The following is a 901,068-nucleotide window of genomic DNA, read 5'->3' as shown; positions in this document are numbered from 1 at the left end:
TTACCAGGTGATCATTTTTGCTGTACAACAAGGTGATTCAGCTATACATGTATGCACACATCCATTCTTTATCATATTCTTTTCCCACATAGACTATCGCAGAACATTGGGTAGAGCTCCCTGTACGACACAGCTCCTGTTGCCCACTTATTCCATATACCACCATGTGCATGGCATCTTATTAATTTCTACATGTACATAGGCAGAGACACACAAACTTCCTTGGAATTTGATTGGATGTGCATTAAATTTATAGAGCTATTTGAGGAGAAGTGATATTTTTACAATATTGAGTCTTTTTATCCATTAAAATGATTTCGGTACCTGTTTTATTAGGCTTTCTGCTTTCTCTCAAACTTGATTATATTTCTCAAAAAGACCACACATCATCTTTCTCAGGAGATTTTACTTTTTGTTTACCACTATTTTATTAATATGCACTTTTTCTGATTACGTAAATAATAATTGTTTAATGTACAAAATTTTTCAACTGCAAAGAGGAGAGAAAAATCAACAATTCATTCTTGATTTCAACCATCTGATATAATCACCATGAATATTTTGATGTCAATATCTTCCATATATGCTGTAAAATGAGGACCATACTGTATACAGTCTTTCATATCTTCCTTTGTCTCTTAACATATTTCAGAGATATTTTATCTCTTGAACAAATTTTCATGCAAACATGATTTAGAAAATACCTAAATAGTACTCTTCCAACATATTGGCATCAAATAAACTATTTAACAGAACCTGTATTATTGGTAATCAGATATTTTTCAGATTCTTTTTCTATTCTGAATCATACTGGAGCAAACATTCTGGTAAATAAATATTTGGTTTTATGCTCAGCTGTCAGGACTTTTTGAAACTGTTGGGGCCCCTCTCACCAGGCATCCCCTTGAGAATGAAATCATATTTAAACCCTACTCGACAATCTCTGATGCACCACCAGGTCCAAGGAAAGCAGCATGAATTGGGAGTCCAGTATTTTCTTAAGATCATCCAACTATTGGGTGATTATCCAAAATGCTTCATTGTGGGAGCAGAAATGTAGCTCTAAGCAGCCACAGCTGAGCTGCACCCTCTTTCAGGGGAAGGCTATGGTGCTGACAGGCAAAAACACATGATGCGTGAGGCCATTAAGGACATCTGGCAAACAACCCCTGCCCACTTCCTCTCTTCTCTCTGCCTTTCCTCCTTTCTCTGTGAGGAAAAGCAGTGGGGAGGGGAAAGGAAGTGAGCAAGCCAAAGGGTTGTGGGGCTGCTGTGGTCAAGTGTGTCTGGGCTTATATAGAATTTGGTGCTCATCTCTGTGGGAGTTTGTTTTGACCCTACAAATTGTTTTTCTGATGCCTCTCCTTCATGGCCGGGATGACATGGTCTATCATTTGTTCTGACATATTCTTCTGGGAGTGATTTATCACTTATCTATATCCCATTCTAAAACATTATTCCAGAAGTTCCCATGGTGGCTCAGCTGAAATGAATCTGACTAGTATCCATCCATGAGGATGGATTCCTGGCCTCACTCAGTGGGTTAAGGATCCGGCATCCGCTAGCCTGGGAATCTCCACATGTGGTGAAGCCTTAAAAAGACAGAAAGGGAAAAAAATATATGTGTGTGTGTGTGTGTGTGTGTGTATTCCGGAGGGCTTGCTTTATAGCTGAGGTCCCCTGATTTTAGGGAACCTGCATCTTTCATGCTACAGAGCAAGCAAATTTGCCATGGCCTTCCCAAGGGGACATTGTATCTATCTTCCAAGGCTGCTTGCTATATAAGCCTACTTGAAACGACAGCCAGAAACAAAGGACAGTTAGGAATTCTCTTGTGGTGCAGCAAGTTAAAGATTCAGTGTTATCACTGCAATAGCTTGGGTTGCTGCTGTGGTGCAGGTTGGATTTTGGCCTGGGAATTTCCACACTCCCCCTAAAAGTTAATGCCTCATTCTCAAGACATGGAGAATCACAAGAGCCACATGAGAATTAGTTCTGCCTGGAAATCAAGGAGGGCTTCCTAGAGGAGTTGTCTAATTTTAAGAATAAATGTGCAAACTATTATGTTTAGAATGGATATGCAAAGAGGTCCTGCTTTATAGCACAGGGATTCAATCACTTATGATTGAACATGATGGAAGATAATATGAGAAAAAGAATGTACATATATGTATGACTGGGTCACTTTGTGTATAGCAGAAATTGGCAGAACATTGCAAGTCAACTATACTTTAATAAAAACATTTTTTTAAAAGAAAAAAGAAAAGAATAAATAGGAGGTCACCAGCCGGAGACGTACCAGGAAAGACACCTTAGAGAGTGGAAATTGAGGGAGCAAAGACCTGGAGATGAAATGAGGAAAGTACCAGGACAATTTGCAATGACTAGAGACTAAAATATGGTTCTCACATTCAAAGATGGAATCAAAATTTGATCATTATTTAAATTTATTTTTGCTGCAAATTGGTGTCAGCATGATCACAGGAATATTTGTGAGGCAAATCATTGAACTGAATGCACTGAAGGATGGGAGTACAGATCAGGATTCACTCTGCTGGGATAAATATGTTTTGGCTTCTGGAGCTACACAGAATGAATGCCCCTCCACTCACCTAATTATAAGAGCAGTGCTGCAGCTATCTAAGGACTCCTTTCCCAAGGCCTTCAGAACCTGTTGGTCTTTCAGCCACTCCATATATGTCATGGTTTTAAACTCTTCTTCAAATTAGTCGTCTTTCTCTGAACATATTCCAGAACACCCTAAAAGTGTATCATCTGGGGAGTTCCCACTGCAGCACAGTGGAAATGAATCTGACTAGTATCTGTGAACATGTGGGTTCAATCCCTGGCCTGGCTCAGTGGGTTAAGAATCAGGCATTGCCGAGAGCTGTGGTGTAGGGGGCAGATGCAGCTCAAATCTGGTGTTGGTGTGGCTGTGGTATAAGCCAGCAGATGTAGCTCTGATTTGACCCCTAGCCTGGGAACCTCCATATGCTGCAGGTGTAGCCCTAAAAAGAAAAAAAAAGTGTATCATCTGGGACTGGACAGGATTTGGGGGTCTTGAGGTCATCCTTTAAACAGCCGAGGATCTAAATGACTAACTCCATTGATGGCTTCTGGTTCTACTGGAATTCATGTTGTCAAAGCAACCAACAGAGCAGTAAGGTCATCACCCCACCCGCCCAGTTAGGATCACATGTGGCTTTTGGACGAACCTGGCCCTGCCAAGGGAGGTGCTGACCAATCTGGAGAAAAGAATTTTTGGTAGCCTAACAATCCTTCCTTAACTGGGGCCAGAGGACCATTCACATCAATATTATGGGGAGGGGGAGAGGTGTGACTATTAAATGCAGATTCCTGGGCACTACCCCTAGCAAATCAATCTCCCAGCGGGTAGAGCTTGGGAAATCTACATTTTTCACAAACTCCTTTGGTGATTTTTACACATTCAAATATTTGTGTGCACATGAATATGTTATGCACTCGTAGTTAGAAAATTCCTGCTTAAGAAGGTGGTTAGGAAATGAGTCCTTTTGTCCTGAAGGAGTTAATAAACCTCCCTGAGGAGCCAATGCACTTCCCAGCCCAAGGGAGGAATTTCCCACCTATTCCTGCCAGTATGTCTCCAACATCCCTCAGAGGAAAGGGTAGTTTATTCTCTTTATCTCATCACTGAGGGCAGAGTGGAAGCAGAGATTGTTTTCTTTTGTCCGGAGGGGTGACTCACACAAGTGATCCAGGAGGACTGCCTGCATCATGCAGCTCAGATACGATAATCCTCAGTAGAAAGTCCACATGGATTGTGAGACTCTGTGCAAGGTGCACAAGTGGCAAAGAGTTAAACAAACCACAGTGTGATTGGATGTCTAGAAAAAAATGCTAATGATAATGTTGGTGGGCACACCAGAAACTATGTATCATAGTAAGTGCCATGAATGAAGTAAGGGGAGTACAGTGAGAGAACGGATAGAAAATACATTGGGTTTATTTCCCTTCAAAGGCAAGGCGAAAAATGGAAAGACAACACGCTAAGTCTATGGGAAATCAAAAACAGGCAAATGCTAATAGTATGTCCCGAAATAAACAGTTTATATTATATATGATAGCGTTTAACACATTATGTCTTTTAGTCCTCCCAATTCCTCTAGGTCAGATATAATTATTCCTGTTTAACAGATGAAAAATGAGATTAAGAGGGTTCAAGGTGTTTATTAATTTAGTCCACAAACATTTATGGAGCATCCTTCAGGCACGGTATCAGAATCCTATAACCTGTTAGTCCCTGGCCTCTGACTTCAGGATGCACACTTTCTGTGATCTCTGCAGTCAAATTGCTCACAGCAGGAGTTCCTGCTGTGGCACAATGGGATTGATAGTGTCTCTGCAGCGCTAGGACGAAGGTTTGATCCCTAGCCTGGCACAATGGGTTGGTTAAAGGATCCCAAGTTGCCACAACTGTGGCATAGCTTGCAACCGTGGCATAGCTGGCAGCTGTGGCTCAGACTCAATCTCTGGTCTGGGAACTTCCATATGCCTTGGGTGTGGCCATTAAAAAAAAATTTCCCATAGCATGTTTACCAAAAGGTGCAAATGTGAAAATATAAGTTACAATGTAACTTGAAGGTGAATACAATGCACTACATAAGCTAAAATATAGAGTTGGTAAATTTCTAAAAGAGCTATGTAGATCAAAAATGTCAATGCTTGTGGTTTGGAGGTTCTGAAAGGGCTTCTTACAAAGTATGGACTTGGGATGGGCTTTTAAATATTAAAATAGAATTTAGTGATGATATCAGGAATAGAAGGCATTTGCTAAAGTTACACAGAAAGTTGAAAAATAAAAACAAACCACCGATTATTCACATTAAAATACCAGCTCACTTGATCAAGCAACATGATTTACAAGGTGCACAAATTCTCAAATCACTGAGCTCTGGGACTCCAAAACTATAATACCTACGCTCTTATTAAAGAATTTTCAATCTGGAGTGCCCTTTGTGGCTCAGCAGAAATGAATCCAACTAGTATCCATGAGGATGAGGTTCGATCCCTGGCCTTGCTCAGTGGATTAAGGATACCACGTTGCCATGAGCTGTGATGTAGAATGAAGACTCGGCTTGGATCTGGCGTTGCTGTGGCATAGGCTGGCAGCTCTAGCTCTGATTAGACTCCCAGCCCAGGAGCTTCCAAATGCTGCAGGTGCAACCCTAATATACATATATATTTATGTGTGTGTGTGTGTGTGTGTATGTGTGTGTACACAACGCATTTGGGGAGATAAGATGTAAAATTATAAATTCATTAGTGATAACTAACAATGCTATGGAATTACATAATAGATCAATCAACTGTCTAAATCAAGGAATATGATAGCAAATGATAAAGTGATGGTTATTTAGACAATAAGATCCAAAGAAATCAGGAATAAAGTGAATTTGACCTCATGGTGATTTTTGAAAGTTCCAGGAAGAAAAAACAATGGGGCAAATTAGTGTGTGTGTGTGTGTGTGTGTGTGTGTGTACATAATTGTATTTTTCCAGGAAAGATAGACTCAAGATTGTGTTTTAGTCTTTCTGGATCCTTTTTTTCCTTTTTTCCCCCTTTTGTATTCTTTTTGAAGTAAATTACTTCTTGACACTATAAGAGGAAACTCATGCAATATTTCCCCCTCCTCTGAAGAGTACAGAGTCCTGGTACTTTTGTGTTGAGGAGGCTTTTGATTACTGTTTCAATCCTTGTTAGTGATCAGTCAATTCAGATTTTGTGGTTTGGAGAAAGTCTTTTTGTGTTGAGGTAATTCGGTGCTCTCTTAGTTTCATGGACTTGTATGTGTTCCTTCCCCAGGCCTGGGAAATTCTCAGCTATTATTTCTTTAAATAAATTACCTCTTTCCTTCTCCTTCTCTTCTATTTTAGGGATACCCATTATCCTTACATTTCTCTTCCTAATAGAGTCGGATAGTCCTCACAGAACTTTATTTTTTTAGATCTTACTTCTCTCTTCCCTTCTATTCGTATCATTTCTAAATTTCTATCTTTGAGCTCACTAATTCTCTCTTCCATATTGTCTGCTCTATGTCCAGTGCTTTCTAAGGTGTTCTCATCTCATTTACCGAGTTCTTCAGCTCCAGAATTTTGGTTTGGTTCCTTTTTTAGTGTTTCAGTCTCTTTGGTAAGGTAAGTTTAATAACATTGAACTCCCTTTCTTGTAGCCCACTGAGTTTCTTCATGACAGCTATAATGAATTTTCTTTCTTTCCTTGGCAACGCATATGGCATGTGGAAGTTCCTGGGTCAGGGATTGAACCCATACCACAGCAGCGCTGCTGTGGTGACAGTGCTGGATCCTTAACCCACTATGCCACAGGAGAACTCCTATTTTGAATGTTCAATCATTTAGATGGCCATTTTCCATGACTTTAAATATGGTTTCTGAAGAATTATCATTTTCTTTTAGGGATACTGTGTTTCATGGTTTTTCATGGTACTTAATAAGTTGTTCCTCTGCTGGTGCACTGGAAGTAACAAACACTATTCATCTTTAGGTAGATGTTTTGATTTTTTTTTTTTTTTTCGATTCTAGATTCAAGTTTAATAACTAGAGGCTTTTCTTTTGTTTTTCAGTAGGTGGCGCTATAGCACACCTATAGCTGAGCTGCCTGTGGCTTACAGGCATATGTTAGAGATGGTGTGGGTTTGTTTACAGACCACTGCAAAAAAAAAAAAAAAAAAAAAAAAAAATACTGTAATAAAGCAAATCACATGAATGTTTTGCTTTCCAAGTGCATATAAAAGTCATATTTACACTATACTGTAGTCTATTAAGCAAGTAATCGCATTATGTCTTTTAAAAAAAAGTGTAATAGTCTTGATGGTATTGGTGTCACTGCTGTTGCTGGTGTTGCCACCTGGGGCTTGGAGATGGCAGGTGTTTCTGCCATGTTCAGGGTCACCTGAGTGGTGGGCTCACAACCATAGGCAGAGGGGCGATGAGAGGAGGAATGAGGATGCCACTGTTGTGTCTGAGGTTGTTGGGTTCACAGGCAATACCACTGCAGACAAAGGGGCCAGAGTCTTGGGTACCTTCATGGCTGGAGGGAGGGTTGCAGGCCACACGGCCATTGCTGCCCAGTTTTCTGTGTTCACGGGCACCACGGTGGCTATGAGGTCAGAGGCACTGCCTCCATGTTTCCCTAGACCTGCAGTCACAGTGGCTGAGCCAGCAGCCCCAGAGAACCTGGCAGCAGCAGGGCAGTCAGTGTCCACAACCCAGCCTGCTGCTCCAGCAGATCCAGCTCAATTTCTGGCTCCAGCTCAGGTTCCCAGTGTTTCTAGACCCCCACCAAGGGTCAGAGCAGAGGTCTCTGTTTGCCATTGTGAGGACAGAAGGACTCGTGTGACCCCTGTGCTGCCATCTGTGTGGGGCTGGTGTCCTCTGTGCTGTTTGTGCAAATAAACCTGAGATGGGATCTAGAAGGAAAGAAAGAAAGAGAAGGAAAGAAGAATGAAAGAAAGAAAGAGAGAAAGAAAGAAAAAGAAAAGAGAGAAAGGGGAAGGGAGAAAAAGAAAGATAGGAAAAAGAAAGAAAAAGAAGGAAGGGGAAAGAAAGAAAGGAAAAGAAATTAATAGAAAAGGAGTTCCTGTCATGGCTCAGCAGAAATGAATCCGACAAGTATTCATGAGGACGCAGGTTCAATCCCTGGCCTTGCTCAGTGGGTTAAGGATCCGGCGTTGCCATGAGCTGTGGTGTAGTTTGCAGATGCGGCTCAGATCTGGCGTTGCTGTGTCTGTGGTGTATGCTGGCTGCTGTAGCTCCAATTAGACCCCTAGCCTAGGAACCTCCATATGCCACAGGTGCAGCCCTAAAAAAAAAAAAAAAAGGAAAGAAGGGGAAAGAAAGGAAAAAGGAAGAAAGAGAAAGACATGGAAAGAAGGAAGGAAAAAGAAAGAAAGAGAGGAAGGAAGGAGGGAAATCCGTTATCCTGTTAAAACGAGGTTACCTGATAGGATGAACTGAGGTCACTTTCAAGGTGAATGGGAGTTACTGTCTCAACAGGTTTTGGTTTCTATTTTGACAACTGATAAATTTAATGCAGTTATTTATCAGTCAAAAGTTTGGGACTGTATGCAGAACTGGGGCTGCATAATTCTATGATGAGTCTTCTTGAGCCAGAGACAGAAACACTGAACACACTGTCCCCCCCACCGACCCCACACACATTCTTTTTGAGTAATTATGAAAACAGTGGGGGAGTCCACGGTAATATTCATGAGGTTGGCTTTAAAACTCTGACCTCTGCATTCTTTCAAATTTGTCACATGATGTGGTTAAATGACACTCCTTGTGGTTAAACAACCCTTCCTCGGTTGTTTTATTAATTAATTGGATTAAATGAATCCATTTACTGTCTGAGTATACTAAACACAACTCTGAAGTCATTTTAATGACAAATACTGATCATCTCCTTTTAACTTTTTCAAATTAATTTTTTTCATTTTCACATTCTGAATTTTTTTCTTTCCCAGTAAATTGATTTTACTTTTTCATTATAATTAGAGTATCTTAAATCGAATGTGCATTTTAAACCTCCACTGCCTCATCTGCCCTATGAAATTTTTTGTAAATTCAGGAGCAACCATGAATGGATTTTGCTGCTGTTGAATCGCAAAAAAGAATCGATAATCTCTCATGTAGTTTAAGCTGTGTTTCTCCTGGGGTATTTCTAACATCTGACTTAAATATGAAAGAATTCTGCCTCTTGACCACCTTCAGACTCAAAACTGCAGCCTAGATTCCTGCCCATCTGCTCTGCAAATTGCATACGTGCAAGCCTCATAACTGCATGAGCCAATTCCTTAAAACTCTCTCTCTTGTTATATATATCCTGTTGGTTCTGTTTCTCTGGAGAACTCAGACTGACACAATTGTTTGTTTTGTTTTGTTTTGCTTTGTTTTAGGATATGAAGTGTGATGTAGAAGTGACTGTATATGACTTGTAAGGGTAGCTTATAAAAGGTGATGGGGCTTCTGCTTGCCCCTGGCTTGCTGTTGAGACCCAGTGACCATTGTGTAAGGAATGTAAATGAAAAAAAACTGTGTGTGGGTATTGCAAACTAAATGATTATTGCTGTTTCATGCCTCTAATTTTGGGGTGGGTTGTAAACAGCAACAGATAACTGAAACATCTCGTTAACATATGGATCAGCTTAGACCAGGTTTTACTACAGTAACTATACAGCCCCAAATCCCAGAGACTTAGTAACAGCATAAGTTTATTTCTCACTCATATGACTTGTTTATTGTGGGTCAGCTGCAGTGCTACTCCAAATTTTTTTTTTCCTGCTTTTTAGGGCCACACCCACAGCGTATGGAGGGTCCCAGGCTAGGGGTCAAATTGGAGCTGCAGCTGCTGGCCTGCCACAGCCGCAGCAACTCAGGATCCAGGCTGTATCTGTGACCTACACCACAGCTCATGGCAATGCTGGATCCTTAACCCACTGGGCGAGGCCAGGAATCAAACCCGCACCCTCATGGATGCTAGTCGGGTTCATAACGGCTGAGCCACCACAGGAACTCCAAATAATCTTTGTTCTGGACCCAAAAGGAAAGAGCAGCTTCAGTCCGGAACATGGTGATATCACAGTAAAAGGAAAAAGAAAATGAAGGAACCACACTGTTGCTCTTAAAGCTTCTACTCAGAAGAGGTACATTTCCACTCATATTTCATTGGACAAAGAAATCACATGGCCAAGATGGACATTTCAAATGGGGCAGGAAAGGATGATCTTCCTGCAAGAAGGGATACGAGTTGCACAACCAGCCACACTGGGGCATGTGTGCATGACCTCCCTGCAAGGAGCAGCTGGGAATACACTGGGCAATGTTGTGATCTAACCAGAGTGAACATCCTTATGTAGGAGATAAAACAATAGTCAATGGTTTGGACTCTTTCTAAATCTCGTTTCAGGAAAAATAAATTATTCAAATATCAATACCTCTCTTAAAATGTTGCCCACTCTCCCAGCCAGAGTGTAAGACACTTCCCTTGTTCTATAGCACTTAACATTTCCCTCCTATCCTGCTGAATAGCATTGAGAACTTTGTCTAGATACTCATGTTGCAACAGAACAAAGGGTGGGGGAAAAAATGTAATTGTAATGTATACATGTAAGGATAACCTGACCCCCTTGCTGTACAGTGGGAAAATAAAAAAATTATAAAAAAAAAGAAACCAAACATTTCCCTCCTCAGTGTTTATCATGTGGAGTTCCCGTCATGGCTTAGTGGTTAACGAACCTGACTAGTATCTATGAGGACATGTGTTTGAATCCCTGGCCTCGCTCAGAGGGTTAAGGATCCTGCATTGCCATGAGCTGTGGTGTAGGTTGCAAATGTGGCTCAGATCCCGTGTTGCTGTGGCTGTGGCATAGGCCTATAGCTACAGCTCTGATTCGACCCCTAGCCTGGGAACCCCCATATGGCATGGGTTCGGCCCCAAAAGACAAAAAAAAAAACTTACCATGCTCTTGTGATTATTCCTTACTGGTGTCCAGATGGTCACAGAATGAGTTTAACCTAAAGACTTTCTCTAAAAGACTTTGAGGAGTTTTTGAAGATTTGCGAGCAGAAGAGCAAAGAAATCTGCCTTAGGTTTTAGCAAGACTGATCTGGTAGCAATTTGGAGAATGAGTTGAAGTAGGGTGAGACTGGAGGCTGACTAACCAGCAGCTCTGAGGATTTTGTCTAGAATTGTGGTAGGTAGAGTCTGAATAAGTTGATAATGGGACAAAGACCCAGGACATAGTTTTTAAAAATATTAATCAGTTCCTTTGACCAGCCTGGGTGATTGCTAGATGTGAGATGTGAGGGAGAAAAAGAAGATGAGGATGCTTGAGTTTTCTAGCTTAGATGATTTCCTATTAAGACAGAACAGCTGGGATGTTTCCTTTCACGTGTTATCATTTCCAACTTTCCAGAGACCCTCATCTGCAAAAGAGGCTTCCAGGAACACTGGACATCTCGGTCAAGGCATGAGTTTTTTACTAGTGTATCGCTGTCTATGTCATAGGTTTTAGCAATTTCTTATCCAAAATACACTTGAAAAAAAAAATCTTAAACCAAGAAAGGAATTAGTGTCAGTAAAATTTAGACCTGCACTCTGCTGAAATGTGTGTCTGAGAATACCTGGCGAGGAAGGATGTGGAGCCATTTGAAATGCTGCATCTACTGCTCCGTGACAAGTCATGAAGAGATACAGAGCATTGCCCCGCCAGCATATCTATTTGGATGTTCTCCACTTGAGTGGCAAGGAGAAACTGTCCTTTGAGAAAGAGGAAGGAGAGAAGATTTATCTGCCTAGATTCCTCCCAATGGATGTTTTCTGATGATCAAAATTTTCCCCACAAGAAGATAGTGCCTCTGTACTTCTGGCTTGTGTTACCCAGTCTTTTCGGTAACCTCTTGTGATGCTAGACCCCAAACCCTGATATGTGGGGTTCTGTCTAAGCCCGGAAATGATGATCAGAACTGGAAATGCCAAGAGTGCAAGTGGTCAGTCAAGGCTGAGTCAACAAGCTCAGCGTGAGTTACTGGGTGGCTTTAGGTGGTGGAATGATAGGGATAAGCTGAATTTAGGGCACTTATACTGACCCAGTGGAATGGTAGCTGGGATCCTGGGAGGTAAGTAGAGCTGAAGGAATCTGAAAGGATGCATGAGATTTGTGCCCCATACCTAACCTCGTCTCCTTTTCTAGGTCACTGCTGCATACTAGGTGCTCTCTTCACATCATCTAATCTCTACAACCTTGTAGACATTTTGCATTTGAGGAAGAGAGGCTATGTGTGTTGGCCAAGGCCACACGGCTAGAAATACAGAAGGGTTTGGAAGGAATCTGTGGGTCATAGTACTAAATTGGCAGGCTTGAAGGAAAGTCTCCTGCACTTGACCACCAGCATCATGAAGTTGAGTCCCTGTTTTGTTCCCACAGATGGTATGTGTTCAATTTTCATTGCTCAAAAAAATTAATAAACAAGACACCGCCTAACTAGAAAAAGTATTATATTTGCAATTCTTTCTTCTCAACTTCCCTATTGTGTAAATTTTCAAAATCAGAGGACTCTGAGCCCCTTTCAAATGCTGAAAAATATTGGTTAGGAAAAAAAAAAGGAGAGTCTCAATTTATATAATGTGAGTTTTCATTGGTAAGAATATTTTTCTTATCTACAATATATTATTTATGAAAAAGTGCTCACTGAGATAAGAATGGAATCCCTACCTCATCATTTATAAACCATTAAAATTTTCAACAATAAACCAGCTGACTTTTTAATCTCCAGTGTCAGACTCTAAGCATGTAACCTTAACTCCTGTATAGTAATCCTATGTAGTAATTAAATGTGGAAATATTATTTAATAACACAGCATCTTGAATAGTACTTCTGTCTGCCAATGACATATACATTCTGAGTCTAATATCAAGAAAGAAGAGGGATGGTACAGAGGTAACAGATCTGACTAGGATCCATGAGGTTGCGGGTTTGATCCCTGGTCTTTCTCAGTGGGTTGAAGGATCCAGCATTGTGGGGAGCTGTGGTGTAGGTCGCAGATGTGGTTTGGATCTTGGTTGCGGCATAGGCTAGCAGCTACAACTCGGATTGAACCCCTAGCCTGGGAACTTCCATATGCCGTGGGTGTGGCCCTAAAAAAAAAAAATGAAGGAAAGAAAGAAGAGGGAGAGAAAGCATAAAACAAGGTTTGCATTTACATGGATTTTTTTTTTTTTGCACAAAATGTACAACCTGTTAATAAAATTTTTTTTGGAAATGCAAGAGTCTTCTAATAGCCAAAGCAATCTTAAAAAAGAGGAATAAAGCTAAAACACACACATTTTCCTGTTTCAAAACATACTGTAATCAAGACAATGTGGTATTGGCATAAGGATAGATATATATAGATTGATGGGATAGAATTAAATGTTCATATATAAACTCTTACATTTATCAGCAATTGACTTTTGACAAAGGTGCCAAGGCAGCTCAATGGGGGAAAAATAGTGTCTTCCTGGGACAATTGGATAGCCATATCCCAGTAAATCAGGTTGGACTCCTTTCTCATACCACATTATAAAATTAACTCAAAATAGATATAAACCTAAAGATGTAAAACTATGCAATTCTTAGACTGAAACATAGAAATAAATGTTTGTGACCTTGTGTTAAACAATGGGTTCTTAGATATAATAGCAAAAGCACAAGTGATGAGAGAGGAAAATAGATTAAGTGGACTATATAAAAATTAAAAACTTTAGGACCACAAATGATGCAATAAAGAAAATGAGGAGTTCCTGCTGTGGCACAATGGATTAAGAATCTGATTGCAGTAGTTCATGTCACTGTGGAGGCACAGGTTCAATCCCTGGTCCAGTGCACTGGATTAAAGGATCCAGTGTTGCCACAGCTGTGGCTCGGATTTAATCCCTGGACTGGGAACTTCTATATGCCACAAGTGTGGCCATAAAATGGAAAAAATAAAGAAAAGAAAAGGAAGTGAAACAATGAACCACAGAACAGAAGAAACAGCGCAAATCATATCTCTGATAAGTGCCTTGTATCCAGAATACATGAACACTAATAATTCAATAATAAAAAGACAAATAAGCCAAAAGATGGGTAATGGATATGAATAGGTATATCGCCATAGAAGATATATAATAGGTTCATTAGTCAACATCATTAGTCATTAGGGAGTTGCAAATAAAAAACCACAATGAGATATCACTTCACATCCCCATGAGATGACTATAATCAAAAAGACAGTAACAAGGGTTACGGAGAATGTGAAGGAACTGGAACCCAGTCATTGCTGCTGGAAATGCAAAGTGGTACAAGCAGTTTATAGAAAAGTTTGACAGTTCATTAAAAGCTAGTACACGAATGTGCATAACAGCATTATTCATAATAGCTAAGAAGTATAAACAACCCGCATGTCTGCCAACAGATAAATAAAATGTGATATATCTATACCATGGAATATTATTCATCCATAAAAGGGAATGAAGTACTGACACATAATGTAACATGGATGTACCTTGGAAATATTTGCTCAGTGAAAAAAAGCCAGTCAAAAAAAGCAACATATTGCACGATTCCACTATATCTAGAATATATAAGTAAATTATATATAAGTATATAAGTAAGAAAGTAGGTAAGTGGTTACCTAGAGCTGAGAATGAGAAAATTCATTGTTAATGTTGATGAGTATGGGTGTTTTGCAAGAGGTGATGAAAATGTTCTAAAGTTAGATTATGGTGATGGCTGCACAATTCCATGAATATACTACAAACCTTTGAACTATACACTTTTTCCCCCCTTTTCAGGGCCGCACCTGAGGCATATGGAAGTTCCTGGGCCAGGGATTGAATTGGAGCTGCAGCTGCGACATCTGCCACAGCGAAGGCAACACCAGATCCAAGTCACATCTGTGACCCATGCCGCAGCTTGTGCAACACTGGATCCTTAACCCAGTGAGCCAGAGTGAGGCCAGGGATCAAACACACATCCTCAGAGATACTAGTTGGGTTCTTAACCCACTGAGCCACAAGGGGAACTCTGAACTGTATACTGTAACTGGCAGAATTGTACAGGGTGTTAAGGAGATGGAGGGACTATTAACTCGTCTTCCGTAAACACGTGGTTCAGAGGTTTTTGTTGAAGTGAGCAATGTCCATGAAGTGCTAGACGAGCACCTGGCGCCTGAGAAATGCATGGCAATACGCTTGCACCCATTTTCAAGGAGGTGATTTGTCTCTCATTTACTACATGGATGATAGAGAAACTGATGAACAGAAAGGGCTGATTCCTAGATAAATTTACATGCAAGCTCAATTTAATAGATAATTTTAGAAGATTCAAGTCTCCTGGAAGCCCATTTCCAGGACCTCTCAGTCAGTACTTCTCAGGGGCTCTTCACGGAATTCATTAACGGAGAACTATGTTAGGAATTTAGATGTCAGCACTGCTTCCTCTTCATTGGAGTCTGCGCATGAGAACCATCCTACATGATTTAAATTTACCCCCTTAGGTGATTCATGTGCAATCATTGCCACAGAGGTTAAATGATTGTGGTCAAAATGTCCTGCCTGACATCCTGGGTTATTCACAGGAATGAGAGACTCCAGCTCATGTGCACTCAATATGTGTTTTTATGTCCTTGGCTTGTCTTTCCCACAAGACAGTAAGCTCCCAAGTATGGGAAACTGCCCAATAGCTTCCTTCATATACCAAACAGCAAAGGTGCTCTGACTTGAGCCAGGGCATCATAAAGGACGTTAGCTGCCTGGTGTTTCAGGAAAATTCGTCTCATGTGATGGCTTCAATTAGGGTCCAGCAGACACTGTCAGTATTTGAAATTGTAATGACTATTTTGCAATCCAGTTCTTGGAAAAATAAAACATCTGAGATTTCTTAAGTTCCTCCATGAATATCAAAAGGCTCCTTATTTAGTAAAAGTTACAAAGACACAAAAATGGGTAAAAAGTAGTCCAGTTGTAGACTTGATTGTGCTTAAATCTAACTTTCAACAAATGTGTTAAGTACTTTATCTGAATAGGAAATGCCTTAAAAATACTTGTTTCATATATATATATATATATATATATACACACACACACACATACACATATGTACATAAAATATATATGTATATACACATACATATATAATATGTATATGAAAAAGAATAATCCCAAATAACTCCAGTGCTCACTACCTGGAGATAATAATTTAAAATTTTTCATGAATATCTGTTCATATCTCTACCTCTGTCTATTGACAGATATGGAAAGAAGCACAATTTGATATCATTCCATTGAGAAGCCGTTCCCTGATCTTCTACCCCCATCTCAGTCTAGATTAGGTTTCCCTGTTATAACCAATTCATAACACCTGTACTTTTTCTTGCTAGCCCTTATTAGAAAAGAATTCATTTTGTTAACTATGACAGGTGTTTCCCACTACATATGTCCACCACGAGATAAACTCAATGAAGGAGATAAATTGAATGAAGTAAGAACAGTGCCTATCCTCACTCATTGCTCTATCCCTAGCATTCAACTGAGTGTATTACAGTTGGGAAAATATTCAGTACATATTCTTTAATAAACTATAATATTACGCAATGTAACAGGAAAGGTCTGTGTGTATTTGTTCTCCTAAATCCCCTTAGCTGCCATCTCAATCATTTTGTCAAGTGCAATCAAGAAAGAATCACGTGGAAGCAAAGAATGCCACTAGAGCTCTCATTACAAACCATGGCACTCTGTAAACCTGAAACAAAATAGAGAAGTCACACACACACACACACACACACACACACACAGTTTGTGAAAAGTGAGGAGAGGCATAGGAGGCACATGGCTGAACTGAGCCTGATCTGGTTATCTTTCCTGAGTGTCAACTGAGAGACTTCTCTAGGTGGGGGTAGGCTCCCCCTCACCTAACTCCAAAACTTATGTCAAACCCAGGCCGGTTGTCAGTGAAAATTCATTGGGCTTCTGGTGAGGGGATGACTAAGAGTTCCTTGCAAGCGACACTGTTTACTGTTTCAGCACTCTCTTGAGAGGGCAAAAAAATCAGTCTAAGTTGTCAGCGAAAGATACATGAATTTGTGCAAAGCTTCATCTTCTTGGAGCCTTGGTTTCTTCATCCTTAAAATGGGTGTAATAATACCTACCTCAAAGTCTGGGAGAAAAATGCATTGATGAAAATAAAATCTAAAAGGGTTTTTGCATGGGCCAGTGTTATTACTCCTAAATGGAAGAGTAAAGTTACCTTAAACTTCTCCACATCTGAGACCCTCTGACCTCACTGTCTGCAGGAAATCATCTCAGTAACCGTCCCTATCGAAACACTTGCTCTTCTTGACAGTAAAGGCAGAAACTGAGGTAAGGCTATGAGATGATCTATCAGAACTATTACCGTTGTCATTGGTATTCTGGCTCTTTATTCAAAGCAAACTTGCCGTAGGAAATAGGAGTCTGACAAGCACTGCATATATCGCCTTCTGAAGCTGAAAAAAATCAGAAGAATCTTTGGGGAGTTCCCGCTGTGGCTCAGCAGTAATGAATCTGACTAGTACCCATGAGGATGCGGGTTCAACACCTGGCCCCTCTCAGTGGGTTAAGGATCTGGCATTTCCATGAGCTGCAGTGTAGACTGCAGACACGGCTTGGATCTGGCATTGCTGTGGCTGTGGTGTAGGACTCCAGCTGCAGCTCCAATTCGACCCCTAGCCTGGGAACTTCCACATGCCACGGGTGCAGCCCTAAAAAGCAAAAGAAAAAAAGAAAAAGAAAAAGAGAAGTCTTTGATTGCTGCTCTCAGATAAGAATTAGCTGGCATTACATTTCCTTTTCTGGCTGTGCGGAATTAAAATCTGCAGCTTCACTTGGATGTTTTAGTACTAAGATATACAGCTTCATGAAAGAAGCCAGATGTACGGGACCACATATTACGTGATTCGGTTTATAGGGAATGTCCAGAAGAGTTAAACCCTTAGAGACAAAAAGCAGATTGGTGGTTTCCAGGGGCTGGAGGGAGAAGACAGGGAGAAGTGACCTCTTAATGGATGAAGGGTTTTCTGCGGGAGCAATGAAAATGTTTTGGAATTAGATAGAGGTGGTGGTTGCACAATGTTGTGAATGTACTAAATGCCACCGAACTGAACACTTTCAAGTGGGTAATGTTATGTGAACTTCATCTTGATTGAAAACAAAAAGGGAGGGGTGAAGAAGGGGACTTTCCAAATTCTATGTTCTTGAGAAAGTCCTTTCTCAGTGAAAAGATGAGTAAGGTGTGAGGCATAGGTCAATTCCTAGAAAAGTGGGAGTGAAAAAAATGTCTAAGGGCAGAGTGTGCTCTGCACAAGAAGGCCTTGGCAGGAGTGGGTGTGGAAACTGCTGCATAGAGACCACCCTTGTTTCCTGCTTCCGGGTTCTACCAATTCAACAAATGAGCTTTGCAGACCCTCCCACGTGCAATCAAATCCATTGATTATTTATTGTGCATCTCCTACTGTTAGAATCTCACTTCTACCAAGAGTAGAGCCTTTGGCTATTTTATTAACTTTTTAGTGAAGGGCCTAAAATGGCACCTGACTCATAAAGAGGAAGTGTTCAATAAGAGTTTGCTGGAAGAGTAAAAAGTCTGTAGTTCCATTTAAGTACCTTCCTTTCTCTAGCAGTGCGAAGTCTGAACACAGTTCAAGCGAAGCAAATTGCTACAGCCGTTTCTGAAAAGTTTGCTAACAGCCCTGTCTCCTGTTGCCTAAGATGAGAGTAGAAATGCCCACATCCAGGTGCAGGGATTGTCACATCCAGGCTATTCCAGGCTGGCCAGGTACCCCAGAGGCCAGAAGGCGTATCTCTCCTTCTCTGCTCACTTTGTCAATCAGACCCTCTCTGCCAGGGCAACAGCTCAGTGGAAGAGCATCCTCTGAGGAGCAGAGGGCCAAGTCTTTTGCTTAGAAACTGAAAATCCTGCCAGTACTAGTCAAAAAATCCTGGTAGTCTGGTGACAGCCATGGTGTGAGAAATCTCCAGGAGATCTGTGGAATTTCATTGCTAAGCTTCTTGCATAACTGTCTCATCTGCTTAATGAAGCCCATGAGTCAGCCATTACCAGAGGGCACTGGGTCATTTATTTGGAAGCAAAGAGAAGCCCATGGGAGTTCAAAGGCAAAGTTCAAGGCGACTCTGTTGAGCTAAGTCCTATCACCTAATAATCTGCATAAATTATCTGTGACTTTTAGGGATGCTCTGCAGACTGTCCTCAGTCCGATGATCACCCAAGACATACTTCCCAGAACTTGCTGGGAATATAAAAGGATGGAAAAAACCCACAAAATTCTGCCTTTTATTAGTTAATCTTGGAATAGAAGAGACTTTGTAAAGCTTTTTATTCAAAAGAGAAAATACGTACCATTTTAAGGGAAGTTAAGGATAACTTCTGTGCCTTAGTCTCTTTCCTGCCATAGCATGTATTTGCATAATGCAGTGTCCTAAATTGTGGCCCAAGTGCCTTCAGCATCACAGTTATCAAGGGTGCTTGGTGATACACACATTCCCAGACTTACTTACCGAACATCTCCAGGAGCAGGACTTGGGAAATACGCATTTTAAATGTTTCCTCAAGTGATTCTTACACACATTAATAGTTAAGAACCAGTGTCATAGTACATTCTAATTTATTACACTTGCAGGTGTATATTCTTCTTCCTGTCAATTAGATAAAGGACAGGCGAGATGTGTCTTTCATTTTACAGGTGAGGAAACGGAAATCCAGAGATGTTAAATTCAAGGTCATAAATTAATTTGTGTCAGAGCTACTATTTGAACTTGAATTTACCTGGTTCTAGATAGAACCCTTAACCTACTACTCCATGCTGTGCTGTGCCTCTACTGGAAAAAAAAATGAATTAAAACATGAACTGACTGGAATATGTTTCTGTAGGGATAACAGTCTTTTATGCAAGCAGGGCAGTCAGAGGAGAAACACTGCCACCTTGTGGCCAGCTGGAAGCAAAGCATAGCCTCTTTAAGGAACAAGGGATCATATCCTCTTGGACCTTGATGAACGGTGCTGGATGTATTTGCACCTTGATGTACTGACTTGATGGATTGTACATTGAGCTGTCCTCATTCTCCACTGATGCATTTGAAGGACTAGTTGACTAATCCTTTGACCTCTGGCCTTTGGTTTTGTATCTGAGATATTTTTCCTCCTAGCTGAAGTTAACTTACTCATCTAGAGCAGACACCAGATCATTAATGCCAGTAGATCCAAGGGACCCTAATGAAATACTTTTTGGGGCCAGAATACCGTGGATCTCTATATCCTTGGTGTTTTTTTTTTTTTTTTTGCTTGTTTTGGCTTTTTAGGGCCACACTTGAGGCATATGAAAGTTCCCAGGCTAGGAATTGAATCAGAGCTACAGCTTCTAGCCTAGGCCACAGCCACACCAATGAGGGATCCAAGCAATGTCTGCAACCTACACCACAGCTCATGGCAACACCGGATCTCTGACCCATTGAGCAGCGAGGCCAGGGATTGAACACACATTCCGATGGATACCAGTCAGATTTGTTTCTGATGTGCCACAACGGGAACTCCCTGCTCTATTTTTTAAATTTAAAACTATTTTTGCCATAGTTATAAAATCTTTCTGATGAAACCAATGTGAGAAGGGAATACAGAGGATGGAGGGAAGGAAGAAAGATGGCGAAGAGGGGTCAATGAGAGGGGTGGGCACCTGGAAGGTAATCCCTCCCTTCAAACATTCTTATGGAAGAAAAGAAGTTAGGGTTTGGCCTTAACTTTATTGATAGTGTTTCCAGACAGATACTTGACTTGGTGGTTAGAAATTAAATGTAAGACTTCTAAGCAAAATCTGTGCAAGTCTCTTTATATTCACTTAGTTTCAGAGTAAACTGATCACTTCCTCTTTAAAAATGCAAAGTCAGTAGTCTCAGAGCATAGTAATTATTCCCACCAGAGTGATACCAAGTGACCAACAACTTAACAGTTGGTTTACAATATTCCCAAGTATTTAGCAATTGACTCTTGTGAACTGGTATAAGTAGGCTTTGCTGTACCATGGAGCTGTGACTTTGGACTGCCTGTCCTATAAGGTACCACGTTTTCCTCTTGTTGTTTTGAGTGGGTACCCAAAACATCCTAGCACTCCTACCCAGAACCCAGAAGCCTTTTTTTTTTTTCTTTTTCTTGTCTTTTTGCCATTTTCTTGGGCCGCTCCCATGGCATACGGAGGTTCCCAGGCTAGGGGTCGAATTGGAGCTGTAGCTGCCAGCCTACGCCAGAGCCACAGCAACGCCGGATCCTTAACCCACTGAGCAAGGCCAGGGATCGAACCTGCAACCTCATGGTTCCTAGTCGGATTCGTTAACCACTGAGCCACGATGGGATCTCCACAAGGATCCTTCTTGACAAGGGTTCTTCTCCCCACTACATGTTTAGAAACTCAGGGGAACATGATCTTACCCCAGGCTCAAAGAATGAGGCTCATGGATTAGCCAACCTGCATATCCTATGCCCCTACATGACTGTAGTCTTTTCTGGATGTTGTAGGCAGTCAGGTCCTAGCAGCTTGTCAGTACCCGTCTGACAAGCAGGTCTATGTGAGGAGGGTAAATCCAAGAGAATCATTAGAAATCATGGCTGGAGGCAATGGATTTGGTTAATCCTTAAATTTACCCTTCTGAAGGTCCAGACGAAAATAAGCCCATCAATTTACATTTTGCTTAAGCATCTGAGTTTCTGGGTTTTTTTCCTGCTACTATCCGTCAAGGCACCATGGCATATACTGCATATGCATTTTATTTAATCCTCCTAAAACCTGAAAATATTGAACCAGTTTCCCCATTTTATGGATGGGGAAACTATGGCTCAAAGAGATGAAAACATCTGTCTCTGCTATTATGGAGAAAATAAATATTTATCCCAGATCAGTAGGACTCTAGATCCACTAGTATCATAAAACTTTCCGATGGGAAACCCCCAGTCTGTTCTTCTCTCTTGATTTCTGCAAGGGCTCTATGTAACTAAAAACAAGGAGTGTTACTTGTAACTTAAAAATGTAAAACAAAACAAAACATTGTTTCTGATCATTTTATGACAAAATTGGAGGCTTAGGGTTAATATAGCCTGAGGGCCACTCCCTCTCAATCTGAGCAAATAGCAACACGTTTTGAAAGGAAAACTACAAGGCTTAGTCAGGCTAAAGAATAAGAAATCCTGGGGAGAAGAGTGGAAAACAACTGTAAGATAATTAGTGACCTGGACCCAAGCCAAGCCTTGTGCAGTCAACGCCTGGAAGGAAAGCGGAGTTTGCTCCTGGGTTAAGTCAAAAACAAATGTGCCCACCTGAGGCAAAGGACAGGAACAAGGCTCCCTTTTTAAAACTGGAGACAGAGGCAGAGTTTTCTGGCTTGTGGAAGACAGCTAAAACAGAGCTACCGCCAAACACTACCTGGAACTATAGCTATGTGAAACTGTAGGGCTCTCTAGCAAGATCCAGACCCAACCTTATGACAGGAAGTTGAGCCAAGTTGCCCCTAAATGTGAGATTGAAAATGTGACGGCACCAATGTCACTGTGGGGTGAGAGTCACAAAATGCCTCCATAAATCCTAGCTCAGAACTGGGGACTCTGGAAGCCCTGGGAATAGAAGCCACAAAACTACTGGACCGTGGTGAGTGCAGAAAAGTAGGGAAAAAACAAACAAACAAACAAACAAACAAAAAACTACATTCAAGATGAACCTACAAAGCTCAAAAATACAAGAAGAAAATCACGTGAAAAAAAGCATACTACAAAATCATCAGGAAATCACTGCAGTTAAAGTAACAAAGCAATTCTAAAAAGAACTTTAAAATAACTCTAAGATCCTTAAAGAGATAAGTGGCGGAATAAAATGTATTAAATTATAATAAACTGCCAATGAAAAACAAGCGGAAATGAAACAGGGACATGTGAAAATGTGAAAAAAAGCAATTAGAAATGTTAGGGACAAAAAATGTAGACAACAAAATATATGCCTCAGTGGGTAGAACACCCCATCCTGATTAGTAGGAAAGAAAACAGTCCATGTGAGGAGAGTGATAGAGACAATTACATTAAAAAAACTGAAAAGTAAAATAGGACACCTGAAGAATAACTCAAAAAGCTTCACAAGATAATACTAAAAAAAGAAAAAGAAAAAAAAAGAGAGAGAGAGAGAAAGAGAATAGGAGTTCCTGTTGTGGCTCAGTGGGTTAAGGACCCGACACAGTGCCTGTAGGATGCAGGTTCAATACTGCGCCTGGGAACTCCCATGTGCACAGGTGTGGCCCCAAAAAGAAAAAAAGAGAGAAAGAGAAGAAAAAAAAAAAGTAGAGGACCTTCCATGTAAGACAAAAGCTACAGCCCTATCTTTCTGGTTGAAAATTTACTCTTGTTAAATAGTTAAGTAAAAATAAACCCACATTGGAACGCATTGTTGTGAAACAGCAGAACATGAAAGAAGAGAATGGCTTTAAAAAGTATCAAAAAAATAAAATATCAAAAAAAAAACAAAAAAATGAGAAAAAGAATGTATATATGTCTGATTGGGTCACTTTGGTATATAGCAGAAATGGACAGAACACTGCAAATCAATCATAATAAAAAAATTAAAAAACACATATAACATTTAGTAACTGAAAAAAAAGTACCAGACTTAAAAAAATCAATGTTACATTTGAAGGCATGATATTTAGATCAGCAGTTGACATTTCATCCACAGCAATGGATGTAAGAAGACAGGAGATTGACATAGTCAAAATGCTGAGGGAAACTTGCAGGTACCGTGGCAGAAAATTCTATACTTTTACCTTTCAGGAGTGAGGGTGGAGAAAATTCAAAGTTGCATTGATCATATACCTTGTCCAGATGGTTATACAGAAACTGATGATTCAATAGGTTAAAAAGAAAAAGAGTCTGACCAAACCAGAGTTGGGAGAACTCCACGAGCAAGCCATAAGGAAGACCGACATGTCCGTATAAGCAAGTGTCATTGCAAAGTCTATGACCTCCTGCTACAAACGGCTTCTCTGCAGCTCACGGGTGACCTCTGAATGACACTCTTAATTTTTTTTTTTTTGTTTTTTTTTTTGTCTTTTTGCCATTTCTTGCGGCGCTCCTGCGGCATATGGAGATTCCCAGGCTAGGGGTCTAATCGGAGCTGTAGCCTCCGGCCTACACCAGAGCCACAGCAACACAGGATCCGAGCCGCATCTGCAACCTACACCACAGCTCATGGCAACGCCGGATCCTTAACCCACTGAGCAAGGGCAGGGATCGAACCTGCAACCTCATGGTTCCTAGTTGGATTCGTTAACCACTGCGCCACGACAGGAACGGTGTCCACCACAGAGTGGATCAGGTTCACCACAGTGAGGTGAACCAAGAGCCACCTCAAACTCTAGAATGTGACTGTGATTATCGGGGACTGACCAACTCAGATGTAACCATGAGTGCGCCACCAAGTCCAAAGACCTCAACTTTCCTCTTCCTCCCAAAGGAGCCTGAATTTCTTGGATGGGAACTCACCAGAGTGGGAGTAGGCTGTTCTTGCAAAGTATAAGGCACTCCTCAGAGATACTGCGGATTCCAGAGCACCGCAATAAAGCACATATCACAATAAAGCAAGTATCACAATAAAGCGAGTCACACAATTTTTTTGGTTTCCCGGTGCATATAAAAGTTATGTTTATACCATAGTACGGTCTGTTAAGTATGCAAGAGCATTATGTCTAAAAAACTACTTGTACAGACCTTAATTTTAGAATGTCTTATTGCAGTTCCTGTGTGGTCCAGCAGGTTAAGGATCCAGCATTGTCATTGTAGCAGCTTGGGTCATTGATGTGGCTGGGGTTTGATCCCTGGCCTAAGAACTTCCACATGCTTCAGGTGCAGCCAAAAAAAAAAAAAAAAAAAAAAAAAAAATGCCTTGTTGCTAAAAAATGCTAACCTTCACCTGAGCCTTCAGCAAGTTGTAATTTTTTTTGCAATAGTAATATCAAAGATCATGGATCACAGATGACAAATAGAATCATAATAAATAGAATCATAATAACAAGCAGAATCATAATAAGAAAGTTTGAAATATTATAAGAACTACCAAAATGGAGTTCCCGTCGTGGTGCAGTGGTTAGTGAATCCGACTAGGAACCATGAGGTTGCGGGTTCGATCCCTGGCCTTGCTCAGTGGGTTAAGGATCTGGCGTTGCTGTGAGCTGTGGTGTAGGTCACAGATGTGGCTCGGATCCCATGTTGCTGTGGCTGTGGTGTAGACCTGCAGCTGTAGCTCCGACTCGATCCCTAGCCTGGGAACCTCCATATGCTGCAGGAAGCGGCCCTAGAAAAGGCAAAAAAAAAAAAAAAAAAAAAGAATTACCAAAATGGAATTCCCACACAGTGGATTAATGTGGCTTGGTTCTGCAGAGGCACTGGTTAGTGGGTTAAGGATCCAGCATGCTGCAGCTGTGGGTTAAGGATCCAGCATGCTGCAGCTGTGGCTCAGTTTGCAGAACTTCCATATGTTGAGGGGCAGCTGAAAAAAGGAAAAAAAAAAAAAAAAAGAATTACCCAAATGTGCATGAAGTGAACAGATGCTGTTGGAAAATTGGTGCCGATAGACTGGTTTGATGCAGAGTTGCTACGAAAGCAGTTTGCAAAAGACACAGTATCTATGAAGTGCAGTAGAGAGAAGCACAATAAAGTTTACTCTGGAAGTTTCCTTCATGGTGCAGTGGAAACGAACCCAACTAAGAACCATGAGGTTGTAGGTTTGATCTTTGGCCTTGCTCAGTGGGTTAATGATCAGGCGTTGCCATGAGCTGTGGTGTAGGTCAAAGACACAGCTCAGATCTGGCTTTGCTGTGGCTGTGGTGTAGGCCGGCAGCTGTAGGTCCGATTAGACCCCTGGCCTGGGAATCTCCATATGCCGCTGGAGCAGCCCTAAAAAAAAAAAAAGAAGTTTTCGATCTGTCTGCAGGACTTTTGCTTCTGGCCATAAAGATTAAGTTGTTCCAGACTTGCCCTCTTTCTGTTTAGAACCAGGACACTGGACAACAGTTTGGACAGACGATTCCTCCAAGAAAAGAAACTACTAAGGTGAGCCCTATGGTCACTCAGCCTTTCTGCCAAGGGGCACTTTCCAGATCCTAGCACAGCAGGAACTCTAAAGAGATCAACAGTTATCTGGTCGAATTGAGGAGCAGAGGGTAGAGGTCAGGAGGCTGAGGCTGCCAGACTTTTCACGAGAGAGTTCAGAAAAGAAGGAAGCCACACGGAAAGTGTTCCAAGAATCTGGAGAGAGATTGTGGGGCATCTTCAGCTGATATCAGATGCACATGCAGAGCTAAGATTCCAAGAGATGGGCAAAAACAGCTACCGGACCTGGAAGCAGAACAATTCCCAAAGCTGACGTAGGGGTGGGACATGCTGACGCTCCAAACAATCAGAATGAAGAGACCTCATTGAAAAGAGCCAGGAAGTGCTGGACTTAGTAGTAACGCTAAACCAGCCACAGCGTTAAGGCTGTCAGACTTGGCCTCACAAAGACACAGCCCTGAACTACCTATGCTGTGGCTACTGAATCTCTGAAATGTAGCCCATGCAAACTGAGATGTGCTTGTAAATATAAATGAAAGGCAAACTAGATTTTGAGGATTTGACTATGAAAAAAAAAGCATGTAAATTATCTCATTAATAGTTTTTATATTGCTTCCAGGTTGACATGATAATATTTGGGAAATAATGGGTTAAATAAAATATATCATTAAAATTAAATGTAGAAAAGGAGGTAGTCCAGTAGTCACTAAGTAGCCAGGACTGAAAGTAGCAAAGAAAGAATAGTTTAAATTCCCCATTTAGCTTTCTTACAATAAAGTGCCTTTGAAGTTCCAGTGCCTGATATATAATCCTGTCATAGTAAATCTTCACATAATATATAATTAGGTGTTGTTTGAGACGGGTGTTTTTTGGGAGTAACAGCCTATGGAGGGAATTATTTAACTGCTAAAAGGGCTTTAAAAAGGAAATAACAGAGTTCCCGTTGTGGCTCAGTGGTAATGAACTTGACCAGTATCCATGAGGATGTGGTTCCATCCCTGGTCCCGCTCAGTGGGTTAAGGATCCAGCATTGCCATGAGCTGTGGTGTAGGTTGAAGATGAGGCTCAGATCTTGCATTGCTTTGGCTGTGGTGCAGGCCAGCAAATGTAGCTCCAATTCAACCCCTAGCCTGGGAACTTCCATATGCTGAGAGTGTCGCCTTAAAGAGACCAAAAAGGAAATACCTCCTGAGAGACCAAAGAAAGGATTAAAGATTTATAAACAGGTTACATTTAGCAATTGTTAGAAAAAAGGAAAACCAAAACAAAAAGCAAGGTCCCACCAAAAAGAAGATAACCAGAAAATCCAAAACAATACGGTTTTAATTAAATACTTTTACCTATTTCAAATTTCCACACATAAGGGGGAACCACCTTCCACCAACGGTAGCTCTTTAGCTAAGTTCTGAGATTTGCTTTGGCTTATAACAATCTTCACTTTACAGCTATATACATATAAATAGCATTTATTAAGAATTCACATTTGGAATTTCCCATTGTGGAGCAGCAGAAACAAATCCGACTAGTATCCATGAGGATTCAGGTTTGATTCCTGGCCTCACTCTGTGGGTTGGGGATCCAGTGTTGCCTTGAGCTGTGGTGTAGGTTGAAGACACGGCTCGGATCTCGCATTGCTGTGGCTGTGGTGTAGGCTGACAGCTGTAGCTCCAATTCAATCCCTTGCTTGGGAACTTCCATATGCTGTGGGCGCAGCCCTATAAAGCAAAAAAAAAAAAAAAAAAAAAAAAGTCACATTTTAATACAAACTTTCAAAAGTGTTCAAACGTTAAAGTATAGAAGTGATAGTGGGGAGAGGGGCTTGTCTGTCTAAGAAGCTGCAGGAAATAACAAGAGCAATTCCTAAAACCTGACAGGTTTCACTTTTGCTGTGTATAAGCTGCCTCTGCAACAAGAAAACACTGGGAGTTACTGAACATCTTTTGGGGGGCACGGGGCCAAATAAGAATCTGTCTCATCAGCTTGGGTGGTAGACCTGGATTTACAATTTGCCACAAAGCTATCTAGGACTCTCTAAGACTAATTAAGAGCAGGCTGTTAGGCTTTCCAAACCAAGCTAGCTGTTTCTAAGAGCAGCTTCTTAGGCAGTCTTTCCAGATCTGGGGGCGGGGCACAGGCTGTCAAAGTGCACATCAAGGAGAAAACGGAGACGTCGCCATGCTCTAGTAATTCTTCCCAATCAAAATGTTTGGATCCCTAAGAGGTGGATTATCTTGATCCAGTAAAGTGTCAAACAAATACCTAACATTCAAGCATTATAACTGAGTCTGCATTTTCTATGTGATTTCAAAATTGAAATATTTCACAACAAAATGCTGGGAAATCTGTGCAAAGATCTTTGAGGTAGAACCTTATTAAACTCTGCATTCAGATGTCTATGCAAACTTTCACCAACAATGCTAGGGAGGTTGTTTAGAGGCAGTGATTGTGACATTGCAGCAAAAAAGTCGCAGGGACTGATTCACTGAATGCAGTCAGCCAGGGGCTAGGTACTTGAATTTACTGCATTAGTTACCTTCACACAGAATCATATGTGAGATATCGAGCATGATCTCAGTCTTCTGTCCTTCACATATACTCTTAGATGCTCACTGAACACGTCATCGTATTCACTCTTAACCGTGTCCGTCTTCCCAATTAGATTTTAAGCATCCTTGAAGGAGTCAGAATCATGGGATGTTCAAAGCCTGTAAATATATTATCCCTGCAAATCTAATTAATAAAAAAAGAAAACACATCCAGTAAAAAAAACCAAGCGATGTTTACAGCCAGCAGCTGCTAAGAACGTAATTCGAGCATTAATCTTTCTGTTTAGTATGTTCTCAGAACTGAGTTAGTTGTTTTTCACTCTAGGTCAAGCTTTCATTCTCATTCTGGGAGTTTGCATTTTCTTGTTCACTAGTAACATCCTTCTGGACGATATCATTAATTTTATCTGCAAGAGCAGAAAGTTTGGCTTTTCTGAGACCTTGAATCAAAGTGCAATAGGCGTCTTTCTTCCCATGGTAGAGATACCAATTACGGAGCAGCTGGACTTTCTGTTCAGCTGTATCTTTGGGATTGTCATGCATGATCTCGTCTATTTTGGTTTCTTCGATACCATTCTTCCGAACGAAATCTTTAACTTCAGTTATTTTCATCTGTTCAGCAATACGGGTGATATATTTACCCAAGTCAACGTCTGAAAAATGGAGAACAATCTCTGAAAATTTGTTCTGCTCAACAAAAGACCCCCTACTGAAAACCATGTTTATTTCTCCTCTTATTGTACTTAAGAATGTCGGTAAGTCCCAGAGATCTAAAGAGCTGATCAGGGAAAAACCAGAACAGAAACAACCTTGAGTGCCAATTCCAGGTCCACCTGTGGCCCCAAGTCATTTGCTCTGTGACCAGGGCAAGATACATACTCCCTGTGTCTTCTTTTCTCATCTCTAAGGTTAGAGGGCTGGAAAAGAACACCTCTAACATCCCTTAGGGATCTGATGATTCATGACCCACAAATCTAAAAGGCAGGTAAAGAGTTTATGACCATCTTATTGCCGAGTCACAGGTCAAAGAACAGCACTGAATAGAATCATGATGGTTGTTACAGAACTAGGATACACCAATGACAGAGTCCACAATTCACATTAGCCTCTGTGTTGATTTTGGCCTGAGTTCTGTCATACACCTAACTGCTCATGAAGGAAAATGTTCTTAAGCCTCAGAATACAGGGTCTTACTGATTTGTTTTTAGCTATGAGCATTACTTACACATTTAAACAAACCATGGAATAAACCCTGAGGGTGAGCAGGAAGAATTCTAGTCTCAAGGAATAGCAAGACTCCACAATAGGTCACTGAAATTAACAACCCTGTTACTCCTAAGGAAGCCATCTCTATGAAATAAAATGATCAAAGCCTTACCTTTTATCATTGGCACCTCTTCCTGGGGAGAAAAAAATGGAGCAAATAAGGGAAAGAGAAATACATTTAGACTATTCTAAATGTAATCTTCTAAGTCTTCCTTACTACTGAAGTATAGTTACCTGAGATACAAAGGTAGCTAGACCAAGTGACTTTCACCATTCAAATTTTTATTCTGAAAGTTTCCAGCCTCACCAGAAATTAAGAAATATTGGCCTATTTTTTTACATGGACAAGGAACCTAAGAAATTCAGGAAATGTGCTGAAATTATTCTTTATATTGACTCATGAAAATAAACACAGTAAGCCTAATCATTCTAAAACTTTCCTTACTGAAACCATTCAAATTTTTTTTGTCTTTTCTAGGGCTGCATCCTCGGCATATGGAGGTTCCCAGGCTAAGAGTCTAAGCAGAGCAGTAGCCGCCGGCTTACACCACAGCCACAGCAAAACGGGATCCAAGCCGCGTCTGCGACCTACACCACAGCTCATGGCAATGCCGGATCCTTAACCCACTGAGCAAGGCCAAGGATCGAACCCGCAACCTCATGGTTCCTAGTTGGACTTGTTAACCACTGAGCCACGATGGGAACTCCTATTCAAATTTTTGACACAATAAAATAGTTTTATGTTGAAATTATTTTCCATCATATTGATTTCTTTTCTTTCTTTTTTGTCTTTTTAGGGCATACCTTCAGCATATGCAAGTTCCCAGGCTAGGGGTGGAATCAGAGCTGCAGCTGCTGGCCTGCACCACAGCTCATAGCAACGCCAGATCCTTAACCCATTGAGAAAGGCCAGGGATTACTGAACCCACATCCTTATGAATACTAGTCGGATTCTTAACCCACTGAGCCACAACTGGATCTCCTTAATTCATTTTTGATGCCCCTCTGGCCCATGCACACACAAACACAATAAATGTTCGATTTTTTTAAAGGTAGCAAGTAAAAAATTGAATTACTACTTTCCCTATTTTTTTTTAAGAAAGCCGATGCACATTTTGACACTTACAACATTTGAGGTGATAGGTTTCTGGTAACCATTCTCTTTTCTTCTGCACCGTCTTTTCACCTCTGAAAGATCCAAGAAATTTCTATCAGACTCAGGTCTCAGCCTTGTGGGAAGCATATGAGAACATACACTCAGACTAAGAGAAGTGTGAGAGGAAAGGAGAAATTCATTTATTGAAATTCAAAGTGACCCAGCACCATAAGAGGCAGATTTATCCTGATTTTGAAAATTTGATCCCACCAGGTCAAGTGGTCTTGAGATATGCCATTTTTGCCATTTTATTTTATTTTCCATTTTTTAAAGTTTTATTGAAGTAGATTTACAACATTGTGTTAATTGCTGCTACACAACAAAGTGATTTAGTTATATATATATACACATGTTACATCTTAAAGGAGCCATCTAATTACCACACATTAGCCTAGACTGGAGCTGTCTTTTGACATTGTATGGTCGTCACCACTCCCTCTTGTAGGCTTGGAGCTGGGTGGCATGTCTCCAGCAGGGCACAGACGCCATAGGCTATGGAAAGTCAACATCAGTTTGCCATGGAGTGGCATTTAAAGCCCAGAAACTCAGGTACACACTCTCCCAAATAATTCAAATATGTGCATTACCAAAAGCAGGTTCGGGCTGAAAGAAGAGCCCGGCTTCTCACCACTCTAAAGTCAATAAAGAGGAGTTCCTGTCGTGGCTCAGCAGGTAACGAACCTGAACCCACCTAGTATCCATGAATATGCGGGTTCCATCCCTGGCCTTGCTCAGTGGGTTAAGGGCTTGGCATTGCCGTGAGCTGTGATGTAGGTCACAGTCGAGGCTCAGATCCTGCTTTAGCTGTGGCTATGGCATTGGCCAGCGGTTTCAGCTCCAATTGGACTCCTAGCCTGGGAACCTCCATATGCTGTGGTTGCGGCCCTAAAAAAAGACTAAATAAATAAATAAATAAAGAGGCAACGCTGGTGGAAAGGAAAGTTGGCTTTATTTTGGAAGCCAACAACCAGGCGAGGGGAGGGGAGTTGGCCTTCAGACAGGAGTCCAGACTGGTCTCCTTCCTGGGTTGCTTTAAAGGAAGCAAACTTTCCACCAGCGTTGCCTCTTTATTGGCTTCAGAGCGGTGAGCAGCTGGACCTCACTTTGGTAATATATACACTCAATGAGCATATGCCTTGAAGACAGTAGGAGGTAAAAGAAAGAAGTCTCTGTCTTCAAGCACAATTAAAGTGGTGAAACACTGAGTACGTATATTTTAGCTCAACAACCTCTAAAGGCAAGGGCACCTCTTTGTCTTCAGCTGCCCTAGAGAAACAGTGACTTGTTCCAACAGAAAAGGAAAAATTGGATGCCTCAATGTTTTTGAGAGTTGGCTCCACCTTGTATTGTAAGACTGCTCTAAAGGGATTTTTCTAGAGTAATTATAATTACACCCAATTTTGACTTACCTGCTACCTTTACTAAGGAATGCTTACATAAAATGTATTGCCACAGTATTTTAAGGTAGAGAAATGATCAAAAGGCATGGAATCTGGACAAGGGAGAGGAGGCACAGAGAGGCAGGAATTTATCCAAGAGTCCCCTGAAAAGCCTTTCTCAGTAACGCCCTGGTTTCATGAGTTCTCTTTATGCAAGGGATGATCTCAATGTAGAGTGAAGGACTATATCTGATTCTTGGCCAACTCGGCTGCTGCCTGAGTGAAACTATCCTTGTTCCTGGGGAGGATGGGGTTACCCCATCAGTGCCCCAGAATGGCTGCTCAAAAACAATAGGTGAGAGATAACATCATTGGGTCTTATCAACTCTTAGGGGTGCACTCAGAGGCAGGAATTTAATGTTGTAACAGAGCTGCCTACCTGGGGGGAACTTCCTTATAAGCAAGGGACAGAGGGGGATTCTCGTGAACAACCACTTCCCAAGTTACTTCAATCTGCAGTTTGAACAAAGTTAAGAACTTACCCCTGTATACCAGTGCAGGTACGGGAATGAGGATCAGGAGGGCCCATAACCAGTGTAGGTTAGATCTGGATCCTGCAGATTGGAACACTGGACACAGTATAGGAAAGTAAGAAATCTTTAAGATTAAAACAATCTTTAAGATTAAAAATCAGAAGGGACTGGCCTTTCTGCACATTCTACAGTAGGACTATAATAAAAAGAAATAATAATAAAAGAAATATAATAAAAGACTATAATAAAAAGAAATAATGACCTTCTCTGCATTTGGTGTTGCTGGTTGGTGTGCAATTCTCAATGACTCCATGTTCACACCTAGTAAAAAATACAGAGAAAATTTAAAAGGCCTGGTGGACTGATTGCTTGGTCATTTTCTTTTCTTTTCTTTTTGCCTTTTTTCCCCATTTTTTTGAAGTTTTACTGAAGTATAGTTGATTTATAATATTGTGATAATATCGGCTGTACAACAAAATGATTCAGTTATATATGCACACATATCCATTCTCTTTCAGATTCTTTTCCCACTGATTCCTTGACCATTTTCAACAATACACTATAAATCCAGGGCTATTTTATTCATTTCTGCATCTCTGGCAAATATGTTCCCTCAAATATTTCTACATGAGCATCTACAGTGGTGCAAATTAATAACATAATTTGGATGTTTAGATGAAAAATATCAAAAAAAACCTCTGATTTAAAATAACTTGAGGTAGAGGAAGGTATTAAAATAACATGTAAGAGGGAGTTCCTGTCGTGGCTCAGTGGTAGCGAACCTGACTAATGTCCATGAGGTGGCAGGTTCGATCCCTGGCCTCATTCAGTGGGTTAAGGATCTGGCATTGTCATGAGCTGTGCTGTAGGTCACAGACTTGGTTCAGATTTCAAGCTGCTGTGGCTGTGTTTTAGGCCTGCAGCTACAGCTCCAATTTGACCCCAGCCTGGGATCTTCCACATGTTGTCAGTGCAGCCCTAAAAAGACAAAATAAATAAATAAATAAAATAACATATGAGAAGATGATGAAATAGATACAATAAACTTTAAATCAGTAATAAATTGTGCTCTTAAAAGCATAAATTGCCAAAAGCAATTGCAAAACAGTCCCACAGAGCAGTAAAATGGCCAGATAATAGTCACTGCTCAGGATGCTACTTAGGGAGTCTACCCAGCTGGCCCTTAAATGTTTCCCCTTTTAGCATCAGGTGGTGAGTAGGACACTCAAAAGGCCCCTGAAGGATTTTCTTCAGACACCTAAACACTGACCACTTGTCTGCATTATAGCTTGGCTTTGCCCATTCTCTAACTAGTGAGCTTGGGCAAGTCACTTAACCACCATGAGCTTTCCAATAACAAGGAGACAATAGCACCTGCCTCAAAGGGTTATTGTGAGAAGAAAATTAAATTGAAATTATGAAGTATTTAGAATTATCATCATCATCATCATCATCATCATCATCATCATTATTTTACTATGTAAATTCCTCCCCACCCCACCCCAAGTCCCTGCTTCTGCAATCTTCACGATGGTACTCTCAGACACTTGGGGCTAGAAGGGGGAGGCTAGGTTAATTGCACATAATTTAAATTTTCTAGTAAATAAGGGACATAAGGTATCATGTCCCTACTTTTCAAGTTTACTAGGTGAACCCTTAAAAATTTCCTAAGATAAATTACAAGTTTAAGGAGAAGCACAAGCATATAATCCCTCAAATTTATTAGTTATACGAAACGGCATCTTACAAAGCAAAAGCTATTTTTGCAACACCTATTTCCCAGTTTGATCTTCAAAGAAATGAGGCCAATAGGACAAATGAATATTATTTGCATTCTATGAGTGAGGAAACCGAAATTCAGAGATGTTACATGATCTGCTCAAAAATCACTCAATTAATCAGAAGAAAAGTGAAATGTACACTCAAGTGTTCTGACTTTGGGTCAAAACCAAGCTCTTTAGCATGAAAGACAGGCCCTTCATGATCTGGCCTTGGTTCCTTCCCAGTCTTTCCTACACTCCGGGCAGGTCCTCTGGTGCCAGAGCTTTCTCTTTTCTCTTTGCAGCTGCTGTTCTCCTGTCTGACATGTCCTTCCCATCCATGTACACCTGGTGAGGCTTTTTCTTTGCTTCAAGACTTAAGCCATGTAGGAAGTTCCTTTGTGGTGCAGTGGGTTAAGGATCTAGCATTGCTGCAGCAACTGCAGTGCAGGTTCAATCCCTGGCCCAGGAACTTCCATGTGCCGTGGGTGCAGCCAAAAAAAAAAAAGAAGACTTAAGCCATGTGTCTTATCTTTCACTCTCTCCCCAGGCAGAGCTGAAAGGTTTCCCTATATAATCTGTCACACCCTGAGCACAAGTCTCTAGTTGCCACCAAGAGACTGTCTGTGTTGCAGACACAATAACCATTGCTCTTCTTAACGCTCTCTGCCTCTAGCCTTAGACCTTCGATGCCAGGCACATGTCTGCTCATATTGTTGGCTTGAGCAGCCAGCACAGTATCAAGCACATGGGAAGTGTTCAATAAATGTTTGGCGATTAGATGTTTGGGTGAAGAAATGGTTATCTAATTGCTCAGAGGCAATGCCAGACTAGAACCCAAATTCTTGACTCCTAGCCAGCATTGCCTCCCCTTAGGAAATCATTATCTCTCAAGATATGCCTAGTGATTTAATCAAAGAAAGACTAAAACTTACGTGGTGCAAGGGTTACAGTGTTCACATTGAGAAGTGTGACAGAAAAAGTTTGGTTTACATCTGCACTTGGTATTCTGGGTCCGGGTACAGTTTTTTTCCACTTCTAGGCCTAGAAAACCAATTTGCAGACTATTAATTAGAGCAGGTAATTTGTGCATGGACGATGAAAAGGATGGACAGGAGCTGCATGGATTTTTGAGATCCAGTGCTTATATCTGTAGTCACACCCTCATGCTCTTAATAACACAGCTGGCATTTAAATGCAAAATAGGCAACCCCAGGTTGAAAGGGTTGAAATCTCTTAGCAGAGTTTTAAGTTGACAGACGATCCAGCAACCCAGACAACCCCACCTGTGCTTAAATGGCTCTCCTGTTCTAGCCTAGAGCCGGGCTACTCAAAGTAAGGCTTATAGACCAGCAACATGGACCAGGAGCTTGTTAGAAATGCAGAATGTCAGGCCCTCCTCCAGACCTAGGCAATCAGATCAAGGCCCAAACCCTCACTTAGAGGTGCTGATTTAATTGCTCTAAATGCTTGGCATTTTTCATAGCTTCCTATGTGATTCTGATGTACAGCCAGGATCGAGAAACGTTGCTTTAGAGCCTGAATAGGGACAAGAAAAGCTTTATGTTCAAAGAGTTCTTGATGTCTAACAAAACTGTTATATTTCTATTAAATATATATAATAATTTAGATATATAATATATAATGCACATTCTATATTGTATTATTTATATTAAAATATAACTGTTCCCTATATTTTAATCTGAACCCACAGGATAGACTGGAATATCCCTAAAAACTCAGGTACCCAGCTGGAATTATTGGGTCAAACCAGATCCCCCCAGAAGGGAAAACAACCCACCCAGCTCTCGGGTTTATCTGTCTTTGTATCTGCAGCTTCAGAGCTCTTTCTGGCCAAGAACATGAGCCATTATGCAAGCATAAATCAAGGCAGGAAGACAAAAGCCCCTGCAGTTTTGATTGGAGCTGATGAACCCTGTTCACCAAGTTTCCATTTAGTCATTCTCCTACATCCGGGAGAATTGCCTAGATTTGACTCATAAATGTCTAGATCAGTGATGCGCTCAGTACCTGGTCATGCTGCCCCCCAACCAGTCCCATCCTGCCCTTCCTATAGGCCAATGTAGTGCCAGAATAGGTCCCAATTTCAGACAGTTTATAAACTGGTGCTGCATGCAGTACCACGATTGATCCCTTTTGACTGTTTTCAAGACACTTACCGTGTTCTCCATCACAAACTCTACATCTTCTACATTTAGAAGAATGATGGTTCTTGTCTGTGTAATCCTCCCCTTCAGAGCAAGGCACACACTGTGGTGCACCACCAGGGCTTGCGCAGTCAGCATGTTTCCGTTTGCCTGCCCAAGAAAAGAAAAGGAGCAAACATTTGTATGCAAGGTGGATCTGCAAAAGCATGAGAAGTATGCAGAGATGATAATAAAACACCACTAACACAGATGTGGAGGGGCTAAGTTAGTGAAATAAAAATATGGGAGGAGGAGGTTGCTGTAAAAATCATGTCAAGAGACAGAATTTCTCCCAAGACAAAAGCTAAAGGAGTCACCGAGGAATATGCCTACAGAAATAGGATGACTAACGATAGGTGCATGTAAAAAAGAGATTAGGATGACCAAAGGCGCTGGCAGAGATGCCCTTACCAACATTTTGGGGAGGAGAGAAAGTTGGTAGATAGGGGTTCTACTGGCCACTGAAATTAATCAATTCTCCTTGCTCTGACTTCTCCTCTTAATTTCCAAAGTTCACAAATCCTGACAAGGATGGCATTGCATAAGGAAAAGAACAGTTGAAGTTCTAAAGACTTTGGTCAAATCCTTAACAGCAATAACATCTTTAACAAAGAGCCTAATCTCGCGAAGCCTAAATTTCTTCATGCAAGTGATGGAGATAATAATACTTCTGCATGGCTAAGTCAGAACTAGATAGGATCCTCCTAGTAAAGTGCTTGCAGTTCCCTTTTCTCCCCCCTTTCTTTCTATTCCTTTGCCATTAAGGGACAGAGTACATGTTCAGGTGCAAGCATGAACCTATTTCTAACAAAATTTATTATAAGGTTTGCTAGCTTAACATGCACAATTTTAAATCATATTTGCATTTGCTTTCATTTACTTTAAAAGTAAAATGAGTCATTAGATTGCTATCAGTAAGCATTATGCAACAATGCCTTCTGGAAAATTCATTTAAGAAGTGTTTATTAAATACCAATTGTGTGTCAGACACTTTTGAGGACGTGGAGGTACTGCAGGAAATAAGACAAAGCCTCAATCTACAAAGACTTCACATTCTCAAAGGAAAAGCAGGAAATGCACAAATAAATACAAGATGCCAAGTGGTGATAAGTGCAATGGGTAAAGCTAGATTAGGTAAGGGAACATATCTCTATCCAAAGAGATAGAAAATACAAAAGAGGATTCAAAGAGAAAAGCATGACTAGTGACTCTGCTATAACTAATTAAAAAGAAGATGCAAAGTCTAATATGCCCCTCTTGCAGGTACAGCAAAAATAATTTATGCTATTTCTTCCAGGTATGTGAGAGACAGCATTTTTTTTTTCTTTTTGTTTTTGGCTGAGCCCAAGGCATGCAGAATCAAGTACAAGCCACAGTGATGACGATGCCGGATCCTTAATTGCTAGGCCACTGGGGAACACCTTTTTTTTTTTTTTTTTTTTCCAGGGCCACAGGTTTGGCATATGGATGTTCCTGGGGTCAAATCGGAGCTACAGCTGCCAGCCTACAAAACAGCTGCAGAAAAGCAGGATCCAAGTTGCATCCGAGACCTACACCACAGCTCACGGCAAAGCCAGATCCTTAACCCACAGAGGGAGGCCAGGGCTCGAACTTGCACCTCATGGATACTAGTCAGGTTCATTTCCACTGAGCCACAATGGGAACTCCTTTTTTTGCCTTTTCAAAGCAAATGCATTATAACATTTCAGACAATTACTTTACATGACTTCAGAGAATAGTCTCATTGCAGATTCCATGACAAAAACAAAAACAGATTAATAGATTAGTATACAGAGAAGGTGAAAGAAGGAACATTGGACATCAATATTAAATTTGAAAAGAGAATTCCTCAGTAAGAGTAAATCCTTGCCATTCATAAGAAATATGTTACAAAACCATCACAAATACTAGGTTTCACTGACTCTTTTCCACCCAAAAGAAGGCAGGTAAATAGACGTGAATCCATCAGATCCATAATAATTCTTGTAACAGTAACAATAAAAGATAAGATTAACATTTATTGAGCCAAGCCCTCTGCTAAACACTATTGACATTTTTCTATTCCCGTTCACAGCAATCATAAAGGTCAGAACTATTTTTTTTTTTTTTGGCTTTTTTTTAGGGCCACACCTTCCGTCATGATCCAAGTCACGTCTGTGACCTACACCATACCCCACAGCAATGCCAAGGCCCTAACCCACTGAGCAAGGCCAGGGATTGAACCCAAAACCTCATGGTTCCTAGTCAGATTCATCTCTGCTGCACCACAATGGGAACTCCCAGAACTATTATCATTTCTACTTTATAGTTAAAGAACCAGACTCAATGAGATCAAGTAATTTTCCCAAGGACATGAAGCTTGTTGGTAATTAGCTTTAGGACCAACCATCCTCATTTGCCCAGGATGTGGGACTTTTAGTGCTAAAATTGGGGAAGTCTCAGGCAAACCAAAATCAGTTGGTCATTCCATAAATGTCAGATGGAGAATTTGCAACCAAGTCTGATGCCAGAACTTGAGTTAATAGACACTATTCAATATCTGCCTGGTAAAGATTTCAGCTACCATGTTACAAACTAAGATAAAACTTTGGAAGTGGTTCGTTCCAAAGCATCATCAAATTTACATTCTGAGACTGGAAGCTCCTTGAAGTCGGGCTCTGTCCTGCTTCTATTCCTTCATCTCACAGTCCCAACAGCTCCTCTGCTGCGCTGGAGAATATGTGTCCCAGAGCGTGATCCTTCACTTGCTTTGCCTTCTCCTTTTGAACAAGGTCCCACAACCCGCTCTGAAGTCACAGCGTCCCCGTTTGCATTCCTGGGATTGCTCTACTGGGGAATTATTTACTTTGTATGCCCATCTGGGTGCCAAAACCCTAACTGCCGATGTATGCAGGTCAACCCGTTACATTGCCTTTTCCTTTTCTCTAATTTAGGACTTTGTAAAAGACCATCTCCGATTGTCACCCAATATTGATTTTTCCCTTCTCCCATAGGAATATGCAAAACATACTATCTTTATTTTAATTTGCATTTTAGGTTTTAAGAATATGAGTAAAGGTCACAATTCATTGGACAAATAGGTGGTGCTTAGCAAGTTACTAAAAAAAAAAAAAAAAAAAAAAAAAAAAAAAAAAAAAACAAAAAACAAAAAAAACCCAAAACCAAAACCAAAAAAAGCCAGGAAACTATTCTTTATTCCTGTTTGGGGAAGAGTAAATGCAAATAGGCTTAAGTATAAACAAGTTGGATTATGAGAGATTTTTCATAAGGGTTATCAAAACCTGCAAAGGAGGTGAAGAGACTAGTAGAATCTTCTTATAAACAGGGCCATGCCTGTTTAGCAGCTCGAGTGCTGGAAACCTGGAAAGCCAAACATGAAACCTATGACCATCCTTTAGGGTTCTAGTAATGAATCGCATATGCCCATGTGCTATTTTCCTTTATCTTCCTGTCTCCCTTCACAATGAACATACATCTGTATACAATAGAATCAACACTACTCCACGCTGGAAAAATACAGCCTGCACAACTGCATTTGACTTAGCTTCTAATGTGCTAGTGTTTGAAGGATTTTCAATCTGAAATTGGTTTGCCTTTCATAATACTGATTGTTAAAAATTGTCGGTTTTTGTCCATTGCTTTTCTAGTTCACCTAGTTATTCCGCTGCAAAATGCAGATAGATTTTGCAGGCTTCAGTGCTAGGACGAACAGCTTTCTTAGAGACTTTCTGATTGAAGGAAAGTACTGAGACACTTTTTTTTTTTTTTTTTTGCTTTAATTTAGGGCTGTACCCGCAGCATATGGAGATTCCCAGGCTAGGGGTCGATTCAGAGCTATAGCTGCCAGCCTATGCCAGAGCCACAGCAATGCCAGATCTGAGCTGCATCTGCAACCTATACCACAGCTCATGGCAACGCCAGATCCTTAACCCATTGAGCAAAGCCAGGGATCGAACCCACAACCTCTTGGTCCTAGACAGATTTGTTTTCACTGCACCTTGATGGGAACTCTGAGACACAGCTCTTAAGAATGGAAGTCTCTTGTTTTCAGAGCCCCACAATTATTAGGTATATTCTAACCGGTTCTGATGTGGTAAGTTTTAATATCCACAAATGAGTCTTCTTTTGCTAATAAAAATGGAGCTCAATGGATAAACCCTCTCATTGCTGAGGTACATGTCATTCATAACTTATATCTACTCATATTTGTATCAAACCAGTGTGATAGAGAAAAATAATGGTCTTGGAAAAATAATGTTATATTTTTTTCTTCCCAGTCATGCCATAATGCAGGAGAACCAAATGCTCTAAAAATATCCTCTTCATTATTACTACATGCTACGCCTCACCCTGATTTTAATTCTAATTGCTGGGTTTTCTGTATAACCTACCAGGAGGGCATGGCTGACAGCAGAATTGACCCTCACGATGCTGGCCTTCCGGGCACTCAGACTCCCTTTTAGTAATATTCAGTTTCACCATCTCAGAATCGGGGTCAGTCACTTGGGCATCATCACCTTTAGACAGTGGTCCAGCGATACAGGTAAATACCTGTAAAAGAAAAGCATGAAGAGAATTTTACTGACTTCCGATCTAAGCAACTAAATACACAGGTGTTAAGCTACCCACATGGCCGTCTTTCCCTTGCTGTGCACAGGCAAAATCAATATGGGCTCCATCTTTCCGCTGTATCATCTGCAAAAAAAAGGAGCAGATCAATTGCAGGACAGTCCAGACCACCCAGGAAATAGCATCAGGGATGGCAGGAGCCATAGCTCCTGGCCTCGAAAGTGAACATGGCTCCCACTTCTCAGCCTTATGACTGGAGGGAAAGTCACTTAAATTTCCCAAGTTTCTGCTTTGTTGTCTAAGAAGCAGAAATAGGAGTTCCTGCTGTGGCACAATGGGATCAGTGGCATCTCTGCAGCACCAGGACACAGGTTCCATCCCTGGCCTGGCACAGTGGGTTAAAGGACCCAGCGTTGCTGCAGCTGCAGTGTAGGTCACAACTGTGGCTCAGATCTGATCCCTGACTTGGGAACTCCATATGCCAAAAAAGAAAAAAAAAGTGGAAATAATTCTCTTCTTCATAGGTTTGCTGTGATAATTAAATAAATAATGTGCTTGGAGTTCCTGTCGTGGTGGAGCAGAAACGAATCCGACTAGGAACCATGAGGTTGAGGGTTCGATTCTTGGCCTCACTCAGTGGGTTAAGGATCCGGTGTTGCCATGAGCTGTGGTGTAGGTCGCAGACACGGCTTGGATCTGGCGTTGCTGTGGCTGTGGTGCAGGCCTGCAACTGTAGCTCCGATTAAACCCGTAGTCTGAGAATCTCCATATGCCGTGGGTGTGCCCCTAAAAAGACAAAATAATAATAATAATAATAATAATAATAATAATAATGTGTTTAAAGCACTTAGCACAATTCCTGACACAAAGTAAATAGGTGCCCAGTAAATAGTATTACTATTATTTATTATTAGTCATTGTTATTTTTGTAAAGTTCCAGCGGGGAACAACATAGCAGAGCAGGAAAAAAACACAAAATTTCAAAACGATGATGGTATGAATCCCAGCTCTGCTACCAACACCGATTTTAGGCAAGTTACATACCTCACCGATCCTCAATTTCCTGGCCTGCAAGTGACAGGAGTACTTTCTATCTTGCAGGGTTATTGAGAATAAAAAGTGATAACTTCTCCTGGTACTTAGCGTATAGCATGTTCTGTTTCTTCCCTTTTTATATGCAGCCACAGAATCTACAGTTTCAATAAAATCCTTCCTGGTTATCCAACCATACAACACATTCAACAGGATTTTCTTCACTTCTACTCAGGAAAAATGAACTTCTCCTAACAGAGGACCGACCTTTAATCTATTATTGGTTCCTTTTTTCTGAAGACAAAACCCCACAGGTCTAAGTGACATTGTGTCAAATTTATCTTAGTTGTAGACTTGAGCTCCTTTGAAAAATGAGCCCCCTCCCCCATGTATGGAAGCATTTGAGGGTAGCGTCTGCTTGATCCCTTTCTCAGGTTTCCTAAGCGTGTATTGTTTGTCTCTCTAAACACAAATTCAAGGAGTTCCTATTGTGACTCAGTAGGCTAAGGTTAAGAGCCTGACATAGTTTCTGTGAGGATATGGGTTTGATCCCCGGCCTCACTCAGTGGGTCAAGGATCCAGCATTGCTGCAAGCTGCAGCATAGTTTGCAGATGCAGCTTAGATGTGGATCCGATGTTTACTGTGGGTGTGGGTAGGACTACAGCTGCAGTGTTGATTTGACCCCAGTCCGGGAAACTTCCATGTGCCATAGGAGTGGCTGTAAAAAGAAAAACAAAAATTACAAAAATTTAAACACAAATTCAAATAATCTTTCATCTTATGGGGAATATGTAAATTCATCACCAAGCATCTAGAAATTTTAAACTATCAGTTCTGAGGGTCTGTGTCTCAAGGTCATTTTTCAAAGTTTTCATGGCATATATTGTATTTTCTATTTTTTGGTATAGTAATAATAACACTGCCATCTTCTGGGTCAAGAGAACTAACTATTCTACGTGTATAAATTATTGCCACAGGAGTCCCCACCTCTTCTCTTTTAGCCCTTTCCCCTTTGTCACAAAAGCCTGCAATTCCTTTAAGTCACAAGGTACCATGGGACCTCCAAGGAAGAAGGGATGAAGGAAATGTGGTTGCCATGTTTTCCTCCTGAGATGGATGCGTTTAAAGATGCATTTCTAATATCGAGACTCCAGGAGGAAAAAGGATACCAAAACATCGAGAAAATACCTAACTTGTCCAGGGTCGCTCATGAGTACAAGTAGGAAACTAGCACTTGTCTAAGTCTCCTGACTCCTATTATGGTGTTTTTTTTTCTTTTCACCCAAGAGACAGGGGAACTCACCATAAAAGAGAGCTGACGTTTTATACATGAACTATTCTATGTAAAGGAGAACTGGAACTGGTACACAGATCAGAGGAATTAAGCCTACATGTGCTATCTTCACTATCCAGCCACTGCCTCTTTAACCCAACAGACACGTCTTAAGCACCTACTCTGTGTCTGGTTCTGTGAATACAGAGACGACTAATGTTGATTACAATCGAAAATGAATGTTAAGTTTCCAAAAGAAGATTTGCACAAGGGTGTGCTATTTGTAATGTGTTAATCATTTGGGGATTTTTTTTTTTTTTTAACGTTACATTTGCATGACTCTTAAAAACACATTGGGATCTACAATCTTTTTCTTTTTCCTTTTTATTTATTTATTTTCTTTTTTAGGGCCACACCTGTGCCATATGGATATTCCCAGGCTAAGGAGTGGAATCGGAGCTATAGCTGTCAGCCTACACCACAGTTCATGGCAATGCCAGATCCCTGACCCACTGAGCAAGGCTGGGGATCGAACCTGCATCCTCATGGATACTGGTTGGATACATTTCTGCTGCGCCACAACCAGAACTCCATCTGTGATCCTTTTCTATAGCATAACAAGCAACTTTGAACAAAAGATAGTTATTAGTACCAATTTCTCTTTTCAGGATGATAGTTCCCCCACTTATTTTCTCTACAGAAAGTCATCTTGTCATTTTGCTTGTCCCCCTTCTAGATCAGAGAATCAATAGCTGATGAATAGTAACTGAATCAGACATGTTAGGAAGGAATAATGTGATTGAAATCCCACAAAAGTGTTCACTGCTAAGATGGGAAGGGCTTTCAAATAAAAGTCATTCACCTTTCAGGATCTTTATGCCATAATTTGTTCTATTTGACAGTCAGGGATTGAATATACTAACCATGTAACATTCCAGACATCGCCAGCACATGAAGCTTCTCAAGCAAATGTAAACAAATCTCTCCATAGCCAGAGGAAATCAGTAAGTCCTGTTTACTCCAGGCAATGGGAAACCAAACCAAAGCAAGCTGAGAAGGAACAATTCCTTTCTATCCTCAGCTGCCTCTGCTACTGTGAAGAGGGAGTTAACAGTGAAATATTACTTGCTTTTCTTTTTCTATTATGGTTTTTCACCAAAAGGTGAAGAAAAGGACACAGATTCAAACTCAAAGAGATTTTTTTGATCCGAAATTGGACTAGCCAAAATTGACAAGTTGAAGGCGCTCCAAGTTGATACCCAATAGTATGTGAGTGTGAGTGTGTGTGTGTGTGTGTGTGTGTGTGTGTGTGTGTGTGTGTGTGTGTGTGTATGTATCCTCTATGGCTACTGGGCCCATCCTCCTCGGTATGGTAATTTCATCCAATATTCATGCGACAATATTACAAGCAGGTCTATAATTCCTGATTTAAATGATCAAGCGCTCAGGGGAGCAGTCCATTTCATATTTATGGATTGTTATATTAGTGCTATTTCTAACAAAACTGTGCATATACTCAATCTTCTGGAGCTGTCTAGAAGAAATGTATCTTTTAATTCATTGTGTTTTAGTTTTGATGTTTATGGACTGGAAATCAAAACCCACTGTCCAAAATACATTCAGAATTTGAGAAATATGAAGTAGAACCGTGAAGGACACAAATATTACTGGCCAGAGAGCAGATATGATCACACTTGCTTCACAGAGTTGAATTTCTGGAAACATTTCCTACTTAGTCCAGCACCAAAGAACTATGTTGATTGAAAAAAAAAAAGAACTATGTTGAGAGAAGTCTGAAGAGCATGATATGATGGAAGCAAGGCTCCATACATCTTGTATTTTTTAAAGTTGTATTTTTTGCATTAGCTCAAGTTTGCAGTATGCAAAGATTTGACACAAACTCTCCAGGCAGAAACCGGGGTGTTTTTGACGGTGACAAGGCAGGAAACCCATGAAGAACTAAATGATTAGAATGCTCAAGAAATTTTTTTTTTTCAAAAAAGCTGAAAAGGCCAAAAAATAAATTCTGAAAAGTGAATTAAACTAAGGCAAATGATAACCAAATGGGAGAAAAAAGAAATGAAATTAATTTAAAATCTCCATCATAACAAAGATGAAAAAGTCAGAGAGACTTCAATTTTATATTGGGAATAATAATAGCTAATACATCAATCAATTATTTAAATAATAAACACTTTGTTGAGTTCCTACTATGTGCCAGACAGATATTTGGGAACAGAGCAATAAACAGATAAAAACTCAGCTCTCACAGAGTTTATATGTAAATGAAGTATATTATCAGGATTTGCCAAAGAAATAGCATCAGTAGTGTGTGTGCGTGCGTGCGTGCGTGCGTGTGTGTGTGTGTGTGTGTGTGTGTGTGAAAAGAGAGATTGACTGATTTTAAAGAACTGATTCACACAAATGTAAAGGCTTGGCAAGTCCAGAATGTGCTGCTAGGGTAGGCCAGTGTGCTGGGGAGTCAGAACAGGGCTGCAGCTCAAGTTCAAAGGCAGTCTGGAGGCAGAATTTCATCTTCCTTAGAGGATCTCAGCCTTTGTTCTACTGAAGCCTTCAGCTGGCTGAGGCTCACTCACATTAGAAGGGTATCTAATTTACCCAAATCCTACCAATTAATACAATGAACCTTCAGAGCATATGCATGTTGAAGGTGGAGGGTATCTGGCAGGAACTTTCTGAAAAGCAGAAGTCAGTCCTAAGCCCTCTAAGTCTGGGAAAGTTCTAGCCAGACTGACCAGGCCGGGGTTCTAGCTGGCAGGGAAGGTGAAACTTCCCAGTCCTGCTCTGCAGCCTGAGAAGGCAGTGAATTTAGATTCCCTTCCTCAAAGTGGGCACTGAGTTTCTGAAAACAGCCATGATAGCCACTGTGGGTGTAGTCTCTTGCAGGGGTGGGGATTTACAATGCACAAATAGTTAGGAACCGGAAGTTTTCCTATCCTATGATCGATCTTTGCCTTTGTTCACTCTGAAACTCTTAGAAAAAGGACAACATAAGAGTTGGTCTTTTGTATGGGATGATGAAAAACTGACAGAACAGCTGGATTTTCATTACTTATCTGCATCTGTGATGAATCACTTTTTACAGCCACTCCAGTCACTACACAGAAGACATGAAGCAGGAATGGCCAGGCCCAGAAATTGATGACCGACCCCCAGGCACAAGCTCTCCATATGTTCCCAGGAATCATAAACCCCCAAGACCTAATGTGGCAGTTACAAATCAAGTAACATCACAGTGACTGAATTAAAAAAAATTACTGGAAGAAACTGAGACTCCCATTAGGATTACTGCAAAGAAGCAGTGAGGCAACTGACCCTCAGAGATGAGCTAGGATTTGAAAAGGAAGTTAAAAAAAAAAAATCACATTTTTTTTTCTGTGCTTAGTAAAGTTCAAAGCACACAGGAAAAGAATTTTAAAAAGCAGATCTGAAAAAAAAAAAAAAAAGGCGTTTGGCGGTGAAAAAATGGCAGCCCTTGAAACAGCAAGAATAAGCAGGCAGATGCCTAGAACGATTGGTAAGATGTTTCAATACTGAGCACAGACTTCAGACTGACTCTGCACATCCAAGCTGATTCAAGGTCTCCAGTAACAGTGGTGAAGAGTTTGAGAGATGACCCAACCCAAGCGCCGTAGGGGAAGCTATGCCCCAGACTGGTGCTGTAACTGGCCACGCAGCCAGCTCAGGAGATTCAGACTCTCATGGGCTGAACCACGTCTCCCTTACTTCCAAATTCCTATGTCGAAGTCCTCACCTCAGGTACCCCAGAATGTCACAGGGTCTTTAAAGAGGAAATTACTTAAAATGAGGTCCTTGGATGGGCCCTAATACAATATGACTGGTGTTCTTATAAGAAGAGAAAATCTGGACACAAATAAAGGAGAGAGGATGTGAAGACCCAGGAAGAAGGCCGTTTACAAGCCAAGGAAAGAGGCGTGGAGCAGACAGTTACCTCAGGGTCCTTGAAAGTAACCAAACTTGCCAGCATCCTGTTCTAGCCTCCAGAACTGACAGAAAACAAATTTCCGTTGTTGAAGCCACCCAGTTTGTGGTGCTTTCTTACAGCACCACAAGAAACCAATACAGGTCCAAACCGCTACCTCTTGATTCCTTCAGATTCCAGATCTGAGGTGCATACACACTTGGGAAACCCTTGTAGCTGAGCACAACGGTTTCCCCTCTTGAACTGTCACTGAGCTAAAGAGACAAGAGATTGCAAATGCTCTTCAGAACTGCTATCTTCAGGGGCCAACAGGAAACTGGACTTATTTCCAGTCTTACAGGGCCCACCATGGGATTGATATTTCCCTGTCCCCTACTGCCTAGGATACAACTGGGGCAACACACTAGTTCTTTTTAGACTTTTGACTACTTATCAACACTTTAGGGGAAAGAAATTCTAGAAAGACACAGTTGACCATTTCTGACTATATAATGTGTCTCTAATATATTTGTGCAAAAAGTAAGGAAATAATGGAGTTCTCTGGTGGTCTAGAAGTTAAGGATCTGGCCTTGTCACTGCTGTGGCACAGGTTTGTCCCCTGGTTCTGGGAACTTCTATATGCCACAGGCACAGGCAAAAAAAAAAAAAAAAAAAAAGGTAAGGAATAGTGATGACATTTTGTAGTAGGTATGTTTTTGAAAAACTGAAATAAAAATAAAATTTTCTACATGAAAGAGATAAGTGAAGTTTCCAGTCATTCTTTTTTTCTGCTCCCAAAATGTATAAATAAAAATACACATGGGAGTTCCTTTAGTGGCTCAGTGGTTAACTAACCTGACTAAGATCCATAAGGATGTGGGTTCGATCCCTGCCTTCACTCAGTGGGTTAAGGTGTTGTGGTGTGAGCTGTGGTGTATGTTGCAGATGCGGCTTGGATCCCCAATTGCTGTGGCTATGGTATAGGCCAGCAGCTGTAGTTCCAATCTGACCCCAGCCTGGGAACTTCCATGTGTCGAGGGTGTGACCCTAAAAAGCTCCCCCCACAAAAAATACACATGGTAGGAATTCTGATCATGGCTCAGTGATTTAAGGAGCTAATGTAGTCTCTGAGAGGATGAAGGTTCAATTCCCAGCATCACTTAGTGGGTTAAGGATCCATCATTACCAGAAGCCATGGCATAGGCAGTGGATACAGTTTGGATCTGCTGTGGCTGTGGCACAGGCCTTAGCTGTAGCTCCAGTTCGACCCCTGGCCCAGGAACTTCCATATGCCACAGGTGCAGGTATAAAACAAACAAACAAACAAAAACACAAGGGTAATCTTATTTCAGTAACATCTTCTTTCTTTCTTAAGGCCAGTTCCTGGGAAGACCAGGAGAGATATTTGAGGCAGTGGGAGTAAGTGAATGAATCAAGACCCGTGACTGAAGGAAGCCATAAATAAAATAAAATGAGGAGCCCCAGAGAATTTCATCTGGGAATAGATTTTGAGTTTAGTAATAGAGTTCAAAAAATGGATATACATACTACCATATAGAAAATAGGCAACCAACAAGGACCTACTGTAGACCCCAGGGAATCATACTCAATATTTTGTCATAATCTATAATGGAAAAGAATCTGAAAAGTATATAGATACACTGATTCATTTCGCTGTATACCTGAAGTTAACACACAATGTAAATCAATTATACTTCAATTTTTAAAAAGGAAAGAAAAAAGAAAAATAGTTTTCAAAGCCCTGAAAGACATCAGAATCATGTCATGATGTATTAAAAATAAAAAATGTGTAGGTCCCACGCAGACCTAAAGAGTAGGATCTGTCGGAATGGGGAACGCCTCATAATTATCTCCCACAAGTACCCCTATTATTTGGATGCTCCCCCCAGCTGAAGACCAACTGGGCTGCAAGAAGCAAAATATAACCTTAGCCGGTGATGACACTTACATGTGAGAAGGTAAGAGTGTTAAAGATGAACAGCAAATGTGTTCTGCACTTGCCAATCATATTTTGACTTTTCATGGAAAAAGAATGACCCTTCCGAAAATAAACCTGAAAAGAAGAGATGTCATCTTCGGTAGAGGAGATGGGTAGTGGGAGGTCTACCAAGTCCTAAACCCAAGTTCCAGAGTTCTTAAATCCTAGAGGGGCCACAGGGGTAACACAGGAGTAAAGCATCCAGGTAGAACAGACAACAAAGTGTGGGAGGGGCTTGTCAAAGTGGAGAGAGCCACGTGGACCACAGGGAGGGCAGCCATTGGAACCAGAGTGGGGGTCGGGGCATGTGGGCCCAGATCTCCCACTTTTCAAGAGAAACCAAAATCCTCCAACCTCTAGGTGGTGGCAACTAATATTAAAAATACATACCTTCATACATACATACTACATGAGTCAATTCCATGCAGAGCAGACAAAACATAGTCTAGGGCAGTGCAAGCCTAATTTTTGAAACCAAGCCTAACTGCATACAGACATTCATGTCAAAGAAATCTACTAGGAACAAGGATCCTCTTATGAAGATGGCTAAAAACCAAAGCTCAATCCTGGGCAAGGGGCAAGAGCCTTACAACACATGTTCTGAGTTTATTCTCTCTCTCTCTCTCTCTCTCTCTCTCTCTCTCTCTCTCAAGCTGTCTCTCTCACTCTTTTTTCCAAGATCTCTGACCTCAGAAATCAAAAGTATTGACGTTTCTCACATCCCATGTTTTTATTGCCTCCCAGAACACAGAGGGGACTAAATCCATAATGTCTCATCACTTGACTATAGAACAGTCTGATGCTAATGGCTCTGAAGCAAAGTTTATTCTAATTTTCCAAGTTTATTTCAATTCACAGCTTACCCAAACTTATGTACAATAGGTTTGCTTGCTGTGCTGGGCTGAGTACATTTGCTGATTGAATCTACAGTCAGATTTGCTAATTTACAAGACTGACGTTACTCAAAATGTATAATTTCTTACAATTTGGGGGCATGTGTCCAGTATAGCAATGGCTGCTATTTCTAAGGGCACAGAGGTGGAGGATGGCTTGGTTGCACAAAAGCTCACTTCAAATCAAGAAGGGAGTTGTGATCAAAGGGGAAGATGAGCTCATTTCTTTCTGAGGAAGGTGAAGTTAACAGTCTTACAATGATCAGCTTTCTAATTTGGGCCTTACTATACATACCCTCACTTCAAAGAACATAAAAGTAGGCAAGATCATCTGAATTATTTGTTCCTGTCAAAGACCAAATAGAAGAAACTTAATTGGTATCAGGAGTCCAACTACATAAAAAGCTAAGAATATTTTATTTTGTTTATTTATTCATTTTACTTCTTTCATTTTCAAACAAGGGTCCTCCAGAAAATGAAAAGGACTCATTAGATAGTTAAATGCTGCTTCTCCACTTTCGTGAATAGACACACACACACAAACACACACGCACAGCAAAAGTAATACAATACTATCCATTACGGTACTTATAATGGTTCTACAAATAATTCTTTGGCAATAAGCTATATATATTATTATCTTTATATTATTATTTTTCATCACAAGTCAATAAGTCTCTGGTACCTATTACAAAACATGTGCTCATTTAAGGGACTTTTGGAACCTAAGGTAATTTGCCAAAAGGCAAGTAAGTCACTGGGGGTTTTCAAGTGGGGGATTTCCTTATTCAGGTTTTTGATCATCTCTTAGAATATGATTATTCTGTTCTTGGCAGTTGTGGTATAGTGATCTGGCTTCCCTACAGCATGAGAGCAGCCTTCCAGAGACTCCTTTGAAGGATTGACACTGACGTGATTAAGAACTATTTAGAAATAAATTACTCGTCTAGTATCCCAAAGACACTTAGAAACAACACCCAAATCCCAGTCCTCTTTGCGTCTATTTCATCCTTTTCCTTCTCTAAACTCAGCGCAAGAGTAGAAACGTGTTCTAAACTAAACCCTAATTTGCCACTAAGGGTGGTAATTGTATCATGGAGATGGGTAATAGAAGATTTTTCTTTTATCTAATTGTTCTAGTTGTGGGGGACTGAGGGTTTCCTTATATCGGTTTCATTTTTGCATCCCAATCTTAGCATTATTTATAAATTCGTGTCTTTCCATTCTGCTTGTTCATGTTCTCAATTATATTTCATAGGTTTATTTTATTCATAAGAATTTTCAAGTCTTTTATGATATAAGGAAAACCTCTTAACCACAAGAATAAACAGAAACACACTGGAGCCTATTTCATGTTACTTAGGCTGGGTTAAGGAAAATGATTAAACTATAAATAAACAACTGTTTTTTATTTTCTCCCTCAAATGCTTCTGTATGATTACTTATCAATACACTGGTTTCTTTGTCAACTTCCATTTCTCTCCCTCTGCCATAATTTTGACAACTGCTCTAAGAAATAAAGAAGACAATGGCCATCTAGTAATCACCTAACCATAGACCAAAATGTTACAGCAGAAAACCTATCAGGACTAAATGCAGGGCAGCTATTTCCCACACACATTTCTAAAGTAAATTTGACTCTTTTTCTGTGTCCTCTAGACATTTGTGAATTGTTTTGGGAGTTCAAATGCACTTATTATAGGTGCCATGGAAATGACACCCAGAAACTAGGGGAGGGAAAACTAATTCCAAGAAGAAGGAAAGAAAAAGAAGCAAAGAGGGGAAGCATGAGATATGTACTGACTACAGATCACACCAGAGACAACAGAACTAGAGAACATATGGAAAAGAAAAAATAGGCAGCTCCCGCCCATCTACTTCCAGCTGGTTGACACGATTAAGCCAAACTTGCTTCTGCATTCCATGCAATTAGCACTCCCACCCCCATTTTATTTATTATTGTGACTAGTAAGTAAGTACTACTAAGTATAAAGTCATAAAAACAAGCATTTTCTGGAGACACAAAAGATGACATAATGGATGGTGTGGAAACTTCTTTAAGAACAGAGAGTTGGGCTAGCAGTGGGTGTAAGACAGGATTCTGTGTAAATTTAAAAGAGTCATATTAGAAAAGAAAAATGCAGGATATGTTACAAAATGATAAACAATGACAATCTAGGTGATAAGGATATGTCAGATTTTTTTTTTTACACATCTGTATTGATATATTTTATTCAATAAATCTTCATGTCTTAGACCATATATCATATATTATACTATTAATTTATATTTAATACACAATATTATAGGTATTATAATAATATGCATATATAAACACATGTGCATATATATATGCATATGTGTCTGTATACACGTGTGTGCATTCTTTTAGAAAAGCACTTTCCTTGGTGCTTGCTTTTTTTTTTTTGGTCTTTTTTTTTGCTATTTCTTGGGCCGCTCCCGAGGCATATGGAGTTTCCCAGGCTAGGGGTCGAATCAGAGCTGTAGCTGCCAGCCTATGCCAGAGCCACAGCAACTCGGGATCCGAGCCGCATCTGCGACCTACACCACAGCTCACGGCAACGCCGGATCCTTAACCCACTGAGCAAGGGCAGGGACCGAACCCGCAACCTCATGGTTCCTAGTCGGATTCGTTAACCACTGCGCCACGACGGGAACTCCTCCTTGGTGCTTTAAACTTGCCCATCTGGTAAAGATGTTATAAGTATAAAAGTTAAGCATAGCTCTGGGCGTTGATACCTTTGCTATGCTTACCAGCATTGTTGTCCCAAGACCTAAGAGAGATTTTCAAAACAACTAACACTGCAATAAGGCCACGGTTAATGATAAAGAGAAGAGTGTGGTCTGAGGTTGCATAAATGGTTTCTCAATTTTGAATCTTAAATTTTCTTGGAGGAAATTTCTAAAGGAGCCCAAATATGGTACGTAATTTCTGAAAAATTCAGGGAGAATTCTTTTGTTTTTCTCCCCAATCTAAGATGGTTCCGGACATCACTGATTTTTCCTTTCAATTCTTGGTGTAATCTGGACATCAGGTGCAATCAACAAATGCCCAGGCTTTGGAATTGGGCCTAAATTAAATTCCAGCTCTGCCACTTACTGGTTGCACTCGGTCGAATTACCTAAGCTTTCTGCACCCCGTTTCGCCATCTGTAAAATGAATGTGAGGACATCTTCCTTACCTTGCAGCCGCTGCTGAGAATTGACTGTGATCACGTTTATAAACACTTCTATCACAGTGCCTGGCACTTTGGTGGGGCCAGCAAAATAAGAAGGCATTGCCTTTCAGAGAATTTGGAACTCAAATGAAACCAAACGTCTTTAATTAGCGACCATCAAGGTGGCATTTCCGAGGCAGGGACTCAAAAAGAGGTGGCTGCTGCTTAGGCTTCTAGGCCAAGTACCGGCTCCAGGCTCGCCACCCTGCGCAGGCGCGGTGGCAGTGGGTACCACCGCTTGAGCAGTGGGGGCAAGGTTCCTTCCCTCCCCGAGTTCAGCAAACTAAAGTGAAGAACAGGACGTTAAAAAATAAATAAATAAATAAAGGCCAAACCTAAGGTCGTGACTTACGATCGGTAGGAGAGGGATTCCCGGAAGGGAAACAGTTTCTTTTTCTGTGTCGTGATAAGAAGGTAAACAAACCTCTTGAGGCGCATTCAGCCCCAAGATAACCTTTTCAAGAAAGAAACAGTGACGTTCAAAGCCTCGGGTTTAACCATTGCCTCGGGGCTGATTTACTCCCTAAATTTGTGACACGTTCAGAAAACGTGTCCTCAGAGAGCTCATATTCTCACCGTCCCACAGCTCACACATACACCCGCGCAGAGGAGGACCTTTGTGGTAACATGTAAGGACTTGTCCAGACGATCCCCTCCTCTCTCGGGTAGGGCTCTCCCTCTGGCGACCCCCAAACATCCCAAGTCCCCGCCTGCCCCCGGCTCCCACCTCTCTCCGCGCCACGAACAGGGCCCCCTGGGGCCGCGCGGTGCTGTTTTGCCTGCCGCGCAGGATCGCCGCTTCTCCTCCAACCCCAGGAAAGACGCGTTCCCCGGTTTCCTGAGACCTCGCCCTCAAGGAAAGTCCTAGCAGCCCTGAAAAGCCAGACTGCCAAACACCAGCCAAGCCCGGACGCCCACGCGCATCCCCTTAAGGTCATCGGAGCGCGTCCTGCGCGCTCCTCTAAGCGCCAACCTCTTGACCCAGCGGGGAGAGGCCCCCGCTAGGCAGGAGAGGACTTACCAGTGACAGGAGAACCCAGATCCCGGACATGGCTGTGGAGCCTCTCCAACTGCTAGCAGAGCAGGTCACACACCCCGTGAGAAGTGACAGTCCCGCCCTGCCCCTCCCCGCGCTCCAGCCAGCTCAGGAGTAAGTTCCCCGCCAAGGGCCCGCCCCCCGCGCTCAAGCCCAGTTACTTCTCCAGCCGCTTTCTTTTCTCCAGAAGCGTCTCAGAACACCTGCGTGTGGCTCTTCTGAGAGACCAGAAAAGACCTAAAGAAATGCCCCCGGGCCCTGGGGAGGAGGAGGGGAGTGGGGTGACAGAGGAAGCTTTTCTGGGGAACGCCGGGTTTGGGGAAGGCGCCTTTGATTCAGCAACTCAGCCTGGGCGCGGGGGTGGCGGGACGTGGTGGGGGGTGGAAGAGCGGAGAGAGAGTCAGAGTCAGGGTTTGTTGCACAAATGGGCATTCCCCGTTGGGGTTGTTTCCGCTGGCATGTCTGGTTCAGGTGAGAACCCTGAGAGCCGGCTTGCTGTCTTTGCTACACTCTTTTGCCATTCAAACGGGGAAGGCTGGGGAGGGCTAGGGTACAGAGCGCAGACTTCCCGCCTCCTTGCAGGAGCCAGGGCCAACTGCCGGGAACTCAGAGAAGACCCAGCCTTCACTCAGCTCCGCGTGCCTGTAGGGGTGGGGACAGGAGAGTCTCACAGGAGCGCCGGACTAGTGTTTTGGTAGTGACAGTTATCAAACGAAAAGCTTCAGAGAGTGTGCTCTGGAGATTCTGAAGAGGGAGCACCCCTTGGCTTTTATTTCTCTAGAGGAGAGGGAGGCTAACTCCTATGACAAATCACACAGTTCCAGCCCTATTAGAAGTTCGCAATTACTTCCTCTCCTTTGTTACTCATTATTTCCTCTCTAATTTTCTTAAAAAAAAAAAAAAGCACTTTTAGTGCTTTGGTTAACACTCACTCAAAGTCACTATTGTTTTGGAAAAGATGATCTGTTTAGCTAGTTCTGCAAGGATTTTACAGAAGGGAAGTTTGTATAATGGCATCATTAATGAGCATGTTTCTGAAAGTAGTTCCTAAGCTGGGAACAGATGCAGGGGTCAGTATCTCTGGCAACGTCCACAAAGCTCTGCATCTCACTCTGTTGCCCATTAAGAATCTCCTCCTTCCCCTCCTTCGGCCTGACCTGGCACTGGCTTGTTCCTTATCCGTCAGATTCCCTCTTGGAGGACATTTTCTTCTGCCAGCCTTTCCAGGCTCTAAAGCCTGGGTTAGGTCACTTTCCTAAATACTTTCACTGACCTTGTGTTTTGCCCTGCAGGATGGCCAAGTCTTATAGGTGTTGCTTTGCCTATCTCTGCCTCAGCTCCCAACAGACTGTTAGTGAGTATTATGAAGAAGACTCTGGCCCGGAGTTCCCATTGTGGCACAGGGGAAATGAATCTGACTAGGAACCAGGAGGTTGCAGGTTTGATCCCTGGCCTTGCTCAGTGGGTTAAGGATGTGGTGTTGCCCTGATCTGTGGTCTAGGTCGCAGATGTGGCTTGGATCCTGTGTTGCTGTGGCTGTGGTGTAGGCTGTAGCTCCAATTCGACCCCTAGCCTGGGAACCTCCATATGCTGCGGGTGAGGCTAAAAAGCAAACAAAACAAACAAACAAAAAAGAAGACCCTGGCTGGCCAGTCCTGTTTCTACAGATCATAGCACAAAACAGAAGTGAATGGGTGGTGGCAGATGGGGGAGGGTGGAGTGGGATGGTTATGGAGACTCTGTGTCTGTGTTATCTCTGCAACATTTCTATAAACCTGAAACTATTCTGAAATTAAGATTTATTGAAATAAATCATAAAAAGAAGGAAGGGAAGAAAGGAGGGAGGAAGAGAGAAAGGAAAGGAGAAAAGAGAGAGAGAGGACAATTGACAAAATCAACATCTCTTATGAGTGCACCAGCAACTTTTACAAATGGTTCTTCCTTATTTAATATTTACCATTTTAGCCCAGTGAGGTAGATGATTATTAAACTTACTTTACACATAAAAATTGGAGCCAAAAAAAAGTTTAAGCAACATCGGCGGTTTCATTAGTCAATAAATAGCAAATCTAACAATTACATTTAGATATTCTTGTTCCTGAGGCCCTGCACTGCCTAAGATCCTCCCCATCAACACACACACCTAATTCCCTTCAAGTTCAACAAAATAATAATCTATGCCTCGTGGGGAGAAATGTGATTGATGAGCAAAGGAATGTAGAAAATTTGGGGTTGACTTAAACAGCTCTCTTAATCCAAGGCTTCTCAGAGCCTTTAACATGCTCATCTGCATTGTGAATTAGGGGCTATGATATACACTGTTCCCCAGGCTTCTTGTCTTGTTTATGGAGTCCTTGGAAGAACACCTACTGAATGAACACTTTATGGATGCTTGTGTTCTGGGGAGAACAGTTGAGACATCTCTAAAGGTCATTTTTATTTATTTATTTTATTTCGTTTTCTTTTTAGGGCCTCAGCTGCAGCATATAGAAGTTCCCAGGCTAGGGGATGAATCAGAGCTGCGGGTGCCGGCCTACACCACAGCCACAGCAACTCGGGATCTGAGCCACATCTGTGACCTACACTGCAGCTTGCAGCAATGCCGGATCCTTAACCCACTGAGCGAGGCCAGGGATCAAGCCAAACTATGTCAGCTATGTCAGGTTCTTAACCCACTGAGCCACAATGGGAATTTCGTTATTGTTATTTATTTATTTATTTGCTTTTTAGGGCTGCACCTGCGGCATATGGAAGTTCTGGGCTAGGGGTTGAATCCGAGCTTCTGCTGCTGGCCTATGCCACAGCTGCAGCAATGCGGGATCTGAGCCTCGTCTGTGACCTACACCACTGCTCATGGCAGTGCCAGCCAGATCTTTAACCCACTGAGCAAGGCCAGGGATTGAACCTGTATCCTCAAGGGTACTAATCTGGCTCATTATCACTGAGCCACAACAAGAACTTCCAAGAACTCCATTATTTTTATTTTAATAACACATTCCTAAGGGCCTCCAAGGGCAAAGAAATACAATTTTAATGATGGAATTTTGGGCGCTCTACCAGATGTGGGAGATATTTTGGCATCCATCTGCATTTTACTCAACCATGCCATATAAGTTCAAGCTTGTCTCTTCTACTCTAAAGATATCCTTGCTATTGAACATTTCATTTCAAACAACATTTAAACATGCATATTCCTGGAGTACCCATTGGGACTCAGCTGTAACAAATCCAACTAGTATCCATGAGAATGAGGTTTCGGTCCCTGGACTTGTTCAGTGGGTTAAGGTTCTGGTGTTATTGTGAACTGTGGTGTAGATCACAGATGCAGATTGGATCCTTCATTGATGTGACTGTGGTGTAGAAGCAGCTTGGATCTGGCATTGCTGTGACTGTGGTATAGGCTGGTGGCTACAGTTCTGATTTGACCTCCTAGCCTGGGGATTTCCATATGCCGCAGGTGTGGCCCCAAAAAGACAAAAAATAAATAAACATATCTCTTCCTATTTTAAAAAGCTGGGAAGGGAGTTCCCTAATGGCTTAATGAGTTAAGGGTCTGGCATTGTCACTGCTATGGCTCTGGTTTCAGCTGTGGCATGGGTTCCATCCCTGGCCCAGAAACTTCTGCATGCTGCAGGTACAACCAAAATAATAATAATAAAGCTGGGAGGAAGAAAACCCTCAATATCTTTTAACCCCCAAGATAACTTTTATTTCTTCTCCTCTAATATTTTAAAAGTCATTGTCAACCAAAATGCCCTTACTAAATAGCAACAAATTGATTTTAATACCCCCTCTGCATGTACATTCATGAATACCCTACATTTTTTCCCCTTCTTCCTGGTAATAGCACCTCTGAGCTGCCTTTGAAAAAATTGTTCCTCTTCCTCCTTCTTAGCTATTTGATGTGTGTGGCTGTATTAGTTGGGGTTCTCTAAAAAATAAGACCAATAGGATATATATAGTTATAGCTATAGATAGGGCAATCTATAGAGTTCCATCTATCAATAGATAGATAGATAGATAGATAGATAGATAGATACATAGAGAGAAAGATGTATTTTAAGGGATTGTTTTATGTGATTATATAGGCTGGCAAGTCCAAAATCTACTAGGGTAGGCTAGCAGGCTGGAAACCCAGGGGAAAACTGCAGCTCGCCTCTAAAAGCCATCTGTTGGCAGAATTCTCTCTCTCTCAGAAGACGTCAATCCTTTTCTTAAGGCCTTCAACTGATTGGTTGAGCCCCACACACTTAATGGCAGACAACTTCTTTACTCAAAATCTACTGTTTTAAATATTAATTCCATCCAAAAAATATACCTAGACACACCTATAATAGCACCAAACACTTGGCTACTGTGGCCTAGTCAAGGGGACACATAGACTTAACCACCACGGTGGCACTGACACCAATCCCAGGGCCTGTGCCTGTACGTAGCCGGAGAGGGGGACCGGGAGTTCCACTTGGTTAAGGCAACTGGCCCATCGTTTGGTTGTGAGCTTTGCTGGAAGCAGCAGAACACAGATTCTTTTTTTTTTTTTTTTTCTTCTTTTCTCCACTGTATTTGAAGTGGGAATATTTGAGGTGTTGAACTGATGAGGTTGTGAAGAGAGCTTGTGTATCTGCAAGAGCGGAAGGCAGAGTCAACCCACGCTGAGAGGAAAACCACACTAAGAGGCCAAGCCTGGCAGTATCAACCGAGACCTGGGTTGATTTAGTCCTGAAATCGAAACCTAGATTACCTGCTGTTACTCAGCTCAATACGTTCTCAACGTTTGCTTAAGCGGAATTCTTACGGCTAAAAGAATCTTAACTAATATGTCGTCAGAACTTAAGATCAGCATAAGAAATTCTCTCTTATCAAAGTTAGTTGTTACAAATTGACTGTTACAGAGTCAGGCTCAAGTAAGAGTAACAGCCTAGACAAGCCTAGGAGAGATGGCAGAACATCTATGACCATCGCTTCTACCAAAGGATTTTTTTTTGTCACTAGAGGGCGCCAGATACTATATCAGCCAAAGGTCAGAAGACAATTGAATACTGTTTCTATGTAGAACTGTATTTGGGTTCTTGGCAAATGGAAGGAAAGAGGAGGGAATGCTTTGATTGGGAAATTTTGTGAATGAACCTGATCATACAGACGTTTTCATCTTCCTGAGAACATCTTATTTTTTATGAGGTTAAGAAATGATGTCGCCAAAGCACCTAGCACACTCAGTAAGTTCTAGTTACTGTTTGGCACTGTTCTACCTAAATGAGGTACCTTTACAGGGTAGGTTGCTAACTGTTAGCAGGTTGCTAACAGTTCAGGTGGAAAGAAAGACAGGTTTAGGAGTTCCTGTCATGGCTCAGTGGTTAACGAACCTGACTAGAATCCATGAGGACACAGGTTCCATCACTGGACTCGCTCGGTGGGTTAAGGATCCGGTGTTGCTATGGCCATAGTGTAGGCGGGCAGCTACAGCTCCAATTAGACCACTAGCTTGGGAACCTCCATATGCAGCAGGTGTGGCCTTAAAGAATATGAAAGAAAGAAAGAAAGAAAGAAAGAAAGAAAGATTTAAACCCTACTTCAATTACTTCACTGGCTGTGCGTATCTTTGCCTAATATTTAATCTCTCTAAGTCTCAGTCTTCTCATTAGGCAAATATGAGGGATTTCAGTGATAATAATTTGCCTGGGAGTTGGTCTTGCATTGAAAGGAAGAAAGAAAAAGAAAGAAAGAAAGACAGACAGACAGACAGGTTTTTAGCTTACAACCTCTTTTCTCTACTACTGTGTGAGTGGATTCACGGACCTAAAGGTGCAGCCCAAGGAAAAGTGCCTGGAGTCTGGCTGACCGGGAGCTGGAAAGCTTGGCCACAGGGATGTGAAACAAGTTATTCAATCTCTCAATGTCCCAGTGTGAAAACTTAACTCATGAGTAAAAGACAATGGATTAAAGAACATTTAAACTTTAGCGGTTAGGAAACAGAGCATTCTGGGCAGCAAGTGGTTAGAGGAAACAGCTCTTCCATAGATTTTATAATCCCGTTGAGCACCCCTCGCCTGAGTGCTCTAAAAGCACAGATATTCTATGAATCCACACTTGGGAAGTGGGCCCGCTCCCAGGTGTTCAGAACCAACACATATGAAAAGATACCACTTTTCAAGAAGTGCTGATCTTGGGCAAATGAGATTTAGGGCTTAGCTTCAGATAATGTTTCTTAAGCCTCATTCTACCTTTCATCATTTCTGTGGGCCATTTGTACTTTCATTTAACTACTATATATTTTTAAGTCAACTTGCTTTGTTTCTTAAGTGGTTTATTTTTAAAAATAAAATGTTACATTATAACCGTAAATGGAAAATCAGCATTCCTTGCCAAAGATAGAAGGTATTTATAAAAATAAATACACAACTATTGAACCAAAACATTTGCCTGCATACCACCAAAAAATCTTTCCCAAACCACCAGCAGTAAAGGCACTATACTTCTGGAAAGGTTGATTTAAGGCATGGAAGTCTGTTTTCGCCTTCCTCTCTGCCCTCAGTTGACCATCAGAGAAAAGACCAGCAAACCTGGGCATCAGGCCCATCTCTAGGTGATGTCAAGAGTGAAAGATGTCAGAGCAGCATAGAGTTAGGGGAAGCCATTGCCTCTCATGCCCCATCTACTGCTGGAGGAGTCCAATTGGGGGGGACCCTCTACTGGGACACAAGTCTTTCCCCATTTGAACAGGCCAAGTGGTGGTTCAAGGGAGATGATGAATGGGGAAGAAGAGAGGGCTGCAGAGAGTCCTATGAAGCTAGAGAGGGAATGTGGGGTAAGGTGTTAGAGGAGAAGGTGTTGGAGAGCAGGAAACCAATTTAGAGCACAGAGAACTTGGAGAGAAAGGAGAAATAGATGGTTTTGTGCAGAAGATGGCCTTAGCCACCTAATACAGAAGAGTGAGAAGGGTAGACCCATGGATTTAAACCCTAGTTCAATTACTTCACTGGCTGTGCATATCTTTGCCTAATATTTAATCTCTCTAAGTCTCAGTCTTCTCATTAGTCAAATATGAGGGATTTCAGTGATAATAATTTGCTTGGGAGTTGGTCTTGCATTTGTAATTTCATTTTAATTTTGGCAATGTGCAAATGGTCCTCGCAGGACCACCGGGATCACCAACACATCTTAGAGTGACAACTTATGTGGCTTAGCCTAAAGTTACCAACATCAGTGCCCTTTTATTTACTTGTACTGCTGCTGCTTCTTCACTTGGTTAGAGAGCATCAGCCTGGCCTTCATCCCATCACCTTGGCTTCTCTACAGAGAAAGCAGTATATTTTGAACTTTCTGGAAAAGAACTACAAAGAAATCACGGGCTCAGGCTCTCTGTTCCCATGACCATCTGTTGTCGCCTCCGATCAGGTCTGGAGGTGGTATGATGACCCTTTTTCTCTTTATACATGACTGGTAGACAGTCCAAAAAGCCTCATGAAGAACTAAATGCAGCCTTCATGTCTAATTTGTACAATACCTGTGGTTCATTTACTAGTTCAATTTCACAACATGGGTACTGACAAAGATAAGAACCAAGGTCTTAATAACCTGCTTTGTGATGTGCTTCAGTAATTATTATAAAGTGATTCAAAAACCATAATGAGAAATATCCAATAAGAGAGGGTGGCATGGATATTTGATTTTAAATTGTCTTAAATTGTTTTAAATTTCATATACACACCACCTGCTAGGAAGGATGGTTCTCTAGAAGACTCTCTAGAAGTAGGTCTCCGTCTGCTGGTTTGGAGAGGCTGGGATGGAGCACAACTGACATGGCACATGGGAGTTCCTATTGTAACTCATTAGTAATGAACCCGACTAGTATCCTTGAGGATGTCGGTTCAATCCCTGGCCTCGCTCAGTGGGTTAAGGATCTGGCATTGCCATTAGCTGTGGTGTAGACTGCAGATGAGGCTCAGACCTGGCATTGCTATGGCTGTGGTGCAGGTCTGCAGCTGCAGCTCCTATTTGACCCCTAGCCTGGGAACTTCCATATGCTGCAGGTGCAGCCATAAGAAGCCAAACAAACAAACCAAAAACAAAACCAGAAACAAAAACAGAACCTGCTGTGCACAGGAAAAGGAAAAGGGCGGACGATTTTAAGTGGGGGTAAGGATCTTTGGGTGGGTAGGGTTGGGTTAAGGCAGGAGCCAGGGAAGTGATGTCAGGGTGAGATCAGCAGGAATGACTTGCAGAAAGACTTTTGTTGTTGTTGTTACTGTTTTGTTTTTGTTTCCGTGGCCACATCCATAGCCTGTGGAAGCCCCAGGGCCAGGGATCTAAACTACACCACAGCAGTGACCCATGTCGCTGCAGTGATGCCATATTCTTAACCCACTGTGCCACAAGGGAACTCTGGGGAAAGATTTGTTTGATGATTTCCCCCCTCCCCCTGAAGGAATGTTCTGCATTGTGCCTTGTTTGATGGATCCTCTCATTGTGGAGAATCACAATAGGCTTGGTTGGATTGGGTTCTTTTGGAAGGGTGAAGGGGTCAAACAGAAGCATGGAGGAAGGGAGTCAGTGGACCTCAGATATTTATGTACACTTAGAACAAGACCTGTCAGAGGTCAACAAAGGCCTGGCTCAGAGAACTTGGGCCACATCTGCCTTTGGAGGTTGTTATAGTACATTAAATAAAGCCAACAGAAATCAACACAAATATCGGAATGGGTTGCCAGAAACTGTGGGATGCCTTACGTGTTCCCATTTGGCAGATTGATGCTTTTTACACTTAAAACGTCAGTGCAGAATCTCATTTGGGGCTGGTGGCAAGAATCTAATTTGGGGCCCTTCTTGGATGTGAGACCTGAAACATTCATACCCACTCACGACAGCCTCTGACCTCCACCCACAGAATCTCAGGGTGGGAGACATCTTTGGGGCCACCAGAGTAACACCTCCCTCTTTGATCCCGACTCTCCTCTGTGACAGTCCCAGGCTTACCACAAATCCTTCCATTGATGGGTCCATCTCTTTCCCAGTGTGGTTCATTTTAGAACACTTTCCAATGGTTAGAAATTCTCCCTGACATTATAACTTGTAGTTCAGCATCTGCTCTGCAAAGAACACTCCTTATAAACAGGACTGGAAGAGTGAAAAACGGGTGATAATAATTCTCCCCTCAACCCAGGGTGGGGAGAGGCATTTTTGCCATGCTAAACCTCCCCCCCAAGCCCTTCACACACTTGCATGTAAAGAGTTTTTATCCAGGGGACAAGAATAACAAAGCCTGACTCCTGATCATAATAAAGCTGGAGAAAGGGAGACTTTTACTGCAGCCTGCACACTGAGGAAGGACGCAAAGCAGGCATTCCCCCACTCACCTGGCTTTGACATCTCCTTGGAATTTCCAAGTCATCTGAGGGGTTTATCAAAATTCTTTTAAGTTTTTCTTTAAATTTATTTTTATCTAAACCATGAGCATATGTTGGGAAGGATTGCTTATGGAGAAAGGAATCTTGAAAACCAACAAAACTAAGGTATTATGAATAATAATATCTAGAGTTCCTGTTGTGGCTCAGTGGGTTAAGAATCTGACTGGTATCCAGGAAGATGAGCATTCGATCCCTGGCCTTGTTCAGCGGGTTAGGAATCCGGCACTGCTGTGAGTGTCGGTGTAGGTTGCAGACGTGGTTTGGATCCTGTGTTGCTGTGGCTGTGGGGTAGGCTGGCAGCTGCAGCTCCAATTCGACCCCTAGCCTGGGAACTTCCATATACTACAAGTGTGGCCCTAAAAGAAAAAAAAAAAAATCTAATGCTTAATACTAACACTTGACACAGACATTTGTGTGTTCTTTGCATTCATAGTAACTTATCTAAGCCTCCTAACTACCCCATGAAGTAAATCCTTTTACCATCCCATTTCATAGACAAGAAACTTATAGCAACTTAATGAAGTCACATGGTTCCTAGGTGGCTGAGGTGTATCTCACGTCCATGCTGAATCCACTTCCTCTTCAAAAATATTACATTAATGACCTTATGATCAAGATATAAACTCTCTAAGGAAGTACAGAGCCTGATTGTTTTGTTCTGTTGAACATGTGATTGATTTCCTGTTGATTAATGTCATACTTTCTTCATTTTAGCTTCATAAATGTCAGGCTTTATTTCCTAAGTTTCCATGAGCTAAGTGAATCCATTATTGGACTGAGCAGTTCTAGCAAGTAAGAAATTTTGCTGTGTTTACATCCATTCGCCCCTTCTGAGAATTATAGCTCTTGTCCATGTAAACTGTATTGAAGCAAAGACCATAAAGATGAGGATTGTGTGGTCATAAGGCCACACTCTGACTCGATGCTTTCCAAACCTTGGTATGCAGATAAATCACCTGGTGATTTTACTCAAAGTGAGATTCTGATCCAGTAGGTCCGAAGAGAAGCACAAGGCTCTGTATTTCTCATAAGCTCCCTCCTCCTGTCCTTGGCACATCTGGAGAGGTCACTTGAATTGGCAAGTCGACCAGCTCAGGGAAACCATCCATCCATCCAGTGGTCCGATCTCATACAGATAAAAACAACCTGACTCCATTTTTAACATTTTGACCAGGTGTGTTATTAATGGAGTATCTCTTTTATGGTACGAGGTAGGAAATGTGGGGAAATCAACAAACTAAATAAGGCCCTAATAAACATATTTTTATCCAGTTTCCATTTAGCTTATTATTATACTCCTTGGGCCAAATTTTCACTTAGCAGAAACCAGTCATCCCTGACTACATAAACAAAACTTTCCTATCGAGAAAAAAGGGGAAAAAAACTTAGTTCATTTTCAAACACACTGAGTTTTTATTTCCGTGAACAGAAAGAAAACTGGCCACAAGCTTGCCGATCCCTTCAGCCAATCAGAATAATGTGACCATAAATGTCCATGAATTCCCCCCTCAGTGAATCTCTGCCTTCTTTATTTCTGTCGTGGGGACATGTATCTTACAGTTCTGTGCACATACTCTGCCTTTTATGTCTCACTTTCCCCTTCTCAAAAAAAAAAAAAATAAAAAATAAAAAAGCTCAGTGGAATTGCTCATGTAAAATTTTTATGTTAAACTTAGTATATACAGCATTTGATTACTTTTTAATGATAATATCTAACACTTGTAGAGAAAATACCATGAGCCAGGTACTATTCTAAGGGCTTCATAAATATGTCATTTAATGCTTATAAAAATCCTGTGAAATAGGTCTTCTTATACCCATTATATATGTGCAATAAAAGGTGAGGTCTAAGGTTAAGGATCTTGCACTAGTCACACAGCAAGTCAATTGTCGAGCTAGGATGTGAAACAATTGCTTCCTCTTTTTTTTTTTTTTTTTTTTAATGTATTGGTTTGAAAAAAAATTTTTTTGACTGCACCCATGGCACGCAGAGGTCAGGGACCGAACCCACACCACAGCAGTAACCAGAGCCACAGCAGTGACAATGCCAGAACCTTAACCCACTGAGCCACCAGGGAACACCCAAACAATTGCTTCTTGCATTTAACCATATGCTCCTCTCTTCCTGAGCCAGCACATACGAGCTAATTGAACATTCACTAAGTATGAAACACTTTTCCAAATATTACTTTAATTCTCATACTCACATCTACGAGGAAAGACTGCCGTTTCTTATTCCCATTAGCAGGTACCTTGATCTAGTTTCTGAGGCAAGAAAAGGACTCGGTTTTGTCTGACTCTAAAGCCTGTGCTCTTTGCACCATATATAGATCTCTCCCACCCTTTCAGTGAATGAGAATTGGTGTCCTGCTTTTTTTCTTCTTTTTTAAATATAGGGCCAATCTGAAACCTTTGCATACGCTGGAGCACGGACTAGAATATATATTCTCTGGTTCTTTCTGGAAGGATCTCTTGCTAATTTTTCCCCAGCCTTTTCCCTATCTCAGCTTTCCTACCTCTCTCACCCCTCTTCCTATGACAGCATATCTCCCACCCCCACCCATCTACCTCTCTGTGGTCTTATTAACAAAGTAGACCTCGGACAAAATTGGAAATCATGCCTCTTGTCTTCCCTTGGGGCTTCTCCACGCCCTAGGATTGCATCTCTTCATGTTGCTTTCTTTTCCTTAGGTCCTTGTCTAACCCTCATGCAAAACAGAATTTATTTTCCTGTTTTCATGTTGTAAAGATAGTGAAAGTCCTTAAGCCACGCTGTCAATGCTGCATCACAGCCAGAACTCCTCCCAGGCACTTCCTGTGTGTATCAGGAGATTTGTGATGAGGACAACAGGCGTGGCAGATGGCCTCAGCTCTTTCGATATGGACCCACCTGGCATTTGATTGTGGGTTTAGGAGGAGACGGTTAGCAAGTCATAAGGTCAAGTACCTTTAACCTTTTCTGATAGAATTAATTTTGTCCTGATTTTTGATAGAAAGATCAAAACAATTATATCCATGGTCTCCTTCCAATCTCTCAGGGTTTAGAGACATGTTAAGAAAAACAACAATGGGAGTTCCCCTCATGGTGCGGTGGAAACAAATCCGACTAGGAACCATGAGGTTGCGGGTTCGATCCCTGGCCTCACTCAGTGGGCTAAGGATCTGGTGTTGCTGTGAGCTGTGGTGTAGGTCGCAGACATGGCTCAGATCCCACGTTGCTGTGACTGTGGCATAGGCCAGCAGCTACAGATCCCATTTGACCCCTAGCCTGGGAACCTCCATATGCCGCGGGTGTGGCCCTCAAGAGACAAAAAAAACAAAAAATAAACAAAAAAACCAAAACCAAAAACCAAACAGGAGTTCCTATTGTGGCTCAGTGGATTATGGACCTGACATAGTGTCCATGAGGCTACGGGTTTGATCCCTCGCCTCGCTCTGTGGATTAAGGATCTGGTGTTGCCACAAGCTGTAGTGTGGGTTGCAGATGCTGCTCGGATCCCCTTTTCCTGTGGCTGTGGGGTAGGACTGAAGCTGCAGCTCCGATTCTGCCCCTAGCCTGGGAACTTTCATATGCCACAGGTTCGGCCCTAAAAAGCGAAAAACAAAAGAAAACAAAAACAATGGAAAAGCAGAGACAGACAGACAGAGAGTGAGAGAGAGAGGCTTCAGCTTAAGGCCTTCGCATTCCTTTTCCCACTCTCCGTTAGGGTTATTGCTACTACACTAGCCAGAACGGAATAGCCTCCCAAGATGAGTAGCCTACATTTTAAGGATTTCTGACAGTTTCTTGGCCAGACTCTCCTCCTTCTTGAATGCTGGCATCTTCTCCTCCTGAACATCTCTCTTTGAAGTCAGCAGGAATCTGGTCTGTGATGAATCACAAGGCTGGCTTCCTCAGGAGCCAGGGCTGCCAAAGCTCCTTGCTACAGAGCCTGGAAACTCACCGACCCCATTTTTTTCTTCTCTTTATCCCAGGTTGCACGTTCCTTCCCTTTGTCCACCTACCCCCCCACACCCGTGTAGATCATTAGAACCAACGTAATAGCTGCTAAAGAATCTATACTTTGAATTGTGCTTGTTTTTCCTCTGTTTTCCAATGTTTCAGGCAGTGGACCATGTTTCTAAATATAAAATAACATTTTTTTTTTGTCCTCACCAATGCCAATTTTTTGATGCACATTTATTCTTCTTTCTCTGCTTCTGGTCATCCTACTTTTTCCTCCAATGAACAGAGGAGACAGAAGGACAACTTGCTCAGTGTGGATGAGGACAGGGAAAGTGCCCTGTGCTCACATCCGTCCTGGGAGACTCTTGGGACCAGCATCCTCTTAAGACTGAAACTTCTCTCTGTACAAGCTGCCTTCCCCTATACTTGCTGCTTTTAAAGGCTTGCTTGTATTAAAAGGTCTTTCTCTACTGTTATTGTTGGGAAGATGATATGATGCTGGGTGTGTACGGTAGGGCAGCCAAGTGAAAACAGATTTGGCTTATTAAACAGGGAGAGGGAGAAGAAGAACTTTCCAGTAACCCTGACAATCAACCATGGTTTGGCTTTTCCTTGATTTTTAATTCTGAAGGTATACAGGGAAACCTTTTTTATCTTCAAATCTGTACCCAAATAGTTCACTGCTACATGTCACTTTCATATCCCTCAATGAGGAAGTAATGACAAGCCAGCCTGTCCCTGCCCAGGAATGAATCTAAAGACCAGTTTCCTTCCGGGTTTTAATTCCAAAACTGTGTATTGAAATTTTGGGCCAGTCTCTGTCATTGCTATGGCAGGAGAGAAGGAAGATTTAGGATGCCGAGATAAATGGGACAGGGGTCCTGTGCCCTTGAAGAACACAGGCAACATGGATTCTGCAGGTCAAATTCTGGCTCTACAGTGATTAAGTATGTGGAATTGGGGCAGTTAATTTTTCTGAGCTTTCAGTAGGATCTATAGAAAGAAGGTAACCACAGAGTGTACTTCATATGCTTGTATAAGGGTATAGGTAACTCATGGAAGGGATGTTGCACAGTGTCTGACCCATGGTAAATATTACTTCCTTAGTGTTAGTAGTGATATAAGAGATAAAACTGCTAAGAGGACCATGAGGACCAAGTGTTGCTTCCAGCTTCAGGTAGCACAGGATCTTTCTGGAAGCTGTGGCTAGGAGTGGCACATTCACCCTGTGTTCATGGGAGAGAAGACCTTCTAAAAATTCCTCCTCTCAGGGTGGTCCTCAGATACGCTGGACTGCTAGGTTCTCTGACAGAAGGGTGAGCTGGAGCTTTAGTGCAAACAGACCAAGCTTGACTGAGGACTAGACCAGCTCTCAGCCTGAGCCTGATTGTTTTCATTTCTTCCTTCCTTTGTGGTTGGTTCCAATGGAACAGAGTTTTTCTGTCTCCTTTGCTGACAAGTCAGAGCAGGTGTGCAGAAGCTCTCCCAGTGTCCACAAGAAACAGGCTCGTGCAGATTTATAAAGTTCTGACAAGCGTATTGACAGTTATGTTTTCTCGGCTTCACTTATGTATGAGGAAGGGATTTCTTTTAGCTTTTCAGTAATTCAGTCCACAAAGTATTAATTCGTTCAGTGCCAAAGATGCCTGGAATAAGTTTCTCCTTTGGGATCCAGAGGAACACATTTTGCTGCTTATTCAAAGGAATCTGGGGACATAGGCAAAACTCCCTAAACCAGAGTTAGCATCTCAAACAATGTAAACATCTTCTCTAAACATTAGTATTGGTTTAAGCTTCTAAGCGGGTCTAATAATGTTTGATAAATTATTTAATTTTAAATTAAATAAATTTTAAAGCTTAACTCTACCCAAGTGCCTAGGCAGTTATGTGTTGCTTTATTTAATGAATTATTTTTAACTAATTCTGTCCAATCTTTTCTTTCTATCATAACTTCTTGATTATGGACGCACATTTTGAAATGTCAGGAGAACACAATTGTGTTAATTTAAAATTACAGAAGTTCTGACTATAGTACAATGTGTTAAGGATCTGGCTTGCATTTAATACCAAGAATTTCCATAGGCCAAAACAGGTGCAGCCAAAAAATAAAATTATGGTCAGGAGTCCCCTTCTTGGTGCAGGGGAAACGAACCTGACTAGTATCCATGAGGATGTGGGTTTGGATCCCTGGCCTTGCTGAGTGGGTCGGGGATCCCACATTGCTGTGGCTGTGGTGTAGGCCAGCAGCTATCGCCCCCATTTGACCCTTAGCCTGGGAACCTCCATGTGCTGTGGGTGTGGCCCTAAAAAGCAAAAATAAATAAATAAATAAATAAATAATTACCATCAGTCTCAAAACCTAGCATATATTTAAATATAATAAAATACAATTGTATAATAAAATACAATACAATTGTATAATAAAATACAATAAATATAATAAAATACAATTTTGCTGAATTATAAAGAATTCAACACTCATTGCAGATATGTTAGTCATTTTCAAATCAGTAGAGTAGAAGTTCATTTTAACTATAAAATTACAAAATTTGTGCAGTCCCCATGGGACTAAGGATCTGGCATTGTCACTGCAGAAGTCCGGGGTGATCTCATATCTGGAAACTTCTGCATGCCATGGGTGTGGCCAAAAACAAAAATGTTAAAAATTAAAAAAAAAAAGAATTACGGAATTTGAGAGCCAAAAACTTGGATTAGACCAGGACAATGAAAGGGTTATTTAAATGTTATTAATGTACATTTCTTTTGCATGACTCTCAGAATGGACCAATATATTGTCCTCAACCTATTAACCTCTTTGAGACTAAATACTTCCCTCCCATCTTGACTCTGACATTTGTGATAATAGTATTTATTAATATATTAATAGTATATTAACTGTTACACATTATATAATTACTATAATTAATAATGATAACTCATGATAATCTATGATAGAGTCTTAATCTCACAAAGGACATAAGAATCACTGGCTAGCCGAAAGTGCAGCCTTAAAAAGCCCTAAAAAGCCTCCCCCCAAAAAAAAAGCATCGGTGGCTGGACATTTGGTTCTCGCCTTAAGCTTGAGAAGGACTTCAAATTTTGGCAACAATTAATTTGGGAATTTAACAAAGAGGAGCCAGATGAAGTCTCTGTCACAAATATTGGTTCTAAATTAAACTGAATTGTAGCTATATAGTACTACAGTATCACACTATAGTATTCATACTGTAGTATTGGTACTATGCACAAATACTATACAAATACACTAATACTACTTCATTCCCATCTAAGGAGTGAAGGTAAGTTTTTATTACCTTAACAGTTTAGTATCTCCCAGTTTGTATCCTTGCTTATATTCTAAAATACTTATTGAGAGCCCACTATGTGCCAGGCACTGTGTTGTGTCCTAGAAATGCAGCAGTGAACAAAACTGAAGAAAATTCCCTACTCTTATGGATTTTACAGTCCAGAGGGAAAGCAAGCCTGGCCCCTGGTTTAGAGATCCCAGAACACACGGATTTGTTTTGTGAAGGCTCCTTTCTCTCCCTTTCCACTCTGCTTCCTCTATTCTTCCTGTCTTTTCACCTGAGAGTCTTGGCTTAGAACTCTGGGAAGCTAGGAACGACAGGAAAATTTTTGTTATGTCTAATCCATAACAAGCCAAAAATACTTGCAGTATTTTTTGTTTCCTAAAAGAAATTAGAAACCTATCTTCCTCCTCAACTGGTTTCCTTTCATGGGGCTAGTACCTCACAGAAGCTTAGATGGCTGACCTACAGGAGACTTTTTCTATCTCTGATTTATCATCTCTCTTTTTATAAATTCAGCAATCTTCTTCACAAGCTTTAAAATACCCAAATGGGAGTTCCCATTGTGGCTCAGTGGTAAAGAACCCCACTAGTAACCATGAGGATGTGGGTTTGATCCCTGGCCTCCATCAGTGGGTTTTAACCAGATCCAGCACTACCATGAACTGTGGCATAGGCCACAGACACGTTGCTGTAGCTGTGGCTGGCTGCTGCAGCTCTGATTCAACCCCTAGCCTGGGAAATTCCATAATGCCCTGGGTGAGGCCCCAAAAAGATAAATAAATAAATAAATAAATAAATAAATAAATAAATAAATAAATAAAATACCCAAATGTTCAGAGATATAGAAAACATAGAGGCAGTATCATTGCTTGCCCTTTCTTGAAAGTTGTCTTCTTTTTTATTTTATTTTGTGTGTGTGTGTCTTTTTAGGGCCACACCCATGGCATATGGAAGTTACCAGGCTAGGGGTTGAATCAGAGCTGCAGCTGCCAGCCACAGCTACAGCAATGCCAGATCCAAGCTGTGTCTGTGTCCACAGCTCACGGCAATGCTGGATCCTTAACCCACTGAATGAGTCCAGGGATTGAACCTCTGTCCTCATGGATACCAGTCAGATTCGTTTTTGCTAAGCCATGATGGGAACTCCTTGTCTCCTTTTTTAAATTGATGACTTGAAACACTGTTTTGCTTTGACTTCAGTTAGTAATTTAATGTGATACCCATACAATCTGTGATAATAGTTAAAAGGCATGAGCACTAATTACATGCAAGGCATTGCACTAAACAATTTGCAGTATCTCATTTGATTGTCAGAACAACCATATCATTTCCCCTACTTTATTTTTTTTAATGGCTGCATTGCAGCATATGGAAGTTCTAAGGGTCAGGGATCGAATCCAAGCCACAGCTGCAATATACACCATAGCTGAAGCAATGCTGGATCCTTATCCCACTGCACCTGACCAGGGATGGGTCCTGGTGGGGGATCAAACCTACACCTCACCAGTGACTGGAGCTGCCGCAGAGACAACCTTAGATCCTTAACCCACTATGCCACAGCAGGAACTCCTCATCTTCCCTATTCTAAAGATGTGGTTTGGAGAGGTAAAGTAAATTGCCCATGGTCACAAATCCAGCAAGTCCCTGATCTGGAGTTTGAAACCGGCTCCTATTTTAACCTCCTGCTGTTTGTTCCAGAAGGTTGTCCTGCTCCTGGCAACCACCCAGAATATTCTTTAAAAGAGGGGCCACATTCCACATATTTTTTGACCCTATAGTGTTAGAGCATTAGTCAGAATCCCCAAACTGCTTCCTAATTAGCAGGAAAGAGATTTATTTTACCAATCAGAGCCTTATGTGAGTTATGTCAAGGTCACTGATCAGGTAGAATTCACAAGGACACTTTTATTATTTAATAATCATTAACCGATCTATCTGACTCCCCTCCCCTGGCAAATTCATTTTGAAAAAGGCCACCAACGTTTAATAAATTGCATTCTATGACAATTACTTTTTCCATGCTTTCCAATTAATTGGGTAGGGCTTCAGCCTCAATCTCCCTTTTAATACATAATGCATCCTATCTCAGGTTCAAACTCTTTGGACATCTATTTTGGGAAAAAGACTAAGAACATTTTTCTATTTGCTGCTGGTTTCCTAAATCAGGGTCTTGAGAGCCTGGTTTCTTTACCAAAGTTTTAAGCCAAATAAAATATCGCTGTAGTCAAGTTATACTTACAGTTCATCTCAATGTCTGGTTTAGTCCCAGCTTTAAAAGTTAACAAAAATCTGTAGACCTGGAAGTACACACTTATGTAACATGCAAAACACACAGGCACTTATGCAGGTGCATGTATATATACTTGTTTGTATTTGGCCTGACAAGAACTAGATTGCCAGGTGACTTTGGTTCAGTTGTCAAAATGAATATAGATTTTATCCGCATGTCTACAAATGGAGGAGGGCCATTTGGGGTTTGTTCATTTTCAGCACTTTGTCCCTGAAGAAAGCATGGCCTGTGTTAAAGAGGCTTTGGGGGCCCAAGAATTCAGATGAGCTCTGCTCTGCATCCCAAATAGGACCTACGGGGCATGTTGCCTGACGTCCATGAATATGCAATAGATTGGTGAATCAGAATGAAGTGATACATTTTTCTTGAGAAAAGGGCAATCTCTGAGGCTGCCTATCTCCCACTCAGGTCATTTCCTTTCCTGTCTCTCTTAGATCTGTTCAGATGGAGATGATGACCTGGAGGTCCATCGGGTGCAAACTGAGATCTCCAGGGTCAGTTTCATGGCCTCTGTCTCCAAAGCAGTCCCTGAAATTATCCCAATAAGGAATGTCGGACTCTGTGGGTCACACAGAGGAAAGAAGGGGGTTGAGGGATGCAGGGGGAGGTCCAGGCAAAACCAAAATAGAAAAGTGAAACTTAGAAGTTAAAATTTATCTGGGGAAAGACCAAGGACTTAACAAAGTTGGCTTTTAAAATAAAGCCACCACAAACACCTTCTGGGTTCAATCTGCTTAAGTCTCCTGCAATGGCTCTTTTTAAGTAGTTCAGTTCTTACAAACACACATACACACAAACACAATTTTTGGATCAGCCATCTAAAACACATTGAACATTACACAATTGCTTTTTGAATTCTCAGTTGCAATAGATATTGGGGAAGCAGATGAGAAATGGATCAAAAGATAAATGGGGTGCTCACTTTGACAGCACATATACTCAAATAGAAATAATACAGAGAAAGTAAAGCAAAAATGATACCATTGTATGGGATTTATAATGGGCACTGAAACAGGATGAGGGGGTGAAAGTACTTGTATACTTGTAAGGTTTTAACTTTTTCCATGCAGTGATACAATGTTAACTCAATGTTGATTATGAATATTTAAGGATGCATAGTGTAATCCCTAGAGCAACTGCTTAAAAATAGTGCAAATAGATACAGCTAAAAAGAAAATAGTTAAGTTAAAATGACTTTTAGGAAATATTTAAATAGTACCAAAGACAGCTGGAGAGGAGAAAGAGAAAAACAGCAATCACTGTTAAAAATATCAGTGGTCAGGAGTTCCCTAGTAGCCTAGTGGTTGAAAGATCTGGCCTTGTCACTGCTGTGGCTCTGGTCACTATTGCGGTGAGGGTTCGATCTCTGGCGTGGGAACTTCCGCATGCCACAGGTACGGCCAATAAAAAATAAAATAAAATAAAACAGCAGTCAATCCATTATTTTCCAGCTTCCTGAAGACCAACCATTAGCTGAATTGAAGCTCCTGTCCTCCTGTTAACAATTGATGGAGTAGTTTCATTTCGTTACAAATGGATAAGTAGTAAGTGGTTCCACTGAACATTAGCCTCCTAGTTCTCCAGAAACTAAGTCTGGCTAAAATAAATAATGAACCCTTGAAGAAGCTACAGATCTGTATGCCAGCTCATCATCAGAGGCCACCCTCTGAACACCCATTCTGGCTGTTTTCTAGGGAAAAACTATGCAGCAGGGGCAACAAGAGAGGTATTGAACAAACTGCTGAAGTCGCTGCATGCTGTGACTTCATCTGCATTATAGTCTTGCTTTTACAAATGCTTATTAGTAAAACTAAACAAAAACAAAAGCCAAGCAACAACAAAAATCTCTTCAAGTGGTTAGCTTTGTTCCTCCTGCTTCTGACAAACCCATTAGAAAACATTAAACCCAAATTGTTGAAAAGGGAAGGAGTTAGTCAAATGAGGTGTGAATCTAAATCTTTAGCAGATGGGATTTAAGGAAAGATGACTTCCACTCATTCTTACATTATTCTAATCTTACCTAAACACCTCCGTCCTAACTAGAGTTTTCATGGGCCATGTTGCCAAAGATAGAGACAGAATCCTATAGTTCCACCCCCATAGACACCATTTACAAAATATACCACATGGGGTTTTCTCATTTTATTTTTGAATTTGTCCTTAGCTATTCTTATTTCATCACATTAATGATTTGAGGATACAAAAATACATCATCTGTTATTTTACACACTTGAAAGTGAGATACTCATTTAAGCAGCTGAGTTTTAAACTTTAGGAAAAGTGAAGATAAGAATGCCTGCCTTCTCCAGCTTAGGGGTTCTGGAAAATCCTTTCTGCCCAAATCCACAATTGTCTGAGAAGAGCTTGAAAATCAGACTCTATTACTCATGAGGACCTCTATTACCTGTGTCTTTTGTGGGTAGGGTCAGGGAAGACAAAGTCTGTCATTACGTTTTGTTTTCTTTTGGTGGTGAAATCCCAGTGTCAGTCTCAGGCATATCTCTTGTCAGATTCTGGATTCCTAAATATCCAATGGAAAATTCTAGAACTGTGAAGACTGTCTAATTTCAGGCCTATCCAAATGCAACATTGATAGTCTGTTGTGAGGTCCTACTTCCCACCCCGTAGTGCTCACTGCTGAGTTGAGCTGTGCTTAGCTAGAAAGAGATCTACTCAGAGGGTCCCTGCATTGCTAACTGAGTGCCCTCTCTGCTGAGCAGAGGCCTGAGCTCCAAGGAAATCTTGGGATAAAAGTGGTGATGGAAGTCAGGGAACACTCAGCACTTTGCCCTGTTCAAGAGGGTACTCAATAGAAAGGACAGTCAGGTCAATAAGACTACTGGGATTTTGGACTGTTTCTGGAGAGTGGAATAGTGGATATGGGAGGAGTGCTTCTTGGAGAAATAGATCTACTTGAATGGAGTGGTAACTTTGCCTCTGAGTAGAGAAAGAACTGATAAGCTCCTTGGCCCAGGTACTTAGAAGTAAAAATTTTTCTTAAGCATCAGGTCCTTCTTTTTTTTTTTTTTTTTTTCCTTTTCTCTTCTTTTTAGGGCCACACCTGCAACATGTGGAAGTTCCCAGGCTAGGGGTTGAATTGGAGCTGCAGCTGCCGGCCTACACCACAGCCATAACAACATGAGATTCTGGCTGAGTTTGCAATCTACGCCGCAGCTCATGGCAACACAGGATCCTTAACCCCCTGAGTGAGTCCAGGGATCGAACCCACATCCTCATGGGTACCAGTCGGGTTCCCGCTGAGCCACAATGGGAACTCCCAAAGCAGTTTTTTAAAAAGATGAAATATTGACATGAAAGTCAAGAAAGTTTTTTGGAAGTTGAAGGAAGTAGCAAGGTGGACAGAAAAATCTATTTTAATCTCATGGAAACAACGTATGCCACTTTCCCCTACTCACATTGTTTAGGATTATAGTTGTTGGTTCAACAACCAAGATTCTACTTATAAAATTGTCTTGAGTACTATTCAAGGTGAGGAGGAAAAAAATCCTAATATAATGCAGATAATAGCTTTCCAAACCCTTAACACTATGTTTTCTGGGATGTTTCTTCTTATTCAGAAGGATCTTCCACTCAGACACATGTTCCATCTGTATAGTCTGGGAAAAAAGAAAATAATGTCATGTTTTACTCCCAAATGCCACACCCATGCAAAGTTCTGATGGACAGAAACTTTTCCTTCTGTAAGTCTGGGAAATCTTCCATCTGCATCCACTTTCCAAGAAGAAGGCTTTAAAAGGGGTGAGTGAGCTATAAGGATCTGCAGAATTTCCACAACACATACACACTCTGTTACTAGAAAAGAGGACAGAAATTCCTAAATCAACAGCTGCCTGAAACATTTTTAGCAGAGCCTCATTCCAGGCCAGCCAGTGAAAACTAAGCAGGAAGAGACTTTCTGTGACTCAGAAGCTGCCTTCCCTTATAAAGTCAAGCTTCTCCGGAGTGGTATTTTGACTACTTTTGGAGGAGGGGTTGCCTGCATCCAGTTCTCTGAAGAAGCCAGAATTTTCTGTTCCTTGCTACCAAAAAAGTACTCCATCGGCAAATAGGCACGCAGGATACAGACCTTGTCTGAATTCCTTCAGGTCAGCGGAGTGCCTGTGTTACCAGCCTCCACAACTGGTTTTTGGATAAAGCCCTTATTGTCATGGATTCAGGAAAACAAACATGTTTTATTACTCTGAGTTTTAAATTCAAGGGGAACAAAGAACCTGCCTGCAGACTTCTTGGGTTCCTGTGCCCGACAGGAATGAATTATATTACATATAAGAATATGAGGAAAATAAGGGACTTATATATGTTATAAATATATATGTGTGTACAAGTATAAAGAATTTCATTAAAGCATAGATGTGACCACACAGAAACATAATTTTTTTTTTTTGCCTTTTAGGGCTGCACCCTTGGCATATGGAAGTTCCCAGGCTAGGAGTCGAATCGGAACTACAGCTGCTGGCCTGCGCCACAGCCACAGCAATGTGGGATGTGAGGTGTATCTGTGTCCTACACCACAGCTCATGGCAATGCCGGATCCTTAACCCACCGAGCAAGGCCAGGGATCGAACCCAAGACTTCATGGATACTCGTCAAAATTCGTTTCTGCTGCACCACAACAGGAACTCCTGGAAACATAATTAAATATTGTTATTAGTCAGATATTCTGGATAAATGAGAGTTGTTAAATCTCACATATCCAAGTTAGAAGTGTTCAAAGACTTACATACAAATTTAATAGACAACATACAAGCTGGATACCAATATTTATTCATACAACCCCACTGAATTGGATACTTTACTTCTGAGGAAATTTCTGGACCATGCCACATCTTCAGGCCACAACTGGAAAATCTCCATTATTGTTATATGTTATGACAAAAAAAGCAGTTGTTAAATGGACAGTATCGTTGTTTTAATGCTGGATAAAATATAAGCTTGCAGTATCAACAAAATCTTGAGATTCATTTAAAAAACTCAAATTTATATTTATTTCAGTTAGAGTTCCCAGATGGGAGGGTGGGAGAAGGCGTGTCAGGGGTCTTCCTATTTTTCATTCAGTGATGATCACATGGGTTCATGGTATAAATTAAAAAATTGTGAATCAGTATATTGTATTCCTGTATCTTATATGCAACATTGTACATCAAGTATACTTCAATAGGGGAGTTCCCTTCGTGACTCAGCAGTTAATGAACCCAACTAGGATCCATGAGGATGCAGGTTTGATCCCTGGCCTCATTCAGTGAGTGAGTTAAGGATCCGTCATTGCTGTGAGCTGTGGTGTAGGTCGCAGATGCGGCTCCTGCATTGCTGTGGCTGTGGCATAGGCTGGCAGCTATAGCTCCAATTCCACCCGTAGCCTGGGAACCTCCATATTCTTCAGGTGCAGCCCTAAAACAGCAAAAAAAAAAAAAAAGTGTACTTCGATAAAAGAAAAAGAATAAATGCATATGGTAATTAGACATATCACCCAGAAAAATGAAATAAACTGGGTTCAAGGGTGTGAACTATCATGGCTTCTGGCCTGGCTAAAGTAATTCACAGAGATTCAGCCTGTTTTTCTTTTATTGGCCTTTACAAGACACAGCGTAGGGTAAGAGAATTCAGAAACAATTTGTTCTACTTCATATATTCATCTTCCATCTTTGAAAGTTTATGAAACAAGGGTTCTTAGGCTTATGTTTGTGGTTGAAGGTTGCCAGGATGTGCCACCTTTGCAGTTTGGTACAGGCAATGCAGATGGTGATCAAATGCATGTAAGAAGGGATAGTGCTGGAGTTCCTACCATGGCTCAGCTGGTTAAGGGCCCAGAGTTGTCTCTGCAAGAATGTGGGTTGGATCCCCGGCCTCAATCAGTGGGTTACAGATCCAGCGTTGCCTAAAGCTATGGTGTGTTCATGGATGCAGCTTGGATCCAATGTGGCCGTGGCCATGGCGTAGGCCTGCAGCTGCAGCTCTGATTCAGCCCCTAGCCTGGGAACTTCCATAGGCCATAGGTGCAGCTGCAAAAAGAAAAAAAAAATTTTTTTAAAAACAAGGGACGGTGCTGAGGGACCTGTTATTGAAAGTCACCAGGATTCAGTTCTCCACTGTTCTCCCTTCAGTCCTCACGACAACCTGATGAAATGGATATTACAAGATTCCTGTTTACAGATGAGGAAACTGAGCAGCTGAGACACTGGATGATTTGTCCAGTGACTCCAATGAGATTGTTGGAAAAAACTGGCATTTGATTCCAACTTCATTCCAAAACCCACGTGCTCTCTCCTACTTTAAGATGCATTTCATCATAGAGAGTAAGAGTCTTGGCCTGTTCCAACTATCTCAAATTCCAATTAGGTTTCAAAGAACTGGGAGTTCCTCTTTGAAATTACCCTATAGGGTCTCAATTTTGTTGGAAAAGGAAGTGAATGCTTCAAATTCCAAATTGCAGCTTTTGGAATTCTTGAAGCATCCAAAGATCTCTTGCTGGGCCCTTCCTGTTCGCTTTCTTTTCTAAGGACTAAAAGTATGTCTGAGGCTAAAACGAGAGTGTTGGGTAAACTCCCGGCAGATCTTGGCACAGAGCCTACCCACCCTGTCCAATCAGGCCACTTTGCTCTCTATGGGATCTTCTCACTCTGACCTCAGGATCTTTTAATGGAGCCCTAAGTTCCCAGTGCTGCCCATGGCACTCTGGACAGCAAGCATTTAATCATCGCCAGACATCCAATAGCTGGATTAATCCTCATTTAGGTGACAACTGATAATAGGCCTCTTGATTGGCACTTGATACTATTCAAAACCCTGGAGCAGTTTATGTCTTTCTGTAAGTAAATCTTAGCTCAGGAACCACATGCAGTGGCTGAGCAGGTGTCATTCTCATGTTGCACAAGAGGAAACTGGGGTGCATGTCAACTTCTACAGCTGATTTGCCTCAAAGATGCCATCAAGCCTTTTATACTTTATGTCTTGAAATTTAATATTTCAATCAGAGATAAGTAGAGGGAAAAGGATATTAAAATCTAAGGCCACATACTTATAGTTATGGATGACAAAACCAAGGCCACAGGGGTTAGTGAACTGTTCAAAGCCACACAGGCAATTAGTGACTGAGCCTAAAATAGAACAAAGGCTTCCTGTCTTGCTCAATTGCCTTCCCTCATCTCTGTATCTGCTCTCTGAGAACACGTGCCTGGGACCCAAGATCTAGCAAGAGATGGTAATGCTAGTGACGACCCAATCCACATTCTTTTCCTAAAATTTTGAGAGTTCTATGTCACATTATCCCTCTACCCTCTCTCTGCTCCAGGGCTTCTGGGTGGCTCGTTGAAATACACATCTCCAGACCCCATGGCAGGTGAGCCCCAGGAATGTACATCTTGACAAACTAACAAGGGATCCCAATGGCATAGGTTCTATAAGTTTAGGCCACCCTTTAAGAAACTCTGCTCTAACTCACTGTTTCCCCAAGGACTGGAATGGGAAATGCATTGGTTAACTAAGTGGAAGCGTCAATTTACTTTTTGTCCCAGAGACCAGTTATAATTGTGACCAGTAATTTGTTAGCAGCAAATCAGCCCAAGCCAGTGTCATATCATAAAATAGCGACCCTACCAATGAGCCTGCTGTTCCATTAATACAAGTTTTCTCCACTCAGCAATCCTGGGAAAATCAGCCCTTTGCAAGTGCAGAGAGAAGCTTGATGGCCACCCTGGGCTGCTTTGCAGAGTGACCTGACCTCATAAACTGTGGTCCAGCCTGCTTGGCTGTGGGCCCTGTTCTGGGCTTTGGTTTCTAGCAGTAGATACAGACTGATACATCCTATGGCTGGGGTACTAGACAACCACACTATCTTTGTTTTGTTTTTGTCTGCACCTGCTCCATGTGGATCCCAGGCCAGGGATCAAACCCTTGCCACAGCAGCGACATGAGCAACTTCAGTGACAACACCAAATATTTAACCTGCTGCACCACCAGGGGACTCCATAGACAGTCACACTGTTTAAGGAAAAGAGTACAATGCTACTGTATTGTAAGAAGCCTGCAATGTGCTAAAGAAAGGTTAGGGCCAGAGAGCTTCCTTATCAAATACATCTTACCTGTTCTTTTCTCAGAAAACATTGGGAAAACGTTCTGAAAATAGCAATGCCTGAGATGGTTACTTCAGCTCTTTTAAGGTTTGGAGGAAATAAGAAGTTGCTTAAGTGCATTCCTGAGCTCCCACTCAGTGTGGGTGGGCTCTATGCCCTGGGGGAATAACCAACCCACAGGCTGCCCCCAAAAGTTTGCAACCTAATGGTGAGTGCAAGGCACAGAAGAGAAAATATAAGAGCTTATAACAAGGAAAGGAAATGAGGGCATCGCTGGAGAGAAAGAACATTCTCCATGTAGAAAAGTTAATCGAGGAAGCTTTATTTGAGTAGGCTTTTGAAATAAGGCAGAAACAGGATTTAGCAGAATAAGAAGTAGGAAAATATCTCAAGTCTTCAGAAATGGGATGCCTGAGGGCCTAGAGGTTGAACAGTATGAACTTTGGGGAAAGAGGAAGTTGGGGATATTAAAAATGTTTGTAGGAGTTCCTGCTGTGGCTCAGTGGTTAACGAATCCAACAAGTATTCATGAGGATGCGGGTTCAGTCCCTGACCTTGTTCAGTGGGTAAAGGATCCAGCATTGCCATGAGCTGAGGTGTAGGTAGCAGACAGGGGTCGGATCCCTTGTTCCTGTGGCTGTGGCATAGGCCGGCAGCTACAGCTTCAATTTGACCCCTGGCCTGGGAACCTCCATATGCCATGGGTGTTCCCCTAAAAAGACAAAAGACCAAAAAAAAAAAAGTTTGTAAAGCTTGAAGTGGAAATTACAAGGGGGCAGAAATTGGGAGATGTGGAAGGACACCTCCTTCGAATGTTCTTGCTCTATTGATGGTTGAATTCTTGCAGCTATGTAGACAGAAAGAGGCCAGTTGGTACAAAAGATCTAGATATTTTATGCATATCTGAAATATTCTTTTTTGAGATAACCACTTTCACAGAATTTGTTTAAATTCTTTTTTTTTTTTTTTTTTTTTCCGTCTTTTCTAGGGCCGCACACAAGGCATATGGATGTTCCCACACTAGGGGTCAAATTGGAGCTGCAGCTACCGGCCTACACCACAGCCACAGCAAAGCAGGATCCAAGGGCATCTGCGACCTACACCACAGCTCATGACAATGCCGGATCCTTAACCCACTGAGCAAGGCTAGGGATTGAACCCGCATCCTTATGGATATTATTTGGGTTTGTTAACCACTGAGCCACGACAGGAACTCCTGAACTAACTCCTGATAGCAATTCACACTTCTGCTCCTCCCTTTTAAAATGAATAATTCACTGAAATACTGTAGGGCGGAATCTCAGAGAGCAATGGAGTTGTGATTGGATTAGTCGTTATTATTGTTGGTACCTCAGTTTACAAACCGAAGACCCCCCAGAAGGGATTGATTTTAACCCCTTTAATTTTTTTAATGTGGATTAATTGTCATCATTTAAAAATCGTGGAATTGCCCATAAAAATTGCAATTTACTTTCTCTTAAAAAGTGGAAAATTGAGCAACTCTGAACTAGCCTATCATCAATGGACAGGAATTGAGTGGTGGCTGAACACTTTACAGGATCCCTGGATTCCCTGTTTATCAAAGTTATCATTTGGCATTTTCAGTCATTTTTTTACTTTATGGGCATTTAGATTTGCAAAACTGGCTCTAAATTTTGGGACACAGGCGACTCACCCATGACAAAAATGTCATATAAAGGATTGTGCACACTTAGAGAAATTAGGAACTAGAAAGATCAGTCAATACAGTAGTAATATTTCTGTTGTTAATATTTTCTGGAGCACCATTAGCAAAGCCTAGTATCAAGGCTTTTGATTTTCAGTGAATGGTAATGCCTAGTATTTTTTCATTGGGATTTAGCAAACACTGGCTGAAGATAACAGCAAAGGAAATATTAGAGAATGTAAGAACTAGCAGAGGCAAAGTAGCTCTAACTTTCATTTCAGAAGTAAATTATGGAGATTTGGTGATGAAAATATCTCATCCCAAGTCACCATAGTGACTTAGTGGCAGATTCCAGACTATGTGATTTCCACATCAGGGGTCTTTCTCTTATACTGTGGCTCTTCTCTTCTCTGCCTGCACTGTTTTCTTCTGATGTGTGTAGATCAGCCAGACTGGGAAAAACATTGCTCTGTTATTTATTGCATATTTGTGAATATGTATAATTTTTCTCATTTTTTTTAAGGGCCCCACCCACAGCACATGGAGGTTCCCAGGCTTGGGGTCTAATTGGAGCTACAGCTGCCGGCCTACTCCAGGGCTACAGCAATGAGGGATCCAAGCCTCGTCTGCGACCAACACCATAGCCACAGCAACACTGGATCCTTAACCCACCGAGCAAGGCCAGAGATTGAACCCGCAACCTCATGTTCGTAGTTGGATTCGTTTCCGCTGTGCCACGACGGGAACTCCTCTTTCTCATTTTTTTAAGGAAGAAAGATGGGCAGTAATATTCATTTAAGACACTTAGCATTGTGTCATTCATACTGTATCAAAAGATAGGAAAGTCGGAGTTCCCATCGTGCCTCAGAGGTTAATGATCCTGACCAGTGTCCATGAGGATGCAGGTTCAGTCCCTGGCCTTGCCTAGTGCATTAAGGATCCAGCATTGCCATGAGCTATGGTGTAGCTTGCAGACAAGGCTCAGAATCCCGAGCTGCTGTGGTTGTGGTTGTGGTGTAGGCAGGCAGCTACAGCTCCGATTGGACTCCTAGCCTGGGAACCTCCATATGGCACAGGTGCAGCCCTCAAAACACCAAAAGACCAAACAAAACAAAACAAAACAAAAGCAAAAACAAACAAAAAAAAAGAAAATAGGAGAGTCAAACAGCTAAAGGGTACTTAAAAGTCTCTTCAAATTTCCTACGTAGTATAGAAACCCATTCTTGAATAGCCCTGAAACCATCTCCATTCCAATTAGTTAATTCAATGGACAAGGCCTCTCCACCTCATAAGACAATTTGTCCTCAGTGTCATTGGGTTGTTAGAAAACCCACTCCATCATGAGGATCCTTACTGGCCATTTCCGTGATCATTAAAATGAAATACTTTGCTGATCAAAATACTTTGCTTAAAATACCGACAGATTGCGTCTCTAACTGCAGCTTGTGGCTCAAGCCAGCCTGGGATCCAATTGCAGAGATTTCCTGTGGCCTACAAACAGTAGGAGTAAGACTTTCTCCTTAACATAACAGCTTTGTTGCAAGTTCAAGTCTTCGTTAGTAATAAATGAGTCTCTGAATTACCTTTTCCACCATAAACTCTCTCAGTGGTTCATGTGCCAAACCTCTTACTGATGGTTCCATCTTTAGCTCACCTCCCCTGCGCTACTTCTCTGAAGTCAGCAACTTTCATAAAGGTACTTGCTTTTTCCACCTTCCCAGGTAAGAGCATGGTTGCCTCTCACCTATTTTATATGTACTATATCCTTCGCATAGCTTTGGGAGTGTCCTATTCCTCTAAGACTATAGCTGACCTAATCGTTCCCTTTAAACTCAGGTCATACATGCTTGAGTTTGAATCCTAAACCCATCACTCAGTAGCAGTGTGACTGTGGTAAGTTACTTAAACTCAGCTTGTTTCCTCATTTAGAGAATGGATGTATTAGCAGTATTGCTAATTGATGCCTGATACGTGCCAGTGGCTTAATAGATGTTTGCTGTTAATAACACTGTTATGGCTCTCAAGTGTCCTGTACTGCTCACATGGCCCCATGTATATATGACCTTCCTCACATGGCCCCATGTACCCTAGAATCCCTGGCTTCACCATGACACCATTTCTCTAGCTGACACAACTGATGCTTTTTCTTCTTTAGCTGATGCTCCCATGGCATCTATGACTCCAGCCCAAAGCACTAGGTATATTCTCCTTGGTATGGCTGTTTTCTCCTCCAACACACTGGATCCAATTCCAAAACACTCCGTGGTGGTAATATCAACAATTCTATATTTATCCACTGTTTTGTGTCTAGAGGGTCCGCGACTTGGTTTCTAGACTAAATACATGATTATCAGTTAGTCTTCACAGAAATCCAGCAAATCCGCCCATTCACCATATCATCCACACTCAAGACAAACAGAGAGTCAGCAAGTTGGAAGGAACCCCGGGACATCACGTGATTCTGCCCTTCGGCCAAGTGATTTCCAAATTTCAGTATGGATAAGAATCACTGGGGATCTGGAGTTCCCATTGTGGCTCAGCAGGTTAAGAACCCAACATGAGGTTGTGGGTTCGATCCTTGACCTTTGCTCAGTGGATTAAGGATCCAGTGTTGCTGTGGCTATGGCTTAGGCTGGCAGCTGCAGCTCTGATTTGATCCCTTAGCCTGGAAACTACCATATGCTGCAAAAACAAACAAACAAAACTTTCCATATGCAGCTCTAAAAAGAAAGAAAAAAAAAAACCAGAAAAAAAAATCATTGGGGATCCTTCAAAAGTAGATCTCTGTCCTTCCCCATTGTAAGATTCAGTTTTATGCATCACAGTTAACATGTCAACAGGCCCCTCCACCCTCCCCTGTCCACATTGCTGTGTTGTGAGATGCAGCTGGTCACTCCTGTGACCCGTCCTGTGACCCATATTTAGCCGTGTTTGGGACTCCAGGTCTTCAATGGTTTGTTAATTGCCATTACAACTTGTGCGAGTAGTTATCTTGAGTTCTTGCAGTTAAAGTGTCCTTCTGTCTATTTACAGTTGGTGTTAGTGTTAACTCAGTTTGTCTTTAAATAGTTAACGGAAGGGATATGTCATCTGTGAATGCTTTTGTGAAGTGCGTTAAACGAGCTTTCTGTATCCTAATGCTTTAGTGTTGCAGTTTTATAAGCGAAGATTTTATTAAAAAAAAAAAAGTAGATCTCATGCTGGGCAAGTTACATAGATTTTCTGACCTCAAGGAGATGGAGTGAAGCTTTCTGTTAAGTGTGGGTGGGAAATAGTGACGTCCTTTCAAAGACCACAGTGTGGAGGGGGTTGGGAGAAGGACAGTTTCACAGTGGAGAGACTTGACAAACCTCAGCCAGGAGACTGAGACTGACCCACAGCGACAAGTCATCCTGAGAGCTTGGACTTTGACCTGAAGTGATGAGAATAGCATTTGACCTCTGGGCTCTTCCTCCCCAAGACACAGAACCTCAGTTGAATCCTGAGAAAAACATCAGATGAGTCCCAGTTGAGGGATATTTTACAAAATGCTTGACCAGTAACTCCTCAAAACTGATGGTCTTTAAAAATAAGAAAAGTCTAAGAAACTGCCATAGTCGAGAGGAACCTCAGGAGACATGACGACTAAATGTAACGTGGTGTCCGGCGTGGGGCTCTGGCACAAAAAAGGGGGATTAGGTTAAAAACTAAGGAAATTTGGATACTGTATGGACTTGAGTTAATACCAAGGTATCACTGCTGGTTCCTTAATTGTGACAAATTACTAATGTACCACATTAACGCAAGATGTTAATAATTAGGGAACATAGGTGCGGGAGACGTGGGAACTCTCTGCACTATTCTCACAACTTTTCTATAAACCTAAATCCATTCTAAAGTTAAAAATTAATTTAAAAAATTTATTCTGGGATCTTCCCCAGGGGTTTACATTTAGGAGGTGTGTTTGGGTGGTGGAGCGGGTCCAGGTCTGTGTATTGTGAACACATTCTCTTGTTAACTCTGATGCACTCAATTCACAGACCATGCTTCAAGAGCCAGGTCTATTCGGAAGGTCTTCATCCTTGGCTGCTCTTTGGATGCCTGTATAACTCCCTGGATGCTCTGATTTAATTGATCTGGAGTATGGTCTGGGCACTGGGATTTCTTAAGCCCCTTAGTGATTTAGTCAAGTATAAAAAAATCACTTTTTATACTGTGCTGCTCCCTATGGTAGCAACTAGCCAACTGTGGCTTTTTTAATTTAATTAAGTTTTTTTTTTTTTTTTTTTAAATAAGAGTTCCTGTTGTGACTCAGTGGGTTAAGAACCTGACATAGTGTCTGTGAGGTTGCGGGTGTGATCCCTGGCCTCGATTAGTGGGTTAAGGATCTGGTGTTGCCATAAGCTGTGGCATAGGTCATGGATGTGGCTGGGATTCCGTGTTGCTGTGGCTACGGTATAGGCCAGCAGCTGCAGCTCCAATTTGACCCCTAGCCTGGGTACGTCCATATGCCACATGTGCGGCCATAAAATTTTTTTTTTAATTAAAAATTCAATTCCTATCTACATTGCAGGGAGCAACAGTAACATGTGACCAGTGGCTACTGTAGCGGACAGTGCAAATATTGAACATTTCCATCATTGCACAAAGTTCTGCAGCACAGTGCTGGTCTAGATCACTGGTGTGAAAGGGATATTCGTGGCTTCTCCAAGAGCCTCAGAGAGGAAGAGAACCTAAAGATGCCCTGGGAGTGGCACATAGGACAGGCCACTGTTAACACTGGTGAAAAATAGAGTAAGTGATCTGTCCTCGTTGTCTGAACGTCTTTCAGCACTGAGAGTCCTGTGTCCTGGAAAAACCACAACAGTCATCCTAGAGCTCCAGGCTTTGGTGAAAGAGAGCTTCATCCTGTAGGAAGCTGGGGGGCGGGGTTGAGTCTAGCCAGGACAGGAGGGACAAGCTGATGGTGGGACCTTTTCTCTCGCTTGAGACAGCTGGTACCTCTGTTGTCCTATGTGCCCAGGATTTCATGAGGCGTGATTGTTAAGTAATGAAGTCTTCTCCTTTGCATGATGGTTTAACCTCTTGCTGCCCTCTGCCTTGGTGGGTGCTAATACCCAGAGGATGATCCACAATTCTGTGTATGTACTTGAACTCAATCTCTGGTCAAGTGCAGACATGCAGTTGTGGGTCTGAACCCACTTACTAGCTATGATGCCTTTCTCAAGATATTTAATTTATCCGAGTCCCCATTTGCTCAACTATTAGAGGGAGTCATAGTGTCCCTTAGCTGATGTGATGATTAAATGAGCCCATGTCAGTAGAGAATATAGGTCTGATAAAAATTAACTGATACTGTTATTATTTGCTCTCTCAGAATATCCTTGACCTTCATTATTTAAGAATTATTTGTTAAGCATTTTCCGTGTTTGATTCAGTTCAGTACAAGAAACATTGAATGTTCTAGACTCTAGGAGTATAAAGGTGAAATCAATTTAATCTTCGCCTTCAAATGCATTGTAATCTGGCCTGGAAGTTAGGTGTATTATAGAAAAGCAATGTTGTGAATCCTAGGAGAGAGGAAAACACACTGTGGTGTGGGCAGAGCAGGTGCATTTACGAAAATGGAGGTGGTGGGGAGGCTAACTGGGGCTTAGTGACACCTGAGTTGAGGAGGGTGGGTAGAGCAAGACAGAAGAACAGGAATGGAGTTAGAAAGTAAATGGGGAAAGACTAGTCCAGGCAGAGGAACAGCAAAAACAAAGGCCCGAAGCTGCAAGCTAGTCCAATTTATTGGTGGAAAACTCCACTGTTCAGTATTACTGGGGCAATGTTGGAGCATACTACTTCTGAGTGTGTGTGGGGGGTAAATCAGATTGGAGAAACAGGCAAAATGTAAGTGCTATTAACCAAGAGACAACAGATAGTGTCCTTCTCCTCCAGGAATTTAACCCAGTTTTTAAAGCTCTCTATTCTTCATGATTAAAGTTATCCTTTCCCAAGTTATCCTTTTTTTTTTTTTTTTTGGCTGCACCTGCAGCAAATGGAAGTTCCTGGGCCAGGGATCCAACCTGAGCCAGAGCAGCAACCCACGCTGCTGCCATGACAATCCAGGATCCTTAACCTGCTGCCCCACAAGAGAACTCCCCCAAGTTATCTTTTGATGACAACCAGACTATTAAAATGTATGCTGCCTCCAAAATCTAACAGGGTGCTATTCTGTGATCCATGTATACATTTTCTTCTTTCACAAATAAAATAGAATAAAATGAAAACTTGAAGGTGCTCTCTTAAGCTTGAAATACATTACATATTCTAGACACTCTGAAAAGTTTAAAGGAGTGATTAAGCTAACTCTGCTTTCCTAGTTGGCCTTTATGGCATCAGTGACAACTAGCTTTATAGTTTTCTGATCGCTTTCGTAGCACAGGACTTGTATATTATCTCTTCAGTGTCCTCTCAGTTACAAATGCATTGGTGTGCAACAGGAAATACATTTGTGTGTGATTGGGTAAGTATATGTGGTACACGAAATAATGGACTCCCCAATACATCCACATCCTAACCCCCCAAACATGTGCATTTGCAGATGTGATTCAGTTGATCAGAAGTGATGCAGTTAATCATCTGGAAATATGAAGATTATCCTGGACCCATCAGGGCCCAATGTAATCACAAGGGTCCTTCTCTGAGAGAAACAGGATGGTCAGAATCAAGAAGAGAGATTTGAAGACACTACACAGCTGGCTTCAAAGACAGAAGAGCCAAGGAATGCAGTAGCCTCTAGATACTAGAAAAGACAAGAAAACACATTCTCAAAATGAATCTATCTGCAGAAAAGAAACAAACTCATGGACATGGAGAACAGACTTGTGGTTGCCAAGGGGGAGGGGGAGGGAATGGGATAGACTGGGAGTTTGGGATTAGTAAATGCAAACTATTGCATTTGAAGTGGATAAGCAATGAGATCCTGTAGCCACTTGTGATGTAACATTATGGAGGATAATGTGAAAAAAAGAATGTGTGTGTGTATAAATATATATATATATATATATATATATATAGTGTGTGTGTGTGTGTGTGTGTGTATCTGGGTCACTTTTCTGTACAGCAGAAATTGACAGAACATTGTAAATCAACTGTATTAAAAATTTTTTTAAAGATGAAAAAAAGAAAATACTTTCTCCCCAGAGCTTTACAAAGAAAGACAACCACCCTGATTTTATCCCAGTGAAATCTACTTTGGACTTCTGACTTCAAGAACTATAATAGGGAGTTCCTGTTGTGGTGCAGCCGAAACGAATCTGACTAGTATGCATGAGGATGCGGGTTTGATCACTGGCCTTGCTCAGTGGGTCAGGGATCTGTCGTTGCTGTGAGCTGTGGTGTGGTCGAATATGCATCTTGAAGTTGCTGTTGCTGTGGCTATGGCATAGGCCAGCAGCTATAGCTCCAATTTGACCCCAGCCTGGGAACTTCCATATGCCACGGGTGTGGCCCTAAAAAGCAAAAGCAAAAAAAAAGGAACTGTAATATAAATTTTTGTTGTTTGAAGCAAGTTTGTCGTAATTTGTTAAAGCAGCAACAGGAAATTAACACAGGGTGTGCCATTCTTCTGGTTAAGAATTTACCTCTGCCCACCCACCCCCCTTTTTGCCCGAGAAATTGTCTCTTTTACCACTAGATCTAACTTTCCCTTACAGAACACTGGATGATAATAATAGTTAGCAATTCCATGGTGTTCTCCATGGGCTAGGCAGTATTCCAGGCACTTCTCATTTATTAACATCTCACTACGACCTTGTGATAAGGTATGATTATTAACCCTATTTTTCCATTGAGAAAACTAAGAGGAAGAGAGAGGACATAGAGCTAGAAAGTGGCAGATCCAAAATTTGAACTGTGTATCAAAATCCCTCGGGTGCTGCTCTAAAAATGTCTGTCTTTGCACAAAGACAAGGTCTGAGGGCTGATGGGCATCGCCTTCCTTCCTTATGCTGCAGGTTGTTTCACATTTCATGTGCCAAGTGTCTTTTCTTAGGGGAGCTTCTTTGAACTTGTTAGATTTTGAAATAAATGAGAACATTACGAAAAGACATACCTTCTACCGAGTGTTAGCATATCCCCCAAATACCAGCATTTACCTTCCTGTAGGAGGCGTCAAATCAAATTTGCCATAAAAAAAAAAAAAAAAAAAATCCTGATTTTGCTCAAGCAAAGAACAGAGCCTGGTGAATCCCCGCAGATGCTGTCAGAGTGGTCACTGCACCAGCATGGGCTGGATGAAATGCCTGCTTGGGCTCTCAGGAGAACTCAGCCTTTGGATCTGAAAATTCCAGAAGCTGGAGGATTCTGAGAATGAGAGATAAGAAAGGATGCCTTGCTCTCATTGAGTCTTGTCAGACAGGATGAACTCTGTGACCTGAACAAAATACTAATGAGTGTGATTCGTCTAGAGAAAACAATTTCTACAGCCCAAGTTTTCCACAGCAAGAGAAAATCATTATCCTTTCCAGACCTCCATGTTATGTGAATGTTTGCCGGTATAAACGTGGCCAATTTATGTTATGTTTTTAATTTTTTTAAATTATTTTATTATTTTAAAATGATTTTTAATTTGTCCATTATAGTTGGTTCAAAGTGTTCTGTCAACTCTCTACTCTACAGACTCAGCCAATTTAAATCTACACAGTACTGGGGATAAATGACTACTCAGCCATCAAAAAGAACAAAATAATGCCATTTGCAGCAACATGGATGGAACTGGAGACTCTCATACTGAGTGAAATAAGTCAGAAAGAGAAAGACAAATACCAAATGATATCACTTATATCTGGAATCTTATATACGGCACAAATGAAACTTTCCACAGAAAAGAAAATCATGGACTTGGAGAATAGACTTGTGGTTGCCAAGGGGGAGGGAGTGGGATGGACTGGGAGCTTGGGGTTAACAGATGCAGACTATTGCCTTTGGAATGGATAAGCAATGAGATCCTGCTGTGTAGCACTGGGAACTCGGTCTAGTCACTCATGATGGAGCATGATAACATGAGAAAATAGAATGAGTACATGTATGTGTAACCGGGTCACCATGCTGTACAGTAGAAGAAAAATTGTATCAGGGAAATAACTTAAAAAATTAAAACTAAATAAAAATAAATAAATAAATCTACATAGTACTGGGGATAAAGGATATATGTAGATAAATAAATAAATCTACATAGTACTGGGGCTAAATCAATAAATCGTTAGACAATTAGTGAGCACTCAGTGCTTACTCAGCTCTGGACTGGACCTCAAAGAAAATTAAAATGGTACCAGATTTCAAGGAATTTATAGTAAATCATTGCTGGATAATGTTACCAAGATGGTGTATGCTGTTTGTGGAACAACACATCTGGGGATGATTCTTGACTATGCTTATAGCCTGAGATTTATTTCATAGTTTTCCTGAACTGCAACCAAGTCCTCAGACACTACTACTGTTTCTCTAATTGGCTCCATAACTCCTCAGACACATGGCTGAGAGCCCCAGAAATTATCTGGCCACTTGACAGGAGATTTCTTGGTAGACATACACGCATACTCATCCACTGCTGCTTTCTCTCACTGAAGACACTTGGATGAGGTATGAAAGTATAAATCTCAAACCCAGACCACAAGGCCATTTAATCACTTGCTCAGAAACTTATTTTCAGTTACAGGTCCTCCCTGGTTAATGTCATAAATTTTAGGAAGGAAGGGAGGGAGGAAGGAAGGAAGAAAGGAAGGAAAAAACAACTTGTGAGAAAAATTAAACCTTGAATCATCGCCTTGTATGTCTATTTATGTCATCAGAGTCTGATTGCTATCAGGCTGTGAATGCAGCCTATAATCAAGGGAGAAAATGACATAAGAACATTAAAAGTCAACATCCAAACTCTTATTTTTGGTATTTAAAGAACATTTGGAGTTCCCGTCATGGCTCAGTGGTTAACGAATCCGACTAGGAACCATGAGGTTACGGGTTCGATCCCTGGCCTCACTCAGTGGGTTAAGGATCTGGCGTTGCCATGAGCTGTGGTGTAGGTTGCAGACGAGGCTCAGATCTGTGGCTCTAGTGTAGGCCGGTGGCTACAGCTCCAATTGGATCCCTAGCCTGAGAACCTCCATATGCCACGGGTGCGGCCCTAAAGACAAAAGACCAAAAAAAAAGAACATTTATTTCATAAAGCTGTCAAGGAACACATAGACACTGCTTGAGACCGAAGTGGGAGGAGGCGGGATCCTACCTCTACCCCCTTTGACCCCCAATCAGAAAAATATGGATTTTTTCACTTTACATGATCCTTATGATCAATACCCTTGGATTAATCCCAAATGCTCCGATTTATGTTGTCCTGTGTAGTCTTCCTGTTTGAACATTCAGACAGTTATGTTTTGTGGTGATTAAAAACTAGATACAGTTGACAAATGCTCAAAAAATACAAAGAAGTCTGTTCTCATGCAGTCTTAAGCTATATAAAATTATATAATCATCACCAGTGCAATTTCTCAAAGAAAAGTGTGTGTGTGTGTGAACCATAAATCAAACAGGTCAGACCCAGTAACATGAGTGAACAGCTGGCACAGCTGTAAAATGGAGACATTCATTCTGGGATTTTTTTACGTGTCAGCAGACATGCTTGGTATCCATCAAAAATATTCCTACCATGAATTTAGTTGGCACGTTGGCTTGGAGGAGGGGAAAAGGTAAATGTAAAACCACTGAAGGGATCCTTTGTCACCTGAGACTAACAGCTTAAGGCCAGATTTGTGTTCACTCCCTACCTTCCTCTGAGAAAGGCCTGGATCTCCCGGCTCCTCTGTCACCTGCCAAATGTGTCAGCGGAGAGAGAGGACGCTCAGGAAGCCTTCCCTTAAACATGCCCTTTTCTCTGTGACTGTTTCTGTGACAGGTTCCTACATGGACTCTTGCTCCCTATGGAAGTTCCTGTTGTGGCTCAGAGGTATTGAACCTGACTAGTATTCAAGAGGATGCATGTTCGATCCCTGGCCTCGCTCAATGGTTTCAGGATTGCCGTGGCTGTGGTGTAGGCAGGCAGCTGTAGCTCCCATTCGACCCCTAGCCTGGGAACTTCCATATTTTGCACATTCGGCCCTAAAAAGCAAAAAAAAAAAAAAAAAAAAAAAAAAAAACGGTGGCCCCTATCATGCAGCTACATTGCTCAGGACAAATCAGCAGATGTATCTAATGCATCAGGGGACCAAAGTGCCAAAGGCAGGGCTGACTTCCAAGCTCCTCTGTGAAACGGGCTCTCAACCCTGTCTCCACTTCATCCCCTACTTCCATTAACCATGCTCTCCCACCTCAAGACTTGATTTATAAACCCAGCATTGACGACCACAAAGTCCTCACTCCCTCTAGATATTTACAGACCATTGAAGAATCTCTTTCTTCATTGCAGCCCATGTCTGCGGGAGAAATTTTAAAAGGTCCTTACTCCTCAGAGGCTGCTTCTGTCTGTACTCAGTTTATGAGGAAATGCCCTGAAGTGCCAGCATGACAGCAGGCTGGCATCTCTCTCCTGAGGAATGTGCAAACCGTGCCTGCATCTGCCCCATGACACTCACTCAGTATTTCTGGGCATCTCAGCAGTTGTTCTGAAGGCTGGGGGTGTTTATCTCCCACAGGCAGCTGAGCTGCCTCCCATTTCATGAGCAGAGCAGTGGAATGCAGTGGAAGAGACCCAGGCCTCCGGCCACCCAGATTAGAGAGTTTTGTGCTGAGGTCCCTATATGGTCGTGTTAGACTGCACGGAGGGCTCCAGTCTGTCTTTGTTCCTTGTTTGGGAAGCAAGTGGGAGGGGAGCAGGCCAAGGGGCTATATAACCCTCCAGCGTCCAGCTTCCCTGAACACCACCCAGAGCGGAGAAGCTGAGTCCAGAGCAATCAGGGTAAGTGGCACGGGCCCAGGGATGTGTCTTGGATTCTAGTGGCCCTGATATTCCCCAGCACGATCAGACGTCATCTGCGGGGATTTGGCCGGGTTCACGTACTCCGAAATTTTTGAATGAAAATTGTACTACTAAAAAGATTGCAGCTTTTAGCTCTAATTACCTAACATTAAAAAGAAAGCTAGGATATAGCCCGGTGTAGGGGAGGAGGGGGAGAGGAAGATGGAATTGAAATCTAAGTGTGTCACCTGCAGAATCTGTTTATACTAAACTAACAGCTCAGGTCTTGCAGCACATTTCAGAGATTCTGTCCAGCTGTTTGCAGTCAGTTTATACCATCATTTATATTTGAGCCCTGGAAACTCCAGTATCTGCTTGCGGTTCAGATTTGGTGTGGGGATTTTTCACTGGACTGTACTTTTTGTGCCGCTGAGATATCTGGAAGTGAATTTTAGAAATGACCAGCAGTTAGTTGCCTAGCCTTTCATACTGGCTACCCGTGTATTTGCATCTGGGTTCCTCCGGCTCTAATTGGTCATTATCTTCTGTAAGAACATCTCTTGAGTGTAACAGTGAGCTTACAGGTCAGGATATGTGTCTCGGTTGGTTGGTCCTTTGCAGCAGAGCGCAGCAGGAACCCAACTGAATCTTTATGAATAAAGAGGGAGGGAGCTGGGGTGCATCTGACAGCTGTTTGCCTTTCAGCCTATGGGATGTCTGATTTGCATTTCTCAGCCAGGCGAGGAGGTGGGACTGTGGAACCAGCCCTGCCACCCCAGGCTGATCTGCACTGTAAATCAGGGTTTGGCAGCTTCAGCCTGGACTGGAGTTTTCATGCTGAAAATTTCCTTCCATTTTGTGATTCATGACTAAATATGGTTTGCATTTCAAGACCGAAGAGCTGGGAACTGGAGCATTTCCCTCCCACTAACTCCTCATTTTTTGGCACAAGATGCACTCAAGTCAGTTAGAGCAAACCCCCTGACCTGGGGGCTGTTCCAAAAGCAGACGTTCAAGTGTGTTTTACCTAATTAGGAAATGCTTTGCTCCAAACCCAGCTGCTCATCAGGTTAAATAAAAAGTTGTAAACCACTGAGCTGGCTCCTTTCCGGGGACAGATTTCTCTAATGACAGTGCTCGTTTTAGAGATTTTGAAATTCTTCCTAGACATTTTTTTTGCCAAATAAAAATACATTTACTAAATTTTGGTAGCTTTTTTTTTTCCCCTGCATGCTTGATGACGCCGAGGGTCAAGCCTACTTTTTCTGCAGTACATTCCAATATTCTTTCTGTCCAATGCAAGAGTTATTAAGGACAAATGTACTCATGGTGACGACACTATCGCATTTGCAGAGCCTTCTGATTCCAAATATTTCATCCTATTTTCAGCTCTTGCTTTTGATTTGAAAGGTCTGCTTGGCACATCCAGGGAGCCTACCGATCCAGTGCTGACCAACCTTCCTCGAATTCCACCTGCTTCTGTCTTGTCTCCCTTGCATTTCTCATCTCTATTCTTGCTTCTTAATCTGCTAAGAAGGAAGCCAAATCACCCAAATGCTAAACATAATTCAGTATCTGGAAAGGGAAATGTGTGGGGAAGGAAAGAACCAGCCAGGTACAAGCCCTGTTCTTATAAGTGGGATCTACAAGTTGAGGTTTTCTGTGCTAAACCTGAAGGCAGTGGGGAAAGAAAGCAAAGACTTGAAATTTAAAAAAGGAGCTGAATAAAGATAATAATCACATAAAATAGTATTAATAATAAGTTTTTAAATAATATTGAGAATTCATAAAGCATATGCCACTGTAAATGATTTTAAATGTATTTAAAAAATCTAATCCCCATAAGGATTATGGCCTACCTCCAGATATTATTGCTGCTTTGTAGATAAAGAAAGTATGGTGTAGAGATGTTAAATAACTTACTAAGTCACACAGCTTCTAAGTAGTGAAACCCACACTCAAATCCAGGCAATCTGATTCCAGAGTCCAAGTTTCTAGTCCTTGTGCCCTATATCTCCATTATCCTACATGTAAAAGTGCTGAGATTTGGACAAGTTGCTCCAACTCCTTGAATCTTCATTTCCTTGTTTTGTCATTTGGTGATAATGGATTTTCAAATTTATCCTCTCCGTTGAGGTTCATGTTCTTTGCAAAGGGTTACGCTACCATGAGGTATCACTATGGAAGTTCTAGGTGTTCGGGAAGACGCAGCATTGGATTCATGGGTACAGTCTGGCAGAACTCAAACTGCAACAGCTTTTTTCCTTTACTTACTTCCAAGAAATCTCTTTAAAAGGGTCGCCTTTTACATCCAGGTCTGCAGTGCAGTGAGCTCACCAACTTAGAAGAATCTTCCTTAATTTGAAATCCTACAAAGAATTTTGTCTCAAAGTCAGGCAGAGAACTCTGGGTGTTTCTCTCTTTAAAGACTATTTCCACTTAATTCTACTTGCAAAATGGAAGCCATCTGGTCTGAAAGTTGAAGGGTAGCCAAGAGGAACTGATTTCTGCTTCAGCTTTGCTTCTAACGCCCTGTGTGCCCTCAAGCAAGTCACTTCCCCTGAGTTTTCTCATTTGTAGGGATGAGGACATTGGACGAAAATGTTCTCTAATAAGCCTTCAATTTCCCAAATCTGTAAGTAGTTACTTTTGCTCCAGACTTCCAAATTTTGTTGTAGGATCTAATCTTAAGGGTGGAATATTTAAAAGATTAAATTTAGGAAATGTTACAGAATCCAGGGACAATAATTAAAAACACCTAGAAAACCCCCACTTCAAAAATAAGCCCCATCAACATCTTTGTAAAAATAATCAGTCTTTTCTCAATGCATAAAAATACATTTTAATGGGATCATTCAATGTTACTTTCTCTATCATTATATAAGAATATGCCTGTAGTGTATCTTTTTGTTATTATCTTCCAAAATTCTACTGCATGATGTGTAATTTTTTGAATGTGCCTTGGCTTATTGGACTTATAAGTTGGCAGTGATTTTATTAATGGAATAACTCTGGCTCCTGACATTTAAAGCACCTTCTTAGAATGTTTGATTTGTTCTAATGTCTTTCCAAGGGCAAAATTCAAGTCCTCGGGATCCAAGAGACAATTTTCTTTTAAACATTTTCCATTAAATATTCCAATATTTCTAAATTTTCACATGCTGCCCATTCCTCAAAATCTACCTTTTTGAAAAAAAAAAAAATTGAAGTTATAACATACCCAGAAAAATGTGAGTGTGGGAGGATACAGACAGCAAATTCTAGATACTTCTTCAACCCATAGTCTGATATTCCACCTGTGCTCTGCAATAGTTCACACATGTAACAAGCCGATCATTTTGTGTGAATGTGGAAGTTAAAGTTTTGGCCTATAAAAAGCTTTCCCGTGAAAGCACTTTGAGACAGATGTTGTGTTAGATAAGGATCAGCAGAGGGCGCTCTAGGATACAAAGGAAGGGCCTCAACCCAACCTGGAAGGTGGGAGTGGTCAGGTAAGTGCCCTGGCTGCTGGATCACAGCTGGGGCACCTTCCTCCCTTTCCCCTGCAGGACCCTGTGAAGCACCAGCCAAGATGTGTGAAGAAGAGGACAGCACTGCCCTGGTGTGTGACAATGGTTCTGGGCTCTGTAAGGCCGGCTTTGCTGGGGACGATGCTCCCAGGGCTGTTTTCCCGTCCATTGTGGGACGTCCTAGACATCAGGTGAGCAAAATTCTCTCTAGACCAGAGAGAAACAGGGCTATAGATTTGGTCCCTCGATGTGAGTGTCTATGAGTATTTGATCCCTCTATGGGAGCTGTGAGTATCCGCAGATTGTCTATTGCCCTCTGCCCAGAAATTATGTAGACTTGTTAAAAATATACCTCTGATAATTGATTTCTAGAAAATAAGTGCCAATCTCAGTATACAATGTTGAGAGGTTATCTGGTGGGTGTCTGTGGTCTATTATGACTCTTTTGGATAAATCCTTTGTGTCTAAATGTAGTTGTCATCAGCATCAGCAGCAACAGCATCAAAACTACTTATGAGTTACCTGCTGTATTCCATAGCTCCTCTTTGGAGAGAAATTAAAATAAAAGCTCAGGTCACTCACTCTCAAAGAGCTTGATGTTAGAGGAAAGTAATCATTGTTACCAAATGTAATTTTACATCTCCTAACTGTCAATGAAATATACATGGACAGCCCCATGGTAATTTCACCTGACATTATGTAGAAACAAATGTTGAGGGCAGCCAAAGGATAAAAACTGAGAGTTTCATCTCTGAAATTCTCACACCAGAAATGTATTTTGCACATTGAGCCTCTCTGTTGATCTTTAGGCTTTCAGTTTGGCATATATTCACAAGAATATATGCCAAATATATATATATATTTGGCATATATTCACAAGAATATATGCCAAATATATATATAAATAAATATATAATATATGCCAAATAATAGAAGCCTTCCCCAGTGAATGAACTCTGTCTCCTTGTTGAACTTGTGCAATGGGGATTTTTTGCACAAACCACTACTTCTGGAACTATAGTAGCCATGACTGTTTTTCAATTTTAAGTCACTCTGCTGCAATTTTAAATTTTCGTGATGAGAATTCTCTTTTTTTAAAGCTTCACCTTAGTGAATAAAAAATACATCCAACTCCTTCAGGCAGATGTGTTAATGTCAACTAGTATGAGTTTATCCATTAGAAATCAAGCACTGAGTAATTATTTGTAGAAATAATGCTTTTGCTCATAAGGGTTAGATATACTTGAATAGTTGACACCTCCGAAAATACACTTTAGAGGATTTATAAGGAGTCCCTATTGTGGCTTAGCAGGTTAAGGACCTGATGTTGTCTCCTGAGGATGTGGGTTCGATCCCCGGCCTCACTCAGTGGGTTAAGGATCTGGCATTGCCCCAAGCTGAGTTGTAGCTTGCAGATGTGACTCGGATCCAGTGTTGCTGTGGCTGTGGTGTAGGCCTCAGCTGCAGCTCTGATTCAGTCCCTAGCCTGAAAACTTCCATATGCTGCAGGTGTGGCCATAAAAAGGAAAAAAAGAAAAAGAAAATTAAGGATTTATAAGAGGCAAATGGCATTTAACTAATATGTAAAATTTCACACATCCTTTCAACAAATAATGATGGAGTGCCAAACAGGGCCAGGCAATTTGTTAGAGTGGCGAGCAAAACAAACACAATCTCTGTCTTAAGAGAGCTCATCAAGAAATCCAGGAGATAAAAGACACAGTGTAGAGCTGCCTGACCCACAGGATCCTCTGCTATTTGGAGACCAATGCAGGCCTGTTTCCAATTAACTAAGGGTTGTGTCTGAAGAACTTAGTGACAGCAGGACTCAGCATATTGTGAGGCCAATGATTTAGCCCTTTGTGCTTGGATAGTTATCGGTTCAGAGGTTCGACGAGAGACTGACTCATAATGTGTTGAACCTTTTTAGGGGGTGATGGTGGGAATGGGACAAAAAGACAGCTACGTGGGTGACGAAGCCCAAAGCAAAAGAGGAATCCTGACCTTGAAGTACCCAATAGAACACGGCATCATCACCAACTGGGATGACATGGAAAAGGTACCACAATTCATGTCTAATTCCTATGGCTCCTGGTTCCAAACCTCATGCTACTGCTGGGATAAAAGACCTGGGTCACTCTGCCCAACTGTACTTTTACGTGTTGACATTTCTTCTAGATTGGAACTAGCTGGAAAAAAGAAAAAATCCCGAACTGTTTCTTTAAAAAACAAAACACAAAACCTTTCCGAATAGGGTTTATAAACCAATTAGAGGGAGATAGCTGTGCAGCTGAGAACAGTCCTTCAACAGCGGTAGGAATGAATAGTTATTGCTCAATCTCATGGCCTGCTCTCCTCGGACAAGCCCTGTAGGAGCAGCAGCCAGGAGAACAAGGGATTGAGAGCTGGGAGTAGTCTTACTTCACCTACCCATCCTTGAAAATATATCATTAACTCACCCTAAAAGTTAAAATATATATATAGTTTTCACTATAGGAAAAGAGCTGTGACATTGTGGAGTTGGTACATTCCTGAATGTCCCTCAGCATAGAGAAGCTCAAGCAATTGACAAAAAATTATCTCCCTGTGTAGCATTAAGTGAAGTCTTTATCTCCCAGAACCATGTAAAATGAGAAGAGTTAAATCCTAGGATCTTGATGTTTGTTTTTAGGATCATGGAAATACAAGAGGTCAGAGAAAGAGCGGAAAGAATAATGAGAAAGTGACATAAATTTTTTTTAATACAGCAAAATATATTAGAACCAGAATACCTGGATTTTTATGTATCTGTCAGCTACACACACGCACACACACACACTTACTAGTTTAAAAGAAGATTGTACTGCTAGAATTTATCAGTAATAATGCTGAAACCTCTGCTTCTCCACACAAAAAAATTGTATTTCCTTGGATTTACCGAGTCTAAGAGTCTGCATTTGGTTAATACTGAAGTTTGCACTGACAAGAAGATATTAATAGCAGTGGGAAAACACTCTTCTAAGTTTCTCTGTGGAAATAGCAGCATTTCAGGAGGGATGCATGTGGAGAAGGATCCTTGGAAAACCAAGCATTCCATCATTTCTAAAAATTAAAATCAAAATGTTTTCTGAGGGGGAGGGAGAGAGAGAGAGAGAGAGGGATTAGTTTTTTCTTAAATGATGTTTCACAGTATCCACAATATCTAATACAATTGGTAGAATTTCTTTTCTTTTCCTTACTTTTTTTTTTAAATTTCTTGAGCACTGTGCTGCTTCATTCCATCAAAGGTGTAGAACTTTCAGGAGTCTCACATCCTTTCTAGAAACCAAATTCAAAATCAAAGAAACTGGAATGAGACAAAGGGTCTTTAAAGTCGATCTAGCTTTTGTTAATCTATGAACTTTCACGAGCAGTTCTTGTTTTGTGTCTATTCTGAATGAATTTAGTATTTCTGGTGCTAGTGGAGAATTTTCACCCTTTTAAAAATAATTACGGAGTTCCCGTCGTGGCTCAGTGGTTAATGAATCTGACTAGGAACCATGAAGTTGTGGGTTCGATCTCTGCCCTTGCTCAGTGGGTTAATGATCCGGCGTTGCCGTGAGCTGTGGTGCAGGTCGCAGATGCGGCTCGGATCTTGCGTTGCTGTGGCTCTGGCGTAGGCCGGTGGCTACAGCTCTGATTAGACCCCCAGCCTGGGAAACTCCATATGCCGCGGGAACGGCCCAAGAAATAGCAAAAAGACAAAAAATAAAATAAAATAAAATAAAATAAAATAATTACGTAACTGGACCCTTTTCACAATGTTTTGTTCTTTATGGCAGCTGAGTCTTAACAAGGAGGCTCAATCATGAAGCAAACACAGATGTGCAAAGAATATCACACAGACATTCTATAAATAGGCACTGGCTTCTGTGAAACACCTGAAGGCCAAGTGTCCGTCCAGAGTGTGCCAAGCAAGACAGCTTGTCCCAGCCCTAGGGGTCCTTTTACCTCCTACGCTAAGTTGTTTGGCTGTGCATACTGACTAAAGGGGAAGCCAGGGGTAAAGAAGATACAGTTGAATAATAGTGACATTTACCCTGGGCCAGGCCCTAGGCTAAAAAGTAACTCTAGGGTTTCCTTACTTGAGTCTCACAAAGACATACAGATTATTTTTATACTACCCATGGGGAGATTAGAGCTGAGTAGGGTTAAGATTTGCCTAAACTCACATAACCAAGAAGTGGTTAAGCCAGGATTTGAACCTAGATTTGACTCTCAGAGCCTATGCCCTAACCCACTACCCCACCCTGGCTCACAGACCTGGCTTTGGGTGTTGGCTCATTCGCCTCCTAGGTGTGAATCCTTGGGTAGGTTAGTTATAGTCGCTGAGCTTCAGCCTCTGCATCTGTAAGAATGCAGATGCATAATGAGTACTCCTAGCATTTTAGCTGGACCTGGTTTCATGAGCTCGTACGGGTCCCTTTTTGGGAACTACGGTGCCCCTGCTGCATCGCATCATTGTGCTTTCCTTCGGTCCCCCTGCTAGATCTGGCACCACTCTTTCTACAATGAGCTTCGTGTTGCCCCAGAAGAGCATCCGACCCTGCTCACCGAGGCACCCCTGAACCCCAAGGCCAACCGGGAGAAGATGACCCAGGTAAATATCCACTCCAGGACCCAGTACATTAGGTTTGGGGAAAGTCCTGTGTGAAAGAGGCCGTGCAGGACAGCAGAGAGCCGCCCACCCGACAGTCCTCTCGTGGGCTGACAACTTTCCAGGATTCTCAAGGATAGGATCGTCTTGACAGTATGACATCATTACTGTAGGACTAGCCCCTTGGCTCCAAGAACAATAGGGCTTTCCAAGACTTAATTGAAAAGGGGACATGTTGAGGTTAAACACTTCTGAGGAGAAGTCATTTCAAAATGCAGGCTAACATAGGGAGTTCCCGTTGTGGTGCGGTGGTTAACAAATCTGACTAGGAACCATGAGGTTGCAGGTTTGATACCTGGCCTTGCTCAGTGGGTTAAGGATCCGGCGTTGCTGTGGGTAGGTCACAGATCCTGCGTTGCTGTGGCTCTGGCGTAGGCCAGCAGCTACAGCTCCAATTAGACCCCTAGCCTGGGAACCTCCATATGCTGCAGGAATGGCCCAAGAAATGGCAAAAAGACAAAAAAAAAAAAAAAAAAAAAAAAAAAAGAAAGAAAGAAAATTCAGGCTAACATAAATTGGGGACTTTGGCTTCTGGAGTCAGACAGATCTCCGTTGAAAACTTGATCTGTCCCTTATCAGCTAGGTGACTTTAAAGAATCCACTTCCTTTCTCAGAACCTCAGTTTCCTTTTCCATGTGTTGGGAATAATATTCGTGCTGTTATTTTTCAAAGGATTGATGTAAAGTTTAATGAGGCAAGCGCTCAATGTGTTTCATGGATTCTGGTATAATACGTATTCAACAAATACTCACTATTGTCATTATTGTGACTTATCTGAAGCTCAAAGATTTTGGAACAGGAGACCATTCATTCTACCAGCCAGACAAGGTTTCCAGTTTGGATGAGCTACCCAAATAAATACACCTTGTGTCCATTTCATGCCTGCTATGATTAAGTACTGGGCTGAGTTTTCTAAGTGCTCTGTCTCTTTAAATCTCAACTATGTAAAGCAGGCGCTATTATCCTGTTAATATGAATGAAGAAATCCAGACTCAAGTACATTCGGTGATTATCCCAAGGTTACACAGCTAGAAATGGCAGAGCCTGGAGATTGGCCCCAGAGCTTTTGGCCTCAGAGAATAATAAATGTAAACTCTGCAGGGCCTTTTTCTCCCCAAAGAGCTCTGGGTGCCACAGCAACACACCAGTTGTCATTCTTTACAGAGGGACATCTGCATGCCTGGGAGGTATTCTTGCAGCAAGAGATGCTGTTTTTATGGCTGCTGCTTTTCCTGTGAATGGTTTAAAAAAAAGTTGGGAATTATGGCTATCTAGGAAATGATGCAAAATATTCATTCTGGTTAATAGACCACAGAGGGCTTTGCAGATGGAGAAATGAAGGTCCGTGGGCTTCTCTGTGGACACAGATTTCTAATGCTTGATCTGGAGGGACTCTGGTTCCAACAATGTCCTTGGATGCATGAGCTGCCACACAGACATTCCTCCTTGGGTCTCTGTTACCAGCAGGCAGTTCTTTTCTTCCAGGAATCAGGGCTCCTTTCCCGCAGCCACAGTGACCTCAGAGTCTAGGGCTGGCCTTGACACTGCAACTGCTTTCAAAAGTGGAACAGATTAAATGGAACCTCAGACAGACCACAGAACAGGGCTAATCCCAATCAGACAGAGCTTCCATTTTAAAACGCCTGTTTCATTACCGTGGAGAAGTCAAAACCCAGATGCTGTCTTTTCGTTTCTTTTGGCTTTGACAACAGTAATAAATCCTAGACTGTCCACACTGGAGGAGCCTCAGAACTCATCTCATCCAAACGCCTTCTCCATTTACAATCCAGAGACCTGGAATGAAGCCCACATTTGTCAACCGTTAGTTTGGTGAATTGCCTCAGGTTACATTCAAGTCAGAGGCAGGGCCAGGGCCAGAATCTGGACCCTGCTTACAACTGCCCACTCATATGTGTACCCTGCCACTTTGTCCCTCCTTGCCATCAGGTCACTGGTATGATGACTTCTCCATTTATACCTTCATTTCTCCTCTTCCAGTAACCAGAGTTGCCCTGACCTTCCTTTGTCTTAGGTTCCTTTGCCCAGAACTAGCAGGGCCCATCTGCATTCATCAACAAGATGCTCTCTTGTGCATTCTTGGTAAGACTGGCAGCATCACTAACTCAGCTCTTGGCATTGCTTTGCAGATTATGTTTGAAACTTTCAATGTCCCAGCCATGTATGTGGCTATTCAGGCGGTGCTGTCCCTCTACGCCTCTGGACGTACGACTGGTAGGTGGCTGGAAGGAATGGGACCCTCAGTTGAATATACCATCAGTTATAAGATTTGATGATTTATAAACATGTGGGGTGCAATGGGCTGGGGGTTAGTTAGAATTGACAAGGCTATTCCTAGCCCTAAGAGGTCTTCTCCTCACCTTTAAAAATAAGCCCTCGTGGCTCAGTAGATTAAGGATATGACATTGTCTCTGTGAGGATGTGGGTTTGATCCCTGGCCTCGCTTAGTGGTATTGCTGTGAGCTGGGGTGTAGGTCACAGATGTGGCTCAGATCCAGTGTTGCTGCGGCTATGGTATAGGCCTGCAGCTACAGCTCTGATTCGACCCCTAGCCTGGGAACTTCCATGTGTCAAAGGTGCGGCTATAAAAACATTTTTAAAAGTCCTTGAGCTTGTATTTCTAGCGGGACTTTTTCAATTATTTCCCTCTTCCTGCCCTTTTTTTTTTTTTTTTCCCCTTACCCAGCCCTGCCCCACTTTTTCCATCCTATTAAATGCCTTCCTTCCTTTTAGACAAGAGGTTTAGAAATCCCCCTTCTTGACCAGCAGGTGATCACACACCAGCTGCCATGGTGACTTTTCTTGTGCCCACTTATTCCCCAGGCATTGTGCTGGACTCTGGAGATGGTGTCACCCACAACGTGCCCATTTACGAGGGCTACGCCCTGCCCCACGCCATCATGCGTCTGGACCTGGCGGGCCGAGATCTCACCGACTACCTCATGAAGATCCTGACGGAGCGTGGCTACTCCTTCGTGACCACTGGTGAGGCTTGTGGGAAATGAAGGGAGGGGTGGAGCAGCGGGTGTTCCTCCTGGTAATTCACAGAACCACAGTGACCATCCAAGGAAACAGGGACAGGGAGCCTTGCAGATGGCAAGGTCCACCTCTAATGCAAAGCGCAGCATATTTTGCCTGGTGAAACTGCAAAACAATCACACTCTTTTCTCTAGGAGAACAGCTATAGCCTTCTAGTATTACGAACTGGTCGGAGCTGCATTATTTAGACATCTTTTAATCCCTTCCATTCACACAAAGAGCCTGAAGATAGTGTGGCACAATGAGTGACTGTCTTGGGAGGGCTTGGGGACCAGCTCTGCCATCGCTAGCTGTGTGATTTTGGACAGGATGCCCCACCTCCCGAAGCCATAGCCTCTTCGTCTGCAAAGTGGGGGAATCATAGACCCTTTTTCACAGGGTGTTGTGAGCAGTAAGTAGAATCCATGCATGTGGAATCCTGGCACGGAGGAAGCATGCAGTACTTGTTAGTGACTATTAATACCAACCCACAGTCAGCAATGCATTTATCTTCAGGCTATGAACCAGTGCCACCTGGTCTCTACTAGAGGCAGTGGTAGACGGTACTAGGGAGGTTAGGATGTCCTCAGTGCCCCTGGCCCCAGCTGCCCGCCTTCCCTTCAGTCTGGTCTGCTCCAAATGTTAAGGTTTCTGGACATGACTGAGGCTTATTCGGGACTCCAGGTTTGAGCCCTGGAGATGCTAACCTCTCCTTTTGGAGTAGGGAGTCGAATGAATTCCATTCCTTCTCTGCTCTCTCTGAAGAATCCCCAGATGCCTCCAAAAGATGCACAGGACCCAGATGAGACCAGTAGCTTAGAACTTCAGAGGGCAGGAGTCTGAAAGGGGTCTTCCATGCACCCCTGGGGCCCTCTCAGTTGGGACTGGTCCTGAGCCAGGGCCTGCTTTTTCCTGGAAGACAATGCATCTTCCAAGGATTTGAGCTGGAATCTACCTGGGCCAGACCACATGGGTCTCTGGAATCTTTTGGAAGCTTTAGGGGCCCCTAAGGGGCTGCTTCAGCAGAAATCTTCCTGGTCAACTGATAATCCAATACGATAAACTGATAAAGCACTTATAGCAGAGATTGATTAGTTAGTGTTGCAGAAAAGTTCATGTACAAAAGGCTTTCCTGCTCTTTGCCTGTCTCTGGCCAGCTTATTGTCTTCTTAGACACTTAATAGACACTATTTGCTAAGAACCTTTGCTGTGAGAGTCACTTTGCTAGAAACAGAGGTGATTTACTAGAGGGCCTGTATGTTAATTACCCTCATGGATTTCGGGTTGCAGAATATGGAAGTTATACATTTTTTTGGAAGAAACCTGTATTGCAGGAGAGTCTGAAGTGGGGCAGCTGGATTTTTACCGCCTGTGCAAACCCTAAGGTTTGCCGCAATGTTTGCATCTCATTGACAGCCGAGCGTGAGATTGTCCGGGACATCAAGGAGAAGCTGTGCTATGTAGCCCTGGACTTTGAAAATGAGATGGCCACTGCCGCGTCCTCCTCCTCCCTGGAGAAGAGCTACGAGCTGCCTGACGGGCAGGTGATCACCATCGGGAACGAGCGCTTCCGCTGCCCGGAGACCCTGTTCCAGCCCTCCTTCATCGGTAGGTGGCACCGCCCTGCCCCAGGCTCCCGGGAGAGCACCCTCTCCTCCTGAAGCAGCTGCCTACTCCCCACTCTCCCCCCCCCCCGGCCCCAGTGCCCTTCTGCATGTGGGGACCTGTGTCAGTGGCCACAAAACCAAGGGCATTTCTAAACCAGGGCAAGGGAAAGAGGTCATATTTTTAAGGGGAAAAGACTTAAGGAAGCCACAAAAGGAGTTTTCTTTCTAAGAAAACATTGTCTTTAAGAAAACATAGTCAAGCCAGAAGCATTCTTGCTGCGTGGTATACAATGAAAGAATCAGATACCGTCTGTGCTTAGGATACAGTGGAGCCAGTGGATGGATGGGGATGGGCTGAATGTCGAGTTTGGGAATACTAGGGAGAGAGACAAAATGGAAACGCCTGTTCCTACCCTAGCATTGACCTTGGGAAACAGGTTAGCATAGTTATATAGAGAGAGCAGGCTCTGGGAGGGATGAGCCTGGGTCTGAGTCTTAGCTTTCTTTTCATGACTTTGGATCCCGAAGCCTCAGGGTCCTCCTCTGTAAAATGATGGCTGTCATAGTACCTATGGGATAGGATGGCTGTGTGGATTATGAGAGATGTGTGTGGAGCACTTAGCCCAGTGCCTGGCCAAATTAGATACTGGCAGTAATTAATCACTAAGTGTTATTACATCATAAACCTGCAAAAGGTGATGCCATGTAGAGGTTCTTTTCAGAAGACCCATGTTGGAAATTAACAAGAGGTCCAGACAAAAAGAAATCTATTATCAAGATTGAAGAAAAATAAATCTTTGTCCAAATGAAGCACTTTTTGATGATTCAGCACTATTTGGCTTTAAAGGGTGAGAACGAGGCTGTGACCCAAAGGAGACTTGGAGGAGTTCTGAGCAATGGCCATGACATTGGCTCAGCGAGGGACCTTCTACAGGGAGTCTGAAGGCTTTGCTTCTTATTTGAATCATTTATAGTAGTGAGTCTACTAAAAATTAGGGATATATGTTGTAGCCCTCCTACCCTCCCAGAGATGCTACAGCAGGGCTTCCTCCCTAGACAAGCCGTAGGAGGACGTGGGGGCATTCGAAGACCTTTCAGTCCCGAGATGGGCAGTTCCTAGAGCATCATGCCTGCCCAGCTTCAGTCCAGTGTAAGGTCATCCAGTTGCTCATATCCAGGCTTCCATGTCAATCTGAGTTGTATTCACCACCTGAGGACCACGGCCTGGGTCTCTTTTCCAGGGATGGAGTCTGCTGGCATCCATGAGACCACCTACAACAGCATCATGAAGTGCGACATTGACATCAGGAAGGACCTCTATGCTAACAACGTCCTCTCTGGGGGCACCACCATGTACCCCGGCATTGCCGACCGCATGCAGAAGGAGATCACAGCCCTGGCACCCAGCACCATGAAGATCAAGGTAAGTTCAGAGAGGGACCATGTGGGTATGCCAGCCTTACTACCATGTGGGATGTGAAGGAGGCTACATCTTGGTCACATGCTCTTTCGGGTTTTAGAGCGAGCCGGGGGCACAAGTCCACAGGTCCCATACTTTACAGGATGGAAGTCAGTCCAGTTCATACAGAAGTTGAATTGGTAAAGGAGAGAAAAAATATGATTATCTAGATAAGAGTCACTTGATAAAATTCAACAATCATTTATAGTTTTTTTAAAACTTGGTGACCTAGGACCAAAAGGGAGCATCTTTATCCTGATAAAGGGGATCCACAGAAACCATGCAGGAAGTTTTTAGTTAGTATTAGCTACAAATATACATATAAAGGCTACTATTTTATAGCTAATATGATTTGCTTTACAATTCAAGAAGCATTGTTGAACCTATTAAATTCTAGATCTGGGATACAAGGAGATAAAATTTATAAATCTTGACCTCAGGGATACAAAAAAATCTGGTAATGCGGGTTGACATATAGTCATTTAAGAAACATCCTCATTTGGAGTGAGATTTGAACATATTCATTTTATTTATTTATTTATTTATTTATTTATTATATTTTCTAGGGCTGCACTTGTGGCATATGGAGGTTCCACAGGTCTAGGGGTCTAATCGGAGCTGTAGCTGCCGGCCTATGCCTGAGCCACAGCCATGCAGGATCCGAGCCGCTTCTGTGACCTACACCACAGCTCACAGCAACGCTGGATCCTTAACCCACTGAGTGAGGCCAGGGATCGAACCCACCACCTCATGGTTCCTTGTCGGATTTGTTAACCACTGAGCCATGATGGGAACTCCTTGATTTATTTTTTTTAAATTAAAGTACAAATGTCTTACCATATTATATATTTCAATTGTACCACATAGTGACTTGATATTTTTATACATTACAAAATGACCACAATAATCTAGTTACTGTCACCATACAAAGTTATTACATCATTGACTATATTCCCTATGCTGTAATTACATCCCCATGACTAATTAAACATATTCATTTTATTTTATTTTAATTTTGTAATTTTTAATGATTTTTATTTTTTCCTTTAGAGTTAGTTTACAGTGTTCTGTCAATTTTTATACTGTACAGCAAAGTTACCCAGTCACACACACACACACACACACACACACCCACACACATATATACATATCTTTTTCTCACATTATCCTCCATCATGTCCCATCACAAGTGACTAGGTATCATTCCCTGTGCTATACAGCAGGATCTCATTGCTTACCCATTCCAAATGCAATAGTTTGCATCTATTAACCCCAAGTTTCTCTTCAGATCTAACAAATCTTTCGCCTTAAACATATTCATTTTGAATGTAAAGCAAAAAGAAAGGTTGTTGAATTGGAGTTTCCTGATGACCTAGGGGTTAAGGATCCAGTGCTGCATTGTCGATCCCCTGGTCTGGAAACTTCTGTATGCCTCAGGTGCAGGTGGGAAAAAAAAGATGTTGAATTATCTGGTACAAAACTGAACCTATACTTATCTTTGTCAATCAGCTATATTTAGCAACTGCATTGAAGGTCAATAGAGCAGCCCTTGTGCCCATATCTCATTAAAATGCACATCTTGTTGTTTTTTTCTCATCGCACATCTCACATGCAGAACATTAAAAACATTAGACATAAGCCAAGCTTATTTTGGAAGAGTTTTAAACCCTGTGGATTCAGTAGCGTATACTCTTCTTCCAGTACTAAGTGTGACTCCAACTCAGCGGCCAGGAACTAGAAGTTTATCTTCATCTCTCTGTCTGGCACATCTTTTGATATAAGTGCTCAAAAGCACTACTTGACTCCAGGATGACCAAGCTCAGTCCCTGAGCCACCAGGACACCCACACGGGGTGAATGTTGAGTCACAGTCAAAGGAAATCAGATTGAAAGGAGACCATTCTTTGGAGGCAACCTTACTTCTCAAAGGCTATTACCACTCTGAAATCAGAAGGTCAGGTGGGGACCCTCTGATCCACATCCCAGGGAGCAGGAGACGGGGTGCAGTTCACACACATGAAGGGTTTTCAGACACATCCTCTGTTATTTGCACTCACTTCTCTTTACTTGGAAAGGGTCTGCAGCTAACATAAAAGGTGTGCTAGATGCAAGCCTGCTCTCTCCTCACATGAGAGGCTTGGAAAGACGGTGAGGCCAAGAGAAGAGAGGCTGTTTTCTGAGGATTTGTATTTCTCGATGCCCCTCCCTGTCAACCCTCACCCCTGGAGGAAGGGAAATGAAGCCAGCTGCTGGGCTCACTGACAAAGCCAACCCAGTTGGGGGTACATGGCAGGCATTCAGCTAGAGCTGGGTAGTTCCTCCTTCTCCAAACCTGGCCTCCTGCATAGAAGTGAATGTAGAACTTTGAGCTCCAGTGTGGTGACAGCAAACCATTAAAAACCTGGGGTGGTAAGATGATGACATTAGGAGAAACTGAAACTAGATTGGGGGTGGGAGAGGTGTCTATAGGAACTCTCTGTACTCTATTAATTTTTCTGTACATCTGAAATTACCCGAAAATGAAGTTACTTCTACAACAAAACAAAACAGACGTGAGAGGTCCAGATGTGCATATTGGGTCTGATGTGTACATAACTGGTGTGACCTAGGTCAGTTAATTAAAGCCCCTCTCCGTCTGTTTTCTCATATGGACTCTGTGAGTAATTCAGTACTTACTCTTCAAAGTGGTTATGAGAATTAAATGAGAAAGAACACATAAAATGCTTAGTGCAGCACTCGTCACATAGTAAGTGCTCAGTGAATGTCTGCCTACTTGCAATAAAAGTAAATGTTCAAGGAGTTCTCTGGTGGCCCAGTGGGTTAAGGATCCGGCATTGTCCCTGTTGTGGCTCAGGTTTGACCCTTGGCCCAGGAACTTCCTCATGCTGCAGGAGCTGCCAAAATAAATAAATAAAATAAAATAAATGTTCAACCAGAGCTCGGGGGATAAATAGAAATTAAACCTTTTCACCACGGTTTCAGAAATAATCTTATCTGTTGGCCAAAGTATCCATATTAATTTCCACCCATGTAACCATATTTGCAGTGGAATTTGAAGTGCTCGATTAGAGTTATTTTTTTTTAATTTTTTGCTTTTTAGGGATGCACCTGCAGTATATGGAGGTTCCCAGGATAGGGGTCCAATTGGAGCTACAGCTGCCGGCCTATACCACAGCTCATGGCAAAGCCAGATCCTTAACTCACTGAGCGAGGCCAGGGATCAAACCCTCAACCTCATGGTTACTAGTGGGATTCCTTTCTGCTGCACCACGATGGGAACTCCCGATTCTAGCTATTTGTAGCGCTGCACAAGTAGACATACTCTTGGCCTGATTGACTGCTCTTTGGGCCTAAACATTCATTTATTTAAGAAATGTCAGCATGTCCTTGCCTGCCAAGGCTGTGCCATGGGTAAGGCCAGCTGGTGTAGCCTAACCGGGACCTATCCCAGGGGCGTGGTCATCCCAGTGGGGAACCCTGGGCCCCTCAGTGTTAAACAGTGCATCTCGGTGGACTTAGCCGAGTATATAGTAAGATCTTGTAGGGTAAGTTCTGGCACAGTCAAACTGCTCTTTGGAGATGCTGGAGTTTGTATCTGTAGGATGCATGTGCCCATGTGCTGTGCTGAGTTCTGAAGAACAACTGATGGCAGTCAGGGACATGGTCAGGGCTTAAGTGGTAGCCAAGCAGGATTTGGGGCTCTCAGTTTTCCCAAAGGTAGACTGAATGCAGCAGAGGCTTCACATGCTCTGGAGGAGAATGTGTAAAAAAGAAGCCAGGAAAACAATGCACTTACTGAAGAATCTCTAAATCCACAGCTTATTCACACCTCAAGGGTTAGGAAGGTTGGATATCTAACAGCTAAGACGGTCCCTGCTGTCCATGAAATTTGAGCCAAGGTCACCAAATCCGGACCACAGCAGAATGCCCAGGCCCTGTCCTTGTGCACTAATGGCCCTTCTTTCTCATCCTGACCAACAGATCATTGCCCCTCCTGAGCGCAAATACTCCGTCTGGATTGGTGGCTCCATCCTGGCCTCTCTGTCCACCTTCCAGCAAATGTGGATCAGCAAACAGGAGTACGACGAAGCCGGGCCGTCCATTGTCCACCGCAAATGCTTCTAAAACACTTACCCTGCTCGCTGTCTGTCTCTAGCACACACTGTGAATGTTTTGTGGAATAATGCCTTCAATTCTTTTCCAAATCATTCCTAGCCAAAGCTCTGACTCGTTACCTTATGTGTTTTTTAATAAATCTGAAATATGTTACCTGTAATTTGCAGCTTTGGTCTCTGTTGGGTTGACCTCACCCGTTACAGAGTGGCTCCCTCTAGTGGTGCAGCCGAGGATATGACAACCAGGACGTGTAAGTTTCCCAGGAAAGGGTAGACTCACATTAACACTGGAAGTTCCACATAAATGCTTTTAAGTGGGAAGAATTTGAAGATACACCGGAGATGAATATAAACATGGATTAAAGTGTATCAGTAAGAGAGTCCACACTGAATTCCAACTTGCGGAATCATTATACAACTCTACTCTCTTATAACCTCGGTTCTGGTAGCCTGATGGCTGAAAGCAAACAGGTGTGTGTGTGTATATTGCACATACACATATATCATATTTTGTAATATATTAACACATAACTTTTAACTTATGTATTAAACTTAATAAATATATATTAAAAGGTGGTATGACTTTCAGGTTTACCAGAGGACAAAAACAGAAAGAAATACTGCTCTAAAATCTCACTACACATCTAGATCATCTGTTTCCCTTTTGATCAATATTTGTCTCTGAAAACAATACTACAAATACATTCACAACAGGAGGGACGGGAAAAATAACAATACTTCCCAAGGACCACTGGTGTCAATCATCATGTATTTACAGGTATCCTCACTCATTTGTTCATCAGAAATACATGTGGAAAATATTATCCTGTCCATTTTATAGATAAATGGGAGTTGTTCCCTTAATACCATCATACAGGAGAGCTGCCACCCTCTGTTTCTCTTTTACCCATGTGGCTTGTAGGAGATACAAATACATATAAAAACTCCTCTCTGTCCCTAAACAGAGACAGAGACTCCTGTCCTTAGTCTCAAGGCAGTGTTCTGTCCAGACTGTTGAGTGTCCTCAGCAGCTCCCAGGCTGGGTACCACTTGTTCTCCTGGGTACAAACATCTGGATGGGGTAATCAACCACCGATTGTCCTTGGGAGTGAGAGGATCTCCATTCACGTCGACATCTCACTGCAGAGACCTCAGGGCCCAAGATTTAATGGCTATTTGGTCCAGAAAACCCAAGCTCCCCTGGTCTTCTCTGCCCTGTAGCTTGAGGTAATTAGGATGATTATTGCAAATAATATGAGCTGTCATGTGCTGGGCACCTGTCATGACCAGATCCTGCCAAGCCCTTTCTATTAGGATCTCATTTCATCCCACAACAGCCCTATGGAGTGGATGTTCTCTCTCTCTCTCTCTTTTTTTTTTTTTCCTCACAGTTGGAGCAACTGAGGCTACCCAGGTTAAGGAATATACCCAATGTCATTCCACTGACAGAGGTGAGACTTGAGCTGCAAAACTATACTTTTAGCTTTTAAGCCAGCATTTCTCAAAGAATAGTCCACACAGATCAACCTCTTTGGGGGCTCACTTTAAATAGGCAGATTTCTGAAAAATCCAAGGGCTGCTGAGCTACATCTGTTGATGTGGCTGCAAACCTGAGCTTTAATCAGATTTCTCTGGTCATTTTTTTTTTTTTTGGTCACTTCCATGGCATGCAGAAGTTCCTGGGTCAAGGACTGACCCCGCGCCACAGCTGTAATCAGAGCCACAGCCATGACAACACCAGAACCTTAAGCTGCTGAGTCAGGAGGGAATTCTGGTAATTGTCTGGCACATCAAAATTTAAGAATCTCTGTAACATGCTATGATTGAAATGCTCCAGTTGTGAATTTTTGCTTACCAGGCAAGGCACTCAATACCTCCTGGACTGAAATTTAAGGATTAGACACTTGGGAATGGATCACTTTGAAAATTTAGGCAAAACTCACCAAGCATTCCCAGAGTCATTGCAAGGTTTAGGACAAGTGAACCAAGTTGGCTGTACTTCATATTCACCACCAGAGGGCGCGAGCTCTCCGCTAAAGGAAAGGGCTTTTAGACCAGTTTCTCAATCTGGAAACTGGCAGGGCCAGAGGCAAAAATCAGGGAAACCAGAACCATCCACTGAACATGCATGATTGAAATGTTCTTTGTGAGCACTCAGCCACAGGGCCTAAGCACTTCCTCCAGCGTAGATCAGTAACTCCTGGCCTTGATCTCACAAGATTCTCATGACTTGAAGGGCTGGACTTGGTGGCAGAGTCCCATTATCCAGGCTCATACGAATCTCCCGAGGAGAAAAAACCCACAGCAGACAGGTTTGGCTGCTTCCTCAGTCCTCTTCTCGCCTTAACGATAGCAAACCAAACACTAAGAGCCTTCTTCTATGACAGCCAATTTTCCCACCACGGGCTTTTGCAGCCCCTGAGGATGACATGGGATTTTAATAACATTGATCCACATCATGCAGCCTTTGCACAGGAGGAAGCATGACTTTTTAAATAAATGAATAATTCTCTGTTGTCTTTCTGATCTCATTTGTGCATTCATGCTAAGCTTGGGTATTTTTAGCAGGATTTCAAAGAACAGCCTGGAGAAGAATTTGCATTTCCTGTGAGGGATGGGGGCGTTGTCTGGGCCAGCATACTCACAGAGTGACCACAAGCCACTGCAGCAACTAAGCTTATACAAAAAGCCAGGAGAGAGAGAGAGAGCGAGAAAAAGAGAGAGAGAGAGACGGAGGGAATGGGATTGCTAGGGATGTAGTTCTTCTGTATCAGAGTGTAAAAACCAGATGTTTAAGTAATATTTGTTCCTGGGTGAGCCAAGCCAATTTAGAAAACATTTGAAAGGCACTTTCCAGATTTACAAAGAACAAGGTTCTGGCTGGATCAAACTTACTGTCTATGAGGAAATGGACATTAAACAAATAGGTAGAGTACACTAAGAGGATTACGAAAGTGGAAATACATGGGTTATAAGCTCTTATGACCTTGGGGAGGCTTCCTTGAGAAGGTGGAGTTTAAGAAGAGCCTTAAAGGAGTTCCCGTTGTGGCTCAGTGGTTAACGAATCCGACTAGGAACCATGAGGTTGCGGGTTTGATCCCTAGCCTTGCTCAGTGGGTTAAGGATCCGGCGTTGCTGTGAGCTGTGGTGTAGGTTGCAGACGAGGCTCGGATTCCGCATTGCTGTGGCTCTGGTGTAGGCTGGTGGCTATGGCTCCAATTTGACCCCTAGCCTGGGAACCTCCATATGCCGCGGGAGCGGCCCAAGAAACAGCAAAAAAAGACAAAAAAAAAAAAAAAAAAAAAAAAAAAAGAGGCTTAAAGAGTCACAGTTAACTGGGAAAAAAATGGGGAGGGGAGTGAGGGTGTTGAGACTGGAGAAGAGGAAGTAGCATGAACAGGAATGTGCTCCAGGCAGAGGCCCAGAGATGGGAGAGGACGCATGTGTAGAAAAGAGAACCCCAAAGAACTGGGCCACACATAGACTTTAGAAGTATGACTCTAGTCGACTCATTTTTCCAAAGCAGAGCTCATAGCGTTTTCTCTGTGAAATGTCTGCCTTGAAATCCGTCACCCATTACAAGCAATTAAGGCAACCCTGAATAAGTTGGTAGCTCTGAGTCATTTGCCCTTGGCAAACATTTCCTCTTGCAGATTAATTCAATTCTTCATCTCCATTTCATAAAGGTATCTGGGAAACAAAGACCCTAAAACTACCGACTTTCACTCTGCTCTGTCCTGATGGCTCCATCTAGTCCAGACTTCTGTTCTTCTTGTGGTAACTTCATGCCCCTTAAAGACGGAAGGGAGATGTGCTCTCATGGCACAGTGGGTCTAGGTTCTGGCTTTGTCACCGCAGTGGCTTGGGTCACTGTTGTGGCAGATAAGGAAACAGGCTCCTCTGTAGTTTGGTTAATGACAATTTTCAGAGGCCTAAATAAAGCTCAAAGTCCGTAAGTAGGTTTCTTCTCATTGGAGAAAAACCACTGTCGTCACACCAAATCAAAAGCTATTCTTTTTTACATTCTACATTCTTCTTAGATCATATCTTGTATTTCTTTCCCTATGCATTTTGTTTTGAAACTTATTCCTCACTTCTCTCCCCCCCCATATTTATTTATTTATTTATTTATTACTTTTTAGGGCCACACCCGAGGCAGAAGGAAGTTCCTTGGCTAAGGGTCGAATCGGAGCTGCAGCTGCTGGCCTACGCCACAGCCACAGCAATGGAGGATCTGAGCCACATCTGTGACCCACACTGCCGCTCACAGCAACACTGGCTCCTTAACCCAGTGAGCGAGGCCAGGGATCGAACCTGTGTCTTCAAGGATGCTAGCCACGCTTGTTACCGCCGAGCCGCCACAGGAACTTCCTTCCCCTTAGATCTTTGTACATGTGCTATAATGTAAAACGCCTTAAGAAGTGGCCTGAAATCATTTAGCGTCATCCTTACTTTACAAAATAGCATCCCTACCCGGACAAAAATGTATTAAGCAGGTGGATTGTCATCTCCAAATTAAAGCCAGTCCTCGTTGTTAAAAACAGAAAAAGTTTGTGATTTCTGATGTGTGTTCTAATGTGGTCTTCTCCCTTTTGAATGTATAACCACTGCATTTACTGAAAAGCAAAAATAGCATTTGAGAGCACCATTACTGTGGCTCTAGTGGGTTTCTCTCACTTCTGTATTTCTAATCCTACCCAGTCCAAAGTGTGGACCATCTTTGATGAGGTCCTGCTTAGTAATGTTTTTGTCAGCTGCCCCCAAGTAACCAGAGCCAAGCTGTTAGAAAACAAATTTCTTAAAAAAAAGAGAGACATTTTGGATATTGATGGTCTTCACAATAAACAAGCTAAAGTCTTCTAAGAACAAAGAGCTGAAAGTTTACCTCTCTCCTTTTATCTTTGCCAAATACATGACATTTCTCAGGCATCCTCTTCACAGAAGATGTCTTTCACTAGGAAATTCTGCAAGACATGCTAGAGGAGCAACATCTGCTTTCCACATTTGGGACAACTGTTGCTGGTTTTGTAACGGAATTTTTTTTTTTTTTTTTTTTTTTTTGGTCTTTTTCTTAGGGCCACACCCTCAGCATGTGGAGGTTCCCAGGTTAGGGGTCAAATCGGAGCTGTAGCTGCTGGCCTACGCCACAGCCACAGCAACGCCAGATTCTTAACTCACTGAGCGAGGCCAGGGATCAAACCCTCATGGATACGAGTCAGGTTTGTTAACCGCTGAGCCATGATGGGAATTCCTGCAACAAAAATTTTAAGTCCAAACCATTGTAATAAGGCACTTTCCAGCATGACCAAAGCAGCTGCAGCAGGGGAATACTGAACCAATTTTAGGATGTGGCCTTAATGGACACTGTATCTCAAATATAAGGGCAATTTTTCCAAAGCAAAATTCTCCTAGAAGAAACCAGACACAACTTCAGTAGCTGAGAAGAGTCGGCAGACATCCTGCTTGGCTCCTCTGTACATGATAAGGTCTATGGAGAAGAGGGTGATTTCTGCATGACAGCAAAGAAAGTCATTTCCACTCTGTCTCTGAGAAAAAAGAAAACAAACCACTCCAGTAAATATTTATTGAGCACAGCATTAGTTCGCTAGTGTTGCCATGACAACACAGGCTGGGTGGCTTAAACTGCAGAAATGTATTTGCTCCCAGTTCTAGAAGCTGGAAGTCAGCGATCAGGGTTTTGGCAGATTGGGCTTCTTCTGAGGTCTGTCTGTCCGTAGCTGTCCATCTCCTCCCTGTATCTGTGTCCTGGTCGCTTCTGACAAGGGCACCAGCCATAGTGGGTGAGGGCTCCCTCTAGTGGCCTCGTTGTAACAGTTACCCTTTGATGATTTGGTCTTCAAATCCAGTCACTTTCTGAGGTACTGGGTTAGGACTTCAACATAGGGACTTTGGGGAAACACACTTCAGCCTGTAACAAGTACATACTAGATGCCTGGCACTGAGTACGAACAGACTAGCATGAAAACCCAGAGGAATCTTAGGCTTAATTGGGTCATTTTCTCCAGATACACACATCTGAAAAGAAATGATTTTTACCATAGAAGAAGGTAAGGAAGGGGCAGATGGGGCGCTGGAACAGATTCATACTCAAAGGAGGGAGCTATACTGCCTGCTGAGATGAGATCTTCCAGAGGAGGCTCTCCCAGGGAACCGCTGTGGTCACACACTCACTGCTGCCCCCCCACCCCAAGCCCACTCACGTGGGCCTCCAGGGTGACTCAGGGGTCTCTGCCTCCTGGCCAGCCCATCCCTCTGTGTTATGGCTCTATCTCTGATGCTTCCTCTTTCAGACATAAAGCCTCAGAAACTCTTTCTTCCAGGCAGGGCAAGTCACAGCTTCTCTGCATCTAAGCGTCCTTCAGCTTGGGGACAAAGTCTTTCTGGGAAGTCTGATGAGTTGGGTTTGCATCCGGCAATAAGAAAACCACAGGCCCTTCAAAAGACGCTTTTCAAAGTTCATCTCAGGCCTGAGACTTTGCTTGTCTTTGCAAGGGAATGAAAATGCCAAAAAATGCTTTGCTTTTTCAGGGGATATATCTTTTTAATGAAAAAATGGGTTCTCTTCTAACTTGCTCTTCAGAAGGGATATAGTTGGCTCTACATACTCATAGTAGCTCTTTCTATTCTATCCAGAAATCTAAGAAGCAAAATGTTCTTGCCTTTCAATCAAGGCCTTTCTACCTCTAGGCACAGTTTGTTTTTCAATGGCCACAGTTTTTTGTTTTGTTTTTTTCAATCCGATAGCTCTCATTTACATCCTCCTGGTCTACGACTGTACCTTTAGTTTCCACCTCGAGGACAGTACTCATTTCTCAACTCTCCCTAGTCATTTTCCCTTGAGGAAGTTATATATAATCTTTTCCTTTGATCAAAAATGTCACAGTATCATGATGTCCTTAAATGCTGAAAGGACAGGATCACTCAGGGAAAAGTGGATCCATCTTGTGGAACCAGCCCCGGAGAGTTAATTCATCCTTAGCTGGAGGTGACTGCAGACTCAATCCCCATGCTTTGGGCAGGGCAAGCTTTGCCTCCAGAGTCTGGGACCTGAACTTTCCCACCTATATGTTGTCATAAAGCAGAAACAACCCACCAAGCTACCCATGGTAGGCTCTTCATGAATGAGAAGTAGAGTAGAATTTGGGTGGCATGACAACTTTCTTAGGGATTAGACAAGAGGAGGATTGTCACCTTGTCCAAGCACAGAGTACAGGGAATTTCTCTCCTAGGAATACAGAAATTTCTGGCCTAAAAAATGGACACCAGTACATGCAGACAAGATCATTCAGGCAACTCAGCTATGGCGCCAGGGGGAAAGCAAAGTCTGGGAAAGCTGTGGCTGACACACAAAACACTGGGAAGAGAGAAGATTAGGCCAGGTTAGCTTGACTTCCATTCATCTCTCCTTTTATTTGGGTTCAATCTTCTTCATAATGTTTTCACCCTCAGGTTCTCTCCACAAATTCAGCTTGCCGACAAACTCCAGAAGTCCCCCATTCCTTCCATTCAATCCATTATCTTTTTTTGGCTGTGCCCGAGGCTTGCAGAAGTTCCTGGGCCAGGGATCGAACCAGTGCCACAGCAGTAACCAGAGCCACAGCAGTGACAACACTGGATTCTTAACCCACTGAGCCACCAGGGAACTCTGACCCTTTCAATCCATTATCTTTTGATCCAGGTAAAGGCTTTTATTGTTGAGGTACCAGTCACAAATCCCATTCCATCATGTCGCAACAGAAGAAAGGGTGGGGGAAAAAACTGTAACTGCAATGTATACATCTAAGGATAACCTGACCCCCTTGCTGTACAGTGGGAAAATAAAAAATAAATAAATAAATAAATAAAAAATGTTTAAAAAAAATAAAAATAAAAAAAAAACAAAAAACAAAAAACAAATCCCATTCCAAGCTTTGGTAATACCACAACGTTGTAGTCATGTTACCCCATTCAGTATAAACATATTTTTCTTCCTATTTCCAGTGCTTTGGTTTATAGAGATACTTTTAACTTTGAATATTCTTTCCAAATTATTTTCTTTCTTTTTGTGTCTTTTTAGGCCCGCACCTGCAGCATATGGTGCTGCAGGCTAGGGGTCGAATCGTAGCTGTAGCTGCGGGCCTATATTACAGCCACAGCAACGCAGGATCCTAACCCACTGAGCAAGGCCAGGGATCAAACCTGCATCCTCATGATGCTAGTCAGATTGGTTTCCGCTGAGCCATGACAGGAACTCCCCAAAGTATTTTCTTACCTATTCTTTTTGGCTGAGAATTATGAGTATTTCCTATGCCTCATTTCTTCTCACTGTCCCCCCCTGTTGACTTGCACAGAAATAGCCTTTTCACTTCCATCTGAACCTTTTTTTTCATTCCTCCCTCAAGCATCTCTGCATCTAGTCCTCTAAATCAAGTTAATGAATTATCTGCAATCTCAGACCCTCTGACACCAGTTCCCCGAGTAGAAGTGTGGGGCTCTGGTCGTCTGCATGAGAGGTGTGCATGGACACAGCTCCAACTGGGGATTCCATGACGCTGAAAACACAGGACGGGCTCAGCTGTCTGCAGCCCTGTTTCTTCTCACACTGGAAACTCTTCATCTTCTCCAACCACACCTTTACATTCTCTGTTTTCTGCGGAGAAGAGCCGCAGAAACTGATGGCCTGCTTAGAGACAACCTGGTGCTCAGAATTTCTTGTTTGGAGCTACATTTTACAGGAATAATGATAATAATAATACCGTGAAACATTTACAGTTCTGAAAAACTATGCAGAGATGTCTAAAAATACCAGGCAGGAAAACTTTGAAAAATTATGAATCACTATGTTGAACAGCAGAAGCTTATATGATATTGTACATAGCTATAGGTTTTAAAAAAAAAGTTAAAAAAAATCAGACATATTGTTGTTTGCAGCACAATTTATTATCTGCTCATAGGATTTGGGTACATTAATAGGTACTGATCTAACACCATCGTGACCTCTCTTGAGACAGAGCAACCCAAAAAGAAAGCTTCAAAATGTGCAAAAGTAATAAATATCAAACTTTCTGATCTAAAATGTATAAATATAAAATATCAGTCATTTCTGGAAACATCTTAAGAAAATCCAGCAACCACGGGTCCTTGGGTTTAAGTGTCTGGCACTGACGGTGCTAGTCGTTGGGCGTTATCACCTCAGATCCAGCACGATTATTTTTATGTCTTTTACCAACACATGTTTGCAGATCTAAGAAAGAAAAAAACTGACTTTACAACATGACGTTTACATGATTCTTTTTCGGGAGGAAGTATGAATTTCCTCATTTAAAAAGGTTCCTGGAGTTCCCACTGTGGCTCAGTGGGTTAAGGACCCAACATAGTATCTGTGAGGATGCGGGTTTCAATCCCTGGCTTTTTTTTTTTTTTTTTAATCCCTGGCTTTATTCAGTGGGTTAAGGGTCCGATGTTGCTGTGGCTGTGGTGTAGGCCAGCAGCTGCAGCTCCAATTTGAGCCCTAGCCCGGGAACTTCCATATGTGGCAGGTACAACTGTAAAAAGAAAAAAAAATCTTCCTAATTTTTGTTTGTTCATTTGTTTGGGTTTTTTTTTTGGGGGGGGGCAGGGTGGAGGGGTTTGGCCATGCACATGGAAGTTCTTGGGCCAGGGGCTGACCCTCGACACAGCAGTGACAAAACTGGATACTTAAGGTGCTGCACCAAAGGGAACTCCAAAATGGTCCCAATTTTAAAAAATAATGTCTACTCAGAGTAAATATAATCATATGTATTCATTTTCAACAAGAAAATGTTTACAAAAGATGCCATCTAATTCTCATTTTAAATAAATTCTAACTTCAAAATAATGTTTCCTTGATATCACAGCCAGAGAACAGCTAAGCAAACAGAAAAAGATGGGGTCAAAGCATGCGGAAGTTCTTGGGCCAGGGATCAAACCCTTGCCACAGCAGTGACAAAACTGGATCCTTAACCCATTGCACCACAAGGGAACACAGAGAACAGCCAGGCAAACAGAAAAAGATGTGGCCAAATAATGTTTCTTTGGGCCTATACAAAGCTAATCAAAAAGTCAGGATTAGATGTTTCACTGAATTGTTATGAAAAACTAACTTGGCCTTATCAAGCAGGTATAATTCAGGACATATTTAATGCCATTTTCTTCCATAATTGTTTGCTTACTTGGACTCCTGAAGAAAATTGTATTTGTTTAAGTATCACACAGTTAATGGAAAGGAAACTTTATGCATAATCAACTCTGCTACAGAAATACTGTCATTCCTTTGTAAACAAAATAGGTATGAGAAGAAATCAGAAGAAAATACAAAGCTAGATTACTTTTCTGAGATAAGAAAATTCCAAACTAAGCAGTAAAGTATTTTATCCCATATTTTAAGGCTATTATTTCTCTCTCTCTTTTTTTTTTTTCAAAGAGGCTTATTTGTTTTAACCGAAGGTTTGTATCTCTCAGTCTCCTTTACCTATTTTACTCTGCAAACCCCCTCCCCTCTGTCAACTGCCCATTTGTTCTCTGTATTTATGACTCTTTTTTTATTTTTTTATTTTTTATTTTTTTTTTTAGGATTCTACATACAAGTGAAATCATATGGCATTTGCCTTTCTCTGCCTGACGTATTTCACTTAGCATAATACCCTCTAGATCCATTCAGGTTGTTGCAAATGGCAAGATTTCATTTTTTGTGGCTGAACCATATTTCATTGCATGTATATATACCACATCTTCTATAAGCTACAGGACTATGGCCAATAATATTTTAATAACTTAATATGAGGACAGATGGTTATTAGACTTATCATGGCGATCATTTCATAAGATATGAAAAATGTCACTATGTTTTACACCTGAAATTAACATAATATTGTACATCAGCTATATTTCAATTTTTAAAAAGGAGGGGGTGAAAAATAAATATTACATGCAAAAAATAACCCATGTTGTCTACTCACACTGAACAGCCTGGGATCCTTGGTATGTGGATGAAAGCCCTTCTTTTTACACGCAGAAACCTCAAGCATGCCAGCGTCTGTGAGCCTGAAGATGCCAGTGCTAAGTTTCAGGGTGAAAAAAAGGTACAAAAATTAAGGATCATTTGGGCTTTCCAGATTTTTATTTGAATGACACAAGCATACATACTCCTCAAATGGAATGGAGAAAAAAGCTATGAACTAAACATTTTACAGTGATTTTTTTTTTTTTTTTAATCAAGCTTGTGCTGATGGCCTAGGGAGAGAGTGACCAGTGCTACCACCAAGCACCTATAGAACTGTGATGGGCTGAACTGCTGTGTGAGACCCCATGGGAGGAAATCACAGGAGACGGGTATTTCTAATTTTTCTAACACAAGGGTATCTTGTTTTACTGTGCTTCACTTTATTGTACTTTGAAGATACTTTTTTTTTTTTTTTTTTTTTTTTTTTTTAACAAATTGAAGGTTTGTGGCAGCTCTGCATTGAGCAAGTCTACTGGCACCATTTTTCCAATAGCATCTGCTCACTTCATGTCTCCTTGTCACATTTTGGTAATTCTCCCAATATTTCAAACTTTTTCATTGCTATCTTTGTTATGGTAATGTGTGATCAATGATCTCTCTCTCTCTCTCTTTTTTTTTTTTTTGTCTTTTTAGGGCCATACCCGAGGCATATGGAGGTTCCCAGGGTAAGGGTTGAATAGGAGCTGCAGTTGCTGGCCTATGCCAGAGCCACAGCAACACGGGATCCGAGCCCTGTCTGTGACTTACACCACAGTTCATGGCAACGCCGGATCCTTAATCCATGGAGCAAGGCCAGGGATCAAACCTTTGTCCTCACAGATACTAGTCAGATTCTTTTCCACTGAGCCACGGCGGGAACTCCTGATCAGTGATCTTTACTGTTACTACTATGACTCGCTGAAGGCTTAGGTGATGGTTTGCATTTCTGAGCAGTCAAGAATTTTTATGTTTATTTTTATTTTATTTTAGTTTTTGGCCATGCCCATGGCACGAGGAAGTTCCTGGGCCAGGGATCAAACCTGTACCACAGTTGTAACCAGAGTCACAGCAGTGACAACACCAGATTCTTAACCAACAGAGCCACCAGGGAACTCCAAAATATTTTTAAATGAAGTATATACATTGTTTTTTTTAGACATAAAGGTACTGTGCATTTAATAAATTACAATGTAAACTTTTTTATACACACCTGGGAACCAACATTACTGTGACTAGATTTATTGTGTTATTTACTTAGTGTGGTGGTCTTGAACCACACCTTCAATCTTTCAGAGGTATAACGAGTATTTATAGATAACAGCAACTATTTACTGAGTGCTGGCTATGGGGCCAGGCACTAGACTAAGTCCTTTAGGTCGCCTATCATCTTGTTTTGCTTCACATCAATCTGCGATGGGCAGGTCTTGGGGGTGAGGCTCACAGTGGACAGGTATCAAGCTGGGATTCCAATATCAGTTTGGCTGACTCCTCTGCTTGTAATCGTGCTACAATAGTCATTGTCCCCCAAACTTAGGAAAGTCTTAGAGATAATGAAGCTAAGACTGCAGATTTTCTCACAACCAAAATAATGTATTAGTTCTATCGCAATAGAGCTAAGATCTCACTGGCAAACTGGAATAACATCCTGTTTATCCATTTCAAGGTCATGCTAACTAAAGAAAGAGAACCAGTAGTTCTACCACTGAAAGGACTTTAAAATGCAAAAACTGCAGAGCTACAGGTGTATGGAAGCCAGTGGGCAAAAATCTCTTTTTCCCAAAGGCATGAGGTGACTGCTTATCCAAGTCCCACAACCTGGTGCATGGACACACTCAAACCCAGCAGCCCCAGGCAGAGCCTTACTTGAACCCTCTTGATAGTTATCACTTACTCTTTATGCTTTGGTGAACAAACAATGGCAATCGCTTCTGGCAACATAAGCTGATAGGAACAGTGAGTGTGGAGGTCAACACTGGATAAGAATGCAGTCTGGGTCGGATGTGTCTGCAAAAAGAAGAGGACAATCTTATTGGGGTAGCTGAGTCTTAGCCAAAGCCATAGCCCATCCCAACTCCAGTTATCTTCTTTTTCTTTTCCTTTCCTTCTTCCTTCCTTCCTTCCTTCCTTCCCTCCCTTTCTTTTCTTTCTTTCTCCCTTTCAGGGCTGCACCTGCAGCACATGGAGGTTCCCAGGCTAGTGGTCGAAGTGGAGCTATAGCTGCTGGCCTACACTAGAGCCACACCAACTCAGGATCTGAGCAGCATCTGCGACCTACACCACAGTTCACAGCAATACCGGATCCTTAACTCACTGAGCAAGGCCAAGAATTGAACCTGCGTCCTCACAAATATTAGTCAGATTTGTTTCCGCTGAGCCACGACAGGAACTCCCTGCTTTTCCTTTTTCACCGTCAGTAATCAAATGAGGATTTTGAAAAACGTCTTGTTGACAAAATCCTTCCCTTTGTGCTTCCCATAGTTATTCCCATAGTTATTCCAGAGACTTCAAGAGGCTCTAGGGAATGTGGATGTACTTTCTGCTTATTGGCAAAGATGAAACTGGACATTTTTCAGAGGCTTTAAATAGATCCTCGTTTAATCATCACAACTCATCTGGGAAATGCTTATTATCTCAGTTTTACGTACAAGGAGCCTGAGGCTCCTTTAAGTAACTTGCCTGCAAGGAACAGAACTATGACTGAACCCAGAGATACTTCTATACACAACCATGGACACAAAAGGAAAAGTTTTCACTAAATATACTACACTTTGCTGGTATCCTTCTATGGATAGCCATTCCTGAAAAATGGAGGAACGGAACTCTCCAAAGTGTGGAAGGTGTCTGGGATTCATCTTACATGATGAGAGGGAAGGGGAGATGATAAATTCAGAGAACTGTCTTCCAGATTTTTGGCTATACACAAAAGTGTGTTTATGAGAGACAACTCAGAGGTTCATATTTGAATGAAAAATACATGCATCCATAAGGATTTGTAATTCACAATAAACTCCAGCTACCCTTGAAAAAAAAAACCAAAGGAATGTGATCATTTAAATCAGGAATCCAAGGTACTAGTCCTGCTGGGTCCTGGCTCCATCACTTACTAATTGTGTGACACCACGAAGATTCCTTAACCGCCCCATACATATTTCATCAATTTTAAAATAAGAATAGTCATTTTCTTCATGGGATTATGATGAAAATTAAATGAGACAATCCATGTAAAATTCTTAGAACAGTGCCTAGCACGTAGAAATGAATCAAAAATCATTAGCTATTATGATTGCTCTTATTGCTGCTATTATTTTAATGTTGTCATCATCATTGTTATTTTTTTTTTTTTTCCTTTTTTGGTTGCACCTTGGGCATATGGAAGGTCTTTGTCCAGGGACTGGATCCAAGCTGCATTTTCAACCTACACCACAGCTGTGGCAACAGTGGATCCAATGCCTCAGAGACAAGCAGGATCATTAACCCACTGTAGCACAGTAGGAACTCCTAATGTTGTCAATATGAATTAAAAGGCTTAGCCCATAGAAACTGCTTCATGCCTTTACACATAGCTATGACCTGTTGAAGAAATGCATGGTATTAAAACTCCTTTCTATTTTATTTAATAGAATGAAGGTAAAAATCCATTGATACCTATTTCTAGAAAGATACACATTCTGCCAAGGAAAAATAACTCTTGGTCTACAAAGACCTAGATCAACTGAAGGATAGAAATTAACTTAATTTTTAAAACCTAAATCTTTAGTGAGGGCATGAGTGGGAGGGTCTGACTGCTTATAACCTGATTCGGTGAAAACCTTTTATTTATATACTGAGCCTTCTATGCCTTCATGAAAAAGTAAGAAGTATTTAAAGAAACTTTAGTGCTGTGGTGGCAGCAAGTAGATGGTCAAAGAGACAAATCACTCTCCTGTCAACTTATTTCCAGACTGCAGGCACACTGTAAGACATTCTTTTGTTTCTTTTTGTTTTGTTCTTATTGTTGTTTTGTGATTTTGTGTTGCATGTTTTGCACCTTAGGATACTCTGAGCCCTTCATTTCTGCCAAGAGGAATCACTCTCACTCGCATAAGGACAACTCTCCCATAGGAGAATGGTGCTCCAACCCCACGCCCCACTCATGGAAATAAAGATGATGATAAGATGATGATGATGGTGGTGGTGGTGGTGATGGTGAATGACAGCAGGAAATGCCATTATTTCAACTGAATGATGTGCCAGGCACTGAACTAATCACTCTCCGTGAATGATCTCATTTAACTCTCAACACAAGGTGATATAAGTGCTACCATTATTCCTATTTTGCACGTGGGACACTGAGCTAAGCAGAAGAGTAAATAACATGCTGAAGGACACAGAACTAGTTAAGCTAAAGTCTAAAATCAAATCCGGATCCATCCGATTCTTTTCAGACATTTTCTAGGACCAAATTATAGCTGAAAAAAGCACTGGAATGTGTTGCTACAGCTAGGCCATTAAAAATCATCACAAGGAGTTCCTGTTGTGGCACAGCGGAAGTGAATCCGACTAGGAACCATGAGGTTTTGGGTTCGATCCCTGGCCTCGCTCAGGGGGTTAAGGATCCGGCGTTGCCGTGAGCTGTGGTGTAGGTCACAGATGTGGCTCGGATCTGGCGTTGCTGTGGCTCTGGCGTAGGCCTGCGGCTACAGCTCCGATTTGACCCCTAGTCTGGGAATCTCCATATGCCGTGGGTGTGGCCCTAAAATGACAAAAAGACAAAAAACAAAAACAAAACAAAACAAAATCATCACAAAAGAACATTACAACCTCTGAGGTTCAGAAATACATTTTAGTGTTTTCACTGAATCACAATAATTTGACATGGTGAAAGGAACTAAAGGCAAAGCCCTGGGATTCTAAAATTATGCCGATTTCTTATTTAAATGATAACTTCATTACTGCATACATCATCTGCATAGCTCATAAAGGAAAAACCTTTGTTTCTAATCTGGGAAATGTTTTGTGAGATAAACACTGACTTTTCAATATAAGCATAATTTTACTGTCATTCTTTCTCAATTTATATAACAATTTTTTTTCTATAATTTGTTTTGATTTAAAACGCATTCTTGGGAGTTTCCATTGTGGCTCAGCAGCAATGAACCCGACTAGTATCCATGAGGATGCGGGTTTGATCCCTGGCCTCACTTAGTGGGTTAAGGAGCTGGCACTGCCGTGAGCTGTGGAGTAGGTGGCAGACTTGGCTTGGATCTGGCATTGCTGTGGTTGTGGCAGAGGCCAGCAGCTGCAGTTCTGCTTTGACCTCTAGCCTGGGAACTTCCATATGCTGCAGGTGCAGACCCAAAAAGCAAAAAAAAAAAAAAAAAAAAAAAGAAAACAAAAAATAAAAAAGTAAAATTCAGTCTTGTTATAGAAAATTACATTACACTAAGTAATGTCTTTACTTTCAGCTATTTCTAGGCAAACAATAAGGCACCTACTGCTAAGGAAAACAAATATATAGAAAGTTTTTGCAAACTCTTCATCATAAATAATTTGGTGTATTTGAGAAGTGGTATGTTGTTTACAGCTCACACAAATTCGGTGAGGGAGAGAAGGCATTCATTAGCCCCACTTGATCAATGAGGGGACCTGGAAATAAGGAGGGTAGGAGTCCTGACCAAGGGCAAACAGTAATTTGCAGGCGGAGTGAGGACTACTTTCTCCTCTGCCCTCCTAAATTACACAACACCAAATGCTCTGTATGTGAGAGTGTGTGCAGCTGTGGGTGTGAATGTGTGTCCTGCCCTGACTCAGTACCTCTATAAAGCAGGTAAAATAAAAAATGGTCCCTTCTCACTCTTCAGGAGCCCTTGAGGTCCCCAGGATATGCCTGGAAATCCGGGCCACCATCCAGTGGCCAAGTGCCAGTGGGATGGCTTGTCCCTACCCCCGGGCCCCGGTCTCAGATGCATGAGATAGATGCAACCATGGGTAGGAAAAGTACAATACCCTCACTAAGAATAACAGCTACAATTTTCTGAGTGCCTAGAAAAATGTGATGAGAAATTCCCTGACATTATCTCACCTTCACAGGAAGTACAGGTCCATTATTATGATCCCCTTTTTATAGGTGATTAAGCTGATGCTTGAATACCTTGCCAATATTCCTACAGTGAATGTGCAATAGAGCTGAGATGTAAACTCATGTCTTCTGATCTGTAAGCCTTTTCCTGCTCCTATGGTGGCCTGGTGGATGGTGGAATCCAATATTTTTGTCCCTACTCTGTGGCTGTTTACATAGTGACTCACACATCCTTGGCCTGTAGGGGAGGTGCTGTGGCCCCTATTCGATATGTACAAATGCTTCTATTTTTTGTGGGGGGTGTCATTTTGTCTTTTCAGGGCCACACCTGTGGCATATGGAGGTTCCCAGGCCAGGGACTGAATCAGAGCTGTAGCTGCTGGCCTACACCACAGCCACAATAACACAGGATCCAAGCCGAGTATGTGACCTGCACCACAGCTCACAGCAACACTGGATACTTAACCCACTGAGCAGGGCCAGGGATCTAACTTGAGTCCTCATGGATACTAGTTGGGTTTGTTAACCACTGAGTCACGATGGGAACTCCCAAAAGCATCTTTAAAAGAAACATTTTCAGAAATTTTCTTAAAATAATCTCTTTTTTTTTTTCCCCCAGGGCCGCAGCCGCAGCATAGGGAAATCCCAGGCTAGGGGTCAAATCAGAGCTACAGCTGCTGGCCTACACCACAGCCACAATAACACAGGATCCAAGCCGAGTATGTGACCTGCACCACAGCTCACAGCAACACTGGATCCTTAACCCGCTGAGCAAGGCCAGGGATCTAACTCGTGTCCTCATGGATACTAGTCGGGTTTGTTAACCGCTGAGCCATGACAAGAACTCCAAAATAATCTACTTTAGACCCACACCAAAGGGAGAGAGAATATTAATAACTGTCTAATCATACTAGACCATTAAACACCTGACAAGGCCTCCATGAGACTATGTAAAATCATCAAAACAAGTCTCCTGATTTCCAAAGGTGTTCCTCTCTCTTTTAACTTCGGATGGTGGAAAAAAGCATACTATGGGCCTCCAGATTTGACTGGAAAAAAGCATACTATGGGCCTGTCCAAATCCAGATTTTATTTAGACATGGCCCAACATTGAAGAAAATGCTTTCATATGATGACATTTGTTCCACTTGAAAACATTAAAAATAAAAAATGATTTAAACGAAACATTAAAAATAAAAAATGATTTAAACTAAGCTAAATTTCCTCCAGGAAAATTTAAACTAATCTAAATGATTTAAACTAAGCTAAATTTCCTCCAGGAGGAAAATAGCCCATCAAACTCATGTGCACAAATGCACACATGTGCATGCGCAGCACCCCCCCCACAAAAAAAAAAAAACAACACACACACCAAAACCCTCTCAAACCCCAAAGGTCAAACATACGTGGATCCATCCTAGAGTGAGGAGATCGTGTTGATCCTGAACACTGAATAATTCCTCTACATTCTCCACGTCACAATAGTCTGGTCCCGCAGACTGCTTTGGCACAATTAAGTGGGTAATAGTAAATTCATTATGCGTCTGAAAAACAAACAGCAAGAAAAATAATAATCACCTGACAGAAAAAAAAAAGCTTGAGTAGGAAGTGCGGTGTTTGGATAAAACTAGAAAGTGCCTGACCACTGCTTACATCATTGTCATCCTCACGCCCCCGTCACAACTCAAAAATAAAGCCTGGAACTTGAACGTGGATTATTTGCCAAAAATTTGAGCCAGTTGTTTGGAGCTGGAAATCCATTCTCACAATAGAAAATGTATCATAAATAGGAATCAGCCTCCCAGACTGGTCCCTGGAAGTTCAGTTAATAAATAATGTTGTGTGATAGTCCATCTGCAATGGAAACACTAAACAACAGCAGGTTTATTTGGAAGGGGAGATGCTAATGAAATCATTTTATGGTTTTATTGAAGGACATTCTAAGGTTTGTGAAGGTCGATGGTCCTGTTTTTGTTATTATTTCATTTCACTTTGAAGACGTAGGATGTTCTTCTACTATGGGGGGAATTACTGGAATTTTCCATAATTAAGCTAATGTTTTGGATTTGCAGTTAGATAAAGAGAAAGGAAAGACAGGCTTCCCCTCCCCTCTTAGGTAAAAGTGGTTGAAGGAAGAGGGTTGTAAAGTTGATAGGATCCTCAGATAAGAGATGCTTGTGCCCCAAGGAGCTGTCCATCCCTGGCAGCACTGTCTTCTTTCTAGATTCCAGGCTTTTCTGCAAGCTGGGAACTATTCCTTCAGCCTTGATTACACCTCTTCTCTTCATCCCACCCCCTTCTTTCAGGGCTAACTTTATGTATTCTGCAGGCCTGGTGTAAATATCACCTTTCAAAGCAGCCCTTGTTGACCCTCCTAGATGAGGGTTCCCACTTACCCCTTCCTATGACACCCTGCACTTTCACAGACAGCACTCAGCCCCATTTATGATTAATCATTGGTCTGGTTCTTTATAAGCATCACAAAGGCTTCATCTGGCACAGACTGTGGCTCTCATAGGCTACTGAATACCAGCACCCAGCACAGCACCTGTAAATGTCTGATGAAGGAATGGATCGGAGTTCCCCTCATGGCTCAGCGGAAACGAATCTGGCTGGTATCCATGAAGATGCAGGTTTGATCCCTGGCCTTGCTCAGTGGGTTAAGGATCCGGCATTGCCGTGAGCTGTGGTGTAGGCCAACGGCTATAGCTCCGATTCAACCCCTGGCCTGGGAATCTCCATATGCTGTGGGTGGGGGTCCTAAAAAAAGACAAAAAAAAAAAAAAAAAAAAGGAATGGATGAAGAATGAATGAATCAAACTAAGTACAACATGTGGTCTTGGGGAGGAAGCAGCCATAGCACACTGCCCCCTGCAGGGCAAAGAAGGTGGCTGTGGGGAGGAGATGGCAGGTCATTCTGTGCTTGACTTTTGAACTTCCTCTCTCCCCTGGAGGAAATGCAAAGATGCAACACCAGACCACATAGGAAAACATGTGTTGAATGAAACTTTTTTATTTTTAATTTTTTAGGGCCACACCTGTGGCATATAGAAGTTCCCAGGCTAGGGGTGGAATCGGAGCTGCAGCTGCCAGTCCACATCACAGCCACAGCAATACCAGATCTAAGCCACATCTGCGACCTACACCAAAGCTTGCGGCAATGCCAGATTGTTGTTAACCCACTGAGTGAGGCCAGGGATCGAACCGGTGTCCACTTGGATACTAGTCATGTTCTTAACCTGCTGAGCCACAATGGGAACTCCGGAATGAAACATCTTATTCAATTAAATAACAGTTCCTGGAGTTCCTGCCATGGCTAAAAGGGGTGAGGACATGACATTGTTTCTGTGAGGATGCAGGTTCAATCCGTGACCTCGCTTAGTGGGTTAAGGATCTGGTGTTGCCACAAGCTGTGATGTAGGTCACAGATGTAGCTCGGATCTGGTGTTGCCATGGCTGTGGCATGGGCCTCAGCTGCAGCTCAGATTCCACCCCTAAACCTGGGAATTTCCATATTTCACAGGTGCAGCTGTAAAAAATACGTACATATGTACATACATACATAAACAGTTCCCTAGTAAATGTTTAGGAATGACAATGTGCTGGGGCTCAGAAATATAAACTGATACCCCAACAAGAGTACCAAGGGCAATTCCAAAGACACAATGTTCCTTTTTCTTAAAGGAGGAAATTAAATGCATCTTCTCTCATTTATCTCCTTGCATTTTGATGTTGATCTTTCATCACCTATTCCTGAAAAAATCTTCCATACTTAAATATGACCTGGGCTATAAGATTTCAGTTTGTTGAAACCACTGCCTTAAAGAAAACAACAAAACCCTAGCTTTATTCCTCATGTATCTGAAAAAGGGTGGCAAGATAATACCTATCACAGATAAAAGCAGGTAGAGTTAACATATGAATGTATGTAAAACAAACACTTGCAATGGAATCTGATTTAGAAAACTAGATGGGTCTGGAAATGTGAAGATCTGAAAGCCACCATTTTTCTAAAAAATGATTTAAATTATGGTTTGATTAGTTCTTTACAACAAACTTTTACAGTATCCCTGAAATTTTACAATCCATTTTCTAGAAGGATAATTTCACTTATAATGACAGTGGTTATTGAAAGTTAATCTATATGAAGTTAATTTTGTAATGTTTATGACACTTAGGATGCTTTAATTCTGCTCAGCTTATCACAGAAAGCCAATGTTTATGACACTTAGGATGCTTTAATTCTGCTCAGCTTATCACAGAAAGCCAATCCTAGTAAAAGTACCCTGTGCAGAAAAATACGAAACAAAGACCATACCAGTTTTCCACAGAGAATTCCACAGGTTTCTATTCCTCTCACTGTATTAGATTCTGCCAGTAGCAGAAATCTGTGGCAAAGATCTCTTGATAAAACTACATATCGCAGTCCTTCCACCACTAAATCTAAAAAACAAAAAAAGGGAGAAAAAGCTAAAAAATAAACCTTATACCCCATCCTTGAAAACTGTTTTTATCAAGTGACTGCAGGTAAATATAAATTTAAAAAATGAAATTATCAGGTGCTCCACTTTTTGTCTTTTATTTTAGCACTTGTAAAAGTGAATACTGACTAGAAGGAAGGTAAAATTGCACCTTGCATATAAATTATTCATATGCAAGTGGGAAGGTACAAGCATTTTATATCTTTGTGCCTGGATCAACTCTTTACATGTACGTGTATGCATGTTTTCTTTTGGCACACATTGCACAAGCTGCATAGAACACATCGCATATTGCATAAGCCATAGGATAGACATGTGTTTACCACGCTACTTAGAACCTATAAAGTTGGCAATCATTAAGTAAAAGCATCACGTTTTCAGAAATCATCGGCAGTAGAATATTTTATAAAATGGTTGTTTATCATGACTCTTTCAAAATAAATGGAAACAAACTCCATCTGATAGTGTCTGCTGGGAAAATCCACCCCCCTCCCCAATTTGGTTTTGGAAACCTGCCTACACTGATGTAGCAGCCCCAAGCAGAACTAATTTTTGGCAGAAACACATAATCCATTTGGAGGTTAAATACCCATGTGTACAGATCCTCCTGGCCCAGGGAAATGCTAAATATTTAAATTTAATGACTGAGCAGCATTATGGGTAAATAAGTATTTTAGCATCTTCTTTCCTCTCTGGTGTAAGTGTGGATTCATGTGTTTCTTGGTTAAAATACATAAAAGATAAAAATGTTTGGAATTCTTTTTTAAAATCTCTGTACCAAGACCAATTACAGTCCAGTTTAATATAGAGACTCTGCTCTATCAGGGGAAAAATCACATTTCCTGAAAAAAATACATTTTTTTTTTCAATGGCAGTACCGGAGGCATTTGGAAGTTCCCAGGCCAGGGACTGAGTCCAAGCCACAGCCATGGCAACTCTGGGTCCTTTAAGCCACTGCACCAGGCTGGGGATTGAACCCTTGCCTCCAAGCTGCTGCAGTCACATTCTTAATGCACTGTGCCCACAGGGGGGAACTCCACATGTCCTGACCTTTGAGGTTACATATAGCAAAAGCCAGATGGTACTGAAAACTAGCTCTGTCATTCACACCACATCATCTAGGGGCATAATCACAACCAATAATAAAATGAGGAGACCTCTCCCAGATGTCACAGAAATGTGGTTCCATTAGAAAAGATTCCACGTCTTGTGGGAGTGCATTTCCTCACTTACTCTGACCAGCACTTAGAGTAGCAGCTGGTTTTAAGGCCCTGTTTACCGGAGGAGAGTGGCCAGCATAATTGGTTGCATCACTTTTATTAGGCTGATCTGCAAATACATCCAGCAAGGAATTGTTCTGGTGAGTGGAGAAGCAGGACAAAGCACTCCCATCAGTCTGCTCCGACAGTGCTGGGGTTTCCTGGCTTCGCATCTGACCCCGGGCTAATTCTTGCTTCTTGAGCTGATCTTCAAAAAACAAAAACTGTTCCGATTCCAGCTGCTGCTGGCGCATCTGAGCGACCCGCTTCCTTTCCGCCTCTATCAATCTCTGATGCTCCAGTTTTTTGAGAACTTCAGCTTTATATTTGTTCTAAAAAAAAAAAAAAATGTGGTTGCCAGAATAAAAGGTTAGCTTCCAAGGCAAAGACATCAAACTAGGATTAGACACCTTCAATCTTCGCGCAGGCAGAGATGCTGTGATATCTCCACAGGGACGTGCTTGAGACCGCGCAGGGAAATTTAACATCATGGTAGAAGCCCCTTAATCTGATTATGGGAGCAGTTCTAAATCCACTCAGGTTCTAGCACAAGACAGGCCAGGACAATCAAGTTCCCTCCAGTCTCCAGTACTTTTAGATATTAGAAAATCAAGGTCAGGATTGTCTGCACAGGCTGACTGAGAAGACCCTATCTCAGAAATGGTTCCATCCCCCGCGGCTGCTCGGTCCAAGATAATAGCTGCTAGCCACATGTGATTATTTACATTTAAATTAATCAAAATGAAATGAAAGTAGAAATTCCATCTCTCTGTCTCACTCGCCACATTTTAAGTACCGCAGGCTGGTGGCTCCCACATCAGAAAGAGCCAAATAGGACATTGCCATCATCACGGGATGTTTCAGGGGACAGTGCCACCTTAGGACCTTTGGCATTTGACTCTAGAACTCACACTGCTGGAACTTTAGGGAGAAGGGGAATCACTATGAAATGTGGTCTAATTAGCTCTCTCAGAACAAACTAGTTTTGTTTAAAATGAAGATTCCCAAGCTCCCCAGTTTTAACAAAAATGTCCAGACATTATTGGGTCAGAGATAAAGCTTTAATGAGCTTCCTAAGTGACTTTGATGACAGCTAGACTTTGGGAGCTACTGTAAAGCCGGGGTGGGGTGGGGTGGGGTGGGAGACGCAGCTTACAGCAGCACTCGGAGAGGCACACGGATCCCCCGGGTCCTGTTATAGGGCAGGCTGGCATTCAGTGGGTCTGGGGTGGAGCCTGAGAATCTGCATTCTAACAGCCTCCCGGGTGATGTGAGTGTTGCCAGTAGCAAAGGCTTTACCCATGTATCTGCTGATCCCTCTCAGACATAAAGGGTGCCATTCTATCCCCCCACATATTTCTATAAGTCATATACTTGGGATACTATTGTGGGCTCTGAGGTCATTGGGATCACCAAAGGTAGACCAGGTAACAGTTCCTGAGGCCATTCCTCCCAGAGAGATGTTGTAGGGACGACCGTACACACTGCTGAGCAGAAAGGAGACTTCATTGGGCTTTCCTTTCCCTTCCTGTTGCTCTGTCTGAGTGGCCCAAATCACTCTGATCTTTCAAAGTTCAAATCAAATCATCAGTATCCACACTGGAGGGAATCTTCCGATTCCAACCTGCCTTCTGTCACGGAGTGAAACACTTGACTCAAACCTGCCTTCTAGCTACGACAAAGGAAATAAAGAAGGCCAGTGACCGCCTGTACTGAGAGGTAGGGAGATTGGACTGAACTGAGAGTCTGTAAGACTGACACCTTTCAAAATACATAAACACACACACACACAAAAGCAAAGCAAACTTTATCATAATTCAGTAAATAGTATGAGGTCAAGTGGTGAACTTGGGTAGCCCATAGACTGACGGGTCAGTTTCTTCTTTCAATGCCCTTCAGTCTCTTGACTTCATTTTCATTTTCAGTCTCTATTTAATAAGAATCCAGAAGCTACCACTTCTCGGTGATGCAATTATATTCCACTCCTATGGTTAGCTCTCATTCCATCTCAATGTAATACTGACTCTAATATTTAAGAGTTTAATTCACATTTCCAAGGTGTACATAATTGGATTCATCAGAAACCATACATTGTTCTCTCTACCTCTCTTACTGCCTCCTTTTATCACTAAGGAGTAGCCATCTGGCTCAGGGTTACATTGGCAACAGTTGGTCAAAAGCTCTGTTGAAATTGCTGTATGAAGTCTACTTTCTTTTCTTTTTTATGTATGTATTTATTTATTTGCTTTTTAGGGCCACGTTTGTGGCATATGGAAGATCCCAGGCCGGGGATCAAATTGGAGCTATAGCTGCCAGCCTTCACCACAACCACAGCAATGCAGGATCCGAGCCATGTCTGAGACCTACACCACAGCTCATGGCAACACCAGATCCTTAACCCACTGAGTGAGGCCAGGGATTGAACCCTCGTTCTCATGGATCCTAGTCGGGTTCATTACTGCTGAGCCATGACAGGAACTCCCAACGTCTATTTTCTAATGCTTTGCTTCACTAGCTATTGGAGGGAAAATAAAAACACCACATCTTTGGTGCAAGTGCTTAACCTAGACATCAACATGAATTTTTTATGGGGTTTACATCACTGTACTTTTAATTAGCTGAAATGCATATGACATTTGACAAACACACGAAAATGAAATTCAAAAAATATCTGCACAGAAAACAGTCATGAAATAAATGCACCAACTGAACTTACTTTGCTTTGCAAATATTCTTGGTATTGTATGTTATATTTCTTTAAAAGGTCCTTTTTCAATTCATCTGTCCTTGGGAATGCAATCTCCTTCAGTTTCTTTTAAAAATATATATACATATTGATTAGTAGGATTTTCAGTATAGTCTTTCAGATCATCAGCTGAGAAAGAAAGACAGCTGGTATGTGTATTAGACATCAAGACACAAGTAACCAAAGATGATGGTGGAAAAGCTGCTTTTTTCTGGAGCTCTGAGATAAAACTTTTCAGTAGGGAAGAGAAAAAATTATCCCCTGCATAAGACCTTTGTTGATTCCACTGCTTAGATAAGCATTTTGTTTAGGTAGGCACCTCATTTTTAAGTGGTAGGTTTGCAAATGCACATTCCATGGTATGTAAATTACATGGAATCACAGTGAGAAGGGACCCTGGAGAACACAGTCAACAGGGATGTAGATGGTAAAGAGCAGCTAAGGCACCTTTGACAAAATACAGATTTCCAGTCCTGGCCCAAGATCCACTGCATCAACATTTAGTTTTTCTCTTTAGGGCCGCACCTGCAGCATAAGTAAGTTCCCAGGTCAGGGGTTGAATTGGAGCTGCAGGTGCCGGCCTGCGCCACAGCCATAGCCACACCAGATGTGAGCCACATCTGTGACCTACACCGAAGCTCGTGGCAAGGCCAGATCCTTGTTAACCCACTGAGCGAGGCCAGGGATCAAAGCTACATCCTCATGGATGCTAATCAGGTTCTTAACCCACTGAGCCACAATGGGAACTCTACGAATCAACATTTTTTAGGGAAGAGATTGAGGTCTGGATCTCAAACATCTTCCCAGTGATTCTTAATGGCAGGAAAATCCGAGACCGTTCACGCGCCCACCACCCACCTTGGTAGAGATGAGAAAACTTAGGCTTAGAGAGATTGAAAGGCTTGTCCCATATATACAACCAGTTAGTGGCCCCATAATGACTAAAACCCAAATCTCCTAACTCTAGCCAAACTCTTCCTTTAAAATTTTTGTGCTCTTAATCTTTTGTCATCTCCCCATCCATTCATTTAATCAACAAGCACAACAAGAGAAAATGTATATGCTCTTGGAGAATTTTTTTCCCAAGTAAAAATACAAATAATGTTAAATTAGAGTAAAAGAGTCACCTTGGTAGCCTAAGACCTTTGGTTTCCATACAGAACTGTCTGAGGTTAAGTGAAGAAGAGAATTGAGGAGAAATGCTACCTTAAAGGCCTGGGAATGAATTACGCTTCAGATAGTGTGGAAATGTACACGACCTTTTGTCAAAACTTCTGTTCTATTTACAGGCAGCCTCAGGCCTGACATAAGTGGTAAGAAACCTTTATTCCAATATTTTTTGAGAGTCAGTTAAAATTTCATGCTGTGATTGGCTCTGTATATATTATTTTATCTTCCATTTTATAAAACCAACCTAAACTATTTACAATAAATAAATGGAAAACATTTTAAAATGTTATTTAAAAGGATATATTCTCAGCTAAAGATATGTGAAACTATATATGTAGCAAATGTTAATAATAAATAAATAAATTTCAACCACCTTTCTTTTCTTTTGGAATAGTTCAGGTCGTCCGCTAAACACTATATTGTCTATTATGCTAGTCCTATAAGAAGAAAGTAATTAAAACCTTGTGGCTGCCTTTACAATCAACATTGATGTTCAAACAGAGTTGGGGTTCAGAACTGTAGGGAATAATCAAAATCAGCCAAAATGACTATCTCAAATAAGTATGGAGAAATAGAAAATCCTTCTCTCAGTCTCTGGGAGGAATTGTGAAATAATTCTTTTTCACATCTCAAGGTTACTGAGTACATTACTGATCCTTTTTTTCTTTTCTTCTCCCTGTTTTAAGACGACATCTCAGAGTAATGATGATTAAAGGTCTAAGAAGAAATTGAAACATCACAGCTAATAGCATGGATTTTTGAGCTTCAACTCTCAAGAGAATGAGACAGAAGAGGAGAAGAAGGGGGTGAATCAATACTGGATACTTGTGGAACGTATGATCCCCCTGGGGAGAGCCGATGCCACAATACCTTCATAATGTCCTGCTTTTCGGGTACCGCACATTGCTGGTAATCTCGATGGCTGGGAAGCTTTTCTACAAACAAACTGGAGAAAGAGAAAACATGGCCTTAGAGCTTTATAACAGAAAAAAAGTTCAATGATGGTTTCCAATAGGATAATGGGCCTCCATTTCAAAAAAGGACATCGTTAATAACATTATTTAACCTCTATTCTTTCCATCTGCCTTTCCATCAAAGGTTGGCCTGAGAATGATTTTGGCATTACAAGGTAGTTATGCTCAGCAAACTAAGACCTGAGGTTTAAAAGGGTTGAAGTCGGGAAGCTCCCTGAACAGACCACATCACTTTGGTTTTTCTCAGCTCTTGGGCATTATATCCCACTCGAGTACCACTTTGCTTAGGTGAAGTGCTGGCAACACTGAGGATCACAGAGTTCCCTGGTGGCTCAGTGGGTTAAGAACCTGGCATTGTAACTGCTGTGGCTCTGGTTCCTGCTATGGTGCAGGTTGGATCCTTGGCCCGGGGAACCCTCTGCCAGAAAACAACAACAACAACAAAAAACAAGACCAAAAAAACACTGAAGATCATGTGAAAATGTAAGAGTTTAGAAAGATGGATGTAATCCCTTCTCACCACTGAAACGGACTCAAAGCACCACCAGTGAATCGGTAGTGCCATGGTGTATACATTAAAAATTCTTAAATGAAAATTTATAACTTAGAAAAATGTCAGCGTGAATCTCTAAAGGATTAAGAGGTGCTAATTAAGAGTTCATTTTTTAAAAATCGCCTCTTGAGGAACAAGGGATAGTAAAAATAAAGAGAAATCCCTACAGCTAACTGGACACATTACTTCCAGGTAAAGTGAAGATATCGCTTCCACAAGGGCAGGGAATTCTGTTTTGGCTTTTCTCCTTGTATCCTCAGCTTACAGAATAGTGTCCACCTCACAATAAGTGCTCAATAAATATTTGTTAAATGAATGACTGGCCTGTAGATAGAGCACAATGGACTCTAAACACTTTTTTTTTGATCAACTAATCTGTTATATCTGTTATAACTTATAATTACTGATGTTCTGTTGTTTACATATCACACAAAGATTCATCACCTCATCTGCAGAATACATAGGAAGGGTATGACAACTGAGTCCTCAAATGAGAAAACTAAAGCTGAAAGAAACGACATAAGGTGTCAGCTGCCTAAGGCTTTTATAAGTAAAGTCATAGACATTTGACTTGGAGAGACCTCAGAGATTTTCACACGTAAGTTTCTCATTTATGTAGATGAGGAACTGAACTCTTATAGGACTGCTGAATTACAAAAGGGCCTATCATTCATGACAGAACAGAATTCAAATATTCTAATTACTCACTAACTCAGAGAGTATAGTGGCCTTTAACCACACTTACGTGTTGTGTACCAAACCCAGGAAGAAGGTGAAAAAAATATTATCAATCAGTAACGTAGTGTTCAGAAGCTAAAATGGAAAATGTGTGCTGTCAATGACAATTGATGGTCCAATTTCATCGATAAAGTCACTGATTAACTTTCTATAAGTTTGATTGTTCCCAGGTAGGAATGAATGTTGCCAATCATTCTTTAGATTTCCAAGAAGTTCATTAACTTGAATACAATGCAGAGCCCAGTTTTCATACCATAGTAACTGCTTTTAATTTCACTCATGGTTGAATTGTGGAATGAAATGCTTAAAACAGCTGATCTTTTCAACTTCTCAAGTGTTCTCAGGTTAAGTACCCAGCAAAACCAATACAGCTAAATCACGCATTCCATAATTTTTGACTAAGACAAGAATAAGGGGTTCAGCTCCGATGAAATAATATTTGGTAACAGAAGCTCCTCCCAATTAATAAGCTGTCAAATTGATAGGGAAAATCCAAATCCCCTTTCTATTAACTCAAACTAGGTTTTTTGTTTTTTGGTTTTTTTTTTTTTTTTTTTTTTTTTTAATGTTAATGGTATATTCAGGTGCTGTAGATGGACCTACAACACAGCTTCTGTTCTCATAAAGCTTGCATTCCTGTAGAGGGAGAATGACAGGAAACAAGCAATTATATTTGCGAAGAGAGAGAAGGGGACACACAGGTTACTGTGCTGGCCTCTTGAGCGGGTGTCTGATATACCTGGGCCTCACTCCACCCCTGGGCTTCCAGCCCTAAGCCTCAGCGATGACAGTAGGGATGCCTTTGAGGCCATTACTTGGTAACTTAAAAACTGGACACCCCACGCTTTTAGAAATCGGAAATCTAGTTGGAACAGGAAAACATGCCTGGCGTCCAAGCCGTCTCACCACCGTGCCATGTAAATAGTTTTTTCCAATTTCTTCATTTCAAAGACGTCCAAAATAAAATACTTACGTTATAAATTTATTATAAAGAACAAAGGCATTTTCCAAGTTTCCTTCTTCCAAATACACCGAGGCCATCCTCTCCATTTCTACTCCGGATCGAAAGTAGCGCCGCGGAGTGATGTCTTCGTTGATGGTAATATTACAACCCAGCTTGCTGAGGGCGCGGACTCGCTCTTCCGGGCTGAGGGAAACGTCTGTATGGTCAGGCATGGCGGCTAACTTTCTCTGCAAAGCAAAATTTGAATCCCTGGTTATAATAAGCAATGAACACGGCTGCAATTAGAGGTGCATGTTCTGTACTAAATACCTGACATTGATACCTATGGAATATTTCTCATAAGAGTTAACGATGCGATAAAAGTGAAGACTCTTTGCTTAAACAGGTGGTCTACACTCCAAAAAGACACACATTTCATGGTAAATATGCAGTTTTATTGGACCTTTTGTAGGTTTTAGCTACAACGATGTGGCAGTTCCTGGGTAGGCGAATGTTTTGGGTCATTTTAGGTCGAATAACATTGACCTGTGTATATCCTCACAGTGGTAGCAGGACAGAGATGGATGCCTGCCAGGGTTGCATCATGTCATTACACGTGAAGGCTCTCTAAGAGATAGCTTGGATTCCAAGGTACAATAAAGATTCAATTCTATTTAGCACCCTTGCATCTTTACCAAGTGAATAAAACCCCACCAGCAAGTCCTGAAGAAGCCTTTCAAGCATATGGACACCTCCCTTTCTTCCTTTTTTAACCAATAAAGAGATTCTTGGAGTGCCACCTATAATAATTACACTGTTAATTGGTCCCCTGAGACAATAATGATAACAACTTTTAAAAGCCCATGATTTTAATTAAAACATATGTATTTTATTAATAAAAACAGTGACACATTTGAAAAAACACAGAACATACACACTCAGGATAATTATTTAGTTATTCAATAAAAAGTCAGTACTTCTAAAAGGTGAAAAAGTCAACAAATATTTTTTTCTGTTAAAGACCAGATAGCAGGTACAGTGGGGAGCCTAGAAGTTAGGGATCTACTGGTGTCACTGCTGTAGCCTGGGTTCCATCTCTGGCCCTAGGAATGTCTTCCTGCCCCAGACAAAAAACAAACAAACAAAAAAACCCATATAGCAAATATAATCTCCACCACAGCAACTTAGTTCTGCTGGTGTGAAAGAAACTCTAAACAGTACATTAACACAGAATCCTGGCTGTGTTCCAAAAAAAATTTATTTCCAAAAACAAGCCAGTGATGTGGCCCTCAGAACTTATTTTGCTGAGCCCTGCTTTAGACCATTGCTTCTCAAAGTATGGTCCCCGTGGCAACAGCAGCAACTAGAAATTTCTTAAAAATGCACATTCCTGATAAACCTCAGCTCAGATCTATAGACCCAGAATCTCTGGAAATGGGCGTGGAGTTTTAACTAGTGTTCCCTGAGACACCTCTGCATCCAACAGCTCTGACCACTCTGCACTCCTTTGATGATTCAAGAACGGAGTTAAACCAGGCAAAACAAATTCAGCTTCCCAAGGACCCCTCAGTCACTCAAGGGCAGATTGTAAGTCTGCCTAGAGTGTGGGTGGAACATCTGAGTAAGGTTTGTAGAAAGTTGAAAAAGAAAACCAGGTAGACATTGTTTTGTTTTGTTTTGATGGTCACATCCACAGCATATCAAAGTTCCCAGGCCAGGGATTGGATCTTTTGACCCATTGCACTGGGCTGGGGATCGAACCTGCAGTTGGAGTCTTAACTCACTGTGCCACAATGGGAACTCCAGGTCTATATAGTTTTTGTCTGGCTATGAAATGCTGACTGAGGGGGGAAGGATCAAGATGGAGGTGGAGTAAGATGCAGCACTCATCTTCTCCCACAAACACATCAAAAAACACAGCTACATGTAGAATGACTCAGACAGGACATCTACTGAACGCTGGCAGAAGAACTTAAACCTCCAAAAAAAGGGCAAGACACTCTTGACATAATTGGGTAGAACAAAAGAAAAAAAGAAAAGAGAGAGATAAAAGGAATCAGGATGGGACTAGCATTCAGAAGAGGGAGATGGGAAAGAGAAAAGGAACCCACACCCTGGGAAGCCACCTAACCAACAGGGAGATCAGCTGAGCTGGAGGGACTTCAAAGTTGCCCAGAAAAGCACAACAGCTGGACTGAGGAGGGCGAAACAGAGTGAGAGCCACACAGATCATATGTATCACCATCCCACACACCACAGCCTGAGACGCTTGGATGTGGGCTGGGTGCTGAGACTCAGGCTCTGGAGGTCAGTCGGTGGAGAGGACTAGGGTCGGCTGTGTGAAGACAGCCTGAGGGGCTAAGGAGCCATGTGCCATGGGCTGGGGAGAGGGGTGCTACAAGCTGGGGAGTGGAATATCACAGCTGAGAGAACCAGGGAAGAGATCTGGGCCTGCAGGAGAAGCAAGGCTCCATTGTTGGAGAGGAGGAGGGATGGACCACCATAGGCATCTCCATGCATGGGCTCTCAGAGGGTGGGGCACCTCTGGTGCAGGCTATGGGTGGTGCGAGGCCACTTGCTTGGGATACAGGAGACCAGGTGCTTCTTGTGTGGACTGCAGGTGGCCAGGACCCTCTTGTGGGGGCTAAGGGCAGTGGGGGCTAAGTGTGATGTGGTGCCTCTTGCATAATCTGCAGGTGGCAGGGTCAAACCACAGAAACCAGAGGGAGGCATGGCTTGCCACCACTAGGAGTCTGTGAACAGGCTCCACCTGTGGCCCCAGTCACCTCAGAGTTTGGCAAAAAAGAGGGCACTGCAACCGAGCATCACCCGTTATTGCTTTCACTCCCCTGGGAACACACCTGTCCTACTGCTGCCACTGCCAAATGCTCTGGGCAGATCCCAGATGCTTGCTCACTGTCACTTCCCAGGACCCTGCAACTAGGATCAGCCTGTGCAGCACCTCCTGTGTGGGCTAAGTGGGATGGGAGTATGGTCCCACTCTTACTTCTTGTATGGTCTATAGGTGCTGGGAGTAAACTGCTGCAGTGCATAGCTCGCCACCTCCAGGAGTCTGTGAACAGGCAGCACTTGTGGCCCCAGTCACCACAGAGGGCGCCCAGAGAAGGGCACCCAGAGAAGGGCACTGTGACTGAAAACCACCTGGTGTTGCTCTCGCTCCCCTGGGAACTCACACACCCTGCTGCTGCCCCTGCCAAATGCCCTGGGCACCTTGTAAATCTGCCTAATGCTTATTACTACTTCCCAGGGCCGTGCAACTAGGAGTAGCCTGTACCACCTTCCTGCAGGCCCTTGCTATTGTTAAGAGCCCAGTAACCAGGCACTACTACTAGCCCTACCCATTGCCTCCTTTTCCTTGGAAACACACTCAGCACCCTGGGAATAGTAGCCTGCTCACAACGAAGGAAGAGACAGCAAATATCCAAATACCAATGCCAAAAATAAATAGTAACCCCCCAAAAAAATACAAAGGTGTGCTCTTGCACAGTAATAGCCCTCCCAGACTAGTTTGGCTTCCCTAAACTCACAGAAAAAGAAAAACATAAACAGAATGAAGAAGCTCAGGAAACATTCCCAGTTAAAAGAACAGGAGAATTCACCTGAAGCAGCAAACAATGAAACAGAACTCTGCAGTCTAATAGACACTGAGTTCAAAAGGGAGATAGTGAAAATACTGAAGGAATTAAGGGTGAATATGAAGGAATTAAGAGCAGATATAAACAGTAATGCAGATTACTTTAGAAAGGAACTAGAAAATATAAGGAGAAACCAAGGAAAATTAGAAAATTCATTTGCAGAGACACAAACTGAGCTAAAGGCACTAAAGAGTGGAATGAATAATGCAGAGGAATAAATTAGTGACTTGAAGATAGAATAATGGAAATCACCCAAGCAGGACAGCAAGAGAAAACAAAAAGAAAAAACATGAAAGCAATGTAAGAGATCTAAGGGATAATATAAATGGGGTCAATCTATGCATAATAGGAATTCCAGAAGGAGAAGATAAAGAAAAAGGGATTGAAAATATATTTGAAGAAATTACAGGAGTTCCCGTCATGGTGCAGTGGTTAACAAATCCGACTAGGAACCATGAGGTTGTGGGTTCAATCCCTGGCCTTGCTCAGTGGGTTAAGGATCTGGCGTTTCTGTGAGCTGTGGTGTACATCGCAGACGTGGCTCAGATCCCATGTAGCTGTGGCTCTGGTTAGGCTGGTGGCTACAGCTCCAATTAGACCCCTAGCCTGGGAACCTCCATATGCCATAGGAGTGGCCCTAGAAAAGGCAAAAAGACAAAAAAAGAAAAAAAAAGAAATTACATCTGAAAACTTTCCAAATCTAAAGAAAACAGATATCAAGATACAGGAAGCACAGAGGGCCCCCCAAAAGTTGAACACCAAACAGGCCCACACCAAGACATATTATAATAAAAACAGCAAAAGTTAAAGAGACTATTCTAAAGGCAGCAAGAGAAACGCAAAGTGTTAATTAAAAGGGAACCCCCATATGGCTATCAGCTGATTTTTCTACTGAAACACTACAGGCCATAAGAGAGTAGCAAGATATATTTAAAATTCTAAAAGGGAAATACTAGCCTAGAATACTCTACTCAGCAAAAATATCATTTAAAATAGAAGGAGAAATAGAGAATTTCTCCAACAAACAAAAGCTAAAAGAATACAGCAATACTAAACCCATTTTAAAAGAAATACTGAAAGGGCTCCTCTAAATTAAAAAAGAAGTAAGAAGAAATAGGATGGAGGGAATCACAATTGGAAAGCAATTACTTAAATAAGCCAGTATACTTATTTAAAAAAAATCTACTGTAAAAGTGATAATAAACATAAGGAACAGCAAGAGGACAAACATGAAGATGTTAAAAAAGGACTTCGAAATCTTAGAATGTGGGGAAGGAAAGTAAGAAAATCTAGACTCTTTTTTGTGTGTGTGTTTTGTTTTGTTTTTGTTTTTTTAATAATGTGTTTGGGCCTATATGACTGTCAGGCCAAAGCAAGCAGATACAGGAAGGGGTTAACACACTTAAAAAACAGGGCAACCACAAATCAAAACCAAATATTACATTCACAAAAACTAAAAAGAAAAGTACACAAGCATAAAATAAATAGAAATCATCCAACCAAAAAAAGAAATGAACAAAGGAGAAACATAGAATCAATTGGAAAAAAAGGTTTAAAATGGCAATAAATACATATTTATCAATAATTAGTTTAAATATCAATGGAAGGAATGCTCCAATCAAAAGACACAGAGTGGCAGAATGGATAAAAAAGCAAAAACCTACTACAGTAGACTGTCTACAAGAGACTCACCTTAGGGTAAAGGACACATATAGACTGAAAGTGAGGGGATGGGAAAAGATATTTCATGCCAGTGGACAAGACAGGAAAGCAGAAGTTGCAATACTCATATCAGGCAAAATAGACTTTAAAATGAAGGCTATAAAAAAGACAAAGAAGGACACTATTTAATGGTAAAAGGATGCATTCAAGAAGAGGATATTACAATCATCAATATATATGTCCCTAATATAGGAGCATCCAGATACATACAACAAATACTCACAGACATAAAAGGAGAAACTGATGGGAATACAATAATAGTAGGATAAGTCTACTCACAACACCCCACTCATACTGATGGACAGATCTTCTAGACAGAAAATCAATAAGGCAACAGAGATCCTAAAGGACACAATAGAAAAGTAGACTTAATTGATATTTTTAGGACATTACATCCAAACAAATCAGAATATACATTCTTCTCAAGTGCACATGGAACATACTCAAGGATTGACCACATACTGGGGCACAAAACTAGCTCAACAAATTTAAGAGTATAGAAATTATTTCAAGTATCTTCTCTGACCACAATGGCATGAAGCTATAAATCAACCACAGGAAAACAAACGAAAAAAACTAACTACATTGAGACTAAACAACCTGCTACTAAAAAACTAATGGATCAATAAAGAAATCAAAAAGGAAATTTAAAAATACCTCAAGACAAATGATAATGAAGATACAACTATTTAAAATCTACGGGATGCTGCAAAAGCAGTGCTTAGAGGAAAATTCATAGTGATCCAGGCCTTCCTCAAAAAAGAAGAAAAATGTCAAATCAATAACAACCCACCACCTAAAAGAATGAAAAAAAGAAGAACAAAAAAAACCCTAAAGTCAGCAGAAGGAAGGAAATCATAAAGATCAGAGAAGAAATCAATAAAATAGAGATTCAAAAAAAAAATAGAAAAAAAATCAATAAAACCAAGCACTGTTTCTTTGAAAAGATAAAAAAATTGACAAACCTCTAGCCAGACTCACCAAGAAAGAGGAGAGAGAAAACCCAAATAAGTAGAATAAGAAATGAAAAAGGAGAAATCACAAGGATACTGCTGAAATTAAAAGACCATAAGAGAACACTACAAACAATTATATGTCAACAAATTTGACAACCTAGAAGAAATGGACAACTTTCTAGAGACATAGAGCCTGCAAAAGCTGAATCAAGAAGAAATAGATCAACTGAACAGTAAATCACTTGAAAAGAAATATGTGATAAAAATACTCCCTACAAACAAAAGTCCAGGACCAGATGGCTTCACAGGAGAATTCTAACAAACATACAAAGAAGAACTTATACTGACCCTTCTTAAAATTTTCCAAAAGGTTGAAAAAGAAGAAACACTCACAAAGACAGTCTATGAAGCCACCATTGCCCTAATACCAAAACCAGACAAAGATACTACCAAAAAAGACAACTATAGGCCAATATCTTTGATGAATATAGATGCAAAAATTCTCAAAGAAATTTTAGCCAACCAAATCCAACAACAAATAAAAAATAAATAAAAAAGATCATACACCACAACCAAGTGGGATTCATCCCAGGTTCACAAGGATGGTTCAACATTGGCAAATCAATCAACATCATATACCACATTAACAAAAGAAAAGTCAAAAACCACATGATCATCTCAATAGAGGCAAAAAAAGCATTTGACAAATTTCAACATTCATTCATGATCAAAACTCTTACCAAAGTGAGTATAGAGGGAACATACCATAACATAATAAAAGCCATTTATGGCAAACCCATAGCAAATATAATACTCAAAAGAGAAAAGCTGAAAGGCTTCCCACTAAAATGTGGTACAAGACAAGGATGCCCACTCTCAACACTTTTATTCAACATAGTATTGGAAGTCCTAACCACAGAAATCACACAAACGAAAGAAATAAAAGATATACAAATTGGAAGAGAATAGGTAAAATTGTCACTGGATGCATATGACATGATACTATATATAGAAAACCCTAAGGATGCCACACAAAAACTACTCAAACCAATCAACAAATTCAGCCAAGTAGCAGGATACAGGATTAACATTCAAAAATTGGTTGCATTTCCGTGTACTAACAATGAAATACTAGAAAAGGAATAAAAAAATACAATACCTTTTAAAATCACGCCCCCCAAAATTAAATACCTGGGACTAAACCTGACCAAGGAGGTAAAAGACTTACATGCTGAGAACTACAAAACATTAATCAAGGAAATTAAAGAAGATGTAAAGAAATGGAAAGATAATTCCATGCTCCTGGGTTGGAAAAATTAATATTATAAAAATGGTAAAACTACCCAAAGCTATCTACAGATTCAATGCAATCCCTATCAAATCACCCATGACATTTTTTTACAGAACTAGAACAAATAATCCAAAAATGTAAATGGAAGTGTAAAAGACCCAGAATTGCCAAAGCAATCCTGAGGAACAAAAACCAAGCAGGAGGCATAACTCTTCCAGACTTCAGGCAATACTACAAAGCCACAGTCATCAAGACAGTGTGGTACTGGTACCAAAACAGACATATGGACCAATGGAAGAGTAGAGAACCCAGAACTAAACCCAGACACCTATGTCAATTAATCTTTGACAAAGGAAGCAAGAAAATAAAATGAGAAAAAGACAGTCTTTTCAGCAAGCAGGGGTGGCAAAATTGGACAGCCTCATGTAAATCAATGAAACTGGAACACACCCTCACACCATGCACAAAAATAAACTTTAAATGGCTTAAAGACTTAAACATAAGTTAAGACATCACCAAACTCCTAGAAAAGAACATAGGCAAACCATTCTCTGACATCAAGCTTACAAATATTTTCTCAGGTCAGTCTCCCAAGGCAACAGAAATAAAAGTAAAAATAAACCAATGGGACCTAATCAAACTGACAAGCTTTTGCATAGCAAAGAAACCATTAAAAAAAAAATACGGAATGAGAGAAAATAGTTTCAAATGATGCAACTGACAAGGGCTTAATCTCTAAAATATACAAACAACTTATACAACTCAATAACAATAAAGCCAACAACCCCAAAATGGGCAAAAGACCTGAATAGGCATTTGTCCAAAGCAGATATACAGATGGCTAACAGGCACATGAAACAATGCTCAACATCACTGATTGTTAGAGAAATGAAAGTCAAAACTACTGTGAGGTACCACCTCCACACCAGTCAGAATGACCATCATGAATAAATCCACAAATAGCAAATGCTGGAGAGGGTGTGGAGAAAAGGGAACCCCCCCTACACTGTTGGTGGGAATGTAAGCTGGTACAACCACTATGGAAAACAGTATGGAGGCACCTCAGAAAACTCAATATAGAACTACCATATGAGCCAGCAATCCCACTCTTGGACATATATGTGGACAAAACTTTCCTTGGAAAAGACGTATGCACTCGTATGTTCATTGCAGGGCTATTCACAATAGCCAAGTCATGGAAACAACCCAAATGTCCATCAACAGAGGTTTGCATTAGGAAGACGTGGTATATATACACAATGGAATACTACTCAGCCATAAAAAAAATAAAATAATGCCATTTGCAGCAACATGGATGGAACTAGAGATTCTCAGACTGAGTGAAGCATGTCAGAAAGAGAAAGACAAATACCATATGATATCACTTACATCTGAAATCTAATATATGGCACAAAGGAAACTTTTCACAGAAAAGAAATTAATGGACTTGGAGAACAGACTTGTGATTGCCAAGGGGGCGGGGAAGTAGTGGGATGGACTGGGAATCTGGGGTTAATAGATGCAAACTATTGCCTTTGGAATGGATAAGCAATGAGATCCTGCTGTATAGCACTGGGAACTATATCTAGTTACGATGGAGCATTATGGAGGACAATGTGAGAAAAAGAATGTATATATATATGTGTGACTGGGCCACTATGTTTTATAGTAGAAAACTGACAGAACACTATAAACCAGCTATAATGGAAACAGTAAAAGTCATTTAAAAAAAAAAAAAGAAAGAAATGCTGACTGACTTTCAGAGGCAGAGTGGGGTGAATTAAATACATACAGTTTTTTCAACACCATCTGTTCTTTGGTGGTAATTTTATAGCAGATAGAACCCCAGAGACCTGTAAGGGTTCCTTCTTCTAAACATTTATTATAGAACCTGGGAGGCTTTCATGTGGTTCTCAAGGTCCCATGAAGTCAGAAGCAGGCCATGCCTCTTGTATCTTCTGGTCCTCTTTTGATCTGGCCTGGAGCAATGCGTCTTCCTTCCTGTGTCTTTTCTCCTAAGGGATCTCTCAGGGCCTGAGCTTCCTCACCCTGAAGGTCTCTAGCTACCTCTTCTGTGGCTGGGTGGGTAAGATAGGTCATTTTAGAGCAGAAGAGACAAGAAGACTTAGAAGTCACCTGGGTTCTCCAGGTCCAAATTAAAAGGAATAAAGAGCACGCTTGATTCTGATCCTCACCCAACATCTTATTTTTAAAAATTTTTTATTTGTTTATGTATTTATTTAGTCTTTTTAGGGCCACACCCATGGCATATGGAGGTTCCCAGGCTAGGGGGTCTAATCAGAGCTGTAGCTGCTGGCCAATGGCACAGCCACAGCAAAGCGGGATCCTTAACCCACTGAGCAAGGCCAGGGATCAAACCTGCATCCTCATGGTACTAGTCAGGTTCGTTAACCACTGAGCCATGACAGGAACTCCATTACCTGGCATCTTAAATCTATTTTCACTTGGTCCTGAATTCTGAGGTCAGAGGGGTATGACTAGCAGCAACACCAACATTCAGATACTTCCTTCTCTCCAAATCCTGTTGTGCTGCTCTTTTAATTCTCTGAAAGACTTTCTAATTTTAGAGAAGCTATTGGAAGCTTCCCCTCATCAAAGGCAAGAATCAGCCTAAGCCCTGAGTATACGCTGTCTTTTCCAACTGAGATGTCTCAGACACCATGGCAACCCATCCACATCTCCCCAGTCTTACTCACCTGTGGAGCTGGATGCCACTAAATGAAAACTTTGTTATTCAACTACTGCATTTAGAAGGGATAAGCCATGAAGTCCTACTATACAGAGAACTATGTCCAGTCTCTGGGGGTAGAACATGATGGAAGATAGGACGGAAAAACAATGTATATATGTGGATGACTGGATCACTAGGCTGTACAGCAGAAATTGACACAACACTGTAAATCAACTGTACTGTAATTCTTTCTTACTTTTTTCTTAAAAAAGAAAATATTGTTATTTGACCACAGATAAATACTGCAATGACATCAGAAAATGACTGGGAAAAAAAATCTATGGGAATTTGGACATTTTCTAAAGGGGACTCCCAGCCCTGTATGCACAAAAGTAATGTGTCTATTTTTTTTATTACTATACAGTCTACACTGAGTTATAATTATTTGTATACAAGTATTTTTTATCTGTTTATGAACTCCTTGAGGGGAAGAATCATTTTACATTCATCACTATCCTCTGAAATGCAGTGCATTCCCCGCAACACAGATAATAATCAACAAAAGTATCCAATAAAGGAGGAAGAGAGAAAGGAAGCAATGTGATTATAATTGTATTATCACATTACTTGAAGATAATTCAGATTTATTTTCCCTTTAGGAATAATGCTACCTTTCCTAATTTTAAAATTGATTTCACAGATAAACTGGGAAATAGCTTAAAGTCTTCATCAACCTATAGTGTTTCATCTTCATATGAGCATCTTAGATGTAAATAAAATTTCCCAGGTGCAAAAGCCTTAGTGTTCATTTTTACACTGACATGTTCACTAAAATTTGAATTATTCCTACACAATGTTCTAGAAGAACACACATGGCACTCCATAAAGTTAACTCCTTCCTCTGCAGAGGTGGAAATGGGGCAGTCTTTTTTATCCCCCAGTGCCTTGACAACATGGGGTCAGAGGGTGAAAAGTTTCTGTAATTTTCTGTTCCTCAAACATACTCTCAAAGCAACTGAGCACCTATGAAGGACTATCTTGGCAGAGAGGGAACACTGAGTCATAACCTGCTTCAGAGCATGAATAACACCCTCTGTTTCTTTGTGTTCTGGTGCTAAACTTTGTGAGTATAGCGTAGTCAGTACGGGGCTGCTCCCAGCACTACCTCTACAGGTTGCATTGAGGGGGTTTGGGAGGGTCGTCCAGAGGAGGGGAATGGTAATGACAGCTTTTGTTTATCAAGCCTCAATGATATGCTGACACATTGAAAATATGATCTCTAGGGTATTTCCTTTGTGGCTCAGTGGGTTATGAACCCAGCTGGTACGCATGAGGATGTTCGATCCCTGGCGTCGCTCAGTGGGTTAAGGATCTGGCGTTGCTGTGAGCTACGGTAAAGGTTGCAGACTCAGCATGTTGCTGTGGCTGTGGCACAGGCTGGTAGCTGCAGCTTGGATTTGCCCCTTAGCCTGGGGACTCCCACATGCCGTAGGTGTGGCTATTAAAAAAAAAAAAGATCTCCAGAAGTTCCCATTGGGGTTGAGTGGATTAAGAACCTGACATAGTATCTGTGAATCCTCAGTTGAACAAGGCCTTGTTCAGTGGATTAAAGATCCAGTGTCACCAAAAGCTGCACTGTAGGTCAAAGATGCAACTTGGATCTCATGTTGCCATAGCCATGGTGTAAGCTGACAGCTGCAGCTCCCATTCAACCCCCAACCCTGGGAATTTCCACATGCTGCAGGTGTGACCATAAAAGGAAAAAAATATATATGATATCCAAAAAGTCGAAAGGTACAAGTACAAAAACAGGGCCATGGAGATTATGTAATGTTCCTATATTCACACTCAGAGACTGATCTGGGACACAGAACAACCCCATGGGACCCCAAGCCCCTGTTATTTCCTCTTTAGCACATTATTTCTTCTAAGATGTCACTCAAGAAGATGTGGACCATGTTGGCTGTGAGGGGGAATGATGAAAAGGACGAGAGTTTCGAGTATTCACACGTTTACACAAGGGTACCAAAGCAACATTTAGGTGTTAAATGTGAAATGTTTTCCTTGGTCATTACTACACAAGGTAAGCCTCCAATTTTGATCTGTGAATACTCAGAGGCACAAAAGAGGTGAAGTAGCTGCTACAATAGTCTCATCTGTAAAACCCTCCTCTCTGGTGTTGAGCTAAAAGACTACACTCGTGGAATCCAACCAGATAGAGTGCGATTAAAATTTCACACTTTTATGGAAAAAAAGGATTATTTTTAATTCTCACAAAGATGGTTTTATTAGTCACTTCCTCAAAGGACTGGACCACACAGATGGATGGAAACGGCGAGTGCTACACTTCTTGAAGTAACTGTGACTCATTTCACATTCGCTGTGTTTCTGTTCTTCATTTTGGGTTTTCAGACCATATGTAAAATATCAGTTGGTGCCACCTACCAGAGCATTCACAGTGAATGGCTGATCCATGTCGCCCTGGTCACAGAATGAAGGCGTTTACTGTTTCTTCTCAATCACTTCATCTGTTTCAAAGACAGAAAGCAGAGCAAGGGTTATTTCTTGAGAACTCAAGTCTCAAATCCCAAACCCCAAGGTTCGTTCTGCCTCAGAACAATATGAACAAATTGAAATGACTTATATAATCTGAGACTATTGGAAATCTCTTCCTGAAATTATAAAACTGCAGGGAGTTGTGAGGTTTCCTGAAGCAGACTTTTCAAAGGGGGGGGGTGCTGAAAAGATTGAATTATCCCCCAGGACCCAATATGAATCCACTGGGTGTGATCTTACTTCCAACGCTAGGCAAAATTACAACGTGGCTTTGCTTGCTTCAAAAAGAGAAAGAAAATCATTGCAATTGAAAGCCTGGACCCTTAGACCTGGAAGGGCTCAAACTAAGTCTTACTGACTGTGATCGGTGGAATTTCAAGATGGCCCTGTGAGTCCCGCCTGTTAGTATCCACAGGTTTCTGCAATCTCCTCCCTTGAGAGTAGACAAGACCTGTGTCTGGCTTCTGCTCTCAGCAGAACATAGCAAAGGTGATGGGATATTATTCCCATGTTTGTGTTCTTTCACATGGCAAAGATGAAGAGATTCTGCAGGTATACTAAGGTTCCAAATCAGGAGTGGGAGACCTTTCAAAGAAGGAGACACTCTCTGCTGACCTTGAAGACTCAGCTGTCATGAGTCACAGCTGCAGGGAGATGAATTCTGCCAAGAACGACATGCATTTGGAAGAGGACTCCAAGCCTCAGATCACCCTGGTTGACACCTCTGTTGCTGCCTTGTGAGACCCCAGCAGTGGGCCTACTTAGGCAGTGCCTAAACTCCTGACCCACAAAACTGTGAGATAATAAACGTGTGTGGTCCTAACACTTGAAGCTCAGGGTGATTTGTAATGCAGCAGTAGAAAACAAATACTCTAGCTGTGTGACTGCAAGTAAATATATAGCCTTTCTGTGCATCTGAAAAAGGAGGGGAGGGAATAACAATACCTACCTCATGTCCTTGTGATAAGGCATTAAATGACTTAGCATATAAAGTGCTAAGAATAGTTCCCAGCTCATAGTCAATATCATATCAATGTCAGCTATTATTAGAATCTCGATTTTGCAGTTGAGGAAACTAAGGCTCAAAGATGTTAAGTGCATATAGCCAAGTTCAAATAATCACTCAATAAATGTCAGTCTCCTTCATTTTTATGCTAGTGTAGGTCCAGCTCTGCCTTATTACTTCCCACTTCTAAATTTATTTTAGCTTTTATACTCTACTGATCACTTAGGTGAAGTTGGGCATATTTCTTCCCCTCGGTTCCTCATTTATAAAATGAGGGAGTTAAGCTACATGCTTTCAAATTATAACATTGTGTGAGTCGAGAAATCTCAGGAGTAGATTATTTAATCCTTCTGTGCTATTTTTTTTTTTTTTTTTTCCTGGCCTGACTCCATGGCTGAAAAACCTTTAAGGAAAGTCACTTAGGGTGTTCTAGTCTGTCCCCTTTGTCCTCCTCAGTGGTTCCTGCAGTAAACATCAAACTCTAGGCTTGCAGGCTGCAGAAATGCCCAAGAAAGAAATGACTTGCAGAGAGCCCCAGTCACAGTGTTGTGTAAAACCCAATTAATCCCAGAACCACTGAATGCAAGCAATCCCATTTAGGAAATTATGACTTCTTAGTGAGGATAAACCAGAAAAAAAAAAAAAAAAAGATATTAAGAGAGTTAAAGAGATAGAACAAAGAGGCTTGGGAGAATTTAAGGCTGGGTAGGGAGAGAAGACAAGGAAATACTAGTTAGTCATTGCTTAGGGTCTCCTAAAATTTGAGAATTAATTCTTTTAGAGGTTACTCAGATCCTTAAACAGAGCACAAAAATTTTTTTTTTTTTTGGCTTTTTCTGGGGCCACACCCGTGGCGTATGGAGGTTCCCAGGCTAGGGGTCTAATTGGAGCTGTAGCTGCCGGCCTACACCACAGCCACAGCAATGCCAGAACCAAGCCACGTCTGCAGCCTACACCACAGCTCACGGCAACGCTGGATCCTTAACCCACTCAGCGAGGCCAGAGATCGAACCCGCAACCTCATGGTTCCTAGTCGGATTTGTTAACCACTGAGCCACGACGGGAACTCCTAATTTAAAAGATTGGAAAGGTTAGGACAAGTTCTAAAAGCATGTAAACCTGAGACTTATTTAAAGTGCAGATTCCAGAGTTCCTGCTGGGGAACAGTGACATCCACGGCATCTCTGTAGCACCAGGATGAAGGTTTGTTCCTGGCCCAGCACAGAGGTTTAAAGGATCCGGCACTGCCACAGCTGCAGTGTAGGTCATAACTGTGGCACGGATCGCAATTCCTGACCCAGGAACTTCATATGCCACAGGATGGCGATCCCTGACCCAGGAACTTCATATGCCACAGGGTGACCAAAAAATAAAATAAAATAAGATGCAGATTCCTGGAACTCAAAAGGAAGCTGGATCCACTAGTTTTAAGTGCACAGATAGGCACTGATTGGTAGGATGTGGTCCAGGCAATTTTGACACATAAGATTTCCAAACAATGCTTTGAAAGACACTGCTTCTGAGAATGTATCAAGCAGGATTCTTCACTGCCAGCAAAGGCAGTGAATCCAAAGAATGATAATGGGAAGATCACAAACTTCCAAGAAAACTGGAGGAATTTGGCTTGGAGGCTACATACCAGTAACACCATCCAGAGTCCCACAGAAGCACTGGTCTGCTGCTTATCCCTAATGGGTAGGAGAGCCTGAAGCTTCCACCATCGACACCAGCTGCTGCCCTGGAACCACCTGCCACATAGTTTTTGACGTCACTACTTTCTATTTCAAAATATGATATGGAGGTAGGTGCCTGACTGGCAGATCCTAGGTCACATGTCTGTTCCCAGGCTGAAAAGGTGGTTTTTTAGTGCTATAATGCAAATATCTAGCAGTTTAAATTTCCATGGGAAGCAGAATGGGATGTGCCAAGCGAGGAAAGGTGGACTGAGGGCTGGGTGGCCAAAACCAATGATAAATGTGCACAAAAATTAAACTTCTCTCTAACGAGCTTCTTTAAATGTATAAAATGTTAAATTCAATTTATCTCAAACATCAGAATTTATTATCTTGCTCTAGATGAAAGCCAATAGTTAAACCTCTCTTTAACCCTATCAACTCCTCTCAAATCTAAGATGAAAGAAGTTTAGAGATCGGTCAGTTGACTGACCTTTGGGGGCCATTAACTACTCATTGGCAATGACCCTATCTTAATTTCTTTATTTTTAATCCCCAGTCCTAGCAGTTATCAATATAAACAATTACCAATGCCAGCTTAAACAGGTTATATTCTCAAGGCCAGGGGATGTCCAAGTATGATACAAGGTCCCCAAGATCCTTTTAAGGGGTCTGCAAGGTCCATATCATTTTCACAATATTACTAATCTGGAAATCTCCTGTATACAATATAATTTCATAATATTGCACACAGGAGATTTCCAGAAAGTACAAATTAATAGATATGCTCACTTACATATTCTTGTAAATGCCTGTTTTCATGTTTAATACAGTAAATATAAATAGACCCATATAAAGAAGCTTTGTAGTGTCCTTAGTCATTTTGAAGAGTGCAAAGGGGTCCTGAGATGAAAACATTTGAAAACTCACTGCTCCATGCAAACAAAACAAAAACTCACCATGCGCTTCAAACTAACCAGAAATACAGTGAGCCATAAGAATCTTAATGATGAACTTCCATTTGCACTACTGAGGTATTACTAAACTAATTAGAAAAATGGGGGTACAGTAGGAGATACCTTACTTCACAGAACCCAAGACCCACAAGAGTAAGTGCAGCAGACTGCTGTATAATCTGCAATACCCATTCTCTTTTTCTAAATAAAAATATTTTTTAGCTGATATATAGCCATTCAGGCAAACCCTACATTTTCCAGCCTTTCGTGGAGGTAGACCACATCACCAAGTTCTGGCCAATGGGGTATGTGCAGAAGTACTGTGATCAAAGTGTGGATCCCGCCCTTTAAAGGAAGGGTCATGGCCTTCTCCACCCACCTTTCCCTTCCCTTCCTTCGGGCTGGAATGCTGATGGCCACGGGACCCATCTTTGGGTCATGACGATGAGCCTTGGCAAAGCAAGAAGAGAAAAGGAACTCTCTAGTTTGCTTACACTCAGACCATTACAACAGAGGTAAGTTTCTATCTTACCTAATACTTTGTTTAGGCAGCTGGACCAATATCCTGACAAGTGCAATAACTTTAACCTAAAAAGGATGGCTCGGTGTTAACCCAGAGGAGATTACTGCCATTGCTGCTAAGAATAGGCATCCTCCATCACCCTCCCCCAGCCCCAGCCTCAGCGCCCCACCTGTCCTGCCTCTACACCTTTGCCCCAGGTACCAGAAGCTGCAGAAATACACTCCTTCCTCCTCCCCTCCACATGGTGCACCTAAACCCTGCTCAGCCTCCAAGATCCACCTCTCCATCCAGAAGTTTCAGACTTCTTCCAAATTGGTACCACATTATCCTTCAAACTGGCATATATTATAAGCCACATCCCCCAAAGCAACTTTTGGTTATCATTTGGTTGTGATAAATGTTTAATTTGGTTATCACAGTAAACTTTAAATACCTAAGTTTTATCAACATTTAAAAATAGATTTCATGTAAAAATTCAGATTTCAGCTTCACTTAAAAAAAAAAAAAAGGAAGTTCCTGTTGTGGCTCAGTGGGTTAAGGACCCACATTGTCTCTGTGAGGATGTGGGTTCGATCCTTAGCCTCACTCAGTGGGTTAAGGACCTGGTGTTACCGCAAGCTGCGGTGTAGGTCACAGATGTTGCCTGGATTCCGTGTTACTGTGGCTGTGGCATAGGCCTCAGCTGCAGCTCCAATTTGACCCCTAGCCTGGGAACTTCCATATGCTGCAGAGGTGGCTGTAAAAAAAAAGGAGAGAGATAGAAACAAATGGGAAGTTCTGGCACCAAGGAGCCCAGTACTTGGAATACTTATTTGTTATTTTTTGTCTTCTATCCTTAGTTTAGAACAGTGCCTGCTATATTATAAGGACTCAATAAAGATTTGTTGAATAAATGAATGAAGAAGCAATTCCCTTTCTCCCCATCACATTCCCAGGCATATACCAGAAACTTAGTAACTATTTGGCTGTAGATCTGTGCTAAAATATATATCCCCCCAAAACACTAACCAGCCTTCAAAAACTTACAGGTAGGTAGATCATTTAATTGTCTTAATACAGGTCTATTCATTAATTCAATCCTATATTTATTCAATAAACATGAATTTAACACCTAAGATGCACCAGGTATTGTTCTAGGTATGTGGGGGTCGTCAGCCAACCAAACTGGCAAAGACTCCTGCCCTTGTTGCATTAACACAACAGATAATAAGCCTTTTAAGTAAATGAGTTGTATAGTAAGTTAGGAGATCATATGTGTTATGGAAAAAAGGAAACAAGCCAAGTAAGGAAACCAGGCATGAGGTGGAGAAGGATTACCGTATGAAATGGAGTTTTCAAGGTGAGTATCACTTTGAAATGGAAATGAAGCAAGGGCTTGAAGGAGGTGAAGGTTAGGAAAGAGCTAGTGCAGAAGCCCTAAGGTGGAAAATGCATCCACTGGTGTGATGGAGAAGAAGCAAGAGGAAGGAGGTGGGTAAGTGGAGAGGAGGGTGGTCAACCTGAAATCAGAGAGACGAGGACAGTAAAGGAGGACATAAGCCTTCCATAGGAACACAAGATCACCACGTGGACTTCCACCTTTACTTGGAGTGAAATGGGGAGCTATTTAGGGCGATGAGCAAATGAGCGACATAAATAGCATTATAATTTAAAAAGTGACCTTTGGGTGTGCTTTTGAAAACGGACTATGGGAAGCAAGGGAGGAGGTGGGAGATCAGTGGGGAGCAGTGATGATGGTTTGAGGGGTGCAGAGAGGTGGTAATTGCAGAGGATCAGGCAAGTACAATGTTTAATATTTCCTCCATTTCCAACAGGGGGAAAGAAGAATTAAGTGCCATAATTATAAACAAATGTATTTAAAGAAGGAGGAAGTAATCCATGTAACATTAACGCACAGGAGACCTGGCAGGATGTTAGCAGTGCCATCCTCTCAAGTTATCGTGGGAAGACAGGCTGAAGACGACCTCAGGTGCTAAGGAGAAGATAAACGCTGCAATTTAAAGGATCGGAAATGCATTGAAACAAGACACCCTGAGAATGCCAAAGGCACATGGGAAACACTCAACTTCATGCAGTATTAAAGGGAATGCATACATGCGTGTGACTGGGTCACTATGCAGCAATTGGCACAGTATTGTAAATCAACTATACTTTAATAAAAAAAAAATAAAACCAAAAGATTCAATACATTGAAAAAATAAATTCTCTTTTCAAAGTGGAGGCTCCAGGAGCACACGGTACAAAGGCAGCCTTAGGTGTCAGCTGGGGGTGTGCGTCTTGGCTTCATGATCTACTTGCTGGTCAACCTCGCTGGACGCCCCCAGGCTCACTTTCCTCCTTCACAACTGAGCGTATCAAAAACATTCATCAGGAGTTTTCGTCGTGGCTCAGTGGTTAACGAATCCAACTAGGAGCCATGAGGTTGGGGGTTCGATCTCTGGCCTTGCTCAGTGGGTTGAGGATCCGGCATTGCCGTGAGCTGTGGCGTAGGTCGCAGACACGGCTCAGATCCTGTGTTGCTGTGGCTCTGGTGTAGACCGGTGGCTACAGCTCCAATTCGACCCCTAGCTTGGGAACCTCCATATGCCGCGAGAGTGGCCCAAGAAGTGGGAAAAAGACAAAAAAAAAAAAAAAAAAAAAAAAAATTTCATCAGGAATGCCTGCTTTAATCTTATCCCACTCCGTATCCTCTGCAACCCCCTCCCCGCATAGTGCCCACATTCCTGCAACCGGATAACATCTGATCTAGGGCCTTGCATGCCTTTAACATGCAATAAACTTCTCAAGAGAATTCTTTTTGCTTTAGAGCTCCTGCTTTCTTGCCATTATCTCCAGATCCTTTTCTTCACTGTAGATTCCAAAAACTTAGCTTTTTTTCCTCTTTAAACTGACCTTTTACAGAGAAGCAGGGAGGGTGTCCACGTTCTGTTACTCCTTGCACACAAAGGTGGGGGAACCAGGCAGAGAAGAGGCATCAAAACAACATTCACCATGACCACACGGAGGCCAACCCTCATCCCAATGGAGCAGTTAACAAGCAGCTTCTAGAACCAACTGAGCAATTCCGGACTGTGCCCAGAGGGGGTGAGGGAAAATTCCAGTCTCATCCAAGAGTGGCCTAGGAGGGGGCAGAATGCTCTCCAGACTGACAGTTTTCAGCTCTGCATTTTAACAGTTGATTCTCTCTATGCCCTCACTGGGTCTCAGCCTGATAGCAGGATGCTTCTGGGTGCTGGGTCCGAGTCAGATGACTCTATGTCTCAACTGTCCCCAAGGATCTGGGCAGGCAGTGCCATGATTCTACCCTTTCCAACCAGCAGCAAGTCGGCCAAGAACAGACGAGGAAAATATCCAACCTGACACAGCGTCTCTTTTAGGACCACTTTTAAGCTTTAACTTTCATCCCCTTAAAGTTCCTTTGTTTTCTTTTCTTTTCCTTTTCTTTTTTTTTTAATACTTTTTGTGTGTCTAAGCTCAGAATCCTGACTTTCTTGCACACACAGGGCCAGATTTTCTAGAGCATAGGAAGGAGACTAACCAGGCAGTGAACAGACCCTTCAGGGACTAGGCACATGGAGAAGGGCCAGTGAGACCGCCGCCCAAATGTGTCACTTGCTCCCTGGCACTCCTTTCAGGCTGAGTGCTGTAGGGAACTGGATAAGGAGGTGTAGACTGCTAGCAGGAGGGAGAGGCTGGAACATCTCACGCTGCTTCCTGGAGTCTCCTTTTTAATTGGCTAAACCAGCAGCCTTTTCTCTCCCCACTGGGTTAGAGGTCATATTTTCCAGGAAGAACATGGTGCAATTTACTTAGTTGGAGCTAAGGAAGGAAATGATCATAACCCAGACTGTGAGCTGCAGTGACCTAACCTGACTTAGATGAAAGGAGGCAAAGGGTCACTCCCACACCTTAAATGACAGAGGCAGCAAGAAGGATCTCCTGAGCCACATTCTTGCAGATTGGGACCTGCTTTAGGGGGGAAAAAAAAATGACCTAAGCCCATCCTTGCTGTTCATTTGGAAGGATTCAGACATTAAAACCAAAGATTATTTTTTTATACTCAAAAGACTATTTTTATATAATAACTATAAAGCGGAAATATGATATGACCCAGATAATATTTTATTTCTGCCAAAATATTGTTGAGATAAATATGAAACTTGATCTGAATGTCAGAAATAGATTTATTGCCTTTTTTGAAATACTTGTAAGTACTACATGTGAGTACCTGCTAGGTATCAGATGTTTGTCATTTATCCCTAGAGGGGAAAGTTAAACATACCTCAGCAGTGCGGTTTAGTTTAGATCAATCAGCAAGAATGCAGTTGCTCCAGGAAACATTATTAAATAAATCACTATGCCCAATGTATGCTTTTAAATTACTTTGAGGTTAAGCCTAGCCTACACTGAGGGTAATCAAGGTGCACTTTGGACCATAAAAGAATTATTTTCTGCAACATAGTACAGTTTTTATCCTGACATATGATGAAGTGGTTGGGTACCTTTATCATCAATAGCTCAAGCTTTGGGGCCCGACAGACCTGGAGGAGAATCCAGCTGATTCTGTATTTAACCTTTTTGTGCACTCTATCTACATCTATTAAATAGGGAGAAATAACACCCTTCCAGGAGGACTCAATGGAAGCATATATGAGGTTAAAACAAACCAACAAAAAAAAAACCCCAAAATTATATTACAGTTCCTGGCATGCAGTAGAAAACTTTAAGAAAATTAGATCTTTTTCATATGAAATAGAGAAGTAAGCTTATATAGACTTCTATCATCAATATCAAAGATGACTCATGTTTAACTACTTGTTTCATTATAGTTTTTGACAGACACTGTTAGTTGTCCATCCAAAAGCTGCCCACTCCCTCCACCACCTCTGCTTCCTGCCAGCATGGCCCAATCTCACTAGAGATATTCACTTTTCCAGGGTCCCTGGCACTCAGGACATGACTAGTTGGCAAATGACCGAGTCTTGGACAATGGGACTAAAAGAGAGAAATCTGTTAGGAGGACTGTGACAGACTTTCATCTCTGATACAAAGAGACAGTCTGGAAGAATACATGCCTTTTCGTCAGCTGGACATGTGTCTTCACCTAAGACACGAGATGCAGCAGCCATCTCACAACCCAGACAGGTCAAGCCTAAGAAGTGGCTGGTGTGCAGAGGATGGCAGAGGCTGAGGGCAGAAGGAGCCTGGCCCCTGCTGACACTGTTGAGCTGCTGAGTTTATCCTGAAATCATTCTCCTCTCAATTTAAATTTATTTGTAAAATTAAAGTTTAATTAGACAGGGATCTGAAGGGATCACCTGTGAGTAAGCTATATGCTAATTGCAGTGACTATGCATCATGATTTCTAATTTGGCTGCTCAAAATCCATTTTTCTTACTTTTTCCTCCACTGTCTTCTAGATAAGAGCAAGCTGAGTTTTGGACAGATGGAGGTAGGACTACGTACGTCACCTTTGATTCAGCAAAAGAGCTATCTTAATAATAATAGGTACTACTAATTGAAAGCTTTCCTTCCCTGGTTAACTGAAATAATGCACTAACACACGTGCTCTTGGCCCTCACAACAGCCTCTCAGGTAGGAGGCAGTTCAGTCTAGAGATTGGATAGGCAACCTCCAGGGTCAGACCATGTGGTTTCAAATTCTGACTCTAACCACTACCTGCAGAATCAGAGCTACTCAAACTGCAAAATGAGGTTGGAAAGAGCTGTCGAGAACGAAAGGTGAGACAATGCCTGTGGAGCAGGGCGTACTGCTTGGTGTCAGGAAGCACTCAATGAATGATAACCATAATCTCTGTTTTATGGAAGAAGAAACTAGAGCCTAGACTAGGTATGCACCTTAAGCAAATGGTGGAGCTGGGACTGAAAACCAAGTGCATAAGATTCCAGAGTTCATACTCTAAGTCACACAGCGATACTGGCAATTAATATTTAATAGTGAAATCAGGGGAAGGTCAAATTCTTGGGCTTTGAGTGATAGAATTTATTGCAGAAATGAGACTTCGGTTCTTCTTCCTGCCAGAGAAATCAAAGGGCATCCATTCCCTCTGCTTGTTTCTTAGGCAGAATGATTCAATGTTTGTGGGCTGACCACCTGGAATACGTAGTTAGGAAATTCAAAGGCAAGAGTTCCCACTGTGGTGCAGTAGGTTAAGGATTCACCATTGCCACAGCTGTGGCATAGGTTGCAGCTTTGGTTTGGGTTTGATCCCTGGTCTGGAAACTTCCATATGCTATGGGTGCAACCAAAAGAAAAAATTCAAATGCATTATTTTTCTACCAACACACAGATCAATTCAAAATATTTACTGGTTTTTAACACAAACTCTAAATTGTGGTATTCAAATTACTCAGCCATGAAAAAGAATGAATTATTGCCTTTGCAGCAGGATGAATGGACCTAGAGATTATCATGCTGAGTGAAGTAAGCCAGAGAAAGACAAATGTTATTTGACATCACATATATGCGGAATCTAAAAATTAATAGGAATGAACTTATTTATAAAACAGAAACAGACTTACAGTCATAGAAAACAAAGTTACAGTTACCAAAAGGGTAAAAGGGGGAGGGGTAAATTAGGAGAAGGGGATTAAAAGATATGGAGTTCCCATCGTGGCGCAGTGGTTAACGAATCCAACTAGGAACCATGAGGTTGCGGGTTCAGTCCCTGCCCTTGCTCAGTGGGTTCACGATCCGGCGTTGCCGTGAGCTGTGGTGTAGGTTGCAGACGCGGCTCGGATCCCGCGTTGCTGTGGTTCTGGCGTAGGCCGGTGGCTACAGCTCCGATTCGACCCCTAGCCTGGGAACCTCCATATGCCGTGGGAGCGGCCCAAGAAACAGCAAAAAAAGCCCCCCCCAAAAAAAGATACACACTACTACACATATGACAGATAAACAATAAGGATTTACTCTGGGAGTTCCTGTTGTGGCACAGTGGAAACGAATCCGACTACTGTCCATGAGAATGCCGGTTCAATCCCTGGCCTCGCTCAGTGGATTGGGGATCTGGCGTTGCCGTGAGTTGTGGTGTAGGTCGTAGGTGTGGCTTGGATCTCACATTGCTATGGCTGTGGCATAGGCTAGCAGCTATAGCTCCAATTCAATCCCTAGCCTGGGAACTTCCACATGCAGTGGGAGCAGCCTTAAAAAAAAGAAAAAAAAAAAAAAGATTTATTGTTTAGGGGACAGCATTCAGTATCTTATAATAGAAAATAATAGAATATAATAGGAAATAATTGGAAAAAATATGTACAACTGAATCACTGGGTCACTGGGCTGTATACCTAAAGCTAACACAATATTTTAAGTCAACTATAGTTCAATAAAAAAATAAAATAAAATGTGATATTCAAAAGGCATTTCATTTTGAGTGCTCATAAATGTTCTAATTTAGGATTCTGTTGGATTTTTTAAAATGACATGATTCATTTAATATCTTCATAAAACAATTAAATATTCATAAAACATTCAGAAGATGAAATTGAAGTACTGAGGAGAAATTCATATGTGTACGTGTACACAGTTAATTTGTCATTATAAATCCATTAACTCTGTGGAAATACTAAAGTTTTTTGAAATAATGCATTCTAAATGTAAGCCATGCATAAGACACTAAACTCTAATGTACACTTTAACATTCTTCCTTTTTTATTACAATTTGCTTTTAAGAAAATACTATCCAGAAGTTATCTAATTCAAGGAAGCATAATGAGTCAGAACTAATTTTTTTTTTTAATAACATCATTTTCTTGCCTGACAGTTGCCTGAAACTCAGAGAAGAGATCAGTGCTTGGGCCTTATTAATCAGTTTTATTTAGTTTTCACAAATTTCCTAAAGGTAGTACTTGAGCAAGATGAATTTAGTCCAGCCCTACTTTCAAAAGCAAAAGCTATCCTTTTTTTTTTTCTTTCTTTTTTTTTTCTTTTTAGAGCCACCCCTCAGTATATGGAGGTTCCCAGGCTAGGGGGTTGAATTGGAGCTACAGCTGCTGGCCTACACCACAGCCACAGCAATGCTGGATCTGAGCTGAGTCTGTGACCTACACCACAGCTCATGGCAATGCTGGATCCTTAACCCCACTGAGCAAGGCCAGGGATTGAAACCCGCAACCTCATTGTTCTTAGATTCATTTCCACTGCACCAAGATGGGAACTCTAGCAAAAGCTATCCTTGAACATCTCTCATTCATTGCTTCTCCAGTGTTCTTCAACTGCAGGAATCTCACTGTTCAACATGTTTCAGGAGACAGCTGCAGTCCCAAGACACTGCACTAGATGATCTCTTCAATAGAGTGAACAGAATCAAAACAGGCTGTAGACCTCCTTAACTTTCCCCAGCAGGTTTCTTTTGAATGCTTAAAGGGCCCCCTAGCCTGGCAAAGTCAGCAGGTGGTTGTCCACTGTTCCTCCTTGCTCACCCCACTCACTTCCTTCCTATTTTTCTTCCTTGCAGGTGACACCGACATATCTCTACTCTGAAGTAAAGATTCTTCTGAGTGTGGTTCCCAGACCACCTGCACCATAATTACTCGGTGGAGGAAGAGGGTAGTTGTTGTTAACAAGAAACAGATTTCTAGGCCCCATCGAGTCAGAATTTCTGGGAAAGGTGCCCTATGAATCTCTATTTTTATCAAGCAGCCCACGAGATCTTTACGCACTTCGAAACCTGAGACACACGGCATCAGATAAAACTATCCTAAGACAGTTACAAACAACCCCCTAAATGCCTGGCTTGATCAGCTGAAGAGTCTCTACTTTAGAACAAAACACCTGCCTCCTTCTAAATGAAGTAGAGGTATTATTTCCTTTTTTCCTCCCATTTCCTTCACTTTGCATCTTAACTATTAATTCTCTCTCTTTTAATGTACTTCTATTCCATGGGACATATGTCTTTCAAGACTTCAGTTAAGGCTTAGTCCAACGACCATGTCTTCACTCCATTCACTTTTACCAGGGCAAGCAACTGTAATTTCTCACTCAGGAGTTCCAAGACTAAACACATCTTTCCCACAAGTATTAGCTCCAACTAAATTCATTCATTCATTTATTATTCAGTATTATTTACAAAGCTCCTATGTTGTGCTAGGAGCTAGTGAGCAGAAGAGACAGGCAATATTGAGCTTATGAAACTTACATTTGACTTAAGGCAGGAGGGTGAGCAGAGATGGTACAAAGACACTAAACAACTGCACAGGTATGTCATTAAAATTGCGGTAACTGCTATAAAGATGAACTGCAACAGAGAAAGTTAAGCATCATCTCTTTTTTTTTTTTTTTTTTTTCAAAAATACCTCAGAAGTGATGGTGTGTCCTCCTCAGTGGACCCGGAGACAGGGATCCACCCTGTTATCTGTGCTGTTGACTTTGATCTCTTATTTAAGTTATGTCTGTCAGGTTTTCCCCTGTAAAAGATACTATTTTGCCTTTTGTAATTACAAAGTATCTATAGGGCGTTACTTTGACAATATGCAAATACAGTTTTGCCCATTCATTTAGCAGCCAAAGATGATTCTTTCCTGACGAAATTATTACTGTAGTGTTTGAAAATGGTGGATTTTCTATTTCTATCCTTCATGCTCTATTTATTCATTTAGTTGGAGTTTGGAGATAAAGGTTATTTAATTTTTGTACAATATTTTAAAAATTAGGCTTTCAAATATATTTTATGATAGCTGAGTTTCTCATCATTCTTTAAAGGGTCTTCAAACCACTGATGATAAAAACTTCAAAAAAATATGGCTATCAATCTTTTCTCTTTACTAATTTTATGGTTACTTATTTTTGGATAAGTATCTTTGATCTGTGTGGAATTTATCTTTATGTAAGGAGTATGACAAGGATACAGTTTCTTTTTACCATCAGGCAAAATGGCCTGGAGTCTCTTCAATTTTGCTTAGCTTCTTGTTTAATTTTCAACTCTGCCCAATAAGGTGACCTGCTGAAACTAGGCACTTAGTACGTACTCATTAAATTGAAATAGGCTTTGTTAATTACACCTCAATAAAACTGAAAAAAAGTGTGGCAGTGATGGATAAACTTACATAGAGTAGTGGTATTGGTGATTCAGAGAGGAGGCAAGTATGCAGCTGTGCTTGAGGTACCCCAGGACTGAGAGTGGTAAAAAGAATGTGGGAGGATAAAAAGCATCTTTCAGGTGCTGAGATGGTCTATGCGAATGGACCCCACTGTCATCTTTCACCCTCTACTTCCTCTGGATCCTTCCAGTGTTAGTTTAAGCATCTCTCCCTCAGGCAGATATTTTTGGCACTTCCAGACTAAGTCACACTCAATCATATACACATGAAGAAGTATCAGATAAACGCAAAATTGAGGGATTTTCTACAGGACAACTGGTATATCCTTAAAAAGTATGGAGATGATGAAAGAGAGAGAAAGACTGAGAGACTGTTTCAGATTTTAAAGGACTAAAAGACATGACAAAAAAAATGCAGTGTGTGATCCTGGATGGGATCTTGGACCAGAAGAAAGGCACTGGTGAAACGTGAATAAGATCTGTAGATTATACGATACAGTATTATAACCATGTTAATTTCTGGGCCTTGATAACTACTGCAATTATATAAGGTCTTAATAGCGGAGGAAAAGGGTAAACGATATGAAAAAATTCTATGTATTATTTTTTCATTTTTTGAAATCCTGAAATTATTTTAAAGTAAAATATTTTTAAAATGTTGAGTTAGTACCGTAACAATCCCTTCAACAAGTAAAAACAAAAAAAGGAAAAGAGTTTGCATCATATGCAACAGATCTAATATTAATTCTGTCTAAACTATACAGCACATTTGCAGAATAGTAAGAAAGCGATACAAAGTTGAATAAAGATGGGCAGATGGAATGAAAAAGTCATGAGAGAAATGTATAAGCAATATGTGAAAATGTTATTTCACTAGTAATTAAGAAATCATGCATTTGAAATATTTTCATTTATTTGACTGATAAAAGTTACATGATTGACTATACTCAATAATGATGAAGACTAAAAGAAAAAATGGCAATTTTAAAAAAATAACATGCATTCCTGTTGACCCAGCAATTCTAATACTTCACCATAGACTGTCCTGCTGAAATGATACACTAATTCACACACATGCACACACATACACACACTCCCACTGCAGCATGGCTTAAAAATATTAAAATCTTGGAAATTAAAATACATAGCCATCAAAAGAGTTATTTCAGGAGTTCCCGTCATGGCGCAGCGGAAACGAATCCAACTAGGTACCATGAGATTGCAGGTTTGATCCCTGGCTTTGCTCAGGAGGGTTAAGGTTCTGGTGTTGCTGTGAGCTGTGGTATAGGTCGCGGATGCGGCTCAGATCTCGAGTTGCTGTGGCTCTGGCGTAGGCCGTCCGTCGGCTACAGTTCTAATTAGACCTCTACGGTGGGAACCTCCATATGCTGCGGGTGCAGCCCTGAAAAGACAAAAGGAAAAAGAGGAGTTATTTGAAATAAAGAATCCTACAGTAGATGAAGCCATTAGAAAAGGCTTACATCTACATGCATGGAACCAGAAAACCATCCTAGTTACAGCATTATGTGAAAAAAAAAAAAAGCAAATTATAAAGTAACATATAAAGTGTGACTCCTTCTTTGCATTACTAATACATATATATTTAATGTATGTTGACATTTGCAAGAAAAATGTCTGAACAACATACACTGGAGTTTTGTCAGCTATTCTCTCAAAGATGGAATCATGAAGGCTTTCATATTTAATTCATTCATTTCTGTACTATTTCTTACAAGCATGTATCATTTCATAAGCAGGTATACTTTTTTTTTTCTTTGTCTTTTTGTCTTTTCTACAGCATATGGAGGTTCCCAGGCTAGGGGTCTAATCGGAGCTGTAGCCACTGGACTATGCCAGAGCCACAGCAACACGGGATCCGAACTGTGTCTGCAACCTACACCACAGCTCACGGCAACACTGGATCCTTAACCCACTGACCAGGCCAGGGATCGAACCTGCAATCTCATGGTTCCTAGTTGGATTTGTTAACCACTGAGCCACGATGGGAACTCCAAATTATACTTTTTTTTTAAGCCTATAAATTGTGAGTAGGTAGGTCCAGATTTGAAGCCAACCCTGCCAGTTTCCAGATATGTGGGGAAAAATTTTTTTTGGCTTTTTAGGGCCGCAATCAAGGCATATGGAAGTTCCCAGGCTAGGAGTCAAATCAGAGCTACAGCTGCCAGCCTACACCACAGCCACAGCAACACCAGATCCAAACTATGTCTGTGACCTACACTACAGCTTACAGCAATGCTAGATCCTTAACCCACTGAGTGAACCCAGGGACTGAACCTGCATCCTCCTGGATGCAAGTCAGGTTCATAATCCGTTGAGCCGCAAGAGGAATACCAGATATGTGAATTTTGATCAATTACTCCCTGAGTCTATTTCCTTGGTCTAAAGTGACAATAATTGTGACTTCTTGCCTCACAATGTTACAAAGGTAGTGATAATTGAAATATTTACTCATAGCTTTCTAAACCCCATCTGTCTGGCCTGATAGCTGGGCTGGATGCCTTTGATATTACATACCATAATATGCAGCTGCTGGAGAGAGCAAGTTACTGGCTACACACCTTCAGGAGAACTCTGCTGAAGGAACCTTTGAGTCAGTCCTACCAAATCCAAGACCCAAGTGCTCACCCTGCTACCTTCTGCCTTCTTAAATCTTCTGCTCTGGACTAGGTACCAGGTATTGGTAGCACAGGTGTAAGGCTTGTGTGCATCAGATTAGTCCCCTGCTCAAAAAAGCAGCTGGTGATCTAGCACCAACCAGAAAGGGTCCAAACACCCTTGCCAGCCCTGCGGTTCTGTGCATTATCAGACTTTGTTGTCCACTGCTCCCCAATATATGTCTCCCCTTACTTTCCTCTTTGATCAAACCCTCTCTGCCCTATCCCAACATTTGCCATTCAGAAGGAGGAGTGACACTCTCTAAAAATTCCTGCTAACTTTGTTGTTTTCTGACTTTAATCCATCTAAAAACAGGTATTAAGGACTTCCTGTTGTGGCTCAGCAGGTGAAGAACCCAACTAGTATCCATGAGGATGTGGGTTTGATCCCTGGTCTTGATCAGTGGGTTAAGGATTTGGGTTTGCTGCAAGTTGCGGTATAAGTCACAGATGTGGCTTGGATCTGGTGTTGCTGTGACTGTGGTGTAGGCTGGCAGCTGCAGCTCCAATTCAACCCTTAGCCTGGGAACTTCCATGTGCCACAAGTGTGGCCCTAAAAATAAATAAAATAAAATAAATAAATAAAAACAGGTATTCATAAAATTAAAACAGTACAAGGTGCCATTATAAAAACTCCAAGGCAGCCCTGATGTATATGTTTTTATGTGAAAATGAGGAGGAATAAATACATAAAACTTAAAAGCAGAAGCACAGATTTGAATATAAAATTAGATTTGGCTCCTAAATAGGTTTTCCTCTAAGTGTGGTTTATTGACCACCCGCATCAGAATTAAGAGAAGGCTCCCAGGCCCTGCCCAAATTTACTGACTAATAACCTATGGGGTTGATATGGAGGTCATTCTGTTTTTTTGAGACTAGTTTGAGATGAACTGCCCTAGTTACCTTTCTAAGTCTTTCAATAATATTACACTTGACAAAAGAAAAATAACCCTGATGCCCTAAGACTGTGGTCATTTATATTTCTTTCTACAGCCACATTTTAATGTCTTGAAATTCTCAGAAACTGCACAAAAAAGTTCCACACCCACTAATGAATCCAATCATTTTCATCTTTCTTTTTTTTTCCCCTTAAAGTATTGTCTTGATTCAGTAAGCAGTTTCTCTGACCTGTTTTTTTTAAAAAAAACATATGAAGGGTTTATTCCAGACTTCTCTTTTCTAATCTCATTCCATCTACCACTTCCATTGTTCCTCCTGTTAAAGAAAATTTATCTTAAAGAAGATGTGGTACCAGAGTTCCCGTTGTGGCTCAGTGGTTAACAAATCCGACTGGGAACCATGAAGTTGCAGGTTCAATTCCTGGTCTTGCTCAGTTGGTTAAGGATCCAGCATTGCCATGAGCTATGGTGTAGGTCGAAGACATGGCTCAGATCTGGCATTGTTGTGGCTCTAGCGTAGGCCAGAGGCTACAGCTCTGATTGGACCCCTAGCTTGGGAACCTCCATATGCCGCAGGTGGGGCCCTAGAAAAAGCCAAAAAAAAAAGATGTGGTACATATGTATAATGAAATATTACTCAGCCATAAAAAAGGAATGAAACAATACCATTTGCAGCAACATGGATGGACTGAGAAATTATCATACTAAGTGAAGTAGGTCAGACAAAGTCAATAATATTCCATGAGATCACTAATATATGGAGTCTAATAAAAAGTGATACAAAAGAGCTTACAAAACAGAAACAGACTCAAGATTTCAATACCAGGGTTATGAAAGGGAAATGTGGGGTGGGGGAGGGAAATATTTGGAGGTTGGTATTGTCATATACACACTGCTATATATAAAATAGGTAACAAGGACTTAACTGTGTAGCACAGGGAAATCTACTCAATACTGTGTAATGACCTATATTGGAAAAGAATCTGAAAAAGAATGGATATGTGTGTATATAGCTAATTTACTTTGCTGAATACCTAGATAAAACACAAAATTTGTAAATCAGCTATATGCCAATAAAATAAAATTAAAAAAGAGTTCCCACTGTGGCACAATGGGGTCAGTGGCATCTTTGGAATATTGGCCTGGCTCAGTGGGTTAAGGATCCAGCTTTGCTGTGGCTGTGGCTTGGGTCACAGATGCGACTTGGATCTGATCCCTGGCCCAGGAACTCCATATGCTGTGGGGCAGCCAAAAAGATAAATAAATAAATAAATAAATAAATAAATAAAATAGAAAATTTCCATTTGTAATAATCCTAGGGAAATTATTCTCTTGGTAGATAAGGAGAGTTTCCATAATATAAGAATATATAAGAAATAAAAGGCATCTTATAGCCTATACACTAAAAAAAAGAAAGGAAAAAGAAAATGTATCTTGTGAAACAGTTTATAAACTAACTTTATAAACTTAAAGTTATAAAGAACAAACAGACTGGAAAATGAACTGGAGTCAATCCATCAGAAGATTGAAGCATGAACCCACTGGCATAAAGGCTTCTCCATACTTCTTCTCAGTGGTTGAAATTCACGCTTCCAGTGTTAAAAAAGACATGACTCCAGCAATGTGATAGTAAAACTACAGGATCCTTACTTGAGGTGAATTTAACCACAATGGCCACCACTGATTGCAGTTTTCTTTCTGCCTTTAGTTAAAAGGTACACAGTTAATTATTGTCCTAGCCATTCAAGTTTGAAATTAATGCTCTTTTTAAAAATTCAATGGATTTTATTATAGTTATAGTTGTACAACCATCATCAGAACCTGATTTTAGAACATTTCCATCCCAAACCCCCAGGCCACCCCTCCCTCCTCCACCAACCTGTCTCCTTGGGTAACCATAAGATTTTCAAAGTCTGTGAGTCTGCTTCTGTTATGCAAATAAGTTTATTTGTATCCTCTTTTAAGCTTCCACAAGTGATAGCATATGATGTTTGTCTCTCACAAACTAATTTCACTTAGTATGATAATTTCTAGGTCCATCCATGTTACTGTAAATGCCCTTATTTCATTCTTTTTATGGCTGAGTAATATTCCATTGTATATATGTACATCTTCTTTAACTACTCCTCTGTCAATGGACAATTAGGTTGCTTCCATGTGGCTATTTTATATAGAGCTACAATGAAAAAAATTAACACTCTCAAAAAAGACTCACTCGGGAGTTTCCCTTTGAGTACCGGCAAAGGCAAAACAGGCAGGGAGTGTTCACCCAGAGCCGGAAAGGGTTAAAAATGAGTCATCACTGGCCTCCTGTTTCCAAATAACCAAAGTCAAATCAAGTCAAGCAATCAAAATGAATAATTTCTGATGAATCTCTGAATAGTTACCTCTTGCATGAGCCTGTGCTGAACTTTTGGTTTATTTACTATGTTCCCACTGAAACCTAAGTATGGCAAGTTTAAAAAACAAACAAAAAAGCCCCACTAAACTCACCCAAACTCAAATTCCTTCATCCTTAATCAAGTTTAAACTCACAAAAGTTTAAAACAGTTCTTTTAAAAGAAATTGGACTTTAGTTAATATAATTATGTAATTTATATGAAAGGCTAAAATCAAATGAAGCAGACTATATTTTTAAAAATGAGATCTAGGAGTTCCCTGGTGTCTCATCAGGTTAAGGATCTGGCAGTTGTCACTGATGTAGCTCAGGTTGATGCTGTGGCACAGATTCAGTCTCTAGCCCAGGAACTTCCACATGCTTCAGGAATGGCCAAAAAATTTTTAAAAAGAAATTACACAAAAATGAGATTTAAAAAAGTTTCCTCAACTAAATAGCATCAATAGAAGACCAAGAAAAGCTTTTGGCTCCTTAGAAAAAGCAATACTAGTTACAGATTTCTGAAAGTTATTTACGAGAACAAAGAATTATAAGGACTAATGCAATGTTAAAATACTGAAATTAATGATGACATATTCCTTCCCAAAGAAGTTCTGGAGGAATTCTGAATTTTTTTATGCTTTGTTGTCATAGCAGTCTTCCCACCTGTAATTAAAATCTGTGAGTTCCTGCTGTGGCATAAAGGGATCAGCAGTGTCTATGCAGTGCCTTTGCAGTGCCGGAACTTAGGTTCAATCCAGGGCTGGCAAAGAAGTTTAAAGGATCTGGCATTGCTGCAGCTGCAGCTGCAGCATACGTCACAACTGCTGCTTGAATCTGATCCCTGGCCCAAGAACTCCGTAAAAATCTGGTTTTTTTTTCTTTTTTCTTTCTTTCCTTCTTTCTTTCCTTCTTTCTTTCTTTCTTTCTTTCTTTCTTTCTTTCTTTCTTTCTTTCTTTCTTTCTTTCTTTCTTTCTTTCTTTCTTTCTTTCTTTCTTTTGAGGTATAAAGTACAATATAATGTTAGCTGCAAGTCTAATAATAAAAAAGTCCAGCCTCTTATAACCAGATGTAATTATTCCAACAAGTCAAAGAATAGCTAAAATTTGGTCTGCTTTACTTTATAAAATATTCTTTTTTTTTTTTTTTTTTACTTTTCAGGGCCACACTCGGGGCATATAGAAGTTCCCAGGCTAGGGGTTGAATTGGAGCTACAGTTGCCAGCCTACACCACAGCCACAGCAATGTGGGATCCGAGCCGCATCTGTGACCTATATCACAGCTCACTGCAATGAAGGATTCTTAACCCCCTGAATGAGGCCAGGGATTGAACCTGTATCCTCATGGATACTTGTTGGATTCATTTCTATTGCACCTCAATGGGTATTCTTACCTCTATAAAGTATTCTGAATGAAAATTTTTATGAAATGTCATCATAACTTCACCATGGCTCATGAATGGGAGATGTACGAGGCTCTGGGAGTGTGGACAAAGGTGGAGGCATAGAAGTTTTTCAGAATACTAATACCTTTCCAATAGTAAAATGTACACAAACTCATTTATAATGTCTCCTTATGTCCAGTGATTCTTTGTATATAATGTAAATGTTTCACTAATATAATGTATTATATAGTATACACTACATATAATAACTATAGTATATTACATATATTGTATAATGTATGCATTATATATAATGCACATGTTACATTATGTATATACTACATACATTGTATAAAATGCATGAATATATATTATATAGCTAGATATTACATTACACATTATATAACATATAATGTATAAAGTTACATTATATCAGAGAGACATATCCTCCTGCCTCCAGCAAAGGATCACTAGGTATAAGGAGAGATGTTACAAATGAATATGTATTGTACATGTCAACTGTTAGCAAAAACAAAAAATAGGAATTCCCATTGTTGTTCAGCAGAAACGAATCTGACTAGCATCATGAGGAAGCAGGTTTTATCCCTGGCCTCACTCAGCGGGTTAAGGATCTGGCATTGCCATGAACCATGGTGTAGGTTGCAGATGCAGCTTGGATCTGGCGTTGCTATGGCTGTGGCCAGTGGCTACAGTTCTGGTTCGACCTCTAGCCTGGAAATCTCCATATGCTGCGGGTATGGTCCTAAAATAAAAACAAACAAATAAAAATAAACTATTAAAAAAAATTTGGAGGGGTTCGCCCACAACATATGGAAGTTCCTGGGCCAGGGATTGGACCCACGCCATAATAGCAACCTGAGCTACAGCAGTGACAACTGCCAGATCCTTAAGCTGCTGAGCCATCGGGGAACTCCAAATCACCTATTTTTAAAGGATATGTAAAAACACAAATTGGAACACTTCTTAATAAAGAATTTAATGAAAAACACCATTTGCAAAATCCCAAAATATCAAGGAAAAATTGCAAAAAATTTGTCCAATAATCTGGGTACTAATTCTATATAGAAGATAACAAACTCAGTGGAAATGACTGGAGCTCCAGATCTCTATGAGGACAAGCCCCCACTTTTTTTGCTCCTGTGTCCTCAGCAGGTGGCATGCAGTCCAGGGTCTACACAAGTTAGGAAAGCAGACATGGATGTCAGATTATCCGGGTTTGATGCTCAGCTCTATCACTCTATCCCAGAGTATGACCCTAAGCTGTTTACCTAGCCTCTTTATGCCTCAACTTTTTAATCTACAACATGGTATCTATTGTATAAGGCTGTTTAATGAATTAATAACAATAATAACAACAAACACATATAGCAGTTAACCTTGTGCCATTTTTCATTTATACCTAGGCAGGCATTTAACCCTCCACCAAACCTTATGAGATAGAAACTAATATCCCAAATGAAAAGATGAAGTAACTCAGCCGCAGAAAAGTTATAACTCACCCAAGGACATACAACTTGTAAAAGGCAATTCTCATGTCTAACCATTCCATCATCTTTGAGATAACATACATAAAGCCTGAGTACAGTGCCTGGCATATAACACATGTTTAATAACTAGTATCTATTAATAAATTTTGTCAAATGTTTACATGATTCTGAGGTTACACCAGGGCTTGGCAAGAAAGAATGCTGTGGTCAACTGGGGATGTCTTCTGTGGATGACAAATATGCTCATGATCACATTGTGCTCCAGGTTCACTATTCCTCTTCCACGTAAAACAAAGAACATTGACGTCTAGCTGTCTGAGGTTTTCCCTTCTTCATCTCAGTGTTGCTGGGATCTTATATCAGGCTGTCACTAGCTGACACCAGATTACCACCTCCATGCTCTCCTACAAATCCACTCCCTACCCAGTTGCAAAAGTGCTCTTCTGAAAAGATGTTTTCATCACTTACTCCTTTCAAGGAAACTTCTTTGAGTTGTCTGTCTCATTAAAATCAAAATTCCACCCCCTTGCTTTCAAAGGCCTTCATAAGACATGGAAGGAACACGCCTTTAACTCTAGTTCAGGTGCTCTGGGGCCTACTTATCAAATGAACACGTGATAAGAATGGCTATGTTTCATTATGCAAGAATAGCCGTTTGTGTTACTTCAAAACAGTGATAAGCAACTTTTAAATTTTGTTTATTTATTCTTGACACAGCCTGATAAGGGCTCATTTGATCTTCATTCAGAATGAAACAAGCTTGATTGCTGGTCAAAAAGGGAAGAATATCAGAGAGAAAATCTGCATTACTAATATGTACCATAATGTTAATATCCAGGCAAATTTCAGTCAGCTTTCTAAGTTTCATCCTGAAATTAGATCATGAATCATAGGGGAAACCCCTAATGACTGGAGATGGAATCAGAACTATTATTTTAAAAAGGAGAAGGGAGTTCTCTTGTGGTGCAGCAGATGAAAGATCCAGCATTGTCACTGTAGTGATTGGGTCTCTGCTATTGCATGGGTTTGATCCCTGGCATGGGAGCTTCCACATGCCACAGGTGCGGGGTGGGGGCGGGGGAAGGAAGATATAACTCGAGATCATATAATGCACCCATTTTAAGAGTATACTGAGAAGTTTCCATCATGGCTCAGCAGTAATGAACCCAACTAGGATCCATGAGGATGTGAGTTCTATCCCTGGCTTCGCTCAGTGAGTTAAGGATCTGGTGTTGCCATAAGCTGTGGTGTAGATTGTAGACATGGCTTGGATCTGTGGTTGTTGGGGCTGCAGCCCCCATTCAACCCCTAGCCTGGGAAATTCCATATGCCAAAGGTGCGTCCCTAAAAAGAAAAACAAAAAAAAAGAGTATATTGAAAGGCTAACTAATCAATCAAAACATATGAATTACTGGTGCTAATATAAAAAGGCTGCATTGTTTGTATGGTTTTTGTTGCTTTTTTAGGGCCACACTCGTGGCATACTTAAGTTCCCAGGCTAGGGGTTGAATTGGAGCTACAGCTGCCAGCCTACGCCACAACCACAGCAACACAGTATCCCAGTCACATCTGTGACCTACCCACAGCTCATGGCAGTGCTGGATCCTTAACCCACTGAACGAAGCCAGGTATTGAACCCACATCCTTATGGATCCTAGTCGGGATCGTTAACCACTGAGCCACAAAGGGAAATCCCTAAAAGGGCTGCTTTTAATAAACTCAAATTACTAAGTAATCACAGGTCTGAATCAATGTCCGTAAGCCAAATACATCAATGGATAAACATAACATGTAATTAATTTAAAATTCAGAAAGAAAATTGAACATGAACTTTGAAGACTTAGCAATTTACCTACCACATGTTTAATGGGCTTTTCCACTTAGCATGAGGAGATGTAGGATTGTACTGGAAGTTCATCTGACTTGCCTAGAAAAGCAACTAATTTCTGACAAAAGGCATATCCAGATCATTCCTGAGTTGAACATTCTGATGTCAACTCAGGACTTTTGAATGTATACTCAACACATCCAGTTGGGTGATTCACAGGTTTAGAGAGCTGAAATAAGCAAGTCAGTGTTTTTTTGTTTTTGTTTTGTTTTGGAGGGATTGTTATTGTTCCTTCAGCTGAGGAAGTTGGTCCTAATTGACTATGTCAATTGGCTTCAATTTGATGAAATGTTTCATGATTCATATAAAGTTAGGGCTCAACATAATCAATACCAGAAGAAGTGATGTAGTAAGGTTGGGAATATTCAAGAACTGGAATTCATTTAATAAATATTTATTGTACAGCTGCAATCCATTAGCCCTCAGGGACAGAAAGCTAACTCTCATATTTTCAGAGATGACCATGAGTCATTTCTTGTAGTTTCAACTGAAGGTACTCCTAAATCTTTCACAGGGTTAAGGAAAGAAGGCTAAGATTAGATAGAATCACAAGTCCTATGGTTTAAAATGTGCCTAGTTGATAAGTGTATTCTCCAGGCACCTGGCATTTCCTGGGCAGCATCTACTATTTCTCCCACCCCTCGGATTTTGAGCAAGAAGTACTAGGTTTTTCTTCTCTGTAAAATGCAGTCTCACTCCTGAGACTGTAGCTGTAAGTAGGCTTCAGAAGAGTCCTTGAAGGAGGAACATGATCAAATTGTATTTAGGTTAACCTATGTGCCGAAAGTAAACAGAGGTAACTATTACTACAATTCTTTAACTATTTCTATCACTCCTCAGAAGCCAATCCCAGAAAGAGTCTCCTCTCCAGGAGCAAAAATCTCTCTGCTGAGGACACCCTTGGGACAAAAATGCTCCCATTTCTCCCTCCAAGCCACTCACTGGGAATGAGTCCTACGAAACAGGGTGAAAGAAAGCAAGACACTGGCCCTAAAGATCGCAATACCCATAAAGGACTAGGATTCTCTATCTGCTGATTTAAATGGTGCTTATTTTACAAGAGTATAGGAAAATAAAATTCTTCTTAAAATTCCCAAGAAACAGCTGACACATAAATTCCAGTTGGGTGAATATTCAAGAGCAGATTCTCAAGGCAAGCAATTTGCTGTATATATGCTTGAATGGAGAAGAAGCAGCCAATTCCTTTTCCAGGGAGATTCCAATTAACATTTCCTGTCTTTGAATGAAGAAGTAATGGAGCAAACAGTAAACAAGAGGAGCCTATTTCTCAAAGGCATTGACTCGTAGATATTAACAGTGTAGCTACAAAATTCTTGCTATCATAGAGTAACAGAGTACACTTTTGAAGTTCAATTTAGCACCCCTCCCACAAACATAAGATTGCCAATTGAAAAGAGTCTGAAAAAACATAGAATACAGAGGCTTAATCTGTGAAAAACAACCCGTAGAAAAACTACCCACAAAAACTTGAAACAGGAAAGCAAACATTAAGGCATAATTGATCTGCTGGAACAAATCTGCCATATTGACCTTGACAGGGCCTTGAATCATAAGATCAAAAATCAGCATTCTGGTGATACCCATTACAAACTTGGAAAGGCCTTAAAACCTAGGACTTCATTTTATTCTCAGTGATTAGCAGGATGGCTGGAAAGCAACGTGCTCCTTGGAGCTTACTTTGAAAGATTGCTGTTTTACTTACTACCAAACACTGATTTCCAGACAGCCACCCTCACACTTAAGATTTTTTTCAATCTTCTGGATCAGGTTCTGTTTTCTGAATTACTTATTATTTATTTATTTTTAAATTTCAGTAATAGCACCTTAGGCTCTTGGCTATCACTGGTGTGGGTTGTTTTAGAGTTTGGGAAATCATATTTTAGGGATATGGCACTTCCTTGTGCATTTCATTCAAGGCTTTCAGGTAAGGCTTACACATCATTCGGGTGAGGGAAAATGTCTTCAGAGTGATTCATAAAGGGCATAACAGTAAGTACGCATCTTCTAGAAAGGCAGGGCACACATCCTGCAGGGATGCCTGTTTCTCCAACCCTGGTCCCTTCCTTCCCCACACCACGCACCCCGAAAGACAGTGCGCTGGTTTCTCTGAATGCCGCCACCATGTCGGAGGCCACATCCCAAGTTTGAACCAGAAACACATGCATGTAGCTAGATCACTGCCAGCGTCCCGCCCTGTCCCCAGGAGCCACAGCTTCCTGCCTTCCCACCAAGGTGAAACTAACCCCTGAGGGCCGGCTGCGGGGCGGACAGAGGCAGGCGATCCCAGGACTGGCAGGAAGGAAGTGAGCAGCCACCAATTTTTCTTCCAGCGGACCAAGCCCCGGACCACACGTCGCAGGCGGAAAAGGGGCAGGCGCGCGCCAGGCCACCGGGCACACGCACCCAGCGTGCACACTCGCCTGTGCCAGTGCGCGTTCACACTTACGCACACACACAAGCGCACGCGCATGCCTACTCACCAGCAGCCCCTAATGTCCGGAGCCCGCGTGGGACGGCGACTGCAGCGGCTGTCCCCGCGCCTGCTGTGTGGCCTTGGCATCCGTCTGGCCGCTGCAGCCCGGGCCGCGGTGGCTTTTGCTAGACGGCACTGCAGCTGGGTGATATGGCACCCAGCGAACAGGCTCTGGCTCCCTTGCCTCCGCCAACCCTCCTCCTCTTCTCTGCGGACTGATGGAGCTTTGCTAGTTCGACTCGCTGGAGCAGCGTGCTTTCCTCTCCTCCTCTCCTTCCCTTCCCCGGAAACCCACGCGCAGGCCTGCGGATCCTGATCCTGCAGCAGCCGTCCCTGCTGCCGCCGCCGCAGGAAAATAAACTGTCACTGCGATGGTCCCGGCTTCCCCTGCCTTGGCCCCTAGGTGCCGCCTCCGCCTCTGCCTCCGCCCCCTCCTCGTTGGCGGCTGCTTCCCGCAGTCTGCAAAAGACAGCTCGCGAGTGGAAGCAGGTCCTCAGGGTTGGTCTACAGCAAGTGTGAAAAGATTGGGTGGGACTTTCTCTTCTCAAACTCTGCACGTTCCCTCCTCAGGCCAGAACCACCTGGTTTCTCATTTTGATCCATCGTCAATTTCACTGAGGTGAACCAGAGTAGGTACCTTTTAAGACTGCAGGGTACACGTGCCATGACACAGCTGTATTTGACCATGAACCCTCATACCCGTTGGAGGAAGGATAAGGTTTTGATGAAAATCCCACTTACACCTCGTATGAGGAACTCCACTTGGAGATTTATCCATAACCCACCACCATCATGAAACACTTTAGTCTTCTTCCCCTCTTCCCACTACGGTACCAGGGTAATGCAAGCTATTACATCTTCTGCATATTATAGTATTACCATGTGCAGTGTTTTAGAGGGATGGGACTGCCCACTGGCAGCACCAGCGGTGTCTTGGCACTAAGCCAGATTATATATGAAATCTTATTTCATCCTTATAAAATGTCCTCTTTATTTTCCCTGTGACTGAGACACAGACAAGCAAGGTAATTTGTCCCAGTTTACCCACCTAGAAAGTTGTAGAGGTTAAGAATTACATTCTTGGGTCTCCCGTTGTGGTGCATAGTATCCGTGAGGACGCGGGTCAGATCCCTGGGTTAGATCTCAGTGGGTTAAGGAGCCAGCAACTGCCCGTGAGCTCTGGTGTAGGTCATAGAGGTGGCTGGGATCTGGCAGTTGCTGTGTCTGTGGTGTAGGCTGGCAGTTGCAGCTCTGATTGGACCCCTAGCCTGGGAACTTCCGTATACCATGGGTTTGGCCCTAAAAAGCATTAAAAATTATATATACACACACACACACACACACACACACACACACACACACACACACATTCTGATCTTCTCATCAGACACTAAAGCTATTTCTATTGATTTTTAATGTCTGAACCCAGGAATGTTTAAACATTTTACAAACACTACTACGGGATGAAACAGACCTTTTTTTGTTTGTTTGCTTTGTTTTTTATTTTCCTGAGTTTGGTTGGGAAGTTACTACTTCCAACAGAGGGAAGTAACCACAGAGAGGACTTTACTTAATATGTTTTTCCTGAAGAGACCAAACTTCTAGCCCTGGCTCTGCCACCTGCTGAACTGTTTGGCCTTAGATCTCATCTCCCTGCACTGGTTTGTTAAATAAAATGTCTGGCTATTACAGACAGCCTGCAGCGTTGATTTTTAAGAAGCAGTGGTGTCCTTGTTTTTTTTGTTTTTTTTTTTCTAACTTTGAATTTAGGTGTAAATTTTAAAATTGGGAAATTTTACAGAAATTCAGACTCTGGGTATGTCCTGGAAGTTGGAAGAACTGGTGATTTTTGGATCACAGCAGGTTCTAGCAGCCATCAGTTGGAGCCAAGTAATAGATGTATCCTTTAGACTGGGAAGATGCCCTTCAATTTTCCACAGTACCCACACTCCTATATGCCCTACCCCACCGATACTGAGGCTATGGTAGACATTCAAGCTTGTTGTTCTGAACTAGATAATCCCATGACCTATTTGACAATCTAAAATTCAGTGATAATTAAGATTAATTAGATTCCTAAAAAAAAATACTACAAAACTGAGAATTACACATAAATATTTATAGAGGCCATTGACCATGATCTTGTTGCCTAGAATCCAAATTCTTATAAAAGCCAAAATAGCCCAGCACTCCCTGTCTCCACCTTTAGCAGCCAGGGCACCATCATGTGACCTAAGTTCAACCCATCGAAGGCGTCTAGCCAAGTCTCTGAATCTGGAGTCTGGTTCAGAGAAGAAGAGCCATTCTAGGAATAATTCCATTATCTGTGAAGTGGCTTTTGTGCCCACAGATCACAGTGCCAGAGGTGAGAGATGGGACTGTCCAGTGGCAGTACCAGTGGTGTCCTAAGTGAGCTGTTTGGGTGGTGTGACCTGTTCTGATTCCAGCTGTTCTAATTCCAGCTGCCTGTGAGCCTGATTTTCCAAACTTCCTTCCTCTGTGGTAGTCTATGCAGTGGCCTTCCAAGACATTTCTCTTCTAAGTTAACCAGAATTGGTTTCAGTGTTTTCCAGGAGAACTCTATCACAGTGGAGCTGAGTTGATCCAAGCTCTGCCTCCTTTTAGTTAACTGAATTAATGAAAAGTAGGCACATGTTTATTTTTACAACTTTTATCTTGAAGAATTTTTTTTTTCTTTTTTTGGCCGTCTGCGGCATATGGAGTTCCTGGGCCAGGGATCAGATCCAAGCCACAGTTGCAACCTAAGGGGCAGTTGCGGCTGCACTGGATCCTTAATCCACTGAGCTGGGCAGGGGGTCGAACCTGTGTCCCAGGATCCAAAGATGCCATGAATCCCACTGTGCCACAGTGGGAACTCTTGTTTTAGAGAATTTTAAAGTATTCTATAATTTTGTTTGCACTTTTAAAGATTTTATTTCAATATTAGTCCCCAAATGTAAATATTTTAAAAGATAAGATTTTTTGCCTCTATCAATTATGTTAACAAAGACTGTATATAAATAAATGTCCTCAGTGAGGATGCAGTGAAACCAGCCCCCTCATCCTGTGGTGTAATTTTGATACACTCTCGGGGAAGAAATTTACCAGTGTGTTAATAGAAACTGTAAAATACACACATCTTCTTCCCCAAAGTACTCCCACTCCCAGGAATTTATCCTAAGGAAATCCAACACGAGAGTAAGATTTTTCCCTTGAGATATTTATCTCCAACTTTTGACATTAAAGTTATGTTTATGGTAAAGCTGCTTATGATAAAATGTCACATAAATAAGAAGCACACAAAACAGCATATACGTATAATCTCAAGTAGGTAAAAACACAGGAATAACATCCAGGAGAATTTACTAAAATGACCCCTTAGATATTAGACATAGGCAATTATAATTGCCTTCTGTATACTTTATGGTAATTTAAATTTCCTGGAGTTCCCACCATGGCACAGTGGCTTAAGAATCTGACCGCAGGGGCTCAGGTTTCGAGTTTGATCCCTGGCCTGGCACAGTGGGTTAAAGAATTTGGCATTGCTACAGCTGTAGCATAGGGATTCAATCCTTGGCCCTGGGAACTTCTATGTGCTGTGGGTGTGGCCACAAAAAAATTCCTGTAATGGGCATGCTTCTGTTTTATTTAGGGAAAAGAAATATTTGATAATTAAAATAAGCAATATTGGTAGCCAGAAAAATTTAACGTTGTATCTATCATAGTGCCTCAATCATAATAAATGCATAATAAATGTTTCAGAAGAGATGGAGGAAGGAAGGGACGTCATACTATTTCCCAAAGAAGGGTGATGAATTAAAGGATTGCGAATTAAAGGATTTGCTTAGTTTATGGTACATTTAGAGACAGGACATTCTAAATTGCTTTATTAAGTAAGGCTGCATTTGAGTCTGTTCCAACTGTGACAAGTGGCAAAACATTAATACCTTTCTTCCTGGATAAGTAACATGGAGCCAATACTATTAGATGTATTTCCTGTCCCATCACATCAGAGGGTAGATCTGTTCTGAGAAGATGGATGAGCCTTAGAATGTTGTTCAAGTCAAAGAGGCATCATTTTGCCTCTGATTAGCCATTGCAAGGAGGTCTGCCACTCTCTTTGGGGCACCCAAATGTCCAAGAATTTGAAGTAGACTGTATCCTAATAGGATCTCATTTGTTAGAGCTGACAGTGCAAGGAGAAAGTGGGTGGAATTGAATTTACCTTAACGGAGAAACCAAAATTATATCCTTCTACTCCTGTAATTGTTTGATGTTTGCACAGAAAATGGCAGTCCCTCCGATAATAACTGCCCTTACTGGTGTTCTTTGCTGAGACCAGATAGACTGGAGTTCTTGTTCTTTATTTCACAGATTTAGAATTTCCTAGCTCTGGATTATATTTAAAATCAAGGGGGGAAAAATGAATGAAAATACCTAACTGATTCTATTGGAAGAAAAATTCATCTCAGAAATTATATACTTAAAATCATGTACCCCAGAAATTACTATCTTCTTAAAAATATGTGTTCTTAAAACTCTGGGGTTTGCTGTGGTTTATACCAAGGATTCTCAAAACATGGCAGTGACCCTTGAGATCTTTTTGACAGTCAAGACTAGCCAGTCTTTTCAACAAGGTCAAAATTATTTTCGTGAATACACAAATCCATTATATGGCTTTTTTCTGCCATCATTCTCTCATGAGTTTTGCAGTGGAGTTTTCGAGAGCTGCACATATGATGTCACCACAGCTGGAATCCAGACACAGACATGAGAATTTCCTCGGAAGCTAGGTGTGAAAGAGATTTATAATCGTTAGTGATTTTCTCACTAATTTTTGTTTTATTTGGGAAACATATATCGTAATGAAAAGGAGATGGTTCGTTTAATATATGATTAGGTTTTTTTATTTTTAATACATTGATAAACATTTTAAATTTCTCTTTTATTTTTTAGTATAGTAAAAAATGAATAGATATGACTCACATAAATGAAAGCTCTCTGGAGAGTTTTTAAGATTGTCTAAGACTGTGTAGAGTCCTGAGGCTGAGAGGTTTACAGATCACTAATCTAGGCCATTAAGGAGCTAATAAGTTCTAAATAACCTCCCCCCCCAAACCTCATTGAGGAATGATATCATAACTATGGCAACTAACCTGTGTCAGTAAATGCAGGAAGCAACTGCTTCAAAAACGGAAACACCAGGCACGTTTGACTTTTTCCACTTGTGAGATTTGGTTTGATGCTCTCTTCCTGTTAGTTACTTAGGCTCAGAGACTATTAGGTCCATTCTGTTCCCATGTCCAGTATCCTGGATACTAGCTGAGATTTCAGAATTCCTGGAACCTTGTGCTCTCCTAACAAACTGCCCTGGGCTTTATCCCTCTGACCTAGTTTTTCCTTCAGAAACACGGGAATGATGGCCACATTATGAAGGTGGCTATGAGACTCTTAAGGTGGTTATGAAGCTGATGAACATAAATGCATTTTGGAAATTACAATGCGTTTTGCAAGTTACGGAGTCCCCTGGTGGCCTAGAGGTTAAGGATCCGGCATTGTCACTGCTGTGGCTCGGGTCATGGCTGTGGGCTGTGACACAGGTTCAATGCCTGGCCAGGGAACTTCTGCATGCCATGGGCACAGCCAAAAAAAAAAAAAAAAAAAAAAAAAAAAGTGTTACTACTATTTAACATTTTTTCCAACATGCAGGCAGACCTTCTCTGTTCAGCTGAAATTATTTGATCTCTTTGATTTAAGTGCATAAGATAAAATGTAAATAGTGTTTAGAGTGATAGATGTTTTTCTTAAGACTCCTTTTGCAGGCTAACATATAGATACAAAGGATGTGTGTAGGACAGAAAGGTGGAAGGAGGTGGTAGAAGAACCTCTGACCCTCACTGTCAAAACAATGGCAGCTCCCCTGGGGCTGCTTCATGCAATAGAAATCCCTCCATGGTGAGCTTTGATTATTATTTAACAGCTGTTCAGCAGGTTAAATAATAAAATATCTTTGGTAAGCAGAAAAAAAGAATGTCTTTTGTTTACAGAAAAATGTGCCCACTGAAATTTTCACTGGGATAAATAATATCCTAAAATACATTTTTTATTTTATTTTATTTGGCTTTTTAGGGTCATACCCAGGACATATGGGAGTTCCATGGCTAGGGGTCAAATCAGAGCTACAGCTTCCAGACTACGCCATAGCCACAGCAACACAGGATAGGAGGCACTTCTGAGACCTACACAGCAGCTCACGGCAATGCTGGACCCTTAAACCCACTGAGTGAGGCCAGGGATCAAACCTGCCTCCTCATGGATACTAGTGGAATCATTACCACTGAGCTACAAAGGGAATCCCAGCAATTTAAAAATTTTTCTATGGCTATAAGCAAAGAGATGGCCTTTTCCAAGGACAAGCAGTAAAAATAGCAGATCTCTAAATATACGTTCAGGCATGTGCTACTGGGCTGAACATTTACTCTCATAAGGCAGATAAAAAAGCATGTGTCAAAAAAAAAAAAAAAAAAAAAAGGAGTTCCCGTCGTGGCGCAGTGGTTAACGAATCCGACTAGGAACCATGAGGTTGCGGGTTCGGTCCCTGCGCTTGCTCAGTGGGTTAACGATCTGGCGTTGCCGTGAGCTGTGGTGTAGGTTGCAGACTCGGCTCAGATCCTGCATTGCTGTGGCTCTGGCGTAGGCCGGTGGCTACAGCTCCGATTCGACCCCTAGCCTGGGAACCTCCATATGCCGCGGAAGCGGCCCAAAGAAATAGCAAAGACAAAAAAAAAAAAAAAAAAAAAAAGCATGTGTCTTTGTCTGCTCAGGCTGCTGTAGCAAAATACCACAGACTGGGTGGCTTAAACACTAGAATGTTTTCTCATAGTTCTGGAGCCTGGAAAGTTTATGCCAAGGTGCTAGCTGACTGGGTTCCTGGTGAAAGATCGCTTCCTGCCTTGCAGCCACCCAACTTCTCGCTGTGTCCTCACGTGGGGGCAGAAGGGAGACAGAGATCTCTCTTCCTCTTCTTTTAAGAAGAGACCTCTCTTCCTCTTCTTTTAAGGGCACCAGTCCTGTAAGGTTAGGACCCCACCCTCTATGCCCTTATTTAACCTTAACCGCTCCCTAAAATGCTATCTCTAAATAGGGTCACATGGAATCATATTTGAGGGGAGTCCATTCAGTCCCTAACAGTCTAGTTGCCTTTTGAAGTAAGCACAAGATAGACTTGAATGAAACTATATAGGATTCTTTATCTCCATGGCACAAAATAATCATGAATCTGTCCTTTTTTGGGGGGTGGGGGGGAGCCACCCCCAAGACATATGAAAGTTCCCTGGCTAGGGATTGAATCGGGGCTGTAGATGCTGGCCTACGCCACAGCCACAGCCATGCCAGATCTGATCCATGTCTGTGACCTACACCACAGCTCATGGCAATGTTGGACCCTTAACCCACTGACGAAGGCTAAGGATCGCACCTGTGTCCTCATGGAAGCTAGTCAGATTTTTTTCCACTGAGCCACGATGGGAACTCCCAAATTTGTCATTGTCATGCCCTTATTTACTCAGCTTCTCTGGCTAAATGTCAGGCTTTGCCATCTTAGGTCATTGTCATCATGCCTTACTTATGTTTTCGGAGGTTCAGATAAACACAAACACACTCTGCTCTCCAAACATAGAAGGGGGAAATTCTAAGAAGTTGTTATTTCCTTTCTTTGATTTAGTCATTTTTTAAATCAGAGGGATCTTTATCATTCTTTGGGGTAGAACATAGGGTACATTTTCCTGAACAAGCAGAACCTTCAAGTTTGAGAATCAGAAGTCACCACAGATATCATCTAGACCAACTTCCTTACTTCATAGAAGAGGAAACTGAGGTCTTGAAAGAGGCAGTGACTTGTCAAGTCACTGTAGATAGCACCGCAGCCGAGTCTGGTGTCTGTTCCATTACAGTCAGGAAATGTGGTTAGCTCAGCACTAGCTAGTGTTGTTCGATTGTACCTTTACTGTTTGTACCTTGCTTTCCCATCACCTTTACTGATATACTGATTGTACCACGACATCAGTTGGTTCTCTCAACCCTGTGAAATAGAAAGGCCATATGTGAAGCCAAAGAGGAACGTATTCTACTTCAAGAAGGGGTACACAGCAAGGAATGGAGGAGAGGAGACTGTAAATCTGGGAGACATATGACAATAACGGTCGGAATTAAAGACCTCAATGGTTACATAGAAACAAATGGGTATCTGTTACATTTTATAAAGGATAAGTGAATTTGTGAATTTGGATATGAAGGGCCAGGATAGTTAAGGATTAAAAAGTGCCTACTTTTAGATGGACAAATTGTACATCAAAGGCAAGTTGTTTAATTCCTCTAGGCCTCAGTTTTTTGATGGGTGAATACAATAACATTCTTAAGAAAACTAAATGAAGTCATATCTATGCAGCATCTGACACTCTGTGTAAGGCACGAAGGGGTGCAGGTTTTGCAGCCTGGACTACGAAATGAATGGTGTGATTGTTAACCTAAAGCAATAAAATAGCCAATTATTTTTACCACTATATAGGTTTATTTGGGAGAAGCAAAGAATTGTAATTCGGGACATCCAACTATGGCAAACCGAATGCAAGTCCGATGAAGCACAAGAGAGGAAATTCTACTTTTATAGAGGAGAATGGGAAGTTGGGAGGGGATGTTATTAAAAAAAAAAATCCTTTGGAGGAAACTGGGAATTCAAATTACATTGGTTTTTCACTGGCCAAATTGTGACTGTCTCTCATTAGCTGAACTGTTGCCAGACAAGGAAAAAATCTTTCTTCCTCCTGCTGGTGGTTGTAAAGTAGTGTCTCTTCCTGCCAGGGGTGCAAGGGACCTTTTTCTGTAGGGATCTGTATTGATGGCAAGTGGTGCAAGTGTAAGAGCTCCTCCTTCTGCCCCACCCCACCCCAATTCCATTTTCCTGAGATTTTCTTTTATTAATGTCCACAGTATTATTACCAGAAAAAATCAAGTAATAATGCAGACTATATGAGATAGTGATGTGGTGGAGGTGAATGCAGAATAGCCAAATGAAAATACCTAGGAATCCAGAGACATTAACCTTAAAGTGCAGAGTTGGAGACTATTTGCTGAGTGGTGATAAGTAAAAGCCAGAAAATGGATGAAAACCTCAAGGATGGTGAGTGGAGAAGGTCTGGTGCTCAGGTCCACGGATTGGACCTTCACAAATACCCAGGTGTACTGAGCAGCAGAAGGAAGAGGAGCCAGGAAAGGGCCATCTCAGGAGTGAGCCAGACATAACCTAGTGGAGGGGGACTACTAATTGTCTGTGCCAGGCACTGTGCTGAGTGCTTAGCTTGCATCGCTTCACTTTGTCCACACAACCCAACAAAGTGGGTCATTCGTTGAAGTGATTAAGAGAAAGAGCTTTAGTGGCAGACCTTGGTTTGAATCTTAGTTCTGTCATTTGGCTGCTGTGTGACCTTTCAGCAGTAAATTAACATCTCTCAATTTTAGTTTCCTCATCTATAAAGCAGGGATAATAATACCACTTCAAAGGGAGTTTGCAACTATTCACTGAGCTGGTATACCAAAGTACTTAGCACAGTGATCAGTACCCTGTGGGTACTCAATAAATACTCACCCTTATAGTTAGCAGTGAAAGAGGATTCCTGGTTAGGCGGTCAATCAGGTAGGAGCGGCGGGGGTGGGGGGAGTCAGACAGAGAGATATTCGTGAGTCATGCTGCAAGTCACAGAGTAATAAGTTATGTGTGTGTGGGATAGAGGCCGGAAGGGTAAAGGACACAGAGAGTCTGTGTAGGTACTTATAGGCCATTTAGCATGCAAATATCCAAACTCACTTTCCTGGAAAATGATGTGCTCTACGTGTGAGCATTTGGATACTCTTTCAGCCCCAACTCAGAGCCAAAAGGAGATGTTTGCAATGCAGGCTAGACTAAGGAAACAAAGTAGGTCTGTCAGCAGATGTTTCATTAACCTCTGATTTAATTTGATTGAAAACTGTATTGACTTAGCCTAAGGAGGCTGTTGCAATAGAAATAACTTAAGTATTATATCAGTGCCTAGAGAGTGATTTGAATTCTGGAAGTTCTTGGATGATGGGGAATGGATTTATGTGTGATTTTTAGTTTCTTCATTTTGGGATAGTTTTTCTAATTGTATTATTTTTCTATTCTTTCAATATTTCTGCAAAGAACATCTATTACTTGTGTAATCATGACTTTTTAAAGTTATAAAAGAAACACATTTCTCGTAGTAAACACAGCAGTGTGAAAAGCCACTCAGGTCACTGTGTTTAAGACAATTTGGAGAGGAGGGGGCCTAGAGGCAAGCATCCAGGGGTAAGATGGTAAAACTTTGGGTTTATCTTTGATGTATTTTTTTGTTTGTTTGTTTGTTTTGGTTTTGGTTTTTTTGTTTGTTTGTTTGTTTGTTTTTGGTCTTCCAGTGAGTCTTCTGCTGAGGGGATCTATGCCTCTTAAACTAAGAACCCCCCAGGGCCATTTTGCCAAGGAAATCTAGGATGAGACCCTGAGGCTTGGCTTAAAAATAGTTGATATCCACATCTGCTTGCATCCACAGATGCATAGTCTCCTTATGATGATAAATATTCCTCCCCTCTCACCCCAAGTTTGTTCATTTTATGTGTCAAGTTGGTTGGGCTGAAAGATGTCCAGATGGTTGGTAAAAACATTATTTCTGATGTCTCTGTGAGGATGTTTCTGGAAGAGATGGCATTTGAATGGGTAGGCTGAGTAAAGATCACCCTCCCCAATATGAGTGGGCATCAGCCAATCCAACGAGTATGAACAAAACTAAAAGGCAGAGGAAGGGCAAATGTGCTCTCTTTGAGCTTCCATCTTCTCCTGCCTGCAGACACAGATGCTTCTGGTTCTCAGGTCTTTGGGCTTAGAGTGGAACCAACCATCAACCTTCTTGGGCCTCTGGCTCCCAGATGGCAGATCAAGGGGCTTCCCTACATCCATAATCATAGATGCCAACCCCTATAGTAAAGTTCTCTCTCTATATAAATCTATATCCTATTGGTTCTGTTTCTCTGGAGAACCCTGACAAATACTCCATTTAATCAATTATCCAGCCAACTTTTTGAGACAAACAACAGACTATTTCCTTATCATTATAAAACTAGAAGATCTCTATAAAAGTCATCTGTAATTTAACTACCCAGAAAGAGCCAACACCTTAGTGTATTTGCTCTTAGTTTTACTTTAAACACACATACACACACACACACACACACACATACACACACACTCCATATAAAACCTTATATGCTTATTTTACCAAATTAGTATTACAGTATATATTAGAAGAACTTTTTTTCTCTTAACATATGGTGAACATTTCCCCACATCTTTATATTTATGCTGACAATGTAATTTTTAGATCTGACCGTAAGGTCAAGACAAGCACTGCATGACTTCTAAATGCCTCACACTGAGATAGTTGCTCCTGGTTTTATACCCTTAGGTAAGTTCCTGAACCTATCCAAACCTCACTTTCCAGATCTCTGAAATAGTAATGACAATGATATCCACTTTAATGTTTGAGTGATCTTAAATAAGACAATGCTTTTAAGATATGGTTCCTAGCATATTGTAAACACTCAGCCAATATTAAATAGCATTGCTATCATTATTGATAATGCTACTAAGCTTGTCCTGACCACACTTTTCAATGACATCTGTTATCCCCATCCTGCATGACTGTCTTATTTTCTAGCAGGAATTCCCATATTCTTTTCTCTTCTTGTTGGGGGGTCATATAGTTCAAGGGCACATTAGTACTTATGTTCATCTAGAAAGAGTCAGTGCAGTCTTCGATTTCATTGGTTTTAGGTCACATAATCTAACTTTATATTTTATCACAGCCATGTACACTCTACTCCCTACCATCCCATCTAAACATAAGGAAGCCTTCACTTTAAAATTATGTTTAAGGAGAAGTTCCCAGTTGTGACAGCAGTAGCAAGTCTGACTAGTATCCATGAGGATGTGGGTTCAATCTCTGGCCTTGCTCAGTGGGTTAAGGATCCGGCACTGCTGTGAGCTATGGTGTAGGTTGCAGATGCTGCTCGGATCCAGCATTGCTATGGCTGTGGCATAGGGTGGCAGCTTAGCCCCAATTTGACCTCTAGACAGGGAACCCCCCATATGCCACAAGTGCAGCCCTAAAAGGCAAATAAATAAATAAATAAAATTACTTTTAAGGAAGTTCCCAGGTTAAGGATTCAGTGTTGTTTACTGCTGTGGCTCAGGTTCCACACCTGGCCTGGGAGGCACAGTCAAAAGAAAACATGGATTCAACCCAAATGTCCACTGACAGATGATTGGGTTAGGAAGATGTGGTATATATACACAATGGAATACTACTCAGCCATGAAAAAGAAGAAAATAATGCCATTTGCAGCAACATGGATGAAACTAGAGACTCTCATCCTGAGTGAAGTTAAGTCAGAAAGAGAAGGCAAATACCATATAATATCATATATCTGCAATATAATATATGGCACAAAGGAACCTTTCCACAGAAAAGAAAATCATGGACTTGGGAAATAGACTTGTGGTTGCCAAGAGGGACTGGGAGCTTGGGGTAAATAGATACAGGATGTTGCCTTTGGGATGGATTATTAATGGAATACTGCTGTGTAGCACTGGGAACTCTGTCTTGTCACTTATGATGGAACATGTACTATGAAAAAAAAGAATGTATACATGTAAGTGTAACTGAGTCACCATGCTGTACAGTAGAAAAAAAAAACACACAAAAATAAAAGATAAACAAAACAAAACAGGAACCCTCCCCCAAAAAAAACCCCAAATTACTTTTAGGAAGAGATTATCTTTAACAACAGACTATGTATATTAAAATGAAAAATAAATTTGAAAGCTATTTAATATCTGGGAAATGTTTCATAAAACTGCTAACTTTCTTCACTATTTGGGCAAGAAGGGAGGATGTCTTTAAGAAGTACTGGCACTTTAAGAAAAAAGAAAAAAAATGATATGCAACTCAATGGAAAAATAACCAAGAAGTAGAAGGAATATACAATTTAAGATACATGAAAATATACACACTGGAGAAATAAAATACTTAGAAACATGCATTTAGACATTAATAGTGAAATTTCACTTGGATAACTTTTGCAAAACAGGTTTATTTATTTTCCAATTAAAAAAATAAACAAGTATACTTTATTGCTTCAAATGATATAGAACAAATGGTGTGTTTTAAAGAGAAACAGAAATAGTATTTAAGTTTATAGCAGATGGGATTCCCTCCTCCTTTTAAAATTAAGTGATAAACCAGAGGATGCCCTCTGAAGCCCCTTCCACTCTATCAATCCATGATTCTTTAAATTAAGAGGGAGTATGACATGACACTTAATTAATTTGAAATGCAGAGTTGGAATATAATCAAACTACCTGGCCTGGAGTTCCCATTGTGGCCTAGCAGTAATGAACCTTACTAGTATCCGTGAGGACACGTGTTCTATCCTTGGCCTCACTCAGTGGGTTAAAGGATCTGGCATTACTGTGAGCTGTGGTGTAGGTCACAGATGCGGTTCGAGTTCAATCCCGTGTTGCTGTGGCTGTCGCTATGGCTGTTGGCTACAGCTCTGATTCGACCTTTAGCCTAGGAACTTCCTTATGCCATGGGTGAAGCCCTAAAAAGACAAACAAACAAACAAAGTAGCTGGCATTAGAGGGAAGATGATGCAATATACACAATCCATCTTGGAAAACTCCTAGAAAAGTATTTTCCAATATCAGGATAATAGGGAAACTATGAATAACATTTTTAGATAAGAAAGTCAGTACCAAGTTGTGAACAGCTTGAGAAGTAATCCTTCAAGCATAACATGATTTTTTAAATGATTTTAATGATTCTTATCAATGAATGTGCATACTAACCAAGAAATATTAAAACTAAGGCCATTATCCAAAAATCAATATAACAAAAATTATGTCTTGCAAGAACTGTGAATCACTACTCTAGGAAGCATTGCTGTAGAGTAAGAGATCAGCAAATAAGAAAAGTCATTAGTGGTCCTCTCAAAGCTGAGTTTCTTTATATTCTAGACTAAGACAAAATCTCTAGGGTTATAGCAATTTGCAGGCCATGGATCCAACACATTCAGAAACTGTATTACCTGGGGATTTTTGTCTCAGTTCCAAGATCTTGAAGTGATAGAGATCCCGCTTTTTTCTTTCTTTAAGACCAGACCCAAAAGAGATTTTATACCTGCTTCGGGGGGGGGGGGGTGAAAAGGCAAATGATTTACCCAACATCTAAGAGAATAATGAACCAACCAAAATGAACAATGAGAAATGGGTATGCATAGACATTTTCCAGTGAAAAGTAACTATTTCTTTTGGCATGAGTGAACGAAATCAAGCAGAAAATATTGGCCAGAGTTCACTAATTCCAGATGGGTCCAAGAATCAGGTTTGGAGACAATGCAGCCAGGGCCAGTGCTGACAATAATGCTGCAGAACTGGTTTGGAGATACCACTGGCACCATTGTTCAGTTGAGTCACTGCAATTAACGCCTCCAATTCCATCCACACTAATCATTGAACCTTGGGTTCGGAGACATTACTTCATTGATGTTTTGCATTTCGGTTTCTCTTGCAAGCAGAGTTGTTTCAGACTATCTCTCAAAGATGTTTGCACAACAGAAGCCTTAGAAAGTAGAGACAGTATTTCTCTCCAGAGCGAAGAATAGACATGCTTACGGTCCATTATATAAGATCCAGGTTGGTCTCCAGTAACATGGCCACTGTGTATTCAGGTATCTATCAGGCTCATCTGCATTGCTCCCATGAAATTAGGGTCAAGAGGAGCTAACTAGTGCACATGCTCATATTCATGCAGTTGATGTGCCATGATTTACAGAGTCCTTTGTCTTTGACCCAAGGCTTTCGTGTCTTCCATTAGCATTCATTCAACTGTGGCAGGTGAATCTATTAGCTTGCGAGTAGAGCAAAACCTCATACCCATCAGTTTTTGCACTTTGCTGCTAGAATGACTCATTGCTGTCTTAAGAAACTGGAGGCCGTTGGTAGAATGGAAATAGCAGACTCAGCTTTTTTTTTTTCTTCTCTTCTGAGCTTCCAATTCTAAGCTCAGGTGGCAGTTGCTTCTAATTGGCAGACCCTAAGTCATGTGCTCCTGTCTGAGGTGAAATGGAGTCTGGGAAATCCAATGTTTGTTATTCTATAGTTTTCATAATAGGAAAATCTCCAAATGTAGCTTGTTTAGGAACACAGGCAAAAATACATTCAAATATTCATTATACCAGTAGTCATTCCATATTTGTCAAATTTGATACAGAAAAGGAATTCCTAGGTCTTCATCAAGGTTAGATCCAAAGAAAACGGTCTATAAAATCCTCAGAAAAAGGCTTTACATTCCATGGCTCTTAGAAGAGATGTTTATGCCACTTAGTAAAAAATACACTAGGTGGCACTCTAAGTGGTAATTACACTTCCGCTTTCTTCTAACTGTTCTGGATTTGTTTTATTTTGTTTTCGTTTGTATATTCATTTGGGTTTTTTAACTTTATTTTATTTTATTTTATTTTTGCTTTTAGGGCTAAACCTGAAGCATATAGAAGTTCCCAGGCTAGAGGTTGAATCGGAGCTGCAGCTGCTGCCCTACACCACAGACACAGCAACGCAGGATCCAAGCTTTGTCTGTAACTTACACCACAGCTTTCAGCAGCCAGATCCTTAACCCACTGAGTGGGGCCAGGGATCAAACTTACATCCTCCTGGATTTAGTCAGGTTCTTAACCTGCTGAGCCACAACGGGAACTCCCAATTCTTTTTTTTTTTTTTTTTTTTTTTTTTTTAGGACTTATCGATAGAAAAGCAAGACAGGGCACAACAAAATCCTTCCAAGAGAATAAGAGAGATATGGCCAAATTCTAGTTTTTCCTTTCATATAGCTCAGATAATATGGCTTCCTATGGCACCATGGATGATTTAGGGCTGGGATGAGGCAAGTGATAGGTATCCAAGGCCTGTCATAACCATAGGTGAGACCCAGTCCCCACCACTTGGGATAACAAGGAAAAGGGCAAGACTTAAGATGAGAAGGTTCACTAAGAGAACAGTTAGTTGTAGGAGTGGGGAAGCAGCACTGGGGGAGAGGATCCTAGAAATTCATATTTGTTAGAGATTTAATTCCCTTCATTATGTAGAAGACTTGACCTTGGGAGGGGGGGTGTTTGTGAGTGTATGCGCATGTGTTTTCTTTTTAATTTTAGAGTAGCATACATATACAAACATGTGCAGAGCATAAACTCAATTACTTGTCCTAAAGTGAATATATGCATGAAATCATAACCCAGATCAAGAAAGAAAACATTGGCAATACCTCAGAAATTCCCTCAAGTGCACTCCCAATTACTTTCTCTTCCCCGAAGATAACCGCTACTCTGGTTCTGACATCCTATATTAATTTGTTCTTTGGAATTTTATAAAAGCAGAATTATAGGTATATACTCTTTTATGTATGACTTCTTTGTTCGGCATTATGTTCATGTGTTTATCCATATTTTTGCATGTAACAACAGTCTGATCATTTTTATTGCTGTGTAGTATTCCGTTATATTACCCTCTCAAATTTTATTTATTCATTCTATATGGATGGACTTCGGGTTGAGTCCAACTTTTGTCTGTTATAAATAACGCTGCTTGAACATTTTTGTATGCCTTTGACATTTACATTTTGGTTAAGTATATCCCTAAGAGTGGAATTTATTGGTCATAAGATATTCATGTGTAGAATTTTTATAAATACTTCCAAACTATTTTCCAGGGTGGCTGTAGCAATTTACACTCCCACCTGTACTGGGGCTAAACTCCGAGGAACATTAAGCTCAGAAGCTGTATGGAATTTTCCACTTTGGTTTATCAAATTTCTTTGTGTCATTAACTGAGTTTGAGCTGAATGTATGTGAAGATCCCATATTTCTTAGTACAAACTAAGTCACAACCTTCTTTGTCAGATAGCTCTTTCCAGCTCTTACTCCTGGTTTTGTTACTGCTGAGCCACACTGGGAATTCCCAGCTCCTGTGATTTTGATGACTACCTTTCCACGTCTCAGGTAAGGAAATCAGTGGTCAGAAAAGTTGTCTGAAGTCATCAGCCTTTTAGAAACAAAGCCAGAAATGGAATCTCTGTCTCTTAGATTCCAAAGCCTGTGTTCATTTTAATTATGCCACAGTCATCCAGGAGGCAGAGATGAGCCATCAGCTGTTTCATCGGTCTTATGTGACCAGGAAGAAGAGCAGTGCTGAGGTGAGGGTCTAGGAAATTGTACAGGAAACTTGACCATAGCTCCTAGCTGCCTCAGCCCTCGTTTGACCTGCAAATGATGTTGTTTGCCTCAGACCTCCCGTCAGCACCTGCCCTGAGAGGCGGAACATTCTGAGAGTCGTGGCACCAGCTTCTGTGCCAATTATTATGGTCAGAATTAATAATGTCCATTTTGGAGTTCCTGCTGTGATGCAGCAATTTGGGGATCTGGTGTTGTCTCTGAGGCTGCACTGGTTTGATCCCCTGTCAGGAGCAGTGAGTTAAGCTTCCAGCATTGCCAAAGTTGTGAGGTAGGTTGCAGCTATGGCTCTGATTCAGTCCCTGGCCTGGGAACTTCCATATGCCACAAGTCCAGCAGGAAAATCAAAATAATGCTCACTGTTGTAATACAGACAATAGCTAGTTGAGTTGGGTTTTTAAAAGATCAGAGAAGCCAAACTTGCGATTAGCAATATGGGGTTTCCGTGGTTTAGTGGTGTCTGGGGAGCTGAAAGTAGCCAAAGTCTGGAAACCAAGACCTATCATAATGGCAAGCAATCTACTTGCCTTTAAGGTCTACAGCACATTAAGATCAAATGTACCACAGGCTCTTAGAGGTAGCAAGAGCAGTTCATCTCAAGGAGGCTCTTGGCTATGCTCAGCCCCTTGAAGACTGCTGATTTTGATAATTTTACCTCTTAGATCCTTAGTTTCTTCATTAGTAAAAATGGTCCTAACCTCCTGGGGTTACTGCAAAAGAGCACAGAATGAGGTATTTTTATCGTTATTTTTATTGTTATCTCAAGGGATTCCTATGAGGATTAAACTGGACAAAATATTTTAAGCACCTGGCAGAGGGCTCAGCACAGGTTGAGTGCTAAATAAATGAGAGCTGTTGTTATTGATATGGAGATGTTAGGTAGTCACTAAAAATGACATTAAAGATTATTACATGGAAGTGTGTCAATATGCACTGTTGAAAGGCAAGCATAAGATGCAAAAAATTGTATTAAAAACCTCATTTTTAAAACTAAATAACTAAATAAATAAATTGTACATATCCATAGGAAAAAAATCGGAAGGGTGTATACCAAGGAACAACACTTTACTAGAAACTAGAACCAAACCAACAAAATCCCATAAAAACTTAAAGACTGCATTTCATAGGCTTAGTTAGAAGGGAATGAACATTAGGGCCTCAGAAGGAAGTAGACATAAAACATCTCTTTTTTAAACCCTGAAGGCATGAGAAGTAAAAGAAAATTGAAGGTCACAGTGTAAGGTAGGCTACATTCTTCATCCTGGGCATGGTAGTAAACTCATGCTGTGAAATTGGCTTTACCGAGAAACCGAAAGAGGCTTACTATTTAAGTGTTCCAGCAGATCCTTGAGTCAGTGGAGAAATAGTGGAAAGTTTGCAGAAGTAGATGGCTGTATTTTGAAACGGCCCTCCAATGTAACAGGAGTTGTTTTAATATGGTTACTTCCTAGTTTTCTTTTCTGTTTTTACCAAGAAATTAAAAAAAACACAACCCTCTGTCTCAGACATGTTAAATTATCTAAAAAATTAGGAAACACGATTCTCAGCATTTCAAGGCTGATGGGACCATGAGGATGATATTAACTCTTTGTGTTTCCCTGAAAGCACTTGATAATTAATTCTGTGAGTACATGGTAGAGGATGACACAGAAATCAAACACCATGGAATTAAGCATTGCATAAGACCTCAACAATAAAATGACCCTTTTAAAATTGAAACTTGCAATGTCAGTATCTTTTTTTTTTTTTTTTTTTAATTTTAGGGGTTGACTGACCCTATTTCCTTACTATAAATTTCTTATTTACTGGAAAATCCCAAAGTGGTTTCTAATCTGACAAGATTTTTAAAATCTTGGAGGAAAGACCCTATACTAGTACAAAACAACAAAAATGATTGCAATTTACCTTCCGAATCCTGGACTTCACTTTAAGTGAACAAATGATATAAAAAGCATTCACAAGCAAGAGAATTATAGAAAGAAATGGCGAGGCCCCAATGCATAAAACTCAGAAACACAAACATTCTGATTTGCCAAAACACTTAACTTATTGGATAGAAATTCTTAACACTAAAAAGTGCTCAATTGAAAAGCAGAAGCTTTTGTTTTATTTAAAGAAGAAATCAGTCTATATAACCAAGGAATTTATGCAGGTCATAGATGGGGGAAAATAGACTATAATAAGGTATCTCTCATTTCTTACACTGAAAACTACTTGTCTATATGATCTCAAAATCTTGTATCTGTAGAACGACTCTTATTCCAAAATCCCAGATCAGTATAACAAACTTCTTTTGCATATTTCCCCTTAGATATGCTACACGTGTCCCTTATTCTCAATTTATGCAAACTGGAACAGATGTCTCCCCAGCACTTCCCTAATCTTACACCTCTGCCAATATTTTGAGCTTTGGTGAAAGGTATCAAAAGCTACCAAATTTCCCAAGTGAGAAACATGCCTGTCATTCTTGATATGGTATTTCCCATGTCTCATGTCAGATTGAGAATTTCCGCTATTTCTAGTGTTCAAACATCTCTCGAATATTCTATCAGTCACGGTCCAGTAAGGAAAACCACACTAGTCATTTCAACAGAAAGCTTCAATATAAGGAATCAGTTAAGTGGGTATTGGAGAGCTGAGAAGGCAGAGAGGGAACCCTGAGGTAAATGACAGAGAATTTCAGGAGCAGCCACCCGCTCTTAGACTGAGGGAACAAAAGAACGGAGGTGGGAGTTATCAGAACTTAACAACTTGAGGGAAGGGCCCTGAAATTTTGGAACCCAAGCTTGAAAAGGAGCCACTGTCTGGTTGTTGCCAATACTGCAGGAGCTCAAGGGAGGGGAAGTATCAAGTTGGGCTGTGGGAGGGAGACCCCTGGTGCTGGTACCTCTGAAATGTGTGATTAGGCTGGTTCAGGGAGTGTGAAACAAGGCTGGACCAATGGCTATTCCTAGAATGAAAGGCTATTGCTGGGCTTAAGCTGATAGGATCATCAAAAGTATAGGAATGAGTGGGTCTCCTGCTCTCTTCTTAGCCTGTAGTCTCTCTTAAGTGCTTCCTATTGGGAAAAGCTGGCACGAGGCCAGTGGGGAGAAAAAAATGTAGTTTACAGAGTACTAGCGTCAGGCATCACAGAACAAAATATGAACAAGTGTGTTTGGTGTCAGAAGACAGCAGCAAATGACAAAAATAACAGTTTATTTTGATGTCCTTTATTTAAGGGAAAACAATTCATGGATTGGAGGAATTCAGTGGCTCAGAAGCAGTGAAACACTCTTCCCAAGGGATGCTTGGGCAGAAGCAGGTTTTTCAGGTTATTAGAAACAGCAGTACAGAAACAGGGCATGATCGGTTAGGAGGTTGATTTCCTTGTAAGCTTAGCAGGTCGATCAGGGAATAAGCAACATGTATTCAGCTTAAATGGATTGGCCTGGGGTTGCATATCTGACTTTATTTAGAATAAGGATATCAGAATAGATTCTTGGTATCTGAGGACTGGCTGGATGGAAATAACTGTGTTTCTGGTCAAGCAGAGCATTTACAAGACACGAAAGTTATGTAAGTTTTGGTTTGCTAACCTGGCGCCCTACCCCCTTTAGAGTTCCTCTTTTCTCCCCATCCCCGCTGCTCCTCTTCTGCCTTTGGTACCATAATCTCTCAGTTGACCTAAGGCAGTAGGCTCCTAACAGGTCTTGCCATTTGCTCTCTTGCCTGCTGAAAGTCCACTCTCCACACAATGGCCAGAGTGATGGCTTTATTATATAAATGAATTCTGATCACGACACTCCTTTACTAAAATGCCTCCAATGGGAGCTCTTAGACAATGGGATGAGTCCAGATCTCTCTGTCGAAGGAGCCTCTTTCTCCTCTCAGGCAGCATGGTGGTGGTCAGCCGGAGTTGGCTGTATCCATGGCCATATCAAATGGACACCTTTCATTTTAAGCCTGTGATGTCTGGCTCAAACATTGTATCTTGACAGAAGACACTCACGTGTGAAAGCTGTTTTCTAGAACGTCTTCTTTTCTGTTTTTGTAATTAGGGCTCAGATTGCCAGAGTGACCCCCTGAACAGTTAAAAAAAAATTACCTGTTTCTCAGATGATATTACGACAGTGTTTCACCATGAGGGAGGGGTACCAGAACATGCTACCCCAAATATGCCTCCTGGGCATATGGATTACTTTTTTCGGCTAAAGGAGAACCAGCAGAGCAGGAAAAGATTTAAAAACAAGGTACCTGTTTTCCTTTTGTAAAGGGAATGTGTATCTATGAAGAGAATTGCCACTTGTAGAGGACACTGCACAGCTCTTATCATTAAAGAGGGCACTGACTTAAATCTGCCTGACAAACTTTACTAAACAACCCTTGTTTACCATACTTTTCCTGGCATCTATCCATAACTTGCCTCCCTTCTCCTCTCACCCCTCCTTAGAAGCCCCAAACACCTTTTCCTTTAGCCTAAGATTATATCTAACCCTAAATTCTAAACATCTCTTTGAATTACACTCCCCCAGGTTTCTCCTGTGTAGGTATGAGATGTGCATGCAAACAACTTCCCTTTGTTTTTCTCTTGTTAATTTGTCCTTTAAAATTTTTTTTCTATTTACAGCCACACCTAAATACACAATACCAATTTATCAGTAATATAAAGACTGCTTAAAAAGGGGAGGGTGGGGAGAGTTGCCCTTTGGCTCAGTGGTAATGAACCTGACCAGTAATCATGAGGGTGCAGCTTTGATCCCTGGCCTCGCTCAGTGGGTTAAGGATCTGGCCTTGCCTTGAGTTGTGGTAAGTCACAGACGTGGCTTGGATCCTGCATTGCTGTAACTGCAGCTGCAGCTCTGATTTGACCCTTAGCATGGGAACTTCCATATGCCCAGGTGCAGCCCTAAAACCAAAAAAAAAAAAAAAGTGCTTTTTTGCTTTACAATTCAATAGACTGAAAATATATTTTTGAACAGATTAATTTTTTTTTCTTTTTATGGCTGCACCTGTGGCATATGGAAGGTCCCAGGCCAGGGCTCACATTGGAGCTGCAGCTGAGGCCTACACCACAGCCTTGGCAACACCGGATCCAAGCCACATCTGTAAACTACACCACAGCTTGCAGCAACGCTAGATCTTTAACCCACTGAGTGAGGTCAGGGAGCAAACCCACAACCTCATGGAGACTATGTCAGGTTCTCAACCTGCTGAGCTATAACAGGAACTCCTTGTTAATCTGTCTTTTGTTAAGAGGCCCCAACCTAGATGGGTAGAAGTAAAAAGATGTTTTCCTCTATGACTATAGCCCATTCTAACACTAGAACTGATCTAGTCCTCTTTCTCCACATTTCATTCTCCTGCAGCATCCTTGATGTCTACCATTTAGATGTGAGTAGTTTGTCCCTACTTGGTTGTGACAACCAAAAATATCTCTAGAAACTGCCAGATGTTTTTCATTTTTAGTTAAACAACATAATTGTGTAGTATAATAATGTCACATGCAATATTTCAGAAATTTATCTAAATTTCAAATTTAATGAACATCCTGTATTTTTTTTTTTTTTTTTTTTTTTTTGGCTGCCTTAAAGGCATACAGAAGTTCCAAGGCCTGGAATCAAACTGAGCCTCAGCAGTAACCCAAGCCACAGCCATGACAATGCCTAGTCCTTAACCACTAGGCCACCAGGGAACTCCTGAACATCCTTTATTTTATTTGTTAGACCTGGCAGTCTTACCTGGAGGAAAAAAAAAATCCCTGGTCAAGAGTCACTGGTCTAGAGATAAACGCAAGTATTAAACCAATCGCAATGGGTCAATTGCTTTGTTTTTCGAGTCAACTTGACACTGAAAGAGTTCATCTTTCACCATCATCATGAGTATTGCGCTTTTAGAACCAGATTGTAGGGCAGGAAAAAGAATTTTCCCTCTATCCTTCTAGATTCTGTGGCTGAGAACGCTCCCGTAATAAGAGAAAATCAAATAGAACTTTAAGAGCATATATGCCTCAGGTACCCAGGAAAACTCTTGGAAATGGCCCAAGCCACCACCTTAAATACCATCTTCAGCTAAAGACCAAAAGAGGTTCAGAAGTAGAAAGGTAAAAGGAAGTTAACGTGCCATCCCAAGCTAAGGAATGGGACAGAGGCCTGGGGCCTCCAAGGACAGGAGGGTCATTCATGGGTTGATACTAATAAGAGCATGTGTTTGGTAGTTAAATGTTTTCCCTGCATATTAATTGGGCTGCTTAGATAAAACTTATCTCCAGTAATAACTTCTGGGAGAAATCCCCAAGTTAAGTTCTTCTAGATGGTTAAGGGAGGGACAGTAGTTTCTCCTGAACCCATTGTCTTTAGTTCAAAATAATCCTCATGCAAAAGTGGCACCTTTGGGGGAAACTTGTTCTGAACTCCTACACCTTCAAGATGCAGTCAAGGGAGAGATGCAGAATCCAATTATTTGAGTCGTGGTCCTGTTAGGAAATTAAAGTTGCCTCTCAGTTCAGTCAGGGAGCGAAGAGCTTGGAGAAGGAAGCAAAGAGCTGGGAGAAGGAAGCCAGCAGCAACCTTAATGGAGAGGTAGTGAGAGTGAAGGGTTCTGCCCACAACATTTAGAAAAGGTTACAAAGGAAGCTAAAGTGGATTACAAAAGATTTGCATAACACAGAGAAGTACCCATCGGAAATAACATTAAACTTTAAGTCAATGGGATAGACACTTAAATGTCTTAGGAAACAAATTCAAAATCAAACTAAACCAAAGGGGAAGGCAGCTGCAATCTTAGCAGGTATTGCAGACTTCCGGCTCCAACAGAAGAATTAGCTAATTCTTTAGATTCCTGGGAGGTTGGCCCCAAAGCCAAGTCCACAGTAGTGTGTAATTCCTGTTATAATAATTATAAAAATAGCTTGGAGTTCCCTCTATGGTGCAGCGGGTTAAAAATCTGACTGCAGTTGCAGAGGTGCAGGTACAATCCCAGGCCAGGCGCAATGGGTTAAAGGATCTGGCATTGCCACAGTTGTGGCTCAGATTTAGTCCCTGGCCTAGGGAACTTCCATATGCCATGGGTGTAGCCATAAAACAAAAAATAAAATAAATAGGATGGATTATGGATGGGTAGAAGAAAGGATAAAGGGACAGATATTGACAAAATATTTAGTTAAAAAAAAAAAAGTTGTAAGAATAGCTCATTGCGTTAATCAGCGGAGTAGGAAGAATTTTCCTGAATATATATGTATTATATATAGAGAGAAAGAGAGACTCAGGCCTTGGATCCTGGCCCCTGGTCTTGGCCACAAAGAACTTCAACTGATCACAAAATCACATCCATTTGCTTGGGGGTGCTTGAACACTTTCTTTCATGGGTGTGTGTGTGTGTGCAGGTGTTTTAACTCTGGGGAAGTTTAGTATTTGCTGTGATTGTGTTGAGTTCAGAGAAAATATGTGAATATTTTATATCCTATTTGGTATATAAAATGTTTACAGTGTATAAGAGATTTGGCATATTAATGTATTTGACCCAGTGACCTTGTGATTCCATTTAAAATGTGTAATAGAGTAATCGATTTTTGATTTATGATTTTAAAATTGAATATTATAAAATAATTTGACTAAATTTGAAAACACTATTAGAATGTTTAAGACAATTTAATGTTTATTACATTAGAGTAAATTTCATTTATTACATTTACAAGACTGATTAGCTGGAAAGGTATTTCTTAGTTAAAGTGCTCATAGGAAAATCAAATATGGTGATACCATAATTGTGACCTAAACCTTTTAAGATCATTGAATTAATAGAATGTAAATGGGACTAATTCTTCCAAAAGTTAGTTTTTTCAATATGAGTTGATCTAACTTTGCTCAGAGATGCCCTTGAAAGTGATTATGAACACATTTATGTACATAAAATATCATAGTGGATTCCCGGTGTGGCACAGTGGGTTAAGAATCTGATTGTAGTGGCTTGGGTCTCTGCAGAGGTGTGTGTTTGATCCCTGACCCAGCTCAGTGGGTTCAATGAATCGATGTTGCCGAAGCTGTGGCATAGGTCTCAGCTGCACCAGGGATTCAATCCCCCGCTGGAGAAATTCCATATGCCGCTAATGTGGCCGTAAAAAAATAATATACCTTATACATTGATTTTATTATTTTAATTTGTTTATATTAATAAAAATATCAAGGGATAATAAACTTATCTGTGCTTAAAAATAGCAAGAATCCATAGTGATGGTGTGGACGATTATTTTTCATAAAGGTCAAATCCTATGCAGACATGTATGTCTCTAACAAATAAGATTGTTTGCATGTAGCTTTTTATAATAGCCGCTGAAAACCAGATTTCATTTAGGAAATGTCCTAAACGCAGTACCCTGTTTTGAACCCTGAGTCCTTCCTGCCAGTGTGAGCACTTTCCTTCCCCTCTCATCTTTGCTTCCTTCTTTCCATGTTACCACTGGCAGAGCAGATATGACTCAGAAACCGGTTTCTCAGGGTTGTAACATTAGATGATACACCACTTGGGTCATTCATTACACTGTAAACTAATGCCCTTGTTTCATTGGGTTGGGCTCTCTGGAAGGTGTGTGGCTGCCTGGGTTACTGGAAGAAAGCTCGCAAGTGTGGAAAGAAAGAACTTGCCACCGACCTAGGCTCCTAGGGACCTTTCTTTTGGCTGGGAAGGATTTCACTATTCATAGGAAATACCTCCAGAAGCTTCAAGAAGTTGTAGAGGTGAAGTAAGTCTGTGAAAGACCAGCATGGGAATCCTATACTCTGAGGTATGTAACTTCTCTAGAAAGAAGATTCCAAAGATGTTAAAAATCGCTGATTTGCTTCAAATGGAATCTCCTATCCCTGCTAATTAGTCTCCTTTTCTTTGACCTTTCTGTAAGAGTATGAAGTTAAAACAAAGTCCTGTGTCTAGCCTTTTTGACATTTCTAATAGTTTAAGGGAAAATTTTCTGTGAGCCTAAACCTTCAGCTAGACATGAGTGGCGTTATGTGGTATACAGGTCATGATGTCCAGATATTTGCGGGTTAATTTGTAAAATGGAGTTTATGAAAATGGAGTTAATGGAGTTGTGTTTGCTGAGGTCAAACATCCTGAGGACAAGTAAAAATTGTCCTTAGCTGGATTTTCTAAAGAAGCAAAAGATTCTAAACAAGCCTGGTTCTTTTATGGAACCGTATGTATATAGCTTGGAATTTGAAAGGAAATGCACCTCTAGCTATTACTAATAAAGACTATCCCTATATAGAAGAAGGATAAAAACAGAATATAATTTTCATATTTTGAGCTTTTGGTATTTTCATGGATATAGAAATACTTCTTCCTGTTTTGAGAGTAAGCTACCAGAATTAAATAAAATTTTTAATAGTGTTTCAAAGGAGTGTAAGAGAGTAACATTTAAACGAGAGGCTAAGAGGTGTAATGACATAGTTATTCATGGTTTGCTTCCTCTCCTCTCATACACAAATAACCGGTCAGTCTGCATTTCATTACAGATGCTTACACGAAGTTCTTTGGGTGGTTCTTCTAATACTAAAGGCGATTTCTCAGTATTGGCAGTTATGTCTAACGCCAGGGCTGTGTGTGTGTCTGTGTGTCAGTGTCTGTGTGTGTATGTGTGTGTGCGTGTGTGTGTGTGTAGGAACAAGCACCTTTATGTAGTCAATTTGCTCTTTGATTAGTTTATAATTCTAGGTATGTCTTGCCCAGTAGGTTTAGGCTGGTGAAGAATTCACATATGTCAGGTAATATTCTAAAATGCTACTCTGGCCTTTCTTAAACCTTAGATTGCTTAAGTGCCAGGGAGAGGAACTTGTTGAAAATGCAGTTTCAAGGGCCTCCACCCAAGAAAGTCTGTTTCGCTCCGCCTGGGGTAGGGTCTAGAAACCGTTTTAGAAGAGCCTCCCAAGTGATTCTGATGTGAGCGACCAGTTTACCACCCCCCACGCCCCCCCACCCGGGGAGAAACACTGCTCTAGGCTAGTGCTTTTCAAATTTTAATGTGCGTACAGATCACCCAAAGATCTTGTTTAAATGCAGATTATTATTCTGTAGAACAGGGTGGAGCCTAAGATTATGCCTTTCAACTTCCCCTATTAACTGCTGGTTCAGGACCTCGTTGTGAGCAGCCAGACTGTTGTCTAGACCCTCCCACAATAATTACTTTAAAAAAAGACGTTGTGTGAGTAGTATAATTGCTTGTTGATGGGGTGCTGATTTGGCAAGTGGTTGAGTCAAGGCAAGGCAGCATATGTTGAATTATTTATAAGTATCCATGAGAATATCCCCATAAGTGGAACGAATGTTTCACTTAACAGATATATTGAGGGGGACAAAGCAATGCAGAATATGCTATGATATTTAAAAACAAATGCAACAACCACACACCCATACACACACACAGACACAGCCTTAAAAACCCTAACTTACCTAGAGGCTCATAGGTGATTATTCAAATCTCATAATATTAAATCAAAGATAGTCCAAGGTAGTGTTAGGATAAATGGTGTTTCCATGCAACTCAGTATCACAAGTAATCCTACTTTTGAGTAACTCAAAGAGGAACTTAGACCTTGGGCTCCTATAGCATCTTATAAAAGAACAATACATTTTTAGAGAGGCGGCAAGATAAAGGAAGAGGACTTTGAGTTTCTAAGGCAGCAAATTGAGGGAAGGCAAATATGCCAGGGAGCTAGTAGAAGATAAGGCTAGTTAGTAAATGTTATTATGTAGATTACTTTGGTGCTTTCTCCGGGTTGACGAAGGTAAGTTTTGTCCTTCCTGGTAGGGAAGGAAGGGGGAGCACCTTTGCAAATTTATATCCTGCTTTTAGCTAAATAGAATGTTCTTTGTATCTGCTTCTCAATTTCCTGTCGCTCAAACTTCAGAGGTATAAATTGGGGCGCATATTCTACTATCCTTTAGAACCTTGCATTGCTAATAGTTATGCTATTTTATATATATGGCATGTATATATTCATTGAGGTATAATAACATTATGTTAGCTTCAGGTGTACAAATAATTCAGTATTTGTGTGAGTTGCAAAATGATCACCACAATAAGTCCAGTTAAAAACCGTCACCATACATAGTTACAAAATTTTTTTTGATGATAACTTTCAATATTCACTCTTAGCTGTTTTCAGGCGTGCAACACAGTATTATTTACTATAGTCACAGTGCTGTGCATTATATCCCGATGACTTACTCATTTTAAAACTGGAAATTTGTACTATTTGATCCCTTTCACCTGTTTCATACACCCTGCCCCCTGTCTCAAGCAACCGCTGATCTATTCTCTATAGTCATGTGCTCTTTTTCGTGTTTTTTAGTTTTGTTGTTGTTGTTGTTGTTGTTATTTAGATTCTACATATGAGAGCATATGTATTTGTCTTTTTCTGTCTGACTTATTTCACTTAGCATAATATCCTTAAGGTCCATTTTTGCTGCTGCAAATGACAAAAATTTGTTCCTTTTCATGGCCGAATAATTATTCCATTGTATACATTATATATATGTACCACATCTTCTTCTTCATCTTTTTTGCTTTTTAGGGCTGCACCTGTGACATATGGAAGTTCTCAGGCTAGGGTATGAATTGGAGCTACAGCTGCCAGCCTATACCACAGCCACAGCAACACAGGATCTAAGCCACATCTGCAACCTACACTGAAGCTCACATGGCAACACCAGATCCCTAACCCACTGAGTGAGGCCAGGGATTGAACCCACATCCTCATGGATACTAGTCAGATTTCTTTCCACTGTGCCACAAAGGGAACTCCAGTACCACATCTTCTTTATCCTTTATTCACCAATTGGTATTTAGGTTCTTTCTGGTATATTTTTAAGAAAGAAGAAGAGAAAAGGGAGCCTCCCAGATTCAGTCCTAAAGTCTGCAGTGGAGGGGGTGCTCCGAGCTCAGTGAGAGAGCCTTGCTTGGCATGATCACTCCCAGCTATGTAAGACAGGACTTTTAAACAGGGCTGACTCATTTAAATCCTTATCACTCATATTGACTCATTCTATTTATAATAATAACACACACTTAATGAAGGCTTATTATGTGCCTAGCTGTGTTCTCAACATTTTATGTGTATTAACTCATTTAATACTCATATCAACCGTATCAGAGTGTCCCTATGACTATCCTCAGTTTCACAAATGAAAAAACTGAGGCAAAGACAGTTTCAAGAGCTTGCCCAGAGTTATGTAGCTAAAAAGAACTTCCTGGCTACAAACTTGCATCTGGAAATATAGGGAAATTCTGCTTACAAACCTGACAAACATGCTAATTTCTTGTCCTACTGCTCTTTCTGATGGCGATGAAATATACCATAAACTAAGCTGTCTTAACCACTCTGCTTTTTTGCCAGTATTCTTCCCCACTACGATACGCTATTGCTCTTTTCCCTTCGTTAAAAAAAATAGGGTCAATTAATTCCAGGTTCCAGTGAGATACATTCTACTCCCACCCTGAAGAGAGGTGTTGCATTGCAAAGTATTACGAAATTTAGGAAGAAGGAAGATGTCAAAGAACTTAATTTATAAACCTCAGGATTTCTTATTTAGGAGACCTATAGAATCTTCTTTAGGTCCTGTTCTTGTCTGCTGGGGAAACAAGCTCTAAAAGGAATATCTACAAAATCATATTACAGTGATGTGTGCCTTTGAGCTTTGGAAAAGTCTGTCATTAAAGTTACTTATAAACAGACATACACACCCACACCCACACACTCTCTCTCTCTTAATGTTAATCCTTTAGGAATGGATCTTTTTTTCATTTTTCAGAGAGTAAGACCTTACCCTAGAAAGAGAGCACATGATTTAAAGAGGAGCAGTGTCCAGAGAAAGCCATTTAGGCTGAGTGGGGCTTTGGGGGGAGCTGGTACCAGGGGGAGGAACACTCAGGGGAGACAGAAATAGCGATGTAATGAATGGGAAGGTCATTGGATTGCAAGTCCAAAAACCCTAAGATTTAGTCCCCACTGTGCCAGGAACTTGGGGCAGTTGGGGGGAATCATTTAACTTCTCCGAGTCAGAGTTTTGATATCTAAAAACAAGAGGGCTGGATAAGATCCAGCTTAGCACTAAACATTTTGTCAATCCATGATAAGGCAAAAGGAAAGACAAGGGCAATGGAAAAAAAAGAATCTCTCTCATAATCTTATCAACGCTCTCAATCAATTTTGTTTGAATATTGAACCCCTCACAAAATTTTGGCATTATATATTTATAATATTTATAATCTATATCGTATATGTGTAATATATAACATAAACCCCAATTGGTTTCTTGATTCTTTCCTTGTGTATTTTACGTATTTCACCAATGATAAGGCAGTCCTAAATCAAGTTTCAGGAAGGAAATGATAACTTCAGGGTATGAACAGAAACAAGAACTAAACATTTGTAAATATTGATTCACTCATTCACTCATCCATGTATTTAATCAACAACATTTTTCAATCACACACTATATTCCAGGCACATGTCAGCAGCTGGTACATAGTGAGAAATACATAAAAGTGGATTTTGACCTCTTGGAGCTACTAATGCAAAATGAATATACAAATTGAAAAAAAAAATAATGATAATAGTGAAAGGAGGAATCAAGGAAGCCAGAGAGCAAAGAGAAAGTATCTGAGAGGGGAGTATATATGTCATTATATTTGATCTGAAAGTCTCCTGTGAGATAATGACATTCAAGCTGGGCAGGAATCTCGTCTTGGGATGCACGAGGAGAGTGTCCGGGCAGGGAGCGTATGTGTGGAGAATCTGAATCGTGGTGAGCTGGGCCTATTGGAATACCTGAGCAATGAATGATAGGTAGGCTGGTGAGAGCAGTTCATCTAGGAGCAGGTGATAGGAAGTTTTATCATCCACTCAGAATTTAGAGACTCATAAAGTCGTTGGAAGGTTGACTTGCTTTTTGTCATTGCCATGCTCCAGTAATTCTTAATAATGTCAGTTTAGCAGGGTCCTCCCTGCCTTTGGCAGCCAGTTTGGCAGGAAGTCCTGGGCTCAGGAGACAAGAAGAGTGACACTACTCTTTTCTCTGGGCCCTGCGTTTTTCTTTTGGGTGGTATGAGGTAGCAGGGAGATAGCAGGCCTTCCAGGGGCTGGGTGCAGCAGATGCAAGCATTCTTCCTCACCTTTTCTCCTCATGCTTGAAGACAAAGGCTTTCTGGCCCTCTCCTGGTCCTCTTCATTGACCTCAGAGCTTCTCAAGTATGGTAATGAGGCTTCTTTTGCTTCCCGGGGAAAAAAAAAAAAGTGAAGACAATATCACTTTCTCAAGAAGAATGTGTTGGAGAAAGAATAGAAAACAGTTAAGTGTGTGCCCTGCCTTGATTTCCCCTCCATTGTTACTACTCCTCATAATCCAACCACTGCTGGAAAGTTTCTTCAGGTTACTTAAAGGCTAAGTGGGCCTAAGACAATCTTTTTTTTTTGAAAAAAATCGTTTTTTTTCTTTTTTTTTTTTTTGTCTTTTCTTGGGGGCTGCACCCATGGCATATGGAGGTTCCTAGGCTAGGGGTCTAATCGGAGCTATAGCTGTTGGCCTATGCCAGAGCCACAGCAATGCAGGATCCAAGCCATTTCTGTGACCTACCACCACAGCTCACAGAAACACCAGATCCTTAATCCACTGAGTGAGGCCAAGGATCAGACCCATAACCTCATGGTTCCTAGTCAGATTTGTTAACCACTGCGCCACGACCGGAACTCCTCTTGTGCTTTTTTTGTTTGTTTGTTTGAAAGAATTTACTAGGAAATTTACAAATCACAGTCTGTGAAGAAATGAGTCATCAGAAAGAAAAGCTTGAGATTTCTTGGCTAAATAAAATAAAACCTGCATTGTGTTCTCTAAGATTTCCTGAATTGCAGAGGAAGTAAATATCTTCTTGCCTTTTCTAGGAAGACATTTCATTAGTGTACAAGGTTCTTTACCTGAACCACATTGCATGAAAAAACCACAAATCCTCCTTGGAAATTGTTAGGGAACATTACGGAGATGGTTGGTATAAGCAATTTATCAAGTTCTGTGAAGCTCAGGCAGAGTTCCACGTGGTATTTCATTAGAGTGACAATTAGAGAAGATCCCTCCATCCATTTCAGGGGAACCAATACTGAGAGTGGGGGTGGGGGTAGAAATTTTGCTTCTAGAGACATCTGTAATGGTGCACACAGTTCCAATATTTCTATGTTACTAAAATAATACCAGGTATTTTTCCAGCTGTGATGTCTATTATCCTTGGAGCAGTGTTAAACCTTGTTATGTTAGATAATATACACAGGATATTTTATTTAATCATCAACAAGCTGAATGGATCATGGGCTACCCAGAGGTACTTATATTTTAGGGCTTGGAGGAAGTTCCATTGTGACTCAGCCATAACAAGCCAACTAGTATCCATGGGGACATGGGTTCGATCCCTGGTCTCGCTCAGTGGGTGAAGGATCCTGCATTGCCATGAACTGTGGTACAGGGCTTGGAAAAGGGAGAAGCAAAGTGGGATGGGGTGAGCCTCTAGCACCCTGTTCTTGGCTATTTTCAAAGTCAGACGCATGGGAAAACTAAAGCGCATAGAAAGTTGTACTTAATATTTCAAGTTCCAAGAACTTTGAATGCTACTTAACTAATACTAGTATAAGAATTGCGATGTTTTGGAGTTCCCGTCATGGCTCAGTGGTTAACGAATCTGCCTAGGAATCATGAGGTTGCGGATTTAATCCCTGGCCTCACTCAATGGGTTAAGGATCCGGCGTTGCAGTGAGCTGTGGTGTAGGTCACAGACGTGGCTTGGATCTGGTGTTGCTGTGGCTCTGGAGTAGGCCAGCAGCTGTAGCTCCGATTAAAGCTCTAGCTTGGGAACCTCCATATGCCACAGGGGCGGCCCTCAAAAAGGCAAAAAGACCAAAAAAAAAAAAAAAAGGAATTGCGATGTTTCATTATGGCTTTACTTTCAGTATGGGGGCTTGTTTCTTTTATCTTGGCAGTGGTTCTCAAGCTTCACTGTGCCTTAGAATCACAAGAAATTTTTAATGCCCTCACCCTGCTCACATAGACTCCAACTCAGTGGCCAGTAGTGGGATGTGGTTCTGTATTTTAAAAGTACTTTTAAGACTTAGCCAAGGATCCTGAACCCCTGAGCTAAAATACTGACGTGGTTCTTATATGATATGTTACTTTCTAAACCTCAGTCCCTTCTCTAAGCTCACTTCCTCAGCCAGGTCAGGTGGATGATCAGTGTGCCAATCAAGAAGTGTTTTTTTCCTTTTCTTTTTATGGCTGCATCTGCCACATGTGGAAGTTCCCAGGCTAGGAGTAGAATTGGAGCTACAGCTTCCGGCTTACACCACAGCCACAGCAATGTCAGATCTGAGCCACATCTGTGACCTATGCTGCAGCTTCTGGCAACGCCAGATCCTTAACTCACTGAGGGAGGCCAGGGATCGAACCCACATCCTCATGAAGACTACGTTGTGTTCTTAACCCACTGAGCAGGGCCAGGGGTGGAAGCTGGAAGCTGCATCCTCACAGAGACAACACTGGATCCTTAACCCACTGAGCTACAACGGGAACTCCAGCAAGTTTTTCATCCACATTCTATGTGCTCAGCACGATAGAAGTCTGACTTCGGGAAGGCTGCAGTCTAGTTAGGAAGACTAGACCTAACCTGCTGGAAAAAGACCACTGAGCAGCTTGTATAGTTCTTGCTGGAGGATAGATCGAGAAGGTTTCTTGGGAGTTCCCATTGTGACTCAGCAGTAATGAACCCAACTAGTATCTGTGAGGACAGGCGTTGTTCAGCGAGTTAAGGATCCGGCACTGCTGTGAGATGTGGTGTAGGTTGCAGGTGTGGCTCAGATTCTGTGTTGCTGTGGCTGTGGCATAGGCCGGCAGCTGCAGCTCCGATTCAACACCTAGCCTGGGAGTTTCCATGTGCTATGCGAGCAGCCCTAAAAAAAAAGACAAAAAAAAAAAAAAAGAGAAGGTTTCTTGAACATGAACTATGACTGGGCCTTGAAGGATCCACAGTGCAACTTGAAAGGCATAAGAGGTAGTGGCTTGGGATGCTAAAGGGGAAGAAGGCGAATCATATAAAGATGGAAAAGCAATTGTTCGGAAAATACATGTTTGCTGGTCTGCGGAGATGGTGGGACATAGAATTGACTCTGATCTCTAGGCTTTGCTGAATTTCTTCCACATTCTTTGCAGATACCTTGGGAGATAGTTCTACTCCCGAAGAGGCCCTTTATCTAAATTCTTTAGGCAGTTAAGGGGGAGGTAAAAAGAAAGACTTCCTGACTTTCTGTTTCTTAAAAATTATCAGCCTAAATTAATCCTCCTGCCAAAGAGACACATTTGGGGATGGCATATTTTGCTTCCTTACATCTTTAACCCATTTATTTAAATGTATGGCTGTCTATTGAGTTATCTATGCCTATCTATTTATTTATGATAAATACATGTTTGCATGAAGTATAAAGATCAAACCTCAGACTTTCTGGCAAAAAATTCAGCTAACACAAATTTCTCTCTATTGCTAATATTTATCTTTCCTCCCCTGCTTTGGCCTTAGAACCAAATTGCCATTCTGTTTAGTCAGGATGAGGCTGCACTTCTGTTATCTACCCTATCATTTCTTCATTCTCTTTCAGTGATTATTTATTCTTTCATAACCCCACCTCTGCCCATCATTTTCACTGGCTCCTTAAGTTTTTAAAAAATAATTATAAGAGTGCTTTACATTAATTAAGGGTTTATGATGCGTCAGACCTGAACTAAGAGCTTCATCTATACAGTCACGCTTAATCCTTTCTGGAACCTGATAAAGAAGACATGATAATCAGATGGAGAGAGAAACCAGGCACAAATCGTTTAAGTATGTTGTCCAAGTAACGTACCTATTACCTGGTGGAGTTGAGACTGGAACCCAGAAAGTTTGCTTCCAGTGTCTGTATTTGTAACCACTCCCCCCCCCACACTCCGCCCCACGTTTATGTCCATTGAAGTCACCTCATTTATTTGTTTTAAGAGTTAGATGCCATGGGACTCCCAATTCTAGTGTCTCCCAACTTTTGGACATCTGTGCCCCTTGCTTACCCAGAAGAGAAGTGTAGGACCTGTCTAGACCTACGGACACCCAGTGGCAGCTATCGCTGCCCCTCTTGGGGCTTCTTCTGGCTGTGTCCTTTCTTGCACCTGTTCTTCTGTTCCTGACATTTCAGCTCTTCTTCTAAATGCTGCCACTTTGCCTACCAATGTGCAGAGATTTGGCTGGACCTTGCTACATCCCTCTGGGCACTCACTAGCCCCCTCTTAGCTTTCATTACCAAACATATCACAGATTCCTCTCCAATCACACTGAGTCTTCACAGACCACATTCTCAGGCCCCTGCATTCAGCCTTCTGCCCAACACTGTATAAAAATTGATCTCTGAATGGTTGTTAGTGATCAAATCCATTTCTTACACTTCATTCTCTTAACTCTATCTTCCTTCCTGAAACTTTAAAACCTTTTTTTTTTCTTTTTTAGCAGATATTGCTAAACACAGAAGTCGTCTACGAAAGATTGGAAGATAAGATCAGATAAATACTCTAAGTGAAATTGCTCAAATGGGATTGAGAAAGCACTCAAAGGGGACTGGGCAACTCCTGCAGGAAGACTGTCCACTTTTCTTTTCCTCTTTATAGTTAACTCTCAGTAAAGATTTTGAGGAGCCAAACAGTGGGAGATTTCTGTGGTGTTCTGAGTAACTGTGAGCTCAATGTTGTCAAATTTTTCAATTTTTTAAGAGACGCTGGAAAGCCAGATAACTACATGAAAACTCCAGTTTTTTAATATTGTAATTTAAAATTTTAGGAAAAGAAAAATGAGTAATTTATAGGTGGGGAGTTCCCACTGTGGCACAGTGGATTAAAGGATCCAGCATTGCTGCAGCTGCAGGATAGGTTGCAGCTGTGGCTCAGATTGAGTCCCCGGCCTGGGAATATCCATATGCTACAGATGTGGCCATTTAAAAAGATTTCACATGTGATGTCTGAGCCCAGGAGATATTTTACTTTTCACCAGAAAAATGAACTCTATAGCCGCCCATTTTAAAGTTCTGCGCAGTAGACCATCACTTCCCAAGTGCGAGTCTGTGAATAGCAGTGATCACTGGCAAATTATCACTGGTGTACGGCAAATTAAAAAAAGTGAAATAGGTTTTTCTCTGCAGCTACATCTATGTAACAGTTTTTTCCCTGATGATAGACTTGTCAGTACTTTTATGACCCTGCCCCCTAGTGGTGACTGAGAGATTATAACAGCATAGACTCCAGCTGCCTGTGTAGTTCATGCAACAAATTACATGTATGTGATATCTAGTTAAAAATTAGACATCACGATTAACTTAATTTTCTAATTTTTTAAAAAAAGCTTTTCCTTCTTTGTATTTGGGCCGTATCTTTTTCTAGTTTCTCCTGCCATCTCTGACTACTACTATTTCTTTACCTCATGGAAGATACTGCTAATTAATGCAATTAATCTTAATAAGCAATGATAATAACTTGCATAAATTGAGAATCATTCATGTGCCAAGTACTTTAAGTGCTTTTTTTGCACTATCTAATTAAAATCAACCTGAAAATATTTAAGATTTGCCTATCAGGTGCCCCATGCTGTGTTCAATGCTGAGACTATGGTGGTGAACGGAACGATGTAGCTTCTAGCCACGTAGAATTTATGACCTGAACTTCAGAGCCTTCTTTCATTCACTGTGGCCTCAACCCCTCCTGATCACACTAGCTTAAAATTAACAATTACAAATAATTATGAAAAGAGCTATGCCAGTTGCTTTGAATGAACATTGGAGTAAGAAAAGACTTAGATAAAAGGAAAAAAAATTTTTTTTTGTCTTTTTAGGGCTGCACCTGTGGCATATGGAGGTTCCTGGGCCATGTCTGTGACCTACACTGCAATGCTGAACGAGGCCAGGGATTGAACCCACGTCCTCATGATGTTAGTGGGGTTCATTAACCACTGAACCATGATGGGAACTCCATAAAATGAAAGTTAAATGATATGAAGGATTGAGTTAAAAGTTAGCCAGGTGAAGAGAGAGGCTGAAAAGTGTTTTGTTTTGTAGAGGGAGCAGTAAGGGAGGGCCCAGATGGGAGATACTAAACATGAAGTATTGAAAAAAGGAGAGAGTTCAGAGGGAGAGCAGAGGGGGGGAAAGTAATTACCCATTAAAAAATAAAACAGGGAATTCTTGTCGTGGCTCAGTGATTAAGAACCTGACATAGTGTTCATGAGGATGTGGGTTTGATCCCTGGCCTCACTCAGTGGGTTAAGCATCCAGAGTTGCCACAAGCTGTGGCATTTGACCCCTAGCCTGGGAGCTTGCATATGCCATGGATGCAGCTGGAAAGAAAGAAAGAAAGAAAGAAAGAAAGAAAGAAAGAAAGAAAGAAAGAAAGAAAGAAAGAAAGAAAGAAGGAAGGAAGGAAGGAAGGAAGGAAGGAAGGAAGGAAGGAAGGAAAGAAAGAAAGAGGGAGGGAGAGAGAAAGAAAGAAAAAGTAAGAAAGAAAGAAACAAAGAAAGAAAGAGAGAGAGAGAAAGAAAAAGAAAGAAAGAAGGAAAGAAAGAAAGAAAGAAAGAAAGAAAGAAAGAAAGAAAGAAAGAAAGAAAGAAAGAAAGAAGGAAGGAAGGAAAGAAAGAAAGAAAGAAAGAAAAAGAAAGGAAAGAAGGAAGGGAGAAAGGAAGAAAGATGAGGTCTGCTCAAGCCTTGCTGTTAAACTCCTATCGTGCTTTGCAAAGATCCTTGTAATGCTTTCTAAAATAAAAAACATCTAATTGCTGTATATTATTCGTCTAAAATAAGTCTTTCCCCCTATGGGGAATTCCTTGAGTACGGGGGGCCATGCATTTTTGTCCCCTTACCTGATGCTGCCCTAAATGGCTCCACAATGCCGATTTTATCTTGAGTAAAACCCTGCTTTTCTGACAGGCATCAACCATCCATGGCCCCAACACACGATTTCCTTACTGGGTCGAATCAACAATAGTGCATCCTTTTACTCACTCATTCGTCCATTGGATGAGTGTTCCTGAGTGCCAAGCAATTTAGGCAATCCTAAGAGGTTCCTGGTAGACTTAGACTTGTTTTAGACTTAAGCCTCGGCATGACTGAGACTCAAAATCTCATCTACAGAGCAGTGTATTACAATTTGAAAACACTGAATTTTAAGGTATTGGGGGATGATTTTCCTTGATGTGGTTTAATTTTTCCCATATTTTGAAACCCCCTTTTGTTTTCCAGCCTATCTGCCAGGCGGCCTATCAGAATGACTTGGGTCAAGTGTGGCGGTGGGTAAAGGAAGACAGAAGCTTTATCAATGTTCAGGACGGCTTTAATGGAGACACCCCCCTCATCTGTGCTTGCCGACGAGGGCACCTGAGGATGGTTTCCTTCCTTCTAAGGAGAAACGCTGATGTGAACCTCAAAAACCAGGTGAGGCCATGATCGTGGTAATCCCTTTCTCCTCCCATAAGTGGAAGTACTCAATATCATTTTCTGATTGTTTGCAGCTCCTAATACCAACAATTTTTTTTTTTTGGCTTACTTTCTTTTTTGGTTGACATATACTGAGGCCATATTATCTGAAAAAGCAAAACAAAACATAGTTCAATAAGCAAGCATATTTTGTGGATTTTGTGGGTAATTTTTTCCTTGTGTTTCTGAAAAAAAAGAAAAAAAAAAAGGAGTGGTTCACTCATTTGTCTGGATAGAGCTTCTTCCTTTCTTTTCCTCCTCTTCCCAATGCTTTTCCTTGCTCCTCTTCTTTCCCTATTCTTTTTTTTTTTTCCTTTTGACTATTAGAAGTAATGGGAAAGATTTCCTGGGGAAAAAAAGTATTGACCTGGTGGTGCTATTTGGTCATAATTCTCCTATTTCATTAGTTAGATTTTTACTTACTATGTCAATGTTCTGATCTCTAGAAGGTCCTATAATTTGCTTTAGAAAAAAAGGATTTCAGCCAAAAATTTGCCAAGAACAGATATGCTCATGAACCAGAGGCTATTTGAAACCAGACAGAAAGGCACACAGAGCATACTTCAAGATGCATTGTTAGCTGACGTGGAGTCTTCAGGATTAAGGAAGAGCTGTCAGCATCTTTTCAGAACCTCTTTGGAACATCCAGTATCTGCAGCACAGTGAAGGCAACATTTAAAGTACACCCAGTACATATAACAAACCACTGCTCGTCATCACTGTGAACGCCCTATATCCGCTCAAGCACATCCAGTGAGGGAACGTAGCCTGCAGGGCCCCACTGGCCCCTGCTGAGTCAGTCTGAAGACCAGCTCATGTGAACTAACAGTGGATTAGAAAATGGATCACTACTGGCCTTTCTTGTTCGTGCTTCCTATTTTTGTGTGTGATTGCGCTGAAAAGCAAGTCTTGGCTCATCTGAATCTAACAGATACAAAGCTTAGTAGAATGTGTCATGATTGCTCCAGCTCCCAGATGAGAAGCCAGATGTCCGGTCTGGCGGTGAGAGGTGAGGGCCAAGAGAGCCATCTCTGTGTACATACCCTCTCAGGAGACTTGCTGGTTAGGAGGCCCAGGGAGGGGGAGGTTTGTTAACACAGACGGGGCTAAGGAGGTACCCCATCTCTGTTTTGCACAGAGCCTAAGTAAGCCAGCCTGCTCAGGGAAATTATGGGAAGGACTTTAGTGGGTGCTTTACTAGAGGTTTTGTCAGTAGTGTTTGGTTTGTGATCTTCTATTTTTAAAATATTCAATGGTTTTTAAAGGTTGAGTCTTTTCTACTTTCCCCCAATACCAATCTTTGTACATAAATAGTTTGAACCAGTGCTATCTCATTTCTTAAATCTATGAGCGATCTTCAGAAATACTAAAAAAAACAGAGGCCTTAAAAACAAACCAACAAGGAGGTCCCTTGTGGCTCAACACGATAAGCATCCAGCATTGTCACTGCAGTGATTTTGGGTTGCTGTTGAGGTGCAGGTTGGATCCCTAGCTGGGGAATGTACACATGCTGAGCGTGCGGCTTAAAACAACAACAACAACCAAAAGCTCTGGTGTTGGTACACATGGACATGGCTAAAAGAGGACATGGATTGTATGGAAAGTAAATTAAATTAAAACATATATATATGTGTGTGTGTGTGTGTGTGTGTGTGTGTGTGTGTACTTTTTTTTTTTTTTTTTGTCTGTCTGAGCAGGATTAAACCGAAAATCAGTGATGATCAGGAAGGAAGTGTAAATCATTATCATTTTACTGAAGCACGATTTAGCAGTATAGTATGAAAAGCACTAATGCCTTTTGTGCCAGGAATTGTATCTTTTGAGACTTTTGCTAAGGTCAAACTTAGAAAGGTTGACGAAGGTTTATACATGAGGATGTTCAAGCAGTGGTATACATGAAAATGAAAAATTAAAATTTCCCAAATGTTCAGCAGGTAGTGTCGGTGAAATAAATTAGAATAACTCCATTCAGTGGTAAGCTGTGCAGCCATTATAGTTATGTGTTCAAAAATATTAAATAGCATAGGAAAATGCACAGATTCTAAATGCTAATTTTTTTAAATGTTAATTTTTTTAAAAAAGCAGATATAAGTAAGTTCTTAGGAACCTGATAGAGACCAGGCTTCCTGCTCTCCCTCACGAAACCAGGTCTTCTTCTTGGCTAGATTACACAGAAAGTGGTGGTGGTTTTGTTTTCTTGGCCAATGAGAATATTTTTTTTTTTCTTTTTATGGCCAAACCTGCAGCATGTGGAATTTCCCAAGCTGGGGTCGAATTGGAGCTGCAGCTGAGGCCTACGTCACAGCTCTGGCAATACTGGATCCAAGCTGCATCTGTGACCTATGCTGAAGCTTGCAGACATGCTGGATCTTTAATCCACTGAGGGAGGCCAGGGATGGAACTCACATCCTCACAGAGACAACGTTGGGTCCTTAACCCACAAAGAATAGAATTTGGCTACAATAGAAATGCCAAAAAATTTTCGTCAGTGAAAAATGCATAGTAAATTATGCATTTGATTTAAAAAGCAGATACAATTTTGTGTATGTTGTATAATCTTACATTTTAAAATTCCACATAGATGCATTTTAAAAGACTGGATGAAGATATAGCAAAATGTTAACAACTAACTCTGGGATGTTTAATAACGGTGATTTAATTTTTATTTATTTTTTTACATAACGATTTTTATTTTTTTCATTATAGCTGATTTCCAGGGTTCTGTCAATTTTCTACTGTACAGCATGGTGACCCAGTTACACATAGAAGTATAGATTCTTTTTTCTCACATTATCATGCTCCATCAGAAGTGACTAGACATAGTTCCCAGTGCTACACAGCAGGATCTCTAAAAATGGTGATTTTAAATTCTATAATTATACCGTTGTCTAGTTTTTACACAGAACATGTATACTTTGCTATTAGAAAAACAAAATGTATTCTCATTTAAAAACAGTGGAAATGAAACTCTCCCTGACTTTCCCTCTCTTCTCATGGATGTGGTTAGAATGCCAATCACCATGCCTATTTGGCATTATACTTATCTCTTCATGTTTCCATCTATCTTTGATTATGAAGCCCCGAGGCTCTATCACCGATAATTCCTAGACGCTTGTCTACCACCTGACAAATACTCACCCATTTGAAGAATAAATTATTTCCATTCTTCCAGCACTGTCTGTGTGCATGAGGGAACACATACAAATAGCTGTGTGGTTAAAATTTTCCTATAGACAAACCACCAAATGAATAACTGTGTACCGTAAATGATTAAGGAGTAGCTATAACTTTTCATACTAAATTTAGTCCCATGATGTGTATATCTCAATGTATTTTTTGACCCCAAACTAAAATGAGTGTGAGAATCCACCTTTTGGTGCTTTGTAAAGTGCACATTTCACTTTTTGGCTTTCTGGGGCCTTTTTCTTTAGACTCTGTTCAATATTTTGGTTGATGAAAGTCTGGGTTTATTAATTAGACATCCACCACAGAAGGAGGTGCTATGGTACCACAAAAGTAAAAAGCACAGACTCGGAGTTCCTGTCATGGCTCAGGGGAAATGAATCTGACTAGTATCCATGAGGATGCAGGTTCGATCCCTGGCCTAGCTCAGTGGGTTAAGGATCTGGCCTTGGTGTGAACTGTGGTGCATGTCACAGACCTGGCTCAGATCCCACGTTGCTGTGGTTGTGGTGTAGGGCCAGTGGCTACAGCTCTGATTTGACCCCTAGCCTGGGAATTTCCATATGCCCTGGGTGCAGCCCTAAAAAGACAAAAACAAAAACAAAAAAAGCACTCACTGCATTTTTTGACATGGAAATCTAAAAATATGCAATTCAAAACATAGTATTTTATTAGTAAAGGGTCCTTTTCTTCATCTTGTAGAAAGAGAGAACCTGCTTGCATTATGCTGTGAAGAAAAGATTTACCTTCTTTGATTATCTACTCATTATCCTCTTAATGCCTGTCCTGCTTATCGGGTATTTCCTCATGGTAAGTACAGCTCTTGTGAGAGCACAAGGCCAATGTGTAGATCAATAACATAGGAGGTCAATAGTAGTAATAGGAGTTCCTGCTGTGGCGCAATGGGGTTGTTGACGTCTCCAGAGAGGTGGGACGCAGGTTTGATCCTTGGTCTGGCACCATGGGTTAAAGGATCCAGCGTTGCTGCAGCTGCATTGTAGCTCAAATCTGATCTCTGGCTCTGGGAACTCCATATGCCATGGGATGGCCAAAAGCGAAAAAAAAGAAAAAAGGAAAAAAGAAGTAGTAACAAAATAAGCTTTTGACTTGTATTCTATAAATGGCATTTCCAACATATATGCCATGCTATGATTGATAAAGTAAGAAAAAAGGTAGCCAAGTAAATCAGTCAATAGTAAAATAATTTGTGCAATGTTTATTTAGAAAAATTAATCTTAAGAATCATCTGAAGAAAAAGCAAAAATCCAGAATACTTTTTAAAAAATTCCTCTTTCTCCAATTTCTCTTTTTTTGGTAAGAGGAGTTTAAATCTTTGTACATATCTTTCTGAGATCCTGATTTTTATCATTCCACCCTGGTGTGAGTTAAAAAACAGATCCCAGGAGATCTGCATCAAGAAGCTTACAAACACAGGAGATCTTATAGAGAATTTGAAACCCACCTTTAAGCTTGATAGATTTACTCATTCATGCTTGAAGGCATGCAGCAATTTGCTTCCATAAAGAAAGATGTGTAGTTGGTATGGGAATGCGGTTATATTATAATAGAAGATGAAGCTTGAGTTTTTTTTTTTTTTACTCCCAAATATAGTGAAATGTTTGCACTGACTCATTCGACTTTTCCATCTGGTTCCTCTTGTGACTAGTTCTGCCTTTGAGAAGTGACTCCACAGATGCATAATTCACTCCAGTTAAATGACTAATGCCCTTCTCTTGTTGCTAATAGACTATGGGTGTTAGTTGTTCTTATTACCATAAGTTCCAGAACAAAGTCTGCCAGTAGGTAATGTTATTATCTTCTTGGATAATTAAATGTTATAAACTTTAAAGAATTATGATTAAATATGATACATCGATCTCGATGCCTGGATTTATGAGAGAGAAAACTATAATTCACTGATAAACACATAATCTGTTTATATCATGAAAAGTCCTTGAAAAGTTGTTATACTTAGTGCATAGCATTTAAATATTTGTAGTTTTGGAGTGGAGGAGAATCTATCATTGTTTGCCAAACCTTTTTAGGGATTATGAAGAAAAAAAAATCACAACTGTGATTAGCAAGGCTCATTCAGAATTTGTTGACACCCAACCTTGCTTTCTAAGACGCTCCAATGTTTAAAGCTGGAGGCCTGGGCAAAAATATGAATTACAGTGATTAACTCAGCTCTAATTGTACACCTGTTTTATTAATCCATGGGGCCTGAAATTGTAAATTTGTGATGTATAAGGGATAAGAGACTTGAGAGGAAATTAAAGGGGAAGGGACGAGAGAGGCTTGTGTTACATCAGAGGATAGGAGGAAAAGGGCAGTTTAGATGCTGACAAAAGAGAGAAGTGCAAAGAGGAGACAACTGGGGCCAGAGGGGCTTCCTAAATGGTAAAGGGCTGAACTGCAGGACATGCCCACTTGGGCAGGGAGTACCATGCTCCCTAAAGCGATGGGAAGTTGGAGGGATGCTCAAAGTGTCCTGTAGTCAGAATCTCAGAGCACTAGGCAAGAAAAGTGGATTTCTGAAGAGTCCAGTTTTTTTGTTTGTCTGCTTCCTGGCCATGCCCACAGCATGCAGAAATTCCCAGGCCAGGGATTGGACCTGAGCCATAGCAGTAATCAGAGCCACAGCAGTGACAAAGCCAAATCCTTGACCTGCTGGGCCACCACGGAATTCCTAAGGAGCCTCGTTAATTTCATTCATGTGTTCAATCACTCAACACATATTTATTATGGACCTTCAATATGCCAGACACCAAGCTGGGTATTAGGAATACAATAAAGAACAAGATACTTGTAGTCCTTGTCCTCGGGAGAGTTAGAGGGTAGTGAAGAATAAGCCATTAGTCAAATAATGGCAGAGGCGTAGGGGTATTGGGATTAAAATGAAGGGTGTTAATTAGAATAGTCCAGATGTAAGATGGAGACAAGGTTTGTAAATAAACCTCTCTTGTTCTTGTGCTTGCTGTTTGTAACAGGTATCAAAGACGAAGCAGAATGAGGCTCTTGTACGAATGCTACTTGAAGCTGGTGTTGAAGTTAATGCTACAGATTGCGTAAGTTTATATTTTTAATCATTTTGAAATAACATTCAAAATGTTTTTTGGAGGTAGTGTATTGGTCATCTATAAAGTCGTTTGCTTTATTTTCAGAAATGTTTGTACATTTACTTTCCCCTCCTTCCCTCCCTCTTTTTTCCTCCCTCCCTCTCTTCTTTTCACTGCCAGGCAGGTGAACTTGAGACTGTTTATATACTTCCACTAAACTAATGGAAATAACACTTTTATGGAATATGGACTATTCAAAAAAAAAAAAAAATTGCTGCACCACTGATGAGACATTGAGCAAAATGGTGACCCTGATTACAAAATCCCACCCGCAGTAGTTAAGTTGGAGTCAGAATGCCTATGTGTAAACCTAGGCTTGCACTTTTTACCTTTGTGAGTTCTGGTGAGTTTTAAACTTACTTGACTCTCAGTTTCTGTAAAATGAAGACATTGCTGGTCCTTATTTCTAGGGTCCCTTCATGTAAAGCACTGAGCAGAGTGCCTGGCACATAGTTAAGTGCTCAATGAAATGTTAAGAGCTGCTGCTGCAGCCAAGATCCCAACTCACTGGTGAGACGGTCCCCACCTGTCAACTAACAAAAGATAAGGTCTAATGTCAAAGCAAAATCCAAATGATAAGTACAGTATAACAGGAGGAGTAACGTCAACTAACTTCTTCCTGTTTATAAATATAAGGTTTTGTTTTCACCTTTTGCTCCACATGCTTACACGCATCTTGCATTCTTAAATGATCATAAAGGGATCAAAAGTCTACTTGTAGGAATTTTATTTGCTTATACTGGTGAAGTAAAATTTTAGATTCCCAGATTTCTTTTTAATGATTTTTATTCTTTCCATTATAGTTGCTTTATAGTGTTCTGTCAGTTTTCTACTGTACAGCAAAGTGACCCAGTCACACAGACATATGTACGTTCTTTTTCTCCCTTTATCTCCATCATGCTCCATTATAAGTGACTGGATGTAGTTCCCAGTGCTATACAGTAGGATCTCATTGCTTATCCATTCCAAAGGCAATAGTTTGCATCAGTCGCTTCTCAGCTAAGATTAAGTGTAATATCTGTTCTTATCAGATTCCCAGTTCTTTATTGGAAAAAGCAGGCAATTTGAAATTTGATCCTAAGCAAACCAATATTCTGTTTGTGATCCCTGATTTAGTTTAATGTGTCTGTCTGTGTGGGCATGTGTGTTACCACTGTTCTGTGATAGAGAAAATGTCCCTAACCCTGTTTCTATGAATTATTTACATCATTTTCGTTTTGTTATATTGGTATCATTGTTTATTTTTTATTTTATTTTTTTTTGTGTGTGGATTGTCTTATTTATTTATTTATTTGTCTTTTGTATTTTTAGGGCCGCACCTGGGGCATATGGAGATTCCTAGGCTAGGGGTCTAACCAGAGCTGTTGCTGCCAGCCTATACCAGCGCCACAGCAACACCAGATCCAAGCCGTGTCTGTGACCTACACCACAGCTCATGGCAATACAGGATCCCTAACCCACTGAGTGAGGCCAGGGATCGAACCCACAACCTCATGGATCTTGGTCAGATTCATTTCCACTGCACCAAGACGGAAACTCTGGTATCATTGTTTAAATGGACGTGGCTTTGTGTGTGTGTGGCCAGGGGGGAAGAACACACATGAGAATACATTTATGAAATGTATATTTTTCCTTTTATTTCAAACAGAATATGGGGGTTAATTTGGATAGACTACCACTGTTCATCATTTCCTTATATAACTTTGAAATGTATTAAGATGTTTTTAAAAACTAAGTAAAAGACTTGTTACAGGTCTTTCTTGGTCTTTTTATTTACATTCAAAAGGTTTAAAACTGTCTGTGACTGAAATTTCTTTAGGACATTTTTCTAGTTATCTGTGTCTCCCTCCACCTCCAAATAGAGAATCAACAGCCCTTGGCACACCCATGCACACACAGCCACACTCTTTCCCCACTATTTTTCAGAAACTATCTGAGTATTAAGATCTATTTCCCAGCTTTAAGTGATGCAGTAGATTGTGTTTTTTTGTTTGTTTGTTTGGTTTTTTTTTTTTTTGGGCCACACCTGCAGCATATGGAGATTCCCAGGCTAGGTGTCTAATTTGAACTACAGCTGCTGGCCTATGCCACAGCCACAGCCACAGCAATGCCAGATCTGAGCCATATCTGTGACCTACACCACAGCTCACAGCAATGCTGGATCCTTTACCTGATAATCAAGGCCCGGGATCAAACCCGAGTCCTCATGGATACTAGCCAGGTTTGTTAACTGCTGAGCCACGACAGGAACTCCTGTAGAGTCTATTTTTAGGTAACGTCTCTCTTTACTTGACATGGAAAAATTCAGAGGCAGAGCTTCATTTACTATATTATCACTTAATACAAATAAGTAATTGCAGCATTATTTCCTATGATCTTAGAAGAGTTTCTGGGGAATAAGATCTAGTGTTAATTCTGTTAGTTTTAACAGTCAAGGATATTATTTCTTCACTTGTTGAATATTATTATTAAAAATCATAATTGTTTGACTGATTTTTGAAAAGCAAAATGTTGGGCACAAATACTCCAGCTATCAATTTCTTTTGACCTGTAGTCAATGCTTTAAATTAGACCCACACAGTAGACACACTACTGTATAATACATAAGCTATGACAAAGGAAAGATGGAAGGCCAATATTGGGCTGGCCCTGATCTGGTAGGCGTGCTATAACAGTCTCAGCACCAGCCACCTTCTTCAGCTTTCCCAGCTTTAAGTGATGCAGTAGAATCACTGTAGGAATTTTGATCAAGAACCGTAGAGGGATGACACTTGCAAAAAGACCCATGTGGAGACTAAGAGAAACAATGGCAACAGGATCAAAGTAATGATGGCCCAGACATATAGAATTGTACAAAGAAACCTTGGGATAATTCATCACCAGCCTTTTATAAGCTGAATTTCTTTGGTCTGGAACAGAAAATAAGAAGGGAAGATATGAATGGCTTATAGGACATTAATAATTACATGTGGAGAGAGAAAAGATTTTTTAAGTACAAGCAATGTGGTTGCATATAGATAGTTTGCAGACTGTTTATTTGGCTTAGCTGTACACAGGATGTGAAAAGTACTTGCTAAGGAAGCCACGTGCTACAATGTGTAAGGATTTCGACCGATGAACTTGAGCGTTGGTCCTTTGTGTTTCAGTATGGCTGCACTGCGCTGCATTACGCCTGTGAAATGAAAAACCAGACTCTCATCCCTCTGCTGCTTAAAGCCCATGCAGACCCCAGGATAAAGAATAAGGTAAGGATCTGTGCACTAGGGCCTGGGGTCCCTCCAGCCACATAACCTTCTAACTTTGGCCTTGTGTGGATGGAAAATAATAGCTTCTGAAGTAAACAGCAAAATATGCATCCTTCTTAAGGGGCCAAGGGGCCAAGTTCTATTATTGCTAGAACCGAATGACATTTGCAGCCCTTACCAAACCTGAGTCAATCGGTCTGAACTGTTTACTAGTCACTTTGCATTGACATTTGACTTTATTGGAGAGAAATAACTATAATTTCTTCTTCTCCTCAGCATGGTGAGAGTTCCCTGGATATTGCACGGAGATTAAAATTTTCCCAGATTGAATTAATGCTCAGGAAAGCAAACTAATCTTTGTGGCCTCATCTGAAGCAGCAGAAAAAGGTCTGGATTCTATCTCCATCTTGGACTATTGGTCTCTGGACCCCTCAACCTGGAGGCCAACATGTTATGGGGAGAATGATGGTTACCATGGATAACATTTTTGAAAAACTTTGTATTTATACTCTTTTCGCTCAGTGGAATTCACCGTGGTCATATTCTTTCCAGGGGAAATCCTAAAGCTGTTGGATTCTCCAGTAAAAAAGGATTTTTCAAACTCAGTCTCTCCTGAAGGAGAGGATCAGCATTATCCGTGTTCTCCTTTTTCCGTTGTGTTGCTCTTATAAAGAGGTTGTCCTGTCCACATCCTGCCCCAGGAGACAAACTATTCCTTCCATGCTCCTTTGAGTCATCAGAGGAAGAATCAAACATGTACATTTGTACAGAATGGTGAGTGTATGTGTGTAGGTTTAGAGAGTCCTATGTAAATATTCCTTTGGTGAAACAACTTTATCAAAATCATCCATCAGTTTTCTCTGTAGAAATCGGCAAATGCCATGAGTCAGGGCTTTGTACTCCTTTCCAGAAAGCCAGTGTAATAGCATACCTCTAGACATTTTGTTGTCAGTTTACAAACAAGAGCCGTCTTGATTTTGAACAAGATTATGTAACTATCAAACTGTTCAAAAATATCTGTATAATTCTCTTGGGAACGCAAGGCATGACTAAGTTTGTTAGTATGGTGTATTCGTTGTTGATAAAATTAATATTAGTGTAAATTGTTGGGAGAAAGGATTTTCTTTATAAGAAATAGAGCTATATGATGAGGTGGTGTCTGGATTATACTTCTATAGGAGAGATCGTGAATATGGAAATATTTGTCTTAAGTGCTTTGTCAGGGAGACAGAGCAGAAATAATCGCATATTAAAATGACTAGATTTTGCAAAGCAAGACTGACTTATGAACATCTTTAGACATGGACTAAACCACACCATGGGTAGTAACAAATACAGTCTAAGCATGAAAGATTTACCATCCTTGAACAGAACAAAGGTCTAATAAAAATAAAATCCAGTAATATTTATTGAACTGTGCACAGAGCCTTAAGGCACATATTTGGTGAGGGAAGTAGCAGTGTATAGATATAGATTCTGAAGCCCTTAAATATCTCCTAACACATTAAGATCCATTCATATTGAACCGAGTTATCAGGTGACTCTGGGGAAGTTTTAAAAAAAAAAGGAACTTCACACATCGGTATACCTTCAACACAGTACCAGTTTACCTTTGATGTGATGTCAGCGTTTTGCAAAATAACCATACCATGTAATTTATCATTGAATAAAATGTCTTTGAAGCTGTGTGAAAATACAACAATTTTTCTAAAGAAATAAATTCATGTTTGTAAATAAGTTGAGGTGATTGTCTAACAGTATCTTTGTCAAGAGCAAAGGATAAAATACATGATTTGTTTCATTATGTTCATAACATTATAAAACTCTCTTCCCAGCTTTTAATTTTTGAAGGCAGAAAGCTGGGCCAGACATTTGTAGCCAGTAGGTCTCCTAGCAACAAGCTGTCAACTCTCAAACGAGTTAGGACTAGAATTTAGGTCCTGACACACACGGGTAGTTTACGCAATGCATAGTTCATTTATTGGAAACCTCATAAATATCCTACAAAAGTATCTTCTCTGACACTAAACTATAAAACTTGGCCTTTTCTTCTATATTATTCATTGAGTTTTCTTTTTCTTCTGTTAAAGCAGTGTGGCTTCCTGAGGTCGTGCTATGTTTCTGTAGCAATAAGGTAGAAACGTTTAGACTATTTTCTCAAATTCAACAACGATCCAGAGATTCAAGACCTCTGCCTCTGTCCCAATTTGTCCTTTCACTTTGTTACTCCAAAAAAATGGCTCATAGAAAAAAACGTTTTAAGGAGGTTTACCTGAATGACATAAAGAAAATCTAGATAATTTTTAGCTGTCACGTAAAACCTACCCTTTAAGATGGCAGAATATATAATAGCACAGGAAACCTATGTTCACTCCACGAGTAGTTTAATTTATTGAAAGAAAATTAAATGTCAGTTCTAGGGCAGTTAATCTGAAAGAATGTATATTATATCTTTGCCTTCCTTTCACTATCTCCCTTCTACTAAAAGCTAGGCTTCCAATGCTGGAAATCTTTAAAATCCTCCATCTGTAGATCCCGGCCCCATTTTCCGGTCATATCTTCCATGAGGTTTTTCCTAAGACTTGTCCGTATCAGAGACTTTACAAGCTGACACCGAAAGTTCCCTGGGAAAGGCTGGTCTCTTCCTGCTTCATCAGATGTATGATTTCATTATACATACGGTGAGGGGCATCCAAACCCCAAATGAAATCCGCATGAGCCCATTCGGGAATGTTCTTATGGTAGATGAGGTGGGTCACCTCGGAGAGCAGGGTTCTCACATCTTCTGGATTTGAAAGCCAGTCCTGACCTCCAGTCCACATTGCCGTAGGGACCGTCATGTCTCTAACTTTGTACCTTACAGGAGTTGGCTAAAAAAAAAAAGGAATCGTTTTTAATTGTAGATAACGTCTGGACTTCCAGACTTATAATTTACTTTTCTTTTTTCGTTTTTCTTTTTTCTTTTTTATTTTGTTAGAGTTGATTTACAGTGTTCTGTCAATTTCTGCTGTATAGCACAGTGACCCAGTCATACCTATACGCATCCTTTTTCTTATACTATCTTCTATCATGGTCTAACCCAAGTGACTGGTGGGAGTTCCCTGCGCCGTACAGTAGGACCTCACGGCTTATCCATTCTGAAGGTAATTATCATTTACTTTTCAAATAAACATAGTAAACATGCCTGTGTTGTGAGGAAGGGTGCATGGGCACTAAGCCATATAGAATGGGATTAAGAGTTTCTGCTTCAGCTCCTACTTGAAGGTAAAAAATTACTTAACCTCACTGAACCTCAGTCTCTTCATCTGTGAAATGGGGGTGCTATCTGTAAGAACTCACTAGGTTAAATGAAAAGACCACATCCATTGACTTGCATTTTAGGCATTACATGTTCAGTTCTTTACCTTCCTATTAAGAAAGATTTAACACATGAATTGCCTTCAAAAGATAATGCTCCTATCCTTTTAATAATTTATAAATAATTATCCTATCCTTTAATAATTTATAAATAATTATCCTTTTGATAATTTCACAAAGTTCCATGAGGTTAGATTTGGAGATAGTCCACAGAGAAAGAGAAGAGGATAGAATCCGCTGAGAAGGGCTTTGGTGTTCAAGGGCATTTTCTGTCCTAATAGAAAGCCATTGGGGTACAGCCAGCTTGACTGGGTCTCTATAACCGTGGGGACGTCAATGGCCCTGGAACTCAGGCAGTTCGAACCAAAAGGAGATAAAAATTAGATCCCTGATCCAGTCTCTCATCACCCAAAGAAGGGTACCTAGGTTTCCTAATTCTTTAAGACTTCCTTATTCAAACAGAATTGCTAGATCAGGCTGGCTGGCTGGGAGCCCTTGAAGTTAATCAGCACCCAGAATTTTCTACAGAAATGTTGAGGTCCATTTCTCACTCAGAAAATCCACCCTGGAGCTGGGGTTCTTGTCCCAGCAGTTCTTATTTCACTTTGTGGCTTTTAAGAATTTTAAGTTATAGCATCTGATACTGCGAGTTACAGGAAGACACATGTATGTGTTCTTTATTCACGGACCTGGTACAGAGCTCCTAAAACCCTCGGGATTTCCTAAGTGAGAGGAGCCATCAAGGTGTGTTTTGTTATGTTAATGAGGTGACTTTTGGGGCCAGGTGGGAGTTCCAGAAGTAGAGCCAAGCAAGTGACTAGAGGATTGGAACTTTCAGTCCCATCCCGGACCTCCAAGGAGGGGAGGTGGGCTGAAGATTAAGTTCAAGTGCCAACGGCCAATGATTCAATTAGATGTAGTATGTAATGAAGCCTCCATAAAAACTCAAAAGGATGGGGGTCAGAACTTCCAGGTTGGTGAACACGTGAACATGTGGGGAGAGTGACACACAGGGAGAGGGCATGAAACTCAGTGCCCCTTCCCTCACTCTGCACATCTCTTCCATCCAGCTGCTCCTGAGTTACATCCTTTCATACTAGACTGATAATCTAGTAAGTAAAACATTCTTCTGAAGTCTGTGAGCCAACCTAGCAAATTAGTCAAAACTGAGAAGGGGGTCATGGGAAACTCTGATTTATAGCCAGTCAGTCAAATGCCCAGGTGACAACCTGGGCTTGCAGCTGACATGCCAGTTGGAGGACAGTCTTGTGGGACTGAGCCCACAACCTGTGGGAAGGACGCTATCCCCAAGTGCATATCGCCAGAATTGAGTTAAACTATACTGTACCCAGCTGGTGTTGGAGAATTGCTTGTTGCTGTGGGGAAATACCCCTTCACACAAACACATGGGAATTTGGTGATCAGACCTATCTTTTATAAGTAACTTAGATATCAAAGTTAGAATATTCTATGGAGTTAGGAATATGCTTTTCTCATCTAACAGTTGAAAAGACTGAACCAAATGTCAGGTCTAGCTCTAAGGCTCTGTGATTCTACGACAGCTTTTTGTATGTATGTTTCTCTTTCTTCTAATGACCATTTTCTGGTACCTACTCTGCACATGTCACTTTCTCTCTAAAACATGACGTCAAACATTGCTAAATTAAATCTATCTTGGAACTGGGATACTTTCTCTAAAGACACATGTTAGGAAATAGAGTTCCCGTTGTGGCTCAGCAGAAACGAATCTGACTAGTATCCACGAGATTGCGGGTTTGATCCCTGGCCTTGCTCAGTGGATTAAGGATCTGGCGTTGCCGTGAGCTGTGGTGTAGGTTGCAGACACAGCTTAGATCTGGCATTGCTATGGCTGTGGCATAGGCTGGCAGCTGCAGCTCTGATTCAACCGCTAGCCTGGGAACCTCCATATGCCATGGTGGCAGCCCTAAAAAGACAAAAATAAAAAATAAACTAAAAAAAGACTTATTTTAGGAAACAATGCAGATGAATCTAAAACAAATAGCTGACGTATGATTAAGAGCTTGCTCTTCAGGGGAGCTACATGGTCTGTCCAATTTCTTGGCCTTTTATATCTTGATTGAGGTACCAAAGCAGATGTTAAGTACCATGCAAGATTTTCAAAGATTTGCATACAAGTGCTCTGCTCCCTGCAGCTTTATGTTCCTGTGGTCAATAGTCATTTACATTCACACACAAGCTAACCCATAATCATCTGTGGAGGTTTTGTGCCCCTAAAAAGTATAATATCCACTTCTAATTCTCCACAACTTTTTTTTTTTTTAATTTTAATCCACAATGTAATTTACACATACGCATGTTTTGGGGTGATATTTTTCTTTCATATTTTTCACTGGCAAATTACAGAGTCCTTAAAAGTGTGACCTGGGAGAACTCTTAAGGATGATCTAGTTCAATAATTTTTCTCTTAAAGAGAAAGAAATCGAGTCCTGAAGAATCAAAGCAGCCTAGCCATGATGACACAAGTTTGTAGTATAGAGGCAAAGCTAATACAGTAATTCTTACTTGTCTTTTAATACTCTTTTTACTATGCCATGAACCAATCTCATCCCTGCCATCCTCATTCCTGTGTTTTTTGTTTTTGTTTTATCTTCAAAAGATCCTTCTAGAAGCCAGCACAGACTATACCTTTCCCTTCTCTAAGGCTACTCCATCTTCCTTCTAAGAAGATTTGTTCATGGAACAGTGCCTTGTTCACAGAGACAGCCTCATCAGAAAAGTTATCCATCCTACTGCATTATAAAAGCTTTTATAAAATTTACTTATTAATTTACTTACCACTCTTGACAAATCTTTGAAATTTTCCATTTTCAAATGCAGTCTAACCAGAATTACTTTCTCTTTGAATTCTTGTATTTTATTCCTATTTCCAGAATAAGCTGCCATTATACCTTCTCTCTCACACATTTCAGAAGGATACATTTTCAGCAGATGGTATTTGATTTTCTTACCTGATTGCTTTTCTCCAGATTTTTAGTCTCGCTGCCCCAGTCAAATGCCCGGAGTTCCCCAGAATTCACTGCCTAAAAGGAAACAAAAATTTACATGGCATTCAAATGTGTCACTGGGTAAGGGTGGGAGGAGGGGTGAAAATGTGCTAGCAAGTCTGCGGAGGAAAGCCGAGAGAAAGGCTGAGGCTGCTCTTCTGTTCAGTGTTAGGATAGCCTAATGGAGAGAAAAACCAAGAAAAAGTATTTTGAGGGAGAAAAACGAGCTTTAGAAATATTTAAAACCACCATGTTATGCAACTCCAGAAAGAAAGTGTATTCCCACCGCAGGCCATGGAAGTTGATGTCCGGCACAACTTCATAGGCTACAATGGGAGAGCGCCCCCTGGAGTTCTACAATGTGGTGATTCTGGGTGAAGCTGACCAACATTTAATCCAACTTAGAATTCTCACACCGACCTCATCTCTCTCTGTCTTTCTCTCTCTCTCCCTCTCTCTCTCTCTGTCTTTCTCCCCTACTAAAATATGGCGATGACCTTTGAAGAACAATTTGACTAGGCTCTAAATTGTTAGAAAAAGAGTTAAGACCAACATTTATGATTTATAAGTGCCATCATGACTATTAAAACCTTTGCTCGAGTTAAAAGCCTCCAGTTTTATTTTATTTAACAAAGTGGTGTTTTTAGCAGGTGAGAATCTAAGGTCAGTAATGCTCTAGCTTTCTGTCTTATATCCATCTTTATTTCCAGAGCTAATCTGGGTCTCTCTATAGCATCATCTATAAGAAGCAGTATTAGCTTCAGTGCTTCTTCCAACGTGGAAGAATAATTAGCAGTCACATTGTCCTTGAACTAACTCTGTTTTACCTCAGCCCCACCCCTCTGTGCCTAGAGACAGTTCCTGTGACTGGTTAATTAGGACTTTCTCTCCTGTGACTGCAGGTGAATTCTGTGGCGCAAAGGACTCCTAGGAAAACCTCCTTGGGTTATTAGGTCACCTTTGCAATTTTTATTACTCCTTGACCATGCTGTTTTTCTAGAAGAGCGGAAAGGAGAAGGTGGAAACACAATCCCCAGCCTCATCTTTGAAGAGGTTAGAGTCAGAGAAAGGTCTAACTTAAACTATCTGCATTTACACTTTTAAGGTCCACTAAAGTTGTTCTAGGGCTAATCCTTTCCACCCATATCCTGAAAAGTTTCAATGTTCTAGATCAAATTCACAGTTGAAAGACCATTGATAGAATCACATGTTATCTTGGAATAAACGTGAAATTACCTTGTGGGCTGTCCAAAGGGCAACCTTTGGCTATTCCAGACAAAATGCACAAAGACCTGTGAAAAAGACTACAAATTGAGTGTCCTTACCTGGCTCCAGTGTAAGATATTTTGCACAGATGTTCCAGCAGGAGTGTGAGCGACATAGACATTTACTCGGCTCTGTAACAAAGCACGAGTAGTTTGTGGGACGTAGAAAAACTCACAACACGTGCACTTTGTCAGGACAGAACCTCCAGAGTATCAGACTGAGAAATAAGAATATTACTAAAGTATCCAAAGTTATCCATGACAGAGCATACACACATGCACGTAAATAAAAATGCTGCTGAATGTATCCCTGTGCACCTATATTTTCATTTGAGAAAATTTCTCATTAGACATTGGACTTTGTCTTCTAGAAAACTTTCTTAGATGCATCAGGTTAAGGATCAGGTGTTGTCTCTGCAGTGGCTTGGGTCACTGCTGAGGCACAGGTTTGATGCCCAGCCAGGGACAGTGGTTAAGGATCCCGTGTTGTGGCAGCTGTGGTATAAGTTGCAGCTGTGATTCTGTTTAGATCCACCACCCCCTGGGAACTTCATATTCCTCAGCATGGCCAGAAAAGAAAAGAAAAAAAATTAAATTGAATTAAAACTCCCAATACTCCTATCTCCCTTCTTTGCTTTACTTGTTATAGTACATGTCACGAACTTGGAACAAAAAATAAATAAAAGACTGAGGGCTCTAGAACTGGACCTGTATTCAAATCTCATCTCTACTATTTAGTTTTTAGGCAAAATTGGGAGCATTACTTAATCCACTAAATCTTAGGTTAGTAATCTGTAAAGTGGAATATTGATAATATCTGTCTCATAGGGTTGTTACAGGGAGTACCTGGCATATAATAAATGAAATGCTTATCAATGGTAGCTAGTAACCATATTATTAATAAAAAAAGGGGAAAAAATCTTCAGGAATTAAAAGCATGCTTCTCCAGCTGTTGGTCACTGCCTTCCGCTATCTGGCCTCCTTAGGAGATTGTTCCCTGTGCAAAGAGTTGCCTTGCCCAGTGTGTCCCCATAACTGGTGTTGTTTGCATTAAATGACTAGTTGAGGTGTTCCCATAATGACTAAGTGGAAATGAATCTGACTAGCATCCATGAGGACGCAGATTTGATCCCTGGCCTCTCTCATTGGGTTAAGGATCCTGTGTTGGTGTGAGCTGTGGTGTAGATCACAGACAATACTTGGATCTGGCATTGCTATGACTGCGGTGTAGGCCAGCGGCTATGGCTTGGATTCAACCCCTAGCCTGGGAACCTCCATATGGTGCAGGTGTGGCCCTAAAAACAAAACAAAACAAAATAAAACAAAACATAAATGACTAGTTGATGTGGGGGTATAAAAATCCAGCCCTCTCATGCTAACCCGGGGCAACTCTGAAGGCTCATCCCATTTTCATAGATCCCTTTAGGTTCAACTGCGTCACAACTGAACTTTTTAAATCTACCAAATCCTGTTTCCTTCCCTTCTCTTGATGTTATTCCAAGGGCATAGCCTCAACTCATTCTGCACACGAGTGTGCTTCCTGAAGAACCCACTGTGACATCTACTAGCTGGTGGCTGATGCCGAAGCCAAACAGAAACTTCCTGACAGCCTATCAAAAGACTTGAACTACAGACCTGAAGGACCCAAGTAAAAAGAAGGGTTGGAAGGTGCATGGCAGTTTTCTCTTTTGACTTCTGGGTTCTAATCACTTTTTTTTTTTTTCCATCTGTTGATTCACTGCAGTAAGCCTGCTTTCAGACCCCTTCCATCTTTAACCTATGAAATTATGCCCTCATGTTAACCTTGACCCAGCCCACGTTGAAGCGTTTTCTGCATATGATTAAGATTTGAGGCAAATGGTATTACTTGGAGTACAGCACTTCTTCAAGTTTTCCCTGGAGTTAGCTCACCCTCCAGGAGGAGACTGATAATTCAGAGCTTTGCTTTGGAAGACTGAGAATTTACTAGGCTCCCACTTACCATATTCATATTGTTCGCATTAAATCCTCCAAGGAGTAACATGATGTTGCTACAAATCTGATCGAGAACCACTTGGCCACAAAGGTAAATAACAAACTGTCTGAGAAATCTGGTCTGGTACAGAAATTCTTTTTTGCCAAACAATCCCTGTGAAAGTATGAAATGGAGTAGTCATGACATGATAGTCAAAAAGAAGTGGCTTTAATTTAAATGTGTATGTCTTAAGCAAATTCGGCTGGAAGACTCTTGTGCTTAGAGGAGGAACTTTCTGAGGAGTGGCATACCTTGATCATCATATCTGGCAGCAACAAAAATTTGGCCCCAGGGCTTTTTGCATATTTAATGGTTGCTATGGGTGCTAAAGCAAAATACGTTTTTATTTTCTGAGCCAGCTCTGGCATGGTCGAAAAGGCAATAAAACCTGCAAAGAAAAAATACGTCAACATGGATATTGAATATTCTAGAACTAATAAAGAAAATGCTTATTTTACTATCACCAAGATATTTCAGCAATTACATGTAATTATGGGTTTTTGTTTTTGTTTTTTTTTTCTTTTTAGGGCTGCACCCAAGACATAGTGTGTTCCCAGGCTAGGGATCGAAGCTTAGCTGCAGCTGCTGGCTTACACCACAGCCATAGCAACTCAAGATCCAAGCCACGTCTGCAACCTACACCACAGCTCATGGCAACACTGGATCCTTAACCCACTGAGCAAGGCCAGGGATTGAACCCACATCCTCAAGGATACCAGTCAGGTTTCTTACTGTTGAGCCACAACAGGAACTCCCATGTAATTGTGTTTTAACTTGCCTGTGAAATTATAAGTCCCTTGATGGAGAAAAATAGCAGAAGCAATAATTCCTCTGTGTTCCCTCTAATGTCTAGTATACTTGCTGTCCAGGACTAGGTTCTCATTGAATTATTGGATTAAATTACTCAGTCCAATAAGATGGACTTTGAGAAAATACATGTAAACTGAGAGGTAACAACTATATGTTAGACATTTTGCGGGAAACTTTCATGGTTCTTATTTAATTCTCAGACACTTATGAGATATTTTCGATACATCTCTACTGTGAAAGACATTGAAAATTAAAGAAATTGGTTATCGATAGCAAGCATGTTCTGTAACATCATGGGTATTGAGGCAGCAGAGTTTTGCTGGTTTTCCTTGATCTCTGACTTTTCTGAAACCCAGATTGTAACTTAAATCTAGTCGATTAGTTGTCTAGTGAACAGGATTTCAACTCCTATTTTTGCCACAGATTAGGTCTGGGACCCTGGTTAAGTCAGTCTGTGCCTGAGTGTCTATATCTGTAAGATAGAGACCGAATCCCTGAATTCCCACTGTACAGGGATGCTCTCTTTGGAGACTTTGGGAGAAAAAGGCTATCCCACACAGCCAGGGCGTGGTCATTATATTTGAGGCACTGTGTGTTTATTTCGAGAGCGTCTATACACTCTCTAAGTTGATATTTGTAGGTTGTAGGAGAGGTGGGCACAGAGTAACTAGAATCTCGTGACCCTGAAGAGGAGCAGGCCAGATCTGAGAGAAGTGTGTGATGACAGATCTGAGGCAGAGCTGCATGCCATATGCCCACATTTCTTCTGTGTATACAAACCTGCTTTTTGTGAAACCTACCTATGGTGGTGCCCTGTGAATAGCCGACATAATAGATCTTTTCCTGACCTGTTTTCTGCAAAATAAAGTTTATGACTGCAGGAAGGTCAAACCTAGCCATCTCGTCATAACTACAAGGGGAAAAGACAAAATAATATGAAAGATTATAATCAGAAATGAACAAAAGCAGCCCCTGGGGTATACAAGCAAGCCCTCGAGTTGTCACCCCAACAACTTGTTACTGTGCCCCTCATAACACTTGTTTCAAACCTGTGATGCATGGGTGCCTCGGGGGTCACAGGCTGTTAGCAAACTGCTGTTTTCTCTAGATGTTACCATAGAGCAATAATCATCTTCAAGGAACATTTACTGAGCACACAATCCACCTCCTGCTGGAGGTGTCTGTCCTGCTAGTCTATTAATAGAACAGCACAGGGCCATGCAGATTCATTTATATGAAAAATGTTAAAGATGCTGTAGGAGCCCTTCTCTGGTGAAATGGATAAAGAACAAGGTGAATATCAATAGATAAATTAAATAAAAACATTAGAAACGTTTGTAAGAGTGGGAGAGAGGTGTTATTGAAATTGATGGTCCCTGAGGTGTATTGGCTGCCCTTTTATCTTTAATACCGCCTTGGTCTTCTTTCCTTCTGGGGCTACTAGTCCTTATCATCACTCATGGAAGAGTTAGTCCCAGGATATCCACCTGCAAGAAATGGACCTATGCTCCTGCCCTTTCAGCCTCAATCACCAAACACCAACCACCGTTCTCATCCCATTTGCTAGACCAAGCTTCAAATTGGGGAACCCAATTTACCTGCCCCAGAAGAATCACCAGTTAATTAAGACAACTGGGGGATATTATGTTAGGATATTGATAAGCCAACCAAAGTAAATTATCCACATACCAGAAGCCATATATTTTTACTCAGTTCTCCCCCAAACCTCCATGTCGGCCTCTACTCTCAAGATTTTCGTATACCTGAAAGCCCAGAACTCATCTTGGTCTATGGAGAGGGTCTTGTGTTTCCGAGACCAGGTGTTTCCCCTGCTATTCCCCATCCACACATCAAAACCAGCATCTGCCAGAATGAAGCCCAGGCTGTTGTTGGGCAGGTTGGAAATCCAGTTGCTAGCAGCTCCAAACAGGCCATGCTGCAGTAACACCACAGGCCTGGGACCTACAAAAAAAGCGAATTTCAACTGCGTGAAATGTTCTGCACTTCCTGTCATCCCTTAATGTTTGAAGGCTTTCAGGTTAGACAAACCTGTGTTTACATCTTGATTCAGCTGATTGCTAGCTTGATTATCCTGGCCAGTTGCTTAAACTTTCTGTGCCTTGATTTCCTCGTGAAAAAAATGGTATTTTTGTGGAGTTCCCGTCGTGGCGCAGTGGTTAACGAATCCAACCAGGAACCATGAACCTGCCCTTGCTCAGTGGATTAAAGATCCGGCGTTGCCGTGAGCTGTGGTGTAGGTCGCAGACATGGTTCGGATCCTGCGTTGCTGTGGCTCTGGCGTAGGCCGGTGGCTGCGGCTCCGATTCGACCCCTAGCCTGGGAACCCCCATATGCCACGGGAGCGGCCCAAGAAATAGCAAAAAGACCAAAAAAAAAAAATGGTATTTTTGTTATGATTAAATAAAATAGTGCACGAGGAGCAGATGGCACAATGCCTGGCACAGAGAAAGAATCAATAAAGTTTGGCTTCTGTTGTTGTTTTTGTGTAGTTATTAGTAGTAGTAGACTTTGGGCACTCCAGAGGATATTAGAAGTGCCCCAGGAGACAGTATAGTATAAAGATTAAGACAATTATATGTCATAATCATAACTGTGTATGTTAATAAGAATTTCTTATCCTATGTTAATATATTATGTATATATTTTATAACTATGACAGTGTCTGTATATATTCATATTATAACATATATAATGTATACTATATAATGTATTCTAGTAACATAAAATTAATGTGTAATATAAACTTAATATATAATTTTTTTTTTCTTTTTAGTGCCACATCTGCGGCACATGGAAGTTCCCAGTCTGGGAGGCAAATTGGAGCTGCAGCTGCCGGCCTATGCCATAGCCACAGCCACAGCAACATGGTATCCGGCCTGCATCTGTGACCTACAATGCAACTTGCAGCAGTGTTGGATCCTTAACCCACTGAGCAGGGCCAGGGATCAAACCTACATCCTCTTGGACACTGTGTTGGGTTCTTAACCCGCTGAACCACAGTGGGAACTCCAGTTAGGAACCTTTCATGTCAAAAGGACCTACAAGCTAGATTGAAGAAGCTTCCCATGTTCAAACATGGGAAAGTTTGAGCATCGGAATGAACAATGATGGTATAAATTATATCCTATTAAATAAATTTGAAAAATGCACAAGTCGGAGTTCCCACTGTGGTTCAGCAGATTAAGAACCCAACACAGTGTCCAAGAGGATGTAGGTTTGATCCCTGGCCCTGCTCAGTGGGTTAAGGATCCGGCGTTGCCGTGAGCTGTGGTGTAGGTCGCAGACGCAGCTCGGATCACACACTGCTGTGGCTGTGGTGTAGGCCTGTGGCTACAGCTCCAATTCGACCCCTAGCCTGGGAACCTCCATATGCCATGGGAGCAGCCCAAGATATGGCAAAAAGACCAAAAAAAAAAAAAGAAAGAAAGAAAAAGAAAAATGCACAAGTCAACACTGATGTCAATAAAAAATGAAGAAATAATAAGAGGAGAATGAAAAGCTCTTATTTACTGTATAATACCAAGTAGTAAATACAGAAAGCTTGATGATGTTATAAACTCATCAATAGATGCTAAAATTAGTGAGTAAAAGTTTGAAGAGATATTTACATATCCTGAAAGTAGCACCTCTCAAATTCTTTACTAATTACAGAGGAAAAAATATTAACTTTATGGTAGAACAACAGCAGATTCTGCCTTAACAAAGTGATAAAAATTAATGTTGCCAAACAGAAATGCCCGACCTCTTATAAGAAGCAGCGCCTACTATTCAGAGATCTCAGTTCATATGGGGCCACTGTATAGGACAAGGGCCTTTCTACAACAAACTAATCCAGCATCTGGGTAATCTTCATGAATTCTGTTTGCCTCATTTTATCCCTCTGGGGAGAGAACAGGAGGGTTGCTAGTGCAGGACTGGGAGAAAGGAACTCAGAGTTATTTAAGGTTTTCCTTTGTGTCTGGTTATTGAGTTCATCCTCTTAGCTCTCAAGGAGGTGACCACAGCATAAGGTGATCAAACTAAAGTGGTCAGTGCTCGTTTTTGCAATCCTGAAGGACATTTCCCACGGTTGGGGACAGCTTGGTGCTCCTTAGCAGTACAGTACGGTTTGTACTGGTGGTTCACCTTGTGAGACAACTGGCTTATAAATGATTTATTTCATTTCACATATACCCTAGAGTCATGGACTTTCATTTACACTACAACAGCAGGTGAGTGTAAAAGTGCTATTCATAAAGAGCTGTCATTCCCGAGGATATAAATACTTTTCCCTTTTGGTGTAAATATTTGATGCTAAAAAAATTATCTGATAAAACGAAAATTTAAAAAGGCTTTTGTCACAAGCTTATAGATATATTTCAATTGTTTTCAGTATGAATTTCATTGGCTCTCTTTTTGAAGAGATGGTGAGAAAACTTTTTTCCCTTCATTGCTCAGAGATTTCTTCCTTAGAGGCCATTGGGAGCTGCAGGAACAACCTCAGCCACTAGAGGGGAGTATTCCGCACTGACTGGACCCAAAAGGCTGACACCTTGAACTCCAAGTGCCTGGGCAATGAGCAAAGAGTCTAAACAAACAGGACGTGAGAAAACAACTCCATCCATGTACAGGTGCTACAGGTGACCCCTAAGCTTACAAAGTGTCACAGTCTCTCCATTGTTTGAAAGAACCGTGGCTTGCTGATACCCTCTAGATTTAGTGAAAAAGTTCTCTGTGTGTCTCCAGGCTATTCATTCATTTATAGAAAATTCACTAACTCATTCCACATATATATATTGGCACCTGCCAAGTGCTTGGCACTTTTTTAAGGAACTAGTTTAAGCTTTGAATAAATTTATATAGTTCCTGAGTTTACAATCTGGTTGGGAGAGACAGATAATAAAAAAAAAATAAGCAAATATCCATCATACCAGGTTGTTAAATGCTATAAGGAAAAGTAAGAAGGATAAGGGCTAGATCTCAATAGTTGGCAAGGGGTTGCTAATCTGAATAGGGTGGTCAGGAGAAGAATGTGATAGAGAGGGCCTAAAAGAAGAGGCAGGGCTAACTGCATAGATATCTGATGAAACAGTGGTCCAGAGGGAGACCTGTAAATTCAAAGGCACTGAGATGTGAACATGCTGGATATATAGAGAGCACAGCTGTTCAGCTGGTGTTAAAAAAGCTGGTTTTCAAGAAGCTGCACAAATTTAAATTGAATGAAGTTAAACTGTGAAGTTTCTTTCCACCAAAGCTCAGTAATATTCACTCATCATTTTCTGGTCCTAGTTAGAACATGGGCTAGGCTGGCAGACAGATCTTAATTTGAGTGCAGGTTTTGCAATATACTAGCAAGTACTAGCATAGACTTTCTGGGCAAGTTCCTTAACTTCTGCAAGTGGCAATTTATTAGGACTATTGTGAAACTTAAATAGGACTAATGCAAATAAAGCACTTAGCATCATACCTGGCATATAGAAAGAAGACAATAAGAAATTGCATGACCTGTACTCATGTCAGGTAATATAGCTGCTGCTATACACACATAGCTAGAGTAGTAAAAGGAATAGAGCCAAAGGGAAGAGGAATAGGCACACTTTTATTAGTAATGAAGGTGAGTTTTTAAAAATACAACAATAGCTGAAAATCCCACAGGAAAAAAAAATCCCCCTTTTTTATATAAACTATGGAAATATGTACCAAAAATTCAAGATGTGCTTATAGTGCCCAATTCTTTGAAAGGCTTCAGTAAAAAGCTGGACAACATCTAAATATTTAAAGGGCTGTTTGGATGGGGATAATAGAGTGTGCTAGTGTGGGTGCCAGATTACAGGTTGGAGTTTTCACTCTTCATGAGCAAGGGTTGGAGTGGTCTGTTTAAGAGATCATCTGTGGATATTTTAGAATATCTATATAGCAAAGGTTTGGGGAATGGAAGTTCTGGAAGGGATCAAGAAATTAAATTTTCTTTCTTTCTCTCTTTCTTTCTTTCTTTCTTTCTCTCTTTCTTTCTTTCCTTCCTTCCTTCCTTTCTTTTTCTTTCTTTCTTTCTTTCTTTTTCTTTCTTTCTTTCTTTCTTTCTTTCTTTCTTTCTTTCTTTCTTATCTCTCTCTCCCTTTCTTCCTTCCTTCCTTCCCTCCCTCCCTCCCTCTTTCTTTCTTCCTTCCTTCCTTCCTTTCCTCCCTCCCTCCCTCCCTCCCTCCTTTCTTTCTTTCTTTCTTTCTTTCTTTCTTTCTGTCTGTCTGTCTGTCTTTCTTTCTGTCTTTCTTTCTTTCTGTCTTTCTTTCTTTCTTTCTTTCTTTCTTTCTTTCTTTCTTTCTTTCTTTCTTTCTTTCTTTCTTTCTTTCTTTCTTTCACTGCACCTGAAGCATATGCAAGTTTCCAGGCCAAGGATCAAATCAGAGCTGCCACAGAGATGCTGGATCCTTAATGCACTGCACCATAGGGGAACTCCAAAGAAATGAACTTTTCTTGAGGGGCTTTTAAAAGCAAACACTATGTTTATTTGAGACAATCAGGGGTGGGGCAGTGGTGATGGGGATAACAGAGGAACTGAAGCCACCTTTTGGCCAGAACAATGGGCCCAGTCTGTACAAGGATCCCAGCCTCCCTTCTACACACTCAAATCCCAAGGAAGTCTTTATGTTAGGGAAGACCGCCATGCTGGAGTGACGTAGGGTGAATCATACCTGTCTTTTTATGTTGCACAAGGCCTTGTGGAATCCTGTTAACAGAAAGGATATATCCATCTTCTGTTGCAACTTCATACTCCTCACAGGGATAGCCTTTGTGTTGGATGATTTCGCTCTATGGAAAAAGCACAAATGATTTGTGTGTGTGTTAGGTTCTGCATAGTTACATTCTCAATGATCCAAAAGTAAAAAACAGATTCCTTGATGCTGAAAGAGATAGACAAGAAATTCCTTTCTTTTCTCTAGATAATTATGTTATTGTTAAAAAAAAAAAATTAGCCAACCTTCTTCAGTTCTCATTTTCATCTTTAATGCAGAGATTGGACTAGAAGGGTAGTTCTTAAAGTGCGGGCCCTGAACCAAGAGCCTGCCATCACTTGAGCACTTGGTAGAAATACAGAATGATCAGTTTCCGCCCAAACCTAATGAATCAAGACCTCTGAGGCTGGGGCCCAGCAGTTTGTGTCTTAATAAACTCTTTAGGAAATTTCGATGCACTCTAACATTTGAGAACCACTGGACAAGAGCTCTGATTCCAAAACCTTGGCATATGTCAGGAACATCTGGGGCACCTAAATGTAAATATTCTCGAACCCAACTATGGGCCAGGGGTCAGGTAGTTCTAATGCAGCCAATGGGGCTGTTGTCTCAGGACAGGTTATGCGGACTCCTGGGCCAAGTATTCCTAAGGTTTCAAACCACAGACTCAAGAGCAGAACAGTGGTTCTTCAGTATCTGAAGGGGGTTTACTCCAGGACCCTGCCTCCCCCGCCATGGGTACCAACATGGGAGGACTGTCAAGTCCCTTACATAAGATGGGCTAATACATCAATGCTCTGTACCGGTGAGTTCCACAGTCACAGAGGGCAGACCGTAAGTTTGTAACATTTTAGGGTAAGGATCCCTCAGTGAGTTTGAGGAAAACTGTAAATAGGGATATACATGTGGACAACTTATGCACTTTCAGGGGCGTCTCATTCCCTATATATGGACCCCTAGTTAAGGACCCCTACTCTATACAGTTGTTACCCATAGAAACTCTTTGTAAAATAGAAAGCTGCAGAAATCTCCCAAGTTTCTGACCACTGTCATTGCTTACAGAAGGGAATTACTTCTATCAGTTGCTGTTTGTTTGGGTTTTTTTTTGTTTTTTCTTTTTGGCTGCACCCACATGTGGAAGTTCCTGGGCCAAGGATTGAACTCACATTACAGCAGCAACCCAAAACTGAGCGGTAACAATGACACATCTTTAACCTGCTGCACCATAAGGGAACTCCTATTAGATACTGATTTTAGAGGAACAAGAGATAAGAAATCTAGGTGCCAATACTCAGGGTAGTATATAGACAAAAGGGCATAATAGTTAAGAGAAAGACCCTGGGATCACACCAACTGAGTTTTTATTTTTTTATTTTTTATTTTTATTTTTATTTCTATTTTGCTTTTTTAGGGCCATACCTGTGACATATGGAAGTTCCCAGGCTAGGGGTTGAATCAGAGCTGTAGCCGCTGGCCTACACCACAGCCACAGCAACACCAGAGCCAAGCCATGTCTGTGATCTACACTACAGCTCAGGGCAACCCCGGATCCTTGACCCACTGAGCAAGGCCAGGGATCGAACCTGCATCCTCATGGATACTAATCTGGTTTGTTTCCACTGTGCCACAAGGAGAACTTCCACCTGAGTTTTTAAAACCTGGCTCTAGCACTAATACATAAATGATCTTAGGAAATTTAGTTAACCTGCCCCTATTCTTCAGTTTATTCATCTGTGAATTAGGTGCAACAATGGTTTATGCTCCATGGGCTCATGGCAAGGAATGTAAAAAGATAATGCACATATAACACCAACCAGATTAGCTGGCACATGGTAGGGACTCAATGAGTGCTGGCTACTACTATAATTAAAAAATCACCCCTGTCATGTAACTCCTATTCATCTTTCAGGCTTCTGGTTAGGAAACCTTTCTTCAGAAAAAATTTCATTAATTCCCTGAATAGGTTCCCCCCTATTTTAGGTTTCCTTCTTTAATTTCACTGCTCTTGTGATTGGTAATTGAGTGGCTATTATCCCTGCTGGATTGTAAACTCCATGAAGTCAGGGTTTAGATCCCTGTGTCACCTCAGTGCATAGCACAGTATCAGGGGTCTAATAGCTGCTCAGTTAACATGAGCTAGAAAAATACATGAATGAGGCCAGTTGTATACCACAATATAGGATAAATTATATCCATATAGATTAGCACACAGAGTTGAACCCATTCAGACTCTGGAGCACTTTTATTCTATTTGATTTAATTTCTAGGAGTGAGTTGACAACCTTTCTATTTCACTCTGCCTCTCCTTGGATAACTGCTCAATAGCAGAGTTCATTTCAATGGATTTTAGTCTTAGGGCTCCTGAAGCCCCAACAGTGTTTAGATGCCAGGCACACCCAGTGGGTGAGGCCCTGGGAGACTGGCTCTACCTGAAACTAAAGAGATGCCTTTCACTCCACAACCCAGAAGAATCTGTACAGGAACTGCTTAGGGCCACAAGGATGGCTCTTAAGGACCTATACCAATTGGTTGACTATCTGATAACCATCAAGAGACAGTCAATCATTGGAATGGTCAAAAGAAACCTGATACTGGGCATTCTTGTAGATTCAGAATATTACCATGGCCTGTCAGAATTTTAGAATTCATTCAAGTAGGTGTCTGTAAAAACTGTCTCAATTCTGGAAACAGGCAGGTGAAATCTATACTAAGTCTATGGCACATGAACACTATACACCACCATCTTATTCAACCTGAAGTAGCCTCTCCTCCCCTGGGAGGGTTTTTTGCATCGAGGTTGCAATTATGAGCTTTGTGTTGGGGCAGGCCCGGATGTAAATTGTAGCTTCACCACCCACCAGGGGTGTGGCCTGATGTGAGTTGCTTAACTCCTTTAATCTCAGCTCCTCGATTATAAAAATGGGGATGGTCCTATTTACTGCAAAGAGCAATGAAGATGAAGTAAAATAGCATCTCTGTAGCTTTCATCACAACGTCTACTATGGGATAAGTATCGCTACATGATGGACATTGTTAAAACTCAACTAAAAATGTGAAAGGAAGCCAAAAATAACTGTCTGGGGCATCTAGATACATCACATCATTCATGAACTTTATTCACAGGAGGCCCTCTCTAGTATTCATAAGGGTCCTTTTACTGCCAGTCAACAGAGTTATCAGTCCAAACCAGGATTAATTAGGTTAAAACGGCACAGAGTGTTACTGGAATTGACTGTCCTGATCATAAGAGGTGAGGTCTAACACCTTTCTAATATTGGAAAAAATAGGAAAAGAATAAAAAGCCCAGACAAAATGGAGATAATCATGGGTCTGAACTTGGCCCAAGATATTGCAGTGATTTAACTACTTGTAAAATGAACCTAAGGATTCAATTAAAACTTAAATTGTGTCTAAAGCTCAAAGAGATTAAGTCACTCACCTAAATGGACTGAATTTGTTCACAGTGAGCCCAGGTCTACTCACTCCCAGTTTAGAGTTCTTTCTAGTACAATATGTAAGTTTATGACTATTTTGCCAGCAGAAATCCCACTGTATATAGATATAATGCAGATAATACACAGATGCAAATAACAGCATGTAAGGCACTTCATTTCCCCCAAAACATGGAAAAATCTCAACTTACAATATTCATGAATGCTTCTGGGTCCACAGCTATAGTAGGCATGTGTCCTGAATTCACATTTCTCTGGAACAAGTACGCCACCAGAATCAGAAGCCACATCTCATTTCTGTATGAAACAATCCACTCTCTTGACAAGATTTTTGACATGGTCCAACATCTGCATTTACCTTTACCTGGCAATATAACAACTGATTCTAAAGTCAGAAGAACCTGTAGGTTTTAAAAACTCGTTCATGCATTTCCCAGCTGTAATTTCTTCCCCCAATTCTGAAGCAAATTGAACAAGCTTGGTGGAGAGGAATGAAAGGACACTAAGTAGGACGAGAACACCATGAGGATGTGCCAATACCATCCGGCTCCTCCCACTCCCTCACACAACTTGATGTGTAGAACTTCCTTTGATGCAACCTGGAGTTATGTGCATATGATACAGTCCATAAAATCTCTGTTCATCATCAGGTAATACAGACCATAGGGAGCATCATTTTCTTTTTATTCCTTATTCTTATCTTTCTTGGATAGGTAGAAAGCCATGAATTCTGCAGGAAACAACCTTCTAGAGTCACATTCTGGGGCTTTGATGACTACTGTCCTTTGGTTGGAGATTAATGTAGTGGTAAGTATTTTTACTTAAAATGTCAAAAATTTTTAGGACATCTTTTACTTTTAGTGATGGGGGAGAACATTGATTGGAAGAAAATGAATCTTCCATATGTAGGCTCTCTCTAGCTAGCTCAAATAAATAGACACTGACAAAAATTTTATTTGGGCTTGTAATCACTAGTTAATGGTTGAGAGATTAATTGGTGGGCACCTGGTAATTAAACCATCTGCAACAAATAAAATAAGTTGCAGCCTAGTTACGTTCATGAACAAAATGCCCAGGTCAATCAACTGTGGCAATGTGAGCAATTCCTTAGCCTACTAATATTTAAGCAGGCCAGGAGAATAGACTTACTGTCATTTTAAGGAAAGCATGTGTTAGAATTTAAGAAAATACTAATTAAAGTAAGTATTTTGCTGCTTTTACATCCACTCTTCAGCCCTGGGCCACCAGCAGCCACACTAATTCAAAGACTTTTGGAATGTGGTTGGGGAAGGAGCTGAAACTGGAACAGGAATGATGAGTCTTGTGAGAAAATACCTGCCCACATTCCCAGCCTCACCCACTCTGGGCTGGCTGCATAGGTGTGATGAGGTGAGCCTGCAGGTCTTATCAGGACCAATCACAACGTTCCTACCACTAATGATCTGTGCTAAGGGATAGCAATTTGACCTAGTTGAGGAGAGCAGAGGGAGCATTTTCCCAACACTCTGCAGAGCTCCATGTTCTCAGGACACAGTGAGCTCACCATGAAATTATGCAGAATAAAATTTTAGAATAGAACTTTGGATCCCATTGTTGACATTTTAAGACTGTAAAATACTATGCAGTCAGAAGAAAAGAAAATCTCATTCAGCCCCACTTTCATTGGGAAGATATGTTAAAAAGCCTTGCCTTGTATTACCTAGCTAGTTTGTGGCAAGGCCAGAACTAAAACTCTGGTGTTTTAATTCATTGTTGAGTATGATTAAGGCATAGGGAGAAATGTCACATTTCAACGTCCTCTTCTCCATTCAAGGACAAAGCCTCACTTACTAGCAAAAGTCCAGGGAACTCTACCCAATATTCTGTGGGAGTCTATGTGAGAAAAGAATCTGGAAAAGAATAGATGTGTGTATATTTAAAACTGAATCAGGAGTTCCCATCGTGGCACAGTGGTTAACAAATCCGACTAGGAACCATGAGGTTGCAGGTTCGTTCCCTGCCTTGCTCGGTGAGTTGAGGATCTGGTGTTGCCTTGAGCTGTGGTGTAGGTTGCAGACGCGGCTCAGATCCCGCATTGCTGTGGCTCTGGCATGGGCCTGCAGCTACAGCTCGGATTAGACCCCTAGCCTGGGAACCTCCATATGCCGCTGGAGCGGCTCAAGAAAAGGCAAAAAGCCAAAAAAAAAAAAAAAAAAAAAAAAAAAAAAAAAAAAAAAAAAAAAAAAACTGAATCACTGTGTTGTACAGGAGAAATAATCACATCGCTGTATATCAACTGTATCAACTATACTTCAATAAAACATAAAAAGAGCAATTATATCAATCTGAATTGTCTCTTTAATAAATGTTCTATTCTGGGAGTTCCCTGGTGGCTCAGAAGGTTAAGGATCTAGCACTGTCACTTCTGTGGTTCTATACCTGGCCCAGGAGCTTCTGCATGCTGCAGGCAGAGCCAAAAAGTTTTTTCCTCTCCTGAATCTATAATTCTAAGCGATTCTTAACAATTTCCTTACCAATTTGAGAGATAACTCACATTGTTCCAATATATTCAGATAAAGTCAATTCCCATAAAATAAAATCTGAATACTGTACAGACTTATTAATGAAAGAATTGATGCCAAAAAAACTGATTAATTCAGAAAAAAACCTATCTGTTTGGTAGTAGTACTTCTCCCTAACAGCCCCTCTTTCTCAGCCTTTAGAAACTGTGTCCTCCTGTGTACAAGCAGAGAAAATCGAGTTCAATTTAGCTATCAAATTTTTGGGTGATTTTGTGAGCTCACAACTGTCATTTTGGAAACAGGAAAGTGACATCCAAGGTGACAACTAGCTCAAAGAGCTACATTTTGAACAACTGTGAAATCAGTATAGTTCTTCCCTATTTTTGTAGAATTTTAATAATGCCCTTGACACCTTAGCAGTCCATGGCTCATGGAAAGTATCAGACGCAGTAGAAATAGAGATGGGGGACTCCAATGCGTAAGTGTGACCTACAACTTAGAACTGTTCATCTTGAGAGATTTTTTTTTTCTTTTTCTTTTTGTATTTTTGCCATTTCTTGGGCCGCTTCTGCGGCATGTGGAGGTTCCCAGGCTAGGGGTCGAATCGGAGCTGTAGCCACCAGCCTACGCCAGAGCCACATCAACGCAGGATCCGAGCCGCATCTGTGACCTACACCACAGCTCAGGGCAACACCGGATTGTCAACCCACTGAGCAAGGCCAGGGATTGAACCCGCAGCCTCATGGTTCCTAGTTAGATTCATTAACCACTGCGCCATGAAGGGAACTCCTTTTTTCTTTTTTTTATGGCACCTGCAGCATATGGAAGTTCCTGGGCCAGTGTTAGAATTGGAGCTGTAGCTGCTGGACTACACCACAACCACAGTGACCAGATCCAAGCCACATCTGTGACCTGCACCACAGCTCACAGTAACACCAGATCATTAATCCACTGAGTGAGGCCAGGGATTGAACCTGCATACTCATGGACACTATGTTGGGTTCTTAACCCGCTGAGCCACAATGTAAATTCCTATCTTAAGAGACTGATCTTTAGAAGTTTCCATTAAAGAACTTTGTGATTTTTTAAAACTTTTTTTTTTAACCCATACCGATCTCAATACATAAAGGAAGAGGATCTGAAGTACCCTGACATCCTGAAATTAAGAAAATGCTTCTCCCCTAAGGTGCACAGTTTATAAATCAATTAAACATCAAAATTACATAAAAAGTGACAGGTCAAATAGGGAAAGGTTAAGGAAAATCTTTCTAAGAAAAAAGTGACTAAAGGATCATTACCTATAAACGTATTGTGTGTAAAAACTGTACAATTTGAATCAGTTAAAACAGGACACTTCACCCCCAATCCCAACCAGTGACACAAGAGAGTAAAAAACAAAACAAACCCAAATTCCTCTTTTCTGTTTGAGTTGCAGGCAACAGGGCTCTCAAGTGCTGCCTTCCCCAAGGGTGACTTGAGTGTCATTAAAACAATTCTTTCTGGTTTTATAAACCAAAGCCTCAAGTCCAGCCAAGGCTGTGCTGTGGAATTGCCTAAAGGTCCCAGTCAGTGCTCTTGTCACCATCACTCTACAATCAAATGACAAAACCTTTGTACTGAGTCAAACTCATGCCCTTCTCTCAACACAAGTTATTTCACAAGAGACTTAGAGCCATCAGGCAAATGCCCTTTGGGTTTCTCTGCCCTCCCAGGTTGTCAGACATGCCTGAAAATAGATAATCCTCATTTTGTTATAAATCACTATCTCTCAGTGGCATTAATCAACAGGGCACGTTACTGGCATCTAGTGGTAGAGGCCAGGGAGGCTGCTAAGCCTCCTACAATGCAGGGGATGAGCCCCCAAAACAGAGAATTTCCCAATTCCAAATGTCAGTAATGCTGAGATTGAGAAATCTGGGTCTTCATCACAGTATGTGGGTAGAGATTTGGAAAAGATCCTCCTTAGAAAATGTATATGAGCATGTTTTTAAAGTTGTATTTAAAATGATTGTTGTTTGTATCTGTTGACAAATCCTCCAAGGGCTATTTAGCATATGAGTATCTGGTTTCTAGGTGAGAAAAAATGTGACCTTTCCTTACTGTCATTTCTATGAGGTGCTCCCTGTTCTCATGAGTAAGATCTTTTATGTTCCCCAACTGCAGAACACAGTGTTTGAGCCTCTGGACCACAAAATGCATACTAACTGTGTGTTCATGTTAAAGCACTAGATTTTTTGCTAGAGCAGGTGGGGACAAAGTTTTCAAACTTGATTTAACCTCTCATAGTCAAGAAACTAAGACTGAGAATCATCTGATCAATGACACAGATTTCAGTTCCCACCCTAAATCCACTGAAGTAGGGTTTCTGGGCTTGGGGTTCAGGCATCTGTATTTTTTTAAATTTTTTACTAGAGTGTAGTTGATTTACAATGTTCTGCCAATATCCTCTTGTATAGCAAAGTGACCCAGTTATCCACATATATATATTATTTTCCTTATCTTTCATCATAGTTTATCCCAAGAGACTGGATATAGTTCCCTGTGCTGTACAGTAGGACCTCATTGCTTATCCATTCTTAATGTAATATTTTGCATCTACCAACCCTAAACTCCCTGTCCATCCTACTCCCTTCCCCTACCCCTTTGCAACCATAAGTCTGTTCTCTATATCTGTGAGTCTGCTTTTGTTTTATAGATTGGTTCATTTATGCCATATTTTAGATTCCACAGGTAAGTTTTTCTTACTGTGACTTACTTCACTTAGTATGAGAATCTCTAATTTCATCCATGTTGCTGTAAATGGAATTATTTTGTTCTTTTCATGGCTGAGTGGTATTCTATTGTGTATATACACCACATCTTATTAATCCATTCACCTGTTGATGGACATTTAGGTTGTTTCCATAGGTGTTTGTATTTTTATCAGACAAACTAGATCGTTCTGAGGCAGAGCTGGGTTTGGGGGCCCCTCCCCTGCAGCACTCACAGACAACCTGCATTCTGGGGGAGAAGCTTTCATCTTTGTGAGGCAAATTGTTCTGACCTCATTCCTTCCCCAGAGAAGAATTTGGCCCCAGATAGTGAAATAAGACTGGAGCTTCCAGGCCTAAACTTTCCTCTGTACTCACAAACATAAAAAATGTAGTTAAGTGATGATTCATAATGACCACAAATTCTTTGAATTTTTAAAACACGTAAGGAGAAACCATAGGGGTTGAGGAAACAAATGTGCAGTTTAGTCATTTCTATGACTTCTAATGATAGTTTATGTTGGCTCAGTTTTCTTTCATCTTAAAGTTGATTTAAACATTAATTAAGTGTCATAAAACTGGGTTGCATTTAACAAATAAATATAGAAAAGCCTAGAGAAGAAGATCATGTGGGTTTTGTCTGCATGGTGCTAAGTGGAACATACCATGAATCACCTAATGCCACCCACAGAGGCATCTTGCAAACACTCTGATCAACTAAACTTTCCATGGTTTGTTGAGATATTTAGCATCCAAGGCTGGTCACTGCTAGAGATAAAAGAATTATAAGAATAGCAGTGAAGGGGCTGAAATTCCAAAATTGCTGCAATGATAGCAAAATAATTTTCTTTCTTTCTTTTTTTTTTTTTTTGGCTTTTTAGGGGCACATGGAGGTTCCTGGGTTAGGGGTCGAATCAGAGCTGTAGCCACTTATCTACACCACAACCACAGCAACACAGGATTCTTAACCTCTGAGCAAGGCCAGGGATTGAACCTGTGTCATCATGGATTCGTTAACCACTGAGCCACAGTGGGAACTCAGCAAAATAATTTTCTTAAGTACAGTTAACAGAGAATAAAGGTTATCTTGAAGTCTTTAAATTCTAAGTTTTTCAACTTTTAATAGATTCATTATTTTATCATCAAAATGGTTTCCTGGAGAACATGTCAAAGAAGAGAAAAAATCTGGAAAGAATAGACAAAAATTGAATATGTTTGCAAATAATAATGGAAGATTTTTGTCATAGAAGAATTAGAAAAAAAGAGTCAAAGAGCTTGCTAGACATAGTTTCTCCCTGGGAGATTTTGGCATTTTGGTGTAAGAAATAAAGGGCAGAAATCAGAGTCCCTGAGGTCCCTTCTAACCATAAGGACTTGGTAATAATATATTCAAACAGTCTGTCATCTAGGTGACATGAAACCTAGGTGGAAAGGTGATGGTGGGCCAAAGAAGAATGTTTGTTCATGTGCCCATCACACAAAAAGGAAGCTTAGGGCATCAAAATTGTCTCTGTCTCCAAATAGCCCTGGACTGAGTACTGACTTCTGAAGACCAGCTCCTGAGTTCATGTATCTGGGCTAGTGAGTGCAGGCTTATGGCAATTTGAGAACAGCTTTAGCGAAAAGCAGAGTCTTTAAATTTTCACTCTTGTTATAAATGGGCAGGTAAAGAAATTTAAATATTGAACTTAAAACTACCGCAAACTTGTGAGTAAATTTAAGCAGATTAATAGACCTGATAGTATCAGATGTAGGATTAAATTATCCAAGGAGGCAGATAAGCCATTTAGGAACCACTTACGTCACTTACTTTGCCCCCAAACATCTTTCTTTCCCTAATTATGAGAAAAATCTTAACTTTTTTTGTTATAAGATTGAAGTGCCACCAATGGTGGCAGGGGGGATGACAAAAACAAAAGAAACAAACAGAAAAACCTGGTTAAGGAGACATTAAAATGCAGTGAAAGGACCACTGGAGTAGGATTCAGGGTCTGGGGTCCCAGGATAGCACGTTGTATGACTGTAGGGAAGTCACTTCTAGACCTTGAACTCTATATATTTTAGTTTGAAACAGATCAGTAGCTTTCACATAGTGTTTGTGGAACCTGGTATCTGCAGAAGGGCTTCAAGGAGTCTGCCAACCTATGAATTACATAAGTAATTTATTTTCAAAAGTAATTTTACCTATTTAAATAACTGTGCTTTATGTGTAATTTCAAATATATATGTTGTACATCAAATTTCATAGCACCAGTGATCATTTTTTCACTAACTTTTGTCAGAACCTGACAGTAAATCTCACTCTGCTATCCTGTATAATAAAATTGAAGTTCTTGATAACTTCTGAATAGGTTAAAACAATTATGATTTCAGCTATGTTTCTGCAATGATTTTTTTTATTATATCATAAAGCCAAACAAAATAGAGTGCTAAAGTGTAAGCTGAGATGAATAGAACCACAATACTTTTGCTTGTAAAAACTTCTCTGGAGATCACCAAAGTAGCTTCATCACTTTACTTCATAATGGTGAAGCTTATAAATTTGAATTTTATGCAGTAAATTTATACTAGCCACCTGCTACTCATTTATTTGGTGGATGTTGGGCGCTTGTGTAATATTTTTTTGAGAAGCTTTTTTGCTTCTAAAAATGTTTTTAATATCTCTGGGTAAGAGAGTTACTACAAGCTATATCTCCTCTGATGTTATATCTCAGTCCTTTTTTTAAAAAATTAAAAATATCTACTTATATTGGAAATTCTGATGTAGGCAGTAGAGAAATGGCTGGGATTATTTTAGTCCTGGAACATTTGAAGGGAGAGTCAGGCTTACTTGGGTGGATTTAAATTTAGGGTCTGGGGTCAAACAGAGAGTAGCATGAAGACTACAAACCCATGTGAAGGAAAAAGGGAACTAAATCACAAAGTCATGCAAAGACACAAACACGGCAGGTGCTGGAATTTCCCTGGCTGCTTGGGGGTTGAAGCTCCTGGTTATTCAATGCTGCTTTCATTCTGCCCTGATTTTTAAGGTGATCACATTTATAGGAATATAATATATTAAGATCGACAAAGACCTGGCAGATCAGCTAGTTTATTTTACTGATAAAACAGGTGCTGAAGAGGGAAACAGTTTTCCCAAATGTTCAAGACCCGCTTGAGCATGATGGAGGCTAAGGCAAGCAAGAGGTATGGGGAATGAAAACAGAGAGAAGGTCTATAGAGGAATAGGATGAAGAGACCCCTTCTGTCATTTCACTGGCATTCAGAGGACATCCTGGCAACGTGTACTGTCCCACTTTAAGATCATTAAAAGTTTGTGTCTCTGTATTCAGAGCTTGCATCTCCTTTCTATGCATTCCTGCTTTCGAGATTCTATTTCCAGAACATAGCAGCTCATTGCCTACCTCACCCTGTTACTAATGGGACATATTTCCAGAAGGTTCTCTCCAAGGGTTCCTGCCCTGAAATATTTATTTGATTGTGTGTGGTATGCTTGGTATATCTTTCCAACAGGGAATAGGCAGTCTGGTGTTTGTTTTTTCTTGTCTTCTTAGGGCTGTGGCCACAGCATATGGAAGTTCCCAGGCTAGGGGTTGAATTGCAGCTGCAGCTACTGGCCTACACCACAGCCACAGCAAAGTGGGATATGAGCCACATCAGCAATCTATACCATAGCTCATGGCAATGCAGAATCCCTGACCCAATGAGCAAGGCCGGAGATCGAACCCACATCCTTATGGATACTATTCTGGTTTGTTACCACTGAACTGCAATGGGAACTCCTAGGCAGCCTATTTTTAATCACATTAAAATAAAATAGATCCAAAGAAAGAAAATCCAGAAACTTTATAAAAAATTTTAAAACAATACCCTTAAAGATATAGAAGAAAAAATTATTTTCCGCTCTTTCATATCTATAATATACCTAAAGAAGGTTGGTGTAATTGAGGATTATGAATGACTCTAGCTGTCATGAGTTTCTTTAAAATTTTTCCTAGGGGGAGTTCCTTTGTGGTTCAGTGGGTTAAGGAGTCGAGCATTGCCACTGTTGTGGAGTGCGTTGGATCCCTGACCCAGGAACTTCTGCATGCCATGGGTGTGGCCAAAACAATAAAATAAGACAAAATTTAAAAGTTTTTCCCAGGGCCTTTAAAGGAGTAAGTATTAGGATATGCAGATTTAGTTATAAAGCCTGGAAATACCAACTGAGGCTTCAAGCCACAGGGAAATCTAGCAGAGAGTCCTACCTATAAGAGATAATCAACCACAGTGGAATACAACAGACTTGGGTTCAAATCCCAACTCTTCCTCTCACCAATGGGACCCTTGGACAATTTTCTGATTTTCTCTCTTCTTACCTATAAATTGATAAATATGTATGTGAGATGTACGGCACGATGCCTGGCACCCGGAAGCTACCTAATATGTTGCTGTTGTTTGTTGTCATTATTAGGATTAAGTTCCATGTGTAGGCTTGAGGGAGAGAAGACTGAAAAGAAGGCTGCTTTCTTGGAAACTGTCTGCCTCATGTTTCAATATATAAGGAACCTGGAATGGGAGATCCTGACGACAGACCATGCCCTTTAGTGAATAGAGTTTTCAGTGTGAGGTTTCGGTGAAGGTGCCTAGTCAGGCTAGGCTGCTCTGGACGCTGTGGGCTTTGCTATGACAGCACCTAGCAAGGGAGGAATTTGGAAGTTCTCCATCTAATAATCTGTGTAGACAGCCAAAGAAGAAGTTTACTCTAAGCCCACACAATTTGGTTCTGTATGGGTGGAATCATCAAATCTATTATTGGCTGAATGTGTACCATGCAGCAGACTTTTCTGAAATAGACAAAGACCTTGAAAAGACCTTGCACACTGTGCCATAATGGGCATTGTCCATCTGCTTGCTACACCTTTCATAACCTGAAAACACTGATTCTGGAAGTGTTTATAAATTCATCTAAATACTTTTTACAAATTTCCTCACTTATTATTTTTTTTTTCTCTAAGAAGTCATGCCTTTTCTAGAGCATGTCTTTCTGCCCTCTTCTTTCTCCAATAGATGGTCAAGTCAGGAGAAAGGCAAGATATGCTCTTGCTTATCACATAAAATATGAAAGACAAAGATTCTTCTTACTCTTTTTCCCCAAAAAGTTACCACTTATTTCCCTCTCTTTTATCTACTTGAATATGCAATTAATTCTCTTTAAAGATATTTCTTTTTTCAGTGTAAATTTTTATAACTCTCTGCTGGGAACTTTGGCAATATGTATGAAACATATAAATAGTCTTAATTCAGAAATTTTTTTCTAGGAGCAATAGGTTTTGCAGGCAGGTGGCCTTGCCCTGGTAGACCACTACAAATCAGGGCAACTTAAGGGAGGGAAGGGCTAGGTCCACAGGAAAGGGGCAGTAAAGAACTATAGAGTTCATGGCATAAACAGCCATGTGAGTGAAATGGTTACAGAAATTCTACTTTATTCTCCCAACACAATACAGTTCTGTCATTATGAAAATATTGTAAATGCATATTATAGGTAATGAAAAAGTGTCCTTAATATGTTTTATTGGGGAAAATGAAGGCTACTCATAGTATTTATTAAATTCTTTTTTAAGTTATAAGCAGATATGAGTAGAAATGGGAAGAGAGAAATCTATCAAAATATTAACCAAATGTTTTCTCTGTGTGGTGAAGATACTGGTTCTTTACTATTTTCTTTGTTAGCTTCTATTTTTGAAAATGTTTATAATTATCAGATTTTACTTTTGCAATTAGACCAAAACATGGTTAGTCTTTTTTTTTTTTTTATCTTGATAAAATATTCCCAAGCCCATTTTAATCTAAGAAAAAGGCAGTGAAATATAGGAGTAGAAAGATGATGACCTACCTCAGGGCAGAATCCATTCACCAAAGGAGGGCTGATTCAGGAATGTGGTCCCCTCAGCTCCTTTGCTACAGTGTAAAGTGAGACTCCATAGAGGAGGAAGCAGGACACTATCCACATGGAGCTTCCCCTATAATCAGCCACTGTTTTAGTAACCAGCTTTATTGCGTCAGGTCTAAATTCTTCTGCAGTTGTTTTAATCTGGGGTTACCATTTACCCTAATGCCCTAGTATAGTTCATTGGGCAGGGTTTCCCAAGCATAGGGTATACACCACTGGGGCCAGGGGAGATTTTAGCTGACGCACGGGCATGGTATTCAATAATACTGAATCACACAGTATGAGAGTTACTCTCCATATTCATTCCTTATTGCAGCTGTAACACATTACCACAACCTAGTGGCTGATACCCCTATAAGTTTATTCCCTTACAGTTCTGAAGGTTAGAAATCTAAGATCAAGGACTTGATAGGCCTGAATTCTTTCTGGAGACTGCAGCAATTCCTGCCCTTTCTAGGTTCTAGAGGCTGTCTGCCTCCCTTTGCTCCTAGTACATCATGTCAACTTCTGGTCGTTCCATTGGCATATTTCCTTTTTCTGACTTTGGCCTTCTTGCCCCCCTCTTATAAGGACCATTATGATTACACTGGGCCCTTACAGATAACCCAGTATGAACTCTTCACCTCAAGTATCCTGACTTAATCCCATTTGGGGTGGGGCCTCATCATTGCTGACACTTTGTGTTTTCCTTGATGCTGTCCTCAGTGTGAGGAAGGTTTCTTGGGTGCCTTGCTAGACTTGCTCATAATGTGCTGATACAAACCTAGAGCTTAATTTTCTCTGTGTTAAAATCATAAAATATCTTAGTTTATGGATCTACTAATGAGAGATTATTAAAAGCTTTTCTTTACCTTTTATATAATCTGCCTGAGAAGCAAAGAATCTATTTCTTATTAAATAGTTCTGGTACTTCACATTCTCTTATCAGATCTTTAATTACTTAGAAAAAGCCAAGTCTTTTCAATAACAGAGACAGGTTTTTAATTTATTTTCATCTTATTTTATTATTTTTTTAATTGTTATTTCTCCAATACAATTTTTTTTCTACTGTACAGTATGGTGACTCAGTTACACATACATGTACACATTCTATTTTCTCACATTATCCTGCTCCATCATAAGTGACTAGACATAGTTCCCAGTGCTACACAACAGGATCTCATTGCTAATCCATTCCAAAGGCAATAGTTTGTATCTATTAACCCCAAGCTCCCCAGCCACCCCACTCCCTCCCCCTCCCCATTGGCAACCACAGGTTTTTTCTTTTCTGTGGAAAGGTTCATTTGTGCCATATATTAGATTCCAGATATAAGTGATATCATATGGTATCTGTCTTTCTCTTTCTGACTTACCTCACTCAGTATGAGAGTCTCTAGTTCTACCCATATTGCTGCAAATGGCATATGTCATTCTTTTTTATGGCTGAGTAATATTCCGTTGTGTACATATACCACATCTTCCTAATCCAATCGTCTGTTAATGGACATTTGGGTTGTTTCCATGTCTTGGCTATTGTGAATAGAGCTGCAATGAACATGCGGGTGCATGTGTCTTTTTTAAGGAAAGTTTTGTCCTGATGTATGCCCAAGAGTGGGATTGCTGGGTCATATGGTAGTTCTATGTATAGATTTCTAAGGTACCTCCATACTGTTCTCCATTATGGTTGTACCAGCTTACACTCCCACCAACAGTGCAGGAGGGTTCCCTTTTGTCCACACCCCTTTCAGCATTTGTTATTTGTGGACTTATTAATGATGCCCATTCTGACTCTCGTGGTATCTCGTGGTAGATTTGATTTGCGTTTCTCTGATAATCAGTGATGTTGAGCATTTTTTCATGTGCTTGTTGACAATATGCACATCTTTCTTGGAAAAATGTCTATTCAGGTCTTTTGCCCATTTTTCATTTGGGTTGTTGGCTATTTGCTGTTGGGTTGTATAAATTGTATATTCTAGAGATTAAGCCCTTGTCAGTTGCATCATTTGAAACTATTTTCTCCCATTCTGTAAGTTATCTTTTTGTTTTCTTTTTGGTTTCCTTTGCTGTGCAAAAGCTTGTCAGTCTGATTGGGTCCCATTGGTTTATTTTTGCTTTTATTTCTGTTGCTTTGGGAAAATGACCTGAGAAAACACTTGTAAGGTTGATGTCAGAGAATGTTTTGCCTATGTTCTCTTGTAGGAGTTTGATGGTGTCCTGTCTTATGTTTAAGTCTTTAAGCCTTTTTGAGTTTATTTTCATGCATGGTGTGAGGGTGTGTTCTAGTTTCATTGATTTGCATGCAGCTGTCCAGGTTTCCCAGCACCACTTGCTAAAAAGACTTTTTTTTCCCCATTTTATGTTCTTGCCTCCTTTGTCAAAGATTAATTGACCATAGGTGTCTGGGTTTATTTCTGGGTTCTCTATTCTGTTCCATTGGTCTGTATGTCTGTTTTGGTAGCAGTACCACACTGTCTTGATGACTGTGGCTTTGTAATATTGCTGAGACAGGTTTTTTTAAACTTATAATTTTCTGTATTTTTCTTTCAAACCTTAAATAACTGGAAATAGAGATATGTATTGCATAAATGCCCCCCCCAAAGTTCATTCAAAGAAGCTACTTAAACATTGTGTGTAACATTTCTATTTTCCTAATTTTCTACCCTACACATGCTTGTTTTTATAGTACAAAAATATTGTTTGATTAAAACATATAGTATGAATAGTATTGTTTAGTTATAAAATGTAAACATGAGCAGATCCCACTTATGCCTGCAACAAGTCTTGTAGAGCATGTGGTTAGTAATTTTTCCTTTGCTTCACCACAGTGATGATTTGTTGGCTTCTGTTTTCAATGCTCAGGGCTTCTCCATCCCATACTGTTGATGACATGCTTTGCTAGTCTGTGACCAGGTGTTCATTACCTACAGCAGAGTTGCCAGGGATTGTTTTCTTCCTCTTTTTTTAAAAATTATAGTTGATTTACAATGTTGTGCCAATTTCTGCTGTACAGCAAAGTGACTATGTCAAACACACACACACACACATATATATATACACATACATTTTTTTCTTGTGTTATTTTCCATTACAGCCTATCACAAATGATTGGATATAGTTCTCTGTGCTATATAGGACCTCATTGCTTAACCCCAAACTCCCTTTCCACCCAACTACCTCCCCCACCCCCCTTGTCAACCACAAGTCAGTTCTCCATGTCTCCATGTCAACAGATATTTAGATATTTTTCTCTACATTGACTATTGTGCATAGTGCTTCAGTGAATATGGGAGTGCTGACACCTTTTTAATATCCTTATTTCAATTCCATAAGTGGGATTATTGGATTACATAATAGTTTTATTTTTAATCTCTGAGGAACTTCAATACTACTTTCCATAGAGACTGCACTATTTTTTTTTTTTTTTTGTTCTTTTAGGGCGGCACCCGTGGCATATGGAGGTTCCTAGGACAAGGATTGATTTGGATCTGTAGCTGCCAGCCTACAGCCACAGCAACACAGGATCCGAGCCGCCCGAGCAGCATCTGAAACCCTCACCACAGCTCATGGCAATGCTGGATTCTTAACCCACTGAGCTAGGTCAGGGATTGAACCTGCATCCTCAAGGATCCTAGTCGGGTTCGTTAACCACTGAGCCACAAGGGGAATTCTGAGACTACACTATTTTGTATTCTCACTGACAGTTATTTCTCCACTTTGCCAACAGTAATTGTCTTTTGTTTTAATGATAATAGCCATCCCAACAGGCATGACTTTAAACAGAAGATTGTCAGAGGTCGGATTTCATGTTATTCAGCAAAGTTAAAAATATTTTCATCCAAAATTAATATTTTACACACTCTTTGAGCCAGAAGTATTGATTCAAATTACAATATTTATTCTACAGGTATAAATGATATTCATATGAAATCTGAAGTGGTATTTGTGCAATATTCTCTACAATATTGTGTATAATTGCCAAAAATCCGAATCCAACTTAATATCTGTTAATGATGGATTCTCATGTAAATTTTAATATTGTTCCACATGAGCTGATAGGGAATGATCTCCAAGATATACTAAATGATCCAAGCAAGAGGTGGAAGAGTATGTATAGTATGGTACATATAGGGGGAAAAGCTCCACAGGGCATAATCTGTAAAAGAATACATAAAAATATGAGTAGGAGTTAGTTGTCTTTGAAGGGAAGACTGTATGACGAGAAGTTGGGAGGAGGGAGACTTACATTTTATTGTATTCTCTATTTTTATCTTTTGAATTTTGTGCCGCCTGTGTGTAGTAGAATGGATAATTTCCCTTGATTCTGCACTCTCATGCAATAGTATTTTATATCCACACTCTTTGCCATGTGGTTTACAGCCTCCTACTGCAGGTGAAGCAGACTATTCCACCCCACAGAGGCCAGGCTCAGTTATGTGATCTGAATTAGCCAAAGGAGTGTGAACAAGCAGAGATTCAAATATGCTGGTGATCTAGTTGCCTTCTTGTGCTCTTGGGATCTGTCATGTGAGGAATATAACCTTGAGAGCTGCTAGTTCCAGAATGAAGAGAAGATGTGGCGCAGACCACAGCTTTGAGTCAAGCCCAGGTGATCTCAGTCTAACGCCCAGCCAAACCAGCCAAACTGCAGACTTGTGAGCATAAAAAAACATGGTAAGCCATGGAGTTGTTCACGACTGTTTATTACACAGCATTGTTGTGGCAATAGCTGAAAAAGACAAATTCCATAGGAGCTCTCTTAACTGACCTCCACCTAACCAGATTCCTATATTCACCAATGCCCTCTTCTCTCTAATATATTGACTGATGTCCAATGCCTCCTAAATGTTCATAACTAGGAGGCTAATCTGTTACAGTCACTTCCTACTACTACTTCCAGTCAAATCATATGCTTACTAAGAGTTACATATGAGTTCTCAGATTTATTTATGCCTGTTCTATTTGTTACATTAGTTAAGTTACTTAATAAATTGTGGTTAATTTAATTAAATGTGATTAAAAATGTATTTCTTATATGAAAACTACTGTGTAATCTTTGAAAGAGCTCAATAGATGTTAGTCACAAGAAATTGTGAAAAAATTAGTCTAATCTTGGTAAATAAATATTATAAAAATATAAAAGGGTTTGCAACTAAAATTGCTCCCCAAGTTTTAAACATTTTTATCCCTTTTAAAGAGACAAAACTAAAAGTTAAAAATGATCAATTTTGGATTTTTATTGAAGAATGATTACATGGTGTTCAACCTTGATCCTATAAGCAAGTATTTTTGAACTAACTTACATTTATCTGTTTTAAGTTAAAAAAAAAAACTGTTGAAGGTATTTATGTGTATTATTTACGATTCCTTGAGTATCATAATCAGTTTTCCATTAATTACATCTTCATAGAAGGCAAAGGACTTTTCCAAGTTCATACCATTCAGGGATGTGGAACTGGCACTAAAACTTCATGCTATTCTTAGAACTCTGTATTAATTCTTAGAATCAAAGACTGACATCATTTAGGGACTGAAATAGAGCAAGACTTTGGAATTTCCCACTGCCTCTCTTGCTGGTCCTAAACTAGGCTTTCTGGAAACTGCTTTGAAGGTTAATGGGTACAAGGAGTTCTGTTGTGGCTCAGCGGTAACAAACCCGACTAGTATCCATGAGGATGCCAGTTCAGTTCCTGGCATTGCTCAGTGGGTTGAGGATCTGGTGTTACCCTGAGCTGTGGTGTAGGCTGGCAGCTGTAGCTACGATTCAACCCCTAACCTGGGAACTTCCATATGCCGTGGGTGTGGCCCTAAAAAGCAAAAAAAAAAAAAAAAAAAAAAAAAAGAAAGAAAGAAAAGGAAAGAAAAAAAAGAAAGGTTAATGACTACAAATTCAGTCATATAAATTCTACTTTGCTAGAAGACATGATGGCTGATCAATCTATCTTTAGGGCAAAACAAGAGAGAATGAACTCTCATGTTATAACTTAAGACTGTTGCCTACTGTCTATGAGTTCTAGGACATTTTTTTCAGAGAGCTTTATTAATTTAACCTTGCTTTAAAGACAGTGACCTATAGCGAATAATTTTAATAACTAGAAATTCAGCTTATCCTAGTCCTTCCCAATTTTGTTTTCCTTGCCCAACCCCCAGTTTACAGCTTGTAACAATAAAACAAATTCTTAGAACACTTAAATTTGGTCAGCTCTCAATTCTGCTATTTTTTTCATGTATTGTGTGGGCCAGCGCTTATTTTATGGCTTGTTTATAGAGGACCATAATGACTGTTGCCCTAATTGTGATTTCAGGAAAGCCATGAGAGCACAGCCACCCAAAATATATTCCCAAATTGCTGCCTTGACAAGGTCTTTCTCTCTATGCCAGCACCCCTATGTTTATATTCAATCCTTTGACAAAGGGAATGGGGAATGGGTATCATTTGCATGAAACACTGTATATATTTTTGAAATAGGGAAGAGAAGGACCTATTTTAACTCCTCCCACAAGTTCACAGAGAAGATCATTGTAGATGAAAAAAAGGACCTAGCCCTAACTGACAGCAAGAGAGTCTGAGATTTCAAATGTGGACATTTCTTAGAGAAAGAGCAGCACAGTTGAAACAACTCCCCAAAGGGATGCTGCTACCAGGGAATCCTTCAGCAATGGCAACAGGGTGAAGGCTGTAGGCTTCACTGCTGATAAGTAGTTTCTCCAAAGCCTGCTATGGGCTTGGAAGCAAGTAGATGTATTTCTGTTAGGGATATAACTTCATCAAGTCTATGATTTTACTGTACACCCGTTGAGCAGCATCAAGGCCCCAGATGAAATCAAAGTGGTTCCAATCTGGCAACAGTTTGAAGTAACGGAGATTCTTGATTTGGGGGAGTATCCTGGCCACGTCCTGGGGTGTTACAAGGACATCGTTTCCTCCAGCCCAAATAGCAGTAGGTACTTCCATGGCAGTCAGGTCATATAGTGGGGGACGACTCTATGGAAGAAAGAGAAAGGAAGTTCATGAGAAGAAGCTCCTCATAACAACCACTGACTTCACATAAGTCGGGAGCTGCTAAATAAGCATTAACTATGACCATAGGAAGAAAGCATGCAATGGACCCTGTCTTCAAGGAGTATGAAGGTACAAGGCAAGATGGCTAAATAAACATTTGTGTACAAAGGAGGGGATGGTGAAAGCTATAATACATTCCCCAAATGCAATGTAAGTGAAGACAATGAAGAAATTATTTCCAACCGGAGCTTCATAAAAAGAGCAGTAATTTGAAATGACTCTTGAGGGATTGTTGAATTTTACAGATAAGAAAGAGGGTTAGAGGGCTTGCTAGCAGGCAGGAAGAGCATGTATGCAATGGTCAGAAATGGCAAAATGTCCATTGTACCCAGGAAAGAAAATATATGAGGGAATACAGTAGGATGTAAGATTACAGACAGTGATGGACTAAATGTTAGGCTAAGGTTCTTGGACATATTTCACAGGTTTTGGAGACAAGGCAGGGTCATTTCTTGGAGCTCTGTCTTAGGATGACTGAATATCCATCAATTTGTGGGGTAACTTGAATAAGGACTAGGTTGGAAATGGGTCTTAAAAAAATCTAGAAAAGCGGTTTGGATGATCCACAGAAGGTGGTAACTGAAGGGACGGCTAAATTCTCCAAAGACAAAGGGGAGAGAGATGCGAGGAATTTTGGAGGAATTCTGACAATTTGAGAGCAAATTTAGAGGCATAGAGAGTAGTCAGTGAGAGGATAAAGGGAGAAATGAAAAAGGGAAAGAAAAAAAAAATAAAGATCATTGTATTATGATCTCCCAAGTTGGGGGACGAGGTAAATTGTAAGGAGACTGTGGTAACTAATATGTATGTTTGAAGGTGAGAATAGGCAATTAAATTTGGCAGTTAAAACAACAGGTAATTTTAAATATAGTAGCTATAATAAAAAGATGAAGACCAAAACTACATTTTCCAGGGAGTTCCCATTGTGGCTCAGCGGTAATGAATCTGACTAGTATTCATGATCCCTGGCCTTGCTCAGTGGGTTAAGGATCGAAGGTTGCCATGAGCTGTGGTGTAGGTCACAAATGCAGCTCAGATCTTACATTGCTGTGGCTGTGGCTGTGGCTGTGGCTGTGGCAGGCAGCTACAGAACCGATTCAACCCCTACCCTGGGAACTTCTATATGCTACATATGCAAACCTAAGAATGAAAAAAAGAAAAAGAAAAAAAAGTAAAAACTACATTTTCCAGGGTTTAGGAGTAGGTAGAAGAGGGGAAGATGAGAGAATCAGCCCTTTTAAGTATTAAAAAAAAATGTTGATTAAAAACAGAGTGATGGAAGGATGACTTGATAGGATTAATGGGTTGAGAAAAGTTTTTTTGTTGTTCACAATGGACAGGAGTTCATTTAAGAGACTAAAAAGAACTGGGAGGAAGAGATGAGGGGAGATGGAGTCAGGGGCATAAGCCCAGGTAACTTGGATAATAAGGGGACCTTCATTTTCTGAGTTTGAAAGGAAGGAGAGAATCAAGAGGACAGAGACATTTCAAGGTGGATAAGAGGGAGGTTAAGAAATTTCATTCCTGCAACAAAGATGCATTGAGAGGCCACTAAGTTCTAGGTACTCTGCCAAATGAGAAAACGAGGGTGAACAAAACAGAAGGAAATGCCTACCCTCATGATGCTTACATGGGTCAATCCTCCAATTCTCAGGAAAAAAACACAAAGTAGACACAGATTGTGCTGGGAACTTAAAGAAAGGACAAACTGTTGAGGCTAGACTATAATAAAAATTGACTTCCAATGAGCTAAAATCCAAACCGAATAACACTGGATTGGCCTGGAGTAGGGTAGGACCAGTCTTCCATGAATAAAGTCTAAGGACATTTACACTCTCATATACCTGTCATCACGTTGTACACTTGACTCTTAAACCTTTTTGGTCAGTTTTACCTCGGTAAAACCGAAAAAATGGAACGTGACCATAAAATGGTCTTGTGTGTGTAATTTTTAAATTTATTTTCTTGACTCATAAACAATATATAAATATAACATGCTCATTAAACATAATGAAAGAAGGCAGAAGTATGTAAAATCCAAAATGAAATCCTCCTTTACTCTTTCATGTCCACCCACTTCACTCTTTCTTTCTTCCTCTCTTTGAAAACCACTTTAACATTTGTTATCTGTTTGGCTTTTTTCCAAGCATTTGTAAATACATGCATTTGTGCATATACAATAAAATTCACTGATTTTACAAACAAGATACAGAGCATTTTCATCACCTGCTAAACTGAGGAGCAGGAGAAAATTTTGTGGATGATGAAAATGTTCTGTCTGTTGTTTGTGGTGTGGTTACATGAATGAGTGTATTTGTCAAAACACTGGGTTGGATACATAAAATCAGTGAATTTTATTGTATGTCAATATCATCTTAATTTGATTGATTAAAAACAAAAATATAACGTAACTCTCACTGTCGTCTTAAAGGCTATTAGGATCATTTCTCTAACAATTCAGTATATTACTGAGAAACTGACTGTTCTGATGTTCAGAAGCAACTCAGTCCATCTACACTTACACTAATCACCTTAAATGTCAGTCTGAGAAGACACTGAAAAAATTCAATGTGTTTAGTCCTCAATAGGAAACCCAGTCCATGATCTTGGGAAAAGAAATGGTAGCAACAGGATTGGTGAAAAGTACAGGAGGGCTAAATGGCTCCATAAGTTATGATGTGTAAAGTTAGAGGGAAAAAGATGCCGTAAGACTCAACTCTATATAGGTAGGTAATACTCTTAACTTTTATGTGGAATCCTAATTTTTTCTGTTGGTATCAAGAAATATGTATTTATTTACTCTCTAAATTTTTAATAAAACCATTTTCACTATTATGCAGGCATTGAAACTATGTTAAAAACAACCCAGTAATGTTGATTATGTCTTCCCATGACCATAAAGGAAAAAACAAGATTAAAATTTGTGGAAAAACAATGATGCTGAGAAGATTGGGATACATGTAATAAAATATTGATACATCTAGTTATCTTTGGGTGGAGGGGTTATAAATGATTTAATTTCCTTAGTACATGTTTCTTTTATTTCTAGATTTTCTGCAATGAATACATCTTAAAGCTAGACATTTTTTAAAAAAATTCTTTCTACTAATGTGAGTGTCACCAATTGCCAGGTAGAATTCTTTTTACTCTCAAATAACTTCTTAATATAATTTTTTTTTCCAAAAAAACAAAACAAAACAAAAACAAAACCCCTACCCTTCTGAAGTCATTCTAAGTAGCTCACCTGATTGTAATGACGCATGTTCTCAGCTTCACTTCCCCAGTCATAAGCTCTGAATTCATCAGACTGATAAAGCTGAATCAAATGTTTTATGGACAAAAAAATAAATAAATATTCAGAGTAGGCAGCACAATCGTTAACAGCAACCCTTAGAAAAATATTATACACTGGGAAGAAAACAAGGCTTCTGGCTCACCAGAAGATTATTAATACATTTTTACCACTTTGAAAAGCAAGGTCAACAGAGGGAAGCAATGATCTTCTTGGTTCGAGGGGAGAAACTAATGGAAAACCAAGATATTAGGGAGAAGTCAAATCTCAGATGTGTTTCTCTATAGGGAAGGCTCGGTTCTCCTGAAGCTCTACCTTCCAGTTTAACTTCCATTTTAGCTCAGGGCCTATTTCACAAGCTCTTAATTAAAATGGTGTTCAACTACGCCATCTACTTGGTCTGTACCATGACTTGTTGTTTCTCTTAAGATCCAGGGAAATTAAATGATAAAGATGGTGACAAGGACAAAATAGAAGCCAGCTACTAAGCTTCTTAGATAGGAATGCTAACTTGGTTCTTGCATGGATAATGAAAATAAGGATTGGAATTGTTCTCTATGACAAAGACAGTACCTGTTTTATATGCAGGATGTTCTGTACGGATGATCCCGTGGGAGCATGGGACATATAAACATCCATTCGGCTCTGAAGAGAAACAAGACACGTGTTACAGCAATAACCACCCAAGGGAATGAACAATACCTTTCAGGAGCAGAGAACAATTATGCTAACATTCAGTCAACAAACACTGGGGTTGTGAAAATGGCGAGACAGAACACCTGCATAATTACAAATTCATGTCAGAAACGTGAATGTGAATGAACCATGGGCTGGCTGATGGCCTGGGCTGCTTGAGAGCAAACGTGTATCAGCTCTGAAGCTGTGGGGTAATTTGCCTATTGCGAAGTAGAAGAGGTAACAATGGACAACATGGAGCAAAGAGACCAAGAAAGGCACTCTGTGCAAGTGAGGGAGGTGGTGTATATTATTGCACAGACGGACATGATCACAAATCAGTAGATCAAAAATCCTGGAGCTCAGGACCTAATTTTGTTTATGATAAGCTTTGTGACTTTCAGGAAGTTATTTATCATCTTTGAGTTTCTGCATTTTCATCTACTAAATGGACATGGTTAAAATCATGCTACCAATTTGCTGGGCTCTTGTAAGGATAAAATAAAATATTGCCAAAGAAAAGCTAAAAGCTGATCACTTCTAGATGCACTGTACTTCAATTCCCATAAATATTATAGAGATGAAAATTATAGAGATAAAATAGTAGTGATAATTCTGTGGCTTAGAATGTAATGAAACCAATAAGAGGAGCTATAAAAAATGTGCAGTTTTGAATGAGCAGTTTTTCAACAATTGTGCCTCAAGGTTTTCACTCTAACACAACTTGGCCTCTTTTTTTTTTTTTTTTTTTTTTTTTTTTTTTTTTTTTTTTTTGTCTTTTTGCCATTTCTTGGGCCGCTCTCGCGGCATATGGAGGTTCCCAGGCTAGGGGTCTAATCGGAGCTGTAGCCACCGGCCTACGCCAGAGCCACAGCAACGCGGGATCCGAGCCGTGTCTGCGACCTACACCACAGCTCACGGCAACGCCGGATCTTTAACCCGCTGAGCAAGGGCAGGGATCGAACCCGCAACCTCATGGTTCCTAGTCGGATTCGTTAACCACTGCGCCACCACGGGAGCTCCCAACTTGGCCTCTTAAAGAATGAGGATAGGGTGGGCTTTCAGAGAAAATTGATTTTGAGACTAGCTTCATTGTAACAGTTTCATTGGTTGCCATTTGCAATATGACAAGGGCAACTCTTCAATCACACTAGTCTGCAAGTGTGAACTCCTCCTTCTTGAATTCTCAATAACAGGAAACAGAGTTGATGAACCAGGCTGTCTGCTTATTCACAGGAGAGGGAGTACATCTCCATTCTATTCTGTCTTGCATGTTCCAAGTTAAGTGATGAGTTATATTTGAGGCTAAAGTCTCCCAACAAGTGAAGGCACACAAGGAATAAGTCCAATGCTTGTATGTAATTCCCTTCTTTCTTCTAGGACTTTATTTTAATTTTTAATGCACTGTATAATAAAATCAAGTTGACTGTAGTAAGGGCTGGCTGATTATGAGCACATGAAACCATGATCTAGAGTGAAACATCTATTTTCCTACGTGATCAGGGATGAAAAGATGAAGCTGCCTATTTCCTTCCCAGTCTTTACATTCATGGTCCACTGAATACCTAATCCATGCATAGCAAATCTCCATCTAATAAGAGTTTAGACTATTTTATAATTTATGAAGTATAATAGATACATCAAAAAGAATCAAAGAAAAGCTGGAATTTCTAAAAGCACCTAAAAGAATTTCCAAATGGAAATCATTATACATACCATATTCATATTTTTCTTATTGAATCCAGCCCATAAGGACATAATTTCACTACATATCACCCATAATATTTTATTGTTGCAGAGTTTGATAGAAGATGACTTCCTTGCTTTATCTTCTAAAAAGACACCTTTGGTACCAAAAAATTTCTGTAAAAATAAAAACAAAACAGAATTATCCTTTTGGGAATAATTGTCAGACTTCTTGACTTTCCCTTCTTCCCAGGAATGAGGATTCTTACATTTGTGAATGGGGATGTAATTGTATTTGTATATTTGTTTGCTCTTTTGGCCAAGGGGGCCAAGCCATTCAGGAAAAGTAACTATTTATGACTCCATCTCCACCCAAGGAAGATAATCAAACATAAAATACAAGGAGATTGTAGTGAGGACCCTCAAACCCCAATTAACTAATTTCTCCATGTGAAAGCTCTTCTTTACTATATCCAATCAGCTATTGCCTATATTTCTCATTGATTGGCAAGAAAGGTAGAACACCTTCTCCTTAAGGTCAAATATTGCCTGGAACAGCAGGAAGAAAAAGCAGGATTTTCCCCTATTATTCATGTACACATCACCTTGCTAGCAGTGTCCCAGATTAGCCAGCTTTTACAGTGAAAATTAGAGGATGGTGCACTGAGGAGAGGGTGCTAATGGACAGGAAAAATTGATGTGGAGGCAGCACAGTTAAAGCTTCTAGGGCTTGAAAAAGCAGTAGGCTGGCGTGGGGATCTCTGATGGGAGGATCAGAGCTTCTGGGGGCAACAGATATTATGAAATGGTGGGCAGGGTCAGAGAATGAGACTTAAAGTGGCAGAATATTTGACAATAGGGAATAAGAAACTGAAATAAGTCAGGGACAACGTTTGCCTCAGACAGACCTATGGAGGCAAAGCAATACATGTGCAAAACTGACATATGTAGCAATTAGGTGCGTTTGTCTCTGAATTTAACATAACAAATTTGTCTGCTCAACTCTGCCCAAATGTAAAAATCATTCAAAATTAACTGATATCAATACAGTTTGAAATAGAACTAGTAAGCACACAAAAGGCAAGTTACATCACTTGAGCTTACAATAAACAATCCAGTAAAACTACTATCAAACCAATTATTAGGCTTCATGGAAGATCTTCCTTGTGTTAGCTCACAATTGTTTTTTCCATTCTTACCTCTCCATCTCAAACCAGGACCTCATTTTACATATGAATTAATGTGATGTCCTAATTTGCAAACATTTGTTTTATCTTTCACCTCAAATTTCATTAAAGACAGTAGATAAAATACTACGTTCATTGTGGGAATGAACTTTTTTTAGAGAAACAGAAAGCAAATAGAAAAAAAAATTTTAATGAATAAAACCCCAAATTCACAATTGATCATCAAACTACTTTTCCAATACTTGGAAAATAACCAATAAACATTTGAAGAAATAATGGAGCTATAAGATATATAGGCTTTGGAATCTTAACTTTAGTAAATTAGAGCAAATTCCAGTAAGGTAAGGGGTATGTTATTCAGGCTTACTTTATATCAAAGAGGTCAAGGCTCACATGTAACTTGAAAAATATCTTTCCTTTGGACACTGAATTCATTGACATGCCCAGTGAAACAAGAATGGAAGAAGGAAAATTGTAGATAGACCATAAACTGACATACCACGCAGCTTACCTGGAAATTCTGATTTATACTCAGGTCTGTTAATGACGGAGTATAGGGCATTCTATATGGAAACTGTAGAGACTGTGGCATAGATAACACACACACAGACACACACACACACAAGCACATGGTTGCAGGGTCTGTTTTCTATAGATTTCATCTAAATGTCCAACTTGGACTTCATAATAGATTTTAAAATAATAAGGACTTATCATCAGATAAGAGATCCTCATATATATTTTGGCAGAAGGAAGAGCCTACCTTGATTGCAGAATTTGGAAGTAGGAAAAGTCTGGTAAAAATGCCCATGGTGTATTTGAGTGAGATCGTAGGACCCAAGGCAAAATTCATTTTGATTCTCTGTGCCAGCTCAGGTATGGTGGCAAAGGCTACAAACCCTGAGAGAACAGGAAACAAGATAGTCTTGTAAATATTAGCAACCCTTAGGCAATGTTTCTACTAATAGAAGTGGGGCTCTGCTTTGTCGTATTTATCCTTCTACTGCAATGACCTTTGGGATGAACTGGGAAACTCTTTCAAGTCATTCTGCAAAGAGAATCTGCCTTCAGCCTTTTCTGCTCTCAAGACTCTATTTTCTCTAATTCTGGATAATTTAACCTGGTGGGGGAAAGTGAGGGATAAGCAGCTAAAGCAACTCCAGCCAAGTGAACTGGGGACACTCTCAATTCCCAAGCATGGAGTAAGTGCTAGCAATGTTGTTACTTTACCCCCAACTCCTAGATGCTGGAGTAAGTCACAAAGCCCCAAGAATTCCATAATCAGTTCATGGGAGGTGAATCAAGAGGCTCTTTCTGGAGTTCCCAGCATGGCACAGCAGAAACAAACCCAACTCTAAACCATGAGGTTGCGGGTTCGATCCCTGACCTTGCTCAGTGGGTTAAGGATCCAGTGTTGCCGTGAGCTGTGGTGTAGGTCACAGACACAGCTTGGATCTGGTGTTGCTGTGGCTGTGGCCGGCAGCTATAGCTCCGATTAGACACCTAGCCTGGGAACCTCCATATGCCTAGGGTGTGGCCCTAAAAAGCAAAAAAAAAAAAAAAAAAAAGGCTCTTTCTATACTTTCACCCAGTTATCCCACAGTTTTCCTTTCTCACAGTGGGATGAGATTTCATTGCTTCCAGTGCTTCACTGGATGCTTCCCAAACCTTCACAATCCTCCCTGCTTCCAAAAGGGAAAGAGATTTCCTTTGGTCCACAGTGGTCCCAGTAAGGACTGAATATCTCCATCTGCCCTGGTCTTTCAGTACTAGCACTGCACTCATATCCAGCGCTGTGAGGATGAGGGTGGAGGTCAGCCCCACATCGAAAAGGCTATGTGGAGGACCTGTGTGTTTGTGCTTTACCAGGCCCCCTCCACTGTGTGTGTGTGTGTGTGTGTGTGTGTGTGTGTGTGTGTGTGTGTAGCCATAGCAGAGGGGTTTTTTTTTCTCTGAATTTTTTGTTGAAATATTGAAACAGTCTTAGCCAGAAAATGAACTGTGAGTAATAGACACAAAGACTGAAACAGGCATCATAGTTTCCTCTAGAAGATGTCAAGAAATGCGTGGAGGTGAGTTTTTCAATGATCATATTGGTTGGAGAGCCCAATAGTTTTTAAGTGGGCTAGGGCTTGGCTTGTTAAAGGTCCTATGAGGAGTGGATCCTTCCCACATAACAAAAATTTCTCTGCGCAAGTGCAAATAGTGCTCACTGAAAAATTTCATGCCCTAAATGCAATGCAGAGCCCTGATGATCAGATTTTCTGTTTTCTTTGCCAATCAGATATGAGAACATATCTAAGTCTTGACCACATTTCTAGACCCCATTCAAGCCATCCTTCTCCATGCAGTTTCTGCACAGCACCCAAGTAACCCATTGGTGAAGTCAAAATGACCTGGTTTGAATCTGTGTACTCTCTCCTGTGAGTTAGCAGGTCTTGAAAGAGACACTTAGTTTCTCTGAAATTCTATTTCCTCTTCTATGAGATAAAAATAATAATGGTAGGATTGTTCTGAAGCTTAGTGAGAGATATTGCAGGAAAAGTCCTGAACAGAGGGTCCTAAATGCAGTGAATGCTCCTAAATGATAGCTTTTATAGAATAATCATTTTCCTGTTACTGATAGATTTTTTTTTTTAGGGGGAGTAGAGTCCTATTATTAATTCTTTGATACTCTTTTAGTATATTTTCTCTGATGTTCACTGACAATTCTAAACTTGCAAGCTAGCAATATAAAGCACTGGTAAATACATGCTTGCTCTTTATGATAATGGTGATGATTCTTACTACCATAAGAATATTTATTGCCTCTTGCACAGTTTCACTCAAACTAAAATATTGTATTTTCACAAAACCCAATTAAAATTGGAAACTTTACTAACAAATTCATATTTTTAATAATATAGTTTCCCTTAAATTTTTATTCAGAGCTAGATTATTGATTTCTTTTTTAAAAATCTATAAGAAATACATATTCAAAGAACATTTCTTGGACTTTTCAAAATCTTTCCACATAGTGCTTACACTTAATTGCTATTCCATTGAATATTAAATCATACACTAAATGGATAAGCCCAGTTTATTTATTATGTAAGCACTGGTGTTCTGATTCACAAACAAAATGTGACCATATCTTTTCAATTTGTTCAAATACGAATATAAGCCTCTCTTTTTTATTTTTAAAATCCCATATGGGTTGTGAGGAATGTATGACTGATGCATCTTTAACATTCTTCAAGGATATTTCATGGCATTTGACTTTACTTTTTCAGCTCGGAGGAGACCTAGAGACTTATTCTTTTTTTTTTTTTATTACTCAATGAATTTATTACATTTATAGTTGTACAATGATCATCACAATCCAGTTTTATAGTATTTCCTTCCCACACTCCCAGCATTCCCCCACCCCCCAAACTGTCTCCTTTGGAAACCATAAGTTTTCCAAAGTCTGTGAGTCAATAGAGACTTATTCTTTGGAAATACTTCTTTTGATTCTGGGCACATGTTATTCCTGGGAAATCACATCACCATTACAAATGTGCTGCTGGGCATGGAAGAAAGATTTGTCCTGTAAAACTCACAGTCTGTGGAATTCAGGTTCACAGCATAGCACAGGATGGCGAATTAGGGACATTGTAAATACAAATAGTTACTCTGTTTCAATCTAAAGATAAACTCTTGCATGGTGCTAACCCTCTTGTAAAATGTTGACCCTTGTGAACATACCTATTGTAGTACCAAGTGAATGTCCAACGAAATACAACTTCTCCTGACCAGTTTTATTTACAATGAAGTCTACTATTCCTGGGAGATCATATTTGGCCATTTCATCAAAGCTGCAAAATAAAACAGGGCCATATAAATACTCCCAACTAAGTTTAAAATTCAGAGCACTCCTTCACTTATTTTTTACACACAGAATTCTGTGCTGTCCACTTACTTGTGTTTCATCATTTACCCTGTTACATGTACGCTATTGTAGTTTTGTTTGCTGCATCTATGTGTATTACTTTCTAAGAACAGGAATGACTTCTAGATTTGTGTAATCCCATTATCTGACAGTCTTGCCATTCCTCTTCTTCATTCCCTTCCTTTGCATTTCTTTTGCTGCCTCTTCCCCACCTGGATGCATGCCTCTACTTCATGCTCCCCCAGGGGACTTCAAGACTCTTAGGGCCACTTAATAGCCAGCTTTGGGAACAGAACTGGTTGTAAATCATGATTCTACCATGCACTAGTTGAGTAACTTTCCATTAGTTACTTAATGCTCTGAACTTAAGTTTCCTCACCTGTAAAATTAATATGGTAGGGTTGCTACAGGACTTACATAGCATTAAAGGAATGACTCTGGCTGCTATTAGGCACTCAATCAGATGTTGCTATTACTAATATTTCTGTCCAAATAGAGATATATTTAATATATACCAAAATCCTATAGAACCAGTTCATCCAGCATTAATACAAGAGAACAACAACAACAAAAAAGGCCTAAATAACATGTAGTTGAGTCAGGTACCTCCTGAGCTAAGAGCCTGTTTATTAAAAGAATATGAGAAGAAATATAGATTTCTTCTTCCCAACAGAAGAGAATGGTTGTGATGCTTTATGGTGTATAAGATCCAAGCTTTAAGCCAAGGACCAAGGACACGAAATATTTCCCAAAGCTTGCCCCTAGCCAAAAGCTCTGGCCCTAACAATTTAGTCTCATCTTCCTTTCCTTCCAACTTGTCAGAAGGTACTGAATATTGCATTAACATGGTTCTGTTCTCACAGCAGTTTTGCAAACTCACAGGAAGCTTAAGCCTGAGAAAGGAAGTCCATTGAAGGCATCAGCCTGTCCTCTGGTGACAGCAGAAAACACTTGCACTAAAAGAAGCAGTCAGCATATCAAAAGATTCTTGTCTACTGCCCATTAACAAGATTCCGAAGATCTCATATTAGAGTTTTCCTGAAAACTGTGTTCTATATATTCTCAACCACAGTTTCTTTAGGTAAAATATAACACTGATACACATTGTCTTTGCAAAACTGATTGACTCGCTAAGAGAAAATGTGTAATAGCATCACTAGGATGGATGTAAGCCTTGAGAGGGCAAGGACTTTGTTCGCTCTTGAAAGTTCAGGGCCTAGAACAGTGCACACAGCAGGCGCTCAACAAACATTGGTTAAGTGAGTGCATGCGTTGGTCTTAGGAATTTTCCTGAGCTGTCCCCTAGGACATACTTATAATGTATAGTACTGGATACAATAGTGTGTTCAAATGCTATAATTCGCTTGTGGGAGAATCAGTGAAAACCAAAGCTTCTTGCTACTTATCTCCTTTGAGATGTTAGCAGAGAAAACAAGGGGCTGTGTGACTCCAAATATCCCATGCGTAATTATTAATACTATCCACACTATTATATTTAAAGGACCTGTCTCAAATTGCCTTCATGATTTTTCTTGGATACTGTTTACCTAAAGGCCCAGAATTCCTCTTGAGTCAGTGAGAGTGTTTTGTGTCTTCTTGACCAAGTGTTCCCCCGGCTGTTTCCCATCCAAACATCATAACCTGCATCTGCTAGAAGGAATCCAAGGCTGCCATTGGCAAAATTCTGAAGCCAGGAGGCACTGTCTGCAAACAGGGCATGCTGCATGTATACAACTGGTCGGGTACCTGAAGGGAGGGAGGAAGGAAGACAGAGAGAAATTTATAATAAACAGAGTATCTCGAGAACATGATAGAAACACACACACACACACACACACACACACACACACTCTCTCTCTCTCTCTCTCTCTCTCTCTCTCTCTCTCTACCAGAAAAAGCAAAACCCGAAATAGCATTAACTTTTCCCCTTGTCATTAGTGTAGAACACTGCAATCACACAACTTGTTTCCTGAGTACATACTTTGTGCCTGTTGTATGTTGACATTACTAGTTTATTAAATTCTAAATTAAGTTTATAAAGTAGCTCTGACTTTGAGGATCCTCATTTCATTTTTTTATTTTAAAAATTTTTTATGGTTGCATTCATGACACATGGAAGTTTCTGAGCCAGGGATTGAATCTGAGCCATAGCTGTGACCTATGCCACAGCTGTGGCATTGTCTGATTCTTTAACCCACTGTGCCTGGCCAGGGATCAAACCCATGCCTCTGCAGCAAGCCAAGCTGCTGTGGACAGATTCTTAACCCACTGTGCCACAGCGGGAATCTTCCTTTTATAGATGTGGAGCCTTAAAGTAACTAAGTAACTTTTTCCTAAAGGGTTATCTAGCTGACAAGGTGCAGGGCCAGGACTCAAGGCCAATTTTCTTTCGTGCTAAAGCAGGTGCTTGTAACTGCTCTGCACTAAGTATTCACATTTATATATCTCCTGGGTTTGCCTTGCAAAGGCCTGAAAGTGATCACGTTTGATGCAGTTGTGGGGAAGGGGAGGTGAATATAAATGGATAATGAATAGTTACTCGTCAAACTTCCAATCAAATCCCCCAGCCTCTGCCCACTGAAAAGCATCTGAAAACCGTAATAGTAAATTCATCCTCCTGCCAATTCTAAAATTTCTGATGGAGAGAGTATTCAGGGAGAGGAGAATGAAGAACCAGGATGGAAGTTTCTATAATTTAATAGTTAGGAGGCTATATTTAATAGTTAACCGGCTCTGGAGTCAGTCTGCTTGGGTTTGAATTCTGGTCCTGTCAGTTGTTATTTGTGTGAGCTTGAGCCTGTTACATAACTTATTTTACTACAATTTCATCATCTGTAAAATGATAACAATTATCATAGGACTGCTGTGAAGCTTAACTGATTTAATTCATATAAAACATTTAGAACAATACTTAGAACAATTTAGAACTAATAAATAGCACTTAATTCCAAATATCCCCTCAAATTCTCCCACCTTAAGCACAGCCTTTCCTGTAAAAATGCTCTTCTATGTTTCAAATCCCACCTCTACTGCTATCTTTTGTGTTGCCAGATTTAGCAGTAAACAAAGATAAACAAAAAGGCCCAGGATGCTTTATTACATTTGAATTTCTGATTAACAATGAAGAACTTTACCATGTAAGTATAAACTGGGATTATATATATATATATATATATGTGTGTGTGTGTGTGTGTGTGTGTGTATATATATATATATATATATATATCTCCTCACCTGATCTTATCTGTAATTCACCTTTAACTGGACATCTTGTATTTTATCTGGTAATCCTACCCACATCCCACTCCCATTCTTTCACTGCAAAACTCTTGAAGGCTCTGCAGTTATGTTTTCCCATGCAAAGAGTATAATTCCTATGTTTGGCATGGCTGGTCCCTCATTCTAGAGTGAAGCCTTTATAACCCCATACCCTTTCATCACACAAACTGTCTTTCTCTCAGGTAAAAACATACATGAATTTTAAAGTTTTCTTTCCTGGAAAAGTCTCAGAAATGCCACTGTCATTGAATTTGATGTTTTTAATCCTGCAGAGGGAGGCCTATGGATTCTAAGAGGGCTGGGTGAGACTCTTTGGGGACACCCCACAACCAACTTCATACAACCCAGCCAATCTCTCTCCAACAGTGATGAAATCCACTTTCCCAAAATATAGCAATTTTCCACATGAGAAATCAGCAAAGGATAGGCCCCACCTTTGCATTTACTCCCTGAGAAGCATACCTGGTGGCAGTCAACAAGATCTGTCTTGCCCTGTGTATTTTTAGGTTTTGCCTGTCTTCAGAGAATTGGAAAAGAATGAGACTTCCTGTTAACTATTTAAAGACTAAGTCAAAATTCAAACCAACTTTTATAATTCAGGGACTGTCTTAATGGGCAACCAGCACTAAACTTTAATCTTGTGCAGCACTCTTTCTCAGGAGAAACACATTTTGTACCTGTGTTCTTAGTGTCTCTTCGGCCATGAGGAATTCTGTTGATGCTGAGTATGTATCCATCTTGAGTGGTGACTTCATACTCCTCACTGGGGTAGCCATTGTACTCAATGATTTCACTCTGCCCAGGAGAAAGAGAGGCGTTAGCTAAACATCTTCTCTAAAAGGTTATCAACAGGAACTAGAAAAAAGCACTTTGTGTGTGCTTATTTGGGTAAATTATCTGAAATCTGTAGCCCCACGGAAATGTAAAATTAATTTACTGCTTGAGGTCTTGATAAAAAAATAATTAGACTATTAGAAAATGTCTGCTAGTGGTAAATTTTTTTGAGGGGGGTGGAGATAATATCTAGCAATGACCCATTCTTCTTCTCCCCATTTCTTTTTTTTTAGCAGCACCCACAGCATATGGAAGTTCCCAGGCCAGGGATCAAATACGCTGTGCCATAGCTACAGCAATGCTGAATCCTTAACCCCCTGTCCCACTGTGCTGTGCTGTGGAATAAAACCTGCACCTCAACAGAGACAGGCTGGATCATTAACTCACTGCACCACAGTGGTAACTCCTGACAAAACTATATTCTCAAGTGAACGGTCTTTTGAGATCCCTCTTGGTTTAAGGATAACAGGACCATAGTCCAGTAGAGGGCAGTCATATGTGTCATCCAGAGGACTTAAAATGTAATTTTTAGTATTCTTAGAGTCTAATTTCGAAAGAGGAGGTTATCGCCAAATGATAAAATTCTACTTTATATTATTAGACTATATTACTTACACATCCAAAAGAGATCTACCTAGCTTGATTCTTGGAGAATGTTAAAAATCACCTGTTTTATGTTTTCTTATCAGAGATTTTCTGCTATGACAGGAACTTTAATAATAACACAACCCATTAATCTGCTTTATTTGATGTTCTTTGGGATTGTCCATCACTTACAATATTCATCCACACTTCAGGATTTGCTTCTTTTTCCAAATTAAAGTATCCACCAGCATTTAAAGTTCCACAAATCAAATAGGTTGTTGTTAAAAACAGCCACATCATGGAAATGCCTGGCATGATACATTCAATAACCGCAGATTATTTATACAGCATGTATAAACATGTATTATCTATACGTCAAAGTTGATTAATGAAATAAAATAATCCCTTAATGAAAGCTTGACCAACATCCTGAGAAAGCTGAAACAGTCTGGAAAGGAGCAAATACAGTGAGCTAACTTCAAGCACTATTAATTGATTTTTTTTTCACGTAGAACTGCCCTGACATAGTCCAGTTTTAAAAAGGAAATGAATTTAATCTAGTACAAATGCTTATTTTTTCTCTTATTTAATCCATTTTTTCCAATTATTTTAAGTTTATGTTTGCCTGTGAATTGCCAGAATACATAAGGATTCAGAGGAAAAGTTTCATACAGTGGCAAAGCTAAAGTGGAAGTACCCTCTAGTCTTTCCCAGCATTCCACACACCAAAAAACAGCACTGAACAATGAAGCTTCAACCAAACAAACAAGCTTATGATCCATTTCTAATGATGTGATTATTTCTGTGAACACCTAAAGGCAAATTTTGCACATTTAAATGTGCCGTGTCTCTTTCTTGGCATGGCTTAAAAGCATGTCTCTTCAAAGCAGGCCAACAATCATGCAGAGAATTCATCACCGGGCGTTGTCGCCTAATGGCCTGAGTTTGAGGTCCAGCCTTAACCATGAAGGAGATTTCTGATTTGGGGCAAGTTACTTAATAGCTTTGTCTCTCAGTTTTCCTGCTGGTAACATTAAGATAATAATGTAACCTTTCTTAAAGGGTTACAGGGAAGATTCAGTGATACATAAAGCACTGAGCACAATGTAAGCTCTTTCACTGATTTTTAAAAATCTAAGAATGAATAAGAGTAATATTAGAGAGTCTTTGCTGTAACAACTTAATTATAGACTTCTAGAAATGCAGAGTTTACTTCTGAAGTTCAACAGCTTTCCACAAATTTGCTATCTGGTTGAAGATGATTTTCCATTTATCATGTTATATAATTTAAAACATTTTTGAGACTAACAAAGCTATCGAGGACTTGGCTTGTGCCAGACACTAGTCTAAATGCTTCGCATGTAATTTAAACCTCAAAGAAATGCCATGAAATAGCTACTATTATTATCCTCATTTTATCAACGAAATTAACAAAGGCTTAGTGAGATTAAAGATCTGCTCCAGGTTACAGAGTCAACAGGTGACAGAACTGGGACAGGAACGTAGACAGCCTCGGTGCAGAGTCCTTCCACCTGGCTATCACTCCCAACTTGCCTCCCAGTTGTGATAAATCTTGGTCTTACCTAGTCAGGTGAGTTCCTGCTGCTCCTGAGGACTCCTTATTGGTTAGGAACTTGGGAACTTTTGCATGGGACAAAATGAAGAATGAGATATAGTTGCAGTTAGAAGCTAGATAAATGAGAGACCGGAAGCTGGTAGAAATGAAGAAACCCTTGATGGTGACACACACCCAGGGCGTCTTCCTGACACTCCAAGTGCCACGATGTACTTGTGGATTGGGCAACAGTGGTCTATGTTTGTCAAATAACCAGTTTGACTGAATCTTCCATGTTTCCACTGAATGTCTGTCACTGTTGGGAGGGTTCGGCAGCATTTCCATAACAGTGTATCAAATGAGGAGGTATGTACTCAGGATCCTGCTAGACAAAATCAGAGATAACAACATCTACCTTCTTGACACAAGGGTTCACTGTGAGGGTCAAATGAAGCAATGCTTGTGAGAGTTCTGGTGTCAACCATGTAATGTGCAGGGAAGTATCTGACTCTAACTCAGTTGAGAAGATGAGCCCATCCTGACTCACTTTGGAGGCCAGAAAGAGTTTGGAGTCAACAATGTAGCAGAGGAAACTAAACCCAGGTGCCAAAGGATTCAACCTGCTGTCAACTTTGGCAGAGAGGCCTGAGGAGAAGAAAGGCAATTTATTGCTAAAACCCACCTGAAACACTGGAAAATGGAGGTGAAAGTGCCTCATTTTTCCATTCTACTTTGTAAAGCTGAAAAGTCAAAGCAGTAACTGAATCTCTTTCATCTCTCAGAGGGAAGAAAGGTAAGTTGCCACCCAGCATGAAGTAGGTGCAGTTCCATTAGCTTGGTCTCATTCTTAAATCCTTTCACAAACATATTCATACTTGTCCAGATCAATCCTAAGATCCACTTGAGCCAAACAGTTGTGGAGTGAAAGGAAGCACTCAGTAGGTTGAAATAGGTGAAAAGATTATGTAGCAGTCCAAACTCATTCAGTGTATAACAAAAGACTCAACCATGCTTTGCCCTGAATGATAGTAAAATGGGAGAGATGTGTGGGCTTGGCTGGATCCTCTCATGGGTTATGACTTTAAAAACAATCCCTTCTAACAAAACTTCAGTGGACTCCTTGGAGAATTCTGGGAAGCATACTAATATTGATTTGTTGCCATAATTTCATGTGGAAATAGGATGAGTACAGTTAAGCTTCTCAGACCTTTATGGATTGTAGACTAGCTTGACTCACCTAAGAATTTATACACTACTGCCTTCTCATATTACTCAGCTTTGAGGTTTATCTGAATAACCAGGGGAATTCTTCCAATTCAATTTCTTGTATAGGTACAGAGTTGTCCCAAATCAATGAAGCTAATGTTTCATCATTCTTCTTACATATGCTTGTTATTTTAGTCAGTCTTCAATATATCAAAATGAATCAAAACAAAGTACATTGAAACTTCACCCTCTTCCCTGTGAAATGTAAAATGATAGCTTCTCTTCTCTAGAGGCTAAAATTTTCCCTGCCTTTTTTTTTCCATAAAAATAGATGATATTTGGCCAAAGTGTAGATTAAGGGACAACATTCCAGAAGATCAATGGTATTTCTGCTATCTTGACTCAAGGATTGTATCACAACCTGAACAAATTGTTAACAGTGGTTGACCATTCAACTACCTATATGGCTAAAAAATAGACCCTGGAATATAGATCTTTGAACTTGATGTCTTACTTATGAAAATGATTATTATTTTCTTTCTGATGTTCTAATTCAAAATACATTTGTTATTACAATCTCTCGCTCTCTTTTTGTTTTGGTTTGTTTAATTGTTAGCTTTCTTTCCAAAGACTGCTTTGTCTCCACACATAACTATATCAAAGGGGGCATAATTTCCCCTTGAAAACAGTGCAAAGTTAAAAAGATGAGGCTATAATCGACAAAATAGAAACTAATGTGAATTTTGGGAAAAGCAATAATTTAAAACTTTACACCCTTGAGACAAATTTTGCCCTGGAGTAAAAGACTTCCATGAACAGGAACACGGAATTTGTCACTTGCTCACTAGATAATTTATCTAAACTGCTATGCATCCTAAAATGAAAACAGGAATCAAGAAAGCCATAAGTGGTATGTGTGTGTGTGTGTACACGCACACACGCACATGCATGCAAGTGTCTGGGTGTGAGTGTACGTGTGTATAAAAGTGATTGATTAGCACACTTTGCCTTTAGGTGAGAAATACAATTTTAAGACGTAATTTTAAAATTGTATTTATTCACTAATAAAGCAAAGTTGGCAGTGTTCATGATTTCTGTAGGAAATGATATTGTTTTTCAGATTATCTGCTATAGTGGAGTATGTTCTCTTCACTGTTGGTGTCAGTGAATCCCCATTTCAGCTCCACTATACTATACCCATCTTCAAACAGAGCATGGCTATGACAAATAGACAGAAAAGAGAAATGACAAATACAAAGTTCTATCCATCATAAATACTGAAATACTAAAAGCTTTAAAAAAGAGTCCAGAGTAAGCTAATGAATATACAGCTGTCCCAATCCAAAATGCTCAAAGGAAAGTTTACTTACATTTAAAAAGAAGTTATTACCAATTGCCAAAAGTGCAGGCAGTTGTCTTTGATGACATCCAGGTCCTAGAGTGGCAAGCAAAGGACTGAATTGGTGGTGGCAAAGGTCAAAGAGAAAGGGTCATACCACAGAATAGGAGGAAATTTATACCATACATTCTTCCACGCAGGTTTAACTGCTCAACTGCTTACTTAATGTACAGAATTTATGTATGGTATGCTCTATAGCTCATTTCATATTTGAATTTCTATAGGATGTATATTCAAATGGAGATTAAAAAAAAAATAACACATACAGAATGCTCAATTCAAATTGAGTCAGTTTTAGATATAATTTCATCAATTTGTATAGGTAAATAAATGGTGATTGGCATATGCAAAAAGGTAACAGTGGCTGTTTTGATATATGCTTCTGTTTCTTTCCTAAATTTTTATTTTTATTTATATTTTAAACTATTATATTATATTATATTAATTTTTTGTCTTTCTGTCTTTTTAGGGCCACATCTGTGGCATACGGAGGTTCCCAGGCTAGAGGTCCAATCAGAGCTGTAGCCGCCAGCCTATGCCAAGGCCACAGCAACCACGGGATTCGAGCTGCATCTGCTGCCTACACCACAGCTCAAGGCAATGCTGGATCCTTATTCCACTAAACAAGGCCAGGGATTGAACCTGCATCCTCTTGGATGCCAGTCAGGTTTGTTAACTGCTGAGCCATCATGGTAACTCCTCTTTCCTAAATTCTTATTTTGTTAAATCACTATTAAATCACCTCAAATCTCCCCGCATTCCTGAAGATGGGTAGATGGCTTTTAATATCATGGTATCTTGAATTCATCCGTCCCCTGATCACTATCAGTATCAAAAATATTTGTTGAGCGGAGTTTCCAATTGGCTCAGTGGGATAAGGGTCCAGCGCTATCACTGCAATGGCTCAGGTTTGATCTCTGGCCTAGGAACTTCTCAGATCTCAGCCAAAATTTCATTTCTTCAGAAGAGACCTCCCTGTTCACCTTGATGAGGACGGATTTTTTTTTTTTTTGGCTCCACCCACAACATGTGGCAGGTTCCCGGTCCAGGGATTGAACCTAAGCCACAGCAGTAACCAGAACTACAGCAGTGAAAGTGCTGGGTCCTCAACTGGCTTACTGGGGATTCATTGAAATTATAAAGGTTTAACTATGTGAGTAAGTAGCTGTAGATTATCTACCTTTTCATTAGTCTGTAAGTTCCACTTGGAAAGAACAGTGTGTGCCCTACAACTCTTGTGTTCTGAATTCACATCTAGTTCATAAAAAATACTCATGACATTATAGCATAAAGATTAAGAGCTTGGTATCTAAAGTTAAGATTCCAGAGCTTAGAGAACTGATATTTTGGGGCAAGCTGCCAGTATCTCCAAACTTCAATTTCGTAATCTATAACATAGAGATAAGAAAAGCACTATTTTATAAGGCTATTGTGAAGATGAAATAAGATAATTCATGCTGGAGTTCCTGGTGGCTCAGTAGGTTAAGGATCTGGCACTGTCACTGCTGTGGCTCAGGTCGCTGCTGTGGCACAGGTTTGGTCCCTGGCCCTTGAACTTCCATATGCCATGCGCGCAGCCAAAAAAATAAATAAAATAAAATATTCATGCAAAGTACTTACACTGTTATTTCCTTGTGAAAATAGGCTCAATGTAATTGAAAGATTGTATAAGTAATGATTTTTGTGAAATAATATACTCCCTCTGTTTTTTTTCCCCTTGCACAAAAAAGTAATTTTTTTTTTCATTTTAGGGTCACACCTGTGGCAAATGGAGGTTCCCAGGCTAGGGGTCTAATCGTAGCTACAGCTGCCAGCCTATGCCACAGCCACAGCAATGCCAGATCCAAGCTGTGTCTGTGACGTACACCACAGCTCATGGCAACACCAGATCCTTAAATCGCTGAGCGAAGTCAGGGATTGAACCCTCAAACTCAGGGTTCCTAGTCGTAATTGTTTTCTGCTGCGCCACGACAGGAACTTCACAAGTAACATTTTTTTTTTTTTTTGTGCTAGGACGCCCTATGTGTTTCATTATGGAGAAATAATGCATTATTTTGCCCCCCCCCAAAAAAAATCTATATAGCTCTTTTGACAGCTATAGTTTTAAGTGTAAATTATAAAGACTTATTTTGGGTTGTGCCACTCAGGTTCTTGTAAGTTTCAGTTATGTGACTCAGCATGTGTAAGTGCAATCATTTCTGGGACACTGACAAGGTCATGTGTTGGGATTGGCTAGCCTGATATAACATAGTCATCAAACAGGTGCCTCCCTGTGAAGCTTTTTGGTGCCCTGCCAGCCAGCCTTCCCCTACAAAAGCTCACATCTCATTTAGTACCCTCTCCCTCACGTCTATAGCCCCTTTATCTATGTATGCTAAGAAATTTTTGAGGAATGAGTCAGCCAAATATATATTAACTACATGTCTTAAAAGTATTCCAATTTCTGTAGGACAGAGATGACATTCCCAGACCATTCGACAACAATTTATTGATTACTCACTGTGCCTGGGTGATTGTGGGTTCAATCATGAATGAGGTAGCCAGATCCAATGCCCTGAGGAAGCTGGTCTCCTATCCAAGTTCAACTGGAAACCAGACAGATTCCATGTTCTCTGCCTTTTCTTCTGTTTGTAGACACTTCAGGTCTTCTCACAAGTTAGGTCATTAAGTTCCTCCTTTGAGATGTCTGCTCTGGCACTTCAGCCTTTTGTAATCTTCCATTTTTTCGAGCTGCCATAAGACTTTGTGACTAACCATTCCTGTGTGTGTTATGATATGCTATTACCTTTGTGTACATATTATATCCATACCTCAAACAGAGTCTTGAGAGCATATGAAAGTACTCTTGGGAATTAGAGTAAACAGCTAGTTATTTGCTCTTTGACTAGCTTTGGGAACCATGGCTAATTCTGTTATTTATTTTCTTCGTGTGTAAAATGGATATACTAACATCTCACTCATTATGAACTATGGTGAGGATTAAATGAAATAATATGTGCCTCATCAGTACTTGGCATATAGTAGGAACTCAATAAATATTAAGTCTCCACCCCCATGCACACACTCAACACCTCTTCCCCTTCTCCCTCCACTGCACTGGATAGGTATCATTAGATAAGATATTAGGTTATTTAATTGATCCTGTGAATAAATGGAGAATGACTGACAAATACTATTATTCTGGGAATATTGCATTGTGAGAGGCAGTATAGCATCATGGTTAATTAACAACACTGGCCTTTATATTAGTGAAACAGCTTTGGATTTATCCCCCCAGTGCCCCCAGAAAAGTGGGTCTCCCATTTTAGGAAGTTATTAACTTTTCAAACATTCAGTCTCTGTCTATAAAATGGAGGAAACATGAAGTCTGTCTTCAGGACTGTTTTAAGAATCCAACAAGATACTGTACAGAAAGCACTTAGTATGATGTCTGGCAAATATTAAGTGTTTCAAAATAATGGACAGAGATGATTTCTATTCTTAATGTTATTAATATACAAATATATCAAAGTCTCAAGAGGATAAGAAAATAGGTCTTATGATTAAATATGTCTTTACATATGTCATCTAATGTTTTGGTGTACTTAATTCCAATGCAAATTAAGATTTCTATTTTTCCATATGGGATTTTGGTCATGATTAAACATATTAAGCAATTATCTTTACATAACACTTTATAAATAATACGTATTAACTTATTTCTGTGTAACTGGAATTGTGTTAATTCTTTTAATGCCTTATCTCATGACAACCCAGTAATGGAGGATAACTAAAATATCTCTATTTTACAGATAGGAAAATTTGGATTAGAGTGATTAATCAACTTGTCTATGGATATAAAGATAATAATGGAGCTAGGAACCAAACCTAGACAATTTGACTTCAGGGCCCATGTTTAAGTGTTTTGCTAAACAAATATGCTTCATGTACATCTTTGGTCTTCATGACAGCAGATGGGGTAGGCAGGAATGAGGGTCACCCAAAAGAAAATTGCTAGAATCAATGATAAATGCCTTTCCCAGGGCCACATGGCTAATGTAAAAGTGGAGCTGGTTCTGGAACTTCCAGTATCTAGTGCTAACATGATCATTTATCCACAGCCATTCCTTACCTCTCAATCAATAAAAAGGAAGGCAATTACGGCTATGAAAGCACTTTGACTAGAACATGAAGTGTTATAGAAATGAGAGCGATTTCTGTTAATGACAATCTCTGTAACTCTTGCTATTATCCTTGATGCCCTTGAAAGGAAGTGCTGCAGAGGGCTAGTTAATTTCACTAAGTCAAATGTATCCATCTAACATCATACTGGTGTGTGGGACACAGCAGTTGGAACCAACACTGAAAGGCCTGGAAGATGGACCTTCAAAGGTGTGAAAATGTGCAGCCTCGTATGGGTAATCTCAGGCATGAAGATAAAGGAAAGGCCTTTTCTTACAGAGAAGCATGACTTCCCCAAATTTCTGATACTACTAAATATAGGAAGGAGGATTGTCATGTTGAGGGTTGAGTAATCCTCCTGTGTTTCAGGACAGGGCTTTACTGAGATGAATTACATTGGGTAGGGTCAAGTAGATGTCTCCTGGCTGCTGCTCTAAAGCGTTGTGAATGTGGAAAAGCTATCGCAACACACCTATCAACAGATTTGTCAGATAAATACCAACCAGGCTGGCATTCCTGGCTTTGCTCTATGCCAGCCTGGTTTTGACTCAGAACTTGGGTAGCCTGTTTTACATATTCTCCCACACTCCTGTTCTTTCCTGGCATTACCTATTTCTCCCCTGTCCCTGTTTCTGGTTCAACCACTCCCTTTCTTTTGCTTTGGTGACATAGATTTTGCTTTAGTCTTGCTGTTTACCTTAAAAATGTATTAAATTCTGAACTTGCCCACAGTACACAGCTCCAGAAATTCTCTAACCAGGACAATCTATATTGGGTTTCCTCATCTGTATCTTTAGGGGGACAAAGCTAGGAAGTATCAAGAGCTGGAATTTGGATTCCAGCAACTCTGGGCTCAAGATCCATATCTGATCCTAATTCTTAAATAATTGACCTGAGTTAGTCTTGAAGTCTTCTAAGCATCATTGGTCTTCCTTAAAATAAGTATAGTACCTGTATCACAGAGATGTGGGCAGGAATAAATAGCTTTGGCCATGCTTTTGATAAATACTAAACAAATTAACAAGTGCTAAGGAATGTTAGTTACTTTTCTTATATGCCTGTTGGCTTGAAATTCCCCAGTATATTTTCAACTCAATATATATCATAAGAACTTTGTTTTCCTTGTTGCATCAGATATTTCCAGCCTCTAATATATAAGAGGTGCAGGGTAAATTTTTTATGTTAATGACTGGTAAAGATTATAAAACCACTTACCAAGAAGACCTCTGTCTCCCCAACTTCTGTACAAAGTAGGCTTATAATGGAACTGAAAAATGTTTCCTCATTAAAGTATTCTCCCCTCTAGAAGCTGCAAGTTCAGATTTCTGAACATGTAATACAAAATTAACCTAAAATATTAAATAGATATGATTGATGAGAGTGGGGGCAATGTGCCTTGAGACTCCTACTGAAAATAAATTATAAATTGAAATAGAATATTTTTTAAGATGTAGGAATAAAAACAAGAAATTCTTCCTAGTTGACCAAGAAATGCAGTGTTTTAGGGAGAGTGACTGGTAGAGCAGAGCAGAGTAGGAAAATGCTGAGCTTACTTTCTCCATGGGAACACCAAAATTACAACTATTTTCAGAGAAACCATTGATGAGAATGACCTGAAAACTGGCAGAAAATATTTTCCACAATTAAAGATATAAAAAAGACCCAATAAATAGGTAGGAGGGGCAAAGATGTGGTATAGTCAAGACCCACACTGCTGGGTAGGTGAACCACCAAAGAAAGGATAATCACAATTGCAGAGATTCTCCCCAGGGAGCAAGTGAAATGAGCTCAGAGGGTCCTGAACCAGGAAGAACAGTCCCCAGAACATCTGGCTTTGAAGATCTGTAGGGCTAGCATATGGGAAAGCCAGGCAGCTATGGAAAACTGAGACTCCACCCTTAAAGGGCACATGCAAAATCCTACATGCTCTGAGACCCAGTGCAGAGGCAGTAATTTGAAAGGAACTCAGGTCACACACACTTTTCTGTTCTTGGAGAGCCTCTTAGAGAGGCAGAAGGCAACTGGAACTCCCCCTTGGGAGTAATCATTTCTTTCAGCTTGTTCTGCGATGAGGACACTGGTGCTGGCAAGCACCATTTTGGAGTCCTCCCTCTAGCCTATTAGCATCAGGAGCTTACTCATCCATCAGTGGAGGCTGGCATACTCAGTGGTGAAAAGCTGTAAGTTTTTCCTCTAAGATAAGATAAAGAACTATGCAAAGATGCCCAACATAAAATAGAAAGTCCTAGACACAGAATGAGACGAGAAAAATAATGAAAAAGAATCCAAATTGGAAATAAAGAAGTAAAACTTTCACCGTTTGTAGAGGACATGACACCATATTTTAAAAATTCTGAAGGTTGCCAGCATAAAACTATTAGACCAATGAATGAATTCAGTAAAGTTGCAGGATACAAAATTAATAAACAGAACTACATTGCATTTCTATGCAATAAGAATGAAATATCAGAAAGATAAATTAAGAAAACAATCCCATTTACAATTACAGCAAAAAGAATAAAACACCTAGGAATAAATGTAACCAAGGAGGTAAAAGACCTATAGTCAGAAACCTATGAGACACTGATGAAAGAAATGAGGTGACACAAACAAATAGAAAGATACTATGCTCATGAGTTGAAAGAATTAAAGTTTAAATGACCCTTGGGAGTTCCCATTGTGGCACAGCAAAAACAAATCTGACTAGTATCCATGAAGATGTGGGTTTGATCCCTGGTCCCAGTCTGTGGGTTTTGGATCCAGTGTTGCCATGAGCTGTGGCGTAGGTCACAGATGGGGCTCGGATCCTGTGTTGCTGAGGCTGTGGAGTAGGCTGGCAGCTGCAGCTCTGATTTGACCCCTAGCCTAGGGACTTCCATATGCCATGGATGTGGCCATAAAGAGTAAAAATAAATAAGTAAATAAATAAATTTAAATGACCCATATTACCCAAAGCAATCTACAGATTCAATATAATCTCTATCAAAGTATTTTTTTCACAGAACAAGAAAAGATACTTCTAAAATTTGTTTGGAAATGCAAAAGATCCCAGATAGCCAAAACAATCTTTAGAAGTAGAACAAAGATGAGTATATTGTATGTCCTGATTTAAAACTATACTACAAAGCTATAATAATCAAAAATATGGTGTGGAGGTCCCTGGTGGCTCAGCAGATTAAGGCTCTGGTATTGTCACTGTAGGGGCTCAAGTTCAATCCCTGGCCTGGGAACATTTTCTGTCAAAAATAAATTAAAAAAAAAAAAGACATTAGGGATGAAGCTATAAGGCTCTTTGAGAAAAACTGATGTAGAAATACTACATTGTATCAAAGTTCTGGAAATATACAGCACTACAGTTCTAATTTTATTTTACTCAATAACTCATACACATTGGGCTAGTTAATTAAACTCTCTCTGATTGTGGTTACTCATATCTAAAATCAGAGGGTTGGATTTCATCAGTTTCCTGCAACACACAGATAGTAAGAGAGACAAATTTAAATGGAACATAGAGAAACTTTAACATTTTTAATAATTACATTTTTTTCCATTTTTTACAATTACCTATTTTACATCAAGTTGTACTGGCTATGCCTTAGCAGAATGTCATACTTTAAAAAAGAATCTTGAATTTTGCTTCTAGCCATGAGATAATAACAGGGTCTGGAATTATCATCCTATCCTAAAACCTAGAGAATTGGAATCAAATAATGATCAGCAGTTTTTAGGCATTGTAAATCAGGCAGCACAGGACTGTGATCACTGAGGGGGAAGAAAACAAATGAGGTCAGCCTTAATGTTCTGTCTGCCTTCAATTTCTGGATCGCAGCAAAGGTAGTGGAACCCAAAGAAAGCTCAGTGGTCTAACTGACTTAAAAAGACAGAGACTGGAAGTCAAGAAGGATCAGGACAAAAAAGAAAATGTGTAGATCAGAAAATCAAAGAAAGAGGAGCAACACAGAGAAAGAGCTCCCGAAATATGGAGAGACATCCCCTCCAGCATTCGACTAAATAATAATCTGCCCATGCAAAGAGTAAAATTCAACAAAAATGGACAAAGTAAAACTTTCAGAGAAAGAACAATTACTAGGGAACTGTAAGTAAAACAATTTTAGAGCATCCATATTTGCAACAGGAATTAATCTGAATTTCTACCAGCCAGGATTGATAAACCTCCCTGAACATGTGGGAAATTTAATAGAGACATCAGAAAGTTCATGCCTAAGTAGTAGCACAAAACTTCCTTAGAGGAAAGATTATCCTAGACCTGCCCTAAGGAGATGAAAAGCAGGTCTCAAAACAATCAAACTTAACTGTAAGTAAATTAACCAACTTCCAAAACACATCCAACCTTATTTAAAGGAATAAATAAAATTCAGCACTCAGCAATGCAAAACTCTGTGTCTGTCACCTAATAAAAAAAATTAAGCAGGAATGAAGCAGAAAAATGTAACATATAACCAGGAGAAAGTCAATCTATAGAATATTCATAGATGACATAGATAATTGAGTCAGCAGAAAGTATGTTAAAATAAGTATTAAAATATTCATACTATGCTAGAAGAATTAAAGAAAAACATAAAATAAGAATAGATATGGATGGCATGAAAAAAACCTAAATGAGATTTCTAGAGGTGAAGAATACGGTATTCAAAAATTTTAAAATGCACCAGATATAATTACAGCAGTCTAGACACTGAAAAAGAAAAGATTTGTGAATATGAAGTCATAGGAACACAAACTATGTAAAATGAAACACACAGGGGAAAAATAATGGGGAAAAGCACAGCTTTAATGTCTTGTGGGTCAATGAAAATATATATATATATATAATTAAGGACCCAGAAAAGGGAAGGTATGGAAGATATTTTTTAAAAGCAGACAAAAATTTTCAAAATTTGATGAAAATGTAAATCCAGATCTAAGAAGCCCCTCAAATTCCAAGCAAGATATACAACAAAGCCACATCAAGTCTCACCAAAATCAAAAAGCTAAAATTAACTGATTAAAAGAAAATTTTAAAAACAAAGAATAAAAGGTACATTCAGTCCAAAGAAACAAAGAAATCACATACCTATCATAAATTATGTGTGCTAGGAGACAATATAGACTATTTTTAAAGCACTGAGAGAATAACAAAAAAATAAGCATGTCAATCTAAAATTTTATTATCAACAACCAAAAAAGTCTTTTAGAAATAAAGGCAAAAATACCTTCACCAACAGGGCAGATAGAGATTCTGGGAACTTCTCAACCTTGTCTATGGATGTGCACTCGACTCTTCTCCCTCCTTCCTGTGGGAGAAGCCTCAGGGTGTGTACCTTCTCCTATTCATCATGGATCATCAAGAGAATGAAAATCAAAATTGCAATGAGAAACCACCTCACACCTGTTAGGATGGCTGTAACCAAGAAACAAAGCAGCCAGTGTTGGTGTGGAGAAATTGGCGCCCTTATTGGTGGGAATGCAAAATGTTGAAGCCACTAAGGAAAGCAATATAGAGATTCCTCAAAAAATTAAAAACATGGAGTTCCGATTGCGGCTCAGTGGGTTAAGAGCCCGACTAGTATCCATGAGGGTGTGGGTTCGATCCCTTGCATCACTCAGTGGGTTGAAGGATCTGGTATTGCTGTAAGCTGCACATAGTTGCAGATGGGGCTCGGATCTGGTGTTGCTGTGGCTGAGGCATAGTCTGGCGGCTATGACTCCAATTTGACCCCTAGCCTGGGAAGCTCAATTAACTGTTGGTGCAGCCCTAAAAAGACACACACACACATACACACTCACAAAATTAAAAACAGAACTTTCGTGTGATCTAGCAATTCCATCTCTGGGTATGTAACCAAAAGAACTGAAATCAAGATCTTGAAAAGATACATGTACTCTGAGGTTTAATCCAACATTATTCATAATAGCCATGATATAGAAGCAACCTAAATGTCCACTGATAAACAAATGGATAAGGAAAATGTGGTACATAACATGCAATGGAATGTTACTCAAACTTAGAGTGAAAGACAGCGTGCCATATGCAACCCTGTAGATGAACCTGAAGTGCATCATGCTAAGTGAAATGAGCCAGTCACAGGACAAATAGCACATGATTCTACTTATATGAGACATTTAAAATAGTCAAATTTATAGAAGCAGAGTATAGAATGGTGGTTTCCAGGAGCTAGGGGAGAGGGCAATGGGGAGTTGTTCAACAGGTATAAAATTTCAGTTATGTGAGAAGAAACATTTCTAGAGGTGTTCTATACAACACTTAAAAATACACTTGAAAATATATTAAGATGGTAAATCTTATGTTAAGTGTCCTCTCCACAATAATAAAGAGAAAGGCAAAATAAAGACTCTTTCAGACAGACACTGAAAGAATAGATCATTAGCATATCTGCTAAAACAAGAAATGTTTAAGGAAGTTCATCATGACAAGAGAAATAGAGGGAAATAATGGGAATAAGAAATAAAGGTTTCTCAAGCTTTTAACCAAATAAACAAAATAACCAAACAGACAAAATAATAATAATAGTGATAGTAATTCATTATTAATTATAGTAGTAATAATTTACCATTGCTGACTGCAAATTAGCAAAAACTTAGTGGTGCAAAACAATGTATATTTATTATCTCACTGTTTCCGTGGGTCTGTAGTCCAGGCATGGCAAGCTGGTCCTCTGGTCAGGGTCTCACCAGGCTGCAATTCAGGGGTTGAACAGGCTGCTTTCTCAACAGGTGGCTTTACTTGGAAAGAATAGGCTTCCAAGCTCATTTCAGGCTTTAGACAGAACTCGTTTTCTCATAGGCATATGACTGAGTCCCAAATTTTTGTAGGTAATTGGTTGGAGGTCCCCTGCTGATCCCAGAAGGCTCACACAGTCCCTTCCCATGTCAGCTTCCTCAACATATCTGTATTTCATCAAGCCTACAAGGGAGATCTTTTGCTGCAGTCTGCTAAGATGAATCCTCATGTAATACAACATATTCAGGGACTGACATTCCATCTCCTTTGCCAATTCTCTTGTCTAGAAGTAAGTCTCAGGTGCCTCCCACATGCAAGGGGAAAGGGTTCACAAATTCTTGGACACTACAAAGTGAAAATTATTGGAGGGGGTCACCTTAGGGTTTGTGCACCTTATTTTTATTACAAAAATCTCACTTACTTGGAGAAAGGAAAGTGTGTTTAATTTTGGAAACATCCTTCCATCAATCTAATTAGGTCTTGGTAAATTTCATGGGGTGCATCTTGTCCAAGGTAAAAATCCACATGATTGTAGTGAGGAATCAACTTATAATAAATAAGCCTGGTAATTTTAGGGAGTAAATTCTCAACATCTTTGAGATCAGCCACACGGTCCTGTCCACCGCTCCACACTGCTGTTGGAACTTCCATCTTAGAAACGTTGTATAGGGGAGGTGTAAGCTAAATAAAATTAAAGAGAGGAAAAAATAGTTTTCACAGAGAACCACATTATGGAAGTAATTTTCTTTTTCTTTCTTTCTTTCTTTCTTTCTTTCTTTTTTTTTTTTTTTTTTTTTTTTTTGTTACTTATTTTTAGTGCCAAGCTCGCGGCATATGGAAGTTCCCAGGCTAGGGGTCGAATCAGAGCTACAGCTGCTGGCCACAGCCACAGCCACAGCAACGCTGGATCCAAGCCTCATCTGTGACCTACACCACAGCTCATGGCAATACCGGATCTTTAATCCACTGAGAGAAGCCAGGGATAGAACCTGCAACCTCATGGTTACAAGTCAGATTCGTTTCCCCTATCCCACAATAGGAACTCCAAAATAATGTTAACTATCAGTTGTTAAGCAAGTTCTTCAAATGCTAAGAATGTGCAATTAGGACACACTTGATGCTATATAAACATTAAAATGTTAAAAATACTTGAAAGCACTTTTGTGCAATAATACGAATTATAGATAAAAAACACAACCATTATGTTCCTGATTTAAACTTTGGGGAAAATAGATGAGAATCTTAGAGGAAGGGGTTTCTTGTTTCTGTGGAAGATCTTTCTAGCAACAGTTGGATTGAGAGTGTATCCATTTCAAACAATATATTGGATAGAATAAATAGAAACATCCCTTCTCAAATGCAGAAATCTGGGCTTAAGGAATTATTTTTTTCTTTTTTGGCATATGGAGGTTACCAGGCCAGGGATCGAATGTGAGACACAGCTGCAATCTATGCTGCAGCAGCAGCCATGCCAGATCCTTAACTCACTGCACCACAGCAGGAACTCCCTGGGCTCAAGGGAATTATTAATACTCAAGCAGACTCTTCTTTTTTTTTTTTTTCTTTTTAGGCTCAAACCAGTGGCACATGGAAGTTCCAGGGCTAGGAGTCAAATCAGAGCTATAGCTGCCAGCCTATAACACAGCCACAGCAACTCAGTATCCTTAATCCACTGAGCAAGGCCGGTGGATTGAAACTGCATCCTCGTGAATACCAGTCAGATTCATAACCTGCTGAGCCACAATGGCAACTCCTTGAACAGACTATTTAGGGAGGATTGAGATCAGTACAAAAGGAGACATTTGAAAAATGTTTGAAATGAGACAGCCTGTTACAGAGAACTAGATTGGCTGCTATCTAATCTGGCAAATTTCCCTTCCCCCTTCTTTCTGGTAACAAACCTTTCTTGTGCTGATTCAACAAATCCCGAGCCCTCAGTTCCAGAACGGTCCAGGGTGATCAGTGTTGGCCAATTAGTCCTTCACTCTCCTGGCTACAGTCTAATTGTGTGAGAGATGGAGGCATTACAAAAAATGGGCCAGTGTTCTCTTGGGAAATTTTTGCCAGAGCTATTGAGAAAATATAGGCCTTTTCTTTGGGTTTGCAGTTTAAAAAAAGGGATATGAGCTAAGTATATACAGTCATCATTGTACTATCTTGTAAATACCCTAAGAATGGAAATAGCTTATGCAAGCAGAATTGCAAGAAAGTGAGAGGGAAAGAGGTGTTGTGACAGTATATATATTCTTGGCTATTGTGAGTTTACCACTATAGCTTTTGGTTCAGTAAAACTAAACCACATATATAAAATATTAATTAATTTAATTAATATATAATATATAAATTAATTTAATTCAAAATATAGTTGATATCTGGAGTTCCATTGTGGCGCAGAAGGATAAGGATCTGGCATTGTCACTGCTACGGATTAGGTTGCAGCTATGGCACAGGTTCGATCCCTGGCCCGAGATTCTACATGCCATAGGTGCAGTCAAAAAGAAAAAGATAAAAATAAAGTTGATTTCTGCTACTTGCCATGGAAAGAGTTGTGTATTCTATGGACTAAACTGTGTTCTCCCCCAACTCATATGTTGAAACCCCAACCCCCAAGGTGATTGCATTTGGAGATAAGACTTTCAGGAGGTAATTAAGGTTAAATGAGATCTTATGGTTTGGGTCTCAATCCAGTAAGATTGATGGCCTTAAGAGAAGGGGGTAGGGAGAGAGAGATACTACTTTCTTCAATCACACACAGGGGACAGACTCTGTGGACACATGGAGAAGGTGGCTTCCTGCAACCCAGGAAGAGAGCTCTCACTAGAACCTGACCATGCTCGCACCCTGAACTCAGACTTCCAGCCTCCAGAACTGTTAGAAATAAATTTATGTCCTTTAAGCCACTCAGAATATGGGATTTTTTTATGGTAGTCCAAGCAGATTAATATATCCATAGTTACTTTGGGTAGCAAGACTAGGAAGGAAAGGTAATATGGATCAAGTTATAGATGATTAGGAAACAGTAGCCCTAGCCAGGGAGAGGTTTCTAAAGATTAGACGGCATGCCATGAGTTCTCTTAGAGGAGTGATACTCAGGCAGAGTGCACTAGTACAGTCATTCCACATGTTACTGTCAGTGCATGAGTTGGTGCCTGGGTCTTTACATTATTAAGTATCTTAAGTATCTCACCCCTGCTCTATAACACTGGGAAGCCTTGGACCTGGGCTTAGGAGCAAGTGTAGCTAGGAGGAGGCAACATGAAGGGCAGAGAAGGAAATTGGTGCAGATTAGCTAATGAGCAGTGCACACAGGGGAACACTGCGCTCAGAAAAGCCTGGTGCAGGACAGGGTCCCGGTGCAAAGTGCAACTGAAGAAAGAAAAGGCATGATTTTCCTAACTTGACAGTTTTCTCAGTAGGAAAATTCAAAGCATAAATGTTCAAATGTAAGGATGGAGAGGGAGAAAGAATAGAAAAACAACACAGCACTAGGGGCAGCAAAAATATTAGCAGGCCTTAAGATACAGGTGGATCTGAGAAGGCCTGAAATCAGAATACATTTACTGATTATTTAATACTCAGCTAAGAATGAACAGGGGAGTCTAGAAGATGACAAGATCAGAAGCCAAATTATATATGGTGGCTTTTAGCCAAGAAATTATTATTATTATTATTATTACTTTTTTACTAATAAAGGATTGGTGACTCTGTTGGTAATTACACCTGTCTAATTTATGGTGTTATTACTCATAGTTGTGACAAATGTTATTGATTTTTTAAAACATGTATATTGTTTACCCTTGGTTTGTTTTAGGCATTTTTCCTCAAAGTTCCAAGCAAAAGATCCATAATTAAACCTGATTCACCACATATTTTGATAGAATCTACAAGCACAGTGAATAAGTTAATACCTGTGATTCAACTCTCACCCAAGCAAGCATATGAGTCTTATAGGATAAAGTCATCAACTAAAAAAGATTTACCTAAAGCAACTATATTCTCCTGCTAGGACAAAGAATTGGTTAATTATGAGTAAATAGTAATTTGACACAGTGTGTGAGTTTGTATGTGTGGGCAACACCGTCCTCCACACATATAACTATAGCAGTTTAGGAGAAAAATAAGATTTTTCATACTAGCTGAGGTTATGCATTTTGACCATTGTAGTTATTATGGTGGCATTGAAATTGCTTTTTAAAAAATTTCCAAATTCCCACATCCCATATATCTTTGATGACTATATATTTGACTTGAGCTCAGTCTATCAGAAAGAAGCCAAATCCATCACTGGATTTCCTTAAATACTAGAAGAAAATAACAGCATCTATTTGCTTTAACATAGATTTTTATTCCAAAAGTTTTTATATATAATGTCAAGAAATAAATTGACATACAATTATTCTACAGCTAGCACTGCCTCTTCCTAAAAGTGATATTATCTGGAATTTCTTTAATAATTCATATATTTTTACAAAATGAGTAATAGGAGTTCCCATAGTGGCCCAGTGGTAACAAACCTGACTAAAATCCATGAGGATGCGAGTTCAATCCCTGGCCTTGTTCAGTGGGATATGGATCTGGCATTGTCATGAGCTGCAGCTCCAATTCGACCCCTAGCCTGGGAACTTCCATATGCAGCAGGTGCAGCCCTAAAAACAAAAACAAAAACAAAAAAGAACAAATGACACCCCAAGGAATTATTAGGATAGTGTTCGTTAATATTATAAGAGATGGATAAGTCAGAGAATTTGCTCTAGAGAAACAAAATTATGCATCTTTAATTCTTTAAAATGTGGTCTTAATTAAGTGCTAATAGTTTCTATTTTCTGAAAAGGAATAAGTGTAGTGGAAGAAGACTGGACTTTAGATTTTGGAATCCCTGGGTTATATTTTGGTTCTTTATTAGCTAAATGATTTTGACAATTTCCCTAACTCTCTGAACCTCTGGAAAAAAAGAGACAATAATATTTACTTTGTAAGATCACTGAGAATCAAAAATAATGATATAGCATATGGTAAGAACTGAATAAGTAGCATCTGATCTATAAAAATATTTGGTATGGTAAACAGGGCCTAATAGGTCCTTAATGCATTAAAACTATTTTTTTTAGTTCATTTGCATTGTGCAACTGATGATTATTGCTATTATTGTACCTGGTGGAAGTGCATCATGTTCTGATAAGGGTTTCCCCAATCGAATGCTTGGAATCGACCAGAATTAACAGCCTATAATAAAACAAAAATATTTAACATGTAAAAATGACACAAGAAAACAATGTACATTTAAAGACACTAAACAAAAAATATACTAAGAGATTGACATTATGTCCCACTCTTCAGCACATGAGCTAAAAGTCAATAAAGTTTAATAAGTCAAATAATAAAAATGATTAAAAAAATTGATACTAATTCACAGAACTGACTGACAATCTTTTACTCCCTTCTGTAAGTTTCCAGTGGAAAATTCTCAAGCGGTGTTGCCTTTAAATATAATGCTGTATACTAGGAAAAATTTTTAAAGGATGCTGAATTGAATGATTCTTGAATATCTTGTATTCAGGAATTTTTATAATTTTGGGGGCATGCCTGCGGCATGCAGAAGTTCTCTGGCCAGGGATTGAACTCATGCCACAATAGTGCTGACGCCAGATCCTTAACCTACTAAGCCACCAGGAAACTCCTATATGTTTTTTAAAAAAAGTTACCAGCTATCCATCTCCCACATTAAAAAGTGATGGCTATTATTATTAAACAATTTTATACCTTAGTTATCCTTGTCAGATGGTCTGGGATACTACAACTCTTTATCTTATTCTTAAACATTTTTGTTGCTTTTGAATGGTCACTCAAAGAGCATCCTCAGGGCTTTGCGAGGTGTAGCGTCTTTCTGTCTCCCATCTGTAGGGCCAAGAAGCCTGCCATATTGTCAATAACATGGCTATAGGCTGAGTCTCTGAGATGACATGTATGCCCGTTTTTTCATTTTAATTTTTTAACTTTGGATATTAGAGTAGAAACATGCATACCTCTAGGGGTTCCTTTTTCTGTTATTTGCCACCCGTGTTGGATGGAAGAGACAGATACTTCTTACCTTTACCTCAAGAACTTCATTAAATTATTCTCAGATTGTTCCATGGGCTTTCTCCCCCCTTAACTTGAATCTTAGATTTTTTTCACATTAATTGATTTAAGTCTGATTTTTTTGTTTGAAATGGTTCCCATTGGGATTTATACTGACAGAGGCAGTAGTCTGCTGCAATTGAAATTCTGCAGGTTTTCAGCAATGAGAAGCAATAAGAATGCACTAGTTAGGAACTTAGTTCTAGCATCAAACAGACTTGGCCTGAATCCAGGCTTAATCGGTTTTTAACCTGTGATCCAGACAAGAGATGCTTCTTTTCTAAATCTGTTTCTCATCTGTGCAACAGAAATGACAATAATATTCTTATCAAGTTGTGAAGATTAAATAGGGTAATGCATAAAAAGAATGTAGCACCTATGAATGCTTAAGAAATTGCTTTTTATTAATATTAATACTATCTGTATTACCATCATCATGCTTGCCTTCGCTATCTGCATAACTTATGAAAAAATACTTTATCTCCCCTATAACTTATCTCTATTCTGAAGAGAACTTTTTGTCAAAGGAGAATTCTCTTTAAGAACAGTCAGCTCAGAGTTCCTGTTGTGGCTCAGTGGATTAAGAACCCAACTGGTATCCATGAGAACTTGGGTTTGATCCCTGGCCTTGTTCGGTCAGTTATGGATCTGGCATTGCCACGAGCTATGGTGTAAGCTGCAGATGTGGCTTGGATCTCATGTTGCTGTGACTGTGGTATAGGCTGGCAGCTGCAGCTCCAATTCAATCCCTAGCCTGGGAACCTCCATGTGCTGTGGGTGCAAAGCAAACAAACAAAACACAACACAAAACAAAACAAAAAAGAACAGTTAGCTGACATTTGTAGAATGGGGAGTATCAATGCCTTCACTGAAAGATTGTTATAAGAATTCAGTGAGAATGAATGAAATCTTATGTTTGGACAATAAGAGGAACACACAGTAAGAGTTCAATAAAACAAAACTGACGTTGTATTACTCAGAAGGGCATGCTCATCAGAGTCTACTTGTCTCTTCATTAGTAGGAGGTCCTATGTCCTATGTTCTATCTTTCTTCCTGTAGGAACTTGAAGACTTATTTCCTTGGGGTGGAACTCTTCAAAGAATTTCAGAAATCCTCAGCTAGATTTTCAGACTATCTATAGCAGTGATTCTCAACTTTAAAGCATGGAACAAATTAATTAGGGTGTAGGTTAAAATGCAAATTCCTAGGGGTCTCAGATCCCTATTATACTTTTTAAGTATTTAAAAAATAAAATATTTAATTAAGTATTAGAACTTTGAGGAGACCTTCCCTCCTCCTCCCTCCACACACATTCACACTCATACATTCTTGGCTCAGAAAGCTATACTTACTAAATTTAATTTATTTCTGAGCTGGCCAAATATTGAGTAATATAGTAACTCAAAAAAAAAAACTTAAATTGAGAGTAAAAATAGAAACCTTTGATATAGTTTAACTCTTCTCTAACATTTGACTTCCTCTGAATACAGCATTATTTCCGCACTCTGAAATCACCCATATTCCCCTTGGAGGATAAGCAGATCTTTCTGGATAGCCTGTATCATGTTCTATAAAGCTCGATTAGAGTTTATGATTTCCCAAAAGGGGAAACACAAGCTTTGCCTAGAAAAGGTAATTTTGTATAAACTAAGGATGAGAATTCACTCATAATATCTGGGAACCCAAACACCAGACACCGAGGACATAGAGAATAGAAGACAGAAGAGGAAACCAACATGAGTTGATACTGATTCCAAAAACATCAAATCTGACAGTGGCAGAACCTGCAAAACTCTGCTGTGAGCTCCCTGGGATGCTCCTTGGGACTTTGCAGAGATGTGTGCACCATGTCAGGAATAGGGAGTACGTACCTGGGCCCAGTGCAGCATATTCTGAACAGATGTTCCCGCATGGCTCTGTGCCAAATAAACATCCAAGCGACTCTGTAAAGTAAAATGATTATTTCTGGAGTTCCCGTTGTGTCTCAGCAGTAAGGAACCTGACTAGTATCCATGAGGCTGCAGGTTCGATTCCTGGCCTCGTTCAGTGGGTTAAGGATCTGGCATTGCTGTGAGCTGTGGTGTAGGTCACAGAGACGGCTCGGATCTCACGTTGCTGTGGCTGTGGCCAGTAGCTACAGATCTGATTCGACCCTACCTTGGGAACTTCCATATGCCACGGGTGTGGCCCTAAAAAGACAAACAAACAAAAGAAACAATTATTTCTTACCTGGGAGCTATCATATAATCACACTACAAGGAAATATGAGTATTTTCTTTCTCTCTCTCCCCTCACTCTTTCTTTTAAGGAATAAACGTGCACCATACCATTTACAGACATATTTAAGGACTCTCTGCAGCCCATCTTTAAGACTTTTTCCTCCCTCACTTTGATTCTTCTGTCCTGGGCAGTGTAAGCCCCACTAGGGGCATCCTGCTGGTCAAAGACAAATGGTCATGCACCTCTCCTTTCCAGCCTCACCTCTGACAGGTCCAAGAATATAGGCAGTCAAGAGAGAAAAACCCCAGTGAACTTCTCCTTCACCCTGGGTGTTAAGTCCTAAGGGACATTCTAAGAAAGTGTTTCATCATAAGACGCTGAGAACAGATCTGAATGTTTCCTTTTGCTTTCTGTTTAAAAAAACAAAAACAAAAACTGAATATTCTGCAGGGTTCTTTGAAAGTTTGTGGGACTTATTTTTTTCTTTTTTTTTCTTTTTTTTTTGGTCTTTTTGCCATTTCTTGGGCCACTCTCGCGGCATATGGAGGTTTCCAGGTTAGGGGACCAATCAGAGCTGTAGCCACCAGCCTACACCAGAGCCACAGCAACATGGAATCTGAGCTGCGTCTGTGACCTACACCACAGCTCACAGCAACGCCGGATCCTTAACCTACTGAGCAAGGTCAGGGATCGAGCCCACAACCTCATGGTTCCTAGTCGGATTCGTTAACCACTGCACCGTGACGGGAACTCCCTGTGGAACTTAATTTATCCAGTATTTAAACCTCTATTAACATTTACACTTCTTCTTATTTTTATTTTTTATTTTTTGTCTTTTTGTTGTTGTTGTTGTTGTTGCTATTTCTTGGGCCGCTCCCGCGGCATATGGAGGTTCCCAGGCTAGGGGTTGAATCGGAGCTGTAGCCACCGGCCTACGCCAGAGCCACAGCAACGCGGGATCCGAGCCGCGTCTGCAACCTACACCACAGCTCACGGCAACGCCGGATCGTTAACCCACTGAGCAAGGGCAGGGACCGAACCCGCAACCTCATGGTTCCTAGTCGGATTCGTTAACCACTGCGCCACGACGGGAACTCCTACACTTCTTTTTAAATGAAAAAAAAATTCTTGACTTTAATATTTTCATTTTGTTTTCTTTAGTATACAAAAGAATTATTTTCTATCAAAGTGAGTATCAGAAACATCTTGGATCTTTAAAAAAATACAGCTACTTATGAGCCACCCAAACCTATGAATCAATATCAGAATTTCTAGGGCTGACTTCTGGACATGTGTATTTTTTCAAAGTTCCACAAACGCTACTTATGTATCCCTGATTATGCTCCACTAAAATAGACATCCTTGGAGTTCTTGTTGTGGCTTAGCAGTTAGTGAACCCAACTAGCATCCATGAGGATGCTTAGACCCCTAACCTGGGATGCAGCCCTAAAAAGACAAAAAGACAAAAATGAAATAAAATAAAATAAAATAAAATAAAACATCCTCGTAGGTACAGTAATCGTCTATAATCCAGTCCCTAAGAGTGAGAGAAAAGGCAATCTGAATATATAAATGTACAATGAGGGCCCCCAACAAAAGTTCTAGGATGTCATTTTTGTCAAGTCTTTCTACCGAATTTTTTTAAGGTCTGATAACTTAGCTCTACATTCTTCCATCTAAGTGATAGGCAAGTACAATTTCCCTAGTAAATTGAGAAAGTAAGAAAGTAACGTGCAAGGCAGTGGTTAAGGCATGCCTTGCATAAATAGCTTTTTATAAACCCTGCTCGAAAGCCAGGAAAGTATTAAAATCAGCACTTTTCCCTGAGGTAGATGAGGCTCTGGGCAGTAGTCTGTGAGATAGATGGACACTATCTTCAGCTTTGTCCCACCTCTGGTTTCAAATCTATCTCCAATCTAGCTGGGGACAGTAACTTCCTCTCTTTCTCCCACCCATTCTTCCAGTCTGCTAGTGGTAGCTAAGAAGGGGAAAAAAAATCTTAGTTAAGTTGGAAAGGACTTGATAAGAACCCCCACACTTATCCATCTTTGTATCCCTTGAACAGTGAGTCTGTAGCTATCACTGAAGAGCTATTCCTTTATCCATTTGGATAAAAGAAGTAAAATGAAGTTCAAAAAATGACTACTTCCAAATCACATATGAAAGTAGAAAATTGTTTAAAAAAATAGATACCTGGGCTCATTCACTGAAATTCTCCTTCAGTAGGTCTGAGATAGGGCTTAGGCACAGCAAGATAAATTTTAAAACCATAGCCCTAGTCTAAGTGAAGGAATTTTCAATAGCAGCACATTGGCTAGCAACAGGGTTGGTGAGAATTTTCAGTGGCAAAGTCTTCTTAAATCTTTCCACTAAAGAAAGCTGACTCTCATCTTTGACTGGAAGCCTTAAACAGTTAGCTACATTCCAGAGGCAAAAAGGAGAATTTGAAATGTGGTTTTCATGCAATTCAGAATAAATTCTCCTCTCTGTGCAACAAAGCAATTACCTTCCTGGATCTGACTACTTACACCTACCATGTTTAAGTTTTTTGGATCAAATCCACTCAAAGTAAATATAAAGTTGCTGCAAATATGATGAAATATCTTCCGGTTGCACACGTTGGTGGCAATGAATTGGTCAAAAAACGTGTGAGGAGAGAACATCTTGTCACCAAATAATACCTGTAAGATCAATTTAAGACAGCATCAACTTTCATGGAGATGAACATCAAGAGCAGAAAATGAATGGTAATTCAGACAAGGACTAGACACAGGTGACATCTGCTAAGTACTACTCCTCAGTGAAGCCAAGAGGCTTATTAAACTTTGGAGTCAGGGATGCCTTGGTTTGATTCTAGACCCTATGTCTTATACCTTAGGAAAGCATTTAATTTATATTATTTTGAATTTCCTCAACTATAAAATAGAAAATTAATATACACTAAGTAGGACTGTTGTGTAGATAGTAGGTCACATCTTGCCTACTCCAAGATTTAGAGTAGGAAGACCTTGAGCTCATCTTCTTCTACAGGCATGCTAAAATTACAAGCAACTGTTGATGAGAAAAATTGGAAGACCAACATTTGGTCAATAGGAGAGAAGAGAAAGAAAGCCTCAACCTCTAAAAGTTTATGCCATGTCTATAATGCTATCTATCATTTCATTGTCAAATCCTAGCGAGTCTGGCTTCTTTTTGCACAATCCTGTCTCAGTTTCTCAACATATATCAGCTGAAGTATAACAATAATCCCATAACCATTCTTCTCATCTTTTCCCCTTCTTCATATCCTTTACTCTTATCCATTTCCATTTGGTCATCAGGAGGATTTTTCTAAAAAATGAGCATTATGAATGTCATTCCTTTGTGTAAATACCTTCCACAGTCACCCAGTCTCTATGGAATAAAATCCAAACTTATTTACTTGGCATTTAAGCCTTTTAAAAATCTATTCCTAAAAAGACAAACAAACAAACAAAACCCCACTTTGGAGTTCCTGTCGTGGCGCAGCAGAAACGAATCCGACTAGGAACAATGAAGTTGCAGGTTCTACCCTGCCCTCGCTCAGTGGTTAACCCTTAACGGATCTGGCATTGCTGTAAGCTGTGGTGTAAGTTGCAGACACTGCTTGGATCCAGCATTGCTGTGCCTCTGGCGTAGGCCAGCGGCTACAGCTCTGATTCGACCCCTAGCCTGGAAACCTCCATATGGCATGGGTGCGGCCCTAAAAATACAAAAAAAAAAAAAAAAAAAAAAAAAAAAAAAGGATCTATCCCTATGCTTCCAATATTACTTCTCATATACATCACAAATTTTTTTAGATTCCTTTTAAGATTTTTATTTTTTCTATTATAGTTGATTTACAACATTCTATCAATTTATCCTGTACAGCAAAACTCCTCACAAATTTAAAGCCCCAATAATGTCAATTACATGTGGTTTCCCATAACTTGAGCTTCACCCCTTCAATGTTGCTCATGTTTCCTTCCTGGTTTGGAAAGACTTTCTTGTAAATTGAAATCTTGTCCTTTGCTCAAACTCAACAATGCCATCCAAGAAGTCTTCCATGATTCCCAAAACTAGAAACATTTTCTATGAGTTTGTCTACCAATTTCTTTGCTCTCTCATTATGATGATGCTGGCATTTCTATTAGAAATCAGTGAATCATATACAGTAACTTCTCTATTGGAATTAAAGCTCCTTTAGGGCAATATTTATAAAAATATGAAACTTGGTGATCCATTTCTCTGCTTAACATTCTTCAATGGCTTCCCATTACCAACAGAACAAGACCTAAACTCCTTAACGTGACATAACTGCTTTCGGCTATCTGTCCCCTACTCTCTCCTTGGTCAAATCTCCCACCATTCTCACAGGCACTCTAATTTTCAGTCATAGTAATTGACTGAAAAGTATCTTTAAACTTATAAAGTATCTTTATAAACAGATAGCTGTTTCCTGATGACATGCTTTTGAAATAGAAACTCTCAGATATGTTTTTATAGAATAGGATTGAACTGTACTACACCACAGACATGTCAAAACACATGGAAAATTGAAGCAAAGCTGGGCAAATTGAGGAGAATGCAGAGATTCCATCATCTCAAAATGTGTCTTAACTCTATGGGAATGTGGAAATAATTGAACAAGAAGTCCAGTGTTGTTTACCCAATAATGTGGGACCAAGCTGGACTGAAATCTTTGTGTTAAAAGAGGCCTACATACTAAGAGGAGAATGTGAGCATTTTCCATGTTGTTCTGATAGCTTTCCTGCTACTGTCTTTCTCGGTTGTACCGATATGGAATCGAATCACCATGGGATAATTTGCTCATCCTTCACCAACCAGAATGCCTGATTTCTATAAAAACTGTTTCATGTTCACATGCGTTCACTGAAATCACTGAACAGCGTGATCATCTTCACTCTCCCACAGGAGAAGCCCATATTACAATGCAATAGGAAAACACACCAACTCTCACAGAGCAGTTCTCCACTGAGTAAATAATCAGTTTAGTTAGCTGGTAGCTGGCAAAGAAGCATGTGGAGTCTAGGATATTGCCCAGGTTTTGAGACGTTGACAGACTGAGAGTCTGCAAAGTGTGGGCAATCGAGCAAAGTTGGATTCTAGTGATGAAGGAAACTATTCTTTGACAATCATGACAGCAATAACAATAGTTGGCATTTGTTAAAGGCTAACAATGTACAAGACCTATCCCTAAGGGGTTTACATATATGAACTCAATCCTCTCCTATGAGTTCCTCTCTCATAGAAGCGACTACTCTTATCCCACTTTACAGATAAAGAAAATGTTTCCCAGAACACTTAAGGTCTTGACCATATTTACCCAGCTACCTAGGATTCAAACCCATGACATCAGACTCCTACTGTGATCTCAACTACTATACTATACTGTCCCTGATAAACTTGGGGGCCCAGAGAGAAATTTAACCTACTAGATTAAACCAACCAATCATTTAATCAGTCAGATTAGCTTTTGCTATGTCTGTGATTGAGGAATGACATGAGAAGCCTCTAGAAGACAATAGGATAGAATGGCATCAGAGTACTACTCCCTGAACACTTTTGGTAAAAGTGTACATCATCAGTAAAGCTACATGTGTACCCTGAGCACCAACTATAGTCTTAGAAGTTTGTAAAATGTTATTTGTCTCTGATTATCTTCTCTTGAAATCAGTGGAAACAGAGCTAATTTTAGTTACTACAGATTTAAACTTGCGGAAAAGTTGTCACATACCTTGACTACGTCTCTGGAAAGAGCTGTTAATTGTTTCAGAGGACATTGGGTGTATTTCACTGTGGTGACTGGAGCCAGTGCAAAAAATATCTTAATCCTTTTAGCCAGTTCTGGATTAGTGGAGAATGCTACGAAAGCTAAAAGGGAAGAAGATATGAGCCCATAGATTTAAAACAATTACTAATTCCTTTTAAATTATAGTAAAAGTGGTTATATTGAAAAAAACAAAACACAGAAACTCAGAGTAAGGACCATTTTTCGGGAAGGATTTTTTACATTTCCAAAGGTGGAACTGGCTAATTTAAAATAAAGTGAATTTCCTCACTTAAAAAAAAAATGCATATAGATGTAAATCTACTTAGAGAGAATGTTGAAGAAAGAGTTCAAATATTTATTGTGGAACATGTCTGGGTAAACTGCAAGGGCCATTCTAGCTTGACCATAGCTTTTGGTATCAGACAAAACTGGGCTACAATCTTGGCTTCCCATTTGCAGGCTGTGTGAACATTTGGGCAATTTATCTCCCCCGTATGAGTCTCAGGTTTCTCAATCTGTAAATATGGAAAATAAAATCCTTATAGAATATCTTTAGAAGGTTAGATTTTATATATATATATAACTTTCTAATGACATCATCACCATTAGAAAGGATTCTTAAGTTCAGCCATTTGTAAAATATGAATGATAATGCTCTCAAAGGACTGGTGTAAATGCAGTTGGTATTTTCAAGATCTCTAGCTGAACAGAGAACAGGGAAGAGAATGAAGTACCTTATGGCACTGCTAACATGCCCATCCACATCTAGCCTGCCCCAGGACCTACTGGGAACCACAAAAAAACATACTGATTTGTGACATATAATCACTGAGCTCTGTAATTCTCTGCTTTCTTTTTAGTGTCCCTCACTATACTGTGACCTCTTTAAGGGAAAGATGCATACCATACTTTTCTCTGCTTCCCCAGCATCTAACCCAGAGTCTGGCAAATATTTGTTGGATACAAAAATGAATAAATAAATAATTGTCTCTCTTTTAGGCTTATCCATCAATCTCCAAGTTTAGTCCTAGGGGAGGAAAAAAAAAAAAAATCCCCAAATCATTCTAACTTCGCTCTTTAGAAGCCAGCCAGAAGAAATGGTCTCCCAATTCAAAGTCGCCAAGCTAGAAGACTGCACAGAGGGAAGAAACCCTTGACCCCTTTTATGGATATGAAGCAGATCCCCCGATGCTCTCAGATCACACCTGCCCCAAACACACCAATGGTGGTGCCCTGGGAGTGGCCCACATAGTAGAGTTGCTCCTGTCCCGTTTTCTCTAGGATAAAATTGATTGTGGCTGGAAGGTCATATTTAGCCATTTCATCCAAACTGCCAAAGAAAAAGAACAAAAATATTGGGGGGAAGAATTTCATTGTTAAGCCTGCAATCTTCAAACACATTCATTGCAGACATACATGCTCAGCTTTTGTTAAATAGAAGACTAGAATCAAAACATGGTGTTATGTGTCTGTGCAACTTTTCAGGATATTGCCTTGATTGTAAGAGTAACCTTGTTAAGAAATCAGAAAAATCTGACTTGCAAAAGCCTGCACAGGCTTTTCTCTTAATTCTGGAGCAGATTTGCCAAAATTCCCTTGAAAAGAAAAATTACCTGGAATGCTTATTTTAAAAACAGAAAAAAAAGCAGGAGTTCCCTTGTGGTGCAGTGGGTTAGGTATCCAGCATTGTCACTGCAGCAGCTCTGGTCACTGCTGTGGCATGGGTTCCATCCCAGGCCTGGGAATTTCCACATGCTGTGGGCACAGCAAAAACAAAAACCAAAAAACAACAAACAAATAAACAAACAAAACAAACCCAAAACAAAACAACAAAGCAAAAGGATTTGCAGACATCAGCCCAGATAGAGTGAATCAAAATTGCCAGGAAAGAGGTCTGGCAATATGTGTATTTATCAAGTACTCCAGGTACATTTTGTGGGTATGTGTGTTATTGGAAAAACACTCATCTAGGGGATCATTATGTTTTTCTCAATGGTGTACGTGACACAACTGCCGGGGGGGTGGACGTTAGGAAATGCCAAATGGCTTCCAGGAATAAAAGCAGGAATGAGGCCAAGGAACAAACAGCTTTAGTGACTTTCAAGGCATGGTTCTAAATTTCACTACAAGTGCAGGGCTTCCTTCAGTGATGCATCTGGCCTAACTTCTAAAGCAGACAGTGCCCCCACGGGCCGCTGCTGGCACCTTGGTTCTAGGGACAGATTTCAGCACCACCAGCCTATATTCAGCAGGATTACTTCACTGCTAACATTTTTGAGTATAAGCTATGCTAAAAAAGGGCTTGGCTCATCTTGGCTTATCATGAACGTCTAGTTCTCAGGATTTTCAACCAAAAACTTGTTACTGGTCCCAACTAATTCTTTATTAGTTTCATTTTTCCTGTTTAGGAAGAATACCATGTAAAATTCCTCTGGGATCCACGTCAACAGACAGTTCTGGAATCAGTCTTTCTAAAGCAGACTTTTGAATTTTAATGTTTTCCTTGCATATATACTTTACATACACGTACACAGAGTGGAATGTTTAAAATAACTATCGATGCAATAATAAGGGCATTTCTTCAGAGCTTGAGAAAGAAATGTTTTCCTTGCACATATACTTTACATACATGCACACTGAGTGGAATGTTTAAAATAACTATCAATGCAATAATGAGGGCATTTCTTCAGAGCTCTTGGCAGAAGAAGAAATGCTTTATTTCCTTCTTGTGGATTCTATAGTGTGTGTTTGGACAGACAGGAAAAATTCAAAGGGTGTTCATCCATATAAATCAGTGAAGTAACACACTTTATTTACAGGTAGAATTCTCCTTACCTGAAGGCCCAGTATTCTTGTGAGTTGAGTGAAAATTTCAAGTGTTTCCTGGACCAGGTATTTCCCCGGCTGTTCCCCATCCATACATCATAACAAAAATCTGCCAGAAGGAAAGCCAAGCTGTTGTTGGGCAGGTTGCAAATCCAATTACTGGCAGATGCAACTAAGCCATGCTGCAAATATACAACAGGCTTTGGAGCTGTAAAACATGGGTGACAAGAAATTTTTATCTGAACTTCCTTGGTGTGTACAAGAAAACTCTCTTTCCTGACTCACTGTAGTATAGAAGAAAGGTTAAGAGATGAAAATAGGAATCAGGCAAGCCTGAGCTCTAGGGTTTCAAGCTACTTCTGAAGCTGGGCAAGTTATTTACCTTCTCTATGCCTTATTTTTCTCTTTGAAAAAATGGTGTTATGTACAACGTATTGTATGGCTGTATAGCCGTTGGAGTTAGATTGCCCTGATTCAAAACCTATTTTGCTACATAGTAACTTCTTTGTGCTTTAGTTAATTTATTTTGTGATGGGGAATAATAAATGCTATCTTATGGCGTAGTTGTAAGAACTAAATTAGAATTAAAGTACATAAAATTCTGTTCAACCCAATAAATATCTCCTCTATACCTATTCATATTAAAGGCATTTTATTTTTCAAAAAGCATCTGAGGACAAAACTAAGTCTTTTTCCAAAATAATAACAAAGGCAATAGAAATGCCATTTGTGGACTGTTTACTGAATGTCAGGCACTATGCTAATTAACTTGCATTGTCAGAAAGCAAAATGTAAGGTTTTAAGTGAAATTTACACAAGGTAAAATTGTTATTTTGCTATCAAAATTCCACTTGCAATGTTGAATTGGTACAGTTTGACTAAGAAAGAGAAAAGAAAAAGAAAGAAACGGAGAAGTGGTATTGAAAACACAGAGATGAGAAAGAGAAGTGACTAGGATATTTCTGCCTTTTATAAATGACTTGTGATATATGTTGGTACCCCAGGAATTTCCATTAGGTCACCTTTGAGGCTAGACCAGCTTCCTGAGGGCAGGCTGGATTGGACTCTCAGCCATCTGGAAGCAAGGACTAAAATCTATATCCATCCATTTTTTAAGGAAAAAAAAACAAAACTAAACAAGTGTTACTAATTCTGTTCAATTACTCCAAAGAGCAGTCATAATCCACAGCCCCTCTCTTATCTGAGCTCTCAGGCAGCTTCTCATTACGGAGATGACTTTCCATCTCATGCCTTTGGGCAGCTACCTGGCAGAACTGATAAGATAAAAGCTGAGGGAAACACAGTTCTTGTATTTCCAAAGGTAGTGGAGTTATTTTAGGGGATGATCAGTTCTATAAAGTGAACAACAGCCTACCATCTCCTTCTCTTTTAAAAAGTCTAGACTGCCTCTTCAAATAACTAACCCTTCTGATACTGGAGAATTTGGTTATACAACGCTCCAAATAAAGGAGTTAAGAAATGAGATAAGAAAGTCAACAGTTCTTGCCAAGTGTATTCTTCTCCTTTTTACAGGTATCAAACTATATGGTAAAAAAAAATAGAAATGGCTGTTTAATTACATTCAAGTGTAGAACTATTAGGGTCAAATTTACTTCAAAAAATAAAATCCCGGAGTTCCTGTCGTGGCGCAGTGGTTAACGAATCCGACTAGGAACCATGAGGTTGCGGGTTCGGTCCCTGCGTTTGTTCAGTGGGTTAAGGATGTGGCGTTGCCGTGAGCTGTGGTGTAGGTTGCAGACACGGCTCGGATCCTGTGTTGCTGTGGCTCTGGCGTAGTCCGGTGGCTACAGCTCAGATTAGACCCCTAGCCTGGGAACCCCCATATGCCGTGGGAACGGCCCAAGAAATGGCAAAAAAACAAAAAAATAAAAATATGATAAAATAAAATAAAATCCCAGTGACTCATGTAGAGAAATAATTACAAGTGAAGTAACACCGATTAGAAAACTATTGTAGTGGCTGGAGCAAAAGAAAATGATAATGCCCAAGCCTGAACTTGAGAGAGATTGAAGCTGAGAGAAGTTTTCATGTTAGAGAGAAGTTTAGAAGACAAAATGGATAGGTCTCGATGCTTGACTGGATATAGGAGGTGAGGAAGAAGAAAGTAATAAAAGGATCCTAGAGTTCTGGTTTTTAAGCCTGGAAAATGGAATCTCTAGAGTAAGATCAAGTTTTCTTTTGTTTTTGTGTTTGTTTGGAAAGAGGAAGAAGTGATGGAGAAAAGGAAGACTGAATAAACAGTTTATGAGAAAATGCTTAAAAAACTCCACACGGTTATATGAATGAAACAGTAGTAGAGATGGTGGTGATAACTGTCCACTACGGGAAGAGAAAAGGCTCTCTTTCAGAACAAAAGCTGCCCCCCTGCTATCAGCACATGTAAGACTCTCTCCTTAGGCAGTATTCCTTTCATAATGGAATAAATCCTACCTGTTCTTGGACATTCTCTTCCATAAGGAATTCTGTAAATTCCAAGGACATAACCATCTTTTGTCACAACATCATATTTTTCAGAAGGGTAGCCCCAGTAAGAAATAATCTGGCTCTGCAAAGAGAAAGGGAAAATACATACCTTCATGATGTAATCCCTTGATTTTTATACCCACATTGCAACATAGTATTTTAAATCAAAACCTACTGTTCATCTATGTATTGGGACATAAGATGGCAGGAAAATCAGGATAATTTGAGGAGAGTGTTAAAAGGAGGATGCATGCAAAGACATGGATAAGGCAAGGTGGGTGACCATACATCCTGGTTATGGGTGAAGGCTTCAGTGGTACACAGTACACACAGGAATATGTGTTCCTTATGTATTCAATTGAATGAAGCATATAGTAAATATTGGTCATTTTTTTTTTTTTTTTTTTTGGTCTCGTTCGATTCCATTCCACTCTATTCCAATACTTTTCTGGTATGAATAGCCTCATATTAAGATAGTTTTGGTTATAAGCAACCAAAACCAAATCTGGCTTATTAAACTGCAAAAGTGCATGGATAGGGTTCAGAAATCAAAAAGAAACTGCTCTAGAAAGAGCCTGAGAAAGAAGGCAAGGATACTCTACAGAGATCATCAGTATGAACACATGAACCTTCTCGTCAGAAAACCACCATGAGATGGTAGCTCAAACTACCAGCAGAGGGAGTATAACTGTCCCAGTCTGGGTCAGGTATTTCAACTCTTAGTCACTCCAGGAGACAAGAGAGGAAGCACAAACTAGACAAGCACACCAGTTGTATCTAAAATGATAATAACGTGGAGTTCCCATTGTGGCACAGTGGAAATGAATCTGACTAGGATCCATGAAGATGCGGGTTTAATCCTGAGTTAAGGATCTGGCACTGCCATGAGTTGTGGTGTAGGTCACAGACATAGCTTGCATCTGGTGTTGCTACGGCTGTGGTATAGGCTAGCAGATGTAACTCTGATTCAAACCCTAGCCTGTGAACTTCCAATGCTGCAGGTGTGCTCCCAAAAAGCAAAAAAAAAAAAAAAAAAAAAAAAAAAAAAGACAATAACTTAATAATTCCTTAATGAATGACTTACAATATTCATATTAGCTTCAGGATTTGTGGTCCTTCCTTTCTTATGATAACCATACGTAGTTCCAAGAAGAAGCATCCAGCATGCTGCTGCTAAAGGCCACATTTGGAATTGCCTAGAAAAGGAAATATTAATATGCTTATCATCTAGGGGAATTCTAAAATTTGGTGTAATTTTTCTAAAGCACTACTGTGGGAGGGAGTAGAAAGATGCTTCTTGACTGTGTCTTAGCAAGTAATATACTTAATGATTCAAGACTCGTCTCATAACAACTCTGAAATGGTAATTTTTAGTGAGAAAGAAAGAAGGAAAGAAGAAAGGAAGAAACCAATAGCAATTAAATTTCCAATAGAATATTGAACAAAAGAAGGAAATGTATAGTTCACAGAAAAAAATATAATGGCAAATATATTAATTGCATTTAATATCTCCAGTTTCCAGATAGATTAATACTTTTCTTCTGAAAATGGGAGTGAGCATTGGCAAAATCTTTATGGAAAGGCATTTATTAACATGTCTTACAAATTTAAAAATATGTATACCCTTCACTTAATATAGTTCTATTTCCAAGAGTCTATCCAAAAGAAAAATAATATATATGCAAATATCATGTATAAAATTATCACGCATTGCATATCTAATACAGTGAAATTTGCCAAAATAAGAGAATGACAAATAAACTATGGGGGAGGAAGAATGGAATTATTTAAGCTACCTAGTATTATGCTTTTATGTGATATGCAATATTACTATTATATAATATTAAGGGCAAAACAATGTAACTTGTGCATATATTTTGAGCTCAGTGATTAAAAAAACTATAAAGAGAAAAAAGGACCAAACATCAAATTTTATTTATGGCTATAGCTAGATGGTGAATATTTGGGTGATTATTTTATTTTTATTTTTATTAATTAATTTTTTTGTCTTTTTAGGGCTGCACTCATGGCATATGGAGGTTCCCAGGCTAGGGGTTGAATCTGAGCTGTAGCTGCTAGCCTACACCACAGCCACAGTAACATGGGATCTGAGCCGTGCCTCTGACCTACAGCACAGCTCAAGGCAATGTAGGATCCTCAACCCACTGAGTGAGACCAGGGATCAAACCCCACATCCTCGTGGATACTAGTTGGGTTCTTTAACTGCTGAGTCATGACCGGAATTCCTATTTTCTTATTTTTAAAGGACTTTCCATACCTTCTAAATATTCTATATCCTGTATTACTTTATTATAAAAAAGAAGTTATTTTTCAAATAGAAATTTGACAATTATGGGGGGAAGAGATGACATATATTCCTCATTTGGTTTCGAAACTACTTAAGTTTAAAAACAGACAACTGGAGTTCCCACTGTGGCGCAGCGGAAACAATCCAAGTAGGAACCATAAGGTTGCGGGTTGGATCCCTGGCCTTGCTTAGTGGGTTAAGGATCCAGGGTTGCGTGAGCTGTGCTGCAGGCCACAGACACATGTCAGATCTGGCATTGCTGTGGCTGGCAGCTGCAGCTCCAATTCGACCCCTAGCCTGGAAACCTCCATATGCCTCAGGTGTGGCCCTAAAAAGCAAAACAAACAAAACAAAACAAAAAAACAAAAAACACAGACCACAACTGCAAAGGTAACAGAGGGGGACATTTTTGCAGGGGACTTCCCATTAACTACTGTATAAAATGAAGGTCTTCAAATTATTAGAAAATACATTATCTGCTAATTTGTTCTCTTTTCCTTTAGCAAAAGATAAAGACAAGATTTAAGCTAAAGTAAGTTTAGCTCTAAAGCAAATGCCCTTATGACAGGATTACACATTTGCCCAGGCCAGGCAAACGTATACACTCCAGGTATATGTAAATGCGTATGTAAATGTGTAAATGTATACACAGGCGGCTGTGTATACAGTCCCTCAGTATCCAGATGAAATTAGTTCCAGCACTACCCTACTCACCCCTTACCCCCACCCCCACAGAAACCAAAACCCACAGATGCTCAATTCTTATATAAAGTGGCATGGTATTTGCATATGCAAATATATGCACATCATCCTGAATATTTTAAGTTATCTCTAGATTACTTATAATATTTTCACATTGTAATACAATGTAAATGCTACATAAATAGTTGTAAATACAATGTAAATACTACGTAAATTATTGCAAATTCAGGTTCTGCTTTGTGGAATTTTCTATAAAATTTTTTTTTTGATATTTTCTATGTGGAACTCAGAGATATGGAGGGCCAAATGTATATTACGGGGTTCTGTAAAACAGAGGGTTCACTTTGTGCTTTCAACACCACTTCCCCATTTCCTTCTTTCCCTTTCTCTTTCTTAGTCAAATTGTTCTAATTCTATATTGCAAATAGGATTTTTATATTAAATTAACATAAAAGAGAGATGGCAAATCTTACCCTGTAGGAAGTGGAAGGATTTTTTCAGACACTACCTTTGCCATTCTGTTATAGAAAATTCTATGAATTCCTCTCCTGGAATGGTCAAACTCTTAAGCTCTGCTGACAATATATATTAATATAATTAATCCATACTATAATTAATATGATTAGTAATATATGAATTATGTGGTAAATATGTACATTTATATTAATACAATATACTTTCTTATAACTAAGATTGATTAATACAGCTAAATTCCTGATGCATCACTATGGTAGTGATAATAATACCACCACCAACACAATGATAACTTTTGTGACTATTACTAGAACTTTGTTTTGAGCAGCTATTATGGACAAGTAATATTGTAATGGAGCAGGAATCTATGAGGCCTTTCTGAGGCCTTCCCCCATATCCTCTGCTTTAGTTCCTCTCCGAAGTACCTGGATATCAGTTTCTGATAAGGATTTCCTAAATTGTTTTACAAATGTGAAAATCCACCCCCTTCCAAAAGGAGATGTTAAGTACTTGATGACCCTGGGTACTCAGCCCTAGGCCTCCTGGAGCTAAGGGTTGTTCATTTTAACCCCTGTGACCCCGCCCAGTTATCTCACCATCAGCCAATCAGAGAATTGTGCACAAGCTGATCACTTACCCTGTGAGATACCCCTTCTCCCTCACCTGGCTTTTAAAAATCTGGGATTAATAGATGCAAGCTATTGCCTTTGGAATGGCTAAGCAATGAGATCCTGCTGTATAGCTCTGGGAACTGTATCTAGTCCCTTAAGATGGAGCATGGTGGAGGATAATGTGACAAAAAGAATGTATATATGTATGTGTGACTGGGTCACCTTGAGTTACAGTAGAAAATTGACAGAACGTTGTAAACCAACTATAATGGAAAAAATAAAAATCATTTAAAATTTTTAAAAATGCTCCACAATTTTGGTTTGGGTAGTTTGGGCTTGGGCGGCATGAGCCACCAAACTGCTTGTTTGGCCCTGTAATAAACATTTCTCTGCTTCAAACTCTGTTTCAGTTTGTTCGGCCTCACTGTGGGTCTGGCACATGTACTTGAGCTAACAATATGGCAGATATAATTATTTCATTTTATTCTCAAAATAATCCCTAGGGATAATAAATATCATTTCCATTTTATTTCATATAGAAACTTTCCCTGAGGTCAAGTCATTTGCCTGAGTTAAAACACGTGGTGGAGCCAGAATCTGACTCTAAAGGAAATGCTCTTAATTATTATGATTCTTAACCACTCAGTCCATTCAGAATAGCTGATTTTGGAGGCTATATGCATGACTTGCGTAGACCAAAAAAATATGCACAATCTAAAAGTCTTAAGTTAAGATTTATTGGGAGCAAAATGAGGACTTAAGCCCAGGAGGTAGCATCTAAAGTAACCTTGAGAAAACTGCACCTAGGAGAAGTAAGGGGAGCTAGGATATATATGAGTATTGCAGAAAAGTATAGATATCAGCAACAAAAGATTACTGTTAATAAAAGAAAATTAGATAACTCAAATTAAGGAATTTAGTGCTTTTCTATTAATGGGAAAATACAAGGTTCTAGGCTTCTTGAAATTGTTCCATTGATCTGCACTTCAGCTCTCTGGGGCCAGCATCTTATGTTTTCCATCCCGCATTTCCTCAGGGTTCACCTTTGGAGTGGCTGCAGTCTGATGGCAGGTGTACACACACACACACACACACACACACACACACACACACTTGTGTGTATCAAGTATATCAGTAGGAAACGTCCCTGTCATCAGTGATATTATACTTTTTGTTTCATCTTTTATTTACTAATGAACTGAGAAGGATGAAGAAAGACATGTAGGAAAAGAGAGGGAGTGGGAGAAAGAAAGCAATCATATCGTAGATAATTATTTGGACTAAAGGATAAAAGATTCACATTTATAATAATCATTGTTACTTACATGATTGCAACCAGGCCAAGCCATACACTGAAAGAACATCCTCCCCACCCCCAAAGAGAGACACATAGGAGTAAAATTTAAGAAAGACTTATACATTAAATGTCACTTCTAGGCAATCTGAGTACTTTTTGGTTTTTTGTTTTGTTTTGTTTTTACTTCCTATCTTAAAATTGTCTATGTTTGAGCAATTTACCTGTGTTCAGTGGTTAGTATACAAAGCTCCCAGTAAATTCATTTCTGTATATTTTCCAGTGAAATATTAGCAAGTTTATGGCAATTGAGCATTGCTTATTTTTGTTCTACAATCAGATAATACATCATTATTTCACCAGCTGTGCACAGAGTGGGGAGAGTTTTTTATCCTCTTCTCCACTGTTATGTAGAATTACAAGACATACCTGGGGGTTAGTGAAAGAATTTGGAAGAATGGGGAAACAAAAACCCTCCAGATTGGGCCTGTCTTCCCATCTAGAACAACACATGGGGCTGAAAATACATGCTCTGTGCAGCCTACCTCTTCAGGCTGTTGCAAGAGTCCCAGGTGCTAATGTTAAATACAGCATGTTTAAATTATGAGGAAATATAAAATTCTTTTCTTTCTCAATTCCTCTTTTGTCTTCTCAGCTCTAAGCTGTTTTTCCTCTCTAGTCCTGAAAGCTGAGAGTCTTAGACATTTTCTTATGGTCTATGACTTTGTCAAACCCTGCCTATAATCTATTATGACATTCTTTCAAATTTCTCAAAATTGTTTTTCAAAACCTCACTGAACTCAAAGTTACTTTTTTTCTGTTATTCTTTCAAAACTATTTTCAGTTACTTCTGCCACCTCTCTAGTCTACTATCTCATTCCTAATACCTATATCATTTTACTGGACTCCTGGTTAGTCTTTTATTTTCTAGTCTTTGTAACCCAACTCATATTTATGTTGCTGCCAGATTAACTTTTTTGTTGTCTTTTTTTAGGGCCACATCTGTGGCACATGGAGGTTCCCAAGCTAGGGGTAGAATCGGAGCTGTAGTTGCCGGCCTACTCCACATCCACAGCAACGGCCAGATAGGAGCCATGTCTGTGACTTAACACCACAGCTCACGGCAATGCTGGACCCTTAACCCACTGAGCAAGGGATGGAACCTTTGTCCTCATGGATACTAGTCAGATTCATTTCCTCTGAGCCATGATGGGAACTCCTGCCAGATTAATTTTTATAAAACCATTTCTCCTGTCAAATTTTCACTCAAGATATCATAATGAAAAACTTTTACTTTCAATTATGATGCAGTAACCCATACAGACTAGCTGTCTCACTGATAAAGTATAGAGGTCAGTTATTTTCAGAATCAGAAAAGAGGGTACTATATTACAATCCAGAGATAGGTATATTTTTAAAAGCTAATAGAAGAATTAAAACAGAATGCTAAAAATATTTGATCATCATAGAAGAAGGCAGAAAAAGGGTCATAGAGAAACAGGAAAAGAAAAAAAGAGAAAGGAAGGAAGGAAAAAAAATGACAAGCAGTAAATAAAAAGACGGCAGACAAGCCCAAATATTAATGTAATTTTTCTAATTAAAAGACAGAAATTGTCAGACTGGATAAAAAAACAAAACCCAACTACTTTGAACAAGAGACACATTTTAAATATATAGGAAAATAGGTTGAAAGTAAAATAAAGAAGTATACCATGTAAGAAGTAAGCATAAAAAAGCTGGCATGGGTATATTAATATTAGACAAAGTAGGCTTTCAAGACAAAGAGTATCTCCATATTTCAGAGTTTATCTGGAAGACAAGTCAGTTCATAAGAACAACAAAACAACCGTAAATGTGTAGGTACCTAAGAGTAGAACTTAGGAATGAAAAAGAAAAAAAATGACAGAACTATGAGGGAATTTAAGCTTCATAGTTGGAGATTTCAACATCTGTCTTTCAGTAACTGATAGAAGTGAACAGAAAACCAGCAATAATAAAGGAAATCTGAACAATACCATAACTGAGTTGATATAATTGACATTTGTAGAACACATTTAAGGACCATATAGGTAGGTGAAAAATTAAAAAGGGAAATTAGAAAAGACATATAATTGAATAATAATAAAAAATACTACTACTCTAAAGGGACGCAGCCTAAGTAGTGCTTAGAAAGATATTTAGAGACTTAACTTTATTAGGAAAGAGAAAATTTTACAATCAATAATCCAAACTTTAAGTAGAAAAAGAAAATTAAATTAAGCCCAAAGTGAGTAGAAATGAAAAACAAACAAACAAACAAAAAAACAGACCAGAGAATATTGCAGAAAATTAACAAAGTCAAAAGTTGGCCCTTTGAAAAGATTAATAAAATTGATAAGCACTGGCAAAACTAATCAAGGAAGAGCTGTTTCAAGAACAAATAGAACACTTGATTAGCCCTATATATATTAAAGAAATTAAATCTGTTTTAAAAAAATTTCCGTACACACACAAACAGAAATTTCAGAACAAATAGTTACAATGGTAAATATACTATTCAAAATTTAAGCAAGAAATAATTATGTTAAGAAAAAACAAACAAAAAACTCCAAACTCAAAACTCTTCCAGAAATATGAAAGAAATTATTCCCAACTCATTTTATGAGGCCAACATAAATTAATAATCTTATTCTAAAATGATCTAAATAGCCGAAACATGTTTGCAAAAGATACATAGGTGAATGATTTATGCTACCTGATTTTAAGACTTAACTATAAAGCTACAATACCAAGACTCATTGTGTGACATTTTCATAAGGGTAAACATACAGTTCATGGAATATAATACTTGACCCATATACAGACACATACACAAATAGTTGGTCAATTGATCTGTGGAGAAGGCTTCCAAGGTAATTCAAAGGAAAATAATTACATTTTCTAAAATGGCATAGAAGAAAAAAATCAAACTTGATCCCCAATTAACACCATACATAAGGTGAAAACTAAATCATAAGCCTAAATATAAAAGCTAAAACTATAAAAGTATAGAAGAAAACATAGAAAATCTTTGTGAATTTGATGTGGGCAAGGATATCTTAGGACAGAAAAAGCATAAAGAAAAAAGTGATATATTGGACTTCATCAAAATTTAAAACTTATCCTACTAAAAAGACACCATTAAGAAATTAAAAAAGCAAGCCACAGATTTAGCGAATATGTAAAGCAAATACAAATTAACAAAGAAATTTTATTCATGATGTATACACGATCTCTTAAAGTTCATGAAGAATTCAAATAGCCAATAATAACATGGATAAATCCTTATACAAATATTTTAGTAAAGAAAACATATGAGTGACTAATAAGCACATGAAAAGGTGTCTATATCTTTAGGCATCTGGGAAATACAAATCAAAACTAAAATGAGATAACTTTTCTCACCTACTATTATAGATAGAATTAAGAAGATCAATTGTTAAGCAAGGACAGCAAACAACCAGAATGCCCACGCATTGCTGATAGAAATGTAAAATAGAATAAACACTAGATAAAAAAATTTGGTATTATCTTACAGAGTTATATATAAAATATACAGTTACCACAAGACTCAGTATTTCTACTTTTAGGTATTTACCAAGAGAAATAAAAATGTATGTCTACAAAAATTCTTGTAAATAAATATTCATAGCACCTTTATTCATAATAGTCTCCAAACAGATATAACCCAATGTCTGTCAATAATAGAATGGATAAACAGATAGTGGTATATCCATCCAATGATTTCCTATAAAGGTAGTTGTTCAAAGTGAAAGAAAATACAGTCTATTCAAAGACTTATTTGAAAGATTGTTCATTGAAGATTTATTTATCATAGCAAATTTTTGGAAATAACTCATATGTCCATCAATAGTACAGGGGATATACAATTTTATTTTATTTAAGCAATGGAATACTATTTATAGACACATGAAACAAAAAAGATTAATCTAAAAAATGTTCTGCTTAGCAAAAGAAGCCAGAAACAAAATAATACTTCCTCTATAATTCAATTTCTAGGAACATCAAGAACAGATTCTCACAGTAAGTGAAGTAAGTCAGAAAGAGAAAGACAAATGCCATATGATATAACTTATATGTGAAATCTAAAATGTGGCACCAAATGAGCTTATCTCCAGAACAGAAACAGACTCATAGATATAGAGAACAGACTTGTGGCTGCCAAGGGGGAAGGGGAGAGAGCGGGATAGACTGAGAATTTGGGGTTAGTAGATGCAAACTATTACATTTAGAATGGATAAGCAATGAGGTCCTGCTGTACAGCACAGGGAACCTTCAATCCCAAGAGAATCTCCAATCTCTTGGGATTGACCATGATGGAAGACAATATTAGAAAGGGAATGTGTATATATACATACACATATACATATACATATACATATTGACAGAGTCACTTTGCTGTACAGCAGAAGTTGACAGAACATTGTGAATCAACTATACTTTAATAAAAATAAAAAAGAACAGGTAAGATAAATTTGTTGGAATACAAATCACAATAGTGTTTTCTTGGTGGGGGGATTGACTGGAAAGGTACAAGAGGAAACTCTCAGGGTGATGGCCATACTCTATATCTTAACTTGGATAATTGTCAAGACTCATCAAACTGTATACTTAGTATCTGTGTATGTTACTGAATATAATTATAACTCACAAAGAAACTGGAAACTATATTGCAAAGCAGGTTTTCTCAAAGATTACTTGTGCTGGTATGAATTACTCATTTAGAAAGCAGTATTGTTATAATTACAGAGTTTTTAAGAACATCTATATCTTATGTCCTAGAAATTCTGCTCAATAAATTTATAGCAAGAGGATAAATTCTCAATCTGAATGTGCAGGAGATCCCTCTGTACAAAATTGCTTTTATGCTTGTTGTTTATCATAAAAAAAATAAAAAACATTTTAAATTATAAAGGGAGGAGTCCCTGTTGTGGCTTAGGGGTAACGAACCTGACTAGTATCCACAAAGATGTAGGCTCAATTCCTAACCTCACTCAGTGGGTTAAGGATCCGGCATTGCCATGACCTGTGGGGTAGGTTGCAGATGTGGCTTGGAGCCCAAGTTGTTGTGGCATAGGCCAGCAGCTGCAGCTCAGATTTGACCCCTAGTCTCAACACTTCCCTATGCCACAGGTGCGGGCCTAATAAGCAAAATAAACAAATAAATAATAAAGGGAAGCTTAAGTAAACTATAATATGTTAATTAAATCTTGTAGATAAAGCCATTAAAATGTATATGAGGACTATATAATAACATGAAAACACGCTCATAATATAATGTTAAATGGGGAAAAATTATTGTTGGGAGGAAAGTTGTACTCTTCATGCTAGGATAAGCAGTGATTTTCCAAAAAATACACAGGCACATAAATAGTTTTTAAAAATTGAGTTCTAGATACTATCTCCTAAAATTGACATGGCCCGAGATTTCTACTTTCAAGAGGTTCTCATTTTCTAACTCAAAGGAAAGGTATAACTCTCTTCTCTCCTGAATCTTAACTATGATGAACTGTCCTCAGTTTTAAAAAATCTTGGGCTCCTAGCAAAGGAACACTTGACAATATTGACAGAGGTATTAGGAAAGGGAGAGCTTAATAAAGTATCAATCTTTTTTTCAAAAGCAATTAACCTTTGCAAATACAGTAGTTTTAAATTCTTTGCTTCTGGGTTAATAAATGCAAACTATTGCCTTTGGAATGGATAAGCAATGAGATCCTGCTGTATAGCACTGGGAACTACATCTAGTCACTTATAATGGAGCATGATAGAGGATAATGTGAGAAAAAGAATGTATATATGTCTGTGTGACTGGATCACTTTGCTGTACAGTAGAAAACTGATAGAACACTGTAAAGCAACTATAATGGAAAAGATAAAAACAATTTAAAAATTTTTAAAAATTAAAAAAAGAAAAAGGATCTACTTGAGTTCTTAGTAGGTAAATAAAAATCATTTCTGTAGCTGCATTACTGTGTGACTTGTGACACAGATCTTCAGTGAGTTCAGAGTTGAATGGCATTAGGTAAACATGGGGTTTCAGCACTTACAACTGTTAAGTGGGAAAATACAGATGCTAAATTTTGTGTCATCTGTGAATAAATAATAATTATCACTGGATGTATGAATTAAAAAGTTTCATCGATGTCATTGAGATACATTGCTAATAAAATTTGATTTTAAAGCTTAATTATTCATTGAACTTTTAATATAGTTATGATTCTTAACCAATTGTGTTCTAATAAAAATATCAAGGAGAAATCATTAAAAAATGCAACCCTATAGTCAGAAGAAGTGAAAACAATTTAAATTTGAATGTTTATCCACATTTTTAGTTGTAGAGAAAAAGGATCAATTGATCAGTAAAAGACTTTTTTCTTTTTTGGCTGCGCAATAGCATATTGAGTTTCTACACCAGGGATCACATCCAAACTGCAGATTTGACCTATGCTACAGTTGTTACCTACTCTGAAGCTGTGGCAATGCCAGATCCTTTAACCTACTGTACCAGGCCAGGGATAGAACCTGAGTCCTGGTGCCACAGACATGCTGCCAATCCATCCCGTTGCACCACAATGGAAACTCCTAAAAGACTTTTTAGGCATATAAATAAATGATACTAGGATACATATTTATGGAAATATGCAAAACGCTAAAAAAGTGGAATGGAAATATAAATTCAGTAAGAAAACAAAAGTTATACAATTTCAATTCGTGAAATAAAAGATTTTTTTCCAATGGATAATCTTAAATATCAAATTCAAATATAAAAATTAAATATTTTCTTGGATATACTTTTATAATTGTATAACAATTTTGTCTAAAACTGGCAGTATTTATGAGGTATCTTAAACTACATCCTTTACAACTATTAAGAATTATGATAAAGTTGTTTCATATGTCAGTCTAAAAATATGTTAATATTTACAGAGTTTTGACAAATTTGTTTGGGGCTATAGAAGCAAAACCAAATTTTAAGCAACCACAATTTTATTTCTTGAATATCTCAAACAAATAAATAAACCAAAAAATATGATCTTCAGAAACACTGTAAGAATTATTCTGAAATGATAATGGTTTTATTTCAATACTAGGAATAAAAATTTTCCCTCTTCTACCAATTTACCTCTTGGTTATATATATTCCTTAATGACTTTATTAGCTTGAATTACTCTCAGCATAAAAATATAGTAAAATATTTATTTTAATACATAGTATATTTATTATAATACATATTTTATGGTATAAAATATAATAATAGTATAGTTATACTAAAATATACTAAATAAAATACTTATAAATAATTAGCTGTAAGTTTAAACTCAGGGTACTCCGAATAAAGGCCCTAGAAATATTCTTATGGGGCAAAGTCTACAAATTTTAGTATGTTCACCTTATAATAACCATTTTGGCAGTTTCCTATAGTTTTTCTTTATTGTGAGATTTTTGGCAGTGACACAAATGACTGGGTTGGCCAGAAGATTGTTGTTTGTCAATTAAAATTTTTTGACGTCTGCAACAATTTCCCTTTTTATCTGACATTTTCAATATAAAGCCCATTATGGTGTTTACGAAAATTTAGATTCCTTCTTGTCTTCATCTCAGCAACCTTCACAAAACTCTGATATTTTCATCTGTTACCAAATATCAGTGACTCACAAGTTTACACAATTATTAGTAGCAAAGTTAATCAGGATCTAGATCCAAACTGGTTTTTTGTTTTCGGAATTCCCCCACCCATAGAATGAAAGAAGTAAGGAAGCAGGAAGAGAAAGGAGACTATTAACAAGTGGAAGAAAGGAAATCATTACACAATCAGATGTCCAGGCCTGCAAATCTCAGATTTGAGGAGTAGGCACGTTTGTGTCAAAGGAAGAAGGACCAGGCAGCTGTGACAGAATCTTCAAATAGAATAGAGTGGCTCATAGCGCTGTGCTCCAAGCCCAGAGGCAGCAAAAAGAAAGGAGTATTAGGCTGAATGGGGAGGAAAATACACCAAGGAAAAAGGAAAAATAAATAGCAAGAATGAACTATATTTTCATGGCTCTTCTACAATATTAAGGATGAAAGATTTGTTCTGATGGCAAAATAGCCCCTGAAAGATGGCTGTTTTCAAATTTGAAAAATAAATAACAAAAGAAAGGAGCTGTAGAGGAAACAATTTTTCCCTTAAATTATTTTACAAAGTAAAGGAGACATAAGACAGGTCTGTGAGGAGTTCCCATCACGGCGTAGTGGAAACAAATCTGACTAGGAACCATGAGGTTGTGGGTTCAATCCCTGGCCTTGCTCAGTAGGTTAAGGATCTGGTATTGCCTTGAGCTGTGGTGTAGGCCAGAGGCTACAGTTCCAATGAGGACCCTAGCCTGGGAACCTCCATATGCCACAGGTGAGGCCCTAAAAAGGACAAAGAAAAAAAAAAAGGATAAATGTACTTCAAAAGCAAACAAAAATAATAACCTTTGGACTTTAATATATATTATTAAAGGACAATTATTTAATCTCTTAATGTCTGGAGGGGAATATTTGTGCTTCAGGTTGGCTCATCCTCATCTCCCTAAAGTTGAATGCATGTCTGCAATTAGGGGGATTAGAGGAGACTGTACACTTATATAACATCGACATAAATATGAACCACTTTGTAGACGAGGAAAGTGATGGGTCCTTCACAAACTGAGGAGGATGCTCATAATTTCAATAAGCAGGGATATCATTTAGTATGATGACTCTTGCCAATCACTTGGCCCACATTTCCCTGCAGACGACCCTGCTCATAAGAAAAAGTATTCAGGCTAAAGGCTATTGGAGTGAGACAGTAAAGGGCTTTTTGAAAAATCCTAAAGAGTTTTTAAAACATTGTTTAAATATTATTTCCCAAACCCCTAGATGCACAATCCCAAAGAAGTTCTTTTTTTTTTTGGCTGCACCTATGGCATGTGGAATTTCCTGGGCTGGGGATGGAACCCAGGTTACAGCAGCAACTTGAGCCACTGCAATGTCAACACCGAATCCTTAAACTGCTGTACCACAAGGGAACTCCTTAAATTCTTAAAAGAATCTGTCACTAGCATTTCCAGGTATAGACTTGTGATACCAATTCTCACTGAGATTCAAAAATAGCAATGTCTGCTTTGTACATGCTACAGTTTTCTGAAAGAGAAACCCATCATAACACTCCTGGAAAGCTCTTCAGTATATCTTCTCCATCTGAAGTGGTCATGTTTACTCTTGCTATCTCTTGCTTAACTTGATGGAATCAAAACACAATATTCCTCAACAACAATTAAAGTTCTGTAGCTCCAAATATTTTCTATTTCTTACTAAAAGACCATGACCCAGGTTCTACAAATAGATCAAGAGTCATTACCTGATCTGTGAAGTCTTTGGGGGGGTCTGTCTTCAAGTCCTGGAAGGTTCAGAGAGATTTCAACTCCTTCCAGAGGCAGCTGTCAATGGAGCATGCTCTGTTTCAAACAGCCCAGAAGATGTTGCAACCAGAAACCTCTCAACTGAAGGCAGATTAATCATAACTTGAAATGCAGCCAATGCCACCCAGACACTTTGACAGGTGAGCTCTTTGCCAGTGATGAAAAAAAGAATCGTAATAGACCAGAGTTCCTGCTCCTGCCAAGCCAGTCCCTGAGTTGCATGCCTCAAGGTATAGATGAATTGAAAGCTTCTCAGCAGAATATAGACTCTTCATTCAGAAAATAATTTTCACTCAAGGATGGATGCATTGACCCAGTCATATGAGCATAAAATGTCTAATCCCCTGCATCCTCCAACTATAACACCTGTAATGTAATTCATTCCCAAATAGTGCTTGGCTTTCCTTTAATTTTCTATCTTTTTATGTAAAGTGTGTATTAAAACTGGCAAGAAACAAAGAAAATGTCATTTCCAGTTCTTTCAGTTGAAGCCTAGAAAAACAATACCTCATCCAAGATCTCCAGCTAGCTAAAGGCAAACAAACAAAGAAGCAACAACAAACCCAGGTTTTCCTCATCCTCTCTAGCCAGGCTCTATCCTATCATGGAAGCAGTTCCTATGTTTGCACTGGGCAGAGGTTTGGTTTAATATCCTGTAAAAAAAATCTTAGAACTGACTAGATTTCTATTTTCTGCTTTCATACTTTTCAGAGGTGCAGATCTAATTTGCTTAAAATAAACCAAGCAAACTTCTTTTTCTTTCTTTTTTTTTTTTTTAAGAGCCAAATGTGCAGCATATGGAAGTTCCCAGGCTAGGGGTCGAATCAGAGCTACACATGCCGGCCTATGCCACAACCACAGCAACACAGGATCCAAGACACCACAGCTTACTGCAACATTGGATCCTTAACCCACTGAGCAAGGCCAGGGATTGAACCTACATCCTCATGGTTACCAGTTGGGTTCGTTACCACTGAGCCACAACGGGAGCTCCCAGCCAAACTTCTAAAATGATCCCAAATTAACATTTTACATGCTTAAATTTCATCGGAAGAGGAGGAAAAGTATTTCTGAATTAGTTCCTGAATTTTCTATCATTGATTCAGGAGTATCCACGTCCACTCAGTGCATAGGAGATGCCTGCAAACCCACTGTCTCAAGAACTTGAATGTTAGGCAGCCAGAATTTAGTGACATGAAACTGATTTAAGTATCTTCAAGTTTCTTTGAATTGTGTCGATTTGTAATTAGATTGAATCAATTGGTTTCAAAATTGTAGTTGGAATTGGCTTTGCTTCTGCTACAATAATGGTTTCAGCAGTAATTAAAATTGTTTAGCAATTTTATTTGCTTATTGGAAAAGTTTTGCATTCCTATGTGTTTAACAGGTAATTACACTTTCAGAGTAATACATTCTGCAAACATGCTATTTTGACTCTGAAAGAAAAAAACAAACTGGAAAGATAGTACACTTGTTGGCAATGTATAAACAACTGGAATTCAGTCTATGTTTGAAATAGGATTATTCTTGAGCAATAGTTTCTGTATTCCAATCAACAGTGCTGGGAGTACCCATGTTTCTACTTATTTAGTTTGCTAATTGTCTTATTGTAAACAGCTCTGGCAGTCTGCTGTTTCTCTATTTGTTTTGCCTATCATTTAACTCATTGAACAGAAACCCATTCCCATTTACACATTTACTTTTATATTAAAGTGTGCTTTGGGGGGTCTTCTTTAAACTTAACTCCTAACCCCTAGATGACAAAATAGCAGGGCAAAGTTTCTTTCCCTTTCCCTATCTTAGTAGCATCTTTAGGGCCCTACAGAGGGGGCAGAGGCCATCTTGCTCTCTGTCTTCTCCTTGGTGCCTTATCACTTGGAGGGGTAGGTACACTTTGGCATAACAATTCCTCTCCCTCTTCCATCAAGATTTCTAAACTTTCAGGGTATTAGGGCAAAGCAAGGAAAAGAACAGGGTAATCCCTATTGATTTCTGCTGTAGGCTGATACTGATTCTGGTGGCCACTTCATTTACAGAGCAGCCTATGTCCTAGGTGTTAGGGAGGTAATACAGAAAATGCAACATTCAGAGTGGAGTGGACCTGGGTCCCCAGTCAAAACATACTTTAAAATCTGTGCCTTCAGAGGATTTTGAGAGCAATGAAAACTCTCTGTATTCTACTCTAATGATGGCTACATACCACTAAACATTTATACACCAGGAGTGAACTCTAGTAAACTATGAACTTTGAATGATTATGATGTGTCAATGAGGCTCATCAATTGTAATATATGTACCACTCTGGTGGGGGTTGTTGATAATGGGGGAGCTATGCATATGTTGGAATAGGTTGTTTATGAGAAATTTCTTGTATCTTTCTCAATTTGCTGTGAACCTAAAACTGCTCTAAAACAATTGTCTTTAAAGAAGTTGTGCTTTTAAGGTTGAGTCAGAAATTTGACTTTTTTTTTTTTTTTTGGCTTCACCTGCAGCATGCAGAATTTTCTGGGTCAGATTTCACACTGTGCCACAGCAGTGACAATGCCAGATCCTTAAACCAATTAGCCACCAGGGATCTCCTCTGGCACTTTTTCATCAAGGAGGTTAAGTGCCTTGATATTTGCATAAGGGCTTCTATTGTTTTAGTTTATTGCTTTGGTATATTGTCCCCTGAGGTCTGCGTTTTTATGGGTTTGTTAGTAAGGACCTAGGATACTTGTGAGGCTTGAGACCTTTATTTTAGGGTATGGCATCCTCCAATGCTGTGCACTGAACACTTTTGCATGTGTTTGTGTGTATGCGCATAACATCTTGATTAGCTGGAGTAAAGTGGAGATCATAAGTCAGAGGGAAACAAGGCCTGTGAACAATGCAAACATCAAAATGTACTCCCTCTAATGAATTTTGTAATTTATTAAGGCATGAGAATTTTTCCTAGGGAGGGGTTGTTAAATTTGAAAAGGCTGAAGACTGTACAGTATTTTTTTGAATCTAAGATTTCCTCATTTACAAATTGTATCCTTCATTATACTATATATTCCTAGGAAAGAAAAATGAAGCCTGTTATACTCAAAAGACACCACCAATTATAAGAAGCTCTCTGAATATGGAGATGGAAAAATGTAAAAAATGCATTTCAAAATCAATGAAATATAGTTTATTACAATGTAGGGACCACAAATCTTTATAAGAATTTGCTTTATAGTTCTGATTTAACGATGAGTTAAAATACTTGCACACTTTGGCATATCATGAAGTGAATTCACCTAGGATCTTGCACGCCCCAAACATCTCTTCTTCAAATTTTATAGGGGCTTAAATTTTTTTTTTTTTTCCTTTTTGATGATTACTATTCTGGCAGGTGTGAGGTAATACCTCGTGATTGTTTGAATTTGCTTTTATCTGATGATTAACTATGTTGAGTACCTTTTCATGTCCCTGTGCCTCTTTCTTCAGTCTCTTCATGAGCTTCATGTATGGGGCCAGTTTATAAACCAATGATGCATGAGAATCTAAGAGGTAGAACATTTTCTCCTACCTCTACTGTAAATCTTGCATAGGAGCATATAGCCTTTCATTTTGAGTATTGTTTCTATTGCATGGAGTCTCATAAGAATTTCCCATTTTAACAACCCTGAGAAGTATTACAATTTTAAGAATTTATTAATTAATATTAGCTCAGTGAAACCCATTTTGGATTTCTGACCTCCAGAACTGTAAGATAATAATTTTGGGTTGGTTAAATTACTAGATTTGTAGTATTTGGCAATAGGAAACTAACACTTTATCCATTTGTTGTATGTTTCTTCCATTAGATTCTGAGCTCTTAAAGGGTAGGGATATTGTTTAATTTTAATATAATAAGTATAAGCAGATATGCATAAGGTGTCAAAAAAAGTTTGCCCAATTTAAGTTTATTAAAGAAAGAGGTTAAATATGGATATAAGGCAATAGAAATCATTTCAGTTTTTTGAAGTACCAGTAATTCTTTCATTAATTGTTTGCAGGTAGATTTTACTTAAATAAACGAGAATTGTTTCCATTCAATTGACAATTATATTAAACTTTCACTTACTCTCTTCTCTCTGTCTCTCTTTAGATACCACATTAAATTTTTCTGTAAAATCATGAAATTTTAGGGCTCAAGGGATCCTTAGTGGTCATGTGTTCATATTTCTTCATTCAAAGGAACCTGCATTTTAAGAAGTTAGAATTAACTGAAGGTTGCAACATAGTTAAGGCTAGAAATGATTTCCTGTATGTATTAAATTTACTAAATTACTGTCTTCCTTTACAGAAAGTCACAAGAAACATTACATGTACATAGGTACATGTACATATAAATATGTGCACACACATAAATTATTTACATAATATTCACAGATTCCACAGATTATGAGGTGAATACATCTGTGAGGGCCCATTTTTTTCCCCAGCCAATCACAAGCATGCAGGTAACTACAATAGAATTAGTGATCTTTTCTTCTCATATTGAGTCTGGATTTAGTGTTAGATTTGTTATGTTTTATAAATACATATATCTTGCATGTATTCTTTTAAATATTTTTCAAATATATCAAATAATATTTTTGAAAGTAATTTACTCATTAGAAACATAATTTAGTGGTAGAAGTTTGAAATGCACACAAATCATTATAAAATACGTGGAAGGCAGTTGCAATAGGTTCTGTTTTGGTTTTGGTTCAGATAAATGTTATGGTTCCCTCAATGGAAAGGAACCCATTAAAAACACTGGGTCCAGTTGATAATGAAAAACTACCCTTCTAGGCAAAGATTAATCTGGTGAATATTAGAAATACATTATATACAATATTATGTGAATTTAAGCATCTTCATAATTAAGGTTTTCATTTGAAAAGTAATTGTGGAATCCAAGTTCTTAAAAACTTCCAAACGTTGACAGGGGAAACCAAGTACTCTGAAAAGGGTGTTCTGTACACAGCAGTGTGCTGACAACATGGGGCCTCTGAGTAATATTTGGACTAGTCTACACAAAGGTAACATACAAGGGCAGAAAGAATGACAGGTTCTTTCCTTCTCTCCTCCAGTATTTAGGGCAAATAAAATGGGGAGCTTCATCTTAACTGGACCTACAGAACCGTGCTTCCTTCACCTTCAGTATTTAAAACATTTCTAAAAGACATCCCCGCTATCCCCATTTTGTCTTTGATTTATTTACTGAGTAGATATTTACTGAGTTTCTATTATGTACCAGGTATTTTTCTAGGCAGTGGAGATCCAGCCTGAACATATAAAAAGTCTTACCCTTGTTGAACTTACATTCTAGACATAGCCAGTAAGTACATGGCTCATTTTCAATGTCAATTTAACTAAGCGTAATGCTTTACTAGGTAGGTAAATAAAAACACAATTACACAATTAGAGTCGTGTTTCTCAAACCTTAATACGTGTACAAATCAATGGGGGTCTTGTTAAAGTTCAGATTCTTCTTCAGTTAGCTGGGGTGCTGCCTGAGATTCTCTATATTTCTAACAAGCTCTGAAATGATACCAAAATACTACTAGAACTTGGACCAGACTTTGAGTAACAAGGCTTGCGTAAAGGATTAGGTTTGAGTTTTGAATGAGGACAACTATGGTAATTATGATAATGTAGCTACCATTTATTGACTATCAACTGTGGATCAAGCACAGTATTTTTGACCTACGTATTTTAATCCTACAAAATATGAATGATTGCTCTAATTTACAGATGAAAAAAAAATGTGCTTGGAGAGGTTAAGTAATTTATTTAAAGCCACTCATCCAGCAGGAGTGGGAGCTGTGCTCTCGCCCTTTGCTCAGTAGGCTCTTATTTGTAAAATGAGGACAAAAAGTCAATGTGATGATCCATGCAAGGTGCCTAAGATTGTGCTCAATGTTAGTAGCTGTTAAATAAATGTCAGTCCTTTCTACTCTTTAGGAAAGGTCTAGATCACATGTTGAAATATAATCAGAAGGTATGAAATCATCATGACTGTACAGAAGGGAGAAACATCAGTCTGGGAAGCCAATTTTAAGTTGCATACTTTTTCTTCCCACTAGATCCTCTCCATTTTCCTAGAAGTCATTATGACTTGTGGACATAATGCATCACTCTTTCCATGGTTTCTGATGAGAATAAGCATGAAAAGAAGCCCAATCCCACAGTCTTCCCTCTTTCACCTCGTCCTCCAGGAGGGCAACTGCTGATACCCCCTCCAGTCAAAACTGCATTTCTTAAATCCTCTCCCTTTGCTGAAACCTTTTTTTTTTTTTTTTTTTTTTTTTTTTTTTTTTTTTTTGCAGCAACACCACTGTCAGCTTGATATTTGTGTGAAGCTGTGTGGAGGGAGAAGAGGCTCCACATGGCCATGTATGAGTGTGTGTGTGTGTGTGTGTGTGTGTGTTTGTGTGGGATATTTTGATAAATGAGACAGCTCCTGTGGACCACAAAGCACTAGCAGCCCTGGGAGCTAGTTCCAAATGCAACATCCTTGGGTGCCCCTCCAGAAGTAGTGAAACAGCATCTCTGGACTTGGGTCTCTGTGTTTTACCAAGTTCTCCAAGAGATTGTAATGTTTACTAAAGTCTGAGAAGCTCTGATGTAAGGCATCATTTTCATAGAAAATGATTTCATAGGAAAATATGTTGCAAGTTCCAAATAGACAATCTAGAAATTAGCATTCAGAGATAACCCATTTTAAATGTAGGCTCTGCTGGCACTGTGAGAATGAGAGGAGATAGCCCCTTATTTCAGGTAGAGTTTTATTGATAACCATCTCCAAGGAGCAGATTAGATAATAAAGCCTCTCACTGTACCTCTTCCAACCTCAAGGCATTGATTTATATGCCCATCCTTGATCAAATATAAAGTTTCCATGTGCACTTGATTTGTGAGGACAGAAAAAGCTCTGAAGAAATACTGAAATTTGACTATTTTTCTTCAGAACTTAGATTTATTCCTGCCTCAACTCTTCAGCTCAGGTCTCACATTTTTACTCACATGATGCTTATATTCAGAAGGACAGACCATTAATAAGTACTACAAAAATATATATTCTGATTTTTTGTGTTGCTGTTTTCAGCTTAGTTCAACTAACCCAACTTTCAAGGGCTACTTCCTGCCTAAAGCTGACTGACCATAGACAAAGTTCTCAGATCTGTGTATCAAAGATTTCAGGTCTTCCTGAAAATAAACTAAAAAAATTCTTTTATTAAGAGCTCAAATGTTTGTCTGTGCTATTTGGCTCATTCCCTTCAGACTGACAGCACAGTTATTCAAAGAGTGCTCAGCAATGAGCCTAAATGAACTTCTTTAACTGTGTCATGCGTTGAGTTCATCTTTCAAGCACAGCAAGAACTATCCCTTGGATCATTTGCGACTAGGGCCCAGGAGAGACTTTTGAATGAGGATATGTACCTTAATAACTTGAGAACACACAAGAATGACTTTGTACTGGAATCTTGCAGCTCTTACAGAACAAGTGGCAAGTATTATTAACTACCTTACTGTGTCATATTGATGATCAGAGCTCCCCTGGAAAGACTTGTTTTTCTGATTCCACCATGTTCTTTATTCAATGGATATAATAAAGATTCCCTCCTCCAGACAAGGGGCTGAACCCATGATGCTGCAGAGACACCAGATCCTCAACCTGCTGTGCCACTGCAGGAACCCCCAGATGGGAAGTTTTGATGATGACAAGTCCAGCAGCCTGAAAGGTTACTCCTTAGCAATCACCTGGGAGATAAAACAAAAATGGTGTTATCTTTCCAAGCCAATGCCAGACTACAGGATAGGAAGAGAATAGGGGGTTTCATGTTTAGTTAAAGTGTGAAGTCTTAAATAAGCATCTTTCGAGGAAGCAGTCTACTTTGACATAGGCTATGTCTCTTGATTTTGAAGTTTCTAGCCTTTGTACAGGAACAGATGCCAGGTGGAGACTTCTTCAGTTGTGAAATGCATATCTAAGCTTCAAGTGCCTGGTGTATGGTTGCCAACTGAGTAGTGAAGAGACTTGGTACAGTTCCTTCCAGGTAGATTCGAGGACAGTTTTTTTTTTTTTTTTCCTTTGTGATTCAAAATCGGAAGAAGGGTGGGACAAAACTAGAAAGACTAGTTTGGAAAGTTGTAGCCAGATATTTGAGGAATCTAGAAGAATACCGGATTCAGTCCAGTACTGGTATACAACAAACCTTAAAGACAATTAACAAAATAAGAATCTAATACAGGAAAAAGAGCAATTTTTTCTACAATTGTAGAAAAGTGCAAAATCTCTACAATTTTCTTTTTCTTTTTTCTTTTTTTTGGTCTTTTTGCTATTTCTTGGGCCGCTCCCGAGGCATATGGAGGTTCCCAGGCTAGGGGTCTAATCGGAGCTGTAGTCTCCGGTCTACGCCAGAGCCACAGCAACTCGGGATCCGAGCCGCATCTGCAACCTACACCACAGCTCATGGCAACACCGGATCATTAACCCACTGAGCAAGGGCAGGGACCGAACCCGCAACCTCATGGTTCCTAGTCGGATTCATTAACCACTGCGCTACGACGGGAACTCCCTACAATTTTCTTATTTATTTATTTATTGCCTTTTAGGGCCACACCATGGTTTATGGAAATTCCCAGGCTAGGGATCAAATCAGAGCTGGAGCCACTGCCTACATTACAGCTCACAGCAATGCTGAATCCTTAACCCACTGAGTGAAGCCAAGGATCAAACCTGCATGCTCAGGGATTCTAGTCGGGTTTGTAACTTACAGAGCCACAACAGGAATTCCCTGTCTCCATTTTTTTAATCCAAAGATAATCACAGCAAAACTAAATTTTTTTACACTGATTACTTATAGTGTAGCAAGAATAGTGATTGAAGGGATGTGCCACTGTGATGGTTGGGACTTGTGTAATGTTTGATAATGTACCCTGTTGCACAAAAGTTTTCTTGAGGTTGGTGGGTAACCTAGGATCAATCTAACTCATTCTGTGACCAACATATCCTAATGTGGGAATTTTTGGATTAGGTTGTCAGTGCTCTAACAGTCTCTAAGTACTTGATTCTTGCCCATCACCTATTGCAGCTTTTTGGCTTTTGAGATTCCGATTAGTGGTACTCCTTATCTACACAAAACAAGACAAACAAGCATGTGCTTTAATACTTCAGCAGTTACCAAGAGATATTGCTGCATTCTGGCCAAGAGAAGGCCCTGGATACAACCACCAATTTCCACCATGAAACTTTGGACTGGGGTAAGAAAAGAATGGGGACTACAGACTGGGGACTCTCCATAAATGGGGACTTGTGAACTGCCACTATCAGTCTGCAAGTGAATATTAGGGCAGATTCAAGGGCTAGGAGCTTCTACCAATTAAACAAGAATTGTGGTTTGAAATAAAGATGAGGGGCTTGGGCTCCAAGAAGAACCATTTGCCAGCTCAAGCTGACCCGCCCTTTGTTGGAGCTTCTGATCTAACTGCAAAAAAGACTGGAGCTCAGAAATGAAAGGAACTTACCTACTACAGTCCTTGGAAATGGTGAGAAAGACAAAGAACTCAAAGTGTTCGTGTGTATCATATCTGTGTTTCTTGTTGTCCTCAAAGCCATAGAAAATCTCCTTCAGTTCCTCTACTGGCACAAAATCTGTTAAAAAATCAAAATTCAGCTGAGTAGATTTGAAGATATAATTAGCTTTGTTCAGCAATTCATGCATTGAGCAGCAGCCCATCTAAGAAATCAAAAGAAGCTCCAAAGAGTGGCAGAAAAGGAAAGACTGAAGGAAGAAAAGCAAAAAGGGAGTGGGACAAAAAAGTCATAAGCTAAGGAAAGGATTATTTCAGGCAAGATTACCTTTCTTTTGGTGAAGGTAGAGGTATATCAGGTAGATTACCTTATTAATGCTCACTAAGTAATTCCAGACTGACTGGTTAATGTTCTCATTCCAGGGTGAGGCTGAAACCACAATTAAGTCTTGGTTGCAGACATGGGGTTTAGTAAAACTGATTCCATTTTGAGTCTGGTGCTTCTTTTTATGTAACGGGCATAGCATGTTTTATTGCATTTGGATTTACTGTACTTTTCAGATAAAGTGCTTTTTACAAATTGAAATTTTGAGGCAGTCTTACATTGTCAGAAGATAGCTTTTTTTTTTCTTTTTTCTTTTTTTTAGCAATAATGTATTTTTAAATTAAGGCATGTACATTGGGCTTTTTTGGACATAATGTTATTGCACACCTGATAGACTACTGTACAGTGTAAATATAGTCTTTATATGCCCTGGGAAAAACAAAAAATGTGATTCAATTTATTGTAATATTTACTTTATTGTGGTGGTCTGGAAGCAAACATACATCTCTGAGGAATGTCTATATAAGAATATTATTACTATAGATCTGTCATGTCATGAAGGAAAAGACTTTTTAAAAAGAAACTGAGAATCTGATATAGGAATTAAGCCTCTGTTGGTTAAATCAAAACCTTGAAATAATGAAAGTTCTGTTGACATAAAAAAAAAATGCACAACCTGAAAGTTGAGAATTAAGTTTTATTTGGGACAAAATTAGGACTTGCTCCTTAGCCAGCTGTACAGGCCCTGGGTGGGTGACATCACTGCTGGAAACCAGCTTTGAGGAAGGAAAAATAAATACATAAGCATGAGTTCCCATTGTGGCTCAGCAGAAAGAACCTGACTTGTATCCATGAGGATGCGGGTTTGATCCCTGGCTTCAATCAGTGGGTTAAGAATGTGGCACTGCCATGAGCTGTTGTATAGTTTGCAGACGCAGCTTGGATCCTGAGTTGTGGTAGCTGTGGTGTAGACCAGAAGCTGCAGCCCTGATGTGAACCCCAGCCTGGGAACTTCCATATGCTGCAGGTGCAGCCTTAAAAAAAAAAAAAAATCAAAAAGAAAAAGAAAATCTGGCACATTACAGAAGTGGACAGATTATTGACCTGGAGAAAAAAATAATTAATTTTTAAATAATTCGTTAAAAAAATTGGGAGTCCCCATTGTGGCTTAGTGGGTTAAGAGTCTGACTAGTATCCATGAGGATGTGGGTTCGACCCCTGGTCCCGCTCAGTGGGTTAAGGATCCAGCGTCGTTGCAAGCTGTGGCATAGGTTGCAGATTTGTGGCTTGGATCTGGCATTGCTGTGGCTGTGGTGTAGACTTGTAATGGCAGTTCTAATTCAACCCCTAGCCTGGGAACTTACATATGCCACAGGTGCAGCACTAAAAAGAAAAATTAGTAAAGATATTAATTACAAATGCATATAATGATATGCTTCAATAACTAAACAAGAGCTCCTATGTACCTGCCTGTGCCATGCAGGAGAGAAAATATAGTAAGAAAAAACAGGGGTTTCCTGAATTTGCAGTTTATAAATTTACAGGAAGTGGTACAAACACTCCACACATACCTACTGTTCAAAACAAAGTGGTAAACGCAGTAACAGAGATAAAAATGTACCATATAGCATGAGCTCAGGTGAAAGATTTATTTGTATTAGAACTTGATTTTGTTGGTGTGAAATACTGGAAAAACTTGTGGTTTGGAATCAAGCAGACCTGAATTTAAATCCTGGTTCCATTATTTGCTGAGATTTTGTGCACAAAATTCATCTTCAGCATCCTTACATCCTATAATTAGAATACCATTACCAGTTTTGTAGGAGTTGTAATACCATATACATTTAGCAGAGCTACCTTCCATTTGTGAATTTTCTAAGACTTAATTTCCTTTTTTTAGGATAAAATTTCCCCAATTTTTAACATAAGGTTTAACATGCTAAGTAAAATGAGCACAAACACCCTCGATTGATGAATTAGAGTAAATGCCTTGGATTCAGAGGAAAAAACAAGCAAATCTCCAAATCTATCCTCTAGTGGCAAATCTGGATAACCGCATTGTTCCTATAGCACTTCTTAGTTAAAATAGATTGTGAATATGAAAATTATTTTAAAAACTGTTTTTTTTTAATTAAGAATAAGCTACCTCTCTCTGGCCTCTTACATAATTAATTTAATAGAACAGTTAAATTTTAGAGCTATGAAAATAAAACACTGGTAGATTTGCAGCAATTCTGATACAGCTACAAAATGCATTTCTGGATTAATAGCATAGATTTCTGGACCTGTGTGCAATTTGAATATCTATAGGATCAGGTCATTAAAACTCAATTTGACTTAAAAACCATTTTATAACTTAAGTAGCCAAAAATATGTTATAGGCAGATGGGAAATTTTCGACTTTTGCTAAGTGGTACCAGCATCTGTACTTTAATCAGTGCATCTTGTAGCTATAGATTGAAATATCATTAATATCAACATTAGGCGGAAGATATTGTTAATATTATTAAGATGATATCAGTGCAGGATTTTTTTCCTCCATTATTTTAGTTGTCTCCTTTGTTGCATATCTGGATAAACTGAAGTTAATAGATAAAGTTTATGAGCATGGAGGTAAAAGTCACTAAGCTATACCATATTGTAGAATACGAGAATTGTGCCTAATAAGAGATATGCTATTCAAGAGATTTAATGACATAAAAGATTATGATAGGTATAAGTCATTTTGAATTGTGAGTTTCTAATTATAAAGCATAGCAAAGTGAAATCACATGAACATTATCAAACATGGTCGGTTTAACAGACATAGAACAGTGACTCAAAGTAGAAATTCCTGACCAGGAGCATCAGTGTCACCTGGGAAACTATTAGAAATGCATATATTTATTTATTTATTTATTGCTTTTTAGGGCTACACCCATGGCATATGGAGTTTCCCAGACTAGGGCTCTAATCAGAGCTGTAGCTGCCAGTCTATACCAGATCTGAACTGTGTCTGTGACCTACACCACAGCTCATGGCAACACTGGGTCCTTAGCCCATTAAGCGAGACCAAGAATCAAACCCATATCCTCAAGGATCCTAGTTGGGTTCATTAACCACTGAGCCATGAAGGGAATTCCAGGAAATGCAGATTTTTAGACTCACCCCAGACCTACTGAATCAGGAACTCTGGTGTTAGCCCTAGCAATTGGTGTTTGAATAAACCCTCCAGATGATTCTGATGTACAGAAGATTGGTTCTCACCATAGAGGTTAGCAACTTCAGCATATGATTTTTTCCCTTTCATTATTAAGTTGAGAACTTTCATATTGTCACAAAAGGAAAGTACTTAAACGGCTCTTCTTTGGCATATCTGAATTTCCAGCATCACTGCTCTTGTTGCTCTGGGACCATTCTTAAGTATAGTAAGGATTACTTGAGCACAAACCCTAAGCCACTGGGACAGTAGAGCTGAAAACCAACATGAAGGAAATTGAGGTTCTGAAAGATAACTTTTCCTATCTGATCAAGGGTTGATCTAGAACTTGAACACAGGTCACCCTGACTTCCTAGGTCATATTTATAGTAATTTAGTTATACTACTTTCTAAAAAAAATATATTTTATACATTCTTTTCTACCTATAAATTGACTAAAATACTTTCAGTTTTAGGTTCCCATATGTCCTTACTATAGAATTTACTATAATATCAACTTGTTATGACACCCTGACTTGTTTTACAGTTTATTTTAGCTATAACTGAATATTCTTGATGAGGTTTTTGGAGTCACTACTATTATGAGCAACCCATTTGGAACCTACTTAGACTGTTATTTAAGTAGACAGGTCATCTCATCTGTATTTTAATTTGTTTTTCTAAGTGCTATTTTCAAAAGGAAATTTTAGTGTGGCATCCTCTTTGCATGCCTTGAATATTTTTCCCTGTTTGGCTCAGTCTATATGGCTTTTCAATTTGGTCTCCTTGAGAAGGGCTAGGACAATGACAAACTGAGACCTGGCAGAGCAGATGAAGTTTGCATCTAGAAGTGCAAATCCCTTCCTGCACCTTCCAATATCTTTTGTGCTTCACTTTTTTCTCCCCTCAATTCTTTCTTTTTCATCCTAACATATATCTAACCACTTCTACTCTCTTTCACATGTTCAGAGAAAGGTCACATTCAACTGGCATTTTTCTCTTTCTATATGTCTGTGTAGAGCTTAAGAACTCAGATATCCAGTATAACTCTGAATAACGCTTTATAAAATCCTCAGAGCCCCCATTTCCTCCCTCAGGTAACTCTAGAAATATTGAATTATGAAAATATAACAGCAATTTACATTAGTTTGGTGTATCAAAAAGAGAAGGGTACTTCGATTAGAGAATGTGGATTTCAGCCTTGACAATGCCATTTGTATATCATTAACACGGGTAATGTCTATGAACTTTGATATCCTTACATGGAGAATGATAGGATTAAAGTAGGTAAAGTTTAGATATCTTTTACTTTGTTTTATTTTTTCTTAGCTGTGCTCAGGGCATGCAGAAGTTCCCTGGGCCAGGGTGAGTACTTACACCACAGCAGTGACAATACAGATCCTTAACCCACTGAGCCACCAGGGAACTCCTTCGGTATATTTAATTTTGGAATATCATGATTTTTAAAAATATAAGTCATGTTATTTCTAGTAGGTTTTAGATTACAACATAGTTCTCTGTTTATATATATTCCTCTTCAGATGAGTTTGCACAGAACATAGGTACTTACTTTCAATCCCAAAATAAATTAGGAAGAATTTTGGAGGGGAATGTGAATAACAATGTGATGGTGCAAGTTAAGAGGTTCATGTGAGGCATGATGAAGAGATAGTTTGACTGGTATGAAAGCTACTAGTTAAAGTAGTTGGAGAGGAACTAGTTTGGATAAGTAATTCTAGCTCTGTAGGGATTTGGGATGGCGGGTTGAAGAATTTGAATTTAAGAGGTTGAAGAATTGAAAAGATATTAGGGATTAGCTTGGAATGTTAAGCATAGACTCTGGAGAAAGGAAAACTATTTAACTTGCTACTACAAAAGTTCAAGCATTATGTGCTCACTGCTATCATGGTAGACAAGGAGATGAAGAACTGATATTTTTTTAAATTGACAGAAGAATGTATATGAGCTCCTGCTGTATTTTATCTTTAAAAATTATTTCTCTTCATTGAAAAGACCACCCCAGTAACAACAATGACTACCCCAATAACAACAATCACCCTTACTAGTAGAATATGATTTTGTATTACCAAGTAAAAGGAGCCAGGACTTCTTAGAGAAATAATTGATTCCAGAGCAGGGGAAGTAAGATAAAGTTTTGGTCTAAAGGACTTGGAAGCCAATTGATAGAGGCTCTCACAAGCAATAAAAGGGATAATTAATATCAATAGGATAAAAATTGCATTGAATTTAAACATCAAATACACATAAAAACATACATGCATTACATATTAAAATAAGAAAAAATAATTTTGGAAATTGGCTGAGGGAAAGAATTGCTCAGTTAAGGTAGGCAAATAGTATGTGAAGAAATTTTCCTCTAACGGAAGAATCCCAGCTAATAAATATATATAAAGAACATATCAGTGAAAACACACTGAGCATCCTGGGAACAACAGCCTGCTCACACCAAAGAAAGAGACAAAATATTCAAACTCCCACACCAAAAATAAATAGTAACCCCCCAAAAATTACAAAGGGGTATTCTTGCATAGAAGTAGTCTTACAAGACTACTGTTTGGCTTCCCCGAACTCACAAGCAAGATGAAGAAGGAACAGGAGAATTCACCTAAAGCAGTCAACAACAAAACAGACCTCTGCAGTCTGTCAGACATTGAGTTCAAAAGGGAGGTATTGAAAATACTGAAGGAATTAAGAGAGGATATTAACAGTAATGCAGATTCCTTTAGAAAGGAACTAGAAAATATAAGGAGGAGCCAAGAAAAACTAGAAAATTCATTTGCAGAGATACAAACTGAGCTTAAGGCAATAAAGAGCAGAATGAATAATGCAGAGGAATGAATTAGTGATGTGGAAGATAAAATAATGGAAATCACCCAATCGGGACAGCAGACAGAAAACCAAATGAAAAAACATAAAAGCAACATAAGAACCTATGGGATAATATAAAGCGGGCCAATCTATGCATAATAGGAATTCCAGAAGGAAAAGAAAAAGAAAAGGGGATTGAAAATATATTTGAAGAAATTATGGCTGAAAAATTTCTAAATCTAAAGCATACTCATATCAAGATACAGGAAGCACAGAGGGCCCCAAACAAGCTTAACCCAAACAGGCCCACATCAAGACATATTATAATAAAAATGACATAAGTTAAAGATAAAGAGAGGATTCTAAAGGCAGCAAGAGAAAAGCAAAGCATTAATTATAAGGGAACCCCTATAAGGCTATCAGCTGATTTCTTTACAGAAACACTACAGGCCAGAAGAGAGTGGCAAGATATATTTAAAGTGCTGAAGGAAAAAAATCTGCAATGTAGGATCTTCTATCCAGCAAGAATATCATTTAAATTACAAGGGGAAATAAAGGATTTCTCCAACAAACAAAAGCTAAAAGAGTACAGCAATACTAAACCCATTATAAAAGAAATACTGAAAGGGCTTCTCAAAATTAAACAAAAAGAGAGAGAGAGAAAAAAGAGAAAAAGAAGAATTAAGATGGAGGAAACCACAATTGGAAAGCAATCACTTAAATAAGTCAGCATACAGATCTAAACATGAAGATGTTAAAAAAAAAAAGACATCAAAATCATACAATGTGGGGAAGGAAAGTAAGAAAATATAGATTCTTTTTTTTATTTTAAGGCTGTGTCTGAGCCTATATGACTATCAGGCAAAAGCAAGCAGATATAGGAAGGGCTTAATGTGGTTAAAAAACAGGGCAACCACAAATCAAAACCAAACATTACATTCACAAAAACTGAAAAGAAAAGTACTCAAGCATAAAATAAATGGAAACCATCCAACCCAAAAAAGAAAAGAAGAAAAGAGAAACATGGAATCAACTGGAAAACATGGGTTTTTTTTGTTTTTTTTTTGTTTTTCTTTTTGCCTTTTCTAGGGCTGCACCTGAGGCATATGGAGGTTCCCAGGCTAGGGGTCTAATTGGAGCTGTAGCTGCCAGCCTACACCAGAGCCACAGCAACTTGGGATCTTGGGCATATATCCAGAGAAAACTGTCCTTAAAAAAGACACATGCACCCGCATGTTCATTTCAGCTCTATTCACAATAGCCAAGACATGGAAACAACCCAAATGTCCATTAACAGATGATTGGCTTCGGAAGATGTGGTATATATACACAATGGAATACTACTCAGCCATAAAAAGAACAAAATAATGCCATTTGCAGCAACATGGATGGAACTAGAGACTCTCATACTGAGTGGAGTATGTCAGAAAGAGAAAGACAAATACCATATGATATCACTTATATCTGGAATCTAATACATGGCACAAATGAACCCTTCCACAGAAAAGAAAATCATGGACTTGGAGAACAGACTTGTGGTTGCCAAGGGTGAGGAGGAGGGAGTGGGGTGGTTGGGGATCCTGGGATTAATATATGCAAACTATTGCCTTTGGAATGGATAAGCATTCCAAAGATCCTGCTGTGTAGTACTGGGAACTATGTCTAGTCACTTATGATGAAGCATGACAATATGTGAAAATAGAATGTGTACATGTACGTGTAACTGGGTCACCATGCTCTACAGTAAAAAAAAAAATTGTATTGGGGAAATAACTATTAAAAATAATAATAAAAAAGAAATAAAATTCAAAAAAAAAAGAAAAAAAAAGAAATGTTTTCCTGGACAGGTGAAAGGTTTGGGAATGTCTAGTTTTTATTAGATTTCCAGTATGAAAATTAACTAGCCTCATGCCACCCTAGAGGGATCCCAGGCAATGCACAGAGCGACCTTACTTGGCAGCAGAATATAATTGCTCATAGCAGCCAGAGTAACCAAACTTCACATTGTTCCTAAAGAATATTAACACCTCAACTCGCTATTAAGAGAACACTATAAGGAATAAACTTTAAAACACAGCCAAGTCGTCAGTCTTGGAAACTGTATTTGCAGAGATGTTCAGGTGAGTCTAATACATACGTCTTGTTCAAAATATATGGTATAATTGGAAAGATCATGGTAAAATGTGATGGTATCTATTGTTTATATTTGAAAAGACTATACACCTAAATAAAACAATTATCACTGGGTGTTTAAATTTGCTCCTTTTTGGCTTGTCAGTATGTTCTAAATCATTATAGTGAATATTTATGATTTCTTTTTTTCTGTTGTGCAATTTCATTTATATGAAATTTCCAGAAATGCCAAACTTATAGAGATATAAAGTAAATTAGCAGTTGCCACGGGACAGAGGTAAGAATAGTGATTAATTATAAATGGATATGAAGAATCTTGTTGGATGAATGAAAATGTTCTACAATCGATTTAAGATGATAGTAAGTTACTAAAAATCATCGAATTGAACTCTTGAAGTGGGTGCATTTTATGACATAAAAATATCTTTATAAAGTTGTTTTTAAAATTTAAGACTATATCTTATGCAGTAGCACTGCATGCTTAGCTTAAATTAGTGTTCCTTTGATAATAATAAAATACAATGAATTTTTATCTACAGCTCTTAACTTATTTTTAAAATTAAACTTAAATAATATAAAATATAAATTATTTTTATAATTTAGAAAATATTGAGCAAGTTTTTTTTTCAGAAAATTAATTCTGAAAAATTAATTACATAATGTAAATGAATGGGCTAAAAAACAGTGTTTCTGCACCAAAGTTTTTTCTGGGAGTTTTTTTTAATTTTCATTTTTTAAGGACTGCACCCATGGCATATGGAGGTTCCCAGGCAAGAGTCCAAACAGAACTGTAGCCACCTGCCTATGCCAGAGCCACAGCAACGCAATATCTAGGCTGCGTCTGTCACCTACACCACACTCATGGCAAGGCCAGATCCTTAACCCAATGAGCGAGGCCAGGGATTGAACCTGCAACTTCATGGTACCTAGTCGGATTTGTTTCCACTGTACCACGTCAGGAACTCCTGGGAGATTTTAAATAATAAACTATAGAAGTTTTTTTCCTTCAAAATGAAATATTTTGTCCTTTAATTTGGTTCACTTCATTTGATTTCAGAGATACTAATTTATTCTGGGGTAATGGGAGTATTCAGACTATTTTTAATTCAATGAATTTTATTATATGTATAGTTGTACAACCATCATCACAACCGAATTCTAGAACATTTCCATCCAAAATCTCCAGACTATCCCTCCCCCTGTATGATTTCTAAAGTAAATTATTTTTTAAAAGAAATATTGTCTTTATTACTTTTAAAATAAAAATTACAGCAAAATCAGATTCTCTTAGCATACCAATAATGGTTCCCTGGGAATAGCTCACATAGTAAGTTTTCTTTTGTCCTGTTTTCTTCACAATGAAGTCAATACTTTGGAAAATCATATTTTATCATTTCATCAAAACTGCATGAAACAAAAATGGATAAAACTTGTGTTAATTCTCTATTAGTAATAAGAAAGTTATTTTTATGTTTTAAATTATGGACTTAAAAAAAAGCCCTCTGAAGGGACATCCAGGTCATGAGAGCTAACATTGATTCTACAGTCCCTATGTGTTAGCTAATACCATGTTACCTGCTTCTAAGCACCACTTCATTCCATGTCCATAAAACATCTTTGAGATGTGTGTAACTACGCACATTGTAGAGCCGAGGAAACAGGAAATGTGCCTGTGATCATAGCCAATAAGTGAAAGACTATATTTCAGATTACTCTTCTACAGCCCAAGTTTTATGATGTTGCATTTTATGGCTTTCCCTTACAAGAAATATGAGCAATACACTGTTTAAAAATATGTGGCAAACCCAAAGAGTTGCTGAAGGTATGAAAATGAAAATAGAAAATCATTCTTTTCCTTTTATTTTTTTATTATTCAATTAATTTTATTACATTATAGTTGTAATAAAACCTTCATCCCAAACCTCCAGTCCATCCTCCCATCCCCCAACCTGTCTCCTTTGGAAAATAGCAAGTCTTGTTTGGGGAAATTGATGCACGCAGACAATCTTACATTATATTACTACTCTGTGGTACAAAGTAACCATGTACACTTTTATCCTTGTTTTCTCTCCCTGTTCCATTTTTTTTTCTCCAAAATCAGCAGATTTACACCCAAAGTAAAAAGTAATGGATGGGTTGGTAACATGATTAATATTTGGAAAGTAGGGGGAAGAACAGGAAATAATGTATTTTTCACATTTTTAATCTTAATTCTTAGCACATTACTGACAATTTTTAAAAATCTAGAATGTTTTCTACATAAATCTTTTAAAATTAGAATTCATTAGTTATATTTTTCAATGAAGTACCATTATTTCAGTTTTGAAAATTTATTTAAATATTAATAATTTAGAGGAAAACATCTAATGCATTTTAAAGTCAAAATAAAAGAATACAGATTTTTTTCTTCCTTACCTGAAAGCCCAGAATTCTTTGGAATTTGTTTCCAGGTGCAAATGTTTTCTGAGCCACTTATTCCCCCTGCTGTTTCCCATCCACATATCATATAACCAGCAGCTGCCAGAAGGAAGCCCAGATTATTATTGGAAAGACTGGAAATTCAGATACTGGCAGACCATGCTATAAACACAACTGGCTTTTGGACTGAAAAATACAACACAGCTTTTCAAACCACCAAATATGTTAGGATTGTCTGGCTTGCAAGAAATGTGATCACTTATTATATTATTTTATACTAACAGATATTATCCTGTAATTCTCAAGGCAAAAGAACTGCTACATCTATGCAATCATATCGTGTCCTCTTTTGCCTTTGCTCCTCAAGTATGAATTTTGATTGTGAATATTTTTAATTTCTAGGATTTACAAATTATATTATTTCTACATATATAAGAGTTTACATTTCATGAAAAACAAAAAGGAATATCCAGAAACAGGAATACCTTAAAAAATTCATATGCAGATTACTAAAGAAAAAAGTACCCTCTGAACTTGATAGCCTCTGCTTTCTCTGAGCACTTAGGCAGAAAAGAGGAGTGAAGCAGATCTCTGCTTGTACACCAGGATGAGCAATGACAATACACATTTGAGTAAACTGAAGCATCCCAGAGAAAAATGTGGTTGAAAAGCTGGGGCTTCCATTTGGGGACTCTAAATTCCCACCCAGTATAACAAACAAAATTTATGGGTCAGTGTATGCTCCACTTTCGTGACTAAAGCAAGTGTCACACAGAACTTTACCTTAATCTCAGAGGTTCAAGGTTTTTTTTTGATTTTTTAATGAGCTATGTAACATCATATTCTATGATTTGAATATACTTGCCTGGAATATATTTGATTTGGGACTTGAAGGCTTTCATTTTCCAACTCACTCCAATCCTATCTAAATGATTAGCGTCATTCTTCCCATGAGGAATCTGGTGCAGTGGAAGGATGTAACCATCTGCAGTTAAAACTTCATGCATTTCACTTGCGTAACCCCAGTAGGAAATCATCTCAGTCTGAATGGAGAGAAGACAAAATTTTATCTTAATGAGTTCACTTGGTCATTTTTGTGATTCTTAATGCAGAATTTCTTATTGGTTGGTATAACAATATATACTATGTAAGGAGAGATTTCAGATTTTATAATAAAAGAAATTTTAAAAGAATGAATGAAAATAGTAGTGACAAAGTCTCTGGAAGTGTTTTTTTCTAATGAATGAGAAAATTAACTTACAGTATTCACATAGGCCTTGGGGTTAATAGTTTTTTTCCCAAGCCTACAAAATGCATTTCCAAACATAGACGAAGAACATTGCTATAAGGAGACGCCACATTTTGAACATATTAAGGAAAAAGCTATTAGATATTGCAGTAAATGTTTCAATGTAAACTTATGTTATTATTCCACCTTGCTGTTTGCTTCACAGATTTTCCATTTGTCACCTCATCCTCCAATTCTACTGTGTCTTATCACCTTATCTGTCATATGGTTTTCACAATGTTTCTGTTACTCTGGTTATTTCTTCTCAGTTGTGTCCACGTTTCTATTTCACAAATGGTCACTTAATCTTTCAGCCTATCTTGTGAACTTGATGTCAGAGCTACCATTTACTATCTGTTGTGGAATGAATTGTGTCTCCCAGCCCCTCCCCCCACCAAAACAAAAAAGATATGTTCAAGCTCTAACCCCTAACACCTTAGAATGTAACTGCATTTATTACAGATGCAATGATTTACACTGAGATGAAGTATACTGGGGTAGGGTGAGCCCATACTCCTATACGATTGGTACTCATAAGAAGATGGCCCTGTGAAGACAGAGACATTACAAGGAGACTGTCATGTGACAATAAAGGCAGATTCAAGTTATGCAGCTGCAAGCCAAGGGCAGGAGAGATTGCTAACAAATCACCAAAATCTAGGAGGAAGCAATGAAGGATCTCCTACACGTTCCAGAGGGAGCATGGTCCTTCAAACACCCTGGTTTCAGATTTGTAGCTTCCAGAACTGTGAAACAATCATTTTCTGTTATTTTAGGCCACCCGTTTTGTGGCACTTTGGTTCCATAGTCCTAGGAAACTGATACACTCCCTGTCAAAAACAGGATAGAAAATCAATACCTGGACTGATTTTTAATTGAAATAATAAAACAAAGCAGTCTATGATTTACTGTCTCTTCTGTATACTGACCAGATTAAGTTGACCAGTTCACCAGTCCTAGTATCCTACAAACATTCATCTTCTTTTCCTCTCACACTCTCACTCCTTCCTGTCTTCCCTCTTCCATCCCTCCTAGTCTTCCTCTACTCTCAAAAGGTGATGGTTTTGAATTGAACTCTGTATGGTTGTAGGTCAAAGTAACACATTAATTTTTTTCTTTAAAGTTCATAAGAAGTCTCTGATGAGTTTCACACTGTGAGTGAGAAAGGATTTTATCATTTAATTTTTTTGTCTTTTTGTTTTTTAGGGCCACACCCATGGCATATGGAGATTCCCTGGCTAGAGGTCAAATCGGAGCTGTAGCTGCCAGCCTATGCCACAGTCACAGCAATGTAGGATCTGAGCCACGTCTGCAACCTACACCAGAGCTCATGGCAATGCCAGATCCTTAACCCACTGAGTGAGGCCAGGGATCCAACAGGCATCATCATGGGTACTAGTCAGGTTCGTTAACTGCTGAGCCATTACAGGAACTCAAGTATTATTTAATTATTGATGAAATGATATGAGGTTTTTAGGAACAGTGGGGCCAAGCTTCTTTTTTTTGTATTTACATTTTAATTGTACTTTAGAAAGTTGGAGCTATTACAAAAAAGACTTACTGCATTTAAAGAATATTTTTTGAATATTTAAAAATGTAAGAAAGAAGAATAAGTTGTAGTAGTTTTCCCCAATGTCAAGACTTAATCATGTTACTCTAAACTAATCAAGTAATCAAGAGAGTGTTGTGAACAAAATGTAGTATCTGTACAATGAAATTATACAGTAATAAAAATAAGCAAACTACTATTACATTCAACAACATAGATGAATCTCAAAATCATTCTGTGAAGAAATACAAAGATAATCAAATCAGAGAGGAAGAAATAGTATTTGAAGATGGCATGATACATACAGAATATCCTAAAGACCACAAAAACCTTTTATAACTAGTAGATGAATTTAGCATATTCACAGGACAAAAAAAAAAAATCAATACACAAAAATCTGCTGCATATTTATACATTAATCAAGACTAAGACAAAGAGAAATTAAGAAAACACTCCCACTTACAATTGCATCAAAAAGAATAAAAACCTAGAAATTAATTTAACCCAGAAAGTGAAAGACCTGTACACTTAAAAGTATGACAGTGATGAAAGAAATTGAAGAAGATATTGATAAATGGAAAAAAAATTTGTGCTCACAGGTTGGAAGAATTAATACTGCTACATTTTTATACTAATCAAAGCACTCCCTCTATCAAACCTCCAATGACATTTTTCACAGAAATTAAACAAACAATCCTAAAATTTATATGGAATTATAAAAGACCACAAATAGCCAAAATGATCTTGAGAAAAAAGAAGAAAGAGGAATCGTACTTTCTGAATTCAAACTATTTCACAAAGCTATATTCATCAAAACAGTATGGTGCTGGCACAGAAACAGACAAACAGATCAATGGAAGAGAACAGACAGAGGCCGGAAATAAACTTACATGTATATGGTCATCTAACTTATGAAAATGGAGCCAAAAACATACACAATGGGGAAATGAGTCTCTTCAAATAATGGTGTTGGAAAATTTAAAGAGCCACATGCCCAAAAAAATGGAATGAGAGGACTATCTTACACAGTACACAAAAATTAATTCAAAGTAGATTAATGACTTGAAGGTCAAACCTGAAACCATAAAACTCCTAGATGAAAACAGGTGGGAAGCTGCTTGACGTTGGTTTTGGTGATTCTTTAGATTTGACCCCAAAGTATAAGTAATAAAAGCAAAAATAAGCAATTGGCATGAAGTCAAACTAAAAATCTTCTATGCAGCAACAGAAACCATCGACAAAATGAAAAGTCTACCTATTTAATGGCAGAAAACATTTGCAAATCCTACAGTCATTCCTAGGAATTTGCAGTGGATTTGTATTAGGACCTGAGGAGAATAATCAAATTGATGATGCTCAAGTCCCATAATCAGCCCTCTGTATCCACAGTTCTGCGTCCATAATTCAACCAAACTCAGATTGTGTACTACTGTACCTATTTATTGAAAAATATCTGTGTGTAAGTGGAACCACACAACTCACACCTGCGGTGTTAAAGGGTACATGTGATAAGGGGTTAATATCTAAAATATATAAAGAACTCATACAACTCAAGAACAAGGAAGCAAAAGTCTGATTTAAAAAATGGGCAGAGGATCTGAACAGATAATTTTCTAAATAACACATACAGATAGCCAAAAGGTACTTGAAAAGGTGCTCAATATCATTAATCAACAGGGAAATACAAATCAAAACCACCCTGAGATATCACCTCACACCTGGCAGAAGGGCTATTTTTCAAAAAGACAATAACACATTGGCTACAATGTGGAATAAAGGAAATCCTAATGTACTATGGGTGGGAATGTAAACTGGTAGAACCACTATGGAAAATAATATGGAGGTTCCTAAAAATTAAAAATAGAACTACTATATGATGCAGCAATTCCACTCCTGGATATTTATCCAATAAAAATGAAAACACTAACTCAAAAAGATATATGCACTCCCATATTCATTGCAGCAATATTTACAATAACTAGACATGGAAGCAACCTAAGTGTCTACTGACAGATGAACGGATTAAAAATATGGTGTGCATACACACAGTGGAATAGTATTTGGCCACAAAAAAGAACGAAATCTGCTTAGACCAGCTCAGCAGGTGGGGGCTGAAGAACAGGTGCTGTGGAACTTAAAAAGTTAACATAAAACAAGACACAGAAACATTTATCTTAATTAAATTGTGCTCTTTAGGATTATATCAAGTGAAGAGAGGATTGTAGATGTAGGATATAGTTCTTTTTATTATTTTAAAAAGTTCTTTTACTATTTTAAAAGTCACATAGGTGGTAGATGGTTAAGTTTTTATTCTGACCTTTAGGCATTTAACAATCATTAGCATTGAGGAAGCTTGGTGTCAGCTATCTATGCATAGCATCTAGAGAATCACCATTGTGCTTCTGCAGAAGGCTCTTCTGCAGTTCTTCTTGGTGATGCATATCCTGGTAACCACCCCTCATAAACCCCTTGGGGCCATGAGGCTCATCTTTCTCTTATTCTTAAGAGGACATATCATGCTATGCAAACTGCGTGCCTATCTGCACAGGTCCAACATGTCTGGACCAACGCATCATGTCCTCATTCAACTGACCATATGGAATAACTTACGCCTTCAGGTCTTTGTTCTTAAGTTTAAGTCATTTGCCAGCACTGCGACTGTTTTCCAAGCAGGAATATAGGGTAAAGGTAAAGCAGGACAAAATGGAGTTTTTAGCATAGAAAATAGAAACAGAGAGGCTAAGAAAAGATTGTAGAAACATGTCTCCCAACAGAAATCTTGCCATTTTCTAGATCTTTCACATCTGTATATACTCTTTCCTAAAACTGACATGGCCTGAAAATTTCTAACTTCAAGGGAGTTCTCTTTTTCAAGTTCTACTTTACGAAGGGAAGGCATAACTTAACTGTAAGACAAGACACCATCAAACTCCTACAAGAGAACATAGGCAAAACATTCTCTGAGATCGACCGTATGAATATTTTCTCAGGTCAGTCTCCCAAAGCAACAGAAATAAAAGCAAAAATAAACCAATGGGACCTAATCAAACTGACAAGCTTCTGCACAGCAAAGGAAACCAAAAAGAAAACAAAAAGACAATTTACAGAATGGGAGAAAATAATTTCAAATGATGCAACTGACAAGGGCTTAATCTCTAGAATATACAAACAACTTATACAACTCAAAAGCAAAAAAACCCAACCACCCAATGAAAAAATGGACAAAAGACCTGAATAGACACTTCTCCAAAGAAGATATACCGATGGCCAACAGGGCACATGAAACAATGCTCAACATCACTGATTATTAGAGAAATGCAAATCAAAACTACCATAGGATACCACCTCACACCAGTCAGAATGGCCTTAGGAAGTCTACAAATAACAAATGCTGGAAGACATGTGGACCAAAGGGAACCCTCCTGCACCGTTGGTGGGAATGTAAGCTGGTACAACCACTATGGAAAACGGTATGGAAGTACCTCAGAGAACTATACATAGAACTACCATATGACCCAGCAATCTCACTCTTGGGCATATTTCCAGACAAAACTTTCCTTAAAAAAGACACATGCACCCGCATGTTCACTGCAGCTCTATTCACAATAGCCAAGATATGGAAACAACCCAAATGTCCATCCACAGAGGATTGCATTAGGAAGACGTGGTATATATACACAATGGAATACTACTCAGCCATAAAAAGAACAAAATAATGCCATTTGCAGCAACATGGATGGAACTAGAGATTCTCATACTAAGTGAAGTAAGTCAGAAAGAGGAAGACAAATACCATATGATATCACTTATATCTGGAATCTAATATACGGCACAATGAACCTTTCCACAGAAAAGAAAATTATGGACTTGGAGAACAGACTTGTGGTTACCAAGGGGGAGGAGGAGCATGTGGGATGGATGGGGAACTTGGGGTTAATAGATAAAAACTATTGCCTTTGGAATGGATAAGTAATGAGATCCTGCTGTGTAGCACTGGCAACTATATCTAGTCACTTATGATAATGTGAGAAAAAAGAATGTATACATGTATGTGTAACTGGGTCACCATGCTGTACAGTAGAAAACTGACAGAACACTGTAAACCAGCTATAATGAAAAGAAATAAAAATCATTATATATATATATATATATGTGTATATATATATATATATAGAATGTCCCTCAAGGTAGACTTATCTCATTAAAAATTTTCCCACAGTGAAAAACAAACAAACAAACAAACAAAAAAACAAAGTGAAGGCACAGCTCTCTCCTCTCCTGAATTTTAACTGGTGGATTTTCATAGGCTGTAAAAAATCTGGGGTCCTTAACAAAGGAACTGGTAATGATATTGATATTGGTGTAGGGAAAGGGAGACTTTAACAAAGTATCAATAATTTTTCGAAAGAAATTAACCTATGCAAAGCAGATATTTTCTTTCTTTTTTTTTTTTTCTTCCTTTTAGGGCTGCACCTGAAGCATATAGAAGTTCCCAGGCTAGGGGTCAAATTGGAGCTGTAGCTGCTGGCCTATGCCAAAGCCAGAGCAACACAGAATCCGAGCCTTATTTGCCACCTACAGATGACCTACAGCTCATGGCAATGCCAGATCCTTAACCCACTGAGCGAGGCCAGGGATCAAACCCACATTCTCATAGATACTAATCAGGTTTGTTACTGCTAAGCCACAATGGGAACTCCCTAGTCAGGTATTTTCTAAATGTTTGCTTCCACAAAATTGAAAAAGGATCTAGTTGAGTTGTTGGGCAGTAAGTCATTAAAATTTTTTTGTAGATGCATCACTCTGATTTGTGACACAAAGCTTCAGAAAGTTCAAATAATTAAATGGCATTATGCAAACATGATTTCCTGATACTTATATCCTTGGAATAAATGAAAAAGAATTGATATTGTGTTCTGTTGCATACTTCAATAAATAATAATTATCACTGGATATATGAATGAAAAGGAAATGGTCTGTTTACAATATCAAGAGATTCATTGCTAAAAAAATTTTATCTTTTTTTTTTTTTTTTTTTTTGTCTTTTTGCTATTTCTTTGGGCCGCTCCTGCGGCACATGGAGGTTCCCAGGCTAGGGGTCCAATCGGAGCTGTGGCCGCCAGCCTATGCCAGAGCCACAGCAACGCAGGATCCGAGCCGCGTCTGCAACCCACACCACAGCCCACGGCAACGCCGGATCGTTAACCCACTGAGCAAGGGCAGGGACCGAACCCGCAACCCCATGGTTCCTAGTCGGATTCGCCAACCACTGCGCCACGACGGGAACTCCTAAAAAAATTTTATCTTAATGCTTATTATTCATTGAATTTAACCTGATTTATAATACTTTGAACATTTATATTCTAATAACGATACGACAATTCATTAAAATATAAAACGCAACCTTATGATCACAAGAAGTAGAAACAGTTTAAATTTTAATGTATATCAACTTCTTAGTTTCAAAGGATCAATTGATCAATAAAAGACTTTTTGAGCATATAAATATATTACACTAGGATATATAATTACAGAAATATATGAAACACCTGTAGAAAAAACTGGATGGAATGGAATATGAATTCAAGGAGTAAAACAAAATACATAAACATTAAATCCACTAAATAAAAGATTTTCAATCAATGATATTAGGTATCAAATCATTATTCTATTGAATACATTAGTAAATATTATGCAACAATTTTATTTTAAACCAGCAATTTTTACAAGATGTCTTACTGTACACCCTTTTCAACTATTTAGAATTATGATAAAACATTTTGGTCTAAAAAATTATAAACATTTACAGAGTTCTGCAAAATTTTCTTGGAGCTATAGATGCAAAACCAATTTTTAAGCAACTTAACATATATGATTACAATTTTCTTCTCAAAATTTCTCTAATTAATAAATCTAAAAGAACGATCTTCAAAAAGACTGGAAAGTGTATTCCAAATATAATGGTTATATCTGGGTACTAGGAATAAAAAATTTCCTTCTTCTCCTAATTTACTTTGTGGTATATTTTCCACAATGACTTTATTAGCTAGAAGTACTTATAATAAAAAAAGTAACAAAAATTACTTTGAATAAAATAAAATTCCTCTTACCCTACTTCAGCATCCTTCACAAAATTCTAATAAACTTATCTATTATGAAAGAACAGTGACTCACAAGGTTAAACAACTATTAGTAGCTAAGTTATTCAGGATCTAGATCTAAAATGGTTTTGTTTTCTGAATTTCCCACCTATATAATAAAATAATTAATGAAGCAGGAAGAGAAAGGGGACTATTAACAAGTAGAAGAAAGGAAATCATTACACAAATATATGTCCCAGATGGCAAATTTCAGATTTGAGGAGTAAGCACCTTTGTGTCAAAGAAGGACCAGGCAGCTGTGACAGCTTCCTCAAATAGGATAGGGGCTCATAGCTCTGTGCTGCAAGCCCAGAGGCAGCAAAGAGAAAGGAGTATTAGGGTGAATGGGGAAGAAACTACACCAAAAAGAAAAGAAAAACAAATACCAATAACAAGAGGGCAAATAACAAAAAAGGAACTGTGGAGAAAATATTTTTCCTTTTAATATCTTTTACAAAGTAAATAAGATATGATAGGCCAATAAAGAAATACTAAATCAAGCTTAATTAGACAAGAATTATTCCTCTAATGCCATATTCTTATCCCCAAATTTAGTTCCACAGTATTGGATTTCTGCCTGAAGTGTTAAATGTATTAAAATTATTATATATTTGATATATGAGTGACTATTTTTTCAAACATGAGGGAAACTGGGTAACAACTTTTTTCATATTTATAGAAATAGAAAATAAAAGATAAATGTACTGCAAAAACAAAGAAAAATAACAGCCTTTTGACTTTGATATATAGAATTAAAGACAACTGGTTGATCTCTTAATGTCTGGGGTGGGGGGTGGGGGTGGGATATTAGAGCATCAGGCTGGCTCATCCTCATCTCCCTAGACTTGAATGCAGGTCTGCAATTATGAGGACTGGAGAAGAATGAACTCTTAAATAGCATCAACGTTAATATGAACCACTTTTTACTCCTCACGCAGTAAGACTATTCATTATGAAGCAGAAAATGAAAGTGGTGGGTCCTTCACCAACTATGAGAAGGATGTTATAATTTCAATAAGCAGGGATATCACTTAGTAGTGTCTCCTGCCAATCACTTGGTCCACATTTCCCTGCAGATGACCCTGCTCATAAGAAAACATATTCAGGCTCAAGGCCATTGGAATGAGACAATAAAGAGCTTTTTGAAAATGTAAAACAGTTATTATAATTTTTTTTTTTTTTTTAGGGCCTCACCTATGGCATATGGAAGTTCTAATCAGAGGGGTCGATTCAGAGCTGTAGCTGCCAGCCCACAGCTACCACAGCCACAGCAACGTGGGATCCTTAACCTACTGAGTGAGGCCAGGGTTGGAACCCACATCCTTCATGGATACTAGTCGAGTTCATTACCACTGAGCCACAATGGGAACTCTGAAAATGTTATAAAATGTTACAATAAACTATTTTATCCAACTTTAGAAAATAGGTCAACTCTAGATAATCCTATGGTGGCGAAAATGGTATTTATACTAAAAAAGATGTTGATGAATTCAAATACATCTCATAACAGTGAGATAAGTAACATTTAATACATATAGAATATATGTATGTATTTGTCTTTTTGTCTCTTTCGGGCCGCACCTGCGGAATATGGAGGTTCCCAGGCTGGGGTCTAACTGGAGCTGTAGCCACTGGCCTACACCACAGCCACAGCAACCCACTATCCCAGCCACCTCTGTGACCTACACCACAGCTCAAGGCAACGCTGGATCCTTAACTCACTGAGTGAGACCAGGGATCAAACCAGCATTCTCATGGATGTTAGTCGGGTTCGTTAACTACTGAGCCACGACAGGAACTCCCGTATAGAATATATAAGTGTAAAGGTTAAGGTACAAGTCTCATATCTGGCCAAATGAAGTTTGGAACCTGGCTCTGTGATTTAATAGCTTAGTGACCTTGGAAAAGTCACCTAAACTCTAAGAGCCTTAGTTTCCTCATCTCAAAAATGTGGATCATAATCCATATTTTATTAGGTTTGTTAGGAACTAAATGATGTAAAGTGTTTATCAGGATATTCGGCACATATAAATTTCTAACAAATGAGTAGTTGAAATAAACATCGATGCATAGTAACATAATCAGCCCCTGTCTGTAATTAATTGGTTTCATTAACAGTAGTATACTTTGGGATGTAATCAAAGAGTTAAGTTAAATTCTATACAGTTTAATATAATAGAACAATTCCTACCCAGTTTACAATGGCACATCTGTGACTTAAGAATGGCCTGAGACACAACCTAATTTAGACAACCACCTCAGCTATATGGCCAGATTTTATTGGAGAAAGAATAGTCTTTCCAAGACCACTGTATTTATTAAGAGGCTCTTTATCTGTTTGCCTAACTTTGCACATTTGTCTAACCAACAAATTCCTCAGATTAAGCAAGAACCACCAGCAAGGAGCCTGAGTGGCCATGGAGCATCAGGAGCATCAGGACAGGTAACATCTCAGAATAAATTTAATCATGTTTTAGACACAATTCAAAGAAGAATACTCATCTAAATTTTCAGCACACAGAAGCCTGGAAGATGTAAATTTAAAGGCAGAAAAAGCTTTTTGAAATTTATGAGTATGGTGACACAACAACAGATTATCCATTGATGACAAAAGAATAGAATTGCTCAAAATCCAAGTAACTTAAACGGGTGGTAGGTTGGAGGTATTTGGTGTCAGGACAGTAGTTAAATTTTCATATAAATTTAAAATTAAAATTTAAAATTTTTGGAAATTAAAGGAGCAAATTTTAAATTTTTGGAAATTAAAGGAGCAAATTTTAGTAATCTGGAACATTTTCTGCTTTTTAATAAAGAAACTGAGTGAATTATTGATCACATTTTTTTTTTTTTTTAATGCCGTGCCACACTCAGCATCACTCATTAAGTCTCAGGCATGTATGCAGCTCCAACTGTACAGAAGGTTGTTATTCCTCACTGATTTTGCATTTTCTCAGGAAAACTGAAGGTTAAGTTCCCTTCCTGGGATGTCCTGGTCAATAAGTGGGAAAAGGACCAGCTACCTAGTCTCACTGGTGAAGACTTTGAAAAACCATCTCAAATAGAATTGTCTGAGGCCCTTTTGGAACTGCAGCACTACCCAGTTTCTCCAACTGTCTAGTTTTGATTTTTGTCTTTTCCTCTAAAAATGATTTTAAAAAAAATCCTGAGTACCAATCCTCATCTGTTAGGAAGATGACCTATTACACAATGACAAAAGACATTGAGAAATGCTTCCTCACTCACCTTTTTCTAAAATTTTACAGGTGAGACTGGTGCTTGAAGACAAACACACAGTAGGAAGATAATTTTCACAAATTCCCACCACCAGTTTCATCCACTTCTTATAATTACGGAGAAAAGGAAGGTGTTAATGGGACCAGAACTAAAACACATCATTATGTCTCCCCTATGATTCCACTCTTCCTCCTTCTGCTTCCACCCTATTCCTTCCCCTTACAGATTCTCTGATGTTCTCTTAAAGTCACATGATTATACTTTTGTCCCAGCCACCCCATCAAAGTTGCTGTTATAAAGGTTCCCCTAGAACATTCATGCTGCCAAATCCAATAGAAAGTTCTCAGACTTCATTTCACATGACTTATCAATAGCCTAAGATATCCACATTCCTTTTCTTATAACACTTCTTCCTCTTGCTTTCAGAGCACCAGATATTCTTGGCTTTCCTTATACCACAGTCCCACTACACCATTGTTTCCCAGTTTATTCATCTGATTCCTCATCATCATCTAAATGAAGTGTGGCCCAAGGCTTAGTCTTTGAACCTCTCCTGTTTTCTGTGTGAATTCACTCCTTTGATTTCTGCCTCCAGTCTCATGCACAGATGACACATATTTTGTATTTTCAGTAGAGTTCTCTCTCCTAAACTCTGAATTTGAATCTATAATTGACTGCTTGACCCTCCACTTGAATCTCCAATAGCATCTAACACATAAGTCCAGAACTGAGGTCCTGCTCTCCCTGCCACATAGGGAGCAGCTCTTCCCACAGTCTCTCTCGTCTCCATCAATCCAGGTGCTCTGGCCACTAATTGCAGTGCCATCCTTGAGTCCTCATTCTCTTATATAGCATAACCAATATATAAGCATGGTTCCCCTTCAAAGTATATCTAAAAAAATACATCTAAAACCTAAGCATTATATCATTGCCCCCACCACAGCTACCCCTACCAACCCCCATCTAGGTCTCTAATATCTCTCACATTATTACTGTAACAGTCTTTTGTTTTCCCTGCTCTGGCCCTTGCTCCCCTTTAGCAACTGGAGAAATCATATAACTCCTGCCACTGTCAGGGATCATAAGGTCAGTTCATGTCCTCTATTCAAAACACTTCTGTGGTTTCTCTTTTAACGCAGAATAAAAACTGAAATATCTACAGAAGTCAAAAAGGCCTGAACAGTCAGCCCTCCTCAAACCCTCCTTTGATCTCATCTCTGTCTCTCTCAATATGGCTCATGCACACAATGAACAACCCCATTGCCACTCCTTGAATATGTTAGGTATGCTTTTGCCTCAGACCTTTTGCATTGTCTGTTCCCTCTTCCTGTAACTTTAGCCTTCCAGGTATAGGCGTGGCTCACTGAGCTCCTTCATGTTTACATAGAAAGTGTTTGATGGTGTTCCCTGTGTGGAACTGCTGTGTACTCCTCTGATGCTCCCAAATACAACTCCCTGATTTATTTTTCTCTCCATAGCATTACCGTTATCTAAGGTAATATGTATTTTACTTCTCAATTTTTGTTATTTTCTCTGCCTCCTCCTGTTGGAGTTTAAGTAGTAGTGTTAGGAAGCTAGGCAGACAAGAGTGAGTCCCACCTTAACCTGGAGGTAGGAATCATCTTCTCCTTCCCCACCCTGACACTGGCCAGAACACACCCAGAGATCTTCCCTGTTGTGGTTTAAGCGATGCTAGGTTCCCAGTCTTGTCAAGGCCAAGCAAAAGGTCAAAAACACCACTGGGTTTCCAAACTGCCAGCATTGGTTGGCATAGGTGTACCAAGACTTAGGAGGTGACCCAGAGTAATCTGGGGTTCATTATACCATATTTATAATAAATTAGCATTGCAGTTTTTGCTCACTCATGGGTTTCACTTGGGTACTTAGGGGCAAGTGCCTGCACATGAGGAGAAAAGTTATGTAACCTAAATGTGTCAATCACCTTGTCAGACAAACGATGCAGGACACAGGTGGGACTTTCTACTACTCTGTAAAACCAGCCCTACTGGCATTGCCGGCTGCTTCTGGTTTCCAGAAAGCCTGCTCTATTCCCTATGGGGGCTTACTTTCGTTTTGCTTAATAAAACTCCTGCTGCTTGAACATGTTCTACGTCTCTTCCACTGAATTCTTTCTTTCTGGGACCAGAACTGAAGAATCTCTGTTCAGCCAGTAACAGTAGGAAGGCAGATATTTTAAATATTTAATTTTAAATATTTAATTTTTTGCTGTATTCTCTACAAACATGGTTGAATGAATGGAGTAAATTCAGCCCAGAAGGCATGTGATGCTACATTTCAAAACATGGGCTTAGGAGTCAGATCGCCTAACCTGGTTTCTGGCTGTCCTGTTTCTAATGACAGCACAAACTACAACCTTGCACAAATTATTTACCTACTCTTTCATTTCCCTGTATATACGGTATGAAAATGATTATTCTATATCATCGGATTGTTGTAGACATTGCATTATATAATGAATGGAAAGCAGTTAGCATGATGACGAACATGTCTGGATAACCACAAGAAAGGGGTTTATATGAACTAGACTACTTGAGAACTGCTTTTACCTACCATTGGTGGTGCCCTGGGAATGGCCAGCATAGTGTAACTTCTCCTGTCCAGTTTTATTTAAAAGTAAGTTGACTGAGAATGGAAGGTCACATTTAGCCATTTAATCAAAGCTGCAAGAGGAAAAAAAAAAAAAAAAAACCAACAAACTGAATACCTACTTTGCTACAATTTCTAAAAGTTAAAAGTTAAATATATTCAGAGTTAAGACTTCCTTTGAGAGCCAGAAAATTAGATTCTCTAAGCACTGCCGCTTATAGACCATTAATGAGTATCAGGGCCTCTTTGGGGTGGCTTCTTAAAAACAACTGACATCATTTCTGAAGCACAAAATTACAGCTGTGCTTTTTTTTTTTTTTTTTTTGTCTTTTTGCTATTTCTTGGGCCGCTCCCGCAGCATATGGAGATTCCCAGGCTAGGGGTCCAATCGGAGCTGTAGCGACCGGCCTACACCAGAGCCACAGCAACACGGGATCCGAGCCGAGTCTGCAACCTACACCACAGCTCACGGCAATGCCGGATCCGTTAACCCACTGAGCAAGGGCAGGGACTGAACCTGCAACCTCATGGTTCCTAGTCGGATTCGTTAACCACTGCGCCACGACGGGAACTCCGACAGCTGTGCTTTAATCTAAATAAGACAATATCTGTAGCTGGGAACTATTTCTATCCCAGAAACTGAATGTCAGTTTTAATCATCATTTGCATGCATCGTTCCACTGTCATGTAATCTGAATAATTTCTCTATTTTATTCTTTACAAATCAGCCAGAATAATCTTTTGAAAATGAAAATGGGCTATGCCACTCCCCTGTTGAAGACTTTCCAGAGGCTTCTCCTTATTCTGAGCATGAGCTCCCAGGCTCTTACCATGATCTAAGCAGCCTTGCCTGATGTGGCCCTTGTCAGCATCTCTGGTCTCCTCTCTGGTCCCTCTCCCTCTTCCTCATTACACTCAAGCTTCCTCTAAGTTCCTGGAACTCTCAGAGAACTTTTGTGGCTCAGCCTCATCTACCAAATTCTCTTCTGTTCTCTACTTCCATTAGTAATTTCAAGGAATAAGGCACAAGAGAGCCAGTGATAAAAAACTTTGTTAATTTCTCCATGGCATCTGAATTTTAAATCTCCTTTAAGACATCTTGTTTAGAATGTGTGGTATCATTAGAAAGATCATGTTAATATACGATGCCACAGCAATGCCAGTCCCAAGCTGCATCCACACCCTATTTCACAGCTTGCGGCAATGCCAGATCTTTAACTGAGCGAGACCAGGGATTGAACCTGCATCCTCATGGATACCAGTTAGATTCTTAACCTGCTGAGCCGCAACAGGAACTCCTATCGTAGTATTTATATTATTTATTTTAAAATAACTCTACACCTATATACCATAATAAGACAATTATCACTGGCTTTTAACTTTTTTTCTTTTTGAGTTGTCAGTATGTTTTAAATAATTATAGTAAATATGTATGATTTCTAAAATTAATTCTTTTTAAAAAGAAATGTTTGTTATTTTTTTAAAAAAAATTACGTCATAGATTTTAATTTTTCTTAGCATACCAATAAGTGTTCCCTGGGAATGGCCCACATAATAAATTTGCTTTTGTCTTGTTTTCTTCACAATGAAGTCAATAGTGGCTGGAAGATCATACTTTATCATTTTATCAAAACTTCATGAAACAAAAGTAGATAAAACTTGTGTTAATTCTCTATTAGTAATAAGAAAGTTATTTTCATGTTTTAAATTATGTCTTTTAAAAACCCTCTAAAGGAAAAAAAAAAAAAAAGAAAAAAAATGGAGTTCCTGTCATGGCTCAGTGTTAACGAATCTGACTTGGAACCATGAGGTTACAGGCTCAATCCCCGGTCTTGCTCAGTGGGTTAAGGATCCAGCGTTGCTGTGAGCTGTGGTGTAGGCTGCAGACGCAGCTCGGATCCCCAGTTGCTGTAGCTCTGGCGTAGGCCGGCAGCTACAGCTCTGATTAGACCCCTAACGTGGGAACCTCCATATGCCGCAGGAGCAGCCCTAGAAAAGGCAAAAAGACAAATAAAATAAAAGCCATTCTGAAAAGAAAAAAAAAAAAAAAAAAAACCCTCTAAAGGAACACCTGGGTCATGAGAACTAACACCCATGCTATTGTCTCCATGTGTTAGCTAATTTCATGTTACCTCCTTCTAAGCATTTCATTCCATGCCCATAAAATACCTTTGAGATAAATGTGTAACTATGCACATTGTAGAGCTGAGGAAACAGAAAACGTGCCTGTGATCATAGCCAATAAGTGAAAGACTAAATTTCAGAGTACTTTTCTTCTAGAGCCCAAGTTGTAAAAAACTACATTATATGGAATTCCTATAAAATATGTATGAACAATATACAATTTAAAAATGAGTAGCAGACAAAAACATTTGCTAGAGGTACAGAAGTGAAAAGTAGAAAGTCAATTTTTTTTGGCCAATTGATGAGGGCAGATGCTATTATTTTTTTCTACTTTTCTAAAGCACAAAGTAAACATGTACAATTTTACACTTGTCTTCTCCCTCCCCCATTTTTTTTTTTCTTAAAAAAAATGCAAAAAGGAGTGGATGGCAATGTGACAGGCATTTGGGAAGTTGGAGGAAGAACATGAAATAATGTCTTAAGGACATATTTTCATGTTGAATCTTAAGTGCATTAATAACCAAATCAAAATATCTAGAGCAATTTTTACACACAAACCTTTGAAAATATTAATCAATAGTTATGTATCTTAAAGGAATAACTTCATTCCAGTTCTACAAATTATTTAACTTTTAATAATTTAATAAACACATCTAATACCCTTTTAGGTCAAAATAAAACAATACAGAAATTTTCCTTACCTGAAGGCCCAGAATTCTTTGGAATCTGTTTCTAGGTACATATGTTTCTTGGACCACTTATTTCCCCTGCTGTTTCCCATCCACACATCATAACCAGCATCTGCCAGAATGAAGCCCAGGCTACTGTTGGAAAGATTGGAAATCCAGATACTGGCAGTTACAAGCAGACCATGCTGTAAATACACAATTGGCTTTTGGACTGAAAAGAAAACATTGAAACTGTTTTAGAACAGAGAAATCTATTGGAAAGTACAATACAGGTTTTCAAATCACCATAATATAGTTAGGACTGATTGGCTTGTATCCCAAAGAAATATGCTAACAATGTATTACATTACAGATGGAATCTAAAAAATAAAACTAATAGTATTCTGTTATAATAAAACAGAAACAGGCTCACAAATATAGGGAACAATCTAGTGGTTACCAGGGGGCAGAGGGTTAAAAGATGTGGGACAAGATAGGGTTAAGAGATTAAGATATACAAACTACTATGTACAAAATAAATAAGCAACAAAGATATATAGCACAGGGAAATATAGTCATTATTTTTTAATAATAACTATTTAAATGGAATGTAATCTATAGAAATATTGGATCACTATGTTGTACACCTGAAACTAATATTGTAAACTAACCATATTTCAATAAAAAGTTTATCTAAGATCTTATATGAGTGTTAAACTTTAACCTTTCATATATGCTCCAGAATTTTGTTCACTATTTGTATTTCATCTTGCATCTTTTGAAATTTGTAAATGATTATGTAGTCAGTGTTTTTCTGTTCAGTTCAATTTTTATGCTCAGTTAGGTTTTGTTTTTTTCTGTTTACAAATGTCTCATTGATCTATATCTTCTAGTTCTATTATCTTTGATTAGATACTTGTAATATTAATCTATCACCAGTTTGATGCCTGGTAATTTCTCCCTACTGTGTACATAAAGTAAAATTTCATTTTTTTTAATGTTTTTGTTATAATTGGCTATCACTGTCACCTTTCTTATAGGTCTGATAACTGTTTAGTTTCTCTAGTTTTCCAGGTAATAATTTATCTGCAATTCAGAGTAACTGAATTTTTAATTTTTTAGTAGTTTAGTCTTATCCTTGCTTTTTGTTGTTTCATTGAGAATTTCCACGACAATGTTAAGAAAAAAAAACCAAACTAGCAGTAATGGCATGAATCCTTATCTCGCTCACCCTTGTGTCTCTTACATTTGGAATGTGATTTTACATAAAACTTAGTGTTTACTTGAGACTAGTGATCTAAAATTTTCTGATGAACTGAATATCTTTAATTTTCAACAATTTGGAATGCAGACATTTTTTTTTTTTTTGTCCCGCTTTGGGGTGGAGAAGTTGAGGTTCAAAAAATTTATATCGCTTACACACAGCCTAAAGGTTACTTTAAGCAAAATCTCTTCAAAAATCTTTTTGCTATTTCGTGAATAGTGGCCCTTAAGGCCCTTGAAGAAAGCAGGCTCTGGCACGCTGGTCTGTTCCTCTCCTCCCCACCTTTCAGACTCAGAATATTAAGCTAATGAAGGTTCCACAAGGCAGAGACAGTAAGTAAACCTAGCAGTTACCTTGGATGGGTCCCTTGCTGTAGTCAACACCAGCCCTGTGGAGAGGCGAGGTCTCCCACTCTAACCTACACGATTTAGGTTTTCAGGGGCGAAGTGGGGGCGAGGGTTGGGCAGGAATTCACACCCTGTCTTAGAAACCAGCCCCTGGCCCTCAAAGCAAAGGGAAGACCAAGGTTTGTTGGTCTTCAGAGCTGTTCATCCTTTCAGCCCCGATCGCCTCCTCTCCGCCCCCTGCAGGCAGGCCGGGAAACTGTTCAGGGGCCGGGTCGGGCCAAGAGTGCCGGGTGCAGAGAGCTCTAGCCCGCTGGGCTTCGCCGGTTCCAGAGTGCAGGCCGGCGGGCCTCGCTGCGGACCCCGCGAGCTATGGCCCGGGTGCTGATCGTGGGTGCGGGGCTGACGGGAAGCCTGTGCGCTGCACTGCTGAGGAAGGAGGCGTCCTGTCCTTTACACCTCTCTGTGTGGGACAAGGCGGGGGACTCAGGTGGGTCGTCTCCAGGCCCAAACTAGGGGAAAAGGAAGCCGGCGGACACCGAGGCTTCCCAGGGGGCGCTGGGCCTCCCTCTGAGTAAGTCTGTGAAGAAAATCCAGCAGCTGGGCGCGCTCCTGGTCACGTGATTGGAGACTTCCGGCTCCCAGGAAGGCCGGAGAGGGGGCGCGGGTGGGGGCGGGGCGGCGACCTCCGCGGGCTGGGGGCGGGGTGGGAATACCCGGCGCCTTAGCGGCGGCCTGCAAGGGCTGGGAAAATTCCTGACTAGAGTTTGCCTAGCCAGCGCCTGCCGCTGTCGCTAATAAATGCACTTTTATCTTGGCCTTGGCAGCTTTCTGCAGGTTAAGAGGGTCCGCACGTGCCCGTAGACTAAGACTTTTGCGGGAGATCCAGTTGACAGAATCCTGTCACTCTCCTGAAACGTGACCGCAGGAGTGAAAGCGTTTGTTGATTCGTTCTGACATTGCATTCATTATTTTGCTTTGTTTCCTCTGTTCATTCATTCCTTTTATTCACATCAGTAAATAGATGCAGGGGCTGAGCATTGCTGCATTTTTCACGTGTTCTTTAAAAACAGCGACAACTACAACAACAGAAACCTCACAGGGATAGAATTGTCTCTTAGCTATTTACTGACAATGTTAGGTGACAAAGCCTTCAACTTAAAAAAACAAATGCCTTCTACTACAGCTGTAAAATAATCCTCTTGTGGTAACCTGGAGTGAACAGCTTTAATTGCAAAAGGTTCATTCTAACGCACTAAGACGTTTTCCTGGGGATTAATTCAAGGGGGAAGAATGACTACAGCCAGCAGTGCCCATAATCCTCAGAGCACAGTCGACTTGGGTGCCCAGTACATCACCTGCACTCCTCATTTTGCCAAAAAACATCAAAGGTGAGTTAGTTGAAAGGGGTGGAATCAGTCATACTGGTTGTATTATGTAAAAAGATACAAATCATCCATTTTTATCAGGGCTAAACTTTGCCTCCTGTAATGTAGTGAAATGATAATACCATTGCTGATCATATTAGCAGTAAAAGGTTAGCCTGAGTAAAGTGGGAAAACTGTAAAACCTTATACAGTTGTTGAGAAGATCAGATGAGATATTATAGGAAACAGAGTAAGGGCCTAATAAATAGGAGTTACTATGTTGATGTTGAGGGAGAGGACAAAGAGATGTGATGGCAGTCAGTCCTAACCAGATTTAAAACTGATGTTCTGAACACCATTCTGTTTATTTTCACTGACTTTAATTTTGAAATATATGAGAAAATAGACCTTTGACTAAGACCAACAAAAGATCTGTGTATTCTCAAAACACTTCTGTCCTTCATCTGAATTATCTGTTTTATTAACACAGAACATATGTTGAGTTGTTTATAGAAAGAGTTCTAGTTATTACTTAGGATTATAATCTCTAAGAATTGTTGGAAGAGAAAGTATAGTTTTTTAGAGCTAAGTATAGCATATAATTATATTATATATATTGATTTATTTCAGTTTTTATGATGAACTGTTGGCTCATGGCGTTTTGAAGCCTCTGACCTCTCCTATTGAGGGAATGGTGAACAAAGAAGGAGACTGTAACTTTGTGGCACCTCAAGGAGTTTCTTCAATTATTAACCATTACTTGAAAGAATCAGGTGAGAATAGGATTTTTCTCTGCTTTCTTTTAAAGTTGGCATTTTTAAAAGTTATGCTCATAATTAAATATTAATACTATAAAAAAAGATAAAGGAGATATTCTACTCACACTGAATAGTCAGATTTTTTTTCCCCTAAAGTAATCACTGAGTTTCTAATATATGCTTCCAGAAAAGTGTTTATGCATCTGTTTTCCTTCATGGCTATCTCTGTTTATCTATTCATATATGTTTGTATATATTCTTTTTCAAAATATATATAAGATTATTTTACATAAACCATTCTACACTTTGTTTCATCTATGCTCATATAATTAATCTCTAGCTCTCTATCTATATCTGTGTATATCTTATTGGTTTTTTCTCTGGAGAATCCTGACTGAATTGATCTTATATAATCATAGACTGAATCCTATCTTGGATCTATTTTCATATCAGCACATTCAGTGTGCTTCATTCATTTCAGTGCCTATTCAGTATTGTGTGCTATGTGTACCATTATGTATTTAACTGTTAACTTTCTGGTAAGTATGTAGGTTGTTTGTGGGGGTAAGGAGTTGTTTTGGTTTATTCTAATACCAATATTACTGTAATATCTAACCCTGACATACTTTTTCTTTTTTTTTTTTTTGTCTTTTTGCCATTTTTTGGGCCACTCCCGCGGCATATGGAGGTTCCCAGGCTAGGGGTCGAATCGGAGCTGTAGCCGCCGGCCTACGCCAGAGCCACAGCAACGCGAGGTCCGAGCCGCATCTGTGACCTACACCACAGCTCACGGCAACGCCGGATCATTAACCCACTGAGCAAGGGCAGAGATCGAACCCACAACCTCATGGTTCCTAGTCAGATTCGTTAACCACTGCGCCACGATGGGAACTCCCATCCTGGCATACTTTTGAAAGCATATTGGTCAGATCAATTCCTAACAGTACGTATGGTAGGGTAGGTGTGTCAAATAGTATGTGCAATTTTTTTTAACTAGGTTGTGCTGTCTGTTTCTCTTCAAAAATATCTCATTAATAATGAAGAAGAACATCTCTTTCTACACATTTTGATATTGTGGAAATTTAAAATTTTTGCCCATGTAATAGGTTAAAAATGGTATCTCCTTATTTTTTTATTTGTATTTACTTATTTATGAGTGTGTTTATGTGTTTTTATTTTGCTAACCAAGTCTGTGCATTTTTTTTCTGTGAATGTTTTTATTCATAACTTTTGCCCCATTTTCTATGGGAATTTTCATTTGTTCTCTACATATATTATGAGTTTTAAAATGGAGTTTTTGAAAAAGATGATAAGTAATCTTGGATGATAAATGATTTGCTTTTGAAAATAGAAGTAGGCTTCTTGATGAATCATAATAAGGTGCCCAATTCGGGATCACTGAGGAAAAGTATAAGTTGAGAACTTGTTTTGTTTCATAAGCTATTTCTAGAATAGTTACTATTTTGGTCTCCTTCATCAAATATCACTTATTGGGAACCCTGAGAATCCCTGATGCTGCCATGGGAGAGATTGGTGAGATTGAATATACAACATGAGAACACAGTATATACTATTTCGGGTAATACTGTTTCTCCATCTAGGATTTAGTCCATGATGGTGTATTCATCAGGGTTTTCCAGAGATACAGAATCAAGAGGATATTTATTGTGAAGAATTAGCTTATGTGATTTTGGAGGTTGGCAAGTCTCAGGATGTGCAGGGTGAGTTGATAAGCTGGAGACCCAGGAGAGCTGATGTTTCAGTTCAGGTCTAAAGGCAGAGGAATAAAACAATGTCTCAGTTTGAAGGCTAACAGGCAGGAAGAATTCTTTATGCCTGCTCAGGAGAGTAGGCCTCTGTTTTATTCAGGCCTTACACTGATTGGATGATACTATTAGGGAGGGCAACCTGCTTTACTTAGTCTGTGGGTTCAAATGTTAATCTCTTCCAAAAACACCCTCACAGACGTACCCAGAAAAATATTTGACCAAATATATGGGAAACCCATGACTCAGTCAAGTTGACACATAAAATTAACCATCATAGATGGGGACACCATTTGGATATTTGGTAGAATGTCATCATCAGCTTAATCAATTGCCACCATACAACTTAAAAAAAAAAAAAAATCTCATTTCCATCATGATTTTTACCTGACACAAATTAGATGTGCAGATATAAAATCTCCAAGTACTGGAGTTCCTGTCATGGCTCAGTGGTTAAGAAACCCAACTAGTATTCATGAGGACAGGAGTTCGATCCCTGGCCTTGCTCAGTGGGTTAAGGATCCGGCATTGCCGTGAGCTGTGGTGTAGATTGCAGACATGGCTTGGATTCCAAGTTGCGGTGACCGGTGTAGGCTGGCAGCTACAGCTCTGATTCAACCCCTAGCCTGGGAACCTCCATATGCCATGGGTGTGGCCCTCAAAAGACAAAAGACAGAATCTCCAAGTACTTAATAACTGTATTATATATCTAGCCACCCACGCATGCATGCATCCATTCATTCAGTAAACATTTACTGAGCATTTACTATATACAGTTTTAGGCATTCATGATACAAGAACCAAGTTCCTGCCCTCTTATAGTTGATGTTCTGGCAGAGAAACAGTCCTTGAATGCATTACACCTACATCCTTTCTTTGTGTTAGGTTTTTGGTGGAGCATTTGTTTTATTTTCCAGTTTTTTCTTTGGAAACTCTTGGGGAGGAGGTCATATTTAATTATTTGTAGTTCATGCAGAATCTAATAGTACCTTCTGCATAGTAAGAAAGTATGGTGATATAGATTTAGCTGTATTTTCAGTTCTAATTTAACTAATTCTTTGTAGAAACCTATTTATATTTTCAATTTGTGCAGTCTCTTGAGAGAGTGAATTCTTTAGATTTTCTTATCACTATGTAAAATATTTATTTCAAAAGTAACTTTTAAAAATTACATGCTCTACTAGAAAATTTGTAAAGATGCAGAAAAATAGCAGGGGAAAATGTCTCTATAATACATAAATCAAAAATAAGTCCATTTTGTGACAAACTTTCTATTTTTTTTTTTTTTTTTTGTCTTTTTAGGGATGCACCTGTGGCATATGGAGATTCCCAGGCTCGAGTCCAGTTGGAACTACAGCTGCCAGCCTATGCCACAGCCACAGCAACGTGGGACCTGAGCAGCATCTGCGACCCACACCACAGCTCACGGCAATGCCGGATCCTTAACCCACTGAGCAAGGCCAGGGATCGAACCCGTGTCCTCATGGATGCTAGTCGGGTTAGTTAACCACTGAACCATGGCAGGAACTCCACTTTATGAATGAATTTTTTAAAATGAATTTTTATATAATTCAGTTCAAGGTCTCCATAATTTTAGTGTATATAAGCTTTTTCTTAGTTTATTTTAATATTATCTTTGTAATGCTCCAAGAGTCCTTTACTCCCTCTACTCAGATATGTTATTAGAGGATTTGTAGACTCCCTCTATACCATTTTAAGTTTTATAATTATGTCCCTTTCAACAGTCTTTAAACTGCTTTGAAGCTTTCTATCCTCTTTTAATTGTTCCATAATATAACTTGAGAGAGTCTCTGAAATCAGAATAACCTGGATTCAGATTCATATATTCCACCCGTTCCTGGCTATGTAGTATTAGGAAAGTTTAAAAATCTATACCTTGGTTCTTTCATTGGAAAAAATGAGAGCAATAGCAATAGCAATATCTAGTACAAAATGTTGTGAATATTATATCCTTTATGGATATAATATACTCATTGTTAATTTGAATAGGCCATGCACATAAAATCTTTTGATAAATGTTAGTTTAAAAATATTCTACTTGCTTGAAGCTGACCTTTGCATATGCTCAGTGCATAAGGATCCAAATTGCTAAGTCATTCCAAAAATAATCTGTATTTTGGAATCAGTTGAGCTTACAGCCCCATAATGTGCTGAGCCAACAAGTAGTCATTTAGTTTGGGATCAGACTTCCAGGGAAATTATCTATATGGGATATGTCTAATCAGGTATGCTTTAGAACAGATTCAAATCTCTAAAACCAACATTTAACTACTCCAGGTTCCCAGAATAAGTAGTAAAGGGCAAAAGGAAATAGACACATGCCCCTTGATTATGTTCTGTTCTCGTTTATTATCTCTTGTGTTTACATAAAGTTTATTACACAGAAAACTGTATTTATTGACATCAATTTTACTGACTGCCTGCCTTCTAAACTAATACAGTCTTCTTGGAGTCCCTGTTGTGGCTCTGCAGAAATGAATTTGACTAGCATCCGTGAAGATGCAGGTTTGATCCCTGGCCTCACTCAGTGGGTTAAGGATCGGGTGTTGCCATGAATTGTGGTGTGGGTCCTAGATCTGACATTACTGTGGCTGTGGTGTAGGCCAGAGGCTACAGCTCCAGTTCGACCTGTGGCCTGGGAACCTCCAAATGCCATGGGTGTGGCCCTAAAAAGACAATAAATAATAATAGTAATAATAATAATAATACGATCTTGAGTGAGTGAACTGTGATTTTTCTGTTGTTTACTTTTGGTTGTCATTGTTGCGGGAGATGGGAGAAATTTGAAATGTCATTTATCTGACACTATATGAGGCACTGTGGTAGGCACTTAACATACATCATTTCTAATTCTCACAACAGCCGTTCAAGGTGGTTATTATTATCCCCATTTACTAATGAGAAAAATGAGACTCATGGAGGTTGAGTACTTGGCATATGGTGGCTTAGTTAGTACATAACAGCAATGCTCTTTAAGCAGACCCTATTGTCTTTCCTATTAATGATCCCATGGAGGACAGTCAGAGGAGCTCATAGCCTCTGATGTATTGTCCATTTCTTTCTCAACTTTTTCCCTGTAGTATGAGATATTGCTCCCTCCCTGCCTGGTGTTACATGTCAGTGGACACATGGCTCAAAAACGAGAACAAAGTCACAGTGCTCTTCCCCTAGTTCCTCTCTTTCATTGGTTAGTCCCTGCCCCAGGGGGAAGGGGCAAATAAGGACTAATGCCATTTTATTTCTTTTATTTCTTTTTTTCTTTCTCTCTCTCTCTCTTTTTTTTTTTTTTTTTTTTTTGCTGCACTTGTGGCATATGGAGGTTCCCAGGCTAGGGGTCTAATCAGAGCTACAGCTGCCAGCCTATACCGCAGCCATAGCAATGCCAGACCTGAGTCATGTCTGTGACCCATGCCACAGCTCACAGTAACACCGGATCCTTAACCCACTGAGTGAGGCCAGGGATCGAACCTGCAACCTCATCGTTCCTAGATGGATTCATTTCCGCTGCGCCATGACGGGAACTCCTCATTTTATCTCTTTATGCAACCAGGAAGATTTATTTGTTTTTATTTTACCATCTACTTCAAAAGGGATGTTGATTAACAATTGAAAGTCAACATGGGCAGTGTAACTTACCAATGTTGACAGGACTGATTTATTAGAAAAGGTGATTTAATTTGCATATGCTCTCAGCTAGGGTGACTTCTTTCTGGTGACATTTACTTTTGCCATTCTCTTCCTTTTTACTTTTGTGTTTATTTTCTTTCTAAAATTGATGTATTGGAAGTAATCCTGGGCAGTTCTATCTCAGGGTTTCTCCCAGGTGGGTGATCATGGCACTCATTCATAACAGTGTCCTTCAGAGAGAAGGTAGAGGAGAGCCTGGAAGCCTTGGCTAAGCATTCTTCTGTTTAGTTTAAGCAGGCATTTAGTTAGACATTGCTCACATCTCTTCAGGTCCATCTCGGAGGTTCTGAACTAAAACCTATTTGTAGGAAATTATAGGAGGAAAATAGAGGAAGACAGGGATATAAACTGAATAAATGTATAGCAGCAACATACTTGCCTTCGTAAAATGTTTAAACCTACTTCGTATTCTGAAATTGTTATAGTTATCAACAGGTTTTTTTATTCTTATGAAAATAAGTGCTGAGGAAACAGTGATAAATAAAACACATGGCCCTTGCCTTTGTTAATGTAGAGTGCAGCATGGAGAAAAGAAAAAAACTAATTATACACACCAAAAAAGGTACATAATAATCTCTAAGAAGAAAGAGTAAGAGCATTATGAGAGAGATATAATAACAAGACCTAACCCGATGTGAATTTCAGAGGAGTGAGGGAGGGAAGATTGGTCCGGGAAAGCATCCCTGAGGAACTAATATTTTCATGGGTACCTGAAAGGTGAGCAAGAGTGAACTAGGCCAAGGGCTGAGGAGTGGTGAAAATTGCATGCAGTGGGTATATCAGATTGGAACTACTATAAATTAAGAGGAAGATGGTGCATTTATGAAATTAAAAAGGTCATCATGACTGGAGGGTAGTGAATGAAGGAGAAAGTGGTAAGAGGTGAAGAAGAGTAAGGCAAGGGGCAGATCATAAGGGCTTTGTAAGCAATGTTAAAGATTTTATACTTTATCCTAAATGATGTGGGAAGCCACTGAAGGATGTTATGCAAGAGAGGGACATGGTCAAATTTACTAAGCTCAGAAGTGACTCTTGAGAGATTTTATGTAGTTCTCTGTTTTAAAATGAGTTTCCAGAGTCCATAGATTTTTTTAATGTGGTCCTTTTGAAAGTTATTACTTTCACAAGAAAATGCCACTTTCCTGGAAACTTTATGCCTCACATTGGAAAGAATAACTTCCGGGTTAGTAAGAGCAGTTATACCACTGCTTCTAACTCTTGGAAAGTGCTATATTTTTTGAGTAGTTTGCTAATTGTGGTGTTAGATTTGGGTCTATTTATTCATCACAGTGGTTCTCACACTTGAATGTGGATCATTAGAAGCCTGGGGGTTTGTTAAATGCAGACCATGGGACCTGATCCCCTGATTCTGATTCAGTAGGTCTGGGTTGAGACCTGAGAATTTTCATTCCTGACAAATTCCAAGGTGCTGCTGGTGCTGCTGGTCTGAGGTCCACTCTTAGAGAACTAATACACATCTTGCAGAACACCTCAGGACCATTGGATATATGTCCAAGACGTTTGATTGAATTTGAAGAATTTTTAGCTGGTGGACTTCAATTCTTTTAAACATACATACCTACTCACCACTAAAAAAAAAAAAAAAAAAAAAAAATTAATGCAGTTTTGAAAGGGAAAATTATGTGAAAAACAACTGAATAAAACATATAAAGTTAATTGACTTTGTTAAGGTATCATGGAGGCCTGCCATGGCAGAGCCCTAGAGTATTTTGGGATAGATGGGACATACCTAAAGCATAGAGATACTTTGAATCGGTATCAGAATGAGTAGTAAAGGCAGTTATGGTTGAGATACCTCACAGAGGAGAAGGATCACATTGAGCTGGAGTAGCTACAGAATGGAAGCTCTATGGCCAAGGTTGGACTTAAGCTGGATATTGAGTAGCTAGGAGCACAAGGTGTCCCATGTAGAGATGGATGGGATCTTTCAGTGTGCTTTCTTAAAAGTCCGTTTTCATTTATTTCTTTTCTATTCCTAAAGCAGAATTAAAGTAGATTTGTTTTAAAATCAAAGTTCACTGAAAACTGGAATGTGAGGTAAGTACTAGTATACCGAGGAGACTTAATGATCCAATTATATTTTCCTGTCTTTCAGTTTATTGTTCCCAATTCATTCTCTTGAACAAATATCGATTAAATACTTAGTATATGCCAAGTACAATACTATATATGCTATATGCCATACATGGGGAAAAAAAACCAGGCATAATTCCTGGCTCATGGAGTTTACAGATTAAGAGGGAAGAAAATGTCAATCAAATAATGACCCAGATAATTATTAAAATATCTTTGTGATAAATACAAAGAAGGGAAATGCAATGAGAGGTTATTCTATATTATATTTCTCTTAATGCTAACTCTTTTTAATAGAGGTAGTTAATGAGGACTTGGATTTCACTTACAGAGATTTTTTTCAGGTTTAATACAGAATATTGATTTCTTTAATAGGGAATATTGCTCTTTCTCGGTATCATTAGAGAGAAGAATTATATTTTTATTCTGTTTTTTTAGTTATATTTATTCACTTATGTATGTATTTTTTGTCTTTTTTAGGACTGAACCCATGATGTAAGTTCCCAGGCTAGGGGTCAGATCAGAGCTGTAGCTGCTGGCCTACACTACAGCTACAGCAGTGTGGGGTCCTTAACCCACTGAGCGAGGCTAGGGATTGAACCCACATCCTTATGGATAACAGTCAGGTTTGTAACCTGCTGAGCCACCACGGGAACTCTGAGAGAAGAATTCTTAATAACTTACTAAGATATGTACTTACTCTACACAAATAAGGAACTTTAGAGTCAGATGGATATGGTTTTAAATCATGGTGTGACATTTCTAAATCTGTTTTCTTATCTGTGAAATTGTGAAATGACGTAATGTATATTGAGTGTTTGGCGTAGTCTTGGCATACCTTAGATGATTAATGAAAGATAGCTGTGGTTACTATTATTATTAATTGTAGTAGTAGTAGTAGTATTTCTTTTCCCCAGAGGAGCAGGCATTGATAGAGAGGTCCAAGGATGTCAGAAGGGAGGGATTACTATTAAATGAGATAGAAATCAAAGAGAGGAAAGCCCAGGCACTGTAGAAGACGAACTTCACCATTTTATTCATCCACATGGAGCCAGTTTGTGGCTCCTCCTCCATCTCATTCATATGGAAAACCCTGATTTTGTGAACACCAGGATTTTGCTTTTGGAACAGGTGCCGATATCTACTTCAGACAATGTGTGACCCAGATCAACCTGAGAAATGACAAGTGGGAAGTCTCCAAGGAAACAGGCTCCCCAGAGCAGTTTGATATTGTTGTCCTCACAATGCCAGCTCCTCAGGTTCTGCAGCTTCGGGGAGACATTGAAAACTGTGAGTCTCAGCCTGTGCTGTATACCTCAGGGAATGGGCTTTCTTTGATAGAGCATGAAATTAGTTGAACTCTTAGGAAAGGGTCTATTATGGATTCTCTTGATTTGCATGTTTGAAAAAGTACCTGGTTCATGATATTAATCTAAGCCAAACTAAAATCCAGATTTTTGAAAACTGGTTAAAAATTCAATACTTCTGTTTTGTCTTTGCCTTTAAGAAGTAAGTGTTTTGATGGATATGTAGTAGTTTAGCCTAAAAGAAGAACAGTCTCTTTGTGGCCATTGTGGAGTAAAGAAGGTTTTATGATACAAGCATTGATTATGTGACAGACCTGGTAAACCTTATCTTGGATTGTTCTTGAGTTTGAGTCTCATGTTCTCTGAGATTTGTTGGCTCAACTTTCACCTGGCTTCTCTCACCTCCTTTTTTTTTTTAAAAAAAGGCTTGAGACTAATTCACATACCATACAACTCATCCATTTAAAGGGTATATTTCAATAGTTTTTAGTATATTTAACAGGACATGCAACCATCACCACAGTCACTTTTGGAATATTTTATCACCTCAAAAAGAAACTCCTTATGCTAAAGCTATCACTTCCATCAGTCCATTCCCCTTTCCTGCCCCCAGCTCTAAGCAAACAATAGTCTGGTTTGTGTCTCTATAGATTTTCCTCTTACCTGGATTCTTAAGAAAAGCTTTTCTATGGCTCTGCTTTGTGTCTACCTGTGCCAGGTTTAACCAATTATTCTCCTATCTTTCATTATGTCTGACCTAACCTGACATATCAGGGTCATTGATTTCTGGAGGAGACAGCATCTTGCCTTGTGGTCCATGAGATATAACAAAGCAGAGTCTGGTGATGGTGGCAAGGCTTTGGGGGATGTGGCAAGCCTGTAGCTTTTGACTTTGTGATATGACTAAAGGTGACTTTGGATTTGATTGAGAAATAGCCTTTTATGCCACTATTAGAAAGAAAACTGGTAATAACTATGGTTTATAGATCTTAGATTTAGAACTGTAATAGAAATTGTTCTCTGAGGAAGAACATAGCTGCGTATTATATCTTGAAAGCAATTTGAGTTTCAGTTCTACCGTGCAGTAACAATATAGCTTCTTTTCTAGTATAGTGTGAGATAGTAGTATGGAAGGAATTAGAATATTTGTTAGATAGCTATAGGCAAAGTAGAAAACTAATTTCAAAGATCTCTTTTATGAGTCTACCTCTAGTGTGTTGCTAAAGTGAATTTAAAGTGGGATAATTTATTACCATGAAGTCTGTAATAATCGGATTGATTTTGAGACAGTATTAAATAACATGCTGTAACATTTAACTAAAACAGTTATTGGTCAGTTAGTAAATTCAGTTATACTGTAAATTATATATTCTGATTTTTAAAATTATATATTCTGATTTTTTACATAGTTTTGTATCTGAAGAGAGACCAATGTTGCATTGGAAAATATTTCTAAATATTTTTATAAGTGACATATAAATACCATGGCATAGACTGACTTCCAAAATGTTTGAGGGAGTTCCCGTCGTGGCGCAGTGGTTAACGAATCCGACTAGGAACCATGAGGTCGCGGGTTCGGTCCCTGCCCTTGCTCAGTGGGTTAACGATCCGGCGTTGCCGTGAGCTGTGGTGTAGGTCGCAGACGCGGCTCGGATCCCGCGTTGCTGTGGCTCTGGCGTAGGCTGGTGGCTACAGCTCCGATTCAACCCCTAGCCTGGGAACCTCCATATGCCGCGGGAGCGGCCCAAGAAATAGCAACAACAGCAACAACAACAACAACAGACCAAAAGACAAAAGACAAAAAAAAAAAAAAAAAAAAAAAAAACAAAATGTTTGAGTGCCTGCGAATTAATTTTATTTAGGTCATCTATATGCTTATTTTTTTGAGTAGCTCAACTGTGTCAGGGAGAGAGAGAGAACTTATTTTTTCTTACTCTTATTGTATTACTTTCTGTCTCTTCTGGGGCTTGGGTGAGGGCAAATTTTGCTTTATGGTTTTTTGGATACCATATTATTTGATTCATAATTTATCTTCATTAAAATTATACCCTTTAAGTTCTTTCTTTAATTCCATTTTCATTTTATTTTGCTTTTATATCAACTTTGACCAATAAATAAGATGCTTATTCTTTTATTTTCATTTGTCTAGTACATCCTTTTTACTTTTATCATTTCAGAGCTACTTTATTTTAGAAGTACCTCTTTCATTTGTGTTTATCTTTGAGTCCAGTAATATTATAAAGATATATCTTATTGTTAATAGTTTTGTGGCAGTTTTTCATGAGTCACATTGTACATTTTCTGCTTGACAATTCAGCTTTTCTGTTATTTTCAGCTAAGTTTCCTTCTAATGCTTACATGAAGATTTATATCAGTTCCATGTGTTATGATCTCAGAGTTATCTTAAAAAAATATATCAGGTATGTCCCTTCTATATCTGCCATTTTGTCTCAACTACCTTTCTATTTCGGTCTTTGCATTATTTTTTACTTTCTATTTCTGGCCTTCTCTGTATGTCACCAATGTGGTTTTCAGATGTGTTCCTTTTGCTCCCTTCCTTGAGACACTGTTTCAGAGAGGTCATATATTCCTTTACTGTATTGAGGTCATTGCCTTGAGTGTGTTTTGACCTAATCTGCTTCCTGGAAAAAAAATTTCTGATATGTATTTTTCATCAGCTCCTTCGCTAGGTTCTGTTCGGTTTCATTGTCTTCTTCCTTTTCTCTGCAGAGGTCCCTGTCTAATCATTACTCTTTTTTTTTTTTTTTTTTTTTTTTTTTTTTGGTCTTTTTAAGGCCGCACCCATGGCATATGGAAGTTTCCAGGCTAGGAGTCAAATCGGAGCTGCAGCTGCTGGCCTGTGCCACAGCCACAGCAACGCCAGATCCAGTATGTGTCTGCAACCTACACCATAGCGCATGGCAATGCTGGATCCTTAATCCACTGAGTGAGGCCAGGGATTGTACCTATATCCTTATGGATACTAGTTGAGTTCATTACTGCCGAGCCACCACGGAGCCACCACGGAAATGCCATAATCTTTAAATGGGGCCATTTCTGTCAGTTCGTGAAGGAAAGTATTGTCATGGAAGGCCAGACATTTTGATTAAAGTATGTTGCCTCAGGACACTTTCTGTATAAACTTTGTAAATATTTAGCTTTGAACTATTAAATACTAGTGATCATTTATTTATTTATTAACATGTAAAGACTTCATTTTTTTTTTTAATTTTAGAAAGATAAAAAGATACATTGCTATTTCTTTTCCATCTACCCAAAATAGTTTGACAGAAACTTGGTGACATTGTTATTGCTTGAATATCATAACTTTAAAAATAAGTATAGTTTACTCTTACTATAAAAAGTGATAATGTGGACACCATTTTAAAAAGGTTATCATGCTGAAAAGGAAATAGATCTTTTTCTTCCTTTTCTTTTTTAGTAGTGGGATATGTAGGCTCTTTATGATAAAAAAAAGTTTAAGAATGATTGACTTGGTACGTTTGATTGAGGCTAAGTATCTTTGGGCTGTTGTGCTGGGTCAATTCAGAATTTAATCTCATGCAAATAATTTTGTGTTTGCTTTGTTGTTATATCCACCCTAGCTGTAAAGGTTTAAAACAGATTTCCTAACCCTTGAAACATGTGGGTCTGAAACAAAGGGATTAAAAATATCTGATTTCTTTTTGTATTATAAATCTTAGTAAAGACCTCAGTTTGAGGAATTAATGTCTTCTCTCTGTTTTCTCAAGAACCTTAAATATACTCTTGCCAGATTATGAAACATCTTTCATTTCAATGAAAGACCTCCCTTTACAAAGCTATCTATTGCCATCTAGTGGACCTGATATATATTGCTGTTCCCTTCAGAATTTTTAAACCAGAGAGAATTATAAAGATGACCAAAATATAGAATATATATACAACTCTATCTGTAATATAATTCACAAAACCCCATTCAGACAGAGAAATAAATTTAGGCCCATGACAATTAACTAACTTACCCAAAAGTACATAGGTAATTAGTGACAGAACTAGGGCTGTTCCCCAGGTCTTTCCTTCATACAGACTACAAACAGCCCCATGTCATTGGCTTCCTTTGTGCTGTCTTCTCCTTCTCTCCCTCCCTCTCTCTCTGAATATGTCTACCCTTTATGATTACCATAGTACCACATTTTACATGAAAGACTTCCCTTTTGATTACAACGTGGTCTGGATTTTCCCTCATCCGCCATCCATTTCCCTATTTTCCTTTTCACAGAAGAAAGAGAACTAATTATTTTGGTAGTAATTTATCACATTTATTACTTTCTCCCAGTTTGGAGAACAGGGGATATGAACCTTATAGTGAATCTCTTATGATTCATGATTTGCCTTCTGGTTTTATTATAACTGTGCTACTCAATATTATAAGGATTATCTCAATCCTTACAACAATCCTAATTATTGTTATTATTTCCATTCTTGGTGAAGATGTTGGGATGTGAGCCTTTGTTGTGTGACTCTAGAGCCCTTTCACTCATAGCCACTGTCATACATGGCTCTTCACGATATACTTCATCTTAGACTCTCCTATTACTGCTTGTTTCCTGTAGGTGTGAGTTGCCCCAATGTCCTGCTCACTCTTGATCACCATGTTTTCCAAACTTGCCTATTGAAGATTGCAAGTTTAAAAGGCTTAAAGGCATCTCTAAGACAATTTTGGTTCCTGGGGTTTGGGTAGGGCTCAGGAATCTTTTCCAAGCACCTTATGGGAATTTTTTTCCTCCCAGTTAGGCCTGTATGGGACATTCTGCCCTATCATAATACTCATCAGTATCATTTTATTGTGATCTTATTTATCAGCAAGTGTCTTCCCCACTAAAAAGGGAGGAAAGGGCTCCTATGGACCACTCCATTCCCATCTAGCATCAAGTACCGTGTTGCATGCAGACCCTCACACTGTTGCTGTTCAATCAATGAGCATCTAATTTCCCAACTTGATTTTAAGCTCCTAGAAGTAGCTGATCTTTTAGGAGTAGGAGGAACCCTGAGGCTCATTGCTTCATCCCCTCTGATGAGGAATTTTAGGCATGATCTGTCCTGTACAAGATTTTACAATTTATTAGGGGCTTATAGAAGAAAGTATAGTCTAGAAAAAGGAGGCACCTTTCAGTTATTGTTATCATCTGATTTTGTGTTTCCTATACTTTTTTTTTTTTTTTTTTTTTTTTTGCCTTTTTGCCTTTTTGCCATTTCTAGGGCTGCTCCTGCGGCATATGGAGGTTCCCAGGCTAGGGGTCGAATCGGAGCTGTAGCCACCAGCCTACGCCGGAGCCACAGCAACGCGGGATCCGAGCTGTGTCTGCAACCTACACCACAGCTCACGGCAACGCCGGATCTTTAACCCACTGAGCAAGGGCAGGGACCGAACCCGCAACCTCATGGTTCCTAGTTGGATTCATTAACCACTGCGCCACGACGGGAACTCCCTGTGTTTCCTATACTTTTAATAGAGCTCTTCATCAGGCTGTAATGGAACATCTGGGCCTGAAATCCCCAGATGTTCCTATCATGGTTCTTCCATTCTCCTGCTAGGAAAGTGGCAGAGGCAGTAGGAAGGATGTGAGAGAAACATTGTAAAAGAAAACTGGTGGGATGTGGTAAGTGATTGTGAGGATTGAGGAGCACAAAAGGTGTCTTTCCTCTATACCAGACCACCTTCCACATAGGGCTCCTGAGGTTTTCTCCCACATGCTTAAAGAAATGCATATTTTTAAAGATCTCCTAATGAATATGCTTCCTTAATAGTTCGGTTACTATCTCACATCCTTAAAACCAAAATACTAATTTGTTTTCTTATGAAAAGAAAGGAAGGAAAGGAGAAAGGAAGAAAGACAGAAAGGAAGAAAGATATATATATATAGAGAGAGACAGACAGACAGACTGGGTTTGGGGCTGGACTCTACATGTGGGAGCCACTCCTCCTGTCCCTGTGTAGACTCACATGCATTCTTGCTCCGACCGGGATGAATCCATAGAGGTGAGCAGAGACATATCAGTACAGCTCCAGGGAGAAAATGTGCTAGTTCTGCCCTGCCCTTACCCCCTCCCCCAAACAGTGCTAATTTGGGACCAAAGGCCTTAAGCCCTCTAACATCACTTCAGGAAGCAAACAAATGAAAGCAAAAGTGAGGTCCATGCTGACCATGTGGCCACCATCAGGAGGGTCTCAAAGAGGAGAGTTGAGAGAGGCACAGAGTCAAACGTTGGCTTCCTTTCTTCTGGAATCTTGTCTCCTCTGGGTTCCTTGCGTGAACGGCACATTTTTCATCAGTGCATTGACTTAAAAGTTCCCATTGCCTGGAGTAATTATGCACATCCTCTGTGTTCTCTCTCCTTCAGCATTCAGCTGGGCCCCTGAGTTCTTCAGAGCAAAGCATTTAGAGCTTTGTCTAGTACTTGGTTTTTATACTCTGCATTTAGTTTTGGCCGCTCCGTGGAGGGAGGTGAGAGCATAGACCACTGACAGGGCCAGGATTTGTAACCCAGCTCTACCACATACTGTCTGGGTGATTTGGGGCAAGTTGCTTAACCTCCCTGAGCTCTGGTTTCTCTGTTTAGAAAATAAGGATAAATAACATTATCTAACCACATAGGATTATAGTGAAGATAAGTGAGATAATCTGGGAAGAAGATTTTAAAGTGTGCTGGGCACACAGTAAGCACATAGTTGGTATTAATACTCCCAGTAACTTTTTAGTGTCTGTGACTTCGTTACCATTAAGGCAAAGGAATGGGATGTCTGTTTAAAGAGTTGTATGTGTGGTGTTGAGGATTAAACAAAGGTGACTATTTCATTCTCAGAGCTTTGCAAATAGGGTACATTATAGACATATTCACTGTTGTGAAAGAATATGACAGTGCCTTGAAAACTCTACATTTAACTAACTTTTAATTTTTTTTCTTTTTTTAGGGCCATACCCACAGCATGTGGAAGTTCTCAAGCTAGGGGTCAAATTGGAGTTACAGCTGTAGGCCTATGCCACAGCCACAGCAACAGCAACGGAGGATCCAAGCTGTGTCTGCAACCTACACCATAGCTCATGGCAACACCAGATCCTTAACTCACTGAGCGGTGCCAGGGATTAAACTTACATCCTCATGAATACAAGTCGGGTTCGTTACCTCAGAGCCACAGCAGGAACTCTTACATTTAATTAACTTTTAATTAACAAACTATCACTTTTGTAAGAGGAGTAAGTCCTTATTGTAAGTCAACAAGTGACATTTTTCTGAGGGAGCTACAACCTGTCTCTGGCCCTACCCCTCTTTACCACAGACCCCAAAACATGTACCGGAGTGAGGGAATAATCACCTTGTCATAACATCTGCCCTGACCCACGTGACCTCTTTGCCCACTGTTTATAGGATCACCTATACCTCTGAAGAAGCATCATGATGGGAATATTTCTTAAGTGTCCTCATGCCCCTGACATTTTTCTAAATGCTAACTCAAGTAAATTTAAAAGATGTGGTGCCCGTTGGCCAGGTGTTCTCATGAAGATGTGTGTGGGCACAAAAATAACAGGTGACTGACAAGTGTAAAAGTTCTGTGTTAGGGGAAACCAATGTGAAAGTATGTTTATAAGAAGATGTGGTCTAAGCTCTTGGTTATGAATAAGCAAATGGTAGTGGGGAATCTTTGTAGACTCCTAGTAAGGATTAGTAGAATACTGATAAGGGTTTTGGAATCAATAGTAAGGATATTGGAAAACCAGGGGAAGATTACTTTGTCCTTCTGCAAAAGAGTGGTGTATTTATATCCAGAGTACCATATAGCCATTTTGAATTAGAATTTACAACGCTAGGATGCAAAGGATTGTCTATTCCTTCATATCTCTAAATTTACAAATTATCTGCTTAGAGCATCTTTGTACCCAGTGGAAAACCCACTCTCAGTCATCGTTACAGCTGCTTTTATCTTCCCTTTGGTTTCACACAGGAATCTCAGGTTTTTATAATGCAAGAAAACAAGGGAGGCATGAGGATGAGTTTATAAGGTTGCCATTGTTATTGTTCCTCCTCTGCTGTTTGGGACTGGTCCAGCCATGGTCCTCTGACATGGGTTAGACACTTTGCCTTGTCCAGGTTGCCTTTCAATGGGTAGCACTGTGCTGACGCGGATATCTCCCCACTGCTCTCCAGGCTAAGAGATATGCTTCCTAGGCATTCTGTGGTGAGATCCCAGCTGGGCTGAGCACACAGGTGTGGGCCAGATTTCTACCTGGACAGGTATCCCCCAACCCCTGTCCCTTAAACATTTCCTCTCCACCCCTTAGTCTCTCCCATTTTCAGGAATTCACCAGCTTAATCCAACTTAAGATTCTGTAAGAGAAAGACACTTTACTTCCTCTCTCTCTCTTTCTCCTGTGCACGTGTGCTCATGTGTGTGTCTGAATCCTAACCTTTAGAAACATAACACTGATCATCTCTTTCCTAAATTGGAAGGTAGGGAAGGGAGAGTTAATTTTCCCTAAATAACTTATTTTGGTATGTTCTTTAATTTCTGGTGGATATGATAGCAAAAGTGTGGTAAAAGTACAGTAGTTCTCAAGAAGGCAAACTATGATAACCAAAGGATCACATACATGTATGAATATAGATTAAAAGAAATGAAAACTTCTTTATCTAGAAATATAGGATATAGCTCTAGAATGGAGATATACAGTGGTGATAGATAAAGATAAACATGTACATATACATATATATTTAATTATAAATTAAGAGAATCTTAGTTGTTATTATTATTATTAAAATTCTAGAATACAACCATCAAAAGAAGAGCGGAAACCTCTAAGCCTTAAGGTACATAGTTTTAGACGGAGGAAATGCTACTCTACTTCAATGTAGAGAAGTTTTCCATCCAATAAAATATTATTTGACTGAATCTAAAAAAAAAAAAAATCCTTACCTTGCTTACATTTTATTTGTAACACTTGTTCACCCAAAGAGTAATTGTTTAAAAGTTCAAGTAAATTCACAGATGGTAGGTTTTTAAAGAACTATTAAAGATCCCGTGGGTAATATTTAACTTTCTAAAGATGTGCTGGTGAAGAACTCTTTCAGGAGTTACCTACAGTACCATCCCTCCCCTTTTCTCACATTTGTGCTACAGCAAGCATAACAGAGCTCCACAGGCTGTCCCCTCACTCAGTTTCTGTTTTTCTTTCAACCTGTGGCTACATACTCTGACTTCAGATATTCAACCACTTACTGCCACCTTAATGTCATACATAAAAGTATCTTTTTTCTTTTGATATTATGTATTTTTAATTTTAATTTTATTTTATACTTAATATACTTTAGTGATGAAATATTTGAAAGTAAAAGTAAAATTAAATCCACTCATAATTCCATCCTCGTAGATACTAAACCAGTTAATATGTGTTTCTAGATAATTTTTGTTTTTTTAAAATTTTTATTTATTATTATTATTTTTTTCTTTTTAGGCTGCACCTGTGGCATATGGGCATTCCCAGGCCAGGGGTCGAGTTGGAGCACAGCTGAGGCCTACACCACAGCCATGGCAACACCGGATCCAAGCTGCATCTGCAACCTATGCTGCATCTTGTAGCAACACTGGATCCTTAATCCACTGTGTGAGGCCAGGAATCAAACCTGCATCCTCAGAGATACAATGTCAGTTAGTTAACCTGCTGAGCCACAATGGGAACTTCTCTAGATAATTTTTAATAATTTTGGAAGAGTGGCAGAGAGGGAAATATTAGCCTGGGTTGCTTCTCAGGCACTTAGAGAATGGAATACTAAGTGGAACCAACTCTCAATCCCTATTATTTTGTACTTAATAATAAAGACAAATAGATGGGGCAGATATAAAAGGTAAAGATCAAGATATAATAAATAAAATGAATTTAATAGTAATAATCATTTTTTTCTAAAATAGAGATCTCCGTTCATTAGCTTGCAAGAAACCCAGCAGAGCAGCTAATATCTAAAGAAGTTTAGAAACTGAATTATTTCCTCTCCCATGGAGATGGCCTACTGGAAAAAGCAGTGAAGCATATTATTTGATGAATAACGGACTTTTGTTTCCTGTGCCTATAATCAAAATCTTTTCAGCAAAATATCAAGGAAAAAATAAAGAATTTTAAACTTATTTTAGTAAAAAGATTTGGTTCTCATTTTTCCATCAAGGATGATAGAAAATTCTAGAAGTTCTAGGAAGGAAGTTGAAGGTGTTCATTATAAGCATTATTTTATTATTATATCCTATGGTGCATAGTAAGTTCTGAGATTATGTACTTTTGTAGAATACACACCACACACTCTCTACATGGACCTGCATCAGACAATAGGAATGATGTGCAGGGAAGCCAAGGCTACCTTCCTACCGCCAACAAACAGCCAGTCTTAGAAGAGATCAGTATCTCCCAGAGAATATTGAGTCTGAAGGGAGAAGCAGGTGGATATTCAAAGAGAGACTGAAGGGGTGTGTGTATATAACAAACCCCACAGTTCACTCTGCTACAGGCCCCTGGTACCACAGACAGATCTACCTGGCATTAGGGATGGAGAGAATGAACTCTGAATTTGAGATTAAAGTTTAAAAATAAATACAACTCAGTCTTAAAAACCAATAGTCTCCCAAAACTCAGGAGTCAGAGGAAGTGGCAGAGACATTCATCCTTCTTGGAGTTGAGAGTGATCTGCCACTGATATTACTTGTGTTTATTACACATTTCAAGTCCTGGCAGTACAGAAGGAGTTTCCCTACTTAAATGTCCCTCTGGGAAATGTTGGAAAATAAAAAGAAAAAAGAGTAGGTGGATTAACTAAGTAATGATGATAACCAACATCAAACAGCATTTTGTGAATTTTTGTTATTAAGCATTTTACTTACCTGATATCTTTTACTCATTATAATCACCTTATGAGGAGTATTTACCCCTATTTTATTGAAGGGGAAAGTGAGACTCAGAGAAATTAAGTTAACTTGTCTGATGTCACGTAGCTGTTTGGATGGCAGAACTGGAATCCAGATTTTCTCCAGACTCTAATAATTGGGGCAATGTACCTTTTGCCTCTTTACCCAGCGCTAATGTGTGTGATCTCCTCATGTTTGATATAAATACATCAACGATGTAAATATTTGGACTTTTTTGTTCTTGTACACATGTCATCAGTAGATATATGATTGAAACTAGGCTGCAAGATTGCTACTCTAACAGAAGAGGAGATCTCTTTTTAATGCTGCCTTACTGACTGTGTACTTCCTTCCTAACTTAAAACTCTATTTTTCATTCAGAGTTCTTTGATAACAGAAAGGCTTTAAAAAGAAATGTCAAAACTAGAGATGGGGTGAGATGAAAGAGCAGAGAGCTATAATTTATTGAATTGCGTCATTATCACTAGTTGAGTCATCAACTGAACTGAATTGAATTTTTTCTCATCTGAGCTGGCAAAGACATTTTAAAGAGAGAATAAATTCGAGATCTAAGATTCTTAGCTTTCCTGGTAGAAAAATCTGAAGATTCAAATAAAATGTGCTAAACACAAATGAGAACATATTACCACAATCAACTACTAATTGTAAAGTGGGGGATTTTAAATATTAAGATTAAAAGGAAGCAAGAGAGGGATAAAAGAATACCAGCATTCTACACTAGGTAAGCTTTCCCCCAAATTCGTTTTTCTTCTACACCAATGTATCTCATTTAAGAGCTTTCATATTCTGTAGCATCTGATCCATGAGACATGGCTATATGCTGACTGGACAGTGTGATCATCTGTCATTCTTCTAAAACCCTGTTTCCAGAGTCTGACTTTTTTTCATTCTGATTTGAATGTTTGTTTCTAGAAAAAAATGAGAAAGATTATCTGAAAAAGTATTTGAGTAGCTAGCATAGAACATTTTATGTTTACCAGTGTAGAATTCTCTGTTAGTTTGAGGAAGCTATGTAGAAGTTGGTTTCTCCAAAAATTTCTTCCATAAAATAGATAAAGAAAATCAGTATACCCAAAGCAGAGTTTGTTTTCAATTTCTGTGAGTTGTTAGATATTTTTGTATGTTATAATTTTACTTGCCACAGGCATGTAAGATTATAAAATTTTATTCTGAGAAGAAAAATTAAAATCCATTTCTATTCTTAAAAATGTTAATCGTAATCTTTTATTCAGATGTTGAACTTACTTTTTCATTATATAAATATTTATTGAACATCTGCTGTGTGCTAGAAACTGTTTTGGACACTCTGAATACAGCAGTAAACCAAACAATAAAAGCTCCAAGGTAATTGTGTCCCAGTGGGAGGAGGCATAATATTCTATAATATTCTATTCTAATGAGAGGAGGAAAAATAAGTAAAATATGTGAGATGATAGTGACTACTGGGGAATAAAATGAAGCAATATGGGAATAAAAAGTGACAAGGAGTACTTTTGTGTATAGTATGAGCAGATCTGTGACCAAGTGATTTCTGAGCAGCAGAGACCTAGAGGTAGTGAAGGTGTGAGCCAGGAGAATATCTGGAGGGATATCCCAGCAGACGGAGATCCAAGTAGAAAATCCCCCAAAAATGAGGGATTTCAGAAGGAGGTTGTTGTGGCTGGTGCACAATGAAGAAGGAGGGGCAGTGGAGGGGATGAGAGCAGAGAGGAAGCAGGGAAACCAATTATGTAGGGCATTATGGGCTATGATAAGCACTCTGGATTTTACTCCACATGAGATAGAAATCCATCAAAGGAATGACATGATCTAACTTAGATTTGAGGAGTTTTTATCCTGCCCATTGTGTGGAAGTTAAACTGTCAAAGGGCTGACTTGACTGGATGGACTGATATTGGAAAAATACAGTCAGAAATAGAGGTCACTTGGATTATAGCAGGTGATGTGTTAAATCCAGATGTACAGTGCTCAATAGTTTTTGCATCAATTCTGTGCCTGATGTAGGATCTCAAATGTTCATATAGTTAAAGAGAAAACAAAGCATTAGTGGTGTCAAGAAAATGTTTGAAGAGAGAGGAAGTGATAAGCTATACCAAATGCTGCCTACAGTTTCATGTAAGAGTTGGCCATTGGATTTAGTAATATGGAGGGCATAGGTGACATTGACAATAGTAGTTTCTACGGGATATTGGGAATGAAAAACAGATTGGAGAAGGCTCAAGAAAAAAAGAGGAGGAGAGGACATTGAGATAGTGGGTGTAGACCAGTGTTTCTCAATTGTTTTTTCAGTATTACCTCCCTAAGGAGATCTTTTAGACATTTTTTCCTAATTGTCCTCCATCCACCCCAACTTTGAAATTATAATATCATAGATATGCTTTATATTTTCTACATACTGTATGTAGAATATAAAAAGAGGGAGAATTGTTTGCCCAGCAAGAGTCAGTTTTTGCCCTTTGAGGGTAATATTATTCCTGCTGAGAATGTTTTAGACGATTAATTCTTTAGAGGAGTTTTTCTGTGAAGGGGGCAAAGAATTGGGGTGGTAGCTCAATAAGGAGGTTGGGGAGATCCCGCTGTGGTGCAGCGGGATCGCTGTGACGTGGGAGCACTGGGATACAGGTTCAATCCCCGGCCCAGCAGAATGGGTTAAGGATGGTGTTTTTGCAGCTGCAGCTTAGGTTGCAGCTATGGCTCGGATCCTCACCACAACAGTAACCAGAGCCACAGCAGGGACAATACTGGATCCTTAACCCACAAGCCACTAGGGAACTCCTGTTTTGTGTTTTTTAAGATGGGCTGTATTATAACATGTTTGTGTGCTGATGGAAAGAATCTAATAGGAAGGGAGACATTGATGCTGTAGATTAAGACTGGATAGTTATAGGAGTCATGATCTTGAGTAGGAGGTAGAGGCTGAGGCTATAGATGGGAGCTAGACAGTTCTCCCCATGAAACAGGAGGGAAGGTGGTGCATGTGAGCAGAGGTGGGGACGGGATGATATCTTTGGAAATGAAAGCCTGTGGAAATCCCTTTCCAAGGATTCATTTTCTCAGTGAAACAAGACACAATATAATCAGCCAAGACTAAGGAGGGGCAGGAGGTTTTGAAGTTTTAAATGGAGAGAAGAGGTGTGAGTAATCACCCAAGGGAGTGACTTGAGCAGGATGAGGTAGGGTAGCTAGGTAGCACTAAGATCCACTTGAAGTTAGTAATTACGAGTTTAAAATGAGACCCAGTCAATATTTCCCTCTAGAACTTGATCTCTTCTAAGCACATTAGATATTTTAAATATTTGAGACAATGGAAAATGACTAAAATGAGTGAATACTGAATTTATGCTGCTTTGCTACCTAAGATTTTTTTTTTCAATTTACTACTGAAATGTTTTTAATTGGAATGTTTTATACCTGATTTTGTTAGAATTAAGGCCTTTGGATAAGAACATAGAATAGCTCACTCTGGTTCAACTTTTCTTTTTTTTTTTTTTTTTCTTGATTTTTTGAGTAAGCTTTTTTTTTTTTTTATTTTATTTTTTATTTTCCCACTGTACAGCAAGGGGTCAGGTTATCCTTACACGTATACATTGCAATTACAGTTTTTCCCCCACCCTTTCTTCTGTTGCAACATGAGTATCTAGACATAGTTCTCAATGCTGGTTCAACTTTTCTGATCAAAGTAACCAAAATGAACAAGAATCTTTAGTGCCTTTGTTTTGGTTGATGATGATGCTGAATATGGGAAAAGGATGTAAAAATGACAACTAGTTTGAATCTCTTTCTAAATATATTATTTTCATAAAAAGGGAAATAAGAAGTAAATGGTAGGATGTAATAGTCATTCTCTAGAAATTTCTGAAATTCTGAACTATGCTTAATCATTCATTCAGCCATTTATTAATTTAATAAGCATTTTCTGAGCATCTCTTCTCTCATCAATCACAGGAAGAGCTATACTGAATATAGCATGATTCCTACCTGAATATACCTGAATTCCTACCTGCATTACAGACATTCAGACATTACACTACTTTTAGAGGAGGTGTACATAACTTATATTACAGTATAAAAAGATATGCTCAAGCTAATATATTTAGAGAACATAGTTCCTATGTGGTACCACATAGACTTAGCACTGATAAAGAGAGAATGTTATAAAATCAGTAAAATAAAAAAATTCAAGCTCATGATTAAATTCAATATGTTATATACAAAATCTGTTTCACAGCAAACAGCGTGCTCATGGAGACTTTTTTGTCATGAGTACAGTTCTGTGCTTCCTAAAATCTTAATTAGAAATGACCAATTCTTAAAGAATTACTAGTTCTCAAGATTGTTACACTTCCCTTTTTCAAGACCAGTTGGGGCTTTTGAAGAGTTAACAGTTTCATAAATCTGGCCTATGATTCATTCTTCTGTTGAAGCCAGGCTTGGTGCCCACAGGCTGTAGGACACACAGATGAACAGCATGTGGCAGTGTTTAAATGCTGTTCTGAAAGCTGATGTCACAGGCCTAAGACAATTTAGAACACTTCTCTGCAATGATTTCAAGTGCATCTTGGGATTATATTTTTCTTTTATATTGCTATGTGTCATGCTTTGTTTACCAAACAGAATATAGAAAATGAATAGGCATTTTTCTGGCACAATTCTTAGTAGATAAATTGTCAGAATGAACTCTACTGCTTAAGAAAAACACAGTTTAGTCACTGAATGTGGCTGCATGTAGGTTGTTACTGTGGGGAATTTTGGTTTGGCCAAGGTGTTATTTTCTTTTAAAATTCTGATAGACCAAGGTTTTTTTTTTTGTTTGTTTTCATAATACTCCCACTCCACACACACCCCCCCAAAAGAGCAAGCTATCCTATTACCGAGGCTCTCTCGTATGAATATAGTTGCACGAATCTAACAAAATTGTGAATTTATTTTGTTGTGACTTTAAATTAGAGATTTTATTTGAATAAAAGAGAATTAATCTTTTGATTCGTTTTTTACTTTCATAGAGAATTTTCTTTCAGTTAGATTTTTTTTCCATTTACAATGGAGTGAATTTTAAGCCATCCTCAAAATACAGATATGTTTGTGTGTGTTTCCTCCTCATTGTCTTTAACATTTTAAGGTAATTATGCTCTTAGTGATTAAAATCTTTATATAGTAATATAATAGGGGAAAACATCTATGAACATGCAGTAGTCATTATCAGACAGTAGATGTATAAATATCTTTCTAGTTTGTGACTGTTGACCTTACACATGAATGTTCTCACTACTCTTTTTTATTTACTGTCATCACAAAGACTTTGCTTTGAGAGAATGTGATTTCTTATTGCCTCCATTACCAATTGCTTTCCATTTGTTTAACATACACATACATCTGATGAGTACTCACCATATTCCAGGAATTGTCCCAGATTCTGAGATCATCTAGGTTAATGAGCCCTAGCCCCACTTCTTAAGGAGCTTATAGTGGGAAGATTTGTTGGTTGCATTTCTCTTTTAGTTGCTTCTGAAATATGTTGTTTTGTATGCAGTTGGGCTTAAGAGCAACTACTAGTCATTTCTTCTGCCCTTCTTCCTAATCCTGGCTCTGCTGCTTATTATCTGTGTGTCCTTGGGCACATTACTTAACCTCTCTGACTCCTTGATTTCTTCTCAGTACAGTTGAGGTGGTAAGTCCTACCGTATCAGGGCATTTGAGAGATTAAAATAAATAATGTATTAAAGCACCTGATAAATTGCTGGCACATGATCAGTGGTCAATGAAAGAAGCTGCTGCTGCTGCTGTTTAGCTTGTATTTGTCACATGTCTGGCCCTTCTTGCTAAGGTTTAGTTCCTTTTCATTCCCTTGCTGTTATGCATTCTTCAAACACATTGGGAATTTAAAATAGAATAAATAGCAAGAGCTTCAATTTATGAGCATCTTTTATGTGGTAGATATTTTACATGTCTTGTCAGTAATCCTCAAAACAACCCCAAAAGTATACTTACTATATAGGGCAAGACCAGGGAGATAAAAATTACTTTCTAAAGCTATGAAACTACCTACTAGAAGACCGAAAATACAGAGTCCAAAGCTTATCATCTTTTTACTGCCACACATTCTTTCCAAGATTCCTTCTAATTCTAAATTCTTTAAAAATTTTTTTGAAAAGGGATGTGCATTATGACCAGAAGCAGAAGAAGTGTTCATTCGAACACAATCTCAAACACTCAAAATCTGGATGCTCGATGATGTCATTAAGAAGCTAACATATAGTGACCTGCGTAAGTGTGACTGATAATCCATGGACAGACCAAAGTTACCAAAATAGTTCATGGATCTGGCCACCTGCATCATTTGTTTTTTCTGTATCATCTGAAATTAGAATTCTTTTTAATAGGGGATTATGTTAGGGCAAGTGTTTCCCTTCATTAGGCTTTCGGAAATATTTTAAAAATTTTTGTAAAAGTTTATCACTGATTTTTCTTAAAAGATTTGTTTTTTCTGTTTTGACTTTTCTTTAATCATAGGTGGTAAACATGGACAATCTGTCCTTCCTTTGGTGGAGAAGTTCTCTGTCTTTATTCTTATGTTGTGGTTCTCTGGTAGCCTGAGGACATCAGGCATAAAGAGATGATAGTTAAGGAGATGTACAGCAGACCCATGTGACTCAGTTGCTGAGCCATTGCCTACTGAGTTCAGTGTAGCAAGAGTTCCTCATTTAGAAAGAGGAACTTATGGGTATGTATTTTCCATGGAGAAACTGAACAAACTATTAAATTAAATTAGAATAATTAGAATTCTATGTAGAATTCTCAATATCAGCTTCTAAATGGTTACTTTGGGCAAATGCCATCTGGACTTCATTTTCCTCCTCTGTAAAATGAGACCATTGAATTTTAGAACCCCAAGATCCCTTCTCGGTCTAAAATCTAAAATGATTCTGTGAAAAGTCAGGCATGTGTGTGTGTGAGATCTCTTTTTGAAGTGTAAGTTATTTGCACATAAGTTTATAGACTATAGATGTCAGAAAGTGCGTTTAGAAAAAGTAAATGTGGGTGAGTGTGAGAGAAATATTTCATTGTTGTTTACAAACACCTTCGTTAACAAACTTGCATCTTTCCCGAACATGTTAGGTTTGTGGGGAGCAAAGAAAAAAGCAGCTCATATTCAAAAAATGATTCAATTTTTAAAGATAATGTTTAATTTATTTGCCTTTTTCACCCATTAAACTTCAGTTTCTTGAGTTCTGCTTTATCTCTGCCACCTTACACTGCCCCAAGTCATATTTTTTGAATGAAGGAAGGAATTGAATGATAAAATCCCCAGAGTACCTGATTACACACTGTGGACAACCTTGAGAAAGTAAGACTTACTGGATTTGCACTCTCTTTATACTCAGCTATCTCATCACCTGCTGTGTACCTATATTATGTTGAAGGGAAAAAAATCCACAATCACCAAAAGTTACCAAAGGAAAAAAAAAAATCCTCTATTTATCCTGTTTCCGTCACTGAATTCTCATTAAAAGAAGACAAACTACTATGTTTTTGATGATTAAGTTGAATACTTTTTTTAAAGTTTACACACATAAATAATCTTTATTTCTATAAAGCAGTTCTGTTTGCACAGTAAAACCACTGAATGAAATATAGCAGAAGTTTGAGTAGGGTTTTTCTCCCATTTGCAGAAAGATATATCTAAAGCAAAAGTGAGACATAGTAACAACCAAAAATATAAAAAGTTCTGTGATTGTGTATGTCGATGTGTGGGTAGGTGGGTAGGGATTGATGTTAGTATAGATATCGTATTGAGGAAGGAATGGCATTTAGAGACACTGTTATTTGTATATATTCTGAAGCAACTCATGAGTATAGTACCCACTCTAATAATAGTAAGTTTCAATATTAGTTGTTCTAAATCTAATAATGGTTTATACATAGAGAAGTTTAGGAACTGGATTTGGATTTGTGAATATACAAAAAAATATACTGTTTCTTTTTCTGGGCCTCAGTCTCCTTAATCAGGACATGATAAGATTGGAATAAATGATGTTTAAGTTTCTTTCTGCTCTAAACATTCACTTATTTTGTAAATCAGTTGATCAGTCAGCTGTAACACTGCTTTTCCATCTTAACTCTAGAGTGGCATTTCTCTGCCTCTTTAAATTCATCTCTCCTACACTGCTTTTTCACTCCCTTCTTTTTATCTCCTCTAAAGATTTAAATCTCCCAATTTGAGTTTGTATTAGGAAAAAATTAAATTACAAGCACCTTGGATATTTTTCAGATATATTTTTACATGATGGGCAATATTTTTATTTTGATATATATGGGACCAAGCTTTAGCAAATGAGATAGTATAGGACTACAACTATATGGCAAAAGCTCTAGATTGTTCCTGTGGCCCAATATGCATGGGAGCATTCACCAGGATTTTTCAGATTGAATACAATGTATTATGGCCTAATCATTCAGTGCTGCCAGCATCACTCCCCTACGTGTGAAATTAGAGTTATGCCATACATTCATGCGCTTCAGTTCACTCTTCTTATTAATGATTCTGATTGATGCTATTGTCATACGGCACTTTCTTGACAGCCAGGGGCATGCCTTCAGTCTTGCATTCTGAGGCCTAGCGGAATGCTAGATACTACATGTGTGTTAAATGAATGCTTCTATAATCTGGTGATCTTTGTATGTGTGGACTTTTAAAGATATATGATTATTTCATAGTGCTTGGATTTGGTCTCTGATAGACATGGATTCTAGTCTCAGCTGTGGCATTTATTGACATGATCATGGACAGGTAAGCTGCCCTTCTTAAGACTTTAGCAGACAGGTGCCTTAGTATTAAATTATTTGTCATAGTCTCAGAAAATAAAAATATATACTGCTCTCATAAATATGTAGGGATATATTTGTAATGATGTAAAAATATAATGCAACTAGTTATCTCATGATATGTACCTAAGCAATTTTTAAAAATTTACTTTGTCTTTAAAATTAGTTAACGTAGGACTTGTAGTGATGCTACTTCCTCAAACATTTTGATCTGGAATGCTTCTTTAACAATTGTAGTTTTGCCTGCTCTTTTATTACCTTATGAGATGGTAGGTCATCACCCTATGATATTTCAAGACAGCCACTTAAGAGTCTTAACTGATGACTAAATAAAGTGTGGTTTTGCAAGCCAGGGGAAGCTGGTTTTTGGCCATAAATAAAATATGGTCAGAAAGTAATGAGAAATTTTCTTAGATGTCTCAAAAAGTGAAATGAAGATTATGCCAAGAAATTCCAGAAATGTTTTAAGGATGCTGGGATTAGGGAGTGTATTGATAAATATATTTTGGCTTTGGGGACATTTCTCTGTGGCTATATTTTTATTTCCTCAGTGTTATTCATAGTAGCTTACTCATAAAAGCTTTTTTTTAAAAAACTTCTAATGAAATGCATTGCATAAATTATTGAAATTATTTGGGGAGGGTAGAGAAAACTAACATGATATGTAATCTTTATTAAATGTCTATATCTTGAACACATATATGCCACGTATTTAAATATAGTCTCTGCCCTTAAAAAGAGCACAATAGAGAAGCGTCACAAAACAATTAATCCAGGTACAAAAGGAAACAAATGTCTACAACTGTATTAACTTATCAGGCCTCAGAAACTTCCCTCCCTCACCAGCCATTCTTTTATATTTATGTATAAGGAAATTGAGAGCCAATATGATATGTTTGAAGAGATTTGGGGATATATTAAAATAAAGTTATTTAAGTATGAGAAGGAACTTCATTCTCTGACTCAGCTTTTCTGTTAAAATTTTACAATCATATTCAATATTTCAATGCTTAGTTGCTCAGGTTACTACCAAAGAGTATGATTGTTATTTGGAATTTACACTAAAAGCTCAAGTCTTCACTGGTAAAACTGGTGTCCTACAGTGGTAACTCAAAGGATTCCATAGCTTCAATATGAGCAAAGATTGTAAACCATTACAACAGTTTCTCTGACCTGCAGCCTTGGAACAAAGATTGAAGTATGTTTAATAATAAAATATATAACTGGATTATTTTGATATTATATGCTTTGATATGATAGTTTTTCAAAAATGGTTAACTCAGTTCTTAACAACAACCTGAAGAGGCAGGTACAATTACTACTCCCAATTTAAAGATGAAGGAATTGAGAGTTAAGTAACTTGCCCAAGGTGACAGAGTTAATGAGTAAGTTGAGATTAGAACTCCAGGCAGGCTGAATCCAGGGGGCCAGGCCTTAACCACTCCACTGCGCTACTTCTCACTATTCTGCTTTTCACTCTGAACAAATGAACCATGAGTTTACATGTATAGTAGAATCATGATAGAATGACAAGATGGAGACTCTCACTTTTCATATTTTCCGTATTTTTACATCCAATGTAGACAGAATAATGGCCCCTCAAAGATGTCCACTTCCTCATCTCTGGGGCCTGTGTATATTACCTTACATGGTGAAAGAGACTTTACATGTGTAATTAAGTTAAAGATCTTAAGATGGGAAGATTATCCTGGATTATCTGGTAGCTCAGTGTAATCTTAGAGGTCCTTCAAGTGAAAACTAGAGGGAAGAATCAGAAGCTGATAAGGAGATGTGTTGACTAGAACAAAGTTCAGAGAGATAACAATGGCTGGCTTTGGTGGAAAGGGGCTACAAACCAAGCCTTTAGAAGCTTTCCTGGAAAAGGCAACAAACAGATTTCTTCAAGACTCTCAAGAAGGAACACAGCCTGTGGACACCATAGTTTTAGTTAGCCCCATAAGACCCATTTCAGACTTCTGATCTCCAGTATCATAAGGTAAACACATTGTGTTATTTTAAGCCACTGTGTTTGTGGTAATTCGTTACAGGAGCAAAAGAAAACTAATATACTCAGTAATTATTTTCATTACCAATAATTTTTTTTAAAGAAACTAAATCATTGTCATCTGAGAATGATAGTCATATTGAACATTATATCCATTTCTAACTGAGTATCTAGGAACTTGAGGAATTATCATAAATGATTCCAGTTGACTACATTCTCTGAAAGTATGGAATAAATAATCTTCACATCCTTATAGTTTTGCTAGGTCAAGTACCTAGCAAATAGTCTAACTAGTTAAAAGGAACTTTTGAGCAATTCACTTGAAAATGACTAGGAATTTATAAGGCAAAAACCTTTAATAAGATACTTCTCTGTATCTTATAGTGAAAAAGGCCTGCCCCTACATAGAAGATTATTTATATTCTAACCCATAATTGGAAAAGCCAAAATTGCTCTGAAGTTTCAAATTGCTGATATTTTAGAAACATACTTACTTTAAATGAGATAAAATCACTTTATCTGCAGTTAATTTCACTTAGCATGTTGCAAGGATGTGTCTGTTAGTAAATTTTGTAAAACCCTATTGATTATTTGAAAATAAATGTGCTTTTCAAATTTGTAAAGTTCAAGATAGCATACAAGTACTGACATGCCCAGGCTGGGACAGGCAGACAGGCACTTTCATATCTACTTTCATTTTGAGCTCAGGGATCATAGACTTGGATCATTGGTGTTATCATAAACCAGTGTAAAAAAAGGGAAAACAATTTAAAAGCAAATAGGAAGGAAGTCTTGAACTAAGGATCAGTATCTCAGGAGATTATCCCAAATGTGTGGATATCCCCTACAGGATCATTGTTTCAGAATAATGAAGAAGTTCATATTCCTCCTCAACCTTTCATTCCCAACAAGCTAATGCACACAGACACATACCAGAAATTAAGTTCAGTAAGTATTTATTTGACATCTGTTGTTGGTCCACCATAATCCTTCTTTAATTCTTATCTTGTCATTTACAGGGTACAGTCTATTCCCTAACCATTGTTTTGGTTTCTTGGTAAGAAATCAGGTTAGGATTTGAAAGTTCTCGTTGTCTTTGAAGTGTTATTGTTGGATTTTTTTAAACACTTATTATCACTAAATTTTATTTAGTCTGTTTAATAATGTTTATGACTAGTTAAGAAAAATTTTAACATTCCTTGCCTGGATAATTTCTTGTTTAATCATTGATATATGACATAAGTTTTCTGAATCATTGATCAGATTACAGTATTTCTGTTTATCCCTAACATGAAGCCAATAATTGACTATTTTTAACCACCGTCATTATCAGAAATTTCTTTGGTGGCAGTGTTCATTGACTTATTCATTATCTCTTATGTGAAAGTAAGAAAGAGTGTCTATTTTCAATAAGCACAAAGAACAATGATTAATTCTTTTACTTAATTGCTCTCAACCTAAATCAATGAACTCTGTCTTTAAGTATTCAGGGTTTTTAAAAGTCATCATTCTTTATTTGGAATTTTATACTTTCATTTCTGGTTCAAGTAGATGAAACAGTTAGCAAAGCATTTTTTTTTCTTTTTATAATAATTTAAAATGTTCTGGGAGTTCCTGTTGTGGCACAGCAGAAATGAATCTGATTAGGAACCATGAGGTTGTGGGTTTGATCCCTGGCCTGCTCAGTGGGTTAAGGCTCTGGCATTGCCGTGAGCTGTGGTGTAGCTCTCAGACACGGCTCGGATCTGATGTTGCTGTGGCTGTGGTGTAGAATGGCAGCTGTAGCTCTGATTGGACCCCTAGCCTGGGAACCTCCATATGCTGCAGGTGCGGCCCTAAAAAGCAAAAAAATAAAAAAGCAAAATGTTCTAAATAGACAGCAGTGTCAAAATATTTCTTTATATTTACCAATGATGTTACAATAAAGTAAATATAAAAAGTTAATAAGGAATTTTATCTGTTAACATACAGTCAAAAATACAGTCAGATATACTTGGAGAATTATGAGGTTGGATTTTAGTTTTCATTCTTCATGTGAAAGTAATTACAGAATTTTCCTGCCATTAAAATATGTAAATATTGAATATATTTTACATATTTTATAATTACTTCTCAGTGGCATTGAACTTATATTTTTTCTCTATACCCCAAATATAAGATGCTTTATTTCACATGACTATATATAAATATAATTTTATTTAATATTTATTGAATGATTGAATATGCGATTCAGATTTTTGAAATACGTCAGAACAATCATCTTAGCTAACTTATCATTCATTTGTGCTACTGATAATGAAATTTTTTATTTAAAATTTCAAGTTAATCAGAGTGTACCCATTTGGATATTTTTTCCAAAAGCAGAACATCTCATATTGTTTTTAATTAGATATAGATATAAATATGTCATGGCAGAAACTGACAAAAAATGACATTTTTGACAAAAATGAAGTTCCTGGGAACTAAAGTGCCATCCCTGTAACATAATAGCAGTAATAGTGCTGACTTGTGCTGTTAAATTTATTTCGACTCCATATTGTTAATTTTCCCTTTTTAAAAAAGTCTCTATTTACCTTTTTTAAAGTTTTTGGTCAGTATTCCAGAAAAGTGAAGTTCAAGATAAGATATGGGGCATGCGTTAGTGGTTTCCTACATTGAAAGTAGAGACTGGACTGTGAAAGGTCCTCGGAGCAGTGAGTTCTGGAGGACAGCTCTAGCTAAGCAGGGGGCTTCTACATTCAGACGATGCTGCAGCAAAAGGACCTTATCAGACAGCTGCTAATGGTAGAGACCCAGAAACCAGAGGCGTCCAGGAGATTGCACCCTGGAGTATAACTCTCTTTATCAAACAGCTGCCAAATGAGGATTATTCCAGGGCTGCATGGGTCCTAAGATTAGAGTATTAATTCTGCATTCTGCATGTACATCACAAACAACATGCAGTCTTTCAAATTTTTATTCAATAAAATCAAATTCAGAACAAAACTGTCTTCTATAAAAGAGTGGTGATATTTCCCAACCAAATCATGAAAGAAGACTGAACATCACTGTTCATCTTAATACACTTAAGGAATGGAAGCCCTGTCTCTTAGAGCAGTGTATGTCATCCAGGTATCCATGATGATTTGTTATTTCAAAATTAAGCAAATTAAAGTATCCGTCCTTTGTGGGTTGTTTATCTAAATGCCCCACTTGACATTTTAAGTTGAAGCCATTTTTGGATTTTCACAATGCAGAAGAATACTGGAAAAGATCATTAGTTAAAACCTTTAGTTTGGTAGCCAAATAATTACACAAACCTTGTCACGTTTTTTCCTGACTATTGTGCCTTGAATTTTTCATATTTAGTAGAAAATAGATTTTATTTTTTAGTGGCTGCATCCACAGCATATGGAAATTCCCAGATCAGGGCTTGATTCCAAGCTGCAGCTGCGACCTATTCTGTAGCTGTGGCAATGCCAGATCTTTTAACCCACTACACTGGGCTGGGGATGGAACCCCTACCCCTGGAGTGACTTGAGCCACTACAATCAGATTCTTAACCCACTGTACCACAGCAAGAACCCCTCGAAATAGATATTTTGAATAAAACGTTTCCATAATCATTTTATTAATATCCCATAACTTTATATAATTAGAAGCAGAACTCTTTTTGTGTCTCAAACAAAGTAAATAATATACATTTTATTTTTGAGGGTTTAAATCCTTTTTGGTCATTCAGAATTCACGTAATCAGTGGGCCACTGAGATCTTCTTAGGAATTGGTTCCTGGGTACTCAAGCTTGTAGGAACCCACTGGTTGAAATACCTTCTGTTGTCATGTTAATCTGTTTAAAATATTTACATTTGGCATGTTTTGCATTTTATTATGATTGATTTACAAATTTTCATAAGGTTCTAAAGTATTTTGTATATATTTAGTACCTTTTAACTGATTGCTTCTGTTACATTAGTCTTTGTGAGTTTTAGGTTTGTTTTTCCAGAGACATTTTATCTAAATGTCTTTATCTCCTATGTGTTTTTCTTAACCAGGTATAATGTCTTAAAAAGATGATTTATATTGTACTAGGCAACCACTAGACAATCTCTTGGTCCATCTGAACTTTAAAATATGTGAAGAGAAAGTGTGAAGTGACCTTTAGGAAGTTTCAGAAGGTGGAGAACTCCCAGATAACCAATTTAGTTTAGGTTTATTTTTTTTATATTGAAGTGAATTTCTTCACATGTAGGATTTTTTTTTTTTTTTTCTTTCTGACAGTTATTAGTGTCTGAACTTTCCACTCCATAAGTGACAAGAGAGAGACCTTGGGCAGGACCTAGGGTAGGGATACTAGGAGCTGGGGATGAGAATGAGAGATGGGTAGAGGATAGAGAGACTGTGGGAGTTTGGAGACAGCTGGCAGCCACATCAGTTCATCAAATAACATGAGGAAATTAGGCTGGTTATATTGAGCAAAAAGGTTAGTCGAGGCTTGAGAACAAAGGGAAAAAGCAGAGAGGTGGGGATGTATACATTGTGGTCAATTTAAATAAATCCACCTCTTTTAAAGGCACAGTTTTAAAAAACCCCTTATGCAGTTGTCTGTGTCATGAACTAGACATATGAACTGGAGTAGTTACTCCTCAATTTAGGGGTAACTTTGTTCTCATCATTGTGTATTAGGGACGGAATGGTTTTATATCACTCAAGGGAGATGTTCTTGCAAGTCCTAAGAGAGCTCAGAGCATTTTTATTATATTTTGTGATTACAGTTGGAGATGCTGCTTATCTTATTTCTTGTAAAACTCAGAGGGAAGCCTTCCAAGGGCTTTACTGCTCTTAGGTCCCTTCATAATCAAATATGCTTCTTCAGCAGTAATTTTAGCATCTATTATCGCACTTGAGTCTTTGGCAGCCTGGCAGCCTTGAAGCTTTGACATCACTTGTGGTTTGCAGCCCATGATGCAGTGCTGTCTAGTGCTCCTGATAATAGTTTCTAAATGCATAGCTGATTTATACTGCCTGGAATTGTCCCATCTCTTCCTAGCAATTGAATCTGGCAATCATTTAACCTTTTCTGCCCCATGCCCAGGCCTCACTGTGAGGTCACTGGTGTCACACCAAGTAAGGCTTCACATTGACAGAAGAAAGTCTGTGCTGGATTTGTGAATGTCACCCTCACTAGAATATGTACATGTTGTCTTTTCAGATGAAGAAATGAAAGCAAATACGAGCATCTTTTTCTGAGTGCACTTAATGTGTCCACCACAGAACAGAAAAGGGAGATGCATGCTCATCACTCCCAGTCACATACTCAGCATCTTGGGCTTCCTTCCCTTCTCACCAGAGTAGCATAGGATAATCACACTTGAATTTAGCCTCATACTTAAGTTCCAGAGATGATTCCAATATCATAGGCTTGAGTATTTCGAGAGGGGGTACTGTAAAAGGGGCCTGCATTAATCTAATATGTAGCTCTCCATTCACTTTAACCTTGAATTTTTATATCGCAGGGATCTATCCTTAAAGCTTGTAATTAAGCAGAAAACTCCATGGAAAGAGACTCTGATAGTCACATGACTGGTCCCCCACACAAAATGCAGAGATGTATCTTCCCAATTTAGCCCGCCTACCTCCATAAATGTCTCATTATGTTCTTGAAGTGACCTATGGAGGGTTCCATTTAATATTCCCGTCCCTCCTACCCCCTTCCCCCAAACCCCCATCTTCAGCAGATAAACACTTCAGCCACTGAGGTTTCCTCCTCCATGAAGAATTCTCAAATAAACATCAAAGGCAGGAAGTTCTTGTTAGTACCATATGTTGACTCAGAGTGGCACAACAAGGAATTTCTCCTTGCCTCAGGGGTCAACTTGACCCACACTAGATTTGACCAGAATATGAAATATAAATTGTAAAGCCAAAGGATCTGTTGTTAGGGTCGTTGTCTTCTCAAGCCAAAAAAAGGTTAGAATTACTTTCTTTTACAAACATAATCTTCTCTCTCTGATTTCTTGATTTCTGGTGCACTATAGTACAATGTGTTCTCGAGACTAATTCTTGGAACAGTCTAGAAAGGTTCATGTGCTTCTTATTTTGTTGCTACTTGTTGAAGTCCAAAGGGATTGAATGTGTCAGACACAGTGGATCATTTGTATGACATACTACATATTAATAAAAAAGGATATGTGGGAATTTGAGATATGTTTCATCCTGCTTCAGCATTTAATTTCAGATCATGGCCAAGTATCTGTTTTCATTGAGAAAAGCCAGAATTTGCCAAAATCAGCATGAGGCAAATGAATTGCATCGTGATGGAAAAGAGTTAAGACATGTACACAGACACTTTGTTCCTTTCAATTGTTATCAAAGTATTTTTTAAATTAAACTTTTCATTACAATTTAGAAAACTTTTAGCAAGAGAAATTCAGTTTATGTGTTGATTTGTAGTCCATTCTGAAACTGCTCACAAAGGGTAAATATTTCCTCTCTGTGTAATGGAAACACTTGGACTACAGGTTTTACAGTCAGCAGCCTTACCATAGGTGACAAGTGGTAGAAGTTGGCATTTTTTTATTGAAACAGTATTCTAAAATTTTAAATTAAAGCCAGTTAAGAAATGCAGGAAAGAGAGGAGAGGAAAAGAGGGAGGGCCAATATAAGGGTAGGGGAATAAGTACAAACAATAGGTATAAAATAAGCTACAAGGATATATTGTACAACAGAGTATAGCTAATATTTTATAAATGGAATATATATATATATATATATAAATATAAATGGAATATAGCCTTTAAAGATAGTGAAACACTATATTGTATACCTATAACTTATATAATGTCCTATATCAACTGTGCTTCAACAATACAAAGGAAAGAGAAATGAAGTAAGGAGAGATGGTTAGTGATCCCATTGCATCAGAATGTGATTCCTGATCATGGTGAGAGGACAGCCCGGAGTTTCTAAAATTCAGTTTCTGATTAAGGGTAGCAAACTATTCTCCTTTTTAGCAAATTAGCACACATGTTGCTTAATCTAGATTTGACATGTGAAGAAATTGTATGTATGTAGCATGCATATAATGAGACCTGGTTTTTAAGTTATCTATAACTAATGTATTAAAAAATATGTATTGTCCTTGAGAGAGTTCCTCTGGCAATTACTCTTGTTCTGCAATGCTCAAAATATTTTTTGAAACTTTTGGGAAAAGTTTAACTTTCTTTTAAATAAAGTTATAATCAATTCTTTTAAATAAAACTAAAAGAAAGTATTTTTTCAAAGCTACAGAAGAATGGCTTTGGGAATTTGGAGCCACCCTGGAAAAATTCTTCAAATTGCTGTTGCAGCCACACATTCTTTTAGATACACACCTATTCTCTAGCCATGGCCTGAATAATTTTGACTCTTCTAAAATTATTTTCTCTTTTCAAAGGGGAAATATTTGCTATCCTTGCAGATATTTAAAAGGATGAGCTGCATTCTCTAAAATCAGTTCTGGAAGGGGGCTTTTAAAAATGTTCAGAATAATAGTAACAACTTTAGTATAACAGCATCACTTTTGAAACAGCATAATTATTTGTATGTGTTAGTTCTTACATGTTTGTTGAAAAAAGGTAATACTTTAGAGTCAACAGGGCCAATAGTGAGATAGTGGATGCCTTGTTTCAGAAAACTTTCATTTCCTTAAACTTAAATACAATTCCTGTGCTAATAGTCTCCATAATAGGTCATGAAATGCTTGTTGTTGACTTTGGAGAATGTGTGATCTTGTAATATAGTTTGTTATATTTTTTGAAGTCATAAGCTAGCATAGTTGTTCCAAAGTAATTTTTTAAAACTACATCGTTTAGTAGTAAAAATGTGTTGTTAACAAAACTTCACAAAATAGAAAAAAATTTGCACATTGAAAACCAGATAATCACTTAAAATACTTTTATCCAATATAAATTTTATATTTGAAATTATATTAACATTATTCTGGTGGGAGCAGTATCTAATTTATCTTTGTTAGTTTGTGGCTTATATTATTTAAATAATAGCAGCATTTTATCCATAAATGGTTGCTAAAAAAAATCTATTGATGGAATAAATGAATGTGAATATTGAAAAATTAGATTTTGAATATTTAATGCATTATAATACTTGATGGGTATTTAAAGATACAGATTTACTTTTGTAAATCTTTATTTTGAATGGTTTAACTTTTGAGTAGGTCACATTAACTCCAAAATTATGAACTTGAAATTAGGTTCAGGAAAGTGTTGGCTGTGTTCATGTTAAAAAAGAAAGTTAGGTATTTTCAGAGATTAATTCATTCAACACATTTTACTTGAGTATCCACTGTGGTTCCAGATGTTGCACTAGATGCTGGGGATAATGTGGTGGAAAAATGGGTAGCGTCCCTGCTGTGTGAGCTCATACTCTAGTGACTGGAGGGCTCTGGAGAGAAAAGACCAAACTAAAAGTTGTGGTGACCCTGTATTGCATGGAAAAGCTCTCATTCTTCAGGTCTGTAGGTTCTGGTCTTTATTTTGAAGCGTGATGAATTTGGACTCATGGTCCCTAAAGAGCTCTCAGACTATGCTATGGTTTTCTGAATTCTCCTTTCATCTGAATTGATATTTCTCCTCTTTGATGTTAATTGATAATTCTCCTCTTTCATCTTAATTGATATTGTCCTGTCCCCCAAATTCCTAGTATTTTCAATATGTAATATAATATGTGAGTATACGAGATCATTTTGTAAATTATAAATTTTTGAAATGTAAGGTAGTGTTATTATTAAACCAGAAGGCATTTGAGCTATATTTATACAAAGTACGGTATAGACTCATACAGTCACGTAGTTTTGCAGATAATAAAACAGCTAATCTGAAGATCTTTTTTCCCTCCCTCTTAAAAATTAGAAGCATTTTTTTGCCTGACTTAGCTAGTTAATTTTTCAACTGTCTACCTTACTTAGTCTTTGTAGAAACAATTTCTAAATCCCTTGAAGCTATATTTATGTTCACTATGGTTTAGAGCTTACGTTTTCTGGCGGGCACAGAATGTGTCACCCCATTAAAGAGAGACTCTCAATATTGTTTATGGAAGTAGAGAACAAAATGAAGTCATAAATCTGGAAGACACCCTATTTGGCCACAGCCTTTTGGGGAGAAGTAATTCCAAACAATTAAAAAGGGCCAGTTATCTTTTTTCTTAAACATTTTTTTTAGCAAAGAGATGGTATAATTTCCCTTACTAAACTAAATCAATAGTCACATATATTTTCTTGAATAGGTTCCTTCATGTTGAAAACTGGGACAAAGGAAATGACAGGATAAAGTCTAAAATGTTTTTCTGTTGTTTTGCTTTTATAATAAAGCCTCAACTCAAGGAGTTTCCTGGTGGCTTGGCAGGTTAATGATGCATTGTTGTCATTGCTGTGACTATGGTTACTGCTGTGGCACAGGTTTGATGCCTGGCTTAGGAACCCCCAAATGCCACAGGCATGCACAATAAATAAATAAATAAATAAATAAATAAATAAAATGACAAAATTATAAAGAAAATGCCTCAATTCATATTAAGCCCTCTATGCTAAAAGACTTATTTAACAAAAGGGAAAAAAATCTGATTTTATTAACATTTTTCACCAGAAATGAAAGAGTATTTTAGTCTTTCCTTCAAATTCTGCTTTCTTTAGACTTTTCTGGAAGCATCTCTGAACACAGGCATGGCAGGAGATTTTTGAGGAGAGAGAAATGGTAATCGAATATAACCATGGCAGAAATGCCTTTTCTAACGGTTGATGAAGTCATATAGTTTGTTATATTTTTTGAAATCTTAGAATGCTTCTGGATTTTTATTCTGACAATAAAGTGCAGCTGTTTCTTGTCAACTCTTTTAAATAAAGTTCTTTTTAAAATCCATTTCAAAATCAGCCAACTTTTGGGCCCAGAGTCAATCTAGTCCTATGTGGATGCCAGACATGCATTCATTATGAGAGTCACAGGTTTATCTCCAATGATAATTTTTTTCCAGTCAGAATCACACCTGGGGCTCGTTTTTAATTCATATATGAATTCTTTATTTCCATACACTTGTGCTGCATTAACCATCTCTTGAACATCGATTGCATTTTTTCCACCACTGAAATTCGTAAGTGATTCAACTAGTACATCATTCCTCTTTTCAACTCCAAGTTTTCCTCGGGAGACTAGGTTTGGAAAGGTTCACCTATGAAATTGTCATCATCAATACCATCTTTTCCCCTGAATTTTAAAAATCTTTTTTATTGAAATATAATACACATCTAGGAAAGTACACATATGTTAAGTATACATCTTGATGAATTTACAAATGGAAGGTACACCCATATAACTAGCACTTCAATCAAGAAATAGAGCACATTAGCATCTTGAGAAGCCTCTTTGTATTCCCTTCCAGTCAGGAAGTCGTCTATCTTCCCAGTAGCTGTAACCCTAACTTCTAGACTTTTTATTTGCCTGTTTCTGTGTTTCGTTTAAATGAAATAAAACAGTATATGCTCTTAAAAAGTTTTAGCTTCCTTCACTCCATTATTTGTGAGACTTATAATATTGATAGGTGTAGTTAAAATCATTCCTTCTTATTTCTGCATAGCATTACATTGTGTAGATATAGCATACTTAATCCATCAGGGACGTTTTTCCAGTTGATGATCTAATAAATAGTGCTCCTTTGAACAGTCTTGTACATTTACTTGGTGAGCTATTTGGATATATATGACATCATGAATATATTTTAATTTCTCAGTTTTATTGATGAAAAACTTATATAACTGAGAACTGATCAGCATGAATCAACCAGAGATACTATATTGAGTTGCTAGAATTTTTTTCTAAATCACAGAAACTTAATATTGAAGTTTCCCAAGCTGCCCTCTTAGTTTCATCAAAGCTGGTTTCATTTTTGTCCTTTTCACTGCCATCCTCTCATCCTGCATACCTACTAATACACATTATATTCTTATGCTTACTCCTCCCTATTTACTTTACTTTTGTCTTATACAATGGTATAGTAATAAATAACAGCAACAGCTATTTATTTTTATTTTTTGCTTTTTAGGGCTGCACCTGTGGCATATGGAAGTCCCCAGGCTAGGGGTTGAATACGAGCTGTAGCTGCCAGCCTATGCCACAGCCACAGACAGCAACATGGGATTCAAGCTTCCTCTGCAACCTACACCACAGCTCACAGCAACACTGGATCCCTGACCCACTGAGCAAGGCTAGGGATTAAACCCACATCTTCATGGATGCTAGTCAGATTCTTTTCTGCTGTGCCACAGTGGGAACTCCCTATTTACTGATTGCTAGTTGTGTGGAAAAAACAAAGCTATGTTATTTTTACATTATTGTATTTAATTTTCACACAATACTTGTGCTATGCAGATATTATTATTTCATTCATCAATACTTTTTTTAAGATTGAAATCATGTCAAGCATTATCTACAGCACAATGGTATGAAACTAGAAATTAATCACAAGAAAAAAGATAAAAACCACAGAAATGTGAAGATTAAACAACATGCTATTGAAAAACCAATGGGTTATTGAAGAAATCAAAAAATACCTAGAAACAAATGAAAATAAAAATATGATGTACCAAAAGCCATAGCATGCAGCAAACGTGGTTCAAAGAGGGAAGTTTATAGCAATGCAGGCCTACCTCAAGAAAGTCCCAAATAAATAATCTAACTTTACACTGAAAGCAACCATAAAGCATAGAACAAATGAAGCGAAAAATTAGTAGAAGGAAGGAAATAATGAAAAACAGAGAGAAAATAAATGAAATAGAGACATGGAGACTGAAAAACAGTAAAAGAGATCGATGAAACTAAGAGCTGGTTCTTTGAAAAGATAAATAAAATTTAATCAGCATACCTTTTTCTAGATTAACCAAAAAAAAAAAAAAAAAAAAAACGAGAGAGGACTATAATAAATAAAATCTGAAATGAAAGACAAGTTAAAACTGATACCACAGAAATACAAAGGATTATAAAAGACTATACATGAAACTATGAATAACTAAATACCAACAAATTGGATAATCTAGAAGAAATGGATGAATTCCTGGTAACAAACAGCCTTCTAAGACTGAGTAATGAAAAAAATAGAAAAACTAGAATAGACCAATTACTTGTGGGGACATTGAAATAATAATCAAAAATCTCCCAGCAAACAAAAGCCCAGGACCATAAAGTTTCATTGGCAATTTCCACAAAACATTTAAACAAGACTTAATACCTGTCCTTCTCAAACTCTTCCAAAAAATGGAAGAGGAGGAAAACTTTCCAAATACATTTTACAAAGCCAGCATTACCCAGATAGCAAAATCAGGAAAGGATACCACAAAAAAGTAAATTACAAACCAATATCCTTGATGAGCGTAAATATAAAAATCCTCAAAAAATGCTAGCAAATTGAATAAAACAATATATTAAAAGGATCGTATGTCACAATCAAGTGGGATTTATTTCCAGGAGTAAGAATGGTTCATCATCCTCAAATCAATCACTGTAGTACATCACTTAACAAAATGAAGGATTAAAAATCCCATAATCATCTCAATAAATGTAGGAAAAAACATTTGAGAAAATTCAACATCTGTTTATGATAAAAACTCTCAAAATGGGTACAGAGGAAAAATGTACTTCAACATAATAAAGGCCATATATGACAAAGACAAAGCTAACATTATACTAAATGGTGAAGAGCTTAAAGCTCTTCTTTTAAGATCAAGAACAAGAAGCCCACTGTCACCACTTTTATTCAACATAATTTTGGTAGTCCTAGCCACAGCAATTAGGCAAGAAAAAGACAAGGCATCCAAATCAAAAAAGGTAAAACTCACTGTTTGCACATAACATGATGCTATATACAGAGAGCCATGAAGACTTCAGTAAAATTTATTAGAATTAATAAATGAATTCAGTAATGTTGCAAGATACCAAAACAATATACAGAAACCTGTGGCATTACTATACACAGATAACGAACTATCAAAAAAGAGAAATTAAGAAAATGATCCCATTTATAATTGCATCAAAAGAATAACTAGGAATAAATTAAACCAAAGAGGTGAAAGCCTGTGCTCTGAAAACTATAAAGACACTGGTGAAAGAAATTGAAAGACATGTATAAGTGGAAAGATAGGTCATATTCATGGATTGGAAAAAACAATATGATTAAAATGTCACTACCACCCAAAGCAACCTGCAGATTCAGTGCTCCCCTTCAAAATTCCAGTGGCATATTTCACAGAACTAAAACAAATCATTGTAAAATTTTTATGGGACATTAAAAGATCCCAACTGGCCAAAACAATCTTGATAAAGAAAAGCAAAGCTGAAGGTCTCATTCTCCCTGATTTTAAACTGTACTATAGAGCTTTGGTAATCAAAACAATAGGTACTGACACAAAAACAGACAAATAGATCAATGGAACAGAATTGAAAGCCCAGAAATAAACCTACACATGTATGAACAATTAATTTATGACAAATGATCAAAGAACATATGATGGAGAAAGAATGGTCTCTTCAATAAATTTTGTTGAGAGGAGTTCCAGTTGTAGCTAAATGGAAATGAATCTGACTAGCAACCATGAGGACGCAGGTTCGATCCCTGGCCTCGCTCAGTGGGTTAAGGATCCTACATTGCTGTGAGCTGTGGTGTAGGTTGAAGACATGGCTCAGATCTGATGTTGCTGTGGCTGTGGTATAGGCTGGCAGCTGTAGCTCTGTTGACCCTTAGCCTGGGAACCTAAAAGGCAAAAATAAATAAATAAATAAATTTTGGGAAAACTGAACAGTCTCATGCAAAGGAATGAAACTGGACCACTATCTTACACCATACACAAAAATTAACTCAAAATGGGTTAAATACTTGAATGTAAGACCTGAAGCCATAAAATTCCTAGAGGAAAACATAAGCAGTTGTGTTTATGTGGACTAAGTCATCTCTTAGTCAAGTTTTTGTGGATCTGACTCTAAACTTAAAAATAAACAAATTGGACTATATCAGACAAAAAATCTGCACAGTGAAAGAAACTATCAGCAAAACGAAAAGGCAACCTGCTTAATGGGAGAATATATTTAAAAATTATATATCTGATAAGGAGTTAATATCTAAAATATGTAAAATTCATACAACTTAACAACAAAAACTAAACAACCTTCTTAAAAAGTAGAGGATGGTCAACAGGCTTATGAAAAGATGTTCAACATTACTAATTATTAGGGAAATAGAAACCCAAAACACGAGATGTCACTTCACACCTGTTAGACTGGCTATTATAGAAAAGTCAGGAAAAAATGAATGTTGAAGAGTATGCAGAGAAAAGGGAGTCCTCATGCACTTTTGGTGGGATTGTAAATTGGTATAGCCACTATAAAATACACTATGCAGATTTCTAAAAAAAATTAATGCTAGAACCAGTTTATGACCCAACTATTCAATTTCTGTGCCTTTGTCTGAAGAAAACATTACAAAAACATTAATTTAAAAAGATGTATGAGGAGTTCCCATTGTGGTACAGAGGAGTTCCCGTTGTGGCAGAGCAGAAACGAATCCGACTAGGAACCATAAGGGATCGAACCTTGTGGGTTCGATCCCTGGCCTTGCTCAGTGCGTTGATCCAGTGTTGCCATGAGCTGTGGTGCAGGTCGCAGACATGGCTCGGATCTGGCATTGCTATGGCTGTGGTGTAGGCTGGCGGCGACAGCTCTGATTAGACCCCTAGCCAGGGAACCTCCATATGCCACAAGTGCGGCCATAAAAAAAAAAAAAAAGACCAAAAAATAAATAAATAAAAAGATATATACACCCTATTTAATTGAAGCATTGTTTGTGATAGCCAAGGCATGGAAACAATCTAAGTGTCCATTATTGGTTGACTCAATAAAGAATATGTGCTCTATACACACAGTGACATGCTACTTAGCCATAGAAAGAATGAAATCCATTTATGACAACAGGGATGGACCTTGAAGGTATTGCACTAAGTGAAGTAAGTCAGATGGAGAAAGATGAATACCATATGATTTCACTTAAATGTGGAATTAAATGAAAGTTAAAAAAAAAAAAAACAACATACACATAGATACGGAGAATAGATTAGTGGTTACCAGAAGGCAAGGGAGTTTGGGAGTAGGAGAAATGGGTGAAGCGGGGTCAATCATATGGTGATAGATGGTAACTAGATTTTCAATGATCCCTTTGTAGGGTATACAGATGGCAAATTGTAATTCTGTACACCTGAAACTTACATAAAATAATAAGTTTAAATTATGAAGTGTTACAAATATGTAAAAAAAAAAAAAAAAAAAAGAACATGGACCCAATTCTCAGATTTAAGTAAAGAGTCCTTCATTTTTGCTTTAATTTTTTTCCCGTAACCCAAATTTAGACTGAGGTGACTTGCTTAGGTCACACTGCCACTAAGTGACAGAGCTGATATTTAGCTCTCCATTAGTGTCTCTATAAATCTCTGTCCTCCCCCTCTCACTTCACTTTTTATTTATTTCAGGGTCTTATTCCCTTTAGATGCTCTTTCTTGCATGATTCTGTCTTGTTTTTGCTCCTATCTAAGCATACTAGCTGACATTTATTCATCCATGAAACAAATATTTATGAACTTTTTTTAGATTCCAGAAACTCTGCTAATACTTTTCCATGCTGCATATAATTTATACTACAGCCTGAAAGGGAGGTACTGATATTGACCTCAGTTGACAGAAGAAGAAAACAGAGTTTAGAGGTTGAATCACTTGTCTAGTACAATAGATCTTAGGTGCCCAGTTAGTGTCAATTTCAGGTGTGTCTGACTCTAAAGCCAATGCTTTCAGTAACTCTCAAAATTTTGTTCATTGAAGAAAGAATGCTATTTTTTATTATTTCTTGTAATTGTAGGTTGTATGCAATGCCAGCTCCTCTCCCAAGTCTCTGCTGTCTTTTATTTTTATAAATGAGGATGTTAATGTCCAAAGGGGTTTATATGGCCAGTACTGGGCCACATGGCTACTTAGGAAGCAGGTGCTAGAACCTATGATACCTAGTACAGTGCTTCTCTGTCACATAAGGCTGCAGGTTTCCACTGTAAGGAGATAATTCTGTGACCAGGTCCATGCAACAAATTTAAACCTCTTCTGTTCAGCCTTGGATAAAACCATCCTATTAAAGGCCATCTCCAATGACCTCCTCCTCATCACATTTAAAGTTTTTCTGAGTTTTAACCCTCCTTATTTCAGTTCCTCCTATGTGAAGCTCATCTTCCCTTGGATCAGCTGGAGCTGAATTCTTTCTTATTTTCCTTCTAACTATGATCACACTTTTTCTTCTTTATAAATTGTTCTTCTCTCTTCCTCCCAGACTATAGGCGGTACATAGGCTTTATCTTAAACCCCCTCCTTTTCTTTACTCTCTCTGTTTGTAATTTCATTTACCCCAAGGCTTTCTATGCAGAAGATTGTAAATCTTTGTTTTTAGCCCTGATTTCTCCAAGATTTAGACCTGAGGCTCAGGCTACTTGGGAATTTAAGTTGTGTAAAAATAATTTCAACATCTGCTCTCCTCACCAAACCTGTTGCTCCTTGTATGTTTAGTGCAATATCATCCCGTTGGCTTGTCATGACCCTTTGCATTGCTCACTGCTTGCCTCTACTTTTATAGAAGCTCCTTAAGGAATCTTCCTGTTACTAATCAAATCCAACTTCAACCCATCTTCATATCTGAAACCAAAGTAATCTTAAAAGAGATTCTTAAAAGAGTAATTCTTAAAAGAGAACCTCAGATTGTTCTCCTGTGCATGTAAACTTTCAAGGACTCCCTAGTGCCCACCAACTAAAATTGGGCCTTCAAAGCCCACTTTCGTCTGATTTCAACTGACCTTTCAGGTTAAATTTATTTCTTTTCTTTTTGACATGTCTACACTTCCATTTCTGTAGAATTTCCTAATATTCTTTCTTTCTTTAGAAAACGTTTCCTCACTTCTGTTAAGACCCAATTTATCCTTCAAAGCAACCTCCTTCTATCACTTCATTATATCCTAAGCCAAGAGCAATCCTTGGTGGTCCTCTCTAGTCAAGGATTGATACTAGGGAAAAGGTGAATCTGTATCAAACAGAGACCAAAATTTCAGGGTGAATAATACAGTTGATTGGGATTTTAACTTGAAACTAAAAATAAAAACTATGAACATAAACTTATTTTCTTATAATTAATATATTTTAGGTTATAATTGAAATTATGTGTTAATTTTTATAATGTACAAAGAACAATTAGAGCATTTATTGAGTTTTTTGGTGTAATTTTCTGAAAATTTTTGTAAAATAGAATAATTGTCACATCAATTTTGATTTTTGTCATTCCAACATAAATTTTTTTTCTAAATATTCTAGAAATTCGGTTTTATCTAGAACATCATTTAATTTAATTTGTTTTTAAAGGCACCATGTCAGACTCTTATCTCTTCTTTGGTTACCTGCTTCCTCTCTGCCAGGTCTTCATTTACACGTGATTTTGCATATTATCTGAGAGCTTCTTCTCCAACTCTGCTTTCATTGACTTTATGGAATTGTGCATGTCTTTCAACTTCTACAATTTCTCTTTGCAACAGATTACTATACATGTTATACTCTTTAAACAGAATGTGAGACCCTCTGTGATTACCTAACATTCATCCTTAGGATTTCTATAGTATTTACCATGGTCTAAGTAGCTGTTCTACCAGGTTTTGTCTCTTGAAAGGGTTGTACCTCCCTTGAATCTATGAAAATGTATTTCATATAGTAAAAATTTAATGAATATTTGTTGAATTCTGTTGTCTGTTGGTTAACTAGTAGAACAAATTCTTGCCTTTTGCTGCATTTCATTATTAGAACTGATACCATAAAAGTGAATTATTGAAAAATGATTTATTTTTCTCATAGTAAAATAGGAACAGCATACTAATAATGAATTACATTCTTAATCAAAGACTCAATTTTAGTTATAACCAATAGTGTATCATAAAATAAAAGATATAATAACTAAAATCCTTTATGATAACTTAAAACATATTCCAAGTCCTGTAAAATATTTATCAGTATATAATATACAATGATTATTTAGTACAGCATAACATAAAATATAAAGGTACATAAGTGACACTGGGAACTATGTCTAGTCACTTATGATGGAGCATGATAATGTGAGAAAAAAATGTAAACATGTTTGTGTAACTGGGTCACCATGCTGTACAGTTGAAAATTGACAGAACACTGTAAACCAGCTATAATGGAAAAAAAAATCATTATAGAATGGGAAAAAAAAGAAATTATATATGACCATACCTAAAATATATATATATATGTATATAAAGGTACACATCAGATTATGCACTTAACATAAATGTCAATTAAGATTATAATCGGCAACAAATTCTCTTCTCCTTCTAAAATTTAGACAGAACTTCAGAGAATGAATTTAATTACTTAATTCTTTTCAAAAATTTAATTCAAATATCCCCTAAGCAGGTATTTCCCTTACTGCCAAGTAAATAGAAATGAGGGGTGGGAGAAGCAAAAAATTCTGTTGACTTTAGATTTCCCTCATCTTTTTTTTTGTTTGTTTGTTTGTTTGTTTTTGTCTTTTGGCCATTTATTGGGCCGCTCCCGTGGCATATGGAGGTTCCCAGGCTAGGGGTTGAATCAGAGCTGTAGCCACCGGTCTACACCAGAGCCACAGCAACAAAGGATCCGAGCTGCGTTTGCAACCTACACCACAGCTCACGGCAATGCAGGATCCTTAACCCACTGAGAAAGGCCAGGGATCGAACCTGCAACCTCATGGTTCCTAGTCAGATTCGTTAACCCCTGAGCCATTTGGGAACTCCTCCCTCATCTTATTATAGAAGTAACTCAATACCTGTTCTGGGAGGTGATAATGATTTTGCTTCTACCGCTAAAGAGCTGATCTAACATTTTCTTTATCCACCCTCTCCTTATTCAATTTTAAATCATTCAATCACAGAACAAATGAATTCTACACAATAGCAAAAAGTAGTTATGTCATTCTACTTGATATTTAGTAGTGAGACTACTTCGCACATCATTGGAAAGTCATAAAAACCATTAACAAGTCATTGGAGTGGGCATTTTAAATGGTATTTCTGGCAAAAGATAGTGCCTTGACTTGACTTAACATACACTATTTATGAAAATCACTGAATGAATAAAGGTGGCAAAAATCCAGGAATGCTAGGAAATATGCAACTGTGATTGAGTAGCATTGAGATCTGTGAAATGACTTGGGGTTGTGACTGCCTGCATTGTTAACAACTCACTAGAAAAAAAAAATGCCTCATAACTTAAATGTCTTTATTCTCTTTATAAAGCTTTTATATAAATCTAATGTGGTTTTTCCAAATATTCTGATAAATCTAATGTGTAATTAAAATTGGCAGCTTATCCACAAGATGAGCTTAGAAACTCTCCTCTTATACTTTCCTTTCTTTTCAGTACCTAAATATTCCCTTCTGCCTTTTTGTTACCCTAGCAATGCCTATTAACCTGCAGGGCCATTAGTAAAAGGAAGGCTGCTCTCTGTTGTACTTCCCGATCCCTCCTTAAAATCATGACAACCAAAATCAAATGCTGTTCTCTCCATTCTTCTTCTTCTTCCTTTTTTTTTTTTTTTTTTTTTTTTTTTGTCTTTTTGCCTTTTCCAGGGCTGCACTGTGGCATATGGAGATTCCCAGGCTAGGGGTCTAATAGGAGCAATGCCAGATCCTGGCTACGTCTGCAACCTGCACCCCAGCTCACAGCAACGCCAGATCCTTAACCCACTGAATGAGGCCAGGGATCAAACCTGCAACCTCATGGCTCCTAGGCAGATTCGTTAACCACTGAGCCATGATGGGAACTCCTCCTCTGCTTTTATAAATATCTCTTATATGCTGGATAAGGTCTTGGGACCAGTGGGTTTAGGAGCATTTCTTGAGAAACATTTGCTCAGTTCAACTCTTTTTAAATAATAATTCAATTTGTTTTTGTTTTTCCATTAAACTTTTTTTAAAGCAAATTCTCATTTTGAAAAAAAAAATATTAGAGGGTGAACCAATATGCATTTCTGGAAACCATATGTTATCTCATTAGCCTTCTTTGATGATCTTGCCCTTGGTGCTGCTGTTTCCTATAGGTTCATCTATTCATTTATTCAGTCATTCAGCACAAACATATTAAGGGAAAGCATTTCTTGAATGTGACATTATATTTAGCCAGAACCAAGGTTGTCTTATGTGAGAATAAAATAACACATTTTCAGTTATACAAAAAGTAAATGTTATTTACATGCAATAACCAGGAGAATTATTAAAGGATATACTTAAACAGGAAGAAAAGTAAAACCAAAGGAGAAAATATGAGACACAAGAAGCAATGGTGAACACAGAGAAAGATTTGTAAACATATTTGTTTGTTTGTTTGTTTTTGGTCTTTTTAGGGCCACACTCGCAGCATAAGGAGGACGTTCCCAGCTAGGGGTCAAAATGGAGATGTAGCCACTCGCCTATACCACAGCCACAGCAAAACCAGATCTGAGCCACGTCTGCGACCTATACCACAGCTCACAGCAATGCCAGATCCTTAACCCACTGAGCAAGGCCAGGGATCAAACCTGTGTCCTCATGGATACTAGTCAGATGCATTGCTTCTGAGCCACAGTGGGGACTCCTGTAAATATATTTGTAAATGTAATTAACTGTCAGCTGTAAACAAATAGATATTTTTGCTAGTTTTTTTTTTTAACATTAAATAAAAATGCCAGACAACAACAAAGAGGTTGTGTGTGTGTATGTTCAGTGGGTGGTTAAATTTGTAGTACCACAAAAAAATGAGTAGGTTAAATTATAACTTTAAACTGATGGAGGAAAAAACATGGAATTTAGGAATTGTTCAATAAAAATCAAGAAAAGAGAGAGGACCAAAAGAAAGAGAAAACAAAATAAGGTGATAGAAATAAGCTCAATGAAGTAGTAATTAACAGCATGTAAACAAATTGAAGTTACTATTAAGAAATAAAACTCGTAAATAGGTTGATATGTACTAGGTATTATTCTGAGCACTATACTGATGTTAACTCATTCACTCTTAACATTAACTTCACAAGCAAGAGAAGGTTATTATCTGCATTTTGTAAATGAGGATTCTGAGGTATGGAAGGTTTCCTTGCTGGAAGTCACACAGTTTAAGTCTTGGAGCCTTATTTGATTCAGATTAGGTACTCTTGAACCCACTACTATCCATCAGCATCACTTTGTTATTAGTAATGTTGCCTGAGAAACAGAAGCAGAATTCTATGTACAATATAATGCCACTTATTTAAATGCTAAAACAAATAAATCAGTACTACATGGTGTATACATATGTGTATAGAAAAGTATTGGGAAAACACCTTCAGAGAATGATAGAATGATAAACCAATTTCGCGATAATGGCTACATTTGGAGAGAGAAAATAAATAAGTAAATAATCTCAGAGGACTTCAGCTATATCTGTTATATGCTTGTTTCTTTAAATATAAGGTATGATTCAAACATGGCAATCTTTTACTTTTTATAATTTTCATATTTCTAGTTTTCTTTTCTGCCTAGAGAAGTCTCTATAACATTTTTTTTTATAAAGCTGGCTTAGTGTTGCTGAATTCTTTTCCTTGTCTGTGACAATCTTTATCTCCTTCAAGTCTGATTGATAGCCTTGCCAGGTAGAGTATTCTTGCTTGTAATTTTTTTTTTTTTCACTTTGAATATATTATGTTATTCTGTTCTGGCCTGCAAAGTTTCTGCAAAGACAGGTGATAGTCCTTTGGAAGTTCCCTTGTACACAACTAGTCACTTTTCTCTTACTAATTTTAAGATTCCCTCTTTATCTTTATCTTTACCACTTCAATTAGAATGTGTCCTGGTGTGGACCTCTTTAGGTTCATCTTGTTTCAGAATCTCTGTGCTTACTGGACCTGGATGTGTGTTTCCTTTCCCAGTTTAGAGAATTTTCAGTTATTATTTCTTCAGGTAAGTTCTCTGCCCCTTGTATCTTTTTTTTTTTTTTCTGAGACCTTAGTAATATGAATGTTAGTACACGTCATGTTTTCTCAAAGGTTTCCTAAACTATCCTTTTTAAAAAAAATGTTTTTTCTTTTTTCTCTTCAGATTGGGGGATTTGTACTACTTTGTCTTTTCCAGATTGCTGATTCATGCCTCTGTATCATCTAATCTTCTAATTGATTTCTTCCAATGTCTTTATTGTATTCTTCAACTCTACTTGGTTCTTCTTTATATTTTTTCAGCTCTTGTTAAAATACTCACTATATTCATCTGTTCTTCCTCCCAGTTTGTGGAGCATTGTTATGATCATTATCTTGAACTCTTTCTTAGGTAGATTTTTTTATCTGCACTTAGTTTAGTTCTTTTTCTGAGGTTTTTTTGTCTTGTTTCTTTGAACATATTTTTATGTCTCCTCATTTTGCCTATTTTCTGTGTTTATTTCTATGTGTTGTATAGCTTGGTTACGTTTTTGAGAATTGGAGAAATGGCCTTATGGAGGAGACATCCAGTGGGGCCCAGCAGCACACTACCCTCTGTTCACCAGAGCTATATTGTATAGGAATGCCTCTTATGTGGGCTTTAAGAGCCCTTCTGTTGTGGCAGGGCGGACTACTGTTGGAGTACTTTTAGCTGTGGCTGGCCCCTGGCCCACTTGGCTTTCAGACTGTACGAGTGCATTGGCTGCATGCCTGCTAGCGGGTGGGACCAGCTTCCAGTGTGACTGACTGCACAGCCCAGAGGATCAGGGGCTGCTCTGGCCTGCTGGTGATAAGGGCCAGGTCCTGGCATGGATGGATGCATGGCCTGTGGGGTCTCAGGGCTGGTTTGGGTAATACCCTGGCACTAAGCTAGACGGAGGACTCCAAAATGATGCTTGCTAGTACCAGTGTCCTCGTGGTAGAACAAGCTCCTAAAAGTGACTGCTTCCAGGTGTCTGTGTCCCCCAGGGAGAGCCCTGGTTGCTCCTGCCTCTCTAGGAGGTTCTCTAAGATCAGCAAATGGATCTGACTCAGGCTCCTTTCAAATCACTGCCTCTACATTGGTACTCAGAGCATGTGAGATTTTGTCTGCATCCTTTAAGAGAAAAGTCTGTGTTTCCTACAGCCTTCTAGCTTTCTTGTATGCAAGCCCTTATGGCCTTCACACCCAGGCATTCTGGGGGCTATTTTGGTGCAAGACCCCCAGGCTTGAAAGCCTGATGTGGGGCTCAGACACCTTATTCAGTGAAGAGAACCTTTGCAATTGTGATTGTCTTCCCTTTTATGGGTTGCCTACCTGGGTATATGGGTTTTGGCTACACACCGTGTCTCTGCCACCTACTACCCATCTCATGGTGGTTCCATCTTTATACCTTAGCTGTGGAAAATCTTTGATTCTGGTTTTCAGATTGTTCTCATAGATAGTGGCTCTATAAATAGCTGTAATTTTGGAGGTTCCTATGGGAGGAGGTGAGCTCAGGGTCTTCCTATTCCACCATTGGCCACTGCTATGACAGAATCTGGTTTTGATTTCCATTGACAGTAGTTGAGGTGTTATGATACTTTGCAGAATTATGGAGATGAAGTAGATTTAAACAAAAGTTAAGGTGCAGCTTCAGTAGATTCATTGCACCTTGATAAGCATATTCACTTGGACTTCACATCATCCCACAAATCTTGATTGGTTTCTGTGGGCGTTGGTCCAGGTTTTTTAGTGAAAGTCATATTGTGATTTCCTTAGGGGCTAAGGAGACCTAGGCAGCTAATTCATATTTGTACTATTATAATCTCTAGTGTCTGCTAAAACTGTGATTTAACGTTGCAAAACAATATAGAAATAGTCCAGACTATGCAGTGTTTTTACTAGCCTAGTTGTACCCCATAGCAGCACTCTAGTCAAATAAATAAAAAATAATATTCTTTACCACCCATTTTACCTAAATTATTCTTCTTTGTGGGTAAATATTTATTTGTAAGACCCTAATAGCAAGCCTGAATATCCAATTTAGGAAGATATGGTGACCTAAAAGCCTGAGGCTCACTTTCTTCACCACAGGATCAGTTTGAATGCCAATTTGTGTGTGTGTGTGTGTGTGTGTGTGTGTGTGTGTGTGTGTGTATAGATATATATATAGATACAGATGTATAACTGCACATCCAAGCTATTGAAAATTCATGGAGCATTATTTGTGAACATACTTCTATATTAACCAAAATAAATAAAATTTTTAAAAAATGAGGCCCACTGAAAACCTATTTAGAAAAAACATTCTCCCCTTAGCTTTGAATGCCCTTCTGCATTGCCATAGACTAATCTGAACTGTTACTATTTGGTGCTCTACATGTACTTATTTAGGGCTTTCTTAGTTCCTTTATAAAGATGAAAGATATTCATTGTGTTATGAAAGAGGACGTTTACACATTTCTTTGTTTTTTAGAATATATTTCATATCAAAGATGATCAGTGGGAAATTTGGGGTTGGAGTATAGAATGAAAAATTAATTGTAGTATTCAATCTTTTCTGGTTCAAGTATCTCTTAAACACACACACATATATGTAAACACTTAGACACACATACACACAAAGCAACATCTTTTGCTCTTGGATGACTTAGACAAGTAAAGTTTCTTCTGTTATAGTTTTGATGTATAGTATAGATGTTCCTTGTCATTGTTTTGCCAGATTTGGAAAATAAACTGTAGTGTAATCACCTTTGGACTAGGGCAAGGATTTTTTAGTACTTGAAGTGCACTGAAAGATTAGATACAGTCAGTATTTGGCACAAGATTATATGTTGATCCAATATTCTATTGATAAATTTGAAAATGGTCTTATCCAGTACTATCCAATAGAACTTTCTGTGATGATGGAAATATTCTGTGTCTTTGCTGTCTGATGTGGTTGGCACCTGTCACATGTCATTATTGAGCACTTGAACTTGTCTAGTGTGACTGAGGAACTGAATTTTAATTTTTAATTTCAATTAACTTAAGTGTAAATAGCTAATAGATAATAGGGTGGTTTTTGGTTGGTTGTTTGTTCAGTTGGCTAAGAGTATAGATAACAGAATAAAATTACTTTGAACAGCAGGCTGTCTATAAAACAGAAAATTGCCGCACCCTGACTATGGCATAAGTCATTCATTCAGACATCTATTCAACAAATATTAACTACTTATACCATACTGTTCTTGAACTATATTATACTAGATATTGAGGTAGATAACAAGTTTTCTGTTGCTAAATTGGGCCCCAAATAAATAAAACCTTTTTAAGATCACAAAATGTATGTGAAGCTGACCAACTGTGGCTGGAGGGGCATATGATTCTATTGCTGTTACAGAACAGGATAGAAATAACAGGGCCCAGGACACCATTAGGGACACTGCTGGAAGCCAAGGACAGAGGGCAGAAGCCAAGAGACCTAAAGAATTTGTTATCATTAATCAGTTTGAAGAAATGATATATGGTCAAAAATTACTGGAAGATAGAACCTAAAAGGCTAAAAACAGAAACAAGGGCTAGAGCCAAGTGGAAATTATTAGCACAGTGAATGGCACATTCCAGAAAGTTGCTCTTCAACCAGGGTACAGTATTGTTCTGAAGGACAGCTGAGTGGCCATAACCCCCAGGTGAAATCCATCTAGCAAGCAAAAGTAGATTGGATGAGGTATGAACCTGCCACCCACTCATTCCCCTTATGTATTTGTCCTGGCTCAATAGTAAGGGAGGAAAGGGTGAATTTATAATTTGAACAGTGATTCCGTTATTCTTCAGGTGATTCTGAAACCATCCTTGCCCAAAGAAGCATACAAATAACTACAAAGGACTTTCCTTGGCTTGTTTTTAAATTGAGTCTGTGATCCAAAAAGTCTAATGACTCATGAATCTGAGATTCTGGAATCCAAGAAAGAGATGGGAGAGAGTCATCTTTCATTTTGTTCCTTGTAATTTTTTAAACTCAAAGGGTGGACTGAGGCCTAATGTTCCTGCGCTGATGTAAAATGATCCCTTATTGCTCAGGGAGAAAAGCATCGGAACAGGACAATAATAGAAATGCCACCATCTAGTCGTTTTGCTTTATGGGCTTAAACTGACATTTGAATAATTCCTTTCAGAAGAGTTGTAGCTTATTTTCAAAAAGTCTGTAAACTTGCATTTTTGTGGAATAATAGAAAGTGGAGTATCCTTTTACATGTGGCAAGGAATATAGATAACTGAATAAAGTTATTTTTTGAGTGGCACCATGGGACATGTGTAAAGCAGATTTGTAGCTAATTGACAACGAAATTTTCTTTAAAATTTTATGATTTAAGATTCAGAATTTCCCCTTTTAAGAATCTTAAGAAAACATGCCCTTCTGAAAAGTTCCTTCTCACATCTCTTGATTCCTAAATTTATGGGATGATTTTGAGAATTGCGAAGATAGAAAAGGATTTCTCTGTTTGTTAAATACTCTCCCTTTTCCCTTGACAGCACTTTAGATATATAGCAGCACATTCATGCTAAGGAAGGACCAGAGAAAGAAAAATAACACAGTCTTTTAGGGTCCTCTCAAATAGTATACCCTGGCCCTGCAGGGAGGAAGTTCTCTGCGGAAAACCAGTGGTGCAGCCTGCTTCTCTCCCTCCACTGTGGAAGCTCATTTTCTCTTGTCCTGCCTACAGGGAAACAGAACAGCTGCTTGCCACATTGACAGAATACTTGAAGACTGTTATTTGCTTATCAGCCTTCTCTTTCTAAGGTTAAATAAACGGCATTTCTTTGTCTTTCTGTTTGGGGGCCAATTTTCTTATCATTTTTTCCCTTTAATCTCTTTGATCAGTCTCCTTGGGATTCCTTCCAAATCCTCTATAGATGTTTTCAGAGCCTAAAACTGAAGCTAATCGGTACCTTTATTAAGACTTGCCCAGTGCTAGTTTAAAGGGATGATTACCCTCTATTTCCTATCAGTAACATGCTGAAAATACTCTTGTGCAAAACTAGTTTTAAAATTATAGTGTAGCATCATTGGCTGGAGTTTAACCTGCATTTTTCATAGAGGCACAGAATTTTTGTCATGAGTATTCACTATAATTGCTAAATTTTTATTGGTTCAGAGTGGTTTTGCTTAGAAAAATGTATACTTTTCAGTCTTTATTGTTGTATCTACTTGTCAACTTCTGCAATATCATTGCCATTTAGAATTTTTATTCAGTATTTCCATTTCTATATTCAGTTTGTGCTGAATTAAAGTTTTATGCATTCAATCTCTCATTTATTACTTCAACATATATTTATTAAGCCTCTATATTCCAGGCACTTCCTGCCTTATTATACACATTTTTAAGGTATCAATAAATACAGCTTTGTTATAGTCCAAGGCAAGAGTGCCTTGGATTCATTTTAGGGAAATGTCATTAGAGAAGTATAAAAAATTCCCATTAGAAGGTGAGTCTTCAAAGACAACATTGGGGTGATGTTCTGGTATAGTACCAGCCAGTGAACTGAGCCAGCCAGAGCTTGTTTGAGCCTTTACTCCAGGGTAAAAATGAAGCAACCATTCCCATTTCTTGTTTTATTTAAGAAGAGTTATGATAGAAGTTACTCTTTAATGTCCATTTTCTGGCTAAAATCTGAATCTCTTTTTTTCCCTTTCCATTCTGGTAACTGTGGGTGTTCCAGGGTTTATTTGGTTCTTGGTATTCAGTTCTCTCTGTTCTTTTCTTTGGTAATATGATCCTGTGCAACATTTTAAACTCTTTTTCTATTTATGTTTTACCATCTCTAAGTACTAGTTCTATATCATTAGCTACCTCAAACACTGTTATCTGAAGTGTGTTTTATCCCAAATTTAGTACATTTTATTCCCTCCCAAATTATTTGCCAGTTCTGATAGCTGCATTTCTATGCTGACATACATCCTTCACTTAAAACCTCATTTTTAAAAATTACTTTGTTACCCTTTTCTTCCATTATATCCTGAGAATAACCTGTGCCAACATCTCCCTTCATTAATCCTGATTACCCAATATGGGCAGACAATTTCATCATATCACACCTCTCACAAACCACCAGTGGTTCCGTATCATCTACCAGATAAATTCCTCAAATTTTAAGACACTTAAACTTGGGAACAAAATAAGGTCACAATATTAAACTTTTTTTTTTTTTTTTTTGCAGTCTTGCCATCTGTCATTGCTCCTATCCCCCTTCAATACCATCCTATTAATTTCCTAATAGCCAGTGCCTTTGAAAATTGGGAGAAGGAAATAAAATACCCATGGTTAGGATCTGAACCAGAAAAGCTAACTCAGGAATAGGATAATTTGATAAGAAAAAAATTAAGCACATTTCCCAGCAAGGCCTGAAAAAGACAATTGAAGTGGATAGGAAATATATAGATACCAATGAGAGAGAACAACAATCCTAACATAGACATTGATGGAGGGAGAAATGAAGAACAGAACCACGGGAAAATAAAATAAAAAACTCTAGGGCTATCTAATAAGTTTGTAAAAACTGGTGTTTGCATAGAATCTTAGCCTCTGATAACCTACCCAATCCTACAACTCTCCCAGGTTTGTTTTCAATAGGTCACTATTCTGGGGACATGATTCTATCCTGAATTTAGAAGTTTTCCTCCAGATGGAAGTTTTTCTGTATATTTATTCAGGGATGTGGCTAGTTCATGTTATGTGTATGAGATATAGAGGAGGGCAAAGAGGTGAAGTGTAGGACTACCTGCCCCTTTACCACTAAGTCATCTCTTTTTTTACCTCATACTGTGTGAAGCAGTTTCATATTGGTGTAGGTGTCGTGGTGGTCCTGAGTTAGAGCCTAAGCCAGGCCCATCACAAAAATTCATGTATGTCTGGGTGTGTCTGTTGGACTGGTACAGCTATCAGCTAGAAGACAATTCATAGGAGGGACTAAATAGACCTTGTGGTGAGAGGACTCCCCTGCAGGGAAGATGAAGTTAGACAAGGTTAACCTAGTAATAAAGCTTTAGTCATTGTTAGGAGTGATACTTCCAAAAATATGAGGTGTCCATCATTTGATTCGTCTACTAGCTATTCCCACTTAAAATCCCATGTGAATCATATGGAGACATAGGCAGGAGGGACCTACAAAGAGAAGCAGAGAAATCCATACTAAAGTCCTGGAAGCCTTTGGAACAATACTGCTTCTGTACCCATGTGGAAAAATACAACACAGAGAATGAGACATTCCTAGCCACCCAGCCCCTTTCCGTGCAACACAGAGTGACTTGTACATATTATGAACTTCAGAGAGCCCAAGACAACTTAGCTCTTCAAGGACCCTGGCTCATTGGCAGTAAAGAAACAGGAGATAGTGGTATCCATTGGAAATGGGCATAGTGCTTGGTAGAGACTGCAATGTCCAGAAAGTTATGGTGGCATATCAGTGATCTGTCAGCCAGAGGTAGCTAATGAACACATTTACACATCATGGAAGATCTCAGAGGCCAGTTCCAGATATCATGGGGGTGAGGTGTATCAAAAGTAGAAGAGGAAATTGTCAGACCACATATAGTAGCTGGCAGGGCTTGTCCACGAATACCCATGAACTAACCCTTGGAGATCCATAAATATTCATGAGGGCTTTACAGGGCTTTAGAGATACTTTTTTTTTTTTTTTTAAATAGGATCAGGAAGGAGAGCAAAGTGAATTGCTAAGGTTCTTGGGCTTAGAGAAATGCTTTTTCCTTTTTAAAAAAATTTTGTTAAAGCTTGAAATGAATAATGATATTTAAAATTTTTTAGAGAAACATAAGGCATGTTTTAGAAATAAGGTATGTCTGTATTGTTTATATCAGTTTAAAGAAATGATAACTGGGCCTATGTAAGAGTTGATCCAGTGTCTACTGCCTAGTGAATGAGATTATCTGGGAGGGGCGTAATATGTATGAAAACTTGTTATATAGAGTCTGGAACATAAATACAGTCGATGTTTAGTAAATATTAGCTTGCATGTACTTTTAATCTTATACTTTCAACTAGAAATATGTTTATAATATAGAAAAGGATAGGCATGGAACATTTTCTAGACTTAGAAAAGAATAGAACTTGAAGCCTGAATAAGCATCAGATTCACCTATGGAGATTTTTTTGAAAAACAGAAAGGCCTACTCCACACCCTCTGAATCAAGGTCTCTGGCTGTGAGAACCTGATACTCTTTAAATGCTCCTGATGATTCTGATGAGCATTCAAACTTAAGAGCCACTGATTGGAGGCTAGAGAAGTACTGATTTTCTGCTTCATAAAAACAAAAGCTAATCCTTATAAAAGGTTTATCTTTGTTTTCCTTAAGGATGCTCCATAGCCAAAAGTACAGGGTTGTGATCTAGTCCTAGATTTAGCTCTGCTGATGGAGAAGATCTCAATCTTTTTTTGTCTCAGTTTATCAGCTGCTTAACAGAGTCTTTGATACTTTCTGTCCAGAGCTATTGTGATAAGCAATGAGATCCTGATGGGATAGCATTGGGAACTACATCTAGTCACTTACGATGAAGCATGATGGAGGATAATGTGCGAAAAAGAATGTATATATGTATGTGTGACTGGGTCACTTTGCTGTACAGTTGAAATTTGACAGAACACTGTAAACCAGCTATAATGGAAAAAATAAAAATCATTAATAAATAAATAAATAAATAAATAAAAGAAATGAAGCATCAATACCTAGGAGCTGACCTGTAGTAGGTGGACAATAAATGTTAGTTCTTTCTTACCGTTTCCCCTCTTTATAGGTAAACAGTGATTCTTCAAAACAACTACTTCAGCACCCCAATTCACAGTCTAATGTGATAGATGAATAAAAGATCAATTACACAAATAGTTATTCAATTACAATTTTGTTGTGTCACAAACAGAAATGACATGTTACAAGGATATCTAATAAGATTTTCTGAACTAATTTACATAGTATTTTAGCCTTCTGTTTTAGCTACATTTTCACATTGATGTGTTGAAACTTTTTCTTTAGTGTTAATACAGGAAAGCTTATTGTAGAGAATAGAAATCCCTCATCCACAAGTGTAAATGAACAGATGAACATTATTATTTAGCCCGTGGGTTATATTATACATATGTATGTGACTTACTCTTATGGATCAGTATGTATACCCTTAATGCCAAGCTTTTTGAAAGCCCCTTTTCATGTATTTTAATGAATAATATAGATTTTAAATTTTTCTTAAGCTTTTGGGTTAAAAACAAAAGGACTGGTTCTCATTGTGGTCTAACTTGGCTGAAGGGTCAATAAAAAAATGTCCAGAGTTAGTTCTGTTTGGCAACACAAAAAAGAGAAATTTTTCCTACCATGTTTTTAAAAACAACTTTCAATTAAGCTTCACTTGGGATTAGGGTCTGTCCTAGTTATAGACTTCAGCAAACTAAGATTTATAACAGAAGAGTTTTAGTGTCTTAACACCATTAGGCAGAGTTGTAATCTGTTCATTGTTTCCCATTGTGTAAAGTTTAGTGTTCTTTTTCAAATGACATGAGAACTGCCTCTTGGAATCTTCTGACATTAACAATCAAGTTTCTTTAGGTGGGAAAATCTTTATTGAGTTAAAAATTATATGACCCTCTTTGGCTTTTCACTTTTCATAAGTAACTTAGGCCTTCAGGCCTTTGTGTCTAGAAGAAATCTAGAAGAAATCTCGTCACTGAATGGTATAGATGCCCCATGTTGAAAGATTATTTCTAGATTACCAGTACAAAAATTAGAAGAATAAAGGCTGGCTTGTAGAAATCACTTAAATTTATCAACCTGTTTTATGTATGTATGAATCTGTAAAACAAAAGGCCATTTAACTCAGTTTACTTCATATAAGATAAATATCAAACTGAACCTCTAAGACAACATCATAAAAATTAGCACACTCAAAGCATTTACATTCTCAAAGCATTGTTAAAACATTAAACCTTTTATATATGTTCTCAATTAAATGTTATTATCCCCATTTTGTAGCTAGCATTATGGACATCCAAGGGCAATGTTAATTTTTGCTTATAAATGGTGCATCAAATATGTGCATGGTAAAAAAAAAAGTTGATACATTTATTCTTTCCTTATTACAGAAAGTCTGTTTGTGATAAAAAGGAGTTCTGTACATAGGGCAATAGATTTATGCACAATGAATTCATAATGATTTCCCAGATGTTCATATTTAACTAGCAACCATTATGAAAGGAGCAAGGCTTTCAAAGGTTATCTTCCTGATTAACAGCTTTCACCATTCCTGGCTGGGTGATTTTATAGTCTGTCAGGAAATTAACCATATAGCCTCCTGATCATAGCTATCATAATATAGACAGAATATAACTTCACACATTTCAATCATATTTTGAGATAAAAACCAGACATTACTTGATTTCTCTTAATGATTTTTATACTATTATAGATACACTGACATCCAAAATATGAAGGGACATGAACAGCTTGTCAAAGTTAGCATATAGTTTTTAATACAAAAATATGGCCATCATAAGAGATGAAACAATGTACAACCACAAAAGCACTCTCAAGGACTTTGTGTGCCATGATTAACTTTTCTTTTTTCATAATGCCATTGAGTATGCCAGTGTATCAAATTTCATTTTCTAAGAAAAGCATCTTTTTGACACAGACTAACCCAGTATTTAAGAGGAACTAAATCATAAAACACCATCCAAATTTATAGACAGACTAAATATTATAGGGATTTCTCAACAGTCCCAACAATGCAATATTGCTATGAATGCATGTGCCTCCTTAAACTTGAGTGGCTTATTATAATCAGACTAAATTCTCACACCATATAAATCCATTATAGTTTATGACTTAAATCCATGAGAATTACAACTGAGAGAGCCTTACCCAATCAAAATCAAATTTAATTATATGTTCACATTATAATCTAGAGAACAGAGGTTGTAGCTTAAAATCAGCCTAATCTCTTTGTTTTGGATGGAAAATAAAGAATCATCTTTTTTTTTTTTCCTCAGTTGTGACATACTTGCCAAGACATATAAACCTTCCATATACCTCTAATGCCCTACATTTAGATAGACCTAACCCAGACGTTTTCCCTTCTCTATCTTCTAACCCTCTGTGTTAGTTTTATAGGACTGTATTTCCGTTTTCTCAGACTGCTACAAGCAAAATATTGCAAACTGAGTGACTTAGACTATGGGAATTTATTTTCTTACAGTTTGGGAGACTACAAGTCCAAGATCAAGGTATCAGTAGGTTCTCCTAAAGCCTCTCTTTTTGCCTTGTGAATAGCTACCTTCTTGCTATGTCATCCCATGATCTTTCCACCTGCATCAGGTAGCTCTCTGTCCAGATTTCCTCTTCTTTGAAGGACACCAGACAGATTGGGTTTGTATCCCACTTGAATAGAGTCAATTTACCTTAATCACCACTTTAAGGGCCCATCTCCAAACAAGTCACATTCTGTTAGGTTAGGACTTCATTATGTGAATTCGAAGGGCCGCAATTCACCCATCATACCCTTTGTATATTGTGCCCACTCTCCTCCTGTCCCTTTTTTCTTACTTTTTTTCCCTAAACATTTATGAGCAGCGACTTGTATTCCAAGTACTTGACTAAAGGCTGAAGATACAATGATGAGTGAATAAATTATAGATTTCTTTTCCCAAAAGATCTGAAGGAGAAAGTAAGAAAATTAATTGTATTACGTAAGGATAATGTCCTGATCAGAGTGCACATAGGCACTCCGAAGAAACAGGGTAAGATCACTGAAACCTGCCTTGTGGAATTAAGGAAAACCTTTGCTGTAGAGGCAAGCTTTAGATGTGTTTTGAATGACTAGTATCAATCAGCCAGGAGAGGAGAACCTAGAAAAGGTTCCACACAAAGAAGCAACATACAAAAGAGCCCATAGGTTGGAAAGACACAGGACGCCTGGACCCTGAAAATAGTTCAGTGGAGTTTAAGCAGTTTTAAGAATTGAGACTAAAGCAACAAGTAATGGAGAAATACTAAATCAGCATTAAGTAATGCTTGGAAATAAATTAACATAGTAAATTTATGCTTCATAAAATAAGTTCATATTAAAATCAAAATAGAAATGAAAAATTTGGAAAAATATTTGCAACTTATAGTAGAAAGGGGTAGTTTCCCTAATATATTAAGAGTTCTACTAATCAATATGAAAATGCCAGTTATCCAGTGGAGACATACACGAAGGACTAGGGCTGAAAGAAAAAGAAATACAAGTGGCTCTTAAACATTTACAAAAAAGATACAAAACAAGACTACAAGATACTTTTTCACCTTTGTTATTGGTAAACATTTAAAAATTTAGCAATAATGTATTATAAAGCTAAAGAAATAGATACCTGCATTGCTGGTGGGAGTGTCAATTGTTATCATCTCAAAAGAAGAAAATTTTGCAATATCCCTCAAAATTATAAGTATAAATTTCCAACAATTCAATTTCTAAGAAATAACCACACAAATGTGAAATAGTGTTTATAGAAGTTTTCATTGCAGCACGAACTGAGTTTAATATCTAATAAATTATATGCATTGATTTCAAAGGAGATGTAATGATATCTGCAACATATTCTTAATTTTTTTTTTTTTTTTTTGTCTTTTTACCTTTTCTAGGGCTGCTCCCGTGGCATATGGAGGTTCCCAGGCTAGAGGTCGAATCGGAGCTGTAGCCACCGGCCTACACCGGAGCCACAGCAACGCAGGATCCAAGCTGCGTCTGCAGCTTACACCACAGCTCACAGCAAGGCCGGATCCTTAACCCACTGAGCAAGGGCAGGCACCGAACCTGCAACCTCATGGTTCCTAGTCGGATTCGTTAACCTCTGCGCCACGATGGGAACTCCAACATATTCTTAAATTAATAGAATTATAGGAGGGGTATGATAAAGCAAGTATATAATAAAGTATTATTTATAAAATCTAGCTGGTGGGTGTATGAATATTGACTATGAAATTGAGCTTTGGGGTAAGTTTGAAAACCTTTATAATAAAATATTGGGAGAAAAAGGATTACCAATAATCTTTAAGTCTATCTGTAGGGAAATGGCTTATCTAATGATGGTGCATCTCTACCATGGAACACTACAGCTATTAAAAAAAGAATAAAGACAGATGTTTATGTACAGACAGGGAAGGTTCTCCAAGATATATTGTGAAGTGAAATAAGAAAGATATCAGGAATTCCCGTTGTGGCTCAGCGGAAACGAATCTGACTAGTATCCATGAGGATGCAGGTTTGATCTGTGGCCTTGCTCAGTGGGTTAAGGATCTGGCTTTGCCGTAAGCTTGGTGTAGTTTGTGGATGCGGCTCAATCCCTCATTGCTGTGGATGTGGCATAGGCTGGCAGCTGCAGCTCCACTTCAACCCCTAGCCTGGGAACCTCCATATGCTGTGGGCATGGCCCTACAAAAAAAAAAAAAAGAGAAAGAAAAAGAAAACAATAGATGTCAAAGACTGTGTATATATACTGCCATTTGTGTATAATATCTAAATGTATGGGCAAAAATATTGGAAAAGTATATAACCTCTGGTAGAGTTTGAAAACATAATAGTTTTTGAGCCAGATACTTTTGATGTCTTACTTTATATAATTCTCATTGCCATCTAGCAACATAGGTGTTATTATCACTGTTTACAGATTAGTAAAAGAGTTTCTGAGACGCTCAATAATTTTCCAAAGCCATACAACTTGTAAATGAAAAAAGACACAGCTGGGTAGATCTGTCTAACTCCAAAACCTTTGCCTTTTGCTCTGGCAAGAAAGCACTGTATTCAAAGCAGAAGAGACACTATAAGCAAAGGGCACAGAGGTGGGAAAGGGAAGCACTCATTGGAGAATTGTGAGTGGTACATATTAGCTGGAGTATAGAGCGTACTATGGAGAATATTGGGAGAAATGAAAATGACAGGCCACATTGTGAAGGGAACTTAGATGCCACCTTGATAAATGTGTACTCTATCTTACAGACATTTAGAAGCCATGGGTAATGTTAAAGAGGAGTTGCTTTTTACCATGTATGGGAACAGAGAAGAGTAAAAAATAACAAGTTCAGATAGCTGCTTAATGGGGAGCTTTTGTTACCCATATTGTTTTCTAAGTATCAGTCAAGTAATGGAATGGGAAATGTTTTGTAAACTATAGGGCACTTTCATTATAAATTGTCATGTTTACATTTTATATGCATATGTGAAAAAGACCCTTATTTATATGTAGTAAAAACCTTCTAAATAGAACTTCCACTGACAATTTACTACAGCAAGAATTAGGGCAGAAGGGGACTTGTTGCTGACATAAAAGTATGCAAAAAATTTTTTTCTCTATGTCTTACCCACCTTTAGAAAGAAAATAGTAAAAAAAAATTTTTTTCTCTATGTCTTACCCACCTTTAGAAAGAAAATAGTAATAGCTAATAAAAATAGTCAGCACTATTGAGGGATCACTATATACCAGGATTTTCCTAGCTTCTTTGTTACAATGTTATAAATATAACAAGAATTACTATATGTGCTACTTAATATTAACTATTATAGAATTAAATATTATAATGAAATAATATAAATGTTAATGAGTGATAATTATTGTTAATATGCTATTTAGTGGCAAAACCTCCCTTGTATTTATACTTTTTAGTGCATGCTCTAGTACTCACTTGAATTTACTTAAATATGTTATGACTGATTTACATTCAGAGAAGATTTTGCCTTGTTATTTGCAGAAGGAAAAAAAATTGAAAATAATCTAAATATCCACAATAGCAATTTGCTTAAAGAAATTATTGTACATTTATATTATGAGATATATGGGCATTAAAAATATGGTTTCAAAGAGTGTTTAATGGCAAATGAAAAAAATAAGAAACACAATTATAATCTACAGCATATCAGTTTGTCAAGGATGTCAATGATCTCTAGGTTGCAAAGTCTATCAGTCCTCAGCCCTCGTCATACCTTGACCTACCTGAGCTACTTAAGCATGATTGCTATCACTTCCCTCCTTCTTGAAATACTGTCTTCACTTGGTTTCCCAGACAACACTCCTTTTATCTTTCTTACCTCTCTTCACACCCTCTGCTCATCTCCTCTTATCTTCTCTAGATCTCTAAGTGTTGGAATGTCCCAGGACTCAAGCTAATGTCCTTCCCTTCCCCATCTACACCCTCCTCATCCACTTGCATGACTTCAAGTCCCAAATGTACATCTTTAGCTTGGGTCTTTCCCCTGAACTGAAGCCCATTCAGGAACTCCACCTGCTTGTCTGATAAACACTTCAAACTTAACTCACACAGAGTAAACTTCTGACCCCCCCCCCTTTTTTTTTTTTCTTTTCTTTCCTTTTTTTTTTTTTGCTTTCTAGGGCTGCTTGTGTGGCATATGGAAGTTCCCTGGGTAGGGACTGAATCAGACCTGTTGCTGCTGGCCTACACCACAGCTGCAGCAACACAAGATCCAAGCCATATCTGTGACCCACACCACAGCTCACAGCAACACCAGATCCTTAACCCACTGAGCAAGGCCAGGGATCGAACTATCATGGATCCTAGTCTAATTTGTTAACTTCTGAGCCACTATAGGAACTCCTGATTTCTCCCTTTACAAACATGTTTCTTCCACAGTTTTCTGCGTTTTAGGAAATGACACTACCATCCAACTTGAGTTGCTTAAGGCAGATACTATGGCATTATTCTTGACTCTTCTCTTCCATACCCCACATCTTAGTCACTCAGGAGGTGTGGGAGCTGCTTTGATCACTCATGGCCTGTGTATCACTGAGAAATGATTCTCCTGAAGAGTGAGAGCCTGAGGGTCTCAGTGCAGCTGCCAAAGGCCAGGAACCCACCACTCATGTAACCTGAGAGGGAGGGAGGGAGTTAACGCCCCACAGCATCCACATCTTAGAATAGATAGGCTTCTCCCTCACTCTAAGTTGTATTCTTGTGTTGCCCATTGCTTACATTCAAAACCTCAGTTTTTTCATTTGTAAATTGGGCATACTAATTGTATATACCCCCTAGTCTTTTTATTTGGAGTGAAGTTTTAAGTGTGTGTAAGGTGCTAATGAATATAGAGCTTGGCACATAGTAAGCCTTTAATAAATATTAACTTGCTTATCTGCTTATTTTCTTCTCTGCTAATACAAATATATCCTCTATTAATAGAGATACCTATTGGTTGATCACTATGGAGTGAAACAATTTAGGCATTAGAGAAGTTTAGCAAAATCTTTATTCTGAAGCTGCTTGTGATTGAATCAGTGAAAATTTTCATTGACACTGCTGAATAATCTTTTGCTAGTTAGAATATTTGAAAAATTTTAAAGCCTTCTTTTTATCTTTTTCTGTGCACTTTTCTTGCCTGTTTATATCAGAATGATGAGAATTATCTGCCCAAATGTTTTTGTTTTAATTTTTAAAATGTGGAGTTTTCTTTTCTGTTATACCATACATTTGCTTCTTATCCCAAGTGTGCATTCAATTTATATACAAGCCATACCATCCTATTGGGGAAAATATAGTCCTCCACCTAATAGTCTGACATAAATTTGACATGCTTTCATGAAATGTGAAATGACTGAGACTTCTAATCCTAAATTATTCTCTAAATGTTCATTTATATTAAAAGCCTCAGTAGGCACATGTACTCCAAATGTTAATATCCTATGGGATTTCTTAAAATGGCTATTTGGACATAGCTAGAAAGGAGACTATGAAAAATTTATCAACATTAGAATGAGACTTGATAAGTCATCTTGGCAGAAACATTCCTGAATTGTTCCAGGCAGATGGGTATCACTCTTAGTGTTTTCAATAATACTTGAGGAAGAAAGATTATATGACCAGTTGGTATCTTATTTTGGTATTTAATAATCCTAGCTGTAAGGATATTCTTCCTTATAGATATTATTAGTAATTAAGTCTCCCTACTTTTTTTATAATCGTGTCCTTGGTAGAGTAGCTTTTCGCATTTTTTTGAGTTGTTCCATAATCCTTCATTTTTAACCTAAACTGTTTTTAAACATTCAACTTAACAATTTTTTGGCATTTTAAAAAAGGCAATCAATTATATATATATATATTTTTTTTTTCTGAGTTCAGAACCAAGATTAGAACTACTCTTGTTCTTTCTTTTTTTGGCCTTCCCTTTCTCTCTTATCTCATATCTTTGTCTCTGCCATTCATTCTGTCATTCAACAAACACTTTCCCAGTATCTAACCACCCCAGCCACTATGCCAGGTGTTGGGAATGCAGTGAGGAACAAGATATAAGTGGTCTGTTTCCTCATGGAGTTCACAGACAAAAGCAGTTCTGTGTCTTATTTAGGATAATGGGCAATAATTGCCTGTCTTTGTTTGTCAGTGGCACGACTAGCTTGTCACAAAAATCATGATCATATAAATAGAGAAGAAAGTGGAGTCTCCCTAAGCACTCACTAGTGTTGGACATTGAACTTCAAAGTTTTATGTTTGTTTTTCTGGAGACCAAATAAGAACCACAGAGAATTTAGTTCAGGAATGCAGGAGGAAAAGTCCACAGGCACAACCTTAGAAGGGGTTTAAGAGCCAGGCCCCCTCCCCTGCAAAAATAAATAAATAAATACAAATAAAAAATGTCTTGCCAAAGGAAAATCAGTTCTTCTAAAACTATCGAAACCCAGAGGAAAATGTGCAGTGCCTTTGAGAAAGGATGGAGGAGGGTGATCGTAAATCAGTAAATCAACAGTTATATTTAGGGATTAAGCTGAGAGTAGGGGTATTTGAAATTATCCATGCCAGTGTTTTTTTAAATTTCTCCATAGTTTTCTTCTGTATAAACATTGTCTCAAACAGACATTCCTAGATGGGATAGAATCCTGGGAGAGCAGCAGAGGGGAATTATAGAAAACAGGTCTTTACCAAAAGACAGAAAGTTCCAAGTTTATGGTCTTTTAACTCCCCACCCGCAAGCTGCTACAGCCACTGTCATCACGAACACCACCATCACCCACAATCCATCCCACTGATGGGAAAACACTAGTAGAGGTCATCAGGATGATATAAAACAATAATGGTAAGTAACAAGGGTGGCAATATTCTGAATACTTACTATGTGTATATGTCAAACAATCTAGCAAATACTTTATACACATTATCTCATGGACTCATCACAACATACCCATGTGCTAGACAGTTACACATGGGGAAATAAAGGCATGGAAAACTGATGTAATCTTCATTAGGTCATACAGCTTGTAGATGGTAGAGTTATTCAAACACAGGTCTGTCTGCCTACCTGCATAGAACACAGTCATAGCCACAAGGCTACCATTCCACTCTCAAGCCTTGTTTTCTCTGAAGAACCCTCACTCAAGAACCTTCAATTTCAAGCTGTTCATCATTTAGAATTTGCTATCTTCCCTAAGTCTGATGGATTCACAGCTGCCAACTGAAGACAGGATAAGAGACTCAATAATAAAAGGCTTCAAAATAGTTCTTTCTTATAGTAAAGAAACCATTCAAGATTAAAACTCAGATTTTCAAAGAATGGTGATTCACTTTGCAGCTGCAACTGCTATCCATTAACTGATTAACTCCTCTCACTATTGACTGTTTACTCTGTTTTAAGGTTGCAGAAATATCCAGTAATCTTACAGTTATCAACTCTAGAGGCATTAGATTTACATATAATCACAGTTCAAAATCATGCCTGTGGATATAATAAGTGGTTACATTCTTTTGTCAGTGGATTTAGTTTCCTAGTGGCCAATAATTTTGAACTCTCAATGTGTGCTGCATTGAAATTAAATATTCATTATGATCTTTTGAAGTTTACATTGGAAAGTACTTCAAAAACTATCAGTACATCAAATTATAATGTATTGCTTCTCTTTTTAAAAATCTGATAGTGGTAATCCTTTGTGAGTTTTGCTCTTTACAATTCTTTCATCAGTGCAGATGTTAGCAACTCACATGGGACTGCTAAAAAATGCTTTCTCATAAAAGCTATAGAAGAAAGTCAGCCATAAATCATGCACTTTAAATATGGGGAGAGCATCTTGCTATGGATAGTGCTGTTTTTCAAGAACAAATGATTGTAAAATGAAAGGTTTAATACTTCCATTAATGTAGCACTTTCTTTATTGATTTGTTTTCAGTTGATTGCACCCATCTTTTAGGGGTATCATTTAGGACTTACTGTTTTGTATTTTTCAATAGCTTTTAAAAACTACAAGGAGAAATACCAAAAGGAAATTATTATATTCATTGTGTGTGTGTGTGTGTGTGTGAGAGAGAGAGAGAGAGAGAGAGAGAGAGGAAGAGAGAGCGAGGGTCGAGAGAGGGAGATTGGGGCAGGTAGGCCCTCAGACTTTGCATTCACATTTAATTGCATTTCATATTTCATCTCATAGCTCTTGGACTTGACTGATGGTTAACAGTAAACATGTATAATTATTCTTTCATGCAACTCGGCCATTGGCAGTGATTTTCACAGCAGTAATTTAACTGCTGAGACTGCAAGTCAAGATTCATCAGTTTTATTAGGATGCTGAACCTTAAAAGCTTATGGTTGATGATGTTATTAACTCTCTCTGCATTTCCTCCATAGTAAAGGGGAAAATTGGAAGTGCAGCACTTTTTAATGTAGTCCACATGTGGGTGGCTGTAAAATATGAGGGTTAAGATTATGCCAGAGCTCAGTAAGTGACTAACCCAGTTATCTCAACTCTGCCACTTCAGTTGTCAAGCATTTAGTTGCTTTAGACTTTACAGTCTTTCACTTTGCAAAAATGAATTTATAGTATTATTTTGTGTGTTAACGTCTTTTTTTGGTTTTTAGAATAGTCACCTTTCATGTGGTTTCTAGACATATTTTTACATTAATTTTTGTTCACTTTATAATGAAAATGTTCAAAATTACAGAAAAGTGGAAGTTCCTGTTGTGGCTCTACCTGATCAGTATCCGTGAGAGTGTAGGTTTGACCCCTGGCCATGCTCAGTGGGTTAAGGATTTGGCATTGCCTCAAGCTGAGGAGAAGGTTATAAATGTGACTCAGATCTAGTGTTGCTGTGGCTGTGCCATAGACCAGCAGATGCAGCTCTGATTCAACACCTAACCTGGGAACTCACAAATGCAGCAGGTATGGCTCTAAAAAGAAAAAAAGAAAATAACAGAAAAGCTGAAAAATATTTCAATGACATCTATATACATCAGCTGTTACTATTTTTAATTTATTTTCTCTTTCTGCATAAATAAAAATATATAAGGCTTATTTATGTTTATTTTTATTAATTTTTCCTGAATAATTTGAAAGTAAGTTAGTAAGTCATAACCGGTTATTTTTTGTAATTTTAAATTCAGGACCCAGTTAAAATTCATTGTGTTACTTATAACTGGAATCTAATATCCAGCACAAATGAACATCTCCTCAGAAAAGAAAATCATGGACTTGGAGAAAAGACTTGTGGCTGCCTGATGGGAGGGGGAGGGAGTGGGAGGGATTGGGAGTTTGGGTTTATCAGACACAATTTAGAATAGATTTACAAGGAGGTCCTGCTGAGTAGCATTGAGAACTTTGTCTAGATACTCATGTTGCAACAGAACAAAGGGTGGGGAAAAAAATGTAATTGTAATGTATACATGTAAGAATAATTTGCTGTACAGTGGGAAAAAAAAATTCATTGTGTTAGGTTATTTCATCTCTTTAGCTTTAATGTAAAAGTTTCCTCCCACAATCCTTCCTAGGCTCTATTTTTGTTGTTGTAGTTGTTATTTGTGACCTTGGCTTTTTTTGAAGAGTTCAGGCCTGTACAAAAATTAATCTGAATTTGTCTTGCTCTTTTCTCGTTAGATTCAAGTTAAACCAGTGGTTCTCAAATGTTAGCATGCTTCAGAATCATCTGGAGGGCTTATTAAACATAGACTGCTTAGCCTACTTCCATAGTTCCTGATTCTATAGATCTGTGTTGGAGCCAAGTTATTTACATTTCTAATAAGTTCCTAGGTTATGCTGATGCTGATTCTGCTGATCTAGGGACCACACTTTGAGAACCACTAGGTTAAACGTTTTTGACATACATGACATGTGTACTTCTTATTGCATCACATAAAAGGGCATAAGGTATTGGCTTGTTCCCCTGTCAATAGTAAGTTTGATTATTTTGGTTAAGGTGGTGATTGTTAGATCTCTCCTTTGTAAAGGGTCATTTTTCTCCTTTGTCATTCTACCTTATCTATGGAATGATGCTCTGTAAGTAATAAATAATCTGCAGGAAGAAAATGTGAATTTCTATTCCTTAATAGTTTTGTTTTAGCACCTAGTGATAATCCTTACTTGAATCATTTGTCATTGTCTATTGTTCTTTAAAGAAGAAGAATATTTTTTCTTCCTCCTTTTCTCTCTTCTTCCTCCTGTCCCCACCCATACATACACATAGTTTCTCTCTTTCTCACACATAGTCCTCCTCTTCTCTCTCTCCCTCGTTCCCTTTTTCCTTCTCCTTCCCACCTACTTACCTCTCTTCTGAGTTTCATTATGGACAAAGATTTTTTATATAATATGTTATAATTTGTCACCATTGCTATTATTTTTGAAACAAAATTTCCCAGATTTATCCAGTGACAGCCCCTCCTGTATACTTCTGAAATGATGCCATTACTATTAGGCACTTCACTGTCGCCTGGCAGAAGATGTTCAGATCTCACCTTATACTTTTTGTGTTTTAGGCCTGAAATCACCCTTTTCTCTAAGGACAGCTGGTTTATTTTGTGGGAATGTTATTTAGAAGCCAATGTCTGGGTTCTAGGGGGGTTTATTTGCTACTGGAGTGTCATTGCTCCTATACCCTTGCAAGGGACAGACTATTTGATTTTTTAAGTGATGAGTTCAAAAGCAGCACCAGAGTTCCTCCTCACCTTCCTCCCATCCACACTGGTTTCCACATTCATCCACAGTGACAAATATGATTCTCAAAAAAAGTTTCAAAACATTTTTAAAAATTTAAAAATTTAAGTATATATAGAAATGTTTGCTCACTTGCTCCAGTCTATACAGAATAGAATCTGAATTACAATACTTCAATCAACAATAATAAAACTACTAAGAAAATTAGATTTCCTTGTAATTTTTTTTGTCCTTAGAAGTTACTAGAGTATATGTAGTCTGAGCGATGTCTCCAAACATTTCTTAAATTGGCTTTTTTTGTGTTATCAGTTTGATATACAGCTTATTATAGTTGTTTCTGTTTTTATTCTATTTTAGGATTTATTTTTCCAACTATTTTTGCCTTAGTTTTATGTTTTGAATATGTAAAATATTTACATAGTCAAAGTTAAAGTTATGTAAAAGTGGAAAAGTTTAAAACCCACTTATATTCATTAGTTTCAGGTTTATTTTTCCTATGCTTCTTTTGACAGAAGTAAATACATGTGCATTTCCTTTTCTTTCTTGTATAAAAGAAGCATATTATATATGTCCTTTGGCATCTTTTTTTTTTTCATTTAGCAATATTCTCTGGGAATCACTCAAATACCAGTTCATAAAGATCTTCCTAATTTTTTCTTAAAGGTACCTATATCCCATTGTGCATCATAGGTAATTCCACTAGTGTCTTAGGAACTTTTAGGTTGCTTTCAAAATTTTGTTCTGGTAACCAATAATAACAGCTTTTAGCTAGCTTTATTCAGGGTTTCTTATGAAGTTGCAGTCAAGCTGTGGACCAGTTATTTTATGCCTCAATTGAGAATTGAGAATCCACTTCCTAGATCACATATATGATTGCTAAGGAGCCCTTGTTTCCTGCCACTTGGGCCTTTCCATAGGCACCCGAGTATCCTTAAGACATGACAGTTGGCTTTCTCCTCCCCTGGGCCACTTTCTGACATGATAGCTGTCTTCCTCCAGATGCATGATAAGAGAAAGCACATGCACATATCCAAGGCAGAAACATACTGAAATGCTACATTTTATTAAATGAGAAGTAAGTCACTGAGTCCAGACCACACTAATGGGAAGGGGAAAAAGTTCCATCTCTTGAGGGGAGTAGTGTCAAAAATTTGTGAACATATTTTTTAAACTACCATATTGTCTAACAGAGACTTCAAACTCAAAATATGTGTTCTATGATAGCACTTATAGTATGTGATATCACAAATGTTCTTATTTACTCCTTACAGCCATCTTGTACTGCTCCAGAGTAGAAGTACACATTTATCAAATCTCAACTTCATAGTTTTAATATGAGTTTCCAGGCTATAAATTAATTTCTATAACTATTCCCAATATAAATTTCAGTAAACTATCATACACATCTGTGCTGTTCAGTACCTTAGTTTTGTTGTAATGTTTTAGGACAAAGATAAAAAAAAAAAAAACCATTTAGAGTGGGGTGAAATGGGTGGAGTGATCAGTTAAAAAGACTGTCTATAAATTGATGATTGTTGAGGCTGGAAGACAGAAAGCTACTTGGGGGCTTTCTATATATACACATATATATAATTTTTAGTTTTCTAATAATGAATTTTTTTTAAAGAGAAGAGGGAAAAAGAAAACCTATCTGTTTTAATTTTAATGTCCTTCAATATTTATTGCAGTAAAGGTATATAAGTGTTTTTGTGATTAAAAAAGTAGACTAGTTCTTCTGATAACCATCAAGTTCTCTGCTCATCAGACAAAACCTCAAGTTCCTTATATGTAGACCTTCTTCTGTGAGAGAGTTCCTAAGTTTACTCTATGTAAGAATCGCTTACAGAACTTACTAAAATCTCCCCAGGTCCCCAAACCATCAATTATAATTTAGAAAAAATCAGTAGAATAAAAATGTCTGCATTTTAAGGAAGTACCTCTGGTGTTTCTCATTCTACCGATAGAGGGACCCCCAATTTGATATACACTGTTTTATGGATTAATAATGAGACACTGCTATAAGTAAATCAATACAATAGATTCTAAGATGAGTAATGTTCTCATACTATGCTATAGTTGCTAAAGGAACTTTCTAAATAGTAAAGAAGAAAGACATACACAAAGTGTTATAATGAGAGTATCAATAATTGGGCTGATTCCATATTATTTTACCATCTCTCAGCAAGGAATGAAGATCACACAGGAGTAAATTTCTTGCCTGGATGAGCAGAATATAATAGCTTTGAAAATGTAGAGGAATATATCATTGTTTGTTTTTCTAAAGACGCAGATGTTTCAAGCTAGTCTTATCTAGTTCTGAAAATTGTTCATTTTTTAGATGACTGCTCTGATAATACCTAGGGTTTTAGGTTATTGATTTTAAAAAATCCTCATGCTTTGACTAAAAAATATGCAAGTGACAGAAGTTCCCACTGTGGTTTAGCAGGTTAAGAATCTGGTGTTGTCTCTAAAGCAGTGTGGGTTCTAGCCCCAGCCTAATACAGTGGGTTAAGGATCCACCATTGCAATAGCTGTGGTGTGGGTTGCAGCTGTAGCTCAGATTCGACCCCTGGCTGGGGAACTTCCATATGGCATGGGTGCAGCCAAAAAAGAAAAAAAAAAAATGTGCAAGTGACAAAGGTAGTTTAAAAACTAGCACCTTGTAGCTCACAAGATCAACTCACTTAAATGTCATGACTGACCTTACAGAAGCTCGGAAGTGTGATGGGCAAAATCATTATTTTAATTCTTCATATCTGCTCAGGAACCCTAACAGATAGACTGTTAAGAGCTTATGCTGTTGAGAATCCAGTTGTTAACACTGAGCTGCCTCACTCATCAGTTAAAATCTAATTTGTGGATAGGATTGTACACTACTGGGCATAGCTGTGGAGGGAATAGGGTTTGGAGAGAGAACTAACATTTAATTAGTGTCTGCTGTGACACTTCACTTTTCTTCACTACCAAATTATGAAATTGGTTTTATCCCCATTTTAATAAGGACAAAGATATAAAAGTAATGACTTCTATAGCTAATTTATAACTATTAGGCAAAATATATATCTGAGTGAGCAAATGATTAGCTTTTTAGTATGAAATTTAATTAATATTATTGATACTAAGTTTTTCTAATAATAGCCAAGTAGGAGAAAGACACTCCTCGTTCAGCAGCATCAAATAATAATAGCTAACTTTTATTGAGTACCTATGAATTAGGTATAGTGTTTAGTATATATAAATCCATCATATATCATCTCCTGAGTTAAGACAATAATGCCATTATATAGATAGCTGTTTATTTAGGATAAGGGAAAGCAAATCTAATTCATCTACTTTCTAGACCAAGTTATACTTTTATTACATATCTCCTTCTACTGCTTGTGAGTAATCTCTTAAAAGGGTAGTAAAACCTGAGGAATAATGTAACAGTTGAGCTAAACTTTAGAAGAGGGTGATGGTTTAAAATGAGTCTTTGGATTAAACACTGATGATTGAGCATTATACTTTTCTCGGTTTCAGAGAAACATCAACATTAAGTTGCATGCTTTGCTTGCCTTGGTTTGTCTCTGCAGTTTTTAATAACTACTTTGTTTTTTTTTTTTTTTTTTTTTTTTTTTTGGCTTTTGTCTTTATAGGATTGCTCCTGTGGCATAAGGAGGTTCCCAGGCTAGGGGTCTAATCAGAGCTGTTGCTGCTGGCTTATGCCACAGCCACAGAAATGCCAGATCCGAGTCGTGTCTGCGACCTATACCACAGCTCACGGCAACGCCGGATCCTTAACCCACTGAACGAGGTCAGGGTTCAAACCTGCAACCTCATGGTTCCTAGTCAGGACGGGAATTCCTGAGTATCTACTTTTATCCCAAATGAAACTAAACAAAAATATAAAAGTTAAAGTGTAACTCTGAAACATCCAGGTGATTGCGGGAGTATTGACAACCCATTATGCTTTCCTCAACAATCATCTAGAACTACCTTCTGTTAAATCCAAAGTTATTAGAACAGTTTGCTTCTAGTTTAGAAAATTCAGCTTTCTCAAGAGTAGATGAGTTCATTCAGCTCTAGAACATGTCTAGCAAGTTATGTAACGGTCTTAATCCCAGTGTTCTAAGTGAGGGATGTGGCCCTCACTGTCTCCAGTGGAGTTAGTGTGGGAGATGATTGCTCAGGTGAAATAACGAATCAATGGCCTCCTGTTCAGACTTCAGCAGGAGCTAACTTTTCTTAGTGATAATTTTTTTTATTAATGTATAGTTGATTTACAATGTTTTGCCAACTTCTGCTGTACAGCAGAGTGACTTAGTCAATGCAGTAATACACACACACACACACACACACACGTAATTTTTCTCATCTGTAGATAGGTTCATTTGTGCCATATTTTGGATCCCACATATAAGTGATATCATATGGTATTTGTCTTTCTCTTTCTGAATTACTTTACATAGTAAGTATAAGAATCTCTAGTTACATCCATGTTGCTGCAAATAGCATTATTTCATTCTTTTTTATGGCTGAGTAGTATTCCATTATGTATATGTACCACATCTTCTTAATCCATTCATTTGTCAATGGATATTTAGATTGATTCCATGTCTTGGCTATTGTGAATAGTGCTGATTCGAACATATAGGTCCATGTATCTTTTGAATTGTAATTTTGTCCATATATATGCCCAGGAGTGGGATTGCTGGATCATATGGTAGTTCTGTATTTAGTTTTCTGAGGAGCCTACCAGGAGCTAACTTATAGCTAAGCTATGTGAGAATAAGCCTTCAAATTTCATGTCTTATTAGTCAAAAGTTCCATTTGGTGCATCAACAGAAATGGCTGCTGAGAAAACACTATTAAAACACTATTATTCTAACCATAAGCAGAGCTTTGCTCTCATTAAATCTTTATAGGTTCATTGTAAAGGATATTTATGATTGTACATGTTCATAATTCTTTCCCCATACTTCTTCTTGCCAATAGAATTTCTAAAAACTCGCATGTATCATAAATATACGTAAAAAGTTATGACTCCCTTATTCTACCTGTTCACATGTCTTTAGACTGCAGTACATCCTTCTTGCTTGTATGCCTATTTCTTATATGTACGTCTCAGGATCTCAGCTGCATGATAAGCAGGGACCTGTGTGGGCTTCGGGCATATGAAGACAAATGCGTTAGGTCAGAGCTGGTAGAAATCGAATGCTGAGGTGGTGGGGGGAAGGGAGGAGTCTAAAAAGCTTCTTGAGAAATAACTCAGGATCTGTCCACTTCTGGGGTTCATGTCTAACTGGTTACTGTGGCAGTGGTCCAAATAAATCTATCTGCAGAGTAGCTGAGAAACCATAGTGGGTAGGAAAGGAGGAGAATACATCCAGTCCCCGGCCATTAAAAAAAACCCATTCCTGACAAAGCAGTCACAATAACAAATATTTTTTGTAAGCGCTTTTAACATTTTAGCTGTTACAAACACAGCCTTGAGTCTTGGGGAAAGAGCAACAACTATAAGGAAATGCCGAATGGCCAGTTTCACTAATTTTTGGAGCTCACTGGAACCAAGAAATCCTGCTATAAAACCCATCTAAGAGTATTAATCAAATGGGATCCTTTGTACCCCAGGGATCTAGACAGTCACTGGCAGAGAAATACTATGCCTAGCTAAGGAGCAAAAGAAATACTGTGCCAAGCAGAGCTGTGCTGGCTGGTGAGTGCTTACCTGCCTTTGCCATACCTACTGAGCAACAGTGGAATCTTCCACATGCATAGCACTTTTATCTTTATTTACTTAGGCACTCTTCTTCTAAAACTAAGGACAGCCTTCTACATAGCATTGTCAAACCTGGGGAAAATTGCAATCATTCCATAATTTCAGCTAGTATTCATCTATTGTCAACCTGGGGAAAATTGCAATCATTCCATAATTTCAGCTAGTATTCATCCATATTCGGATTTCTTAATTCTTTCAAAATGTCTATCATGGCTGCTTTTTCCCTGACCCAGGATCCAGTCAAAGTTCATGGCTTGTATTAGTTTATTCTTTCCAGAGAATTTTTTATTGTTCATTTTTAAATAATTTCAAACTCAGAAAAAGAGATGCAAGAGTAATGCAAAGAATTCCTGTGTATCTTTCACCTGGATTCTCCAAATGTTATCATTTTGCCACATTTGTTTTATCAATTTTTTAACTGTTACAGAGGAAGTTGATGGGTGATGCCTCATATCCACAAATACTTGAGTGTGTACTTCCTCAAAACAAGGATATTTTCTTACGTAAAGATAGTACAGTTGTCAAAACCAGGAAATTAACATGGATACAGTATGATTACCTAATCTACAGACTTTATTTATATTTTGCTAGTTGTCTCAGTAATGCCCTTTATAACAAAGAGGAAAAAAAATGTTGTCACATCTCTTTAATCTGGAATGGTTTCTCAGTTTTTATCTTTCATGACCTTGATATTTTTGAAAAGTTGAAGAGTTCTAAACAATTGTAATACCAAATACCCCCTTTTTTGTGGTTTCCTTTGCTGTGCAAAAGCTTGTCAGTTTGATTAGGTACCATTGGTTTGTTTTTATTTCTGTTGCCTCGGGAGACTGACCTGTGAAAACATTTGTAAGGTTGATATCAGAGAATGTTTTGCCTATGTTCTCTTCTAGGAGGTTGATGGTGTCTTGTCTTATGTTTAAGTCTTTAGGCCATTTTGAGTTTATTTTTGTGCATGGTGTGAGGGTGTGTTCTGCTTGCATTGATTTACATGTGGCTGTCCAGTTTTCCCAGCACCAGTTGCTGAAAAGACTGTCTTTTTCCCATTTTATTTTCTTGCCTCCTTTGTTGAAGATTAATTGACCATAGGTGTCTGAGTTTATTTCTGGGTTCTCTATTCTGTTCCATTGGTCTGTATGTCTGTTTTGGTACCAGTACCATACTGTCTTGGTTACTGTGGCTTTGTAATATTGCCTGAAGTCTGGGAGCCTTATGCCTCCTGCTTGGTTTTTGTTTCTCAGGATTATTTACAGAGTGGGAAAAAAAAAAAACAAAACTTTCAAATGATGCAACTGACAAGGGCCTAATCTCTAAAATGTACAAACAATTTATACAACTCAGTAGCAAAAAAGCCAACAACCCAATTGAAAAATGGGCAAAAGACCTGAATAGACATTTCTCCAAAGAAGATACACAGATGGCCAACAAGCACATGAAAAAATGCTCAACATCACTGATCATTAGAGAAATGCAAATCAAAATTACCATGAGGTACCACCTCACACCAGTCAGAATGGCCATCATGAATAAGTCCACAAATAACAAATGCTGGAGGGAGTGTAGAGCAAAGGGAACCCTTGTGCACTGTTGGTGGGAGTGTAAATTGGTACGACTGCTATGGAAAATGGTATGGAGGTACCTCAGAAAATTAAATATAGAATTACCACATGACCCAGCAGTCGCACTCTTGGGTATATATTTGGACAAAACTTTCCTTGAAAAACACACATGCACCCACATCTTCATTGCAGCACTATTCGCAATAGTCAAGACATGGAAACAACCCAAATGTCCATTGACAGATGATTAGATTAAGAAGATGTGGTATTTATACACAATGGACTACTACTCAGCCATAAAAGAGAACAAAATAATGCCATTTACAGCAACATGGATGGAACTAGAGACTCTCATGCTAAGCGAAGTAAGTCACAAAGAGAAAAACAAATACCATATATCACTTATATCTGAAATCTAATATATGGCACAAATGAACCTTTCCACAGAAAAGAAACTAATGGACTTGGAGAACAGACTTGTGGTTGTCAAGGGGGAGGGAGAGAAAGTGGGACGGACTAGGAATCAGGGGTTAATAGATGCAAACTATTGCCTTTGGAATGGATAAGCAATGAGCTCCTGCTGTATAGCACTGGGAACTATAACTAGTAACCTGTGATGGAACATGGTAGAGGATAATGTGAGAAAAAGAATGTATATATGTACGTGTGACTGGGTCACTTTGCTGTACAGTAGAAAATCGACAGATCACTGTAAACCAACTATGTTGGAAAAAGTAAAAATCATTAAAAAAACTACCCCTTGATTTTGTTTTATTTGATGTTTTCTCATGATTAGATTCACATTTTGGATTTCAGGGTTGGACTGTGTTGTTGTATGCTCAGAACGTTATGTTTAGACAACACACAGCATTGAGTTTTTCCATCACTAGTGATGCTAACTTAGTGATATTAACTGGTGGCGATCACTTGGTAAAGGTGATGTTTGTCAGATTTCTCTACCGTTAAGCTACTATTTTCCTCTTTGTAATTAATAAGTAATTTGTAGGGAGGTACTTTGAGACTATCTAGATACCTTGTTTCTTATCAAACGTTCTACCCACTAGTTTTAGCATCCATCAGTGTTTCTTACCTGAATCATATCCAGATAAACGTTATCCCATTGACCAGGAGTTTGTGTTTTTTCTCTCCTGAATGACCTCACAAGCAATATTTTGTAACTCTGCTTTACTCAATATTTCTTCCAAAATCCTAGCTAGTTGGCTTCAAAAATCTTTCTGTGGTATATTCAGAGACCAGGTGGTGTTGTGTCTCTTCCTCCTCACACCTTCCCTTTGGACAGGTGCTTCTTCTCTCCCAGAACTTTTACTGGCATAAGCCATCAGTTTGTTATATAAGATATTTCACATGACATTTTGCTTAGTCCTAGTTTTTCTCCTGCCTGTTCCTGGTTTTAAACAAAAATCTTTTCTTTTTAATGCCCATATTCTCCAGTCTATCAACTTCCTTCTCCCAAGTCTAGGCTTTTGACATCTTTTTTTGCGAAAGACTCCCCTGTTGTTAGTTGTCGTTGTTCTAAATCCATGACTTTTATCCTCCAAATCTCCCATTTCCTTTATTGTGTCCTTTTTGTATCTCTTCCATTTAGCTTTTGAAAATCACCTTCATCAAACCATCTTAAGTTTCCTTCAAGTGTGGGCTACTGGAATTTGTGGCCTGTTTCTCTATAGGTGTCATCTTCTTTTGTATTGAAACACTAAAACATGAAAATAAGCTAATTCTGTACTGTTCTTATCTGTTTCCAGTAAACTGCTTGTGCCTTTATCTGCATTACTTTTTTATTCTTCAGGTTGTGTTTCTCCAATATTTTCAAACATTTCAGTTTTTATTCAAAACAACTTTGAATTCATTTTTAAAAGTCACTTTACTCATTTTTTCCATTTACCTCATGTTTTATATCCTCCCTCAACCGGCGTTGCTGCTAGCAATCAAGTTCATTCTCACTGAGGCCCATTATGTAGTCCATTCGCTTTTCTCTCTCCTCTCATTTTCATTTCGATATGTTTCTCAAGGAAGCAATACATTCAATTTGAGATTCTCAACTTTTAGAGTACCTATTCTTTCCTCCCTTTTAGAATGTCTGACTTTGGCCATCTCCATAGCTATATTTGTATTCTCAAAAAAGTTCAATGTGATCTCCCTCTTAAAAAATACTAGGTAGATTTTAGTTCTCAAACCAGAAAACTTTCCTGACTGACAGCATAGGGAATTGCTCTTTAGAATTTTGTGATTTTTTGAGATCCATTTTTTTTTATCTGTTTAGTGAATTTGCCCATCTCAGCTTTAACTTTCTCTTCCATGAAATCAAATGTTCTTTAAAAGGAATCCAGTTTGTTGTGTATTGCATGTGGCAAAGGGATGTGGCATATGATCACAGATAACCTCTGAAACCCTTTGAAATTGTGGCATATTTTAGTGCATTTTTCTTGGAAGAGGTTTTATGGTTTCATCAAATTCTCAAAAGTGTTCTATCTCACTTTCTCAAGTTCTGATTCAAGTTCATATTCTCTGGTCAAAGAGCCAATCAACCTATTTTTTTTTTTTTTCCTACATTTCAGTGTCTGAAGAAGTACATCATCAGGCCTTAGAGTCTTCCTTCTCCTATGCTATTCTGAAAGTGTGCACTGGGTTTAGCCTTTGCCAGGTTAATGAAATTATAAATAGTTTTCTTGGAGATTTTGGATCCTTTTCTCAGAGCATAATCCCCCAAGGGAACTCAGCTTTATGACTTGAAAATCATATCATTTCCTTAATTTCAAGGTTTTAATTACTGCATTTAATTTATACAACATACTCTGTAATCACTCTGTCTATTGGGCAATTGCCTTTCTGCTTTCATAGATAACTTCAAGAAGTTTTCCCTTAAAAGTGTACTTCTGGGGTGCTTCTCCCCTTCCAGAAGCTGCATAAATGTTCTCTCCCCTCTTCCTTCTGTCCCCTTTGCCTTCTGCATCCCATATGGAAGGTAAAATAGACAAGTTAAAAATGTTTACCTTCTTTCCCTTTTTGTCTTTTGCATCTCCCATCACAACTTTGTAAAACTGCGTTCCTCTGTCCTGCCCCAGTTTTTCAAATACACTCTGCTTTTCTTCCTTTCAAAATTCCCATTCGAAGATGACACTCATCAAAATCCTGAACCAGAACAAAAAATGCTAAGGTATACCTTCTCATTTCCTGTCCTGTTGCCCTTGATCTTGAATTCCCGTGCCAGTTAGGCTTTGCCCTGACTAAATTCAAACCAAGTTTTCATATCCCTTCCCCTTTCCCTCCCTTTTCTCCCCTCCTCTCTTCTCTGCTCCTTCCTACACATACACTACCCGCTCTCATTTCCATTTCTACATTCTCCCTCTTCTCCCCTAGTTTCCCTACTCTCTCATTCCCCATTGGTAATCCCTTTTAATTTCCCTTCTTTTTTGTATGTTCTATTCACTTAAATGAAGATTATTTATTTTGACACAATCTCTGTGAGGTGGTGAGAGCAAATATATTGTATGCTCCATCTTATAAACATAATAATTGAAGTTTGGAAAGTTTAGCTTACATGTCTAACACGACCAATTGGCATAAAACTTTTAGACTGAAAGCTCTCTGTCACACTCAGTTTATCTAATTATCTCCCCTCTTTTTTTGGAACTAAAAATGAATATAATAAATTGAAGCTATTAACTTTTTCTCAAGTCATTCCAATATCTGTGTGCATCTTTCTCAGAATGATAAATTTTATATTTTTGCAGTAAGTAAAATGTACAATGACTGAAAAATCTCTGTACAAAATCTTTGTCCAGAATTTGTACCAGTTCATTGTCTAACATTACTTCTTAAAAATAGGACAGGGTGTTTTAACATATCTAAAAGTAGGTAATGGAAATAAGATTTGCTATTATAACTAGAAATTGTATCTGTTGTAGAAGAGGTTATTTTTAAAAAGTATAGAACACTTTCCCTCTTCAAAGCAGATGCTGAATTGGAGGCAAATCTCAATGTCTAACCTGCAAAAAATTAAGGAGAGGATGTGTCCAAATTTGTTCAGACATGTAAAAAAATTGATAGTATTTGAATGTTTTTATTATTCTCTTGAATATAGAATATAAGGACAGCAGAGTGATTATTTAGCTGAAATTTCCACTTGACTGTTTATTAAAAGAATCAAAAATTAAGTCTGGCTTAGAGAAAAATTCACGACTGATTTTGATAGTCACCTATCAAAGTTGTCCCAAATTATACAGCTAGTAAAGCAATGGGATTGGGAATTGGACCAAGTTCTTCATTCTAGGTCTAATGCTTTTCTCATATATCTCTATCATCATTGGTAATATGAGCCTTTGAAAACAGTCCCTCTGTCAGGTTAGCTTTTGAAGAGGCACCATTTATATTCAGAAAGACTTTACATGTAATTTCTGAATAAGCTTAGGTCAACTTAGAAATAATGCAATGAATATTTTAGAAAAGTTGGTAGAGCTCCAAGTAAATATTTTAATTAAATGCAAAGGAAATAATAAATATGGTTCCATTAAATTATAGTCTTTTATTAATTTTATTCACTTCTGTTTAAGTTCTTTATTTATCCTGTGTCCCGCATTGACCTAAAACAGAACCTGTTCACAGCATAACTAAAGAAAATATTTTGTTGAGTAGATAGATAAACAGATATGCAGTTTGCATGCTAATTATTAAGAAAGTGAAAGCCACTAAACTTTAAAAAATATGTTCACCTTTTTATAAACAAATAGTTTTTAATATTTTGCCATGTAACTTCCTATTGTGGACATTTCTGCACACTGAAGCTAATTGCTGACTCCTGCTTTCCTTGTTCATTTCAAAAAACCTGTTACTATTAATGCATGTATTTTAACAGAATCTGTATGCTCCTTTTTTTTCTGCCCTTGGCTGAATTTTTTAATGTTTGTCTACTGTGCATATCAGACGTGGCTCTTGACATTAATTTTACACTACAATGACAGAGAATAATCAAAGTTATTTTTTTTTATTTCCTCAATACAGTAGAAAAAAAATCAGTTATTTTAGTTAAATTTTGGAATCAGAGGTCATGACATTGTCATCTGAATGTCTTTCAGAGGTTTCCATCTTGCCTTTGCTCTGCTAGTGTTCAGAAGCTTGGGAATTTTTTTGTAAACCAGTTGTCAATGGTGGTAAAAAGCAACACGAACGGTTACAGCTTTGAATGACTTCACCTCCCCCAATACATCTAAGGAGACATTCAGGATAGTTGAGATCTGTGCCTTTCAAGTAGTTAGAGTTATAACAAAAGGAAGGGCAGAAAAGAGGACAGGAGAAAGAGAGAGAAAAGGAAGGGTAACTGTTATCCCACAATTTTTTAAAAAAGACCTGAATTCATAGATATAACCCTGCAATAATATAAGATAGTGGTCTTGAGCTGGCTTATAAATGATAAGAATAAGTAGAGCACTTGTTTAAAAACATAAAGAAATATTTACAGGAAAAAAACCACTGAAAAACTTACAAATTTGAAAGTGATCTGGGGAGAATAATTTGTTGCATGTTAAAAAAAAATCACAGAATAACTGGTCATCTTGGAGCTATGCATTGACTAATAATTGATGTTTCCCTCTGTTCCTATATATAGTTTCTGTCAGCATCAGAAGATACTCTGCATGATATGGAGAAAAACAAGATTATAATCTGCTTAAGCCCCTATTAAATAGCCATTTACTACATTTATTATCTAATTTGCCAGGATATCAGAATATACATCATTGGTGAAAAAATTATAATAACTGTAACTCCCATTAAATATCCATTTATTATCTCTCCTAACTATACATCTGATTATCATAATGGTTTATTTGAAGTTGGCTTGCAAATAAACACATGCCAGAGCCAGAGATGACATGTGCTGGTGAGATAGTGGAAAATAAGGGTCCATTACATTGATTTAATTTTTTATATAACGGAAAAATTTGTCTAGTATAAAATGTCAGTTACTGTAGGTTAGCAATTGTCCACAAATGTTTTGTCATGAAATATTTTAAGTAGTTTCATACTTTTTATTCACTTTCAAAGTTTAAAAAATCCGAAACACAGAACTTAATCTGGGGTGGAAAGAGGACTGCTATAAACATTGAAAGAGAAGAGAAAATATCATGTTTCTAAGAATTTGGTCATTCTCTGCCTTTCAAGAACCATTTATAGATCGTCTTTAGCCAAATATTTGTGGATTATGAGATTTAAAAAGATTAGGTAACTGCACACATACAAAACTTGGGAGAAAAAAACAAAAAAGCCAATAATTGACAAGTCAATAATGTACATTTTATTCCTATAAATACTTTAGTATCTTGCATGCCATTTCCCAGACTCTTTCTGATGCTTCTTAAGAGAACTAGATGCTACCTCAAATATTACTTTCTAAAAAGAAGTAGAGCATCTTTTCCCAGAGTGTATCCTAGAAAATATTCTAAAGGCTGGAGAATGATGGGACAGGGGTCATGTTTCTGATAAAATAAGACTGGGAGGTTCTCACATGATCTATTTTCCCCTGGACATATACAGTACATTTTAGAATATGAAAAAATCTGCTATAAGAAAAATTATTTAACCTTGTTCATCCCAACTTTTCTCAAATCTACTTTTTTAAAAAGCATTTTAACCTTTCATTTTAATTTACCTTATTTTGAAAATTTTCTTTTACTCTAACACCCTTTAACATCTCTAAGAACTAACATTCTTACTTTAGGGAACCTTGGACTAGCCTTCACTGTCATGGTCTTTCATTATCTCCTTTTCACATCATCACTACCTCTTCAGAATCTGCAATGCTATCAATGGTAATTGTAATGGGTAATTAATGCTCCTTCTTTTTCCACATATTCCATAGCTACTTGGGGCTGTTGATATAGTACTCTCAACACTGCTTGATTATAATGTGGAAACCTTAATAAATGAATGGTAGGCTAATAAAAAATAGTTTGATACATTTAATACAATTTTGAAATAAAGGCCAGAGTACTAAAATAGACTTTCTGAAAATAGTTAATTAGTTAACTCGTGTGTATTCAAGAGACAATGGAAACTGACAGAGTCCATTTCAATCCATTTTTGGGTTCAAAACAAAGGAAAATATTTCTAATAAGGTTTTGAAATGCTCCAGGGGTTTGTTTTTTCCCTCCTATTTTAGGCTTTAATATGTTACAACTCCTAGGTGGTGTGTATGCTATGGCCTAATGAGGTAACTTGAGTTGCTTTAAGAAATTTTACAGAAAAACCCAAAATTTTCAGTTTTGAGTATTCCAATTTTAGATAAGAGATTGACAATTTGATGCTATATTATACAACTTTAGAATTCTGAGAATTTGAAAAGGCTGTGCCTCAAAATAAAGTTTAAAAAATATCATATTTTTAAGTAAGTTGTTACTATAACTTGCAGTCCATGAAGTTTTTAGGAGAGCTAGCACATATATTCCTGCAAAAGGTACATTTACATTTGCTAACAATAAACAGAATTCTTGACCTTAAAAAAAATAGGCAACTTTTTGTATTATCTGATCTCACTTAGTAATTTTTTTGTCATAGCTGTGGCTAATGTTCACTTTATGTGTGCACAGTTCTTTTATGTAAAGATTATAGGAGGTCCCACTCATAAGCTTAAAAAATTCACAAATGAGGGTAAAGAAAAACTTTCAGTTGAAAAGTATACAGTAGAAAATTAGCTACAATGAAGTAACTGCATACTACATGTACTCCTTTTAAAATAAAACTCAGACTGTTTGATATTTAATAAACTTAGAGATCACGTTTTAGAGAATTATTTTGAGGTACTACAAAATAATTTCACTAATTCAGTTTCTAAAGGTAAATGTTTTGCTATAGTTTTCTCCAGAAATAGCTTAAATCATTTCTTTAGGGTGACTATTAAGAGAACGAATTTAAATTAGCATTTCACAACATAATTTTTCCTTATAAAATCTAACCAAAAATTCATACAGAAAGTTTAGTTTTAAAAGAGTTTTAAGAGACTTTTCATGTCATTTTAATCAATATTCCAATACAGCTGGTCCCTCTAGCCATACAATAGACACCCTGCTAGCAATATTTCACCTCTAGTTGCTCAATACAGAAAACCAGTAATTTATAAAAGAGTTCATAGTTCAATCGAGGCCAGACTTTTGAATCTTCTTTCTTGTCTCACAAGAAGTTACAGCCCAAATACTTTTCTGATGTAGAAGAAACTAGAATATAAATTAACGGTTTTAAAATCTCAGATGATGAACTGAGTCTTACAGATCCAACAGAAATGGCTGTTTGGTTCAGTTTGCTGACATGAGCATCTCTGCAATAGACTAATGTACTGATGTGGCCCCCTCTACAAGAGGTATCTGTTCTTGTGAGAAAATGGAGACTCAAATTGATTGGGTTCTTGCTATTAAGTTTCATTTTAAATGACCTTGGGAACCACGGGCTCCACATCCATTTTGGCCTTCTACTTGTTTACACAAAGGGGACAGATTCAAAGGACTTGTGTCCTAGAATTCATGCTGGCCTCATCACACAGAGCTATGGTTTTGATGTTCTTGTTCCCAATTTATTGCAGGGTCCAAGAACCTGGGTACCATGGTGATAAAGTGCCATTGAAATACATAGGTAATCAGTCATTGTACTGGAGGATTGATTTCTTTCTTTCCTTTTCTGAACAGACAAAAGCAGTCTTCTTAGAAGCAATGGGATTAAGAGCACACTTATCATTTATATTATGAGATCAGCACTGATAAAGGCAAAGATGCAATTTAATTAATAACTTTGCTTGGGCAGTGACCAGCTCCAGGGAACTGAAAGTATCGGAAACCCTAATTGACCTCTCCCATGAAGAACACAGGCCTCTCTTTTCCCACTTTTAAATTTAAAGATAACAAAAGGCAAATCATTTGCTTTCAAGCTGACTTTTAGTCCATAATGGAATTGTGACCAGGACTTTTGGGTTCCAAAGCAAGACTGCTGTGTACAGTGTGTCTCATGGATAATGATCCTCACTTTAACCACTATCTGTCCTAAAAAGCACATCACAGTTTAAAAGAGGCCATGCAGTCTGAACTGACTACAGAGAATTTTTAAGTCCTTTAAATATTCAAATGCATGCACTTTATTTTAAATGCTGGCAACTTTGCCATTCACAACTGTGACCCAAATTCCTCCCTCAATTGTTTTAATTGAAACCAAGTTACTTCACTTTCTGCTTTTACATAAGAATTGTAGCACACTCATTGCTGTGACAGTAATCAGAAAATTTGGCTTCTGGTACTTTTGGTCTCTTAGCCTTCAACCTTTCTTTCTTCACTTATATTTCATTTTTCATTCTGCTTTCTCATATTTTAATATTATATTTTATTTTCTGTATAATTTATTCATTTGTCTTTACAGTTATCTCTGAAGTTTTTAGCAGGTGACATTTGGCCATTTTTTCCCTTAAATTTATTGAGGTATATTTAACATATAGTAAATCACACATACTTAAAGTGTGCAATCTGATAAGTTTTATGTATAGAAGTTTTGTCTACAAAACCATTTATGATAGTGAGTGTATCCATAACCCCCCAAATTTCCACATGATTCTATGTAATCCATTCCTTTTCTCATCTTCCACCCCTTGTAGTCTCTTGCAACCACTGATTTGCTTTATGTCTCTATAGATGCATTTGCCTTTTCCAGAATTTTATATAAATGGAATCAGATAGTTTGTACTCTTTTTGTATTCTTTCACTCAGCATATTTATTTTGAAAGTCATCTTCATTATTGCAAGTATCAATAGTTCATTCCTTTTTCATGATGATTAGTATTCTCTGTATTGGTGTATAACAGCGTGTTTATCCAATCATGCTGGATATTTGGGTTGTTTCCAGTTAGGAAAATACTATGACCATTTGTGTGCAAGTGTGTAAATTTCCCTTTCTCTTGGGTAAGTTGCTGGGAATGAAATGGGCAGATCGTTTGTTAGGTGTATGCTTAATTTTTTAATAAATTGTCTAATTGTTTTCCAAATGGTTATACCATTTTACATTTCCACCAGCAGTATATGAAAATTTCAGTTTTTCTATCTTTCTTCTACCTTCTTGCCAACTCATGGTATAGTTAGTCTTTTTCATTTAAGCCATTCTAATATGTGTGTATCTCACTGTGATTTTAATTTATATTTGCTTAATGACTAATGTACAGCTTCTTTTCATGTGCTCATTTGCCAACCCTATATTTTCTTTGGCAAACTATCTATTCAAAACTTCTGCACATTTTTTAAATTCAGTTTCTTCTTATTTTTGAGTCTTGAGAACTCTTTATATATACTTTAGGTTCAAGTCCTTTGTTAAATATTATGTTTTGCAGATATTTTCTCTCTACCTATATATATATATATATATATATATATATATATATATATATAGAAGAGTAGAAGTTTTGAGTTTTGAAGGAGAATTTATGTTTATTCTTTTGTAATCATAGCTTTGATGTCAGAAAGATTTTTCTCAGACTTTACTTCAAGAAGTGTTATAGGTTTTAGCCTATGATCCATTTTGAGTTAATGCTTGTACTTAGTGTAAGGTATGGAACAAAGCAATATTTTACAAATGGCTGTCTAGTTGTTACAGAACAACTTACTGAAAAGACTATTCTTTCTCCACCAATTTGCCGTTGCATCTTTGTCAAAAATCAATTGTCTATATATGTGTGGGTTAACTTCTGAACCTTCTATTCTATCCCATTAACCTAATTGTCTATCTTTACACCAGTACTACACTGTCTTGATTACTGTAGCTTTATAATGAATCCTGAAATCATATAATGTTATCCTTCAAGCTTTGTTTTTCCCTTTTGAAGTTGTTTTATCAATTCTAGGTTCTTTGCATTTTCCATATAAAATTTAGAATCAACATTTAAATTTATTTTTTTTTAAAGCTTATGATTTGGGTTTGGATTTTGTTGAATCTATAGATTTGGGAAAATTGCTATCTGAACAAGTTTGAGTCTTTGACCCATAAGCATGCATCAAATAATAAATGATTAAGGATAAATTGGATTTGTATGAGATACATATTCACTGAAACCATGAAACATTGCTGAGAGAAATTAAAAACCTAAATATATAGAGAGATACATTTTAACTGACCATTTAAAAAATTTGCCTTGTTTTTTTCTCTCTCTCTTCTTATAGTCCAACTTCAAAGAAATTAAGGTATAATAACTTTAAAAGTGTGCTGTTTGTCTCTACCTTTAATTACTAATGAAAAAAATGATTGATGGAAAGTTTAGAAAAGAAGTGTTTGTAAATAAATTATTCATGGAATCATTAGCTGCTCTATGTAATTATCCAGGCACTTTGTTCTTTCTCTTCTTCAATTTTTTTGTTTGTTTGTTTGTTTATTCTGGCACTTCTCATTAGTGTCTTCTGGGGTATATAGAGGTAGAGAGAAGAAATGAAGCTAAACTAATAAGTTATTTTTCCCTGTTATTAAAAGCCTTTATGGAAAAAGAGATTGAATGTTGAGTTCAGGGACTTCACTTAACTTTCCTGTTCCTATTCTGTGCCTCACATTTCTATAGATGAGTGATGATTGGCAATAGTAGGAAAGTACAGATATGCACAATTAAATATCAAATGCTGCCTTCTAAATTTGTTAATGTATATTTTATTGGCAAATACTCAGAACATATGTGAAGTATATTTCTCAAAAGGGAAGCCTGTCTTTTTGAAGTTTTGTCATTATAATAAAGATTTAAAATTTTGGAATCTGTCAAATTATCTGATAGAATTGGCTTGGTAGCTGTTCAGATTAAAATAGGCTATTACAGAAAACTTTCATTAACTTTTATGTTATTCATACTTAAAACTAACAATTTTTTATGAAAATTTGCTTGGGGGGGTCTCATCTTTTCAGAGAGTTGATATAAATTACAGCTGATGTGTATGTTACCAAGACATTTTTCAGAATTGTGAAGTATAATAAATTGAATGTATTCATAAGAATATCATCAATAACATATACTTAAAACTGTGTTAATCTTGATAAAATAAATGTACTGTGATGCAATATCCCTAATTATCTTTTTTATATTCATTTAATTGTTAATTTGCAAAATTAGGTAATTTGAAAAAGATTTTCTTTTATTACTACCAGTTTGCAAGTTTCTTATGTATCTTAGAGTAAAATTGCTCACACAGTATAAATTATGAAGGTTATTTTCTCTTGTTGTATAGTGTGAGATTATTGATTCTCTAGGTAGAAGTGTTGTGAACAAAGAGAAATAAGCAAAGAATGGAAGCCAGTAATTGTCAAGAAAAATTTTATTTGGCCTTTGAGAAACAGAAATATAAAAAACACAATTGGCATAAAAGAAGAAATAGTTAAAGAATACCAAGAAAGTCATTTTGCAATACATATGTGTATTAAACCATCATGTTTTGCACCTTAAACTTACACAGTGTTATGTGTCAATTTTATATCAGCAAATAAGTGGAGAGGAGAGCAACAAGAGAGGCTAACTTTATTCAAATAAGCAAGTTTTGTGATGTGCATCATGTGACATTTAGGGAACCTATAAATGTCATCAGGGAATCAGTAGCTGTCAGTTTGAAAAATCACAGTTAACAGGAAATTTTTCCATGTGTTCTTTAGGAAACTTATTCAGCTTAAAATAAAGAAAATTAAATTCTGCCAACATTTACTGCAAACTTACTGTGTTTTAAGCACTGGAATACAGAAGATGAAGTTAAAAATCCTGATTTAAATGACTCCCAGCTGTGGCTAGGGAAAAAGCTTGGCAAACCCTCTTTCCAAAAAATCAATTGTAAAACTAGAAAAATTTGTAAAAAAAAAAAAAAAAAGACAATAAAAAACATTTAAGTTCTATAGAAGAAACAAAAGCATGCAATAATCTGAAATATTTTATGCTTAAAAAACTATTAAATGTTAGATCTATCCATCAGAAAATAGAAGCTTTACTAACAAAAGTGAGCACAACCTTAATTCAGTCATTGGCTGACCATTAAATTATGCAGTCACAAGAATGACTCCTAGGAATACAGATTTTAAAATGAAAATAAGAATAGTAAAGGAAAACTGAGCAAGGTCATCAGTGGCTATGCTACATGGGGAGACAAATTTTACAGATTTATCCCAGACAAGTTGCTAAACAAACAACAATGAAAGCAACAATAACCACTACTATTGGTGGGGGGGAGGGGTCAGAACCCAGAGTTGCTGCAATACCTTATCTAAAATATTCAGTTTTCAAAAAAAAGGTTAAAACCAGAAAGTGTGACTAAGGAAAAAAGCAGTCAATAACAACTGTCTCTTGAGTATCCCCAGATGTTGGATTTAGTGACTTCAAAGCAGCTAAGTGAAATGATTTTTAAAGAATTAAAAGCAATTACAACAATATGAATCAGTAAGTGATAAATCTCAATAAGCAGATAGAAAGTATAAAAATATTCAAATGGAAATCCTGAAGTTAAAGGTACAGCAACTAAAATGAAAAATTCACTAGAGTAACTCAAGAGGATATTTGAGATTATAGAAGAAAGAATCAGTGAACTTGAGACTGATCATTAGAAATTATCCAATATGAAAAATACAGAGAAAAAGAATTGAAGAAAAATGGAGACTTCCAGATCAAGATGGCAGAGTAGGAAGATCCTGAGCTACCTCCTCCAAGGGACACATCAAAAGCACAACTACATGTAGAACAACTATCTCTGAGAAAGACCAGAGGACTAGCAGAATTGATTTTCTACAACAAAGAATATAAATAAGTGGCCACATTGAAGCAGGTAGGAGGAGCAGAGATATGTGGTCTATTCAAAATACAGCCAACCCCCAGTTGGCTACCTACAAGCAAGAGGGGTATCACAACCACGACGACCTCCTTGAGAAGTGAGGGTTTCAAGCCCCACTTGGTGCTCCCCAGCCTAGGGGACTTGCATCAGGAAGATGAGCCGCCATAATGTCTGGCTTTGAAAAGCAGCAAGGCTTACATATAGGATACTGAGAGGATTGTAGGAAACCAAGACTCTGCTCTTTAAGAACTTATATATGAACTCACTCTCTCCATTCCATTGCAGAAGCAATAGCTTGAAAAGCATGTGGGTCCTATAAGGAGGAGATTTCTTGACTGCTATTAGGGTGGGTTCCAGAGGGACAGGGATCCAGGGTTACTTTCTCTGGAGACAGAAGCCTTAGTCAATGTGGTTTTTTTGTACTCTCCTTCTATCTAGCTGGCCCAACCTTGGCAGGCACCATTTCTATCACTCTCAGTTAACCTGTATAACACTATGAGTCTTGTCCCAGCATTCCCATGAGGATTCAACCTTACCACCCTGGCTGGCCCCTCCAAAGAAGCTCCCATCCCACCCTACCTGGTGAGTAGCCCTGACCAGCACTGGTTCACGTCCAAAGCAGCTTCCACTTTGGGGGATAGACCCAACCCATCTTATAGGCAGTCTCAGCTAGTACCAGTGCCCTTCTGTCACTTCAAGGGGCCAGTTCTACATGCCAGCATGCCTACAGCAGTCTCAAAAGGCCAGCGCTACATATAAATGCAACAGTCATGGCTGGACCTTTCAGCTAGATAAGCAAGGAGCCCCACCACAACAGAAGGACACATGCAAGGCACACAGAAGAAACCCATGGAGCACTTGGTTTTGGTGATTATGGGGGATTATGCCATGGAGCCCCACAGGACACCTTCTACATAAAGTCACTCTTTCAAAACAGGGAGTTGTGGCTGATATACTTAATACATAGAAACAACACAGAGAGCTAGGCAAAATGAAAAAGAATACCTTCCAAAAAAAAAAAAAAAAGAACAAGATAAAACCCAAAAGAACTAAATAAAACAAAGGTAAGAAATTTACCAGATAAAAAGTTCAAAATAATAGTCATAAAAATGCTCACCAAACTCAAGGGAAGAATGGATTAACTCATTGAAAACTTCAATAAAGAGATGGAAAATATATATATAAAAGAATCATTCAGGGAGTTCTTATTGTGACTCAGCAGTTTATGAACCTGACTAGTATCCATGAGGATGTGGTTTCAATCCCTGGCCTCATTCAGTGGGTTAAGGATCTGGCATTGCCATGAGCTGTGGTATAGGTCACAGATGTGGCTCAGATCCCACATGGCTGTGGCTGTGGCATAGACCAGAGCAATAGCTCCAATTCAACTAGCCTGGGAACGTCCATATGCCACAGGTGCAGCCCTAAAAAAATTAATTAATTAATTAAAATTAAAATTAAAAAGAACCATTCAGACTGAAGAATACACTAAATGAAATGAAAAATACACCACAGGGAATCAACAGAAAATTAGAGGACATAGAAGAATGGATAGGTGATGAAGAAGACAGGGTAGTAGACATTACCCAACTGGAATAGCAAAAAGAAAAAAGAACTTAAAAATGAGGATAGTTTAAGAGATCTTTTGGGACAACATCAAGCATACTAACATTCACATTTATAAGGGTTCCAGAAGAAGAGAGACAAAGGGGGATGGAAAAATCTATTGAAGAAATAATGACTGAAAACTTCATTAAGTTGGTGAAAGAAATAGACATCCAAGTCTACAAACCAGAGAGAATTCCAAACAAGATGAAATCAAAGAAACACATGAGACACATTATAATTAAAATGTTAGAAGTTAAAGATAAAGAGAATCTTAAAAGCAGTGAGAGAAAAATAACTGGTTACATACAAGGGAACCCATATAAAGGCTATCAGCTGATTTTCTAATAGAAACTTTACAGGCCAAAATGCTGCAAGGGAAAATCTTACAGCAAAGAATATACTACCCAGAAAGGATATTGTTTGGAATTGAAGAGTTTCTTAGACAAGCAAAGTCTAAAGGAGTTCATGACCACCATACTGGCATTACCAAAAATGTTAGGGGTTCTCTGTGGCACAGTGGGTTAAGGATCTGGCTTTGTAACTGCAGCAGCTCAGGTTGCTGCTGTGGTGCAAGTTCAGTCTCTGGCCAGGAAATTTCCACATGTTATTGGTATGGCAAAAAAGAAAAATGTTAAAGGGACTTCTTTAAATGGAAAAGGAAAAGCCAATAATTAGAAACAAGAAAGTAATAAAAGAGGGAGTTCCCATTGTGACTCAATAGGTTAAGAACCCACCTAGTATCCATGAAGATGCAGGTTTGATTCTTGGCCTCACTTAGTAGGTTAAGGATCAGGTGTTGCCATGAGCTTTGGTGTAGGTTGCAGATATGGCTCAGATCTGGTGTCGCTGCAGCACAGCCTTGCAGCTGCAACTCTGATTCAACTCCTAGCCTGGGAACTTCCATATGCCACAGCTGTGGCCCTAAAAAGCAAGAGAGAGAGAGAGAGAGAGAGAGAGAGAGAGAGAGAAAGAGAAAGAAAGACAGACAGAAAGAAAGAAAGAAAGAAAGAAAGAAAGAAAGAAAGAAAGAAAGAAAGAAAGAAAGAGAAAGAAAGAAAGATAAGGCAGGCAGGCAGGCAACAGAAAATCTTACTGGCAAAGGTAAATATCATAAAGGTGGTCAGTCAGCCACCTCTAAAGCTAGTATGAAGATTAAAAGAAAAATGTAGTAAAATTACCTGTGTCTAAAATAATTAGTTAAGCAATACACAAAACAAAAAGATATAAACTGTGATATCAAAAACGTGAAATGGGGGGTGTAAAAATACAGTGCTTTTCGAATGCACTAGAACATAAGTGATCATAAACTTAAAACAGACTGTTGTATATACAGGTTGTTATATATTAACCTCATGGAAACCACAGACTAAAAACTTAAATCAGGTAGACAAAAAATAAAGAGAAAGGAGTATAGACGTAACACTAAAGAAAGTCATCATATCACAAGGGGAGAGATTGAGAGAAGAAAGGAACACAGAAGGACTACAAATAAATGGAAAGATACTCTGTGTTCATGGATTGGAAAAATTAATATTGTTAAAATGTCCAATCTACAAATTCATGTAACCCTATCAAAATATCAATCACAGAACTGGAACAAATAATCCTAAAATGTGTATGGAACCACAAAAGACCCTGAATAGACAAAGAGATCTTAAGAAAGAATAACAAAGCTGGAGGTAGCATGCCAACTTTAAAAACTATACTACAGAACTACACTAATCAAAACAATATGGGAGTTCCCATCGTCACTTAGCAGAAACAAATCTAACTAGTATCCATGAGGACACGGATTCAATCCCTGGCCTTGCTCAGTGAGTTAATGATCTGGCATTGCTACAAGCTGTGGTGTAGGTTGCAGACACAGCTCAGATCCTGTGTTGCTATGGCAATGGTGTGAGCCAGCAGCTACAGCTCCCATTTGACCTCTAGCCTGGGAACCTCCATGTAGTATGGGTGTGGCCCTAAAAAGAGAAAAAACAAAAAACAAAAAACTATATGGTACTGGCACAAAGACAGACACATAGATCCATGGAACAGAATGAAGAGCCCAGAAATAAACTCATACTTTTATATAATCAGTTAATTTGTGACAAACAAGCCAAGAATATGCAGTGGGGAAAAGACAAGTCTCTTTAAAGATGGTGTGTGGAAAACTGGACAGATACATGCAAAGAGTGAAGTTAGACCACTTTCTTATTCCATATGCAAAAATATACTCCAAATGGATAAAGAATTAAATGTATGATCTAAAACCACAAAACTCCCAGAAGAAAACATAGGCAGTATGCTCTTTGACTTCAATCTTAGTAAGATTTTATTGGATCTGTTTCCTCAAGCTAAGGCAAAAAAGCAAAGGTAAACAAATGGGACTATATCAAACTAAAAAGCTTTTGCACATGAAGGAAACCATTGACAAAATGAAAATAATAGCACAAAGAATGAGAGGGACTAGAACAATAAAGGAGCTAATTTTCTATATTTTACTGCAGTTAATTTATTATTGGTCTGCAGCTGATTGTGCTAACTCAAGATGCACATAGTAATCCCTAGTGCATCCATTAAGAAAATAACTCCAAATAGAATCATTAAAATATCAACACGGAATTAAAATAATATTCTAAAATACGCTTAACTTAAAAAGACAGTAAACAATTATCTCAAGTATCTTCTCTGACCACGCCATGAAATTAGAAATCAACCATGGGAAAAGAAATGAGAAATAACCTACTACATGAAGAGTAAACAACATGCTACTCTTCAATGAGTCAATGAGGAAATCAAGAAGGAAAAAACAATGAGTCAATGAGGAAATCAAGAAGGAAATTTAAAAATACCTTGAAACAAATGATAATGAAGACACAACCTCTCAAAATCTATGGGATGCTGCAAAAGCAGTGCTCAGGGGGAAATTTATAGTGATACAGGCCTTTCTCAAAAAAGAAGAAAGATCCCAAATTGACAACTTAACCCTCCACCTAAATGAATTAGAAAAAGAAGAACAAAAAAGACCTAAAGTCAGCAGAAGGAAGGAAATTATAAAGATCAAAGAAGAAATCAATAAAATAGAGATTCAAAAAACAATAGAGAAAATTAATAAAACCAAGAGCTGGTTCTTTGAAAAGGTAAACAAAATTGACAAACCCCTAGCAGACTCACTAAAAAGAGGAGAGAAAGAACTAAAAAAAAAAATTATAAATGAAAAAGGAGAAACCACAACGGATACAGCAGAAATACAAAAAAACCATAAGAGAATACTATGAACAACTATATGCCAACAAATTTGACAATCTGGAAGAAATGGACAATTTTCTAGAATCTTACAGCCTGCCAAAACTGAATCAAAAAGAAACAGACCAACTGAACAGACCGATCACTAGAAATGAAATTGAAGAGGTCATAAAAACACTCCCTATAAATAAAAGTCCAGGACCAGATGGCTTCACAGGCGAATTCTGTCAAACATATAAAGAGGAATTGGTGCCCATCCTCCTTAAACTCTTTCAAAAGGTTGAAGAAGAAGGAATACTCCCAAAGACATTCTATGATGCCACCATCACCCTCATTCCAAAACCAGACAGAGATAGTACCAAAAAAGAAAACTATCGGCCAATATGTTTGATGAATATAGATGCAAAAATTCTCATCAAAATTTTAGCCAGCCAAATCCAACAACATATCAAAAAAATCATACACAATGACCAGGTAGGGTTCATCCCAGGTTCACAAGGATGGTTCAACATGCGCAAATCAATCAACGTCATACACCACATTAACAAAAGAAAAGTCAAAAATCATGTGATCATCTCAATAGACGCAGAAAAAGCATTTGACAAAGTCCAACATCCATTCATGATCAAGACCCTCGCCAAAGTGGGTATAGAGGGAACATTCCTGAATATAATCAAAGCCATTTATGATAAACTCACAGCAAATATAATACTCAATGGGGAAAAACTGAAAGCCTTCTCACTCAAATCTGGAACAAGACAGGGATGCCCACTCTCACCACTGCTCTTCAACATAGTTTTGGAAGTCCTAGCCACAGCAATTAGACAAACCAAAGAAATAAAAGGCATCCATATAGGAAGAGAAGAGATAAAACTGTCACTGTATGCAGACGACATGATGCTATACATAGAAAACCTAAGGACTCAACCCAAAAACTACTTGAACTGATCAACAAATTCAGCAAAGTAGCAGGATACAAGATTAACATTCAGAAGTCAGTTGCATTTCTGTATACCAGCAATGAAATATTAGAAAAGGAATACAAAAATATGATACATTTTAAAATTGTACCTCACAAAATCAAATACGTTGGAATACACCTGACCAAGGAGGTAAAGGACTTATATGCTGAGAACTATAAAACTATAATCAAAGAAGATGTAAAGAAATGGAAAGATGTTCCATGTTCCTGGATTGGAAAAATCAATATTGTAAAAATGGCCATATTACCCAAAGCAATCTACACATTCTATGCAATCCCTATCAAATTACCCATGACATTTTTCACAGAACTAGAACAAACAATCCAAACATTTATATGGAACAGCAAAAGACCCAGAATCACCAAAGCAATCCTGAGAAACAAAAACCAAGCAGGAGGCATAACTCTCCCAGACTTCAAGAAATACTACAAAGCCACAGTCATGAAAACAGTGTGGTACTGGCATCAAAACAGACAGACAGACCAATGGAACAGAATAGAGAACCCGGAAATCAACCCTGACACCTATGGTCAATTAATCTTTGACAAGGGAGGCAAGAACATAAAATGGGAAAACGAAAGTCTATTCAGCAAGCATTGCTGGGAAACCTGGACAGCTGCATGCAAAGCAATGAAACTAGAACACACCCTCACACCATGCACAAAAATAAACTCCAAATGGCTGAAAGACTTAAATAGACGACAGGACACCACCAAACTCCTAGAAGAGAACAGAGGCAAAACACTCTCTGACATCAACATCAGGAATATTTTCTCAGGTCAGTCTCCCAAAGCAATAGAAATTAGAGCAAAAATAAACCCATGGGACCTCATCAAACTGAAAAGCTTTTGCACAGCAAAGGAAACCCAAAAGAAAACAAAAAGACAACTTTCAGAATGGGAGAAAATAGTGTCAAATGATGCAACGGACAAGGGCTTAATCTCTAGAATATATAAGCAACTTATACAACTCTACAGCAAAAAAGCCAATCAACCAATGGAAAAATGCACAAAAGACCTGAATAGACTGTTCTCCAAGGAGGACATACAGATGGCCAGCAAACACATGAAAAAATGCTCAACATCGCTGATTATAAGAGAAATGCAAATCAAAACTACCATGAGATACCACCTCACACCAGTCAGAATGGCCCTCATTAATAAATCCACAAATAACAAGTGCTGGAGGGGCTGTGGAGAAAAGGGAAGCCTCCTGCACTGCTGGTGGGAATGTAAACTGGTACAGCCACTATGGACAACAGTTTGGAGATACCTTAGAAATCTATACATAGAACTTCCATATGACCCCGCGATCCCACTCTTGGGCATCTATCCGGACAAAACTCTACTTAAAAGAGACACATGCACTTGCATGTTCATTGTAGACTTATTCACAATAGCCAGGACATGGAAACAACCCAAATGTCCATCAACAGGTGATTGGATTAAGAAGAAGTGGTATATATACACAGTGGAATACTACTCAGCCATAAAAAAGAATGACATAATGCCATTTGCAGCAAATGGATGGAACTAGAGAATCTCATCTTGAGTGAAATGAGCCAGAAAGACAAAGACAAATACCATATGATATCACTTATAACTGGAATCTAATATTCAGCACAAATGAACATCTCCACAGAAAAGAAAATCATGGACTTGGAGATGAGACTTGTGGCTGCCTGATGTGAGAGGGAGGGAGTGGGAGGGATTGGGAGCTTGGGGTTATCAGACACAACTTAGAATAGATTTACAAGGAGATCCTGCTGAGTAGCATTGAGAAGTATTTCTAGATACTCATGTTGCAACAGAACAAAGGGTGGGGGAAAAAATGTATACATGTAAGAATAACTTGATCCCCTTGCTGTATATTTGGAAAAAAAATAAATTTAAAAAAATACAGTAAAGAAGGAATAAAATTTAAAAGGCAGGATACATATAGACAACAAATATCAAAATGAAAATTGTAAATACAATCATGTTAATTAAATGTTATGAATAGTCTAAACATCTCAGTCAAAAAGATAGAGATTTTCATACTAGATTTAAAAAGTTCCAGCTATAAGCTTACCAGAGAGACACGTTAGATTCAAAGACAAATCTATTTAAAGTAAATATGTAGAAGAAGACATGTCATTGAAACAGTAGCCATAAAAAAGCTGTAGTGTTAGAATAATATCAGACAAAATAGGCTTTGAAAAGAAATACTGCTAGAAAGATAGAGGGATATTTCAAAATGATAAAGGAGTTAGTAGGCCAGGAAGATAAAAATTATAAATATCTACATACAGCTAACAATAGAGCCCTAAAATACATGAAGCAAAACCTGACAATTGAAAATAAACAAATCATAGAAAAGAATATATGAATTTCAATCAACAAAAAACTTAAAATATTTGAATGTTACTAGTTATGTTCTTGTAAAAATAATATTATCAGACAATATAAGCTATATTTGTAATGTTTAACACACACACGCACACAAGTTACAGGAATGAACTGCTCAGTTTCATAACAATCCTAGAAAAGTATTACATGAGTAAAGATTTCCCCTAAATCTTAAGGAAATAAAAATTTGACTGAAGTCTCATAAGCGTCTTAGGAAAGCATAAATTTTACTAAAGATTTCCCCTAAAGGATAACTATCAGTGGTTAGGCATCGACTTTTGAAGAACCGGTTAGACAAAGCCCATAGGTACATCAAAGAATATGTACTTAATTGATGATCAAGGAAACAGAACTGAGACTACTCTTACCAGTTTTAAAGATCCCATATGAGGTGGCACTTCTAGTTCTCTCAAAGGTGGAATAACATTCAAAGTGTATGTTATTAAATAGGAACATAAGCCATTGGAGTTAAATGAAGTTCTGATCAGGCAAGTGCAATGAAAAATGCAGTGATATAATAATATAATGGATCATGACTAGCTAATCATGAAGTTTGAGAAAAAGAGCTTAGAGCAGAGTTCCCACTATGACACAGTGGGTTAAGAATCCAACTGCAGCAGTTCGGTTCACTGTGGAGGTGCAGGTTTGACCCCCAGCTTAGGACAATGGGTTAAAGGATCTGACGTTGCCACAGCAGCTGTGCAGTTTGCAGCTGTGGCTTGGATTCAGTCTCTGGCCTGGCAACTTTTATAGGCCAACTAATGTGGCCATTAAAAAAAGAGTTTAAAGCATGGGTGAACTTTTTTTTTGGTCTTTTTCCTTTTCTAGGGCCACTCCCACAGCACATGGAGGTTCCCAGGCTACGGGTCTAATTGGAGCTGTAGCTGCTGGCCTACACCAGGGCCACAGCAATGTGGGGTCCAAACCGCGTCTGCGACCTACACCACAGCTCATGGCAACGCCAGATCTTTAACCCACTGAGCAAGGCCAGGGATCGAACCCGCAACCTCGTGGATTCCTTAGTTGGATTCCTTAACCACTGAGCCACGATGGGAACTCCAAAGCATGGGTGAACTTAAAGAGAGCTTAGAGCAACAATGAGTATAAGATGGTGCAAAAAGCTAACATAATACAAGGATATGTTTTTAAAATGTGACTTAGGAGTTTTTAGAAAGAATCTTTTTATTATGATCTGTTGGTAAATTTTTCTTCATATCCTGTATTCATTTTTTTTCTATTATACCTTTAAAAAAGTAAAAACTAAAACAAGTACAGAGAAGAATGGCTGATGTGAAAAAAACAATGAATGGAAAATGGTTCTTTATGAGGGCAAATAAAAGCAACTTGGGGAATTCCCTGGTGGTTCAGCAGGTTAAGGATCCAGCATTGTCACTGTTGTGGCTGTAGTTACTGATGTGGCACAGGTTCAGTCTCTTGCCCTCGAACTTCTACATGCTGCAGGCACAGACAATTTATTTATTAATTGAATAAAAGGAATTTGAGTTACTTTTCCCAAAGTGGGAAGACAAAGAGATGGGGGCATAATTAAAAAAAAAAAAGGCCAAGAATCAACAGCTCTTTTTTCTAGTTCAAATTCTTTTTTGCTTAAAGTCCAGTGATGATGACGATGATGTAATTATATTTATAAAATTGCCACTAATGTTTATAGAGGGCTAATGTTTGTTGTTTACATGGGTTAACATTTCACTTTCACAAACACGCTATGAGGAAATATTCAAATTACCTCCGTTTTTCATATTGGGAAACTGAATGTAATTTTTTTAATCACTCAATGAATTTATTACATTTATAGTGGTACAATGATCATCACAACCCAATTTTTAGCATTTCCATCCCACAACACCAGCGCACTCCCCCGATCCCCCAAACTGTCTCCTTTGGAAACCATAAGTTTTTCAAAGTCTGTGAGTCAGTATCTGTTCTGCAAAGAAGTTCGTGGTGTCCTTTTTTTCAGATATTACATGTCAATGATAGCATTTAATGTTGGTGTCTCATTGTCTGACTAACTTCACTTACCATGCTAATTTCTAGGTCCATCCATGTTGCTAAAAATGCTGGTATTTCGTTCCTTTAAATGGTGGAGTAATATTCCATTGTGTATATGTACCACATCTTCTGGATCCACTCCTCTGTTGATGGACATTTAGGTTGTTTCCATGTCTTGGCTATGGAAAATAGTGCTGCAATGAACATCAGAGTACGTATGTCTTTGCGAGTTGTGGTTTTCTCTGGATAGATGCCCAGGAGTGGGATTGCTGGATCAAATGGTAGTTCTATTTCTAGTTTTTTGAGCAATCTCCATACTGTTTTCCACCAATTTACAATAGGGTTCCTTTTTCGCCACACCTCTCTAGCACTTATTGTTTGTAGACTTTTGGATGATGGCCATTCTGGCTGGTGTAAGGTGGTACCTCATCGTGGTTTTGATCTGCATTTCTCTGATAATGAGTGATGCTGAACATCTTTTCACATTTTTTTTTTTTGGCCGTCCATATGTCTTCTTTGGAGAATTGTCTGTTTATATCTTCTGCCCATTTTTTGATGGGGTTGTTTGTTTTTTTGGTATTGAGTGGTAGGAGGTGCTTATAAATTTTGGAGACTAATTTGTCAGTCAATTCATTTGCAAGTATTTTCTCCCATTCTGTGGATTGTCTTTTCATTTTGTTTAGGGTTTCCTTTGCTGTGCAGAAACTTTTAAGTTGAATTAAGTCCCATTTGTTTATTTTTGTTTTTATTGTCATTACTCTAAGAGGTGGATCTGAGAAGATGTTGCTATCATTATGTCAGAGAGTGTTTGGCCTATGTTTTCCTCTAAGAGTTTTATAGTGTCTGGTCTTATATGTAGGTCTTTAATCCATTTGGAGTTTATTTTTGTGTGTGATGTTAGGGTGTGTACTAATTTCTTTCTTTTACATGTGGCTGTCCAGTTTTCCCAGCACCACTTATTGACCAAGCTGTCTTTTCTCCATTGTATATTCTTGCTTCCTGTGTCATACCTTAGTTGGCTGTAGCTGTGTGGGTTTAATTTTGGGCTTTCTGTCCTGTTCCACTGATCTAAATTTCTGTCTTTGTGCCACTACCATACGGTTTTGATGATTGTTGCTTTGTAATATAGTCTGAAGTCTGAGAGCCTGATTCCTCCAGCTCCATTTTTCTTTTTCAGGATGTCTTTGGCTATTCTGGGTCTTTTGTGCTTCCAAACAAACTTTAAAATATTTTGTTCAAGTTCTGTGAAAAATGTCCTTGGCAATTTGATAGGGATTGCATTGAATCTGTAGATTGCCTTGGGTAGTATAGTCATTTTGATAATATTGAGTCTTCCAATCCACGAGCATGGTATGTCTTTCCATCTATTTGTGTCATCTTTGATTTCTTTCATCAGTGTCTTATAGTTTTCAGAGTACAGGTCTTTTGTCTCTTTAGATAGGTTTACTCTTAGGTATATTATTCTTTTGGATGTGATGGTAAACAGGATTGCTTCCCTAATTTCTCTTTCTGATCTTTCATTGTTAGTATATAGAAATGCCATCAATTTCTGTGTATTAATTTTGTAGTCTGAGACTTTGCCAAATTCATTGATGAGCTCTAACAGTTTTCTGGCAGAGTCTTAGGATCCTATAGGCATAGTATCATGTCACCTGCAAATAGTGATAGTTTTACTTCTTCCTTTCCAATTTGGATTCCTTTTATTTCTGTTACTTCACTGATTGCTGTGGCTCAGACTTCCAAGACTATGTTGAATAATAGTGGTGGGAGCAGACATCCTTGTCTTGTTCCTGATCTCAGCGGGAATTCTGTCAGCTTTTCACCATTGAGAGTGGTGTTAGCTGTGGGTTTGTCATATATGGTCTTTATTATGTTGAGGTAGGTTCCCTCTATGCCCACTTTCTGGAGGGTTTTTATCAGAAATGGGTGTTGGATTTTGTCAAAGGCTTTTTCTGCATCTATTGAGAAGATCATATGGTTTTTATTCTTCAGTTTGTTAATGTGGTGTATCACACTGATTGATTTGTGGATATTGAAGAACGCTTGCATCCCTGGGATAAATCCCACTTGATCATGATGTACAATCCTTTTAATGTATTGTTGGATTCAGTTTGCGAGTATTTTGTTGAGGATTTTTGCATCTATGTTCATCAGGGAAATTGGCCTGTAGTTTTCTTTTTTTGTGGTATCTTTGTCTGGTTTTGGTATCAGGGTGATGGTGGCCTCATAGAGTGAATTTGGGAATGTCCCTTCCTCTGTGATCTTTTGGAATAGTTTCAGAAGGAGAGGTGTTAGTTCTTCTCTTTATGTTTGATAGAATTTGCCTGTGAAGCCATCTGGTCCTGGACTTTTGTTTGTTGGAAGTTTTTTAGTCACAGTTTCAATTTCAGTACTTGTGATGGGTCTGTTCATCTTTTCTATTTCATCTTGGTTTTGTCTTGGAAGATTGTACTTTTCTAAGAATTTGTCCATTTCTTCTAGGTTTTCTGTTTTATTGACGTATAGGTGCACATAGTAGTCTCTTATGATCCTTTGTATTTCTCTGATGTCCATTGTTACTTCTTTTTCATTTCTAATTTTATCGATTTGAGTTCTCTCTCTTTTTTTCCTTGACAAGTCTGGCTAAGGGTTTATCAGTTTTGTTGATTTTCGTTTCATTGATCTTTGCTGTGATTTTCTTTGTTCCTATTTCATTGATTTCTGCTCTGATCTTTATGATTTCTTTCCTTTTACTAACTTTAGGTCTTGTCTGTTCTCTCTCTGGCTGCTTTAGATGAAAGCTATCTTGTTTATTTGAGCTTTTTCTTGTTTCCTGAAATGGGCTTGTATTGCTATAAACTTTCCTCTTAGAACAGCTTTTGCTGCATCCCATAGGTTTTGGAGTGTTGTATCTTTGTTGTTATTTGCTTCTAGCTATTTTTAAATTTCCTCTTTGATTTCTTCAGTGATCCATTCGTTGTTTAGTAGCATGTTGTTCAGTCTCCACGTGTTTGTGTTTTTTGCAGTTTTTTTCTTGTTGTTGATTTCCAGTCTTATAGCATTGTGGTTGGAAAAGATGCTTGTTATGATTTCAGTTTTCTTAAAGTTACCAAGGTTTGATTTGTAGCCCAGGATGTGATCAATCTTAGAGAATGTTCCATGTGCACTTGAGAAGAATGTGTATTCTGCTGCTTTTGAATGGATTGTCCTATAAATATCTATTAAGTCCATCTGGTCTAATGCTTCATTCAGGGCCTGTGTTTCCTTACTGATTTTCTGTCTGGATGATCTGTCCATTGCTGTAAGTGGGGTGTTAAATTCCCCCACTATTATTGTGTTAATTGTCAATTTGTCCTTTTGAGGTTGTTAGCAGTTACCTTATAGATTGTCATGAACCTATGTTGGGTGTGTAGATATTTAAAATTGTTATATCTTCTTTTTGGATTAATCCTTTGATCATTAGGTAGTGACCTCCCTTGTCCCTTAAAATATTCTTCATTTTAAAGTCTATTTTGTCTGTTATAAGTATTGCTACTCAAGCTTTCTTTTGATTCCCATTTGCATGGAATATTTTCTTCCATCCTCACACTTTCAATTTGTATGTGTCCCTAGAAGTGAACTGGGTCTCTTGAAGACAGCATATATATGGGTCTTATTTTTGTATCCATTCAGCCAGTCTGTGTCTTTGGTTGGGGCATTTATTCCATTAACATTTAAGGTAATTATTGATATGTATGTTCTTTTTTTATTACTTTATATATGTATTTTTTCTACTGCACAGCATAGTGACCCAGTTACACATACATGTAAATATGTCTGTTCTTATTGCCACTTTATTAATTGCTTTGCATTTGTTTTTGTTGCTCTTTTTTCTTCCCTTCTCTTGTTCTCTCCTCTTGTGATTTGATGACTATTTTTAGTGTTGTGTTTGAGTTGGCTTTTCTTATTTATTTGTGTATTAATTGTAGATTTTTGGTTTGCAGTTATTTAAAGTTTTAATATAAGAGTCTCTCTCTATATATGAGAGATTGTTTTAAATTGTTGGTCTCTTAATTGCAAGTGTATCTCCAGTGTCCTGCATTTGTACACTCCTCTTCTTATGATTTCTGATTTTGTGGCGTAATTGTGTGTGGATGATTTCATATCTTTGCTATAGATATACTTTTACTGGTGAGCCTTGTCATTTGTGGTACTTTTGTTTCTAGTTGCGGCCTTTTCTTTTCTGTCTAGAGAAGTTCCCTTGGTATTTGTTGTAAAGCTGGTTTGGTGGTGCTGATTTCTCTTAGCTTTTGCCTATCTGTAAAGCTTTTGATTTCTCCTTCAGATCTGAATGAGAGCATTGCTAGGTAAAGTCGTCTTGCTTGGAGGTTTTTTCCTTTCATCACATTAAGTATATTAATCCTTTCTGGCCTGCAGAGTTTCTGCTAGAAAATCTGCCAATAACCTTATCAGGGTTCCCTTATATGTTATTTGTTTCTTTTCCCTAGCTGCTTTCAATATTTTCTCTTTGTCTTTAATTTTGGTCATTTTGATTAATATGTGTCTCAGGGTAGTCCTCCTAGGAATTTATTTTATATGGTACTTGTTGTGCTTCCTGGATTTGAGTGAGTTGTTCCTTTCCCATGTTAGGGAAGTTTTTGGCTATTATCTCTTGGAATATTTTTTCTGTCCCCTTCTCTCCCTCTTCTCCTTCTGGCACCCCTATAATATGGATGTAGGTGCATTTAACGTTGTCCCAGAGTTCTCTGAAACTCTCTTCATTTGTTTTCAATCTTTTTTCTCTTTTCTGTTCCACATCCGTGATTTCCACTAATCTGTCCTCCACCTCGCTTATTTGTTCTGCCTCCTGTTTTCTGCTCTTGGCAGCTTCTAATGAATTATTTCAGTTATTGTATTTTGCATCTCTTCTTGCTTAAGTTTTATATCTTGTATCTCTTTGGTCAGTGTTTCCTGTAAGTTATCCACCTTTGCCTACAGTTTATTTCCAATGTCTTGCATCATCTTCAGCATCAACAGTCTAAAGTCTTTTTCCTGGAGACTGAGAATCTCCTGATCACTTAGCTGTTTTTCTGGGGTTTTTTCTTTATCCCTCATCTGGGTTATAGTTCTCTGTCTTTTCATTTTTATAGGTTTTGGTGTGATGACCTTTTTACGAATAAGTTGTAGCCTCTCTTACTTCTGGTGTCTGCCCCCCTCTGGCTGAGGTTGGTACGGGGGCTTGCTGTAGGCTTCTTGATGGGAGGGACTGATGCCTGCCCACTGGTAGGTGGAGCTGATTCCTATCCCTCTGGAGGGTGGGGCTTTGTCTCTGGGTGAGATTAGAGGTGGCTGTGAGCCTTGGGGGTCTTTAGGCAGCCTCTTTACTGATGGGTGGGGCTGTGATCTCACCTGGATTGTTTTTTAGCCTGGGGCTTTTCAGCACTCATGGGTGGGGCCAGATTTTCCCAAAATGGCCACCTCCAGAGAAAGGCACACTGCTGCATATTCCCAAGAGCTTTGCTTACAATGTCCTTCCCCCACAACAAGCCACATTCACTCCTGTTTTCCCAGGAGGTCCTCCAGGAACTGCAATCAGGTTTGACCTAGATTCCTATGGAGACTTTGCTTTGCCCTGGGACCCAGTACACGTGAATGTCTGTGTGCACCTTTTAAGAATGGTCTCTCCATTTCCCCCAGTCCCGTGGAACTCCTGCACATAAGCACCTCTAGCCTTCAATGCCAGATGCTCTGGGGGTTCTTTCTCCCAGTGCCAGATCCCCACACATCAGAGTTTGATGTGGGTCTCAGAACTCTCACTCCTGTAGGTGAGTCTCTGTGAAACAGTTACTTTCCAATCTGTGGGGCTTTCCACCCAGGAGGTATGGGGTTGCTTAAATCATCTAATAGCCCCTCCTACCTCTTGATGCGGCCTTTTCTTTGTCTTCTGGAGTAGTAAATCTTTTTGAAAGTTTCCGGTCCATTTGGTTGAAGATTGTTCAGCATTTGGTTGTAAATTTTGTTGTTTTTATGAGAGAAGTTGAGCTCCAATCCTTCTATTCCACCATCTTAATCCCATCTGGAAACTGAATGTAATTTTTATCAGGTAAAACTTGTACCAATAAAATGTGTCTTGCTGCTTCAGGTAGAAACATGAAAATGCTTTGCCACACTCTAGGTTCTAAGGTTTATTTGTTTAACAAAATTATAGGAATTCTATGTAGAGGATGTTTCATTACTGTTAAGGATCAAGTAAGGAAAAATTTCAAGAAAAGTTGATTGACAGTTAGTTGTGATATAATCAAAGCCAACAAGCATTGTTGAATACCTACTATGTGCCTAATGTGGTTTTGCATCCATGATAGCATGTACAAAGAATATAATCAAATATATTGAATCCCCTAATAATAATTGTAGCTAGCATTTTTTGAGTACTGTGTGTTCATACAATCTTCACAACAGCCCCATATACTAGCTGTTATTATCCTTACTTTATAAAGAAGAAACAGAATCTATTTAATGATAGAACTGTGATTAAAATCCAAGTATTGTGGCTGTTCACTTGGCTGAAGAGGTATAATATAGGTGATAGATGGATGAATAGATAGATAGAGAGATAGAACAGTCCAAGGTAAACTGGTTAAAGCTATGTGAAGTAAGGAGAAGGGAGAAGTCAGTCTGAACTTGTTCGGACCAATATTTCCAGCATTCTTAAAGAGATGGGCTGAACATGGCAAGGAGTACATTATAAGGAATGTGTTGTATAGGAATAAATGGAGATATTTGGGGTAAGCAGTTCATTCATTCATTCAATAAGCATTTATTAAGACCCTCCTATAGGCCATGCACTACGCTGTTTGCTGAGATATGAAAAAGCAGCAGAGGAAGTTCCCATTGTGGCACAGTAGGTTACAAACTTGACTAGTGTCTATGAGGATGTGAGTTTGATCCCTGGCCTTGCTCCTTAGTTAAGGATCTGGCCTTGTAGCAAGCTGTGGCATAGGTTGCAGATGCAGCTCAGATCCAGCATTGCTGTGGCTGTGGCTGTGGCATAGGCTGGCAGCTCCAGTTCCAATTCAATCCCTAGCCCAGGAACTTCCAAATGTTGCAGGTGGATCCCTAAAAAAGAAAAAAAAAAAAAAAAAGCAGGAGATAAGAGTTCAGCAAACGTAAATAATGATAGCACTGGGTGACAAATGCTATAACAAAGGAGTCATGGATGGATCGATTGTGCAGAAGATAAGCTGAAGTTTGCAGAGGAAGACTGTTCTTCCTAGGTCTTAATAGAGAAGTACAAATGAACCCAGAGGGGGCTGCTGGGTAAGTATGAGAGCACATGAAGATAGTTATGTGGTCCACAGTAAGAGAAGTGTTACCACAGAAGGTATTTGGAGGGAGGTAATTAAGGATTTGAAGCTGGAAAGGTGAGTCGAATGAGGATGAATAAGCCCTGAATATTGTGAGTTTATTCTTTATCTGGGGGAACAGTGGACAGTTTTCCCAGACACCACCCTGCCCAAGCATGATTTGATGACTAGAGGAAGGTAAAACTAGGGCCCCATGTTAAGGGATCTTGAAGGGGTGAGGCATTTGGACTTGAGGTGATAGGAAGTGAGGAACCATGCAGTGTGATTAAACCCAGCCATATAGTTAAAATCAGCAGCTGGGCCTGAGGTGATGATTTCATGATGACATGATGGGAGTAGGAATAAAAAGGAAATGATAAATCTGACACAAGTGTTGAAGATATATTGCCAAGTATCAAAGACTCATTGGATATAAGGAAGAAGAGAGTTAAGTCAGATGGCCTCATGTTTTTCATCCCAGGAAACTTGGAGGCTAGGAGGACTGTGGCATTGGAAGCAGACATTAAGAAACTGGCACAAGGAATGTGTGTAAATGGAAAAAAGGAAATTTTTTTTAATATTTGAAAAATAATAAGAGAGCTTTTTGGAATAGATTTTAAACTCTTTATTGACAGTGGTCCTTAGTCCACAAAGAACCTAAGGCAGCTGATTCTCAAGATTTAATGATTGTAGTTTTAAAAAAGCCATAAAAATCTAACCAGTATAAACATTAATCTATCAAGTAAGTACTGGACCATATGGCCTCATAAGATTTCATGAGTGCATTCAGCAGACATGCATTATGAACTCCCAGAGAGTATTACATAGTGGATGATTGCGTAGAAAGCAACAGTGTGCATTCCAGGGTCAAGCAGAGCTTGGGTCATATCTCAGCCCCAGCACTGGAGAGCTGTGTGAGCTTAGCAAAATGCTGATGCTCCCCGACCCTGAAATTACCCAGCTGTGAAACAGAGACAATGGCAGTGCCCGCTCCATAGGAAAGTTATGGGAATTAAGTTGGGTGATGCATATAAAACTTTTAGTCCAGTGCTAGACACACAGAAGATGATCAGTGAAGAGTGAGATGCTGCTGTTATTGACTGTTGTCTCTGAATCCCTGTTATCCCCATCATCACTGTCATCTCTATTGTCAATAATATGACTGTTCACTATTTTCCTTTCCACCACTGTCATCATTGTCATCCCCATGGCCACTGTCATCATCATTTTTAGTCTTTGTGGTGGAAATTCCTCGAAGTGATAGGCACCTGCTTTGTTGCTCTATTAGTGAGTTTTTTTCTGTGAAAAAATACTGAATATTACTATTTAAGAGGCAAATCTAGGCATAGAATGTCTCTGAATTGTTGTTAGTTTAGGTCACATGGTACCATTCTCCTGTTCTTTTTCTAATATTAAATAGTTATCCAGCATTTAATGACATTGATACAAAACTAAAATTTGATTGTTATTCTTGTTTGGGTTAATCTAAGAATTTGAGTTTCATTTATATTATAGCAAGTTAATTGCTCCAAAAAATCATACTATTATTACATTCCTACCTTTTGTGGCAAAGAAACACAGCATAAAGCACTCACAGAGACATATCCCCTATTCAAAATAGATTTAATTAGGTGTGAACCCAGCAAGTCTTACTGGTTAAGGAATGTTAAGGGATGGTATTGTCTTTGCTGTTAGCCATGTTTTGCACTTTCACGGTTTATGAAACATCAGTACCCTGGCAAACAAAGAATGGAGAATTGTCTCCTCTTATGCACTTCTCAACCCATTTATGCAGGTTTTTAAAAGGTAAATAAAGGCAAAAATGTGATTATCTTTTTATTATAGCTGATACCTAATCTATGGGGGAAGTGACTCATATTTAAGATGTGTTCTTCTTAAACAATAATTAAGGGAGATGGTTTATATTTTGTCTAGATTTCTGGTTTGGAATGTCACAAGGTTGTTAATTTAGAAAGTGACTTTGATGAACATTCTTCAATATAAAAAGTATGTTGCTTTTCAATGTCACGTACTCATTTTGGAGTGTGGCGAGTTTATTTTATGCACTCCCTTACCCTCTTCCTAGTGATACACATTCCACCAAGGTTAAGGGTGGTACCTAGTGAATGAAAGAACTGCTTCTCTGTGGATTCCAGGGACCAGTGCCCACCTGCAAATATTTTACTGTTGGTCTAGGACAAGATAAGTCAGAGATTGAGAGTTAGTGCTTAGAAACTCCCATAGTAATTTGGCATTGCCATGGCAACCAAACATATGCTTCTGTATTTAACAAAAATAGTATTCATCAATTGATTGGAAGTTTTTAAAAATGAAAAACTGTAGCAACAAATGAAATGAAAACAGCAAATAAATTCTGGTCCTTTACCACATTAGTCAATAGAACACCAGTTCTATGTGATATTTATAGGTTTTCCATGAGAAGTGCATACTATCCTTAACAAGTTTAGGAAGAACGTGTAAGTCTAAGTTCTTCAGGACTCCTCAGGGACTGCATTGTGAACCTCCAGGGGAGGATAAGGGTAAGCAGAGTCTCTGATTTCATAAAGCCCTGGATTTGGAGAGTATCTGCAGTGTCCTGTAGAGGATACTTTATGACAATACTCTGTAGCTATTTTTAACTTTTCACTTATTTCTTACACAGCTTTGGTACAGCATTATGAATCTCCCAACTTGGTTTTTTCTAATTTTTTTATTTTTGAAACATGGCCTATACTGTTATCACTGTAGTCAATGTTACCATTTCTCTAATATCATGGATATTTTTTGTTTAGTTAAAAAAATAAATGACTGATTGGTCAAGACAAAGCCTCACCTCCTAGAAGCCAGAAACTACATTTTTCTTATGATTTCTTGATCATTACAGAGAATATGGAATGAACCTTTACAGTTTATGTGATGGATGATTTGAAAATAGTTATATTGGAAAATTCTTCTTGGCATAGAAAGGTGAGATTGGGATCTGAAAAGGCATTGAAATGAACCAGATATGAAAAGGTTTTTAATGCTTCTCATAGAAGGTAGAAAGGAAAAGACGGCAAGTGAGGGTTAAAAAAAAGTCATTGAAAAAGTACTTAAAGAAAATATAAAAGTGGTCCTTGAAACACTATCAGTATCAGATAGCAGAGCTCTGAGGCCAAGATCTAGTGCCAGGAACAAGTTATAGGGAAGAGATTGCTTCACTTCCTAGTAAATTGGCCTCCCTTATTAAACCAGTACACTCTCAATTCTAGATTCTTTTTTTTTTTTTTCCAATTTGATAACATTAAAGCAGCTCTGTTAATTGCTAGCCATCACTTTAAGAGTGGGGTGTTAATAAAGTGCGTGGCAAGTGAAAACCCTAATAAAACTGGGCAGACTCTGTGGCCACATAAACGCAGCTTCACATTTGGAAAAGTCACAGTGAAACGCCAGTGATCTCTTTTCTTTCTGTGTGCCCAAGTCTGCTGGCTTCCTCATCTCTCAGAAAGGCTGCCCTTTCTGTCCTTTTGAATCTCAGTCTCATTTTCACCATTTTCTACTGGCCCTCAGTCTTTAAATATACACAGCATTTCCCTATCTTATGTGGTGAGAGGGAAAACTGACAACTCTATACTCTCTAGATCTTTTTATTTCCCACTTTCCCATTTTTGCAGAACTTCTTAAACAGGGTGTCTTATTTCCTTGCCACCTCCCCTCTTTTTAGTCTCAGGCATCTGGCTTTAATAACAATAATGACTGCAGAAACTATGGCTGACTTGACTGAGTGCCTACTTCGCACTAGGCTCAGTGCTTAGTGCTTAGCACACATTATTTCAATGAATTCTCACAGTAATCCTCTGAGTCAGGTATTATTCCTATTGCAATTATATAGATGAGATGCTCAGGCTTAGATTAAGCTTCATAGCCACAATTGACAGGACTGGGATTTAGCCCAGGTCTGGCTGACCTCAACACAGTCTCTTAACTACCTCTTTGTTTACTCAGAAGTGCCAGGAAAAATGCTCCCAACTGAAGAGGTATTATTATGATCCACTTAATGCCCTTACTCTTAACCAGGAGCCTCAGCATCCTCCTTCTGGGCATTTGCACATTTGTAGCCACATTCAATTGTTTTGAAGTTGGAGTTAGGAATGCTACTAGTATTTAATGTCTTAAAAAGGAGTGTAGTAGTGAAAACTGTCCTGCAATGCTGAGAACCACCTCATGCAACTGAGTTATCCTGCCTCAAATGCCAAAAATGCCCCACTCAGAAACAATGGTAATGGATGAAAATCTAATAGTGGATTGAGAAAGCCTAAATAACTTCCCTGAATCTGCAGTCATAAATCAGACTGATGTCTGGCTCTAAAGCTTATGCTTTTTTCACTATATTCAACAGAACATTAAAATAATATGTGTAATTTGATTTGCTCTCAGAATTATCATATTTTATATGTAACATCTCAAATATAATTTATTTAGAGAATAGTTAACTAATTTCCTGATTAAATGTTCTTTTACTACATTTAATGGAGATGGCATGTATCATAGTATTTGCCAGATTTTCAGAAGGATGCTAAAACTTAATGAAGGAAACCATCAACATTGTATTAAATGAAGAAAGCTGTATCATCTGGTGCATGCTGTCTTCTTTACTGTCAACTAGGAGTGGAAAGGATTAAGGAAAGGAAAAAAAGGAGGGGATGGGGAAAGCTAGGCGAAGAGGTTAGGAGAGAGAAAAATATATATATTTGAATTTTTATTTAATTAGTCTCATACATTGAGCTCTGAGCTATCACTTGCAGTCTTTGCTGAATATTCCTTTTTTTTTTTTTTTGGCCACCCCCAAGGCATGTGGAAGTTCCCCAACCAAGGATCGAACCCTTGCCAGAGCAGTGACTTGAGCCACTATAGTGATACCACCAGATCCTTAACCTGCTGTGCCACAAGAAAACTCCTGCTGTTTCTTTAAAAAAAAATCTTTTTTATAAATATCCTATGGTCTAAAGAGTTACCCATATTTAAATAGAATACACATATGAAGGCATCTCTTGAATGTGCTTATTTCCAAAATATATGTCATATATTTTTGTAGCAGTTTTAGGCTGTGCTGGGCAAAAGACCTTGTTACTTTTGGTAAAGGAGAGCTGTGCTTTTTCACTCACACAGTTTTTCTCCTTCCTATTTTCACAACTTGAGGTATATTTAACTTCTCAATACAGATGCTTTTCTGGGCACTATTGAGAATAGAGAATTTCAAACTTTAGTTATAATAAGAATATCTGAGGAGCTTATTGAAAATGCAGATTTCCAAATCCTGTACTGGAGATCTGAATTTAATAGCTCTTGAAGAGTGTCATATGCTTTGTCAGCAGGTGATGGTGTGCAGGTAGTACATGGGCTCTACTTTAAAGACAATTAGTTTAGTGCTTAATGAGCCCTTGATAAGTAGCTGTTGAATATATGAGTGTATCTGAAGGCTGTCCTGACATCTTTATTTCTGTCAATGGAGGCGTTTACCTATAGCCACATGAACTTACAATCCCAGAAGTCTCATTAACCCTTCCTCCCCACCACCTTTGTCCACCTGTTTTCATTGACTTTTGAAGTCTTACTGCAGTTACTTCTCACTGTTTCTTACACAGGTCCTTTCCATCTCCATGGCCATCACACTGCTTTAAGATCTCATGGCTTGTTCCATAGAATCTAGATTCTTTTTACTCCAGCTCAGCTTTTAAACCATCATTAAATTAATAGTCCCCAAACCTCTGTTTATCTGCATTGTAGACTCTTGACCCAAACTACTATTCCACTTAATATTCCTCTGTTCTTTTCCTCTTTAACCATACTAGTTTATACTTTTATTTATCCCTAATCATGCTTTATGCATTTCCTTCTTCCTGTCTTTGTTCATGCCATCCGCTGACATGGGTCGAAAGGTTTAACTCAGCAGGCCTGGGTTGTTCAAACCCTTCACCTTCCAAAGAAATGCCTGTCTTTAGGACAAGTCCTTGGCCAGCTCCTGGGAAATAACTTCTGAGCCCCTGAAATATTCTTACTGATAGGAGTATTTTTGTGTGCCTAAGGCCTTGGATCCTATTATATTAATTGTAAATACCTGTTTGTGTGTCTGAGGCCTTGGCATACTAGTTTGACCAGATAAGTGTATCCTGACAATGTGATTTATGGTGAAGGCCTATTTTGGCTCTAGTGGGCGACCAGACTCTGAGTAGTTGAGATCAATCAAGTGGGCTCTCCATGTCTATTGTGACTGACTCCTTGGACACCAAAGCTCAGGTGAGCTTTCCTGATTGGCACATTTCACATAGGTTGTCACATATCATTGCTGGGAGAATTAAGTTTGTCTCCATAAGACTCTACAAGGAGGGACCCTGGAATCTTACACCTAGTTTCTCTTGGACTTCTACCCCAGTCCTTTTTCCTTTTGCTGATTTTAATCTGCATCATTATGTAATAAAATATAATCCAATAATATAACAGCTTTTCTGAATCCTGTGAGTGCTTCCCATGAATCATCAAGCCAAAGGATGGTCTTGAGAACCCCTGACACATCTCCACAGAACTGTCTTCTATTTTCTGCCTTACCATAGCTCAGTCATTTTCAAGTGCCTGCTAAAATTCCTTCCCCTCTACATTGCCTTTTCAGAAAGGCAGTCAGCAAGTAGCAACCTCTTCTGGTGATAGTGCCCACTAAAAACACTTTTCTGAAAAGAGATTTGGCAATATTAGAAAAACTTAAAATGGGCATATTGTTGGTACAGCAGTTCTACCTTTTGGAATTTATTCTATAGAAATCTTTACACAAGGGTACACTGAGTGTGTTGCTGTCTTATTTGCTGAAACAAAAATCGAAAATAATCCAGTAATCCATTGATGACAATATTAATAGAATAGTAATTCCTAAGTAGTACCTGGCTACTTTCATGCAAGGATATGAAACAGAGAAGATAGAGATCTGAAATTAAAAGTAAAATTTGTGTGCCTCCATTGGTAAAAGGGAAGGGACTCTTGATCCTAAATTTTGACAACAAAAACATACTGCTATGATAGTAATACAACTAATACATTTATGTGAGGAAAGCATGCCTGCATCCTTTCGCAGATATAAACAGACGCTATATTAAATATTATATTTATAAATAAATATATATTATATTTAACACATATATTAAACATAATTTTTAGTTGTATAAAATTTAGAAAATGGAGGCAAGCACCAAGAAAATAATCAACTCACCCATTTTTTTTCTTAGAGTAGCATTTCTTTGTTCTGAGAACAAATCTAAACAGATATACTAGCAGACTTATTCAAAAAAGAAACAAAATTAAAGTTATTTTGGTTAGACAAAGTTAACAAACATTGCATTCTGTATCCTCTCCTTATTACAGTGAAAATATGTTTATTAAAGAAGACCTTCAAAAAAAACCTTTTTTTTTCTTTTTTTATATAATTATTTTTATTTTTTTCCACTATAGCTGGTTTACAGTGTTCTGTCCGTTTTCTACTGTACAGCATGGTGACCCAGTTACACATACATGTGTACATTATTTTTTCTCACATTACATGTTCCATCATAAGTGACTAGACCAAGTTCCCAGTGCTACACAGCAGGATCTCATTGCTAATCCATTCCAAAGGCAATAGTCTGCATCTATTAACCCCAAGTTCCCAATCCCTCCCTCTCCCTCCCCTTCTCCCTTGGCAACCACAAGTCTATTCTCCAAGTCCATGATTTTCTTTTCTGTGGAAAGGTTCATTTGTGCTGTATATTAGATTCCAGGTATGTGATATCATGTGGTATTTGTCTTTCTCTTTCTGACTTACTTCACTTAGGATGAGAGTCTCTAGTTCCATCCATGTTGCTGCAAATGGCATTATTAATCTTTGACAGAGGAGGCAAGAACATAAAGTGGGAAAAAGACAGTCTTTTCAGCAAGTATTGCTGGGAAACCTGGACAGCTGCATGAAAGGCAATGAAACTAGAACACACCCACACACCATCCATGAAAATAAACTCAAAATGGCTTAAAGACTTAAATATAAGACAAGACACCATCAAACTCCTAGAAGAGAACATAGGCAAAACATTCTCTGACATCAACCTTATGAATATTTTCTCAGTTCAGTCTCCCAAAGCAACAGAAATAAAAGCAAAAATAAACCATCGGGACCTAATCAAATTGACAAGCTTTTGCACAGCAAAGGAAACCAAAAAGAAAACAAAAAGACAACTTAAAGAATAGGAGAAAATAGTTTCAAATAATGCAACTGACAAGGGCTTAATCTCTAAAATATACAGGTAGCTTATACAACTCAACAACAAAAAAGCCAATCAACCAATGGAAAAATGGGCAAAAGACCTGAATAGACAGTTCTCCAAAGAAGATACACAGATGGCCAACAAGCACATGAAAAAATGCTCAACATCACAGATTATAAGAGAAATGAAAATCAAAACAACCATGAGATACCACCTCACACTAGTCAGAATGGCCCTCATTAATAAGTGCACAAATAACAAATGCTGGGGGGGTGTGGAGCAAAGGGAACCCTTCTGCACTGTTGGTGGGAATGCAAGCTGGTACAGCCACTATGAAGAACAGTATGGAGGTACCTTAGAAAACTATACATAGAACTACCCTATGACCCAGCAGTCGCACTCTTGGGTATATATTTGGACAAAACTTTTCTTGAAAAAGACAATGCACCTGCATGTTCATTACAGCACTATTCACAATAGCCAGGACATGGAAACAACCCAAATGTCCATCAACAGATGATTGGATTAAGAAGATGTGGTATTTATACACAATGGAATACTATTCGGCCATAGAAAAGAACAAAAAAACCCTTCTTTATTCAGTATTTCTTAGATTATGTGACTGTATAGTCCTTCTACTATATGACTGTCTATCCCTGAGGAGCTCACATAATGCAAAGTAACTGTTGCTTTCTCTCCTGTCTTGTGAATCTGGTCACTGGCAACAACGATTTTCTCACCTCTGTCCAAAGATGAATCAAGAGCCTAAATTTAGTTGCCCAAGTATTTGTACATTCAAGGTCCCCAGAAATTACTCCAATTGACTCTTCCTGAACAACATGCCCCAAACAGTCACTGTGGAGAATGAGATAAGATGCCTTGATTGATCAGGATGGGTCATTGTCTGAGCACTGTGACCAGGGCACTCAGCTCTGTGATGGCCAGAATGGCAAGAATCACTGATATGTGAGTGGGGAAAATTAGTTGCTCCAAGAAAAAGAGAGGAGGGAGAAGGTGACAAAATACAGGATTTCTAATATAGTGCCTTACATTCTTTTTTATACTTTTTGGTTGAAACTCCTTGAGGGTTTTATAAAAACATATGTTGTATGTATTTACCATATATTTGTTCTCACATACTTTTTCTATTAATATACCATGAAAAAATATTCCATTGGCATTATCCTTCAGCTTTTAAAGCTGTGTATAGTCCATGATATGAATGAATTATATTTCTCTATTGTTAGGCATTTAATTTTTCCTCAGTTTTGGTTTTACAAAGCTTTAGGTTGCACATTGAGTATCAGGCTTTCTTCTTGGTTCAGCTCAACATTTAGACTCACAAAGCCACATCTGACATTATTATACTCCAAAGGATATAAGATAGGAACGAGGCTTGCTAGAAGGGCAGTCGATGGTCATTCCTTCTCCTATAGGAGTCCTTGCAGTGATCCATAGCAGCTCATGTGCTAAGAGATGAGATATGCATTAGGTAAGTGTGGGACCTGTCCTGGTTTAGAAACCTTATCCCCCCCACAAAAAGCCAGTTGCTCTTAAAGGAAATTCATAGAGGTAAGTTTCAAGGTCTTGTAAAGGACATGTTCAGCTTTTTTGTTTTTGTGTTTTCGCCTTTTCTATGGCCGCTCCCTTGGCATATGGAGGTTCCCAGGCCAGGGGTCTAACCGGAGCTATAGACGCCGGCCTACACCACAGCCACAGCAACATGGGATCCGAGCCGAGTTTGCGACCTATACCACAGCTCATGGCAATGCTGGATCCTTAGCCCACTGAGCAAGGCCAGGCATCGAACCTGCAACCTCATGGTTCCTGGTCAGATTCGTTAACAACTGCGCCACAACAGGAACTCCAGGACTTCAGTTTTAACAGCACCACCCTCCAGAAAGCTTACAGCTGTGGTTTCTATCAGTTATTTATAGTACTCTTAGTATGGTTGTTACTTACCAGTCCAGGGTCAGTTTATCATAAGTTATACTGACTACTTGTCAACATACTTGACACAGCCCCTCATCAGGTTACCAGGTGTTGACCTAAAGCAAAGAGACTGCCAGTTATTTCCCCAGCAGAAACTGAGTTGATTTGAAATAATCAGAGAATCACAGTCAGGATCTGCAACCATGGCGAGCCATATGCAAGGCCTTGCATAGCAAGGGAAGGAGGACTCTTTAATAGAGAGGAAAAGGAAAGCTGTAGTAAACAGAGTCAGTCCATGACTTTTCCTTGGCTGAGTTCTTGCCGGGAAAGAAGAGCAGTCTTTCTTCCTGTTGGACTCTGCTACCATTGCAAGGCATGAGGGCCCTTCCCCTTTTTGTCTTCCAACTGTATTTAATTAAGGTTTGTTTCTTAATATTTTACACACGTAACTGAAGATCAGATTACCCACAGATGTTCTTAAGCATAAATTATTATCTAAATATGTGATTGTTTCCTTCAATAAATCCTAGAAACTGGGAATACTGAGTTAAACCAAGTGAATAACTTAAAAATTCCTGATGAGTACAGCTAAATTATTTTTCAGAAGGTACAACAAATCAAAATAGCATTGATGCTATACTTGTCACATACGACTTTCCAGCATCATTTCTGGCACTTTCTACCTGAATGTAACTTTCCCTCTAGCCCCATTAGCCTCTTTACCATTCTACCCATTTCATTTTCTTTAGCATTTCTTTCACAGCCTTGTCCTCTGACTAGAATGTCCTGTCATTTTTCTCCCTCTGCCACTTGATTTGCCTTTCAAAGTACACTAGAAATGTCACCTTATCTTGAAATGATCCCCAAACACTACTTCTTAACACTTTCCTAAGTACAATTCTTGGCTCACCCCTCTCATGATCCTAGCTTTTTGTTCTGAAGGCTACTTTAGTGATTTTAAGGTTGTATTATTGTTAGGTGTGTATATGTCTGTCTGCCTTTTATACTAGAATATGAACTCTCTGTAGCTAGGAACTGCATTTACAATCCCCCAGCACTTTGAGTAGTCCATAATAGCCTTTTAAAAATGTCTGTAGGAGAGTGTGAGCTAATTCAGCAATAAATATTTATTGAAGTTACTATAGGAAGGCACTATTAAAAGTACTCTATCTCCAGCATCTAGGACTATACTTGCACATTATATATAGATGGCCAATAAACAGTAAATACTGGTTGAATGAGTGAGTGAATGCAGATACAGCACTGGATAAGACAAGGTCCCTATTCTCATGAGATATAAATTATAAAGAGGGAAGACAGAATAAAAAAACAAATAAGAATATCACCTCATGGAAGAAGTGCAATAAAAAGAATCACATTGAGCATGATGTGATAAAATGCTGAGTGACTAGATTAGGTAGTCAGGGAAGATTTTGCTGTTGAAGAGACAAGCTGAGATCTCTATGCTAAGAAGTAGTTGTCCATACAAAGATTTGGAGAAGGGCATTCCAGGCAGAGGTAAAATCTAGTGCAAAGTTCCTGTGATAGAAAGAGCCTGGCGTATTTCAGGTAATGACAAGAAATGCTCTGAGGTAGACCAAAACAGAAAAAGAAAGGTGATTTTCAAAATATTTAATGACTGGTACAGTATTGGCATTGATGAATCATAACTCAGTTTATTTTGTTCTTTTTTATGGCTGAGTAGTGTTCTATTGTGTATATATACCATATGTTCCTAATCCAGTCATCTATCAGTGGACATTTGGGTTGTTTCCATGTCTTGGCTATTGTGAATAGTGCTGCAATGAACATGCGGGTGCATGTGTCTTTTTTAAAGAGAGTTTTTTCCAGATATGTGCCCAAGAGTGGGATTGCAACATGGATGGAACTAGAGACTCTCATTCTGAGTGAAGTAAGTCAGAAAGAGAAAGACAAATACCACATGATATCACTTATATCTGGAATCTAATATACAGCACAAATGAACCTTTCCACAGAAAAGAAAATCATGGACTTGGGGAATAGACTTGTGGTTGCCAAGGGAGAAGGGGAGGGAGAGGGAGGGACTGGGAGCTTGGGGTTAATAGATGCAGAATGTTGCCTTCAGGGTGTTGCAATGGGATCCTGCTGTGTAGCACTGGGAACTCCATCTAGTCACTTACGATGGAACATGTAATGTGAGAAAAAAGAATGTATGCATGTAAGTATAACTGGGTCACCATGCTATACAGTAGAAAAAATATATATGTAAATAAATGATTAAAAAAAAACTCAGTTTAGCCACTGTCTCCCCCTTCCCTTCTTCCCTTCTTCCCTCCATCCCATCATCCCACTTTCTGGCTCTGTATCTGCCCTGCATACAGAGCTTAGAAAACTTTGGAGACAACTGTCTCAGTCCCATTCTGTTGTTCTCTTCCAACTCCTAATGAGATGGAAGAACACTCCCTATCTATTTTTATCTCATAGAATATAAAGCAGGTCATATTTTCAGTCGGTACTTTGGAACTCTTTTAAGACTGACTCTAAGTTTGTCGGGAGGTTATTTGGAGTGGCAAAAGTATAGGACAGTGCTTCCAAAATTTTAAAGTGCAAGCAAATCCCTGAAGATCTTGTTCAAATTCTGATTCTGATTCAGCAGGTCTGGGGTAGGGCCTGAGATTCTGCCTTTCTAAGAAGCTTCCAGGTGATGCTGATGCTGCTGGTCCATGGTCTCCACATTTAGTAGAAGGTCATAGAGCAGTCTTGGCTGCCCCTTAAAGTCCACTAGGGAGCTTTTAAGTCTCCTGACCACTCCCCACCACCGCTAACCACACTGCTGCTAGTTGAATCTAAAACTCTAGTGTTGAGACTCAGGGGGATGTATAATTTTTTTTTTTTTTAATTCCCCCAGGTGATCCTAGTATTTGAGAACCACTAGCTTACGGGCAAAAGGTTGGTAAATACTTCACACAGTTTCTCAGATCATAGGCTAAATTCTACAGCCACTGATGAAGCACCAGGTGTTCTTTCAGAAAACAGACCTCCTAGGAAGAGTGAATCCTACCCTGTCAAAGTCCTGAAAGAGGTCTAAAAACAATTAAGGTTTAATTTTTTTTGTAAATTTTTGCCTTGCTTAAGAGTATATGTTTGATTTCTCCTTTAAGAGCAGTCAGGACTTCCTTCTTGCCTTTAGGCTGTCCTAATTTAAAACTCCCATTATTGATGCTAAACTCTCTTGTAGGAACTTTTCTTCTGAAACCTTTGGCCAAACTGAGGCTAAAGTAAAGAAAGGAGGGATCCACTCACTGGCTTTTGCCATACAGACCAAAAAAATTAAATAATGGAGTCTGAGGTTTGGGATAAATATGGTCACGTCAAGCTGGTGTTCTCTCCAAACTCCAAACTGATGAAAAAAAATTATACCCTACTTGAGCCCACTGTAATTAACTCTTGGACAGCATTTCCATTATAAACTCAAGTTTTCAGAGGTTTGTTACTCAGCTGTAAAATTTTGCTCTAGGCTATGGCTTGGACATAGACAATTTCAGCTTGAAAGGGGTTTCAAAAATAAGATGACTTTTTTTTCATTGAGCAAGTGAAGTGTGGTTTTAAAAGGAATGAAATATCTACTATGCTCTGACATTTTTTGCATTTCTCTCTATTTTTTTCTCCAAGTGGTCTAGATTTCTAAGAAATGAAACCTAGTTTGTTTGCATATTTTTAAACCAAGTGTTTAAATTAGCAAATGGGGGGGGGGCTCTTTGAATTAAAGAAATGCATTTTGAGGGTCTCAATTCAATAAGAAGGAAGAAAAATGTTCTTTGCTATTTTTCATATCCAGAATGAGGGTGAGGCAGGATTCTGTCTTTGAAGATCCTCAGTCTGTTTCTCATTTTTTTAAAGGGGGGTTACAAAAGAAGAAAGCTGAATTGGACAATAAGAAGCCTATTCATTATTTGTATGCTTTCACTGAAAATTTCTCAAGGCGTTCCTTAAGTGGTCAGTTTCTGCTTATTAGTACTGGGGACCTTATTTGAGATAACCCTCTCCTCAGATTCAGAAAGGTACCATTGCCTTTATCGGGTTTAGATTATCCCTCCAATGGTACATTGTGCAGGACATTAGATTTCTCACAATACATTAGCATCCCATCTGCTCACAGTGAGTTTCCTTTTCCTCCCCCTTTCCCTCTCCCTTTCACAATGGATTCAATAACCATTACCTTTACTTCCTGCCTGACAAAACCCCATTACACACTGGTACCTTAGAGAAGGTTCTGCCCTAGGGCTGTAAGTTTAGAGAATTTTTTAAGAATTATAGTTGATATACAATGTTCTGCCATTTCCGCTGTACAGAAAAGTGATAATTTTCTTATTTATTGGTCAGTAGTGGTCAACTTGAGCAAGTCCCTATAAGGCTTCATGCATCCAAACAGACCTTACATAATATGATCAAAGAAAATCACTATTTACAAATATATACTGTAATCATTCAAAATAATATTTCCTTTGCAAGAGTAAATGTAAAATCATGACATAAAGATTCCATAAACAACCACCAATAGAAGTAGGTATTAACATTTAAAACACACTTTAACCTTTTTGTCGATGGTACTAGGAAAACTAAAGTGTTCTGTGTATTATTCAATTTGATTGACCATATTTAAATGAAAGTATTGCCTCCCCCCTTTCTTTATAATGATTTTTATTTTTTTCCATTATAGCTGGTTTACAGTGTTCTGTCAATTTTCTACTGTACAACATGGTGACCCAGTTACACATACATGTATATATTTTTTTTCTCATATTATCATGCTCCATCATAAGTGACTAGACATAGTTCCCAGTGATACACAGCAGGATCTCAATCATGGACTTGCCTCCAGTTTTAATTCAGACATCATCTTTAGAGCATGACTCCATCCACCCAATCTACACCAAGTGCTCCTCCCTCCTCATTCTTTATACTCCCTCTGTACCCTCCACTTGGCTCAAACATAACTCCCCAGAATTCTCTCTGCCTGCTCTCCATCAGCTAGGCTATGAGCCCTTTGGATTTGGAGACTGTGTATCTTTTTCATTGTTGAAACTAGTATGTGGCACACTGCTCCAACACCATGCTCAATAAATATTTGTTTTATAAATCAGTAACAAAAGTAATAAAGCAACAAAGTGGAAACATAGGAGCTTGTGCCAAAATAACAACTCTTGAACAACTCCTGAATTTATTTGACAGTATTCTATAATACTTTCTGGTTTTACCTATCTGGAAATAATGGTCTTATTTTATTTGACAAGGGTTCATTACCTAGAAGCAGCAATAGAAGCAGAAGTAGTAATAGCTAGCTTTAATTGAATATTCAATTACCAGGTGCTTTACCTGTAGTGATTCACCTAATCTTCTCAATAGCCTATATGGTAAACACTGCTTTTATCCATATTTTACAGATAAAGAAACAGAGGTAGTTGCCCATGTCACCACAGCTAGTAGTTCAAGCCCAGCCGTTCCAATCTGAACCATCCTTAGTTACCCTGCTATGTGGATGAGATGATCAGGCCCACTTGTGGTCCTTACCCAAGAGTGTGTTATGGCTGACTCTGATTTTATATCAGGGGACTGCCAGTCTTCAACGTTTAGTTTGGCAGTCACCATACTCCCATGAGAAGGCATTTCTCCTGATCTTGGTTTTCTTATAGTGAACACATGTTTTTTCTTTCAGTTCCTCACTGTTAGTATTTTATGACTTGGGGAGCTTGAAGAGGCAGCTGTATTGTTAATGTAAGCCATTACCACAGAGGTTTCTGCTCTTTTTCAGAACCTCATAATTTGTTAAAAGTTCTGGTTTGGGTTTTCCTCACATCTTACTGCTGACAGTTTTAGCAGTATATGCCAACATTATCAGCTGTCTCCAAGGTACTGATTGAGATATAAAGGTTTCTGTAATTGTCTGAGATCATCTGCCACTTTATGTGGTACAACTTGCTCACGTAGGTTCACTCTGCTTCCAAGTGATTTTTCTGGCCCCAGTGCGCTATAAAATCATTTGATACTGCTGTCACTTTAAAGACAACAAAATTTTAGCCTTGAATCACTTGCTTTTGTTAACTCAGATTTTAAGGTTGCCTTTGTACACTGAGAGAAGAGAAATGATATGCAAGAATTCTTTTGTTAAATTGAAGAAAATAAAGAGATATTTTTCTCACCATCACTTCTTTTCCTTACTGATATCGATTTGCAGTGCTGTTCTTATAAGCTTTTTGTTATTAGCTCATTCTCATTTTGAAGCATATACATTTCCACTAGAAATTTTTACAAACTGTGGATCATGGCCAATATCAAAGGCTGCTCTTACCCAAGGTTTTCTTGAGCGTATAGCTATTTAAAAATTAAGCACTGGTCCAAGGCCACACATTGTATTAGGGCCAAAACTGAGGCTGACTCTTGGTCTCCAGGCAGCCAGTTCAGTGCTCCTTCTCTATTGTTCAACATCCTCAAAGTTTATTTTTTGAGATAATGGTCAATATTGCACCTTAGGAGGAAAAGTTAAAGAAAAATTGGTAAAAATCAATTATTTTGAGAGGTCAGAACCCTCACAGATTTAAGATTCCAAAAAATAACACACACGCACAACCACAAGAGTAGCTTTCCAAGAACCTAGCAGGGAGAGATATAAAAACTGTATTTAATTTTCTAGCCAAATGCTAGACTGACCTGAAATTAAATTTTTTAAAATATATATTACATATTTGAATGCTCTTAGATAGAAACACTGGAAAAGGAGTAATACTTTCTCAACTCATTAGGTATTTTTTGTCAGTTGAGCTAATGTTCCAGTACTGTGTAGAATCTAGTTTAATATTTCTATAGTCTTTCATTATGTTCCTAAAAATAATTTATAGTCTGTATTAGTTTGTTATAGCTACTGTAACAAATTACCACAAACTAAGCAGCTTAAACAACAGAAATTATTGTCTCTCAGTTCTAGAAGCTAGAAGTCTAAGATCAAGATGTCAGCAGGATTGATTCTTTCTGAGGCTTGTGAGGTGGAGTCTATTCCATGTCTCTTGCCTAGTGTCTTAGTTTATTTGGACTACTGAAACAAAATACCATAGACTGGGTGGCTTATAAACAATAGGAATTTTTTTTTTTAATACTTCTGGAGGCTGGAAAGTCTAAGATCAAGACACTGGAAGAGTCAGTATCTGGTGAGAGCCTACTTAGTGGTTTATAAATAATGGCTGTCTTCTCATATGGTGAAAGGGTCAAGGGATTTCTTTGAGGTCCTGAAACCCTCACCTCCTAATACTGTTACCTTAAGTGATAGGACTTCAACATATGAATTTTGGATGGGGGAAAGGGGACAAAACATTCAGTTTGTAGCATCTAGCTTTTGGTGGTTTGTTGACAACCCTTGGCATTCCTTTGCTCATAGAAGCATCAACCCAACCTCAGCCTTTATCTTCACATGGCATTTTCCCTGTGAGCATGTCTGTGTCCAGTTTCTCCTTTTTTATCAAAGGACACTAGTCCTATTGGATTAGGAATCCACCCTATTCCATTATCACTTCATTTAACTAATTACATCTAAAACAACCCTCTTTTCAGTTAAGGTTACATTGTGAGGTACCAATGCATAGAACTTAAACACATGACATTGTCTCTTTAAGAAAAGGTTAATTCTTTGATTAGCTACATCAAACCTAAATATAGGCAATATCGCTTCCCATCTATAAAGAGAAAATGCAAGTGGCAAGTATTTACTTTAAATTAATTATTTAATATCCTTAAATCCTTCATGTACTTTTAAATGAAGTTCCTATAATTCAAGACCACACTATTTGGAAATTAAGAATATAATGAATTGTTTCATCACCTTGAGATACTGCCTTGATTTTTGCAGGCTTTCCTTGTCTATTTTTTTTCTCAGCAGGACAAATATTTTCATTTACTCAGAGTGAATTTTTGATAAGTTCTTAATCCTCAGCTTCCAGCTCCAATTTATTTAAAAGGTTATTTAGAAGACAGCATTCTTTAACTCCTCTCAGGTAGGTTATTATTCCCTTCTCTGTGTGCTCACAATGTTAGGTACATGCCTCCATCATAGTATGATTGTTTTCATTAAACTATTTTTTGTTTTTATGCTTGATTCTTCTGATTTAGACTGTGAGTACTTTGAGGGCAAGGATTGTCTTTCTTTCTTCTAAGAGTATATTCTTTGAAAAAAAAAAAAAGTATATTATTTATTTTCCCAGTACCTGGCATAGTATCTGGCACATAATTCTTGGGATACTATAAACATCCAATAAAAGCTTACTAAAGATAGAATCAACATAGAAGAGCTCATTGAATCATCATTTTAGAACTAAAAGAGATCCCATATCAAATTTTTTCTAATATACTCTATACACCTAGTATCATGCTGAATGTTTTATCTACATATGCAAATATAATATAGTAAATAATCAACCTAAATTAGTATTTATCAAGCAAGTATTTTCAGGGATAATAGAAAAACTAACACATAGGACATTATTATTTGACAGATTCTCAGAGTGTAAAACATGTTCTTTTGAAACCCTATGAAAGTTTTTTCCAGTCTAAACATTATAATTAAATAGAAAGTATTTCCAATTGCTTTAGATTTTAAAACTTTTGGTAAGTCTTTATCATGCTGATTTAATTCCAAGTAATAAATAATATTTATTTGAGTATATCCCATTTTCTATTTTGTAGCTGCCTGGGGCAATAACTTAATTTTACTTTGGGCTTTATAAAATATAAAATCACTAGTTGGAGTCCTTTTTAGCTCCAAAATTCTATTATTTAAATATGTATCCTACAATTATATATTAGATAGTTGCTATGTTGCTAGTATCTGACAAGATACTAAGATTTTGATTTAAGGATACAAAAATGTATAAAAAACATTACCTCCATGGAACCATAAACTAGACATAGTCCAAGACACATAAGAATGTGACTTTTACACAAGGTAAGTCCTATAAAAGGCACAGAGATGGTAGTGTGTGAAATCAGAGAACTCTTCTATGTGACTGGGGAAGCCAGGGAAAGCTTCACAGGGGCCAGGAACATTTGCCAATACTTTGTGCTGTGATTACTGAAAGCACAAAGATGACTTTCATGGAGAAGGCCTTCTTGCTTAAAATTTGGCAGACACTTTAATGAGGTGGTCAGACTATCCATTTTCACATCCACTTGACTTTGAATTGACAGATGAAAGGTCAGCAATTTCAAGGGTTGCAGAGCCCAGCTTAAAGTATCGAGGGCTTCCTCCCACTCCCACTGCTCCGCCTGAGTACAAGCTACCCTTCCTTCTCCATCTGAGCTCTGGATAGATCCTGAGCCTTAAAGGAAAAACCTAAGTTAGAGGTTCAGGAGCCAAGAAGAGCCTTTGACCATTGCTGTGATCTCAAAGCTGAAGGCAGACTAGTACCATGGAGAAGCATCTAGAAGCTTTCTGGGGAAGATGGGGGATGATCAGGGCAAGGTTCTTTTCATAATAGGAGCCCTTTCTTTCCTCCCATTATTAAGTCTCACAGCTCCTATGTAATACTGGAATTACCAGATCTTTGCTTTCTATCTACTTATATTTTCTCCATTCAGGCCCCAAGTAAAAAGGCCTCATTCCTGAAACAAGAGGTAAACAGCCCAAGTCCTTTGCAACAGAGAAGGATCAAAGCTTACTTTCACCTGAAGTTCAGTGTAACATGATGCAGGATCACTGGTTACCATGATGAAAAAATGCGGTCAAATGGAAGTGAACCCCAGAACAGTTAGAGGGAAAGAGAGAAATAGAAGGGAACTTTTATGTATTTAGTAGCTCTAAATTTCTAGGTGATTTATTATTCATTCACTCATTCACACAATTACTCAACTGGTATTTTTGAGCAGCAGCTACATATGCCAGGCACTGTGCTAAGCAGTAGGCATAGAGTATAATCAACATAGAAACAGTCCCTTTTAACCTACTGTATAGCACAATCTACTTAATACTATGTAATAAACTATATGGGAAAAGAATCTGAAATGGAATGGATATATGTATATGTATAGCTGATTTACTTTGATGTACAACTGAAACTAACACAACTTTGTAAGTCAACTATACTCTGATGAAGTTTTTAAAAAAAGGTGGTCCCTTTTTCATGGAAGCTGATTTCTGTGGGAAGATGGATAATAATAAAATAGTTACAAATTACAAATTGGTGCTATAAATATGATAAGGGGAAATGTGATAGCAAGTTAGGAGGTTAAGGGAACTTTAGATGGGTAACCAGGGAGGCCTTCCTGGAGACAGTGACATTTAAGCTGAGATAAGAAGGCTGAAAAGGAGTTAGCTATGCAAAACAAACAAACAAACAGGCAGAGGGAACTACAAGTGTAAAGATAGCATGAAATATATCATTTATACCTCATAAAAACCACTTGAAATGTGTCACTGTTTTTTATGTGGCAAGAAAGAAAGTGAAAGAGAGAAAAGAAAAATGTAATGATCAGATTTCTTTCTTGTCTATCTATGAGCAGATTTCCATGGTAGGATGCTTTTTAGGCATCTTGCCTGGCCCATCACTTTCTTGCTGAGTTACAGTTCTTTTATCCCTCTGACCCTCAGTTTCATTTCTGTAATAGGAGCATAAAAACCTACATTTCAGAGGAATCTGGTGAGGATTAATAAACTAGTAAATGACTTCGCATCATACTGAGCTCAACAAATGCTCCATCCCTATTCAACTTGTTCTCTTTTTTTGCCCTCCTTTTCCAGTGCTAGGCTAAAAGATGTCATGATATATCTGGGATGTGAGGTAATCATTCAGTAGCCAATAAATTTCTGAGATGGAAATTGTAGGAGTCAACTCAATTTCAGTCCTGCCTAATAGTGTATTTAGTACTGTGAAATGTCTGGAGTGATCCAGTGCCCTTTAATCGTGAACACTGTTACGGAGGAACACAAGTCCCTTTCGTGAACAGAGGGCTGACCTGAGAGTTGCAGTCATGCTGCAGAGAAGTCACTGGTACATTGTATTCTGTCACCAGGAAGCATTATTTGTCCTCCTCCCAGCAAAGTGGAAACACAGAGAAGAGCAGGCCCCGTCATTTCTTTTCCTTTTCAACAATCACTGAAAACCTTGAATTTCTTAACTGTGTCTTACGGCTCTGTTGACTTTAACTAAAATTGATTAATAAGCTCCCAGGGTGCTTGGACTGTTCTAGTAGCAAAGGTCTACCCAGCAGTTCTCCTCTGGCATAATACCAAACAAAAAGAGCAAACTGCTCCATATAGGCTTAAAATTAATGAATTCTCTCTCTTTCTTGATCCTAATGTTTCCCATAAAAAGTGGTGGGTTTGGTCTGTGGCTTTGTATCTAAATTGAACACTGATTTTACCCACTGACAGACTTAATCACTATAAACATCAGAACATGTTTCCATCAAAGGACATAACTGCTGGAAAATAGGGATTCTGTAAAACACATCTTTTAGTAGCAAAACCAAAAAAAAAAAAAAAAAAAAAAAAAAGGGGAAGGAAAAGGAAAGAGAAAAGCTCTCATCCATCTCAAATCTTTTTGAAAACAGTCATTTCCCGTTCTTCTTCTCCCACCTCCCCACCCCACACTGCCACCACCAGATCCTCTTTCTTCCCTACTCCCACTCTCAAAACATCAACAAAAAAATAAAGATTCACACCATATGTTTCTATTGAACAGTGAATTTCTGGCTTATGAAAAAATATTGGAAGCATTAAATTAAAGTTCTAGCTCTGAGGGTCCATGCTATGACATTTTCTGTCCTTCCTTCCATCCTCTTTTACTCCCTTACTCAAAAAAACCTTCTGCTGGTCATTTTTGTAAACTATCTTCTAGTGTTCCCTAGGGAAATGTGTCCTGTGGCTTTTAGCCACAAGCTTATCTCTAAAATATAAACTGGGGCAAAACCAGAATTGAAGATCACATTTACTCTTTTCAAATCTAGGTTGAAGACTGTTACCATAGTTGTTTTGTTTTTTGCTGTTTGTTTGTTTGTTTGTTTTCACTTCTGTCTCTCAATCAGTAGACAAATACTGTTCTTTCTCAATTTGAACATTTGTGTGCAGTATTCTATAGGGAGAGAGAATGACGAATTAGACAAGGTCCCATTTTCAGAGAATTTATAGCACACTGAACCCAAGACATCTATATAAAAAACAAAAAGTAGCCCACCACATAGTATGTCTTCACCACACAATAGGAATTCAGCAGAGAACTGAGAACTGTTCCTGGTTCTTGCTGCTAAGTAAGCAAGGGAGAACTGAAGGTCTGGGCCATGCAGACCCGGTGAGCATGAATGTAGGGAGTGTTTGAAGATGGAAGGATGGAGAAGAGTGGGAGAGGTCTTACCAGAAGAAAAAAGAACTGTGCACAAGGGTCTTTGCTTTGCAAAAAAGAAGATCCATGCTCCATATAGAATTTGCCCAACAGAATAGACAAAAAGAGCCAAATTCCACATGGCACCTGGTAGATTTTGCTAGGCCTCTGCCACACATGTGCCCAGCATCTATGGGATGGAGGTGGCCAAGCACCTATTGGAGAATTGTGGGGCAAGACCAGTGAAAACAATTTGAAACCCATTTGGCTAATATGCCATGCTGGAAGGCAAGGCTGAAAAAGACAGGCACAGGCTACTGCTCATCCTTACTCCATAATGGATGTCCTGGGAGAACAGCCTTCTTAAGGGGAAGTAGAATCAGGAGAGATAACTTGTAAGGCTATCACTCAGGCTGAAGGGTGCATATAAGAGCCGATATTATTTTCAGAATCCAGCTGACCCCAATGGTTGCCTATGTGTCTGTGGTAGAGCACTCAGCTCCAGCAGACAGCATGCCTCCTCCTCACCTCCTGCTACCTCTGAGGTCAAATCAAGCTTCAATACTTCTAGAGCTGCTGGAGAGTTTAGGATGCTGTGTTCACAAAGACATCCAGATACTGAAGACTGACAGGATATGGATGAATTCATCCTAGTAAACTGTACTTCCTGGGTCTGAGTTGAAACATGAACCCTCTGCTAAAAATTCCAAAATATCAATAGCAGAAACTCTATAGGCCCCAGATCCTGCTTTTGTAATGTACCTCATACCAGAGACAATGCATTACATTGGTGTGAATATCATTGCATTCATTCAGCAGAAAATTCTTTAGGTTTACCGTGAATGTGGGGCTACAGCAGGCTGTATTGGTTTTATTATGCAGTTGAGGCGGCAAATGGTTTTCTTTAATGATTTGCATCATCTTCCTCTTCATTGTTCCTGCCCCCCTGCTGATGTTTTCCTCCTCGAGGTGGACCAAGGCTTCAGATAATGAGGTAGTATTTAGTATTATGATTTTGTTACACTTTATTACCTCCTTTAGCCACATAAATCTCCACACTCTTTATAAAAACAACTGCTATGTGTTATGTTCGGTGGGGGCAGCCACTGGGGTGTGTAGTATCAGCCATGTCTCTCAAACAACAGCATAAATGAGGATGGCTGCCTCAAATTTAAATTCATCTAAGCCACTGCTACACCAGTGTAGTTCAAATTCCTGGGTAGTGGCAGAGGAGGAAAACTGAGTTTTTACAGGGCTTCAAGGAGTTTAGCTAGGGCTGGACTTTTTCCTAAAAGCCTGTGAATTTTTTTTTTTTTAAATGTAGCTAGAGGAGGGAAACTGCCTTTATTTTCTATTCTGCTTTACCAAACTACCTTAGAAGGCTTATGCTACGTAAATCCTACGAGTACAACTCAGTAGGATCTTTCCAGAAGCCATTGATATTGTGCAGAATGACAATGAGGAAAACATTTTAAATGATGGTGAAGGTGAAGTGCACTGGTCAACCAGGAGACCTCCCACATCTCTTGAGGAAACCAAACCAACCCTTTAGAGGAACCAGAACTGGCAGAATACCTCCCACCTTGAAATTTTTTAATTTAGTGAGACATCTTAAGCATAATAATGAAGCAATTGATGAGTTTCTGGTGGCTCTGAGGCCACTGTATTACAGGAGTCATCCAAGTCCCCACTGGGGTTGGTTCCAGGCCTGGTCCCTGCTCTACATTCAGGGTGTGTTGTTGCCATACTGTGTGAATGCTACCCTTAGCATTGTGACATAGGCAGCCCTACCTATAATGTAGCTGGCAGGGGACCTGATTCCGTTACCTGGATTCCATTCTTAGCTTTGCTGTTAAAGAGCTGCTTGACCTTGGGAAAGCCACAGACCTTAGTTTTGCCTTACCTATAAATATTCCTGATAATCCTTTCTATTTCTTAAATTATCTCATTCTTCTTATTCTTTCTCTCAATATTATTTGAGAATTTTTGAATACAGATTTCATAGTAGTTATATCAACATAGTGATAGAATTTGTTCCAGAATGATAGAATTGCCGTTTCCTCAGTCCCTGCCCTGCTGTAGCAAAACATTGAAATGGCAGGCATTTTACAAATTTATTAAAGTGAAAGTACATTTTCAGGGAGAAAGAGAGAGAGAAGGTAAAAAAGCCTGCCTCATTTTACATTAGTTTTTATATCCTCATGCTTCGGACCTAAGTGGGACCCGATTTCTCCTGCCCCAGCCCCTTATGCCATGTATAAGGGCTGAGTGTTTTTTGGTCTCTGTATGGGGCGTATTTGATCTTCTGATTGGTTTCAGGCAGGATACCTTATTTGCATGGGGAACAGGTATATAGAGGAGGGGTGAGGAATGGGTGACATTCCTTCCCTAGTAGGGAGTGAGCAGGCCAGGTTGCTCAAGGTTGGGGAAAGGGCATTACAATGAGACATGGCCAGAAGCTTTGGGTTTAATCTTCTTGAAGGGGACTTGAAGCCTATAACATTCTAATCAGCCTGGAACATACCTGGTTATACCTCCCTCCTAGGCTGACTAAAGTGTTCCTTCCTCTGTGTTTCCATACCACTTTGGAGATACTACCCTTAAAATACCTTTGAAATCATACGGTAACTTTGCATGTTCTCCTCGTTGCTAGTCTGAGAACTCCTTGAGGATAGAAGCCATGCTGTTTATTTTTGTGTTTGTTTTAATTTTTTTTAATCTTTTTTTCTCAGTTCCGAATATGGTACCTGACAGATAACAGTACTGAGTAAATATTTGCTGAATTGAATGAGTATTTGTATAGATCAAATAGTTCAAAAGGAAAAAACATGTCCAAACTTGACTAACTAACTCTCAGGGAAATAGGCATAGGTTATCTGTGTTCCTGGTTTCTATATTCTCCATCAATCTCTGGATACACCCCCACCTTTATCCCCACACTTTGGAACAAGTTCTACCTCTCGCTTATTTGGCCACAGGGGAAAGAAATCTGATAAACCTACTCTGTTGAATTATAATTGACTTTAATATGTTTCCCTTGAGTAGCTTAACCACCTCTGTTTATTTGTGCTCTGAGTAATTCTTGGTTAGTCCTTATAACTTTCAGCAAGGAGTTGACCTTGTGGGAGTTTTGAAAATTATAATCATATACCTGACCTCTCTAAATTCTATTTATTAAAATTAGATTCAGAGAGCTATATGAATATAAAAGCATGATTAATGAAACCCCAATAGACTCCTAAAGAACAAAGCCCCCAGCTGAAATGGGATTAAAGAACTTCAGGAAACCAAAGTTGATGCTTCATCCTTTTCTAGGTATCAGTGCAGGAACCACCTTTAGGAGAAGTTTGATCTACAAAATTGACTCTAAATGTATTTCCTCCCATGATGCCACCAAAATATCCCTGGAAGAAGTCACTAATAGCCTCCTAATTACCAAATCTAATAGTTATTTCTTTGCCTTTATCTTAATTGATTTCCAGTTGTTATTTGGCTCTGTTGACTATTCCTTTTTTTAATTTTTCTTTACCTGGGGTTCCAGGGTGCTACCCTTTTTTGATTTTCTTTTCTCCCAACAACCATTCTCTCATGGGCTTTTCCTTTGTTTACCTTGTAAAAGTTGGTATTTCTTGGGGTTCTGTGATAAACCATCTTCCTATCCTTACTCTGTGCATTATCTGTCAGAAGTTTTATATACTCCTATAGCATCTACTCCTGCATATATGCCAAAAACACCACTAATCTACATCACTAATCCAGACCACTGTCCATATTCCAGGTCAACATATTCTTGCTTTTTTTTTTATTACACAAATATTTATTTGTTGACAAATTGCTGTGTAGTAGTAAATAGTGGGTATGAAAAGGTAAGAGTCTGTGTCTTTAAGAAACAGACTAGTAGCAAAGACAGCTATGTAAACAGAGAAAGTGGTGAAATCTAAGAGAATATATGGGAAATACTGAACAAGAAAACTCAAATTGAACAAAAGGATTTGGAGAAGACTTAGAAAGGAACACCTACTTTAATGACACTTAACTGCTGATTATCAGTTAAAATTATTAATGATTCAAGATTCCCTACTCTGATTTTCTTCTCTTTGTCTTGGGTGATGGATAATCTGAGTTCTGGAGGATATTAGTCTGCAGACCTCCTCTTTCCTTCTCACTGAACTGAGTGAGGCAATATCTTTTGGTCAGCACTGTTGGCCTCCTGTGATATCATGGTCTTCTCATGGCTTCTGGTCTGGTAGCCTTCTTAGTACTTGTAGACCTTCCGCAAAGGGCTCTGAAATCTCTCAACTCTCCCTGCCTGAGGTAAAACCAATCCTGTAAGCCTGACCTCTGATCCACCTGCATGGACACTAACTCTCAGATGGCATGATGGGGGTGGCGGTTTTCTGATATGCATGGGCTTCCCAGGCTCTACAAACTTATTTTCTGTCATACAATTCTGAAGGAGTCAACAGTAGGTGGGGGACAGAGAGCAGGGATCCCATATCCATGTCTAGCTTCTCCGCTCTCTTCTGACTTTTTTTCTCTAAGCCCCATTCTTTGTCCTAACAGAAGCATTGATTGATTTCCTCTCTCTGTCCTTTTGAATCAAATCTGTAGCTTTCTGTACTCAAAGATTCTTGATCTAACTTCCACTTTTTAGGTCTTCCAGACTCTATTGCAACTTATAATTTTTTTTTTCCCCTCTCAAAAGACCTGGCTCTTCTGAATCAAAAGCTCTTTGGCTTTCAAAACTATTGACTCTGCCATGAATTTCAAGGACCTATTTTGGAATTCAAAGCCAAGAATTGGACTTTTTGTTCTTCATGTTGCTTTTGTGTCCTCTCCTCCCTAAAGTAAAAAGCTTTAGCCTTATTTAGTTTAATGTTAGAAAGACCCAAAGCTTTTATTTTTTTAATTAAGTAAAAAAAGAAAAATGCATTGGATTTCATAATATTATTTTGCTACACCAGTAGCCCATACCAGTTTTCCATATTTAATTATATGCTCTTCCATTTTTAAATTTTCTTCTGATTTCTTAACTCTATTATTACCTTTTTAAAATTCTTTAGGGCAGCGAATAGGTCAGAGAAGCCTTTTGTACTCTTCAGAATACCTGGGTTTATTTGTTCATTCATTCATTCATTAAGCAAACATGTATTAAGCTGTTGACAAAAAGGTGAATGACAGTCCCTGCCCTTCATGAATTCATGAGTTAATAAAAATCACTGTTAGGCAATAAAAGGAAAGTGGAAAGTAAACCAAGATAACTCAGAGGAGAATATAAATCAGAATGAGGAATCCAAAACAGCTTCCTAGGGGAGGTGACACTTGACCTGAGTTTTAAAGGTTCAGTGAGTTCAACATATCAAGCAGAGTTGTATTCTCTCCATAGGGATCTGCATGTAGGAATAAATGGGAGCATATTTGGGAATTACAACTATTTAATTATGCCCAGAAAAAGTAGAGTCTTTGGCGATCAGAGAGAAAGAAGGTAGAGAAAAGAGATTCGTATTCAATAAACAGTTTAAGAAGGACTTTTTATGCTTAATAGGAGTTTGAACTTAGTTTTGAAAACCATGAAGAATTATAAAAAACTTAAGGATTTGAAGGAAATCCTTTAAAAAAAGGATTTTAGGAAAGTTGCCCCAGCTACAGTGTTGAATTAATAGAAAATGAATTACATTTTTAGGTGGATCTCTAATTAGAAAGGACAAAAGTTAGAAGATTATTGCAAAATTTAGGTGAATAGTAAGAACCTGAGTATGGATAATGAACTGCAGAGGTGAAAATATGGAAGATGTATAGCAGATCTAATCCTCAGGCCTTGCCTGTGCGAGTTGAGGAAAAGGAGGATGATGCTGAAGTTTCTAGTCATTGAGTGATTATGAAAACAGTAGTTTTAATCTCTGAATTAGGGAAGGGGAAATAACAAGTTCAGATTTGGCTGGCGTAAATTTGATATACCCAAGGGACATGAAGTAGAGATGCTGGGGGAGAGCTTCACATTAGGATCTGTGACTCACACAAGTGTTGGAGCTGAAAGTGTTGATGTGATTGCTAGAGGCATGAATGTGGGCAGGATGATCCATCAGAAGGAATGTGAAAACATGGAGAAACAAAAGACAAAAAAGAAAATCCTGTGGAACATGGTGCAAGCCAAAGAAGAGGAGCCCTCAGAGACCAGTAAAAAGAAATGAGTGGAAGGGAGAGGAGAGCCAGGGGAGATGGGGCATAAAATCCAGGAGATGAAAGATAAGGAGGAGGGCTTATGACATAAATTAAGGATGGAAAAATAATGAGGAAGCAAGTGGAAAGTATGAACATCAAAATTCTGTGGCTTAAGGAAAGAATAGGTAGTGATTTCTGCCTTTTCTAGAAGATTAACAAGAAAGAAAATTCAAGGTGATGAATCAATGGGATTTAAAAAAAAAAATATTTTTTTGCAGGGGGAGGTTTGGGCCACATCCATGGCATGTGGAAGTTCCCAGGCTAGGGGTTGAATCTGAGCTACAGCTGACAGCCTGTGCCACAGCCATAGCAACACCAGGTCTGAACCATGTCTGCAACTTACACCACAGCTCATGGCAAGGCTGGATCCCCAACCCACTGTGCGAGGCCAGGGTTCGAACCTGCATCCTCCTGGACACTAGTTGGATTCGTTTCTGCTGTGCCACAGCAGGAACTCCTTTTTAAAAAATTTTAAACCAGATTCTGAGATGTTAAAACCAAATTTTGTTCAGTTGAATGTCCAATTATGACATATGACATAAGGGAAAGATTTTAGTAGAGCACATATATAAATATATATATAGACACCCTTCCTAAATGAATGGTTTTTTTTGTATAATACATGCAAAATGTACTTAAGAGAGAAATGTCCTGCAGCAGTAAACTATCTGTTTTCTGTGGACATCCTATAAAAAAAACAAACAAAAAACTAAAGAATAAAATCCTACATAAAACTCTATTATTCTACATGTTAAAAGAATTATATCCCCTTCTCAGTTTTATGTCATAAGACTCAGGCCCCCACAAGGATTCCCGTCTCTGCAGAAAGGCTTCTGAACAATTTCCAAATTCCAAAGAAATGTTCCCAGCCTCTTGTCATGTTATGTGAGCTTGTCATTCCTGTGGCAGAGAAGCTTTTGCGAGGGTGGCACTGTAGGGTATATTAACCCTGCCGCCTCTGCCTCAAAGGAGCTATTTTCTTCCTTGCATGCAAGAAACTCGAGTTGGCTGCGTGGGTGAGAGCATCACAGCCAGGAGCTGTCCTCCTCAGGAGCCCCATTAAGACCTGTCAAGTTTTCCCATTTCCTTTCTATGTTTATTAGTCATGGAATAAACACATTTGAATACAGCCGTTGCATCTCTAGCCTGTCTTAGATGTTGTTTGATTATATTTCCAATACTTGGAGAATGATTTCTCCAGAAATTATATACCATCTTAATTACTTCACATGCCATGGAAAGGCCGCCCTCACTGCTGGGCCATCAAGCAGTCTGTGACTGAACAGAGCACACCTATGCTTGATGGTAGAGATAGAATTAATTCCAAATATCCCAAATCATGAAACACCAAACATTCCAGAGTTAGCATTTCTTTACCTTCTCTGTACAGAGAGGACAGCAATGAATGCTGCAGGTATGCTGGGAGACTTTTAAGTCTTGTAAGCAATTTGGCTTTCAGTACCTTTTTTTTTTTTTTTTTAATCTTGGGAAAATTCCCACTTCCCAGCACTCCACTCCTTCCTTAATCACCATGATCAGCATAGCAGTATTTCAGTGAATCATCATCAAATTGTATATAAGTAGGTGGAAAGGAAGAGCTCATTCTAAATAAGTGCTGCATAGATAGAAATTTGGAAGATTTGAAAGGGAAAATTAAATGAATTTTTTCTGAGAAAGAAATTGTTCAACCTGAGGGTTTATAAATTGCCATAGGTTTCCCAAAAGTACATTACTAAACATTTAAAAGAAGAATTTTCCCTAACCAATCATAAGTCATCATGATATAACTCATTTGATCCAATGGAAAGATAATACTGAAATTTTTATATCATTTATAACACATGATTATTTATAAAAATGATAGTGATTTTCTTTCTCTTAACTCAAAATTCCATAAACGAGGTTATTTATACTAATTTACAATTTGAAGAATTGTCATCCTCAGGTCATGGATACTGATGATTCTCTACCAATCATTCATCCTCCTTCTTCCAACAGAACCTAAATTTGTTTAGGTATCCACACCTCCCCAAAGCAGCCAGGAGACTGAAGGGAAGCTAAATAAATACTGAGGTCCAGAGATAGTCTTGAATTTCGAAGCTAGGCAGGATCAGATTCTCCTGTAATGACTGTGATAAGTCTGGCTAGCTGGTCATGTGACCTAGATAAGACCACAGGGAAGGATTTCTATTATATGGTTGGGGTACTGGTTTGCTTTCTTATGCTGAACCTGAATAAGGAAATGTGTAGTTCTCATTGCTAGCAGCAGATAGTTAATGATGAGGAGAGGAATCAGCCTTAGGAACTTGTCAACACCAAAGATTATAGAGGAGAAGGATAAAAAGAATTTAGCCCAGGGGACATGATATGGCTAGTGAATTAGCCAAACTTGGAATCTTTTCTCCTTTCGGGCTTCCTATTATGTGAGATAATTAATTTCTTTATTATTTAAGTCAAAGTGAATGGGGCTTTTCTTTCTTTGCGTCTTGAATAATACACTTGTGATAACATTTTATACTCATGTCTGGGCAGACCCTGCAAATAATTGAAGTCCAAGTCTGTTTCTGTGCTTTGATTGGAAGAGTACCAACCACAGATTATCTCTTTGACCAATCTAACACCACATCTGAAATCCTGCCCATTAATGACTGCTTTAGGCTAAAGCACTGTGTATTCTTAGAGGTGTTTGTTAGGATGCCTAGAGGACTGACAGTTTAAACTGGATATTCTGAAGGAATCAAAGTTTTATTAGAAAGTAAGGTGTGGGAGTAAGAATCGGGAAGACTTCCAACAGTGCCCAACACAGTCTGTTATCCCAAGAGCTAGAAACTGGTATGTTGGGTAAACTTTGCATGGGATTTCCCCCTAAGACCTAAACCTTGGCTACAATAATTGCAGTAATTGTTATTATAATATCTTGATTTTAAAACAAGTCATTTCAAATTATAAATTTCTCTAGTTTCAAGTAACATTGTTGATACAAAAGTTAGTCCAATCAATTATGAGGCTTTAAACATATATCCCTTATTGTTATGCTTTCTGCATGCATGTGTTAATGAAAGGTTGGTAAAGCCATTGGACTGAGAGGCAGGTCGATAAGATGACTGCCTGCCTTTTCTCTTCAGGCCAACTGATGCTTCTTTATGCATTCACAGACTGAAAGCCAATGATCTGTTTTCCACAAATAGCATTTTCTTGTTACAAAAAATAAAGCTAAGTGCCTTAGTTTTATAGCTAGTATTTTCTCAGGCAGGACTTAATGTGCAATTTTCACTCTCATTCCTGAAGTTGTTTAGTGTTGTAAATTATATATTAGCTTCCAAACTACTGTAAGCATCACCTCTATTATTTGTTTGCTTCATCAATAAATTATGCCATTTCAATAATATGCAAATTTCTATCAACATTTTTGGTCTTGAAATCACAAACATCAAGCTTGTATAAATAATATATGGAAATGGAGATGGTATCTGCAAACTGATTTCATTATTGGGCACTTAATGCTAATGAAATATAATATTTAGTTAAATGAGTTCTTTATAAAACATCTAGAAATGGATCCCTAGCTGTCCTGCATCTCTTTCCAAAAAAAATAAAGATACTTATTTAAGTATAGGAGTAAATGGTACAATTCTGATGGACAAAGAGCAACTTGAACCCCAACTCATTAAAAGGCACTTAAGGGTTTGCGTGCATTAGGGCTTTGTGAGTGCATATAGTAATCTGTAGCCAGACAACAGTTCTCACCAGCAAACTGAAAATTACTTTGATACCAATATCCATATTAAGTGATAAAGGCTTTGATTTATAGAGAGATAAAATTGTGAGTGGCTTTGTCAACCTTGATAGAAGTAAAATATAAAACTTGCTTATAGCTGTGGAATTGCTGTAGGACAAAGGCCTGGAATTTTTGTCTTAATTTAGAACTATCCTAAGAGACTCATCTGGTCCAAGGTTATCTCTGATCCAAGGAATCCACAGGATGTTTTGGTGGGCAGGGCACGAAAAGCTGTGAGGTGAATCTAATGCTGGCCTTCTGTGTGGCATCAGACATGTGTGGGTCCTCCATCTGGTCCTTGGTACCATCACACTTTTGAACCTAGAATGAACCTGCAAACCAGCTTAGTTATTGTTCCTCCCTAAATGTCAGGTGGGGCATTCCTCTTTACCTCCCCATGCCCCCTTCCTTCTTGTCCTCACGTCTTGCTTCCTATATTGCCTCACCTAAATTATCAAATGAGTGTCATCATCCTGCCCCAGGATTCTGGCGCCCTGTTTCCTAGCTCCTCTCTGTCTCCATCTTCCTCTCAATGCCATTACCTCTTAGAGTATTAGATCTAGGACCCTGAAGAAAGATCAACTATAGAAACCTCACTTTAGGGATAATAAAATAGCAATTAGTAACATTAGTAACTGAGGATTGTGTAATATGGTTATAGCATCTGTTGTAATAATAATAATAAAGGAGTTCCCGTTATGGCGCAGTGGTTAACAAATCCAACTAGGAACCATGAGGTTGCGGGTTTGATCCCTGCCCTTGCTCAGTGGGTTAACGATCTGGTGTTGCCCATGAGCTGTGGCGTAGGTTGCAGACGTGGCTCGGATCCCACGTTGCTGTGGCTCCGGCGTAGCTAGAGCTCTGATTGAACCCCTAGCCTGGGAACCTCCATATGCCGCGGGAGTGGCCCAAGAAATGGCAAAAAGACCAATAATAATAATAATAATAATAATAATAAAACAACTACTTCTTTTTTTATTACTTTTTTAATTTTCCCACTGTACAGCAAGGGGATCAAGTTATTCTTACATGTATACATTACAATTACATTTTTTCCCCCACCCTTTGTTCTGTTGCAACATGAGTATCTAGACATACTTCTCAGTGCTACTCAGCAGGATCTCCTTGTAAATCTATTCTAAGTTGTGTCTGATAACCCCAAGCTCCCAATCCCTCCCACTCCCTCCCCCTCCCATCAGGCAGCCACAAGTCTCATCTCCAAGTCCATGATTTTCTTTTCTGAGGAGATGTTCATTTGTGCCGAATATTAGATTCCAGTTATAAGTGATATCATATGGTATTTGTCTTTGTCTTTCTGGGTCATTTCACTCGGTATGAGATTCTCTAGTTCCATCCATTTGCTGCAAATGGCATTATGTCATTCTTTTTTATGGCTGAGTAGTATTCCACTGTGTATATATACCACTTCTTCCTAATCCAATCACCTGTTGATGGACATTTGGGTTGTTTCCATGTCCTGGCTATTGTGAATAGGTCTACAATGAACATGCAAGTGCATGTGTCTCTTTTAAGTAGAGTTTTGTCCGGATATATGCCCAAGAGTGGGATCGCGGGGTCATATGGAAGTTCTATGTTTAGATTTCTAAGGGATCTCCAAACTGTTGTCCATAGTGGCTGTACCAGTTTACATTCCCACCAGCAGTGCAGGAGGGTTCCCTTTTCTCCACAGCCCCTCCAGCACTTGTTATTTGTGGATTTATTAATGAGGGCCATTCTGACTGGTGTGAGGTGGTACCTCATGGTAGTTTTGATTTGCATTTCTCTTATAATCAGCGATGTTGAGCATTTTTTCATGTGTTTGCTGGCCATCTGTATGTCCTCCTTGGAGAACAGTCTATTCAGGTCTTTTGTGCATTTTTCCATTGGTTGATTGGCTTTTTTGCTGTAGAGTTGTATAAGTTGCTTATATATTCTAGAGATTAAGCCCTTGTCCGTTGCATCATTTGACACTATTTTCTCCCATTCTGAAAGTTGTCTTTTTGTTTTCTTTTGGGTTTCCTTTGCTGTGCAAAAGCTTTTCAGTTTGATGAGGTCCCATGGGTTTATTTTTGCTCTAATTTCTATTGCTTTGGGAGACTGACCTGAGAAAATATTCCTGATGTTGATGTCAGAGAGTGTTTTGCCTCTGTTCTCTTCTAGGAGTTTGGTGGTGTCCTGTCGTCTATTTAAGTCTTTCAGCCATTTGGAGTTTATTTTTGGGCATGGTGTGAGGGTGTGTTCTAGTTTCATTGCTTTGCATGCAGCTGTCCAGGTTTCCCAGCAATGCTTGCTGAATAGACTTTCCTTTTCCCATTTTATGTTCTTGCCTCCCTTGTCAAAGATTAATTGACCATAGGTGTCAGGGTTGATTTCCGGGTTCTCTATTCTGTTCCATTGGTCTGTCTGTCTGTTTTGATGCCAGTACCACACTGTTTTGATGACTGTGGCTTTGTAGTATTTCTTGAAGTCTGGGAGAGTTATGCCTCCTGCTTGGTTTTTGTTTCTCAGGATTGCTTTGGCGATTCTGGGTCTTTTGCTGTTCCATATAAATGTTTGGATTGTTTGTTCTAGTTCTGTGAAAAATGTCATGGGTAATTTGATAGGGATTGCATAGAATGTGTAGATTGCTTTGGGTAATATGGCCATTTTTACAATATTGATTTTTCCAATCCAGGAACATGGAACATCTTTCCATTTCTGTACATCTTCTTTGATTTCTTTGATTAAAGTTTTATAGTTCTCAGCATATAGGTCCTTTATCTCTTTGGTCAGGTGTATGGTCCTATCTATTCTAACCAAGTCGTCTGATACCAGAGCCTATAGTCTCAACCAGTATGCACTCTGATTTTCACTATAGGCTTTCCAGTTTACATATAATCACAGTCAGTGGTTCATTTAGTCCACACAATATAGTAGGAAGGTTTTATGATTATTGTCTCCAGTTGATTGATGAGGAAACAGACTAAGAAATGTTAAGTGACTAGCCTGGGAACTCACAGCTAATAGTGGCATGTAGCAAATATTTCTACATGTGCAACAAATAATTCTTGGTACATAATAAGAACTCAGTACATAAATAAAAACTTTATACCCCTACACTCCAAGAACTCACAGAATAGAACCTAAAGCTGAACCCAACTTCCCTAATTGTCAACCTCTCTAAGCACCTTATAGTCAACCTCATTACCTCAATTTCCTTGGTCCTGTTATTAGCCCTTTTTCAAAATCATCTTGTTAATACACACACACACACCTTGCTCTATTGGAGACTGCAAATGACAAGACCTGACTTGTTTTTGATATGGATATATCCAATAATGCATTGATATTTTATGCAAGTATATATTAAAGAATGAGCCCTTAGGTTTGCAAAAGATTTCCAATATGGCCACAGTGCTCCAAAAGTTTTACATCTTTGTTTTAAGGTAGTTCTGCAATGTGCTTGGAAATAAAAGAGATAAAACTAGTTGTACTAAAGAAACAACATTGACAAATCAGAAACCTACTGAAGCATCTAATCATCTCAGGAGTCTAGTAGACCATGCTGATTTTTAGTAGTACTAGCAGACACTTCAAATAACATAAAGCTCCTCTTAAGCAACCATGTTGCACTGAAGACTTCCAAGAGACTGTTCCTGTCAACTGGAGAAAAAAATGGGAGCCTCTAATTAAACAATTATGAGCACATTCTATTACATTATTTTGATTTGGGTGCTGTCACCTTGATCTTTGTACTCTAGGTGGGAAAGTATGAAAGCAGAAAGCATTAAGTATCAACAATGAGTGGCATGGCTAAAGTGAAATTTCATTGCCTCTACTGAATAAAAGATTTGATCTAAGTCCTCACTTACCCCTTCATTAGTTATCATTGCTAATTACAACCACCACCATATGTCACACAGCTATTGAGATAAATATCTAGATTCCAAGAAGAGAATTCTATCTTATTCATTACATCTCTACTGCCTTACTTCTGTTTTTGCCCTAATGCAAAACAAAGGCAATAAATAATAGGAACAATACTTTAAACTTACTATTGCTTAATTAAATAATAAATAATTATCTATACAATTTCCTACTTTTAATCCTCATCAAAACATTGCAAAATAAATGTTATATTTAGATTTTAGCTAAATTATGAAAAATAAGGAAACATTCTGAGAATTGGGTGACTTGTCCTGTGTAACACAGCTACCCAAGCACATATCAAGTGGTGAATGAAAACTCATGCTCCATTTATCTGTCCCTGAATCCCTATGCTTATGCTACATTGCCTTGCTTCCCTAGCAATACTCAGAAGAACAAGTCTGAACCACTGGAGTTTGCTATACTGGTTTTCATCCTTCAAATGGAGACAAATACCTTATAAATATATGGCTCTTAGGATTCACTAACACCACACAACTCTTGGAATTTCTCTGTTCTGACCCCAACTCAACTCTCCCACCTATCTGTATGTTCAGCAGAAAATCACAAAGATATGTAAAATTGAATCTAGTATTTCTCCTTATTTTACTGAAATAACAATTTCCTTACTGTGATCACTAGATTAACAGGACTTTTTTAACCCATAATTTGAGTGCCAGGTATTAATGTTTTGCCTGGGTAAACACAATTTCTTATATTTAAACCTATTAAGAAATTCAGCACGGTATCCTAGAGAGCAATATATTACTTAAAAATAAAAATTTTCAGCTGGTTCCAGAATCTCACTTCAACTTTGTACTGGCTTGATGAATTTGGCTTAAAAGCAGTAAAGTGTATTCTGACATTTTGCCTTCACTTGAAAAAGATTTTGAATTGCAAACACTAATTTAACTTGATGTTTTTAGCTCATTCATTTTAGTGCTTCTTCAAAAATTGAAGACAAGACACATAACCACAGACTTTTTAAAGGGGATCAGATTTATATACTCCTTGGTATTTGAATTGAAAACTTTGGCTTTAAAAAGTGCTTTCTTTACAACTCCTAAAATAACAAAACCAAGAGTTATAGCCCATAATCCAAAAAAAAAAAAGCTGAAACAGGAGTCATTTAAAAAGATTAATTTAATCCAGAAGAAAGTTGGAAAATAGAATACAGAACAAATGGGAAAAAACAGAAAACAAATAGCAAATGATAGATCTAAATCAAACCATATCAATAATGACATTAAATGTAAATGGCTTAAAAAGCAGAAATGTTATATTGAATTTTAAAAACTGAGACACAGCTATATGCTGCCAAAGAGAAACACACTTTAAATATGAAGACAGAAATATTTTAAAAGTAAAAATGATAAAAAAATATATACCATGCTCACACTAATCAGAAAAAAAAAAGCTGAGTAGTTATATTAACATTAGATTTCAGAGGAAAAAGTATTAACAGGATAAAAAAATGTCATTTCATAATGATAAAGGAACATATTCAAGAGGACAAAAGAGTCCTAAATGTACATATTACTATTGAGTTTCTAAATACATTGGGGAAAAAAAAAAGCCTATTAGAGCTGCAAGGAGAAATGGTTGGTCATATCCAAAATAGTTTTCAATGATATCAATGCCCCTTTGTCAATAATTTATGGAACAAAGAGACAAAAAAAAAAAAAATCATTGATTTAGTACACTTGAATAATACTTATAAACCAGCTTTATCTAATTGACTTGTAGAACACTCCACTGAACAACAGAAAAAAATATTCTTTTAAAATACACATGGGAGTTTCCATTGTGGTTCAGTGAAAACAAATCTGACTGGTAACCATGGGGATGCAGGTTCAGTGCCTGGACTTCTCAGTGGGTTAAGGATCTGGCATTACCATGGGCTGTGGTGTAGGTCTCAGACACAGCTTGGATCTGGCATTGCTGTGGCTGTGGCGTAGGCCGACAGTTGCAGCTCTGATTCAACCCCTAGCCTGGGAACCTCCCTATTCTGTGGGTGTAGCTCTAAAAAGATTAAAATAAAATAAAATAAAATGTATATGGAAAATTTATTGAAATAGGCTCTATACTGAACCATTAAACTATTTTCAGTAAACTTAAAAGGATTCAAATTATATTATCTGACTATAATTAAATTAAATTAGAAATCAGTAACAAAAATATCTCTGGAAAATCTCTAAATATTTGGAAACTACACATTTCTGAATAGCCCATGAATCAGGGTTTAATCAAAAGGGAAACTGAATTAATATGAAAATACAGAATATCAGAATGTGTGGGATATTACTAAAATGGTGTTTGGAAGGAAATTTATGGCACTAAATGCCTAAGTTTGTAAAGAAGAAAGGTTTAAAATCAGTGACCTCAGCTTCTACTTTAAGAAGCTAGAAAACAAAGAGCAAATAAAGCCAAAGTTTGCAGAAGAAAGGAAATAACAAAGATCAAAGTGGAAATTAATGAAATAGGAAACAAAAATAATAGAGAAATTGGTTCATTGAGAAGGTGAAATAAAATTAATAAACCTTTAGCCAGACCGATCATGAAAATAATAAAGACACAAATTACCAATATCAATAATTAGACTGTCAACATCAGTACAGATTCTACACCTATTAAAGGGATAAAAAGAGATGTTATTAGCAGTTGATGCCTGTAAATGTGACAACTTAGATGAAATGGACAGATTTATTGAAAAAACAAACTACTGAAACTCACTCAAATGGAAAACCTGAATAGCCCTAGATCTACTAGAGAAATTGAGTTTATGGTTGAAAACCTTCTCACAAAGAAAACTCCAGGCGCAGATTTTTTCGCTGAGGGAATTCTACCAATCATTAAGGAATAAATACCAATCTTATATAATTCTTCCAGAAAATTGAAATAGAGGTCCAGCTCATTCTATGACACCAGCATTATTACCTCAATGCCCAAAATCACTCAAAGACATTAAAAGAAAACTACAGACCAATATTCCTATGAACAGAGAAATAAAAATTCTGAGGAAAATTATAGCAAATGGAATCCAACTCTGTTTATAAAAAAAAAAAAAAAGGATCATGACCAAATAGGCATCATCTCATGAATTCAGAGTTTGTTTAACTTGCAAAAAATGAATGTAATTCAGCATGTTAAGAAACTTAAAAAAAATTACAATCATCTCAATAGGTGCAAAAAAAGCATTTAACAAAATCCAATATCCATTCTTGATAAAAACTCTTAACTAACCAGGAATAGAAGAGAACTTTATCAATCTGAGAATGGAAAACCTACATCCAGTACCATGCTTCATAATAAAAGACTAAATGCTTTCCCAATTAGATCAGGAACAAGATAAGAATGACTGTTATCACCATTTTTGTTTAGCATTATACATGGGGTTTAGTCAGTGCAATAAGTCTTAAAAAATATGAAATATATAGATTGGAAAGGAAGATGTAAAACTGTCTTTAATCACAGATCACATAAGCATTTAGCTAGAAAATACAAAATCTATGAAAACAGCAGCAGAAATAGTGAATTTATTAGCAAGATTGCAGACTGTAAGATCAATATGCAAAAATTAATTGTATTTTTATACAAGAAACAAGTAATCAAATTTTTTAAAAAATTAACATATGTCAAATAGCATTAAAAAAAAACTTTGGATTATATCTGACAAATGATACATAAAACCCATTAACTGAAAACCATAAAGCATTGCTGACAGACGCAAGGACCAAAGTAAAAAAATCTGAAGTTGAAATTGACAAACTGATTCTAAAATTCATGTATAAGTGCAAAAGACCTAGAATAATGAAAACCACTTGTAAAAAGAACAAAGTTGAAGAGCTAACGTTACCTGATTTTAAGAATGTCATAAAGCTGCAGTAATCAAAACAGTGTGACATTGGCATGAAAATAGAAAGCTAGTCAATGGAACCAAATAGAAGTACTTCCACACATATATAGACAATTGATTTTTGACAATAATTCAAAAGCAATTCAGTGGAGAAAATATAATCTTTTCAACAAGTTGTGTGGAAGTTGGATGGTTATATACTACAAAGAAAATAAAAGAAAAAGAGCATCAAACTGTATCTCAAAATATGAAAAAAATTAGCTCAAAGTGGATTATAAGACCTACAAATAAGACTTAAAATTATAAAAAAAATTTTTTTAAAGTATAAGAAAAATTCTTGTGGCTTTAGATTAGGCAAAGATTTCTTTGTTATAACACCAAAATTATAATCCATAAAAGAACAAATTGTTGAATGAGACTTGAGCTCAGCAAATGTCTGTAGCCACCCTTGTCCTTCTTAGCTGTGGAAGACAAATTAACTTGAACTCGTTAATTTAACATTCTAGTTTAGAAAACTGAAATTTAACTTATACTGCCTAAGATTACTTTTTCTTTTTTAGCTTTGACTAACTTTTCTATGGCATGGTTAAAGTTATAGATGTATTTTTTATATATTATCTTAATTATACAGCAGCTTTATAAAAAGGATACTGTCATTATGCCCATGACTAAACTGAGGCTCAAAGAGATTCATTTACTTACCCAAGGTTACATTACTAGAAAGTAGCAGGGCCGGAGTTCCTGTTGTAACTTGCTGGGGTACAAACCAGACTAGTATCCATGAGGATGTGGGTTCAATCCCTGGCCTCGCTCAGTGGATTAAGTATCCTGTGTTGCCATGAGCTGTGGTATAGGTCATAGACACAGCTTGAATCCTGTGTTGCTATGGCTGTGGTGTAGGCCAGCAGCTCCTATTCGAGCCCTAGTCTGGGAACTTTCATATGCTGCACATGCAGCCCTAAAAAGAAGAAAAAAAAAGGGAGGGAGGGAAGATGCGGGGGGGGGGGGGAAGAGAAAGAAAAAAAAGAAAGAGAGAGAGAAAGAGAAAGAAAGAAAGAGAGAAAGGAAATATCAGGGCCAAGACTCTAACACAAGTTCCCTGATCTTGGAGTCTAGTTGTTGTTCTCCTGTCTCATTTTCCCTCTCTATACAGAATGGTGAATTGGTCCCTGATTTTTAAAAAGAAGCCAGTTCTTGCCAGATGAAGAGATTAATGACAGCATCAACTCCCACAAGACACCAGGATATTACTTAGTGAACTAGATGTCTATCCTTTATCTTTCAAATCTACCATGGCTGCCATCCATTTTTGTAAGTGTGGCTAACAGGAAAAGATGCATGACCAACTGCCCTTTCCATCCTGTACAGAAATAAATTTGCTTTAGCCTTTAATGACACTTTGCCACTCTGTACTTACTTTGCTATACATTAATAATTCCCAAAGTGACTACCAGATGCCCATAGTGTAACCTTTTCACCTCGTAGGATCTGACCTGATATTCCTCTGATGTTGTCTAAATAGATGACTCACTTCAGGGAGTCTCCCTTTGAATTCAGTGCTCTTGGCATTTGCCCCAGTTCTGTAATAGCCACATACCCCAGGGGTAAAGTAATGGATCTCTGGCAATCTGGCTGTTCCCTTTATTTCTCTTTCACATTCGTTTACACATCTGTGACTGTCCTCTGAGAATGGCACAAAGTAGAAAGGATAATATCCATCCACTATCCTCTCTAAGGGTCAAAACCACATGAACAGTCTTATCAGTCTCAGTCAGGTTATTCTTTAGTTGTGCTTCTAGACATAGTTAAGCCATTTGAAATCTGAAGTAGAGTGTCATTAACAGAATCAAATTTAGACCAGTATACTTATCGCAGAAGACAATATTTGAGAAAAGTAAATGAATAAAAAGTGAGCCTTTCACATTATAGCCAAGAGTTTAGCATTTGAAAGAGGGAGTGCATTTTATGAAGCTACCCAGAGAAATCCAAAACTGTATTTTCTCATTAGTAACAGTTCTAGTCCTTTCCTTTGGAAAAATAAATTTAGTATCATACTTGCATGGCATCCAGAGAAACAGAAATGGAGGAGCAAGGGGTTTGGAAAACTATGACTGGGAGTAAAATACTTTACTTCAAGTGCCTTATGTACATGTTTTGACTGATTTGAGCAATAATTTTTGTCCTTTTTGATTAACATTATATCTACTATAAACTTCTATTCTTTTCTTATTGTTAAGGGTATTTTCAGTCTTTATAACAATTCTGGTAGGAACAAAGAGTTGGTTTCTCTTCTTTCTCCTAGTAGAGGCAACATAGTTTTGTTTTGTTTTTAAAGAGCCTAGGTGCATCTATGTTGCCTCTGCCCCTTGTTAACTGTTTGTCCCACGCAGGGAGTGGGGGAGGGGGGAGTCTCAGGTGGCAACTTACTTAACCACACTGAAGTCCAAGTGTTTCCTATATAAAATGAGGTCATTGTAAGAAACAAATGAGTTAAAGTATGTAAAATAAAAGACGTGTAAAAGACATCCAATACACATCATTTTTATTTTCCCCTTAATGAATTTAAGAGTATGACTAATTTCTCTCATTCTATACTTTTGTTGATGCATGTGCCTTTATTTGGATCAAACAGTAAATAAATTCTTTTTTTATTGTTATTTCCCCAATATAATTTTTTTTCTACTGTACAGCATGGTGACCCAGTTACATATACATGTATGCATTCTCTTTTTTACCATTATCATACTCCACCATAAGTGACTAGACATAGTTCTCAGTGCTACACCAGTCAGAATGGCCATCATTAATAAGTCCACAAGTAACAAATGCTAGAGGGGGTGTGGAGAAAAGGGAACCCTCCTGCACTGTTGGTGGGAATGTAAGCTGGTAACAACTGCTGTGGAGAACAGTATGGAGGTACCTTAGAAACCTATACATAGAACTTCCATATGACCCAGCAACCCCACTCTTGGGCAACTATCCAAACAAAACTTTCTGTAAGTAAATTATTATTCGACAATCAGAAATTTAATAGAAATAATGTAATCCTTAAATCCTCTACTTCTGACGTCTATTTTTTTCTGTTTTGGAATTTGAAATAAGATATGGTTTTCAGTTCAGTTTCTGGAGCTTATAATTTAAAATGTGCCAGGTAAAATTTCTTACTTTAAGAGAAAGAATAGTTCATAGATAAATATTTAAATATTAGATATTAGAAAGAGATCCACAGTTTTCCACACTTGGTAGAGGCAGAGGTATGGATTGTCCAGAATAGTTCACATAGTTCTAGTTCTGAAATGCCATAAAAAGCCAGCCGCGCTGTCAAGAAATACAGCCTTATCCCCTCAGTGCCATGCCCTAATACCATTCCAACACAACAGGGCTTTTGACATCCTAACAGATTAACAAAAGGCAGTCCCAGAGAATTAGTAAAACCAATAATCTGGATATGTAATTAATATGTAGTGTGATGGTAAATGTTAGTCATACTTGTATTCCAGTCTTTGCTAACTTTGTAGATTTTGATAATGATTAAACAAACCTCTTTCTATGCAATATGAGTCTCTTTGATTTTGTTGTTGTTGTTGTAAAATAGGGATAATAATGGTACCTGTGTGGACTACCAGGTACATAGAGATGTTCAATCAAATTTGAAAGCTGTTATTAGTTATCTAAAAGATATCAGACCATTCTCTGTTTACATTTAATTCTAACTGCAGTGTTATAAAATGAAAAAAAATGTAAAAACAAACAAACAAAAAAATGGGCTCTTACATCAGTTTGGTCCACCCATTCAAACTTTCCTTAGATAAAATGATCCTTATTTGATATCTTTCTGAAGGCCTCTCTTCCCCTGCATCGCCCTAACCCAGTGGGATCGTCCCACATGTGAGAAAGCTGTATGGTTTAAGAATACATCTGAGTTTAAATCCTAGCTCCTCCTCTTACTGACTTGGTTCTTTGTGCAACCTTACCTAATCACTGTGTACCTATTTTTAAAAAATGGAGAATCATAATACCTGTTTTCTGGAGTTGTTGTGATAATTGAGTTAATACATGTAAAGCACCTAGAATAGTGTCAGTAATGTGTTCTATACGTGCTGACTAGGATTAAATGTTAGTAATTAGGAGTAACAAAATGTATTCATTTTTTTCTCTTCTGAAAGCACCTGTTTATTCTGGTGTCCTGACTTCCTATTGTGAGGATTTTTTTCCCCCTTGATCTCTTTTTCTTTTTTCCCAGTAGTAAAAGAAGGAGGGCAAAGTGTTGTCTATATACAAAAGTTGTCAATAAAGTTGTCCTATGTTGCAGTATTGAAGTTATGTCATGAGTCCCTCCCTGTGTTTCATTATCCATATTAAACCAGGTTTAATGAACTTCGCTTAAACAAAGTTTTAATGAACTATCAAAGATTCTTAAATTTTGACATGACTTCGACTTTCAACCTGGGTTGTAATTCACATGTATTTATTTCTCTGTATTCCACATTAGGCTGTCATTTTCTTGAGGGCAAAGGACCATTTTCTAACTTTATTATATCTACAGCACCTAATACCCCAGTAATGCTCAGTCAGCTGCCACATAACTGAATGAATGAATGAATGGAGCCACATTCAAAGTATAGTATGCTAGCCCTCTATGCAGCAACAGAGTAAACTTCCAGGTTAATCATAGAACTTTTAAAATTTCAAGGAAACTCTCATGCATCCTATTTTGGGTCTTTCTCCATTCCAGCAGTAGTTCATTGCCTCCCCCATACATAATTTGTGTTTTCCTGTCTCTGTGCCTTTACTCGCACTATCCTTTCTTTTTGGAATGCCTTTGTCTCTTTCTCTACTTAAATGAATCTTAGCTCACACCTCATGGGAACATTTCCTTCTTTATTCTGAATGTAAGTCATTTTGCCTTCTTCCGAACTCCTGTAGCAGCCATTGTCTACACCAGTAGTTGTCCCTTAGTACATATTGTTGCATATGTATAGTTATTTTATCAGAGAAATACTTAACCAGATTTCAAATCCTTTGAAAGCAATGACCATGTCTTACAGTTCTCTACCTAGCATTGCACCTCACACTTGGTGCAATAATAAATAAATAATTGTTACTGGAGTAACTTGGTCTATACCATCTTAGACTGCAGCACAAAATAAAACTAAATGCAGCACAATGAAAACATTCATTTGTGAGTAAATAGGGAGACTCGATGTGCTGAAACACATCAGGACAAATACCTAAGTTTCAGGTAGAGTTTTAGCTTTATTAGTTCCTCTTGATCCTGTGCTTTATTTTTATTTGGTTTGATGCACATTTTTATTTTTGTTTGATCTGTGCTTTGGGGAAAGTATGGTGGGGTAAGGGCATTTAACTTTAAGTCTAGTTGCATCTGCTAACAAATAAAAACTCTACTGCAGAATTGTTTATTTTACAATGAAACATTTCAAAACAAAACATGAGACAACTAATGCCTCTGTGCCATCTGTTCTGAAGAAGTGTGGGGAAGGCGTAGACAGGGTGAAGTGTTAGATGCACAGTTCCCTCCTCCTCTTCAGACTTTTCAGGAACATAGCGCTAATGACAGTTGCGTGGATATCACTCAAATTTACAGTGTGTCTCAATGTATTTGAGCATCCTGATTATCACAATATATGAAGCTACCAAATCCAAAACAGTGTAAAGAATTATAAGTGAGCTGGCTGGTGGAAGGCCATGTAAGTTCTTTTCCATATTTCAATTCTTGATGAATGAGTCTTCTAAAACACAGATGAAGGGACAAGCATCACCAACCATTGCTCCAAATCTCCAAGCAGCCACGATGATAGCTGATCTTGCACCAAAGACAAAGTTTGTCTTTGCACTGGACATTTCTTCTGCCCAAGTTGCCAAGAGCACTTGGTCCCATGCATTTTCCTTACTCTGCATTCATGCCTTAAAATTTCTTACATCTATTCATTGTCTGAATATTTCCACATGGGCAATGCGTCAGCATTGCATGGACTAGATCAGCAGCTTCCTTCACTCACCACCCTAGTAACATTTGCCTTTGATTGTATATCCACAGAGGAGAGAATAATGTCCCATTTGTTTTAGGATATGACAGAGATTATAGGATTGGTGTGGGCTATAAGAGCCCTCTCCTCCGAGAAGCTTCCACTTCAGTTTAGTTTGGCATGCTGCCTTTCTTAAGGTGTGCATCTGAGAGACTCAGTGCCCATGCACTTCCATTAAACTACGATAATACCACCTATCCCTTTCTTTTTCTCCATTAGCATCAAGTTCCCTTTCTTCTCATTCCTGGATTATTTCCTTATTCCTATGATGAACTTCCAGTTTTTCTCTGCTTAATCTGGTTTGTCTTCCAGGAGCATCACGAAGAACTGACATTTTGCACTTAACACATTTTATCTCTATTTTCTAGTCTTTCTTTCACCCATTCATCCCTCCATCAGCTTATGTAGATTTAATTGTTTTGTGCCAGGCAACATTATGTATTGGGTGAATAAGACAAAGTTCCAGCAGTCATGGATCTTTAATTCCAGTGTAAGGAGTCAGAGAATGAACAAATACACAAACACACAAGTGCCAGGTGTCAATAAAAGCTATGGAGGGAAATAAAACAGAGTGATGGGTGGTCAGGGGAGGGGGTAAGGTGTTAGGCAAGGCCTTGAATGACAGATGAGAAAACAGACACTGGAGGGACTCATAATTGGGCCAAGGTCATACATTTAGTGAGTGGCCAAGCCAGATTCAAAACCAGACCACCTGGTTCAAGAGCCCATGCCCTTTACCATGGTGGCAAGCTGTGCTTTTGATCCTATGCTGTCCTATAAGGGGTAGCTGAGAGTATTTCCAGGGGAAGCTTCTATACTTGCTATAGGCAGCACTACAGTCCCAGCAGGAATTTACAATGCAAGAACCCAAGGAATTGAGGAGAATGTACAATACCAATGCACTCCCCAATTGACTAAAAACAAGACTAAGCAGCAAATAAGGTTTAACAGATAAATACCAAGATTGCCAAAACAGTCGGCTAATTCTTTTTATTCAATCAGTAATCTTTGTAAGCATTTACATAAAACTCTCAGTTTGAAATCGCTGTAGCCGACTTAAATCTATTACAATTATAAGCAGTGCTAATTTCAGGACACTCTTAAGTCCATAATCTCAGCGTCATACCCTTTGTTCAATAAACCTACTCTCTTAGTCAATGTTCCTTCGGATGTGGCAAATGCTAAGTAATTAACCATAACAAAGTGTTTGTCCATTTCTGCAAAATTAGTTTCTAAAAAAAGGGTTAAGAGCATTGGTTGCACCACAACGTCAGCTACCCTTTATAGGATAATAACACCCTTGGGTCCAAATAAATAGAGCATGTCCTCACGGCATAAGAAATGTGGAAAATGATGACAAGTTGCATGTTAGCGTATGTGTAGCATAAATGCAAACTCAAGGCAAGCCTAATCATGCTATCTTTTTACAACTCAGGGTCATCAACAGAGCTATTAGGGAAAATTGAAATTAGATTTACATGAAATGGTTTGGAAGCATGAAAAGAATGTCTTATCTTAAAACAGAACTAGTATTCAGTGATTTTGGATTCAGCATCAGGGTTCCTTGAATTTTGAAGTATTCCCTCTATTCAATCTGCCTAATTGGAAAAACAACCATGACAAAAGAAAAAAGAAGTGATTCTCTCCATTGCGTTTTTTTTTAATCTTATTTTTAATGGTATTTCTATCAAGTTTCTCACTTGGGGAAGATAAATTATGAAATAGAAACACTGTCAAACCAAAAATCAGCAATGTATTGTGAGGTTTCATCACAATTAATAAACAGAACACCCTGATGAAGCTTAAGTTAGTTAATCCTCAGAATTTCCAGAGATCTAGAAGAAAGGGTAAGGAAGCAACACACTTCAACAGCAGATGTTCCAGCAAAGGGAATCCAGGCCATCAAAAGAACTCCATTTCCAAGTCCTTGAGAAGAATACTGAAAAGGCCAACTTTTAATGATTTGCTGTATGTCATAGGTTGGATTTGAAACTATTACCACCTGAAGCAAAATTATGTACCTCCAGGAAACTATTTCCTTCTAGGCTTCTAATTTTTATGCCTCACACATCAACATAAGATAGTTTTAAAATCATGAATGCATTGCATAAGGCAATGTTAGCAGAAAACAAGATTAGATACCAGGGAATAGTGCATTCTTTCTCTTCCTATAGAAAGAGTACCTTTAATATTTGGAGCTATCACGTAATATTTAAGTATGTACTTCAAATAGAGAAGTTGGTAAAATCGAGATAGAACTTTTTCTGTCCAAATGCTTTATTCTCATCAAGATTTAGTTACTAATGAAGGACAGTAGAAATGTCAGGCCTAAAAAGAGATTAAAAAATAAAAATCCTGCCCTTCAGGAACTAAGTCAAGATGAGGTGAAAAGACATATACATAAAGATGAATTACAATACAGTGTGACCTTGTGTAATGAGCCAGTCAAGAGAACAATGATGTGTGGACTTTTGTGAGGTTTTCTTAAAGGAGGAGGAGGGAAGATGAGAAACATTCTAGGCAGAAGAGTGGCCGGCAGCAAAGGTCTGAGAAAACATGGTATGTACCAGAAGACCAGTAGATCAGACTTGCTGGAGCAGAAAAAAGACTGACACAATAGGTTATTATCTAGATGTATGGAGACTTAAACGCCCCTAGGAAATCAAAATTTCCTTCTGTAAACAATAAGAAAGCCATTAAAGATCTTGATTGATCTCATGTCTAATGGGGCAAAGGAGTGTACCTATTGTATCAGATACAGTCTGAATTAGAAAGGAGAGTCATTGGAAGCAGATGGTCTAATTAGGAGACCACTTCACAACTCCAGATGTATGTGGACAGCACAATCTAGGGAGATGGCAGTGAAAATAAATACAGATGGGAAACTTTCTGAAGATGTGGGGACTGTCTAAAGAGTGTCTACATGAAAGACAAGACCATATTACAAATGACTTATTTTTAAAAATGTCAGTTGGATCCTTAATTGTTAATGTTTCTAGTTTGATTAAAGGCTTTCTTCCTAGAGGTAAATGAAGAGTAGTTTCTTTTTGTTCTAGGTGAGTAGCCCTTTGCACAGAAAGGACAGCACATACAAAATCACAAGGTATGGGTAAAACATCATCAGCAATATTAATGATGCTTCCTGTCCACGTGAAACCCAGTAAGGAAGAAAAGGGAGGAGCCCTAGAGAAAAAGTTAAGTTCAGTTACCTTCCCGGCTAAAACATTGGCTATATAAAAAGTGCCTACTCTATTCAAGGCCCTCCACCAGGGTCTTATTAGACATTATTTCATTTAATTATCCTCCAAAAGCCAATGAGATAGGTTTAAACTACCATTTTACAAATGAAGATAAAACCACATACCTAGTTAGGGCCAAGTTTGGACCATCAGGCTCTAAATCTGATGCTCTTTCTATTAAATGGCACATGTGTAACAGAATAGAATCTCGAGAAAGGGGAAAACACCTCTTAAAGTTAGAATATGGAGAAATTAACTTTTTTTCCAAAAGACATCTGAATGTTTTAATAGACTTCTCCTCCTTTCAGTTGCTACATCTTTAAAAAGGCAAAAGGATAAGAAGAAATGTGAGGTAAACCTAGAAAATAAAGACAATGACTTGGAGAGTGTGAGCCCAATCTTATTTCCCTTTGTTCCCCGCCCCTCTTGCCCTCCATGACGAGGTCAGAGAGTCCTGGATGAACAGTGGAGTCCTCAGATCCTGAAAGAATAAGTGGCTCTGCCACAGACCTGTTGCATATATCTTCTGACAGTAGCCATATTCCTGATCTCTCAGGCAGAATTCTTGCATTATGTTCCCTATTGGCCAGAGCCAGTTCTGAGTTCAGAGGTTTTAGAAGCAGCACTTTGCTTGGAAGGAAGGGCTGGGAGACCTCTTTGAAATGCCATTTGCATAGCCAAGCCACTGTGTGTACTTAGATGATATGTCCATGGGTGAGACGGGGCCACTAAAGTTCTATTCTGAGCCATTTTTACCCTGCAGTAGACTTTAGCAAACAATCCAAGGAACTGTCGGACTTGCAGGGCGTCCTAAGGAATATGGGCCTCCCTAACCTTGAGGTCAACCAATGGAGTGTTTGTGCAACTCTGCTTAAGCTGGGACTCAGCCATCAGGGTTCAGCAGAAGAGAGTAAGCCTGGAAGCTGCTCAGAGTAAAGTCATTAAGAAAACTGCTTTTAAGAGGATGTCCATGGTGTGCTTAAGAACACAGTCCTTTCCAGAAAGGCTCCTTCCCTGGGTCTCACAGATTATCTGCCTCAGTGCATAACTCCTAAAGTTCTCTATAACATTTGTAAAGACTCTTAGTCAGGAACATAAACACAATGTGTAGTTTATGCTTTAGTGTATACACATATACCCTGAGAGTGCTCATTAAGAACTGGTAGATGGAGATGTTTAACTAGCTAAACATTCCTGGTTGCTCAAACCAATTGTGCAATTCCATGAAAATCCTGCTAATGGAGACAGAAGATTGAGTGTATATATTTGATCCTTATCTTGAATGAGAGCCTTTTTAGCCCTTTATTCAGGAGATTCCTTAAGTCAGATTTTGTAAGCTTTTGATGAAACAAACATTATTTTAGATGGCCAAAATTGAGGACATACTGCAATTTTCAATAATGTCATAAAGAAATAAGTATGCATAGACTTGGCACAATATGGTAGATTAACAATACATCCTTTCTAAATCCTCCAGGAAAACTATCTTATATACTCTAAGTTTTGCTCTGTATTATAGTGAGCATAGCCCAGTGTTGGAGTCAGAGTTGGATTCAGTTCTCAAACGTGCCACACACCACCTGAGTGACCTGGGAAAAGTCATTTTACCTCTGAACCTTTATTTCCTCAACTATAAAACAGGGTTAATTATACATACCTACCAGGGTTGTTGCCAGAAGCAAATGAGATAACATGCAAAGCATGTCTAGGTGTGCAATTTTAAAAAAGATTCTGATGAATCATTAGCTTCATCAAGACAAAAATGTGGCTACCTATTTCTGCATCTCCAGCAAGGAATTTTTTTCCATTTTGAATTTACTATTGATTACTGAATCTCAGCTTCATTTTATATGAATATTTTTTTGTATTTTCAAAGTCCATGGATATCCATTTCAGATTATTAACTCCAGAAGGGAAAGTGAGTAATCGTATAACACATGGATATAAAAGTGAGTCAGAGATGTCAACACTGTCACATAAAACTGTATTCATATATGCATCTTAAAAAGAATTTGTCTACAGTACATAAAATTATGTGGGCAACAAAAAGCCAAAATCGTACAGATTCTAGAGAAGATCACCTGCTGATGTCCTCCACTTGAAATTTCATGAAGTGAAAATGAAAAACATTTTTAATGTAACTTTCTTTGTTCCTGTTCTCCAGGGTACTGAAGTCATGGCTGCAGTCCTCAGCATTATCTTAATAATGTAGACAGTTAAAAAGCTACAAACTCATATTTCAGGAGCTGGCTTTCAGGTCATCTCAAGAAACAAGACGATCATTTTATTTAGTACTGTTGACACTTTGACCTTTTGGGGAAACACACTGTATTACGTTTCACACTGTTACACTATTTGTTAATTTGCCTGTCATATTAATATAGTAGACTATTTATAGCTGTTCTAATGTAAAGTTTTATTGATAATAATTCCCCATAAATGAGGATGCCTGTCATTTAAAAAAGAACTACATTAATCAAAGACTTTTAAATCTAAATTCCAACTTTATGTTTTTTTGTTTGTTTGTTTTATCCTTTAAATAAAGGATATGGAGTTTCCCAGGCTAGAGGTCAAATTGGAGCTATAGCTGCCCAGCCTAAGCCACAGACAAAGCCACAGACAAAGCAACGCAGGATCTGAGCTGCATCTGAACCTCAGATCAGACTCCACAGCTCACTGCAACTCCAGATCCTTAAGCCATTGAACAAGGCCAGGAATTGAACCTGCATCCTCATGGATACTAGTTGGGTTTGTTGCTGCTGAGCCACAATGGGAACTCCTTAAATATGGTATTTTATACCAAGATTTTTTACATATAGAAAGCATATAAAAAGAAACATAATTTTAAAAGGTTTGGGAAATATCTTCTCAAACCACATGTACAAACCCAAGTTTTAGGCTAGTAAACAATACTGCAGTCTTTAGACCCTGCTTTAAAAGTCTTTGGAAATTGTAAAACATATACAGTCTTGATTCAAAAAGTACAACTTCCCCCAGAAGAATTCAGCAGAAAATAAAAATAACCTCGCTGAGCTCCCACTCCCCTCTCCAAACATATCATAAAGTCTAGAAAGGCCAGATTCTCATCCTATATTATTCTATGAGAATTCCCACAGGGAAATCTGTGAAAGAATTCAGAAACTTCTCTTGCGGAAATTCTCATAGAGCTATATAGGATGAGAATCTGGTTTATAAACAATAAACATAAAGTTCTTTAACATATGATCTTTGCCCTCAATTAAGCCCCAGATGTTAACTAGGATAAGATAATCTTGGGGCTCCAATACACTATTTCCTAGGTTCCCAAGAAATCAGTCAGTCTTTCAGCAACTCTCTTGCCATATTTGTAAAATCACCTCATTGTTTTTTTTAACCCAGTTTTCAATAAGTTGGGAACTAGGAAACATGGAACAAGTCATATTTTAGGCAGAAGGGTAATATGATTATATTTTAATATGTAGGGTTTTTTTATGATTACAAAAATGCCATAAATTTGTTAAACATTTGAAAAATACAAATACATATAAAGTAAAAAAAAAAATTCTCAAAAAAGTTAATAGACCTTATCATTATTCTTTTAACATAATTCTCATGTTTCTCTTCTAAGAGCAAAGAGAAAAAATGAGGTCAACTTATCAGGTGGCAACTGAATAATTCTGAAACCTTCACCTACTCAGAATTTGCCGTAGCATTTTCTCTAAGGAAAAGAGCGTGGGAGTTTTCAGTGTGCCTCAACTCATAAGTTGCTGTGATGCAAATACCGAAGCAAGAATTAAGGTCGGGGTCAGAGAGGGCAGAAATAGGCTTTGTCATGCTAACCATGGTTAGAAGTTGAAGGTCCAAGGAGAGCAAGGCAGGAGGAGCTCCAAGGTCAGATTTACAGAAGAGTGCAAAAGTCAGGTCAGCCACAGGAGAAAACTTGGAGGATCAGAACTGCTGCCAATGAAACCTTATTAATATGTCCTTCTCTTCCATTTGTTCATGACTTTCAAATTAACCAATTCATGTTCATTCTTGTCTGGGAGCAAGAACAAATGACATTTATATTATGTAATGGGCCAACACTAGTTGAGTACTTACTATGCTTCAGATTCTATTCCAAGGATTGTCTGTGTACAAATCATTTAATCCTAATGAAATTAACAGCAACTTAGTGAGACAAGACTACTCCTCCTCCCATTTTACAGATAGTTAAGCTGATATTTAGAATGATCAAGTAACTAGCTCAATCATATAACTAGTAAATGTACATGAAGTCAACTTTTTTCTTTGAGTATTTCTACAGGCACAGAAACCAGTATCACTATATTCACCTTATTGATGGAGATGGCCATTCAAAAAAGTACACATCAATTCAGTCTAATAAATGGCATGGTTAACATTTTTGATATGAAATCATCAATTGGACCAATTTAGTCAAAATTAGTAATTTGTCTTTTGAATGTAAACACAACCTATGCACTCTTGAATTCCAGTGCTTTCAAATGCTGTATACACTTTCTAAGCTGCAGAATGGGCTCTAGTTTTTTCCAACATGGATTATTTATTTGGCAAGAAGTGGGAGCTGACATCATTAACAGGCAAAGAGAAATAAGTATTTTACCATCTCATAAAACTGTCTCTTATGGGTTCATTTGCCCATATGCTCTTGAACTTTCACCCTGATCTTCTGTTGCCTTTCCAACACCCTGCAGTGTGTTTGTTCAAAGTTGGACTTTTTTTTTTTTTTTTTTTACCATGCCCAGAGCATGATATGCCTAATTGCTCAGATACTTTATGGTATGTGTGTGCTTTCAATCTGGGTACTTTGGTTGGAGGCTGCATTGAGAACTAGAGGAGAATTTTTGGTACTTTTGCAGTCTCCTTTCTTTCTGTCTCTCTCAGAGTTCTAGCCACTCACAGCCTGATTTTCTGCCTGTTCTTCTCAAAAGTGTTTCTCCCTGCCCAAGATCAAACTTCAGTTTATTCACTGCACTAGATATGAAAGGCACAGAAGCAATCTGGTGAGCTAATTACAATCAATTTAAAAGATAAGTTTGGTTAACTAAATGAATCCCTAATGGGCAGGTTGATTGGAGGAGTCATTTCTGAGCAAGCAAGTCCTCCCAATACTTACAATTCCTCACCCCTACCCTATATGTCATTAAAATAAGAGTTACCAAGGTCCAAAAAGTTGCTAGTGGCTGCATTTGACTGTAAACATCAAAAGATCCTTTCTGTTTTTATGATTTTCCTGTACATACAGTAAGCAAAATGCACACTTGTATTTTAGGATTTCATGTAATAAAACATAGTCAAAGTAGAACCTCTAAAATTGCCTCAAACAGTAGCCTTAATCTTCTTCAAAAGTCTGATAAATGATATGCACACACACGTGGATATAGCATTAAGATCCCATGATGTAAGCAGTTGTAGAGCAAAGAAAAGAAATGGAAACTATGCTCTGGACTAGTCTTTAAGTAACAACCTCATCCTTCTGAGCTTAAGTTTCCTCATCTCCAAAATTTTGTGATTTGAATTTTGTTATCTCTAATGTGCCTTCACCTCTAAGACTTTCTGACCATTTTTCTTACACTGAGGTAAAGCTTTTTATTATACTCCTGCAGTAGTAATGATGAAGTCTCTCAAAATAAACTAAGATTAACAGAAGACCCACCTTTAAGCCTTCGTGTATTTCTCCAAATGGGTTCAGAATATTCGCTTCATGGTAATCAGACATCAAAAGTAAACTAACAGAACCTAAAAACTCCTTATAATTAATTCCTTTAAAGTGGGACATGTGAATAATAGAACCAGCCTAAATAAGAAAACGACATGTTATTTGTATTAATTTCTGTAGATAGAATTTTCTCTATCTTTAATTTTGGTAGAGATGCGGCTGTGGAAATTGCTTTGGTGTGAAATATAAAATGAGAGAATCAAAATAAGGTCAGAATTCTCAGTGGCTTACCTATTAAACTCAAATTATAAAGAGAGGATATTGACAATTGACATGGGGAAATTTCATCACAGTCTGCAGAAGGAATAGAACATAGAATGGGTCAGATCCGCTCAGATAAGTTGTGTGAAACATATCTGAACATGAGAATTGGAGACAAAGCAAAAGAGTCTGATTTGCCAACCAAAAAAAACCACCGAAGCACCGAAGGAGATATCTGAAAGAGGAAGGAAGAGGCCCTTGATCTTAAATGGAAAATATGCCCCCCACCGTTTCACCTCAGTGATGTTTAAGAGTTTGGGCCAAGCTACCAAAAGAGCAGGAAATATGTGGTCAGCTACTTGGAAGAAAATCATAAATACAAAGCAGATATGGTATAAAATCAAGTTGATGTAAGATCAAGTCAGTTTAACACCAAGTAGGTAAAAACCCTTAAACGTAGACTTATCTCTATGAGAGAAGGGTGAGAGAAGGGAATACGATGCCATTCACTGCTGTTTTCACAGTGCCAATAGCAATGTTGGTGCACAGCTGCTTAATATTTGTTGAATGAATGAAGGTCAGGCAATGTTGGAAATGGTGATCCAGTTTGTCGAAGGGAAAAAAGGAAGGAAACTCCAAGCCAGCAAAAGCTATTGCCAGAACTGTAATGTAAGATCTAGATTAGTGAAGGGGAGTGGGGCATAAGAGAAGATCAAGGAAAGAAAAAGACATTTACTGCTAGAGCAAAAGGATTTGGGAGCACAGTGTCTGGAAGCATTTGAATGGGAACCAGGTGGTCTTTGGCTTCAGTCTCCACCTTGGTACATTATGTGACCTCAGGCAGAGAATCTGACTTAATATTTCCTTCTTAGTAACTGGAGTTGACATTTTTTCCACCCTTTGAAGGGTCCAAAGAGATTTCTCAAACACAGTAGTAAATGAATACTTCCTTCTCCTTTGGGGCTAGACATCATCAACAGATCTATGTCCAAAACATAGACTTTACTTTTTTAATTAAAAAAATGTGTTTTAGTTTATTGCAGTAGAGTGGACTTACAATGTTATGGTAATTTCAGGTGTCCACAAAGTGAATTAACTATACGTATGTCATCACATCACAGGATTTCAAAACATAGACTTTAAATATTTCTAGTTAGCTATTTCCAGTTTTTCTTCAAAAACAGTGCTAAAGGTGAAAGTTTATTTGTTCAACAATTATTTAGAACCCACTATTTGAAAGATACCTTTCTAAGCATAGGTAAACATTTTTTATGTCAAGTAGTTCAGTAGTTTGGGGTATAATCTATAGAGAGCAATTGGAAAGTTACAGAATATTTAGGATTACTTTATTTTCATTGTTGCTAAGTGTCTTGAGAGAGAGGTTTTTTGTATCACCTCATCCCTCATCTATCTCTCTTCCCTTTGCCATCTGATCTCAAGCCTTCTTGCTCCAAGGAAACTACCCTTCTCTAAGGTCATCCATGACTGTCTAACTCTTTGGATATTGTTCATGTCTTCCATCTTTTAATTTCTGTTGAGGCGTTTGATATTACTGATCATTCTCTTTCATTCAGCACCTTCCTTATGTTACTGTTATAGGAATTTCATGAAGATAAAGCATCATGCCTAGTATGTCCTAGAATAATAAGATCAGCATAAGAGTTTATCTGGGTTCCCCTTCCTTCCATCTGCACCACTACTGTCTTACTTTGGGTCCTTCTTACCTCTCCCCTGAATTATTTCAGTGGCCTTCTGACCAGTCCCCTTGTCTTACATCTCTCATTGACTCCATTCTATTGCTCACTAATAGACTTTCTGACATGCAAATCTTATCCTACTACTTTCCTTTTTAAAATTCATCAGTGGAACAAAATCCTGACTTCTCAGCATGATGTGACTCAGGCTTGTCTCTCCAGCAGCATTAACTGGAACAACCTCCTACACCCTTTTACTTTGGCCATGTTGAACCACCTGTAGTCCCAGAACACTTAGTTTGCTCATGCACCCCCATGCCTTTGCACATGACTTTTGCTCTACCTGGAAAGCCTTGTCCTTAATTTTCTACCTTGATAACTTCTGTGCATTCAAATTCAGCTCATTACTTATTTTATAATTTTTCCTACAACAGATAGTGCTCTCCTTCTGACATGCTTCATTATTTTCTAATGCGTACATTGTGTTTTAACTGTTAATTTTGCTTGTTTGTCTTCCTAACTGGGTATGCACACCATGAGGGACTGTATCTGTGTCTCATTTTTTTCATAAGGCCTGGAACCTAGTGTGATCAATACATGTTTGTTGACCTAATTACATAAACAATGAGTTTTAGTGTTTTGGCAGCAACAGCATTGAAAAAAGAAAAAAGAAAACAAAACAAAACTGAGCATGGACTTTGAGCCAGGATGAATGTAAAAGTAAACCAATCAGGAGTAAGTGGGCAAATTTGCAAAATCAGTGTTGAAGGCGGTGTGAAACAGAATTAGAGTCTGCCTAATAAGAAACAAGTATACAACATATATTTTCCCTATGGCCCATGGAGGAAACAAATTCTACTTTTTCAAAACCAAAGGAATGTATATGGGTATATCTAAGTTCTAGAACATGGAGCAATGATTAAACATTCACATGTAAATTATTGAGAGCACACAGTGTAAGATGAAGCCATAAGGATTGTCATAAAGTTGACCAGTAGATTGTACAATCACCATCTCCTGTAGAATTCACTGACTGTAGATGAGAGGGCAAATAGCAGAGGGCATTACTAGAAATGGCCATGTCTTTTGGAATCATGAGAATTTAGCCCACTTGGGAGAAGGGAATAAGAGCCTGGTCACATAACAGCTCACAAAAGAAGAATGTTGTTGAAAGCACATGTTTCTATGTGTGTTTTTGTGGCTTTTAACTCTTCTAAAATTTCCCTTGGGCCATCTCAATACACCAAAAAAAACTAGCAATATAGTTTTGTTAAATGTCTCAAACTGTTATGTTTCAGCATTGCCCAATGAATTTATTTATTAGATCACATCATATTTTTGTAAGGATGAATTTATTTTCTTTCTGCACCTGAAATTATGAGTTATCCTCAGTTGTCAGACCAACTTTTTTGTTTCTACCTAGCAAGAAAATGTCAAGAGAGTACAAATGGCAATTCTTTAAATTTCTTTGGGGATTTTATATTGATATCGTCCAAAGTAAAGTTTTATTTCCTGAAAAAAGTATAAAATGAGAAATAATAATAATATATTGATATTGTCCAAAGTAAAGTTTTATTTCCTGAAAAAAGTATAAAATGAGAAATAGAGTAAAATCATTAACTATAATAGTTAATTATGATCAAAATTTCAAATTCTCCAATTTAATTCACTTGAATAATAATAAATATTTTCAATGACTTATTAAAAAGTCTTTTTAATCTCACTTACATGTGGAATCTAAAAACCCTGAACTCATAGATACAGAAAACAGATTGGTGGTTGCCAGGGTGAGGGGTAGCGAGTGGGCTAAATGGATAAAATAATCAAAAGTTACAGATTTCCAGTTATAAAATAAATAAGTCCTGGAGATGGAATGTACAGCATGGTGACTGTAGTTAAAAATACTGTATTGTATATTTGAAAGAAGCTAAGTGTAAATTTTGAAAGTTCTCATCATAAGAAAGAATTGTAACTATGTGAGCTAATGAATGTTATAATGTGATAATGCGATGATCATTTCATAATACATACATATATCAAGTCACTATGTCATAACCTTGAACTAAAACAATGTTATCTATCAATTATATCTCAATAAAGCTGGAAAAATAAATTTTAAAATAAATGGTCTTTGAATTTTTACTCCTATGCCCTTAAATTTGGCAGGGAACCTTTTCTATTCCCCTGTTTTATGAATATTGCCATTATATAGACCCCAAATTGGCAAACTGCTGCCCTTGGGCCAAATCCAACCTGACTCTTGCTTTTGTAAATAAAGTCGTAGCACAGACACACTCATTCATTTATATGTTGTCTGTGACTGCTTTCATGCTGTAATGCAGAGTTGAGTCCTTGCAACAGTGTCTGCATGGCACACAAAGCCTTAAATATTTACTGTCTGTCCTTTTACAGAAAAAGTTTGCTGACCTTTGATAAGACAAATAAGTAAAGCCGACTCCCAGAGCTACTGAGCTGACAGACTTCAGAGTAATTTCTCTTAAAAAAAAAATGGAAAGTAAAAAGTTTTTGAAAATAAAAAGCTGTCAGCTATCAAAAATGAATGTCAGGTCCACCAGCAATTTTTCAAACAACTAACTAACAAGAGTTCCTTGTTCACCACCAAATATGGAAGCTTAATGTGAAGGGCATTTCATATGCATAGAAAGTGATTTATTTGACTCTGATGCTCTATTTATTCCTTTGAAAATCAGAAGTGGCATTCGTTATCAGATATAGGGGAGATGGCCCAGAATCTAGAACTGATTTCTTGTAAGAAAGTGGAGAAGATGAGATACAAAATCACTTTCTATATAAGTGCCGTGCACTGATTGTGCCACTGGAGCTCCTAAAATCAGTATCTAAATCAGAGGACCTGCTGACTCAGAATCTTTCTGGGCTCTATTTAAATCACTGGACACTGAAATTGATGATTTATATATGTGATGGCTCTTGCAGAAGTAAGAAAGGAATAGAGATTCATCTAATGTTAATATATGAACTTTGTTCTATGGCGTAGGGTGGAGAAATGCATTTTTAATGCCTTTAGATGTGGTTTTTTTTTTTTTTTTTTTTTTTGGACCATGCCTGCAGCATATGGTTGTTCCCAGGCTAGGAGTCGAATTGGAGCTGTAGCTCCTGGCCTGTGCCACAGCCAAAAGCAATGTGGGATCCAAGCCACATCTGTGACCTACTCCACAGCTCAAGGCAATGTCGGATCCTCAACCCACTGAGCGAGGTCAGGAATCGAACCTGCGTCCTCATGGCTACTAGTCAGATTTGTTTCCACTGAGCCGCAACAGGAATTCCCTGAGATGTGTGTTCTTGCACATGTTTTTTTCCCCTGATTTTGGATCCCAAGTGAAAAATAAGGCTAATTAAATGACTTCCTAATCGCATTACTGTGAAAATGTTCACAGACAATACCTGAAACTGAGAAGTCATTCCTGATCCTTTTGATTGGAAATGGTGGCCTCAGTGCACATTCGACTAGTGACTAAAAGACATTGTGTATAGATTCTTATTTGTTTTTATCCATACCATATGTGTAAAAAAATTTCACATAGTAATTTCTTGAACAGTTAAACAATTTGGTATAAAGTAACATTTTTGTAAATTGAGCTGTATTTTATTTATTTAAATTGTATTTTCAGAAATGGTTCTCCACTAAGGTTTTTGGTCTGCTCAATACCTTATTAAAACACACATACATGCATATATATATATATATACACACACACACATAGGAAAACTAATCACACTTTTCATAGGGAAATGTAAAGTATTAACAAGCCAACTCAAATTCTTTTTGGAGCAAGGAAAGTGATAAAAAGTGAACAATAAGCCAAAAAAATTTTTCCAAACAAAAAATATACTTTGTGTAAAATACCAAATTGAAAATTTGTTATTCATTGTTTAAAATGTGGAAAGAGATAAACTTCCCCTCCTGCCTAATGCTTACAGATTAAATTTAAAAAAAAAGGAAAAAGAAATGGAAAAGAAAAACTTTCACTTCTAAATGAAAAACTCTCCCTATAAAGCCACCATGATTATCTTTTTAAGATGTATTTAGGCCATTTTCCAGGCATCATTAGCTAAGGTGCTGAAGGTATAGTTTAAATATATTTAACAATTTTATCTATGTGATATGTATGCTATCTCTTTAACACCTTGCCTTATCTTTCCTCTTTTATCAGTACACTGCTGGAGCTGGGGGTGGGGGCAGAGGGGGATGGAGGGAAAGGCAAGTACTTTAAAAAAATCCAGCAAAACAGTGGAGAGGCTGGAAGAGCCAAAGACCACACTAATAGTGATTTCCTTAGATGGAAGCATTTTTTTTATGCTGTATGTTAAACAAGTCTACAAGTCAGGTCACCAATGTCATTCATGATTTGCTCACACACACAAAAAAACAGATTTCCCTGTATTACGGAGTCAATACTAATACTGAAATCAGAGTGCTCTAATGACTTTCGAAGCAGTGACATGGCTGTCCTTTTTAGCCCCAGCAAAATTATGATCCCCTTGGCGATCAGAAGCTGTTCCACAGCAGCAGTAGGCACCATGAAGATTGTGCATGAATACTATGCATTTGAACTAGAACTTAATAAATATTTGTTGACCTACTGAAGAAGCTGAAGTTGGCCATTTCCATTTATTTATACTGACTCCTGCTATATTCCCTCCATTTTCCTCTTATGATGATGTCATCTGTTACCTTAATTCTCATGCCCCTCTTCTTGGTACCAGTAGTATTAATCGCTCCCTAGCACATTAGTCATATGTAGCACAGTCATCTCTTTTTCTTACCCTCTCAGCTACAAAAGAACCTATGAGAGTGTAGCTACAGGAAAAGGAATCACAAACCAAACTAAACAGTTCAAACTCTCAACTAGCCTTTCCATGTTGCATCTTTATAACAATAGTTTTTTTTCACGTGTACAACATAGTAATTTGATAATTTCATAGATTATACACCATGCAAAGTTATTGTAATAGTATTGACTGTATGCCCTGTGCTGTTCATTACATCCCTGTGACTATGTTACATTTTTTCTTGGGGAGAGGAACTAGGTAGATACTCAAGAGGATAGAGATTATGTCCTTTTATTCACAGTGGGCTGGCATGTTCCACATGCACCTAGAGCTTAATAAGAACTTTTTGATGTTGACGATTATGATAGTTCAAGGGAGCAGGAAATTGAAAGAATCAGAGAAGGAAATGAGGCCTGATCTTTGTCTGCCAGATTTGTATCTGCAGTCCACACCAAAGCAATTATTTTCACCCACATCTATGAGATTTGGACATAAATCACTAGATACACATCATTTAGTTATCCTCACAACATCAAGAAGGCTACACTAAAATCATCTCAGGGTAGTTGTCTTCCCTTTGTTTAAAGATCTCCAGAGAAGAAACTTTTCCAATTTTCCAGGTGCCAGGAAGTTTTTTCTAAGCCTAACGATAATTCTTTCTTCTGTAATATAAGCCCTGACTCTACCCAGCTGACTAAAACAGCTCCTTATCTTCATCTGGATAATATTTCTTTGCCTATTTGAAGGTTGTTATTACAGCTTCCCTCTACTCCAGCATTCTTTTCCCTGGCCCAACTGATCCTAGGGCCTTTAGCTTTGCCTAATTTGTAACCCTTTCAACACTTGTATGTTTGTCTTCTGGATAATCGCAAATATACTGAATTTTACTAAAATGATCCGAGCATAAACTAGATGGAATTTAGACCATGCTGAGTTAAGTATCCAAGTTACCTCATGATTTCCCTTTGATACAGTCACTTATGCATCTTGTGTTATCTAGGTTGAGTTTTCCATTAGAGCACCATTTTTCTCCTTCCTCATAAGATCAGGATCCATTATGATCTTCAGATCTTTCTCTTTAAATTTGAGTTGTATTTTCTCCTTTCTCTAATTCAGAGTTATGTTTCCTTCTCTGGGTACATTACTTTTCCATTTTGAATATCATTTGGCCTATGTCTTAAGGGTTTAGCAAATAGTTTTAACTCCTATGTATTTACTTTTAGAAAGAGCCTTTTATCCTTTTTTCAGGATAAAATTGCCCAAAATACTAGAGATAGTAGAGGTCTGACTTGTCCAACTCCTTCATTAAACAGGTGATGAAACTAAGACTTCGAATGATTAAAACAGTTTGTCCCAGGTCACAAAGGTTCCCAGGAGCAGAGGCAGGATTGAAACCTTGAAACCAAGATCGACATGATTCTCAGTTGCATGCCTTTTCTACAAGTCTCTGATGCTTAAACCATGTTACACTAACAAAGTTGCCAAGTAGGATTGCCAAATGAGAAAGGTATAAAAATTGTAAATTTGAAGCAATTTGATAGAAATTTGCTTTTATTATAAGTAACACAATGTTACCAATGAATAGTATATGCATTATCAATTAGATTTTCATCCTATGTTGTACTGGAAAACTTTATGTGTTTCAGTTAGCCAGAAAAAAAAAATCTACAAGAACTCTTTAATTAATCAAAATAGGTTATCCCTACTGAACTGTCTTTTAGTTTTTAATTTTTATGATATAAATCTTCAAATGTATATAAATACAGAAAGCCTAGAATAGTAAATTCAGATTCAGCAGTCATCAGTACATGGTCAAATCTATGTTTTCATGTCCCCCACAGTTATTTTATGGAAATCTCAGTCATCTTATCATTTTATCCATGAGTATTTAAGTGTGAATTTCTTTAAAACCACAGCTGCAATAGCTATAATACCCATAGCTATGGGTATAATACCCATAATACCCATAAATATTAACAATAATTTCTAAGTATCAAGTCACATAAGTATAGTTAATATTATTAAATAGCTAGCCAGTGTTCTTATTTCCCTAATTTTCATATGTATGTTTGTTTGTATGTTTAATGGAGATCAGAATAAGGTTTTATAATATAACTGCAATTGCAGTATAAGCAGTTGACTTATAGGTCTCTTAAATATCTTTTAATCTTTTCTTGTTTCCCCTTGCATTTTTTTGTTGAGGAAACCAGGGATTGTTCATCCTTTATGGTTTGTTCAGTCTATATTTTGCTGAACATATCCCCATGGTGTTATTTAAAATTCCTATAAACTGACTTTTAGATATGGAGGATTGATCATATTCATATTCATATTTAGAGAACACCACTCCATAGATAAATAGTATATTCATCTATCAGGTAATCTGTCAGCTACTGATGATCATTTCCAAGATCCATTAATTCATTAGAGATTTCAAAAAATAGAATATTTTACTTTATTAGCTGGACTATTTCTATTTATTTTTTGTCCTTTTGCCTTTTCTAGGGCCACTCCCACAGCATGTGGAGATTCTCAGGCTAGGGGTCTAACCGGAGCTGTAGCCGCCAGCCTACACCGCAGCCACAGCAACGCAGGATCCGAGCTGCGTCTGCGACCTACCCACAGCTTGCGGCAACTCCGGATCCTTAACCCACTGAGTGAGGCCAGGGATCGAACCCCCAACCTCATGGTTCCTAGTTGGATTCGTTAACCACTGAGCCACAACGGGAACTCCGCTGGAGTATTTCTAAAGAAAATTTCATTAATTAAATGGTGGATTGCCCATCATTACATCTGTCAATATCTCTTCAGTAATCACTTATCTAAATCTTGTTCTCTTAGACCTTACTTAGTAAAAGTGTAGCTAAATAATATTTTCTGAGTTATTGCATGTTCATAACACTTTGGCTTTTTTGCTTGAAAATCACTTTGGCTGTTAGAAAATTTGAGTTTATTTTCTCTATAATTGACTTGGTCTTTTTACTTGGATTCTCAAAAGATTTTTTTTTTTTTAAAGAAACTTTTATCTTTAAAACTAGTAAAGTCCCAAAGTTTTACTGGAATAAATCTCATCAATGGATGTTCCTGGTTGATTTTTCTGGGGACATGATGCACTTTTTCAAGTAGTTTTGATTGCATTTTTAAAAACAAACAATAACAACAACAAAACTGAGTTCCTGAGTTCAGCAGTGGCTTGGATTACTGTGGAGGTGTGGGTTCAATCCCTAGCCTGGTGCAGTGAGTTAAAGGATCCAGTGTTGCCACTGTGGCATGGGTCGAAGCTATGGCTCAGATTTGAATTCAGTACCCAGCCCAGAAATTTCCATATGCAACTGGTGTGGACATTAAAAAAAAAAAAAAAAAAGTTTAGTGTTTGTTCTATTCTGTTATGATTTTCTTCCTCTGGGACGTCTGTCACATAACTCTCTGACCTACTTGTGTCATCTGTAAGGCAATTATTCTGCTGCTTCTTATTTGTCCTATAATGACTTTGTGTGAACAATTTTATTTGGCTACTCAGATTCAGTGAATGGAATTTCCTGTACTTTGAAAAGGGAGGGGTGAGGCAAAATAGATTATGAGGAATGCCTTCTTTTGAAAGGTGCAATAAAAAATATGTCCCCCATGCTTTCTGATATCTGCCTCCCCTGGTCTCTATGCTTTTCAATTGGCCCTTCTCTTTCCTCTATCCTTTTGCTCCAGTGTGTTCAATTTGGATTCTCCTCCCAGAACTTTCTCTCTAGTGTGAAACTCTGTCTTATTAGGTAGCTTTGGTTGGTTAATTTTGATAATTTATGTGGCTCGGATGGATCTATCACCATCAGACCTAATGAATCACAGACCCATTAACTACCTATGAATTGGATTATGCAGAACACTCTCCCAGTTTCAGCAGCCATATATGAGGATTTGTGGGATACTTTGTCACCTCGTTTTGTTTTAGATATTGTCTATGGTCTTTGATTTTGCTATGAAGTTGTTTTATTTTTATAGAACATAATTATTTCTGTAATATATCTGCCTAGAATCTTCCCCTGTATTACCTTTTATCTTTTAAAAACCGGGCAAATCAACAGCAAAAAGGTGATGCAAAAACATCATCTTATATAGTATTTCCTAGGGCCTAGCCATATTCAGTCATATATCTAACATTTTTTGTCCTATTGTAGAACGCAAGAGAATTGTTCATGATAATTATGATACTTGGGAAATGCAGAATCTTGAATCATTAGGAAAAAAGAATCTCTGACATTTCATTTACTAGGGAATTCATTTAACTAGAACACCCCCATTCCAGTGTGTAGTGTTTTGACAGTCTGAGGCTATTTGAATTCTGTTCAACTATTCCAGTATTTTCTGGGACCAAATTTCAAATACATGATTATAAAACCTGTCTCCCTATTTATTATAGTTAATTTACTGAGAATAGATAACTTACTTGGTATTACTATATTTAGAAGGAATTTATAACCTTCTGGTTTATGGAAAGCATATCTATTTTTAATTTATTTTCTTGTCACATTGATTTTTCAATTTATTATCCCAGAATAATCAGAAGTGTACTTCTGCTAATTGATGTCTCTCCTAAAAGTAAAATTTACCTTACAAGCCAATGGTAGCTATTGGGTGATGCAGAAAGAGGGAAAAAGATGGAAAGAGTCCTAGAATTTAGCATCTAGAATAATTTTAAAATTAAAATGGTTTGCTAAAGGATGGAATTGAATGCTGCTTAAATATATTGATAATATTAATAATATTCAATATTATTGATAATATTCAAGAAGTGAAATTCAAAAAAATTATATTAAATAGCACACTGATAAATTTGAGTTACATATCCATATTTGTAAAAAAAAACTTAAGATGTCCTTGCAGGGGAGTTCCTGTCGTGGCTCAGTGGTTGACAAATCTGACTAGAAGCCAAGGGGTTGCGGGTTTGATCCCTGGCCTTGCTCAGTGGGTTAAGGATCTGGCGTTGCCATGAGCGGTGATGTAGGTTGCAGATGCGGCTCAGATCCCACGTTGCTGTGGCTGTGGCGTAGGCTGGTGGCTATAGCTCGCCAATTCGACCCCTAGCCTGGGAACCTCCATATGCTCCGGGAGCGGCCCTCAAAAAGGCGAAAAAAAGACAAAAAAAATAAATAAATAAAAGGGTGTCTTTCCAAACAAATCTAGGTCACATAGAACCATTGGGATAACTCTCAAAAATTGAGAGTGCAAGATCTTTTCACAAGCAACAAAATCCTGAATGAGTAAAATTTAATTCAAGCCTGCTCTTAATGAGCAATGATTGCTTGAATACTTACAATGATACATTGATGGTCAACTGTTAACTCATTCGTTCCAAATACATGTATTTCTGTGCCTCTTATATGCTGAGCATTGTATTTAACACATATATAGATTAACATGATATTGTCTCTGCTGTAAGAAAAGTGATCTAGGAGTTCCCATTGTGGCTCAGTGGAAACGAATCTGACTAGTATCCATGAGGTCACAGGTTCGAACCCTGGCCTCACTCTGTGGGTTAAGGATCCAGCATTGCCATGAACTGTGGTGTAGATCACAGATGCAGCTCAGATCTGGTGTTGCTGTGGCTGTGGAGTAGGACAGTGGCTACAGCTCCAACTCAACCCCTAGACTGGGAACCTCCATATGCCAAGGGTGTAGCCCTAAAAAGACAAAAAAAGAAAAAAAAAAAGAAGGAAAGGTGGTCTAATAGGATAACAAAACATGTAAACAAATTAATAAAATTCCATGTGATATGTGTCAAAGTAGATGTGCTGTGAAAGTAAAGAGGGTAAAGATGTCGCTTTTTCTTAGAGAAGCTGTCAAAGGATTCACAGAGAGGTGATTAATAAGGACCTGAAAGATTGGGAGTGTGACAAGGAGAGGAGAGTGTGTTCATTGGAGGGGGCAATATATACAAAGGCAAGAAGGGTATCCCATATCCCAAACATGGGATAAAGTTCAGTGTGGCTAGAACAGAGAATCCAAGTGGAAGAGATAAAGCTACAAAGGGAGATTGGAGGAAAATTGAGAGTCCTGTATGTCATATTTAGGGGCTGTGATTTTATGGATTGGTGGTTCTCAATTAAATCAAACCCTACAGTTTGCTGAAAATGGACTCTTAACAGGTTCTAATCTCTGGAACTTGTAAATGTTATCTTATAAGGGGAAAAAAAAAATCTTTGCAGCCATAATTAAGTTAAACCTTTAGGAGATTACCCTGGACTATCTGGGTGGGCCCTAAATCAAATTACAAGTGTCCTTATAAGAGAGATACAGGAGAAGAGCTGACCCAAGCAAACATAGAAAAGGAGGCACTGTGAACACAGAGAGAGGCACAGATTAGGGTGATGGAACTAAGTCAAAGAATGTGTTCGTAGCCAACAGAAGCTTGAAAGAAGCAAGGAACAGCTTCCCTCCTAGAGCCTCTAGACTCAGAGCATAGCCTTGCCAACAACTTGATTTTGGCCCAATAAAACTAATTTCAGACTCATAGACTCCAGAACTATAAGAAAATAAAGTTATGCTATTTAAAGCCACCAAGTTTGGGGTAATTTGTTACAGCAGCCAGAGGAAACCAATACCAATCTAATGTCCTTTTTTTAAAATTGAGATATAATTCACATACTATAAAATTCAGTCTTTAAAGTTTATAATTCAGTGTTTTTAGTATATTCACAAGGTTGTGTTTTGATTTGCAACCATCACCTCTGTCTAATTGCATTATATTTTTTATCATCCCAAAAAGAAATTCCATCCCCATTGTTATTCCCCATCCCCATCTCTGACAACTATAAATCTACTTCCTGTTTCTATGGATTTGCCTATTCTAGACATTTTATGTAAGTGGAATCATAAAATTTGTGGACTTTTGTGTCTGCCTGTTTTTCATTTAGCAGTATTTGCTAATTTCCCTTGTTATTTTTTTCTTTGATTCTTTGGTTATTCAGGTATGTGTTTTTTAATTTCCCTGTATTTTTGAATATCTGTCTTACAGATTTCTAATTTCATTCCATTGTGATCAGAGAGCATATTTTATATACTTAAGTCCTTTTAAATTCATTGAAATTTATTTCATGGTCTAACATAAGTCTATCCTAGAGTATGCCCCATGTGTACTTGAGAAGAATGTGTTACTCTGCTTTTGATATCATGTCTAATTATTCTGTACCTTACTGAAAGTGGGGTATTGATGTCTCCAACTATTATTTCTCCCTTCACTCTGGCAGGTTTTGCTTCATGTAAATTGGTACTCTGTTGTTAGTGTATGTATGCTTGTTATTGTAAATGTCCTTCTTTGTCTTTAGTAACAGTTCTTGCCTTAAAGTCTATTTTTTCTAGTATTAGTATAATCACTCCATTTCTATTTTTGCATAATACATCTTTTTGCATCCTTTAACTTTCTACCTGTTTGTATCTTTGAATCTAAAATGTGTCTCTTATAGATGGCATAGAGTTGGATCAGGTTTCTTCCTTTCTTTTTTTTTTTTAAACCATTCTGACAATCTTGGGCTTTTAATTAGAATGTTTTAAGCCACTTACACTTAATGTAATTACTGAAATGGTAGGGTTCACACCTGCCATTTTGCTACTTGTTTTCTAATGTCCTTTTTGTTTCTCAATTCCTCCATTACTGCCTTCTTTTGTATTAAGTAGATACTTTCTAGTGTACCATTTTAATTCCCTTTCATTCTTTTACTGTTTTTTAAGTTGTTTTCTTAGAGGTTTCTCTGGGCTTACAGTTAACACTTTAATTATAACACTTTAATTATAACAATCTAGTTTGGATTAATGTCAGCCTAATTTCAGTAGTATACAAAACTTTTGTCCCTATATAGTTCTATTCTCTTCCCTTTCCTTTGTGCTGTTATAGACATACAGATTGCATCTTAAATTGCATGAACATAAACACAGATTTAGAACTTATTACTTTATAAAACTGTCTTCTAAATAAGATAAAAAGCTACAAACAAAAAATGTTTTTATATTGTCTTTTATATTTACTTATATAGTTATCTTTACCAGTGCTCTTTATTTCATCATGTGTATTTGAGCCACTACTTAGTGACCTTTCATTTTATTCTGAAAGTGTTAGTATTTGTTGTAGGGCATGTCTTCTGGCAATGAATTCTCTTAGGTTTTTATTTTTTTGTTGTTGTTTTGTTTTGTTTTCCTGAAAGTGTCTTGATTTCAATTTCATTTTTGAAGGTTAGTTTTGCTTAATATATAATTCTTGGTTGATGTACTTTTCTTTCAGTATTTTGAATATGCCATTGCTTCTGCAGTCTCACTTCTGTGGTTTCTGATGATAAATCAACTACTAATACTATCAAAGATCCTTTTTAAATGATGAGTCATTCTCTCTTAACACTTTAAGGTTCTCTTTGTCTTTGTCTTGCAACAGTTTTGTTATGATGTATCTAGATGTGAATCTCTTTGATTTTTATCCTTAGAAATTTTTGAGCTTTTTGGATTTGTAGATTAATGGTTTTTCATCACTCTTGGAATGTTTTTGACATTATCTCTTTATATATTCTTTCTGCTTCTTTTTCTCCTTTCTCCTTCCATGGTTTCTGTTATGCATATGTTGGTATAGCATTTCCGAGGTTTCTGAGGCTTTTTATTTTTCTTTATTCTATTTTCTTTCTCTTCAACAAACTTGATAATATCAGTTGACCTAGCTTCAAGTTTGCTGATTCACATCTTTTATAGAGCCCCTCTAATAAAAAGTTCACTTCTGTTATTTTACTTCTCAACTCCAGAGTTTTCATTTGTCTCTATTTCAGAATTTCTATCTCTATTGATCTTCTCTATTTGATGAGAGGTCATTTTCATACTTTATTTCTTAAGATATGATTTTCTTCATTTTTTTGAACACAACTGAAATAGCTGATTTAAATCTTTTTCTAGTGAGTACAGTGCCTGAGCTTTCTAAGGGATAGATTCTACTGACTGCTTTTGTCCTCTGTGTAAATCATATTTTTCATTTCTTTGCATGTCTCCAAATTTTGTGTTGAAGAATTACGTTTAAATAATACAATGTGACAACTCTTGAAATCAGATTCTCCCACCTCCCAATGGTTTGTTGTAGTTGCTGTTTGGCATTGGTCATTTGGTTGATTTTTCTAAATTAATTTTTTAGTATCTGATTTCTTTGCCAAGGGTGGCCACTGCAGTTTCTACTGGCTAGTTGATATTTGGCTTATGATTGAACAAAGATTTTCCTAAATGCCTGGAGCCAATAAGTTCCCCAGGCTCTTTGTGTGTTTGGGAACATCTTTAATACTCTAACAGGCACTAAGCAGCTCTGCCTTAGCTTTTACTTCCTGTTTTCACAGAGCCTCAAGGTTAGGCAGAAGTGAGAGTTTATTTCTTTTTGGTTCTTTTCTGAACACAGTCCTGGATATGCTCACATCCCAGTGCATATGTTTGGCCTTCTGGAGTCGCAGTAATATGTCTATGCTCTTCAAATATCCCTATGGACATATCTTTCCCTAGTTTTTCATTTTAACCTTTTGGTAAGCCTGTTATTTGCCCCAGTTGTTATTTAGAACCTCTGGTAGCTGTAATGTTAAACAGTTGGCCCTGACTCTTTTTCTACAATGATTTCTATTAAGAAAAAGACTGTACAGTAAGTGGGTGAGCTCTGAGACATGTCAAATATAATGTTCTGAGTAGGATGTTCCAGGGAACCACCACACAGGTCAAATAATGACTTTTTTTTCCCTGGGAATGGGTCTTAGAAGGAACTCTAACCCTGTTCTGCCCTCCACTGGTTCCTAGGCTGCTAGTTTTTAACCATGATTGCATGCTTTTGGTTTTCAGAGTTATTGCAGAGCTGGGAATAGGGCAAAGTAAAATCAAACTAAGCTCACTCTTTTTAGGAGTTCTCAGTGGCTTGGGCCACTGCTGTGGCATGGGTCCAATCCCTGGCCTGGGATCTTCCACAGCTAAAAAATAAAAACAATGACAAAAAAAGCTAAAAAATAAAACAAAACAACAACAACAAAAAAACCTATTCTCACTATTTTTACTTATATTCAGCCATTTTTCTGGAAGAAAAGCTCCCTTCATTGCTACAAACCTGTGGTTAATTTTCCAGAGTTCTAAAAATGTTTGTTCTGACAATTTTTGCCAGTATTTTCTTTGCTTTTATGAGGAGAGGGTTTTTTAGAGTTCCTTCCTCTGGTATTTTTCAATATCGTTCCAATGTACTCTTTTAATAACAGATAATGTTTAATGATACCTTTTACTTTCTAAAATGAAATTAATGGATAATATAACCTACCAGTACACATCATTTAAAAACTATCAATATAATTACCTAACTATAATTTAAAGAATATATTAATAATAATTGAAAATGCTTAGCTACAACAGGGGTCAAATACACCTATTTGCTGAATCATTTTGAATTGAATATTACAAACAGAATGATTATGGTGCTCTTAGAATACTCACATACCACACATAACCATTTATATTAGTTTTCAAAAATGCCGAACAATTCTTTGTAAAATATTCTAAATAAAAGTACAATATTTCCTCAATTTACATTGGATTTGCATTTCTGAAAAATTCATTATATATTAAAACCTTGCAAAACATATTAATGCTTTTATGTATAACTGAATTGGGTCCTAGGGTTAGATAATTACATACAGGTTTTTTTATCCACATGAATGGTTAGTGGGAAAATCTAGCATGATGTAGAATTGTTCTTCACATTCTTAGTCACTACCAACTGAATGTCAGTAACAGCCACATAATAATCATTTAGACACTTTCTGACCCTCCTGACAAAAAAGGTCCCCAAACACCCCCTAGGGGGCAGTGCCACTCCTTTGAAAGTCACTGCTTTAGAGGATTTGGTAATTGTTTTTGTTTTAATCTGAGAGGCACCAAGTTTCAAAGAAAGGTCCTCAATAAGAAAGGCATCAAGTTGGTCAAATGAAAGTATGCCATATTCAAAAGTCACTGTTTCCTCTCCCCTGTATTCTTCCTTTCAGGAAATTTGAATAATGTAATAATTACTGAATAATTTGCAGGCGCTTTGATGGGTTAGATGCTCAAACACTTTGTTTTCCTTTTTAATTTTTATTTTGAATAAGTGTTTTATTTAATACATTCAGATGAATAAATATAGAAGTGATATATGTGGAATAATGCTGTTTCCCTCCATCTTAGGACCCTAAGTGCTCATCTAAGGGCTCTGTAATTCCACAGACATCTTTTTGTTACTGGCTGGTACTCAAATTCCTTGAGTAGGTCCCTGTGATATGTAATCCAGACTGTCTCCAAGAGACCTTCACTTTGTTCCCTTATGGAGATATCACTAAATTTCATGGTCACAACAGTTTCAAGGAACCAACACTATGACCCTTGCCATTTTGATGGACACATTATGGTTTTATCAACTCTGATGAGGAATCTAATGACAAAAGTCCTATGAAATGAATCTCCACTGGTTCTCAATAAAAACCACAACCAAATTCTACTTCCCTCTTTTGTTCATGACTATTTATGAATATTGTTGCAAGTGCTGAAATACCTATAACCTTCTTTTAACCTTCTGAATATAATGTCTAGTTAGTCAGCTTCTGTGTTGCCAGGTAATGTGAAATGCTGTGGCTCCTGGCCTTCATTCTAATGGATTTGGAATTACATTCATTGATATCATGGCCTTTCCTTTGTAGCCCCTGAAGTTTGTATCCCTGAACTTGCAAGCAGATATTCTGAGGCATGTATTTCTTACAGTTCCTTAGTGGCAACAGAACCCTCCTAATAGTTTGTGGACATTTTTATTTAGAGTGGCTTGTTTTCTTTCATGTAGAGTGATGCATTCTCACTAGATAAGAATTTAGTTTTTCAAATGTCCAGATTTGATTCCACCAGAGGGCACCATGGTAAACTTTATTTTCAAAGGGACCTATAATAGATGAGATAAGAAATCCCCAAAACCAAAATGTTGAACTGAATGTAATTAAAGCAGCAATACATTGACCAAGACATGGATTCCATTGTAATTTAAAAATCTCTATAAAATGATTCATTTTGCTAAGGGTGTGTTCATCATTCACAGGCACAACTTGGGCAAATCAGTAATAGATATGGGCTTTATTATGGCTAATGTATGAGCTCCACAAATTGTCAAGAAAACAACAGTTTCCTTGACTGCTGAGGAGTGGGGACCTCTACTTTTTTAGTTATAAAAAAGAATGAATGCCTTTCAGTACATGAATCTCAGGAGCCAAGCAATTTCACACTTCCCTACGTGCTACAAAATAGTTGTCTTTAGTAAAACCCCAATTTGTTTACTACTAATACACCTTATAAGTAAATTTGTACTATCCTCCAACTCCCAACACAAACAGGATTCCATTCCCTTTTTCAGAAATCATAGTGTTGAGATTCCACAGAACTTCCCAAATGATAACAACTATATCAGTGCTTACAACTCCGATAGGAATTAATAAATAACGAGGCACAAACTGGAAACACAGTGTACACTGCCCATGGCTCCATCAGTACATAGGTGATATGGCATATAGGGTGTTTTTAATGCCCTGATATTCATTCATTCCTTCAACAAGCATTACCTCCCATATACCACTATTGTGGATTCTAGGGATACAGTGGTGAGGGAAATCAACTTGGTCTTTGCCTTAATGGAGCTTGGTGACTAGTAGGGAGAAGACATATAAAAAGATGATAAACAAGTAATCAAATAAAAACACATGTAATTTCATGTTAAGAATCACCAGCAGTTAACAAAAAGTTACTATGAGTAAGAATGAAGGGAAACACTCACTTAGACAGGCTTGTGAGAGAAGCCCCCCTCTGTGTAGGTGACATGAAATAGAAAGAGTCAGCCATTGGTGATATAGAGGTGGGAAGCAGCAATACTGAAGGTCTTTACCTAGAAAGACTGCAGTGTTTTCATAACTAAAACAAGGCCTCAGTGGTTAGAGTGGGTGAGTTCTATGCAGAGTGTCGCAAAGTAAACTGGGGCCAGATCCTACCAAGGCTTTTGAGTTATATTCTCAGGGCAGATTTTAAGCAGGGAACTGACATGGTTCAGAGAATAGATTCGAAGGGAAGGGGACCTGAGTTGGAGAAGATGGAGTACAAGAAATTAGAGAAATCAAGAAGGAAGCTATTGCAATAGTCTGGGAGGAAAAAATTGTAACTGTAGAGAGGGGTAGAAGTGGCCTGGTTCAAGATGCCTTTTGTGAATTGAATCTATGTTGATAAATTAGGTATGGGAGAAAGTAAAGACAAAGATGCCATTCAGGTTTTTAGCTTGAGAAATTGGTGAATGTTGATGCTATTAACTAGGTCTGAAAAAAGAATGAATTTCTTCTTTGTTGTTGTTCTTGGGTTTTGTTTTTTTGTCTTTTTTAGGACTCTATGTGCTGCATATGGAAATTCCAAGGTTAGGGGTCCAATCAGAGCTGCAACAGCCAGCTTATACCACAGCCATAGTAATGCAAGATCTGAGCCGCAATGTCAGATCCTTAACCCACTGGGCAAGGCCAGGAATTGAACTTGCATCCTCAGGGACACAAGGTTAGTTTCTTAACCTGCTGAGCCACAGTGGAAACTCCAGGAATGGCTTTCAAAGAAAGAGGTGGAAATAGTTAGGTACCCGACTTCTACATGACAAGTGTAAGAAGTCAGTGATATACTTCATTGAAATGGATTCAGAACTGCCCTCTGAGCTCTCACCTGTACCACTACTATCTCCTCTTCCAAACACCCACATTCCCTATGTCTGTGTTTTCGAGGTCTGAGGTCATGAAAGGCAGAGAGCCACACACACACCTCTATTTGCCCTTCCCACTAAACTATAGGCTGATGTAGTTTCTGATTCTCTTTTCTGCGTTCAGAGCATCTACTACTGTCTGTCCTGCAGGACAACTTCAAATCATTTCCCCAACACCTGTGTGGCATTAGAAGTATTGGATTTGTGGCCAGAAAATCTCTGCTATTTTTCTTAGTAGCTGAGTGACCTGGAGCATGCTATTTAATTTCTGGGAGCCCTGCTGGTCTTTGAAAATATCAATGATTACATGTAAAAGCACTTTGTAAAGTGTAAGCAGTTCCATAAATAGGTGTTGTTATTCATTTTCTCATTTTAATATCAGACATCACCTCTGCTACAAATAATCTGCCGTTCAGTTTGTCCTATTCTCTCCCTTTCCTTCTTGCCTGCTTCTTCGGTCTCTAGTCCCTTCTGCCACATAAATTTGCTTTCCTGAAAAAGCTGGTTATTTGGAGACATCATCACCAGCCAATCAGAGCTCACCATTCCTTCTGGCTGGTAAGCCAATCAGATGTAACCTCCAGGTCTCTTTTCAGTGTTGCTAGGGCTTCAGGTCTACTTCTAAAAGCTGACTTGCTTGCTTTCTGGTAGTTCTCATTCTCTCTCTCTCTCCTCTCTCATTCTCTCTCCTTCTCCTTCTCTCCCTCCCCCACTCCCCCCTTCTCCCCCTCCTCCTTCCTGTCCTTCCTCTGCATCCCTCTCTCCACTCCTCATTCAGGGTTTGGAGCAATTCCAAATACTTAAGCCTTCCGGAAGTTTGGGTTATGGATAAGCAAGGTTTGACAGTGTTTTTTCCCTTGAGAAATAGAGAACAACTATTCCGTGTTCAATATCATAGCAAGTATTTCAGCAGCTTAATATCCCTTGGCTACATACAATTTAATTTTTTTTATGGGAGTTTTGTTTTTTGTTTTGTTTTGGGTTTTTTTTTGGTGTACAAATCGACCTTAATTCAGATAGACCAGAACATAAACTGGTATTAAATTTGGGAATAAAACATCCTATCACTTGAGCCTCATTGGGCTTCACAAAATAACATTCAGAATATTTTAGAGCTCTTCCAGTTTTTAATTGATGACAGAAGATGGTAAACACATTGCTCCTGTTTCTTTGACTTTCAGTGCTGGGATTTTTGAAAATAACCACTAAGGATAGCAGTGATTTGGGAACTAATACCTAATGGCTAAGTGGGTGTCCTCTCACTCACTTCCTGTTTATCTTTGGAAACTAATTAACATGGGAATAATAGCTAGAAACCCTCCCTGTTTAGAAGACCCACTGGTCCATCTTTAAATGCTATAGAGCTGGAATGTTTAAAAAGATTCCCTTAACACAGAACAGCTCTGCTTTCCAAAACCCTAAAGACGTTTGATAAGGAAAAATAACTAAGAACTGATGTCTTTCTCATAACCTTTGCTACCTACTTAAAAACTGAAACAGTACAAGAATTTGCAGCTTAAAATGACCAGAGAAATGGCAGAAAGCCAGAATTCTGTCAGAGATGGCTTAGAAAAGCTTAATGATTAACAAATGGGTCACTGCCTTCAGGCTCTGACCTTTAGAACTAACCAGTTTTAGCCTTTTGGTTAGGTTCCTTCAAATCATTCTGTACCAGGGAAAAACACACTCCCTAATGGCACAGTACCACCCATCCAAAAAGGAATTCTTAGGCCAAAAAGGAATTCTTAGGCAGCCCACGTATTTGGTGAATAGATGTTCTGATACCATGTAGTTGGTCCTAAACACAGTATTAACAACTGTTAAATCATATATTTTTTGGTTAGAGTTTAGGGAAGGCCCTAAGCACTACTGCATATCCTGCAGGTGAAATGTACGAAATTCGGTTAACATGGTAACGGCTCTAAAAATACCTAGGCTACAGTTTAACCACAGAGTTTCCTCCTCAACGTAAAAGAGCCACCGTCACGAGCTGTTCGAAAGTGCAACAAAAGCAATCTCTATCGGACTTTGTGCAAGCAGGCTATTAAATCAGGCCTAGCAATGACAATCTGCAGCCACCCTGCATCAAAGTAATAATTAAAGTTTTGCAGACCAGAACAGCAGAGCACAACCCTGCTAAGAAAAATATAAAATTGATAAGGCTTTTCTTTTCTCCTCCAACCTGTTTTCTCTCTCACTCACCCCACCCCCACCTCCAGGTGGACTAAGCAGGGCGTGGCAGGGGTGCTGAGACAAAGAGTCACCACACTGTGACCGCAGGGCCCCACCCGAAGGAAAGCCTGGGGCAGAGGGACTCAAAGGGACAATGGGCCGGGTGCCACAGTTTTCCTGCTGCTTCTGCACCAGGCTCCCACACTGGGTGCAGAGGAGGCAGAATCACTCACATGGTGGTTCCTGTCTGGGCTCTTCACTTGGCAAAGACATGGTGGATGGGGTCAGCCTTTCTCTTGGAAGCCTTTGCAGTTAGAGTTGGAAATACAGTCAGCTCTTTTGAATTCTGAGGGTTGTTGGCTGTGCAGGGCATGAGGTTTCTTACTATATTCTGTCATGTCTAGGGTGCCTGATGTAATAAAAAAAAATACCTGGCACCCAGTTACATTTGAATTTCAGATAAACAATAATTTATTGAGCATAAGTATGTCCCATGCAATATTTGGGATATACCTACACTAAAAAAAAAAGTATTTACCCGAAATTCAAATTTATCTGGATGTCCTGTATTTTATCTGGCAGCTCTAGTAAAGTCCTTTCATTTTATTTTGTTTTTGTCTTTGTTTTTTGTTTCTCAGTAGTCTCCCTATCCTCCAATACCCAATCAATAAGATGGCTCTTGTTTGTTTGGAGTTTTTTTCACTTTGATTGGTTTTGTTGTTTAGTTTTGCTATGTTTTTAAGCTGTAGATCAATTTAGAAAGGCTAAGGAAAATGAACTAGCATTTACTGAGCTCATTCTTATGCCAAGCCTTGTATTAGGTACTTTTGATGCACATTTTTGTTTTATTTTGTTTGCTTTATTTTTCCCAATTCCTCACATCATTCCTGACTGGTAAACTACCCATAATCTACATTTTACAAAAGAGGATACGGATGATCAGAGAGGTTGAGTCGCAACGTCACACAACTAACAAGTAGCAAAGCTTAGGATAAACCAAGTGAGTATGACCCCAACTGGCTTTCTCAAACACTTAAGTATATCTGCATTAGTCATATTTAAATGTAGTGTTTAATTTCTGCATATACATAACATTAGGGTTTTTTTCCTTAACAAACCTCTACCAATAGCACAGATTCTTTAAGAAGTGAAAAGCTCTAATTGCTAGCTGAATTGGGAATTATTCTCCATCAAATCCTTCTAAATAATAAACTATTTTATTGATTTTTTTCCTGTTATTGGACCTCCAGCCCATTTCTGACTGCTCTCTACTAGAGCTATTCTAAGGACTTTCCATATATTAATTAATTGAATACTTAAATTATTTCTATGATATAGTGATACTGTAGTTATAACCTTTATTTTACAGACGAGGAAACTGAGGTGTAGAGAGTTTAAGTAACTTTCCCAAGGTCACACAGCCTAGGTTTTGCTGTCAGGAACACAGATTTAAATCATAGTTCATTTATTTATTAGTGTATGGCCTTAGGCAAGGCTCCATACCAAAAATTGGGAATAATAGTGCCTCTCTCACAGAGAAGAAATTTTGTACGTAGTAAGCACTCAACATGCATGAGTTTATAAAATGACTCTGAGAATTATCTTTACCTGGACCTTGTGAAAAGGATCGTAAGAAGATATTCTAGGTCAGGTATTGGCAGCTTTTTTCTGTAGGGGCCTAAGAGTAAATATATTAAGCTTTATAGTCCTAGAGGCAAAATCAAGGATATTACTTGTTTAGTTACATAACAAGAGAGAGAACAAATTTCCACAAATCTTATTTGAAAAAATTGAAAATTTAATAATAATGATAATAATTGAGTACAATTTTCTGTAATGTAGGTCTACTAATGAGAAGAATGGAATTCTTTTATTGTGGAGGAGGGATAACATTTCACTTAATTGGGGTTCAAAGTTAGTCTTTCCTGTCATCAGAATCAATTGCACATGTCCATCTGTTAATGCTGATTCATAATGAGATTTTACATATTTCATCTTTGAAAATGTCTTTTCATAGAGATAGGTACTGCCAAATACTAATATCTGTCCATGAGCATATGATTTTAATTGAGCACATTCATTGCTTGGAAGGCATTTAAAGAATTCTATCCGATTCATCTCCTGATACTTGCCTTTTAGCATGTCATTAAATTAATTACTTCCAATTGAAGGGTAGGTGGAAGCTCCTCAATTGCACAGTTAAATAGTTTTTAAAATATGGAAATTTCATTTGCACTTGCATCAAGGTCAAAAAAGTGCTGCTGGAACTATAGTTTGAATTCAGAAAAAAATATACAGTGCATATCTGTGTGGAAATGGAGGCCTTGGTTCTTCTTTTAACAGCAAAGGAAATGTATAAAGGAGCTCAATAGTACGTTTGATTCAAAGAATATTAATTGTCATTGAAATAAACACAGTATGTTTCACTTTTAAGTGCTTTTTTGTCTTGTAATTTTAGGCTGTATTTGTTAAGAAGCATAATCAGTTCTGCAACAAAAGCATATTTCTAAATCTATTGGATGTCCAATAATGGTAGCTGATAGTAGTGCATACCATTCACAAAAATTTCAACCTTGGACCTCAAAGAAATGACACACAAAAAAATTACCACCGCTCAGTAATTAACCTGCTATATAGTATAGAAATAGGGTATTCAGAGTCTTTCTGACAAAGACTTACAGAACTTAAAATGGTTAAATCTACAAAAATAAATGAAGCTCACCATTAACACTGTTTTGATTACACATGACACATTTAAATATTTTCCATAAAGCACCTTCTTGTGAATAATACAGATAATATTCATAGGTTTAAAATGCCTTACATGTTCATAAGCTTTGTAAATTTGTATAACTAAGCCACTTTTTTCTGTTTAAAAACATATTTCTACCACTATCATTTGGAACACATCTTAGAAGATTCCCCTTCAGCTTGTACTGAATTAACATCCCTCTCAGTTTCTTCAAAAATATACTTGCCTGTAATTTTTACAGTGCACTATTCATAGAGGATAATTCTTCTGTCTCGTCAAAAGCAAGATTGATTCCTTAAATAAATAACAAGTAGAGGCATCAGTAACATCTTTCAATTCATCAAGAGCCAAAGAAAACCCAAAATCATTTGTCTTATTTTTTATTTGACTATTGATGTTGCTCCCAATATTCTAAACTCTTCAAGCAGCTGTTCTCCCTGAAGCCAATGGTGCTAAACAAGTTTATTTTCTCTAGACAATTTCTTCAACAGCTACAATCAAACACAATTTAATTTACTCACCATTGGCAAACAGCTTTCCTTGCTTAGGAAACAAAGGAGACACTCAGAAACTTGCTTTGGTTGCAGCCTCATTTTCACTTATTTTTGTAAAAAAAAAAAAAAATTCTGCTGCAATGAGATATTCCATTTAATTTTTTTTTTTTTATTTTTATGACCATTGCTCTCCTGGGAGTTGTGATGAGTATTTAAATCTAGTAATGCCTATGTATGTTGTATTTTTTTTTTTTTAGCATAGCTGTTGTTGTCATTCCACAAAAAGCACAATGCTTTGCCATCTAATTAGGTAACAAAATCATCTACACTGCTGCTGTACATGACATTTGAAGTTCACTTTTCCCTTTTTGTTTGAACATGATGAGTATGCAGTGGCAATTTTAAAATAATAACAAAAGATGTCACAGTACAGCATGGCACTTGAAATATAGTCAAATCGTAACTGGATCGGTGTGGTTTGTAGTGTACCTAGCAGCCAGCACAAGGCAATAAAAGCAACCTATATCATCTGTGTCACAACCACTCTTCTTACTCCATACTGCCATTTTATTTATTTATTTATTTATTTATTTATTTATTGACTTTTTAGGGCTGCACCCATAGCATATGGAGGTTCCCAGGCGAGGAGTCAAATCAGAGCTGTAGCCGCTGGCCTACATCACAGATCTGAACTCTGTCTGTGACCTACACCACAGCTCATAGCAACACCGGATCCTTAACCTACTGATCGAGGCCAGGGATCAAACCTGTGTCCTCGTATACTAGTCAGATTCGTTTCCACTAAGCCACGATGGGAACTACCATACCACCATTTTAGTAGAAAAGCAGCAATGGACAATATATAAACAAATGAGTACGGCTGGTTCCAATAAACCGTTATTTAGGGATCCTGACATTTGAATGTCATGAATAATTTTCACGTATCACAAAACATTGATTTTCTTTTGATTTTTTTCAAGCATTTAAAAATTTAAAAACCATTCTCAGCTGGAGGACCATACAGAAACAGGTAAGGGTCAGTTATGGGCCGTGGGATATTGTTTACCAATCCTTATTCTAGTAACTAAATGTTAAAGCTGACTAAAAAACTTGATGCAGGAAGTTCCCATTGTGGGTCAGCAATAAGGAATATAACTAGTATCCATGAGGATGCAGGTTCAATCCCAGGCCTCGCTCAGTGGGTTAGGTATTCTGCATTGCCCTGAGCTGTGGTGTAGGTCACAGACATGGCTCAGATCCTATGTTGCTGTGGCTGTGGTGTATGCTGGCAGCTGCAACTCCAATTCAACCCCTAGCCTGGGAACTTCCTTATGCTGCATGTGCAGCCCAAAAAGCAAAAGCAAAAAAAAAAAACAAAAAAAAAATTGATGAAAAACTTTCTAAAGTAGGTGATACATGATCTGCATTTTAAAACAGGCCCTGTTAGACATATACACATCTTTTTACGACAGAAAGGATAGAGTAAATATTGAGAATAAAGGCTTTAAACTGGCTCATTTGGGGCTGAGCCTTGCTCTGAAATTTACCACATGGGCAAGATCCTTAATATATTTGAATTTGTTTCTTCATCTACATAAATGGGGAGGATAATTAGAATTCTCACTGAGGTCATAAATAAGACACAGAGACCTCTATCATCAACTACTACCTAACGGAGTAGAGGACCTGCCACTCAAAATGTGGTTCTCCATTACTTGGCAGCTTATTAAAATCAGAATCAGCATTTTAACAGGATCTTCAGGTGATTTGCATGCACATTATAGTTTAAGAAGCACTGGTAAATGAGATGCTAGCCAACGCAATCCTGCGAAGAAGAGAAATTGAAGGAGTTCCTATTGTGGCTCAGTGAATTAGGAACCCAACATAGTGTCTGTGAGGATGCAAATTAGATCCCTTGCCTTGCTTAGTAGGTTAAGGATTGGATCCAGCATTGCAGCAAGCTTCAGCATAGGTCACAGATATAGCTCAGATCCTGCATTGCTGTGGCTGTGGCATAGGCCCGCAGCTATAGCTGATTCAGCCCCTAGCCTGAGAACTTCCATATGCTGCATGTGTGGCCCTAAAAAAAAAAAAAAGAAATTTAAGACACACATTTTGGAAAAGAAGAAGTAATCTGTCATTATTTGTAGATGATGATGGTCATTTATAATTCAAGGTGAAACTCAAGGGGAACCAACTAAAAACTTATATAATAACAATAAAGTAGTAAATAACAGAAAAGAAAGCTAAATGTAAGAAATATAAAATGTATTTTCATACATATAAGTGTAAATACACATATACAAAATTCAATAGTTTTATTATACTCTAACAATGACTGATTAGAAAATGTAATATTAAAAAAAACCCAAAACCACTGTCTTCAAGGATAATAAAAACAGTAAACTACCTACAAATAAATCAAATAAGAATTGTACATGAGTGATGAAGATAACACTAAAACTTTACTGAGGGACCTAAAAGATGACCTAGGTAAGTAGGGAAATATACTATACTCATGTTCACAAAGACTCGATATAATAATTATGTCATTTGGCCCTACATTAACCTATGAACTCAAAACAATTTTCTTAAGACACTTGGAAGGTTGTTTCTGAAATTCATCTGAAAGATGAAATGTTTAAAATTCACCAAGAAATTTGGGGAGCAGGGAAGAGTGGAGACTAAACAAGACCAGGTTACTTGCTTTGCCAGATAGCAACGCATACCAAAAAGCTATAGGAATTAAAATAAAATGACATTTTTATAGAATTGGTAAAATTGATCAATGAGTCAGAATAGAGTCCAGAAATAGACATATATTTAAGAATTTAGTTGATAAAAGAGGCATTCCAGAACAGTGGGGAAAGAATGGATTATTTAAATAAAGATATAAAGACAACAGACTATCCACTTAAAAAAAGTTCAGTTTCCCCTATTTCATACCAAATAAAATAATAAATTAAGATAGCTCAAAGAGTTGGTCATAATTCAATATCTTATAATAATTTATAATGGAAAATAATCTGAAATATATATATATATATATATAAAACAGAATCTCTTTGCTATATGTCTGAAACTAACACAATATTGTAAATCAACTATGCTTCAATTTTTTAAAAAAAGGGTTGGTCATAAACAAAGCTATAAAATTACTAGAAGAGACTATAGAATAATTTTATAATCTTAATTTGGGAAGCCTTTCCTTGGAGAAGATACAAAATCTCAACTCTAAAAAAGAGAAAGAAAGAAGCAACTGGTTGAATATATGTATTTACAATATATGTAACAAGTGTGGGATTATATGCAGAATATTTGAATAGGACAAAAAACAGCCCAAGGGGCAAAGGGCAAAGTTCACAGAAGAAATGCAAATGGTCAGTAAACGTGTGAAAAGATGATTTTCCTCCCTGGTTGTTACAGTTTTCTATTGCAGTAACCCCACCAAAATTTAGTGATAAAACAACAATTGTATTATGTCAGCAACTCTGCAGGTCAGAAATTTGAACAGGTTTCAACAGGGATAGCTTGTCTTAGCTCCACAGTATCTGGGATCTCAGCTGGAAAGACTCAAAAGTTGACGGGTGACTCTACAGCTGGGGGATGATATCTTCTGGGGGCATCTTCATTCCTATCTCTGTGGGTTGACACTGGTATAGGCTGGAGCTGTCTGCCAGAAACCTATGTACCCTCTCAAGTTGCCTGGGATTCGTCACAACATGGTGGCTGGGTTCCAAGATTGAGCATCCCAATAGAACCAGGAATAAATTGTATTATCTTTTATGACCTAGTTCAAAAGTCACATAGTGTCATTTCTGCCTTAGTTACAAGCTTTCTCAGATCCAGAGGAAGGGCACATATACTCTGCCTCTTGATAGAAGGGATATAAAAAGAGAATGTAGAATGGGAGATATTGTTGCCCCCATCTGGGGAAAGTCTATCTGTCATACTGGTTATCAGGAAAATGCAAATCAGATAACTTAAAAACATTACTGCACATCAGATTGATAATTCCTCCCAGTTCCATTCGTTGTTTGGGAGAAGGAGTGGGAGGGGGGATAAAAAAGAAGATAAGAAAAATAAAAACATTGGGTTTTACTGTTGTAGTAAACCTAGCTAAAAAAACAAAACAAAACAAAACAAAAAACCCATAGGTCTTAGAATTTCTTCTTTGCTCAAAATATTATTAAAAACTAGCCATCTTATTAAAATATCAAAAATTAATTTTGCACACTCCACTTAAATAGCTCTACATTTTCATATTTAAATAAATAAAAGCAAAGAAATACCATAAGCATAAAATGTCCCCTCTACTGAACATAAAATTGCATTTTCCCTATATTTTATCATTTTCTTCTACTGGCATGAGTAACAAAAATGGTTTCTGTGTGTGTATGCATGTGAGAGAGAGAAGAGGGGGTGGGAGGGTTGGAGGAGAGAGGGAGAGGGGAGAGAGAGAGAAACATGAAAAATACACCTTTCATATTTGAGCTTTTTAAATAATATTTTTTAATTATACTCAAGAAGAACCTTGTTTAGCTAATTTTGTGATTTTAATAAGCCATACAAATACCATTTTGCCTCAATCGAGAATTTTCCTATATAAAAGAATTTGTTATGTTTAATAAATGATTTGTAACTAATGGGTTTGCTATTTCTGTGAAGTTTCAAGTGTTATATTGTTTTTTATGTGTTAAATGAATTAGCATATAGGATAGTATTTTTATCAAAGCTATTGGAACAGAGAAAATTTTTTTTCAGAAAGGAAATGTTTTGTATTCTTTACTAAAACCATCTGTGTTCTTTTAATATTATTAATGTGAATATATGATTTTATGTTTATTTCCTATACCTGTGATATTTGCATAATGTTAATTGTATAGTTAACTACACACTATATAGCAGAAGATCTGCATAAACTTTATACAACTGGATTGCTGTATATACTGTTATGCAAATTCATAATCCCAGCCTGATTTTAGTTCTTGCCACCATAGAAATAAAGGCAGGGTATTCAGGGACTGGCAAAGAAAAGTGAAGAGTGCACACTTTTCCAGCCATGCTGGAGTAACAGTTGGGGCTGCTTTCCCCACAGTATCATCTTTTTGACACTTGCAAGAGAATAATAGATTATTTTTTTGCAATTGCTCATAAAATACAAACACCACGTTAACAAATTAAAAAGTTAAATTTCTCAGGGTGGTATTGATTCATCTATATTGCATATAAAAAGTAAATATTTTATTCACTGTGTCATTCAATTCAATTTCTCAATATGCATTACTTGAAATAGAGGTGAATTAACTTTTTTATGGGCTGCCTATTCTGATTTCCTCCCTTTACACCATGTCTCTGCATCTTTATGCAAGAGGACAAGCTAGCATAGTGAAATTGGTACTGAGTGACAAACCAGAGCATAAATCAGTTCCCACTCCAGACAGTTCTCAGTTTATAAACTCTGTTCGTAATCTGGTTGTTTTCAATTAGGAATGTGTATCCTTGTAGAAACAATGTTCTAATCTGCTATCTCAGTCTTGCCCACAAAAAACTTATTGTTAATAAAATAAAAATTATATCCATTTGCTCAAATAAAATAGAGAACAATGCAATTGTTCTATTTATATTGGATACTGGTTATTGAGGAAAAGTCAGATGAAGAGGTAGGTGGAATCATTTGTGAGATTCTGAAGGAGACTTCAGGGAACTTAACAAATTATGGTCTTTTATTACTTCTAATTTCAGTCCAAAATATGTGGCTTTCCTTATCCTTGCATCACAACTGTTAAAGCCATTTTCAATTTGTTTGAGGGTCAAGGAATTATTCTATTCTGTTGTGGTGGTAGGGGCCCATGTCTTGTTCAGATAAAGAACAAAAGAGAAAATGGAGAGAAGGCAATTGGATAAAGAGATCTTCCTGTGACAGTGGGACAGCTTGGGTGAGGTTGAGTGGGGAGGAGGGGATTTGGGTTTATAGTGGAAGAAAAGAGGTGGCAAGAGTATGCCATCAGATGTCCATCTAACCAGGATAGGCTATATGCTGTCTGAGCTGGAGGTGAGGGTCGGGTGGGTAGAGTGGAAGCTTGGAGAAAAAAATCTACAATTGAATTCTCATATAGTGGAATAGCCATGACCTAGGGCAAAACCAGATATGTCTGAAAAGATTTCAGTGCGTAATCCAATAATTTTACTCTAAATTTCCTTGTATTCAGTGAAACTAGCTCCATTTTAATGTCCCTCAGTAGACACAGGTATGGAGAAAGGTTTGATCTTTGGAATTTGCTCTTTAAATAATACAATGACAAGATCCCATTTGTCATCCCATCACGGAAATCACACCCTAAGCAGATGTACACTATCTGCAAGCAAAGAATAAACAGGTTTGTGCAGTGGGTGTGTTAAGGCAGGAAAGCAAAGGAGGAATTTATGTTTCTGACTCTACAAATAGTTGAACATATGTCAGAATATGTCATAAGAAGGAAGAAACTACCTACTGTGTTCCAGACTATAGTGGTACTTTGGTTAACTGAGTTAGAGTTAAATTATATATTAACTCTGATTAATGACAGATAACTGGTAAAACCCCAAACCTTGTAGAAAAAAAAAATTACGTAGAGTAAATCTGTTACTAAAATATTATTATAGATGAAGGTGAAGTTATAGATAAGAAGAAAACACTTCGAGTCTTAAAATTGGCTATAAAAACCACTTTTCCAAAGATAAGCTAGGAAAAAATTTTCATTTCTTTCCTTCCTTGCTCCCACTTCTAATCTCCTCTTAACAACTGTACCTTCCTATATCTTCTTATACCTCTCTATATCAGTTAAGGCTGTCTTGTTAATCTCTTTCCCTGCAGGAGGAGTAAGAACAACAATTGTTATTATTACTTTTTATTTGCTCCTATTTTGTGCCAGGTACTATATATATATAATTTTATAATATTTAGAAAATAAAATTTCTCATCTTTGTAACAACCCTTTAAACTAAGTCATACCACTACATAACAGATGAGGAAACAGAGGCTCAATGAGGAGAAATATGTGTTATCATGTTATATTGATATGCACTTATTTATACACATAAAGCTTTTTGCTGAGGCTCAGAAGTGCAAGTATTCAATTAAGGATACCCTCTGTCAAATCCTTCAGGGTAAACATTTGCACTGATGTAAAGATCAGATAAGAAATAGGAGGAAATGATTGAAACCTGGAAGTAAAAACTTAGACTTTAAAATGGGAACAAAACAGGAGTTCCCAATGTGGTGCAGTGGAAACGAATCTGACTAGGAACCATGAGGTTGTGGGTTTGATCCCTGGCCTTGCTCAGTGGGTTAAGTATCCAGTATTGCCGTGAGCTGTGGTGTAGTTCGCAGACACAGACTAGATATGGCGTCGTTGTGGCTTTAGCTCTGATTAGACTAGGAATCTCCATGTGCCACAGGTGCGGCCCTAAAAAGCAAAAATAAATAAATAAATAAATAAATAAAATGGGAACAAAATGAAGATAACAAAAATGAACAATATTATACTAATGTGAAGACCAGTGAATTAATTTTATAAAAATCTTTAAAAATGATTGTGCTTTTCATCAAATTGATATTTTGTTACTTAAGGGAAGATGCTGAATTTAAATTAAGCAAAATGCTGTAGACCCCCTCTAAATGAAAATCTGGTGTCATTTACAGGTTTTTTTTTCTCAAGTCCAATTTATTTGCTTTGGCTTTAGCTAAGCATTGTGGGGAGTTGTTATTTTGTAAATAGAAAAGAAGCTAGTGGATTTGCAAAGTACAAGATGAACATATTTCTGAGTGTCCTAGCTAAAGTATACATCACCAAACTCTGACATTTTGCCTTAATATTGCAGATTTCAGGTCCTTGCAATAATTGCTTTCTGATATCTGAAACTATAAAAGTTTTGAATTAGAATGTTAATTCTCTGAGCCATTGCCTCAGTATAAATTAACTCTAGTCATAAATATAAAAATATATATCTGTATAAAAATGTGAGGTGACATGTAATAAAGTTTTTATTATTATGAATTTTAGAATGACTATATTGCTCATGAATGGCATGGCCATAAAGTAATTAAATGGATAGGCTGGAAAGAGTGGCTATAAAATATGTATGATATTCTGTGACATTTGGTATAAGAGTACACACAATGCTTTATTTCTATATTCTTTCTCATCTGAAACTCAGCACTTTTTTTATAACAAGAATGATGGCATAATAGTCTAAAAATTTAGAATGCATGGAAATAAAGCAAGCATTTTCCAACCTTATTATTGTGGTTTCCAGACTTAACTGTATATGTTCTGCAAAGAAAACAGGAAAAGCCAACTACATTTCTATTCTAAAATCCAAAAAAAAGGGCTCCCAAGGATAAAATTGATAATAACTAGGGTAAATTTATTTTATGTCTCAGTCCAAAATCTATCATAGGGTCTGCTAAGTATTTCGTTAAGAGGTATTTTATGGCTGGCATAGTGCTGGATGCATACTGGACTTCCAGTAAACAATATTTGAGCTAAATAATCCCACATTCTTTTAGAAAACAGTTTCTACATTAAAAAATGTTTATTTTTCTAATCACATGGTTACAACTAGTTGCTATAGAAATAATTGACTGGATCATTTTAGTTTCACAGGACCTCCATCCAGATAAAGAGAAGAGTGGGTAGCAAGTTTGTATAACAGCAGAGACTTCACGTGATTGGGAGAAAGTCAGAGGGTTTATGAAGAGCCAACTACAGCCACATCTGTATAGCAAAATACCTTTTTTTTTTTTTTTTTTTTCCCCAAAGGCCACTGGGATAGAATGGCAAGAAAGCAGAAACAGAGACCAGAGAGAAAACTTTTTTTTGTCCTTGACAGATTGTTCTTTATGATTAGAGAGATGGGGAGACAGCAGGGATTAGAAATCCCTCCTGGATCGCTGGGGAGAAGGAAGGGAACTTGATTCAAAACTGGGGCTGGTTACAGCACTAACAATTTGGGCCTTCAAGTATTGCAAAGACATTTTAGCATGAGATCTCCCCCCAGATCTTATATTGTTTATTTTTATCTTTACCAGAAACAAAATAAAGTCATGATCAACTAAGTATTAGATTTTTAGAAACCTTAGTGTCTTTATGTCTCAGGGTCTTACGGAAATTTTTAGCCAAAGTAATAAATACTGTTTATGACTTCTTTAGAGGTACATAATATTCCAACATATTAATACCCTTCCACAATTTAATTTTTAAAAAATTATTACCTGAAATGGTTTTAGCATATTTAATATGCCTTACTTTTTTCTTTTCATTTTTGGGTGCCCTGTGGCATATGGGGCTCAGATTGCAGTTGAGACCTAAGCCACAGCTGCAGCCGTGCCAGATCCTTAACCCACTGTTCCAGGCCGGGGATTGAACTGTGCCCCAGCGCTCCCAAGACACTGCCAATCCCATTATACCACAGCAGGAACTCCAATACCCCTTACCTTTCAAAGAAAAGTTTTGGGTTTTTTTACCCTCTAATCTGAAAAATGAAGTATATCCAGTATGTATATTTTACCTGCCAGAAATCTTTGATTTAGTATTATCCCCATATGCTTGAAACTTAGGATGTTGCCTCTAAAGGCTTTTAAAACTTTTTCTAAAATATGTTATATATATGGACACCTCTAAAGACTTTTAAATTCAAGAACTGTAGTGTTGAGTTTTTGCCATACATTTATTATGTGCCAGGTATTATGCTAAGTACTTAATATTATCTCATTTAATTTTCTTAACAATCCTTTAAGGCTAGCACTGTTATTATTCTTATTTTATAGGAAAACAGACACTTAGGGGTATTAAGCAATTTGATCAAGGTCACAAAGATTCTGTGTCAGAGTCAGAATTCAAATCCCAATTTTTCTGATTCCAGAGATACCTCTCAGGATGAAAGAAATATTTCCCCAAGGAAATCTCACATCGATATAACTGCTAAAGTCTGTGCCCAATAAACTCTAGATTTACTGCTTGCCAAAACTATTTTTGAAACTGTGCTTCCAGGCATGATGACTTCTATACCTATAGAGTCCACGTGAACATTCAGTTTATTCCAGGTGAAGTGAAATGAGACTGGTTCTGTGGTGCTTTTACACTAAAGGAGTGACTCATGAATGGTAAAAGCTCAGATTCTGTTCGGACCTGCTAGGAGAACTATTTACAGGAATGGGTCTTTCAGCACTATTTCTACAGCTACTTTGAGTAAAGAGAAACCAGCTATTCTGACTAAAATATGATTGTCTCCATGTACCCAAAGAACTAGAAGTCTAGTATTAGGAGTTGAATTTGTGCATAAAACTTCTTGACATCCTCGGAATTCAATGTAAAAGATAAAGGCAATAATAAGTAAATCAAGAGTTGCTGGTGTCCCCTGATGCAGAGCTTAAATTGTTATAATACAATTGACTTCCTAACTTCAGTTGTCCCTGCGCTGAAATTCTTTATATATGATAGCAAATTCCAGAGTTCCAGAGTGCTTTCCTAGAAGAAGCTAGTAAAAAATATAGTTAAATATTGTTTCAGTCAGGGTCCCAGCAAAAAATAGATGGTATATTTTAAAGGATTCCACCTGAAAGAATTCAATAAATGGACATTTGCAGAACAATGTAAGGCAATCAGCAAAAGATATTATGACAGTAAGAGCAGGAAGCCTTTACTACCCTAGGTCTAAATAGATGAGGAAGAAAACTAGGTATCCAGCACCCCAAGAGAGGTGGAACCATGGAAGAAGAGCTTCCTGAAAGAAACTTTAATGTAGAGGAGCTCAGCATTGCTAGCACCTGGCAAAGCAGGACGGAGCAGAAGGAACCAATATTCCAGCCTCTGAGTCCTTCTCCTGCCTCTTCCTCTCATTGGCCCAAACCATCCAGAATCAGAGCTCACAGGGATTCAGCCAAGGAGAGGGCAGTCACCCCAAGCACAGAGCAAACAAAGAAGGGCAGGGGTAGATGTGAGGGAGTAAGAATAACTAGCAGAAGTCAAGTTTTGGTCTCTAAGTGTTTAAACAGGGAAGAAAGGAGGGAAGAAAGAATTGAGAGAGAGAGAAGGAGGGAGGGAAGAAGGGAAGGCGGGAGGGAGGAAGGAAGGAATAAAGGGAGGAAGGGGGAGGAAAGAAAGAGAAAGAAAAACCAATAGATTATCTAAATAGATACTATCATATACAATACTAAAAATTAAACAGAACATAGGAAAAATTTTATAACATACAATAAATGGGGATCTGTTATATGTCATTCATTAATAAAAAATCAACCTAATAATATGAAGAATTTAACAGACCAATTAGCAAAACAATAAGAAAAGATGGTTTCCGAAAGAGACAAAGTAGATATGTGAAGAATGTTTAGTCTCATCAAATAGTTATGGAAACTTACGTTAAAACCAGGGTGAAATCCATTTTTCCTATTAAGTTAACAAGAAAAAAAGGTAATACCTAATACTGGCAAAGATACAGTGAATTTGATCTTTCCATAAACTGTTAGTAGAAGTGTAAATTGGTACATCTTTCTGATAATTCAGTAATTCCACTTGCATCATTCTATGTTAAAGAAATAATTAGAAATTTAGATAAAGATCTATGCACAAAGATGTATAACAGATTTAATTAAAGTGGACAAAAAGGAAACAAATGTCCAACACTAATGAAATAGTTAAATTCAAATTACATCATATCCATTAAATCAGACTGTATGGGGGCATTAAATTATTTTATAGTGAGATTTTTTTTGCAATGCATAAGCAAATATGCAGTATACAAAATTATTTGTACAATATGATCACAGCCACGTTTAAAGGCAAAAGTTAGTAAAATACTAAAGAAAAAATGTCAAAATGTTGATGACTTTGGATAATTAGAATATGGTGGTTATTTTCCCTTTTGCCTGTTTATACCTATGTGTACTTTCCAAATATTCTAAAATGAGGATGTGTTCATCAATGTTTATAGGATGTCTATATTTCATTAATCATTGGTCTTGGACGTGGACACACAAAGCTCATAAGGCACAGTCTTTGCCTCAAGTTGCTTTTAATGCAGTGTCTTATTTTCATCTGTAACTTTTAAAATTATAGAACAGCAAAGCTGTTTACTAACCAGGATAGGTGAGGAGAAGAAGCGTCCCATCTATTCCTCATTTGATGTCTTTCCCTCACACCACATTTTTCAAGCCAACAGGAATTCTGAGTGCTTTATCTTCAGAATATGTCCAAATCCTATGAAAGGTAAACCAATAAAGCTTTCAGAAAAAATAAATAAGAGAATATCTTCAAGTAGGCAGAGTTCTTAAATTGGACACAAAAGGGGTAATTATAAATGAGAAAAAGAGGTAAAATGTGTTAAATTATAATTAAAATTCTTTTCATCAAACCATACTATTAAGAGAGTAAAAAGCCAGGCCACTGAGTAGAAGAAAGCTTTTATAATTCATATATAAGACTCATATCCAGAATATATAAAGAGCTCCTATGTAGCAATAAGAAAAAAAGGCAGACAACCGAGAAGAAAAATGAATAAAGTTTTGAACAAGCAATCACAAAAGGATATCCAAATAAACACAGAAAAAAGCTTCCAAATATTAGTCATCATGGAATACAAAACCACAATATGATGTCATTACATCCCAAATTAAAAATGCAGACTGTAGCAAATGTGGATGAAGATGTGGAACAACTAAACTCTCATACACCCTTGGTGAGAGTACAAATTTGGTTCAGTCACAGTCACTTTAGAAAACTATTTGGCAGTAGCTACCAAAGCTGAACATAAGGGAGCCCCATGATCCAGGAATTCCTGTACTGATATATACTCAGGAGAAGCACAGATATAAGTTTTCACATTACATTTGTAGTCACCAAACTTGCAAATAATCCAAATGTCCATCAACAGAATGAATAAAGTGTATTATATACATATAAGCAATACTATCCAACAAGGAGAATTAAGTACAACTACATGTAACAACACTTATAAATATCACAAGCATGATACTAAGCGAAAGAAACCAGACACAAAGAGTACATACTGCATCATTCTGCTTCCGTGGCATTCAGAACAGCTCAACTAACCTATGGTGTTAGAATTCAGGATTACTGATTTCCCTTGGCAAGGAGTGCCTGTAAAGGAGGAAGAAGGTAGCTCCTAGGGTTCTGGTAATGATCTGTTTTTTTATCTGGCTGCTGATTATGCTGGTGCATTCACCTTATAAAAATTCAGGGGATACTTTTCTGTAGGTATATTAAAACTCAATTTAAAATTATTTTATATATATGTATGTATTTGTATGTGGCATACATACACATACATGCAACACATATTTATAAAATATATATAATGTAAATGTACTATACACACACATATACACACATACATAGAGATATGTATATTACATCCAAAATAGTAACCACTTGTGACCTTTTCAAATGTTACTGTCAAAAATATTTTGACATTTTTTCTTTAGTATTTTCCTTTAGTATAGATTTGCAGTCTAAGACTACTACAATAGCTGCCCAAATTCTTCTCATGCATCCCTTCAGTCTTCAGCTGTAGCCAGATGACAATTTTTAAAAACAAAACCCAGGTCATATCTGTCATTGGCTCAAAACCAATAGCACTTTCCCATATCAATCAGAATAAAGCACTCAGAGGAGACATATATTTCTGACAGCCTTTTTACAATAACCTCACTATCCAGACCTGTCATTTTTATCCCTTTACTTTGTTTTATTTTTCTTTATAGTTCTTATCACCAACTGGCATACCATTTATTTGGTTACTTATTTATAATTTCTCTCTCTGCCACTAGTATGTAAGCTACCCGGGAGCAGGCATTTTTATCTTTCTGTATTATATCCCTAATATCTAGAACAATAGGTATCTGGCATCATAAAATTTGCAATGAATAAATGAATGGGGTCCCCACCACACTATATAGAAAATAAGCAAAATATGTATGTCTAGCCCTTTTTAATACGTTAGGAGAGTAAAAGAATAAAATTACATTAGGAAACAAAAAAACGAAACTATTTGAAGTTATTCAGAAGTACAGTTCAAATCTTCTGTTTGTCTTTCTCCTTCCCCTCTTCATCTTTCTCTCTCTGTTCTTCCCCTCCCCCATACCCACACTCACACACATGTATGCATACACAGCCAAAAGCACAAGGAGAATGGGAAAAAGCCAGTTCTCCTAAATGGCAAACATATGAATGCAAACTACCCCATTTAACACAATTGAGAGCCATTCACTCACATCAGATGGCCATAAAATATATTCTGTATTATATATACATGTGTGTTTAAGTGTGTATATAATTACAGAGATTATGTACTCCTAGTGGTTCAGAATTAAATGAGAATGACATCCAGGCAAAGATTCCTTATTTTTGGAGTTCCTGTCATGGTACAGCAGAAACGAATCCGACTAGAAACTATGAGGTTGCGGGTTCAATCCCTGGCCTTGCTCAGTGGGTTAAGGATCTGGCACTGCCATGAGATGCAGTGTAGGTGTGGTGTAGGTTGTAGACGTGGCTCGGATCTGGCATTGCTGTGGCTGTGGCATAGGCTGGCAGCTGTAGCTCTGATTAGACCCCTAGCCTGGGAATCTCCATATGCCATGGGTATGGCCCTAAAAAAGTAAAAAAAATTAATTAATTAATTAAAAAAAAATAGATTCCTTATTTTGGAATTAGGCATTTTTATATGAGCCTGTTTTGTGGATACATGGTCCTTTTGAATACATGACAGTGAAGAACTTATTACTTTTCTTGCCCAAATATATATTGAGGATAGAAGGCTGCTCCCTCCAGTATCTTGCTTTAAAATCTTTTTCAAACAACATAAGACCATTTTGTTAGGTCCTGCCACAATCAAAAACTTTCTAGCCCCTGAAGACAAATTTTTTGGTAAGTGAATATGTTCAGAAATTGAGATTGCTTCAGTCAAAAGTCTCATCTCCCTGTTCTCAGAATGAATTGTGGAGCCCCTGGAGCAGGCAAGGGTGTGTAAGATTAATCTCTGTTTCTATATAGGTATCAATTACTTTTTCAAAGGGCTACCTAGTGGGATTGGCAGCTCGTCTAAAAATTGGCTAAGTGTGCAAATATATGTGGCGGGGAGAAAAAGTTCCCATTTTTGTCATCAACCTAGTTGACCCCTCAGTTTTGGTTAAAAAAAAATACACACACACACACACACACACATATTTTATATTCATATATTTTTAAAAGAGTTTTAGGCCCTTTCAGTGCTAAATAGCTGACTTCACAATTTTGTTGGTTTATTTTTTAATTGAAAAAGTAGGAAACTTAGTGATAAGCCCCAAAGTACACAATATGTGCTCAACTGCTAGTATTAATCCCTTTTACCTCCTCCACTTCAGAAAGCAGTAAGCATGATATCAGACCCCTTAACTCTAAAAGCAGATTGAATAATAAAATGAAGCCCAGGGTACATTGAATGTAACCAGGGCAGGGTTGGTGGTTCACTTGTTCATCAAGTAGTTAATTCTTACAATAAGACAGAAAATGATGGTTAAAGGGAATAATGGCTTTAACTTCTAAGTGCAAAATAACCATTCATGTCAGAGGAGAAAGCAATACTAAAGGTCATTTTCAAGTTCAGACTTACAAATTAAGAGGGGAAAGTATGGAGTAATGACGACATGTGCGTAACTCTAATGCTGGAATTCCAGCTTCATCTTGACCACTCAACTTGGAAGCTGTGTAACCTCTTCCAAGATTAAGTAAGGGCAAGTTACTTAACCACTCTGAATCTCAGCTTCACAGAGATGTTAAATTAGGATGATAAAAACACCCATTTTGTAGGGATTTTGTGAAGATTAAATGAGGTCTTAGTTCTAAAAATGTTCTGTAGCCAAGAATATGCTGTGATAATGTATAGGATTGTTACTGTGTTTAAATAATTTATTGAGGACCCTTCTTGCCTCCTCTCTTCCTCTGGAAGTCAGTTCTCTAAGGTTTAGCTAGAGGTAACTCTTGCCCTTGAAGTCTGCCAATCCCTACTGTTTTAGATTAGAATATTTTTCATCAATTAAATGAGAATTTTTCATGTGCTCCATTGCTAAACCAACCTACCTAATTCTTCAGAATAGAACTATGGCCATCTCTGAATTCCAAATTATTAATATGCTACATATGTGAACAAGCAGCTCCCCAAGACCCTTGAGGGTAGAAAGTTTGGAAAAGAGATTAAAAAGTGAAGGAAAACCTTTCCTTCTGCAGCCCAGGATGGCATATTGTCCCATTTTCCTAAATATTTTTCACTCTATAATAGAAAATGTGACTACTTAATGAACACCTATCATATGCCAAGCAAAGAGCTATGCATTATTCATGCAATCCTCACAACAGACTTAAAGCATCCTATACTATTATTGCCACTTACAGACAAGAGAACTATAACTAGAATAAGTCACCTACCTTGTAAGTGGTAGAGTTGGGATTTGAACCCAAACCTGCCTAATTCCTTTCCCAGTCTTTTTCCATGTGTTGATTATTTACATCCTACATTTTGACTAACTTTGTATGTCTTACTTTCGCTTTTCTATCCCTTAAAACTCTCATCCTTTTTATTTCTATGAGTCAGGTAGAGGACTATAACAAAGATAAGGTATGGTCCCTGTGCTTAAGGAACTATGATAATCCACTGACAGAAAGATAGCAGGAAAACAAATAACTACGTGGCATGGAAGAAATTAAAAGTTTCTTAAGAGATGGAGCACTAGTCTCCTCGCCTGCAATATGGGAATAATACTCTGTACAGTGGTTGTCAGGATAGCGTGAAATGCTATGTTAAGTTTTTGGCAAAGACCCTGACCCATAGGAAGTGCTTAGTGTATGAATCTGTAATGTTACCAGATAGTCCCAGGATAATACTAGGGTACAAAACTAGGAAAGCAACTTGGCATCTGATTTTGAGAGCCTTGAGTGCCGGTCTAGAGTTTGGACCTCCAACTTGATAAAAACAAGTGTGCCAAGGTCAATCATCATTCTGCAAAGAAATTAGATCTGATACTATTTTACATTACCTTTCAAATTCATTGTAAGTGAGGTGGAGCTGGTAGAAACAGTTGGAACTGGTTTAAAGGAGTTTCATATTTGATGTACTAAAAGGAAAGATGATATTTTCAAGTCTGATGCCCTGTCTTTTTTCTTCCACAGTAATTAGTGAATGCCAAAGGCAGCAACTGGAGTCTGTGAGCTACTCCTCTCGCTACGCACTGGGCCTCTTTTATGAAGCTGGCACGAAGATTGATGTCCCTTGGGCTGGGCAGTACATCACTAGTAATCCCTGCATTCGCTTCATCTGCATTGATAATAAGAAACGCAATATAGGTCAGTACCCCCATTATTTCCCTTAAATACAGTAACCGTGGTGGGTGTATATCATGAAAAATGCTGTTTAATTGAGTGTTGCCATTCTGAACAGAGCAAGCATTTAACTTCAAGCCACAGGGGATAAAATTTAATGTCACATTTGGCCAATAATAAAATACACAGTGAAACCAGCGAAGTTTTTCAGAAAATCATTCACCACATGGTTTGTATTACTGAGTTTATGAAAATAGTGTCAGAAGGTTTAAGATTTCAAAATGGCCCAAGTTCTATTGCCTTAATATGAATCCATCTATATGCAAATTTATCTCTCATCATTTGTTCTTTGGTGGGTTTTTTCTTTTTTTTGTTTGGTTTTATTTTTTAAATTTGATGAGCACTTTTCTTTCCAGTTCCCAGGCTAGAAATAAAAAGTGAATTTTACTATGTTGTGAAAATCCTTCACTTCAGTATAATTTTATTTATTTAATTTTCATCTGAAAGACTACATAAAATTACTTTGTGTACAATGTAACTAAAACAATAGGTAAAATGTTCCACAAGAGTTTTACTAGAATGGGATAAAAAAACTACACTCCACCCTTTTTGTTGAAGATAGTTATTAAGATTAGATTTGAATTGCAAGAATAAACATAACTGATTTATTTCAGGCATAAAGGTGAAAGTATATTCCTATTCGTAGGATTAAGGTGATCTGTGAGACATTGCTTTTTGTGGAATAAACTATAATGATCTAAAATGACTAAATTCTTGAAAGAAATCGTCATTTTAATTTGTTATGGTGTTTTATGGTGCAGTGATGGTTTCATCAAGCCATTAGTTAGAAGTCTTGCCTGATAAAATCACCAACTAATGTCTCTTGGCTTGCCAGAACTTCATAATGATAGAACTGGGCTGGAGTATGGTTTTTATATCAGAGCACATGATCTTAGAAAAATGTTTCTTTTATAACTTAAAACTCCCTGAGGGCTGGACTGTTTATATTAACATGATACCACATATATGTACAATCAGAAGTTCATGAAATGCCCTGTAACAGCAATGGACTAACCACTTTTAACTCTACAACTGCTTTGCTCTGAGAAAAGGAAAATAGCCCTTGATCATCTCATGTTATATGTCATGAATTAGACATTATCCTTCATAAGATATGATATCTGTTAGGGTGTATTTAATAACACATAACAGAAAAACTAATTTAATTTGTTTAAACAACATAAGGACATTTGTTATATTATCTGCTTTGGACTAAACTCTATCCCCCCAAATCCATGTGTTGAGCCTTCAACCCCTAATATGATTATATTTGGAGATAGGGCTTTTAGGAGGTAGTTGCAGTTAAATGAGGTCATAAGGGTAGAATCCTAACATAATATGATCAGTGGCCTTATAAAATGAGAGAGAGAGAGAGAGAGCTCTGTTTTTGTACACACACCAAAGAAAGGCCAGGGAAGGATAGTGAGAAAGTGAAAAGTCAGAGTGTCTGCAAGCCAAGGAGAGTCCTCATGAGAAACCAAATCAGCTGGGCCCTGGATCTTTGACTTCCCAGCCTCTGGAACTGAGAAAAATAAATTTCTCTTTCTAAGCCATCCATTCTATAGCATTTTGTTATGGCAGTCCAAGCTGGCTGATACATTTTCTGAAAGAAAGAAGCTAGAGAGATTTCAGGATTGATGGATTCAAGAACTGAGCAATATCTTCAGGATCTAGGATTTATCCTTCTCTGTTCTCTTCCACTTTCAGTGTTGACATTCTCAGAGGACTAGTAGCAAGATAGCAATAGCCGTTAGAGCCACGTCCAGACCCAACTACATACTTAATTAAAAAAAAAAAAAAAAAAAAAAAAAAGACTATTGCTGTTTCTATCCCTTTCTAAGAATCAAGGAAGTATTTCCATAAACCTCTTAACTGGCTATCTTATATTTGATAGGTCAGAATTGGGTTACTTGACCAGTCTGAAGCCAGTCATTGGCAAGTGGGATTGGACTCAAGACAAATCAAGATTATAGCCCTAAACAAACCAAGATCTTCTCCTGGAACTGGCATTAGAATCATCTTCGTTTTAGTCATATGAGGTGTAGATACCTGAATAAAACAGAGGTTAGGAAGAAAGAAGGACTAGTGGATGCTGGGTTAGCAACAAATAGTGTCCATTATCAACAAGTATATTCACATCTTAATGTTGGAGATAAAGTTCTAAAGTTGGAATATAAAGAGAAGAATCATGTATATTCAGAATCATCTTTGAAACTCCCTTTAAGCTACATGAAATTTCAGAGAGTGACATAAAGTTCGTAAATTCAGTACAGCCATTGTGCCAACATTCAGTAGATTTCAGTTTCTTAGGGTGAGTCCAGATGAAATAGTTGGTTTGCATTTATAGGACAGAGTGATATTTTCTGCTGTGAAAGGTACACAGAAAAGAAAGGAATAGCAGTCATATTTCCTAACAGATTAAATCACTGTATAAATGTAGGGGGATAGTGGGTAAAAACACCCACACTACAATGCAGTAGCAATTTGTAAAATCAGAATTATGCACACTTGAAAAAAGGCAACATAAAACTATTAATAAAACTCACAAGATTGGAAGCAAATAATATAAAATCAAAAAAAATTATATTAGCAGCCACACAATTTTTTTTTTTTTTTTGTCTTTTCTAGGAGCCGCATGTGCGGCACATGGAGGTTTCCAGGCTAGGGGTCTAATCGGAACTGTAGCCGCCAGCCTACACCACAACCACAGCAACACGGGATCCAAGCCACGTCTGTGACCTACACCACAGCTCACGGCAACGCCTGATCCTTAACCCACTGAGCAAGGCCAGGGATCGAACCCTCAAACTCATGGTTCCTAGTCGAATTCGTTAACCGCTGAGCCATGACGGGAACTCCAGCAGCCATACAATTTTAAAGCTGGAGGGCCTGGTGAATTGGGAAGCATGTTTTCGATATAGCCCATGGTGGTGCCACGTCAGACACCAAAAAAATATCTTCCCTCCTTTAGCAGTTTTATGAAAACTTTGCTTTGGATTATGAAAGTTGTAAATTATCAGATGCCCCCGGTAATGGCTGTCCCTAACAAAAATCTAACTGCCTTGCATTTAAACTATTTTTGTCTCACATCTGGGTCCAGGTTCCTAAGAATGTGTACTTGAATGAACATAATGTAGATGTCTATATAATGTAATCTCACTGTATTTTATTAATATTGACATTTAAGTAGGCCAGTAAAAATTATCTCTTTATGTTATTAACACTACTCAACTCAATCCTTTATTTGGAGTGTTTGATTGAATCAGTAATTAATGCTGTAAATACATACACTCAACCAATAAAGGAGAGCACTTGTATTCTGTCAAGGTAGGGCAGCAACAAGATGGACTGAGGGGAGCAGGGTTGAGTCCACAAAATAAAGTCTGTTGTCAAATCTTGAAGAGAGCCAGAGGATAAAGGGTTAGTAGCCCAAACTAGACAAAGGTCAAGGAGTAATCATTTATCAAATGTCAAGAGTAGACAGTATACAAAAAAAAAAAAAAAAAAAAAAAAAAAAGCCACAACAAGGACGAAGTTCTCCCTAAGCAGAGGGGCTAAATTCCAAGACTTACTAGACCCAACTTCAATACCAGTGTTTATGGATATGACCCAGTATACTTAGGTTTTTGTTTCTCAGATGTGTTCAATGGAACACCAGTTCCTGATATGCTCTTTGGGAAGGGTATTTGTCACCAAATAACTTTGCAAAATGCTACTGATTCTACCTATTTTAGAGAATCACAAGGCCTATTATCCTACTAAAAGACATTCCTATAGAAAAGACACGTTCTCACTGTTTAAATCTAGAATTTCCCAAATGTACTTGACCATGGAATATTTTCTTTGGACACGAGGCCTATTACTATCCCACAGAAACCATTCCCCAGGGTACATTTGAGAAAGCCTGACTTTGTGTCACCATTTGTGCTCATGCCTGGGCAGGAATTATAAGCCAGATGAGGAGGATGAGGAAGTCTAGTCGAGATATTTTTAAAGGTGGAAGACTTATTGCACTTGAACTCAAAACTTGGTGGGGTTATAACTGGACGCAATTTAGGTTGAAATAAGGTCATGTTAATTATCAATTACTGTGGATAATTTTAAATTATTAATAATATCATTGTGGGAAGAATTTGAAATTTATGTTTTTCATTATTTAAAGTTTTATTCAAGTATAGTGGATTTACAATGTTGTGATAATTTCTGCTATAAAACAGAGTGATTCAGTTGTACACATACATAATCTATTCTTTTTTCAGATTCTTTTCCCATATAGGTTAGCGTAGAATATTGGGTAGTATTCCTGGACTGTACAGCAGGTCCCTGTTGACCAGCCATTCCATATACAGTAGTGTACACATGCCAATCCCAAACCCCCATCAATCCAGTCACCTTGTGTTCACTTAAGGGAGTTCATTATTATTCCAGTTAAGCAGATAGTAATACAATTGACAATACAGAATGGTCTGCTTTAGGATTTGAAACATTGTGGAATGATCCGTTCTTAAACTTGCAGAAAATGCAATCCAGCTAGAAAATACTTTATAAGTAGAACAAAAAAGAAGAAGAAGAAAGAAAAAGGGAAAAGGTGGAAGAAGGAAAAGAAAAGAACTATGATGACGAAAAATTGTCAGGTTCCCAGTTCAGGTTTTCGTTTTAAAATATCAACTCCAGAAACAGAGCTCTCAGATAAAATAGTAATCATCTTAAAATAACAAGCAGTGATCAGTTACAAAATTCATAGTATTGTGTCTTTTGTATTACAGATATAGTCATTTGTAATTCAATTATGTAACTGGCACTATCCCTATAAATCTGTTAAGCCAATTTAATAAAAATAGTCAAATACTAATTACAAATATCCATCTCTCTACTACAGTGATACCACAGAATATCACATGAGATACTGAGATGCTCTCTCAGGGAGGAAAAAGTATATATATATATATATGTGTGTGTGTATACATGTATATGTTCGTGTGTGTGTCATGTATAAATGTACTTACATAAAATATATGTGTACATGTATATAGGTACACATGTATACATAAAAATAAATATTCATATATTGTCATTTAAAGTAATATGCACACATTATGAAAGACTAATGTTATTTCACATGATATTTGCCACTTCTAGAAATAAAAATGAGTTTTCTTTAGAAAATGAAACAATGCAGCCCATTTTGTAAGGAGAACATTTACACATAAATAAAAACGAACATCCCTTTCAGTCTCTGGTTTCCCTATCAAGTAATCCTCAATGGGAAAGATTTACCTCCATGATAACACTTGTCCTCCGACTTGCAAAGCAAGTTAACTCAGTATGAAAATCAATGCCAGAGACAGAGGGAAAGTGGAAAAGCAGCTAAATATATAACATCAAAAAAACCCTTAAAATATCCTATGGAGAATGTTACTGGGAAAATATATGTATCTTATGGGAGGTTTTTTCAGGAAGATGGAATTCACAAATATTTGATTTATATGTTTTCTATTTTCAATTTATTCAATCAAATAATTATTTACAAATATGTATTGGATGCCTCTGTGTGCCAGGCACTGTGCTAAGAATGAGGATCCCACAGCCCCAACCTCATAAAACATAATATTTTATGAAGTCCACTCACATGAGAAATTCTGAAGGAAATAGACACATGAGGCTTTATAGGACTGGTAGACCTTATAGGACTTGGAATCAAGGAAGAGTCCTCACAAATATAAATGGATGAATTGATATATATGTATAGAGAGTATCAACTCATATCTATGATTAAAAAATGGGGAGAGTCCTGTTGTGCCATGATGATACTATGAGCTTTTATTTATTTTTTAATTGAAGTATAGTTTATTTACAATATTATGTTAGTTTCAGGTGTACAGCAAAGCGATTCTGTTATACATGTATATTTTTCAGATTTTTTTCCACTATAGGTTATTATAAGATATTGAATATATTTCCTTGTGCTATACAGTAGGTCCTCGTTGGTTATCTGTTTTATGTATAGTAGTGTGTACCTCTTAATCTCAGACTCCTGGTTTATCTCTCCCTCCCCTACCAATTTCTCTTTGGTAACCAAAGTTTGTTTTCTGTGACTGTGAGTCTGTTTATGTTTTGTAAAAAAATTCATTTGCATTGGATTCCACATATAAGTGATATATAATTTTTATCTTTTTCTGTCTGACTTATTTCACTTGCTATGGTATGCTCTAGGTCCATCCATGTTGCTACAAATGGCGATATTTCACTTTTTAGAATTCCATTGCATATGTACCACATCTTTTTTATCCATTCCTCAGTCAATAGACATTTAGGTTGCTTCCATGTCTTGGCTATAGTAAATTGTGTGCTGCTATGAACATCAGAGTGCATGTGTCTTTTCAAATTAGTTTTTGTCTTTTCTGGATATATGCCCTGGAGCGGGATTGCTGGATCACATAGTAGCTCTATTTTTAGTTTTTTTAAGAAACCTCCATACTATTCTCCACATCGGCTGTACCAATTTACATTCCCACCAACAGTGTATGAAGGGTTCCCTTTTCTCCATGCCCTAGCCAGCATTTGTTATTTGTAACTTTTTTTTTTTTTTTTTTGGCCCCAACGAAGGTATATGGAAATTCTTGAGCCAGGGATCAAATCTGAGCCACAGCTGCGACCTTCACTGCAGCCATGGCAATGCTGGACCCTTTTAACCCACTGTGCCTCAGTGGAAATTCCCTGTAAACTTTTTGGTGATGGCCATTATGATTGGTGTGAAGTGATACCTCATTTTAGTTTAATTAGCATTTCTCTAATAATTAGTGATGAGAATCTTTTCATGTGCTTTTTGGCTATGTATATGTTTCCTTTGGAGAAATGTCTATTTACGTCCTCTGCCAATTTTTTGATTGGTTATTTTTTTAATATTGAGTTGTATGCACTGATTGTATATTTGGGAAATTAACACCTTGTTGATTGCATTGTGTTTTGTTTTTTTGTTTTTTTCTTTTTAAGGTCATACCTGCGGCATATGGAAGTTCCCAGGCTAGGGGTCGAATCGGAGCTGCAGCTTCCAACCTATGCCACAGCCACAACAATATGGATTCCAAGCTGCATCTGCAGCCTGCGCAGCAGTTTGCAGCAACACCGGACTCTTAACCCACTGAGCGAGACCAGGGATGGAACCCACATCTTTACAGACACTATATTGGGTTCTTAACCTGCTGAGCCAAGGTTGCATTGTTTAAAATATTTTCTGCCATTCCATAGGTTGCCTTTGTGTTTTGTTGATGGTTTCTTTGCTGTGCAAAAACTTTTAAGTTTGATTAGATCCCATTGTTTATTTTTGCTTTTATTTCTTTTTTTTTTTTTGTCTTTTTTTTTTTTTTTGCTATTTCTTGGGCCGCTCCCACAGCATATGGAGGTTCCCAGGCTAGGGGTCCAATCGGGGCCGTAGCCACCGGCCTACGCCAGAGCCACAGCAACGCAGGATCTGAGCCGCGTCTGCAACCTACACCACAGCTCACGGCAACGCCGGATCGTTAACCCACTGAGCAAGGGCAGGGACCGAACCCACAACCTCATGGTTCCTAGTCGGATTCGTTAACCACTGTGCCACCACGGGAACTCCCTGCTTTTATTTCTTTTGCCTTCAGAGACTGATCTAAGAAAATACTGCTAAAATTTGTGTCAAAGAATATTTTGCTTATGTTCTCTTCTAGAAATTTTATGGTGTCTTATCTTATATTTTGGTCTGTAAACCATTTGGGTTTTATTTTGTATTTGGTGTGAAGAGGTGTTTTAATTTCACTGATATACATGAGGCTGTTCAGCTTGCCTAGAACCACTTGCTGAAGAGACTGTCTTTTCTCCATTGTATATTCTTGCCTCTTTTTGCCAAAGACTAGTTGACTGTAGGTGTATAGGTTTATTTCTAGGCTCTCTATTCTGTTCCATTGATCCATATGTCTGGTTTTTTTTGTGCCAATACTGGATTGTGCTATATGGATTATTATAGCTTTGTAGTGCTATCTTAAGTCTGGGAGTGTTATGCCTCCAGCTTTGTTCTTTTTCCTCAGGATTGCTTTGGCAATTCTGGGACAATAGCATAAGCTTTTAAAAGGACACTTAAGACCTAAGACCTTGTCAATGTGAACCCAGTAATCTTTGTTAGGTGAGGAAATGAAAATGGGGGATTATGGAACATTTAAATCCATGAAAAAAATCAGAAACTTTAGTATAGCTTATTATTTAACTTTCCCCTGGCACTGCTAAAAAATGTAATAAATACAAAGTCATGAAATGTCCAAGAAGCAGTGAGCAAAAGGTGAAAAAAAGTCTGGAGTCTACAGCATTCAATATTCCACCTTTATGTTCTGCCTTCCCTGCCCTCTGAGAGGGGTGCTTTCACTTGTGGTATTGGCCTAAATGTTTGGTTGTCAGGCTGAGATTTACAAAAGACCTCAGGCTGGCCAGGAGATAGTCCAGAACACAAGATTCAGATGTGTCGGTGACCAGAGTACAGTTTGGATCCACTATTAAGAGGAGAAGAGGGGAATGAGAATCAGATGACTGTTTATGGTGAATAAATGCATGGGTCTGAAATTTACAGTTCGTAGGTGAGAGCAACAGGAAAACTGACAGAGGCTATCATCACTGCTGCCATCTTAGAAAGGAAACAACAAAGGAAAACCCTCATTGGCTTTGTGAGAAGGTGAGGAAAACTAGAGCACATCAAAGAGGGAAAAAATCAGCAGGGATACACAGGTGGAAATTGCCACAGTCCCTCTGACCTCTCCACTAACAAAAGGCAAATCACTTGCTATGTAGCTATCATCTAATGAAGGCACTGCTGTATTAAATATAATGGCATCTAATTTTTGCTGTTTATAAACACAGTCCCTTTAAGGGATGGCTTCTCTGTCTGCCCGCCACCTGGGAGAGGTTAGATGACAGTTTGGGAGTAGGAACAAGGAAAGTAAAATTGTTTTGCCATTTTGAGGGGGAAAAAAAATAGACACCCTGAGACAATGGGAAGGGTAAGGAGCAGAGAAAAAGGAAGAAGGAAAAAGAAAACTACTTGGTGAGAGGCTCTGGCTTGACTTGAGAGATTGCTCTGTAGGTGTGTAACTTATTTGCTGTACAATTTGCTTTGTGACCCACCTCACACAACTACCTACCATTTCAACATAGTTCCAGATTGAACAATTGCTTTAAATTGGTAAGTGCTTTTTACTGGGGAGTGGTTTTTTAAATCAACATAGTCTAGGCACTTTTTTGGAATATCTAGGATGAAATTAGTTAAGAACTTCATTCTTCAGGCTAGTTACTATGCAGAAATTGGGGCCCACTGTCTGTATGGCAAATCTAACATCTTTTTGAGAACCTTAGTTTGAATCAAGACAGAACTCCTCATTCTTTTGACTTCAAATAAAGCAAACTCAGCTTACTGTTTCCATAATACCTGCAACCACGTCAATCTGTTGAAAGGCTTAGAAATTGGGAAAAGGCTCTCTCTGTGGGATGAAACTGTTTCAAAGGATCCTGAAGTTAAGCCTTTACTGTAGCCTGAAGTGAAGCTGTCCATACTGTGGGTTGTGAGCCAGGGCTCAAAATGATGTGCTCTGCTCTACTTCCCAGACAAGGGCCTGGTTTTCATCATTCTGGAGGCATCTCAAAACCTTTGCAAGTTGAGAACAGTCTTGTAAAACTGCGTAACTCTCAGACAGCTTGTGAGCCTCAGGTCCTGGGAGACAGTAAAGACTTGTTGAACTGGATGAGAGCTTGACAAGCCTTCATTCTGGCCCATTTTTATCTGGAACCACAACAACACTATTTCAAAGAAATGGAAACTTTCCTTTGCCTAGAGCTCCCTCAGAAAAGATTTCACCATTTTTCTCACTGTCAAGAATTTCTCCTCAGATCAATCTAAATGTCTCATGGGCTAAGAATTGATATGCCCTGTTTGCAGAGCCTGCTGCACTCTCTAGAATCAGAAACTCTCTCCTTTAGCAAGAACACATGCTGCTATCTATCATACATGCTGTCCATCAGTTGATCCCTCTTATCTTCATCAAGATTGAAAATAAGAGATAGATACTATGCTGTAGGACACCACAGAAGTATGTATTTAGGGCTCAGTAAATATTTGCTGAGCCAAATGTCCTTTATATAGCTCTGAGATGTCCTTCTCTGGTCCCAAAATAACCTTGGAAACTAAACACTGGTCACCCACTTAGCAGGCAAGGAAAAGTAATGGATAGTCAGCAAATTATTCTTCCCTAAGAAAATCTAGGTATGTATGACCACTGCCCTTTAAATCACAGAGAATGAATGAATTCTCTAATTGCCCAATCTGGAAGCCATTGAAAAGCATATGTAAATTCTTGACATTTAGAATGATCAGAAGCCTCTTTTGGAGACTCTGTATCATGCCTATAACATTGGGAATACTTAACTACCTCGTGTCAGAGGTATGTCCAATAAGACCTAGAAGTTTTATCAAGCTCTTTTCCCAAAGAGGTCCAGGTATTCTTGGTAACAATTTTACTGTGATCTCTAGGGAATATACATCTGCTTTGAATGATGCTCTGTAACACAGACCTTGATTTCCTCCAAGGTTACACTTCAAAGGATCCCATTCTTCTTGTTGTGAAAGTTATTTTTTTAAATAGTTGGTTAAAGAACAACTGTGCTCCAGCTGAGATATTTAACTTAGAAAATATGTGATAAGCTCTGCCAATGTGCTGTTTCTCTTCTATGGTTTAGCAGTTATCTCTTTTTTATATCACAAAGGCATTAAAATATCTTGCATGGGAACGTTGCCACAAATGATGAGTCCATAGTAACCCAAACTTGGTGAATGGTGAATTCCTTATTGTATAAATTCATGATTTGGGAATTCCCACTGTGGCTCAGCATTAACAAATCCGACTAGTATCCATGAGGACTCAGGCCTTGCTCAGTGGGTTAAAGATCCAGCATTTCCATGAGCTGTGGTGTGGGTCATAGATGTGGCTTTGGCCTTATTTTGCTGTGGCTGTGTCATAGGCCAGCAGCTATAGCTCCAATGCAACCTTTCTGGCCTGGGAACTTCCATTTGCTATGGGTGTGGCCCTAAAAAGACAAATAAATAAATAAATAAATTCATGATTTAGTTTTTATTATTATGCATAGTCAAAAATAGCCAGTACTGTCCAGCATAGTTCCATGGACTTTGCAATCACACAGGCCTAGTTTCAAATTATAGCTCTATATTTAGAATCGGGTTGAATGTATTATATCACTGTCTTTCTAATTAAAAATGTTGAATACCAGCATTTTCATGTGATTCAACCTAATAGCTCTGTGACCATGAGTAAGTTTCTCAGTCTCTCTGAGCTTCACTTATCTGTACTGTAAGGTTAATAATGTCTCCCAGAAATGTTATAAGGTTTGAATGGGATAGTATATCCAAAACTTCTAGTACCATGTCTGGCACACCAGAGACACATATTAAATGCTGTCCTTATAGTTGTTGTCACATAAATTATTTTGTGGTTTCAGTCTATCAGTTATATAAACTTTTTTTCATTTTAAGGAGAAAAGGGAAGAAAAATGTCAATAGTGCAAGTTTAGTTAAATTATTTTTTTGTTAAAAATAATAACACACATTAGGGTAGTTAAACAATATCTTATTTCCTAAACATGTTGTTAAACTGGGAGAACATTCAGTTAAATGTAGTTCTTTCTTTTAATGGAATCTCAAATCACCTTTTGAATAATTCTCCAAAAATTTACACTCCAGCATATCCGAGAAGAGACAGATATTATGAAGTAAGTCATCAGCAACTCAAAAGGTTGAGACTAATTCAAGAGCAGGTTTCGAAGTCTGACTGTAGAATCTCACCACAGGAAATCGCTCCATCTTATTTCATAAATACTTTATATCAGTTAGCATTTTTAACTCTGTCCAGAATTACCAATCCATCATCTACCCAGATGTGACATTACTGAGTCAATTTAGCCTAAAGAGTCCTTTGGTTTATTACCAGAGACTTTCTTGATATTAAGTGAGCTGAAAATGCTTTGATATACGCTTTAAGATCCTATGTGAGCCCTGCTATTTTTAATGATTATTGCCCCTACAGACTTCATATATGTGCTCATTTAGATAATGAGAAGAATCTGCATGTTCTGTACAGGACGTTGAATTCCCTGCATAATATGAATGAATATTAAACATCAGAATCTGTAAAGAATCTATTGAAATTCCATTAATATTTATAACTGATCTTTGGGACTAGGGGAATTCTTCAATATAAAATGTTCCAAATTCATGTTTGGAAGAATGAAGTATCCTTGAATTTAAAATATAGTTTTCCTCACTGAAATAGATTTCTATTATACATATACCTAGTGAATTCTTTGTTGTTGATATTCTATATCCTTACATTATTTAATAGAGTTAGGAAAGGCATTTTAAAACCTTCAGCTCAGTTGAACCTAATCCACACTTTTTTATTAAAAATAAAATGCCTGTTTATTCCCTTTCCCACTATCTATAGTCATAATATTGGTTTCTCAGGAGTAGCCAACAATACCATAAAGGTTATAGTCCCTTTTATTTAAGAACTTTGGCCAAAATAACTTAGATTCAATTTCTTTTTCTGTCAAAATATAACAGGAAGAATAATTTCACTGGATCTTATTAGTAAAGGAGATAAGAATGTCCACAGTAAACCAGTAAATTTCCTCTATGAAAAGGGCCAGAAATGTTTTGACACAATCATAAATAAAAACTTCATCTGATTAGTCTCAGTCTTTCAAATTCAACATTTTATAATGTCAAGGCAAAACCTTGTCTTTAATATGCCAAATGAACTAGAGCAAAGTATTCGGTCAAATGCTCCAGCCCAAAGATATATTTCATCTGTTCATGGTATCCTCTTGAACAGTTACAAATCTAAAGCTGAACTCAATTACGCAACTATAGTGATAAAGTAATACCCTCAGAGCAAACCAGTATGTTGGCTCAGAGGGAAAAACCTTAACCAATTCAGGAAAAGAGTCCAATCATAATACCATTTAATACACAAAACTTCACATAGGGCATGATGCTGAGTAGGCCAGAATAATGATGTATTATAAAGGATGGCCGCTTATTGCTGGTAAGTAGTGGGAAAGTGGAGCATTTTAGTTGACTGTCATCATAAGAAAACCAGGGCTTTCTTACGCAGTGCAGAAGAGCTCCAGCGAGGTCTGGAACACCAAGTGCGAGTTAGGACAAATCTCCTGCTCTAGGGACCTGGGTAGACCCAATTAAAGGACTATTGAAACTCTTCCATTTTTCCATTTGGCAGTGCCAATAAAAGCTGCAACAGCCTGAAAATCTCCTTGTGTCTCAGGATAAATAGATGTTTTCATAAAACTTGGGAGGTCTTAACCAAAAAAAAAAAAAAAAAAACAAAAAAAAACTTCTCCCAAACAGATCCTGAAATATATGCAGTCCCACTAAATGTGGTCCCAGGCTTTAAATGGGCAGAATCTATGGAATATTTTTTAAAGAATTAATGCAAGGAACAAAGAGGAAAGATTATTCCAGCCTTGGAAAGCAAGTAGAATTCAGAATATGATTGTCAAAGTTATTTTGCTCCTTAAAACACACACACACACACACATATTACAATCAAACTTATATGAAGCACTGGCTCTTTTTTCTCATTTTTTAAAATGAAGTATAGTTGATTTACAGTGTTTCTAGTATATACCAAAGTGATTCAGTTGTATCTATCTATCTGTATATATGTATATATAATTCTGTTTCAGATTCTTTTTCATTATAAATGAAAGTTATAAGACATTGAATATAATTCCCTGTCCTATACAGTAGGTCCTTGTTGTTTATCTGTTGTATACATAGTTGTTTGTATCTGCTAATCCCAAATTACTAATTTATCCCTCTCATCTCCTTCCCCTTTTGGTAACCAAAAATTTGTTTTTGAAGTATGTGAGTCCGTTTCTGTTTTGTAAATAAGTTCATTTGAATCATTTTTAAGATTCCACATATAAGTGATATGTGTTGTCTTTGTCTGTCTGACTTACTTCACTTGGTATGATAATCTCCATGATTATCAGCCTTCAAAATTCAGAACCTGTTCCTCCTCCAGCCTTCTCTGCTTATGAAAATGGAGCCACCAATCTCCTAGCTCCTTAAGCCCCAAATCACGAATCATCCTTGCTTTTTGCCTTCTCTTTCACCCCATATCCAGTCTGGAACCAAATCATACTAATCTTACCTTCAAAGTAGACATTGAACTCACTTCTCTTGTCACTACTGTCACTGTCTGGGCACCATCTAATTTTAACTGGTCTCTCCATACTTGTCCCTTTCCAGTTCACTCATCACAGAACTAGAATGATCTTCAAACATATTGTTTATGCCACACACTTTCCCATGTGGAGCCATTTAATGCTTTCCCTTTGTCTATAGGATTAAATCTTAAATCCTTGTTGTGACCTGCAAGGTCTTGAATGATCTCATATTGGGGTCACAAACTTCTTCTATAAAGGCCAAATAGTGAATACTTTAGACCCTGTGAGTCATACAGTCTCTCGTTGCAACTTCTTAGCTCTACCTGTGTAACATAAGATAAAGACATAACGTAAAGGAATGGGCATGATTATGTTCCAGTAAAACTTTATTTACCAACATAAGTTCAAGCCAGATTCGTTTGCCAACCCCTGGTCTAACACATGCTGATTTCACTGGCTCCTTCCTCTGTACCTTACTTTGCTCTCCAGGCACATCTCTTGTTCCTGCTATGGCTTTTCCCACTCAAGACCTTTGTCTGCTTTGCTCTCTCTGCCTAGACTGTCTCAGATTAAATGTCGCTTCCACAGAGGCAAACCCAGAATTCCCATTTAATTAGGTTTTCTTCTCTTATACTTTTATAATACCGTATATTTTAATTTTCAGTGACTAAACATTGATATGTGTAATCATTTGTTAATGTCTATTTCACCTTCAAATTGTAAGATCCATGAATGGAGAGATTGAATTGGCCTTGCTTCTCTTTGTATCTCCAGCACATGGCACAGTACTTAACATAAAGTAATTTCTCAGTTAAATGTTTGTTAAATAAATAATGAATTAGTGAGTTCTGATCAAAACAAGAGAGAGGAAAACAAAATATATAACAGTTTGGGCTCAGATTTGAAATATGAGAGGCCCTAAGTCCATTTTTCCCCAAGGTCTGTCATTTAAAAAGTTCTACATTTAAAAAAAAGAATATGTAATTAATAGGCATACCTCAAAATCTCAGTGCTACAAAGACATTTGTGGTTGACACACTGTGGCTTTTACACAAAATTGCATGCAGTTTGGGCATCTCTATTTTATCTTGTAGATCTGCTCTCTGAAACATTAGCCCCTAAGGTCAGCATGGAGGTAAGAAAGAAATGGAAGGAATGCAAAGCTCTTAATAGCCTTAACCTTGAGGGACACACTTCACTTCCCCTATAGTGCCCTGACCAAAACTAGTTACATGGCTCCAACTTAACTGCCAAGTATATGCTTGGGAATTGTCAGGATTGTTGTGGATTATTTGATGATCTGTGCCAGAGAATGTAAAAAGTAGTTCAAATAAATTTCCTAATATTAAACAAAATTGGCTATATGAAGGTGCTATAAACAGCATAAATTGGTATAATATAGATGATCTATTTTGCCAATTTAATAAAGTTTTTCTTAAATTTTAATTTACTTAATTTATGTTAATATCTCATTTGGTAGTAATCACTAGGGTCTTACTCTCATGTCTCCTTTAGACATTTTTCTACAAAGAAAGATTTTTAATGTTTGATAGAGGAAAATGCTTATTTTGTAATAATTGCATCCATTAAAAAAAATCCATGATTTTTCTATATAATCGGCAAGTTTTGGTTGAAAGAATTCTATGGCATATTTCTTCTTAAAAGTAAAGTATTATAATCCAAAAGTTGACTGCAGGGTATGGTATTTTTAAGAAAAACAATATCTATATGTTCTCTTTGCTCCCCAAATTATCTATGTTTCCTTAAGTTATTCATTAATCATACATTCAGTAAGTATTGCATTCCAACTGTGGGCCAGACATTGTTCTAGATATTCAGGTGAATACGACAGCTCTTCTAGTGCTTACATTTAATACGGAATATTAAAACATATTCCAATGTAATAATAAAAAAGCAAACTTTCTTATTAGAAAAATTTCAAGGTTTAATCTGATATCCTCTTGTTTCCTTGTTATTTTATTTCTGCAAATGTTTGTGGAATTGAAGTATGGACATCTCTGCAGGGCAGTGTTTTTTCATCCCATCAGTATTCCTAGTCAGGTCTTTATTAATCCTTGAGTAGCACTTAGAGGAAATATAAAAATGTACACTGTTTTTAAGGGACAATAATAAGCTCTGATATCTGCCCCATTAAAGAAGGTGGAAACAATTCTCTACTTTGAAATTAGTATCCTGGGGTTTATTTCCCTTATTTATACAGGTATACCTCATTTTATTGTGTTTAACAGATATTTTATTTTTACAAAGTGAAGGTTTGTGACGACCCTGTTCAAGCAAGTCTGTTGGTGCCATTTTTCCAACAGCATTTCCTCACTTCATGTCTCTCTGTCACATTTTGGCAATCTCATAATATTTCAGACTTTTTCTTTATTATTATTGTGGTGATCTGTGATCAGTGACCTTTGATATTACTATTGTAATTGTTTGGGTGTACCATAAACTGCACCCCAATGAGATGGCAAACTTAATCCATAAATGTTTGATGTGTCCTGACTGTTCCACCAAACGGTGATTACCTTATCTCCCCCACATTCTTGGGCCGCCCTAATCCCTGAGACAACAATATTGAAATATGACCACTTAATAATCCTATAGTAACTTCTAAGTTACAAAGTGAAGGGCAGAGTTGCGCACATCTCTCACTTCAAATCAAAACCAAGAAATGATTAAGCTAACTGAATCACTTTGCTGAAACTAACACAACATTGTAAAGCTCAATTTAAAAAAAGAAAAGAAATGTTTAAGCTTAGTGAGGAAGGTGTGTCAAAAGCCTAGACAGGCTGAAAGCTAGGCCTTTTGCGCACCAAACAGTTAGCTAAGTTGTGAATTCAAAGGGAAAGTTCTTGAAGGAAAATAAAAGTGCTACTTCAGCAAATATAAATGATGAATGAAACAGCCTTGTTGCTGATATGGAGAAAGTTTTAATGGTCCAGATAGAAGATCAAACCAGCCACAACATTTCTGTAGGCCATAGCCTAATTGAGAGCAAGGCTCTAACTCTTTTCAATTCTATGGAGGCTGAGAGGTGAAAAAGCTGTAGAAGAGTTTGAAGCTAGCAGAGGCTGTTGTTTCGTGAGGTTTAAGGAAAAAAGCTGTCTCTGTAAAATAAACATGCAAGGTGAAGCAGCAAGTGCTGATGTAGAATCTGCAGCAAGTTATCCAGATAATATCTAGCTAATTCATGAATGTGACTACACTAAACAGTAGATTTTTAATGTAGATGAAACAGCTTTATATTGGAAAATGCCAACTAGGAATTTCATAGCTAAAGAGGAAAAGTCAATGCCTGGTTTCAAAGTGTCAAAGGACAGGCTGACTCTCTTATTAGGGGCTAATCCAGCTGGTGACTTGAAGTTGAAGTTAATGCTCACTTAACCATTCTGAAGATCTTAGGACCCTGAAGAATTATGCTAAATCTATTCTGTCTGTCCCCTATAAATGAAACAACAAAGCCTGGGAGATAGCACATCTGTTGACATCATGATTTACTGAATATGTTAGGCCCACTACTAAGACCTACTGCTCAGAAATATTGAGTCCTTTCAAAATATTACTGTTTATTGACAATTCATCTGGTTACTCAAGAGCTCTGATGGAGATGTACAATGAGATTAATGTTGTTTTCATCCCTGCCGACACACACTCATTCTGCATTTTTTATTTTTAATTAAGAAATACATTTTGTAAGACTTCAGCTGCCATTGATAGTGATTCCTCCAAAGGATCTGTGAAAAATAAATTGAAAACTTTCTGGAAAGGATTTGCCATTCTAAATGCCATTAAGAACATTTGTAATTCATGGGAAATGGTCAAAATACTAACATTAACAGGAGTTTGGAAGAAGTTAATTCCAGTCCTCATGGATGCTTATGAGGAGTTCACAACTTCAGTGGAGGAAATAATTGCAGATGTGGTGCAAAGAGGAAGAGAACTAGAATTGTAAGTAGAGGCTGTAGGTTTGACTGAATTTCTATAATTTCATGATGAAAATTTAATGGATGAAGAGTTGCTTCTATGGATGAGCAAAGAAACTAGTTGCTTGAGATGGAATCTACTCCTGATGAAGATGTGGGAAGACTATTGATGTTACAATAAAGAATTTAGAATATTGCATAAATTTATTTGATAAAGCAATAGCAGGGTTTGAGAGGAATGATTCCAATTTTGAAGGAAGTTCTACTGTGTGTAATATGATGTCAGACAGCATTGCATGCCACAGGGAAGTCAATCATGAAAAGAGGGGTTAATTGATGTGGTGAACTTCACTCCTGTCTTATTTTAAGAAATTGCCACAGCTACCTCAGCCTTCAACAACCACCACCCTGATCAGTCAGCAGCCATCAACATCAGAGCAAGACCCTCCACCACCAAAAAGATTACAACTTGCTGAAGACTCAGATGCTGGTTAGCACTTTTTAATAATATATATTTTTAAAATAATGTATGTACAGTTTTAGAGACATAATGTTGTTACACACTTAACAGACTATAGTATAGGAAAAAGCATAATTTTTATATGCACTTGGAAAACAAAAAATTCATGTGACTTACTTTATTGCAATATTTGCTTTATTGTGGTGGTCTGGAACCAAACCCACAGTATCTCTGAGCTATGCCTGCATAGTTTGCTTAAATGTACTCCTCTGGAGACATCTGTCTCACAAAACCGGATCTGCTTCTTCCAAATAAAGGCAAGAACCTAAGGAATGGTGGAGAGAGATGGATTCAAGCATGAATTCTTGACCAAGTGGAAAACTTGCCTGACATAGAACCTCCTGAGCACCATGTAACAGGGATTCTGTTGATCTGCAAGGACTGATCTTTGCCATGGCATCTGGAAATCTTGCCTTCTTGGTTTTCCACAATGGAAATCTTTAAAAAATTGCTTTCTTCAAAAAGGTCAGAATTATTCGAAAAACATTGGAATCTTCAATTCAATAGCTAAATGTGATTGGAATAATCAAATAAGTCTCATGGGGGAAAATGTTATCTAAGACCCTCAATAATGCAGAAATATTTAAGAGTCTTAAGCTCTGATGTGCATAATGTATGTCTGGGTTTGGGGAAAATATGGGTCTGCCTCACAGCCTTGAGTCACCTTCCTCTTCCCTCTTGCAAGTGAATGTATACATACTCACTTTTTTTTTTTTAACTCAATGAATTTTATTACATCTATAGTTGTGCAAGTTTGTTGTACAAAAGTTTTTCAAAGCCTGTGAATCAATATCTGTTTTGCAAAGAAGTTCATTGTGTCCTTTTTTTTGGATTCCACATATAAATGGTACCATATGACATTGGTATCACACTGTCTGACTAACTTCACTTAGCATGGTAATTTCTAAGTCCATCCATGTTGCTGCAAATGCCATTATTTCATTCCTTTTAATGGCTGAGTAATATCCCAGTGTGTATATGTACCACATCTTCTTTATCCACTCCTCTGTCAATGGTCATTAGGTTGCTTCCATGTCTTCGCTATTGTATACAGTGCTGCAGTGAACATTGGAATACATGTATCTTTTTGAGACATGGTTTTCTCTGGATAAATGCCAGGAGTGGGATTGCTAGATCAAGTGATAATTCTATTTTTAGTTTTTTGAGGAATCTCCATATTGTTTTCCATAGCAGTTGACCAGTTGACATCCCACCAACCTTGTAAGATGGTTCCCTTTTCTGCATACCCTCTCCAGCATTTATTGTTTGTAGACTGATGTTGGCCTTTCTGGGTGGTGTACGGTGGTACCTCACAGCAGTTTTGATTTGCATTTTTCTAACAATTAGTGATGTTGAAGATCTTTTCATGTTTTTTGGCCATCCAAATATTCTTCTTTGGAGAACTGTCTTTTTAGAGCTTCTGCCCGTTTTTTGATGGATGGGGTTGTTTGTTTTTTTGGTATTGAGCTGCAGGACATGTTTACAAATTTTGGAGATTAATCCCTTGTCAGTTACTTCATTTGCAAAGATTTTCTCCCATTCTGTGGGTTGTCTTTTCATTTTGTTTAGGGTTTCCTTTGCTGTGCAGAAACTTTTAAGTTTAATTAGGTCTCATTTTTCTATTTTTGTTTTTATTGTCATTACTCTAGGAGGTGGTATCTGAGAAGATACTGCTGTGATTTATGGTTTATGTCAGAAAGCGTTTTGCCTAAGTTTTTTTTTTTTTCTTTTTCTTTTTGCTGACTATAGCTTTGTAGTATAGTCTGAATTCAGGGATCCTGATTCCATTTTTCTTTCTCAGGATGGCTTTGGGTATTCTGGGTCTTTTATGCCTCCAAAAAATCCTTAAAATATTTTGTTCTAGTTCTGTGAAAAATGTCCTTGGTAATTTGATAGGGATTACGTTGAATCTATAAATTGCCTTGGGTAGTGTAGTCATTTTGACAATATTGATTCTTCCAATTCTTTTTTATGTCTTTTTATCTGTTTGTATCATCTTTGATTTCTTTCATCAGTATCTTATATTTTTCAGAGTACAGGTCTATTGTCTCTTTAGGTAGGTTTATTCCTAGGTATTTTATACTTTTTGATATGAAGGTAAATGGGATTGTTTATTTTCTAATCACTTTTTTCTGATCTTTATTGTTAGTATATAGAAATGCAGTGTTTTAATTTTGTATCCTGCAACTTTACCAAATTCATTGATGAGCTCTAATAGTTTTCTGGTAGTGTCTTTAGGATTTTCTAGGTATAGTATCACGTCATCTGAAAACAGTTATAGTTTTATTTCTTCCTTTCCAGTTTGGATTCCTTTTATTTCTTTTTCTCCTCCAATTGCTATGGCTAGGACTTCCAAAACTATGTTGAATAGTAGTGGCAAGAGTGGACATCCTTGCCTTGTTCCTGATCTCAGTGGGAATTCTTTCAGCTTTCACCATTGAGAATGATGTTAGCTGTGGGTTTGTTGTATATGGCCTTTATTATGTTGAGGTAGTTTCCCTCTATGACCACTCTCTGGAGGGTTGTTTTTTTTTTAATCAGAAATGGGTGTTGGATTTTGTCAAAGGCTATTTCTGCATCTGTTGAGAGGATCATGTGGTTTTTATTCTTCAGTTTGTTAATGTGGTGTATCACACTGATTGATTTGCAGATATTGAAGCATCCTTGGGGATAAATTCTACTTGTTCATGGTGTACAATCCTTTTAATGTATTACTGGATTTGGTTTGCTAGTATTTTGTTGAGGATTTTTGCATCTATGTTCATCAGTGATATTGGCTGTAATTTTCTCTTTTTTTGTGGTATCTTTGCCTGGTTTTGGTATCAGGGTGATGGTGGCCTCATAGAATGAGTTTGGGAGTGTTTCTTCCTCTGCAATTTTTTGAAATAGTTTCAGAAGGATTGCTGTTAGCTCTTCTCTAAATGTTTAATAGCATTCACCTCTGAAGCCATCTAATCCTGGACTTTTGTTTGTTGGAAGTTTTTTAATCACAGTTTCAATATTAATACTTGTGATGGGTGGTCCATTCATCTTTTCTATTTCATCTTGGTTTAGTTTTGGAAGTTTGTACTTTTCTAAAAATTTGTCCATCTCTTCTAGGTTTTCCGTTTTATTGGCATATAGTTGCTTGTAGTAGTCTCTTATGATCCTTTGTATTTCTATGATGTCCATTGTAACTTCTCCTTTTTCATTTCTAATTTTATTGATTTGAGTCCTCTCTTTTCTTCTTGATGAGTCTGACTAATGGTTTATCAACTTTTTGATCTTTTCAAAGAACCAGCTTTTCGTTTCATTTATCTTTTCTATGGGTTTCTTCATTTCTATTTCATTTTTTCCTGCTCTGATCTTTATGGTTTCTTTCCTTCTGCTAACTTTACGTCTTGTCTGTTCTCCCTCTAGTTGGTTTACATATAAAGTTAGGTTGTTTACTTGAGCTTTTTCTTGTTTCCTGAGGTAGTATTGCTATAAACTAAACTGCTTTTGCTGCATCCCATAGGTTATGGATTGTTGTGTCTTTGTTTTCATTTGCTTTTAGGTATTTTTTAATTTCCTCTTTGATTTCTTCAGTGATCCATTGGTTATTTCGTAGCTTGTTGTTATAGTCTCTACGTGTTTGTGCTTTTGCAATTGTTTTTTATTGTTGATTTCCAGTTGTATAATGTTGTGATCAGAAAAATGCTTGATATGATTTCAATTTTCTTAAATTTACTGAGGCTTGATTTGTGGCCCAGAAAGTGATCAATCCTGGAGAATGTTCCATGTTCAATTGAGAAGAATGTGTTTTCAGCTGCTTTGGGTAGGATGTTCTATAGATTTCTATTAAATCCATTTGGTCTAATGCATCATTTAAGGCCTATGTTTCCTTGTTGATTTTCTGTCTGTACGATCTGTCCATTGCTGTAAGTGAGGTGTTAAAGTCCCCCACTATTATTGTGGTATTGTCAATTTCTCCTTTTAAGGTTGTTAGCAGTTGCTTTATATATTGAGGTGATCCTATGTTGGGTACATATATATATTTGCAATTGTTATATATTCTTATTGGATTAATCCTTTGATCATTATGTAATGTACTTCTTTATTTTATAATATTCTTTATTTTAAGGTCTATTTTTTCTGACTCCAGCTTTCTTTTGATTCCTGTTTGCATGGAATAATTTATTTCATCCTCTCACTTTGTTTGTATGTGTCCCTAGAAGGGAAGTGGGTATCTTTAAGACAGCATATATATGGGTCTTATTTTTGTATCCATTCAGCCAGTCTATGTCTTTTGGTTGGGGCATTTAGTCCATTTAAATTTAAGATAATTATCTATATGTATGTTCTTATAGCCATTTTATTAACTGTTTTGGATTTTATTAACTGTTTTGGATTTGTTTTTTCTTCCCTTCTTCTCTTGTTCTCCCCTCTTCTGGTTTGATGACTATGTTTAGTGTTGTATTTGGATTGCCTTTTCTTATTTGTGTGTGTATGTATTGTAGATTTTTGGTTTGCAGTTACCCTGAAGTTTCGATATAGGAGTATGTATGTATATGTGTGTGTATAAGTTGTTGGTCTCTTAATTGCAAGTACAGCTTCAGTGTCCTGCATTTGTACCCTCCTCTTCTCACAGTTTCTGATTTTGTTAGCATATTTGTATGTGGATGATTTCCTACCTTTACTATATGTATGCCTTTACTGGTAAGCCTTGTCATTTGTAATATTTTTGCTTCTAGTTGTGGCCTTTTCTTTTCCATCAGAGAAGTTCCTTTAGTATTTGTTGTAAAGCTGGTTTAGTGGTGATGATTTCTTTTAGCTTTTGTTTATCTGTGAAGCTTTTGATTTTTCCTTCAAATATGAATGAGAGCCTTGCTGGGTAGAGTAATCTTGGTTGGAGGTTTTTTCTTTTCATCATTTTAAATATATCATGCCACTCCCTTCTGGCCTGCAGAGCTTCTACGGAAAATCTGCCAATAGCATTACCAGTGTTCCCTTGTATGTTATTTGTTTCTTTTCCCTAGCTGCTTTCAATATTTTCTCTTTGTCTTTGATTTTGGCCAGTTTAATATGTGTCTCAGGGTGTTCCTCCTTGAGTTTATTTTATATGGTACTTGTGCTTTCTGGATTTGAGTGAGTGATTCCTTTCCCATGTTAGGGAAGTTTTTGGCTATTATCTCTTCAAATATTTTTTCTGCCCCATTCTCTCTCTCTTCTTTTTATAGCACCCTAGATGTTGATGCATTTAACATTATCCCAGAGTTCTCTTAGAATGTCTTGCTTTCTTTTCAATCTTTTTTCTCTTTTCTGTTCCACACCAGTGATTTCCACTAGTCTGTCCTACACCTCGCTTATTCATTCTTCTGCCTCCTATATTCTGCTGTTGGTTGCTTCTAAAGAATTTTTTATTTCAGTTATTGTATTTTGCATCTTTGCTTGCTTAATCCTTAAATCGTTGCTTTTATAAGAGAAGGTGAGCTCCAGTCCTTCTACTTCGCCATCTTCCATATTCACTTCTGTGTGTGCTAATTACGTATCAAATTACAAATAAGAAAATATTTTTCTCCCCATCACAATTTATTTCGCTGTAAGAAGCAAAGAGAACTTTTCTATAGACTGAATTTAGAACAACTTATGTCAGGAGTTTGAAAAGTAACAAGGAATGAACAGAAAAACCAGAACAATATTTTTCAACCTTTTTAAACTCCATACCCATAATCTTTATTAAGCCAGGCACTGTGCTAAGTGCTTTCTGTGTTTTTTTACATCTTATCTTCACAGCAGCTCTCTAAGATAAATATTATCGTCTCCATTTTGTAGGTGAAGAAACTAAAGCTTAAAGAAATTAAGTAAAGCTGTGACTTTAGCCTGAGCTTTGTCTGTCTCCAAATCATACTTTTTGATAAAAGTAAAATCTCTGTCCTGGAGATCCTGATAAAAGTTCCCCATGGAGACTTATCTCTTGCCTTAGCACCCAGCCTAGAAACTAAGGTCTTTCATATTCTTTAAAATATACTTGCTGTCATTTGTATATTGAAATTAATGGTGGCTTTAAAAATTCATTTCTAAAAATGAGGTATTAACACCAAACATGTTATTTGAAATATCACATATTCCCCTCATCACCTTCCCAGGTTTGTGTTAGCCAGATTCTCAGTGCCTGCCTCTGCCACCATCCCTGGCAATCTACTTCCACCACTGCCACCACTAGCCCACCACTGAGAACCCTGAGAATGAGAGAACCTTGGAAATCTAGTTCTCTTACTGTTTCTCACATGACAAATGATGTTCATACTCCATATGACACACTTCATGAGGATAACTCAAGTTATTAGGAATTCCACAAGGCCCACCATTCTCATACTTAAGATCACATATATCAAAATACACATAAGCAAAAGTAATGTTCTCAGAATGAATTTGAATCCAACTTCATATTTCTTTAAAAAGCAAAATATTTTCATTCCTAAGTATATTAATTTAACTATTGTTAGTTATACATGATTTTTCACAGGGCTGTGATGCTTGTGAATTATTTATCCATTTCAGTGTGTGAACTGTGTATCTGTGATGTGTCAGGAACTCTTCTAGGTACTAGGAGAGCTGAAACCAGACCAAAGCATTCTGAAACAATGTAGCATGTTTTCTCAACCACACCACAAAATATTTCACTGCATTTAAACTCAAAAGTGGGATGGAAATTAAAGCCCTGCAATCTAGGGCAAACTCAAAGCTTAGAAAGCTCAGATGTAGGCAAGTATTTTCACCTCATTGGTCCCATGAATTCTTAGTGTTAGTCTCTTCTTTGAGGACCGGAAATTTCTACCCTAGTGACAGCACGGAGTGGTTACGGAAAGGATGAGCTTTAACTTCTCAAATTGTCGCCACTACCTGCACCTCCATTTTATAAAGTCATAGGAAATTAAAGCTGAAAGGGACCTGAAGAGAATAAACTTCGCTAATCCTTTTACTTCACATATGAAGAAACTGAGGCCCAGAAGGAATTGAGGAGATTTTTTCCCTAATTATTTGGCCAAGCTTTCTAAAGTAAGATTAAGGGCAAACAGGAAGGGAGAAGAAAGAAAGGAAACATATTTGTAAGAACGAGCATACATTTGCCAAACATAGTACTGGATCACATACTTAAGTTAGCTGAGGTTACAAATGACATAAAACCCAACTTGTATGGCTTATCTACTACCCCCCAAAAGGGAAAGGTGGTGAAATTTATTTGCGTTGTTCCTGAAAAATTCAGGAGTAAAACTGCAAGCATATCTGGATTGATTTAGTCAACATCACAAAAACTGAGTTTCCTTCCATTTCTTGGCTCTACCTTCTATGAGGTTGGATTCATTCATGGTACCAAGCATTTCAGTGCCAAGTTTTACCAAAAAAGAGCCTATTTCCCCAAAAACTCAATACTAGTCTTGGAATTGAGTTTCATTGACCAGATTGGCCTGCCTCAGGTTATGTACTCATTGCTAAACTAATCATTGGTTAGGAATGGATTAATTGATCCAGTTAACTTTGTTCACCTTTATGAGGGCTGAAAGTGGGGTAGGGTTGATTCCCTAAAACAAAATTTGGCTTCTGTTGCCACAGAAGAGCCAGTGGACACTGAGCAGGTAATGTCCACTACATAGACATTCACTCATATGATCTTCATAACTAGCCTGAAGGTCAATATTTAACTACACTATACCATGGCTTCTCTCTAAGGGTTACTGTGTTTTTTATTTTTTATTTATTTATTTTTTGACTGTTTTTAAGATCATCTTTTTACTGTGTTTTTTAAAATCTATTAATTAGATCACCAGGCAGAAGACCTTCACCATTTGTGAGCTGGTTTGAGCCTCTTCTTGAGATCTAAAGCCAATCCAGTAAGAAAAGAAATATTACAATGAAATTGTGTAGGCAGTGTGTATTTTTTTCTCCCTATAACCAGGAGCACTCCCTGCTGGTTCTGCAGGCCCAGCCCTGCCTGATATCCCTCACCCTTTCCATTGGTCACCTTGTTTATTATGAAGCCTTATCTATTTTGAAGATTTGGCTCAAGACCTTGATGCTTATACCTATTTCACTCTCAGGACTTGGGGATGCTCCTCTAATCAGTAGAAAATTATTCCCAGTAGTCCAGTCCAGCTCCTGTTCCCATCCTCCCAACCTCATCCCAATGTCCCTAACATTCAGCCCTCACAGGTATTGAGGAAACAGGCAACATGTTTATTATTCAAGTAGTTTGGATTACTGATGAATGCTATCATTTACTTTCCAGCTGGCCGTAGAAAGCAAACACACTCTTCTATGAACAATTTTCCATTGTTTACTGGAAGATTATTTCCTGAATTTGTATACATTTATTTATACTGGAGCTATGGGAAAACATCTTCTGAAATTGGAAGTAGGAGCTTTTGGAGAATTCTCATTTTATTTTCAGTTTATCATGTGGAGTTATACCCACTTGTTTGTATTTAAGTAAATGCCTATCAGAATGGTTATCTTATACAGAATTGTTTAGAGGATGTCTGTGTGTCTTTTTAAACATAATAAATCCAAACATATGTAGCCTAGGATAACCAGAATTACAAACATACATGTGTATCATTTTAAAACTTCCTCTCCTAGCCTCTGTTTAAAATGGCAAATGTATACATCCATAGATGTATTAGTAGCCACAGGCCTAGAATATATGAGTCATAGACTTAAAGAAGAGGAGAAACTAATAGGTAGGTTCATTTTTTTAAAAGCTAGTATTTCCAACTCAGTGATGGAAAAGTTTCTTAAGGTCACATGTGAAACTGGAGCTATAAGTTCATCTGTGAGCAGTCAATGCTGTTAGATTCCAAATATGCTGTTGCTTTGTCCAGTACAGCTGACCCTGTCCTGTTTATGCAATAGATGGAGGAAAGTTTACTCTGCCTACTCATGCCCTCTAGGTATAGACAGACAACAGAACTGTTACATTCAGACATTCATCCAAGTATTCAACAAATGTTGATTGCTTACCAAGTTCCAGGCCCTGAAGTAGGCATTAGAAATGTAAAACAAGTAAGACAGGATCCATGATTTCAGGTAGCCTTCAGACTGACAAGTAAATAGACAATTAAAATACCACATAACAGATACTATCATTCCAGGAAGCATTCACCTCCCATGATGCATCATTTTCTGAGATTCGGATTTCCCATCAATGAAGTGGAAGGTAAGAGTGATGGCACCAAAAAACCCAAGTAACGAATCCCATGAAATGGAATGAGTCAACTTTGATAGGTAGGTTTTCCAAATAACACTTGATGAGCATTTACTGTATGCTAAACTCTGAATTTCTCACTTTTACATGGATTTAATTTATGCAGTAATCCTGAGGTGGTCACTATTGCTGCCAGAGGACAAGAAAAAAAAGGCAAATCACTGGAAAAGAATCCACAAATTGGGTTTGTATGTGAAAATACTACACTCATAAGTAACTAACTGAAAACTCAAGCTAAAAATAAAATAAGACACATTGTAACACAGCAGATTAGCAAAAATTACCTAGTGTTGTTAAAGAGTATGGAGAGATGAGCTCTTCTTTGCTATTAGAGGGAGTGTAATATTGGAGGACAATTTAACTATATATCTGAAATAATTTTAAATGTGCTTATTTACTCTTTGACTCAGTAATTCTATTTTTAGGTCTTTATTCTAGAGATAGTCTTATATAAATGCAATAAAGAAATGTGCTCATTCCAGCATTGCTTGTTACAGCAGTAAACTGGGGGGAAAAATGACATATCCGTCTCTGGAAGGTTGACTAATAAACCATAATAATTTCATACTATTAAGTAGATCCCCACGAACTGATAGAAAACTACCCAAGATAGGATAAATGGACAAAAGCAATTTAAAGAAGAATAAGTAGAGTAAGACCGTATTTCCATTTTAAAGATGGGAGTAGATATGCAGGTTCATGTGTAGAAAATTCTGGAAGGATACATAGAAAACTTTTGACGGGCATTGCCCTTGGGAATGGAATAGCCAGGTCTAACATAAAAGCCATACTTTTATTTATTTTTCACTTTATATCCTTTCATGGTGTTAGAGTAACTTTTTTTTTTACAATTTCATAATTTAAATATAAGAATTTTTAAAACACCAAAAATAATGTCATACTCTCCTTTAAAGTGTCATACTGTACGTAACCATATTAGGGATTAAGAAGTCCTATTTAATTCTGTTTAAAACAGGTGTTTCAAAAATAGTCTTATCCAAAGAATTTCATTGTTGTTGGTTTTTCTAATAATTATGAATATGTCCTGTGATATCCTATGACCTAAGGAATCACAGACGTTATGACTGTCCTGAAGTCATACAAACAGGGAGTGGGGAGACAACACTTCTGACTCAAGATACAAAGCTCACCTGATGTGCCTCAAAAGCTGATTGTGCATTCTGGGTGGAGAAAGGGATCTGAGTTACTCATAATAAGTAAAGCATATCTTTAGGCCAGGGATGGGGGAATTAGCACTGCAAAAGTTTCTGTAGATTTTAGGTGATATATCATAGTTTTCTATGAAGAGTTAGGTTCTGCCTTCAACAGGAAGAGGGAAAAAAGACACTTTTAAATTTAAATTATGTTTCCCAGCATTTAAAAGAGTGCCTTTTTACCCCTATCATTTCTCCATTTTTAATATGCACTTTACTTTTAAAATGGGAAATAGGGGCTAGTCAGGTAATTTTGGCATCTTTTGCTGACAAGAATACAATTTCCCCATTCATTTCTCTTTTCACATCTTTTTCAGGCCATTTACTTTGTCCTGTCACTTCTCTAGATACTGTCTTTATGTCTCCCAAGTGGGGCTGTTCATTCAGATCTCTTCAATGGTTTTAATTGGATATTTAAAGGAATTGCTACTATCAATTAATATAGTCCCTGAGCTACAGGGAAATAAGGAAGAAAATGAAACAACTATTTCTCCTCAAAGATGATAGGATAAAAGTAAAAATGAATAAAGTGGAAGGCTGAGTAAAACCACTTTTTCTCTGTGCCCCACCCATGTGGTCATTTCAGAAGTTTACACTTCCAAAAGCTTACTCTTCAGTTAGAAATATAAAATTGTGCTAAATGAATATAAATTACTACAAAAAGTCCCTGCTGCAGATAAAGTTGGAGGGAATGAAGCTGCCCAGGACATGAGTGGAGCTCTTTTAGGTAAATGTTGGCCTCTGTAACTTATATATAAGAAATGGGCTTGAGATAGTTAGTAAAAGGCAAATAAAAGCTAGAGGTGGTCCCTCTGAATAGTGAGGACTAACTCCTGATTCTAGGCCAGCAGTAGACATACAGAAGAGCAGACACTCTGCCAAGAAGGTGGAATGCCAAATGGTGGTATTGTATGCTTGTTTGGGTTGTCTCCACTAGGAAGGTGAGACAGGGGAAGGAGAGACATCAGGAGTGCATATCTCTCCATCTCTGTCTCCCTTTCCCTTCCCCACTATTCTTCCTTCCCTTTCCCCTGCTATGCTTTCATCATCAAGAGTGAGTGGTTTTTTGTTGGTCTTACTGATGTGATTGGCTTACTCTCCATTACATTTGCTGCTGGACTCGCGACCGTAGGAAAGAGCGAAATTGTAATAAGTGCTCTCTTCTTGAGGCTAGAGGGCAAAGGATAGTTGTGCCAGTTCCACACTGAGAGAAAAAGGGACATTTACCAATTACACTGACAGGAGGAAGGAGGAAGGATAAATGACCACCCACCCCTCCAGTCCCTTTTCTCTCTTTAAAGTAATATGTTTCCTGAACTTAATTTGCACATTCTGTTATGATTATGTCATTTAGAGATAATGGCTTTCTAATTGTTTTGCCTAGGTGCCATTTCCCTGACTAAGATATAAGCTTCTGAAAGGCCTCAGCTATTTCTCTTGGTACCAAACTGCACTAGACATTCACATACTCATTTGCTTGAGTCAGTAATTAAAGAAACATTTTCACCCATATACTGATGCTTTTGGTCTGCAGCTATGGTGTCTGACACTCCTTAAGTTTCTTTAGTCCTCTACTTCCCTGTCAGAGATGGAATCTAGAGCTGGCCTTAGGAAGACAGAAATGGTGAAAATTTGGGCAAGAAGTGGAAGGGGAATATCCTAAGTTAAAAGTGCCCATATATCCAATTTTTAAGACAATATAAAAATGCTTTCTTCCTCCACTGCTTTGATAAGTTCATTGTCCTATACTAAATACTTACTATATTTTAGGGTTTTTTCCAGAGAAATCTATTCTGATTCAATGATTATTATTATTTTTAACTAGTACAAGGCTATTTTGATGACTGTGGCTTTATAATGCAGTTAAATATACAGCAAAGTGACTCCATCACTATTTTTTTTTGAAAAAATTTTATTTTATTTATTTTTTTAATCATTTTTATTTTTTCCATTGTAGTTGGTTTACAGCGTTTTGTCAATTTTGCACTATACCTCAGAGTGACCCAGTCATATATATATATATATATATTCATTGTTTTTCTTGCATTATCCTCCATCATGTTCCATCACAAGTGACTAGACATAGTTCCCTGTGCTCTACAGCAGGATCTCATTGCTTATCCATTCCAAATGCAATAGTCTGCATCTGTTAATCCAAGCTCCCAGTACATCCCACTCCCTACTCTTCCCCTTTGGTAACCACAAGTCTGTTCTTCAAGTCCATTAGTTTCTTTTCTGTGGAAAGGTTCATTTGTGCTATATATTAGATTCCAGATATAAGTGACATCATATGGTATTTGTCTTTCTCTTTCTGACTTACTTCACTTAGTATGAGAGTTTCTAGTTCCATCCATGTTGTTGCAAATGGCATTATTTTGTTCCTTTTTATGGCTGAGTAGTATTCCATTGTGTATATGTACCACATCTTCTTAATCCATTCATCTATCAATGGACATTTGGGTTGTTTCCATGTCCTGGCTATTGTGAATAGTGCTGCAATGAACATATAAGTGCATCTGTCTTTTTCAAGGAAAGTTTTGTCCAGATATATGACCAAGAGTGGGATTGCTGGGTCATATGGTAGTTCTATGTATAGTTTTCTGAGGTACCTCCATACTGTTTTCCATAGTGGTTGTACCAATTTACGTTCCCACCAACAATGTAAGAAGGAATCCTTTTCTCCATACCCTCTCCAGCATTTGTCATCTGTGGACCTGTTAATGATGGCCATTCTGACTGGTGTGAGGTGGTATCTCATGGTAGTTTTGATTTGCATTTCTCTAATAATTAGTGATGTTGAGCATTTTTTCATGTGCTTGTTGGCCATCTGTATATCTTCTTTGGGAGAAATGTCTATTCAGGTCTTTTGCCCATTTTTAAGTTGGTTTTTTTTTTTTTTTTTGCTGTTGAGTTGTATAAGTTGTTTGTATATTTAGAGATTAAGCCCTTGTCAGTTGTGTCATTTAAAACTATTCTCTCTTCATTCTGTGGGTTGTCTTTTTGGTTTATTTATGGTTTCCTTTGCTATGCAAAAGCTTGTCAGTTTGATTAGATTCCACTGGTTTATTTCTGTTGCCTTGGTAGACTGATCTAAGAAACATTTGTATGGTTTTGGTTTGTTTAGTTTTTTGTTTTGCTATTTTAGGGCTGCACCTGTGATATATGGAGGTTCCCAGGCTAGGGGTCGAATCAGAGCTATAGCCACTGACCTTCACCACAGCTCGTGGCAATGCCGGATCCTTAACCCACTGAGCAAGGCCAGGGATCAAACCCACATCCTCATGGATCCTAGTTGGGTTTGTTAAAGACTGAGCCACAAAGGGAACTCCAGGAAAATATTTGTATGGTTGATGTCAGAGAATGTTTTGCCTGTGTTCTCTTCTAGGAGTGTGATGGTGTCTTTGTCTTACGTTTAAGTCTTTAAGCCGTCTTGAGTTTATTTTTGTGTGTGGTGTGAGGGTGTGTTCCAGTTGCATTGATTTACATGCAGCTGTCCAGTTTTCCCAGCACCACTTTTGAAGAGACCATCTTTTTCCCATTTTATACTCTTCCCTCCTTTGTCAAATATTAATTGACTATAGGTATCTGGGTTTATTTCTGGGTTCTCTATTCTGTTCCATTGGTCTGTATGTCTGTTTTGGTAGCAGTACCACACCGTCTTGATGACTATGGCTTTGTAATATTGCCCGAAGTCTGGGAGAGTTATGCCTCCTGCTTGGCTTTCATTCCTTGGGTGGTTCCATACAAGATTTTGGATTGTTCTAGTTCTGTGAAACATGTCATGGGTAATTGGATAGGGATTGCATTGAATCTGTAGATTGCTTTGGGTAGTATGGCCATTTTTACAATAGTAATTTTTCCAACCCAGGAGCATGGAGTATCTTTCCATTTCTTTGAATACTCTTTAATTTCCTTGATTAATGTTTTAGAGTTCTTAGCGTATAAATCTTTCACCTCCTTCATCATGTTTATTCCTAGATATTTAACTTTTGGGGTGTGATTTTTAAAAGATATTGTATTTTCGTATTCCTTTTCTAATATTTCATTGTTAGTATACAGAAATGGAACCTATTTCTGAATATTTATCTTGTATCCTGCTACTTTGCTGAATTTATTGATCAGTTTGAGTAGATTTTGTGTGGAGTCCTTAGGATTTTCTATATATGGTATTGTATCATCCGTATACAGTGCAATTTTACCTCTTCTCTTGCAATTTGGATACCTTTTATTTCTTTTGTTTATCTGATTGCTGTGGCTAGGATCAAAAAAATTTAAATAATCTAATCTCACTGCCTTATTTTTCCTTTAGAATAATTTTTTCAAATTCAAAAATAAACTTGTAGAATTAACTAAGAATTATTTTCTTACTAGTTACTGATGATACACAGTAAAATTAATTTAATATCAAAAATTTTGAAATTAATTTGATGGATTTAATACTGGCTTATGATTATTTTAGGTCATGATATTCCTTCTTCCCAATAAGTATAAATCTTATTTCTGTCTTATTTCTTAGTGCATTGACCAGAACAATGTTAAATACCATTGGTATCCTTGATTTTACTGTGAAAATCTATATTATTTTATAATAAAGTATGATAAAGACCAACAGCTTAAGAAAAGAATATATTCTCTCATTTTGAGAAAAATCACATTTTTTTTCATGTTGTATCTTTTTTCCCTGAGTTGATATTAAATGTTAATGAATGCCTTTTGAATACACATTGTGATTATTATGTTTCTTTTCATTGTACATACTGATATGAAAAAACATTAATAGAATAGTATGTAGTTTGGTGTGTGTTTATATGTGTAAATGCATGTGGATATCTGTAATCAACAATACACTAATTTAACAATTTTAAACAATTCACAAGTAAAGCAGTTAGGTCCTGAAATCTTTTTTGTTTTAAATATTTATTGACTGTGTTTTCCATTTCATTTATGTATTTTAGTTTATGTGGGTTTTATTTATTTTTAGTAAATTTTGATATCTGTTATTTTCTAAGAAAAAGTAGCATGTTTCTTTTAGATTTAAACATTATTCACTTTTATGGCTTTAAAAAACTTCTCTATACTTGCTGTATCCTGTCTGGCACAGGAAGACATTGGGAATGCTTGCCTATGTTTGAGTGGAGTGGAAAAAACAAAAAAGAAATAAAACGTCTCCCCTAAGATGCCACACCACATATCCACCCTCAGGCAGATTTGGTGCCAGAAGTCATTCTGATTGTATGTTCTAAAAATCCAGTTAAAGTAGTCATATGCAGTATTGCCCCCAAGGTATCTGATAGAAAGAAAAGTAAGTCTCCAAAGGAAAAATCTTTAAACTCATGCCTCAAAGGATTTCTGAAATAAAGTTCCTAAGAATTTTAGGCTCACCATAGGAACATTGGCTCACAATAGGAAAAAAAAAATCACAAAAGACACAAGAAAACACACCATCATGAGCAATACTTACTAATGTACCTATTAATATGAAAAAGTACATATTAATATATATGAATATTAATACAAGAATGACCTGTAGTTTCATGTGTGTTTATAAGTCAACAAAAAGCAGAATCAAACTCATAAAAACTGCAGATTTCTGAGTAACTAAACATAACAATATAATCTGTTGAATTTGTTTAAAGAAGAGTACTGACAGTGTGATTAAGGAGAAAGAAGCTATCAAAATTGATCATGCAGATTTGAAAAAAAAATTTTTAATAAAAAACAATAATTTAAATTTGCAATTCAGGGAGTTCCCATTGTGGCTCAGTGGAAATGAATCAAACTAGTACCCTTGAGGATGTGGGTTTGATGCCTGGACTCACTTAGTGGGTTGGGGATCCAGCCCTGCTGTGAGCTGTGGGAGCTGTGGTATAGATCACAGACATGGCTCAGATCACACATTGCTGTGGCTGTGGTGTAGGCTGGCAGCTGCAGCTTCAATTAGATCCCTGGCCTGAGACTTCCATATGCCACATTGGTGTGGCCCTGAAAAGCAAAAAAAAAAAAAAACAAACCAAAAACTTGAAATTGAAATTCAAGGGATAAATTAAACATCAGAATAAACACGTATTTAGGGAGAATGGTAAACTGAAAGATAAATCAGAAGAAATCACATGGATTCTAGAATAGAGAGACAGAGATGGAAAATATTAAAAGGAGATCAAGACGCATGAAGATAGAATGAGAATATATAGTATATCTCTAAGTAGAGTACTAGACAGAGAAGAGAGAATGGAGAGAGCTAACAGCTGAACAAGTTTCAAAATTAATGACAAAAGTGAGTCTTCAGATTCAGAAAACTCAGTGAGGTCAAAGAAACGCAAAACCTCAAAATGTTCAAGTAAAACAGCAGAACACCAAAGCAAAGAGAAAGTAATAGAAGCATCCAAATATAAAAGAAGAATTATCCAGAATTCCCTGACAGTGCAGTGTGTTAAGGATCCAGCATTGTCACTGTTGTGGCTCAGGTTCAATCCCTGGCCTGGGAATTTCCACACGCTGCCATTGCAGCCAAAAAAAAAAAAAAAAAAGAAAAGAAAAGGATTACCTGCAAAAAAGACCTGCAATCAAATTAAAAGTTGTCTTCTTAACAGCATCAATAAAAACAAACCTACATTGGAATAATATCTTTAAAGTGATGAGAGAAAACATTTTCAATCTATTATTATATACCAAGGACAACTATCTTTGACAAATAAAGGTAAAATAGAGACATTTCTAGAAAATAAAAAAACTAGGAAGAGCTTTCCTTCCACAGAACCTCATTAAGGAACTTCAAAAGAAGATACTTTAGGAAAAGGAAAATGACCCTGGAAACATGTGAAGCTGTGGATAAACATTAATAAATATTAACTGTTTTAAACAAAACTGAAGAAGTATATCCTGGACATCAGAAGCTTACACAAAGTTAAGGTATTCTAAAGTTCTTGTATTATTCAGGAGATGGATAGAGATAATAGCTTTTGACTATAATATGGATGCTTAAATCTATGGGTAATCCCTAAAAATATAAATAAACTGTAAAAACTTCCAAACTAGTAGAGGGGAAGAATGGAATAAGGGAGAAAAGTGGTTTAGTTTAAATGAAAATGTTTAATTAAAACAGCAACAACAACAAGGAAATGTTCAAAAAGTGGAACAAATAAAAAGCAGAAGATAAACTTTAAAGTAAAAGGCATATCTAGATATAAAGATATTAACAACATATTTTTAAAAGATATCAGGAAATAGAAGGACACTAATAACATAGCTTCAATATAAATAAAAACTGTTAGAGCTAAAGGGAGAAATCAAATTTACATCATAATGAGGGATTTTTTTTAACATAGTACTTCTCTCAGTAATTGGTCAAACAAAAACTCATAAGATTGTTCCAGTGGACTTAAACTATTAATTAAACATCTAAAAATTATATTCAAACACATCTGTAATACTTATGAAAAATGACTATGAATGAAGCCATTCAACAAATATTAAAGTATCGTATGGATCACTTCTCTGACTCAACACAATTGAGTTAGGATTTGTTTCAAAAATTTATTTTGGGAGTTCCCATTGTGGCTCAGAGGTAATGAACCTGATCAGTATCCTTGATGCAAATATTGTATGATTCCATTTATATGAGTTACTTAGATTGGTCAAATTCATAGGACAGAAATATAATGGCAGTTGACAGGGCCTGGGAGAAGTGGGGAGTGAGAGATTAGTGTTTAAAAGTTACAGAGTTTCAATTTGGAGGATAAAAAAGTTCTAGTGATGGATGGTGGTAATGGTTGCAGAACAATGTGAATGTAAGGTGAAAAGTGAATTTTATGTTATGTATATTTTACAATAAAAAACCCCAAACCAGAAACTACCTTGCCTATACCCAGGAATTGTCTGCCACTGTTCCTAGAGTGTTAATATAATCATCTTAATACTTTGAGAGAAGTCAACTCTGTATCCCTTTCTAAAGCTGTTCTTACCATAGCACAGAGGTCAAAACAAAAATATTATCTAGGGATGCCTTGTGTTTGTATAGCACTTTGTATTTGAAAATCATTTTATGTATCCAAATACGTTTAATCTTTGTGACAGCCTTATAAGGTAAGTAGTATTATTCCCTTTTAATTGATGGAAGAAAGTGAAGCCTAGGAGATTAAATTGTCCAAGACCATGGAGCTATTAAGGATCTAAAAATTCAAATACTTATCATCTGACTGAAGCCATTGTTCTCCCAACATACAGAAATAGTTGTCAACTTACTATGAACTTTACATTTAAAATGCCAAAAGCAGAAGGCAGTGCTTTTTAAACTGAATAAAGAAAAGAAAAAGAAAGATAACATCATTACCTTCTCAGTGACCAAGGAATAATGATTATACTGAATTTATGCTCTGAATCTTATTAACATATTTGTAGCTTTTTATAATGCTCTATTTCCAAACCTTGGTCACATGTAAACTCTGGTTGGCTGTTTGTATTTTTACACTTCAGCTTCTAAAATTACCCTCATTTGGAGAGGTTGAAGGAACTTTCTACTAAAACTCATTGTCTTAGGTTGCAGCTATACAAATTTTAATTGAAATTCTCAAAAATTTTTGTACGATTCCAATAAAAACAAGTAGCTAGGTTTTTCTCTCATTGTTACACAAAGATTGTTTCATTTTGGGTCTTAAATTTCCTTTTCTATTGCTCTACTTGGAGTGGATGGCTAATGTAAATGAGAGAAACTTGGCAAAGCACCATCACTGCCTGTAGTAGTTTTATGAGGTCCCCCCTAGAACGCAAGCCTAGGTCATTGCAACCTCACACACGGCACGCAGCTTGAGTTTGTTTCTTTGAAGCTTCCCATAAATAAGTCAGCTCAGAACCCCAAATCTCCAGCTTCAGAATGCTGACCCAGTAGCTTTCTCAGTCTCTGGAAAGGCATGGAATCTCATGGAAGAGGGGTGGTCTTGCCACCCCCTTTCTGTGAACAAGCCTCCCTGAATGTATTAACTGACAACATAGGTAACACCCCCTGAGGCAATACCCAATAGGTTTCTCTCTGTGGTGATATTCAGTGGAAGAATTGGAAGTTTTGCACTTCCTGGTTCTTCCCTCTGTGTGGTACCAGCAAAGTCGACATTGACAGGTTAAACATTGAATGTTCAAGGAGAGGGTCCCCCTCTTTCCTTTTTCAAGATGTTCCAGCTACTGTGAGGCGAAAACTGGGCGATGTTCTTACCATTGCATTTACAGCAGAAATAACTGAAGTGTGTATATACACATATATATATGTTTGGAAGCACTCCACAGACAGCATTTGGGTCTGTCTTCTCCTGTATTGTGCTATAAAATTCATAAGCCAGAGAGCAACAGAAAAATGAAGTACTTTTACAAAAAAAATAAATAACTCACACCTACCATTTGGGCAACACCAGGAGAACTTTTCCCTTGAGTATATCTGATTTATTGCTTTTATTCCCATAGCTTATATTTATAAAGCATCTCCCCTGTGCCAGCAACTGTGCTAAGCACTTCACGCATATTATATCATTTAATCCACATGAGAGGACAGTGTGGTAGGTACTAACTCATTCTCATTCGACACAAATAAAGTAAAATGTTTAAGTGGGTGTATAGAAAATAAGCGGTTGGTTCTGTGTAAAATTACTCTTTTTCTGTGTAAAATTGTACAAATCTACCTCATAGAGATTGCTGTAATAACCCCCCAAAAGAATTTTATAATCTCAATTTAAAGAATTTTTAGGTTAAGTCTTCCCAATCCCTGTCAATACTTTCTCATTTTAGTGTTTTCTTCTCTCAGCAGGGTGGGGAGCGTTATCTTTCATACAATTATTTCATGTGTTTGATATCTGTTACTGTTTTCCCTCAACTTTCTCTTCTGCATGATTTAAACAAACAATAATAATAGACAAATCCTGGTTAATATTCCTTCCAAGGTTGTATTCTCTAATGCCTAAGTCACTTTGTTTTCACTGTCAAACCTTATTTGATTTCCTGTATTCTTCTAAAGAGTGAAAGATATGAAGCAGACACTCATTACTTGTTATTGTGAAAATTTAGCAAAAAAATATTCAATAGCAAACAAAAATTGAAAGTAGCTCCATGTTATGAGTGCAGTAGACTTTTTTAAATGCAGCTTAAAAGTTGAAGAACATGAGATCAAGCCTATTTTTAGAAAGAAGCTTTCTATTTCAAGTGGTAAAGATACTTTATTCTGGAATTTATAGAATTTCAACAAGATATTTTGCAATCCACTTAAGATAAAATTCACAAGGTAAGTATTTATTGAATATCTACTTTGTTCTCAGAAATTAAGGTGAATATAGGCTATGTATAAGAAATGGTCCCTGCCCTAATGAACTTATGATTTAGTGGATGAGAGAGATGAACATACCAGTAAGTTTAATTATTCCTAAGACAGTACATCTCAGGTCCTCTTACCTTCCTTCAGGTTCTTTAACAATACTTGAAAATTTGTTCTCTAAAATACATCCTGACTCTGTCCTCTTCTTCAGACAAGGCTGATTTTGAATTTTAGAACTAGCCTAACTTTATATTTCAAATATTAGAATCTGATTTTCCTTCATTTATTGTCTGATTATTGTGATCAGTTCTTAAACCTGGATTGAAATGCTGAGAGACACTTCCGTGTTACCCACTTGAAGATCTATCTTTATCTTCCTCTTACACTAGAGTCGTCAGAAATTGGGCCTTCCCTTGTGATTCACACCACTGTCCCATTTGGAATTACATACTTGGAACACAGCATTGAGGATGTGCAGGAATTAATCTTGCAGCAGCTGGAAAACATTTTGCCTGGTTTGCCTCAGCCAGTTGCTACCAAATGCCAGAAATGGAGACATTCACAGGTAATCAGAGAATCCAGTGGTATGAGACAGTTTACTTAATCATACCTGACTTTACTTTTTCTCATCCTTCACCATTCTCTAGTAAAAGAAATTAACATGGGATCTTGGGGGCAAATATGTGTTTGCATGCAGGTTTCATTATCCTGTTATTTCTCCATAAGAGATGCATACGATTTCCCTCAATGTTATGTTCAAATTCTAGCATCTCAAGACTTACATACACTGGAAATCTGGGGTTTCCTATGCAAGAAAGGCAGGTTATATATCAAAATGCAGCTGTTTCTCTGGGGTTTTTCTAAATCAGAACTGTGGTTCTATAGAAACCACTATAACCTCCCAAATTTTTGCAATATGTCAAATTAACCTTGTAAGTATATTTTACTACCACAACTTTCATTTTTGTTATGTTCCTACTTTAGTTTTGACTGCTGCCAGCAGAGCTCTTTGGGGGAGAAAGATGAATACCTGCATACATCAGCTAGTTGAGCTGTTTTTCAGAGTTAGATAAACCTACTGATCACTCTACTAGTTCAAACTTAAAAGCTCTTTACACTAAGTAAATGTTGACTTTTCTGAAAATCTCTGCATATTCCAACAGAAGTTTGAGTATTTACAGAAAATGTCTTTTGATCTATAAACTCAGTTGTGAAGTCATTTGGGGACAATGAAGCAAAGGGCAGAAGAAGAAAAGAAGCAGTGACTTGTCTATTATTTCCTAAGATTTTTGAGTGTCTTGATTAACTGACAAATCAGCACTATTGGTTAGCAAAGCTGTGAAACTTTTAGAAAAAGTAGTTGTGAGAATCGCAACAGATTTTGTGTATTTTAAAGGGCTTTCCAAAATCAGAGGAAATGGTAAATTACTTCCTAAAATATTGCAGCAGGTCTCTGTGTTTACTCACATCTTCTCAAGTTAAATTATGCACTGAACCTTTCCGGAAAATATTTACTTAAACACATCATGGTCACTTTAAAAGACTTTACTTTTTCCTTTTAAAAAAATTTAAAAATCTCAATAGCTAATGTCTTTAAGTGCTGTTTAACTCAGTTTTAGATTGGCCTGAAAAAGAAAACAAGGAAATAATCTTGTTAACATAATTTGAAGCTAGATATATTACCCAGCAAGTCACTCTGCAATTTATAAACATTATTTTTAAAAGAAACAACAGTTTGTGAGTTTCTTCTTATGACATCCTCATAATAATTTATTCATGAACTGAAAAAATAGGTTAAAATCTACTTATTTCTTAAAATTCAGTGTGTTAATGGAAATAGATTTGACCTACCCACAAAATGACCTAGACAAAGTTGTTCACTATCACAAAATTAAAAAAAAAAAAATCTTCGAACACATAGTACATTCAAACCCTAACAATGATTTTTTAAAATTACAATTTGGATGTTCTCCCTTGAAATTATTCTGGTATACATTTACAGCTCTGTAGTCATGAAGTCTCCATTGGCAGCAGATCATGAAAGGGAATAAAATGTCATTCAGATTTAGAGGTTTGCATTTTTCCCTATTCATAGTAACTTGAGCATCATTCAGCAGAACATAACATGGTCATTATGGCAGAGATCTCACCTACATTGTTCAGCTGAGAGAGGGACTGAGAGAGAGATCTCCCACATCACCTTAGAAAAAGTGTTAATTCGTGCTGGGATCAAGAGACTTAATAGCATTTAGCGATTTAGTTTTCCTTTTTCTTTTTTTTTTAATTTTTCTTTATTTCCCCAATACATTATTTTTTTCCTACTGTACAGCATGGTGACCCAGTTACACATACATGTATACATTCTTTTTTCTCACATTATCATGCTCTATCATAAGTGGCTAGACAGCAGGATCTCATTGCTAATCCATTCCAATGGCAACAGTTTGCATCTATTAACCTCAAGCTCATAAAGAAAGACAAAGAAGGACACTATTTAATGATTAAAAGATCCATTCAAGAAGAGGATATTACATTAGTCAATATAGATGCCCCTAATACAGAAGCACCCAGATACCTACAACAATTACTAGCAGACATAAAAGGAGTTTTAAGTTACTATCCCATGAGAACATTTCTCCAGTGCCTTTTAACAGTACATCTTAACCTTTGAAGTTTGACATAAATGTCAATGCACCCCTTTTCCCTTGCCATCCCAAGACACGAGCTCTGCCTTTAATGAATTCATAAATGTTTATGAGAATATAGTCTAAGATAGTGCTGAAACTGAAGAGAAGGACAGTGTAGGAACAGGAACAAAAAACAAAGAACAACTAACTGATATGGAAGTTTCCTTCATTTCTGATTCCCCTTGCAGGGGAATCCCACCCTTTATTTCTTCCAGCCTGAGTCTCACTCTTTATTTCTTTTCCTTCCCTGCCCCATCCTTCTTCACCCAAACCTTCTCTGTTCTTCACACTCCACCCCATTCCTTCTTTTCTTTCTCTCTGATAAAACCCTTCAAGCCCTCATTTTATGGAATCCTAGGTAGACTACAGAATTGGGGTCCCCAGCCCAGGCAGCAGTGGACAGTGTAGATTCCCCATCCTAGGTTTCTAGGGCTAGACTCTCCATCTCTGGACATTTTATTTTTCTCTTCTTTTGTGATCCTTACCCTGCTTCCTGGCACTCAGTGACTGTGGAGGGTAGGAGAAGGAAGAAAGGAAGGGAGATCGCAAAATGATGAACACCCATAGTGCAGCAGACCCGGACCTGGGCAGTTCAAAGATGTGATTTAATTTAATATCAAAAGTAACCTTATGAGGTTGCTAGTTTTAACCCACTATAGCAATGAGGAAAACAAAGGCTCAAAAACATGGAATAAATATACTAAGGCTCCATAGTTAGTAATGACAAAACCAGTCTCCCTGCCTTTCAAGTCTTTCTCTCCTCTTCACTGATCCTCTAATTCCTACTATGGCTGCTATAACAAATTACTACCAGTTTGGTAGCTTAAAACAACACACAGCTATTATCATATAGTTCTGGAGGTCAGAGGTTCAAGATGGGTCTCAGTGGGCTGAAATTAAAGTGTTGTCAGGGCTGTGTTTCTTCCTGTAAGGCTCTAAGAGAGAATCCATATCCTTGCCATTTATATCTTCTAGAAACTGCCCACAATCTTTGGTTTGTGACCCCTTCCTCAATCTTCAAAGCCAGAAATAGCAGGTCAAATCCTTCTCATACTGCATCACCCTGACCTTTTATTCTGCCTCACTCTTCCTTAAAGGACCCTGTGATTACACAGGACTCACCTGCATAATCCAGGACACTGTTCTCATCTCAGGGTCAAATGATTGGCAACATTAGTTCCAGCTGCACCCTTAATTCTTTCTTGGCATATAATGTAACATTTACACATTCTGAGGGTTAGGATATAGACATCTTTGAGGGGAAGGGAGGTCTTATTTCTGCCTACCACACCCTTCTTTCCCCCAGAATTCTTTGGTAGATTCCTTTATAAGGCAGAATCTCCAACTCCTCCTCCTCATAAAAGCTCTGGAGAGAGCACCAGCCCTTTAAGACTCAAGCCACCTTCAGAAAGTGGCTGCTATCTGAAAGAGGTAAGGGAGTGTTTTGTGTGGAGGCAGTTTCCTTGATGTTGCTCTCCCATCCCTTCTGCTGTCTCTAATGTCAGATATCCACAGTGGCAGCAGGGGCGTGAAAGATGTTTGTTCATTTATTCATTTAGTTATTCATTTATTCAGTAAGGGCTTAATGAATGCTTAGGACATGTTTACTGCTCTGCTCATAGAACCCTAAAGACTAATACTGCTGAAGGCCTTCTCCTAAGGCACCGAGTCAAATTTGTCTTAAGATAATGCTGCATTTTTGTGGGCGCAACTCTTAAGGAAAAGGGCAGATAAAGAAAGAAAGCATGTTTGAAAGACTTGGAAACTGCTCCGTGCTTTCCATTTGGGGTTTGAATAAAGCACTTGAGTAGGTGGTTCAAACAAACAGCAACACAATGGCTGATTTTTCACGATTCTCAGTTCCTCCGTTTTACAGCTATTAGCTTTCCATTGTCTAAATGTTTATCCAGTTAATATAATGTGATGCCTAGGCTGTGATACATTGAATTAAGATTTCTGTAACAGATATGATATAGTAATCCTTTCAGCAGGAGAGTAATAATGGAAAACACCTTTCTGTGTACCTTTACAGGGAACACTTAATCAGTTTGATAACCCTAATATTCTCACCACTGCTGTTTGCTGGGCTTTCCTTTGTTTCAGGGTCTGTCATGATACCTTTCTCAAACTATAGTAAATGTCTGATTTGCTTGCAAGTTTAATTTTTCTGTAGTTCCTGAAAACATCAGTGGCTTTTTCTCACTTAGCACACTCATAGATTACTACATTTTTTTAAAAAATCACTGAATATATTTCAAATACCAAGAAGATCAAGAGAGGAATTTTAAAAGAGGGTGAAAAAAGAGTCAGGTGGTAAATGAATACTTTGGTATCTTTGGCAAAATAAATGGATTTGGACTAGCCTGCTAAGTTTTTGCAAGAAAATTAGAAATTGGTTATCTCCCGTAGTTACATCTCTTCAATTGGTCTTTTGCCTGGAGATTGTACTTTCTCTCTCCGCAGTGGTAGTCTTTTATATTTTTTAATGAGAAGGATCATGAACTCTTTAAGAATCTGATCAGGGCTATGAATATCAAGATACTCATCCTTTCAAAATATACATGTACACATAAACAGAAAATTGCATCTAATTATGAAGATTTATAAGCAGCCTAAAAGTCTTCAATGAATCCAGCATTAAGAACACCTGCTGTAAATGTTACACTCCTATAAGCTAAATAAATCAAGAATCCCTCATAGCCCAGTCTTGTGTTGTAGTCAAAGAAACAAAATTCAGCAACCTAAAAGAACGTAAAGTAATTCCATCTTTATCTGTATCTTTTATAGAACTTTAACAAATAGCCAAAATTCATCACCCTTAGCAGTACTTTTTTTTTTTTTTTTTTTTTGTCTTTTTGAGAGCCATACCCGAGGAATATGGAGGTTCCCAGGCTAGGGGTCCAATCAGAGCTATAGCTGCTGGCCTACACAACAGCCACAGCAATGCCAGATCCGAGCTGCATCTGTGACCTAAACCACAGCTCACAGCAATGCCGGATACTTAACCCACTGAGCAAGTCCAGGGATCGAACCCACAACCTCATGGTTCCTAGTCGGATTCGTTTCCGCTGCGCCAAGATGGGGGCTCCTACTTTTGTAGTCTCTTTTTTCATTCCCTATATATCTCAATTCTGGAATCTCCTCAAATCTTTTTGCATCCTTAATTCTAGTTTCCCACAGACTTTTCCCTGATTATCAGCCATGTGGGCTTATCTCTTTTTCTGTCTTTCTTCTTTTCAGCCTCCCATTCAAATTCTTCACATTTGACGCTATTACCACCACCACCACCCCCCCAGACAAATTAAGTCTTAGGCCTTTTCAGTGCAAATTCCCCACTTTGACTTCCCCAAGTCTCCCCTTGATTACCTCAGTTGGCCTAGTATTGCCCAGCAGTTAGAAGGAATACAAGAGAAAAGAGGAAATGTGCAGCTGCTTAAGGCTAGAATTTTCTTTAGAGGTCTGTGTTTGGTGCAGGATAAGGAATGTACACAGAAGAGCCTGAGATAACCCACATACTTACATTATTCCCTCATGAAATTAATTTTTGGCAGGTAGCTGTGTCTGATTTCGGCATTAGAAGGTCCGGTGGTAATTGATATTTTTCTTTTTCCTTTTTCTTTCTTATACATTTTCTATTGTATCCTCTTCGTTTTCTTCTCTTAGACAGGTTGAAACTGAAAAGCAGTGACTGATCGTTTGATATACCAAAATTATAAATCCAGAGGATTGTCTCCTTCAATGTGGTCAGTCACTCTAATAAGCCACACCCTTATTTCAACAAGATCAGGCATCTCTTTCAGAGACTGACACATATTCTCCAGCATGTAATCAGTTGAATCAGGTCTTTGGAAGTTGAGTTCGCATTTTATGTTTTAGAAAAATATAAAGTTGTTTGGTCTTAAATCTTTTTAATACAATGGATAGTCAATCTTGACAATTCTTTACATTATTTTATAGAACTAAGAAAATAAAACTGTTTGTACTTATCTATTTTAATGTGTCTAGTAAGCCAATTCTAAAAGCTATTACCCTAAAAGACATTGACAGTGCATCATTACAGATTTAAACATATGGCCTTCGGTGGTAAGTACTTTGAAAGACAATGATCAATTATGTTTATCATTTAAAGTACATTGGAGGGGGGAGGATCAAGATGGCAGAGGAGTAAGATTACGTGCTCACCTTTTCCCACAAACACATCAAAAAACATCTACATGTGAAACGATTCACATAGAACATCTACTGAATGCTGGCAGAAGAACTTAAACCTCCAAAAAGAGCAAGAAACTCTTTACATAACTGGGTAGAACAAAAGAAAAAAAGAGAAAGAATCAGGATGGAACTAGCATTCCTGAGAGGGAGCTGTGAAAGAGAAAAGGAACCCACATCCTGGGAAGCCACCTAACCAATGGGGAGATCAGCCAAGATGGAGGGACCGCAGAGTCGCTGAGAAAAGCACAGCAGCTGGACTGAGTAGGGCAAAACAGAGTGAGAGCCACACTCTGGGGCTGGGGTCTGAGACTCAGGCTCTGGAGGTCAGTTCTGGGGAGAGGACTAGGGTTGGCTGTGTGGAGATAGCCTGATGGGCTAGGGAGTGGTGTGCCATGGGCAGAGGAGCAGTTTGCTACAGGCTGGGGAGTGGAACACCACAGCAGAGGGAACCTGGGAGGAGGACTGGGCCCACAAGAGAAGCAAGGGGCCATTGTTAGGGAGGGCGAGAGCAGGAAGGGCGGACCACCATAGGACTCTGCCTGCACATGTGCAGGCTCTCAGGGGGTGGGGTGCCTCGGGTGCAGGCTACGGGTGGTGAGAAGCCACTTGCTCGGGCTGTGGGAGACCAGGCACTCCTTGTGCAGGCTACAGGTGGCTGGGCACCTCTTGTGTGGGCTAAGGGCCACAGGGGACTAAGGGCAACATGGTGCCTCTTGCATGATCTATAGGTGGCAGGGACAGACAGCAGCAGTCATCTTGGAGGCTGGAGGGAGGCATAGCCTGCCACCACTAGGGGCCTGTGAGTGGGCTCCACCTGTGGCCCCAGTCACCTCAGAGGTCAGGAAAAAAAAAAAAAAGGCACTGCAACCAAGCATCACCTGTTGTTGCTCTCACCCCGGGGGGAACACACCCCCCTGCTGCTGCCACTGCCAAATGCTCTGGGAAGCACCCAGATGCTTGATCACTGTCCCTTCCCAGGACCCTGAAACTAGGAGCAACTTGTGCAGCAACTCCTGCGTGGGCTAAACAGGACAGGGTGCTTCTTGCATAGTCTACAAGTGGTGGGGGCAAATCACCACAGTTATCTCTGACTCTAGAGGTGGGCATGGCCCCCCACCCCTGGGAGTCTGTGAACAGGCACCACTTGTGGCCCCAATCACCTCAGAGAGAACCACAGAGGAGGGCATTGTGACCAAACATCACCTGTTGTTGCTCTCCCACCCCTGGGAGCACATCTGCCCTGCTGCTACCACTTCCAAATGCTCTCAGCAGTGTCAACATGCTTGATCACTGTTACTTCCCAGGACCCTACAACTAAGAGCAGCCTGTACAGCAACTCCTATGTGGGCTAAGCAGGACACGATGATTCTTGCATGGTCTATAGGTGGTGGGGGCAAACCACTGCAGTTATCTTTGACTCTGGAGGTGGGCATGGCCCCCCACTACTGGGAGTCTGTGAGCAGGCACCACTTGTGGCCCCAATCACCTCAGAACAAGGGCAAGGCAATTGAACACTAGCTGTTGTTGCTCTCACTCCCCTGGGAACTCACACACCCTGCCACTGCCACTGCCAAATGCTCTGGGCACCTTGTAAATTGGCCCAAGGCTCATTACCACTGCCCAGGGCCCTGCAAGTAGGAGGAGCCTGCACTACTTTCCTTCAGGTCATTGCTGCTATTTGGGCCCAGGAGCCAGGCACTGACTACTAGCCCTACCCATTGCCTCCTCCCTGAAAACACACTAGCACCCTGGGGATAATAGCCTGCTCACAATGAAGAAAGAGACAGCTAATGTCCAAACTTCCATGCCAAAAATAAACAGTAACCCTCCCCAAAAATACAAAGGGGTGCTCTTGCATAGAAATAGCCTTCCAAGACTATAGTTTGGTTTCCCTAAACTCACAGAAAAAGAAAAACATAAGCAAGACGAAGAAGCTCAGGAACGATTCCCAGTTAAAAGAACCCGAAGCAGCAAACAGTGAAACAGACCTCTGCAGTCTGACAGACACTGAGTTCAAAGGGGAGATAGTGAAAATACTGAAGAATTAAGGCTGAATATCAAGGAATTAAGAGTGGATGTGCACGGTAATCCAGATTACTTTAGAAAGGAACTAGAAAATAAAAGGAGGAATATAGAAAAATTAGAAAATTCATTTGCAGAGATGCAAACTGAGCTAAAGGCATTAAAAAGCAGAATGAATAAAGCAGAGGAACGAATTAGTGATGTGGAAGATAGAATAATGGAAATCACCCAATCACTTCAGCAGACAGAAAACCAAATGAAAAAACAGGAAAGCAATATAAGAGATCTATGGAATAATGTAAAGCAGGCCAATCTACACATAATAGGAATTCCAGAAGGAGAAGAAAAAGAAAAGGGGATTGAAAATATATTTCAAGAAATTATGTCTAAAAATTTTCCAAATCTAAAGGAAACTGATATCAAGATATAGGAAACACAAAGGGTCCCAAACAAGTTGAACCCAAATAGGCCCACACCAAGGCATATTATAATAAAAATGGCAAAAGTTAAAGACAGGATTATAAAGGCAGCAAGAGAAAAATGAAGTGTTAATTATAAGGGAATCCCCATAAGGTTATCAGCTTATCTGATTTTTCTACCAAAACACTGTAGGCCAGAGGAGAGTGGCAAGATATAGTCAAAGTTCTGAAAGGAAAAAATTTGCACCTAGAATACTCTATCCAGCAAGAATATCATTTAAAATAGAAGGGGAAATAAATAATTTCTCCAGCAAACAAAAGCTAAAAGGGTACAGCAATACTAAACCCATTCTAAAAGAAAAACTAAAAGGGCTTCTCTAAATAAAAAAAAAAAATTTTTTAAGTAAGAATTAGCATGGAGGAAACCACAATTGGAAAGCAGTCACTTAAATAAGTCACCATATGGCTCTGAAAGTGGGGAAAAAGAAACTATTGTAAAAGTGATGATAAACACAAGGAACAGGAAAAGGACAAACATGACTATGTTAAAAAAAAGGGGGGGCTTCAAAATCATAGAATGTGGGGAAGGCAAGTAAGAAAATTGAGACTCTTTTTTATAAATAATGTGTTTCAGCCTATATGACTATCAGGCTAAAGCAAGCAGATACAGGAAGGGGTTAACATACTTAAAAAACAGGGCAGCCACAAATCAAAACCAAACATTACATTCACAAAAACTAAAAAGCACACAAGCATAAAAATAAATGGAAACCATCCAACCAAAAAAAAAGAAAGGGAAAAAGGAGAAACACAGAATCAACTGGAAAACAAGGTTTAAAATGGCAATAAATACATATCTATCAATAATCACCTTAAATGTCAATGGACTGAATACTCCAATCAAAAGATACAGAGTTCCAGATTGGATAAACAAGCAAAAACCTTCAATCTGCTGCCTATAAGAAACTCACTTTAGAGCAAAGGACACATATAGATTGAAAGTGAGGGGATGGAAAAGATATTTCATGCCAATGGACGAGACAGGAAGGCAGGAGTTGCAATACTCATATCAGACAAAATAGACTTTAAAATGAAGGCCATAAAGAAAGACAAAGAATGACACTATTTAATGGTAAAAGGATCCATTCAAGAAGAGTATATTACAATCATCAATATATATGTCCCTAATATAGGAGCTCCCAGATCCTCCAACAAATACTAACATGCATAAAAGGAGAAATTGATGGGAATACAATCATAGCAGGAGATTTTAACACCCCACTTGCATCAAAGAACAGATCCTCTAGACAGAAAATTAATAAGGCGGAGTTCCCATCATGGCGCAGTGGTTAACGAATCCAACTAGGAACCATGAGGTTGTGGGTTCGGTCCCTGCCCTTGCTCAGTGGGTTGAGGATCTGGCGTTGCCGTGGGCTGTGGTGTAGGTTGCAGACGTGGCTCGGGTCCTGAGTTGCTGTTGCTCTGGCGTAGGCTGGCAGCTACAGCTCCAATTCGACCCCTAGCCTGGGAACCTCCATATGCAATGGGAGTGGCCCAAGAAATAGCAAAAAAGACAAAAGAAAAAAATCATAAGGCAACAGAGACCCTAAATGACATACTAAAAAAGTTAGACTTAATTGACATTTTCAGGACATTACATCTAAAAAAATCAGAATATACATTCTTCTCAAGTGCACATGGAACATTCTCAAAGATCGATCATATACTGGGGCACAAAACTAACCTCAACAAATTTAAGAGTATACAAATTATTTCAAGTATCTTCTCTGACCACAATGTCATGAAACTAGAAATCAACCACAGGAAAAAAAATGAGAAAAAACTAACCTCATGGAGACTAAACAACATGCTACTAAAAAACCAATGGGTCAATGAGGAAGTCAAGAAGGAAATTAAAGAATACCTGGAGACAAATGATAATGAACACACAACCATTCAAAATCTATGGGATGCCACAAAAGCAGTGCTTAGAGGGAAATTCATAGTGATACAGGCCTTCCTTAAAAAAAGAAGAAACATCTTAAATTGACAACTTAACCTGCCACCTAAATGAATTAGCAAAAGAAGAACAAACAAAACCTAAAGTCAGCAGAAGGAAGGAAATCATAAAGATCAGAGAGGAAATCAATAAAATAATAGAAAAAAATCAATGAAACCAAGAGCTTGTTCTTTGAAAAGGTAAACAAAATTGACAAACCTCTGGCCAGACTCAACAAAAAGTGGAGAGAAAAAATTCAAATAAACAAAATCAGAAATGAAAAAGGAGAAATCACGACAGTTCCTGCAGAAATACAAAAAAACATAAGACAATACTATGAACAATTGTATTCCAACAAATTTGACAACCTAGAAGAAATGAACAACTTTATAGAGACTTACAGGCAGTCAAAACTGAATTAAGAAGTAGATCAACTGAACAGACCAATCATTAGAAATGAAATTGAACATGTCATAAAAACACTCCCTACAGATAAAAGTCCAGGACCAGATGGCTTCACAGGAGAATTCTACCAAACATACAAAGAGGAACTTATACCCACCCTCCTTAAACTTTTCTAAAAGTTTGAAGAAGAAGGAACACACCCAAAGACATTCTATGAAGCCACCATCGCCCTAATACCAAAACCAGACAAAGATACTACCAAAAAAGAAAATTATGGGCCAATATCTTTGATGAATATAGATGCAAAAATTCTTATCAAAATTTTAGCCAGCCAAATCCAACAACATATTAAAAAGATCATACACCGCAACGAAGTGGAATTCATCCCAGGTGCACAAGGACGGTTCAACATATGCAAATCAATCAACATCATACACCACATTAACAAAAGAAAAGTCAAAAACCACAGGATCATCTCAATAGATGCAGAAAAAATATTTGACGTAGTCCAACATCCATTCAAGATAAAAACTCTTACCAAGGTTGATATAGAGGAAACATACCTTAACATAATAAAAGCCATTTATGACAAATGCACAGCAAATATAATACTCAATGGAGAAAAGCTGAAAGCATTTCCACTAAAATCTGGAACAAGACAAGGATGCCAATTCTCACCACTGTTATTCAACATAGTATTGGAAGTCCTAGCCACGGCAATCAGACAAATATAAGAAATAAAAGGTATCCAAATTGGAAGAGAAGAGGTAAAATTGCACTGTATGCAGATAACATGATACTATATGTAGAAAACCCTAAGGACTCAACCCAAAAACTACTTGAACTGATCAACAAATTCAGCAAAGTAGCAGGATACAAGATTAATATTAATAATCAGTCACAGTTCTGTATACTAATAATGAAATATTAGAAAAGGAATACAAAAATACAATACCTTTTAACATTGCACCCAAAAAAATCAAATACCTGGGAATACACCTGACCAAGGAGGTGAAAGATTTATATGCTAAGAACTACAAAATATTAATCAAGGAAATTAAAGAGTATTCAAAGAAATGGAAAGATATTCCATGCTCCTGGGTTGGAAAAATTACTATTGTAAAAATGGCCATACTACCCAAAGCAATCTACAGATTCAATGCAATCCCTATCCAATTACCCATGACATGTTTCACAGAACTAGAACAAACAATCCAAAAATGTATATGGAACCACAAAAGACCCAGAATTGCCAAAACAATCCTGAGGAACAAAAACCAAGCAGGAGGCATAACTCTCCCAGACTTCAGGCAATATTGCAAAGCCATAGTCATCAAGATGGTGTGGTACTGCTACCAAAACAGACATACAGACCAATGGAACAGAATAGAGAACCCAGAAATAAACCCAGATACCTATAATCAATTAATCTTTGACAAAGGAGGCAAGAACATAAAATGAGAAAAAAAGTCTTTTCAGCAAGTGGTGCTGGGAAACCTGTACAGCCACATGTAAATAGCAACTGGAACACACCCTCACACCACACAGAAAAATAAACTCAAAATGGCTTAAAGACTTAAACATAAGACAAAGACACCATCACACTCCTAGAAGAGAACACAGGCAAAACATTCTCTGACATCAACCTCACAAATGTTTTCTCAGGTCAGTTCTTTCAAAGCAACAGAAATAAAAATAAAAATAAACCAATGGGACCTAATCAAACTGACAAGCTTTTGCACAGCAATGGAAACCATAAAACCAAAAAGACAACCCACAGAGTGGGAGAAAATAGTTTCAAATGATGCAACTGACAAGGGCTTAATCTTGAAAATATAAAAACAACTTATACAATTTGACAGCAAAAAAGCCAATAACCCAATGGAAAAATGGGCAAAGACCTGAATAGATATTTCTCCAAAGAAGATATACAGATGGCCAACAAGCACATGAAAAAATGCTCAACATCACTAATTATTAGAGAAATGCAAATCAAAACGACCATGAGATACCACCTCACACCAGTCAGAATGGCCATCATTAACAGGTCCACAGATGACAAATGCTGGAGAGGGTGTGGAGAAAAGTGTTTCCTCCTAAGCTGTTGGTGGGAATGTAAATTGGTGCAACCACTATGGAAAACAGTATGGAGGTACCGCAGGAAACTATACATAGAACTACCATATGACCCAGCAATCCCACTCTTGGGAATAATCTGGACAAAACTTTCCTTGAAAAGGACAGATGCACTTATATGTTCATTGCAGCACTATTCACGATAGCCAAGAAATGGAAACAACCTAGATATCCATCGATAGATGAATGGATTAAGAAGATGTGGTACATATACACAATGGAATACTCTATTTAGCCATAAAAAGGAACAAAATAATGCCATTTGCAGCAACATGGATGAACTAGAAACTCTCATACTAAGTGAAGTAAGTCAGAAAGAGAAAGGCAAATACCATATGATATCACTTATATCTGGAATCTAATATATAGCACAAATAAAACTTTCCACAGAAAAGAAGCTAGTGGACTTGAAGAACAGACCAGTGGTTGCCGAGGAGGAGGAGGGGGTGGGATGGACTGGGAACTGGGGGCTGCTAGATGCAGACTATTGCATTTGGAATGGATAAGCAATGAGATCCTGCTGTAGAGCACTGGGAACTATGTCTAGTCACTTACGATGGAGCATGATAATGTGAGAAAAAAGAATGTATATATGTATGTGTGAGTGGTTCACCTTGCTGTACAGTAGAAAATTGATGGAACACTGTAAACCAGCTATAATGGAAAAAATCATTAATAAAAAATAAATAAATGAAGTACATTAGGTGTGTTGTTTTGTAGTTTATTTCTACAATGAAATCATTGTATTTTGGTCATTCTGTTACTAAGATTTTTTTTCTCCCGTATTTGTGCCTTATATTTCCTGGCTTTTTAATAACGTGGTGTGACTATGATCTTGGACTTTGGAGTCAGACAGACTTAGTTCATTTCAAACCTCAGTTTCCCCCTGTGCCTTTGAGCAAGCTAGACTGTAGGTCTAAGCCTCAGGGGGTAAATAGTCCAACTGAACTTCCCTCATAAGGTTGTGATTGGAATGAAATGAGAGAAAACGGTAGAGAACATTTACTATAACACAAATACAAAGCGGGTTCTCAACTAATATTACTAAATAGGGGTAGCAAGAGGAGGAGGAGGAGAAAAAATGGTAGATTAAGGTGGTTCCATGATCTTTTCTTAGTAAATTATCTCTGTGTGTCCCTTGCTTTCTTTTCTTGATTACCTCTCTTCATGCCCACATGCTGTCCCAGTTTTTCTTTCTTCTTACTCTTTTCTCTTTTCAGAGTCTCTTTCTTTTCTCTCTGTTACACATAGAGAAATAGTTCTGGACAAAGATGTTTCAGAAGGACTGACTCAATGCCAGGGGCTATGACATGTAGTTATACATAGAGACTGTTAACATCAGAACAAGGTGAAATAAAAGTAGTGGATCCCTGTGGGCACAGAGAACTCTTGTAGTTGGGTTTTTTAAAAGCTTATAGATTTTTCAGCTTTTTGCCATTCATTTCTAAACACTTGCACATTTTCCAGTGTTTGGTAATTTAACACAATTTATGCCATGAGTCAACATTTCCTGGCATGAAATTATGGCCTTAAGAACACATTTCTCTATGTGCCATAAGTTTATGTTAACCTATGGTGAGCCAAAACAGACCCTTTGGGATCAGTGGACCGTGGCATGACCCAGTCTGCCAACAGCCGGAAATCTAACAGGTGTCACTCCTAAGCATTCCATTGAGTAATTTCTCACCTCTTTGTCACTGGCACCAAAGTAAACAGTTGCTTCATTTTATTATGAGGTAGCTACATATGCATGAGATCATTAGCTAAGAAATTCTCATCATTGAATTAGGGATGTTCAGTCACAGTTTAATTGAAGTTTGTATGGCTGATATTTCTCCTTTTCATAAAATTCCACATAGTATGAGCTAGTAAACATCTTAACACATATGAATTTAATTAAATCATTTTTTTCTCAAGTACTCATAGCAGGAACTTACCCTACCATGTAGTCAGCTTCACACTTTTTCAAAAGAACTAATTATTTTGAACAGCATTACTTTCTAGAAAACTTTAAAAAGAAGTCTGTCATTTTTCCTGAACAAATGCAATGTATATTCATCTTTACCCAGTACTACTACTTAAAACTGGATGATCGATGTTATTATATGAGTGTGGACAACCTAAGAGAAATAGCCCCTATTCCATAAAGGGAAGTCTACTTGGCGTATTTACAGTAGATATTAGTATTATGCTCTAAAACTAACAAGCTGAACTAAAAAAGTTCACTTAACAAAGGCCATTCATACCCACATTAGAAATTAATCATACATATTAATCTTTTCATTTAGCATACATTTAGTGAGCTCCTACTGTGTCAGAGATTATACTAGATTCTAAAGACTCAAATACTGCTTCTTTCCTTCAAGGACTTTCCCATGTAATCAGCAAGGCTGACCAATAAGCAGATAATCATGATATGGTGCAGTTTGTTCTAAGAAAGTTGTAAATGAAGTACTGTGTGAACACTGAACAGATTTGAGGTGAAAGTGGCAATAAGCAGCTTCCCAAAAGAACATGCCACTTTAGTTAAATCCTATAAGATGAAGTCAGAGAGGCAAAGGGAATGATGTTCCAATTACACTTTACCAGAGGCAGAAGAGTGCAAGGTGCATTCTTCCTTTCACCCTAATCTTGCCATCATCTGTTATAGCATTCATATAAACAACCATGGTAGTCTACATCATGATCTTATTAAATAGTGTATATATGCATAATCATTCTCGCCCTCTCTTTCTCTCAGAAATGCCATTTATTAATCCCCTACTCTGTGTAGCTCACTGGGCTTTGAATGTAACTTGCTTCATCTCCACCCTGTGGAATTTATATTCCGTCTCTATTTTATAGGTCAGAAAGTTGGGGAAGTTCTTCCCACTAAGTCAGTTTCTTCCACTAGGAAGTGACAAAAATGGAATTCAAACATAGGTCTATGTAAAAGCTGGTGCTTTCAAACAGTCACTCTATTGCTGTTAATTGAGCTCTGGCTTTCTTCCAGTTATGACACATTCTTATACCATCATTCTGTTGCTGCTGTCAGTTAGAAATAATAATGGTTAACATTTATACTCTGATTTTAGAAAGTACTTTTTTACTTGTTTTCATTTGATCCTCACAACAATTCTGACAGGTCAAGAAGTAAATATTACTATCTTTGTTTAAATGAGAAAACTGAGGTTCAAGTTGAATGCTTTGCCTAACGTGATGCAAGGAGTAAGCAGCAAAATAGAAATTGGAACATGTCCACTTTAGATTCAAACGTCCACATTTCACACTGTATACACAAATATAAAACCTTAAACTATAAAAATTCTAGTTGAAAACATAGGGGGAAAATCTTTATGATCTTTGGCTTGTGAAGTATTTTTTAGATAGGCTACAAAAAGCACACAAAAAAAGAATAAATTGATAAATCAGGCTTGATCAAAATTAAAACAATGTCTTCGAAAGATACTGTTAAGACAATGAAAGATGAGCCACAGATTTGAATAAAATGTTTACAAAAACATAACTGATAAAAGACTGATACCCAGAATATATAAAGAACTCTCACAGATCAGTAATAAGAAAATAAACGGCCCAATTATTTAAAACTAGGCAAAAGATTTGAAAGAGCACTTCACTAAAGAAGAGGTGTGAATTTAACCATGAAGGTATAAGAGTTCTACAATGAAAACTACAAAGCATTGCTTAAAGAAATAAAGAAGACTTACATAAATGAGAAGACATCCCATGTTCATAGATCCCAGGACTCAGTATTTGAAAGATGGCAGTATCACCTAAAGTGATCTAAAGATTTATTATAGATTCTATCAACATCCCAGTAGCCTTTGCAGAAATGGAAAAGCTGGTCCAAAACTTCATATGAAGTTGCAAGGGACCCCAAGTAGCCAAAACAAACTTGAAAGAGAGCAAAGTTGGAGGACTCACACTTTCTGATTTCCAAACTTACTACAAAGCTACCTCCAAACTCACTACAAGTAAGTCGTAAGTACAAACTTACTACAAAGCGTAATCAAGACAGTGTGATAATGACATAAGAATAGACATACAAGATCAATGGAATAGAATCAAGAACCTAGAAATAAACCCATTCCTATGGTGAGTTGATTTCTGACAAGATTTACAAAAACATTCAATGGGAAAAGAATAGTCTCTTCAAAATAAAAGTGCTGTAACAACAAAATATCCATATACAGAAGAACAAAGTTGGACCCTTGTCTCATACCACTTGCAAAAATTCACCTAAACTGGATCGAAAACATAAACATACAAGCTATAATCATAAAACCATAGAATAGGGGTAAATCTTTATAACCTTGTTTTTTTCACTGTTTTCTCAGCACCAAAAGCATAAGCAGCAAGAAAAAAAAATAGATAATTTGGGCTTTGTCAAAATTCAAACCTTGTGTGCATCAAAGAATTAGCAAGAAACTGAAAAGACAACATGTAAAATGGGAGAAAATATTTGTGAATCACTTATCTGATAAGGGTCTACTATCCAGAATATATAAAGAACTCTTATAACTCAACAGCAAAAAGCCAAACAGTTCAATTTAAAACTGGACAAAGGACTTGAATAGACATTTCTCCAAAAAGGAAATATAGATGACCAACAGGCACATGAAAAGATGCCCAACATTATTAGTCATTAGAGAAATGGAAACTAAAACCAAATGAGATACCATTTCACCTCAACTAGGATGGCTGTAATTAAGATTTTAAAAAAAGAAAAAGAAGTGCTGGTGAGGATGTAGAGAAATTGGAATGTTCATACCTTGCTGGTGAGAATATAAACTGGTTTAGCCACTGTGGAAAACAGTTTGGCATTCCTCAATAAAAGAAACAGTATTACAAAATGACCAAGCTATTCTAATTCTAGATACATACCTAAAGAATTGACAACATACATTCAAATAAAACTATGCATACATATGTTCATAGCAGCATTATTCACAATAGTCAAAGGTAGAAGCAACCCAAATATCCATCAACTGATGAATGGATAAACAAAATGGTATACCCATAAATGGAATATCATTCAGCCATAAAAGCAGTGAGGTTGGTACATGCTACAGCATGGATGAAACTTGAAAACATTATGCGAAGACGCCAACCATAAAGGCCTCATCTTGAATGATTCCATTTATGTGAAATGTCCAGAATAGACAAATTCACAGAGGCAGAAAGCAGATAAATGTTTGCTATGGCAATTACTAAAGCTAAATTTCATGTTATGTGTATTTCCACTCCCCCACCCCCAAAAAGATGCGGATGGCAAGCAAGCACACAAAAATATGCTGGACATCATTGTTCATTGGGGAAATGCAAATTAAAAGGACAGTGAGATACTGTGACACACCTACTAGAATGGTTCAAATCAAAATCTCTGAAGATAACCAAATTCTGGTGGGAATATGAAGCAACTGGAATTCTCACATATCACCGTGGGAGTGCAGCATGGCATAGCCCCTTAGGAAAACAGTTTCACAGTTTCTTACCAAGTTAAATATACACTTACCCTATGACCTAGCAATCCCACTCTTAGGAATTTGCCCAAGAGAAATGAAGCCATACATCCACATCAAAGCCTAAGTGCAAATATCCATGGCAACTTTATTAATAATAGCCCCAAACTGGAAATATCCCAAATATTAACCACCTGGTAAATGGACAGAGTATCATACATCCATAAATACAAAACTACTCTGTAATTAAAATGGAACAAAGTGTTGACATTTGCAATAGCATGAGTGAATCTCAGAAGCATTATCTACGTGAAAGAAGCTAAACACTTTCTGGAATAGACAAAGCTGCAGGGACAGAACACTGTTGCCAGGGGCTGTAACTGAGAGAATGGGGTAAACTACAAAGGGGCAGAAGGGAATTTGGGAGGGGGCAGCTAATGGGAACTTTTCTATATTGCTTTGTAGTAGTAGTTATACAACTGTATACATTGTCCAAATTTATAGAACAGTACACATAAAAAAGGGTGAATTTTACTGTATATAAATCATACCTCAATTAAGCTGACTTTAAAAACTACTTGCTTAGAGTTCCCAGGTGGTGCAGTGGGTTAAGGATACGGTGTTGTCACTGCTGTCATGTAGGTTTACTCTCTGGACACAGGTGCAGCCAAAACAAAAACAACAACAAAAAAAAACACTTGTTTTTTTTTTCCCTCCATTATTATCTGAGGAGCACAAGCATTGACTTTTTTTTTTTTTTTTCTGGTCTTTTTAAGGCTGTGCATGTGGCTTCTGGAAGTTCCCAGGCTAGGGTGAATCGAAACTGCCACAGCAATGCCAGATCCAAGCCATGTCTGCAACCTACACCACAGCTCACGGCAATGCCCCCTGAGGCATTTTTAACCCAATGAGTGAGGCCAGGGATTGAACCTGCATCCTCATGGACACTAGTTGGGCTGGTTACCACTGAGCCACAAATGGGAATTCCAAGCATTGACCCTTTTATTTTCACAGTATTAAAACCAAAGAGAAGGTTGTTTCTAGACCTGAAGACCAAAATGGCTGCAATCTTTTTGCATAAGTGCACAACCCAAACAAAAAGCTATTTTGTCTGTTCAACATGAATGAGAACCAGAAAGAAATAATGGCCATGTTTCTGGGTCATCAAGAAAGAGAAGGGCAAGGGAATGAGAGAAGGAATGAAAAAGGATTGAGTTAGTGGGAAATTAACAGCTGTTAAATAGGACAGAAGTCTTGACAAGGCTCAGTTGAGTAGGAAAGATGATTTTATCTCTAGACTCCAAATCAAAAATATTTTTGACCCTCTGTATCCTGGAAGCCCAAGCAGTTGGATACCGTGGGGCAACATTTATATTTAGATAAAACCAAAGGATTCAATTCTGCTGAGTCACCTTGTAACTGGGAATTGGTTTCTATATCCTCACACCTTACATGGTGTTCAGCAACTACTAGGAACACAACAAATATTTGAGAAGTTAATGAATAAATATGCTCAAACTTGCTGAAGGACAGAGCAATTTTCTATTAAATTAAAAACTCTAAAGGGAAATGTAATATGACTATGTTTTTTTTCCATTATTAGTGCCACAGTACTAGAGAAAACAGTATCTCATTCTTTATTGTGTGCTTGTTCTGAACAAGTCCTCATCAAAATAGACTGCTCTAGTGTTTTCAGGACTTTAAAAGATAGACTAGGTCTAAAAGGATTCAGTGTAGACTTCAGCAATTGAATATACAATTTCAGCAAAGTATGTCCTTTGCAGTTCGTGCCCACTAAAGCTGCTTCATGGATCATATAATTGATTTGTGGCACATTCTGCCTGCATCTACCCAATGGTTTATTAAAATAGAATAGACAAATACCCATAAAGAGAAAAGCTCTACTGAGAATTGACCAAACCACATCACTTTCTTCACACCTAGTGTATTCCAACCAATAGTAATTTTACAGCAGCTCTTTGTGTACCAGATACAGAGCTCTGTAGCCAGAAGGCTAAAATACAAGCAAACCTTTCCCTAAAGCACAACAAAGAAACAGGTTTATGAAATCACCATTAAATATAATAGAACACTGGAGAGATGAGTAGAACAGAGGCAAGATAAGATGATGCACATAACACATAAGAACCAATTAAAAATGTACCATCTCTGTAGGAAAGCACCCATGTGTTGATAAAGCTCTTCATGAACAGTAAGTCCTGTAACATAAGATAATATAGGATGGAGAGGCCTAGTGGCCTCTCAAACACCAGTGTAATATGTCTATTGTTAAACACCAGTGGCCAAAATTGGTACAATATTTTTAACGAAATATACCCCCAAAAAATAGATTAAATGCTATCATCAGCACCCTGAATTTGTCATTATTATCCCAGTTCTGAATATCGCTGATATTCAGTAATATACAGTATGTGGTTAAGAAATAATCCTTATCAACACTTTTCTTAAGGATATAACAAATATATTCCATATGTCTATGATTTCTGGCTGTGCCACAAAAATCTGCACATAGAGAATTGCTTCTTCTAAGAAAGAATTTTTAAAAGGTATAGATGTGAATTGGCTAGGTCACCCAGAAAAAACATTTTTTTTTCCTCTGTAACATCTATAGCTTTCAAGAATGTATTTACTATCTCCAAGGGGGAAAAAAATATTTAAAGAGTTATGTAGACTACATGTATGTGTAGGTTCACTTCAGTTTAGCTATAAACTGTGGAAATATGGCCTATGTCACTATGGTCTCCATATTTTGAAATGAAGGCAAACATCTGTATATCCCATTATACACATGCACAGACATTCACATGTATACATTCATCTAGTTCGTTTTTATACCCTTTACAAGGTATTCTTTACAGTGGCATTTTATGAGATGAGTGTGAATTATCTGGATAAAGAAACCATCTTTACTACCTATTTGAAATTCAGACCTTTTCAGATATTCCTAGTGCCTTTGCCTGGACTCTACAGAAGGTGAGCTAGAGGCAAAGAATTCAGCTTTCCAGGGAGTTCCCGTCGTGGCTCAGTTGTTAACGAATCCGACTAGGAACCATGAGTTTGCGGGTTTGATCCCCGGCCTCGCTCTGGCGTTGCCGTGAGCTGTGGTGTAGGTCACAGACACGGCTCAGATCCCGCATTGCTGTGGCTCTGGCATAGGCCGGCAGCTATAGCTCTGATTCGACCCCTAGCTTGGGAACCTCCATATGCGGGAGTGGCCCAAGAAATGGCAAAAAAAAAAAAAAAAAAATTTCAGTTTTCCGGAAGTGATAACATAAATGTCAATGCAAGGATCATGGGAACCAGATAGCTGTCTCCTGGACAATGAAGTTGCTCAAGAACTGGGTTAGAATGGTGAGGTGTGATGACATAGAAAGCGGTTAGTAACATGGTCATTCAGAAGGAAAAAGAAAAATTCAGGGACCAAGAAACCAAGGGAAATTATTTTGAATTAATTTTTTGTTGGCCCACATGCCTGCATCCTTTGAGCAAACATTTATTCAACACAAATCATGTATAATGGAGTAATAGATGCTAGAAATACAAAAATGAATAAAACACAGCCTCCATAGCTTTCTATTCCTAAGGACTCAAAAGACTTTTAAACATCAAATATCTCTTACCAAATTGCAAGTTGGTGAATTAAGTGTAGAAAAATCAACAATATTTTATTGCCTTTTCATCAAACCCCAGAGGGACTTTAAAAAAATAAGAAAAAAGGATGCAAACATTAGATTTTTAATTTGGCTAATAGAAAACATTTTGTACTGTTAAAAAAAAGTCTATATTCAACTTTCATTTCTCAGCTCTCCCTTTCCTGTATGATAGAAATTTACTGTGGGTCAACAGCAATTTTTCACTATTTGACATAACACTGAAGTCTCATCTTCGTCAGAGTGCCTGGACTAGTTCCCCACGTATAAATGTGTAAACAAACATTTCCATGGACATCAACATAAGTTATGGTCTCTCCTTCATTTATTTACATTTCTCCCTGTTTTGATAAATAGGCATATGATCGATGCTTATAATCAGTGCCTTGGGAATATGGTAAGAATGGGGAGCTATAAAAAGAGAATCAATATAAACTACATTTACCCTTGTGGTACTTGTAATATGAAGGTAGGTATTTATTCCACATTTGATTAAGTCTTTTCCCCCAATCTCCATTTTTCGCCATACCATTTATGGTTACTACCAGAAAATTTAGCTTCAGGTAAACAAAGAATGTGTTACCCCAGATTCTAGGTTTATCTAGATTAATATTTGTATAACAGGGAAGTTGTGTGCAACTTTCTGGGGAAAAGATTTTATGCCATTTTTTAAAATTACTCATCCACTCACCAAGTCCAAACTAGGGTTGTTTAGTGTTACTTGAGATTACTGATGGTTTTTCAAAGCCAACTTTTGCTGCCCCCCAACCTCCTCTTTATGGGAAACATTCCTTAGACTGACAGAGGCTCTGCTCTGACCCACATCAAGCACCTCACCCCAGAGCAGTGGTTCCAAGCATTTTTATTTCATGGACCAGTAAAATCCCTTTAAATGTTTTGGGAACCAATATATTATTTCTGTCTTCCTGGTCTGCAATTAAGAATTTAAAAACAAAACCTAGCTACAAGAATTTAATAAAGAGAAGAACCCCCCAAATATATAGCAAAGCTATCACCTCATAACAATTTATAAATAGAATACATTTAGCTCTATGAAAAAGCTCATACTTCTCCTTGTTTTTTCTCTTCTTACCATAGATTGACTTTGGGGAACCACTACCTTTGAGCTTTGCATAGGGGCTATAAAAGAATAAGTTAACCAAATATTCAATTTCTGCTGTTTATGTACCATGGCATGGGTTCAGGTTTACACTGGCAGCAGAGTAGAGGAAGTGAGGAAATGTATGAATCAGCTCCATACCATCTCAGCCCTCCTAGCTATTCATATTGCCAGTGTGGTCAGTACCTCACACACACAATGGGCAGAGGAAATGCCAACACAAAGATATTATTACTCAGAGTTTGCCCCAATTAAGTTAGTGTGCAACTAGGAGACAGTAAGATTTCCATGAAATCCAGGGATGGTTTAAGGAAAGAGTCACCCTCAGACACTGTAATTTATTAAAAATCAATTTAAAAGATGTAGTATGTGTATCAAACGCACACGTGGTGATTTAGACACCTCCATCTGCTGTCAAGACTCAGGCATACCCAAGTTTAAATAAAGTGACCCTTAGGAATGTAGAGTAACATAAGAAAGTAATAAAGTTACCTACAGTCTTTTATAACACCAGAGGGGTTTTTTTTAATGTGAATTCTTTCAAATGCAATTGAGAAATCGGAGATCAGTAGTACAACAGGGGAATCGTATTGGTTTCATACATGTTTGTGTTTTCTCACAAGCAAACAGGAATCCTTAGCAAATATGAAACTCTTAAGAAAAAAACTAAAATCTCCAGAGATATCTTCCTTTAGTGCAAATAATGGCTGCTGCCACAGCTTTAAGAACTGCTGGGTTTTCCACCATGTTAGGCTCTTCAGCAGAAGTTCAAGTGCTGATGAAAAAAACCACAAAGACACTTCTCCTTTGGTAAAATGATGGGCTTATGAAGAAGGCTATATCCTGGATATTTTTAATTTTGATCAAATTGGTCTCCTTTAGAAACAAATTCCCCCTAGGACCTACCTCTCAAAAAAGGAAGCATAAGCCCCAGAGTTTAGGCTGCAAAGATGTTGCCAGATTCAGAGGCTGGGAGAATGTTAATCTTGCTAATCACTAACAGCATCATTTTTGTTAGTGCTTTCAAAATTCTTTCAGTTTTGAGCTCTCTGCACCAGCTCTATTTTCCCACAAGCCCTAATACTTGTAATGCATGGCTTTGTAGAACTACAGGTATAACCAAAATATCTGTACTTTATTTGTACACGGCAGTCAGAGCTCCAGTGTGACCCACGGAAGGGCAGTGGTCTGGAAGGAGGTTACTAGTAGGTTATTAGAAGGAATTGGAATTGAGCTTCCAGTGTCATTAAAGGAAATGGCTCCCAATGTGATCCTAATTCTTGGCATTGAAATAGCTCTGCTTTGAACAAAGGCATTGCATCAGACTACCCTGGCTAAATGGGAAAAGAAGACAAGAAAACAGTAAAGAATATTTAATTCCCTTTTTCTAATTATGTGTTTGCTCTGCAGTCTTTTTAATCCAAAATTGATATATAGGATTCCTCTCGAGTGCCAACTCCAATTGACAGTTAGTGGCTGCCTAAAGCATTGAAGTGAGAAGGATGCTGAGGCCACTTCTGGGCTCAGTGGAAAAGAATGCCACAATTGATTAGTGATGTCTGTCAGAAGTTGCTGCACATGTGTCACCCTTATAATCTATGATAGAGTTGAGGAAATTTGCCTACTAAGATGAATGGTCTGGGAAGACAACCAGATTCGGTTCTGGAATCGGTACATTTACCTTTGTAAATGAACAAATCGATTCTGTGATAACCAGTCTATCTCTGTCAGTTTCACCTGAGGCTGCTCATTTGGGTGAAATGAGCAAATGGAGGGTTTAAACAAGCAATGCTGAAGACCTTGGAAATCCTGACACCAAGATGCTGCGTGCCCGAAAAGGTCCTGCCTAATGGATCCTGCCGCTCAGTGTTTTTGCACTTGTTATGCATTTACTAACTACTTGGTTTTCACCATACTTCTCCTCTTACTGTATTAAATATTTGCTGTATTTCATCAATTGAAGATACAGTCAATTCAGTATGTACCAGGAGACATTCAGAATGTGGTCTTGGTGATTTTTAGTGGTCTAACAGTGGAATCACCACTGCATTCCCTTGATATTTAAATTAACAAATGTTTAAGGACCATTTGAGAAAACAGTCTGAGCCTTGGTTGCTGCCAAAAACCTTTCCTTCCCACTAAGGAGAAAGTGCATAATCAGAACATGAAGAATAGGTGTCAGTGACTTGAGGGAAAACCCAAGAGAGAACAATTCAGTGGTGAGCGCTTATAAGAAAGGCTGCATTGCCAGTGCTCAAGGCAGCAGAGAACAGACTGTGTGGAGAAGGCCATGGACACAAACACTCTGAGTGAAAGAGTGCTGCACAGAAGTCAAACTCGGAATGTGAGGCCAACCTATCTATTCCTCTTTTATTTCCTTTTTATGTTTACAAAAGATCTTCCTGTAGATAAGTCTAAAAGAGCTTCTCTAGTAACTATAAAAGCTTTATGTCATGCTGACACATAAAATATTGGTGCCTCTTCCAATTGATAGTGCCTTGGATTCAATGAAATGTGATAAAATTTATATCCATACCAGCCCCAGCAAGAACCTGATTGTCCATAGGTTGTCTAAGTTCTCTCATATTCTCTCAAACACTTCTAGGTTTAGACCTTAATTCTTGCCTATCTCACTTGAACATGACCTAGTGCCATATTTCAGAAAGGTTGGTTTTAGGTAACCAAATCATGGTCTAGACGGCCAGGTAGAACTGGTTACCATAAAATACAGCCACTCTGTAGGCCAAACCAATGAGATTATTCTATGGATATATGTCTGACAACCTAAGGACAAGCTTGAGCTGTCAACATAGGTTTGGAAAAAAGAAGGCACATTGTCATGTGTGTCCCTGAATTCTTTTGCTAATTTACAACTAAAATTTTGTGGAAATACCCATTAGCCTACTTGTCTGCCTTCCTCTTTTATTTATTTATTTATTTATGTATGTATTTATTTATTGTCTTTTGTCCTTTTTAGGGCCGCACCCGCGGCATGTGAAGGTTCACAGGCTAGGGGTCTAATCGGAGCTGTAGCCCCCGGCCTATGCCAAAGTCACAGCAATGCCAGATCCGAGCTGCATCTGCGACCTATACCACAGCTCACGGCAATGCCGGATCCCCAACCTACTGAGCAAGGCCAGGGATCAAACCCGCAACCTCATGGTTCCTAGTTGGATTTGTTTCTGCTGCGCCACAATGGGAACTCCCCTCCCTCTTTCCTTTAAAATAAAAATTTTATCTTTAATTTTATTCTCATGCTAAATGGACTTTTCGTGTGTGAATTTTCGTAATTAATAATCATGATAAAAAGAAACTGTTAGCTTAAATCATATAAAAACTGACAGTATTTTACCATTTCTAACCTACAGAATCAATGACTTTATGTAGCTTAGTTTAATATATGACATATGTATTCACATACAGCAGTTTACAGAGCTATTTATCATTACCAAGAGCCTTCTAAATATAATAGCTTCTCCATTTGAGTTTCTGCCAGCTCTGGGGGAGCCTCTGAATAACACTTTTTGTGTAACTGGTTCTCTATGATGGCCTTCATTTGGTCAACTCTGTGTACAATATTCTCTCTTTTTTAAAAACTCAAACATTTATTGCATACTTAATATGAGCTCAGCATCATTTCAGCCTTGGATACAAAGATTAGTACATCACAGTCCCCACTTTTAGGAGTGTGTAATCTAGGAAGGGAGATAGGCATGGACATAATTACAGTGCAAAATAGCAAGTAACATAATAGATATAAATAACATGCTGAAAAGGCACTTACCCTGCCTGGCAGAGCAAGAAGACCTCTGAGCAGGTGACATTTGTGCTAGTTCTTGAAGGATGAGCGATTTACCTGGCAGAAAAAAGAGAACAATACAACATCACCATGCAGAATGACTGGTCAAAGTCACAGAAGCACATCAAAGAAGGATGTGCTTGAAGAACCTTAGTTTGAATGTAGATAAGACATCTGGCAAAACTGAGAGAAACAGCAAAAGGAGAGGCTTTGGATGGAGGTAAGATTCTGCTTATGAAGGGCCTTGAATGTGGAGCTGAGGAGTTTGCATTTCCTTTTGCAGGTGGAGAGGAGTCACAAAACACACATGGGTTTAAATAGCTTAGGTGTAAAACTGCTTTTTCTGCTTTGAATTTATTCATCCAGTACAGTCATCGCCTAAGTGTATAGAAACATTACGTTAGTGACCCTAGAGCATCGGCTTCTGCAGTGTGAGTTCTTTCTGACCTACCCTGGCACACATGTGAGCCCAAGCATCCTGGATTTCCAAGGGGTTGTTTGAGCCCTGACATCTCTCTTAAACATAGTCATTGAGCTGTGGTTCTTCACTGTGGCTGGAAGCATAGCCAAAGGCTGCATTATTGTGAGAGATTGTGGCTTTGACAATTATGTGCTTCTCCACTGCAAGGCTCTCTGCTTCGCATGGGTGAAGGAGCTTGCCAACACACCCTTCATGTTTTCATATTTTCCTCATTGGGTAATTGCAAAATGAGCGAATCCACCTAAATGCAGCAAGATTGATTTCATACAAACTGCAGACTGGCTAATCAGTGGCCCAGTTTTCCAGCCATGTGATCTGGCATCTGGCATTTACCACTCATCAAATGAAATTACACAGCACCGATAAATTACCAGATCACCCTTGGGCAGAACTTTTTCCCTTAAGCTACCTCCTGCTTAACACTTGTGTAATGTTTAATCATACCAGGGTTTATCTATATAGGGATGTCAGCTGGACTGTATCAAACTTTGCTACAAATGGAGATTTATATATGTGGGTATGTATAAATTATACACAGAAACACGTATATGTGTGTGTATGTGTGTGTGTGTATGAACACATATAAATGAAAGTGAATTGTCCCATTTATGTGTTGTTTTTCAGATTACTGTCAGACACTTTTGTTTTGTTTTACTTAAGTCTTTATGGAATTGTTTCTGAAGGGGTTGGGAGGGTGAGTTCTGGACTTCTGGAATTCTTCTCTGTTTGAATGTTTCTTCACCTCCTAGCTTTTTGTCCTTGGGCAAGTAACGGTCTTTCTGAATCTCAACTTTCTCTCTATAAAATGAGAATAGTAGTAACTACCTCATAGGTGTGGTATGAATTAATCGGGGTGTGCATGTAAAGCATTTGGTATGCAATGAACATTCAATAAATGCCAACAATTAATATTTTGTGCATGTTAGAATGGGTTCTTGAATTTGGAGTCAATCATCATGAGCATTAATGATTGCAGGAAAACATAGCTGGCACCCTCAGGGACTATTGAGAGCCACAAAGTTATTTGCCCTCTACTAAGTGACCCCAGACTGCCAGGCTTTTCCCTAGCCCTGTCTGGTTTTTGAGTGTTTCTACAGCATCCCTTGATTTCAGGCTATTAGTTGTCACATTCTAAAATCACTAATAAAGAGGGACCTAGCAGTTTTCTTCCTCCCTTAGTGTTTCACTGACAAATCAAATCATCCAACTTGTTAAAATTCCATCTAAGGGAGGAGATTAAAAGCTTTGATTGAACACCCAAGTCTGTGCTTCAGTGTTTGCACTGCATGCTATCTGTTTCAGTCACTCAAAAATCTTTTCTGCCTATTTCGAGATTATCAGCTATGGAAAGACAAATAGTGCAAGATCTCACTTACATGTGGAATCAAAAATAGTCAAATGCATAGAGTAAAATGGTGATTGCCAGGGGCTGGTGGGAGGGGAAATAAGGGGATGTTGGTCAAAGGACGCAAAGTTTCTGTTATGTATAATAAGTCAATTCTAGGATCTAATGTATAACAACATCACTATATTTAATAATGTTATATTCTTGAAATTTGCTAAGAAAGCAGATCTTATTGATTACCTTAATTATGGTGATTATTTTGTAATGTATGCATATGTCAAAACATCAAGTTGTACGTCTTAGACATATACAATTTTTATTTGTCTATTATACTTCAGTAAACCTGGAGCAAAAAGAAATTACGATTCAACACCACAAATGAACCTTTCCACAGAAAAGAAAATCATGGACTTGGAGAATAGACTTGTGGTTGCCCGGGGGTGGGGGAGGGAGTGGGAAGGATTGGGAGCTTGAGGTTAACGGATGTAAACTATTGCTTTTGGAATGAATTGACAATGAGATCCTGCTATGTAGCACTGAGAACTATGTCTAGATACTTACAATGCAGCACAACAATGGGAGAAAAAATTATGTGTACATGTATGTGTAACTGGGTCCCCATGCTGTACAGTGGGGAAAAAAAAGTGTGTTGGGGGAAATAACAATAAAAAATCAATTAAAAAAACCCAAAAACAAACAAACAAAACAATTAAACTGTGACTCACATTTCTTACAGATTATCTGCTATGTGTAAGAGAGATGATATTGCTATCCAGTGACCTCCAGAAAAGTGAGAGGATACTCTTAACATTGTACATTTGCATTTAAGTGACTCAGGTCTTTAAAGGTCCATATCTTTAGCAATTCAAGAAGGAAATAATTGTACTGCTTCTTTTCTTAAATCAAAATATGACATATAAATAAACATATCTATGCAAAGTTTTTCTGATTTAAAAAATTATAAAAGCATTTACTAATTCAGCCTATTAAGAGCCAAAATCTCAGCTCCCTGATCCAAGTAGCATTTATTATATTTCTTTACTTTTTTAGTGTGATTTTTTAAAGAAGTAAATCCTCATAGGCCTTATTCTATTACTCTTCATGAAAACATTGTATGAGAGAGACCAGAACTGCCACGTTGTAGTCAATATGAATGGCACCCCTTGGAAGTTGTGCAGGAAAATGGTCCCGAGTGAGATTACCTTTATAATAGGTTTGTGTAATTTGGTTTTTTAGGGAGTTTTTGGTTCTTCAGTAGCCAGTGTCTAAGATAAATTCATTCACCTCCTACTCATTTCCCTTGCTGTGAGTGCTCATTAGCAACATGCATTCTAATTTTGAGAATAATTTTTCCAGGAAATAACTGCTATACTTTTTCCATCATTTCAAATATTATAAGCCTGGTTCAACAAAATAAAATAAATCCCAGACTTCAGCTGATTCTCCCTGCTTTTGGTTCATAAATTAAAAAAAAAAAAAAAGCGAATTATACACTTCACAGACTTTACTTATAAATCTTGTATTTTAAAAATCTGCAACACTCTATTCCTTTTATCTTGCCTCTCAGCCATGTCCCTTCGTTCAGTCAATCCCTCCCCCAACACACACACACACACACACACACACACACTCCTAAACAGTGCCCATAGGCTGTGGGTGCTTATATTTGCTGCTCCTTCTCTTTGGAAAGCCCTATATCCTTTTCCTCCACCAGCAAACTTTTATGCATCCATCAAAACTCAAGTGAAATGACCAGTCCTGCCTGCCCCTTTGAAGCTTTCTCTCTCTGGGTGCTGGCTTCCTCTCTTGTGTGTACTTTGTCCTTCATCCTGACTTAGGCCTTAGACACTTATGTGCCAGCAGTCCTGCTTAACTGAAAACTCCTTAAGGATATGACTCTTAAATCTCTTTAGTATCCACCTTGTCTGGCACATAGCAGGTTCTCAATAATTGGTAAATGATTTCATGAATTTCATTTTCCCCAATGAAAAAAATGCACTTTACTTTCAGCTAATTTAGCAGTTTAGGACCTAATAATTTTGAAGTTCAATGCACCTCTGATTATCTTGTCAAATAACTGAAAATTTAAACATTTAAGAATATCAGTGTAAACATTTGGGCGAGGAGAAGAATTTAGGGATCTTGGCTTTGTTTTCCATTGCTGGTTGTCAAACATCTTGATTTCGCCAGGTAGAGAAATGTTCCCCAAGTAGGCATTGACATGACTGCACAACAAGCACAGAATGTTGATTCTGATTCTTTTTTAAATTGTTTAACATTTTCAGGTGACGAATGCTGCAGCCAACTTTCCTGGTCAAATGACCCTCCACCTCAAACCTCTTCTTGTGTGTGGAGGAGATGGATTTACTCAGTCCAACTTTGATGGCTGTGTCACTTCTGCCCTTTGTGTTCTGGAAGCTTTAAAGAATCATATTTAGTATGTGGATTCTTATTCTTAACATGTATTTTAGGGTTTTATTTTCAGTTTTCTGTTATTGATTATTTTGTTTTCTATTTTGTTGAGAAAAATTATTGGAAAATTGTTCTTTATTGTTAGTTTTCATATGGGGTATAAAATCAATTTTATAATTTCAATAGTTACAACTCATGCTAGAACAAAAATTCCTTGTACTTTATGCTTTTCTCCACTTTTCTGAATTGCTGTGACTACTCCTTGTTGGAGGCAAAGCAATGCTTGAGGATAGCAAATGACTCTCCCCCCAGATAATTTCCAATCAAAGTAAGAGTTGATGTTCAAAAACCTTTCTTATCCTTTTGAAAATTTGAACCCCAAATAAAGAGTAATCATTATCAAGACCCCATAAATCTTCATGTATGTCCTTAATTCAGTGTTTTTGCAAATTGCTGAACTACAAGATTCCTCCAAACTGTGGGTAACAGAGTGTAATTTTTGTTTCTCATTTCTCTTCCAAGTTATTAAATGATCCTGAATTGTAGGTCACATATGTCATCATCTCTAAGAATGCAGTTTGGAGGGCAACTTGACTGACAAAGAAATGTCTTTTTACATTTTCAGAAAATAATAAGATTCAACTTGACTTCCAAGTCACACAGTACTTTTTAACCTTAAAAGAATCCAGTCTTAATATAAAAGGTAAAAATTAAATAGAAACAGATATTATATTGATCTTAACTTATGCTATCTCCTATGGATAGCGCTGTTACTTTTATGACCTCTCTAGTATGTGCTGTGGCATTTAGACTGTGTCAAGTTAAATGAATTTAATACAAAAAAGCTTACTGAACCAGAAAATAGATGCACTTAAAATAGTTCAATATTTGCCAACTTAGTGGTTCAGCATATCACCCACATGCTTCAGTGACAACCCCATGACTTACTGGCTGGAAAGAAATTGATTCCCAGCCTTCCAAACAAGCTACCTGTTGCTAATTTGGAAGGTAACATGGTGAGTTCTGTTTTGTCATTTTGGAAGGAAAAACATTGTTGCAGCCTCTCAAACTAAAAAAAGTTCAACAAAAGACTCCTTATAGAATTTAAAATCTCACCCTTACATGCTCATTGTCAAGCATACACATACCCAGGCATGAGCAGAATTTGTTTACATATCTACAGAGTAGGTTTTTTGATTTGATAAAATGTTATTCTCTGTCCTATTAGGCAGTCAATTGATGAAAAACTGAAATGCCCACATGTGGTTAATGTCACTTATTTTTAAAAGCATGGAAAGGAAAAGGAAAATTAATGCTGTCTCTAGTATAATGTGATGAAAAACACTGATATTTCTTTCATCATTTTGGCCTATATTTGATTAACATTTGTTTTTATTTTGGTTATACTCTTAAAATATGGTAGAAAAATACGTTCGAATATACTAGCTATTTTGTTTTTAACATATAATTTTGGAGCCATTTGACTGAAAGCATCCTGAAGCTTTTAAAAAAATGTTACATTTGTCTCATGAGTGTATATACTCCAAAGAGAGAAACAAATGGTTTATGAAGGTGGGATGGGTTACTTAGAGAAAGTATTCTAAGCCATTACTGATGACTTTTAATACCTATTCATTCGAAGTGTGTTTCTCTAATAATTGTGCATCTGCTTGGAAAAGACTGTCAATTTGAGACAAGACTCAACCCTGTTCAGTTTGTAAATCATTGTTTCTTTGCTATTTTAATCATTTTGAAAATTCATTTTACATTTAGCTCCACCTCTGATAGGAACAGATCAATTCCCTGGTGCTCAAAAAAGGAAAGAAAATGGATCAAAAGCTGTGTTGTCTATTTTCATTTACCTCTTCCTCTTTAGAAATTGAAATGGATATGAGACTGTCTTATGCTGGAAGCCATCCCAGAGGCCCACGAGACCCAGATGTCCAGGAGGCCCTAAAAGACCCAGGGCGAAGGTATCCAACTCCCCTGGGAAATAGGGGTCAGTACCTTTTGGAACAGTTGCCAAGGTGTATGTATGTCAGCCCCACAGTACCACACAGTACCCCAATATTGCCCAATAAGAACTTTTATTAAATAAAGCCAGCCAAGGAAATCAGTTCTGTTTTGAAAGGAGCATATTTAAGTGAGAAACGGCTTGAGCAGTGGGGTGATTTAATACTTGTTAGCTGATAAATACAGCCTTTGCTGGAATAAAACTTTATGATGCAGTGTTGAAAAGCTTAATTACTAAACTGTCTATGCACGTCTTGCTCAGGCAGCAAGGGTGACAAATTATAGCAGTGGAATAGTATTTTTCACCTTTGGCGTTTCTGAAGGGGAAAAGTATGTCTAAAAACATCGAGAAAGCAGTAATAATCCCAGACCAGATATTACTGAGGGAAAAAAAGACAACACTTCATTGAGTCACCAAGCCTTCTGTGCAAAATGCCATCATCCCCACCCCTCCTCCTACTCACTACCTTGTTAAGTAAAAAGAAGGTCAATTTTACATTTATCTGGTATTTTATACTCATCCAAGTATGTTTGTGTGTGTGTGTGTGTGTGTGTGTGTGTGTGTACGCTTTCCATCCTCTTAACACTCTTGTGAAATACACAGAGCAGAGAATGCTTATTCACATTTGACAAATGAAGAAACTGAGGCACAGAGATTGGCCAACCAAGGTCACGTAATCAAATGAAAAACAAGAACCCAGGCCTGCCATGACCCATTTCTATTTACGTGGCACCATGCTGCTGCCAGATGAACATGATAATTAAGGCTGAACTGAAATGACTGTTGGAGGTACAGTCAGCGCCATGTGGTCCTCTTATTGATGTTTCATTTCAGAGAGCTAACACTAATCCTGATGTGATATATACTGAAGTCTAGTATGGAATAAAGTCTCCGTAAGTACTGGCTAAATAATTTATATTCCTGTTATTTTCATTTGCTGGTTTATTTCCTTCTTTGGGGGGCACTTGCTGTGAGAAATGGCTGCATCCTAATGACACTGAATTTCAACCCAGCAGTAGCTGGTTAACAAACAGGCTCTGTTTGCACTCAGCCTTGCTTCCGTATTCTGCTTTGTCTCTCCATTCCCTTTGTTTAATTCTCCACTCCTCTATCAGTTTCTACCATTTCTTTCTCCCCTCCTTTTTTTTCCTCCCCCTTCTTATTGTGTGTCGAATTCTCTGTTCTCAGAAATCTGGAATATAAATGCAATCACATTATGATTCATAGTATTTATAATTTTTTGTTTTAATATATCTTTTTTTCTAAATTTAAAGTAGTCAATGCTGCTTTTTATTCAAGTTGATTGGGTGATCATTATTTTGATATTTCAGAAGTAATGCAAGAATTCAAACCTGTAGCTTTCAGGGATCTCAGTGCTAATAACCCAAAAAAATATGCAAATCATGGTACCAGGCTCTGTGGTAGACAGGATGGAACATAATTAGCCATCTCTACCTAAAGATGCTAGTTAGAGGAAGACAAGTCCCATAGAGTGGGAGGCAGGGTAAAGGCACACAGTGTAATCACAGACAGTAAATAAGATGCTCTATCTCATGAAGATGGGAATCCTAAGAGAAAGAACCATGTTTCTTTGAGAGAGAAGGTCTCCAAACAGAATCAGAGGTCCATCAGGAAAACGCTGACAACATCCCTCCCCTCCACACCATAGCTGGGCAGACCTGGCTGACTCCAGGAATCCAAATTGGTATCAGAGTGGTTAGGATGAGTGAGTGCTTTCTGTGGAGAAGCTCAGTGCAACACAGCATGTGGTCTCTGGGAAAAGGAAAAAGCCTCTGCAAACTTCAAACTGCAGGATTGAGCGGCTGTAATCCAATCTAAGAATGTCCTTGTGTTTCAGACAGTATCATCTGGCCAGGTAACTCAGGGAAGGTTGAAATGGTACTGTGCCCTGTTTTCTTTGCAATAGACAGTAACTATAGTCCACTTAAGAGTTCATAGCAGAATCCATCAAATGAGCCTCCTAAGGAGAAAGAGTTTCTAAGAGCATTTTAATTTAGAAGGCACGTAAAATCATAGAATCCTGGAATGTCTAGGTTTAGAGAGGCTTGAAGACCATTTAGACCAGTTATTATATATCTTGGATTTTGAACCTACTTGAGAAGCTGTGGAAAGCTATAAGATCTTCTCCTAACAGCAAAACAAAAATAGTGATGCATGCATGTAAAATTTGCATACCATTTTAAAGCCTGCTGACTAGCTGCCTGTTTTTGTAAATAAAGTTTTATTGGAACATAGCCTTGCCCACTTGTTTGGGTATCATCTGTGGCTGTTTTTGCACAACAGTAGTATGAGTGTTTACAACAAATACCATATAGCCTACAAAGCCTAAAATGGTAACTATCTGGTCTTTAAAAAAAAAAATTGCTTGCAGTTACCTGGTAGCCTGTCAGTTATGGATTTGGCATTGTAACTGCTGTGGCTCAAGTTCGATCCCAGCCCATGAATTTCCGCATGCCATCAGCTTGGCCAAAAAAAAAGAAGAAAAAAATTGCCGACTCTTGTTTTAGAGGGTTACAAACCCTCCAAAATCTATTTTAAACATTCAGGGGTCTGTGGACCCAAGATCAATGACCTCTAAATCTCCATCCTATTGCTTTATGTAAATGTAGATTTATCTTAGATCTACACACCCGATCCCTTGTTTTTTGATCTTTTGCCCCATTGTAAATCCTTTAAGGTGGGCATTACTGCTTTGCAGTTAACAACATCTTCTGGAGTTAAATAGATCTGTGTTTTAATTCTGTGTTTTGCTCCTCATTGTGTGGCCTTGCAGTAAAACAACCTCAAAGCCTCCTTCATCGTTGAAAAATGAGTTAATAGTAGGTAGCTACTTCAAAGATTGTTGTGAGGCTTCAGTATACATAAAGCCATAATATAATACTGGACACATAGTAAGTGCTTAATAAATGATAGCAACGATGGTGATGATAATGAAGGAAAGGAAGAAGAGTAGGAAGAAAAGTATAAGCAGATCCTTCTGGTGTCAGTGAGGCCCCTGTGAAGGCCAGTTTCTTCTGCATTTACATAGGACACTTAGGAGAGTTATGTTAAGGAGAGTCTTTCATTGATTAAATCATGGTGGAATTCAGGAGGTTGAAAACTTTAGGTTTCTTCAAAACATCCATAAAACAATAGTAGAGTCTACCTAAGACTAGCAGCGGGACACTTTCTCTTTTCCTGTTGTTGAGTTGTGCTTGGGAAAATGGGAGTTTGCTCTAAAGCGGTCCTTGGAAAGAAACCAGGATAGGTCATTCTGAGACTGATGTAAAATAGAAGCATTCTCTGCAACAAACGGTGTCTTCTCCTTGGCAAGTGTGTCTGCTGAATGCAAAGAATTGCATGCTTGGATTGAATCGTGCTAAAGATTATTTACTTAATCTCTGAAATGCTGTGAAAACTGGGAGTGAGTTATTTCACATTCTTAACATGTTTGGCTAAGTCTGCAGATTCATTTCCTGTCCCTGGCCTTCATTTTAAAAAGCTCAACCCCTGGTAAGTTCTATGATGTCCTAAACCCACCACTTTCTAGATATATAATCTAGAATCCAGTTTCTTATGCCTCTGAGCCTCAGAAGCTTCAGCTATAAAATGGGGAATACTAATTATACCTACCTTAGGGTTGTTCTGAGTGTTATAGAGTTTAATATATAAAGTGTTTAGCATTGTTCTCTGCATATAGAAAATAATAAATGTGAGCGGTTATTATTAATATTATTCTTAGTGAGATATGACTTAGGAAAATCATTCCTCTCATAGCCATCACCCCATCTAAAGGTAGCTTTAAAACTAGCTACGGAGCCAGTTCACTACTTATAAAACTCATAAGGGACTGTGTTCACATGCCACAATAAGTTTGGCCTCATTTATTTTTATCTTTTTATTTTCGTTTTTGTCTCTTGTCTTTTTAGGGCCACACCCATGGCATGTGGAGGTTCCCAAGCTAGGGGTCAAATCAAAGCTGTAGTTGCCATAGCCATAGCAACAACGGATCCCAGCCATGTCTGCGACCTACACCACAGTTCACGGCAAAACATCGGATCCTTAACCCACTGAGGGAGGCCAGGGATCAAACCTGCATCTCATGGACACTAGTCATGTTCATTAACCACTGAGCCACAACGGAAACTCCAAGTTTGACTTCATTTAGAGTCATTTTTCCTTCGAAATTCTTATTGACTCTTGAGTAAGTGAATGAATAAATGCTTTATGGTTTATTCATGTGCTCCTTGGCGTACCTTGTACAGCACCCTGTTTTTCCCCAGCCAATCTAGTCTCCCTACTCTTGTGATACTAATCATATGTATGCTAACTTATTCAATAAGCTACTTGCTACCAAAAGTCCAAGATCCACAAAATCAAGGCCTGGCACATAAGAGGTATTTAGTAAACATCTGTTGATCCTTTCTCTCCACACCCTCTCCAGCACTTATTGTTTGTAAACTTCTTGATGATGGCCCTTCTGGTTAGTGTAAGGTGGTACCTCATAGCAGTTTTGATTTGTATCCCCCTAATAATTAACAATGTTGAACATTTTTTCCTGTGTTTTTTGGCTATCTGTATGTCTTCTTTAGAGAAATGTCTATTTAGGTCTGCCCATTTTTTGGATTGGGTTGTCTGGTTTGTTTGTTTTTTATATTGAGCTGCGTGAGTTGTCTGTATATTTTGGAGATTATATGTATGTATTCCTAAAACTATGGTGATTATTTCTGAGTTTTTTAATTTATAGAATTTGTATGTAATCATTTGGAACTTTTCCCCCTCTGAGTTATATTCTTAATATTTTTCCACATCATGGCACATAGACCTAGTTCATCCACTTTCACTAGTGTACACACTTCCATTTTATGGATATATCACAGTTTATTTGTCCATTTCCCCAGTGATGGGCATTCAGTGCTTTAAATCTTTATTCTTGCAAACATTGCTGTGATAAATGTCCTTGCACATGTCTCTTTTTAAACTTGAGTTATTAAAATGTATTAAAATTGTGAGTTCAAGAGAATATGTTATATATTTCTTATACTCTATGTGTTTTAAATAATTAATAATTTGAAAATTAATGCAAGAAATATCATGAAGAGTACCTTAAAGTCAACCGATAAAATTTTCCCATAATTAAAATGAGTACATCATTATACACCAGATTGGAATGGGGTGAGAGATTGGGTAGCCTGTTTGGTAGAAGATCCTCAAGGAGTCAGCAAAACCGCCATGGAGCCAGAACCCAATACATTTCAAGTCTGCACATGTTCCCTGGAAGCAAAGTGTCACTAAGGGTGAAGACAAGGAGCTGTCAAAAGCAGTCACAGTGAATTTGGGATTACTTGGCAGTCCTCTAGTTTCCTGGAACCAAGCACTAGTGTGATTCTAGGAAGTAGGGAGACTCCCCCCTCAAATGACTGAGATTGAATTTCCCATCTGGCTGCTGGAAATCAGGGCAGGCTGTCATATTTTATTTGATGAAAGAGAAAATAACCACAATGAAACACTACTTCAGAGCTATTATGTAACTATTGTCAAACAACAAACAAGGAGTTCCCACTGTGGCTCAGCAGATTACAAACCCAGCTAGTATCCATGAGGATGCAGGTTTGATCCCTGGCCTCACTCAGGGGATTAAGGATCCAGCGTCATCATGAGCTGTGGTGTAGGTTGCAGATGTGGCTCGGATCCTGTGTTGCTATGTCTATGGTGTAGGCCTGCAGCTGCAGCTCCAATTCAATCCTTAGCCTGGGAACTTCCATATGCCATAGGTGTGGCCCTAAAAAACAAAAAAAAAACTAAACTAAAAAAACCCAAAAAACCCCCAGAAAATTACAAGTGTTTGTGAGGATATGGAGAAATTGAAACCTTTGCATATTGCTGGTAGAAATATAAAATGGTGCAGCTTTGGGAAATGTTATGATGGTTCCTCAGAAATGTAAAAAAGAATTACCATATGATCCAGCATTCCTACTTCTGGATATAAACCCAAAAAAAATTGAAAGCAGAGACTTGACTAGATATTTGTGCACCCATATTCATAGCAGCATTATCACAATAGCCAAAAGGTAGAAGTGACCCAAGTTGCTCCCATCAACAGATGAATGCATCAACAAAATGTGGTATAAACACACAATGGAATATTGTGTATCCTTTAAAAAGGCTCCTACAACATGGATGAACCTTGAAGGCATCATGATATGTGAAATAAGCCAGTCATAAAAAATACAAATATTATGATTCCACTTATATAAGGTTCTTAGAGGGTTCAAATTTATTGAAACATAAGATAGAATGGTGGTTGCCAGGGACTGGAGGAAGTGGGGAATGGGAGATAATATTTAATAGGTACAGAATTTTAGGGAAGATGGAGAAGTTTTGGAGATGGATGGTGATGATGGTTGCAGAATGGTGTGAACAGACTTGATGCCACAGAACTGTACACTTTAAAATGGTAGATTTTATGTTACATATATTTTACCACAATTTCTAAAAAGAGAAGAATAAATTGATATTTCCTACATTTTAAAAAAGAGGTAGGAGAACACTTACAAACCTATAAGAGAAGCATGAGGCCCCCCCCCTTTCTCCAGTAGAAAAATAGATTCAGTCTATCTATTTCCCCTTTAATATCCTATTTAACAGAAAGTGCAAAAAAAAAAAAAACAGGAAAAAAAATATATACACATATATGAACATGTTTTTCCTGGTAAATAATCAAAATATATACATACTTATACATGTGTGTATATATATGTGTGTTTTTATATAGATATGTAAATATAAAAATCATGTTCTCCTTCATGAGTGAACAAAAGAATGCAGGTTAAAAACCACAAATAAATGCAACTTTTAACTTATCAAATTGACATCTTTTAAAAAATTACTAACTTCTAAAAGAAGATCAAAACTGACTGTTAGAGGTTAAAATGTCCACATCCTCTCTCATAGTAAGTTGGCAATATGTATCAAATTTTTTAAGGATTTTTTTGACTCGATAATTATAATTTTAAAGGAATCTAGTTTAAAGAAAGATACAGAAAATTTATTTGTAGTATGTTTCAGTTATGATAGTAAAAACCTGGAAACAACCTAAATAAACACTAATAGGAAATGGCTGAATAAATTCCAGTAGATCAGAACAGTGGAATTTAATGCAGTCATTTGAAAATGTGCTTTCAAAGCATACTTGCCTGTCTGGAATAGTTCTATGATATGCTGTTAAGACAGAAAACCCAAAATATGTAACACTAAGACCAGAATATAGTATAATCTCCATTCTATAAAAACATAAGGTGCATGTAATGTGTATTTATATATATGTGTATGTGTGTGTGTATACACATATATATTTTTTTCATACATATATATATCTATTTTCCTTTAGTTTTCATGTATATATATATGAAAACTAAAGAAAAATAGACCAACATTTTAAGTTCTCAAGGTGGTGGGATTTTGAGTGATTTTTATACTTTTTCTGTGGTTTTATTTTTGTATTTTTATACTTTTACTATATTTTTATAAGGAACAAATAGGCTGCCATTCGACCTTGTTTTAAGGTGCTTCAGAGAGCAGAACCAAGACCAGTAGCATTAGGAAAGCTAAACTGAAGCTAATGACCAAAAGAAATTTCTAACCAGCAGAACTTTCCAATGGGCAGCAGACCTCTGGGGGCTTCTCTCTGCCATCCCAGGAAGTGATCCAGCAGAGTCTGGGTGATTACTAACTAGAATAGTCCACAGTGGGGAGAGGTCACAGGAACTGTGCTTCCCAACCCTGGCTGAGCCATTGCCACCTGGAGGAAGGCAAGAGAGGTGGGGGTTGAGGTGGGAGAATGCAGATTCCATACACCCCCATCTACCGGAATTGAACCTCCAGGGCTGAAGTCTAGGAATTTGCAATTTATTTAAATTTTCCCAGAGAACTCAGAGGCATTTAGATAATTTCTGCATTGGAGAATGCACAAATTAGAAGATTTAGGGGTGTACCCAGTGGGGGCACTTGAAGCAAGTCAGAGACTCAGAGTCTGGAGATTGACTATTTCCATATAAAACCAAGGAGAATAGTACGGATACAAAGGGAAGTGTGCTGGTGGGACTAGGATGGAGAATGGAGTCACTTGAAGATAGGCACTGTGCACTGTTTAATAATCTAGGCATTTAACCTCTAGTCTAGGGGCCCCTCAGATTGTAACCCAAATAAAAGAATGTTCTTGTTTTTAGAAAATACATTCTGGGAGTTCCCGTAGTGGCTCAGCAGAAACAAATCTGACTAGTAACCATAAGGTTGTGGGTTCCATCCCTGGCCCCACTCAATGAGTTAAGGATCCAGTGTTGCCATGAGCTGTGGTGTAGGTCACAGACATGGCTCAGATATGGTGTTGCTGTGGCTGTGGTGTAGGCCAGTAGCTATAGCTCTGATTCAACCCCTAGCCTGGGAACTTCCACATGCTGTGGGTGCCGCCCTAAAAAGCAAAAAAAAAAAAAAAAAAAAAAGCTGAAGTATTTAGTAGTAAAGGGGCATTTTGTCTACAACTAACTCTCAGATGGTTTAGAAGAAAAAAAATAGATAAGGAGATGAGAAATGCAAATGTGGCTAAACTAGAAATTTAAATAAAAGATAAAGAGACATCTTTGTCCTATTTTTTCATCTTCTCTGTAAGCTTGAAATTTTAGTGAAATAAAATGTTTCTCTCCAAAAGAACACAATTTTTTTTTTTGTTTTTTTAGAGCCATACTAGCAGCATATAGAGGTTCCCAGGCTAGGGGGTTGAATCGGAGCTGCAACTGCCAGCCTACACCACAGCCACAGCAATGCTGGATCCTTAACCCACTGAGCGAGGCCATGAATTGAAGCTGCATCCTCATGGATACTGGTCAGATTCATTTCTGCTGAGCCATGACAGGAACTCCAATAAGACAATTGAAGACAAATCAAACACAATGGTAATCTCTAGGCCACTTGAATTTAAATCACTAGGTATACTTTTTCATTCATTCATTTATCCAGCCAACATTGATCAAGTGTCTATTCTGTACCAGGGTCTCCATTCAAAACACTTGGGATATATCAAAGATCAAAACACTTCCCTGTTCTCACATTGGTCAAATTAGAATTTCATAATATAAAATGCAAATCTGGTGGCCCTGAGACTGGATACATTAGAATTTCTGGAGAAAGGCCCAGGGATCCATATTATATAAAATTTCCTAGGATGCTGCTTATATATGCTAATGCTGTGCTGTTGTTTGAAATATGGGCTTTGACCTATAAGTGGCTCATAATAGCAATTTAGAGAGCTGAGAGTTTTTTAAATTAAAATAGCAAAGAATGGGAAAAGAACAGAAAAAGAAAATAACATGGTGACATATAGGTATTGTTTCATAAAACTTTTGTTTCAGTGCCCTAGGACACTAAGTAAACTGGATTTCATATAGAAATCCACTGCCAGAAAATATGTAAAACATATCACTCCTCTTTCCTGTCTAGCCCCTATACCTAACAGTTCTCCCTTAGTTCAAATCTGGGGCTGCTAAGAGGCTGGGACACATCCACCACCGTAAGAAGCAACAGGCTGTTCTGGGAATTTGACTAACTGGTCATATTCCTGACGTAACAGCACTTCCTTTTCCTTCTGTGTCGAGCCTAGATTGCATTCTCCCACAGATGGCAATGTCTTCAGCACACATCACATCATTTTCTTTGACAGACCCGACATAGCTCAGCACACTGTCTGTCCTGGCACTCTGTGGCAGAGATGGAGCAGCACACAGAAAGGAACTTCTAGAACCAAATGCTTCCATTTGGTGAGATACTTTTTGAGGGAATGAGAGCACAGGACATGTTGCAACCAGTTTTTCAGGCCACGATGCTAGGTGTTTAATTCAGGCCCCTCATGTATGGTTGAAATCCTAGGCAACTCATACTTTCTGACCCAGATGAGAGATAACGGTTGTCTTAAATCATAATGAAACAGGATGGGGTTAGCAAACCCACATGAAACACGCTGAGGAGTCCTCCTGGGAAACCCAAGAGCCTGCTTAGCTGACCAGTCCTGGGATGCTCCAGCAGTTGACCTGTGAGCTGGCCACACAAGTTTGCTGTCATTAAGAAGAGAAATCCAAAGGCTGGTTCAGCATAAATGGTCCCCTGGCTGCATTGAGGGCGGTGGCAAGTGAGTCATAAGCAGTTCAGGAAAGTAACGACGCACCCGAGGCCTAAGAAGTGCTGCTTTCATCTCTGTCTCATAGCAAGAGGAGTATCTCTTAAGGAGCTGAAAATGGAATTACTCAAACTAAAAACTGCTGACCTCACCAGGACAATTCCTTTCCTAACCTGAGCCTTGGAAGCCCCCCCCCCCCCCAAATAAATTTGCTCATCAGAAAAGGGCAGAATTAGATACTCTCAGATGTACTCAGGGACATATTCAGAGCATTAGAAGCCAACCCTTCTCCACCTCAAACCAAAGCACTGAAGTGCTTGATTCTGTGCAGTTGTGGTAGAAATGCCCTCTATCAAAGGCAAGCTCCAGTACCACAAGCCAAAGATAAATAACAGAGGAAATCATTGAGACCATGACCTCTTGGTGACCCCCGGGAGCTAAATCTTTGCTAGACCTCAGAATATCAAACAGGCCACCAGCCCGCCAGCAGCAGTTTATGTATGAACAGCCTGGAAGCCATCTCTGCCTGCAGAAGACTGGCTCTCTAGAAGCTTGAGAAGAGAAATCCCAAAGGAATTTCTTGTTCTCTTCCCCAAAGCAGGGGTTTGTTGTTTGGGAGAAGAATCCCCTTCTGAAAAATGAGCTCATTCCTGGGACGCTGCCAGGGTCATCCAGAAAAGGTATTTGCCTGGGAGTTGGGATGGTGTCTATTTCCCATCCAGTGGTGAGATAATTAGGATTTGAAAAATGTGTTCTTTGGATAACCAACAACAACAAAAAAATGAACTGGTAGGATCTCACAAGGGCCTTCTCCCTGCTGTAAATTTTAGTAATGGATGCAAATCAGCAAACATTACAGAGTATTTCCTATCTGACAAGCATTGTACAAAGTTCTCTGAGGATGCTGAACAGAACCAGACTCAAGTTGCTCCTAGAAGGAAACACCGAGTGGATGGAAACATGGAGTCCCCTCTTGAGACAGTGTCATAGCCAGGAAAGAGACCTGGCCACCACTTCTGCTTTAGGAACCCTGGAGGCATAGGACAGCAACTGAGGCTGAAGGAAGCCAGTATCTAAAGCAGGGAGTGGCCTCAAATTGCTCTTGGAGTGTCGGGCCTGAAGACAGGCAAAGTCAGCTAAATCCTCAGGGGAAACACACACACACACACACACACACACACACACACACACACAAAGGTATAGAAAGAAGCTGGAAGATAAACCTGACCCTCAGTCTAATAGGAAGGTGATCTTGACCACAGGAAGGATACAGACAGATCTAATTCACATCTCCTGGCTGTAAGAATCACCAAGCAGTACAAAGGTAAATGATAGAGATTATATATGTAGACATAGATGTCATTATTTTGTTTTAGTTTTTTACCCTTCTCCCCTCTTTTGTCTTTTTAGGGCTGTACCCACGGCATATGGACCTTCTCAGGCTAGGGGCTGAATTGGAGCTGTAGCTGCTGGCCTATACCACAGCCACAGCAACTCAGGATCCCAACCTTGTCTGCAGCCTACACCATAGCTCACGGCAACGCCAGATCCTTAACCCACTGAGCAAGGCCAGGGATCGAACCCACATCCTCAAGGATACTAGTCAGGTTTGTTAACCACTGAGCCATGACAGTAGCTCCCCTTCTCTCCTCTTGTGAAAGAAATCATCTCTCTCCCAGAACCTAAAATGCCTCTAAGTTTGGAAGGCTTATGGCTCCTCTTCTCAGGCCTTCACCAGAATATAAAGGATTTGGATGAGATAAGTGGATTTCCAAGTTTGCTTTAGTCATGGATGTTGTTATTCAGACAAAATCTTCCATCATCATGTAAATAAATCAGTCACATGCAGGAGGAACAGCCCTTCAGGTGAAAGAGGACTCCTCCTGGCTTCTTCTGAGGGTTCCTCAAAGTACAGTTTAAACCACAACTAAAGGCTTCTGAGAGCCTTGCTGCCCAGTTCTGGAGTTCTGTGACCTTCTAGCAGATGCCCCTCAGAATTCATGACTGTCCTTGACCCATCATGTGGTAGTCATCCAAATAGCTTATCTAAACCTTGTGAACCCCAAGTGTCCAATTTCAGCATGTACACACTCTAGGAGTGAGCCAGCCCAGGCCTTGGTTTGATGATGAGTGAGAATGACCACTCAGAACTGGTTAATATCACTGTCATTTTGGTTTTCTGCCACTGTATCAAACAAGCAATGAAAACATGAATCTCAGGGACAAAAAAAAAAAAAAAAAAACACTAGTAAAATTCTTTTGGAGTCCCTGCTGTGGTGCAGTGGGTTAAGAATCTGACTGCAGTGGCTCAGGTCCCAGCACAGTGGATTACAGGATCTGGGGGCCTGGCACAGGAACTCCACCCAATATTCTGTGATGATCTGTATGGGAAAAGAATCCAAAAAAGGAAAAAATAAAGAAAGAATAAATGGATCCAGCATTGCCACAGCTGCAGCTCAGATTCAACACCTGGGCAGCACCTGTCCCCTCCCCCCAAAAAAAACCAGTTCTTCCATGCACAGAACCTTAGTTTAGTAAATTAATCCTACTCACATTTAGAGAACCTGCTGCAGGAATCCTGTTGTAAATACTCCTTTACTCAGAGAACTGTCATTTCACATCCACTCTTTCTGAATGCTAAACTAGAGGCTTGTGCAGGAAAAATTTTATTCAATCTCATGGTTATAAAATATTTTTAAAGTTGCCAAACAAGTCTGATAGATTTGATGGATTTTGCATTATATTACTTTTTCTCCCAAAAAAGATACGCCTCCCTGTGTTTCATGGGTCTTTTATCATGGGCTCCAACAATTTCCTGATTCCAGTGAACATTTGTCTCCCTAACACCTATTGCCTTTCTTTCCAAAGACATCTTTTGGATACTGTCCCTTTTCCCATCCTCAGTCTGTGTGGTCCAGGATGGGGCATCACCCCTACACCTGGGTTAATCAACATTTCCACAGTGTTGGCCACAGCAACTGGTTCAGGGCAAAGTAAACACAAAATAAACTCATTCTATAAGATTGAAGCTTGGTACATTGCAAGAGTTTCCCACTATACTTAGATTTGAGGAGCTCTGACACCAGAGTTACTATAGCTGTGCCACTGTGGAGGGCAGCTCTAAAGTTGCCAGGGCCTCCACAGGAAGGTCAAGAGTAAAGTTATCACAGTAGAAGGCAGAGGCAAGAAATGGAGATGAACCGGGACCAGAAGGCATCATTTGAGCTTGAATCCCACCCTGGAATTTTTAGTTATGTGAATCAATAAATTCTTATTTGACTTCATCCAACCTAACTCTGTTTACATCACTCAGAACATGTTCTAATTTATGCAGTGACTATGGAGCTCTTCCTAGAAAGGAAGAATTGTTGCTTTTTCTGATTTCTACATGTTTGATCCACCAACATTACTTATTAGCAGTAGAATGGTAACTCCTACTTACTGAAGAATTTTTCCACCTGGGCACTATATCTCCAGCTTTGCACAGATCAGCTCATTGATACTCTTATTATCTCCATTTTACATATAGGAACACTGAAGTGACCAATACCACAATAGTTTGAAAGTGGCAGATAAGGAATTTAAACCCCAGTGTGCTGGATCCCACAGCCCACAACCACCTATTATGTGGTAGGTGCTATGTAAGCACCAAGGACAAAAGTGACATATGTTGCCCTTGTCGTTAAGGAACTCTCATTGTATTGAGTGACATACAGCCTGTGGGCTATGGGGTCAACCTCCTCTCCACCCTGTTTCATACTATGGCTATACCTACTCAGAGGCAATTGCTTTGTTTTTCTCAACCAGAGAAAATAACACATCCCTGAAGCAGGGCAAGGCCTTTGAAGATGTATGGCAAGTTTTCTGGTTGTCACAATGACTAGTTGGTGGGGGCATGACTGGCATTTAGTGGTCACAGGCCAGTGATGCTAAATGGTGTAAATGTACAGGCCAGTAGTACCCTCTCTCTAACAGTGAAGTTAGATATTGAGATAGTCCAACCTAGAACTGGTAGCATAGCATATATTAAAAAGATCCAATTAGTGTTGCTTTAATAGAAAAATCAAAGTTCAAAAGTCTATGAAAAGCCTATAATAAAACAAAGTGTCATCCCTAATGCATCCTTTGATCACTGCCAACCATTCATAGACTCTTTTCTGCTTACTAGCAAATCTTACACCAAAGTTTCTCCTTCAGATGATAAGCCCACAGAATTGAGTTTCCTTCTTAAGATATGAAAGACCCAAATTTCCCTGAGAACAGCTAGTCCGGGCAGGTTACCATCTTTCCCAAGTGTGGTGTCTGAGCCCCTTATGAAGACATTGGATGATGTCTGCCCTTCTCCATCTCCACACTCAGATTCTCTGCTCCCCTCTCCCTCCTCCCTTCTTCTCATGCCTCCCTTCCATCATTAGACATCTTTTTTAAATGTACCCAAACTGGAAATGTGGAGGTCTGGCTATATCATTCAAATGTCTATAATTTGTAAATTACATGTTAGGGTAGGTGTATATATGTGTAGAGTTTTCCTTCAGGAACCAACCACTTCATGTGTTGGCAGCAGTGTATCCTCAAACATCTGCCAAACTACCAAAGTCTTCACTCTGTGAGATTTTTAATTCATTAAAAATAGACTTGAGGGAGTTCCTATTGTTGCTCAGTGGTAACAAACCCAACAAGTATCCATGAGGACTCAGATTTTATCCTTGGCCCTGCTCAGTTACGGATCCAGCATTGCCGTGAGCTGCGTGCAGTGTAGGTTGCAGATGTGGCTTGAATCCCAAGTTGCTGTGGCCATGGCATAGGCTGGCAGCTCCAGCTCTGATCTGACCCCTCTCCTGGGAACTTCCATATGCCTTAGGTGTGGCCCTCAAAGCAATAAATAAATAAATAAATAAATAAAAATAAAAAATAGAATTGAGGATGTATCAGTTTGGCATTCTGAAAAGCAGACACTGAGATCCAATTAGATGCAGAAAGGAAAATGCCTATGAAAGATAAAGAGTACAGGGAGCAGAAGTAAATAGGAAAAGCTTTCAGCCAGTGATGCAGGTCTGATACCTGTGAAAGGAGAGAAGGAAGGAGGACTGGGTAGTGCAACATTGAGATTATCCCAGACTGGCCGTGTGAGAGCACCAGAGCAAAGACTGCCTGTTAGAGACTCATGCAGAAACTGAGCACCAGCTTTCTACCTTCCTCACAGCAGGTTCTCTGAAAGGCACATACAAGTGGTGGCCCTCCAGGCAGCCATACAAGGCATTGTGGGTATTTTTAAAGTAGAAGCCTTTTGGCATAAGGCGTGTGTGTGGGGGGGGTGCATTTTAAAAGAAAGATTTCCTTGAAGGTAGGGGTCTGAACTGTGACACGATAAAACCATGAAAACCAGAATAGATTCTCTCTGTCTGGGAAACCAGCTCTCACCCTCAACTTCTAGGCTATTGGTCTGCTTGAAAGAGAATAATTTCACCACTTTAAAAAGGAACAGAATTAGAAATGCCAAGAGTAAAAAGTATTCTGGGACTGCTGGGCATCCAACATGCTGTGTTAATCATAAAGGGGAAAAGCCCTCTGTTTTGGCCAGAAATCAGGGGAGTTATTTCGGGATCAGCCTCATCAGTGACCCAGACGTTACCATTTAAGTTCCAAAGCTCTAAGAAACATAAGCCTCCAGAGCCTTTTCCACTGCCCCGTGTTTCTCCATAGGGCTTTTTGCACAAATCTGCTGCAAATCCAGCATTTACCTCCTCAAGGGAGCCTGCAGAGAAGTGGATCATTGTCATTAGGGAGGGTGAGCTTTCCTGGGAAGTGACTTGTCTGCCGCTTCAAGGGACCTCATGACTCACAGTCATTATGTCTTAACTAGCCTCATTAAAAAAAGCATTCAGATTTTACCTATACACTCCAAATTTTACCCAGCTAAAATGCCTCCATATCAGAAAGCCCAACAAATAGAAATCAGTTCTACAAGTTTTATGATATTTTCTGTGTGAACTTCTCTAACCTGAGCTACTGAATGCCTGAAAGATGAAGGAAAAGGGATTCAAAAAAAAAGTATTGCGTGATGCAAACCCTAATGGGATGACAGACTAATTCTCCACTCAGGTACCCTATAAGTAAACCCAAACTCTCTTCTTACTCAAAAGGGAAAGATAAATCAATTAGAATGAACAATATTAATTGTGCACTTCTACATAATCTCATTTTATATTTAGAACGATCTTTTCAAGAAGGTAGTACTTTTATAATCCTCTTTGGAGAAATGAGGACACCTGGGCTCAGAGTGCTTAGCTGCCTAAACTAACCCAGGTAGCAAATGGCAGAACCGAGACTTGAACAAGGCCATTCTGAGTCCAGAGCCTGGATCCTTAACCACACTTCCCTATCTCCCAATTATTGCAATTAGGCAGATTAAGATCTGGGGAGAGCCTGAGCTTATGCACTGAGTGAGAGGCAGCCTTCTCTAAGAAAAAGAGAAAAATATATGAAAACAAAATTCAGTACAGGACCTTAGAAGGAGTTCATGCAAGTGGAGGAGGCTGAAGCTTAAGCTCCGTTTTTCCCAGTAAATCCACTTTTGATTGCGATAATGCCATTATTACCATCAATGTTAACATGAGGAACAATAATTATTCTTAAAATCCAAATATATAAAAATATGGTTGGTTTAGGATTTACTTTGGAAAACAAAGTTGTTCTGGTGCTCAGAGAATCCCTGCCCGTTTCCCAACCACCATATAATTTCTCTGCATCTTGAGTCATACCCCACCTGCTCAAATTCTCTTCATGTTATCCTTGCATCTTTATTGGGAGTGCCTCACTTTCAACTTCTTACTAATAATTATAATTATAGCTAACATTACTAGAGGTGACAGGCACTGCTCTAAGCAGTTTTCTGATTGCTTGTTAAAAACTTTTCAGATGAGGAAACCAAAGCCCTTAAAGATTAGACAGTTTGTCTCTAAAATATGCATTCTTAACCACTATACCAGAGTGTTTTCAATAGCCCAGGTCCATCAGACTCCACTGAGGCCTGAATAGAGTACAATAATTCTAATGCCTTGATAAAGTACCAAATATAAGGCTAGGTGTTCCATAAGCCACAGACCTAACACCTTGGTCAGAGGCCCCTTTTGGCACCTATGAATAGTGCAAGAACAAAAATGTATTTCAAGTTAAATCAGAAATTCTGAGACATATAAGATCTTGAAATATGTGATTTAATGATAAGAAATACATTTTTCCCCCTTGGTTGCAATTGTTGAGACCCAAAGAATAAGCTTGGCAGTGCCCGGATTTATACACCTATCATAAGTATTATACTTTTGTAGTCATTATTGAATTACCCATACCAGAAAGTTGTGCTTCCCCTGAAAACTAATAGCCTACCAGGAATGATGCCTGCAGAAACTAGGGAGGTTGTGTCAAATTATCTGCTCAAACTGGCTTGGCAGTCTTTCTAGGACTGAAGCACCATGGAGAGTGCATATCTGAGTCATGTTCCTTGAACTTCAGTGTTTGAAGGAAACTCAGAATTTACCTCATTCAACCCCTTCATTTACAAATGAAGGCACTGAGACCCTGATATGCCAAAGGTCACAGAGCTAACAAGCATCATTCATTCAACAAACTAATTGAACAGATCTTGGGGCTAGAATAGAGGACTTTCTACTGCCCCTTACTGCACTATGTTTAAGACTTACCATTGGATACAGCATCAGTAATCCTGCAATTTAAAAAATATTTCTATTTAGGATATAGACATACAATGTGTTCAGTGGTCTGGGTTCTGTTTACTTATCACCACCATCTCCCACAGTTTCCCAGTGTGAACTCTTGTTCATTATAGTTCCTGGAAAGTACTCACCATCCATTCTTAGTTCCAGCTGCTATAACAAAATACCACAAGTTGGCAGCCTATGAATAGAAGAAATTTATTTTTCACAGTTCTAGAGACTGGAAGTCTGAGGTCAGGGTACCAGCATGGTTAAGTTCTGGAGAGAGCCCTCTTCCAAGTTGAAAACTGACAACTTCCTATTGTATCCTCATGTGGTGGAAAGAGGGGGAGCTAGCTCTCTGACCTCTTCTTATGGGGTATTAATCCCATTCATGTGGGCTCCATCTTCATAACCTAATTGCCTTCCAAAGGCTCAACCTCCATATATCACCCATTGGGAGTTAGGTTTCAATGTATGAATTTTGGGAGAGGGACACAAACATTCAGTCCCTAACAACTCTCTCTTTTCTGGGCCTTTGTGGAGGCTGCATTCTCCACCTGGATTGGCTTTCTTCCTATGCTCCCCATGTGAACTCCTTCCTTTGTTGAAACTCATAAGTGTCAACTTCACAGTGAAACTTCCCTTGAAGACTTCTCATTCCCCACCCATCCATCCAGAAAGGATTAATTTGATCCCTCTTCTATTCCCTCAGTACACAGTTCTCAGGGCTTTTAGCACTTGCCACATTGAGTTTTGACTCTTGGTTTAATTTTATTCCCTCCATTAAACGCTGAACTGCCTAAAGTCAGTGTTGGTCATTGTTTTAGTCACCTAATGCTTAGGCTCTAGTGGGTTCTTAATAAAATTGTAACAGTAGTCAGTAACATTCAATCCCTACAATAATTTGAAAGGGAGGGTGTGGTAGAGGTTAATATTACAAAAGTGCTCACCAGGGCTTCTGGTTCTCTTCTTGAAGTTAGACGTGGCCACATGACTTGCTTTAGACAATGAAATTTAAGCAGAAGTGATAGACATCACCTCTACATATAATTATCTAAGAACAGGTGCTCTTTTCCCCTGCAACGGTGGATGCTAAAGTCTTGTGTTGGGCAGGCAACATCATAAGGTAGCGAAGCCTCAGTCACCCTCTGCTGATCCATATTAGACATATAGTATGGGTGAGAAATAAAGCTCCACTGTGTTAAATCACTGATACTTGGTATTTGTTACTGCAGCATGACTTAGTCTTTCCTGACTAATACCAAGAGGGTTTAATAGTATCCCCTTTTTATAAATGAAGGTCACCCAGATGATAGGTAACAGAGTGAGGATTCAGACTCTGCTGGGTAGGATGTTAGAGCTTATCTTCCAGTCCACTGTGAATAGAGGAGGAAAGAAATCAATTTTCTTCCACACTGAGCATCCCAATTGCTGCTTCCTTTCCAGCTTCCAACCATTGTCAGGAATTGATAGAGCAGCTATTCCTTCAGAGAATATCTAAGCAAGTTCTCCCATACCTCCTTCCTAAGTGTGAGCATCCAGATGTTCTTTAGGTTGAGAGATATGCGCTTATCAGTAACAGAGCACCAGAGACTACATTTTCTTTCCCCCACTTCCTCATGATCCCTGTGCCAGTGATCCCTAGGTCTCTGGTAAAGGCCTGAGCCTGTTTTTTTTCCCATATCTAGACATTACGAGTCCCTAACACTCCCAAGTTAAGAGTATCTCTATAGAATTGATCAGTGATTCCTATTATGACCTAATGGCCAAATCCTAGGCCTGGGATTTATTACTAACCAACCCCTTACCTTACTGCTTTGAGTTTATCACTTTCCCCATTGTTTCAGTTTGTCCACTTGTAAAAGAGAAGAATGAATTTTTGCAGTCATCAAATAATAATTGGAAGTGAGCATGGACGTGAGAAGTCATGATTAGCGTACATATCAGGGTTATACAGTTACTATTATCTCATGTATTTCTCACTACAGCCTTAGGAGAAACACACTATTCTATCCTCTGTTTACAGCCATGGAAACTGCGGCTCAGAGAAGTTAACTAATTTGCCCAAAGGTAAAACAAATAAGTTATGAAGTCAGAGTGAAAACATGACTTTAAAGACCATTCTTTTCAAGAGTCAAATTAGGTTTTACTTAATAGGGTCCAGAATGCATAGTTTTAAATGTTTATCTTCAGTGTCCAAAGTCCTCTGAAAATATATGCCTAAAATACTCTCTTACAGGAATTACCATTAATGTCATAGTCAGTCAATGATATTTATAAACTACCCTTTACGACCTACCAAGAATAATGATAATGACATTTTACATTCCAGACACCCTTTCAACTTCTCAAAGTACTGTCCGTATCTATTGATGCATTTTATTCTCCCAGAAATACTTTGATTCCTCAGAGATGAGGTCAAAGAATTTTCCTAGGCAATTTTAAAGTCTCCTGACTCTTCATCCAGTAAAATTTCTTTTGGAAGGAGGAATGTGTGTTTATGCATGTGTGATTCAATTATTTTATTGAATGTTTTTAGGTAAGACAATCAGTGTTTGTGGTAACAAACCAAACTGTACAGATCTGGTTTTGAGATGAATCACTTTCCTCTTTCTTCTTCCAATCCCACTCTCCTAAAGTTATCCATAGCAATGGATTGGTCTATATTTTCCCGCTACTCCAGATAACAAAAATTCATGGTTTCTAAGACAATATCATAGACTGACTCATGCAGTAAAGTGTACTTCCTCCAGGACATCAGAAAGTATAATTGTGGTAATTTTTAGCATAAGAATCATTTTGAGATTCTCTTACTGACCCTGGAGTCTATTGCTGCCTCCTTTATTTATCCCATTCCTGAATCCCTCTCTCTAGCTCTAGGCCTCTCAGCCTGGCCATTTACAAACTAGGCTCCCAGGATTAATTGGCATTGATTGCATTTGATGTGTTCCCAGTTTCTCACCTACATGACATAATATCTGTTCATCCTCATACTAAAAATTATGAACCAAACCCACTCTGTCACCCTATCCAGATGCCCCTGAACTTCTGCTGAGAGCATTTTGTAGTGTCTAAGGATGACTTTATAAGAACTTTAAATAGAGAATGAAGTCTTGGTATACACAGCACTCTCTGATATGAATGCAGCACATCTTCCATTTATCCCTTCCTGCCACTCTCCCAACAGTATAAGAGCGTCTCTTGGGCTCTGTCCTAAAATTGTTTAACTTACACTCACATCCCATCAATTTTGACATCATAATGTGATTTGCATTGATTTGAGGCTGCCATCAGGATGAGCTCATAACTATGTCAAAACCTCTGTTGAGTAAATAAAGAACTGATTTTGAATGTGGGGAATGATGGAGAATGGAAAAATCACAGAAAGAGACCAGAAACAATACAAGCTCAGTAGGGAAATTTTAGACATCAAACATTTTTTTTTTTAAATACAAAATACCAAAGGTCACTAGTCTCCCACATCAAATACACAGACAGTATTTTCAAACAAATCCATTTCAGTCTGAGTCTTGAAACAAGTCTGAAATATGTGATTTTGCACAAAAGATTCTGGGACAATTTTAAATTTGTTGTTTTTAAAAAATGAAGGAGGAACTTTTGGGGATGGCAGAGGAGGGAGGGGAGAAGAATGGCACCATCTTTCTCTCCGTTCTCCTTCAGCACATGGACTTAAACCTATCCTGAGAGATTGACATCAAAATAACTGATCATGAAGAGTAAAATTCCAGAATCATACTCATCTGCAGGCCTGAGATGCCACCAGAGAGAGGGGCAAAGTAGGCTCCAAAACGTGGCTGTGTGTCTGTTTTTAAAGGGCTAGCAGCCCCCTTTGTACTCAGTTAAGGCTGCCTGGAGCACCCATGCTTTACCCAAGATGCAACTTCTGCATCTGTCTTGGCATCAGTTCAACAAGGGAGTGAGATTTGGCCAAAGGTGGGTGGAATCAGCCTGAAAGTGTTCCTTCGCCCATACCATCCTGACTGAAAAAGGCGGATGGAGATTGAAGGTTTTCGGGCTGAGTTCCCGCCGACCTTAACTGGAAGAGCTTGCGCTCTTTCACATCTGCAGCTGTGTCCTCCTCCGGGAGTTGTCCAGCTAAATGTGATTTTAAACATCTGTCAGCTAAATCAGAGCTCCAGATTTAGCACTCGGGAACATTATGTGGATTTGTGATGCTCGCTGGAGAACACTGGATCCAAAAACCAAGCTCACATGAAACAGCCGGGTGGTACTCTGGTTGGTAATTTCATCTATGACGCATTTAATTTGCCTGCACATTTATGAACGTTATGTAAAGGGAAAGAGTGACCATTTCCTTGGAAATGGTTTTCTGAATTGCTGCAAGATCAGTAGCCAGAAGGGAGAATCTTTACACTGGAACACTGACTGTACTCCCATCGAATCATTTGCATGCATGGAATTTAAAAAAAGAAGTCCCAACACATTCATTTTGTCTGAATTTCCTGAAACTCTATTTTCCGCCCTTTCTGATCCAGCTATAACTTTGCTCAACTGTACCCATCCTGGAGGAAGAGAAGTTCTGTACACAAAACTACACATGATTCCTAGTTGAAATTGATATCTTCGTCTTTGAAAATATCAAGCTTGGGAGAATCATCCTTGCATTCCATTGGGTGCATGTTTCTGAAGAGATGGGCTGCTGTTCAGGAGAACCGTGAAGTCAGGTTTTCACTCAAAGACTCTCTCTGCAGAGGCAGTGCTCCTGGATGTTAGGCTAGAAATCCTTGTTGCAAATGAGGGTTTGAAACCCATTCTATCAGTTCCTGAGATCATGATGCCTTTGAAGGAAGACAAGTGGAGAAATAGCCTTGCACCTCAGTGTGGGTTCCCAGTAGATGATATATCACAGCAGCCTAAAACTTGTGAATTTGCTTTACTTAGTTTAGTACAAAAATTCACAGCCTCCAAAGTCTATTTCTCCATTAAGCCTTCCCTAGTTCCTCAGTCAGAGATAGTTACCCTCTTCCTTGAGCTCTCAAGACAGCCTCCCATCTAGTATTAATGTGCAATGTCATTAGAGAGTGTCTTCAAATGCCACTGTGATCTCTAAGAGGCAGAGGTGATATTTAATTTGTCCTGTATTCCCAAGATTAGAAGAGGCCTGTGGACTCTGGCCAATTGGTATTTTATAGATTGTGAATAAATGCTCAAGGAACTTGTCCTAGTTTGATCGGCTTGGCTTAAGAATATACCATCTAGAGAGTTTCCATCATGGCACAGCAGAGAAGAATCCGACTAGGAACCATGAGGTTGCGGGTTCAATCCCTGGCCCCACTCAGTGGGTTAAGGATCTGGCGTTGCTGTGAGCTGTGGTGTAGATCACAGACGTGTGGCTTGAATCTGGTGTTGCTGTGGCTGTGGTGTAGGCTGGTGGCTACAGCTCTGATTAGACCCCTAGCCTAGGAACATCCATATGCCACAGATGTGGCCCTAAAAAGCCAAAAAAAAAAAAAAAAGAATATACCATCTAGAGGCAAGGAAGGTGGTTCAGGCACTGGGTTGATGGCAAGAGGAGAACCCTTTCCAAGGTACCCTAGATAATCCACCCATGGATCATGCCAGTATCCAAGGAACTGACTCAACACAGGTTTCCCTTGCTGCTGGAGAGAGGTAGTGCTCTCAGAGGTACCAAATCCCAGGTGAGGACAGCCAGGGACTAGGACACAGGAAGAGCAGTATCATCTGAATGGACTTGTTTGACAGGCTGAGCAGGGAGGGGCTTCTGCCTCAAAATGTCTTTTTTTCTACAGAGTATTTGAAATGTACTCCTAGAAGACCCGTTGATTCTTCCTTCTATTCATCCCACCTCTGGGATGACACACTTACCTGGAGAGATCACATAAAGACAAACTATAGGACTAGACAGATCAGGGTTCAAATCCCAGTCCATAATTCTCCAAGGTGTATTATCCTGGGAAAATGACTAATCATCTCTGAGCTAATTCATTGGGTAGTTGAAGGGATTAAATGAGCCGGTATGAGTAAAGTGGCTGGCACACAGCACATGTTCAGGGTAGTCAATAGTATCATCATTACTATAACTGGTTTGGACTCTTTCATTTGCAAATGATTAAGAATGAACCAACGCTGGCTTAAGCAAAAAATTCGGGTGTGTCTCATAGAAACCAAGAGCTGGAATGTACCTGGGCCTCAGGGTACCTCTGTCCTTGTCTACACATCTGCACTGTTCTCCTTTCAGCTTCCTTTCTTCTCCAGTCCACATCATTGGTGGAGAAAACCCACCTCTCAACTCCAAATCTGATGTGCTTCAGATTCAGCTCCCCAAGAAGGGATCAACACAAGTCCTTTCGTAGACTTCACATTTCTGGGAAAAGAGCCCTATGGCCTCACCTTAAATCTGATGCTAGTCTCGTTCATTCAGCTGTGGCAGGGGTCAGACATAGGTGGAGGCAGGGGTCACAGGTACATGACAGCCCCCTCCACTTGGGGCTCACTTTACTGGTGGGGAGGCCGGCAGAGAGGGAGGGCATTGGGGTGTTTGAGGGAGAAAATCATCATGAGATGTTACAGATGCTGCAGAAGGTATCTTCCCATGAAAATGGGACTTTTAGAAATGTGAAGAAATGTGTGAAATGTTCTGTGTGAAAAAAACCCAAATATTGCATATATGTCATAATCAACTATATTCACTTATAAATGTAAGATTTATTAGGGAACACAAAGAAATTGTTTTCATGTTGTGGCGATGATTTTTTAATGCCCCTTGATTTAGTAAAAAAAAATTTTGTTTAATGTGGAAAGGTCCTACAAGGATTAATAACCCTTTGAGCCTTTGCCACCTAACACCTTAGCAGGGATTAGTTGACAACTGGCTGAAAGCCAGGCCCCAGGGGACAGATCCAGGGCTGAAGGAGAGGAGGGAGGGAGCAGAGAAATGCCAAGGGCACTGGGGGCAAGCCTCTTGCTCCTCGCAGCATATGGATACCATGACCTTCTCTTCCTGGAAAGGCAAAAACCTGGCTTAGAATTCTGAAGTCTCTATCGTATTTTCACAGAATATCAGTGAATTCCAGGCCAGAGACAGCATAGCTACCAGAAAGCTCCTTTGGTAATAAAGAGGCATCAGAAACATTGTGAAAGGCACCACATGGATTTCAGGGCAAGGCTGGTGCCAAGTTCTAAAGACCCTATAGATGTCCTATAGAAACACTTCTATAGGAACAAATACTCCTGTGCCCACCCAGCAGCTGCCCAGCCCGTCTGGCACTCGCTCCCCAGGTCCCACCCCTGAACGCAATGAAGATAACCCGGGAAGTTTCTCTCAATTCGGGCTTTGGCACCCTGCTTCCTTCGCCTGTGTGTCCGTGTGCTGTTGCCTTTAGCGTTTCCCCCAGGGAATGGGCAGGACAGATGGTCACTGTCATGTTAAAGCCAAAAATTCATGAAGCAACTTTGAGAGCACTGTGAGAGTTTTACTCCTACCCCAGAGACGGACCCCTGGGACTCTGGCCTGGACACTGACCCAGGCTCTGAAATGCAGTGGGCAAATCACATCCACAGCCGGAGCTGCCGAGTAGAAACATTGTTTTTGAAATTGCTCAAGTTGGCTGCCCTGCGACATTGCCCAAATGTTTCCTTAAACACTGCTTTTATCTTCAGCAAAGCTATATAAGGCCAAAGCTCCAGAAAAATTCACCAGCGCCTGAGGACTTAGAGCAAGAGTTCAAAACCCAAGCGCTAAAAGATGCAGAGCTCTGGTGCTAGAAACCCTTCCTTTCTCTAGCAATAGGTAAAACAATAGGTAAAACACATCTATTGTTTTACATGAAACATTTAATATCACCAACTTGTGCAATTTCAGCAATGTTCATCTGTAGCCTCAGGCCTCTGTGTTCGGTGGAGTGTAGACCTCCAAAGTTATCTATGTAGCACACTTGCAAAATAGCCATCCATTCATTAAGGTAGTCAATTAACCGAGCACTCACTATGTGCCCAGGAGTGCACTAGGAGCTGCATATAAAATAGAGAATGAACAACATTCTTTAAAAGAAAATAAAAAACAAAATTCATTGAGTAATTAAAAAATAAAAACATTTCTATTGGAAAAATAAAACTCATAAAATGATAACAAATATGGATCCAAAAAAAAAAAAAATAGTGAGTAAGACTCAGCCCTGCCCCAAGGTATCCAATAAGGGAAAAAGATACCTGCTGAACCAATGGCAGTACAGGCTGATAAATGCTCGTGAGATTAAGGACAGAGTACTTAGCACATTGACAGAAACTTAACAGAATCTTGAAAGAGCAAAGACAAGATCTGAGAAGTCTTAAACGAGTAAAGGATGTGAGCAGAGGGAGATGGGAAACTAAACTTCAGTCCTAGACCCTCCAGTCAAGCCTCTGACCCACGTCAAATCATGAAGCCTGATGGTGAGCTAAGTTTGCCAGAGTAGCACACATCTACACATCTATGTGGAGAGCTAGACGGTGTGAGGAGTGGGACAGGAACTGAAAATTTCAATTCATGTGAATTTGAATGTGAATTTGAAAATGAAGGCTTTCCTTCTTCCATGAATCATTACAAAATCTGACTTTCTGATTGGCAGCTTAGAGAACCATCTGAACTTTCTGCCAGAGCAAGTTGGTGAGGTCAATAGGAATAGTTCATTGAATATGTAGGGTGCCTACCATGTGCCAGGTAGCAAGGGCAGGGAGAGAGAAGAGAGGGGGTATAGGAAAGTGTCTAGGGTGGAGGCAAGGAGGAAGGAAAGAGGTGCCAGGCAGACTAGGTGACCCAGCAGCTGCTTACCAAGAGCAGCTCACTGGCTGATTTTTCTCTGAGTATCCGTGACTAGCAAGCTCATCTCTGCTGAGATGAGCAGGAATGAATACTCTTGGAAGTAAGGATTCAACTCCCTATAATAAAGCACTTCTTGGCAGTTGTCTCTGACAAGCTTCAAATGGGAATAAATGCTCTGTGTATGGCACACCGTAGGAAGAAGCTTTATAGACAAGAAAAAAGCTTAGATGACCTACTTAGATTTCTCCCTGGCCTTTGCCTGAGATTTGACAAAGCTTAACTGAAATGTGCTGGGAAGGAATCTTCAAAGAGGGTTCAATGATTTAAGTTCCATGAACTTCTGCCATAACAGAGGTAGTCACAAGAAGATGTCAAAAAACAAAATGTATCACTGCAGCTTTAAGTATACTTGTGCAAGGGCACATGTATGTGTGTGCACGTGTGCATGCTTGTGAGTGCATGCATGCCTGTGTGAACATGTGCATGGAGGTGTTTGCAGGTGCCTTTTTTTTTAACTCAATAATTTTTTTTACATTTACAGTTGTACAGTGATCACCACAACCCAATTTTTCGCATTTCCATCCCAAACCCCCAGTGCATCCCCCCCACCCCAACCTGTCTCCTTTGGAAACCATAAGTTTTTCAAAGTCTGTGAGTCAGTATCTGTTCTGCAAAGAAGTTCATTGTGTCCTTTTTTCAGATTCCACATGTCAGTGATAGCATTTGATGTTGGTGTCTCATTGTCTGACTGACTTCACTTAGCATGATAATTTCTAGGTCCATCCATGTTGCTAAAAATGCTGGTATTTTGTTCCTTTAAATGGTGGAGTAACATTCCATTGTGTATATGTACCACATCTTCTTTATCCACTCCTCTGTCGATGGACATTTAGGTTGTTTCCATGTCTTGGCTATCGCAAATAGTGCTGCAATGAACATTGGAGTACATGTGTCTTTGCGAGTCATGGTTTTCTCTGGATAGATGCCCAGGAGTGGGATTGCTGGATCAAACGGTAGTTCTATTTTTAGTTTTCTGAGGTACAGTTGACTTTTTATGAATTTAAGATCTCTGTTCACTCTCACGTGTTTCAAGAGTAAACAGAAGAGCAGTCTATTAGGTAGTTACACAGCCACCGCATCCACTCTTTGCATCCTCGATGTGTATAGATTTTTAGAGCTTATAGAAATTAAATGAGAACCTGTTTATTAGGAAGCTTAATGCGTACTTGGCCTACTTATCAATGACAATGAGTAAAATAACTTTCAGATTTCTCATTTTGCGCATAAAGAAGCTGAGGGGCACAACCAGTTTAGATGAATTGCTCTAAGTTCTTTAGCCGCAGATTCTTTCATGTATAAATTCATGCCAGGGTTACTGAGTACCCACCTCTTGCCAGGCAGTGTGTGTGTGTGGCACTGGCAAGTACAAGTCCTAGAAGACGGTATCTGGACTTCCAGTCTAATGCCCTCCTTTTATACTCTAAAATTTACGTTTTGGTGCTGTTTCAGTTAAAGGCATCAGCCTGCTTGCTGTCTTTATGAGGGGCCGGGTAATAATGGTGGAAGAGGGATCTAATCTCTAAATAGCAGTTTTGCACCTTCTCTTTGACTATTGAACATTTTGATCAATGGCAGCAGTGGAGGAATTATTTTAACCTCAAAGATAAAACTATCATGCATTTTAGGTTTACAGCTTTTAAAACAATTAAGGCTGGAAGAATGGAGCAAATCGATGTGCGGTTTGCTCTATTATCCTGTTATGTTATTATCTATTTTGTTTTGTTAAAAAGTCTAACTAGTTAACAAATTTATATGCCTCTTTTGCAATTATATTTTTAGAATGATGATCTCCAGCCATTGAAGTTTGGGTTAATGAAGTTATCTGTGGATCATTCCCAGGGAAGTCTAAATCAGAGGACATAGATAGATGAGTGGTCCCAGCCAAAGGTTACATTTGTTTTGGCTGGCAGCGTGTTGGCCCATTCGGCAGTTTTTAAATTTTTGAATTATTTTGTAACATTTGAAAATCAGGAGATATCGTATCAAGTTAAGATGCTAGCTTCTCCTACAAAATTAGAAGCTCTTGAAACACCAAGCCACACTCACTCACTGACAGCATGAATTGACTAGGGTTATCTACAGAGTGGCCTTTTTAGACAGGGCAAACACTGGCCCCAGCCCACCTCACCCGGCTAGACTCTATAACTGCCAGGCTTACTCATTTACATGCCAGGCCCTGCTGGCATTGAGTTCATGACCTGTGCTCAATATCAGGAGTCGAAATCTTTACAAAGCTCTGTGGAGGCTTCCAACCAGTTTTCTCCAGGCGTTGAATGCAATATGGTTTTGGTGATCAGTGGAGTTAGAGGACAATATGCATTAATTCACTCAACATATGTTATTGTCTACTATATTCCAGGTGTGTGCTAAGACTGAAAGCATCTAAGATAAATAAGACTTAGTCCCTCCAGGAGCCCATGCTCTGGTAAGGGAGAGAAGCATGTAAGTGGTTAGAACAGTTTATCCAAGTGTTATGGTGAGTCATGGTAGCACAAAGGTGGGAGGGACCAATTCTAATCAGGGGAATTTAAGGAATTTTAATAGGGAAAATAACTGAACTGAATGTTCAGGGTCCAGCCAGGAAAACAGAAAACATTCTAAGTAAGGAAAATGGCACAATTTCATATTGTAACTTGGTCATCTAGGTATGGTGACTTTAAAACCTGGCCTCCAAATTCTTTGACATTTCTCCTATTGAGCGATGTGTCCCTGCTTGGCCATCCCATTTGAATCTGGGTGTACTTGTGACTGACCATTTCAATGAATAAAGTAGGAGGAGAGTGATGCTCTTTGATTTCAGAAGCTCGGACACAGCAGGGAAATTCTGCTTGTTGCTGGATGGAACACTCTCCTTGGGAGCCCTGAGCCCCTGAGTAAGTTGGCTGACTGCTCTGTGGCTGTCGTGCTGTGTTAAGCCATGTGTGGGTGCTCTCTTTGGCAGTCCCAGTCTTTGAGTCATCCCAGCCCGGGCACCAGACATGTGAGTAAATAACCTTCAGATGATTCCAGCTTCCAGATGTCACATTGCCTCCAGTCTCTGAGTTTTCCCAACTGAAGCCCAGACATTGTGAACAAGAGATAAACCAACTTGATCATTCCCTGTTCAAATTCCTGACCCATGGAATGGTTGTTTTCAGTAAGCCACTGAATTTAGAGGTAATTTTTACATAGAAATAGAAATCAGAACAGGTTATAGAATTACTAAAAGGTCAAACAAGACAGGGAGGCATTTCATAGATTAGCAACAACAGGAAACATTGTGAACATCTCTGGGCTAGAGGGACAAAGAGAATAGTTGGTATTGGTGAGGCTCAGAGTCCAGGGTCACCTGAAGTTAGACCTTCCAGAAAGAGAGGAACAATGGGGGGGCGGGGGGGACGCTGAGGCTGAAGATAAAACCCAAGAAAGAAGAAAAATACTAGGTTTCTCTCTTCTTCCTCCCTTATTATCTTCTGCTACTGCCTTGCATTGGTCTAACCGAGCCAGAAGACTAGAAAATGCAGCCTGCAAGGGTCAGCCCCTTCCAACACAGATTGGTGCAGAGGGAGGCAAGAAATGGATCTAAGGAGAACAGGCTCAGGATTGGTGCACTAAGTATTGGTGGTCACAGACCGATAAGGAGGGAGAGCTCTGCAGATCAAAGGAACAGCAAAGGTATGAAGGTGCATGCTCACACTCAAGAAACTTCCGATGGCTCTCCATGGTTAGAACATACCTTGTATCTGGGGTGGAACCGAATCAGGAGAGATTCCTACTGCCATAGTTTGGACAGGAAAACTGAAGTTCAGAGCTATAGACTGAATGTGTATTTCTCCCCAACATTCATATGTTGAAATCTAATCCCCAGTATGATGGTGTTTGGAGGTGGAGCCCTTGGGAGATGATTAGGCTATGAATGTGGAGTCCTCATGAATGGAATTAATGCTTCTATTATTGTTATTAATTAGTTAATCCCCAGAGATCTCTGCTCTGGGAAGACAAAGAAAAGACAGCTGTCTGTGAACCAGGAAGAGTACCCTCCTCAGACATCAAATTTACCGCACCTTGATCTTGGACTTCCCAGTCTCCAGAAATGTGAGATATAAGTTTCTGTTGTTTATAAGCCACCAGCCTATGGTATTCTACTATAGAAGCCCAAACAGACTGAGACTCTAAAAGATGCTAAGTGTAGTGGACATTTGTCATTGTGGAGTTTTCTGGGCCCCAACCCTCCTTGCTTAGGCCTTGGTGAAAGGTAGGGCACTGTTAACCACTGGGAGATCCAGAGAGGCTGACCCACCTCTGTCAGAGCTGCATCCTTCCAATTAGACATTTTTGTTTGGAAATTGGAATCTTGAGTGGGAAACACAAAGATAGAGAGTTAAAATTTTTTTCATAGCAGCAGTGGTGGCATTGGGAGCCCAGGTTTACTGGTACTGAGTATCCTGTGGAGCCTCTGACCCCTACCAGTCCTGATCTTGAGTGTATCGTCTGATTTCATGCAATTGATCATTCTCAATCCCTGCTAATTTTCTAAATCTGACCCTCCAGCCTTCCAGTTAATTCTACCAACGAATTGGTTTGCTGCTGAAATTAGAGAGCATCAGTTTCTGTTCCTTATGGTTAGACAATAATACAATAAGAATTTGTGCTCATAAGTAGTCTCTATAGGATTTATTTTGTGACTACTAGGTACGTGTTGAAATGAAAATTAATCCAGACTGAACTTGGTAATCGTAAAGGGACATCACGTAATAAGGGGAAAAGTACATCATCAGCTAACATTAAGTACAGTTACAAATATCCATGGATGCTATGAAAAATTACCACAAACTTAGTGGCTCTAACAGCACAAATTAGTTATCTTATAGTTCCAGAGGTTAGAAATCCGAAATGGGTGTCAGTGGGCTGACATCAAGGTGACAGGAGGATGATGTTGTCTTCTTGAGGCTCCAGGGGAAAAGCTGTTTTCTTACCTTTCGCAGTTTCTAGAGGCTGCCCACATCCCTTGCCTAGCAGCCTCTTCCATCTGCAAAGCCAGCAAGGGCTGGTGGAACCTTCTCACTTCGTGTCTCTGGGACAATGACATTCCTGCCTCCCTCTCCCACATTCAGAGGACACTTGTGATTACATTGGGCTCACTCAGGTAATTAGGATAATCTTACTTTATGGACAGCAGTTAGAAAACTGAATTTCTTCTTGCCATGTCACATAACATATCCTCAAATCCTGGGAATTAGTGTGCATCAGAGATTCCCAATCAGTACTTTTCAAATGGAATCAGGAAAATTGCATTTCCAACTAGGAGGCTGGGTAGTTTGGGGACCACATTTTGAGAAGCAGTGGTAAAGGATTCTCACACTTTGGTTGTATTCATCTTCACCTGAAGCCCAGGGTCACTGAACTAGGAGAGCCTGGAGCTCTGCATTTATATCATGTCACCAAAGTGTCAGAAGCACTGACACTCAAACTTTGGAATCACTGGGTGGCAGGGGGGGCGGTGTAAAAACTACTAATGCCAGGGGCTCAGCCCTGGAGATTCTGATTCTATTGACCAGGAATACAGCCTGAACATCAGAAGGCTTTAAATGCCCTAAGTGTTGAGAACACTTGACCTAGAGCAATGGTTTCTCTTTAATGTCCTCAGAAGCACCCAGAGGACCTTTGAACTCTGGAGTTCCAGGCAGCCCCCAGTTCCTAATTGAGCAGGTCCGTGTCAGGGCCTAGGGAAGTGCATTCCTAACAAGTTCCCTAGTATTGCTGATGTTGCTGATCCAAGGATCACACTTTGAGAACCACTAGCCTAGGGAAGGAGAACAGAGTAGGTTGAGCTGTGCTTCTTAGACTTGAATGTACATAGACATCAGTGAAGATCTCGTCATAATCCATGTCTAGCTGTGGCAGGATTTAGGGGTAGGGATGGGGGTGAGAAGTTGCAAGATTGTACATTTCTGTTTTTATTTTTAATTTTTATTTTTGGCTTTTTAGGGCTGCACCCAAGGCATACGGAAGTTCCCAGGCTAAGGGTCGAATCGGAGCTATAGCTGCCGGCCTACGCCACAGCCACAGCAACACCAGATCCTTAACCCACTGAGCAAGGCCAGGGGTCGAACCCGAATCCTCATGGATACTAGTTGGCTTCATTAACCACTGAGCCACAAAGGGAACTCCCAAGATTGTACCTTTCTAACAAGATCCCAGGTGATGCCATCACTACTAGTCCACAGGCTGTACATTTGGTAGCAAGACTTGAAATGTCTGGGTGCTTGTCCTGGAACATGGAGCCCAAGCCAAGGCAGTTTCTCTAGTGATGCTTCCTTGGGCCATATAATGGGCTTTGTGTCCACAGCCCCAGGAATTAATACAAAGATCCTTTGCACACCCTTGTTCTCTCCCTGTATATTTCCAGCTGTGGTGCAGGGAAAGGAGTCAGACTGAGAATAAGATTCCAGTGTTCCTATGTCCCTACTCCATAACCACCTTAATCTCACCATTACTGGCAATGAAACAATACAAATGACAGTTATTTGGGTCAACCGCTTACCATTTTTTGCCTAATTACCATAGAGCAAAAAAAAAAATTAGTCAAAACACATGTCAGATTAGCTTGTGTGAGCTTTATTTGATTACAACAATAACCTCCGTTCTGTATGCTAACCTTCATGGCTGGTTACACATGTAAAATGGTTGTCTGCTCACAACTTCAAAACATCCGAGGGAACACTGGGTGTTAGAGACATGGTAAATTATCCAATGTGTCTATCTATTTCCTACAGTGAGGAATGGTTAAAGCTGTGATTGCTAGTTTAGGGGACCTGTCTGTAGTCCTACGCTCTTTACTTCCGACACCCTAAACATAAAATGGGGTGGGAGGAGAGGGGAAGGAACAGGAAGAGAAAAAAAATGGAATTTAGATAAACGTAATAAATCTGTTATATTACCTACATTACACATTGGTTGTGTTTAAAGAAAAAACCCTCGATTCAGAGCAATTGCAGCAAATCACACATCCCTGATTATATGGCAGTATTCCTGGTGGGAAAGCCAGAAGTAGTGAAGGATGGATTTTAGCATGTACTATGCGTTTATTTATGGTGCAGCACATCATCAAACAACACTTCACAGGCTCTAAGCTGGCAAACCAGAGGGCTTTGAAGAGAAATAATGAGCTGAGAGGTTCATGACATGCTATTAAAAAGTTTGTGATTGGATTTGGAAAATCAGATAGGTCTCCACGGAAAGGGACCATTTCTGAGCCATCGCACTTAGAATATTTTTGAACTCCAGAGCAGATATTTATGAGAAGGGAGAGTTGTTTTTGTCTCCAATCCAGGTTCTGGCTCTCATGTCCAGCCGGGAAGCTGCTTTGCACCACAGACCTGAAGTTCTGGAATATCCATGATGTCACCTTTTTCTACTGATCGGCTACCGCTGCACAGAGGCATGCTATTAGCTCTGTGATGTTTTAGCTTAATTCTCCCATATGTGGGTTGTACTTCCAGCCAAAACAAAGTCAGCAGGGGATTTTGCAGCCACCGCATTGCTCAAGGTGCTGCCGGCTCAGTGAGATCGGGGAGATCAGATCAGGATTCATGATGAACAAAAAGATGAAAAGAAAGAATAGACACCAGGGGAGTGAGATTTCAGGTTGCCTGGTGTGTGATTTCCAAATCAAACCTTTATTTTTCCAATCAGTGATTTGATGTTCTGGGTTTCACCTTTGAGGTTTTCTGTGATTTTCTGGCAGACATGATGGTTGAAAGCACCCTGTTCTGAGTGGATGGAATCCCTCTCATTAAATTAGAAAGGAGACATTTTAGGATATGAGCTCATGAAAGAGAGATTTTGAAATGGAAAAAAAAAAAAAAAGTACACACATACGCAGTAACACATAACTAGGCCAGCACAGGATGCATTTGTGGTTAAGCCATTTTTCCCATTGCAGATGACACTTTAACGCTTTGAATCCCAGAGTCCTTCTGCACACACCCAGCAGGAAAAGAAGTCTCTGCAGCTGCCTCTCTGAAGCCAGGCTGTACCACAGGTGGAAGGAAGAAGATCTAGCCCACACATAGTCACCAAACCCTTCAATTTGAAATCACTCTGGGACTCCTTCTCCTCTCCCCGCCAGTGCCAGCCATGTCATGGCGTAAACACATAACCCTTGCTCCCAGAAGATCTTTTGAATAGAACAAAACATGGGACAGAGCAATAAAGACTCCTTGTGGTCCTTAGGGACAAAAAGGGGGTGTGGGGTGGCTAATCAAAAGCAAATAACCGTTGTTTCTTCTCCAGCTTTTTCCACTCAAGTCACAAGGATGATAGTACATTTTCAAGCCTACTCCAACCAGTCTGAAATGTGCAAGTATTTGCTTCGAATGGGCAAAGTTGTTGTTGTTGTTGTTGTTTTTTCTTCTTTTTTCTTTCACTGTGGGAAAATGCACTTATTTTCAGTCACCCCTGACATCTGACCACTCGACTGATCACGAGGACACTGTGGTAAACCACAGCTCAACTTGAAATTATCTCTTTCAGGCATGGTTCCTGTATTTTGGATGGCACCATCCTTGGCTGTCCAGTTTCGGCTCCCCTCCATGGGAGTTCCATTTTCACTTTCCTCTGTCTCCTCAAAGTGAGAGGTCTTGCTCTCAAGTCTGTCCATTGGGCTTGTCCTCAAAATAAGCTGAATACAAAAAAATGACGCCAGTGCTCCCAGCCAAGATCCCCAAAGCAACCCATTTATACATTGTGTTCTTTTTAAAGGGGGAAGGCACACAGAAAACATGAAGACTTTAAACATCCTGGAGAGAAGGAAAAAAAAAAATTCTCCTGATTAATATTAGGATGATCCAGCAGGGTTTATACATATTCCTTCTGTTTGAATCATCTTGGTTTTTGTAGCTGTTTTACACCTCCAGGATCCTGCCATCTGCCCACTCTAAAGAAATGCAGCAAAGCATTCCAAAAACAATGGCTGGAAGGAAATAATTTTGAACAAACTCAAGAGACCGACTTTTTTGCACCCTTCTGGTTCCTGCTACACTCCCTGGAGGAAAGACAGTGGGGGAGAGGGGGTGCCCTGCGGTTCATGTGGTGGGGGTTCACCTCCTAAGAACCCCCGTCTGGAGCCCTGTCCTGCCATCAGGCTGACAAGAGAGAACTTCGTGTACAGATCTGGCTGCCCTCTTGGCTGAGGAAGCAGGAGGAGGAGGGGTGGGCGGCTCCCTGGGCAGTTCTGTCCTACTCAGATCTGGTGTGTGTCACTGGAATATAGGTCAGCCTTTGCTGGACAACTCGAAGCAGGCTGGAAGCATGGGCCCCGCACCGAGCCTGGTCCCCCTCACTCTCTTCCTGCCTGAGACAAGAGTTAACAGGCCCAAGGAACACAAAGAGGCCATCAGGACCGACGAAAGCGGTCTTCCCTTTGGCTCACAAAAGCCTGGGAAATCTAAAGCTTAGCAAAGGCTTTATCAGTCCTGGGGTTGGGCCAAGGAGCAGGCTGAAGTTCAGCTGGCCAGGCCCAGCGCAGCTGCTGGCTGTTCACGCTTCCCACAGGGACTTTTCCTCAGCCCCCGATTTAGACAGTGAAGGGGATGGGTAGTGTGCATGTCGCTGCCGAGGGTGATTGGAAAAACAAAATGACTTTCAATTACCGAGCAGTTCAGGTGGAGGCAGTGAATGTAGAAAAGGTTTTCTTTCCAGCAGCAAAATGAGGTGTCAGTGAAAAAGCTGCTGGCCTTGCGGAGAGGTTATTGCTTGAAAGGAATATTGGCAAATGCTTTCGGCTGAACGTTTAGGCTTGGTTGCTTGCCTTTCCCCCCACAGTTCATAGAGGGATAAAGATATTACATGAATTGGATTTTTCTTGTGAATTAAAACATCGATGTCCTGATTTTGGGTAACAAGCGTTGCAGAGTTAGTGCTGAGCAGGCAGAAAGGAGGGATGGGACTAATGCTCTGCCTTCAGGGCAAGGCAAAAAGAGGTTCACAAAAGAGCGTGATTCCACTGATTGTTCAAGGTCACCAGACTGTGCATGCTCGACGTGGAACTCAAGACTCCCAAATCCCAGTGTCTGATTAATTGTCCCTTGACTAAAACAATGAATATAAAATGGATTAGCAAAAGGTGTTGCTCCAGGCCAAAAAGTTCAGAAAGCAAACAGAACCTCAAGGAAAGTAGGATTTTCTTTAATTAGGCTGACATTGAATGCCTCAGTAGTAATGCCTTGGTAATGTGAAATTGCCTTTTGCGCAGTATGTATATGTGTAATTTTTTTTTTTTTTCAGTCGTGCCAGTTAAAGGGTACTGAGTATCACTGTGCTGTGTTCCTGTTTTCCCCACATCATGTGATTTACCCCTCACAGGAACCTGGCGGGTCATGTATCGTCACCACTATGTTACTGATGGGGCTGAAACTGATTCAAGTTTTGCTTGATGTGTAAGTGGTAGAACTTGGATGCAAATCTAGGTTTCTAACTTCCATTTTCAGAACCACTTAACAGCCTCTTTTAAATAGCATCTTATTTTGTGTATTCATATCTGGGTTGACTGTTGTAAAGTGTTAAGTTCCTGGATGAGGAAAACTATGAGCTGAAACAGAGGTTCTTTGAATTACCTACTTGCAATATTTTGCCTAACTATGAAAGTAGTGGGGTTGGTCATGAAATACTACCATCCTTTTTAATGAAATAGTGTATATGTTTATAGAAAAAGAAAACTCTGTGAGAAAGACAATATATATATATATATATATATATATATATATATATATATATATACCTCAATATTTGAAATACATTGAGATGTCCAGGCATAAAAATAGTTGTTATGAGATGAAAATATTGGCTTGTATAGCTGGAAAATTAATGATACTAGCTCTTCTCATGTGATTTGATACTAAGTAGCACACAGGTGATTCAGTATGCAGTTGTCACTGCAGCGGCTCAGGTTGCTGCTATAACTCAGGTTCAATCCCTAGCCCAGGAAATTCCACAGGCTTGGGCAGTGCAGGAAAAAAAAAAAAAAAAAACAGAGGAAAAAGATATAGTATCTTTTCTCTATTTTTTATCTTTCTTTTTGAAAAAAGGAAAGATATGGAAGTAGGAAAAATAAGTTAAAAGTGCTAGTAATAATAAAGGTGAAAAATGGATTGCACACCCCCCTCGGGAATCTTATGGCCCAGAAGTGGAGGCAGACGTGTGATATTATATGATATAAAAAAAAAGTATGATAGATGAAAAAATAGGAACATGTGCAAGGCCCAAAAGTAGGATATAAGGAAGTAGTTCCCATTGTGGTGCAGAGGAAACAAATCCAACTAGTATCCATGAGGATGTGGGTTCAATCCCTGGCCTCACTCAGTGGGCCGGTGATCCAGTGATGCCATGAGCAGTGTTGTAGGACACAGAAGCGGCTCAAACCCTGTGTTCCTGTGACTGTGGTGTAGCTGGCAGCTACAGCTCCAACTAGACCCTAGCCTGGGAACGTCCATATGCCACAGGTGCAGCCCTAAAAAAAAGGCGGGGGGTATAGGGAGATGTAATTACCTAGAGAGAGAAGGAAAGGGTCAGGAAAAGCTTTACAAAGTAGGAAAACTTGAGCTGGAATTTAAAGACTTGGACTAAGTGGATAATGGAAGAAAAAAAGAAAAGTCTGTACAAAGTCAGAGCATGAAATGAGCTGACATTTTAGGCCCTTGGAGGAATCTGATATTGTTGGAGGGGAGAGCAGATGTGGAGAGATGAACTGGTGAAGTAGTTAGAGGCCAGAGCTTGGAGTTGGATGGTGAGCCACTGACAGGTTTGCAAAAGTAGATCTGAGTTTCCAAAAAATTACCCTCGTGGTGATGTCAAGAATGAATAGTTGGTCATCTGATCAACAAAATGAAAAGCTGGTTGTTTCAAAAAAGTAATTAAATAGACAAACTCCTGCATGATTGATTTTTTTAAGAGGCAGAAATAAACAGTACTAGATATGAAAAAGAACATTGAAGCAAGAAAAGTAAATATTTAAAAATCATAAGAGAATCACATGAACAACTTTAGACCAATGTATTTGAAACCTTAGACACACCATACAATTTTTAGAAAGCATAAATTATGGAAACTAACTTGAGAAGAAATTGACAGTAAATAAACCTAAAACCAGTAAGAGGGGAAAAAAATTAACTCAGTCAAAAGTATACCACAAAGGGTAGAAGTGCCAGGAGATTTTGTGGACAATTTTTCCAAAACTTCAAAGAAGAAATAAGAACCCTTAGCAAATGACCATTCTAAGGAACAGGAAACAAGGGAAAATTCACCAACATATTTTATTTAAAAAATTCATTATAATCCTGATGTTAAAGCCAAACAGAGATAAAATAAGAATCAATCTCACATATAGACAAAGATGCAAAAATACTAAATAAATATAAGCAAGAAATCCAAAATAAGTGTGTATGTATAATATCAAATAAAATATATTTTATGTGGCATACATACAAGAATTATTTAACACTAGAAAATCAATCATGTAATGTATCATATGACACATTACAGTTGATAATAGGAAACATTCAGGAAAATGCTATACCTTAAAAAAAACTTAAAAATAACTTACAAAAAATCTTTGCCAACTGGTTTGATTCATAGCTCCATGACTTATTAGCTAATACATTTTCAGGTAAAGACAACCTAGGCTTTGTACAAAAAGAGGAAATGAGTGGATGAGAAGAGGAAAGAGAATGGAAGCAAAAAGAGGTGACAGTGGAGGTCACCATGGCAAGTCCAGGTGTGAGACACAGCCTTTGGAGCCTGGAGGAAAGGCCTTATGGCAGAGACAGAGGAGGGCAGATTTCCGAGGAAGACCAGTAGAAGCTGGTAATTGACAGGACGTGGGAGGAGCATTGTAATGAGACGACAGGAGTCCATTGTGACTCCCAGCATTCTGGTCTAGGTGGCAGTGTGGATGGTAATTCAAATACTCTCAACTGGAAATGTAGTTTGAAGGGGTGCCTGAAATTAACAAGTCCTCTTGCATGAGGAGGGAACAACTAAGAGAACTGAGTGCCAGCAGTCTGAAAAGGGACTTTTGCATCACAGGATTTCAATTAATATCAGGAAAGAAAGATAGAGAAATGCAATATGAGCTTTGGAAAGCCAAGCTAGAGCTGGGCCAGGTAAAGTTGCCACTTGGTAAAGGTTTACTGAACTAGACCAAAGCTGCTAGCAATATACAGAGTGTATGGATAGGTAAGGAGCTGAGGCTTTTGGGTACCCAGCATCAGAGCAGGCAAGAAAAAAATAAGTCCATTTTGGAAGTATACAGTAAATCTAAGGTAAAGAAATACCTAAAAGGAGTTCCTGTCATGGCTCAGTGGTTAACAAACCTGACTAGCATCCATGAGGACTCAGGTTTGATCCCTGCCCTCACTCAGTGGGTTAAGGATCCAGCGTTGCCATGAGCTGTGGTGTGGGTCACAGACACAGTCTCAGATCCTGCGCTGCTGTGGCTGTGGTATAGGCCAGCAGCTACAGCTCCGATTTGACCCCTAGTCTAGGAACCTCCATATGTGGAGGGTGTAGCCCTAAAAAAAAAGAAAAAAGAAATACCTAATAATGGTAGTATTAGTGATGGAAATTTTTTTTTGGTGTGTGTGTGTGTCTTTTGTCTTTATAGAGCCGCACCCGCGGCATATGGAGGTTCCCAGGCTAGGGGTTTAATTGGAGCTGTAGCCACCGGCCTACGCCAGAGCCACAGCAACTCGGGATTGGGGCCGAGTCTGCAACCTACACCACAGTTCACGGCAACGCTGGATCCTTAACCCACTGAGCGAGGCCAGGGATTGAACCCGAAACCTTATGGTTCCTAGTTGGATTCATTTCCGCTGCGCCACAATGGGAACTCCCTAATGGAAATATTTTTAACATTAAAAACAGAGCAAAGAAGGAAAGGAGGTCCTTATTTTCTTAAATCTTACACTATCATGTATTTTATTGCTTTTGTAAATAGTTATTACATTCTTACATTGAAAGCTGAGCTTTTTTCACAACAGATTTAATTTGTATAAACAAATCACGAGATGTAATACTTTGGTCCTCAGTGACCCCCACGTGCCAAGGCACTGTGCTCACTTGCTGGCAGCTACCAGAATTTCCTTTTTCTTCCTTCTTCATCTCTTCAGTTTGCCCTCCCAACTTGGCAATATTCATGTATGTCCCACTCATCATGCTGTAACTTAATGAATATCAAAATCTGCAGAGGGAGTTCCCGTTGTGGCATGGTGGAAACAAACTCAACTAGGACCCATGAGGATGCGGGTTCCATCCCTGGCCTTGCTCAGTGGGTCAAGGATCTTGCATTGCTGCGAACTATGGTGTAGGTCACAGACACAGTTCAGATTCTGTGTTGCTGTGGCTGTGGTGTAGGCCAGCAGCTGTAGCTCTGATTCAACCACTCGCCTGGGAACTTCCATATGCCATGGGTGCAGCCCTAAAAAGAAAAAAAAAATCTGTAGAAATAAATCAAACTAAATAACCTATTTACTATGCTTATGCATATTGTCATAAAAGTCATTGGCCAAACATTCCACCCAGTCTGGGAAAAGAGTGGACAAGGCTAGAGCATGGAAGACCCCTTTGAAAGCAATCACATCCTACAAAAGGCAGCATCGTGCAGCTGCCAGCAAGTTTTGTTAATAGCAAGATCACTCTTCCCTAAGATGGTTGAGAATGATGATGACTTCATTTGGCTTTAAGGAAATTCATTCAGGTGTGAGTTGGGTGGAGAGTACAGGAAAAGAATGAGTGGCCCATCTAGAGTCTGCTAATTGTGTCGTAATTGCCAGGTGCTTAAACCTCTGGGACAACAGATTGCAGATGGCATTACCCAGGGACCAAACCCAGATCAGAGGGAGAATGTACTAGAACCCTTTGCCAGGAGCAATCTCCTGCTGCAATGATCCAAGTGGCAAGATCCACAGCAGGACAAAGGAACTTTTGAAAGGGACTTGAAAAAGAGTTCAGTTACTCTGCGGTTAACCCATCAAAGGAGTCTTCCTGTAACCCAGAGGATAGCAGGCCTCGACATGTGCTGGCCATTTGGAAAACGGATTCATATGGAGTAGATCAAACATTTCAGGAGAGCCCCTTGCCTTGAAAATATAGTGCCTTATGAAAATCATTAAGCAATTCATTGATATTTATTTGCTTACACTGTGCTTCAGCAAAGCAAGCAGGAAGATGAGGATAAGAACCATCACCCCAGTTTCAGAGGCTCTAGTTCAGGAAAGGATTCCCTGACATGCCTGATTTTAAAAAGACTTTTAAGAAGACATCCTACCACACCACTGGCATAGAAGGGCTCTCGGCTCCCTTTGACTGTGTGTTAGGTTAATAACTACCTCAAGCTTCTTAGAAACCTAGAAATCCCCAGGCTGTTAGAGGAATTCCACAGGGCTAGGAAAACACTTATAATCTTAGCACTTGAAGCAGAAAAATATTTTCAAACATCTTCCTTTCTCACTCTGTGGCACTTTGTATAACCCACTCCCTGCCTCATAAAACATGGGTGGCCCCACAACATACCCAATAACCTGTCTTTCTTAATGAGCCAAAACTCTTGATTCATGGCTTGGGCCCGTGGACCCGGGAATGAACAAGGGGCAAGTTCTTATTTTCACTTTGAGAGTTACCAGATTATTGTGCATGAGTTCCTTCTCAACCAAAGTAATTCCACTGTCTGATGCAGGGAACTTTGCTGGCTTTAACATGTAAGGAAGTAGCCCCTCAAGATTCCTTAGGCTCCTAGACTCAACTTCCCTTTCACTCAGATGCAAAGTTCCTGTGAGTGGAGACAGGCTCAACAGAATGTCATCATTCTTACACTTTGAGCTTGCAACAATCTATGCTATGGGGGATGCTGAATGCATCGCCTCAGAGGCCCTGGGAAGTAAGGAAGGAGGCTTACTCTTGGAAGCTGAGCTCAGCTTCTCCCAGAACATCACAGAGGTTGAAAAATCTGTCCTCTGAATATTCGACACATATGTTCTGAAATTCATTAAGTTCCAAAATTAAAAAATAAATTTAAAAGATCCAGCATTGGTTCTTGTACAAAGCAGATACTTAAGAAATGCTTGTTGACTGATGAATTTGTTAGCTGATAAATATGAGAAATACAGTCTGTTTTGTTCCACATGGCAGCTGAGGTTGCTCGGAAGACATTTGTCCCTGGTTTGTCATTATACAAGTTTGAGAAAATGAATTGCCTAAACCCCAACTGGGGTTGAAGGACAACTTTCATCACAACGCCTTCTGGATACTCTCTTCTTTGTCATTTTGGAGGGGACAACTGTCACTTGACTTTGAGTTGTTAATTAAATTTTTGTTATCTTCCCAACTTCATGGTCCCCAAAGGCAAAGGTTCTGTCTTATATTTTGTTTACTTAAATTTTGAGGGTAACTCCCTCAGGATCCAACATGAATTTTTGCACCAAGCGTATACTCAATAACTGTTTGTTGACGGATCGATTGTTCGTTGATAGATATTAAAAATACAGTCTGGTGTGTGCCATATGGCAGCTCATAAAGTTGCAGTTCATAAAAAGCATCATTCTCTGCTACTTTTTTATAAACTATACTTAGAAGAAATTTTGTCTTAGAAGACCTTTTCTGTGGTCTCAAGTTAGGTTTAGATACATAGTTAAGAGGGAATAATGTGTTTTATGCAATAAAATAAGAGCGGAAGTATATAAATCAGTAAAAATATTGCAGCATTGCAGTGACACATTTTCTGTTGATTGACAGAGACATTGATTAATTTCTAAAAGGCCTGTGGCAACCATTTCTAAGAAGCCTTAGTTATGACAGATCCTTTATAAATGAACTAATTAGGCTTTTTAGAAAGATCTAGTCGATGCTTTTTGTATTAAGAAAGGAAAGAAGGGAGAAGGGAGAAGGGAGGGAGAGAGAGTGAGCAAGCAAAGATGGAAGAAAGGAAGGAAGGAGAAAGAAAGAGGAAAGAGAAAGAGAGAAAAATAAAGGAAGATGGGGGGAAGAAGGAAGGAGAGAAGGAAGGAAGGAAATTTAAAGATCCATATCCATGTTTAACCACTTATTAACTAAAGACTTGACACATAGTAAATATCCATATAGGAAAGTTGAAAGAAAAAAGAAATTCCAAGCCTAGAAATATAATTGGAGGATATTTGCCACATAAAATGCCGTTATCAGTGATCACTCCCAGCACTGTCTTCCTTCTGGGCCTAAGGAAACCTCATTCTGGGAGCCTGTGTCAACTCTGGAACTTCTGGGTAGCCCTTGACCTATCAGTGCTTCAGATGGGAAGATTCTTCCAAAGAGGCCTGGGAGATGGACTTTTGCAACATTTGCACGTCTCATAACTGGGACAACGGTATTGACTCCTTGCAGTGGACTCTGTAGGCATCGTCTCATTTAATCATTCCATGGAGGTGGGGATTGTCTGTTTTATTTGCAGAGGGCTCAATACGAAAGGTGCTTAATACCAATTAGTTGAGAAAATACATTTTCATATCAGCCCTATGAAATAACAGTAAGAGGCCCATTTACTGGATTGGGAAATTGAGTTGTAGAGAGAATAGTTCACTTGCCTGGCCTCTTCATAGAGCCACTGTCTCTTTGACTGACATCCATACTGAGCTCTCATGAGAGAAGGCTTGGCACCCAACTCATCCTCATATCTGAAGGGCTGCTTTCAAGGGTATCCTTTCCTTTTGCTCTAAGTTAAGAAAAACCTCTTTCGATCTCTTAAAGATTATTAGTTAATGGAGTTCTTGCCGTGGCTCAGCAGAAACGAATCTGACTAGCATCCATGAGGAAGCAGGTTCAATCCCTGGCCTCACTCAGTGCGTTGAGAATCCGGCATTGCTGTGAACTGTGGTGTAGTTTGCAGACATGGCTCGGATCCTGAATTGCTGTGTCTGTGATGTGGGCCAGTAGCTACAGCTCTGATTTGACCCCTAGCCTGGGAACATCCATATGCTGCAGGTCTGGCCCTAAAATAAAAAAAGACAAGGAGTTCCTGTTGTGGTTCAATGGTTAACGAATCCAACTAGGAACCATGAGATTGCGGGTTCAATCCCTGGTCTTGCTCAGTGGGTTAAGAATCCGGCGTTGCCATGAGCTGTGGTATAGGTTGCAGATGTGGCTCGGATCCAGTGTTGCTGTGGCTGTGGCATATGGCTGGAGGCTACAGCTCTGATTAGACCCCTAGCCTTGGAACCTCCACATGCCATGGGTATGGCCCTAAAAAGACAAAAAAAAAAAAAAAAAAAAAAAAAAAAAAAAAAAAAAAAAAGATTACTAGCTAAAAAGAAAGCTCAGCCATCAATGCCTATTTAATAGTGTTTCTCTATTTTTTTTTTCCCCAAGTCAGGAAAAGGTTACTTAGGCCCCCATAAAGCCAGCTCAGACCTCTACCTCTTCCTCCTTTATCAACATTTCCTTGACTCAGAAAGTGGTTTCTACTCCAAGGAGTGTGCCAACAGTTCTCACAGGCTGCCAAAGCTCTCCACCTCTCTCTTAAAGGAGCCAGGGCCTTTCTTTTCCACAATTTGATGGCACAATTAAGCAAACCCCAGCCATTTACAATGTTATACAACAGATTCCTTAAAATATTTTAGAAACCTTCCCATATCTTATTAAATATGATATAGGTATCCAGTATAGGTATTCTCTACTTAAAGATCAAAATTTCTAAAGTAGACAAACATTGATCAGAGACTACCAAAAACTTACTATACATAATTTCTTAAGTAAATGGGTTATATTTACACAGCAACTCACAGTGATAACAAGCACACATGACTCCCAAAACTTAAATCTGTTTTAGTGAAATGCATTACAGTAAGATTCCATCTGTGCAATACTTTTACAATATAAATAAAGAGGGGAAAAAAGAGTAATTAGTTTTCTATTAGTCCATATTGGTCATTTTTACTGAATCCATACATTGCCAAAAAATTGTACATCAATGAAAAAAAAACTGGGAGAAAAAAATAGATAATTTGCTTCGTAACACCAATGGAAGAATACCTAAATCAGAGTGAGTAGGTGGATGAGGTGGGCTTGTATAAATTTACTCAACCATAATCCTTTTTTTTTAATTGAAGTATAGTTGATTTATAATATTGTGTTTATTGCTGGTATACAGCAAAGTGACTCAGAATATATATATATATTAAACAATAATGGAAAAGAATATATATATATATGTAATTGTTTTATCTGCTACCCCAAACTCCTTATTCTCTTCTTTCCTCTGTGGAAACCGTAAGTTTGTTTTCTATGTCTATGAGTCTGTTTCTGTTTTGTAAATAAGTTCATTTGTGTCATATTTTAGATTCCACATATAAGCAATATCATATGATATGTGTCTTTCTCTGTCTGACTTCACTTAGTATGATAATCTGTATCATATTCTTAATCTTGCAATTGAGATGATAGTATTATTCAGGAAGCTGCCATTCATTCATACTAAGTGAGATATTATATGTACACCACACAACAGCACATCTGGCACGTGGGCTTGGTGTTTAGTTTTAGCCATCCATCTCAGTTATTGATATCACCAAGGCCACTCTGAGAGAAAGCATTATAGTGAAATTGTTCATGCTTCTCTGCTTTGACTACTGCCCCTGGTCTGACTGTGCTTACCACTAGTGGAATTCATTTTGGATTTGCTAGGAGTGGATTTCTTTCTATACAAAACACAATAAAACGCCAGTTATCAAGTATGTCCTCTCCTGCATGCCCAACTTAATGAACTCTCCCATCCAGAAAGGCTCATTTTGAATCTCACCTCCTCTATTGCATCTTTCCTGATCTTTCCTCCATGCAAATGTTTTCATTCTCTCTTGAACATCTTAAAAACTTTGGCTTTTACCCCTCTGAGGATACTTCCCCTGCTCTGCCTGCCCCGTTGCTATCTTTTTGCCTTATCCTAAATTAGATTTTAAGTCCCTTGAAAGCAAGGATCAGTCTTATCTTTACATTTCCTACAGGCTGAAAAAGGGTATTGGACTTAGAAGCTCAATAAAAATGTGTTGAGTTGCAGTGAATCGTGACCCAGCCTAGCTACCAGGCCCTCAGCCAGCTTCAGAGTGCAGAACACAATGGCTTCTTGTATTCGCCGCTGTGCACACCCACAAACATACACTAAACACCTGGAAACATGGGGCCACTTAGTTACTTGGCAAATACTCTCCTTCCCCGGGTGTCTTCTCTTTTGAAGAGGCTGCTCTGACAGCTGGCCTGCTGCTGGTTAGATGGGGCACTCTCTGGAATGGCCCATCTCTGCAGCAAATGGCCAAGTTCACTGTGCCAAGAACCGAGAAAAGAGAAGGGTCCAAGTAGGAGAGTCTCAATGCCAAGAATGTGCTCTCAGCCTTATAACTGAGAGGGAAGCAGGGAGCACTGCAATGGAGAAAACAATGTTGAATTTGTACTGAAGCTTCTTCCCTCTCCTGCCCTCTTTTCTTTCTCCATCCTCCCATTTCCCTCTCCTACACCTGACCCTCCACTGTCGCTTGTATTATGGTGCTCAGAGTTCAACCCTAATCCCAAGGAAGATGCCTCTACTCCAGCAAAGTCAGGGCCATGTCCCACTTCCTCTATGAGATGCTCTCCCAAGATGCTGGGGCAGAGATGTTGCTGATCTTTATTAAATACAAATTGTACTGAGCAGTTTTCAGGAACTTAAGTGGAAAGTTGATTCCCCCAAACCCTCAAGGCATTTCCCAGATCCTGAAAGGATTATTATCATTGTTGTCGTTATCATTTACAGAGCCTGCATCATTTTTTTTTTAAGTTTCCTTAAAGGGACAACATAGAGTAAGCGTAAGCATGCAGCTTCCAGAATGAATCTTTAGATTTACTTCCTTCACATGAATGATATAACCTGTTTGGATTCTGGTCAGCCATCAGGGCAGAAGGGAACACGCTTCTCCCCAAAGCTCAGGCAGAGCTGGCAGATTTAGAAAATATAAATACAGGACACCCGGTTCAATTTGAATTTCAGATAAAGAACGAAGAGTGTTTTAGTATAAGTATGTCCCAACTATTGCATGGGACATACTTATACTAAAACAATATTTGTTGTTTATCTGAAATTCAAACTTATCTGATTATCCTGTATTTTATCAGGCAATCAAAAGCCCAGGGAGATTCAGGACAGTAAGATTTTCACCAACAAAAGCGTCTTTTAAAGCCCTGACTGAATGGCTTTGGACGACATTTCAGTTCAGGCCCTGCATTTTCCCTGGAGTGTGAGCTCAATGTCATAGAAAAACAATTGGGAGAATGAGCATTCAGTGAACATTCCGCCCCTTCCTTGCCCTCAGCAGCCTGTGGCAAACTGCTCCCCCTCAACCAGCTGGGGAGGAAAAAGGCTCTCTCTTTTGAGATGGCTCTCCCCTCCCCTTTTACAGATTGGATTGTTTCTAGATTTGCTGGAGAGCTGCTTTTGCTAATTGCTTGCAGACTGCAATCCAACCAGGCCTGCCAACTGTGGAGGCAGCATGGAGGGGCTGAGAGGTAAAGAAGAAGGAGTTTTGGAGTCAGGAGGACTTGGTTTGTAATTCTGGCTCTGGCTCTTCCTGCCTGTGACACATGGGGCAAGTTGCTTAACATCTCTGGGCCCTAGTTTCCACATCAGTAAAAGAGGGAATCCACAGGGTGAAGGTAAGGGGGACATGAGATTGGAGCATATATAGTACTCATGACAGTACCTGACACATAGTAGGTGCTCCTTTAGTATTAACTGTTGTTATTATATCTCCATCTCCTTGGCATCTCACATGTGATGGGTGACACCTGGAATTGAGTCAGCTCAAGCCAGGGACTTGGAAATGTCAGAACACAGTTTCGAGAAGGCAGAGAATAACTCAATTAAAGGATGGTTTCATTGCTCTCCCACAGGGCCTTGCCCCATTCAGTTTAGCAGATGGAACCTCTCTGAAGCTAATGATTAGGTCACCAAATGGAACTTGAATTAGAGCACCACAAAAATGCATTGGGAATCAGAAGTCTACTTGAAGAAGTGGGAATAAGAAAGAGGGGAAGAAAGAGAAGAGGGAGGGAGAGAGTGAGAAGGAGAGGCAGAGAAAAAGGGATCTCCTAAACTTCTGATGAGAACTCAATGGAATAATCTTGATAAGTAATAAAACAGTGCTGAAATGTAACAGCAGCTTAACAAATGTTAGTTCTTCTTATTTGAGATGTCTTAAAGTATGGGTAGGATTTTCATAAGGAGAAAAATGAATTTGGAACTTAGAAGAATAAGTCGTTAAAGTTATAATGAACCTGGCCTTAAATGTGTGAATGATGAATTTGGACTTGGTTTTATAGGCAATGAGGGTGCAAAAAACTTTTGAGCAGGGGCTGAAACATTATTACCAGTAGATGGATGCTGTGGAAAGAGTGCTCTCACCAAGATGTATAAGATGGGCTGGAGGGAGAAAAAGATACAACAGAAAGACTGGTATAAGCAGGAGGCTGTTAGAGAAAAAACAGATGATAAGTAATATGAGCATGAAGGGAGAGTGGAGAGGGCACCCAACCAGGTGAGGGGAAGGGAAAAGAGGAGAGAGGGGAGAGAGAGGAGAAATGTAGAAATTGAATATACAAGCTTAGCTAAAAACTGGCTATCGCTGGTCAGGAAGAAGAAAGAGCCAGAGTTTTAGGACTAAAAAAGTATTGGTTGCGTTTAGCAGATCCTATTGTTTGTCTATCCTACATTCCCCATCTCTCCTCCCCTCTTCCAGTTTTGTTCAAATATTCACCCTACTCTAAGTGGCCACTGCTTAAAAGAAGATGCACTTATCCTCAGCCCCAGGGGTGGGTGTTGATTTGTCCAAGACATCCAGGTGGCTCCGTTTTCTTCCCAGTGACTGAGTGTGAGCCTATGGCAAAATTCTTGGCAAAAAGAGGCAAAGGAGTGAAAACAGCCCAAATGTCCATCAATTACACTATGGGTAAATAAAATATTATTTGTCCACACAGTGGAATACTATTCGGCAATAAAAAAAGAATACTGACACAACATGGCGCAACATGGATGGTCATCAAAACATTATGAATCCATTTGAACAGAATGTTTAGAATCAGCAAATCCATAAAAGCAGAAAGTAGGTTGCACTTGTCAGGAGCTTACAGGAGAGAGGAATGGAGAGTGATTGTGAATGGATACAGACTTTGGGGACATTGAAAATATTCTAAAGTTGACTGTGGTGTGTCTACACAGTTCTGTGGATGTACTAAAAATGCTGAATTGTATATTTTGAATAGGTGGATTATGTAGTATGCAAGTTATATTTAAATAAAGCTGTTACTAATTTTTTTTAAAGAACCAAAAGGAAGACTGCTAGCAAGACTTCTGGAACAGATTTCGTTGCTCTAAAAAAAAAAAATTAAAAAAAAAAAAACAAAAAAACCACAAAGAAGAGTTGGCCCCTCTTTCTGGAGGCTGATGTATCTGAATATGATCACTGAGGATGTTATAATAGCCTACCTACCATGACAGGAGCCAATAGAAGCCAGAACTGACCCACGGGGTAGGCCAGAGCCAAGAGAAGCACCTAGATTTATCATTACTTAAGATAATAACTCTTCTTATTTCTTAGGCCAGCTCAGTTGGGGTTTTCTGTAATTTGTAACTACAGCATTCTAATGAATACAGTTCTGTGAAGAGGAAGAAATTTTGATTTTTCAGAAAGACTATGAATTTACACTAATTTGCAAGTGTAATCCACATGAAAGTTTGAATTGTAGTTCAAAATCTGGAGAAAGGGATGAATGGATTGATTAATCGATTGATTGATAGGGAGTTCCTTGCTCAGAGCTGAAGGCTAAAGCCCCAGAGAGGGCACAGAGAGAGTAAAAGGAGAGTCTGAGCTGCCTGGACAACCTTCACTGAGCTAGAGGAAGAGAAGGAAAAATTAGTAAAGGAGACTGATAAAAAGTATGTGGAAAGGACACGGGAGAGCTTGAAAACCCTGCAAATGCAGTCGTGCACACCAAGAAATGGGTTCAGGAAGAAAAGATTAAAGCTTGGGTCAAATTGTACCAAAGAAACCAAGGAGGAAATAGAGAAAATATGATTAAATAGGTAACAAAGTGGTAATTTTAAGAAAAATATTTTAGGGAGTTCCTGTTGTGTCTCAGTGGGTTACGAACCCAACTAGTATCCATGAAGATGTGGGTTTGATCCCTGGCCTTACTTAGTGGATTAAGTATCTGGTGTTGCTGTGGCTGAGGCATAGGCCAGCAGCTGCAGCTCCAATTTGACCCAGCCTGGGAACTCCCATATGTCCCTAAAAAGCAAAAAAAAAAAAAAAAAACATTTAAGAATTAAAAATTAAAAATGGGAGTTCCCATCCAGGCACAGATGAAACGAATCCAACTAGGAACCATGAGGTTGTGGGTTCAAATCCTGGCCTTGCTTAGTGGGTTAAGGATCCTGGCCATGCTGTGAGCTGTGGTATAGGTCGCAGGCGAGGTTCAGATCCTGTGTTGCTGTGGCTGTGGCCTAGGCCGACAGCTGTAGTTCTTATTGGACCCCTAGCCTGGTAACCTCCACATGCTGTGGCTGCAGCCCTAAAAAGCAAAATAAATAATAAATAAATAAATATTTTAAAAAATTAGGCGTTCCCGTCGTGGCTCAGTGGTTAACAAATCCGACTAGGAACCATGTGGTTGCGGGTTTGAACCCTGGCCTTGCTCAGTGGGTTAAGGATCCGGCATTGCCACGAGCTATGTGTAGGTCTCAGACGTGGCTCGGATCCCACATTGCTGTGGCTCTGGCGTAGGCGGGCAGCTACAGCTCTGATTACACCCCTAGCCTGGGAATCTCCATATGCTGCAAGTGCAGCCCTAGAAAAATACAAAAAAAAAAAAAAAAGAAATGAAAAGTGAAAACAACAACAACAACAAAATGTAGTTTTAAGAGAGTGATGGTGACAAAAGCCAGGGTTTAGAAGATATGGGTGGGGGTACAGTGAGTAGACACTGAGAAAAGAGGTGGCAGCAGTATAGATACATCCTTATGGAAGCTGGGTCATTGTAGAAAACCACTAAGATGTAGAGGCAGTGTGTTATCATAGCATAACCTAGTCTTATTCTTGCTACAGACAGTGAAAGAGAAAAAAGTCAGGAAAAAAAGTGGGAAAAGAGAGGAACTAAGTCGAAGCAAATTTCTCTAATTTTTGTTTTGGTTTTTCATAGTTTTAGATCAAATGAGACCCAAGCATGTTAGTTAGGAAAACAGAAAGAGTCAGTAGAAAGGAAAACCTTGCAAATGAAAAAGCAGTGTCCTAAAAAGAGCAGGAAATACAGCAGTGTTCAAGCCCAGCGGTGGGTCTCTGCCTTTCTTCCAAGACAGGAGTGAAAATCTGGACCCAGAATGAATACCTGCAGTTTGGGTTAGAGAAGGAAATTGAGGGGGCCCACCCTCATTGGCTCATGCACTTGACTTCTGAGAAAGGCAAGGGGAGGCTGGAGTTTGGAATCCTGGGAACAGAGCAATTTCAAGGGATGACGAGTGTCTAGGACTGAAATAACCATGCATGCAACCATCGCCTTTGTGTATCAACCTCCTGGCAGCTGTCCATGTAGAATGACTGGCAAGCACGGCAACTGACTGCATTGCATTCTTTTGGTTTAAATTTGATAGGCATTTCTTGGACAGAATCATCATTATTTTAAAAGGATAGTCATACCCAGGAAGGGTTAAAATTCATTTTTCAAGTTCTAGCCCAGTTCCCAACCCTTACTGTTTCCCCAAGTCCTTTAACAAAATTTGTTATCCCATTGACAGGCCAGTGTTGGTCCCCTCCACAGAACAACACATGCTGTGCTCTCTCTCTGAGTGTACTCATGATGAACTTCAAGCCACACATCTGCTGCAGAGAAGGAACTCTTATTCCCAAATGGCTGACATCAGCTGAAGATTCTGGGTTCATCTCTACTGTAGCGTATTTTTATTAGATAGACTGCTGGAGAATCAGAGGAATAAATTTAGTTACTATGTCTATACCTCATTACAATGCATCCCCAACTATTGTTCTTTTCATCAGCTTAATGTTATTCTGAGACTCTGTTTCTAAAAAGTGAATATCTGGATTAAAACCAACGTCCCATCCTCATTTACTGCCAAGCCATTGCTATATCTGTGCTAAGGATGTATTATTGTGATGTCACCACCCCAAGCCTCTTTCTTTGATTTAAAGCAGTGGTTGGCAAAGATTTTGTGTAAAGGCCCAGAGAGTAAATATTTTAGGCTTTGTGAGACACATGCTCTCTGCTGCAATTAGTCAGTTGTCATTGTAACACGAAAGCAGCCAGAGATGATACCTAAACGAATGAACATGGTCGTGTTCCAATAAAACTTTATTTACAAAAACAGGCAGTAGGTTGGATTTAGCCCATAGGCTATTCTTTGCCAACCTGGGATTGGCAAGAAGACTTCAGGTGAACTGATAGCTAAAAAACAGTATCTTTTCATGTGCTCATCTCCTAGAAGGGAAAAAAAAAAAAACACCACTAAAACATTTTTCTTGGACATTTTATTTCATTTGTAGCCAACAGTATGGCATTTCCCCCATTCTAATACATGGCATCTTAAGTTTTTAGATTCCTTTCCCACAAAAAGTTGACAACAGCAGTAGAATTTAACTCAGGGAAGAGAGGGTTAAGTGGTTCAAAATTGAAGGGTGGAAGTATCACTTATCTGCAAACACAGCCTCCTCTTTAGAAACTGATTTACCCAGACATTGAGTTGATTATAAGAGATGTAGAGTAAAAACAAATTTGCTGACCTTCATTTCAGAGATCAAAGGTTAAATTCATACCCTGTAGGATGGTTCTGTTAAATCACTCCCAAGCTGCCTGGTGACATATTTTTGAAAAATATTTCTCTCCAACTTTATCAAGTGTTCTTTGTGTTCTGGAAACATGATTTGAAGTCCCAGCTGGAGCTGGGACCTTATGAGTCTTAGATAGCTGAAATTCTTCTTCAACTATATCCAGAGACATGTGGTTAGTTGGGAGAGACATTAATTGCAGGGATATTAATACCTCTGAGTCTAGTTTTATTTATCAAAGATTGATATTCTGTCTTTCTAGTTGTTGAAGACTGAAATTAAAATTTTGCACTGGATAACAAGGGGTTGTATAAACTGTGCACAGATAAAGAGCTGAAATTGTCCACTTTGATGTCCTTGACATTGGGCTGGATAAACATGTCTTAAATTATAATGTCTGTTGATGACTGAGTGTTCCTAACTTCTTTGCCTCTAAGCACTGCTTCGGCACAGAATCCCAACAGTTCCAAAATTAGGAAAACTTTGTGCACAAATTAGTTAAATTCAAAACCTTTATTTTAAAAAAGGCAAAGTTTTTGTCTCTTCAATTATGAATTCATACAAAACCTTTACAGAATTCATTTTGTGACAAAGTTTTGTCAGTCATAGTGAGATGAAAAAAGTTAGAACACCAGTGTAAGTATTTTATATAGCTAAATGCATTTAGAGGACCTTTCTTTAGTCTATTTTTATATTACTTAATTGATTTTTAATGATTTTTAATTATATAATTAGTTAATTCATAGAATAATGACAAATTATTAGCAACCTTATATTGGTCCCAAGTTGTTTTCAATTACAATTGCTGTGTTCCGAGTTGTGGTCCTCCAAAATTCATATGTTTAGGCCCTAACCCCCAAATTAGAAATATTATTTGGGCGGTTTTTATAAAATAACTGAGTTAAGTTAGGGCGTGAGGATGGGGCAGTCATGATGGGATCAGTAGGTATAGGAAAAAAAGAAGAGAGATTTCTGGAAACCAGGAACAAGACCTTCACCAGGAACCAGACTAGCTGGTATCTTAATCTTGAACTCCCATGCCTTCAGAACTGAGAGAAATAATTATCTATTGTCTAAGCAAAATACGGATCTATGATATTTTGTTATGGCAGCTCCAGCTGACGAATACATCAATTCTATAATTTAATGAGTAGGGAACTAAAAATATAGAAGGATGTTATTAAAACTTTAATTTCTAATATTCGCTGGCTCTATAGAGAGTATCAAATTTGGATTTTCTTCCCTACAAAGTTCAGAGGTTATATCATTGCTGGCTGATCTCTAAGAATCTGGAATGTGAAAACTAAGCTGAATAACTTTTGGTCTTTGGGGAGCATGTTGTGGACACTCAGAAAGAGATTTTATCCTTGATGTAGTAGGAGACAGGTATCAAGATACCTGATTCATTGGAAGAAGAAACTGAGAATTGATTTTTCCAGCTGTGAGAGAGATGAAAATTAAATCCAAATGTCCTGACATTCCACTCATATACCACACACTTCCTATTGTAGCATGAAGCAAGCCAACAACAATTTAGTAAATGAAATTTCCGGTCAGATACCCATTAGGTTACTTTAGGTATGTTCTTTATCCTCTTCAAGGCATGACTACTTAATCTACAAATGGGGATAACAATATATCCAATCTCATAGGATGGTTAGGAATTAGAGATAATGCATGTAACACATTTAATTACTGGCATAAAATAAGTGCTCAATAAACATTTTGTGCTGTTATTTGAATTATGTGTTAAAAAGAGATAAAATAGATGATTTCATTCATGGAATTACTTTCCCAAATTTTGAAGCTAAAATAGAAAATAAAATTACCTAGGTCTTTATCAACTGAAGTCAGTCAAATGGTTGAAAACCTTCCACCCGAGATGTTGCTACTGTGTGTATATGTGTGTGTAATCGCAAAAGATGATTTAAAAAATTGCTAAACTATTTTATTGAGAGGCAGAGAAATATCAAATGGGATCTTGACCTCAAATGTTCACCAGCTAAAAAGCCACTGCAGTGATGCCTTGAAAAGACTTGATTACCCCCTGAGGCTTTGGCCTCAATCCCCTGACTACTGGTCATAGATCCCCAGACCTATGTGCTTATGAAGATTTATTTGCCTGGATAGGGAGGGCTAAAAGGCCCCATCTCTCCTCAAATATCTCCTAAGCAGCAGATGGCCCATTGTTAGCAGTTTTAGCCACAGAGAGCACCAAGTGAGAGAAGCAGTACAGAATATAACCAAAAGGACCAGGATTCCCACATAGAAATCAAGCATTTGTTTTTTGCCCTTACCACTTGAAAACTCTACCTGGCTTACCATGACTCTGCAAAACTCTTCCTTCTTGGAGTTCAGTGATGCATGGGGGCAAAGGAGGATCTTAGGCTTCCTTAAAAGTATATGTTTTTCACTTTGAGGATGGGGCTGAGGCAGCACAGACTTGGGTGAGAACTGTTGAAAACAAACATCCAAAAAAAAAAAAAAAAGGATGGAAATTGGCATATACATAAAATGTTACATGTAACTTGGGAAAGTAAACAGATCTGGAGCCCCAATCAAGAGCTCTGGTCTTATTGCTATTTTAAACAAATACTCATTGAGCACTGAGGGTCAGGCACTATATTGGGCACTTTTGTATCTTCATGTCTTGTCTTTAGATCTCAAACCATTCCTTCCTTGCAGATATTATTGTCCCCATTTTATAGTTAGAAATTGAAACAAAGAAATGTTCAGTGGCCTGTCCTGTTCTAGGTTTTAATAGTAGCTCTGCTTGCATGTACTACCTGCATGACCTTGAGTCAGATGAACTGTTCTTATGCTCCTCCTCAGTTTTCTACTCTATAAAATTGGGTTAAAAATGATGTTTATTGCTGATTGTTGTATGTACTAAATTGGATGTACTAACCTAAATCATTGTGTGACTTAAATGAGATCATGCAGTAAAATATTTTGCACAGATTCTGGGACATATTAATGCACAGTAAATCATCATGTTAAAGAAAGAAATGAAGGAAGCGCCCTTCATGGCTCAGCAGTTAACGAACCCAGCTAGGATTTGTGAGGATTCAGGTTCAATCCCTGGACCCGCCCAGTGGGTTAAGATTCTGGCATTGCCATGAGCTGTGGTGTAGGTTGTAGATGCAACTCGGATCCCACATTACTATGGCTGTGGTGTAGGCTGCCTGCAGCTCCAGTACAACCTCTAGCCTGGGAACTTCCATATGCCACAGGTGTGGCCCTAAAAAGCAAAAAAAAAAAAAAAAAAAAAAAAAAGGGAAAACCTCACCTGATCAGTGAAATGAGCCCCACCAAGTCATCTAGAGAAAACTATTCAAAACTGATCAAATATTCTTTGGATGTAAGAAACAAAATCCTACTCAAAGTAGCTCAAGGAAGAAGGAGGATTATTTAACCAACAATTTACCCAACAAATAGAATGCCAAAATATGAGAGTATCTAATGGAATCTTAGGGCAAGAAGTCCAGCCAGACTTCCTAGACTACAGCTGGAGTCTGGATTTGAAAAAAAAGAGACCCTCTGTTTTTCAAGACCTGCACAGTCCTTCTCATACCTTGTCATGCCTTCAACACCATTTTTGTATCTACTCCAATTTTCTCTCTTTCTATGCCCATCTTTTTGTTTTTGTTGTTTTGCTTTATGGGGCCATGCCTGCAGCATAGGGAAATTCCCAGACAAGGGGTCCAATCGGAGCTTCAGCCAGCCTACACCACAGCCACAGTAACTCAGGATCCAAGCCGCATCTGCGACCTACACCACAGCTCATGGCAATGCCAGATCCTTACCCCACTGAGCAAGGCCAGGGATCGAACCCACATCCTCATTAGTACTAGTCGGATTCGTTTCCACTGCACCACAACAGGAACTGCCTCTCCCCACGTTTTTTCTCGGCATGCCTATTTTGAACATGGCCCAGTGTTGCTATCTCAGCACCAGTCTCCATGTTCTCCCCATTTAAGTATTTTCACCAATTAGAATCCTCCTCTCTGTGACTGAAGACATCTGAAGAAAGGGATCTGGTTGGCTTAACCAGGCTATGGCTCCCCTTATGGTCAGATCACCATAATCAGCTAAAGCCACAGGACCGTAAGAATGAGGGCTCTCAAATGTGCAAATATGATGACCCAGGTCCACTCATTTCAGGTCATGGTGGGTGTCATTTTAGAAAACCGGGTTACTGTATGTCCTGGTCTCTAGGAGGAATGGGGAGGATTTGATTTTGGTCTCTTGGAAATTTATCTCCACCAAGGAAAACTAAAACTCATGTCTACTCAAAAAGTACATATTCCTTTTTTTTTTATGGACAACATATAAACTTCTGGTTTCACATTATGTCCAGATTTTTAGAGAAACACGTCCAACAGTGGTTTGTGCCTGTTTCATACTTGTTTTATTTTATTTGGCAGCAAAATGAAGATTGTGTTTCAAATAAAAGCCCAGTTTTATCCCTTATACGTTTCATTGAGCATTATATGCTGTTCCTGTCCTCTTTTTCCAGTCATGCCCAGGCATGCTTTGTAGACTCCTTTTGTGGGAATATTTTGGTTGGAGGATTTGAGGAAGATAAAAGTCACTTATCAACTCATTATTTATGTTAATGAATTTAAAAGATTGCCTTTTCTTGATGCCATTTAGGAAAAAAACTGCTGGAAAACCTAAAACTGAAACATGTTTCCGGAGAAAACAGGAAGTAGAGAGCCTAGAGGAGATCACAGTGGTGAGAGTCTGAGCCCTGACTCTGCCCTTCCACACAAGCGGTGTGTCCTTAAACAAGTTACCTAAGCTTCCTGGGCCTCAGCCTCCCCTCATTAGTCATGTAGGGGTGATACAATCTTGAGCTAGAGCTGACAAGTTTGAGGACACAATGAGATTAAAATGATGTGTTCTCACAAAAGTACTTTCATGATTTGTGAACATACTTCCAAAAACAGAAGACTCTGAGTTCCTGTAATGGCTCAATAGAAACGAACCCGACTGGGATCCATGAGGACTCATGTTCGATCCCTGGCCTCACTCAGTGAGTTAAGGATCCAGTGTTGCTGTGAGCTGTGGTGTGGGTTGAAGACATGGCTCAGATTCCATGTTACTGTGGCTGTGGTGTAGGCCAGCAGCTGCAGCTCCAATTCTACCCCTTGCCTGGGAACTTCCACATGCCTGGGGTGCAGCCCTAAAAAGCAAAACAAAAAACAAACCAAAAATATGGAAGACTCTTGTTAAAAAATGAAAATTTCCTGAGCCCAAAAAACTGAGTAGAGCTTCCTCCCTTCTAATCTTAGAAGCAGATGGATTCCAACTCTTTGTACTAACTCTGCCTTGTTCAGTTCCCGACCATCTTGTGCACAGATCCTGTCATATTCCACTGGCTAGTGGATCTCAGATGAGTCCCTCCAAAGGTGCGTGCTCACCTCTGATGGTCTTTTAAATACCAAATCAATCAACATACATGAGCATCTGTGTTCATCAGGCTTTTTTCCAGGCTGTGATTTAATAATAATAATAAAGACAATAACAAGAATATACCAGATGGTGTTTTAAGAACTTATATCAACAATCTCATTTGGGCACCATGACCTCCAGAACTATATGCTATTATTACTTTCCTAATAAATTAAGAACTGATGCAGAGAGGTCAAGTGTCTTGTCAGAGGTTAAACAGTCTGTTAGTCATGGAATCAGGCTGTGAATCTGAAAGATAACTAGAACCTCCTCCCTGATTCCAAGAGGCTTATCACCCACCAGGAGGTTTGTATTTCACATCCCACTAACCATAACACAGAATGACACATCCCAACCTAGTACTGTGGGCAGAGGGAACTCAGACGTGGGCTTAATGACTTCTGCCTGTTTCTATTAGGAGGGCTTCAGAGACATTAACAGCTGACTTGAGCCTTGGGCATTGAGCCAAGCTGAGCAAGCCTCTTTTATCACCATTCACTTGGACCGACCCATCCAGGATGTGAGATATGATTCCTGCCATAGTTTTCAGTAGCCGCATTAGCTTAGGTCTCATTTGTATTGAAGGAAAAAAATACATCTCAGTTGAATGATCAAATATTTAATGCTTGATAATACCACAAACTATCCACTATCTAGCTTCCCACACACCATGCACTCGTTCCAGGCAGCTCATAAGAGCTGAGACCCCAGAGATCATCTAGTTCAACAGTAGCAAATAGATTTCATTTCATGTGCCAACTCCAATCTACTAAGTGTTGCTACGGGAACACTGGGTGCAGAGGGAATCCTGAGGCTGTCAGGGATCAAAGGAAAAAGTGCCTCAATTGATTAGTGATGTCTGACATGGGCCCAGAAGCAGAGAATGAAGGCACATGTGCAACATGTATACCAAGCTGAATGTAATCCAACATGTTTGTTTTACAGAGGAGGAAATAGGACCTAAAAAGGAAAAGTTGAATGCCTCAGAATTAATTAACAGGTTCGTTACCTAGTTTCTAGTGTTCTTTCCATAATACCTTGACTCTTGGCAAGTGATAATTGGTGCTCACAGAATCAGCCCCAAAACCCAGCAAGCAAATTCCATTATGCTTAGTACAGTATTTGTGTCAAGTGTATTTCATTCTAATTCCTTGAAATTTGATGATCTATGTAATGTAACTCGATTTACAGAATATCTGGGAGTTCTCATCACAGCTCAGCTATTATCAAACCTGACTAGTATCCATGAGGACAAGAACTTGCTCATTGGGTTAAGGATCTGGCATGGCCATTAGCTGTGGTGTAGGTTGCAGATGTGGTTCAGGTCCAGCGTTGCTGTGGCTGTGGTGTAGGCAAGGAGCTAAAGCTCTGATTCAACACCTAGCCTGGGAACCTCCATTATGCCATGGGTGCAGTCCTAAAAAGATGAAAAAAAAGAAAGGAAAAAAGAAAGAATATCTGAACATTCAGAGCATTCCCTGACTCAACTGAATAATAGCAAATAACCCTCCCCCAGGCAAGTAGCAATTTGTTCCAGATAAGAGGGAAAGAAGACAGGTCAAGGCCTTCCTCCTTTTTCTAAAGGGCCAAACATAAATGTTTATATAGCCATACTGTTTGCCATTCTGACCTGGACTTGTCAGTAAAACCTGACAAAATAAAACACATTTGAAAGAATGATGGCTCTCTAAACAGTAAGCTCAGCTAAACTGAAACTTGGTGGCCAGATTTCATCAGTTCTTAACATTCCTTAAATATGAGCTAATCAAGGTGTGAGCCCAGAGAGATAAGTGGTAGAGAGGAAGAAAGAGGTAGAGGAATGAGGTAGAGAGGAAGAAAGAAGGGCATGCTGAGCAAGGGAACAGCATTTACAAAGGCTTTCTGGTGAAAGGGAGTGGAGCCCCTTGGTGGGGCGTGAGGTCAGCTCATTAGAGCTCATTGGGAGCAATTGAGAAGCTAATGTACCATGCTGAAAATGGAACCTGGACTTTGCAGTCAAATGGACTCCCAACTCGATCCTGACTCTACTGCTTCCTAGCTTCAGGGTCCCAACATGGTACACAACCTCTTGGAGCCTCAGTTTCCTCATCATATATCTTTCAGGACGGCAAAAAAAAATTTTGATTGAAACAATTATGTCAAACACCTGTGCCTAAAATTTAGTAGGTGTTTGATGGATGGCCAAGTTAACTAATTAACACTTTGGCTTATGACAGTTTTAAGGGAGAACAATCATGAGCTAGGAATGAGAAGCCCTGAGTTATGGTCCCAGCTCTGAGACTCTGGACTCTCTACCTTTCACATAGTAAGCACTAAATAAATATTTTCTGAATAAATGAATTAATGAATGAGAAAATCCAAGAGGTTTTACATACTTGTTGGGCCCCAGTTTTCTTATCTATATAAGGAAGACTAATTCCTCAGATCCCTTTCAACAATAATGTCCTTTTGACCTCTGTATTTCTCAAGATGCTCAGCTCCACTATAAGTTGGGCACGGTCCTGACCATAAGACTGAAGTCCCAGAGAAGATTGTAGAACACAGCACTTGACCTCAGCAGTCAACCCCTGGACTAAGTCACCCTGAAGATCTGACCCTCACCACCATTTCTTGGAGAAGAAGCATTTCTCCAAGAAAGCAGGTTTTAAAACAAGGGATAATGAGGGTGAAAATGAGACCTGTGGATGCAGTCCAACCTCTGCTCATTCATATAAATTGCTGTCACCCACACTGTTCTCTTTCTGGGCTTTCAGCCCCCCTCATCTGTGACTCGAGGGCTGTCAGGTGGAGGCCTTATGCTGCTTGGCTGCCAGGAAGGTCAGGATGCTCCATCCACCCTTGGCCCTGATGACCAGCATCCAGGTGGAGAGCCAGCTCATTGAGTGGGAAGGGAGTGGCAGGCAAGGTTTGCTAAGCCATCAGGGCGCCAGCTCAGCTCAGAGACAGCCACGCTTTCCCTGGCTTCCTGTTCCCTGGCAAAGATTCCCTTGAAGGGTGGGCTTACACCCCAGAAGGGGACAAAGGACCTCAGGAGCAGGGAGACAATAACATTCGCAAAATGAGAGTTCAAAAGGAAATAGCACAAGCTGGAAGCAATTGATGTCTTTAATGTTTCAAATATGCCTGCTTTTGTTTATTTTTTTTTAATCTCTACAAGTCACAGACACTGAATGGCAAATCAGGTTTCTTCACTACACCCCCACCCCACCCCCCCACTTTGGTACTCCAGCTTTAGAAGAGCTTTTACACAGCTTTAAAGATAAAACTTCAGAAAAGCCTAGCTCTTTGCCCAGGAGGCAGAGAAAGCAGCCGTCTGACTGGGAGTGGGAAGGGGCAAAGGCTGGCTGCCTGAGCCTCCCTTAAAATGAGGTTGGAACCAAGAAGTGGAATGAGGTAGGAACCAGCAAGATGAGTTTGTGGGAGCTGATAATAGCAAGGAGTCAGGAGACCAGAGAATTCTAGGGGCCAGCTTGTTATTAATGTAGCAAGTACCCACAGGAAATCACTATAGAGTTTTCTAAGCAGAGGATGGACAATAGAAATATTCTGCTGCTGAAAGATATTTTGAGTACCTTTTCTTGCTGCAGATCAAAACAAGTGTCAGAAAGGGCACACTGACCTACTAGTAGATCAAATTCAGATTTAGAAATAGCAAGGATGAGGGTAGGTTGTTATTTTTCCAACCTGTTTTACTCAGATCAAAAGCATATTTTTATTGCTATCAATACCGCTTACTTATGTATTCATTTACTCAATAAATAATTATTAAGTATCTCCTATGTGATCATCCCTCTGGGAGGTACAAGAATGGAAGAAATCAAGAGTCTCATCCACACAGGTATATAAAAATGTGTTAAAAAATAAAAAGAGAGGAGTTCCCATTGTGGTGTGGTAGAAACAAATTCAGCTCGTATCCATGAGGATGCAGATTTGATCCCTGGCCTCACGCAGTGGGTCAGGAATCCTACATTGCCGTGAGCTGTGGTGTAGGTCATAGACACGCTCAGACCCAGTGTTGCTGTGGCTGTGGTGTGGGCCGGCAGCTGTCGCTCTGATTCCACCACTAGCCTGGGAACTTTCATATGCCACAGGTGCAGCCCTAAAAATAAATAAATAAAATAAAAAGAGAAAAAGGGCACAATTAATTGTCCAAGGAGCAGTGCAGATACTGTACAATGTGAGCAATCTGTTAAAGAAAACCCTGAGCGTTGGGATGATCAGGATGGGACGGGTAGATGAGGGTTGGAGTGGGGCTGTCCGGAATGCAAAGCAATGTAAGACATTCCGGCCCAGGGGAAGAGACTGGCAAAGAAGATTCAGGGGAGGTTTGAGGGGTGCTGGGCTTGGGACACTGGGCCTGTCTGAGATGGAGACATTCAAAAGCTCTCCTGGAAACGGAGAAGAGTCCTTGCCGACTTTCAAGACAAGAGTTCACCACTTTAAGTGGTGCTTTAAGAAGATGATCTCACAGCAGTGTTTGGTGTGGTCAGAAGTAGGAGAGTCAAGAAAGGAGAGGTCAGTTGGGGGCTATGCAGAGACGGAAAGGCTGGGAGGCTGCGTCAGGCAAAGCCTGGCCTAACAGTGGGTTCCCATTTGGCCCTTTCAAATATTCCATGGCCCAGCCAGCTGTCCAAGCTGTCCAGAGGGAGGATTGGACACCGGGCTCCAAATTCCTGCTCGTGCCTGGAAATGAATACTTCTGGTGCCTAAGAGGAGCCTGGAGAATAGAACAAAACCCCAGGAAAGTTTGCTTCCCATCTGCAGCCCACAAGGCCAGCAGCCCGCCCACCATTGTGGAAAGGGAGGATTAATGAGCTGCAGATCATCCAAGGCCCAGCCTTACATGATTCATTTTTCTTGGGAATGGCTGAGGTCCTATGCTCTCTCTCTAACCCCAAGTGCCATCCTGGGCTTAGATCTGGACAGACCCAGGGCTGGTCACTGCAGCCAACATCCACATGATGGTGGAGGAGGCGCTGCCTTGTCTCTGCTGAGGGCTAATCACAAGTGGCCTGGGCACCCATTCCAGATGGCATCCGTTAGCCCCCCGAGCCCAGCTCTCTGGCACTCGTCACAGTGCAGAAAACCAGACAATAGGGTATCTTTTTATTTTTTCTCCCCTTTCTGAATTTGAAAGCAACAGGAGTTTTTCTCTAACATCAAACAATTAAATTTCTGAGTTAGAAAAGTCATAAGAATTTTTATTTGTTCTATCCGTGCTCCACTCCTAGTTCAGCATCTTCTCAACTTGGGCTTCTCTTTAGAACTGAGGTGCTCTTTCTTATTTTCCTGGATGGCTTATAATTTATTCTACTATCTAGTAATGTGTTCCCAGGACCCCCTGCTGTGAAAGAAACGTTTCTTGATTTTTTATATCAAATACCACACGTAGAATGAGGATCACCTTCTACCGGTGGGAAAATAAGATATTGGTGGGGGGTGGGGGTGTTCTTTTTCTTTTTTATTGAAAATGTTGAAACATAAACCCAGATCTTTTCCATATTTCTACTCAACTGATAAAAAAGGGATTTCTACAAAATATATGGGTCCATACTGTTCCAAAAGGCCTCTAATTGACTTGGTGCCATGCACATCACCCCATTCCTGATTGTCCTGTATTGTCTGACGTAGTTTGCCACTTCATCCTTATTTTCTAGTCCCTAGGAACAGTGGGTGTTATCTCCCAAATGTCACATCTTAACAGCACAGCCCAGCAGGGGCTGAGAAGTGTTCTAAAAAGCTTGTTTAATAATCACCCCTAATGGATGTTTGAAAATAAATCTGCTTTTCTTCAGGACCAATCTTGCTGTCTCTCACCCGCCACGCACTCCCCCCACACCACCAACTGGGAAACACTCCCAGTTGTGACACACTCTTATCTTTGTCACTGCAGCCTCCAGGTCTACTGGGTCATGAGAATGCCCAGAGCCTACTTAGTTACCCTAACTGATGCCTAAGCAGTAGCCCATATACCACATCTTTCTCTGCGTGCTTCGCCCCGCCAGTGGGGACCCAAGAACCCAGAATTCTGGAGTTGCATTTATTTCCAGATTGAGAAACTCAGTTCTAGAAAAAGCAAGGTGAGCACCTGCATTTTTGCTGCTGTTTGGTCCATTGATGTGTTCCTTTGATTCTGCTTCTTCCTAACTTTCTTTTGGAAAAATATCTTTTTACACATTTCCAGAATTTATGGTTCTGTAAGTGTTCATTCAACTCTCATGCTCCAGAGGACAGAATACAACCCAGGCCCAGCCAGTTCTCTTCTTTGGTTTCAGTAATCGACCTAGGAGGTAGATGTATGACCCAAGCCAAGCCAGAGTGTCATTCTCAGGATTTTGGCTAGAACTCTTATGAAAGAGATACTGTTTTTTTCTGTTTTAGTTTTTTGTCTTTTTAGGGCTGCACCTGAGGCATAAGGAGGTTCCCAGGCTAGGGGTCGAATCGGAGCTGTAACCACCGGCCTACAACACAGCCACAGCGACATGGGATCCGAGCCCCATCTGCGACCTATACCACAGCTCACGGCAACGCTGAATCCTTAACCCACTGAGTGAGTGGATCCTAATCTGGTTCATTAACCACTGAACCAAGATGGGAACTCCACGGAAAAAGACACTGTTTTTGTACTAGGTTTGAATGCTGATAGATTGTAAGCATGGGGCTTCTGAAGACACATCCTGTCATCAAAAGAGGAGAACCTTCTGGAGTACCAAGAGAAGTAAGCAGAGGGGAAAAGTAGAGAGACACAGGTGTCCGAAGCCATTGTTTGAGCCCCTAGAGCTAGCTGTTCCTGAAGCCGACAGTGCCTGAACTTTTCAATTATATTAGCCAACAGAGCTCCCTTTCTTGCTTAAGGCAGTTTGAGCAAAGCTACTGTCCTTGAAGAACCTTTCCCACCTCCTTGGTACCTTGAGCCTATTGTTAATGGAGGGCTTCCTGGTTATAATGATGTGCTGAAACCCAGGAATGGATTGATTCATCCCTGTTTATCCGCTGATTAATACACAAGATAGAACTATGTAGCATTCGTGAACACTACCATCATTTCCAACTTATATGAATCAATATTCTTAGTCTCTTCTTTCCTAAACATGACAGAGTAATGATCAAGAAGCAAAATTTACAGATGGCTTTCCTGTGTGGGGACGGACTAATAATGAAAGGTCTAAATGTGAAAAGCAGTCATATAGGACCTGTCTGATGCACAAAACTGGTATTGAGTCCCCAGAAGGGTAATCATGGAAGGCAGCTATGCTCACCACTGTACCACCAACGCTGCACTCAAAAGGGTGATCATGGACACATTATCTGCAATCCAAGTGAAGCCCTTCTTCAGAAAGAGCCAATCAGGGCCAGGAAAAAGGACTTCCTGGGGCAACGTTATTTCTGTCCCAGAGAACTAAAGGCTGTGTTTATCAGTTAACAGAACCCAAACAAAAATCATAAGCTTTGAAATTAGGCAGACTTGTATTTAACCCCCAAAATTGGTAGCTTTTTGGTTCTGTGAAATCTCGGGAGTTTTTCTTGACCTTGGTTTTCTCACCCAGAAATGGGACTAATACTACCTATCTCATATGTTATTGAGGGTATTCAATTTTATAAATCCGAGTACATTTTCTGGTCACTAGCATAGAGTCAGCAATCAATAATTGATAGCCATCATTAGAATAATTATTAGTAATAATAATTATGATAATAAAAGGGGCAGTAGGAGTTTTCTCACTCCTATTTAAATTTCTATTTAAATTTCATGTGTGTAGTATAACTGGAAGGTTTAGGCCTAAAAAACAACATTTAGAATTTTAACCATAGATAGGCTGTGTTGACCTCTTAGACTGGTATGCAAGGATGAGGGAAGCAAAGAGATGGAAGAAGGAGGTTTGGGCAATTCTGTTGAGGCCAATACAAAATACCTTGAATAAGCCTAACTTCTCAAACACTTTTATAGGATTTTGTATGCTGATCTCTGCTTATTCTCAATTCGGACAAAATGTCACATTTGAAATAATGCTAGCAGATCTCTTTAATTGTTGAATTATATAATCTTTATTAAAAGATAAAAGCTAATACATTCCATTTATTTGTTCAGCATCTACAAATGGCATCCAAAATGACATACCACCTTTTTGAAAGAAGAGTTTTGAAAATGAAATCTAGACTACCCCATTTTAAAAATGGGTATTAATATGGAAAGAAAATGAAAGATAAAATAAAAACTGAAAAAAAATACTGTCATAATAATTGAAACAGAAAAACAAAGTAATGTTCAATGAATGTAAAAATAATATAAACATGTTTATGATTATAGTTCATTCAGACCCTGATAACTGGGTCTCAAATGGTTTTACAGGGTCGAGTCTCTTTTAAAACGAGATCTGGATCCTTTGGGAATAAAGGAAAAGAAAAGAGGCTTCCCCACCCCATTTAGGAGCTGAGGCAGGTAGCTCTTCTCTTTGGTGCTGTGTTGGGCTCTTTGCCCTGATCCCCAATCCAATATCACCTCATCGGGGACATTTTACACTAATCAACATAAACCTAGCCAGAGCGATTGGTTCAGGCATGGGTATGGAAAAAAAAAAATCCTGGTTAATGATAGGTTCAGAATTTTATTGAATATCTTGGGAAGAGAAGCTCACTTTTCTCCACAGGACCCGAAAATCAGAGGATGTATCTACTACTGTCAAATGCACACGAAGCGTGAGACAAAAGCTGAATGTAGCAGAAAGCAAAGCCAAGAAATGCAGAGAAACTGAGTCCTGATATTCCCCTTTGAGTCCTGAATCTAGCTATTCCTAACCTCGCTCCCTGAACTTTCCAGTATGTGAAAGCTAATGAATTGCCCTTTTGTTTTAGCCAGTTTAGGCTAGGATTTCATTATGTGCAAGTTAAAGTGACCTAATGATAGGAAGATCTGGTATCAAAAACAAACTAACAAAGTCAAAAAGTATCTAAGTTTAAATGAAGCCCAGGCAAATCAGGAAAATTTCTAGGCTCATAGCTGAGAGATTGAGACCCAGCACAGCAGACTGTCGAACCTAGAAATGTCCACAGATTGATCCATCAGCTCAAGATGCATTAAACAGACAAATAAAATATCTGATTCATGCCGTGTGGCCAGATCTGTTCAGCTGGGGAGTGCAGAGAGAGAAACTGGAAAAGTAGCAGAATCCAAGATGGCAGCTCTGGCAGGAAAATGGATTGGACTTTGGGAGGTCTCTTCAGGAAACTAGCTGAGGAGTTTTACAACATCTGCCCAATTGGGAAAAGCAAAAGGGTAGTTTGCTAAATGTTGAACAAGGATGCTTGCAACAACTGCATTATTTAGGCCTTCTGTGAATTCAAATAAGAGCCTTTCCCAAACTTGGGAAGGTGCCTTGAGGGCCAGAAATAAAGGGGTGTGACTCTGCTAGCACACAAGCTGAAAGAACTCAGACAAATGAGGAATTGTAGTTTTATGAAATGGGGACTGTACAAAGCAGATGCATTAGGAATTTGGAACCAGCTTAAGACAGTACATTGTTTGTTCAATTCCTGGTAGAAATCCTGCCCTGCAAATTATTTTTAATCATATATGGCAACTTCTTTGCCAAAAAAGAACTTTGATGCAATGCTAGCATAAAAATCACAACAAGCACAGTTCAGAAGAATCTTGGAACTTAGAAGATTCCCTCCCAAACCACAGTTAGTCCAGGGCCCATTCCCGGCAGGGATGACTGCAGGGTGATGGCAGAATGAGGGCCGGGTAGGCAGCAGGGGCAAGAACCAGATTTTTTTCTTTCTATTAAGAACTTTGCATTAGGACGCTAACATTCTTATCACTCTGGCGTTTTGGAGTATCCAGAACTATTTAATTCCACTTCTATTGGGTAAGCATCAGAAACTTTAAAAAATGGGACAGAATTAACCCAGCCCAGTACACATTCAAATACCAAGGTTTAATTCCCTTGAGCAAGACCATTTGCCAACTACGGAAGACTAGCTCTCCACCTCGGAAGCCAAAGGAATCATTCCACACCTTAGCTCCCTCTCATTCCATAAGATGGCTCATCTGGGTACCATGTGCTAAGCTAGGCTTATAGCAGAAAGACATTTCCAATACATTCAATCCTCACTTTATATGGCAAACAGGAGAAGGGGCCTGGCTCCGTGATAAAAAGCACAGTGGGAATTCCCATCATGGCTCAGCGGTTAACGAACCCAACTAGTATCCATGAGGTTGCAGATTTGATCCGTGGCCTTGCTCTGGGGGTTACCGATCCAGTGTTGCTGCGAGCTGTGGTGTAGGTCGAAGACGTGGCTTGGATCTTGTGTTGCTGTAGACTGGCGGCTACTGCTTCAGTTCAACCCCTAGCCTGGGAACCTCCATATGCAGGAGTTGCCATTGTGGCTCAATGGGTTAAGAACCCTACATCGTATCCGTGAGGTCTTGCTCAGTTGGTTAAGCATCCAGCTTTGCTGCAAGCTGCAGCATAGGTCACAAATGTGGCTCAGACCTCATGTTGCTGCAGCTGTGCCGTGGCCTCAGCTGCAGCTCTGATTCAACCCCTAGTCTTGGATCTTGGCTGTATGTGTGGCCCTAAAATGAAAAAAAAAAAAAAAAAAAGCACAGTATCCAAAATGTAATGGATAGTCTAATAAAAAGCAGAGAATCAGCTCTAAAATAGTGCCTTAGGACAGAGCAGACACTTAATAAGTATATGTTGAGTGAATGGAAAAAAAAAACATAAAAAAATGAATAAATGAATGACCTACTAGATTGATTGGTGGGTTGCAGATCTCTTAAAATGAGACCTGCTGGAGAACAACCTGGAGAATTTTGGGAAATGGAACAGCATCACATTTGGTCAACAGGACAAATATTTACTGTTCATCCACCTTGCACAAGTTGAGGTGGGAAATTCTGAGGGGGGGGAGAAAAAAGATGTAGCAAGATGGTTTCTGTGTGTATTGCTCGTCATCCACTTGAGAAAATAAATATGCTAAGGAAACAATAACTGACTTTATAAATTAATTCTCTCTGTGAAATAAGGGGCACAGAGAAAAAAAATTTTATAAACATTCATACGGTTACTGGGGTTGAAAGTCAGAGAGGGCTTCATGTAGAGATCAATGTGGGCAGAACTTGAATCTGCGGATAGAAGGAGCAAGGCTTGCCTGGAAAGGAAGGTAGAGGGTGAAAGCAATCATGTGATATATTTGGGACCAGCCTGACATCTAAACGTTTCAAATCTGTCTACATTTCTTGTTCTTCTGCCATGTTTCTGGTTCCTACAATCATCTCTTGTCCAGATTGCAACCACCAGTTGGGTTTCCAGTCTCTTTATTTTGCATTCTTCCAATCTACTGTCCTCAAGGGGGCAAGAACAATCTTTTTAGAAGATAAATCTTATCAGTTTTCTCGCCTGCTTAAACCTTCAGTGACTCTTTACTGACCTTAAAAAAAAGTCCTAGAGTTCCTGTTGTGGTGCAGCGGAAATGAATCTGACTAGTATCCATGAGGATGTGGATTCAATCTCTGGCTTCATTCAGTAGGTCGGGGATCCAGCATTGCCATGAGCTGCGGTATAGGTCGAAGATGCAGCTTAGATCTGGTGTTGCTGTGGCTGTAGTGTAGGCTGGCAGCTGCAGCTCCAATTCAACCCCTAGCCTGGGAACTTCCAAATGCTGTGGATGTGGCCCTAAAAAAAGAAAAGAAAAAAGTCCTAATTCACTAGGCATTCAGGTCCAGCAGGATCTGTGGCCCCCAATCCCCACCTTACCAGCCCTACCCCACCCTGCCCTCCAGCTACACTGAACCTCTTTCAGTTCCCAGGTGTGCTATGCCTTCTCACTTCTAGACTTCAGACATGGTATTTCATTCACCAAGAAGATGTGTCCCCTGGCTTTCAACTGGCTGACTTCTAGTCACAGGTCAGATTTCCGCCTAGATGTCACTTCCTCTGCAAAGAATCCCTTGGCCTCTGGGTCCAATTACCTATGTTCTCTCACAGCCCCCAATGCTTCCTCTCACAGAGCTTGTCACACTGCATGATCACATGTGTTGTTCCATTTTGTCGCCAGACTATAATGAGAAAAGGCAGCAGGCCTGCTCAGGTGGCACTACATTGTCAACACAAAGTATAGTGTTTGACACTTGTTAGTCAAAGTTTTACTGGATGGATGGATGGATGGATGGATGGATGGATGGATGGATAAATTTTATACAAACAAGTTGGGAAGGATTTGAGGATTGTGATAGGTCTTTAATGATAAGCCAAGGTTTCTGAATTTTACCTTGAAAACACATAATTATTAAACAATTTTGAGTACAAAGTGTGATGAAATGAGACATAATGAAATTGATATTCATGAGGGAAAAAACAGATATGACTGATTTTATAGGAGGGTAAGTTTGGAGAATGAAGGAAAAACAGTCAAAGGTTTCATTTCACTAAAAGAAAAGGTTTAAAAGAAGGAAGCTTGAGATCAAGTGTATAGTCTAGAAATACTTCTTAGAGGAGTTACTGGTATTTGGGGAGTTTTAAGATTGAGCTCAACCCAGAGTTCCTGTTATGGCACAGCGGAAATGAATCCAACTATTATCTACGAAGATGAGGGTTCAATCCCTGGCCTTGCTCGGTGGGGCAGGGATCTGGTGTTGCCATGAGCTGTGGTGTAGGTCACAGACATGGCTCAGATCCTGACTTGCTGTGGCTATGGCATAGGCTGACGGCTGTACCTCTGTGGCGGCCCTAAAAAGCCAAAAAAAAAAAGGTTGGGCTCAACCCAAAGTTGGTCCTCAGAATCAAACAGACCATCCTCCCTCTATGCCATATCATAAACACCAGGATATGCCTCACCCAGACACACACACACACACACACACACAAGGGAAATGTAAAGTCTTGACAGTTTGGAAATAACACTTTACACATGGAGTGAGCCAATTTCTTTGACTGGAGACAGAAGATGATAAGATTTACAGCCGAGTAGATGACATGGACACTCAAGCCTGACCTCTCTCAGATTGGAGTGCCAGCCAAGTGCCAGCCAGTCCTCAACTTACCCAACCCACAAGGCTGAGCTGCCTTTGTTAACAAGACCAAAAAAGAAGGGGGAAAAAAGAAATTAAAATGTGACCATTGTTCTATTATTATGTGCGTGGTAAGTGCCATGTAGGCAGAGGAGGGACAAAAGACCAGCCAGTTTGCAAATACTAGAAAGGTCAAAACAGCCCGACCATGAATTGTCTTAGAATACATAGCCTGGGTGATTCCTAAGCCTTGCTCTGTGTTCGGAGTGAAATGTTGTTTGGATTATAATATTAAACTAGGACTAACGTGACCCACCCTGTTAAGATTACTAAGAGTGGAAAATTGCACAATTGAACATTTTTCTTAGTCTTCTAGCCTGAGGGTCATAATTTGTAGGGATCACTGTACTGGCTTGGATACTGATTATTTACTAAGCGTTGACAGCTTCTTCAGTTCTCTACAAGACAGAAAAGAAGTCCCAGTCCTTCCTAAGGGAGTGATAATATAAGTTAGGCAGGCAAAGAATCCAATGTAATATAGACAAGGTGTGGCTATAAAGTAATGACAGGATATCTTTTAAACAAGAATACCGTAACTTACTGTTCAAGAAAGCTGTTCTGCAAATCCATCACCTTGGGACATGGTACATTTAGTTCAGAAATATGTCTATTGCTCAAGCATTTTTTTGAAAGCATCTTTACTTTTTTTTTTTTTTTTTTTTTTTTTTAGGGCCACACTTGAGGCGTATGGAGGTTCCCAGGCTAGGGGTCTAATCAGAGCTGTAGCTGCTGGCCTACACCACAGCCACAGCAACACCAGATCCGAGGTGCATCTGCGACCTACACCACAGTTCATGGCAATGCTGGATCCTTAACCCACTGAGCAAGGCCAGGGATTGAACCCACAACCTCATGGTTCCTAGTCAGATTCATTTCTGCTGTGCCATGATGGGAACTCCTAGAAGGTGTCTTTAGACATTGTGACACAGCATGGTATAGTGAAAGAAGAATAATCTTTGAATCCTGACAATTTCCAGCTGCACAATCATAGAAGAGTTTCCTAACCTATCAGTTCCTTAGATTCTTTCTGTCATAAAAGGGAGATAAGCTACTACACTACAATCTTAGGAGGATCAATGAAATAATGCTAAAAAGTGCCCGTCTTAGAGTGCTGGCCCACAAAGGCAGCCATTACTTGTGTCATTTAAGTTCAGTTTTTGATCTATAGGATAAAATCATAGAATTTTTTGAGCATCAGCAAGATTTTTTTAAGCTTGTTTCCTTCTTCAGACATCCAAGTCAGTCCCCATATTTTCCTAGGGCTGCTGTTACCAAGTACTATACAATGGGTGGCTTAAACAACAAAAATGTGTTCTCTCACAGTTCCAGAGACTAGAGTCCAAAATCAAGCCTTCAGCAGGGCCGTGCTCTCTCCCTAAAGCTCTAGGGAAGAACCCTTCCTTGCTTCTTCCTAGCTCTGTAGTCCCTAATAATCCTTGATGTCCCTTGACTTGCAGTCGTAGCTCTCCAGTCTCTCCCTTCCTCATCACACATCACCCTCCCTGTGTTGCTGTCTCTGTGTCTCTTCTCCTGTCCTTATAAGGACATCAGTTAGCTAGGATTTAGGGCCCTAATTCACCGTGACCTCATCTTAATTCGACTATAACCTCAAATACCCTATTTACACCTAAGATCATATTCTGAAGTTCTAGGAAGGTGTGAATTGGGGGGGCTCCCCATTCACTCCAGAATAGTCCCCCAAATCAAACTCTAAAAAAAACAAGGAGTTTTACATTCTTGTGGACTATCAAAATAATCCAATGTGGGTTTTATAAAAGCTAACAAAAAAGGAGAGTTCCAAAGATGTTTCAGACAGTGGAAGCTGGCAGCTTTATTGGAAAATATGGCTTGGCTACCACTGCGATTAATTTAAAGCCATCATATTTGACTCTGTGTGTACGTTCTCCTCATTTAAACTTACTTAGACCATGGTTTTGTCCCTCCGTGAAGGTGGAATGGAGAATGTACTCATGCAGGCCTGTGCTTACCAGTTGTCACTCACTTCAAAGGGACTAAAGCTAGTCACTCAAGAAGAATAAAATAATAATAAGAAAGAGATCTTCTAAATTTGCACTGGTCAGAAAAAGATCGAACCTAACTTATTCCCGTTTCACTTCTGATTGCCAAGCTTTGTATTACACAGTTTGAATTTGTAGAAATAATCATAAACTTCTTTAGATAGGCAACATTTATATATCTTTTGATACAAATAGAAAGTCAAGGATGTTCTCCAGCCTTGGATCAGATCCCTGTATTAAAGAAAGCAGATTTTGGAGTTTCCGTCATAGCTCAACAGCCCTGAACCCAACTAGTGTCCATGAGGATGTGGGTTCAATCCCTGGCCTCGCTCAGTGGGTTGGAGATCCAGTGTTGCCATGAGCTGTGGTGTAGGTTGCAGACATGGCTCGGCTCCTGCATTGCAATGGCTGTGGTATAGGCTGGCAGCTCTAGCTCCTATTAGACCCCTAGCCTGGGAACTTACATATGTTGCAGGTGTGGCCCTAAATTGACAAAAAAAAAAAAAAAAAAAGGAGAAGACAGATTTTATTTATTTATATATTTATTGGCCACTCCCACAGCATGTGGAAGTTCCTGGGCCAGGGATAGAATCCTCAACACAGCAGCAACCTGAGCAGTTGCAGTGACAATGCCAGGTCCTTACCCCACTGCACCACGAGGGAACTCCAAGAAGGCAGATTTTAGATGCAGGGCTTTGATTTTCAAAATGATGGGAAATGTCCTTGTAGCCAACATAGCAAGACCAACTAAAAAGAAAGACAATAGAAACTTGAAGGTAGGCTGCATGAGGTTTGAATACCTGAAGATGGCAGAGTCCTGAGACTCTTTTGAAAGAGAAACCCAGGAGTAAATCAGCATCTGGGTAAATAGGGAGTGGTCCGTTGAGGAACTGTTCCAGAATTCCCCTGTAGAGAGATGGGAAGCATACCAGGGGTGGAGGGAGTTTTGGTCACTTAGTATGCTGTTAGCCTGTGGTCTAGACCAAGCTCTGACTTCAAAGGGCTGGGCTGTATCCGGCTAAGCAGACATGATGACCCCATTCTGGGGTCTCCAAGCCTGCTGAGACAGCTGAGCCATAAACAGAAAGCATAGAGCTTAAAAAAAAGAAAAAGAAAAAAGGGAAGTCCTAATTAATCTGGCTCTGAGTGGCTGGAAGGGTTATAATTATCACTCAGATCAGCACAGGGATTCCTGAGCTCCCTGTGCCAGAATCCAGGGGGCATAGGGTGATTTGTCAGAGGCCTGTGAAACAAATAGATGTTCTAGAAACAGCAACACGGGACTGTGGGACGCAGTCAGGCCAACTGAATCCCAGCATGAAGAGACTGTTCATTTAAGGACTGAGCAGTGTCATGTTGGGAGATGTTCTGATCAACTCTCAAGCCTTGTGACTTTAACTCTGGAGGATTATAGAAGCCTTGTCAACTCTTCTTTTCTTCTAATAAAGCATTCCTTGGATTCATGCTGACTTTACGAGCTGAAGAGTTGAAATCCCAAGCAGGCAAGGGAACAATTGTCTCCAGTTGCAGGTGGGAGCTGAGAGAAGTGTTTCGGCCTCATAAAGTCCCCTAATTCCCTTCTGTCATAGTGACCTTTGACACAATGCTCATACTCGAAAAACTTATCTAAAGGGGACTCAATCTAGGAAGCAAGGAGAATATTTGAAAACTCAGAGGTCTGCATGAGGCAGCCTAGGGATCTAAAGTCGACAGCCTTCAAAGACCATGCAGGTAACCTTGATAAGTGAAGCACAACTAGTTGAGTTTGCAGTGAACACAGAGAGGCATTCTGTTGAATGAAAGCAGTGTCTCCACAGCCCCAGCCTGGTGCTGTCCTGTGGGAACACAGCCCCACAGTTGCTTAGTTTGTAAGAGAAACCCAACATCCAAAAAATGGAGATGTAAGAGTTCCCGTCGTGACTCAGTGGAAATGAATCTGACTAGTATCCTTGAGAATGCAGGTCCGATCCCTGGCCTCGCTCAGTGCGTTAAGGATCCAGCGTTGCCTTGAGTTGAGGTATAGGTCACAGATGCAGCTCGGATCTGGCGTTAATGTGGCTGTGGTGTAGGCTGGCAGCAACAGCTCCAATTCGACCCCTAAACTGGGAACCTCCACATTGTGGGTGCAACCCTAAAAAGACAAAAAAAAAAAAAACAAAGCAAAACAAAACAAAAACTTAAAAAAAATGGAGATGTAATCTGCCAATTTTTAACAGCTATGTTGCCATATAATTGACGAATAATAAATTGCGCATATTTAAAATGTACAACTTGATGAGCATGTTAGGTGAAAGAAGATGTGATATGTATAGACAATGCACTATTACTCAGCCACTAGAAAAAAGAATGGTGTTCTGCCATTTGCAATAATGTGGATGGAACTAAGAATATCATACTAAGTGAAATAGAGAGAGACAAATACTCTGTTATCATTTATATAAAATGAATCTAAAAGAATCTAAAAGAAAACAAATGAATGTATATAACAAAGCAGAAACAGCCTCAGATATAGAGAACAAACTAATGGTTACCAGTGGGGAAAAGAGAGGAGGGTGAGGGGACAGATAGAGATAGGGGCTTCAGAGGTATTAAACTACCAGGCATAAAATAGATAAGCAGCAAAGATACACTGTACAGCACATGGCTAATAAAAGCATAGCCATTATTTTCTAACAACTTTAAATGGAGTCTGTAAAAATATTGAATCACTCTGTTGTATGTTTGAACCTGATATAATATTGTAAATCAACTATACTTCAATAAAAATAATAAATAAAATAGAAATAAAATGTACTTTATAAGTATATAGATGTATGTGTATATATATGTATACTTATAAATTTGCATATATATATATAATATTTAACCTTTTAGCAAACTACCAAATTGTTTCCAGAATGGCTGTAGCACCTTGCATTCCCACGAGCAGTGTAAGAGAGCTCCAGTGCTCTGCATGCTTTCTTATACTTAGTAGTCAGGCTTTTTAATTTGAGCCATTTTAATAGTTGTGTAGTGATAGCTTATTGTGGTTTTCATTTGCATTCCCCTAATGACCAATTCAATTGAGTCTTTTTTTATGTGTTAATTGAGTGTCTATATATCTTTTTTGATCAAGTGTCTATTTAAATCTGTCCATTTCTAATGGGGTTATTTATTTTCTTAGTGTTGAGTTTTGAGAATTCTTTAGATAATCTCTGCACATGTCCTTTATCAGATATGAGATTTTCAAAGATTTTCTCCCAATCCATCAATGACTCGTCTTTCGTTCTCTAACAGTTGTCTTCCAAAAACACAGATATTTTTGGCCGCGCCCTGCTGGCATGAGGAAGTTCCCAGGCCAGAGATAAAACTCGAGCCATAGCAGCGACCCGAGCTGACCCAGTGAAACAAGTTTTTAATTTTGCCAGAGTCCAACTTATTTTTTCATGGATCATGATTTTGGTGTTCTATCTAGGAAATTTTTTCCTCACTCAAGGTCATAGAGATGTTCTGTATTTTTTCTCCCCATTTTAAAAGGCTGGAAATAATTTTAAATTCTATGAAAGTGCTCTGTAGTCCAAACAAAACCCATCTCTGGGCTCTATCTAGCCTGTGGGTCAACTGTTTATAACCTTAGAGCATATCCCAAATTTTGTATCATGCTAACGAGTGCCTTGCTTAACTTTTTTGTAACACATCATTTCTCACAAGAAACTGTGATAAGTCTCACACAGGGTCATCTTTTTCTTACACGGAAGATCAATGCCTTAAAAAAAAAAAGGATTGGGGGGTTCCCACTATGGCACAGCAGGTTAAGGACTGGGCATTTTCTCTGCAGTGGGCCTGGGTTCAGTGCACCTGCTTGGGAACTTCCATATGTTGTACCCACGGCCAAAAAAAAAGTATTGGGATGGTTGAATACTTTCATTGAGTATTGAGAAAAAGAGTAAATGATGGCTTAGTTCGCTTGAATTTGAATTTGCTTGGTCTTCTGGTCAGATGAAAACAACCTTCATTAGCATGATATTAACAATCTACCACATCAGCCGACTATTCCTGAACTTTAACTAAAGAGAAAATCATTGGGAAAAGGGGGTTAAAAGGGGAGATGGGGGGCCTGGAGGGAGCCAGAATTTTCTGTTGAAATTTTGATTTCAAGTAATCAGTGTCTGTGCCAGCTGTGGCCCTTTTTTCTTCAATGCCATCTCAGAACTCACAAAGATGATTTCAAAAGCACTTGATAATTAAATGTGCTTTCTTTAACATGGACTCTCTAGCATTGTGTTTTTAATACGTTGGAGAAGATAAAATTCTGGCCCTACCTAAGATTTTTATGTAGTCAACAGAGAAAGAGTGTTCTTAGCCCCTCTGGCCTTGATCTGGAAATCCACACATGATGCAGGAAATTAGTTGTCCCATGTACAAACACTGTTCACAAGAACAGTTTTTTATTTTTTTTATTATTATTTTTTGTTTGTTTTTTGTCTTTTTGGTCCGCACCCTCAGCATGTAGAAGTTTCCAGGCTAAGGGTCGAATCGGAGCTGTAGCCACTGGCCTACACCATAGCTACAGCAACACCAGATCTGAGCCACATCTGCTACTTACACCACAGCTCACAGCAATGTCTGATCCTTAACCCAATGAGCGAGGCCAGGGATTGAACCCATGTCCCCATGGATACTAGTCGGCTTCGTTACCAGTGAGCCATGATGGGAACTCCCACAAGAACATTTTTTAAAATGTAGTCAGGAGTTCCCATCATGGCACTGCAGAAACAAATCCAATGAGGAACCATGAGGTTGCAGCTTCGATCCCTGGCCTCGCTCAGTGGGTTAAGGATCTGGTGTTTGCCGTGAGCTGTGGTGTAAGTCGCAGACATGGCTCGGATCTAGCATTGCTGCGGCTCTGGCGTAGGCCAGCAGCAACAGCTCTGATTAGACCCCTAGCCTGGGACCCTCCATATGCCATGGGTGTGGCTCTAAAAAAAAGAGACAAGAGACAAACGACAAAAGACAAAAAAAAAAAAAAAAAAAAAAAAAAAAACATAGTCAGAAACCATAAAAATGAAGGGTGCAGTTCAGAATATGTGGTGAGTCTTGTGAGTTTGGGGGCTTAAGAATGTCAGTGGGTCAGTGGGCAGGCCACCATGAGGGACAGCGGGAGGTTAGCAGAGACTTCTACTGGGAAAAAGGACCCTCTGAACCCATACAGCATTAAACATCAGGAACTCAAAAGGACCAAAGACAACAGTTAAGTCCCAGTGTGCTGTAAACGGGTAACATTTTTCTTCTTCTTCTTCTTCTTTTTTTAATATTTTTTAGGGCCACACCCAGGGTATATGTAAGTTCCCAGGCTAGGGGTAGAATTGGAGCTGCAGCTGCTGGCCTACACCACAACCACAGCTGCTCAGAATCCAAGCCACACCACAGCTCACAGCAATGCCAGATCCTTAAGCCACTGAGTGAGGCCAGGTATGGAACCCGAGTCCTCGTGGATACTAGTCGGGTTCATTACTGCTAAGCCACTACAGGAACTCCAACATTTATCTTCTATTACAGCTAATTTCGATCAATGACCGTAAAACTTGCAAAACACGTTTGCAACTCTGCTACTCTGTTGGTAGTTTCAACAATGGTTTAAAAGCGTCCTGAACTCTTGTCAAAAGCATTTTCAGAGATGTGAAAGTTTTCCATTGCCCTTACAGAAAAATATTGCCTCTGAACCCCCTTCATCTCCTCTTCCAGGGTATATGTGATATTCTCAAAGTGGCAGGATAGTTTATCCTTCCTCTGAAGCCATTCCATGTCATTATGCTTATTTTACCAAAAAAGAAAAATAGAAGGAAAGAGAAAGAAAGAAAAAGAAAGAAAGAAAGAAAGAAAGAGGAGTTCCCGTTGTGGTGCAGTGGTTAACGAATCTGACTAGGAACCATGAGGTTGCGGGTTCGATCCCTGCCCTTGCTCAGTGGGTTAACGATCCAGCATTGCCGTGAGCTGTAGTGTAGGTTGCAGACGCAGCTCGGCTTGGATCGCGCGTTGCTGTGGCTCTGGCATAGGCCGGTGGCTACAGCTCCGATTCGACCCCTAGCCTGGGAAACTCCATATGCCGTGAGAGCGGCCTGAGAAGTGGCAAAAAGACAAAAAAAAAGAAAGTAAAGAAAGAAAGAAAGGAAGGAAGGAAGGAAGAAATAGAGAAAGAGAGAGGGAAGGAAAGAGAGAGAGAAAGAAAGGGAAGGAGAGAGAGAAGGAAGGAAGGACAGAAGGAAGGAAAGGAGGAAGGAAGGAAATTCGGACCAACAAGTTAAATGCCCCAAGATTTCCAATGTGTCAACAGCTCAGGCCTGAGTACCCATGGAACCTCACAACCTTGATTTTGCAGAAGCAATCAAGTACTTTGTATTTCAAGTACCTTTGTATTTCTTTGTTTTTCAGCATGTAGTGCTAGTTCTTGATCAGTTCATCATAGCCCCAAATGAAACTACTAATTCTTGCTTTTGATCCAAGTTAGGAAAAGTTTGAAATCTCAAAAGATGTGAACTGAGGAATAACTTTCCTGGCAAACTCCATCACAGCAGATCTTGAAAACTACATGGGATCTGTTATCCCAAGGGTTTCCTCCATGTCTTTACAGAAACGATCATCAAAAAGCAGAAATTTTGGACATTGTTCGTCCTGAAGTATATGGAGAGATGATAGTCTGCCTTGGAAAAAAAATTAACTCCCTTTTATTTAATAGAAAACTATTGCCCACCTTGGATAAAGCCACCCATTCCGTATTTATTTTATGTTAGTCCCGGGTGACTTGGTCTGGTGAGGAAAGCACAGGTTTTGAGATTTAGAGCAGGTTTGCCACTTGCTGTTTGTGTGGACTTGAGCAATTATTCTGACCTCTCTGAAACTCAGCATCATCACCTTCAGAGGGGCTCTGACACCCAGCCTGACACTCTGTGAAGATTCAGGGCGTTTTCAAGAGCCCAGCGGGTACGCAAGCCTCAGAGCGCTGTAGACTGTATCACAGCATTCGCCCCTGGATTTTATAATTGCTCATCTCATCTTCTGATTTTTCCCCAATACCCTTTAGGGACCGTGTCTCAGAGGCTCACCTTTTGCACACAAGCCCAGTGCAGAGGAAGCATTCATTAAATACTTTTGGAAGGAAGGGAAGAACAAGTCGATTAGAAAAAAATCACAATTAAATAATTTAAAATATAGACTCTGGAGTCAAACTGGATTTCAAATCCAAACACTGTGACTTTCTAGCTGGCTGACTTTGGGCAAGTTATTCAACTTTTGTCTATAGAAAACAGGTAATAATATCTACCTCAAAGAGTTGTGATAAGGGTTATGAGATTAATTTTGCAGAGGGTTTAGCATATTTCTCAGTACATGGTAAGTTGCTGAATGATTGCTATTCTCATTATTATTGTATCATTTAATGGAACTCTTCTTAAATCTGATTGACACTTTGCAAATGCCTGGATCACAATTGCCTTGGTCTTTGCTGAACGATACAGGCATGTGAAATCACTGTAGGCATTACCTTCTGCTATCACTAGAAATAAGTTGTAAATAATTGGTGCTGCCCTGGAACTGCACACGAGAGAGGATGGGCTGCCATGGACATCGGCAAGCCTCACTCTGCTGCGAGTGTGGAATTTTAACCGATTCAGACAGTCATTTGAACAACACTTATCTGTGTGTTCAGGGCGCAGGGCTAAGGGCTCTGAAGCTTTCAGAGATAAATTGCATTCTGCCCTCCAGGAACTGGAAACTCATAAATCATTCGAAGGAAAGGCGGAGGGTGATTAAGTGCTCCCGCCAAAGTGCAGACCATGGTCTGGACCCAAAGGAGGGAAGAGGGTGACTTGCTAATTGGGAAAATGGGATCTGGATTCAAAACGTTGTCTTGCTCTTCTCTAGCTGGGAAAAACTTCATTTCCTCATATGCAAAGTGGGAGCACCTGGGAGTATCCATTTTATGGAACATTAGATGAGATAACACTTGTAGCTAGACAAAATGCCTGGTAAATCTCGATAAATGTTAGCAGTTACCGTTGTAGCTTTTTTTATGACTCAGCTAGTACTATTTTAACTGGGTAATAGTAATATTGTTATAGGTATTAGTGCACAGGATAGTAACACTACTAGCATGTTTAAAATAGCAGATTATTATATATCTTTATATTACAATAGTTAACATTTTATATTAATCAGTGTAATAATAGTATTGCTGCAAACTATATATAACATATATAATGTATAATAGTATAACTATATATATACTATTTTAAAAACGAAAAGTATAATAATACTATTTGTAACATGGTAAGTGCTTCATGGAGAATCTGGCATTCAAACTCAGGCTTGGAAAATGGTTACATTTAAGTAATATTTAGCTATTTCATTATGTCCAAGGAATGAAAGGTGTTTTTACCTGATGCCTTTCCAGGTTTCTGATCTGTTCTAAGTTTTACATTCTCTACCGTGAAGGATCACTTGCAGAAGGCTCAGTTGCTGGAGGGTTAATGAGGATGAGGCATGGAACCAAAAATTGTCAGGGGTGAAGGAGAGAAAGGAATGCCTATCCAGCACAAGTTCCCCAGGTCACCACTTTCCCATATTGCACCTCACCTACCCAACATCCGCAAGAGAGCAAGAGCAGTGCTGATCAGAGCACTCCACACACTATAAATATTCGCTTCACAATTACGATATTATTAGTATTTATGTTGAAAACAAATTCCCCTTTGGGACTCCTGTTCAACTCTATTGGCACCTGGTGAATCCTTTAATATTTCGGTTCCTCCATCTTCAAAAATCCACATCAGAGTCTTTCCTGAGGCTGAGGAATGGAAGTTCTTGCACCTGGGAATTTCCCTTGTGGCCAGAAAACCCGAAAAGGGGGGCGGGGGGCGGGGGGCTGTGTTTCAAGCATAAAAGAAATGTTAAAGGGAGAAGATAGGGCAAAGTGGAGGGGGGGGTGGGGTCTTGAGGTCTAAAAACTACACATAAAGATTTAAATTAGCCTGCCTCCATCCCCTGCCCCCATTCCCATTAGAAGTTTATAAAACAGTGAGTGTGTTTGCACATATACACACATGCACATGCAAACATTAGGAAGGGAGCAATAAATCAGAGCTGAAATTTGCATTAACTTCCCAGAAAATGTTTCATGAAATTTGTTTGTAAAATAAATCTAAGGCAGCCATTCTCAAACTTCAGTGAGCACAAGAACCACCTGGAGAGTCGGTAAAAATTTATATTTCCACCCCTAGAGAGCCTGATTCAGTAGGTCCAGAATGGAGCTCTGGAATCTTTATTTTTAACAAGCATCCCATGTCGTTCTAGTGCAAATGGTCCTTGAACCACTCGGAAAAATGCTAGTCTAAGGTTTACGTTTTTCTCAATTTTTTTTCTGTCCTTCTATTCATTTGGGGATAACTTTTAGCTATGTATCCCAATTTTCTCACCAAGCTTAAGAGTCCCCCTCATTTGCACAGCTGAGGTTTTTCCCCCCCGTTTTTGGGAACGATTTAGTCTCTGAAAGCTAAAATCCCTGTTCACTGAGTAGGGCTGGAGCAAATGGAATGGAGAGGACATTGTTCTGGACCTCAGCTAGACAATGACAGAGAATACCAGAAAGGTTTTCACTTTAGGGGTTTCACCTCCAAGAGCAGTTTCAATGGAGGAAGGTCAGCTGAACTGGGTCTCCTGTGAGCTGCCCCTTTCCTGTTGAACTTAAAAGCGACGTGGTTCACCGGCACAGAGCACATGGCCACAGAAACACAGCTGTGCCCCCGGGGAGCTGGCGGGGGCGGAATCTAGGGCTTTGATTTGCTACTCGTGAGCAGCTGTGTGTGAGTGAGGGATGAACCCGAGGGACCCCGACACCAGTCAAGAGGCAGATAAGGCAGGACAGCCCTCATTCGCGGTCCTGGGGCTTTGCCCTTTCTTGGCTTCCAGTGGAACAGCCCGGTGCCTGCTCTGAAGGAAGGAAACTTGATAACGTGAATCACAGTGTCCTTTGTGTCCTCTTGCCATTTGAAGTTGAATAAACTGCTCCTGGATGAGGTGGGGGAAGGATGAAAGAAGGCTTCTGGGTACCTAGAGGAGAGCCCTTTTGGGGAGCCCTGCCGCAGAGCACAGGCGCTAGTTAGCGGGAGAGGGTGATGGGAGATTCTGAATCTAGTGGCAGCAGTAAACATCCTCCTAAGAAATTTGAAGACCTGGAAATGTAAGTTATCACAAAACTTTTAGAACAAGTTATCCCCTTTGTTCTGCGACTAAGGGGCTATCGGCTATGCAGTTTTAACAGCTATGGGTTCCAGTTTCTTCTGTGAAATAAAGTATTAGAGCTGATGATGTCATCGCCCCTTCCATCTCTAACATCTGAAATGATTGTTTTATCTAAGTTGTACCTGAGAACCTCCTTAGGATTCACTACAGTGACCTTTAGTAGTTGAAAAGTTGGTTATCTAGTGGTTGGTTATTAGTAGTACAGCAAACTACCGACCTAAAGCAACCGTTTTATTTTGCTCACAATTTTGTGGGTCAAAAAATGTAGAAAGAAGGAGTTCCCATCGTGGCACAGCAGAAATGAATCCGACTAGGAACCATGAGGTTGCGGGTTCAATCCCTGGCCTCGCTCAGTGGGTTAGGGATCTGGCGTTGCCATGAGCTGTGGTGTAGGTCACAGAGGCAGCTCGGATCTGGTGTTGCTGTGGCTCTGGCATAGGCCTGCAGCTACAGCTCTGATTAGACCCCTAGCCTTTGAACCTCCATATGCCACGGGTGTGGCCCTAAAAAGACAAAAAAAAAAAAATGTAAAAAGAGTGTAGCTGAGTAATTCATCTCTGATTTCAGCTGGAACTGGTTCCATTTCTGAGATTCTAGAATGGGCTGTCACTCACCTAATAGATGCCACAGTGCTCCACTTGCCCCCTCTGTCTTTCTCCCTCCTCCCTCTCTCCCTATCTCCCTCTCCATCCCTGCTTTGCAGTTCATCCTCCTGTGCCTCCTGCTTCCCTGCTTCCCAGGGCCTGGCAGACCTAGGGCACTCAGACCTCCCACACAGGCCTTAGTGTTCCAACAGACCAAGTCTTAAACCAGAGGCCCAGAGATGGCACATCATCACCCCCACGTATTCTGTGGATCAAAACATCACAAGTCAACCCAGGTTCAGGTGGAAAGCTGGAATCCACTGCTCCATGGGAGGAGAATCAGAAAGTGTCAAGCTGCCTTCAGTCCATCACAGTCATCATTTAAACAGAAATCAATTTCTGACATGATTAAACTACCCAATGGGAATGACCCAGGGGAAAAAGGAAGGAAGGAAGGATGGAAAGAAGGAAGGAAGGAAGATTGTTCTTTCACAAAACTACAAAGATTCTGCTTTCTTAAAACAAAAGGGCTGTTTTGGCTATCCAGTGATTGTTCTGTGGCTTCTTCATAGTCAGACTAGAAACTGACTGCCGAGGAAGGCCAGGTTCATGAAGACACTGTTTCCAGACCCAAAAGCTGTTTTTAAATAGAAGTTTTTTTAAGTTTTTGTTGTTGTTGTTGTCTTTTTAGGGCCGCACCTGAGGCATGTGGGGGTTCCCAGGCTAGGGGTCCAATCTGAGCTGTAGCCGCTGGCCTACGCCAGAGCCACAGCAACACGGGATCTGAGCCATGTCTGCAACCTACACCACAGCTCACAGCAACGCTGGATCCCCAACCCACTGAGCAAGGCCAGGGATTGAACCTACAACCTTATGGTTCCTAGTCAGATTCCTTTCCACTGTACCATGACGGGAACTCCTCCTTAAGTTTTAACATAAGCAAAAAAAAAAAAAAGAAGAAGAAGACTCATTTTAGTGTAATGGAGTTTTATCTTTGATAATGCTGAGTCCTTGGCTATTTCAGAAAAAATAGCAGGAGAACTAAAAAAGTATCCAGAACTCTTATCTACAAAGCATTGTTACTAAGGGCTCCTTCATGGGCCCGGGGAGAAGAGCCCATTTCTCAGTGCTCTGCTTATGGCATTCAGTGTGGCACAGATGCCACCCTTGCAGTCTGCACACAAACAGACCTTTGTTGCCCTGGGTGCAGCAAATTCTTTAACATGAATAATCTACTACAATAAATGCCCTCTTTAGTTCCTTCTCAGTCTCGAGAGTATTTAAGCTACCGAGAAAAAAGAAATCAGTGCTCTATAGGGATTAAATGCTAGAAATGCTCTTCTTAAGCATTGCTGTGGAAAAGAAATGAAATGGACCATTTGTCCTATTTAGGTCTGGCACAGGGAATGAATGAATGAATTTGGGATATAACACAAAATGCTATAGCAGTAGGGAGGTAGCGTGGTGGAGTCGTGAGGCTTCTGGCCTCTGGAGTCACCTAGTCTGGGAGTGTCATCATCTCCCAGCCAGGACACCTTGGACCAATAACTGATTTGGGCTGCACCTCATTGTCCTCAGAAGTAAGAAAAAGACCACAGTAGAAAGATCTGCCTCACGGAGCTGCTTGCCGAGAGTTAAGCAAGATGATGCCTGCCAAGTATTCAGCACGCAGTGAGCATGTGTTTATGCTGATATTGTTACTATTATTAGCACATCGTGGACTCACACACACTCACATTGCTCTTCAGGTGTGCAAAGGAAAAGGAGTTTCCAAATTTTTTCACTCCTGATATGATATTCCTCAGAAGTACCCACACTACACGGAGAGGTCGGGAAGATTTTAAGCGTGTCAAAGAATGGTGACTCAATCTCCTTGGGTTCGGATTCTTTTGGGATGACTCAATCTTTTGTAGGTCATCTGGGGCGTCTTCCCTTCCCACTGCTTCTCACCAAAAATGGAGCCATTGTAGCTGGAAGGAGAGGGCCTAGGACCCACCACCTTGCTTTGGTTCTTGCTTGTCTCTGCAGTGGGGTGGGCCCTGTCTTGCAAAGTACTGGAACCTAGAAACTCAAAGTCTATTATTGTCATTGTTGCTCTTGTTAGGAGTATAGGGCACCACTGACCAAGCCAGCAAGGTCTACTGCTTGACATCACTATGAAAGGAGCTTATTGTGTAAGGACTAGGGAAGGAAGACACAGTGCTGACATGCAATACCAGACCCAGACAGACAGGCACCAGAAAGAACCCAGGGAAGGTGCCCTATTTGGCAGGAAGGAAGAGGTAGGTACCTTAGAAGGGTACCAGCTCACCAACATTGACAAAAACAAACAAACAAACAAAACAGCATTCACTGATTTATTCCATAAACATAGCAGCTGCCATTTATTCAACACTTACTATGTGCAGAGAACTTTACATTCATTATTTCTACCTTCTCTCAAACAACCTCAACAGAGGGGGAAATGGAGATTCAGAGAGGTTCATGGGCTCATCAAAGTTACACAGTGATTAAGTGGCAGAAGCTCGACTTACTCCCAAGACTGGATTGTCTCATGCGCAATCCTATGGACATAGCGATTGGAAGCTGCAGTTCCTTCCCTAAGTCATTATTCATTAAAAGAGGAGCTGGTCAATGTGTTGTCACTGAAGCCAACATAGAGAATCAGCTCTTGCAGCATTTTGAAGGGACTGGAAAAAATGACCCATTTGCCCTAAACACACTGAGCTGTAAATTAATGTATGAACTGGGGCAATAAAGGAATTAGGGGTATTGCCTAACAAGTATTTCACTCCAAAATTCAGTGGATTAAAAAAAATAATCATTTACTCTTGCTCAGAGATCTGCAGATAAGCTGAGTATTGACTCATTTAGGTTGAGCTCATCTAAGTGGCCCTGCCTTGAGCTCCTGGTCTAGCTGGACTTGGCTCCAGTCTGCAGGTTCCCTATGCATTCATCCAGGTCTCAGGTAGAGGGGGGTAGCAGCTACCTGGGGAAAGCTCTTCCCATTGAGGTGAGAGCAGTGATGTCTCTTAAGGCCCAAGTGCAGAACTGGCACATGATCCCTGCCATCCTGATGCCATTGGCCCAAACAAGTCAGCCAGCAGTGGAAAAATTTACTCTTCTTTTGTGGGAGGGGCTGCAAGGCCATCCCATACAGGGTGTGGACAAAGAATTGAAGCCAATAATTTCATCTACCAAAGACATTCTCTGATTGATAGGGAGTGATTAAGAGGGGGTGGAGTGGGCAGAGAGGATCTATAAAATCCTACTAACTTTCAAAAGATTTGCCAGAAAAATTTGCCTATGAATAAAACACCACATTTCTTTGTTTCTCCAACTGAGATAATGAAAGACAAACCCTCCCACCCTCCCACTTTCCTTTTCCTTTTCCTTAAAAAGTATACAAAATTGTAGGATGCCAGAATATTAGGCAAGGCTGGCCAAAAAGATCCCTCCAGTTTCAAGTTTCAACCCACTATAAAAGTTGCATTTGGCAAATAGCTGTAAAAAAATGTGTCCTTCTGCACTGGGGTCTCAGAGTCCCCTTTTGGTGTTTTATCCATACCCCTATAATCTACAGACACACAGACATCAGACTAACAGCTTGACAAATAGGAACAAGCGTACTAATAAAATAAAAAAGGAAAGACCCTGGAAACACAATCTGAAAAGAGGGGGCCAGATCTTATTGCAGAAGTCAGGGTAAGCCTCTGGTGGTATCTCATTGCTGGATATAGCTGTATTTACATTCCCTTGGGTTGGTTCTGCAGTTCTAATGATGGTGTCATTTTCGAGCTTTGGAGATACAGTTCCAGTAGAAAACTAGATTGCTCTGTCTTTTTGATAGAGATCTCCCAGCATCATTTTCTGTTTTGCCTCATTCAGACAAGCTCCACAGGACCAATCCTTTCAGTTCCCAGGAAGCAAGGACACTAGGAGAGCTCTTTCTAGGAGTCCATGCAGTGTCTGGGTCCTCTCCCCCTGCTTGCTATCTCTTATGGACTAGAGGAAGACCCTCCGTGTAGTTTAGAGCACAGGTCAACACCCAGATGCATTTTTAGCCCAAACTAGAGGGCCTACAGGGTTGGGCAACTCTGAAATCCAATCACCAAGGAGTTACAGATATCCTATAGTGGGCCTGGCACTGATGCCAGGCAAGGGGAGGTAGCAAAGGAAGAAAAAAATATATGTTATCTGAACAGAAGGTAGCTAGAATCTATTTATTAAGTTCTGAGCTGCTGTGACTTTAATTGCACTACAACAACTGGGGAACTGGGGGTTAAGAGTTTAGAGCTTTGCTTATAAAAACACAGACCCAAATCAGATAAGACAACTAATTTAGAAGCAACTGTAATGTACTTTATCCTATTCTTTTGCCAGAGAGCACCTTATCTGAGCTTTCTTTTATTTTACTTTTCCTTCTCAGTCTCAAACAGAAGTATCAGAGACCAAGCAGGAGGAGTGAGGGCACTAGGTGCCCACACTGTGGGAGGAGAACTTGGATCCCATACCCTCCAAGTATCAGGGTTGGACAGACTCATTCAAATATAGCCCAACCAACCCCACATTCTGGTGTTCCACCCCCCCGCAACCCAGCAGGAACATATGGATTGTATTAGTGTTTAGGAAGCAGTGAATTTCAAAAGAGAGAGAGAAAACAAAAACAAAATGAAAACAAAATTAAGGTGCAAGGCTGTTTGTGATGTTGAGACCAAGTTCCATTTTTTTGCATGCTATCAATACTCTGTTCCTGGTTATTTAAAAATAAATATTTTTAAGATAAATAAATACAAAAATATTGTCTAACACAGTGGTTCTCCAACTCTTGGGTGCATAAGAATCTCCTTAGCAGTTGTGAAAAATCCAAATTTCAATACAGTGGGTTCAGAGAATAGCCCAGGTATCTCCATTTTTAATCCTTTCTCCAAGGGATGTGGTTCATGATGAACAGGACTCTGTATAACTACCCATATCATTTTCTTTGGTTTACCCTTATGTTACTTAGATCGTGACCTCTTTCTTTCTTTCTTCCTTCCCTTCTTTCTTTTTTCCTTTTTTTTCTTTTTTTTTTTTTTTTTTAGGGCATAAGGAAGTTCCCGACTAGGGGTTGAATCAGAGCTATAGTTGCTGTTCTACACCACAGCCACAGTAATGTGGGATCTGGGCCATGTCTGCAGCTCACGGCAACACCGGATCCTTGACCCACTGATCAAGGCCAGGGATCAAACTTGCATCCTCATGGATACTAGTCGGGTTTGTTTCTGCTGCACCACAATTGGAACCCCTAGTCATGGCCTGTTTCTGACCATACCAGTGAAAGACAGTCAATGGCCTATTCCTGCTTTTCAAGAACATTTGCTTAACCCTGGCGACATTCATGCCTTGTTGGTTCCAAATGAGTAAGTTGTTAGAGAGAAAGACATGAGCCACTTTATCTTAAGATTCAGAGAAAAACACTGGAGACCTCTAGGTCGGTGGTTCTCAACCAGGAATGACAATGTCTGGAGACACGTTTGGTTATCCCAGGTCGGGGAGGGGTGGTAGGAGGTGATTAGGAAGGGTGCTACTGTATTTGGTGGGTAGAGAGGGAACTGGTGCTGAACGTCCTGCAATGCACAGGAGAGCCATCAACAGCAAAGTGATCCTGCACAAAATGGTAACTATGCTGAGGGGGAGAAACTCTGCTTGAGATTCAGCAAGTCTTCAAAGTGAGCTCCCTTCTCCATGTGCTCAAAAGGTATATTGAGCCCAGATGGTGGAGGGTCTTGAATGCCATTCTTAGGCCTCCAGGCACTGTTCCATATTTAGTAAACTTAGAAGAATAAAGAAAATCACCTGTGCCTGCAAAACAATTAGCTTAGAGGGGACTAATTCATGATAAGTCAATGCAAAATAAATAGTTCTCTATGCATGTTGAACTTTGGGACAAAGGGAACCACATCATAGTGGGTCAGTGACTCTGACTGATTATAGCAGATATTTTTTAGCTCAAACATGTTAAGATGTGGCCAGAGACATTGGCGAAATAGCACGCTTCGTGCCCTCAGATAAGTTAGTTTCTGTGAGTGGAGATCATGTTTACACCAAGAGCCATGACATAAAATAGATTGAAACAGACTCAAAATGGAGCATATAAAACTGCAGTAAATAGATGAGGGAATCATGAATTTCCTGTTGGTCAGGGCCTAGGTGGGCATCGGAAGAACTAGGAAAGTATGTGTGGTAGTTTTTAGTTTGGCCTTAAAAATAGGTGTGAGTTTGTCTGAAGACATGGAAACAAGGTTATTTGAGCGAAGATTCAGAGGCAACAAAGTACTGGGTGTCATGGGGTGGGGTGGGGGTTCCTGAAGAAGGACTGCGAAGGTTCCTTGGATACATGGGGGAGAGAAGTAAGGTTGGCCCACTTTTGGAAAGTTTTGAGTGCATTGCTGATGTATGGGGCTTCATTCTGTGAGTAATAAGGGGCCACCCAAGTCCTAGATCCCAGGAGGCTCTAATCCCTAATCCAATCCTTTTGGCTCTAAACAGTTCTTCGGCAGAATGGGTATGACTCCAGGGAGGTCTAGCCCCACACCTTTGCCTCCTGCTCAGTATCCATTTTATAGCTGCAGGCACAGCTTTCTGGGTGGCCTGTTCAATATTGAGCTGTGTGACAGGTAAGAGCATTTGGCTGTTTGTAGGTCATGGTAGAGAGAGAAGAAGAATTTCTAGCTAATGCAAAAACTCCACTGTCTTAAGCATCATGGAGCCAGACTTCTGGCTCTCATTAATCCCAGGAGCTCACAGACCACCTCTCCTTCTCAACAAAGCCAGCCCTTTGCTATCAGGTTGGGGATGGTTAGAGATAAGCCTGTGCTTTGGGGATGAAGGCGTTTGTGTTAACTCTACATCCGTAGAGACTGATTTTTTTATTGTTTCCTTCAACGGGATGGCTCCATGTAAGCTTTCCTTAGTCTTTAAAATTAGCAAGCGGTCAAGTAAAAGTATAAATACAAAAGGCATATTTTATACAATTACGAAAAGAATAAACAGAAGGCAGCACAGCAAGTGACAGACATCCCCCTGGATAAGGAGAATCTTGAGGTCCAAACCAGTAGAGGAGACCTTTGATGGAGGTTGAACAAACTGCTTTCATGTCCCTGGAGCCATGTTTCAAATTGCATTCCATCAGATGCTCTTGACTTCCCTGAGGCCATACTAAGTGTCTCATAAAAACAACTCATAGTCTAAAAAAGTCAGTTTGGGAAATCTCCAACAATACCTGATGACTTCCATAGCATCCGAGGAAGTTTCAAAATTCTCCTGCAGAGCAGCACATTAAATGTTCTAAGTGCTAAAGGAAAAAAGTGTGTGTTGCTTTGATCAACCCAGATTTTCCAAATGACTTTATTTGACTTGGGGAGCTTTTTATGTATTTATTTTTTAATAGCACACCTGCCAACATGTCATGGGTACTGAGGTATTTAACAAGCACCCACCGTGTACCAGATACTGTTCTAAACATTTTACAAATTGTTAGTTGTTCTTGTCATCCTTGAAACCTACCTAAGAGCCAGATAGAATGGGTTTTGTTTTTTGTTTGTTTGGTTGGTTGGTTGGTTGGTTGGTTGGTTTTTTTTGCTTTTTAGGGCCGTACTTGTGGCATATGGAAGTTCCCAGGCTAAGGATCGAATCAGAGCTAGACCTGCTGGACTACACCACGGCCATAGCAACCCCAGATCTAAGCTGCATCTGCGACCTACACCACAGCTCACAGCAATGCCAGATCCTTAACCCACTGAGTGAGGCCAGGGACTGAACCTACATCCTCATGGATACAAGTCAGGTTCATTACCACTGAGCCACAATGGGAACTTCCAAGAATGGGTTTATTGTGTAGATGAGGTACACAGTAGGGGAGCAGGCGGAGCAGGGAGGGCAATTTGCCTGTGTTATCCAGGCAACAGTGCAAATTTTTTTTAACCAATCCATGGAATATGATGTGGAAAATGCAGTGTCCTAGAGGGGCTGTCCTGAGATTGAACATGGAGGCAATTCAGCTCTGTTGTTGAAAAGCTCCCTTACTGATTTGTGCTGCTTCTAGACATGCCATTGGTATCTATGCTCTGGTTTAACAAACCTTCTCTATTTTAGTGGGCCACAGATAAATGTGGGGAAGACGACACATCACCCAATCCAGGCTGAAAGTGCCACAGCAGACACTGCCAATGGCATGAATAAATCAAGGGACAGCATGTACTCAGAGGTATGTGGAAGCCAGAGTCAAGATTGTAAATCTGAGACCGGTCCCATGGAAGGGACTTTCAGAAGTATGATCCTTGCCACTCATTTTACACACAAGTGAGAAAACTAGACCTGACCGAATTATGTCTTGCCCAGGGCTCACTGTTACAGCTGGGTGTCTGCTTCTTGCTCTAGGATTTCTTCCTATAGCACTGCTCATTTTACAGATTGAGAGCGACTTTAACTGAGCCACTCTGAGGACAGAAGCACCCAAAAATTAGTTAATGTGGTGTTAGCACAGGATGCCTCCACCCAAAGCATGGTTTGGCTGACTTATCTCCCTGCCCTCCAACCTCTGCATTTGGTTTCCAAATGAGGGGGAAAAAAAAGTTAAAAGATCTTGCATACTTCTCTTAAAAACAAAGTACAGTTCACCCTATAAAATTCCTCAGGGCTAAGACCCCAGAGCAAAACACAGGCTGCAATTTCACAATCACGTAATGTTCCTACCTGCCGTGGCAGGTAGATGCATTGTATTGCGCTCTTTGGAAAAAGAGGTAGTGAGTCCCTGGGAGGTCAGAGGTGAGCCCTTTTAAGGGAAGAGGTGGGTAGGAAGACTAGGGAGCCACCCTGACAACTGCAGTTGCTGCCAAAGTCCTTGAAAACAGGGCACATGTCCTGCCCCACACACATGTCACTCACTGAGCCAGGCCTGCCAGGCGTAAGAGCAGGAACCCATGGAGAAAGCTCCTGGCATGGTTCTGTGCCTGTTCTTCCATTAAATCAGGCCAGGCAGGACCAGGGCAAGCTTGCCACTCGGCCCTGGGGGCTTTCCTCCACCCTGGACCAGGCCCTCCCTGACCTCAGTGCTAAGAGTATGTAGTGTTTCTGGCTGCACACAACATGGCAGACCTTGCCAATCTGACTGCTCCCCGGGAGGAAACGCAACTCAGAGATGAGCTTTCCAGACTGTGAACTAGGATCCGAGTGGATGGAATATAAGCAAGCACAGGTGTGCAGGAGCAAGGAAGAGGGAGGGGAGGAACACACAGAATCCTATGCCCAACCAACTCAAATCACAAAATATTTATAGCATACAAGGGAAAGAGAAAAGTCTTATAACATATGGAAACCAGAAAGGCCTCATGAATTAATGTAGAGCCTTAATTTTCTAGCAGATCAAAGAGGTTCCATTTTACTACACATGGGCTCACACAACTTTTGTACCAGCAGTAAAAGGAGAAAGAATGAATCCACCCTTGAAATTCTGCTTTCCTTGTAAAATCTTTCCTAATCTCTGTGATCCACACAGACCTCCTTTTTCTGTGCCTTGGTCTCTAATGGCTCCACCTACATTTGTCTTGCCTCCTCAGGTCAGCTGGGGTGTAGACAGCAGGAGAGCCTAGCTAAGGATTCAGACAGTGGCTCACATCTCAGTCCAGTTGCCAAGATCAGAGCAGATGGTGAGTGAGAAACCCAGGTCTGAGAGAGAGAGAGAGAGAGAGAATGAGGCACTTCCTCTCTGTCAAAGCAGAGGATGGGCTGAAAATCCAGGGAGACAGATGCGTCTTGAGATGCATGAAGGCAGGACAGGTCCAGAACTATCTGTCTATCCAGATGAATGTGTGTGTATATAGGCAGACAAACAGATAAAAGAATCTCAGATGAAGGCAGGAAAGGTCCAGAACTCAGCAGCTCAGAGAAATTGAAGAAAGAGTCCCACAGAGCGGAAACCTCACTGATCCCAAGGCAGAGGTCCTTCTCCCTCTGCCCTTGTGTGTGATCACGCTTCCTGCTATCATTTGATCATCCCTGGCCCACAGAAGGGGGCAAACACAGCGGTGGTTATAGTAGTTTGAAAGTTGGAGAGTGGGGGTGAGGCAGTGTTAAAGGGCAGACAGTCAGTATTTTAAATATGTCCACCATGCTTGATTGGGACATGAAGAATGGACAGAAAAACGTATTTCTTCCTCCCTAAGAACAACATAGATGTCATAAACATCGATTTCTCAGTGCTTTGCTGCATTGCATGCTTGGTCCAATGTTTGTTAAGAGATGATTAGTTTAAATCAGTCATTCATGGTTTCAGTGTTAAAACTTCTGTTCCAATCGGTTATTATGAAATTATCATTCAGTCAACAAATATTTACTGACTGCTTGCTACGCACCAAAGCACAGTGCAAGGCTCTGTGAGTGTAAAGGAGTACCACCAAGAATCAGTTCCTGGCATCAGAAAGCTTCCAATCCAGCCTAACAGAAACTTCCTTCCCTCCTTCCCACCTTCCCCTCTTTCCCACCCTTCCTTCCCTCCTTCTTTTTTTCATATTTTTATTGTCTTTGAAGAGTAGCGTTCATAGTTTCAGGTTAAATCTCATCACAAGTTTTCTCTACAGCAAAATTATTATTACATCCCCTTAGAAATCCAAATTGCTGGCGTTCCTGTCGTGGCTCAGTGATTAATGAAGCCAACAAGGAACCATGAGGTTGCAGGTTCGATCCTTGGCCTTGCTCACTGGGTTAAGGATCCGGTGTTGCTGGGAGCTGTGGTATAGGTTGCAGACGCGGCTCGGATCCCATGTTGCTGTGGCTCTGGTGTAGGCCGGCGGCTACAGCTCTGATTCAACCCCTAGCCTGGTTACCTCCATATGCCACAGGAGTGGCCCAAGAAATGGCAAAAAGACAAAAAAAAAAAAAAAAAAAAAAAAAAGAAGAAGAAAAAAGAAATCCAAATTGCTACTTTTCTTTGTTGCTCAGCCTAAAATACATAGAGTGAAAGGATAAGTTATTGACCCTTTAAAATCACGAGTGAAAACAAAGGTAGGTAATTATAAAATTAAAAACCTAAGAAAATATTAGTCTAATGTTAACAGCCTTTAAAAGCTTTTAAAGTCATATCTGAAACCTTAAGAACATGTATATTTTTTATCTGTTTGTCTACCTATATACACACACATTCACCTAGATAGATGGATAGGTACATACATACAGGTGATTTTCTTTGTGTCCTGAGAATGTACATCACGACCATGAAAGCTGAGAATGTTAAAACTAAGAAAATTTGGAAGATGATGAAACTGAATTCCAGATGATCACTTAGTCACAAACACAGTTTGAGAACTAGAACTCATATCTATTGACTACCAACAAAGGAATGCTTCTATTGACCTCATTTTAGGGATTTATGCAAGTCTAAAAGTAAGACTTTGGCATCTAGAAAAGGTACAGTATTTACACAGAGCAATTAAGAAGAGACTTGAAAACAGTGATAATTTTAACTAGCAAAATAAATGTTGAATGAACAATGAATTCTAAATTATTCTACTTACTCATGTTGTTCATCTGGTGACTAGTAATAACTGTTCTTCTGTGCATTTCCTAAAATTGAAGCTAGCTTTCTAAAAAGCTAACATTCATTTTTATATAAACTCCAAATGGAATGCAAATTAGTGTTTTGACTTTAATTACGTGAGTCTTCAGCCACTGATTGCATTGTCTTGACCTTTTACACAAGGCATCCTTGTAGTCTGGGTGCCTTTTAGGGTTTGGTCCAAAGAGAAAAGCCAGTAACCACAGTCTCTGCTTGACAGTTACCTATATTACTGGCTTGCAAAACCTGATTTTTAAAATGTAGATATTGTAATAGAATATATCTGACATCATAAATGTTATATTAATAGCTTAGTTTTTTTAAAAAATCCCTAATGCTGCCATGGTGAGAAGAGTTGTTTTCAAAGATGCCATGGATGAAGAGTTTATCAATAAGGAAGAATGAAGTCCACAGAATGTCAGGTAAATTGAAGTGCTTTTTTTGTGTGTGTGTCTTTTTGCCTTTTCTTGAGCTGCTCCCATGGCATATGGAGCTTCCCAGGTTAGGGGTCTACACCAGAGCCATAGCAATATGTGATCCAAGCCACGTCTGTGACCCACACCACAGCTCACGGCAACACCGGATCCTTAACCCACTGAGCAAGGCCAGGATTTGAACCCACAACCACATGGTTCCTAGTTGGATTCGTTAACCACTGAGCCACGACGGGAACGCCAATCAAAGTGCATTTTAAAAGACTTTAAGGTAGAGAAACCGCTGAGGATTTATTTTCAGGTAAAGAATAAGGCATGTAATCAATGGAAGCACACCAGTATTTCAGGGCCAGTATTGCAAGGGTGCGTGTTTGTTTTTATGTAAAATTTAATACCAAATATATGGTTTTATTGTCCCTGTGAAAAGATTAGCCAAGATTTTACAATCTTAACTCTGTGCCCTAAGAGTGAGAAGGTGAGAAATGAGTAAATCAGAAAAAAAGTGAGATATTAGTCATAAGTATGCAATTTCCCTTATGACAAGAAAGTTGTCTCAGTCCTGTGTATATTAATCTGAATAAGCTAGGTTGTGCTGTGATAATGAACACTTCCCTAAATCTCACTGGTTTGAACACAGAAAGGCTTACTTCTCAGTCCTGTAAGACCTCTACCCGTACAATTGTCCTCCAGGGCAACTCAGGACTCACTCTGCTAGTATCTTGTATCTTATAGCTAGGAAACCCGGAACACATAGTTTTAAGCTCACTATGGCAATGGAAGAGAAAGATCAAGGACGCACATCAGCTTTTTTAATTATAATTTTAATTTTTTAATTGAAGTGTTTTTAATTTATATTTCAGTTGTACAGCAAAGTGATTCAGTTATACATATAGTACATATATATTTTTTCCATATTCTTTTCCATTATAGGCTATTACAAGATATTGAATATACTTCCTTATGCTATACAGTAGGTTTTCGTTTATTTTATATATAGTCATGTGTATCTATTAATCCCAAATTCCTAATTTATCCCTCCCTTTCCCCTTTGGTAGCCATATGTTTGTTTTCTATATCTGTGAGTCTATTATTGTTTTGTAAATAAGTTCATTTATATCAGCTTTTTTTTTTTTTGTCTTTTTGTCTTTTCTAGGGCTGCCCTCGAGGCACATGGAGGTTCCCAGGCTAGGGGTCTAATCGGAGCTGTAGCCGCCGATCTATGCCAGAGCCACAGCAACTCAGGATCCGAGCCACGTCTGCAACCTACACCACAGCTCCAGCAACGCCAGATCCTTAACCCACAGAGTGAGGCCAGGGATCAAACCCGAAATCTCATGGTTCCTAGTCGGATTTGTTAACCCCTGAGCCACAACGGAAACTCTGATCAGGTTTTAAATATTTCAGACTATTGGCCATCTATCTGCAAGGGGGCTGAGATGTCTGTTTCATCCTATGACCCTAATCCGCCTCCAACAGAATGTGTGCTTGGGGCAGAGAACTATATCTAGTCACTTATGATGGAACACTATGGAGGATAATGTGAGAAAAAGACTACGTATATGTATGTATGGCTGGGTCACTTTGCTGTACAGTAGAAATTGACAGAACACTGTAAATCAACTATAATGGAAAAAATAAAAATCATTAAAAAAAGAGGAAAGAGAAGAATGTGTGCTGGGGGAAGTGGAAGTTTAACCCCACTCACCCTCCTTGGAAGGTTTTCTCTAGCCCCCTTTTGACTTGGTATATGAACTCTGATTAATGCCTACATGCACACTAAGATCTGATTAGTTCATACCCACAATAGATTTCTGGGGAGTCTGTTTGCCTTCTTGGGGTACTCAAGTCCTCTCTTTTTGAAGAGCCCTCACTGTAGACTTTTGTGTTTCTCAGCTTGCAAAGTGATCGGGCTCCGATGTGCTGGCTGGCTGTCAATTCCTGTGGTGCCTACACATTTCCCAGCCCAGGGACACCCTGGTTATGAGACCTGAGTGTACAATGTCTGTTGTTAAAAAGTTTTGTTTTGGAGTTCCTGTTGTGGCTCAGCAGAAACAAACCCCGCTAGTATCCATGAGGATGTAAATTTGATCCCTGGCCTCACGCAGTGGGTTAATGATCCAACATTGCCATGAGCTGTGGTGTAGGTCACAGACTCGGCTTAGATCTAGCATTGCTGTGGCTCTGGCATAGGCTAGCAGCGGCAGCTCTGATTGGAGCCCTAACCTGGAAACTTCCATATGCCATGGGTACGGGGTGCGGCCCTAAAAAAATAAAAACAAAACAAAAAAAAACAAACAAAAGTTTTGTTCTTTTCCATGCAGTTTGGTTGAGGCCTTACTTTCTGTTGCAGGGTGTGGTTTTGCTTCTGAATTTGATGATTCTCTCTAGAAAGAACACCTGACCTGTGCAATTCTGCCTTCATGCCTCATTAAAGGGAGGTTGCTGGAATCTCTGCTACCCTTGGAAAAATGGGGATGGGAATATTCTGGGCTTCAGATCTTGTTCATTTTTTTTGAACTGCTGAAAAAAAATTTTTTTTCTTTACTATGGAGAATAGCCGTATAATATTTTCCGACAGAGTTAGCCAAGAACACATCCTAAGTGGGAAGCATTACATTTATTACCATTTAGCACTGATATCACTTAAACACGCATGTGACTCTCCAGCAGTGTAAATTCACACGTATGGCACTGGCTGAGGTGTCTTGTGTTCCCTTCCAGCTTCCAAGCACTTTCATCACGCTGTGACCTTGACTGAGTCACTCATCATTTTTCCTCTGGGTTTTCATAATGAGGCGAGAGATGAACAGAGACAGCATGTGTAAAATACACGTTCTTTGAGGAAAGGGAGGGTGTTATGCAAATCTGATAGTGAAGCATGAGTACTTGGCTCTGTATTTATATGCTATATATCATTTATGGGAGATGTTAACTCCATCCTGACACTTAAAAAAAAAAAATGGGATTAGCAGATTTTACTCTGATTCTTCTGCTAAAATAGATGAAATAAGAGTAGTCTTCTAACATAACTTCTTTCATCATCTGCAGCCCCCAGAATCCCTTCTTTAATTTCCTAGTACCAGTTCAATTATTACAAAGTTGATTGTTGTTTTTTTCTTAAGTCTGCTTAAACCCTGTGCCTTGGTGATTGCTAACCAAACTGCAGACTGTTATTATTTCATTTAAACAGCTGATTTAATTTTATTTATTTACTTTGGGATTCCTCAAACCGTGACTTTCCTTATCTTCTCTGGTCTTCACTTATAATCTCTGGGCTTCTCAAATTAGAAATTCACAGCTGAGCAATACTTCCCAGGAAGGAAGAGTTTGGGGACTTGTTTCCTAGAAATGTTAACGGACCCTTAGTGAGAAAAGACTCTTCCACTAAAACTGATTAGTAAAATCAAGACCTGGAGATGCTTTTGGCTATGTTTTTCTTTCTTTTTGTCTTTTTGCCTTTTCTAGGGCCGCTCCCTCGGCATATGGAGGTTCCCAGGCTAGGGGTCGAATCGGAGCTATAGCCGCCAGCCTACGCCACAGCCACAGCAATGCAGGATCTGAGCCACATCTGAGACCTACACCACAGCTCACGGCAACACCGGATCCTTAACCCACTGAGCAAGGCCAGGGATCGAACCCACAATCTCATGGTTCCCAGTCGGATTCGTTAACCACTGAGCCATGACGGGAACTCCATTGGCTATGTTTTTCAATGTGCTTGGTAATGTTTTATTTCCAAGGAGATTGTTTAAATTTTTTTTTTTTTTTGTAGCCCAATGATACAGACAATGCTACATTTTTTAAATGACTTCTTTTTCTTAGCTTAAGCCTGACATTTCTTTTTTCTCTAACTTATTACATATAACAGGTCTTGAAATATCTAGGGTAGCACTGACATCAAAATACTTGATTGAGTCATAAGGCTTAGTCAAAGAATGTGTCCAATGGCTAAGGAAAATAACACTCAATTTACACTGTGTCCTTATGTGACAAAATTGACCAAATAAGATGTGAAAAGTAAGTTGGAACCACGTCATGGGAAATATTGAAGACCAGGGTGAGGAGTTGGAATGTGTTACATAAAAGAGGAAGATCCTTTAGAAGATTCGAGGCAAAGATAGTGTATTGCTTTTTATGTGTTTTAACAAAATAACCTTGCCAGTGTTGAGAATGGATTGAAAATATAATATAAGGGAGGAAGGAAGACCATTATGGGAGCAATATTTTAAATTAGGACAAAGCTAGTCCAGTGACAGGGAGAATAAAGAGACAGGAAGAGACTAAGAGATATTTCAAAGGTAAAATAATCATATCTTAGTGACCAATGCGTGGAGATGATCGGGACAAAAAGTGAAAATGATAGAGATGAATAATGAATGAATGAATGTGTGTTGTATTAATGGCAAAACCAGTACTTCTAGATCCCTTCCCTCTCCAATACTTTTTTTGATGGCACTGTCCAATCTGAATTTATGGGCTCTTTGACAATCTCTGTCTTTATTATTTATCATATAACCTTGGCCTCAGTGACTATGTGGCTGATTAGCTGATGCTGAAGGTAAGGCAGAGCAACAGGAGATTTTAAAAACTTAGTTCCTCCCTTATCTCAATAGCCTCTAGACTGAACAAGGACAGGGCCCCAATGCACAAAGAACATGGAGTTATTGAAAACACTGTGGCCTTTCCTCCACATCCTTGGAGCATTGGCACCTTGGTGGAAGACCTGGAGGACCTCAGGACTGCAGAGGGAGGCTTCTCAGGGCTCCTATATGGTTGCTACATAGCATCCCAGAGCACTGAGTTTTGCAGATTAAATTTAGATACAGTATTGCTATTTGAAACCATATATCACTAGATTAGCTTGACATGACATTCATAAATAATAAGAACTTTACAGTTTACCCTCAACTACACAGTGTCTATTTGAATCTATGTATCACTAGATTAGCTTGACATGACATTCATAAATAATAAGAACTTTACAGTTTACCCGCAACTACACATAGTGTCTATTTGAATCCATATATCATGAGATTAGCTTGACATGACATTTATAAATAATAAGAACTTTACAGTTTACCCACAACTACACTTAGCAATCTTCAGGGATTTAGCATTCAGAGTTAGTCTGTCCAAATCCAAGTCTGTGTTCTTTCTATTCTACTGGGCTGCCTTTCCAGTGAACTTGCTAATGGTATCATTTCCAAGGGCATTTGCTGACTAGAGTCCCAATTAAAAAAAAAAAAAAAGTTCGCTGTTGATAAAGTTACTTGAACTCAGAAATGAGTGTCTTGTTTGCCAAAAGCAATAGTTCTACATCGTGGGAACTTAAAACCACACACACACACAGAGCGACAGAGAGAGAGTGATAAAGACAAAAAGAAAAAGAGAGGAACCCCCATTACACACTAGTTCTGATTTTTATAAATTAATAGTGATGCTAGATTTCCCAGAGACTTTCAGTTCTATTTAAAAGGATACTGAAATGGGTTCTGGCATAAAGTGAAGCAATTTGATGCGGCTACTTTATTATTTACTGTTCATTATTTCAGATATAAATAGAGCATTGAATAGTCCTAAAGATTTATCCCCATGCATTCTGTATTCCAAAAAAAAAAAGTGTAATCAGTTTGTGGCTTCCAAAAGAATAAACAGCCAAAATGTCATCTGAAACCTAGTGTTGTTTTAAACTTCAAGCCATCCCAAACATGAAAGATGAGTGCTGGCTCAGACCTGAGACCGTGACTAAGGTACATCCTATCACCTGGGTGGCGGGGATTGTTTTTTCCAAATTCTTCACCCCCATGAGCAACCACCCAAATGACAATTCTGAGTTCTGATGTGGTCGAGTGTATTTGAGGGCAGCTACCCTTGAGACTCATAAAAAAGGCAGTTAGCCTCTGACCACTCTGACTAATATGTATGGAGAGAACTCCAGAAAATAAACATACTTCAAGTTGTTTGCCCAGTAATGGATAGTTGACTTACCCTCCCCCACCCTTCTCTAATGCCAGCATAAGTGGTATTTGAAGAGCAAAGCAAATTCCATTTTGATTCCAAAATTTGGTCTGATGCACTTGGACTAATGTTCCAATTTTAGGGAGCAGCTTCACCCTAGAGATCTTCCCAAGCAGCTCTTGAGTTGGCCATTATTCCACTAATGCAGCAGGTATTTCAGTCTACAGAGAAAACAAAGGCTACTGAGGCCAGCTGAGAAGAGGAAAGAGTTATACTGTATACATTAGAAGCCAATAGCTGGAACCAACAGCTGAAAGAAAGAAATAGTGGCTTCCTTTAGCCCTCTGACCCTCTCCCAACAAGAAAGCTATGCTCTTTAAATTTGATTAAATTTTTGCACATCAAAAGCCTGAAATTTTTATATGCCACTGAATCAGTAGTTCCACTTAAATGGATGTATCCTAAAGAAATAATCACATTTCAACATTATTGCATTAGTGAAAAATTGAAAATTACAATTAGAAATACAATTGGTATATTGGTTTCCTACTGTTGTTATAATACATTGCACCAGACTCAGTGGGTGAAAACAACACAACTTGATTATCTCACAGTTTGGTGGGTACAGTGGACTTTCTTGGTTCTCTGCTCTGAGTCTCACTAAGTTAAAATCAAGGTGTCTGCAAGACAGCATTCCCTTGTGGAGGCTATAGGGGAGAATAAGTCCTGTTTTCTTGCAGAGCCATCCCCAAATTCTAGGACCATCCATAAGTTTTGGTTCATGGCCCCAACCTCCATCTTCAAAGGCAGAACAGTGGGACCAGTCCTCATATTTCATCACTATGACCTGTGTTTCTACCTCCCTTTTGCACTAAGGCCCCTGTGATTACATCAGGCCTCCAGTAATCCAAGATAATCCCCTTATCTGAATGTTGGGAACTTTTATTTCACCTGCAAAATTACTTTTGTCACATAATTTAACAGTCAGATTCTAGGGATGGGGCATTTTGATTTTTGGAGGTCTACCAGAATAGATATCAGTAAAGCATAGAATACACATGAACTTGACTGGAATATAAATAAAAGTAATGGTGTTGGAAAAACTATCTACTGGAACAGAAAAAATGCTAAGTGAAATACACTTAAGTAAAATAAGAGAAACTGAAAAACAATTACAAAAAAAAAAAGTCAGGTTACTCAATAGCTTGGATGGTTTGATCACATTTTTTTTTTTTTTAATTTTTAGGGTGGCACCTGTGGCGTATGGAAGTTCCTAGGCTAGGGGTCGAATCAGAGCTGTAGCTTCTGGCCTATGCCACAGCCACAGCAACACCACATCCAAGCCCAAGTGCAACCTATGCTGCAGCTTGCAGCAATTCTGGGTTCATAACCCACTGAGCAAGGCCAGGGATCAAACCCACATCCTCATGGATACTAGTTCTGGTTTGTTACCACTGAGCCACAATGGGAACTCCTCATTTTTTGATAAAGTATATGTCTATATATCTGTACTAGCTCTACAGCTATAAAAGACTTATATATCTATCTAAGTGGACAAGTCTACCCCCAAATGTTGAGTGGCTATTTGAGATTGGAGTTTACTGGTGAATTTTTAGATTAATATATTTTTTAACTTACTAAAATAATAAAGTATGTTCTCTACCACACACACACACACACACACACACACACACACACACAAACACACACTCAGAAAACTTAAAAATTAAACCTTTCTCTTACAAGCTGAATGCAGTAGATGGCCCTTTGACCAGCTGATTGCCCCCTCACCCCACAAAACACCAGAAACTGTTTCTGCTAGATACAGTGGTATTCCCATTCTCATGGGACTGAATTGAGTTCCACATGACAACACCAATCCCAGGCAGCCTGCCCTAATTCTGAGAAATCCAATATCTTTAGCCCAGTGGCCCAGTAGCTATTAAGCCAAGTTCTAAGAGAAGAACCTCACTGACTTTCTACAGCTGTAATAATATATTATTGTTTAATATCCTCACTGAGAAATTTTCTGACATGGTGCAGGCAGAGACTTCCATATGGCAATGTTGGGTTTGGTTTAAGCTTCAGATAGCTAAAAATAAGTCTTTCTCCTCCTTTTGGTTTTAAAATGTAAGCAGATCTAGCTTTTGATGTACAAAGCTTATAAACGAAACAATTTGCTGTCCCCACCCAAAGTCAGCTAATGCAACTCCCAAAAGAGGGGTCTATCTTTAACAGTTTATTCTATGTTCTAACTGTGGTTTCCTTAAGAACACGCTGTATACAAACTTTGTTCCTAAGGATATTTCTGTTGGTGCCAAATTGACTTCAATTCACAAAAATCATGTGGTGCATTCCCATGTAACTTGGACGTTTTTGCTCTAAAGAAAACAGAGGGCTTTCCCCCCCACTTCGGCAACCATTCCTGTTTATGGAAGATCCACTCTCACCCTGGGGATCTTACTCAGAATCAGTCACCAAATGTGGACTTAATTCTTAGAAGACCTAGCAAAAACTTTGACCCCTAACTCAGACTCAGTTGCAGACTATATCCTATCAGTAGCAGACTGCTAGGGTATCTTAGAGCACTATGGTGAAAAAGTATATGCTCTCCTGACTACAGTCCTAGGGCACCAAAATCCTTGGGTCCAAATCTTGTCTCACCTTTATGATTTGCCTCACCATGGGCCAGTTATTTCAACTCTGTGTGCCCCTATTTATAAAATGAATGTAATAATATGACCTACTTCTTAGGACTATTGTGAGGTTTAAGTGAATTAAACATATAAAGCATTTGGAATCTTGTCTGGTATGTGCTAGGAATAGCAATTGGAAGAGAACCATGTAAAGAAGACAGCAGTACTATTTAGGACATAAGAAAGAATACTATTAGGACAAGAAAAAAAAAGATACTAGGATATTTTTTAAAAAATACTATTTAGGATAGTCAAAGAAAAAAATGAAAGAAAGGGAATAAAGAAGGAAAGGGAGAGAAGAGAAAAAGAAAAGAAAAATGTCTTTAGAAAATCATAACCATTTCTAAAGCATGTAAGTTAAAATTCTGCTAACTAGCCAGGCACCTTCCTGCCTCAAGGCCTTTGAGTTGGCTTTTCCTTCAACCAGGTGCTTCCTCATTGAAATAGCCACACAGTTCATTCCCTTGCTTCCTCCAGGACTTTGCAGATATAATAACTTAGCAAAGCCCACCCTGATCATCCACTTTTAAATTATGCCCCCCTCCCCTAGTCTGGCACTCCTCATCCCCCTTATCTGTTTTCTTCTCTTCTCCTGCACATCTAATATTTTTTATCATTTATTTATTGTGTTTACTGTTGGGTCAAGTTCTAAGAGGGCAGAGATTTTTGGCTGTTTCTTGCTGTTATATCTTCCATAGTGCCTGACTCATAGTTGATGCTCTATAAATATTTGTGCAATGCCTGGAAGGTCATCTACCTTCAAGAGAGGAGGCTTCTCCTAAAAAGGAGGGGGTGGATGTTGCAAAACCTCAATGCAGAGCTCCCAAGCAATCTGCTGACAATCCCAGTGGGAGTCCTACACTGTCTTCCCACGATAAGGTCCCCAGTGGAAACTCTAAGGGGACCGAGTGAGGCAGAGCCAAGGGCTGGGTGTTGGGAGACCATGTTCCAGTCCTCCTGCTGCTCCAACCACCAAGCCACTCCAGTTTTCACCCCTTGAATCTAAAATGATAGCTAGGTGACGGGTCAAGCTCATTTAGATGTAAAACATTCGAGTTTTTGTAAGTAGAATAGGGAGACAAGCAAATGGATCAGCATTTATTTAATTCCCATGTGCTCAGGCTACTTCACTTGCCCTTATCAAAGCTTCTGACAGAGCCTGACTGGAGTCAGCAAAGCAAGTTATATTTTCCATTTTACTTGTGGCTGCAGCATCTGGGTGACGTACATAGTAAGACTGCTCCAAGAATCCCAAGAAATGTTAATTATTGTTTTGTGTAAGATTTCTCAAGAAAACCATAACAGAACTTTCTCGCTGTAGTCCAGTGACTGACAAATTTGGAAGTAAAATACCTTTTTTTTTTTTTTCTTTTCCTCTTTTTAGGGCTGCACCTGCGGCATATGGAAGTTCCCAGGTTAGGGCTGAATTGGAGCTACAGCTGCTGGCCTATGCCATGGTCACAGAAACAGGGATCCAACCTGCATTTATGACCTACATCTCAACTCAGGGCAATGCCAGATCCTTAACCCACTGAGCAAGGCCAGGGATCAAACCCACGTCTTCTTGAATACCAGTCGGGTTCATTACCACTGAGCCATGATGGGAACTCCAGAAATGAAATATCTTTTGTTTTTCTCTTCCTTTAAAAATTATTGGATAAAATTTTCTGTGAGGGAAAAAAAAATGGCCTCTCTTCCTCTTCTTGTCAGAAGTAAAGTATTAGTTTATAAGCAATAGTGGCAGAAAGGGGCCTCCTGACACAGCACATAAAAATTACCCAAATCTTTAGGCAGAGAGTGGAGTTCTCATTGCCTCCAGCTTTCAGCTGCTGTGGCAAAATTAGTGTTTCCACTTGCTGTCTAGGTTTTCTGGTCTGTTCTGGGAAATGGAAGGCCCATAGAGATCTAGATCTTATCTTCTCTTCTCATCTGCCCCTTGAGATATAGATAAGATTTGGCTTAAATCTCTAAGGCAGAAGCCCTTCACAAGATTTCTGTAAATTCACAGCTTTCGGTTCCTGCTTACGTTATGAAGGGTTTGGTCTAAGATGCTGTAATCAAAATACTCAGAACAGCAGTGGCTTAAAAAAGATAGAAGTTTATTCCCTCTCTCAAGTAATGGTTCAGGGGTTGCAAGAGTCAGGAACATAAAGCTACTCTACTATCTTCAATGCACGTGACTGAGTTCAAGGTGACTGGTCCATCTCCTGCCATCACCTCTGCATCCCAGGCAGCAGGAAGAGGGAAATGACATGCAGAGTTCATGTTCATGCCTTATATAGGCATGATGCAGAAGTGGAACACATCATGTCTGCTCATATCTCATTATCTAGAACTTATTGCATTGCACAACTAGCTGCAAAAGAGCCTCGGAATTGCATTTGTTACCTAGGTTGTCATGGGTCTAACTGCAAAAATGACATTCAGTGAGTCAAGTAAGGAGAGAGTGGATGTTTAGGAAAACCAGCAGTCTCTGCCATGGTCCTCCTCTCCAGCCACTCCTATATGCATTCACACCCTTTGTCCTGTGAAGAGCATAGGACATACTTGCCCCATCCCTGAAGGATTCAACCCTATGTCCTATCTGGTTGCTGTTTCTAGCTCCAAGTCTGGGCTTTGTCCAAGGAGGAGCAATCTTTTCCATCATCTAGATGCAGCTCCTCAGGGTCCACTAGTGCTCTCTCTTCCTCTTTCACATACACACCCCCCCATGTACAGTGGTGGAATAAAAACAAATAGACTGCAATTTAAAACTCCCATCAGGGAGTTCTCTTGTGGTGCAGTGGGTTAAGGATCCAGTGTCATCAGTACAGCTGCTCGGGTCACTGCTGTGGCTCAGGTTCAGTGGCTGGCCCAAGAAGTTGCACATGCCACAGGTGATGTAATGGATTAATAAAGAACAGAGAACTAAAAAAATGTAAAAAATAATAAAATAATAAAACTCCCATTAGGAAAAGGGAAGATGGAAAAACACAGCGGCCAACAGCAGACCTTCCTCAGGAGCTGTGCTTTTGTAACTCACTTCCTGCTTGGGATTAAGGTTGTTTTAGTGTTGGAAGAATTATAGGCTTCTGGCTATTTGGTTCTGATTCCACATATATGTAACTTCAACCAAAGAGTTCATCCAGAGTAACAGAGTTGTGTTTTTTTTTTTCTAACTGATCTTATATTTCCTCATCTTTGTGTTCTACTCCTCTGCCTTTTCTCTCTCTCTCTCTCTCTCCCTCTCTTATTTAGCTCCCTTGAAGTAATCTCAAACAATGGGTTTCAGTGGGATGGCAACACTCTTTATTGGTTTTTGACTTCTGAATTGGCTTCCCCTATCTGGATGAGAAGTTTTACTGAGAAGTGTTTGAGAGGTCTAGGGGCTATAATATTATCACTTGCTAAAGCTGCCATTTTAGAATACAAGTCACCTATTGTAATCAACCTGAGGTCATCAATCTAAAAGTAGCAAGACACTTGTTGAACACATCAACGTTCTAAGTTTTCCCAATAAGTTTCACTAAACTTTCTGAACCTGGCACCATACATCTTGTCTTCCAAGGCTGATTGGACAATTTTTACAAATATTTTGCCATGGCACAACAAGAATCGCCAGATTTCTAGTTTGCAGTGTTTTTCTTTGCCTCATGCTACCTGGCACTAAGCCACTTGTTCTGGGTTTTGTCATAGTGGCACCCCACTTCTGACAGTAAATTCTGTGTCAGGTGGGATGGATGCTGTCACAACAAAACCAAAGTGCAGTGGCTTTAAACAAGACAGATTTGTCATATTTCAACATTTTTTTTTTTTTGTCTTTTTAGGGCCATACCTGAGGCATATGGAAGTTCCTAGGCTAGGGGTTGAATTGGAACTATAGCTGCTGGACTATACCACAGCCACAGCAACACCAGATCTGAGCTGCATCTGCAACCTACACTGTAGCCCATGGCAACGCTGGGTCCTTAACCCACTGAGCGAGGCCAGGGATCAAATCTACATCCTCATGGATACTAATCAGGTTCATTACTTCTGAGCCATGATGGAAATTCCCTCAACAATTATAAAATAAATTTGTGTTCACTTTGAAGCAATTCTAAAATGGGAATGTGTCTTATAGTCAATAGCATCTTTGCACTATATCACAGCTTAATTGGCCATGAGCATTTTTCTTCTTAAGGCTGTATGAAATAACAGGGCTTTTGCAATTGATGCTGTCTCAGATTGGATTTCTCTCTCACTGAAAAGTCCAGACATTGACAATCCAGGATGAGTAGAGCAGTTGTATCATTCTTCACATGGGACTCCCATCTCTGGGTCTGAGGCAGTTGCTCCAACTCCTCCATCACTTACTCACCATCAAAAATGGAGAAAGAGTCAGGGAAGTACGTGATCATTCCTTTTAAAGGAAAAACCTAGAAGAAATACGTATTCTTTCTATGCCATCCATTAGCCATCCATTAATCGCATGTTCATACATAACTTCAAAACAAGGCTTAGAAGTGTAGTTTCTACCTGGACAATAATGTTCCCAGCTCAAAGTCAGCAGGGTGTTTTTTATCATAGGAAAGAGGGGAAAAAAATAGATATTAGCAATCGACTAACAGAGTTTACCATAACTTTGCATCCAAATTACTGTTTCCATAGCTAATGCATTATCTCCCAACTCATTATTTTATCAAGCCCAATCAGTTCCTTGATCCCCCTAATTCACTCACTCAGTCAATTTACATTTGAGAGGTGGACCTTATGAAAACATGGCTTTGGAGAGGCAAGAGTTTCATCACAACAATGAAAGCAACTTCAGATTGGATAACAGACATATCTGTTCTTGTCTTCCTGCCACCCAACAACCATGGCACTGAGGCATTTTTCAATCTCGCCATCTTCTCTCACTCCTCACCTCTCTGTCCTCACCTCACTCTCTCATTTTTCAGCCCAGGTCTGCTCCCTTCAGTCCTTTGAACCTATGCCTTCAGAGTCTCACTTTTATCCCTAACAGCTTATCAAGGACATTTTCCCAAATAAAGATAGCTGCCCTCCCCAAAAGGAATTCTGATGGAGTCACCTGGAAAGGCAATAATGTTATCAGGCTGCTTCAGAAGACTGTCAGGGGACCCAGGGAAGGATATAAAAGTCAAGGCCAGCTGCCCAAAATTCTGCCAGATGTCACCTGACAAAAAATCTAACATGAGGAAGCAGGATTCAGCAAATCCATAGAGCTGAGCATTGTCTTACCTCTTTGTAAGTTGTTTTGAGAACAAGCCCACAATGTGGTATTCGTTTTCTGCCTCATTAGCCCTCTACCAATATCACCTTCTATATTTGTCTACCTGTTTCCTCACTAAGGTCTTTAACAGTATCACCACTCTCCACACATTAATGATGGTATCTGCTCTGTTGTAAAATCCATACAATTCTTCCTTAGATGCCAGTAATTAGGTATTGATGAGCCACGGCCTCAGAAGGCAGCCGTTTATCTTTCCTCTTGTCTTTCCAATACCTACACCAGCTATTTATACTCTTTCCTGGTGCCTGGGTATCTGCCATTCACATTCTCCTTTTCCCCATCTTATGTGAACTGAAAACACGGCTGTGGGTGCTGCCATTCATGTGCACAAGATATATCCAGTGTGGGGCCTGATATGATCAATGATTTCCATCCAGCTTTCCCAGCATCTGCAGCTCCCTGCCAGGCTTGGGAATTCCAAGGAAGACAAAACTCAGATCCTGCCAGCATCCTGGCACAGACCTGGTGGGTTCTAGCAGAGCTTCAGCAGTGATGTATCATGCTGGGCATCTGAAGGGTGGTGAGAGTCTGGTGGCTTCATGCCACTCATTGTCAGTCTCCAGGTTTGGGTCAGTTCCTGTAAGTTCGGGTCAATTCCTGTAATGGCTGAATCACAGCTGGTCACAGTCCCTTTTAATAAGAAGTAGACTCTTCCGTTTTGCTTTCATGGAATTCTATGTGAATGCCTCATATGGTCAAGAGAAAGCAGCTCTGCACGCCTATATTTAAATGCTGCGAGTAATTCCCGCTCACTCTAACTCTATCCAGATGTGGCTACTTCGTGCCCATGTAAATTAGGTGGCTTGCTTGCTTTTGGGCCTTGTCAAGAATCTGCATTCTGACTCACAGAGAAAAAAAAATGGAAAGAATGTACAGCAACTACACACAAGACAGGCTATTTTAATAATACAAGCTCTGTTGAAGGGAAAATCAGTGCTTTTGTGCTGCAAACAACAGCATTTGCATTTGGAGGGGCTAGACACTAGAACTCAGTAAGAACCCTGCAAAGGGTGGCCTTTCGTCCTGGGCGTCAGCTTCTCCCATAGCTGGATTTCTGATGCGGGTTCTAAGTATTCCTGACTAGGAGCCACGTCTATCCTCTGCCCCCAGCCTTGCAGTGGTGACTTTCTAAAAAGGAAGAATTATTTTGAGATAATGGGCCCTCTTTCGTGCCTACAGCATTTTCCATTCTATCCCTCTCTGTCAGGCAGTGAACGGTAGTCCAGCAAATGTGGGCACCCCAAACTTGGAACACAAAAAGCAATTCACATCACCCATCATGTGTTGTGTTCCACAGTGTGTCTCATTTAAAACATAACCCACTAGCAGCCCATTTCACTAAATTGGCCTCTTACAAAATGGAAAAAATTTATAGAAGAGAAGAAAAGTCGGCGCATCTCTTTTTGTTGTTCTTAAATGGTAATTTACTGAAGGATCTTTGGAAAAGCTTGTTCCATAACTGACAGAATTGAATTAATCTTTATTCCACCTTCATCCCAAACTCATCCTTCCCCCTTTCAGTCAGCAGGAGGGCCAAACCCACAGATGGTGGAGGCGCCTGTAGGCACCAAAAGTAATGGCGTTGCCTTTTCACAGAAAAGTGTTGGAGCAGCTCAGGGACACTCACTCCAGCTCTGAAACCCACCCCCTCGCCACCATCTCAGACACTGCCCCATTATAGTCTGTGGCATTTGACATGTGTATTTGTTTGCCCTGAACTAAATGTGAGGCTGAGAAATGAGATTCAGAATAAATAGGATCAATCACCACTGAGACTCAGGTATATTAATCATAAATTCCTTAGAACAATAAAACCACACTATGCTGACCACATTCTTAGGGTTTGCAGCGTGCTTTCTTAGGCAACATCACGCTTGGTCCTTGCAGGCATTCTGTGAAGCAGGCAGGGCAAGCTTACTACTCAGGTTTTCCAGATGAGAAAGGCAAAACAGGTGAGGTGTTAACGCCACAAGATCTCAGAACTCATAACAAGAGGAAGAGAAGAGCTCAGTCCAGAGCTTCGTGTTTTCCAGCCCCAAATTAGTTTTACCACATTTTAACCAGCCCCCTAGAGTCATTATCTCTCCCTTCCAGTTGTCCAACTCGTAGTCTCCAGAAGGTGGAAATTTTCAACCTGGCACTTCTTTGAGAATGGGAGACCAGCTGTCCCAGTTTGCTTTGGACTCTCAGTGCTAAAACCAGGACCATCCTGAGCAAACAGGACAGTCCAGTTGGTAGCCACAGCAGACAGGACCTCCAGCCCTCAGGGAGCCCATGATAGCTATGCTCCCCTCCACTCAGCAAATGCTGTTCCCAGGCCATGTGTATGCCATTTCCAGAGGACATCTCTAGCAAATGCTTCCAGAAAGACAAAGAAACCCAAAAGGGCTAGTGTTTGGATGAAACAAGCAGGATCTGTCAGCATCCCTGTCCTGCGAAAGCACCAGTGCCAGGCTGATTCAAGGAACAGTGACTCTGCTCCTGGGAGTGTGTCTGGTGCAGATAACTCTGAACCCATCTTTCCCAGGCTCTCTGAGAACAGCCCTCCCACCTGACTGGATTGAAGCCTTGTGACACTGTGTGACCCTTGGGAGGGTGGCGGGTTGAGTAGGAAGGAGAAAAATAAGAGATTTGTTTGTGACTTTTTTTTCCCCAATGACATTGAGCTTTGGGGAATTTTTCTTTCTGGTGACTGAGTTACTCCACCAAAGAGAGGACTGATGCTAACCTTTTTATATAAGTCTTGTGCACTAGATGCCCTTTTGCTCAAAACAAAGCAGGGCCTCTATTCTCTATGCTTCTGATGCTAAAGCAAACCTGATGTCCGGCCAAACACAGCAATATACATCAAAATCTTTTAAAAAAAATGATCCGTAGCCTTGGACCTAGAGCTTTTACTTTGAGACATTGTAGCTTAAGAAAACAATTGGGGATACAGACATTAATATGAGTACTTTAAGATCATCATATCAGGGAGATCATCTTGCCATGCTATGTTTGTTGCTGGGGGTTCAGGAAGGTGTGAGCAGGTTTGGAGCACTGACTGGTAAGGCTGATTGCAAGAGAACCTGAGCTGTATTCCCTGTCAGGGTTCCAAAAAAGCAGGGCTTGCCAGGAGACACTGGTCAAATGGTACAGAAGTCCAAGTTGAGGGTCGTGAGAGAGGTGAGTGAGAGGCTAAAAAGCATCCTGGAAAGCAGCTCAGCCAGTGGGAAGAAACCAGGCTAGTCAAGATGAGCCAAGGGATAAAGCCGTGCACCCTCAAGGGATGCAGAGATACTGAGGCAGAATGAAAATTATTATCTAATCTCTGTCCCCACCCTATTCTAGAGGCATATCTGAGGCCCAGGAAGAGGGAAGGTGAGAGGAGCAAAGAGAGAAATTTCATTAAACTCTGTGACACTCTGGGGCCCAAGGAACTCTGCTTTGGGAATTTTGGGGGAGGAGGCAAGTCGCATGGATGAGAAAGTTGTTCTTTCAATCTGACCGCAAGACCCTTTGCCACCATGAGAGCCCTGGCAGCCACTGGCCAAGAAATACTGTGCCTGGAGCAGCAGGAGAGGCTGCAGTTCTGCTCAAGCTATGTAGAGGGGCCATCCTAATGGCCAAGGCTACTGGGCATCAGAAAAGCCTGAGGGAGAGGGGGTACTGTTACTGAGCACAAGGCAATTAGCTTCCAGGGATGCAGAGAATATCCTGGGGACCTTGAGGGGTGGGGCTGGAATTAAGCAATTGGGATTAAACTTCATCTACAATACAACATTCCAAATATCCAACATAAAAGAATGGAGAACATGGCTCTCTGAGAAAATATTATGGAGGCATTAAAAATGGTACTCAAGTACAATAGTTAATTACAAAAAATTATTATAATAAGTTTACAAAAATTTTTGTAATGCGTATATGTGTGTATACTATATGTGTATATATACACATATATAAAACACACAAACACATACAGATGTTCCAGACTTTAACAGACAAATGAAATAATCATCATCACCATCATCAACATCAAATTTACCTCCCTATCCCCTCTATTAGAGTCTGATTTCCTTGAGAAAAGGAACTTTATCTGCCTCATCCACCTTGATGCCTTAGAATCATAAGTCAGAAGAATATCTGGCTTACAGTATGCACTTGATAAATATTTATCAGGTAAATGGATGGCTGTCACAATCCAGATCCTTGCCAGGATAATTCCTAGAAATTAGGTCCTGCAAAATATTCCCCCATAATTTTCAGAAGCTCCCAAAGGAGTGTGCCATGTATCTCACCATCAGCATCTTCCCAGCATTCAGCATGCTGGTGCACTTGATCGCCAGCATGCAACATCACTGTCACCATTGCATACAGTCAGCCCCCCATCATCTGTGCCCAGGATTCTTCTCTAACCTCGGAATCCCAAACCACTGCTAGGTTTGAGTCAGAGGTTGGAAAAATGTCCTCCTCTCTGATTCTGACCACGATTTGTCACTGGTGCCCAAAGTAGCTCTGTTTGGCCCAGAGACTCATAGTCTTTTTTCAACAGTGATTTGGGGCCTTCATCCCTCTAACCATAAAAGTTCAAATCCAATAAAGGCTTGAGCAGGGATAAGACACTATGCTATTCATTCCAGTCTTTCTGTTCTCCCCATCAATCCAAACTCTCCCCTCCCCATCATGCTAAAACAAAGTCCCCCTTGCATTGAAATGTGTGAATAGACTCCCAGGGGAGGGAAAGGTGGGGCACGTTTTTAGCACTAACTGCATCCCGTCTTTAGCTCAGCCAGTCCAGATAAGATGGAGAGCTAGAGATGGTGGAGGTCCAGAGGACCACAAACAACAATCCTCTTTCCTGCTGACTTCTGAACCAGGTTAGGGACAGCCTAGAAGAGGAGGGCAGGGGAAGATTCAACTATCATCAATTCTCATATACTGTGGCTCACATCTGCTGGTAAACAAATTTCCTAATCCTGAATTCCTAACCAGCCTGATTTAACCACCCTGCCTCCCCACAGACCTCCCACAGACCTACCCTTGCACTTGCTGCATGATTGAGTCCAAGTGGGACCACGTGTCCTAGACAAGAGCACTCCAATAGCAAAGAGAAGGAGGAGCTGGGCTCTGCAAGCCTGGTTCCTCCCCAGACTTGTCAATCCAAAGACGTTCCATCCGCCCAGGAGTAAAGCCAGGATAAGATAAGAGTCCAAGAGTGCTATGGCCAGGAGATGTTCCTCAACATGCAAAGAAATGTCAATGATAAGAAAGAAATGTCCCCCTCACAACAGAAACACAGAGAAGCATGAAGGGTAAGGACCCTAAGTCAACAGTTATTCGTGGGTTGTGAAATTATGGGTAGTTTTCAGTTTCTTCTGTAAATTCAATCACGTGTGTGTATGAGTTTTCACATTTTCTATAAGTATATACTTTATTTGAAATCAAATTGGAATGGAAAAATAATTATTCAAGGTTATATTTCAAATAAAATGAAGGAAAGAAAAGAAAGAAAATCTCATGGTCGTCTCCGCACCTGCCTGGAAGAAACATGCTTCTTGACATCTGATGGCCTTGCACCTGGATTGGTGGCCTGCTTATATTAAAGAAACAAACCGTAAGCCTTGAGTGCAGGGAAGAAATGTTGCTCGGAAATTGTAGGCTAAAGGCTAGAAGCCTAGCAAAAATATGTTCACTGAAGTCCTCCAAAGACATGAAGAGGGTCAACAGACCTCCTCTAACCAGTTATGAAAGATTCCAAGAAGAAATGGTTGCCAGAGGGTAAATCCCTAGAGAGATGGCTCTTGGGTATGACGATGTGGGGTTGTTGCTAGTGAGAGCAGAAGGAAGCTGAAAAAGTGTCTCAGAATCACAGAAGCTGAGAGAATCCTTGGGGAAGGGAAAGAATCTGGTGTCCCACCACCTAAATTTACTGTTGGAGAAAGAAAGAACGGAATTTGATGAGGATTCCACAATTCTTTAATAGCATCAGGGCATCATCAACTTTTCTTCCCCCTTTTTTTCAGTGAGAAATGATAAATACTACGTGGCTAAGAGTAGAAATATCAAAACTGTGAGAATCAGGAGTTCCCGTTGTGGTTCAGTGGTAATGAATCTGACTAGTATCCATGAGGATGTGGGTTCAATCCCTGGTCTCGCTCAGTGGGTTAAGGATCTGGCATTGCCATGAGCTGTGGTGTAGGTTGCAGATATGGCTTGGATCCCATGTTGCTGTGGCTGTGTCATAGGCCAGCAACTGCAGCTCCCATTTGACTCCTGGCCTGGGAATTTCCATATGCTGCAAGTGTGGCCCTAAAAAGCAAACAAAACAAAACAAAACAAAAAACCTAAGAATCAAATGGTAAAAAAGTTGTCTGACCTTAAGAACAACCCTCCTCATAAAAGCAACCAGGTGGTCTATGCGGTTTGTAGGACCTACACAAGAGAGCCAAGGAGTAAGGAGTTAGAGCCTTTTCCCAGAGTGTGATCAGTGGGACCCTACCTCCACGGAATAGTAATAGGTCTGATATGGGAAAAGAGGAATGAGGAATGGCTTTGAAAAATACTGGGTTACACAATGTTTTAAGTGATTCCTGACTGCTACTATGTTTGTGAATTTGTAACTCAAATACCTTCTACCATAGAAATTTTCCTCATCTTGTAGAGCTAATGCTGAACAGATGTAATCTCAGTAGTGCTAGGATAAAGGGTCACTGACTTAAGCAAAATCCAAATTTATTCAAAGCAATCACATCTAGGTTGTCCATGCCTGTGGCCTTCAGTACCATACCCTGAGTCTTTCTTGAGATAGTTAGAAATTCTACTTAGGAATGTTTCTGTACAGTAATCTGTTATTTGAGAGCCACATGTCTGTTTATTTTCATTTTGCTAATTTTCTTGCTCCATAATCTGTGAATCAAAAAAATTTTTTGCACTATAAAAGATATAATGAAATATCTTCCTTTAAATTCCAGCACTATTTTGATTGCAAGCTTCTCTTTTGATAGACTATGGCCCTATGCCAAATAAAGCCAAGAAGAAAATCAGTAATGCTTGACAGAGGATCCTAGGCAGGAAACAAATCAAACAACCTCAATTTGAACAATATCTGTTCAATCACTTCTAAATGATAGCACTGCAAGAAAGGATGAGCTACTGATTTTATGTTTTAGGTTTCTTTCATATTTAAAAAAAAATTCCTTTGTCAAACTGAAGTTTGAAAAGGCATCTGTCACGGGGATGAACCATGGTGCCCTTAGATATTACTTTGTTTGAAGAAAAATAGGTGGCAAACTAAACACCACACAGATATACAATCTTGTGTGTGGATCTTGCTATGAATGGGCTATTTTCTTAGTAGTTCCTAAAAACATAATAAAGAAATAAACTAAAGTTTGATTTAAAGTATTTTTAGGATCTCACAGCCAATAGCTAAATCTAGATTAAAAAAAATAAAGTCAAAGCCAAGAAATAATATATATGTATGAGATAGACAAACTTGATCAAGAGAGTAAAGAGTGAGGGTCACTGAACCGCTTAATGACAAGATACATTTCTTTGTTTCAAACCTATCTCTAGATATGGGAATATTCACTATGAAAGTAACTAAAAATATATGTAGAGCTGCCTTGCAGAAGTTCTTAAGTCATCCAAACTGTCAGAAGTGTGTCACTTCTGGTGAAGGTAATCTAAAACTTAGAACATGCAACCTTTGATATGAGATCCTTTTCTCCCTGCAAGAAAATACCACAATCCCCACCTTGAAACTAAATGGCCAACTAGGGGTTCTACAGAGAGAACCCAAGGCCAGTGAATCCAACAGCCACACCACCAGGAGGAGCGATGGTTGGTTGTGGGTAGGTACTTGTTAAAACACACTTTAGATTAAACTCTGGCACATCTACTGTAGGGAGAACAAGTAACAAACTATGTTAATATATATCTCTACCTCCAAACAAGGTTGTTGTTTTTTTTTAATTTTTGTTTCATGTTCCTTAAATAACACAACCTGCCATGCTCATGGGCATCAGTAATAGAATATTGGTCCTTGTGATCTACAAACCTTCTGTTATATAAACAGGAGCCTGTCTCAGCTTTCTCGAAAAGGCATAATCCAAGAAATATTTATCTTTGAAAGTTGCAATATCAGTAGAACCACATTAACTGTTTTCTTAATTTTTTTCCTCCCCTATTGTGAAAATTAATCTGCACTTGCTTTTTAGAAAGGGCTTTGATTTTGCCTGGGGCTGCAGCAGGGTCTGCAGTGCATAGATAGGTGGAGGTGGTAGCTCTTTAGAAACTATAGCCTGGAATAATAGCTATAACAGAGGAGAAAGTTGGGAAGAGGAAACGAAGTAGCAGTGGAGAGCAGGGGAAGAGATTAAGTGTAACTATGTTCCCCTGTTTTTCTACATCCCCTTCCCTATTCAGGCAACATTCTCAGGTTCTGGGTGTTTCCTGAATTTCAAGTTCTGTTCCTTACCCATTTCACAGAAAAACATTTTTTTTTCAATTTACTAAAAGTGACAATACTATTTCATAGCAGATATTCCCTATAAGACACAGGTGTAGGACTTTGAGAGTCAAACACACAAAGGAACACAGAAGGACCAAAAGAGAGGAAACAGTGTGAGAAAACAGGCCAACAGCTCTAGCCTTCTAAATTAAAAAAAAATTAATCAATAGTGAAGAAGATATACAGATGGCCAATGGGCACATGAAAAGACACTCCACATTGAAAGAAATGCAAATCAAAACTACAATGAGGTATCCCCACACCAGGCAGAATGACCATCATCAAAAAGTCAATAAATAATAAATGCTGCAAAGGGTGTGGAGAAAAAGGAATCCTTTTACACTGTTGGTGGGAATATAAATTGGTGCAGCCTTTATGGAGATGTATGGAGGCTCCTCAAAAAAACTAAAAATAGAGTTGCCCTATGACCCAGTAATCCCATTCCTGGGCATATATCTCGAAAAGACAAAAACTCTAATTCAAAAAAACATGCACTCCAATGTTCATTGCAGCACTATTTACAATAGCCAAGGCATGGAAACAACCTAAGTGTCCATCAATGAAAAATGCCATTTGCAACAACATGGAAGGACCTAGATGTTATCATACTAAATGAAGTATGTCAAAGACAAATATAATATCATTTTTATGTGGAATCTAAAAAATACATAAATCAGCTTATTTACAAAACAGAAACAGACTCACAGACAGTAAAGAATAAATAAATAAATAAGCTTACAGTTATCAAAGGGGGGAGGAAGGGGGATAGATAAATTAGGAGCTTGGGATTAATAGATAAATACCACTCTATATAAAATAGATAACCAAGAAAGACCTACTGTAAAGCACAGGGAAATATAGTCAGTATCTTAATAATAACCTATAATGGGAAAGAATCTGAAGCTGTACACCTGAAATAGCACAATATTATATTGCAATATTATATAGCACAATATTGTAAATCAGCTAGAGTTAAATTATTTTTTAATTTTAAACATAATTTCTCACAGGCAACAATACTATGTATATTTTATATGTTGCCTATAAACAAAGGCAGTTTACTTTTCATTAAAAAAAAATCAGGGGTCAATGAAGGGAATAAACCTCTATAGCAAAGATGAGAGGAGGAAGGGGGGGGATGTCCAGCTGGGATGGATTGAGCAGGAGGAACTTCATGCAAGTCCCTCAGACCTCAGGCTGGGGCTCTTAGACCTTGGAGAGCAGACCAGGCTTTGGCCATGATGATACAGAGCCTGGAAGCAAAGATGGTGAAATGGGAGCTGGCAGTGGATGGTTCTGTGGAGAAACTGGTGGACTCACCTGGGAGTGACTCACAGGGATGCTGAGATGGTCCCCTTCTATGGGAAGGTGAAAAGAACCAAAGTTTAGCAAGTAAACATGAGTCCCATGGGCATGAAGAGACCAAAATTAGGGCATGGAAGGGAGCGGAAAAAGCAGGGAATAGGCCTGGTGGGAAACAAACCATGCATCTAGGTGGAAGGAGCCTAAGGGTTCGTGGATGCTGCAGACATTTGAAGCCAATTAATCATTCCTGAAATTCCTGATCCTGGTGGCCTTCTCCAGAGGAAGATAGGGCTTGTCCTCATCCATAAAGGTAATCATCTCCTTTCCTGGGCATTTTATTTGCTGTGATATCATGACCTAAGCCTCTGCCCTCCATTAATCTGAAGCCTTCAAATGATGTAGGATTTTAGGGTTCTTCCATTCATACAAGGACAAGTCAAAAGCCACAGTTACTGTGTTTATGTAACACAGATATGTTTCAAAAGAAAATATAAGCCATGCCCTTGCATTTTGCAAAAGCACTTCCATTGGAACATAAAGAAGTTTACATAGTCTTTATCACGTAGCAAGATGTTTTCATTTTGTTTGGTCCGTGTCCCAAGTTGTATTTTGTTTTCAACTTCTGCTCATTTTCTTTTGTTTGTGAAGAGCTATGTCAGGCAGAGTCTCAATTTCCTCAAACATCCTGGTTCCAAATGAATTATTGATTAGAGAAAAAGTAATGCTATCATCCGGGGGCCTGGGTTTCTTCCTTGGTTCCAGCTGTGTGCTCACCACCAGCTCTTCCTAACCTTTGCCTGAGAAGCAAACATATCAAGTTAAAGGAAGGAGGGGAAAGAACATGGAGTGTTGGGCTTGGAAGGGAAATGGCTAAGGTATGGAGCTGATTGCATCCTATCAAGACCAAGACCGTGATGCACGATGAGTTGGTCATGGCAGCCAGAAAGATCCTCTCGTGTCAGAGGCTTCCACTGATGATGGCTGGTAAAGGATTGGTAGCCTCTGAGGTTTTGATTAGTGGGCATTAAAAAGGGCTAGAAGAGGAATCAAAAGCACAACCTTTGACTATAAACTTGACTGTGACTCTGAGCCTAAATAGAAAATCATCCTAAGAGTTTGGGATAGTCTGTGTGAGATATAGTAGGGAAAAAAGTAATGGATGTTTACAAGCTGGATAAACTTGGGTAAACCTGAGATACTCTTAGACTGAGTCACACCACAGGGCAAATATGACTAGAATTGACCATTAGAAAGAAACAGGAAGGAGCCATGAAGAAACCAGAGGTTGAGGATTTTTTTTTCTTTGTATAGAGCAAGCACATCCAAGAAAACGGACATTTTGCAATAAAAGGGAAGTCAAGAGATGAAATAAAATATTCCCAAATCCTGAAACTATTCTCACAGCCCTGAGAAGCTTTTATCAGCATGGTACTCTCTACCTTAAAGGACCAAGTGGCTTTCCATTTGAGATGGTGCATAGGGAAGGGAAGAGAAAAATAGCAGCCAGTGGGGATCCATGCAAGGTGTCGTCCAAATCATTTTGATCCTAGAAGCAAAGTGGCTGCATTTCCAGTGCTATAGGAAAAAACAGCTTCCATTCCAAAGATGAGGAGTCAGGCCAATCTAGCGATTAGTCAAATATCAGTGATATCCAAGACTCAAGCCCTAGAGATTATCTCTAAGATCCTATAGCCAAAGATGCCCATGGTTCATACCATCAGGAAAAGCAGCATGAGAGGCTGTGATGGTTCTAAAGTCCACTGTGGCCTGGAAAGTGGGCCAGGCAGGAAGGCCAAGTAATAACCTCATTGAGTTCTGAGACCTCTTCACCTTCCAGCACACTTTTGTAGATTATTATCCCATTTAATTTCTGGAATCAGAGCGTCTGTCCTCAAATTCAAGCTCTACCAGTTCTTAGCCTTGGTAATCTTGAACCAGTCACCTCTATGAGCTGAAGTGTTCTTATCTGTGAAACAAGGATAATAAAACTGTTGACTTCCAAGCATAAATGTAAGGATTAAGTGATCTGACATATGCCAAGCTATTTACATGGTGCCTGGAAAAATATTAAGCATTTGATACATTTGATCTAGTTTTTAAAATTATTAAAAAACCTCACACTAACTCTGTGAGGCAGCCAGGACAGGTATCCCCATGTGACAGGCGAGGAAACTTAAGCTCCAAAAATGATTTGCCTGATGCTGCAATGGTGTAGCCCCTCAAAGAAAGAGACTGGAAAGTGTGTTGCACAATCAAAAATAAGAATGTTCTGACAGTAGCACCCTGAAGTTGTGTACCAACATATTTGCTTCCCATCATAGCTGGAGAAGGGTCAGAGGAGCAAAGGAGTTTCAGATTTTTAAACCAAAGGAAAATCTGACAGAACATCTTCTAGCATTTTCTTTGCATCTCAGATGCAGAACTTTCTGATCTCTGTTCAGAAAGGTTTAAGTGTTAAGATCAGGAGGATCTCAGGAGACAGCCAGGTCCCACAAGGGAAGGGATGGGTGGTGCCCATGAGAGGAAGATGTGCCCTGGAAGCCTGGATGCCCTTGTTCACGCACATAGTGCTGGTGAGGACTCCCTCCTGCCAGCCAGCAGGGCCACGCGCCTGTGGCTGAGCTTTGGTCACATCTGTCAGCTCATACCGTAAAACACCGACTTTCTGGAATCCCCATGGGCTGACTCATTGTGGAGAGAGCTGAGGACTTACTCTTTAAAGCACCCAAAACTTTAGAGGGTAAAAAAATTTCTATTACCCTTGTAGTGACATGTGTTAATGGATCACAGCTATGTTGGCTTTCCAAGGGGCGTACATTGGGTATAACTCAGCCTGACCTTGACAATGGAGGACATCACCATGAATATCCATTATTATCCCAGGTTGTGTACAGTCATTCTCTTGGGATATTTTGAAGTGTGGTAGAAAGGGGTTTCCACTAAACTGAATAGTTCCAGATCACTGGACTTTCTTAGTACTTCTCTGTGCTTCTTTTAATATTATTTTTGCCTTCTCCCTTACAATGAGCATTATCTTTGCTTGTCTTTATTTGTCTCTTATTCTCTCCAAATCCCTTTAACTTGCCTTTTCTCTTCTACTAAAGACAGCCAAGCTCTGTAAAATAGGTTGTAAAATAAGAACAAATAACACTTTTAAAGGGTAAATTTTATGATATGTGAATTATATCTCAGTAGAGCTATTTTTAAAGTGAATTGCTGGCTATAAAATCTTGCAAAAGGTGAGATATCATATCATTCTGTTTATATTGATAATAAACTATTTCACTCTTTTGTTCAAAATATAAAAGCACAAATAGACTCGGTGAGGACCTAGCATTTTTTTCCCCATAAGTGATATACCTGAGAGTTAAGGTATAGTCTCTGAAATATCTGTTTTGTTCACCTGACCTTTTGGATTAGTTCTTATCCTATAAGTAAAGTTAATTTGAATGAGATGTAGTATGACTCTGGATTTTTTTTATTAAAGCCTCTTCCCTCTCCCTTTGTTCATTCATTTGGCATTTTTAGTAGCATGTCCTACTATGTGTTAGGTCCTAGAAATAAACATGAATCCCTAAGTGACTCAGATCTTCCTTAGATGAATTTCAGGTATAAATCTTTAGGAAGTATGAGTTTTGATGCTTCTTTGATTTGCAATCCCATAATATCTCCATGATCCCCAAATCTAGTCAGTCCCCAGCGAAACATCACAACTAACTGAGAGGCCAGCCCACTTCTGGAAAGCTGGTCCATGGAGTGGGTAGCCTTGATCAGAGGAGAATGCTGAGAAGTGAGCAAGAGCTACTTTCAGTTGTTGTATTCTCCAGTATTTTTCCATGGAGCACCCAGAACTGTGTTATTCAAAGTATTGCTCAGACCAGCAGCATCAGTATCACCTGGCAGCTTGTAGGAAATACAGAATCTTATTCTCCACCCAAGACCTATTAAATTAGAATCAGCTTTTTAAAAAGATCCTCAAGTGATTCATATGCTCATTAAAGTTTGAAGAGCTGTGAGCTAGGAAATATTGTACACGAGCATGCCTGAAACACCTGGCACTTTACCCACCACCATAACCACATCTTTCAGAGCCCTGGATGAACAATGCCAAACATAAGAAGCCACCACTTGACACAGAGGCACATCCCATTGGCCAGTAGGTAGAGATGGTCTTGATGATGCTGAGCAGATGTTCAGCATATTTGTTGAGCAGGCAGAGACCACTGCTGTTCTCCTCACCAAGCCTGTCAGGTTCAATAACTCTTTTCCAATGACTCATCTCTTCACACACATGTGTTGTAATTTTCTTTAAAGACCAGCTTGTCAGCAGCATTCAAAGCTGGGTGTTTTTCCTTTGTTGCAAAACTTCATCCGTATTCCTGGAAACATCCCCCAGCTCAAATTCAACTCAAGTCTTCCTGACACCATCTCATTCATCCACTCATTCACTTGAAAAGTACTTTCTGAGCACTGACTATGCGCCAGGCACTGCCAGCATCTGCATTTTCCATTCAGTGACCACTATGTAAACCACTTAGTTTCCACATCTTACAGAAGACAGGAAATTTATTTTTGAAGTATGAAATACAACTTCTATCCTTAATGAACTAATGCTATAATTGAAAAGGCAAGGTTTAAAATTTTGAAGTTTATGGAAAACAAATTTTTAAGAACTCAAAAAGGTGATACGTGCTGTACTAGAACCAGGGCTGGATGGTCCTCAGTCAGAAGATCTGGGACCAGGTTCTGGTTCCTCCATTAATCTACTTCAACCTTTGTGACACGCTATTTTGCCTTTCTACAATTTTCTCAACTACTTTAAAAAAACAAGATATTAGACTATCTGATCTTAAAAAATAATTCTTCCTTGTCTCCAGTATCCAAATACCCAAGGATGCATCCTGAACTACGTATATAAACTCTGATCGACTTCAAGGTAAGAAAGCATGGAGTCAACAGGCAATGGTATTTGTCATAATTAAGAGTTCTGGTTTTGATAGCAGACAAATCTATATGCAAATCCTTGATGCGATATAAACTTAATACTCTTGAGGCCTTAGACAAGTCACTCAATCTCTTTGATCCTCATGATCCTCAGTTTTCTCATTAGTTACGTGGGGATGATAATAGAACCTCCCCATAGACTTATTATGAGAATTAAATGTAATTCATGTAAAGCCCTTAGCACAGTGTCCAATGTAAATGGTGTGCTGATAGATGACAATGATGGTGTTGGTGGTGATGATAGCAGTATTCTCAGGGTCTTTTAAAGCACACAGCCTTTCCAATAAGGATAAACTTCAATACTAAATTGGAAGAATTGATAGGATATGGAATAAACTACAAAGAAACTGACCCGCTGACAGCAGAGAAGATGAAGGAAAGAATAATACAAGTAGGGAAGATGGGAATGCAGTAACCATTTGCAGGTAAGTGAATGGACAACTTTGTGGACCAGAATGGATGGGGAAGGAAAAACTTGGTTTGATAGAAAGCGTTGGACATGATGAAGCAGCACTTGAGTGTGGTGGCTCTGGCATCTCTGTGCAAAGGGGAGTTGAGAGACTGAAGGAAGGGAGACCAGCCAGGTGTCTACTGGGTCCTCACTTCTGGGCAAAATGTCACGAGCTGGACAACAGGGCAAAAAGTCATGGAGAAAAAAGCAATCCCCTGGAGCTCAACAAGTGTCTCTTCAAAGACCCTCCCCAAGAAATTCCTCTTGGCCTCCTACACACACATGTTTAGCATTTCTTCCCACCCCAATTAAAGCTGAAAGAAACACATGACCTTGCCCATGTGTATGAAGGAGAAGCTGAGATCACATCCTGTCTCTGAATTCTGAGTCAGAGAATCCCGGAAGAGCATATTGAGAGTTACTAAATAGACCATGTCCCTTTCAGCCTGCCTGTAGTCAGAGATCTGGTTGGATAAGAATAGGACCCAAGCCCTCCAGGCATGGCAGGGCCTCTGCAGCACCATGTGGTTGCTATTACTGACTCTAAATAAAGAGCCAAGCACTTGTATAGGCTCTGTCCCTCTTCATCTCCTTCGTGGTCTGCACCCCAGGGCTGTCCAGGAAGAACAGAATCTGCCCAGTGGAGCCATCCAAGGCAACTACTGTTCCCCAGAGCCACCATAGATGTGGAATTAGGAAATAATTTGGCTTAATTACAGACCAGATTAACCAGAACTTTGCTCCTGGGGCTGTCACTGGTTGTCCCTTGGCATGCTTCACTTGGGCTCAGTGCACTCTTGGGTATAAGCTCTTCTCTACAGCTCCCTGGATGGTAAACATGGCCCTGGCTGTGTATGAGAAACAAAGAAGCTGTCATGGGATATACAGAGCTGTGCCAGGTGAGGTGGACATCAGTGGGAGGACTGGTCAGCATTCCTCCAGCACATGACCACACTCCCACAAGTCCATGGCAGGACTCAAGCTTGACTTTCTCTCCCACAGTCCCAGTCATCTTCTGTCCAAAAAAAAACAAAGATAAAAACAAAAGATGTGATGGGAGATGGAAATGGAAGTAAGCTTTCAAAGCAGCACGTGTGGCATGTCCCCCAAGGCCATAACCAGGTAAAGAATTGAGGCAGTTATGCAAGTAACAAACAGAATGGTTGCGTTGAGACTCTCACAAGAAGAGTCTCCTCAATTCTTTTCTTTCTTAGCCTTAACTCATGTATTCAGTGAGCAATTACTGAGTACTGACTGTATCACGGCTTTAGGTATTTTGAAGGATTCCACAAAGTCCCTGGTATTCTCTGCAGTAGGTGTGACATAGGGAGAAAGAGAAGACATCCCCAAGACAATGACATTTGAGTGGGATCATGGGTGATGAGTAAGGTGCCCCAGCCAGAAGGGGAGTCAGGCCAGGTGGAGAGGACTGCACAGTGAAAGGCCTGATGGGAGATAGCTCATTCCTTTAGTGACAGGAGAGGGGAGAATCCGCTGCTGCTTATAGAGCCCAGCAATCCAATACTCCTAGTGAGTGGAGCTCAATCCTTCTAAATCCTGTCTCAGTCTCCCTTCTCCCCACTAATGTTCCTGAAGGTATCTCCCATATAGGAAGTAACCAGTTATCCTGGAAGTGAGGATCTCTTTGTTGCTAAATGGCTTTCTCTATTTGTTCTTTGCTGATCCCACCCCTCCCTAAATCACAGCACCAACGCTAACACTAAATGCACTAAACCTTCAGCACTAGCATCAGCTGAAACTGAGACTTTATTTTCTAGATAGAAACAGGCTTGATGGTATAACTCAGAAATATGCAAAATGGTGTGATCAGGGCCGGAAGGTCCACAGCCATGTCCAATAGGCTTCCTCAAGAAGTATGGTAAGGAGTTCCCGTTGTGGCTCAGTAGGTTATGAACCTGACTAGTATCCATGAGAATGCAGGTTCAACCCCTGGCCTTGCTCAGTGGGTTAAGAATCTAGCATTGCCACAAGCTGGAGCATAGGTTGCAGATGGGCTCGAATCTGGCATTTCTGTGGCTGGCAGCTACAGCTCCAATTCGACTCCTAGCCTGAGAACCTCTCTATGCCACATGGCACAGGTACATCCCTAAAAAGGAAAAAAAAAAAAGGCATGGAAAAGTCGGGGGGCTATCATCCTTCTAGAGCAGCTCCATTTCTGTCCCTCTTTTGAATTCTGCTTCCATGTAAGAATCCTCAAGGCATGGGAGGGGCTGAGAACCTACTGCATCTCCTCCTCTAAGGCATTAGGACTGAATTCCAGTGCCTGGAGTTAGCACATGTTTTGGTTGGAACTATAGATCCAAAAATGGGTAAGACCCAAATCTTGCCCTCAAAATACACAAAAGCAAAAACACAAACAATAAATTTCTACAATCTTCAAAGGAGGCAGCTCCATAAAAAAACAGGAGTATTTAGAACACAGATCCTAAGCCAGACTATGTAAATTCTAAGACATGTGACCATAGATAAGTTACCTAACTCTCTGCACCTGTTATCTCACCTATAAAATAGGGGCAATAATTTGTACTTCCCTCATTAGGCAGTTATTATGAAATAGGGAATGAATATATAGAAGGCATTAGAATGCCTTAGGTAAGAGCCTAGCATGTGCAAGCAACGGGTAAATGTTCTTAAAAGAACAATAACGATGTGAGTGTATTCATGGGGCAAGGGCTGGAGGTGAGGGGAGGGCGCTCAGAGGATGGAATAAATGATTCTATCTGAGGAGTCGGTTAAACCCAAAGAAGATGATTTTGGTTCTGGATCTTGAAGTTTGCTGAGCAGAACAATAGAAGGGTTTTCTAGTTTTGGGGAATAACACTGGCCAAGTTCTCACAAGGCAAGTTTTCTGATTTGAGATTGAGTCACTGTAAAAGTCTTAGCTATCAACATTGAATGAGGCTTAGCTGAATGTTTCACAAACTGTCTTGCAGCAAAAGGTACAAAATTACAAGATATCAAGAAGGTGATGGGCCGGTAAATGTTTAACCTTCTGGGGAGTGAGGGAGGCCTGATTTGTAGCATTTGCTCATTTCTGTGCTAGAAATACTCCCACCACGGTTGATTTCAAACTATCGGTGTTGTCAACAGATTCATAAAATTCCTGAAAATTTAACACTTGGCTTTCAGAAGCTAGTCCAAGCAGTCTCCAACACACCATGGCCCTCTGAGAAATCTGGGCCTGGACCCTCTTCACCAGGAGTCACAGGACAATGGAGAAAACAGATCTGACCCTCTGCTCAGAGCACAGCTGGGACAAAAGTCTTCTGAGGTGGCCCAGCACACCTACTCCCTGAACTTCATGACTTATTGAATCTGGCATGAGTTTTCTTTGACAGCAACAGAATCTACCCCGGTTCTTTTAATCAGGACGATGACATTTTGCATTTTAGATTAAAAGCTCACGAAAGATCTGGGGTGTTAGAAAAGCAGACCAAGGTTAGGCTTCCAACAGCAATGTCCCAGAAAGACCAGGATGAGAAAGACTGAGCCCTAAAAGGCAGGAACTCCACTAGCACCAAAGCCACTTTGGTCTTGGGGTGCTTACACCAGCACCAAAGTCACTTCTGCATCAGAAATTACAGGTGAAGATGCCTAGAGAGCTGCCACTTCTGCTGCTGGTTTCACAGAATGCCAGACTACCTGTTACAGCGCAAGAGAAAGACCCACACTCACTCCAAGCCCGTGTGTTCCTATGCTTCTTCCTCTCCAGCTTCCCCTGGGAGCTTCAGATCTCAGGACTAAGTCCTATCGTGCCTCCTTGCCTCTCCGGGTCTGGGTGTGAACTCTGCAGTTGCCGGGGTACTAAGATTTATAACACGAACTTTTCCCCAAATCAGAAAGACAGAGCAAGCCCCTTCCACGATTTCCATTGAGATTAGCTTCAGGTCCTTTTCTGCTTTGTACAGAAAAGTTTTCCCTGGAACCCTGCTATCCTGAACTTCTTTCTACAAATAAAACGGTCCCCTGTGCAGTTTCTGTGGTGGCTCAGTGGGTTAAGAATCCAACTAGTATCCAGGAGGATGCGGGTCGGATCTCTGACCTCGCTCGGTGAGTCAGGGATCCGGCGTTGTTAGGTCGCCGAAGGGGCTCGGATCTGGCGTTGCTGTGGCTGTGGCGCTGGCTGGAAGCAGTAGCTCAGATTTGACCCATAGTCTGGAAATTTCCATATGCCATAGGTGCAGCCCTAAAAATAAAAATAAAATAAAATAAAAGGGTCACCTGCTAGGGGAAGAATTTTACACCATATAAGTACGTTCTTGTCTTTAACTGGCACTAGAGAGTTAGGTGCATTCCCACTAGTTCTGCATAATTACCCACAAAAAAAAGGGTCACAAATTCTAGTATTGTAGAGTAAATACAGCCACATGTTGGAAACAGACAGACCTGGTTACCTAGCCTCTGTACGCCTCAGTTTTATCATCTGTAGAATGGGTATGATAATAATACCCTATCTCACTGGTCTTGAGGATTTACTGAAATCTGCTCTGTAAAGGAACGTGCATCACAGTGAAGCTCAAAATCTGTTAAAACTTTGCTAAAGGGCATTATGACTTAGTGGAAAGGGTATGAAGTTTGATGTCAGACAGACCACATGATGAGTATGACCTGAGCCCCCATTTTCTTGTCTGTAAAATAAAGATAATAGCAATTTCTCTCTTACAGAGCTGTTGTGAAGCGTAAAAATAATATACCATGTCTAGCACAAGATCTGGTGTATAATAACTGCTCAATTAATGATAGGCATCCTCAATACTATTACTATTATCTATGTCGTTACAGCCTAAGTAAGAACATAATCTATTTCCAACTGGACTGGCCTCTCAGAAAATAGTAGGAATCTAGATTAGGAACTTAAGAAACAACAAGTTCTATACACTTTTTAAATCATCACATATCATTCATTCTGGCTTATAAAGCTTTCATTATTTCATCTGCACCCCATGCCAGTCTTGTGAGGCAAGCATAACAACTCTATAAGATTGTTACACTGCTTTTATTTACTTTTTAAAATTATTTTTATTGTGACACAATTTTTTTTTTTTTTTTTTTTTTTTTTTTGCTTTTTAGGGATGCACCCACAGCATATGAAGGTTCCCAGGCCAGGGCAACACCAGATCCTTAACCCACTGAGTGAGGCCAGGGATCAAACCTACAAGCCCTTGGTTCCTAGTTGGATTCATTTCCTCTGCACCACAACAGGAACTCCACGTGTCACAATGTTTAAAGATTACACTCAATTTACAGTTATTACAAAATATTAGCTATATACCCCGTGTTATACACTACATCCTTCAGCCTATCTTACGCCCAGTAGCTTGTACTTCCCACTCCTCCACCCATATGTTGCCCCTCCCCCATCCACTGATAACCACTAATTTGTTCTCTATATCTATGAATCTGCTTCTTTTTTGTATATTCGCTAGTTTGTTGTATTTTTCGATTCCACAAGTAAGGGATATCATACAGTATTTGCCTTTTTCTGTCTGACTTATTTCACTTAGCATAATACACTCCAAGTCCACTCACGTTGCTGCAATGGCAAAATTTTGTTCTTTTTTATGACTGAGTAGTATTCCTGTGTGTGTGTATCACATCTTCTTTATCCATTCATCTGCTGATGGACACTTAGGTTGCTTCCATATCTTGACAGTTGTATGTAATGCTGCTATGAATGTTGGGGTACATATATCTTTTTGAACTAGGGTTTTTGTTTTTTTCAGATATATACCCGGGAATGGAATTGCTAGGTAATATGGTATTCTATTTTTTTTTTTTTTGAGATACCCCCATACTGTTTTCTTATTATACTGCTGTGCTTCACAGTTGAAAGAGTCTGCCTCAGAGAGAGTAAGTCACTTGTCTAAATCACAGAAAACTGGAGACAAAGCCAAGGCCAAAATGAGGTCTTCTGGGTTTCTGTGGAGTGTTCTTTCCACCACTTCATGCTGTGTCTTCATTAGCTTGTTCTTCTGTTTATTCAGCAAACTTTTATGTATTACCTTTTGTACATCTGTCACTATGTTAATCCAAAAATGAATAAAAGAAAGTATGAAAGTACTTGCCCTCTAAGATAATTTAAGAAAACACACACACACACCCCTGCAACATTCACCCAGGGGATTTAAAAGAAAATACTTTTACAAATTATAGGACTCTAAATGTTTTAAATATTGTATTTGCAAATAAGATGATCAAATTACTCTCACTTGAGCCATAGCATATAAAATTAATATAATAATATTAAAAACTAATATTAAAATCATGAAAGTGAGGTTTTTTTAAAAGAATTACTTTTCAACTGCTAGAAGTTGTTTCATTTTTAAAATTAACTGTATTGCTAATAAGATCAGCCAATTTGCCACAAGGAATCTAAATATATGCCAATACATACTGTTTACAACACAGACTCAAAATAAAGCTCTTAGCCTTTTTTGGGTCTGGATCTCCTTAAACAACATTCCCTCCAGCTTTGCTTTGACCCCAGCCACTGTGAGAAGAGGATATAAAACACTGTGGGTTCCAGAATGTTCTGTCCTTGGAAGATCTCCATTCAGAGGTTTTGGCCAAATGTCCCATTAATTCCCCTCTGACTAAGGCACTTTGGGGTCAGTTGAACTTGGGGTCTATGGGGATTAGAGAAAAGGGACTGGGCGCAGAGTTCACGCCAAGGCTACATGTTTCCAAAACTTGGGGTGAAGCCAGACTCGGCTACAGGGATTTAGGAGAAAGTTAGCTCAGGGAAGCTTTTCTCTAATAAAAGAATTTTGAAGTTAATATTGTTCTTTTTTACCAGTAATAATATTGGCCACCACTCAATGAGGAACAAGTATGTGCTAAGCACTTTGCATACATATAAAATATATAAAGAATACATATATTTTTTATTATTTTCCATTATAGATTATTATAAGATAACCAAGTTTCTTGTGCCATACAGCAAATCCTTGTTGCCTACACATTATGTTATTTCTAATCCTTACAAAATAATAATGCTGCAAGGTATTATAGTTTCTATTTTACAGGTGACAGAAGTAAGTAATTATATCGCATAAGAAGAGGCAGAAGATTACATTTAAAAGCAAGATCTGTCTTATTCCTTTTTTCTCTTTGTCTCTGCTACCTTATTCAGTATCTTCCCCTCGAGCAGCAAGACGCCTTCAAGTACGTATGGCTCTACAGGAAATTTCAATTGCTCATCTAAGCATATTTACTAATTATCACCTACACACCCAGCTCTAAACTAGGCACTGCGGAATTGTGAAGAATTCTTGGTTTTGGTGTAATTCTTGACTTGGGAAAAATTTGCCTCTTTGTGTCCTGTTCCCTCATTTTCCTATGAGCTATTTTTTTAGCCACTAGACATAATACATAAAATTAGAAGCTTCTCTTTGTGACTTGGGAGAGCAAAATGAAAGATCTTGTACAGCCCCAAATCACATTATCAATAGCCCACTCGAATCACATGGATCCCACACAACATAATTAGTGTCAGTGACAATTTTTAAAAAATGTCTCATCAAGAAACTTAATCCTGGAGTTCCCATTGTGGCTCAGTGGTTAATGAATCCGACTAGCAACCTTGAGGCGGCAGGTTCGATCCCTAGCCTTGCTCAGTGGGTTAAAGATCCGACGTTGCCATGAGCTGTGGTGTAGGTTGCAGACACAACTCGGATCCCGCGTTGCTGTGGCTGTGGTGTAGGCCGGTGGCTACAGCTCCAATTAGACCCCTAGCCTGGGAACCTCCATGTGCCGCGGGAGGGGCCCTAGAAAAGGCAAAAAGACAAAAACAAAAAACAAAAAAGAAAATCCTTAAGCCACTGTATTTGTTATATATATATATATATATATATATATAATTTTTGTCCTTTTTTTTTAAGGGCCATACCCTGCAGCATATGGCCAGGCTAGGGATGGAATTGGAGCTGCAGCTGCCAGCCTACACCACAGCCACGGCAATACTAGATCCAATCCCCATCTGTGACCTACACCACAGCTCACAGCAACACCAGATCCTTAACCCACTGAGCAAGGCCAGGGATTGAACCCACATCCTCATGGGTACTATTTGGGTTCATTACCACTGAGCCATGACAAGAACTCCTGTATTTTTAAAGAAATACCAAACCTTTCCTTACTTTCTTTAACATAGCAAAGTTTGTTCTTGGACTTCCTGCAGAGAATATCCTGAGAAGTTTTGCCAGAATCAGCTGTAGACGCATAGTATTATAAGTAAGGCACTTGAATTGTATCGTTCAGTGACCCTCAAGCAGAGGGGGAGGGGTAGAAGGGAACAATACAGGGTGTAGAGTCAAGGAACAGTATTTTGAAAAAGCACATTAAATATTATAATACAGTGTCCTATTTAGAAAATGAAATGCATTGCTTTCATAATACAAACTTTGAAAATAAAGCTTGCCAATAACTTCTTTGCTGGTGGGGCATGAGCCTTAAAAAGTTGGCCTGAGAAATGCTGCTTTCTCTCTCTTCATATATATTTGAGTTTAGTAGGGACACATCAGCTCGCCCCTCAGTCTTAATTCCATAGCCACGTTCTCAAATGTATGCAAATATTTTTTCACTTTGCAAAACTCTTGTCATTTTAATGATTGGATTTCAGATGCTTGTTTGGCTTTGTTTCATTTTATCTTCCTCACTCAAAGGAGAAATAAACCAAAGTTTTTTTTTTTCCTCCATAAACGGCCTGAGAGGGAGAATAATATGAATCAATTATGTTCTAATGGGTTACTGAAAATTCCTACATATCCACCTGGATTCCACCCAACTTGAGAAGTAAAAAGCATAGGCCATACCCACTTCATAAAGCAAGAGCGTCTGGTAAGTCTGCTTCTGATTTCATGTAATTGAAAATAGGTCCTAGCCACCATCCTCACTGGGTCGGGATGCATGTGCTTTCCTTCCTGCCACTCTCCACATTCATTACTGAGGAAGAGTTTCAATTGGCCAACTCATGATCTTCCAAAGATTCTCATTCACCAGTTCTGTTAGAGTAGAGCCTCAAGGAACTTAGGGTATTTTCATGGTTTACAACAAGTTTGTTAGATTACCAGCAAAGATTAATAACATACTAAAAGGAAGGGAGGAAGGATGGAAGGAAGGAAAGGAGGGAGGGCAGCAAGGACCACTGAACAGGATTCGTAGCATCAAAAGGACATTCAAGTGATCAAAAGTTAAGGCAGAGCATATGAAGGCAACCAGAGAGCATTAGACCCAGCCCTTGTGTTTAGGAGAATCAGTTTGATGTTTTCACAGGTATTAACTTGTTAGATAAGCAATTTCAATAAATCATGATACTCATGACTCCCTTTGACAGATTCTTATTAATATTTTAAATAATCAAGACCTCTAAGGGGCACTGGTTAGGACCATCAAGATGAAAGGTGGGGATACAATGGTACCAAACAGGTATGGACCACTCAGGTACCAAACAGGAAGCAGGAAGCAATCCCTGACTCTAGAAGGAAAATGGCTCTGGGAGAGATGGATGGCCCACTGATACCTGTGTAATTTTAAGCATAGCTCTTTTTCAGTGTTTCATATATTATAGATCCACCTAAAACTTTGTTTGAAAAAAAATTCCCACTGCTGAAAAGAAGTAAAGTTTTAAAATACTAGATGAACACCATTGCAACAGAATAACCTTCTTCTAGAGAACAGTTTTTAAAACCAGATAGAGTATTAAAACAAAACATGCCATTAAAAATTGTAGAGAACAAGCAAAAATAGTAAGGAATTCATGGGATAACACCTAGGATAAGGCAGAACCCAAAGAGATAAGCCCAATATTTAAAGTTGCTTCCTACTAAGGGCATTTGCCAAAATAAAGTAGAAGCTATAAATTCATACTGCAGTTTTGGTGGATTTTTGAGTGAGATAGTTAAAATCAAATTGCAAATCCTGCCTTGTACTCTCAGTGAGAATGTAAATTCATCAGCCACTATGTAAAACAGTATGGGGGTTCCTCAAAAAATTGAAAATAAAACTACCATAATTCAAAAAATTACATGCACACCAATATTTGCTGCAGCACTATTTACAATAGCAAGACAGGGAAACAACCAAAACATCCATCAATAGAGGAATGAATAAAGATGTGGTACATACACAATGGAATATTACTCAGCCATAAAAAAGAATGAAGTAATGCCATTTGCTGCAACATGGATGGACCTGGAGATTATCACATTAAGTGAAGTTAGATAGTGAAAAACAAACATCATATGATATCATGTATATGTGGAATCTAAAAAAAAGATACAAATGAACCTATTTGCAGAACAGAAACAGACTTAATAGACTTTGAAAACAAACAAGGTTACCAAAGGGGACAGGTGGTGGGTTGGGGGAAGGGACATACTAGGGGTTTGGGATTGACATATGCACACTGAGGTATATGGAATGATTAACCAACAGGGACCTGCCGTATAGCACAGAGAACTCTACCCAAAATTCTGTGATAATCTATATGGGGAAAGAATCTAAAATAGAATGGATGTGTGTACATGTATAGCTGAATCACTTTGTTGTACACCAGAAGTTATCTCAATGTTGTAAACCAATTATATTTCAATGAAACTTTTAAAAATGAAAAAATAAAAATAAAACTACTATACGATCCAGCAATTTCTCTACTGGATATAGAGCCAAAGTAAATGAAATCGGAATCACTCTCTCAAAGAGATACTTGCACTCCTTTGTTCATTGCAGCATTATTCACAATAGCCACCATCTGGAAATGACTTATGATATCATTTTGAACATAGAAAACCTAAAAGAAACTGCATTTAAATCACAAGACAATAATAGGATACAAAATCAACATAGAAAAATAATTGTATTATTGTAGTCCACCAATAAAAAAAAAAAACTAGGGAAAAAGTTTTTAATATACCATTTGTGACACCATCAAAAACATCAATTTCCTAAGAATAAAAAAAGACATGTGAGACTACTATGGGGCAAACTAAAATTCCTTACTGAGAGTCATTAAAGAAAAGAGAAAGTTTCCATGTTCATGAATGGGAAAAGTTATTTCAAAAATGTCAATTCCCATGTTGTTCTTAAAGTCATTGTAATGCCTATCAAAATCTCAACAATCTGCTTTTGTGCCTTTTGACTGATGCTAAAATGTATTTTGTGGCTCAGTGGAAACAAGTCTGACAAACATCCATGAGGACGCAGGGTAGATCCCTGGCCTCGCTCAGTGGGTTAAGGATCCACGCTGCTCTCAGCTATGGTTTAGGTTGCAGATACGCCTCAGATCTGGCATTGCTGTGGCATAGGCCAGTGACTAAAGCTCCAATTCAACCCCTAGCCTGGGAACCTCCGTATGCTTCAGGTGCAGCCCTAAAAGAATAAAAAAAAAGAAAAGAAAAGAAAAGAAATATGAAAACACAAAGGAGAAGGAGAGCGAAAACATTCTTAAAAAAGACAAATGAGATGAGAGAATTAGATCTAACAGTTACCAAGCCTGATTTTAAAGATAATGTAGTAACTACATATACTACCATACAAATTAAGACAGCACAGTACTAGCTCAAGGATACAAAAATAAATCTATAAATGAGTAGGACTCAGAAATAGACACATGTTTATATGGATCTGGCTTATGAGAGGTGGTATTGCAGACTAGTGAGGAAAGGATGGCTTTCAATAAATTGTAATGGGATAGTTGGATATTTGTAAAGAAAATTGCCAACAGACCCTTAACTCACACTATATGTAAAAATCAACTCCAGGAGGGTTATAGAGCTAAATGTGAAAGAGAAAACTAAGAGACTCCACATCAGAAGAGAAAAAGATCTTTGTGACCTTGGGGTAGAGAATGATTTCTTGAACAATGATTTCTTGAAAAGCAATACTGACATTAAAATGATTGATAAATTTGACTGCATTAAAATTAAGAATTTCAGAGAGTTCCTGTTGTGGCTCAGCAGGTTAAGAATCCAAAATAATGTCCATGAGGATGCATGTTCAATCCCTGTCCTCACTCAGTGGGTTAAGGATCTGGCACAAGCTTAGGTCACAGATGAGGCTCGGATCTGGCGTTGTTGTGGCAGTGATGTAGGCCAGCAACTGCAGCTCTGATTTGAGCCCTAGCCTGGGAACTTCCATATGCCACAGATGCAGCCATAAAAAGAAAAAAAAAATTAAGAATTTCAGTATATCATAAGGCATCATATTGCAAGTAAAAAGACCAAGATGCAGAATGATAGAAATTACTGCAAAGACAGATAACTCCAGAATAGGTAAGGAATATCTACAAATCAGGTGTAAAGGGACAGAAAACCAAAATACAAAATGGGCAGGACACTTCGCAGTGACTCCAAATGGCCAATAAATGTGTAGAAAATTGTTCAACATCATTACTAATCAGAGAAATGAAAATCAAAACCATACTAGACCACCACTATGATACACATACATCAGACTGGCAAAAAATTAATAGTTCTGCCAAAATCAAATGTTGGCCATAATGTGATGAGAGTGAAAAGTGATACATTCACTTTGGAAAAATAGCTTGACATTATACACACATCCCCACAACTCAGAGATCTCACTGCTGGGTAGAAGCCCTAGGCTAGAGAAACTTGTGTATAGCACGTTAGGTGTAAAGAATGTTTATACAGCATGGTTGTAATAACCAAAAAGGGGCAATCCAAGCACACTGGCAGTGTGATGCATACACAAATTATGGTATATTACTGCATTGAAAAACCAAAGAGAAATGAAAATGAGCAAATGACATTTACACACAATAACACGAATGAATCTTACAAATATACTGGTACAAAATAATGTATGTAACAGGATCCTATTTATATAAAGAAAACACTAGCTATGCCCTCTTGATAGTCAAATGACTTAGAAGATCAGGAGCTGATTACAGGAGCTTGAGGATGATGGTTTCCTCCAGGAACAAGGGAGAGAACTGTGATCAGGAAGGAAACACAAGACACATGTGGAATGCTGGCAGTATTCTATTTCTTGCCCTGGGTAGTGAAACATGGATGTCTGCTTTATAACCATTCATTTTTCAATTTTTATTTTATTTTATTTTAATCTTATTTGTTTGCTTTTTAGGGCCACACTCGTGGCATATGGAGGTTCCCAGGCTAGGGGTCGAATCAGAGCCACAGTTGCTGGTGTATACCACAGCCACAGCAACACAGGATCCGAGCCTCATCTGCAACTACACCACAGCTCATGGCAATGCCGGATCCTCAACCCACCAAGCAAGGCCAGGGATCGAACCCACAACCTCATGGTTCCTAGTCGGATTCATTTCTGCTGCACCACAACAGGATCTCCATATACCAGTTTTATACACTTTTGTATGCATGTTATATTTCATAATTTTTTAAAGATTAAAGCAAGGAAAGAAAAGAAGAGACAAAAGTTTGCCAAGATCTCTTCCATTGATGTTGGAAAAGATGTTTGCTGTTGTTGTTTTTGGTGTTTTATTTTGCATTTGGACTCCAAACCAGAAAACTATCACCAACTTAAAAATAGAATGAATGGGAGAAGGCGGGACTTTACATCATCTCTCCAATGATCTGACTATTCTGAGTCAACAGGTAAAGACACTACCTAACCACTTCCACCATAAAGATGCCACTCTGAGTTTCAAATCCCCAAGAAAGGCTGAAAATTCCTGAAAATCACCCTCACTCCAGAGCTTCCTCTTAGAACCACAGGGGAAAAGAGATAGGCTATTCAGTCTTAAGGAACAAAGAATTTAAAGTCCCTTCTGAGAGATCCAGAGGCCAAAGGCCAGGCCTTGGCCCAAATCAGACCCGAATGTCAGCTGAATGTCCTTTTTTGAAAGGAAAAAGAAAAGAATCATCTCAGTAATTTTTTAAATCTCACTTCCATTGAGTGATAGAACAGCTTGATGCTGTTAAAATTTATTTCTGGAAAGATATTCCTATCCCCTGAAAGAAAAAATGTAATTACAAGAGGGTTTTTCAAGGCAACATCTAAATTTGTTTCTTTTATTTTTTTTTTCATTGTGTCTTTGGCTTTTTTTTTCTTAATGAGTTCATTTTTTGTTTGTTTTGGGGTTGTTTGTTTGTTTGTTTTGTCTTTTTAGGGTCACACGTGTGGCAAATGGAAGTTTCCAGGCTAGGGCTTGAACCACAGCTATAGCTGCCAGCCTACACCACATCCACAGCCACACCAAATCCAAGCCACATCTGCAACCTACACCACAGCTTGAGGCCTTAACCCACTAAACGAGGTCAGGGATCAAACCCACGTACTTATGGATACTAGTTGGGTTCATTATCTCTGAGCCACAATGGGAACTCCCCACATTTTCTTGACCAATAGAATTATATCAACTTTTAGAGACCGGGGAGCTTAGAAATCACCTAGTTTAACTCTCAGCCAACAAGGGGTCAAGGGCGTGACAAAGGGAAAAAGAAATTGACAAACAGACCTGTGATGTAGTCTTAGCTCTGCCATTGAGAAAACCACTCTACCTCCTCGTGGTCCAGATTTTCCTACTTGGAAAGGAGCCTTAAACTATATTCTTTTAGCATGGTCCCATCTAACTTGGGCTTGAGTAATCTTGGCCAAGGCACTCAATTTTTCTGTGCCTCAATTTCCTTATTTGTATATGGAGGATAATAATAGTTTCTACCTCAAAGGATGCTGTAAAGATTAAATGTTGTAAAAGACTAAAGGAGTAATCTCACACATGAAGTATTGTGACATACACACACACACACAGACTTAGAACAGTGCCTAGCACTTGGTAAGCACTCAGGAAAATTAGCTCTCATAATATTTTCATTATTGTTGTTATTATTAGGCTGTGATTCGTTCCTTCTTTGAGATCAGATACAAAAGTCCAGCCCAAGAAAGTACACCGTGGTTACCGACTAATTCAACACTTTGTGAACTTCTGATGACCATGAATATCTAAGCTAAGCCAGATGCCCCTGATCCCGCCACTCACACACAATACACCACTTTCTAAAATGGCAGGTGCTCACTTTGCCCACAGCTGCACCATTTAAACTGCCACATCCCAAAAGCAGACAGGCAACTCAATGATAACATTCAAGCACCTTTCCCCCCACAGTTTATCTTATCCTAATGATATAGAAATGCTCTGGGAAGGAACAAAATTAAGAGCAATTTAAATTTTGCAAATGGACAAAGAGTTTCCAGTGTAATCCTCTAGAATTTCATCATAGCAAAGATGGATGGGGACACAGCTACAACCTGGCCTGTCTACACGCTTTCAAAATATCCTCATTTGGGAGTCAGACTAGATGACCACCAGCATCCCTTCTAATCCCAGAATGTTAGAATTCCATTGGCTAATAATCCATTTAAAATGTAGGAAGTCAAATTGAAAATATTCTACGAAGATCCAGTTAGGGTGTTTACGCGAAGCTTTGTAGTGAGTGTCAAGGCTGGAACTTTCTATTTCACGAACCACTTTCTTTGCCTTGATTTGAGTGCTTTCCTCTGATTAATTTTCTTCTTAACACTAACGTGGACTCACTTTCCTGAGGTGGTTTGATTTGATTTGATTTTTTTTTTTTTTTTTTTTTGCCTTTTCTAGGGCTGCACCTGCGGCACATGGAGGTTCCCAGGCTAGGGGTCTAATCGGAGCTGTAGCCACCCGCCTATACCACAGCCACAGCAATGTGGGATCCGAGCTGCGTCTGCAGCCTACACCACAGCTCACGGCAATGCTGGATCCTTAACCCACTGAGCAAGGCCAAGGATCGAACCCGCAACCTCATGGTTCCTAGTCGGATTCGTTAACCACTGTGCCACGACAGGAACTCCCAGAGGTGGTTTGATATTTAATTTTCAATCTGCTCTAATAAACCACTCTCCTGCCTTTCCAAACTAGTTGCCTCTTCCTTCTATAGAAATTACATTGCACTTTGGTTTTCCAGAATCCACAGCTTTTTCAGATTGTAATTATCAGCTACCTGCATCTTCTCCATTTTAATTCTTTAAGAAAGAAAGAAGAAGAAAATAAAGATGATATTTTATCCTTCTAATGAACACTTTGCAAGAGCAGTTGCTTCATGTCTCCAGTCTGGGTGGGGCTAGGAGAATGCTAAGGGACCACATTATGTCATAAGGGCTAAAAAGAAACACTTGGAGCCATGTCACTAGGACAGTCCCTGCAAAACCAGAATGTCCAGTCACTTTGACCTACAGCAACAGCAAGTATCGAATAACTAGGACCAGTGCTAGTGCAAACAACTGATCAAGTCATTAAACTCTAATGCAGCCACTGGGTACTTGGGGCCATGTTCAAACCAACCAATTAAAGAAGCAATCTGGGAAAAGAGAAACTGAGCTTTTTTTCCTTTTCTTTTTTGGTTTCTCTCTCTCTCTTTCTCAGGAGGCCCTGAGCACATAGGTGAGGCAAGGAACAGCACCCTAGCCAATTTGGGGAATTCTTGACTTAGAAAATCAGCAGAATTTTTTCTCCCTAAATAAGGTGAAAACACTCCACTGCTTTTTGAGCCTTTGCTGCGAGAAACCAGACTCAGTAAAACCCAGTGGATCACAGCCTCCTTCCTGCCTGTGTGTTCATGGTTTGCAGAAAGATGATAGCATTTTAATGGGCAAAAGAAAACCGCTGGTCAGCAAGCAGGTGGCCTTCTAACAGTTGTGCCAAAGGGCAGCGGACAACTTGGGGCTCACCAACTGGTCTGGGTAGATGAGATTATCAGTAGATCAAGAAAGTGATTAAGAAAAGTAATAGAATAGCTCTTATTTCTGCTGCTGTGACTCTGTGGCAGTTCCTCAACTAAGCACCTTATTTAGCTTATCAAATAGTCTCAGCAACCCTAGAAAGAGCTTCTATTAGTATCCTCATCTTTGAAATAAAAAAAACTGAGGTCTCAAGGTATCAGACAATTAGCCCAAGGTCACAGCACTAAAAATCTGCTATGTTGGATTAACAACGCACTCACTATACATCCCTACTCTTCAGCATCTCTGCCCAGACTTTATTTCTTTACCTTCTTTCAGAATGACTGCACCAAGATGCCCTTGCTCATAAGCCACAAGGGTCAAGATCTAATAACATACCCTATATATATTTGAATAAAGGCATGTAATTTTCAAAAATTAACGTATCATCTCGTTTGGCCCCCAATACACTTTTTTGGTAGGTAAGGCAGGATTACTTTGTTTTTAAAGTCCCTTTGAAACTATATTCAGTGACTAAGCATCCCCAATTATTAAATTTTTAGAAGTTTCTTTCAAAACAGTAATTGTCAACATAGAATAAGTCGACAACTTTCCCTCTTAGTGAAAGAGTAACAGACATGCCATTTGTTTGGAGCAGTGTCTCAATGCGGGCTGGGAGAGGAAAATGCATTATAAAACCACAGAGAGGATAGCCAGCACCACCCCCAAGTAGCTCAGAGACTCTGGGGCACAGGGAGTATTTCTGGGTGTTTTCTCAACCTAGTCTTACAGCCTTTTGAAAGCGAGGTCCAAATACAATAAGCACTGTAGGAAGATAGAGCCCTTTGGGAAGTTGACATTTTCCCTAAATTCCCACTCTTCTACTTTTTATTCCAATGTCTAAGTAATGGCATAAAAATGCAGGCTCTGGCAGGCACCCAGAGGAGAAACCAAATCCCTGCTCCTCTACTTATCACTGTGGAACCTGGAGCACGTCACTTCACCAGTCTGGGCCTCAATATTGTCATCTGAAAAGCGGGGATATTAGTTGAGAAAATTAAATAAGATAATGTATAGTAAGTGCTTGGCATAATTCTTTTTTTTTTCTTTTTATGGCCACACCTGTGGCATATGGAAGTTCCCAGGCTAAGGGTCGAATTGAAGCTGCAGTTGAAGCCTACACCACAGCCACAGCAATGCCAGATTCGAGACTCATCTGCGACTTATGCCGCAGCTTGCAGCAATGCTAGATCCTTAATCCACTGAGCGAGACCAGGGATTGAACTCAGAGACACTATGGTGGGTTCTTAACCTGCTGAGTGAGCCACAATAGGAGCTCCCACAATTCTTGATATTTATGAAGCGCCAATTTTTATCATTTTTATCACTAATTAACTTTAATATTTGATATGACTATGAATAAGGCATAACTGGTAACATACAATGTTTTGCTACTTTCCCAAACCCCTGATAATATCCCATACCTGTGGTCACATTGAGTCACATACCACCAGGGAACTGAATATTTTAAGGTTTTGAACTGGGTTTGAAGATAGAAAACATGTTTAAAGAGTGGAACACTCCTGACTGTGTTGAAAATTGCTCACTTTGGGGTTCCCCAGAGATTTGTTCTTAGAATAATCTTGTTCAACTTTTTAATAGATAACCGAAAAAGCCAATTTTTAAATGTCTGTGAATAACACATAGAGTTTCTAGGAGGATAGAGCTAAACATCAGATAGATCCTTCAACTTGCAAGATTTGACAACTGGTCAAAAGTTTAATTTTTGAAATCAAGTGAACCTGAATTTGAATCCTGCCAGTCTTAGATATGTGAAGACACTTCCGTTTCTTCCCATTTAAAATGGGAACACTAAGGGTGCCTACTTCAGAGGTTGTAAAACTGACACGAGATGGTGCAAATAAAGCCTTAGCACTCTGCCTAAACATAGTAAGGGACCAATAAATGTTAGCAAAGAATAGCAGTGGTGAGAGTGGTGGTGAGGTGGGCAGAGGGATGACGGTTGTGGTGGTAGTGAAGGTTATAGTGATACTGTTAGTGACGGTCACAATGGACTAGTTAGAATGATAATGTTCACGGTGATGATGGTGATCACATAACCATATCTAGATGGACTTAATCATGCCAGATATAACATAGAGGCAGAAACACACAAGTTCTAGCCACAGAATAGTAGGGTTTCAACTAATAGTTCTGATTCATAGAAGAATATTGGTCTCGGGATAAGAGGGAAAAAACAGTTGTATGCAAAAGACTACCTTTCAGGACCAGATACAGCCAAGAATGCAGCATTTCCCCCTAGATAATGTGTGCCTCTGGTCTCTAAGAGTTGCAAATTGTGTGACACTATAGGGCATGCTGGGAACTGGGGCAAACTGTTGAGGGTGTGCTCCCTCTTCCTCAGAGAGTAGCTGCTCTCAGTTCTAGACAACTAATGTCATGAGACAGTGCCAACCCAGGATTTGCAGATTTACCAATTTTCAAGATAAGCCGAGAATTCAAAATTTTATGTGAAATCTGTATAAGACAAAGAGAACATACCTGCAAGTCTGATAAGTTGCAACTTTTTGCTTAAACCAAGGAACTTCCCCTACCCCTCGTGTTCTTAATCTCCAGGGTTTCTGGAATATATTAATAGCCTCTTTTTCTCCGAGCACTTAAATTCCTGATTTTATTCCCTGTTTTCTCTGTTTTCACCCAGATGCTGATTCTATTTTTCTACCTCTGTCTGGAATTTCTTACCTATTCCATGTTTTCTTTTCTTTCTTTTCTTTTTTTTTTTCTTTCTCTCTCTCTCTCTCTCTCTTTTTTTTTTTTTTTTTTTTTTTGTCTTTTTTAGGGCCACACCTGTGGCATATGGAAGTTCCCAGGCTAGGGGTCGAATCATAATGGTAGCTGCCAGGCTGCACCATAGTCACAGCAACGCTGGATCCTTAACCCACTGAGCGAGGCCAGGGATTCAACCCACATCCTCATGGATACCAGTAGGGTTCATTACCACTGAGCCATGACAGGAACTCTGTGTTTTCTTTCCTTGAGCCCTTGGCCTTGCCTTGTTGATCCCTATTACAACCTGCAAATGATTCTAGATTCTACTCAGCTTAGATCTTCAGCCCAAACTCTTTCCCAAGACTCAAGTATTATCAATTAGTATCTGAAGACATTATCTCAATGCATCCCTTTCAATAAAATGACTGTCACTAAATTTTCATTCACCTGCATAATTTCCACGCCTTCTGATGACTTTTAAATCTACAGACGCAATTCAGATCTATCACCTGGAATCCATATCCATAGATATAATTCATTGTTTGATAGTTCCATGTGGTTATCACATAGACACCTAGAACTCAAAAGGTACAGGTTGTAATTCATTGCCTTTCCATCAGAGTTGGTCCTTTGGTAGCCCTATCTCTGTGAAAGCTACCACCCCCTACCTCCCAAACATCCACCATATCAGGTGATGGGAGAGTCATCTTAGACGACGAATTACCCACTCCCAACATACAATCCACCATTCAAACCTTCTGGTTTGATCTCACTGATATTGATGTCATCCATCTCCCCTCCCTTTCCATTCATTTATCATGTCTTGTCACAAATGTTGCCACAATCTCCAAAGTGATTTTGCTGACTCTGGTATTGCACACTCCAGTCCATATGCTGAGCCAGAGTAACCCTCTAAAACAAGAATCTGATCATTTTACTTCCTGCAAAGGGTCTTCAGTAATCCCACATAAGCTGCAGGATAAAGTGGAAACTCCTCAGCATATATAGAAAGCACTACAAGATATGAGCTCTGGTGAAACTCTCCTGATTTGATTGGGTTTTTGTCCCTCAAACCTTCATTTCAAAATGTATAGAAACCTAAACACATGCTGTTAAAAGCAAATATATATTCCTTTAAAACTCTTTGAAGTTGTGGCTCTTATTATTCCTTTCTACCTTATAAGGAACCTGGGGCCCAGGTCAGGTAACTAACCTGCCCAAGTCACACAGCTTGAAGTAGGATAGTCAGGATTTGAAACAAGCTACAGAAACCATGCTCTCGATCACAATAGCATCCATGCATTCCTTGAATGCTCCCTGCCAGCAACGCTGTCTCCTTGACAAACACCTTCTCACACTTACACCTCAACTCAAGAAACACCTCTTCTGTGGTGCCTGTCCTGGATTCCAACTTAGACTGGACCACTTCTGATGTTATGCCTCTTCCATTTCTCGTATAGTTGTCCATCCAAGTACTTGTCACTCTTTAGTGTGCTTTTGTATTTATATGCCTATCTCTTCTATTAGATCATAAATCCTTAAGAGTGGGAAGATTGTTTATTATTCTTTGTAAATTCAGTGCCTGGAAGCGTCAAGCACAAAACAGGTATTTAATGAATGTTTGGGGAATAAGTGGTTGAATGAGTGAATCAATGCTATGAATGAATGAAAAGTCAGTAAATCCGTGGGCATTATAAAAGGGGCAATGATGTACAAGGTCCCTATTTGTGCCTTTTAGGAAAAAATATAAAACTGGAAAAGGTCCAATCAATATACTAAGTTTGGAAGCATAAAGAGAGAGAATAGGGGTGGAAAGGACTTGGTCTTTAGGTTCATGGAAGACATGGATATGGTGCGCAAGCACACGTTCACAGAATAACAGAATGCTAAAACTCAGAGCAACAACCTTGAAGCTTAATAGTCTCACCAGGACTATAAAATCAAGTACTACCTTCATAGGGAATGAATGCATGAATCCAAGAGCTAATTCAAGCTGAAAAATGTAAGCAGGCTTTCTAAAGTTGCAATATAATTCGCTGAAGATTGACCCAAATCCCAATTCTATTTCTATTTCATTCGACCCATAAGGAAACAACTACTCCTTATTGCTTGGGACTGAAATACAAACATGAATGATATGGCTCCTAAACCATATCTATGCAAAATCTATGGTATGCAGCAAGAGCAGTTCTTAGAGGGACATTCATAGCAGTAAAAGCCTTCCTCAGAAAACAAGAAGAATCTCAAATAAACAACCTAACCTACCACCTAAAAGAATTGGAAAAAGAAGAACAAACAAAAACCTAAAGTTGGCAAAAGGAAGGTAATAATAAATATCAGAGAGGATGTACATAAAATAGAGATGAAAAATACAACTCCTGCCCTTTAGAAGCCTACTGCCTAGTGGGAAGACAGATTTAAGCAATTATGTATATGGTGCTTCTCAAACCATCGATGGTAAGGAATATCTTTTTTATAGTTTTATCTCCAGTGTGCTAACATATTGATACTTTTGAAAAGAATGATTTAAAAACTACTAGAAAATTAAAAATTTTAAATAAATATAAAATACAAAATATTTTAAAGATAAATAAAAGACAATTTTTTTTTGCAATGGAGCCAACAAGCTTAAATTACTGTTCAATTGCACAACTATTTCTAAATAGTAACCATTGCTTTCTTAGCTCATCATGGAGTAGTAACTGCACACCAGCAGTGATCCACAGGCCACATTTTGAGTAGTACTGACACTTAATACAGTAAGTTAGTTGCTTTAATGGAGACAACTATGGAAGAATAGGACGAGAAGCTTTTAAGGTCACTTAAATTATTTGGGAACCAAGACCCCTCGATATATTTTCCTCAAACTTTATCTACCCCTAAGGATAAAGGATTCTTTGCCTCTCCAGGACATATTTTCTTGAAAATGTAGCCCACATTTGCTGCTTCATCACAATGCCAGAACTATTCCATTGCCTAGAACAGAGAAGAATCACTATACTTTTCCATACTTGGCTTATAATATTTATATCTTGCAATGTGAGATAGCTATTTATCTCTCCTTCCCTATTTTTTAAGCTCTCAAGGACAAGAAAGAACTTGATCATATGTACCTTAATACTCTTGCAGCACCCACTAAAAGCCTTCAGCTTGCTAAGTACACAATGACTACTTGTTGAATAAGTGAAAAAAATGAAGTAGTGAATAAGCAAGTAAACTAGCTACTACTCAATGCCTCCAAAACATATTACTGAGATATACTCTGTTTTAAGTATTTATTTGATACCAAAGGTTAATGATTCCCTTCAGATTTAAGCTGCTGGAATCATTTAATTTTTCTATACTTGGTCCACATGTGAAATTCCAACCAACATCAAATGAAAGTTTGATTAAACAGAATAGGAACGGCATGTGTGATAGATATAAATTCCCCCTTGGGCAGGATGTAGGTCTGGAAACCAGAAGACTTGACACTGCAGAGCTGAAAGTCCTCAAAAAGAGACTATGTCCAATGCCTAAAGAGAAATGATGTATACTTCATCTCCCAAAAATAAAAAGAAATAGGTCAAGTTCAGAGACACAGAGGTATCTGGATCAAGTTACCAGATTTTGAGCCTTCCTTCTTTCCTTCATATCTCCCACTTCTCTTAATTTTTTGTATTCTCATTCACCATAAGAAAAAAAATGGGGAATTCAGTGGTATTTCAAAAATATGTCCAACCTAAGGAGGCAAAAGGACAAAGCGGTTTCAGCTTCGGATTATTCTAGCTTCTCAGAAGCTCTTGTTGCCCTTGAAGCCGGTTTCCTGGAGCAGCAAAGATTCCTGGGATTCTGCAAGCAGCTAGAGTTATCTGGTGAGTGATCAGGAGGCTCCTGGGAGAAGGCCCAGCTGGGATTTCTTCCAAACCGTGTCTGCACCACCTGTAACTCTTCAATACATATGCTTGCCAGAAGATCATCTCAAGTCTGTGGGGGTGGGGAGAGTTACCATTCCAGAAAGAACCACCAGCCAGCTTTGGCAGAGAAGGGCGTCCTTGTGTGTTGGAAGGAGTCAGGGCTTCCAGCTTGGGGCACCTCGCCAGCCCTGGTATGCAGTTCTGGGATCTGTGCCCACCAAGCCTGCCCCAACTTGCCCAGGAGAGAGAGAGGCCAGCAAAAGATGGGAAAGGTGTTCCCTCCCCACCTCCTTCCAGTTCCAGCCAGCTCCAGGCTTACTTTGAAGTCCTGGGCCAGAAGGCATGGCCAGTACTGATGCTGAGGTTTTTTCAGTGAGCCTCTGGCATTAGAGTTCTTTCTCTCTCTGTCTCTGTCTCTCTCTCTGGAAGGCAGACCAATATAAATCAAAAAGCACAGGCTTTGGAAGCAGATAAACCTTGATTTAAATCCTGGCTGGGCCATGTACTGGGTTTATAAACCCCAAAAAATGTTATTCAATTTCTCTGAATCTTGGAGTTCTTAGTTCTGAAAGAACATTAATCTAACCTAGACTTTCTCAACTGGAGCACTCCTGACATGTTGGACTGGATAGTTTTTGTGAGGCTGGGGCAGGGGGTAGGTGGCGGGGTCTGTCCTGTGCATGATAGAATGATTAACGACATCCCTGACCTACCTATTCAATACTACATACTAGTATCGAATTAGTATGTCTATTAGATACTAGTAGCACTCTCTCTCTTGGCCAGTTTTGACAACCAAAAGTGATTCCAGACTTGGTTGCTGTCCTCTGGGGTCTAGCTTGCCCAGTTCAGAACCACTAACCTAATCTAATCCTTTAGGATTGTTGTTTCATACATATTATTGCAAATATAGAGTGTGGTACCTATGAATTAATTAATTAATTAATTAATTAATTAATTAATTAAAAGCACCCCAGGAGTATTCATTCCTGTAACAGATGCCATCACTACCCTACCCGCATCTCCTCAGTGTCCACCTCAACACACTGATGACCCATCCCATGAACACATGGACTCTCTGGCCCTGGGAGTGTAGTTAGTCTGTGAACAGGGCAAACTGGAAATTGACGCTTTTGGAAGCAGCCCTTCACCACCAATAGGTGAGCAGTTGGTGATATAACCCCCAGCTTCCCAGCCCTTTAGTTGAGATAGTTGCATCCGACACTGTCTCCCTGAATTCCCCAGTAGGCTCAGACTCCACTGCTCAAAGTGGCAGCTGGCTGTACAACATCCTTCTTCCCTGCCTTCCCTTTCCTTCTTCCCCCACCCCTGTATTTCCTAGGGTCACTTCCCATACCCTTGGCACAACTTCTTCCATCTCGCTTGTGTCTCTATCTTCATTAGCCTAATATACAAAAACTGTGACTTTTATTTCTATAAACATCCTACCTTTCTGATTCATCCCACTTCTCATGAGTGTCTACCCAGGTCACAGTGTTTTTGAATTTTTCAAAGACTGTAGATAAGCTACTGTCCTGCTCTGGGAGCTGCTGCAAATAATGATCAACACATCCCAGTCTCGTTGCAGGTAAAACAGTGAGTCCAGGATTTTTACTTCTCACGTGGCCCTAAGCCCAATCTACCCTCCAAGTTGTTGCCACGCAGCCCCTTCTAAAAGCAGACCAAGTCGGCCACAAGCCCAGCAGTCTCTATAGCTGTAACCTCAGGACCTAAAACCAGGCCAGCACATGGTAGGTCCCTGATAATTATCTGTTGAATTACTAAGTGAGTGTCATTCTCATGCTTAAAATCTTTTGATAACCCCCACCCAAGTTATCAGTAAAGGATAAAGAGCAAGCTCCTCCAAATGGTACACAAGGCAGAGTCCTCGTGACTCAGTCTCAGCTTCCTCACCACTTATCCATTCCAGCTTACCCCCAAATACATACATGCACTGTACCTTAGCCATCCCATACCGTTTGTGGTTCCTGGAAAGGTAGGTTCTTTTTAAAGCTGTGCTCTTGCATGCTTTTTCCTCCATTTCAGGTGTCTTTTTTGGGATCTTTTCCCTATTGACACCAATTGCTCAACTCTGACTTCCTCAGGGGCAGGAGGCAGAGGGGGTGCTTCCCTGATCTTTTAAATAAAAGCAGACCTTCTCAGCTCCCATTATACTATTGAACTTTGGGGGTTGCTTATTAATCTGATCCACCAGAGAGAGTGCTTCAGTTCTTTTTTGTTTGGCTTTTGGCTGCACCTGTGGCATGCGGAAGTTCCGAGGCCAGGGATTAAAACCCATGTCACAGCAGTGACAATGCTGGATCCTTAAACCTCTGAGTCACCAGGGAGCTCCCAGAGAGAGTGCTTTGAGATAAGGGGCCCTGTCTTTGATTTGGAGGCATCCTTAATATCTGACACACTTTACCTGCTGAGAAAATAAATGCTTGCGCATTAATCAAAATACTCAATCATTCTCTGTAGCAATAATTTAAAGGGGCTTTAGTATGGAAATTAATCAGGATTCTCCAGAGAAACAGAACCAATAGGATATAATAAATATAAAGAGACTTAGTATGAGGGATTGGCACCCATGATTATAGAGGCTAAGTCCCACCACCTGGCATCTGCAAGCTAGAGGCCCAGGAAGGCTGATGGCAGATTCCAGTCTGAACCCAAAAGCCTGAGAACCAGAGACTCAATGGCGTAAATCCCGGTCCGAGTCTAAAGGCTTGAGAACCAAGACTGCTGATTTCCAGGGGCAGGAAAAGGTGATAGTTCCAGTTCAAACAGAGAGCAAATTCTTCCTTCCTCCATTCTTTGGTTCTATTAAGGCCTTCAAAGAACTGGGTGATGCTCACTCACATTACTTTACTGGGTCACGAGGGCTCTGCCTTGTGTACCATTTGGAGAAGTTTGCTCTTTATCCTTTACTGATAACATAGGTGGGAGGCATCAAAAGATTTTAAGCACGAGAATGACACTCACTTAGTAATTCAACAGATATTATCAGGGACCGACCATGTGCCGGCTGGTCTACTGGTTCAAATGATGTATCTCTTCCCAAACATCCTCACAGACACACTCAAAAATGATGTTTCACCAGCAATCTGATCATCCCTTAGCCCAGTAGAGTTGACACATAAAATTAACCAACAGGGTATATAATCTTCATTCCCCTAAAACAGCAACAATTTTCTGCATAGAGAGAATATTTGGTAAATCCCAGGGATTCCCTGACTTCTAACCAGAAAGACCAGCCAGAGGTACCTGAACACCAGTTACCTAAGCCTCTTACTGTTATGGTTTAGTTGTACTAATGATGAGAAACCCACTGCCTCAGCCAAGGAATAATGTGACCAGCCATCCAAGCCCATAGAGAAGACTCAGTATATGAACACAAACTACCACATTGTACAGCCAGCTGAGTGGCGGTCACTAGAACCCAGAAAAGCTGTTTGGAGGCTGTGTTCTTCATTTAACTGAGCTCTTGCAACCTAAAAGAACATCTTCAAGATGGAATGTTTACAGACTCCACACTAGCTCTTAAATCTTAGAACTCGAGGTCAGGAGGAGTGAGTTGGTTTCATGGAAACAAAAGGCAGAAAATAAGGGCAGAAGAACATGTACCAGTTCTGCTCTCAAGACCCAAGTAAGTCTACACCCAAATCTTCTTCTAAAAGAAGGATCTAGCGGGCACAGAGTGACCCCTCCTCATTTCATTATCCCTCATTCACCCTCACCTTCCCAAAACAAGGCTGGTTGAAAAGCTCCAGGCATTTCCTTTCCCTGAGACTGGAATAAAATTTAATCATATGAGGAAAGAAATCATAATGGCAATGAAGAATATAATGAGAGTCTTCATTTTATTGAGTCAGTCATGCCACAACCAAGCACAGAGTGTCTGCTTATGTAACCATCTCATGCATCAGGAGGAGCTGGTTTGCTCCTGGAAATGATAATATTTATAAGGTGCACACGCCAGCCAAGACAAAGTGGAGGAGTCAAAGGCTGAACACGATCTCAAAAGTAATAGACACTCACATGACACTAAATCTCCTGAATCCTATCAGTGGGCTAATTGAAGTCTCTCTTGCTGAACTAAGAATCAACCCAAATTTATTTTCAACAAAGTAGAGGACATAGGTCTTCTACCTGGATCACTTGCAACTATTCCTTCCTTTCAACTTTCTAATCTTTGAATGTCCTGTTGCCATCCTATTTATTTCACCAAAAGAGGCACTTTATCACTACCTAACTTCCCCAGTTCTCCAAGCCCTTCAGTCATTGGCCGTCTGTATCCCTTTATGGAAGCCTGAATGAAGTATGGATGTTGGCTTTTTCATCCTCTGTTTCCACTTGACAACACATGATAACATATGTCATCACAACCTCACTTCAGTAGTATGATCTAAATAGCACAGAGGAATTCCTTTAACTCACCAGACAGTTGTTTACAATGAGATTCCAGGAGTCGGTCCGTTAAAGATGAAAGTTCCATGTGGAAATCAATGCAGAGACTCCAACATCCTTAGGGGAAAAAAAAATCATAGAACAAATAAATGCCCAAGCTGGAAGAAATTCCCAGATACCACAAAACCAGCTTACTCACTCAATGGTTGAAGATACTTCCTAAAAACCAGGAAAGATATTTGAGATGCTTAAATCCCAATAGCAAGGAATGAGAGGATTCAAGTTTCCTGACACTCACACTACGCTCCACACTACCTGTCATCAAGCCTTCCCATTACTGAATCCCTCAGACTCCTGAACAGCTCGCCTGTCATCAGTGGCCCCAGGCATTGCCAATATGTTCTAGCCAACAGATAAGACAATCTCCAGGATTAGTTTGGTGTCCTCTCATTGCAAGTACTAAACCATCCCTTGTTACTTACTTACCAATAAATCATATAGGCTTTATCAGGACATTCAAAAGTTTTTGAGCCAGGACCTTACAGATAATGAATGAAGTAGTTAGGGACAGAGTAGACACTAGATTCTGACTCACTGTACTGCATAGTTTCTACTCCTCTAAAGTCTCCCATACCCACAAGTTTCCCACAGAGAGCCCTCAAAGAGGAAATGATGCACCTCCATATTCAAGATTCTAACCCTTTTTTTTTTTTTTTTTTTTTGCCTTTTCTAGGGCCGCTCCCACGGCATATGGAGATTCCCAGGCTAGGGGTCGAATCAGAGCCATAGCCACCGGCCTACGCCAGAGCCATAGCAACGCAGGATCCAAGCCACGTCTGTAACGTACACCACAGTCCATGGCAACGCCAGATCCTTAACCCACTGAGCAAGGCCAGGGATCAAACCCACAACCTCATGGTTCCTAGTCGGATTTGTTAACCACTGAGCCACAACGGGAACTCCAAGATTCTAACCTATCATTTTGAAGCCAACATGCTACATGTCCAAAATGGCCAAGACAGTCTCTTCAGCTGGAACCTTCCTGGAACCAACTTTTCCTGCTAGAAACAAATATGAATCTAAAGTAACTGCTACTGCTGTTGTAAAAATATATTATTACTTCTAGGGCTCCATAGAAGGAGAGGTAATTCTTTTTTATGTGCAGTAGTAACAGGGATGTTTAAATGTCATCTTTATTTCGATGGTATTTCAGAGGAGGGCATTAATGCTACATTCCCTCTAAACAGGTTTTTATGATACCAAAGACCAGTGCCTTTCCCAATTGGATTCTCTCAATGGACAAAAGACTCTGAAATGGTAAAATACAATACAATACAATACAATACAATACAATACAATACAATACAATACAATAAAATAAAATAAAATAAAATAAAATAAAATAAAATAAAATAAAATAAAATAAAATAAAATAAATAAAAAATTTAGTGCAACCATGAACCTCAAGGAAAAAATTCAAATTTGGACAGAAAACTCTGGTAGGGAATTTGGCAAAATTGCATCAACAACACTAGTGATTTAAGCTTGGTTTTACTTTATTTAAATCCTGGTCCTGACATTTTCCTTCTCCTCAAATTCTCTGTGATTTTCCTACTTTTTGGTAATGTTAGGGCTAGTGTGTGATGAATAGTCCAGCCTTTACACAGTTCAGCAAGAGAATTTAGGTAAACGGTGTGCACAGAAAGTTGGTCCCTTCAGCAAAAAGAGGAAAAGTGAAAATGAAGACATGCCCCCGCTTATCTTGGGCCAGTAGAGAGAGTACCAATTAGTACAGTCTATTTAGAAAGCACAGTGGAGAAACCAAATCAGAGCTGAAAGATTTTCAATCCCTTTGGCAGTCAATCCTGGAAATACCTCCCAGAAAAATAATGTATGTAAAATGTCCATTGCAGTGTTAACCAGAATGGAGAATTGGGGGGTGGAGAGAATATCCATGAGAAAATGAAGATGTCCCTTGCAGTGTTAACTAAAACAGGAGAAGGGTTGTGAGACAAAAGCTGGGAAAGATAAACCTCCAAGTCCAACAATAGGGTATAATTAAAAAAACGCAGTGTCCGTTTGATTAAATACACAGCCATAAAAACAATAATTATGAAACCCATGTAAAATGTAGAAAAACAGGAGTTCCTGCTGTGGTGCATTGGGATCAATGGTATCTCTGTAGCCCTGGGACTCAGGTTCGATCCTTGGCCCAGGACAGAGAGTTAGGGATCTAGCATTACCACAGCTGCTGTGTAGGTCACAACTGTGGCTCAGATCTGACCCCTGCCTGAGAACTTCCACATGCTGTAGGGTGGCAAAAAAAAAAAAAAAAAAAAAAAAAAAAAAAAAAAAAAAACTAGAAAAACACTTTTTGGAACTCACCTGGGAAATTCTAATCCACTCCTTCTCTCATTTACACACCAAGAAGCTGAGACCCTCAAAGGAGCTGGGCCCAGGACAAGTGGATAGTTGATCACAAATCCAAATGAAGAACCCAAGCTTCCCACTCCCTCATTCTCTATTGAGACTTTTTCCATGAACCCATCACCTTGAGAGTTAGGAAGTAAGTCCTACCTTCCTCCCACCCCACATTCTACCTATTTAGTCCATAAAGTTCAATCACTACCCTCTCAGGTGCATCACTATATTTTCATGGACTGGAGCAAGAGTACAAAGGAAATCCACAAATCTGAGGACCTAACAGGTATAAGTCAAGCACCAAACTGCTAAAGAAAATATGTTCTATCCCCCTGCCTTGACAAATAGCCTTCATAATGACCTAGAGAGTGACGTTCAAATCTCAAACCATAATTTGAAAAGATACATGCACCCCAATGTTCATTGCAGCACTGTTTACAATAGCCAAAACATGGAAGCAAACTAAATGTCCATCAACAGATGAGTGGATAAAGTAGATGTGATATATTTATACAATGGAATATTACTCAACCATTACAAAAATGAAATAATACCATTTGCAGCAACGTGGGTGGACCTAGATATTATCATACTAAGTGAAGTAAGCCAGACAAAGACAAATATCATGTAATATCATTTATATGTGGAATCTAAAAATAAATGATACAAATGGACTTATACACAAAACAGAAATAGGACCCACAAACATAGAAAACAAACTGATTGTTAGTAAAGGGGAAAGTGGGGGCGGGATAAGTTTGGAATTAAAATATACACACTACTATATATAAAATAGATAACCAACAAATACCTACTGTATAGCACAGGGAACTATACTCAATACTTTTTAATGACCTATAAGGGAAAAGACCCTTAAAAAAATATATATATGTATGTATAACTGAGTCACTTTGCTGTACCCCTGAAACTAACTCAGTATTGTAGATCATTTACTTCAATTGAAAAAAAGAAAAAAAAAATTCCAAACTCCTCAGAGTTCCTCAGTGAACATGGCACATGAGGAGAAGGCAGTCCCCTAGCCCCAAGGCCATACCCAGCTCTTCCAACCCCTGGCTCTGTCCCACACTGTGAAGGACCTTGATCACGTGTATACAGGACCCTCTAACCATGTCTAAGCTGCACCCACAACTTTCTGCCATATCTGCCACACACGACCCTCAGTGTGGCAGATTCTCAGCCTGGGTATGGAAGTGGGTTCAGGGCTTTGGGGGCGGGACTTTGGGGTTCCAGCACTTGCAGTATGGAGGGGCGTGGGCTCTGAGTGGAAGGAGTTCCTCAGCCCTGCAGAATACTTGCCTGTGTGGAGAGGTGCGGCAGGAGAAGGCCAGGCTAGTCTCTCGAAAGGTGGAGCCCAGGTGAAGGCAGTCTGCTTGCTCTACCTGTCCAAGTGTCACCAGAATAATTTCAGAGAAGCAGCCTGAAAGGAAACCCCTGAGAACGGAAGCATGCATCTCACCTCCCCAAACCATGGGCTTTTTAACTACAACAGCCCTCCAGCCCCACAAGGATGGCCATTCCCCAGGTTCATGAGCAGAAGCCCCAGGAAGATTTCGTGTGACATACCGAGGCATCAGGAAGGGCACAGCAAGGTGACCTGGGGAGACTTTTCTCAGCACCCCCCCCACACACACACACCCCCATTTGGTAAATTAGAGAAGATCAGTAAAAACTGGAAGGAGACTCGAGGCTCACATTATTTCTGGATGGTTTGCTCCATGTAAATAATAGGAACTTTATGGTGGCAAACAGATTGTACATTATCATTAGTATGATTTCAGCCTGCTTTATGGCTCCTCAGCTAGTTGGAAACATATTTTTAGTTCTAATATCAAAACCTGTCAGAATTTGTTTTGCTAAAGCTAACAGAATGATACAGGTCAGATCAATTATTATGAAAAATTCAATTAAGAAAGCGCCATATGTGGCACTATAAAAAAGACTGCGCCGGCACATATGGCTGGAAAAAAGTGACGGCTCCAACACTGTCCTGCCCTTCAGTCCTTGTCACTGTGGCCATATTGGAGGGGAAACTCCCTCCTCCTTTTCCATGCTAGGCTCATGCTCCTCTCTGCCCCCCCAAAACTCCTGCTCTCCTCTGTCACCCCAACCCAGGGGATCGGCAACCAGTTTAATTGTGTTTGCCTGCAGAGGACTTAGTTAACAGGGCTTCTGGTATTCCAGAGCGCTGAAATGTTTAAACAGGAAACAAAGAAACGTTTGGACAATTAAATACAAGGGCTTAAGTTTTATTGGCTGTCCTACCTCTGGCCTGCTGCAGGAGGGGTCATGGGTTAGGAACACCAGCTCTGGGATCCCAGGAGTTGGATTTAGGTCCCTACTCTGCTACTTGCTCTTCATGTGACAGTGAAGAATGCACTTAATCCCACTAAGCCTCACTTCTCTTATCTAAAAATGGGGATAATAACATCAGCTCCCTCATGTATCTGTCAAGTAAACTCAGTGAGATAACGCACGTTAAAGTACTTAGCATGGTGCCTGGCGAATGGTAAAAACTCAATCCGTATTAGTTATTATCTTTATTTTTCTGTCATTGACAGGCAACAGGTGTGGTGGAAAGGCTTACAATTTAAGTCAGGTAATCTGGACCAGCCAGGAGCTCTAACACTGCAGGTTGGTCAGTTCACCTCTCTACTTCCTCATCAACAAACGGAGAGGAATCAGACTTCCCATTGTGGCGCAGTGGAAATGAATCCGACTAGTAACCGTGAGGTTGCAGGTTTGATCCCTGGCTTCACTCAGTGGGTTAAGGATCCGGCCTGGCTGTGAGCGGTGGTGTAAGTCACAGACATGGCTCAGATCCCATGTTGCTGTGGCTGTGGTGTAGGCTGACGGCTGCAGCTCCAATGCGACCCCTAGCCTGGGAACTTCCATGTGCCCTGAGTGCAGCCCTAAAAAGCAAAAAAAAAAAAAAAAAAAAAAAAAAAAAAAAAAAAAAGAGGGAGGAATCATATCCATCCGGCAGAGTTGTTTCAGGCTTCAGCGAAATACTGCATGGGGAAAGTGCTTGCAAACCATTATGTGATATGCAAGCATAATTTAATGTAATCATCTCCGAGCTAGACCTGAGCCTCTGGAAGCACTGGGCAGATGCCATCTATGTGAATTTGTTCAGAATATGGACTATCCAGACAGTTGAGTAATACCAAAAAGCATCCTAAGAGTCTAATGATGCAAAGCAAAAAAATGAGGCCCAGAAACGAGGCGGTCTGAACTCAGAAGGGTCGGAGACAAACAGCAAAGCCAGGTTCACAAAGAAATTGCCTGACTTCTCGCACTTAATAGCTTAGCATCTTTCAAAGAGATGAGACACAATTTTTTCAAGTCCCCAAATTGATAGGCAATAGCATGGTTTCAAGTCAGGAGTCGACAATGGTTTTTGCCTCTTAAAACTATAACCCAAGAGATATACCCGGGTGGGGTTGCTGGGACACACCCCCATTGGCAGCCATTCTGGGGCTGGCCAGGCCTGGCCTCAGCGTTTTGCTGATGGAGGCAGCCAGTGATCTGACCACTTGGCTCGGATGGTGGAATGTTTCAACCTTCTGGTCCGCAGCTCTTGGCTAACAATCATGCTCTCCGAGGGCCCTTCCAGCCTGACCATCCTCCAAGGCAAAGTGAACTGATTATTTACACACAACTCTTCCTTCTTGGACTCCGAGGCCTGGGGTGTGGTATGCATTTTCAGCCTGAGTCTCTTGCTTTTGGAAAGCCTCGGGGATGTCGGTACCCCACAGGAACATGGCAAGGGGGAAGGAGGTTGGGAGAAAATGAAAGGAAGGAGGAAGCAGCCAGTGTTCTCGCCAGGCCCTGCTTTGCCTCTTCAGGTGGAGGAAGAGGAAGGGTGGCGTCAAGGTTGCACCAGAGCGGTTCTGAGGAGGAAGCAGTTTGGGGAAGCGGCAGCTTGCAAAGCTCAGGGGAGCTGCTGGCTCCTGGAGGAGGTGGCCTCGTCCCCAGGGAGACTCAGTGTCAGGGGCCCACCGGGAGAGCGGGGTCCTGCTCCTTCAGGGTCACAAAGGGGCTGTAGGCAGGAGCAGGAGACACGTCCCGGGCAGATGGCAACAGACACGGCGGGGCCGGGGCCATGAGCCTGGCCTCGTCCCCACGCTCTGGTCTCCACCTTGGTTTCCTCTTAGCTGTGGCTAAAGAAACAAAACCACGATTTAAAAAAAAAGAAAGAAAAAAAAAAAAAACCCTTACGTGTGTGATTTCAACATTTTATTCAACGGCAGCGGGGGGGGGGGGGGGGGGGCCTATAGCTTAGCAAGCCTCCTGGGGGCTCCTTCCTCCCCACCTGCTTCCTTCCTGTCCCCTCTCGCTGCTCCCTCTGCTTTCTCGCCCCAGACCCCTTCCCTCAAAATGTCTCCTACTTGCCCCCCCTTTTGCTCTTGGCCCCCTTACCCTCCTCTCTGCTCCCCTCCTTTCTGCCCCCCTCTCTCTCTACCCGCCTCTCTCTCTGCTCCCCTCCATCCTCCCCTCTCTGCTCCCCACACTCCACTCCCTGTCTTTGCTCTCCCCTCTGTCCCCCTCTTCTCTCAACTCTGCTCCCCCCTTTTCTGCCCGCTCCTCCCCTCTGCACCCCCTCTCTTTCCCCTCTGCTTCCTCCTCTCTTCCCCCCTCCCCCGCTCCCCTCTCTCCCCACTCTTCTCCCCCTTCTGCTCCCCCCTCTCCTCTCGCCTTGCCCCCCTTCTCCCACCTCTGCTCCCCTGCCCCGCTCCCAACCCTTGCTCCCCATTCTGCCCCCCTTTGCCCCCCTCTTCTCTGCTTCCCCCCCTCAGATCCCCCCTCCTCTCTCTTGCTCCTTTTAGTCTATCTTTCCTGTCCGCAGGCCATCTCTTCAAAATGCCCTGATGAGGACTTTCTGATTTCTCTGTTTCTGGCTCCCAGGACTTTAAAGAGAGTGTAAAATCTTCTATGCCACTGTCAAAAGGCTTTGATGCGGGTGGGGAAAGAATAAGGGAGAGGATATGGTGACTCAAGTTTAAAGAAAGTAAGTGTAATGATCAAATAAGTTTCTGGTCAGTTTTCTAGGAGTACCGATTTCTTCTCATATTTCTTCGCAGCCTCCATAGAGCCTAGCACTGTGCCCAACATATGAAAAATACTACGTAAGTATTTGTTGACTGAGTCAATGAATGAATGGAATGAATGAATGAATACTAAAACAAAGTGTGGTTTTAATCCTTTTGAACACATGCAGCCACCATGCCAACTGAACCAGCGAGCAGATGTGCCCAGTCTTTAGAGGATCTTGGAAATCCTCTAGTGAATGGACATATTCACTAATAATTTGCACAAGTGTTATTAAAATGTACATGCTGCTGCTAAGCTTTGCCCTCTTCCATGGGCTAACATTTCCCATGTTTACATTACTAATTTTCTGGGCAAACCTTCTTTTACAAACACAGGTAGAATCCCAATCCACAGGTTCAGTAAACAGAGCCGTGGACTCTGCCCACATCCCATGGTGACACTGCTTTACTTGCCCCATCCTCTCTGTACCCACCTGGTTCCCTGGCCAGCTTGATCTAATTCATCCTCTCAACAAATATTTGTTTTATATCTTTCTATGCCAACCTTTATGCTGCGTGTTTCACACATACCATCTCATTTAATCCATTCCCTGCCCTGAAGAAGGTACAGCTATTATCTCTATTTTTCTGATGAGGAAACTGAGGCAAAAGTTGATCAGATGGGTTCACTAACCATCCTGGTTTGCTCACCTCTGAGGGGGCTCCCAGGATAAGAGACTTGCAATTTTCCTTCCAGGACAGTCCCAGGCAAACTGGCCCAGTGTGCATGGGGCTGTGGAGTTTCCTGGGACATGGGACTTTCAATGCTAAAATGGAAAACTCCTTTGCAAACTAGATGAGTTGGATACCTGACCCTAGTCACGTGCTCAAGGTCACACAGCTGGTAACATCAGACTGGGATTCAAGGCTCCCCCTTGGTCTGATGTCAAGGGCCCACTTTTACCCACCCAGCTTCGCTCATCTAATCCTACATTTCTGTAGGATTAGATATCCTAAGACATCTCAGCATCACCCCACCCCCCCAAAATCTCTCTTCCCCTAAAACCAACCATGCTGACTCCAACTCCACTGAAGCTACCTAAAAGCATCCTAAGAGTCACTTCCAAAGCTCCCATATCCTTCCCTCCTTTGCTGCTCCCTTTATACCACCCTGGTCATGTTTTCAGCCCCTGAATTCCTAGAACCAAAAGGTTTCTCTGCCTCAGGGGTCCACCCTGCAAAGCACCCTGAGATGCATTCTCTAGAATGTAGATCTGAGAAAGGACTCATGGGGCAACCTTGCATTGGGTGTCTTAAAAAGCAAAAGCAAAGGAATGAAAGGACAGAGCCCAAGCCAGCACATCTTCCTAACCTAAGGCCAGCACTTTGCCTTCCCTCTCCTGTGCTTCCCCAGGGCCTCAGGACGAATCCAAACCCCCCATCTGGAACATTCCAGTCCTCCCTTCTATCCTGCAAGTCTGTCAGTACCCTCTCTGCTCCACTGAGTTAGGCTGGTCCTTGTAGACCTCCAACGACCCCCACGTCTGCTCCTCTGCACTTGTCCGCCCTGTCCTCCCTCCGTCACTGAGAAGGTCTTCTCTATTGAGTACCTGTTCTGGGAAAAGCCTCACACCAGGGACCCATCGAGGAAGAAGACACAGCCCCATCTCCTCATAGCCCCTCCTCCTGACCCCTCATTTTCCCCATCATTTTCCAGAATATATCTGTCTGTACCATGACTTTTGGCATTCAAGCTTTTCTTTCTTTTGGCTTTTTTTTTTTTTTTTTTTGGCTTTTTCAGGGCCACACCCAAGGCATATGAAAGTTCCTTGGCCAGGAGTCAAATTGGAGCTGCGGCTGCCGGCCTACACCACAGCCACAGCAACACAGAATCCAAGCATCTGCAACTTACGCCACAGCTTGCAGCTTGCAGATCCTTTACCCACTGAGTGAGGTCAAGGATTAAACCTGCATCCTCACAGAGACAATATTGGGCCCTTCTCCTGCTGAGCCACAACAGGAACTCTGGCATTTAAGCTCGCCCGTCTCATTCTGTCTGCTCCACATAGATAGCTGGGCCTTATTTCTAATAAGATTGTCTGGTCTTGGGTGTACTTCAAAAGCCTTTCCTCCTGTTTCTCACAACACATCTGGCCATGTGCTGGACATATACTTGAGAATTACTTGTTGAGCTGAATTATATTGGTCACAACAGATTCTCTGTCACAGACAATTCTATGCAGCAATTTTTTCCCTCTGATTCCAGTGTATTCAGTCCTTCTGCCAAAGAAAACCTCGACTGGATGCTCTTTGCGCTGCGGTCCAGGAGGGAAATTGCTGACATCTAACTGACCCACTAACATTGCTTTATTCCACCGCCGGGGAGAAAGCCACCTCCTTTTCATGCTCTTTTTCCTCCCCCACATGTCTCAAAGGACCTAATCACCTTCTTCTGAATCCTCCCTGTCACCTTCCACCCCCTCAGCGAATGCACATACCACCTCAAATACTGAACCACAGCCCAGACTTTTAAAGTTCAAGAGCTAAGAAGAACTAGCAATTGAGTCATTTCTCCTTGATTCAAAGAGCTCTGGGTTTTCTAGAGCAGCCCTGACAGCCCTTATGTGGGCCTGTTTTCAAAGCCAGGGCAGTGCACAGAGATTCCTACTTCCCTCACCCAGCTGAACAGTGGGCCATAAATTACACGGCCTCGATGTATGACCTTGAGCAGAGAAGTCACTTCACTGCTCTGGACTCGGGATCCTGCAGCTAAAAGTGAGGGGCTGCTTCTCTACAGGTTCTCCAGGGACCTCAGAGCATGCACAGCCTCTGACTCTGATTTCCTTCTCCCTCCACCCCGCCCCCGGGCTCTCTCCCCAGCACCACCCACTCAGAAAACACCTCCAACCCCAATAGGTCCTCTGCCATCCAGTCAATTCTTCCATCACCATGTTAAAAGGTGGAAAGAGGCTTTCTTTTTTATTAAGTTCCAGGCTGAGTCAAGCTCATGAAAACCACTAGTTCACCCAAGATGGAAGGATACCCCAGGAAAAGGGCAAACAAGCCTAAGGAGCTCTCAGCTCTCCCATGGAGATAAAACCATTCTAAAAACTTGGGCGGTTTGATTTCTGCAGCTCCTACTGATCCTCAAGCCATTTACCATCTCAGAGTAGAGCAATAAGTAGATAATGAGGGGACCTCTGGAAACATAATGCCAGCTCTGATATTCTGTGGATTCCTCCTTTGGACGACACATGGGGATGGCACACAAAAGTTCCCACTGGCCATTCCTTGGAGAAATCACTTTCAAAGGAGGAGAAAGTGCTGTTCAAACATCATTGCCTTCTAAGGAAAGTGGCACTTAATAAATAAGAAATGCTCTGGGTCCAAGGGGTACCTTGATGGGTTTGAATATGCAAAATGGGCTGGGAGAAAAGTGAGGGAAGGGAGGCTGGGGCAGAGTTGAGTTGCTCTGCCTAAATAATAAGAATTGGAATTTGTGAGGCGAACCCAGGAAGGAGGGGATGAGAAAAAGCGGGGTCATCAGAATGAGTAACTCTGGGGCTCTCTGTGGGTGGAAGGCCAGTCAAAAAAGCCCAGGGTGTCCAGAACTTGGATGTCTATTTCCAAGATGTAGTTGTGTCCTGTTGCAATAAAAGCCCTTCCCTCTTTCTCTCTGATCTGCTGTAAAATCTCTTCTACAGTCTTCCACATGTGAGTAGGGGGGTTTGTGTGTTTATTTGTTTGTGTTGGTAGAATTCGGGGATGAGGCTCAATTTCAGGCCTGAGGCCAAGGTGGAATAGAATAACTTAAAGAGCAGAGCCACAAAGTAAGAAAGAAGAAGCCAGAAGCCAGGGGTAACCCCCAAAGAATTTGGAGAAATCACTGGACATTCACAGGGCACTGGACTGCTGATTCAAGCTCATCTTTTCTAGATATCAATGGAAAGGAAGACTCCATACAGGTGATAGGGATGGGATGGGGGGGCAGGAGGGCGGGGTCATGTGCGTGCACAGGACTGGAATAAAAAAAAAAATGAAAAGACTGAGAGGGAATGTTTGACCAAGTCTAGGCTCGGATACAGGGGGAGCCTGGCTAATAGTGACCTGGTGCCTCCCACAACCTCAGGGCTCTTCCTTAAAAGAAGCTGAACAAGTGGAGTGTTGGCTGCTGGCTGGGACATGAAAAGTCATCATCAGAAGAGGAAGCTGCTGGCTTGGGGTGGGGGTGGGGTGAGGTGGGGTATGTGTGTGTGTGTGTTCAGGCCAAGTGCTCTCTCCGGTGAGGACAACTGACCGGGAGAGTTTGATCAGATGAGGTATGAATTCCTCTTGATGGTTCAATGCTTTTACATTGAATATTTGGAAACATCTCAAAACCATGGTACCTCAAGATGGAAGACAGTTTTTCTTTATAACTGGAGCCCCTGTGAAAGCTATTAAAGGATATGTGAATATACATTAGGAAAAAACTTCACTACGAAAGGGAGAGAACAGGGTTGGATGGTGAGAAAAACCAAATTCCTGGCACCTAAAATATCATCCCATAGAAAGATGGATGCTAGCCATGGAAATATAGACCCTCCAGTAGGATAGGTTGTTATCTGGAAGGTAACAGGGAAGGAGAAGGAGTCCAGCACAGCCTCAGACAGATCCCCCTGGGCAATTTGACTTCTACCTTTCCATGTTTTGTGACTAAAGTTTCAGTTGTTTCTCCCTCATATATTTACTGAACACCAAATCAGGCACTTTTCAGGCATCCTGAGATGAAACAAACAGACAAGGCCATGCTCATAGAGACTTAAATCAGGCAATAAACAAGGGAAATGATGAATGAGATCACTCATCACTCATCATGATGAATAAGCTTGTTTTAGACACTTAAATAGCCTGTGAGTAAAATAATGCAAAGAACAGTGATGAAGAATGACTTGGTGTAGGGATGCTTTAGAGAGAAGGGTCAAACCAGGCCTTTCTGAGGAAAATTCATTTGAGCTAAAATATGGGCGATGAGAAGGAGCCAGCCCTGAGAAGATGCTGGAGAAAGGCATTCTGAGCCAAGAGAAAGAAGTGCAAAGGGTCTGGGGAGAGCAGAGGGGCCCCGCTGGCCTGGAGCTGGAGGATCCTGACTGGAGATGGGGGAAGAGGGGTGGGCAGGTCCCACGGGACTTTGGGAAGCTAAAGTGAAGAAAATCAAAGTGGGCAGCCATCTGGCACACTGTCCTGAGAAGGAGTCTCCTGAGCCGGAGAGGCCATTTCTCCAAGAAGAGAAACATGGAGCAAGTGAGCTCAGCCCACAGAGAGGCAGCCCCAGGAGCAGCACTTACAGCGAAGAGCCACCAGATGGCTCCATGGGAAGACTGCCCAAGGCCTCCTGCCCTCGCTGATGCCTTTCCTGTCCAAGGTAGAAGCACTTACTCCCACCGAACGAAAGCTTCTTCAGCAAACAGCCACTTTCCTTTGCTATTTTTTTTAACAAAAGGAACCAATAACAACCAGCACAGTAGGGTGGCCCAGGTGACTTCACATCTTTGCATCTTAATGGCTGGAAGAGGCATCTCCTACTAGCCAGGGGCTCCTCAGTGATTCACTTCCAAGCTCCCATTTTTTTTCAAAGCACTCTCTCTACCCCAACTGAGTAGATAGCCCTCCTTTCCAGATAGTCTTAGGGAAAAGGGAACCCCAGGAGCCCAGGCCACAGGCCAAACCCCAACTCTCCCAGGAGCAGACTTGCCCAGGAAGTAATGGTTCTGAGACTGAAGGACCTCAGGTGATGGTGTGTAAGAGCATGTGAAGCTAAAGGAGGCTGAGGAGCAGAATGAAAAAGGCAGGCAAGATGTTTGCTATTTTCACCAAGATTTCTTTGCAATGGTATTTTTTTTTTTTAATAAAGGCAAGAATTTCTCCAGACCTCCTAACATGCACCAGCCCTAGAAACAGAGCTGTGAAGGAAGAGACTTCAGTGACAAGCATGCAGGTGGCACCAGGAAGCAAAGGTCTACAGGACTTATCAGTGAGTCAGCTGAATCCTTTAAGGAGCCACAGGGCTCAGGGCCCTCTCGGGAGCTCTGACGGATTGAAAGGGAAAAAATAGTCAGCCTCTATCTCTGGAGAGCTTTCAATCTAAAGCTGGCATGGGAATTCTTGACAAATGAAATTCTTTTTTCTTTTTTAGCCATCTATTGGAACTAGCCTCTCCTTTCCTTGAATTCCAATAGTCTATGGTATGTATTATAGTGCTCGAAGTTGACCTATGTCCCTCACTAGATGGGAGCTCCCTGAGTCTAGGTCCATGAGTCAATCCACATATGTGTCCCCCAGCACCTCCCACAGAGACTAGAAGATATATAGATATTGATAGACAGAGAAAGATGACAATATTGTTCTCAACTCTGCTCTCTGCCTCTCCCTGACACAGGAGCGCGCGCACACACACACACACACACACACACACACACACACACACACACTTAAAGGATATACACATTATGATCTAGCAATTCATTTTCATAACACCCACTGGGGCAAATTCAAGGTAAAGAAATGACCCTGGAATGTGAAACTGTAAGACGACTTTTCTATCTGCCTAAACAAACAAACAAAACAGCCAGGAAGGGCTCTTGATTAACTGCTTTCAGCAACTAGGAAGAAGAGAGGCTTGCTGTGCTAGTCCATCATGTTTTTATGAAAGGTCATGGGTGCAACACTGGGAAGGATGCTCCTCTAAATACAGCTCACAAACTGTCCCTGTTGAAGAAATGCTCTTCTTGCCCCTGCTTTGCTGGCAGTACAGGGTGTTTGGGGCAAGACTGGCACCCCAAAGAGCATGGTGTAGTGAGTTTAAGAACTACCACTGGCTAAATCTCCCTATGGTCTTGCTCTGACGGCATATCACCCAAGGCACCACCCCTTTAAATGGCTCCTGCTGCCTACATGGTCAGAATAATCCATTGGTCTAGAAGTCAGACCCTTCCCAGCTTAAACATCAGCCTTGGGAAAACTTCCCTGGATTCCCTCACACCCAGTAGCATCCACCATCACGTTTCCATAGCACTCTGAACTTCCAGCCCTTCACACCCTGATAATTGCTTAATTGAATTGGAATTAAATATTTGTTTAGTGTCACCAGAGCAAAACTGCTAAGCCCTGTGTGTATAGGGACCAGGTCTTTTTGTTCAAGCACTCAAATACTGGCTGGCACGGAGGAAGTCCTCATGAATATTTATGACTCATTCAGTGACTGACTGACTTGATACTCTGGTCCCAGTTTACCTTTTCTGCTTCCTCTCCTGATTCCTCCAGGCACACATCTATATTCCATCTAAATCCACTATTCCCTGACATCTGAATTTACTTGCCTATCTCTGTGACTTTGTTCACGCAATTCCTTCCTCTTGGATAACAGGTATTATTTCCATCCAATTTAAAAACAATCAGAGTCAGAGAAGACAGGAGAAGTTTTTTACTGCGATACAGTTTCGCATGCCATACAATTCACCAGTGAGTTCTAGTATACTCACAAGGTGTACAGCACCACCACTAATTCCAGAACATTTCCATCACCCCAGAAGGAAACCCCTTACCCATTAGTCATCACTGCCTATTCTCCTCCTCCCCCAGCTCCTGTCAATCATGAATCTACATTTTGTCTTCATGGATTTGCCTATCCTAGATACTTTGTTTAAAAGATTATACAGTATGTGGCCTTTTGTGTCTGGCTTCTTTCACTTAGCATCCTACTTTCAAGGTTTCTGCTTATTGACGCATGGATCAGTGCTTCATTCCTCTTACGGCTGATAGTTTGTGTTCCAGCGCATGACTACACCACATTTTTTTATTTTTTCATTCATCCGTTGATGAGCTTTGGGATTGTTTACACTTTTGGTCTATTATGAATAATGCTGCTATGAATATTTGTGCACAAACTTGTGAACATATGTTTTCAATTATCTTGGGTTTATACTGGGGAGTGGAATTGTTGGGTCATATGGTAACTATGTTTAACTTTGTAAGAGAACCTCTAAAGTATTTTTCCAAAGTGGCTGTACCTTTCATACACTCACCTGCAATGTACGAAGATTCCAATTGCTCTACATCCTTGCCAGCATGTTGTTGATGATGATGGTGGTGATGATGATGGTGGTGATGATGATGGTGGTGATGATGATGATGGTGGTGATGATGATGGTGTTATGATGATGATGGTAGTGGTGGTGATGATGATGATTGCCAAAACCAGTGGATACGAAGTAGCATCTCACTGTGCTTTTGATTTACATTTCCCTGATGACATGTGATGTTTTTTGATGTGCTTATGGGCTAATTGTTTATTTGAAGAAATGTAATTCAAGTCCTTTGCCATTTTTAATTGGGTTATTTGTCGTTTCATTGTTGAGTCATAAGAATTCTTAATATGTTTCTAGATACAGGATCCTTATCAGATCTTTGCTGTATAACTTGCAATACTTTCTATCATTCTGTGGGTTATCTTTTCAATTTCTTGATAGTGCCCTTGAGGCACAAAAGTTGAATTTTAATAAGATCCAATTTATTCTTTTATTTCTTGTGCTTTAGGTGCCATATTTAAGAAATCATTCTAATCCAAGGTTATGAAGATTTACAACTTAGAAGGTGTTTTGCTTTCAAGAGTTTTATACTTTTGGCTTCTATATTTCGGTCTTTGATCAATTGTGAATTAACTTTTGTATATGGTGTGAGATAGTATCCAGATTAATTCTTTCACATATGGATATATCAGTTATCTCAGGACCATTTGTTTGAAAGATTATTCTTTCCCTACTGAATTTTCTTGGCAAGAGGAAACATTTTTAAGATAATTCTGATCTACGAGTCTGTTGTGGTAAAGACAACTACCACCACAGTCTGAGGTACGGTGGTCAGGAATGTGGAGACTGGCTGGGTTTTTTTAGGCAGTACCTACTACGTAAATGGCACCATCAGTCCACCTTTTTCTATATATACCAAAGGTTCTTAACCTTCTTCAGGGTGAATAATCCAATGACATGGTGGACTTTTGTGTATACAACATGTTCCGCTTAAAATGTTAAGGAGTTCACAGCTCACAAAGCTCAACCACAAACCCTAAGTTAAGGATCTCTACTTGCCTTCCCACAAAGTTGATCTACTGCTGTGGCTCCTGCCAACACCCCACAGTGCAGCTGACTCACTATGTTTTTGTTTATTTTTGTGGATCCCTACCATCTCCTTTGATCTACACATTTCCACCAAACTCCTAGATGTGTGTACCACGTCCCCGGGCATCTCAAATTCAGCACATTTGACTCATCGTCTTCCCTCCCCCAGCCCAGCTCCCACCCAACTTCTCCTTTTCTGGTCTCAGTACCAGTCTTCCCATCACCCAGGCTCAAATCTCAAAATCATCTTCACTTCTTCTTCCCCTCACTGCCCCTCCTCCACCGCCCAATCAGTGTCCACGTTTGTATGATCGTTCCTTCATCCTGACTACTTATCAGTACCCTGCCTGTTCCGAGCTCTTATTCTGAGACCCCCATTGATGCAATATATGTCTCTGGACTTGTTTATCTCTTTCTTTTGTTTTTCTCCCAGTTTTATTGAGATATAATTGACATACAGTACTGTGCTAAGTTCAAGGTGTACAGCATGATAATTGACTCACATACATCGTGCAATGATTATCACAGCAAGTGTAGTGAACATCCATCATCTCATGTAGATACAAAATCAAAGAAATAGAAAAAATTTTTTCTCATGATAAGAACTCTTAGGATTTACTCTCTTAGTGACTTTCATATGTAACATACAGCAGTGTTAATTATATTAATCATGCTATACACTTCATCCCTAGTCCTTCTGTATCTTATAACTGAAAGTTTGTACCTTTTGACAAACTTCATCCAATTCCCCCACCCCTGCCTCTGGTAACCACCAATTTGATCTCTTTTTCTATGAGTTTGTTTGCTTGCTTTTGAAGTGTAATTAACTGATCTACAACAATCCGTTACTTTCTGTTAACAGCATAATGATTTGATAGTCCTATATGTTTTAAAATGATCACCACAATAAGTCTAGTTATGATTTATCACCATACAAAGATATTATATACTTATGGACTATATTCTCTACACCGTACTTTTCAGACCAGTGATTTGCTTGTTTCTTGCCTCTAGGTTCTTCACTTTCTAATTCATTTAGAGCGCTGGATTTATCTCCTGAGAGAACAGTTCTGAGCATTTTACTCTCTGGCTTGGGAAAAAAACTCAGTAGCTTGTCCTGATCCTCCAAATTTAGGACCAACCTAAATAACTGGTCAGGAATACAAGAGCCTCACTCTCTGACTCCATCCCACCATCAGGCCTCATCTCCCACCTTTCCCCAAAGCAGACCCTACTTTCCAGCCAGAAGTGTCTCCACTGACATTCTCTGCCTCGCCTTCACTCACTACCCTGCCACCATCCTCAGTAAGCTAACCCAGCCCAATTGTAACCACCTTCAGGAGGACTTCCTGATTGCCTCTGCTGGAGGAGGAACCACCCCTATCTCTCACATCCTATAGCAATGTATTTATTTTTACATGGCATTTGCTGTGATTATGCATCTTCTATCCATCTTTGCACATAACACAGCGTCTTAAACAAGATATTTCCTTAATGGATACTTGTCGCATTCAGCAGTGTTTCTCGTAAGGGAATATGAATCAGAATCACTTGGGGAACTTTTTCAAAATCCCCCACTTAGAACCCAAACGTCTATATTTTGAGAAGGAATCATCCACTGGTGATTCCGGTATATATTACCAATTAAGAACAGCTCATCAAATTAATAAAACTAGCAGTAGTAATAATGATGGTTAAATATGCTGAACATTTACTATGTGCCAGGCACTGTGTATGCATAATCTCATTTAATTCTCACAGAAACCCTATGATATGGGCAGTATTATTTTCCCACTCTTCGGATGAGGAAATTGAGGACTAAAGACTCATTTGCCTAAAGTCACCCATGAATAAATAAATGGATTAGATGAAATAAAGGTCCCTGTAGGATACTTACAATCTAGTTGAGAAATTTAACAGTGGTTTTCCAGAAATTCTATGTTCAGATATAGCAATTTTGAGCCAGTTTCTCCTTTTCCTAGCTTTGTGACCTTGGGCAAATTACTTGCCCTCTCTGAACTTGTCTTCTTCTTCTGTAGAATGAGCATGGTATAAAACTTACTATCATAGGAAAGATTAAATGAGTTAAATCACATAAAGTCATAAGTACCTGCACAGAATAAATGCTCAATACGTTACCTATAATTTTCATCATAATTATTTTTGTTCAAAAATATGCCTCAACCCAAGGTAGTCCTTTGTAGTTCCAGTCAACAGTGACAGACTAAGCGGCACAATAGCGTAAATAAGTCATGTGTAAGAATGACTCTCAGTTGTCAAGGCAGAACTAGAATTAATACGTATATTTTTACTCAGGTCCTTCTAGGTACCAGGCACTGGAATGCAGAATGTACAGAAATAGAATCCCTGCCCTCAGGGAGCTTATGATTTTAATTCCTGAGATCAGGGCCACTCCACCCACAACAGAGTTTGTCTGTTGGCCTGGAGGCCTGTGAATTCTTGAGGAATTGCATGTGTTAGGATTTTCCTGCCTCTGAGTTTAAGGGTAGCCAATGCTCCCAACATACTATCCCCTCCCAAACAGCAAAAACATGGAGGCACAGGGAGGTGGCTTTGAAGTTTGCTCACTTCTACCATGGTCTGGAATCTCAGCGTCCTCAAACTTCCCTTGGCATGAACTAAGCAGAGTCCAGTTCTGCTTCCTCTCCCTCTCTCTCAAAACTTCTTTGGGATGGGGAAAGGAAGTGATTATAAATAATTCAATGTGTTCTATTGCAATAAGAACACAAATTGTTGGGAATTCCCTTCGTGGCTCAGCAGAAACAAATCTGGCTAGCATCCACAGGATGCAGGTTCAATTCCTGGCCTTGCTCAGTGGGTTAAGGATCCGGTGTTGACGTAAGCTGGGGCGTAGGTCACAGATGTGGCTCAGATCTGGCATTGCTGCGGCTGTGGTGTAAACCAACAGCTCCGATTCGACCTCTAGCCTGGGAAACCTCTATATGACGTGGGGACGGCCCTAAAAAGACCAAAAAAAAAAAAAAAAAAAAAAAACCACCACTATTTCAGCTATTGCAACCTGCATTGGACTACAAGTACTATTTTAATTTAATACTTGCATTTACACAGCATTTTTGGATTTCCAGTGTTCTTTCACATACACCTTGTGAGGTAGAAATTACTGCTGCCAGTTTATCAAGGAAGAAACTAAACCTCAGAGAGTTTGTGTGACTTCCCTAAGATCACATAGCTAATGAGGTGCTTTGGCTTGGAACTTTCAGGAGGATTTTTCAAAAGGAATGTGGAGGTGAAGAAGGGACAGCTTTTACCTTTCTCTCCTCTTCCTACTTCTTGAATGGAATTCAGACATTACAGCTATAATTCAAGCAGCCATATTGTAACTTTGAACTTGGAAACAAAAAGAACAGCAAAGCAAAAACATAGAAGCAGCCTTGGCCACTCATATTTCTTACATCAGCCAGCCCTAAACAGCCTTTGGCTTTTTTTTCTTTTCTTTTTTTCTTTTCGTGTGTTTAAGATACTATAGTTGGGTCTCTGTCTCTATTAACTGTAAGCATTTTTAGGTGAAATACAGCAGAAATACAGTATTATCTATAATTGCACAAAACTAGTAAACATCACCAGTAGGGACATGGTTTAGAAAATGACGTCACATCATTATAATTGTACCTGGGAGTCACTCTCAGCCATTCCTAAAAGGAATCTATATTATCTCTTCCCACATAAACCATTAAAATGACAATTATAAAGAATTTAGATGCAAATTCCTAAGTCCATGCTTATACCTAATGGGATTACCAGATGATCGAAATCATGCAAAATATCTACGTGAAAGAAAAGACTAAAATCTAATATATGAAAATAAAAATAGAAATTTAAGCTGGCAGAATCCAGGTTGATTTTTTAATCCTATTTTCAAGACTATCTTTAATATTGTTGTCTTACCTTTTGAATTAGAGCATTAAAGAATTTTTCAAATACTTCGCCAAATCACCACCTTTTGTGTTTAATTACTACTAAACATATCCATTTTTGCCCAGGAGACCTAAGAAAATATAACTATTGAGTATATGAGGCCATCTCTCCCTGTGTGATACTTATGTTAGTAATAGGAAGAATTACTATCCATATTCACATTCTTAAAACAAAGCTAGAGGAGTAGGGGCATCTCCTTGAATTTGGTAAATTCCTAAGGTTATCTGAAGAGGGTCCCAGGGTGAGCAGGCAGATTCCTTAGGCCTGTGGTGGGATTGCACCACCAGAACAGCCTCGCCAGCCAGTCCTCTGACTTCTTCAATCAAGCACATGTGGGAAACGGGACTAGTTTCTAATGGCTGTCCTTTAATCCCAATTTTCGATTTCCCTTTAGTATAAACACTCCCTGGGGACAATTCAGATTCTGCAGACCCCTCTCTTGGTTTGATAGCATTTCCGATCTCCTAAGAGAACATTATATGTGACATTTGCTTCCTTTCTGAATTCTTCGTTCTTTGCCATGCAGCTCCTCATAGGATTTACACTTGCCACGTTCCATGTAAAGCAAGGTGGTGTGGGGCAAATCCATTTTGTTGGAGGACACACCAAGCACACGTGAGCAAGGGGGCAGGAGAAAGGAAGAGGTGGCAAGAAGGGGAGGAGGAAAATGGGCATTCACTTGACCACACAGAAGGGGCTACAGGTTGACTTTACTTACAGGCTCAGGTTGACTCTTTCAGGGGACACATCATGGGATTATTATCTCTAATGCACAAATGAGAAAGCTGAGGCTTGTAATGTTAACCAATTAGTCAGGGTCGCAGGGTTGGGAAACGGCTGCTAAAACGGATGCGTTCAGCTGTTTCAGTGGTCTTTCCATTACGTTTGCAATGGACTCACCAGCCAGCCAAGTGCATTGGAAACTTTCAGTATATTTTCTAGTTTAAATTACTAACTCTGTGTAAGGAAACACATCCTTCTTAAGTAAAGGGAAGAAACCTCTTAGCCATAGGAGGCAGCAAAACACAGGGATTCACAGGCTACCTCTGATACCCACTTATCAGGTTTGAATACAAACCCTGCCACTGTGGACCTTGGGCAAGTTTCTCAATCTCTCTGTGCCTTGGGCTCTTTATCTGTAAAATGGGAACAAGAATATGACTACCTATAAAGTTATTATGAGAATCCAACAAGAAGGCAGTTAGAGCACACATAAAGCACTGCCTTCTGCAGAAATCTAGTTCTGAGGGATACAGGAGGAGGGAGGCAGGAGCAGCAAGAGGAACAGGCAAAGTCTCATCCAAAAGTGTAAGGAGTGTTGCAGCTCTGCCACTCTTGGATATTTACAATGTCAGATAATAAATCCAAAGTCCTACATTGCAGAAATTAGATTACTTCGTCTAGCTACTCTTTCTCCACGTGTATTTGAACGCAGTGCCCCTATCTTGCCCAGTGCTGGAGTAAGGCTCACACTTTGGGGAAGGCTGCTTTAGGAGAGGGGTGCCTGGCACTCTGCAACCCCTCCCCTCCACAAACTGGCAGAATAATCAAGGTAACCTGAGAATGCTCTGATCTTTTCCCTTGGTGTTTTAAAGAGTGGAGTGGATTTTTTCCATCAGTAATTTGCATGTCGTTCCCACGATTACATTTTGAAGTTGATGAGTAATATTTAGAAGTAGAAGGCTTTCCACTTCCAGTTCCTCTCATTGATATGTGACGTAGGCAAGTTAATTAACCTGTCTGGGTTGAGTCTTGCTCTCTACTAGATGAAGAACCATTCATCAAAAGAAATAATTGCTATATCTTTTTGAATACAGCCAGTTGCACTTTGCTAGAAACGTCTTGTCTAACCTCTTCTCCCCCGCCAAAAAAATCAGAAGAATAATTAACAAACTGAACAATAAAACATATTTACTCACAATTAGAACACAAAAGATGAAGTCATTCTGCCTGCACGAGTATCCCACTAGTCTGTGTGTCTGTGGTATATAGTAGCCTATGAGGGTTTAGCTGGAGACTGGATATGAAAATTGCATGTAACATAGACACACTGGAAAAATGGCCACATCTCTAAAAGGACTTATTTTCTACTTTAACTAGAAGAAGGTACTCAGGAGAAAAATAACAAAGTGATTAATCAGGCACAATTGGACCAGGCCTGACCCTGCTGCAGCAAATTCCATGAAAGAGTAATAAATAAATAAATTAATTAATTAATTAAGATTGCCAAAATTTAGTTTGTCCAAATAAAAATAAATAAAGAGATGTCACTATCTACTACCACCACACTTCAATACAGAAAAGAGACATTTTACGGACAAAAATGAGAGGTACTTAATTTTAGAATAAAAGACAGTTCTTAAAATTGAAAAATTTTAGTGGTGTGAAAAGCTCACTACATGGCCCTTACTTTTCTCATTTCTTCAGCATCAGCGAACTCTTTCCCCTACTGGACCAGTCCAAGGCATAGTGTTGGGAACGACTGCTCTAGTGAAGGATCTTCTGGCTCATTCACATGACCTGGGGAAAATTGCTTCACTTCCCTGAGGTTCTGGGATCATTCATGGCATGGAAATACTGTATGCTTGCCTGGTCTCCCTCACAGGACTGCGGTCAAAGAAGACTCAGTAACATATACAAGACAGCTCTGGGGAACGTGAATTATACAAATATTCAGGACTGTTATTCTTTCTCAAATTATACACTTATTCCCAAAGTCCTGGGATTAGATGATTCCACTATAAAAGCGTTCATCTCAGAGACACAGCAAATGCCAGATGCTAACACAGTTTCTCCATTAAGAATTAAAACACAAATGGATAGTTTGCCATGGACACTAGGAAGCTGGATATACAATTAAGGTACCATCCAAACATCATCCAGTACTAAGGGGTGTTTGTTCTGATCCATCCGTTGACTCTGGGCAGATTCCATCTAAGCCAAGTCACACGAATGGGCGTCTTTACCCTTTTTTAAGATTTCAACAGAAGTTTCACAGACTGGAGACTCAACACTTCACAGACAACATATTTTATTCATCACTGTATGCACAGAACTGGGAATAATGCCGGGAACAGAACGTGGATGCATTGAGTGCTGAATAAATGAATAAACCTAGGACCTGGGCCCTGAGAAGGCATTTTTCAGTTTATCACCCTAGCGTCCTCACCGGTAAACTGGGGAGAAAACTATTAACCTGACTCCTAGGGTGGTTTCAAATATTTTCTATTAAATACAACCAAAAAGAGTATATTGATGTTGGGAATGTAAAATGGTACAGCCACTTTGGAAAAACAGTTTGGCAGTTCCTTAAAAAGTTAAACAGTAGAATAACCATGTAATCCAATAGTTTCGCTCCTAGATTTAGATCCAAGAGAACTGAAAACATACATTCACACCATAAGTTGTAAACAAATGTTCATGTCACCATTATTTATTATAACCACAAAGCATAAATGACCCAAATGTCCATCAGATGGTGAATGGATAAACAAAATGCGGTATATCCATATAATGGAATATCACTTGGCAATGAAGAAAAAATGAAGTATTAGTACATGCTACAATATGGATGAACCTTGAAAACAGGATGCTAAGACACAACAGACACAACAGACCACATATTGTATGATTTCCTTATATGAAATGTCCAGAATGGGCAAATCCATTGAGACAAAAAATAGATTCATGGCTGACAGGGGATGAGGGGGTGGAGATCCAAACTGCTGATGTGTTGGAGTTTCTTTTTAGGGGGATGGAAATGTTCTGGAATTGGATAGTGGTGATAACTTTACAACATAATGAACATACTAAAAACCACTGAAGTGCATACTTTAAAATAGTACTGACTTTTATGTTATATGAATTATAGCTCAATGTAAAAAATATATATATAATTATAAAGACTGTAAGAAACAGGAAAGTTAGGCGTGATGAGTGGAATTATATTTTATTGAATCAGCCTTAAAGAAATTAGTTCCCAGTTATGCTTCCTCTATTTTAAAAGGAGCTGGAGATCCCTGGTGGCTCAGCAGACTGGGGAGCCAGCATTGTCACTGTCAGGGTTCTGGTTACTGCCGTGGCATGGGTTTGATCTCTGGTCTGGGAATTTCTGCATCCTGTGGACATGGCCAAAAAAATTTTTTTGAAGAGCCTCCATCCTCCAGAGCTATTTATTTATTTATTTATTTTTGTCTTTTGTATTTTTAGGGCCACACCCACGGCATATGGAGGTTCCCAGGCTAGGGGTCTAATCGGAGTTGCAGCTGCTGGCCTATGCCATAGCCACAGCAATGCAGGATCTGAGCCACATCTGAGACCTACACCACAGCTCACGGCAACGCCAGATCCTTAACCCACTGAGTGAGCCCAGGGATCAAACCTACAACTTCATGGTTCCTAGTCAGATTCATTTCAGCCGCATCGTGAGGGGAACTCTGAGCTATTTATTTAAATTTGTGTCTGTCAATTTAATCCTTTCACGGCACCTGATAGATAATATGCACTCAATAAGTGGCAGGTGAATGAATATATATGAGGACCCCACATTCAATTTCCTAGCAGACAAGATTTTTTTTTTTTTACAAATATGTTAACTGTAGGACATAGCAGGAAATCTGACAGACTTTGCTCCCAGATGAGAGAGAATCAGTATAGTGGTCCAGCTCAAAACTGAATAAGTACCAGGATCCTTAACTGGAGGATTCTTGAGGCTTAAGAAGATCTAGGAAGTTTTACTTAATGAATGATTTGAATCAGGAATACCTAAACTTTGAGATGCCTTCAGTTACATCAAGTGAAATCTTAAAACCTAAAAGTTCTCAACATAAAATTAACTGAACTGAGAACAGACTTGTGGTTGCCAAGGGGGAGGGGGAGGGAGTGGGATGGACTGAGAATTTGGGACTAGTAGATGCAAACTATTGCATTTGGAGTGGATAAGTAATGAGATCCTGCTGTATAGCACAGGGAACTCTATGTAGTTACTGTGATGGAACATGATGGAGGATAATGTGAGAAAAAGAATATATATATATATATATATATATATATATATATATATATAATTAACTGGGTCACTTGGCTATACAGCAGAAATTGACAGGATATTATAAATCAACTATAATTCAAAAAAAGAAAATGAACTGAACTTCCTTACATGGTTGAAGTCAATCTATTCTCTACAGCACATTAAAGAAGAGAAGAGAATAGTACTCAAACAACTGAGACTCAAACAACTGAAAAGACTAGTGCAGAGCAGTCTAATTATAGCCAGGAATAGAAACTCCAAAAAGATATGCATAACAGTATTGAAAAGACTCAAACAACTAAGACTTGTTCAACCTCCATGAATAGTTTCAACAGGCCAGTGAATTGTGTTGCTGAGCTGAGATGCTTGGGTTTCCCAGTACTCTGTAACCCATATTAACTGAATCCTTCATTTACAGAGGAGGAAACCAAGAACCAGAGACGCAAAGGGACCAGCCTGAGACCACCCTGGTGTTAAGATCCGAGGTGAGTCTAGAACCCAGACTTGTTGATTTCTGGTTCTGTGTTTTCCCACTGCTGGAATTCTACACATTGCGTTATTCTCAAACCACATGGGACATGCTGAGAAAATTTTGGAATTTTAATGCAGGAAAGGTGACCATAATGGGTTTCCTCCAGATTCACGAATTTTATAAATACCATAAGTAAAGGTTTGGCCCAGGTTCAAAAGAAAAAATATTTCCTACTTGCCCGTAGGCTCCTCACCGTGGCATGGATGCTTGGAACTATTTGAAAAGTTGCCATTCTTCCCATAAATCCAGCTATCCCCTTCAGGTGGGCAAATACATCCTGGGACACACAATTTCAGTGAATGCCACTCATTCTTTGAGTTGGTGAGGGGGTGGGAAAGGCCAGCTTTGACTTCAGGCTTTGCCAAGAACAAGTCGTATAATTTATAGCAGAACTAAGGAAGGTATAATCTGCAAATTGGCTGTGTATTTATTTTTCTAAGACATAAGTAAAGTGTTCTTGGGAGGTAACACCACATGGCAAAGTGTAAGCTCTTTTGGAGGGAGGGGGGATAGAAAAACAAGTTCATGAAGAGAAAGTGCAGGAGCCAACATGGAGGACAGTGGGGGATTTTGCCTGCCCAGCACCCATTTCGCCTTCTTTTGATAAAAGTACCCTAGTCGTCCTTGGAAGAATACCCACCCCTCTCATTTCATAAAATTTGGACAGAACTAAAATATGCCCCCATACACACACAACCCCCATCAACTCAAAGGGCAGTTATGTGGCTGAGGCTTGAGCACTCAGAATACTCTTTCCCCCATAATGATAATTGGGCCAAAGACGGCCATGTGGAAAAGCCAAGCCAGTGAGACTCTACTGTTGAACTTTGATGACATTTTGGGAAAGAGAGCTCTCTTGCCACTTTTTTTTTTTTTTTTTTTTTTTTTGTCTTTTTAGGGCCACACCCACAGCATATGGAGGTTCCCAGGCTAGGGGTCAAATCGGAGCTATCGCTGCCGGCCTACACCACAGCCACAGCAACGTGGGATTCCAGCCACATCCGCAACCTATACCACAGCTCACAGCAATGCCGGATCCTCAACCTGCTGAGCAAGGCCAGGGATCAAACCTGTGTCTTCATGGATACTAGTCAGATTCGTCGCCACTGAGCCAGGACGGGAACTCCTCCTTGCCACTTAAATCATGAACTGTTAGAAGCCACCAGAAGTTACCATCTGGATTGGCTAACGTCAGGTGAAGGTAACACCGAGCCGAGCCAGAGATGGTGATCAGGAGCAAGACGAGCAAGGGGAAGACCCACTGGAAACCTGTATCCTGCTACCTGAAGCAAGAGCCGCTTCTGGGCTTTAGTTATATCACCTTTTTTTGCTTACACCGACTTAAGTTTGGTTTTTGCCATCCGCAATGGAGACAGACAATACCATGCAGCAGTGATACAGATTCAAATGGCAGAAACAGTATGCATCCTGGTTCAGCCACTTTCCAGTTGTGAGACCTTAAGCAAGTTACATAATCTAAGTTTTTCTCATCTACAAAATGGGGGCAATAATATCTGCTGCTGGAAGAAATGAGTCAATAGTTTATCCAAAGCACTTGTTACAGTTACTGCCCTGTAGTTTAAGTCCAACAAATGTGAGATAAAATATTTAACTAACAAACTATAATAAAAACAATCCAATGCCGCCTATCAAAAAGTTAAAGTTACTAAAATATTATTTTATTTTTACTAATCTTCATTAGTACACAAGGGAAACTCGGCCTTCAAATAGCTTCTCAGAAAAATGCATAGAGCGAGCTCCCCAGTGGCACAGTGGGGTAAGTACCCAGTGTTGTCGCTGCAGTGACTCGGGTCACTGCTATCGCACAGGTTCGATCCCTGGCCCCAAAACTTCTGCATGCCTTGTGCACAGCCAAAAAAAAAAAAAAAAAAAAGCATAGAAATGGATCTAAATATCATCTTTATCATATTTTCTCATGTTCCTAAAGAGTGAAATAACGTAGAAAAAAATTTTTCAGTAGTACCCTAAGAGAATAAGCATGCTTTAAAATAGCCCATGCTCTATTTGGTAACCATGTTCAAAAGAAAAAAGCAAAACAAAATTTTTAAACCTGTGGATCAAAAACCCTGGAAGAAGCTGCAATAAAACAAGAAAATAAGGAGCTCCCGCTATGGCTCAGTGGGTTAATGATCCAGCTTGTCTCTGTGGAGACACCAGTTAAATCCCCACCCTGGTGCACTGGGTTAAGAATCCAGCTCTGCTGCAGCTGTGGCATAGGTTGCAACTGTAGCTCCGATTTGATCCTTGACCCCAGGAACTTCCATATGCCGTGGGCACAGCCAGAAAAAAAAAGAAAGAAAAAGATAGGAAGGAAGGAAAGAAGGAAGGAAGGCTTTGAACATATTGTCTGATATTTAGATTTTTCTCCTATTTTTTTTTCTATTTTCCCACTGTAGGTCAATAAGCATTGATTATACTTCTGTTTTGAATATTTTGCTGTCTGTGTGTCCCACAGCCACATCATTAAGCTTTCAGAATGTTTGCTAAAGAGTTGGAAAATCACAGATTATTACAGGTGAAAGAAACAATGGAGACCAACTCTCTCAGGTTACAGAAGGGAAAAACTGGTCTAAGATCAAATAGGCAGACACGGCAGCACTGAAATTACAGCCTAACATTCCTACTAGTTCAGAAAACGCCTTGAGGGAGACACTGTTGATTGGACCACATCACCCGTGTTGATTCTACTAATCTTTCAAGGACCCATTTCAATATCACTCCCTCCAAAAACCTTTCCCTGGGCCTCAACTAGAAGAAATCCTCCTAATTTTCATTTCCCAGAGTACCTGATTTTTACTTTTATTATTGTCATTATTATTCTACAGGTGTGTTGATGTCTTCTTTATTAGTCAATAAGTTCCTTGAAAGAGGATTTCTGTAATTTTCGTATTTGTAGTTTGAGCATGTGACACCATGTTTGGGTAACATGATAGTAACCATTTGATAGATGGTTACTGAAAAACAGGCTATTGTTCTGTTTTAGGACCTGCTGAATCCAACTGGCTTCCTTTGGGAATAGGGCTGAATTGCATAGACAAGGTCATTAGCATAGGATCCTTCCTAGGTATTAGGGAGATGACACTTCCTGGCCCCGTTACAGTTAGAAGGGACTGTTTGACTAGTTCTGGCCAAAAGACAGTGTGCAGAAGTAATGTGTGTCACTTCCTTGCTGGCACAGTGAAAAGCCCTTGTGAGACCCTTCAGTTATATGTCCCCTTATCTCAGCATCCCAGAAGCTACATGCTGAGAAGAAGGGGGGCATAAAAGGAAGAGTTGTCACATGGAGGGGAGCCACACTTCAAAGCCACACCTCAGGCTTTGTGTGAGTGAGAAAGATGTCTGTTACAAATCTCCAAGATTTGGGGGTTACTTTGTTGCTGCAGTATAATCTAGCCTAATTAGGTAATAGCCTGACTAAAGCACAGATCTTGTGGCAGGGACTGCTGATGGTAATTCATTATTTCTTTATTCCTTACTAACAGAATCTTGGACAACATGCCTAAGCTGAAAAGTTACATTGCATTACAGATTAGGTAGAGGTGACCAATGGAGTATAAGTAAAAGTTATTAATAAGTTTTTCAAGAAGTCCTCCCTCCTATTTCCTGATAAGAACTCAAATGCAATGACTGGGGCTCCAGCAGCCTTCTTAAGTCATGAGGAATCTTTGATAGTAGAAGTCACAAACTAAGGGTGGTGGGGCCGAAGGATAGAATGAGCCTGGTTTCCTGATGGCACTGTGGATTTGTGTACTAAGCAAAGACTGCCCTACCTCTGTGCTTTTTATTGTTATTATTATTACTCAATGAATTTATTACATTTATAGTTGTACAATGATCATCACAGTCCAATTTTACAGGATTTTCATCCCACACCCCCAGCTCATTCCCCCACCCTCCACCCCCCAAAATGTCTCCTTTGGAAACCATAAGTTTTTCAAAGTCTGTGAGTCAGTATCTGTTCTGCAAAGAAGTTCACTGTGTCCTTTTTTCACCTTCCACATGTCAGTGATAGCAGTTGATGTTGGTGTGTCATTGTCTGACTGACTTCACTTAGCGTGATAATTCCTAGGTCCATCCATGTTGCTGCAAATGCCATTATTTTGTTCCTTTTAATGGCTGAGTGATATTCCATTGTGTATATGTACCACATCTTCTTTAGCCACTCCTTTGTCAATCGACATTTAGGTTGTTTCCATGTCTTGGCTATGATATATAGTGCTGCGATGAACATTGGAGTACATGTGTCTTTTCGAGTGACGGTTTTCTCTGGATAGATGTCCAGGAGTGGGATTGCTGGATCCAATGGTAGTTCTATTTTTAGTTTTCTAAGGAATCTCCATACTGTTTTCCACAGTGATTGCATCAATTTACAATCCCATCAACAGTGTAATAGGGTTCCTTTTTCTCCACACCCTCTCCAGTACTTATTGTTTGTAGACTTTTTGATGATGGCCATTCTGACTGGTGTAAGGTGGTACCTCATAATAGTTTTGATTTGCATTTCTCTAATAATGAATGATGTTGAACATCTTTTCATGTGTTTTTTGGCCATTCACATGTCTTTTTTGGAGAATTGTCTGTTTAGATCTTCTGCCCATTTTTTGATGGGGTTGTTTTTTTTTTTTTTTTTTGGTATTGAGTGGTAGGAGGTGTTTATAAATTTTGGAGATTCATTTTGACAAATTTTGACAAATCCCTTCTCAGTCAATTCATTTGCAAACATTTTCTCCCATTCTGTGGGTTGTCTTCTCATTTTGTTTAGGGTTTCCTTTGCTGTGCAGAAACTTTTAGGTTTCATTAGGTCCCATTTGTTTATTTTTGTTTTACTGTCATTACTCTAAGAGGTGGGTCTGAGAAGATGTTGCTATCATTTATGCTGGAGAGTGTTTGGCCTGTTTTCTTCTAAGAGTTTTATAGTATCTGGTCTTTTATCTAGGTCTTTAATCCATTTTGAGTTTCCTCTGTGCTTTTATTTAAGAGAATTAAACCCCTATGTGTTTAAGTACTGTAGCTAGATCTTTTGTTACTAGCAAACAAATGTAATTCTTAATTGGTAGAGCCCTAATGTCACATAGCTCCAAATGGTATCCTTATATTGAACAGTGAACAAAAAGGTAGATAAGAAGCACTATTTAATACCTAATCCAAGTTGGGAAAGAATGGTATTCTATTCCATTTTGCTTTGATCTTCTGAGGAATTGGGGGGAAAAAAAATGACCTCTCATTTAATTTTGTATCTTTGTTAAAAAAATGCTTTTTTTCACATTAGCAAGCTCAGAAGGAAGCATAACCAAAATTAGATTTTCCCAACATAATCATAAGTATCTTAACTATAAAAACATGTGAAGGATGAGGTTTTAAAAATGAAAAAAAAAAATTAAAAGTAACTTGCTATTTCACATTATTAAAAAAAAAATTTAATGTGAGGCATTCTTCCTAGGGAAGCTGAATTTTAAGAGGCTAGGAGGATTTAAATGGTGGAGATTTTAAAAGCCAGTTCAGTGAAGCATTTTTTATATTCTTCTACTTACTGCTAGTGATTCTCTGAGGGACTCGTCCACCTTTAATAAAGTTTCATTATGTGTGTGTCTGCTATTACTTTAATAAGAACTGACATAAAAATTACAACCAACTCCAAAGAAAAGACTTAATATTCAGAATCACCAAGGGCTTCTTTCTTTTCTGCATTTTTTTCCTGGACCAAAATGTTAGTTCACTTCATCTCAGCTATACATGCCTCTCAAAATCTGGGTTTTTATAAAACAAAACAAAACCAAATTTCTTAAATTATGCAACTGCTATCCCCATCAAGTTTGCCTCTTCAAATAGACAATAAAAAACACATGAAAACCTGTGCCTCTGGTAATGGGTACAAACTCGATTTCTCTAAGTATGTGAGTCTGTTTATTACAAGATTAGGATATGCTCCACACCCTCATGACCAATGGGGAATCCGAAATAGTGTATTTTCAACATCAGGCATTTCAGGCCACCTGAACTAGTAGGGCAAGGAACATGGGCTCATCAGAAAAGATTTCATTATTTGCCTTGAAATATAGCAGACCAGAGTATTCCTTTCCAGTGAGAAATTTCCCAGGAAGTCTTTCACCCACCAGTTTTCCTAGAAACATTGTAATGCATGTGCCCTTTGACACGCTATCTTCCCAGTTGTCCAGAGCCAGGCTTTCAGGATAGAATGGGAGTATGACCAAGCAGCAGTTATTTTAAATCTTCTTTCACTGAATATGACAAAACATCTTTTCAGTTGGAACCACGTTGTTGCTAAAATAAGCCTCACTTCAATACAAAAGCCTTTTAGATGACAAAGGTTATATGTTCCAGCATTCATTTAAAATTGGAAGGCCTTGGATGTCCTTAATACTTTTTACACCCACCCCTGGATTGCATTGAAGGGTTAAAAGTTAAGAATGAAAACAGAAAGGCCTGGAGTTCCCATCATGGTGCAGCGGAAATGAATCTGACTAGGAACCATGAGGTTGCAGGTTCGATCCCTGGCCTCACTCAGTGGGTTAAGGATACGGTGTTGCTGTGAGCTGTGGTGTAGGTCACATACATGGCCTGGATCTGGTGTTGCTGTGGCTGTGGTGTAGGCCGGCAGCTGTAGCTCCGATTAGACCCTTGGCCTAGGAACCTCCTTATGCCGTGAGTGTGGCCCTAAAAAACAAAAAACAAACAAACAAAAAACAGAAAGGCCTGAATTCCCCTGAATACAGCTGCTACCAGTTGTGAAAACTTGCAAGTTACTGAATCTCTTAGCCTTCATTTCTTCACATGTAAAATGAAGGTGATGGTCCCTACTTATCACCCTGATAGGGCTTGAACAAGACAACACAGATAAAGCACTTAACACAATGCCCAGCACATAGTTAGCACTCAGCAAATATCAGCTATTGCTAAAGTATTCCTCTTTCTCTTTAGCTGACAGAACTCTGGGAAGAATCACTGATGGACAAATCTAGAAATTCTTAGAATTATTGCCAGACACAGATACTAACTAGGGCTTCTGTGGGTTTTGGCCATTCTGAGCAGCAGCACTTGGTCCAAGTGGGTAAGCCAGGCACACAGCCTGTAGATCTGGGCTCTAAGATACACCCACAGGAATTTTAAACTACATTTGGCAAACTGATGCTTATTTTGTGTCTACAATCTACCATGCCGCCCAGAGTGACTAAATCCTTTACAATAAACGGTTCCAGATTGCAACCTCTTTTCCCCCACCAGACATGCTTAAAAATGAATCCATATGTGTGTATGAAGTAGCAGTCCCAACAATAATGGTGACTTTAGATACTATAATTCTATAGGAGAGAAGAAATGGTCCTTAAGCAGGATGATTAGGAAAGCATTTGCTAAGGAAATGAGATTTGATCAGGGTTTTGAAGGATGAATAGAAGTTAGATAGGCAGATTAGAGAAAGAGGAAGCCTTGAGTAGAACATGGCATGACAAAGCCACAGAGCAATGAACAAGTGGGCACTGTGAGGACAGTGGGCAATGGCCAGAGCTGAGAGGCTGCATAGGGAAACACAGGGATGGGGTAGGTGGCCAGCTTGTGATGGTATGAAGAGCTTCAGACCAATGAATAAGAAACGGGCCTGATAAGGTCCTATTCATTTTTGTGTCTGCAAAGCAATGTCTGGCACAGAGCAGTACCCAATAAATACCTGTGATTAAATCAGTGGATCCAAAAATGAAATAAAATGACATTTTCAGAAGATTTATCTGACTGGATACATTGGAGGAAAAAGTTGCACTTGGCAAATCAAGTAGGAAGTTACTGCAGATCAGAACCTGAGGTAAAAAAGAGCTGAACTTGAAGACAGTGGCCATGAAGAGTTGGGGATCAACAGGAGAAACATGGTGAAAGAAGATCGTTAAGGACTTGGAACTTAGCTGCATTGAGGAAAGAAATTTGAATTCCAAAGTGCTTGAGCTTTAGAGCCTGAGTAATTGGCTGAAATGGCCACGGAGACAATATCTTAAGGATCAAGGGTGAGGGTAGGGAGGAGAAGGTAAAACTAGTCCGGTTTTGAGCATTTAAGGTGATGGAAGGACAGCCAAGTGCCATCGTCCTGTCCTCATTTGGAGATAAGAGTCTAGGAATGAGTTAACAGAGCCAAGGTCCTCCTCAAGGAGACATTGTCATCCCCAGGTTCATAAACTTTTACATTAAACTTTTTCTCTGAGACAACATCCTAAAATTATGTTAAGCTCTTCACAGTATTTCCTGAAAAACTGAAATTCAGAAAAGAAGATGTTATGGCTGGTATTATGCTTCTGCTGCTCTATGTGAGAGCTTTCATGAGGGCTGTTGTAGAGCCTTGTGCCTCAAAAGCAGCTGCATCAGGATGGCCTGGGCATAGGGTCCAGGAATCTGCATTCATTTTAATTTGCCCATCAAATCATTCTGATGCTTGCTGCAGTTTAAGAATCACTAGTACAGGGGAAAAGGAAGCCTGTAGATAGCCTACTTTCCCTGCTTTTGACCCACTCCAGCAGAAGGCAGCCTAGGCTAAGTGGCTAAATGTGAGAAGCCTGGAGCCAGACTGGCTTGATTCAGATCCCAGCTCTTAGTAGTGCTTGGGTGAATCATTTCATTTCCAAGATATTTAATCTCTTCCATAGTCCCTGATCTAAAATAAAGGAATAGGAGAGTCCCCATTGTAGCTCAGTAGTAACAAACTCGACTAGTAGCCAGGAGGATGTGGGTTCAATCCCCGGCCTGGCTTAGTGGGTTAAGGGTACGGCATTGCCATGAGCTGTGTTGTAGGTTTCAGTCATGGCTTGGATTCTGCATTGCTGTGGCTGTGGTGTAGGCTGGCAGCTGCAGCTCTGATTTGACCCCTAGCCTGGGAACTTCCATATTGCTGCAAGTGTGGCCTTAAAAATAAATAAATAAATAAATAAATAAATAAATAAATAAAATTAAAAAAAATAAAATAGAGGAATAGTAGTAGTACCACCTCGTGGGGTTCCTATAAGGATTATGGGCATTAACATAGAGTTTTTCCACTTTGCCATTCTGATAGTTGGGCAGGATGATTCTTTGCTGTGGGGCTTTCCTGTGCATTCAGGATGTTTAGCAGGGTCCTGAGCCTCTACCTACTAGATGCTTATGCACCCTCCTCCCACTAGTGACAATTCAAAATATCTTCAGATATTACCAAATATCCTCCAGAGGGGAAAATCACCCTTAGTTGAGAACCACCCACAAAACACAGTGCTGTCTCCCGAGCATTTGCAACAAGTGATGCTGAACATTGGATGGAATATTCATTGACTACTTAATTCTTCCAACAACCCAACGAGTTAGGTACAAACTCCAGCTTTATAAGGAATCGGAGGGATAAATACCTTGCCTACATCATTCAGCCAGGGAACTATGGGGACAAGCCCTAGTAGAGGTCAGTCCCCAGCTTTTTCTGAACTGCTAGGTAATCCAGGCTTCACAAAGTGTATGATGGGGAAACTGCTCCTGTCATACTTTTACCTAATGCTGGAGAGAAATGAGTAACACTGGCACCTGGTGGCCCAGCATCCTGGGAGTTCACCTCCCTTCTACCCTGAATCCTAAAAGTCTGCCCTGTGTGAGTTTCGCCCTACGTCAATCGGGTAAACACCAGTTCACAGGAACTAACACCTCCTACCACCTCGCCGTCTGGGTTAGGGCTCTTCTCTGTACATCCATCTGCCACAGGAGATCACTCCCCTCCTCCACCCTGGTCGTCTGTCTCCTGTGAGTGTCCCCTCCTGGAACTGGATGCTTCCACACTCCATTTCCACTACATAAACACGGGCAAAGCACACAGACATGAGCTCCCAGGGATGGTTTCTGAATGAACAGCCTCCTTGTCCATCGACGCTGAGGTACGGCAGGGTCAGCCTCTGCCTCACTCTCATGTGCTGTGAGCTCAGGCTCTCATGTTCTGTGAGCTCAAGAAGGTCCAACAGGCTTCCGGGGTCTCCTCCAACTGGCTTTTCTCAACCTGAGCAGAACATGGAAGATGAAGACAAAGTGCCTGAGTCCTTCAAGCAGGCATTTTGGCTGAGATTATTTGAAGGATGCCCGGCCAAGATTGTGCTGAAAAAAATCAAGGAGCACCCAGAACAAGAAGTTTTAATCTCCCAAGATGGCTTCCCCTTCCCATTAACTATGTTTCAATCTATGTCATCATTTACAATTTAAGAGCTTTGGTGGCAGACAGATGTGGACTAGAATCCCTGCCCCACCGCTCATTATCTATTTGATTTTGGAGCAACATGCTTTACCCTTCCGAGCCCAGATGCCCTCAAATGTAAAATGGGCATCCAAATAATTCCATCATCAGGCTGTTGGGAGGTTTAAGTGCCTCAAAATACCTAAAATATGTAAGACGGTGTCTGGAATACAGTGAGCACTATTATTGGCAATAATATGTATATTGTCTTTCACAATAAGAAACAATTATTTCATTGTCACAGGGTATTAAAGTAGAAATGTGGCACATTTCAAAGGGAAGTGCTAGATAAAAGACACATGATGAGGTCAGAAGAGTGTCGTGGCTGTTACTCACTACCTGGACCACTAAGTCCATTGCTATTATAAGAACACTAGATACGTGCTCACAGGATGCAAAAATAATCCGCAAATGACGGTTGGACTGTGCTGACACTGGGTAGAGGGGAGAAAAAGATAGATGGAGATTACAGACCCAGATTTCACACAGAGCCCAGCCAGACAGGGAGAGGAAGGTGTGAGATGTGATTCATGACCCAACACTTCCTGCCACCAGGCTGAGAACCCATTTTCATGGGTTCACATATAAACCCCCCTGCGGGCCCAATTCACAGTGTCCCGTTCTAACTCCCAAATTGGACTCTGGGGTGTTGCTGCCTGGGGCTGTACCAGGTACTTTGTCAAGTCTTCCTCTTAACACCAGCCTCATGGGTCACATAGAGTGCATCCTCTCGGAAGCTGTGAAATAGAAACTTTCAAAAGATAAGCTCATGTTTAGCTGCACAACTTGTGTCATTTCATAATTCTAAACTTTCATAACCTGCATTTCCCGGGCGTAGCTGGCATGACAAAAGTGCCATGTAATTTGCTCAGCACGGTGCCAAAAGGACTCAAAGAGGTGCTTAATATATTGAATCAATCTTGAATTCAATTCTATATTGAATCACGGAGCTGATTTCTCCATGGGGACGCTTGCCTATCTCCTATCTCTCTTGTTTCCTCAATCAGATTATTCCCCTCTTGGCCTAGAAAAAGAGCTCAGATCTCCTCTATTCTAAAAATAAAATGAAAGGAAAAGAAAAAAACTACCAGGAAAACTTCCTCAGTCCTACTGTCCTCTCAAGGGCATCTTATTTATCACCTGCTATCGCCTACTCGTGGTTCACAAATGCTCCGTCTGAGCTGCCTGTGGACACTGATTCCTGGCACAGCCATAAGATTTGACTCAGAAGGTCTGATGTGGGGCCTAGGAATTTGTATTTTTCAAGTTCCCTCCAAGCAATGAGAATGTTCAGCCAAGTTTAAAAACCACGGGTTTATCCTCCCTGTATTTATTTCATCACCACCCACTCCAAACACCTGCCAAGCTGACTTGATCACAACGGCCTTCTCAAGAGTCGCCAGTGATTTCTAACCACCATGTGCTGTGGGTTATTCTCAGGCCTCGTTCTTGGCTTCTCTGTGGCAGTCAAGGCAGGAACAGGGCTCCACTCTCTTGACACTCTCTTCTCCCTTTTCCGTTGTGACCCTTCTGGTGACACTCTTTCAGGAGCCAGCACCCCTTGTCCTTTCCATCTACCTCCTCCTTCCACCTAACACGTGAACACAAGCAAGACTGAGGCAATGGTTTCCTGCTCCTCCAGCTTTGGAGATCTTGTTCTGTCCTAGCGCTTTAGTGAGCCTTCAAAGTGGCTTCCACATGCATTTCTCCAGTTTGAACAACCCCCCTTGAGCTAGACAGTCAGCTTCATAGGTATGCTCATCCATTAATTGAGCAAGCCTCAAAGTCACCTTTTCCCCTCCAACTAATCACCCTTTCAGAAATTCCTGCTTCTGTCAATGGCATCATTCCTCCAGGAATCTCTCCTCACAACCTTGCATGTCTCTTACCTTTCTACCCCCTTTCCCCACACATTCCACTTTGGACTCTTCCTTTGAGATAGTCACCAGCATTACTTCTTGCACATCTGCCTCCACCTTCAGAGCCTCTACCTGAGCCAACTCCACTGCCCAGCATTCCCTTCCAACCCTCATCTCCATTTCTCTAAGCCCTGGATTTCCTCGAAGCCCCAAACCATGTGCTACCTCCATCAAGAAGCTTTTATCTCATGTCCACTTTAGCACATGGCAATGTCTCCTTCCTCAGACCACCTCGAACATCAGTCTTGTGTTCTATTCAGGTAGTTCACCACTTGCTGCCTGGTAATACTATTTATCGCTCGCATTTTGTTCCCACCACTGGATTTAGGAGGGCTTGGGGAAGGCAAAGACTATCTAAGATCTCTTTGAACCCCATCTTGTAGTACTCATCCTATGCTTAATAAATATTATTGATCATAACCACAGAAGCAAAAGGCTCTTTGCTATCTCAAAAGCAAGAATAAGCCTAATTAGGTGCATGAAAGGCAAGAGGTTAATGGACTGAAGTGCACTCAACAGCTAGAAGGACTCATGCACCCACCGTCCTGTTGGCACAACACGCAAGAGTACTTCTCCCTTTATTCCAGGCTGTCATGTCCCAGTTCAGCAGAGTCATACCTGGTGTGGAGACAATACCCACCCCAGCCGTGCTGGGAAGAGCTGAGTCCCAGTTTTTCTCATGGCTCAGCTCTTCCTACTCACCCGGCTCACTCTCCAGTCCTGGTGGGACCCACCCAGCTGGGCACACCCTTCTTCCCATGTCCATCTGTGCCATTCCCCATTGGTATAGCACTGAAGGACGAGGTCTGTCACTGATTTGAAACAGATGAACAAACCCCAGAAGAAGGTATGATTGGGTTCCAGGTGCCTCTATGCAGGGTTGCAGGTCAGCTGCTGAATTTTAAGCATTGTTCCAACATCTGGAAACCACAGCCAACTGGTCTGACTGCCTCTATCATTTTAACATTGCATTTAATGGGAAGAGCCCCCAGCATTGGAAAGCAGACTCTGGAATTGTTTTTTCAGTAGGAAGAATTTATGCTCCCTCCCACCCCTTTACGACATATCCCAACACACAGGCAGAAGAACCAAGCAAATGTAGTGGTTTGTACTACGGCAACTATACAAACCATATATGTTACAGACAACTCAATTTCCAATCCTCTTGTAAATAGAAAAAGATTGTCTTTAGGTAGAAACTTTCTGGTCATTACTATTTAGTCTTTTTCAGTTTTTTTTCTCCAATTTTCCCACAATGTTCATGCATTACCCTATGTAATCGCTATAAATAATAAAATGCAACATGGTAATAATTGGGGAAAAAAGCTTACATATTGTAGAGAAATTTTTCCAACCAGTAACACCATTTATTCTTGTTGAGTCAGATGCTTCCATTTTGGTTTGGGACGTTTGCATGCCATATAAGGCCAGGCCAACCTGCTGCCCCAGGATCTTGAACCTTCTCTAGCCATGCATGCTAGGGCGTGAGGTGTTGGGAAACCAGGGGCCCAAAATGCCCCAAGCATTTTCCCTAGCAAAAGTACTTTCAAACTACAATGATTCAAGGCGACTGCGAACCCCTCCTAGACATTTCAAACAGATTGGCTCTGCGTGCTGGGCTCATTTTCTCAATCTTAAAATGTCATCTTGTGGATGTTTCGTGGAAGGAGAGAGTCTGCCTAGGGCATTGCGTGGATGCCTGCCTGTTTCAATCCCCTAATTTAGGCAGTGATTAGGACAGAGGAGAGAAATGAGTCAAATAAAATTTTAGAGGGCTCCCCAAGCTATTTAAAAGAATGAAGGACCTCTCCTTTACTAATTTGGAAAGGTTTTCAAGGCATATTAAGCAAAAGTCAATGTGAAGTCAGTATGAGGTTATTTTCTTAAAAGAATAAAACTATAAAAATGTTTTATATGTCAATGCATAAAACAAGGCAAACATAATTGAGATTATCTCTTCTTGGAAAAGGACAACTGTGGTGCGGTAAATGGCAGTGTCCATTTTGCACTATATGACTATTTATAAGAAGGATAGAATAATGGTTTGCTTGCATAATTTGAAAAACTAAAACATTATGTAAAAGAATATAAGAAGTATCTAATCAAGGATAATAAATGACCTAGGTACCTTTATATCTTGGCCTGAAAATGACTAAAATAAATTTTAGGTAGGGAGAAAAAAAGGACTTCAAATAATTCACTTTATCTATCCAATCCACCAGCAAATCATTTGACTCTTCCAAAAAATAGATGCCAAATTTAACTGCTTCTCACCCCCTCCCCTGCTCCCTTTGTCTAAGCTTCACCATCACTCACATGTGTGATTGCAATGGCCTCCTGGCTGTTCTTCCCACTTCCACCCTGTGTTTGCACAGTCCATTCTCCATACTGCTGGTCCTGAAAAATGCTCCTCCTCTGCTAAGGCACTTCCAGTGGTTTTTCATGTTATTTAGGAGGAAAGCCAAACATCTGACAGTGAGTGAAAAGTTCTATAAACCTTCAGCTTATCTCTCCATCCCCATCTCCTACCTCCCTTAGCTCTGGCCACTCTGGTCCCCCTGCTTTTCCTTGAACACTCTAGGCACACTTCTGCCTCAGGGCCTTTACACTTACTATTTCCTTTGCCTGAAATGCTCTTGCATCAGATTTTCCCATCATTTTTCCTTTCACGTCCTTCAGGTCTACGCTCAAATGCCATCCTCAACACCCTTCCTGACTGCCCTAAACACTCCCATTACATTTTCCTGCTTTATTTTTTGCCATCATCAAATATATTATATATTTTATATCTTGTTTATTGTCTGAATCTCCTTACTAGAATAAAAGCTCCTTTTAATTGAGTTTTTTTGGTGGTGGTGAGTGATTTATTTGCTTGATTGGTTGGGTTTTTCTCCAGTTTTATTGCAATATAATTGACATATAATATTGTGTACTTCGATAAAAAAATAAAAAATATATATTTGGAGTTCCCATCGGGGCACAGAGGAAATAAATCCAACTAGGAACCATGAGGTTGCAGGTTCAATCCCTGGCCTCGCTCAATGGGCCGAGTATCCGGCATCGACATGAGCTGTGGTGTAGGTCGCAGACACGGCTCGGATCTGGTGTTGCTGTGGTATAGGCTGGCAGCTGTAGCTCTGATTAGACTCCTAGCCTGTGAACCTCCATATGCCACAGGTGTGGCCCTAAAGAGCAAAAAAATTTTTTTTTAAATTTTAAATAATATTGTGTACTTCGAGGGTGTAAAATATGTTGACTTGATACACTTACATACTGCAAAATGGCATTAGTTAATACTTCCATCCCATCACATAATTACAATTTCTTTTTTTGTGGTGAGAGCATTTAAGATCTACTCTTTTATTTGCTTGCTTGTTTTTAATCAGTTGAGTTTATTGCTATATCCCAGCACCTAAATCCATTCCTGGCCCATATGATGTGTTCAATGTTGTTTTGCGCAATAAATAAAGTTTGAACAAATCTCTTGATTTACATCCTTAACTGTAGGTTCAGACTAGTCTCTTTCTATATGGATACAGTGGACATTTCCCTATCTCTGAGAACAATGTTGAAAGATTAATGGCTTGAAAAGACCAAGATTTCTGCATACTTGGCAAGGAGGTGCTGTGCAAATGCCCACAGCAGCCCCTTGCACAGGTAGCCTTCCTTCTAACCCTCTGTCATCTCTGCTATGCCTGGGACATGTGTCCACCCTACGTCAGAAGACGCTGGCCATACACACCACCTTAGCAGAGGAAGGAGACCATGTCCAGGTGTAGGGATGGCCAAGCTGCTGTACAAACTACAGAACAGAAGCTCAGCTCAAGCCAGCAAAAGCAGACTGAGCTGTGGAGCAGCAAGAGACAAAAAGAAACAATTAATTTGTACAACCACTATGGAAAATGATATGGAAATTCCTCAAAAAACTATAAATATATATATATTTTTTGTCTTTTCTAGGGCCACTCCCGCGGCATATGGCGGTTCCTAGGCTAGGGGATCTAATTGGAGCTATAGCCACCGGCCTACGCCACAGCCACAGCAACGCGGGATCCAAGCCGCATATGTGATCTATACCACGGTTCACGGCAATGCTGGATCCTTAACTCACTGAGAAAGGCCAGGGATCGAACCCATAACTTCATGGTTCCTAATTGGATTTGTTATCCACTGAGCCACGATGGGAACTCCTCAAAAAACTATAAACAGACCAACCATGTGATCCAGCAATCCTACCTCTGGGCATCTATCTAGAGAAAACCATAATTCAAAAACTTAACATGCACCCCAGTGTTCTTTGCAGCACTATTTACAAAAGCCAAGACATGGAAGAAACCTAAATGTCTATTGACAAAGGCGTGAATAAAGAATGTATGGAACATATATACAATGGAATATTATTCAGCCATAAAAAGAATGAAATAATGCCATTTATAGCAACATGGATGGACCTAGAGATTATCATACTAAGTGAAGTTACTCAGAAAGTGAAAGACAAACATCATATGATATCACTTATATGTGGAATCTTTAAGAAAGGATAATAATGAAGTTATTTGCAGAGAGTTCCCATCGTGGCTCAGAAGTTAATGAACCCAATTAGCATCCACGAGGATGCGGGTTCAATCTCAGGCCTTGCTCAGTGGGTTAAGAATCTGGCTTTGCTGTGAGATGTGATGTAGATCATAGACGGGGTTCAGATCTCCCATTGCTGTGGCTCTAGCATAGGCTGGTGGCTACGGCTATAATTTGACCCCTAGCCTGGGAACCTCCGTATGCCACATGTGTGGCCCTAAAAAGACAAAAAAAAAAAAAAAGAAAGAAAGAAAGAAAAAAGAAAAGAAATGATTTGCAGAATAGAAATAAACTCACAGACTTTGAAAGACTTATGGTTACCAAAGGGGACAGGTAGGGGTGAGGGGGGGATGGGCTTAGGGTTTGGGGTTGGCATATGTACACTGTGGTCTATGGAATGATTGGCCAATGTAGACTTGCTGTATAATACAGACAACTCTATCCAAATTTCTGTGACAATCCATGTGGGAAAAGAATATGAAAGTGAATGGATGTGTGTATATGTATGGTTGAATCACTTTGTTGTGCAGCAGAAATTATCACAACATTGCAAATCAACTATCCTTCAATAAAACTTTAAAAAATGGAAGGAAAAAAAATTTGAAAGCAACTATACACACGACATTTGGAAAAGACACCTGATAGAAAGAATATTTTGAGGGTGAGTCTATCTAAAGTCTCAGAAGGTATCGACGATCAAAAAATGACTACTCATCCTTGGCTTATCTCAGAAAGGAGCAATGCTGTTTCCTTCTAAGCCCAGGCATCTTGAGTCTCGGTTGCTCCAGTCAGGACTCACCTGACATCTGCTTAACCAGAGGCAGCTTGATGACGTGGATGCATCTGGGCCTTGAGCTCAGACACATGCTTGTTCCAATCCTGCCTCTACCTTACTGGCAACTTCACTCTGGACAAGTCGCTTAAATGTTGTGAAACTCCCTTTCCTTGTATATCAAATGAAATGGGAATAATAGTATTTATCTTGCAGACAGGGCTATTTGTGAATTAGAATAAATATATATATTTATTTATATACATATTTGTATATATACATGTATAATATTTATATATGTATTCACTTATATATGTATTGATTGATTGATACATAACTGGCAAATGAAGAAGCCCTCGATAAATAGCAGTAGTGGTCAATGTAATTAGTAGTCACACCACTGATGAGAATACACCAATAATGAGTCTTCGACCTTGCAGATCCAATTTAAATTTGACCCAGAATGCCCAGGGTTTTGTTTGTTGTGGTTGTTGGCTTGTTTCATTTCGTTTTGTTATTTCAATCCTTTGGAGCTATCAGACTGCCTTGGTGGTCACGACCTTTAAGGTCAGAGCTCAGGGGTCCACAGCCAGGTTCAGCAGGACAATGAAATGAGGGGGTCATTTGGCTCCCATAGTCATTTTCATCTGAGGCTGAATGTAAGGTGACAGTCCCCAGCAAGGTCTGCAGCCACATGCCATTTTGTAAAACTCAAAAGGGGGACCTGAAGTGAAGCAAGGTAGACAGAGAAAGATAAATGTTAATATGGTATCACTTGTATATCAAATGAAATGGGAGTAATAGTATTTATCTTTCAGACAGGGCTTTTTGTGAATTAGAATAAATAACAAACCAGTGAAAAAACATAAAAGAAGCAGACTCACAGATAAAGAGACCACACTAGTGGTTACCAGTGGATGGGGGAGGGGCAGTATAAGGGTGGGAAGAGGGAGGAACAAACTATTGAATGTAAGACAGGTAACAAGGATGTATTGTACAATATGGGGGATACAGCTAGTATTTTGTAATAACCTTAAATGGAAAATAATTTTTTTAATTGTGTAAAAATTAAAAAATAATTTTAAACAAAAGTGAAAACCAATTTAAAAAGTTATGTAACCTGTAATGAATGCTAGTCATTTTAGTAGAATAAAAAAACAAATAACTGACAGAACATTGTAACTCAACTATAATTTTTTTAAAAGTTTTAAGGCGTTCCCGTCGTGGCGCAGTGGAAACAAATACAATTAGGAACCATGAGGTTGCGGGTTCGATCCCTGGCCTTGCTCAGTGGGTTAAGGATCTGGCATTGCCGTGAGCTGTGGTGTAGGTCGCAGATGCAGCTTGGATCTGGCATTGCTGTGACTCTGGTGTAGGCCGTCAGCTGTAGGTCCCATTAGATCCCTAGCCTGGGAAACTCCATATGCCGCGGGTGCAGCCCTAAAAAATAAATACATAAATAATAAAATTAAATGAAAAAATAAAATAAAAAGTTTTTTTAAATTAAATAAATCATTCATTCATTCATTCAGGGTCCAAAAATGGGGGGGGGGGGGGGGCAGGGGGGAAGCATGGAGGTGGGGAAACCTGAATCTGATTAAGTCATTCTTCTTAAAACTCATAGACTACCTTAGTTGTTCTTAGGACAAAGACTAAGGTCCTTCCCCAGGACCTCCGGCCCTTCTGATCTGGCCCTTAACTCATCTCTCCATCTTTCCTGGCTCACCTCTCTCCAGCCACCCTCACTTCCTGCAGCTCTCTTGAACACCCGATCTCTTCTGCCAAGAATAGGCCCCATTTCCAGCCCTTCACTGCTTGACCCCTTCAGGTCCCAGAGGAAATGTCATTTTCGTAAGGAAGATTTCCTGAACCTCCAGACTAGATTAGGTTCCCTAAGGGGCTCGCAGAGCCCTCTGCTTTCCTACCCAGATGTCACACTGTTACGAACTCATTATGTCTGTGATTCCATTGAATGTCGACCACTCCTAGACAGACATTAAGTTTCACAAGGGCAGTGACCCTGTGGTCCTTTCTCATGGCTGAAGCCGTCCCCAGAGCTTAGCAGGGCTGATCCTAGAAACGGGCTTCATAAATATTTGTTGAATGGATAAGTGGAGTCATGCATATGGGTGGAGAGATGCTGTTTTAGTCCAATGGCGCCCACTTTGGATCTCTGGAAGGTCCCTCTGGGGAATGCGGGTCATTCTGAGAGACAGCTGGGCCATAAACAGCAATCCTCTGAAAAGTAGAGGGCAAAAAAAAAAAAAAATGTGTATTGATGGAGAGAGGGCCTTCTCCCCACATTCACAAGCGTTTGTCAGCTATGAGGCATCTCCATCAACGAAGGACACACATGCACTGTCGGTGGTGGGCGTGGGAACAGAACTTCTGCGATCTCAGAGCAATGCTGCCTTCACCGGAGGGTCTGGCTCTGCCCTGACCACTGGGGCCTCGCCACTGGCCACATGTGACTAGCAAGCCCTTGAAATGTGGTGCATGGGCCCAAGGAACTCATTCTTAAGTGCTGTTTTATTCTGTAACTGACATTTCCATTTAAAAACCGACACTCAATTCAGTCATTAGAAAAAAATTCCAGTATCTTTGGAGCAACTTGGGTATGTGAAACTCCTCTTTTAACTAAATTTTAGGATGTCCAAACACACAGATTAAGAATGTCTTCATGGGGAGTTCCCGTCATGGCTCAGTGGTTAATGACTCCAACTAGGAACCATGAGGTTGTGGGTTCGATCCCTGGACTCGCTCAGTGGGTTAAGGATCCGGCGTTGCCATGAGCTGTGGTGTAGGTCACAGACGTGGCTCAGATCCAACGTTGCTATGACTGTGGCGTCGGCTGGCAGCTGTAGTTCCAATTCCCCTAGCCTGGGAATCTCCATATGCCGTGGGTGCAGCCCTAGAAACGAACAACAACAAAAAAAAAAAAAAAAAAAAAGAATGTGTTTATGAAAATTTAATATCCCATTTGAAGTGTAACATACACCTAATGTCAAAGACAGTACCTCAAGAAGGCGAAATTTCTCACTTAACAATTTGTATATTAACTACATACAGACAACAATACTTTAGAAAGATTAGGTAAAATAAAATGCATTATTAAATTTAATTTTTGATCAGATTCTTTTTTCTCTTTTCTGGGTGGCTGCTGGAAATGTTAACATTGCACATATAACCTGCCTCCCATTTCTTGCGGACCCCGTTTCTTGAAACTGCTGATTTAGAGAAAGAAAAATGAAAGAACATATTTCTCTCAAACCAGAGCCCAGAAGTTTTAAACAGACCTCACTGTGGCCCATATGTGGCAGGAGGAGGCAATAGAAAGGAGGATCTTCCTTCTTTACATGAAAAAATTATCATATTAAAACCTGAAGGAGTAGACACCCACGTTATATCAGGCACCGTGAAAAGAAGCAGGATTTATCTTCTTCCACAGATAGCTGTAATGTTCTTCACCGCAGCATTTTTGACCATGAGGGAGCTGTAGATTGTGGAGCTGGCTTCTTTGAGACCGAGTTGCCGGGCCTATCAGCTAAACTGGTAATGAAATGATGATAGTGACTATAAATTACTTTGTTCGTCTGAAGTACCTTTCCTCCATAGATCTTGCAAGCTTTCACAAATGCTAATTAAATCTTTCACAATAGTCTACAAGGTCAAAATCTTACCTCTTTTTTTTTTTTTTTTTTTTTTTTTTGACTGGTGAGAAAGCGGACTGTGTTGATTTGCCTAAGGCCACAGAACAGAGCAATCAAGGCGAAGAAGGCCAGGCACACAATCACTTAGCTGGGCTGCTCACCCAGCCTTGCTTCTCCGAAGATGCCAGCCAGTTAATCACAAAAATTATGCTTGCTTCCCGGAGTGCCAGCCTCCACTACCTTTGAAATAGCCCCTTTCCTCGTTCAAGAAGAGTGATAGTCTTTGGTAAGTGACAAAAAAAATCCCTGATTTTTGCCATATCTTTCTTCAGTGAAGAGCAGCAGATGGTTGGAAAACAAAGTTTAGACTGGTGAATTTTTACTGTTTCTCGGTAGACAATGTGGTTTGGAGCCTTGGTCTAAAACGTGGTCTGCTGATAACAGTGTTGCCATCCACTGGCATCTTGTTCAAAATGCAGACTCTCGGGTCTCACTCCAGACAAAGAACAGGCATTTTCACAAGCTCCCCAGATTGATGTGCTAATGTAAATTTGAGAAGCACTGGCTGGAGGACTTGGGTTATAATCCCAACTTCTTTACTGTAAGTGATGGAAGGAAACTCACGTGCACGCTCCTCTAAACATCTGTTCCTTGCTCAAGCTCACTCTTTCTCCCTCTTACACACACGTGCACGCACACACACACACGCTTTCAGACTGGCTTCTTTATAAGGCTCTCAGATTATCCTCCCCAGTGACACCAGTTTGCACATCAATGTACATCTCACGGTGCCTATTATCGTCAACTTTAGGCAACCTTAGCCCTCCTCTCCTCAGCCATTGGACTGGCAAGCTTGTGCAAACCTGAATACATAGAGTTCAGGCAGGGAACATGGATGAGTGTCAAGACCATGTTTGTTTCAGAAATAAATTTTCTCTGTGTGTTGTGTAAGTAATGTAAGATAGGAATTCTATTTTTTTATTCTTTTTTCACCTTTTTAAAATTAAAGTATAATCTACAGCGTTGTGTTACTTGTAGGTATACAGCAAAGTGATCCATTTATACGCGTGTGTGTATGTGTGTATAAATTTACAGATTCTTTTCCATTGTAGGTTATTACAAGATATTGAATATACTTTCCTGTGCTATATGTAGGTCCTTGTAGTTTACCTATTTTATATACAGTAGTGTGAATGTATTAATCCCAAACTCCTAAATGATCTCTCCCCTCCACTCAAACTTAATCATAAGTTTGTTTTCAGAAAGGAATCCTCATTTGTGTTCTTCCAGTATTGTGGGTTTTTTTTTTTTTTTTTCATGTTTGGTTTTCTTATTATCAGCCACTTAAAGCCATCATTACTGTCACAAAGTAATATGCCCCTTCTTGTTTTTCGTAAAACAGGCTCTTACTTTTGCTTTCCACTTTTGATAGAAAATGAAGTTATAAGATACAGAGACAGGCTCACAGACATAGAGAACAGACTTGTGGTTGTCAAGGGGGGAGGGGGAAAGAGTGGAATAAGATGGGGAGTTTGGCATCATGAGGTGTAAACTATCACCTTTTGGATAAGCAATGAGGTCCTACTGTATAGCACAGGGCACTATACCCAATCTCTTGGGATAGACCATGATGGAAAATAATATGAAAAAAAGGAAGTTTTATATATGTATATAAAACTGACTGGGTCAGTTTGCTGTACAGCAGAAATTGGCACATTGTAAATCAACTATACTTAATTAAAAATTTAAAAATTAAAAAAAAGAAAGTACAAGAAATAGTTTACATTTCCCTGCATACTACAATACAAGAAAACAAACACAAGCAGCACAGCTTCTGCTTGGCTCCACTGGGATGGAAGGCACCGTGCAGATGGAGAGGGCACCCCAGTGTGAAGGGGCAAGCCATCTCTCCTCCAGCCATTGTTCTCAGGCAGGGATTTGGGTCCACTTTACCGGATCCTCCCATGTCTTAAAAGAGAAGCCGGAAATCTGGATTTTTATGTGAAATCTCCCATTTTTTAATGTTGGCAATTAATTCAATTTCTTTAAACATTGTGTGGGCCAAACAAAACATATCTACAAGCCAAAATCTACACCCTCTGGACTGTGGTTTCCATGTCTCTTAGAGCAAAGTCTCCAAAGAAAGAGAGCATGCAAACTGTTCTGGTTTGGGGTAGATGTCCACCCATGGTCCGAAAAAGTGGGGTCAGGGTGTAGAATCAACTGGAAGAAGTAGAGGCTAAACCCACCCTTCAGCAGGGACTGGGGGACAGGAGACCATTTCCAAAGAAGCAGATACGAGTTGGGTGCTTACCCCAACACGTATGTTACACTGTCAAATATGTGAATAGGAGATTCTGGGGGAGAATAAGCCACACACTCTGTAAAAACTAGGCTCATTGGGGTATAAAGTCACCATTTTGTTTTTCCTTAGGGCCCACCCACAGCATATGGAAGTCCCCAGGCTAGGGGTCAAATCGGAGCTACAGCTGCCAGCCTACAGCACAGCCACAGCAATGCTAGATCCTTCACCCACTGAGCGAGGCCAGGGATCAAACCCACATCCTCATGAACACTAATCAGATTCATTTCCACTACGCCACAATAGGAACTCCCTAAATTCACCCTTTTCGGAGCATGGGTCTATGAGTTCTGACATAAGTATGCAGTCGTACAATCACTACCACAATGATTCTGTCACCTCCCCCCAAATTTCCCATATTCCCTTTGTATGTAGCCCCTACTTCCAGCCCCTAGTAACCTCTAATCTGTTCTCTGTCCCTCTAGGTGTGCCTTTTCCCAGAATGTCATATAAATGAAATCATATAGTTTATCACCTTTTGAGTCTGGCTTCTTTCACTCAATATAATGCATATGAGATTTAATCATGTTGTTGCATATATATCAGCAATTACTTCTTTTTGTCACAAGTCATTCCCCATTGCGGATGACCCACAATTTATTTCCTCATTCACCAATTAAAAGAGACCTGGCAATTGCAAATAAAACCACTGTAAACATTCACACAGAGGCTTCAGTGTGAAAATAGTTTAAATTTCTTTGGGTAAACTACCTAGAAGTGGGATTTCTGGGTCCCATGGTAAGCAGAGGCTTAACTAAATAAGAAATTGCAAAACGATTTTCCAAAGGGGCTGAACCATTTGGCATTCCCAATAGCAACACTGGGGAGTTCTCATGGGTGTATAAGCTCTTGTCATCATCAGCATTTTGGTTGTTTTATTTTGGTGTGTTTCAGCCTTTCTAATGGTGTGTGCCTTTACCCATTTTTGATGAATGGTGCTCAGCTTGTAAATCTATGGTCTCAGCATAAACAATTAAATATTATCTTTGATATAATGTCTTATCCTTGCACAGACCAACCCATCCATCTTTAGTACATTCACATGTGTAATAAGGTAAGTGATTTTTAATACTGCCAGACTGAAATCCCCCTGACGTGACTTATGGCCATTCTGCTACTATGCCTTGAGAGATTATGGGTAAGTGCCAAGAAAAAAAGATGACTTTGAACTGCTCTTTCACCAGTTAAAAATAATACTGAAACCAAATGTAAACATAAAAGAAGTGGTCAGATTCAGGTTACATATTAACGGTGCTTGGTCAGGCCAGAGCCGAGGCACAGCTGCAGAAAACACCTTTCACTTATCACTGTTTCTAAACCTCCCTACCTGGACGATACTTGACTGGATTTACAAGAGATCTTTTGAAAAGATGCAGGGGAGACAAGCAGCACACATTTCCTGGCAATAAATTTAAAAGCTTGCTAAAACATTCCAGAGATTTTCACTCCACATTCCTCTGGCCAACACATCTGCAATCTGCCAATCCTTAAAAAAATCAGTGTTTTTGCATCTTAATCTCACAAACATCTTTGAAAATACCTTTCCTCTCTGCCTCCATGTCAGACAAATCCAGCTTTCTCCATTTTCTAAAAATGGAAAAAAATATATATAATGCTGCTTAATTCAGGCAAGATTGAACTAAACTGGAGTTAAAATAAATTTTCAGATAGTTTCTTTGGGCCACTCTTCCAGACCAGATGATTCAGTTCTTGCAATGTTCCTATGATTTGGTTCCCTCATTACAGAGGTCTCCGGCAAAATAAAGGGGCTCGGTTCGAAAATTTTGTAAAAGCAAAACTATTACTCTAAAAATAAAGATTTGGTAAGGGGTGTCATTAACTTTCCCTATAGGCATATGCCTTTTGCCATGTTCTTCCCACAAAGGGGCAAAGCATATCTCCCCTCCTGTGGACATTGGGTTCAGCCACATGAATTTCTTTGGCTGATAAATGAATCAGAAGCAATGGTGGGCTGAGCCTAGGCCTTCAGAGACTTCATGTGCTTCTGCTCATCCTCTTGTACCTCTGCTAACACCATAAGCATGTCCCAAATAGCCTGCTGGGCCCAGAAAAGCAATGAGTGACATGGATCTGGGCTCAGCCAGCTGCTAACAGCCCCAGGTGACACACAGACCTACATGGAGAAGCAGAACAGCCCATTTAAGTCCAGCCTAGATCAGCTGAGCCCCAGCCAAGCCTATGCATGAGCCACAATAAATGTCTTTTTCAGCCACAGAGCTCTAGGCTGGATTTGGTAAGTAGCAAAAGCTAACTGACATAGGCACATTTCTGAAGAGTGAAAAGAAAAATAATACCAGCTACTCAGTATCTTTAATTTGGCCTGCTTTCTGTGAGGAGTTAATTAGTAGAAGGAGAAACTTGGGAGAGGTCCCGGAGTGGCTGGAGGAAATCTCTCATCGCTCCAGGCAGCCCTATTCAGTAAGCAAGCCTATACTTCATCTTCAGCATCGCTGATGGATGGAGATAGAATCTGAAGTCACTAGAGTGCTGTAGAACATTCCTTCTCTGACTCTTCCTCTTGCTTTTCTCAATTTTTTTTTCTTTCTCTTTAGGGCCACACCCATGGCATATGGAGGTTCCCATATGCCATGGGTAATATGCCATGGGTAAATCAGAGCTGTAGCTGCTGTACACTGCAGCCACAGCAACACTGGATCCAAGCCACATCTGCAACCAACACCACAGTTCACGGCAATGCTAGATCCTTAACCCACTGTGCAAGGCCAGGGATCAAATCCGAGTCCTCATAGGTATTACTGGATTTGGTAAGTAATCTGATAGGTGTTAGTTGGGTTCGTTACTGCTGAGCCACAATGGGAACTTCTACTTTCTTCATCTTTCTACAGTGGTTCTCAAGCAGGAGTGATTTTGCCCCATAAAAGACATTTGACAACATCTGAAAGCATTTTTGGTGGGGGAGAAAGTGTCACTGGCATCTAGTGGGTAGAAGGCAGGGCTGCTGGTAAACCCCGCAATGCCCTAACAACGAAGAAAAATCTGGCTCCAAACATCAATAGTGCTGAGGCTGAGAAACTCTGGTCCATGGTTAACATTGAAATTATTTGACATTTCCCCCTTATAAGAGTGTATAAGTTTGAGTCTGAGGGATTGCATGGTGAAAACGTATTAAATACATAAAAATTATCCTTTTTTAAAATTCCAGCCACCTTTCTGTATACAATAGGCAGATTGTATAAGTGCATACTTTCTTCAAAGTACACATGACGACTTTTCTATAAATGTCTTGAGCAAATAATTGATTGAAGAAAACATTTTTAAATATTCCTGAACATTTAGAAAGAATTACCAGTACCTCAATTTATCTGTCAAGAAAATCTCTTCATTCCAAGGATTGTTGGTGTTTTTTTCTGTTTTGTTTTGTTTGGTTTGGTCTTTTTGCCTCTTCTAGGGCCGCTCCCACAGCACATGGAGGTTCCCAGGCTAGGGGTCGAATCGGAGCTGTAGTCACCGGCCTACGCCAGAGCCACAGCAACGCAGGATCCGAGCCGCGTCTGCAACCTACACCACAGTTCACGGCAACGCCGGATCCTTAACCCACTGAGCGAGGGCAGGGATCGAACCCGCAACCTCATGGTTCCTAGTCGGATTCATTAACCACTGAGCCACGACGGGAAGTCCTCCAAGTGTTGTTGGATAAACAAATAAACAAATAAGCAAAGGCATCCATTCCTGACCAAGCCCCTCACCCTAACCCCCTCAAGCACACTGGAGTTTTAAAATATGGCAGCGACAATGATTTGGGACATGAGGCCATTTTGAGTGAAACTGCTGTATTATGACAATATCCTTTAGTGTTTCAGTAACCAAACCCTCTTAATGACATCCTAGGGAGACAGCTTAATATTGAATTCTAGCCTCAACGTTTGGGTCTGTGCCAAGAAAAATAACCCGCTCCCCAGAATCCCTGAAAATTGATGGGGGTCGTCAGGCTGGTGAGTCGACTGTGGTTGAAATATAGGTGTGGAATAGTACATGTGCGGCTGTGTCTGATGAAAGTCTGTATTTGGCTGGGATGTCTAAAATAACGAAGCTGGTAAATCTGGGAACGACTCTTGAGATTAGTGATTAAAGGTATTTAAAGCATTGATGCGATGGGTAGGTTTTGTGTATTTTGAAAGCTAGAAGGAACTTGAAAGGAAATGGGGAATTCAACGAAAGAGAGGACTCAAGATGGCCTGCTCAAGATTTGAAAGAATGAAGAGAAAGTACGTCTGCAGGAATAGCATTTCTGAACAAAGGATACGGTTACAAAAGAAGAGCCATAAAGCCAGAATTAAGCTGAAGGGCACCAAAAAGGGACAGGTGAAATCTGGGCATTGTCACGATCTATGGCTGGTATGTCCTTCCTCAGCCGTGTTCCACGGGAGGTCCACAGAGCTAGCAGTAGAGATTTGATTGAAGAATCAAGGCCACAGAAGTAGCCCAACTTAGAACTGAGGTTGAACCCTGTGTTAATATTTTTATTATCATTAACTTGTGCCAAGCTTAGGTAAATACAGTATTGCTAACCTAACTTTACCAGGGACCATGAATATTCACCCTGTAAAGTGACGTCATTTTAAACTGAGGGTAGCATAGGCTCTGGCAGCGGATGTGAATCCAGGCTCTACCAAGCCATGAAATTCAACCAAGACCCACACCACACGGAAATAGAGATAGGTCAATTGTGTGGATATTTGAGCTCACTTCCCTTCCTGCAACCAGGAAAGGCTCTGCTTTATCTATTTTGAACATCGGAGCCTAACTTCGCATCTGAAAAAGTAGATTCTGTTGCTAAAAAAAATCAGGGGGACGGTATTATTGCTGAAGAATGAAAGAAGTCAAAACCATGACCCCAGGGCCAAGAGTCTTTTAGACAGAGGCACTGGAAGTTTTTCTGAGCAAAGCAACAATATAAAAAGGCAAGCAAGACTGATGGTTAGAAGTCTCCTGCCTGACCTCATTTATGGTTTTTTTTTGGGGGGTGGGAGCGTATGGTATATTGTCCTAACTGAGATACTTTTGAGAATCAAGTATGGTTCTACAAAAATTTACTGATGGAGACAAGAGGCATAATAAACCAAGACAGCCCTGGGCAAACCAGAATGTTCGGTCACCCTACTTAAAGCAGGTCCTAGCTGTGTTGACACAGGTCTTGGTGGGAAAGATAGACCCATGTCTACGTCTGTTATTAGTATGAATTGCTGTCACATTGACTAAAGAAGATAGTCCAATACAGAAGTGAATTTAAACACTGGATGGCGCATACATACCACTATGTATAGAGGCTTTACTTGTCCACTAAATTGTAGAGGAGAGAGAAAACCTCCTTGAAGTTTCTATAACATTAATGTCAAAATTTTATATTATAGGCCCTTTCCTCCCCTGACTTTGAAAGCAAAGAGTGTGGATTATTGGGGACTGTCCAACTCAAGCCACTAAATGACAAAGAAACTTGGTTTCTGTCCCGTTGCTTATAGATGGAGCCCCAGAATAGATTTGGTTACGCCGTTCACCAAGCTCCAAAGCCCCCGGCACGCTGCTCTGACGGTGGATCTGCTCGTTTGTACCCCCCCTTTTACCGCTGTTGGCCACCACCGTATCCCCAACCCCAAAGCAGTCGGGATTCTGTTTGGGTGATAGTTAACACATCTAACCACTTCACCGAAAGACCAACAAGAGGAAACCACCAGTGAGAGAGAAAGTCAGCTTATTACAAGTACTGGCCACCTCACACCTTGTGTTTTTTCACTGCCTTTGCCAGAAAGTTCTCTTCTGACAGGCTAATTTACAACTTTCTCTGAGCTGCCAGATCATCGCCCAGTAGACTTCTCTTATTACTCCACCCTGCTACCCCTCTGTGGCCTTCTTGTGGAGCTTTAAACCAAAATGCTCAGACCACGCAAAAGTGTGACCCACATCAGGCTCGAATAGTCTACTTGTCACTCACCAGCCACACTTGGCAATTTGTGACAATAATGCAGGCGGCCAAGTAATTACAGCAGGGAAGCTGGAAGAAAAAAATTGACGAGTTTCAATCTAAATGCTTGGCATGCTCTGTCAGTAGAAAACTGAGCTCCTAAAAGTCCAGCACAGAGAATTATAAAAAGAGTGGAGTTTAAGGGCTCTGAGTTGCATATCAGGGGTCTCATCAGTGTCAAAAAATATTTTATTTACTGGCCATTTATACTTTCTTGCCCTGAAGTGGTTCCTGGTTCTCTGCCTGAAAGATATGCAAACTGACGAGGAATAATAAAAGCCAACTAGCCACAGCATCAGAACTAAACTCCAATGCAAATATCACTGCCAACAACACTTGCACGGTGACCATCTCCATGTGGTAGAATTAGGGTTGGTTTCTATTTACTTCCTACTGGCTTTCTGTATTTTCTAAATTTTCTAATATAAACACATATGCCTTTTATAATTAGAGAAATATAAATGTTGCTAGAAAAGGGTTGTGGAATTAGGATTCAAATGCAAGCCTGCCTGATGACAAAGCCCCACTCCTCTTTTTTTTTTCTTTTTTTTTTTTTTTTTTGGCTACATCCCTGACACATGGAAGTTCCCAGGCCAGGAATCCAATTCTCATCACAGCACTGACCCAGGGCCACTAAAAGCACCGGATCCTTAATCACTGCTCCACAAGGGAACTCCACCTGTGTCCTTCTTTTACACCCTCATCTATTTTATTTTTATTTAAGCAACAGGTAAATCAAGTCGAATGTGTGCCAGATATCTTTCTAAGCATTTTAAATGTCTCCACTTGCCTAAGCCTCACAATGACCCTGTAACGTGGATGCTGTTCATATTCTCATCCTGCCGATGAGAAAACTGAAGCAGAGAAAGGTTAGGTATCTTGCCCAAGGCAGCACAGCTGGAAGGGAGTAAGACTGGGATTCTTCCCTGACAGTCTGGCCCCAGAGTCTATGCTCTTAACTGCTCTGCTAAGCTGCGTCAACCTTCTCCCCAGTAAGACAGATCCTCTCTGGCCCTTGTATTTTTTTCCAACCTGGCCAGGCTTCCATGTCCTACGTTAGTGTCAGAGCAGGGCAGTCAGGCTAACGGAGCATTTTTAATAAGAGAACGGCATAGCCGGATTACTCGCGTAATCAGCTCTAGCCTCAAAGCCTCAGGATGAAAAGCTTCAGATGAAATCAACCCCAGTCAGTGTCCCTGATGAGGAATAAAAGATGTGAAGGATCCTGCTGCCTGAAAAGAAAGTCAACACAGAATCATTTTTCTCATCTCATCTAGCGCAAATTTAAAATTTTCCTTGGAAATGTTTTTGCCTCCTTGATTTGTCTCTGGTTTTCTACTTTCCTTCAGTGTTACCTTTTCAGCCCACCCCTCCTCCATCACCCACATGCCAGGCATGACCCTCCCTTGTAAAGGGACGCACCCAAGATGAGCCAGACAGCTGACCTCTCTAGACCTCAGATTTTCCTCTGTAAAGTCAGGGGTTTGCATTGAGGATCTCAAATTAAGATGCCACCCAGCCTTTGTATAGGGATTTGCAGTTTGTAAGCTACTTCAGTGTCCATTATTTTATCCTCTCTCCCAGTGACTGACTGGTAGGCCCAGCAGGTAGGTTATCCTCAATTTTCAGGAGAGGGCACTGAGGTGCCTCTGCAGCAGAGAGAACTGAGATCTACTGCTTAGAAGCCCAGAACTTCTTCCTCTTCACTTCCCAGCATCTCTATGGGCCCGTTCAAGCTCATAGTCTACACTTCTATGCCTGCCTCCCAGGCCCCTGTCCCTGGCTAGGACAGGTCTCTGGAAGCTGAAGCTGGCTGCCACAGCATCCTGGCTCCCGGAGACATTTAAGAGGCTCACTTGGTACCTGAAGACTGCAGTGATGAAAGTTCTCTCTTTAATTTTCATCCTCATGAGTCTGGACCATCGGAGACCACAAACAGATGTCAAATTTGGCCTGGGTTTGGTGGGAGTCACATCTGGTTGGCCTTTTCCCAGCCTGCTATTTCCCTCCACAGCTGGTTGTCATGGAGGCTGCAGGCCTGCCTGTAGGGATGGGTGTGGGGGCGGGTGGTGAGGGAGCTGAAGGATTATTTGGATCCTGGATTGGCTCACCCTCTGGCTTTCATCTGTCTCGTCATGTATATCTGACATGTTTTTACATGTGCACTGGGCCATGCATCTTGAACCTTCCAAAAAGTCCTCATCTACATAATGGGAGTCATTGGCTGAAGAGGGAAAGAACTAACATGATTCAAAACCCATGGCAGTCAGGTAAATATGAAGACTCATAACGCACAGAGCTTGGGGCCCAAAGGGTGCACCCTGCTTAGAGTTCAAAGATACCCTGCTTAGAGTTAAAAGATACCCACCTGCCTGAAACAGTTCTAATTTACACCTGCTGTTCGGCTGTCATTTTTAATAGCAGCTTCTTTCACTCCCCAAAGTTTCCTACTTTGGACAATAAATCACATGAATACATTATCTGTGATGTGAGATCAAAGACCGTCAAACTACAGAATCTCTAAACGGAAAGGCTTGCCAAAGACCTTTAAGCGCAACATCCCTTCCAGTGCTTGGAATCCCCTTCTAAACATGACAACAGACTTCAGCTCTATTAAGCAGTGCATTTGGACCCACAGCGTCATAAAGATTTTGAGGTCACTTCCTATGTATCTGTTTTGTCTCAGTAGTTTGTAACATTAGAAGACATCATAAACATTAATGAGGGAGAGAATGATCCTAGAATAACTTGGTCACAAATGATGCAGAGCTATTTAGCAGAAAGGAGAATTCCTGAGTGCCCCACTATGCACCATACACCATGGTAAGATGATTTTTCTCCAGTAGACCCACGTTGGGAGCAAAGTTGAGAAACAGGGATAAGTTCCCCCCTTACAAGTGAGACAATTGAAGCAAAGAAAATTTAAGCATAAGGCTCAAGATTCTAAAAGCTAACAACCATCGGCAGGACTGAGATTTGAACCCTACTCTTCCTGACCCCAAGGGCCACAAACCTGTTGCTCCTAGTGGAGCCCATGGCTTTCCACTTGGCGCCCCTCCCCATTTCCTGTCTCCACCGACGCTCGAGCTGGGAAAGCAAAAAGTGCCAAAGCTACTGCTCACCTCTTGTGCCAGGCAGCCTCTCCCACAACCTGTCAATTCCTGCAGAACACACTTCTTCAATGAAGGGCAGACGCGGGCACCAAGCTAAAGAAATTCTATTACTAGTATCTGCTTTTGGCGCAGTCCAGATCTAATGTGAAATGGCATTGAATGGTGAACAAAGGCATTAAATAATGTCAGTAAACTCTCTCCTTTGGAGGGAAAGGCAGGGACTGAGACAAAGAAGGAGAAAAGGCACTCGGAGCTGCTCAGTGGCCCTAGAGCAACAGTGCCACGGCCCCATTTCCTGCCTGTGATATCACTTCAGAGCAATTGTTTTCTTCTGTGAAGACACTTCAAAAGATTCTTAGAGACAGAGGCTCTTGCGACTGGCCAGAGCAAGTAACAAAAGGCCTGGGGAGAATTACGAAGCATTTCTCGTGCCCCGTAGACTGGGAAGTGCTTCATAGCCGTGTGGCAGATATGAGTGGGCAGGGCAGCCTGGGAGCTGCCCCAAAGGAGGTGGCAGAGGAAGCAGCAAGCCAGGAGATCAGCACAGCTTGCAGAGGTTTGCAGGTGAAGCCAAGGTTGGGGGTGATGGAAAACTAACATCACCCCTATTAAATAAAAGTCTGAGGAAACTATGAGAAGGAAAGCAAGAGTGATTCAAAATATTGCCAACCACTACCTTTAAGTTCAGCTGTGGGTGTGCAAGTCCGTGTGTGTGCATGTGCTTGTGTGTCCCTGTTACATTAATTCTACACATATTTGCAGCGTGCCTACCATACATTGGTCGGCACTAAGGGCTTGGTCCCTGTCCTGGCAGAGCATCCAGTATCACAGACATTATGTTCTGTTCCTAGGTCCCAGGTTTGGGGGCAACTTGGCTGAACAGCTCAGGGACCAGGTTCAAGTCCTTTTACACCTATTAGAATCTCAGGTAGGATTTTCCAAAGTGCAATCTTGGAGTATTATGTAGTGAGGTGTTTTACTTTAATTGCTTTGTAATTACTTAACGTGTGACTATCCCATTAGACCCAGTGTTTTCATGGGTGTTTTGACTTAAGCAAGGCTAGGTAAAAACAATAAATTAAGCAAATCATATCAGAGGTGGTACAAAGAAACAGCAAAAATTGTGAAAAGTCAACTCAGAGTACTAATGTTTCAAATCCCTGAAATAACGTGTATGAAAATAAAAACGCACATGGCCCGTGGAAATAGAAGAGGCTGTCATTACCCCTCAGTGGGCATTTGCTCCCTCCTGCCCCCAAACAATGATGAATGAAGCAAAGATCTTAGGAGAGCACTGCTCTGAATGCACGTGCCCCTGCCGACAGCTCCACCATTATTCAAAAGGCACTAAGTGTGCGCTGATGCCTCAGGAAACTTAACAAAAGAGTGAGAGCTAGTCCCTGGTCTAAAAAGAGTATAATTTAGGAGGAAAGAAAAGACAAACCCACAAATAACTGTAAAATGAGATAATCCCCAAAGAGGAGGTACAGAGTCCCCATAGGAGGTGCTCAAACGATGAATAAGTCACGCCTGCTGGACGAGGTCAAGAAAGACTTCATGGAGATTTGAGATGGCATTTGAGATAAGCCTGGAAAGATGGATAAAATTTCAGTGGCCCCAAATTCCAGAGACAGAGGAACACTTGAGCAAATGACACGAAGCCTGGAAAGTGGTTGCAGGATAGACAGTTTCTTCTACATAGCTGAGATGTAGAAGACAAGGCAGGCAGATGATGAGGTGGGATTATAGAATAACAGGGCTGGAGGAGCAGACTTCACATCACGGAAATAGGGTCAGGGGTAATGGAGAGTTTAAAACATGATTAGATCTTCTCTGGAGAAACCTAAACCTGAAAATGGACTGAAAGTAGAGTTTACTGTCACCCCAGCCTTGGTTACTGTGACAGCCTAGGATAAGTGCAATAAAAATGTGAGTTTGTAGGACCAAAATGACAGCTTTTCAAAGAGACTGTCTAGGACCTGGGAATTGATTTGTGGTGGAGACCTGGATAAGGAAGATGCAAGGAAAACTAGGTAACTAGATCCCTCCCACTCCTCTCATATATATTAATAATATATTTGCTTTATTGTAATAAATATATTAATATACTATATTAATATGATACTAATAACACTATCTTACATATCAGTGTATTCAGACACATGTACATATATATACACATGTATGCATATATATAATGTATAAAGCATGTTACACAATATAGTGCATATATTATATATTACATATAATGAACCATTGCCATTTGGTAGATTTCGCCTTGATTTTTTGCTATGCTTAGGTTTGCATGTGTGACTATGCAGATATCAAGCCACCTATTTTCTCTTCCGAAATAAGGATCATCTTCTTGGTTTTCTTTTCACTTCCCCTGGTCTTTTCTCCTGAATACCCTCCTATCCTGAGGCTAACCTCATCCCCTAAGGCATTTATATTTCTATTCCATCACTTGCAAGGGTTTGCCTTGGCCTACAACTTCAATATTAAAAGTAGAGAACCACTTCTTTTTGCCATCTTGGATCAGAGATAGAGATGGATGACAAAGCCAGGGTCATGGACATGTGATGTTGCTGGATTTGGAGACAGAGGAACATGGGCAGCCTCTGGACACTGGAAAAGACAAGGACACTAGTTCTCCCTGAGAGCCTCCAGAAGGACGCAGCCAGAAGGCACACAAAAATGATGTTCTGCCTCCTCCACTACCGGTATGGCTCATGGCCTGAGGAAGTCACTCAAACTCTCATGGGGGTGATACCTTGCCAGAGACTGTCAGAAAGTTCAATTAAATCTCACACCCAGTGGACATCCCTTGTTTCTCATGCACAGGCCAGTCAGTAGGAAGGGTCAGGGCTTCTTCAAAAATGGCTGATTAAACATCACTTTATCAGATCATGTCCCTTTTATGTTCAAAAGCTTCCAGATGCTCCTCATCTTACAGAACAACCTAAAACTTCCCCTGTTCTCAAGGCCTTCATGACACAATATGACCCCCATTTCCTCTCTGACTGTATCTTGTTCTACTTTTCCCTTGCTGACTTTGCTCCAGCCATGCTAGCTACCTTGCTGTTTGGGGAGGCAGTTTCCAGCCTCAGGACATTTTCACTTGCTGTTTTCCCTGTCTAGAACCCTCTTCTCCCCACATGGCTTTCTCTCTCAACTCCTTCAGATGGTCATTCATATACTACCTTCCTTCTGAGGCCTTCTGAGGTTCAGCTTCATTGCAGGAACCCGCAACCAAACACTCCTCATCCCCCTCCTCTGGTTTCCTCCACAGCACCTCCATCTGCTAACACAATACATATTTCATTAATTCCATTAGAATGCAAGCTCTGTGAGGGCTCTTCAGGAAGACATAGAATAGGTATGTTAAAAATACTTGTTGGATTAGTGTGTACACAAATCTATAATCAGGAGATAACCATCAGCATGGTCTCCCATTAAAGGCATCTCCTTTCACTTACGGATGGAAAATGAAGTCAGGAGAATGGTAATCAACCTATCATTGAATGATGAAGCTGCAGCTAAGATCAAGTCCTTGAAGATCTTGCAGAGCCCAATCAGCTCAAAGGAAGAGTGAAAACATGGTCAAGGGTCCCAAGACCAGTTCTTGTCTCTCAGACAGAGAGAACCCAGAGAAAGCTGGCCTTCCTATTTCCCCTCCTTCCTGGTCTCACCCAGTCTCTAAAAACCATAAGAACAGTTTGTCTCAATATTTCAGTACTTCCGCTTCCAGGCCCAGGAAAGAGCAGGAAGTGTGGGGGTGTGTGAAAATTGAGAGAGAAAAATTAAACCCACTACACGTAAAGGGCTCAAAGACTTCCTCTGAAGCCTGTCACAGAACACGGGTTTTAATGTGCTTTCACTGTGAGCCCTGGGCGGGAGCGGGGGGACCAAAAACCAGTCCTAGTACTCACTCATCCAACACAGATTTACTTCAGGACAATTGTGTGCCCAGAAGAAGACAAGTGGTCCTTGTCCACTCCACGGTGTTATAATGGTAGAAGGATAAACTCACCTGGGGATCTCCCTTCCCAATATCCATGCTGAGTAGACTGACTTTCCAAAAGGGTCCCCAAGGGGTGCCTTAGACTGTGAGGAATTACATGCTGGGTTTAAGGCAAGCTTTAGAATCTAGTCTTCGAAGACTCCAATCTTGGCCGCACTTACTTACTAAATGTAGGCTTCCTAAAGGAAGGACTGTGTTTATTTCATTTACCATTATGTCCCCAGCACTTAGCACAGTGCCCCATACTCTTTAACTTGTTGCCTAAAAAAATTAAACTCTCAGAGCCTCCATTTCCTTGTTTGTAAAATGAGATTGTAAAACCCACTTTGAAACTGTGAGAGAAAAACCTGAAATCTTCGAGTAGGTGAAGTGCTTACACAGTGCCTGGTACAGGGTAGGCATTCATTTAAATGAATGGCCATTTGGGTGGCTATGGTGGTGATTCTATGGTAGGCGAGGTTTAGTGGGCTCTGGGCAACTTGTAGCACATTCCTGTCCTTAATGATTTGTTCAGTCTGGAATTTTGGACTAAGCATGGGCTTGATGAGTTGGATCTCAGGGAGATCCATTTCTGTTAGAAAAGTCCTGTTCAAATTGAGCCAGAAACTCTGGAAAGGGGAAGGATGTGTTTTACATCCCAGCTACTGGGGTGACTGGCAGCAGAACTGAAAGAGCGTGACTAAGCACAGCCCACATGGGGGCTGAGGTCCCTCCCTCTCGGCTGTGGGACTGCAGGGGGGAGGGGCACCAGGTTTCATTGCATCTGATAAATGGATTGCAAAGAGCAAGGGAAGGCAATTGGAACATTTTCATAGCCATTCCTCTGTTCGTTTATCAAAGCTAAAAAAAAAAAAAAAAAAAAAATCCTTACCCTAATACTTATTTTCCTGTGCCGCCCAGTTCAGCTTCCCTTGAAGTTCACTAGCCTGTTTCCTCAGTAGGTCTACAGGACTACCTGCCAAGGCACAGGAGTTCAGTAAAGACGGAAGGCTTTTCGTGAAGCTGAGACCCCTAGGATTGTCTCAAAGCTTTGGGGGTTCAGCTCAGAATCTCCTTGGTTACAAGGAATGGGCTGTAACCCACTCCTCATTTGTAAAACGAGATTGTAAAACCCACAGCTTCAAGCCAAGCCATACTTTTGGGAAAATCGTGCTCTTTCTAACACTTCTCATTATGGTAATAATCTAAGTGAGACTTCTTCCAGAAAGAAAAGCAGAGAGCCTCGCACTTGATGCCAAAGATGTTTGTGAAAGAGATCCACAGCAATGGGATAGGAGCAGCCTCGGATGTGAGAATCATTTCAGGAGGGATTGCCGATACAGGTGGGTTTTCTGTCAGTGGTCATGGTGGAAACGGGGACTGTCTTCTCCAATGGAAAACGCCGGGACAAATGATTTCAAGTAATTGTCATTCTACGGGGTTTAGACATTTCTATTGTTACTCTTGCCTTGTTTTAGACACCTCACTTTAAATTAACTGCTCTAAGAAACAGCAGCGATTTGATTAGTAATGGGTAATAGACTCTTTTGACTTTTTAAGACTGTGTAGTGGAAAAGACTCCTGAGTTCCACTTCTCTAAATAACCGACTATTCCTCCCTGTTCTTCTGTAAAGCTACCCCAGCTGTGGGGGAGGAGAGACATTTCAGGAACAGCTCAGCGCAAAGTACCAATGTGAACTCTTCTCACAAGGCAAGCAGCATCCTCCACGCCTTCATCCTTGACTGAGGCCCTCCTATGTGTTACTCCCTGTGCTAGGTATTGGGGATACAGGTATGAGTGGGGAAGGGGGTCCTAGTGCTGGGAGAGGCCTCTATATAAGCAGACAAACACAGTAAAATATGGTTTTATTTTAAGCAAAATGTATGAAAATTAATGAGGGCGAGAGAGTCAGACTGTGTCTTAAAGGATGACTAGGACCTTACCAACCCAAGAAACAATGGAGCAATAGGTCAGATACACAGGCTGTTTCTTTGCGGCTTTGCTTTCTGGAGAAATCTGCCTGAACCATGTAGGAGGACCCACAATTGCCTTTGAAAAGGTACGATGATGCATCCTGCCATCTTTATTTTTGTTTCTAGAGCTAGAGACAATTTTTTCTCAGACGTCTCTTGGGCAAGCTCTTCAGGCAGCTGCATCTGGGGCCATTAGTGCTACAACTGGAGTAGAAGAAAGGAGGGTGTGAACAGAGTGCAACAGCCCTGCTGTGAGCAAGGTGACTTCACCCCTTCCCCCCCACCTTAGGTTTGAAATTGAGAAACCCAGAGATGACCACAGCCCTAGGCCACTGTGTGCAAAAATGGGAAATGTCACTCACCAGGTCCTCCCCTGCGTTTAACCAGAATCATCAGCCTATAGATTTTGGGAACTAAGTGGCTTGATCATTTTGCACGTAAGCCGTATGCATGGGTCCAAAGGAGACCAGTGAGCAACAATTCAATTTAGAGTTCACTGAACCCTCTGGTTTGGGAAGGAAATTGCTGGTAATCAATTGCAGCAAGCACACAGGCCCAGGGCCAGGAAGAGAAAAAATCACTTTAATGGGCAAAGCAGATGTTGCTAAACTCATTGCAAAAGTGAGATGGGCACAGAGCCAGGCTTTGCATGAGAGATGCTGATCTGTCCTTCTGAATGAAGAAAGCAGAGATACTTCAAAGGAGGGGTTCTACGAGGGAAGCCAGAGGTCTGTGTCCCCGTTAGATTGAATAAAAGAAAATGCAGAGTTGCTCAGGTGTCCTGTACACCCCAGGACTTAAAGCTGTTAACATCTCATAAGGGTTTAAGCAAATAGAGAATACTAGCTAAAAACTCTGGGGAGTCTTCATGCTGATCTGAGTGACTATATGGGATAGTGGAAAAAACGTGGGCTTTGACATCAGACTTGTTTCTTTCATCAACTTGTTGATTCCACCATCAAGACCGTGGGCAAACCTTTTTGCTTCTTTGTTTCAGGGTTTTGTTGTTGTTTCTTTGGGGGGTTGTTTGTTTGTTAAATGGGCACACCCATGGCATATGGAGGTTCCCAGACCAGGAATTGAATCTGACCAAACTGTAGCTTTGACCTATGCCAGAGCTTCCACCAACGCCACAGCTGCAGCAACACTGGCTCCTTTAATTCACTGCACCAGGCCAGGGATCAAACCCACACCTCCCCAGCAATTTGAGCCACTGCAGTCAGAGTCTTAACCCTCTGTGTCACAGTGGGAAACTTCTTAATCTCATTCAGCCAGTTTTCTCAGCTGTGAAATGGGCCGAAACTGACTGGCTATGCAAGAGCTATTGTGAGGATTAGGGATAATATTGTAAAGTACAGTAGGGAAATGCATTTAAGCAATAACATGTTTTCAGAGCCCTGACAAGACTGGGGCCATTAGAATGTGGGCCAAGTGGTTCATGATAGAATGGGGGGGTGGGAGGAGGGTGAATTTCTGGTCCAGCATCACCTATCTTTGCCACCCCCTCTCAGTGATGGGTGCTTTCACAAGCCAAAATATTTCTTTGTATGTTTAGGTGGATAAAATATCTCTCAAGCATATAGGAGTTCAGAGAATACAGTATCAAGGCCCAAGGAAGGTCATCATGTCTACTAAGAATTTTTCCATGAAGTATCTTCTAATACAAGCCGCCTAAAGAAACCATCAATTCTGATCCCTCAAATTTTCAATGTTCCTTTCTTATCTAATTCCCACTCATTCTTGGAGGGTGAACTAGAGCCCCTCCTCTGAAAATTATCACAGACCCCCTTATTTTTACTTTTTTTTTTTATTTTACAACCGTACCTTTGGCATATGGAAGTTCCCAGGCTAGGGGTCCCACTGGAGCTGCAGCTGCTGGCCTGCACCACAGCTCACTGCAATGCTGGATCCTTAACCCATTGAGCGAGGCCAGGGATCAAACCTGCATCCTCATGGACATTATGGGTTCTTAACCCACTGAGCCACAGGGAAACTCCTCACAGACCCCCTTTAGACATCACCATCGCTACCTACTCAGACATGGCCTCAGTTTTTAGCAGCTGCCTGAAATCCCTCCCGGAACAAGATAGGTTCAATGTCCATCTTATCTAGGAAAAACTTTAAATGCTATTTGCTTGATTCTTTGGCCTGAATAGTATATTTTTTCACATTACTCTTTTGCATGAATCCTGTTGCTGTCTCCCAAATATTGTGTAACTTCCTGGAGTTCAGATATTGATGATAAACTATTCAAAATCTCCAAACCAGAAGTCAGAGAGAATAGAGGGATCCCTTACTGGACAACTTGTGATTTTTCTTACCTTTTCTGAGCCTGACTTCCCTCATCTGTAAATTGCAGATAATAATAGTGCCTTTCTCCGAGGGCCATTGTGCAGACTATATAAGCCCAGTCCTATAAAGTGCCTAGTTAGTGCTGCCCATGTTAGCTGAAAGGAAACAGTCCCTCTTCTAGAAGCTTCTCCACCCAGGGGGGCTAGCCCAGACCTAAACATCTAGAAGATAATTCCATGCACATCCTCTGAGATTTCCAAACCTCAGGCCATTCCCATAAAGCGGCCCCTCTTCAGAAAGCGTATGTCCCATTGAAAATATGTTTCCAAGTTGCCATCAGCTTTCGAATGTTCCTGATAAGTAAGCAAAGCTGCCGAGAGACTTTGGCAGTGAATTTCTGGGGGCTGGTGAGAGGAGGATGTTTACCAGAGCGCAAAGGCCAGGTCCTGAGCAGAGAACATTTTGGCCCAGATAGATTCCTGAGAAGGCATTTTTTGCCAAGCAGACTCCATTCTCAGGTCCTGCAGTCACAGCCTCAGAAACTAAACAAACCTTCCCGGGTTCACATTTGTTTACTTTTGGCAAAATGCAACTTCCTGTTTGAAAGGAAAGGGGCAGTAAAGCCTTCTATAGCCTTCGTGGGCATACAGTCTCCCCTTAAAACAATTGATTTGTTAAGCATAATTGAAACAAACGTACACAATGGGGATCTCCCTTCCCCTCAAAACATGCATGTTTTAATAGGGAAAGCTCTCTGCAAAACCAAAACAAATATTTTTTTCAACCGTTGGCCCCTGAGGATTGTTTAGGCCATTTCTTCTTCTGGAAGAGCAAGAAAAACAGACCTCAGGAGAGAGCCAAGCTACATTTGCTGTGTCAGGGAAGTCACTTCACACACTTGGGGGTTGAGATTTCAGTTACACAGAAAGTCAGAAAGTTTAGGTTCCCATAGCCATGCAAACCACATTCCCCAGCACGAATAGAGAACAACCAGGTCTTTCATTATATGACTATGCCCCTAGCCACGCCCTCCAGGGTCCTGAAATTCCCTTGGATATTTCCATGCCCTGCACTCATGTTCCAACACTGACAACCCCTCACAAATCCACCATAAGCCTTTTACGAGGATCCAGGATCACTTACGCTGTCGATGGGAGAGGTGAGCAGGGAGCCTCTGTAATTAACTCTTAGAGCATCTAGCAAAGTTAGCTTAAGTCTTGGGTATATTTAAATTCCAAGCTCTTTTTACAAATCTTGGATCTTTCTGTCATAACGTATTAACACTTGTTAAGGACCTTAAAAATCATTGGATGGACCCTTCCACACCTGCTCATACATAGATAAATAAATAATGAAGAAGGAAGAGGTCTGAAGACGTTTCCTCCCTGGATTGTAAACGTCTTGCTCCTGAAAGCAAGAACTCTTTTATCGATCCTTGCATTCTGCAGCAGGGTACTATGATCATGGTAAGGATAGGAGGAAAGTGTTGCATGAACAGGTTCTCGTCTGCAAAGCCAAGGACAGCACGCAGGAATTCTGACTCTCAGTTCTGTGTGCTCCCCGCAGTGTATCCACTAGATCGTAAGCTCCTTGAGGGCTGGGGAGGTAGCTTATTGTTTTTTTGGACCATCATATCCTTGGGCATTGAACTTTGCAAGGACTGGATTAAAACATTTTGAATGAGTAATGAACTAATGAATGATTGAGATGAATACAAGTATATGAATGCGTGATTTCTATTTCCTTCCTGAAAGGGAACAGTCTTTCCTCCTCTAGGATGCTGGATTTAAGGAGAAATAGATTCGTACACATTCCATGCCTCCTTCCACCCCTTCCTCTTGGTTTAGACAGTTATAAAAATGAGAGGCGGTTATGACAGGAGATAACCCCCTCACCCCCTACAGTGCTGCCAGTCTTCATCCCACAAACCAAAGCTAACCAAGTCCATCATCTACTTAAACCTTAAACACAAATGTGTCCATCTTGGCCCATGACGCCCTTATCTTGGGCTCCTATCTGCCCACGCGTCTTATCAGGAGCCTCATTGACAAGTAAACTTCTCCAGGTTTTGTGACTTAATGAGATTTTTCATGACTTCATGCTGGCCTCTATCTAGAATATACTTCACTAACCATGACCACTCCCATCCCACAGCCACCTCACCACTACTGCCATCATCGTTTTCACCACCACCATCACTCACCACCACTTCCATTCAAAACCAACCTCACCACCACCACCATCACTGCCCCTCCACCACCAATACCATCTGACGACCACTACCTCACCGCTACCCCTTTAAACTTGAAAAAAAGAAAAGTCTTCTTCCTCTCTTAAGAGCCAGCTCAAAGGCAACTTCCTAAATCCCTCCTGAATTTAGTGCCACGCCCTTTTCTAAGCTCCAACACTTGTTCTCAACTATATAACTGCCATCAAGCAATATGCAGTAGTTTATTCAATATAGTAGTTTATTCAATTGCAGGTCCTTTCTAATAATAGCTCTTCTCCTCTGCTGGACCCTAAATCCTTGACTGAAAGAAAATATTTAAGGAGGGTCTGATGGCAAAGCAATGGGGGTCAAGAAGAAGTAAGTGTTATGAGGGCTGGTGGCATGGAGAATGGGGTGGGGTGCATCTCCCCAAGCAAAGGCCAGAGGGTTTTAAGAATGACTGACCTTGCCCCATAGCCAAACGATGATCTGACTGCTTTTATGGCCTGCCTCTTCCATCTTTCTGGGCTTCTCACTTCCATTCAAATCATTGTTAAACAGAATTACACTGTTTCAGTACCAAGATGGCAGGCATATTGGGGAGATAAATAACCAGACCACTCTCACACAGAATTAGGATACAGTGAGGTGGGATTGTACGAGAAGGGCATTTAGAGGCCAGGGAAACCTCCAAGAGGAAGTAAGGTATGGACCGAAGTCTGACAGCTGGATAAGGACCAGCCAAGTAAGGGGAGAAGAAAAGAGTCCATGATTAGGAAACAGATTTGGGGGGGGGTTGAATGCAAGAAGCTGATTACCACCCAGCTCCCTGAACTTTCCATTTCCATTGCCTGGAATGCTCTGCTTCCAGATCTTTGCATGGATGGCTTCTCTTCACCTAGGTCTCAGCTCAGATGTCACCTCCACAGAGAAGCCCTCCAAAACCACTCAACCTAAGGATCCCCCTTTCCAAACACTCTCTCATGAAGTTCTTTTCAAACATTAATGTGCATTGGAATCCTGGAAGGAGTGGTGGTGGTGATGAGAGGGGGTCTTGTTAAAATGCAGTTCCTGATTCAGTAGGTCTGGGGTGCCTCCTGAGATCTGGCCTTTTAACAAGCTCATTGGTGACTCACTGTCAATCCAGGGATCATACTGGCTAACTCTAGCTCCAGCTGGTCAATGTATCTGTTTTTCTTTACAGCTCTTATCACTACATGAAATTATCCTGCTACCTTTTTTCTATTTATTGTTCTCACATACATACAAATCACCCCCACTAGAATATGAGTTTCATGAAATTAGATTTTTTTTTTGTATTTTTACCACGATTTCCCCAGGACTTGGCAAATAGCAATTGTGTATCAAATATGAATGAAGGTATGGATGAATGGATGGATGAGCAGGAGTGTGGCCTTCTAGCACAGGGCTATACATCTCTCCCACACCCTAGGCATCTATAACAGGACATCAGCACTTCATGCCAATGACCACTGTAGCAACCAACGCAGCAGCTGTGGGTCAGCATGTAGTCAGGGTTTCATAGTTGCTTCCCCTTTATTTCACCCCAACAGCCACCATGAGCTCATTCAAGCTCAAAGAACATGCTGTCCTTTCCTGCTCAGCTTCCGATATAAGCCTTTGGTGTTTCTAGTCAGAGCTATCCTTTCCATCAGAACCCCGCTTCAATGGAATTCTTGGATTCTGTACCATTTTTGCTTTAATCTGCCTGGCTTTTGCAAGGTCCTCGACTGACAACCAACTTGTGCTCTGAAGTTACTCTTAAAAAGACCTCCCTTGGCCAGATAATGAATCTCCTTCTGCTGTTCAACGAGTCCTTCTACGTGGGATTCAGCATAGCTTCCAATTTTTTTTTCGTTTTTGTTTTTTCAAACTAGGTTCGTTTTTCCAAATGCCTTCTTTTCCCTCCCTGACCCCAGTGGGCGCAGATCATCACTGCCAAGCATTTTGGAGCATTTCCTCAAGGTTAAGTGCCAGGCCTGGTGTGGGGAATTCCAGAGGCAGACAGGACTCCAGCCCCTGGAGACCACAAGTCCCATCCCAGCAAGGAAGCAGCTGACACATAAAGAGAGAAACATCCCAGTGCAAGACACGCACAGCGCCAAACGGGTGGTTCACCATACCAGCGTCCCGGGCAGAAGGGCGATGGGCCCCGGAAGCCTGCTTTGTTGACACTGATTTGCCCTCCTGGTTCTTCCCGCTGGCTGTTCCTTCTTAGTCTCTTAGACAGCAAGTCTGCCCTTCCTCGCCTCTAAATGTTGACATGCTCTGGATTTAGCCATGGGCCCTTTTCTCTTCCATCTTTATACTTTCCTGTTCTGGGAAATCTCAGCCATTTATATAACTTTAAATGCTATCTCTATGCTGACAACTGCCAGATTTCTATCGCTATCCCAGACTCTTCTTTGAACAACTGGGTTGTATAATCAACAATTTGGTTAATATCATCACCTCGATGTTTTACAGACATCTGAAGCTTAACATGTCCAAAGCTGAAGTCTTAGACGCCATCTCTGTCTGACTGTCTCTCTCTCTCTCTCTCTCACACACATATACACACACACACACGTATTGATACACACACACACATACTGATAGACATCACCCCCATTTCAATTCTTTTCTTCACCCAGTTTTCCATTTAAATCGTTGTTCAGGGAAAAAGAAATTATTATCATCTTGAGTCTCCTTTCTTGCTTGTTCTACCTCCCATCTGAATCAGCTAGACATTTAATCATGTATAAAAATTTGGTAATATACAAATAAAATTTATCTTGCCGTGATTTAAACAAATAGGAGTTTGATTATATTTTCCACAAAAGAAGTCCAAAGGTAGGCAGCCCTGAGTGAGATGGCAGCTCTGAATGTTATCAGAGATCCAGCTCCTAGTTTTCCATTTCTTAGTGCGTAACTTCATCCTCATCTTGTTGGCCCCTGACCTCCACACCACAACCTGCCATCCAGGAAGAAGGAAAACAGAGAGCCAAGGGGAAAAGTCACTTGGTAGTTGAACTCATTTCCTTTTAAAGAGCTTTCCCAGATTCCCTTTCCAGAAATTTCTTCTTTCATCTTGTTGACGAGAATTACATCACATGGCTACCCTTAGTTGCAAGAGATGCTGTGAAATATAGATTTATTTTTAGTTAGGCATATTGTCACCTCAACAACTTTACGTTATATATGTTGTATAATGTATATTTTATAGCATTATATTGGTAAAGAAGAAGGGAAAAATGGATTAGGAAGTCAATCCAAAGTGTAGGAGATCTCATCTTGGCTGAGTGGTAACAAACCTGACTAGCATCCATGAAGACATGGGTTCGATCCCTGGCCTAGCTCAGTGGGTTAAGGATCCAGCATTGCCATGAACTGTGGTATAGGTCACAGATGTGGCTCAGATATGGCATTGCTATGGCTGTGGCGTAGGCCAGCAGCTGCAGCTCCAATTGCAACCTCTAGCCTGGGAACTTCCATATGCTGCAGATGCAGCCCTAAAAAAAAAAAAAAAAAAAAAAAAAAAAAAAAAAAAAAAAACAAAAAAACCAAACATACACCACAAAATCCATCGAGTTACTGTTCCCAAAATATAACATAAATTGACCCCTCTCTCTCTACCTACACTATGCCAACACCATGATCCCTCCTACCAATTTACTGCCCTTTAAGTTAATCTGATTCTCCAACTGCTGATCTCTATTTTTTTTTCCACTCAAAAGTCAGAGTAAGCCTTTACAAGCATGTATCAGGTCATGTAATTCTTGTGTAAAACTACTTGGTACTTGCTACTGCAAGGGGAATAAAATCCAAGTACCTATCATAACCCACTGGCCCTCTGTGACTTCACCCTTGCCTACTTCTCCAATTTCCTTGTGTTGTCTTCTATCCATTCACTCAAATATATTTTTCGAGTGCCTACTACATTTAAAGTACGGTTCTAAGTACTAGGGATAAAGTAGTGAAAACATCAGACAAAAAGGTGTTTTACCTTCCTTCAAGAAGTTTATACTCTAGAGAATGGAGACAGATAATAAACAAAATATGTAAGATAGTATGCTGGCTGGTCTTGAATCATTCACTCTGCTCCGGTCTCACCATACTTTTAACTGAGGGTCTCCTCAGCCTAAATGGCTGTTTCCTCACTATTTCCAAACCTTCCACATTATTCTTTGGGTATCAGCTTAAAGGTGGCTTCTCCAAAAAGATCTTCTGATCACTCATTCTAAACCAAGACCACCTTGATATTCTCTTTCATAGCACCTATCACCTTTTGAAATCAGATGGATAGATGAATGAATGGATGGATGGTTGATGGGTAGAGGGATGGATGGATGGATGGATGGATGGATAGATGTGCAAATTTGTGTGTTTAATGGTTCAATATATTTCTGTCACTGCCGATTTACTTTAGTAATTGCAGAATTCATGTCTACTTTGTTCACTATTCTAGCCCCAGAGCCTAGAAGAGTCAGTTCCTGGCATATGCAGGCATTTAACAAATATTTGTTGTTGAATGAATAAATCAGTGAATGAGGGAAGTGGATGTGATATGTATAGATGTTCTAAAGTCAATATCAGTACCTTGATAAGCAGAGAGAGAAGAAAAAGACTTTCTTAAAGAGAACTATGTCGACAAAAACAGAGAGGCAGGAATTGGCCTGGTCTGGTAATACTGGGCAGTTAGCCATTTGGGGCTAGAGTTATGGGAGATGATATTAAAGGGGTAGATGGGAGTCAGAAGAAGGAAGGTCTCCAATGCTTGGCCTTGTTTGGGGTAGTAATAAAAATTAGCATAAAAAGCAAGCTCACCTTGGAGTTCCCTTCGTGGCTCAGTGGTTAACGAATCCAACTAGGAACCATGAGGTTGTGGGTTTGATCCCTGGCCTTGCTCAGTGGGTTAAGGATCCGGCATTGCTGTGAGTTGTGGTGTAGGTCACAGACGTGGCTCGGATCTGGTGTTGCTGTGGCTCTGGTGTAGGCCGGCGGCTATAGCTCCCATTCAACCCCTAGCCTGGTAACATCCATATGCCGCGGGAACGGCCCAAGAAATGGCAAAAAGACAAAAAGAAAAAAAAGGAAAAAAAAAAAAAAAAAACAAGCTCACCTTCACAGAACAGCACGTGTCTCCTTAGAACAACCCCCAGACCCAATCCAGTCATTGGGTCTGGGAGCGCCTCCAAAACAAGTCACTCAGGGAAATGAAACGACAAGGAACATCCACAAACTGGGGATTACTCCACGGCTGATATACCAATTGTCACTTCCCTTTGAAGTAATTTAATATTATAAAATTATTTCTTTTTGTTTATAAAAGTAGTATGTATTTATCACAGAATTTTTGGAAAGCACAGGAAATTATACAAGAGAAATTAACTGTCAGTACTATGAACATGAATACAGGCTTTCCCCAACGAAGGAGTTGTGGGGAGGTTTTGGCCTGGTTCTGCAGAGTATAATGGGGGGGCAGCAACTACTGGGGGGATGGGGGCAACACCAGTGACTAAGCAGCTGGGACAACCACAGGAGGAATAGCTAACTTTGGGTTCAGCGAGTCTTTGATGTGTGACATTGAAAAGTCACTTTATTCCCTTATCCTTGGTTTCCTCATCCATCAAAAGAGGAGTTTTCTGATCAGTGATTCTCAAAGCATGTTCCTTCAAGCTTTATGGAGCCCTTCAGAAAAGGTGGGGGCAACGGCTTGAACTCCCCCACCTCTCCTCCCTCAGCAGAGAGCCACTATTACCTGTTTTTCATATTGGATTTTGGCATAAATTTTGTATAGCGGATTTTTGTTATCATTGTTTATTTTGTTTTTAACAATAGATGTAGTTCTAACACAAGATTGCAATTCACTTTTCCAGATACCCAATAAAGTTAGTCCTAGCTCTAAGTTTGGGTGATGATTTTTATTTCCTTCTGGTAAAAATCAATAGACGTAAACTGAGCGCAACTGAAAACTCCTTTTGCTATGGGCCTAAAGGAACTTCCTAAAGATTCTAAAAGTATCCAGTTGCCTTAATGGAATAGCTTATTATCAGCTCGGCTACAGCATCATATGAATTTGGACAAAGTATTTAGTCTCCCCATGGGTCAAACTCTTCATCTATGAGATGGAGATCATATCATCTACCTATTGTACTGGACGAAGGGCAAATGAAATTATATCACATACACAAAAAATGCCTAGCACACACCGAGAAACACAGCAGTAGTTCACATTTCCTGACTTCTTTCTATATGCCAGGATCCGTGCTCCAGTCCATCATTCAATCTTCACACAAGCCTATGAGATGGACACTTTTTTAAATTATTGTCTCCTATTGTCCCCACAAGAGAAACCGAGACAATGCAGTTAAGTAATTTTTTTCTTTTTTACGCTTTTTAGGGCTGTTCCCGCAATACATGGAAGTTCCCAGGCAAGGGGTCAAATCAGAGCTGCAGCTGCCAGCCTATATCACAGCCACAACAATGCAGGATCCAAGCCAGGTCTGCAAACTACTCCATAGTTCAGGGCAATACCGGATCCTTAACCCACTGACCAAGGCCTAAAATCGAACCAGCATCCTCATGGATACTAGTTGGGTTCTTAACCCAGTGAGCCACAATGGGAACTCCCAGTTAGGTAATCGGTTTTTTAATCAGTTTTACACAGAGTTTGGATTTGAATGTAGGTTATAAGATTCTCAAGGCTATGCTATAAAATCAACAACAGTCACAACAACATTAACCCCAGCTCACATGTTTTAAGTGCATCCTTGATAGTAAATGTTGCTTTAAAGCTTTGGCTCATTTAATCCTTATATCAATCCAGTGAAGCCAGCCCTGCTTTCACAGATTTGGAAACTGAGATGCAGAGATGCTAAGTGCTCTAATCTCTCTGCTGACTTTTTTAAGTCGACTGCTTAGAACTGGTTTCAATTCCTCAGGTAGTTTCTCTAGTGGACTTTGGAAATGGATACAATTGCCTAATTGATCCTTCCAAAAGCATAGGAAAGGAATTACCCTCTAGAATGAGAACTCCCAGGAGAAGGGTGCATTCACTCAGGATTTACCGCATCAAAGGATAAATGGAGTGGCTTATATCAGCTCAGCTGCAGCAGTATATGAATTTGGACAAAGTACTTAACCTCCCCATGGGTCAGGGAAGAATCCTTTCCCTTCCACTCTCCATCTCCATTCAGTTATGGGTCCTGCAGTCTCACCTCCGGAATGCCTGTATTTCCTCCCTTCCTTTCCACCCTACCTTGATGGCTTTGGTCTGGGCCACTTTGTCTCTTAATAGCCTCCCACCTAATTATCCTTCTCCAATCCTCACTTCTCCCCTACTCCTCATAAACCCACCCTCCACCCTGCAATTTCCCCTAAATGGCTCCCCAGTGACCCACAGAATAGAGTCTCTACCTTCACTTTGGTCTCCAGCCTCATTTCCTAGCCTATAATATATACTCTAATATCAAAAAGTCACATTGGAGTCCTCATTGTGTCTCAGTGGTAACAAACCCGACCAGTAGCCATGAGGATGTGGCTTCAATCCCTGGCCTCGCTCAGCAAGTTAAGGATTCAGCATTGCTGTGAGCTGTGGTGTACGTCACAGATGCTTGGGTCCCACATTGCTGTGGCTGTAGCGTAGGCTGGCAGTTGTAGCTCCTATTCAAACCCTAGCCTGGGAACTTCCATATGCCATGGGTGCAGTTCTAAAAAAAGAAAAAAAAAATCACTCGCACTGCCCTTTCCCACTTTTGCGCCTTTTTGCATGTTCTCCCTGCATAGGAATCCTTTCTTATCTTTCTGTGTGTAACTAACTCTTGCCCTTCCTTCCTTGTACAGCCAGGTTAATCTCTGCTTCTCTCTGCCAGGCTCCTAATGAACCTTGCATTCTTAGCACATAAGTTGAAGGTACCTGTTTCTAGTCTGTCTACCCCAGCACACCATACATTTCCTGAGGGCAGCAACAGCTATGCTTTATTCTTGCGTCCATGACCCTTGGTACAGTGTGTGCATGTGGTAAGCACTCGATAAATATGTATTTAACAATCAAACCAGGAGTCCCCATTGTGGCGTAGCAGAAACGAATCCAATTAGGAACCATAAGGTTGCAGGTTCAATCCCTGGCCTCGCTCAGTGGGTTAAGGGTCCAGCATTGCTGTGGCTGTGGTGTAGGCCAGCAGCTATATTTCCGATTAGACCCCTAGCCTGGGACCCTCCATATGCCGCGAGTGCAGACCTAAAAAGACAAAAAGACCAAAAAAAAAAAAAAAAAATTGAACCAAAGTCAGGGAATAAAAGATTGTAATGGGTAGTGTATAAACTTGCAGCACGTTGTTAGTTATAATTAACATTCAGTGACATTCAATTCTATTAAGCAGCTAACATGAACCATTTGTTCTTCAAAGCACTCTACCTCATTTAATTTTCACAAGAGTCCTAAGAGGTGCTGTTACTCTTCCCACTTTACAGATGCAAAAACAGAGAGAAATTAAGCCCTTCTGAGGGTCACAGACTTAGTAAGTAGTAGAATGGCATTTGAATCTGATTCCAGGGTCAAGTTTCCAACCAATCATGACAAGATTATAATGTCAACCCCAAAGCATCTGTCATAAACTCAAAGCAAGAGCTGCCAGTGCAGCATACGGGAGGACAAAAATAAGGGCATGATATCTTTCTTAGAAAGAGAACCAAGAGAGATGTATAATCGACATAAACTGTCAGGGCATGGCTGGTGTCAAGAAGAGGGCCACCTGGCTTACACATCTACATGTCACTCTGGTCCTCAAAAGCAAGTTGATGCTATGGCCACATCCATTTAAGCCACTGTCTAGCAAAGGCCTTGGAGTCAAACCCCCCTAGGTTTCAATCTCAATTCCACTGATTTTAACAGCAAAATGGCTCTCCTCATCTGTGAACTAGAGATATTGATACTTAACTGGTTTTGAGGATTAAAGGAAAATAACATAAGTATCCAGTGGTATGCCTGACACATGGGAGTCATTCAAAGTAACTGCTGTCAGGAGTTCCCGTCGTGGCTCAGTGGTTAACGAATCCGACTAGGAACTATGAGGTTGCAGGTTCGATTCCTGGCCTTGCTCATTGGGTTAAGGATCCAGCGTTGCCATGAGCTGTGGTGTAGGTTGCAGATGTGGCTTGGATCCCCCATTGCTATGGCCCTGGCGTAGGCCAGCAGCTATAGCTCTGATTCGACCCCTAGCCTGGGAACCTCCATATGCCGCGGGAGAGGCCCCAGAAAAGGCAAAAAGACAAAAAAACAATAATAATAACTGCTGTCATTATTGTGATCTTTACTATTGCCATGCAAGCACAAATGAGAAATCATTCCAGGAAGGGGGAGTCATACGACATACATGGGTGCTGGGAATCCCCTCTCCCTCCCCCTGGGGGCATGGGTCCATCCTGATCTGGGAAGACATCCTGAGAGCTTTTAAAATGAAATCCAAAGACATGTGACACTGACGCTTCCAGGGCCTTTTCCCCAGCCTACGTCAGGAATACTGCTGAGCTGTCCCCACCAATCATGAAGAATGTGCAGTTGGGTTTTGTTTTAAAAGCTAATGGATCAGCCGGTGTTGCCGTGAGCTGTGGTGTAGGTTGCACACACGGCTGGGATCCTGAGTTGCTGTGGCTCTGGCGTAGGCTGGTGGCTACAGCTCCGATTAGACCCCTAGCCTGAGAACCTCCGTATGCCTCAAGAGCGGCCTGGAAAAAACAAAAAGCCAAAAAAAAAAAAAAAAAAAGCAAATGGATCAGAAATGTAGGGATGGGTCAGAAAATGAGGTCTTTCTTGGAGTTCCCGTTGTGGCGCAGTGGTTAACGAATCCGACTAGGAACCATGAGGTCGCGGGTTCGGTCCCTGCCCTTGCTCAGTGGGTTAATGATCCGGCGTTGCCGTGAGCTGTGGTGTAGGTTGCAGACGCGGCTCGGATCCCGCGTTGCTGTGGCTCTGGCGTAGGCCGGTGGCTACATCTCCGATTCAACCCCTAGCCTGGGAACCTCCATATGCTGCAGGAGCGGCCCAAGAAATAGCAACAACAACAACAACAACAAAAGACAAAAAAAAAAAAAAAAAAAAAAAGAAAATGAGGTCTTTCAGGAGTCGCCATTGCTGCCAGAATCTGGTCAGACAGAACATCCTTGAAGAATAATGTTCCATCTACCCCTGGAGTCCTGTGATGTTTGCATCCCCTGAAGTCTCATTGCTGGTATTTACTTGATCAACTGCTGATAAACAGGGTCTCTGCAAAGACTCTTCCTGCTCGAAAGGCATGGCAGGTGGTGAACTGGGGTGCCATTTAAAAGCCTTATATATGCATGACTAATCAAGAGTCTCTTTTAAATATCTTAACTAGACCAGGATTGGAATAAGTTAAATATGTTGGAATAAGTTTAAAAACAAACAAAAAACCTGATAGGGAAAGACGGAAGGAGACTGCAGAGCTGCCAGCCTCTGGCAGTGCCCAGGAGTCCCCACTACAGCACTGTCAGCCACATCTTACACGGAAGGCCCTTCTGCTCCTCCCTGCTTTTCGCTCACCCAACCCCACCTCTCATCTCACCCTTCTTCTTTACCACATTTTTTAATGAGAAAATTACTTTTGATCCATTCAAAAAGGCAACATTTTTTGGCCATAGCCAGGGCATGCAGAAGTTTCCGGGCCAGGAATTGAACCCACGCCACTGCAATGACCTGAGCTGCAACACTGACACCAAATCCTTAACCCATTGAGCCACCAGAAAATTCCAAGAATGCAACATTTGAGTATGTCAAGGAGTATTTGTACATCTCCTTGACTCAACTGTAATAATTTTTAAAAGCTAATATTTCTTGAGTGTTTACTTGTTCCAGGATCACTGTTGAAAGCTTTTTATGTATTTTATATAATCCTCAAGATGAGGTAGGCACCCTGATTATCACCATTTTATAACCAAGGAAACAGAACATAAGAGATAGTAACTCCTTCGAAGTCACACAGCTAGTAAAAAAAAGAGTTTTTTAAACTTAAATATGCTAAAGTCTCACTAATATTCTTAACCTAGAAATTTCTACCATCTTCCAGTGCAAACTGGTTAACTGACTGCCCCATAACAAAGCTCTTCAAGGGGCTCTGATGGGGGAGTATATGACCATAACTGAGAGTCCTCCATCTTTTAAATAAATACTCAGAAAGACAGGCTCTTCCGAGGTGGTCCTTTCTCTTACAAAACCTATACCCACTGACTGAAATGTGCAAGAAGAGCATGGGCAGAACACCCCAGTGGCCTGCCCTGGGTGCGGGGGTCTGCACTGCTCTGCAGTTGACCTTAAGGCTGCTCAGACTTTGGAGTTCCCGTCATGGCTCAGTGGTTAACAAATCTGACTAAGAACCATAGGGTTGCAAGTTCGATCCCTGGCCTTGCTCAGTGGGTTAAGGATCCAGCGTTGCCGTGAGCTGCGGTGTAGGTCGCAGACGAGGCTCGGATCCTGCGCTGCTGTGGCTGTGGTGTAGGCCGGTGGCTACAGTTCGACCCCTAGCCTTGGAACCTCCATATGCCTCAGGAGCAGCCCAAGAAATGGCAAAAAGACCAAAAAAAAAAAAAAGGGTGCTCAGACTTTGATCTATTCAGCCCATTCCCTGCCACTGCTTTCATAATGGTACTTAAGTCCAACCCTGCTCCGTGAACTTCTATAAAGTATCAAGATGAAGAGTGACCAGACATAATGTCCTTTCTTGGCACCATTTTTTGGACTTGGTTTGAGAGCTTTGGCCTGAGCATAGTGATACCATTTGGGTAACACACAGTGCCAATATAGATGTCGGGGCTCTGAGCCGTAACCAGCCCTGCCCGTCACCTGGCTTTGGGCACCTTGACCTCCGAGCAATGAATGCAGGTCTGGTAAGATGCACTCCCAGGGATCCCATGTACTCTTTCCTGGAAGAAAATATACAACAGTAGGTTCTTCTGAGTTCATAGTTAGCATGTGCCAGAGCACTGTAACCCCACATTATCTCATTTAATGCTTATAGTCACTGTACAGATGATCTCGTTTAATCCTTACACACATCACCATCTGTGAGGTCTAGAGAAGTGGAGCAACCAGCGCAGTGTCTCACAACTAGTTAGCGCCAGGAATTCATCTGAGGTGGTCTGGCCCTCTGACTCTTGGCCTTATCTTTACTCCACACTCCATGAGGAAAAGAGGTAACTAACACCAAGGTCAACATGCATGCAATCACTTTCGTCAAAGACCCACAGGGCTTCCAGATGGATGCTCTTCCCTAACCCACTTCAGTTATGTTTCCCCCGTTGTGGTTCAGCGTTGACATTTTTTGAAGTAGCCCTTTGCTGGAGGAAGAGCTCATGAACACCATTGAGCAATGGCAGCAGTGGTATCCAAGATTGGCTAGTGGGGGTTTTTTGAGTCGACAAGTCCTCAGTCCCAGTTGTTTGTTTGTTTGTTTGTTTGTTGCCATGCCTATAGCATGCAGGCCAAGGATCGAACCCACATCACAGCAGTGACCCAAGCCACTACAATGATCATGCCGGATCCTTAACCCACTGAGCCACCAGGGAGCTCCCTGTAGTCCCCATTTTGAAAAGGGTGGTGTCCTGGATTCCTCTCAGAAAGAGTGATCCTTCCCAAGACTGTACATATAATCAGGAAGTAGAAAGAGTAGAGAAACTAAGATTAGAATCCTCAGTGTTTCCATGAAGGAATTCCTTCCCAGCATATCCCTAGAAATTATTATGTTTTTTTCAGAATCCCAAATCTCAACAAAAGTTGTTCAAGAAATTGAGAAAATGGGGACAGTATTATAATTACATTGAGAAAACTAAAGTTTAGCAATCAACTAAGAGACATTACTGGTTTGAAGGAATACACTGCCATCACGTAGACAGTAAGAGCAGAACAGCTAACATGCAGCCAAGGGTTAAGGACAACATTTCAGGGAACTGGACCAGTTTCATGTGGGAGGGAAGTTGCCCCAATCCAATTGGTTGATCTTTCTTTGTAGCTGTTGCCATGTTACAAATGTGCTTTCATGGTCCTGTTAGCTGTTACCAGAGAGTTGTTTGGAAGGGGAGTGATATTAATAAACTCATATGTAAATACACTTTATTAAAAATTCTATGAGTATATCAAAAAAAGTGGGTTTGGAAGTAAAATAAGTCCTTAAATTGGCAGTTTCAACATGAGATTCTGTTGTGCTGTTAAACTTGCTGGGAGATTCAATGTTCGATTATTCAAATATGACCTCATGATACTTGATGACAATTTCAAGCATTTGAATATTTGCTCTCGGCTATGGTTTCTTGCAAATAATACTAAAAATTATTTTAAGAATGACTTAGGGTTTGGGGAATTCCTAAGAATTCCTGGGAGTTCTGGTTTCTCACCCTTGAATCCTAAAGATTACTATCTGCTGGAAATTTGGAAACACTAGAATTCTTAAAAGAAATGGTTGAAATGAGAAAGGTGGAACATCCTTCCGTACGCTTGAGAGTCTCTTCTTTTTAGCTTCTGGAAGCGGCAGGGGCGGCCCCCTACCCACGTCATCCCACTAGCTGATGGCTAACATGTCACTGCTGGCATGAGCTCTCGGGCAAGAGGCTTGGGATCAGCTGTGAGCTCCAAAGTGCTCACCACAGTGTGCAGAGGTCTGTCCCGTTTTGATGGAGCGACATCACACTGTCAATATCATCCATCCATAGGCTACTGGCGACACTTTAAGGACAATTTAAAAAAAGAAAAAAAAAAAAAAAACAGAAAACTCTACCCAGTATTCTGTGATAATCTATGTGGGAAAAGAATCTGAGAGAGAATGGATATGTGTATGTGTATGACTGGGTCACTTTGTTGTACAGCAGAAATTATCACAGCCTTGTAAATTAACTATACTTCAATAAAACATTTTTTTAAAAGGACAAAGCCAAATCTAAATCCAATGAAAAGATGAGCAAGCTCTATTTTCTGGAGACAACACGTGGACCTTCGGCAAAATTTTCCACCCAAATTTGTGCAGCCAAGATCGAGGGAAACACCGGGAGTTCCCACGGTGGCTCAGCAGGTTATGAACCCGACTAGTATCCATGAGGATGCAAATTCAATCCCTGGCCCCACTCAGTGGGTTAAGGATCTGGCAGTGCCATGAGCTGTGTGGTGTAGATCGCAGACAGGGCTTGGATCTGGTGTTGCAGTAGCTGTGGCGCAGGCCAGCAGCTGTAGCTCTGATTCAACCCCTGGCCTGGGAACTTCCAGATGATGCAGGTATGGGCCTAAAAAAATTAAAATTAAAAGCAAAATAAAAGATGCAGGGAAAAACCTATCCCAAAAGGTCAGACAAAAGAGGAGTCAGAACCTGTCATGGGCTGTAAAAAAATCAAAGGCAGTAGAGACCCCAAAGATCACCCCACAGACGGTGAGCACAAAAGGTTCCCTGAGGACAAGGCAAGACACCCGTGCTGGGTGAATGCAGAGCCAAAAAAAAGCTAATGTTTTTCCTCCCGCCCCTTGTCTGTGTACCTCCTGCCTATTTGTGGCAGATTTTGAGCACAGAACACC

General features: G+C 39.3%; 8 protein-coding genes across 51 annotated transcripts; 3 read left to right on the top strand and 5 right to left on the bottom strand.

Annotated features, from left to right (window-relative positions):
• Positions 1-27,012: 27,012 nt before the first annotated feature.
• Positions 27,013-54,609, bottom strand: FAS (Fas cell surface death receptor). Of its 7 annotated transcripts, none has more exons than XM_084993099.1 (9): positions 54,231-54,595; positions 40,946-41,105; positions 36,528-36,665; positions 35,283-35,391; positions 32,850-32,908; positions 32,597-32,683; positions 30,646-30,707; positions 29,632-29,653; positions 27,013-28,906 (listed from the first exon to the last, which is right to left on the bottom strand). In XM_084993099.1, the coding sequence occupies exons 2-9, from the start codon at positions 41,034-41,036 to the stop codon at positions 28,575-28,577; spliced, it is 900 nt and encodes a 299-aa protein (XP_084849225.1). In that variant the 5' UTR covers positions 41,037-41,105; positions 54,231-54,595; the 3' UTR covers positions 27,013-28,574.
• Positions 54,610-95,120: 40,511 nt separating this feature from the next.
• Positions 95,121-113,724, top strand: ACTA2 (actin alpha 2, smooth muscle). 3 transcript variants are annotated; one of them, XM_013983522.3, is made up of 10 exons: positions 95,121-95,163; positions 97,744-97,798; positions 98,712-98,863; positions 100,603-100,731; positions 103,180-103,290; positions 105,495-105,579; positions 106,189-106,350; positions 107,800-107,991; positions 109,232-109,413; positions 113,430-113,724. In XM_013983522.3, the coding sequence occupies exons 3-10, from the start codon at positions 98,735-98,737 to the stop codon at positions 113,571-113,573; spliced, it is 1,134 nt and encodes a 377-aa protein (XP_013838976.1). In that variant the 5' UTR covers positions 95,121-95,163; positions 97,744-97,798; positions 98,712-98,734; the 3' UTR covers positions 113,574-113,724.
• Positions 113,725-122,481: 8,757 nt separating this feature from the next.
• On the bottom strand, positions 122,482-184,177 carry STAMBPL1 (STAM binding protein like 1). Of its 4 annotated transcripts, none has more exon segments than NM_001243343.1 (11): positions 122,482-122,807; positions 124,543-124,642; positions 126,457-126,569; positions 132,030-132,167; positions 134,942-135,066; positions 136,338-136,695; positions 139,080-139,175; positions 141,150-141,225; positions 143,518-143,735; positions 156,250-156,332; positions 183,806-184,177. In NM_001243343.1, coding segments are annotated over 10 exon segments (1,311 nt in total). In that variant the 5' UTR covers positions 156,280-156,332; positions 183,806-184,177; the 3' UTR covers positions 122,482-122,750.
• Positions 184,178-209,729: 25,552 nt separating this feature from the next.
• On the top strand, positions 209,730-234,015 carry ANKRD22 (ankyrin repeat domain 22). The gene is made up of 6 exons (XM_001928460.7): positions 209,730-209,950; positions 222,498-222,689; positions 226,617-226,724; positions 228,905-228,982; positions 232,180-232,278; positions 232,555-234,015. Exons 1-6 carry the CDS (start codon positions 209,930-209,932, stop codon positions 232,630-232,632), a joined length of 576 nt encoding a protein of 191 aa, XP_001928495.2. The 5' UTR covers positions 209,730-209,929; the 3' UTR covers positions 232,633-234,015.
• LIPM (lipase family member M) lies at positions 233,669-264,181 on the bottom strand. 2 transcript variants are annotated; one of them, XM_013983531.3, is made up of 10 exons: positions 264,060-264,181; positions 253,125-253,230; positions 249,440-249,557; positions 244,514-244,712; positions 243,551-243,660; positions 242,192-242,328; positions 241,908-242,054; positions 239,987-240,058; positions 238,626-238,697; positions 233,669-235,148 (listed from the first exon to the last, which is right to left on the bottom strand). In XM_013983531.3, exons 1-10 carry the CDS (start codon positions 264,074-264,076, stop codon positions 234,879-234,881), a joined length of 1,248 nt encoding a protein of 415 aa, XP_013838985.1. In that variant the 5' UTR covers positions 264,077-264,181; the 3' UTR covers positions 233,669-234,878. The 2 variants fall into 2 exon arrangements, with proteins under 2 accessions (XP_013838985.1, XP_001928475.1); XM_001928440.5 differs by lacking the exon at positions 264,060-264,181 and having other exon boundaries at positions 233,864-235,148; positions 253,125-253,468.
• A 4,597-nt stretch (positions 264,182-268,778) lies between these two features.
• LIPN (lipase family member N) lies at positions 268,779-300,251 on the bottom strand. 4 transcript variants are annotated; one of them, XM_084996732.1, is made up of 15 exons: positions 300,138-300,251; positions 296,140-296,273; positions 293,264-293,522; positions 290,735-290,799; positions 288,354-288,540; positions 288,187-288,244; positions 286,796-286,911; positions 285,862-285,979; positions 283,453-283,651; positions 281,722-281,831; positions 278,759-278,895; positions 276,839-276,985; positions 275,021-275,092; positions 274,400-274,471; positions 269,305-271,077 (listed from the first exon to the last, which is right to left on the bottom strand). In XM_084996732.1, the coding sequence occupies exons 7-15, from the start codon at positions 286,901-286,903 to the stop codon at positions 270,844-270,846; spliced, it is 1,197 nt and encodes a 398-aa protein (XP_084852858.1). In that variant the 5' UTR covers positions 286,904-286,911; positions 288,187-288,244; positions 288,354-288,540; positions 290,735-290,799; positions 293,264-293,522; positions 296,140-296,273; positions 300,138-300,251; the 3' UTR covers positions 269,305-270,843. The 4 variants fall into 4 exon arrangements, with proteins under 4 accessions (XP_084852856.1, XP_084852858.1, XP_084852857.1 ...); XM_084996731.1 differs by lacking the exons at positions 290,735-290,799; positions 293,264-293,522; positions 296,140-296,273; positions 300,138-300,251 and adding an exon at positions 288,841-290,097; XM_084996730.1 differs by lacking the exons at positions 290,735-290,799; positions 293,264-293,522; positions 296,140-296,273; positions 300,138-300,251 and having other exon boundaries at positions 268,779-271,077; positions 288,187-289,549.
• Positions 300,252-301,447: 1,196 nt separating this feature from the next.
• Positions 301,448-376,147, bottom strand: LOC100157486 (lipase member K). Of its 5 annotated transcripts, none has more exons than XM_084996727.1 (19): positions 375,585-376,147; positions 374,001-374,199; positions 371,140-371,249; positions 357,223-357,400; positions 356,355-356,456; positions 355,236-355,343; positions 345,469-345,595; positions 343,466-343,701; positions 340,034-340,150; positions 335,898-335,976; positions 322,190-322,301; positions 321,073-321,187; positions 318,631-318,829; positions 317,016-317,125; positions 315,760-315,896; positions 312,539-312,685; positions 309,656-309,727; positions 306,818-306,889; positions 301,448-302,347 (listed from the first exon to the last, which is right to left on the bottom strand). In XM_084996727.1, the coding sequence occupies exons 11-19, from the start codon at positions 322,289-322,291 to the stop codon at positions 302,108-302,110; spliced, it is 1,194 nt and encodes a 397-aa protein (XP_084852853.1). In that variant the 5' UTR covers positions 322,292-322,301; positions 335,898-335,976; positions 340,034-340,150; positions 343,466-343,701; positions 345,469-345,595; positions 355,236-355,343; positions 356,355-356,456; positions 357,223-357,400; positions 371,140-371,249; positions 374,001-374,199; positions 375,585-376,147; the 3' UTR covers positions 301,448-302,107. The 5 variants fall into 5 exon arrangements, with proteins under 5 accessions (XP_084852853.1, XP_084852849.1, XP_084852850.1 ...); XM_084996723.1 differs by lacking the exon at positions 335,898-335,976 and adding an exon at positions 324,589-324,690; XM_084996724.1 differs by lacking the exon at positions 335,898-335,976.
• RNLS (renalase, FAD dependent amine oxidase) lies at positions 375,876-793,408 on the top strand. 25 transcript variants are annotated; one of them, XR_014827657.1, is made up of 12 exons: positions 375,876-376,065; positions 376,861-376,966; positions 377,573-377,715; positions 386,400-386,558; positions 589,356-589,529; positions 629,409-629,584; positions 661,063-661,214; positions 663,066-663,162; positions 664,038-664,096; positions 788,837-790,313; positions 790,417-790,536; positions 792,526-793,408. XR_014827657.1 is itself a non-coding variant. In XM_005671259.4 (8 exons), coding segments are annotated over exons 1-8 (1,029 nt in total). In that variant the 5' UTR covers positions 375,876-375,947; the 3' UTR covers positions 663,067-664,112. The 25 variants fall into 25 exon arrangements, 8 of the variants coding, with proteins under 8 accessions (XP_005671316.2, XP_005671317.2, XP_084852860.1 ...); XR_014827654.1 differs by lacking the exon at positions 790,417-790,536 and adding an exon at positions 756,347-756,458 and having other exon boundaries at positions 663,066-663,188; positions 788,837-788,895; XR_014827656.1 differs by having other exon boundaries at positions 788,837-790,536.
• The last annotated feature ends 107,660 nt before the right edge of the window (positions 793,409-901,068 follow it).

Source organism: Sus scrofa, chromosome 14 (assembly GCF_054392235.1).
Source record: "Sus scrofa isolate SSC_HxYL_T2T_F1_AM1 chromosome 14, Sscrofa_HxYL_maternal_Yorkshire_Landrace_v2.0, whole genome shotgun sequence".
NCBI classification, from domain to species: Eukaryota; Metazoa; Chordata; class Mammalia; order Artiodactyla; family Suidae; genus Sus; species Sus scrofa.
The sequence above is the reverse complement of the archived record's forward strand: the minus strand, read 5'-3'. Positions and strand labels throughout refer to the sequence as shown.

Coding starts and splice junctions, on each gene's coding strand:
- LOC100157486 (XM_084996723.1), bottom strand. CDS start 324,632: ATGGCAAAGGTAGTGTCTGAAAAAATCCTTCCACTTCCTACAGG. Junction 322,302..324,588: donor ATCCTTCCACTTCCTACAGG/GTAAGATTTGCC, acceptor TTCCTTTTCTAG/GCAATTCCAAATGTGGCCTT. Junction 321,188..322,189: donor CTGAAGCTAATATGAATATT/GTAAGTCATTCA, acceptor TTCTCTTTGCAG/AGCCAGATTATTTCTTACTG.
- RNLS (XM_005671259.4), top strand. CDS start 375,948: ATGGCCCGGGTGCTGATCGTGGGTGCGGGGCTGACGGGAAGCCTGTGC. Junction 376,066..376,860: donor GGACAAGGCGGGGGACTCAG/GTGGGTCGTCTC, acceptor GATTAATTCAAG/GGGGAAGAATGACTACAGCC. Junction 629,585..661,062: donor AGAAATGGAGACATTCACAG/GTAATCAGAGAA, acceptor TAACATTTTCAG/GTGACGAATGCTGCAGCCAA.
- ACTA2 (XM_013983522.3), top strand. CDS start 98,735: ATGTGTGAAGAAGAGGACAGCACTGCCCTGGTGTGTGACAATGGTTCT. Junction 106,351..107,799: donor CTACTCCTTCGTGACCACTG/GTGAGGCTTGTG, acceptor TCTCATTGACAG/CCGAGCGTGAGATTGTCCGG. Junction 109,414..113,429: donor CCAGCACCATGAAGATCAAG/GTAAGTTCAGAG, acceptor CCTGACCAACAG/ATCATTGCCCCTCCTGAGCG.
- ANKRD22 (XM_001928460.7), top strand. CDS start 209,930: ATGGGAATCCTATACTCTGAG. Junction 222,690..226,616: donor ATGTGAACCTCAAAAACCAG/GTGAGGCCATGA, acceptor TTCATCTTGTAG/AAAGAGAGAACCTGCTTGCA. Junction 232,279..232,554: donor ACCCCAGGATAAAGAATAAG/GTAAGGATCTGT, acceptor TCTTCTCCTCAG/CATGGTGAGAGTTCCCTGGA.
- LIPM (XM_001928440.5), bottom strand. CDS start 253,271: ATGTCAAAAATCTTGTCAAGAGAGTGGATTGTTTCATACAGAAATGAG. Junction 242,329..243,550: donor TTCACAGGGCACCACCATAG/GTAGGTTTCACA, acceptor TTTTCTTTGCAG/GTTTTATTGCCTTTTCGACC. Junction 240,059..241,907: donor ATGCGAACAATATGAATATG/GTAAGTGGGAGC, acceptor GCTTTGTTACAG/AGCCGAGTAAATGTCTATGT.
- STAMBPL1 (XM_021071881.2), bottom strand. CDS start 156,279: ATGGATCAGCCATTCACTGTGAATGCTCTG. Junction 132,168..134,941: donor GAATTCTCTGTGGAAAACTG/GTATGGTCTTTG, acceptor TTTGTTTTTCAG/ACGCATAATGAATTTACTAT. Junction 124,643..126,456: donor TGTTCACCAAAGCATAAAGA/GTAAGTGATAAC, acceptor CCTGAAACTTAG/CACTGGCATCTTCAGGCTCA.
- LIPN (XM_084996729.1), bottom strand. CDS start 286,918: ATGCCAGGCATTTCCATGATGTGGCTGTTTTTAACAACAACCTATTTG. Junction 283,652..285,861: donor AAGAGACACTAAGAACACAG/GTACAAAATGTG, acceptor CCCTCCCTTCAG/GTACCCGACCAGTTGTATAC. Junction 275,093..276,838: donor ATAAGAAAAATATGAATATG/GTATGTATAATG, acceptor GTTTCTCTTCAG/AGCCGAATGGATGTTTATAT.
- FAS (XM_021072073.2), bottom strand. CDS start 41,501: ATGGAACCTGTGTCCTGGTGCTGCAGAGATGCCACTGATCCCATTGTG. Junction 41,106..41,183: donor AGCAAGGGAAAGACGGCCAT/GTGGGTAGCTTA, acceptor TTTCTTTTACAG/GTATTTACCTGTATCGCTGG. Junction 35,392..36,527: donor AGTTTGTGATGGAGAACACG/GTAAGTGTCTTG, acceptor TTGGTTTTCTAG/GCCTAGAAGTGGAAAAAAAC.